The sequence below is a fragment of the Typopeltis vanoorti genome, chromosome 1, assembly GCF_054136105.1.
Source record: "Typopeltis vanoorti isolate ZY-2024b chromosome 1, IOZ_Tvanoo_1.0, whole genome shotgun sequence".
NCBI classification, from domain to species: Eukaryota; Metazoa; Arthropoda; class Arachnida; order Uropygi; family Thelyphonidae; genus Typopeltis; species Typopeltis vanoorti.
In genome coordinates this window covers 139,197,985-140,149,903 of record NC_143549.1, presented here as the reverse complement: position 1 = coordinate 140,149,903, position 951,919 = coordinate 139,197,985, and the positions used below count along the sequence as shown (strand labels likewise).

The window sequence follows — 951,919 nt, the reverse complement described above, 5'->3', positions numbered from 1 at the left end:
CCAATATCTATGAAGATCTGTCTTTCCTTCACAATGTCTAGTTCTCGCATGAAGTGCATTTCCATCTAACCAGTCATATAAACAGATGAACTTTCAGATTTTTTGAGACCTGAATTTATCCAAGAGTAGCGTCTTCACAGTGAGGTCAACACATGACATGCGGTTTCTGGTCATAGCATAACTGGGCCCTACTTCATTGAAAAGGGTGGTATAACCATAACCTTGAACAACGAACCCTACATCGAGAATGTGTTGGTTCCTTTCACCCAGGATTTGCATAGGATGTGTCAAACAAAAAACATTCCATTCTATGCACAGGTATTTCAAAAATGGAGCAACCTATCACACATCGGGTGGTTCTAGAGCATATTTACCAGAACAATTGCCTGAGAGGATCATTTCAGGGGTCACAGAATTCCTGCCCTTCATGTTCTCCTGATCTCACATTACTTGGTGCCTTCATTTGGGATTATGTTGAAGGAATGGGTATTCCACCATGGCTGCCTTCAAACCTTGATGGACTAGGGGATAAAATTACAACATATCCAGCAGATACCTCAACCCTTGTTCTCCAAGATGACAGAGAACTTTTGCATGTGCTACAAAAGCAATCTTGAAGCATGTGATCATCAAGCATTGGCATGTGATGGTGGATCACATGCCAATTTCAAGCATGGGATCCACCATCTTCAATGCTTCATTCAACAAAGATTCCACCGATAGTTGGAGATGTACATGTTTTGTGTAAACATATATTCTTTGTTAATAAACCCATTTACTCCATAGCATGTCGTTTTTGTGTGTGCGCGCGTGCCATACGATATTACTTCCAAGCATCCATGGAGTCTTAACTCATTGGCAGATCAAACACTCAGAGACCTCAAAAGTGATCATACCTTGACTAGAAGATATTAAGTGTTGGGGCATTCGCCACCCTCTGTCAATGTATTCCACTCATCACCTATAATGCAAAACTTCTTCACATCACCTTTGTAGTTTTGAGGGATGACCTCTCATCACCAATTACCCTATGGAATAATTCCCCTGTATTTATCTGAATAGGCTTTTATCACCAACTTAAATGTTCCAATCATATCACCCCCATCCTATCCAACAAACTCTGAGGGCCACATTCTTCCAGTTCCTCCTACTCAATATTTCAGTTCTCGTAGACAGGCTTATACGTTGGTTATGCATTATTAAAACACTTAAGGAATAGAACAACGTAGTTAAGGATATAAATTAAATTAAACTTTAATAAATAAATATTTTCCGATATTTCGGCAACGTCGCATTGCCATTTTCTAAAGGAACTTACAAAAAAAAAAGTTACATGCACGTAGGCACTACAACACAGAAACTGGGAATGAAGAGATGAAGCTATTGTTCTCCTAACAGTCCTGATGGTGCCCTCTAGCGGGCTAAGTAGGTGTTCTTGGCCATTGGGCTGCAGATGTAGGCCTCCCAAATTTGGGGCAGTCGCATACAACCAAATTTGTTGAGGTTTGGAGAATTTCTTAGGGCTGAGGCTGATTCCATAAAGAGTCTTTCAAATTTGTATTTGCTACGGTGTATCACTGTAGCTTTCTTCCACCGTATTCTGTGGCGTGTATCCAGAGCATGGTCTGCAAGCCCAGAATGACTGTATTTGTGAAAACGGATGTAGTCCTTGTGTTCCGAAATTCTGATATTCGCTGTCCTGCCTGTTTGGCCAAAGTAAGACAGTTTACAACTGCAAGGGAGCTGGTAAACACCAGTTAGGTCTAGGGGAAGTGGTTGGTCTTTAGTGGAGCGGATAAGGGATGCCAATTTTCTGTAAGGTTTGTAACAGGAGGGCAGGTCATGTTTTTTTAAGATTTTGGTAATCTTTTCCGAGGTGCCTCGGATGTAGGGAATGGTGATGGATTTAGAGTAATCCTTGTTGTGTGTGTGGGGGGGGGGGATCTGTGGTTTGTAGGTTCTAATAGTTGCGGACATTAACGAAGCTATTCGTGCCGTCGAAGATGAGCTTTCGCGCACTTTGAACCACGAACTTTGGTCGATTTTACATGATGTCTCATGTACCGCTGCCGAAAAAGAATTTAAAAAAATACGAGGCCGACAGATGAAAAAGTTCGAAAAATTAAAAAAGAACTCTACCGTCTTTCCAAAACCTGCTACCAACACGGTAATCAACCTTTCTTCAGTAACCCTGAAGCCTGAAGCACTCAACGCGCTGTCACGTGGACACAACTTCGCCATTGCTCCCAATAAAATATCTAGTGAGGATATTATGATCCAGATCGAGCGTGGAATCCGCCACCCTTCCACATCAAGTCGCCAACAGTGTAAGACTGGATGTAGCCTGTGTCCTTTCCAAAAGACCACCAAAAACCAACATATCAAATAAGGAATATAAAGCTCTACAGGAAATGAAGAATAATAAAGAATTAGTTATCACCAAAGCGGATAAGGGCAATGCAACTGTAGTACTTAACCAAAAGGACTACACAGGTAAGCTGAATGCTCTTCTATTAGATCGGGCCACTTACCTCCCTATCAATTACAATCCCACCAACTCTCAAATTAGAAAACTTTACAGGCTCCTTAAGAGAGTCACTTCTTGACTTCTTGGCCTGTAGAAGTTACCAACAGATTAAAGCCGTTTAACTCTATACCCCCCGTATTTATGGACTCCCAAAAATACACAAAGAAAATGTGCCATTACATCCCATAGTGGATGGCATTGATTCCCCCACATACAAATTAGCTAAACATTTGGCCAAAGAGCTCACACACTATACTGGCAGCACACCATCACACATAAAAAACTCAGCCCATTTCAAGGCCAGCATAGAAAGCCTTACACTCCAACATACTGACATAATGGTCAGCTTTGATGTGTCCTCTTTATTTACAAATGTCCCACTCAAGGAAACTTTAGAGCTAATCCAAACTAAATTTTCTCCCGATATCTCAGTCTTATTTCAATTCACAATGAACTCAGGCTATTTCGTTTGGCAGAGAAAATTCTACAAACAAATAGAGGGGACAGCCATGGGTTCACCACTCTTGCCACCCCTGGCCAATTTCTTTAACTTGACCTTTGAAGAAAAAGCCTTAGCCTCTGCCCCACAAAAACCAACCATATGGCTTCGCTACGTTGATGATATGTTCCCTATTTGGCCACATGGCTCTGAAACACTTCTCTCCTTCTTAACACACTTAAACAACCAACACCCTAGAATCAAATTCACTCTGGAAAAAGAGGAAAACAACAGCCTCCCTTTCCTAGACACACTAGTCACCCGCCAGCCTAATGGATCCTTGGTTTTCTCAGTTTACAGAAAACCCACCCATACAGGCAGATACATTCACCAATAATCCCCCCCCCCTTCACAACAATATGGAGTAGTGAAAACACTATACAACAGGGCTAAACTAATCTGTTCAAACGACTTGGCCCTAAACACTGAACTAAATCACATCCTCAACACTTTCTCATCCAATGGCTACCCCCCCCCAAAATATCAGAACCTACAAACCACAGATCCCCCCCCCCACACACACACAACAAGGATTACTCTAAATCCATCACCATTCCCTACATCCGAGGCACCTCGGAAAAGATTACCAAAATCTTAAAAAAACATGACCTGACCTCCTGTTACAAACTTTACCGAAAATTGGCATCCCTTATCTGCTCCACTAAAGACCAACCACTTCCCCTAGACCTACCTGATGTTTACCAGCTCCCTTGCAGTTGTAAACTGTCTTACTTTGGCCAAACAGGCAGGACAGCGAATATCAGAATTTCGGAACACAAGGACTACATCCGTTTTCACAAATACAGTCATTCTGGGCTTGCAGACCATGCTCTGGATACACACCACAGAATATGGTGGAAGAAAGCTACAGTGATACACCGTAGCAAATACAAATTTGAAAGACTCTTTATGGAATCAGCCTCAGCCCTAAGAAATTCTCCAAACCTCAACAAATTTGGTTGTATGCGACTGCCCCAAATTTGGGAAGCCTACATCTGCAGACCTTCAGCCCAACGGCCAAGAACACCTACTTAGCCCGCTAGAGGGCTAAGTAGGTGTTGGGAGAACAATAGCTTCATCTCTTCATTCTCAGTTTCTGTGTTGTAGTGCCTACGTGCACGTAACATTTTTGTAAGTTCCTTTAGAAAATGGCAATGTGACGTTGCCGAAATATCGGAAAATATTTATTAAAGTTGAATTTAATTTATATCCGTAACTACGTTGTTCTATTCCTTAAGTGTTTTAATAATCAATATTTCAGTCCTGACACAATCAGTTATTTCTGCACTCTCTCTCCAATTTTTCCTTATCACCAATATAACTAGATCTGTGCATAGAAATCCAAGAAATAAATATTTAGCCAAATTCGATGCACATCATAAAATGATTCAAAGTACATCTCAAGAATTATCTAAAATTTCAAGAACTTTTGAAAAAGTCCTCCTTGCAGTATTAAAATTTGTAACCATGCCGAAGTCTTAGATTCTACAGATTTATACGATTCACTTTAATACATGTTTATAAAAGCCTTCAAAGTACATTCCTCATATGCACTTTGAATCATAAGATGATTCAAAGTACATATGAGGAATTATCAGAAATTTCAAGAACTTCTGAATGTGTCCTTCTTGTAGCATTCAAATTTGTAAAAATGCAAATGAAGCCTTAGAAATCAGACATGTTGATATGTCTATTGATACAGAATTGATACAGAGATAAGAATTCAAAAAATCCTGAAGAAACTGGTTCCAATAACATACAGTGAAATCCACATCAAACATATCGAATAAATCTGTATAATGTGAAAATAATAAAAAATATTCAAAATTATCTCCCAAAAAATGTTCTAAAACATGAGCAGGTTATCACAAAATTTTGACAAATATTACAAGAAAATGGTGCAAATTATTTCAATTCTTATTTACAGTGATGATGACTGTGATGAAACTCTTACTGATATTGAACATTGTAAATTTTGTTAAAAAGAAGTGCATGTCATCCAATTCTTTCAGGTTTTAGCTTAATTTGCATACATTAGCAAACAGGAGCATTTTTTTTTTTACGTATTAATCTTTTCTTCAATCCCAGCATCTTGTGAATAGTCTTTCTCAAAACTAAAATACATTCTGAACAGACTTAAATTGTCTTACATAATTGAATTGTGAGACAGTGTTCAAACCAGTTTTAACTTATGGATATGAGAGCTGGGTCAGAAGTAAAACACTTCACCAAAGACTAGAGACCGCAGATATGAGAGTCCTGAGAAAGATTACAGGCGTGAATAGATGGCATCAATGGCAATATCATATTAAAAATGAGGATATTAGGAAAGAACTTGACATTGTTAGCATCCAGGAATGTGTTAGCAGAGCTAATCTCAGGTGGTATGGTCACTTAAATAGAATGGGAGAGGAAAGATTAGCAAAACAAGTGTTCTCTGCCAGGTTGGCAGGAAAACGACCCAGAGGAAGACCAAGATATAGGTGGATTGATACGGTACAAAGTGCCTTAGACGATAGAAATATAAGATCTGATAATGTTGGAGTCTTGACAAGTAACAGACTGATTTGGAGGAAAATTGTAGAGAGGAAGTTAGTAATGATGTAATTTTTTCATGTAGTACTGTCATATCCTGTACACCCCTTGAGGGTACATGGCAGGAATTTGATGATGATGATGATGAATTGAATTGTGTAAAAATCATTCATGCTAATATTATGCAAAAAAAAACAAAAAAAAAAACAAAGTAATGAAGATATTCATTCATTCATTTTGTATGGTGATTCAACAGCTGTGAGCCCCTTTTAAGGGGAGGTACGGAACTATCTCAATCCCCCCCCTCCATTTTTATCCGGGCTCGGGACCGGCATAGCTGACAATTCAGAGCTATGGCTGAAGGGATTGCCTTAAGCCTGACTGTATCCGTGTGTTCACGGGGCCAGTTTGCGGGATGAACCCCCCAGATAAACTGGGGAAAAAAACCTACTGTCCACACCGAAGACCGGCTAACTTGGCTATGGCTGAGGAAGATCCTTAAGTTCCTCATGTCATTGATGGGAATCAAACGTAGGACACTCCTTCCCGAGGTATGATTGTGAAGCACACTAGGCTAAACGTGTGGACTGTAGATATTAATGAATTGGCATCAAAAAGTATTTTTTTTAGTAAATCATATGTATTAATAATTAAAAATCATAACTATAAAGCAAAAACTGCAAATATATATATAGTGTAGAGAAGATTAAGAAAAATGTGATTAGCAATGCAAAGTGAAGACAAAAAGGATGACTGGTATAGTAAGGTGGGCCAATTTAAAATATGAGAAAATTGTTGAAGGCCAAAGGAAATCCTGTTTTTTTTTCCCCTCCTCTTCATCAAATTCCTGCCATGTACCCTCAAGGGATGTACAGTATATAATAGTACTACATGATTTATTTACATAATTATTAACTTCCTATCTACAATTTTCCTCCAAATCAATCTGTTACCTGTCAAGACTCCAACATTATCAGATCTTATATTTCTATCTTCTAAGGCACTTTTTACCATATCAGTCCACGTATATATCTTGATCTTTATCCTGCCAACCCATCAGAGAACACTTGTTTTGCTAATCTTTCCTCTCCCATTGACATCCCAACTTGACTCTGTCAGCATCCAGGAATGCTAATGCATTCCCGGATGCTGACAGAGTCAAGTTCTTTCCTAATATTCCAGTTTTTAATATGATATTGCCATTGATGCCATCTGTTCATGCCCTTAATCTTTCTCAATGCTCATATCTGCGGTCTCCAGTCTTTGGTCAAGTGTTTTACTTCTGACCTAGCTCTGAGATCCATAAGTTAGAATCGGTTTGAACGCTGTCTTATATACAACTAATTTAGTGTTTTGACTAATTTCTCTCTTATTCTGTATACATTTATTCAGTTGACTTCCTACCAAACCAGCTTTGTTGATTCTGTTGTCTATTTCCATTTTTTTTTCTTCTTTCCCACTATTTAGCAGTCTCCTCTTTGCACACTCTACAGGTTCTTCATCCCTTTTGAATCCAGATCTGCACATATTAGTCCATGTGTAGCACTGATGTTCATTACAGCATCAGAATTATCATTTTGAATAATTTTTGCTGTGACCTTTGAATTTCAACTGCCTGTTTACCAAACTTCAGTCCCCAGCCTCTTCTGTTTCTCCAAAAATACACTATGCCATTGGAAATTTCATCACACACCAAAGAGCATAACTTTAGTAGCAATGAACTGAAAGCCATTATCATTTGCCCACAGACCTGCCTATTGAAATTCATTCTGTAAGTACTTGTCAGTCAATCTCAAATTATCCTGAATGTCAGACAGGAGGAGGAGAAATAGTTGAGTTACTAAGGTGATCACTTTGAAAGGATATATCACCTTTGGGGGTGATTTTGAATTTGCTGATATGAGAATTGAGGTAGATGAACTGGAAGTGCATATTGAAAAATATCAATGTGAATACAGCAGTGGGATTGGATGACATGTCGGCTTGAGCACTATGAGAATGTACGAGAGAACTGTTCTCTTGTATATTACAATGACAGTACTGGATTGATGGAAATTGATAAGGCTATAGATCTGGGAGTGATGGTGGGCAGAGATGAAGTTTGGGACATATTGCAAAAGTTGGCAAAGCTCAAAGGATTACTTGGATATCGAAAAGCACATTGAAAAGTAGAGTTAGGGAGGTTATTATTCCTCATTTTAAGGCTATGACATGACTAGAGATTTGGTCACCTGGGTTTCTTGGGAATGTGGTAGAGAGATGAGTGACCAATCTGGTGATCTATCTAGTTGACAGGCAGAAAAGACGGGCAATAAATTAAAGATGCCAAGAAATTATATTCTTGGTTTAATCCTTTATCCAAGTGTAAGCAAACAAAGTTTGCACGTGAAGTAACTTGACACCTGGGCAACTTGTGGCATCTTTAATTTATAGTATAACGAAGTGGAAAAACTTTCAACATCTCTAATCCAGAGGGGAAACTACAAGTCACTAACAGAATTCTATATGTATCGAACAATTTCTTTTGTGTCAATCATATAGAATCCTGTTAGTGACTTATAAGTTTCCCCCTGGATGTAAGAGTGTGGACTAATTTTTTTTTGCTTGGAGATAGTGAATGACTGTAAGGCACTCACAATTGCTAGAGGCAATTGCGAGTGCCTTAACAGTGAATGAGTTTAAGAAGATGTATGATAAGTACTGTGTGAATAAAGGTCAGTGTGGATCTCCCATAATGTATCTTCTGACTCCATGGAGATACCCATATAATAATAATAATTTATAATATGTATACTATATGTATTATGTTAATGCCTTGTGAAAAAGCCAATCCAATAAATGATGACAATGTTCTTAATGTATTAGCATCAAAAAGCTTCCCCCTCCTTTTCTTTTTCTTAATATTTTATAATATAAAATAGGTATGTGAGCATTCTTAAGCAATTTCCCGGGCCTTTTTTTCTTCATCTGTCAAATATATTGTATCTGGGTAAAAACAAAATGAAACTCAAGTATTCCCATTAAATATGAATACTCGAGTGAGAATGCTCGAATTTCAAGTATTCCCACTAAATATGAGTTATTTAGTCTATACAATTTAATGTTTCTGCATTCTATGAAATATTTAATTCAATTTATGAAATTGTTTTTACTGCTTATTGCATATAGTAGCATAATTCCATTTTTAAAAGGTTTAGAAGTGTTTAGAAAAACTTTATAACATTGAAATATTTTTTTCAGATTTATAAAGTTGAATGCTCTGGCTTGTTATACTGATGCAACGACATTTCTTTTTAAACTGAGAATATTCTTTTAAAAATAAATGTATTACTTTATAAAAATGGTCATACACTTTTATTTTTTTAGATTATGAAATTTTCCTTTTTTTAAACTATCAATGTTAAGTAAAAAAATCTAAAATGTATCAACATATAAAAAAAAAAATGAGAGAGAATGAATTGAAAAGTGAATGTTTTATTTTTAAAAGTGAGAGGAAGAAATAGATTCTTAAGTACCTACCTAGTAAGTCTTAAAAAACAGTGGATATTGGATATTTGTGAAACATCACTGACATTTGTTTTTATAATAAAGGTGGTAATACAGTAGCTGATCTAAATAATATGCATAACTCTTCCTTTTTTTTTTTTAAGACAAAAATGATTCAGTTTGGAATGAACTAAATATCTCCATGGATAAATATGTAGAAAATTTACTACCAACCAATGTGCACATTTAGTGCTTACTACAGCAAACTAACTCGCTGTAAAACAAAGTCCTGACCAAATCTCATAGCATCAATGCTGTTCTAAAGGAAATTCATTATAGCAAGCCTTCAATGCAAAGGAATGCTTCATTATACAAAGTATTGTCTTTGGGGAATTTGCACTTCAGATTTAAATTTTCCCTTCCTCAATATGAAAAAATTCACTTGCAGAGAATTAAAAAAGGGAAAACATATATCATATATACCATTAGAGCTATGTGAGCTGTCATCACTGGTTAAAGGAATGGATTTTGTGATTGTTGCTTAGACACGGTCAAGCTTGTGTTTCATTCACTCATTTTCAAAGTTTATAATTGTACCTACAATAGTAAACTCATTAGTACAAAATAATCGAAACTTAAAAGCACTATAGCAGCATGTAAAAAGATTTTTTTTTTTGGTTAAAGGTGATTAAGAGGGTATTAATGACACCCTGTAATATTTTGAAAATAAGCAAATCAAAACAAGAATTATCCATTCTTCACTATTTTTCAAAGAAAACATATGCAGATAATTCAAATCAAAACAGCAAGGCAAATAAAGAAATGAACTACCAAAATTATAGTGATAATATACTTAGTGTGATTAGCATGAAAGTATAATTTTGTGGACAAAAGTTTAGAAGAAAATTAAATGTACTAAAGAAATTTTGGAAGCCTATAGAGCAGTGTTATATCGACCCCTAACAATGTCGATATAACATTGTTAGGGGTCGATAGAAAAATATAAGACATCATTGTACAGGTAATATTTAATTTGGTTAACTTGGATTACCTCCATCCTGAATGACAATGACGCAATTAAGAGTGAATCGTGGGAAAAGTGACATGAATAGGACCTGTAAGATGGAGCAAGGTCATGAAAATAGTTACGGAGACCAATCAAATAGGCCAAAATGATGTATTTACCAATAAACAGATGTTGTGGTTCCTGCCTGGCGCGGCAGGAGCGAGATTGCAACATGTGCGCAGTTCTTATTTACTTATACTTACACATATTCGATCCTAGTCTTATTTTTTGCGCATCGACATACAAGTGAGCATTAACATTCTAAAATTCATCAACATACATATTATAATTCAATTGTTATTCATTCACGAACTAAACTTCTCTATGTTGAAGAGTTGAGCAGGACTGGTAGTAATCTGTGCTTGGGCCAATGTTGTTTAATTTGTATATAAATGATATAGGAAACGGCTTAAAGGGAGATATTCAGTTGTTTGCTGATGATGCAAAGTTGTGTAGTGCAATAAAAAATCAAGCTGATGTTGAAAGTTTGCAGGAGGATTTAAATAAGCTGGTAAAATGGGCAAAAGAAAATGGATGTCAGTTCAATGTGGAAAAGTGTAAAGTCTTGCATTTTGGGATTAAAAGATTACCAGCTGTGTACTACATAGATGGAAAGGTACTCCAAGAGATTGACGAGGCTAGGGACTTAGGGGTATTGGTAGATAAGGAGATGAAGTTCAGAGGACACATTGCTAAGGTGTCCAAGATTGCACATAGGATTACTTGGTTGTTGAGGAACACACTGACATCCAGAGATAAAGAGGTTATTATTCCCCTTTATAAAGCATTGATACTTCCACATTTGGATTACTGTGCTCAGGTCTGGTCACCTGGATTCCTTGGAGATGAGGAGGCTGTGGAGAGGGTTCAGAGAAGAGTGACCAAGTTGGTGAGTGATATAAAAAATGCTCCCTACATTGATAGATTGAGAGCTTGTGGATTGCAGAGATTGGCTGATAGGCGAAGAAGAGGGGATATGATAGAAACATTCAAATTACTAAAAGGTTTTTATAGGATTGATGCAGGGGAAATGTTTCAGCTGTGTGATAGTGATGGAAGAACAAGAGGTCATCTCTGGAAATTAAAGAAGAGTGTGGTTAACAAAGGTGTCAGAACAAGGTTTTTTGCCTGGAGGGTGGTGAATGAGTGGAATTCATTGCCTGACTTTGTTGTGAGCTCTTCATCTGTAAATGAATTCAAGAAGAGATATGACAGATATTGTTTTGCTAGTTTGGGTCTCCCGCGATGAGTCTACTGACTCCATGGAGATACCCGTAATAATAATAATAATAATAATAATAATACCAGTGATAGTAATATAATATATACTATATTATACACAATAAACACTGTAACTATAAAATAAACAATCTAAAACTCACATAAGCATCTTTTTTGCTTGTCCTATTATAATTACGTAATAGTAAAATAGAGGGGGTCAATAAAAAGTCAAGAAACTCTTGAAAGGGTCGACAGTCAAAGAAGTTTGGCGACCCCTGCTATAGAAAATAATATTTTCCCTATTTCAATTTATGGACATACATAAACAAGTAAAAATACAATTACCTATGGCTTTATGAATTTCTGTAAACTTATTTAGCTAAAGATAATAGTGTATATAGCCGCCTCAAAGGCTCACTTTAGTGAGTACGGGTATGGCAAACCCGAGATACCAGATGCTGGGCCATGTCTTACTTCATGTAATATACATCTGTTATATTATTCTATAGACTGGTCCCTCCCCTTCTTTCTCCTCTCCGAGGGCTAGAGGTGAATCTTTCCTATCTTGCTAAGTCATTTCGTCTTATGCAGCCACCAAAAGAGGCAAGCTAGCCTATAGGTGCCGGTCCCAAGCCCGGATAAATGGCGAGGGTTGATGCCAGGAAGGGCATCCAGTCGTAAAACTTCACTGCCAGCTCTAGCTATGATATGAGTCAAAGAGAAAATAATATAAGGGCTAGGGCGTACCCCTTAAGCGACGTGCAACCACATCGCCCTACAGCTGCGAGACGTGGACGAGGGCTACTGCATCAAGGGCAGGTGCGATTAAAGAAGCGAGCCCAGCAGGTGGAGAGGATGTTGGAAGCATGACTGGAAGGGGAAGAGAGGTGGCAGACATGAGGAAGTTGGACATTTTATGTGTGCAGGAGACAAGGTGGAAGGGGGGAAAGGCAAAGGAACTGGGAGATGGATATAAATTGTTCTACTCTGGAGCGAATAATGAGGGAAGAAATGGTGTAGGAATTGTGGTGTGTGGCAGAATGAAGGGCGAAGTACTGGAGGTGGGTAGAAGGAACGACAGGTTATGCAAATGAAATTGGGTGTTGGAGAAGAGCAGGTGGTCGTATTATGTGTATATAATACACAAGTTGGCTTACAGCAGAGGAGAAAGATGAGTTCTGGAACGTGTTAGATGAAGAAATGAGGGAACTGGAAGAAAACGAGATGGTGATTGTCGGAGGAGACTTGAACGGACACATAGGGAGACAGAATAGAGACTGAAAGAGTGCATGGTAGCCACGGAGTGGGAATGATGAGCTAGGAAGGAGAGAGGGTTGTGGACTTTGCAGTAGTGTTTGATCTGGCAATTGTGAACTCGTTTTTCTACAAGAGGAAAGGACATTTGATAACATTTAGGAGTTGTAACAACAGTTCACAAATTGACTACATTTTAACTAAAAGAAAACATCTTAAGGTTGTGACAAATTGTAAAGTAATTCCAACAGATCAAGTGGCACAGTAACACCGACTGCTGTGCACAGACTTTAAAATAAGATCGAAGATAAGAACCTCTGGAAGCCATGGGATGACGAAAATTAAGTAGCTTCGCTTAAAAGAAGAGAGTGTGAGGAATCGTTTTAGGGAGAGGGTGTTAGAGAGGATTTTGGATGGACTGGAAAGTGTACAAGATTGGTGGAAACATAATTCAAAAGTAATCCTGAGCTGTGCAATTGAGGTGCTTGGTGAGACATCTGGAAAGATTAGAGAGCAGAAGAAGGGTTGGTGGTGGAATAATAATGTACAAGTGGCAGTGGCAGCTAAGAGGAAGGCAAAGCAGAAGTGGGATGAGTCAAGAGTGGAAGAGTACAGAGAGAGAAAGCAAGAAGACAAGAGAGTTGTGGCACAGGCAAAGGCCATAGCATATCAAGATCTGTATGTATGATCAATTAGAAACAAAGGAAGGACAGAGAAAAATTTACCAACTAGCGAAATGTAGAAATAAAGCAGCAAAGGACATTTTACATGTGAGGCAGATCAAAGACGCTGAAGGAAGAGTATCATGGAGGGATGTGGACATAAGAAACAGATGGAGAATATACTTTGAGGGACTTTTGAATGAGGAAAATGCAAGGACTCACAGAGAAGATGGGCAGCCTTCTGAGGGGATGGTGCAGAACATTAGTAGAGTGGAAGTGACGGAGGCCATGAAGAGGATGAGGAATGGAAAATCGGTGGGCCCTGACAGAATTCCAGTGGAGGCATGGAAGGCACTGGGGGAAGAGGGAATTGACCTGCTGTGGGACCTGTTCATGAAAGTTTACCAACAGGAAAATATACCCGAGGAATGGAGGGAGAGTACTCTTGTCCCCATCTACGAGGGTAAAGGGGATACACAAGACTGTAAAAATTACAGAGGAATAAAGTTGATGTCCCACACAATGAAAATCCTAGAAAGGGTTCTTGATGGAAGATTGAGGAAGGAGGTGGAGATTGCAAAGGAACAATTTGGCTTCATGCCTGGTAGATCAACAACAGATGCTATCTTTGGGTTACGGCAGATGATGGAAAAGTTACGAGAGAAACAACGGGAGCTACATCTGGCATTTATTGATCTGGAGAAAGTAAAATAGAGTGCCAAGGCAAGAAGTCTGGAGGTGTCTGAGGGAGAAGAAGGTTCCGGAGAAATATGTCAGGTTGGTGCGGGAGATGTACAGAAATGTGAAGACAAGTGTTCGGACCTGTCTGGGACAGACAGAAAGTTTTCAAGTAACAGTTGGCTTGCATCAAGGGTCAGCATTAAGTCCATTTCTGTTTAACATTGTGATGGAGGTGGTGACGGATGAGGTGAGAGAAGATGTGCCTTGGACAATTTTGTATGCAGATGACATCGTGCTGTGTGCAGATTCAAGAGAAGAAGCAGGAACTAAACTGGAAAGATGGAGAAAAGTACTGGAAGAGAGAGGTATGAGACTGAGCAGAAGTAAGACAGAGTATATATATATATGTGTGTGTTGCAGAGTGGGCAGCAGCCGAGAGATCTGGAGCTGGAAGGAACTGTTATCAGGAAGGTGAGGGACTTTAGATACTTAGGTTCAACAGTGGAAGAAGATGGAAGAGCTGAGAAGGAAGTGGGATGCAGGATACAAGTGGGTTGGAGGAACTGGAGAGAGATGGCTGGAGTGTTATGTGATAAGAGGGTGCCGATCAATCTGAAAGGCAAAATCTATAGGACAGTAGTGTGGCCAACTATAACGCATGCTATAGAAACTGTGGCCCTGAGGAAAAATAACATCAGCAGGATGGAAGTAGCAGAGATGAGAATGCTTGGGTGGATGTGCAGTGTGACCAGAAAGGATCGTCTGAGAAATGACTATGTGAGGGGAACAGTGAAAGTTACGAGCTTAGGAGCGAAGATACAGGAGGCAAGGTTGAGATGGTTTGGTCATGTGATGAGGAGGAAGGACAAATATGTGGGAAGAAGGGTCATGCAGATGGATGTGCAAGGAAGGAAGAAGTGTGGGCAGCCAAAGAAGAGATGGAGGGAGCTGGTAGAAGAGCACTTGAGGATGAAGAACTTGGATGTGGTGACAACCCAAGACAGGAGGATGTGGAGGAGACTCATCATCAGTGACCCCCACTTAAGTGGGAGAAGCTGCAGAAGAAGAAGAGAAGATAATAGTGTATATAGTAAGTATCATGTATTATTTGCTAATTAGTTTTTGAACAGTTTTAGTTTTTTACATCTTGAAAATTTTGTATGCAGCCTTCTGTGATTTTCAAGGTGCAACAGTTTAATAATTATGAAACAAAACCATCACAAATTTGTAAAATCAAGAGTTAATTTGACTTAGAATAGTTGTGATGGTAAAAAGCAGTCTGTTATGTGATATTACAAAGCAATGTGTCTAAGTGATGGATACAGATAACTGATTTCTTAAAATGGATATTAGATTAAATGCAATGGATTGGAAATTGGCTATCTGACAGATGTCAGCAAGCTGCATATGGGGGGGGGGGGAGAGCAAAATATATCTGGAAGACAAAATGACATTTCTTTTTAAACTGAGAATATCCATTACTTTATAAAAATGACCATACAACGTTATTTTTTCAAATTACAAAGTTTTGCCTTTTAACTCTCCGAAGTACTCTAGTCAAACAGGGATCTGTGTTTTAGGGCTATTGCTATTTGGCCTGTATGTTAATGATATTGGGGAAGACTTAAATGGGGATATTCAGTTGTTTGTAGATGACGCAAAGTTGGGATAAACTATGAGGAGTATAGTATATGTTCTGGCCTTACAAGAAGACTTGAATAAGCTGAATAAATGGGAACAGGAGTGGGAAAGATAGTTCAATGCTGCAAAATGCAGGGTTTTAAAATTTGGTAAACAAAGGATGTAGAATTTACTCTTGTTGGAGATATATTGTTGGAGGTGGAGGAAATAAGAGATCTTGAAGTGATGGTAGCTAAGGATCTAAAATTTAGAGGATACATTGCCAAAATTGTGAGGACAATGAATTCCAGCAATGATGATTAGGATACTGACTTGTAGAAGTTAGGAGATTCTGGTTCTATTGTATAAGGCTTTGATTAGGCCACATATGGACCATTATGCACAGATTTAGTCACCTGGTTTTCAAAAGGGCAAAGAGATGTTGGAAAGGGTCCAGAGGCCATCGTCGTCTGAGCAATTCAGGTATAGGCTTCTTATGTCCTGTTCCTGCTTTGTAGATGAAGTTGATCTTTCCACCTTAATCTTGGATGTCTGCAGTCTCTTCTTCCTGTAGGTTTATATGCTAATTCTGGGGATTCTATTGTTATTCATCCATGTAGTGTAGCCAATTTTGTTGATATTCTATTTCTTGTATGATGTTTTTCATATCTAATCGTTCTCTTATTTCTGTGTTTTTCTTTTTATCTAACCTAGTGAATCCCTGGAGAGGTCTTAGAAACTTTATCTCTGCTGCTTTTAGCCTTTATTTCTTTGTTTTAGAATCCAAGTTTCACTTCCAAATTTGAGAGATGGTTTAGAGGTCATGTCATGTAATCTTAATTGAGTTTCTTTAGTCATTTGTTTTCCAAAATTTCTTTTAATTATTCCATTCATTCTATTGTAAATTTGTTGTCTTGTTCCAATTGTGAATCAGTATTGTATAGCGAGATTATATTTCCCAAGTATTTGAATTCTGTAACTTGTTCTATTATTTTATTGTTAAGCATAATTTTGACTTTTTGAATGGAGTTTCCACACATTGCTGTAGTTTTGTTTTTGTTTCAGAGATTTTCATTTAAAATTTTTTTGCTATTTCATTTAGATGGTTAGTTGCAATTTGGAGTTTATCCTCTGAATTTGAAATTAGTATTTGCTCATCTGCATAAAGTATTGTATTTAGCTATTTTTGTTTCAGAGATTTTCATTTAAAATTTTTTTGCTATTTCATTTAGATGGTTAGTTGCAATTTGGAGTTTATCCTCTGAATTTGAAATTAGTATTTGCTCATCTGCATAAAGTATTGTATTTAGCTATATATTATTTGTTAGTTTAACTCCATCTTTGACAGTTGTTTTCCATTCTTTTAGGATTCTGTTTATATAAATGTTGAATAGGATTGGGGATAAGCCACAACCTTGTCTTACTCCTTTATTTATAGTTATAGGTTCTGATAATGTTCCATCTGCAAATTTGATGCAAATTTTTGTTTCTCTTTATAGACTTTTTATTGCATTAATTAATTGAGGTATTTTATCATCTTGTAATATTTTCCAGAGTAGATTTTGTTCAAGTTATCATATGCCTTTTTGTAATCAATAAATAGAAGAAAAATGGGCAGATTAAATTCTTTTTTTTCTATGATCTGTTGCATTGTGAAAGAGGCATCTGTGCATCCTCTCCCTCTTCTAAAGCTACACTATTCTTCTTCTAAATAATTTTCTGTATATTTAATTAGTCTGTTCTTTAAAATGTTTGCATATAGTTTAGATTCTGTTATTAAGAGAGTAATGCCTCTGTAATTTCCACATTTGTCCTTGGGACCTTTTTTGTGAATATTTATTACTGCTGCAGTTTCCCATTCTTTTGGGATCTTTTGATATTTCCAGATATTATTATTATTATTATTATTATTACGGGTATCTCCATGGAGTCAGTAGACTCATCGCGGGAGACCCAAGCTAGCAAAACAATATCTGTCATATCTCTTCTTGAATTCATTTACAGATGAAGAGCTCACAACAAAGTCAGGCAATGAATTCCACTCATTCACCACCCTCCAGGCAAAAAACCTTGTTCTGACACCTTTGTTAACCACACTCTTCTTTAATTTCCAGAGATGACCTCTTGTTCTTCCATCACTATCACACAGCTGAAACATTTCCCCTGCATCAATCCTATAAAAACCTTTTAGTAATTTGAATGTTTCTATCATATCCCCTCTTCTTCGCCTATCAACCAATCTCTGCAATCCACAAGCTCTCAATCTATCAATGTAGGGAGCATTTTTTATATCACTCACCAACTTGGTCACTCTTCTCTGAACCCTCTCCACAGCCTCCTCATCTCCAAGGAATCCAGGTGACCAGACCTGAGCACAGTAATCCAAATGTGGAAGTATCAATGCTTTATAAAGGGGAATAATAACCTCTTTATCTCTGGATGTCAGTGTGTTCCTCAACAACCAAGTAATCCTATGTGCAATCTTGGACACCTTAGCAATGTGTCCTCTGAACTTCATCTCCTTATCTACCAATACCCCTAAGTCCCTAGCCTCGTCAATCTCTTGGAGTACCTTTCCATCTATGTAGTACACAGCTGGTAATCTTTTAATCCCAAAATGCAAGACTTTACACTTTTCCACATTGAACTGACATCCATTTTCTTTTGCCCATTTTACCAGCTTATTTAAATCCTCCTGCAAACTTTCAACATCAGCTTGATTTTTTATTGCACTACACAACTTTGCATCATCAGCAAACAACTGAATATCTCCCTTTAAGCCATTTCCTATATCATTTATATACAAATTAAACAACATTGGCCCAAGCACAGAGCCCTGAGGCACACCACTGGTCACCTGCCTCATTCTGGACTTGGCTCCTCCATACACCACCTTATGGTATCTCTCCCTGAGCCATTCTCCTATCCATATCACCAATTTAATATCCATTCCCATCTGCTCCAATTTGCGTAACAGTGTTCTATGGGGTATCCTGTCAAAAGCCTTAGCAAAATCCAGAAGTACCACTGTGTAGCCAGTTCCTTTGTCCAACTCTGATGTTATTCTATTATGGATAGTTAATAGATTGCTAAGGCAGGATCTACCTTTAACAAAACCATGTTGGCCTCTATAGAGTATCATATCCTGATCCACCCATTCTTGAATTTTGTCTTTAACCAACTTTTCCAATACTTTTACCACTACTCCTGAGATGGTGATTGGTCTGTAATTCAATACTGCAGTTTTAGAGCCACCCTTATGCAAAGGAACCACTTTGCCTAACTTCCACTCCCTAGGGACCATACCAGAGTTCAAACTTAAATTAAATATCCAGGTAAGAGGGGTTGACAATTCATTTGCACATTCACGCAACACCCGAGCTGATATTCCATCTAAGCCTACCGCAGTGTTTGCATTTAAGTTTCGCAATATATTTAATACCTCTGATTCTTTAGCTTCAATTCTCACATTAGGTATTGCTATAGGTATAGAGATATCCTCACTTGGGTGATAGACTTTTGAGAAGTGATCACTCAGTAACTCGACTATTACATCTGATTTTGTCACCTCAATACCATCAGCACCCACTAAGGTTATCCTTCCGAAGTCATTCTTCTTCTTACTTGCCACATAGCGGAAGAACTCTTTGGGATTACCCTTGATCTCTTTGGCTAAGGTCTTCTCATAATCTGATTTAGCTTTTCTTACTATGCTGGTAACCTTCCTAGCTTGAGCCTTGTACTGCTCATGGGGTGTCCTGATCGCCCTTCTCCTTGTAAATTCTCCATAACATTTTCTTTTTTTGTAGTTCAAGCTTGATACTACTGCTCATCCATCTAATGCCTGAAGGCAGAGTTTAAGTAGGTTTTCTTTTAAGCTATTGTCTACATATTTAAAGAGCTCAACGCATATTCCATCCAGGCCTGGGCTTTTTCTATTTCTTGAGTTTTTAAATTATTTTTCTAATTCTTCCGTTGTTATTTCTTCTGTACTTTCCTGTGTATTGATATCTTCAATTTTGTGAGTTTTGTCATTGTTTTGTATTTCTTGTTTTTCATTCCACAATGTTTTATAGTGTTCTATCCAATCTGCTTTGGAAATTAGATTATTTCTAATTTCTTTTTTCTATCATCTTTTGAAGTATGTGGTTCTTTTTATGAATTCAAATCTGCTTTCAACTAATATGTGATCATCCACCAGGTTAGATTATTTCTTAATTGGACATTTTCTGCTGTTTGTAGTTGCCTGAAAATTTTAAAACCTATTCTTTGTGGTCCAGTGATATCCTGCTCTAATGATTTAACATATTTACTCCAATCTTCTCTGTGTATACTTCTGGAAAGCTTTCTGACTTTTTTCCTATATTCTATATAGTCAGCAGTGTTTTTACTCTGCAGATAGATTTTAAAAGCCTGTTTTTTCCTTTCAATTAATTCCTTTAAAGTCATCATTCCAAGTTCTGAGCCTTTTTTTTTTTTTCCTTGATTTATATCCTAAACTTTTTTCTGCTGCTTTTAGTATGGTTTCCTTTATATTTTTCCAGTCAGTTTTAATATTGTTTGTGGTTGGTTTTATTTTATCTCTTATTCTGCTTTTATATAAGTTTCTGATACTCTCCTGTTCTAGGAGGTGAATTTTAAACTGTTTATTAGATGTGGGTACATTATCTTTTTTTCTTTTGAAGTATGTGGTTCTTTTTATGAATTCAAATCTGCTTTCAACTAACATGTGATCATCAATTGCACTTCCTCTAAAAAACCCTTGTATCCTTGATATTATTATTTAGTTTGTTGTCAATAATAATGTAATCTATTATTGATTTAGTTCTTCTTGCTTCCCATTTGTATTTATGTATATTTTTGTGCCTGAAATAAAGTATTGCTGATTTTTAGATTGTTAAATATGCAAAAGTCTCTTAATAAAATTCCATTGTTATTGATTACTGATTCTCCCTCTGGTCCAATGCATAATGTTATTGGGTTATTTCCCACTCTAACATTGAAATCTCCCATCAAGATTGTTTCATCAATATATTTCTGAAGTTTTTCATAAAATTCCTCTGTCTCTCCCTCTTTTTCATTTACTGGTGCATAAATTCGGTCACCTGGTTTTCAAAAAGGTCCAGAGGCGATTGACCAAAATAGTTTCTGATCTCTGGAATGTTGAATATGAAGAAAGGTTGAGAAGATGCAATTTACAGTGTTCAGTGGATAGGAGGAAGAGGGGGGGGGGGATATATGACAGACATACAAGTTGGTAAGGGGTTGTTATAAGATTAATGTTCAAGAGGTTTTTCATAAAATGGTGGGAGATTGGGGGAGAACAAGAGGTCATCTCTGGAAGCTGTATAAAGGAGGGTGTGTGCAAGGGAGTCAGAAGCAGGTTTTTTTGCATGGAGAGTTGTGAATGATTGGAATGTATTACCTGAGAGCAAGGTGTCTGTAGAAAATTTGAATGTGTTTAAGGTATGGTATGAGGAGCTGTGTGTGTGTGTGTGTGTGTGTGTGTGTATGACAAAGGGAACTCCTAGTTGAGTCTTTGACTCCATTGGTTCTTAGGATGATAATAACTGAAAGAAAAAAAAAAAGAGCAAAAACAAGAATGAAATTTTCAGCAAGTGCTAAGGTTCAGGATTAAGGTGGGAGTGAAGTTTTTAAATTCACACTCAGAAACTTGTGCCTCTAATGCTATGTACATTTCTTGGAAAGTCCAAAACAAAATAATTAACTGCTGTAAAAAAAATATCTTAAAAACTACTGAAATAGTGAAGCAAAGCAAATGTTTGTTGCAATTTTAGCTGATGAAACAATCAATGTTTTGGTGAAAGAACAATTCACTATTTGTGTCAAATCTATTGGCAAATGTAAAGAAAAGTGACAGTAGTGGAGCACACTTTTTTTTTTTGCAATCTGCTTCAGTAATACTGACTAGAGAAAATAAGTCAAAAAATCATACTTTCATTTTTAAAAGAAGACATAGGTCTGGATTTAAGATATTAGAAGGTGGTGCAGTATATTGAGAAAATTTAATGGTGTAGAGGAAAATATTTTAGAAAAGTATCTTAATGCTATCCAATCTTAAAATACCAGAGAGGTCTGCCAAATAAGAGAAATCCAAAACTGTATGGAATGACAAATCTTATCGTTTATGAATATAGTGAAATACATCTTTCAAGAAAATATAATTTTTGCCGATCTGCTTCAAATGACTACTTCAGAAAAGATGTGGTCTATATAATGGAATGAAAGGCATGAATCTGTGATGGTCATAACTGAATTGATGAACTATTGTTGTATCATCAGAAATGATCAAATCCTGGGATGACAGTTTCTTTGCCTGGAGCACAAATGCTGTTAAATTCTATAAAAACTTCAGTTTAACATTTCTTTATTAATATTGGAAAATGGAATTTTTTATATACATTTGCACTAAATAAAATATATACAATCTCAAGCAATTGATTTAGTAGAAGCAATTAAAATTGCTGAGTATACTATAAAAGGATTAAAGGAAATAAGGAATTGTGCTGATAAGGTATTTGTATTTCTGATATATTTAAAATGGCTACATCAATTCTGCAATATCTGATTGATTAAAATTTAAAAATTACAATTCCTCGATTGTCAAATCACCAACTTCATCAATCTAATAAGAAAACAGAGCTACTTTCAGATTATTATAGAATAACAATATTTACAATGATGTTACTCGACTAATTCTTTATGGGAAAGATTTATTAAACCTAAAGAAATTTTTCAGTTGTTAAATATTTGATTTCCTGGTCACAATGGAGGCATTAACAATGAATAGAGATTAAAGGTTTTTGCTAACTAGATATGCTTAAGATTTGAAGAACTGTAGTGCAGTGCTTTGTAGGCAGAATACCATAATTTTTTTTTTTTTTACCCCCAAAAAAACTAAAAGCATTTTCCAAATCACTAACAGACTGTTTATAATACTGCAACAAAAAGAGATTTCCTGACATCTACATTCTATTAAAATTACTGATTACCAATTTCAGCCTAAGTTCCAGAAGTTCCATTATTCTTCAATTTAAAATATGTCAAATATTATTTGCAAAATTCAATAAGGCAGAAGGGATTAAATCTTGTAATAATCAATAACTGTATACATGAAGAGAAGTTTTGACAAAGTTATATAAAAATCAAAGACAATTAGGTTTTGTTTTTTCAGTAGGTATTCATCTATAAAATGTATAAAATTTGTAATCATAGTTTGTGACATACTTTTCCCCCACTCTACCCCCCCCCCCCCCCAAAAAAAATTACTGGTGCTTTGCCTTTGGGTCTACAATAGACATCAAGCATATACTTCAGCAGAGCATGTGTGTGTGTGTGTGTGTGTGTGTGTTATTGTCCTATTATCATCTGTTCATACTACCACCAAGCAGAACATTCTTTTTTTCTATGAACTACAAGCTTCTGTAGAATAAAGCATTACAGTGCAGTTATTCTACTGCACAAATCATAGTATCAATCTAAGGGGTTAGTGTGCTATGTAAATTGTTATCCCTGCCAAAATAATGAAACTGGTGCTGCACTACTACTCAGGAGCATTCTGTGCAGAATTCTTTATTTTTGCTAGTAATGCATCCCAGTATATGCAAAGATGCTGATAGTTATTTCCCACAGGAACAAGAGCTCTATATATTGTACCAGTTTGCACGAACTAATCTGAAACAACACTGCATTGGAGTTATGTACATGTAATATTTTTGTTATGTCTGCAGTTTATATTTTCAGTTAATTCTGTAATGTTACTAATTGGGTTGTAGGATTTGTATGTCATTTTATTCAGACAGCTTACTTGTAGTTCTATACTTGATCATCTTCTAAGAGTACAACACGATATCAGAAATTAACATGTTCACAAATATAATGAAATGTAGAAATGGAGGAAGTATGGGGGGGGGGAGGCAAGAGGAAACAATACTTTTTTTTCCTTTTTTTTTTGTAGTTTCATGCAAAATATTTCTCATATGCAGATAAATTCATACAGCGTCAGTGTCCAAAAAAGAGACTAACTTCAAAATGTACAGAAGAATATGAAATGGTTTATAAGTTTTGCATTATATATAGTAAATATAAAAAAGGAATTATACTAAACACTCTGTACTTTTATGTAATAAACTTTTTTTGCATATTTACAACATGTCATTAATAAGCAGCTTCTTTACTATGTAGTACATACTTCCAAGTTTTTTTTTTTTTTCAAAAATTATTTACAATTGTAAAAATTACATTTCTACATCACAGTCCAGTTTCATCCTAATGACTTCAGTTATAATGCATATTTTAATAAACAGTCAAATATATTTAATTTTTTTTCTTTATAGAATATATTTTCTTTATGACAATATAGGTCCTCATTATAAGCTTCTCTAGCTTTGGACCCAGATAGCTACACTGCAATGACATTATATCACACCTAGTGTGAGTTGAAGCATCTTCATTTAGATATTGTACTACAAATTACCTGTATTATGGTTTGTTTCTGATTTTACACATGTATGCAGGCACCTACCCACATGCACAAGTAAAATACATATGAAATCTATGAAAGGTGTGATGGAATTGTAAACCAAGTAACATATTTGGTTACAATATTCATGACCATTTTCTTTTCTTCTGATGTCGATTCTTCCTGAGTAAGAATTGTAGAAAAACACCTCTGTAATCCATCTTGCTGGTGCAAATGTTCACCATATGAGGAATTTGTTAAAAGATTATCAGCTATTCTTAGGTACCATAAGCGATTCTGTAAATAAATGATTATAAAAATTATTTACTGGTCAAGCTCAAACAAAATGAAGTATTAATTGGGGGGGGGGCTTTTTCACATAAGCATTAATAACCACAACTTATTTTATTTAGAATTTATCATAATTTCATTAAAATAAAAAACTGCACAACAAACCTCAGCACCTGGAGGTAGATCAGTCAGCTGTCTCACAGTGATATCCAGGAGAACTTTAATGTCATTTAAGTAGAAGAGCTGGAATGTATTGGGTGAAGAAAATAAATCTACTATAAATTTAAGAACAGAATTGGGGATCTTCAGCTGATGACTTAAGATTTGGGTTGGATCATCTAAAGGAATAACAATATAAACAGTTATACTGGAAATTATTCTGATAATATATTTTCAAAAATAAATTTATTTTAAAAAATCTTAGTGATTAAGATTTTTAATCACGATTTAACAAAAGATCTCACAAAATTAAAATAGTAGAGAAAGGGCAGGATTGATTTGTTTTGCTGGAATTAGGCCGTAGAAATAAAAACAAGATCAATACATTATAATTAATTGCATGTTCTTCAACTGGTTTGTCTATTCTTTGCAATGGAAATCCTCAGTATCTGAAGAAAAAACCTATCTCTATATCAAACCAACTAATTCAACTTGATCAGAAAAACAATAAAGGTTCAAAATTATAATAACGGAATAACTCGTAAAATATTATTTATTAGTATAATTTTCGTCTGTGTATCGCAGGCATCTTCAGTACATTTATAAAGCTAATTAAACAATAACTGACAATTCCAAAAGGCATCACCCCTAAGTAGCTAATGTCAGATAACTTAAAAAGGTCAATAAATTTCCTAACTAAAATATATATATATATATATTTATACACACAATAAAAAGTTAGGAAAGATTAGCTGATTTATAAAGTACTACCCCCCATAAAGGGGATAGGAACCGACTTTTGTGAGGGACTCTTGTCTTGTTCCAATGAACTCTATGTCTAGTGATGATGGCGTGTTCTGCAAGTCCAGACTGTTCAGGTTCAAGGTATTGAATATAAGACTGGTCTTATATTCAATACCTTGAACTTGTGGATTATCTTATTTCAGACCAAACAGGAAGATCTGCCTCTATTCAGCTAGAAGAACACCAGTCTTATATTCAATACCTTGAACCTGAACAGTCTGAACTTGCAGAACACGCCATCATCACTAGACATAGAGTTCATTGGAACAAGACAAGAGTCCTTCACATAAAGTAAAGTCCTTCACTTTACTTCACTCTGCTAACTTTAAACAGATCCGATGGTTTACATCTATCCCCTTTATGGGAGATAGTACAATCATACCTCGCTATACGGCTGAGATACGTTCGTGGAAAGTCGTCCACAAAGCGAAATGCTGTATAACGAATCATTTATTTCCATATAAAGCCATATAAATTCGGTAAGATCCGTTCTAATTTTATAAAAAAATAGAAAATCATTGGGTTTCTGGTTGAAAATGCATTTTTTATTTCATTTAAAATATCATTTACATTAGTTATTAATAAAAACAAAAATATAATTCTATGATATTAATAAAATAAAACACAAATAACAAATGAACAAGTTTTTTTAAATTTTCGAATCAGTCTGATGATGAATTGCACGACATCATTTCGGTAGTCTCACCATCTGTTGTCTGAGGACCTGGTTTAAAAAATTTGTCCGTTTGTTTTATTGAGTCCCTTTTCTTTTCTTTTTGCAATTCTCTGTAGCAGTTAATAACTGTGTTAATGCCGCGAGAAACTTTGGTGCTACGTTCTTCATTAGGATCGTTTTGAAGTAGGATGTTTATTCCTTGTTCGAAATGAGTAAGCGCATTCAATAAATCCTTTGAGGTTAATTGTCGGCAAACAACTGGCTCTTGTTCCTCATCAAATGTATGGTTTGTTTCTAACTGTGTTAATTCTTCGTTAGAAAGTGGTTCTCTATCAGCATCTAGCAAATCGATTACATCATATTCTTCCACATCCTCAAAACCAAGTTCATTTGCTAGGTTCAATATATTTTGTCTAATTTCAGAAAGGGGCTCAAATTCAGAATCATTACTTGTAATGCATTCTGGCCAAATGTTTTTCTACACATGGTTCATTGTGGTTGATTTCAACTTATTCTATGATTTGCTAATGTTGTCCACAGCATCTTTGATGTAGAATTTTTTCCAGAACTCTTTAATTGATGATTCACCATCGGTTTCATTTATAAGTTTTCGAAAGGTTCTTCGTAAATAACATGCCTTAAAAGTAGCTATTGCACCCTGACCCATTGGCTGGATTAGGGCCATTGTGTTTTTTTTAGGTAGATATTCAATCTCCACCTCTTCAGATAAGTTAACTGAATGCCCTGGAGCATTATCAATAGGAGCAACAATTTGTTACTTAAATTTTTCTCTGCAAGTATTTTTTGACATCAGGGCAAAAATAACTTTTGAACCAATCTTTGAAGAGTATTTTGGTCATCTAAGCTTTTTTTGTTGGACCTCCAAATGATGGGCAATTGTTTCTTGTTCAATCCTTTTAAAGCTCTTGGATTTTCAGAAGCATATACCAAAAGAATTTTAAGCCTAAAATCCCCTGCTGCATTTGCCAAGGAGCAAAGTTAATCGCTCTTTGGACACCTTATATCCAGATGCAGCCCTTTTGTTCTTTAAAATGTAAGTTCTTTCAGGCATTCATTTCCAATAAAGTGCTGTTTCGTCCACATTAAAAACTTGTTAAGGAACATATCTACCTCTTTCAATAATTGATTTCAAAATGTTTGGATAGGCTAGAGCTTCATCAGCGTCGGCACTAGCTGCTTCACCTTTCATTTTAATATTATGCAAATTATGGTGATTTTTAAATTTTTCAAACCAACCACGGCTTGCTAGAAAAGTTTCATCTACCGGACCTTCACTAATATCTTCACTCTTCAAATTTTCAAAAATACTTTTTGCCTTTTCCTGGATAATCATTTGGCTCATTGGCATCCTCCATTGATTGTTGTTGTCTTCAATCCATATGTTTAATAATTTTTCCATTCTTTCCATATTGCTACTTCTTTGGCGTGTTAATTTTGAAACACTTAAAGGTGCAGCTGACTGTGAATGTGCATTAATTTTTTCTTTGTTAGCGCGAATTGTTTGAACCGTAGATTTCACAAGCCCTAATGCCTTACATATATCAACAATTTTTTCAGAAGCTTCCATACAATGCAAAACATCTAATTTAATCTCTAGTGAGACAGATTTTTGGCTTCTTTTTTTACCTCCATCACTCCAAATTTAAAGAACGTTTCGGGCTCATGTTTCCCCCAAATACATACTGGATTCTATTTAAAAAACAAAAAATAATAAGTTATAATGTACACAATTTATAGCAACACGAATACATGCATATTTATTGAACACTTTAATATGCATTTACATACAAATGCATATTATGTACTTATCAACAATGTCTATAGTTGAAAAAGAATGCAAGAAGAAACAAACACTTCTACTTTTGATACTGAGGATTTACTAAACTGATCACTAAATGCATCTACTCATGAGCACATTTACAGAAGGTGGGGACGAATTATGTGCTACGCGAAGATGCGTGAATACAAGACGATGCAAGTAGCGATCCTGCATGGAGTGGTGCAGCCGGCCTAGAACACATAACAAAAGACGTACACAGGGGATTTCCCAACTTTTTGGTCATATATTGAAAAATTGTTTGCCGTAAATCGAAACTTAGCCATAATTACACAAGGCTGTTATAACAAAAAGCCGCATAAGCTGATTTATAAAGTACACTAATACCTCTCTATACGGCTCCTCGTATAGAGGGGCCGTATAGAGAGGTATTAGTGTACTTTATAAATCAGCTATTCTTTCCTAACTTTTTATTGTATATATGTGTATATATATATATATATATATATATATATATATATATATATTTTTTTTTTTTTTTTTTTTTTTTCTAGTTAGGAAATTTATTGATCTTTTTAGTTATCTTACATTAGCTACTTAGGTGATGCCTTTTGGAATTGTCAGTTATTGTTTAATTAGCTTTATAAATGTACTGAAGATGCCTGCGATACACAGGCGAAAATTATACTAATAAATAATATTTTACGTGAGTTATTCCATTATTATAATTTTGAATTCATATGTCTGCTCATGGTATTTCCTTATTAAAACATAATAATGGTCCAAGGTTTCAAGCCAAATATACCATTTGGCTTGAAAGACCCAGATGAGATTCCAACTTGGGTCTTTCAAGCCAAATGGTATTTTTATGTCATCCTCACAAATGCTCTGCAGAAGTATAAACTAGAATAAGTTTTAGGATTGAAACATGCAATTCTTGCCATAAATACTGTTACAACTTCCACACATCCACATGCTGCCCACAGAAGTGCATGAGCCTGGTTCTGTTAGTAGCATTGTGCGCAGTGAACATTTGCATGTTTATCAGTAGAGTGAGAGAGAGTTGTCTAGCCATACGGATTAGCATGTAGTGGGGAGTTTATGAAAACTGTGTAGCTGTAATAGCACTCACATGGTTGGAATGCAGCCATCTGTTATTTTCAACATGCTAAAAACACTTGGATAGGATGTTTGTATATCAGACTATTAGCAGTTATAACGATACAAAAATGTATCTGACTGCCAAAGAATAGGTCGACAATGCTGTATTAGAACCATGTAATTCTGTGAGTATACAAAGTGATATCATGAGAAATGAAAGTTTTGCAGAGAACAATATCATATGTACTAATTGATGACCTTGGGGTGAAAGCCTATTGTCATTCTACTGGACACTTCCTTATATCAAACTCATGTGGCAGAGCGTGATAAAATCAAAGGTACTTCTCCAGCAGTATGCAAACAAAAGACACAGAGATATCTCATTCATAGATGAGAAGGTATATGCCCTGGATGGTATATACCAGGATGGGCCCTTCCCTTAATGCATAACATTAGACATATCCGCAAGGAGATGTGCTTTGCATTATAGGAGATACTGAGATAGGAGTGTTGGTATGTTGCTCCACCTTTGCAATGAGTTGCCCTGGTGTTGTACCACCTTAACCCAGTCCTGAAGACACTTTCAGGCGCAGACTTTGTTTGCTCACACTTGGATAAAGGATTAAACTAAATTTATTATACCAGGACGAGAAGGTATATGCCCCAGAGCACATGCCATAGCACCCAGGATTGAGAGAGGTCATCATTCCACGTCAGTGATGGTTTGATGTGGGTGACATATCCAAGTTGCATTTCTGCGAGAAAGGGATCATAACCTCCACCAAAATGATTCAAGACACCGTGATGGAACCTGTAGTATGGCCCTTGAACAACACCTTGTTTCACAGTAGGCATGGACCTTCCAACAGGACTTGTCCCCCTGCGCACAAAGTGAGGACCACACAACAACAACAACAACAACAGTGGACTTGAAATTGTGGTCGGAGCTTGAGAGAGTAGCCTGCAAGAAAGGGCACCCCCAGTATTACCAACCTGAAGGTGGATTTAGTGCAAGCAGTGGCAGCATTTGCATTGGATATTGTGCATGCTGTCAACCATATGCGGCCTAACAGACTTCTGGTATGTGTGAAGGCAAAAGGAGTACATTTCGAACATTGAGAGTTGGAATATGCACATTATACATGTGGTTTGTCCAAAAGTGATAGATTAAAGGTTTATGTACTGTTCAAGTTGTAACAGTATTTATGGCTAGGCTAGGTATAAATTAGTGCAATTAGCAAGTTTTATAATTATAAATATGCAATCAATTTGTAATAAAATCTTAACACAAAACGAAATTTGCAAAAATAAAGAGTAGTAAACTAACTGATCAGAACAGAAAGATACATTCTTCTCTTCTAAAATGACTGGGATTTGGATCACAAAGACCTTTATCCAATATTGAATCCAGTTGTATTAATTAGCCCATCCCTTTTAACATGATTCATCTTGTGTTTAAGGAAGTTGGTAATATATCTACTATTTAAATTTTGTAATTATTATCAGTATTTATGTGGGCACTCCATGAGTCAAAAGACTCATTGCAGGTCTTAATTTTGATATCTACATAATTTTATTTAGTGGTGATTGTTTTTCTACAAACGTATGTTAATGAAATACCTATATCGGGGGTGTTCAAACCCGTTGATCGCAGAGCGATTTTTGGTCGATCTCTTGTGTATTCCTCCTTCCTTACAAATTTAATTAAAACTGAAAACATAATATTTTATTTATCATTATTTTGTATTATTTTAATTCGCTTTAAGTGTATTGCTATTGTTTATTTATTTTTCGTTAAAATTGTCAAATCAGTAATTTTCTTGTAAGTCCGGGTAAATTAATTAATTTGGATCAGTGAAAGTCAAACAGCGAGCCAAGTGAATACGATTATAAGCGAAGTGTAAATTCTATTCTATTCAAAAGCACATTACATCAATTTTTTACTTAGGTTAAGTCCCATGTGAATATTGCAAAAAAATAAACTTTGTTTGTCTCAGTATAGTTTGTATTAGATGTTTTTGTAAATAACTCTTTTGAAGCTAACTGTATATACTGCTTTAATAAGAATATGTTAGAGTGTTAAAAACAAAGGCAATGTTTTTGTCGCCGAAGCCGTACATGGCAGCATTAGAAAGATTGTTATTGAAACTTGTATGTATGAGAAAGGCTTGCAGGCTCTAAGTGTAAACATCTTTGAAGTCAGTCAGAAAGAGTTCAAACAACTTTCTGATGGCCGGAAACTTACAATCAAAAGAAAGCGGAGGAGAACAAAAGGCATGCCAAACTTGAAACTTAAGATGAAAGACTCATACCGATTCTTTGGAGGTTGCCAAACTTCATGCGAGGTCTCAGAGGAGACCTAATAAAAAGGGATTGAAGAAAGCAGAAGGGGTCCCGGTTCCAGAATTGCTATCAGAGAGACTGCCCGGATCCACGTTGCTTGAGAGAGGAGTTTCCCGCTTCCAGAAAGGAGCTTCTTGGTTCGAGACTACTTCTAGGCCACAAACATGGTTTCAAATTGCCGAAAGGAAGAGTTCCAATTGCCGGATAAAAGTTTCCAGGCCAGGTTAATGTCAGACATTCACCAGTGTGTTGCATTTTCATTAGAATTTGATGAATTAAACGACTTCACTGATATTGCTCAGTTAATGGTATATATTCGCATGGTATTTCAAGATTATTCAAGTAAAGAACTTTTGAAAATTATACCATTATTGGAAAGGACTAGAGGAAAAGACATTTTTTCGGCATTTGATGAATTTGTGAAACAACACAAACTTCCACTTTTTAAATTTGTGTCTATTACTACTGATGGTGCTCCTGCAATGATAGGTAATAAATCAGGCTTCATTTCATTATGTAAAAACGATGACAAATATCCAGATTTTTTAATGTACCACTGTATTATTCACCAACAAGTACTGTGTAATAAAAGATTAAACACAAAGGATGTTTTGGATATTACATTTAAAATTGAAAATTCTGTTTGAGGAAAAGCCCTGCAATGGCGGTTATTTAAATTACAGGCAGATGATGATAGGGAACTTCTGTTATACGATAATGTTCGCTGGCTCAGCAGAAGTCAATTTTCAGAAAGATTTCTTGTATTAATTAACGATATAAAAATTTTCTTGATGAAAAAGGAGATATTTATCTACAATTGAGTAATAAAAGATGGCTGTTATACTTATCATTTTTAGTAGATTTCTGTACGAAATTAAGCAATTTAAATTTAGAGTTACAAGGTAGAGATAAAAATTTAATTGACATGTTAAGTTCAATAAAAACTTTCCAACAATACTTACTTTTATTAAAGAAAAATATAAATGACTGTGAATTTAGACATCTCCTATATTTATTAAAATTTTTTGAACAAAATCAAGAAATGCTTTGCTATGATTTAAAAATTTTAATAAAACTGAAATGATTGTATCTGTTATCAATAATCCATTTCAAGAAAACTTGAACATCAGAAATTTCAAATAAAATTAGTGGGCTGTTTGATATTAACTTGAGATAATAAACATTCCGAATAGTTTACATTTAAAATCAATAAACAATGAAGTCATTTGGAAGTATGCACATGAAAAATTCCCAATATTAACTGATGTTGCACGAAAAATTCTGTTGTGTTTCGGATCGACAAACTTGTCAGAATCCGCTTTTTCAAATATGACTGTCATAAAAAATCAATTAAGAAACCAAATTACAAATGATCATTTGATGATTGTCTGCAATTGGCCACTTCTTCATATCAACTTGGCTATGAAAATATTGTGAGGTCCAAACAATGCCAAATTTCACATTAACTTTTTTTTTTTTTTTTTAATTTTAATTTTTCTAATTTCGATTCTCGTCGCGACGGGAGGAATCTTTATCTGGACGATTTCAATCGATGGTGAGTTAGCCGATCTCATACGGAGGTAGCAGGGTTTTTTCTCCCGGAAACTCGGGTTTTTCATCCCGCATACATACAAATCGGCCCTTCAGAACACACGCAATTTACAGACAAAAATTACTAGTTGTGGTGGTGTTGGAGGTGGGCGGTAGATGGCGTTGATTCGTAGTAGAGGTAAGGTGTAGAGACAGTTGAAGATGTCCTCCCCCGATGAGTCTTCGGACTCCTTGGAGGTATCAGGAATAATAATAATAATAATCAACTAGCATTTCCTGTAACTTGTGAGTTTGTAATCAATCTGTTGTTTTTTCTAACTTTGGTTTTCCAAAATAGAGAAATAAATATTTTATTCCAATATATTTTTTTTTTGTTGTATTAAAATAATTAAAAGTGATAAATAAATTTTTAAATACAAAAAAATTTTTAGTTGTGTATTTTTTTTAGTTGTTTATTTGTGTGTAATCAGATATCCGGTTGGGGGAACGTGATCTATATAAGAGAGTAGATTGCGAATAACTTATATACAAGAGAGAAGATCGGCGAATAACTTATATACAAGAGAGAAGATCGGCGAATAACTTTTTATAGAAAAGTAGCTCGCATAGTAAAAAAGGTTGAACACCACTGACCTATATGGTAGTGATAATGAAACTATCTAAGCAGAGTATGTGATGTGAAGCAGATGTTACTTTGACACAGTTAGAAAAGCAGACAGGATTCAGCAACCAAAGTTGGTAGATGCAGTGTGATGGCATGAATGTTTCACAAAAGAAATGTGTAGAATAATAAAAATTTTGTAATAAGATTATTTTTTTTTATGATTTGCTTTGAGAGGGGAAAAAAATAAAAAACATTTACTATATAATGTGGGAATTGCAATTTAAACATTAAACATGAGTAAGATACCAACCACAATTATCAGCATGAAAGTTAAGCTGAGATCACTTCTACTTAATAGAAGTTCTTTTTTTTTTTTTTTTTTTCTTCTCTTCCATTAAGTTCTGTTATTCACATTTTTTTTTTTTTAATGTAAATCCTGCAATCAAAGGTTGCAAAACCTACAGCATTAATGTCATGTGTAAATTAAGGAAAAAAGAAGGAATTCATTGATTTGTTTCCTGAACAGCTGAAGATTATATCCATCTCTTTCTTTGGGAAACACAGAGGTAGATGGAATGAAAGAAGAGGAGGAGAATTTACACCAGTAACTGCAGAAATATCTATAAGAAGAAGCATAAGCAGAAACAGAACTTCTATGAGAACATAAGTGAATCAGTGAGAGAGAGAGATCACCCATTAACCAAATTGTTCTCTTCTTGATATCAAGCATTTTAGGAAGTTGTTGATGCCGTGCTTCAAAATATGTGAGTAGTATTCCAAGGCTCAATGGATTTGGAATTCATGCAATGTAAATAGTGTGCATGTGAGAAGTAACCTTGAACAGAAAGGATTCCTAGTTTCTTTTGAAAACTAAGGAGGCTATAGCTGAAACTTAAATATGTATATGCACACCTTGAAAAGACTAGATCTAAGTGTAGGTCAGCCCAAGAGGAGAAATGTATTCTTGTTTGGAGATCTATTATCAAAAAAAAAATAAGAAAAAAAGTGAAGTGAGATCTTTCCTGCAGGAAATATGACAGGACTGCATTTTGTTAGTACTGAGGTTCACAAGGTTATTCCAGAGTTTCAGACATTGGTTATGGAAGGTCTTGAAGCTTTAAATGATTACACATTATTATGAGATTTGTTTGTGAAAGAAAGAAAGAGATAGTTTTGTTACCGATGACAGTCCATCCAATCAATAATGACCTACCTCTTACCAACCTTTGCGATCACTGAGCGATCATTAATGAACTGGAGGGTTGATGAAAGAATATAATCCTGAGGTACTCTAGTAGGAAACATCAAAAAGCTTATATATCTGATAATTCTGGAGCACAAGTTTTTAATACAAAAGTAGATGTATCATCACACCCACACACCCAAAAGACTAGAAGAGAATAATCTTAGGGATGTCTGTTGTATTTTTGGATGATGTTATGATGCACCTTCAGGATGAGTGAAAGGGGAGTGGGAGAACAGAAGGCCAAAAGTTGTCCAATGGCCCTGACTAAAAGACTCAACTGTCTTATGAATAGGAGGCAAGTTTCCTGCATTTGGCATTTCAAAATCATAATAATAATAATTATTATTATTACTACCCAAGACCCCATGGAGTCAAAGACTCATCTAGGAGGTCCTTTTATCACACACACAGCACATCATATGTGCATAGAATTCATGTGTGTTTAAAGCACGTGCTTTAAACACACATGAATTCTCTGCAGACACCACACTCTCAGGCAAGGCATTCCAATCATTCACAACTCTGCATGATAAAAACCTGCTTCTCACCCCCCCCCACTCACATCTTCTTTACACAGTTTCCAGGGATGACCTCTGGTTCTCCCCTGATCTCCCACTATTTTCTGTAGAACCTCTCCAGCATTGATCCTATAACAACCCCTTAATAACTTGTAGGTCTCTATCATATCTCCCCTCTTCCTCCTGTCCACCAGAATCTGCAAGTTGATTCTTCTCAATCTTTCCTCATACTCGACATTCCAGAGGTTAGAAACTACCTTAGTCACCTCTTGACCCTTTCATCCTTCTGAAAACCTGGTGACCAAATCTGGGCACAATAGTCCATGTGTGGCCTAATCAAAGCCTTATACAATGGAACAAGAATCTCCCTACTTCTACAAGTCAGTGTCCTCTGCATCATTCCCAGAAGCCTTTGTGTTGTCTTCACAACTTTGGCTATGTATCGACTAAATTTCAGATCCTTATCCACTATCACCCCCAGATCTCTTATTTCCTCTGCCTCTGACAATGTATCCTCACCAAGCATAAATTCTGCATCCCATTTTTGTTTTCCAAATTTTAAAATGTTACAATTTTACATTTTGCAACATTCAACTCACATCCCCATTCCCAATCACTCAATTTATTCAAGTCTTCTTGTAAGGTCACAACATCTTCTCCACTCTTCATGGTTCGTCCCAACTTTGTATCAACTGAATATCGCCATTCAAATCTTCACCAATATCCCTTTAATGCCCATCAATAATGTCCTTTCCTTTTCCTGGATATCGCTCCCTCATACACAACTTGTTGATACCTATCAGATAGCCAGTCTTCAATCCAATGCACCAATCTCATATCCAACCCCATCCGCTCCAGCTTGACTGTCAACTTATCATGCAGTAATCTATCAAATGCCTTTGCAAAATTTAAGTATATTACTCTGTATCCTTCTCCTCTGTCCATGGAAGCAGTCACCTTATTGTAATAAGTAAGTAGATTACTAAAACATGACCTCCCTTTAGTAAATCCATGCTGTCCATGAAAGATAATACCATTGCTGTCAACCCAATTCTGAATCCTAGTTCTCACAAGCTTCTCCAACAACTTAACTACAACACCCGACACACAGATAGGCCTATAGTTTGATGCTTGAGTTCTATCACCTCCTTTATGAAGTGGCACAATCTTGCACGCCTTAGGAACTTGACCTAGTGCAAGACTCGTATTAAAAAAATATGTCAAGGCAAGTGTCAACTCCCTGGCACATTCCTTCAGAATACATGGTGAAATATTATCAAGTCCCACAGCCTTACATCTGCTCAACTCCCCATATACCTCTCGCTCACTTACAGTCAGAGTCTCTTCCCCATCACCAACTGCTCTGAATCTCTCCATGAAGTTATATTCACAAGATTGAAAGACCTTTATGAACTGATCATTAAGTATCTCCACCACACCTTCTGCAACAGCTGTCTTTATACCATTTTCTCCAATTAATGTCATCCTTCCATAATCATTCTTTCTTTTGCTGGCTACATATGGAAAGAACTACTTAGGATTCCTTTTGGCTTCATTAGCTAACTGCTGTTCATACCTCACTTTAGCTACCCTCACTAACCAAGTCACCCACATTGCCTGGTCTTTGTAGTCCTCATGAAATTGGTTATTTCCACTTCTCTTATGCTGCCTCCATAATGCCCTTTTTCTGTGTATCGCAAGCTTAATCTCTTTATTCATCCATTTCACACCTACCTTATTTAACCTTCTCACCCTTGGAATAAATTTAGACATTGCATCTACTAGATAGTTTTTGAAAATCCCCCAAGCTGCATTGATCTCTTTTCCAGCTAACTCCTCATTCCATGCTACACCTGCAAGCTGTCTCCTGAAATCTTCATAATCACCCCTCCCCCTGTAGTTCCACATATACCCTTTTTTTTACAGAGGTTCTCACACTGCTAGCAACCACCCAGGTAATCACCTCATGGTGACTCTCACCAATTGGTGGGTGTTTGAAACTTCATTTATAATTACATCCTCTGATGAGATGACTAAATCCAAGACCCCTCAATCCTTATTTGCCCTCTGTTACCTACTGTCTGAGGTAGTTATCCCTCAAAAACTCAAAAAACTCATTTTCTTTATCATCATTCCAGTCTATATTGCCATAATTAAAATTGCCCATAATGATCACTCTTTTCTTATTTGCTTGGCTAATTTGATTATACATTTCATAGTCACTATCATCCACATTTCATAGTCACTATCATCCACATTTCCTGGTCTATAACAACATCCAACCAAGTAATTCATTCCATTCACCTCTATCTCACATCATACTGCCTCAAAAACCACTGGCACTATTTCCCCTCTTTCATCTACTTTGTATGGACATAACTCTTTCTTTATCATCAATAGTACTCCTCCTCCTTTTTTACCCACCTCTATCCTCACGAAACATATCATATCCTTCCATCTCTATTCCTGTCAGGATGTCATCCTCATCTAACCATGTCTCACTTATTCCAACAATTTTTGAATGAACAGACTCAATTAGTGCAACCATTTCATCTGCCTTGTTTCTTACACTTCTAGCATTTGTATATAAACACAACAGCTCATTCCTGGATTACAGCTAGTTCCACTGATAACACATAAGATATGGATTTGCTGATTTTTTTTTTTTTTTTTTTTTTTTTTCAGCAATTGTGAACTTTAGTGTAGGCTGCAGGCACTGGAGTTTTGGTGTCAAGTCATTTGTGATATGTGAATATTTTTTTCCTGAACACTATCAAAGCCTTGGATATTGGTCACGGATTATGAGTAGAACTAATTCAAGCTACTTCTGGCCTTTAATAAGTAAGGTATATATTCTTTTCTGCTGGGCAATGAAATTCATCTATCATCTAAGGATACTCACAGACACCTATGTCCACAGTAAGATCTGAACCATGACTTATTGATTGGAGAATGGAAGTAGCAGTAAGTGTAGGCTATCTGGTGTGAAGTGATGGTTATGATGATGAAATATATGGTGGGGTGTTGCTACAGACCTGGTGGTTCATTCAGTTGCTGGGAATGATGAAATGCACTGTCAAATCACCCAGATGACCAGCAAATGAGTAATTACTATGGACCACTTAAATTATCTGAACATTGATGGGTAGTTGAGAAAACTCACAGGAAGAATGAAGAATTTATTGAGCTACTGTGAGATAGCAGCTCAATAAAGTCTAGCAGCATATGAAAGAAGGAACTCAAAGCCAATGAGTGCTAGATTTCATCATGTGTGTTAGAAGATATAGATGTTTCAGTTAAGAATGTGATTGTTTTACATACTGCACCAACCTGGGAAGTGGTTAAATATATAAATGTTTCAATCAGGACAGGTTTCACACTGAACTACCAAGTTGGAAATTATGAACTTAGAAGAGCACCATGTTTGGTCACATGGTATCACTTACTGATTGGGAAGGATATCATCAGTGTATGGGTGGCTTTGAAAAGATGCTTAAATGATGCTTAAACGAATGTGTTCTAAGAACAAACAGAGTGGGAATGAAATATTGTTAGAATAAGGGTGATGAGAGGAGTTATGAAATATATAACACTCAGGCCAGTGAAATTATGAGTATTTAGGGAAAGCTAAGTTAGACTATGAAAAGAAACTGGCTGTGCAGACAACACAAAAGAATTTTATCATTATGTTGTAAGTAAAAGAAAGAATGAATGTGGAAGAATAACTTTAGTGAATACATATGGTTCTTTGTGTCAGAAGCAGATGACATGGGGTTGTTCATATAACGAGTGCTTGCTTTGCTAAGATCTATCAACTTGGTGTATGTAACATGGTACACAGGACTATCTATACACTGAATGAAGAGATAGAGATGCATGAGAAGAAGATTTCTGGAGTAGTACCATAACCTGGACAGATGGAATATCAGCACATATGCTAACACAATGTTCAGCCAAATTGGCTAGGCCCCTTGATATGTTTACAACTTGAGTGTGATCTCAGGAAAGAAGATCTACAGAAATGGAAAGAATGTACGATGGTTCCACTGTACAAGAGTTGCACAAATACTAATGCATCTGACTGTTGATCTAACACTAACTCTGGAATGGTGCTGAGGATTTTAGAAAAGTTAGTAAGAATTTAAAGAATGGATTAATAAACAAACTGTATCTTGCAAAGAACAGATGGGTTTTCATTTAAAAAATTTATGGAATTTACAACTGTGTTAAAAAAACTTTTTTATTATCCCAACGTTTCGATCTTCACATCAAGATCATCATCTGGAGCATACATCAATATACAAGACAAGCTGAGTTACATTATTAACTGTAAGCTAAAGAAACAATGATTTGATCACATGTTATTCTACTGGCATGACCTCTAGTGAAAAAAAAAATACATTAAGCTAAATTCTATTAGTTACAATGACAGGAATAAATATTCTTTCAGATGGTTTTCTTTCAGAAACAATGATGTCCTATTTTTAGTGTTACAATTCTTATTTTTGCTTTTAAGATACTGGATTTTCTACAATCCTGTTTATAGTTGTTCTTAGTGAGGAACATTCCATGGGTTGAATATATACCTTCCATATGTTTGGGATTTTTAGAATATGGTATGTTGCAAGTAAAATCCAGTATACTCCAGGGTGGGCTAGTGGAGAGAGTGGGTCTTTGGATGAGTTGAGTAAGCTTTTTAATTTTCAGGAGGTTTAAAGGTGGCTTTGAGGTTGTATTTTCGTTTATTTTGTCTGATGTTCCTTTAATGTAGGTAATGGTTATAGTTTTACTGTAGTCTGGTTTGTCTTTGTTTCTTATTGAGGTTTTGTAGAGAATTTTGTTAATAGTGTTTTGGCTGTATCCGCTTTTTTGAAAAGTATTAAAGATAATTTTAAATTCGCCTTTTAGTGCCTGTTCATTGGAACAGATCGTCTGTGCCCTGTTTTTTAGCATGTTGATGACACCTAGTTTTTGTGTTGGGTGGTGGTAGGAGTTTATGTGTATATATTGTCCTGTATGTGTCGGTTTCCGGTAAACAGAGAAGGAAAGATTGCCAGAGGGAAGACGTGTGACAAGTGTATTCAGAAACGGAAGTGTGTTGTGTTTTTCAATTTCAATTGTATGCGTTTGTGTTGTTTGTTTAGGTGGCTAAGGAATGTGTCTAATGTCTGGCGGCCATGAGACCAGATCACAAAAACATTGTTAACATATCTAAGCCAGACTTTGGGTTTTAAAGGGGAGGAACCTAAGGCAAGTTGCTCAAAATGTTCCATGTAAAAGTCAGCAATGGGGGGGGGGTAATGGTGACTGTGCCTTCTTTTTGTAAGTAGAAGGAGTTTTGCCATACAAAATAACCCGACCGTAATACATGCTCAAAGAGCGCCGTGATATCTGGAGAGAATTTGTTCTGTAGGAGAAGGATTGTGTCATTGATTGGGACATTCGTGAAGAAGGCAGAGATGTCAAAACTGACTAATAAATCATCTTTTTCTAATGTAATGTCTTTGATGGTGTTTATGAAGTGTTGTGTGTTTTTGATATAGGAGGGGGAAAATGACCTACCAACTCCTTGAGTGCTGCCGCTAATTTTTTGGCTAAGTGATACGCCGGGCTATCAATTCCTTCAACTATAGGTCTTAATGGTGTGTTTTCTTTGTGAATTTTTGGTAGCCCGTAAATTCTTGGGGAGTGGGCATAGTGAGGAAATAGTTTTTTCACCGTATCTTTGGGCCAAGTAGTAATTGACTTCAGTAGTTTCTCTGTTTTGTTTTTTTATTCTGTTGGTTGGGTTGTAGTTAACTAATTTGTAAGTGTTATTGTCAGAGACCAGCAGATTCATTTTTTCTACGTAAGTGGTATGGTTTAAAATAACGGTGACATTTCCTTTATCGGCTCTGGTTATTACTATGTTCGGATTTGTTTTAAGTGATTTTATTGCTGTTAATTTTATTTCAATAAATTCAAGTTTGTTTAGCGATTTCGATGCTATAACAAAATTTAAAACTTTGTTAAGTATAGAGATTTCGTCTTTGTTTAGGGTGTGGTTAGATGGGTTGACTATGTTATCGATACCAGCGTGTGATTGGTGGCTCCACTACAGGGCCTGGCTCCCACTGACGAGACCTCAATAAAGGTCGAAACCGGTATGGGTAGTGGCCCTTGCCTTAATGCATAGCATTACACATATCGGCAAGGAGATGTGCTTTGCATTATGGGAGATACTGAGATAGGAGTGATGAGAACTTTCTCCACCTTTGCAATGAGTTGCCTGGTGTTGCACTACCTTATCCCAGTCCTGAAGATACTTTCAGGCGCAAACTATGTTTGCTCACACTTGGATAAAGGATTAAATTAAACTTATTATAGTCTAACCAAGTGAAAAATAAACTCAACTTCAGCTTGCCGAATTGATTGTATCGCTCGAATCTCCATGAATTATTGTAATCCTTTCTTTTAGAGTTACACGATAATCAGCATTCATTTTAAAAATTTATGGAATTTATAACCGTGTTAAAAAAAACTTTATTATTCCTCCACTAGCCCACCCTGGAGTATACCTGATTTATTGTACTTGCAACATACCATATATAGGAGAAACAGGCCACACAATTCCTATCGGACAAAAAGAACATAAACGACACATTAAATATAATAATTATGGTGAAGCTGGCCTTTCTGATCATGCTCTGAATTCCTTACACAGAATTGACTGGAAAAGCACTAGCTGTCTACATCGCACTAAAACATGGTATGAACTAAAATTCAAGAAAGCATGTGAGATTATTATCAACCACCCCAATCTGAACAATAATGATGGTCTAAAAATCCCAAACATATGGAAGGTATATATTCGACCCACGGAATATTCCTCACTAAGAACAACTATAAACAGGCTTGTAGAAAATCCAGTATCTTAAAAGCAAAAATAAGAATTGTAACACTAAAAATAGGACATCATTGTTTCTGAAAGAAAACCGTTTGAAAGAATGTTTATTCCTGTCATCGTAAATAATAGAATTTAGCTTGATGTATTTTTTTTTTCACTACAGGTCATGCCAGTAGAATAACATGTGATCAAATCATTGTTTCTTTAGCTTACAGTTAATAATGTAACTCAGCTTGTCTTGTATATTGATGTGTGCTCCAGATGATGATCTTGATGTGAAGATCAAAACGTTGGGATAATAAAAAAGATTTTTTAACACGGCTGTAAATTCCATAAATTTTTAAAATGAATGCTGATCATCGTGTAACTCTAAAAGAAAGGAGAACAGATGGGTTTATTAAACAGAAGTCATATTTGAGCAGTTTGCTCACATTGTATAATAATGTTACAGCTGAGTTGGATAAAGAGAATGGATATTCAATAATGCTGTCATACTTTGCTAAAGCTTTATGAAAGGCTGCTGCATAATTGGAGAATATGTCAGCAGCCCACTTATTCAAGGCAATAGTGCATATACTGGAATATACACTATTGCCTTGAATAAGTGGGCTGCTGACAGACAGTAAATTAAAGATGCCAAGAAATTATATTCTTGGTTTGATCCTTTATCCAAGCGTAAACAAACACAGTTTATGTGTGTGACGTAACTTCATGAGTGGGCAACTCATATAAGGAGGATAATGACTACACATCACTTGCCTTAGTATCCCATAATGCAAGTCAAATATCCTTACGGACATGTATAATGCTATGCATTATGGAAAGGGTCACTACCCAGACCAGTTTTGACCATTATTGAGGTGAAAAAGTAAGGGGGGGGGGTGCTCATCATATGACTATACGATCACACTGAATTAAAAGGATGAAACTATTTAAAAAAACCTCTCATAGCAAGAATAGACAGAATTTTATCTTCCCCTGGTGAATGTTGCAAAAATTTGATATCTCCTAGAATGTTTCTTTCTCAATACAAAAATCATCTGAGTGAACAATAAAATTTCCGGAATACAATATTATAAAGCATTTGGATGTCATATTGCTGGTTTTCAAGTCCATGTTTCTTTCTATCCTTTCATAAATGGTATTTTAATTCATTAATTATAAAAATCATAATTCTCTTTGCATTGCTGATAGGTGGTGGATACTGCAAAAAAAATAACCTGTTCTGTTGTAAGTAATGGAATGACCAACATATTATTTAATCTGTTCCAAATATGCTGTAGAATGCATGTTCTACTGTTTCCAATTGGTAACAGGTTGGATCTCTGATGTTAAAATATCTCCATTCGATGGTATTGACCGGAAGCCAGCTGTATGCAATTCTCCAAGCAAGATCCCTTCTGTTAGGATATCCTTGGAACTTCAATAACTTATTGAAGTTATGAAACAAAGTAATGTTGTCAGAACCCAACTGTGGAAGTTTCGGCAAAAGAAATTAAAGATTTCTTTATACCACATTTTACTTTTTTTTTTAATGGAAAGAATGTCAATGCCAGTGTTTTAGCAGTCTTAGAGTTAAGCAGAGCCGTTGTAGTATTCAGGACCTTTATAATCATTTACTCCAAACAGGAGAAGATGAAAATGTAGGTAGTCCAGAAGAAGGTCTGCACATGTGTGATTGGTCTGCAACATTTTATGGATTTTTGAAGCTGTATTGCTTAAATAGCAGAATTTTAAGACTGGAAGCCCAAATCCTCCATGCATTTTTGATAGTTGAAGAAATTCCTTTTTAGCTTCTTGGTATTGGCTGGACCAAAAAAATTGCACAGGCTTACTATATAATTGTTTTTCTTCAGCTTCTGTGATGTCTGTAATATTTATTATGTACAACTGAGCAAGAAAGATTTTTGAGTACTATGGCTTTAAAAGAAAAGGAAAATGACCTTATTTTCCAGTCTTCAAAGGTTTCAAAGTTCTTGTATATAAGTTCTTGAACTGGTAATATTGAGTAAGTCGAGAAGGGAATTCCAAATATAATGAGGGTTCTCTCTCTTAGAGGTTAGTCCAAAAGGAATGCCTCCAAGATCCCACTTTCCAAAAACTTTTAATTTAATTTTTTTTTTATCTGCATTAGTAGTTAATCAATATCTTGCTGAATTTTTCCAAAATACCAAAAAGATATGAAATCATTATCCTTCAAAGTTCTCACTACATCATTGGGATATGCTAATACCTTATTTTCCTTCATTGTTGAAGGAACTGTTATTCCTCACACAGCACGTGTTGACTTTCTGTAAGAAAGGTTCAAGAACCAATGGAAAGAGCAGTAGACTAAGAGGGCAACTTTGCTTGACTACTTTTCGAATTTCAACCAGGTCCAACAGGAACCCATTAACTAGGAGGCAGGTAGTTGAATTGGCATAGGCTCCATTGATAACAGATAGCAGATATATTATAAAATGCTTGAGTAAGATCTACTGATAGCATTGCCATTGACTGCTTTTTCGTATTAACTAAGTGGATTAGATCACATAGCAGAAATAGATTAAATTCTACAGCTTGGCCTGGAACTCCATACACCTGTGTGCTTTTAATAATGTATCTCATTCCCACTTTGAGCCTGTTATTGATAATGCAGAAGAATATCTTGTAGTCATTATTAGATAGAGAAATAGGTTTCCAGCTGCTAATTAAGGTGTGATCTCTATTAGGTTTTGGAATGAGAATGGTGTGGCTTGCTACAAATTCACTTGGTATGTGTCCTGATGAAAAAAAATAATTAAATAGTCTCAAATATATATTTGATTTAATCCTTTATCCAAGTGTAAGCAAACAAAGTTTGCGCCTGAAGTATTTTCAGAACTGGGGCAACTCGTAATAAAGGTGGGATAAGTTCTGATCACTTGCCTTAGTATCCCATAATGCAAAGCACATCTCCTTGCAGACATGTATACTGCTATGCATTAAGGGAAGGGGTCACTACCCAGACTGGTTTCGACCTTTATTGAGGTCTCATCAGTGGTCAAAACCAGTCTGGGTTTCCATAATGCATAGCATAATGGAAACCCAGACCTTTCCATAATGCATAGCATTATACATACCCATAAGGCGATGTGCTTCTCATGATGCAAAGCACATAAGGAGATGTGCTTTGCATTATGGGATACTAAGGCAAGTGATCAGAACCTATCCCACCTTTACCACGAGTTGCCCCTGAAAATACTACAGGTGCAAACTTTGTTTGCTTACACTTGGATAAAGGATTAAACCAAATATATAACTGGTAGCATAGCTAAGTGAAAAAACTTCCATCAGTTAAATAGTATAACTATAATGGGAAGAATAAAATCCCAGGCCTCGCAATAAAGTTCTATCCGTAGATCATAGGTCCTGGGGATTTTCTTGTCTGGCATTCTTTATAGGCTGTGGTAACTTCAGATGCTGTAATGGGTCTGACAAGCTCATCTTGGATATGAACAAGAAAGCCATTAATGTTCATTCAGAAATTTAATATTCTGTATTAAATTTCTGAAAAACACATGCACTCAACTTTACAGTCTAAAGCAGTGGTTCATAACCGGTGTTCCCTGGAACACTTGTGTTCCGCGAACTGGTTACAAGTGTTCTGCCAGTGAAGGATGTCACATGACACAGTTCTGAGTGTAATTGGCTACTCTGAATAAAAATGTTGAGAGAATTATTTCCGTAATAACAGAACAATTAACTATATTGAAAGAAAAGATTTCAAGTTACTTTCCTTCCTTAAATACACACAATTATGACTGGATACAAAATCCATTTGGCACAGTTAATACACCGAGTTGTGAATTTTCGTTACAAGAAGAAGAACAATTAGTTACCTTGTCAATGGATCATACTCTAAAATTCTCAGAAATAACCCTTGAGGAATTTTGGAATTTTGTCCAAGCTGAATACCCAGCTCTCTCCACAAGAGCACTGAAAATTTTGTTACAGTTTTCACATCATATTTATGTGAATTCGGTTTCTCAATATTAACCCACATAAAAACTAAAAAGCATGAAAGATTTACTAATATAGACAAAGAGAGATGAGGGTAGCTATATCACATATTAGACTTGATATTGCTGAAATCTGCAAAAGTCGACAAGCTTAAGTATCACATTAAAATAAGTTCCATTTTTATAAAAGGCATGTCCACGCATATTTTTATTCTTAGTTTTATGACCCTAATACTTTTGGTGTTCCCCAAATTTTTCTTATGATCAAAAGTGTTTCGTGACTTTGAAAAGGTTAAGAACCACTGGTCTAAAGTAGGTAATTAAGATATAATCAAAAATAATTACTACAATTACCAATATTCACTGAAATAAAAGACATTAAGATATTAATTAAAATTTGAAACAATTACTTTACCTTCAGCACAGCTCTAAGCATGCATCCACTCATGTTAACCTCAAATCCAATCCAATGACAGACCAATCCTGTCAAACCTGTTTGTATTTAGAGATGACTTTCCTGTTCCTGTGTGAATAGAACTCAGTGTACCAGCACCCCCCTCTCTAAAACCAGGTTTTAAAGCTTTGTTTCAAAGGATTAAAAAAATTCTCACTGCACATGGGATTTCACCCAGATCTCTTTTACAACTAAGATGTATTTTCACTATCTGAGAAATATACATCATCAAATTCCTGATACGTACCTTTATGGGGTGCACGGATAATTAGGATAGTACTACATGAAAAGGTTGTGCCATTACTAACTTCTGATCAATAATTTTCCTCCAAATTTATCTGTTATCAGTCAAGACTCCAATATTATCAGATCTTCTAAGGCACTTTTTACTGTATATTAATCCATCTACATCTTGATTTCCTCTGCATCATTTTCCTGCTACCCTGGCGAAGAACACGTGTTTTGATAATCATTCCTCTCCCATTCTGTTTAAGTGATCATACTACCTGAAATTACCTCTACTAACACATTCCTGAATGCTAACAATGGCGAGTTCTATTCTAATGTCCTCATTTTTGATGTGATACTGCCATTGATGCCATCTGTTCACTCCACTAATCTTTCTGAGAACTCTCATATCAGAAGTCTATAGTTTTATTTCTAACCCAGCTCTTGGATCCATAAGTTAAAATTGGTTTGAACACTGTCTTGTATACAGCTAATTTAGTGTTTTGACTAATTTCTTTCACATTCCATATAAATTTATTCAGCTGACTTCCTACCATACCATCTTTACTAATTCTGTTGTCTATTTCCGGCCTGGATGGCCAAGTGGTTAGTGTATCCACTCTCCAGCCAAAAGGCTGCAGATTTGAATCTTGCCATTGGCATGGATGTTTGTGATTGTCTATGAAAATACCAGTAGTGGTGGTGGGTGGTAGATGGTGTTGGTGTAGTTGCGGTTAATTGTGGTTGGTGGATTGAGTGGTGGAGACAGAGTTGTAGAGTAGGTGCCCTCCCTCGATGAGTCTTTGGACTCCTTGGAGGTGTCATGTAATAATAATAATAAATAATTTCCATATATTTACCATCTTCACTAAATATTGTGCCTAAATAAGTTGAAACATTTTACTTGTTCTATAGGTTCACCATTCAGGATACAGTTCATGTTTCAATGTTTCTATCTATTTTAATTGTCTTTGTCTATTTATTGCTGATTTTCATACCAAATTTATTAAAACAGTTATTCAATTTAGTCAGTGAATCTTGCGGATTTGTGCTGGATTTATTCAAAAGTATAACATTATCTGCATAAAGTAAAGAGCTAAGATTAACATCAGCAGTTTTGATATCAGATTTAATACCACTTTCCTTCATAATGTGATCCATATAAACTGATTTTACCTCAAACCATCTTCCTGTATCTCCTTCAAGTCTAACTGCTAACTTACAGCAGCTAAAGTAGAGACTATGCATTGCTTGGTATAATGTCCCATTTACACCAGATAACTGTAGCATTTTGAAGAGCTTTCCTCTTGGCACCTTGTCATATGCCTTTTCCAGATCAATAAAACTTAAATACAAATCCTTGTTATATTACCAAGATTTCTTGACTATTTGTTTTAAAGTGAAAATCTGATCCTGACAACCTCTATTTGGCTCGAATCCATCTTTTCTTCACGAAGCTTCCGTTCCACAATTTTTCTTAGCTGTTTCAATTATACTTTCATAAATCTTACCAGGAACACTCAGTAGGGAAATACTTTTGTAATTCTCACATTCAATTTTATTTCCCTTTTTATATATGGGTACTATTGAGAGCTTTGCTCCAATCCTCTCTGGCATTCGTCCCTCTGACCATGCCTTCTGAATTATGCAATGCAGCCACTGTATACAACTTTTATACCTCCATATTTGAGCATTTCTGGCGAAATTTCATGTACGGAGAGTTCAGCATGAGGAAAACAGAGATTGGAGGCACTGTTGATAAGGATTTTGATAGCACTATATTGCTGAGATAGGGGAGGTGATGGGAAGGTTTCTGTTTGTATCTACCTGCATGGATGGGTTTTCTATAAGCTGAAAAGAAAGAATGTCATTGGGGAAATGTGATCTTTCCACATTCCAAGTTTCTGATTACTTTTTCTACTTCAGTTATGGATATGAATTCCTGACTGCATTCCTGTTGGAAGTTTTCTACCACTGTTCTGATACTGTTTCATTTAGCAGTCTTTCAAAGTAATTACTCCAGATATATAGAATATCTTTATCTTCAGTTTTCATGTCACCTTTATCATCTCTGACTCCTTTTACAGTACTTTTCTTCCATTTCTAAGCTTTTCAATACCTCCAGAATATTATGCCACCTTCATGATATTTATTTTCTATGTTATTACTAAAGTCTTCCCATGACTTTTATTTATCTAGTTTTACACAGTGCTTTGCTTTCTTACATTTTTCTCTGTATTCCCTAAGAGCACAAAATGACTTACTTCATAAGAACCTTCTATATGCTCTCTTCTTTTCCGTGACTGTTTCTTTAACTTCCTGAGTCCACCAAGAATTTCTTATTTTTCTGTCTTTACAGACAACCTCACCACATACCACTCTGGCTGAATCAATCAATGTTTTCCCTCAAGATTTGCCAATGAATCTCCAAGGTTTGGTTCTTGTTTTCAAATTCAACCCTGAAAGCTGCTCACCTTGATTTGTTTTAAAACTTTCTTACACACACATACACATATACTCATCTTTTAAATATGAAATTCAATTTTATCTTGCTCAAAACTAAATAGTGATCACTTCCTATTTCAAATCCTCTGTATAATCTTGTATCCTGAACCAGTGGGAAAACATTGTTATTAACTATAACACAGTCACTGGTACTTTGTTTATTTTTTGCATCTTCTTTCCATGTGAATTTGCACAAATTTTTATGCTGGAAAATGGTGTTAGTAATAACTAATGCATTGCATGTCCTGAACAGAAATCCAGCAGGCATTTACCATTATTATTAGCTTTGTTCTTTTCTGCAAATTTTCCCAAAACATTTCTATATGTGTGGTAGTCATGTCCTACTCTGCTGTTTAGATCTCCAACAAGGACCAACTTTTCCTTTTCATTAAGCCAGTTGCCCTCTCTAATGTCTCAAAATCCCTTCATTTCTTCCTTGGTAGAACCTTCTGTGGGACCATAAACACAAATAACCCCATTCTGATATTTGCCCACATCACTCTACTTGATATCGACTGCTATTCAAGAAGATTATCCTCATATTTAGTGTTGAATACTATCGCTACTACTTCTTTATCCTGATTGTCATTGCCCGAATATAATATTTTGTATTTGTCGCTTAGAAAGATCACCTGTTTTTGTCTTATTTGTTTCAGTCATGCCTATTATGTCGATTTGGTACTTATCCAATTCTGCTAGTTCCATATCCTCTCCACTGATACTTCTTATGTCGATAGTATCAATCGTGAACTCTGTTAATCTTGAGTTAGGATGTGTTCTGGGAATTGTTTCAGTAGCTGACTTTTCTTTGTTCGCCTTGGTTCCCTGATGAAAACAACGGGGCCTTGTTTCATGCTGAAATTTGGTCTTTTGTACCATCATTTCGACAGCCATCGGCCAATTAGTATCTCAGGAGTGGTGATGAAGATTTCGGAAAAACAGGCTAGGGCTCTCATTCAGAAATGGTTGACAGTTAATCTCTACTTTTCAATGAACAACATGGGTTTACTAAGGGAAGGTCATGTTTTAGCAACTTGCTCACATTCTATAACAATGTTACCATTGAATTAGACAAGGGGAATGGATACACCATGGTACTTTTGGATTTTGCTAAGGCTTTTGACAGAATACAGCATGGAAGACTGTTGCATAAATTGGAGAAAATGGGTTTGGGTTATACAATATTAGCATGGATAAAAGGATGGCTGGCTGACAGATACCAAAAAAGTAGTATACGAGGGATCTGAGTCTGCAAGGTTTAAGGTAACAAGTGGTGTACCACAAGGATCAGTGCTTGGTCCACTGTTATTCAATCTGTACATTAATAATATTGGGAAGGATTTGACAAGTGACATACAGTTATTTGCTGATGATGCAAAGAAAGGTAGGGTAATCAGGAATGCTGCTGATAAGCAATCTTTGCAGAATGATTTCAATAGGCTGGAATTGTGGGCATACAAAAATGGGTGTCAGTTCAATGTCAGTAAATGTAAAGTCATTCAATTAGGCATGATTAGATATCCACTGTCGTATTATATTGGTGGGATTAGGCTAGAAGAAACTGATGAGGCTAGGGATCTTGGAATAATATTAGACAGGAAGTTGAAGTTCAGGGGCCATGTGGTAAAGATTGCAAATACAACTCAAAAGATTATTGCAATGCTGAAACGAATGTTCACATGTAAAGAAAAGGATGTTACTTTGCCTCTTTACTGGGCCTCGATAAGACCTCACTTGGACTATCGTGCGCAGGTCTGGTCTCCTGGTTTCCGTTGTGATTCTGATATATTGGAGAGAGTATAAAGGAGAGTGTTAAAAATGTTATCAGGATTGTGGAATACTCATTATGAAGACAGATTGAGAATTTGTAGACTGCAGACACTAGCAAACAGGAGAAAGAGGGGTGATATGATTGAGACTTACAAACTTCTGAAAGGGTCATACAGGATCCAATTGATGGAATTTTTCAATTTATGGAGGGTGGGGAAAGGACAAGAGGACATCCTTGGAAGCTGAGAATGTAGGCTGCTGAGAAGGGTGTGAGGGCTAGATTTTTCTGTCAGAGGATGGTGAGTGGTTGGAACAGATTGCCTTTGGATGTTGTGAGTGCAAGCAGTGTGAATGAATTCAAGAATAAGTATGATAGGTGGTGTGTGTAGTATGTGGCCTCTCTCTCAATGAGTCTCTGACTCCCTGGCAGTCTCTCTTAATAATAATAAATTTGTCAACTGCAAGTGTTCCAGGTTCATTTGGGGGAAGTAAACCTTGCTACTTTCAAACGAGATCAACTAATTCACTTTTATTTAAAAAAGCCTTTATGAAGATGGAAACTAAACCCAGTTGTTCAAGACGTGTGGATGCCATTACTATCAATTATACTAGTTTTTAATAAGAGGTTTTTATTATTAATGCTATATATATATCTTCTCCTGTTCATGAGGCTTTGCAAACACCAGTCCATGGAGTCCATGAAGTCCAAAGACTCATCATAAAAGTTACATACTCTCACACATAAAGCTCATCAAACTGTGCTTTAAATTTATTCAGTGCATCTCAATTCACCATACCCTTAGGCAATGCATTCAACTCACCAATAATTCTCTATGGAAAAGACCTGCTCTCCTTAGTCCTTTGCTCACACCCTCCTTATACACTTTCCAGGGATGGCCTTATATTCTATCTATTGTTCCCATTATATGAAAAATTTCTTCTGCATTAACCCAATAACAATCCCTCATATCCCTCTCACTTTCTTCTCCTATTCATGAGGCTTTGCAAATTGCTCTCCCTCAATCTGTCTTCATATCCCACATTCCAAAGGCCAGTTACCACCTTAATCTTCTCCGGATCCTTTCTAATATATCATCACCACCACCATGAAAACAACCAAATCTATGCACAATAATCCATATGAGGCTTGATTAAGACCTTATAAAATGGAATCATTGCATCTTTATTTCTGCATGTCAAGATCTTCCCAATAATATACAGAAGGCCTTCACATCCACCATGTAAACATCAGGCTCCTGTCCACCACTCCAGATTTTTCATCTGGGAGTGGTGGACAGGAAAATACAAGAAGTGATAAGGGCCTGAAGGGCCCTTATCACTTCTTGTATTTTCATTCATCACAAAAACCATACTCCTCCATTTCTATTTTGTCAAGATATCATCCTCATCCAACCATGTTTCACCTATTCTAACAATTTTTGGACAAATAAACTCAATTGGTGAAACAATTTTGTCTCCCTTACATCTGATTCTCTTATAATTCATGAATAAACATAGAAATTCATTTCAAGTCTATAACCAGTCCTCCCCATTCCCAATCACATTTATTACTTATCCTATATATCTTCTCAGGTACTACTTTTCCTACACCCCAGGCCATACCATTCTTATGCTTACCATCTCCATATGCACATTCCCTACTGCTTCCAACATCTGCTCTCCGTATGTCATGTCTCCCTGTCCAACCTGATTCCCTGTCTATCTTGCATTCTCATCCTCTCACTCTCATCTCACACACCACAAGCACTTGTTTCAAATATTCCACTCTCCTGATCCTTCACATCACTTATTAATTTCCTTTTATCAAGGTTTATTATTGTTATGCAAACATCTTATCACATAATATAATTAAATAAGTAAAACAGTAGTTAACAGCTGCCCATGAAACAGCCATGATAACAATTTGTTTCAGTTTGGTTCCAAAGATTTTTTTTTCTCAATCCCACTAAAAGATTAACAATTTTAATAGCGAGAGACAACACCCAAAATTTTATAATTATCCAAAAATTTATCAAAGAAAGAAGGCATATAGTAAGTGTAAGATAAAAAAAATTGGAAAAGTAGAAGGTAGTACGGTGTTTCTTAAAGTTCTGCAAAACCCTAGGTTTTGCAAAAACTTGCAGGGAGCATGCAACATTTATATCAAATTTATATTAGATGCAATTTCAGAAAAAATCTTCAGTGAATGTTATGTTATTATTTGTAATATTATGTATCATATGTTTCTTGATTAAAATATTTTGCAGGTAACAGTTCATGTTTCATTGTCATAATTCCTCACTGATAATTTTCTATGAACATTTTCACAGGGGTCTGCAAAAAATTATTTTTATATATGGTTTTTTGGTCTCAAAAAATTTAAGAAACACTGTTCTACTAGATATTGATATGGTAAATGCATTACAAGGAACAAAATGAAAAACAAGTCATTAGACCATTAAACCAGTAATGTCGAATAAATTATATATGGGATATAAAATTAAATTAAAAGAAATATTTGTATATGTGTAATTTCTTTAATAAATTATGAATTTGAAAAAAAAAAAAAAATAATAATAATAGTGATTACATTAGAAAACTAATGTAAGAAGTAGAAGTTCATCACATCACTATATACTTACCTTCTCGGTTGATCAGAAGCATCAGTTTTTCTGTAAGAATCTTAGCATCATTTCTTTGTTCAACTGCTTGAATTACTAAACTATTTCTGGAATCCTGAAAATGTTGATTAAAAGCCAATAGTACAGCAAGAAAACTATCAACAACATCTTCGTCAATATCACCTTTCTGAGATTCTTCAATTGTGTCCAAAAGAAAGTTTGCAAATTTTGTATTTATGTAATCTGTTAAAATAAATGCATCCCTTGTAATTTGTTTAGTTGCATGTGTGCTATACTATACAGCATACTAAGGTATAATACATAAGGCAATGAAAATTTCAATGTTATAGCTAATGACACATTATTCAAGATAATATCAATAAAATTGTCTCTAAAACATTTCAGAATCTTTTCAACAATTATTTTCCTTTATTATGTTTAAACTTCATAAATTTATGATAATATTCATTATAATATTTACATTTAAATGTGAAAATCTAAATAACCCATATGAAGCCTGATCAAGGCCATATACAATGTCAGCATTACAGCAGTTAATCTCTACTTATACATGAACAAATTCCAAACAAACAATGCTGTTTTATTTAAGATATATTTTGCCATTTTAGGATGAAGTATGCTATAATCTGATAATATTCAAACCTTTTCAAATATTTTAAAGGAACATGGATACTAACGCATGTTTCTAAACACTTACATGACCAACACATGTAGAAAAAATATAAAATTTATTAAAAAAACTCCAATACATATTATACAATGTAACATAGACATCACCAATGGGAAAAGAGATAATTAACTACACTCAAAACAGGAATTATAGTATAAGAGTCATGTAGCATGTGCTTACTAGCTCATGTCTTGGTCACAGCTGAGTTGATAGGAACATACTATTAGAGTTCAAAGGAACAAATGGAACCGTTTCTGCAACTAAAATTAAATAACCTAATCAATATTATTAAAAAAAATTATCATCAGTTAATGATTCTTTCCTAAAACTTGGGAAATGGCATACAATCCGAGCAATTCAGATGATTTTGTAGTATTTCACGTTTCAATGAAAAGACAATACAATCAAATTTGAAGCATTTCCTTGAAGTGAGAAACACTAAATTGTCCAAATCTTAATTGCTCTGATTCTAGGGATTTCCAAGTTTTGGGAAGTAATTACCATTGAATGTTCACATATATATATATATATATATTTTTTTTTAATAATACTGATTTGGTTATCTAATTTTAGTTGTAGAAACTATTACATTTGTTCCTCTGAACTCTAATAGTATGTTACTATCAACTCAGCTATGACTGACATGAACCAGTAAGCACATTATTATTATTATTATTATTCAGGCCTCCATAGAGTCAAAAGACTCATTGTGAGAGGTCCCTCCTAAGAAACACAAAGTCTATCGAGACTCATCGAGGGGGAGGTCCCCCTCCAAGAAACAAAGTCTATCATACCACTCCTTAAACTCATTGACAGTTCTCGCTCTCACCACTCCATCAGGCAATGCATTCCATGGTTCAACCACCCTCCATGCAAAGAAACCACTCCTCACTCTCTTGCTCACAGTTTCCTTTCATAACTTCCAGGAATGGCCTCTTGTCATCACTCCTTCCTGCTGTTCAACCATGCGAAAGAACTCCCCCAGTGTCAACCCTGTAACCACCTCTCAACAGTTTAAAAGTCTCAATCGTATCACCTCTACTTCTTCTATCCACCAAACTCTACAGTCCACATTCCCTCAGCCGATCATCATAACTAACATGGTACAGTCCTGAAATCATCTTTGTTATTCGCAAAGAATAACTTGCTCACAGTTTCCTTTCATAACTTCCAGGAATGGCCTCTTGTCATCACTCCTTCCTGCTGTTCAACCATGCGAAAGAACTCCCCCAGTGTCAACCCTGTAACCACCTCTCAACAGTTTAAAAGTCTCAATCGTATCACCTCTACTTCTTCTATCCACCAAACTCTACAGTCCACATTCCCTCAGCCGATCATCATAACTAACATGGTACAGTCCTGAAATCATCTTTGTTATTCGCCTTTGTACCCTTTCCACAGTTAATTTATCCCCTTCAAATCCTGGGGGCCAAATCTGAGTACAATAGTCTAAATGTGGTCTGATCAGAGACTTATACAACGGAATGATAACTCTTTTATCTCTGCAGGTCAGTGTCCTTCTCATTATTGCAGCAATCCTCTATGTTACCTTCACTACCTTTGCAATATGTCCCCTGAATTTCAGGTTTCTATCAACCATCAACCCCAGATCTCTTGTCTCCCCTAATTTCTCCAGTATAACTCTTCTCATAGAGTATGCAGCATCCCTTCGATGTTTCCCAAACCTCAAGAACTTACATTTTGCTGCATTAAACTGACACCCCCCCCCCATTCATTTGCCCATCTATCTAGCTTATTCAGATCCTTCCCAGCTTCGCATCACCTGCAAACAACTGAAATCCCCTTGCAATCCACTGACAATGTCATTGATATAAAGGTTAAACAATACAGGTCCCAGTACTGAGCCCTGTGGGACCCCACTTGTAACCCTCTGCTTCCTTGAAACTGCCCCACCATACACAACTCTCTGATACCTATCAAAGAGCCAATCCTGAATCCAGTTGACCAATCTGACATCCAAACCCATGTGCTGCAACTTAAATATCAGCTTGTTACATGATTTGCGTTTAGAATGTAGTTACTGATATTCTCTTAGTAGAAAAAGAGATATATGAAGACCAAGATGTAGAAAGCCTATGGTACAAGTTCAAAACACTTCTTTTGGACACAAGTGAAGAAATTTGTGGTGTAACAACAAATAATAAACAGAAGAAACATAAAACACCCTGGTGGACTGAAGAACTAAAAGAAGAAATTAAAAAGAAAAAGTGATTATTATTATTATTATTATTATTATTATTATTATTATTATTATTGACTGCGTGGTTAGCCTAGTGGCTTTGCGCTTTGCAACCATATGCCTGGGGAAGGAGTGTCCCAGGTTCGATTCCCGTTGTAGACGTGAGGAATTTGAGGATCTTCCTCAGGCATAGCCAAGTTAGCCGGTCTTGGGCGCGGTCAATAGGGTTTTTTCCGCCAGTTTATGTGGCGTTTTTCATCCCGCAAACAGGCAAACCGGCTCCATGAACATACGCCTCTACAGTCAAAAATATATCCCCCCAGCGGCAGACCAGGCGACGGGTCGGTTGGGAGCAGTACTAACAAGAAGTCACATCTAAAGTAACACGCGGACCCTGCATGGGAAGCGGGAATAATGCGTAGCAGAAGAAGATTATTATTATTATTATTATTTGACACCTCCAGGGAGTCCAAAGACTCATCGACGGAGAGTGTGCCAACAGCATCGAACGATTGATCCCCTTCCAACTATTAACTGCGCTCAAACTTACTTAACTGAGCCATTAGTAGCAGAGGCTCTATCAATCGACCAACCTTTGCTGGCAATTGTGGAAGAGAGATATATAACATCAAAGTTGCAGGCTGACAGAGAACTATACAACAACCAAAGAAATCGAGTTAAAACCTTAGTGAAAGAAGAGAAAAGAAAATACTGAGAAGACTTCAGACATACTTTAGAACAAAATTTTAAAGTCACTAAAAAACTCTTCTATAATGTTTTAAGAAGAATGAGGTCAGAGAAAGAATGCCCCATAAAGGATGGAAAGTTACTCACAAATCCCGAAGACATCAGAAGGGTGGAAACAGTACTACCAGGAATTATTGGAAAATGCAGGACATGGAAAAAATAGAACCCTAAGAGCAAGACATGCAAGCAAACTAGAAGAATATCAAAGAGAGAAAATTCAGGAAAATGTTAGCAGCAATAAGTAAAATAAAACTGGTCAAATCAGCAGGCCATGACCAAATAACACCAGAAATGGTAAAGAATTTAGGAAAGAAAGCCATAAAATTTCTTTTACATCTATTCAAAGTTGTATAGAAAAAGAAAATTATTCCCAAAGACAAAGACTGGAAAGTAGCAATAATAATGATCTATACTTAAGAATGGGGATAACCATAAATGTGAAACCATAGAGGGATTTTGCTTTTAGGCACAGGAAAATTCTATGCCCGTATTTTAGAAGAGAGACTTAGGAACCAAATAGAGGATGCACTGGAAGAAATGCAATATGGCTTGTGAGAAATAGAAACCACACAGGATCTTATCTTCAGTCTTAGACAAATATCAGAGAAAACATTCGAATATGGAAAAGAACTACATGCATGTTTTATAGATTTTGAAAAGACCTTTGATCGAATTCCCAGACATTTAATATGGCAAACATTAAGAAAAACAAGGTACAAGATAACTTAATAGTGGTCATACAAAGCCTCTACAAAAGTACTAAAAATTATGTAAGAACCTGTAATAATAGATCAAAAGAATTTGAAACAAATGTAGGAGTGAGGCAAGACTGTATCCTCAGCCCTCTTCTTTTCATTATAAAAATTGAACAAAAAAGTTCCACCTAGGATACAGGAAACTGAAGGAAACCAGGATTTTGTACATGGCTTTTGTGGATAATGGATTCATGGAAAATTCATCGCAGGAAAAATTCACCAAGCGGAAAATTTATTGCAGGGCAAATTCATCAAGAGGAAATTTCATTGACAGGAAAATTCGCCAAGTGGAAAATTTTACGCTGGGAAAATTCATTGCAGAAAAAATTCATTGAAAGCATTATTTGCTAGAAAACTGAAATGATATTGCACTGATACCGATATATGAAAAGTAAATGCAGTGCAAGATAAATTTCACAAAATATAGTTTTTTATGTATATATGTGTTATTTGTTTGGATTTTAATTAGATTTCATAATAATTTTAATCTTATACAATGAAAGTAAAATATTATTGATCGGTGAGTTTACTACTTTCTGTTTCATCTTAAAAAGTTGTAACTATATTTTATTACTTAAATACTTGAGATTTTGCTGATGAAATATTAATATTTATAAAACTGGAATAGGTATAGGGAGAAAGGACATCACATTTAAGAATACTTATTCTGCAAACTGTTCAGATACCCATCCAGATGTGATACTTGTATATATATACAAGGGTGGTCTGAAAAGTTCTCGGCCTAACAATGAAAAAATAAATTTACGATTTCTAAATTATTTTTATTTTTCAACATAATCTTTCTTAAGACTAATACATTTATTCCAGTGATACTCCAGCACTATTATCCCGTCCCTGTAGTGGTTCTCAGTAAGATCTGCAAAATACCCCTCTACAGCTGCAATCACCTTTTGATTCGAAGAAAAACACTGATCGGCGAGGAAGATTTTTAGTTCTGGGAAGAGATAGTGGGCAGGTGCATTGTACTGATAAAAGATGATATTTTCTTCTGCAAACCGGGTTTTTCTCACGAATTTTTCGTCTAGTGTGGTTAAAAGATCGGAATAATATTCCCCAGTTATTGTTTTACCCTTTTCGAGATAATTAATAAACAAAATGCGTTTAGCATTCCAAAACACCGATGCCATGACCTTTCCTGCTGATGGAGTCAGTTGTTCAGTGCCAAAGAAGACACTGAACAACCGACTTCTCTCTACTGTTTTGACTGCTGTTTGGATTCTGGTGTGTTATGGTAAATCCAAGTCTCATCCATATTAATAAATCGACGCACAAAATCTGTTTTATTCTTGTTAAAACACTCCAAGCACTGCTGAGAGATTTTCATGTGAGTGCATTTTTGATCTGCTGTGAACAAGCGCAGCACCCATCTTGCACAAAGGTTTTTCATTTGCAATTCTTCATGCAAAATATATCCTATATGTTTTCTTTTGAAATGCCTATGACTTGCCGGTCATCCAATACCACTGTAGTTTCCTTATTTGTTTTGTTGATATTAATATTTATATACATATATGTAATATACTATATTTCTCATATTATTAACTTCCTTAAAAAACTCCTTCCAATGATAATTCTTGTCTTGTTTAACCCTCAACTATATCCCTTGTCCACTGCACATCTGTTGTAATCTTTCATGGCCTCTCCTACAATCTCAAATCGTGTGCAAAGTCTTCAAACAAGGAGAATTCTCCCTGATCTATAAATGATGCAATCAAGTCCTTTTCGGAATCAAGAAAATTTATTTGTTTAGCTGCGCCATCTTGATTCCTATACAAGAGAGAACTTCCTGTCAGGGATTTGACCTACAGATTATTACGATTCCAATAAATATCAACATTAAACAAGCCCTTAATTATTTCTAAACAGCAGTCGTAACTGTTTTCTGCGTTTTTTCTTATACGGGTTCGATATTTTTAGTAGGTGGTGCATTGGCTAGGAAGATCATACAGGTATTTTGGGTTAAGAAACAAAGAAATTTATTCATTCTAAAATACAATACATGTTAATCAAAACTAAGCTAAATGAAGGTCCCTAAAATTAATTATGCACAAATTAACAAATAAGATCTAGTTCACAATAGGTATCTCTCATTAGGTAATATCAACAAATCCAAACTGTCTCCTAAACCCGATTACTTAACACAAATATGTAGATGAATGTCTTACTTCTTCCTCAATTAATGCACATACAACACATCGAATTCAAATTAACCTTAAACTAATGACAATTCTTGTAACTCTACACTTTCATAACTACAAAGATCCTTGTTAGAGGAATAGGTACTGAAGTCCTAAAATCTGTTTTAACAAGTCCGATCCACAGGAAATTTTACACTGTAGTTCACTCTGGCCTAAGAATTACACAATACAATAAGAAATAAAGCTTTATGTTACCAACCAGACGAATTCATTAGGAAATACTTTTCATCGTGTCTTCTTGTAGGTTTTTTTCAGGTCATCACCCAATTCATCGAGCTGTTGTTCCTTGCCTTGACTTCTTGGTGATTACAATCATGGATCACTTCTTTACCTTATGTTCAAGAATCTGTCTGGCAGAGGGGTACGGCTGGAACTATACGAAGTTTCGGTGTATGCTGTTTGTCCCGTTGCATGGATGACTATGCTCAGACAAGTCTGCTATTTTGACCATATTACTGCCGCTGAACAACTCCCGCTCCTCTCCATCGCCTAGAAGCTATGACCCACCACACAGAAAACCGCAGGGGGAAGAAAACACCAGGAATGAAAAAGGTAAAAAGACTGCGAACTCGCATCGCTATGACTTTTATATGCTCCGTGTCTGTTCTCTTTAATACGTCACTGATTTGTAGATGCCACCTAATTCTCCTTGCACACTACACCTTTCCTCTCATTGTGTTTCTGCATGGGCAGCTTACATGTGCCTTGGGTTCATATAGCAACTGCCTGCGGTCATGTTTATAATCAAGATTACAATAGCTTACTCTAAACTCTAACCTTGTTCTTACAATGTCACCTCTACATTACCTTAATTCTTGTCAGTTATTTAAGGACCATATACAAAATATTTACTTAGAAAAATTACATGAATGGACTATTATTACTATGTATACAAAGATTTATATTATTATCTATTTACAAGTAATTCTTTTTAGGAGATTTCTTTGCACTTCAATTAAATCCTGAATGAAATACTCAAAGACAATTTAAGTGTTCATTCCAGATTTAACACCATATCATGCACTTGATCAATGATTTCTGGTGTTGTTACACTTTTTGGACGTCCTTCACCTGGATCACCTTCAAGGCTGGTATGGCCACATTTAAACTCAGCAGCCCATTTCTTAATTGTCGAAAACGAAGGAGAAGAGTGCCTAAAACTTTTATGAACTTCGAATGAATTTCTTTTGCCGTTAAACCTTCTTTTACAAAGAATTTTATAACCACATGCTAATCCATTTCATCCATTTCAAGGGATACAGACAACATTTTTTCTTCAGACAGCTGTATAAAACAAACTACTTGATAGAATAACTTGCAATTTCGCATTGATGCTTATGACAGATGTACCAACTTAGGAAAAAAATCGTGGTGATAGTGTTGCCATGTATGGTTGAGGCCGAGAATGTTTTAGACCACCCTCGCATAATCGAAATATTATTATTATTATTATTTGACACCTCCAGGTAGTCCAAGTACTCATCGAGGGAAGGCACCTGGTCTAGAACTCTGTCTTCAAGATTCAATCACCAACTGACTGCAACCACACAAATGCCATCTACTGCCGATTAGCACTCATATTTTCACAGATAATCACAAATATCCATGTCCAGTGCTGGTTTTAGACTGTTAGATGCCTGTGTGTGCTAGAGATAATTGGCCACCCTTGAGGGTAAGGCTACGCTAGTGTTTTTTTTCGAACATGTATAGCAGTGACTAGAACATATGCAAGAATGGTGATAGCCACGTTGACGGAAAAAATTTGTATAGAACATCACCATTCTTGTGCATATGTTCTATTCACTGATGTACATGTTCGAAAAAAAAACTAGTGTAGCCTTACCCTAACAATGCAGATCGCGAATAAATTTACAGCATAACCCAGAATATTACTATTAGTACGTTATTATGACAAAGGAAAATTCTTAAAATATTTTATATATTATAATGTAATAATGTAGGCTATTTATTTTAATTTTATAAAAATAGAAAAAAAGTACAATGAATGTATAAATTATATCAAACATGCAAAATGTACAACTTCCCAAACAGATATTTGAAACTTCCCAAATCATCAATAATATTTGATAATTCTAATTTTTCAGACAAACCCTTTTCTATTTCTAGCAATCCTAAATCACTAAATCTGTCTTGGGTTATTGATACTCTTAAATATGTTTTTATAAGTTTGAGTTTCGAAAAGCTCCTTTCACCTGATGCTACACTAACGGGTAGTGTGAGGAAAATTCTCAAAGCTATAAATAGATTTGGAAAATATGACATCAAGTTATTTTTTGCAATGTATGTCAAATTTTTTAATGGGTCAGTTTCTGTAATGTCACCGCTAAAAGTTCTGTACGTTATCAGCTCACTGAAGATCTCAAACGCCTCAATATCTTTAATATATTTACAATTTTTATTAATTTGAAGGGAAACATCTAAATCAACGCAAGATTTTTTAATTTTTTTCTTTGGTTATTTCTCTGAATTCACAAAGAAATTTAAATACATTATTATATTCATTCAGAATTTCAAATCTTTCCTTAACGGAATTTAATGCAGTATCAACAATTACTAGATAAAGAGTATTCTGAAAAATTCTTTTAAATTTTTTATTTCTTCATCAAGTTCATCTGGACTTTCATAATCTAAGTGGTGAACTTTAGTTCTGTTTCTTACAACTGGAAATTCGGATACTACGTTTACTTCTTTAGCTAAAACGTCTGCGTCTTTAATATAAGTATTAAATGCTTCATCGCATCTAGCTGCCCTTGAAAATTTAACGAGCTCACCCAAAACATTAAGAGATTCATTTATATTAGATTCAGGAGACTACAACATTTTGCTTACGACATCAATTTTTGACAGAATATCATTCCATATAATAATTGAGCAAATGAATTTGAAAGAAGCAATCTGATTGAATAAACACTGAACTGTATGTTTTGTTTTCATGTTTCTGGAATTATCAGCTAATATATCATTTAAACTTCATTTAGACATTTAGTTTTCCTATCCGACATATCTAAACATATAATAAAAAACATTAATAATAATGGTAATAATAATAATAAGCACAAATTATTTTTTCTCTTTTTGAATGAATAAATAAATGTTGTAATGACATAAAACTGACTTAAGTCTTTCTGTACAGATTCCGAAAAAAATTGATTATAGTTTAGATTTGATTATAGTGTCAGAGGGTGTTTCAGTTAAAGATGGAACTATTCTGCTTCTGGTTCGTGACAATGATCATTTGGTATACACTTGGGAAGTGGCTAAGTTCATGAATGTTCCATTCAGGAAAGGTTACATGCTGAACTATAAAAGCAGGAAATTATGGCCAACTGAGGAGTATATTGAGTTCAGCACAATGGTATCAGCTGCTGAATGGGAAGAATATCGACAGCACATGGGAAGCATTTAAAAAATACTTAAACGATGCAATATCAGATGCAATAGTAATCACCAAAGTGGGTAAGGGAAATCCACTGTGGTTCTCAACCAAACCGACTACACAGGCAAGCTTAATACTTTATTGTTAGATCAGGCTACCTACCTCCCTATTGAGTATAATCCCACCAGCTCCCAAATTAGAACACTCCAAAGGCTCCTTAAGAAGGTTACTTCTTGGCTTGTGGAAGTTACCAACAAACTAAAACCTTTTAACTCTAGACCGCCCCCCCCCTGAATATATGGACTTCCAAAAATACATAAACAAAATGTGCCATTACATCCCATAGCAGATGGCATTGATTCCCCCACATATAAATTAGCCAAACATTTAGCCAAAGCGCTCACACACTATACTGGCAATACACCATCACACATAAAAAACTCAGCTCACTTCAAAGCCAGTATAGAAAAACCTCTCACTCCAACATACTGACATAATGGTCAGTTTTGACATCTCCTCTCTATTCACAAATGTCCCACTCAAGGAAACCTTTGAGCTCATTCAAGCCAAATTTCCTCCTGATATCTCAGCCCTATTTCAGTTCACAATAAACTCAGGTTATTTTGTTTCGCAAGGAAAATTCTACAAACAGACAGAGGGGACAGCCATGGGTTCACCACTCTCCCCACCCCTGGCCAACTTCTTTATGGAGACTTTTGAAGAGAAAACCTTAAACTCAGCCCCACAAAAACCCACTGTTTGGCTTTGCTACATTGATGTGTTCGCTATTTGGCCACATGGCTCAGATACACTCCACTCCTTAACACACTTAAATAACCAATACCCCAACAAGTGCCTTTCCTAGACACTTTAATCATTCGCCAGCCTGATGGATCCTTGGCTTTCTCTGTTTACAGAAAACCTACCCATATAGGCAGATACATTCACCAACAATCCCCCCCCCCCCACACACACACAACAATATGGGGTTATAAAAACACTATATAACAGGGCAAAATTAATCTGTCCAGATGACAATGCCCTAACCACTGAACTAAACCACATCATTAACACTTTCTTAGCCAATGGCTACAACCCCCAAAAATCCAAAAAATATTAAAACCAGTTAACCACAACCCCCCCTCCCCCTTCATAAGATTACACTAAATCCGTCACCATTCCCTATATCCGGAGCACCTCTGAAAAGTTAACCAAAATCTTAAAAAAACATGACCTGACTTCTTGTTACAAACCATATAAGAAATTGGCATTCCTTATCTACTCCACCAAAGATCAGCCACTTCCCCTAGACCTACCTGGGGTATACCAGGTCCCTTGCAGCTGTAAACTGTCCTACTTTGGCTAAACAGGCAGGAGAGCAAATGTCAGGATTTCAGAACACAAAGACTATATCCGGTTTCACCAATACAGCCACTCTGGGCTTGCAGACCATGCTCTGGATACCTGCCACAGAAAACATTGGAAGAAAGCCACATTAATACACCACAGCAAATTTAAATATGAAAGATCGATCATGGAATCAGCCTCAGCTCTAAAAAACTTTCCAAACCTCAACAAATTTGGGTGCATGAGACTGACCCAAATTTGGGAAGCATGCATCTTGAGAACTTCAGCCCAACAGCCAAGACAACCCAATATAGCTTGATAGGGGACACCTTTAGGACTGTAGGAACAATAGTAGTTTTCTCTCTTCTGCTTCATTTGCTTTTTTGTAGTGCCTGCGTGCATGTGTCATAGTTGTATGTTCCCATGAAGATGGCAACGTGACATTGCTGAAATATAGGAGGTATTTATTAAAGTTTCTTTTAATTAATATTCCAGTATACATTGTAAATTCCTTAAAGAATTTAATAGTCATGATAGGTCAGTGGTTAAACACATCAATTTTTGCACCACCCTTGTACAATGGAACTATCATACATTCCTTTCATTCCTGTGTTATCATTCCTGAGCTGAGACTCAAGTTATACAAACATGTGCAAGGCCTAGGCAATTCAGCTGAACATTCCTTTAGCAAACAGGCTGATATTCCATCTGTCCCTATAGACAAATTCTTATCCAGGTTATGCAACAGCTCTTCAACCACATTTTCATGAAACTCTAACTCTTCATCCAATGTAGCAGTAGCACCGTGCACCATGTTACATACCTGGTTGATATATCTTAGCAAAGTGAGCACTCGTTAATTGAACAATCCCATTTGCTTCCAACACTAGAGTACCTGAATTCAATAAAGTTATTCTTTCACATTCATTCTTTCTTTCTTTTGCTTGCGGCATAACTATAAAATTATTTTAGATCGTCATTAGCCTGCATGACCAATTTCTTGGTCATGCAGGCTAATGACTAAATATTTCAATTTAGCTTTCTGCACAATACTCATTACTTTTCTGGCCTGAGCTTATATATTTCATAACTCCTCTCACTCTTATTCTCACAATATTCTTTCCACATCATCTTCTTCTTGTGGATCTCTTGTTAATAAGGTTGCACATTCATTTCACTCCCAACCTATTTATTATTCAAACACTAGAGATACATTCAGATGCTAACTCATTTAAGCACTTTTTCAAAGATTTCCATGCATTTCTGACATTTTTCCCATTCAATAACTGACGTCATAGGCCCAAAGAAAGTATTCTCCTAAGTTAATCATAATTTTCAGGTTTGTAGTTCAACATGTAACCTGTTCTAATCAGAGCACCAATACAATTAGATACTTCCCAAGAAAGCACAGCATGATCACTGTCACCAACTGGTGGTAAAATAGTCATATTCTTAACAGAGACCCACTGGTGGTAAAATAGTCATTCTCAACAGAGGACCCCCCCCCCCCCTCTGATGCTATGATCCAGTAGATCTTATCATTCACTACATTATGAAGACAGATTGAGAATTTGTAGATTGCAGACACTAGCACACAAGAGAAAGAGTGGTGATATGATTAACACTTACAAACTTCTGAAAGGGTCACACAGGATTTCAATTGATCTTCTTCTTCTTCTTTAGCTAGAACATCTAAAGTTCCTAGCTGCATGCACCAACTTCTTCTATTCCTTTCTGTCTTGGACATTTTCATTCCAGTTCTGGATTCTCATCTCATCTAAGTCTTTTTTTGGATATTATTCTCCCAATGCATCAGTGATCTACCTCTGGGTTGCTTTCCATCATTCTTCATCTTAAATGCTTGTTTAGCCATTCTCTCCTTACCCATTCTTTCCACATGTCCAAGCCATCTCAATCTGATTGCTCAAATCTCATCAAATAGAAGTGGGGATCTATGGAGTTCATATAGTTCTTGATTATGTCTTCTCCATTCACCTGTTATCTCTTACAGGTCCAGAGACTTTTCTGAGGATTTTATTTTCAAAGATCTGCAACGCTTTTGCATCTTGGTCTGTTATGCTCCAGATTTCTGCTCTATACAAAATAATAGATCTAAGTCTAATGATTGTCTTGTATATTTCTATTTTAACTCTGCTTGATAGAATTTTGGAAGATAATAAATGATGTAGTGAATGAAAGGATCTATTGGAGGCATGTATTTTAGCTTTTATTTCTGTACTAATTTTATTATCTTGAGTAATTAATATTCTGTGATATTTGAAGAAGGCAGCACTTTTAAATTTCAAGTTATCAATGGTAAAATGATCATTTTCCTCTTGATTGTGTTTTCTGCATACATTTAAATATTCAGTTTAATCTGGTTGATTTGCAATCCTAGTTTTCAGCAGCAGTTTTGAGTTTTCTAAATGTTGTTCTAATGTCTTCAGCATTTTCTCCAACAATGCACATATCATCTGCATATCCTAATATCACTGTTCTGTTCATGTTACCTTTTACAAATTCTCGAAAGCATTTTTCTAAGACTAAATTAAATAAAAAGGATGGGCGAAAGGGCATCTCCTTGTTTAAATCCTGTCATAGTATCAAAAGGTTCAGATGAAATTCCATTAGCTAATACCATGCTTCAGCTGTCAGTGCTGCAAATTTTTATTAAATGTATTATCTTATTATGTATTCCTAGTTCATCTAATATTCCCCAAAGTCCTTCTCTGTGAATACTATGATATGCTATTCTAAAGTCTATGAATAAAATATAGACAAGCAGATTGTATTCCCAATTTTTTCTCTAGTATCTGTATAAGTGTAAATATTTAGTTAACTGTTGTCAAAATATTCACCAATATTTTCTTCAACATAATGTAAGATTCTTTTTAGTATAATATTAGATAAAATTTTGTAGCCTGCTGACAGTAGTGATATTCCCCAGTAATTTTCACATTCATATTTGTTTCCCTTTTTATAAACTGGAATGATTAGCGATTCTTTCCATTCTGCAAGTATCTCTTCTTTTTCCCATATTAAATTTACTAGCTTATGTATATGAGTGGTTAATTCATTACCCCTTTATTTAATGAATTCAGCTACTATTCCATCAGTATCTGGTACCGTGTTATTTTTTAGCAACTTCAGCTATAGAGGTTTTTAATAAATTTAGTTTAATCCTTTACCCAGGTGTATGCAAACAAAGTTTGTGCCTGAAGTATCCTCAGGACTGAGGCAACTCGTAGTAAAGGTGAACCAAGCTCTCATCATTCCTTGTCTCAGTATCTCCCATAATGCAAAGCACATCTCCTTGCAGACATGTATAATGCTATGCATTAAGGGAAGGGCCCACTACCCAAACTGGTTTCAACCTTTATTGAGGTTTCATCAGTGGGAGCCAGACCTGGAAGTGGTGATACTAAGGCAGAAGCAATGGAGAGGTCATATTTATTTATATGAGTTGCCAAAAGGTGTACCACCTTATTATTAATTTATTCTGATTTAGAGAAAGATGTTGGAAGTTTATTTTCCACTTGGTTAGACTATAATAAATTTAGTTTAATCCTTTATCCAAGTGTATGCAAACAAAGTTTGCACCTAAAGTATCTTCAGGACTGAATGTCTGCAAGGAGATGTACATGTTCGCAAGGAGATGTGCTTTGCATTATGGGAGATACTGAGACAAGAAGTGATGAGAGCTTGGTCAACCTTTACTACGAGTTGCCTCAGTCCTGATGATACTTCAGGCGCAAACTTTGTTTGCATATACTTGGGTAAAGGATTAAACTAAATTTATTATAGTCTAACCAAGTGGAAAATAAACTTCCGCTATCAGCTATAGAGAGGGTTAATTATTTTTGGGTAACAAGTATGATAAGTATTCTGTTTGAAAGACAGAGTAGGTTCATCACAATTTAGGAGTTTGGTAAAGTACTCTCTCTACCTGTTTGCTATTTCATCTCTAGTGGCTAGTATTTGTCCACTGCTATTGTTGATTATTGTTGTTTTCATATGTGAGTCTTGTTTTTGGTTTTTAGTTTTATGGAAAAATTTTCTGGGATTATTTACTGTAAAGTATTTCTGGATTTCTTCAATCTGTTCACAAAAAAAAAAAAATTATTTTCTGTTGTCTTATTTTACTGGTATCCTTGCTGCTCTCTATATTTCAGAGTGGAATGAATATCAGCTGGGTTATTAAGCCTAGTGTTTCTATCTTATTTCTTTTCCTTTACTGCCCATTCACATTCTTCATTGAACTATTTTTTATATGGCATTTACTTTGAATTCCAATTGAGATTTCTGTTGCTACTTTTATGCTATTCTTGATATGATTCCAGATGTTTTCAATATTTTCATTCTCCTCCAGTTGTATATTTTTCAATTTCTGTTTTAATTCACACTCACATTTTCTTCTCTCTTCTGTTATATCTAATTTGTTAATATTGTATCTCAGATGATTTGCATGTGCTGAAAAATATTCACTGTTTATTTTAATCTTAAGTATGGCACTAATTAGAAAATGGTCAATATCACACTTAGCTCATCCAAAGCTCCAGATATTCTGGAATGCAATTCCTATGTCTTTTACTGATTATGATATGGTCTATTTGATTGAATGTATGACTATCAGGAGATTTTCATGTGTGTTTATGTATATTCTTCCTCATAAACATAGTGCTCCTTATTTTTAAATTTCTGGATGTGCTAAATTAATTAATCTTTCTTCATTAATATGTCTCTTCATGAAGGCTTTGGTTTCCAATATTTTTTTTTTTTTTTTTTTTTAATAAATTTATTTTTTTCCAATTTTTGCATTGAATCACCTAATAAAATGATTACATCCTACTGGGGAATTTTTTCTAGGATTAATTCCAGTTTTTCATAGAATTCATCTTTTATCAACTTTTCTGCAGCTTCTGTAGGTGCGCGTGCATTAATAAAGGTTATTTGATCAGTGATGACCACATTTTTTCCCCTAATGTGAAACCTGTTCCAAATTCACGTTTATCACAGTTTATTTACTTTATTTCCACAATAAAGTAGCAAAAGGTTCTCTTTCTTCAAATTTTCTTCTCCTGTCCATCGTGCCTCTTGTATTTCTGCTATATCCATTTTATATATATTTAGTTCATGTATGATTTCTTGAAATGATCCAACTCTGTACAAGTGTCCATGAACATTCCATGAACCTATTTGTAAACCATTATTCCAAGGCCTGGGTTGATATCCATTTAAGTCCATCCAGTGAAGATTACTTGGTATATGTTTCACAACTAGTTGATTTTTACAAGATAGTGTTGTCATCCCCCCCCCCATGCTCAACCCCAAACCTGGAGGACCAGGGTGACGCTCTTCGTCTGATCCCTAACCTGTGACCTGTCCAGCTTGAGAGGTCCTGTTGGGAGCTATACTAGCAGTAGCAATGCTACTGCCAGTATAGCTCACAAGATCATTGGAATGTGCAAGGCCCCCCCCCACGACAAGGTGGAGATACCATTGGGGGGGGGGATTTCAACTGATGGAATTTTTTTATTTTACAGAGTGCGGAGAAAGGACAAGAGGACACCTTGGAAGCTGAGAATGAATACTGCTAAGAAGGGGGTGAGATCTAAATTTTTCTCTCATAGAGTGGTGCATGATCGGACATTGGATGGTCCATGTGTGAAAGCAGTGTGAATGAATTCAAGAACTAGTTATAATATCTGGTGCGTATAATATGTGGCCTCCCTCGCTGTGTCCCTGACTCCCTGGAGGTCTCTCTTAATAATAATATACAATTTTCTGGTAATCATCTTTTATTTTTGGAGGAATGTATCCATTAATACATTACTATTTAAGATGTATTCTAATTTTATCTGGAGTAAATCTGGTATTACTGAAACATTTAATAGAGTCTGGATTCACCACTCTCTCTTCCTAACTTCTTTATGAAGTCATTTAAGAATGAAGCAACAGCAGCAAAAAATGGTTGTGATACATACACAGAGTTATACTTAATGAGACAGAACCACATTTATGTAAGAATGAAAAAATATTACTCTAATAAATTTAATTATGGAGATTTTTAGTATTTGCAATTTGTTGGTTCCTATTATACAAAAATTATAAAGATTATGTCATAAGACATTTACTTTTAATTAAAGAAAAATAGTAACTAACAATATAAATTGTAATTACCATAAATTCCATTAGGTGGTTTCTGCCCAGTACAAAATATCACAGTAAGTACACAGGAAGAGTACTTGAGCTTTGCAACATCTGAAAAAGTGTAATAGTGAACTTTTATCATTCTTAAGTGATTTACATCAATATTTACAACTATATATTTAGTAAAACATCAGGTGATACTCTGCTTATGCAATGGAAAGAATATGAAACAGAAAAATGACTGTAGGAGAAGAAATCTGTGTCAAGTTGTGATCAAACTGTTTGAGAGAGAGAGATAAGAAACATTTGTAGTATAACTGGAAAGGCTATTAGTGAAAGACAAAAAGATTGAGATATTGATTTTTTTAAAGGGATACTGAATTAAATGAGATGATGACAGATGTATGAATTGGAAGATTACTATTCTTAGATTATCCATTTAAATTTGATGGAAATAAACATATAAGAAACAAGGACCTTCAACGTGATTTCGATCAATAAAGACATATCATTATATAATATGTTAACTTATACAGTGCCTTGTTTTAACTTAAGTGTTTGAAATTTCAGGATATAATTTCAGCAGGATTTGATAATCAATTTACATCTGGTTTTGCTATCACCCATTTCTGAAACAGAATATTTAGTATATTTTCAAATTTCAAAAAAGCCTGTGAGATGATAATTCATCATCCTAGTCTCAACAAGAATGATGACTTAACAGTTTGAATAGTCTTCAAGGCACGCACGCACACACTACAGATTACAAAGAGGTGACATCATGATTTAGTTGTATAAGTTGGTGAGAAGAGCCTATCAGATGGATACAGGGGAATCATTGCATAGATAATGAGAGGCCATCTGGAAAGTATACAAGGACCATGTAAGTGGGGAAGTGAAATGGAAATTTTTGCAAGTGGTAAATGAGGGATGGTGAATGTCTTCAAGGCAAGTATGATAGTTATGTGGTCTGGGAGTACTCAACCTTCCACAACAAGTCTTCAAACTGCATGGATGCTTAGAATACTAATACTAATTTCAAAATGTTACATAAATTAAAATTATATCTCTGAAATCTTCATAGTGAGCTAAATATGTGCAGCCTGTACCATTAAACTCAAAAATAACCAGAAAACTTCAGCAGGCAGCAAACTTTATAATTGGTCACTCTGGTTACAAAGAGGAAAGTGGCACAAGTGATGCATAGCTAGCCTGCATAGGCAGAAAGGAGAAAGGTGAGTAATAACAGCTGGTGTAAACAAGTCAGCTCCCTTACTCAATAGAAACATAACGATGGACATTAGATCTCTGTCCAATTAGGAAGCTGATTTTTCACATCAGCTATGCCAATCCTGTCCTTAGGCTGTTATGCAGACTAACTGTTCATAATTGCCTCTCTTGACTTGAATATATGACTTCTGCAATTGATTTAGTTCTTAGTACCTTCATGGGTATAACTCCCACTAATGAGATTTGAAGTAAAGGTCTAGAACAAACGGATGAAGTTAAGTGAATGAGATGTCTATATATATATAAAAAGCCTAGTCATGAAAATTCTTCATGTGCAAGAATTTGTTTGCTCACACTTAGATAGAGAATAAAAACAAGAATATAATTTCTAATTCCTATGGTCCTACCATAGTTCTTAGTGTGTGTGTGTGTGTGTGTGTGTGTGTGTTAAGGGACAGCAGCATCAAGTGAGATACCAAATTCTCTATCAACTCTGAGAGAGAGAGACAAAGAAATGAACTGTCCTTAGAGGACAGTTCATTTTTTAGCCTTCTATAACAGAAAATTATGGAATGCTATACTGACAAATTAACTTGCAGTTTACTTCCACAGATATTAGTGATATCATACATTCATAAGTAGAAGCTTATAAATATATGACTTGTTAAGACTAATATCAAAGTTAAGACTATTCCCCTCCAACTGCTTTTGCTTGACTTTTTGGTTCAGTTGTATCTCCACTCTGATACTGATGTAGTATTGGAGTGGAGCTCTATTGAGTAATTCTAATGGACTTCTGGCATGAGCTTTGGGCAGTGGTCTCCTCTGTAAGCATTTCCTGAAAAACAGTCATGGGAAGACTTTGTGGAGATAAATCATAAGTAAAATCAGTAAAATCAGAGTGCCTCAGGGATCTGTTTTAGGGCCATTACTGTTTAACTTGTATATTAATGATATTGGTGAAGATTTGGATGGAGATATTCAGTTGTTTGCAGATGATGCAAAGTTGGGACGAGCCATGAAGAGTAGTGAAGATGTTTTGGCCTTACAAGAAGACTTGAATAAATTGAGTGATTGGGCACGGAAATGGGGATGTGAGTTCAATGGTGCAAAATATAAGGTTTTAAAATTTGGAAAACAAAGATGGGATGCAGAATTTATGCTTGGTGAGGATATATTGTTGGAGGTGGAGGAAATAAGAGATCTGGGGGTGATAGTGGATAAGGATCTAAAATTTAGGGGACACATAACCAAAATTGTGAAGAAACACAAAGGCTTCTGGGAATGATGCAGAGGCACAATAGTCCACATATGGACTATTAACTGTCTGGAAACTGGAACATGCTCTTATCAGGTAATGATGAGCAAATCATTCATTTTTTTGAGAAACCAGTGTTTTCTGGATTTATTTGAAATTACTCCTTTCTGTATGTGATCTTGAGGCTTAAAGCATATTTCTTCTTTTAGACACAAGGCTGAAGCTATGTGATTAGTACACATATCCTACTGAAGTTCAAAGTTAATGAGTGAATTACTATACTTCATTTCTGCTGCTATAAATGCTTGATATCAGCTATATCATAGTGGAGTCAGAAAGCCATTTTCAAGATCATCTGAAGTCCATCCATAATATCACATAATATCACTTCCACACACTGTAAACAGTATGTGGAAGTGATTATGTGGATATTCTGAAGTTATGAGATAACTTCAGAAACAAGTACAATGTGACTAATTCACTTGATTCCGACCATCACAAACTCATGAACTGCAAAAGGATAGTTTGCTATAGGGAATTTCTTTTAGAATGGCAATGATGCCATGGTTGGGATTTTTCAATTGTGTTTTAATAGGTGAGTTCATGCTGATACTGTAAGGCTTTTGGTTGGGAATTTCAGTAGTTTGTTAAGTGAGAATTGATTATATGATTAAATTATCTTCTGTCAATGACTGATTGAGTGACAGATACATTTAAGCACCCTACAAGAGCCCATAAGCTTGTATCACTTTTTTATTCTATTAAATTATTATAATAACATACCATCACTGGAACTCTGCATGTCTCTGGCCAGCTCCATTGGCAAAATAGAAGTGAGTAAATGGCTAATTACATCCAAATCTAATTCACATAATGCCATAAACACTTGTAACATTGACAATCTTAAAGATCTTCTTGGTTCCTATAAAAATAATAGTATTATTTAATTTCTAATATCTCTAAAGAAGTCTATACAGAAATGCATAAAGCAAGTAAAAATAAAATGTGCAGTTGCATGATTAAATATCTGACCAAACAAAGATGGAGGGGAGGGGGACAAAAACTGCATGAGAGGAGGAATGTGAAACAATCAAATATACACAAACTAATCTAGGCACTTGAGAGTCATATTCAACGAAGATAAATGATAATGACCTAAGAAATAAAACCAAGGGCTTGATGCTAAATGTGACTAATATGCTCCTTGCAGCAATTTCTTTTTATTATTAACTCTGAGTTGAAGGGAAGTTAAGGCACTGTTACACTTTCCCCCTTCAGTAATCCCCTATTCCAGCATTATGGCAAATAATGATGGGGTGTGAATGTGAGGTAATGTATGGAGAGTGGTGAATGTGTGGAATGAGTTGCCAAGAGGTGGTTGTGAGTACTTCATCTGTGAATGAGTTTAAGGAGAAGTATAACAGGTATTGTGTAAATAATAGTGTGTCAATCAGTGGCACTGCATGCCTATTTAAGTTGGATGTGCTATCGTGTGGTTTATGCCTGTACTACAAAATTCACGTCAATTTGACCATATGATTGCATTGTTATTGATGTATGAAAGTTTTAAGAGTGGATAGCACATCAGCATTTATCTTAATTGATCCAATGTAATTAATTTTAGAATATCTTTGTATATTTTAATTTATCAATTAATAAAATTTTACTATGGAAAGCATAAAGGTCAAACGAGCAATAACTATGCTTCACATGCACACCATTTATGTGAGAAGCACAAAGGGTTTTACACTTCGTGTGAGATGTGATGTTTAAATACAGCATATAATGCATCACTTGGGAAATTATTATTTTTTGGAATGAGCCAAAGAAAGGCTGAAATAACTCACTTTACTCACTTATTAATGCACAAGTTCCAACCTCCTTCGACTATAATCAATCATACAATCTGCAAAAGGTCTGGCAGAAAATGGGACATTTGGTAGATCGCTAACATTGTTTCTCTTTGTAAATGTGGACAAAAAAGGTTATAAATTATTTCTACAAAATTACTTGTCTGTATCAGTGTCCTAAACATGCCAGTTCACAATTCACGCAAGTAAAACAGATGAAACTCAGAAAACAAAAACAGCTACTCGTGAAAAATTACAACATTCAATTGAATTGGTTGACACAATCATCACAGCCACTGATTTTTATGTGCTATTGTCTCAGCATTCACTCTGCCTCACCTTTTGGGCAGTTTAAAACCACTGGAACACTAAGAATTTGACCTGCTGCGCCATGTTCAAAGGTGTCCATATTCACACCCATACTATTAATGCAAATGTAATGCAATGTTTACATGTCGAAAAGTGTCCCCTTCATGAAGCATTAGTACATTGTTTTAATTTTAGGCATCACGCGAAGCTAGGAAACCATTAGGGAAGTCTTTAATGAGAATAAATGCAAAAATATAATATCGGTAGTATTACTATTCCATGGATGTGCACCACACACCTAGCACACCCTGAATATTCGCCCCTAGTGTCAATGTAGGGTCTCCCACGATGAGTCTTCTGACCCCATGGGGACACAGTTATAATAATAATAATGTTCATTCAAACAGAATGCCACAAGAAGTATTCTGTTTGATAGAAAGGGGAAAGCAAATTTTTCCTAAAGGGAAAAATTAGCTTCATAAACAACTTGAAGTTTCATTAAAACATAAAAGTTAATGTTCATATGGAGAATAAATGCTAAATACATCTTAAATCTTAAATACTGACTACAGCAATAAAATTACAGAATATTAAAAGGTAAACTTAGCCTGAGCTTCCATACCTCAGCTGGTACGGATGAGCCCTTTGGTTGGAAGACCAAAGTTTGAATCCAGTCTATGATGTGAGGAACCTTTATCAGGTCTTTTTTTAATCAAGTGGTGAATTAGCTGGTCTCATACAAAGGTACAGGACTTTTTCTCCAAGAAACTCAGGTTTTTTGTCTTACAGAATAGGTGAACAAGTCCCATGAACACACAAATCTACAGCCAGAAATGCTTACCCTTATGAGATGCAGCAGAGGAGAGATGTGCTGGCTGCATTAATTCCTCGTGACCCCTAATCAGGAGACCAGCCATCGTAAGAGATGGTTAAGTTGAGGAAGAAGAAAAAAAAAACTTAGCCTGCAAGTCAATAAATAAAGCCCAACAATTTCCATAAAAAAAAAAAATTGAAATGTACTGGTTACACTGTTACAAACTATGGGTAGATTATTTTACCCCCCCCCCCCCACCAAACACAAACTTAAGCTATATTGGACTAAATTCCACAAATCTGGAGTCCCATTCCATCCAATCAGCTGATCTACTTATAGTACTAGATAAGACCTGGTATCCAAACTAAGTAAACATATGCACAAGGCACTATCTTATAAGTTAGATAAAAAAAAAAGAATGCTTAATAAACTTTGTTATGACATCCTATTCAACACCTCCTCCTACCTACCACCAATATTTCTGAGTTAAATAAGCTTCCTCATACAATTATTTAACTGAGGCAAACCAGCTCTACAAACAAAGCAAAAAACATACCAATGAGCTCATCACAGCACAGAATTCTTTGAAATTGACTCTTAATTCAGAATCAGTCTCCAACCAAGTCATTTGCCTCAAAACCCAAAGTCCAACTGAAGTAAAGACACAATGTTTTTGCCAACTGTCTCCCCTACCTTTGACTTTCATCCTCAACAATATTATTATTTTTACAGGCCACTCCTAATTAGCCTCATCGAGGGAGGCGCTAAACATCATGCCAAGCACTTTCCAACTTTTGCACAGTATCTATTATACTTTGTATCGAACTCATTCAGTCATGGCACCCACAACAGACTCCAGCAACCTATTCCATTCATTCATTAATCCTCTCCCAGCAAAAAAATCTAGTTCTAACACACTCAGTTTCCAAGGATGACCCCTAGTTCTCCTGCCACCTCTGTTCTGAAAAATTTCCTCTGTATTAATCTTGTAAAAATCATTCAGTAATTAGTATATCTCAATCATATCATATCATCCCTTCTCCACCTGTCAAACTGTTTTCATAAGGTTCATTCCATAGACCTGCTACCATTTTGGTTACTTGCCTCTAGATCCTTTCCACCTCTTCCTTACTGCCAAGAAACCCATGTGACCAGATCTGTGTGCAGTAGTCAAGATGGGGTCTTATCAGGATGTGCTCAAGAGAAATAATAACCCACTTGTCTCTGCTTGTCAAAGTATTCTTCAGTAACCAAATAATCCGATAAGTTGCTTTAGCCACTTTTGCTATGTGCTCTCTAAACTTTAATCCCCTATCTACTAAAACTCCCAAATCTCTGGTTTCATCAATTTCATGGAGTACAGTTCCATCAATGTGGTACAGAGCTGGTAATTTTTTCATCCCAAATTGCATAACCATACACTTTGCCACTTTAAAATGATATCCATTCTTCTTTTCCAAGACTGCCAGTCTATCCAAATCATCTTGCAAAATTTTAACATCATCTGTATTAACTATTGCTCTACCAAATTTTTTCATCAGCAGCAAACAACTGAACAGTTCCTCTTAGATCCTTTCCTATATTATTAATGTACAAATTAATTCAGCTATATGTAAAAAAAAAAAAAAAAATTTCAACCATGAGACTGAATTCTATTCTAACACTAATGGTAATGCTTTAGGAAGATTCCAGGTCAGCTAGCAAATAATCTTGTTGCTACTGTTGGAAGGACTGTGTGTGTGGAAAGGATACACTGACATGGCCAAATTTTGTAGGGGAATCGGCTACATTTCTGCAGGTATATTGCCATTTATTAGCTGTGGGTATATTGATCGGGAACAATTCTGCAGGAATCCATTACTGTATATTCTATATTTCTTGCAATTTCAACTAACCATAAAAAAAAACATGAAAAGTTAAGCAAACACAAATACGTGCAGGAAAAGGCAAATCTCTCAAAACTTTCAGATTCATATATCTCTCTCACATACAACATGCATGTGTTCTTTGTTCGATAACATAAACAATGCTCACCACCATCTCTGATATGCCATCTACCTTTTTTAATAGAAACTTAAAGCTCCAACTTCTTCTAAGTTTTGCTAATTACTCATGTTTTCCCTCTTTTTTTATCTCAAAAGTGGCATTTGTGCACATGTTCACTGTGATATACAAGCTCAGAAAGTGTCTAACAGAATCTCCTCTACTTGATCTTCTTTGACTAAATACCTGTTTGTCTTATTCTATAAAATTCATTTACTGTCTCTATCACTCTCCTAATGCAATAGCCATTCTGGACTTTTTATTCCGAATGACTACTGCACTGTGGAGGAGGGGATGTGATATCATGATAAATAAACTCCTACCATTCCAAACATGCAAAAATCTATGTCCCCTTTGATTTTTTGACAGAAAGAGATCAGAAGACTGTTGTTCAAACTAGATGGCAAAAATCTTCTGGTTTTGATGACATTCCTCTGATTCTTCTACAGTCTCCTGTTCACATATCTGTGAACAGAAGACTGTTCACATATCTGTTATGTGTCCTTTTTTATCATTTTCTATTCCACTGGTACATATACTGCAACTTGGAAATTAGCCTATATTCAGCCCATTCCTAAGAAGGACAAAAATCACCCATCAATTTCTGTGTCAATTTCTCTTCAAATCTTCTTAAAGTAATGGAGAAAATCATTAACAATCAATATGCATGTTACTAGAAAACTTTACTAATAAAAGATCACAATTATTAGCACAGATTTCCTGACAATGGGTGATGACCTTGCTTATGTCAGGACAAATGCAACAATAAAATGTGGAGAGCTGGCCTGGTTGGCCACGCGGTTAGCGTATCCACTCTCCAGCCAAGAGGCCGCAGGTTCAAATCCTGCTTAGGCATGGATGTTTGTGATTGTCTTCCACTTTCATACATTCATTCATCCAAGTATAAATACGCTCTCCCAATATGGACTGAGTCACCATGGCAGTAGCAGATCCAACCCACCCACAATAGGAGAGGCCTTCACTCTGTAATGGGTAGAAAACAGGCTGATCATCATCATCAAAGTGTGGAGAATCTCAAGTAGTTGCTTTCAATATCTCTAAGGTATTTTATTGTGTTTGGCAAAAAGATAGATTAAGTAATTTCCAATCATGTATTCTGTCTTCTGATTTTTGCAACTTGACTTCCAGCTTTCTTTTCAGTTGAACACTATGTGCTATAATGGATAGGTATTTATCCTCAAACTGCTACTAACACTTGAGTTTATTATTATTATTCCTGATACCTCCAAGGAGTCCGAAGACTCATCGCGGGAGGACATCTTCAACTGTCTCTACACCTTACCTCTACTACGAATCAACGCCATCTACCGCCTACCTCCAACACCACCACAACTAGTAATTTTTGTCTGTAAATTGCGTGTGTTCTGAAGGGCCGATTTGTATGTATGCGGGATGAAAAACCCGAGTTTCCGGGAGAAAAAACCCTGCTACCTCCGTATGAGATCGGCTAACTCACCATCGATTGAGTTCCACAAGACTTCACACTCTTTCACCACCTACTCTATCTTCTATATATCATCAACCTTCTACAGTTGAATGCAAATCCAACTAACAGTTTTGCTAATGATAGTACATATATTCCTTTGTTTTTTGTTTGACAAACTATACACACACACACCAATCAATCAAACATACCTAAACTCTGATTTCTGGATCATTCTTCAGTAGGATTAGATATCCATTAGTTACAAGCAATGCATGAGAACACCACAATGGGTGTTGTCAATTTAAGATAAGTCAAATGTTTGAGTGAAATATAAATTCCCCATGGAGGAAATGTTTGTTGAGAATTTTTTTTTAACTGTATGTTATAGTATGCTTCACCAAGAGAGCAAAATAAAAACATTACAATTAAGAAAAATCAAATTAATGATAACAGTAACACAGAATATTTGAAACAGACTAACAATGGTGAGGGTGCATGATTCATGCTGTATTACAATGGCTAGCAATGTGATAAGAAGAGAGTCCAAGATGTGCCAGATTTTTGATGAAAGATGACCAAATCTGATACAGGATCATACCTTGTTTTCCTCCACATTCTTGATATGTTCTGACCTGCATCTCCTGATCGGCTTGTTTGTCCCACATAACAAGTGAACAAGTAAGTTTAGAACATTCAAAATGTTATCAGAAATGTTTAAAAAAATCTGTATCAATGTGACCAGAAACAAAGTTACAACATCAGGTTTGGCTATCAAAAAGCTGGTGCAACAGATCTTGGACACAGTTGTCATGACATTTGCTAGCCAGTCTAATATAACATAAATCACAAGACTAACACCACTGTTAGTCTATTTCAAATGTTATATGTTACTTTTAATTTGCTTGTCACTTGCCAGTCACTGATAAATTCCACAGTTTCCATGTGGAATTTATCATCATCATCAAATTTCTGATATGTACCCTCAAGTACAGGATAATTATGATAGTAATGGTGTAACTTTTCATGTAATACTAACTTCTGATCAACAATTTTCCTCCAAATTAATTTGAATCTTGGCAGATAACAGATTAATTTTGAGGAATTTATATTGGACTTAAATCTTTAACATTTTACCTATCCACACAAGTCTCAGAAGCAAGGTTCCAGGTAATAAAAGATTTTTCTTTTTTGGGCTAACTCTAACCTTGGGACAATTATTAATTATTCTACACAAAACACACAGTCTAACCACTGAATACTACTTTTATATTTGGAAAGATGTTTTTAAGTCCATAAAAATCCTTGACTTGGTATAGAAAAGAGCAATCAGTATTAATAACCCATTTCTTACCAATTCACTCCATTCTCTTTCACATAGACATTCAGTTTCTACTGCTTGCATTTTCTATAAATATTTCCATGGTCATTATTCTTCTGACTTAGCATCAATAATTCTCTCACTCTCCTTTAAATCTGTGAAAACACACACACACAACATCTGTTCAACTCCTCTACAGTTCAACTCTAAACTCATGAGCAAATTTCTACTTCATTCATTCCTTCTCCCATCTTCATTAAACTAGCTGGTGTGGATAGCATCTGCTCTCCAACAGGCTACAGTTTGAATCCTATAGTGGGCAATGCTGTTTATGGAGACAAGTGGTATACAAATTTCAATGACTGATCTAAGTCCAAGCAATGATCTAATGAAGACTTGAAGCAGTTTGAAAAGGTACTATGTTTGGCTATAGAGCAAGGTTTCCAGATTATCCAACTCTTAGCTGGCCCATGATACTGTATGATGTACAGCTTTTCATGGGTGAGATTCATATTAAAAAAATGTATTCCTAAAGAGTGCGATCTGAAGGGCTTTAAATTCAAGGTGAACAAGTTTTTTTTTTTTTTTTTCTCCTCAACTTTCTGCTCATCTATGATACTAATGCACTACAAGTTAACCTCCCAACTGGCCACAACGTCTATAGACGTTGAAATAAATCTGGATACGAAGCTCTAAGCCCATTGAATAACATGGATAAGAAGTGCAATTCGGTGTCACTATTTCATCCACATTGGCAGATAGGGAGGTTAAACAACTTTTCATATATGGGATTACCATAAAAAAATCCAAACTGTTCTAGAATAACTCGGGAAACTTTCAAGTCAATTACATGATTATAATATGTTATGTAAACAGAGTAATACATTTTATATATTTTCCATTAATTTATGTACTCCATATACACATGCACACACACATATACAGGGCCTGACAAATCATACAAAATCCTACTCACCAAGCATAAAATGTACTCGCCCAAAGCCCCATTTTTTTAATATCTCAATAAGTCAGTAGGAGTTCCATAAACTGATCAGAAATGCTGCATCTGTGTTTTTTATAGTTAAAAGATTTATCTTAAGAAATTATATTTTGTGATATAAAAACATTCTCTTTTGTTCAGAGTGCAGCTACTCACCACAGGTGAGTGGGTGAGCATATTGTTGACCCATGTATATGTGTGTGTGTGTGTGTATAGATAGATAGACAGATATACATACATAACACTGCATACATTAATATATATATATATATATTTTTTTTTTTGTTTTTGTTTACCATTTGATAATATGTGACTAGAAGGTGGACTACTTCATAATCATTTGCACAAACAGCATCTCTAGATATTCTTGGATCTGCATCTAGCTAGGAAAAAAACAGCTTAAATATACATTAATTAAATCAGCAAAAAAAAAAAAAAAATAATAATAAATAAATAAACAATAGAATAAAATAAATAAACTAACAAACAAAATAAAATAACTACAATGGTTAACTAAGTCTTGCCATGTGAAACGCCAAATATACATGAAATATCTGATACTATGTAGATTCTTTTTCCCCAGATGTTGGACGTGTCTGTTGTTCTATAGCTGTTACTACATAGTATATTAATTCAACATAAAATGGAAGAACTTAACGAATGGTTGAGTGTTTAGAATAATTAAGACTGATGTAACTAAGACCAAAATGGTTGATGTCACAGTTAGTTCTTTTTTTTTTTTTTTTTTTTTTTTTTTTTTTTTGTGACAACCTCAACTATGAAAAGTTGAAAATCTTAGCACTTTTTATTATCATAGGTAAGTTAATGCCCATATATTAATCTATAAACTCTGCTTTAGAGATCAAACATACTACTTTTCAAGACATCTCAGAATTCTTCCAATAAGTAGGGAAGTAGCACCAAGTGATGATAATCATGTAATTTTTTTTTTTTTTTAATATTGATCCCATACATGAGAGGTCGAGGGACCTATTGGCACATCAGTGCCATGTGTGGGGTGCAGATGAGGACTGAAATAGAAGTTTATTGATGGTTTTTGAAGAATTGCAGGACTGCAGGTTGTAGTTGTTTGGAAATATTTCTTGAGGAAGGCTGTTTCAGAGGACAGAGGTGGACAGAATAAAAGAGGATTAATAGAAGCAGGTTTGGTGAAGAATTGCAGGACTGCAGGTTGTAGTTGTTTGGAAATATTTCTTGAGGAAGGCTGTTTCAGAGGACAGAGGTGGACAGAATAAAAGAGGATTAATAGAAGCAGGTTTGGTGTGTTTGCAGTTGCACAGTAAAGTGGTGCTGAGCAGCTGCAGTTCTTGTATTAACAGGTGCAACATAAAGTGGAGGAATGATGGTTGCTAATTCACTGGAGCAGTGACTATAGAAATATCTGTAGAATAGACACAGTGCTAAAACACCAGTCAGACAGACATGAGTCTGTAAGAGAGGGATCATCTATGAGCCTAAATGCATGCCTCTGGATGGCATCACGGATGGATTTGAGATTTGTATATGGTGAAGTATTGGTTGGGTGGAAAATGGGTTCTTTAATGAAAGCAAATGCCAAGGTTATTGATGTGATGTGTTTATACAAGGAAAGACCAGACATAAATGTTAGTCCAAGCAAAGAGATCTGATCTTGTCTGTGATTAATGTATTATCTTAAGAGTAGGTGAGCTGGGATCTCTTTTGCATGAGAAAAGGCAAGACTGCATTTTGGTGGCATTGAACATAACAAAGTTGTCCTTGTCCCACTGAAAGATAGTATGTAGATTAATGTTTAAGGCAATAGTTGTAGATGATCTTGTAGCCTGGGATGTCAGGGTACTTCATAGTTTGTCAAATGAGTAGGATGAGTGGAAAGTATTGTCTGCAAAGCTATTGGGATTAGTGGTTATTGTGAGTAGGTCATTTATGTAGAGGAGTAGGACAAGCTTTAAAGCACTCCAGCATTGGTGGCGAAGCTCAAAGAGAGGGTGCCATCTACCCTGACTCACAGATAATGACTAGAGAAAAAACAGGCTACCCGATTACACATGGTTGCAGGGAGACTGAAGGATGGCAATTTGTTTAGTAAGCCTCAATGCCACACATGGCTGAAAGCTTTGGAAATGTCAAGGGTACCAGCACAAGTTTCTATCATTATTATTATTACCCCAAGACCTCACTGAGTCAAAGACTCATCTGAGAGGTCCTCTTATCACACACATCTCATCATACCGTGTCTTAAACACACTCAAACTCCTTGCAGACACCACACTCACAGGAAAGGCATTCCAATCATTTACAACTCTGCACGAAAAAACCTGCTTCCCACTCCCCTACTCACACCCTTTTTATACAGTTTCTGGGGAGGATGACCTCTGGATCCCTCCCAATCTCCCACTATTTTCTGTAGAACTTCTCCAGCATTGATCCTATAACAATCCCTTACTAACTTGTAGGTCTCTATCATATCTCCCCCCCCTTCCTCCTGTCACACCAGACTCTGCAAATTACATTGTCTCAATCTTTCCTCATGCTCGACATTCCAGAGGTTAGAAACTACTTTATTCAGTCACTTTTGGATCCTTTCCAACATCTCTTCATCCTTCTGAAAACCAGGTGACCAAATCTGGGCATAATAGTCCATGTGTGGCCTAATCAAAGCCTTATACAACGGAACAAGAATCTCCCTACTTCTACAAGTCAGTGTCCTCCGCTTCATTCCCAGAAGCCTTTGTGTTGTCTTCACAATTTTGGCTATGTGTCCCTTAAATTTCAGATCCTTATCCACTATCACCTCCAGATCTCTTATTTCCTCCACCTCCAACAATATATCCTCACAAAGCATAAATTTTGCATCCCATCTTTGTTTTCCAAATTTTAAAACTTTACATTTTGCAACACTGAACTCACATCCCCATTTCCATGCCCAATTAGTCAATTTCTTCAAGTCTTCTTGTAAGGCCACAACATCTTCTCTAGTTTTCATGGTTCGGTCCAACTTTTCATTATCCACAAACAACTGAATATCACCATCCAAATCTTCACCAATATCATTAATATACAAGTTAAATGGTAATGGCCCTAAAACAGCCCAGAGGCACTCCACTAGTGACTTTCCTTTTCCTGGATATCACTCCCCCCTACACAACTTGCTGATACCTATCAGATAGCCAGTCTCCAATCCAATCCACTAATCTAATATCCAAGCCCATCTGTTCTAATTTGACTGTCAACTTATCATGAGGTAATCTATCAAAAGCCTTTGCGAAATCCAAGTATATTACTCTGTATCCTTCTCCTCTGTCCAAGGAAGCAGTTACTTTATTGTAATAAGTAAGTAGATTACTAAAACATGACCTCCCTTTAGCAAATCCATGCTGTCAATCAATGATAATACCATTGTGTCAACCCAATTCTGGATCCTAGTTCTCACAAGCTTCTCCAACAACTTAACCACAACACCTGACACACAGATAGGCCAATAGTTTGATGCTTGAGTTTGATTACCTCCTTTATGAAGTGGCACAATCTTGCACGCCTTCTACCCCTTAGGAACTTGACCCAGTGCAAGACTCGTATTAAAAAAAATATGTCAAGGCAGGTGTCAACTTCCTGGCACATTCCTTCAGCATACGTGGTGATATATTATCAAGTCCCACAGCCTTATTAACATCTAGTTTGCTCAACTCCCCATACACCTCTTACTCATTTACAGTCAGTCTCTCCTCCCCCATTATCAACCCCTCTCAATCTCTCCACGAAGTCATATTCACAAGATTGAAAGACCTTTATGAACTGCTCATTAAGCATCTCTACCACACATGCAACAGCTGTCTTTATACCATTTTCTCCAATCAGTGTCATCCTTCCATAATCATTCTTTCTTTTGCTGGCTACATATCGAAAGAACTCCTTAGGATTCTTTTTGGCTTCATTAGTTAATTGCTGTTCATACCTCACTTTAGCTACCCTCACCAACCAAGTCACCTGACTTGCCTGGTCTTTGTAAACCTCATAGAATTGGTTATTTCCACTTCTCTTATGCTGCCTTCATAATGCCCTTTTTCTCTGTATCGCATGCTTAATCTCTTTATTCATCCATCTCACACCTACCGTATTTAACCTTCTCACTCTTGGAATACATTTAGACATTGCATCTACTAGATAGTGTTTGAAAATCCCCAAGCTGCATTGATCTCTTTTCCAGCTAGCTAACTCCTCATTCCACACTACGCCCACAAGCTGTCTCCTGAGCTCTTCATAATCACCCTCCTTGTAGTTCCACATATACCCTTTTCTCACAGGGGTCCTCGCACTGCTGACAACCACCCAGGTAATCACCTCATGGTCACTCTCACCAATTGGTGGATGATTTGACACCTCATTTATAATTACATCCTCTGATGAGATGACCAAATCCAGACCCTTTATCCTCGTGTGCACTCTGTTACATACCGTCTGAGGTAGTTATCCCTGAAAAACTCAAGAAACTCATTTTCTTTCCTTCCGGTTGCTATTTCATCATTCCAGTCTATATTGCCATAATTAAAATCGCCCATAATGATCACCCTTTACTTTTCTTTTAGTGTTACACAGTGATCAGCATTCATTTTAGAAATTATGGACTTTACAACCGTGTTATAAATAACTCTTTTTGTAAAGTTCATAATTTCTAAAATGAATGCTAATCACCGTGTAACACTAAAGGAAAGGATTACGATAATTCATGGAGATTCGACCCACAAGCAATGCAATCAACAGTAAGCTGAAGATTAATGTTTCTAGTTTGATAAATCGACTGGCCTTTTTAAAATGGTGTAGGGACAGCAACATCATTCCAAATTGCATCAAACTAAAAAGAAAATTCACCTCAACAAAGGTGCAACAAATATATCACCTCATGGAGAAAGCGCTACTCAGAGAACAGATCCAAGCTACCAGAAAGAACTTATCTGTTACTCAAAACCAGCTACAAAAGGAAAAATCGGAACTTTCAAGCTACTTAAACACAGATATCTGGATGATCCCGGAAAAGATTACGGACAACACGGCAAACCATATCCTTCAAACGAAGAGATAAAACCTCATTTCCAAATTTCAAAGACTAAAAGATCAACAAAACCAGCTGCCATATTCAAATCTCTCCACAGTGAACGATAACAACCAACCAGAAGCAAGAAACAATAGGAGCCACCAATCGCCTACAGGTGACAGTAATGTAGTTAACCTATCCAACCACACTTTAAACAAAGACGAACTCTCAGTACTAAATAAAGGTCTAAATTTTGCCACAGCACCCAGGTCGATAAACAAACTTGAATTTATTTGTAACATAGAAAAAGGCTTAAGATTCATCCCAAATAACATAGCAGACAAAATGTGTTTAGGAAACTGCCGACATTTTAAATCATAACAAAACAATAACAAGCTACTTAACAAAACACAAATTAACAGCTGTGAAATCATTAAAGTCAAATCCGAACATCGTAATAACTAGAGTCGATAAAGGAAGTGCCACCGTATTTTAAACCAAACCACTTATGTAGAAAAAAATGAATCTGCTAATCTTGGACATTAACACATACCAATTCATTAACTACAACCCAACCAATAGAATAAAAAAGAAAACGGAGAAACTACTCAAGTCAATTACCGCATGGCCCGAAGATATGGTCAAAAAGACTATTTCCGCACTATGCTCGTTCACCAAGAATTTACAGGATACCGAAAATACACAAAGAAAACACACCACTCCGCCCATATGTGAAGGGATAGATAGCCCAAATTATCACTTAGCCAAAAAATTAGCAGCAACACTCAAGAAGTTGGTAGGTCATTCCCCCCCCCACCTTATATCAAAAACATGCAACACTTCATAAACATCATCAAAGACATAACATTAGAAAAAGCTGATTTATTAGTCAGTTTTGATGTCTCTGCCCTCTTTACGAATGTCACAATCCTTCTTTTACAGAACAAATTCCCTCCAGATATCACGGTGCTCTTTGCACATGTATTGCGTTCTGGTTATTTTATATGGCAAAACACTTTCTACCTACAAAAAGGAGGCACAGCCATGGGATCACCATTATCTCCCCCCCATTGCTAACTTTTATATGGAACATTTTGAGCAACTTGCTTTAGGATCCTCTCCTTTAAAACCCAAAGTCTGGCTTAGATACGTTGATGATGCGTTCGCGATCTGGTCCAAAGGCCACCAGACACTAGACACTGTTAAGTCCCTTTAGTTCTTTTTTCTGGTTTTCCTTTTGGCTTTTGGTTATTTTGTTTTCTTATAATACCCTAATTTGGTTTCTTATCTTAAGAAGTTACGTGTACCTGAAATCAGTTCCTGACAAATTATTTTAGGATCGACTGTGCCAGCCAGAAACCAGTTTCTGATACTAAGACTTAAGCAACTAATTATATCAACAATTTAATTGAGGTTAGAATCACATGGTGCGCAGCCATGGCCCCCTTCTTTCTACTCTTTATACAATATCCCTTATTTATACAGTTTCCCCTACTTATACAGGTCTGAACTTTTCTAAGCGGTAGTTCAGTCTCAGACACAAGAACTCACAAGTTTTAGTCTAAAAGAATACATTTATTTGAAAACAAAAGGTATTTACACTAAAATCATATCTCAATAATATAAGGATAAACTCATGCATAGATTTTCTTACTACTGTAATAAATCACTCAAATATCCTAAATGTTAAAATCTCCCTTATATATCTCTTATCATACAGGCTCATCTAATTTTATGTCAAGAGCATTAGTTAATCATCCTTATTTTTGTATCTCACATTAGGATTAAGTGATGCTCTCGTAGTTATGCAATTCTTGAATATTACAACCTTAGCTAAATGTACATGATATATTCACTCAATTAACATTCACTGTTTTAGTCAGAGGACTAAACTCTTCCCTGTAAGACTTATATAAGTTGTAGGCTCAATATCAGGAACATGGCCTTCACACAATATCGCATATACTGAATCATTTAATAACTGTTCTGCTATAATATCTCTCTTACACAAAAGATTAAACTAACATGAGAAGGTCTTATCACAGATGATTAGTCCAAACGGATCACTTAGATGGCTTGAGCAGGGCTATGCTCAAAGTTCTCTCTCCTTTTGTTTCCTCTCTTTCTATATGACTTTTTGTATATAAAACAAAAGTTCTGCACCTTACCGGCTATTTCCTTAGTGAAGTTGGTTCCTTAACTTTAATCCTGGGTTTTCTTCGGATGTGGCAGGAGTCTCTTGTCACTCCGCAGTCTGTTGCTTTCTTTTTCTCCTCGAAGGATCTCCTTTGCTGCCCGCACATTGGTAGCAGATTTACCAATGGTTCTGTCTGCTGATCTGCTAATGTTCTGTCAGATATCTTGTGCATATCGGATCTCACAGCAACGTGGAATGTTGCTGGATACCGGAGACAAGCTTCCTCAGCCTTCACGGCCTTTGAACAAGAACCCAAGAAAATACAGGAACACGAGAGAGCGTTTAAAGTGCACGTGGCTCCTTATATTTCATCCGCAAGCGCCCTCTCTCATTACTTTCGTCACCTACTTAACTATCCCTGATTCATCAGGTATTGATGATGTCACATTCTTTTCTCCACGCCTCTCTTGATGAAACTGTTACGGTTGAGGTTACCGGATGGCTATACGGTTTTTCTGCTGTGTCACTTTGGACTCTTACGTAGTGATTGGTTGACATATGATTCTGATTTCTTTAACATAATTTTCCCACACTGGGCATGATTTTAGAATACAATTTGGACAATTTTTTTAACAATCTTACTAATTAAATTGATATACCCTCTTTGATTACAATTCATTTATTATTTCTTTACCCCTGCTCTTGAGAGTATAAGCATGTTTTTATCGTAAGTCAATTTCTTCTCATGTTGGGTCCGAAATAAATGGCTGACTGATAGTGGGCCAGTTATTTCCAACACAACAACACATTCCTTAGTCACCTAAACAAACAACACAAATGCATACAGTTCACAATCAAGATTGAAAAACAGAACACATTTCCGTTTCTAGATACACTTGTCATCACACGTCTTCCTTCTAACAATCTTTCCTTCACTGTTTACTGGAACCTGACACATACTGGCCAATATATACACATAAACTCCTACCACTATCCAACACAAAAACTAGGTGTCATTAACACTCTAAAAAACAGGGCTCTGAAGATCTGCTCCAATAAACAGGCACTGAAAGACGAACTTAAAGTTATCAGCAATACTTTTCAAAAAAATGGGTACAGCCAAAACACTATTTACAAATTTCTCTACAAGACCTCAATAATAAACAAAGACAAACCAGACTACGATAAAACTATAACCATTCCTTACATTATTCTTGTAGAGAGGCTTATACGCTGGTTAAACATGATAACTAATAATTAAGGAATTGACAGCGTATACACTAGAAATATAAATTAAATAAACTTTAATATATACTTTCCGATATTTCGGCAAACGTCACGTTGCCATCTTCTTGGGAACTTAATACAAAGACAAGTGCATGCAAGTACTACATAACAGCAAATGAGAACCGAAGCTAGGAAGCTAACGTTTTCCTAAAGTCCTGATGGTGCCCCCCTGGTAGGATATATTGGTAGTTCTTGGCCTTTGGGCTGAAGTTCTTCTGATAAATGTTTCCCAAATTTGGGGCAGTCTCATGCATCCAAATTTGTTGAGGTTTGGCATGTTCCTAAGGGCTGAGGCTGATTCCATGAATAGTCTTTCATATTTGAAAGACTATTCATGGGATGCAGTGTATTACTGTGGCTTTCTTCCATCTTATTCTGTGGCGAGTATCCAGAGCATGGTCTGCAAGCCCAGAGTGGCTGTACTGGTGAAATCGGATGTAATCCTTGTGTTCTGAGATTCTGATATTTGCTGTCCTGCCTGTTTGGCCAAAGTAGGACAATTTACAACTGCAAGGGACTTGGTATACACCAGGTAGGTCTTTAGTGGTTTGTATTAAGTCCTTGTTTGTACTAAGTGTCTTTGTATTAAGTTCCCAAGAAGATGGCAACGTGACATTTGCCGAAATATCGGAAAGTATATATTAAAGTTTATTTAATTTATATTTCTAGTGTACGCTGTCAATTCCTTAATTATTAGTTATCATTCCTTACATTAAAGGGACATCAGATAAAATAAACAAAATACTACAAAAATACAACCTCAAAGGCACCTTTAAACCTCCCGCAAAATTAAAAAGCTTACTCGACTCATTGAAAGACCCACTCCCTCTGCTGGCCCACCCTGGAATATACCATATTTATTGCACCTGTAACATACCATATATAGGAGAAACAGGATGCACAATTCCTATCAGACAAAAAGAACATAAACGACACATTAAATATAATAATTATGGTGAAGCTGGCCTTTCTGATCATATTCTGAACACTTTACATAGAATTGACTGGAAAAGCACTAGATGTCTACATCACACCAAAACATGGTATGAATGCAAATTTAAGGAAGCCTGTGAGATTATTACCAACCACCCCAATCTGAACAATAATGATGGTCTAAAAATCCCAAACATATGGAAGGCATATATTCGACCCACGGAACCGTCCTCTCTGAGAGCAACTATAAACAGGACTATAGAAAATCTAGGATCCTAAAACAAAAATAACAATTGTAATGCAAAAATAGGACATCATTGTTACTGAAAGAAAACTATCTGTAAGAAAGAATGTTCATTCATATTATCATAAATAGAATTTAGCTTGATGTAGTTTATATAATTAATAAATAATTAATTTTTTTTTCACTAGAGGTCATGCCAGTAGAATAACTTGTGATCAATTCATTGTTTCTTTAGCTTACTGTATGTAATGTAATTTAGCTTGTCCTGTATATTTGTATATGCTCCAGATGATAATCTTGATATGAAGATCGAAATGTCACGACATTAAAAGAGTTATTTATGACACGGTTGTAAAATCCATAATTTCTAAAATAAATCACCCTTTTCTTATTTGCTTGGCTAATTTGATCATACATTTCATTATCACCACCATCCACATTACCTGGTCTATAACAACATCCAACCAAGTATTTGATTCCATTCACCTCTATCTCACATCATACTGCCTCAAAACCACTGGCACTATTTCCCTCTTGCATCTCTACTTTGTATGGACATAACTCTTTCTCTATCATCAATAGTACATCTCCTCCCTTTTTACCCCTTCTATCCTCACGAAACACATCATACCCTTCTATCTCTATTCCTGTCAGGATGTCGTCCTCTTCCAACCATGTTCACTTATTCCAACAATCTTTGAGTGATGCTATTAGTGCAACCATTTCATCTGCCTTGTTTCTTATACTTCTAGCACTTGTATACAAACACAACAGCTCATTTCTGGATCTACAGCTAGTTCCACTGATACCACTCATTCGATGTGATCTCTCCATGCTGGACTGGGGCCATTTCCCTTTCTGCTTATTCATTTTATAACCCTCTTCAATTCCAACTGTTTCCTCTTGATCCCGGGTCATCCCATTCCTTTCCTGTCCACACATGCTCTCACATCCTCTTGGAGCATCCACTTTTCTCACGCTGTGCACTCCTGTCCATCCTCAGCCTCCCCCATTTCTCTGTTCCTCCTGCACACCCATTCTCTCATTTTCTATACTTATGCCACTCACTTCCCCATTCATAACCACCTCTTCAATTTCTCCTGTCTTACTCTCATGCTCTTCTACATCACTTCCCACTTGATCTGATTCATTCTCTCTACTCATTTCTCTACTTTCCAGCAGCAGTCTCTCCAAGCGACTCACACCATGACCACTCAAATGCAGTCCATCTTTCCCATACAGTTCACTTCGTCCTTCAAACTCATTCCACATATTAACAAACTGTACTCTCCTCTCCTCACACATTTCAGCCAACATATCATTCACAATCCTTGCTCTCCTCCTCATCTCACCACAGTCATACCTAGGCAGCACGTTTACCACCCTTCCTGTCACACTATTCTCTTTTATCTGTCTAAGCAGCCTCCTGATATCCATTCTGATGTGCTCTTTGTCCTCTGTCAAATCATTCATACCTATTAAAACTATTATCAACTCCTTTGCTCACCCCCCCCCCTCATATCCAATGCCTCAATCACTTTACTCATTTAACCACCTGGAAAACATACCTTGTGCATCCTATCATCCAGCACACCTTTAATAATGGAGTCGCCATACAAAGCCACTCGCTCGTCTTTTGTTAATTCTTTTGTGCCATCATGATTTGTTTTAATCCTTTCTACCCTAATTTTCTTAATTTCATTCCACATCCATTTCATCTCTTGCCTCATCCAATCCAATTCAACCTCCAAATCTTGTGTCACATTCTCTTTATCATTCAATCTTTCTAATTTTCTAACTCTCAATCCCCTCTTCTCGCTTGCACTCTCATTCATCCATTTGAGTTTCTGTACTTTCAGACCATGTGTCCAACTTTTGCAATCATCCATTCTTTCGATTTTTTCCACTTTCGAATCTTGAGTTATGCTATTTCCGGTTTCATTCGTTCTCTCAATTTCGTTTCCTTCTGCCACTTTCGCTTCACTTTCGTCCTTTTTACCATCCGTTACGGTTTTCAAACCACTCGTTTTCTTTTTTAATGATTTTTTAACATTTTTTCGCCTCTCTTTTACACCATCCTCTTTCGAATGTGCACTCATTTTCCCCATGACATTCTCGCTACTAACACTTTCTGTCATCAATTTCATATTAGCATTCATCAAATTCTCGTTCAGGTCACACTTTGCACACACACACCATCCTTCCATCCACCCTAAACATCCACAAATCATTTATGTAATCGAAAAAATACATGTAGCACACCTCACACTTAACGAAATGACTGAAGTCCAAGTTGAAGTCATGGAATGACAAAGCCGCTGCCATGTTTCTTCTGCCAGTTACTACTCTAAGGTCTAATAATAATGAATTCGTAATTAAGTTTAGGCAAAATATCCCACACACTAATAATATTAGTAGCGCACAACTTTTATAGCAGCTCTTACTCAAACAAATACTCATATACAATTAATTATTTCAAGAATAACTTATCTCAGTCCGGAGCTCTTCTTACACACATCCACCACGCTTGCCTCACGAGTGCCCTCTCTCCTGTATAAGAGCTTTTCAAATGAAAAGTTTCTCTTAACCTTTCCATGGTAAATGCCCAGTGGTGGGTGATATAAGCTACAAGGTCAGCTGTGGATCTTGAATGGTAGAATCTGTAATAGTAGTCGCTGATTAATTTGTGGGCCTCTAAGTAGTGGGGAATTTGGCTATTGATGACTTTCTTCATAACTGTGTCCTCTTAGGGTAGAAAAATCAGAGTGGAAATGAAACTAATGGATTTGAGTATATGATGGATCTGATTGTGACTGAGATGTCATACCTGTCCCCAGATAGCCCTGATTTGGATGATGAACAGGCATGCAGAAGTATCAAGGCAGGCAAGTATCATAAATTTAGCCAAATAAAACCAGCTTGGGGCAGTACAATGGATGAAACAATTTGGAGGAAGAGAGTCAGTAGTACATGGAAGATATTTAAGAAAAAATTAGTGTCAGCAAAAGCAGATTGTATACCTAGAGTGAAGATGCAGATAAAGTGATTTGTCAAATGGATGGCTAGAAAAATTAAAAATAGGAATTACAGATGAAAAAGAGATTATGTATATCATATAAAGAGAGAGCCTTGCATAAAGAATATAAGGCTTGGGCTAGAAAAATAACTAGCATAGCAAGGAGAGAAAAATTAGAGTACAAGAGGAAACTAGTGCAGCTATCTGAGGAGAATCCTAATTAATTTTTTCACTATGTGGAAAGGAGGAGGAAAAATGACCACTTAATGACCACAGCCGGCCTGGTTGACCGAGTGGCTAGCATATCCGCTCTCCAGCCCAAAAGCTGCAGGTTCGAATCTCACCATGTGTATGGATGTTTGTGATTGTCTGTGAAAATACTAGTAGTGGCGATGGACAGTAGATGGCTTTGGTATAGTTGATGTGATTTGCTGTAGTTGGTGGATGAGTGGTGGAGATGGAGAGTTATAGAGTGGGTGTCCTCCCTCGATGAGTCTTTGAACTCCTTGAAGGTGCAATGTAATAATAATAATAATAATTTATTAGGTCAAAATTTTTTTCACTTGGTTATACTATACATTAAAGATGCCAAGAAATTATATTCTTGGTTTTATCCTTTATCCATGCATAAACAAAGTTTGTATGTGAAATAACTTCACGACTCAGCAACTTGTATACAGAGGCTAATGATTTCACATAACTTGCCTTGGTATCCTACAATGCAAAGCACATGTCCTTATGGACATGTATAATGCTATGCATTATGGGAAAGATCACTAGCCAGACTGATTTTGACCTTTATTGAGGTCACTTCTTCTCTTCTCTGCTGTCTTCTCTCAAGTATACTTGTATAAATCTTACCAGAAACACTTCTGTAATTCTCACAATCAGTTTTATTTCCCTTTTTTACAGGTGGGATACTATGATAGCTATATTCCAATCATCTGGAATTTAACCCTCTTACTAGACCTTCTGATTACCTAACCGCTCTCCATGCCTTCTGAAATAGGCAATGTAAAACTTTTATACACTCCATATTTGAGGATTTCTGGTCGAATACTATCTACTCCAGCTACCTTTTCACATTTAAGGTTTTTATGGCTTTTCTACTAAAAAGTAGAAAAGCCATAAAAAGTAGAAAATTACTTTTCCAGTATTGATACATTCCTGATTGTTATCTACCATTATGCTGTTACTGCTTGTTTCATTAAACAATCTTTCAAAGTTGAAAGTTTATTTTTCACTTGGTCAGGCTATAATAAATTTAGTTTAATCCCTTATCCAAGTGTGTGCAAACAAAGTTTGCGCCCGAAAGTATCTTCAGGACTGGGGTAAAATGATACAACACCGGGCAACTCCTTGCAAAGGTGGAGCAAGCTACCAACATTCCTATCTCAGTATCTCCCATAATGCAAAACACATCTCCTTGCAGATATGTATAATGTATAATGGTATGCATTAAAAAAAAAAAGGGCCACTACCCAGACTAGTTTCGACCTTTATTGAGGTCTCTTCAGTGGGAGCCAGGCCCAAGTGGAGATACCAAGGCAGAAGCATTAGCAAGGTGATCTCCCCCTATAGGAGCTGCCAAACGGTGTGCCACCTTTTTATTAAATTACTCTGGAATTAGAGAAAAATGTTGAAAGTTTATTTTTCACTTGATCAGACTATAATAAATTTAATTTAATCCTTTATCCAAGTGTGTGAACAAAGTTTGCACCTGAAAGTAACTTCAGGACTGGGGTAAAGTGGTACAACTCTGGGCAACTCCTTGCAAAGGTGGAGCAAGCTACCAACATTCCTATCTTAGTATCTCCCATAATGCAAAACACATCTCCTTGCAGATATGTATGATGTTATGCATTAAGGGAAGGGCCACTACCCAGACTAGTTTCGCCCTTTCCAGAGTAATTTAATAAAAAGGTGGTACACCAATTGGCAGCTCCTATAGGAGGAGTTGACCTTGCTAATGCTTCTGCCTGGTATCTCCACTTGGGTCTAGCTCCCACTGAAGAGACCTCAATAAAGGTCGAAACTAGTCTGGGTAGTGGCCCTTTCCTTAATGCATAACATTATACATATCCGCAAGGAGATGTGTTTTGCATTAAGGGAGATACTGAGATAGGAATGTTGGTAGCTTGCTCCACCTTTGCAAGGAGTTGCCCAGTGTTGTACCATTTACCACAGTCCTGAGGATACTTTCAGGCGCAAACTTTGTTTGCACACACTTAGATAAAGGATTAAACTAAATTTATTATAGTCTGACTAAGCGAAAAATAAACTTTCAACATCTTTCTCTAAATCCAGAGTAATTTAATAAAAAGGTGGCACACCGTTTGGCAGCTCCTATAGGAGGAGATGACCTTGCTAATGCTTCTGCCTGGTATCTCCACTTGGGCCTAGCTCCTACTGAAGAGACCTCAATAAAGGTCAAAACTAGTCTGGGTAGTGCCCCTTTCCTTAATGCATAACATTATACATATCTGTAAGGAGATGTGTTTTGCATTATGGGAGATACTGAGATAGGAAAGTTGGTAGCTTGCTCCACCTTTGCAAGGGGTTACCTGGTGTTGTACTACTTTACCCCAGTCCTGAAGATACTTTCAGATGCAAACTTTGTTTGCACACACAAACTAAATAAATTTATTATAATCTTTCAAAGTAATCACATCACTCCCCACATTTAGAATAACTCTATCTTCACTTTCATGTCACCTTGATCATCTCTGATACCTTTTACAGTACTCTTTCCTCCATTCCTATGCTTTATCAATAGCCTCTAGAATTATTTTTTCACCTTTTGATATCTATTTTTATGTTTTACCAAAGTCTTCCCATGACTTGTTTAGCTAGTTTTACACAGTGATTCACTTGATTTCATTTTTCTCTGTATTCTCTAAGATCACAGGCTAACTTGTCAGGAACCTTCAATACACCTTCTTCTTTTCCCTAACTACCTCTTTAAATTTCTGGGTTCGCTGTGGAGTTCTGAGTTTTCTACGTGGTGATGTAATATTTTAATATTACATCACCACATGCCTCTCTAGCTGAATCAATGCTTTCTTCAGAGTTTGCCATTGAATCTCCAAGGTTAGGTTCTTGTTTAAAAACAAGAACCTAACTCTTTTAACTCTCATTCTTTTCCTTGAATAATGTTTGCGTATTAAAGGCAACACCTCTGATAGCTGTTCAACTTTGATTCATTTCAAAACTTTCTTATACAGCTTTCTTGTCAATATGACATTCAATTTTATCATACTCCAAACTAAATGGTGATCGCTTCCAATTTCAAATTTTATATATATATATATATATATATATATATATATGTACCCACGTGTCCTGAAACATTGGGAAAACATCACTATCAACAATAACATAGTCAACGAAATTTTTCTTATTTCTTGTGTCTTCTCTCCATGTGAATTTGTGCACATTTTAAAATGTTCCAACATGACATTTTTTGTGTCAGAACATGGTGTTAATAATAAATAATCCATGTCCTGAATAAAAATCTAGCAAGTATTTATTATTATTAACTCTACACTTTTCCTCATCTTTGGAACAGAAAATTGTTTTTGTGAAAAGAAAGGTTTGTCGTTGTGATGCTGGATGTTGCGTTAAACTTGTAGCCACACAATCTCTTCACCATCTGTTATCAAGTGATACCACTAAGTGGGAGAAATTTGCAACATGGGCTTTGACAATGTATTGTTAGTAATGTTGTTTTAAATAAGTGGAGAATCAGCAGAACATATAGAAATGTTCTGGGAAAACTACTCTGTGTTTATCCTTTCTTTTAGGTCTCCAACAAGTACTTTCTTTTTCATTGTGTCAGCTATCTTCTCTAATGTTTCAAAAAATTCCTCCACTTATTCCTTAGTTAGAACCTTCTGTGAGACCACAGGAATAAATAAATGTCATTGTCCAGTTCCCCATTCTGATATTTGCACACATCACTCTACTTGATACTGCCTGCCATTCAAAATTATCCTCATATTTAGTGTGGAATACCATAGCTGCACCTTCTTTTCAATCAATGTTATTGCTTCAATATAACATCTTGTATTCGTTGCTTAGAAAGATCTCATCTGTTTCTTTTGTCTTCTTTGTTTTGGTAACACCTATTACGTCGACCTAGTATTTATCAAATTCTTCTGCTAGTTCCGTTTCTTTTCCACTGATGCTTCTCATGCTGATGTGCTAATATTAAACTCTGCTGATGTTGAGTTGGGATTTATTGCAATAGCTGAATTTTTGCTTTTTACCTGATTTCTTGAAGAAAGCAACAGAGACATTGTTTCACCAGGTGACACCAGGCCAGCATGTAATTGTGTCATGTTGTACCATCTATTTGCATTATGGTTTAATAAGAATACAATTCTTATAAGCCAATAAGAATACAATTTGATTGGCTAAATCCCAAATTGCCAGTTCACTATTGTTTGTTTTCAGTGTCCATGTAGATACCTAACAGGGTGCACTATGAGAAGGTGAGGATTGGACATGATGTCAGAACCCCTAGTCGAGTCTCTGCATTCCTTATAAGGCTATGTGGAGGTGTCTTCCCAGTTATCCAACTTTGATCCTTAAGCATCACCAGGAAATGATGAACGAAGAATTATTTCAGCACAGAAGGTAAACTTTTTCCTGAATTAATGAATCCTATGACTCCATTTAGATCACTCAAAAAATAATAATAATAACTCAAAAAAGCTCAAATAACGAAAGTAAAATATGAACAATTTTATGACACTTCATACTGAAAAGAGTTAAAAGATTTCCATAAGACAGCTCTGTTTATTCACCTAATACATGAAACAGCTAAATATTCTCTCTCTCTATAAATAAACTTCGATATAAACTTCAATGCCAAGTTTAAGTTTTTCAGGCTATTTTCTTCATTAACCACATTTCACTCACTTGCAAAAAACTTTCGAACATGTTAATACAATGATAAAAGGAATGAAATCAAAAGACAGGGGTGGGCAACCTTTTTAAGTGTGCGTGACAAAATCATCAAATCTTTGATGCAAAATTTTCTTACGTACCAACCGAAATTTTGGGGAACATATTATTATTTGATGTCTTAAGTAATGGGAGAACCTTTTCAAATATTCAAAAATCACACCAGAGCAGTAAAATTAAAGAATTGTAAGAGCAATTATTGTAAGTCATGTAAGATTGAATGAATGTAAAAAGGTTGAACTTTTGAAATATCTGAATGAATGTAAAAATTAGTGGCAGAATTTTTACTTAAAAGTACTTCTACCCTGCTGATAAAGTGGATATTTTTTTATTTGCCTTTAAGTATAATTCTAGCTGCCATATACAGCTACACAATTTAAAGAAGCAATTTTTAACATCATCAAAAGAATAAACAATAATTCTGAATTTGCTTTTTTTATAAAGATCAATCAGACATAAGTTTTTTCAAGTTTTTCCAATATATTACAGTGCACAATTTTATAATTGTTTTACTTAATTAAAGCCAAATAAAATAAAATAAAATTAAAGATATTATTTTATTAATTCTTAATCCCTTCTGAGTAATATATAAAAATTACAGATAAAATAAGATGTTATTTTACCTACATAATATATTAAACAGAAGTTAATCTTTATCATTTTTAGCAGAAAGCATCAAATCAAAACTAGAGAAAGAAAAATAGTGGACGTTTCATTTATTTAGCATCAATGTGACTTCTACTGCTGCATCACTGATGACAGATAATTTATATCAGGTTATTTTAAAGATATGCATGCACCTAGTTTCATCTGTAAGGCTACTCCTATTATGAGACTTAACAAAGTTCATCACTGGGAACGATGATTCACAAGCATATGTAGATGCAAAAATGGATAATAATGCTGTTGCAAGGGTTTTTAAACATACAAAAGTTTCTGGAATAGTATTCCAAGTCCTTAGTACCTTATTTTCTGCACTTCTCTCTCTAATTGCTCCTTTTCAATATTTTCTAAGTGAACTCTGAGGTCAACAAATTTCTGCCTCCTAATTAGCTACTTTGAAAATCAATAAACTACATCTCAAAATCATCCATATTTATCCACAAAAACATCTGCAAGTTTAATTTATCCAGTTTTATAGTGTCTGGAAACTTATTAAATTTTGCAGTCTCTTCTAATTCTCTGAACTTAACAAATCTTAGAGAGAACTGCTGAGCAGTTGACACAGTGACATTTAAAAATAGCTTTTGAAGACACTGGCAGTCTGTTTTGTTATCCTTTTGGAGATCGTTGATGTATTTCTTTAGGTTTGGAAAATATCTAAATCTCTCACTGTCTACATCCCTCTTAAAAACTCTTAGTTTCATTTCAAATGCCTTTATTATTATTATTCAGGCCTCCATGGAGTCAAAAGACTCATTGTGGGAGGTCCCCCCCCCCAAGAAACACAAAGTCTATCATACCACTCCTTAAACTCATTGACCATTCTCGCTCTCACCACTCCATCAGGCAATGCATTCCACGTTCAACCACCCTCCATGCAAAGAAACCACTCTTGCTCACAGTTTCCTTTTGTAACTTCCAGGGATGGCCTCTTGTCATCACTCCTTCCCGCTGTTCAACCAAGCGAAAGAACTCCCCAGTGTCAACCCTGTAACCACCTCTCAACAGTTTAAAAGTCTGTCATCAAGAGTCTTACCAGAGCCTGTAGTTTAAAGTTCAAGTCATTTAAATGTTTGCAGAAATCTGCAAAAAAACATCAGTTTACAAACCCAAATGATGTCATACATTTCTTTATGAGACATTTCTTGATTAGTCAAAAAAGAGATTTATCTCATCCAGGCATTCAACAAATTGTTTCAGAACAAGACCTCGACTAAGCCAACGAACATTGTTGTACATTATTAGTCCTTTGTACACTGAATCCACCTCATTCAATAGATTCTGAAATTGTCTTTTATTCAAAGCACATGCAAAAATTTAATTAACAACCTTGGTTACTGTTTGCATCACTTCTTGAAGTTCCTTTTGGCCAGCTTTTGCACATAAAGTCTCCTCATGTATGATGCAATGAAAACCTATCAGTGGATGACCAACATGTTTTGCAAACAGATTTACAAATCCTGCTTCTTTTTCAATCATACTGGGTGCATCATCTGTTGTGACAGATACTGCTTTTGAAATATCAATTTGCTGAAAAGATAATTTGTTCATAACTGCTTTACATATTTCAACCCCTGTGGTACGCATAGGTAGTGTTACATGGTTAATCATCTCTTTGCATGCTTCATCAACCCTACAAAATCAAGCTAAGATCGCCAGCCTAGTTGATGATGTAATGTTTGTGCTCTCATCAACACAAATAGAAAAGAAATTACATGAAGCCAAATCTTTTGTTAATTGTTTTGCTGCATTCCTTTCCACCCTAAGTAGCCTATCCTTAACTGTGTTTCTACTCACAGACAAATCTTTAATGGACTGAATAATTTTTACATTTCCTGAAAGATTGTCAAAAAGGAAAGGAACATATTCTAGCCATGCTTCTTGAATATACTCCCCATCACTGAGTGGTTTCCATGCTGGGCAATAACTTTTGAACCTTAAAACTAGCAGCAACTAAGTTGGAACTAGGCCTACCTGAAATAAATTTCATCAAAGTATCAGATGTTTTTTGTCTTGCTCAGTTCAAGAGAAATTAATTATCTTTGTTCTTGCTCACTTTTATTGCTTAAGTTCTTATGAACAGTTTCAAAATGTCCCTTTACAGAAGAAGTCCTACAAACAACTGATTTGGAACATAAAATGCATAATGCTTTATTATCTTTCTTAATCATACCAAATTTTTCAGTCCAGCATTCTTTAAATGCTTTAATATCCTCTTCATTTATTATTATTATTATTATTATTTTTTTTTTATTATTATTTGACACCTCCAGGGAGTCCTAAGACTCATCGAGGGAGGGCACCTACTCTACAGCTCTCCGTCTCCACCACATCCACAAACTGCCTCATCTATGCCAACGCAATCTACTGTCTCCCATCACCACTATTATTTTCACAGATAGTCACAAACATCCATGCCCATGGTGGGATTCGAACCTGCAGCCTTTTGGCTGGAGAGTGAATATGCTAACCACTCGGCCAACCAGGCCGGCAATTTGAATGTCTATATTTCTTTGCTGGTGGTTGTGACATTCTGTACAATCTGAAAAGGGCAGGAAGCAAATAAAAATATATGACAATGGTATATATATATAGCATAAATATGAATAGAAAAAAGGAGGAGGAAAGAAAGGAAGTCAAGAAGAGAATAAAGTGAAAGGCAAAAGGAAAAAAATAAATTACAACTGAATGATCAAAGTTGTACAACCACAAGGTACATACAAAAAATAATTATTTTCTTCATACAGTTTCCAACTTTAATGAAAATCGGATTGGGATATAAAAATGTGGACAGAGACATATGGACACTGTCAAAAATTATAATTTGGACTCAGGAAATATCATCATAATCACTCTCAGCATACACCTACCAAGTTTAAGCAAACCAAAAATTAGTAGAATTATAAGCCTACCTATACCAACACACACACACACACGCAAATGAAAGAGAAGAGTACGCATGGTATCTAATCACGTGCAGATAACACTTCATAATCCTGAATATTGATGAAACATTTTGCATTGCTTTAACAATAACTTATGTTTATGGCAATGTTATGAAAATTTGCATTTATATCTAATAAATTAAACATATTAATTAACAATAAATACTTCAAATCCATATTTTAATGACTTATGATTTAATTAAATCCACATATATATATATATATATATATATATATATATATATACACACTTCAGAAAACTGATAAATTCTTTACAAAACACGAAAAAAAAAAAAAAAGACAGTAAAGGAGTCATGCCATGTCTGTTGCCGGGTGAATGATGCAACAACTGAAAGGGGCAAAACTTGTATGTCAGTATATAGCAGAGATAGATGGCTTGGAAATAGGATGTTTGTATCATTTTCTTATTACTTATTATTACTAAAACAGTTGATAGTGTTTGTTTCTTTATTGCATTTTTATTTGGTATATTGCTCTACTTAATAAAATTGTATTCTATTAAGTTAAAATATACAACTCAGCAAAGATGTTGTTTGTATGTCAGTATAATTATGTATTTATTTATTTAATTATTTTTTAAGGTGAGTCCTGGATTGATAGTTGGAAAAAAGTTGTTGGCATGCCATGCTTGGCGTGCAAGCTAAGGGTTCCCCATTGTTAAGTTTAAGATTTTCAGGCTATTTTCTTCATTAACCACATTTTACTCACTTGCAAAAAACTTTCAAACATGTTAATACAATGATAAAGATAAAAGGAATTGAGATCAAAAGAGATTAAAAATTGCTTAAAAAGTTACTAATCGCTTTTGAAGCTGCTTTTAAACTTAAAAATACAAATATCATTGCTTTTAGAAATAAAACAAATAAAAACAAATGCTATTATTATGGAATGCAGTGCATTTTAATGGATTTGCAACCAAGTGTCTGATGGGACCTATTGGGCAGAAACATATCAGCCAAGGTGTTCAAATGAAAAGTTGGGATCTTGCAGCAAATAGATCATAGGTCAGAATCCCACTAGCAAAGATATCATATAGAAAGGCTTAAGTGTTGTTGATGATTCATAATAATGTTTTACAGTATAAACAACACCAAGAAAGGAAAAAATATATATTTATTAAACTCACTAATACTTTGCTGGTTTTCTAACCAGCATCATTAGAGCCCAATTATAACTGTGATAGGCACAACAGCACTATATAATTAGGAAAACAATTTAAATTATAACTGACAACAGAACTAATGTCCTTACATTCCCTCCCCCCCATACATTCTTGGTTTAATCCTTTATCCAAATGTAAGAAAAAGATTAAACCAAGAATATAACTTCTTGGCATCTTTAATTTATAGTATAATCAAGTGGAAAAGTTTCCAACAACTATCTCTAATCCAGAGAATTTTAATAATAAGGTGAGACAGATTTTGGCTACTCATATATGAAAATATGACTGCTGCATTACGTCAACCTTGGTACCACCTTTAGGTCTGGCTCCCTATAATAAATTTAGTTTAATCTTTTATCCAAATGTAAGCAAACAAAGTTTGCGCCTGAAGTATCTTCAGGACTGAGGCAATTCATGGATATCACTACTTGTCTTAGCATCTCCCATAATGCAAAGCACATCTCCTTGCAAACATGTATAATGCTACACATTAAGGGAAGGGCCACTACCCAGACCGGTTTCGAACTTTACTGAATGTTCAAGTACAGGTCAAACTCCAAAAACCTCAGTAACAGGCTCACCTTGCCACTGAGAAGAACTCTCAGCATTGGCTCTACCCTGTGGCAGGCTCACCCCCACCACCGAGCAGAGCCACTCATTTGCTCATATGTCATCTGAGGGGTAACAGCAACAGCCGTGCCTCAGTTAACTTCATGAGCTACAGCACTGCCATTCATCACCCAAGCTTCCAACCAGTTTCGACATTTATTGAGGTCTCATCAGTGGGAGCCTGATCCAGAGGTGGTGACACTAAGGTGGAAGCAATGGAGAAGTCATATTTACCTATACGAGTTGCCAAACGGTGTCTCACCTTATTATTAAATTACTCTGGATTTAGAGAAAGATGTTGGAAGTTTTTTCCCACTTCAGTGATAGGATTGTAGGATTATGCTCTTTAGTAATCAGTCTACACCTAATTCTTTATTGTGTGCCTGCACGTATGTGCATATTATCATCTTTATGGCTCCCACTGATGAGACCTCAATAAAGGACCCCAGCACTACCGGGCTGGGTAGTGCCCCTTTCCATAATGCATAGCATTATAGATGTCCATAAGGATATGTGCTTTGCATTATGGGAATACTAAGGCAAGAGATGTGAAGTCATTAGCTTCTATATACGAGTAGCCCTGTCCTGAAAATACTTCAGGTGCAAACTTTGTTTGCTTAGGCTTGGATAGAGGATTAAACCAAGAATATAATTTCTTAGCATCTTTAATTTATAGTATAACCAATTGGAAAACCTTCCAACAAGTTGTGTAAGAGTGTGCAGATCAAATTTTTTGCATGGAGAGTGGTGAATGAGTGGAATAAATTGGCCTGGTTGGCCAAGTGGTTAGTGTATCCGCTCTCAAGCCAAAAGGCTGTGGGTTCGAATTCTACTGTTGGCATGGATGATGTGATTGTCTGTGAATGTACAAGTGGTGGTGGGTGGAAGATGGTGTTGGTATAGATGATGATGATGGTAGTTGCAGTTATGATTGAGTGGTGGAGACGGAGAGCTGTTCATAGGTGACATCCTCGATGAGTCTTTCGACTCTGTCCATCGGTACTGCGGTTCATAAAACTAACACAATATGATTGTTATTTGTATATGATCAGGCCTGTTTGTTGGAGACTTCAAAAACATCAATCATTAATTTCACACTTTAGTATCCATTGATAAGAATATTTCAGCCATCAGAATTTCCCATAAAGATATACTGCAATGCCTATATTACAGCATCTGAATTTAGACATTTAGATTTAAAATTAATATTTTTGTGTGGCTTTCCACCCATGGAAAGTTCTTGTAAACCACCTGATAGCCTGACTTCTCTAAATTAACTTTGTGGTTATCCAACAACAGAGGACATCATGAAAGGACATTAGTTCTGCTGTCAATTAATTTAAATTGTTTTCCTCAATTACATAGTTTAGTGCTGTATTCCTATCACAGTTATAATTGTGCTCTGATGATGCTGGTTAGAAAACCAGCAAAATATTAGTGAATTTAATAAATATATATTTTTTCCTCTCTTGGCATTGTTTATACCATAAAATATTATTATGAAGACAAAGATATCTGTAAAGTACTTTTGCCTATCCTCTATAATATTGTCAACATGCTTACTGATGGCATGAAGCGACTTGAAACAGTACTATGTTTAATCTTTAGAACAAAGTTCCAGTTTAGCTAAGCCTTGGCTTGCCTATAGTATGAATGTGCTAGAAGTAATTATATGGTATCTCCATGGAGTCTGGATGCTCGTCATACCCAAACTAACTATTAGACACACAAAACTTATCATACCTCTCCTTAAGCTCATTCACTGTCAGGGAACTCACAATTAATTCTGGAAATTCATTCCACTCGTTCATCACTCTCCATACAAAAAATTTGGTCCACACACTCCTACTAACGACACTCTTATGCAATTTTCACGTATGGCCACTAGTTCTCTATTTGTCATAATACTGAAAAATTTCACTTGCAACAATTTTATGACAAACAAGTTTCTATCATGTCCCCCTCTTTTCTGCCTATCAACTAAACTTTGTAACCCACAAATCTTCAACCTATCCTCATATGGCGTATTCCACAGAACTGTCACTATCTTGGTCACTTATCTCTGAATCCTCTCTACCACCTCCTCAAAAAACTCAAGTGACCAAATCTGTGCACAGTAGTCAACGAATTATAGCCTTATAAAGAGGATTAATAACATCCCTATCTTTCCTTTAGCATGTTTATCAACATCCAAGAAATCCTTTGAGCCATTTTACCAACTTTTGCAATATGCTCTCTCTCTCTCTCTCTCTCTCTGAATTTCAATTCTCTGTCCACCATTATCCCCAAGTCCCTAGACTCATCAATATCCTGCAATCCAGTACAATCAATATTATATACCGTATGCAACCTTTTAACAACCCTAAGTGCATATCACCTAGAATATCCCCTCTTAAATCTTTCCCTATATCATTCATAAACAAATTAAAGAGCAGTGGCCCTAGTGCAGAAACCTGAGATACTCCACTACTTACCCTCATTCTCCTAGATTCCACTCTGCCATATACAACTCTCTGGTGCCTGTTTGTCAACCCCTTCCCCCATCCACACTACTAGCTTCATATCCATTCCCATTTGCTCCAACTTTTGTAATAATTTTCTGTGATATTCTGTCAAAAGCCTTTGCAAAGTCCAGTATAATATTATGGTGTAGCCATTTCCTTTATCCAATTCTGGTGCCACTTTTTTATACAATGTGAAACAATTACTGAGACAGCACTTATCCTTTACAAAGCGGTGCTGCCCACTATAGAGTACTGCATCCCTATCCACCCAATGTTCGATTTTACCTTTAACCAACTTTTCCAATACTTTAATAACCACTCTTGATATATTAATTGGTCTGTAGTTTGCTACCTCTATCTTGGAGCCACCTTTATGCAAGAGAACTATCTTATCCTCTTTTTTGCAACAATGCCAGGGCTGAGACTTAGACTGAACAATTTCATCAAAGGTAATGCCTTTCTTGCACATTTCTGCAGCACATGGGCTGTTCATGACATCTAATCTCACTGCTGTGTTCACATTTATATTTTTCAATATGCTGAACATCTCCTCTTCATTTACTTCAATTTTGATATGTCTCTCTGTCATATCAGCAACTGCAAAATCTCAACCTGGATGATATTCTAATTTGTTGGTTGTAATTCTTCAGCTATCATCAACAATATCCCACCTCCTGTGCTATTTCCTCTAACCTCCCTGAAAATACAATGCTCTTTATATTTTATCCCTTAACTATATAAGTTACAGGTTTTACTGATGCCTATAATTTTTGGCCAAGTTGAGCTGACCAATGACAAAATCTCCTCTCCCTTATTCTTAATACTTCTTACATTCATGCACATGCATTTCAACCTCCCCTTGTACCCACAATTATCCTAGTGAAATGTCATTACCAATCTATTCGAATCAGAAACCTGTGAAATCACATTCAGCATTGCATAATCATTTCTGTACGCACAAACATTTATCACAGGGGTGGCCAGACACATGCTTGATTGCATTCTCCATAATAGCTCTAGTTTTCCTGGTTTTACACTTCCAAATTCATTAACAACACTTTCTCCAAAACCATTTAAATGTAGCCCATCAGGCATAAGTCCTTATGTCCATCAAATTTACTCCATACATGAATAAACTGCATACCATTCCTCCTACACAATCTTCTCATGGACTCGTTAGCAATCATGGACCTTCTTCTCAACTTTGCCCTATCATACTAAGCCCCATTTTGGATCAATCAAGACTGGGGAAGTCCTTATTTGATGATAAGAGACATCTGCTTGAGCTAAATGGCTTTCTTGAATATCTGGACAAATAAATGTTTCAATAAAGCCAGTGCAAATGACAAAGTTAGAGAGTCTACTTTTTCACCCATTTACTGTCACCAAGAAGTTGCAATCTGAGGATTTAACACCTGGTAAACTGTTGTTGAAGTGGAAGAGCTCGATGTATCATCTGAACAAAAGTGGATGTTTAATTGCTGATTTTTGACTAGAAATGCTTAAATATGGAGGAATAAAAGTTTTTCCGTGGCTACACCGTGTAATTCAGAGGATGTGGCCAGAAGGGTGAATTCCAGATGATCGGAGCAGAGCTCTCATATCTATTCCTATCACTGCATCAGGTAGTTGGAAGTATTTCCACTTGGTTATACTATAAATTAAAGATACCAAGAAATTATATACTTGGTTTAATCCTTTATCCACGTGTAAGCAAACAAAGTTTGCACCTGAAATGCACCCTGTTCTGATTATATTTCAGGTACAAACTTGTTTGCTTACATTTGGATAAAGGGTAAAACCAAGTATATAATTTCTTGGTGTCTTTAATTTATAGTACCAAGCAGAAAAACTTCTAACAACTATCTCTATTCCAGAATATTTTAATAATAAGGTGTGACACCTTTTGGCAACTCGTATATGAAAATATGACTTCTGCATTACTTCAACCTTGTCTGGCTCCCACTGACAAGACCTCAATAAAGGTCAAAACCGGTCAGGGTAGTGAACCTTCCCATAATGCATAGCATTATATGTATCCATAAGGATATGTGTTTTGCATTATGAGACACTAAGACAAGTGACGTGAAGTCATCAGCTTCTATATGCGAGTTGCCCTGTCCTGATTATATTTCATGTGCAAACTTTGTTTGCTTATACTTGGATAAAGGATTAAACCAAGTACAGGTAACCCCCATATAATACGGCATTCCTACAACATGGTTTCGCGAATTGAGGAAAATCCCCGTATAACACAGCATTCCTACAATATGTCGTTCTTTCTCTAGCACGGTTCGAGAATTGGGGAAATCCCCGTACAACACGGAATGTGATGAGAGCTTTTAAGATTTTTATAGTTTACTATATTCAGCATGAAACTCTCTGATTCCAATCTTTGAGTTTCTTATTCGGTTTTAAAACAATGTGGGATTTAATATCCCCTTAATTTAAATGATGTTTATATTGCCGAAATGAAGCCTATTGGTTCTTTATATTTAAGAAAATAGTATAGTTTTTTAACTATTGGAACCTAACCCTGTTTTTTGTTTCATATAACACAAATTCACATAACACAGCATTTTTTAGGAACCTAACGACCGTGTTATACAGGGGTTACCTGTATATAATTTCTTGGTATCTTTAATTTATAGTATAACCAAGTGGAAAAACTTCTAACAGTTTGATCTCCATGGAGTCAGAGACTCATCATGGAAAAAGATTTATCAATCTCTAATTAAAACTGCATGATCACTCTTTCCAGTTGTTTCCAACATGATAAAGTGGTCATGTTGGAAACAGCTATTTCATTTTCTTGCACATAGATGCTATTATTGCATCCAATATTCTTGCGCCACAAGTCTATTCCATCATGTGCTGCTTAAGGTAGTAAATCTAAAAATTCTCTTTTTTCATCTTGTATACTTTCACTAAGCTATACACTTACCATTAGATATTCATAGCTGAAATCATCATCATCATCAACATCAAATTAATGACATGTACCCTTAAGGGGTGTATACAGGATATGATAGTACAAAATGAAAATTTTACATCATTATTAACTTCCTATCTACAATTTCCCTCCAAATTAATCTGTTACCTGTCAAGTCTCCAACATTATTAGATCTTATATTCTATCTTCTATGGCACTTTTTACCATATCAATCCACCTATATCTTGATCTTCCTTGGGATCTTTTCCTGCAAATTTGGTAGAGAACACTTGTTTTGCTAATCTTTCCTCTCCCATTTTGTTTAAGTGACCATACCACCTGAGATTAGCTCTGCTAACACATTCCTGGATGCTAACAATGTCAAGTTCTTCCCTAATATCCTCATTTTTAATATGATATTGCCACTGATGCTATCTGTTCATGCCCCTAATCTTTCTCAGGACTCTCATATTATTATTATTATTTGACACCTCCAGGGAATCCAAGGACTCATTGAGGTAAGCCACCTGCTCTACAACTCCGTCTCCATCAATTACCAACTGACCGAAACTACACCAACACCATCTATCACTGACCACTACCACAGACAATCACAAATATTTCCACAGACAATCACAAACATCCACGTTCAAGGCGGGATTCAAACCCACAGCCTTTTGACTGGAGAGCGGATACGCAATCCACTTGGCCAACCAGGCTGGCCATATCTGTGGTCATTGGTCAAGTGGTTTACTTCTAACCCAGCTCTCATCCACAATTTAGGGTTTTGACTAATTTCTCTCTTATTCCATATAAATTTATTCAGTTGACACCCTATCATACAGCTTTGTTGATTCTGTTGTCTATTTCCATATTTAATTTACCAACCTGATTAAAAATTGTGCCTAAGTAGCTGAAATGTTTTACTTGTTCTATAGGTTCTCCATTCACAATGCAGTTGATATTTTCAATGTTTCTGCTTATTTTCATTGTCTTTGTCTTGTTACTACTGACTTTTATACCATATCCATTAAAACAGTTATTCAATTTAGTCAGGGAATCTTGCAGACTTGTAGCGATTTATTTAGAAATATAACATCATCTGCATGAAGCAAAGAGATGACATTAACATCTCCAATTTTGATATCACTTTTAATACCACTTTCCTTCATAATGTGATCCATATAGATCATAGGTTCCCAAAGTGGGTGGTACCTCCCCCCAGTGGGCGTTGAAGCCTTCTGGGGGGGGGCTATAGTGGGATCAGAAGCATTTGGGGGTGTTCAGGCGGTCTAGGGGTCAGGTGGCTCTTTATAGAAGAAATTAATAATATATATTTAAAAATTAATTATTTTTGTGATTTTGCGATTAGATAATCATTTAAAATTTAAATATTGAATTTTACTTCATCTTATGCCCGTCTTACACGATCAATTTTTTTATTAATTTCCTATTTCAATTATTTAATCATTTGAAAATTGACCATGTCAGATAGAAATAGATGTCAATTTTCTATGTCAATGAGAAAATTGAACATGTCATACAGGATATTTTAACTTCTATTTTTTATATACTTAAAAAAGTTATTCATTTTTTGCTATTGTAAAACTTGATCGTGCCATACAGGCTTTAGTCTATCCATGCAGCAGATGAGTCTTAACTAGTAGTATGTCGGTCAACTATTATGTAGATAATTCACTCAATTCAGCATGTTTTGACAGGAATATGGGTGCTTGCAGTGACTTGTTCAAAGCACAAGTACAATGGTATCGCAAACAAGTCAATGCATGCAAGTCGATTCGGGCTAGATTTCAAATCTATAAATACCAGTGGTTTAGGAATAAGTTTCATTATTTTTTGTGTGCTTTGCCAACAATCATCAGTCGAAAGTGTGATAGATAAGTGGAGTCATACAAAGTGTAAATTAAATCTTTTATTTTGTGAATATTTTCGCAAATTTTATTACTTCATTATATCTGAATATAAAAAGAAAGGTTGACAGTACAGTATTGAGTATTTGAAATATGGTTTTATTCAAACTGTTATAATGGGGGACATTACAAAATTTATGTCTTGAAAAGTGGGCGGTGGCCTGAAAAAGTTTGGCAACCTATGTTATAGATAATGAATAACAGAGTGGATAATGTACATCCTTGTCTGACACCAGATTTAACATTAAACCATCTTTCTGTACTTCGTTCAATTCTAACTGCTGACTTACAACTCAAATAAACTCTAAGTATTGCTTAATATAATGCCCCATTGACACCATACAACTGTAGTGTATTGAATAGCTTCTCTCTTGGCACCTTGTCATATGCTTTTTCCAGATCAACAAAACTTAAATACAGATATTTAAGTTAAGGGATATTACATCCCATATCGTTTCTTAGCCGAATGAGAAACTCAAAGAGTTTCATGCCGATTGGATGAAACGATATGGGATGTAATATCCCTTAACTTAAACAAGTTATATGTCGTCGAATTGAAGCCTTTGGCTCTTCACATATCTAATTAAATACAGATCTTTATTATATTTCCATGCTTTTTCAACTATTTGTCATAAAGTGAAAATCTGATGCTGACAGCCTCTGTTTGGCCAGAATGCAGCTTGTTCTTCACCAAGCTTTTCTTCCAAAATCCTTCTCAACCATTTCTCAAGTATACTTGCATAAATCTTACCAGGAACACTCAGCAGAGAAATACCTCTGTAATTCTCACATTCAATTTTATTTTCCTTTTTATATATGGATACTATGAGAGCCTTTACTTTAATCATCTGGAACTTTCCCCTCTGTTCAGGCCTTCTGTAGACTTTCATACCTCCATACTTGAGCATTTCTGGTCGAATATCATCTATTCCAGTTGCCTTTCCACATTTCAGGCTTCTGATGGCTTTTTTCCTACTTCAAATATGGATATGTATTCCTGATTGCATGCCTGGTCAGTGTATTTTTACCACTGTGCTGTCACTGCTTGTTTCATTTAGCAATTTTTCAAAGTAATTACTCCATACTTCAAGGATATCTTTTTCTCGTTTTCATGTCACCTTTATCATCTCCGATTCCTTTTACAGCACTCTTTCCTCTATTTCTGGTTCTTCAACAACCTCCAGAATATCTTGCTACCTTCTTGATATTTATTTTCTATGTTCTTACCAAAGTCTTCCCATGACTTTTGTTTAGCTAGTTGTGTTTAGCTTTCTTACATTTGTCTCTGTATTCTCTAAGAGCACAAGCTGACTTATTTGCCAGGAACTTTTGATATGCTTTCTTCTTTTCCTTCACTGCCTCTTTAACTTCCTGTGTCCACTGTGGAGTTCTGATTTTTCTATCCTTTCAGGCAACTGCACCACCTGCCTCTCTGGCTGAAATCATTCATAATGATAATCCTTCTTGTATCTGTAAAGTTTATCAGTCTATAAAGTTTGAGGTCTCCACTTCAGAAGAGAATTCCCTATAGCAGAATGCAATAATGTGTATTGTCCTGTTAACCTCTACTTCATACTGTTTAAACAGCCTCACACTACCATTATTCAGATCTCTACTTAGTTGGTTTCAATCCCATTGCAATCATTAACAATGTTTTCCCGCCCTGTCTCTCCTCCTTGTATACACTATCCATCACATGGTGTTTAAGGACATTTTCTTCTGTTACTCATTAATTGCAATTATTTTTGGTCCTATTTTATTTATTAATGGTAAAAATCCAGTACCTTTATTTCTAATATTTCTGGTATTAATAAATATGCAGATAACCAATCACGGCTAATGCATATTCAAGTAACTCCTAAAATCTGAATGGTTAAAATAAGCAGCTGAATTGATTCATCACTAAATTCCATCACCACCACAATCACTAATTTTCTTGTCTCACAAAACTAGTCCCACTCTTCCATACTAACATTTTTTCTCTCTCTCTCTTTATGCGAATGTCACTCATGAAAGGTTCTCCAACATTACTTCAAATTCTGCTCTAGAAACTAAAATAGAACTTTTCGAAGCAACTTCAAGACAACCTCATATTAAGCAGAATGGTGGCCTCATACCAGGTGATAAAAATCATATACCACCTAAAGACATTCACAAATCGTCATGCCAGAGCGATATTCAAACCCATAACCAATTCATTGAGAAGTTGAGAGAACTCCCCACTCAGCCAGTAGCTCAAATACGTTGGGATTGCAACAGTTCAGATAAATAGTAAACTATAGAACCAAATGCACTGGTCCTCCAATTCCATCATTATGGAAATACACAATGTCGGTAAAGGAACAACCGTCATATGCATGGCAGTTTATTTTGCAAAAAAATAAGGTCTGCATCTCCACTGAGATGAGAGCTGAACAGGTAAAGTCCAAATCAGTGCTTCTAACAAGTCACCACTACACATTTCGCAAAAACTGGCAATATAACCCTGTAGTGTGACAGGTTTCATTTTGAGTACCTTGTACACTTTAAAAAAAATCAGAGAAAAAATATCAGTGGAATTTTTCTTTGATTTCATTTCAATATTAAAATATTTAACTTTTAAAAACCTTCAGACATTTAGAACAATATGTTCCAAAGACAGCAGGTGAAATTTTGTTTAGAAAGCTTTTAATAACTGAATTTACTTAACTATAATATAATAAATACAAAAAAATCAGTTTTCTTGTTTGATACTTATTTCAAAAGGTATATATGTTTTCTTTAGGCAAAATGTTCAAGAGTTTCCAAAACTTGGCTTAATTTTTAGGACTGCGTTATAAATTTAAAAATAAAGAAAACTCACCAATATAGCATAAAGATCATCTAAAAGACCTTTTATAAAGGCTTCATCTTCATGAACTGGCCAACTACGCTGTTGTTCATCATTTTTACAATACCACAGCAGTTCAAATATGCGCTGAAGTTTTCTCTTATCTTCACTGGAAACTCCTGCTTCTTCTCCCTTATGCAATTAAATGAATTTTTTAGCATCTCATTTGTTAATTATTACTATTATTAACATCAAACATCCAGAAAACTTATTGGAGGTTCACACACACACGCTCCCCAAAAAAGATTACTGAATCATGCCTTAAATCATTTTTTAAAATAAAGAGCCAATAGGCTTCATTTCGGCGATGTAAACATTATTTAAATTAAGGGGATATTAAATTCCACATTGTTTTAAAACCAAATAAGAAACTCAGAGATTGGAATCATGCGAAATACTAAGAATAGCGATCAGAACTTTCTCCACCTTTGCTGCGAGTAGCCCTAGTTTGTACTACGTACTTCAACTACGTGCTTTAGCTTATGCTAGTAGTCGCCGATACTTTTATAGTTACTATGTTCAGCATGAAACTCTTTGATTCTGATCTTTGAGTTTCTTATTCAGTTTTAAAACAATGTGGAATATCCCCTTAATTTAAATAACGTTTACATCGCCGAAATGAAGCCTACTGGCTCTTTATTTTAAATAATTTACAGGTGCACCCTTTTTGACAACTCATATAGCAGAGTATATAAGTTCTTTTCGCTATACCCCTAGTATTATATTTGGTCTAGCTGTTCACTGATGAGATCTCAATAAAGAACAAAACCGGTCTGGGTAGTGATCTCCCATCATAACATAATGTATAACATCATACATCTCCTAGGAGATGGGTTTTGCATTATGTGAAATACTAAAAATAGCGATCAGAACTTTCTCCACCTTTTCTGAGAGTTGCCCTAGTTTGTACTATGTACTCGAACAACGTGCTTTAGCTTACGGTAGTAGTCGCCGATACTTTTATAGTTACTATATTCGGCATGAAACTCTTTGATTCCGATCTTTGAGTTTCTTGTTCAGTTTTAAAACAATGTGGGATTTAATATCCCCTTAATTTAAATAATGTTTACATCACCAAAATATAGCCTATTGGCTCTTTATTTTAAATAATTTATGGGCGCACCCTTTTTGACAACTCGTATATAGTTTGCCCATAGATTAGAGATCCTTTGACACTTCTGCGCATCTCAGAAAAAGGAGAATCCATTCCAATAATAGGGTAATCAGTCTGTATTGTGGGATGAGTTGTTTATTATTATCGGTCGGAAAATTAACTTCTCTTTTATGATTATTGTAGTTAACTATGTTGCTTGTATAATAGTTGGAAAATTTTACCTATAAAGCACGTGATTTCGCATGTTGGCGACCAATTCAGATGTCCTTCAATTCTTTCTCTCCTTCAGCATGAATCGACTATTCTTGGAAAAACGCGAAGCAGGGACCTACAAACGGTGGGCAAACTATAGCAGAGTATATAAGTTCTTTTCACTATACCCCTAGTATTATATTTGGTCTAGCTACTCACTGATGAAATCTCAATAAAGATCGAAACGTCTGGGTAGTGATCTCCCACCGTAACATAATGTATAACATCATACATCTCCTAGGAGATGAGTTTTACATTATGTGAAATACTAAGAAGAGCGATCGGCACTTTCTCCACCTTTGCTGCGAGTTGCCCTAGTTTGTACTACGTACTTGAACTACATGCTTTAGCTTACGCTAGTAGTTGCCGATACTTTTATAGTTACTATATTCGGCATGAAACTCTTTGATTCTGATCTTTGAGTTTCTTATTCGGTTTTAAAACAATGTGGGATTTAATATCTCCTTAATTTAAATAATGCCTTAAATCAATTTACATTTTCTGCTCTTATCACTCACAGACAATGCTTTCCACTTACCACCACCAACACTCTTCACGAAATGATAACCTTCTCCTCACTCTCTTATTCACATCCTCCTTATACAGCGTCCAGGGATGGCCTCTTATTCAATCCTTCTACGCTATGAAAAATCTCCTCCATATTAATTTGGTAACAATCCCCTCACTAACTTATACATCTCAATCATATCCTCTTCCCCCCCCCCCCTCTTCCTTCTATTCACAAGGCTCCACAATTTGCAGAGCTTTGTAAATAGACCCAACACTGATTTAGTGAATCTTCTTTAAGATATCCTCATCTTGCTTGAAAATAGAAGACCAGATCTGTACACAGTTAGTCCATGTGAGGCCTGATTAGGGTCTCATATAAGACAACCATAACCTTTTTTATTATTATTATTATTCAGGCCTCCATGGAGTCAAAAGACTCATCTTGGGAGGTTATTTCTAAGAAACACAAGTCTATCAAGACTCATCAAGGGAGATCCCTCCTAGGAAACACAAAGTCTATCATACCACTCCTTAAACGCATTGACTGTTCTCGATCTCACCACTCCATCAGGCAATGCATTCCATGATTCAACCACCCTCCATGCAAAGAAACCACTCCTCACCCTCTTTCTCACAGTTTCCTTTTGTAACTTCCAGGGATGGCCCCTTGTCATGACTACTTCCTGCTGTTAAACCAAGCGAAGGAACTCCCCAGTATGTAACCACCTCTCAACAGTTTAAAAAAGTCTCTATCATATCGCCTCTCCTTCTTATTATAACCATTTTGATGTTCTCATAATTTTACTTGATGTGGTCGCTAAACTTCAAGTCAAACATTTCTTCCACTTCCACAATGTTTCCCCATTAATTGTATATTCTGCAACCCATCCTTGCCTACCAAATTTCAAGACATTACACTTTGTAACATTAAACTGATAGCTCCACTCACTTACCTACTCAAAAAATGTCTATTGAGATTCTCCTCTTAAGGCAACATTTGCTCTGCTCTTCACAGTTCCTCCCAATGTTCTATCATCTACAAACAACTGAATATCTCCAGTTAAGCCTGTCCCAATATCATTAACACACAAGTTAAATAATAATGTCCCCAAAACAGACCCCCTACAGTACTCTGCTGGTGATCTTTCTCTTTTGGGGTACTGCTCATCCATTCACAACCTGCTGATACCTAACTATCTGATATTCAAATGAAAGGTGCCATTAATTTCACAGAACATTCCCTCAAAACACATGACAATATACTGTTAAATCCGATTGCCTTATTAACATCAAATTTACTTAATTCCTCATATACTTCCTTCTCATTCACACATCAGTGCATCCTCCACCATACTTTCTTTTTCCTAGCCATCACTAGGATGAAATGCACTGGTAAACTGATCATTGAATAATTGAACTATATCCTCTGCACTGTCATCAAATACCATCATCCTCCCATAGTCATTTTTCCTTTACTTGCCACATATTGAAAGAACTCCCTAGGACTTTTCCTAGCTTGATTGGCTAACTTCTTCTCATACAGCACTTTTTGTTGTCTTTACCAACTGAATTACCCTCCTGGTTTACTCTTTGTACTCTTCATGAAACTAATCGTTAGCAACCTTCATCTTGTGTTGCCTCTGCAGTGCTTTCTTCTTCTTCCAGATTTCAAGCTTAATTTCTTCATTCATCCATTTTACTCCTACCATGTTTAGTCTTTTCACCTTTGGGATATACTCAGACATTACTGCTGTTAAATAGTTCTTGATCAATGTCTACATAGCATTTATATCCTTCCTATTCAACTCCTCTTTTCATGCTATAGCTCCCAGTAGTCTCATAAGCTTTCCATAATCACCAGCCTTGTAGTTCCACATATATTCCCCCCCCTTATTTTTTTATAGAATGTTCTCATATAACTGGCTGAATCCCGGGTGATCACTTCATTTTTTTTTTCTATGTTGACCCCACACATTAACGGTCACAAGACCTATTACACTACAGTGCCATGTGTGAGCAAGCGATTAAGGAGAAAAATGTAGCCTGTTGATATGTTTCATGGTCACTCTCACCAACTGGGGGGGGGGGGGGGAGATTAGACACTCAATTCACAATCACATCTCTGATGATATAACTAGATCAAAGACTCTTAACCCTCATGTGCCCCCCCCCCCCCATTACGTACTGCCTAAGATTGCCATCCCTTAAGAACTCAAGAAATTCATTCTCCTTATTTCCTAATGCTATCTCTTCATTCCAATCAATACTGCCATAGTTAAAATCACCAATAATGATCACCCTTTGCTTGCTCACTAAGCTAAGATGCCTATATACATTTCTTTGCCTCTACCTTCCACATTCCCTGTAGCAACATCTCACCAAATATCTCATTCTATCAACCTCCACTTTACACTATACTGCTTCAAAACCAGTGCCACTTTTATCTTCCTGTATCTCAACCTTGCACAGACATAATTCCACAGCAATCATCAGCAGTACTCACTCTGTCTTCTTGCCTTTCCTATCTTCACTAAAAATATCATATCCCTCCATTTCTATTCCCCTCAGCATGTCATCCAACCATGTTTCACTTATTCTTATTCCGACTATTTTGGGGCACATAAACTCTATCTATGCAACAATTTCATCTCCCTTATTTCTGATATTCCATTTATAAATAAGCATTAAAATTCATTTCTTGGTATATAACCAGTCTTATGCATTTTATCCCCATCCATGACTTCTCCTCACCTGCTCCTGTCTGCTCATCTTTTGCCCCATATATTCCTGACCATCTACATATGTGCATTCAATACCACTTGCAGAATCCACTCTCATTACATCATGTCTCCCTCACCCACTGCATTTTCTTGTCCAAACTTGCATTCCTGTTCTCACATTCTGTTCTCCAATCACAACCACCTTAGTCTCACCTAGTCCAATCTCCTGCTCATTCACATTATCTTTGATGTCCACTGATATCTTATTTTCATTACTCACTAAACTTCCTTCCAGCAGCAGCCTTCCTAAATGACTTCATTCAGATTATTATTATTATTATTTGACACCTCCAGGGAGTCCAAAGATTCATCGAGGGAGGGCACCTGCTCTACAAACTCTGTCTCAACCACTCAATCCACCAACTGACCGCAACTACATCAACGCCATCTACCGCCAACCATCACCACTAGTATTTCCACAGACAAGCACAAACATCCATGCCCACGGTGGGATTCGAATCGCAGCCTTTTGGCTGGAGAGCAGATACGCTAACCACTCGGCCAACAAGGCTGGCAGTCCATCACTCTTATACAGTTCCATTCATTCCTCAAACTTATCCTACACATTCACAAAATGCACTACTTTCTATTCATGCATTTCTGTTAAGATTCTATTCAAGATTTTTTTCGCTGCTGCAACTCAACAATGTCACCAAGCAGCACACAAACTACACTTCCTAACTGCCAAACATTTGGAAGACTATCATGTCATTCTCTACTAAAAAAACTTTTCACTGCACCCAGAAAGCATAATCAAAATATCTGAACACCTGGAAATTTCACATTCTTATTCAATTTTGCTTTGTTTGCTTTTATCATTATCCTAGGTGAAATAATGGACTGAAATATTATTATTATTATATCACACCTCCAGGGAGGGCATCTACTCTACAACTCCACCAACCTTTATTATTATTCCGGGCAACTCCAAGGAGTCAACAGACTCATCGAGGGAGGCCCTAACATCATGTCAAGAACAACTATTCGACATTCACACAGTATCTATCATACCTCGCCTTGAACTCATTCACAGTCGTAGCACCCACAACAGACTCTGGCAGCTTATTCCACTCATTCACCACTCTCCAAGTAAAAAACCTAGCTCTAATACCCCTGCTAACCACATTCTTGCCAGCTTCCATGTATGGCCCCTAGTCCTCCCACCACCAGTCCTATTCTCAAAAATATCTTCTGGATTAATCTTATAGAAACCCTTCAGTAATTTGAATGTCTCAATCATATCACTCCTTTTCTGCCTATCAACCAATTTTGGCAACCCACAAATCTTCAACCTGTTCTCATAAGGTTCATTCCACAGACCTGCTATCATCTTAGTCACTTGTCTCTGGATCCTCTCCACCTCCTCCCCATCAAGAAGAAACCTTGGCGTCCATATCTGAGCACAGTAGTCTAGATGGGGGTCTTATCAAGGCTCGATACAGGAACAATAACTTGTTTGTCTCTACTTGTTAAAGTATTTTCAGAAGCCAAGTGATTTGATGAGCTGATTTAGCCACTTTTGCAATGTGCCCCCTAAACTTCAAATCCCTATCCACCGACACTCCCAAATCCCTGGCCTCATCGATCTCTTGGAGTACGGTTCCACCAATGTGATATACTGCTGCTATTCTTTTCACCGCAAAATGCATAACCTTACACTTTGCCACATTAAATTGACATCCATTTTTCCCTAGCCCAGTCCTCCAAACTATCCAAATCATCCTGTAAAATTTTGACATACTGTGCACTCACAATTGCACTACCCAACTTTGCATCATCAGCAAACAAGTGAACACTTCCTCTCAGATCCTTTCCTATATCGTTAATGAACAAATTGCAAAGTAGTGGTACAAGAACAGAACCCTGTGGCACACCACTAGTCACAAGCCGTCTTTTTTGGACTCCACTCCTGAATAAACCACTCTCTGGTAGCTCTCCATCAACCACCCTCCTATCCATCTCACCAACCCTATATCCATCCCCATCTGCTCCAGTTTACTGATTAGAGTTCCATGTGGTATCCTGTCAAAGGCCTTTGCAAGGTCCAGTAGAATCACTGTAAACCCATTACCCTTATCCAGTTCAGCAGTCACTGTGTTATAAAACATGAGCAAGTTACTGAGGCATGATCTACCCTTCACAAAACCATGTTGTCCCCCATACAATATCCCATTTTCATCTATCCAATCCTGTATTCTTTTCTTGACTAATTTCTCCAAGACCTTGACAACAATTCCTGATATGCTAATCAGTCGGTAATTTACGACAGCAGTCTTGGAACCTCCTTTATGCAGTTTAACTATTTTGCCCTCTTTCCACCCCCTCAGGACTAACCCAGACCCGAGACTCAAATTAAACAAAATGGTCAAGGGTACTGACAATTCTTTAGCTGCTTCTCGTACTACACGAGCTGGTATACCATCCAATCCCACAGATGTATTGACATTGAGGTTATGCAATAGACTACTCACCTCCACTTCATTCACCACAATTCCCGTATAATCTATTGGTTCATTCGTTTCTGCAATGTCACCACCTCAATGATATATTCTTGCAAAGTGCTCACTCAGTAACTCAACTATATTAACTGATTCAGTTACCTCCATACCATCGGCATTCTTTAAAACCATTCTGCCATATACATTTTTTCTTTTACTTGCAACATATCAAAAAAACTGTTTAGGATTCTCTTTAGCCTGCATGGCCAATGTTCTTTCGTAATCCTTTTTTGCTTTTCTTACCACACTCGTTATCCTTCTGGCCTGCGCTTTATACCGTTCATGTGCCTACCAGCCACCTTTCTCCTTAAATTCCCCCATAGTTGTTTCTTTGTGTTTTGCAGCTCAAGCTTAATGATGTTTTCATCCATTTATCCCCTACTTGATTTATTATTTGGACTCTAGGTATGCAGTCAGCCATTGCTTCATGCAAATACTTCTTAACTGCCTCACATGCACTATCAACTTCTAGTCCTTGCAGCTGTACATGCCATGGCAATGAACTAATCAAACTCCTAAGCTTGTCATACTTACCAGCCCGATAATTCCACATGTACCCTGTCTTAATTGTACATTCCACACCTTTAGCCACCTCCCAAGTCAAGACCCTATGATCACTCTCACCAATTGGTGGCAATGTGGTCATATTTGTTACAGCCAAATCCTGAGATGCAATTACCAGGTCAAGCAGTCTCTGACCCCCTAGTATTTTCAATTACATGCTGTCGCAGATAGTTATCCCTTAATAACCGCATAAAATCCAATTCCTTCCTCCCATTTGTCCTCTCCTCACTCCAATCAATGCGACCATAGTTGAAATCTCCCATAATAATTATCCTCCTTCCACTCATTTCTTCTATTTGCTTGTGCATACTATCTCCACCATCTTTTCCATCACCTGGTCTATAACAGCACTCAATTGTATATTTTGTTCTGCTAGCCACAATCTCGCACCAAATGGCCTCAAATGTGCTCTTTTCTCTATCCTGCAATTTAACTTCTATTCTCCTTGGCTGCAGTTCATCAGCTATCATCAACAATCCTCCTCCCGCCCATTTTGTTCTCCCTGTCATTCCTGAACACATTATACCCATCACATTCAACCCCACTAGCTATATCATCTACAGTCAGCCATGTTTCACTAATGCCAATAACCTGTGGTCTGGAAGTGCCAATCATGGCCAAAAATTCTTCCTTCTTGTTCCTAATACCCCTAGCATTAGTGTACATGAATTTCAGACCCTCCCCCCATTAGCCTCATCCCTACGTTGATGCCTTATACTAACTATCCCATTCTGATCTGTTGTCCTTATTCGCTCGGGAATATTATACTCAACCTTCATCATCTAACACCAACGCCATCTACCGCCGACTACCACCACTAGTACTTTCACAGACAATCACAAACATCCATGCCCATGGTGGGATTCGAACCTGCAGCGTTTTGGCTGGAGAGCAGATACGCTAATCACTCGGCCAACCAGGCCAGTTAAATATTTAACTGTTTATCTATTATGTTGTGAAAGTCAGTAAAATTACTGTACTGTACTAGTATGTATGACCGAGATAAGTATAAATAAACACAACTGCATGAGTTACATGTTCAGCTGATCATTATCTTTGAAAATGGAAGAAATCTACAACTATAGAAAAAACATTATTTTTCTTTTTAAGTAATTTTTTTCAGTCATGTACATGAAAGTGAACAGAGATATACACAACACCTAGTTCTTAATTGTTCATATAAATAATAATTGTCCTAATAAAGACAAATGGCAACTTTGAGAATTATAACAATTAAATAATTACCTGTATCACTTCTTGTTCAGCTAGGCCACATTCCAGTTTATTCCATACAGTGAATAATTCAGGAAGTCCTTCTTTCATACAATTCACCATAGTAGATACTGCTAGCTTACAGTTTTGATGACTAAGATGAGTTTGGTTTCTTAACTGCTCAACCAAAGTTGGCACTAACCATACAGGAACATCCAAAGTTGTAAATTTACTACATGCTGTCTGGTTTTCTGTCTCCACACTAGCATCACATACATTTATAGAGGCTTGTACAGCTGATGAAATAGCACTTGTATAGTTAACATTATTTGATACAGATGTCTCACAGTAAGAAAACTGACTATCTGGCATTTGAAGTTCAGCATCCTTATAATTATTTGGCTGTCTGGCATCTACCACGTCACATAGGTTTACATTTTCACAGTGAGTGACTAAATCTGAACTATTAGCAGCATTACTGATATGTTTATCTTCTTCACAGTAGTTTGAAGCTAAAAATGCACAGAAAACATAACTAGATATGAAAAGAAACAATAAAATTTATATGTATGTATATTAATAACATTTGAATTATCAATCCAAAGAATTTCCAAGTATATTCCAAGTATTCCTTTTCGTGTATATATATTTCTTGCATTATAGCACCCATAAAATGAAATCCTAAAATACTTATAGCGATAATTCTACCTGTGGGGTATGCCCTATTTGGAGGCGTGAAATACCTAGAGGGGGGGGGGGGCGAAGAAGGTGGAAATCAAAGGAAAAACTACTTTATTGAAACAAAAGCATTCTGAAAATAAAATAATAAAATATATAAAATCCACTGTTGAATAAACTAGTTATGTATACGATAACAAATCAATATTGCAAAATATACCAAGCAACTAATTAAAACTAAACAATAACAATGAATCTAAAAATTAATGGCTTCCTTGGGCCTGTGTTGCAGAGCAAAGCTTTTCATATGATACATTGGAAATTGACACTCTTAGTTCTCTTTCTATATTTAACTGAGATCTATACTTTGTTTTTAAGGCAGCCAATGCAGAAAACCTGATTTCACAAAGATAAGATGTGTTGGAAATGGCAAAAGTGCATGAAAAGTGCAAAAGTGCAGAAAATTCATCAACACAGGCCCAAAATTCAAACAGCAATTTAGATGTAAATTGTCTTTTGCTTTCGCTGCATGACGTGAAGTCTATAAATTGTTCCTTTTCTTCAATTGAAAAACTTTCAGGGATAATTTGAAATGGTTTCTAACCCACTCATACATTGCCATCGGTTATAAAATAGTTTCTAAAATTCTTTGGCAACATTGTTAAAGGATTTTCAATAGTTGCAAATAAAACTTTGATGTGTTGCTATTTTGCCTTGTAGGTTTTAATAAATTCATCCACATTTGCAAACATTTTTAATTTTTGTTGCTTTACCTTTTTGGTCCACAACACTAGTTTTTTTACAAAAAGCATTTGTCACTCATCTCTAAGATATGTGTATTTTTTCCTTGGAGTTGCAGGTTTAATATATTTAGTTTCCCGAATATGCCCACCGAGTAGTTCAATTTCATCACAAACAAGTGGTTTCTAAATTATTTCTCTGCTTCTTTGTGATTTTACTCTTCCAAAAAGATTGCTATTTCATCTTTTAATTCATAAACATGTTGTACACATTTCCCCTATGATAACTATCTTGTCTCGCAGTAAAATAGTAATGTTGAATGTTCTACTCCAGCCATGTCTTTGCAAAGTTCAGAAAACAGTCTTGATTTTAAGGTTCTCATTTTTATATAATTCACCACTATTATAAGTGTTGTTAACACAATGTTTAGATCAGGGCTCATTTCCTTTGCAACAAGAGCTTCTCTATGAATCATGCAATGTGTCCAAATACATTGTGGGGATTTTTCCCTCACAAAGGCTTGTAAACTTTTAACCTTCCAGACATAACTCGAGCATCATCAGTGCAAATTACAACACCATTTTTCCACTGTATGTTTGCCTTGCTTATGATATGGCTCTTCTTTCTATTGGTTTACAAAACAATAACTCTTCAACTGCTGATAATCCATCACAAAATCGAACATAAGCTATGAAATGACAATCCTTGTTGCTATCTGTTGCCTCATCAAGCTAAATTGAGAATAACTAGTTACAACTCACCAGTTCACCCAGCAACAGTATCATTTGATAGAGGTATGCACTGTAGTTGTTTAGTAAAACTTTCTACAAGCTTTGCTTTCACAATATCAATCGCAGCTGACAGAAAGGTCTTCTCCGATAGTGTGGGGCAATATGCAACTTTGTAAGAAGCTAGCAAAGCTTTCTTAATGCTAGATTTTTGCTTTTCAAAACATTTCAGTTTGGCAGCAAAGACCTCTCACGGTTTGTTAACATATTCCTTATGAAGTGTTTCCAAATGTTTTTTAAGTTTATTCGGTTTCCTGCTATCAACTGCCAAAATTTTCGAACAAATAACACACAGTGGTCTTTCTTCATCATTTACTTCAGTCTTTATAAAACCGAAATCTAAATATTCTGCTGCATACTTTCTTGATTTTACTTTCAGAGTGATATTCTATGTACCTGAATTTGTTCACATCGACACTCCACAGTTGTCAAATGCCCACTTACTGATTAAAAATTTATCCATTTTTCTACACTAGAAAAGATTGTTTTTTTATGTGAATCACAGTCATTGCGAATAGGAGTAAAATAACACCAACCATCGACTTCTCACTGTTCGTCACTGTTTCAGTGTTACTGCCATCTTGCCATTTCAAGCCTTACTTGTACTTGCAGAAACATTTCCAGAATATTCGAACTTCCAGTGATGAAATCGTGAATGTTAATGAAAGGCCGATACCATTCAATGGTCTGTGCAGTGATGCCAGATCTATATAATTTTCGAAAGATTTGATGATGTATTTAAATTAATATGAATATTTAAAAATTTTAATTAATTCATAGTTTTTTTTTTTTTGTTGTTGTTGTTTTGCTAACTTTTGGGTTCTGTCAGTGTCTCAACACAAGAATTGCAAGGGGAGAAGGTGGGGGGGGGGGCACAAAAACTAATATTAAAAAATAGGACACAGATGAAAGAAGATTGAGAAACACTGACTTATAGGAAATGTATAATGCAGAAACAAAATATTCAGGAGAAAGTGATTGAAATAATAATTCTTTGAGAGAGGAGTGTTCAATGTACTGTCTCGTCTCCTGGACAGCATCTAGAATTTTTAGGGAGGTTTTTTTGACCATCACTTGAAGTGTAGGAAAGGTGTCCTGGCAAACAGATATGAACCCTTAAAAAGAATAAGGACACCAATTTTTTTTTTTCTGAAAATGCTTAAGTCATCCTGAGAAAAAATTTGATGATTTTGTCTGGGGATCAAGATATTATCAAGATCCCCATACAAGGCGAGGTGAAATATTTCTTATGAAAAGAAGGAGCTGTGCTTTGGTACATCAACGTTCACAAGGTTATCCTGACCTGAAATGGAAAATGGCAAGTAGATCAGTGTTGCAGGCACTGGTTATGGAAGATCTTCAGGTATCTGAATAGCCACAAGGTTTGCCACATTAACAAAACCATGCATAGAGCATATTGTTTATATATAGAAAAAGAGTGTGATTAGTGCAAAAAGTGAGCATTAATTCTGATTACATCTATATCATGAGACTGAAAACTAGAATATAGTGTATTATCATTAGCAAAACTATGGAAACAATTTTCAGTCAAAGACAGAAAGTCATTTAGGTACAAAGAAAAAAGCAGATGGAAAAGCAAAGGCCTGGGAGTATTCTGAATTAGCAAGGAAGTCTGAAAAAGAAAGAAAGCAATTATCAATCATGACACACAACATGCAGACAGAGTGGACCCACTGACCATCCAATTTCAGAGTATATAAGAAAGATTCACTGGATTTGCTGAGAGGAATCCTCTCAGCAAATATGGTATATGTATATATATATATATATATATATATATATATACCAGTATATATATCAAAGTAATGATTATCATTTGAAAAAGTTTTTATTTTTGGTTCGGTAATTAAATAACAGTGTTTTCAAGATATTAAAAATAACATATTTTCAGACTTTTTAAATCTTTTTATGCTTGTATTTTTTGCAAACATATAAAGGTTAAATTTATGTGTTAAATTTGTGTTAATTTGTGCCACACAAGAACTTGTTTCAAAAGGGGTATGAAATTCTAACGCTCTAACAGCCAAATTTTTTTGGTAAAAGCAAGGGGGGGGGGGATTCTACTCTCTAGAGCAGATTGCAGAAAAACTATTGATGCATAGCAATAACATATCTACAATTCATGAAGAGGATGGGAATATACATTGCAATTAACAATGATAAGGAGATAAAAAAGTAAGAAAATTATGCAAATAATTATAAAAAAAGGCACATTTCATAATAACATCATCATCATTAGCAAATTCCTGAAATGTATCCTCAAGGAGTGTACAGGATATGATAGTACTGCATGAAAAATTTACATCATTGCTAACTTCCTATCTACAATTTTCCTCCAAATCAGTCTGTTACTTGTCAAGACTCCAACATTATCAGATCTTATATTTCTATCGGCTAAGGCACTTTGTACCGTATCAATCCATCTATATCTTGGTCTTCCTCTGGGTGGTTTTCCTGCCAACCTGGCAGAGAACACTTTTTTTGCTAATCTTTCCTTGCCCATTCTGTTTAAGTGACCATACCACCTGAGATTAGCTCTGCTAATGCATTCCTGGATGCTGACAATGACAAGTTCTTTCCTAATATCCTCGTTTTTAATATGATTGATATTGCCACTGATGCCATCTGTTCATGCCTCTAATCTTATATCTATGGTCCCTCTCATATCTGTGGTCTCTAGTCTTTGGTCAAGTGTTTTACTTCTGACCCAGCTCTCAGATCCATAAGTTAAAACTGGTTTGAACACTGTCTTGTATACAGCTAATTTAGTGTTCCGACTAATTTCTCTCTTATTCCATATGAATTTATTCAATTGACTTCCTACCATACCGGCTTTGTTGATTCTGTTGTCTATTTCCAAATTTAATTTACCATCTTCACTAAAAATCGTGCCTAAGTAGCTGAAATGTTTTACTTGTTCCACAGGTTCCACGTTCACAACACAGTTGACATTTTCAACAATTCTACCTATTTTCATTGTTTTTGTCTTTTTAATGTTGACCTTCATACCATATCTATTACAACAGTTATTCAATTTAGTCAGGGAATGCTTCCTGACTTGCAGCGGATTTATTTAGAAGTATAACATCATCTGCATAAAGCAAAGAGCTGACATTAACTTCTTCAATTTTGATATTAGGTTTAATACCACTTTCCTTCATATTGTGATCCATATAAGTAATGAATGGTTCACAATATGAAGGGGATAATGTACATCCTTGTCTCACACTAGATTTAACATTAAACCATCTTCCTGTATTTCAATTCTAACTGCTGACTTATAATTCAAATAAAGACTAATTATTGCTTGATATAACACCCCATTGACACCATACAACTGTAGCATATTGAATAGCTTCTCTCTTGGGACCTTGTCATATGGTTTTTCCAGATCAACAAAACTTAAATACAGATCTTTGTTATATTCCCATGCTTTCTCAACTATTTGTCGTAAAGTGAAGATCTGATGCTGATCTGATCTGAGCCTTTATTTGGCCTGAATCCAGCTTGTTCTTCACCAAGATTTTCTTCCACAATTCTTCTCAACCATTTCTCAAGTATACTTGCATAGATCTTGCCAGGAACACTCAGTAGGGAAATACCTCTGTAATTTCACATTCAGTTTTATTTCCCTTTTTATATATGGGTACTATTAGAGCTCTACTCCAATCATCGGGAATTCGTCCCTCTGTCCACGCTTTCTGAACTATGCAGTGCAGCCACTGTAAGACTTTTATATATACCGCCATACTTCAGCATTTCTGGTCGAATATCATCTACTCCTGCTGCTTTTCAAAGCCTTTGATGGCTTTTTCTACTTCCAAGTATGGATATGTATTCCTGACTGTATGCCTGTTTAGAGTTTTTTACCACTGTGCTATCACTGCTTGTTTCATTTAGTAATTTTTTGAAGTAATTACTCCATACTTCAAGGATATCTTTTTCTCCTATTTTCATGTCACCTTTGTCATCTCAAACTCCTTTTACAGCACTCTTTCCACCATTTCTAAGTTTCTTCAACAACCTCCAGAATATCTTAGCACCTTCTTGATATTTATTTTCTATGTTCTTGCCAAAGTCCTCCCATGACTTTTGTTTAGCTAGTTTTACACAGTATTTAGCATTCTTGCATTTGTCTCTGTATTCTCTAAGAGCACAAGCTGACATATTTGCCACTGAAGAAAAAGAAGAAAGCATATCAAAAGTGCCTCTTTAACTTCCTGTCTACCATGGAGTTCTGATTTTTCTATCCTTGCAGACAACCTCACCACATGCCTCTCTGACTGAATCAATCAGAGTTTTCTTCAAGGCTTGCCACTGAATCTCCAAGGTTTGGTTCCTGTTCTCAAACTGTTTCATTTTTTCTTCAATAATCTTTGTGTAGTCTACAGTTCACATCTGAGAGCTGCTCAACTTTTATTCACTTTAAAACTTTCTTACATGTTATTCTTTTCAATATGAAATTCAATTTTATCCTGCTCAAGACTAAATAGCGATCGCTTCCAATTTCAAATCCTCTATATACTCTGGCGTCCTGTACCAGGGAGAAAACATCACTATCAACAATAACATAGGTCAATGAGACTTTTCTTATTCCATGCCTCTTCTCTCCATGTGAATTTGTGCACATTTTTATGTTGGAACATGGTGTTAGTAATAACCATGTCCTGAGCAGAAATCCAACAGGTATTTGCCATTATTATCAGCTTTGCTCTTTTCTCCAAATTTTCCCAAAAAAGACATACAAAAATATTTTTGTTTGTCTGACAATCATTTCCTACTCTGCTATTTAGATCCTCAACAAGGACCAACTTTTCCTTTTTCATTGTGTCAGTTGCATTTTCTAAAGCCTCAAAAAATTCCTCCACTTCTACCTTAGTAAAACCTTCTGTGGGACCACAGGCACAAATAAGTCTCATTGTCCAGTTCCCCATTCTCATATTTGCCCACATTACTCTACTTGAGACTGACTGCCATTCAAGAAGACTAACCTCGTATTTTGTGTTGAATACTACAGCTACTCCTTCTTTTCCTTGATTGTCATTGCCTGAATATAACATTTTGTATTTATTGCTCAGAAAGATCTCACCAGTTTTTGTCTTTTTTGTTTCATTCACCCCTATTATGTCGATCTGGTACTTATCTAATTCTTCAGCTAGCTCCATTTCTTTGCCATTCAGGCTTCTTATGTTGATAGTACAGATCTTTAACTCTGGTGATGTTGAGTTGGGGTGTGCTTTCAGATTTGTTCCAGTAGCTGACTTTTCGCTGTTCACCCTGGTTCCCTGCTGAAAACAACGGGGGCCTTGTTTAACCAAGCGATGCCCTAGCCGGCATGAAATTTTGTCACGTTGTACCATCATTTCCTATATTGGTTTAAGCCAATAAGAATACAATTTGGTCGGCTAAATCCCAAATTGCGCCCATCCTCGTTCGTTCAGTATCCAGGTAGATACCCAACAGGGTGCACTACGAGAAGGTGAGGATTGGACATTAGGTCAGAAGCCCTGGCTGGTTCTCCACATTCCTTTAAAGGCTATGTGGAGGTCACCTCTCAGTTATACAGCTTTGACCCTTAAGTACCCCTCATAATAACATTTATGTATAGTAATGACATTCATCATCATCATCATGCCTATCAAGGATTTAGGCCTAGAGCAGTCTGTTCCAGCCTTAGAATTCATCGCTGAATCTTTTAAGAGGACTTCCTGGTTTTCTATTTCCTAATAGCTTGTACTTTAGAGCTTGTTTTGGTACTCTTTCTGTTTTCATTCTTTGCACATGTTCCATCCAATTATGTTTATAGTTTTTAATTTTTTCAATTATTGATTCCTGGTTTAATTCTTTCATAATTTCTTTTTTGTTATCAAATAAAGTATACTTCGCAGTTTTTCTCATAAATTTCATTTCAGCTCTTATTAATCTTTGTTTGTCCTTTTGTTTTTATTGTCCAGATTTCACTTCCATAAAATAGCACTGGTAAGGCTAATGGATTGTATACATTTAGTCTGGTTTGTTTTGAAACTAGGTTTGGTTTAAATATAGAGTTAATTAGGTTGGAAGTTTTTTCTTCCCACCCCCCACTTGGTTAGACTATAAATTATATATTTAGTTTAATTCTTTATCCAAGTGTAAGCAAACAACTTTTGCACCTGAAGTATCTTCAGGACTGGGGCAACTAATGGCAAAGGTGGATCAAGCTTCACATCACTTGCCTGAGTATTCCATGCTGCAAAACACATCTCCTTGTAGACATATGCTATGCATTATGAGAAGGGTCACTACCCAGACCAGTTTTGACCTTTATTGAGGTCTCTTCAGTGGAAGCCAGACCCAGAGGTGATACCAAGGTTGAAGCAATGCAGAAGTCATATTTACCTATACGTGTTGCCAAAAGGTGTCATACCTTATTAATAAATTACTCTGGTTAGAGAACGATGTTGGAAGTTTTTTTTATCTTTTTTTTTTTTTTTCATTTGGTTAGACAATAAATTATATGTTTAGTTTAATCCTTGATCCAAGTGTAAGCAAACAACATTGGCACCTGAAATGTCTTCAGGACTGGGGCAACTCATGACAAAGGCGGATCTAGCTTCACATCACTTGCCTTAGTATCCCATAATGCAAAGCACATCTCCTTGCGGACATGTATAATGCTATGCATTATGGGAAGGGTCACCACCCAAGACCGGTTTCAACCTTTATTGAGATCTCTTCAGTGGGAGCCATACGCAGAGGTGATACCAAGGTTGAAGCAATGCAGAAGTCATATTTACCTATACCAGTTGCCAAAAGGTGTCACACCTTCTTAATTAATTACCCTGGATTAGAGAATGATGCTGGAAGTTTTTTTCACTTGGTTAGACTATAACATATATTTAGTTTAATCCTTTATCTAAGTAACTTCTTATTCAGGTATGACTTCTGCATTGCTTCAACCCTGGTATCACCTCTGGGTCTGGCTCCCACTGAAGAGACCTCAATAAAGGTCGAAACCGGTCTGGATTGTGACCCTTCCCATAGTGCATAGCATTATACATGTCCGCAAGGAGATGTGCTTTGCATAATGGGATACTAAGGCAAATGATATGAAGCTTGATCCACCTTTGCCACGAGTTGCCCCAGTTCTGAAGATACTCCAGGTGCAAACGTTGATTGCTTACACATGGATAAAGGATTAAACTAAATATATACAGGTAACCCTCATATAACGCGGATGTGAGGTTCCACAGAAATGGTGCATTATATAAGATGCGTTATGCAAGACTCAGATCACATAGAAAAAGTAGAGTTATGTTCCGAAATCTTTTTTTTTTTAATTATATAAACAACAATGACATATCCAACAAAAAATATTTTTATTTAATTCAGGTAATTCAAGTAAGTTAAGAAAACATATAAACTATGAAACAAATACATAGTATAAAATAAAAATTACAAATTGTACGTAAACTTCATTTCATATAATGCATAAATGTTTTAGGCAAAATAAAAATAAAGTGCATAATACAATCGTCACCACTGTCTTCAAAACGAACATTTCGTAGATGTTCTTTATTTATGAGTGGCCGGATGTTGCCATCACTTGAAATCTCTTGGACATCATTTGTATAATTCTCATTGCATACTTCGGCTGGTTTAGTTATCAAGAAGTCAGTAATAAAACCTTGCTTACCACTATGCTGCAAATTTTTATTATGTTCATAATATGGAGCAAAACAAATATCCAATTGTCTCATGAATTTTCCCGAGTGCTCCACTGAAGGATCATTATCCGTAAAATAACTTCCTAACTTTCTTGCCAAGTCCAATCCTTCTGCTAATTTCTTTCTTCTTCTTATTATTATTATTATTCAGGCCTCCAATGAAATGAATTCTTTAAAAAGAATTCTTTAATGGATTCATCACAATCCGAAGCTTCGGCAGAAATATCCCCGCTATTTGGTTCGACGTCATCTATTTCACTCATTTCGTTTTAAACCATATCGCAAAAGTCCTCTAAGTGGCCATTACTATAAAAATAAAATTTTAACATAAAAAAGGCATTACATATTGTATGTAACTCACCAGAAAATAAAGTGCTCAGCTTGAGATTAACACACTTATGATTTTTAATGCGCTTTCCTCGCAGAAAACGAAGACAACTTTCAACAATAAACACTTTATACGGTAAACAATTGACGCACATGCTTGCTAAAGGGTATTTCCCCTAATATAAATTCACTACTTATAACTACATGTGCGATATGGCTGGCACAATTTAACGAAGATAAAATTTGATTTTTAAGTCGTGTGGTGAAAAATATATGAAAAGATAAAGGGTTACTACAATTTGTAGACCGTGTTTTTATCAAAACGTTGAACAAGGGTTACTACAATTTGTAGACCACATTATATCAAAACCGCATTTTATAAGTAGTGAATTATATGAGGGTTACCTGTAATTTATAGAGTTAATTACACCGGTTATTTTTAAATATTTTGCAATTTTTAGATTTACATCTTTTTCATTTTCATATGTAATCATACAATCTAGGTAGTTATATGAATTCACCTGTTCTAAAACCTTGCCATCTATTACTATTTTAGTTCTTACTGGATTTTGTCCTTTAAAGGCTATAGTTTTTGATTTTTCTGTTGATATTACCAATGACAATCATGACATTCATTATCACAACAAACATTACAACCATTTTTGGCAGAGCGCTGCAAAATAATTTCAAAATCATCATTGTGATGAACAGAAAACAGAAAAAAAAGCAAGATGTCCGAAGCCAAAAAATAAAGGAGAGAAAGAGTGTAAGAAGATATTTTTTATGGCAATTCTATAATAAGGGGAGTACTTCACAAAAATGCTACAAAATCTTGTTTCCCTATTGTCAAATTAATAATATTAGTAATACTGTCAGAATGCAGAAAGAAAAGGTGAAAGAATTTGTTTTTTGTTAAAAGCTTTTTCAACTGGTTATACTATAAATTAAAGATGGCAAGAAATTATATTTCTAGGGGTAAAAAGAGAGGGGGGGGGAGTGCTATTGATGATAGAGAAAGAGTTATGTCCATACAAAGTAGAGATGCAAGAGGGGAAATACTTCCAATGGTTTTGAGGCAGTATGGTGTGAGTAGAGGTGAATGGAATGAAATACTTGGTTGGATGTTGTTATAGACCAGGAAATGTGGATGATAGTGACTATGAAATGTATAATCAAATTAACCAAGCAAATAAGAAAAGAGTGATTATTATGGGCAATTTAGACTGGAATGATGAGATAGAAACTGGAAGGAAGGAAAATGAGTTTCTTGAGTTTTTGAGGGATAACCTCAGACAATTGAGGGTCTTGGATTTGGTCATCTCATCAGAGGATGTAATTATAAATGAAGTTTCAAATCATGCACCAATTGGTGAGAGTGACCATGAGGTGATTACCTGAGTGGTTGCCAGCAGTGTGAGAACCTCTGTAAGAAAAGGGTATATGTGAAACTACAGGGGAGGGGGTTATTATGAAGAGTTCAGGAGACAGCTTGCAGGTGTAGCATGGAATGAGGAGTTGGCTGGAAAAGAGATCAATGCAGCTTGGGGGATTTTCAAAAACTATCTAGTAGATGCAATGTCTAAATGTATTCCAATGGTGAGAAGGTTAAATAAGGTAGGTGTGAAATGGATGAATAAAGAGATTAAGCATGCAATACAGAGAAAAAGAGCATTATGGAGGCAGCCTCAGAGAAGTGGAAATAACCAATTTCATGAGGACTACAAAGAACAGGCAATGCGGGTGACTTGGTTGGTGAGGGTAGCTAAAAGGAGGTATGAACAGCAGTTAAGTAATGAAGCCAAAAAGATTCCTAAGGAGTTCTTTCGATATGTAGCCGCAAAAGAAAGAATGATTATGGAAGGATGACATTGATTGAAGAAAATGTTACAAAGACAGCTGTTGCAGAAGGTGTGGTGGAGATACTTAATGAGCAGTTCATAAAGGTCTTTCAATCTTGTGAATGTGACTTCATGGAGAGATTGAGAGCAGTTGATGATGGGCAAGAGAGACTGATTGTAAGTGAACAAGAGGTGTATGGGGAGTTGAGCAAACTACACATAAATAAGACTGTGGGACTTGATAATATATCACCACGTATTTGGAAGGAATGTGCCAGGGAGTCGACGCAGGCCTTGACACATTTTTAATACGAGTAGTGCACTTGGTCAAGTTCCTAAAGTGTGGAAGGAGGGCAAGATTGTGCCACTTCAGAAAGGAGGTAATAGAACCCAAGCATCAAACTATAGGCCTATCTGTGTGTCAGGTGTTGTGGTTAAGTTGTTGGAGTAGCTTGTGAGAACTAGGATCCAGAATTGGGTTGACAACAATGGTATTATCTTTCATGGACAGCGTGAATTTGCTAAAGGGAGGTCATGTTTTAGTAATCTACTTACTTATTACAATAAGGTGACTGCGTCCGTGGACAGAGGAGAAGGATACACAGTAATATACTTAGATTTTGCAAAGGTTTTTGATAGATTACTGCATGATAAGTTGATTGTCAAACTGCAGTGGATGGGGTTGGATATTAGATTGGTGTATTGGAGACTGGCTATGTGGGGAAAGTTACTAGTGGTGTGCCTCAGGGGTCTGTTTTAGGGCCGTTGCTGTTTAACTTGTATATCAATGATATTGGTGAAGATTTGGATGCAGATATTCAGTTGTTTTTGGATGATGCAAAGTTGGGACGAGCCATGAAGAGTAGAGAGGATGTTGTGGCCTTACAAGAAGACGTGAATAAATTGAGTGATTGGGCATGAATAAATTGAGTGATTGGGCACAGGAATGGAGATGCAAGTTCAATGTTGCAAAAATGAAAGGTTTTAAAATTTGGAAAACAAACATGGGATGCAGAATTTATGCTTGGTGAGGATATATTGTCGGAGTTGGAGGAAATAAGAGATCTGGGGGTGATAGTGGATAAGGATCTGAAATTTAGGGGACACAGCCAAAGTGAAGACAACACAATGGCTTCTGGGTATGATGCAGAGGATACTGACTTGTAGAAGTAGGGAGATTCTTGTTCCATTGTATAAGGCTTTGAAATAATAATATCTTGATGGGAGGAATCTTTATATATGGATTTTTTTGAATTGAAGGTGAGTTAGCTGATCTCACATAGAGGGGGCAGAGTTTTTTCCTCCTGGAAACTCCGGTTTTTCATCCAGCATATGGACATATTGGCTCTTCAGAAAACAAGCAATTTACAGACAAAAAATACTAGAGATGGAGGTTGTAAGCAGTAGATGCCGTTGATGTAGTTAGAGCAGAAGTTGATGTAGTAGCAGATGTTCAGTGGAGATAGAGTTGTAGAGTAAGTGTCTTCCCTTGATGAGTCTTCAGACTTCTTGGAATAATAATCAAAAGATTATTATTTCATTATTATTCCTTGGAAGAATAATCACGAAATAATAATAATAATAATAAGGACCAGGTTTTCTTTTTTCCTTTGTCAGCTGCCTTCTGTAATGACTCAAAGAATGACTCCACTTCTTCCTTATTGTTGAACCTTCTAATGATAGGCACAAAGAAGTGACATGTCATATTCAAATGTCCATTTTGATATTTGTCTACATCGCTACTTGATATTGCCTATTATCTGATATTTTTGAATTCTGCCATATCAAGTTTGAGTTTGTTTTAGTGCTAGATTTGCTGTTCTTACTGGTTACCTGATGAAAACAGCAGTAAGGGAGGGGACCTGTTAAATCAGATGACACCACAGTTCGATAACCACTAATAGGGTATCCCATGAGAAGGTCAGGATCAAATATTAAGTCAGAACTCCTCACAGTTATCTAGTTTGACCCCTTAACTGAAAATTATAATGGTACTAGTTTTTGTGTATGTGAAATTATAAATTTTCTAAACCAAGAAAAATCGTAATTGTTCTTAGGTTTTTCACTGAATGTAATGGTGGATTTTCTCTCATTGATCTCGAATTCTCCATAGTTTGCTGATGATAGCACTTATGTGACACATTCCTTGTACTCCCATGACAAACCATGTAGTTTCAAACATCCAAGTTTCAAGATCTTCTATAACCAGTGTCCTAAACACTGAACTTCACATCATTCAGTGGGTAATGATGACCTAGTTATCATTTCCAAAACACAATTCTTTTTTTTTTTTCTTGCCCAAAAAAATACCTTCGCTATCCCTTTACTTTTGATAGCACTCAGTTTCAACAATAAAGACCATATTTCTCATCTTGGACTGACACTTACCTCTAACTTTTCCTGAAATGCATCACTTTTCTAGTATTGTCAGCGAGGTGTAAATACAAAAAAACTTGGCATCTATGTTTGCTCAAGATGTCTTCAGTTGTCCATCTGCTAACCATATACAAATTCCAAATCTGCTCAACCTGGTTTCATATTTCTGCACTAAATGCTTCTCTAAAAGTTCTTGCTTCTGTCTAGAAACTGGGTTTTACTGGAGAGAGATTGGGATGATATGACAACATTATTACATTATTTTAGAGTTCTGTTAAACCAAGAGTTCTGTTAATACAAAAATCTGACAGAAGTGGAAGAAGCATTAATGAAAATTTGCCTCGGATAGATCATTTGCATGTTGAAATGATCAGTTTTTTTCTGGTAGTTCAAGACTGAGGAGTTTTTGTGACAGCATTGGACTGATAACTCATATTTGACAGTTACACTAATCTACCATTTATACAATCTCTATACATTGATCTTTAAATAATCAACTGGCCCTTGCATTTTAAAGAGCTTGATTTGCTCTAAGTATGTTACTCCTAACTTATATCCAACCTATAGATTAAAGTCAGTCATGGAGTATAGATAACAGTATAATTATACAGGGTGGCCATAAATTAACTTTCCCTTTTTGGAGATATCTGCAGCTAAAACTAATACACAGAATGAGACCACATTTTATATTTAGACTTTCTAAGGCATGGGGAGATGAATTCTGCGAAAAAAGATTTAGTACCAAATGTCGCCGATAGGGGAAAGTTTGGTGCTGGCAGAGCTGAAAGCAGTCAAATGTTTACAGTAAACACAGGTAAAAAGGATTATGTAAATTTTACTGTGTGTACGTGACAGCAGTGCCACCAATTCCAGTTAAAAAGGGATTGGTAATGTTCAGGCAATTATTCGAATGACACGAATTGTGCTCAATATGCGTCCTACCATGCCTCAGTGTGCTTTACTTGTTAAGTTGTTTTACCTTAAACAGTGCAATGCCGTAGTGGCCGTTCGGGAATTCAGAAAGCTTCATAACCTGCATACAGGTCCTATGTCAGCTGTAGCACTGAGAGCTATGATTAAGAAGTTTGAAGAAATTGGATCACTAGAAGTTAGACCTGGCAGAGGACGGAAAGCAGTGCAAGAAGAGACAGTAACAGACATTGCTACTGCAGTGTTTAATGACACAGGGACCAGTACTGGTCCAAGCACTCGTGCCATAGCTCGCAAACTTGATATGGCTTATGGTACAGCCTGAAAAATCTTATGGAAAATGCTTCACTTCTATCCATATAAGTTCAGTCGTGTGCAAGCACTAACTACCACAGATTATGATAAACACATGACCTTCGTGCTAATGTTTCTTGCCAGAATGGAGGTCAACAATAACTGGCCTTGGAGAATATTGTGGGGTGATAAAGCTCATTTTTATCTGAATGGGTCAGTCAACACTCGCAACTGCAGAATTTGGGCATCTGAACATCCCCAAGCGATCCAGCAAATACTACTGCATTCTCCAAAAGTAACCGTGTGGTGTGGCTTCACAGCCAATTTCATAATAGGACCATACTTTTTTGAGCGTATTACCCCTACAGGTCCTGTAACCTGTTCCATCACCGGAGAGATTTATTGACGAATGCTGAAAAGTTTTGTCATTCCTGCATTGCAGCAAAGACAATGTTTGGACTCCATAATTTTTATGCAGGATGGAGCACGGCCACACATTCAACATTCAGTACAGCGCCTTTTACGCCAGCATTTCATTAATGACAGGGTGGTTATCAGTCAGTTCTTTCCAATGACATGGCCGCCTCGATCCCCGGACATCATTCCATGTGACTTTTGGCTGTGGGGTATTTGAAACCCGTTATGTATGTTGGTGGCATTCCCAACTTGCATGTCTTGAATGGGCTGTTATGAACATCCAATCCGACTCTTTACGCTCAGCTGTAGAGCATGTTGCACACCGGATGCAATTTGTTGTACACAAGAAAGGTCAGCACATTGAAAATCTTGTGTGTGGTCCAGGGGACCCTGATTCTGATGAATAAAACATTATTTCCTGTGAGTTCAATCACTACATTAATTTCTGTGTCTCTCACAAGTTGTTTTATTTTAATTATTATAATGCTTATTATCATTGTAATGTGCCACATATCCAGCTGGAATGAGTGATGCAGCTGTCACTTACACTGTCGAAATGTTATTATTCCATTTTATCAGCCTTTAATGTAATTATCTGCTTGTTTTCAACTCCTCCAGCGCCAAAATTTCCCCCATCCACGACTTTTGGTACTAATAATTTTTTTTTGCGAAAATCATCTCCCCATGCCTTCAAAAGTCCCAATATAAAATTTGGTCTCATTCCGTTTATTGGTTTTAGCCTACAGACGCCTCCAAAGAGGGAAAGTTATTTTATGGCCACCCTGTATATTTATATTTTAGTTGGTTACAATGTTTTAGATTCATATCTGTGATGTTTCATCGACTTCAAGGATCAGTATGTTGTGTATTCTACAGAATGAAACTCAGTTATAAAAAATTTAAATATTTACTGTAAACATATAATTATATACAACAGATAATACGTACAAAGAATAATTAAATGGCATTTAAAGAATTACCGGCTGGCCTGGTTGGCCGAGCGGTTAGTGTATCCGCTTTCCAGTCAAAAGGCTGCAGGTTCGAATCCTTCCATGGGCATGGATGTTTGTGATTGTCTGTGGAAATACTAACGGTGGTGGTGGTCGGCAGTAGATGCCGTTGGTGTATTCGTGGTTAGTTGAAGTTGGTGGATTTGAGTAGTGGAGACGGAGAGTTGTGGAGTGGGTGTCCTCCCTTGATGAGTCTTTGGACTCCCTGGAGGTGTCACATAATAATAATAATAATAATATTCCTGGTTTAATCCTTTATCCAAGTGTAAGCAAGCAAAGTTTGTGTGCAGAGTAATTTCAAAACTGGGCTACATGAGGTTAATGACTTTACATCAACTGCCTTAGGTCTTGCTCCTACTGATGAGACCTCAATAAAAGTCGAAACTGGTCTGCACTGTGGCCCTTCCCATAATTCTTAGCATTATACACATCAGAAAGGGAGGGGTGCTTTGAATTATGAGATACTAAGGCAATTTATGTGAAGTCATTAGCCTCTATATACAAGTAACCCAGTCATGAAGTTATGCAACTACTTGGATAAAGGATTAAACTAAGAATATAATTTCTTGAAGGCAGTGGAAGTGATGTTTGCATCCTCTGTACTAGGTTGCCCAAAGCTAGACTTAAGTTCAAGTCTAGTTGCTAACTGGAGGAATTTTTTCTAAGCCTATTTTAACTGGTTCCTGAGTTAGTTGCTCTCTGGCAAAGAAAAGTGGGATTTTTCTCCCAAAAATTTGGGAAAATTCAAGAACATCAACAGTAGAACCCACACAAGAGATGATAGCACTTGTTTGCCCATCTCTTCATAGGTAGTAGCTTATAATTAGTGATAGTCATGAATCAGCTATCTCTGATTGGATACTAGTGGAGACTGAACTGCCCACTCAGTCTCTGAAAGCTAGATAGGATTTAAAGGCCTCACCTACTGCCTGTAAGGGAATAGAAGGTGTTAGCTGATTTTTTGACTTATAATTTCTTGGCATCTTTAATTTAATTGATTGTTTTGGCTGAAACCAATGACCTGAGAGGTGAGAAGTATTGTATGAGGGATGATACAAAAGAATTATTGGAAGCAAAAAAGAAGAGTGAGAGGGTGAAGTTTGTGAGTCTGCTGCCTAGCTATGATAGAGGTGAACCAAGAAGGAGAGTGATGATAATTAACAAATCAATACGGAGGTTGTATGGAAGGAATGATCTAGAGCATAGGTTCCCAAAGTGGGCGGTGAAGCCTTCTAGGGGTGGGACTATAGTGGAATCGGAAGTATTTGGGGGTGTTCAGGAGGTCTTGGGGTTGGTGGCTCTTTATAGAAGAAATTAATAATATATATTTAAAAATTAATTATTTTCGTGATTTTGCAATTAGATAATCATTTAAAATTTAAATATTGAATTTTAATTCATCTTATGCCTGTCTTACATGATCAATTTTTTTTATCAATTTTCTATGTCAATGAGAAAATTGAACGTGTCATACAGGATATTTTAACTTCTATTTTTTATATACTTAAAAAATTTATTAATTTTTTGCTATTGTAAAAATTGATCGTGCCATACAGGCTTTAGTCTATCCACACAGCAGATGAGTCTTAACTTGTAGTATGTCGGTCAACTATTACGTAGGTAATTCACTCAATTCAGCATGTTTTGACAGGAATATGGGTGCTTGCAGGGACTTGTTCAAAGCACGAGTACGACGGTATCACAAACAAGTCAATGCATGCAAGTCGATTCAGGCTAGATTTCAAATCTATAAATACCAGTGGTTTAGGAATAAGTTTCATTATTTTTTGTGTGCTTTGCCAACAATCATCAGTCGAAAGTGTGATAGATAAGTGGAGTCATACAAAGTGTAAATTAAATCTTTTATTTTATGAATATTTTCGCAAATTTTATTACTTCATTATATCTGAATATAAGAAGAAATGTCGACAGTACAGTATTGAGTATTTGAAATATGGTTTTATTCAGTCTCAAATATTTGAAATATGGTTTTATTCAAACTGTTATGATGGGGGGGGGGTTACAAAATTTATGTCTTGCAAAGTGGGTGGCGGCCCGAAAAAGTTTGGCAACCTATGATCTAGAGTTTGAAGACCTATGGCCTGAGTTTGATGGATGTTGGAAGTTTTTCCACTTGGTTATACTATAAATTAAAGATACCAAGAAATTATATATTTGATTTATTTGATTTAATCCTTTATCCAAGTGTAAACAAACTAGTTTGTGCCTGAACTATTTTCAGGACTGGGGCAACTCGTATAAAGAAGCTAATGACTTCACATCACTTACCTTAGTATCCCATAATGCAAAGCACATCTCCTTGTGGACATGTATAATGCTATGCATTATGGGAAGGGCAACTACCCAGACCAATGTTCAACCTTTATTGAGGTCTCATCAATGGGAGCCAGACTCAGAGGCAATGATAAGGTTGAAGTAAGGCAGAAGTTATATATTCATATCTGAGTAGCCAAAAGGTGTCACACCTTATTATCAAAATAATCTGGATCACAGAGAGTTGTTGGAAGTTTTTCCACTTGGTTATACTATAAATTAAAGATTCCAAGAAATTATATACTTGGTTTAATCCAAGAGTCCCCCAGGCCCGAAAATAGCTCAGATGCAAACTTGTTTGCTTACACTTGGATAAAGAATTAAACTAAATATATGATTATACCTTATATATACCTAAGTATACCTTAGTACCACCTATGGGTCTGGTTCTCTTTGATGGAACCTCAATAAAGGTTGAAACCAATCTGTTGGTTACCCTTCTCATAATGCATAGCATTATACATGTCTACAAGGAGATGTGCTTTGCATTATGGGATACTAAGGCAAGTGATGTGAAGTCATTAGCTTCTTTATATGAGTTGTCCCAGTCCTGAAAATAGTTCAGGTGCAAACTTTTTGTTTACACTTGGATAAAGGATTAAACGAAGTATATATTGTCAGTTGAATGAACCTCTCATGATGATGTGTATGGAATTCAGCACGTTGTAAATATTTAGAAGGATATGTAAATACTTCTGAATAATTCACATTATGTGCTTTGTTCTGTGTTAAATTGTGCCAGCATAAACATTCATGATATAGTTGAATAGATTTTTACTTTAAGAGTAAGCGAACTGCCGTATATGTTAAACATAAGTTATTGTTTATCGAGTAAACGCTTGGCAAGTTAAATGTTTGGTGATTAGGATGATTAATAAAGTGTCCTATGTTTTGTTTAGGTTATAAGATAAAACTGCAGGAGAACTAAGCCTAAGATAGAATCTCTTGTAATTATCTGACTTGTAATTTCATTACATCCATGTTCATATGTGGAATGAACAGCGTAAATAGATTTCTTAGCTGAATTAAATTAGTTTGTGAAACAACACATTGAGAGTGACTTGTCAATGCACTGATCTCAAAACTATAAATCTGCATGTATCTGAGAAAAGAGGGGCAAGATATTTTTAACATGTTAAGTAATACGCTCAAGCCATGACTGATATAAGGTAAAGGTCAGAGTTAATGGGAATAATATCTGATTTGTTTTTGTTTATGATTCTTAAAAACTTACACTCAATGAGTAGTTTACTGACACTCAACTGGCACACTCGTAAATCAAATAAATTTGTTAAATTACAGAGTGTGAGCGAGAGTAAAAAAGCCAAAGCATAAAGTAAAGGTAGAAATAACAAAAGGTGCAGATAAGACAAAGACAACATTAACAATATAACATCAAATGCATAAAATGAGGATATGGCTTCTTTTTTTTTTTTTCGATAATCAAAGGCATTTGATAGGATGCCACATGACAAGCTAGCTTTTAAGTTGCAACATACAGATTTGGATATTAGGTTAGTGGACTGGATTGGTACTGGCTTTCTGACAGATATCGGAGAGAACAATATCAGGAAGTAGGAAGATTGAAAGTGAAATTCAACAGGGTTCAGTACTGTGGCCATTACTGTTCAATCTTTATGTCAGGACAGCAGAGAAATATTCAGTTGTTTGTGTATGATGGGAACCCAGGAAGGATAATTAGTAATAGTGCTGATGTTATGGCTCTTAAAGAGGATTTAAATAAGCTGAAAAATTGGGCAAATTAATGGAGATATCAGTTTAATGCAAATAAATGTAAGGTTTTGAATTTTGGGATCCACAGATGGGATGCTTCATCATACTCACTTAGTGGAAGTATACTGGAAGAAGCAAGGAATCATGGGGTGATTGTAGATAAACATTTGAAGTTCAGAAGACATACTGTAAAGGTCGTGAAGACATCTCAGAGAAAAGGGAGGTGGTCCCAGTGCATAAAGATTTGGTCAGATGACATCTGGGTTTCTGTACTCAGATCTGATCACTGGGATTTGAAGTGGATGAAGTAACCTTGAAGAGGGTGCAGATATGGATAACAAAAATTATATCCGGAATATTATACTGATTATGAGGATAGGCTGAGGGCATGAAGATTGCAGAGTTTGGTGGATAGACAAAGCAGGAACACGATTGAGACATTTAAGCTGTTGAAAGTTTTTTTTTTTTTTTTTTATCCCATGGTATTAGTACACCAGATCGTAGATTTTAAAATTCATGTATTTTATACAGCACCTTTTCTGGGTAGTTATAAAGTTTACATTTAGAAATATTCATACAATTTGGTAAATTCACTGACGATGCTTCCTTGATGTTACAGATTTTGCAGATGGGGAAGACTTTTATGCCATTGCTAAACTTGATTGGTCTTGAGGTGAGAGATCATGGTAGTGGCACAATGAATACCAGTAAGTTTTAAAAGAGGTATACCGTGAGTAGACATATCGATACAAAATTAATAATGGAAAAAACTCACGTGCAAAGATTATTTAATAGTATAATTTTCACCTGTGTGTCACAGGCATCTTCAGTACATTAAGCTCAAATTAAACAATAACTGACAATTCCAAAAAGCACCACCTAAGTAGCTGGTGTAAGATAACTAAAAAGGTCAATAAATTTCCTTAAAAAAAAAAATAAAAAAATAAAAAATAAAAAAAATCAATACAATAAAAAGTTAGGAAAGATTAGCTGATTTGTAAAGTACTATCTCCCATAAAGGGGATAGACGTAAGCCGTCGGATCTGTTTAAGTTAGGAGAATGAAGTAGAGTTTCACATATTTCTTTATAAAGGCGTTCCTTTATAAAGAAAGAGTTTTTTCCATTTTAAATGAATACCAGTGGCGAGTCATGTCCTGGAGGATCGTTCTTTTTATGTTTTCTTTTTGAGTGATTTTAAAAAGATCGAAATCTGTGGTATCACTTGATGTTGCAGCCATTTTTGCTACTTCATTTGCAGTTTCATTTCCCTTTAATCCCACGTGGGATGGAATCCACTGGAAAATTATTTCAGAATCCTTATGTAGTTTGATTATGTCTTTTGCTATGTCTCTAAGTATTTTCTGATGGCTAGTGTAGCAGTTCTTAATAGTCTGAAGGGCTGCTAAAGAATCTGTGAAAAATATAAATTACTTTGGGTTTTGTTTATCCAAATGTTGCAGTGCTGTGTTAATGGCTATTAATTCTGCATGGTATGAGTTGCATCCTATATTGTTAGTTCTATATTATGAGCATGCCACTTCCAGAATTGCTATTTGGATTTTTGGAGCCATCTGTGTAGATCTTAATTGAGTCAGGTCCATATTCCATTATTTTTGAAAGAGCTAATGATCTCAAGATTTCAGGGTTTTCTAGGCTTTTTTTCTCATGTTTCCCTATTTCAAAATTTAATAACTATATTTTTCCTGCCTTGATTTGGAGGAAATGCTGGGTAGTTGGCTATTTTATTTGGCAATCCCAGGGAATTTTATTTTCTATGATTTCATGCGTTGTTGATTTTTTCTTTATTCTGTTTGTTGGTTGCCAATGTTTAAAAAGTTCACTTGTTCTATGATGTGCAAGGTTGGCTCTTTTTTCTACAAATTTAGTAAGATTTTCTTTCCACCTAATTTTTAAAGGCACAAGGTTGGATTCGAATTCTGCTATTTTTCTAGGAGTTGTATTCCTTGGTCTACATATGATTCTAGCTGCATTTTTCTGAATTTTTATAAGCTTATCTAAACTGGTTTGTGATGTTTGCATCCAGATAGGCGAAGCATATTCCATTCTCTTCCTCTTCTTTGGTGCATCAATCCGAAAATTGGTAAATATAGCAGCACATCACAACATCCTGTCTTGTGACTTCCTTTTTATCTCTTCATAACGCTTAGTGCCAGTTAGCATCATTATGTTATTTATATATGAAATTCTTGGTCTGCCTCGTGGCCTCTTTCCTTCTAGTCCCCTCCATTATTTCTGTAATCAGTCTCCCATGCCTCAAATGGTGTCCATTTAGGCTTTTTCTTCTCTTATTGATGTGTTTCATTAATGACCACTCTTCATGAACTATATTCAGAACTTCTTCATTACTTTTCTTTTCTGTCCAACTAATTTTCATCATCTTTCTCCAGCACCAAATTTCAAATGCCTCCAACTTTTTCATGTCTTGTTTTGTTAGAGTCCAGGCCTCACAACCATATAATGCAATGCTCCATATGTATGTTTTCACTAGCCTTTTTTTGAGCTGGATGCTAAGTCCTTTACTGGTAAAAATGTTTCTTCTGTTATAGAATGCATTTTTGGTTAGGATTATTCGTGCTTTAATATCTGATTGGTTTCTTCCATCTTCTGTGATAAGACTTCCAAGATATTTAAAAGAGGATACCTGTTGTAGTAGGTTATTATTTATTTCCAGGTTTATTTTCATTGGATTTGCTTTACTTGTAATTAATAATTTTGTTTTCTTATAATTAATTTTTAGGCTGTACTGTGTGAAGATTTCTTCCATCTTTGTTAGGGTGGCTTTCAGTTTGTTTTCGTTATCAACTAAAACTGCTATATCATCCACAAACCGTAGTCAGTTAATATCAATTCCATTTATCTTAGTTCTGGTTTCTATTAGTTCTTTCAGTTTATTTATTGCATCTTCAACGTACAGATTAAACAATATGGGTGAAAGAGAGCACCCCTATCTTACAGGGTGCTCTCTTTCAGCCATACATATTTCACCCCTACGTATTTTTGCTATTGCGGTTTTTGTTGTATTGCTGGATGCTTCTATTGGGACTTCTTGATGCTTGTAAAGATTAAATATGAGCCTTCTATCTCTCCAATCTACCTTAATGTTTTTAGGAGGTGAAACATTTGATTCCAGTCAATACTATCAAAGGCGTTCTCCAAGTCAAGAAAGACTATCAGAGTATTTTGATTCTTCTCCAATCTTCTTTCAATAACTGTTCTAGAGCTAGGATTTCTTCTCTTGTCCCCTGCTGTTTCCTGAATCCAAACTGGTCATTGCCAACATATTCTTCAACCTTCTTTGTTAGTCTGTTTTGTATAATTTTGAGTAGTATTTTCGAAGCATGTGATATTAAGCTTATTGTTCGATGATTTTCACACTTGTTTGCATTATTTACTTTAGGAATGGGTATGATAGAGCATTGTGTAAAATCTTTGGGGATGATTCCTGTTTCATAAATATCTTTTATGATCTTGAAAAGGTATGACTTAGTTATGTTTCCTGAGTATTTTATTAATTCTGAGGGGATGTTATCAGTGCCTAGTGCCTTGTTGGCTGACAATTCATTCAGTGCCCATTCAAATTCATCTTTTATTATTATTATTATTATTAAAACAAGACCTCATGGAGTCAAAGACTCATCTAGGAGGTCCTTTTATCTCACACACATCTCATCATACCGGGTCTTAAACACATTCAAACTCCTTGCAGACACCACACTCTCAGGCAAGGCATTCCAATCATTCACAACTCTGCACGAAAAAAACCTGCCTCTCACTCCCCTACTCACACCCTCTTTATACAGTTTCCAGGTATGACCTCTGGTTCTCCCCTGATCTCCCACTATTCTATGTAGAACTTCTCCACCATTGATCCTATAACAACCCCTCACCAACTTGTAGGTCTCTATCATATCTCCCCTCTTCCTTCTCTCCACTAGACTCTGCAAATTACATCTTTTCAATCTTTCCTCATACTCGACATTCCAGAGGTCAGAAACTACCTTAGTCAGTCGCCTTTGCACCCTTTCCAACATCTCTTCATCCTTCTGAAAACCAGGTGACCAAATCTGGGCACAATAGTCCATGTGTGACCTAATCAAAGCCTTATACAATGGAACAAGAATCTCCCTACTTCTACACGTCAGTGTCTTCCTCATCATTCCCAGAAGTCTTTGTGTTGTCTTCACAATTTTGGCGATGTGTCCCCTAAATTTTGGATCCTTATCCACTATCACTCCCAGATCTCTTATTTCCTCTACTTCCAACAATATATTCTCACCAAGCATAAATTCTGCATCCCATCTTTGTTTTCCAAATTTTAAAACCTTACATTTTGCAACATTGAACTCGCATCCCCATTTGCTTGCCCAATCACTCAATTTATTCAAGTCTTCTTGCAAGGCCACAACATCTTCACTACTCTTTATGGTTCGTCCCAACTTTGCATCATCTGCAAACAACTGAATATCTCCATCCAAATCTTCGCCAATATCATTAATATACAAGTTAAATAGTAATGGCCCTAAAACAGATCCCTGAGGCACTCCACTAGTGACTTTCCTTTTCCTGGATATTGCACCCCCATACACAACTTGTTGATACCTATCAGATAGCCAGTCTCCAATCCAATGCACTAATCTAATATCCAAGCCCATCTGTTCTAATTTGACTGTCAACTTATCATGAGGTACTCTATCAAAAGCTTTTGCAAAATCCAAGTATATTACTGTGTATCCTTCTCCTCTGTCCAAGGAAGCAGTCACTTTATTGTAATAAGTAAGTAGATTACTAAAACACGACCTCCCTTTAGCAAATCCATGCTGTCCATCAAAGATTATACCATTGTTATCAACCCAACTCTGGATCCTAGTTCTCACAAGCTTCTCCAACAACTTAACCACAACACCTGACACACAGATAGGCCTATAGTTTGATGCTTGAGTTCGATCACCTCCTTTATGAAGTGGCACAATCTTGTCCTCCTTCCACTCTTTAGGGACTTGACCAAGTGCAAGACTCGTATTAAAAAAATATGTCAAGGCAGGTGTCAACACTCTGGCACATTCCTTCAGAATACGTGGTGATATATTATCAAGTCCCACAGCCTTATTTACATCTAGTTTACTCAACTCCCCAAACACCTCTTGCTCACTTACAGTCAGTCTCTCCTCCCCATCATCAACTGCTCTTAATCTCTCCATGAAGTCACATTCACAAGATTGAAAGATCTTTATGAACTGCTCATTAAGTATCTCCACCACACATTCTGCAACAGCTGTCTTTATACCATTTCCTCCAATCAATGTCATCCTTCCATAATCATTCTTTCTTTTGCTGGCTACATATCGAAAGAACTCCCTAGGATTCTTTTTAGCTTCATTAGCTAACTGCTGTTCATACCTCTCTTTAGCTACTCTCACCAACCAAGTCACTCTCCTTGCCTGGTCTTTGTAGAACTCATGAAATTGGTTACTTCCACTTCTCTTATGCTGCCTCCACAATGCCCTTTTTCTCTGTATTGCATGCTTAATCTCTTTATTCATCCATCTCACACCTAACTTATTTAACCTTCTCACCCGTGGTATACATTTAGACATTGCATCCACTAAATATTTTTTGAAAATCCCCCAAGCTGCATTGATCTCTTTTCCAGCTAACTCCTCATTCCATGCTACACCTGCAAGCTGTCTCCTGAGCTCTTCATAATCACCCCCCCCTTGTAGTTCCACATATACCATTTTTTCACAGGGGTCCTTGCACTGCTGGCAACCACCCAAGTAATCACCTCATTGTCACTTTCACCAATTGGGGGATGATTTGATACCTCATTGATAATTACATCCTCCGATGAGATGACCAAATCCAAGACCCTTAATCCTCTTGTGTCCTCTGTTACATACTGTCTGAGGTAGTTATCCCTCAAAAACTCAAGAAACTCATTTTCTTTACTTCCAGTTGCTATCTCTTCATTCCAGTCTATATTGCCATAATTAAAATCACCCATAATGATCACCCTTTTCTTATTTGCTTGGCTTATTTGACTATACATTTCACTATCACCACCATCCACATTACCAGGTCTATAACAACATCCCACCAAGTATTTGATTCTATTCACCTCTATCTCACACCATACTGCTTCAAAACCACTGGCCCCATTTCCCTCTTGCATCTCTACCTTGTATGGACATAACTCTTTCTCTATCATCAATAGCACTCCCCCTCCCTTTTTACCCCTTCTATCCTCACGAAACACATCATACCTTTCCATCTCTATTCCTGTCAGGATGTCATCCTCATCTAACCATGTCTCACTTATTCCGACAATCTCTGGGTGCACAGACGCAATTAGTGCAACCATTTCATCCGCCTTGTTTCTTATACTTCTAGCATTGGTATACAAACACAACAACTCATTTCTGGATCTACAGCTAGTTCCACTGATACCACTCACTCGATGTGATCTCTCCATGCTGCACTGGGCCATTTCCCTTTCTGCTTCTTCATTTTAGAACCCTTTGCAATTCCATCTGTTTCCTTTTGATCCCTGATCATCCCATTACTTTCCTGCCTACACATTCTCTCACCTCCTCTCGGAGCATCCACCTTTCTCACGCTGTGTATCCCTGTCCACCCTGAGCCTCGCCGTTTCCCTGCTCCTCTTGCACACCCATTCTCTCATTTTCTATACTCATACCACTCACTTCCACCTTTTAATATAGTTGGACCAATTTCTTCCATATCAAGTCTTGTTTCATTTTCTATAGCTTTGGCATCTAGATCTTTTTCACTATATAGATCTTCTAAGTTCCTTCCATCTTTCTGAAATTTCTTCCTTATCTATAAGTATGTTCCCCTGTTTATTTTTGATAATTGTACTTTGTGTCTTGTTTTGCTGGCTTATTCCTTTTATAATGTTATAAGCTTTATCGATTCTTCCAGTCTTTGTTAAATCTTCTATTTCTTTACATTTCTCTGTAAACCATTGTTCTTTTGCTTCTTTACATTTTCTATTTATCATATTTTTTATACATTTATATTTGTCTTTGCTTTCTTCCTTTAAGGAGGTTTTGTATTTTCTTCTTTCATCTATTAGATCTAGAATGCCCTGGGTGATCCATGGTTTTTTTATTTGCTTCTTCCTTAATCCTATGCAGTCATTGGCAGCCTTGATGATTGTATCCTTCAAATGAGTCCATTTTTCCTCTATGTTTTTCTTTTCCCTCTCTCCAGTTTTAATGCTTTCATCAGTTTGCTGTTTATAGTTTCTATGGTTTTCCTCTGTTTTCAGGTTACTTATGTTCCATTTGGGCCTTTTCCTTGGTTGTGACAACTTTTTAAATTTCAGATTACATTTCAATAAAACCAAATTGTGGTCACTATCAACATCAGCTCCCGAGTAACTTTTACATGATTTTACTTGATTTTTAAATCTATTTCTTAAACGTGTGGACAGACTTATGTGTTCGTCGAACATGTTGTTTATTATTTTAACGGTATAATAGAACACAGACACTAAGTAAATAATTGATTTATTAACTTGATGCTGATATTTCGCTGGTATTATAACCAGCATCTTCAGAGCACAAAAACACTGTTTGTCACAATACGCGAGACTAAAACAACATGGTGTACATTAACAAAATTGTAGCAGCAACACAAAGACTAGAGTCCTGATTTTGGCGCCCTCTATCTGAAAAAAAAAAAAAAAAAAAAAAAAAAAACGCTATCATATATTGCTAGAGTCCTAGAAAAGTGCTAGTTTTTCCTTAATATGACTGTCTCCCAAATCTTCGGCAAGTTAATACAGCCATATTTGTTGAGATTTGGAGTGTGTTTTAGGGCTTCTGTCGCCTCTAAGAACAATCTCTCTGATTTATATGGGTTTCTGTGTAGTACTTTTGTGTTTTTCCAGTTGATCCTGTGTGCAGGGGTATCCAGAGCATGGTCTGCTAGGCCCGACTTCCCATAATGATATTTCCGGACGTATCGTTTATGTTTGCTGATGCGGATATTCACAGTTCTTCCTGTTTGACCGTAGTAGGCTTGATTGCATGAGCAGGGTACTTGGTAGACTCCTGGATGTGATAAAGGAGGAATGCTGTCCTTGGGTGAGCGGATGAGGGTGGCTAATTTGCTACATGGTCTGAATGTAGTGCGTAGTTTATGTTTAATGAGAATTCTTGAGATCTTTTCGGATGTGCCTTTAATGTAAGGGATGGTGACTGTTTTGTTGTAGTTCTCTGTGGTGGATGGTGGGAGGGGTTTCTTAGGAGTGTTTAGTATTTTGTTTATTTTTTGTGGATTGTAGCCGTTGGCCAAGAAGGTGTGGCGTAAGTGAGTCAGTTCAGCAGTAAGAGCCTTATCATTTGAACAGATTGCTCTCGCTCTATGGGTTAGCGTTTTTAATATGCCATATTGTTGAGAAGGATGATGGTGTGATTGTTTGTGTAAGTATCTGCCTGTATGTGTGGGTTTTCTGAAAACTGAAAATGATAAGGAACCATCTGGGAGACGTGTGATGAGTGTATCCAGGAAGGGCAGACAGTTGTTGGCTTCCGGTTCCATAGTAAAGTGGATTTTTGGGTGTTGGCTATTTAAATGTGCTAAGAATGTTTTCAATGTCTCAGGGCCATGTGGCCAAATGGCAAGCACATCATCAACATAGCGTAGCCAAAGTGTTGGTTTGAGAGTGGCTGTATTGATTGCTTGTTTTTCCAGGTGTTCTATGTAAAAGTTGGCTAGGGGGGGAGAAAGGGGGGAGCCCATGGCTGTCCCATCAATTTGTTTGTATATTTTCCCTTTCCATGTGAAATATCCTGCATGTATTGTGAATTTGAATAGTTCAAATATATCAGGGGGGAAGTGTGACTTCAGTAGATTGAGGGTTTCTATTAGTGGTACATTTGTGAATAGTGAAGTGATGTCAAAGCTTACTATTAAGTCTGAGCTTTTTAGGGTGAGGTGTTGTAAGATGCTTTTTAGGTGTGCTGAATTTTTGATAAAGGAGGGAGAATTGTTAGTGAGAGTGGCTAGTAGCTTTGCTAAATGTCTAGCCAGTTTGTATGTGGGACTATTTATACTGTCCACAATTGGGCGTAGGGGTGTGCCTGGTTTGTGAATTTTTGGTGATCCATAGATCCTCGGTGTTCTAACATGGAAGGGTTTGAGTTTGTTAACTGTGTCTTTGGGCCAGGAAGTGACTTTTTTTAATAATTTTCGTGCCTTATTCTTTTGTGTGTTGGTGGGATTGCGATCTATAATTTTGTATGTTGACTGATCTTGTAATAGTGTGTGCATTTTGTTTTCATATTCAGTTGTGTCCATCACCACGGTTGCATTTCCTTTGTCTGCTTTTGTTATGGTAATCTGGCTGTTGTTGTGTAGCTCTTTTATAGCAATGAATTCCTTATGTGGGATATTACTTTTTGGAGGCTTGGACTTGATTAGGATGTTGGCCACATCTAAACGTATGTTGTTAGCTATTGTTGGAGGCAGGTCGTAAATTCCTCGTTCGATGGATGCCATTATTTCGGCTTTTGGAACTTGCTTGGGAGTTATGGCAAAGTTGTGCCCTCGACTTAAAGCAGTTGTGGCTTCTTTGCTTAAGGTGAGTGACGATAGATTCACAACGATGAGGTCTTGTTGTAATTGCGGTCGTTGTATGGTGTTCCGTTGTTGTAGATTTTCGAACTTCTTTTGGTGCCGGTTTTTAACTCTGTCGAATTCTTTTTTTGCCGTTGCGTCGGTGATGTTCTCTAAGATCTGCCAAAGTTCAGTATTTAGAATATTATGCAGTGATTCTCGTAATGCGCTGATGGTTGTATTTGCCTGTGCTAATTCCCGGCGAGTGGTGTTAATTTGTTCGCGTAAAAGCGCTACACTCGCTCGTTTATAGATGCGTTGGGCTTTGGCTGAGTGGAACTTGTTTTTGATTTTAAAACAGTTCGGTATTAATTTGGTGTCTCGGCACCTCTTTAAGAAGGCTAACCTGTAATATAAATCAGAGAGATTGTTCTTAGAGGCGACAGAAGCCCTAAAACACACTCCAAATCTCAACAAATATGGCTGTATTAACTTGCCGAAGATTTGGGAGACAGTCATATTAAGGAAAAACTAGCACTTTTCTAGGACTCTAGCAATATATGATAGCGTTTTTTTTTTTTTTTTTTTTTTTTTTTTTTTTTTTTCCAGATAGAGGGCGCCAAAATCAGGACTCTAGTCTTTGTGTTGCTGCTACAATTTTGTTAATGTACACCATGTTGTTTTAGTCTCGCGTATTGTGACAAACAGTGTTTTTGTGCTCTGAAGATGCTGGTTATAATACCAGCGAAATATCAGCATCAAGTTAATAAATCAATTATTTACTTAGTGTCTGTGTTCTATTATACCGTTAAAATAATAAACAACAAATCTATTTCTTGTCATAACATAATCTATTTGGTACCTTCCTATATCCCCTGACATTTTCCAAGTATACCTTCTTCTTTTTGGTACCTCATACCAGGTATGATTAATGATCAGATTGAATTGGTGGGAGAACTCCAAAAGTCTATCTCCTCTTTCATTTCGGCATCCAAGTCCATACTTTCCCACCTCTCTACCATCTTTGCCTTCACCAATGACTGCATTCCAATCCCCCATGACAATAAGATTATCTTCCTTCTTGGTCAGTTTGATTAGATTCTCAATATCTACATATACTCTCTCAACTTCATCATCACTGTGGTCGCTAGTAGGCATGTAAGCTTGTATTATTATAATATTTGTTCGTTTTGCTTCTAGTTTTACCATTATCAATCTGCTACTACATTTTACTGAGTTAATTACTCTTCTTCCCCATTCCTTATTGAGAACCATGGCGAATTCATTTTTTGCTGTCTCATCACCTGAATAAATGATTCTGTAATCACCACTCCAAAAGTCTCCAGTTCCAGTCCATCTCATTTCACTAATTCCCAATATGGCTATTTTTAATCTATCCATTTCCCTCTTCAAATTTTCCAATTTTCCAATTTGTAGGAGGGTTCTCACATTCCACGTCCCAATGAATGTACAAGGATTTCGCTGGTTTACGACCTGGGAAGCCTTGCTTCTTCCCCTGCCGTGCACAAGTATTGAGCCATTGTGTGCTTTACTATCTTTTAGAATGTCCATCCATATTGCTATCTTACTAGGGAAAAAAAGAACAAGGTGGTATCCCCCTTGCCTTCCTTGTCCAGCAATAGCCTTCTAGAGAGGTTCAGTGTGCTAGCCGTTTCTCATTCCTCATGATTATCCGTCTACCACAGTATCCTTTACACCGTTGTCACTTACAGTGATCTTCTGCTGATCAGCATGAAAGTTGTTGCTGCCCCAACTTCCAGCGGGCTGTAACTTATTTAATGGCAGTTACATCTTGCCATGTCGCATCCCCGTCAGTGGAAATGTATGGCTTTTTATAGAGATAACCATGCCACTGTCTATCTCACCACTTCCTGTTGGTAGATGCCGTCCCATTTTCCACGACTGCTTACTCACAGGTTTCCCTGTTTATTCGCAGCTAACCTCTGTACAGAGGCCATTCCCCTATCCGCAACCCGGGGACGCGCTTGGTAGCATGGGACCCATGCCCCAAGCATATTCCATTATGGATCGGATAATAGAGGTATATGTTACTTTTAAGGTTTAGCATCAGCTCCCCACTTTTTACCTGAGATACTTTTCATGATATTTAGTCTTCTTTTTGCTCTGACTGCAACATTGTTAATATGTTATTGAAGCTTAGTGATGGATCAAGAATAACTCCAAAGTATTTGGGGTTTTCATTAAATGTAATTAGTTGACTGCTTAACTAAATCTTTGGTCTCCATGTTCTGAGGTGGTTATTAATGGTAAATACACAAATTTCTCATTTAGTAGGGTTAATTTTGATTTTTTGGTTTTCACAGTATGTAGATAAACTTTCATTGGCTTTAAGTAACCTGCTGTTTCTAGGTTGTTGTGAGCAGAGAATAGGACCAAATCATCAGCAAACATAGCTATCTTTGTTTTTTCTTTATTTATATTTTTATCTAAGTCATTTAAGTAGATGGTAAAAAGGAGTGGGCTCAAAATGCTGCCTTGAAGAAGTTAGAATAAATAATACCTTCAAATCCTTGAAGGTATTATTTATTCTAACTCAAATTGTTCTATTTCTTAAAAAGTCATAAATCCAGTTTACATCCTCTGTTCAAAAAGAAACCGACCTTTTCGAAAATAGAAGAAACTAGTCATGTCACCTGTTGTATCTTTTTGTTGTCAAAAGCAGCAACCTTCATTAGTGTTGTGTCAACTGTTTATGATGTTTGTATCATCATTAGAAGCCGAGTCATGGTGCCAAGAGTGACAGCATATTTTGACGAATGGTCGGAAAATGAGTTTCAAACAGAGAGCTGCAACTGACTGTTGTGTTAAACTTGGTAAAAGTTTTACCAAAATGCATCAAATGCTTCAAAAAGCATATGGTGATGAATGCTTATCCTGTACTCAAGTTTTTGAGTGGTTTAAGCGATTTCGAAATGGTCGTGAGATGCTTGAGGACGATGAAAAGCCGGGCCATCCAAAAACTGGACTTAGCAAAGTTAACATCCAAAAAGTACGTGATGTCATCAAAGAAAACCCAAAATCATCCGTGAGATTGATTGAAGATGAATTGGGATTCCAAAATCGACTGTGCACAACATTTTGACTGAGAGTTTGCGTCTTCATAAATTGAATTCGCGATTTGTTCACCACAAGTTAACTGACAACAAAAAAAAAAAGAATTGAATTGAATACAGCAAGGACTCCATTAAAAACACTCCAAAGGACTCAAACTTCCTTGAAACGATCGTTACTGCTGATGAAACGTGGTGTTTTGAGTATGAGACAAAGTACCAGAGTGCTGAGTTATCTCAAAGTTTTGAAGCAATTGATAGTGAGAATTCGTCGCGTACAGCATGAATATTGTGATGCAGGCAGCTGGTCACTTTTGCACAATAATTATTATTATTATTACGGACAACTCCAAGGAGTCCATAGACTCATCGAGGGAGGACCTAACATCATGTCAAAAACAATCATTTGACATTCACACAGTATCTATCATACTTTGCCTTGAACTCATTTATAGTCATGGTACCCACAACAGACTCTGGCAGCTTATTCCACTCAATCACCACTCTCCAAGTAAAAAACCTAGCTCTAACACCCTTGCTAACCACACTCTTCCCAAGATTCCATGTATGGCCCCTAGTCCTCCCACCACCAGTCCTATTCTCAAAAATATTTTCTGAATTAATCTAATAGAAACCCTTCAGTAATTTGAATGTCTCAATCATATCACCCCCTTTTCCTCCTATCAACTAATTTCTGCAACCCACAAATCTTCAAGCTATTCTCATAAGGTTCATTCCATAGACCTGCTATCATCTTGGTCGCTTGTCTCTGGATCCTCTCCGCCTCCTCCCCATCCAGAAGAAACCCTGGTGCCCATATCTGAGCACAGTTGTCTGGATGGGGTCTTATCAAGGCTCGATACAGAGGAACAATAACCTGTTTGTCTCTACTTGTTAAAGTATTTTTCAGCAACCAAGTGATTTGATGAGCTGATTTAGCCACTTTTGAGATGTTCCCCCTAAACTTCAACTCCCTATCCACCAACAATCCCAAATCCCTGGCCTCATCAATCTCCTGGAGTACGGTTCCATCAATGTGATATACTGCTGCTAATCTTTTCACCCCAAATTGCATAGCCTTACACTCTGCCACATTAAATTGACATCCATTCTCCTTAGCCCAGTCCTACAAACCATCCAAATCATCCTGCAAAATTTTGACATGCACTCACTATTGCTCTACCCCACTATGCATTATTAGCAACCAAATGAACACTTCCTCTCAGATACTTTCCTATATTGTTAATGAACAAATTGAACAGTAGTGGTCCAAAAATAGAACCTTGTGGCACAGTCACAAGCCGTCTTTTGGACTCTACTCTTGAATAAACTACTCTCTGATATCTCTCCATCAACCACCCCTCCTATCCATCTCATCAACCCTATATCCATCCCCATATGCTGCAGTTTACTGATTAGAATTCCATGTGGTATCCTGTCAAAGGCCTTAGCACAGTCCGGTAGAATCACTGTAAACCCATTACCCTTATCCAGTTCAGTCGTCTGGGTTATAAAACATGAGCAAGTTACTGAGGCATGATCTACCCTTCACAAAACCATGCTGTCCCCCCATACAGTATCCCATTTTCATCTATCCAATCTTGAATTCTCCTCTTCACTATTTTCTCCAAGACCTTGACAATGATTCCTGATATGCTGATCAGTTGGTAATTTACAACAGCAGTCTTGGAACCTCCTTTATGCAGTGGAACTATTTTCCCCTCTTTCCACCCCACCCCCTTGGGACTAACCCAGACACGAGACTCAAATTAAACAAAATGGGCAAGGGCACTGACAATTCTTTAGCCGCTTCACGTAACACAAGCTGGTATACCATCCGATACCACAGATGTATTGACACTGAGGATTTGTAATAGACTATTCACCTCCACTTCATTCACACAATTCGCATATAAGCTATCGGTTTCTTCATTCCTGCAATGTCACCACCTGGATGATATACTCTTGCAAAGTGCTCGCTCAGTAATTCCATTATATCAACTGATTTGGTTATCTCACTACCATTGGCATTCTTTAAAATCATTCTGCCATATACATTTTTTCTTTTACTTGCAGCATATCGAAAAAACTGTTTGGGATTCTCTTTAGCTTTTGCTTTTCTTACCACACTCGTTATCCTTCTGGCCTGAGCTTTATACCATTCATATGACTGCCTTTTATCTTTGTCCTTAAATTCCCTCCACAGTTGTTTCTTTTTTTGCAGCTCAAGCTTAATGGTGTTATTCATCCATTTAACCCATACTTGATTTATTATTCAGACTCTTAGGTATACATCAGCCATTGCCTCCTACAAACACTTCTTAACTGCCTCCCATGCACTATCAACATCCAACCCTTGCAGTTTTACATGCCATGGCACTGAACCAATCAAACTCCTAAGCTTGTAATACTTACCAGCCTGATAATTCCACATGTACCCTGTCTTAATTGTAAATTCCACACTTTTAGCCACCTTCCAAGTCAAAACCCTATGATCACTCTCACCAATTGTGGCAATATGGTCATATTCTTTAGGGCCAAATTCTCAGATGCAATTACTAAGTCAAGCACTCTCTGAACCCTAGTATTTTCCATTACATGCTGTCGCATATAGTTCCCTTAATAACCGCATAAAATCCAATTCCTTTCTCTCATGTGTCATCTCCTCCTTCCAATCAATGTTACCATAGTTGAAATCTCCCATAATAATTACCCTCCTTCCACTCATTTCATCTATTTGCTAATGCATACTACCTCCACCATCTATTCCAATACCTGGTCTATAGCAGCACCCAACTGTATATTTTGTTCTGCTAGCCTCAATTTCACACCAAATAGCCTCAAATGTGCTGTTTTCTCTATCCTGCAGTTCCACTTCTATTCTCCTTGGCTGCAGCTCATCAGCTCATTAATAACACTCCTTCTCCCTTTTTATTCTCCCTGTCACTCCTTAACATGCTATACCCCATCACATTCAATCCCACTAGCTATATCATCTTCTGTCAACCATGTTTCACTAATGCCAATAACCTGTGGCCTGGAAGTGCCTACCAAGACCAAAAATTCTTCCTTCTTGTTCTTAATACTTCTGGCATTACTATATATGAATTGCAGAAGCGCATTTGTTCCATCCCTATTTTGATGCCTTATACGAACTATCCCATTCTGATTTGTTGCCCTTCGTACTTGCTCGGGCATATTACACACATTCACACACTCAACTATCTCCCTAAAGTCTGCATATCTATTCCCCCCCCCCTTTAATAACTCTAGTTTCCCTGATTCTGCACATCCACTTCCATTTCATTCAGCAACACCTTTTCAAGTTTCCGTACACCAAATCCATTCAAATGCAAACCATCCATCTTATATAAATCCTTTCGCCCGTCGAACTCACTCCACACGTCCACAAATTCCACACCACTCCTGCATAATCCATGCATAAAGTCATTAGCAATTATGGCCCTCCTTCTATACTCTTCACTGTCATACCACCGAAACAGGCTCACCATCCTAACTCTATCACTCTCCTCTTTTGCAACCTCAAGTAATTCCTTCAAATCCTCTCTCATAGCCATTTTGTCTCCTTTCAAATCATTCGTTCCTGCTGCTACTATCAATTCTTTCACCCTCTCCTTTTGCACTTTAATAGACTCACTTAATCCTTAATGTTCGCACCAGGTTGGTAAGATTTATCAAACTCTCATCTATCACACCTATTACTAAAGAATCTCCGTACAACACTCGCTCTTTCATTTTGTTTATACTCACGATCATACTCTTATTTTTGTTATCATACTTTTGCCGTTTATTAGTTGGTACACTTGGTAAACATTTTTGCCAACGCTCCAGCTGCCGATTCGCCATATGTATCGCTCCGTGCAACCGTGCGATCTCTCTGATTGCATCTGTCTCATCATTTTTATTATCTGTTAATCCATTCATTCATTCTGTATTTTTACCTTCAATTTCACTTTCAATGCAGCTCTCACAGCTATCTGGTACTACCTCGCAAATATCACTATTCATACCTCTCATATCACTATTTTCTACATTCTGACTTTCAACAATGATATCACTCTCACAACCTGAAGTACACGTTAAATCCTCACATTCCTTACACTTTCTGCACACATTAACTCCACTATCATTGTCTAACCAGACTTTAACCACTCTCCTCAAAGCATACATCTCACAAACAGTACACTGAATAAACTCCTTTATATCAAAATTTTTGAACAAAGATGGTGATCTGGACACCATTGTATTCCTTTTTATTGGCGCCATGTGCACGCTATTAATCATATCTATCAAATTACTAATTGAAATAACTCAGAAAACACACAAAAAATCATGCAGCCAAGCTAAGATATGAAAATTAAACAATACTACGTAAGATTCAAGCAAATTTACAAATTATTACTTAAAATAATACTTATCTTTTTAGGAGCTCTCTACAAACACTACATACCATGTAGCCCTCTAGTGGCCCGTGAATGCACCATCTCATCATTCGAACATTGTGAGACAGTTTTTGAGCAAAAACCAAGTTTGTGTGTTGGATCACTCGCCGTATTCACCTGATTTAGCACCCCTGTGACTGTTTTCTCTTCCCCCGACTTCATTTGCCGATGAAAGGAAAGCGACACGATACCATTGAAAACGTTGAAGTGGCAGTAACCACGACCCTCAACAGTATCCCAAAAATTGATATAAAAAACTCATTTAACAAATTAATTGACCATGTAAAACACTGTATCAAAGCTGAGGGAGAGTATATTGATTGAAATAAATGATTTGAATAATTATAATTAGCCTGTGTTTTATTTTCTATTAAAAGTTCGGTTTCTTTTTGGACAGAGGGTGTAGAACTTTCCCTTCTATTCCAATATGAGAAAGTTTGGAAAAGAGTTTTTGCCTCCACACCTTGCCCAAGATATTGCTAAAATCTATAAAAGCTGCAATGGTGGAGTTGGTAGGTTTCGTCTGGAAGTTACCTTGATTTGCCTTTAAGTAGAAAAGTTGATCAGTTGTCGAGTGATTTCTTCTAAAGGCAGCCTGAAAATGTGGTAGTATATGACTGAGACATTTAAGCTGTTGAAAGGTTATTATTATTATAATTATATAACACCAGGGAGTTCAAAGACTCATTGAGGGAAAGGCACTCTACAACTACTCTACAACTCTCCATCTCCACCAATCCACCAACCACAACTACCTTCATCATCCACACCAACGCCTATCTACTGCTGACCACCACCACTAGTATTTTCACAGACAATCACAAACATCCATTCCCAGTGTGATTTGAACCCGCAGCCTTTTGGCTGGAGAGCAGATATGCTAACGACTCGGCCAACCAGGCTGGTCCAGTGTTAATTATTGAATTAACGCTTTTACTAAATAGCTTAAGGAAATTACAACGTATACTAGGATATACATTAAAATAAATTTTAATACACTTCCAGTATTTCGGCAACGTCATGTTGTCATTTTCACAGGAACCTAAAAAACAAGACACGTGCACACAAGCACAACGAACAGTAAATGAGGACGAAGCAGGAAGCTATTCTTTCTCCTAAAAGTCCTGATGGTGTCCCATAGCGGGCAATGTTGGTATTCTTGGGTGATTGGGCTGAAGGTCTTCTGATGTAGGTTTCCCAAATTTGGCGCAGTCTCATGCACTCAAATTTTTTGAGGTTTAGATTGTTTCTTAGGGCTGAAGCTGATTCCATGAAAAGCCTTTCGTATTTGAATTTACTACGGTGTATTATCGTGGCTTTCTTCCACCGCATTCTATGGCGGGTATCCAGCGCATGGTCTGCAAGACCAGAGTGGCTGTATTGATGAAACTGGATGTAGGCTCGAAGATGACCTTTCAAGCACCTTAAGCCACGAAATTTGGTCTATTTTATATGACATCTCATGCGCTGCTGCAGAGAAAGAATTTAAAAAAGTACGAGATTGACACATCAAAAATTTGAAAATTTAAAAAAGAACTCGAACTCGAAACCACAACTTCCTACCGAAACAGTAGTCAACCTTTCGTCAGTTAGTGTGAAACCTGAAGCATTCGACGCTATCTCACGTGGTCACACAGCTTCGCTATTGTGCCCAAAAGAATACCTGCTGAAGATATTGATACGAATTGAACGCGGGATACGACACCTTCCAAACCACGTCGCCAACGATATTAGACTGGATGTGGCTTGTGTTCTGACCAAAGCAAAACTATCAAAAACTAACATGCCCAGTAAGGAAATTAAATCTCTACTAGAATTAAAGAAAAACAAGAAAATAATAATCACCAAAGCGTATAAAGGGAACGCCACAGTGCTTAACCAAAAGGATTACACAGGTAAGATGAATGCTCTATTGTTAGATCGGGCTACTTAACTCCCTATCGAGTACAATCCCACCAATTCACAAATCAGAAAACTCCACAGGTGCCTTAAGAAGGTCACTTCTTAAGGAGCCTATAGCATACCCCTCCCCTCAGTATTTATGGACTCCCAAAAATACATAAGGAAAATGTGCTATTATGTCCCATAGTGGATGGCATTGATTCCCCCCACATACAAACTAGCTAAACATTTGGCCACAGCTCTCACACTATACAGGCAACACACCTTCACACATAAAAAACTCAGCCCACTTCAAAGCCAGCATAGAAAACCTTACACTCAAACACACTGACATAATGGTCAGTTTTGATGTCTCCTCCTTATTCACAAATATCCCACTCAAAGAATCCTTGGAGCTAATCCAAGCTAAATTTCCTCCCGATATCACAGCCCTATTTCAGTTCACAATGAACTCAGGCTATTTTGTTTGGCAAGGAAAATTCTACAAACAAATAGAGGGGACAGCCATGGGTTCTCCACTCTCCCCACACTTGGCCAACTTTTATATGGAGACTTTTGAAGAGAAAGCCTTAAACTTTGTCCCACAAAAACCAACCATATGGCTTCGCTATGTTGATGATGTGTTCGCTATTTGGCCACATGGCTCCGATGCACTCCTCTCCTTCTTAACACACTTAAACAACCGACACCCCAGAATCAAATTCACCCTGGAAGAAGAAAAAAACAACTGCCTTCCTTTCTTAGAAACCCACCAGCCTGATGGAACCTTGGTTTTCTCAGCCTATAGAAAACCCAGCCATACAGGCAGATACATTCACATTCACCAACAATCCCACCATCCCCCCCCCCCCTCACAACAATATGGAGTCATTAAGACACTACACAACAGGGCTAAACTTATCTGTTCAAATGACAATGCCCTAACCACAGAACTAAACCACATTCACAACACTTTCTCAGCAAATGGCTACCCCCCACAAAAAAATCTAAAAAATATTGAAACCAATAAACCATAAGCCCCCCTTCCCCCCTCACAACAAGTATTACTCTAAATACATCACCATACCCTATATCTGAGGCACCTCAGAAAAAATTACAAAAATCTTGATATTTATTTTCTATTTTCTTACCAAAGGTTTCCCCATGAAGTTTGTTTTTGCCTCATTTTACATAGTGCTTTGTTTTCTTATAATTTATCTCTGTATTCTCTCAGAGTACAAGCTGACTTACTTGCCAGGAACTTTCAATGCACTTTCTTCTTTTCTTTGACTGCCTCTTTAACTTCCTCGAGTTCTGGAAGTTAAAGGAGTTCTGATTTTTCTATACTTGCAGACAACCTCACCACATGCCTCTCTGGCTGAATCAATCAATGTTTTCTTCAGTTTGCCACTGAATTCCAAGGTTCAATTCAAGCTTCTCCACCAACAAGAGTGCCTCATGCTCGGCTCTATCACCTACTCTCTTTCTTTTACACATAAATGACTTACCCTCAATCACCACTAATTCTATCTGCAGCCCTGCTGATGATGTATGCTCCACTCATCCAACTCATTTCACAAACCGTGAAATGAGTTGGATAGACATCCCATGCTTCAAGATCATCTTTAACCAGTGCCTTAAACACTGATCTCCATACCTTCCTTCAATGGGGTAAGAACTTAGTCATCTTCAATGCCAGCAAAACACGGTCTTACCTTTTCTCTTGCAAAATGGATCTCAGCTCACCTATTTACTTTCAATAACACACACAGATCACTAGACAGGATCAGATATTTCTGCTTGGACTGACACTGACATCTACTATCTCCTTGCATAATCACATCACATGACACCTTCCACAGCATCTAAAACACTAGGATTTTTCTTCAACTTAAGAAGTTATTTTTCACACACCTAATGAACAAAGTTGTATTTTGTATTCATTAAAACCAATACACAAATGATGATATGACATGATAGTGCTGGTTGGACATTATTTGGGTTTTATTATTATTCTCCTCTCTCTCTCTCTCGGAAACATATTATAAATATTGCCTCCTCAGCATCAAAAATTTAGGTTTTCTCTTTCTTTCAAGGTGTTACTTTCTGAACATCTTACACTATATAAACAAAACCTATGCATTCATTGACTACTTTTCTCACATTTAGAATGATTTTCCTCTAACAGCTCCATAAAAAAAGTACTTGATTCAGTACAGAATCTGCAGTTAGGTTGATTGATTCATCTCTGACCAGTCACTCCTTTCTCTTTCACAAGATGTTGAAAGTTTATTTTTCACTTGGTTATACTATAATAAATTTAGTTTAATCCTTTATCCAAGTGTGAGCAAACAAATTTTGCACCTGAAAGTATCTTCAGAACTGGGGTAAGGTGGTTCAACACTGGGCAACTCATTGCAAAGGTGGAGCAAGCTAACATTACTCCTATCTCAGTATCTCCCAATGCACAACATCTCCTTGTGGATATGTATAATGTTATGCATTAAGGGAAGGGACACTACCCAGACTAGTTTCGACCTTTATTGAGGTCTCTTCAGTGGGAGCCAGGCCCAGGTGTGCCACCAAAAGGTGGCACACTGTTTGGCAGCTCCTATAGGAGGAGATGACCTTGCTAATGCTTCTGCCTGGTATCTCCACTTGGGCCTGGCTCCCACTGAAGAGACCTCAATAAAGGTCGAAACTAGTCTGGGTAGTGGCCCTTCCCTTAATGCATAACATTATACATATCCGCAAGGAGATGTGCTTTGCATTATGGGAGATACTGAGATAGGAGTGTTGGTATCTTGCTCCACCTTTGCAAGGAGTTGCCCGGTATTGTACCACATTACCCCAGTCCTGAAGATACTTTCAGGCGCAAACTTTGTTTGCACACACTTGGATAAAGGATTAAACTAAATTTATTATTGCCATTCATGCTGGCTATCTTATTAGTCATGTTCTCTTTTTTGCCACCTTTCATATTTACTATCTTATCATCAGTCAGCCTATTTTTCTCACTGAGAGAGCCACATTCTCTTTCTTACTGTAAGTTTTATATGTAATTTATCATCACTCTCACTTGCTTCGGTACTTGGGTTTGCAACCTCCACGAGCATGTTACATACCTATACTTACTAATTTCTTTATTCAATCTCTCAACAGAGATATCCTCAATACTTCCCATGCATACATAGTGCATTCATAGCACAGTAACCATTTTCAAAAAATCCACTCAGCTCACATCCATCTTTCTCACAGATGAACACATTGACCTCACTCTCACTGCCACTTTGCCTCAAATCAATGATTATTAATCAATACACAATCTAAAATTCAAATAACACTAAATACCAATCTCAGCTATTGTACAACAAAATTCAATTTAAAACTATCGATATTACACATGATAAATTTAAGTTATCTCTTCACGGCTAACTTAACAACTACCTTCTTTATTTTGCCTGCCACCTCATATATGTACATATTTTATACATATTAGGAATAATCACTAGATTATTAGCAAAAGTTCGAAGACACCATTTCCCACAATTCTGAAATTTTTAGACCATCAATGTGATTTAGATTAGGTTGACTACAAAGAGTGCTTCACAGCATTCTTTAAAGAGGCTCTTGCATTATTATTATTATTATTATTCAGGCCTGTCAAAAGACTCATCGAGGGGAGGTCCCCCCTAAGAAACACAAAGTCTATCATTAGACATGTGAAGAGCCAAAGGCTTCAATTCAGCGAGATATAATTTGTTTAAGTTAAGGGATATATATCCCATAAGAATATGGGATATATATCCCTTAACTTAAACAAGTTATATGTCGCCGAATTGAAGCCTTTGGGTCTTCATATGTCTAATAATTTATTAGGACACCTCTCGGCAACACTCATAGAAGGGTGGTAAGTTCTGATCGCTACAAACTTGATATTAACTAGGCCTACCTACTCACTGATGAGACCTCAATAAAGGTTGAAACCGGTCTGGGTAGTGACCTCTCATAATGTAGAACAGTAGTACAGCTCCTAGGAGCTAAGTTCACATTATGGGTAAATGTCAAGAATAGTGATCGGAGCTTGCTCCACCCTAGACATGAGTTGCCTCAGCTTGCACTACCTTAAGGGTTAGTTGCTGCAGTATCCAGGTATTTGCTTACGCTTGGAATCGCCGAACTCTATATAGTTTCTACTATATTCGGCATGAAACTCTTTGAGTTTCTTATTTGGCTAAGAAACTATATGGGATATATATCCCTTAACTTAAACAAAGTCTATCATACCACTCCTTAAACTCATTGACCATTCTCGCTCTCACCACTCCATCAGGCAATGCATTCCATGGTTCAACCACCCTCCATGCAAAGAAACCACTCCTCAGCCTCTTGCTCACAGTTTCCTTTCGTAACTTCCAGGGATGGCCTCTTGTCATCACTCCTTCCCAGTTCTTTCTCTTGTTCAACCAAGAGAAAGAACTCCCCAGTGTCAACCCTGTAACCACCTCTAAACAGTTTAAAAGTCTCAATCATATCACCTCTCCTTCTTCTATAAACCAAACTCTGCAGTCCACATTCCCTCAGCCAATCCTTATAACCAAAACTGTACAGTCCTGAAACCATCTTTGTCATCCGTCTCTGTACCCTTTCCAAGGAAAGTATGTTCCCCAATTGGAAAATACTTGTGTGAAGATTTTTTGTTTTGTTTCATAGGTTCCTTGTGGCTAGTAGAAACTCAATGTTCTGCAAGATCATATTTCTCAGCTTGTAAAAAATGGATGTAAACTGCATGTTCTGATCTTCAGATGTCTTATGACCAATTTGGTTAAATTAGGAGAGATTGAAGGAGCAAGCAATCTGTTACAGTACACTCTTATGTGAGTTAAGAGAAGAAGTTTGCCTTTAGTGGAAGGCAGTATAGAATAAATCTCTTTTACTGGTTTGAAAGTTGTCTCAAAATCAATTTTTTTTTTTTTGTTGTTGTTGTTAACTTTTGAGATGCATTCAGAAATGTCTTTGATATAATTAGCATTCTTTTACATCCTGGATGGAATCAGTTAACTCATCATGGAAAGTTCATTCAACTGACAACATATTTATCATGCTGAATCTTAAAATCCTTAACACTCCCTGCATTAATGAAATGGAAATTCTCTCATTATCTGATGAACTTAGTAGGAGAGAAATTACCTAAGATGTGTAATTTGGATGGAAAGTAATCACTGAATATCAAGTTGTTTTTAATACATTGTAATTCTAATTAAAATGTACCCTCAGAGGAAACTATGTGCCTTGTGGGCACATAGTTTCCGCTGAGGATTGACAATTCTTAAAGGAAACTATGAAGCTGCTTTGTATGTAAAATTTTATTGTCTACTTAAAACAGAATAAAATATGGATGGAAACTAGACTTCAGCACTACACTCATTTTTTCTTTCATTTTAAAATGAAAAAATTTAAATAATACAATGTATTAAATACTTTAATATATACCTTCAAAACCAACTTCCCTGTATGAAGTAGTGCTGTCACTAGCATGCAGAAGGGGATCACTATAAGTAGAAAGGGATGATAAGTCCTTTATGATCTTGGAATGTTTTTCTGCTAGATGCCTAGAAATGAAATTTAATTTCTGTGAGCCATATGGTCAAATAATGTAATTAAAACTGATTTTACTATAATGAAGAATCAAGCTTAACATTATAAATTATTTTATTTTATTTCTCCGGCATCTCCAAGGAATCAAAGACTCATCGTGGGAGATCATTAACTGTTGTTTACACAATACCTATCACAATACCTTTCTTGAACTTATTCATTGACTCTTGCTCTTCCTAGATTTGTATCATCTACTAACAACTATATATTTCCCTTTAAATCATTTCCTACATTACTGCTGTACAAAATAAACGACAGAGGACCAAGTTCTAAGTCATGTGCTATTCCACTAGTTACTTGGCCTCTCCAGGTCAATCTTTCTCATACCATCCTTGATATCTGTCTGCAATCCTCTGATTCCAGTTTCATAACCATTCCCATGTTCAAGCAACAAAACTTTATAAATGATCATTAAATCTACATCTCATTTTCAGCATAAACCAAAGCAGTTTAAAAAAAAAGAAAAGAAATTTCCATAATTATTTACTTAGGTATTATTTATTTGTAATCATTTCTAATATTTTAGAATAGTATCTATCACTAGAAGTGAATTATTCATAGTGATTTTAAATAACATCAGCAGCACTGTTCAAATGTATCTGGTGATTTAAGAAAAAGTACAATTCTAATAAAGTAAATAAAACTTTGATGAACAAATAAAATATTATTTGCCAACATTTTCCACTTGGGACAAAGTAGTTGTATGCTTTTTCATCTCTCTGAAATGCAATATTCCTTCTGAGTACTGATTGGATTATGCTTTCTAATTAATATGATAAAGAATTTCAATTGTTTATGATAATATGAATTAAGGCATGCTAATCTTTCAAATTACTTGTATTCCCATATGGGAACATAGCAAACCCTTGTAAGCCCATTTTAGGCCATAACTAAGATCAACAAAGTCTAATTAGATCTTAAAATCACTGTCTCCCAGATTTTTGGCAAATTAATACAGTTCTTGTTGAGGTTTGACGTATGCTTTAAAGCTGCTGCTGATTCCAAAAACAATCTGCCTGACTAATAATGACTTCTGTGTAGAACTTTTCTTTTCTTCCATTTCATCCTGTGTGAAGGGGTATCCAAGGCATGATCTGCTAGACCTGACTTGCTATAAAAATAGTGCTAAATGTATTTTTTTTAAATATAATTTTTTTTTGCTGGAAAATTTTTTCCATGTTACTCCTCTAAACTGATATCAATACTTATTGCTTAATTTGCCTATTTTCAAAAGGAGTACCCATCGTATTAAATAACTGGATTTTTTTTATTAAAAAGAAAGAAAAATAATATAAGAAGAATAATTTTTGACATACCTTTATAGAACCTCAAGTTTAACTTTTTGATGAAACAGCATCAGAAATATAACTGTTAAAGAATAATAAATAACTGAACTTGAAACCATTAAAAATGACTATGAGTAATGAACTATAAAAAACCATTTAGGGACTATCGGTTGGATTAAAAATATATTAGAGCTTTTTTATTTCATAAAGGGATAAAATATATATTATATATATATTTCCATATATATAAATATATATGGAAATATATATTGGAAGTTTATTTTGCACTTGGTTAGACTATAATATTAGTTTAATCCTTTATCTAAGTGTAAGCAAACAAAGTTTGCACCTGAAAATATCTTCAGGGACTGAGGTTTTGCTTAAACTTGGATAAAGGATTAAACTAAATTCATTATATATGGATACTAAAAATGTGGAAAAATATGCAAACTAAAACCAGAAGAATACATAGAGTGGTTTCATAATGGCTTTGTATCAAGAATGAATGAACTACTAAAATGAACAATAAAAAAAATTGTTTGCTTTTTTTTCATTTTTAAATTTAGTAGTTCATTCCTTGATACAAGGCCATTATATGAAACCTTTGTATTGTATTCTTCTAGTTTTAGTTTGCATATTTTTCCATATTTTTAGTTTCCATATATTTTTATCTCTATTTTACCCCCTTCTCAAAAAAAAAAAGCTTTAATGTATTTTTTAATCCAACCGATAGTCCCTAAATGGTTTTTCATAGTCCATTTTTAATGGTTTCAAGTTCAGTTATTTATTATTTTCAGCAATTATATTTTTGATGCTGTTCCATCAAAAAGTTAAACCTGAGAATTCTATAAAGGTATATCAAAAATTCTTCTTTATTCAATTTATGTTTTTAAAAATACATATCACTAATGTCTTAATTTAACTGAAATATAAAAAAAAAGTCAATGATTTAATACAAGGGATACTCCTTTTGAAAATAGGCAAAATAAGCCATTAGTATTGGTATTTTTTATGTCTCTCCAAGGCAGATGTCAACCAGTGAAATATCAGCTAAAAGTTAATATTTTTCATATATCATTTTGTGTTATTATTATTATTATTTGACACCTCCAGGGAGTCCAAAGACTCATCGAGGGAGAGTGTGCCAACAGCATCGAACAATTGGGCCCCTTCCAACTACTAACTGCACTCAAACTTACTTAACTGAGCCATTAGTAGCAGAGGCTCTACCAATCGACCAACCTTTGCCAGCAATGAATCAATACCATTAAATAAACTAGCATGTGCTGCCAACACATAAGGCTTTCTACTCGTTATTTTATTATCTATCACTATTTTACTTTTTATTGGAATTTTCTCCCTTCAAAGCCATTCTTTTTGTCTTTATTTTAGATATTATCATGTTATATTGTTCTGAAATTTCATTTAATGATTTTACTGATCTTTGTGTCCGCACGATTAGCCTAGTGGCTGTGTACTTCGCAACCATATGACTGGAAAGGAGTGTCCCAGGTTCGATTCCCCATCGATGACGTGAGGAATTTGAGGATCTTCCTCAGCCATAGCCAAGTTAGCCAGTCCTTGGGCACGGGCGGTAGAGTTTTTTTCCGCCAGTTTATCTGGCGTTTTTCATCCCGTAAGCAGGCAAACCGGCCCCGTGAACACACACACACACACGGGATCTACAGCCATAAATACCTACCCCCCCCCATGAGGGGGCTCAAGTCGTCCCAATAGGGACGGGGGAGAAAAAGGGAGGAAACTCCATATGAATAAATAAATAAAAAAACTGATTTTTGTAAATCATTTTTTGATTATCTGCAAACAATAGTGTAGCTATCATTTTTATTAAATAGCTTAAGGAAATTACAACGTATACCAGGATATACATTAAAATAAATTTTAATTAAAATTTAATATTAAAAAAATATTAAAATTTATTTTAATGTATATCTTAGTATATGTTGTAATTTCCTTAAGCTATTTAGTAAAAATGCATAACCAACGTCTAAACCTTTCCACGAGAAATGTATCTATCATTATTTGTGGGTTTATTTGTATACCAAATGGGTTAAACTGTTTCCAGATTGTTATAATCTTATTTATATAATATATACTATATATATATATATATATATATATATTAAAAATGTGGAGGTGATAGGGTACATTCTTGGTGTACTCTCTTGATATGTCTTCCCATTCTGATATTTGTTCTAATTTGACTGCCATTTTATTTCCTGTATATATTTCTTAAAGACTGTAAGAACTAGTTTGGTAGCTTTAGATCATTAATATTTTAAATAATTTTTGTCTATTAATTTTATCAAACAATTTGTCTATTAATTTTATTAATAGACAAAAATAAATAATTTTGTCTATTAATTTTATTAAATTAATAGACAAAATTATTTTGTCTATTAATTTAATTTTATTAACTTTTTCATGATCAATGAAGGCCACGTGTTTTTTTTTTTTTTTGAAATTCTCTTTTCAATTAATAATTTTAGAGTAAAAATTTAGTCTATACATGAGATAAATTTGGAGGTAGAAGAGAGCTGTTTGCTGCAGGTGGGGTCTGCATTTGAGTGAGAAAGATAGTGTGAAGCTGGGTAGATTATTGATAAGAGGAAGAGAGTGTGGAGCCTATCAGTGTAAGAGACCAGAACTGGTGCAAGATAAAGAATGAATGAAGACTAGGATAGAGGACCCAAGGAAACATTACTGTGCTTATACACCAATACAAGGATTATTATGAATAAGGATGTAGCATTTTTGGCCTTGATACAGTTAGTCAGTTCACAAATCATTGGTGTTGGTGAGACATGCTGTATTCGTGGGAACAGAATGTAATGGTCAACATTTTTTCAAAAATATCAGAAAGATAAAGGAGGAGGTGGGTATTACTGATGATTTCAGAAGAGCTATGTCATCTCAATGTGGAACCTGAAGAATAGCAGAAATGGCTCTGAGGCCAATGATAATGGCCTTAGTGTGAAATAATATAAGCACAAATTTTAGATATTTAGTGGGATGTTGCTACAGGCCAGTGAATGCAGAGAGAGAGAGAGAGAAAGAATGATTCTGGAATGTTCAGACAAATGAGGCTAGTGAGGGACAAGAGGCAATAATAATGGGTGACTTTAACTATGGAAGCAGGAAATAACATGTGTAAGGAGACTGAATTTCTTCAGCTACTTAGGGACACCTATCTCATGCAGAATATAGTTGAAACAGCACATGGACTTTGAGTGTGGGATTTTTTAATATTGTCTCGCATAGTGATAATAGAAGATGTCACCATGATGCCACCAACTGGGAAGAGTGATCATGTGGTTTTGGCATGGGAGAGTGGCCAGGCAGGTATAAGTTTCATAGAACAAGAGAGAGAGAGAGAGATGTATGAAATTACAGAAACAGAAGACTATAATAAATTAAGGAAACGGACTGGTGATGTGCAGTGGCGTGATCAGTTGAAGTGGAGAGAAATGAGCAGTGCCTAGAATTTGGTCAAGAAAAGGGTTATGCGTTGTGATGTCAGATTGTATTCTTAAGGTTTGGAGAATAAATAAAGTCGGGGTAAAATAGAGGAATCAATGAAATGATGCAGAATCTTCTGAGGAGGACATTATGGAAGAGATATAAAAAATGAGATATCCCTCAGCAGCATTAAGAGAACAGGGTGCAGATTAGAAAGGTGAAAAAAAGAGAAATTGGCATTAGGAGACTGGCTGAAGCAGTAATGCAAAACCCTTACAAACTCTGCAGTTATATTGTTAGTAGAAGAAAGGGTGAACACAGAAGATTGATTTTAGATGCTAGAGATGGAACATGGGTCACATCTGGTAAAGATATAATACAAATGTTCAGTGAATATTTTATTAGTGTAATTCATGTAAGGGGATTAAGAGTAGAGTTGAATAACAACAGCAACAGGAAGGAGGAAGAGCAGACTGACAATTCAAGAATGGGAAGTATAAGGGAACATCCAAGTTTATAGTGTCAAACTATATGCTAGTGTGTATATGAAGTGTCGTGGTGTTAGAGAGGCTGGTTGGAGACAGAATACAAACCCAGATTGATGAAAATCTTTTGAAAGATCAGCATGAGTTTGTTAAGGGGAGGTCACACTTTAGTAACTTTAGTAAGCTTTAGTTTTTATCAGTATGTAATTTGGCATAAGGAAGCAATGTTTATGTCACAATGACATCAGCATGATAAAAACCTCAGGAGCAATTTCCTCTGCCTGTCTCATATAATGACCATTTCCATAAAAATAAATAAATAAATAAATAAATAAAGTTTTAAAAAATATCCAAATACTATTCATAGGAAGACAACCAATCATGCTAAATTCCAACTTTCCAATTTCTTTAAGGTATACAGTCTTTTTGGAAAGTTTACTTTCCAAAGCAGGGTAGAGTGTCCTACAGTCCTTGGAATCCTTGAAGGTGTCATGTAATAATAATAACATAATGATAATAATAATAAAAAAAAAACAGGCTAAAATTCTGAGAAAATGTAAATTAATCATCTAGTTAACTACAGAGCCTCCATAACTGATAATTAGTTTATGGAAATAACAACGCATATAAAGTATATTAATTAAAGATAACTTTAATAAATAACTTCTATATTTCGGCAACGTCAAGCTACTATCTTCAGGAACATAAAGATATGGTATCTGCACGCAGGCACTAACAAAAGCAAATGAGGAAGAAAGCAGGAAACTAATATTGTTCCTAAAGTCCTAATGGTGCCCTCTGGCGGGCTAATTTGGTTATCTTGGCAGTTGGGCTGAAGTTCTCAAAATGTAAGTCTTCCAAATTTGGGATAGTTTCATGCACCCAAATTTGTTGAGGTTAGGAACATTTTTTAGAGCTGCTGAAGATTCTTTGAATAATCTTTCATATTTAAACTTGCTTCGGTGTATTATTTTTGTTTTCTTCTAAAGAATTCTATGGTGGTATCTAAGGCATGGTGTACTGGTGAAACCGGATGTAGTCTTTGTGTTCTGAAAAACTGATATTTGTTGTTCTGCCTATTTGGCCAAAGTAGGACAATTTGCAGCTGCAAGGGACCTGGTATACACCAGGTAGGTCTAGGGGAAGTGGTTGGTCTTTGGTAGAGCAGATAAGGGATGCCAACTCTTTATATGGTCTGTAACAAGAAGTAAGGTCATATTTTCTGAGGATATTGGTTATTTTCTCAGAGGTGCCCTGGATGTAGGGGATGGTGATAGATTTGGTGTAATCATTATTGTCGAGGGGGGGTTGTGGTTTACTGGTTTTAGTATTTTTTGGATTTTTTTGGGGTTATAGCCATTGGCTAAGAAAGTGTTGTGGATGTGGTTTAGTTCAGTAGTTAGGGCCTTGTCATCTGAGCAGATTAATTTTGCCCTGTTATATAGTGTTTTTATAACCCCATATTGTTGTGAGGGGGGGGGGATGTTGGGATTGCTGGTGAATGTATCTACCAGTATGGGCGGGTTTTCTGTAAACAGAGAAAACCAAAGATCCATCAAGCTGGCAGGTGATTAAAGTGTCTAGGAAGGGGAGAGTGTTGTTTTCCTCTTTTTCTAAGGTGAACTGGACTCTGGGGTGTTGGTTGTTTAAGTGTGTTAGGAAGGAGTGGAGTGAGTCCTAGCCATGTGGCCAAATAGCAAACACATCATCCACGTAACGAAGCCAAATAGTGGGTTTTTGTGGGGCGGAGTTTAAGGCTTTCTCTTCAAAGGTCTCCATAAAGAAATTGGCCAAGGGTGGGGAAAGTGGTGAACCCATGGCTGTTCCCTCTATCTGTTTGTAGAACTTTCCTTGCCAAACGAAATAGCCTGAGTTCATTGTGAACTGAAATAGGGCTGAGATATCGGGAGGAAATTTAGCTTGGATTAGCGCTAAGGTTTCTTTGAGGGGGACATTAGTGAATAGGGAGGAGACGTCAAAACTGACCGTTATGTCAGTGTGTTGGAGTGAGAGGTTTTCTATACTGACTTTAAAGTGGGCTGAGTTTTTTATGTATGATGGTGTGTTGCCAGTATAGTGTGTGAGCGTTTTGGCTAAATGTTTGGCTAATTTGTATGTGGGGGAATCAATGCCATCCACTATGGGATGTAATGGCACATTTTGTTTATACATTTTTGGAAGTTCGTTTATTCGGGGGAGTCTAGAGGTTTTAGTTTGTTCGTAACTTCCACAGGCCAAGAAGCGACCTTTTTAAGGAGCCTTTGGAGTGTTCTAATTTGGGAGCTGGTGGTATTCGAAGGGAGAAGAAGTTGATATAAGCTGAACTAGCTAAAACCAGATTTTGGCGGGAAGAATGAATGTATTTAATTGGAGAATGAAGGTAAACAGGGGAGAAGCATTCAGGACAGCAAGGAGTAAAGTAAAAGGGTGGCAGCAAAAGGGATTTGGATATGCTGTAAATAGATTAGGAAGGAACCGGGAAATTAATAGGCAAATAGGAATATTTATACGGAATTCTAAAATTATGACGAATTCCAATTGTTTTGAGGAAGAATAGTACAAGGTTGAATTTAATGCATAGAAGAAAACAAGGAATAAGTAGATTACCTAAAACGAGTGCGTCAAGACTTGTGAAGCTCTATGTTTAATATTTCAGTTATATAGTGAAGATTTCCTTTGAATAGTGTTACCTCAAAGTGATAGCTAACTTCAGTTTTAAGTGTGCCTAAAGTGAATTCGATGTGCAAGGGATGTAACCCGGTAAAAACAGTCAATGTTTTTTATATTTCATCATGAAGAAATAAGAGTTAGCTCCGCCTGACATAGCATAACATTAACTGTGGCATTCTACTAAAATTAGCCGAAGTATGGAGCTTTAAAGTGTTCCCCCCCCCCCCATTGAAGTGATAACTGCCTGATAATTGAATTAAAAGTGTTTGTTGACTAAGAGAGAATTAGAGAGTTCTACTATAAGAGTATTTACTGTAAGATTCTGTAACATTGAACTGTGTGAACCATTTTAATTATTCGGAAGAATGTAGAATTGCTAGCTGGATGTCTGATGCCTAATATTTTATGTTTGTTATGAATACCTGAACTAAGTTGATTTGCATTATCTTGTTTCCAAAGTTATACTTAATGTATATGTTATATAACCCTGCATTAAATGTTTTGTTTTATTGATTCTAATTTAGTGTTTGCCTGATTCTCCTTCACTGCACCGCTCATAAAAAATATCGGACCTTGTGGAAGCCTTAAATAATAATATTAACCTCGGCCTGTATAAAGTGAGATTGCAAAAGTTAGTTGATGATTGATTCCAATATTATATAGACTAGTCTGAATATAGGGTGCTGCAGGATAATATAAATTTCTCTATATTCAGATCAGTATCATTCAGCATCTAAACAAATAAAAACTGATAATTTAAATAAGAATAACGTTCCAACAAGATTGCAGATTCAAAGCCAGGATGTACATTCCAACAATAGCACACTTGGTATAGATGAGGCCTTAGGATGGAAAGATCCAGATCATTTGAACTTTATCAGATCATATGAATCAAATGGTGAGTTAGCCAATGTCATACAGAGGTAGAGGGTTTTTTTTCTCCTGGAAACAGGATTTTTTTGCTCCCCAGAACAGGCAAACTAGCCCCATGAACACACAGATGCAGAGCCAAAAACAATACTTGCCCTTTGGGATGCAGCAGAGGAGCGGCGTGCTGGCTGCATTAATTTGTCATAACCCCTCATCAGGGTACTATATCCATCCTAAGGAAAGGATGAGTTGAAGAAGTTAGCTATAAAATTTAAGTATTTCCTCAGTGGCCACTCTTACTGGTTATTATTCTGGTCACTCTCTCCTGCACTTTACCTAAGATATTAGCATTTTTTTTAAATTGCATTTTTGATGAAGGCCTTCAACTTGTATAAATTAATCTTAAAGTTTCAAAAACATACAAATCAGAGATTCCCAAAGTTTCTTGGTTCACCGAGTCCCCTAGCCTTTTTACACTTTGTGGCTATGTGCCACTTTGTAGGATACTAGCAAAGTATTGCTTGGTGTTTACACTTGTTTAAAAAATGTACCTTTTTGTTCTTTCAATTTCAAACTGCGTAGCAGGGTGCTGCAGTGCATAGTTTGGGTATTGTACTAAGTAATAATCACATCTTAAACACTAACTGTATAACTATTCTTTAGTCTTTTTATCCTAACAGTAAGATAATCTTGGGTCCCCCCCCCCACTACACACACCCAATGAAGGATCATACATTTTAAGTTGTCCATTCTTAACTTCCATTTCTTAGACAAGTGAAATATCACATTTATACAAATTTTGACATTAAACTTTTGATTTCTTTATCAATACCACAAGTTAATATCACAAAGTATGGATCAAAAAACAATCCTACTCAACTAGGTTAATTCTAAGGCTCGATTTGTATTGCTCTGTTCAGCTGCTCACTTCATACACTTGACTACTTTCACTCTAATCTCTTTGTCATGACTTCTTCTGGTCCTAGCCAAGATTCGAGGAGAAATATTTAATGAAAACATTGCTGGAATTTTGCTTTTTATACGGACTGTTGATATAGCTATTGTAATTTTTTGGGAAAAGTGTACAGATGCATGTCTGCAGTGCTTAAGAAGATAGTGTACACATAGCTGGTGACAGCCACTGGCATTTCTAGTTAAGGTAATCCTTGAAGAAGGCTCAAGAATCATTTTTAAAGATTAGAAACGCCTTCAGCTTTAAGCTGCTTTATATTGCATACCTTTATGTTTAGACTTAATAGCATTGTTATGGCTCTTATGCTTTCTTCTCTAAGATATTATCTAATATACATGAAGAGGATGACAGCAGGGGCTCTGCACAGTTCAACCAGTCATGTGGTTGTGATATTCTTTTAATAAGGTGGATGGCCAGCAGTTGGAATTTTCTTTGGTCACTATCTTGTGTTTTTGTATGTCTTGTATATAGCAATATTAGCCTTGAGTTCATAACAGAGCCTAACTCAGTTATGCTGCATCCTGAAATAGGAAGAACTGTGTATGTGATCACCATATAATGAAATGTAGCAGATATATGCAGGTTGCAAAATGGACAAATGCTTACTGAAGATTCATCTAGAAGCATATGAGTATCAAGGTAAAAGTTAACATTATGTCTTTATCATTTCCAAAGGGAAATGATGAAGAAAAATACTTTACGTTATCAGGTGGTCATCATGTTGACAGTATTTATTTTGTATGGAGTTCTCCTCTTTCCTCCCCCATCCTATAAAACAGGTTGAGCCCTCCTAATGAGGGATTAAATACGTATTTTACGACTGTAGATCTGTGTGTGTGTGTGTGTGTGTGTGTGTGTGTGTGTGTGTTCACGCGGGGGAGGGGGGGGGCAGTTTGCCTGTTCTGAGGGATGAACAACTGAATTTCCAGGTGAAAAAAATCCTCCATATGAGACCAGCTAACTCACCTTTAGTCAGAAAAGACCTGATAAAGATTCTTCACGTCATGGACGGGAATCAAACCCAGGTCTTTCCAATCAAAGGGCTTCATTTACATCGACTGAGCTACGGAGGCTCTATGTTGACAGTGGCAGTGTATTCCAATGTTTGGCTAAATATATTATTATTATTATTGTTCCGGGAAACTCCAAGGAGTCGACAGACTCATCAAGGGAGGCCCTAACATCATGTCAAGAACAACTATTCAACATTCACACAGTATCTATCATACCTTGCCTTGAACTCATTCACGGTCATAGCACCCACAACAGATTCTGGAAGCTTATTCCACTCATTTACCACTCTCCAAGTAAAGAACCTAGCTCTAACACCCCTGTCAACCACGCTCTTGCCCAGCTTCAATGCATGGCCCCTAGTCCTCCCACCACCAGTCATATTTTCAAAAATATCTTCTGGATCAATCTTATAAAAACCCTTCAGTAATTTGAATGTCTCAATCATATCACCCCTCCTTCGCCTATCGTCCAATTTCTGCAACCCACAAATCTTCAACCTATTCTCATAAGGTTCATTCCACAGACCTGCTATCATCTTGGTCACTCGTCTCTGGACCCTCTCCACTTCCTCCCCATCACGAAGAAACCCTGGTGCCCATAGCTGGGCACAGAAGTCTAGATGGGGTCTTATCAAGGCTCGATACAGAGGAACAACAACTTGTTCGTCTCTGCATGTTAAAGTATTTTTCAGAAGCCAAGTGATTTGGTGAGCTGTTTTAGTTACTTTTGCAATGTGCCCCCTAAACTTCAACTCCCTATCCACCAACACTCCCAAATCCCTGGCCTCATCAATCTCCTGGAGTATGATTCCACCAATGCGATATACTGCTGCTATTCTTTTCACCCCAAAGTGCATAACCTTACACTTTGCCACATTAAATTGACATCCATTTTTCCTAGCCCAGTCCTCCAAACTATCCAAATCATCCTGTAAAATTTTGACATCTTGTGCACTCACAATTGCTCTACCCAACTTTGCATCATCAGCAAACAAGTGAACACTTCCTCTCAGATCCTTTCCAATATCATTGATGAACAAATTGAAAAGCAGTGGTCCAACAACAGAGCCCTGTGGCACTCCACTAGTCACAAGACGTCTTTTAGACTCCACTCCTGAATAAACCACTCTTTGATATCTCTCCTTCAACCACCCTCTTATCCATCTCACCAACCCTATATCTGTACCCATCTGCTCCAGTTTACTGATTAGGGTTCCATGTGGTATCCTATCAAAGGCCTTGGCAAGGTCCAGTAGTATCACTGTAAACCCATTACCCCTATCCAGTTCAGCCGTCACTGTGTTATAAAACGTGAGCAAGTTACTGAGGCATGATCTACCCTTCACAAAACCATGTTGTCCCCCATATAATATCCCATTTTCATCTATCCAATCCTGTATTCTTTTCTTGACTAATTTCTCTAAGACCTTGACAATGATTCCTGATATGCTAATCGGTCGGTAATTTACAACAGCAGTCTTGGAACCACCTTTATGCAGTGGAACTATTTTCCCCTCTTTCCACCCGCTCGGGACTAACCCAGACCCGAGACTCAAATTAAACAAAATGGTCAAGGGTACTGACAATTCTTTAGCTGCTTCTCGTACAACACGAGCTGGTATACCATCCAATCCCACAGATGTATTGACATTGAGGTTATGCAATAGACTACTCACCTCCACTTCATTAACCACAATTCCCGTATAATCTACTGGTTTATTCATTTCTGCAATGTCACCACCTGGATGATATACTTTTGCAAAGTGCTCACTCAGTAACTCAACTATCTCAACTGATTCAGTTACCTCCCTACCATCGGCATTCTTTAAAATCAATCTGCCATGTACATTTTTCCTTTTACTTGCTACATATCTAAAAAACTGTTTAGGATTCTCTTTAGCCTGCATGGCCAATGTTCTTTCGTAATCCTTTTTTGCTTTTCTTACCACACTCGTCACCCTTCTGGCCTGCGCTTTATACCGTTCATGTGCCTGCCGGTCACCCTTCTCCTTAAATTCCTTCCATAGTTGTTTCTTTTTTTGCAACTCAAGCTTAATGGTGTTATTCATCCATTTAACCCCTATTTGATTTATTATTCGGACTCTAGGTATACAGTCAGCCATTGCTTCATGCAAGCACTTCTTAACTACCTCCCATGCACTATCAACTTCTAGTCCTTGCAGTTGTACGTGCCATGGCACTGAACCAATCAAACTCCTAAGCTTGTCATACTTTCCAGCCCAATAATTCCACATGTACCCTGTCTTAATTGAAAATTCTACACCTTTAGCCACCTCCCAAGTTAAGACCCTATGATCACTCTCACCGATTGGTGGCAATGTGGTCATATTTGTTACAGCCAAATCCTCAGATGTAATTACTAGGTCAAGCACTCTCTGACCCCTAGTATTTTCCATTACATGCTGTCGCAGATAGTTATCCCTTAATAACCGCATAAAATCCAGTTCCTTCCTCCCGTGTGTCCTCTCCTCACTCCAATCAATGCGACCATAGTTGAAATCTCCCATAATAATCACCCTCCTTCCACCCATTTCTTCTATTTGCTTGTGCATACTGTCACCACCATCTTTTCCATCACCTGGTCTATAGCAGCACACAATTTTATATTTAGTTCTGCTAGCCACAATCTCACACCAAATGGCTATCCTGCAATTCAACTTCTATTCTCCTTGGCTGGAGCTCATCAGCTATCATCAACAATACTCCTCCCCCCATTTTATTCTCTCTGTCATTCCTGAACACACTATACCCATCACATTCAATCCCACTAGTTATATCATCTACAGTCAGCCATGTTTCACTAATACCTATAACCTGTGGTCTGGAAGTGCCAACCATAGCCAAAAACTCTTCCTTCTTGTTCCTAATACTCCTAGCATTAGTGTACATGAATTTAAGACCCCCATTAGCCCCAACCCTACCTTGATGCCTTATATTAACTATCCCACTCAGATTTGTTGTCCTTATTTGCTCTGGCATATTATATTCATTCTTACATTCAACTGCCTCCATAAGGACTGTATTTCTACTCCTCCCCCCTAACAAATCTAGTTTCCCTGAATTTGCACATCCACTACATTCAGCAACACTTTCTCAAGTCTTCTTACACCGTAACCATTCAAATGCAAGCCATCCATCTTATATAGATCCTTTCGCCCATCAAACTCACTCCACACATCCACAAATTCCACACCACTCGTCATACATAACCCACGCATAAAGTCATTCGCAATTATAGCCCTCCTTTTAAACATTTCACTGTCATACCGTGGCAAAAGACTAATCATTCTAACTCTCTCACTCTTTTCTTTTGCTACCTCAAACAATTCATTCAGGTCTTCTATCATTTCCATTTTATCTCCTTTCAAATCATTCGTACCTGCCACAACAATCATTTCTTTCACCCTTTCCTTTTGCTCTCTAATAGATGCAGTTACGTCCTTTATGGTCGCACCAGGTTGGTACGATTTTGTCAAATCCTCTACTAGCACACCTCGTACTAACGAGTCTCCATACAGCACTCTATCCTTCATTTTGTTCATGTTCACATTCATACATCTATTTTTCCTGTCATACCTTTTATTATTGGTTGGTTCATTCAGTCTACTTTTGTTCATGCACTCTAACTGCTGTTTTGCTCTTTCTATCGCACTATTCAACAACGCGATCTCACTCAATGCATCTATCTCATCTTTTTTGTTCTCTGAGAAACCATTTATACTATCATTCACACTTTCTACATTCACACTCTCACAATTTTCATGTACAACCTTGCCGTTTCTTGTCATATCCCTATTTCCTTCATTCTGAAGGTTGACAAAAATATCACACTCACGATCCGAAATACACTTCAATTCCTCATTCTCCCTACATTTTCTACACACATTCAATCCTTTATTATCATCTAACCACACTCCGACCGCACTCCGTAAAACGTACATTTCACAGCTAGTACACTGACTCATTTCTTTTATGCTACCGTTCTTTGATAACGATGGCAAACCTTCATTACTGGCCGCCATTTTCCTTCGCACAGGTGCCATATTTATTTGCAACTTGTTTTGTCAAATTATACGTTATAACACACCAAAAATAGACGCACTAAAATACGCAAGGCAAACAAAACAAAACTACACAATATTAAGTAATTTGTATTGATAACTGAAAATGATACTTATCTGGAGCTTGCACGAACACTACACATTACGAATTCATCTAGCGGCGACTTCCCGACATAGATTATGTTATAAAACACTTTAGTACACTAACCACGCTAATAAAGCTCCAATAATATACCAAAATTACACACTTAAGTCCATTAAATTGAATCCAAAACACCAATAAATCAACAAAAAAAAAAAAAAAAAAAAAAAAAAAAAACAATCAACAAAATAAAAATAGCAAGGCACTTGTTAGTCTCCCTGCTAAAGTTATATCTGCAGAATTAGAATCCTCATCAAGAAGACATTCATATTACAGTAACAGACAGGCAATACAGCTGTATCTTGTATCTACCAAGAAGTGTTCCTTCTGCAGATACTAAATTTAATTTTAAAGAAACCAAATTTGATAAGTCTAGAGAATGACATAAGTCGTTCTCTAGACTTGTTCACCAGGAAATTATATTTTTCATGCAAAAGTTACTCATTCTGGACCACATCACTGTACTGCTTATAATCCTGTTTTAAAAGAGAGAAAGACAGCTCATCATTGGATTTTGCTTATGGTCACTTAGCCTCTAGGTTCTCAGGCACCTAGACTTACTTTAAATCCTCACCCTCATTCAAATGTTGTAATGGGAAGTAATGTCACCATCGAATGCGCACCAATTGGGTATACTATTCTAAACATTACATGGAGAAAAGAGGAAGGACAGTTACCAAAATAGAGACATCAAGTTTATATATTGTTATTTGGTTTAAAAAGAAGTGATGAAGTAATTTATCAATGTGAAGCTGGTAATAATGTAGAGAAGTATCAGCTTTTACTGTTTTAAAAGGTTCAAGAAATTCTACAAATCACAAAGGATGACATGGGATAGTGTTTCACTGGACTGGGTGGTTAAAGGATATCCAAAGCCAATTATAACATGGATGCATAATGGTGAGAAAGTGACACCAGGATCCATTACTGAAATAAAAGATAGACTCCACATGGTCTCCAAAAGGCATGCTTGCATTTATCAGTGCTTTGCCAGCACAAATGAACTTGGTTCTACAAATTCATCTTCCTTGCTGACTATTGTTAATGATGTTAGTTTCGTATGATGATACAATGGCCATGAGTCCCTTTTATGGGAAGGTATGGATCTCAATTCCCCCCGAATTTTTATTTGGGCTCAGGACCAGCATAGCTGACGAATCAGGCCTATGGCTGGGTCAGTATTCCTGATTGTAATCAGTGTGTGTTCACGGGGCTGGTTTGCCTGCCTGCGGGATGAAAAACTCCAGATAAACTGGCAGGAAAAACCCTGCTGTCCACACCCAAGACCGGCTAACTTGGCTATGGCCGAGGAAGATTTTTAAAATCATAATTTCTTCCTCTTCATAGTTCATTCATATCCTGTGGAGTGGAATTATCATTGTAAATGATAATTCAACTTCATTGGATATGAACTATGAAGAGGAAGAAGACAATTATGATTATAGACTTGGTGGAATAGATTCATCATCATTATATGATAAATTTTTACCCACTCATAACAGCCAACCGCAATGACCCTGAGAGTAGTCCTGGTTCATTAGATGAAGATATTGATTGATAGAAAGAAAGAGAGAAGAAAAAGAAAAGGGGGAAAAAAAAGAAAAAGAAAATGGTATCCCCTTCTCAACAGGTTATTACTCATCTCTCTCTGATAATTTTGTGATGGTAATGCAGAAGGTTCCAAATTACTATAAGAGAATTCTTTAATGTACAATACAAAGAAGTTAGTAAGACAAGTGGTCAGTGGATGACCATTGATGAAGACAACAGCCCACATTCATTCATTTGCTGTTACCAATCTGAAGACAGATGCCAAATATTGCTTTAGAATTGCAGCAATCTATCCAAATAGACTATAGTAGGTCATACTGTGGGCCCCATCTCTAATAAATTCACAATGCGCAAAGATTCATCTATAAAGAAGCCAGTGCAAGGTCCATCCATTATAAATGCAGAAGCTGCAAACCCTCTGCTATTACTTTAGACTAGACGTATTCAGATATCGATTCAGTACTGGTAGAAGGATTCTTCATTTATTATCTTGTCACTCGCAATGCTGGTGATTACACAAGTGACAGTTCTGGGATCTAATACTTGATCTCACATTATTTCTCACCTACTACCTGATACAGCCTGTGATATTAAGATCCACCAGAACACAGTGGAGCTCTAAACACTGTATCAATAGCACTTTTTTTTTCACATTTGGAGATTTTTTTTGAACAGAAAGAAGGAATTGCAATGAGCTCTCCCCTTTCTCCTATGTTAGCTGACCTATTCATGGACTGGTTTAAAAAAATAGCCCTTCAGCATTTGTCGAAAATATGTTGACAATATTTTTATCATCTGGGATGGTACTATTACACAAGTAGAAGATTTCACCATCTTCTGCAACATTCATCCTGAGATTAAATTCACAGTTCAATTAGAAAGAAATAGGTCTTTAACGTTTTTGGAAACACTACTTGAGATATCAGAACAAAACATACTCAACTTCTCAGACTACAGGAAACTAACTAATGCACTAAGGACATTACCCCACATGCAACTTCTCATCACCACCCAGTACAAAAAATGGGCATCGTTCATTCCTTACATAAGCCTACAGAATTTCTACCAACATAGATAAAAGAAACCAAGAGCTACAGTATCTTAATTCTGTCCTTCCATAAAATGGCTACAACAGAACATTAGTGAAAAAAATTCTATTTCAACCTCAAAAATAATCAGAAGAGCACAAAAAAAAAAAAAAAAAAAATACAAAGGAGCGGTGATACTGACATATATACAATGAATCAGAGATAAAACAGCAAGATTGCTTCGCCAATGAAACTTAAAAGTCAGCTTCAATCCGATAAACAAAGTTTCTGAACATCTGAAACCTCTACATCTGCCACTCAACAAACCAGGTGTCTACAAGATCAGTTGCAATTGTGGTCCACCCTACAAAGGACAGACTGGCAGATCTGGCGAGATATGCCAATCAGAATGCTTCAAGGACATTGAGAATGAAAGACAGCACAAATCAGGGCTGGAAGCACATAAAATAGAAACAAAACACTAAGTAGAATGGTAACAAACTGAAATGCTCCACATTGATTACTTTTTTATTCAAGAGCATTCAAAGAATCAGTTGCAATGATGAAGCATCTTCTACAGTGTAACAAAAAATTAGGAATGATTTCACATAAAGTCTGGTCTTTCTTAATCCATCATGACACACTTGTCTCTATCAGTAGTATACCATAGATACAAGTATATTAGTTGTTTCTACAACCCACAAACTAGCAGCCAGCATAACAGGGAATGCACGCTTTTCGTTTTTTAAACATTTTCAAATATTTTTCACTGGAGATATTAACTGTTATTACTTGCTTCCTAATTTTTAGTTTATTCATGTAGTTCTAAGAATGGCCTATTGCCACAGAAGCCTATGCAATGAGATTAGGTGATAATGTTGAACATGTAGAGGTGAAAAGTCAGGAGAATGAAGAGGGGGTCTCATGAAAGAAATGTGTACCTACATGGAGTCCACAGGACAAACCAAAAATTGATGCAGACATCAGAAAACTGGTAGAGCTGAGAAAAGGATAAAGGCAAGAGATTTGATGTAAGAAACAAGAACATATGACTAAGTGAAAAAAATGGATAAAGAAAAAAAAATTATGGTGATTTTATGATAAGAGTACTTAATGAGAGTGTAACTAAATCTGTTACCCTGGTATGAAAATGAATATTATCAGTGAAGTCATCAGGATCCCCCCCCCCAAAAAAAGGCAAGGAAAGAGAATTGACTGTTTTGGCTGGCACTAATGACTTGAGAGGTATAAAAATAAAATACTGTGCAAGAGAAGATATGAAAGAGTCACTAGAAGAAGTGAAAGATAAGAGCAAGAGTGTAAAGATTGTAAGCATAATGCCATACTATGACAGATGTGAGTTGTGGAGGAGAGCAATATAATTGTAAATGAATCAATGCACAGGTTGTGCAGAAGGCACAGTGTGTGAAGCCTGTAGACCTATGCACTGAATTTGACAAATGGAAAGATTTATACAGTGCTGATCGACTGAACTTAACAGAAAGCTTTGTTTGATGACTTCAACTACAGAGACATATGCTAGAAGGAAAAAGATTGTGGTAGAAAAGAAATGGAATTTATACACCAACTAAGAAATAATTACTTGAAATAGCATGTGATGGAAGGGACTCATGGTATGAAAGTGTTAGATCTGGTCAAAGGCTCAGACGATATGTTCATAACCAAAGTAGCCAGTCACATTGCCTCTTTATTGGGGAGAGTGATCATGAAGTCTTAACTTGTGAGGTTGCAAAACATAGAATTTTCAGTTAAGTAGAAGGTACACATGGAACTACAGAGATGGTAATTATGACAAACTGAAGAGACAGCTTGAAGCAGTGTCATGGCATAAGAATGCAAGGGAAGGATGTCAGCAGAGCATAGCAGAGAATCTAGAAGTATCTGAAGCAAGCAATATCAGACTACTCACCCAAGATTAGGAGGATAAATTAGGTAAAAATGAGATGGATGAGAGTATCATTAAGCAGGAATTGCAAAAAGAGCAAATGTTGTGGAGAGTATATAAGGAGAAAGGTAAATACAAAGTTCATGAGCAGTACAAGGTTCAGGTAAATAGATGACAAGCAAATTGTGGAAGGCAAAATGAGCAGGCCAAAGGAAATCCCAAACAATTTTTTGTTATGTGATAAATAAATGAATGACTATGAAAGGGTAACTTTAACAAACACTAATGGTAGTAAGATGACAGAAGTAGACAAAATAGTTTAGTTACTGAGCGACCTTGTAGCAATAGTGTGTCATTCAAGTACGATTACTGACATGACAGAACAAACATTATAACAGATGTTGATGAGTTGGAATTACTTAAGACATTGTAGAATCTCAATGCAAATACGGCTGTGGGATTAGAGGGATATCAGCCTGCATATTACGAGAATGTGCAAAGGAACTGACATTGCCTCTGAACTAAGTCGCTAGTAAATTCAGATAGTTCATTTGTATATAAGGAGGTTCTAAGACTGTGGGAGCAACAAGATCCCAAGTACTGATACCATAGATACATCACTTGATAACAGAAGTAAGAAACAAAAGATGTGAAACAAGTATGAATGTACCAATTTTTCTCAACATCCATGCAGCAGGTGAAAAGCCAATCAACCTTCTTTATTGAAAAGGGTTTCGAAGGACTGGAAGGTTCACTCAAAATGGTTAAGATACCATGTTCCGCCATCCTTGTGGAAACATCATGTCAGCAAAATCAATGGATGGAATATCAATGACAGTAACACCTCATAAGATACTCAATTCTTGTAGAGAAATGATATTAGAATGGGATTACTTGATGTCCATGATGAAGAGATATGTTCAGAGCTTAAAGATCAGGGAGTGACAGGTATTAGGTGCATCCTGATACACAGAGATGGTCATCTGGTTAAAACTCTTCCTTCCTTTTGATACACCTAAGCCTCCAACATATGCAAAAGCAGGGTATCTCAACTGTCTTGTTAGACCGTGCATCCCTAATACACCGAGATGCTTTAGATATCAGAAATACGAACATGCCTAAAATGCCTGTAGTGGCTCTACCCTCTGTGCCCAATGTGGTAGTAATGAGCATGATAACAAATCTTGCTCTGCAAAGAAAGCTAAATGTGTCAACTGTCAGAGAGATCATCCAGCTTACTCCCATGTAATAAGCGGAAATATGAAAAAGAAATACAAAAGATTAAAACAGAAGAAAATATATCATATCAGGATGCAAAAAGGAAGTTAGCCACCACCATATCTGTCTTGAGAAAGTGGCAGTTAATGAAATGTCAACAGCAACTCAAATTCGTATGACTATTCTGCCATTTGATAATTTCATTATGTCTGAACTTTATGATGTGCATGAGTGCTTCTCCATTGAGTGCATCAGTGGCACAAACTATGGTCTCACTCCAGAATCAACTCCAAAAAAATTCCCGTGTTTGATGAGGATCCACTTATCAAAAATTATGGCAAGGATATCTCTTCCCCTGGAAAAATATTGAATACATCATCTAATGTGTAGAATCATTTGGTAAGTTTAATTTACTTTCAGTGGATACTGCAGTATTCATTTTTTTTTTTTTTTTTTGTGGGCTACTTGTTCTGCCCACAAACATTTCCCCCATATGAATCCTATAAAACCCTTTAAACAACTTAAATGTTTCTATCATATCCCCTCTTTTTTACCTATCAACTAACTTCTGCAATCCATACACCCTCAATCTATCCTCATAGGACACATTCCACAGATCACTCGCCATCTTGATCATTGATCTTTGAAACCTCTCCACCACTTCCTTATCCCCAAGAAACCCAAGATTATACCCGAGCACAATAATATAGATGTGGATGTATCAAGACCTTATAAAGAGGGATAACAACTTACTTGTCTCTACTTGTTAGTGTTCTCTTCAATAGTCAAATAATCTTATGAGCTACCTTAGCAATATACTCTCTATACCTCAACTCTACCACTACCCACAAATCCCTAGCTTCATCTATTTCCTGGAGTATAGTTCCACCAATGAAACACACAGCTTGTAACTGATTTATCCCAAAATGTATAACTTTGCATTTCTCTACATTAAACTGATATCCATTATCTTTTGTCCATATTGACAGCCTACTTAAATCATCCTGGAAGTGCTCCACATTGCCTCGATTAACCAATACTATACAATTTTGCATCATAAGCAAACAAATGAGTATTTCCTTTCAGATTATTTCCTATATCATTTATTCACAAATTGAACAGTAGTGATTCTAGCGCTGAATCTTGTGACACACCACTAGTCACCTGCTTTTTCCTGGATTCTGCTCCTACATATACCACATTTTGATATCTACCCATCAGCCACCCTCTTATCCACATAACCAGTGCCACATCCATCCCCATTTGTTGCATTTTGTGCAACAGAGCTCCATGTGGTATTCTCTCAAATGCTTTGCAAAATTCAGCAGTACCATATTCTGTAGCCATTTTTTTTATCCAATGCAGCTGTCACTCTATTATAAAAAGTTAGTAAATTATTCAGGTGATGGAAGTTTTTTCACTTGGCCATGCTACCAATTATATATTTGATTTAATCCTTTATCTAAGTGTAAGCAAACAAAGTTTGCACCTGAAGTATTTTCAGTTACCAGTTGCCAAAATATATGGTATATATGGTATAGGTAAATATATATATATATATATATATATATATATAAATAACTATAGGTATAAATATAAATATATAAGTATATAAATATATAAAATTTTTATATATATATAAAAATAAATATAGGTAAATATGACTTCTCCATTACTTCCACCTTAGTATCACTACCTCTAGGTCTGGGTAGTGGTCCTTCCCTTAATGAATAGCATTATACATGTTTGCAAGGAGATGTGCTTTGCATTATGGGAGATACTAAGGCAAGTGATGAGAACTTATATCACCTTTACCACGAGTTGCCCAGTCCTGAAAATACTTCAGGTGCAAACTTTATTTGCTTACACTTGGATAAAGGATTACACCAAATATATAACTGGTAGCATAGCCAAGTGAAAAAACTTCCATTAACTTATCTCTAATCCAGAGAATTTTAATAATAAGGTGTGACACCTTTTGACAACTGGTATATCGGATTCATTCAATCCAATACCCTTGGAGGGTAATGGATGGCAATGCTGTAGCTTATGAAGTTCTAACTGAGGCTCGGCTATTGCTGTTATCCTCCTGCCATGATCAGAGTTTTAATTGCTCAATAACACCTTATCCCTACACTGTCCTCTACAGATAATGGGGAAGATGAAAAGCATTCTTGCTTAGCCCCTTTAAGCCAGTCCTTATAAGGACTATAAGGACTTAGTATCACTACCTCTGGGTCTGGCTCCCACTGAAGGGACCTCAATAAAGGTCGAAACTGGTCTGGGTAGTGGCCCTTCCCTTAATGCATAGCATTATACATGTCCGCAAGGAGATGTGCTTTGAATTATGGGAGATACTAAGGCAAGTGACGAGAACTTATACCACCTTTATCATGAGTTGACCCAGTCCTGAAAATACTTCAGGTGCAAACTTTGTTTGCTTACATATGGATAAAGGATTAAACCAAATATATAACTGGTAAATTATTAAGGCATGACCTACCCTTCACAAAGCCATGTTGCCTCTCATATACAGTATCAATTCTTATCCACCTATTCTTGAATTCTCTTTTTGATCAATTTTTCCAGTACTTTTACCACCATACACCTGAGATACTGATTGGTCTATAATTTACTACTGCAGTCTTACGACCCTCCTTTGGAGTTCCTAAAGAGTTCTTCTGCTTACTTGCCATGTTATGGTAAGTAAGCAGAAGAACTTTTTCCCCAAAAGGACATCCCAAAGAACTCTTTGGGATGTCCTTTATCATGCTCAGCTAGTCTTTTCTCTTAATCTGATTTTGCCTTCCTTATCATGTGGTCTCCTTTCTTGCCTGATCCTTATACAGCTCATGAGTGTGCTGTTGTTGGTCTCCTTTCTCCTTATATACCCTCCACAGCATTCTCTTTTTTTCTCATGCTTAATGATATACTCATCCATCTAACTCTTACCTGATTAACCCTCCTGACCCTAGGTATACAATTTAATATTGCTTCCTTTAGATGTCCCTTAACCATACCCAATGCACTATTAACATCTTTCCATTGCAGCATTTTATGCCATATCACAGCTTCAAGCTTCTTCTAAATTTGTCATAATCATTGGCCTTGGTTCCACAAATACCCTTTCTTTGAGAGAAGACCACATGGTCACCTTAATTATGGATAGCTTTTCTGATTCTATGACCAGATCCAATACTCTCGCACCCTGAATCCCCTCCATCACATGCCTCCTCAAGTAATAATCCCTCAGTAGGTGTATAAATTCCATATACCACATTTCTCCAGTTCCTGAGTTAAGAATGGGACAAACAACTGTTATTCCAATAGCAACAAAAGCCAAGATCTTAGGACTCATCTTTGATAGAAAAAATACTTGCATTCCCTGCATACATTCATCAACTAAAAGAAAGTGCAAGAGAGCACTGAATCTCCTTTGCATGCTATTCTCTACAGAATGGGGTTTCATTGCTTCATCTTTATTGTGCACTTATATGTTCAAAACTGGATTATGGATCTCAACTCTGTGGTTCAGAAAGGTAGAATAGCCTGCGATGGTTGGATCTCCAACATCAGGGTATATGGATGGCTATTGGTACTTTTGCACTTTACCCACTCAAACTTTTTATGTGAAGCAAATTAACCAGCTTTACCACAGTTTAGTTCTCTCTTGACTATGTCCCAAAAATAAAGTCCCTTCCAGAGCATCCTATGTGAATTAGTATCTTTTCTCTGTGCTGGGAAGCTCAATATCACAAATCAGACTATCATACGTTGGCATGCTTGTTAAAGAGATTATGCAAGCTGTTTACATGAATTGACAACATTACATGCACCAAACATAACAGAATTTCTCCATGACAGGTTTGCAGCCAATCCTACAACCTCTCACTTTGTCAACTACAAAAAATCTCATACTGCATCATCCGTGTAACTGCAATTATTTAATGCATAGAGAGCAGCCCACTCTGATATACTGATGGTCCAAGATCTGAGACCTCAGTTGTCTGTGTTCTCTGATATTGCTATATACAACCAGATCCCATTTGATTAGAGTAATTATACTGCAGAGTTGCATGCCATTCAGCGTGCACTTGTACATATAAAAGAAAACTGCTACAAAAAGTTTGGAATTTATAGAGACTCATGGAATCCTGTACAGGCCATCTACTCTCCTGTATATAAATCCACATTTAGTGTTTTGTGATGTTTTACAACTGTTCTACAAAATGAAGATCCTTGATTCTGATTTTGGTTGTGCCAGATTCTAGACATACTGGAATTAAGGGAAATGAGACTGCAGATGCCAGATCAGCTCATATTTTTTCAATGTACAGTTTGATAGTCCCATATACAGACTACAGATAGTTTAAGATCAAAGCTAATTACTCAATGGTATTCATCATGGCAGGAATGCACTGACAAAAAAATTTCATGAGCTTAAGCCTGAAATTAAGCACTGGCAGTCCAGCCAATGTAGAAACAAAAGAGCTAAGCTCTCCATAGGTCATAGTCATCTTACACATTCATATTTACTGAGGGCTTATGAACTACCTGTGTGAACAGCACAACATGCATCTTACAATTCATCATGTTCTGGAGGAGTACCAGCACTTGACTTGAGAAAGGAATGAATTTTTTTTATTAATTTGACTGAGCTGTATACCACTCAGATAAATTGCATATAGTTTTTAACTTTTTTAAAAGAATTAATTCACACAAACACATTTGATTATATATTCTATTTATATATATGTAGATATTGGTTTGATTAACTTAATTTTTTTTTAATCTTCCTTTTGGTGCATAACATATACTGACTTATCTCTTTATATCTGTTTATTATTATCTTAAGTAGTGGTGTAACCTTACACTTGGCACAGTAACCTTAGTTGTCCTAGTCAATAAATACCTAATCAACCAACCACAAACCAATCATTTGATATCTGAGGTGTATCATCTCGCAAAGAGTAAAACTAGCTATGTGAAACAAAGACAAAGACAAAGACAAGACAAAGACAAGACAAGACAAGACAGACAGAGAGACAGAGAGAGAGAGAGAGAATTTGCATAAAGACAATATACAGTACTTGTCACAATCAGCCAAGCCACTGGCATAGATAAAAGTAACATATTATTAACATAATTTTTATTATGTTATTATTAACATCATCATCATTAGTGTTCTGTCTCTTGACAGGTCCAATGGTATAACTCAGCAGATTCTCTTCCCACAATTTGTCTCTTGCTTCCTCCTTCATTTCTTGATATCTTCTTGTTCCCATTATATCATCCAAGCATCGTTAGTTGTCTTCTTCCTCTTGGTCACTTTCCTTCAATTTTCCCTTCTATCATTCTTTTCAGTAGGCTGTCTCCTCTTAATACATGTCCTATCCAATTATGCTTTCTTCTTCTTCTTATGGTCTTTAGTAAATTTCTTTCTTCTTCAACTCTTTGTAATACTTCTTCATTGGTGAATTTTTCAGTCCACTTTATTTTCTCCATTCTTCTCCATAACCACATTTCAAATGCCTCCAACCTTTTAGCTTCTTTCTTCCTAATTGTCCATGTTTCTGACCCATATAAGGTCATACTCCAAATATAGCACTCAATAAGCCTTTACTTTAGATTTTTATTCATTTTATTAATAAACAAATTTTTCTTGTTATAAAAGGCATATTTTCCTTTGTTAATTCTTTCTTTTCTTTCCATGTCACATTTTCCATTTTCTTGTATTATACTACCAAGGTATCTGTATTGTCTCACTTGCTCTACACTTTCTCCATTCATCATCACCTTGATACTTCCTGGCTTCCTGGAGACTCTCATCACTTTTGTTTTCTTAGCGTTAATTTTCATACCATATTTCTTCCATATATTTTCAAATTTTTGCATTAGGTGCTGTAGTTCATCTTTGGTATTAGCTAATATTTCTTGATCATCTGCAAATCTAATATTTTGCATGGTTCTTCCTCCAATAGCGATCCCTCTTTTCTCTTCATAAAATGCTTCTTTTATCATTTCTTCTGCAAATATATTGAAGAGCGTCGGTGACAGGCAGCATCCCTGTCTTTCACCTCTACCAATCGCACATTTTTTAGTTTTTCCTACTTTTGTCTTTATTATGGCCGTCTGGATCATATATAATTCAGCTATTAACCTTCGGTCTCTCCAATCTAAACCTATTTTGCGTAATATTTCCATCAGATTTTCCCATTTCACCATGCCAAATGCTTTTTCAAGGTCGATGAAACAAATATAAACTTCTTTATTTACTTCTATATTCCTTTCGCATATGTTCCTCATTACTCCAATTGCATCTCTGGTTCCTCTGTCTTTTCTAAATCCAAATTGATCATCCCCCAGAAAATACTCCGCTCTATTATACAATATCTTTGATTTAATATTCTTAGCAGTACTTTGGAGGCATGTGAGAGTATGCTTATAGTTCTGTAGTCAGGATTGCTTTTCTTTTCAATTGGTAGTACAAGAATACTCTCTGTGAAATCTTTAGGCCATACTCCTGTTTTGTAAATGAGGTTGCAGAGTTTCCATGTTTCTGTTATACCTTTGTTCTCCAGTTGTTTTAGGATTTCACTAGGTATTCCATCCACTCCTTCCATCTTTCCACTTTTTAATTCCTTAATTGCTGTTTCTACTTCTCTCTTTAGTATTTCAGGACCTCTTCCTTCTGTTGAGATTTCATTTTGCTCTTCCAATTCAATTTTTGTTGGCCTTTCATTTTTTGCGTAAAGTTCTTCGATGTATTCCTTCCATCTTTCACCCTGTATTTCAATATCATAAATCAGTTTTCCTTGCTTATCTTCTAATGGCAGATTTCATATGCTTTTTTTAATATTTGTAATTTCTTTTGCTTTTTCAAACATTTTATCATATCGCCCCCTTTTTTCCATTTCTTCAATTTCTTTACATTCTGTTTTTAACCATTCCTCTCTTGCTTTATCAGTTTCTCTTCTCAGTTCATTATTTAATACTTTGTATTTTCTTCTTCCCTCTTCAGTGTTTACATCTTTCCATCTTCTTCTTTCTTCCATTTTTCTTATAATTTCATTTGTAATCCATGGCTTTTTAATTCTTTTCACTTCCACAAAACCTATCTCTTCAGCAGCTGTTTCATATATCAAGTTTTTCAAGTTGATTCCATTTTGCATTAACATTAGTTTCTTCAGATATATTCTCTTTGTTCCTTATTTTATTTTCCAGTTCTTCTCTGGATTTCCTACCTGCATCTCCTTTGAATTTTTCTAGGTTCTTTTTACACTGTTTCTGTACCTGTTTTGTATTAACATATAATCAATCTGGTATCTTGCGATATCACCTGGCATTTTCCATGTATATCTTCTTCTCTTTGGAAGTTTAAACCAAGTATTACCAATGATTAGTTTGTGTCTTTTACAAAACTCTATAAGTCTTTCACCTTTCTCATTCCTTTTTCCGAGGCCATATCTTCCTGTTATTCCCTTCTCTACCTTTTCACCTACCACCACATTCCAGTCTCCCATCCAGATGGTACACCTTTTAGTTCTGTCTTCTTCCATTATCTCTTCTATTTGATTATATATCTCTTCTACTTCATTTTCATCATAGTCACTTGTGGGCATATATATCTGTATAATCATTATATCTACAGGCTTTGCTTTCAGTTTAATCATAATCATCCTGTCACTTTTATATATTATTTTTTCTACTGAATTTTTAACCTTTTCATTCAAAACAAATGCTACTCCATTTTCCCCCCGTGTTCTACAGGAATATATAATTCTATAACCATCACTTTCAAAATCTCCTATATCTTCCCATCTGACTTCACTTAGACCAACCACATCCAATTTATTCCTCTCCATTTCTTTCTTCAGGTTCTCTAATTTACCAGCTCTTAACATTGTTCTTACATTCCAAGTTGCAATGTATAGTTTCTATCTCATTCTCTCTTGGATGTCTTATTTTCTTCCCATTTTCCTCAATACTTGGGGTCCCATCCTCATTGTCCATTTGAGGATTTCATAGATTAACGACCTGAGAAGCCTCATTTTTTCTTCTTCTGCCGAGCATGACATCCATCGTTTGCCAACAGACCCCATTTTTGCCAGTTGTGGAAACTAAATTTGCCGAGTTCACCATATTTCTTGGAAATAATACTGAGGTGGTTTCCCGTTGCCTTCCTCAGGAAACCATTATGGTATGGTTTCAAACCTGGGAGAGCAGCACACTCCCACTGCTTAAAATAGGTTACTCCTCTCACTACTAAAGGTAGAAAATAAAGTAAATAGAAAAGATTCACCCCTAGCCCTCGAATTACTCTAATAGCATTGGGGAGAAGGAACAAGAAGAAGAGAGAAAGTATAAAGAAAGAAGATAAGGACCAGTCTACAGATAATATAACAGACGTACATTACACGAAGTAAGGCATGGTCCAGCATCAGGTATTTCGGGTTTGCCATTCCCGTACTACTCACTAGAATGAGCCCTTGAGGATATTATTAACATAAAATTAAATTATGTCATGTCCTACTAGTTTTACCAAATCACATTGCATGTTTGTAAATTCCTTAATATCTGCTGCCATCGTCAAGATTGGTTTCAGAGCAGATTGAGGTAATCCTATACCTCAGATAGTCATCAAGAAGATGTCGCAGCAGTTGCTGAGACAGGATAAGGGATCCCAGTCTTGATTATGCAAATATATAACCTTTTATTAATTATATGAAGAGCCAAAGGCTTCAATTTGGTGACATATACTTATTTAAATTAAGGGATATTACATCCCATATTGTTTCATAGCCGAATAAGAAACTTAAAGAGTTTCATGCCGAATATAGTAAATAGTTCGGCGAGCCCAAGCATAAGCAAATACCTGGATAGTGTTAGAACTGACCCTTTAGGGAGTGCAACACTGAGGCAACTCACGGTAAGGGTGGAGCAAGTTCCAATCACTATTCTTGATATTTCCCCATAATGTGAAACCCAGCTCCTAGGAGCTGTATTACTGTTCTACATTATGAGTGAGAGAAGGTCACTACCCAGACCAGTTTCAACCTTTATTGAGGTCTCATCAGTGAGTAGGTAGAATGGGAGTTCATGTCTTTCATCATCAGTCTTTGGAGTATAAAAAATTGCTGAGAGTCAGCTGGTAGTAAGAGGGGAAGAAAGCGAAAGGTAGAGTATGATAGTAGGAGGTAGTAAAGAGGCCTCAGTCAACCTGTTTAGCTGTATAACCCAGAGGTTGTGGCTAAAAGGTCTGTGAACATCTTCTCCTTGCACCTATTCTTTAAAAAAAAACTTTGAAATAAACTTTTCTTATATGTGTTCGTAAAATAGTTAACAATTAAAAAAAATTAATAATTTAACTAACCAAGTGTCTATGGAGGTCCTCTCCTAACACCTGTTTTAGTATAAAACTTAAGCAGGATTTTTTATTTTATTTTATTTTTTTTCCCGAAATAATATAAAAAAAAAATGAACACTTAGCTATAGGAGTCAAAAGGTAAAATTACTGCGGGAATGAAAGCATAAAAAAAGTTATGAACGTTTTTTATATATATATATATATATATATATATATATATAAAAGAAGCAGTAAAGAACTGGCCAACCTTACACCACAGGGAAAACAAGATTTGGGGAGAGAATCTGGTCCGAGAGATGCCGCTCCTAAGGAGCAGCACCGCCTCGCAGTAAGTCTTCGCAGCCCGGGTTCTCAGATCTGCCCCCTCCTATATGAACTGTAAGAACACGTGGAGAAAGAAAGAAAACCAGATGTTACTTTTTAAAGGAACAGACACAGTATGATTAGGCCCTGTCTCAGGACACAGAGGATAGGAGGTTTGCACCATTTATTTACAAACCTCCCATCCCCTAGTATATGCCTTTCTTGTGTGAAAACCCTAGGGAGGTAGAAATAGATCCCACTGAGTATTCTGGCTTGTATTATGTTTTCGTCGCTGATTTGGGACTTTTTCCGCACTTTCCAAATGTGATACTTGATTACGTTGATGAGGAAAATTGTAAATTTCTGAATTTTCTTAACTGGTGGGGGAAATTGCAGGTACAAGACCTCTTCTAGTGTAAGTGGCTGGATTCCTAGTACTGCGCTTAATCTCTGCCAGACCTGTCAGGTGGGTGGGGGGCACAAGTAAAAGAAATGTCCCACCGTTTCAACGCTCTGGCAGACGTTGCAGAGGGGGTTGCACGGTCTTGAATTGTATCGGGACATAACCAGCTTCACCGGTAGCTGACCATAGGCTATTCACCATGCCAGGTCGCAGTGAAATGGCTGTCCCCAGCTATTTCTGATATTTTGAAATAGCATTTCCACATTAGTTTCTATATTTGGCGTATCACATCTGGAAAGTTGAAAGAACTCCCAATATCTTGCTTGTGGCTTTAATTTTAGGATTTCCCTCCCTTCGGTTTTAAATTTTTTAAACTGTTGGCATAATGGATTATACCATTCTGGCACAACCTCTGCGCTGGGATCAGCATGTCCCGTGGTCCCGAAGTAGGGGAGAAAATGCCCTAGAAAGTATTTAATTACTGATTCTGAAATATGGTTAGATTTTAAGGCCTTCCCTATGGTTTTGAGAGTGTCTGCATAGAATAGGCAGTTTAATTTCGGAAGTGAGAAACCCCCTTGATTGGTTTTGAGATTTAGATATTCTTTTTTAACTTCATGCCTTCTTCTGTTCCAAAAAAAATTTATTAGTATTTTGTAAAGTTGATTCTCTTGGGTTTTTTTTATATTAGTTATATTTATTGTATGTATTAGCATGGGGATTATTACTGTTTTTATTATTACTGTTCTTCTGTAGAAGGAGAAATAATTGGGTTTAAATGATTTTAGTTTCTTTTGCACTCTTCCCGCAGTTTCTTAACAGGCAGTACCGGATTCGCCGTGAATGGGACGCCTAGTACTGTTAGGGGCTGAGTTTGCGGGACTAAACCACAGGGAAGGTAATTTCTGTGGAAATTTCCAAAAATTTTAATTTTTGTCTTTGAAGTATTAACGCGAAGCCCACTGGCCATGCTGAATTTTTGCAAAATGCCGAAATAAATGTAGATGGACCAGTCTCTGAGTGTCGCCACTACATCATCGGCATATGCTACAATTTTGCTCTGTCTGGAGACTAGGGGGAACGGTATTCCTCTAACTGCAAGGGAGTTATCTATTTTTCTTATGAGGGGTTCTAACGCGAGTGAGAAGAGGAGAGGGTTTAGTGGGCAGCCCTGTCTTACCCCCTTTTTAATAGGAGCAGGTTCCGAGAGGAACACATTGATAGCTATTTGAGTGGAGGCCTCTGCATAGATGTTTTTTATTGTTTGCCGAAGTCTCCACCCCACACCTATTTTCTGAAGGATGTCCTGCAAGTACGTGTGTCTGACGCTGTCGAACGCCTTCGCCTTTTCCAGATCCATAGAGAGAAGTGCCAAAGGGTAATTTTTGTTTTTGGCAAGACGGATTAGATCTCTTAAGAAAAAGAGATTTAATTCCATCGATCTACCCGGTATTCCGTAAACCTGGGAGCTTGTTATGATTCTTTCTATACCGCATTTGATGTGGCTGCAGATAATTTTTGCAAAAATTTTGTAATCCAAATTAGTTAGGGAGATCGGTTGTCAGCTATCTGCCAAGGTGCGATCCCGATCTTTCTTTGGGATAAAAATTGTGTAGCTTTTAACGAACGGGGATATTTCCCGAAGTGAGGAATTCGTTAAATATTTTTACTAAAACTGGTAGTGCGCAGTCCCAGATAAATCGGTAGAATTCTATCCCCAACCCATCTAACCCTGGGGTTTTCCTTTCCTTCATTGTTTTGCAGGTTTTTTTAATTTCCTCAGCAGTTATCGGCCTGTCATGCAGAGCGCTAAGATGCTCGGGAAGATGTGTGATGTCCCACTCACTGAAAACATCTGCGCTCTGCTGATCAGAAAAAGCCGAGGTACTGCTGATGGAAACAGCAAAGTATTTCAGGGGTTGATTTTAGCAGTTGGCCATTCTCTTGGCTCTGGTAAACCGCTTGCTCATCATTTGCTGCCACCCGTTGTTGATTATAAAAAGCGGTGGAAGGTGTTTCCAAATATCTGAGATAGAGTCTCGCTCGAAAATCGAGGTCCTCGACTCTACTCTGTCGCTCTTGCTGTAGCTCGATTTCTACCTGTCTGATAAGATCGCTACAGGGAATTCCTCTCCGCTCGGTGCGGTACCAGCCGAGCTCCCTATAGAGATCCCTCAGACGTTGTCTCTGTTGGTGTGCCCTTTCACGTCCACACCGCTGAAAGAATTCCCTTGCCTGCAACTTGAACTGTAGCCAGGTTTCCCAGTCCCAGTTAGTGTCTCTCCATTCGTTACAGAGGTTCTGTAGCTAATCACTAAAAAGACTGGGGAAATTGGGAGGGAGCCTCCAAGGACCTCTGGCTGTTTCTATTATTTCTGGTATCCTTATTTTTAATAGTACCATTTTGTGGTCTGTTAGCAGACCTCTCACAGCGATGTGACATACCCCAAGAGCATGTGGTTCTAAAAACTGGGATACATAGAGCCTGTTGAGCCTTGTTGATATCTGACCACTGCACCACGTTGTTCCGACTTTTAGTGGATTCTGCCGTCTCCAGATATCAACAAGGTCGAAGGTTCCGCAGCACCGTTTCAGTGCTGCAAACCCACCAGTTCCGTTGTTAGCATTTCCTCCTATTTTGTCATATCGTGCATCTTCTATAAAGTTCCAGTTGCCCACCACGATTAGGTGTTGCGCACCTAGAAAATAGTTTTCCAGTGTGGCAAAGAAACCATTTCGTTGGTGGGGCTATTCGGGGCATAGACAGCCACAAACCGGGTGTTAGCCACCGTACTTCCAGTCCACTAACAATAGACGTCCCCTAGCGTCTTTCTGGACATTGAAGAACCACCCCCGCGATTGGGGGGCGAATTAGTATCCCCAACACTCACGAGTGAGCTTCCCCGAAACACCAGTAGCTGGTAACCAGGTAGCTTCTTGAAAAGTCTCCATATTTGTAAAAGTGGGTTTCTTGTAAGAATAAAATGTTGATATTATGCATTAGTATCAGTCTCCAAACAGCGCTTTGCACCTGAGGATTGCGCAGACCGCTTACGTTTAATGTTGCAATTTTTAAACTTTGGTTCATTTTAGAGGTTGGGGGGGGAGTACTTCGTTTACGAACTTCTTGGATTCTTGGGGGGGGGGGCGGTTGTATTGTTATCTTCCATGTTGCCGTCCTAGAATTTCATATCATCGTCAGAATCGTCTTCACCGGAGATCTGGGATTCCAGTTCACCTGGTTCCCCCATTGTTGTTAGAGTTTCACTATTATTTTCTGCTGTATTTGGGCTGCTGGCTTCTGTCCTTTTATTTTCTTCCGTGTCCGAGTCTCTCGTGCGTTTTGCAGCACTGTTTGCTTCCATTTTTTCTTCTCTTGTTTCTGTTTTACTAGTAGGGGTTTCTACCTTTGCGGAGCGCTTCTTCTTTTCTGTTTTTTCTTGGTGTGGTTTGTTTCAACACTTTAGGATCTGCTGTCAACATCGTGTCAGGTGGTGGCTGTACGGATGGAGCTGCTTCTTGCTCTGCCATCGCAGGGTTTCCTGTAGGTATTGCAGAGACAGGGGTTATATTACCTCCTATTCTTTCCGCATGTGTTCTTTGCGGGCATGCATTTACTTTGTGTTTTGTGTCCCTGCATTTTACACATGATTGATCGCATTGATCCATACCGTATCCTGCTGTTAAGCAGTTTTGCCATTTGCCTTTGGGGCAGTCTGCCCCCATATGTTCGAAGGATCCACATCTGAAGCACTGCTTCTTGACACCAGGGTAATTGATCATTACCCTGGCTGAACCGATAAAGACGAAGTTGGGAACGGGTGTTTTCATCTCCATGGAGACGTATACCACCCCCGACTTCCATTCTGGGAAGTCACTGTTGTTGATTATAAAAAGATTCCCCATTTGGAAAAAAGATTCTTAATTAGAACATCCCCGCTTTCTAAATATTCGACTGGGAACCTGTCTATTCTGACCGTTTTTAACATACTTCCTATTATAGTAGGGAGGTATTTTTGTCCTTCGCATTGAACTCCTAAAGAGAGTTTTTCTCTCGTTGCTTCGTCTTTTACAACGACCTGGAACCTCCCCCCCCCCCGTACGGGGTAAATCCGAATATATTATTAATCCCGACAGTATCTATTAAAGCTTTTGTGAATGTCTGCTTTTCGATGTTAGATTTTACCTCGAAACCGAGGGTTTTCACTCTAGGTAAGAAAGAAGTCATATCAGAAAGTTAAGAATATCCTTGTTATAATTTCCCGAAAAAGAAGGAAGGAACCAGTGGGCCTTCCAGGAAAAAAAAGAGAAACGCCAAGCGTTCCCCGTCTGAAGAAATCTCCTACTAACAGGTGAAAGACTGACAGATCAGGCAAGATCAAAAATACCAGAGAAAAACAAGGAAAATAACAAGATAGGGATCTTACCAAGTTGACTTGCAGGTATCATGCAGCAGGGCTCTCACAGGATCTTCTGGCTCTCGATCTCACAAAAAAACAGCAGCTGGACTTCGGACTTGAAAGTAGACGAGCTAGGTACTTTGTAGCAAACAGAACTTACATATACCCTACTATGAGAAATGCCAAGAAGGTGTCCTAGTAAATTATTAATTATATGAAGAGCCAAAGGCTTCAATTCGGCGACATATATTTATTTAAATTAAGGGATATTACATCCCATATTGTTTCATAGCCAAATAAGAAACTCAAAGAGTTTCATGCCGAATATAGTAAATATATAAAGTTCGGTGAGTCCAAGCGTAAGCAAATACCTGGATAGTGTTAGAACTGACCCTTTAGGGAGTGCAACTCATGGTAAGGGTGGAGCAAGCTCCGATCACTATTCTTGATATTTCCCCATAATGTGATTTGGTATTTCTAGGTCTACCTACTCACTGATGAGACCTCAATAAAGGTTAAAACAGTTCTGGACAGTGACCTTCTCTCACCCATAATGTAAAACAGTAATACAGCCCCTAGGAGCTGGGTTTCACATCACTGGGAAATATCAAGAATAGTGATCGGAGCTTGCTCCACCCTTACCATGAGTTGCCTCAGTGTCGCACTCCCTAAAGAGTCAGTTCTAACACTATCCAGGTATTTGCTTACGCTTGGACTCGCCGAACTTTATATATTTACTATATTCGGCATGAAACTCTTTGAGTTTCTTATTCGGCTATGAAACAATATGGGATGTAATATCCCTTAATTTAAATAAGTATATGTCGCTGAATTGAAGCCTCTGGCTCTTCATATAATTAATAAGTTATTAGGACACCTTCTTGGCAATTCTCATAGTAGGGTATATGTAAGTTCTGTTTGCTACAAACTTGGTATTTCTAGGTCTACCTACTCACTGATGAGACCTCAATAAAGGTTGAAACCGGTCTGGGTAGTGACCTTCTCTCACTCATAATGTAGAACAGTAATACAGCTCCTAGGAGCTGGGTTTCACATTATGGGGAAATATCAAGAATAGTGATAGGAGCTTGCTCCACCCTTACCATGAGTTGCCTCGGTATTGCGCTCCCTAAAGGGTCAGTTCTAACACTATCCAGATATTTGCTTATGCTTGGACTCGCTGAACTTTATATATATTTACTATATTCGGCATGAAACTCTTTGAGTTTCGTATTAGGCTATGAAACAATATGGGATGTAATATCCCTTAATTTAAATAAATATAAACTTTTATTTTTAACACTGAAAATTTACCCAACCTTAGAATACTGTTTTTATTATTTAAATTAAGGGATATTAAATCCCACATTGTTTCAAAACCGAATAAGAAACTCAAAGATCGGAATCAAAGAGTTTCATACCGAATATAGTAGACTATAAAAGTATCAGTGGATATTAGCATAAGCTAAAGCACGTAGCACAAACTAGGGCAACTTGTAGCAAAGGTGGGTAAAGTTCTGATCACTATTCTTAGTATTTCCCATAATGTAAAGCACATCTCCTAGGAGATGTATGATGTTATACATTATGATGGAAGGTTTCAGACCGGTTTCAATCTTTACTGAGGTCTCATCAGTGAGTAGGTAGACCAAATTAATACTGAGGGTATAGCGAAAAGAACATATATACTTTGCTATATATGTTCTTTTGAGTTGTCAGAAAGGTGCATCCATTAAATTACTTAAATAAAGAGCCAATAGGCTCCACTTCGACGATGTAACATTATTTATTTTATTTATTTATTATTTAAATTAGATCTACTTAATTTAAATAATGTTACATGGCCGAAGTTAAGCCTATTGGCTCTTTATTTAAGTAAACTGTTTTTATGATTGCAGTAGTAATGCAAAAACATCCCTAATTTTTCCATGCTGTCTAGAAAAGGACAGTTTGGCTATGTGATGATCTTAGCATCCACTTACTGTTATTTCTCAAAATCTACTTCTACTTTTTTTTTTTTTTTTGCAATATATGGGCAGTGCTCATTTTATCTGCTTCTATTCTCTAAAACAGCTCTCTCTCTTTCAAAAGTGTTTCCCAATGACTACAACCTCCAGGTATTCAAGATATCAATAGGTTCTTTCTCTTGTAACCCTCCATCTCCACACAGCACTTGCACTTGTATACTATTACTATTATTTTCATTATTATTATGAAAATCACACATCAGAAGTCATATCTCAGTAAGCCAACACTGACCATTATTCACACAACACATATCACATTTAAACTTACTGACAAAGCACTCATGACTGCCTTTGGCAACCTGTTCCACTCATTCACCACTTTCCAAAAGCAAAACCGGCCTAGTTGGCCAAGCGGTTAGCGTATCCATTCTCCAACCAAAAGGCAGCGGGTTCGAATCCTGCCGTGGGCATGGATGTTTGTGATTGGCAATGCTAGCGGTAGTTGGTGGAAACAGAGTTATAGAGTAGGTGTCCTCCCTTGATGAGTCTTTGAACTCCCTGGAGGTATCATGTAAAAATGATAAATTGTCATATCCTTAATAACCACACAACTTCCAAGGGTTGCATCCCTTGTTCTTTCCTGTCTGTCATGTATTGGAACATTTATTCATCACCTACTCTATAAAATCCCTTTAGTACTAGAAAAGAGATAGATGTTTCCATCATACACTATTTTTCACCTATTAATTAAACAATTCAATCCACAAACATTTAGTCTATCCTCATAGAAAGCAAAAAACAGATCAATCACCATTTTGGTCACTCATCTCAGTCCACATCTTCTCAAGAAACACATGCATCCAAATCTGCATGTAGTCCAGATGGATGTATAAAAATTTATAAAAAGGGAAAATGACCTTATCTCTCTTTATCAGTATATTCTTCAACATTCAAGGAATTCTTTAGGTTATTCTGCCTTTTGTCTCAACCAATGAAGATGAAAAGCAGAATAACATTCCAACATCTCTGGCCTTGTCAATTTCTTTCAGCCCAATTCCATTAGGGTAATACCCAGCTCGTAATTTCAAAGCACAAAATGCATTTACATGATTATTAACCACTGGCACACCACAATTTTGCATCTGTAAACAACTGAATATTCCCTCTCAAATCATTCCCTACATTTAATGGTACAAGGCATAATTTGAGAAGGAATATTAATGTACAAATTAAACAAGAGTTCAAGTACAGTCTAAAAAGGATTATGATAGAAACTATACTATCATTATGGAAATTATATCCCTACAGGTTTCTCAATCTTTTGCATGTGCAGAATTAATATATAAAAAATATTCCCTCTCAAATCATTCCCTACATTTAATGGTACAAGGCATAATTTTAGAAGGAATATTAATGTACAAATTAAACAAGAGTTCAAGTACAGTCTAAAAAGGATTATGATCCCTACAGGTTTCTCAATCTTTTGCATGTGCAGAATTAATATATAAAAAACAAAACAAAAAAAAAACAATATATGCATAGAGTATGTATGTGTGCACGCATTCATGCACACACACACACACACACACACACACACACACACACACACACACACACACACACACACACACACACACACAGAATGACTTCTACAGCCAAGAGCAAATATGAAATCGTGACAAAGTAACAAATACTAAAATTTTATACTGTTCAAAGTTCTAGTTATGTCTTCAGTCACTGTAATCAAATATGAGCTAGTATCATTAGCTAAAATCTTTCTTCTCCTGTTAAAGAGTACAGAATAAAATTCTGATTTATGGAAAATCCATTATGCTGTTTAGTTATCCTCCAGCCCTCTTCCAGGACATCCAGATATTTTATGACTTACTGTATCACGCTAAGTGATGAAAATCATATATACAAGGTGCATCCAGAAAGTAAGGTGTGCTCAGAATTTACCACCAAATAAGATATGGGAGAGGGGTCACGCATGTGTGGTGTTGGATCGTACATCCCGGTTTTGAACCGCCATCTTGTTTTAATGTTGTTCTTATCAAGGTTAATTAATTGTATGCTGATTACTAATCCAAATATAGGGAAATTTCTATTATACTGCACCACCCTATATTCAGATTAGTCTATGCAAAATTGTGTAATCAAATATTAATTAACTTTAGCAGTCTAATGTTTATATATATAGGCCGAATTTTACATTAACATTTAAGGTTCCCGCTAGATCCGATAATTTTATGAATGGTGCAGAGAAAAAGAATCAGGCAAACAACAAATTGAAATCAATAAAACAAAACATTTAATGCAGGGTTATATAATATAAACATAAGCATACTTTGGATACAGGATAATACAAAATAAACTCTGTTCAACAACTCATAACATTTACTCAACTCTTAGTATCAAACATTGAGTCTTTAAAATCTGATTTCTCCCTAGCAAACAATAATAAATTTAGTTTAATCCTTTATCCAAGTGTGAGCAAACAAAGTTTGTGCCTGAAAGTATCTTCAGCACTGGGGTAAAGTGGTACAACACTGGGCAACTCCTTGCAAAGGTGGAGCAAGCTACCAACACTCCTATCTCAGTATCTCCCATAATGCAAAACACATCTCCTTGCAGATATGTATAATGTTATGCATTAAGGGAAGGGCCACTACCCAGACTAGTTTCGACCTTTATTGAGGTCTCTTCAGTGGGAGCCAGGCCCCCATTTTGCATTATGGGAGATACTGAGATAGGATTGTTGGTAGCTTGCTCCACCTTTGCAAGGAGTTGCCTGGTGTTGTACCACTTTACCCCAGTCCTGAAGATACTTTCAGGTGCAAACTTTGTTTGCACACACTTGAATAAAGGATTAAACTAAATTTATTATAGTCTGACCAAGCAAAAAATAAACTTTCAACATCTTTCTCTAAATCCACAGTAATTTAATAAAAAGGTGGCACACCGTTTGGCAGCTCCTATAGGAGATGACTTTGCTAATGCTTCTGCCTTGGTATCTCCACTTGGGCCTGGCTCCTACTGAAGAGACCTCAATAAAGATTGAAACTAGTCTGGGTAGTGGCCCTTCCCTTAATGCATAGCATTATACATATCTGCAAGGAGATGTGTTTTGCATTATGGGAGATACTGAGATAGGAGTGTTGGTAGCTTGCTCCACCTTTGCAAGGAGTTTCCTGGTGTTGTACCACTTTACCCCAGTCCTGAAGATACTTTCAGGCGCAAACTTTGTTTGCACACACTTGAATAAAGGATTAAACTAAATTTATTATAGTCTGACCAAGCAAAAAATAAACTTTCAACATCTTTCTCTAAATCCACAGTAATTTAATAAAAAGGTGGCACACCGTTTGGCAGCTCCTATAGGAGATGACTTTGCTAATGCTTCTGCCTTGGTATCTCCACTTGGGCCTGGCTCCTACTGAAGAGACCTCAATAAAGATTGAAACTAGTCTGGGTAGTGGCCCTTCCCTTAATGCATAACATTATACATATCTGCAAGGAGATGTGTTTTGCATTATGGGAGATACTGAGATAGGAGTGTTGGTATCTTGCTCCACCTTTGCAAGGAGTTGCCCGGTGTTGTACCACTTTACCCCAGTCCTGAAGATACTTTCAGGCGCAAACTTTGTTTGCTCACACTTGGATAAAGGATTAAACTAAATTTATTATAGTCTGACCAAGCGAAAAATAAACTTTCAACCCTAGCAAACAAGGATAGTTCTAAAGTTCAATATCACTGAAATTCACAGCAAATATTTTAACAATTGTATTCTTTAATTATCCTTTAGTCAAAAATCACATAGTTTAGTCATGAGGTATTTGTTACTTTAAGGGAGGAAGACTATTAATCTACTAGCTTCAGTTAATTTCAGCATAAGCACCACAGTTAAAGTTAAGATTTAACAGGAGGTATTAATTCTTATAACTTCACTCTAAAATGCTCTATAGTATGACTGTTCTTACCGGAATAAATTCTTGGCTATATTATTCACTGAGGCACACTTAAAACTTTAGTTAACTATTATACTGGAACAACATATTTCAAAAGTAATCTTCTTTTAAATAACTTAATCATTAATCTCAGCGCATCAGAAATGTAGACACACTTTCACTAGAAAATTCACTTGTTCCTCATTTACTACTTTGCAATAAAATTAGAATTTCACTAATCTTCCTTAAAAGCTCTGGAATTCGTCATAACTTTAGAATTCCTTATCAATATTCTGAGTTGCCAATTTACATCCCGATCCTTCGTAATCTAATTACAGCACTTAATTCCCATTACTACAGCCTCTTACTTTACTCAGTGTTGTTAATAAGATAAGCTATCTCCTCATCTCATCTTAAGGAATTAAGTGTTGTAATCTAATTACAACACTTAATTCCCATTACTACAGTCTCTTACTTTACTCCATGCTGCCGTGAATACTCCCTGCTTCCTGCCTCTCCGCACTGCCGTGAGTGCTCCCCCCCTCTCTCTCTCTTCACCGCACCATCGTGAATCTTTTGGTCTACTCATCCAATGTATACTCTCGCTTTTCGCTTATATACCTTCAGTTTCTTTCCTGCCAAAACTTGTTCTCACAGTCTCTCATATCAATTCCATCTCCCTTTGAATACCATAGCTCACGCACCACCGCGCTGGCGCTATCTAGTTTTAACTCCGTCTCCATGACAACAATTAGAGCAGTACATAAGCATTAGCATTACATAAGCATAAAACAAGCATTACATAACATTTTACCTTTATATACAGAAATAAAATAAAATGATATTTTTCAATTCAAATAATATACAATTAAATAAGATGAACATAAATTCTTCTACTATTAATATAGGAATAAATAAAATAATCTGAACGTTATTTTTATATTGAGTTCTTTCCATTATTTATACATATCTTAGATTAAATAATTAAAAAAAAAACTCAAAGGTAATTATATGAATAATCGTTTAAGCAAGAGACAAACAATAAACAATATTTACAAGTCTTGCTTATGTTATGGAAGATCATGTTGGATTCTGAAAGAAATACCAATAACTTTAATTTCTCTTCATTCAGAATCCAACAGTGGTAACATAGAGCAACTGATTAGCTAGCATGACCATTTTACTTTCATTCTGCTATTGTTTGTTGTCTTCTACAAATAATTCATAATGAGTGCTGTGATAAAAAATCATGGCAGTTATGAAATTCGTGGTGTGATACCATTTTTGTTGGTGGAAAACAATAGTGCTGCAGAAATTCATTGATGACCCTATATGGTTTATGGGCATAATGTACTGAATGACTGAAGAGTTAAGCAGTTGTGTCATTTGTTTAAGGGTGCAACAATGTTCACAATGAAGAATACAGCTGCCAGCCAAGTGTGGTGATAGACAATTTGGTGGAAACAGTGAACACAAAAACTAATGAGAATTGCCATTCCACAGTTATGGAACTTTATTTTGAATTCCCAGAAGTTTCATGCTCAACCATTTATGATATTGTGACAGAAAAGCTGTGGGTATAAGAAATTGTGTTCCAGATGAGTCCTAAAAATGCTGACCGATGTGCATAGACAGCAACAAGTAGAATCAGCTCAAAAAATTTTTGGAGCATTATGAAAGATAAGGAGATTAACTTTTTTTTCTCCGATCATGACTAGTGACTAAACGTGGATTTCATACACAAATGTCAAAACAACAATCAATGCAGTGGCATCATTCACCATCTCCACAGGCAATAAAAAAATAAAATAATAAAAAAAAAAATAAAACAGGCACCATCAGTCAAAAAATGATGGCAAATGTTTTTGGGACCAAAAATGGATCTTGCTCATTGATTTTCTTCAGGTAGGATACATAATTAATTTTTGTGTTCACTGTTTCCACCAAATCATCTGTCACATTTGGCCTGCCACCACTATGCTTTTCATTGTGAATAATGTTGTGTCTTTATTTAAACAACACCATTGCTTAACCCTACTGTTATTCATTACATTAGGTTCATAAACCTTACACAATAGTCGGCAAATTTCTGCAAGCACCATTAGTCACTACTGTTTTCCACCAACAAAAACCATCAAACCTCAAACTTTGCAAATGGCAGGATTTTTTTTTTATCACAGCTCTCATTATAAATTTTTCGTAGAAGACAACAAATGATAATGGAATGAAAGTAAAATGGTCAACTGCTAGCTAATGAGTTACTGTGTGCTACCCACACATGCGTGACGCCACTCCCTTACCTCATTTGGTGATAAATTCTGAATGGACCTTACTTTCTGGATGCATCTCATATCTACCTGATCTCCGACTAGAAATGGTTAAAAACTATCAAGTTGCAACAACTTGACAAGATGTTTGTTGTCAAGAAGAATAAAGATGACTTTTTTAAAAGCAGATAATTGGGGATAGAAAGGACCAAAAGCTTCATATTATTTAGACAATTCCATGATTATACTAATATTTACTGGCTATATATATATATATTTATATATACACTCATCCCTCGACTTACGTCCTTTCAGATACATCCGTGATCCCATAATGGAATAAATAACATTTTCAACTATACGTTCGAACAATACGCAAGCAAGCGTAAAGTAAAAAGGTTTTTTATTTAGCAACAGTGTATCATGCAACAATGTAGTGGCAACAGTGCATTCAGCAGCAAACCCCCCCCTTGGCAGTCGGCACTTAGCTTCAACAGTTCCTCTGTTGATTTTGTGTTTGAAAAATATGTTGTGTATTTATCATTAAATATTTCACGATATTTTGTGCAACATGGCCCAATTAAAAAACCTAGTGAAGAATCACAGAAAAAGAGGTGAGCAATTGATCTTGAAATGAAGTTGCAAGTTCAACAACAGTGACGAAGCAACGACAAGGTTCTATCAGCGATTGTAAAAGCTACTTCCATGACACATAGAGGACCTGAACCAAAAGCGCATCTCTCTTAGCACTATGACCATAACTGGTAAGGCACTAAGTCTCTTCAACTAGGTCCTGCTTTCTCTTTCTGTTGAAAGAGAAAGCAGGACCGATTATGACTATGAATCCAACGTTTCTTCCGGTTTGGTTCATGAGATTCAAGCAGCGTTTTGCACTGCATAATGTGAAAATATATGGTAAATCTGCAAGTTCTGATGAAAAGGCTGCTAAGGAGTTTGTGGAGAAATTGGATAAAATTATTATAGAGGACAATTATTTGTCACAGCAAATATTTAATATGGATGAGACCTGCTTGTTTTGGAAAAAAATGCCCGAGCAGACAATTCATCCATAAAAAGCTAAAATCTATGCTTGATTTCAAAGCTCTTAAAGACCGTATTACGATTCTGTTAGGGAATAATGTGGCTGGATATAAACTGAAACCATTTGTGATATGGCACAGTGAGAATCTGTGACCTTCAAAAACATTAGGAAGCATACTCTTCCAGTTCATTAGTGGAGATATAAGAAGCCATGGATGACTCAAAAATTGTTTGAAGATGCCTTAATCAATTGTTATGCGAGTGAAATGGAAAGCTATTGTGTGAAAGAAAATGTAGAATTTAAAATTTTATTAATTCTACATAATGCTCCAGGTCATCCGTCTTATATCGGTGATCTTCACCAAGTTCAAGGTCATGTTTCTCCCTCCAAACACTATTTCACTGATCTCCAACCAATAGATCAGGGAGTTTCTAATAGTGTTTAAGGTTTATTATCTACAGAGAACTTTTTCACAAGCCATTTCTGCTAATGAAGGAAATGCCCAGACTCTCATGCAATTCTGGAAAGCATTCAATATTTATTGTGCTATTAAAAATATTGCTGAAGTTTGGGACAAAGTGATCTCTCAATGCATAAGTGGCATATGAAAAAAGACATTAAAAAGGTTTGTGCACAATTTTGGAAGTTTTGAAAAAAATGAATAACTTGTGAAGAAATTGTAAGCCTAGCAAACAATCTGAATCTCGAAGTGAATGATGATGACATAGTTCAACTCACAGAAAGTGTCCCTGAAGAGTTGAGCAAAGAAGAATTGGTCAAACTGGAGGAACACCGTGTTGCAGAAGAGGAAGAACAAGAAAAGGAAGAGGGAAAAGAGAAACAAGGAGAGGTAGTTAAACAATTCATAGTGAAGAGACTTTCAGAAATGTTCTCAAAATGGTTGAAGACATGGACCTCAATGTTGAATGCTACTTATTAGTAGAAAGGAAAGTACATGATGCATTTGCTTGCTATAAACAAATTTATGATAAAAAAAAAAAAAGAAGAGGAATAAACAAAGCACATCAGACATTTTCATAAAAAAAAAAAAACAAGGGTTACACCAGAAGAGCAACAGCCTGGTCCTTCACACAGGGGAAGATGTGATTGTGGCGGAAGATTTAGGTGATTATTCTCCTGTTTTATAGTGCAGTAACGCATAGTATACAGTTTTATAATAAGGTTTAAAAATTAAAATGACCGTATACTTATTACTGTTAAGTCCCTAACTCCCATAACTCTGTTGATTTAATGTATCGACTTATATATCCAAACCGGCTTATGTTCTGCCTGATGGAACGGAATCCCGACGTAAGTCAAGGGATGACTGTATATTGAATCAATTTAAGTTTCCAAGACAACAAAATTCAAGCAATCTAAAATTTTACTATAGCTCATAATTGAATAATGACTGACTTCAAATTTAAAATTTGTACTAAAATCTATTTCTTCAATAACATAGTTAAATGAACCACAAAGTGCATAATGGCAAAAGCACAAACTATTTCTCTTGTCATGGAAATACCTGCACTTGTGTGATGACTGATGAATCACAATTACATAATGCATATTTAAAAGCAGACAATGTTTCATAAGTAACAGTTGGATGATGCATACTTCCCACAGAGAATCTATGATCTGATTTACCATGCCCATGCTTAGAACTTTTAACAGACTATGTACAGGTACACAATCCCTTGAAAAATGGAAAATAAACAGCAATAGCAGCTTGTTATCCATTACTGTCAGTGCATAATTAAAACATGTCATGATCACTCACCCAGTGCTTCTGGGATGAAAAGAATGCTACCCCATATAAAAAAGTAAAAACTCACCTAACAACTTTTTTTTGGTGATGAGAATGGTTTCCATCCCTTTTATTATGAAGTATCTCTAATATTTTTTCAATTAGGGTTAAATATGCTTCTGGTGTTATCTAAAGTAAGAAAAATAAAGAAAAAACTTTAATCTATATGTTTTGAACATTTAAAATATTAAGCATTTTATTTATTTGTAGGTTTGGAAATTAACAAGGCAGTAGAATTAAATGAGATTTGACCATACATTTTACAAGAAATATGTCAAGAAATTAGTAGTTACTGTGACTTAGGCATTAATAAGCATCTTACAACTGAAAAGGTGCAAAAGTAAATCATACCATTGCGCATTAAATTATAGACCACTTTCCATTTCTTTAGTACTGTAATAATTAAGATTTTGGAATCAGTTAAGGCTACACAGATAACAGAAAAATTGGCCTTTGGATAACTGGCAAAGTACAGAATGCTATCCAAAGCTGATTTGAGTTTGATCCACCACCATAAGCCAAGTTTCTGGGATTCTATTATTGGTCTTCTATGGTTTAATCTCTATGTTAATGGCTTATAAGGGATATAATCAGTTATTTTACAGATGATGTAAAGTTGAGAAAGAGAAGATTTTCAGTAATGAGCTGATACAAAAGTTTTTCTGAAGGATATCCCACCTTGGCAGTATATGCTTATCCTTCAGAAAACTTCTGGCCACCAGTATTATATCCCTAAATGCAATATTTTATGCTCAGAAATTCAGGAATGAGAAGGTACATACCATACTGTAGCAGCAAGAATGCACTAAAGGAGGAAGAGGAGACATGGAATCTCAAGATACAAAGCAGAGGCCAGTAGGGTAATGAGTGTGGTAAGAAAGACAAAAGCAGAGTATGAAAGGATATTAGCAGTGCAGTCCAAAGATAATTCCAAAGATTTCTTTTGCTATATTGCAAGTAAAAGGAAGAATGTTTATGCAGAATGATTTTAATGAATGCTAAAAGTAGACAGGTAACTGAATCAGGCAAAATAGTAGAATTACTAAGTGAGCATGCAAGAGTATATCATCCAGGTGTGATATTGTAGTAATGATAGAGAAAAAAGGGTTATATGGGAACGGAGGTAAATGAAATGGAGGTGCATAGCATATTACAGAACACTACTGTGAATACAGCTATGGGATTATTATTATTATTATTAATAATACGGGCAACTCCAAGGCATCGATAGACTCATAGGGAGGCCTTAACATCATGTCAAAAACAACTATTCGACATTCACACAGTATCTATCATACCTCGCCTTGAACTCATTCACAGCCATGGCATCCACAACAAACTCTGGCAGCTTATTCCACTCATTTACCACTCTCCAATTAAAAACCTAGCTCTAACACCCTTGTTAACCACACTCTTGTCCGGCTTCCATGTATGGCCCCTAGTCCTCCCACCACCAGTCCTATTCTCAAAAATATCTTCTGAATTAATCTTATAGAAACCCTTCAGTAATTTGAATGTCTCAATCATATCATCCCTTTTCTGCCTATCAACCAATTTCTGCAAACCACAAATCTTCAACCTATTCTCATAAGGTTCATTCCATAGACCTGATACCATCTTGGTCACTCGTCTCTGGATCTTCTCCACCTCCTCCCCATCCAGAAGAAACCCTGGTGCCCATATCTGGGCACAGTAGTCTAGATGGGGTCTTATCAAGGCTCTCGATACAGAGGAAGAATAACCTGTTTGTCTCTGCTTAAAGTATTTTTCAGCAACCAAGTGATTTGATGAGCTTATTTAGCCCTTTTGTGATGTGCCCCCCTAAACTTCAACTCCCTATCCAATAACACTCCCAAATCCCTGGCCTTGTCAATCTCCTGGAGTACGGTTCCACCAATGTGATATACCGCTGCTAATCTTTTCACCCCAAAATGCATAGCCTTACACTTTGTCACATTAATTTGACATCCATTCTCCTTAGCCCAGTCCTACAAACTATCCAAATCATTCTGCAAAATTTTGACACTCACTATTGCTCTACCCAACTTTGCATCATCAGCACACACTTCCTCTCAGATCCTTTCCTATATCGTTAATGAACAAATTGAACAGTAGTAGTCCAAAAACAGAACCCTGCAGCACACCACTAGTCACAGGCCGTCTTTTGGACTCTACTCCTGAATAAACCACTCTCTAATATCTCTCCACCAACCACCCTCCTATTCATCTCCCCAACCCTATATCCATCCCCATATGCAGCAGTTTACTGATTAGAATTCCATGTGGTATGCTGTCAAAGGCCTTAGCAAGGTATAATTCTAGTAGCAAGGCTTATACGTTGGTCGGACATAACTGGTAATTAGTTTACAGAATTAACAAAGCATATAAAGTATATTAATTAAAGGTAACTTTAATGAATAACTTCTATATTTCGGCAACGTCACATTGCCATCTTCAGGAACATAAAGATATGGTATGCGCACATAGGCACTAACACAAAGCAAATGAGGAAGAAAGCAAGAAACTAATATTGTTCCTAAAGTCCTAATGGTGCCCTCTGGCAGGCTAATTTGGTAGTCTTGGTAGTTGGGCTGAAGTTCTCATAATGTAAGTCTCCCAAATTTGGGGTATTTTCATGCACCCAAATTTGTTGAGGTTAGGAACGTTTTTTAGAGCTGCTGAAGATTCTTTGAATAATCTTTCGTATTTAAACTTGCTGCGATGAATTATTTTTGTTTTCTTCCAACAAATTTTATGGTGGGCATCTAAGGCATGGTCTGCCAGCCCAGAGCGGCTGTACTGGTGAAACCAGATGTAGTCTTTGTGTTCTGAAATCCTGATATTTGTTGTTCTGCCTATTTGGCCAAAGTAGGACAATTTGCAGCTGCAAGGGACCTGGTATACACCAGGTAGGTCTAGGGGAAGTGGTTGGTCTTTGGTAGAGCGGATAAGCGATGCCAACTTTTTATATGGTCTGTAACAGGAAGTAAGGTCATATTTTTTGAGGATATTGGTTATTTTCTCAGAGGTGCCCTGGATGTAGGGGATGGTGATAGACTTGGTGTAATCTTTATTGTGGAGGGGGGGATGGGGGTTGTGATTTACTGGTTTTAGTATTTTTTGGATTTTTTTGGGGTTATAGCCATTGGCTAAGAAAGTGTTGTGGATGTGGTTTAGTTCAGTAGTTAGGGCCTTGTCATCTGAGCAGATTAATTTTGCCCTGTTATATAGTGTTTTTATAACCCCATATTGTTGTGAGGGGGAGGAGACTGCTGGTGAATGTATCTGCCAGTATGGGTGGGTTTTCTGTAAACAGAGAAAACCAAAGATCCATCAAGCTGGCAGGTGATTCAAGTGTCTAGGAAGGGGAGGGTGTTGTTTTCCTCTTTTTCTAAGGTGAACTGGACTCTGGGGTGTTGGTTGTTTAAGTGTGTTAGGAAGGAGTGGAGTGTGTCTGAGCCATGTGGCCAAATAGCAAACACATCATCCACATAATGAAGCCAAATAGTGGGTTTTTGTGGGGCGGAGTTTAAGGCTTTCTCTTCAAATGTCTCCATAAAGAAATTGGCCAAGGGTGCTGAAAGCGGTGAACCCATGGCTATCCCCTCTATCTGTTTGTAGAACTTTCCTTGCCAAACGAAATAGCCTGAGTTCATTGTGAACTGAAATAGGGCTGAGATATCGGGAGGAAACTTGGCTTGGATGAGCTCTAGGGTTTCTTTAAGTGGGACATTAGTGAATAGGGAGGAGACGTCAAAACAGACCATTATGTCAGTTTGTGTTGGATTGTGAGGTTTTCTATACTGGCTTTAAAGTGGGCTGAGTTTTTTATGTATGATGGTGTGTTGCCAGTGTAGTGTGTGAGCGTTTTGGCTAAATATTTGGCTACTTTATATTTGGGGGAATCAATGCCATCCACTATGGGACGCAATGGCACATTTTGTTTATGTATTTTTGGGAGTCCATATAATCAGGGGGGTCTAGAGTTATAAGGTTTTAGTTTGTTGATGACTTCCACAGGCCAAGAAGTGACCTTCTTAAGGAGTCTGTGGAGAGTTCTAATCTGAGAGCTGGTCGGATTATATTCAATGATGAGGTAAGTCGTACGGTCTAGTACTAAAGCAGTTAGCTTACCTTTGTAGTCTTTTTGATTGAGCACCACAGTGGCGTTTCCCTTATCCGCCTTGGTGATTACTATTTTTTTGTTGTTTTTCAATTCTTGTAGGGCTGCATATTCGTTTTTGGATAAGTTGGTTTTTGGAGGTTTCACTTTGGCGAGACCATGCCTTAGATACCCACCATAAAATTCGTTGGAAGAAAACAAAAATAATTCATCGCAGCAAGTTTAAATACGAAAGATTATTCAAAGAATCTTCAGCAGCTCTAAAACATTCCTAACCTCAACAAATTTGGGTGCATGAAACTACCCCAAATTTGGGAGATTTACATTATGAGAACTTCAGCCCAACTGCTAAGACTACCAAATAAGCCCACCAGAGGGCACCATTAGGACTTTAGGAACAATATTAGTATCTTGCTTTCTTCCTCATTTGCTTTGTGTTAGTGCCTGCATGCACATACCATATCTTTATGTTCCTGAAGATGGCATTGTGATGTTGCCGAAATATAGAGGTTATTCATTAAAGTTACTTTAATTAATATACTTTATATGCGTTGTTAATTCCGTAAACTAATTACCAGTTAGCAAGGTATAGTAGAATCACTGTAAATCCATTACCCTTATTCAGTTCAGCCATCACTGTGTTATAAAACGTGAGCAAGTTACTGATGAATAATCTACCCTTCACAAAACCATGCTCTCCCTCATACAGTATCCCATATTCATCTATTCAATCCTGTATTTTCTTCTTGACTAGTTTCTCCAAGACCTTGACAACGATTCCTGATATGCTAATCGGTTGGTAATTTACAACAGTAGTCTTGGAACCGCCTTTATGCAGTGGAACTATTTTCCCCTCTTTCCACCCCCTCAGGACTAACCTAGACCAGAGACTCAAATTAAACAAAATGGACAAGGGCACTGACAATTCTTTAGCCGCATCACATACGACATGAGCTAGTATACCATCCAATTCCACAGATGTATTGACATTGAGGTTTTGTAATAGACTATTCACCTCCACTTCATTCACCACAATACCTGTATAAGCTATTAGTTCATTCATTCCTGCAATGTCACCACCTGGATGATATACTCTTGCAAAGTGCTCACTCAGTAATTCCACTATATCAACTTATTAGGTTACCTCCCTACCATCGGCATTCTTTAAAATCATTCTGATATATACATTTTTTCTTTTACTTGCAACATACAGAAAAAAACTGTTTGTGATTCTCTCTAGCCTGCATGGCTAATGTTCTTTCATAATCCACTTTTGCTTTTCTTACCACACTCATTACCCTTCTGGCCTGCGCTTTATACCATTCATGTGCCTGCCAGTCACCTTTTTCCTTAAATTCCTTCCACAGTTGTTTCTTTTTTTGCAGCTGAAGCTTAATGGTGTTATTCATCCATTTAAACCCTACTTGATTTATTATTCGCACTTGAGGTATACAGTCAGCTATTTCCTCCTGCAAACACTTCTTAACTGCCTCCCATGCACTATCAACAACCAGCCCTTGCAGTTTTATGTGCCATGGCACTGAACTAATCAACTAATCAAACTCCTAAGCTTGTCATACTTACCAGCCTGATAATTCCACATGTACCCTGTCTTAATTGTAAATTCCACACCTTTAGTCACCTCCCAAGTCAAGACCCTATGATCACTCTCTCACCAAGTGGTGGCAACGTGGTCATATTCGTTGCAGCCAAATTCTCAAATGCAATTACTAGGTCAAGCACTCTCTGACCACTAGTATTTTCCATTACATGCTGTTGCAGATAGTTATCCCTTAATAACTGCATAAAATCCAATTCCTTCCTCCCATGTGTCCTCTCCTCCTTTCAATCAATGTTACCATAGTTGAAATCTCCCATAATAATTACCTTCCTTCCACTCATTTCATCTATTTGCTAATGCATACTACCTCCACCATCTATTCCAATACCTGGTCTATAGCAGCACCCAACTGTATATTTTGTTCTGCTAGTCTCAATCTCACACACCAAATAGCCTCAAATGTGCTCTTTTCTCTATCCTGCAGTTCCACTTCTATTCTCCTTGGCTGCAGCTCATCAGTTATCATCAATAACACTCCTCCCCCCATTTTATTCTCCCTGTCACGCCATACCCCTCACATTCAATCCCACTAGCTATATCATCTTCTGTCAGCCGTTTCACTAATGTCAATAACCTGTGGTCTGGAAGTGCCAACCAAGGCCAAAAATTCTTCCTTCTTGTTCCTAATACTTCTGGCATTAGTATACATGAATTGCAGAGGCCATTTGTCCTGTCCCTATTTTCATGCCTTATACTAACTACCCCATTCTGTTTGTTGTCCTTCGTACTTGCTTGGGCATATTACACACATTCATACACTCAACTGTCTCTCTAAAGTCTGCATATCTACTCCCCTCCCTTAATAACTCTAGTTTCCCTGATTCTGCACATCCACTTCCACTTCATTCAACAACACCTTTTCAAGTTTCCGTACACCAAATCCATTCAAATGTAAACCATAAATTATATAAATCCTTTCAACCATCGAACTCACTCCACAAATTCCACACCACTCCTCCTGCATAATCTGCGCATAAAGTCATTAGCAATTTTGGCCCTCCTTCTATACTCTTCACTGTCATACCGTGGAAACAGACTCACCATCCTAACTCACTCACTCTTCTCTTTTGCTACTTCAAGTAATTCCTTCAAATCCTCTCTCGTAGCCATTTTGTCTCCTTTCAAATCATTCATTCATGCTACTACTATCAATTCTTTCACCCTCCGCTTTTTCATTCTAATTGACTCGGTTACATCCTTAACGTTCGCAAAAGGTTGGTACGATTTTGTCCAACTCTCATCTATCACACCTCTTGCTAAAGAATCTCCATACAACATGCGCTCTTTCATTTTGTTTACACTCACTATCATACTCTTATTTTTGTTATCATACTTTTGCCGTTTATTTGTTGGTACGCTCGGTGAACATTTTTGCCAACGCTCCAGCTGTCAATTTGCCCAATGCCCTATGACAGATGCAATGAGTGAGATCGCACAGTCTCATCATTTTTATTATCCATTAATTCATTTATTCGTTGTGTATTTTTTCCTTCATTCTCACTTTCAACGCTACTCTCACAGCTATCTGGTACTACCTCGCAAATATCACTATTCATATCTCACATATCGCTATTTTCACACATTACCACTTTCAACAACGATATCACTCTCACGACCTGAAACACACTTTAAATCCTCACATTCCTTACACTTTCTGCACACATTCACTCTGCTATCATTGTCTAACCAGACTCCAACCGCTCTCCTCAAAGCATACATTTCACAAACGGTACACTGAATAAAATCCTTTATATTAAAATTTTTGGACAAAGATGACGATCTGGACGGCATTGTATTCCTTCTTATCGGCACCATGTGCATGCTAAGAATCGTATCTATCAAATTACTAATTGAAATAACTCAGAAAACACACAAAAATCACACAGACACGCTAAGATACGAAAAGTAAATAATACTACATAAGATTCAAGCAAATTTACCAATTATTATCTGTTCAGGAGCTCTCTACAAACACTACACACCATGTAGCCCTCTAGTAGCCAACTGGATTAAATGGCATACCTTCTCGAGTTTTGCGAGAAGGCACTAGGGAACTGGCATTGCATTTGACCATGTTATTTAATCTAAGTCTTAGCTTTGGATTAGTCCCAATGGGGGGGGGAGGAAGATGGGAAAATAGTTTTATTGCATAAAGGAGGCTCCAAGACTGATGTAACAAATTACCAACTGATCAGCATATCAGGATTTGTAATCAAGGTACTGGAGAAGTTGGTCAAGCGAAATACAGGAATGGATAAACAGAAATGGAATACTGTGGGGGGGGGGGGGGTTCACTGAGGTTGCACCTCAGTGACTTGCTCACATTTTATAATATGGTGATACTGCTGGGCTTTGCAAAAGTGTTTGACAGGATACTGAATGGAATTCTAATCAATAAGTTGCAGAACACGGGGATGGATATAAAGTTAGTGAAGTGGATAAACAGGGTGGTTGATGGAGAGATATCAGAGAGCAGCTTATTCAGAAGTAGAGTCCAAAAGAAGGAAAAAAAAAAAAAAGAATCATCCTGCAAAAGTTTAACATCATCATCTGTATTAACTATTGCTCTCCCCAACTTTGCATCATCAGCAAACAGCTGAACAGTTCCTCTCATCTTGGACTACTACTGTTTAATTTGTACATTAAAGATATAGATGAGAGGAACTGTTCAGCTGTTTGCTGATGATGCAAAGTTGGAGAGAGCAATAGTTAATACAGATGATGGTGTTAACCTTTTGCAGGATGATTTGGATAGACTAGCAGTCAGGGAAAAGGAGAATCGATATCAGTTTAATGTGGCAAAAAGTAAGGTTATGCATTTTGGAGCAAAAAAGATTACCAGCTGTGTACCACACTGATGGAACGGTAGTCCAGGAAACTGATGAAGCCAGGGATTTGGGGTGTTAGTGGATAAGGAGTTAAAGTTTAGAGGGCATATTGCAAAAGTGGCTAAAGCAGCTTATCAGATTACTCTGTTACTGAAGAATACCCTGACAGAGACAAGCAGGTTATTACTACCTCTTTATTGAGCATTGGTAAGACTCCATTTTGACTACTGTATGCAGATCTGGTCACCTGGGTTTCTTGGTGATGAGGAGGGGGAGGTAGAGATAATCCAGTTCTTGTGGAAAAAGGTATGAGGAAGACTTCTCCTAAAGGTAGATGGAATGAATGAATGAAATGGATGAGAAGTTGGTTCAGTAGGTTTGAAGCTGAGCAGTGATCGCCAGTTCAGTAAAAGCCTGTATAAAAATGTTATGTTTTTTTTTTCCTGAATATACAAAACACCTGAGTGGCTATAATACTGTAGTACAGTATTAGATATATTTTTATGCTCATCTAGAGAATACCAATAGCTCTTTCAGTATAGCTAAAGGAGATTAATTTGCAAGCATTGGGGGATCCTGTAGATTCCAGGATGACCTAAGTGACAGAGAGTTTTTTTTTTTTTTTTTTTGAGAGCAGATCCTCTCTTGCAAATTAGTCTAACTCAGCCAACCAGAAAAAAACCACCAATATCCTCCTAGATGATCATAAAAAATAAACAAATAAATAAATTTTGTGTAATATTTATAATACAGTTGTTTGGGAGTTGCAAGACCATGCCCACTGATTTCAGCCATATTCAATAAGAAAAAGCTTTCTTATGATGTACAGAAAATAGACAACAAAGACCAGTTGCACAGGCAAAATAAGATGGGATGACAAGATAAAAAAAAATATATTTAGGCCATTTATGGAGCAAGTCAGTAAAAGTTAAATAGAAAATCAATTTCAATTAAAATGGAAGAAACATGGAGAACCATTTATACATCTGACTTTTCCCTTAAATAAATATGGCTGCCTTGCACCCATAAACCTGAGGAATGATGAAATCAATAATCAGACTAATAGTCATGACTGCCTTACAGGCCCAAAGAGGATGCCTATTAGGACTATAGGATTACAGTATGTGTCAGAGAGAGTCAGTGACTGCATGAACATGCAAATTCTTATCTACTCGAATACGTGTGGAAAGAAGACTTAGTAGCCAATGCAAAACATTAATATATAAATACCTGAGAATAAAACTTAGCTTTATCTACTCGAATACGTGTGGAAAGAAGACTTAGTAGCCAATGCAAAACATTAATATATAAATACCTGAGAATAAAACTTAGCTAATTATTACTGTTATTATTATGATTCAGGCCTCCATGGAGTCACAAGACTCATTGTGGAAGGCCCACTGTAGAAAACACAGACTATCATACCATTACCTGAACCTACTGACCATTCATGCTCTCATCACAATCAGGCAATGCATTCCACGGTTCGACTACCCTTCATGCAAAGAAACCACTCTTTACCTGCTTGCTCACAACTTCCTTTCGAAATTTCCATGGATAGCCCCTTGCCTCACTCTTTTCCCCCGTTCCACCAAATGAAAGAACTCCCCAGTGTCAACCCTGTAACTACTTCTCAACAGTGTAAAAGTCTCCATCATATCACCTCTCTTTCTTCTATCTACCAAACTCTGCAATCCATATTCCCTCAGCCTATCCTCATAACTAACATTATACAGTCTTGATATCATCTTTGTTATCCACCTCCGCACTCTTTCTATGGTTAATTTATCCCTTTTAAGTGTGGTTTAGGGCTTTATACAAAGCATCCTTCTTAGTATTGTAGTAATCCTCTAGGTTAACTTCACCACCTTTGCAATATGTTCCCTGAATTTCAGGTTCCTATCAGTCATCACCCCCCCCCCAGATCCCTTGTCTCCCCTACTTCCTCTAGTACGGTTCCTCCAATGGAGTATGCAGCCTCCATCGACATATCCTAAACTTCAACACTTTAAATTTTAAATTAATTAAACTGATACCACTATTCATATGTCCAGTTTATTCAAATCTTCTTGAAGGGCTACCACATCTGCACTATTACTAATAACCCTTCCCATCTTACATCATCTGCAAACAACTAAATATCCACCTGTAATCCATAAACAATGTCATTGATATAAAGGTTAAACAATACAGGTCCCAGTACTGAGCCCTGTGAGACCCCACTTGAAACCTTTTGCTTCCTTGATACTGCTCCCTCTCACACAACTCTCTGATACTTATCAGATAGCCAATCTTGAATCCAGTTCACTAACTTGACATCTAAACCCATGTGCTGCAACTTAAATATCAGCTTATCATGTAGTTCAAATGCCTTTGTAAAACACAAAAAAAAATTAGCACAATGTGCCTTTTCATCATCAACCACTCTTGTCACTTGATTATAAAAAGCAATCATGTTACCAAAACAAGAGCTCAACTTAAACCCATGCTAACTCTAACAGACAAATTATCCTCATCTGCCCAACGCTGTAAATGATTGCTGAGTGGTTAGCATTTCTGCTCTCCAGCCAAAAGGCTGTGGGTTCGAATCCCACCACGGGCATGGATGTTTGTGATTCTGTGAAAATACTAGTGGTGGTGTGGTGGAGAGTAGATGGTGTTGGTGTAGTTGCAGTTAGTTGTGGTTGGTGGAATGAGTGGTGGAGATAGATTTGTAGAGTATGCACCTTCCCTCAATGAGTCTTTGGACTCCCTGAAGATGTCAAGTAATAATAATAATAATAATAATTTCTCCAAAATCTTAACTACTGATGAAATACAAATTGGTATATAGTTTGACACTTCCAGTCTGCTACGACCCTTATGTAATGGCACTATCTAACCCTCCTTCCACTCCTTGGGCACCTTTTGCATGGCCAGACCCTTGCTGGCCTAACTCAGCCAACCAGACCTTCAGGATGGCTGAGTTAGGCTAATTGAGCAAAAGGTTTCAGGTCGATGGAGCTGTCAGTTCTTTTGTACATTCTTGCAAAACCTGGGGTGAAACCCATCCAGTCCCATTGTTTTATTGATGACCAGAGTATTCAGTGTTTGAAACACATTCTTGCACTTCTAAACCTTGAGCCTGCCTTATAATTTCAATTTTGCCTTCCTTACCCATACTATTCACTATCCTGGACTGTCTTATATTCTTCATGCATCTGCTCTTGATCCTGCCCCCTCCTTATTGTATCTCTTCCATAACTGCAGTTCCCATTTGATATCGTTTGTCACCCACTTTACACGAAATTGTGTTCTCTTTTTGTGTTGTCACAGTATACAACTTGCTATTGCTGCTAATAAATATTCCTTCACAAGTTTCCAAGTAATGATGATATCTCACCCTTCCAATTCCTCCATCCATAGAACTGCCCCAAGATGATTTCTGAGGTTATTATAATCACCTGCCTTATAATTTCACATACATTCCTTTCTCTTTGATGCTCCTGCATGTCTATTTATCTTCCAAGTCGAAACCACATGGATACTCTCTGCACCAGAGGCAGAGGATACCATCTCAATTATAATCAGATCTTCTAATGCTATGCCCATAATTAAAACTCTTGAACCTCATATTTCTTCTACTACATGTTGCTTAAGACATTTGTCCCTCAAGAATTCCAGAAATTATTTTTTACTATTATTTGACACTTCCATGGAGTCCAAAGACTCACTGATGGAAAGCATCTGCACTACAACTGTCTCCACCACTCAATCAACCGCAACTACACCAACACCATCTACGGCCGACCACTACCACCACCACTAGTATTTCCACAAATAATCACAAACATCCATGCCCATGGCAGGATTCGAACCCACAGCCTTTTGGCTGGAGAGTGGATACACTAACCACTCGGCAAGCCAGGCTGGTCTGGCTAGCCGAGTGGTTAGAAATTCCATTCCTTTACTACTACATGCAGTTTACTCTTCCCAATTTATACTGCTGTAGTTAAAATCTGGAATTCTTGAGGGACAAATGTCTTTGGCAACATGTAGTAGAAGGAATATGAGGTTCAAGAGTTTTAATTATGGGCTTAACATCAGAAGATCTGATTATAACTGAGATGGTATCTCTGCCTCTGGGTGCAGAGAGTATTCATGTGGTTTCGACTTGGAAGATGAACAGACATGCAGGCGTATCAAAGAGATACACCTTTTGCAGTTGCCAAGCTCAACTGCCTAAACATCTGCTCTTCACCCTCTATGCTCCCTGGCTTATATTTGTCCCTCACTAACATCCCACTAAATATCTTGTCCTGCCTACCTCTACCTCACACCGTATGCTTTCAAAACCATTGGTGTCACTGTCCTCCAAATCCTCCACTTCGAGAGAACATAACTCATCACTTATCATAAGCAGTACTCCACCATCACGTTTGCCCTTCCTATTCTGTTGAAAAATGTTATGCCCTGCTACTTTTATTCCTGTCAGTATATCATTTTCTGTTAACCATGTCTCAGAGATACCAATAATCTTTGGACATGCTGATGCTATCAGCACCACCAATTCATCTCCTTTATTATGAATACTCCTGGCATTAGTATAAAGAATAAAGGTATTGTCACTGTTTCTATACCTATCTTATTCCCTCTAGACTCCCTGGATTCAGCATTACACAATGTATTCCCTTTCCCCCTTCTCCCACAAGAGGCCACCCCCTGCTACCATCTGCCCTGATAATTCTAGTTTCTCTGCACTGACATAGACGTCTTCGGAGAACAACATTCTCTCCAGATGCCTACATCCTTCCTCATTCAAATACAAGCATACAGTTACTTTCTGTCCTCAAATGACCTTCAAGCATCCACATAATCCAAGCAAGCCTCTCTTTCAACACATTCTGGCTATTATACTCTTCATTACTGATGCTCTTCTTGGAGGCTCTGCATTATCATACCTGCACAACACACTCACTATTTTCCTTCTCTCAGTCTACCATATAACCTCAAGCATGAACTTCAGATCCCTTGTCACTCGATTCACACTGCCTCTCAAGTCATTCATGCCCACCATCACAATCATCTCGTCCACTCTTTCACCTCACTTAATTGCCATAGTCACACTATCTATTGTTCCTCCAGGCAAACTCCCCTGGCATTCTATCTTGTATTCCATGGATCATCGAGTCTCCATACGTCACACCTCTTACCACTCAGTTTCTTCCTTGCTCACCTGCATCTCTCACTCTCTCTCCTTAACACTTTCTTTCTTTCTTTGTTTCCCCCACTTACCTGCCATCCTGTCATCTCTCCATCCTTGGTTCCTGCATGGTCTCACCATTCTCACATTCCTTCTCTCTCTCTTTCACTGGTTCTCATATTCTCTTTCCTTCTATCATTCATAACTCTCACTCCTACTCTGATTCACTTCATATTCACTGTTTCCAATCTCTTAATCTCTTCTTTCATGCTTCTCAACTCATTCTTGATATATTCCACTTTTTTCAGCATGTCGCTCTCTCTCTCTCTCTCTGCAAGCTGCTTACTCTTGCATGACATTCATACTCCCAATCAGCACCATCTTCGAAAATAGAACGTAGTAGTAGAAACAGTAGGTTTCAAACTTACTACACTCCCACTTATATATTTTCATTCACATTCCACTCACTTTCCTCTTCCTTGATCATGTCACTCATCTCTCTCAGTTGGTATTCACCTGTTTCTGACATAATGCTACTGAGATCCATTATACTAATTTCTAAATCACAAAGTTCCTTTTATTTATCCTTACAATTTTTCCCCCCATTAAACATACATGAGTGATCATTGCCTAACTATCTTCGAAAATACAAAGACACTGATTATCACTCATGTTTATGTTTATCGAAAGAAATATATTTCAAGAAATAATAATTAACGAAATCTTAGTAAAACTACATAAAGAAAATTAATTTTTTTAAAATATTATCATCATCCCACATCTCCATGGATTCAAAAGACTCGAGGGAGGTCCTACTATCACACACACACACATCTCAGTTCATATGTAACTTAAATGCATTCACCATCTCTGCACTCACCACATGCTCAAGCAGTACATTCCAATCACCCATCACTCTCCATGCAAAAAACATACTCCTCACTCCCTCTCCATATGGATGATAAGAAGGAAAATAAGAGGGATGGCCTCTTATTCTCTTCTCTCCTTGTTTTCTCCATTCTATGAAAAACCTCATCCACATTAATTTGGTAACAATCACTTACCACTTTATATGTATCAATCATATTTCCTCCTCCTCTTCTTATCCAGAAGACTGCATTTCCTCAATCTTTTGTTATACTCAGCATTCCAGAGACCAGAAAACACCTGAGTCAGTCATCTCTGGGCCCTTTCTAATATCTTTTCATCATTCTTTGAAAACCAGGTGACCAAATCTGTGCACAGTAATCCATATTTCTGCACGTCAGTATCCTCTGCATCAATGTATAGAAGTGAACCATATGCCCCCCTAAATTTTAAGGTCTTTATCTGCCATCACTCCCAGTGCTTTTATCTACTTAACTCCTCTAAGATTTCACCCACCAATTTTATACTTTGCATGCCATATTTTCTTCCAGAATTTTAAAACCTTATACTTTGCAACACTGAAATGGTAATCCCACTCACCTCTCCATTCATCCATTCAAGTCCTCTGGTAAAATCACATTTGCTTTACTCCTCATATACTTCCAACCTTTGCATCATCTGCAAATAACTACATATCACCATTCAAGCCTTCCCCAATATCATTAACATGCATGTTAAACAGCAACACCTCCAAAACGGAACCTCTGGGTGTACCACTATGATGTTCCTCTTTTGGGATATCACTCTCCTCATACATAACTTGCTGATATCTAACAGACAGCTAATCTCTAATCCAGTACACTAATCTACTATCCAATCCTATATATTCCAATATATGGGATTGGATAGTAGCTACCAGCTTATCATGTGACAATCTATCAAAGGCCTTTGAATAATACAAATATACAACTGTGTATGCATCTCTCTTGTCCAATGCATTTGTTACCTTGGTCTAATAGTAATCAGACTGCTAAAACAGAATCTTCCTTAAGCAAATTCATGCTGTCTATCAACTGCTGCTGTCAACCCAATTCTGAATCTTGGTTCTCACTAACCTATTAACACTTTAACCACAACTCCAGATGAGCACATGTAACACCTATTAACCCCCCAACCGGCCACGACATCTATAGACGTCAAGATAAATCTGGATACAAAGCTCTAAAACCCTTTGAATAACATGGATAAGAAGTGCACATTGGCCAGTAGGAAGGTTAAACGAGTATGTCAAAGGCCTAGTAGTTTAACTCCTTGGAACATTTACTTAAAACACAGAGTGATATATCATCTAGCATACAACTTTACTGATATCAAGTTTACTCAATTATCTACATACTTTCTGCTTACCAGTGGTGTAGCTGGGGGGGGGGGGGGGTCCGCCCTGGGCTTTTGCAGTTAATTATAAAATACACTCTCGAGAACTCAGTTCCAAATATTGTAATACTACTGCGAATTTTCCTCACAATTGCTGCAAGTGTTGCTTGTTGTGATAGAAGTTTTTCTAAATAAAATTGATTAAGAATTACCTACATTACTATGAAATAGACTTCGAAAATGTCATCGATGATTTTGCTAACAGAAAAGCAAGAAAAATAACATTTCAGAATGTTGAAATTAAAGTTTTCAAAAATAAACATAGTGTTTTAATTTCCCTATACATCGTTTTGACTTTTTGTAGTATTTTTGATGTGTACTGAGAGGGGGCAGCAAAATCAGGGACCCTGCCCCGGGTGGCAAAAGCTCTAGCTACACCACTGCTGCTTACTCACCATCAGTCCCTTCTGAACAAACTATGCATGAAGACTCAACCACAAAGATAAAATACCATTATGAATTGCTTATTTAATATTCCAACTATATTCACAGTGGTTATCATTCTAAGACTTTCCAGTATCTAAGACCAACCAGTATCATCCTTTGTTAATCATTCTTCCATCATACCCATTTTGTCTCATGCAAAGTGCTACTCATATGAACTTTTGCTAGGTTACTAACCAAGTCACCTTACTCATCTATTCTTTGTACTCCTCACACAAATAATTACTACCACTCATTTTATGCCGACTACAAAATACCTTCCTCTTCTTCTTTTTCTTGCAGATAATCAATTTCACACCTACCTTATTAAATCTCTTAGAATACATTCAGACATGGCTTCTACTAGACAGTTCTTAAGTACTAAGGAGTACTGATCTCCTTTCCATCCAATTCTTCATTTCATGATATAGCTCCAAGCTGTCTCCAGAACTTTTCATAATTATCAGTTTTATAGTTCCACACATATCCCTTTTTCACATAAGTCCCCTCATGGCTGGCTAACACAGTGGTGATTCACTTCATGGTCACACCCACCAAATGCAGGGAGATTCAACACCTCAATGCCCTTGATCCTCACGTGTCCTCTATTACATACTGACTAAGGTAATTGTCTCTCAAATATTCAAGAAAATCATCCTTTTCAAGCTTGATCTTTATGGTGATTTCTGTGGTAATGCCATACCTTTATTTATGACTTTTAAATTGTGAATACTATTTTTTTTTTTCCCATATATATTAGTAAAAGGTTAGTGTGGATCTTCCATAACGAGTCTTCTAACTCCCTGGAGATACCCGTATAATAATAACAATTTGGCTGTAACGAATATGACCACGTTGCCACCAATTGGTGAGAATGATCACGGGGTCTTGACTTGGGAGGTGGCTAAAGGTGTGGAATTTACAATTAAGACAGGGTGTATGTGGAATTATAGGGCTGGTAAGTATGACAAGCTTAGGAGTTTGATTAGTTCAGTGGCATGGCACATAAAACTGCAAGGGCTGGTTGTTGATAGTGCATGGGAGGCGGTTAAGAAGTGTTTGCATGAAGCAATGGCTGACTGTATACCTAGAGTGCGAATAATAAATCAAGTAGGAGTTAAATGGATAAATAACACCATTAAGCTTCAGCTGCAAAAAGAGAAACAACTATGGAGGGAATTTAAGGAGAAAGGTGACCGGCAGGCACGTGAACAGTATAAAGTGCAGGCCAGAAGGGTAATGAGTGTGGTAAGAAAAGCAAAAAAGGATTATGAAAGAACATTAGCCATGCAGGCTAAAGAGAATTCTAAACACTTTTTTCGATATGTTGCAAGTAAAAGAAAAAATGTATATGGCAGAATGATTTTAAAGAATGCCGATGGTAGGGAGGTAACTGAATCAGTTGATATAGTTGAATTACTGAGCGAACACTTTGCAAGAGTGTATCATCCAGGTGGCGACACTGCAAAAATGAATGAACCAATAGATTATATGGGAATTGTGGTGAATGAGGTGGAGGTGAGTAGTCTATTGCAAAACCTCAATACATCTGTGCGATTGGATGGTATACCAGCTTGTGTCATACATGAAGCGACTAAAGAATTGTCAGTACCCCTGACCATTTTGTTTAATCTGAGTCTCGGGTCTGGGTTAGTCCCGAGGAGGTGGAAAGAGTGGAAAATAGTTCCACTGCATAAAGGAGGTTCCAGGACTACTGTTGTAAATTACCAACCTATTAGCATATCAGGAATCGTTGTCAAGGTCTTCTTGGAGAAACTAGTCAAGAGAAGAATACAGGATTGGATAGATGAAAATGGGATACTGTATGGGGGGGGCAACATGGTTTTGTGAAGGTAGATCATGCCTCAGTAACTTGCTCACGTTTTATAACACAGTGATGGCTGAACTGGATAAGGGTAATGGGTTTACAGTGGTTCTACTGGACCTTACCAAGGCCTTTGACAGGATACCACATGGAACTCTAATCAGTAAACTGGAGCAGATGGGGATGGATATAGGGTTGGTGAGATGGATAGGAGGGTGGTTGATGGAGAGCTACCAGAGAGTGGTTTATTCAGGAGTGGAGTCCAAAAAAGAGGGCTTGTGACTAGTGGTGTGCCACAGGGTTCTGTTCTTGTACCACTACTTTGCAATTTGTTCATTAACGATATAGGAAAGGATCTGAGAGGAAGTGTTCACTTGTTTGCTGATGATGCAAGGTTGGGTAGAGCAATTATGAGTGCACAGGATGTCAAAATTTTGCAGGATGATTTGGATAGTTTGGAGGACTGGGCTAGGGAAAATGGATGTCAATTTAATGTGGCAAAGTGTAAGGTTATGCATTTTGCGGTGAAAAGAATAGCAGCAGTATATCACATTGGTGGAACGGTACTCCAGGAGATTGATGAGGCTAGGGATTTATGAGTGTTGGTGGACAGGGAGTTGAAGTTTAGGGAGCACATTGCAAAAGTGGCTAAATCAGCTCATCAAATCTCTTGGTTACTGAAAAATACTTTAACAAGCAGAGACAAACAAGTTATTGTTCCTCTAAATTGAGCCCTAATAAGACCCCATCTGGACTACTGTGCCCAGATATAGGTGCCAAGGTTTCTTTTTGATGGGGAGGAGGTGAAGAGGATCCAGAGGCGAGTGACCAAGATGGTGGCAGGTCTGTGGAATGAGCCTTATGAGAACAGATTGAAGATTTGTGGGTTGCAAAAATTGGTTGATAGGCAGAAAAGGGGTGATATGATTGAGACATTCAAATTACCGAAAGGTTTCTATAAGATTAATCCAGAAGATATTTTTGAGAATAGGACTAGGTTTTTTACTTGGAGGGTGGTAAATGAGTGGAATAAGCTAGCAGAGTCTGTTGTGGGTGCTATGACCGTGAATGAGTTCAAGGCGAGGTATGACAGATACTGTGTGAATATCGAATAGTTGTTCTTGACATGGTGTTAGGGCCTCCCTCGATGAGTCTGTCGACTCCTTGGAGTTGCCCAAAATAATAATAATAATAATAATAATATATAATAATAATATAAATATAAATTTTATTATTTCAAATAATAAAACTTCTATGACTATACAGCCAAATAATAAAATAAAAAATAACTAATTTATTCCTAAAGGCACTACTATTTCTCATAGATAGGCTTATACGTTGATAACATGACTATTAAATTATTTAAGGAATTTACAATGTATACTGGAATATTAATTAAAAGAAACTTTAATAAATACCTCCTATATTTTGGCAATGTCACATTGCCATGTTCATGGGAACATACAACAATGACACGTGCACGCAGGCACTACAAAAAGCAAATGAAGCAGAAGAGAGAAAACTACTATTGTTCCTACAGTCCTAAAGGTGTCCCCTATCAAGCTATATTGGGTTGTCTTGGCTGTTGGGCTGAAGTTCTCAAGATGCATGCTTCCCAAATTTGGGGCACTCTCATGCACCCAAATTTGTTGAGGTTTGGAAAGTTTTTTAGAGCTGAGGCTGATTCCATGAACAATCTTTCATATTTAAATTTGCTGCGGTGTATTAAGTGGCTTTCTTCCAACGTATTCTGTGGCTGGTATCCAGAGCATGGTCTGCAAGCCCAGAGTTTCTGTACTGGTGAAACCGGATGTAGTCTTCATGTTCCGAAATCCTAACATTTGCTATCCTGTTTGTTTGGCCAAAGTAGAACAGTTTACAGCTGGAAGGGACCTGGTATATCCCAGATAGTCTAGGGGAAGTGGTTGATCTTTGGTGGAGCAGATAAGGGATGCCAATTTCTTATATGGTTTGTAACAAGAAGTCAGGTCATATTTTTTTAAGATTTTGGTTAACTTCTCAGAGGTGCTCCAGATATAGGGAATGGTGATGAATTTAGCATAATCTTTGTTATGAATGGGGGGAGGGTAACTGGTTTTAATATTTTTTGGGGGTTGTAGCCATTGGCTAAAAAAATGCTAAGGATGTGGTTTAGTTCAGTAGTTAGGACACTGTCATCTGAACAGATTAATTTTGTTATATAGTGTTTTTATAACCCCATATTGTTGAGGTGGGGGGGGGGGATTGCTGGTGAATGTATCTGCCTGTATGGGTAGGTTTTCTGTAAACAGAGAAAGCCAAGGATCCATTTGAACTGGCGAGTGATTAGAGTGTCTAAGAAAGGAAGACTATTGTTTTTTCTCTTTTTCCAAGGTGAACTGGGGCCTGTGGTGTTGGTTGTTTAAGTGTGCTAAGAAGGAGTGGAGTGTATCTGAGCCATGTGGCCAAAGAGCAAACACATCATCAACGTAGCAAAGCCAAACAGTGGTTTTTGTGTGGCTGAGTTTAAGGCTTTCTCTTCAAAAGTCTCCATAAAGAAGTTGGCCATGGGTGGAGAGAGTGGTGAACCCATGGCTGTCCCCTCTATCTGTTCGTAGAATTTTCCTTGCAAAACGAAATAGCCTGAGTTCATTGTGAACTGAGATAGGGCTGAGATATCAGGAGGAAATTTGGCTTGGATGAGCTCCAAGGTTTCCTTGAGTGGAACATTTGTGAATAGGGAAGAGACATCAAAACTAACCATTATGTAAGTATGTTGGAGTGAGAGGTTTTCTATACTGGCTTTGAAGTGGGAAGAGTTTTTTTATGTGTGATGGTGTATTGCCAGTATAGTGTGTGAGCACTTTGGCTAAATGTTTGGCTAATTTGTATGTGGGGGAATCAATGCCATCCTATGGGATGTAATGGCACATTTTGTTTATACATTTTTGGAAGTTCATTTATTCGGGGGAGTCTACGGTCTAACAGGAAGAACTGTGAATATCCGCATCAGCGAACATAAACGATACGTCCGGAATTATCATTGTGGGAAGTCGGGCCTAGCAGACCATGCTCTGGATACCCCTGCACACAGGATCAACTGGAAAAACACAAAAGTACTACACAGAAACCCGTATAAATCAGAGAGATTGTTCTTAGAGGCGACAGAAGCCCTAAAACACACTCCAAATCTCAACAAATATGGCTGTATTAACTTGCCGAAGATCTGGGAGACAGTCATATTAAGAAAAAAACTAGCACTTTTCTAGGACTCTAGTAATATATGATAGTTTTTTTTTTTTTCCAGATAGAGGGCGCCAAAATCGGGACTTTAGTCTTTGTGTTGCTGCTACAATTTTGTTTAAGTACACCATGTTGTTTTAGTCTCACGTATTGTGACAAACAGTGTTTTTGTGCTCTGAAGATGCTGGTTATAATACCATCAAAATATCAGCATCAAGTTAATAAATTAATTATTTACTTAGTTTCTGTGTTCTATTATACCGTTAAAATAATAAACAACAGACTACATCCAGTCTGACTAAGGCACTACTAGTTTCGTCTTTCTAGAAGACTTCATCAGATGCATTACATAGAAGTGAAAAAATCAGATATATAAAAAAAAAAAACATTACTTTAGTGCATCGCTTGTAGTTATAAATTATCAATGTGTATTCTCGGACTAGTTACATTATTGTTCTTGTGCATAAGAATGTGGTCTCACAACTGCCATAGCTGAATAGCAGAAGAGTAACAATCAGAAAGGTTGTAGCTGAGGTTGACATTAAGATGAACAAGGTTTAATGAAATTTCTGTTGATTCTAAAATTTCTCTTTCAAGTTCATCATAGCATTTATGTATGATGTCAGACCTATCCGAGTTCAATGAGTGTATAATGGATTAATGGTTGTTGGGATCTGAAGAATTACGAACATGACTGTGATCCGTTATACCATAGGTGATTTCTCTGAGATGCTCTTGAATGTGAAGTTCAATTTATTTGTTTGTTTGATGTACATATGCACGTGGGCATGCACGCACGCACACATGTCTAAATCCAAATTTTGTTTTCAAACTTAAAATACTATTCTCATATCTGGGGGCAGTGTATTAAAAAACCTCTCCAAAATGCTTAATGTATTCAAAAAATAACCTAGTTAAATGATAACATCCTCTCTCTCTCTCTCTCTCTCTCACACACACACACATACATACACACACACAGACTCAATCCAATCATTTTCTCAAAGACATTTTATTTCTACTTTATGCTTTTCATGGACAATGCTCCAGTGAATTGGTTGCCATCACTCCTCCACTTTGGTCTAAGCATCTAAAAACATTAATAGCTGCAATCAACATCCATACACAGTTGAGCCTCAAATTAACAAACCAAATTCTTATTCATTCCATCTACAGCTATTCTTTGTAAGGTTCCTTGTACCATTTTCCCTAAGGACTATGACTTGCTGCATTTCAAGAAACAGATGAACAGGCTCCTTCTTCCTCCTTCACTGCTTATTCACACACGACTTTTTGTTGTAGGTTTTGTGGCTTCTCATGTGTGGTTGATTATCTATATAGTCATTCCATAATTTACAACGCATGCGACTTATGATTGCCCATCCCATTAATATGTTTACTGAACACTACTTTACTCCTTAGCGCATGGATCAAAGTGTTATTGATGCCTTCAAGGCATTTATTTAAGAAATAATTTTCCTCAGGCTATTACTACTACTACTGAGGATGAGAAAACCCTTAGACTTTTGGAAAGAATAAAATCTTGCATTGTGCAAAAAATCTTGATGCAGTGTTGAGTCAGATGACAGCAAAGTGTATGAATGGTGTTTGAAAAGAAGCTGCTAAAAATACATGTTCATGCATTTAAAGAATTCAACAAAGAAAGCATACAAGAGATTGGTGACAAGATAGCTACTAGTTAAAGAGTTGGAAGTTGACAATGAAGTACAGAAGTTGGGGGGGCTGTGGAAGAAGAGCTTTCAAATGAAGATCTTACAGAGCTAGAAGCACAGAACATTTAAGACGAAAAAGACAGAAAAGCAGAAAAACAGGAAGAAACTGAACCCCATATAGAGTTTACAGTGAAACAGTTGATGAAGATGCCTCTTAATAAGGAAATTTGATTGACTGAATGATGATTAGCAAAGTAGTCAGAATGATGGGCTGCAATTGATTGAGACTTTTTAAACTGTTGAGAGGTGTTACAGGGTTGACACTGAGGGGTTCTTATGCTTAGAACAACAGGAAGCAGTGATGACAAGGGGCCATGCCCTGGAAGTTATGAAAGGAAACTGTGAGCAAGAGGGTGAGGAGTGGTTTCTTTGCATGGAGGGTGGCTGAACCGTGGAATGCATTACCTGATAGAGTGGTGAGAGTGAGAACGGTCAATGAGTTTAAGGAGTGGTATGATAGACTTTGTGTTTCCTAGGAGGGACCTCCCATGTTGAGTATTGATAGACCTGTGTTTCTTAGGAAGGACCTCCTGCGAAGAGTCTTTTGACTCCTTGGAGGACTAAATAATAATAATAATAATAATTACTTGTCACAGAGAAATTTATGCAAAAAATGAAAAGCAAACTATGCAGACTAAGTTGGATGTAAAGCACACCTTTTTAAAGATGCCCACTCATGCTGTCACTTCAATCCCTGAAGATGAGTCCAGGCCTTCCACAAGTTATACATATGGTGATCTGGCATGAGAATGCTTTGTTGCAATTGCTGAATTTAAAGATTTGGTATTGGATGACGTAGGTCTCCTACATCCTCCAATGAACTGTCCAATTAAGAAAGCAGCAGCAGCTCTGAAAAATTACTCTCACTCCATATATTTCAAGCTGATTATTTTACTTGTAAGTGCAAAAAAGCACTATAAACCCATGTTTCATTACGGTATTGTACACTTGATGCTATAATTTGTAAACTGTAAACTATATTATGGTTTGATGTAAAATCAGGTGTAAGACAAGGATGCACATTATCTTCACTCTTATTTCTCATATATATGGATTATAAAAAGACTTCTAATGGGACTATACTGATCAAGTACATATAATAAACAACCATGATTTACCAACTAGTTTCACCAACTAAGGGTGTTGGCATCTTCAAAGTACATAACTGATGTAAGGCACTAAAAAGTAAAAAACTGTTACAAACTATAAACAACCGATTCAAATTATATTAGACAAAAGAACATAGCGCATACAAAACATGCATTGAGCATGCATGATCTCACTTGTTATTTAGGAACGTTCTATGGTTGGCACTGTAATTCAGTTCTGGTAAGTTGAGAAATCTAATAAGGGTCTTCCAGATCATGGGCAAGATTAGTCCTTGGTTCCTGTTAAGGTTTTGTGTACAGCGGGCAACTGCTGTGGCTTCTTTAATAAATCGGGAGCAGAAGTCCACCTCTATATAAGGAATTGTGCTTCTATCCCACTCTATGACATGGTTCGTTCTTGAGAAGTGAAAAGCTAACCCCGATTTTTCTTCTCTGTTATTATTGACGTCACCAACGTGTTCTTTTTGCCTAATTTCAAGGCTCCTTGAAGTCTGGCCGATATAATTCAAGCCGCACGAGCAGGGTATGTTGTAAACTCCAGCATATTTGAAGAAAGGATAGTTATCTTTTGGAGATCTTAAGAATTGTCTAATCGTTTCTGTAGGTTTAAAGGCCACTCTTATTTTATGTGGTCTAAGGAGTCTTGCAATCTTATTCGAAACTGTCCCTAAGTATGGAATGACGATGGTAGAAATATAATGTGTGTTATCTCGTTGTCTTTGTGGGGAGGGGGGGGGTCAAAGAAAAGTATCTTGTGGACGAGTCTTCCAGGAAATCCATTCATGGTAAGGTTGTTAGATATCAGGGATAGTTCTTCCTGGAGGTCCTGTTGCTCTGTTGTAAGGAGAGAAGCACGGTTCTTCGGCATGTGCACAATGCTAAGTTTCTGAGAAATGTGGTGGGAGGAAGTGAAATGTAAATTTGATTATGTGCTGTAAATACTAAATATTAACTCTTTACACCACACAATCAAATTAACTCTAGAACTTGAAAAAGATAACCAATTACCATTTCGGGACACTTTAATTAAAAAGCTAACGAATGGTGGTATCAACCTCTCAGTTTACTGCAAACCTACCAATACAGGATGTTATTTACATTTCACTTCCTCCCACCACATTTCTCAGAAACTTGGCATTGTGCACATGCCGAAGAACCGTGCTTCTCTCCTTACAACAGAGTAACAGGACCTCCAGGAAGAACTATCCCTGATATCTAACAACCTTACCATGAATGGATTTCCTCGAAGACTCGTCCACAAGATACTTTTCTCTGACCACACAAAGACAACGAGATAACATACGTTATATTTCTACCATCGTCATTCCATACTTAGGGACAGTTTCGAATAGGACTGCAAGACTCCTTAGATTACATAAAATAAGAGTGGCCTTTAAACCTACAGAAACGATTAGACAATTCTTAAGATCTCCAAAAGATAACTATCCTTTCTTCAAATATGCTGGAGTTTACAACATACCCTGCTCGTGCAGCTTGAATTATATCGGCCAGACTTCAAGGAGCCTTGAAATTAGGCAAAAAGAACACATTGGTGACGTCAATAATAACAGAGAAGAAAAATCGGGGTTAGCTTTTCACTTCTCAAGAACGAACCATGTCATAGAGTGGGATAGAAGCACAATTCCTTATATAGAGGTGGACTTCTGCTCCCGATTTATTAAAGAAGCCACAGCAGTTGCCCGCTGTACACAAAACCTTAACAGTAACCAAGGACTAATCTTGCCCGTGATCTGGAAGAAACTTATTAGATCTCTCAACTTACCAGAACTGAATTACGGTGCCAACTATAGAATGTTCCTAAATAACAAGTGAGATCATGCACGCTCAATGCATGTTTTTGTACGCGCTATGTTCTTTTGTCTAATATAATTTGAATCGGTTGTTTATAGTTTGTAACAGTTTTTTACTTTTTAGTGCCTTACATCAGTTATGTACCTTGAAGATGACAACAGCCTTAGTTGGTGAAACATACTAAAGCATGGTTGTTTATTATATGTACTTGATCAATATAGTCCCATTAGAAGTCTTTTTATAACTGTTATGGTCAAGAAAATTAACATTTTTTTAACAATTTATAGCATTAAACCTGAAAGAAAATGGCATTAAACCTGATATTAAAATTAGAGATATCAAACTGAGCTGAGCTTTAGTGAAGATGGCAAATTAAATATGGAAATAGAATAAGCAAAGATGGTATGGTGGGGAGCTATTTGAAAAAAAATGTATAAGGAAAAAGAGAGAAATAGCCAAAATATCAAACTAGCAGTATACAAGACAGTATTCAAACTAGTTTTAATTTATAGATCTGAGAACTGGATTCAAAATAAAGCACTTGATCAAAGATCCGAGACAAAAGGTATGACTGAGAAAAATTAGAGGAGTGAACAGGTGGCAGGAATGGCAGAATACATCAAAAATGAGAATATTATGAAGGAATCTGATACTGTTAGCATTCAAGAATGTATGAACAGAACAAATTAAGATGGTATACAGTTGCTTAAATAAAATGGGAGAGGAAAGGTTAACAAAACAGGTGTTTGATGCCAAAATGGCAAGAAAAAGACCTAGAGGAAGATCAAGATGGACTGATTCAGCCAGAAAGAATCCTTAGATGAGTGAAATTTTTGTTATGATGATATTGGAGTGCTAACAACTAATAAAGTGATGTAAAGGAAAACTGTTGATATGATATTTGTAATAATGTAAACTTAATCATGTAGTACTCTCAAAGTAGCCTGTACAAAATGATGATGATGATGATGATAAAGAAGAATTATGAGAATCAAATAACTAAACAAGTCAAAGGAACTCTTGGGAATTTTTTTTTCATTCAGCAACTAGCAGATATGATTACTAAGGTTTAATGATTTTGAAAAATTCTTCTATTAGAAAAATTAAATAAAAAGTCATCTAATGGATATAAAGAAACCACCATCCAGAAAATAATAATTATCATCCTTCAGCCAGACTACAATCTGATGTTAGAGGACTTCCTACCTTAAAGGGACTTCTGAACCTATAGGAGTACTCTATGGGTCTTGGGATAATAATAAATAGAAGGATTCTCAAATACAATGTGTACACTACTTTCAAACCAGCATGAGAGTCATCTTTCTTCTTTCTTACTATCTACTAAGGTTAAATTGCCTCTACTATCCTTATCTGGTGTTTACCAAATACCTTGTTCCTGCTATTTTGGACAGACTGGTCATTCTGCTAAGATCAGAATCCAAGAACACCAAGATTACATAAGATTTCTGGCCTTGCTTCTCATGACATCGATACCAGACATAGAGTTCACAATGGGATCAGACAAAGATTTTTCACTACAACAGATTTAAAATCAATCATCTATTCCTTGAAATATGCTAAAACTCTGCATTATTGTCCTAATCTTGATCAAACAGAATGCATGTCTATCTTCATTTACAAACAATAAATGCAAAATTCTATACTTATTGTTCATAATTATCATCCTTCAGCCAGACTAATCTGATATCAGAGGACTCATGTACCCTACCTTAAAGGGACTTCCAAACAAATAGAAGGATTCTCAAATACAATGTGTATACTACTACTTCATTTGAAAATTATTAGAGTGGTATGATAAACTTTGTGTTTCTCAGGGGGGGACCTCCCCTCGATGAGTCTTGACAGACTTTATGTCTTAGGAAGGACCTCCCTCGATGAGTCTTTTGACTCCTTGGAGGCCTGAATAATAATAATAATAATAATAATAATAATAATTTATAAATCGGATTTTACAATCTAATGAAAACAATCAATGTTTTAGGGTTCACATTCAGAAATGGTTGACAGAGAATCTCTACTTTGCAATGAACTGCATGGGTTTACTAAGGGAAGGTCATGTTTTAGCATCTAGCTCACATTCTGTGATGATGTTACCAAGATAGATAAGTGGAATGGATACACATGATACTTTTGGATTTTTCTACGGCTTCTGACAGAATACAGCACGTAAGACTGTTCCATAAATTGAAAAATATGGGTTTGGATTATAAAATATTAGCATCGATAAGAGGATGGCTGACTGATAGATATCAAAAAGTGGTATATAGGGGGATGTGAGTGTGCAAAATTTAAGGTAACCAGTGGTGTACCTTAAGGATCAGTGCTTGGCCCACTGTTATTCAATTTGTACATTAATGACATTGGGAAGGATTTGACATGCAATGTACCGCTATTATTATTATTATGTGACACCTCCAGGGAGTCCAAAGACTCATCGAGGGAGAGTGTGCCAACAGCATCAAACGATTGAACCCCTTCCAACTACTAACCATGCTCAAACTTGCTTAACTTTTTGCACGCCATTAGGCAGAGGCTCTACCAATTGACCAATCAGTCACATTAACCTTTGATAGCAGTAGCAGACAGAGGAAAGGGTTATTCTTAGCCTTAAAAGGAGAGAATTTAGCAACCTCAGCCACTTATATAAAATTAATGGGGGAATGGGCTACATATGCTTTTGAAATATTGTTTTTAACTCAGAGATTTGTTGCACATTTAACACTCATTTATAGCAAACTCACAGGGACCAAAGAAATTAAATTTCTTAATGTGGAGGGTTTGCTACAGTGAATTTCCTTTAGAATTGCACTGTACTATAGGACCTTGAGTGGGACTTTTCTTTAGTTTGTTATGGATTTTTCTATTCATGTGTTCTATTGGCTGTATTAGAACTTTCAAATGAAAATATTTTCAGCAGTTGATATTACATTATAAAAAATGTTTTCCTATAATGTTTTACATATACAGGTATATAAAAAAGCCCTAATTATCACGAACCTCAAGAAAACCTGCTCTGAAATTACCCAAACGTTTACATGGGAAGAAATATTCAGATAAACAGGCAAAGTAATTCACTGAGTGGGCTCTGCTATCATCATTATCATCAGAGTAACCTTAATGATCCAGTAACTTCATTAATCAGATCTATTCATCCCATAATACACAAGGCAGTTGTACATCCTCTATCCAAAAAGAAACTGAACTTTTCGAAAATAGAAGAAACTAGTGGAGCCACTTGTTGTATCATTTTGTTGTCGAAAGCAACAACAAAAAGTCTGTTTATGACATTTGTTTCATTAGAAGCTGAGTTATAATGCCAAGATTGACAATGTGTTTTGATGAACGGTCGGAAAATGAGTTTCAAACAGAGAGATGCGATTGACTTTTGTGTTAAACTTGGTAAAAGTTTTACCCAAACGCATCAACTGCTTTAAATAGAATACAGTGATGAATGCTTATCCCATACTCAAGTTTACAAGTGGTTTAATCGATTTCAAAGTAGTCATGAGACACTTGAGGACGACGAAAATCTGGGCCATCCAAAAACTGGACTGAGTGAAGTTAACATCCGAAAAGTGCGTAATTTCATCAAAGAAAACCAGAAATCATCCGTGAGACTGATTGAAGATGAATTGGGGATTCCAAAATCAACTGTGCACAGTTGATTTTGGAATCAACTGTGCACAGCATTTTGACCAAGAGTTTGGGCCTTCGTAAATTGAATTTGCGATTTGTTCCTCACAAATTGACCAAGGACCAAAAAATGTATTGAATTGAACACTGCAAGAACCTCATTAAAACCACTCATAAGGACTCGAAAATCGCTCGTAAGGTATTCGAAAAAAAGTTGCTTGGAGAAGTCAAAAGTAAAGACAATGCTGATTTATTTCTACGATTCCAAGGGCATTGTCCACAAAGAATTCATTCCGCCTGGCCAAATGGTCAATGGTGAGTTTTATCTCGAAGTTTTGAAGCAATTAATAGCGAGAATCTTCGCATACAGCATGAATATCATGACGACCGACCATTCGCCAAAACACACCGTCACTCTTGGCACTATAACTCAGCTTCTAATGAAACAAATGTCATAAACAGTTGACACAACACTAATGAAGGTTACCGCTTTCGACAACAAAAAGATACAACAGGTGGTGCCACTAGTTTCTTCTATTTTCGAAAAGTTCGGTTTCTTTTTGGACTGAGAGTGTAGATCCTGCAGGGATCTGTGTTTTCCTAGCATCCTGAACTAGATATGTGGGCAGACCTAAAGATAAAACTTGCCTCTCAAGCTCTACAAGATGCTGAGTGTTTTCATCTCTTAGAACAATTTTTGTTTCTTCAAATTCAACCAACTGTAACATAATTTCTTTGTATTTATTTTCATCCTGAAGGAGTAATCGATGTATGCCTAAAGCAGCATGGGCTACCTGAGCCCATGCTGCCTTAGGCTTCCTGTTTCCATTTCTAAATTCATGTTGACAACAAATACCATCTTATACATTTCTGGAATTATATCATCATCACTTATGTCATCTGCTTCAGCCTCCAAAGGAGTTTCTAAATCAGCCTCAGGATTTTCAAAAATCCAGGTAGCAGCTAAATCAGGTGACCTGTTTCCAGTATAAAACAGTGCATTTTCTGCTGCATTTCTACTAATTCTCATTCCCATTAATACTTTCAAATATTCTTCATTAGGCTGCCAATTTCTGGCAACACCCATAGCTGTTTCTGGTGGACTTCCTTCTCCATCTCCAGATTCTCTTGGTTCATCCATTTCTAACCAAATGATGCAGTTTATGTTTATACAATGCTGGAAACTGGCAGAGTTCAGTATTTGCTGATGATGCAAAGATAGGTAGGGTAATCAGAAATGCAACTGATATGCAGTACTTGCAGAATGATTTGGATAGACTGGAATTGTGGGCATGGGAAAATGAATGCCAGTTCAATGTCAGTAAATGTCAAGTCATGCACTTTGGCTGATTAGATATCCAATTATTATTATTATTAACATGGAATTGGAGACTCATCGTGGGAGGTACACATTGTTGCACACAATGCTCATCCAACCATGCTTTAAACTGATTCAATGTTTCTACATTTGCAACACACTCAAGCACTCTCCATGCAAAGAACCTGCTCCTCACTCCTCTGCTCACTCTCTCCTTATACAGTTTCCAGTGATGGTCTCTTGTTCTAATCCCTCTCCCATTCTATGAAAAACCTCTTCCATGTCAATCTGATGCCATTATCCAATGTCGTATTATATTGGTGGGATTATGTTAGATGGGATTATTAGTAGATAGGAAGTTGAAGTTCAGGGACCATGTAGGTAACCAGTGGTTACCTACATGGCCCCCTTGCAAATACAACTCAAAAGAAAATTGCAATGCTGAAATGAACTTTGACATGTAAAGATGAGGATGTTATTTCGACTCTTTACAAGGCCTTGATAACACTTCAATTGGATTATTGTGTGCAGGTCTGGTCTCCTGATTTCAACTGTAATTCTGATACAGTGGAGAGAGAGTGTTAAAAATGATATCAGGATTGTGGAATACTAATTATGAAGATAAATTGAGAATTTGTAAGCTGCAGACAATAGCAAAGAGAAAGAGGTTATTATTATTATTATTATTAAACAAGACCTCATGGAGTCAAAGACTCATCTAGGAGGTCCAATTATGATTGAGACTTACAAACTTCTGACAGGGTCATACAGGATTCCAGTTGATGGAATTTTACATTTTATGGCAGGTGGGGGAAGAACAAAAGGGCCCCCTTGGAAGATGAAAATGAATGCTGCTAAGAAGGGGATGAGATCTAAATTTTTTCTCTCATAGAGCGGTGCATGATTGGAATGGAATGCCATTGGATGTTGTGTGTGTGTGTGTGTGCGTGCAAGTAGTGTGAATGAAGTCGAGAATAAGTATGAGAGCTGGTGTATGTAGTATGTGGCCTCCCGTGATGAGTTCCTGACTCCCTGAAGGTCTTTCTTAATAATAAATGGAGATTGGTATCTGATTTGCAGGCCTGAAAGGGATCATTCGCTGAGCATTTACAAGATTCTTAAGATGCTGTTGCATATATTTTGATAAACACCACGAGCAAAATTAGTTTTATGTCTTCTTATATATCCTAAAAGAAAAAGAACAAATTATCATAATTTGATGAAATATGCTGGTTAAAGGGTTTTAAGATATGTTCTTTCTTAAGGTTATATCAGTTGCTTTAATATCATGTTTGTTCTAGGTGTTTATCAGTACTTTCCAGACCCCCCCCCACCATTAGTATGGTCAGTGTATTAAAAGTTACATAATTTGGAAACACTTTTCAAGAGACCAAATGTGGAACTTTTTTATAAGTCACTTCAGGCCTGAAATATACAATATGGTTTCCATACACCAGGCAATGAAATTCATCTACTACTTAAAAACATTCACCAGTATGGAGACAGAAAGATCATGTTGGAGGTTTAGTGGAATATTTTCAGCACTGGGAAAGGATTACAACTAATTTTAATGCTTCCAATATTTCGTCTCAGTCACTGAGACATCCCCAGGGAATACAAATAACTTTTGTAACAACACAATCAAATACAATACAATACTAAGTGAAACACGTGGGTGACTCTAAAGTCCTATCTAGGTGATGTGCCTTCTATGGGTGTTTGTAGGTGGCCTAAGATGTAATGTTTTTTTGAGTTTTAATACTCAGTTTTAATCCTTTCCCAGTGCTGAAAATATTCCATTAAACCTCCAACATGATGTCCTCACAGCACTTAGGCCTCAACAGACAGAAACAGAAAGATGAATTTTCTCCTGAAATCGGTGATTTAAATTGATGGCTCAACACTTACAGTAATGCTCTGATGGTGTAACTGACACGTCCAATGAAACTATCAAAGCAATATGGAGCTGTGGGGGGGGGGTTCTAATGATAGCTTGTTGTTATTGGGTGTAGGTGGGGAACGCACTCCCGCCAATCTGCTTGAATATATGCAAATCAATCTTCCTTCATTATTAAAAATTATGGAAACAACTACCGTGTTATAGTAAAACTTCAGTTTAATATAAACTGAAGGCCATGATCTGAGAGCCCAAAATAATCATTCAACATTTTGACTTTCATATCAAGGTCATCGTCATCATCTGGAGTATACACACATATATACAAAGACACAAGCTACATTACGACTACATGGTATGTTACAGTAATTTGGTCAACTGTTAAAACTAGTGGCCTGACCTCTGGTGAAAAAAAAACTTACATCAAAGCTAGAGTTCTGTTATTATTATTATCTATTTTGTTACATATCATTAAGATCTATATTAAGCTAATGAGCAACATGCTCTCATAATAATTACTCATATAAATTAGAGCAAAACAGTATAGGTGGTGGCCAATAACATCTAAAATTATTGCTTAGAGTCCTAAAATAAGGGTTTGCTGGAAAACGTGAAGAACTTAAGTGGGCTGAATTTATCCCATCCAAATCACATCAGACCATTAACAATAATGGTTTATTAAGATTAGGATGATTGAACAAAATTTCACAGGCTTCTTTAAATTTGCATTCATATAAGGTTTTTGTAATGTAAAGAACAGGTACTTTGTCCAATTAACTTGGTGTAGGGTGTTAAGTGCATGATCTGAGCAGCTTGCTTCACCAAAATCGTTAAATTTAATGTGTTGTTTGTGTTCTTATTCATAGATAAGATATGTATGTCCAGTTTTCACCAGTATAAGGTAATTTATATGTGCAATAGATACAGTATACTCCAGGGTGGGCCAGTGAGGGGGGGGTTCTTTAGAGGAGTTGAATATGTTTTTAAATTTTATAGGTGGTTTAAAAGTAGCATTAAGATTATAATGGTGTTGTTTTTTTTCACCAGAGGTGAGGCCAGTAGTTTTAACAGTTGACCAAATTGCTGTAACTTTAGCATACCGTGTAGATTGTAATCTAGCTTGTTTCTTTGTATACATCTTTCTGAGTATACATGTGTATACTCAAGATGATGACCTTGATATAAAAACTGAAATCCGGGTGATTATTTTGGTTTATATTAAAATGAAGTTTTACTATAACATGGTATTCATATAACATGGAGAAAAGAGCAAAGCTAATAATAATGGCAAATATCTGTTGGATTTCTGCTCAGGACATGGACTGGTTATTACTAACACCATGTTCCAACATAAAAATGTGCACAAATTCACATGGAGAGAAGAGGCTAGGAATAAGAAAAGTCTCATTGACTGTGTTATTGTTGATAGTGATGTTTTCTCCCTGGTGCAGGACACCAGAGTGTACAGAGGATTTGAAATTGGAAGTGATCACTATTTAGTCTTGAGCAGGATAAAATTGAATTTCATATTGAAAAGAATAACATGTAAGAAAGTTTTAAAGCGAATAAAAGTTGAGCAGCTCTCAGATGTGAACTGTAGACTAAAATACAGAAATATTATTGGAAAGAAAATGAAAGAGTTTGAGAACAGGAATCAAACCTTGGAGATTCAGTGGCAAACTCTGAAGGAAACATTGATTGATTCTGCCAGAGAGGCATGTGGTGAGGTTGTGTGCAAGGATAAAAAAATCAGAACTCCCTGGTGGACACAGGAAGTTAAAGAGGCAGTGAAGGAAAAGAAGAAAGCATATCAAAAGTTCCTGGCAAATAAGTCAGCTTTTACTCTTACAGAATACAGAGACAAATGTAAGAAAGCTAAACAAAAGTCATGGGAGGACTTTGGCAAGAATATAGAAAATAAATATCAAGAAGGTGGCAAAATATTCTGGAGGTTGTTGAAGAAGCTTAGGAATGGAGGAAAGAGTGCTGTAAAAGGAATTAGAGATGATAAAGGTGAAATGAAAACAGGAGAAAAAGATATTCTTGAAGTATGGAGTAATTACTTTGAAAAACTGCTAAATGAAACAAGCAGTGATGACAGCACAGTGATAAAAAACACTAACCAGGCATGCAGTCAGGAATACATATCCATACTTGGAAAAGTATGGATATGTATTCCTGAAAGTAGAAAAAGTAGAAAAAGCCATCAAAGGCTTGAAATGTGGAAAGGCAGCAGGAGTAGATGATATTCGACCAGAAATGCTGAAGTATGGTGGTATAAGAGTCTTACAGTGGCTGCACTGCATAGTTCAGAAAGCCTGGACAGAGGGACGAATTCCCGATGATTGGAGTAGAGCTCTCATAGTACCCATATATAAAAAGGGAAATAAAACTGAATGTGAGAATTACAGAGGTATTTCCCTACTGAGTGTTCCTGGCAAGATCTATGCAAGTATACTTGAGAAACGGTTGAGAAGAATTGTGGAAGAAAAGCTTGGTGAAGAACAAGCTGGATTCAGGCCAAATAGAGGCTGTCAGGATCAGATCTTCACTTTACGACAAATAGTCGAGAAAGCATGGGAATATAACAAAGATCTGTATTTAAGTTTTGTCGATTTGGAAAAGGCATATGACAAGGTGCCAAGAGAGAAGCTATTCAATACACTGCAGTTATATGGTGTCAATGGGGCATTATATCAAGCAATACTTAGTCTTTATTTGAGTTGTGAGTCAGCAGTTAGAATTGAAGGAAGTACAGGAAGATGGTTTAATATTAAATCTGGTGTGAGACAAGGATGTACATTATCCCCTCTGTTATTCATTACCTATATGGATCACATTATGAAGGAATGTGGTATTAAACCTGATATCAAAATTGGAGATGTTAATGTCAGCTCTTTGCTTTATGCGGATGATGTTATACTTCTAAATAAATCCGCTACAAATCTGCAAGATTCTCTGACTAAATTGAATAGCTGTTGTAATAGATATGGTATGAAGGTCAGCAATAAAAAGACAAAGACAATGAAAATAGGCAGAATCATTGAAAATGTCAACTGTGTTGTGAATGGAGAACCTGTGGAACAAGTAAAACATTTCAGCTACTTAGGCACAATTTTTACTGAAGATGGTAAACTAAATATAGAAATAGACAACAGAATCAGCAAAGCTTGTATCGTGGGAAGTCAATTGAATAAATTCATATGGAATAAGAAAGAAATTAGTCGGAACACTAAATTAGCTGTATACAAGACTGTGTTCAAACCAATTTTAACTTATGGATCTGAGAGCTGGGTCAGAAGTAAAACACTTGACCAAAGACTAGAGACCGCAGATATGAGAGTCCTGAGAAAGATTAGAGGCGTGAACAGATGGCATCAATGGCAATATCATATTAAAAATGAGGATATTAGGAAAGAACTTGACATTGTCAGCATCCAGGAATGCGTTAGCAGAGCTAATCTTAGGTGGTATGGTCACTTAAATAGAATGGGAGAGGAAAGATTAGCAAAACAAGTGTTCTCTGCCAGGTTGGCAGGAAAACGACCCAGAGGAAGACCAAGATATAGGTGGATTGATACGGTACAAAGTGCCTTAGACGATAGAAACATAAGATCTGATAATGTTGGAGTCTTGACAAGTAACAGACTGATTTGGAGGAAAATTGTAGATAGGAAGTTAGTAATGATGTAATTTTTTCATGTAGTACTGTCATATCCTGTACACCCCTTGAGGGTACATGGCAGGAATTTGATGATGATGATATTTGTTTCCATAATTTTTAATAATGAATGCTGATCACCATGTAACCAAGAAGGAAAGGATATGCAGATCAAGTATGAATTTCCAACACCAAGTCCATGAATACCATGGGAATCAATACAATTATAATAATAATTTCGACTTAAATTTTATTATTTGTAATGTTCAGATTTGAAAAAACAAATAAACAAAGCTGAGCACGTGCTCAGGTATGTAACACAAGACACGATGCTTAATAACTTGATTTCACTGTATATGTTTGTTCGCTTGCAATAAATTTTATCTGAAGAAAAATATGAAAATTTTTGAGTACTTGTATATGGTATATGGAAATATGACTTCTGCATTACTTCAATCTTGGTATCACTTCTTTGTCTAGCTAACACTGATGCACTTTTGTGCAGAAGTGGTTGCTGCATTGAGATATGTGCTTGGGGATGGGCCACCACTGAGTTCATGGCTCTGCTCAGTGGTGGGGTGAGCCTACCATCGGGCAGAGCCACCACTGAGGGCTCCTCACCATGGCAGGGTAGGCCTGTCACTAAGTGGAACCACCGCTGAGTAAAATGATTCTTCGGGTCACTCGCACTTGCATTTTCAGAGACTTCTCTTCGCATATAAGGGAAAACAATCTTCGTAGTGGTCCTTCCCATAATGCTTAGCATTATACTTGACCATAAGGATATGTGCTTTGCATTATGGGGATACTAAGACAATTCATGTGAAACCGTTAGCCTCTATACATAAGTAGCCCAGCTGTAAAGCGACTTCACACACAAACTTTGATAAAGAACGTTGGATAAAGTTGAAAAATAATGTTGGAAAATTCACACATGGATAAAGAATGAAACCAAGAATATACGAGTTCAAGATCGGCACAATCAACATAAGAAGTCTGAATGGCAAAGAAATGGAGCTAGCTGAGGAATTGGATAAGTACCAGATTGATATAATAGGGGTGACTGAAACATAAAAGGCAAAAACTAGTGAGATCTTTCTGAGAAATAAATACAAAATGTTCTAATCAGGGAAAAGACATAGCTATAGTATTCAACACTAAATATGAGGCTAATCTCCCTGAATAACAGGCAATATCAAGTAGAGTGATGTGGGCAAATATCAAAATGGGGAACTGAACAATTAAACTTATTTGTGCCTATGGTCCCACAGAAGGTTTTACTAAAGTAGAAGTGAAGAAATTTGCTGAGGCTTTAGAGAAAGCAACGGACACAAAGATAAAGGAAAAGTTGGTCCTTGCTGGGGATCTAAATAGCAGAATAAAAATGATTGTCACACATGTACAAATATGTTGAGAAAATTTGGAGAAAAGAGCGAAACTAATAATAACGGCAAATACTTGTTGGATTTCTGCTCAGGACATGGACTGGTTATTACTAACACCATGTTCCATCATAAAAATGTGCACAAATTCACATGGAGAGAAAAGGCAAGGAATAAGAAAAGTCTCATTGACTATGTTATTGTTGATAGTGATGTTTTCTCATTGGTGCAGGGACACTAGAGTGTACAGAGGATTTGAAATCGGAAGTGATCACCATTTTGAGCAAGATAAAATTTCATACTAGAAGAACATGTAAGAGCTCGTTTAAAGAGGTCTTCCATGTTCTTTTAAAGCAAATAAAAACTGAGCAGCTCTCACATGTGAACTATAAACTAAAATACACAAACATTATTCAAGAAAAAATGACAGATTTGAGAACAGAAACCAAACCTTGGAGATTCCGTGGCAAGCTCTGAAGAAAACATTGACTGATTCAGCCAGAGAGGTATGTAGTGAGGTTATCTGCAAGGACAGAAAAATCAGAACTCCACAGTGGACACAGAAAGTTAAAGAGACAGTGAAGGAAAAGAAGAAAGCACATCAAAAGTTCCTGGTGAATATGTCAGCTTGTGCTCTTATGGAATACTAAGAAAGTTAAACACTGTGTATAAGTAACTAAACAAAAGTCATAGGAAGACTTTGGCAAGAACATAGAAAATAAATATCAAGTAGGTGGCAATTCTGGAAGCTGTTGAAAAAAAGCTTAGAAATGAAGGAATGAGAGCTCTGAAAGGAATTACAGATGAAGGTGACATGAAAAAGGGAGAAAAGATATCCTTGAAGTATGGAGTAATTCTAACAATTGCTAAATGAAACAAGCAGTGATAGCACAGTGGTAAAAAACACACAACAGGCATACAGTCAGGAATACATATCCATACTTGAAGTAGAAAAAGCAATCAAAGGCTTGAAATGTGGAAAGGCAGCAGGAGTAGATGATATTCGACCAGAAATGCTGAAATATGGTGGTATAAAAGTCTTACAGTGGCTGCACTGCATAGTTCAGAAAGCTTGGACAGAGGGGCGAATTCCTGATGATTGGAGTAGAGCTCTAATAGTACCTATATATGAAACGGGAAATAAAACTGAATGTGAGAATTACATAGGTATTTCCCTGCTGAGTGTTCCTGGCAAGATTTATGCCAGTATACTTGAGAAAAGGTTGAGAAGAATTGTGGAAGAAAAGCTTGGTGAAGAACAAGCTGGATTCAGGCCAAATAGAGGCTGTCAGGATCAGATTTTCACTTTACGAAAAATATTTGAGAAATCGTGGGAATATAACAAAGATCTGTATTTAAGTTTTGTAGATCTGGAAAAGGCATATATCAAGGTGGCAAGAGAAATGCTATTCAAAAAACTACAGTTGTATGGTGTCAGTGGGGCATTATATCAAGCGATACTTAGTCTTTATTTGAGTTGTAAGTCAGCAGTTAGAATTGAAGGAAGTACAGGAATCTGGTGTCAGACAAGTATGTACATAATGAATAACAGAGGAGATAAGGATCACATTATGAAGGAAAGCAGTATTAAACCTGATATCAAAATTGGAAATGTTAATCTTAGTTCTTTACTTTATGCAGATGATGGTATACTTGTATACTTCTAAATAAATCCAGTACAAGTCTGCTGATTCCCTGACTAAATTAAATAACTGTTGTAATAGATATAGTATGAAGATCAACAATAATAAGGCAAAGACAACGAAAGTAGGCAGAAGCATTGAAAATATCAACTGCATTTTGAATGTAGAACCTATAGAATATAGTCAAGTGAAGTTAGTGAAGATAAAAATTAAATATGGAAATAGACAACAGAATCAACAAAGCTGGTATGGTAGGAATTCAACTGAATAAAATTATATGGAATAAGGGAGAAATTAGTCGGAACACTAAATTAGCTGTATACAAGACAGTATTCAAACCAATTTTAACTTATGGATTTGAGAGCTGGGTTAGAAATAAAACACTACCAAAGACTAGAGACTGTAGATATGAGTCCTGAGAATGATTATGGGCGTGAACAGATGGCATCAATGACAATAAATATATTAAATAAGCATATTAGACAGAATGGGAGAGAAAAGATTAGCGAAACAAGTGTTCACTGCCAGAAGGAAGACCAAGATATAGAAGACCTAAAGGAAGACCAAGATATAGGTGGATTGATACAGTAAAAAGTGCCTTAGAAGACAGAAATATAAGATCTGAAAATGTTGGAGTCTTGACAGGTAACAGATTGATTTGGAGGAAAATTGTTGATAGGAAGTCAGTGGTGATGAAAGTTTTTCATGTAATACTATCACATCCTGTACATCCCTTGAGGGTACATGTCAGGAATATGATGATGATATAATTTTTTGGCATCTTTAATTTAAAGTTTTCTTGGTTGTTCTTTTGTGCTGTGTGTGTGTGTGTGTAACATCACATGACTTTAAATTAGTTGGGCTTGTTGGCAAAGTGGTTAGCATATCTGCTCTCCAACAGGTCTCAGGTTTGAATTCTGCCATGGGCATAGATGCTTGTGATTGTCTTTAGGTGGGAGATCAAGTGCATTGCCTGGTGTGATACCACCACCACCACCACCATCATACTTATTGTTCGTCTCTAGAGCAGGATTTCCAGACAATGTAAAAAAGAAATAAAAAAAATCCTTAGGCAACTCATGGCACTATAGGCTTACAACCTTTTGTGAGTGAAAACCACATTATATATATATATATAATCCTTCCTGCAGGGTGATTTAAATAAATTGAGAGTAAAAAATAATAGTTATCTATTTAATGTGGTATAATGTAAAGTTTAGAATAAAAAGGTTGCATACTGTGTATCATATTGATGGTACTAGACTGGGAAATTGATGAGGGCTAGGGATTTGGGAGGGGGGGGTAATGGTGGGATTTCAGAGGGATATTGCAAAATATCCCACTGAAAATTGGCAAGATAGCTCAAAGGATTACTTGGATGTTGAAGAACATACTGACAACTATAGATATAAATGTTGTATTCCATTTTATAAGGCATATTATACAGCATATCTTAACTAATGAACACAAACATGGTCAGCTGGGCTTCTTAAAGATGAGGAGGTGGTGCAGAGAATCAAGAGATGAATGACGCACCTGGAGACAGGTCTGTTAAGGAAATCATGTGTGAGCTGTAAAGGTTACTTAACAGGCAAAAAAGAAGGAACATGATAGAACCTTATAAGTTACTAAAAGGCTTCTGCAGTTTAATTTAATTCTGTAAGAGTGATATAAAAGAAATTTTTTAGTACAATGACAAGCAGAGAAAGACTAGAGTTATTTGTAGAAATTCTGTATGAGTGGTGGTTAGTATATGGATGTGTGGAATTTTCTTGGAGTGGTGAAAGACTGGAATGGATTTCCAGAAGAAATTATGAGTGCCCTGATAGCAAATGAGTTTCAGGAGAGGAATGATAAATACCGTGTGAATAATGTTTAGATGGATCTCTTGTGATGAGTCTTCTGACTCAGTAGAGATATCCATATAATAATAATTATAAATTCAAGTTGAAATATGAAGACATACAAACACGCACATATACACACACACACATATATACAGTGGTGAGCTATAAGAGGCTCGCGCGAGCCCTTTGTTCAATTTTTCTCAAATTTGCGAGCCTCTTGTTTGTAGAACTAGAAAATACCACCGCGGAATGTATACATGTTACTATAATTGCTGCTTTAAATTCATGTAGATTTTCTGATAACTATTTAAAAAATCATCTCATTGAATTTTGTTCTGATAGAGCTAGTGTAATGTTAAAAAACAAATCAGGTGTTCCAATCAAACTTCTCTAAAGATTTCCCAACATTGTGATTTGACATTGCATAGCTCATTGTTTACAATTAGCATTAGACGATTCGATAAAAAAACATTAAAGAAATAAATCATTTTGAAATATTTATGGATAAATTATATGCTTTTTACCATCAATCGCCAAAAAACGAGAATTAAATATGATTGCAAAAGGCCATGGTATCGAAATTTTAAAGATCGGTTGTGTTTGAACCACGATGGGCAGCTTGCAGTTTACGAAAGGCTCTTGCTGTGTGGAGAAATTACCCAGCTTTATGCAAGCATTTTGCATCAAACGATTAATATAAGGGCTTCTTAAACCGACTTCTCAATTTGGAATTTTTAAAGATTAAGCATTAATGATTGATATCCTACGGGAATTATCATATCTGTAAGAAGCTCTACAAAGTCGCAAAAGCCTTTTTTTTTCCTTTCTTTTTTTTGCTCGACGATGCGAGCCCTTTGTTAAAATTTCCATAGCTCACCACTGTATATATATATATATATATATATATTATTTATTTATTTTAATGTGAATCCAGTTATGAAAGGTTGAAGTTGTTTGGAAAATTTCAGGTAGGATAGAGAGAAAAGAATGGGGGAGAGGGGAAGAAGGATAAGTGTTATTGATGATAGCTGATGAACTGCAACCAGAAGAGTAAAGTTCAACTGCTGGCTAATGAAAATAGTGCATTTGAGGCTGTCTAGTATGAGATAAAGGCCAGTAGAACAAAACATACAGTTGGATGCTGCTACAGACCACGGGATGGAAAAGATGGAGTTAGTATGCATTGGCAAATATACTCAATGAGTGGAGGATTTCAACTATGGGAACATAGACTGAAAGGAGGAGAGGACACAGGGGAGGAAGGAAATGGAATTTATGCAGATACTAAGGAATAATTAACTGACACAGTATGTGATGGAATATAATATACGAGATGTTAGAGAGTGCTCGATCTAGTAATTGTATCTGAGAATTTGTCTGTAATGAATATAACCACATTGCTGCCAACTGCAGAGAGTAATCCTGTGGTCTTTATTATTATTATTATCTAGGCCTCCATGGAGTCAAAAGACTCATCGTGGGAGGTCGTTTTTAGGAAACACAAAGTTTATCATACCACTCCTTGAACCCACTGATCGTTCCCGCTCCAACCACTCTTTCACGCAATGCATTCCAAGGTTCAACCACCCTCCATGCAAAGAAACCACTCCTCACCCTCTTGTGCACAGCCTCCTTTCGTAACGTCTAGGGATGGCCCTTGTCATCACTCCTTCCCACCGTTCCACCAAGTGAAAGAACTCTTTAATGTCTACCCTGTAACTGCCTCTCAACAGTTTAAAAGTCTCGATCATATCACCTCTCCTTCTTCTATCCACCAAACTCTGCAGTCCACATTCCCTCAGTCGATCCTCATAACTCATATTGTCCAGTCCTGAAACCATCTTTGTTTTCAGCCTCTGTACCCTTTCCACAGTCAATTTATCCCCTTCAAATCCTGGGAACCAAATCTGAACGGTCTGATCAGAGTCTTATACAACGAAATGATAACTCTTTTATCTCTGCAGGTCAGCGTCCTTCTCAGTATTGCAGCAATCATCTGAGTTACCCTCACCACTTTTGCAATATGCTCCCTGAATTTCAGTTTTCTATCAATCATCACTCCCAGATCTCGTCTCCCCTACCTCCTCCAGAACAGCTCCTCCAATCGAGTATGCATCCTCCCATCGATGGATCCCAAACCTCAAGACTTTACATTTTGCTGCATTGAACCGACACTCCCATTCATTTGTCCATCTGTCTAGTTTATTCAAATCCTCTTACAGGGCTGCCACATCTGCATTATTACTGATAACCCTTCCCAGCTTCACATCATCCGCAAACAATTGAGTGTCCCCTTGCAATCCATTGACAATATCATTGATATAAAGGTTGAACAATACAGGTCCCAGTACTGAGTCCTGTGGAACCCCACTTGTAACCTTTTGCTTCCTTGATATTGCCCCACCATACACAACTCTCTGGTACCTATCAGTCAGCCAATCCTGAATCCATTTCACTAACCCAACATTTAAATCTGTGTGCTGCAACTTAAATATCAGCTTATCATGTGGCACCCTGTCAAACGCCTTTGCAAAATCCAAAAAAATGGAAGTATATGCCTTTCCCTCATGAACTGCTCTTGTCACTTTATTATAAAAGGCAATCATATTACTAAAGCAAGAGCACCCCTTAACAAATCCATGTTGATTCTCACAGATAACATTACCCTCATCTGCCCAACGCTGTATAGAGTTCCAACACTAATTTCTCCAAGACCTTAACAACTACTGATGACATACAAACAGGCCGATAATTAGACACTTCCAGTCTGCTACCACCCTTATGCAGCGGCACTATCTTACTTTCCTTCCATTCCCTGGGTACCTTTCCTGCAGCCAGACTTTTATTGAAAAGCCAGGTCAACGGAGCTGTCAGTTCTTTAGCACATTCTCTCAAAACCTGTGATGAAATACCATCCAGTCCAACAGCTTTACTGGTATCCAGAGTACTCAGTATTTGGAACTCACTCTCCTCTTGCATCTCTAAACCTGTCCTATCCCTCTAGTATTAAAACCTCCTCCAGGATGAAATACTCCAATAAAGTGCTCATTGAACAACTCCACTATGTCCTCTGCATCAGTCACTCTATTCCCAATTTTATCCCGCAATGTCATTCTTCCACAATCGTTTCTCTGCCTACTGGCCACATAGCTGAAATTCTTGACCTGGGAGGTGGCTAAATGTGTGGAATTTTCAGTTAAGATGGGTATCTACAAGAATTAAGATGGGATATATATGTGGAATTACAGGGCTGATAAGTATAACAAGTTTGGCAGTTTGCTTGGTTCAGTGCCATGGCATGTGAAACTGCAAGGGCTGGATGTCAATAGTGCATGGGAAGTGGTAGAGGAGTGTTTGAGGGAAGTAATGACATTAGTCAGGAGAGTAAATCAGGTGGGAGCAGTGGCGTAGCTAGAGCAGTTGCAGCCCGGGGAGGTCCCTGAGTTTGCCGCCCCTCTCAATACACACCAAAAATACTACAAATAGTCAAAACGATATATAGGGAAATAAATTAAAACAATATGTTTATTTTTGAAGTAAAACATTAATTCCAACATTCTAAAATGTTATTTTTCTTGCTTTTCTGTTAGCAAAATCGTCGATGACATTAGCGAAGTCTATTTCATAGTAATGTAGGTAATTCTTAATCAAATTTTATTTTAAAAAACTATTCTCACAACTAGCAACACTTACAGCAATTGTGAGGAAAATTCACAGTAGTATTACAATATTTGGAACTGAGTTCTCGAGACAGTATTTTAGAATTAACTGCAAAAGTTCAAAAAGGTTCAAAGTGCTGACCGGGGCAGACTGCCCCCCCCCTCATGCACCCTCCTAGCTACGCCACTGGGTGGGAGTTAAATGCATGAATATTATCATTGAGCTAGAGCTGCAAAAATAGAAAAAAATTGTGAAGGGAATTCATGGAGAAAGGGGACCACACTAGGCATATGAGCAGTACAAAGCATAGGCAAGAAGCGTAACTATGGTAAGAAAGGCAAAAGCAAAGTATGAAAGGAAATTAGCAGTGCAGGCCAAAGATAATCCCAAATGGTTCTTTGATATGTTGCAAGTAAAAGGAAGAATGTTTACAGCAGAATGATTTTAATGAATACACTTTGCAAGAGTATATCATTTAGGTGGAGATACTGAAGTAACAAGAGAGGCAAAGGCTTATATGGACACTGAGGTAAATGAAATGGAAATGCATAGCATATTACAGAACCTTAATGTGAATACAGCTGTGGGACTGAATGATATACCAGCTTGGGTTTTACCTGAAGGTGCTAAGATATTGTGAGTACCTTTGATCACATTGTTTAATCTATGTCTGAGTTCTGGGTTAGTCCAAAGGGCTGGAAAGAAATTGCACAAAGGAGGATCGAAGATGGATGTAGCAAATTTTTGACAGATTACTTGGTTAATGAAGAATACTTTAACAAGCAGGTTATTGTCTGTCTTTATTGAGCCTTGAAAAAACCTTATCTTGACTACTGTGTGCAGATCTGGGCACCAGGGTTTCTTGGCATTGAGGAAGAGGTGGAGAGGATAAAGATGTTAGTGACCAAGAGTAGTAGGTCTATGGAATGAACCTTACTAAAGTAGGCTGAAGATTTGTGGGTTACAGAAAGTGGTTGATAGGTGGAAAAAGGGAGCATATGATTGAGACATGATGTTTAGGGCCTCCCTAAACACCACCAGACCTTTTACAAGATTAATTCAGAGGAAATTTTTCAGAAAAAGTCTGGTGGTGGTGGAAGAATTAGGAGTCATCCTTGGAAACCGAGTAACAGTGTAACTGGTAATTAATTTACGGAATTAACAACGCATATGAATTTTAATGAATCACTTCTATATTTCGGCAATGTCACATTGCCATCTTCAGGAACATAAAGATATGGTATGGCAATGTGACATTGCCGAAATATAGAAGTGATTCATTAAAGTTATCTTTAATTAAAATACTTCATATGCGTTGTTAATTCCGTAAATTAATTACCAGTTATGTCTAACCAACGTATATGTCTTACTACTAGAATCGAGTAACAGTGTAGTTACCAAGGGTGTTAGAACTAGGATTTTTTATTTGGAGAGTGGTGAATGAGTGGAACAGGTTGACAGAGTCTGTTGTGGGTGCCATGACTGTGAATGAGCTCCAAGTAAAATATGATAGATACAGCACAAATGTTGGATAGTGCTTGACATGATGTTTAGGGCCACCCTCAATGGGTCTAAGGACTCAGAGTAGCCTGCAATAATAATAATAATAAACTGAAAATTATTCCACAATATGTTTGTGATATCTGTTGGCATCTGAATGATAACAATAATTTACAGTTATTACTGAAGTGGCTTCATCATATATCTGGCATCCTGAATTAAATTGTAAATGTGATGGAAGAAACTTTATTAGATACATTTTTTATGTGAGATTAAATCAAATGGTTTCAAAAGGAAACAGCTGATAGAATTCTATTCTTGAGAGACACTTGTGACATGAAATTAAGAATTATCAACACGTTAGCACAAGAATATTTTAATATTTGCCAAATATTTCAGTCTGAAATTAACAGACTATCATCAGTGGCTTGATAGGAACAGTTTTTACAAGGTGGAATACAAACAACTGATCATTCAAAAGAATGATCAATGATGATAGTCTGTTAATTTCAGACTGAAATATTTGGCAAATATTAAAATATTCTTGTGCTAATGTGTTAATAATTCCAAAACAGCTGACAATTCTTACTTTTTTTTTCACTTATAAGCCAGCATACAAACTGGCTTATAAGCGCATGAATTGGACATAGCAGACTATGGGCAGAGATGTCTATTTTATCCCTTCAGGTAAGATCAGCTGTCAAACCCCCCAACATCATCGGACTTCATTATTATTATTATTACCTAACACCTCCAGGGAGTTCAATGATTCATTGAGGAAGGGCACTCTATAACTCTGTCTCCACTGCTCAATCCACCAACTACCATCATCTACACCAGCACCATCTAACGCCCATCATCATCATCACTAGTGTTTTCACATACAATCACAAACATCCATGCCCACAGCAGGATTCGAACCCGCAGCCTTTTGGGTGGAGTGTGGCTTAGTTGGCTGCCCACTCAGCCAACCAGGCCGGCAAAACAAGCTCTCCCTGATGGGGAATAGAACCCCGGTCTCCCGCGTGACATGCAGGGATACTAACCACTATACTACCGAGGACTTTATAAGAGGTTTATGAAAAAAGAAAAAGGAAGTCATTATCATAGTTCCAATCTTATAATATTTTAAATGTCTATTAACTCAATTTGAAAGTGTATACCATATTAATTTGTTTAAAAATTATTCTATGATGCTATCCAGTGACGCACTCAGGATTTAATATTGGGTGTGGGGGGGAAGCATTCAATATTTAATCTTGGTGGGGGGGAGTTGAGTGGACGATTTGAGAATACACATTGCATACGACCTATGACTGAGCATATGCAATGATCGCCAATACGTGATACCCATGATCTCCTGTGGCCCGGCTCGGGCAAATGAAGTAGTGCTCAGTCCACCCGGACACTACTTCATTTGCCTTGTGTTCATAGTGGCCGTGATTCCTGAGAGCTAGAGGGTGTTCCCACCTTATGTAACTGCTAATTCATAAGTAGTATAGAAATAGAAGACAAGACACAACATAAATTAAAAAAAAGAATTTTAATTAGAAAAAGTTTTTTTATAAAATTTTGTAGTGTTTTTTCCTTTTTCTTCTTTTTTTTGGGGGGGAAGGCCCCCCAGGGTGGGCCACTGATGCTATACCCTCCCCTCTAATGAAATGTAAGGCCTCTTAATACAATGAATGTATGATATTAAAGTACATGTACCATTATGTGGTAACTAGTAAAAGTCTTAAGAATACAAAAAATTAAAATTATGTGCATGTCTTAGAGCTGTAATATTTATCTCTCAAACAAAATGTATACATTATACTGTTTTACAAGTATAAAAATCATGTCCTCTACATTTTAAGACACATCTATTTTAAAATTAATAACATATCAGGTGTTTATTTCCCATTCACGTTCGGGTCCCTTAATAGCAGCTTCCTGTATCCATTAAATAATACCATATAAAAAATCATATACAAAAATTCTCCATCTGCTGTTTCATTCAAAATTCTTGTATGTTTAATCTAATGAATATAATTATTTCTAATCAACTTTTGCTCCAAACGTTGAGAATGAACGGAATTACGAGTCATGTTTGCCCTTGTGTCACAAATAATATTTACACTGCCTGCAAACATAGAAACCACATTTACACTGATAGCCTGTATGGTATTAGTCATATTATCTTAATTTTAGCGAATGACAACACAATATTAATTTTATTTTAATCTGTTCGGGCTGAATAATGAATCAACTCATATTTATGAAAAGATTAATTTGGCTTAATTCGCAGTATCGATTTCAAAACCACGTTGGTTTGTGATCCTCACCTCCTCGCTTCGAATATAGGAGTAGGGAATGTAACCACAGTTACCATCGATGTCAACTCCAAAAGTCCAGTCTGAATCGACATGTTTTGTCAGAACTTCAATAAAACGATCACCCTGACGGAAATTAAGAACATTTCTTTGAGAATAATCAAAATCATACATAGCAATCAAAACACTCTCCATCACCGTTACCACGCTGTCATTCGCTAGCTCAAGCAATAACTCCTGACTGCTGTCAGTGGATCAGTATCAGTTTCTGTGAGGTGCTTCTAATGTAATTTCTTTTATTTACTTCTTGTAAAAAAATTAACTAGGTTGCTAGCAAGTTGAAAGACCAAAATTCAGTCAGCATTTCTTCTTTTACTAAATCATCAAAATGAAAAATAGTTTCATTTACCGAAAATTTTTGTATTTAATCACGTGAAGCAAACTGTTCACAATCTATTTACTGATTTAAGTACAATTTACTAAATTTAAAAAAAAAAAATTATATATATTTTTTTTATTTAGTAAATGCACTTAAAATCAGTAAATAGGTTATTTACAAATGCTCTCACTTCCTATTTTTAGGACTTACACATTTCACAATTAAAAATTAAGATGAAATAACGATAAAAGAAACAGCGCATGCAAATAAATGAAATAACGATAAAATATACCACGTATATAAATAATACATGACGTTTGGATTTTATAAACCTCCAGATAAATTCATACACTTTTAATGTTTGAACCTTCAATTCTGAAATCTTTTTGAATATGTTAATATGATTAGAGAGCATGTGTAGCTCAGTGGATGTGGCGTTTGCATACTACGGCGCTTGGCCGCACGAAAGAAGACTTGGTTTCGAGTCTAGTCGGCGACTAGAGGAAATTTTTCTAAACCTTTTTCCGACCGGTTCCCGAGTTAGTCGATCTCTGGCACGGACAAGCGGGGTTTTTCGTCCTGTAAACTCAAGAAAATCGACCGTAGAACCCACATTATTTCAGACATTAAATATATTGTGTTAGGGTTAGGGAACACGAGATGGCGGCACATTTGAGCCGTCTCTCTTCACTGTGTACCGCTTAATTAGTGATAGCCTTGGGCCATCTATCTCTGATTGGTACCAGTGGAGATTGAACTGCCCACTCAGTCTCCATAAGTTAGATAGGGCTAAAATGGCTTCGCCTACTCCCCGTATAGGGGGAATAAAAAAAAGGCGTTAGCTGATTTTTTTTTTGATTTTTAATATGATTAGTTACTAATTAACAAATTTTGAAGAAAAAAATGGAAAATATTTTTCCAAACATTTTCTAAATTGCTGTGACACATGATATTCTTTGGGATATAGTCTGCACTTCATCACAATGTATTGTGTCTCTGTCCCATTCTTCCCCTCCCTCCCCACCAAAAAACTCAAGAGTAACACCTTATAAGTTAAACATCAATGACACTTCTTATGTTCAGCCATACCACCTAAATATTTACTCTAAAATATGGCCAATAAATTATAACTTTAAGATAAATATTGTATTTTCTGTAAGGAAAAGGGATTTTAAACACCTCATCGCAAAATATTACAATAATACGAGAGCTATGATTTGGAGCTACAAGATGGGGAACAGGTCTCTCTCTCTCTCTCTCTCTCTCTCTCTCTCTCTCTCTCTCTCTCGAAGCCTTAAACCATTGAGAGCTTGAGTTCACTAGCAATGAAAATAGAAGGGTGGTAACTGGCTGCCTATCTGCCTTCAAACACTTAGTTACTGCTAAAGGAGATCGGTCTACTCAATTTGGAAAATAAAAGGTACTATAAAATTTTATGAATTACTGTAAATATTTTAAATAAAAATATGCTAACAGCTGAAAGCAAATGCATTCCTTTAGCCAAAACTAAATATTTAAATAGATTGCAGCCAGCCTCCATCCTTTGGACTTGAGTAAAAGTAGGCTCATGCTATCAATACATAAATAAATCAAAATCTCGTATTTTTAAGAAATTGGATTAAAAACCAAACTTTCGAACAGAAAAAAAAAATCCTAGTGGTAAAGACTGACTGATTGAGGAAACCACCCAAGATAGGTGTAGAAAACATTGCTCTAGTTGGTGACAAAACTCCAACCTATGGTAGTCTGTTAATGGGTGGCCAAGAACTATGAATGCAAACGTCATTTCTGTGGGGATATACGACTCGAATTGTAAACAATTTAAAGTTAAAAAAAATATATTTTATTTCTACAAAATGAAGTAAGTGGATTAAACAAGTATCTCTTTCGTAATTCGCTTCTCCGAAGTCCAGTGAGTAATTAATAACCAAATAACCAGCTAAATATGTTCTGGTAACTGTTATAATTCCACATATATTCCCTCAGACAATATTAACTTTAATATGAAGAAAATGTGTATTTCCTTCATATCAAAGGAAATGGTGTACCTCTGTTTTACCATGCATCACCAGTCAGTATATGAGTTTGTTGTCCAGTATAATGTCACAACTATAGGTTCGCAGCAGACGAAAAAACAATTGTTGTCCTCAGCAAAATCTTGGTCCGCTTTTCATTAGTTTCATTCACATGCAATATAAGTAATGTCTCTGGAGTAACAGCAGACAGTGTGATGAAACCTAACATTTTTAATGCTATATATTTGAAGTCATTATCCAGAAGACTAGCTACTAGATAGTATGAAGAATATAATTGTAATGTATTAATATGTTTCCAGGACAGTTAACAAATAAGACTTCTACCAGTATTCAGAAATATAGGAATATAGGAAGCCAGTAGTGATGTGGAAAAGCAGAAGAATCTGTTCTAATTAGAAGATAGTTTGGGGACATTGTCACTACAACTTTACAAAAATACATTACAGCATTTAAACCATTCCACTCTCATATTAATTTTGATAATTTTTCACAGAACACTAACACTTATTCACTTTCCGCTGAACACAGTGTTCCTCAGAACATAGTTTGGGAAATCCTGATCTAGACAATGATGACTTGTTGTCCTGAAGGCACTGGAGATAAGGCTAACCTACTGAACACTTCATAAAAACAAAACGTTTTTCATGAATACTTGTAATTTGCGCCAGAATGCCTGTTCTGTCATATATTCGCCTTTGGAGGTGCACTTAAAAGTAAAATAAAATATTCACGAAAAATATTCTTTTCCGTTAATTTTGTCTAGCAATATATATTACATGTAGAAGAGGTCAACCTTCGAGATCCATGTTAAAAACGTTATATTTAAAATGTGTAGCTCAGTGTAAGTGACGTGTGTGTGCACAGCGCTAGGTTCCACAAGAAAAAGAGCATCCTAAGTTCGATTCTAGTCGCTGACCAAAGAAAATTTTACTAAGCCTTCTTTGGACCGGTTCCAGTTAGTCGGTCTCTCGTGCAGAAAAGCGGGATTTTTCTCCACGAAACGCTGTTTTTCTTCCCGTACACTCAAGAAAATCTATCGTAGAACCAACACTAATTCATACAGTAAACAGAGTGTTAGGATTGGGTACCACGAGGTGGCGACTCTTGTCATGTGCCTTCACCGTATATGCTGTGTATAATGAGTGATAATCTTATGCTAGCCAGCTTTCTCTGACTAGCTACCAGTGGATATTAATCTGTCCCCTCAGTCTCCAAAAGTTAGATACGGCTGAAACGGCTTCACTTGCTCTCTATAGGGGAATGAACGGCATTAGGGTATTCTTTTTTATCATAAAATTTCCATATTCTAACAATTTTTTTGACTAATGAAAAAGTTCAGAAAATATTAAACTTCTCCAAAAACATGTGGCCAGGCAACCTAAGCGAACTATTCACTGCACTAGAAAATAATATGCGACCAAAACTGTACCCAATTCTGCACCAATACTGAGATTTGGCATAATTGCAAAGCATCAACATGAAAACTAATCATGTTTTGTAACTGTTCCCCTCCTCACCATATAAGGTTGGGAAGGCAAGGAGGGGTAAATTTGTTTTCTGCTCTGGTTACTTATGTTATATTTCACATTGATAATTTCACTTGAGTTAAACTTCTGACTTCTTGGACTCACTCTTCTCTTCAGTAACATCCTCAAAGCACTTGCTTAATATTATCGAAAGACTCAATTGACCTTCTGATATCATTTAATGTCATATACCAAAATACACAAATGGATTTGCAAGACATGAAGAATAACAAAAACATTACTCCAATCTTTTGGAATAATGACATTTCAGCTAACGCCTTTTTTGTTCCCATATAGGGAGTAGGCAAGGTCGTTTTGCGGCCCTATCTAACTTTTGGAGACTGAGTGGACAGTTCAATCTCCACTGGTAGCCAGTCAGAGATAGCTGGCCCAAGGCTATCACTAATTAATCGGCACGCAGTGAAGAAGGCGCTAATAAGTCCCGTAATCTGGTTGTCCCTAACCCTAACACAATAGTTTTTTAATGTCCGAAAAAGCGAGAGTTCGAAGGCCGATTTTCTTGAGTTTACGGGACGAAAAACCCGAGTTTCCGGGAGAAAAAACCTGCTATCCAGTGTCAGAGATCGACTAACTCTGGAACCAGTCGAGAAAAGGCTTAGAAGTTCCTCTAGTCGGCGACTAGATTCGAACGCCTTTCGTCGTGCGATCAAGCGCAGTAGAATGCAAACGCCACATCTACTGAGCCACAGAGGCTCACCTTTTTTTAAAAAAAAAAAAACAGCTAACGCCTTTTTGTTCCCGTATAGGGAGTAGACGAGGCCGTTTTTTTCATATTCTTAGTATTAGTTAGTTAATGAAAACTTTATTAGTGTAGAATTTTTGACTAAGTACCATAGACATAGTGATCTTATACTAACTGTCTATGGTACTTAGTCGAAAATTCTCCGTTAATAAAGTTTTTTTACTTGAGTTTTCCTTCAGTTTTATAATTTTACATGGTGGTCATTCAATTGTGCTCAAAACGTTTTTCAGTTGTGTTGAAGAGTAGATAGATACCAGAAATATGAGAGATCTGAGAAAATAACGGTAAACAAATGGCATCAATGACAGAATTACATTAAATATGAAGATATTAAAAAGAAAGTTGACACTGTTAGCATTCAGGAATTTGTCACGTGAAGTATTCTGAGGTAGTATAATCACTTAACCCCTTAACGTACCAATTAAAAATTAGAAAGCAGTCGTTTTTCTTCCAATTTGTTGGGCGCGTTTTGGGCGAGGATGATTTGCTGGATCAAATTCATCATTATTTGAAAAATAATGATGAATTTGTGCAAACGCAAACGAAATAGCCGATACACGCCGTTGGCAACTTTTCTTGGCTGAAAGGAAATAAGCACAAGATTGTCCAGCGTCTATATTCGGTTGTATTTATATGTGAAACCAAAATTCAAAATCAATTTTGGTGCAATAAACAAAAGTGTCACAGATGTCTTTGTATGTTAAGGGGTTAAACAGATTGAAAGATAATGAGTTTGGATAACAGGCTTTGGCTGTCAGGATAGCAGGAAAATACCTCAGAGGATGTCCAAAGATCTACATGTATGGATAGAAATGGAAGTGTCTTAACGCGTTCATTGCCAATCACGCGATATCGCGTGTTGCGAGTTCTCACCGAACGGCCGATCACGCGTTTATCGCGTAGACGTCGCTAACTAAATAAAAAAATAAAAAAAATTTGGCCACCACACGAAATTCCAATTTTCAGCTTTGCAATGAACGTGTTAAAAAGGAGAAATATAAAATTTGACAGATAGATAACTAATTTGAAGGAAAACTGTCGATACGAAGTTAGTAATAATGTTAAGTGTTATACAGTATTATTTAATTTGTACATTCCCTTAGGTATATATCAGAAGAGTGATGATGATAATAACGAAAATAGGTAAATTGAGCAGAAAAATGCATACAATTAATAAATGTAATACACTGAACTCACAGCCAGCCAGACTTATCAAATCAGTGCTACTCTTCCAGCTCAATTCTACTGTTCCATCATAGAATCAAGTATATAAATTCAATATATTTACAAAAAAAAAAAAAAAAAAATTAATTGCATTAAAAAATACTGCTAACGCTTTTTTGTTCCCTTACAGGGAGTAGGCAAGGCCGTTTTAGCTCTATCTCACTTTTAGAGACTGAGTAGTCAGTTCAATCTTCACGGGTAACCAATCAGAGATAGCTGGCACAAGAATATCACTAATTTAAGAGGTACGCAGTGAAGAGAGCTAACAAGTGCTACCATTTCGTGGTCATTAACCCTTACACAATATTGTTATATTTTGTCTGAAATAGTGTGGGTTCTGCATTCGATTTTTTATTTATTTATTTTATTTTATTTTATTTTTTGAGTTTATGGGACGAAAAACACGAGTTTCAGGGATCAAGAACTAGCTTGCCCATACCAGAGATTAACTTTGGAACCGGTCAAAAAAATGCTTAAAAAAAAGTTTCCTCTCGTCGGTAACAAGAACTGAACTTGTAACACTCTTTATTCGCGCGAACTAGCGCTGAGGAATGCAAATACTACTTCCACTGAGCTACACATGTTTATGTTGTCGATATTTATTTATGTTTTAAGTAATATGGACAGTTATTAATAGTACCTTATTCAAAATTGGATTGGAGTCCAATAATCAGTCATTGACTATTATTATTATTATTATTATTATTATTATTATAATTATTATTTATATATATATATGAAAAGTTTTTATGTGGAAAGTTTTAATATATATATATATTTATTTATTTATTTATTTATTATTATTATTATCTGAGGCCTCTAGGAAGTTAAGGATTCATCAACGGAGGCTTAAAAAATCACCCAAACCAGCTGTCATACCTTGCCTTAAATTCATTCACACAAGATGCATTCACTACCCCTGAAGGCAAACTATTCCACTCACTGACTCACTGCTCTTTGGGAGAAAACCTAGCTCTTATACCCCTTTCTTGAATGTGAACAAACTTTATTATTATTATTATTATTATTATTATTATTATTATTATTATTATTATTATTATTATTATTATAAAAACCTCCATGGAGTCAAAGACTCATCGTGGGAGGTCTTCACTGTCTCTGCACACACCACACTCTCGGGCAATGCATTCCAATCACTCACCACTCTCCATGCAAAAAACCTGCTCCTCACTCCCTTGCTCACACCTTTCTTATACAGCTTCCAGAAATGATCTCTTGTTCTCCTGCTATCCTCACCCATTCTGTGCAAAACCTCCCCGACATTAATCTGGTAATAACCCTCTTAACAGCTTATGTCTCAATCATATCCCCCCCTCCTTCTATCCACCAATTTCTGCAAATTGCATTTTGTCAATCTGTCTTCATACTCTACATTCCAGAGATCAGAAACCACCTTAGTAAATCGCCTCTGAACTTTTTCCAACTCAATTTCATCTTTTTGAAAACCAGGTGACTAGATCTGTGCACAGTAATCCATATATCTTCCATGGATGCCTCATGTTCTCTCCCCACCTTACATATAACGAAAAGTTTCATCAGACGATATCCTATTACACCCATTCAAACGTTTATAGACCTCTTTTCATCTCACTCCCTCTTTCTTCTGTTAATACATACTTGCAATCTGTCCTCGCATTTTAAATCTAGGCTTCCATACGTACCGTTTTAAATGGGACAGTACCGTTTTTTTTTTCATATTTCCCGGCCATCCCGTCATTTTAATAAAAATGTCAATTTTGTCCCGTTTTTAATAAAAATTATAGATATACTTTAATATTTAAGCCAATCATAAATTATTATTCATAACGTATAATCGTATATCAATATCATGGATACCAGTAACTTGTATAACCATGGAGTCGCATTAACCGATACTAAATATCGATATCTGCAGTGATTTTTTCAGAGACTTTATTTTTCAGAGAAAAAATAAAAAAAAATAAAAAAATACATGCTGGCAACACTTGCGCGTCTCTGACGCGGGTCTGTTTCTGCTGTGGCGTTAGTTTTTGTTTTGCCTGTATGCTAACCGGTGGCTTTGTTATTCAATGCCGGTGGTTTTTAAATTTCATATTTTTTAAAGTTTTAAGTCTTATTTTTTAAAGCTTTAAGTCTAGCACTGAAATGTCAAAGAGGCGAAACTGCAGTTTTAATGACGATCTCCAGAAAGAATTCAAGTTTATTAAACTGGACAAGCTGTGTAGTGATGGAACAAAAGTGGTACGCCAACATTGTAATATCCATATTTCTGTTGCTCATGGAGGCAGAAGCCACATCAACCAACATCTACGTAGCCAGAAACACAAGTATGCTGAAAAGACTCTGACTTCAGTTAAAAGCATCAGCTCGTTTATGGTGATAGTGAAAGCGATAAAATTGCAAGTGAAGCTCTTGATGCTTATCATACTGTGCGTCACGGCCAAACTTTTCGCATCGACAAGCAAATATGATTGCTTGTTGACACTGATAAAGAAAATTTATGAATCAAATTTTTTTTCAGCACTTACCAAATCAGAAGCAATAATTACTAACGTTTTATCACCATACATATTGGAAGAAGTAATAGAGGATTTGAATAAAACAAAAAGCATTACATTATATTTATTTGCCTCCATAGCGCAATTGGAAGAACAGCGGAACATTGCGCCCTTCGATTGGAAAAGACCTGGATTTGATTCTCGTCGTTACGTGGGGAATCCTTATAGGGCTTTTTCAACTGAAGTGAGTTATCCGATCTCATACGGAAGTAGCAGGGTATTTTCTCCCGGAAACTCGGATTTTTCATCCCGTGCACAGACAAATCGGCCTTCAGAACACACGCAATTTACAGACAAAAAATTCTGTTCTTCTCGATGATGGGGTAGATGGCGATGATGATGATATTAGTGTGGTAGTAAGAGAATTAAGTAGTAATGGAGAGGGTGAGATGTATTTGGTGAGGTAGAATAGTGTCTTCCGGTGATGAGTCCTTGGACTCCATAGAAGTGTCATGTAATAATAATTATTATTATTATTGTTGCAGTCAGTTTAGATGCATCAAAGAAAAAAGGCATCATACTTTTTCCAATCATTGCGCGGTACATATTGCCAAATTGTGGTACTCAAGACTTCCTTACCTAGTGGAACATTCGACCTTCGACCTACAGTGTGCTATGTTGAAGGAAGTGAAAATTTTGCCTTAGAAAACAAAATTGTTGCTTTGTGTGCAGATAAGACGAACCCACTTTTGATGGTTGCAAAAGACTTGGCAAAAATAATGTGTAGCAAAAACTTGAAACTGAACTGAAGGGATAGATTATCAGTATTGCTTGCAGGGCAACACATCATGAACAATTGTCTCCAGTGTGCTGTCGACTATTTACCAATTGATATTGAATGTTTTGCAGTGAAAGTATACAAATACTTCAATATAGACACAGTCAGAGTTAAAGAATTGAAAAACTTTGTGACTTTGCGGGAACCAATTACGCTGCATTGTTAGAGCATTGGAATACAAGATTTTGGTCCTTGGGTCCATCAATTGATAGGAGTTTAAGCATGTTTGGTGGGCTTCAATCTTATTTTCTTTCTCAAGAAAAATGCCCTGTTATATTGCAAAAATTGTTTGAAGATCCCTGTTTGAATTCGTGGTTGTATTTGCAAGAGATCAAGTGTCTACGTTGCAAACATACATTAGCTTAATTGATAAAGATAATATTTCAGCTACAGAAGTAGCCACGAATATTGAAATCTTGCAAAAAATTTAGAGTCCAGAAAAAGTGAAGTGTTTGTAACTAATCATGTCAAAAAACAACTGAAAATGTTAGTAGATTCAGGAGAAATTAAAGAGGCTACGTTTTTTGAGGTAGTTGAGAATTTTTATGAAACCAGCTTAGAACATGTCAACAAGTGGAAGTGCAGTTTAGGTAACACTGAGAAGTTTAAGTGGGTTCTACTGAGGAAGGCACCTCAATGAAAAGAAATACAGGGCAGACTGAACGAGGACCTCATCTCACGCACAGAAACAGAAGAAAATCGTGTATTCGATCAGTGGACCCTCATAAAATCAATAATTGTGAGGCAGTTGGACACATGGAATAAAGAAAACATTCCTGTGTCTGATAGATGGGTACAGATTTTTTCCAAAATGAGCGAAAAACACCTAAACTTTCAAGACTTTTGTAATATTGTAGAGTTTATTCTCTGTCTTCCAGGAAGTACAGCACCTGTTGATGGAATATTTTCTCTTATGAACAGTATGTGGTCAAAGAAGAAATCTAGATTAAGTGTTGAGACAATGAGGGGATATGTTAGTTGTAAGACAAAATTGTGTCATGGAGTGTGAGAAGTTTTATGATGATGTGTTGAAAGACCGAAATTTGCTGCGTAAGATCGCTTCATCGGAGAAATATTCATGGTATGATCGTGAAGAGATGCACTCCCTATCTACGTCTACCTAAATTTTTGTATGGGTTCTGTCACTGAACAATAATGGTAAGCTCGATATGTTTAAGTAAAAAACCTTTTTTTCATTCTTACTTTTTCATGAATACAGAATATTACACAACCACCGTTTCGTTTTTGACACCCGAATATACCGTTTTTGTTTCAAAGAAATATGGTCAGCCTATTTAAATCCCATAATCCGGATATAATCATTGTAATTCTTCTTTGCACCCTTTCCACAAATTCTTTATCCCCTTGGAACCTAGGCGACCAAATCTGCGCACAACAATCCAGGTGGGTGTTGTTTTATCAAATTATAAAGAGGCAAAATGACTTCCATATCCTTAGACGTCAATATTCGCTTCAACATCGCAATCATCCTGGGAGCTATATTTGTAACTTTTGTTATGTGACCTTTGAACATCAAATTCCTATCCACCAATACGCCAAGATCCATTTCCCCCTCAGTTTCTTGTAGCATCTTGCAGTTTCTTGTAGTTTCATGAGTAAAGTTTTCTTGTAAATGAGCAAGTATGATGTTTCTGGAGAAAATACTTCGCCTGTTTAGATATAATTCAATTTTTAGTCATCATGTCATACACAAAGATCAAATACGTTTTTGTAAAAATGATGCGTCGAAAAATTATTTATGTTTCTCCATTTAAACCTTCCCCCCCCCCATAAAATCACCAATTTCCGTAAAATAGTGTTATCAACAAGGATAGAGGAAGTGAGAGTTTAATAAATATTAATTCAAATAACCTCTTCATCTTTCAAAGGTGAACCATAAATTTAAATGAACAAATATTGTGATATAATACTGTGAATTCGTATCGATATTAAGCGCCTCCGTAGCGCAATTGGAAATACGACGGTACGTTGCGCCCTTCGATTGAAAAAGGCCTAAGTTCGATTCTCGCCATGACGGGAGAAATCTTTATATGGACATTTTCAATCGAAGGTGAGTTAGCCGATCTCATACGGGGGTAGCAGGGTTTTTTCTTCCGGAAACTCGAGTTTTTCATCCTGCATGCAGACAAATCGGCCCTTCAGAACACACGCAATTTTCAGACAAAAAATACTAGCGGCGGTGGTTGTGTTTGTGGGCGGCGTTGATGTAGGTGATTGGTAGTAAAGGTTCTGTGTAATAATGGAGACGAAGAGTTGTACAGTTAATGTCCTTCCGCGATGAGTCTTCAGACTCCTTGGAGGTGTCATGAATAATAATAATAAAATGGGATGCAAGAGAGGAATTATTTTCACTGAGTATTTTCAGGTTTGAATTATGCACGCATAAGGCTAAGAAGAAATGGAGAACAAATTCGGGTCAGGAAAAATATAGGTTGTAAGAAGCACAAATATCTGAAAAATCACGGTAATATAATGTATTTAAGTTTTGTAAATCTGTAAAATGCACATGACAAGGTGCAAAGAGAAACACGTTTCAAACTGCCACAATTATATGGTGTTAATGGGACATTATATCTAGAAATATTTAGTCTGTATTTGAATATTAAGTAAGCAGTTAGAATTGAAGGAGATATAAAAAGATGGGTTGATGTAAAATCAAAATCAAACATGTAAGACAAATGAATACCATTAGTTCCTCATTTGTATGAATTATTAAAGCAAGTGACATGAAATGTAATATGTGAATTGGAAAATATTCAACTGCGCTTCTTTACTTTATGTAAATGATGTTACATTCAAAAAGAAACCCAGTAGTTTTCTACAGGATTTCTTAACTGCATTATTTCTGCAGCACATTTGGCATAAAAATCAGCACGATTACGACTATGAAAATAAGTGGGAGTTTTAGAAAACATCGATTACGTTCTCGATAGGGAACCTAGTATACAAGATAAAATATTTCATCTGTTTATGCACAATTTTTAGTGGACTGAAAATTAAAAATAGACAATGGACTAATCTCGTTGGTGTGGTGAGCTGACTGAATGAATTAATTAATTGTGCAAGAGAAATTAACAACCAAGCAAACAAAAAAAAGCAACAATCACTGGACATGTTTGGAGTTTTGCCTAATATCTCTCCAGATTTAACTTGAGGATCTCACAGGTTGGTTACAAATAAAGAATGCTGTAAATGATTCGAGACGATTGAGGAAAATAAAGAAGTGAATAGAATCGACTGCAGAAAGGTGTGAAAAATGGCGATATTATAAAGTGTCCTTTGCATTATGACAGCAAGTTTTTGAATAACCTTTACAACTTTAGCAATGTGACTCCTAATTTCAACTTATTATCTACCAACGATCTGGGATTCTTGTCTCTTCCTGAAGCGAAATTCCACCAATACATTACATTTCATCTCCTCAGGCCGAGCGTGACTTCACGCTTGAACTTATCCCCGTTTATCTTCCCAAATAACCAACCTATTCATATCCTCTTGTATTAAAATCACATCAGATTTCTCTCTCACATTATTCTCTTTAATTTATCATCATTCAAACAATTGAACAACTCCGTCATTACCTGTCCTAAACCCGGATGAGAAAATGTGTGTGTATGTGAGGATAATTTTTATTTGTAGTAGCAACCACAATACATCAAAAATCTCTGCTACAGAAATCTCTAATGATGAAAGAAATCGGATTAGTTCTGCTTAAGTATCACCAAAGGAAATAATGCAGGCTGGTGAAAGCTCTCTTAGAGAAGCCAACAGGCGGAATGCTCTTGGAAAGGAAATCTTCACACGCAAATCTACAACCAAAATTGGATATTGGCACATCAGGTCAATGTACGAATCTGGGAATTTGACATACGAATTAGATGTGGGAAAGTACATCGAAGCACAGCAAAGGAAATGGATAGATACAAAATACAAATATTAGGGTTAAGTGGAACCAAATGAAATGGAACCGGTGAGAATAACATTCAAGAAATATATAATCTATTCTGAAAAGTCTGAGGATGAAGAATATAGCAGGGATGTCGCTCTTTCTTGCAGCAGAGGCAAGAAAGGTACCATTGGATTTGAACCGATTATCGGAAAAAATAATAAAAGCTAAGTTCAAAACCAGATACAAAAATGTTACTGTAATAAACAAAAGAAAAAGCAATTATGGAATAAAATCAAGAAAGAAGCAATAAACAGAGTCCGACGGAAAGTAATGAATCAGTAATGAACCTTATTGAGACTCTATGCTCCGCAAGAAGTGAATAGGATAAGTAAGTAAACAACTGAACGTTTCATTTTAAACCTTGAAATTACATCATGAAAATATAATTTAACCAACAACTGCTCCACGATTAGAACAATGTGGTATGCAGCTTGTGGCCCTTCTTTTTGAGATATCAATCTTCTATATACAACTCCTCTGCATCTTCGCCCTGCTTACTGGACACCTGAAGTGGTTTGATACAGTTCCATCTTTGGTCTCTAAAGCAGGATTTCAGGAGTATGTGTAAATTAAAAAAAATTACAAAAAATTTATAAAATTAATTTTAAAAAGGCCTGTGTAGCTCAGTGGAAGTGGCGCTTGCATCCTCTGCGCTTGGTCGCTCAAAGTTTGACTTAAGTTCAAGTCCAGTCGCCGACTGGATGAACTTTTTCTAAGCCTTTCTTCGACCGGTTCCCGAGATAGTCGATCTCCGGCACGGGCAAGCAAGTTTTTCATCCCGTAAACTCAAGAAAATCGACCGTAGTATCCACATTAGTTCAGACAGTGACATATCATGTTAGGGTTAGGTACCAAGAGATGGCAGCACTTGTTTGCCAGCCTCTTCGTCGGTGGCTGCTATAATTAGTGATAGACATGGGCCAACTATCTCTGATTGGCTACCGGTGGAAATTGAACTGCTCACTGAGTCTTCAAGAGCTAGATAGGGTATAAAGACCTCGCCTACTCCCTATAAGGGAATAAAAGGTGTTAGCTGATTTATTATTATTATTATTATTATAAAAATCGGAAAAATATTCTTAGCCCACCCAAGGTACAAAAGGCTTGCTAATAACCTTTCGTGGATGGAAACAGTACAAAAAAATATTTACAAAAATGGAGTTAGAATTGGCTCCAGCCAATTCTAACTCCATTTTTGTATTGAAGCTACCAATTCGTAATCCCTTCTCATCCTACTCAGTTTCAACAATAGTATATCATGAGGTACCCTCTCGAAACGCCTTTACAAAATCTTGAAAAATCCCTGTACACGCATCTTTCAGTCTAACATGGTTCCTTCATTATAAAAAATAAAATATGTTATTAAAACGACTTCCTTAACGAGCCCATGCTTCCTTCTTGAAAGATTCATATTCTGATCAATCTAATAGTAGCACTACATAACAAAATGCTCTATTATGTATTGCTACTATTCCCCCCCCCCTTCAGCTCTTCTAAGAATGTTTCTCTTGACGGACTCTTGTTGACCAAGCCAAGACAAGTCAAGGGCACTATCAGCTTCTCTGCACTTTCCCTTAATAAACTTGATGCTGGAGCCTTATTAGTATCGAGTATCTTTAAAAATCCAAATACTTCAGCTTCATGAACACTCAGTCATTGTTTTTCCTTCCCAATTGTGTTCAGTGTAACTCCCAATCCCCAACATGAAATAAGTTGACAAAATATTCTGAACTTTTCCTTGTATCTTCTATTGATACCACTTTTGTTCCATAACTAGGCTGACCATACATTCCTTTTTGAACGGGACAGTACCGTTTTTTTCATAATTGACGGCCATCCCGTCGTTTTACTAGAAATGTCAATTTTGTCCCGTTTTTAAAAACGATAAATATACTTTAATATTGGTCAATCATAAATTATTATTCATAATCTCTAATCATATATCAATATCATGGATACCCAGTAATTTGTATAACCATGGCGTCGCATTGTTCGATACTAAATATCGATATCTGCAGTGATTTATTCAGAGAAAATAAAAAAATACATGTTGACAACACTTCTGCGTTCTCAGACGCGGGTCTGTTCTGCTGTAGCGTTAGTTTTTTTGCTTGTATGCTAACCGGTGGCTTTGTTATTCAACGCCGGTGGTTTAAATTTCATATTTTTTTAAAAGTTTTAAGTCTTATTTTTTAAAGCTTTTAGTCTATGCTTGCAATGTCCAAGAGGCGAAACTGCAGTTTTAATGACGATCTCCAGAAAGAATTCAAATTTCTTTAAGTGGACAAGCTGTGTAGTGATGGAACAAAAGTACAGATTTTTTTCTGAAATGAGCAAAACACGCCTAGACTTTCAAGACGTTTGTAATATTGTAGAGTTTATTCTTTGTCTTCCTTGAAGTACATCACCTGTTGAGAGAATATTTTCTGTTATGAACGGTATTTGGTCAAAGGAGAAATTTAGATTAAGCGCTGAGACAATCAGGGGTATGTTAGTTGTAAGACAAAATTGTGCCATGGAGTGTGAGAAGGTTTATGATAAGGTGTTGGAAGACCGAAATTAGCTGCGTAAGATAACTTCATTGGAGAAATATTCATGGTACAATCGTGGTGAAATACAGTTTCCCTCTACGTCTACTTAAATTTTTGTATGGGTTCTGTCACTAAAGAATGATGGTAAGCTCAATATGTTTATGTAATAAAACTTCTTTTTTATCGTCTTACTTTTTCATGAATACAGAATATTACATAACCCCCGTCCAGTTTTTGCTATTCCAATGTCCCGTTTTTGTCTGAAGGAAATATGGTCAGCCTATCCATAACGAACAACTTAACTCAATTCTTCCTACGCATTATTTCTTCTACTATCCACATAACTTTAGAAGCCTCTAGAATTTCGCTTTGCCGATCAAACCATTCTCCTTTCGTATGCCAATTTTTCCTTTACTACACTCGTCAGGCTTGTGCTTTACAAGGCGCGTACTTCTGAGGACTACCCTATTCTTTATATCGCCTTCATAACATCCTATTTTTTGTAAAGCTTCTGCATCATTTTATGATTCATCTATTTCACCTCAACACCTTTTATTCTTTCACCTCTAAGGAAATAGTGCGACCTTTCCACCAGTAACGCATTTCGATTTCCCTTCCCCCTTAAGTGATCAAACCTTGAAAAGTCACCCTTAGTCTCATGCTCTATAGTTCCATACTTCACTTTTTTTATTACCTCAGTGAAGTTCATCATATTAATATAATAAAAAAAACGTCATCAATTAAGTATTTTATTACATAAATGAATGACTGTTGTCATTTATTTTCTCTAAGAAAAATTAATTTCTCTAGGAAAAATTAATTTCCATTTAGTTACAAAATCGAATTCTATTCTTATTAAATAAATGGATAGATGACACTACTTGCAACTAACTTTGCACGCGGTGTTCTTTGTCAAAATGCAATTCGAAATCAAGTTTTATGTGAAATGTTCTTAAAAGTTTATACGTCGCTTTCGTGTGAAATACTGCAAATGTGGAACGTTTAATATTAAATATTACAATTGTGTAGAAGTAAATCTGAATTATCTTAAACATAAATAGTGAGTGATAAGAAAACTGTCTCCTTTGAATCCCATCCAAACTTACATAATTGATTCCGGTGAGTGATTTTTCCTTCAGTTGGAATTTATCTGGTGGTTGTTACGAATGCGATGGAATATATGTGATGAATTAGACATGGTTTATGAATGACTTTATTTGAAAATAAGCAGAAAAATACAGTAGTATGACAAAAGTAATTACCTAAAAAATAATTACGCATGTGGCGTTACTGATTAAACATAGGAATAGCATTCTCAATTTCTGTTATGTGTCAGTATTGAGGAGAATTGATTAATTCTGATAAATGCTTTTTCATACCAATTCGTTCGAAAGTTCGAACCCTTTCATGTAAGCATGTTTTCGGCATATGTATATCATTGATGGAACCAACATCAGCTTTCGTGGATTGAATAAAATAATACTTTGGCACATTTTGAATGATTTTTGTGAATTATTACCTTTTTAACTAGATAGCGAAGTTTTTATTGATTGAAGCTGGTTATCCTGAATCTCCTATATTTAAGATTACAAACTTCAATCCTCCAATACTCTAAGTTTGTTCAGTGTGATTTTATGTAAAATTGTGTCAAGTATACCAAATCTATCCCTTTTTCATAGTTCAGCACGTTTTTGTTTTTGATTATAATATTGTGCTTTTTTTATGGGCAGGTTGATATTTTCGTTATAGCTGTCAGTCGTCTAAATTGGATATGTTCTATCACAGATGACTACGTTTATCAGAATATGTTTCATTGATTCATTCTTGTGTTCGCTCCGATTTGTAGCATTTGATATAGCATATAGCATCTGACCATGTAGGAATGAGACAAAGTTTGATTCGAGGTTTACAAAATACGGTATTATGTAACAACCCAACGTAAAGGCTTAGCAAAGGGATACCGGAAATCTAGCTTGTGACTTCGTTTACTGCCCTCCAGTAAATTATTATTATTATTATTATTATTATTATTACTTGTCGAATACGACAAAGGTGAATCAGTGATATTAAACAGAGAGAGAGAGAGAGAGAGAAGGAGGGGGGGGGGTTGCTTTCAGTATCAGTACTTAAATATAAGTAGTTGTTATTATCAGGAATCTGGATTGTTTTCGAATTTAGACTGAAGAAACTAATTAGGTGCGTGAAGCTAGATATCTTCTTATAAGATATAAGATAGAAATAAGAGATGTGATAAAAATCAAAATTACGCTGTGTGTGATCGAATTGTTCGAATATGTGGACCTACCAAGTTTTAAAATATCTTGTTGAAACCACAGTTTACCAACAGGATTTACGTAAAATTAATGGTTTCATCTGGTTTGAGAAGAATCTGATTATATTTATTATGTTTAGAAAACATGTTTGCTCTCTATATCAGGGTTACGTGGTCTCTAAACAATACATGTAATCAGATTTGTCTGAAAACAGATGAAGCCATTAATTTTATGTAAATCCTTTTGGTCAAATGTGGTTCTAACAAAACATTTTAAAACTTGGGAGATCAATTTATTCGAACAATTCAACCTTTGATACACACAGTGTAATTTTGACTTTTATCTAATCACATCTCTTATTTCTTTTAAGAAGATATCTAGCTTTATGTATATGTGATGATGATCAGCCTGTTTTCTACCTACTACAGGGTGAAGGCATCTTCCATTGCGGAAGGGCTGGTCTACTTCTCCCATGGTGACCCTGTCCATCTTGGGAGAGTGTATTTATACTTGGATGAATGAATGTATGAAGGTGAAAGACAATCACAAACATCCATGCCTAGGCGGGATTCAAATTCAAATACCTATTTCATATATATATATATTATATATATATATTAAAAACCAATTCTTTAGCCCACTCAAGGTACAAATGTTCTATAGTGTATAAAAACCTTTCGTAGGTGGGAACCACATAATATTTATATTATATGGTTTCCACGTACATAATATAAATTATATTTGCAGTATATATTTTTCAGAGGGATGCTGGAAATATATGTATAAACGTAACGTCTGATTTTTCTGCTTCAAATTAAACACCCCACACAAAATTCAAATTTCAAATTAAACAAAAAAAAAATATATATATATATATATATATATATATTTTTTTTTTTTTTTCAAAAGTACAAAAGACAATATAGATATGGGAAAATGGTCTTGTTTAGGAGGAGGAGGGGAATACTTAAATTCAAATACCTATTATCAGATTTTCGAATGCTTCTATTGGTTGTGTAACCGTCAAATATTTTTTTTGTAAAATTTTACTTTTCCAGCCTCACTGGAAGTGAGTAAATATTATTGGTTGATGTAAAACCCTCTCCACTGGGATAACCAAACCATGTATAAACAACGAAAATAACGTGACCTCTTTAAACCAATTTCTCAGAGCCTCCGTAGCTCAGTCAGTATAGATGAAGGCCTTTGGTAGGAAAAAAGACCTGGGTTCGATTACCGTCCATGACATGAGGAACCTTTATCTGATCTCTTTCGACTAAAGTTGAGTTAGCCGGTCTCATACAGAGGGGGTGGGGTTTTCTCCCGGAAACTCGGATTTTTCGTCCCTCAGAACAGGTAAACCTTCCCGTGAATACACATGGATCTACAGTCAAAAATACATACTTAAAAATTCCTCATTGGAGGGCTCAACCGGTCCTAAGGGATGGATGAGGAAAACTGGGGGAATCCCACACAACAACAAGCCAACTCATTGTGCCCCAAAGCATGAAACATTAATATGATAAGCGAATATTCCGACAATTTTCGTTTATAGATTTAAGGAGAAAATAAAATTTGCATATTATAATTTAAATATTGTTATGTTTTTATATTAAAATGGATTAAAGGATTCATTTATTTATATAAGACATTTCCATTTAAACTAATGAAGATTGCTTTAAAAAGTTTTTAGCGTTTCACTTAACGCTATCAACGTATTTAAATATAAATGAGTAATAAGAATTTATTATTATAATTATTACGTGACACTTCCAATGAGACCACGGATTCATCACATTCATACCACTCAAACATAATCACTTTAAATTTTGCATACTCTTTGTATATAAAATTGGATGTGAGTTTCTTTAATAAATATATTTTTGTTTGCGTATTTTTAAGAAGATTCTCATGTCTTCACTCTATCGTCCCGCAGAACAGGAAACCGATCAGAATACACATGGCCTAACAGACATAATACACTGGCTTCCTAGCCGTAAATGAAACCAACCTAACAATCCCCCTCCCCACCGCAAGCTACGGACCCTGGTTCTTCGAATCAGATTCTTTGTCGCTAAGCTACACCTTCGACCGCGCTGTAATCCCATTTCCCTCTCCCCTTCCTTTGAATATTTCATATAACGGAATATCGTTTTATATCGGAATCAAAGCAGCTACTAGGTCATATTTACATAAGTCAATATGAGATTTTAAGCCAATGAAATTTATGTTCCGAAATCATCGCACATTTCTTCCTTGTAAACTATTTCATGAATTTTGTTGATTTTTGGTATTGTGGATCCACATTATTATTCGTTGATGGTTGACTATGTTGTTTGTTGCCGTTAGCAAACATCATGAACAAAGTGAATAGTATGACATGTATGGAAATTATTCCCAAACTATCATAAAAGTGTTCCATAGCATTCTTGTAGAGTGACATTGTATCATTTCGTAATTAATTGAACGTAGGTGTGTTTCTCAAAATTGCATCATACTAATTACGTTCATTTTATATATCAGTACACATGTTATTCCTGAGCTCTGACTAGATGGATTTTATAATAAAAATAAAAAATAAATCGATAATTAGGATCCTTAAGAAACTGTGAGTAACTTACTTTTCTGTAGATTAATACACGGACAGCTTGCACAACGGGAAAATTGAAAAATATTTCGAAATGATCTATAGTAATAACTCTGCTCTGGTTGGAATCGAATGTTATGAAATTCGGTATTAAGAACATCATGTAAATTTATCCATGTAATTCAGTTTTCTTTCAGTTGTATTGTGTGTCGGATCAGAAGTACTTTGTAAAATGAGTATGCATGTATTAGATCCTCAAATGGTTTCGTTCACTCAAATGGTTGAATTTCAATAACCCACTCAGCAAAATTGTTCTGATGGGTGTTGAGTATTTCCCCCCAATGCACCCAGAAAGTCTCGCTTTTCACTTCGGGAGGTTTCTAGTTAGATTTTTAAAATTTCTCCTTTCTCTTCAATTTCCTGTCACTTAGAGTACTATAGATTGACGACCGCTCTGTATTCCTTAAGTTTAAAAAAAAAAAAAAAAAAAAAATTGTTATTATTGAAAAATAAAACCGCGCGGTTAGCCTAGTGGCTTTGCGCTTCGCAACCATATGCCTCGGGAAGGAGTGTCCCAGGTTCGATTCCCGTTGCAGACGTGAGGAATTTGAGGATCTTCCTCAGGCATAGCCAAGTTAGCCGGTCTTGGGCGCGGTCAGTAGGGTTTTTTCCGCCAGTTTATCTGGTGTTTTTCATCCCGCAAACAGGCAAACCGGCCCCGTGAACATACGCCTCTACAGTCAAAAATATATCCCCCCCCCCCAGCGGCAGACCAGGCGACGGGTCGGTTGGGAGTAGTACTAACAAGAAGTCGCATCTAAAAGTAACACGCGGACCCTGCATAGGAAGCGGGAATAACGCGTAGAAGAAGAAGAAGATTGAAAAATAAACTCGCCATTTTCCTTGAAATTATGGGGTTATGATACAGTTCTCCTGGTGAGGACCTGGATTCCTTTCTGTAAATGTCCGGGAAAATATGCTGCTATTCTAGATCGTACTCTCGTTGTAGTTGTTTTGTTGTATAGTTGTATCAACGTGATAATATTACAGAGGCGTACTGGTAAAGCTTTACAACACCCGGCTCGCTATTAAAAAAAAAAAAAAAAAGCAGCAGGTTCCTCCCTTTTTCAGAATTACAGCCTTCAGAAAGTATAAGCAAATTTCATTATTCCTAATTTTGCTTGGGCCACCAAGCATTGGTATACCGTTACCTTAAGAAGAAGTGGCCCAGGATAAATTAATCAGGTGTTTGTTGAAATCATATTCCTGTGAAATTTGCTACAGGAGAAAATCCCTACACAGACTGTCGCTTTGGAAAGGTAGCACAAAAGATGCCGAAATAAGTACGCCTCAGCTGGATTTTCCCGTCACCTTTTTTTTTTTTGTTGTTGTTTTGTTTTGTTTTGTTATACTCTTATCCACGAAAGAGATTATCTGCAAACCTATAGTTCATTTTGTACTGTAGGGGCTACGGATTTATTTTTATTTTTTATTTTTTATTTATTTTTACGTAGTCCCAAAACCTTATCCTAGAAACCAAACATGGAACTTTGGAAAATTCAGGCCTCCAAAGAGTGGGGAGGTGGTCTCACACCGGGCAATGAAATCCATCTCCCACCTAATGACAATCACAAACATTCATGTCCACGACGAAATTCGAACCTACAGCCTATTAATTGGAGAGCGGGTACGCTAATCACTTGGCCGCCAACCAGACCGACAGGTTATACATTGTCGATTTAACAACTCGATTGCAAAATTCTTAGAAATTTAATGATTGGACCGTGCAAGTCTGCGAGCCGACTCCAGTACACCACTAGCAATAATACACCGTATACTGCAAGGTTTGCGTTGATATAGTTTAAGGAAATAGGGACGCAAGGTTCCACTGCTCCGCATAGACTCCCGATCTGAATCCTGTAACCTTTGGAAGAATTATAACTTGGGGGCGTAAGTCTAACTTCCGTAGAATTACGATAATAATAAGTTTATATTTATTTAATATATTTAATAATAAGGATATTATTAAATATATATGTTATTTTATGATCATATTTCATGTAAACCGATAAATTCTTTTTTGTATGCGATCTCTGTTTCTGGCAAACAGTGATACCCTTCAAGTATGGAGATAATTTTCTGTTCTGATTGGCATTATTTCTGGTTTTTTTTTTTTTTTCTTTCGTGGGGGGGGGGGATCCTACATCACCTGCTTGAAACAATCGCTGATAATTTCACTCTTTGGTATATAACGAATGGACTTATTGTCGTTTTGATAAGATGTTCACTGAACATATAAACATAAGAAGAGTGGATGCTTTCACACTGCTCTTATAACCTTTATTTTTCAAAATTGTAGACATGCCAATAAGAAAAATTAATTAATAGCAATAGGAAAATGCTGAAATTATTATTTCTTAACAACAGATTATCGACAATGGTACCTGTTATTACGGGATTCTTATTTCGTATAAGCAATTTCAAAATTTTTAACAGGGGATTAGTAGAAAACAATTTGACACATCACTTAACCGTGCTGTTGACTTAGAAACTATAGCCCACTAAATTCATAGGACGCAGTCGGTAAGCTTGGGTTGTTTGGGATTTCACCTGAGCAGTTGAGAGAGAGAGAGAGAGAGAGAGAGAGCAATTCATTCATTCATTCATTCATTTGCTTTCTTGTCTGTTTTTCAGAAATTGTTTTGAAATTAAGCCTGTGAAGGTAGTGTGTAAATGATGTTTATGGACTGTGTGTATTCTTTGGCGATTTGCTTGTTTTGCGAGTTGAAAAATCCAAGCTTCCGGGTGGAAAAATGCTCCTCCCACATTCGGGGAGCTACAGAGCCTATAGCAAATAAATGTCTTGTGTGGGCTGGAGAAAAGAAGAAAGTAATCATTTGCTATTTCTCTTAAAGAGCTGGAGGTTGTAGTCTTGGAGAAGGCTCACAGAACTGAGGTAGATGGATTGAAAAACAACTGGTAGTAACTGGGTCAGTGAGTGATCAGTTGGACTGTAAAATGACGTTAGTCAGCTTTTGCTCACGTTGCTGTAGATTTATCACAAATGGGAGTAATGGATGCTAGCGCTGCTAAATAACGCCTATGGAAATATCTGTAAAAGAGACACTGTGGATACAGATCGTCTCTATGATAGCGACTGAAATGTGTGTGAGAGAGAAAGAAGGGTGATTATCTGAAAAATTTTTAGAGAAGTTTGAAGTGCACTGCCCCAAATGTGAGAATAATGTTTCAAGTTTAAGCGATTTCAGATTTATAAGTAACTGGACAGATGAAAAGTAACGTCACGAGTAAAACATGATGCTTACTTTTCTGGAAACTGAGGATGCTATAAAGGTAATGCGATTATGCCAGAAAAGGCTAGAAGTAAGAGTTAGTCTAAGAAGAGAAATCTAATCTTGACTTAGAAACTATAGCCCACTAAATTCATAGGACGCAGTCGGCAAGCTTGGGTTGTTTGACGATGTTCAACCACAAGGTTGAGCATCGTCAGAGGAAGGGAAAACTAAGAGCTGGTCTTTTTTTTTTTTTTTTTGCAAAAAACAACAACTGTGTTTTTGAAGTATGGAAGGTGACCAGGTTGTTATTTCTCCATTAGAGGATGATATTGGGAGTTCACTGTTTAGGACATCTCATATGATCTGGAGGATTGAGATGTTTGAGCACCACATGGTTTGTGATATGAGAAGGATGAATGAATAGCTATCACTGCCAAGCCTGTGAACAGGGTTTGAGGTTACTGAGAGCCGAAAGTTTATGTATATGAAGAACAGGGCAGGTTAAATAACAGTGCCCTGAGGAACACCTGCATTAATAGGAAAATCCGAAGAGCGAACACCTTCCGCCATTACAAGTAGTGAACGACCTGAAAGAAATCTGGCAATCCAATTCAAGGGAACGAATGAAGACCATAAAATAGCATAAAATTTGGGAAAGCCCTCGGTGCCAAACCCTGTCAGATAATAGCACAAGTTTCTCCAAACCTTTCCTCAGACGTAGGCGATGTATGTGAGATCTGCTGTATATCTTGATTGGCGAAATTCATATAAAGCTGGTCACAATAGTTGACACTTTTCTAGCAGTAATTGATGACGTCAATTACGTTACTTTTAAAAAAAGTGAAGTGGGAGCAATAGGTTGATAGTTAACTTCGACACTTATCGCTATATTTTGGAATTGCTTGTATATGGCCTTGCTTCCATGCTGTAACGTAGATACCAGCAGAGTTTAATATAGTGTGTAGATGATAAAGAATAGGTGTTATTTCTGGAGCACGTCTCTTAACATAGTTGGTGGGATTCCATCAGAATCAGAAGCCTTTTTGTTATCCTGGTTTTCAAGATTTTTCTGATGTCTTTCTGGCTGAAGGTCACAGTCGACACAGAATGATGCGAGGAGATCTGCTTCATCTTTAGGTGATGTTGCAGCGCTACCATTTGGGTGATAGAGGTGGAAGCACAGATCTAAAAAAGTTGCGCTCAGCAGCTCAGACGAGGGAAGGCTACCATTGGCACAGTTTAGAGATGAGTCAGTCGATCCATGAGATCGACTGACTCATCTCTTAAGTTGAAATAATTCACTTAGGTTCTTCGCGTCTTACATAGAATGCGAACACAGACCTTTTCTTCCAAAGGGTATCGTTCATATCGACTGAGTTACTGAAGCGTGCTTATTCAGGAAAAAAACAATAAAACTGGAGTTATTCGGTATTCGCCTGCGTTGAGACCGGATAACTCATCTGTGGTAAAAATGTCCCGAAAATGTTTTTCAGGACCTTGAAATAACTCGAATTCAGGCTCAATGTGATAAATTATGTGATAGCCTCAGGACGTTTGATTTGGCGGCTGTTTGTGCTTGAGGAAAAGAATCACTGTCCTGAAGAAGTCTTACGTATAGAGAGAGAATAGCTGCGTATACTCAGTCCGGGCCATCCTTGAATAATCATTTGCTGATTGCTGAGTAGGATTTACGATTTTTTTTTATTCCATAGGAAACAAGTAATTGATGATTGAATTTGATGCGGGAAGTTTTCAATTTGGATCAATGCTTTGAAAATTGCCAGAAAACACTAGCTCGTTTTTGATCATTACCGTTCGAGTCTTAGAAGTTGGTGATATGTTACGCCATTTTACTAGAACTTTATTCAAGCATAGTTTGTTCAGTACATCCAAGTGAATTGTTTGTGTGATGTAAATGCTATATCCACATGTTCTCTCAATACTTCAAAGAGGTACTTGTGTTCAGCTATGTCAAAGCTTTCCTTTGTCAAGGCTGATTAGTACTAAATTTTCACTTTGAATGTTGGCAGTGTGAATGACGTCTCTGTTTGTGTAAGTTATCACGTATCGAACTCTCTGGTATTGACTGATGGTATTAAATAACATTAGGCAGGATGTGCTTCAATCAGTATACTACAGCTTTGAAAATAATTTTGCACTCAGCGTTGATTATAAAAATTGGTTACCAGTTTCGAAGGTCTGTCTTATCTCCCACCTTGGTAATAAGACCTCCCACCGAGGTTTTGAGAGATTATGGAAATACAGGGGCGGTTTCCGGTGTTTTAAGGAGAAGTGGTCCAAATTGATCCACGATCTGGAAAAAACAAATGATGTGAATTGATATATTCATGACCGAAGATTTGAAGATTCTGCTGGGATGTACATTCCGTTTTCATGTCTTCTAGATTACTGATTTTTCTACGATTTTCTGTACGGCCCGGAAGGGGTGGCAGAAATATTGGTTCCTTTCAAGAGTACTCCAATTGCTTTTTATTGCCCGTGGATCTACGTATAATTTGATAATAACGCATTATTTCTGCAATGATTTCATTTGAGTTTTGTGCGTGCGTGTGCACGCTGGCATGCCAGGATCTAGAAGAGCTTCTTTAGCAGTGTTCCAAGTCTAATTTTGCAGCCTAAAATGAAGGAAATTATTCCTATAGAAATATTAGAGCTGATCACTGAAGTTATCTAATCCCAGTGTGTCTTGTGATTTTTAGAGACTGTAGAGTTTATGAAGATTTTTAGCTGGAAAGATTGCACTTGGAGGGCCATATTTTCGTAGGTTCTGTCGTATTAGATACATATTGCGGATCTGTAAGGAGAGTATTGTGAAGATTCAGTAGGTGAAAAAAAAAAGCATCTTATCGTTTGATTTTTATTGTTTTTGTGCGTCTCCACCCCGACTTCCCCCCCCCCCCTTTGGCGATGAGTACTCTGTGTAGTCTTGCTGCTACAGCACATATGACTGGTCAAAAAACAAGAGCCAAGTTTTGTGGGTTTAAAATTTGACTGCTGTCTCTTGTATAATTTTATACATTTAATGCAGAGGGAAGGAATGTGCGATCCATGTTAATTGAACAGAATGGCGGTCGATGAAAATTTTAAGTGGGGGTGCTGCATATACAAAAAAATAATAATAAATAAATAAAATAAATAAATAAATTCCCTAATCAGTAACGAATTTATTAATAAATAAATTTACATATTCAAAATATTTCATCCTCACCACGAACAAACACCAATAATAAAAGTTTCGTATCAATAGCAATGACAAGTGCAAACGAATATCGGCGTTAGATCGCAGTGTATTTGTTTCGTGTAACGATAATTGAAAAAATATAATTCTTTTCATATTTTCAACAGTGACACTCGTCATAATTCAGCTTTGTATATATAATAAATAAATAATTATATGTTATTTTAACAAAATAAAATAAGATTTACAAAAAAATAGTTCACCACGAACACGCGCCAATAATAATAAATTTCATATCTCACAGAAATAACGAGTGTAGGCATAAGATACACTGTTCAAACGGCAGTGTATCTAATGACGTAACGTACAACGACAAGCGCAAACGAATGTCGGCGTTAGATCGCAGTGCATTTGTTTTTATTATTATTATTATTATTATTCCTGATACCTCCAAGGAATCCGAAGACTCATCGCGGGAGGATACCTACAACTGTCTCAACCACTACACCGAACCTCTACTACTAATCATCTCCATCAACGCCATCTACCGCCCACCACAACTAATATTTTTTTGTCTGTAAATTGCGTGTGTTCTGAAGGGCCGATTTGTCTGTATGCGGGATGAAAAACCCGAGTTTCCGGGAGAAAAAACCCGTTTTGTGTAACGATAATTGAAAAAATATTATTCTTTTCATATTTTCAACAGTGACACTCGTCATAATTCAGCCTTGTATCTATAATAAATAAATAATTATGTTATTTTAACAAAATAAAATAAGATTTACAAAATATGGTTCACTGTTTCATATCTCACAGAAATAAGGCGCGTAAACATGCTAAAAATACACTGCTGTTTGAGCAGTTACAGTTGGGAATGACGTAACGTGTAATGACAAGAGCAAACGAATATCGTCGTTAGATCGCAGTTCCTTTGTTTCGTAATCTAAAGCGTTAATCGAACAATTCCAATTATTAACTATTCAATCAGTGTCAAAACATAAGCTGTAACCTTTAACATGTTATACTGCATTTATATAATGTTGTAAGCATTGTTATTATTTTTAAACACAAACAAAATTTAATTTTTTCATTTTTTCCTTGGGGGTGCTGCAGTGTCGCAGTGCTTAATTAAGTACGGGCCGCCACTGATTGAACAGCCTCCATAGAATTACTTACAAAAAATTAATAAAAATAACACCTTTTTTATGTGACAGAAGGCAGTTTAGGCTAGGCGAACCTATGCCACGTGAGGTATGTTTGTTCGAACGTCAACGGAATACATAAAGAACACAAATTTTGTGTTTCGAAAAAACTTAACATTTGGTTCTCATTCGAGTCTAGACAGAAACCTAAGAGAGTAAAAACTCTCTGTATAATGGCTCTGTATCTCTATATATCCTGGCATCTTAGGATTTGTTGAGTCTTCCTACAGAACTTAGTCGTGAAATTTAATGAGAGTACGTGCACGCCTTCAAAAAAAAAAAAGAAAAAAAGAATAAAAGAAAAACTTATTAAGAAAATAATTTGATTTCTTTATATAATAAAGTAAATAAAATTTCTTATTTCGCTAGATAAATAAATTAAAATAGTACATGAAATGAACTAAATAATTTTCTTTAAAACGCAATGGAAAACAGCGTATTGTATATTGGCACGAGAGTTTTGGCGTACATGCCAGCCAGAAAAAGTTTGGTTATCGGAAGAGAAGAATGATGTTGGAGATTAGTTTTGTTTTAGGAAATATTTCCGTAGTAGTAGTAGTACAGCATGGGTATGTAAAAGGTGGAAAGGCAATAATTGGACAGTCAAAAAGTTCGAAGCAAGTTTTCGGTAGTTAATATTATGGAGCGTTATAACTATGAGTAGTGACTTTTGATATTGTATTGTTATATTTTAACTTAGGAGTTACCATAAAAAGATTTTAACGTTCTTAACCGCATCAGATTTCAAAAAGGGGAAAAAAAAAAAGTGCAAGGCACTTTTTGTCTAATTTTGAAAATTCGAAATATTCTCAAAATATCTCAATAGTGTGGCCTCATTTAAAAACGATTAATATTTTTTTTCATTTTAAGGAATTAGTATTTCAGATCGTTTCGTTTTATTTATTATTTATTGTAATAAATGGTTTGAAAAAAAACCATTATTTAAAGAAAAAAAAAGTATTAACATTTCTTGTCAAAGGACAAAATTATAAATTAAATTAAATCACTCCCCTCCCTCTGCTTTTACGATCGAATTAGTTCTTGTCGTTAATCGAGCCGTCTTAAATCAAATACTGATTTCTCATAGGCTCCTTGTCATGAATTAGGAAATAACTATAATAATAATAACAAAGTTTTTATTTATTCTTTAAAAAATGTTATCGTCGAATAAGACAAATAAAACTTCCATTACTTTCATTCTGGATATTCGGGAAGGCTTCAAATTTCGTATTTCTCTTCTATTGTTACTGCTTTTCGGTTTGTAAAGGATTTTGAATTCTCAAATTCACTTTTTCCTCTTTACGGCCATTTTTGAGGGCACAAATATTTACTGTATTGTAAATAACTTCAAATTAAACTGGCAATAAATGAAGAGCAAGGCAAAGTGCTCTCATCTTTCATAGATACTTCCACTGCTATTGTTCATCAGAATTAGCATCGATAATACCCCCACTCTCCGTGAGATCACTCAAACGTGTGCAGCAACAAATCAACGCTCCCTCACAGTGCATCTTCAAATTCACAGAACAAATTTCTCCTCCTCTTCGTGCATTCCTTCCACTGCTGCCATCTGAAGTAGTCTGCTATCTTTTGTGTTCCCAAACTATTCAGTCCACAGCTGTTCGATATAAATGCGGACAATTTTTTTCTCGCCCATCCATGGTTACTAATGTACTATGGTCGACTAACCTCCCGTGAATGGATTCCCCATAAAACAAAACAAACAAAAACCTTTCAAGTTTGCCTCGTTCTTCATTTTTTTTTTTTAAATATGCTGATATGTATACGATATTTTGTGATTTAAAAATCTTGTTATTGTATAAAAAAATAAACTCAACTGATTCAGTTATTAGAAATCATCATATATCTAAGTTAAAAGATTTTTTAAGTTATTCTTATTGCCTTTGAACTATACGCATCCAATCGCCTCATTTCTGTGGCCCAGCACTTCAGTCTCAATGGAAAATTTTTACCACTCCTAAAAACTGAGGAGTCTTAAAGGGGAGGGGGGGGGTTCTTCGGTAATATGATTTATATTAAGACCTTAGACGGTTTATTATTATTATTTTGGATTTGTGTTAAATACACAAATTCACATTTTAGTAATTTTTTTTTTCTATTGACCTTACAGTGAAACTGGCTTTGGGAGAAGGCTGCAAAATGCAGCCCACAGAAGGAACAGACCTTCCGGTTCTTGTACCAATAGGAGCTGATAGCCCGTCTGATATTGTTGAATCAGCTACAGCAAAACCAGAACTGAATTCGTTTGTACCATGGTTATCTTCAGAAGTCCCAACTGAAATCATACCTGTTAGTCCTGGACCAAACTATGTATGGCCTACAGTAATTCCTTGCCAGCGGAATACTTCTAGTTGGAATCCAGGAACACCTAGAAGTTACAGTAGCATTTTTACTTACTTCCCAAGACCCGAATATACCGGCGACGTCTATTCAGGCATACCTAGTGGTCAACAGTCTCTCATGAGAGCTTCTTGGACTCCGTATTCATTCTGTCCGTATCCAGTCAGTCATGCACCATATATTGCTCCTGCAACTGTACCGGGCAATTTTGTTAATAACATAAGCGGATGTCAGGACTATTCACCTAATTTAATGTACTTATCCTCTTCCAGACTATCTTGTCCATCTTGTCCTGTTAACTTAGTAGGTACCACAGAAAAAAGGCAGTATACGCCTAATAATGTAGCATCATCTTTTGTTAAGGAGACTATCAGAGAGCCTAGTCCAGGTATGTTGTTCATTTTTAAACATAAGACAACTTCTGATTATTTATTTCAACTTATTGTTTCGTGTTTCGTTTTATATCTGTGTGTGTGCGTGCGTGTGTGTGTGTGTGTGTGTTCTAGGTTTAAAGTCAGTGAGCGGAGTTCATTGATGTATAAGAAGCGAGAAAATAAGAATGAGAAGAAAGGAATGTGACATTATTTCATCAAACCATCAAACTTTACGCTCCGTGAAAAAGTTGGAAACCTAATTATAAGAGACTACAAGATGCCATTTTGCTTAGGACTATCTGCTATATCGCCTATGTTTCTTCTACCCGCTGTATTGGCAAATCTTAATATGATGCATGTATGCATGAAGATATGTAGTTCAGCGTACTGGACACACACTGGTGATCGTTGATTGGTTGGTAAGTTTCTAAGTAGTAACGAAACTACTAATGATATTTTCTAGTATTTTTGAGAAAATCAAGATAATCAGTGGATGCTTGTTAGGAGATAATTTTTTTTCCTTTTTTTTTAATAAGTTGAATATGGGCTTTGTTAGTTATATGACGTCTGTGGACACCTAACCCCCCCCCCCGTACCTCATAAGATTTTAGGAGTAAAGCCTTCTGCCAGAAATAGTAAGATCGCCGATATCCTTTCCACGCAAGTTAGTGGGAAAATCACAAACATCTGTCCCCATGGCGGGATTCGAACTATCGGCCAATCAGGCCGGCTGATAGTTTGTCAGAAGACACTTTTTTTGTGTGTATTTTTGAAATGGGTTGAATATGGGCATAAAGCAACATAATATAGGAATTATGTTGCTTTATGCCAACAGGATTTCAGCACATTTGGAGAAAGATATTCCATCTAAAGAACTAGATGTCTTTGATATCAAGATCAGTCACATTAATGAAGTTTTTCAGGAAGGATCTCTCTCTCCCTCTCTGGCAAAAATCTAGAGAGAGATATGATAAATCATGTTTTTTGGAACTGTAAGAAGCAATTTATCCGAATCGCAGTGTACGAGTTCGAGGATAGTTATAACACCAACAGGATTGTTTGTTTTAGTAATGATGTATTGGTACTATCATATGAGAGTAAAATATTTAGAAGTATGTGTAGCGAAACTTTGGGTCATAAGGAGTACCACGGTTTCTATTTATAAAGTGTCGCAGCCTACCAAACTACAGTGGAACTGTTAACTATCCCCTCCCCCCCCCTCCATGCCTGAGAAGATTTAGTCTTGTTGGATCATCAATCTTGAGTAGACATTCTTTTTCTCGTTTTTTTTCCGTAACTCGAAACTTTTATAGGTAAGATTTTCAGTTTTTATATCCATGACTGTATTTCAGATATCCTTAATCGTTCTTGGTTATCTATAGAACAAAAGCTTTCAGCCTAGCTTGCACTTTTTTGCGCTCTGTTCTTGGCTACGCTATGTAATTTCAAAATGAAGATGTCTGATATTATAGAATAGTTGATATTGTACAGCATGCGTGTCGTATGCTGGTGTCGAAAAACTTGTTTATTCGTGTGACTATTGTAATAAGCATTAGTTATTTTTTCTAGGATTTCTTCTTCTTCTTTTTTGTTTGTCAGTTTTATTTGATAAAATCACCCAGCTCATTATTTTGGATAGAAAAATGTATTACATCCCCCCCCCCCGAAAAAAATTATTTTTGAAATTTTTTGAATAAAAAGAAGTGCACTGGAGATAAAGAAAATTCGTAAACCTAAATTAAATTAAAACATTCTGAGTTATATGTTAGTTAGTTTTCCTTTCATGGTTTTCATTTTATCTTCTTCTTCTTATTATTATTATTATTATTATCAACGAGTCCTTAGACTCATTGAGGAAGCCCTAATCTTGCAAAAACAAAATAATATTCTGTATTATCTGAAGTTCCTCTGGCAGGGCAGAAATTGCGACCGAGGGTTTCAGGACTTAAAAACAAGAATGTCATTTGAATAAAGTCGATTTTTTGTGTTTGGTCCTTTAAAAGTCGTTTTTTTTTTCGTAATATACTTCCTTAAAACAACGGAAATAACGATAATCAAAATTTTATATCTAATCGTCAAAACTGTACTGTATATAAAAGCATAAAAAAGTGACAACCCCCTCCCCCATCGTATATGTGGTCCAGTGGTTATGTAACAGCATGATAATTTTATTTTCTTTAATGTGAATCATAATCATGAACGGTTGTAAACCAGTCGTGTATTAGTACCATTAGTTAGATAACATAATGTAAAAAGCCTTCTGTTCTAGAACCAACTCGTGGACCTTTTTTCGAGCCACTTCAGACTTCCAAATTAGAGGAGTGGTGGTCTCACACCAGGCGATGAAATTCATCTGTTGCCTGAAGATATTAACAAACATCCATTCCAGCAGGGAATTCGAAACTACGCCCTATTGATTGGAGAGCAGAAGTGAAATCCGTTCTGCCAACGGATTTCACTTCGACTAACAAGTAACTTGAGAAAAACGATTCAAATCAGTAATATTTTCTCACCATTTGGGAATAAAATTAGGATAATAATTATGTCTACAGGACATATATCAAGAATGATTATGGGTTCATTTATGGAGATAATAAATGGTCCCACTTTGCAAGAATAATTACATTCTTCATTTATTATTCTTTTCAGTCATTACTTTGTTTAGGTACTTTTTGTAAAATGCGCAAGTCTATTAAATTCGTTTTGTTCGTTGTTCCATATGTAAGTTATTCTGGGACATTGGTTGGGGTGATTTCAGTGAAATTTAGTACTTGGAATCCGTCAAAAACTTTGTCTATCGAGCCATCCCAAGCATACATAAAATGTGCTGAAATTATTGTGGTAATTCCTCTTTGGCTGAATCAAATGTAATAAATAGAACAATGATGTACACCACATGTCCAAATGGTTCAATTTTGATTTTGATATGATGATTTTTACAGAAAATTTAACAACAACATGATTTTAAGTAAGATTAATACTAATATTAATTTAATCAAACCTTCGTATTTAAGATCTCTGTTAAAAGTTATGTAGTTCGTTTCAGTTTTTAGTCTTATACGAACCATCTGTCGTTGCAAATTAGGCAAAACAAAACGGTGCATGTAGAGTACACAGGGCCACAAAAGTCAGGAGGTGATCGCGCGAATAATACAACAAGAAAAAAAGGGGGTGAAGGAGAATGTTCGTTATAACAGCAACATATAGACCATTTTGTCATATTATACAGTATACTATTGACGCTTTCGTTTTGCCTAAAATTTTGCCATTAAAATAGTCTAAATGAATTCCTTTCCAATAAAAGCTTTGTCAACAAAAATGGAATCATAAAAAAATGTTTTTTGTATTGGTCTTGAACGGAGAATAACACATTATACACTAAATCGTGCCAAGCAGACAAAACACACTGCGAGAGCAAGCTGCTCTAATTGTTTACATATACTGTAATTCGAAATTAAATACATTTTGAAATTTTATTCAAGAGTTAAATTTTCGATTGTTCATATTCCCATTTGTTTTCTCTAAAGCTTGCATTTTCAATACTCATGAACTGAGTAGTCGAACTTTTGTAAAAATTCAGCTAGGGTGTTAAAAGTTATGAAGCGTTTTACTTTTAACACTCTTAAAAGTAAAAACAATACCTTCATGGTCTAACAACGAAAATTACTGAAGTTTGCGTACAATTTACCTTAGTCAAGGAACTCTATCCACTGCTAAAACTTTGCAAAAGCCGTTAAGTATGTTAAAAGTTGCAGTGTCTTCTAATAAATATTGGTACAATTTTGGTTTAAGTCTTCTAAACCAATAATTTTGTTTCGTTCTCTTTTGCCATCACAAATAATCGATTGAAACCAAAACTGAAATGGTTTGACAAATTTTAATAACGATTCTAAATATTACATTTTACTAGCGTTCATTCACCGGTGTGGAATTATTAACCCTTTTGAAAATAAAAAAATGCGCCAACTGACACTAAAATTGAGTCACATAGATAGCTTATTTTTGTGTGAATGTCCTAAATACGAAATGTTACTAAATTTAATCCAGCATAGCAGAATAAATGCAGTTCATAATTCTGACATTTTTCCTCCTTTGTGCGCATACAAATAGTTCGATTAATACAAAAATTGTAGTGGCTTGGCGTATTTTTTAAGGATTATAAAAACTAAATTTCATTAAAGTTCTTCGAGAGGTTTCGTAATGACTACAAATACAGCGAAGCATTAGATTTCTTTTGTTCTTAAGTTATAAAGTGAACGATATTAAGTGGCTTGGTTGGCCGAATGGTTCGCGTATCTACTCAGCAAAAACAACAAGTTGTTGTTGCAGCGAATTTCACCGATGGCATAAATATTTGTTATTACCTTTAGGTGACAGATGATTTTTATCGCTTCGCGTGAGACCACCGCTCCTCTTCCAGGAGGTCTGAAGTGGCTTGTAAAAGTTCCATGTTTAGTCTCAGTACTGCTTCGTGAAATATTCTTTTCTTTTCCCCCCGTCCATTATAATTCCATCATTATTAACAGAACAGTTTGAAATATTTTTTCTATGATTGGACCATTTTTATTGTCAAAACATTTCAATAATAATTTGTTATCCCTGGCTTTTTTCTTATGATAATTCCGTGCATGATATATTGCTTGTTCAGCTTATTAGACTATCATGGATAGGCAGAAAGTTGAGAAGAAAGAAGAAACTTGTTAATATTGGATTTAAATATCTCTCATCTTCCTTTTGATTATTGTTGAGAGATTAGTAGTTCTACAGGAACTTTTATCAGCGGTGTGCGAATCAAATATTTCACAATATTTCACATATTGTTACGATAATTTTTAAATTATGAAATCGTGTTAATTACACCCACAAAGTGAAATTTTGGGTGGAGCTCCTCAATATAATTTCTTATTGGTTGATTTCAAATCGAAGAATTCCTAGTTGAAGCTTATTTAACAAGGCTTTCCAGAAATTACGAGAAGGCGAATCATTTCCTGGCATTTATATTTCGTCCAGGGATGCAGTTGAATAAGATGTCACTGAACGAAAAATATCATTGGTGATACAGCGGATGGCATTGTTTACTGTCCTCACACATCACTATTGGTCAGCCTTTCGTTGTGTGGGTTTGACAAGATCATGGTCTTACAGATGAGAACATGCAGAATTACATGCTGTAGAACGTGTGATGAAGCTCAATTGACCACCGATGATCCAACAGCCACTCGTAATTCATATACAGTTTGGACCAGAAACGAATCCTCCTGGCACTTTTCAAAATCGCTTCAGTGTCAATGTATTGTTTGGATCCTCAATGATCAGTCTCCTAAAGCGTTTATTTTGAAGCGCTAAATTACAGATGATATTTACTACGGTTTCTGCATGACGAATTGCCAATGCTATTAAGTGATGTTCAATGAAAATGCATTTCAGTGATTGTTTTCCTGGCCAGTGTATCGATCGTAGCGATACAGAATGTTATCCATCCAGATCTCCTGAATGTATTTTGCCTGTTGAGGGAGGATGAAAAAAATATGGTAGAGCAGCTCGCTCTGATCCGCAGTATATTATACGGCGAAACTTCAGAAATTCAGCTTAAATTATTCAAGTGATTCAAACATTTTCTGGATCTTGACATTTATATTTTTTCAGTTCATAAAATTAACTGAAAATATCATGTTCTTCTCTCTGATCCTTGTAGCAGGCCTAGTTCTCATTAATAAACTTATTTGTCAATACATTATCCATTTTCGACTTTTTTTTCAACATTTTCGAAATACGTAATAATAAGTTGGCAGGCGGTTTGAAGAATATACCCGATGATGGAGAAACTTCGTCTCCGATTCTTTAATTTTTATTTTCTTGTGTCCAAACTGTTTTGTGCAGTCTAAGGTTGTCTTGTTCATGACCCACCAGCTTCCAGTTGACTATCGCGCAGAATAGCATACATTTTCTCTAGTTTCTCTAGTATAGAAGTCGATTTTGATTATATTCCCATCTAACCGATTTCTTATCGGAGCCAGCAATGCTGCCTTCTCTCAAACTGATCGTTTTACTTTTGTGTATTCGGTTTATTGAAACAGAATCTTTTTGTCATAGGTAACAATTTGTTTTACTATTAGGATTTGATTGCTTACATTGATTAGTCACATAAATATGTTACTAATTAGAAAAAGCTTTCATACGGAAACCTCCAGCAAAGGACCGTTTTATATATATATACAGTTCTTGAAAAGAGTCAACGGGCAACATAATGTGAGGAACAAACATCAATGGAGTCCACCTTAATAAGATATAGGACTTCTTTTCGTTGCGATGACTGCAGCAATCTTACATGGCATACTTTCCACCAGCGTACGATAACGATCAATAGGAATTTTGGACCATTCTTCCTGTAGACATGTAATCATATTCGCTGTTGTGGTGCGAACGTCCCTTGAACTCGCCCAACGCTCCAGTTCATCCTATGGTTGAGATCAAGGCTCTGTGTGATGACGTTCATGTCCACAACCCACGCAGTTTGTGAACATGAACATGGTAACACGGTGCATTGTCTTATTGAAAGACAATGATCAGTTCCATAGAAACGTCACAAAGTCAGAATGGTCAGATACTCCTCGGAGTTCAGTGTTCATAGCATCACAAATAGAGGTTCGAGGCCAAACCAAGAAATTCAGAACCATACTATCACACCGGCACCCTCCGAATTTCATAGTTGGGGTTACACACTCAGGTAAGAAACGTTCACTAGGCAACCGCCACACCCTTATTCTCGTTCATCTACTCGCTAGAGGGTATAGCGTAATTCGTCGTTCCATAACACAGTTTTCCAAGCTTCCACATCCCACTGTACACGTTCTTTGCACCAGTGAAGACAACGCTGCATATTAGTTCGGGCAATGTAGTGCTTATATATTGCAGTGCTATCATGGAAACCCATGTTGTTAACCTCGGATCTGGATGTTTTTGTGCAGATTCATGTTCAGTCAATACACGGAAGTCCGCATTCAACGTATTGGCAGAAGAATGACGGTTTTTACATTTCATTATCCTTCAAAGTACCCTACGGTCACGTTCGGTGAGTGCGGTGGGTTGTTCACTGCAGGTAGCACTGGCAATTGACTCCCTGCGCTTCCATCACAGTTTGATATAACTGATTCCTGACCTGAGATGGTCCAATTTGTCAACAATTTGCCGAATAGATTGGCCTGCACCATTGCATCGTATCACAAATCCTCTTTGAAACTCCGTCACGTTATCGCAGCCATTTCACTCGGACACAGTTGCACTGACTTGGGAGTATCATATTCATCCAATTTATATCGATTATAAACATGTGACTTCTTCGTGGAACGATGCATCTTGGCCATGTCCAAATGACTTCATTCCACGCTATATATAGCTGCCACACTCGAAAGGGTTTTCAGTAAACCTCTAGTACATTAGTACCATAGTACTGTAAGTGGGAAAAGGACTTTTTTCTATTTTTATTAATTTTATATTGTATTTTTAATTTATTTTTTACATACAGTTAGTGATCAGAAAAATGAAAAATTACAAAAACACATAGCTCAAGGAATTGAATTAGAGAATACAGAATTAACGTAATCATATGATTGCATTATGTGAACAGATTACGAATCTTTACGTAACCATCTGAATTCTTTATAAGCTTCTAAGCATGAAGTCATTCCCATCACCCGCAGATAATTCTTATAGTATCGCGATTAGGCAGGCAATCCTTTGGCCAGTCTATTATTTTCTTCAGAAAACGTTGCTTAGTAGCAGTTTGCTAATACGTCCGTTCCGAGGACTGTCGAACATTTCTTTCAGTTCGCCCAACAATCTACGAGTGGTTACAGCCAGATCAGTTTAATAAACTGGCGCATTGTTTTCGTAGCATGTTCTTTTTTGCGGTTGGACAAAGCTGAGTGCAATGTAAGGAATATTATGAAGGTCTTTTTAAACTGAAGCCGCGGTAGTAAGTGTGACCCTTCCCTCCCTCCCGCAGATAGGTAGATTTTCTACTACACAAAACAGAAAAACTGGCTGTTTCACATATGTTCATCACCCTCGCTCACAGCCTCGACGTCAATTCTGAAATGTTCATGTAAAAGCTGCTAGGTACAATAACCATCTAGTTATACATTTCATTTATTATTTTTTTAATGTTTAAATATCTGAAATAACTTTCGATATGAAGTTTTTAATAATAAAACTGAAGTCGCAGCTCAGTTATTTCTATTTTTGATTTGTTAATCATTGTTTTGTGCATTTTGCAGGAACTTCGCAGTTAAGGACAGAAACTTCTACATTCAACTCATGGACAGACTCTAATGAAATTGATCGCAACTCATTTCTTAAACGCTCATCTAATACCATGCCAGAACAACGGTATGTAAATCCTTCTTCCCTTCGGGATATCTGGTGGACATCAAGTGCTACCGTGTTTGATCAACAAGCAATCCAACCTCTTGACTTATCATGTCACAACGAATCAGTTATTTCAATTACATCACCAACTGATGTTAGTTTAATTAAGAGTCATGAACATTCGACATCTCCACCAGTTTTTTCACTGTCATCTGAAAGTAATACTGATAGCTCCATAAATGATAACGACAATTTTGATGAACTACCAAAACTACAATTGATGCAGACTGCTTCAGATAATAGAACTGAAGAAAAATGTTTTGAGGTGTCAAGTAACAGATCAGAAGCAGAAATTACATCCGACCTTTTGGAAATGCAGAAAGTTAGTAAACCTCCAGATTTAATACCCATTGATTGCCCAGCAGACTTACCTTTATTCACCTCGGATAAGTTGAATGCAAGGCATGATAGCAGAAATTCAGATGTTTCTTTTCAGGATAACACTAACGTGAATATACCTACTGCAAAAACTCCATGTCCTATGAAGAAAAAGACAATAGTAGAAAATGGTTATGAAGAAAGTACTTTAGAATCAGAAAATGAAAAATCATCAATTTCCTCAACAACTTGTGAATTGAAATCGGTTACTAGCTCCTCCAAATTTGAGGAAGGAGAAAATATGGACGTGCATGATAATGGTTTTCGAACAACATTGCACAGCCTTCCCTCTATGGCTTCACCTAAATTGTTTAATGATGGAGTAGAATATGCAGGTCAGAATGAAATAAAAGAGAAGGGAAGTTTCTCTAAAAATACATTCGAAAATCCTAAAAGCGAATCTCAAAATTTCAATAATTCGACAAGTCATAAAACGACCACGCGAAAGAGACGGCGTACATACTCAGTAAAAGCAGAAGAGATTTGCTCTGATAATAGCAAACGTTTGCGCCAAATCTTTAGATCCTTAGTAGAACCCTACTGCTCCCAGTCGTCTATAGATCATCTAAATTCTTTATTACGCTCTCTGTCATCGAACTTTTCACAACCTCATGAACAATCTTTTCAGATGCCTCTCCCTCATCCACTACAGTCGCTTACTAATTGTCTGAAATCAATATTGGTAGTTTTGCAGAACTTAATGTCCCTCTTTTCCCATTTAGAAATACTTAATAGAAATTTCAAAGCTCCCAATTATGCTGAATCATTCCTTGTAAACTGTTTATCTCAAAGAGTACCAGTACTTCTTGATTTCACTGATTTGCTCTTGAATATAGGAAGAAGCAAAACACAGAAAATTAAAGAACCCCGAGAAAGGCTTGATGCTGCTGTAGCATCTATTTCATGTTCAGAAGAGAATATGAAAACACAAATATTGGACCTACCTAACAAAAGCAGTGAAAACATAAATCCATCATCTAGTTCAAATAAATTATCTCTTAAACCTTTTGTTTCTTTCAGTGATGAAGACCAGATTGCAGATAAAGAAGAATCAGCAGACCCTCATCCTTGGGTGATAAAGAGCTTGAGTTCTAAGGAAAAAGACAGGCGCACTTTACCGTGTGAAAAGTTTGGAGCTAATTTGGATTGTATGACTGCATTACCCGGAAATAAACCCGTAGAGAGTACGCTTAATAATAAGGAAAGTCCAACGGAAAGTCTTTGTATACAAAAAACTAAATCCAATGGGTTCATTTCAAAACGTGCAATTTCTGACAGTTCTAAAGTCTTGCATAGCGATCCTCGTGTTGGATGTATTAAGGCAACAAAAGGGTATTCTTCTGTGCAAGATAAAAAGATAAATCCTACTGACAATTGCATACATAAAGAAAGGTTGAAATGTTACTATAAAACTGAAACGAAGACAGAAAAGGAAGCATCGAATTCAAAAGGTGGAAAAGTGAAAAAAACAAATTGCGATTGTCAAAATAATAGTGGTAAAGAAAAGATTATTCAAATCACCCAGAATAAGGCTCCACAAACAGATATAAATGCAAAAAAGCAGTCAATAACCATTCTTAAAAAAGATATGCATGACAAAGAAGATAAAATATTAAGTGAGTCTAAAAAATCTGTCGAGAAAGGCAGTAGGGAAAATTCTGCATGTAACTCAGAATATGACAAATTCCTGCAGACGAAGAATCTCACAAAACATAACATGAATAAGGACGCTGGATCAAAGGATATGGAAAACTCCTTAGATGATGAATATATATTACCACTTACTTCAAGAAAGAAAAGTAGTAAGGAGCAAAGGACCAATAGAAACCTTTCAGAGGAACTTGTTGCAGGTAAAATCTTCAGGCGCAAACATATTGAAAATAAAATTTCATATGGAAAAAAAGGAAAAAATTGTGCTGATAGTATGGACAAGCCAAAGAAATCGCTTGCAGAAACTTTGGATGTAAACTCTAAATTAGTAAATAATGATACAATTTTACAAAGCAATTCATATAAACACTGTAGTGAAAGTGCAGCAGAATCATTCAATGAAATATCCAGCAGGGACTCCACTGATAATCAATGTTTCAAGAATGCTCTACACATTCATAAGGGAGAACCTGATAGCAGACATTCATCTGGAAATCAAGGAGCCGAAAAGGAACTTGAAAGTAGGATCAATATAAAAACTGCTTTGATATCAAAGGACACTACTACTACTACTACTACGTTCATTAACCAAGAATCTGGTGATACAAATGCCAAACTTAAGCCAAATCTAACCCTTAACGGTAACAATAAAAATAAAGATTCTTCAGAAATTTATAATTCGCAAGCAGGTAAGATAGGCAACTACAGAGATATTCCTAAACCTGAGAAGAATGCCATTCGTAAAACTGACAGTGATAATCATGAAACAATGCAATGCAATTACAGATCGAATGGAAAGCAGCAGCTGTTGCACAAATCAAAGCTTATTAATGCTAAATTTATTCATGATGATAATTCTGATAGCCGAAACGATATCAGTAAGGTAAAGTGTATCATGAATGAGGAAATAAATAAAAACCCCTTAGAAGATAAGGAAATCGAAAGGCACAGTTCTATCGCATATTTGAAGAGCACTGACACTCTATCTAGGAAGGGCCATTCTAATAATTCATCTTCAAAATCAGTTAAAACTTCGGAATTCAAGAAATCGCCTCCCAAGCCGATACTCTCTCAAAAACTCAAAGAAAGTTCATCTGATAATAGTCACACTGACAAGAACAGTATAATAACCATATCTGTAAAAAGTGAGAAAAATACTGAATCAAAGAAAATAGATGTAGAAAGTCGGAAAGATAAATGTAAATTAAGCAAAGTAACAAAAACTGAAGAATGCAGGCAATGGAAGCTAATCCCTATTTCTTTTTAAAATATGGTAGACAATTAATTTCCTAATTTTTATAGTGATGCATGAAATAGTTAAACCACATATTTCAATGAACTTGTTGACTGAAACTTAAATCGACCTGCCTTGTAGCCTGCAGTATGTCGTAAATAAGAAATTGGAACTCATTGAAGTCCTGCATTCTTACAATTCTGTCTTTGTGGAATATTGCAGTGATCATACGCGAAAGATTTTTTTTCCCAAACTGTTGATATTACTAATTCTGAAACAATTAGCAATATTTTTACTGCAGTAATTCATGGATAATGTTAAGATCCATAAAGCTAAACGCATTTGTTTTATAATGCATTTTAATATGTAACAATCGGCGACTGTGTCACATTTTCAGAATAAAAATGTTTAGTATATGATATTACAAAACCATCTGTATATGAATATCAGTGTTTTGAAAGTCGGTATTGTGATTAAAAAATATACTTTCGGCCCTGAACAAGGTTTAAATTTAGCTTTAATTTTTTTTGTCAGAAATGAAAACTAACATGGAGATATACGTGTGAAATCTTTCGCCAGGAGACCTCGCAATAATGGGCAAATAACAATTTTTCTTTCTAGTAAAGAACAATGCACATGACATATTTAATTTATAGGCGATTAATTCTGCTACTCAAACTTGTTCACTTGGAGATATTCTTTTTCATCTTTTGCTCATTTACTAAACATAATGCCTTTGTATATTTCCAAAGTGTTTAGAATTATCTCCTACATTAATCATAATCTAATTGCCGATAAAAAGCGATTTCTTCGGTTTCATAATAATAATTATTAAACTATATTTATTTAAATAAACTACTTAGTTTAATTATAATTAAACTAAGTAGTTTAATTGAAGAAAAGAAGGGAAAATAGGAGATATATGAATTTCACTGGAACCTAAAAACTAATACAAAAATTATATACAGCTCTTTTTACAAAGCAGAGTGGATTTATTGAGTTCGTTATAATAAATAAATAAATAAAAATCTTAGTTGCATGCAACTAAAAAACAAATACCATCGCTATGTATTGCAAAAGGTTGAGTAAGAAATTGCAGACGTATGTTTTTTTTTTCCTTTCAAAAATGCCGAATCGGATTGGTCAGATTTCAGTTTATAACAGTGATAGGAAATGAATTTCGTTGTATGTGGTGGTAGGGAGGAAACTGCAAAACATAAAGTTTTCATTAGTCTTTGTTCTGCTTAAACCTTTACTTAGTTATTCATTGAATCTTCATACTAAAGGGAAAAAAAGATGGTAAAAATAATAGTGCGGGCATGGCTTTTTGTTAAGTTTCTTAAAAGCAGACTTTACTTTACCTTTTACCTGTTCACATAGCTGCTTTCAACCAAATTTGGAATACTGTTTGTTTTTAATTGCTGAAGTTCAGAATCTCGGGCCCATCAGCCATATATAAAGGCAGAGCTTTCCAAACTGTGTTTCGCGACACGTTAGTGTGTCGGCTGCAGTGGGAAGGTGTGTCGCGCGAACATAAAGCGTTAAACAGAATAATCGCTGAAAATTTCCACAGCGGAATCCATTTCGCAAAGTACCAGTACGACTTTTAGTTAGCGCCGTTAAAGAAGATATTTGGTCAACCGCTCGAAACCCCCCCCCCCCTCCCTGAGTCCATACCGACTTGCATGCAACCATCAGTTTCGTTTTCGTTGGGGTTTTCTATAGTTCATTCAAGTATGAATGACAGTAAATGTAAACAAGCTAAATTGTGCAGAGCCGCACTAAGGAGTCCCCAAAATACTTTACTTTAAATATAATGTAATTGCAAGATGTTTTACGTTCTAGAATTTAAATTTGACTTTCAAAATTATATATACAAACTATCTTTTAATTATTTTTAACCTTTAAGAATATTTCATATCAATATATTTCGATAAATAATGGAGAATAAATGCAGCCGAATTCATCCCTGTGGTTTTATCACGTAGTAGTCGCTCGGTTTTATTATCGTTCGACCAATAAAAATAAAGCGCCCCACTTATTCATACAAATGTTATTATTGATGTTTATTCTAACTGCAATGTGAATAAACGAAGAGCTGGTGCTTTTATTTTGTGTTTAGTTACTGTTAAAGCTTTACAATAAATTCGCACAATATTTTTTTTTTTTTATCAAATTGGTGTTGAATTACCCGTAAAAAGGCAGAGCTTTCCAAACCAGTTTGGAAAGCTCTGCCTTTATATATGGCTGATGGGCCCCAGATTCTAATTAATAAAAGAAGCCGAAGGTGACGTTTGTGATGAACAAAATGTATCGACTATAGAGGAAACTACGCAAGAATCAACTGTTGAACGGTCTGCATTAATACGGAAGAAATGTAAAGGAAAAATTTCCACGCCTCGTTTATACAATAAAGACCGGCAAAGGTTGGTCGATTGGTAGAGCTTCTGCTACTAATGGCTCAGTTAAGTAAGTTTGAGCGCGGTTGGTAGTTGGAAGGGGTGTATCGTTCGATGCTGTTGGCACACTCTCCCTCGATGAGTCTTTGGACTCCCTGGAGGTGTCAAATAATAATAATAATAATTATATGAAATTGGGGTTCACATTTTCTGGTAATGAAAACCATCCTTGTCCCCAGTGTTTAGTTTGTGGGGTGATACTTGCAAATGAAAGTGTGGTACCAAACAAATTAAAGCGCCATTTTACCTCAAAACACAATCATTTGTCAGAAAAGCCAGTAGAATACTTTATTAAACTTTCAAAATCTATAAAGAAGCAGTCTACATCGTTCACCAAAAGAATGAAGACATCAGAGAAAGCTCAAAAGACAAGTTACTTGGTTGCTCAAATAAAAACACGAGTATAGTCTAACTATATCATATAACTACTTTAAAAGTAGTTATATGATATTTGATCTTATCAAATATCAAAAGGAGTTGCTTGTTATAGTAATGATGGGATCAGTTTTAAAAGGAGTAAGTGATTAATCACTTACTATAAATAGTGAATTTTTATTAACCCTTTATCGGATGAACATGAAGAGATTTTTAAATAAACCTAAAAGTTATACAAAATATAATTGTAAAAGCATATATTTAAACTATATCTGATCTGGCCCATGAGAGTGACCCATGAGAGGCACATCAGACTGAATTACTGTACCGCGAAATTATGTTTGTCTAAAACACGTGTGTCACCCACATGAAACGTTTGGAAAGCACTGTATAAAGGGGTGAGGGGGTCTGTCATATAAATAGATCTCCACGGGTCGCTTCGTCCAATCGTTTCGATCAAATTCGGAATATAGCCATTTCCTATTTTGCGTGAGGTCCTCTGAAAAGGCCGTTTTAGTCCTAATGAAACTTTTTTTTTATTGAGGAGAGAATTCAACCTGCATCAAGATAGTTTGGTGGAGGTTGATATCAGAGATAGCTGGTCCAAGCCTATCACTAATTGTACACAGCATCCCATGACAAGTGCTGCTATCTCGTGAAAAAAAATAGTTGCACGAGTTACAGCTGGAATGAAATTTGGTCTTAATGATTCTTGTACCAGTAATCAGTGACTTGGCTCAAGCATCAATGCCTCCAACCATCCGTGCCTTACATCATATGAATGCATTGAAAACAGTACGAATGCATGAACATTAAACTTTTTAATTGATAAAAATTATTATTATTATTATTATTATTATTATCATCATCATCACCATCATCTAACATCCATTGAATCAAAAGATTCATCATATTATTTATCAAAAACAAATGTACTCAGTAATTGGTATACTGAGTTTTTGTAGTAAAAAATGGAATAACAATGTCCTTAATTTGTATATAAATATAAATACGGTGCATAACAATAACTTACGATCTTGATATGGAAAAAAATATGTATATTCCTGTTCAAAAAAGAATATTATTTTTTATTGTATCTGTAGAACTCTATAGAGCATTGTCTCTCTTCATGACCCTTAAAGATATTATTTACTCCTACGACAATCTGTTGCATCCGTAGTTACATATACTTCACTCTCTCTCTTTGCGCATATCATAATATCTGCTTTCGTCCACATCTATTAATATTATTTACAACTTATAACCAATTATCTAAAAATGAATGTCGAATTGTATCATATAGATCATTCTGTAATAATAAACCGAAAATATATAAAATAAAATAAATCAGCTAACCCCTTTTATTCCCTTATAGAGAGTAGGTGAGGCCTTTTAACCCCATCTAGCTTTTTGGAGACTGAGTGGGCAGTTCAGTCTGTACCGTTGCAAATCAGATAGCTGGCCCATGCAAACAAATGCTACCATCTCTTTACATAATCCTAACAGGATATATTACTGTCTGAAATAATGTGAGTTCTATTGTCGATTTTCTTGAGTTTACTGGAAGAAAAAATCGGTTGTCCGTGCCTGAGATCAACTAACTGGGCAACAGGTCGAAGAAAGGCTTAGAAAAAGTTCCTCCAGTAGGCGTCTAGACTTATTATTATTATTACCATTCCAAGACCTCATGCAGTCAAAGACTCATAAAGTCTATCTGCTTAGCGAAGAGGATGGGAGCCGCACTTCCATTGAGCTACGAGCGCGTACATAACCATAAAAATGTAGTTTTTCTGAATTGAATATACTGAATCGAAAGTGAAAAAAAAAGTTATTATTGTTGGCAAACCTCCATAAAGTCAAAAGAATGAAAAAAATAAAAAAAAGGCTCTCGAAGTTAGACTTAAGTTCAAGTCTAGTAGCCGACTGGAGGAACTTTTTCTAAGCCTTTCTTCGACCGGTTCCCGAGTCAGTCGATCTCTGGCACAGGTTTTTCCTCCTGGAAACTCTGGTTTTTCATCCCGTAAACTCAAGAAAATCGATCGTAGTACTTACATCATTTCAGACAGTAACCTATCTTGTTAGGGTTAGGTACCAAGAGATGGCAGCACTTGTTCGCCAGCCTCTTCATCACTGGCTGCCATAATTAATGATAGATATGGGCCAGCTATCTCTGATTGGCTACTGGTGGAGATTGAACTGCCCACTCAGTCTCCAAAAGCTAGATAGGGTATAAAGGCCTCATTAACTCCCAATAAGGGAATAAAAGGCGTTAGCTGATTTTTTTTTTAAAAAATTTTATGTACTCTACACTGTGTATTGAATTCTTTGTGTGTGTGTGTGTGTGTGTGTGTGTGTGTGTGTGTGTGTGTGTGTGTGTGTGTGTGTGTGTGTGTGTGTGTGTGTGTGTGTGTGTGTGTGTGTGTGTGTGTGTGTGCATGTGTGTGTTATGTTCTATCGAGTCGTTTTCGACTCCAGTTAATTCTATAAACATATATTCTCCATTCAGATCTCTCCCTGGCCATATCTTTCAAAATTTCTAAGCACATTCCAGTTGCTTCTTTAACTCCATCCACTCATTTAATTCTGATCTTCTTCTCCTGCTTCCATCAACTTTAGCAAGCATCATCATCTTCTCCAGACTATCATTTGCTTGCCTAATATGTCCGAAATATGATAATTTTTGCTTGATGATCATAGCTTCGAGGGAGCCATCTGGTTTTATTCTGTCTATCACTGATTTATTGCTTTGCGTTGCAGCCCATGGTATTCTTAGTAAGAGTCTCCAAACCCATAATTCAAATGCATCTATCTTCCTTCTTTCACTCTTTCTCAGGGACCAACTTTTCCATCCATACAGTACCACAGGGAATACCATTGCTTTCACGATTCTCATTTTTGTTGCGAGGATAAAATCTTTATCTTTAAAGATCTTGCTAAAATATGTCATTGCTTTCTTTCCGAGTAATAATCTTCTTCTAACTTCTTCAGTACAATAACGATCTTGATCAATTCGTGATCCTAGGTGCACAAAATTGTTAACTGCTTCCAATTTCTCGCCATCTACTTGAAATCATTAAGTTCACATGTTGCCATAACTTTTGTCTTTTTGAGGTTAAGTTTCAGACCATATTTAGCACTTTCTTCTTTAACTTTCATAATACATTCCTTCAAATCTTCTTTGCATTTTGCTAGCAGGTGGCATCATCTGCATACCTCAAATTATCAATATTGCTTCCACCAATTTTAATTCCAACTGAAAACTCCTCCAGCCCTGCCACTCTTAAAAAGTGTTCGCTGTATAAGTTAAACAGGTAGGGAGATAAAATACGTCCTTGTCGCACCACTTTACTTATCGTGAAATACTCAATTTCTCCAAGATCTGTTCAGACAGTAGCTTGTTCATAACAAAGATTCCTTAGAATAATAATGAAATGTTCTGCTACTCCCATTGTTCTTAACATATTCCTCAGTTCCACATGATCTACAGAGTCAAAAGCCTTGCTGTAGTCAAGGAAACAAATGTAGACATTCTTTTTGATATTTCTGTGCTCTTTCTATTATCCATCTCACATTGGCGATTTGATCTCTTGTTCCTCTGCCTTTTCGAAATCCTGCCTGTTCATCTGGCATTTCTCTCTTCATGAATGGTTCCAGTCTTTTTTGAATAATCTTAAGTAAGACTTTACTTGCATGAGAAATCAGTGCTGAATTCTTGTGCTGAACAGAAAATGTAATAATATATTTCAATTTTATATGCTGTCAAGCTTATAAGGAAGACTGAGGGCTGTCCATAGTTATATTAATTACTGACGTGATATCGAACCACTGCCCTCATGAATATAGTCAAAGCAGTATTGTTTACGTATGTTAAAGATCGGATCATCTGGAAAGTGTAGGGATTTTGGATATGGCATGAGAGATGATAGTGGAGCAAGGTTAATCAAATTTTCACAAAAAAGAAAACCTGTAAAGAATTATATTTTCAAGAAATAAAATACATACTAAGTGGACATGGAAAAGTCCAAATGGAAAATCTAGTGAAATAGACTATATTCGGCAATAAGAAAAACATCTTTCAAGGTTTTTTTTCTGTGATATAAACACCTTCAATATTGGGACTGTCCATCGTGTGGTACGTAGTAAGATTCAAATAAACTGCCAAAAAGAATGAAGAAAATGTTTCAAAGATCAAAAGCAAAACATAGATGTACACAAACTAAACTGAACATTAAAAAAGATGTATATGAACATGTACCAAACAATAGATTTCAAAATCCTATTATAGGTGACAAGGCTGAGCCAACCGAAAATAATGTTATTATTACTCAAAAAAGCCAAACAGCAATTGATGAACAGCAATAAACAGATGGTTGCAGTCAAACCATGAGATGGGACCATAACCAGAGATTGATATGCTATAGCAGGGGTTCCCAACCTTTTTGTTTCCTAGAGCACATTCTAAAATACCGGTAGGGCGACGGGCACCATCTATTTTTTCAAGCGAATTTTTTGAATTCTCTTGTTAAATGAATGCAACTTCGAATGCGCGTGTACTTTACATTGTATGCGTTTAATAATCGTCATGTGTCATTAACGCATGCGTCATATAGCAAGCCATGAATTGTTGGGTGATGTGCACGTGATTATTTCAAACTATACGGCACAAGGTTGAACAGCGGTGGGCACACACAAAATGATCGATGGGCGCCATGGTGCCCGCGGGCATAGGGTTGGGAACGCCTGTGCTATAGTATAAAGAATTCAAGAATTTTACAGAGTATTATATCAGGATGACGAATTAAAGAAGAAGAATAAGGCAACTATGATATTATTCTGGTAGAATACTACAGATTCTACCAGAAGAATTTATGTGGAGCATCCAAAGCTTGCAAAATGGAAAATTGAATACATTTGATTGTGCAAATTGCTGGCCTTGTTAGCCTTTCGGTTAGCGTATCCGCTCTCCAGTCAAAGGCGTAACCGTCAGGATACGCTCAGGATACTGAGCGTATCCTGACGGTTCGAATCCCGCCGTGGTCATGGTTATTAATGATTGTCTGTGGAAATACTAGTGGTGGAGGTGGCGGTGGTGGTGGCGGGTGGTAAATGGCGTTGGTATAGTTGCGGTTAGTTCTGGTTGGTGGATTGAGTAGTGGAGAAAGAGAGATCTAGAATAAGTGTCCTTCCACGATAAGTCTTTGGACTCCCTAGAGGTGTCATGTAATAATAAATAATAATAATAAACATTGAAAAGCTGAAGATAGGATGGAGTTATAGCTGATCTTCTAAAAGCAGGTGGAGAAATGATCAAAATCTTATCAAAGCTAGTTACCTTATGTCTGAAGAAAAATAATGTACCGAGAACAGGGAAGAAGGCTACCCTCATTCTGATACTTAAAAAAGTGAAGAAGACTTGACCAACTGTAAACCGATCAGTCTACTATCGGTCGATAGTTCATATAATTCAGTATCAGTCATAGGCTACCAAAGAATAGGCAGGCTTTCTAAGTGGCTTTAGTAGAATGGACCATATTCAAGTTGTACAATAGATTATCTAATGGTGTAATGAATATCACTTACCATTGTGTCTTGGTTTTAATGATTATGAGAAAGCGTTTGATTCAGTAAAAACTTGTGCAATACTTAAATCATTATGAAACTAACAAATGGAGGAGCCATACGTCAGAACCATCAAATGAGCATACATCAATGTCACAGCAGCAATTGATTTCAATGGAAACATCTCTACTGTGGAAATACAGAGAAGTATAAGACAGGTCGACACAATATCCAATATTTTTTCACACTTGCCTAGAAGAATATTCAAACATCTTGATTGGGAAGGGAAAGGTCTGAAGATAGATGGAAGATATTTAAGCTATTTACGATTTGCAGATGACATAGTTATCTTTCCTTCAACTGTGCATTAATTACATACTTGTATCCATATACTCCAAATTGCTAGCAAAACAGCTGGCCTAAGATAAACCTAAAGAAGACCTAAATTATGTTCAATAGCTATGTCCAACCAGAAATAATAAAAATCAATAATGATGAAATTAAACAAGTAGATCATTACATATACTTAGGACAACTGATATATAAAAAAAATGAATGGAATAAAATATCATGTACGAAATTATAAGACGCACGATGTTGAAAGCAATTGGAAAATTACATTCAATGTTCAAAATCCAACAACGATTATGTTTGAAAAGAAAAGTTTTATAATCAATGCATTCTTCCTATATTGATATATGGCTGTGAAACACGGGAGGAAAATCAAAAATTGCGAAAAACACAATTTAGTATAGAATGAAGTATGCTTGGTAACACAGGACTGGATTGCAAAAGGAAGACGTAGATGAGCAATCAAACCAAAGTCTCTGACATCATAGGATGAGTCAAACATCTGAAATGGCAATGGGCTGGGCAATTGCTTAAAGATAAGATCAACGATGGACGAAAGAAGTACTAGATTGGATTACACGAGAGGAAAAACGACCACGACGCCGACCTAAATCCGGTGATCGAAGATCTCATCAAATTCGCAGGAGTGACATGGGAAATGAGAGCCATGAACAGACAGTTTTGAAGTAATTTTGGAAAGGCTTTCATCCAGCAGTGGATTGACAATGGCTGATGATGATGATATGTAAATACTCTCTATGATAATAAAAATTATTGTTGTTATTGTTGTTCAGGACTCCATGGAATCGTTATACTCATCGTGAAAGACCCATCTTAAAAAGCGCAAAGTCTCTCATACTATTTCTTAAATTAATTCACTCATAAACTGATTGTTTTCACAACACTATCAGGCAGGGCCAGTATGTTTGCCTGTCAGGTCGCCTGGATAATATCTTTGCATATGAAGTCAATTAGCCTTTATATACATGTGGCCCATTCGTGAAAATACTTCATACACAAACTTTGGTTGCACCTGGATAATGGATTAAACAAGAATTTCACTTCTTTATAAGTTTAAATTAATTTATAATCAAGTGAAAAATTTTTTAAATCCCCAAATTATGAGGCTGTTTTGCATAATCCAACATGGCATGAGTTTCATGAAAGTACATATGTACACAGTATATATATAGTCGGCTTCTAGACATTACATTTATTTAATTTATATATATATATATGTGTGTGTGTGTGTGTGTGTGTGTGTGTGTGTGTGTGGACCAATTCCATAACGGTTTTGGTCAGCTAAGCTAACGCCTTTTTTTTATTCCCTTATAGGGAGTAGGCGAAGCCTTTATACCCTATCTAGCTTTTGGAGACTGAGTGGGCAGTTCATTCTCCACCAGTAGCCAATCAGAGATAGCTTGCCCATGTCTATCACTAATTATAGCAGCCACCGATGAAGAGGCTGGCGAACAAGTGCTGCCATCACTTCGTACCTAACCCTAACATGATATGCCACTGTCTGAAATGATGTGGGTACTATGGTCGATTTTCTTGAGTTTACAGGATGAAAAACTCGAGTTTCCGGGAGGAAAAACCCGCTTGCCCGTGCCAGAGATCGACTAACTCGGGAACCGGTCGAAGAAAGGCTTAGAAAAAGTTCCTCCAGTCGGCTATTAGACTTGAACTTAAGTCAAACTTCGAGCGACCAAGCGCAGAGGACTCAAGCGCCACTTCCACTGAGCTACACAGGCCTAACGGTTTTTGTTAATGTTAAAAATTAATCGATCTATTTCTATCGTTTTTTTTTTTTTACAAAAATCGGGGACCAAAAATAAAAATCTCGCACAGCACCTTTGAAAGATTAGCCACGGCACTCGTATATACATTTATATTGTGGGTGGAATCATGAAGTTAAGTATGTAGTAGACACACACACACACACACACACACACACACACACACACACACACACACACACACACACACACACACTGAAAACCACATCATTATGACCAGCGTGCATTCATGCAAATCGAAGTAGCTGCAAGGAAACGAAGCCGCGGGTGCATTCAGGAAACGATATATATAACACCTGATAATGCGCTCTGTTAATCAGTGTTATACTTGTTCTTCAGATAGGAAAGCCAGTGGAATGAAGCGAGTAAATTTGTCAAATACATGACAATACATCGAACCCTGATGAAAATGTTGCTTAGTAGCAGGAGGTCGTTTCGAGTATCCATATCTAACCTCGATTCCTCGTCGAAATCGCTTCGAATCGACAAATGAGTATCACAACTGAACTTTGATGCATGTCTGATTGTCTGGTCCGTTGAAATTTCTTTCCTGTTGCACCATGTGGACGGCTGGATACGTGTTCGTTGTTTATCAGGGAAAGTGTTGGTGGACCCACCCTGGAGGCAGTGTAATGCTTTGAGAAATGTTCTGCTGGGAAACCCTGGGTCCAGTCATCCATGTGCAGGAGACCATCGTGTCTTCTACCTAAGTAAACATCAATGCAGACCAAGTGCATCAGTTCACGATAACGGTGTTCCCGTCTGGTTGTGCCTTTCTTCAGCATGATAAGCACCATGCCACATGCCCAAATTGTGCGAGAATGGTTAGTGAAACATGAGGAAGAATTTCGGATATTTCCCTTGGCTCAACATTTCCCAGAACATCAACTGAATCCAGCATGTGTGGTTTGTGTTGGAAGAAGAGCACATCTTCTTTTCGACTGCTCAATCCACGTAATTTACAACAGTTAAAGGATTTGCTGTTTACGTGTTGGTGCTAGACACCCACAAGAAAACCTTAGAAATCTTTTAGGGTTAATACCTCGCAGATAAGAGTTGTTTCAGCGGCACATGGAGGACCATATTAAATAACTATTCATAACGTTTCATCATTCCGGCTCTTCTATATATATATATATATATATATATATATATATATATATATATATATATATATATATATATATATATATATATATATATATATATATAGTTTATACAATTGTTAAGAGATAATTACCTGAGACAGCATGTGATGGAAGGGACAAGAGATTCTAGAGTGTTAGATCTGGTCATAACATCGGAGAACATATCAATAAGTAATTTAGTTACAATGTCACCACTTGGGGAAAGCGATCATGTGGTCTTGACCTGGGAGATTGAAAGACGTACTGAATATTCTATTAAGAATGGGTATATGTGGAATTACAAGGCTGGTGATTATGGTAAGCTGAGAAGTCAGCTTTCAGCTGTATTATGGCATGAGAAATTCAAGGGGAGAGATGTTGATGGTGCGTGGGAGATTCTCAAGGAGTATTTGAGGAAAGCTGTATCAGATTGTATTCCCAGAGTCAGAAGGAGAAATCAAGTAGGATTAAAATGGATGACTAATACTATTAAACAAGAGTTGCAGATAAAGAAAAGGTTTTGGAAGACATATAAAGAAAAAGGTGATGAGCGTTCCAATGAGCAATATATGGTACAGGCAAAGAGAGTAACCTGTATGGTAAGGAAAGCCAAAGCTAATTATGAGAGGAAGCTAGCTGATGAATCCAAAAGAAACCCTAAAGAGTTCTTTCGCTATGTGGCTAGTAAAAGGAAGAATATCCATGGAAAGATTACTTTAAAAAGTGTTGATGGTAAGGAAATTACTGAAGCTAATCAAATAGTTGAGTTGCTTAGTGATCATTTCGCAAAAGTGTACCATCTTCGTAGTGATAGTGCAGTGTCAGATGTGCCATTGACTGATGAGAGTATAGAGATAGATGAAATTGAGGTGCTTAATATATTAAAGAACCTTAATGCTAACACTGCCATTGGGTTAGATGGCATATCGGCCCATGTGTTACGAGAATGTGCAAGAGAATTAGCAACTCCTCTAACCAGGATGTTTAATTTAAGCCTCAGTTCTGGTAAAGTGCCAATAGAGTGGAAAGAGGGGAAAATAGTTCCATTGCACAAGGGAGGCTCTAAGACTGATGTTGCAAATTATAGACCAATCAGTATATCTGGAGTGGTGGTTAAGATTTTGGAGAAATTAGTTAAAATTAGAATTCAGGACTGGGTGGACAGCAATATGATACTTTATAAGGGGGAAACATGGTTTTGTGAAAGGTAGGTCTTGCCTAAGTAATTTGCTTACGTTCTATAATAAAGTAACAGTGGAGTTGGATAAAGGAAATCCTTACTCAGTGATACTGCTTGACTTTGCAAAGGTTTTTGACAGGATTCCATATGGAACTCTGTTACATAAATTAGAGCAAATGGGTTTGGATCCGAAGATGGTGATTTGGATTAAAGGATGGCTGGCGGACAGATATCAAAGAGTGGTTTACGGAGGAGCTGAGTCCAGGAAAAGGCAAGTGACTAGTGGTGTACCTGAGGGCTCAGTTCTTGGTCCTCTATTGTTTAATTTGTACATCAATGATATTGGAAATATCTTGAATGGAAATATCCACTTGTTTGCTGATGATGCAAAATTGGGAAGAGCGATAATCAATTCAAATGATGTGGATATTTTACAGGATGACTTGAATAGTCTGACGCTATGGACTGAGGTAAATGGCTGTCAGTTCAACGTGGCTAAGTGTAAGGTGATGCACTTCGGGAGGATGACATCGCATGCTGTTTACTATATTAACGGAACTGAACTGCAGGAAGTTGATGAGACAAGAGACTTGGGAGTTATTGTGGACAGAGAACTTAAGTTTAAAGGGCATATTGCTAAGATTGCCAAAACATCACATCAAATTACATGGTTGTTGAGGAACACACTAACAAGCAGGGATAGGGAAGTTATCATTCCACTCTATAAGGCATTAATAAGGCCGCATTTGGACTGTTGTGCACAGATCTAGTTGCCAGGATTTCTTGGTGATGCGGAAGTGGTAGAGAGGATACAGAGGCGGGTTACAAAGATTGTTGCAGGTCTGTGGGATGTTCCCTATGAGGATAGATTGATGATCTGTGGGCTCCAAAAACTAGCTGATAGACGTAGGATAGGAGATATGATAGAGGTATTTAAATTGTTAAAGGGATTTTACAGGATTGATACTGATGATATTCTTAAGACCAATGCCGGATGTGAGAGAACGAGGGGCCATCCCTGGAGATTGTGTAAGAGTGTGGTTAACAAGGGTGTTAGGACTAGATTTTTTACTTGGAGGGTTGTGTTGTGAATGGGTGGAATGCTTTGCCAGAACTGGTTGTGAATGCTTCAACTGTGAATGAATTTAAGGAGAGGTATGACAGGTATTGTGTAAATAATGGTTAGTGTGTCAATGTCGGGTCTCCCGTGATTAGTCTTTTGACTCCATGGAGACACCGTTAAAATAATAATAATAATAATAATAATAATAATAATAATAATAATAATAATAATAATAATAATAATAATAATAATAATAATAATATATACTGTGTATACAGTATATTTTAGTTGGAATTTTAATGTTGAAGAAAATGCGTATTATATTCCTATTTAGAGAATTCTTCAAGCAAATAGCTTCCTACACTTTAAATAGTTAAAAATATGAAAATAACGATAATCATAATTATTATAATTATAACAATTATTATAATAATGTTATAATTTATTATAATTATTATAATTATAATAATTATAATAAACAGTAACGAGAGCATAAGAAAATAAGAGTGGAATAGCATCTAGCGCCACCTTAAAATTTAATTTTATCGTGCGTTCCTTTTTTTTGTATGTGAGCTAGTGGGATTTACAAATTTTTAAGCTCCAGGTATGTGTGAGTTTTGTAATAAGAATCGCATTTAATCCTCGTTGTTTGTCTATACTGATTTAAAGAATAATATTATTTAAAATTTTTACAGTCGAAATCGTTTTGTTCTTGTAATTGTTTTTATTTTGCAATACTGGAATTAAGTTGCACATTGCATCTGTGTGCGTCGACTTTTCGAGTTCGGAAGAACCATTTCAATTGTGAATCAAAGTATTTGTATATGATTCTTAAGTGAATTGAAATGCATAGCCAACTGTCGAATTAGTTTCCGTATTTTTAATCAGCATTCTGTATGATTTTATTTTGTTTACGTTGTATCTTTGCGGTCTGCTTTTGCCATTACTTTATGTAGCATTTATTTATTATTAATTGAATGTACCCGCATCTGTGTATAAAGAATAAATAAATAAGAATTTATTTATCGACTAGCTATATTTTAGTAGTGAGGTTCTATAAACTTCTTATGGACTGATTGGAAGCATCTCGCAGCGCGAAGTACCCCCCCCCCCCCTCCGTTGTTATTGCTAGACTTGCTAAATGACAAAGATAGAGCATTACCACCTCTTTGGCATGTTCCTGTAATATATGTGGTGATATACATGGCCAAAGGAGTGGAAAGAGAACAAAATAATTGATTTACATGAGACTTCAGTGGCAGATTATACATCAGTCAGTATCTCGAGAGTGGTAAAAGTACTGAAAAAGTTGGTCAAAGTGAATTCAGGAATGGATGGATAAGAATATGATTCTCTGAGTGGCAGAATGGTTTTGTGAAGGGTCTGTTTGTTATGCAAATTAGAACAAATGGAGGATAGCTATGAAACTGGTGATATGGATATCATGGTGGATGATGGATAGGTACCCAAAAGTCATATATAGAGGAGCAGAATCCAGAAAAAAAAAAGCAGGTGACTAGTGGGATGCATTGAGGCTCTGTGCTTGGACCATTGCTGTGATATAGGAAATAATTTGAAGGGAAATATTCATTTGTTTGCTGATTATGCAAAATTGGGGGTAATAGGTGGAGAGTTCACAGGATGATTTAAATGTACAGTCAGTATGGGCAAAAGATAATGGGTGTCATTTTAATGTGGCAAAATTTATTGTTATGCATTTGGGACAAATAGATCACAAGTTTTGTACTACACTGATAAAACTGTACTTCAGGAAATTGACAAAACTAGGTATTTGGGGATGGGTAGATAGAGTTGGAGGGCATATTGTTATGGTCTCCAAGGTGGCTTATAGGATTTCTTATTTATGAAGAACACACTAACATGCAGAGATAAGGAAGTTATTATTATTATCCCAAGACCTCATGGGGTCAAAGACTAATCTAGGAGGTCCTTTTATCACACACACCGCTCATCACACCATGTCTTAAACACACTCAAGCTCCTTGCAGACACCACACTCTCAGGCAAGGCATTCCAATCATTTACAACTCTGTACGAAAAAATCCTACTTCTCACTCCCTTACACCCTCTTTATACAGTTTCCAGAGATGACCTCTGGTTCTCCCACTATTTTCTGTAGAACTTCTCCAGCATTGATCCTATCACAACCCCTTACCAACTTGTAGGTCTGTATCATATCTCCCCTCTTCCTCCTGTCCACCAGACTCTGCAAATTCCATCTTCTCAATATTTCCTCATACTCGACATTCCAGAGGTCACAAACTACCTTAGTCAGTTGCCTTTGGAGCCTTTCCAACATCTCTTCATCCTTCTGAAACTAGGGGCACAATAGTCCATGTGTGGTCTAATCAAAGCCTTATACAACAGAACAAGAATCTCTCTACTTCTAGATGTCAGTGTCCTCTGCATCATTCCCAGAAGCCTTTGTGTTGTCTTCACAATTTTGGCTATGTGTCTCCTAAATTTCAGATCCTTATCCACTATCACAACCAGTTCTCTTATTTCCTCCACCTCCAACAATATATCCTCACCAAGCATAAATTCTGCATCCCATCTTTGTTTTCCAAATTTTAAAACCTTACATTTTGCAACATTGAACCCGCATCCCCCATTTCCATGCCCAATCACTCAATTTATTCAAGTCTTCTTGTAAGGCCACAACATCTTCACTACTCTTCATGGCTCGTCCCAACTTTCAATCATCTGCAAACAACTGAATATCGCCATCCAAATCTTCACCTATATCATTAATATACAAGTTAAACAGTAATGGCCCTAAAACAAACCCCTGAGGCACTTCACTAGTGACTTTCCTTTTCCTGGATATCGCTCCCCCATACACAACTTGTTAGTACCTATCAGATAACCAGTCTCCAATCCAATGCACTAATCTAATATCCGACCCCATCTGCTCTAGTTTGACTGTCAACTTATCATGAGGTACTCTATCAAAAGCATTTGCGAAATCCAAGTATATTACTGTGTATCCTTTTCCTCTGTCCAAGGAAGCAGTCATTTTATTGTAATAAGTAAGTAGATTACTAAAACATGACCTCTCTTTAGCAAATCCATGCTTTCCATCACAGATAATACCATTGTTGTCAACCTAACTCTGGATCCTAGTTCTCACAAGCTTCTCCAACAACTTAACCACAACACCTGACACACAGATAGGTCTATAGTTGGATGCTTGAGTTCGATCATCTCCTTTATGAAGCACAATCTTACCCTCCTTCCACTGCTTAGGAACTTGACCGAGTGCAAGACTCGTATTAAAAAAATATGTCAAGGCAGGTGTCAACTCACTGGCACATTCCTTCAGAATACGTGGTGATATATTATCACGTCCCACAGCCTTATTAACATCTAGTTTACTCAACTCCCCATACACCTCTTGCTCACTTACAGTCAGTCTCTCCTCCCATCATCAACTGCTCTCAATCTCTCCATGAAGTCACATTCACAAGACTGAAAGACCTTTATGAACTGCTATTAAGTATCTCCACCACACATTCTACAACAGCCATCTTTATACCATTTTCTCCAATCAATGTCATTCTTCCATAATCATTCTTTCTTTTGCTGGCTACATATCGAAAGAACTCCTTAGGATTCTTTTTTGGCTTCATTAGCTAACTGCTGTTCATACCTCTTTTTAGCTACCCTCACCAACCAAGTCACCCTGCTTGCCTGGTCTTTGTAAACCTCATGGAATTGATTATTTCCACTTCTCTTATGCTGCCTCCACAATGCCCTTTTTCTCTTTATCGCATGCTTAATCTCTTTATCCATCCATTTCACACCCACCTTATTTAACCTTCTCACCCTTGGAATACATTTAGACATTGCATCTATTAGATAGTTTTTGAAAATCCCCCAAGCAGCATTATTCTCTTTTCCAGCTAACTCCTCATTCCATGCTACACCCACAAGCTGTCTCCTGAGCTCTTTATAATCCCACCCCCACCTTGTAGTTCCACATATACCCTTTTTTCACAGAGGTCCTCACACTGCTGGCAATCACCCAGGTAATCACCTCATGGTCACTCTCGCCAATTGGTGGATGATTTGACACCTCATTTATAATTACATCCTAAGATGAGATGACCAAATCCAAGACCCTCAATCCTCATGTGCCCTCTGTTACATACTGTCTGAGGTAGTTATCCCTCAATAAACTCATTTCATTTACTTCCAGTTGATATCTCATCATTCCAGTCTATATTGCCATAATTAAAATCACTCATAATGATCACCCTTTTCTTATTTGCTTGACTAATTTGATTATACATTTCATTATCACCACCATCCAGATTACCTGGTCTATAACAACATCCAACCAAGTATTTGATTCCGTTCACCTCTATCTCACACCGTACTGCCTCAAAACCACTGGCACTATTTCCCTCTGGCATCTCTACTTTGTATGGACATAACTCTTTCTTTATCATCAATAGCACTCTTCCTCCCTTTTTATCCCTTCTATCCTCACAAAACACATCATACCCTTCCATCTCTATTCCTGTCAAGATGTCATCCTCTTCCAACCATGTCTCACACATTCCGACAATCTTTGGATGAACAGACGCAATTAGTGCAACCATTTATCTACCTTGTTTCTTCTAGCATTTGTATACAAAAACAACAGCTCATTTCTGGATCTACAGCTAGTTCCACTGATACCACTCACTCGATGTGATTTCTCCATGCTCGCCTGGGGCCATTTCCCTTTCTGCTTATTCATTTTAGAACCCTTTTCAATTCCAACTGTGTCCTCTTGATCCCAGGTCATCCCATTCCTTTCCTGTCTACATATGCTCTCACCTCCTCTTGGAGCATCCATCTTTCTCATGCTGTGTACCCCTGTCCACCCTTGTGGGGCCTTGATATGAACACATCTGAATTACTGTGCTCAAGTCTCCATCTGGGTTTCTTGAGGGTTCAGGAACAAGTGACCAAGATGGTGAATGGCCTGTGGAATGCTCCCTGTGAGGTGGGTTGCAAAAGTTTAATAGATGAAAAGAAGGGATATGATAGAAACATTTATGCTATTTATAAGAATGTATTGGATTGATTCAGGGGAAATGCTTTAAGCACTTGTCATCTCTGAAAGTTGAGTGAGAGTGTGGTCACTAAGGGTATGAAGTTTAGCTTTTTCACTTGGACCGTGGTGAATGAATATAATGCGTTTCCAGTCAGTTGCGAGTGCTTAATTTTGGTCTTTGTCATCTTTTTTTTGGTCTTTATGTCATCTCTTCATTCTCTGTATGGTCTACCTCTTCTGTTTACATCACCCATAATACCAAACATGAATGTCTTTATTTTCTGGTCCTCACTCATTCTGCAGATGTGTCCAAATAATTATTATTATTATTCGTGACACCTCCAAGGAGTCCGAAGACTCATTGTGGGAGGACACCTACTGTACAACTCTTTTTCTCCACTACTACACAGAACCTATACTACCAATCACCTACATCAGTGCCGTCTACTGCCCACAACCACCATCACCACTGCTAGAAATTTTTGTCTGTAAATTATGCGTGTTCTGAAGGGCCGATTTGTCTGTATGTGGGATGAAAAACCCGAATTTCCAGGAGGAAAAACCCTGCTACCATCGTATGACAGCTAACTCAGCTTGCAACTAACTAATTGCAGCTTGCATTTTATAATCTTCTGCATTAGATTCTCCTTTGGTTGTATTTTTTAATAGATCTCTTCATTTGTGACTTTCTGTACCCATCCTATTCTTAGAATTTTCCTGTAACAAGTTCTTTCAAATGCAAAACTTCTTTTTCTTGATTCCTTATTTATTACCCATGTTTCAGATCCATAGAGTACACCACTAAAGATGCACGTTTCCAGTACTCTTAGATTTGTTCTTCCCTTTGCAATTCTGATCTTTATTTCTTTTTTACAGTCCAAATCATGTCATTTTACTTCCTAAATATGTGAATTGTTCTACATTTTCCATAGAAATTCCGTCCACTTGTATCTTTTGTTTCATGTTCTTCTCACCAAATACCATTGTCTGTTTTTTCCAAGTTCATAACAAGTCCAAATCTTTTCCCTTCCTCATTTAACAGTTTCAATGTTTTTTTGTAGTTCTCTTTCTTCTTCTTCCATAATAACAATGTTATCTGCAAATCCCAGATTATTAATTCTCATCCCATGCACTGATATTCCTTTTGCCATCTTCCTTCATTTTATCCATTGCTCTTTCTAAATGCTTGGTGATATTGGGTCTCCCCTGTCTAGTACCTCTGCTTTTTCTAAACCAGTTCCCCAAACTAATAGCTATATTAAAAGTTAATAGCTATATTAACTAATAAAAAAACTAATAGCTATATTAAAAGATGTTCTTCTGAACATCTTTTAATATAGCTATTAGTTTTTTTATCAATTCCATAGATTCCAGAACTGCTAACGTCACTTTCTGGTCAATACTGTCAAATGCTTTCTGAAAATCAACAAAGCAAGTATATATGTTTTTGTTTTTTCTCGTAACTTTCTCTGCTATTAACCTCATTGTCAAAATCTGTTGAATTGTAGTTCTATCCTTCCTAAATCCTGCTTGCTTGTCTGCAAGGCATGCTTCCATTTGTGTTCTCAATCTTTCTGTCAATATCATCATCACTTTACCAAGATGACTTGTCAAGGCAATTGTTCTATAATTTTTACATTCTAGCTTATTTCCTTTCTTGTATAATGTCACTAATATTAATTTCACCCATTCCTCTGGCATTTTTCCTTCTTTCCATACCATATTACATAGTAGGTGCATTTCTGTAACCATACTTTTGCTGCCATATTTAATCATTTCTCCAGTGATGTTATTATTACCAGGGCTCTTGTTGTGTGTTAGCTGTCCTATTGCTTTTTCTACCTCTCCTTAAAATGTTCATATCATACTCATTACCTGGTGGTGATATCTGCTTCAATTCTTCAGTCAGTTTCGCAATGCTATCTAAATCTAGTTTTGCTTCATATAACTCACTACAGTATCTTGTCCACCGCTATACAATTTTCTCTTTATTCATCGATGTTTTGCCTTTTTCATCTTTGTTGTCTGTTTTGGTTACCACCTTCTATTAATGGTTCTATTCATTTTGTACACCTCCCTAGTTTTATGCTCTCCATAGTGCTGTTCTGTATTATTGCATTGAGCTTCTAACCATTTCGTCTTATCCATTCTGACTGCTTTTTTCACCTTATTAAACTTTCTTCTATATTGCTCCTCTATTTGTTCTGATGTATCCCTTCTTATCTTCAACATTCTTTTCTCCTGTACTAACTGTACTCACTAAATATCTAAAACTTGTGCTTACCTCAACCTCACACTAAATGGCCTCAAAGCCATTATCATTACTGCTTCCTTCAAGTTTCACATGGAGGGAACATAGCATTTTTGAAATCATCAGCACCCGATCTCTTTTTATCTTTTCTGTCTTTTTGAAGATACTATAGCCATCATATTTTATTCCTGTGAGTACATCGTTCTCTGTTAAGTATATCTTACTGGCATTAGTGGTTTGAATGCTATTGTATCATGGCCATCAGAATTCACCATTACTTTCTTTTGTCTAGATCAGTGGTTTACTGCTCCCCCCCCCCTTTTCCAAAAAAAAAAAAAAAATTATTCAGCACACACTCTGGAAACTACTTTCTAAGACCTGGTCAGCTCTACCTGATACATTTAAAAGAAAATCGGATCAACATTTCTCCAGTTTTAAGTGAACAGACAGATAGATACAGAAACAAATTTGCATTTTATTATGCATCTAGCAAAGATTTTGGAAGTTTTGAAATAAGACACCTTTGAACTGAAACTTTAAAACTATTTATCGAAATCCACAAAATAAACATAAGTTGCATGTAAACATAGGACAAGTTGGAGCTGAAAATTTAATAACATGATTAATATTAAGAAAACAAACATTACACATATTTTAAAATCACACATAAAATAGTAAATAACAATCAGTAATATTAAAAACAATCCTAATGAGAAAAAAGAACCTGTGCTGCTACCAATTTTTATTGATATTTGGCTCTATATTTTTCAGTAGCATTCTTAAATCACTGCGATTAGTGTTTGCAGTCGGGTTCTTTTTTGTAGTTAAAAGATTTGTGACTGCACTGAACCCACATGTAATGATGGAAATGTAATTAAATTAAATTTTACTATGGTCCACAATCCAGGATAAAGTATGGGCATCTGCTTTTGCAACCAGAACTGTTGGTATCTGTGTTTGAATTTTAATTTCTCATTTGTTGTTACTTCTGTCAGTACTTGTAATTGTAAAGATTCTTCTGTGTTTGTACTTGAAAATGGGTCCAAAACCCAATCAGGTATTTTAATTTCGAGAATATCTTTAAATCGTTGGTTCAGTGCAGTCTCACAGTGGAGAGTCCAAGTGCTGACAATAGCTGAGCACGTCTTCATCACATTTTTCCACTCTTGATAGCTTTGGAAACTGGCTCAATTCTCCTCGTCCGAATTTTCATTTGTACAGGACAGGTTTTGACACATGCAGAAATAACAGCTTTTGTTTTTATTAAATTCAGCTCATCTCCTTGGAGCTGTAGGTTTATTAAACAAGTCAGTCAAATAAGCTATGTCACTTTTGAAATTAATCGAGTTGGCTCGTAAAGAATCATCTCTTTTTTCTAAAAACTGTAGCAACGAATCAGAGTTCATAAAATCAGTTCAAACAGGGCACCCCTTGATAATCAATGAACTTCTGTATGGAGCAGCAAGTGATTGAATTCTTTATCATTTTCAAAAGTTGTCCAAACAATCTGTCATTTAATGAATGACTTGATTTTGTTGACTACCGTAATTACGTAATGTTATGTCCTGTGTAGGTAATCAACTCAGGTATTTAGCAACTAAATGTTTGACAATGAATCACAGTGTGCAGTAAATACATTTATTACTGCCTCTTTGAAATATGTAATAAAGCCACGTAGCACCCTACCTTCGTTGGAGCACCATTCAGACCATCCGTAGCAACTGACAAGATATTATTCAGAAGGATTTCTTTTTCTTTAAAAAACTCTTCCAATGCAAGAAATATCAATTCTCCTTTAGTGTCAGTTAGCAAATACCATATTTGCTGGCATATAAGATGCACTTTTTTTCTTTGAAAATAGGTCTGAAAAACAGGGTGCATCTTATATGCTGATACTCAGTTTTTTATTGCTTTTATTTCTGGAAATTTTCTCTGTTCTGAGTTACACGATTTTGTTCTTGCTTCCTTGCGGTGTGTGAGAGCATTCCAGTTGCGTAGACATCAGTGGATGCACATGTGCTGTCATTGACGATCACAGTAGTGTTCCTGTTCATTTAAACTTTTCAATTGTTGTCGTGGTTGTTGTGAACAGTGATAAATTTCTACCGTTAAATTTTCTCTAAATTTCTTGGCAAATTATGGCTGAAAAACCTCAGCATTGTTACAATATTGCATACAAGCTATGTGTGATTGCATATGCTAAAGAACATGGAAAGTAGACCTATTTATTACTTTATAGTTGAAATACTGTAAATTCATTATGATATTCAGTGATAAACTTTTTTTCATAAAAAATGTGTACAAAAAAGGGGGTGCATCTTATACGCTGGCAAATACGGTAATTCTTGCAAATTTTTTTATTTTATGTATCGTACATATACTAAAAGTAAAGCTTCATTTCCTGGTAAAGTAGAGTCGTTAAGTTGTATAGAGAGCTGGGTTGTTTTTAAATACTTGCATAATGAGTCTTCATCCTGGGCCATTTCATCAATTCTTCGTTGCACTGTAGTATTGCTCAAAGGAATTTTCTTGATAATATCAGAGGCTGGCTTGTGCAGTACAATACATATGACCTCACTAACAGCTGGTAGGACAGTGCTTCCCAATGTTTTTTGGATCATGCCCCGCCTCAAAGATTTTGATGCCCCCCCCCCAGCATAATAGTCAGCCAAGTTCTGGAAAAGTATAATATAAATATGTACTTTAAATAAAAAATTCATCGACTTTCTTCAATGAATATAAATTTTATATTACTTTGTATATTATGAAACATAAATCAAATTGAACTTGGGAAAATAAAATCCAAGTTAATGCGATCCTTGAGCTTGATGTCTGTTGCAAAGAGTTTTTATTTGAGGTGCTAATTTAGTCATTTTCAATCTCAAATCCCCATGGTTTGTGATATCCAGATGATTTCTTTTTTTTTTTTAGCAAGTCACAGCACTAATTAATAAGCCACGAGCCTGTGTAGCTCAGTGGATGTGGCGTTTGCACACCACCGCGCTTGGCCGCACGAAGGAAGACTTCGTTTCGAGTCTAGTCGGCGACTAGAGGAAATTTTTCTAAGCCTTTTTTTGACCGGTTCCCGAGTTAGTCGATCTCTGGCACGGGCAAGCAGGTTTTTCCTCCCGGAAACTCGGGTTTTTCGTCCTGTAAACTCAAGAAAATCAACCTTAGAACCCACATTATTTCAGACATTAAATATATTGTGTTAGGGTTAGGGACCACGAGATGGCGGCACATTTGAGCAGTCTCTCTTCACTGCGTACCGCTTAATTAGTGATAGCTTTGGGTCATCTGTCTCTGATTGGGTACCAATGGAGATTGAACTGCCCACTCAGTCTCCAAAAGTTAGATAGGGCTAAATGGCCTCGCCTACTCCCGTATACGGGAATAAAAAGGCGTTAGCTGATTTTTTTTTTTTTTTTTTAACAAGCCACATTCTACTATATAACAACAGGAAGGGCAACAGTATTTTTTTTTTTTTTTTTTTTTTTTTTTTTTTTTTTTGCAAAACTAGTTGAATTTCGGTCTTTCATTTCTGTCTCGTGAGAAAGCTATGCTATTGTTCCTTTTATGTTGAATAAAATTCTAATAGACTCATCATTTTGCTTTTCTGAGAGTTCTTCTTGATACTGTATTTATGTTGACTGCTGTACTAGTGATATCAGCTTTTTTTCTCGGAAAGTCGGGGTTGCAACATCGACAATTTATCGCCAAAAGTGGTGAGTTTTTTTTTTAGTATATCAGTGATGAAGTGACGAATGCAACAACATTTTCTAATTTCCCCCCAAAGTATCAAATTGTCCCACGTTGGGAAACACTGGTAGGATTACCATAATTTTCCGTGTATGACTACTTTTTTCTAAAATTTTTAGACCAAAAATTGAGGGTTGTCTTATAAATGGGGGGGTAACCGGTTGAGAGACCCACAGTTGCCATGGCGAAACTGCTGGTACGTTGTCTCTGCGAACAGGCTTCTGCCAATCACTAGCCTTTGTTAACTCTGTCGATTGACATCATTAACAGCTGATTCTGAATAAACCAATCGGAATTCTGAAAGCATTCACATACATCTGCAACTCGTTGGCAGGGTAAGTTAATGCATTAACAATATTTTGAGCACTAGTCCATAAAATTGTCCAAAAATAAAAAAACAATTGTCATATTCTTCAAAATTCAAGTTAAAAGTCATCAATTACACAAAAGAACATGGAAATAAAGCTTCAGAGAGACAGTTTGGACCTCCTCTCACTGGGTGTATGATTGGACAGTGGAGAAATCAGGAAGAACAACTATTCAGGATGCCAAAAAAAAAAAGAAGAGGGAGGCCTTAAGAGGAAAACCAGCAAAATGGCCAAACTTGGAGAAGAGGCTTAAGACTTGGATAATGTAGCAGCGCCAGAGCGGGATATGTGTGTCAACCAAACTTATTCAATATGAGGCAAAAAGGTTTGCAAGAGAAATGAACATTGTTCATTTCTCTTGCAAAATGGAGATGCAAAGTGGTGCTTCAGCTTCATGAAGAGAGAAGGGTTTAGCCATGAGAACACGAACCAAGTTAGCCCAGAAAATGCATCCCTAAGAATGCATCTCAGTATGTATCTTAAAAATATTACCTAATTACTAAATATACTTTGAATATTTAAAAAATATCAAATGCATTCTGTTTTATGTTTAAAATATTGATTTCTTAATTTTGGGTTCTAAAAAGTAGGGTTCGTCTTATTCACTGAAAAATACGGTAGTTCTTCACCAACATTATGCAGTTTTGTTAAACATTCTTCTAGTCATGAAGGCTTCATAGATTCATTTGAAAAAACTTTTTGGCAGATCACATTGGTAATGTTTTGTTTGTAGGTTACTGAATAAAGCCGTATTTCCAATATTCGATATTATATTGTCTACATTTCTTCTTGAGTTCAGCCATGATATTATCTGTAAAAAAAAAAAAAAAAAAAAAAAGTTAAATTTACAAAATTGCTAGAATGCAATTTCTCATGTAGCTAAACCAAATTATTTTTGCATGAAACGGTATGAAAATACTCGCGTGAAATCTACTGGGAACAGCAATAATTTTCTTCTTTTTTTTTTTTTTTTTTCCCCTGCCATTGCCTAAAATCAAACTATTTTAAAGTAAGCAACTTATTGTATCAACAACTGGAAGGCTTAGCCATGGACAGTCCCCTGTCACGACCGTGCGTGGATCTGTTCATGGAAAAATTAAAATGGCATTCTATCAAAAATAACTCCGAAACCATCAGTCTGTTGGAGATATGTAGACAATGTGTTCATCGTTTGGAAAGACACGGAAAATGCCTTACACGAGTTCCTTCAAAAAATAAATTCTTTCCACCACAAAATTAAGTTCACATTAGAGTTAGAAAACAACCATTAATTACCTTTTTTGGACGTATTAGTAAAAAAACAGGATAATGGACAAATGAAGCTCACAATCTACTGTAAACAGACACTGGACATTATCTTCATTTTAAATCTACTCATCATTATGCACAAAAACTTAGCATCATACATATGCTCAAAAACAGAGCAATAAATATCATCACAGAAGAAAAAGATCTACTTGATAAGCTCTCACTCATATCAAAAACTCTTTCCAAAAATGGTTATTCTCGAAATATAATTCAAAAGATTCTCTATAGAAACAGCCCACAGCGACAACCTCAAGTGACACAGTACACATCGTCATACCTTATGCAGGCTCAGTCTCCACCAAAATTGCAAAAACATCCGGGTTGCCTTTAAACCTATTTTAACTACACGGCACATGTTAAGATTTCCTAAGGACAGCATCACTTTCTACAAATACGCAGGAGTATACAACATCCCATGTTCCTGTGGACTGAATTATGTAGGCCAAACATCACAAAGCCTAGAAATCTGAAAAAAAAAGAACATATCAGAGATGTCAACAACAACAGAACTGACACCTCAGGATTAGCCTATCATTTCTCAATTTTGAACCATTCCATTGATTGGGACAACAGCTCCATACCTTACATTTCAAATGTAGAAACTTTAAAGAAGCTGCAGTGGTACTCCGTATACAGGAGACAATCTCAATAGAAATCAAGGCATGATATTAAAAGACATTTGGAAAAGCTTAATAAATTCACTGTGTTTAGCAGAACTGAATTACGTGAAAAACTATAACACGTGATCTACTAACAATGATCAATTCTCCACGCTTTATGCTCTTAATGTCACGCGTCCTTTTTCAATTTTTTTTTTAAACTGATTTTTTAAGGTCATTACTGCATTCTTCTGTTGTAGCATTTAATGTTAGTGTAACCATTCTCGTCCTGAAGAAGCCAGACAGACTCAAGCTGGCGAAACTGGTTGACGATTGTATACATATATTTATAAAGAATCATGGTCCAATAAAATGCAAAGAAAATGTCTCATATTTAATCAATTGTTTTGTGTGCAATCCATGTAAGTAAGGTACTGACACAGTAATATGATATTACTGTGTCATGTAAGTCCTACAATTGTAGCATTTTGAAGATCTTGTTTTTCTTGATACATTTATTGCCTTTTCCAGATCTACATTACTTAATAACAGAGTTTTTAGTACTACTACTAGCTTAAATGCTCATTCTCTGATCAGTGTGAGTGTACAATTATATGGACCAATTTGATTTTTAAAAAAATCAATAAATAAAAATTGTTCATGTGACAGCTAAAGTTTTAATGCTCTATCCATCTGAAACACGAGCTGCTGTTCGCTTGCTGCTCTGCCCATGTGGAAACAGCAGGATATCAAATCACTGCCTATAATTTTGAAGTGCTTGGCCTAGAAAACTTGTTAATATTAAAGCATATCATATGACATGATACATATGATACATATCAATATTTCATATGCTTACCTGAAACTGGAAGCTTTTAGATTCAGAAGGTTAGTTGTTTGGAATATGGGGGGATACATGGGATGGAAGTGACTTGCCCTTTACTCAGTATCACGTTCCATAGCTCAGTCAGTATAGATGAATCCCTTTAGTCGGAAAGACCTGGTACATTAACGACATAAAGGATCTGAGAGGAACTATTCAGTTGTGTGCCAGTGACAGAGAGTTGGGTAGAGCAATAGTTAATACAGGTGTTAAAATTTTGCAGCACGATTTGGATAGATTTGGCAGTCTGGGCAAAGGAGAATGGATGTCGGTTTAATTTGGCAAAGTGTATGGTTATGCTTTTTAGGACGAAAAGATTACCAGCTGTGTACCACATTAATGGAATTGTATTCCAGGAAATTGACAAAGCCAGGGATTTGAGGGTGTTAGTGGATAGGAAGTTAAAGATCAGAGGGCATATTGCAGAAGTGGGCAAAGCAGCTCATCAGATTACTTGGGTACAGTAGCAAACAAATTAATCCAAACACTCACATTTTAAAAAAAAAAAAAAAATTAATTTTGCAAGAAAATAAGCACAAAAATTAAACTTCAACTTTACCTAATATAGTAGATGCCACTTATTGTGATCACTTTGGGATAGTTGTTTCGATAACAATAACTGGCTAATAGCATTAAGCAAAGGATATAAAAAATTGCATCATTAATTTCAATTTATTGTTATGAGTCTTTAATTTAATTTAATTTATTGTTATAAACAACTTTTTAATAAGCAACAACATAAAATTTATTTTAAAAAATTATCTAGTGTTGTCTGCATGTGTTTGAATATAGTAGTTCATGAATAAATTTCTTATACTCATAATACCTTTTGAAGTTTGTCACTCTATGTTGCACACCGCGGAGAAGTATTCGTAGAGCTTCTAAAATTTGTTCTTCTATATTTGTATTAGGTTCACTTTCTTCTATTAGTTCAAAGTTCTCGTCGGAAGCAGCTTGACATATTCCCCGACACTCATTGTAGCCACCACCACCATTGAAGTGGTGGCTACGCTCATTGTAGCCACCACTTCAATGTTGTTATCAATATCCAACTAATATTCAAATTCTTTGGAAGAAGGCGTTTCAGAGTTTGTTTTAAAAAATTCACCTTTTTGGAAGCAGTTTTCAATAGTCTTCTCTGAGATTTGCTTCCATGACATTGCTACTAAATGCAATGCATCAAGAAGGGAAATGTTTTTTGCAATTGCACTTGCATCAGATTGCTCTTTTATATAATCAAGTTCAGCTGTAATTCTCACACGAACTTCTCTGCAATAATAAGCTTTAAAAGCTCATGTGATGCCTTGGTCAGATGATTGAATTAACGATGTAAGTGTTCGCAGGCAAGAGAATTACTTTGATATTTAACGATAAATTATTTGTCTGTGCAGTGCAGTTGTCTACTAACAAGACAATTTTTGACTTTAATTTAAGATCCCACTTAACTAACCAATTGTTCAAAATGTCATTAGTCATCCAAGCATTTGCACTAGAACAGTAGTCAACAGGCACATATTTTAACACCTTTAAAACACCAAGGATTTTTACTTTTTCCAATCACTAGGAGCTCTCGTTTCTCACCTTTCATATTAATACAACAGCGAACTGTCAGTTGCTCTTTTGAAGATTTAAATCCTTTAGCACTTTCATTTTTAAACAAATAAGTAAGCTCGGGCATTGCATGAAAATAGAATCTTTGGGAGAATATTCGGCAATAATTTTTGGCCTCTTGGTCTTAATCCACGCATCAGCTGATAAATCAGCATTTTTTCTTCGCCATGAATACGCTTGTACACAATATTCTGTCGCTTTTTCCACCTGTTAAATTAAACCATCCATCAGTTACGGTGAAACTTTCTTACCCCATTATTTTTGCAAGTTCTGCTTTTTGACGCATCAAAGGGGCGATTAATCGAAGCATTCTTTTCACGAACATTGCTAAACCAAATTTTTAATGCTGATTCCACTTGAGTATCCTTATGAGATTGGGCTCTCTTCCGATCCATGTTCCCATTAGTAAGTAAGAGCTGAAGTTTCAATGTTTGATCTGTTTTTTAAGATCTTACACAAGAGTGGTTATGAGATTTTTAAATGTACAGCCACACTACACTGACTCATTTTGGGCAACTTATCATAGCACTCCAAAATTCTTTGCTTTTCTTGAAAAGATAAATCTTTACGTTTTTCACTTGCTTCTGCCATAATGCTAAGAGCTGTTTTAAAGAGCACTTAAAGTCAAATTCACTTGCTGAAGATGAGCATGAAAATAAACTTGAAAACTCACAATTAGACTCTATTTATACCTCCCCCCCTGCATTTGCCTTGAAGATATAAGATTAGAGGAAGATTAACAAAAATTTTACAAATAACATTTTGACAAATGTTATTTGTAAAATTTTCTCCTGATTAATCCTTATCTTAGAATTCTGAAACACAAAAGGCAAAACATTCGAGGATTTTGATAACAATAACCGGAACTTTGATTATAATAGATGGATTATTTTTAATTCATTTTTAATGGTGTGTTTTAGGGCCAACTGATTTTGATAACAATAGCCAATTGATAATATTATCTCCAATCACAATAAGTGGATTCTACTGTAATTTATATATGCTCCTTTGTTCCTAATAAGTTCATTAATTCTCTTCGGCATGGAATCTACCAATATAGAATGCATTTTTCTTATTTCTGCATCTCGAAACCATACTTTTATAATTGATTGTACCAAGTCATCGTTTGTGTCAATTTAACTTCGAGTTTCCTTTTTCCTATGGCCCACAAATTTTTTTTATTGGGTTAATGTCAGGAGAGTTAACTGGCCACTGAAGCAATCGAATGTTATGCTTTTTGAGAATCTCTCTCTCTTTGAAGATTAGTTTTTTTGTCATTCTGGATCTGCAGGACCAGTTTTTTCTCTAATATTTTTATGTATTGGTCACTTTTCATCATACTGTCAACAGGCACAAGTGATCCTGGACTGTCATGTGTAAAACAACCCCAGAACATATTTTTAGCTGGGTGTTTAGGAGTTTTGTTGAAGGTGGGTGGAAGAAGTCTTCCCAGCCACTAATTATAAAAATAGGGTATTCGTTTTACTTGGACAAGAAATAGTTCTCATCTGATAATATAAACATTTTCCACTTCTCAGCAGTCTAAATTTTGTATAGTTATGCCCACCAGAGCCTCATTTTTTGCATAGCCTGTTTCTTTTTGGTCTGTGGACAGTCCTTCCTGTTTCCAACAATCTTTGACAGACTGTCATGTCATAAACATTAATCTTTCTCTATGCCAAGTCTGTTTAAGTCCACAGCTGAAAATCTTTAATTTCTTTTGGTTTTCCTAACTAGTAAACGGTCTTGAGTAAGTGTAGTCTTCTGTTTTCACCCACATTTTCCTTTTCTGTCAAATGAAAAATTACTTATCTCCCTGAACCTCTTTAAAATTGCATTAACAGTACCCAACCCAACACCACACTCATTGGCAGTTTTTCTTTCAGTCATGGATGTGTGCTGAGAGAGTGCTTATTTTTGAATACTTTCTTGGAGGTGTATCCATTTTATAGCTACCCAAAATGAATAAAACATTAAGAATGTCAATTTGTTTACAATATTAAAAATGCACAACACTATTAATAAACATCGTAAAGACAACACTCAATGATTCTTTCTTTTAAGGTTACACGGTGATCAGCACTCATATTTGTAAATTTAGGGACACAAAAACACCCGTGTTGAACAGATTATTTTATTAATTATTAATAAAATAAAACTTGATGTTTCGACCCCTGTATCGAGGTCATCATTGGAAGAATACAAGTGTATAAGGAACCAAGCTTCATGCTCTGTGTACCAGTAAACTAAATCTACGTAGTTGATTAATCCTTTTCCCTAGCTTATTTTTTTTTTATCACTAGAGGTCAGTTTATCACTAGAGGATTAATTAACTACATAGATTTAGTTTACTGGTATACAGAGCATGTAGCTTGTTTCCTTATACACTTGTATTCTTCCGATGATGACCTCGATACAGGGGTCGAAGCATCAAGTTTTATTTTATTAGTAACTAATAAAATAATCTGTTCAACACGTGTGTTTTTGTGTCCCTAAATTTACAAATATGAGTAACACTCAATGTTCAATTTGTTCGCTACTGTACTTAAGAATACTCTGATGAGCAGAGCCAAGCAATTTATTATCCCTCTTTATAGAGCCTTGATATGATTCCATCTTAACTACTGTGTGCGGATTTGATCACCTGGGTTTCTTGGGGATAAGTTTTTTGCCATAAAAAAAGAAAAAAATGTGAATTTCAATAGTGCTGAGTGTTTGTACATCAGAATGATTACTGTGCACTTTTCTATCCATTTGGACAAACTTGTAAGACCCTTACATATATGATAATGCAAGAAATACATCTTTGATCATACATCACAGTGTACTAAACTAGGGAAGGGTGGAACAAAACAAGATTAAACATTTCAAGCTGTTCACTTACATGCATTATTTTTGAAGTATTCTTGTATTAGTAATTTTTCTGATGGCTAGAATCATGAAAGCCAAAAACATTGCCAACAAGGTTACACAGGTGGGATTGTATTAATTAAAAGATGAGTGAAATTTCATAATATTTTCTCAAAATAACAGCAAAAAAAAAAAAACAAAAAAAAACAATGGGTGAGGGATTATTTATCTTTGAAATTGAATAGGAAAAGTACAAAGAATTTGAACTTTTTCAAATTTTTAATTTCAAAAAGGGCTGAGGAAGATCAAGAACTGCTGATTTTGATGTTTGACCATATGGTTTATTGTTAGCTGTTAGAAAGATACAGGAAATTCTTTGTTTTGAACTGAAAGGCAGTTTGCTATCAGATACTGACACTGCAGTTAACGTAAAAGTTGCCTTCTCATGTAGGCAGTACTAGAAATAGCGTATAATTCCCAAACAGGTGTCATGAATTTAAATTAAGTTGCACTTGGTGCCATTTATTTTCTACAGATTTTGTAGTGAAAACTGGGAATTGAGCACAATTGTTCCAGTGCACAGAGTTAAGTTTTAAAATGTCAATTTATTAATATGGTTTGAAGATTTTATTATGTTTACCATTTATTTTCTGTGGAAGTCGTTTGACATTTCATGATGCATCTCAAGAGTAGGGTTTCTGGATGATCTAATCTATCCACAGTACTATTATTTTTAATGTATTATATATCCTTAGAGCATTCTGTATGGGATTTGCGTTAAACAGTTTTTTTTACCTTTAACTATTTTATGTGCTTTATAAAATATTATTTGGTTTGTTTAGTTAACCTAAAGTGCAAATGTTTCAGTTATATTCGCCATCTCTTTTTTCTTCAGAATGGCACCACGTAAAGGTAAACAAAAGGAAGAACAGCCAGTTGTTGCTCTGGGACCACAGGCCCTTGAAGGAGAAAATGTATTTGGTGTTGCACATATTTATGCTAGTTTCAATGATACATTTGTGCATGTTACAGATCTCTCAGGAAGGTTAGTAAATGGGCTATGGTTTTTATTTAATTATTATTATTTTATTTATTTTTTTTTTTGGAAAAATTTTCCCAATCATTCTGCACTTTTTAGAGGCAAATTTCATGTAAATAATACATGACATTAATAAATTAACTAATGTGGAAAAAGCTATTAATGACAAATATAAATTATTTTATATTTATATAAATATAAAATTAGAACCAAATAATCTTAATCTTAAAGGAAGCTGGCAAAATATTCTGGAGTCCTGAAGATACTTCAGACGCAAACTTTGTTTGCTTACCCTTGGATAAAGGATTAAACTAAATTTATTATAGTCTAACAAAGTGGAAAATAAACTTCCAACATCTTTCTCTAAATCCAGAGTAATTTAATAATAAGGTGGTACACCTTTTGGCAACTCATATAAGAAAATATGACCTCTACATTGCTTCTGTCTTAGTATCACCACTTCTGGGGTGTCTCCCACTGACGAGACCTCAATAAAGGTCGAAACTGGTCTAGATAGTGGCCCTTCCCTTAATGCATAGCATTATACATGTCTGCAAGGAGTGATGAGAGCTTGGTCCACCTTTACTACAAGTTGTCTCAGTCCTGAAGATACTTCAGACTCAAACTTTGTTTGCTTATGCTTGGATAAAGGATTAAACTAAATTTATTATATTCTCCTAGAATAGGAGAATATAATACTCTGGTGTCTGTCCAGCTTTTGCAATATGCCCTCTGAACTTGAACTCTTCGTCCACCATGATCTCCAAGTCTCTAGCCCCATCAATTTCCCATTAAGCAGGAGACTAATACATAGATAGCATTTAAGGAATGTCATGAATTGACTAGGGCTTCTGACGTAATGTCAGTCTCCATCTCATTGTACATCCTGTTTGATACAGTTGATCAAAATGTATCCTTGCTTTAACCAATGGTGGCACAATGTGATGAAGTGTTGTATCAGCTTGGGCATCACTGGAGCAGTGATGCCCGATTCAGCTACTGGAACAACCTGAAACCTGATTTTATCAGAAATGAAGATAAGCACTATCATCATAACAATCAGTGAAAAAGAAGTGGGAGCAGAAAAAGAATTAGAGAAATGGCATGTTGGCATAATTAGTGTTACTCAGATTTAAAAAAAAAAAAAAAAAAAAAAAAAAAAAAAAAAAAAAACAGGACAGTTACTGTTAATAACTGTAAGATGTTTTTATTCAGTCATCAATAATCAGGAAATGGAAGGCATGGCTATAGTATTCAACAGTGAACATGATTATAAACTTCTTGAATGTCACACAGTTTTAAGCAGAGTGATATGGATTGATTTCAGAATTTGAAATTGGAAAGTGAAACTTTCCCTTCTCATTGGAAAAGGTAGCTGACAAAAAAAAAAAAAAAGAAAAGCTGATCTTTGTTATCTGCTAACTTAAACAGGAAAGAAAAATAATATGAGACATACTGAAATGTCTTGGAAAATTTAGAGAAAAGAACGAAGCTAATAATAGTAGAGGCACTGATATTACACAGTGTTCGATCATAATGATGCACATAAAATCACAAGGGGAGTGCTTAAGGGTCAAAGCTATATAACTGAGAGGAGACTTCCATATAGGCCTTTAAAGGAATGCAGAGATTTTTTTTTATTGCCGACCAGGGCTTCTGATCTAATGTCCAATCCTCACATTATGGTGCATCCTGTTATACCTGGATGCTGAACAAATGAGGATGGGCTGGTAATTTGGAATTTAGCCGACTATACTGTATTCTTATTGGCTTAAACCACAATCTAAAATGATGGTACAACATGACAGAATTTCATGCCAGCTGGGGCATTGCCCGATTAAACAATGCCCCCCGTTTGTTTTAACCAGGAAAACAAGCAAAAAGTCAGCTACTGGAACAAATCCTGAAACACATCACCAGAGTTCAAGACCGGTACTATCAACATAAGAAGCCTGAATGGCAAAGAAATAATAGGAGTGACTGAAACAAAAAAGGGAAAAAAAAATTGGTCAGATCTTTCTAAGCAATAAATTCCTCTACTAAGGTAGAAGTGGAGGAATTTTTTGAGGCTTTAGAGAAAGCAACTGACACAATGAAAAAGGAAAAGTTGGTCCTTGTTGGGGATTTAAATAGCAGAGTAAAAATGTTTGTCTGACATTCAAAAATATGTTGGGAAAATTTGGAGAAAAGAGCAAAACTAATAATGACAAATACTTGTTGGATTTCTGCTCAGGACATAGACTGGTTATTAATAACACAATGTTCCAACATAAAAGTGGGCAGAAATTCACATGGAGAGAAGATGCAAGGAATAAGAAAAGTCTCATTGACTGTTATTGTTGATAGTGATGTTCTCTCCCTGTTGCAGGACACTAGAGTGTACAGAGGATATGAATTTGGAAGTGATCACCATTTAGTCTTGAGCAGGATAAAATTGAGAAAAGAACAACATATAAGAAAGTTTTAAAACAAATAAAATTTGAGCAGCTCTCAGATGTGAACTGTAGACTAAAATACACAAACATTATTCTAGAAAAAATTAGAGTTTGAGAACAGGAACCAAACTTTTGAGATTCAGTGGCAAGTCCTGAAGAAAAGATTGATTGGTTCAGTATGGTTTTAAGATTTTAGAGGATAGTGTAGGTGGGTTTGTGTGTGTGGGAAGGATTATTTCTGCTTGTTCTTATGTGGTGCCATGGAAATATTTGTAGAAAATTGAAGCAGCTAAAACTGAATGCATGCATAAGAGCGATTTTGTAAGAGATCAATTAATGTAATTGCTCTTTTGTGTAGAGTCGTGCATTTTTATAGAGTCCTTAGGGATACTCTAAAAATTCATGCTATCCTTCAATGGGACGGGGACAACCTTGTCATGTTCAGTACCTCAAAAACAGTCTTGTCTTTTCTCACATGAGAGAGAGAGATTCCAGCTCACTTATCCTTACCCTCAGTAATACACAGATCACTAGTCAAGATCAGATCTCTTTGCTGCTTGGATCAGTGGCAGCCTATACATAAGCACTGCGACACTGCAGTACCCCCAAGGAAAAAATTATTGCCTGTGTTTATAAATAATAACAATGCTTACAACATTATATGAATGCAATACAACATGTTAAAGGTTACAGCTTATGTTTTGACATTGATTGAATAGTTAATAATTGGAATTGTTCGATTAACGCTTTAGATTACGAAACAAATGCACTTCGATCTAACGCTGATATTCGTTTGTGCTTGTAATTGCACGTTACGTCATTAGATACACTGCCGCTTGGGCAGTGTATCATGCTTGCACACGTTATTTCTGTGAGATACGAAACTTTTATTATTGGTGCTTGTTCGTGGTGAGGGTGAACTATTTTTTGTAAATCTTATTTTATTTTATTAATTATATGAAGAGCCAAAGGCTTCAATTCGGCGACATATAAACTTATTTACGTTAAGGGATATTACATCCCATATTGTTTCATGCTGAATATAGTAAAAATATAAAGTTCATCGAGTCCAAGCATAAGCAAATACTGGTTAGTGTTACAACTGACCCTTTAGGGAGTGCAACACTGGGGCAACTCATGGTAAGGGTGGAGCAAGCTCCAATCACTATTCTTGATATTTCCCCATAATGTGAAACCCAGCTCCTAGGAGCTGTATTACTGTTCTACCTTATGAGTGAGAGAAGGTCACTACCCAGACCGGTTTCAACCTTTATTGAGGGCTCATCAGTGAGTAGGTAGACCTAGAAATACCAAGTTTGTGGCAAACAGAACTTACATATACCCTACCATGAGAATTGCCATGAAGGTGTCCTTATAAATTATTAATTATATGAAGAGCCAAAGGCTCTTCATATAATTAATATTTTATGTTAATTAATATATTATAATTAATAAATTCGGCAACATATAAACTTATTTAAGTTAAGGGATATTACATCCCATATTGTTTCATAGCCGAATAAGAAATTCAAAAAGTTTCTAACTACAAAAAATAAAATTCCTCAATTCATAATGTTAATACATTATAGGTTCATAACCTTTCATGGGTAGAAATAGCATAAAAAAATTTTAATCCTTTTAACAAATCGAAAATTAGTGCAGTAGTCACTCGATTTTTTATGGCATAAAATCACTCCCAATTATAGTAAAAAAAAAGTTTATATGTCGCCGAATTGAAGCCTTTGGCTCTTCATATAATTAATAATTTATAAGACACCTTCATGGTAGGGTATATGTAAGTTCTGTTTGCTACAAACTTGGTATTTCTAGGTCTACCTACTCACTCATAATGTAGAACAGTAATACAGCTCCTAGGAGCTGGGTTTCACATTATGGGGAAATATCAAGAATAGTGATCGGAGCTTGCTCCACCCTTACCATGAGTTGCCTCAGTGTTGCACTCCCTAAAGGGTCAGTTGTAACACTATCCAGGTATTTGCTTACGCTTGGACTCGCCGAACTTTATATGTTTACTATATTCGGCTATGAAACAATATGGGATATAATATCCCTTAACTTAAATAAATTATTTTATTTTTTTAAAATAACATATATTATTTATTTATTTATTAGATACAAGGCTGAATTATGACGAGTGTCACTGTTGAAAATATGAAAAGAATTATATTTTTTCAATTATCGTTACACGAAACAAATGCACTGCGATCTAACGCCGATATTCGTTTGCGCTTGTCACTGCTATTGATACAAAACTTATTATTGGTGTTTGTTCATGGTGAGGATGAAATATTTTTAATATGTAAATTTATTTATTAATAAATTCGTTACTGATTAAGAAAAAAAAGTTTTTTTGTATATGCTGCACTCCCAAATAAAATTTCATCAGCTGCCGCTGGCTTGCATTGATGTTGATTTCAGTCTTTCCTGGCATAAACACATCACATCAATAGATCCTTGGTATCCAAGAAATTTTGTGTTCTCTTGTTCAAGAGCCTATTTCACACCCAGCTAACACTTAATTATATACAAATCCCAAATCCGCCCATATTTTGAATGATGTTAGCAGGTTTGCGGTGATACACCTAAAACTTCCCTTAAAATCCATGACACTGTCCAGAGGCAGGCAATTAGGCTCATAGATGATCCCTTTCTTACAAATTCACTTCAACGTCTATCTCACAGGCACAGTGTTTCACCACTGTATCTATTCTACAGGTACTTCCATTGTCACTGCTCCTGTGAATTGGCAACCATTATTCCTCGTGTTGTATCTATCAAGAGCAGCAGCTGCCCAGCATCCCTCTGATATGCAACTGCAAAGACACCAAATCTGCTTCTATTCATTCTGTCCATGTCTCTCCTCTGGAACAGCCATCCTCGTGAAGTATTCCCAACTAAAAGCTGCAACTCTTCAAAAAAAAAAAACAATTCTATCTCATCATCTGTAATGTGCTTATTGGTCCCTCGATGTCTCATGTATGGGATCAGTATAAAAATAACTCCTAAATGTGACAACAGTGTTTAATGGTTTGATGATCTAAATTGAATTGCATAGAATTAATAGCTGTTCAGCTATTAGTAAATAACTTGGAAGAGTTCCTTACGTGAAAGAGCTAATCTTTTTGGATGCTGAGGAAGCATATTCTTAACATGACTCCTCAGCATCTGGGTTGAGCAGAGGTTTGAGGGTTGTCATTAGTAAGATTTAAAATAAAATAAAAAAATTTTGTGTGTGCAAAGAGAGGACTGAGTTTTGTCATTGAAATTGATATTTTTCAAAATTCCCTTGAAGCATGATTTGGAGATCAGAATACACTTAACTCTTGCAATAGTAAGTTTGTAAAGACTACAGGAGCACTTTGTTATAGTGGATAATTTACTATAGTGAATTTCTTTTAGCATAGCATTGTTCCTATGCAGCTGTGGCTAGGGCTTTTTAATAATGTGCTACAATGTGTTTGCTATAGTTGACTGTTGATATTCTGGATGTTTTGGTGATTTGTATAGTAGTTGTCAAGTGAGGAGTGCAGTGCGCTTCAGAAAACTGAAGATTGAATTTCATTCAGCTGGAGAAGGTCATTGGATATATCATAGCGTAATTAAAAGAATGGACCTTGTGGAACACTAGCATTAGTTTCAAAGTTTGAGGATTAAGACCCTTCAAAATTGACAGCCCAGTTGCACATGTTGGAAGACAAACTGTAATGGAATTTTACTTAAGAAGCCTTTGCTAAACACGAGCAAATATCCTAGAGGTACAAAGAGCAACACTTGAGATACCAAATTTCCAAGTATTTGTTTAGAGGTAGTTGATGTCAGCAAATTATCCTATTGATTGACATTGGTGGAATCCATACTGGTGATGGATTACTTCAGAAGTTTCCAAGTAGTGTAGAAGAAATACTTTAGAAAGAATTGAAGTAAGACGAAGTTGGTATTAAATTGATTTGAAAAATTTGTCACCTCTATTAGGCATAGAAATCATCATCTCACCTAGCATTTTTATAATGCTGCCAGGCAATTCATAGATGAGAGTGGCCATGTATGTCGAAAAAGAGTTGAAGTGAGAGAGAGATGAATAGGGAAGAATACAGTTCAGTGAGAGAAATGCCTTCAAGTCTGGTGATTTTTGTTATTTAGTTTGGACAACTTTCTTCTGAACCTTTTCTGGTAAAAAATCAAAAGGTGTATTGGATATTGCATATTTGGGGTGGTAGAAGGACATTTTCCGAGATCATTAGTTATTGCAAGAATTGGAGAGAAAAGAAGAAGAAAGATGGTTTTTGTTCAGTTTTCTCCTTTTCTTGGGAAACTGATAAAAACTGAACTGTGTACATACAAAAGTTATATGGCCAATAGTTTTGTTAAGGAATCAGTAAGCATAACTGGCATTTGAACATTTTGGTTTTGTTGCTCTACTTGTAATAATTCATAAGTGTGATCTTGACTATATTGGGGTGTGGTGTATTAAATTATTTGTTTTCTTGTTTGGTTTAATTTTTGAGTTGTGTTACTGTAGTTTTATTAAGCTTATATTATGTTTTCTGCTTCGGTTGGATTTTTTAGTTGCATTAATGTGTTCTTATTAAGCTTTTATGTGTGTGTATTGCATAATTTATGAAATATATGAATCCTATTGTTTATTCTTGTAGAGAAACTATTGCAAGAGTCACAGGTGGAATGAAGGTAAAAGCAGATCGAGATGAAGCATCTCCCTATGCAGCTATGTTAGCTGCTCAAGATGTTGCAGAGAAGTGCAAACAAGTTGGAATTACTGCACTCCACATTAAGTTAAGAGCAACTGGAGGCACAAAGTAAGTATTTTGTATTTAATGATAATATTGAATTAGCTTCCTGTTATTTTGATATGAACATAAGCATGATGCATCCCAGAGAAATATCTTTTTCACACCTATAACTCTTATCCAGTTTTTTGTGATATTAAGCTTGGTGGTATTTTGTGCATGTCTTCATGCAGTTGTGAATAATATTATTGCTGACAAGACCTCTTATCAAACAGTATGCACTGTGGAAATAACAGCTAGTTAAACAAGGATATCCACTTTGAATAAATATGCAGGCATACACAGAGAACTTGAAATTTTGTGTACTGAGTCACTAGTCAGACTTAAAATGTGGAGTACTCCTCCCAGTTATCTTGCTTTTATCCTTAGCATGCCTGAACAGTCTAAAAACATTTGTTTTTTAGAATTGTTATAAAGAAATTATACATTTTAGGAAAATAAAATTTTTTTCTTGACTTTCGAAGTTTAATTATTATGTGGCACCTCCACAGAATCCAGGACCATCACAGTTAACTTGCTGTCTACAACATTTAATCGACCATCTACATATGACACAGTCGACTATCCACACTATGTCATCTACTGTCTACTAATACACTACATAATTCACCAACCATATTTTTGGCCATTAATTGTGTGTTCTCTAGCCAGTTTGCCTGTATCCAGAATGAAAAACCCAAGTTTCCGGAAAGCTTCCTCTCAGGAAGCAATTTTTCTGCTTCTTCCATATGAGAAGGCTAACTTAACCTTCAATTGAAAAAAAAAAAGTCCATGTGAGGATTCCTTTTGCCTTGACAGCATCCAGATTTGGATCTTTTGTGATCAAATTTGATGATGATGATAATGGTGGACATTCCACAGAATCAGCATTAACTTATAATTAAATGTTTTTTTTAACATCCTCTCTATAATATAGAAGCTCTGGATGAGCTTTTCTAGCACCTTGATTTATCTTTAAAAAAAAAAAAATATATATTGAGTACAAGGTTTGTATCAAGAAGTAAAATAAACATTGTATAGTTTTTGTTACTTTTCTTCACCACAGATATTTTGGTTCAGGTGCCATATAGAATTTTTTTTTTTTTAATAGTATAAAAGAAATCCTAATTTCATGTCCAAAAGACACGAAATTAGGATTTCTTTTATACTTTCATGTCCAAAAGACACGAAATTAGGAATATGATTTATCTTTTGCTGCTCCTTTTGATATACCTTTTGAAGACATAAAAAAGTATTTTAAAAAAATCATTGTAGTAGGTAATAGCATTTCGTTTTCTGTAGGTCAGGCTTTGACCAGTGTTTTTAAGTGGTAGATGCTATCACTAAAATCTGATATGTAAAAAGCGTTGCTTGTTTTCTGCAACCACTACATTGTCAACTAGTGAGTGTAGGAAACAAGTGAGATTGCTTGTATCCTACTATAACATGATTCTATTATTTAAGCGAATAAGATCTTAAAATTCTTGGCTATAGAATAATAAATTTATAATTCAGACATTGCCTGAATTCATGAATAGAGAAGGAATTTGAAACATTTGGGCTTAAGCGTGAAATATGGGTAGAGTATGTTACCATAGTAGAGTAGATTGCGATATTATTATTAGCCATTATTGTGTAGCGAGATCAGGAAAGGCAGAATAGCATTGATGAGAAACTATAGGAGTATTAGCTTCTTCTTTACATCAGTCTGTATAGACAAAACCCTTTGATTTGAAAGACCTGGGTTCAAAACTCGTTAAGATGTAGAAAACCTTTATTAGTGCTTTCCAATTGAAAGTGAGTTAGTCTCGTGGATGTGGCAGAGTTTTCCGTCTCAGAAACTAGTTTTTTATCTAGTTTCTGAGAAGGAAAACAATGGAAACTGGCCAAAGATCAGGCATTTTAAGAAGCCAAGTTATTTGGCCATTTAGCCTAGCAAAAGGGAAGATGAGGTGAGTATTAGCTTGAAGAATGAAACAGCTGATAACACAATAGTTGCTAAATTTTTGGAGCAACTAGCATATATGCATGAACTTTCTAGAATGGAACAGATATTGAATTTAATGACCTGAGAGGAAATAGTGATGGATCATGTTAATTACTTGTGGTTCATTTATAATAGTCATCAGCTGATCACCTTGGCTGGGGAAGATAATCAAGAAGTAGAAGTATCTATTAACTAGAATAACATGTATGCCATAGTAAAATAAATGTATTATATAAATATTTCATCTTGTGTATTATAAGACATCAGTACAAACAATGAACAACAATAGGAATTGAATAAGAAAACAGTAGAATGCATGCTTAAATTGGAATCCTTCTAGGTCACAGTCATGTATTCATGGATTAAAACTATTGGGCTAAAATTAAAATAAATATATATGAGATAAAATTTATTTAATACAATTGAGGATAACAATTTCCTAAGCTTTTGGTATAGAGAGGTAGTCGTTATGATTGAGATTAGGTCTCTAAAGTAGGGCTTCAGCACTTTCTTTGTATAAATGTTCATGTTTATTTGTCATTGGATCCTGTGGTTATCATTTTCAATTCCATGTGTGCGAGGTCAGATCTATAATGTTTAGTAAGATGGATGCAGTCTTGATGTTCAGAGATATGTTTATTTAGAGATGTCTCTGTTTGTCCATAGTAAGCCAAGTTACACGAACATGGTACTTTGTATATGCCAGGTAACATTAGTGGTGAGTTTCTTTTGGAGAAGGTAGCAGATTATGAATTTGGTTCATGGATTTATAGGTAGCAGTGTTATATCTATAAGTTTCCAAAATTCCTCACAATTCTTTTTCATATCCCATCTATAGTATAGTATAATTTACAAGTCATTCCTATTTATGAACACTTAGACATGACAAGCATGAGCTCAGTTAATATTAATTTATATTCACTATACATAACAGTCTGCTGACTCTTATATTAGGTGCTTAACTGAAAGTATCATAAACAATATGACATTAACATTACTGAATAAGGAACAAGAACACATTGTTTGCATTATCTCTGAGTTACACATTCTCCTAGGTACTTGTCTGAGCAATAATGTTCCTTTTCTTCTTGTCTACCTATTTTGTCTTATCTGCCAAATTCTATATCCTGATCACTGATTTTCTTTTATCTTGAGAGTTCCCTTCCTGGGCAATTTGTACGATCTCTGCCAAATATTGCCTTTTAGTCGATGAATATCCTTCTTGCTGATGAACCTTTTTCCCTTACCACCAAGCTTTCAGTGATGGCATGTGCAGACTTCCTCGTGTGAGATGCTCCGATACATGGCAACTATCCCAGAGAAGAAAAAGACTCCTTTCTGAAGCGCAACCTTTATATCTCAATTCTTGCACTAGTGTGCATGCATGTCTCACGAGATTTCCCATCTTGGAGTAACATTAACCATGAGATATGCTGATGTCACAACTCACGCAACACCAATTTGAATAACACAAAATTTTGTAACAGAGTTGTTACATACAAAAGAATTTAGGAATTTTATAAACATTAATAATTCTTTATATATATTTTCTTCAGACAGAACTTGTAAAAACAAACATGATACAGCAAAATTTCATGTGAGGGTTTACAGCAGTTAGTTGATATTTTTTCATATTTTTTTCTACATGTTCAGAGATGCCTTTAATATGTTTCTTAAGAAAAACAAATCTTGTATGCTCTGGATACTGGGGATTATATGATGCCATATTTTTTAGATGAATGGTGAGCTTTTTTAATATCTGATCCACACATGAAAGGCCAGAAGACCTATAGCACATTAGTGCCATGTGTGGGCAAAAGGATTAGAAGAAAGGAAGAATCTGTTTACATTTTGCTTTAACCACTGATGGTTATAATCTTTGGGGAAGGCAGAGTGGAGGAGAGTGTTCCAAAGGACAGAAGTAGAAGGAATTAAAGAAGAGGCAGTGAAGTTGGGAAAAGTTAGTGAAACAGCCTTACTAAAAACATATAATCCAATAATAACTCCAAAAATAAACGACTATTCTCCTATTAAGCAACCCATACAAGAAGTCCACAGGACTCTTATACCATATTAAAGGCTTCTCTGAATGTGTGGCAAAAATTATGTAAAATATCAGCTCATTGTTTCCCATAAACAAAATTCATAACCCGCTGCCTTCTCCAAAAGACAAACTCTCACCAATGATACTACCTATCGTGTACATGTTCAGGCAACTTATCTTACTATGGACGAAAGGAAGATCTCTAAATAAACATATCTCTGAACATCAAGACCACATCTGTCTTCTCAAACTTCATAAATCTGACCATGCACAACATGGAATTGAAAACTAACCACATGATCTAATGATAAAATGCTAAGCTACTACATAGATCCATATATAAACATGAATGTTTATACAATATCATACACAAAGATTATTGAAGAAAAAAATGAAAAGAGTTTGAGAACATGAACCAAGCCTTGGAGATTCAGTGGCAAGCCTTGAAGAAAACCCTGATTGATTCAGCCAGAGAGGCATGCAGTGAGGTTGTATGCAAGGATAGAAAAATCAGAATTCCATGGTAGACGCAGGAAGTTAAAGAGGCAGTAAAGAAAAAGAAGAAAGCATATCAAAAGTTCCTGGCAAATACGTCAGCTTGTGCTCTTAGAGAATACAGAGACGAATGCTATATACTGTGTAAAACTAGCTAAACAAAAGTCATGGGAGGACTTTGGCAAGAATATAGAAAATAAATATCAAGAAGGTGGCAAAATATTCTGGAGGTTGTTGAAGACGCTTAGAAATGGAGGAAAGAGTGCTGTAAAAGGAATTAGAGATGATAAAGGTGACATGAAAACGGGAGAAAAAGATATCTGGAAGTATGGTGTTGTGAAATGTGGAAATGCAGCTGGAGTAGATGATATTCAATCAGAAATGCTGAAGTATTGTGGTATAAAAGTCTTACAGTGGCTGCACTGCATAGTTCAAAAGGCCTGGACAGAGGGACGAATGCCTGATGATTGGAGTAGAGCTTGTCATAGCACCCATATATAAAAAGGGAAATAAAACTGAATGTGAGAATTGCACAGGTATTTCCCTACTGATGTTCCTGGCAAGATTTATGCAAGTATACTTGAGAAACGGTTGAGAAGAATTGTGGAAGAAAAGCTTGGTGAAGAAAAAGCGGGATTCAGGCCAAATAGGCTGTCAGGATCAGGTCTTCACTTTAAGACAAATAGTTGCAAAAGCATGGGAATATAACAAAGATCTGTATTTAAGTTTTTTCGATCTGGAAAAGGCATATGACAAGGTGCCAAGAGAGAAGCTATTCAATACGCTGCAGTTATATGGTGTCAATGGGGCATTATATCAAGCAATACTTAGTCTTTATTTGAGTTTGTAAGTCATCATCATCATCATCAAATTCCTGCCATGTACCCGAGAGGGGGTGTACAGGATATGATAGTACTACATGAAAAAAATTACATCATTACTAACTTCCTATCTACAATTTTCCTCCAAATCAGTCTGTTACTTGTCAAGAATCCAACATTATCAGATCTTATATTTCTATCGTCTAAGGCACTTTGTACCATATCAATCCACCTATATCTTGGTCTTCCTCTGGGTCGTTTTGCTGCCAACCTGGCAGAGAACACTTGTTTTGCTAATCTTTCCTCGCCCATTCTGTTTAGGTGACCATACCACCTGAGATTAGCTCTGCTAACACATTCCTGGATGCTGACAATATCAAGTTCTTTCCTAATATCCTCGTTTTTAATATGATATTGCCATTGATGCCATCTGTTCATGCCTATGATCTTTCTCAGGACTCTCATATCTGCAGTCTCTAGTCTTTGGTCAAGTGTTTTACTTCTGACCCAGCTCTCAGATCCATAAGTTAAAACTGGTTTGAACACTGTCTTGTATACAGCTAATTTAGTGTTCCGACTAATTTCTCTCTTATTCCATATGAATTTATTCAATTGACTTCCCACCATACCAGCTTTGCCGATTCTGTTGTCTATTTCTATATTTAATTTACCATCTTCAGTAAAAATCGTGCCTAAGTAGCTGAAATGTTTTACTTGTTCCACAGGTTCTCCATTCACAAGACAGTTGACATTTTCAATGATTCTACCTATTTTCATTGTCTTTGTCTTTTTATTGCTGACCTTCATACCATATCTATTACAACAACTATTCAATTTAGTCAGAGAATCTTGCAGACTTGTAGTGGATTTATTTAGAAGTATAACATCATCCGCAAAAAGCAAAGAGCTGACATTAACATCTCCAATTCTGATATCATGTTTAATACCACTTTACTTCATAATGTGATCCATATAGATAATGAATAACAGAGGGGTTAACGTACATCCTTGTCTCACACCAGATTTAACATTAAACCATCTTCCTGTACTTCCTTCAATTCTAACTGCTGACTTACAACTCAAATAAAGACTAAGTATTGCTTGATATAATGTCCCATTAACACCATATAACTGCAGCGTATTGAATAGCTTCTCTCTTGGCACCTTGTCATATGCCTTTTCCAAATCGACAAAACTTAAATACAGATCTTTGTTATATTCCCATGCTTTCTCGACTATTTGTCGTAAAGTGAAGATCTGATCCTGAAAGCCTCTGTTTGGCCTGAATCCAGCTTGTTCTTCACCAAGCTTTTCTTCCACAATTCTTCTCAACCGTTTCTCAAGTATACTTGCATAGATCTTGCCAGGAACACTCAGTAGGGAAATACCTCTGTAATTCTCACATTCAGTTTTATTTCCCTTTTTATATATGGGTACTATGAGAGCTTTACTCCAATCATCGGGAATTCGTCCCTTTGTCCAGGCTTTCTGAACTATGCAGTGCAGCCACTGTAAGACCATGTCTTATACCACCATACTTCAGCATATCTGGTCGAATATCATCTACTCCAGCTGCCTTTCCACATTTCAAGCCTTTGATGGCTTTTTCTACTTCAAGTATGGATATGTATTCCTGACCGCATGCCTGGTCAGTGTTTTTTACCACTGTGCTATCGTCACTGCTTGTTTCATTTAGCAGTTTTTCAAAGTAATTACTCCATACTTCAAGGATATCTTTTTCTGCAGTTTTCATGTCACCTTTATCATCTCTAACTCCTTTTACAGCACTCTTTCCTCCATTCCTAAGCTTCTTCAACAACCTCCAGAATATTTTGCCACTTTCTTGGTATTTATTTTCTATATTCTTGCCAAATTCCTCCCATGACTTTTGTTTAGCATTCTTGCATTTGTCTCTATATATTCTAAGAGCACAAGCTTACTTATTTGACAGGAACTTTTGATATGCTTTCTTCTTTTCCTTCACTGCTTCTTTAACTTCCTGTGTCCACCAGGGAGTTCTGATTTTTTTATCCTTGCACACAACCTCACCATATGCCTCTCTGGCAGAATCAATCAATGTTTTCTTCAGAGTTTGCCACTGAATCTCCAAGGTTTGATTTCTGTTCTCAAACTCTTTCATTTTCTTTTCAATAATCTTTCTGTATTTTAGTCTACAGTTCACATCTGAGAGCTGCTCAACTTTTATTCGCTTTAAAACTTTCTTACATGTTATTCTTTTCAATATGAAATTCAATTTTATCCTGCTCAAGAATAAATAGTGATCACTTCCAATTTCAAATCCTCTGTACACTTTGGTGTCCTGCACCAGGGAGAAGACATCACTATCAACAATAACATAGTCAATGAGACTTTTCTTATTCCTAGCCTCTTCTCTCCATGTGAATTTGTGCATATTTTTATGTTGGAACATGGTGTTAGTAATAACCAGTCCATGTCCTGAGCCGAAATGCAACAGATATTTGCCATTATTATTAGCTTTGCTCTTTTCTCCAAATTTTCCCAAAATATTTTTGTATGTCTCACAATCATTTCCTACTCTGCCATTTAGAACCCCAACAAGGACCAACTTTTTGTTTTTCATTGTGTCAGTTGCTTTTTCTAAATGCCTCAAAAAATTCCTCCACTTCTACCTTAGTAGAACCTTCTGTGGGACCATAGGCACAAATAAGTCTCATTGTCCAGTTCCCCATTCTCATATTTGCCCACATTATTCTACTTGATACTGACTGCCATTCAAGAAGATTAGCCTCGTATTTTTTGTTGAATACTATGGCTACTCCTTCTTTTCCTTGATTGTCATTGCCTGAATATAACAATTTGTATTTATTGCTCAGAAAGATCTCACCAGTTTTGGTCTTTTTTGTTTCAGTCACCCCTATTATGTCGATCTGGTACTTATCTAATTCCTCAGCTAGCTCCATTTCTTTGCCATTCAGGCTTCTTACGTTGATAGTACCGATCTTTAACTCTGGTGATGTTGAGTTGGGGCTGGTTTTCAGATTTGTTCCAGTAGCTGACTTTTCGCTGTTTGCCCTGGTTCCCTGACGAAAATAATGGGGGCCTTGTTTAACCGGTCGACGCCCCAGCTGGCATGAAATTTTGTCATGTTGTACCTTCATTCTATATTTTGGTTTAACCAATAAGAATAAAATTTGGTCGGCTAAATCCCAAATTGCCAGCCCATCCTCGTCCATTCAGTATCCAAGTAGATACCCAACAGGGTGCACCACGAGAAGGTGAGGATTGGACATTAGGTCAGAAGCCCTGGTCGGTTCTCTGCATTCCTTTAAAGGCTATGTGGAGGTCTCCTCTCAGTTATACAACTTTGACCCTTAGAATTGAAGGAAGTGCAGGAAGATGATTTAATGTTAAATCTGGTGTGAGACAAGGATGTTTATTATCTGTATGGATCACATTATGAAGGAAATTGTATTAAACATGGTATCAGAATTGGAGATGTTAATATCAGCTCTTTGCTTTATGCGGACGATGTTATGCTTCTAAGTAAATCCGCTACAAGTTTTCATGATTCCCTGACTAAATTGAATAACTTTTATAATACATATGATATGAAGGTCAGCAATAAAAAGACAAAGACAATGAAAATAGGTAGAATCATTGAAAATGTCAACTGCATTGTGAATAGATAACCTGTTGAACAAGTAAAACATTTCAGCTACTTAGGAATGATTTTTAGTGAAGATGATAAATTAAATATGGAAGTAGACAACAGAATCAACAAAGCTGGAATGGTAGGAAGTCAATTGAATAAATTTTCTCTCTTATGGAATAAGAGAGAAAATTTATTCAATTGACTTCAAATTCAGAAGTAAAACACTTGACCAAAGACTAGAGACCGCAGATATGAGAATCCTGATAAAGAATAGAGGTGAGATCAGATGGCAGCAATGGCAATATCATATTAAAAACGAGGATATTAGGAAAGAACTTGACATTGTCAGCATCCAGGAATGTGTTAGCAGAGCTAATCTCAGGTGGTATGGTCACTTAAACAGAATGGACGAGGAAAGATTAGCAAAACAAGTGTTCTCTGCCAGATTGGCTGGAAAATGACCCTGAGGAAGACCTAAATATAGGTGGATTGATATGAAGTGCCTTGACAATAGAAATATAAGATCTGATAATGTTGGAGTCTTGACAAGTAACAGACTGATTTGGAGGAAAATTATAGATAGGAAGTTAGTAATGATGTAAATTTTTCATGTAGTACTATCATATCCTGTACACCCATTGAGGGTACATGTCAGGAATTTGATGATGATGATGTTTATATAAAGAAAGTGGTGAATCCCTACTTCATAGATCTAATCACAATCGTAACGACTGCCTCTATATACTAAAAGTTTGAGATTCTTATATTTTATTTTAATTTCAGCCCACTAGTTTTAATCCATGAACACGTGACTATACCTAGTGGGATTCTAATTTAAGCATAATCTCTACTGTTTTTTTTTTTATTTATTTATTCAATTGCTGTTCATTGTACTAATGATGTCTTACAATACATAAGATGAAATATTTACATAATAAATTTATTTTGAAATGAAAAAAAACTAATGAAAGGTGTTGAAGAACAATGCAGCTTGTTAATAATATGCTTGGCAATAGATATTTGCATGTTATCCTTGGAGAAAATATCAGTAATCAGAAGAAACTCAACAACGGCTTGCTAGCGTTAGCCATCAGAAACAGAGAACTAAGACAGACGGAGGAAACTTACAAATGACCTTGCTGCTATGCATAACTACTTTAAAAAATGGAGACTGCATCCAAGCCAAAGTAAAACTGAAGTGTCAACATTCCATCTCAACAATAAACCACATCTCTACTGAGTGCAGTCTTCGTGCATACACAGGCCAGACTTCCTGGAGGCGACACCGCCTGTTATAGACTGGATCTTAACCTATAAGTGTTTTGTTTGTTGAAAGTATAAGTGTCTTTGTTTTATTGTAATTGTTTGTCACTTGCTTTCTATATATTTATGATTATATATATATTGACTAATGTACCTTTATAACCGCATGTAAATTGCCATACGCTAAATAAAGAAATTATTTATTTTACTGTGGCATATATGTTATTCTACAGTTATGGATACTCCACAAGTTTTATTATTCAAGAAAAATTATGTAAGAAATGTTCGAAGAACAAGCTAGATTTGGGCCAAATTGGAGTTATAAGGACAAGGAAACATAACAAGGATCTAGAAATGTCAGAAAATATGTCAAGAGAAAAGTTATTGAATCCCTACAATTATATGATATACATGAGACAATATTCAGAGCAATATGTAACTTACTTCAGTAGTATGTTAGCAGTTGGAATTGAAAGCTGTACAGAAAGGTGGCTTGATTTGATGTAAGTTCAGTATGTAAAACAAGTGTACATGCTACCTCCACTGTAATTTCACCTGTATACATTGTATTATTAAGGAAAGCAACCTGTATAAGGAGTGGAGATATTAAATCCAGCTCTTTACTTTCTGCAGATGGTGCTATACCATTATAAGTAAATCCTCTACCTACATGTCATAAGAACTAAATATCTGCTGTAATAAATTAGTAACAATCAGCAGTAAGGAAAATGTCAGCTGCATTGATGGAGAACCTGTAAAACAAGTAAAATACATCAGTTGTTTAAGCATATAATTTTTAATGAGGATTGCAAATTAAATATGGAAAAGGATAAATATTCAGAATTGGTATGGTAGAAAGCTCTGTTAATAAATTTATGTGGAATAGGAGAAATTAGCCAACACTGGACCAGCAGTTCATAGTAGGTTTTTAGCTTCATGGTTCTGAAAGTTGGACTAGAAATAACAGTTAAACACAGGCAAAGATCATACACCAATACGAAAGTTCTAGGAAAATTGGCATCATTGGCAGAATCATGTGAAATATGAAAGTACAGTGTTTATCTGAGGTAGAAAGTTTATTTTTCACTTGGTTAGACTATAATAAATTTAGTTTAATCCTTTATCCAAGTGTGAGCAAACAGAGTTTGCGCCTGAAAGTATCTTCAGGACTGGGGTAAGGTGGTACAACACCAGGCAACTCCTTTTGAAAGTGGAGCAAGCTTACATCACCTCTATCTCAGTATCTCCCATAATGCAAAAACACATCTCCTTGGATATATATATATGATGTTATGCATTAAGGGAAGGCCACTACCCAGACTAGTTTCGACCTTTATTGAGGTCTCTTCAGTGGGATTGTTTTGCATTATGGGAGATATTGAGATAGGAGAGTGATGTAAGCTTGCTCCACCTTTGCAAGGAGTTTCCTGGTGTTGTACCACCTTACCCCAGTCCTGAAGATACTTTCAGGCGCAAACTTTGTTTGCTCACACTTGTATAAAGGATTAAACTAAATTTATTATTTATATGAGGTAGTATAGTCAGTTTACAGAATGGGAGCGGAAAAGGTAATATCTTAGAAGAATGAAATGTAAAATCTGACAATATTGGAAGTCATGACAAATAACAGACTAATTTAGAGGAAAATATTGATAGACTAGTAATGTAAAATTATCATGCAGTGCTGTTATAGTATCTTGTAAACCCTGTAAGGATACATAAGAAATTTGATAAAATATCGAAATTTTATGAATTTTAAACATATATTAAACAATTCTGTGCATATGCATATATAGCAGATAAAACTATAGTTGACTGGAAGTTTGGATAACTTTTTTTTTTTTTGAAAAATTGGTTTTTAAATTCTAATAGTGAATTGATTTTGGTGTACATATTTTTGCATAGGAAAAATATAGAATTTAGTAGCTGATTAAACAAATTCCTCATTTAAGTTGAGGTGAGAATGAAGACAGTTGCAGAAAGATGAAAATCCTTAAGATTGGTATACAGGATGGGTCAGATAATGAAATGCACACAATTTTAAATAGAAAACAAGTGCACAAATAAGTTTCTGAATGTTACCTCTAGGGTGCATGGTATACTGCTCTGTGAATTTAGTGATTTGTCTAGTGCAGTGGTCTTCAATCTTTCAGACAGTGCAGGCCGCATTAAAAATTTCAGTGAGGCCTGCGGGCCACTAAGCTATACTGTGGTATTTAGAATTGATTGTAAGATGCTTTCCAGATTCACAAGGAACACTGGGCATTTGATACTTTACATAAAATCCTATAAAAATAAACAAACTCAGTTTTAAGAGCGTAGGTAGTGAAGTTTAATGAAGAAAACATTCACTTTTTACAATGTCAATGGGGAAATTGGCAATGCTTTTCCTTGACCAGCTTATTGATGTTAGCATCAGTGTTGGAAGTCTCTATGCACAGAGTATTCTCGAGATGTTGGTCCGTAATCTGAGTTCTTGTCTTGGACTTCACATGCTTCATTCTGGAGAAGAACTGCTCACATAAGTATGTGCTTTTTAACAAAGTGCACATCTTCAAAGCATGCTGCCGAAGATTAGGGAACGCATCCTCAGAAATGTAGTCTTTGTAAAATGTAAGCAAGGACACGTTGAATAATTTTTCTCTCGAAGAAGAAGAGTTGTTTTGGAGTTCAAGCAACTCCATTTGTACTGAGCCTGGCATTGAAAATAAATCTAAAGAAGATTGTTGGTTAGGAAAATCACTAAATCTCTCTTTGCAACAGCTAATTTTATAGCGTATTCATCAAGAGACGAACAGTTGGACTCAGCGAGAAGCTGAATATGATTTGTCTTGTTTTGCGAGTTGTGCCTCCCAAAGTTTGAGCTTGGCCACAAAAGTTTTGATGTGATCAAACAGAGTGTGTACCAGTTGATCTTTGGATTGTAGCCGCATATTTAGATCATTCATGTGCAATGAGATGTCACAAAGGCAAAGTCTGTCATCCACTTCGAATCATTGAATTCTGCAATTGGTTCCCCTTGGTTTGCATGAACTGCTGTATTTTGCTCCTAAAGTCTCATACTTTTAAGAACCTTCCCTCTGCTCAACCAATGCACATCACTATAATAAACCACATTGCCGTGATACGGTGATGTGGATCTGCCAATAGTTTTCGTCCACAAATTCTCCTGGTCGATTAAACACTGGTAATGGACGAAATCTTTTCCTTCTAGTTCTGGTTCTTCCATAGCAGTGCAGCAAACCCTTCTTTCTTTCTTTCCCACCATAGCAGGGGCACCATCAGTTACCACACCCCTGAGGTTGATTAAGCTGAGGTCGAAACGCTGGAGCATTTTCTTGGCAGCTTCAAGAATATCAGTGCCTTTCATCGTTCCCTTCATAGGTACGAGTGCTAGCAGTTCTTCTGTCACAGTGAATTGTTGATCAGTGCCGCAGACAAAGATAACCAGTTGTGCTGTATCCTTCATATCTGCGCTCTCATCTAAAGCAGCTGCATATGACGTAAATTCAAACGACCAAGTTCCTTCAATGTCATTGGCAAGTTCTTCAACACATCATGCTACAGTTACCCCAGACAAATTCGGTTTTTTAAACACTTCCTTATTATTTGGGCACAGAATTTCCCCAGCAGTGATGAGATACTCTTTCACAAACTCGCCATCCAAGAAGTCTTTTGATTTTTTAGCAGTTTTTCAGCTATTACATAACTTACTTTGATGCACGCTTCACTCTCTTCCCTCTGCCTTTTAAACATACCCTGCTGGCATTTTAAATCAATTTGGAGACAGTTCACTTTGTCCACACAAAGCTACCCTTGAAGGTGATCGAAATTGGATGCATACTTTGTCTCTTAATGTCGATTTATATTGCATTCTATCAAAAGAATGCAATATAATTTGTCATGACACTGACTCACGACAAATTAAACATACTGGCTTATTGTCGATCGGCACAAAAAAGTACAAATTGGTCCACTTTTCATTAGAAACCTGACTGTAGAAACCAAAAAATAATCCAAAATGGCCATGTAATGGTTATTATCCACTGAATGTGTCTCACACTAATGAAAAAAGTCTGGCAATATAAAACCACAATAGGCTATGGCTGACACAGTGAACCTGTATGCGCTTACACGAATATCACACTGTTCATGATTGACTGACTGTGGATGAGATCCTCTTGTATTTATATGAAAATAATGAAGTATCGAGAACCTTTGATACTTCAAGATGTATCTGGAAGGCACTAGACAGTGCACTCGAACAAACTGCTGCTTCAGCCATCTACCTGCGATGTTAGTACCAGTACTTAAGTACTGCTTGGCACTGGTAGATGGCTGTCAGCTGTACATTTTGCGCATAAATGGTGGTCTGCATTGAGGAGCATGAAGTATTCCTATCAGCATGGTTTAAATGACAAAGTACATTTCACGTGTCTTTGTCAGGAAAAGTGTGAACACACATGGATCTGAATATTCACACATTACTAATAAACATTCAAGGGACAGACCAAAATTAAATGTTTTTGTGTCTGATGTGTGACAAAATCTGTGACCATTCTTTTATTCTGTGGAAAACAATAATGGGAAGTGTGTGCTGGAGCTATGGTTACTGATGCTGTTCCATGAGAACACTAGGTGCGATCTTCCATCATGCTGTGATAATCCTTTTGATTACACATTTCCTGTCCAGTGCATTGAACAAATGGAGCCTACAACTTTTCCTGCATTGTCATTAAGCCTAACTCCCCTTTTCCTTTGGGTGACACATACACAGTATGTATGTGTCACCTAAAGAAAAAGGGATGGGTAACACTTATACACTGTGTATGTGTTACCCATCCCATTCCCTCAAAATGTAGATGATGAATTGCAGCATGACTGTTGCAATGAATGAACACCAGATAATTACTTGGCAGGAAAATGTATTGTTGTGACCTGTGCAAGACAACACATGATGTGCACATTGAATTTTAAGTATGGTTTAAAAAAAAAAAGAATGCTCTTTTCACACATTTCTAATTGCACATCATTTTGACTCGCGTGCGCGCGTGTGTGTATATATATATATATATATATATATATATATATATATATACACACATTGCTTGGAAAGAAGTCAGTAATGGACACAATAGTGTGAAGAACAAACAGCTATTGTACCCACATTAATAAGATGTAGGACCTCCTTTCACTTTGACTCCAGCAGTCCTACTGGGCATCTTTTCCACATGCATATGATAGTGAACAATGGTAATTTTGGACCATTCTTTCTGTAGACATGTAATGAGGTCCTGGACTATTGTGGGGACGGACATCTCTTGAACTCGCCCGACGCTTCAGTTCATCCCACAGATGTTCGATAGGGTTGAGATTAGGGCTCTATGGTGACATTCTTGTCCACAAACCATGCAGTTATGGCAGCAGCTTTATGACAGAGTGCATTGTCTTGCCGAAAGAGACAATGGTCCCACAAAGTAGGAAGCATTGCATTGTCTAGGGTGTTCAGATACCTTTTGTAGTTCTGACCTTTGTTTGTGGTGCCACAAACAAAGGTCAGAAGCCAAAACGGGACCATACCATCACACTGCTACATCTGAATTTCATAGTTGGGGTTATGCACTCTGGTAAAAGACATTCACCAGGCATCTGCCAAAACCATCTATCTGCTCAGTAGAGGTTGTATATGATTCGTCACTGCTTTCCATGCTTCCACGTCCCACTGTAGATGCTCTTTGCATCACTGAAGACAATTCTGCATGTTCATTCAGGTAATGTGGAGCTTGCATATTGTCTTACCATGGAAACCCATGCTGTGAACCTCGATTCTGAATGTTTTTGTGCAGATTCGTATTCCAGTCAATGCCCGGAACTCTGCATTCAATGTGTCAGGTGATGAATGGCAGTTTTTACATATTATCTTGTGTAGTGCCCTACGGTCACATTCAGTTATTGTGGTAATTAGCACTTGTAGTTGACTCCCTGTGCTTCCATCTCAGTATGGTATCACTGATTATTGACCTGAGATGGCCCAATTTGTTTATAATTTGATAAACAGTAGGCCATCACAATGCCTCTTTCAAACTCCATCCGTTTCCTTCTTGCATCCATTTCACCCACAAATGGATGCAAAAAGTCAGTTGCACTGACTTGGGAGCATCATATTCCTCTAATTTATAATGGCTTCAAACACATGGCATGATGTACCATGCCCATTGGAAAGAAGTCAACAGACATCCCCATGTGGGTGGGGGGTGTCTGTTGACTTCTTTCCAAGCAGTGTATATTATATTACACACACACACACACACACACACACACACACACTCCTCCAACATAAAAAATTGTCATCTTTCTTGAACTAGTGAAGTAGAGAATGTACCCAGTACTACTGTTTTAATAGTGCTTAGTTTTTGTCTTGAGTGATGTAATAACTAATGGGACACAAATGCATGCATATATATTTGATTATAGCATATTCATAGTGACTACAGGATTATGTGCAAGTTTGTTTAATGGTGTTTGCTGTCTATATTGAAATTCTCGACCAGGTAGCACTGCTAGCTAGACTATATTTAAAACAACTCGCTTTTCATTTAATTTGAAATAAGTTATAAATTTTCAAGGAAAAGTGTTGAGCTTGAACTTAACTTTAAATATTTTAAATGTATAAATAGTGATGATCATCTTATATTTTAGAACAAAAACACCCGGACCAGGTGCTCAATCAGCCCTTCGTGCTTTGGCTCGTTCTGGAATGAAAATAGGACGTATAGGTAAAAAATTCCCTAAAATTTGATATATTTATTTATTTTCATCTGAAGTCCTGACCACAATCTCAGCAGAAAATATATAATCCCATCCTGGAATTGTTCTCATTATGATGAACTTTATTGATAAGAGTTTCACTATGCAAGATCTGCACTCTTATTACTTTAAAAAAAAAAATATATATATATATATATATATATATATATATATATATATATATATATTATTCTCGCCTTGTTCTAAGTTCTTGGACGTTATAACAAAGTGAGAATTAATGTAGATGTTAACTTGCAATGTTGGTAGCTTAAATGGAAGAAATTATATTCTTAAATATTATATATTAAATATTATTGCCATCATCAGTGGCAATAATGGTTAATGGCAAGGTGGAACAGGAAAAATGGATTGATTTAAAAAAGTAAGAGCTACGTGATGTCATACATATCACAACACGATGGCATAACTGAGGAAATATTGAAATAATTATTCATTAGCTATTTTTAAAAAAATTCTTTGTGATTAGAATAAGACTTTCCCATATCTTAGATAGGGAGAGGCAACCATTTCAGATGTTACTAGCGGAAGAATTGGATAAGTACCAGATCGAGATAATAAGTGTTACTGAAACAAAGAAGACAAAAAAAAAAAAGTGAGATCTGTCTAGCAACAAATACAAGATACTATATTCAGGCAATAAATTAGGGAAAAGAAGTACTAGTAGCTATAATATTAAACATTAAATATGAGGATAATCTTGAATGGCAGGCAATATCAACTATTGATATGGGCAGTTATCAGAATGGAAAACTGGACAATGAGACTTTTTGTGCTTATGGTCCCACAAAAGGTTGTACTAAGGAAGAAGTGGATGAATTTTTTGAGACATTAAAGAAGGTAGCTGACACAGCAAAAAAGGAAAAGTTGGTCATTGTTGGAAATCCAAATAGCAGAGTAGGAAATGATTATCAGAATATTTTGGGAAAATTTGGAGAAAAGGGCAAAGCTAATAATAACGGTAAGTACCTGCTAGATTTATGCTCAGAATATGGACTAGTTTTTACTAACACAATGTTCCAACAAAAATATGCACAAAATCACATGGAGAGAAGATACAAGGAATAAGAAGTCTCATTGACTATGTCATTGTTGACAGTGAGTAGAGGATTTGAAATAGGAAGTTATCACCAGTTAGTATTGAGCAGGATAAAATTGAACTTCATATTGAAAAGAAGAGTATGTAAGAAAGTTTTGAAATGAATCAAAGTTGTACAGCTACCATATGTGAACTGTAGACTTGAATGTACAAATGCTAGTCAAGAAAAACTGAGGGTTTGAAAACAAGAATCAAGCCTTGGAGATACAGTGGCAAACTCTAAAGAAAACTTCAGTTGATTTAGCCACAGAGGCATTTGGTAAGGTAATCTGCAAGGATAGAAAAATCAGAACTCCGTGGTGGATTAAAGAGGCAAGTAAGTGAGCATGTGCTTTGAAGAATACAGAAATATATGAGACAGCAAAGCATTGCATAAAATTAACTAAACAAAAGTCATGGGAAGACTGGTAACAGAAAATAAATATCAGGAAGGTATTTAGAAAGTAAACTATTCTGGAAGCTATTAAAAAGCTCAGAAATGAAGGAAAGGGTACCGCAAAAAGGAATTAGATGAGAAAAAGGACACAAAAAGTGAGGATAAATATATTCTTGATGTATGAAGTAATTACTTTGAAAATTGCTAAATGAAACAAGCAGTAACTGCATGGTAGTATTAACATGAATGCCATCTGGAGTATGGAATGGAAAACCTGAAACGTGGAATGGCAGCTGAAGTAGATGTTATTAGACCAGAAATGCTAAAATATGGAGGTATGAAAGATTTACAGTGGCTACACTAATTCAGAAGGCCTGGTCAGATGATTGAAGTAGAGCACTCGTGGTACCCATCTATAAAAAAGGGAATAAAACTGAATGTGTAAAATTAGCTAAACAAAAGTCATGGAAAGACTGGTAAGAATGTAGAAAATAAATATCAGCAAGGTGATAAAATATACTGGAGGCTATTGAAAAAAAAAAAAGCTCAGAAATAGACGAAAGAGTACTGTAAAAGAAATTAGTGATGATAAAGGAGACATGAAAAACTGTGGATAAAGATATTCTTGGTGTATGGAGTAATTATTTTTGAAAGGTAGTTAAATGATACAAGCACGGACAGCATGGTGGTAGAAAACACTCAACAAGGATGCTGTAAAAATAATCATAATTTAAAATTCTGAATATTTTACAAATGTTTGTTAGTACATTATTAATTTTGGTTTCATAACACGTATTGTCGGCACTTGTGATGTGTCCATTATTGATGTTATTTTGTCAAAATGAAATATAAAGCAGTTAAAAAATTTATGTACTTACTAGATTTAGAGAGCTGTTTTACTTTCAGAAATTTTATTGTATTTTAAAATAATAAGTATTGTGTTTTGTGAAGACATTCTCTTGTCACTAACGGATACAACGTGTCAGCCATTATACTTAGCTTCTCGCTTATCACTTTCATGGAGTGTGCATGCTTGCCGAGGAGTTTGATGGGTGATTGACAGCTGACAGAGAATGTTTGGGAAGAAAAGAGAACACAGGCCTGTAGATATTTAGGTTCGGAGGAACTTAAGTTTATGTGACAATCAGAGGAAAATTAATAGTAGATTATGAAAAAGGAATCTTAGAACTGTGAGTTTTTTTATTCACTATTACTGTCAATAAGTAGTAGTGAATAAAAGAAAATATTGCAATCGACATTCTAAAGGAATGTTCGAAGAAACGCTGATTGAAAGATTAATAGTAGATTCCGAAAAGGGAATTGTAGAACTGAGTTTTAAGTTGGAAAAGAAGATATTGTTAATGACGTTCTAAAGGAATGTTCGAAGAAATGCTGATTGGAAAGAAATTGTATGAAGTGAAAGTGTTTATACTTGGTGAATTCAGAATATCTACACTTCAGTGTCAAGAAGAATTAATGTGTGCTACATGAGGCCTTAACAGAAAAACTGGTTATGTACATTTTGTTATTGTGTAAACAAAGTGTTTAGTCTAGTAAAATGAGATGAAGTATATGTTAAACAAATCAGTAAATGTGTTAATTTTGCATTTAGTCTTGAGTCAGTGATTTTTTATTCTGAAAGAAAGAGTTAAAGTCATTGCACCAATCGGAGTGAACCTTTGTACACTTAGAAATAAAAAAATAATTGTTAAAAACAGATTAATTAATACAATCAATCTCATAACAAATAACAATGCCAGCTGGAATATATATATCTGTGCTTGAAATAGAAAAATCTATCACAAACTTCTAATGTGGAAAGGCAGCTGGAGTATGATATTTGACTGGAAATGCTATAGAGGTATAAAAGTTTTACAGCGACTACATGGCATAATTCAGAAAGCCTGGTCAGAGGATCGAGTTCCAGATGATTGGAGTAGAAAGCTGATAGTTCCCATCTGTAGAAAAGGGAAGAAAGCTGTTGAATGTGAGAATTACAGAGGAATTTCTCTACTGAGTGTTCCTGGTAAGATTTATGCAAGTATTCTTGAGAAATGGCTAAGAAAAATTGTGGAGAAGAGCGGGCTGATTTCAGGTCAGGATCAGATTTTCATTTAAGACAAATAATTGAGAAATCATAGAATATGACAAGGATCTGTATTTTAGTTTTGTAGATCTGAAAAAGGCATATGACAAGGTACCAAGAAAAAAGCTGTTCAAAATGCTCTTTATATAGTGTAAGTGGGACATTATATCAAGCAATACATAGTCTCTATTTGAGTTGTAGATCAGCAATTAGAATTGAAGGAACTGCAGAAAGATGGTTTGTTAAGTCAGGTGTGTGACAAAGGTGTACATTATCTTACTTTTCGTCATCTATATGGATCACATTATGAAGGAAAGTGGTATCAAAATTGGAGATGCGAATCTCAGCTGTTTACTTTACAGATGATGTTATCCTTTTAAATAAATCCAGGACAAGTTTGCAAGATTCCCTGACCAAATTGAATAACTGCTGTAATAAATTTGGTAAAATCCTCATTGAAAGACTGAAAATATGCAGAAACATCGAAAACATCAACTGCATCCTGAATGGAGAACCTATACAGCAAGTATAATATTTCTGTTATTTAGGCACAATTTGTAATGAAGGTGGCAAAATAAATTAGAAAATAGCAGAATTAGCAAAGCTGGTATGGTAGGAAGTCAACTGAATAAATTCATATGGAATAAGAAAGAGAGATATCAAAATTTTAAACTAGCTGTATACAAGACAGTGTATTCTCCCTCTTCTTTCCCAATTAAAACCCTACTATCTATCAGTGATCTATGTAGTTGTTCCTTTCTCTTGTGCTACATTAATTATTTACATAGTGCTTAAATGCAATTCATCCACTTTATTCAGTTGATGCTTGTTATCTTCGGAATGAATATTTTATTGCTCAACAGTTCTTTACTATCACTACCTGTCTTAAGCCTTGGATCTGCTTGCCCTGAACATATCATGCCTTTCTATTCTAGTTGGATAATGAGAATAGAAAGGCATGACATTCTATTCTCATTATCCAACTAGTACCAACCTGGACATGTATACATGTCCATAAGTACATGGATGCGAAGTGTCCATTGAAATCAATATAACCATTGGATATTATAGAAAAAATAGTATGGACACAAAGCATATATTTTTGATATTTGATCCTTAAGGCCAGTTAGGTGGTTAATTGACTGTGTATAGTGTGCTCTCCAGCCTGCAGCATGTATATTTGTGAAACTGCTTACCTGCTCTGTAATCTTCCCATGCTATTAAATAATCTTATAATAACATAAGAGGGGTCCTAGCAGAAGCATTCATGTCACGACCCCTGTCGGCTTGTTTACAAGCCGTGAATTCTGCTACCAGCGATCTACAGTATAGCATACAATGCAGTCTTCTATAGTTTTCTACAGTTTTATCGTGCAACTAGCATCTTCTTTGTCAGAGACACAATGACTAAAACTCAACTGCCCTTATGGGAACCAACACTGACAATCATCTGACACAGTACAGAGGGCCTCTCCTCTGTAAAAGAAATTCTTATTGCAAAAATGTGTAAAGAACAAATATGTGATATTTTATGTCTACAGGAGACACACAAAGGATCTCAACAAGTCAGACCTAAAATTGCTGGAATGAAGCTCATAAAAGAAATACCACATAAAAAGTATGGAGGTGCTATCTTCACTCGGCAGGAGCTCCAAGTTACAGGATGCCTAATCACAAACCAAAATAGCATAGAAATCCGTGGAATAGAACTGGATAACATCAGTGTATAACTTTTGCTTTTGAAATGTCCCAGTACTTGACACAAAGGAAATCTGCTATTATTATAAGTGACCTTAACAGTCATAGCACACAGTGGGGTTATAGTGAAACAAATGATGATGGAAAGTTAGCTGAACAGTGGGCTGAAAGTAATCAAATGAATCTTATACACGATCCTAAACAGCCATCATCATTTAACAGTGGAAGATGGAAAAGAGGTTATAACCCAGATCTTGGATTTGTTAGTAATAGAATAGCTAATCTGTGCACTAATCACCAATCCCAAGTTCACAACATCGACCAATAATGCTGCAAGTTTTTGCACCAGTCTGACTTAAAAGAGATCCCACTTAGAAGATGCTTTAATTTTAAAAAAGCTAATTGGGAACAGTTCTCAAGAGAATTAGACATAAACCTGACCAACATTTCACCCAGACCAGAAAATTATGCAAAGTTCAACTCTATTAAATGGTCTGCTACCAGGCACATCCCAAGAGGTTGTAGAACATGTTACATTCCAGGTTTTGCAGAGCACAACGTGGAAATATATGAAAGATATTGTGACTTATATGATAAAGATCCATTTTCATCAGAAACAATTGATGCAGGAGAGGAACTTATAGCAGCACTGTCTGAAAAAAGTAGTCAATGGGCAGAGAAAATTAAAAGCTTAGATACGAAGCACAGTAGCAGGAAAACCTGGCTCTTACTCAAAAATTTATTGACCCCACAACAGCAGCAACCGAAGTTAATATAAATTCCAACCAAATTGCAACTCAGCTATCTCTGAATGGTAAACCAAGTACCAAAGATAAAATACCTAAAGATTATATTTAAAAAGGTAGGAATTCAGTAAATAATCTCTTCGAAGCACCATTTACTAAAGACGAACTAGAAAATGCCTTAAAACCAGGAAAAGCTGTCGGTATAGATGATATCAGAAACGAGATACTAAGGAATCTAGGAGAAAAGGCAACAGAGTGGTTGTTAGAATTTTTCAACTTTTGTTGGAAATTTGCTAAAATATCCAGCATATGGAGGCAAACAAAAGTAATACCTATCCTGAAACCGGGTAAACCTGCTGAGGATCCAAAGAGCTACAGGCCTATAGCTCTCCTATGCACAACACTGGAGCTGTATGAGAGGTTAATCTTGAACAGACTACTAAGTCCAGAAATAGAGAAAGTGCTGATAAAAGAACAGGTAGGATTTTGACCAGGAAGATCATGCACTGGAGAAGTATTAAACTTAACACAGTTTATTGAGGACAGCTTTGAAAGGGGGTTAGCAATAAGAGCTGTACTTATAGATTTGACAGCAGCACATGACAAACAGTTATCGGTTAGAGGAGATATTTAGGTCGCTGCTGTTCAGCGGGAGATTCTTTGTTGATTTTCAAGGGAAAAAAAGCAGATGGCATATCCAGAAAAATGGTCTACCTAATGGAAGTGTGCTATCTCTCCTCCTCTTCAATATACTAATAACCAACCTATAAACCCACAGTCAAGAACCTTGTATGCAGATGACCAGGCAATAGCTTATCAAGCAAAATCCTTTGACATTGAGAAGCAGCTCACACAAGAGCTAGAAACTCTTACAGTTTACTATAAGGAAAACCAACTGAAACCAAATCCCAGTAAAACCCAAATGTGTCTTTTTCATCTCAATAATAGGGAGGCGAGGAGAGAGTTCAATATAGAATGGAATGATGTGAAACTGGTCAATTATCCAAATCCAACTTACCTAGGTGTTACACTAGATAGGACCCTAAATTATAAGCGACACATATAGAAGACAGCAGCTAAAACTCAAACACATAATAATATTTTGCGCTGATTAATATCATCTCAGTGGGGTGCAAGTCCACAAGTACTGCACTGGCACTCTGCTTTTCGACAGCTGAGTATGCTAGCCCCGTTTGGGAAAGATCATCACATGTCAAAATTATTGATAAGGTTCTTAATAAAACATGTCAGCACATTACTGGCTGCCTTAAGCCTACAAAAATTGGCCATCTATACTCGCTGTCTGGTATTGCACCTCCTCACATCAGGACTACACAGAGTAGGTATGAGCAGAAACAACAACTAAATATGAACGCCATCCTTTGTATGGACATGACATTTTATGTTTTTACTTAATATTTCGTGCAAGTGGCATTTTTGATTTTAATGTATACTTTTAATCATATTCTTTTAATGTCTATTTCTTTAAATGTATGCGTTTAATCATTTATATGTATGCTCTTACATTTTCTGTAGTTCGCATACAAAATAAATAAAATTAAATATAATATGAGTCTATAATCTTTTGTGGACAGAATATGCACAGATAGTTGAGAGGCTGATAAATCATACCAGGTTTAAAAAAAAAAAAAAAAAAATTGGAGCAAGATTTACCTCTCTCTTCCACTGTGCTGTTCCCTGCAGGATCTAAACGTATAAACTGGCTGAGAGACAAACATACTGTTTGGCTTTTTTTTAGTAGTTATCAATCTTTGTTTGTCATTAAGTTTCATTCGCAAACACCAGTATAGTGAATTCACTTGCTGTAACATGCTTCTAAAAAGTCTCGTGTAATCCCACTTTAGCTCAAATAATGACTGCTAATGGATATATAGTACAGCAATCCCTCGATTAATGCGTTCTTTAAAACAGGCACACTAATCGAATATAATAACCTATGGGGAAAAGCATAATTCGTTCTTCCTCAGATTTCTTTTTTGACCATTAATTTTTTTTATAAAAGAATTAGGGTATGTCTCAGAGCCTAGTTAAAGGAAAACCATGAAGCTGAAAGACAATAAAACATATTCAGAATATAAATTTATTATTCTGCTTCTTAACAAAGAATTGAGCTAACGTAGTTTGGTGGGCATTGTTTTTTTCATACAGCTGACAGTATGGCCGCATTGCCCCTTCTGCAAATTTTACTGGTTCTCTCTTCACCAGGGTCAGCCTCTAAGCATCACTGCTTAAAAACTTGGATTGTACGAGAAAAACTATTTTCAAATTGTTTCTGTGAAATCTCTTTGGGCTTGTCAGTGATTAAATTTTCTTCAGGATCTTCCCGCTGTGCATCTAAATTTAGCAGGTCAGAATCATTCAACTTTTCAAAATGAGATTTAATTAACTTGATTCATTTGAAAAGCCTCTAAAATCATTTGCACAGTGTGTAAGAATGTGCTTCCAAATGGCTTGCATATTGCTAGCAGTAATTTCATTTGACTTTGTGACTTTATAACCATGCTGAGATTTCTCTGATTTGACTAGAAAAGTCTTGGAAGGCATTTGCTTCTATAAAAAGGCTGGTTTCATTGACAATAAATATTTGTTGATCACAATAGTTCCTTCTTACACAATTTTCTTCAAAATCTCTGGATATCTCCTTATCTGCACTTGCAGCTTCGCCTGTGATTAGAATATTATGTAGGCTATTTCTCTTTTTGAAACGCTCAGATCACCCAGCACTAACATGGAGTTCTTCTTTTCCATCATTGATAGCCCTTTCTTTTCAGTTACAAAAAAGAATGCTTTTGATTTAATAAGGCCAGTGTTTAGCGGGATCCGTTTTTGGTTACAATCTTCGATCCATGTAAAAAGAAGTCTCTCTAATTCAATCATTATAATACTTTGATTTTCAGTGCATGTGTGATGAACTTCAAGCAGCCTTACCTTTCTCTTTGTATTCAGCAGTTGATTCACCCATTTTTGTGTTCTTGTCCTATCTTTGCTCTGGACTTGCCTTGTTCATTTTTCTTTATTATTTCTAGTTTTTCTTCCAATCAAATTACTTTTCGAATCATTTTCACACTTCTGTTTTTTGCTCACTAATTCTTTTACTCATGATTAAAGGTTAGGAAAATAATTTAAAATAAAAAAGTACGGAAAACAATTGCACGAGATATGATCAGCAAAATGCTATGTAAAGCAGACAACATAAATTTTGGTGGTAAATTTGGAACATACCGTGCATGGAAATAGTGTAGTATGCCATTAAAAAATAACTGTAAAATGTTTCAAATCGGTAACTAAATTATTTCATCCTGGTGAGTGATTTTTTTAAATAGTTAGCCATAAAAAATCTATAGATAGAAAATTTTTAAAATCTGTAACATTTATTGAAATGGGTATCGAAAAAAAATGACGCACTAATCGAGGGATTGCTGTATAACATATCTTCTATAACATTTTTTCCCCCTCCTCACTGTATAATATGACAGTGATGAGTGGAACTTGCTCTTCCTGATGAAGTTTCATAAATAACTGAGCCGTTTTATTTTAATTATTTGAGTTTAAGTTAGAGTAGTATGGAAACAATTCAAGACAATATGTAGAAAAGCATTTTATACCTTCTTTCTGTTTTTTTTTTTTTTTTCACATGCTGTTTTAATATAATTTGAAGAAAGACCAGAGAGAAAGCTGGCGGCTGCCCATTTACAACAAAGGATGGCAGTTTATTTAGCAGGCCTTTGTGCCAGACATGATCAAAAGCTCAGAAAATAATAAATTTAGTTTAATCCTTTAAGTGTAGGCAAACAAAGTTTGCACTTGAAAATATCTTCAGGACTGAGGCAAGGTGGTACATTTGTTGGCCACTTGTAGCAAAGGTGGACCAAGCTCTCATCTCTCCTTGTCTTAGTATCTCCCATAATGCAAAGCACATCTCCTTGCGGGCATGTATAATGCTATGCATTAAGGGAAGGGCCACTACTCAGACCAGTTCGACCTTTATTGAGGTCTCATAAGTGGGAGGCAGACCCAGAAGTGGTGATACCAAGGCAGATGCAATGGAGAGGTTATGTTTACCTGTATGAGTTGCCACAGGATGTACCACCTTATTATTAAATTATTCTGAATTTAGAGAAAGATGTGGGAAGTTTATTTTTCACTTGGTTAGACTATAATAAATTTAGTTTAATCCTTTATCCAAGTGTAGGAAACAAAGTTTGCACCTGAAAATATCTTCAGGACTGAGGCAAGGTGGTACATTTGTTGGCAACTCGTAGCAAAGGTGGACCAAGCTCACATCTCTCCTTGTCTTAGTATCTCCCATAATGCAAAGCACATCTCCTTGCGGAAGGGAAGGGCCATTACCCAGACTGGTTTCGACCTTTATTGAGGTCTCGTCATTGGGAGGCAGACCCAGAAGTGGTGATACTAAGGCAGAAGCAATGGAGAGGTCATATTTACTTATATGAGTTGCCAAAAGGTGTATCACCTTATTATTAATTTAGTATCACCACTTCTGGGTCTGGCTCCCACTGATGAGACCTCCATAAAGGTTGAAACTGGTATGGGTAGTGGCCCTTCCCTTAATGCATAGCATCATGCATGTCCGCAAGGAGATGTGCTCTGCATTATGGGAGATAACCTTTTTGGAATATTCTGGATATGATTGCTTCTATGCATTGGGATAAGTGCAAGATATGAGTATACTTATATGAAAGATGTTATCAGGGCAAGAAGACTTTAGTGTCAGAGTTTAGTATTCTTATGATGTTTTTTTGTTGATAAACCATGGGAGGCATATGAAGCTCTGATTATGGTATGGTGGGAAGTGATTTGCCTTGATCATCTATGCTGGAGTTGGAGAAAAAGAAATGCCAGTGAGCCAGCTTTATCATAGGGTGTTGTAACAGTGGTGCTATCTGGATGTGAGAGAGAAAGGCAAGAGAAATTGCATCCGATGGTAGGAGCTAGGTTTTCTGTTGTTGCTTTTATGAAGTCAGATTTTAGATTTGTCACAGTTTCACATTTTCCTGTGCATTTCAACATGCCACCTATACTTTTTTTTTTTTTTTTTTTTTTTTTTTTTTTTTTTTTTTTCCCTCTCCTCAATTACTTTGAAGGAGGGCTTGAAAAGTGGATGGGAATTTTCGATAGAATGGGGAATGAAGATATCATGTTAGTAAGGATTTTCTGAGATTTGCTCACAGCATGTTTGGGCCAAAAGAGCAGAAGCAATAATTCGACCATAGAAAGGAAGAATAGAAATTCCAGATATCATTTCTCTTGGTGCCTTTATTCCACTTCCACAAGGTTGTGTGTGTGGTTGAAAGAGGCATTCTCTATGAGAGGAGAATGCCTCTACAGTGTATTTTGAAGAACTGGTTAAAAATAGATCAACAGTATTTCACGAGTGGAGATGATTATCAGGAATTTAGGTACATAAATGATTTGCATTGGGTTGCTGCTTATAAAAAAACTTACATCTTATCCAGCTTGGTCATTAGTGTTGGAGTCCTGAATGTTAAATTCACCTAGGAAGGTAAATAAATCAGAGTTGTGTTTGGAAACTTTAAATGCAGCAGATGAATGTTAATAAATGGAAAAAGCAAACCTAAATTAGCTATTCTTTGCCAAGTGCTCTCAGATCTCACAAACACAGGTGCTACCCTTGTGACAAAAGGAATTAAGCAGTGTGCAATTTGAAGAGTAATTCTGATCTGGATGACTAAATAATGATGTGATGTTTTTCCACAGATGTTGATAAAGTGAGAGAGTTTCTGAGATTCTGGTGTGCCCTATATGTTGTACTTACCATATATTATCACGTATAATGCAAAAAATTTGTGATAAAAAATACTACTTAAAGTTAGGGGTTCGCATTATATGCGGATCCTAAAAAAATATAACATCTTATTAGACTTGCACACACAGTATATACTACCTAATGCCTATGCAACCAAATCTACTTGACCCACTCGCATTCGGCGACCGAGCACGCATCGTATCTGCGCATGCGCTCTCCGTTGCCGAATGATAGAGCACAGTTAGGTATATCGGTTTAACCACAGTTCATTTTAAATATTATTCGTTAAACAAACCTAGCCTGAAAATGAGCCAACAGAAATGTAAGTTCATCTTTTGAAGCAAGATTTAAATTGCGTGTCGTGCAGTTTGCAGAAGAACACAATGACAGTGGTGCTATGAGAGAATTTGGTGTAGCAGAGAGTAATATTAGACTTTGGCGTAAGCAAAAAGACAGTCTTGAAAAAATCCCCAAAACGAAACGTGCCTGTCGTGGAGATGTAGCATCCTTTCCAGAACTCAAAGAAGAGCTAAATGAATGGATTTTGATGCAACGACAAGATGGCATTATAGTAACAAGAAATGCAATTCATTTTCGAGCTCTACAATTCAAGGACACACCAGGTATTTCATCTTTTCTTGCTTTGCCTGGGTGGTGCAACAGATTTATGGAATGCAAAGCATTAACATTACGACACTGAACAAAAATTGTGCAGAAGTTACCAAAGCAGCTTGAAGAAAAAGTGCAGTCCTTCCATAAATTTATCATAAAATTACGGAAGTGTCACGGATATGAACTTTCCCAAATTGGCAATATGGATGAGATGCCCATGTACTTTGATATGCCTGGGAATCGAACAGTAAACTCAGTTGGTGAAAAGGGTATCTTCATAAAAACAACAGGACATGAAAAAACGCATTTTACCGTTGTTCTAGCATGCATGTCAGACGGTACCAAATTAAAGCCAACAGTGATATTTAAAAGGAAGAAAATTCGGAAGCATATGAAATTTCCACCTGGTGTAATTGTTCGTGCCAATCAGAAAGGTTGGATGGATGAAGAAGGTGTACAATTGTGGCTGGATCAAGTATGGAACATATCCAGGTAGCTTGTTACGTCAACCAAGCATGCTAGTCTGGGATATGTTCCGGGCGCGTTTAACAGAGGCAAGCAAAGAGAAAGCATGTGAGCTACGTACAGACCTAGCAGTCATACTGGGTGGTCTAACTTCCATTTTGCAGCCGCTTGATGTCAGCTTGAATAAGCCATTTAAAGATCATTTACGTGAAAAATGGAGAGAATGGATGTCATCTGGTTTGGTGAAGATCACAAAGAGTGGGAATTTTCAGAAGCCTGAGATCACCTTAGTCACCAGCTGGGTTAAAGAAGCATGGGATTCGATACTATCTGAAATGATTCAACGCTCATTTCTTAAATCTGGAATAAGTAATTCAATGGATGGATCCGAAGATGGTGTCATATACGAAAGCGAGGATGATGCACAACAAATTGGAGAGCATGAAGACGACGACAACTGCTACACTGATCCTTTAAATTCTTCAAAAGATGAAGAATTTAAAGGATTTTGACATTTTGTTTTAAAATAAATTTCTTTTGTTTGTGATAGAAGTTTTTATGACAAACAATCTATAAATAATAAATAAATATTATCTAAACACAACAATATTTAAGTGCGTTATATTTCTCTTTTGTTTTTATACTTCAAATGATAATCAACAGTACCAATCAAGGGGCATTATTTTATAGTCCTATTTATTTATATGCGATTACCAAAAGTGAATTCTTATTTGTAAAATGGTAGTAACAGTAACTATAATATTTTATTTAATAAAATCACTTTGTTAGGTTACCATATGAGTTTGTTGCTTAATATATTTCAAAAAAATTATGTTTTTATTTTATTTTATTTTATTTATTTTTTATTTTTTTTTTGAAAAAATAAAAAGTTGCTGGATGGTCCAGCTAGTGGGCTTGTCTGCAAGGGTGTTGCAGTAACCTCTTCTACATGGTCTGGGGCCCAAGGCTTGCTATGGAGCTCGTATAGCATCTGGGGTAACCCTGATCTTGTCGTTTCACTCCCGAGTGCAATCATTGCTTGCCACATAGTGGCTTTGTGGTGGGTGGGGAAACCCTAGCTCTGAGCAAAAAAGATCATCAAAAAACAGCAAAAGATATTCCCCCCCCCCCCCCCCAACAAACTCCCAACCAAGTATTGATCCCATCGATACATCTGATAACAGAAGTAAGAAACAAGGAATGGCATTCCACCGTGCTTGTTGGATAGTGGGTATTTGTGTGTTGCTTCATGGTGGTTGGTGAGCTCTGCTGCTAAACAAAAAAACCAAATCACTCAAGTATGAATCCTTCATTCACAGTCGTTTCAGAGGGCCCTGTTCAAATTCCATCCAAGTATTTGATACCATTGCTACACCTTTCAATAACAAGTAAGAAACAAAAGGCACGCTACCAGTACAGATGTACAGGTGAAAAGCCAAGAGAGAAAATGTCACACTTCTTCATTCGGAAGGCTCTAGAAGGACTAGCAGGTTCTCCTAAAACAGTTAAGAAACTACATTTTGGTGATGTCATTTTAGACACATAATGCCAACATTCCGAAAAATTCTTCGGAGCAACATCAGTAGGTGGAATATCAATATACCCCATAAAACACTCAATTCCTATAGAGGAGTGATCTCAGAATGGGATCTAGATGTTCCTAACGAGAAGATGTGTTTAGAGCTGGAAGATCGGGAATTGACAGATTATGAGGCATTCTTTACACACACATTTGTCATCTTTGTGATAAGTGCAAAAAAGCAATGAATATCCTCCACACTCTCTCCTCTACAGAATTGGGTGTTGATCGATGTTCCTTGCTCCACATTTATTGCACTTGTATGTTCAATGCTTGATTATGGGTACTAGGTTTACAGTTCAGCAAGGCTGAACATGCTCTTGTGAGACCTAATCCATCATCAGGATATATGATTAACTACCAGTGCTTTTTACACATCACTCATTCAAATCCTTTATGTTGAATCAAATGAATCCTTCCTCTATCATTTAGACAAAAACATTTATCTCTTAATTATGCTCTAAAAATAAAGTTCCTTCCAGAAGTCCTGTATCACACACACACACATCAGACTGCTATCCATCCTTCTAGTATGCATGTTAAAGAGGCTGTGGAAGCTATTGGCATGAGTGCTGACAACATTACCTGCTGCACCAGACAAAACAGCATTCCTCAATGGCAGGCTTGCACCCCCTATTCTGCAACCTCTCACATTGGCAACTACTGCAGAAGACTCATACACCCTCATCTGTCTACCTTCAATTGTTCAATGCACACAGAGCAGCCCACTCTGATTTCTTGTCCATCTATACTGATGGTTCAAAGTCAGAGATCTCTGTTGGCTGGGGTTCCTAACATTACAATCTCCAACCAGATCCCATTTGATTGTAGTTAACTACACAACAATTGCATGCCATTCAGCTTGCTCTTGTGCATATCAAAGAAAACTATGTCCTCTCCATTGCAATCCACATCCAGTGCCTTGGTAAGGTGCTTCCACTCTTGTATAAAATAAAGATCTTTAATTTTAATGTTTCATTGTGTTGAATTCCTAATCACAGTGGAATTAAGGGAAATGGCTTCATAGATGCAACTGCTAGATCAGCCCCCCCCCCCTTATACTGATACACATATTATAAAATCAAAGCTAATTGTCCAATAGTAATACTCCTTGCATGAAGCACTGACAAACAAATTGCTTGAGATTAAGCACTAGAAGTCTACAACATAGCAACAAAAGAGAGGAAAGAAAGTTGTTCTTTCTAGGGTCTGCATAGGTCATGGTCATTTCACATTCTTATTTACTGAGGGCTGATGACCCACCTATCTGTGAGAAATGCAATGACCTTCTTACCATTAATCATATTCTGATGGAGTGTGAGTGCTTCACATGAGAGAGAAGTGATGTGTTTACTTTTTTGGCCAAGTCCTGTACGCTCAGGCAGATGTTATCAGACTTGGACAAATTACATAATGTATTTAAATTTTTACAAAATATTAATTTATTCAAAGATATTTGATTATAAGTTTGTTTATATGTAGATACTATACATTGTACATACATTTTACTAATTCATTTTCTTCTTTTAACTTTGTACATATATTTCATATTATTCATTAATTTATCTCCTTATCACTATCGATTTACTTATCAACACCCTGTGTCCTGGTGCAGTATGGCCTTTGCCACCCTTGCACCATAAAACTACAAATCATTCAATCTCGGTTGCTTTTAATAACTATTTTGGATAACTTTTCTTCTTCTGTTATATTCCATAATTTTATATATTAACTTTAATGTTTCCTAAATCCAGCATGTTTTTTTAAAAATTGAAGTTATTTTAGGCTTTTTCAATTCTTTGGATATATATTGCAGATTTAATGTAATCTGGTTTTCTGTTTTAGATAAACTTGTTTCTTCCATTTCAGCTATATTCAATAAATCTGTTCCCATATTATTTACATTTTTTTTTGTTTCCTTTGCAGTAAGGGATGGATTATACCATAGTTGTCTGCAATGTTGTATCCATTTTTATTTTGAGATCCTGAAATTTTTGTCTCATCTTTTTCTGATTTATTCATGTTTCAGTAATTTTAAGCAATTGAAAACCATATATTACTAATAAATATATTCCAACCAAAAATCTTGATGAGCTCTGCACACAATATCTTTTGCAGTATTCTAGTTATTAAAATACTAGTTGATAACATTGATAGGGTTTGGTGGCTAAACATAAAATATAGATTATGTGTATATTAAAATTCAGTATTTTGGCAATGATGAGTGGAACTTGCCCTCTCTGAGTGTGTGCTCCTGTAGATAAATAAGTTCCTGAAATACTGAGCCTAGTAAACTAAATATCAGGCAGGTGCTATATTTCTTCAGCATGCTCATGTTTTTCTAATTTATTCAAATGTTTCAGTATGTTTTTAAGCAATGTATTAAAGACTTGAATGGCTATGTAAATCATTTTCACTATTACTAATAAATTTATCCCAAGAATCTAAAGTGAGCTTTGCTTTTAAGAGTTGTGTAGTTGTATTAGCTTAATAGTGATTGTGATGTTTATTTCTGCAAGTAACTGCAGCTTGTAAGATTTTTGTTTTTCTTTTATAGCTGCTGCCACCGTTTCATCATTTAAAATTTCCTTTTTTCCCCTTTTTCCTGATCTTTGTTTTTGTCCCATGAACTGTTTTATTCATTTGCTTATATTTATCTCTGATTCATTTATTTCAATTTGAGATGAGTATTGAATCAGTTGGTTTTAATAAGACTTCTTGGAGTATGTAAGCTTTAGTGGCTTTCTACATTTTTATTTTTGCTACATTCTCATGGTTTTTCTGATTTCTTTCTTGCTGGTAGTGCTCTTGTTTTTTTTTTGAGATTACCAAAAAATAGTCTCAATCTGTCATTACCTCTACAGATGTCTTGTTTGTGAAGATGACTTTTGTCAACGATTATATACTGTTATTGATTGTAAACCTCTTGCACTCCACGTATATTTATGGATATCTTTTTCAAAAAAAATTGTGATTTTTAATTCGTAAAATGTTTATTGCCATTTTGATTAAATGTTGTTCTCCATGTTTGCCTGCAATCTGTGGTACACTGGTTTCCCACTCTAGCATTAAAGTGTTTTACAATTAAGAAATAAAATTTTTATTTCAGTATCTTTCATAGCTGATATTTCAGAATATCAGCTTTTCTAAATCATTGATTTCACTTTTTCCTTCTGGAGCATATATTCTCATTATATAATGAGAATATATTGTTAGATAGTCTGTTTTAAATTTCAGCCTTGCAGTTGCTGTTCTTTCATTAATACACACCCTTTGTGATCTATCATTATAGCTACACTGTACTTGCTTTTATTCTGCTCTATACCCTACTAGTGTTTCTCAAACTTCAGATATCCGCGTGCCCCTTCTTAAATTTTGATTATCATCAAGTACCACTAATTCATTAATTAAAAAATAAATTCATTAATTAATGAATGAATGAATTTAATTTCATTAATTAAAATTAATAAATTATTTTAAAATATTAATTAAAATTAAATATCTATTTTATTTGAATTTATATGTTCATGTAAACAAAAAATATGATTTCTTTTTAAATTTTGGTTCTCTAGAAATGCCAGACGACACACTCTTTTTTTCATTTGATCCAGATGCAATATCAACGTTTTCTTGTTGCTTACAGCTACTTGTATTTGCTATATTGCTCTCTTTTGGGGATTTTATAAATCCAATCTTTAACCAATGATCCATACGTAAGAATTTGAAAGCTAAAAAAAATAGTGTATTTACTTGAATATAACTAACTTTTTTCCCAGAATTAAAGCTAAAAAATCGTGTTGCAAGATACGTGCAGAAATTTTCGAAAACTAATGTTTTCAGAAAAAAACTGAAAATGGTGTGACTTACCAAGAATCTCCTACTCGCTATCACTACTTTCGGCATTGAGAACAGTTTCTTTGTGTGCATCGTCAAAGTCATCTACCCAAATAGCATCATCTTCTTTCCCATTATTTCAAGCAAAAATTACCAGTAATTTACAAGACTTGAGATATGTAGAACAGCGAAGAACTGCATTGGTGTTGTATTAACAAAAGATCGTGTATTAACCAAAGACAAAATAGCATTTCAACAGTTGAGTTGAAATACTAATTCCCTTCAACCAAATTCCATAATATCTGAAACACATTCACTATATATTTCTTAGTTTTAACACGTTAACGACGAGGGTGGTGTCAAGCAAAACCTTATGTTCCACTGACAACATATGGTTTTGCTTGGCTTACATAGCAGTTTTTGTTGGAGAGGGAATGTGATTCATTAGTTAGTGCCGTCTTATTCTGGTTGTCTCTAACTGCACTGTTTGTTGAAATATATAATGACTCCTTTAATTATGCATAGCCGAAAATTACTTACCCCAGGGGTACGCATACCACACTTTGAGAAACACTGCCCTACTGTATATCATTACATAATCTTGCATTTCTGTATTTCCCTTTAATTTTTTCTTAATTTTAGTTATACTACTGCATTTCTTCTAACTGTTTGAGTTTTGGCAAAACACTTTAGTCTTTCAGACAGCTCCTTTAAACATAGCAGTATATTTTCTTCTTTTAGAAATCATCAGTTTTGTTAATGGTTAATTCTAAACAATCATTTTTGTCAAGTTCACTTGGATAATTGAGCATATGCAGTGTGAAGACAGGCAAAAATCAATACATGCATACATTGATTAGTCTCATGTCAGGATAAATTTGTATCCAGTGTTTATCGTTGTCTTGTAGTAGTGTAAAGCGTGTGTGTACATATATCCTTACAGAGAAGCAGATTGAATTTGTCATGTTAAGACAACTAATTATGCCTTAATGAAGAAAAGAATTATATGATTAGTTATTAAAATGCTAGTGATAACATTAAGATAGGATGCCTGAACATAAAATATAGATTATATATATATATTAAATTTCGGTATTTTGGCAGTGATGAGTGGAACTTGCCCTCTCTGAGTGTGCTCCTGTGGATAAATGAGTTCCTGGAATACTGAGCCTAGTAAACTTAATGTCAGGCAGATGCTATACTTCAGCATGCTTTAGGACTACTACTACTCTATGCTATTCCTGTACTATCAGTTATTTGGCAGAGTGTTTGTATGTTCTGATTGTCTTGATAGTGATTCATATCAGTCCATTAAAAGTTTTCACCAGTCTGATTAGATGCTGACCTGGTTGGCCGAGTGATTAGCGTATCCGCTCTCCAGTCAAAAGGCTGCGGGTTCGAATCCTGTGGTGGGAATGGGTGTTTGATTGTCTGTGAAAATAATACTGGTGGTGGTGGACAGTTGATGGCGTTGGTGTAGATGAGGCGGTTTGTGGATGAGGTTGGGTTGAGTGGTGGAGACGGAGAGGTGTAGAGTAGGTGCCCTCCCTCGATGAGTCTTAGGACTCCCTGGAGGTGTCAAATAATAATAATAATAATAATGTTTTTTTGCTTTCAAGGAAGAAGCGGGAAAAATGCATATTTTGCCTTGGTCACCAAAACTTTTCCGTACAGCCAGGGATATGATTGCATCTGCATCCAGGCATATACAGAATGGATTTACATTGGCATAATTCTAATGTCCTAACTAGTACTGCCTTTATGGATGTGGTGAGCAGAATTTGATCTTATTAGCTTAAGATGATAGTCTCCCATGCTATTTCACTCTACCTAATATCTGGGAAACTATCATCTTGTTGAGAGATCAAGATCCTGCCATTGCAACCTAGGTAGTTAGGACATTAGGATTGCCATTGTGGCTCCACTCGGTATTTGCCCTCTTAGGGTGTACTGTCATTAAGATGCATATCATATCCCTTTGTCTGTGAAATGCCTTGGCGACTACAGTGAAATATCAGTAATTGTTTAATAAAAAAGTTATTTAATATTACCTTGATGTTTGTTTCTTCTTTCTAAGCATGCCAAGTTCATCATAGTATGTAGTTAGTTAAATGGTCATGTGTTTTGCCTGGTGTTAGTTTCCATCTGGGTGTCTGAACATAAAATATAGATTATATGTATATTAAAATTCAGTATTTTGGCAGTGATGAGTGGAACTTGCCCTCTCTGAGTGTGCTCCTGTGGATAAATGAGTTCCTGAAATACTGAGCCTAGTAAACTTAATATCAGGCAAATGCTATATTTCATGAAAACTACTGCCAAGTAGCATAGTAAATACTAAAGTTATATTTCTGTAAGAAATGTTTAATTGTTAAATAACTGTTTTTAAAGAATATTTTTAAGTAACAAACATCCTCCAGTTACGGTCATTTTTATAGGGATCACAGATTTGTTGTGCGAATCAACTGTAGTAATTGCATAGTGGAAAATAAACACTAAGCTGTCTTTTGTGGAAATTAACCCCCCCCCCCCCACACACACACACAAAAAAAACTGAAGTGTCCAGGTTTGTAGTAACTGTTCTTATCATTAATTTCATTCAGTTACTATCCCACAAATTTTTTTTTTCTCATATTTGGACTGTCTCAGCACCTTTCCCTAAAGTTTCTGACATTTGGTTGTCAGATTGGGGGGGGGGGGGGGGCTTGTTTGGTGTGATGGTATTTGCTATAGTGAGAGATTAATTTGTAACCTACTCTATTTGGATTGGTTCTCCCTGATTTCATCAGCATATCTTCTCTTTAAACAATTCTTAGGGCCTGTTTGAATTTGCAGCTCTGATCCACCAACTTAGTTCAAAAACTAATCGAACTAAGTTTTCTTTTATTCAGTCTTCTCAACCTTTTTTTCTTTCATTTGAATCTATCGTTAATTATTCAAATCAGTAAATTGTATAGCATTAAGAAATTGCAATAGAATTGTAAATAACCATATTTGTACTGATTTCTGTGTGGTTTTATTTTGCAGAGGATGTGACTCCTATCCCATCAGATAGTACTCGCAGGAAGGGAGGACGCCGTGGAAGACGATTGTAAATATGGTGTTATTGAAACTTCTCCATCATTAAAGATTTTGACGTAAATAGCAGTCCCTTTGAGTTAACAAACTCAACATTGCGTATTTCATATTATAATACACATGAATGAAATTTATTGGAGTTATCATAAAAACACAATAATTGAACTTAGAGCCAGTTCTGGGCTTATATCCTATAGCCAGTTTATTTTTTAACCAGAATTTATCACTAAATTTAATGTTCATGTTGAAAACAAAAGCTTTAAATGATCTGGAAATTTTTACTAGATATCTTGAGTACCAAATTTCATTAAAAGTTTTTGTGATAAACATTTATAAAGGCTTCTCAGCTGAAGGTGAGTTATTCTCATATGGCAGTGACAGTTTTTTTTACCCCATAACCATTGCTTTGGCATCATTCATTTATCAATGTATATAATGCCACCAGTTGTCAAAATGATTTATTTTGAGGATTGTGCTTTTAGCTGAAAATCTTTAAAGCATTCTCACAAAGGCTAGTGTCAGAATGTATTACCAAACAAATCAAGGTGGATGGGATATAAACAGCAAGCTGCTGTTGAATTGTCATTTGCAAAGATAATAGATTTCATTCGAAGTCAGTCACAACGTGATTTATTCACAACCTGATTTATTCAGGTTGTGAATAAATCATGGAAATGAACTCTTCTATCTAAGGTGGTTAAAACTGAGCTGTGTTAATAAAATGAACATTATTATTGTACACCTGTTGATATGTAGTACAAAAGCAATTAAAATTCTCCTATATTAGCTCATTAAGCTTTCAAATGTTTTTATACCACCTTAGAAAAATATTGGCCTACAATTGGGATGGCCAAATTTTCATGATTGAAAGTATACCTTGCTTTATTGAAGACTTGATGGTCATGGAAAAATCTGTTTGGTTTCGCTTGCAGTATTTCTGCTTCACTGAGCTCAGGGTCATGCTTACACTTTTCCTGAGGTGCCAGAGTGCTCTGGAGGGGTCCCATCTAGAGCCCCTTGTGTGTCTGCACTTGTATTATTTTATTTATTTATTTTTATTTTTTGTCTCTTACCCACAAAAGACTTGTAAACTTATAATAGTACATTCATATGTTATATTAATTGTGGGTATGTGCATACATTTGTATATTAGTCTGGAAACCTTGTTCTAGAGACCAAACATTTATCTCCCACCTTAATATTACCCTGCCACCAAGTAACACGGAAGCATTTCTGTGTTACTTGGTGGAATGGAACAGTTTTTCTAATTGAGTACTATATATTAGCTGAACAAACAAATAATTTGAAGCATTACTGATGTTTAGTTCTTGCAAATCATTCTCAGAAGTTCAAAATAATCTGGTTTGAACAGAACAATGCATGCAGGCTTGGAACAATAGTACCTTAAACAAAGAGGTTGTTTAAGGTCTAAGTCTGCAAACTTAATATTATGAGCTGTATCTGAACTTTTGTTTTTGGATGCCCATAAATCCTGATTGCCATTGAAATGACTACCAGACATATAGAAATGATTTGGAAAATTTGGAGAAAAGTGCAAAGCTAATAATAATGGTAAATGCTTGCTGGATTTCTGTTCAGAACATGGATTAGTTATTACTAACACCATGTTCCAACATAAAAATTTTCACAAATTCATATGAAGAGAAGATGCAAGAAATAAAAGCTCGTTGACTTTGTTATAGTTGACAGTGATTTTTTCCCACTGGTTTAGGATACAAGAGTATACAGAGGATTTGAAATAGGAAGTGATCGCTTTAGTTTTGGGCAGGATAAAATTAAATTTCATATTGAAAAGAAAAGTGTGTAAGACAAGTGTGACTAAACTTGAATAACTGTTATAATAAATTTAGTATGACAATCAGCAATAAAAAGACAATGAAAATAGGCAGAAACATTGAAAGCATCAACTGTATCCTGAATGGTGAACCCATAGAACAAGTTAAAAGATGTCTTAAAATTGACTCCTCTAAACAATGGATGGTATTAGGTTGTATGTCTTCTCCCAGTTATGTATATACATATACCTGAGTAGCTGGTTCACTTTTTTTTTTTTTTTAATTTCACAGATATTTATCTGAAATATTGTTATAATAAGAGACTGAGTGAGAAACAAAATTCAAAAATAATATCTATTTACATTTAATAATACTATAAATTTATGGTATTGTTTTAACAGTGTGTGTGTGTTTAACAGTCTTCATGTTTTGCAAGTGCTATAATCAACTTTGCATGATTTGTAAATAAAAATACATATCTTATAAAGCAAAAGAGTCTACAAACTTAATATTACACTTAAAAACGAACACCACACAAGATTTCTTGTCTTATCAAGATTACAGGATTTCATACACAAACTTACGAGGCACAGTTTCTTCAGCTCTCTTAATCATTGAAATCTAATTAGCTCATGCCTGTTTTTCTTTGAGAGAAAAAAGATTTGTGCCCAGTTTATAAATTTAATGAAATAAGGAATGAATTTATTTCTTCTTTCATATTAGTCTTGTAAATCACTTCCTTTTCTATTTCCTTGAAATACAAAGACAAGACATTTTAAATTTCCCTTTTTTGTTGTGGAAACTTCTTCCTTACCATTGAATACAGAAAAGGTTATTACTTGCAAATTCATAGCATTTAACTAGAAGACATTTGCTGCATAACGTATCAAAAGAAATTCTGTTATTGGGAGAAACTGTATCACTTATATAACTACATAGCTCCATTTGAAAGAAAGCCATTGGTTAATTTTGGGATAACTGTTTCCCTCATATCATTACTTTCCACCTTTTTGGCTTAAGAATTCCTTTAAACTATATTTCTCCCCTATACTTCCGACTTTTTGGAATGTCCTCGCACTAATTCAACTTCATCTCTGGAAGTACAAAACTTCGCGACTGAATTAGAAACTTATTTTACATGTAGGCATGCAATTGCCAACACGGATCCTCTTCAATTCCCTGCACATTGATTATATATAAATCGAGAAAAGCCTTTTTTAATTGCTTCAGATAAAAAGATTCTCTTCATCCATACACGCCAGGCGATGGCTATCTCATATCTCTGACACTTGTTAGGACCACAGTTACTCTTAGAAAAGTGCTGTGGGTTATTTTTCCACTGATTAAACAGCCAGAATATCTCACATTTTTGAGAAACCAGCTGTAACGTTTTCAAAATTGTGGCTCCAGCCAAAACCCTTTATCGAACTCCAAAATATCCTTTGTTTTTCTTATTGCGATCGACACTATTGACGATTTACTGGCTAGCAGCTTTCTTAAATATTTGCCTAGAACACGTGTGACGCACATGAAGAAGTAGTTTGCATTTACGGAGCGTGAATGACGTTTACTTCGTCTGCATAAAGGTTTCTAATTTAAAGTCGTATTTCATGACTAATGCTTTACATTTTGATTTTTTTTTATGCAGCGAGAACAACGTTAGGATCCTGCCCGAAACACATTCTACTGTTAATTCTCTGTATTAAATGGCACTTGGTTTCCCCCTTATCTCCTTGATAATAGAGACTTCACTTAAGATTAAATTTATTTTGTTTGGCTGATGTATAACCTTCTAATATAGACATTTTACAAATTTTTTTGTCAACGTGTTCCCCCCCCCCCCCCCCCCCCCCCCCCGAAGTCTTCAAAGTTATACAGGATTCAAAGGGCCTCGCCTACTCCCTATAATGGTTTATAACGTAAAACTCGAGTTTTACGTTACATAAACTCGGGGGAAAAAAAAAAAAAAAAACGACCGTAGAATTTACATTATTTTCAGACAAAAGCAGAGAATTAGGAACCGCGAAATAGTGATTCTTGTTAGTCGTCTGTTCATCAGATGCCACTTATAATTATAGTCTTGGGCCAGCTATATTGGCTAACTAACTCACAGATCTAAGCTAGCGCGTTCAATCACAGGGGTTCTCCTTAGCAAAATAAGCATGCTACGTAATTCATTATTTTTCTAATATTTATATGGTTGCCATCCCTATGCTTAACTTCCAACATAATTTCAGGGTTCTTTCACCCTGGAAAACCAGCTTGTCTTCACCACACCTGTGAGATCTTTCCGAAAGAAGAGGGTAAGGGTATTTAAATCAATGCAATGAAATCCCCCCCCACCCCAACCCTATAATACTCTAAAATAGCCAAATGTGTGAAGAAACAAGAATTAGTGAAGGGAAGCCTAGGAAACATGAAGGAGAGAGTAACTCAAATAAAGCAGAAGATAGCTCCAGAAGAAGAATAAATCCAGCTAGAGAACCATGGGATAGGCATGTATGTTACCATCAAGAGAGCCCTGCTAGTCCAGTGGCCATTACGGAGCTCATAATATACTGAACAGGAACCACCCGTCCATGTTGGTCTGTCTGTCACTCTGTATATATATATATATATATGTATACTCTCTACAGCAGGCATGTCAAACACGCAGGCCACATGACTAGCTCAGTTAGATCAATGATTAGGAAGAGTGAAGAAGTAGGTTCTTAGGAAGTTCGACTTTGTAGAGAATAGATGCCAGTACCACTGTGGGCTTTTTTTTTTGAGGACATAACTATGGACCAATATGTTTAACTTTTGACAACACCGAATTAAATAAACATTTAAAGTAACATTTCCACGTAAGATTATCTTATACGCCAAACTACTCTGCAATTTCTAAAAGAAAAAATGTTCTATTTGTCATTTCGAAAAAATCTTGTTACACCACTGCATAAATATCGAATTTTACCGAGCAAGTCGACATATGCTGCTACATCCGCTGACCACAGCAATCAGAGGCTAGCCGTTAGCAATTTTCACGTCGTAAGAAAGTAGTGTTTTTTTTATAATTAATAAAGAATTTATAAAAAATAATGTCGAAACCTTCAACCAGTATGAATAAAAACGATTAATTGAAGAACATCGTAGTTTTCAAGAAAAATGGGGGTTAGAATATTTCTGTATTCAAGGGAAAAAGAAAAGTATGCCTGATATGTAGAAACTATTACAGTTTGCAGAGAATATAATAAAAGGCATTACGATACAAATAAAGAAAACTGACAAATATGTTGCGAAACTTCGTGAAGATAAATTGTCAGAATTTAAATTGACATTTCAAAATCAAAGTATATATATTTACCAAACCTATTATATACAGCTACGGTAAAACCAGTTATTTATCACATTTAATTGCAAGCAAGTCGAAACATTTACTGAAGGGAAATTTATTCGCGAATGTATTATTAAAGCAGTTGAAGTGTTGTGTCCTGATCAATTAAAGAAATTTAAAAGTATAAGCTTATCTCGAAATACCATCGCTATCAGAATTGATGATATAGCCAGGAACTTAAGGAATCAACTAAAATCAATAATTCCAACATTTCAGACCTATTACCTTGCAATTGACGAAAGTATGGGATATCGCTCAGCTGGTTGTTTTTATTCGTGGATGTGATATGAACTTTAAGTGAAGAACTTCTAGAAATTATTCCTATGCACGATACAATCACTGAAGATATTTTTTACGCCTTATAGAAGTTTTGAATTAATACAATTTACCGTTAAAAAGCTACTTTGTCTTGCAACTGATGGTGCTCCTGCCTTGATTGGTGTTAAAGGAGTTGTTACAAATTTAAAAGAAAAATGCAAAGAACAAGATAATAAATTTCATTATTCGTCATCAAATACTACGTTCAAGTTTCAAATATTGGACATGTCCTAAAAATGTTAGTAAAATTGTAAATTATATTCGTGCACGTGGCCTAATCGCTAATTTTCAGTAACTTTCTAGAAGATATAGAAAGTGAATATAATGATCTACCTTATACAGAAATTTACTAAAATCACCGAAGTTGAAATTTTCAGAATATGTCAATCAAATTAAGTTATTAGATAATGAATTCGAAAGAAGATTTTTAAGAAATATGAAAATCAGTTTCACATATTTATTTCTCTATCGATAGATGTTGAAACTGTTGATGACAATTTACGGTTGGAAATAATCAAAATTCAGTGTGATTCTATTGAAATTAAAATATGGATGTTGGAATTCCAAAGTTTTATAATTATCAGTCGATTGATATATGTATTTTTGTAACATGGTTGTATTTTGTACTTCTAGAAATTTAATAAGATAGTACTCTAATGTTAATATTAAAAAAATCTTTTTCCTCTTTATTTTGAGATTTTTTTTTCTGTTGCTGCTTGATGTATAATTCTTAACTTGGCCCTTGGAGGTAAACGAGTTTGACATGGCTGCCCTAGAGGGTCAGACTGTCCTATAGTATTCCTCATTTCTTGAAATCGAAATAAAGATTCTTATGTGTACTATCTTATTAAATGTCGGTTTTTCGCAGATATACTCAGGGGTATAGTCCTAAAAGATATAGTGCCAGGCTCTACCTTGGAAACAAATCTAGAGCACGAAGTGTGGCATTATTATTATTGCGACAGCCATATGGCAGAGATTGCCTTGTTTTCTGAAAAAAATGACAAGAGCGGCAAGAATTATAATTTATTAAAAATGAATTTAAAAATTTTGATAGTTTTAAAAAAGTACCACCTTCAACCCTGGATATACTGTAGATATACTGTATATTTCAAATGGAACATAATATCATATTCTAGCTTTAGTCATGATGACTACTCTTTTGGCAGGACAAGTTATTGATTTACTTGTGCAAAGTTGGTGGAATTGTGCTGCAATCATAATCATAAGTTCTACATGATAAATATCTTGAAATATTTTGCGTTTAGGTTTGGCTCATCTCCACAGCAATATTCAAACATTCTCCATAAAGCAGGGTTTCAGTCAGTGCTTGGTGACTTGAAGTATTATGTTGGATGATTCAAGTGACTACTTTCTCATTGATCTAATTTTTGCTATAGCTAATTTGGCATCTTTCTAAGGGTTTGAAACTTTTTTAGAAGGGTACGATACTTTCGATCAATATTTTAGGTAAACATAGGAATATTTTGAACATTAATTTCTTCGAGTTTCCAACTGTAAACCTGGGAATGCTAAAATTTTGTGCAGTAGTTTATGCATCCGCTTTACATATAGAGAATTTCCTTAAAAATTCACGGTATAGTAAACCTCATATACAGTAGTGGTGTGTACACTACTTCAAAAGAAGTCAGTGGACACCATAGTGTGAGGAACAAACAGCGATGGTTCCCACCTTAATAAAAGGGACCACTTTTTGCTTTGATGGCTGCAGAAATCTTACTGGAGATCCACAAGCATACGATAGTGATCAATGAGAATTTTGTAGCATTCATCCTGTTGGCATGTAACTATTATGCCTTTGTAGCATCCTACAATCACATTCGGTGAGGATGCGGTAGGTCCTCCTATGCAAATAATACTAGTAGTGGACGATCCACTGATTGTTAACCTGGGATGGCCCAATTTTCTGGACAGATAGGCCTGCAACATGGCATGCTATCACAATGCCTCTTTCAAAGTCTGTTTCCTTCTTGCAGCCATTTCACCAGGAGACAGAGTTGCACTGACTTGGGAGCATCATATTCCTCCAAATTATACTACCTACAAACATGGCAAGATGCATCTTGCCCATGGAGGGTGTAGGTTAACTGTTTATCTAGCATTGTAAGTATGAGAGCATTCGTTAATTGTCTTCATGATTCACTGTAATATTTCCTCGTGCTTGTTCAAGAAGAATTGAAAAATGAAATCTGGATGTGGAACATTCTTTTCTTAACCGAAGACAATCTCGCTGTTAGAGTAATATAGCTACAGGAAGTCTGGCTTCAGAAATAAGAATCCGAAAGAGGTATGTTTTTATCAAATATTGCCAAGAAATGAAAGCAATTGTAAATGTATCAGATGGAAATTCTGAGCTAAAAATAGGTCAAAAGGGAAGTTGAGTTCGATATGGATATTATTTCTCATGAACTGATCAATTACAGTGAATAACGTGACTAAGTAAAATTTTCTTTAAAGATAAGCTTTTATGGCCTCAAATGATGATGGATGTTTATTTTTTATATTTTAATTTTGAATGTGTAGCTCAGTGGAATGGAGTTATCACCCTAGACACTATCTCCCAAAGAAAGACAGCTTAGGATTAGGAATCACCTAATCCTAAGCGTGGGCGGCCAAAGAAGAGATGGAGGGGAGTTGGTAGAAGAGGATTTGAGGATGAAGAACTTGGATGTGGTGACAGCCCAAGACAGGAGGAGGAGGATGTGGAGGAGACTCATCATCAACAGTAACCCCACTTAAGTGGGAGGAAGCTGAAGAAGGAGGATCACCAGATGCCCGCACTTTTCAAATTAGAGATAGTTGGGCCGATACTATCACTGGATGTATATATATAATCAGTTAGTATCGGGCCAGCTATCTGATTTGGTACCAGTGGAGATTGAACTTCCCCATCAGCTTCCAAAAGTTAGACAAGGAAATTGGCTTCGTCTTCTCCCTATGAGAGAATTAAAGACGTCAGCGGATTTTTTTAAATTCTGATTTTGACTTTATTTCTTTCATGTCCTTTGTAATGCTTTTTTTGCAAGAAATTTTTGATTTTCAGAATTGCTATAATTTATGATTTTTTTCATGGCTAGTTATGAAAAAGTGTTAAAGTCAGGGTAGCGTCATAATGTATTGGATTCCAAGACTCGCATCACATGAGTTTAACATGGAAAGAATCCATTTATCCTAGGCATGATGCAGCTATATTACAATTACTTAAGACTAGAGTCATGATCAGAAAATAAGTAGCTGTACCATTATTTTTCAGTTGGTTGTATAGACTTCTTATCCATTATTTTAAGGTTAACTTGCGCTTCAATCGCAAGAACTTCGTGACATTTTCCCTCTTTGGAAAGATGCAAATCCTAATTGAACATGGGGAAACTTTATGAGGACTTTAGAAATTAAAACATTACATGCAAAACTCGGATATTCCATTACACAAAACAGGCAATCGGCTAAAAAGCAGGTACAAGCAATTAGCATCATAAACTTACAAGTAGTTGCTTCAGAAGTAATCCAAATCAATTCAGTCATTGTAGGTATTAGCCAACCAGTGGAAAACTCCTTCACCACTGTATCTGACACCACAAATCCATTAGTTGGAAAATATGTATTAAACTTCGTAAGAAATTATATTTTTGTTTACTTCTTTTATAACTAATTTTTGTACCCTTAGAGGAACTGATTTCATTATAAGGTGATATGGATAAACTAGAACTGTTATTCCCCAAGGCCCAGAGAATGTTTTTTGATTTATATTAGATAATAGTTAAGATAGTTTCTTAGACATGTAACATATTCTGTCTCAAGTATTCGCTCTTACCGGCCGGTAAGCTGGTAAGACAAAAAACTTGACAAAAACGTTTCAAATTTCGGCTTATCTTTTTATATATATATAGAGAGTAGATATATATATGAATAAGGTAGTCCATTGAAAATAAATGAGCAGGGACAATGAGAGGGGGGCGTGCAAGAGGTACACCCTTGCACCTCCCTCTCGTATCTTACCTGGGCTGGGGGTCAAAAAAAAAAAGGCCGGGAGCCCGAAATTTCCTGGGATCTCAGAAAATGTTTGCATATATATCGTGAGAAGACAAGCATTCACATTTTGTGTAAGCCTGCATAAATTAATGTATCGTTTGTAAAAATTAAGATCCATTATTATGTAGTGTGAAGAAAAGTAAAGGTATAATGAATACTGCCAGCATCAAATCCTGCAGCCACATATTATTCTAGTTCGTGACTGGAGGGAGACCAAATACTGTGGTTGCAGGGGAACTGTCGAGACCATGTGTAGGTGGTACGTTAGCCGTTAGCAAGTCTGCCACCTCACCTCTCATTGAATACCTCACTTCTTTTTATCTTTTCCTCAGCAAATGCAATGTACCACAACTCAAAGAAATGCGATTTTATTCCTGATCTTAAAAATTATCCCACAAAATATAGTTCAAAGCGACCATAAAAAAATCTATCCAGAATAATCATAAAAATAATCCACCAACATTATTTCTTACCAGAAAATTTCTGCATACACTTCCCCAAGATACAGGGTGTTCGGGATAAATTTGACAGTTTCGTAAGGAAAAAGAAAATCTTCTTTGTATCTATTAAATTTAATGAATTGACAGAAAAACATTACAGGCAGAGTTAATTACAATACTATCAACAAGATTTACTCAAAATAACCACCATTAGCATCGATCACAGCTTCGATTCTGCTTCGGAACCTCGAACAAGCTGATGCTACAGTCTCCCTGGGAAGGGCCGCAAAAACTGTTTTAATTTTATCCATTAACTGGGCTTTTGTATTACTGGAAGTGCGATTGGTGTCTTTTTCAACTGCGCCCCATACAAAATAATCCATGGGGTTAAGGTCTGGGGAGTTTGGAGGCCAAACATTTGGACTGGTGAAGTCGTAGAAATTTTCAGACAACCATTTTTGACTTTTCCCAGAGGTGTGGCAAGCGGCCGAATCCTGCTGCCATACATACGGCCTACCATTGGCTACCCTTGTTATCCAGGGCTTGACTACAGTTAGCAACTCCACGAACAAAGCCCGAATTCCAATGCCAGGGGTTCTTCAACACCTGTTCCTGCAGATTTGCGAGGAATTCTGCTGTACGAACGCAATCAGATCGTCTGCTAGGGATCTTTCTTCTTGCTACATCCTCGTAGTCACCATTGCAAGTCTCTAGTTCATGCCTGATTGTTTTTACTGTATTCAGGGAGCATTGGGCAGCAGTCGTAATATCCTTATTTTGATGGCGGGCACGAATCATCATGATACAAGTTATTCTCTTCCATGATTCAGGTGGGTTCCAGCTATCCATCCTTTCTGACATCTTGTATATGAATGAAGAAGGGTCCAAACTTTTAAATGAAGAGAAGTGTGTGTTAATACATGAAACTTACGGAAAAATATAATTAATTATAAATATGTCAAATTTATCCCGAACACCCTGTATGTGGCCTAAACAGCAATATAAATGTGCATCACCACCTACTTACAGTCACCTAAACAAGAACTACTGTTCCTATCAAAACCCCAACAGGTAAAACTTCAACGGCTATTATCCACCTCAACTGCCCAAACTACACATAATGCAGCTTTTTTTATCACAAGGGTGGCATTTGTGAATTCATCAGAACCAGCATACCATGCTAGAGACTGTAAATCCTTGAATTTCCCACTATTTGATCCCATTTGGCTCAAATTTTTATACAATGAAATTTTCCCTTTCCCTCTATCACTCTCCAAACTCCATCAACCACTCTGACCTCATCAGCTATTTCTCTCCAAAGCTCGACTTACTGCAGTCAAAATACCCCAATAGTTAAGTCATCCTTCCTGGAGGGTTCAATGTCCACAATTCACATTGGCTTCCCCTTCCAGTTCCACCATCAGGCAGGGTTGCTGAGATGTTTGCCATCAGCAGTGGCTAATCTCAGATCATCAATCTTCTGAACTAGAATACCTGATAACTCTCTTCAATTTGTCAACACACTTTACTTCTTTTTAACAAGTTCCCCTTCCAGGTTTACTGTGATTGTTGGTTCTCCTCTTTTTAGTAATTCAGACCACAATCTCACAAGAGTCTCTTTTAACACTGAACTACTTTCACCCACCAGTTCAGATTCTTGTCCTTTAGCAGTATAAGGGTGACAACTGGGAGGACCTCCATGACTTCTATTCCTCCTTCCCATGGTCTGACCAAATAATAGAAATCATCTTCACAGGAATGAAACGCTTTCATTCCCTTATTCCGCTCCATACACTAAGCCACCATCTAAACCTCAATTCTCCAAAACGTGTAGCAATGCTGTAAAAGAAAAACGTTTGCTTGGCATGAATGCTTTAAGAACAAAACTCCAGCTGCTCACTCTGCCTACACTGCAGCTCGCAACAGTTGTAAAAGAATCAAGTCCAAGTCAGACTTTGAAAGAGTCAAATGATGCAAACTCTCCTCCTTCCCAAATCTCATCTCATTCACTCCTTGCCAAGGCCATTGGGCGCAATTTCTGCCCACATATGTTTCCACCACTCTCACATCCAGATGGCACTGTCGTCACCTCACCAAAAGAAAAATGCCAACTTACTGGCATCACTCTCACTATTCTCTTCAAATTCCTGCATTGATGACCTGGGCAAAGTTGCCTCCACTCCACAAAGAATGGTTCCTTTCATGTCTTCCATAGCCTTCTGACAAAAAGAATTCTGAAGAATCCTTAACCTGAACACAAACAAGGCATCTGTTCCTGATGGTATCCCACCTATTGTGCTAAAAAAATTGTGCCCCAGAACTAACATTTATCCCATATCGCCTCTTCAATCATCATATTCATCTGGCATCTACCTGCCAAAATGGAAACGGGTCGCATCCAATTCATCCCAAAAAAGGTGATAAAAGTCAACCAACGAACCACCATCCAATTGCTCTCACTTCTGTTAAGAAGGTCATCAACAACTAACTTTTGAACCATCTAGCGTCACATCAACTAATCAGTGACCAGCAGTATGGATTCCGCCACTCGCGATGTACAGCTGATCTTCTTGCTTTCACCACTCACCTCTCAACTCAAGTCATGGAGAAATTTGGAAAACTCACGTGATTTCCCTTGATAATTCAAAAGCATTCGATCCGGTTTGACACAGGAGCCTAGCTAACAAACGACCATTCGATAGTCTGCCTTCCTCACTCTGCAATTGGATCACCAACTTTCTCACTGGATGCTCACTGTATGTCATGGTGGACGATTTATTCTCCTTAAATTTCCCCACCAATTTTCTGATGACAGTACTCTCCATTTCTCCTTTTAATTCGAAAATCCTTGTAGTACTCAATTATTAGAATCTTCAAGTTCTATCACAACCAGCGACCTAAACTCAAATCTCTTTGCTACATCTCAGTGGGGACAACTTTGTATACTTCAATGCCACCAAAACTCAGTTCTGTCTGATCTCTTGCAAGAAAGAGTTCACATCCCTCTCCCCTTACCTTTAGTAATACTGAGATATCCAAGCACAATCAGATATTTCTTCTTGGAATGACTTTCACCTGAGATCTTTCCTGGCACAGCCACATTTCAACTATAGTTTCTGCAACTGCGAAAAAACTTTGTGTGCTTTTTTCCCACAAGAGTACTTTACAACTGCTAACTCTATACAAAGCCCAAATCTGCCCAGCCATGGAATACTGCTCCCATATTTCAGATGGAGGAACAAAATCTTCTCTAAGATTGCTCGATTCTATCCAGAACAGGGCAATCTGGCTAACTAATTATCCCTCTCTAACAGACGTTTAGTTTCTACCTTGTGTCTCTTCTACAGATACTTTCGTAGACACTGCTCTGCTAAATTGGCGCTTCTATTATTCCTCCACTTTGGTCCAAAATCATTGAAACAAGAGCCACTGCTAAACAATGCTCTTTCATAGTCCACCTTGAAACTCACCGAACCAACTTCACTGCTTCCTCTTTCATTCGATCTACTTCTTCCCTGTGGAACGGTCTCCTCAACTCTACCCTTCCCAAAGATTACAACCCTCAGCTGTTCAAGCAAATAGTGAATAGATTCTTCCTTTCTTCTATTCCTCTTGCCCACATGCACTAATATGCTATAGATCATGTGTAGATCTCTCTCTCTCTCTCTCTCTCTCTCTCACACACACACACACACACACACACACACACACACACACACACACACACACACACACACACACACACACACACACACACACACACACACACACACACACACACACACACACACACACACACACAATAATATTATTTTCTTTCATCATTGCATCACTGTAATTTAACTCTTAAACGGATAAGTGGGTTCATATTTACCCCTACTTAGAGCCGGCGCCTATTATTTTTCTTCTGTGTGCGACTAATGTTTAGCGCCTTTCCAAAAAAGTTTTTTTTAAAATAAAGTGTGAATAAAACGAACAAGAAACGAAAAACAAATGATAACCGCTTTACAGTATAATGTTTATAATGTTACCTACGGATTAGTCCTGCTTATACAATTTGTTTTACACGGAACTCAACAATTAATCATAAGTTGATTTATGATACATCAAAAAATAAAGAACTATTTTAGGTATATTTTCGTAAATTTTAATAAAAAATTACAGTGATATAATCGGGTCCAGAATACAATTTCAGAATTTAGATGGCAAAAGATGGCGGCTAGTGTGTTAATGTTTCGTGTCCTGTATTATTCATGACGAATTGTGAATTTGATTGATATGTTTTTAGCGATTTATTTATGCTTATTCATTAGTAATAGCAGTTTATAGCTTGCTACCATAAACAGTCACTTTATTTTCCATAGTATCCAGGTAAGTTATTATCCATAGTATCCATAGTATCCAGGTAAGTTATTTATAATTACAAGGGCGATACACTAGGCCTACTACCGCTAGTATCGCCATTGTTTCTTATAGTGACATTTTACTGCTGGTAGACACCTAAGAGTGTCTACGGGATTTGCTAGTGGACCCTCAAAAGTCCACAGGATTATCTTTACCTTCTCGTGACACCTGAGAAATCTCTACTCTTTCTCCATCTGTGTCTTAACACATTTTAAATTATTGTAATGGCAAAACTTCTGAATGAGACCAAACTCGAGGAAGTATACATGGAATTCCTCAGACTAGGAAAGCTGCTGAGTGATAATTGGCCGGGAAAAGTGAAATTGTATGACACGTTTCGCCCGAATGTATCTCAGACGTTGTCGCTGAAGATCATTTAGATTCGATGCCTTCTACTCCTTCAAACTTTGTAGAAGTGCGCGCACGCAAAAAGCGAAGAACAACAGAAGAACTGCACAATGACAATACTGAAATGGAACAGGATTCTCAGGGTTTGGACGCCGCTATTTCTCCCAAAGAAAATTTGCCTCCGATCATCCTTAGAGAAAAGCAGAAGTGGACAGCTTTAAGATCCACAATGTCAAATCTGCATATTGGCCTCACTAAGGCCAAAAACATGGATGAAGGCATAAAGATCCAGCCAGCAACAGTGACAGACTATAGAAGGTTGACCAAAGAACTGGACGACAGAGGCATCCAGTATCATACCTTTGCACTCAGCTCCGAAAAAAACTTAAAAGTGGTTCTTCGTGGTGTACGTGAAGACATTGACATAAATAGCTGCTGACCTAAATTCTCAGGATCTGCCTCCAGTCAAGGTCAGCAGAATGTACAAAGCAGACAAGATTCCCATGCCATTAGTCCTTGTTGCGATCCATAAAATATACAAGGATATCTGCAACTTAAAAACAGTCTGTGGTCTCATCGTCACACCAGAACCACTCCGGAAAGGATCATCTTCTGGGCAGTGCCACAGGTGCCAGAAGTTTGGCCATGCCCAGAATCTATGCAGAGCAGAATATAGATGTTTAAAATGTGGAGACAGCAACCCAACCAATACCTGCACAAAGCCGAGGACCACCTCGGACAAATGTGCCAACTGCAGTGGCCCTCATCCTGCGAACTACAAAGGATGTACTCAGCAACCAAAGAACAGACGGATGGAGGCAGTCAATCAGCCCTCCTCCTACAGTACAAGAACACCAGAGGCCCAGGCATTAAAACCGGAGATTCAGCGGCCACAGTCAGAGACCTCCAATAATAGAGACACCCAAAAGCAAACAAGAAGTTATGCCGATGTGACCCGTACAATTAGACCAATTCCAGAACAAAATCAACCAACAGCACCTAAAAACCTAACAGCTGTTATTACGGCCTCACTAGCAAACATGCTACAAAATTCCCTACTGAAACCTCCACTAAAAGATTTCTTCGTGAAACGCAGGTCATCCTCACAGCTCTCATAAATGAATAATAACAAACTCACTCCAGCATCTCTTCAGATACTTGCTTGGAATGCCAAAAACAAAATTCTGGAACTCCGAGATTTCACATATAGATATCAACCAAATGTTATATTAATCAGTGAAACTCATTCAACGCCCCCAGACAATCCTAAAATAAGGGGTTATCGCCTATACAGAAATGACAGATTACTCTCCAGAGGCGGTAGCACTGCCATCTTCATTAAAAACTACATTATCACCACTCTGTGAGCAACCCTTCAACAACTAACCTTGAGATCACTGGCGTGGAAGTAGTCACCAGCTCCACTGGCAAACTGAAAATCTACTCAGCTTACAACCCTCCCCAAAAATCTCTACTACACTCTGACCTAAATGCCATCTTATACGTCAGAGAGCCGACCATTATAGCGAGGGAGCTGAACTCCAAGCACCCTGCATGGAATTGCTCAACCACCAACAAGAATGGTTGCATTCTTTCCAATTACTTAGGATCAAGCAATGCTGTTGTGGCAGGCCCCACCGAACCAACTTATCTCAGTACGTTTGGCACTACTGACATCCTGGATATAGCTATCCTGCAGGATATCAAACTTCAATACAGCATTATATCCATGGATGAACTATCATCCGATCACAACCCAATTCTACTACAGCCAGGAAAACAAGAATACCTGTCTCCTCCTTCTCACTCCTACATAGCATGGGAAAGACTGTCAACAGCACTGAAGGATTATATTGGACCTGCTCCTCATTCGCACAAAAGAAGAAGTAGAAACTGAAGTTAAAAATCTCACACAACAAATTAATTCTGCCCGCAAGCCAGATCGTTTGCCTGATGACATCATGAACTTGATCAGAGACAAAAACAGAGCTAGGAAAGGATTCCCTAATACGTGTGCACCAAAAGATAAAACACATCTAAACAGATTAAATGGGGTAGTAGGAGATGCACTCAAAGCTCATAGAGACCAAGTATGGGATGAAAAGTTATCCTCCATTTCTCCTACTGATCACTTCATCTGGGGCCTACTGAAAAATATCAAAAACAAGGACAGGTCCCTTCCCCCAATATTCTCTTACCAGTCCTTGCTCACGCAGATGTAGACAAAGCAGAAGTTATAGCATACAATTTGTAGGAGCAATGCAGGCCTTCGTATGGAAACCTTGAATTTGACCACACATATATAAGATTCACACCAAGATCAGACACTCACTCAAACTTCCTATCACTAGCACTGACTATATTGTACCAACATCACCTGCTGAGATATATGACATTATTAAAATATTAAAGAACAAAAAAGCTCCTGGGCCAGACGGCATTACTAATCGGTGATCAAACTTCTGCCCCGAAAAGTTGTGCACCTGACCACTATAATAAATGAAATTTTAAGATTTCACTATTTTCTTTCCACCTGATTTCACTATTTTCCTTCCACCTGGAAACTGGCTGACGTAATTCCTATACATAAGCCAGGCAATGACCCACACCTACAGCAAAATTATCGTCCAGTCGGTCTCATCTCCAATCTGGGTAAGGTTGCCCAGAAGGTCATCCTCTCACGACTCCAAACCTCAGTAAATGACCTAAACATCCTCCCTAAAGAACAGTTTGGTTTTAGGCAACATCATAGTACTACCTAGCAAATCTACAGAATTGTCGAATACATCACCACCAGCTATAACTGGCGCCAGTGCACAGGAGCTGTTTTCCTAGACTTATCCAAAGCATTTGACAATGCTTTGGATATGTCTAGGAAACTTATTTACTATCCCTGTACCTCACTAAAATGGTTCATTTAATCCATTCATATCTTCAGAATAGATCAAGGATAGTAAACATTTACGGTTCTACATCCTCCCCGCGCCACATGTTTGCTGGAGTGCCGCAGGGATCTCTACTGGCTCCACTGCTGTTCTCTATATACATGTCAGACATCCCGCACAATCCGATGACTTCCATTTTAGCCCTGTATGCGGACGATACGACAATGCTAACCAGATCTCTCAGACCCCATTTCATTACCAGAAAGCTTCAAGAAAACATTCTAAAGCTGGAGGGTTGGTTCTCTAATTGGAGATTGGAAATCAACCCCCAGAAAAGCTCAGCCGTTCTTTTCTCAAAAAGGCCAATGTCTCCTGTAGGAGATGTGTTACAATTCAATACTGAAATTCCATGGCAGACAGAAACAAATTACCTGGGTGTAATTCTCGACAAGAAGCTCTCTTTCAATCAGCACACCAAGTCTGCGTGCACAAAGGCATCTAAAGCTATAGCTCAGATCTATCCTCTAATTAATAGAAATAGCAAGCTCAGCAACAGAATCAAATTGCAACTATACCAGATGATGATTCATCCTATAATCACCTATGCCTCTCCAGCCTGGAGCCATACCTCCAATACTAACATTATCAAGATACAAGAAGTGCAGAACAAGTGTTTGAGAATGATTCTGAACGCTCCGTGGTATTTAGAAACAATCAACTTCATAGAGATGCAAATATTCCCTATATTTTCTCTTTTCTACAATTCTCAGCATCCAAGTTTTTCCTAAAGACATCCACACACCCCAACGATTTGGTTCAGCAAGCTGCAGCATACGAGGCAACGGACATATTCAAATATAGAAGACCAAAAGCTATATTAGCATCCCATAACGATGCATAATCTCCATGCCCATTCCGGGCGAGTAAACTGCTCATAAATTTTACCCTCACTGTAACCACAACAGATAGCGGGGAACATGAAAAGCATCTTGCTTCATCCCTAAAGACATAACTGTCATTTGTCAATTTCAGAATTTATTTGTAACTTTCCGGGAAGATCTGAAGGGGGCCCGAACGGAAGACAACGCACATTGAATATTATATGTACCATTCGTTGTTCGTTTAAACTCTTATCTCATATTTTTTGACATCTTTTAGGCGCCTTTTCTTCTGCAGCGCCTGTGTATATTGCACACTTCACACACGCCACCAGTCGGGCCTGCCCCTACTACTTTTCCATTTTTCTATTTCACTGTGGCAACCGCTACAGTACTATTTACAATACAGTATGCTGCATATAATACTAATTATATGCAGCATTGCCAAATTTGGTAACATAATGTATCAAGTTTGGTACAACTTTGACTACTAAAGTACGGAAATAGTCATATATATACTGTATATGTGTGTGCATACATAACATATATTAAGCTACCAGCTTACCACCGGAATAGTTATTTTTGTATGTGTTTGTTATCTACTTTTGTCATCTACTTTTTTTGTTACATTTTAAAAAAATATCGCTACGCTGGTCTAACAGTTTATTCGTCACTGGGCAGTTGTCATGTATAGCTGTATTTTACTTAAATGTTTTTCAATTTTTAGATTTAGGCGTAATGAGGTAAACGTATTACTCCATTACCACTACAAGTTACGTGATTATTTTTTATAATGGTAAGAAGTAAATCTGAATAACTTAGGTTTAAAACTTCATATATATATATAAAGGTCGACCTTTTTTCAAACGTTTATGTTAGCTTAAGATTACTATTAATAATTCCAGGAACAGTAGCTTGTGGAGGGAGGTCATTTAGCAAACTTAAGCTAATTAAGAATTATTTAAGATTTGCAGTGTCTCAAGTTCAATGTGAATTCTTTCTCCTTATCTGTATTGTAGCATAAACGAAGATGTTCAAATCAAATCTCCTTTCTTATCTCTGATCCAGTGGCGGCTTTTGGCTTGAAATCGTGGGGGTGCTGCAACTTTCGAAAAATAAATACACACTGTAAGTACAGTACAGTGTATACGTGCTTGGATAAAATATCAAGTTATGGTAAAAATTAAAAAAAAAATTAAACATGAAAAATATTGTTTATTATCGTGAAAATTATACAGTTTAGTATAATTCAAAATTACTTAATAATAAAATCGATTCCTTTAATTGTAATTAAAAGAATGGATTTGCAATTTTTGGACATTACAATTAAATCTTTTAATTGTAATTTCCAAATATTTAAACAGATGGAGTAAGCACTACGGGCACTCTACTACTGGCGCAAACTGCATATAAACAACAATGGAACTCCGCTACGGACAGTGCGCCGCATTACATTAATAGTTCACATTTCACTATAACGTGCATATGTTTGCGCCGCAATATGACACTGTGGTAAACACAGTGCTGCGAGCGTCCTTTGCCCTCCTGAATGCTACAAGTCCGCTAACGCCTTTTATTCCCTTATACTGATAACTGATAACTGCTGTGGCTTGATGGATATCAATCCCGTGAATTCTGATCCCTTCATCGCTATGAATGATTCCCGGTTTAAAGGAAGAAAGTTTTGAACACTTGGCTTGCCCTAATTAGGGCTGTGTTGAAAGATTTCAATCTGTGATCAGGGCCGCCTTTGGGCGTTTATGTTTCCATCTGTCTTTTTCATCGTAATCTGATGACTCACGAATGAGTAGGTTGGGATGGAGTGATGCCTGTGCAAAGTACTTGTTGCTATCTGGAGGAGAAACACGTAGATATGTCTGGCAGGTTTCTGTCTTGATGGAGGATAGTATTCCTTACAAACCAGGGCATCGAAGATCATTCGGAGGCATTTAGTTTGGATTATTTGTAATCTTTTGATGTTGCTAGGAGAGGTGTGGCTCCACGCTAGTGAACCATAAGTCAATGTGGGTCTGATGATTGCTTTGTATATTCTTAATTTGTTTTCTGGGCTGACTTTGCTTCTATGGTTGAGTAGAGGGTAGAGTTGAGCTATTGCTGAGTTTGCTTTGTTGCAGGCATGAGAGATGTGGGAGTTGAAGCTGAGATGGTTATCTAGTTTAATTCCCAGGTATTTTACTTCTTTTTGCCATGGGGATGTCAATTCTACCTTCAAATTCATTCCACATATTAACCAACTGTACCCCTTTTCTCCTCACACATTTCCACTAACATAGCATTTACAATCTTTACTCTCTGTCTCATATCACACTAATTACTTTTCCTCTCACACTATTATCTTTTATCCTTCTCAACAACCTCTTGATATCCAATCTTATGTTTTCCTTGTGATTGCTCCATGATGGTCTGTTTTCTTCCTTGTAAATAGTATGGCCGTGCTTTTTGTCTGCATTAACATTAATTCTCCATATCCGAAACCATTTTTCAAGATTCATTGCTGCGTTTTGTAGTCGTTGTGTGGCCAGGTATGGTCTGAGCGATCTGGTCAGTATCGCCATGTCATCCGCATAAAATGCCATGGTGGTCGATGTCGTGCTTGGGACGTCTGAGATAAAAATGTTAAAGAGTAGCAGCGATAATAGGGAGCCTTGCGGGACACCTGCTGTGATACTTCTTGTAGTTGATCTGAGCTCACGGAGTTTCACTTGAAATTTTCGGTCTTTTAGTTAAGAGTCTATGATTTGGATGAAGTTAAGTGAGTATTTTGCAGTAATTAGTTTGTGGATGAGGCCTTTGTGCCACACTTTATCGAAGGCTTTCCACATCCAGGAAGATTGCACCTGTATGTTGTTTCCAATTAAATCCGATAGTTATGTATTCTATAAGTCTGTGGATTTGTTGAGTTGTGCAGTGACAAGTTCGAAAACCAAATTGTTCTTTTGGGATTAGGTCTAGATTGTCGGCATTTTAGTGTTACTTTTTCAGCAATTTTCCCTAGGCCTGACAAGAGGCCGATAGGTCTGTAATTCTGGGGGAACTGAGGCGCCTTCCCCGGTTTGTGGATAAGGATTACATCTGGCTGTTTCCAGCGAGTGGGGAAGTAGTTGAGTCTTATCATCGCATTGATGATAGCCACTAGATGCATTATTGTTTTGTGAGGGAGTGCTTTTTTAATTTTGTTTGATATATGATCAGGACCTGGTGCTTTTCTGTTATTGAGGTTCTTGATGATTTGGTATATTTCATCTGGTGTAGTATAGCTTGTGTTGTCAAGGGTGATGGTTTGATGAAGTGCATAGCGTACTTGTGGATTTTTTCAATGAAGCGCAAGTCTGCATGAGTGTAGTTTGGTTGAAATTGCAGCTCCAGGGAGTCTGCAAAAGCTTCTGCTTTTTCATCACCTCGGTAGACTATACCTCTTTCTCCATGAATTCGTTGTATATTCAGGTGATCGCTGCGAAGGGCTTTAGTCATTTTCCATAATGAGTTGTTTACAGTGTTTAAGGAGCTTAGTTTCCTCTCCTATAGATGATTCTTATGGTCATTGATTGCATATCGGACTAGGTTTGTTGCCCTATTAAGTTCTTGTTTATCCTGGCGTGATAGTGTTGCATGATATCGACGTGTAATCCTGTTTTTGTTGCGGATAAGCTTTAGAATATCTTCTGGGAGCAGGTTAGTTTGAGCTGGAGCAGAAATGGTGGAGGCGGGTGCAAGGCCAGTTTGGATTGCACTTTCCAGTTTATTGATCGCTATGTCTATTTCTTTGGGTGAGGAGATGGTTGGGATAGGGCCTGGATGTTGCTGAGAGTTGAGTTGAGCTTCTTGAGATTTGTGTAGGATTGTCCGGAGATGGTTTCTGCTTCTCCGCCTAGGCTAAGGAGAACTGGATTGTGGTCGGAGCTAAGATCATTAATAACTTGTAACTGGAATTGGTGTGGGATGTTCCTGAAAATGACTATATCTAGCACGTCAGGTTTGTCCGGTGGTCCGTAATGTGTTGGTTCAACAGGATCTGCTATGGTGATGTTTCTTGTCATAGCGAATTTGTGTAGGTTCTTCCCATTGTTATTGGTGTTTCTACTGTTCCACGCAGGTTGTTTTGCGTTTAGGTCTCCTGCCACTATTGTTGCTTCGTTTGTGTCAAGGAGCTGGGAGAGGTCTGAGGCTAGGAATGGTTTGCCTGTAGGGTTGTAGACTGAATATAGTTTCAGACTACCTGTGTTGTTGGTATGTATTTCAATTCCTGTTTCTTCCAAAGTTTATAGTTGTTTTCTTGATCTCATTGTATCTTATGCTTTTTTAAACAAATATAGCTGTTCCCCCCCTCTGGCGTTGAGTCTATCTGTCCTAAGTAGTGTGTAGTACCTTATTTTGGGGTTGTCGCAATGCCGAAGATGCATCTTCTCTTAATCATGGAGAAGATGACTTGTGTGTTTTTTTGAGGAATTTATTGGTGTCGGCCTGATTGGGATTTGTTTTGCTAAAGGCTGTTAACATCTCTCCTAGAGTAGTAGCTAGGATTGCTGCGGAGGTTTGGTTGCAAGATGCCGGTTTGTTATTAGTAGAGACCGCAGATTCATACGATTTCTCGGGAGTAACAGCCCGCGTTCTGATTTTTGGTGTAGTTCGCTTCTGATTGGACAGGGGTAGCGCCTCTCTAGCCTTCTGCAGGTTGGATAGGTGGAGTGAACATCCATTATAGTGTGCTGGGTGTGGGCCGCCATAGTTCACACACTTAGCGGGAGTTGTTCATGGTATGACGCAAGTGTGCGAGGGATGGTTGTCACCGCACTTGACGCACTTGTACCCCGCTTTACATAGCTTTTGTGCATGCCCATACTTTTGGCAGCGATGGCATTGACCAGCTGAAGCCTTTCTTCTGAGAGGTTCGGTCTTGATGACTAAGCTGCAAACTATTTTAAGGTCGTAAATTTCTCCATGGTCTTTACTGATCTCTACCAAGAACAGAGACATGGGGCACTTGTCTGCTCGGTACATGCGCGATATCTTAATCGGCTCCAGGCCTTGTGGTCTGAGGTCAGTAGCTATTTCTTCGGCTGGTATGGTCTCAGCCACACCTCTGATTACCACCTTTAAATTTTTTCACTTTTAGGCTGAAATGTGTGATATGGGACTTTCGGTTCAACCATAAGTCTGGTGAGCTGGCGGTAGTCCGAAAATCCTTCTGGTTGAATCCGGATTCCTTCATCTGTACTCTTGGCTGATGTAAATATGATGTTTGCGTTCTTCATCGTCACTGTAATTAAAGACCAATTTTCTTTTGTTCGTAAAATTACTGGTGGAATCCTATCCTCTCTTTGGGCTGTGCTCTGGAGTAGGTCTCTATTCTTTCATCAGGTTGTGCTGCTAAATCCATTGGAGTTGTTCTTTGCAAGGGTTGATGTATTATTTCAGGATCTGCTGCTGGCGAATCCTTCTTATGCTTCTTTCTGCTGTTAACCTGATAGTCTGTAGAGTTATCTGAGTCTACTAGGGGCTGGTCGTCCATAATCAACATAATCTCTCTGGTGTTATTTTGAGAAGTGCTGGGGAGAGGGTCAGGGGACTGACAGTCCTCTCCTTCAACCCCTTCTATTTGGTGGATGAAAGAATAGGGAACCTACACCTTTTCTGGCCATTTCTTTTGTAGTGGGCCTCCTACATGTTTGAAGATTGCCAATAGCTGTTTGAAGTCGAGCTCATCATATGGAGAGTCCATAACTCGGCCCAAGAGAGAATAGCGGTTGCTCTTATACCTGTAGACTTTGAGAGTCCACTAGCTAATCCCGTAGACAGCTTAGAGTAAGCGTCTACCAGCAAAAAGTTAGTTTATTATAGGTGACTATCCTAAAAACAAGGAAAAAGGACGTTCGGGAACTTACTTGGACACAGTGCAGCGACCTACCTCCCTAAAATATCATTCATCCACCACTGGTCCTCATTGTGGGTGGGGTCTGTCGGCCATTTGACCTCTGCATATTTCATACAAAGGGGGAGATAGTAGGTCACGAATTGTGTTAGTTCCCATGCAATGCGGGCTTCCCGAAAAACCTTATATAAAATTCAACTAGGCAGAGTCTAAAGGAATACGTCCGATCACAACGACTAATCAAATCTTATTGACTACCTTATTCCCTTATAGGGAGTAGGCGAGGCCTTTATATCCTATCTAGCTTTTGGAAAATGAGTGGTCAGTTCAATATCCACCTGTAGCCAATCAGAGATAGCTAGCCCATGATCAGAGATAGCTAGCCCATGTCTATCACTAATTATAGCAGCCACCGATGAAGAGGCTGGCAAACAAGTGCTGCCATCTCTTGGTACCTAACCCTAACAAGATAAGTTACCATCTGAAATAATGTGGGTACTACGGTCGATTTTCTTGAATTTACGGGATAAAAAAAACCAAGTTTCTGGGAGGAAAAACCTGCTTGCCCATGCCAGAGTTCGACTAACTCAGGAATCGGTCAAAGAAAGGCTTAGAAAAACTTCCTCCATTCGCGACTAGACTTGAACTTGAGTCTGACTTCGAGCGACCCAGCGCAAGCGCCACTATCATTAAGCTACATAGGACGTTTTATTATTTTTTATACAAAATAAGAGAATTGTATAGCATTGTTGATGATAATATTAAATATTACAAAAAAATAAAATAAAAAATCAGCTAATGCCTATTTGTTCCCGTATAGGGAGTAGAAGGGGCCGTTTACTCTATTTAACTTTTAAATATTACAAGCAAATATAAATAAATTAATAAATATATTTCTATATCGAGAAAAATTGGGGATGCTGCGTTTTGCTGTGCCTATGCACGAGTCGCCCGTGCTCTGATCCTCTTTTAATGTTTTTTTCTATTTATATAAATAAAGAGGGAGTATATTTCCCGGCCGTCCCGTCATTTTAATAACATTGTCATTTTTTTCTCGTTTTTAATAAAAACTTAATATTGGTCAATCATAAATTATTATTCATAACCTATCATCGTATATCAATATCATGGATACCAGTAATTTGTATAACCATGGATTGGGATTGCTCGATGCTAAATATCGATATCTACAGTGATTTATTCAGAGAAAATAAGAAATACAAGTTGGCAACACTTGTGCTTCTCAGACGCGGCGTCAATTCTGCTGTAGCGTTAGTTTTTGTTTTGCCTGTATTCTAACCGGTGGATTTGTTATTTCAATGCCGGCAGTTTTAAATTTCATATTTTTTGAAGTTTTAAAACTTTAAAAGCTTTAAGTCTATCCTCCCAATATCAAAGAGACGAAAGTGCAGTTTTAATGACGATCTCCAGAAAGAATTTAAATTTATTAAACTGGACAAGCTATGTGGTGATGGAACAAAAGTGGTATGATAACATTGCATTGTCAATTTTTCCGTTTGCTCATGGAGGCAGAAGCAACATCAACCAACATCTACGTAGCAAGATACATAAATGCTGAAAAGACTTTGGCTTCAGTTATGGTGAGACATGATGGTGATAGTGAAAGTGATAAAATTGTAGCAAGTGAAGCTCTTGTTGCTTATTATACTGTGCGCTAGGGCCAAAGTTTTCGTGCAAATAACTGCTTGTCGACATTGATAAGTAGAATTTATGAACCAAAATTTCTTCTGAACTTGCCATATCAGAAGCAGTAATTAGCAACGATTTACACGATTTACCATATTGGTAAAGTAATAGAGGAGTTGAATAAAACAAAAAGCATTACAGTCAGTTTAAATGTATCAAACAAAAAGAGACATAAAACGTTTTCCAATCGTTGTGCGGTACTTTTTTGCCAAATTCTGATGTTCAAGACAAAATTATAGACTTTATTTCCTTACCTGAAATATTGTCCCCCTCTATTTCTACCTAAATTTTTTGTATGAGTTCTGTCACTGAAGTATAATTGTAAGCTCAATATCTTTATGTAATAAAATATTTTTTTAATCGTCTTACATTTGCACGAATACAGAATATTATATAACTCCTGTCCCGTTTTTTTACCATCCCCAATGTCCCGTGTTTGTCTCAAAGAAATATGGTCAGCCTAAGTATACGGCCTTAAATGTAAAACTTAACAGAGCGCTCCACTCCATCCCTCTCTTGTCTTCCATATCCTTTTTGACCTTACAGGTTATGGCATAAAGCAGTAGTGGATAAAAACGAAATGAATAATGGTAATGGGAAGGGTCCCAAAAGAAACTTTGTACCCTCTGATAAAATTAATCTCAGAGACCCTGTACACGAGTATGCCAAGGAGAAACCGTTTTACCGAGAATATTATTTGCAGTATTACAATAGGCCTATGACAACTAAAAAAAAAAAAACAGCTAACGCCTTTTATTTCCATACAGGGAGTAGTCGAATTCATTTTAGCCCTATTTTTCTTTTGGAGACTGAGATTGGAGACTATTTAGAGATGTGTCCAGATTTGCTTTATAAAACGATATCAGGCATGATCCGATCTGGGGAGAACTAAGGACACGTTATCATCTCTCTAATATCCACGAATGGAACACGGTATAATTGAAATGCCAAAGTGAACTAGACGTCACTAAAAAAAAAAAAGGATGAATGACTTAAATAGAGTTTTAAACAAAGAAGAATTATTTGACAATTCTTCATTGAATTCCATGAATTGAGGAACAAAGAGAAAAATCAAGATAACTCGTGGGGGAAAGGAAAACATATGAAAGTTAGGTATATTATGTAAAAAGTGACGTTGGATCAAGTTATTGTATACAAATGTATTGTGTTGTGGGTTGTTTTTCTATTTCCTGTCTGGAGTGAGGACAAACATTTCGTGATAGCAGAATTCTTGGATATGGCTGTCGATCTTTTAACTGATGATTTCAGGTAGCAAGCCATTGTTACTAAAGGGCAACCAAAGCAAGTCAGAGGTAGTCAGGTTTTTGCATTGAGTTGCTCTATTGTCCATAGCTTATGGAACTAATTCCAACATATAGAAATAGCATTCCAAAGATAGTAAAGAAAGACCACGAGCTGCAACCGCAGTGGGCGACCGATATCTCCGTTTATCTGCTCGCCGAAACCGGAGTGTTACCCCTGATCATCTACTATCTGACCACACACAAGCTACAGGAACATTGGCTCCTTCCATTTTGCAAAATGCTTCATGAAGGTGGTCTAGCTGTATGCTTGGTGACAAGTATTCTTTGTTCCATTATCCAGATCTCGCACAAAGACAGAAAATGCTTGAAATGGGCAAGTCCCACGTCTGCTGGACCCAGGACAATGAGGAAGAGTACTATTTAGAGATGTGTCCAGATTTGCTTTATAAAACGATATCAGGCATATTCCGATCTGGGGAGAACTAAGGACACGTTATCATCTCTCTAATATCCTTGAAAGAAACACGGTGTAAGTAGTGTGATTGTTTAGGAGGCATTCGTTTGGTGGACTCAACAACCTGTTTGCACTTCCTAATGGAACCATGAGTGCTGCAACTTTCAAAGACGAGGTCCTGGATCTCTATGTTAATCCCATATGGACGAACATAGGAAAAACATTTATCTTACAAGACGATAATGTTCGTCCTCATCGAGAGAAGATTTTGGACCAATATCTTCAAAAAGAGAGTATCGTACGTATGGAATGGCTAGCCAAGTCTACCGAATATAATCCTACTAAGCATGTCTCGGATGCTCAAGTTAGACGTGTTGCTGCTCTCTCAGTGCCCCATTTTTATGCTCAAGTTCCTTATGGGTGATCCTTTTATAATCTTGTAAGTGCACATGCATTTTGCAGGCTGCTCTTGCTGTGATCACACTCCTACCACTTGTTAGTTTCGAAGCAAAAGTAAATAGCTGTTTTCCGCATTATACTGGTCCGTATACATATTGGATATACCAACTGCCTGCTTTAGCTGCAACCTTGGAAAAAAATGTCTTTAATTTACATGACAGTTAAACACTATATATGTTATCAACTTAAAATTTTCAATGCAATGTTTTTAAAAATCCCTCTGGTGTGTGTTAGCGAAGTTACTGCAAGTGTAGATATTGAGGCCGCTAGAGTTCAGTGTTTTGTGGTCCTTCACCAGGTGCATTTGTAAATAAACATTATTAGTATCATTATCAGTTATATATGTGTGTGTTTGTGACTCTGGCATATCGCGATATTTCAGTATTTGACTCAACACTGGTAACTTAACGCTTCTGTGTAAAATATTGTGTAGAGGAAATGGGAATATATCTATAGACATAGTAGTCGGTTCAAACTTGAGAATAAGCCATCGTCGTGTTTAGGACTAAGGCTGGTAAGAGGTAGCTGTCTTCTACCCCAGGTGACAGCTGTTGAACCCCGCAGTACAGACAAAGGAGCCAGCTGAGTAGCGATAAGTAGGATATCTTTTAAGTCAGCCTTGGGGGGATATCTAGTCAGAAGGTCAAATGTAAAAAAACATGTTGCCTTTATTTTTTGCAAAAAAATTTCCAGCACTGTACAATGACTTTCCTCTATGCACATTCTCATAGCACTGTTAAAATTTCACATTTTCTTATACATGTGTGGAAAGGATACTAATTGAACATGCCTTACATATATATACTTAGTACATAAAGCCTTGTAAACTTTACAGGCTTTTAAGTATAGAATATAGATGAGCATTTTGAATCATCAAACAGTGATTAGTTTTTTAAATTCTGTTAAGGAGGACTTTTTACGTATTCTTAATCTGGGTCTGAAAATTCTGTACCAACATCAGTGATTGGATCAGCGTTAAGATTGATAAAACTGTGATGTTGGACTGGGAGGAAACGGACCGATTTTCTTTTGAAGACAGCGATAGATTTGAAGAAGACTCACTATGCTCCTGGATTAGCGAGCCAGAGTCGGTATGTAACAATTGGAGAGGCTGGAAGAAACAAAACAATTGTGGAGGTTATCATGTTAATCAAATCAGACCAAAAGGTAAACTTTTCCATCCCCCTCTCTCCCTCCCCCCTCTTCCTGTCTGTTTCTATAAATTTTCATATTCCTTGATATACCTGAGTTTGCTATTCGTTTATTATACATAATCAATATAAGATATAAGTATGTAGTTATGTATATTTTTATATCCTGACTTCATAACTTTGAAATATAACCAGTGATAATCATGGGATACAGCCACACTCCTATTTAAAAATAGAAATATGCCTATATCCCAATCAGCTAGGATTTCTTCTTGTCATATTATTTTGTTGAATTCATAAATCTCAGTACTTAAATTTTCCTCTAATTTTTAGAAATTGTTCTACAGTTTTATTTTCACCAGTTGTCTTATTATTTTTCAGTGCTTTAATAACATTTTCAACTTCAGTCAGTGATTGTTCCTTAGACTTTAGAAGAAAGCTTTCTTCAACATTTTCCGATGAAGATTGTACCTCTGGTAGTGGTGGTAATAATTTGTTTAGCAGTCTCTCAAAATATTGTGTGAATTCCTCAACAATTTCTTGAGTAATTAAATCTTCTTGGTTGTTAGTCAGTATTTGAGTTTGGGGTTGTTATCCTCTTTTAAGTATCCCACTGTTCAAAGAAGGGCTCAGAGTTATTTGTATTATTTTCAATTTCTTCAATTAATGTTTTTTTTTTTCCTCATCCAGCATCACTTCAGTTCTCTTTTCAATTAATTTTTTTTTTTTTTCTTGACACGGTATTTTATTAGTGAAATTTCTGCCAGTCACATAGTTCTGATTTTTTTTTATGATTGGTCCTGTTGCATTTTTAACCTTGTATCATTAAGCTTCTTTATAGAATTTTTACATACATTATTGAACCATTTATTTTTGTTGTTGTGAAATGAAAAATTTCTTCTGCATAACGAGTGGTTTCAGGCCGTATGGTGTGAGATATGATAGAAGTGAATAGAACGAAATACTAAGTCGAATGTTGCTATAGACCTGGTAATGTGGAGAGTAGTGACCATGAAATGTATAAGCAAATTAGCCAAGCAAATAGGAACAGGGTATCATTGTGGGTGATTTTAATTATGGATATAGATTGGGATGACAAGATAGCAACTAGAAGTAAAGAAAAAGAATTTCTCGAGTTTTTGAGGGATAACTACTTCAGGCAGTATGTAACAAATGGCATTGAGGATTGGGGTCTTGGATTTGATCATCTCATCAGAGTATGTCATTATAAATGAGGTATCAAATCTCCCATCAGTTGGTGAGAGTGACCATTAAGTGATTACCTAGGTGGTTGCCAACCATGTGAGGACTTACGTGAGGAAAGGTATATGTGTCGAACTGCAAAGTTGGTGATTATGAGAAACTCCTGAGACAGCTTGATGCTGTGGCATGAAAGGAGAAGTTGGGTGGAAATGTCAGTGCTGTTTGGGTGCTATTAAAGAACTATCTAGGAGAAGCAATGTCTAAATGCATTCCAAGAGTCAGAAAGTTAAATAAGATTGATGTGAAATGGATGAATGAAGGGATTGAGCTTACAATACAGAAAAAGAAGGCATTGTGGAGGCAGCATAAGACGAATGGTAATAATCAATTCAGTAAGGAGTACAAAGAACAGGCAAGCAGGGTGACTTGGTCGGGAATGGTAGCAAAAGTGCAGTGTGAGCAGCAGTTAGCTAATAAATGCCCCCCGCCCCAAAAAAAAACAAACCCTGGGGAGTTTTTTTAATATATAACGAGCAATAAAAAAAAAAGAATGATTATTGTAGGATAAAATCATATAAGGAGAACTGCTGCAGAAGATATAGTTGAGATATTTAATAAGTAATTCATAAAGGTCTTTTATCCTTGTGATGTGTTATCAAGGAGAGTTTGAGAGCAGCGGATGATGAGGAGAGACTGACTGTAAATGAGAAAGAGGTATATGGGGAATTGAGCAAACTTGATGTTAATAAGCTGTGGACTTGATGATATATCACCACGGATTTTGAAGGAACGTGCCAGGGAGTTGACATCTGCCTTGGCATATTTGTTTAATATGAGTCTTGCATTGGATCAAGTTGCGAAAGAGTGGAAGGAAGGGAAGATTGTACTGTTTCATAAAGGAGGTGACAGAACTCAATCATCAAATTATAGGTCATTTTGTGTGTCAAGTATTGGGGTTAAAATGTTGGATAGGCTTAGTGAGAACCAGGATCCAGAATTAGGTTGACAAACAGTGGTATTCTTTGATGGACAGCACAAAAGGGAGATCATGTTTTAGTTATCTACTCACTTATTACAATAAGGTGACAGCTGTATTGGATGAGGGAGATGGATACATAGTGGCATATTTTTTGCAAAGGCTTTTGATAGATTACCACATAAGTTGATAGCCAAACTGGTGGATGAGGTTGGATATTAGACTAGTGCAATGGATTTGAGATTGGCTGTTAGTTATCAAGTTGTGTATGAGGGAGCAATATCCTGGAAGAGCAAAGTCACTAATGATTTGCCTTCTTTGATCTGTTTTAGTGCCATTGCTGTTTAACCTGTATGTTAGTGATATTGAGAAAGATTTGATTAGGTATATTCAGTTGTTTGAAGATGATGAAAAGTTGGAAAGAACTGTGAGAGGAGTAGAGCAGATGTGATCTTACACGAAGACTTGAACAGACTGAGTGAATGAGAGTGGGATGCCAGTTCAATGTTGTGAAATGTAAGGTTTTAAAATTTGGAAAACGAAGATGGGATGTAGAATTTACTCTTAGTAGGGATATATTGTTGGAAGCGGAGGAAATAAGAGATCTTGGGATGATGGTGGATAAGGATCAAAAATTTAGAGAACACATTGCTAAAATTGTGAGAATCACACAATGAATTCTGACAATGATGCAGAGGACATGCAGAAGTAAGGAGATTCTGGTTCCATTGCATAAGGCCTTAATTAGTCCACATATGAACTACTTTCCACAGATTTGGTCACCTGGTTTTCATACGGATGAAGTGATTTTGGAAAGGTTCCAGAGGCAATTGATTAAAGTAGCTTCTAGTCTCTGCAATGTTGAGTATGAAGAAAAGTTGAGAATATGCAATTTGCAGTCTAGTGGATAGGAGTAAGGGGGGGGGGTGTTATGATAGACACAAACATGTTGGTAAGGGGTTGTTATAGGATTAAGATTAGCATTGAAAAGGTTTTTTATAAAATGTTAGGAGATGGAGACGAGCAAGAGGTCATCCCTGGAAGCTGTATAAGGAGATGATGCATGGAGACTTGTTAATGATTGGAATGAAATGCCTGATAATGTGGTGTCTGCAGAGAATTTAAATGTATTTAAGGCATGGTATGATGAGCTGTGTCTTTGACAAAGGGTCCTCTCCGGATGGGTCTTTGACTTCATGGAGATCTTGGGATTATTATTACGTCACACCTCCATGGAGTCCAAAGACTCATCGAGGGAGGGCGCTCACTCCACAACTCTTCATCACTCAATCCACAAGCTACAGCGAACCACATCATCTACACCAACGTCATCTACTGCCCACTACCACCACTAGTATTTTCAAAGACAACCACAAACATCCATGCCCACACGGTGGGATTTGAACCCGCAGCCTTTTGGCTGGAGAGCAGATACACTAACCACTCTGCCAACCAGGCTTATTATAATAATAATAAATAAAGTAATATTTTTTATTTGTCAGTTTGTTTTTCATCTTTCACTTAGATATGGGGGAGATATTGATATTATATTTCCTGCTCTGCCTTTTCTGCATCTTCTCTTCATATATTAAACATCCTTTCACTTTACAATATTATATCAATTATTATTTCTATTTCTGTTAACATTTCTTCATTTGACAACATCTTCACTTGAAATGTGCTGTTACCAGATGATGATTGGTATTTGCATTCGCTCCTGTGTAGGTTATAGATGTTTTATATGTGTGTTGTTCCTTTTTTTTTTTACTACATGGTTTGTTTGATTGCTTATTTCGCAATCTGGGGATAGCCAAGTTTGTTAATTGATATTTCTTCTGGGAAAGTATATGCACCACTAACTGTAAGCCTTGTGGATGATGCAAAGTTAAAAGGTCTAATTTTATTGTTGTTACTAATGTCCTGCAGACTCTCTGGGCCAACTATTTGTCTATGTCTTGTTTCTCACCTTGCTTTAGCATTAAAGTGACCCTTAACTAATTTTATACAGTATTCAATTAAAGAATCACACAACCTTTCTAGTTCTTCATAACTTTTTCTTTCATATTATCATCCTTATCTTCTGTTGGTGCATAACCATTGATAATTGCAACATCAAACAGATGATTAGAAATATAGATATAACATAGTCGACTGATCATCTGTTGGTGTGAAAGTTTTTACCTATGGTAAGATGTTATCATGCATTATAAAACCCACACAATTTTCATGTCAGGAAACCTACAGAAAAATTATGGAATAATATTCTACAGTGTAACATAATAATGTTCTTTTATTTAAAGTAAAGAGCCAATAGGCTTCATTTTGGTGATGTAAAACATTATTTAAATTAAGGGAATATTAAATGGGAATATGATATAAAAAACAATGTGGGATTTAATTTAATTTAATAGGCTTCATTTCGGCGATGTAAAACATTATTTAATTAAGGGGATATTATATAAAAAACAATGTGGGATTTAATATCCCCTTAATTTAAATAATAATAATGTTCTGTTATTTTTCTGTAGGTTTCCATGAACGGGCTGTCTGGTTTATTGTATAGCTAAGATCTGAACATTGTAATTTTCTGTTGTATCAATAACACAATATAGAGATCTAGATTTATAGAAACAAAGTTTCTATAGTCTATGTTCTAACTTGAAATCTATCAATCATTTTCAGTTGGTTGCCATTCTGAACAGTCTAGTTTGTGAAACCTATGGGTTTTTAACATCATACTGGTAGTCAGCCTATTGTGATACCCCCCCCCTCCAACTTGGAGGATGAGGGTGTCCCTCTTTTAGTCTGGTCCTTACACTTTGACATATCTGGCATGGGAGGCCCACTGATAACTCTTACCACTGGCTAGCTCTCCTATCATTGGGATGCACATGTCCTCTACCACTACAAGGTGGAGATGCCATCAGAAGTGATAGAAATTATATTGTTATTTAATCCTTTACCCAAGTGTAAGTAAACAGTTTCTGCATGAAGTATCCTCACAATTAGGCTACTTGTATATAGTGGCTGTTGACCTCACATAAAATGGTCTGTGCCATTCAAAACTGGTTGCAGTAGTTTATCCAGACCAGCTTTGACCTTCATTGAGGTATCATCCAGAGTTCATTTAAAATATGATTAGACATCTTTCTTACTTGTATATAGATAATATATGACTTCTGCATTGATTCGAACTCATCTTTCTGGGTGACTTCACCACTAATGAAATCTCAGTAAAGCTGAAACCAGTCTAGGTTGCAACCTTTCCCATAATGCATCGCAGTATATGTGTGTCTGAAAAAGAGTGTGTACTGTGCATTATTGGTTACTGAAGCAGTTGACGTGAAGTCAACAGCTCTGTGTACAAATAACTTAGTCAGGAATATGCTTCACACAAATGTTTTGTTGCTTATATTTGGGTGAAGGATTAAACAATCTTTTTTCTTGGTGGTATTTGTCATTTTTCTTTATAATTTTTTTTTTTTTTTGGTGGGGGGAGGGGTCCACAGGAAGATATGATGCCATGTATCAGCAGATTAGCATAGTGATTATTGTTTAAGCAATTATCATGAGGGACTTCCACTATGGGGAATGGTAACATGGAAATGGAATTTATACAGTTATTAAGGGATAATTACCTGAAACTGTATGTGATAGAGGGGACCAGGAGTTTGAGAGTGTTGGAGCTGGTAATAGCATCAGAAGATTTATCCGTAACTACAATAGCAACTCTATTTCTGATCAAGAAAAGTGACCATACAATCTTGTTTTGGGAGGCTGCTCAAAATGTGGAATGCTCAGTTAAGTAAGGATTAGTGGCTTGGAGCAGTGCTATGGCATAAGAAGCTGTCAGTAATACATGCGAATTTTTCAGGGATTGTTTGAGAGAGGCAGTATCGGACTTGCATATCCAGGGTCAGGAGGATAAACCTAGTAAGAATTAATTGACGAGAATCGAACTGAGTTCGATTTTCATTGTCACGAGAGGAATCTTTATATGGACTTTATCAATTGAAGGTTAGTTAGCTGATCTCATACAGTGGTAACAGGGTTTTTCCTTCTGGAAACTCGGATTTTTTTTCATCCCATGTACAGGCAAATCAGCTGTGAGAACACACTTAATTTACAGATGGATACCTGCGATGGGTGGTAGATGGTGTCGAATGATAGTAGTGGTGTTGTGTATATATGGAGAAGAATTAATTATTAGGGGAGTAGAGTGCCCTCCTCTGATGAATCCTTGGACTCGTTGGAGGTGTCATGTAATAATAAAATGCAATAGCACTGCTCCAAAATAAGAATTGGTAGTGATATAAAGGTGGAGCTGCCAAAAAATACGTTGTGGAAGGAATATAAACAAAAAGTGATCAGCATGTTCATGAGCAATACAAAGTACAAGAAAAAGGGTGACCAGTATAGTAAGGAAGACTAAATCAGATTATGAGAGAAAATTAGCTAAACAGGGGCTCAATAAATCCAAAAGAGTTTTTTTTTTGCCACGTAGCAAGTAAGAAAAAGAATTATTATGGAAGGATAATTTTACACAGTGCTGATGGTAGGAAAGTGACAGAAGCAGAAATAATAGTTGAGCTACTAAGCTGTAATTTTTCAAGGGTTTTATCATCCAGTTGGAGACTGCTGTTGCTAATCTGAGAATTGAAGTAAACAAACCGAAGATGCTCTACATATTGAAAAAACAACATTGTGAATACAGCAGTGGGACTAGATAGTATGAGCTCATTTGCTATGAAAATGTGCAAGAGAACTGGCAGTGCCTTTTACCAAGTTGTTTAATCTAAGTTTCTGGCAGGGTTCTAAGCGAGGGTAGATAGAAGAAAGAGGGTAAGATAGTTCTATTATATGAAGATGACTCCAAGACAGAAGTAGCAAATTACAGACCATATAATATCTCAGGAGTGGTGGTTAAAGGTAAAATCCAGGCATGGGTGGATAGGAATATGATACTCTGTTTGGGAGGGGGGGGGGGCAGTATCACAATTTTGTAAAAGGTAGGTGTCTAACCTAGTAATTTATTCATATTTTGTAATAAAATTACAATTTAAATGGATAAACAAAATGGTTTCATCATAATACTGCCGGATTTGGCAAAGCTATTTGACAAAATATTGCATGGAAAACTTTCAAGTTGGTACTAGGTCTTTGGAATGCTTTTTATGAGGATAGATTGAAGGTGTGTGTGTGTGTGGATTGCAGAGTTTAGTTGACAGGCAGAAGAGAGGAGACATGATAAAATTTATGGGGCTGTATATGTTAAACAAAAAAAATTTTCAGTACATGATACAGAGAGAGAGGAAGGGACCAGAACTAGGGATCACCTTCTGGAAGTTGTTTATGATTGTGGTTAGCAAGGATATGTGGAGTACATTTTTTTTTCTTGGAGAGAGTGATGAATGGGTAGAATGAATTGTCAGTAGTAGTTGTTACTGCTCTGATGATTTAAGAGATATATGTAACTTTTAAAGATACATGTGATTTTTACATAAATACTAACATATATTATTACAGTATGAAATTTGGTTTGTCACTACTTCTTTACCTCAAGGATTAGGCATTTACCCATTCTGACTTTACTGGTCTTGCAGCTGATCTTTCTTTCTCCCTCTCCTCCCTTTGGTCTACATTTATCTACTTCATTTGGTAGCCAATATCTTTCCATGCTAAATAAATGCTCTTTCAATTTCTCTTTCTATTCTTGGTCTTCTCATTTATATTGTAAATATCTAGCTCTCTTCTTTTTTCATTTTTTTAAATGGTCCAGTTTTGTGCACCCTTTAATTGCTCTTTAATTTATCACTTATTAATTTCATTAATTAGTAATAAACTGAGGATGGAATTACACAATTAATACTAATAGCCAGTTTTTAATTATACAAGAAATTACTTATTCAAATGGTTAACAGTTCTAAGGTAAACATTGTACACTCGAGATAGTATCACACCTTTGAAATCTGTTTGAATGAACTGATGTATAGATGTGTGTATACACATACAAATAACTTGCCAATTCATGCAATTCAAGATGATATTTTCCCACATTTTAGCATATTTAGTCTAGCATTCTAATTCAGGTTAGAATGATTCTTGTAGAGAGGCTTATACGCTGGATAAACATGATAACTAATAATTAAGGAATTGACAGTGTACACTAGAAATATAAATTAAATAAACTTTAATATATACTTTCCGATATATACTTTTCGGCAAACGTCACGTTGCCATCTTCTTGGGAACTTAATACAAAGACATGTGCACACAAGTACTACATAACAGCAAATGAGAACCGAAGCTAGGAAGCTAACGTTTTCCTAAAGTCCTGATGGTGCCCCCTGGTGGGCTATATTGGTAGTTCTTGGCCTTTGGGCTGAAGTTCTTCTGATAAATGTTTCCCAAATTTGGGGCAGTCTCATGCATCCAAATTTGTTGAGGTTTGGCATGTTCCTAAGGGCTGAGGCTGATTCCACGAATAGTCTTTCATATTTGAATTTGCTGCGGTGTATTACTGTGGCTTTCTTCCATCTTATTCTGTGGCGAGTATCCAGAGCGTGGTCTGCAACCCCAGAGTGGCTGTACTGGTGAAATCGGATGTAATCCTTGTGTTCTGAGATTCTGATATTTGCTGTCCTGCCTGTTTGGCCAAAGTAGGACAATTTACAGCTGCAAGGGACCTGGTATACACCAGGTAGGTCTAAGGGAAGTGGTTGGTCTTTAGTGGAGTGGATAAGGAATGCCAATTTTCTGTGTGGTCTGTAACAAGTGGTCAAGTCATGTTTTTTTAACATTTTGTTGATTTTTTCCGAGGTGCCTCGGACGTAGGGAATGGTGATGGATTTAGAGTAATCTTTTTTGTGAAGGGGGGGGGGGAAGGTGGGTTGTGGATAACTGGTTTAAGTATTTTTTGGATTCTTTTGGGGGGGGGGGTAGCCATTGGCTGAGAAAGTGTCATGGATGTGATTTAGTTCAGTGGTTAGGGCTTGATCATTTGAACAGATTATTTTTGCCCTGTTGAATAGTGTCTTAATAACTCCATATTGTTGTGAGGGGGAATGATGGAATTGTTGGTGAATGTATCTGCCTGTATGGGTGGGTTTTCTATAAACTGAGAAAACCAAGGTTCCATCAGGTTGGCGGGTGAGTAGTGTGTCTAGGAAGGGGAGGTTATTGTTTTCCTCTTTTTCCAGGGTGAACTCGAGTCTAGGGTGTTGGTTGTTTAAATGTGTTAGGAAGGAGAGGAGTGAATCTGGGACATGTGGCCAAATAGCGAACAGATCATCAACATAGCGAAGACATATGGTAGGTTTTTGTGGGGCTGAGTTTATGGCTTTCTCTTCAAAAGTCTCCATAAAGAAGTTGGCCAAGGGTGGAGAAAGTGGTGACCCCATGGCTGTTCCCCTCTATCTGTTTATAGAATTTTTCCTACCAAACGAAATAGCCTGAGTTCATTGTAAACTGAAATAGGGCTGAGATATTGGGAGGAAATTTAGCTTGGATTAGCTCTAAGGTTTCTTTGAGTGGGACATTCGTGAATAAGGAGGAGACGTCAAAACTGACCATTATGTCATTATGTTGGAGCGTAAGGTTTTCTATACTGGCTTTGAAATGGGCTGAGTTTTTTGTGTGTGATGGTGTATTGCCAGTATAGTGTGAGAGAGCTTTGGCTAAATGCTTGGGTAGTTTGTAAGTGGTCACAACTTCACCATTGCTCCTAAGAAATTACCGGCCGAGGAATTAATGATCCAAATTGAACGCGGGATTCGCCACCTTCCAAACCACATCGCCAACAATATTACATTGGATGTAGCCTGTGTTATCAAAAAAGCAAAACCTCCAAAATCCAACATATCCATTAGTGAATACAAGTCACTACAAGAATTGAAAAAAAAAACAAAGAAATAGTGATCACCCAAGCGGATAAGGGGAACGCCACTGTGGTACTCAATCTTAATGACTACACAGGTAAGCTCAAGGCTTTACTATTAGATTGATCCACTTACCTCCCTATTGAATACAATCCCACCAACTCTCAAATTAGTAAACTCCATAGGCTTCTTAAGAAGGTCACTTCTTGGCCTGTGGAGATTACCAACAGACTGAAACCATGTAACTCTAGACCCCCCCCCCCCCGCATATATGGGCTCCCTAAAATACATAAAGAAAATGTGCCATTACGTCCCATAGTGGATGACATTGATTCCCCCACTTACAAACTAGCCAAGCATTTAGCCAAAGCGCTCTCACACTATACTGGCATCACACATAAAAAACTCAGCCCACTTCAAAGCCAGTATAGAAAACCTTACACTCCAACATAATGACATAATGGTCAGTTTTGACGTCTCCTCCTTATTCACGAATGTCCCACTCAAAGAAACCTTAGAGCTAATCCAAGCTAAATTTCCTCCCGATATCTCAGCCCTATTTCAGTTTACAATGAACTCAGGCTATTTCGTTTGGTAGGAAAAATTCTATAAACAGATAGAGGGGGACAGCCATGGGGTCACCACTTTCTCCACCCTTGGCCAACTTCTTTATGGAGACTTTTGAAGAGAAAGCCTTAAACTCAGCCCCACAAAAACCTACCATATGTCTTCGCTATGTTGATGATCTGTTCGCTATTTGGCCACATGGCCCGGATTCACTCCTCTCCTTCCTAACACATTTAAACAACCAACACCCTAGACTCAAGTTCACCATGGAAAAAGAGGAAAACAATAACCTCCCCTTCCTAGACACACTAATCACCCGCCAACCTGATGGAACCTTGGTTTTCTCAGTTTATAGAAAACCCACCCATACAGGCAGATACATTCACCAACAATTCCATCATTCCCCCTCACAACAATATGGAGTTATTAAGACACTATTCAACAGGGCAAAAATAATCTGTTCAAATGATCAAGCCCTAACCACTGAACTAAATCACATCCATGACACTTTCTCAGCCAATGGCTACCCCCCCCCCCAAAAGAATCAAAAAAATACTTAAACCAATCCATCCCCCCCTTCACCCCATTCACAAAAAAGATTACTCTAAATCTATCACCATTCCCTACGTCCGAGGCACCTCAGAAAAAATCAACAAAATCTTAAAAAAACATGATTTGACCACTTGTTATTACAGACCACACAGAAAATTGGCATCCCTTATCTGCTCCACTAAAGACCAACCACTTCCCTTAGACTTACCTGGTGTATACCAGGTCCCTTGCAGCTGTAAATTGTCCTACTTTGGTCAAACAGGCAGGACAGCAAATATCAGAATCTCAGAACACAAGGATTACATCCGATTTCACCAGTACAGCCACTCTGGGGTTGCAGACCATGCTCTGGATACTCGCCACAGAATAAGATGGAAGAAAGCCACAGTAATACACCGCAGCAAGTTCAAATATGAAAGACTATTCGTGGAATCAGCCTCAGCCCTTAGGAACATGCCAAACCTCAACAAATTTGGATGCATGAGACTGCCCCAAATTTGGGAAACATTTATCAGAAGAACTTCAGCCCAAAGGCCAAGAACTACCAATATAGCCCACCAGGGGGCACCATCAGGACTTTAGGAAAACGTTAGCTTCCTAGCTTCGGTTCTCATTTGCTGTTATGTAGTACTTGTGTGCACATGTCTTTGTATTAAGTTCCCAAGAAGATGGCAACGTGACGTTTGCCGAAATGTCGGAAAGTATATATTAAAGTTTATTTAATTTATATTTCTAGTGTATGCTGTGAATTCCTTAATTATTAGTTATCAGGTTAGAATGATGTAATAGGATTGTAGAACTCTCTCTATATTGGTATTCATTCTTAAAATAGCTTTCACGAATTAACTCAATGTTATTTAGGATTTGCTGTGTAGTTTCAGTGTCATGCTATATCAATACAGAATAGAAGTTTGATTGAATGTGTCTGTTGTTTATCAGCCCTTTTCTACTGATCATTCAGTTGGAACTGAACTAGAAAGATTGCATTTGCAGAAAGAGTAGAAAGTTTGGAAGCAAGGGATAGAGAGGTGAGAGGGAGTGTGAAGGAAGGGAGAGAGAGAGAGAGAGATTGGAAGATTAAGAGAGAGAGAGATTGTAGGAGTCAGGAATGCAAATGAGAAAAGGATGAACGAATCTGTTTTGAGTGTCATATATGAATATTTGATGATTCGGTGTATGCACAGTTGAGTGCTTGCCTGGTGGAAGGGTAGAGAATGTGGAAATGGCAGTGAAGATGGGCGAAAGTGTGGAGGAGATGATAATAATGGTTGGACAAATGACCCGAGAGAAAGTGTGAATCATGTAACGCAAGATTTGAGGTTGATGTTAGACATAGTCAGCAGAGATGTGTTGGAGGAAAGATAGTGAGCGTGTTGTAGTGATGAGGAAGAGCAGTGATGACGAATGAGATGATAGCGAAAATGTGCAGGAAGGAGGTCTGGAATATGTGCATGCATGGAGTACATTTGAGGATAGAAGAGAGCTTTATGCAAAGAATGGATTGCATTTGAATGCAAAAGGATGCAGGTATTTGGAGAGACTTGTTTTCTTGTCAAGTGAGTGTGTTGGGATGAGAATTATAAGACAGGTGACTATCATAGACTTAGAAACCAGCTTTCATCAGTACAATGGATGAAAGAATTTGAAGGAGGAGGAGGTTATTAGGGCATGAGAGATACTTAAGAAAAACTTTTTGACAATAATGACAGATTGTGTATCTCGAGTGAAGAAGATAAAGCAATTTGGAGTCAAATCGAATGGATAACAAAAGGCATCAAAGTGGAATTGCAGAAGAAAAAGAGATTATGGAAAGCATATAAAGAGAGGTGGAAATGAGAAATATAAGGCTCAGACTATGGAAGTCTGAGCCTTATATTTTCTTTCCTATTTTCTCTCCTATTGCAAGGAGAGAAAAATTAGAATATCAGAGGAGATTGGCACTGCAATCCAAGAAGAATCCCAAGGAGATTTTCTGCTATGTGATGAATAGGAGAGAAAATGATAGTGGATGGATTAGTTTGCTGGATGGAGATGGGAATTGGATTAACCAAAGCAGATGACATAGTTATTTAATGATCACTTTATTAGAGGGGTGGTGAAGTGTTAGAAGTAAATGAAGAGGATGTATTCTGAATACTGAGCATGTTAAATGTCAACAAGGCAAGAGGACTAAATGGAATTTCACCACGTGTTTCAAGGGAATGTGCTATGCAACTAACTGTGCCATTAACTTGGCTGTTTAATGAAAGTCTTGCAATTAGGCTGGTTTCTGGAGAGTGGAAGGTGGGTAAAATAGTACCATTGCATAAGGGTGGTTGTAGAATGGAGGTATCAAACTAGAGGCCTGTTTGTATTTCTTCTGTAGTTGAGATTTTGGAGAAATTGGTGAGAACTTGTATACAGAATTGGACAGATGAGGATAATGTTATTTATGCAGGCCAGCATGGATTTTAAGTTTAAAGGGCACCCTTGTATTAGTAATCTGATTAACTTTTACAATAAACTTGTAAGAGCAGTGGATAAGGGTTAGGCATACACTGTAATTTTTTCAGATTTTTCCAAGGCATTTGATGGGTTCTGCATGCCAAGATGATTTTTAAGTTGCATTGTATGGGTTTGGATATCAGGTTAGTGGATTGGATTGGATTGGTGATTGGCTCTCTGATAGATATCAGAGAGTTGTATATGTGGCGGAGGGAACATTATCAAAGAGTAGGAAGGTTACAAGTGGAGTTCCACAGGATTTAGTCCTGATACCATTGCTGTTTGATCTTTATGCCAATAATATTGTCACTGGACTGCAAGGAGATGTGAAGCTTGTGAGAGGTATTAGTAATAGTGCTGATGTTTTGGCTCTTCAAGAGGATTTGAATAAGCTGGAAAGGTGGGAAAATGAATTGGGGGATATCTGTTTAACACAACTAAATGTAAGGTTTTTAAAATTTGGGATTCACAGATGGGATCAATCCTTCATACTCAGGTGGTTGAGATATACTCGAAGAAGTAGAGGAAGCAAGGGATCTTGGGATGATTGTGGATAGAGATTTGAAGTTCAGAAGACATATTGCAGAGGTTTTGAAGACATCTCAGAGAATTGTGGCAATGTTGAGGAGAACATTGACCATTAGAAATAAAAGTGTGCTGTCCCATTGTATAAAGCTTTGATCAGACATCTGGTTTTCTCTGCTCAGATCAGGTGACTGGGATTTGAAGGGGATGAAGTAATCTTGGGGAGTGCACAGAGACATAACAAAAATGATATCAGGACTGTATAACTTTGATTGTGAGGATAGACTGAGGGCATACGGACTGCAGAGTTTGTTGGATAAGAAGGAAAAAGGGAGGGATATCATGTCATTTAAGCTGTTGAAGAATTATTATTTATTAATGAGAGTTTTCATATGGTAGAACGAGGGCAAGGACAAGGGGCTATCTTTGGAAGTTGCAAAAGAAGGTGGTGAGTAAATGGATAACAAGTAAGTTTTTTGCATGAAGAGTGGTAGGAGGATGAAATGCACTGCATGAGAGGGCAATGAATATGCAGACTGTGGATGATTTTAAGGAGTGGTGTGATAGACTTTGTGTTGACTTCTCCACAATGAGTCTTTGACTCTATGGAAGTCAGGAAAATAATTAGTACTTAATACATGACAGGGAAGCTTGATTGTCCTTGGTGTAAGTAAAAAAAAAAAAATGGATAGTTTGAGGTTGTAGAGAACTGGATATTTCTCACTATACTGGAGATTTGTTTTGAAATATCAAACGTGCAAGGATTTGAAACTTCTTTCAGTTGTGGCTATTGGCAGACATGCTGTGCACTTATCTGTGGTTCTTTGGATAACTTTAATACTATATCTATTTGCATCATAGACCTGATTAAAAGGCCCATTCTTGCCATCAAACACATAACATAGGCTCTGCTTAAATTATGTTTTCATGTTGGAATATTTCTTTGATAGATGATGTGCTGAATTCTACAAGTACATGTATGTGAAAGAAGGCTTGCTGGTGACGTTGTTGACCAAATTAATAATGTCTCATCTCTTCAACCAGCTGAGTGTGTGAATTCTCTGTGACAAGGATGTTAGTAAAAGTCTTTGGGCGATAGTGTTTTTTGCTCGAGTGTAATATCAATATTCTGATTAGTGGAGACCCTAAGTGGCTATGAAAGTTAGCTTTTAGCTCACTCGTTGTTAGTATATAATAGTCTCCTAACCTTTCATGAAAGAGATTTGCACAAAAGTGCCTGTCAAGTCAGGATGCTGTTTCTGATTTTCTTAAATCATTTACCAGCAGATGATCCAGTTCTGATTTAGAATGGTTCCAAATGGTGAAACCATTATCACTCTAGTGAAGCCAGAGTGATAATGTTTTCATATGGCACTGCCAGAAAACTGGCAGTGCCTTTGACTAAGCTGTTTAATTTAAGTCTCAGCTCTGCTGGAGTTCCAAGGGAGTGGAAAGAGGGCAGAATTATTCCTTTGCATAAGGGAGGTTCTAAGACTAGAGTAGAAAATTATAGACCAATCAGTATTCTCAGGCGTGGTAGTAAAAGTATTAAAAAAATTGGTAAAAAAAGAGAATTCAAGAATGGCTAGATAAAAATATGATACGTATGAGAGTCAACATGGCTTTGTGAAGGGTCGGTCATGCCTTAGTAATTTATTAACTTTTTACACTAGAGTAACAGCTGAGTTGGATAAAGAAAAATGGCTACATGATGATTTTGCTGGGTTTTGTAAAGGCATTTGAAAGAATACCACATGAAACACTGTTACACAAATTAAAACAAATGGGGATGGATATGACACTGGTTAAGTGGATAAGAGGGTGGCTGCTGGACAGATATCAAAAAGTGGTATATGGAGGAGCAGAATCGAGGCAAAAGCATGTGACTAGTGGTGTGCCACAAGGTTCGGTGCTGGGACTGTTGCTGTTTATTTTATACATAAATTATATAGGAAATAACCTGAAAGGAAATATTCAATTGTTTGTTGATGCAAAATTAGGTCAAGCTATATTGAATCAAGGCAGTGTGGAGAGTTTTTGCAGAATGATTTAAATAGGCTGTCAGTATGGGCAAAAGATAATGGTGTCAGTTTAATGTCGAGAAATGTAAAGTTATGCACTTTGAGATAAATAGATTACAAGCTGTTTACACATTGATGGCACTTTACTCCAGGAAATTATTATTACTATTATTATGTGACACTTCCGGGGAGTCCAAAGACTCATCGAGGGAGGACACCTACTTTACATCTCTCTCTCTGTCTCCTCCACTCAGTTCACCAACTACACCAATGCCATCTACCACCTGCTACCACCACTAATATTTCCACAGACAATCACAAATATCCATGCCCACACGCGATTCGAACCCACAGCCTTTTGGCTGGAGAGCGGATACGCTAACCACTCGGCCAACCAGGCCGGCAATAGATGAAGCTAGAGATTTTAGATAGACAGGGACTTAAAGTTTAGAGAACATTGGTGATAGACAGAGAGTTAAAGTTTAGAGGATATATTGCTAAGGTAGCACATAAGATTACTTGGCTAGTGAAGAACACATTAACAAGTAGAGATAAAGAAGTTGTAATTCCTCTTTATACACCCACATCTGGATTATTGTGCTCAAGTCTGGTCTGCTAGGTTTCTTGGGGATGTGGAAGCAGGGAGAGGATTCAGAGGTGAGTGGCCTGTGGAATGTGTCCTATGAGGATAGATTGAAGGTTTGTGGATTGCAGAAGTTGGTTGATAGGAGAAAAAGAGGGGATATGATAGAAACATTCAAGTTGCTTAAAGGATTTTATAGAATAGACGGAGTGGAAATGTTCCAGCATTTTGCTAGAGGCACCAGAACAAGGGGTCATCCTTGGAAGTTGAATAAAGGTGTGATCAGTAGGGGTGTGAGGACTAGATTTTTAGCTTGGAGAGTGGTGAATGAGTGGAATGGGTTGCCAGTCAGTTGTGAGTGCTTTTTCAGTTAATGGGTTCAAGGAGAGGTATAGATTGTGTGGATAGATTGGGTCTCCTGTGATGAGTCTTCAGACTCCGTAGAGGTGCCTGTATAATAATAATAATAATAAAGTGAACTAAAGAAGGCATCAGGATGACTACAGTTTTGAATTGGCTACTTTAATTGACATTCTTAATAATTAGTGGTATTACTGTTATTACTTTTATGGTGCTGTATAAATTTCAGACAGTAATTTCAATTCATAATACTGAAAACAGTGTCATTCATGTGGTATACTCTAAATTTCAGCCAAACCTGTTACCTTCTCAGTAACTTGGTTCAAGTTTTTACATATGGAAAGTTTTAATTTTTTTTTTTTTTAAGAGATGTTTTAATTTTTTAGATTTTAGATGACATAAGCAACACATTCAGGGAATAAATTGTTAAAATTAGTTGACAGCTGTTTCAGTAAGGAAGTACCGTGAGTAGACATATTACTTAAAATTATAATAACGGAATTAACTCGCGTAAAATATTATTTATTAGTAGAATTTTTGTTCGCCTGAGTATCACAGGCATTTTCAGTACATGTAAAAATCTAATTAAACAGTAACTGATAATTCCAAAAGGTTCCACCTAAACTTATAAAACACACACACACACACACACACACACACACACACACACACACACACACACACACACACACACACACACACACACACAAATTAAAAAAGTTAGGAAAGATTAACTGATCTAAAATTTTTTTATCAAATATACTCGCTTCTTCAACTAAAAGAACAGCTACTTATATAAAAAAACTCTTTGGATTTCAAAAATAAAATTTCGAATTTTTATTTGTTTCAGATATTGATGTTGTTTACTAATTATTTCTAATGCTCCTTTATTTACTAAAGGAGCATTAGAAATTACTAATGCTCCTTTATCTGACACTATTGAATTACTGCAACAAGAATTTCCTTTAGATGTTAAAATATTCAATTTTGTAATGCAGTCTGGTTATTTTTCCTTTAAAAACAAGTTATATCAACAAATTTAATTAACAGCAATGGGCAATCCTATTTCTCCTGCTATTGCCAACTTTTACATGAAGCACTTTGAACAACATATTTTTGACAACATTTCACCTAGACCTACTCATTGGTTCAGATATGTAGATGACATTTTTGCTATCTGGAAGGGCTCTTCTGATGAATTACAACAGTTTCTCACTAAATTAAATGCACTTCATCCAAGGATCCAGTTCACCCTAAAAGTAGAAGTAAATAAGCAGTTAGCCCTTTTAGACCTTTTAATTCTTCGCCAAACAGATGGTAGCCTACATTTCTCAGTCTATAGGAAGGAGACTCATGCAGCCCATTATATCCATGCTGAATCTCATCACCACCCCAGTCAAAAGGTGGGAACTATTAAAACACTGAATCATCGGGCCCACACCTTTTGTTCTTCAGAGGAACTATTACAGAAAGAATTGCATATTATTTCCTCTTTTCTATTGAATGGATATAAGAATTCTTTCATCAAAAGAGCTTTAAGTAGTTTTGATATATATATCTTCCTCTTCAACAGAAGAAATAATGTGTATATCCCTTACGTGCAAGCCATTAATGAATGCATAGCGAAAGTCTTAAAACCACTAAATATTTTTGTTGCCTTTCGACCAATCAGAAAAATTGCCACCTTTCTCACTTCTCAAAAGGACAAGCTTCCACATCTGAATCATCCAGGTTTCTACCAAATTCCTTGCTCTTGTGGGTTATCCTTATTTTGGACAAACGGGAAGATCTGCTTTTATTCGGATAGAAGAACACAAGTCGTATATTCAATACCTTGAACCTGAACAGTCTTGACTTGCAGATTATGCCATCAACACTAGACATAGAGTTCATCGTAACAAGTCGAGTCCTTCACAAAAGTCAGTTCCTCATAGAATGGCTTTATAAAGAAACATGTGAAACTTTGCTCCACTTGCCCATACCCTTTAATTCAGCTGATCTTTCCTAACTTTTTAATTGTATATATGTATATGTTTTTTTTTTTTTTAAATAAGTTAGGAAATTTAATGACCTTTATTTAGTTATCTTACATGAGCTACTTAGGTGGCACCCTTTGGAATTGTCAGTTATTGTTTTAATTAGCCGTTTTATATGTACTAATAAATAATATTTTATGTGAGTTAATGTCGTTATTATAATTTTAAGTAATGTCTACTCGCAGTGTTTCCTTACTGAAACATGGAACATTGGATTAGACATTGAATGATGGAACAAAATTATCTTGCTTGTACATGTTTTAATGATTGGTCATTTGAATATGTTTTAGTGAGTATTAAAAGAAGTGCAGGCCATATAGGTTTTACACCACACAGTCTAAGTTAAGGATTAATTGACAGCTTGATCTTTTGATCAAGCTGTTCAAGAGCTATCTGAGGAAATGAAAATTGGATCAAGATTATATGTTCTCATTGTTTGTTTGTGTAATGAGGGATAAAAACATAGGTGTTTTTCAAAATAGGTATTGAGAAAGGAATGAATAATAAAGATGCACAAAGTATTCATTGTTTCACTCTGAAATTATTCTCAGATTTCACCTTCCTTCACTGTGAAGGGTGCCAGGACACTGGGAAACAATTTGGGAAAAGATAAGTGTTATTTTATGTAATAATTCATGATATTGTTTGTATTTTGGTAAAATTTTGTTTTTCATGGTGTAGCTTAATTGCATAATGATTGAGTAGCTTTGTGTAGTGTTAAAAATGTTTTTCATGAAATTTGTAGCCTGCATTGAATGACAACAAAATGTTGGTATGACTTTGCATCATGTGAAGATCAAATGTGATTAATCCTGTAGATTTCTAAAAAATGGTTTATACTCAAGTGTGCAGCATGTATGTGTGGGAGAATATGGAGGATGTGTTTGTGGAATCCAAATGCAAGGTGATAATGTATGGGTCTGTATAAAGTGTGATATTTTGTTAGACTATATCATAAATGAGAAGAGAGAACAAGTAGTGAATTGGAGAAGGTAATGAAGAGCATAAGGTTGATTGTGGTACTTATCAGAAGGATAAGCAAGAAAATTAGTATCGAGAACTCGACTGTGAAAGACTGACAGAATGAAAGTGAATATGATTGTAAGTACAAAAGAGAGTTGAATGATGGAACAAAATTGAGCATGATTGTGAGAATGGAAGCAAGTGAAACTGTGGGAGCAAAAGAGAGTGTGATTGCAGGTATGCAAGATTTGAAGAATGAGTTGATCACAATGCAAAATGATATAGAGTAAATGTGCAATTAGATTAGACATTTGGGGATAGGAATAAAAGAATGCAGAAGGATAGAATGAAAGTAAGTAGAGAAAAAGAGGTAATGAATATTGCCTCTTTTTCTCTGTAATGGGAGATAAACATTGTGATTGATGCTTTAGATATGAGAAGCAAGAGAGCTTGTGGTAGTTGTGGGAACAGATGATTTGGTTGAACAGGAAAATGTGAGAATGGATATCAATAAGTTGTTAGAAAAAAACATCTCTCATTGGTAGGAATGGTTGTCATGTTGCCCATGGATGACAGAGTTGAGATGAGATAGTGCAAGAATCATGAATATGTTGGAAGGGCTATGTGAGGGGGAAAGGGATTCAGTTTGTTAATGTGAGGGATGCATTTGTAGAGAAGGATGGAATTGTACAAAAGTAATGAATGCATTTAAATGGATTTGGATTGTCTGGAGAGATTGTTACTAGAAGGAAGTATGATGAATGATATGAACAAGAGATTGGAGGAAGTAATAAGTCCAAAAGGAGAAGAGGGTAATATTGTTCCACTTCACAAAAGTGGTGATAAGTCTGAGATAGATTCGAAATTATATGCCAATTTGTGCCCTGAGTTCTGATTAGTGTGTTGGAGAAGTTGGTGAGAGCTAGGATACAGAAATGTTGATAACAGCAGAATTTTCTGTAATCATCAGCATGAGTTTGTTTAAGGAAGATCATGTGTTACCAATTTACTTATGTACAAGGTGATGAATGTACTGGACATTGACAATGTCATATACATTTGCAAAAGCTGTTAATAGATGTGACAAGTTAGTAATTAAATCAGAATGATGGAATTAGGTACTAGATTAGTGAGCTGGATAAGTGATTGGCTATGGGATAGTTATTAGCAAGTTGTGTATGAGGGTTTGTTATCCTGAAAAAGGAAGGTCACCAGTGAAGTGCAGCAGGAGTATATTTTGGGGCCATTGTTGTTTAACTTGTATATTAATGATATTGGGATAATTTTATGCAGCTGTGTGCAGATGAATTAAAATTGTTGGGAACAATAATGAGAGTCAAGTATATGTTGTGGTATTGCAGGAGGATTTGAATAGATTGTATGAATGGGCTAGTGAGTGGAACTTCCAGTTCAGTTATGCAAAATATATGTTGTATATATCCGCATATAGGATGACCGTCGTATAAGACGAAGCCTAAATTTTAGTCTATTTTTAGGTTTTAAGCCTATATCGGTTGTATAAGTCGATCCCCCAATTTCTTTCTTGTATTAATGCAATGTTAGGTATTGTTGTTATATCCGTTATTTTTATATCTATGCATATCCATTATTTTTTTGCATGGCATAGATTTAGTATTTATGCGAATTACCATTTACACCATTTTATCACCATTTACAAACTGTGGATCTATGTGCTGCATCACTTAATAAGTTGTGCAATTTTGTGACACTGATGACGATGAAAATGAAATCAATTCACCGGATTCGAACTGGGATCCATATGACGATCATTTAAACAATGAATCTGAAGAACTATTTTCAACAGATGATGAAGAAAATTAACATGAAAATTGAGGTTAATAATTATTATTTGTTTTTTAAGACTTACATCTATTGTAATATTTTAAATAAATTTATGTAACAAAAAATTAATCTGATTTGTTTATGAACACTGCCTATTTTCTTATATAACAATGTATTGTAACTACCCAAATGTTCATCCAAGAAATTAAGCTTCCCTTTTTTATACTCGCTGTATAAGACGGCCCATGATTTCGAGAGGTTTTCTGTAGTTTTTGAGAGTCATCCTATACGCCAACATATACGGTAGTTGAGAAATAGGATACACAAAAATTTTCTTCCACGTTAACTTCATAACAGCCTCATGATAATTTTTAATGTCTTGATCATATCCTTTATGCATCTCCTATTCACAAGGCCCTGCAAACTACATTCTCTCAATCTGTCTTCACACCCCACATTCCAAAGACCAAATACCACTTACAGTAGTGAACAAATTAATCCAAACCAGCCAAATTTTTGTCAAGTTTGTAGTTGGGTTTTTGTTTCTGTTTAGAATAGCTTTGGTTTTGGTTTGCTATTTTCAGTTTTGGTTTTACTTTTTGGTTGAGTGCTGTGTGTTTTAACTGTCTATACGATGCTTATTAATAGTGTTATGCATTTTTAATAGTGTAAACAAGTTTTTGTGTAGGAGACGTATCCATTTTGTGTAGCAATAAAATGGATACGACTCCAAGAAAGTATTCAAAAATATGTACTCTTTCTCAGCACACATCCATTACTCAAAGACAAATTGCTAATCAGTGTGGTGTTGGTTTGGTTACTGTTAATGTGATTTTAAAGCATTTTAAGGGGACAAGTATCTTTTTGTTCTGACAGTAAAGTAAAAAAGTGGACAAAAAAGGATAACTATACTTACCCAAGATTGTTTACTAGTAAGGAAAAGCAAAATGAATCCAATATTGTCTGCTGTAGACTTAAATAGAGACTTGGCAGTTAGTGGGATTAATGTTTTGTGTAGGAGACGTATCCATTTTGTGTAGCAATAAAATGGATACGTTTCCAAGAAAGTATTCAAAAATATGTACTCTATCTCAGCACACATCCATGACTCAAAGACAAATTGCTAATCAGTGTGGTGTTGGTTTGGTTACTGTTAATGTGATTTTAAAGCATTTTAAGGGGACAATTATCTTTTTGATGAAAATCATACTGTACGGGGACAGCATGGCTTTGTGAAAGGTAGATCATGCCTCAGTAACTTGCTCAAGTTTTATAACAAGGTGACGGCTGAACTGGATAAGTGCAATAGGTTTACAGTGATACTGCTGGACCTGGCAAAGGCGTTTGACAGGATACCACATGGAATTCTAATCCGTAAAGTACAACATATGAGAATGGATATAGGGTTGGTGAGATGGATAGGTGGGTGGTTGATGGAGAGATATCAGAGAGTAGTTTATTCAGGAGTAGAGTCCAAAAGACGGCCTTGACTAGTGGTATGCCACAGGGTTCTGTTCTTGGACCACTGCTGTTTAATTTGTTCATTAACGATATAGGGAAGGATTTAAGAGGAACAGTTCATTTGTTTGCCGATGATGCAAAGTTGGGTAGGGCAATAGTGAATGCAGATGTTAAAATCTTGCAGGACGACTTGGATAGATTGGAGTTCTGGGCTAAGGAGAATGGATGTCAATTTAATGTGCCAAAATGTAAGGTTATGCATTTTGGGGTGAAAAGATTAGCAGCAGTATACCACATTGGTGGAACTGTACTCCAGGAGATTGATGAGGTCAAGGACTTGGGAGTGTTGGTGTATAGGGAGATGAAGTTTAGGGGGCACATTGCAAAAGTAGCTAAATCAGCTCATCAACTCACTTGGTTGTTGAAAAATATCTTGACACTACTGTGCCCAGATTTGGTCACCTAGGTTCCTTCTTGATGGGGAGGAGGTGGAGAGGATCCAGAGGCAAGTGACTAAGATGATAGCTGGTCTATGGAATGAACCATATGAGAACAGGTTGAAGATTTGTAGGTTGCAGAAATTAGTTGATAGGAGGAAAAGGGGAGATATGATTGAGACATTCAAATTGCTAAAGGATTTCTGTTGGATTAATTCAGAGGTATTTTTGAGATCAGGTGGTGGGAGAACTAGGGAACACCTATGGAAGCTGGGCAAGAGTGTGGTTAGCAGGAGTGTTAGAGCTGGGTTCTTTACTTTTAGAGTGGTAAATGAGTGGAATAAGCTGCCAGAGTCTGTTGTGGATGCTATGACGGTGAGTGAGTTCAAGGCAAGGTATGATAGATACTGTGAGAATGTCGTATAGTTGTGTAGACATGATGTTTAGGGTCTCCCTCGATGAGTCTAAGGACTCCCTGGAGTCGCCCATAATAATAATAATAATGTTTCTAACATAATATTCCGTCAAAGATTATTGGAAGCAGAGAGGACTGGACTGCCCACAGACCAAAAGAGAAACAGCTGTTGATGAAGGCTGTGCAGAAAGAGAAGCTCCAGTGGGCAAAAGCCTACAAAAATTGAACTGTTGATAAGTGGAAGAAGGTCATATTCTCAGATGAGAGCCATTTCTTTGTCTCCAAGGAGGGTGAATACCCTGTGTTTGCAAATCAGAAGCTGAGAAGACTTCTTCAGCCTACCTTCAATAATCTCCTAAACACCCAACTAAAAAGATGTTCTGGGATTGTTTTTACACATGACAGTTCCAGGATCACTTGTGCCTGTTGATGGTGGTATGATGAAAGTGACCAACACATAAAAATATTGGAGAAAAGAGTGTCTCACAGATCCAGAAAGAAAAAGACCTCATCTTTCAACAGGATCTTGCTCCATCACACTTCAAAGAAAAAAAGTGAAAGCATTCCACAAAAATCATAACATCCAATTGCTTCAGTGGCCAAGTAACTCTCCAGAAATTATTATTATTATTATTATTCAGGCCTCCATGGAGTCAAAAGACTCATTGACTCCATGTAGGCCTGGGACGTTCCTAGGAAGGACGTGGGAGGTCCTTCCTAGCAACATAAAGTCTGTCAAGACTCATCGAGGAGAGGCCCCCCTAAGAAACACAAAGTCTATCATACCACTCCTTAAACTCATTGACCGTTCTCGCTCTCACCACTCCATCAGGCAATATATTCCACGGTTCAACCACCCTCCATGCAAAGAAACCACTCCTCACCCTCTTGCTCACAGTTTCCTTTCGTAACTTCCAGGGATGGCCTCTTGTCATCACTCCTTCCTGCGTTCAACCAAGCGAAAGAACTCTCCAGTGTCAACCCTGTAACCACCTCTCAACAGAAATTAACCTGATAGAAAATTTATGGGCCATAATACAAAAGAGACATGGAAAATTAAATTGTGATACAAAGGATAACTTAATACATTATATTATTAAAGTATGGTTTTGAGATGCAGAAATAAGAAAAATGTATTCTAACCAAATTAATGAACTTATTAGGAACAGAGGAGCATAAATTATTAGGTTAAATCGGAGTTTAATTTTTGTACTTATTTTCTTATGAAATTAAATTTTTTGTTTAAAATGCGAGTGCTTGGATTAATTTGTTTACTACTGTATTTCTGCATGTCGAGGTCCTCCAAGTCACTGCCATAATCCAACATGATAACTTGTGCAACATAACCCCAAAATTTAAGGTCCCAGTTATTATGTTGGATTACAGCAGTGATTTGGAGTACCTTGATATGCAAAAATAAGTGGTATCTGGTCTTTGGAATGTGGACTCTACAAATTACATTCCCTCAATCTGATTGAGGGAATGCAGTTTGGAAGCAGAGAAGGGATATGATAAGACATTCAAGTTAGCATGAGGTTGTTATGAAGTTATGTGTAAGCAAATTTTCATAGACTGGAATTCATTGCTTAAGAAGGTGGTGAATGCAGACACATCAAATGAATTTAAAGCATGGTTTGATTAGCTTTATTTGTGACAGTATTGTACCTTATGTTTCTGGTGTTAATAATAAATTAGTAAGGACTATTAAATATCTGCTACTGCTGGCTAAAATGTCTAATAAAACTTGTGAATATCTGCCAAATAAAAGAATACATTAAACCGCACTTGTGCAGTTTGTGCCTCCTAGTGGTCTTCTGTCTCCTGTACATACTACTGATTATGAAATCAAGTAGCAGTAGACACCTCACTTTCCGACTGCTTATTTTATGAACCTCTGATTTTACAACTAGTATAAATTATGTTATGAGTGTGTGAAATGCTGGGCCACACAGAAGTGAGGCAATCAGGATGTGTATCCTTGTACTGTGGGTTGCCAACTGCCTATGTTGGCACTCAACAATAAAACTTTTAGGTAATATGAATGATTTCCAAAAATTCTAAACTGATTCATGGTTAATTTTTTATCCATTAACTAAGATTTGCCAGCCCGGTTTTCTGGGTAGTTAGTATATCTGTTCTTCAGCCGTGGGTTCAAATCCCACCATGGTCATGAATGTTTGTGATTTTCCCTAATTCTGTGTGAAAGGGGAGTTGTGACACTACCATTTCTCCTTCTAGCAGAGACTTCACTCCCAGAGCCCTATGAGGAGTGACTATATGGCATCCAATAGACAGCAATGTGACAAAAAAAATCTTTTTACATCACAAAATGTTGCATACATATTTATGTGAAAAAGATATTCTCTTTTAGTCATTGTGAACACATCATTTCACAGGTGTAAAGGAGAATTAGACTTTGGCCTGCAGTTTTAGCAAACTGTTGTAATTTGCCTTGCTCTTCATTTATTATTAATTTATTTAAAATCATTTATGGTGCAGTGGATATTTGTACCCTCATAAACATCTGTAAAGAGAAAAAGTGAATTTGAAAATACAAAATATAGTATGAAACTAATTCTATTCAGCTTACAATGCAAAAACTTAGTGGCTTTTGAAAAAATTGATTTTGGTCTCAAGAAATTTGGAAAGTAATGCTACTTGACTATGTAAGTTGACACATTGTATCCACCTGCTATAATTAATTCCTTTCAGTTCTTATGAAGTTTCCTAAAGAAGAATAGTTTGGATTATCAGAATGTAGAAAATAAATAACACCAAGAAGATGATGATATTGGCTATATAACAGGGAATTAAAAAAAAATAAAAAAAATCAGAAAGGAAAATGATTGTAAACAATCAATAGAAAAAGTGCATTTCATAATAGTATTATTGTGCAGTGATACTATACAATATGCCACCAAAGATATGACTGCCCTCTTTTCATCATTACATTCACTACATGTCTCTTCTGATCTTTTATCTGAAAGAAATCAAAGAATCCTTAATAGCATGAATGTTAACAAATTTTTTAGTCCTGATGTATACCCCCCCTGATTGTGCTCAAGTATCTTCTCCATCTGATATTATTACGGGCAACTCCAAGGAGTCCTTAGACTCATCGAGGGAGGCCCTAAACACCATGTCAAGAACAACTATTCAACATCCACACAGTATCTATCATACTTTGCCTTGAACTCATTCACAGTCATGGCACCCACAACAGACTCTGGCAGCTCATTCCACTCATTCACCACTCTCCAAGTAAAAAACCTGGTTCTAACACCCTTGCTAACCACACTCTTGCCCAGTTTCCATGGATGGCCCCTAGTCCTCCCACCACCAGTCCTGTTCCAAAAAATATCCTCTGAATTAATCTTATGGAAACCCTTCAGTAATTTGAATGTCTCAATCATACACCCTTTTCTTCCTGTCAACCAATTTCTGCAACCCACAAATCTTCAACCTGTTCTCATAAAGTTCATTCCATAGACCTACTATCATCTTGGTCACTCACCTCTGGATCCTCTCCACCTCCTCCCCATCAAGAAGAAACCCTGGTGTCCAGATCTGGGCACAGTAGTCAAGATGGGGTTTTATCAAGGCTCGATACAGAGGAACAATAACTTGTTTGTCTCTGCTCGTCAAAGTATTCTTCAGTAACCAAGTGATTTGATGAGCTGATTTAGCCACTTTTGCAATGTGACCCCTAAACTTCAACTCCCTATCCACCAACACTTCCAAATCCTAGCCTCGTCAATCTCCTGGAGTACAGTCCCATCAATGTGGTATACTGCTGCTAATCTTTTCACCCCAAAATGCATAACGTTACACTTTGCCATATTAAATTGACATCCATTCTCCTTAGCTCAGTCCTCCAATCTATTCAAATCATCCTGCAAAATTTTGACATCATGTGCATTCACTATTGCTCTATCCAACTTTGCATCATCAGCAAACAAATGAACAGTTCCTCTCAGATCCTTTCCTATATCGCTAATGAACAAATTAAATAGTAGTGATCCAAGAACAGAACCCTGCAGCACACCACTAGTCACAGGCCGTCTTTTGGACACTACTCCTGAATAAACTACTCTCTGATATCTCTCCATCAACCATCCTCCTATCTATCTCACTAACCCTATATCCATCCCCATATGCTGCAGTTTACTGATTAGAATTCCATGTGGTATCCTGTCAAAGGCCTTAGCAAGGTCCAGCAGTATCACTGTAAACTCATTATCCTTATCCCGTTCAGCCGTTACTGTGTTATAAAACATGAGCAAGTTACTGAGGCATGATCTACCCTTCACAAAACCATGCTGTCCCCCATACAGTATCCCATTTTCATCTATCCATTCCTGTATTTTTCTCTTGATTACTTTCTCCAAAACCTTGACGACGACTCCTGATATGCTGATTGGTCGGTAATTTGCAACAGCAGTCTTGGAACCTCCTTTGTGCAGTGTAACTATTTTCCCCTCTTTCCACCCCCTCGGGACTAACCCATGCCTGAGCCTCAAATTAAACAAAATGGTCAAGGGCACTGACAATTCTTTAGCTGCTTCACGTCAGACCCGAACTGGTATACCACCCAATCCTACAGATGTATTCACATTAAGGTTTTGTAATATAGTATTCACCTCCATTTCATTCACCTCAATTCCTATATAAGCTATTGGTTCCTTCATTCCTGCAATATCATCACCTGGATGATATACTCTTGCAAAGTGCTCGCTCAGTAATTCCACTATATCAACTGATTCAGTTACCTCCATATCATCGGCATTTCTTAAAATCGTTCTGCCGTATACATTTTTCTTTTACTTGCAGCATATCGAAAAAACTGTTTGGGATTCTCTTTAGCTTGCGTGGCTAATTTCCTTTCATAATCTGCTTTTGCTTTTCTTATCACACTCGTTACCCTTCTGGCCTGTGCTTTATACTGTTCGTGTGCCTGTAGGTTATATCTTCATAATATTTCTTACCCATCCTGATTTCTTTTGCTTCTTTGATCTTGTCTTTAATAATTTTCTGAATCTCTTTATATTTTGTTGGACTTTATTGATTTAACTTGATTTTTATATGATCTGCGTTGATCCATGAGAGAAAGAATTTCGTCAGTTATCCAATCTTTCTTTTTTACTGCACTGTTAGGACACAAGGTATTGGTACATTTCTCTATGAAGACAGATTTTAATTTGTCCCAGTATAGTATTAATAAGTATAGCTTTCAGTCTAAGTTTTAACTTGCCACCAGTAGATTATGATCAGAAGCAATATCTGCACTAGGATAGGTTTTAGTACTCTTTATAGAACTTCGAAATCGTTGATTAATTAGCAAATAATCAATTTGGTTTCTGACTATGTTTCCATTATTATCCTGTGGTGATCGCCAAGTATACAGCCTTCAGAATGGTAGCTTAAACCATGAGTTTGTGATTATTAGCTTGTCTTCTTGGCAGAAATGAATAAGACTGTCTCCTCTCTCATTTCTTGTTCCCAGTCCATGTTTACCAACTACATCTCCACTTCTACCTTTCTCAACTTTAGCATTGAAATCACCCACGATGATGTTAATGTTTTTTTGTGTTTTTCGTTAGTTCTTTTAATTATTAGGAGTCATGATTTGGATTCATAACTCCCTTTCAAAACGGTTAAAACATTATAAATTATGGAATGAAAGAATAATAGAAGCTAGAATAAAAATAGATAGAGGCTATTTAACAATAATTGGTTTATATGCCCCAGACGAAGGAAGAGAACAGGATAATATTGATTTTTATAATCAGATACAAAACATATATAATAAAATAAATAAAAATGCTTACATAATTTTAGCAGGAGACTTAAATGCAAGAATTGGAAACACGAAAATTAATAATAATATAGGAATACATGGAGAACACACTCTAAACAGAAATGGTAAAAAATTGATTGACTTTGTAGTTTATAATAACCTAAAAATAATAAATTCCTTCTATAAACATAAAGACATACATAAATATACTGGGGCAGCAAGAGGATGGAAATCAATCTTAGAAAAGACATCAAAATTTTCACTAGATGTTACGAGTTCACAGAGGATATGAAATAAGCAGTGACCACTTCCTTGTTAAAATAAAATTAAGATTACCACCTAAATGGCTACAAGTAACAAGAACAGAAAGAAAAATTGAAACATTTGTTTATAAAACTAGACTATTGAATGACACAAATGTACAATGGTATATGAACAAAGAATTAACCAGTATCTAGATAAAATAAAACAAAATGAAGAAATAGAAATAGAATGGCTTAATATAAAAATGATAAAAATGATGCAGCAGCAAATGAAAGCTTAGGAAAGACCAAAAAATTCAATAAAAGAAAAAAACTGAAGATCTGGAATGATACAATCAAAGAAATAATCAAAAAGAAAAAAGAAGCCTATCACAAATGGTTAAGCAGTAAAAGATTAGAAGATGAAATAGAATATAAAAGAATAAGAGCCATAGCTAAAAGAGAAGTCAGAAAAAGACATAGAGAATCATGGAATAAATTTGTTTCTAATTTACAACATGATTTATATAAAATAAGACCCAATGTATATAAGATTTTGAAACACCTAAATGCAGATACCAAAGAAAACATAAAATTAAACACTGAATTGAAATTAGAAGAATTTCTAAATTACTACACAGAACTGTGGACAGACAAATATTTTAAAAAAGACAACTGGCAAACAATTAACGAAAATGAAAAGGAAATAACTGAAGAAGAATTAGAAATCATCCTGAAAGAAACAAGAAACGGAAAATCACCTGGAGAAGATAAGCTAGGTTCAGAACTATATAAATACGCAGGAACAAGATTCAAAGGAAGACTCTTATTATTTTTAAATAAAATTTACTCAACTGGTATCCCCCCAATAGAATGGAAAAAAACAATTGTGATTCCTAACTTTAAGAAAGGTAATAGAGATGACCCTAAAAACTATAGAGGTATCAGTATATTAAATTCATGTTACAAAATATACAGCAGAATCTTAAATAACAAACTAATGAAATATTCTGAAAACTTTATTCTAGAGGTACAAAATGGATTTAGAAAAGGACGATCATGTATAGACCCAGCCTTCTGCCTAAAATTAATAATAGAGAAAAGAAGAGAATATAATTTAGAAAGACATATTGCATTTATTGACTTTGAAAAAGCATTTGACAAAGTTAAAAGAAACATATTATTTAACATATTAAAAGAAAGACAAATACCAAATAATATCCTAAAAGCTGTCACAAGGATATATGAAAATAATCAAATACAAATAAGATTAAATCATGAGCTATCATATACAAGAGAGATAAACCAAGAGGTCCGACAGGGATGTCCCCTCTCAGCAACTCTTTTTAATATCTACTTAAATGAAATAATAATAAAATGGATAAAAAATTTACATCAAGGAATTAAACTTTCACCTACAGTTAACTTAAACACTCTCCTCTTTGCAGACGACCAAATAATAATTACAAATTCTGAAGATAACTTACAGAAAGCTATTTTAAATCTAAATGAGATATCCAAAGATTATGGTATGATAATATCAACGGAAAAATCAAAAACTATGGCCTTTAAAGGACTAAAGATCCGGCAAGAACTAAAATAGTATTAGATAACAAGATCTTAGAACAGGTGAATTCATACTTAGGATGTATGATCACTTATGAAAATGAAAAAGATATAAACATAAAAATTGCAAAATATTTAAAAATAACAGGAGTAATTAACTCTATATTTAAACCAAACCTAGTTCAAAAACAAACCAGGCTAAAAGTATACAATACATTAGCCCTACTGGTCTTAATGTATGGAAGCAAAATCTGGACAATAAAACAAAAAGACAAACAAAGATTAACAACAGCAGAAATGAAGTTTATGAGAAAAACTGCAAAGTATACCCTATTTGATCACAAAAGAAACGAAGGTATTATGAAAGAATTAAACCAAGAACCAGTAATTGAAAACATTAAAAAATATAAACATAGATGGATGGAACACGTTCAAAGAATGAAAACAGAAAGATTACCAAAACAAGCCTTAAAGTACAAGCCATTAGGAAAAAGAAAACCAGGACGTCCTCTTAAACGATTCAGCGATGACTTAAGGCCGGAACAGGCCATACTAGGCCTAAATCCTTGATACGTATGATGATGATGATGATGATTATTCAGGCCTCCATGAGTCAAAAGACTCATCACGTGAGGGCCTTCCTAGGAAACACAAAGTCTATCAAGACTCATCGTGGGAGATCCCTTCTAGGAAACACAGTCTATCATACTACTCCTTATCATAGTGACTGATCTCGGTCACTCTTGTCAACAGTAGGGGCATAGACCTGTATAAGATTAACATCTAGTGGTTGACCTTTCAGCTTTAATAACATCATCCTATCTGAGTAGGGGATGAAGCCTAACAGTGACTTATTGACATCTCTGTTTAATATAATTCCAACTCCATTTTGATTGTTGTTTTCACTACTTCCAGAGTGACACATTGTCATGTCATTAACTTGAGTTTTGCCTGATCCTGGCCACCTAACTTCATGCATTCCTAAAATCCCAATTTCAAGTCTTAATTTCCTTGATAGCATTTCTTAGCTTACCTGCTTCGTATAGGGTTCTGACATTCCAGGTTCCTAGTTTTAATGAACACACCATTCTGAGCCCGGAGATTCTTTGCACCCCTGTCCCATTTAAGGGACGCTGGGAACTCAGGGCCATTTGTATAGATTTGCTCGTCATGGTGGTTAGTCTGGAGAGAGAATAGAGCATTAGTTTCTCCATTTGCTTTCTGCTCTGCAGTATTACAGATATACATAATAAACTGTATTGCCATCTGCAATTTTCTAATCACAAGCTTTACCGTCATCATGAGACTTCAACCTTGTGTCCTCTGACAAAGCTGCTCCCCTTTGTCAGAGGATTGAATCCTTTAATTTTCCTTGTAACCCTAGGTAGGAGCCCCTAACCAGGTACTGACAGCTGGAGCCAGCTGAGCCTGGGTTGTTTATAAAGGTCTGCTCCTCTGAAGATTCTTCTGCACATTTCACCATTAGGATACGAATCCTCTTCTGCTGATTTGTCCGTTGTTCTTCACAGAGGTCTGTTAGCATCCTTGTAGGGAGTGTGCCCTATGGAAGGTCCCAGGAAGCACGACATGGACTTACCTCACTCCCCATTATATCTTATTATTATTATTTTTATTTATTATTAATTTATTATTTATAATTTATTAAAGGTTGGTCGATTGGTAGAGCCTCTGCTACTAATGGCTCAGTTAAGTAAGTTTGAGCACGGTTAGTAGTTGGAAGGGGACCATTCGTTCGATGCTGTTGGCACACTCTCCCACGATGAGTCTTTGGACTCCCTGGAGGTGTCAAATAATAATAATAATATATTAATTTATTATTAGTTTATTAATTGTTTATCCTAGCCTGACCTCTGGTGGGGAAAAAATTTAAATAAAAAAAATTACTAAACAAAATATATACAAAAAATATATAACAAAGCATTTAGATTAATCTTTCTTTTGTGTAGTGTCATGTAGCTTATGTCCTGCACATATGTATGTTTTCCTGATGACTTCAGAGGTTGAAACGTCAAATATTATTTTCTTAATTATAAATAAAGTAAATATTCCAACATTCCAACGTGTGTTTTTGTCTCCATAAATTCTTCACTATGAAAACCAACCTTAGTTTGCACACTTTCCATTAAACTTGGAACTGTAAACTTTTCAAAATCTGACAAGTGCATCAAAAAGTTATTGCTAATTTTTTAAACCTTTGACTTTTTCCTGACTTATGTAGTTTCCAGACACAATTTTGTTTTGCATAATTTTGCATTACATTGGTCTGATTAAAACCAAAAAACAATTTTTGGTTTTAATCTGATAAACTGATCAACAAAAAATAAATTTTTTGTTGATCAGTTTTAATAGAAATCCTAAATAGAAATTTTATTCAGTTCTATTTGCATTCAGCCAGTGTTGACTTATTATAATCAGTTTGAATTATTACCATTAAAAGTGATCCACTTGGATCCAAAATCAAAACTTTTCTTCTTTTATTTATTTACTTTTTTATGTGACCTGCCTATGAAAGGTTGTAAACCTATGTAAACTTAGAATGATCTTTTGTTGGGTCTGATATCTCATGCCAAAGGTTATATGCACTCTAATCATCCAAATAGTGAGATTAACTTCCATGGAGATTTCAGTATGCACAATTCTGAATGACTTGTGAAATCCCTTCTGACCAAGCTTGAAGAGAAACTGAATTGTTTGCTTTCATCAATGATTTAACTTAAATTATTAACCTATCCCAAGAATTCTAGATAATCCTCATCATTTCCCCAACACTGTGGACCTTTTATTAACCACCTTTAAATTCACTTGTGATGTTAGTTTTCCTATTGGCAACTCTGATCACCTCTGCCATGTTTTTTCTACTGACCATTCTTCTCCCAGCCAGGCTCAGACTTGTATCCTGTGGACCCTCATACGAGAGGTCGCCAGACCTAAAACGCAAAGTGCCATGGGCAGGCAAGTTATTAAAGAGAAAGAAATAATCTATTAACATGTTGATTGAAAAGTTGGGGTTGTATTCATTGGGAAAAACATAATGGGAAAGAAAAGCTGTTCCAAGGAAAAGAGGTAGATGGTAAGAATGACGATAGGACATTGGATTGATATGATTCAAGATGCACTGTACACAAATATTGACTAGTGACTGTTCTAGTTCTTACATGATTAGAGGTAAGTGGAGAAATGGTAGTGACCAGTTCAGAGCAATGCTCATGAAAATACTTATTTTTTTAAAAAAAGTGTAGAAATAGATGCACATTATGTGCATTGCCCTTTTCTTTAAACAGTCAAATTCTTAGAAAGTTTTGGGTATTCCCTTTCAGTTGTCAGAACAATATTCTAAGATTGGTTGGATTTGAGATTAAGTATCAGTTGGTTATGAGAGAAGTAGTATTTTGAACAAAAGAAAAAAAAGTTTTTTAGAGGCTGGGTTGGAATATGTTCATGCCAGAATAAGCTGGAGATGTGGAAATTAGCCCAAAAGGAGGGGAACCAATCATGAAAGGATATTGGAACATTACTAAAAGTAAGATGTAGTAAAGTAGGATCATTCTTGTAGGTTATTAAACAGGACTGCATTTTAACCCATTTTATCCCATATACTCAGTTGAGTATGCCACCTAAAATGGCCTAGTGGTGACATCTCTTGCATGACAGTCAAACATCGGGGAAGGTTACAGTTTTAGCAAGCCCTATTCTGCCACATTTTTGCAAATTAAAAGTTAGGTGATGCTGTAGTCATACGTTTTCAGTACATATTCTAAAACTGATCTGTCAATTCCTGTATGATAATTCAAGTGCTTTATTTCTTGTAGTTTTTTTTGAATATTTTTTCATTGTGCTGACTTTATGTGTTACAAAGGTAAGTACTAAATACATTTTTTTATATATCAGCACCTCTGTTTGATTATGGGTTGAGAATGCATACAAAATGGACCTGTACTCATTTGAGAATGGTGGGCTTATAAGGAGTCAATATATATATTTTTTTGTTTTAGGTTTAGTACCTCTGAAAAAATGGACCCTCGGTGAATTTCAGCCAATTTGTCCAGTTCAGTTTTATGGAAAGCATTACAGAACACTTGGGTTAGCTGTGGATGACATAGCAAATTCCAATCACCAAGATATATCCGTAGTTATCATTCCTCCCGATGTTGATTATCAAACGGATAATGAGGATATTGATGACGATGTTCTTCAGCCTGATCACCTTCCCAATGACATTCCAGGGGAAATAGAGCTTTATTATGCGAGTGATGAATCAGACAGCGATGATGATGATCTTCCTCTAGCCATGATAAGACAACGTTGCTTGGCTGTGCAAGGTAAAGTAATTACCAATGAGCCCATATGGACAGAAGATATCTTAGACATCAATATGGCAGTAACAGACCAGGATATATGGACTGTCTGAGTAATGTGAAGGACCAAATCCAAAATAAAACTCCAGTTGAAATATTTGAAAGATTTATCGATAAAGAAATTGTTACCGTTATTATTGAACATACCAATTTGTACACTTCGCTGAACAATAATCATGTATTTCAAGTAACTGAAGAAGACATCAAAGTATTTATTGCAATTCTACTTTTGAGTGGATACCACAGGTTGCCAAGAGAACGTCACTATTGGTGTTTAGATGAGGATCTCCTAGTTCCCCCAGTGGCCAACAGTATGTCAAGGAACCGTTTTCAAGAAATCAAAAAATATCTGCATTTGGCCGATAATTTACAAATAGATAAAAACAATAAAATGTGTAAAATAAGACCTCTAATGGATAAACTAAATAAAAAATTTCCAATTTGGCATATTCAACAAACGTCTCTCAATCGATGAAGCCTTGATCAAGTATTTTGGGCATCATTCTGCTAAGCAGTTTGTTAATTTTGATACCTGATCTGCCCATTGTACTCATACGAGTACACATATTTTTTTTAAAATTATGCTTCTTTTTTTTTAACTGTCAGTATAGTGTAGCATTTTGACACATTTTCAACTAAATAATATGAAAAAAATTGCCTTTTTTAAAAAAAAAAAAATTCTTGGCATCAAATGGGTTAATATCATTGAAATTCACTAAGTTCAGATCTCCAAACCATCCTCCAAGGGTTCAGATAACCTAGTCAATTTCAATGCAGATAAAACCCACTACTGTCTCATTTCTCATATAAAAAAAAAAAAACATAGTTTCTCCCGGTATTATTTTTGACAATAACTAAATTTCTCTGAGATTTCTGTTCTTGGAATTACCCTGACATCAAGCCTCTCCTGGCACAAACACATAACAACCATTGCATCCTCAGTTTCTAAAAAACTAGGATTTCTCTTTCACTAAAGATGTTACTTCACCCCTGAACAGCTGTTAACTTTATACAAATCAAAAATCTGCCCAACCATCGAATACTGCTCCCACATATGAGGTGGGGCCCAAAAAGCTCCCTCAAATTGCTCGACTCCATACAGAGGAGAGCAATCAGGCTTATTAATGACCCATCTTTTGCCAACTCACTCCCCCTACTTTCACACAGACAATTGGTCTCTGCACTATGCATCTTCTACACATATTTCCGTGGAAAATGTTCATTCGAAATAGGATCAATAATTCCCCCACTTAGTACCAAGCTCATTGGAACACGTGCATCTTCTGCTCAACATTCCTACACAGTGCACCTTGAAACCCGCAGAACAAGTTTCTTCTCTTCCTCCTCCTTTGTCCCTGCAACCGCTATACTATGGAACAGTCTTCCCCTTGATGTGTTCCCTAGGGAATACAATTTACAGTCATTCAGATTTAATGTGAACAAGTACCTTCTTTCCCAAACTATACATGGTACTAATGTACTATAGGTTGATTTACCATCCTCTCGTGTATGGGCTCAACATTAAAAAAAAAAAAAAAAGTCATCTTCACCCCTCTTGAGAATATGAGACAATTCATGTTTGACATTGTTTATGAAAAATCTTGAAGCTTCAGTCATTTGAGTACTGTAGGTTTCTTGTATGAAGAATGGAGAGTATAGAATAAGTACTCTAACCAAAGAGAGTACTTGGGTTAGAGTACAGAACCCTGGCATTGATAGAGAAATCTGATATATCATCCTATCAAAAATGATAGGATAATAGTTGTTGCACCTCATGATAGATGGTGCAATGAAGAACAAGAGATGAAGCTGGCAATCCATTCACAAAGGGCACGAGGAAGACCATAAGATGTTAACTTATTGAGAAGGTCTCAGTGTGATACGTGATCATATGTCTTACAAATATCAAGAGCAACTACATGAGTTTCTCCAAATCTTTCTATGACCTGTGTCCAAAAGTGGTTAATGTTAGCAGACAGATATACTGTAGAATGAGAATGGCAGAAACCATATTGATGGTCACTAACTAAATAATGGATCCCCAGGTAGTGAAGAAGATTGTTGATGATGGCTTTCTCCATCACTTTCAAGAGTACTGACAAAAAAATGATAGGATGATAGTTGAATGGTGGAAGGCTGACTTTTACTTTCCTTTTTTTTAGGAAAAAGCTTGATGAAGGCTTGCTTCCATGCTGTTAGTAGGTACCAGATGAATATGATAGCAGCTTATTTAAGTAATATAGGATGGCTATTAATTCTGGGGCACAAATTTTATGCACAAATAGAGGGATTTGACATCTGGACTAGGAGACTTATTAGTGTCAAGATTGAAGATTTTTCTGATGTCCTTCTGGGCAGAGATTACAGGAAGCATGCGATGAGCAATTTGCAGTATCTCAGGTGGTAATTTGTCTTGGTCCTCTAAACAAGAGTTGAAGGAAAAGACTGAGGCCAAGAGGTCTGCCGTAACTTTATATGATGTTATCCTGGTACCATCCCATCAGTTGGAAACAGGAAAGGACAGAAGTTATGCGTGTGCCCAACAGCCTAGCAAAGGATCAGAAGGCTTGACTTCTAGTTTAGCAGGAAAAAGGTGAAATGCAAGATTATTGCATTTTGTGCTTATGAAGTGGATTAAATGATTTTTTTTTTTTGTTGCTTATTTGGGCTGTAGTGTAAGCTGAATGAGAAGCTTACACTATGGACCACAGAGGCATTTTTTTTAAAGAACCAGAGCTTAGATAGAGATCAGGGGTGTTGCAGTGGAGTGGGAACTGAATGTCCCTCATTCCAGTATGGATTATTTAGACTACTGGATTAGAGCAGGTGTTTGGATCATGAGAGTGGAAACGGTAATCTATGGAAAAGAGACATAGAAGCCCCAACGTCAGTGTCCTATGGCACCATTGTAGTGCCATAGGACACATGGTTGAGAGATCAATTTGTAGAAAAGGAGACATGAATAAGATTATGGTCAGAGTTGCCAGGAGGAGAGCAATTTATTTGGAGAGCTAATTAATTAAAGATCGAGAGTGTTGGAAGAATGATGATTATTGTCTTAGATTCTGGTTGCATTTCTGTAAGAGCATCACTGATAGCAAATTTTTGACTTTCCTTCTGAACTTGATCTATGAAGTTAGAGAAGGGGGGAGCCTGTTTGTGTTATGTGAACAGTAAAGTCTCCTAGGAAGTTGATCTCACAATTTGAGTAATTAGATGATGAAATCAACTTTTTTTTAAAGGTGGTCAGAAAGGGCATCATGGTTAGGCTAGAGCAGATCGAAAAGTGGGGATTCTAGATTTGATAGCTTTTGGCAAGGAAGATCTGATTTGAAAAAGTGCACATTTCTCCTTTTTTTTTGCAGAATGCATCAAGCAAGATGTACTTGGGATAGATGAGGTGGACTATAGTCGCAAAGGATGCTAATTGGGGTTTTGTTTGGATAGCAGATCTGGTTTATTGATGCCTGTAAGTGGTGGTGTATATCATAAATGTATGTGGTGAAATGTGGAAGTTTTTTGCAGAATGCATCAAGCAAGATGTACTTGGGATAGATGAGGTGGACTATAGTCGCAAAGGATGCTAATTGGGGTTTTGTTTGGATAGCAGATCTGGTTTATTGATGCCTGTAAGTGGTGGTGTATATCATAAATGTATGTGGTGAAATGTGGAAGTTTTTTGCAGAATGCATCAAGCAAGATGTACTTGGGATAGATGAGGTGGACTATAGTCGCAAAGGATGCTAATTGGGGTTTTGTTTGGATAGCAGATCTGGTTTATTGATGCCTGTAAGTGGTGGTGTATATCATAAATGTATGTGGTGAAATGTGGAAGTGGTTTTTATTGGATGAAAAGTGGTGTCATTTTAGCTTGTTTGGGTATATTTTAGTTATTTTTGCTTCTACTCTCCTGATCCACATGCATTCATGGTTGGATGGGTGCCTTTATTCTCCATTTTATTCAAAATCCTGATTCTTATCCATGCCTTGTTTTTCCAACAAGTGTGCCACAGCAGTCCAGTCTAAAATTTAATGTAGCATCACTAATTGGCTCAGTTGTGTATGACTATGTTGTTGAGTGTGTTTATTGTTTTGATATATTTATACTGTGTACAATAGATAAATTGTTATTCATGGTGCTGATGCAAATGAGAACAGTGGCAACCTAGACATTATTGTGCACAGGGTTTGATATGAAGGATTTTGTGAAATATAGGTGTGTGCTATTTCATTGCCAAGAGAAAATGGGTTGTGGTATGAGAGTAGCAATGGAGATAGTGTGTCATAGATGTTATACAGGCCAGATATGCAAGACTTGTTGGAAGCAAGAAAATGAAGTAGTGGAAGTTAGTGCTGATAGCCATGAAACCAAAAGTATTGGAGTGAATGGAGTTCTGGGTTTAAATGATGGTGAAAGAAATGTGAATGAGAATATAAATGAGGTAATTGGAAGTAGCAGTAAGATAGCGTATATAGAAGTTAAACCAACGAACTGTAAGATAGCAAGCATAATAGGTAGCAATGATGAAAGAGCAATCGACTTGGTAGAGATAGCAAAGAGCAGTGAGAAAATAACTCAGGGTATGAAAGCAGAGTTGGTGAAGATGAGGAAATTGCAAAGTGAAATGAGGAGATTAACAGGTATGTATGAAAAGGAGAGGAAGGCTGGAATGAAATAGGGTAGCATGAAAGCGGTATCCAATGATTCAAGAATGTCCATGTATGAGGATTTGATTATTAGAGGTGTGATAAATGAGAAGGTGCATAAGGTTTGTTTTCCATGGGGTAGGTTGACCAAAGTAATTGAAGCACTAGATATGAGAAAGAAGCAAGCAAGAGAGTTGATAGTAGGCACAAATTATCTGGACGACAACAAGAAGAATGTAAGGATAGATATCAGGAGGGTGCTGAGGAGAGTAAAAGATAACAGTGTGGTAAGAAAGGTGGTCAGCATGTTGCCCAGATATGATAGTGATGAGTTGAGATGCCAAGCAAGGATTATGAATGGGATGCTAGCAGAGATGTGTGAAGAGATAGGAATTAATTTTGTGAACGTGTGGAATGAATTTGAGGGGTGGAGTTGTATAAAAGAGATGGGTTGCATTTGAATGGATTTGGTGTGAGTCAGCTGGAGAAACTTGCTGCAAGTGAGTGGTGACAAGTGAATGGAATACCTGAGGAATCAAGAAGTGATGTGGAAGAGCAGGTGAGTAGGAGGGCTCTTGAATCCAGAGAAGAGTGAAGAGAATGAGAGAGAAGGAACACAAGACAAACAGGGGAAGGTTAGGTTAGGGTGGATACAGGAGCAGAGCTATGTGTGTGTATACAACATAGCATTGGGATGACCAGGGATGTGTGGTAAACAAACAGGTCTGAGGGGGGAAGTGTAAGATCAGTGATGATAGAGATGAGCAGCCAAGGGGAGGGTATGGAGGAGTAATATCTGAAGAGTGGGATTGGATAGGCTTATTTGGAACCAGAAATAATCTAGTATGTATGTATGTTTACAAATGCCAGAAGTATTCAAAATAAAGGAAATGAAATTATAGCACTAATAGAGTATATTGTTCAAAAATTGTGGGAATAAATGAGACATGGTTAAACAAGGATGATATTCTGACAGGAATAGAGATGGATGGATATGATGTTTTTTGTAAGGATAGGCAAGATGGAAGTTGCGGAAGAGTGTTATTGGTGGTAGCAGAGGGTTATCTCCAGGTAGAGATGAAAGGAGCAAATAGTGGCAGTCATTTTGAATCAGTATGGTGTGAGATAGAGATGAACAGAATGAAGTATCTCTTTGGGTGTTGCTGTAGACCTAGTAATGTGGAGGGCAGTGAGAAGGAAATGTATAAGCAGATCAGTCTACTTACTAAGAAAAGGGATGATCGTTAGGGGTGATTTTAATTATGATAATATAGACCAGAATGAAGAGACAGCATCTGGGAACAAAGAATGAATTTGTTTTGTATTTTGAGGAACAACTACCTTAGGCAGTACATAACAGAGGGTACACGTGGATCAAGGGTCTTGGATTTGGTTATCTCATCAGAGGATTTTATTGTAAATGAGGTATTGAATCCCCCCTCGATTTGGTGAATGACCATGAGGTGATTATTTGGGTGGTGGCCATTCATATGATGACTTCTGTGAGATAAGGCTGGTGATTATGAGAAGCTCAGAAGATAGCTTGCAGCTATGGAATGAAGAATTGGAAGGAAAGATCAGTGCTACTTGGGACCTGTTCAGGAATTGCCTTGCAGAGGCAATGTCTGAATGCATTCCAAAGGTCAAGAGGGCAAATAAGACAAATTTATCTATCCTCACAAAAAAACATATATCCATCCATCGTTATTCCTATCAGAATGTCATCCTTATCTAACCATGTCTCACTTATTCCCACAATTTTTGAATGATATACTCTATTAGTGTTATAATTTCATTTCCTTTATTTTGAATATTTCTGGCATTTATAAACATACTAGATTATTTCTGGTTCTGTAATAAGCCTACCCAATCCCCACTCCTCAGATATGACTTCTCCATACCCCCCCCCCCCCAAGTGCAACATGGATGAACAAAGAAGTGTAGCATGCAATTTGGAAAAAGGCAGTATGGAGGCAGCATAAGATGAGTGGTGATGATAGTTACACAAGGAGTACAAAGAGAGGTAATTCGTATGGTAAAGGTAGCAGAAGTCCAGTATGAACAGCAGTCAACTAATGAGTCCAAAAGGAATTCTTGAGAGATTTTTCAATAAGTGGCCAGTAAAAGAAAGAATGATTATGAAAAGATGATACTGGTTGTATAGGGCAGAATAATAACCACTGAGGAGGAAATAGTAACGATGTTGACTGAGTAGTTCATAAAGGTATTTCATCCTTGTGAAAGAAATATCATGCAGAACTTAAAAACAGTGGAAAGGGAGGAGGAGCCACTGATGGTGAATATGGAGGAGGTATATGAGGAAGCGAGTAATAAAGCCGGACTTGATGGCATATCACTGCATGTCCTGAGGGAATGACTTTGGAACTTGGGCAAGTCTTAGATTTGTCCAAGTTAGTTCCAAGGAGTCTTTGGAAGTCTTCCAAAGTCTTCCAATGGACAAATTGTTCCACTTCAAAAAAGGGGGGTAATAAGACTATGGCCTTCAGATTTATAAACCAATCTGTTTGTCTGGAGTTGTGGTGAAGGCATGTTAGAGAAGCTAGTGAGAACCAGGATTCAGAATTGGGTTTATGACTACATCCTGTTTAATCAATATCATGGGTTTGCTAAAGGAAGGTCATGTTTTAGCAATCTATTTACTTCTACAAACCCATGCTAACCATCCTATGTCTATCAAGCCAATCCTGTATTATATTCCTTAATCATTCTGTACTCCTCTTAATTACACCTGTAGATATATAGACTAGTCTCTAATTGGAACTATCTGCCCTAGCACCATCTTGTGCAATGGCACTATTTTGCCTTCTTTCCATTCCTCAGGGATCTTTTCTTTGTCAAGACTTGGTCAAAGGCACAGCCATCTTTTCTGCACATTCTCCTAAAAATGCATAATATGTAATCCATTAACATGTAGCCAACTTAACACTTAATATACTTTTGATTGTTTCATTTCTAGTTCGTGTAGCATTTCCCTCCCTTCTAGACATTGCACAGCATTATTTACACTAGTATAATGTACACTGACAAAGCTCATTAACTTTCTTCTCAAGAATCCTTCCATATAGTAGGATTCTTGAGATTTTTTTTTTTTTTGGTTTGACTAGTCAGTCTTCTCTAATTGCACTTTCTAGCTTGTATTTTATATTCTTCATGCATCTGATCACTAGATATCTTATATCTCCTTACTTTCAACCCCCCCCCCTACCCAAGTGCTTGTCTTATGTCACTGCCCATCCATTCCACTCCTATTCTTTTAATTTTCTCAACTCTTGGTGTACATCATTGTTAACCCTTCTCCCCCCCCCCCACAGTTCATCTCATGATATTGATATTAGATGACTACAGGATTTCTCATAGTCATCCACCTTATAGCTCCACAGATATACCCCTATGGTGACTAACCTTCTCTCAATTGATCATCTTCCAAGTCAATTTATAATCGCTCTGAACAGCCACTTGTTATATTGACACCTCATTCACAAACACATCCTGTGAGAACATCACCAAATTCAACACTCTGAAAACTTGTGTTGTTTCCCTCACATGCAGAAGAATTTCTGATGGAAGCAGTTATCCTTTAGAAACTACAAATTTATCCTCTGTTTTCATATATGCTCTCTGTTTTTCTTTTATGTGCTATCTCCTTCTCCTCATTTTGATAGCGTAATGTTTATAGAATTATTAGAATAGTAATTTAACAAGCATCTTAACTTTCAAGTGGGTTACATTAATTAAAATCTGTGTGTGTGTGTTGGATATTTTATTGGGGACATGCTAGTCTGGAGTATTAGACTGATGCTTCTGCAGTATTATATTCAGAATGATCTCTTGGTAAGAAAAATCTGTGCTCAAATTCATTAAAAAAAAATTCTGGGTTTCTTGAAGCAAAGCTCAGTTCACTAGTGATATGACTTTTTTTTTTCCAAAGAGAATTCCAGTTTTGTTACCACATTTAGATTAAAATCTACATGAAGTGCATATTTTAACACTAACTTCCTAGAACACATTGCATATATGTATCTACAACCTCTCTGGTCATTGTGAGGATTTATGTCTAGGGAAGCCCTTTCCAGCAGGTTGAGAAGAGCTATAATAGGATCACAGTACCTAGATTAGTTCTGAATATATGAAAGCTTGTACACTATGTAGTCATTAATAGAAGTGTCAGCTTAATGATTTTTGATTAGATTTCAAGAAGTGAATTCTTTTCCCAAAGAGTTGGGAAAAGAATTCCAACAATCTTATGTCTTCATTACAAAGGAACTGCAGTATTTGTAATTGTTGTTCAGTTATGATTTTTTTTTTTTCATTTCATCTTAATGAATTAGGATATTTAATATAGTATTTTATTCAAAAACTCAATGCATATTGTTCTGATTATTTTATGTTTTTCTGTAGATGGACAGTCTCTCTCTCTAGTAGAGCTGTCAGCAAGAGTGGTTGCTTGTTACATCCCATTTGAAGTTGTTGAGCATGTTTATCCACCAGTGCCTGAGCAGCTGCAACTCCGTATTGCCTTCTGGAGCTTTCCTGATAATGAAGAGGATATTAGGTGTTGATTTATTCTCTTAAATATGTATTTTGTTTTTTGTTTTTTAATATTATCTTTTGAATTTAATATTAAAATAATTCTGGTGGAAAGGCTTATACGTTGGCTATTCATAATTATTATTTTTCAGGAAATAACAGCATATACTAAATATTAATTATAATAACTTTAATTAATACTTTCGTATATTTTGGCAACGTTACATTGCCATCATCAGAGATTACAAAACAATTATGTGTATGCTTGCACTAGAGATGGGCAAATGAGACTGAAGAAAGGCAACCAAAGTTGGGACTAGCCATTTCATGTTGTTTGTCCAAGTGTAAACCAGAAAAGGCTGTGTAAATTAAACATGGTTTTAACCTCTCTACTGGCTGTGGTGGATGAAATAGTGAGACCCAATTGCACTTCTTATCAATGTTATTCAGTAGGTGTTATAGAATCGTATCCAGATTTTGCTGGACATCTGTAGACGTCCTGTCCGGTTGGGGTGTTAATTTCAGACCTCACTAAGCAAGATGATGGTGATGTCTCAGCAGGTAATGAGAATTATGTATTGCTGTTTTTTTTATTATTTTTTTATTATTTTTTTTTATTATTTTATTTTATTTTTTAATGTTTGTAAAACTTGAATTTTGCAAACTGGTAAAACAATGAGGTGATGTCAAAACACACTAATATATCAGTATAATTCACAATTATATTTTCAATGGAGCTTTTAAAATGGGAAGAATTTTTTATGTATGATGTATGACCAGTAAGGGGGAGGAGAGAGAAGAGATTTTGCTAACTGTTTGGATAATTTATAGCATGGAGAATCAGTGATATCTACTATGGGTTGTAGAAAGAAATTTGGTTTATGAATCTTAGGTAAGCCATATATCCAGGGGGATGGCAACTGAGGGGTTTGAGTTTTTTTGTGCTATCAGGAGGCCAGGAAGAAACTTTTTTTGAGTAGACTTTTTAATTTCTTGATTTGCGATTTTGTGGAATCGTAATCTAAATGTCTGTAGGTGAAGCAGTCTCTAAGAATGATATCCATTTTCTTGTTGTTATATCGTTATCTATGAGGATAACGATATAACGTTATCGGTGTAACGGCAAAATTGTGGCCTATGCTAACAGCAGCTTCGTTAAGCCTTTTTGATGACAAGTTAACTATAGTATGAAGAAATTGCACTTGAGAAATGGGTTTAGAATCTAAAAGTCTGCTGTACTTATTGATATGTTTATTTTTTATTTTCAGGAATTCTTTTTGAGCTGAAGCTTCTGAAATATTAACGAGAATAGAGTACAAGTCTGTATTGAGAATCGTTGACAGCTCAGACTGTAACAAGCTAATGGCTGTGTTGATAGTAGTAAGAACAGTGCATTTAGCTGTGATCTGTTCTCATAGCAGAGCAAGATACAGAGGTTTTTTTTTTTTTTTTGGATTTAAACTTAACTTTTAATTTAATGTAAGTGGGTAAAATTCCAGTATCCCAACATCTTTAAAGAAAGGCCATCTGGTTTAATTGTCTAGCCAATCAGTTCCAGCCTACCATATTGTTTTACCTTGCATACTGTATCTTCACTATGAATGATCAATACATGGAAGTAATAGGCCTTCAATCCGATGGATGGAATGTTGTGTCTGGAGTGACTCGTCTTCAGAGAGTTGAAGCCTCCTGAAAAGTACACAACAGGACCACATGTCAGTGACTACTGTACTTATTGCTACAATAAGTACAGTATTGCTACAATGGTACAATACTGAGGAGCAGAGTGACTATATGGCATCTGGTTAGTTCCATTGAGTCGATGGATGGAGAGGTCACTATCTTGAGCAGCTTGTGATGGACAAGACTCCTATGAGTTGAATTTGCAGATAGCTTCTGAGGATTTTCCATAAATGAGGTGAACTGTTATACCTGCAGTTGGTGAAAGTAAATGTGATTTGGACTTCTGAAGTGGGTAGGCATGTGGGAGCAAGAACCCTATATTATAAAAGAGACATATAGAGCTAGGCATCTTGAGAAAATACCATAGGAGAGAAAACTGAAGGCTAAAATGTGTAAGTTCTGTATGGGAAGCATTCAAGGGATGTCTAAATTAAATTAGTTTCCTGATATACGAGGGTGGTCTGAAAAGTTCTCGGCCTCGACAATAGATAGCAACACTATCTGCAAGATTTTTTTTTTTTTTAAGTTGGTACATCTGTCATAAGCATCCATATGAAATTGCAAGTCATTCTACCAAGTAGTTTGTTTTATACAGCTGTCTGAAGCAAAAGTGTTATATGTATCCCTTGAAATGGATAAAATTGATTATTGTGCAGTCATAAAATTCTTTGTAAAAGAAGGTTTAACGGCATAAGAAATTCATTCAAAGTTCATAAAAGTTTATGGACACTCTTCTCCTTCGTTTTCGAAGGAGAAGAGTTTAAACGTAGCCATACCAGCCTTGAAGATGATCCACGTGAAGGACGTCCAAAAAGTGTAACAGCACCAGAAATCATTGATCGAGTGTACGATATGGTATTGGATGACTGGCGAGTCAAAGTGCGTGAAATTGCTGAGATTATAGGCATTTCAAAAGAATGTGTAGGATATATTTTGCATGAAGAATTGCAAAATGAAAAAGCTTTGCGCAAGATGGATACCACGCTTGCTCACAGCAGATCAAAAATGCATTCACATGAAAATATCTGAACAGTGCTTGGAACGTTTTAACAAGAATAAAACTGATTTTGTGCATTGATTTCTTACTATGGATGAGACTTGGATTCACCATTACACATCAGAATCCAAACAGCAGTCAAAACAGTGGACAGAAGCTGGTTGTTCAGCATCAAAGAAGACAAAGTCACTTCCATCAGCAGGAAAGATCTATCTGTGTTTTGGGATGTTAAAAGGCATTTTGTTTATTCATTATCTTGAAAAGGGTAAAACAATAACTGGGGAATATTATTCTGATCTTTTAACCAGACTAGACAAAAAAATTTCTCACGAATTTTTTTGTCCCAAAACTGAAACTCTTCCTCGCTGATCAGCGTTTTTCTTCGCATCAAGAGATGATTGCAGCTGTAGAGGGGTATTTTGCAGATATTACTGAGAACCCTGTAGTGGTTCATGGGATAATGGTGCTGGAATAAATGTATTAGTCTTAAGGGGAGATTATGTTGAAAAATAAAAATAATTTTGAAATTATAAATTCGTTTTTTCATTGTTAGGCTGAGAAATTTTCAAACCACCCTCGTATATACTCTCAATAAGTGTACGGTGATGTGTATCTTGTACAGTACTACATGATTAAATTTACATTATTACTAATCTCCTGTAAACAATTTTTATCCAAATTAGTATACTGCTTGTCAGCACTACAATACTGTCATATATTTCTGTCTTTTATAAGGTACTTCTGACTGAATTAATCCACCTACATCTTGGTCTTTCTCTGGGACATTTTGTTACCATCTTGGTATCAAACACTTGTTTTGCTAACCTTTCCTCTCCCATTCTGTTTAAGTAACCATACCACCTTAGATTAGCTCTGTGTACACATTCCTGAATGACATTTTGGCAGTCTTAATTTTTAATGATATTGCCTCAAATGCCATCTGTTTACTGTCCTAATTTTTCTCAGAACTCTCATATCATGTTTATCTTTGATCTTTGATCAACTACTTTTATTTCTTACCCAACTCTCGGAACTATATAAGCTAAAATTGATATGAACACAGTCTTGTATACTGCTAATTGAGTGTTTTGACTAATTTCTCTCCTATTCCGTATAAATTTATTCAGTTGACCTTCTACTATACTAGCTTTGCAAATTTTGTTTATTTCCGTATTTAATTTGCCATCTTCACTGCACACTGTTGCCTAATGACAGAACTGTTTTATTTCTGTTGATTCTCCATTAAGGATTCTGTTGATATTCTTATGTTCCTTGCCAATTTTCATATTTTTTTTATTCCTGATTTTGATATTGTATTTATTACAGCAGGTATTCAGTTTAGTTCAAGAATCCTGCAGACTTGAAATTTATTTAAGAGTATAACATTTACATAAAGATTAACATCTCCAATTTTGTTATCAAGTTTAATACCACTTTATTTCATAACGTGATGATGAATAGTAGTGGAGGTAATGTGTACTCTTGCCTCATGCCTGATGCAACATGAAACATCTTCCTGCACTTCCTTGAGTTCTGACTGCTGACTTACAACTCAAATATTGACTATGTACTGTTGTACTGTTTGCTAAAAGTTCTATTTACACCATATAATTGCAGTGTTTTGAAAAGCTTTTCTCTTTGTACTTTCTCATATTCATTTTCCAGATGTACAAAAGATAAAATAGATCCTTGTTATATTCATATGAATTCTTAACTATTTGTCTTAAAGTAAAAATCTGATCTTGACAATCTGTTTGGCGTGAAGCCAGGTTCTTCTTATTCTAGTTTTCCTTCCACAATTTTCCTTAACCTTTTTCTTAAGTATGCTTGCATAAATCTTACTAGGAACAGTTAGTAGGGAAATTCTTCTTTTCTGTAATACTCACATTCAGTTTCATTTCCCTTTTTATATAGATGGATAATATTAACTTTACTGCAATCATCTGAAGTTTGGCCATCTGATCAAATCTTCTGAATTTTTGTAGTGTAGTCACTTTGTTTCTTTTGAAACTTTTCTACACACTTTTCAGTATGATATTCAATTTTATCTTACCTCAAAACTAAATGATCATTTCCTATTTTAAATTCTCTGTGTGCATGAAGTTATTGCTGTTTGTTGGTATTAGTAATGACTACTCCATGTCCTCCATATCCATCAGGTACTTACCATTATTATTAGCTTTGCTCTTTTCTCTCAATTTTTCTGAAATCTTTCTTTTTTTTTTTTTTTTTTGTAATCATTTACTACTCTGCTATTTAGATCTCCAACAAGGACCAATTTTTCCTTTTTCTTTTTTCTAACGTAACCTAACCTAATCCTCCACTTCTTCCTTAGCAGAACCTTCTGTGGACCAGCACAAATAAATCCCATTGTCTAATTCCCCATTCTGTTATTTGCCTCCATTACTCTGCTTGATATTGCTTGCAATTCATGATTATCCTTGTATTTGGTGTTAAATGCCATAGTTACATCTCTTTCCTAATCATTATTTCCTGAATATAACATGTTATGTTATATCAGCAGTGCCGATCATCCCTCTGCATTCCTTAAAAGGCTACATGGAGGTCTCCTCTAAATTATCTTATCTGTCTTTGGCCTATAAGCCACCTCTCATATAGTTTTAGCATTTTAAAAAGATTTTTTCAGATCTGCAAAACTATACAGATCTACAAAACTATACAGATCTCGGTTGCATTCCCATGATTTCAGCAATTTGTCTTAAAGTAAAAATCTTAACCAAGCAACCCCTATATGGGTTGCACCAAGCTTGTTTTTCCTCCACAGTTTTTCTCAGTCTCTTTTCAAGTATGATTGCATCAATCTTCCCCATATATAAAAAAAAATAGAATAAAACATTGTTTTATTTTCCTTTTTAATGATAAGGAAAGAAACTATACAAGCTCTCTTCCAGTTATTATTACAAGGGTATCTCTATGGAGTTGGAACACTCATCGTCAGAGACCAACACTAATCTTTATACACACAGTATCTATCCTTCTTCTCCTTAAACTCGTTCACTGTCAGGGCACTCACAACTCATTCCAGCAATCCATAATCACTTATAAGTTTCTATTGTGTCTCTCTTTTTCCACCTATTAACTAAACATCTTCTAGATGCTGAATTTGAGTTTGTTCTTGAACAAACTCAAGGTTCAAGCTTCGTTCCCGGACGAAAACAGTGGGGGCCTTGTTTAACTGGCCCATCTGGCATGAAATCTTATCATGTCGTACCATCATATATATTTGTGGTTTAAGCCAATAGGGACTATTATTTGGTTGGCTGTGTCCCAAGTTGTCAGTCCATCCTTGTTTGTTCACTACCCCGTTGATAACTGACGTGTTACACCATGTGAAAGTGAGGACTGGACATGAGGTCAGAAACCATAGTTATTTCTCTGCAATTCCTTAAAAGTGATGTGGAAGTCTCCTCCCAGTCATTTGGCTTTGACTGTTAAGTGGCCTGGTTTGTTATCCAGTAAATAGAAATATTTAGTTTAATTAAATTGGAATCATCCAGTTTGAATGCGAACCTGGTTGGTCAGGTGGTCGATCTGCACCCTTGGGTGGAGAACAGATATGCTCTCGAGCCATAAGGGTGCAGATTCGAATCCTGTCATGGGCATGGATGTTTGTGATGTTCTTCATTCATTCATACATATTCATACATACAGATATAATATACAGCATACCAAGATGGACTGTGTCACCATGGGAGAAGTAGGGGAAGAGACCTTCCACAGCAGTGAGAGAAAGAGAGGTCAGAGGCTTATCTCATACTAATACAGTTTGAATAAACAAATAAATTCAATCGAATAAATACAAAAAACACAATCATTCAGGATCAAATATAATATTAAATGGCTGAACATGTTAATGTTTGTAGATCCTTCCAGCATGTATTACCTGAAGTCCTTGTCACTATTTCATCTATAAAGTAGAATTTGCAGATGAAAATTTACAAATTTAGATTTATTTAAATTTTGTTTATTAAAAAAAGAAAAAAAAAGATGAATATGGTATTTGAGTTTCTAGACTATTATAATTACATTTTATTTTATTACTAGCTACAATGATAAATGTAAAAAACCTCTTTTAGCCATAATGACAAAGCTTCCATTTCAGGAGAGCTATCTTGGTTGCTGCTACATCTAAACCTCCAATCCATAAAGGGTTTTTTATTGTGTAGTATGAGAAAATAAATTCCCAGCTTCAGTATACTATGAAGTTTCTGTTACTTTTGATTCTACTTATTTTTTTTAAAAGCAATTTCTTATTTAAAGATATATCATGCCTAAGAGTATTTGTTGAAGATAAATACAGTGTGCAAAAATTATATGTACATCATTTTCAAATATTGTGCATCAGTGGCAAACTACATGAATTAGCAGGATTTATTACTTTTATGTCAAATGGCTGACTGTAATTTTATACGTCATTGGAAATGAGACATGGTTTAGAGTTCTATTCTGTCATAGTTACATGGTGATCAGCATTCATTATTAAAAAATTATGGAAATAACTTTCATGTTATAGAAAAACTTCAGTTTAATATAAACCAAAATAATCACCGGATGTTTTGCCTTCATATTAAGGTTATCATCTAGAGCATACACATACACTGCTTGGAAAGAAGTCAGTGGATACCATAGTGTGAAGAACAACAGCCATGGTGCCCACCTTAATAAGATGTAGGACCTACTTCACTGTGATGACTGCAGCAATCCTACTGGGCATATTCTCCACCTACGTAGAATAGCGATCAGTGGGAATTTTGGGGGTGAATGTCCCTTGACCACACCCAATGTTCCAGTTTATCTGACATATGTTCAGTAGCGTTGAAATTAGGGCTCTGTGGAGGCATCAAAGGTGGTGACATTTATGTCCACAAAGCACGCAGTTACAGCAGCATCCTTATGAGATGATATGTTGTCTTGCGGAAAGAGACAAAGGTCAGTTCCATAGAAACGCCACAAAGTAGGAAGTATTGTATTGTCCAGAATGTTCAGATACTTCTTGGAGTTCAGTGTTTGTGACATCATGGTCTGAGGACAAACAGGACCATACAATCACAATGCCACCACCAAATTTCATAGATGGAGTTACGTACTCTAGTAAGAGATGTCCAACGGGTCTCCGCCACACCTGTCCATCTGAACAATAGCGGGTTTAGCATGATTCATGGCTCCATCACATCCCACTGTACATGCTCTTTGCACCACTACCACTCAAGACAACTCTGCATGTTGGTTTGAGTAATATGGGGGCTGGCATATTGTGGTCCTACCATGGAAACTCATGTTGTGAGCCTTGGTTCTGAATGCTTTTGTGCAGATTTGTGTTCGAGTCAATGCTCAGAACTCTGCATTTAACATGTTGGCTGAATGGCAATTTTTACATATCGTCCTTCATAGCATCCTACAGTCTCGGTGAGCGTGGCGGGTCGTCCACTGTGGGTAGCACGTGCAGTTGACTCTGTGCACTTCCATGTCAGTATGGTGTTATTGATTGTTGACCTGGGTTGGCCCAATTTGTCAACAGTTTGCTAAACAGATAAGCCTGTAATATGGCATCCTATCACAATGCCTCTTTCAAACTCCATCAGTTTCCTTCACACAGCCATTTCACCTGGGTACAGTTGCACTCAGGGCCGGCGGAGACGGGTATGCGGTGCATGCAGGTGCCACTACGAAGGGGGCACCACCGCCGGAGCATGGTTCATAAGTTCATTTTTAAGAAACTAATTTTTATCATAAAAACAAAAAAGTCTTTGAATGATCAATATTAGAATAAATAAGGCCAGATACACCGAATAAAAATTAAAAAAAAAAAATGTATATTTCAGCCTCTTTGATTAGCCGGGGCTGTTTACAATTTTGCAGTGAGAGCAGGCTAAATGCTTGCCTGCAGAATGTTGTGTCTACTGCAGTCTATCTAAAGTGAAACGGTGAACAGTTTTTATGTGCGGAAACAAATTCTCGTACAAAACATTTGTTGCTAGTTAACCAGTCATATGACATGCATCTCAGTAGGCTACTGACAGTAGTGCAGTGGGGACTATTATTTCGTCTCTGTGTCGTGTTGTGTAATAATTTCTTGTGGGTATAAAATAGAAATGGAATCAAAAATTAAAAAAAAAAGTTATCTGGTGCACAAAATCATAAGCATTATGCTGCGAAAGAAGCAGATATTAAGAAACAAACTGGGGCTCTTAATAAATTTGTTAAAATATTAAAACATTCTGATGCAGATTGTAACTAACTTGATACATCAGAAATCAGAGTTGAAGAACTATGCACATCATCCAGTTTGCATGAAAGTACATTGAACAAGATAACAAGATGCATGATTTAAGTGAAAAAACAGTTAGGAGAAGATTTAGTTGTAGTTAACCACGAAACTAACACATTGTTAGTCTCTGTAAATTTGGAAGATCCAGGTGAATGGAGAAATATTGATGAAAAATTACGAGGTGTTTTAATTGAAATGGGGCCTGTTCAAAAGAAAAATATAATATATCCCAGAGATACATATGGTCATAAATTTGGCGACACGTATTATAATAGAAAAATGGAAAACGGGGAGCTCGTGCCAAGAACATGGCTCATTTATTCCGAAACTTTTAAATTCTGTTTTTGACTTTTGATGCAAACCTTTCACACCTACTGAATCAAGCAGTCTTGTAGAAAGTTATACTGATTGGAGAAATGTAAGTACAACTTTGCATAGACATGAGACTAGTATAACTCACATGAAAAATTTCTTAAAATGGAATAAAAATTTAAAAAACAAAACTACTATTGATTGCCAGACTCAAAGCATGTATGAAATGGAAAAGAAACATTGGACGAGTGTTTTAGAACGCTTGATTAAAATTAAAATTCCTTGGTAGCCAAAATTTAGCTTTTCGCAGATCATCTGATAAACTCTATTTTTTAAAATTAGTCGAACTGTTTGCGAAGTTTGATCCCGTTATGGAAAATCATGTTGAAAGAGCCCTACAACGAAACAATAGAGTACACTATTTGAATAAAGACAGTCAAAATGAAATATTGGAAACTTTAAGTAATGCAATCAGGGATACAATTTTATTATCAATTTGAAAATCTAAACATATTATTCCATAATTTTAGACTGCACACCTGATGCAAGTAAAACAGAACAAACGTTTCCTGTGAAACAAAGTGAATTGTTTCACAGGAAACAATTCACTTTGTTTCCTGTGAAAATGGAATTGTCAAGATCAGGGAAAGCTTTTTAGGTTTTGCAGATATATCAGATTCCACAGGACGTGGTTTATGTGCAGCAATAATGGAACGACTGGAAAAATGGAACATTCCCATTGAAGACGTGAGGTCATATGTATGACAATGGGGCAAATATGAAAGGGGAAAAAAATATGGACTCCAAAATTTGCTTTTGAACAAAAATCCTTGAGTTTTTTACGTGCCATGTGCTGCTCATACTCTAAATTTAATCATTAACGATGCATCCAAAATGAATGCAGATACAGTTAGTTAGTTTCTTTGCAATTATTCAAGAAATATACAATTTCTTTTCTTTCTCTTACAAACATTGGGCAATCCTTTTAAAGTTCATAAAAAAAATTAACATTGAAACAGCCATCAGAAACGCGATGGGAAAGAAAAATTAATGCAATCCGCCTTCTACGATATCAGTTAGGAAAAATTTATGATGCACTTTTTGAAATTTTAAATAATGAAAATTTTAATAATGAAACTCAGCATGAAGCACAAACATTATGTGCTAAAATAAAGGACTACAAATTTATTTGCTCTCTTATAACTTGGCATGATTTACTTAACAGAATAAACCCTGTGAGTAAAATGCTTCAAGACAAAAATATGAACGTTACGCTTGCTTTAGAATCTATCGAAAACTTAAAAATATTCTTACAGGAGTATCGATCAGATACAAATTTTAAAGAAGTTCTAAAAGTGGCAAAATAACTGAGTGAAGAGGTGGATGGAGAACAAGAATTTAAATCTGTTACGGAAGTTCGACGACGAAAGAAGACACGACAATTTGACTATGAGCATCATGACGAAACGCTAGAAGATAAATTTAAAGTGAATGTGTTTTATACACTTCTAGACGTTGCAATGTGTTCGTTAATAGAACGTTTTGAACAACTAAAAACATATAATTTCAATTTCTAGTGTAGATTACTACAAATTAATAACGAAGATTTACGAAAAAATTGTGACGATTTAGAGATTCTCTTGAAGGACTGTGACAATAAAGACGTAATGCAATAGAACTATATGACGAGTTATGTGCTTTCCGGGATGTTTTTCGGAAGGATAATTTAAATATTCAAAAGCCCCTTTCGATATTCTTAATTTTATTGTGTCCAATAATTTATCTTTCCCTAACTTTTCAATTGCTTTAAGAAAACTATTAACCTTATCTGTTAGTGTAGCAAGCGGTGAACATCCCTTTTCCAAGTTGAAATTGGTTAAAACCTATTTCATAAATTTCTTGAAATTTTTTATTTAATAAAAAATTTCAAGTATATTTATGTAATTTAATTTATTTTCTGTTATTCCTTAAAGATATTATGTTTTGAATACTTATATTAAATGTTCTAATTATTTCTGAATTCTTTTCTTATTTTCTCATCTATCTTGAGTTTCTTTTATTTTCCTAAAAGATAGTTCCACTTATATAAAAATTATTAAAAAATTTTTACAAGTTACTAAGAATTTAGTAACTTGTAAAATGCAAGAATTTTTTAAACTTTAGTTCAAATAAATTTTAACTTTAATTAAAATTCATTTTAATTTTGTTAGTGATTCGGGTCGTTGATAAGGCTATAATCCCTGTATCATTATATTTAACGATTAAAGTGAAGTGGCTTTATCAAAATTTGCTTTAACTTTTGAGAATTTTTTGAATATACGGGTTTTTAACGAATATCCTGCCTAGTCAACACCCCAGGTTCGTTACATTTAGCGAACCAACGTGTGGCTGTTCTGTCCAAATTTATTTAAGAAATTTCAAATAATTTAAATTTTTATTATCGTAAAAGAACCACACACACTCCCAGATCGTTACAGGGTCGCTTAGATAGAAATTGCATGCAGGCAGCAAAGACCCTAGTGCCAGCTCTGCTTGCACTGACTTGGTAGCATCATATTATATCAATTTATACCAGCTACAAACATCTGACTTGTTACATGGCATGATGCATCTTGTCCATGGTGGTGTCTGTTGACTTCTTTCCCATATATGCATTACTTATATATGAGACAAAGGTCAGTTCCATAGAAACGCCACAAAGTAGGAAGCATTGCATTGGAGTTCAGTGTTTGTGGTTGAACTATGGGTTATACTATACGTTGATCAGCCAACCTCTCGTATATGGGCCTAACATTTTAAAAAAATATATAAAAACAAAAAAAAAGCCAGTGTATATACAAAGGAACAAGCTACATTACAATCAACAGGTAATGGAACAAAAAAAAAAAAAAAAAAAAAAAATGGAAACATTAAGCTATCGGATTGAGTTATTGGTAGTTGCACATCTACGATGCACCAAACACAGATACAGTTGATATGTAAATGCACTCCTGATATTTCTAAGGATGTGTGTATAAATGCAAATGGACCAAGATTTTTATGAACCAAGAGAGGACCTCAGTGACTTTGAAAGGGGTGTGATTGTTGGAGCCATGCTGGCAGGTGTATCAGTACCAGAAAAGCTGAAATTACACATATTAGTTGAGGAAGTCTCTAAGGTTGTCAGCATGGCAGTCAACAATGCAAACATCAGTGAAATGCAATAGTGGACGAAAGTGCTTACTGCAATAGAGGGATGTTCAAACATTAGTGCACTGTACTACAAAAATAGACAGGATTCTGCTGAGCAGTTCTGTGAAAAATTCAAAACCTGTTGTGAGAAACTCATTTTAACAAAAACTCTGCACCAGAAACTACACAGAGTTAGATATCACAGTTGGATTGCCTTGCACAAGCCTTTGATCACTCCTGTCGCTGCACGTTGCAAAGATCACAGACAATGGACTACACAACAGCGGAGGGATGTGATATAGTCTGATGAATCCACATTTACACTTTTTGCTGCAACTGACAAATATATGTGTGTGATGTCATCCGAAGGAAGCTTACCAGCCATAATGCTTATTTTCAACTGTGAAAGGTTTTGGTGGTTCTGTAATGGTCTGGGGCACATTCTCATGGCATGGGTCCAGTTGTTGTATTGGAAGATAAAGTGGATGCTTCATGTCATCATTCAGTCATAAGTGATCATTTTCATGCTATGTTGACACACTCTTTGTCTATGCAGCCAGCCACATTTCAATAGGATAATGCTTCCATTCATTGAGCAAATATGGTCACCCAGTGGCTTGCGGAAAATGACAGTGAGGTGTCCTGTCTGCTATGGCCATCCCAATTACCAGACTTAAATCGTATGTTACATTTTGGAGTGAGCTCCCAACGTTTCTGACCTCCAAAGAACAAAGACGAATTCATTCAGTTTCTGTCAATGAATGGTGTAAAATTCCTCCTGTTTGGTTCCAAACACTGATAGTGTCTCTCCCTGAAAGAATACATGCTGTATTAGATGACCACAGTAGACCAAAACCATATTAATCAAAATGTGTCACTCTCCATTTTTTTGTCCATTACCTGTACATACTGTATTTACTCGAATATAACTCGCACTTTTTCCCTTTTGGGAAAAAAGTGTGAGTTAAAATTAAAAATTTAAAGTGCAAGTTATTAAAAAATTGTGGTGCGAGATATATGCAGGGATTTTCGAAAACTAAAGTTTTCAGGAAAAAAACCGAAAATGGAAATGACTTACCAAGAATCTCCTATTTGCTATTGCTACTTCCAACCTTGATAGCTGTTTCCTTGTCAAAGTCATCTACCCAAATAGCATCATCTTCTCTCCCATCCAGGGCATTTCTGACAATCATTTCCAAAGATCTCAAAATTAGTTGCACAACAGTTCTAATGATGGTCTCTTAATCTTCCCTCCGGCTACCATCCATTCTGTGTACAATGTTCGTATGTAGTCCTTGAATGGTTTGTTGACCGATATATCCAAGGACCATAGACAAGGTGTAAGACCACCAGGAATAATGGCCACATCGGCCCTCATATTTGAAAGTTGTTTTATTATTTCAGGTCCTAAGTGTCCATGGAATCTATTCTACACGAGGAGAGTAGGGCATTGAAATAAGGCCCCTCGCTGTTTGCCACAAACTGTTCTGATCCAATCTCGAACCTATCCATCCATCCATCCATCCTTTTTCTTGGACTCTTACGTGACTTCCAGGAGGAAATTTCCCCTTCGGCATTGTTTTCTTTTGAATATTACATATGGAGGCAACTTTCTTCCATCTATCTGCAGTAATTGCGAGCATGATCATGAATCACTGTTTTTCACTTCCAGTTGTGCGTATTTTCACTTTTTTCACCGTTTTCTATTGTTGTTGGTGTGGCATGTTGAAATTGAGGGGTGTTTGATTGGCTATTTGTGATAACATATAGTTATTGCTCTTCCTAAGTTGAATCACATAATGAAAATCCATCAATCTATCCTCGAAATCTTACGGCATTCTTTGGCAAATGGATGTCTTTCTACGAAGGGAAAGACGATTCTTCTTTATGAATCTTGTTATCCAATCTGGGCTAACTTTCAGATCTGTGCAATTGATGCCTCATTTTGTAGCTAACTCACATGCTTTAAAATATTACGTTTTGTGTGAAACACAGAAACCATCTTTATGCAAATCTAGCACATATTCAAGTAATTCTTCCTCCAGTTCAGGAAACTTTCTGCTTTTAAGTCCTCTGAATGCTTTTCTTGATTTATCGGTGCTTTCTAATGCAAGTTTCTGTTTACATCAATATCTCACATTAAACTCAGTTACTGTAAATTCATGGCCTGCTGCTTGATTGCCATGTTTTTTTGCAAAATCCATAACTTTGAGTTTAAAACCAGCATTGTAACTTGAACATTACTCCATATTTCAAGCAAAAATAACCAGTAATTTTCATGACTTGAGATACATAATGAACAGTCCTTCACTAATGACTAATGAGAAGTGAAAGCAGAGCACGAAACAGACAGCAATGGTAAGCCAGTAGAGATAGAGCAGCTATGAAGACGTGCATATGATTGGTGCAGTATTAACAAAAGATCACGTGACTCAATGACAAAGACAGGCCAACAGTTGTCAAGTTGAAATACCGATTCTCTTCAGCCAAATTTCATAATATCTGAAACTGCCATAACAATGTTCACTGTATATTTCTTAGTTTTAGCATGTTCATGTTGGTGTGGTGTTTGTCTGTTTATTGTTCCGACAGGACTTCTCATTACTGTTTGTGTATATCGCTTCTGCATCATGTGGGCAGGCTCAGCTCACACAAAGTTTCAACCCTTCAGTTGAATTTTATTGCTGGTTTTTTGCGTGCTGCTTCCTCATCGGGCTGGCAGGTGGACTCACACACACATTAACGGCATGTTAGTTTCAATTGTCAGTAGAATTTTATTTGAAGTCTTAATGACATCGAAAATTTCAAATGCAATCGAACAAATATTTATTTCACATAATTGAAAATTTGGACAATAGTTTTTAGTTAGATACTGTGTTTGGCATTACAACATATGGATTTTGCTTGAGTCTATGCAGCATAGTTTCTTGGGGGGGGAGGGCATGTGATTCATCAGTTAGTGCCGTTTTTATCTCAGTTGTCTCTAATTGTGCTATTTGGTGACAGATATATCACACAGACTGTAAATGTCTCTGTACCTTATTCAGTGATACAGTAAAAGTACTTGTTTTTCTTGCATCTGCAGTACAGCTGCTGTTGGGGAGGGCGTGTTGTTTACATCAGGAAGTGAGTTACTCGCCCCGACATAAATGTGTTTAAACTTTTTTTGTGTGCAAGGTATATGTGAAACTTCTTAATTTCTTTTTTTGTAAAATAAAATCAGGTGTGCGAGTTTATGTGCAAGGGAGAGTTATATTCGAGTAAATACAATATATACATAACTGTTAACACTACTGGCCTGATGTTTGGTGGAAAAAAAAAAAAAACTTACTATATCAATGCTAGAGTCCTCTTATTTGGTTATATTAAGCTCAGTGAGGGTGAAATTATTGCTTAGAGTCTTAAAATGAGGGTTTGCTCTGCCGAATGTGTGCATTCCAAGTTCTTGGAATTTTTATGCTACTATTATTGTTTAGATTAGGATGGTTGATCAAAATTTCACTCACTTTCTTGAATTTGTGTTCAGACCAGGTTTTTGTATGATCTAAAGAACAGGCACCTTTCCAATCAGTTTGGTGTAAGGTGTTTAAGATCATGGTCCGAGAGGCCAGCTTTACCAAAATTGTTAAATTTGTCATTGTGTTCATTTTTACAGATTGGAACTGTTTATTCAATTTCACCAATATAAGATAAGTTACAGTACAGTGAATTTCTTATACCACAGAGTGGGCCCGGGGGGGGGGGGTTGAAATCCTTGGAATAGTTGAATATGTTTTTTAATTTTATAGATGGTTTAAAAGTAGCATTAAGATTGTAATAGTATAAAATACTATTTATTTTATCTGATAACCCTTTAATGTATCTCATAGCTGTGGTTTTACTCTAATCTACAGGATGATCAAAATGAAAGTATTCCTGTTTTAAGGTCTTGTTGAGTGCCTTTCTAATGATCTAAATGCTGTGAAACTTTGCAGTAATACATTGTGCATCGTACGGAAGTGATTTTCTTTCATTCTGGTTGTTAATACTGCTACAGGTATTAATGAGATGCAGCTCACTTCTACCTGAACGAGGTTACGAATACCCAAATTACCAGGTATAGGCTACACAAAATCTGCATGCAATCCAACAAATTCCTTTGCATTCACCCAAAATTACTGTCTGGTGTGCATTTACAACTTTGTTTATCATTGGACCACTCTTCTTTGAGGACATTCACCTGTCAGTCCTGTGACCTGCTCAGTTACTGTGGAGAGGTATCACAATATCAAAAACAATTTTCTTGCACCACAACTACAACAACACCTGTGCATGGATTCAGTAATTTTCAGGATGGGGCCTCTCCACACATTGATTGATCCATACAGAAGGTTCTTCGAGATCATTCCACAGAAACCAGAGTGATCAGCCATGCATTTCTCACTGCAGCTGCCTCGTTTACCCGATCTGATCCCCTGTTACTTCTGGCTCTGAGGATTTCTCAGTTTATCAGGATCATTCTGATAACTTGTCAGCACTAAAAGACAGTGTAACGCAGCATGTGCACAACATTAATCCTGACCAGCTGTGTCCTGCCATTCAACCCGCTGTGCACAAAGGATGCAGTTTGTGGCATGCCGGGAAGGGCAGCAGCACATAATGGAAGTAAATAAAAATGTACTATTCATGTTTGTGTTGTTTTCTCCTTCTTACACACACACACACACACACACACACACACACACACACACACACACACACAGAAAAATTACTACACCTACATTCTCTAGATCATAGTGTCTGCTGGTGGTGATGTTTGGAACTACTTTTCTTCCCTCAGATATTGCTTCCACATGATGCACAATGCATTTCTGCAAAGTTTTGCAGCATTTGGATCACTTGTGCTCCACAAGGCCTTTAAACAGGGATACTTTAATTTTGATCATCCTGTGTATTATTTGCATTTTTTGGTGAAATTTTATGAAGAATTTTATTGATGGTATTTTTGCTATAGCCATTCCTTATAAATGTGTTGCTAATAAATTATAATTCTTGTTTAAGAGCTTGTTCATTTAAAGCAGATTATTCTAGCTTAATGACTCCAAGTTTTTGTGAATGGTGGTGGTAAGAGTTAGCATAGGCCAAGATGCATAGCCTTATGGTAGACAGTGAAGAATAGATTGCCTGAAGGAAGATGTGTGACCCATGTATCCAGGAAAGGAAGTGAGTTTTGAATTTCAATGGTAAATTGTATGCGCTCATGTTGTTTGTTCAGTTGGCTGAGTAACTTGTGAGTAAAAACTGAAAAATGTTCAGTTGGGTGGAGTTGGGGATAGTGGCAAATCCATGGCTACATTTTTTTTTTTTTTTTTTTTTTTTTTTGTAGGTAAAAATTATTTTGCTATACAAAGTAACCGAATGTTGTACGTTGGCGAGAGAGCCATAATATCAGGCAGAAATTGGTTCTGTAAGAAAAAAATTGTCACTCATTGGGACTTTTGTGAAAAAAGCAGATACTGACTAATATAAATCATCTTTTGCTGAGCGTTATGTTTTTAATTTTGTTTATGAATTGTATATTCTTTCTATAGGAGGAGGAATGACTTACCGACTCCTTTAATGTCGATGCTGATTTCATGGTAATAATTAGGGCTATCTTCAACCATCAGCATGAATCTGAATGTTAACTTTGGGGGAACCATATAAATTCTGGGAGAGCAAGTGTAATATGGTAATTAATAGTGTCTGATGGCCAAGAACTGATAGAATTATGTAATTTGGCATTTTTCTGCTTAATCCTGTTTGTTGATAAGGGAACTATAATCCAATAGTTCACTTATCAACTTGTGAACTATTGGATTATAGTTCACAAGTTGATAAGTGCTGCTATCAGAGACTAATTGATTCATTTGATGAAAGTAAGTAGATCTGTTTAAGTCAACCATAGCATTAGCTTTGTCAGACTTTGTTATTATTATTATTATTATTATTATTCAGGCCTCCAAGGAGTCAAAAGACTCATTGAGGGAGGTCCTTTCTAAGACATAAAGTCTGTCAAGACTCATCGAGGGGAGGTCCCCCCCTGAGAAACACAAAGTTTATCATACCACTCCTTAAACCCACTGACCGTTCTCGCTCCCACCACTCCATCAGGCAATGCATTCCACGGCTCAACCACCCTCCACACAAAGAAACCACTCCTTACCCTCTTGCTCACAGTTTCCTTTCGTAACTTCCAGGGATGGCCTCTTGTCATCACTCCTTCCCGCTGATCAACCAAGTGAAAGAACTCCCCAGTGTCAACCCTGTAACCACCTCTCAACAGTTTAAAAGTCTCAATCATATCACCTCTCCTTCTTCTATCCACCAAACTCTGCAGTCCACATTCTCTCAGCCGATCCTCATAACTATCCTTGTACAGTCCTGAAACCATCTTTGTCATCCGTCTTTGTATCCTTTCCACAGTTAATTTATCCCCTTCAAATCCTGGGGACCAAATCTGAGAACAATAGTCCATAATTATATCTATAATGTTTAATATTTATTATTTATATTGTTATATAAATTTTTAAATATTAAATTTTAAATGTTAAAAGTTATATAAACTTTTAATATTTATATTGTTATAATTATATCTTTATTAACTTTTAATGACTTACAGCTGCTAGTTCTGGTTTGGTGACATTGTCGTATATGGTGTTCATATTATTCAAAACATTACTGGTTTCTAAACAGATTTTATCATCTATGTTGTATGGAAGAAATTTGATGCTTCTTTCAAATGTGGTATATAATCCAGTTCATTAACAGTTCTAGGTGCTACTGAGAAGATTATGCATTTATTAAGTAGCAAAAGTTCACCATTATTTAGGGTGTGACTAGATAGATAGGTTGATCACACAGCCATTACTTACATGAGGTTGGTTGTTCCTCATCTCTCTTGTTTGTGATTGGCTGCTGCTAGAGTGACATGTCAGAAGAGAGAAATCCTTACTGGTTAAATTTGTATGATTGCCATTCAAATTTTGCTGTTATTTTAATATATGAAATTTAGTTATAAATTTTTCTGTGTTACTTTATTATTATTGGTGACACCTCCAAGGATTCTGGAGACTCATCACGGAAGGACACCTACTGTACAACTCTCTGTCTCCACCACTACACCAAACCTCTACTACCAGTCATCTACATCAACGCCATCTATTGCCCACCACCATCACAACTAGTATTTTTTGTGAGTAAATTGCATGTGTTCTGAAGGGATGATTTGTTTGTATGCTGGATGAAAAACCAGAGTTTCTGGGAGAAAAATCCCTGTTACCTCCGTATGAGATCAGCTAATTCACCTTCGTTTGAAAAAAAAAAAAGTCCATATAAAGATTCCTCCCATCACAACAATAATCGAACTTAGGCCTTTTTTCTAATCTTTTGAGAATATGTTTATCTGAGTTATTAGTGATCCTTTCAAGCACATTCCAAATATCAGGATTAATATAAGTAGAGAGTTGATTAAGTGGAGAGGCCAGTGCTAGGTTTTTGCAGGCAGTTTAAATTTGCTCCCTAAGTATTGCTTTCTCTGTGAAGGTATAGAGACAGTCTATCCTTCATTGTCTACCATAAGTCTACACACACACACACACTGGTCAGTATATACATGTTAACTCTTACCACTACCTTAATCCAAATCCTGCAAAATTTTGCAGAAATACATTGTGCATCATGCAGAAGCAATATCTGAGGGGAAAAAGTAGTTCCAAAATTCACCACCAATGACACTGTATGATCTGTCGAATGTAGATGTAATTTTTCTATGTGTGTAAGAAGGAGAAAACAACACAAACATGAATAGCACATTTTTATTCACTTCCATTATGTGTTAATGGGCTTTACTCTTCAATGTGCTACTACCTTTCCCAGCATGCCACAAACTGCATCCTTTACACAGTGTGTTCAATGGCAGGACACAGCTGGTTAGAATTGATGTTGCGCACATGCTGCATTATGCTGTCTTTCACTGCTGGCAAGTTATCAGGATGATCCTGATAAGCCCTGTCTGAGAAATCCCCAGAGCCAGAAGTCACGGGGTAGGGGTCAGATCAGATGAACAAGGTAGCCATGCATTAGAAAATGCACAGCTGATCACTCGGCTTCTGTGGAATGATCTCAAAGAACCTCCTGTACAGATCAACCAGTGTGTGGAGGGGGCCCCATCCTGCATGAAAATGACTGAATCCATGCAAAGGTGCTGCTTTAGCTGTGTTGCAAAAAAATTGTTTATCATATTGCAATACCTCTTGGCAGTAACTATCCCAGTTGACTATTCATATGATAATGTACTATGGACTGTGAGTTGGTTTCAGGAAATAGCACTAAGATTAGATTGCTCAGTACAGAGTCCATCTGAATTCATAAAGTTGAGTATCTTCAAGAAGAATTGGATCAACAGTCAAAGACAAAACTGACTTACCCAACTCATGTATTACTGCATTTTTTGCATAGTAATATTTAGCCAAAGGTATAGGCAATGTGTGTTATATTTAGGTTTGTGAAACAGTATTTGAACAACTAAGGTGCCTGTATAACTTGTAGCATAGCATATGTTGTATTCTGCTATCCTTTATATGTCATTACTAATTACTTTATCATTACAATTTTAAAAATTTTTCTACATTATGTAGGTTATATTCTTGTCTTGCCACTGGCAGTTCAGATGAATTTCAGAGAGGAGAACATCTATTTAAAACAAGAGCAGTTAAAGATCTTTTACAGATAGGTAAGATTCTGAAGGTTCCTTGAATTGTGTATTCATTTACATTATGAGAATTTAAAAGTCATAGTAGTGGGTGAAGTTTGTTTTTAAATTTTTTTTTCTTCAATTCAGTTTTAAGAATATTAATATATAATTTTCTGTTAGATTTGACACTTCATACTAGACTTTGTGTTCACACTTATCACAAAGATGGAGAGAGGATTCATCATTAAATAAAAATATTACAAGTTTGAAGAAGGAAAAAATGCTAGCTGTGATAGTGACACCTTACTCTCAAGCATTCCAAAATATAGTCCACGTATGACAGGGATGGAGAATAGTAATGTTGAAAGTGCAGACTAAATGCCAGCCTGTTTGGCTGAGTGGTTAGTGTATTTGCTCTCCAGCGCCAATAGGCTGCAAGTTTTGTTATCCCATGGTCGAACATAGATATTTGTGATTGGTGGAAGTTAAATTTCATTACTTATTGAAAAAAGTTCCATGTTTGGTCTAGCAGGGTTTCTGGATTACATGAAAAGTAAACACACATACATATACTGTAATCCCTTGATTATCACATCTGGAGATAATCATCTTGCCACTGTACTAATCAGAAATGATATTTAGCACAAAAAATGATGATTGATCCATGAAACTTTAAAAATATTTGTTAAATTTTTAAACCACTTTTTTTTTTTTTTGCTGTTCTTAATTGCATCTGTGAAGGAGGATAACAATAAGTATAATAATTAAAAGTTCATTACTTACAATAGAAAACTACATTGAGAAATATTTCTGCAAGGGTAGTTTGAACTATCTTTTTTTTTTTTCTTGTTTGCATACATATAACAGTGGTAGGTAAAAACCATTCTTAAAGTTTCAGTGGACTTTGCATACTTCACTCGATGATAGGATCAGCATCCATAAGTTGATGTTTGAGTGCTTCTAAAGCGAGAAACATTACATAATTCTTATCTTTTGCCTTCACATTTTCATCCAGTTCACAATCTTTGACATTGACATCTTTGTATGTTTGCTGTTCATCTAAGTTAAAAGGGCTCACCTAAGTTCTTCTACATGCATTTCAAGTAATTTGCTGACATTCACAGTGTCCAGTTCATTTAACCCAACTTCTCCACCAACATTAATTACTTCTTCATTACAGTAACATTATCCCCTTGCTTTGGGAGATGAACAAAATCATTTGCACAATGCAGCAAGAGATGTTTTCCGTCCATTTTCATTTTGCTTGATATCACTTCATGCCATGAATCATGAATATTCTCATAATTCTTATCATTTTTTCTGGAATTCTGACAATAAAATTGCCTTGTCTCCTGTTGCAGCTTTAATTGCCTGTAAAGAACCTCATGTGGCATAAGAATTTTGTGGAAACAGGCTGTTCTGTGCATCATCCAAGGTCAACAGGAAGGCTATGTGCTACCGATGCTATTGTGGAAGAAGTTTGGGAAAGTTTCTAAAGAAGCTCTGGAAAGTTTCTAAAGAAGCTCTGGAAAGTCGAACAGACAGGCATCTTGTCAAATTGGAATTCCACATGTAACCGTGTGGCATGTTTTAGACAGCATCTACATTTTAAGGCCCTACAAATTTACCCTCGTACAACATTTAAAGAAAGACTATAAGAAGATGTGCCAGGATTTCTGTATGGAAATGATTAGTAGTTCTATCACTTCAAGTGATAGAACAAAATGAGGACTTTTTGGACAAGATCGTTTTCAATGACAAGTGCACTTTTCATGTGAATGGGCAAGTAAACACTCACAACTGCAGAATTTGGGGAAACAAAAATTCACACGGCAATGAAGAACATGTTTGTGACACCCCAAAGGCTAATGTTCTTTGCACCATAAGCAAGAAGAAACTGTATAGTCCCTTATTTTTTCAGAGTTTGCTGTGCTGTTGGTGTATATCTGGACATGCTGCTTGGGTACTTAATTCCATAATTAGACAATGATGACCACAACAAACGCTTGCATTTCCAGCAAAACGGAACACCTCCTCATTGTCTGACAGATGTAAGGTGATACCTCGACACCCGTTTTCCAGGCAGATGGATTGGTAAAAGGGGCATCTCTAGCATGGCCACTGCATTCCCTCGACCTTACACCATTAGATTTTTTTTTTTTGTGGGGCTTTGTGAAAGATCGGGTGTTTGTACCACAACTACCAGCCAATTTGGATGAGCTGTGTTCCTGAATTACTGTCACCATTGCTGAAGTTATGCCAGATGTGCTCTGCCGCGAGTTGCAGGAAATTGGTTACAGATGAGACGTCTGCAGAATTACTGTGTTGAAACTTCAAATGTTATGCTATATTTGCACGGTAATAATTGTTCATCTATCGGTATTTACCTTCTGTTGTCATTCAAAGTTATATACCCCCCTTTTGAAACACCATGTGTGTGTGTATATATATATATATAAAATTAACCTTAGGTCATTCACTGTTCCATCATCATCATCAAATTCCTGCCATATACCCTCAAGGGGTGTACAGGATATGATAGTACTACATGAAAAAAATTACATCATTACTAACTTCCTATCTACAATTTTCCTCCAAATCAGTCTGTTACTTGTCAAGACTCCAACATTATCAGGTCTTATATTTCTATCGTCTAAGTCACTTTGTACCGTATCAATCCACCTATATCTTGGTCTTCCTCTGGGTCATTTTCTTGCCAATCTGGCCGAGAACACTTGTTTTGCTAATCTTTCCTTGCCCATTCTGTTTAAGTGACCATACCACCTGAGATTGGCTCTGCTAATGCATTCCTGGATGCTGACAATGTCAAGTTCTTTCCTAATATCCTTGTTTTTAATATGATATTGCCATTGATGCCATCTGTTCATGCCTGTAATCTTTCTCAGGACTCTCATATCTGCGGTCTCTAGTCTTTGGTCAAGTATTTTACTTCTGACCCAGCTCTCAGATCCATAGGTTAAAACTGGTTTGTACACTGTCTTGTATACAGCTAATTTAGTGTTCCAACTAATTTCTCTCTTATTCCGTATGAATTTATTCAATTGACTTCCCACCATGCCAGCTTTGCTGATTCTGTTGTCTGTTTCTATATTTAATTTACCATCTTCACTACAAACCGTGCCTAAGTAGCTGAAATATTTTTCTTATTCCTCAGGTTCTCCATTCACAACACAGTTCACATTTTCAATAATTCTGCCTATTTTCATTGTCTTTGTCTTTTTATTGCTGACCTTCATACCATATCTATTACAACAGTTATTCAATTTAGTCAGAGAATCTTGCAGACTTGAAGCAGATTTATTTAGAAGTATAACATCCGCATAAAGCAAAGAGCTGACATAAACATCTCCAATTTTGATATCATGTTTAATACCACTTTCCTTCATAATGTGATCCATATAGATTATGAATAACAGAGGGGATAATGTACATCTTGTCTCACACCAGATTCAACATTAAACCATCTTCCTGTACTTCCTTCAATTCTAACTGCTGATTTACAACTCAAATAAAGACTAAGTAGTGCTTGATATAATGCTCCATTGACACCATATTACTGTAGCGTATTGAATAGCTTCTCTCTTGATACCTTGTCATATGCCTTTTCCAAATCGACAAAACTTAAATACAAATCTTTGTTATATTCCCATGCTTTCTCGACTATTTGTCGTAAAGTGAAGATCTGATCCTAACAGCCTCTATTTGGCCTGAATCCAGCTTGTTCTTCACCCAGCTTTTCTTCCACAATTCTTCTCAACCGTTTTTCAAGTATACTTGCATACATCTTGCCAGGAATACTCAGTAGGGAAATACCTCTGTAATTCTCACATTGTTTTATTTCCCTTTTTATATATGGGTACTATGAGAGCTCTACTCCAATCATCGGGAATTCATCCTACTGTCCAGGCTTTCTGAACTGTGCAGTGCAGCCACTGCAAGACTCTTATACCACCATACTTGAGCATTTCTGGTCGAATATCATCTACTCCTGCTTCCTTTCCACGTTTCAAGCCTTTGAGTGTCTTTTTCTACTTCAAGTATGGATATGTATTCCTAACTGCATGTCTGGTCAGTGTTTTAACCACTGTGCTGTCATCACTGCTTGTTTCATTTAGCAGTTTTTCGAAGTAATTACTCCATACTTCAAGGATATCTTTTTCTCCCATTTTCATCTCACCTTTATCATCTCTAACTTCTTTTACAGCACTCTTTCCTCCATTCCTAAGCTTCTTCAACAGCCTCCAGTATATTTTGCCACCTTCTTGGTATTTATTTTCTATATTCTTGCCAAAGTCCTCCCATGACTTTTGTTTAGCTAGTTTTACACAGTGTTTAGCATTCTTGCATTTGTCTCTGTATTCTCTAAGAGCACAAACTGACTTATTTGCCAGGAACTTTTAATATGCTTTCTTCTTTTCCTTCACTGCCTCTTTAACTTCCTATGTCCACCATGGAGTTCTAATTTTTCTATCCTTGCAGACAACTTCACCACATGCCTCTCTAGCTGAATCAATCAGGGCAAAATTTCTTCAAGGCTTGCCACTGAATCTCCAAGGTTTGATTCCTGTTCTCAAACACTTTAATTTTTTCTTCAATAATCTTTGTGTATTTTAGTCTACAGTTCACATCTGAGAGCTGCTCAACTTTTATTTGCTTTAAAACTTTCTTACATGTTATTCTTTTCAATATGAAATTCAATTTTATCCTGCTCAAGACTAAATAGTGATCACTTCCAATTTCAAATCCTCTGTATACTCTGGTGTCCTGCACCAGGGAGAAAACATCACTATCAACAATAACATAGTCAATGAGACTTTTCTTATTCCTTGTCTCTTCTCTCCATGTGAATTTGTGCACATTTTTATGTTGGAACATGGTGTTAGTAATAACCATTCCATGTCCTGAGCAAAAATCCAACAGATATTTGCCATTATTATTAGCTTTGCTCTTTTCTCCAAATTTTCCCAAAATATTTTTGTATGTCTCACAATCATTTCCTATTTATATCCCCAACAAGGACCAACTTTTCCTTTTTCATTGTGTCAGTTACTTTTTCTAAAGCCTCAAAAAATTCCTCCACTTCTACCTTAGTAGAACCTTCTGTGGGACCATAGGCACAAATGTCTCATTGTCCAGTTCCCCCATTCTCATATTTGCCCACATTACTCTTCTTGAGACTGACTGCCATTCAAGAAGATTAGCCTTGTATTTTCTGTTGAATACTATGGCTACTCCTTCTTTTCCTTGATTGTCATTGCCTGAATATAACATTTTGTATTTATTGCTCAGAAAGATCTCACCAGTTTTTGTCTTTTTTGTTTCAGTCACCCCTATAATGTTGATCTGGTACTTATCTAATTCCTCAGCTAGCTCCATTTCTTTGCCATTCAGGCTTCTTATGTTGATAGTCCAATCTTTAACTCTGGTGATGTTGAGTTGGGGTGTGTTTTCAGATTTGTTCCAGTAGCTGACTTTTCGCTGTTCGCCCTGGTTCCCTTGTGAAAACAACGGGGGCCTTGTTTAACCGGGCGACCCCACAGCTGGCATGAAATTTTGTCATGTTGTACCATTATTTTTTATTTTGATTTAACCAATAAGAATACAATATTTGGTTGGCTAAATGGTGTTCGTTCAGTATCCAAGTGGATACCCAACAGGGTGCACCACTAGAAGGTGAGGATTGGACATTAGGTCAGAAGCCCTGGTCGGTTCTCTGTATTCCTTTAAAGACTATGTGGAGGTCTCCTCTCAGTAATGCACTATAAATTTACAAATGAGTGGGAGTCACTTTAAAAAAAATAATAAATTTGAGATAGACATCAACTTTATTCACACTTTTAATACATTAACTTCTTGCTTCTTTTCATCTCCCTCTTTCTCATGAAAGAACATTATCTTATGCCATAAAACAGTGGAGCACTTCTGAGCCATAGTCAGTAGTGACATTGCCTTTCAGCCCTTTTTATCATATCTAAGACATGAGAAGCATTTATAATAGATTTTCATATGAAGCTGAGTCTTGTATTGAAAAAAAAAAAAAAACAGAGGAAACTTGGCTTTTTTTCATCTGCAAAACTGACATAATAACCAGAGAACATAACAGTTGATTGATAGCCATAGAAAACTGTAGTGAACTAATGAAGAAAAGATTAAATTAACCATTTTATCACCAACGTTATTAAACTTGCCAAGAAATTATATTCTTATTTAGTCCTTTATCCAAGTGTAATCAAACAAGTTTGTGCATGAAGTATCTTCATGACTAGGCTACATGTATACATAGGCTGAAACTTCATATCATTTGCCTTGGTATCCCATAATGCAAAGTACATTTCCTTTCAGAAGTGTATATTGTTCATGCATTATAGGAAGAGTCACTACCCAGATAGATTTTGGCCTTTATTTAGGTCACCAGTGAGTCCAAAACTCAGAAGAGATACCAAGGTTGAATTAATGCAGAAGTCATTTATTTTCCTTATACAAGAAATGCAAAGGTGTATCGAATTATTATTAAAATACTTTGGATCAGAGATAGTCGTAGAAATTTTTTCCACCTGGTTACAAATTAAATTGACAATAAGTGATTGAAGATAAATACAGCTGTGGGATTACATGGGATATCAGTTCACGTTTTGTAGGAAGGTGCCTCATGAGCCTCTATATATAGGTAACCTATCCATGGAAATACCTCAAGTATATATATATATATATATATATATATACACAGTACACACTTTGATAACAGGAATTTAATTTCTAACCAGTTGGAAAAACTTTCTACATCACAAAAGTTAGGCATATAACAAGCAGCATTACTCATCCGTAATGGGCATTAAGGTCTGATATGTGAAGTAAGAGATGGAATGAAATATAAATAATGAGCGATTGAAGATAATTTAATCCTCATATTTGGCTTTTTTTCACTGGGTTTTATCAAAGAATACATTTACCATGGAGGCATTGTGCATGTAGGTGCTTTGTCTAGTGAACAAGCTATTGGTTACAAAATGCTAGAGTCCTAAGTGACACCTGATGAGAGAGAGCTATGGGTCTGTTGAATAGGGGTGTGTTTGAAAAAAGTAGTTTTTAAAAACACAATGCTCATACAGCATAAACCACATAATGAATTCTCATACAGACCCACTTCTACCTCTGGACTTTCTTGAAATGTATAAAGTTCTCTGTACTTGCAAGTTGGCATACTTTAGAGAACAGGAGGAATAGCTAACATCAGGATGTGAGAACACAAAAAAACACATTCAGTACCATTATTATGGCCTTGCTGATTTGTAGAACATGTCTTGAATGTAGTAATATACATAGTGTTTTATTTTAAATCATGATCTCAGATCCATTTAAGTTTAAATTGGTTTGAACATCATCTTGTATAAGCTAGTTTAGTGTTTTGACTTCTTATTTATTTCATATAAATTTATTCAGTTGACTTCCATCCATCCATCTTTGCCTACACTTTCCATCTTTCCATCCATCTTTGGTTTATATTAAACTAAAGTTTTACTCTAACACAGTAGTTGTTTCCATAATTTTCATGATGTATTCTGATCACAGTGTAAGCATGAAGGAAAGGATCCATCTTTGCTAATTGTGCTGTCTGTTTCCATGTTTAATTTTCCATCTTCATTAAAATTGTTTGAATAGCTGCAATGTTTTGCTCATTTTATAGGTTCTCCATTTAAGATGCAGTTGATGTTTTAATTGGTCTGCCTTTTAAGTTCATTGTCTTTGTCTTATTATTGCAGATTTTCATACCAAATTTATTACAGCAGTTATTCAATTAATTTAGAAAATCCTGAAGACTTGTACTGAATTTACTTAAGAGTATAACATCATCTGTATAAAGAGCTGAGACCAATATTTCCAATTTTGATATCAGGCTTAATACCACTTTCTTTCATAATGCAATCCATAAAGATAATGAATAAAAGTGGAGATAACATGTATCCTTGTCTCACGCCTAATTTAGCATCACACCATCTTTCTGTATCTCTTTCATTTCTAACTGCAGACTTACAACTCAAATATAGAGCGTATTGCTCTATATAATATCTAATTTATACTGTGTAACTACAACATTTTGAACAGCTTTGCTCTTGGTAACTTGTCATATGCCTGTTTTGAGATCACAAAACTTAAATACAGATTCTGGTTGTATTCCCATGTTTTGTTACCTGTTTGTGTTAAAGTGAAAATCTGATCCTGAAAAATTGTATTTGATCTGAGCACAGCTTGTTCTTGTCCAGGCTTCCACAATTTTTCTTAGCCTTTTCTCAAGTATACTTGAAGAAAGGCTAAGAAAAATTGTGGAGGTAGGGAAATTTGTCTGTAATTCTCACATTCAGATTTATTTCCCTTTTTTATAGATGGTACTGTGAGAACACTACTCCAGTTATCCATAATTTGATCCTTTGACTAAGCCTTCTGAATTATAAGCTCAGCCACTGTAAAAATTTTATACTTCTATATATTTGAGCATTTCTGATTGAATATTTAGTTGGATGCTGCTATAGAACGTGGAAAGTAGAGGGCGATGATGAACAAATGTATAAGCAACTTTGATTAGTGAACAAGGGAAGGATGATTATTATGGCTGATTTTAATTGTGGCAATATAGATTGGAAGGAAGATATAGTATTTGGGAATAAGGAAAATGAATTTCTTGAGAAACAACTATTTCAGGCATCATGTAAAGAAGGGCGCACGAGGATTGTGAGTTAAATCTGATAATTTCATCAGAGGATGTGGTTGTGAGTGAAGTTTCGCACTTCTCTCCAGTTGGTGAGCGTGATCATGAAGTGATCATTTGTGGCTATCCATATGAAGACTTCTGTGATATTTAACAACATCGATGTGTGAATGTATTCGGAAGAATAAAGTAGGTGTCAGTTGGATGAATAAAGGGATTAAGCATGAAATTTGGAAGAAGAGGATACTGTGGAAGCAGCACAAGATGAATAAAGGTAGCAATCAGTTGCATGAGGAGTATAAAAAGCAGGCCAGGAAGGTGACTCAGTTGGTAAGAACAGTGGTGATAAAATTATGGTAAGTGCAGAAATTTGCAAATCAGGCCAAGAAAAACTTAGAGAGTTTTTTTCAGATATATGGCAAGTAGAAGAAAAAATGATTATGGCAAGATGATGTTAATAGATGAAAAGGAAAGAATGATAACTGCTGCAGAAGACATCATTGAGGTATGCAGTGAACAATTCATAAGGGTGTTTCATCCTCATCAGGGTGAAATCATGAACAACTCAAGTGTAGAGGACATAGGAAAGGATGGCTTAATTGTGTCTATGTTATATCACCATGTGTCTTTAAGAGAGTGTTCCAGGGAATTGACAGTAGCATTGACAAACCTGTTTAATAAGGGTCTTACAACAGCATAGGTTCTAAGAGAGTGGAAACAAAGTAAAATTGTTCCATTGCATAAAGGTGGTGATATGGCTGTGGCTACAAATTATAGCTGATCTGTATATCTGGAGTTGTCGTTAAGTTACTGGAATCTCATGGAGAGATTGGTGAGAACTAGGATACAGAAATGGGTTGATAACAGCAATATTCTCTTGTACTTATTAGCATAGGATTGTTAAAGGGAGATCATATTTTAATAATTTACTTATGTACTATAACAAGGTGACAAATGTCTTGGACAAGGGAGATGTATATACAGTGGTGTACATAGATTTTGCAAAAGCTTTTGATAGACTGCAACACGACAAGCTGTTAAATAAATTGAAACAGATGAGATTGGATAACAGACTTCTGAGTTGAATCAGTGACTGGCTGTCAGATAGGTATCAGAAAGTTGTATATGGGGGTGCAGTATCCTGAAAGAGGAAGATCACTAGTGGTGTATCACAGGCATCAGTTTTGGGACCATTGTTGTTCAGTTTGTATATTAATGATATTGGGATGGTTTGACTCATGATATGTAGCTGTTTTGTAGATGATGCGAAATTGGGGAGAGCAATGCAGAGTCAAGCAGATGTTATTGCCCTACAGGAGGACTTGAATAGATTGCATGAATAGGCAGGTAAGTGGAACTGTCAGTTCAGTATTGCAAAGTGTAAGGTTTTGAAATTTGGTAAGCAACAATGGGATGCAAAATATACACTTGGTGGGGAAACTTTCAAGGAGGTAGAGGAGATAAGTGATCTGAGAGTGGTTGTGGACAAGGACCTGAAATTCAGGGACCACAATGCACAAGTTGTGAAGTCTCACATGGTGCAGAGGACTTTGATATGCAGAAATAAAGAGGTTATGATTCCATCAGGTGTCATGATGACAAGGATATGTTAAAAAAGGGTCCAGAGAAGATTCACAAAGGTAGTCTTTGCAGTGTGAAGACAGATAGAAAGAATATAAATTGCAATGCCTCATGAATAGAAGGCAGAGGAAATATATGTTTGAGACATGTAAGTTAATCAGGGATTGTTATCAGGTTGACATGAAAGAAATTTTTCATAGAATGGAAGAGGTGGGGAGGATGGAACAAGAGGCCATTCCTGGAACCCATATAAGGAGAGTGTGAACAGAGGAGAAGGTTCTTTGTATGAAACCTGAATTTATGGATGGGAAAACTCTTTCCTTTCCATGCCAAAGATTGTCTGAATTTGGGACTGCCTGGGGGGGGGGGGGTCTAGAACAAGTTTTTCTAGCCTGCAACTAGAATTGGAAGCTAACATAATTTTCACAGGGCTAAAGAGGTACCCTGGAAACAGTTTGTTACTCACACCCACGAAAGTTGATGGGAATGAAATCTTAATTTTAATATAATCTATCAAGCTTTAAGATGACTTCCATATTTAATCTGAGGTTAATAACTCATTGTTCATAATTGCTTATGTGCTTTTATATAAGCTTTCAATGTTATTAAATAGGTTTTCACCTGAGTGCCAGTGTTGTTCCTCCTCAGAGTCTCTCTGTAGCTAAAGGATCTTATAATGTAGCTGTTACATTTGATCGATGCCGTATCACTTCCTGCAACTGTACTTGTACTAGCATTGCTTCTTGGTGCTCACATGTTGTTGCTGTCTGCTTGCATCGTATTCATCAGGTAATAGTAATTAAAACAAATTAAAACCCATGTTATTTTACATTATTCTTGATTGCAGTATTAGGAAACATTTTTATCTAAACCATAATCATGTCATTACAATATTTTTACTATCAGATCATCATGGTATTATCAGCATTTATTGAAATCAGGAAACATTATAAAATGAAACCTTCAAAGAATGAACCTACATGATAGATTCTTACACTGGTTCTGTTTTTCTTTTGGTCTTAATATTTTCTTCTTAATGATAAGTGAAATTGATTTGTTATATATTTAGGCTTAAATAATGAAGATGGGAGAATATAATTATCAATGGATAGATTAATATTGGTACCACCACTGAACACATTGATTCCAATAAGGGTTGGAAAAAATATGTGACAGAAGAAGAATATAATTATTATTTCTGCCTTCCACTTCATGGTCTTTGAGGGAAAAACTGGACAGCTCTTTGACAACAACAAAAATATATATTGATCTTCTTATATTTTCAATCCTTGAAGAGGATGGCTTATACTTCCTTACATTCAAAATGTTTCTCTTGAATTCCTTATTATTAGACCCCTTTCCCCAGGAAGTCAAGGACTCAAGGGGAGGCTGTACATCACCCACACCAGCTGTCATACCCTCTCTTAAACTCATTCATGCTAGTATACACAGGCAAACTGTTCCACACACTAATGATTCTGTGAGAGAAAAATCTAGCTCTCATGCCTTACTTAACTGCATATAAACTTAACTTCCATGGATTTCTCTTTGTTTTCTGTCTTCCTTCCACATAATGAAAATTTTTATCAACTGATATCCTATAATGTCCTCTGAGAAGTTTCTTCTGTCTACCAGTGTTTGCAATCCACATACTCTCAATCTGTCTTCATAATCTGCATCCTATGATCCTGTTATCATCTTTGTAATTCTTCTTTGCAGATTTTCCACAGCTTCTTAATCCCTTTTGAATCCAGAAGACCAAATCTGTGCATAGTAGTCTAATTGTAGTCATAACATCTCGTAAAATGGCAGGATGACTTGCATATCAATGTTTGTTTCAGCATTGCCATTATCCTCTGAGTTATATTTGCAATTTTGCTATGTGATCCTTGAATGTCCGCTTCCTCTCCACCATAACTCCAAGCATAATCAGCCAATATAATATACATGATGAGATATCCGTTGGATATCTCATCATGCCGTACTGCAACTTTACCCTTACTAACACTGAATTGATGGCCATTATCATTTACCCACACTTCCAGCCTATTCAAATCACCTTGTAAATGTTGGATATCAGCAGTATCTCTGATTGCCTTGCCTATTGTTACATCATCAGTGGTCCAAGGATTGATTTAAAGTGACCACACCACTGGTCACTTTAAATCTTGCAGATTTCCTCACCCCTCACTTTTCAACACCTGTCTGTCAGCCACTCACTTATCCAAGCCAATAGTTTATATTCCAATCTTATATTCTCCACTTTACAATATCCTTTCATGTGATATCTTATCAAATGCCTTAGCTAAGTCCAGCGGTATTGTAGTGTATCCATATCCTTTATCCAACTCATCCATAGCATTATAAAATATGAGCAAATTGCTCAGACTTCACCTCCCTGTATTATTTATATGTACACACTTTTGCTTGCAAATAGCCTTTTTGTACAGATTCATATCTGTATTAGAGTTCTTACCAGCTTCTCTAAAATCTTTGCAATCACTTCAGAGATACCGATAGGCCATTAGAGACACATCATCCTTTGTACCACTATTGTGCAATGGGATTATTATGTATTCTTTCCATTCCTGTGGGATCTTTCCTGAGCTAAGACTTATACAAATATGTCAAGGCCCAGCCAGTTCGATTGATTGAACATTCCTTTAACACATGTGCTGATATTCCATCTGTCCCTGTTGTCAGATTCTTATTCAGGTTATGATGTGTCTCCATCCACTATCTCTTCAGCCAATGTAGTGGTAGCACTATGCTATATGCACCAGATTATATATTATTATATGTTGTACATATACAATAAAAACAACAGTCAAGTGTTCAGTGGCACTAATTAGGTAATTTCATCAAATGTCTTATCAAATCACAATTTTTCTTAATGTCCATTTGAATTGCATATTATAATTACTGTACAATAATAATATATCCATATCATATACCTGATTAATTATCTGAATACCTAATTGATGATCAAAATGCAATAAACCATAATGATAATTACCATCTATAATATAATCAGCAGTATCTCTGATTGCCCTACCTATTGTTGCATCATCAGTGGTCCAAGGATTGATCCCTGGGGCACACCACCTTAAATCTTGCAGATTTTCTACTATCTGTTTAACAACACACTAGGAGAAAACTGTACTCTTTAGTCCCAATATGATTAAAAATGTATAATCATTAGTTGTGTGGATATGTACACACTTACTTTATTTTATTATTTCTTTTTAAAAAATGTAAATATATTTTACCAGATATTTTTTACCTTTCGCCTATAACATTTATCTCTTTCACTCTTATTCACACTGCTTTCTTCCATAACACTTAGTAGACTATTCCATAAATTTTCAACCAACCCTGACTATAAAAAATGAATGCCTTATCAAATTAAGTTTCCTCTCTTTGTTAGTTAGGCTCACCAGCTGATTCTCATAACTTTCCTAACTTAATCCCTCAACATACTAGAATCTCCTCTGTATATAACTTCAGCTCATTGAAAGTATTTTACAAATGTGGGTGACCAAAGCTGAGAACCATAATCCAATAGACCAGAGTTATTTAAGAGGATCCTAACTTACTTCCTCCTGCAAGTGAAGGTTCTTTTAATTAGAGCACTAGCTCTCTTACCAATATTATTACGGCATCTAAATTCCTTATCCATCATGATATTCAAGTCTGTATATTCAATAGCACTTTTCCATTCATTTTAAGAGGATCTTAAAATGAATTTAAGATCTTTATCAAACTACTTTACCTAACTCAGTGTACTGTATGTATATTTTCTAACTTCAAGTTTAATTCACACTTCCCCATCTCCTCTTCCATCTTTTATAAATGTTCTTGCATAATCTTTCAAATCCATAGCTTAAAACTGTTTTGAACACTGTCTTGTGTATGGCTAGTTTGGCTAATTTCTCTCTTATCTGGGCAGTTTACTACTTGACTTTTTTTTTTTTGATCATTGTTAGCTTGCATTCTTTATACTTGTATATGATTTTTTCCATTCTTCTTTTCATTTTTGAATCCAGTCATTTATTAGCTGTATTTTAAGTTTTTTTTTTTTTTTTTTCTGATTTGTGTGTTCATAATTTTGTTTATTATTGTTATGCCTGCAATTTTTCTTAATGATTTCATTTGTTAATTTCATTTATTGTGTAATTTTGTAGTTTCTGCACATCTTTTTACTGCATATATTAGTGCTGATCTAGCAATTCCTAGTAGATTATTATTATATTTTTTTTTTGGTTATTCTTCCAGATAAGACTTATGACATTATGATAGTTTACTAGCTTTTACTACTAGTTTTATATTTAGAAAAATATGATGACAACAACAGAAATAAAAATCATTACTGTTGCTAGAGATCCCGTAAAATGTAAATTAGGAAGCAAAGGGAAAAATAATTGAACAAGTTAGTAAATATTTAGAAATATAATAATAACTGAAAGATGTTAGAGGTTTATTTTCCACTTGGTTAGACTATAATAAATTTAGTTTAATCCTTTATCCAAGTGTAAGCAAACAAAGTTTGCACCTGAAGTATCTTCAGGACTGAGGCAAGTTGTAGTAAAGGTGGACCAAGATCTCATCACTCCTTGTCAGATTCTTATCTCCCATAATGCAAAGCACATCTTCTTGCGGACATGTATAATGCTATGCATTAAGGGAGGGCCACTACCCAGACCGGTTTCAACCTTTATTGAATGTTCAAGTACCGGTCAAACTCCAAAAACTCAGCATTGTTTCCCTCAGTAACAGGCTCATCCTGCCACTGAGAAGAACTCTCAGAAATGGTTGGCTCTACACCATGACTGGCTCACCCCACCACTGAGCAGAGCCGCGATACTAAGACAGAAGCAATGGAGAGGTCATATTTACTTATACGAGTTGCCAAAAGGTGTACCACCTTATTATAAAATTACTCTGGATTTAGAGAACGATGTTGGAGGTTTATTTTCCACTTGGTTAGACTGTAATAAATTTAGTTTAATCCTTTATCCAAGTGTAAGCAAACAAAGTTTGTGCCTGAGATATCTTCAGGACTGAGGCAACTCATAGTAAAGGTGGACCAAGCACTTATCACTCCTTGTCTCAGTATCTACCATAATGTAAAACACATCTTGCGGACATGTATAATGCTATGCATTAAGGAAAGGGCCACTACCCAGACCGGTTTTGACCTTTATTGAGGCCTCGTCAGTGCGAGACAGACCTAGAAGCGGTGATGTTATATTCTTTTTTTTAAAATTGTTATTTTGTTATATTTTGCTTTATTAAATCAAATCTATGGTTCTTTAGTCTTTATTTAGTCTTTACTCAATACTTAGTCTTTATTTAGTCTTTACTCAATACTTAGTCTTTATTTGAGTTGTGAGTCAGCAGTTAGAATTGAAGGAAGTACAGGAAGATGGTTTAATGTTAAATCTGGGGTGAGACAAGGATGTACATTATCCCCTCTGTTATTCATTATCTATATGGATCACATTATGAAGGAATGTGGTATTAAACCTGATATCAAAATTGGAGATGTTAATGTCAGCTCTTTGCTTTATGCGGATGATGTTATACTTCTAAATAAATCCACTACAAGTCTGCAAGATTCTCTGACTAAATTGAATAACTGTTGTAATAGATATGGTATGAAGGTCAGCAATAAAAAGACAAAGACAATGAAAATAGGCAGAATCATTGAAAATGTCAACTGTGTTGTGAATGGAGAACCTGTGGAACAAGTAAAACATTTCAGCTACTTAGGCACAATTTTTACTGAAGATAGTAAACTAAATATAGAAATAGACAACAGAATCAGCAAAGCTGGTATCGTGGGAAGTCAATTGAATAAATTCATATGGAATAAGAAAGAAATTAGTCGGAACACTAAATTAGCTGTATACAAGACTGTGTTCAAACCAATTTTAACTTATGGATCTGAGAGCTGGGTCAGAAGTAAAACACTTGACCAGAGACTAGAGACCGCAGATATGAGAGTCCTGAGAAAGATTATAGGCATGAACAGATGGCATCAATGGCAATATCATATTAAAAATGAGGATATTAGGAAAGAACTTGACACTGTCAGCATCCAGGAATGCATTAGCAGAGCTAATCTCAGGTGGTATGGTCACTTAAATAGAATGGGAGAGGAAAGATTAGCAAAACAAGTGTTCTCTGCCAGGTTGGCAGGAAAACGACCCAGAGGAAGACCAAGATATAGGTGGATTGATACGGTACAAAGTGCCTTAGACGATAGAAATATAAGATCTGATAGTGTTGGAGTCTTGACAAGTAACAGACTGATTTGGAGGAAAATTGTAGATAGGAAGTTAGTAATGATGTAGTTTTTTCATGTAGTACTGTCATATCCTGTACACCCCTTGAGGGTACATGGCAGGAATTTGATGATGATGATGATGTTGTTCCAACATAAAAATGTGCACAAATTCACATGGAGAGAAAAGGCTAGGAATAAGAAAAGTCTTATTGACTATGTTATTGTTGATAGTGATGTCTTCTCCCTGGTGCAGGACACCAGAGTGTACAGAGGATTTGAAATTGGAAGTGATCACTATTTATTCTTGAGCAGGATAAAATTGAATTTCATATTGAAAAGAATAACATGTAAGAAAGTTTTAAAGCGAATAAAAGTTGAGCAGCTCTCAGATGTGAACTGTAGACTAAAATACAGAAAGATTATTGAAAAGAAAATGAAAGAGTTTGAGAACAGAAATCAAACCTTGGAGATTCAGTGGCAAACTCTGAAGAAAACATTGATTGATTCTGCCAGAGAGGCATATGGTGAGGTTGTGTGCAAGGATAAAAAAATCAGAACTCCCTGGTGGACACAGGAAGTTAAAGAAGCAGTGAAGGAAAAGAAGAAAGCATATCAAAAGTTCCTGGCAAATAAGTCAGCTTTTACTCTTACAGAATACAGAGACAAATGTAAGAAAACTAAACAGTGTATAAAACTAGCTAAACAAAAGTAATGGAGGACTTTGGCAAGAATATAGAAAATAAATATCAAGAAGGTGGCAAAATATTCTGGAGGTTGTTGAAGAAGCTTAGGAATGGAGGAAAGAGTGCTGTAAAAGGAGTTAGAGATGATAAAGGTGACACGAAAAAGGGAGAAAAAGATATCCTTGAATTATGGAGTAATTACTTTGAAAAACTGCTAAATGAAACAAGCAGTGATGACAGCACAGTGATAAAAAACACTGACCAGGCATGCAGTCAGGAATGCATATCCATACTTGAAGTAGAAAAAGCCATCAAAGGCTTGAAATGTGGAAAGGCAGCAGGAGTAGATGATATTCGACCAGAAATGCTGAAGTATGGTGGTATAAAAGTCTTACAGTGGCTGCACTGCATAGTTCAGAAAGCCTGGACTGAGGAACGAATTCCCGATGATTGGAGTCGAGCTCTCATAGTACCCATATATAAAAAGGGAAATAAAACTGAATGTGAGAATTACAGAGGTATTTCCTTACTGAGTGTTCCTGGCAAGATCTATGCCAGTATAATTGAGAAATGGTTGAGAAGAATTGTGGAAGAAAAGCTTGGTGAAGAACAAGCTGGATTCAGGCCAAATAGAGGCTGTCAGGATCAGATCTTCACTTTACAACAAATAGTCGAGAAAGCATGGGAATATAACAAAGATCTGTATCTAAGTTTTGTCGATTTGGAAAAGGCATGTGACAAGGTGCCAAGAGAGAAGCTATTCAATACGCTGCAGTTATATGATGTCAATGGGGCATTATATCAAGCAATACTTAGTCTTTATTTGAGTTGTAAGTCAGCAGTTAGAATTGAAGGAAGTACAGGAAGATGGTTTAATGTTAAACCTGGTGTGAGACAAGGATGTACATTATCCCCTCTGTTATTCATTATCTATATGGATCACATTATGAAGGAAAGTGGTATTAAACCTGATATCAAAATTGGAGATGTTAATGTCAGCTCTTTGCTTTATGCGGATGATGTTATACTTCTAAATAAATCCGCTACAAGTCTGCAAGATTCTCTGACTAAATTGAATAGCTGTTGTAATAGATATGGTATGAAGGTCAGCAATAAAAAGACAAAGAGAATGAAAATAGGCAGAATCATTGAAAATGTCAACTGTGTTGTGAATGGAGAACCTGTGGAACAAGTAAAACATTTCAGCTGCTTAGGCACAATTTTTACTGAAGATGGTAAATTAAATATAGAAATGGACAACAGAATCAGCAAAGCTGGTATGGTGGGAAGTCAATTGAATAAATTCATATGGAATAAGAGAGAAATTAGTCGCAACACTAAATTAGCTGTATACAAGACAGTGTTCAAACCAGTTTTAACTTATGGATCTGACAGCTGGGTCAGAAGTAAAACACTTGACCAAAGACTAGAGACCGCATATATGAGAGTCCTGAGAAAGATTATAGGTGTGAACAGATGGCATCAATGGCAATATCATATTAAGAATGAGGATATTAGGAAAGAACTTGACATTGTCAGCATCCAGGAATGCATTAGCAGAGCTAATCTCAGGTGGTATGGTCACTTAAATAGAATGGGAGAGGAAAGATTAGCAAAACAAGTGTTCTTTGCCAGGTTGGCAGGAAAACGACCCAGAGGAAGACCAAGATATAGGTGGATTGATACGGTACAAAGTGCCTTAGATGATAGAAATATAAGATCTGATAATGTTGGAATCTTGACAAGTAACAGACTGATTTGGAGGAAAATTGTAGATAGGAAGTTAGTATTGATGTAATTTTTTCATGTAGTACTGTCATATCCTGTACACCCCTTGAGGGTACATAGCAGGAATTTGATGATGATGATGATGGTTCTTTAGTCTTTCTACCAATTGTTCTGCTGTTCCTGTTCCAGCCACTAATATACAATGCTTAGTCTTAATTAGAGCTGGTTTCTATCAGACACCGTTCTTTCTAATGGATCACGTGTACTATTCTTGCAGACAAAGAGAATGCTCCGGGCAAGAGCCAAATTCTTCTATTGTTGTTGATCTGGAATTCGCTCCTTTTCGGAATCAAGAAAAATTTATTTGTTAATACAGCTGTGCCATCTTGATTCCTATACAAGAAGGATATTCCTATCAGAGAGTTAACATGCAGATAATCACGTGACCTTAGAATCTATTGTTTATTTATACCCTATTAGTTTATTCCTTAATCAGCAGTAGTAACCAAATTTTCTTCCCCCCCCCCACTTAAATTTACACAGATTCTAATTTTAGCAAGCTGTACATTGCTGTGAGAAATCAGGCAAGTTTCTTAGATATAGAAAACAAAAACATTTATTTTACACTAAGGTATTGTACACAGAGATCAAAATTTTGCTTCAGACATATAATAACTTGTTCATAAAAGGATATCTCAAAATTTCTCAGACAATCCATCTAATTATAACTAAGTAGTCACTTGATATATTTCCAGCAGATCAATAAATCTAATTCTCATTAACTTATCACAGTTATATAAATGAACAATCCTTCAACTTCCCAGATTAGACTACAATATACCAAAATTCTATTTGGGCATAACTTAGTAACAATGAACTTCTGGAAATACAACATCTAGCTACAAAGTAAAACACTATAGTCCAGACAGTCATAAAAAGGTCCTATCACATACATGGTTAGCACTTTCATTCGCTCTAGTCCTGCTCTCAGTACAAAAGACAATAAAAGTTTCTACTTTATTGACCACATGGGCATAACATCAATCTTTGCTGATTCCTTTCGGTTAGGTTCCTAGGTCTGTTATCTATAATTTCCTCTGACTTCTTACCACCTGTGATTACAATCATGAATCGCCGCTATTCCTATAACTTTAACGACACCGCTTTGACAGATAGGCACGTACAACTCTGCATAAGGCTGCGATCTCCGCTGGCTGCATGGCTATGCCGTTGCTACGCTTGAAGCGGATCGCTACCTGACTTTGTAGCCGTCGTTGACCTTCCTTCTAGTCGTCGCCACGAACTGCTCTCATCGGAACCCACTTTTGAGGGAGAGAGACACCACGAAGAACAGAGGACTAAGAGAGCACTATATTCACTCGCAAATCCTTATATATCCCCTTGTTCGCTCTCCCAACTATGTCACTGGTTGCTCACGACACCTAACTCTTTCTTTTTGCACACTCCCCTACGCTTCTCCCCGAAATGCACTCCATCGCGTGGGTGCTGTACACGTGTCTCGGACTTCGCATTGAGATGCCCCGGGGTTATGTTGAAAAGCCGATTAGGCTAAAGTGGACTTGCCATAAATTTTCTCCTTCTAAAGTAACTTTCACTAAGACCTTTTAGACTCTGGTATATTATTTCTACCAGAAATATTATCACTTACATATCATATAACACAATTTATCACTTACAAAATTCCGTTAATAAAATATTAATACATTAAAGTTTTCACTTACACCTATGTATACAAGCATTTCCTTTTTATAGAGTTCTTAGATCTTAGTAAAATCCTGAATGAAATGCTCAATAACAAATTGAACCTTTCATTCCAGATTTAACAAAGGTTTCCCCTTTCACAAAAAAATTTTTCTCATTGGAAAATTTTTCTTGACCTTTCTCCTTCAATATTTCTGGAGAAGATTTTAGACTTCAGCTTATACTCTCGCCTTCCCGAAACTTCTCTTGAACCTAAATTGTACCTCATTTTAAACTGAACCTTATTCTCATGATTACACCTAATTTCATAGCTATCTTTTAATGTTTTGGACCTAAATAATTCTTCATTAGATTTGTTCAAAGAACTTGCACAATCTGTTAGTAAATGTGCAGCTTTTGTACCAAATCCCAACACAACAGACCACCTATAGCCTTCCTAAGCATAAAAAGAAAACAGAGGAAGTTTGCATAATCAAGTTGATGCTGAGTTTGTACCTCAACTTGTTGTCTTCTGTGCCCGATTCTGCTCTGTCTGTTATGAAAACTTTTAGATCCTTTTATTATCTTGATATAGTTTACTCCGATTGTTCTTGGGTGACCTTCTAACTGTTGTTCTGCATCACCTTGATCAATTACCAACTTAATGCTTGATATTTGGGATGTCTCATATTGATCATTCTCATTGGTTGTAGAAGCCTTTTCGGAATTAATCTGATTGTTAGTGGAACCCTCACTAGCTCCGTTATTCTGCACTACGTTACTTTCACATTGCATTCCTTCTCCATGTGCGTCTTCATTTTTATCTCTGCAATGAAAATTTTGACTCCTTCTACCAAATCATTTTCTTCCTATAAGAAATATCTCATTTCGTGAGTAGTCACATGAAAACTTGTATTTTTCTAGAAAGTCATTTCCAAAAATTACATGAACGTGTGGGTGAGATGTCCTAGGTAGGACCAACAACTCATGCCTAACACACACATTAAACTCTGGTAAATATACCCTCAAGAATATTGATTTTGATACACGGACAGTAGACGTCGACACTCCGGATAACCATATAGGCCTTCTAAAATAAAAGATGTTATCCCTCACATAGGGCCTTATCCTCTCAAAATAATCCGCTGTAATAATAGAGGCCTGGGAACCGGTGTCTAGAAGTGCTTTACAGTGCTTAACCACAGATAATTCCCTTTACTGTCAACTCTGGGGACTGGTAGTGGTTCCTCTGACCCTCTTTCCAAGCTCTGTTAGCATACATGTGGGAATTTGATCTCCCATCATAACCTCTACTGGATCTTCGCTTGCTATTGAAGCAATTGCGAGCAAAATGCCCAAGCTTGCTGCAACTGAAGCATTTTGGAGGTTCTCCTCTGTCTTCTCCTTCTCTTTCGAGTCTCATAGGAGAGTTTGGTGCATTCTGATTAGTCACTTCAGCCAGTTTCTTCATTACTGTATTCAGCCGGTCAAACAAGGGTTGTTGCAGTTTTTCAACCTCTGACCTTACTATCTCAGCAGTTCGATCGACTTTGGGGGCGGGGAGTTCAGAGGTTTTTGTGGATACTGCCGCCAACTGGGTTAAAACAGCGTCAAGGCGATCCATGACTGATTGTTGTAAGCATTCGACCTCTCTCTGAATTATCGATTGGACCTCTTTTATATCCAACACTCCACTTGTTATTTGATTTGTGTTGACGGAATCAGTTCTATCTCCCTCATGTCTATCTAAATTCTTATTCTTCTCCCTTTTCTCATGAGATTCTTTCTCTGGCTTGGAGTTTTTATTAGAATTCCCTTCCTTATTATTTAGGTTTACATAGCCAGTAGCAGATGCAGGACCAAGGTCACCAAGCATTTGCTCTTTATCTCTCACTGCATTTAGGCACTCCTCTAAGTTAGTTACTTTCTTTTTGTAGGCTGTTTCTCTGAGCTCTTGCTTCACTCCCAGCCTGAATTGGTGAAAGATCGCCCATTCCAGGTGAGGCTTATCCTCATTAGTTACTTGCAGGGTGTGAGTGAGGCTCAATAACCTGTGATAAAAGTCAATCACGTTCTCACGGTCTTTTTGCGCCATTCTCTGTAATTTCCTTAAGTTTGGACCAAGGCTTCTTAACCTAGAAAACTGAGAGATGAGGACTTCCTTGAATTTTGCATAGTCTAGTGTTTCCTTAAGTGTGGGGAAGAATAGAGGAAATTCTTAGCCTTCCCAACCAACTTACTACGCAACAAGATCAAAAGTTGGAAGTCCGTCCACCTCCCTGCCTTCCTCAACTCCTCGACGTAGCTAAAAAAGCTTAAAACGTCGTCATTCTCCTCTCCAGAAAACTGCGGAATAACCTGTTGAGGGTTGATGGTCCTGAAAAACTCGCAATCCTCCATCTCCATCCCTGAGCTTGAAGGTTGATTCATGCTTGTATATAAATTTACAAATTTACTATCTTAATTTCACACACAAGTACTACTAATTCTAAATTTGTTACTAAGAAAAACTGCCTGATCTCAAGCCAAAACCTGCTCACCTTAATTCACAGTTTTGATTAATTAATTGCATGAATTAAATCCTACCTGCTGCACCATTGTTATATCTTTTTTCTTAATTGTTATATTGTTGTTATTTTGTTATATTTTGCTTTATTAAATCTTATGGTTCTTTAGTCTTTCTACCAATTGTTCTGCTGTCCCTGTTCCAGCCACTAATATACAATGCTTAGTCTTAATTAGAGCTGGTTTCTATCAGACACCGTTCTTTCTAATGGATCACGTGTACTATTCTTGCAGACAAAGAGAATGCTCCGGGCAAGAGCCAAATTCTTCTATTGTTGTTGATCTGGAATTCACTCCTTTTCGGAATCAAGAAAAATTTATTTGTTAATACAGCTGTGCCATCTTGATTCCTATACAAGAAGGATATTCCTATCAGAGAGTTAACATGCAGATAATCATGTGACCTTAGAATCTATTGTTTATTTATACCCTATTAGTTTATTCCTTAATCAGCAGTCGTAACCAAATCCCCCCCCCCCCCCCGCACTTGAATTTACACAGGTTCTAATTTTAGCAAGCAGTACATTGGTGTGAGAAATCAGGCAAGTTTCTTAGATATAGAAAACAAAAACATTTATTTTACACTAAGGTATTGTACACAGAGATCAAAATTTTGCTTCAGACATATAATAATTTGTTCATAAAAGGATATCTCAAAATTTCTCAGACAATCCATCTAATTATAACTAAGTAGTCACTTAATATATTTTCAACAGATCAATTAATCTAATTCTCGTTAACTTATCACAGTTATATAAATGAACAATCCTTCAACTTCCCAGATTAGACTACAATATACCAAAATTCTATTTGGCATAACTTAGTAACAATGAACTTCTGGAAATACAACATCTAGCTACAAAGTAAAACACTATAGTCCAGACAGTCATAAAATGGTCCTATCACATACATGGTTAGCACTTTCATTCGCTCTAGTCCTGCTCTCAGTACAAAAGACAATAAAAGTTTCTACTTTATTGACCACATGGGCATAACATCAATCTTTGCTGATTCCTTTCGGTTAGGTTTCTAGGTCTGCTATCTATAATTTCCTATCACTTCTTACCACCTATGATTACGATCACGAATAACAGCTATTCCTATAACTTTAACGACACCGCTTTGACAGATAGGCACGTACGACTCTGCATAAGGCTGCGATCTCCGCTGGCTGCATGGCTATGCCGTTGCTATGCTTGAAGCGGCGGATCGCTAACTGGCTTTGTAGCCATCGTTGACCTTCCTTCTAGTCGTCACCACGAACTGCTTCCATCGGAACCCACTTTTGAGGAAGAGTGCTATATTCGCTGGCAAATCCTTATATATCCCCTAGTTCGCTCTCCCAGCTACGTCACTGGTTGCTCACGACACCTAACTCTTTTTTTTCGCAAACACACTCCCCTACACTTGTCCCTGAAATGCACCCCATCACGTGGGTGCCGTACGTGTGTCTCGTACTTCGCATTGCGATGCCCCGGGGTTATGTTGAAAAGCTGATTAGGCTAAAGTGGACTTGCCATAAATTTTCTCCTTCTAAAGTAACTTTCACTAAGACCTCTTAGACTCTGGTATATTATTTCTAAGACAGTTTACAATTTATCACTTACAAAATTCCATTAATAAAATATTAATACATTAAAGTTTTCACTTACACTTATGTATACAAGCATTTCCTTTTTATAGAGTTTTTAAATCCTAGTAAAATCCTGAATGAAATGCTCAATAACAAATTGAACCTTTCATTCATATTTAACAGTGATACTAAGGCAGAAGCAATGGAGAGGTCATATTTACCTATATGAGTTGCCAAAAGGTGTCTTCTTCTTCCTAACATGGAATATAGGCCATGTGGCCTGTTCCGGTCTCATGCCATCTCTTTCTTGGTCTTCCGATTCTTCTTTTTCCACTTATTTTGTATCTGTATAATATTTTTGGTAGTCTGCTGTTGTCCATTCGATTTAAATGTTGTAGCCATTTTTGTTTATACTGTCTTATGTAGTAATTAATTGGTTTGATTTTTAGGGATTGTAAGATTTCTTCATTTGTTTTGTGGTCCCACTTGGTATATCCAGCTGTTTTTCTGAGGAACTTCATTTCTGCTGTTTGAATTCGTTTTTCATCTTTCCTTTTCAGTCCATGTTTCGCTTCCGTATAGTAGAGTTGGTTTTGACAAGACATTATATAGTCTGGATTCTGTGTGTTTTTGTACCAGGGATGGCTTAAATATACTGTTTATTATGCCATTTACTTTGACAAAGTTTGATATTTTAGTGTCTATGTCTTTTTCTTCTTCGTATGATAGATCACATCCCAAGTATCTGAAAGTGTTTACTTGTTCTAGTATTTTATTATCTATCACTATTTTACTTCTTATTGGGTTTTCTCCTTTGAATGCCATTATTTTTGTTTTTTCTTTGGATATTGTCATATTATATTGCTTTGAGATATCATTTAATGATTTTAATGATCTTTGTAAGTCATCTTCTGATGTAGCTAATACTATTTGATCATCTGCAAATAGTAGTGTATCTATCTTCATTTGCGGGGTCATTTGTATACCAAATGGGTTATGCTGTTTCCAGATTGTTAATATTTCATTTATATATATATTGAAAAGCAGAGGTGAGAGGGTACATCATTGTCGTACTCCTCTTGATATATCTTTCCATTCTAAGGTGTGTTCTAATTTAACTGCTATTTTATTTCCTGTATATATTTCTTGAATAGATTGTAAAAGTTGGTTTGGTATGTTTAAATTGGTTAATATTTTAAACAATTTTTGTCAAAAGCTTTTTCATAATCAATAAACGCCACATGTGTTTCTTTTTGAAATTCTCTTCTCTTTTCTATTAATAATTTTAAAGTAAAAATTGGTTCTATGCAGGATCGGCCTTTTTGGAAGCCATTTTGTTCTTCTAGTAATTTGTTGTCTACAGTGCTGCTTAGTTTCTCTTTTAATATTCCTGCATATATTTTATATCCTGTATTCAGCAGGCTAATTCCCCTATAATTATTGCAATTGTCTTTATTTCCTTTTTTATAGCTTGGGATGACCAGTGCTTTTTTCCAAGAGTTAGGGATTTTTCCGGACATCCAAACCATATTAAAAAATTTCAAAAGTCTTTCATTAAATTTTTCACCTGCACTTTTGTAGAGTTCTATATTTATATTGTCTTCTCCTGGGGTTTTCCTATTTTTCATCTTCTTTATTATATTTTTCAGTTCTAACATTGTGATATTTTCTATTAGGTCATTCTTTGTCTTATATAAAATTTTAATTCATTGTTCTCATCTGTCCTGAGATTTTGGAAATAGGTCACCCATTTTTCTAAATCTATTGTTTGGATTTTTATCTTTTCTTTTATTTCTTTATTCGTGTATTTTATTATTATTATTAGGTGTGCCAAAAGGTGTACCACCTTATTATTAAATTACTCTGGATTTAGAGAAAGATGATGGAAGTTTTTCCCACTTGGTTAGACTATAATAAATTTAGTTTAATCCTTTATCCAAGTGTAAGCAAACAAATTTTGCACCTGAAGTATCTTCAGGACTGAGGCAACTCATAGTAAAGGTGGACCAAGCTCTCATCACTACTTGTCTCAGTATCTCCCATAATGCATAGCATTATACATGTCGGCAAGTAGATGTATTTTGCATTAATGGAGATACTGAGACAAAGAGTGATTGAGAGCTTGATCCACCTTTACTATGAGTTGGCTCAGTGCTGAAGATACTTCAGGTGGAAACTTTGTTTGCTTACACTTGGATAAAGGATTAAACTAAATTTATTATAATAATAACAGAATAATTATTGCAGTACATAAAATGAAGCATTTTGATTTCTGACTGACATTTAGTGGGATCTCTAACAACTGTCATAATTGTTGGATTTTTTTCAAATATGAAAATTCTTGGTGCATTATTTGAATATATTAAGTAATCTTTGTTTCTTCATTTTTTTTTTTTTTTTTTTGTAATTATGTCACTGGCATATCTCATTCTTAATAATTTGTTTAATTATTAATCATCAGTGTCCTGATATGTACCCTCAAGGGGTGGCAGGCTACTATGATAGCACTACATGATTAGATCTACATTATTATTAATCTCCTATCAGCAATCTTTCTCTGCATTAGACTATTACTTGTGAGAACTCCAGTATTGTCATATCTAATGTTTCATGTTTCTAAGGCACTTCTGATTCTGACTGAATCAATCCACCTGAAGTTGGTCTTCCACTGGGTCTCTTTTCTGCCATCTTGGTGTCAAACACCTTTTTCGCTAACCTTTCCTCACACATTCTATTTAAGTGGCCTGAGCATAAATTCAACAAATACTTCTTAGTATCTAATTTTGACAGTATTCTTGTGATCTCTTTCTGACAAAAGGAAAGAGGAGAATTGAGTATTGAGCATTTGAAATAATTTGGGACATTTACCAGTATCAATTATGCCAGCTGAATTTTTTTTCTCAGGATATGGACTAGTCCTCTTCTTCCTCGTGTGCCTTATCCCAGCTATTTGGAGTCAGCCTTTTACGTGATGTGACTTTACATGCATGATCCCAACCAACTTGTTGCAGAGCCTGATGTTGAAGTGGAGAGGTATTTTTTGTCTGTAGAAGTGTGGGGGCTGGTATTCCTGTTCTGAGGGATGAAAAACCTGAGTTTCTGGGAGAAAAAAACCTCCACCTTTGTGTTAGACTGGTAAACTCACCTTTAGTTGAAAGAGACCAAGGATATGGACTAGTCATTACTAAAACATGTTCCAAAGTAGTATTATTATGCAGATATATGTGGTTAGAAGACTCATTGCAATTTCATACAATACTTGTACTTCTTAAACTCATTCACCGAAGAAGCACTCGCAACCACTTCTGGCAATCCATTCCACCCATTCACTACCCTCCAAGCAAGAAATCTAGCCTTAATGCCCTTGTTAACCACGCTCTTGCACAATTATTATTATTGGGGCCTTGGAGTCTTAAGACTCATCACGGGAGGTCCAAACAATCAACACAATATCTGTTGTACCTCTCCTTGAAACTGTTAACAGACAAAGCACTTACAACTGACTCAGGCAACCCATTCCATTAATTTCACTCTCCAAGTAAAAAATCTATTTCTCATGTCCTTGTTAACCGCACTCTTACCCAACTTCCAGGGTTCACCTCCTGTTCTATTCCTTCTAGCAAAGTGTATAAACATTTCCCCAGCATTAATGTTATAAAATCCTTTAGGTAACTTAAATGTTTTTATCATATCTTCCCTTTTTTGCCTATCAACCAACTTTGCAATCCACAAACCCTCAAACCATCCTCATAAGAAGCATTCTGCGGACCACTCACCATCATCTTGATCACTTGTCTCTGGATCATCTCCACCATTTCCTCATTCCAAAGAAACCCAAGTGACTAGACCTGAACACAGCAATCCAAATCTAGCTATATTAAGGCTTTATAAGGAGGAATGATAACTCCCTTATCTGCTTATTAGTGTGTCCTTCAATAATCAAGTAATACTGGGAGCTACCCTGGCTACTTTAGCAATATACCCTCTAAATTTCAACTCTCTAAATTCCTAGCTTCATCAGTTTCCTTGAGTACAGTTCCTTCAGTGTGGTACACAGCTTGTAATCTTTGTATCCCAAAATGCATAACTTTATATTTGTCCACATTAAATTGACATCCATTATGTTTTGCCCATACTATCAGCCTATTCAAATCATCCTGCAAGCTCTCTACATCATCTTGATAAACTATTACCCTACCAATTTTGCATCATCAATAAACAACTGAATTTTCTCCTTTACGTTATTTCCTATATCATTTATGTACAAATTGAACAGCAGTGCTCCAAGTACAGAGTGCTGCAGCACACCAATAGTCACCTGCTTTTTCCTTGATTTTGCTTCTCTGTATATGCCCATCACCCACCCTTTTATCCACATCGCCAGTTTAATATTCATCCCTGTTTATTGCAGTTTGCATAACAGAGTTCCATGTGGTATCCTGTCAAATTGCATTGCAAAATCCAGGAGTATCATCGTGTAACCACTCCCTTTTTATAAGGGTGACTCAGCTGTCACGCTTATAAAAAGTTAATGGATTACTAAGTTATGACTTGCATTTCACGAAGCAATCCTGCCCCTCATAGAGAATCATATTGTTATCCACTCCTTCCTGAATTCTCATTTTCACCAACTTTTCTAGTAATTTTACTACCACTGCTGAAATACTGATTGGTCTATAATTTGCTGTGACAGACTTAGATCTTCCTTTATGCAAAGGAATAATTTTACCTTCCTTCCACTCTCCTTAGACTTTGCAAGAGCTGAGACTTAAACAGCCTAATCAGAGGCATCGCCAGCTCTCCTGAACATTCTTTTAAGCTGCAAGTCGATATCCCATATAATCCCAGAGCTGTATTCACATTCAGATTCTGCAGTATCCTAAGTACCTCTAATTCATCAACCTCCTAAATCAAGACCACATGATTACTTTCCCCAATTGGAGGCAGTGAAGCCACCTTAGTTATGGACAGGTCTTTTGACCCTATAACACTCTCATATGCTGAGTCCCCTCTGTCACATTCTGCTTCAAGTAACTATCTCTCAGTATATAAATTCCATATCCTTCCATCTTGCTATGCGATGTTTCCTCCTTCCAGTTTAGGTCCCTCATAATAATTATTTGACTTGCATTCATACTAATCTGTTGATGGATATCTTTCATATCATCCCTGGCAACCCCTGGCCTATAGCAGCAACCAATTATTTGTTCTGTTGGCCTCAATCTCACATTAGATTGACTCAAAAGAACTGAAATCTACTAGACCAACTGCTAAACTTGTTGGCTGCAATTCATCTGCTAACATCAGCAGTACCCCTCCCCTCCCATCCTGTCTACCTCTGTCCTCCCTTAAAATACTAAATCCATCACATTCTATCTCTGTGACTGTCATTTGCTGTTAGCCAAGTCTCACTAATGCCTATAACTTTTGGCAAGATGCCAAAACAATGTCAACTCTTCTGTCTTTTACTAATCTTATACTAATACAAAAAATATTCTAGCATTAGTATATAGAAACTGTAGCATGCCTTTAGCCCTAACCAATTTTACATTCTGAATTGACTGTCCCACTTGATATTGTTGCCCGAGAGACTAGATTCTGCATTTTTTGTTCATTCACACACTCATTTTCTTCATGGATGCCTCACCACACACACACACACACACACACACACACACACACACACACACACACCTGTCTGCATCCATCCTAATTGCTTTTTTTTTCCTGACTTTGGGGATTATAGCCATTGGCTAAGAGGAATATCCTCTTAGAGCTCCCCCTTCCCCAACAATAGAGAATTATATAACGGGGCATGAACTTGAACTGCTCAACTACCATATTCTCAACACTTTCTTAGCCAGTGGCTACAATCCTCAAAAATGACAAAAAAAAAAAAATCACAACCTTGTAACTACAATCCCTTCCCCCCCCCCCCCCATTCAGAGCAGGATTGCTTGAGATCTACCACCATTCCATATATCGGGGGTATATCTGAAAATTGACAAAAATCCTAAGTAAATACAACCATACAACCTTACAACCACTTACAGACCACATATAAAATTGGCATCCTTTATCTGCTCCACAAAAGACCAGCCACATTCCCTAGACCTACCAGGTTTCTACTAGCCCTTGCAGTTGCAAACTGCCTACTCTGACCAAACTGGTAGGACAGCCAATATCAGAATTTCTTAACACAGGGACTATGTCTGGTTCCACCATTACAGCTGCTTAGGACTTGTTGGCACTATGCTTTGGACGCTCACCACAGGATATGCTGGAAAAAGGCCACTCTATTACGCTGCATCAAATACAAATATAAGATGCTATTTCTTGACTCTGCCTCAGCCTTGAAAAATTTCCAAGCCTCAACAAATTTGAGTGCATGAGAACTGTCTCAAATTTGGGAAGTACTCATCCTCAGATTTTCAGTGTAATGGCCAAGATCACCCAGTCTAGCCCACCAGGGAGCAGCATTTAGGAGTCTACTCCCAACTTTGGTTGCCTTTCTTCAGTTTTATTTGTCCAGTATTAGTGCCTGCATGCAGATATAATTGTTTTTGTGATCCCTGATGATGGCAGTGTAACATTGACAAAATATAGTCAAGTATTTGTTGAAATTATTATAATTAATATTTTAGTATAACTTGTTATTTCCTGAAAAATAATATTTATAATTTCTTCTTATAGGATTATTTAAATTAAGGGGATATTAAATCCCACATTGTTTTAAAACCAAATAAGAAACTCAAAGATTGGAATCAGAGAGTTTCATGCCGAATATAGTAAACTATAAAAGTATTGGCGATTACTAGTGTGAGCTAATGCAAGTAGTCCTAGTACATAGTACAATCTCGGGCAACTCGCAGCAAAGGTGGTAAAGTTCTGATCGCTATTCTTGGTATTTTCCATAATGTAAAAACACATTTCCTAGGAAATGTGTTTAAATCGCCAAAATGAAGCCTATTGGCTTTTTTTTTATTTAACTTATTTAACATCCTGTAAGAACTTTACTTAAATATAAAGCCTATTGGCTTTATATTTAAGTAAAGTTCTTATAGGATGATTCATAAGCATTTGTTAGATCTGACATTCTTCATCAGAGAAGCCAAATTAGAATTTTTTTTTGATCTGCTGAGCTCAGAATTTCCTTTCTCATTTTGGTGCATTCATTTGTTGTTTTTATCATTCTCCAAATTCTGATAGCAGTTCTGACTTCTTTGATTATTTCATCAGTTGTTAGCAGAATGTTTATCTTATCCATTCTCCAGTTAACTGGCAGTGTGTTCAGATTGATTTTTTACAGTCTAATTACATAATGAGACCATTTTCTTTGGAATTGCTTACAACTCAGATTAGTTTCCTTTCTCTGATTGGGCTGAAATAAATGCCAAAATATTTGCTATTTATGTGGTTTCCACCCACAAAAGATTATGGGTGCATTTGTATCATGGGTGGGCTATGGATTTTTTAAAATTTATTTTTATCACTTTTATGCATTTTTTGTATTTTTTTAAAAAATTTAGTTTTTACGTTTTCCAGAAACCTTGCTCTAGAGACCAAACATTTTCAGGCCTCTAGTAAGCAGGGCAGTGGTCCCATACTGGATGATCACACATTTCCCACCTAAAGACAATCACAAACATCCATGCTCATGGTAGGATTACCAGCTCTCCTTCCATATACTGGAGATGTCAGTTCATCTCTTGTTAACTTATGCTTTAATCATGTCCTTATTTCCTCTTGTAGTGACAGAGATCTAAGACATTTGACAAGTAATACCAGTTGATATGACCTTGATGATTTTTACTCCTTTACATTGGCAAGATAGTTCCTTTACAAAAGAGGTTTCTGTAATTGAGATAACAAATTATAGATCAGCAAATATCTCAGAAGTGGTGATTAAGCTATTGGAAAAGTTGATTAATAGCATATTACAGGAATGTCTGGATTGGAATATATTATTCTTTGGAGAGGAAATACTGCTTTTAGTTTCCTAATACAAACATTCCTTGTCTTCCTTATATAAGAAATTATGGATGTTTGTTAGTCTTTGTTTGAATAATGTTAAATGCCAGAAATGGAAATCATTGGTCATTTCAGTTGTTAGTGTTGTTGACTGAATGTTTAGCTTATCTATTCTCCAGTTAACTGGCTGTGTGTTCAAATTTCATTGTAGGCACAGATGTTTGTGATTGTCTTTTGGTGGGAGATGAATTTTATCACCTGGTGTAAGACCACCGCCCTGCTTATTCAAGGTCCAGAGTGGCCTGAAAAAGTTCTGTGTTTGGTCTCTAGAGCAAGGTTCCAGATTATGTAAATAAAAAAAAAAAAAAAGAGAGAGAGAGAGAGAGAGAGAGAAATCCTTAACAACCTGGATATAAACCAAGTTTTACTGCATGTTAATTCCATTACTATTTTGTCCAGATTATGTAAAAGATTAGGTTCCAGATTATGTAAAAAAAATAAATAAAAAAGAGAAAAATCCTTAACCTAAACTACTAATGTTACTATAGGTTTACAACCTTTCCAGGTTGGCAGTCACATAAAAATATTAATTATATATGATGTCCTAATTAGTAAATAATATTTTATGTCACTGCCACCCTGGAAAGGTTGTAAACCTTTATGCTTGCTTTATTTATTCTTAGTCACCTTGAAAAGATTAGTATTTTTTAAGACCACATAAGTGATTTTATCATGATAAAATAATGATATATTACATATATTATTATTACATGGGCATCTCCACAGAGTCTGAACACTCACACCAACATGTCATACTTATTACTTTTCACTCCATTGGGAGCATAGGAGCTCACCCACAGATCTCTGTTTGACTTTGTTTTGTCCCTCTCTCTTTATCCATGTCCAGTTCTTTTCAATTTCTTGTTTTGTTCCTCTCTACCAGTTCATCTTTGGTCTACCTCTTTTCTTTTTTCTTTGAAGATTTCACTAATACCTTGAAATCTGGTAGGCAAGGTTGGATATAGAGTATACAATTAGTGGAGACATTTTGAAGGACACAGAGTAGATGAGAGATCTGTGAGTGTGATGTTGGACAGAGACCTTGAAGTTTAGGTATCACATTGCTAAAATGTAATAACATCCCAATGGATTATGGCGATAATGAAGAGGATATTGACGTGCAGAAGCAAAAAGGTTATGGATCCCTTCTATAAGACTTTGATCAAGTCCCATATGGACTACAGTGCACAGATTTGGTCACCTGGTTTTCAGGGGGATGAGAATGTATTGGAGAGGATCCAAAGAAGGCTTATTAAGTTAGTGTCAGGTCTGTAGAATATCAGATATGAGGAGAGATTGAGGGAATTCAGCTTAGAGCCTTGTGAATAGAAGAAGAGGGGATATGATCGAGACATATAAGTTAGTGAGGTTAAGTTGTTACCAGATTAATGTGGAGGAAATTTTTCTTAGAAAACTTTTCATTTCTAAAATTTGACTGTCCAGTACTTTTCTTCTTTCTTGTTTATTTATTTTCATTTTATTTTTCTTAATCTGGCAGTCAAGGTTTCTTCATTTAGATATCTGCAATATCTGTCATGTAACTGTTCCATTAGACTCTACTGTATTCCTCTTTTGCTTTTCATGGTATTTCTCATAATCTAGTCTACAATAATAAAAAAATATTGTTGGGGAGAGAATGTATGATTTGTTGGTTCTAAATCTTGCTTTTTTTTTTTTTTAATTCTTTCTGATGTTCTTGTTAGAATTTCACTTGTTATATTTAATAATGATATTCTTCTCTAGTTATTCAATCAGTTAAATCTCTCTCTCTTCTCTCTCTTTCTCTTTGATAATTTAATTAGTATTCCAATATCCATTCATCTGGTCATTCTCCCTGCATCCATATTTGGTTAAATAAATGGGTAGAGTATATTCACTGTTACATCTTCTATATCTGCTTTTAATAGTTTATTTAGTATATTCTCTCTACTAGCTATTTTTTTTTTTGGTGCTTTTTGTATTTTATTTTTTTAAATTTTTTTGGTGTTTGTTTTTATCATCATCAAATTCCTGCCATGTGCCTTCAAGGGATGTACAGGATATGATAGTATACTACATGAAAAATTTATATCATTACTAACTTCCTATCTACAATTTTCCTCCAGATCAGTCTGTTACTTGTCAAGACTCCAATACTATCAGATCTTATATTTCTGTCCTCTAAGGCTCTTTGTACCATATCAGTCCACCTATATCTTGGTCTTCCTCTTGGTCGTTTTCCTGCCAACTTGGCAGAGAATACTTGTTTTGCCAATCTTTCCTTGCCCATTCTGTTTAAATGACCATACCACCTGAGATTTAAATGACCCAACTGGATGCCGCCAATGCCAAGTTCTTTCCTAATATCCTCGTTTTTAATATGATATTGCCATTGATGCCATCTGTTCACGCCTCTAATCTTTCTCAGGATTCTCATATCTGTGGTCTCTAGTCTTTTGTCAAGTGTTTTACTATTAACTAAACTAAACAGACACCAAATGATGGTGTCTGTTTTTAGTATTTTTTAAATAAATTTCTTTTTCACGTTTTTCTTTATCTGTTATCGCTTTTAAATATTCAACCCTCTTGTATATAATATTCTTCTGGTTCCCATCTGCCATACGGCCGCGGGAGGGTAGCTATATGCTACTATTCTAGGGAGAGATGATTATGAGCAAGGTGGTTTCCCGTTGCCTTCCTTGCCGTAAGTATTTATGACTGTAACCTGTGTGTTCACGGGGCCGGTTTGCCTGCTTGCGGGATGAAAAACCCCAGATAAACTGGCAGAAAAAACCCTGCTGCCCACGCCCAAGACCGGCTAACTTGGCTATGGCTGAGGAAGATCCTTAAGCTCCTCACGTCGTGGATGGGAATCGAACCTAGGACACTCCTTCCCCAGGCATATGGTTGCGAAGCGCAAAGCCACTAGGCTAACCGCGCGGACCTGTATATAATATAACAAGTGAAATTCTAACAATATATCAAATAATAATAATAAAAAAAAAGAGAAAAAACTAAGAGGAAACATAAGTAGGATTTAGAACCAACAAATCACGTATAGATCAAATAGCAACAATCAAGCAGCCTCTGAAGTCCTCAGAAAGAAAAATAAAATATTAAAAAGTAAATCATTAAAAATATGGAACACAGATATAGAAAATGCAATAAATGAAAAACAAATGGCAAATTCTGTACTAACCATAGTACAGAAAACTCACCAAGATGAGTTCACTAAAATGACAAAAAAAAATAGAAGTCACACATGGAAGACAAAATATAGCCTAAGAAATATTAAGGAAATTAAACAACGAAGAAAGAGATACAGCACAAATTAACATTATACAAGAGAAACAATGGATAGAACATTATAGGAATTTATGGTATGACTCATTTAATAACAAAATAATAATGAAGAAATCAGTACTGATATAGAATCAGTAAAATTGAAAGAACTAAAAGAATCAATAAAGGTATCAAAAATAGAAAATCAACCGAATTAGATAGCATTTTACAGAGCTTTGGAAATATGGTGAATATTTACATTACAGATTCTTAAAATTAATAAATAACTATTGGAGGAAATATGAGGTTCCATCAGAGTGGTTAAAGGCTAAGGTTATATCTATAATTAAGAAAGGAGACAGATGATTGTGGAAATTACAGAGGAATAAATTTGTTAAATACAGGTTACAAATTTTACAGTAAAATCTTGAATAACAGACTTAGAAATATTGCAAACAATCTAATCTCAGATGAACAAATTGGTTTCAGACATGGAAGATCATGTATAGACAATATTTATATGTTAAAATAAATTATTGAAAAAAGATGAGACTTTAATTTAGAGACTCATATGGCCTTTACTGATTATGAGAGAGTTTGATAAAATACACAGAGAAAAACTGAAATATAATGAAAAAACAAGGATATCCATTACATTTGGTACAAGCTATACAAAGTTTATATAAAGATATAAAAATACACTTAGGTAATAAATTAACAGAAGAGATTGAAATAAATCAGGGAGTCATACAGGGATGTAGCTTATCTCCAACTCTATTCATTATATACGAGGATGGTTCCATAGTTTCTGTCCTGACTAACTTTTAGAGATGATAGATAGAAAACAACTGTGTCACTTTTCAACATAATTGCCCTTTACTTCACCACACTTTTCATATCTTTGAATTAACATTTCTGTGCCCTTGAAAAAAATAGTCTGTACTTTTGCTGCAGAATGACCTAAAACTGCATCTTTCACCTCATTGTCATCTGCAAATTTTATTCCTCAAAGTTTTTTCTTCAGTATCGAGAATAGGTAGTATTCATTGGGTGCTAGATCTGGGTCGTAGGATGGGTGTTCAGTCTCCTGGAAGCCACAGCCCTTCACTGCAGCCTTAGCAACATTAGCTGTATGGACTGGAGCATTGTGAAGCAGGCAAACACCATGACTCAGCATTCCTCATCTCTTCTCCTTTATGGATCACACAATTTGTGCAGGAGTGAGGCATAATATTCTGCATTCATAGTGGCATTTCCTTGAAGTCAATCCCCTGTCATTCCAAAAGATTGTTGCAATGATCTTCTTGGTGGATTGTATGACCTTGTCTTTTCTCAGCAGCGCTTCACCTAGTTTGTGCCACTCCATGGATTCCTTTTTGGAAAGAGGATCATCCAGCACTTCTCTCCGATTCCCTTGGCAAAGCTCGAAAAACTTGCAGGAACAGGTCACACGACACTCCTGAATTGAAGAGAGAAGTCGGGGCACCTACTTGCACTGATCTTTGTCATGTGAAACTTCTCATGAATGATGCAAAAGACAGTTGTTATAGAAAACCCCCAACTTTGCTGAGATTTCTTTGAGTTTCAGCCATCTGAGCAGTTCCTCCTCAACAAGAGACATTTTCCTCAGTCATCACTTCCACAGGCTAACCATCATGAGGACCGTCCTCGTTGCTTTCTCTTCCTAGGTGAAACTGTTTAGCCCATTCCTTCATGGTGGAATATGAAGAAGCATCCCCCATAAACACCATCCAATTGCTTGATAGCACTTGGAGAAAGGTCTTCTTTGGTGAAAAACTTTATCACAGTGTGGTACTCAATTTTTAACATTACAACCACTTAGCATGCCACATGTTAGTCAAACAAGTGCCTCCAACTGATTGATGCAGGTAGAGAGTTGAAACTGGCACGCTAAGCTCCCGATAAGCTCCATAGATGGTGCTATCTGTCGCACACGGCATTTTAAAATTGGCATGAATTTTGTATGTCATGCCGGAAACTTTTGGAACCTACCTCATATTATATTGATCAGATTATTAAAATATGGAAAACAACAATAAAACAAGGTATCTAGTTAATCAGAAGAGCTGTTATCAATACAATGCTGTATGTAGATGATCAGATTATATCACAAGACAATGAAGATGACCTTCAAAAATCAGTTTATGAATTAAACAAAATAAGCCAACAATACAGTTCAAAAATTTCACAAAAGAAAACCAAAGTCATGGCATTTAAAGGTTGAGATCATATTAGATAAAAAATAGTTGTAGAAAATAAAATAATAGAACAGATGACAGAGTTTAATTATTTAGACTGCATAATAACATATCTTAAAGATAGATGAAAAAAATAAAGAAATTTCAGAAAATATGTAGAACAATTAAAAGGACACTGAATAAAAAACAAGATGAGAAACTCGACTAAAATTTTATCAAGTAATGGTCAGTCCTGCTCTACTATATAGTTCAGAAACATGGATGGTTAAAAAGAAAGATGAAAGCAAAATACAAGCTACAGAGTTGAGATTTTTAAGAGCAATTAAAGGATGCACAAAATTGGACCATATAAGAAATGAAGACATTAGAAAAGAACTAGATATTTACAATGTAAATGAAAAGATCAAGGAATATAGAGAGAAATGGAAAGAACGTCTATTTAAGATGGAAAGATATAGGTCACCAAAAGAAGTGGATAGATATAGACCAAAGGGAAAGAGAGCGAGAGAGAGAGAGGAAGACCAGTGAAGCTGGAACAGGCAAATGCTTAATCCTTGAAGAGAAGAAGTAGTATTCAATCTATTTCTTTATATTTTTATTATCGTTTATTTTATTTCTTTGTTTATCTTTAATAACATTTCTTCTTTTCTAGCTTGTCATTGTTCTCATTATATGCTTTAGTATCACCTCTGTTAGCTGCAGTTTCTGTCTCATTCAATAGGTTTTCTATAAACTCCCTCTTATATTTTCTTGCATTTTTCTTAATCTCGATGTATTTTTTTATATTATAAATTGATGTTACTCTTATCTTGTATTATTATTTTTTCTTTATTTCTTTTCTTTCATCAGTTTTGAGTTTTATGTTGAAGATACTCATTCTTTGTCTTGTCTTCTTTTTTTTTTGCATTCCTGGTATTTTTTCTGTGGTTTCATGGTGCATGTTTTTAATATCTGTTCACATTTCTGCAGTGCTTCTGGATTCTTCATGCTCCCTCTATCATATCTGAGTAAGCACTTCATATCTTTTTTTAATCTCTATTGCATATTTTCTTTTAGTTTTCATATTTTTTTGTTTATGTTATACATTATATCTTTACCCATTACTTTCGTTATGGTCATTAATCTTATTTTAATTTCTCCTATTATTAAAAAATAACCTGTATAAACATTTGCTTCTTTTATTGATCTCATTTTCAAAAGAGATTCACTCTATTTTATTTGTGCCATTATAATGATCAATTTGGTTATGTTTTTCCATGTTAATGGAACAACATAACTTGGTGCTGTCTATATTAATGGATATTTTTATGCTTAAGGATGGATCTTCCTATTACTAGTTCATTTGCTATATAAAAATCCATTGACATCTCTCTCCATTCTCATATTTCCTGTACCTTCTTTTCCCATTATTATTTCTCTACTCTTATTTCCTGTTTTAGCATTTAAATTTCCTATTACTATAATTACATAACTGGTAATTAGTTTACAGAATTAACAACGCATATAAAGTATATTAATTAATAATATTAATCCCTTATCCGCTCCACCAAAGACCAACCACTTCCCCTAGACCTACCTGGTGTATATCAGGTCCCTTGCAGCTGCAAATTGTCCTACTTTGGCCAAACAGGCAGAACAACAAATATCAGGATTTCAGAACACAAAGACTACATCCGATTTCACCAGTACAGCCGCTCTGGGCTGGCAGACCATGCCTGAGATACCCACCATAGAATTCGTTGGAAGAAAACAAAAATAATACACTGCAGCAAGTTTAAATACAAGAGATTATTCAAGGAATCTTCAGCAGCTCTAAAAAACGTTCCTAACCTCAACAGATTTGGGTGCATGAAACTACCCCAAATTTGGGAGACTTATATTTTGAGAACTTCAGCCCAACTGCCAAGTCAACCAAATTATCCCACCAGAGAGCACCATTAGGACTTTAGGAACAATATTAGTTTCTTGCTTTCTTCCTCATTTGCTTTTGTTAGTGCCTGCGTGCACATACCATATCTTTATGTTCCTGAAGATGGCAATGTGACGTTGCCGAAATATAAAAGTTATTTATTAAAGTTACCTTTAATTAATGTACTTTATATGCGTTGTTAATTCCGTAAATTAATTACCAGTTATGTATGACCAATGTATAAGCCTTGCTACTAGAATTACTATAATTACAGTATATCTCTAGGATTTCTCATCTATTGTTTTTTGTAATATATCATAAAATTCATATTTTTCTTTTTCATATGCATTATTAGTTGGGTCATATACATTAATAATTTTGACTTTTTAGAATCTTGAGTTAAAGCTTGCTCTTAGGCATCTTTCTGTAATTGGTTCTTCCCATTTCGTTGCTGCTGCTCTTGCTTTACTGGACATCATTATTGCCACACCTTTTGTGTGTTCACTATCATTCTCTTTGTTTCTAGAGTTTATTAGTATTTCTCCTGAAATCAGTTGGATCAATTCCTATCCACTCCATCTTATCGTGGTTTCCCAGTACTTCATTTGTAGCCTTTCATTTCTTTAGCTGTATTTGCTTTTGATGTTTCTTACAGCATACTCGCATCTCAGCATCCAATTTATATATTTTTTTCTACAAATAATTTGTACAAATAAAGGCTCAATCAAATAATTTTGGTTATTGAGTCTTGTCTGAATTTTTTGTGGTATTCTTCAATTCCCTAGTTTCTCCATAAGAGCTCTAAGGGATTCGTTTTCAACAATTTTTCGTCATTTAGAGTTACTTTTTGGTCAGATTTTTTGTGGTCCTGGTTTCCATCACAAAGCTTTTTTATGAAGATGGGTTGTTAACTCTTTGCTCAATCCTCACCTGTTTTTTGGTGAGCATGATGTGGTATAGCCACATAATTTTTGGTTTCCAACCTGTCTACCTCTCTTTAAACTTGCTGATACAGAACTCATGAATGCTCTGTGTGAAAACAAGAATGCTTTTGCAAAGTCTAGTAATATCACATGCAGACATTATTCCCTTATTAAGCTCAAATGTCGCTATCATAAAAAGTAAATAAGTTATTAAGACAAGTTCTATTCACAAAGCTATGCCATTTCCCAGACCCAGTTCTGAATTCTGCCTGAATTTGGTTTTGTTACCATACTAATCACCAATTTGGTCACTTGCCTCTGAATCCTTTCTGCCATTTTCACATCTTTAAGAAAGAAACCTAAGCGATCAAATTTGTGAAGGTTAGTCCAAATGTGATCATATCAAAATTTTATAAGATGGATAATAACCTCCTTACCTCTGCTTGCCACATCCAAGTGATTCTTTGAACCAGTTTTACCCACTTTTGTCATATGTCTTCTCAACTTCAATGCCCTTTCCACCATTACCCTAAAATCTTTGAACTCATTGGTTTTTCTCATCAGCAATATACAGCTTGCGCTCTCTTCAGCCTAAAGTGGGTAACTTTATACTTTGCCACATTAAGCTAGCAACTGTTATTCTTTGGCTACACTGCAAATCTATTCAAATCATCCTGCAGGACCTCTGTATATCTTTATTAATTATTGCCCTCCTTAATTTAGCATCATCAACAAACAGTTGGATATTTCTCTTTAAATCATTTCCTATATCATTGATGCACAAATAGAACAACAACGGCTATCTGTGGCTTGCTACTGGTTTGTCTTCTGTTTCATTCAGCTTCATTATATACCCTTTTATGCATGTCACCAGATTCACATCCATCCCATTTGCTCCAACTTAAGTAATAGATTTTTCATGTAGGATCCTACTAAATGCTTTTGCAAAGTCTGTTAATATAGTGTAGCCATTATTTTCCTTATTTAGCTCAACTGTCACTTTATCATAGAAAGTGAATAAGTTAAGACAAATTCTTCCATTCACAAAGCTGTGCTGTCTTGCAGACCCATTTCTGAATTCTGTCTGAATTCGTTTAACTAAACCATCTAATACCATAACCACCACTCTTCAGACATTAACTGGTATATAATTATATTGTTATGTAATAAGAATTAAACTAAACAACCTAATTAGATGACTGTTTATCTTGCACTTTCCAGCAAATTGTAAAAATATGTTGTTTACTAATTATATGAAGAACCAAAGGCTTCAATTTGGCAACATGAACTTATTTAAGTTAAGGGATATTGCATCCCATATTGTTTCTTAGCTGAATAAGAAACTCAGAGTTTCATGCTGAATATAGAAACTATATAAAGTTCGGCGATTCCAAGAGTAAGCAAATACCTGGATAGTGTAGCACCTGACCCATTTGGTAGTGCAAACTGAGGCAACTCATAGAAAGGGTGGAGCAAACTCCGATCACTATTCTTGGTATTTACCCATAATGTGAACTTAGCTCCTAGGAGCTGTATTACTGTTCTACATTATGAGAGAAGGTCACTACCCAGACCGGTTTCAACCTTTATTGAGGTCTCATCAGTGAGTAGGTAGACCTAGTTAATACCAAGTTTGTAGCGAACAGAACTTACATCCTTTCTATGAGAATTGCCAAGAAGGTGTCCTAATAAATTACTAATTATATGAAGAGCCAAAGGCTTCAATTTGGTGACATGAACTTATTTAAGTTATGGGATATTGCATCCCATATTGTTTCTTAGCCGAATAAGAAACTCAAAGAGTTTCATGCCAAATACAGAAACTATATAAAGTTCGGCGATTCCAAACGGAAGCAAATACCTGGATCATAGAAGGGATGTAAGTTCTATTCACTACAAACTTGGTATTAACTAGGTCTACCTACTCACTGATGAGACCTCAATAAAGGTTGAAACCGGTCTGGGTAGTGACCTTCTCTCATAATGTAGAACAGTAATACAGCTCCTAGGAGCTAAGTTCACATTATGGGTAAATACCAAGAATAGTGATCGGAGCTTGCTCCACCCTTTCTATGAGTTGCCTCAGTTTGCACTACCAAATGGGTCAGGTGCTACACTATCTAGGTATTTGCTTATGCTTGGAATCGCCGAACTTTATATAGTTTTTATATTCGGCATGAAACTCTTTGATTTCTTATTCAGCTAAGAAACAATATGGGGCGTTATTTACTAAGCTTATTACATATTTTAATTTCAATCCTTGTCGGGCTGCACCTTGTGTAAAATTTATACTACTCGCAAGGTTTTGCCTATTCTCATTAATCCTTAACCTTCCTTACTTTCTTTGTTAGCTAAGCCCTCCTGTCTTAAAGCTTTTATTCCCTTCCCTTTCTTTCTTACCCCTGCTCTTTGCTCCCACCACTTGCTAAGCTCCCTCTGAATTTAACTATCGCTGGCTAAATGATTTCTGTGTACTTATTTTCTCAGACCCTTCTTCTAGACAAATTTATTTTTATTAAGAACTGTACCAGTCTAGAAAAATTAATATAGGCTAAGAATAATAAGAATATGAACAAAGGTAAGGTCTCGGCTAAAAACCTCCTAACTATATGGCAAGTTATGGCTATCTTAAATCTACTCATGCACACAGGCATGAGTAGATTTAAGATACACTATCTCAAATAAATAAAGATACAATACACTATCTCAAATAAAATTCAGGTACGAATTTTATTTGAGATAGTGTATTGGCAAATGATCAGATCAATTTTTGCTTAAACAAATTATTCTAAGAGAGTTATTCATTAAATTAAGAGAGTTATTCATTCCCACGGTGGGAATGAATAACTCTCTTAACATGTCTAACTTCAGCAAAATTATTATGTCATTGAAGTATATACATTTTTACGTTCATTTAACATTCTCACTCAACTTAGCACTATGAAACATACATTTTTTACAATAGGTACAGGTACAGGATAACTGTTCCCTCCAATGCAACTATGTTCAGGAAATATTCCTTTCACCAGCAATACATATACACTAATTCTACTTTGTTACTATACAGTACCTTACAAAACTATACCACCGACCCTTTTGCCACACTTGCATACAATTCTTACTTAACTTAGTTACAAGAAAAATAATAGCAATATCTTTTGTTTACTCACAATTCTTTCAGTAAGCTTACAGTCCTTTCTCGTGAACTGTACCTCAGTCGAGAAATCTTGAATTCTTTCCGTTATACAGGACACATTCCTGACTCAGACATTTCTATACTCCATTTCTTTTATTCCACCATTGGCTAATCCATTGTCCTGACATCAACCCTTTTGCAGGAATCGCAGCCAGCTATCCGATGGGATGTATATTGTTGGTTGTGCCTTGGAACCCTCCTGTAATATTTTAGAGGAATTGCCACTGAAGCAGCTCTGACAATGAACTCTAAACCCCGGTTGCGTAATCCATGCCATTGCTTTTTTCTTCCTTCCTCCACTCAGTGATCGGGAACCAAAACACCTGCAGCAGCAGTAGCAAAGGGTCCAGGTCTCTCCCCCCCCCCCAATCTTGGTAGCCCATCATAGTACCCTTAAATACACTCTTTGCTCTTTGTCCGTAATTATCCAGCAGCACGATGACGTAACTCTGGTCTTGCTGAAGGCACTTTAGCCGATTAATTTGTTCGTAAGTTGTTGCAAACTTTTCTGTTACATGATTCTTATTGCTTACTTACAATGTTAATATCCATTTCTCTAATTTTAAGTACAATATTTTAAACATGAATTATTTAACACAATTTTCAATACAGCTAATTTACATTCAGACAAAAGGAGTCTTACATTCTTTTTTCTACATCATTTTGGCCTAAAAACCCTGTAAAATTGAGTTTGATAAATTAATTAAATTAATTTATTGCATGAAATTTTACAATATCATTTAGTTTTGTAGCTGTATTTTCACATTGAGATTTCTTAATATCCCAAATACCTTCATTAGTTCTATTTCTGTTTCCATATTGATTCGTGTTACATCACTCACTGTATTATCTTCACCTGGATAAGCAAAGTGATCACTCAATAATTCATCTATTATTACAATCAGCATTCATTAGTTTCTTAATAATTCTTCCTTTTACTCACCATGTGTTTTGTTTCTTTTTTTCACAATTTTTTTGTTTGTACTTTGCACTTGCTCATTAGCCTGCTGATTATCTTTCTCTTTATATACCTCACAACATTTTTTATAGCCCCTTACTTAATGAGGCTACACATTATTTAACTCCAACCTGATTTATCATTTTGAATGAAAACTGCAAGAGAAAGATATTATTAATGCATTGGAGATGCTCAGACACTTTGATCATTTCCCACTAGTTTCTTGAAGTTTCTCAAGCCATGACATTGTTTCAAGCTGTCTCCTTGGTCTGTCAATAATTATCAGTTTTTTTAATTCCATATAGTTCCATCTAGTTCTCTTCTTAGGTGAATATTACACATGCTTAGCCATCTTCCAGGTCAAGACCAAAATAAGTGACTCAGGCAAACTTTATATGATGTTTTATTTGTAGGAGATAATCTTTAATTTTTTTTTAAAGACTTTTAACAGTATTTATAACACCAAATCAAAACAGAACAAACGAAATTTATTAAGTTTGCAACATCAGTTTATTTTATACAAAAACGTACGATTACAAACACAGGAGACCCTTCAACAAGTATACAGCGAAAACAGTTCAAAATTTTAAGGAAATACTAACAAACACCTTCTGGAACCATAGAAAGTATATGGCCATTGAGTTACACTGTAGTCTTTGCATTATGGTCTTATAAATATTGGATAAATTTATGTATCCATACTTGTTAAAATTAGGAAAGTGTCTCATTACTGTACAACAGTAATGAGATACAGCTTCTAGGGATGACCCCTGGTTCTTCCCTGATCTCTGACTGTTTTCTGTAGAACCTCTCCAACATTGATCCTATAACAACCCCTTACTAACTTGTAGTTCTCTATCATATCTCCTCCTCTTATCCACTAGACTCTGTAAATTGCATCTTCTCAACCTTTCCTCATATTCAACATTCCAGAGGTCAGAATCTACCTTAATCTCCTCTGGACCCTTTCAAACTTCTCTTCTCTTTGTGCACAGTAGTCTATGTGTGGCCTAATCAAAGCCGTATACAATGGAACAAGAATCTCCCTACTTCTACAAGTCACTGTCCTCCACACCATCCCAGAGGCCTTTGTGTTGTCCTCACAATTTTGGCAATGTCCCCTAAATTTCAGATCCTTATTCACTATCACCCTAAGGTCTCTTATTTCTTCCACCTCTGACAATATTACCCCACCAAACATAAATTCTACATCCCATCTTTGTTTCCCAAATTTTAAAATCTTACATTTTGCAACATTGAACTCGCATCCCCATTCACTCAGTTTATTCAAGTCTTCTTGTAAGGCCACAACATCTTCTCTACTCTTCATAGTTTATCCCGACTTTGCATCATCTGCAAACAACTGAATATCTCCATCTAAATCTTTGCCAATATCATTAACATACAAGTTAAACAGTGTAATGGTCTTAAAACAACCCTGAGGTACACCACTAGTGACTTTCCTCTTCTGGGATATTGCTCCCCCCCCCTCCCCATACACAACTTGCTGATACCTATCAGATAGCCAATCTCCCATCCATTGCACCAATCTAATATCCAACCCCATCCGCTCTAGTTTGACTATCAACTTATCATGCAGTAATCTATCAAAAGCCTTTGCGAAATCTAAGTATATTACTGTGTATCCCTCTCCTCTGTCCATGAAAACCGTCACCTTATTGTAATAAGTAAGTAGATTACTAAAACATGACCTCCCTTTAGCAAATCTATGCTACCCATCAAAGATAATACCATTGTTGTCAACCCAGTTCTGGATCCTAGTTCTCACAAGCTTCTCCGACAACTTAACCACAACACTTAACCCACAGATAGGCCTATAATTTAATGCCTGTGTTCTATCACCTTCCTTATGTAGCAGTACAATCTTGCCCTCCTTCCACTCCTTTGGAACTCAACCCAGTGCAAGACACTCATATTAAAAAAATATATCAAGGCAGATATCAACTCCTTGGCACATTCCTTCAGAATATGTGGTGATATATTACCAAGTCCCACAGTTTTATTAACATTAAGTTTGCTCAACTCCCCATACACCTCTTGCTCACTTACACTCAGTCTCTCTTTCCCATCATCAACTGCTCTCATTCCCTCAATGAAGTCACATTTATAAGAATGAAAAATCCTTATGAACTGCTCGTTAGGTATCTCCACTATATCTTTTGCAAAAACAGCTATCTTTATGCAATTTTCTTCAATCATTGTCATTCTTCCATAATCATTTTTTTTTTTTTGCTTGCTACATATCAAAAATAACTCCCTAGGATTCTTTTTGGTTTCATTAGCTAACTGCTGCTCATACTGAACTTTTGCTACCCTTACCAACCAAGTCACCCGCCTTGCCTGGTCTTTGTAATCCTCATGGAATTGGTTATTATCACTTCTCTTTTCCAGCTAACTTCTCCATGCTACACCTGCAAGCTGTCTCTTGAGCTCTTCATAATCACCACCCTTGTTGTTCCACATATACCCTTTTCTCACAGAGGTCCTCACACTGCTGGCAACCACCCAGGTAATCATTTCATGGTCACTCTCACCAATTGGAGGGTGGTTGGACACCTCATTTATAATTACATCCTCTGATGAGAAGATCAAATCCAAGATCCTCAATCCTCGTGTGCCCTCTGTTACATACTGTCTGAGGTAGTTATCCCTCAAAAACTCAAACTTATTTACATTACTTCCAGTTGTTATCTCATCATCCCAGTCTATATTTTCATAATTAAAATTGTCCATAATGATCACATTTTTCTTATTTGCTTGGCTAATTTGATTATAAATTTCACAGTCACTGCTATCCACATTACCAGGTCTATAACAACATCCAACCAAGTATTTCATTCTATTCACCTCTATCTCACACCATACTGCCTCAAGACCACTGGCACTATTTCCCTCATTCTCTGCTTTGTATGGACATAACTCTTTCTCTATCATCAATAGCATCCATCCGCCACTGTTTAATTTTACATTCTGCAACATTTGAATTTGCAGAATGTAAAATATGCAAACAGAAAAATATCTGAGAGATACACAAAAAAAAAAGTACATATCTCTGATTAATCCTGTAAAAATGCAAGCATTGCAATGAATTTCTAAAACAAAACAATGAAATTGAAATATCAAACCACAAAATCTAAAAAAAAAAAAATAAATGAAATAATAATAAATAGGATGCAGATGACAAATAGGCAAAATCTTTGCATTATGCTGTGGCTGAAATGAATTCTCAAAAAAGAAATATTTCCAAGACTAATAAGTAAACTTATTTGCAGTACAATTTCTTACAGAAAATTCCTTTTGCCACTAATGTATTCATTGAACATTTTTTTAGAAGCCAGAAATATTTATGAAGAAACCTGACCTAGATTACTCACTAAAAATTTGTATCTATTTTTAATGAGTGTATCCCCCTCCCCCTAATGTTTCTTTATAAAATTTAATTCGGTATGTTTCGGCTTATCCAAGTCTATATCTCTAATTTCTGTATAAGAGCTTTAATAGAACATGTGCATTAGACATATTAACACAAGTTTCATGGCTTACATGTGTAACAAAGATTATATAGAATTTATTCAAAAACTGTAATATATTTCATCCAATTTTATATGGACCTCATCAGGGAAATAGATCATTAACTACATTCAGAAGATGAATTTCATCCAACATTATGTTGGATGAAATTCATCTTTCATCCAACATAATTCATCATAAATTCTATATAATTTTTGTTAAGCCGTGAAATTTACTTTAATAATTTCTATATAGTTTCTCCATTTTCATGATGGTAGGATTCCTTGGAGTTGCCATGTAATAATAATAATAAAATGTCTGTGTTCTGGTATCTAAAAACAGCAATTTCACAGTTTTCGTATGCATTTTAATATATTTATTTATTTTTTATTTTTTTTTTTTGCTGAAAGTTGTAATTCTTTGAAACATTACTTTAAAAATGTGCATGAACATTTCTTTCTAGCCAAATCAAGTTTGTCTCAGAGCACCAGTATCTGAGTCCCTTTCACGACTTCGCAAAGACCAACTGCAAAAGTTTGCTCAGTATTTGATCAGTGAGCTTCCCCAACAGGTCAGAGAAAATTCTTGTTTTATAGTTGCATAATGATAATTAATCCTATCCTAATTTATGCTCAATGAGTAGACCTACACAATTTACCATGCAGGCATTCAGAACCGAAATCCTATAGTACACATTTGGAAAATATTATTTATTGAATGTCATAGATCATTTTTATTTTCATTCATTTCATTATTCACTGCTTAAATGATTAAAATAAAGGTCATATTTAGTAAAACATCCTATGAATGAAATTTTTCATTAGAACTGTTCAACTAGAAAAACACAATTAAAATTTGAATAGGTGTTTTGTGATAAGCAGCATAAGTTTTTTTTTAGTGGTTGTTGGAGGGGATGAGTTTATAAGCTGATTTAAATGTTTGTTGCAAATACTAAATGAATATTTAATTTTCCTGTATCCACCTAACTGTTCATTTGATTGTTATGGAAATATTGAACATGGATTTGCACTATTAACATTATTTTAAGTACAATAATTTACACAACTAAGCATTTACTTTTATCACATGCTTCCTCAAAGTAAACCAGTGCCCATATGAAAGCTAAACTTTATAAAATATTTTATTAAATTGTATGTTACATTGTTTATGGAGTGGGGAAGTCTGAAAAATTTGGTTGCCATTTAGTAATTCAGTATGCTAAGCACAAAAATTATAATTTTTTTCTTCTTGTGTAAAGATTGTTCTCAAAATATTCTAAACTCTTATCTTTGAACATTGTGACACTAATATTATTTTGTTAAAATAATATTCGTATCACAATAGAAAGACCCATGTGTTATTTAAGTAGAATGTTCTAAATAGAAAAAGCATTCTAGACATAATGAGAAATAAAAAATCATAGATGGTTTAAGTGTATAAATTTTCAGAATATCAAAAACGAATATTGTTTTCTGCTTGACACATCATGTTACTTTTTTGAATTATTTTTTAGTTATGCATTGTCATCAGGAGCTTATAAAGTAGTCCAGACTCATTTTATTATATCTGTGATAATTTCTTAGTTATACCATTACAGAATTTGTCAAAAATATGGATTATACATTTTTGATGAGACTTAGGATTCAAGATAAACGTTGGAACTATATAAAATTTCATGTTTGAAATAGTTGGGAAATGGTTAGGCAGGTCAGCAGTTGTGAAGTGGATGAGTAATAGGATGAGATCAGATAGGAACTGCAGAGGAAAAAGTAATTGTTGAGTATAGTTAAGAAAAGTGACACATGATTAGGAAAGAAGGAGATAATGGAGTGAAAAAGCCAGCTGAAAAATAAGGTAGTGCAATCCTAAGAGGATTTTTAGTTATTTGAGCAGTTATTTTTTTAGTATTTGAGTATAGGAGAATGACCGTGGTTGATGCAGCAGAAGATATAATGGAAATGTTTAATATGTAAATATCTATATCTGTCTATAAATATAAATCAGGATCTTGGAGTTTTAGTAGACAGGAAGTTGAAGTTCAAGGATCATATGGTAAAAATTGTAAATGCAGCTCAGAGAATAATTGCAATTCTGAAACAAACCTTGGCATATAAAGATAAGGAAGTCATTTTGTCTCTTTACAAGGCCTTCATAAGACCACACTTGGTCTTATCAAGTGTGTGCAGGTCTGTTATACTGGTTTCCATGATGATTCTGATATGGTACCAAGAGTGAAAGGAGAGTGTCGAAAATTATATCAGGATTGTGGAATACTGATTATGAAGACAGATTGAGAATTTGTAGGATGCAGACACTAGCAAACAGGATGAGGGGTGATATGATTGAGAGTTACCAATTTCTGAAAGGGTTATACAGAATTTCAGTAGATGGAAATTTTCATTTTATGGAGGTGGAGAAAGGATGTGAGGTCATCCTTGGATGTTGAGAATGAATGCAGTCACGATGGGGGCAGGGGCTAGATTTTTCTCTCCTAGAGTGGTTGGTGATTGGAATGGATTGCCATTGGATGTTGTGGGTGCAAGTAGTATGAATGAATTCAGGAACAGATATGACAGCTGGTGTGAATAGTGTGGCCTCCCTCAATGTGTTCCTAACTCCTTGGAGGTCTCTCTTAATAATAACAAATATTTTGTCAGTGCATTTTTTTTTTTTTTTTGTTGGAGTTAAGGGAAATGCCACTGAGCACAATGGAGGAAGTTAGATGACTGAAAGTTTTCTGTCTCAAACATAGTGTTTGGGGTATAAGCTTCAGAAGATGGGATTAGATAATTGGATAATTGGTTAGATGGATTGAAGATTGGCTTTCTGAAAGAAACCAGCAAGTTGTGTATTATGGTGCAGTCTCTCAAAAAAGGAAGATAGCCAGTGGCATGCTTCAGGGTTCTCTTCTTCTTGGCCCTACTGTTTAACTTATTTGTTAATGATATTTCATGTTGATTGACTGGGAATTTTCAGATGTTTGCTGACGATGCAAAATTAGTTGAATTATCAGGAAAACTTTTATCTTGGACAGATGAGTGGGGTTGTAGTTTTAATATTAATAAATGCAAGGTGTTGCATTTTGGGCTACAGAGATATAAGATTACGTACTGTATTGGTGGATCTGTACTTCAGGAATTCGATGAGATTCGGGATCTTGGGGTGATGGTAGACAGTGGACTCAAGTTCCAAGGACACATTGCAAGTGTTGCAAAGACTCCACATTGTATTGTTGCTATGATAAAAAAAAAAGTACATTGACATGTAGGGATAAGGGAGTGGTATTGGTCTGTTGGTCTCAAATTTGGTTGCCTAACTTTCATTTTGTGTTGTGAAAACACTAGAGAGAGAGAGAGAGTCCAAAGACAAATGACCAAAGTGATATCAGGATTCTGATATCACTTTGGTGATATCAGAATTTGATATCACCAAAGTGATTTAAAATGTGAGGGAATATGGTTACAGAGCTAGGTGGAGAGGAGGAAAAGAGCAGATATGATGAGGCCAGATTAATACAGAAGGAATTATAAAAAGAGTGGAAGTTGTATAGAGATGTGGTGAAGGAGGATGTGAGGAGTAGATATTTTATGTGGAGAGTTAGTGAATGGGATGCATTACTGGAGTGCATTGTGAATGTATGGAGTGTAAATAACTTCAAAATTCATTATGATAGACATGTCAATGGTTGAGTAGGCCTCCCACAATGAATCTGTTGACTCCACAGACGTTACTGAAATAATACTGTACGCCCACAGATGTGAGACCCTTCGACACTTCTGCACATGTCAAAAGAAGGAGAATCCATTCCGATAATAGGGTAATCAATCCATATTGTGGGATGAGTTGTTTATTATTACACGTCAGAAAATTAACTTCTCTTTTATGATCAGTGTAGTTTTTAAAAGTGGTAACTATTTTGCTTGTATAACAGTTGGAAAATTTTACGTATAAACACGTGATATTGCATATTGGTGACCAATTCGTACATGGCCTTATTTCTTTCTCCCTTTCAACATGAATCGACTCTTCTTGGCAGTCTGCCAACGACGGCTCTTCCTTCTGTGGTCGGTAAGCAGGAGTGTTCCTGAAAAGTGGAAGAAGAGTAAGATAGTGCCATTGTATAAAGTGAAGATTACAGTGAATGCTTTCATTACGGCCAGATTATAGAGATAATGATTTTAATTTAACAGTAGCTAAAGTAATTATTTGATGGTCTGACCATCATTCAAGTTTTTCTGTCTTCTGGACAGATGATGAACTTGAACATATACAAGCAGTCCTTGACCTAAGTAGATCAGACGTATGCTAATCTGAAGTTACAGAATATAAATGTTTTGTTAAAAATTGTTTTAACTTTATCTTTTTTCCTTTTGAGTTAGGCTCAATGGCCTAACTCAAAAGGAAGCTGTATTGCAACTCATACCAGCATACTAATGAATTCCAGCAATCCCCCAACTCCAGAATTAATTTTTTAAAAATATACTGCTGTGTTATTTCATTATCTAATTAAATTTATTTTATTTCAAATCACTTAATTTTACCGCCCACTAGGTGACATCCGGTACTTGGCTCAGCTCTGTAAATAGGATTCACATTCTTTTTTCTAGCTTCACCTTGTGATTATGCTGATGCACTGATGATGAACAGTTAGTTTCTGGTCAAAATATTTGTAGTAATAAAATTATTTTATTTTTGTGAATATGTGTGTATGTGTCTCCAATAAACGTAAATTCTCAGTTCATTTTAGTTTGTTTGTGACTAGTTGACCTCAGGTCCTGTTACATAAATAAAGAGGTAATGTTTTCTTGAAACAGAAATTATATGGGTTAATTGTGTATCATCATCAATTATTCTTAACTAGCTTTTCTTCCAGATATACTGTTAATGTTAGATTCCCTCTTGGCAAATCTCACCATAACTTTGTCCATATCTATTTTGTTACAGATCAGCCTTCTAGCTATTCACAGCCTCATATCCTGTGGCATTACAACAGTACCAACTGGGATCACCTTCAGGACTTTTATGCATCATTTCCATGGTCGGATTATTGCTTCCAATCTTCTGATCCTAGCATCTACTCTGATATCTTTGATCTGTAGTTATTATATAGAGATTTTCAGTTGTTTGCAGATGATGCAAAGTTGAGACGAACCATGAAGAGTAGAGAAGATGTTGTGGCCTTACAAGAAGACATGAATAAATTGAGTGATTGGGAATGTGAGTGCATTGTTGCAAAATGTAAGTTTTTAAAATTTGGAAAACAAAGATGAGATGCAGAATTTATACTTGGTGAGGATATATTGTCGGAGGTGGAGGAAATAAGAGATCTGGAGGTGATAGTGGATAAAGATCTGAAATTTAGGGACACAGCCAAAATTGTGAAGACAACACAAAGGCTTCTGGGAATGATGCGGAGGACACTGACCTGTAGAAGTAGGGAGATTCTTGGTCCATTGTATAAGACTTTGATTAGTCACACATGGACTATTGTGCCCTGATTTGGTCACCTGGTTTTCAGAAGGACAAAGAGATCTTGGAGTGTCTAACCTCTGGAATGTCGAGTATGAGGAAAGATTGAGAAGATGCAACTTGCAGAGGCTGGTGGACAGGAGGAAGAGGTGAGATATAATACTAACCTACAAGTTAGTAAGGGGTTGTTATAGGATCAATGCTGGAGAGATTCTACAGAAAATAGTGGGAGATCAGTGGAGAACCAGAGGTCATCCCTGGAAACTGTATAAAGAGGGTGTGAGTAGGGGAGTGAGAAGCAGGTTTTTTTCAAGCAGAGTTGTGAATGATTGGAATAACTTGCCTTAGAGTGTGGTGTCTGCAGAGAATTTGAGTGGAAAGGAACTCCCAGATGAGTCTTTGACTCCATGTGATCTTGGGTAATAATAATATAATAGAAATTATTCTCACTGGGATGAGTGCTTTTATTCCCCACTCCACACAAAATCTTCAACCTTTATCTAAACCCCGGTTCTCCAACAACTGTGCCAAAGCAGCCCAAACCAAAAATTAAACATATGTCCAGTGGCTCTAATCCAGAACTCTCATTCAGCTTACATTACAGCTCATAACAACTACAAAAAAAAAAAATAAATAAATAAATCCAAAGCAGACTTTGTATGGGCTGAATGCATTAAGCTTGTCTTCTGTCTTAATGGCATTCGTGTCTTATGACTGCTTACCAACACTGTGGGATACACAGCTTCTGTCCTTCCACGTTTCCACCTCTCTCACACATGTCACTCATTATATGAGTGAGATGTGAGAGGTGGAAACGATGTGAGAGAAGGATAGACGTGAAAAAACATCTCCCAAAGAAAAGGTAGACCTCTTAGTATCAGTTTTTCCCTCCAATTCTTGCATAGACGACTAAGACCGAACTCATCCTATCATTCCATGTACTATATATCAAGCTATCCTGACCTAAACACATCAAATCCATAGCTTCTTCAGGCCTCCAAAAAAGCTTGCTATTCTTTTCCAAACAGTACTTCTCTCCTGCTCAACTCCTGACACTTTATAAATCTCAAATCCATCCAATCCTAGAATGCTGTTCCCACATTTGGGATGGTGCACCTAAAACTTCCCTCAGAATGCTTGATTGAAGAGAAGTAAAAAATTTGATTAATTGATACCACACACCACCTCCCTAGCCACTTTCTCATAGGCATTCTGTTGCTACATTATGTTTCTTCTATACATATTTTCATGGACAATGTTCCTCTGAACTGGCTGCTAAAATTCCTTCCTCCACTTTCTTGTACTCATACAAATATGATCAGCTGCCTATCAACACCCATTTACAGTTCAACTCCAAACTTAACGAACCAACTTCTCATTCTTTGCTTTCATTTCTTACACCTCTGCTCTTTGGAAGAGTCTTTTCCCATACTATCTTCCTCAATGACTACAACCTTCAGGTTTTCAAAAAACATATCAACAAATTACTCTCTTCCATCTAACCACTTATTCACATACAGCACTATTGTGTCATAGGTTTTGGGACCTCTCTTGTGTGAGTCAAAAAAATCAGCAAACATTCATAAACCATGTAGTAAAAGGAGTAATCCTATATTCCCATCCTCCATATACACAAAATTCAGCTCCTCCAAGGATCCCTATCCAACTCACCTGCGGTGTGCCAAATCCAATGCACAATTTCAGTATAAAAAGAAAATCTTAAATGATAATATCAGATTCAATAATTACATTTGACAATTTTTAAAATTTGCATGCACATTTTTATTTTCAGTGTGATATTCATATTTATCTCTAACTGAATGGTAATTACCATCTCTTTTACATTTTCCTGGATCAGTCTAAAGATCTTACTATCATAATAATGTAATCACTAAGATTTCTTGTGCTTTCTTGCACTCACCCCTCATCTCATAAATTTATACACATCTTTATGTTGAAAGAAAAATGAATGGTTTATCGGGTAGAAATTTAGCAAATTTTATGAATTTTACTATCTGTAATTAATTATTAAATAGTGCTAACTTTCTCCTGTTCCCCAGATTTGTGTAAAATCTAAGTTAAAGATTAGTTTCCTATTCTTTTGTTCTGCGTTCCACAAGAATGATTTTTTCTCTTTTTAATTTATTTCAGTTGTCTTTGTAATGAGCAATCATGGGTATCCAATAATAAACCATTATTTATATCCTGTTTTTTGGAAGTGGGTATTAATAATTTAAACTGCATATATAAAATGTTATATTCAGGCAATGACAATCAAGGAAAAGGAGTAGCCATAGTATTCAACACAAAATACGAGGCTAATCTTCTTGAATGGCAGGCAGTCTCAAGTAGAGTAATGTGGGCAAATATGAGAATGGGGAATTGGACAATGAGACTTATTTGTGCCTATGGTCCCACAGAAGGTTCTACTAAGGTAGAAGTGAAGGAATTTTTTGATGCTTTAGAAAAAGCAACTGACACAATGAAAAAGGAAAAGTTGGTCCTTGTTGGGGATCTGAAAAGCAGAGTAGGAAATGATTGTCAGACATGCAAAAATATATTGGGAAAATTTGGGGAAAAGAGAAAGCTAATAATAACAGCAAATACCTATTGGATTTCTGTTCAGGACATGGACTGGTTATCACTAACACCATGTTAATAACATAAAAATGTGCACAAATTCACATGGAGAGAAGAGGCAAAGAATAAGAAAAGTCTCATTGACTATGTTATTGTTGATAGTGATGTTTTCTTCCTGGTGCAGGACACCAGAGTGTACAGAGGATTTGAAATTGGAAGCGATCACTATTTAGTCTTGAGCAGGATAAAATTGAATTTCATATTGAAAAGAATAACATGTAAGAAAGTTTTAAAGTGAATAAAAGTTGAGCAGCTCTCAGATGTGAACTGTAGACTAACATACACAAAGATTATTGAAGAAAAAATGAAAGAGATTGAGAACAGGAATCAAACCTTGGAGATTCAGTGGCAAGTCTTGAAGAAAACCCTGATTGATTCAGCCAGAGAGGTATGTGGTGAGGTTTTTCTGCAAGGATAGAAAATCAGGACTCCATGGTGGACACAGGAAGTTAAAGAGGCAGTGAAGGAAAAGAAGAAATCATATCAAAAGTTTCTGGCAAATAAGTCAGCTTGTGCTCTTAGAGAATACAGAGACAAATGTAAGAAAGTGAAACACTGTGTAAAACTAGCTAAACAAAAGTCATGGGAGGACTTTGGCAAGAACATAGAAAATAAATATCAAGAAGGTGATAAGATATTCTGAAGGTTGTTGAAGAAGCTTAGAAATGGAGGAAAGAGTGTAAAAGGAGTTAGAGATGATAAAGGTGACATGAAAACAGGAGAAAAAGATATCCTTGAAGTATGGAGTTAATTACTTTGAAAAATTGCTAAATGAAACAAGCAGTGATAGCACAGTGATAAAAAAACATTCAGCACGCATACTGTCAGAATACATATCCATACTTGAAGTAGAAAAAGCCATCAAAGGCTTGAAATGTGGAAAGGCAGCAGGAGCAGATGATATTCAACCAGAAATGCTGAAGTATGTGGTATTAAGTCTTACAGTGGCTGCACTGCACAGTTCAGAAAGCCTGGACAGAGGGACGAATTCCCGATAATTGGAGTAGAGCTCTAATAGTGCCCATATATAAAAAGGGAAATAAAACAATGTGAGAATTACAGAGGTATTTCCCTACTGAGTGTTCCTGGCAAGATCTATGCAAGTATACTTGAGAAACGGTTGAGAAGAATTGTAGAAATAAAGCTTGGCGAAGAACAAGTTGGATTCAGGCCAAATAGAGACTGTCTGGATCAGATCTTCACTTTACGACAAATAGTCGAGAAAGCATGGGAATATAACAAAGATCTGTATTTAAGTTTTGTATATGACAAGGTGCCAAGAGAGAAGCTATTCAATATGCTGCAGTTATATGGTGTCAATAGGGCATTATATCAAGCAATACTTGGTCTTTATTTGAGTTGTAAGTCAGCAGTTAGAATTGAAGGAAGTACAGGAAGATGGTTTAATGTTAAATCTGGTGTGAGACAAGGATGTATATTATCCCCTCTGTTATTCATTATCTATATGGATCACATTATGAAGGAAAGTGGTATTAAACATGATATGAGAATTGGAGATGTTAATGTCAGCTCTTTGCTTTATGCAGACGATGTTATACTTCTGAATAAATCTGCTACAAGTTTGCAAGATTCCCTGACTAAATTGAATAATTGTTGTAATAGATATGGTATGAAGGTCAGCATTAAAAAGTCAAAGTTAATGAAAATAGGTAGAATTGTTGAAAATGTCAACTGTGTTGTGAACGGGGAACCTGTGAAACGAGTAAAACATTTCAGCTACTTAGGCATGATTTTTACTGAAGATGGTAAATTAAATATGAAAATAGACAACAGAATCAACAAAGCTGGTATGGTAGGCAGTCAATTGAATAAATTCATATGGAACAAGAGAGAAATTAGTCAGAACACTAAATTAGCTGTATACAAGACAGTGTTCAAACCCGTTTTAACTTATGGATCTGAGAGTTGGGTCAGAAGTAAAACACTTGACCAATGACTAGAGGCCGCAGATATGAGAGTCCTGAGAAAGATTATAGACGTGAACAGATGGCATTAATGGCAATATCATATTAAAAACGAGGATATTAGAAAAGAACTTGACATTGTCAGCATCCAGGAATGCATTAGCAGAGCCAATCTCAGGTGGTATGTCACTTAAACAGAATGGGCAAGGAAAGATTAGCAAAACAAGTTCTCTGCCAGGTTGCCAGGAAAATGACCCATAGGAAAACCAAGATGTAGGTGGATTGATACGGTACAATGTGCCTTAGACGATAGAAATATAAGATCTGATAATGATAATATTTGAGTCTTGACAAGTAATAGACTGATTTGGAGGGAAATTGTAGATAGGAAATTAGTAATGATGTAAATTTTTCATGTAATACTATCATATCCTGTACACCCCTTAAGGGTACATGTCAGGAATTTGATGATGATGACTGCATATACTGTTGGATATATTGAAAAAGTTTTAATCTTCATATTTGTTAAATGCTGGCAAATTTTTTTGATTGCTAATGAAAAAAGAAAAATTATGGTACATCATACTTTTTTGCAATGCATGATAGTTATCCTTCATATTTTTGATATCAGCTAACAGAGTTCAATTTAGTTGATTAAGTTCCAAATCATTCAAATCAGCACTCACATATTTTGAGTGTTCCTACTGGGCATAGTCAAAGATGACCAATTTTTAAGTTAAACATAGAATTAGTCACCCAAATATTTTATTTTTTTATTTTTTTTTCATTCATGCTTTTTTTGGTTAGTAGTGTTATGTAAAGCATATGCAGATTCCCAAAATAATGTCAATTTTAAATCATCTTTTTATACTAAAAGTTCTCCATTTAATCACTTGTAAGACGTTGAGCACATGGTCTCCTAATCCACTTTGTCCATATCAGTTCATAATTATATAATTTTCTGTTGTTCGTGTTTCTGTTTCTATATTGAACTGTCAGACTTTCCATAATACATGAGTTTTTGCTGGCACTATAGCCTATATACTGCTAGTATCAGTGATGGGAATCTTCATCCTTTGGAGACAGTTAATGGAAGCTAGTTGTAATATTGGTTTATTGGAAGCTTGTAATTGGTATTTTTTTTTTTTTTAATTTTTTTTTCAGATAATCCTTTAATATAAGGAACCACTACTGTTTCGAGTGATCTAATATGGCTCTATTAATTTCCTATTAGGTGTAGTTTTTAACAACCTGTATTTTTTAGGATTGTAATCATAGTGGAATTGTTAAGTGTTATCTTATTGTGTTTGGAGTAAAACATCATTAATGCAAAGAGCTCTAACTATGCGGGAATAATGTTTTTATTATGCCATATATTTGCGCAATATAGTATTGTGGATTAATGTTCAGATATCAGGAGAGTACATTTTTTAAAAAAATGTACTCTCCTGTTTCATTGTATGATACAGTCAGGATATTGCATATGGCATAATAAAATTTACTTGAAAATTTTATTATTAGAGTGCCTGCTTAATATTCCTTTAAGCAGGATATTTGTAAATGCAGAAGTAACATCAAAACTTGCTTATTAATAATATTAACACCACACCTCCACACAGTTAAGACTCATCTTGGAAGGCACACCCACCCACACACTGTTACACACAAAGCTTATTAAACCAACTTTAAACTCATTCAGTGTATCCACATTAACCAAGTGGAATACATTACCTGACACTGTCAGGTAATGTATTCCACTCACCAACCATTCTTCATGAGTGGTTGGTGAGTGGGATGCCTTTGCTCACACTCTCCTTGTATAGTTTCCAGAGATGTCCCATCATTCTGTCCCATTTTCCTATTCTGTGAAAAAGTTTCTTCCACTATAACCCAGTAACAACCCCTTACCAACTTAAATGTCTTGATCATATCCTCTCTCTTTCCTATTCATAAGTCTTTGCATATTGTTCCTTCAATCTGTCACCATATTCCACATTCTAAAGACCAGTTATCACCTTAGTCAGTCTTCTCTGGACTCTTTCTAATATGTCCTCATCACCATGAAAACCAGGATACCAAATATGTGCACAATAATTCGTATAAGGACTGATTAAGGCCTTATACAATGGAACTATAACCTCTTTATTTCTGCATGTTAAGGTCCTCCACATCATTGCTATGTATGATCTGATGTGATGATTTCACATCAGATTATAACAACTTCTTGTAGCAAGACTTATACATTGGTCAAACATAACTAGTAATTGACTTAAGGAATTTACAATGCATAAAACGGATATTAATTAAAGGAAACTTTAAAGAATACCTTCAGTATTTCGGCAACATCACGTTGCCATCTTCAGGAACATACAAATATGGTATGTGTACACAGGCACTAACAAAAGCAAATGAGGAAGAAGGCAAGAAACTAATATTGTTCCTAAAGTCCTAATGGTGCCTCCTAGCAGGCTAATTGGGTTGTCTTGGCCGTTGGGCTGAAGTTCTCATGATGTAAGTCTCCCAGATTTGGGGCAGTCTCATGCACCCAAATTTATTGAGGTTTGGAACGTTTTTTAGAGCTGCTGATGATTCCATGAATAATCTTTCGTACTTCAGCTTGCTGTGGTGTATTATTTTAGTTTTCTTCCAACAAATTCTATGGCAAGCCCAGAGTGGCTGTACTGGTGAAACCGGATGTAGTCTTTGTGTTCTGAAATTCTGATATTCGCTGTCCTGCCTGTTTGGCCAAAGTGGGACAGTTTACAGCTGCAAGGGTCCTGGTATACACCAAAGTAGGTCTAGGGAAAGTGGTTGGTCTTTGATAGAGCGGATAAGGGATGCCAACTTTTTATATGGTCTAAAGTTAGGTCATATTTCTTGAGGATGTTGGTTATTTTCTCAGAGGTGCCCCGGATGTAGGGGATGGTGATAGATTTAGTGCAATCTTTATTGGAGAGGGTGGGGGGGGGGTTGTGGTTTACTGGTTTTAGTATTTTTTGGGGGATTGTAGCCATTGGCTAAGAAAGTGTTGAGGATTGGTTTAGTTCAGTGGTTAGGGCATCGTCATCTGAGCAGATTAATTTTGCTCTGTTATATAGTGTTTTTATAACCCCCTATTGTTGTGAGGGGTGGTGGTGGGATTGTTGGTGAATGTATCTGCCTGTATGGGTGGGTTTTCTATAAACAGAGAAAACCAAAGATCCATCAGGCTGGTGAGTGATTAGAGTGTCTAGGAAGGCGATGGCATTGTTTTTCTCTTTTTCCAAGGTGAACTGGATCCTGGGGTGTTGGTTGTTTAAGTGTGTTAGGACAGAGTGGAGTGTATCTGAGCCATGTGGCCATATAGCAAACACATCATCCACATATCGAAGCCAAATAGTGGGTTTTTGTGGGGCAGAGTTTAAGGCTTTCTCTTCAAAGGTCTCCATAAAGAAGTTGGCCAAGGGTGGGGGAAGTGATGAACCCATGGACGTCCCCTCTATCTGTTTGTAGAATTTTCCTTGCCAAACGAAATAGCCTGAGTTCATTGTGAACTGAAATAGGGCTGAGATATCAGGCGGAAATTTGGCTTGGATGAGCTCTAGGGTTTCCTTGAGTGGGAGTCTTTAGGAACAATATTAGTTTCTTGCCTTTTTCCTCATTTGCTTTTGTTAGTGCCTGCATGCACATACCATATTTGTATGTTCCTGAAGATGGCAACGTGACGTTGTCGAAATATTGAAGGTATTCATTAAAGTTTCCTTTAATATCTGTTTTATGTGTTGTAAATTCCTTAAGTCAATTACCAATTATAGCAACTTGTGCAGTGTGGCCTCTCAACTTCTGATCCTTGTCCACCACCACCACTGCTCCAAGGTCTCTTCTTGTCTCTCCAATTTCCTCACTTTGCTTCCCCTCACATACTGTTCAAGTCCTCCATTAAGGTCAATATTTGCTTGATTCCTTATTATTATTCCTTATAGTACATAAGTTAGTTGATAAAAAATGACCTCCCTTTAACAAACCCATGCTGACAATCAGAGAGAATATGGCTGTTATCAATCCACTTTTGTATTCTAACTATCACCAACCTTTCCAGTACTTTAACAAACTCCAGATACACTGATTATCCTGTAATTTGTAGTCTCAGTCTTAATACCACCTTTGGAAAGCGGAATAATTTTACCTTCCATCCACTTTTTTGAGACTTATGCTGTTCCAGGACTCTTGTTAAACAAGTAGGTTAAGTCTGACTCTATCTAGAAAATTCCCTTAAGACATCGTGATATGTCACTAAGTCTTATTGCCTTATTAACATCTAACTTACTTCACTCCTTGTATGCCTCTTGCTTGCTTGTTCACTGTAAGTCTTTCCTCATTTCATTCTCTACACTTTGCTTCTGATTTCACACCAAGGATGAAATACCCTGATGGACTGCTCACATGAATACCTTGACTGTTTCTTCTCCAGCAGTTACTAATCTACCACTTTCATCCAGTAATTAAATTAATTATTTCTAAAGCGGAATTTGTCCGAAATGAATGCTGATCACCATGTAATACTAAAGGAAAGGTGTCTGAAATGAAAGCATAATTATTCTTCTTTCTACTTGCTCTATATTGAAAAACTCTGGGATTTTTCTTGGCTTGATTTGCTAATTTCTGCTTGTACTGCACTTTTGCTGTCCAATTGAGTTACCTTCCTAGCCTACTCTTTATACCCTTCGTTCAACTGATTATTACCATTATTCATCTTATGCTGCTTCCAAAGTGCCTTCTTCCAGATTTCATGCTTAATCTTCCTCATTCATCTATTTAACCCCTTCAGCATTTTGATCTTTAGAATGCATTCACAAACTGCTGTTACATATTTCTCGGGCAATGCCCAAGCAGCATTTATCTGCTTCCTGTTTAAACGCCTTATTCCATGCTATAGCTCCATGCTTCTAAGATTTTCATAATCACCAGCTTTGTAATTCCACATATATCCTTTCCTCATAGAAGTCTTTATATGGCTAGCCCCAATCCAGGTAATCACTTAATGATCATTCTCACCAACTAGAAGGAAGTGCAAACCTCACTCACAATCACCCTTCCCTTTCACTAATCCAAGTTGCTTATACATTTATTCATTACCACCTTCTACATTCCATCCTATAGTAACATCCAACCAAATATCTCTTCTCATCAGCCTTCACCTCATATCATACTGCCTCAAAACCAGTGCTACTATTTCCTTCTCGCATCTCTACCTTATCTAGACATAATTCTCCCGCTATCATCAGCAACACTACCTTCCCTTCTTTCCATCCTCATGAAAAACATTGTACCCTTCCATTTCTGTTCCTGTCAGGATATCATCCTCATTCAACCATGTTTTACTTATTCCAACAATTGTTGGGCAGATAATCAGGTTCCTGGCAGCTGTAAATAAACACAGCAGTTTGCTTTTAGTCTATAATCATTCCTCTCCAAACTGCCTGTTAGTATATCCTCACCACACCTCACACCATACTGCCAAATCAGCTTTATCACTACCCCATATATCTCCTCTGTCTCAACTACTTCCCTCTTCCCTCACATACTCTGATCCATTCTATTCCTATGCTGATTATCCCGATACACATCTGCTTTCCATGTGCTGTATCTCCCGACTCTCCCTGTTTCAACTTATAGGTCTTGAATCATTGAGTTTCTGTTTTTCTGTTAGAGGACTACCTCACTGCCCACGTGTTTAATGCGTAGTTTTTGTGATATATGGTGCAAAGAGGATGAATGTTGGTAATGACCGGCATGAGTGGGATTGCAATATACACTATGTGAGAAGCTTCCTTTGGCTTTTTTTGAAATCAGAACATCTTAGAAAGGTAGTTTTCCTTCCTTTTCACAATTTAAAGTGAATTTTATTTTATGGTGAAGGGGTTGATAGATGAAAGAAAATCATGCAGCTCAGTAACACTATTTCCAGACAGTAAACATATCATCTATGTATCTTCACCATATCGAAGGCTTTTTGTTTGAAGATGTGACAAAATGTTTTTCCAAGTTTTCCATGAATAAGTTGGCACATGGAGGAGACAAGGAACTTCCCATTGTAAGGCTGGATAGTTGCTTGTAAATTTTCCCATTCTATCTGAAATAATGGAGTGAAGACAATGCCTAAAAAGTTGAGTGGTGTCAGGAGGGAACAGATCGTTTATAAGTTCCCTAATTTTGTCCACATTGAACATTGGTGAACAAAGATATAATATTTAGATTTGCTAGAATATCTGATGGCATGATTGAAAATTTCCATAGTTTTTGTACAAAGTGTTGCGAGTTTTGATGTAAGAGTCTGTATGTCTCATGTTTTTTTAGAAGATTAACAAGATATTTTGATAACAGATAAGTAGGTGAACTAATGCCATCTACAATAGGTCAAAGTGGGAATCCATTCTTGTGTACCTTAGGTGCTACACATAGGCATGGAGTTAAGGAGTTCATAGATTTCAACATTTTCCTTGGATCTATAGGTCTTATGAACGTGTTGCATAACAGATTATTAGTCTCTTCATGATTTGTCCAATTAGTGTCATAGTCAAATGGAGTATAAGTTGAGGAATCTGACAGTAAGAGAGAAATCTTAAACATATAATCAGTTGTATTCATGATGACAGCTGAATTACCTTTGTACCTTTAAATATTATAATATCCTTGTTCTTTTTTAAACTAGAAAGTACTCTTTTTTTTTTTTTTTCTGAGGGATTGATGCTGTTTGGTACACTCACAAGGTATGCTCAATAGAGAAGGATCACAGTCTTTAGTCTGATGTCATTTGCAACAGGTGTGGCAAAAATAAAGGGCCTTTTCTATGTTGCAAACAAAATATATTTTAGGACTGTGTTCTGGAATGGCAACAAAGTTGAAACCTTTCTTTAAATGCTAGCTTCTGCTATTGTGAAATTATGATTTCAGATGTTTACTAACACTTCATTGGCTAGAGTAACTTTCACAACAAACTTTTTTTTTTGGAAAGTGGACATATGTAGATGACTTCTTTATCATCTGAAAATACAATGTTACTGAGCTGCACAATTTTCTTTAGTTTATCAACTCCTTCCACCATAAATAAAATTTCCTTTGAAACTTGAAAAGTAAGAAAAATTAACTTTTTTAGATGTTTTGATTTCAAAAAAAGCTGAAGGATGCTTCTCTCTTAGCATGTACTGCAAGCCCACTCATACAGTTCATTAGCTACATTCATCCTCTTTGCATCATATATCACAAAAACTTGGTATTGGAAGGTTTTTTCACTTGGTTAGACTATAATAAATTTAATTTAATCCTTTATCCAAGTGTAAGCAAAAAGTTTGCACCTGAAGTATCTTCAGGACTGAGGCAACTCGTTGACCAAGCTCTCATCACTTTTCTTAGTATCTCCCATAACACAAAGCACATCTCCTTGCAGACATGTATAATGCTATGCATTAAGGGAAGGACTACCACCCAGACCGGCTTCGACCTTTATTGAGGTCTCATCCATGGGAGCCAGACCCAGAGGTGGTGATAATAAGGTGGAAGTAATGGAGAAGTCATATTTACCTATACGAGTTGCCAAGAGGTGTGTCACCTTATTATTAGATTACTCTGGATTTAGAGAAAGATGTTGGAAGTTTTTTTCACTTGGTTAGACTAATAAATTTAGTTTTTCCTTTATCCAAGTGTAATTACAATTTGCATTATGGGAGATACTAAGAAACGCGATGAGAGCTTGGTCCACCTTTACCACGAGTTGCCTCAGTCCTGAAGATACTTCAGGCGCAAACTTTGTTTGCGTACACTTGGATAAAGGATTAAACTAAATTTATTAAAAACTAGGTATGCATATGCTCAACTAAATGATGATCTCTATTATAAGAGATGAAGACAACCTGAAGGAAGAATTACATGCTCTACTCCTGCTCCACAATCCTGACATTCTCTATAGAAATGATTCCATCAATTATATTGGTAGACATTCATTCACGATTACTAGCCTCCTCAAATCTCATGACATAAGAGTGACTTTCAAGCCCATTTTGACTATACAGGATTTATTATGTTCATCTAAAGACCACAGTCCCTTCAAAGAAACATCCTGAGTTTTATTATATTCCATGTTCTTGTGGCCTTTTTACATAGGGCAGACATGTAGAAGCTTGGAAATCAGACAAAAAAAGACAGCTCTGGCTTAGCTTTTCATATTTCCTACACACATTATAACATTGAATGGGATGAGCTCCATGCCATTACATAGAGGACAACTTCACTGCCTACAATTTAAAAGAATCTGCTATGATCATCTCACAAGATACACTCAATGGAAACTAAGGAATAATTCTATGTGATATTTGGAAATCGCTCAGTAGATCTTTTCACACATCAGACTTAAACTTTTCAGCTAACTGTCATGCAAGCTTCCCTGCTCTATGTGTTTCCTGCTTTTAACTTATTGTAATGGTCCCTACATGTTTCAGTATTTTAGTAGTGTTATGGTTCATATCAGCCCTTTATTGTAATTTTTTTGTTCATCTTCATTCTAACCCAGAAGAAGCCACGAGTTGACTTCTTTCCACTGCTTTCCACTTCTTTCCCCCACGAACAAGGTACATCGTGCCATGTAAAGAGTCATACAGAGTATAAATTAGAGGAATATGATGCTCCCAAGCCAGTGCAACTGTGTCCGGGTGAAATGGTTGCAAGAAGGGAACTGACAGAGTTTGAAAGAAGCATTATGATAGGATATCATGTTGCATGCCTATCTGTTCAGCAAATTGTTGACAAATTAGGCCACCCCCACGTCAACAATCATTGATACCCTACTGAGATGGAAGTGCAGGGAGTCTACTGGATAATATGTAAAACCCACCATTTGTTCACTGACACATGGAATGCTGAGTTCTGGTATTGACTGGAACATGAATCTGCACAAAACATTCAGAAACGAGGCTCATAACATGGGTTTCCATGATAGGACCACAATATGCAAGTCCCACATTACTCAAACCAACATGCAGTTCAGTGGTGCAAAGAGCATGTACAGTGGGACATAGACGCTTGGAAAGTTGTGTTATGGAGTGATGAATTATGTTATGCTACACTGTCTATCGAGCAGATGGATAGGTATGGCGAATGCCTGGTGAATGTATCTTAGTAGAGTATGTAAAGCCAACTATTAAATTCTGATGTCGCGATGTAATGCTATGATATGTCATATGATCCTGTTTTTCCTGATTTGGCCACGAACATTGAACTCTGAGAGGTATCTGAACATGCTGGACATTGCAATGCTTCTTCCTACTTTGTGGCATTTCTATGAAACTGACCATTGTCTTTTTTCAGCAAGACAATGGACCATGCGATTACGCTGCTGCTGTAACTGCAGCATGTATTGTGGACATGTACATCACCACACTTGACGGGCCTCCGCTGAGCCTTGATCTCAGTCCTGTTGAAAATTTGTGGGATGAACTGTATCATCAGGTGAGGTCAAGGGACTTCCACCCTTGACCTCTTTACATGCCTTCAGGAGGAATGTTCCAAAATTCCCATTGATCACTGTCATACACTTGTGGAAAGTATGCCCACAGTTCATAGAACCAAGGCTGGCAGATTGCCAAGTTTAATTCATGCTTCAGGGGAGAAAGAAATAAAGGATGTATAAATGGTCACAACACACGAAATCATGTGTTTATACATAAAGTTTTACAACTGTTATATAAGCAAAATAGTTACTACTTTAAAAACTACAATATTAATAAAAGAAAAGTTAATTTTCTGACATGTAATAATAAACAACTCATCCCACAAGACGGATTGATTACCTTATTATCGGAATAGATTCGCCTTCTTCTGACATGCGCAGAAGTGTCGAAGGGTCTTGCATTTGTGAGCGTACAGTATTGCTACAGTTATTGCAGTGAAAGTAGGTTCTGCATTTATTAATTTGGGCATCATGGCTATTTGTTTCTCACACTATGGTGACTGTTGACTTCTTTCCAAGCAGTATAGAAACTAGTTGGTTTATTTAATTGTATTAATATGGCCAAATAAACTCAATATATTTCTTCTTATAACGAACATCTTTCATCTTTTTTACAAACAGTGCTGATTTTGCTTGAATATCAGTGTATTTTGTTTTTATCAAAACTATTATCTGCATAATGATGTGAAAATTTGGACCTGTAAATTTTCTTATAATCCAGTCAATGGCTGACACAACACTGTCTCACACCAGTCCTTATCTCAACCCATTCTGATGGTGCTGTGCAATAACAGAACTTTTACACAGATAAGTAAGTGAAATGTCTTTATCAGTATTATCAAATGCTTTGGCAAAATCTTTAAAACTTAGGTATAATGAGCCTCTACAATCTGTACTTTGTTCAGTGATATTCCTTAAGATAAAAATGCATCGTATAGTACTCCCACTTTTTCTAAAACCCACTTGTTTATAAATTAGGTATCTTTTCTATTTCACTTTTATTTCTATTTATTAAAATTTTATAGAAAATTTTTGCAGGAATTTACATTAGACTAAGTCTCCTCTAATTTTTCCTATCTATTGAGATCTCTCTTCCCCGGAATTATTAATTCAATTGCTTCTATCCATTGTCTAGGTATGTTTTCAATTCAAGCACATTATTAAAGATCACTTGCAGAATATCAGCAGTAATTTCTTTAGGCCTCTGAAGCAATGGAAAGATGCCCATTAAGAGAGAGGAGACTCTAGGATGGATATAGCAAATTAATTATAGACCTCTTGGTATCTTTCGAGTGGTGATTAAGGACAGAATTTAGGAACAGGTAAACAGGAATATGATAATCTCTGCTGGATAAGATGTCTTATCTTAGTAACTCACTTTCTACAATAAAGTGACAGTTAAGTTGAATAAGGGAAATAATGCATACACTGTAATATTTACTAGACTTTGTAGGGGAAGTCATTCAGATTCTGCATGAAATTCTATAGTTTAAGTTGGAGCAAATGGCAGATAGATATAAATCTGGTGATATATATATATATATATATATATATGAGGGCATCTGATGGATGGCCTTTGGAGAGAGTAGCATATGGTGAAGGCATTAACTAGACCACAGCATTCTGTACTTAGACCACTCCTGTTCAATTTATATATTAATGATATTGGGAATGATTTGGGAAGAAACATCCAAATGTTTGCTAAACTGGGGAGAGTGATCATTAATAAAGATGATGTTAGAGGTCTTGCAGGATGATTTGAATAGAATGACAGTGTGGGAAAATGACAAATATTGCTAATTTAATGCGGTAAGTTGTAAGCTATACACCTTTTGCTGAGGAGATTGCATCCTGTGTATTTATTGATAGGATTAGACTTTGGAAAGTTAATGAGGCTTGGGATCTGTGGGTGATGGTGGATAAGGCATTGAAATTCAGAGGACATATTGCAGAACTGGACAAAACAACTTTGATATCTGCTTTATTATTATTATTAAGAGAGACCTCCAGGGAGTCAGGGACTCATTGAGGGAGGCCACATACTACACACACACACACACACACCAGCTATCATACTTATTCTTGAATTCATTCACACTGCTTGCACATACCACATCCAATGGCAATCCATTCCAATCACACACACACACACACACACACACACACACACACACACACACACACACACACACACACACACACACACACACACACACACCACTCTATGAGAGAAAAATGTGGCCTCACCCCCTCCTTCTTAGCAGAATTCATTCTCAGCTTCCAAGGATGCCCTCTTGTCTCCACCCTCCTTAAAATGAAAAATTCCATCAACTTAATCTTTTATGACCCTTTCAGTCATAGAGGATCAATCATATCACCCCCTCTTTCTCCTGATAGCTAGTGTCTCTGCAGTCTACAAATTCTCAATCTGTCTTCATAATTAGTATTCCACAATCCTGATATCATTTTTAATGCTGATCTTTATGCTCTCTCAACTGTATTAGAATTTCAACAGAAACCAAGAGACCAGACTTGCACACAGTAATCCAAGAGAGGTCTTATCAAGGCCTTGTAAAGAGACAAAACGACATCCTTATCTTTACATGCTAAAGTTCGTTTCAGCATTGCATTTTATCTTTTGAGTTGTATTTGCAATCTTTGCATTATAGTCCCTGAACTTCAACTTGCTGTCTGCTAATATTCCAAGATCCCTAGCCTGATCAGTTTCTTCTAGCATAATCCCACCAATATAATACGACATTAGATATCTAATCATGCTAAAGTGCATAACTTTACATTTACTCACATTGAATTGACAATTCCAGCCTATTCAAATCATTCTGCAAGTACTGCATATCAGCAGCATTCTGATTACCTTACCTATCTATATGATGCAAATCATCAACAAATAACTGTACGTTGCTTATCAAATCCTTCCTTATATTATTAATGTACAGATTGAATAACAGTGGGCCAAGGACTGATCCTTCTGGTACACCACTAGTTAACCTTAAATCCCCCATATACCACTTTTTGATATCTGTCATCCTCTTATCCATGCTGATAATTTATAATCCAAACCCATATTCTCCAATTGCAACAGTCTACCATGCTGCATTCTGTTAAAAGCCTTAACAAAATCCAAAAGTATCATGGTGTATCCATTCCCCTTGTCTATTATAGAATTTGAGGAAGTTGCTAAAACATGACCTTCCCTTAATAAACCCATGCTGTTCATTACAAAGTAGAGATTCACTGTAAACATTTTTGAATGCAAGCCCTGACCAATTTTTTCAAAATCTTCACCACCACTTCTGAGATACTGATTGGTCGATAGTTGGATACATTGGTCTTTGCACCACCCTTGTGCAATGGGATTACCATACATTCTTTCCATTCCTGCAGAATCGTCCCTGTTCTGAGACTCAAATTATATAGCCTGGTCAAAGAAATAGCCAGTTCAGTCGAACACTCTTTTAGCAGCCGTGCTGATATCCCATCAATCCCTATTGCTTTATTCCTATTCAGTTTGTGCCACAGCTCTAATACCCCCCTCTTCATACACCTGAGTTTCTCCAGAAGAGGTAGTGAACTCAATAGTGACTAATTATTTGAACAACTTCTTCTGCATCTATCACCCTCACAGCGTCTACATTCGGAAGAGTTATTCTTTCATATTCATTCTTTCTTTTACTTGCAGCATATCAATAGAATTCTTTTGGGTTGTCTTTAGCTAGTAGAGCCAGTTTCTTTTCATACTCAAACTTGACTTTCTGTATAATAGTTCTGACTCTTCTGGTCTGCTGCTTATAATTTTCATAACAGATATCATCCTTATGTAGACACTACTTCTTTCACATCATCCATTTCTTACAAATCTCTTGCTTACTAAGATTACACATCCATTTGTTTCCTACCCTATTTATTCTTCGAACTCTCGGACACATTCTGATATCGCATCATTTAAGTATTTTTTAAATGCTTCCCATCCAGTAACGATACCATTCTGCTGAACTCAGTATATTCCTTAGTTGGTCATAATTTCCTGCTGTGTAGTTTAGCATGTAACATTTTCTGAATGGAATGTTCATAAACTTAGTCACTTCCCAAGCGAGTACCTCATGATCACTGTCACCAGTCAGATGCAGGATAGTTACATCTTTAATTGAAACCCCCTCTGACCCTATAATCAAATCTAACACTCTTTGACCTCGAGTTCTTTCTGTCACATGCTGCTTGAGGAAGTTGTCCTGCAACAGCTCGTTAAATTCAGTTTCATTCTCTCCCATAAGATTTTATTGCTACCCAATCAATATTTGGATAATTATAGTCTTCCATTATGACTACTCTTTTCATTCCCATCATCTCTATTTGGTAGTGTATTTTTTCATAATTTTCCAATGTTTTTTCTTAATATTCAAATTATCCTTTTATTCCATTGTTCCCACCCACAGAAGATTATTATAAACCTATAGTATGTTCATACTGTGGGTGGGCTAAGTATTTTCCCCCAATTTTTATTAATTTTATTTTATTTTTGCATGTTTACTTTTTTATGTAGTCTGGAAATCCTGCTCTACAGCCAAATATGGAAATTTTTTAAGACACTTTATGCCTCCAATAAGCAGGGCAGTGGTCTCACACTGAGCAATGATCATCTCCAACCTAAAACAAACAGAAATATCCATGCTCTCTGCAGGATTTGAACTCACAGCCTGTTGGTTGGAGAATAGACATGCTAACTACTCAGTCACCTACGCCTGCTTGGGTTGATTTCTTGGAGATGTTGAGGTGGTGGAGAGGATTCAGAGGCAAATAACCAAAATTGTTATTTGTATGTGTAGAGTGCTTGCTCCCTATAAGAGAAGATTGAAGGTTTGTAAGTTATGTTTAGCTGATAAGCAGAAAAAGAGGGGATCTGATAGAAACATATAAGTTAACTAAAATGATTTTATACAGTAGATACTAAAGACATTTTTCATTACATGATTGAATGGAAGAGAGAACAAGGGATCATGCCATGAGGTCATATGAGGGTGTGGTTAACAAGGGCCTGTGAACTAAATTTTTTTGTGGGCAGAGTGAATGGTTAGAATGGGTTGCCAGAGAGTCATGAGTATTCTCTTGGTTTCAAATGTTTAAGGAGAGGTATGATAGGTTAGTGTGGGCCACTTGTGATAAGTTTTTTGAACTCTATAGAACTGCCTGCATAATATTTTGAGAATTTTTTGTGGGCAGAGTGAATGATTAGAATGGGTTGCCAGAGAGTCATGAGTGTTCTCTTGGTTTCAAATGTTTAAGGAGAGGTATGATAGGTTAGTGTGGGCCTCTTGTGATAAGTTTTTTGAACTCCATAGAACCGATTGCATAATATTTTGAGAATTGAAAGCAGTTGTTATTCACATTGTGGGCCGTTATTCCCCGATCCTTTTTCAGCAGACACTCTGAAGTGGTTCTCTATTAATAAGGTTTGTAGCAAGCTCAGAGCCATTTACCCTTTCTTTGAAGCTATAATGGGGAAATTTTAGTAAGTCATTATTATTATCATCATCATTAGATCTCCAGGTAGTCAAAGACTCATCAAGGGAGGCTATACATTACCTACACCAGCTGTCATACCTTCTCTTGAACTCATTCGCACTAGATAATACACTTGCTACTTCAACAGGCAAACTGTTCCACTCCCTCACAGTTCTATGAGAGAAAAATCTAGCTCTTATCCCTTTCTTAACTACACACAAGTTTAATTCACATTTGTCCCCCTTGTCCTCTTCCCACCTTCCATATAATGAAAAATTTTATCAACCGATTTCCTATAATGCCCTCTAAAAAGTTTAGAAACACATAATCTGAATTCATCATCATCATAATCTAGATTTCATAATCCCACTTATCATCTTTATAACTCATCTTTGCAGCATTTCGACAGTTTTTTTTTTATTCCTTTGGAACCCAAAAGACCAAATCTGTACACAATAGTCCAGGTGTGGTCATATCAGGGCTTGTAAAGAGGCAAAATGACTTCCTTATCCTTATATGTCCCACCTGGACTATGGATGAAGATGGACAGTTATCCATCTTCATCATCATCATCAAATTCCTGACATGTACCCTCAATGGATGTACAGGATATGATAGTACTACATAAAAAATTTACATCATTACTAACTTCCTATCTACAATTTTCCTCCAAATCAGTCTGTTACTTGTCAAGACTCCAACATCATCAGATCTTATATTTCTATCATCTAAGGCACTTTGTACCGTATCAATCCACCTATATCTTGGTCTTCTTCTGGGTCGTTTTCCTGCCAGTCTGGCCGAGAACACTTGTTTTGCTAATCTTTCCTTGCCCATTCTGTTTAAGTGACCATACCACCTGAGATTAGCTCTACTAACATATTCCTAGATGCTGACAATGTCAAGTTCTTTTCTAATATCTTCGTTTTTAATATGATATTGCCATTGATGCCATCTGTTCATGCCTATAATCTTTCTCAGGACTTTCATATCTGCAGTCTTTGGACAAGTGTTTTACTTCTGACCCAGCTCTCAGATCAATAGGTTAAAACTGGTTTGAACACTGTCTTGTATACAGCTAATTTAGTGTTCCGACTAATTTCTCTCTTATTCCATATGAATTTATTCAATTGACTGCCTACCATACTGACTTTGTTGATTCTGTTGTCTATTTCCATATTTAATTTGCCATCTTCAGTAAAAATCGTGCCTAAGTAACTAAAATGTTTTACTTGTTCCACAGGTTCCCCATTCACAACACAGTTGACATTTTCAACAATTCTACCTATTTTCATTAACTTTGACTTTTTAATGCTGACCTTCATACCATATCTATTACAACAGTTATTCAATTTAGTCAGGGAATCTTGCAAACTTGTAGCGGTTTTATTTAGAAGTATAACATTGTCCACATAAAGCAAAGAGCTGATATTAACATCTCCAATTCTGATATCATGATTAATACTACTACTTTCCTTCATAACGTGATCCATATAGATAATGAATAACAGAGGGGATAATGTACATCCTTGTCTCACACCAGACTTAACATTAAACAATCTTCCTGTACTTCTTTCAATTCTAACTGCTGATTTACAACTCAAATAAAAACTAAGTATTGCTTGATAGAATGTGCCCCATTGACACCATATAACTGCAGCGTATTGAATAGCTTCTCTCTTGGCACCTTGTCATATGCCTTTTCCAGATCGACAAAACTTAAATACAGATCTTTGTTATATTCCCATGCTTTCTCGACTATTTGTCGTAAAGTGAAGATCTGATCCTGACAGCCTCTATTTGGCCTGAATCCAGCTTATTCTTCACAGCTTTTCTTCCACAATTCTTCTCAACCGTTTCTCAAGTATACTTGCATAGATCTTGCCAGGAACACTCAGCAGGGAAATACCTCTGTAATTCTCACATTCAGTTTTATTTCCCTTTTTATATATGGGTACTATGAGAGCTCTACTCCAATCATCGGGAATTCGTCCCTCTGTCCAGGCTTTCTGAACTGTGCAGTGCAGCCACTGTAAGACTCTTATACCACTATACTACAGCATTTCAGGTCGAATATCATCTACTCCTGCTGCCTTTCCGCATTTCAAGCCTTTGATGGCTTTTTCTACTTCAAGTATGGATATGTATTCCTGACTGCATTCCTAGTCAGTGTTTTTTTACCACTGCTGTCATCACTGCTTGTTTCATTTAGCAGTTTTTCAAAGTAATTACTCCATACTTCAAGAATATCATTTTCTCCTGTTTTCATGTCACCTTTATCATCTCTAACTTCTTTTACAGCACTCTTTCCCCCATTCCTAAGCTTCTTCAACAACCTCCAGAATATTTTGTCACCTTCTTGATATTTATTTTCTATATTCTTGCCAAATCCTCCCATCACTTTTGTTTAGCTAGTTTTACGAAGTGTTTAGCTGTCTTACATTTGTCTCTGTTTTCTCTAAGAGCAAAAGCTGATTTATTTGCCAGGAACTTTTGATATGCTTTCTTCTTTTCCTTCACTGCCTCTTTAACTTCCTGTGTCCACCATGGAGTTCTGATTTTTCTATCCTTACAGAAAAACCTCACCACATGCCTCTCTGGCTGAATTAGTTAGGGTTTTCTTCAAGGCTTGCTACTGAATCTCCAAGGTTTGGTTCCTGTTCTCAAACTCTTTCACATCTGAGAGCTGCATCAGATGTGAAATTTCACATCAAACAGTTCACATCTGAGAGCTGCTCAACTTTTATTCACTTTAAAAGTTTCTTACATGTTATTCTTTTCAATATGAAATTAAATTTTATCCTGCTCAAGACTAAATAGTGATCGCTTCCAATTTCAAATCCTCTGTATTCTGGTGATCTGCACCAGGAAAAAAACATCACTATTAACAATAACATAGTGAATGAGATTTTTCTTATTCCTTGTCTCTTCTCTCCATGTGAATTTATGCACATTTTTATGTTGGAACATGGTGTTAGTAATAACCAGTCCATGTCCTGTGCAGAAATCCAACAGATATTTGCCATTATTATTAGCTTTGCTCTTTTCTCCAAATTTTCCCAAAATATTTTTGTATGTCTGACAATCATTTTCTACTCTGCTATTTAGATCCCCAACAAGGACCAACTTTTCCTTTTTCATTGTGTCAGTTGCTTTTTCTAAAGCATCAAAAAATTCCTCCACTTCTACTTTAGTAGAACCTTCTGTGGGACCATAGGCATAAATAAGTCTCATTGTCCAGTTCCCCATTCTCATATTTGCCCACATCACTCTTTTTGAGACTGCCTGCCATTCAAGAAGATTAGCCTCGTATTTTGTGTTGAATACTATGGCTACTCCTTCTTTTTCTTCATTGTCATTTCCTGAATATAACATTTTGTATTTATTGCTCAGAAAGATCTCACCAGTTTTTGTATTGCAGTTATCCTCTGAGTTTTATTTGTAATTTTTGTTAAGTGATCTTTCGACTTCAACTTTTTAATTATTCAACTATTTAAATCATCCTGTAAATGCAGTATATTATTTGCATCTCTGCCCTTCCTATCTTTGCCTCATGAGCAAACAACCGAAGATCTCCTGTCAGCCCCTTTCCAGTATCATTAAAGTATAGATTACACAACAATGGTCCAAGGATTGATCTGTGGAGCATACCACTGGTCACCTTAAATAATCTGCCAGATTCACATCCCCCATGTACCACCTGATCCAAGTCAATAATTTATATTCCAATTATTCCAGTTCCATATTTTCTAGTTTATGTAACAACTTTTCATGTAGTATCCTTTCAAATTCCTTAAGAAATTCCAACAGGGTCATAATGTATCCATCCCTTTTATCCAACTCAGCTGTAATATGATGCTTGCCATACATTTCTATTATTCCACACAGTTAGTTGATAAAATACTCGAGTGGTTATTCATCTCACTTCATATGGATTTTGGATTGTTCATATGGCTGGTCTGCACTGTAACTTGAACTGATGAAGTCTTTTCAAGTTTGAATGAAAGGATAAAAATGTCAGTTTTTACAAACATACTTTATATATTGCCTTTTATTATTTTTTTTCTTAATCATTAAACCAGTTTATTAACCACTGTTGAGATGAAATTAAGTTTTCATTTGTTATTTTAAAAAAAATAATTATTTAGAGAATAATGTTTTTTTTTTAAATACTTACAATTTGTTTCAGATACTTCCAACAGCCCAACGATTGTTGGATGAGCTACTGTCCAGTCAACAAACCAAGATTAATACAGTCTGTGGGGCTCCAGGTAAAGAATTGTTTCTAAATCTGTTGATGTGTAATATATATATGTATATTTTTCCCCTGAGCCTCCTTAGCTCAGTCAATATCAATAATCCCCCTTCTGTTGATAAGACCTGGGTTGGAATCCTATCTGAAATGCAAAGAACCGTTATTAAAGCTTTTCAACTAAAGGTGAGTTAACCAATCTCATATGGAGGTGGCAGGATTTTCCCTTCCTGGAAACTAAGTAGTAAGCAAGAAGCTATGTGGCTGACTTTAAATTTTTCAGGAGATGACAACGTATACTAAAATATTAATTAAAAAACTTTAATCAATACCTTCGTATATTTCGGCAATGTTACATTGCCATCTTCTAGGAACTTAAAACTATGATATGTGCATGCAGGCACTAACAACGAGCAAACGAGGCTGAAGAAGGCAACTGAAGTTGGTCCTAAAGGTGTGGCTCCCCCCCCCCCCCCCTTCCCCAGTAGGCTAAGTTGGTTTGTCTTGGCTGTTGGGCTGATGTTCTTAGGATGCAAGCTTCCCAAATTTGGCACAGTCTCATGCACCCAAAATTGTTGAGATTTGGGAAGTTTTTTTAGAGCTGAAGCTGATTTCAGGAATAATCTTTCATATTTATATTTGCTGTGGTGTGGTAAAGTGGCTTTCTTCCATCATATTCCGTGTATGTATTCTGGATATGTAGTGCATGGTTCCTGAGTGGCTGTAATGGTGAAACCGGATGTAGTCTGTGTTCAGATATTCTGATTATTAGTGCCTGCATGCACATATTATAGTTTTATGTTCCCAGAAGATGGCCATGTAACATTGTCAAAACATAGGAGGGTATCAATTAAAGTTTTTTAATTAATCGATTAAAAATATTTTAGTATACATTGTCATTTCCTGAAAAATTTAAAGTCATGTGCAACCAATGTATAAGTTTATCTCCAAGCTATGTGGCTGTGGCAGGTTATTGAATTTAACTAAAAAGGAAAGATAGGATATGAATTCTCCTACATTTCCCTAGTCATTTTACTAGGGAAACATAATCTTTTTTTTCTTCTTTTTTTTTTTCCCCAGAATGAGCTATTGCATCTTTTAGTCTCAAGGACATTATGATATTTGCTTTTCACTTGAAGAAACCTGGTTTGAATCCTGTCTATGATATGAGGAACATTTAGAAGGGAGTTTCAGTTGGAGGTGAGTTAGTTGGTCTTATATAGTTATGTATAAGACTTCAAACCAGCCAGAAGACATCCACTAAACAGATATGATACACTGATCTCATAGCTAATATAACTGCTTTGACTGTTAGAGATTATAAATAACTAGTAGCTTCATCATATTACTGTGCTTTCTTTGCCAGTTGGATCCATATAGTGATATAAGTGATTCTCTGTTTATTCTTCAGCCACATTTTTCATCCATTCTTTAGTCTAGATTCTCTGTTTTTTCATCTGTATATATATTTTCAGGTTCTTTTGATTGCTTTCATGAAAATGAAGTTAAATCATTCTTGATTTAACTTCAGTAGGACCATTCACCTAAACTTATTCAAGGCATATAAAACATGGCTTGCTAATCTTATGGGCTGATCCCACAAACTCAGGGGAGACAATGATTGATGGCACCTAAAAGTCTGCATGGAGTTGGGGGGGGGGGCATTTCTATATGTTATGGTTACTTTCTTAATCTGCTATTCAGCTCGCCAAAAAGAACCAGCTTCTTTCCTTTTTTTTTTATATGAGATATCCTCTCTGTTGGCTTGAAGAATTCTCTCTTTCACTGTTCTTTCTTTTCCTGTGATTTTTCCTGAAGAATAAACTGATCACTATTGGCTGAAATAATCGTGTACAGTAAAATTTCAAAACATTGACCTTTCTTTCATCTTTAAGCTTAAAAATGCAAGTTTATTAAATAGAATGCTTCTTTTAATGATAGTGTACAATTCTTATTCGCTGAAAATAGTAAACGCGCACACACACACACACACACACACACACACACACATGCATATATTTTGGGAAAACATCTGAAGATTGCCTTCCCCACATTAATTAAAAATGTATGCTTATTTTGAATGAAGATCAAGGATGAAGCAGTATCGTTGAGTATCGATAGAATGTATAGATACTGTACTTTCATTTAGTTCAATAAAAAATATCTATTAACTCAAAATATAATCTTCCAAGACATTGTTTGGATGAAACTAACTAACTTATTATTACATGAAACCTCTGAGGATTTCAAGAATTCATTGCTGGAGGGCACACTATTTTGACCAATGATATCCTTGACTTTTTAACAATATATTGGTAGCAACAATTATCTCACTGCAGTGATTAGCATCGATGGTCTATTATGTTTGTTGCATTCATTGACTATTTTTATTGCTCTCTAAACTGTGATAATCACTGATTGACCTTTTTCATTCTTTATTCCTGAAGCTTGACTTTCTGTAATCTAAATACTCATATAATTAGTCATCTCAACTGGGACTTCAATGTTCACAACTTATACTGGCTTCTCTAACACTGGTAAAGAACCTGAAATTGTTTTTCTGTTGAAGCATTTGCTATTAATAGACCATCCATCAGAATACCAGATAATATACACTCTCCTTGATAAATTAGGCCATAGCCTTATCTTTCAGACCATAATCTTTCCTTTAATGTGGAATGACCTTCACCCAACCATTTTCAATTCCATGGAATTTGAAACTGCAGTGGTACCAAATGAGGTGACCTCTGATTTGTACTCTTCCTTTCTACAGTCTGATTACTGTTTCTGTCTTACTAGTTCAAACACCTGTTTAGATTAAATATAATCCTTTCTGCAATGCAATCCTTCATCATCCTCCTAGTTTGCTTAAAATTGAAAACTACTACTCAAGCCTTGTTTCTCCCATAAGTATGCCAAAACATTCCAAGAAAAAATTTTGGAATATTGCAAGTAGTGTGAGACCAAAGCCCTAGTTTCAACTTAGACAGCTTGCAACATCTGTTTTATTTAAAAAAAAAAAAAAAGACTGAAAGGGCCAAATTCCCTCCTTGCAGTCAAAATAATTTGAATTTAATCACAGTTCTTTGAAAAAGCATGCTTCTATGCTTAATAATTAAAAAGAAATTGTTGATATAACTTTGATTAAGCTGGTGTGTGTGTATTATGTTGACAACTGTTTTTTAATCAGCTATCAGCTAACACCTTTTATTCCTTCCCTTATAGGAAGTGGGTGAGGCCTTTTAACTTAGTCCCCAAAAGCTTTTATCTAGCTTTTGGAGACTAAATAGGCAGTTCAATTTCCACCAGTAGCCAATCAGAGATAGCTGGCCCAAGACTATTACTAATTTTTAGCAGCAACCGATGAAGAGACAGGCAAACAAGTGCTGCCATCTCTTGGTACCTAACCCTAACAGGATATGTGAAATAATATGGGTTCTGCGGTCAATTTTCTCGAGCTTAAGGGATGAAAAACCTGAATTTCTGGTGGGAAAAAACCCCTCTTACCCATGCCAGAGATTGATTAACTGAACTAGCTGAAGAAAGGCTTAAAATAAGTTCCTCCAATTGGTGACTAAACTAGAACTTAAATCTGTCTTCATGTGGCCTAGTGAAGAGGATGAAAGTAATCTACTGAGCTACTAGTGGCTATGCGCTTCGCACCCATATGCCTGGGGAAGGAGTGTCCTAGGTTCGATTCCCATCGGTGATGTGAGGAGCTGAAGGATCTTCCTCAGCCATAGCCAAGTTAGCCAGTCTTGGCGTGGACAGCAGGGTTTTTTCCCCAGTTTATTCTGGGGTTTTTCATCCCACAAAGCAGGCAAACTGGCCTTGAGAACTCAACACTACAGGCCATAGGATACACCGGGGCATAAGGCTGACCACCTTATCCTGTAAACGGAGGGAGGTCCGATGATCAATGGACCCTCGACACCGCAAGGTAAAAGAGGGTATAAGGAAGATGAGATGAGATAAATCTTATTCACATAACTTATAGTTATTAAACCTATTTATACATTAGTAATGTAATTAACTATCTTGAACTTATTACTTTTTAATTCATGAACTGTTATTAAGTTCATGTGTTAAATCATAATAGTTGTAATAATCAAAGGTGATTTATGTAAAACAAAAATTATCAAGTGAAACAATGTAGAATAGGAGGATGTTATATATAGGCAAAAATAGGTTGAAAAAAAAGTGGTGAAATGTAACTTAGCCGCCTTTGTAGCTCAGTAGAAGTGCCGTTTGCACTCTATGGCACTTGACCACATGAAAAAAAGACATAAGTTCGAATCTAGCCGCCTACTGGAGGAACATTTTCTAAGCCTTTTTTTGACTGATTCCCGAGGTAGTTGATCTCTGGCATGCGCAAGCGGGTTTTTTCTCCCAGAAACTTATATTTTTTGTCCCAGAAACTCAAGAAAATCAGCTGTCGAACCCACACTATTTTCAGACATTCAAAATATTGTGTTAGAGTTAGGGGTCACGAGATGGCAGCACTTATTAGCCACCTTCTTCACTACCGATTAATTAGTGATAGCCTTGGGCCAGCTTTCTATGATTGGCTACCAGTGGAGATTGAACTGCCCACTCAGTCTCCAAAAGTTAGATAGGTCTAAAATGGTCTCGCCTAATTCCTGCATGGGAACAAAAAGTGTTAGCTAATTTTTTAAACGCCTCCGTAGTGCAATTGGAAGAACGACAGTATGTTGCTCCCTTCGATTAGAAAATGTCTAAGTTTGATTCCCGTCGTGATGGGAGGAATCTTTATATGGACTTTTTCAAATGAAGGTGAGTTAGCCGATCTCACACGGAGGTAGCAGGATTTTTTCTTGTGGAAACTCGGGTTTTTCATCCTGCATACAGACAAATCGACCCTTTAGAAAGACCCACGCAATTTACAGACAAAAAATACTAGATTTGGTGGGCCCTGATGTGGTTGATTGGTAGTAGAGGTTTGGTGTAGTGGTGGAGACAGAGTTGTAGAGTAGGTGTCCTCTTGCAATGAGTCTTCGGACTCCTTGGAGGTGTCATGAATAATAAAAAAATAATAATAAACTTGTAGTCATGAGCATAAAAAGAAAAAAAAATCTAAAAGTGGTGTAAAATGTATATAAGAAAGCTAGTAACTATCTGTTCATTAAAAAAAAAAAAATAAAAAACAATTTGTTTTGGTATGCTGTGGCATCTGGTAGTTTTTCAGGAATTGCTCTGTAAAAAGCTTTGGTATTGAGACCACATGTTTTTAGATAAAGATGCTTAATGAAAATAAAAAAAAATATAACCATGCACATTTCATAAGTGGTCAGGCTTCTGTCATAAGAAGTATTAGCAAATGTTATACAAAAAAGAATAGAAACAATTAATTACAGATGTTATTGGAACTTCACAATTGGTACGTAACTTTTTTTTGTACAACTTTTGCTAATACTCTTGATGTAAGTCTTGATGAGTCACAAAACTTGTAGGGTTATATTTGTTTATTTTTTATTAAGTTATTATTTATCTAAAACGTGGTCTTAATACCGGAAGCTTTCTACAGAACTGCTAAACCACAGAAACTTGCCTATTCATTGAACAGATAATCCGACATTAAGTTTTTATTCATACTTTTGTGCTCAGTCTGAAAACATTTTATGCTCTTTTAAGGAAAGCAGTAGAAATATACTGTTATTCAGTTCACACTATTGTGGTCAAGTTTAGAAAGAGTGTTCTTAGAGCTGTAAAAAATAAAATAAAATAAAAAATAAATTAAAGAGATTAAGTGATCTTTTCAACTATTAAAGCATTTCTTCAATAAATGCACACCAGTTATTTCATAGGCTCAGATTCGTTTGTTACATATGAACGAAAGAGAGAGAGAGAGAGAGATCTTTCATCCATTGTAAAGAGAAAACAATGCCATTATTTTCATGATTAATGGTGTATGAGACAGCTTTAGACGAAAATTCATTTTAGTCATTTATATTCATTATTAGAAACACATATTTACAAGAATTAATACTAATCTTATTACTGCAAATATTTGCCTGAAACTGACAATTATTTATCATCAGTGCAAATACATTCACAAAGTCAAACAAGAACAATGGAATATCATTCCTTTTTACATATTTACGCCACATGCTAGAATGCTATCTAGCATGTGGCGTAAATGTTGGAATGCTATCTTATAATGGGTGGTCAAAATGGGATAAAATTAAAACTAAAAATCAGTAAATGAAATAAAATAAATATAATACAGGTAACCCTCGTTTTAACGCGGTACTTATACAACGCGGTCTACAAATTGTGGGTATCCCTTGTTCAACGCAGTCTACAATTTCTAGTAACTCTTTATTTTTTTAATTTAATTTTATTTTTTCATAATTTTTACCCGGGGGAACTTAAAAATCAAATTTTATCTTTGTTAAATTTGTGTCTGCCCATATCGTGCAAGTAGTTATAAGTATCAAATTTAGTTTTATTGTATCACTGAATAAGGTACTACAGAGGTCTTTTGCAGTCTGTGTCATTCTCAACAAATAGTGCAATTAGAGACAGAATAAAAAAACGGTGCTAACTAATAAATCACATCTCCCCTCTCACAGAAACTACGCTGTATAAGCAAAACCATATTTTGCACCGAAACACAGTATCTAACTAAAAACTATTGTCCGATTTTTCAATTATGAAATAAGTGTTTTTTTATTGCATTTGAAATTCTCGATGTCATTATGACAGATCACAAAGGCTAACTTAAAATAAAAGACTACCAAGAATTGAAACATGCCATATATTGAATGTGTGAGTTCACCTGCCACCTCAAATGCAAACAAGAAGCCATAAAATTCAACCAAGGGTTGAAACGTTTGTGTGAGTTGAGCCAGTCAATAATGAGAAGTTCCATCGGAACGATAGATGACACCCTGTTGTGAATGTGCTAAAACTGTTGTTATGACAGTTTCAGATGTTATGGAATTCGATTAAAGAGAATTAGCATTTCAACTCGACACTTGTCGGTTGCTTTTGTCGTTGGGTTGCGCGATCTTTTGTTAATACCGCACCAAAACGTCTTTATAGCTGCTGTCTTGTGTAAAACAAAATTCAGCTTGTACGTATTGTAACAATTAAAAAAAATTTTAATAATTTCTAAGTGTATAAAAGGATATCACCTGTAAATCATTGACATGTCAGCAAAATTCTTAGACGTGCCACCTCTGGCATGAGTGCCATAGGTTCGCCATCTAGGGTTTACTGTATAAAGTGTTTATTGTTGAAAATTGTCTTCTGCCAGAAAGCACGTTTAAAATCATAAGTGTGTTATTCTCAGGCTGAGCAGTTTATTTTCTGATGAGTTATATACATATGTAATGCTTTTTTTTTAATGTAAAAATTTATTTTTATTGCATTATGGCTACTGAAACTGCAACGAAAGGGAAAAAACCAACATTGAAGAGGAAATTCATTTCTCTCGAAGAAAAAATTAAAATCTTGGATCGGTTGAAAATTGGAGAAAAACCAGGAGTTGTTGCAAGGACTCTGAATTTAAATGAATCAATAATTCAAACAATCAAACAAAATGAACATAAAATCCGAGAAAGTGTTATTGCTGGGTCAATGGTAAGTGCAAAGTGTGTTGCTCGTGTTTGCGATATTCTAATAGAAAAAATGGAGAAATTTCTAATGATTTTGGATAGAAGATTGCACTCAAAAGAAAATTCCTTTGGATGTACGCCTTATTAAGCAAAAAGCTCTCAAAGTTTATAAACATTTAAAAGAACTTGATCAAGACTCTTCAGAAGAAATCTCTCAGCATGGATTTTCTGCCAGTAGGGGTTGATTCGAAAACTTTAAAAAGCGGTTTTCTTTGTATAATCTTAAAATCCAGGGAGAATCAGCATCAGCAGATGTTGAAGCTGCCTGGAAATACCCAGCAACTTTTAAAAATCATTAAAGAAGGGGGTTACAGTGCAGACCAGGTGTTCAATGCTGATGAATCTGGGTTATATTGGAAAAAAATGCCAAAATGCACCTATATTTCGAAAAATTAAAGATCAGCTCCTGGATTCAAAGTTTCCAGAGATAGAATTACTCTACTGTTTTGTAGTAATGCATGAGGTGATTACATGACAAAAACCAATGTTTATCAACTGATCTGCAAATCCTTGTGCAATAAAAGGGCTCGACAAGTCCATCCTGCCTGTTTATTGGCGGGCCAACAAAAAGGCATGGGTTACAGCTAGCATGGTTGAAAATTGGTTTTTCAAGTGTTTTGTACCCGATGTAGAAAGTTTCACAAAGAAAAAGAATATGGACTTCAAAATTCTACTAATTTTAGATAACGCACCAGGCCACCCAACAAATTTAAACCATCCGAATATTAAAATAACTTTTTTTGCCACCTAATACTACTTCACTTATTCAACCACTCGACCAAGGAATAATATCAACATTTAAGTCATATTATATTCGGCGAACATTTCAATTAATTTTGAAAAAAATGGAATCTAATCCAAACATGACACTGCCTCATACATGTAAAGAGTTTTCAATATTGAATTGTGTAAAAATTATTTCTCTGTCCATTAAGGAATTACAACCCTCTATGCTGAATGCTTGCTGGAAAAAAAAAATGGCCTGAAGCTGTAATGGAACAAAATTTCGTACCTCCAGTGGATGCCGAGCTATGTCGCTTAATAAACGTCACACACACATTTTTGGTGGAGAGGGCTTTTGCGATATGGTTGAAAACGAAATTAGTGAATTAATTAATGGAGAAACAGATTTAAAAGAGGAGGAACTGGTACAATTAATAGATGGCGGGGAAAGTTCTGCCAAAGATTCTGATTGGGATGAATCCGTTAAAGAATTCAGTTTAAAAAAATTAGCAGGATTGGCAAGAAAGTTAGGAAGTTAATTTAGATAATGATCCCTCATTGGAGTGCTCAGGAAAATTCATGAGACAATTGGATATTTGTTTAGCACCATATTATGAACTTAATAAAAAAATTGCAACATAGTGGAAAGCAAAGTCTTATTACTGACTTCTTGATGACTAAACCAGCCAAAGTATGCAATGAGAATTATACAAATAATGTCCAAGAGATTTCAAGTGTAGACGACATCTGGCCACTCATAAATAAAGAACATCTACGAAATGTTATTTCTGAAGACAGTAATGATGATTAAAATATGTGCTTTATTTTATTGTGTCTAAAACATTTATGCATTGTGTGCATTGAAGTTTATGTATAATTTGTAATTTTTATAATTTTATACCATGTATTTGTTTCATAGTTTGTTTTCTTAACTTACATGAATTACCTGAATTAAATAAAAATATATTTTGGTTGGATATGTCATTGTTGTTTATATAATTTAAAAAAAAAAAAAAACGATTTCGGAACCTAACCCTACTTTTTCTATGTTATCTAAGTCTCGCATAACACAATTTATATAACACGACATTTCTATGGAACATAACATCCGCATTATACGAGGGTTACCCGTACTTGTCTTGTGAATTAATACGTTTATTATTGTATATGTAATTGGTCTGAAATTAACATACCATCATCACTGCACAAGCACATTCACAAGGTGAAGCAGGAACAATGGAATGTTATTCCTTTTTGCAGATTTGAGCCCCATGTTGGAGTGCCACCTTACAATGGATGCCAGACCAGATTTTTCAGGCGTATGGTAGGTGATTTCAGTGTTTATTTGAAAAATGACAGCTGGAACACCAGTCATACATTACCTACAATAAGCCTGTAAAATATGGCATATAAAGAGGATATTGTGATCAGTGTCCACTTCAATGATCACAATATCCTCTGGTCTCTCTCTCTCTCTCACACACACACACACATACATACCTGTCACTTTGGTATCAGTTTAAATTTGAATAGGTATTCTGCACTGCCCAAATTTAAATTGAATTGTTTGTCTATCCATTGCAAAGATTGGGGAGAGTTCATCCTGATAAATGGCAAGCAGTAACTTCCCACTCCACCTTGTCGTTTTTTTTTTTTTTTTTACTTATTTTTTCATGTTATAATTATATAATTTTTTATTCATTTTTATTTTATTTTTTATACATATTATTTTTATTTATTTTTCTTATTGTTAGTTTTACTGTATTTATTTATTTTAATTTCATTTAATTTTGTAACTACCCGTTGTTAGGTGGCACTCCAACATGTTACTCAGTTCTGTAAAAAGGGATAACATTTCATTGTTCTTGCTTCTTCTTGTGAATGTACTAGTGCACTGATAATGGCCTGTTAGTTTAAGGCTGAAATATTTGCAGTAATAAAATTATGTTTAATTCTTGTGAATACTATTTCTAAAAATCATTACTTTGTCACAAGTGCTGTTAAAAAGTAATTTATATTCATGTATAGCATTTAAAGAAGTATGAATAATAAATGAAATACACATTCACACACTATTCTAGCAAAATCATGGCATGTCCCTCTATTTGCAGAAAATGGATGTGATGGTACAATATGTATGATTGTATCCAAACTATATTAGCATAAAAGGAGTTATCATTTACTTGGAAGTTATTTCAATTTTTTGTGCTTAGTACTGAAAGAGCTGAAATGGTTTAAAGGAAATAATAGATGTTATTTGAGGAAAATATCTGTACATCTATTGCATAGCATTTGGACATTCTTATGTTCACAGTTGGCAGGGTGCTGAAAAAAAAAAAAAAAGGAAATCTGCAGGTGGCACTGAGTTCAGTGTTATAACTAGATGGCCTAAAATTTTAACTGACAGGAGTCGATGTTTCTTGAGAAAGCTGGTTATCTCATCTTGTCATCAGACTTTAGAACCACAAGCAATCTCATAAATGTTTTCATGCCATGAATTTTCATTAGTAGTTGCTGCTCACATTAGAAATATTTATCAACAACATTGAATACATGTTGTCAAAGGTGAAGTTTGGAAGTAGCAGTGTAATGATTTAGCTTTGTTTCTAGTAGCACAGAATCACAACGGCTGTGCCCTGTGTTAGTTGTTCATGTTTCACATTGAGGTTTTGCTCAAGTATGCATGTCCTGTATTTTGGAAATTTTATGGTGCCATCCCTTACACTGTCCCCTATGATAATATCACCTATCACAAAGCAGTGATCGTAAACACTTGGTTTGAAGAGAATAATGGCATGCCAGCATACAACCCCAAGCTGAACCTGAAAGAATAACCCTGTGATGAATTGGAATGCAAAATTAGGGCATGGCATTATTGGCCCTCTTCATTACTAATGTAATGAAGAGGGCCAATAATGGAACTTACTAATGTTTAAAGGAAAAGGAGTTGAGCATAGTACCACTAATTTTTTTTTTTTTTTAAATCAAAAATTAATAAAAAGTTTGTCATGAGGTATTAAAAAAGTTATTATGCACAAAGGGATGACAAAATGCTATTAATTTCTGTCAGTTAGGAAACGGCTTCTTATCTGCATTTGTCCTATTGATTTTTGAAGATTTATTGTTGTGTGACATAAAAGCAAGAATAGCGATGGGAAGAGATGCCTTTAATAGAAAATGGAATTTATTCAGAAGCAAAATGGATAGAAACCTAAAGAAAATACTAATAAAGTGTTATGTGTGATGTGTTGCTCTCTATGCAGCTGAAACTTGGACATTGAAGAAATTAAGATTTTGGAAAGCTTTGTGATGTGGATTTGGAGAAGGATGGAAAAAATCAAATGGGCAGATAAAATAACTAATGAAGAGGGCTTAAAAAAAGAGTAGAAGAAGAAAGAAGTCTGTTAAGAAGGATCAAAAGAAGAAAGGGAAACTGGATCGGACATATTCTAAGAGGGAATGGAATCATCAGAGATGCCATCGAAGGAAAAATAGATGGAAAAAGACCCAGAGGAAGAGCAAGGAAAACGATGTCGAATGGAGACAGGTACACAACCTTGAAAGAGAAGGCTCAGAACAGAAGAGAGTGGAAGAAAAGTTTTTGGTCCTAAAAGAAGAGCCTGCTCAATTGCAGAATACTCAAGAAGAAGAGTGTTGTGTGCTCATTTCAGACAAATTATGAAGACTACAATCATGTTAGAATTAATTACTTTAATTTCCTGACATTTCGACCTTCATATTAAGGTCATCATCATAGTGATTTGATCAATCATTATTCTATTGGCCTGACCTCTAGTGGGAAAAAAAACTATATCAAAGTTATATTCTATTTATAACATCATCAGAGAATAAATTCATGTAGTCCTTGGAAGTTTTTTTCACTTGGTTATACTATAAATTAAAGATACCAAGAAATTATATACTTGGTTTAATTCTTTATCCAAGTATATAATTTCTTGGTATCTTTAATTCATGTAGTCCTATTTATACTTAACTCTTAGACGAAAAGATTATGTGGGTAGAATATGTGCCTTCCATATACTTGGGACTTTTAGACCATCATTATTGTTAAGATTAGGGTGGTTGATAAAAATTTCACAGGCCTCCTTAAATTTACGTTCATACTACATTTTGGTGTGATGTAAACAATAGGTGTCTTTCCAGTCAATTCTATGTAGAGTATTCAGGGCATGATCAGAAAGGCCAGATTTACGATAGTTATTATATTTAATGTGCCATTTATGTTCCTTTTTTCGATAGGAATTGTGCATCCTGTTTCACCTGTATATGGCAAATTACAGGTGCACTGAATATGGTATACTCTGGGGTAGGCCAGCAGAACTTTGTTTTTAAGTGGGATCTTACCACTTAAAAACAAAGTTAATTTTTGTTTTTAAGTGGGAAGATCCCATTTAAAATGAAATGAAAATTTTATCAACCACCCTAATCTTAACAGTAATGATGGTCTAAAAATCCAAAGAATATGGAAGACACATTTTCTATCCGCATAACCTTTTCGTCTAAGAGTTAGGTATAAATAGGACTAAGTAATCCGGGATCTTAACTCCAGGACACCACTTTTGCTATAATAAAACTATCTATATGAATTTGTTCTCTGATGATGTTAGAAATAGAATATAGCTTTGATGTAGTTTTTTTTCCTTTTTTTTTTCACTACAGATCAGGCCAGTAGAATAGCAGGTGATCAAATCATTGTTTCTTTGGCATACTGTTTGAAATATAATATAGCTTGTCTCTGTGTATATATGTGTATACTCCAGATGATGACCTTAATAAGAAGGTTGAAATGTTAGGAAATTAAAGTAATTAATTCTAACATGGTTGTTGTAGTCTCCATAATTTGTCTGAAATGAATGCTGATCACCATGTAACATTAAAGGAAAGGATGGTGTTTTATGTGTATGTGTGTGTGAGTGGTGAGAGATTGAACCGAGAGGAATGTGAATAACTTTGGGAACTCATAGCAATACTTTTTTGAGTAACTTCATTTGAACATGAGTACTGAGCTGTTATGGAGATATAGCTGTTTGAATGTTTTAAAAATATGGTTGTAGAATTTTTTAATGGTAGGAAAATAAGAATCAGCAGATATATCAAGAATTTTATGATTAATTTGCACACATGCCATTCTTCAGACTTCAGAAATACCATTCTTAGTATGCTCGTGTTTGAAACACTAAAAGTTGCTTGCTCATTATAGTCAAACCATTCTATTCCATTACCAACTGACCCAACTACGCCAATGCCATCTACTGCTGACCACCACAGGTATTTCCACAGACATTCACAAACATCCATGCCCGTGCAGGATTTGAACCCACAGCCTTTTGGCTGGAGAGTGGATACACCATCCACTCGACCAACCAGGCCGACATACACATATTGTTCTGTGATAAAGTTCAATTTATTCATGATGATGTCATTGCAGTTCACTACCCCAAGGACCAATCTTCATACCAGTATGGAAAATAATTTTCATCATGATTACATCAATACAGTAAATGTCATCTGTAGGACAACTTTAAAATAAATTGACTAATGAAATGATCGTGAAAGACATCACACGTTGACACTGAAGTGAAAATGCAATCATCATTTATTGATGTACAAATAGGGAATTATATACAGAAATATTCATATAGTAAAAACTCATGGAGCTAAAGTCAGTTAGATGAAAGTGAACCAGATTGATTTGTTTTGCACCAAATGTTAGATGGTTCATGAGCCTCATCTTCAAAAAAAAACAAAATTTTCATGTATTGCAAAAGCTATTTCCTTAGAAATAGTTTTCGCAATAAAAACACTGAAAAACAAAAAGAACACTAACGTAGGTGAAGATGGATGTCTAAGTTGGTGTCCCAACCATCTCAGTTGACTTTCTTTGAATTGGTAATGTTAGGGATCTCTACTGACTTTCTTCGAGAATGACAGTATTAAGAATGAAATCTTGCCATATATTTCCTAGTATTGTTTGAAGGCATGTTGTCCCAAATTTCATAAAAGCTATTGATGATATTAACTGGTTGTTGAGTAGTGATGGTTCATGTCTGGGCATCTTATGTAAATATAGCTTGACTGATGGTTTTGTACAGATGAATTTTGATATTTGTAGTGAGATTGGATTTCCAGATATTAGTTAAACTTTTATGAAATTGAAGAGCTTTGTGCTTTCTTTTCACTATGTCAGTTAGAGTATTGATGTAGAAACCAGGGTACTGAAAATTATTTACTTCAAGAAAATACAATATGAAAATAATTTTCATGATGAGATTAAGAGTATGCGGATTGCAAATATTGGTCGATAGGGTGAAAAAGATGGAATATAATAGAAACATAAATTATTAAAATGATTTTATAGGATTGATGCAAAGGAAATTTTTCAGTGCTTACTAGAGGGGACAGAACAAGGGAGCATTCCTGGATATTGAGTTGGATGTAGTTTGCAAGAGCATCTGGACTAGATATTTTTGCTTAGAGAGAAGTGTTGCTAGAATCTGTTGCGAGTGCTTTGTTGGAAATGCATTCAAAACTAAGTATAGTAGGTATTGAGTGAATAGAACAGCCTTCATTCTAATGTGCAGTTGAGGGAAAAAATTTACAAATGGGAATTTTATACTGAATGACTAAATCACAATTACTATAAAATACCCCTCAAAATTTGATCATTTCTGTTTTATTTGTGCACACAACTTTTGATTCATGTCGAAGCTTGTATTCACAAGTGCAGCAGTGTGCATAGCTTGAACATACAGCTTCTAGTTACAATGTACATCATAGTCTGACTTGGAGTTTTGGAAACCTGTGCATTGGGGAAATTAGAATAAAACCTGAGATAGAGTTAGTGTTGACGTTCTACAATACTCTATAGAGATGCTAATGCAGTAATAATAGTTTATATCACATGTTTTTCCTCTTATTTATATATCCAGTATGTTAGTAATTTTTAGAATGTGATCAGTTTCTATTTTAGCTGTATTTCTTATTCAATATTAGAGGGAAAATAAGATGAATTTAAGCAAGATGAAAATGTTTTTTATCAAAATTATAGCACACTGCATGCAGAAATATGAAAATAATGAATTCTTTTGAATTTTTCATGTTATTTCAGATCCTACAGCTGGTGCTTCAGTCCATGAACAAACAACTTGGTGTTTAGATGAATCGACTCTTCATGAGAACATTCACAAAATTCTCATTAAGCTTTGTGTCCCATCTCCAATGGTATTTAGTGATGTGAATTACTTATCTACTACAGCTCCACCAGCTGCTGCAGAATGGTCAAGTTTATTGCGACCTTTACGGGGCAGAGAACCAGAAGGAATGTGGAACTTATTGTCTATTGTACGTGAAATGTTCCGCCGTAATGATCGGAATGCTATTGCCTTGTTAGAAATACTTACTGAAGAAGTTCTAGCCTGTGATCAGGTTAGCATTCTTTGTTTTCATAAGAACAAGAAATGAAATTTTACAGTATTCCTGTAGTGTATATTTAATATTGCATTATGATTCTTGTGTGAAATTGCTGTTTATAAATGGTAATACAAGGATGTACTGAAAAGTTGTGATAATCACCATGAAGGAAGTGAGGTAGAACCATGTAACTGACACATTTTTCTACATAATTATTACCCACGAAGCATTATATACTTGTTACAATGCTGCTGCATCATTTGCAATTCTCTGAGAAAAAAGTCTTTCCATTGTTGCAATGGAAAGACTTTTCCATTGCAACAATGGAAAAACCAGTCCTCAGCTGCAGATGGAAAAACAATGGAAAAACCAGTCCTCAGCTGCAGATATGACTTGATCATCTGTGATAAATTTTGTTTCTTTCAAGTGTTTCTTTAAATTTGGGAATAGGAAATGGTTAGATGGGACCAGGTCTGGCCAATAGGATGGGTGAGGCAGACATTGAAAGTTGTGTGTTGGGTTTCAAGAGCAGCATAAGCAGGTGCGTTGTCCTTCAAAAGCAACACATCTCTGCTCAGTTTCCCTGTGGTGTTTTTCCTTCAGTACTTCCTTCTGAGCTGTTCAATAAACTGCTGCTGTACCAGCTTCACCTTTTTTGAGGTACTTGGTAAGGATTATGCCATCCATATCCCAAAAGACAATGGCAAGAACCTTCCCTGCTGACTTTTGGGTTCAGAACTTCTTTGGCTGTAGAGAACCTTTGTGTCTCCACTCCATTGGCTGTTTGGTCTCCAGGTCATAGTGACAAAGCCATGTTTCATCAACAGTCACAATACAAGCCAAAAAATGTGCACAATTTTGTACAATGTCTTGAGAAGATCTCCAGAATTTTAATACTCCTTTCCATGATCAGAATGTTGTTTCCAGGTACTTGTTGTAATCAGAACTTCTAATTAGGCACTTGTGCTATAAAAATTATCCATGTTAGAATGAAGGCTTTCATTTCCCACTTTATTCATATTTTCTGCTTATTATCCTAGCTATAGTTTTCCAAGAATTGTGGCAAAGTATTCACTGAGGGAGAAGAATAGTCGAAGTGGCTTGAGACGAACTCAAGCTTCATTCACAGCCTACACCGAAGTCAGTAACACTTGCAAAACAACCATTAACAGAGCTAAATCTGACTTTAAAAGGGCTAAATATAGAAAACTTGTCTCTGTTCCAATGGCAGTTGTACCTTATGTGTCTTTCAGAAGCAGTTTGGTGCAATTTTTGCCCGTCTATGCTCCTACCTTTCTTTCTTTCTCTCACCTAGATGGCAGTATTGCAATATGACATAAAGATAAAGCCGACCTCCTGCTGTCAATGTCATTCTTTTCTTTTCAACTCCTGCACTGATGTCCAAAGCAAATCACTTCTTTACCTGGAGCATTTCGTCATGTGCTTCCTGTTGCCTTCCAGAATCTTGAACAATCTAGATACAAAAAAAAAAAAAAAGAAAAGAAATAAAATAAAACCTTTTGGTCATGATAGTATTCCACAAATTGTGCTCGCGATGTGTTCCCGAACTGACTCCTGTATTTTATCTTCTCTACGTTATATTATATTCAGCTGCCATTTCCCACATACACCACACAGCATGGAAGCAAGCCCATATAGAGCCAATTCAAAATAAAAATAAAAAAGAACCCATTGCTCTCTCACATCAATGTTAGCTGAATTAATGGAGAAGTTCACCAACAGTAAACTTCTTCAATATGGAGAATTGTCGTCTCATCTTTGACCACTAATATGGATTCTACCAGTCAAGATCCACAGCATATTTCTGACTTACATCCACCCACCCACCTCTGGATATGTGCACTGCAGTGGCAGCTTGTCCATAAAGGCTACAGGGATGCAGCCCCTCTAGAATAAAATGAAAGTTCCTGTTTTACTATCACTGTTCTTAAATTTTTATATGCTGCTCAAAACAGTTAGGGGATATTTTAGTTTCTGTCGGGTGATTATAAATTTCTGCAAATAATTATAACTGTTGGGTACTTTATACATGAATAAACATTTCTTACTTATTGATAGGGTGTAATTGATGAAATATTGTTTAAATAATCGATATTTATTACAAATTTAACAGATCATTCATTTTAGCATGAAATAATTTTAACAGGAATAACAACAAGAATATCCCCTAATTCTTTTGAGCAGTATCTAAAAATCGTTATTTTCTTGTTTGTAATACAATACCACATGATAGTATTTTATATAATTCATTTTGTAGCAATAGTTATATTTTGCAATACAGTACTGGCTAGTATACTCAATGCAGACTGCACCAAACCGCTACCTAGTGTGGGTAATGTGTGATTTACGTGCAGTTTGGGCTGGTAGCATTGCAGCCCAAGATACATTGCTACTATATGCACACAAACAACACAAATTAACATCGTTGTCATTGCAGGCGTAGACTTCTGTGGCTAATTGGTTCAAAAGATATATTTCGGTTATTACACCACATTTTTTTATTATTCAGTTATATAAAACACTGAAATAATAGTTCCCGACAAGTTTCGTAAATCGTAGGATTTACATCTTCAGGGGATAAATAGTATAACTTAAAGTTTAAACAAGAGAATTAATAAATATAAATCATAGCCGTCTGGCTATTCATAAATGAACTAGCAGGTATAGTGTATGAAAGATTCTGAGGATTTTTTAATCCAAAGTCACAAAATTCTGAAGACTTAGCAGAGTGTATTTCAGAATGTAGAATGGAATTTCGATATAAATAGATAATTATCTATTGACCTTTTTTTTTCTTTTAGCATTCAGTTGCATTTATGTGTATAACTTGACTTAGCAAGTAAATGATATAATTTTTTCAATGCATATTGACTTTTTATTTTTTTTTATTTTTTTTATTTTTATTTTTTTTTATTGCTACAGCCCCACCACTACAAATTCTTATGAGCCACCACTGGTGCACTGAAAAGTTTAGAGAAATCTGTTCTGCTGCACTTGATGTTTCCAAGCCATTTTGATAGTTTGACATTGAGAGCTCTGCCTTCCATTCTTTGTTATTGGATTGCCAGTTTTCTTCCAGGATATTCTCTTGTTGTGTTCTCTCATGTTATTTGTAATCATCACTCTTTTCTCTACTGTCAAACCTTGGCAATAGTTCTCCCTCTTCTACTTCACTCTAACACTTACAAATCCCTTGCTTCCTGATTTACACATCCATGCAAATCATTTGTTCCTAACGTGGTAATGAATTCTTTTTTACTTTCTTTTCTCCTCTCAGCCTCTGCCACTCTTCCTATGATCACTCCTTTCAATCATACCTTTTACACTTGTTCCATTTTGATATCTTTCACCAGAGAGTCCTCATACATCACATCACTTTTCACCCTTCCACTGCAATAATTTTTCTTCAACTCCTCTAATAATGGCATCTTCCTTCTTACTTTCGACAACCTTATCTTCTCTAAACGACATCTTCTATAAACGACCTATCTCACTCTGTACCCTCCTTTATTTATCCCTCAACCTCACCAAGAAAGTGTTCAAAAATATGTACTCTTTCTCAGCACACATCCATGACTCATAGACAAATTGCCAATGAGTGTGGTGTTGGTCTGGGTACTGTTAATGTGTTTTTTTAAGAGGTTTATGGGGACAGATACCTTTTCTTCTGACAGAAAAGAAAAATGTGGGTGAAAAAGGAAAACTACACTTGAGATCGTTTACTAGTTAGGAAAAGCAAAATGAATCCAAGATTGTCTGCTATGTACTTAAATAGAGACAGTAGCTAGTAGGATTAATGTTTCTGACACGACAGTCTGTCGAAGATTGTTGGAAGCAGGAAGGACTGTCCACAGACCCAAACAGAAACAACTTTTGACAAAGGCTATGCAGAAAAAGAGGCTCCGATGGGCAAAAGTGTACAAAGATTGGACTGTTGAGAAGTGGAAGAAAGTCATATTCTTAGACGAGAGCCATTTCTTTGTCGAAGGAGAGCAAGTACCCTACTGAGAAGGCTTCTCCCTCCCACCTTCAATAAACTCCTGAACACCCAGCTAAAGAATATGTTTCTTGGGTTGTTTTACACATGATGGTCCAAGGTCAGTTTTGCCAGTATGATGAAAAGTACCAATATATAAAAATATTGGAGAAAAGAGTGGTCCCACAGATCCAGAAAGACAAAGAACTCATTTTCCAACAGGATCTCACTCCATGCCACACTTCAAAAAAAGTGAAAGAGTTACTCAAAATTTCACAACATCCAATTGCTTGAGTTTCCACGTAACTCTTCTGATATTAACCCAATAGAAACTTTGTTACTTAATACAACCATTATAAAAGTATGGCTTTAAGATGCACAAATAAGGAAAATGTGTTCTACGTTGGTAGAGTTCATACCTAAGCGAATTCATGAACTTATTAAGTACAGAGGGGCACATATAAATTATTAGGTAAAGTGTTGGAGTTTAATTTTTGTACTTATTTTCCTGAAAATTAATTTTTCTTTAAAATATGAGTGGTCAAATTAATTTGTTTGCTACTATAGCTCTGTTTTGCCACTAGAGATCCGATATTTCTGACATTGGTTGTTGATAGTCAGCCTTTTCATTTATTTTATGGTGCCGTTTAAGCACAATTTGATTACTTCAACTTCACTTTGTTTTATGAGGGTGGTCTGAAAAGTTCTCAGCCCAACAATGAAAAAACAAATTTATAATTTCAAAATTATTTTTATTTTTCAACATAATCTCATCTCCCTTAAGACTAATACTTTTATTCCAGCGATGCTCCAGTGCCATTATCCTGTCCTTGTAGTGGTTCTCAATAAGATCTGCAAAATACCCCTCTACAGCTGCAATCATCTCTTGAATAGAAGAAAAACGCTGACCAGCGAGGAAGAGTTTTAGTTTTGGGAAGAGATAGAAGTCAGAGAGAGCCAAATCTGGGGAATAGGGTGGATGTTCCAACAATTCATAGTGCAGATCCCTTAATTTTCCCATTGCCAAAAACCTTTGTGGGCAGGTGCATTGTCCTGATGAAAGATGATTTTTCTTCTGCAAACCGGGTCTTTTCTCACAAATTTCTTCGTCTAGTCTGGTTAAAAGATCAGAAGAATATTCCCTGGTTAATGATTTACCCTTTTCAAGATAATTAATAAACAAAATGCCTTTAGCATCCCAAAATACTGATGCCATGACCTTTCCTGCTGATGGAACAGACTTTGGCATCTTCTTTGGCACTGAACAACCAGCTTCTGTCCACTGTTTTGACTGCTGTTTGGATTCTGATGTGTAATGGTGAATCCAAGTCTCATCCATAGTAATAAATCGATGCACAAAATCAGTTTTATTCTTATTAAAATGCTCCAAGCACTGTTCAGAGATTTTCATGCAAGTGCGTTTTTTTATCTGCTGTGAGCAACCGCAGCAGCCATCTTGCAGAAAGCTTTTTCATATGCAATTCTTCATGCAAAATATATCCTACACGTTCTTTTGAAATGCCTATAGTCTCAGCAATTTCATGCACTTTGACTTGCTGATGTTGTTACACTTTTTGGACGTCCTTCACATGGATCATCTTCAAGGCTGGTACAGCGATGTTTAAACTCGGCAGCCCATTTCTTAATTGTCAAATGAATGAGAAGAGTGCCCATAAACTTTTATGAACTTCAAATTAATTTCTTTTGGTGTTAAATCTTCTTTTACAAAGAATTTTATAACTGCACGATACTCAATTTTATCCATTTCCAGGGATACAGACAACACTTTTGCTTACGATAGCTGTATAAAGCAAACTACTTGATAGAATGACTTGCAATTTCACATGGATGCTTATGACAGATGTACCAACTTAGAAAAAAAAAAAAAAAACTCTCTAATAGTGTTGCCATCTATGGCCAAGGCCGAGAACTTTTCAAACCACTCACATAGAAGTGCTCCAATTAAATTATGATTGGAGCACTTCTATTATAAAGTTCCAAAGCATGGTATGCGTATTTTCTATTTCTTTTAATGTTAAAAGTAATGCTGTTCTGTTTTTGGTATGGTAATGTTTTGGCTTAAAAATAAAATTTGTTGATATTTCACCCTCAGAATTAGCATTCTTTCTCTTCTATTGCTGTTTGCATACAATGGGAATGGTGGCATTGCTTGGCATGCTCTCCTACTATAATTATTGAGCTAGGGAAACAGCCCTCTCTTCCAAATGAGGGAACAGCAGTAAAACAGCTTTAAAATCTCCCACAGAAATGAACAAAAAATTAAATAAAAAGATCAAAAATACAACAGAAAAATCACACACAGAGGGTGTTCCATAAATCATGAAAGGGTTTAAACATTTGATAAGTTTTTTATTAATTATGAAAAACCACATCACATAAATACCTTCCAGTTTTGGCTTCACAAAGACAGATCCTAGCTGTTAATGATTCTGGTTGCAACACCCTAATTTCTGCATGAATGATCTCCCTCAGCTGTTGGATTGTCTGTGGCTTGTTCACATAGACTTTTCCTTCAAGTAACCCCACAGGAAGATGTCGGGAGCCATCAGATCTGGAGAGCGTAATGGCCAGTTAATTGGTGGCGATATTTAGAATAACTGAATGCTAATTTTCAAAATAAACTTGCATGATTTTGGTTTATTGTTAGGTTGTGAACTTTTTCATGATTAAGTTCCCAAATGTTCTTTAGAATACCTGAAAAAAATAAAATGAAAAATTAATCATGAAAAAAAGTTGTTCATATCTTAAATCCCTTTGTGACTTATGGGCCTCCCTGTGTATATATATATATATCCCAATATTATTCTGTTCTTGAGAGATACTGGTGACATTAAATTAAGAAATATAAACATGCTAGCACGAGAATATTTTAATATTTGCCAAATATTTCAGTCTGAAATTAACAAACTATCCTCAGTGGGTTGATAGGAACAGTTTTTACAAGGTGGAATACAAACAATTGATCATTCAAAAGTAGAACGTGCCACGTAATGTTACATTGCTAAGCACTAAAGAGAGGTAAATTTCATCAAAGTGATGAATAAATTATAGGTATTAATTCACAATTTCATATAATAATCTTAATTTATAAATTCAATTAAAGATAAATAACATTAAACTTATGTAGGAATTAGAAGGTCTCAGTTAAAAATAAAAAAAAATAAATAAAAAAAACCCTAGTGTGTTATCCGGATTTAAACTTTCTCATATTTTTGACAAGAATAGGCAATCATTTCGATTCAAGTTAGGGCATTGAAGTAAGGCCTCAGCACTCTCTTTGAATAGGCATTCGAATTTATAGTGACATCTGTGTAGAAGGTGAGTCCCGGACCAGAGAATTTTGTGGCTTGTCTCTATCCTGTGCTGCTTCAATCCAGATTTATCGGATTTGTTCTGAAAAATTTACGATTGATGTTTTTGTGTTCTTTTTTCTATAGAGCATCCGGTTTGTCCAAAGTACGACAGATTACAGTTACAAGGAACTTGATATACACCAGGCAGCAACATAGTTGAGTGTTTATCTTTAAAAGATGGGAAATATGTGGATATTTTATTCATTCATTCATTTTGTATGGTGATTCAATGGCCGTGAGCCCCTTTTACGGGGAGGTACGGCACCACCTCAATCCCCCTATTTTTATCCTTGCTCAGGACCAGCATAGCTGACAATTCAGACCTATGTCTGGTGGGATTGTCTTGAGTATTCCTGACTGTATCCATATGCGTTCGTGGGGCCGGTTTGCCTGCTGCTGGATGATAAAACCCCCAGATAAATGGGGGGAAAAAACCCTGCTGTTCCACACCCAAGATTGACTAACTTGGCTATGGCTGAGGAAGATCCCCTTAAGCTCCTCACTTTGTTGATGGGAATTGAACCTAGGACACTACTTCCCCAGGTATGGTTGCAAAGCGCATAGCCACTAGGCTAACCGCATGGACAGATATTTTGTTAATAGGGATATAAGTGGCTGTTAAATTAAACAGCCACTTGTATCCCACTTTTATTTTTTTTTAATTGAGATCTAATTCCTACATTGGCCTAATGTTATCTTTAATTGAATTTATAAATTAAGATTATTATATGAAATTGTGAATTAATACCTGTAATTTATTCATCACTCTGAAATTTACCTCTCTTTAGTGCTTAGCAATGTAACATCACATGACTTGTTCTACTTTTGAATGATCAATTGTTTGTATTCCACCTTGTGAAAACTGTTCCTATCAATCCACTTGAGGATAGTCTGTTAATTTCAGACTGAAAAATTTGCAAATATTAAAATATTTCGTGTGCTAACATGTTTATATTTCTTATATCCCAATATGTTGAACATAACTGGTGTATACCACTACTGGCATATCCAAATCCAGTATGTTATTCATCACTTAATTTCACCTAAAGTCCTAACAAGACATCATTGGGTGTAAAGCTGGAAACTTTGCTGAATATCTCAAAATGGTGGTCTCCCTGATTTTTGGCAATGTGATGTTAGGCAAATTTGTTGGAATGTAGTGCTATGGCAGATTCCAGAAATAGTCTCTCTCTCTCTCTCTGATTTAAATCTGTTTCTAAGATGGAGGTTTTTTCCAATAGAATCTGTGATCTGTATCTATTGCACATTCTACCACTCTAGAACGACTGTAATATAGATAAAGGACATTTTTTGTTTTCTTGGTTGTGGTGGGTACATCCACCCCCTCCCAGCAGTATGGTGTTATCAAAACCTTAGCTTAAACAGAGCTAGAACCATCTGCTCAGACCACATTAGTTTCTTCACTGAAATCAGTTGCGTTGGGACACATTTTTAGGCAGTAACCTCCCTCTTAATATATTAACGAAGCTCTCTGTCCCAAATCGAGAACCTAAAATGCATTCTTAAAAAGTATAACATACAGACCTCTTTCAGACCTGTATTTTTAGCTACTCTTATCCACTCACCCAAAGTTCCTCTCCACTGTACCATCCTGGAGTCTGTGCTGTATCCCTTACTCTTGTAAGCTTAAATACATCAGACAGATGGGAACAACTACAAATATCCATTTAGAACACAAAAAATATATCCATCTACCCTACAGTTGTTTTGAGGTGGCACCCGTGTCATGGATACAGATCACTGAATCCAGTAGGGAGGAAGCCTCCCTCCTATACAGAAACAGATTTAAATTGGAGAGACTATTTCTGGAATCTACTACAGCACTCCCCAAACTTAAGCAATTTCAGCTGCATCACATTTCCAAAAATCTAGGAGTTATCATTTTAACACCTTTAGTAAGTGTTCATCACTGTACCCATAGAGGGTTCCAAGTATGACTGTAGGAGCCCATCTTTTACAATCAGTATGTGCTTGGCTTCCACTGGTGTGCCTGTGTTCACATGCTCAATATATTTCTTTGTGCCCATGAAGATGTCTTTGTGACCAAGGTGATATATGGCTTAGTAATCGAAGTAGCTAAATAAATTTAGTTTATTATTAGCTTTGGACGTCTGTTTTTAGCATCCTTTATAACCACAGCTCATCTCAACTTTCTGCAGTGCGTCATGCTTAATGCTTTCTGCATGAAGAGAGGAACACGTTTTCCATGTCTGGTATCCCATGCCAAAGGTTATCAAAACCTGGAATCTCCTTTATATATATATATATATATATATATATATTATTATGTTTATAAATATATATATATATATATATATATATATTATGTTTTTGCTCAATTATTTCCTTGCCTCATTTGTTGCCTGTAATGCTTTCTTACTTCAGGTGACTATACTGATCTTTTTTTTTTATTATCTTCTTTTGAAAGTTTATCACATACAGTCTTCTCTCAAACAGCAGAAGGAGCTTTGAAGATTTCATTGACCACAATTCTGACTGGCACCCTCTATTCCAACTTTATACACCAAGCTGAAAGAGAAGTGGAATTGTTTGCTGTTAGTAATGATGTAATGCAAATTGTTAACCTGTCTACCAGAATTTCAGATAATCATCATTCTCCCAACACCACTAGACCTTTTCTTATCCAGCCCTCTCTCCAGTTATACTGTTAATGCTACTTCTCCTCCTGGCAGCTCTGACCATAAACTTGTCTATGTTTCTATTTCTACTGATCATTTTTTTCCCAGCCAGTCTCATTCCAAATCAACTAAAGTTCATCATAAAAATGATGGAAACAACTACTGTGTTTAAAACTTCAGTTTAATATAAACCAAAATAATTACTCAATGTTTCGGCCTTCACATTAAGGTCATCATCATCTAGAGCAGTGCTTCCCAAACTTCTGGATGTCAGGGCCCCCTTTGCAAATATTAAAATATTTCACGGCCCCCCCCTCAAAAAAAAATCGTAATAGAGAGATATATTATTATAATATTTTGTATTTATATTCAATACAAAACATACACAGCGAATATTGCAAAAATCAAATGCATATATTACATTTTTTGCCTCTTACCGTTTGGTTCTGAAGACGATACAGGCTGTTCTGGTAAAATATGAAATACTGTCTTTTTTTTTTTTGAGTCTGTTTCTGCTTCTTCTGATTGTTTGCAGGATTTTTTTTTTTAATTTTTTTTATCAGCCACTTATCCATCTCAGGGTTAAATTTTTTAATGTAGAATAGATCAAATAATATCACCACTTACCGATACTGGCACACCACAGACTGATAACGTGAAATTAGTGAATATTACCTGAATAAGGGAATCCCTGGATCAGGAACATTTTTCTCTTTTGTGACTTTTCTCCCTTTACGGTAATTAAGCCTAACGCGAAACAGACAGCAAAGGCAAGTTATTAAAACGTGCATATGATTGGTGCGGTATTAACAAAAGATCGCGCAACTGAAAGATTAAAGCATAGCTGACAATTGAGTTGAAATGCTAACTCTCTTCAACCGAATTCCATATGTGAAACTTCCATAACATTCATTATATATATATATATTACTTAGTTTTAACACTTTTACGAATTTTAACACATTCGGTTGAATTTTATTGCTGCCTTGGGAAATTGAACTCACACACATCTAATTAATAACAATAGTTTTTAGTTAGATACTATGTTTGCCCATGCAACATATGGTTTTGTTTCAGTCTATACAGCATAGTTTCTGCATGAGGGGATATGTGATTCATTAATTAGTGTGTTTTTATCCCAGTTGTCTCTAATTGCACTATTTGTTGAGAAATATATTACACAGACTCCTCATACCTTATTCACTGGCATAATAAAAGTACTTGTTTTTATTGCCTCTGCAGTATAGTGGCTGTTAGGGAGGGCATGTTGTTTACCACTCAAAGCGAGTTACTATCTCCCCACATGAACTTGTTTAAGCTTTTTTTCATGTGTGAAGTATATGCGAAACCTTTATTGGTAACAGAAAACTAGCTCGGATGACAGTGATAATATAAAACGAGTTTTGATATGTATATAAAGTCAATATCAACAGTCCATGATTACGGACACGTGATGAAAGGGACAGGAAGAGTTGGAGCTTCCCTGGAGAGCATTCGAAGTAAATGAAATTAACCACTGCTTTGAAATGAAACATATGAATAAGCAATATTTACTAATATTCATTAAGTGCCGAAATACGCAGGAAGCAAAGTTTGTGAACCAACACCAATGTATGATTTTTTCCATTAAAATATAAAAAATAAGAAAAAAGAAATAATAAAAGTTAAATACGTTTCTTTTAAAATAAAAAAAAATCTACTTAGTCTTAAAACATTTTAAATTTGTTTTCATTAAATTACGCCCCCCCCCTCAACAAAACCTACGCCCCCAAGGGGGCCGCGGTCCACAGTTTGGGAAGCACTGATCTAGAGTATACACATATATACAAAGAAACAAGCTGCACTACAGTCTACATGGTATGCTAAAGTTACATTGATTTAGTCAACTACTGGCCTGACTTCTAAAGTTCATCCCAAGCATCACTGTAGTGCTTCGGATGAACTTTGGGATTTCTGTTTCTCTTTTCCATGGTCTGATTATTGCTTTCGCTCTTCTGATCCAAGCACTTGCTCTTATCTAATAACTGAAATTCATCTTTCTGGGATGAGTGTCTTTACTTCCCATTCTACTCAAAAATCCCTGATCCCTACACAAGCTTTGGTGTTTTAAAAAATATGCCAAAGTAGTCCAAGCTAAAAATGCAGCATGCACTCATTGGCTCAAGTTAAAAAATCCCAGTCTCTTACTTAGCTTGCCCTACAGCCCATAACAACTGCAAAAAAAAAAAAAAAAAAAAAAATCTAAATCAGACTTTGTGATAGCCAAATGTACTAAGTTTGTATCCTGCTCAAAGGGCAGTTGAGTCTTCCAGTTCCCTTCCAAAGCTGTTGGACACAACATCTGACCTGCTATCTTTCCACTTCACTTTCTTTCTCAAGATGTAACAGTGCTAACAAAAGGCAGACTTCTTAGCATCAGTCTTCTCTTCCAACCGTTGTTTAGAGGACAGGTTAAATCCTCTCCTGCTATTTTACAAACCATCCTTAATATGCCTCTTAATCTTTCTTTAGAAGGACATCAGAAAAATACTCATTAGTCTTGATACTAATAAGCTTATTCTGTTGTCTATTTCCATATTGAATTTTGCCATCTTCACTAAAAATTGTGTCTAAATATCTGAAATATTTTACTTATTCTACAGTTTCACCATTGGAAATGCAATTGGAATTTTAAATGTTGCAACCTGTTTTCATATTGTTATTATTATTATTAAACAAGACCTCATGGAGTCAAAGACTCATCTAGGAGGTCCTTTTATCTCACACACATCTCATCATACCGGGTCTTAAACACATTCAAACTCCTTGCAGACACCACACTCTCAGGCAAGGCATTCCAATCATTCACAACTCTGCACGAAAAAAACCTGCCTCTCACTCCCCTACTCACACCCTCTTTATACAGTTTCCAGGTATGACCTCTGGTTCTCCCCTGATCTCCCACTATTCTCTGTAGAACTTCTCCACCATTGATCCTATAACAACCCCTTACCAACTTGTAGGTCTCTATCATATCTCCCCTCTTCCTTCTCTCAACTAGACTCTGCAAATTACATCTTTTCAATCTTTCCTCATACTCGACATTCCAGAGGTCAGAAACTACCTTAGTCAGTCGCCTTTGGACCCTTTCCAACATCTCTTCATCCTTCTGAAAACCAGGTGACCAAATCTGGGCACAATAGTCCATGTGTGGCCTAATCAAAGCCTTATACAATGGAACAAGAATCTCCCTACTTCTACACGTCAGTGTCCTCCTCATCATTCCCAGAAGTCTTTGTGTTGTCTTCACAATTTTGGCGATGTGTCCCCTAAATTTTAGATCCTTATCCACTAGCACTCCCAGATCTCTTATTTCCTCTACTTCCAACAATATATTCTCACCAAGCATAAATTCTGCATCCCATCTTTGTTTTCCAAATTTTAAAACCTTACATTTTGCAACATTGAACTCACATCCCCATTTGCTTGCCCAATCACTCAATTTATTCAAGTCTTCTTGCAAGGCCACAACATCTTCACTACTCTTTATGGTTCATCCCAACTTTGCATCATCTGCAAACAACTGAATATCTCCATCCAAATCTTTGCCAATATCATTAATATACAAGTTAAATAGTAATGGCCCTAAAACAGATCCCTGAGGCACTCCACTAGTGACTTTCCTTTTCCTGGATATTGCACCCCCATACACAACTTGTTGATACCTATCAGATAGCCAGTCTCCAATCCAATGCACTAATCTAATATCCAACCCCATCTGCTCTAGTTTGACTGTTAACTTATCATGAGGTACTCTATCAAAAGCTTTTGCAAAATCCAAGTATATTACTGTGTATCCTTCTCCTCTGTCCAAGGAAGCAGTCACTTTATTGTAATAAGTAAGTAGATTACTAAAACACGACCTCCCTTTAGAAAATCCATGCTGTCCATCAAAGATTATACCATTGTTGTCAACCCAACTCTGGATCCTAGTTCTCACAAGCTTCTCCAACAACTTAACCACAACACCTGACACACAGATAGGCCTATAGTTTGATGCTTGAGTTCGATCACCTCCTTTATGAAGTGGCACAATCTTGCCCTCCTTCCACTCTTTAGGGACTTGACCAAGTGCAAGACTCGTATTAAAAAAATATGTCAAGGCAGGTGTCAACTCTCTGGCACATTCCTTCAGAATACGCGGTGATATATTATCAAGTCCCACAGCCTTATTTACATCTAATTTACTCAACTCCCCCAAACACCTCTTGCTCACTTACAGTCAGTCTCTCCTCCCCATCATCAACTGCTCTTAATCTCTCCGTGAAGTCACATTCACAAGATTGAAAGATCTTTATGAACTGCTCATTAAGTATCTCCACCACACATTCTGCAACAGCTGTCTTTATACCATTTCCTCCAATCAATGTCATCCTTCCATAATCATTCTTTCTTTTGCTGGCTACATATCGAAAGAACTCCCTAGGATTCTTTTTAGCTTCATTAGCTAACTGCTGTTCATACCTCTCTTTAGCTACTCTCACCAACCAAGTCACTCTCCTTGCCTGGTCTTTGTAGAACTCATGAAATTGGTTACTTCCACTTCTCTTATGCTGCCTCCACAATGCCCTTTTTCTCTGTATTGCATGCTTAATCTCTTTATTCATCCATCTCACACCTAACTTATTTAACCTTCTCAACCGTGGTATACAGTTAGACATTTCATCCACTAAATATTTTTTGAAAATCCCCCAAGCTGCATTGATCTCTTTTCCAGCTAACTCCTCATTCCATGCTACACCTGCAAGCTGTCTCCTGAGCTCTTCATAATCACCCCCCTTGTAGTTCCACATATACCCTTTTTTCACAGGGGTCCTTGCACTGCTGGCAACCACCCAAGTAATCACCTCATGGTCACTTTCACCAATTGGTGGATGATTTGATACCTCATTGATAATTACATCCTCCGATGAGATGACGAAATCCAAGACCCTTAATCCTCTTGTGCCCTCTGTTACATACTGTCTGAGGTAGTTATCCCTCAAAAACTCAAGAAACTCATTTTCTTTACTTCCAGTTGCTATCTCTTCATTCCAGTCTATATTGCCATAATTAAAATCAGATCCCATAATGATCACCCTTTTCTTATTTGCTTGGCTTATTTGACTATACATTTCACTATCACCACCATCCACATTACCAGGTCTATAACAACATCCCACCAAGTATTTGATTCTATTCACCTCTATCTCATTAGTCATAGTTTTGGTATTTTTATTGCTAATTTTCATGCCAAATTTGATAAGACTGTTATTCAGTTAAAGAATCCTGGAGACTTGTACTGGATTTTTTTAGCAGTATATCATCTTCCTGAAGTAAAGAGCTAAGTTTTATATTTTCGATTCTGATATCAGGTGTAATGCCACTTTCTTTCAAGACAGATGATGATGAGTGGAAATAGAATGCATGTCTTACACCTGATTTTAAATCCAACTACCTCTCTGTACTTTTGGTTTTTATTGCTGATATTACAACTTAAATATAAGCTCTGTATATGTTCCATTTACCCCACATAATTGCAACATTCTGAAAAGCTTTTACATTGGCACCGGGTCTGTGTTTTTTTCCAGATATACAAAACTTAAGTACAGATGATAGTTATATTCCCAAGATATTTGTCATGAAATAAAAATCTGATCCTGACAACTCCTGTTGGGCCTGAACTTGATCATCTCTAGGTTTCTCTTCCAAAGTTTTTGTTTGCTTCTTCTCAAGTATGGTTGCTTACTTGAGAAGAGTCATAGAGGCTGTTATAATGCAGAGTGGACTGCACCATTTCTAATAATTAAGTCTGCGTTTATATTACCCTGCTTTGTCTTTGCTTTCTTTATTTAATATTCGAGAATGGTCGACTGCCTTAACTATCAACTGCAGCCATTTATCTATTTCTACTATATCTTATTTCTCATGCTCTATAGTCTAATAAATTTATTTGTTTAACTGGTAGAGTTTAACTGGTGACTGCACCCTCTATATTGAGTATGAAATTAGAAGATCTTAAATCAAAGACTAGGCTGATATCGTTTATATCCCTTGCTTACATTATTCTTACCTTAAACTAGTCATAGCTTAAATATAATGCATATAAACTTCTGTCTTATGCAGGTTTGATTTTTTTTTTTTGGTTTACAAACTATTTAATTAAGTCAAACAGAATATTTACAGAGCGATTCACATATATACACAATGTCATTACAATTCTTTCTAATCTAACCTTAGTTATCTCACAATCTAGCATAACATTAACTGAATATAAGGCATATCTAGGTTAAGCCTAATTTACTAATAATATACAATATCTCACAAACATGGGCACTTTACATACATTCATGTTCAGTATTACAATTACTTACAATTTCATTTCAGCATACAGTCCTGCACATTACCTTTTTTTTTTTTAATACTTAAGTCTTCTTCTTGTCTTTTTTTCCACTTACTGACTCGTTCCTGTTTTCCCGATAATTTCTTCGTTGTTCGATTAGTCAACTGTGCCTTTTCTTATTCGATCCTTAACATGGCGGCGATGTACAGCTCCTTCCTTTCATGATGACTCAACACAATATTTCTCACATGGCTGCGATCCAGGTAGAGGACAAACGATACTTCTCTTTCAATTCCTGACAATGAAATTTTGCATGATGTTGATCATCTCAGGTAAGAGAAGGCCTAGAAAATCCTAAGACAAATTTCCTTTCCGGCAAGGTGCCTTATGTAGACCTGGACCTCCGTTGAGCTCATCTTGAAACTGGTCACATATTCACCTTCAGACATGCTGATGTCATTCTTCATCCATGGCAACTATAGTCACGTATTGACCTCTGGATATGATGACTTCATTCCTTGCAAGTCTTTGGAATTTTCCATTTATGGCAATTCTCAGAAATCTTCACTAACTTTAGCATTAGACTTACTGATTTAACATTACTTCCACATTATTTTAACAAGGGCTCAATACAATAGTATTACAGAAAAGATTATTTCAGTCAAAATTTAACGATTTTCTGAGTACATTCTCCTAAATAAAAAAAAATGTAAAACCGAACATGATAAGTTACGAAGTCACTTATCATGAGAGATTTTACAAGGCTACATGAATACCATGGGAGCTCTACTTCAATCATCTGGAATCTGACTATGCCTTCTGAATTATGCAGCGTGACCACTATAAAACTTTTATATTTCCTTATTTGAACATTGCTAGTTGAATATCATCTATTTCAGTTGTCTTTCCACATTTTAGGGTTTTGGTAGCTTTTTTTTTTCTACTTCAAGTATTGATATATATATATATCCTGATTGTATTCCTCTTGAGTTTTTCTACCATTATTGCCTCACTGCTTGTTTCATTTTAACCTTCTTTCAAAGTAAATATTCCAGGTATTTAGAATTGATTTCTTTGGAATGTTGCTTGTGACATGCTAAGGAATAATAGAAGAGGATCATAGAATAATATGGAATGATAATTTTCTTTCATTAAATCAACAAAAATGCAGGTATAATATTAAATTAAAATATTTACATAGTTTTGATATCATCAAAATAAACCAACATACAAGGAAAATTGAAATCATTATATAATATAGCTGAAAAGGTTGATCTTAAATATGATTTAAACAAGGGTTTTTGTTTAATTCATATTTTATATCTTAAATTGAACAACAAGTGCCACAAAAAAATTAAAGCAAGCTACATGCAGTGCAAATACTGGTAACAGAAAATTGAAAATATATGGAAATCATCCAAATATTATAACAATACCAAAATAAAGATTGCAGTAGCAGTGTTAAAGCCTTATCATATTGGATCAAAGACAGAAATTGACCAAAAAACAGGAAGCTAAATTAAATAATTTTCAAACAAAGTGTCTGCTTAAAATATTAAAAATATTTTAGCCCTAATGTATAACAAACAATGACTTATATAAACTGACTGAGCAAAAAAAAAAAATTATGACAGTAAAATTAATAATCAGATATGGAAATACATTAGACATGTATTGAGAGTGGAAAGCAGAGAGAGAGAGAGATTCCAAGAATAGCTTTCACATGGATTCTAGAAGGAAAAGGGGTGGTCTAAATTAACTTCACACAGAATGAAAGAAAGCAAAGGAAGAAGCTGGTTGGGAAAGCTGGAGAGAAGCAGAATTAGTGGAATTAGCAGAATTAGGTATCTGAAAGAAACCTTGGCCTTATATGCTATGGGGCATGAAGATGATAAGTAAGTTAGTTTCAAAATATAATAGCATTACTTTTTCGTTAAAGGAAATAAACAATGTTGAAGCCAGAAATTAATTTATCAGCTTGTTGACTTCCCCTTATGGATTTGAATCAATCAGTAGATGAATTTCATTGCCTGGTGTGAATCCACCACTCCACTTACTCTTGGCTTAAAGGAACTTTATAAAGAGTTCCACGTTTGGTCTAGATCAGTGATGACAAAACTTTTAGGCTTGGTGGGTCAAAAATTCAGAAAATGTGTAATTTGACTCTGCTTTTCAAAAGGTTTTTGAGCAGCTTGTGCTCAATCCTGGTGAAAATATCACTTGCCTCAGCAGAGGCAGGATCAGTGAGACAGTTATCACTTCTCCTAATAACAAATCAGAGCATGAAACTGTTTTGATTGTTATGGTAATGACAAAAATAAGTTCTACATAAAATTTTGTTTGAATTGTTTTCAGTTGAATATAAATAATTTTGAAGTGTTGTGTATGAAAAATATTTGAAAAAAAAAAGTTGTTTACCTTGTTAAAATATCAAATAAAATAGAATATATGTCAGTGTGTGACCCTGCTCCCTTCTTCTATTTGTCAACTGATCCAATAGAAGCACCAATGTGAATCCTGGAAGTTTGTCATTGTCTGTAAATAGGATTGCCTTGGTAAGCCTTAATAAGGCTTTGTTTAATAATTTTGAACGTGAGTATCAAGTTTAAAAAACAAAGATAAAAAAAAATGATGGTTTCATTGTTTGACTTTTTATTTTTCATCTCCTCTTTCTCTGTCTCTCTGCACATACTTCATGGAATACGAATTATAATTCATTTCTAATATTTCTGGGAATCATTCATATGTCAGAGCATTCATTTACTACAAAATGTCAATTACATTTAGCAATTTTTATATCTATCTGATATACATTGAACCGAAGGAAATTTATATGTCATGCATAAATCTATTCTGGACATTACATTCTGTTTATTTTCCAGATGAAATATTCCTTATACAAACAATTGAGCCATTTCCATTATAAAAGCACTTAAAAATGTTAAAATTGCTAAAGCAAAATATTTCAGTTTACTTAGAAGACTGGCTGGTTTGAGAACTGAAGAGAAGCAGAATTAGTGGTATAAGACAAGGTATTATCTGGAAGAAACCTTGGCCTTATGTGCCATGGGCATGAAGAGGATAAGTAAGTAATTCAGTATTACTTCATTCTAGATCACCTGATTGGAGAGAGAATCAGGATCACCAAATGCATGCTTCACCAAAGGTATCATTTACTGGCAGCTGAACCAGGACCACACCAGTTTGCATGGGTGGGTACCTGATGAAAATAATGTAATACTCTCATACATGAATTGGAAAAGTATCATGTTAGGACCTCATGCAGGATTTCTCCAGATTTTTGCGTTCTTACCTCACCCATCGTGCTGTTTTGTTATAGATTTAAGTCTTTTATAGGTGTGAGCATCACCTTAAAGTCTCTATTCATGGAAATTACTGGAAGGAAAACTATTAGCTGTAGGAACAGGAGAATAGTGAGTTATTAGGCCAAATCACTCACTTTGAAAAATTGAGTTATTAAGATGTTGACTTTCTACACTCACTGTTATGTCCTAGCTTAGTAGTTTTTTTTCCCCTGATTTTGCATCTCTGGTTTATAGGAGTGAACATTTATTATTATTTTTTGTTGTTTATTTTGTTTTTTTTTTAATTGCTGAGATGGGAATGTGAAATTTATTTTTATAATTACCATACTCACACGCTGAAATATTATTATTAAGAGACACCTCCAGGGAGTCAGGGACACATCGAGGGAGGCCACACACAGTCAAACTTGATCTTGAATTCATTCACACTACTTACACACACAACATTCACATCCAATGACAATCCATTCCATTCATGTACTGCTCTATGAGAGAAAAATCTAGATCGCACCCCCTTCATTATGGCATTCGTTCTCATCTTCCAAGGATGCCCTCCTGTCTCTTCACCCTCCATAAAATGAAAAATTCCATTAACTGAAATCATGTATGACCCTTTCAGAAGTTTGTGTCTCAATCATATCACCCCTCTTACTTATTTTTGCCATCGTCTGCAGTCTACCAATTCTCAACCTCTCTTCATAATTAGTATTCCCAAATCTTGATATAATTTTTATTATTATTATTATCAACAGACCTCCAAAGAGTCAAGAGACTTATCGTGAGAGGTCCCACGCTCACATGTAAAGCTCATCATACCTTGACTTAAAAGCATTCACTGTTGCTGCACTCACCACACTCTCAGGCAGTGCATTCCAATCAGTGGTGAGCTGTAAGGGGCTATTGCGAGCCCTTTGTTAAATTTTTCTCAAATTGTGAGCCCCTTGTTCTTCTTCTTCTTCTTCTTCTTATTATTATTATTACCACGGGCTACTCCAGGAGTCCTTAGACTCATCGAGGGAGGCCCTAAACATCATGTTCACACAGCTGTTCAACATTCTCACAGTATCTATCATACCTTGCCTTGAACTCGTTCTTGTTTAATAATCTTGTAGAACTAGAAAATATCACCGTGGAATGTATACATTAAATATAATTTCTGCTTTAAATTCATATGGATTTTCTGATAACTATATAAAAAATCATTTCATTGCATTTTGTTCTGATGGAGCTAGTGTAATGTTAGGAAACAAATCAGGTGTTGCAATCAAACTTCTACAAAAATTTCCCAACGTGACTTGGCATTGCACTCATCGTTTACACTAAGCATTAGACAATTCAATAAAAAAACATTAAGGAAATAAATCATGTTGAAATATTTATGGATAAATTATATGCTTTTTATCATCAATTACCAAAAAATCAACGAGAATTAAATACGATTGCAAAACACCTTGGTATCGAAATTTTAAAGATCGGCCATGTGTTTGGACCATGATGGACAGCTTGCAGTTTATGAACTCTTGCTTTGTGGAGAAATTACCCAGCTTTATGCAAGCATTTTGCATCGAACAATAAATATAAGGGCTTTTTAAACTGACTTCTCAATTTGGAATTTTTAAAAGATCTGGCATTAATGATTGATATCCCATAGGAATTACCATATCTGTCAGAAGCTCTACAAAGTCGCAATATAATTTTTATATTGCGATTATAACATTATAATTATAAGGCCTAAGTTAGGCCTTTTTTTTTTTTTTTTTTTGCTCGACGATGCAAGACATTTGTTAAAATTTCCATAGCTCACCACTGATTCCAATCACCCACCACTCTCCATGCAAAAAACTTCTCCTTGCTCACACCCACCTTATACAGCTTCCAGGGATGGCCTCTCAATCTCCCTCGTCTCTTGATATTCTATGAAAAATCTCATACATGCTAATCTGGTAATTATAATTACCCCTTACCAACTTATACGTTTTAATCATGTCTCCCCCTCTTCCTTCTATCCGATTGGCTTCGTAATTTGCATTCTCTCAATCTGTCCTCATATTCCAGAGACCAGAAACCAACCTAATTAATTGTCTCTGTACCCTCTCCAACATCTCATCATCCTTTTGAAAATCTGGTGACCAAATCTGTGACAGTAATCCATATGCAGTGTGATCAGTCTTGTGCAATGAAATCAAAACATCCTTACTTCTACATGTCAGTGTTCTCTGCATCATTCCCATAATCCGAGTGTTGTCCTCACAATTTTAGCAAAATGTTCACTTTACACTTTGCAGTATTAAACTGACATCCCCACACACTCATCCATTCAGACAGTCTATTTGGGTCCTCTTGCAAAGCTATATCTACTCTACTTCTCATAACTCCTCCCAGCTTTGCAAACAATGCCCCCAAAACAAACTCCTGGGGCATGCCACTAGTGATTTTCTTCTTCTGGAATATCATTCCCCTATACACAACCTGTCGATACCTATCAGACAGCCATTCTCTCTCCAATCTAACACACCAATCTACTACCCAACCCCATCTGATCCAATTTAATGACTAGCTTGTCATGTGGCAATCTATCGAAAGCCTTTGGAAAATCTAAAAATACTGCTGTATGTGCATTCCCCTAGTCCAGTGTATTTGTCACCTTGTTATAATAAGTAAGTAGATTGCTATAACAAAATCTTCCTTTAGCAAACCCATGCTGTCCACTAAAGAGAATTCTACTGCTATTCTTCTAATTCTAAATCCTTGTCCTCATTAGCTTCTCCAATACTTTGACCATAACTCAAGGTAAGCAGATTGGCCTATAATTCAAAGCTTTAGTCTTATCACCTACTTTATGAAGCAGAACAATTTTGCCATCTTTCCATTAATTTAGGACCTGGACTAATCTAAGACTCATGTTAAAAATGTATGTTAAAGCTGTTAACTTCCTGGAACATTCCCTCAAAACACGTGGTGATTTGGCATCAAGTTTACTCAATTATTCATATATTTACTGCTCACTGATCATAAGTGATTCCCTCTCCATTTCCACTACTCTCAAGTTATTCATTATGTTACATTCACAAGGATGGAATACTTTAATGAACTGCTCATTTAACACCTCTACTATATCCTCTTCAGTGTTTATCATTTTCCTATTATCACTGACCAACATCAGCCTCCCATAATCATTCTTCCTTCTACTGGCCACATATCAAAAAAACTCCTGAGGATTTCTTTTAGTGTCATTTTATAACTGCTGCTGCTCATACTGCGCTTTTGCTACCTTTATTAAGTGCCTTCCTTGTTTGCTCTCTGTACTTGTGTAACTAATTATCCGTTCATCTTGTGCCGCCTACACAATGCCTTTTTCTTGCAGATTGCATGCTTCACCTCTTCAGTCATCCATTTTACACCTACCTTATTCAATCTCCTGACCTTTGGAATCCACTCAGTCATTGCCTCTGGCAGATAATTTCTGAGTGGACACCAAGCAGCAGTGATTTCCTTCCCATGCAATTCCTCATTCCATGATATTACTTCAAGCTACCTCCTGAGTTTGCCATAATCACTCCTTTGCACTCTCTCCACTATATCAGAATCACAACTGAAACCAGGAGACCAGACCTGCTCACAGTAGTCCAAGTGAGATCCTATCAAGGCCTTTGAGGTTAAATGACATCCTTATCTTTACATTCAAACTTTGTTTCAGTATTGCAATTATCTGAAACAAACTTTGACATGTAAAGATAAGGATGTCAGTTTGCCTCCTTACAAGACCAATTTGCAATCTTTACTGCATGGCCCCTGAACTTCAACTTCCTATCTACTAACAATCCAAAATCCTTAGTCTGATCAGTTTCTTTTAGCATAATCCCACCAATATTATGCAACATTAGACATTTAATCATGCCAAAGAGCATGACTACATTTGCTGACATTGAACTAACATCCATTTTCCCATACATAATTCCAGCCTATTCAAATCATTCTGCAACTACTGCATATAAGTTACATTTCTGATTACCCTACCTATCTTTGCATCATCAGCAAATAGCTGTATATTGCCTGTCAAATTCAAATCCTTCCCAATGTCATTAATGTTGAATAGCAGCGGACCAAGGACTGATCCTTGTAGTACATCACTGGTTACCTTAAATCTTACAGACTCATTTTCCTATTATCACTGGCGATATTAGGAATATATTAGCTTGAATAAGAGGATGGCTGAATGATATGTCATTCAGCCATCCTCTTATTCAAGCTAATATTTTATAATCCAGTCCCCATAGTGACAGACATGCTTAGTCTGTTAAAAGCCTTAACAAAATCCAAAAATATCATAGTGTATCCATTCCTCTTGTCTAGCTCAATGGTAACATTATTATAGAATGTGAGCAAGTTGCTAAAACATGACCTTCCCTTAGTAAACCCACACTGTTCATTGCAAATTAGAGATTCTCTGTCAATCCATTTCTGAATGTAAGTTAGTCCTATCTTCACCACCACTCCTGAGCTACTGATTGGTAAATAGTTAGATACACCAGTCTTTGCACTGCCTTTGTGCAATGAGATTACCATACATTCTTTCCATTCCTGCAGAATCTTCCCTGTTCTGAGGCTAAAATTATATAGCCTGGTCAAAGGAATAGTTAGTTCAGCTGAACACTCTTTTAGCATTCATGCTGATATCCCATTGGTCCCTATTGCTGAATTCTTATTCAGTTTGTGTAACCTCTAATACCTCCTTTTCCTGAGTTTCTTCATCCAGTGAAGCGGTAGCAGTGAGCTCATTGTTGCTTATATCAGGTTGATAGCATTTAGCAAAATGGGCACTCATTATCCTGAGATACTGATTGGCCGGTAATTAACATCTTTGGACAACATCTTCATCTGTCACCCCTCACACCATCTGCATTCATTAAAGTTATTCTTTCATATTCATTCTTTCTTTTACTTGCAGTATAATGATAAAATTTTTTGGGGTTTGCTTTAGCTTGCAGAGCCAGTTTCTTATCATACTGAGATTTAGCTTTCTGTACAACAGTTGGCTCTTCTGGCCTGCTGTTTATAATTTTCATAATGGACATCATCCTTATGTACACAGCATTCTTTCTGCATCATCCTTTTCTTCTGAATCTTTTGCTTGATAAACTTGCACATCCATTTGACTCCTATTCTATTTATTCTTCGAATTATAGTTAAACAGTATATAAGTATATTAAAAATGAGGATATCAAGAAAGAACTTGACATTGCTAGCATTCAGGAATATGTTACAGAACTAATTTCAAGTGTTATGGTCACTTAAATAGAATGGAAGAGGAAAGATTAGCAAAACAAGTGTTCTTTGCCAAAATGGCAGGACAAAAGAACCCACAGAAAGACCAAGATCTAGATTGATTAATACAGTAAAAAGTGCCCTTAGAAGACAGAAATATCAGATCTGATTATATGGTAATTTGAAGGAACAATTGTTGCTCCGAAGTTAGTAATGATGTAACGTTTTCATCTCTAGTACTATCATAATATCCTGTGCATCTCTCAGTGGTACATGCCAGGAATTTGATGATGATATATAAATAAATATAAATGGTAATATATATATATTTATGTGTTGTTTGAAAATCCGCATATAACTTTTGACTCCTGAAAAATTTAACTACTAGTTACTGTTGACTGGAAGCCTTACCGATAACATAAACAGTTGATTAACACGTATTTTGTATGGTATGTATGTATTATATACTATATTTTTACAATACAGTAAGATAGAGAAAAGACAATGTTAGTAAAGAAAATCATAAGGAAGAGAAAGTATATTTACAGTAATACACTGTATTTATTGATACCGTAAGTTTACATCATCTGACTACAAGACAAATCGTTATGTATATCTGTCAGTACCTACATCATCATTATTGTCTTATATGATACAAAACACTGTAGATGTTATACATAATTCGAACACTAGACATCAAAAATGACAAGATAATATGAAAAATAAATTATTCATATTTATTTACAGGTATGATTGCTCTATGGTAGCCTAGCGCAATTGATATGATTGCTTTGCAGTAGCTTAGCATATGCACTAATGAATGAATCGTTATAAAAAATTTATTTTATGCTAATTAATGAATTTAACTAAGTAATAATAGTTAATTTTTTCATTTCTGTGTTGTATTTGGTCACTTCTTAAATATTGAACTGAAATTTTATATTGGCTTTATTAGTTGACCAGATATATTTGTAGCAGTACTGTCTGGCTTCTTCAGGACATGTGTAACGGTACATGGAACTAACGTTTACTACCAAAAAAGAATGGAGTAACACAGTCAAAAGTTATATGCGGATTTTCAAACAACACGGGCGGTCGGCGCCCCTAATCCCCACGTTGTTCAAGGGTCAACTGTATATATAAATATATATATATAAACATATGCGTAACATTATAAGCATGGGACGTGGTATATCAGTCATTGTTTATTGAGTGCGTTATATAGTTTTGACGAAATGAAATTCTGGTAAGCTGAATGAACTTATTAGGCTTTTCCAGATGTCTTACAGAATCATTCCTTGATTTCTGTTTAGATTTTCTCCAGAGCAGAGTACCACAGTGGCTTCTTTGAAGTTTCTACATAGAAAATTCTCTTCAATATAGGGCATGGAGCTTTTATCCCAATCGATGGTGTGGTTAGAGATTGAGAAGTGATGGGCTAATCCTGAAGTATCTGTTCTGTTGTTGTTCACGTCTCCTACGTGTTCTTTTATTCAAATTTCCAGGCTTCTCAATGTTTGCCCTATGTAATTTAATCCACAGGAACATGGAATATACAACAGCATATTTTGAAGAAGGCATTAATGTCCTTTGGTTGATCTCAAAATATGGTGTATTGTCTTGACAACTCTGATGTTGAAAGACTTAAGGAGTTTGGCAATTTTTATTGACATTAAGCCTGCATAAGGGATGACGATGGACGATGTATATTGCAGGACAGAAAGTTGCTGTTGTTGAGGGTTTCTATGAGGAATCTTTTTGATTATATTTCTTAGGTAACTGTTGATTACTTGGGCTGAGATATGAGAGTGAGTTCATCAAGATCTTTTTCTTCTGAGATAATGTTGGTCGCTCTATTCTTAAGCATATGCATTATGCTGAGTTTCTGTGCAATATGGTGAGTCGATTTGAAGTGCAGGTAACATCCAGTGTGTGTTGGTTTTCGATAGATTTGAGCTGGATTTGTTTATCCTCTTGTTTCTTGATTAGTGAATCTAGAAAAGGCAATTGGCTATTCTTTTCAAGCTCTAAAGTGAACTGTATTTTTTGGTGGAAGGAATTTATTTTTTAAGAAATTCAAATAAGGTTGTTTCTGTGCCTCTCCAAATTATGAAAACATAATCTACATATCTCCACCAAACCAACGGCTTTGGGTTAATTTGGAAAGGATGTCAGCTTCTAGTTTTCCATGAACAGATCAGCGCAGGGAGGTGATAAGGGGCTGCCCATGGCTAAGCCATCAAGTTGTTCATATAATGTGTCATTCACTTTGAAAAAATTAGATTTGAGGCAGTGATGAAAAAACAGCTGTGTCATGTGGATAGAGATTATCTAGGATATTAATAACTTCTTCAACAGGTTATGTTGGTAAATAAAGAAACAACGTCTAAGCTTGCAAGGATATCTGTTTTTTTGGCTTAACCATGGGCAGTCGCTTATCACCTCCCTGCACTGATCTGTTCATGGAAAAACTAGAAGCTGACTACTACCATTGGTGCACCCAGGGAGGGGGGGGGGGGCTAACAAGCCCTGGTTCCCCCCAAAAGAAAAAAAAAAGACTAGAAAATTTTCCAAAAATCTTTTCCTAATGAAATTTATTATTATTATTATTGTTTTTATTTCTTTTGTTTCGTGTCGTCTATTTCTATACTACTACTAATGAATTAGCGGTTGCATAAGGTGCAAATACCCTCTGGCTCTCGGGAATCACGGCCATTGTTAACGCTAAGCAAACAAAGTAATGCTCGGGCGATACTTTGTTTGCCTGAGCTGCGCCAGAGATCATGGTATCATGTATTGGCTATCATTGCAGATGCTTAGTCATAGGTCGTATGCAATGCGTAGTGTGTATTCTCAAATCGTCTACTCATTTCACCCCTCCTCAAGATTAAGTTATGAGTACTCGGCCCTCCTCCAAGATTAAATCCTGAGTGCGCCACTGACTACTACTACTACTATGTTCACTGGGCATCTACAGATGCCGTATGGTCACTCCGATGCTCGGTAATGTTCCACACCAGGCCTCTCCATGTAGTCCTGTTGTTTGCTTTTCTGGCGGCCTCAACTCTCTGGAGATCAGTCACTTCACACATGCCATCCATCCATCTCATTGATGGTCTACCCCTGCGTCTTTTTCCAGGAACTTTACCTTCTATTACTGTTCTGAGAAGTCTTCCTTCCATCCTTTTTATGTGTACAAAATATTTTAATTTTCTTCTGTCAATATCCTCAAGGAGCCTTAAAGTTCTACTGATCTTTTCTAAAACCCATTCATTTGTACTCCTTTCAGTATATGGTATCCTCAACAGCCTTCTGTAATACCACATCTCAAAAGTAGATATCCATTTCTTATCTGACTTCTTTAGGTTCCAAGTCTCGCATCCATAAGTCGCTGTTCGAAAAACAACTGCATCCAAAATCCTCAACTTTGTTCCCATGGAGATAGATCCATCCTTCCAGATTTTAGACAGGTCTCTGACTATTGTTTTAGCCATTCCTAACCTTTTTCTGACATCTTCTGCACAGCAATTCTTCACATTAATAATGGATCCCAGGTACTCAAACTTGCTGACTTCCTCAATTCTTTCTCCATTAAGGTACACTTGTTTCTCAAGAGCTTCTCTGTTTGTTTTTCCTTTGAGAACCATGATCTTTGTCTTGCTAGGATTGAGTTGAAGTCCTCTGTTATTACTGATCTTGTTAACTTTCTCAAGAATTAATCCTGGTTCTTCTATGTCATTACAAAGGAGTACTGTATCATCAGCATACCTCAGATTACTGATCAATCTACCTCCTATCGTAATTCCTGTCCTGAGCTCATCCAATGCTTCACGCATGATGTCCTCTGCATATATACTAAACAAGTGAGGAGAAAGTAAACATCCTTGCCTAACTCCTTTTCCAACTTGAAGCCAGTCAGTCAATCCAACACCTGTTCTTACCGTGGCTCCTTATACAAGTTGGCTATCAACCTGATAGTGTATTGAGGAAAACCCATTCTTTTCATTACTTCCCACAGTTTCACATGCTCAACACAGTCAGAAGCTTTAGAGTAGTCTAAGAAACACGTTACCAGAGGGAGTCTAAATTCTTTATATTTTTCTATAATCTGTCTAAGGCAAAGGACCTGATCTCTGGTGACCTTTCCGAAAACCTTCTTGTTCCTCGTGCATCTTTGCCTCAACTTTAGCCTCAATCCTATTTAGCATGATCTTTAATAAAATTTTGCTTGCATGAGATATCAAACTAATAGTTCTATAATTCTTGCATGCCTTCATATCACCTTTCTTATATAGTGGTATGAAAACTGACTGGAAGTTTTCATACCATCTCTAGGCCATGATCCTGTCTCCCATATCCTTGTAATCAATCTATGAAACACTCTTATACCTCCATCCCCTGTGGCCTTAATTAGCTCTGCTGGGATTTCATCTGCACCTGGGGGCCTTATTGCTGTTGAGCTGCTTAACTGCTCTTTCAACTTCATGCTTAAGTGGAGGAGGTTCCAAATCAAAATTTTCTTGGTAGGAGGACTCCACATTTTCTTTATCCACTCTGCTATACAGTTCCTCACAGTATGCTTTCCATCTGTTTTTTATTTCCAACTCTTCTGTTAGTAATGATCCATACCTGTCTTTGATGACATTCAATTTACGCCAGCTTAAACTTGTGCTTTAAGTCACAAACTAAAGAAAACATCCTTTTATAATTATGCCTTCTCATCTGGAACTCTATTTCTTCACATTTATTAGTATAATAAATTTAGTTTAATCCTTTATCCAAGTGTGAGCAAACAAAGTTTGCGCCTGAAAGTATCTTCAGGACTGGGGGAAGGTGGTGCAACACCAGGACGACTCCTTGCAAAGGTGGAGCAAGCTACTAACACTCCTATCTCTGTATCTCCATAATGCAAAACACATCTCCTTGCGAATATGTCTAATGTTATGCATTAAGGGAAGAGCCACTACCCAGACTAGTTTCGATCTTTATTGAGGTCTCTTCAGTGGGAGCCAGGCCCAAGTCGAGATACCAGCCAGAAGTATTAGCAAGGTCATCTCTACCTATATAGGAGTTGCCAAATGGTGTGCCACCTTTTTAATAAATTACTCTGGATTTAGAGAAAGATGTTGAAAGTTTATTTTTCACTTGGTTAGAATATAATAAATTTAGTTTAATCCTTTATCCAAGTGTGAGCAAACAAAGTTTGCTGGTATCTCCACTTGGGCCTGGCTCCCACTGAAAAGACCTCAATAAAGGTCGAAACTAGTCTGGGTAGTGGCCCTTCTCTTAATGCATAACATTGGACATATCTGCAAGGAGATGTGTTTTGCATTATGGAGATACAGAGATAGGAGTGTTAGTAGCTTGCTCCACCTTTGCAAGGAGTCGTCCTAGTGTTGCACCACCTTACCCCAGTCCTGAAGATACTTTCAGGCGCAAACTTTGTTTGCTCACACTTGGATAAAGGATTAAACTAAATTTATTATATTCTAACCAAGTGAAAAATAAACTTTCAACATTTATTAGTATAGAACTTTTCCTTGTCCTACTACTTACATAGAGAAGTCAGAAGATGATTCTTCTGACTTCTCTATGTAATCTCTTATATTCTTCAGTCTCTGTGTCTCTTTGTTTTTCCAACTGCCTTCTTTTGATTAGTTCCCATGTTGAATCTGATATCCATGGGTCTCTTGGTTTTCTTATTGGGCCGAGATACTTCTTCGCTGTATGCTGTATTATCACCTTGACTCCTTCCCAAAGCATTACTGGTGAGTTTTCGGCATTGGTCTCCAAAAAATCATCCAACTGAGTTGATGTTTCTTCTGTGAATCCACTAGGAATTACCCTAACATCCAATCTAGTGGGATGTGCCTGACCTGGAGGTTTCTGAGTTTTAGTCTTACTTTGGCTCTTACTAGCTGATAGTCTGTACCACAATCTGTTCCAGGACAAGTATGCACATCAGAAATGCCTGTCTTCCACCGCTGGAGAGCCAGGATGTAATCAATCTGGTGCCTTGACCTATCAATGTTAGATGTCCAAGTATAGGTCCGTCGTGGATGTTTCTGGAAGCAGGTATTGGTAATAACTAATCTGTTAGCACGTGCAAATTCCAACAGTCCTTCACCACGGGTGTTACATTCACCCAGACCAAACATACCACCTCTGGCCTGACTCTCATACTCTTTCCCAATTTTGCATCTAAGTCCCCTAAGATGTACAGCGTCTCTACTTGGTAGGCAGTCCAAAACAGTTTGTAAGTTTTCATAGAATTCCTCACTCTCTTCTTCCAAATTAAACCCAAAGCCAGTTTGGTGGTGGTATGTAGATGATGTTTTCATAATTTGGAGAGGCACAGAAACAACCTTATTTGAATTTCTTACAAAAATAAATTGCTTTCACCAAAAAATACAGTTCACTTTAGAGCTTGAAAAGAATAACCAATTTCCTAGATACACTAATCAAGAAACAAAAGGATGGACAAATCCAACTCACAAGTCGAAAAGCAATGCACACTGGACGTTACCTGCACTTCAAATCGACTCACCATATTGCACAGAAACTCAGCATAATACATATGCTTAAGAATAGAGCGACCAACATTATCTCAGAAGAAAAAGATCTCCTTGATGAACTCGCTCTCATATCTCAGACTCTAGTAAACAACTGTTACTACCTGAGAAATATAATCACAAAGATTCTTCATAGAAACCCTGTACAACAGCAACCTTCTGTCATGTAATATACATCATCCATCATCATCCCTTATGCAGGCTCAGTGTCAACAAAAATTGTCATACTCCTTAAGTCTTTCAACATCAGAGTCGTCAAGACAATACATCATATTTTAAGATCACCAAAGGACATTAATGCCTTCTTCAAAATACGCAAGTGTATACAACATTCCATGTTCATGTGGATTAAATTACATAGGGCAAACATCGAGAAGCCTGGAAATTTGAATAAAAGAACCCATAAGAGATGTGAACAACAACAGAACAGATACTTCAGGATTAGCCCATCACTTCTCAATCTCTAACCACACCATCAATTCTGATAAAAGCTCTATGCCCTATATTGAAGAGAATTTTCTATGTAGAAACTTCAAAGTTGCTGCTGTGGTACTCGGCTCTGGAGAAAATCTAAATAGAAATCAAGGAATAATTCTGAAAGACATCTGGAAAAGCCTAGTAAGTTCGCTCAGCTTACCAGAATTTCATTTCGCCAAAAACTATATAACGCACTCAATAAACAATGACTGATACACCACGTCTCATGCTTATGATGTTACGCACCGTTTTAATTTATTTGACTGTGTTACTCCATTCCTCTTTTTTGCTAGTAAATGTTAGTTCCATATACCATTACATATGTCCTGAAGAAGCCAGACAGCAATGCTGGTGAAACTTGTAGACAACTCTTATATATTTTACAAATATCTGGTCAACTAATAAAGCCAATATAAAATTCCAGTTCAACGGTTAATTTTATGCAGTTATGATTTAATACCGCATCTTTACATTTGTTTATGTTTCTCTCAACTGCAAATGTCACCATGTATGGTCTGTGTTTGTGTGCGTATAAGCATTGATAAATTTTAACTTCTTATTATAGATTTGTGTATATTTTATGGTAATAAATGATAAAATAAACTGGTATGTACATATTTTTTATGCATTCATGACAAAGCTAACTTTTTCTTAATTTTTTCGATATTTCTAAGCTATGTGGTTTGTCCATGAGTTTTTTCAAAGAGTTGCAAATATCCAAAAATTTTTTCAGTATATTTACTCAAAAAAAAAAGCCACATATAAGTGGATGCACGCAGTTCAAACCCACGTTTCTTCAAGAGTCATCTGTATAGTGTGTGTGTTATCAGCGTATTCTTGTGTTCTGACTAAACTTTAATTAAATATATTTATTTATATACAGATTGTTTATTGATTTATTTTTAGATTCTAGTATGGTGGTTCAGTACCAAGATGTCCCTTCATACAGGTTATGGTGGTCATGGAGGAAGGGGAGGTGTAAACAATAATACCCAGGCATCACAACATGCATGTAGCAGTCTCTGTGATGAAATAGTAATGTTATGGCGACTAGCTGCCCTAAACCCTGCTATTTTACCTCAGGATAGACAAGCTTTCTTTCATCAGGTAATTTTCACATTCCTATTAGTAATGTAATGAACATTTTCTTTCCTGTGGCTGTATTTATCGAATCTTTATCCCTCTCCCCTTTTGTGTCAAGCCAGACTCAAACATTATTCAAAGCATATTGTTTTTAAACTTGTTAAAATTTCATGAATGACATTTTGTGCATTTTGTATAATTAGATAACCTAATATAAATAAATTAAAATATAACAGTAATATTGATAAATTGTTATGATAATCTAAAACAATAAACAAATTGCTACTCAAACCACAGTAGTTTGGCTTGAGCAGCAGTTTTGAACTTTAAAATTGGTTATTCTTCATCAACCAGATTATCTGTTTATATCCCGAGCTTACCAATTAGCAGGTACTAAATCATGTGACTAGAGGATAAAGGTCAGACAGCTTTCATAGAAAAGGCCAAGCCTCTGTGATATTAGGCTCTCACTACTGGGTGAGAGCCAAGTTTCACCAGGTGTAGTTTTGCCTGTTTGCTTGAAGTGGCCAAAATTGATATCTGGACTCCAGAGCAAAATTCCCATTTACTCTATCCCCCTTCCCCCTTTCTTCTCACTGTGCAGTGTCAGTGATGTCTCCGACTTATGTTGGACATTGTGAAACATCATCCTCATTTCATTTTTTCGAGGAATTTATTTCACAAACTAGGTGTTACATAATATACTGATTATTCAGGCTTAATGGTGATGCTTTAGAAAGATTCCATTCAGCAGATGAATAATTTTGCTGGCACTGTTTTCTGCCAAGTATGCTCCTAGAAGAGTTCAAAGAAGGATATGGAGGTTGGAGAGCACACTGCATAGACATGATGTGTAGAAAAGTTGAGCTAAATGTTTCTTGTTTATGACTGCATATCCTATGTCCCAATTTCACCTTCCCTTCAAATAGCAACCATGAAACATCAAAGAGAAATATATCATTTGTAGGAAAAGGCAAATGTCTCAAAAGCTCCCAGATCCACCTCATAAATTCAGTGACTCCTCTGTTTATGTGATGTATGAGTAACTGAGATGCTCATGTAAATAGAACATAGTATGAATCTTTTATTAGCTCAGCTGTTATTTCTTCTTATTTCATTAAAGATTTAAATTTATATTGCTTACAAATTAAATTTTTCCTCTTTGTTTTTCAGCTTCGTGAGTGGCACACAAGAACGTTAGACAGAGTTGCTCGAATGAAAACAAGTAGTGGTGGAAGCGCTGTTAATAATTTTAAAAGAGTGGACACTGAAGTTTTTCCAGGCTTTAAACCAGCTATTGAAGCTTGCCTTTTAGACTGGAGTGATTATCCAATTCCTGGTGTAACATATACTGAAGGAGGAAGTAGGAAATGGTGCTTGCCTTATGCTCATGCACGATCATTAGAACATAGTAATGGTTCAGATCACATAACGTCTCTTCAAGGAAATCTTGGTGGTAGGAGAGGCCGGTCTGTTGATATCAGTCAACCTTCTGAACATTGCTCAGTTGCAGAAAAAAAAACTACATTTACTCATGTAGTTTCTAGTAGTCATCATCATTGTACTCATGGCTATCAAGAGCCAAAAAATGAGAGCAATCGTAGCTCTTTCAGTAGTGAAGGTTTTTGTGAAAATGATACCTTAGATCCATCAGATGTGCATTCATCACATGAATTTAAGGGAAATGGTTCTGGTTTTGATGAAGAAATGTTTGTAGTACATCCTTCAATGGTTAATGCCCAACAGAGTGATGATAGCAAAGAAGATGATGGCAAACAAGAACTAGAGGACAGAAATAAGGAGGAATCAGTAGTTGAAGTAATAGAAGACTCAGTAAATATATGTGAGGCTGATACTATACAGTTACTAAATTTAAAACAAGAAATGAATTCTCATAAAGCTGGAACATTAGAAACAGTGGAAGATGCAGCACCACCTTTAAATAAACAAGACTCATGTTTTCAGTCTAGAACCAATAGGTACTTATATTTGATTTTTTGTAAATAATTTAAAAATGATGTTTACTCTTATAATCTTTATAAATATTTGAGTAGCTCTTTATAGTACTAATTCTAGGTTGTATAAGCCAGGAATTACATTTTTTTCCTGGTACATTAATTCATATTTTCTCTTTATTTACAATCTTGGCTGTCATTAATTGTCAATACTGTGTCAATACTGCTGACATATCAAATTTACATTTGATGTGTCAGCAGTATATGCATAAGTGTAATTAAAATGATTTGATTATTGATTATCAAATGATTACAACTCCAATCAAATCCAACAGATACTTGACTCTTATGTTCCAACATCTACAGTTTCTTCAACAGTCCGCAGAGTTCCTATTCTGTACATTTCAGGAATCTCAGAACCTATAGGTAGAATTCTGAAAAAGTATCAACTGATTCCAACATATATTCCTATCAACAAAATTTCCTCTTTATTACCTTCTGCAAAGGAAACTGTCTTCTCTATCTTTGGCTGACATTTACCAAATACCTTGCGAAAGCGATGTCTCTTATTTTGGACAAACTGGCCGTTTTTTGAAAAAAGAATAAAAGAACTAATTATATGAAGAGCCAAAGACTTCAATTCGGCGACATGAACTTATTTGAGTTAAGGGATATTGCATCCCATATTGTTTCATGCCGAATATAGAAACTATATAAAGTTCGGCGATTCCAAGCATAAGCAAATACCTGGATAGTGGCACCTGACCCATTTGGTAGTGCAAACTGAGGCAACTCATAGAAAGGGTGGAGCAGGCTCCGATCACTATTCTTGGTATTTTACCGATAATGTGAACTTAACTCCTAGGAGCAGTATTACTATTAATACAAGAACATCAATATTATATTGATTATAACACACTGACACAGCACAGTATTGACTCTACTCATAGTGTCCAGTGGGATAAAGCAGTTCTCCTCCATAGATGCAGATTCAAATATGAACGCGTATTCAAAGAAAGTTGTGAAACTATCTTACACCGACTGAATTTAAATAGAAATGATTGTATGTCTCTCTCAAAGATCTGGGAGACTTTTATCTTATGTAAAAAAACCATTTATCTTAATAGATTAAATTTGTTATTTCTATTATTTCCTAGTACGCGGTAACAATTGTATTTTAATAGGTGATCCACCGAACGTTTGCCTGTATTCCATTCCTATTACTGTTACAGACACTGAAGATGTACTATTATTTTTAGTACGAAATATAGAAATGTCTTTTTACTAATTAAAGATTTCACTGTGGTTTTTACATGTTACGTTATTATATAACCTTTATTGAAGTCTCAATAGTGGGAGTCAGATCCAGAAAGATACCAGTGTAAACAAATTTTTCTGGCATGATGGATTGATTGGCCTGTGAGCCTCTATCCCTAGGATTTTCAAGGAAATTGCTAGATTAAGGATAATTATTGAGCACTTGGCTCACCCATTGTGGGATATCGACTACCAGTTAGTATTTTTTTGGCCGTTTCTCCTGAGATATTTGTTTGTTGTACTAAGCCACCTAGTGTTAGACTATAGTACAGTTGGAATATTATTGAACTTTCAGCTCATCCGTTTTGGGCATACTGAGCAGTTAGTTATTTATTTAATTAAAAAAAAATAATAAAACAGTTCAATATGGTTTTTGAATGTTTGTTTTGCTGGGTTAGACTCATAGTCTACTGCTTTGTGGATGGGATTAGGGTGGATGGCATCATTTGCAAAGAATTTTGCAGCCTGTTCGCATAGGAATGTTTTGATCCCAGTGATACTGACTACTCAGTGAAACTGTACATTTCTTATGAACCATGGTGTGCTGAACACTATTTGTAAGCATTTGTTTTGGATTATCTGTAGCTTCTTAGCATTTGAATCCACTGTGTGACCACGTGGGTGAGCCATACATCAGGACTGGCCTGGTCAGCATCTTGTATAGGAGTAGGTAATTTCATGCTGCCATGTTGAGTCTTCACCCTACAAAGCACACCGTACACCTCTACTTCTTGCCACTTCTGCCTTGGACGTGGTCAAATGCCTCGGACGTGGGGTTGGACTTCTGCAAGGCTATGATTTTTAGTGAAGATGGTAAATTAAATATGGAAATATATTAGCTGTATACAACACAGTTTTCAAGCCAATTTTAACTTATGGATCTGAAAGCTTGGTTAGAAATAAAACACTTGACCAAAGACTAGAGACTGCAGATTTAAGAGTCCTGAGAAAGAGTAGGGGTGTGAACAGATGGCATTAATGGCAATGACATATTAAAAATGAGGATATTAAGAAAGAACTTGATATAATTTGCACCTAGGAATGTGTTAGTGGCTAATCTCAGGTGGTATGGTCACTTAAATAGAATGGAAGAAGAAAGATTAGCAAAAACAAGTGTTCTCTGCCAGGTTGCAGGAAAAAGACCCAGAGAAAGACCAAGATATAGGTGGATTGATACAGTAAAGTGCCTTAGAAAAAAAGAAATATAAGATTTGATAATGTTGGAGTCTTGACAGATAACGGATTGATTTGGAGGAAAGTTGTTGATAGGAAGTTATGGAAACAATTTACATAACACCCCTTGAGGGTACATGTCAGGAATTTGATGATGATGATGAATTCTTTTAAACTCTATTTTTCCCATAAACTTCCTACTTTTTTGAATGTGTTCTCCATTTTAATCAACACAGCTCCTGTTCTATTATTCTTTCTCACTAATTCAACTTCATCTTCAGAAGTACATTTTGTGTAAGCGTTCTACTGTCTGGTGCATCAAATAACGTGGTAGTGACACCAAAGTTGCTTGTTCTAAACAAGACTAGACTAGAGTTCTTTTATTACTTGAAAATGTCGGAAAGTGCAGTATTTTCTTCTCTCAAGTTTGCATTACAGAAATAAAAAAACTAAATTAGAAGTGAGTTTACAAAACAATTTGCAATGGGTCATAACTGTACAAAGATTTCTCTTATATGTAATTAGTAAAGAAATTTCTGATTACAAGAAATAATGCATTTTTGTTATACATTTTGGAAATGTTTACATACATGATAAATAATAAAACTAAAAAGTTATAATTTCTTATTTATTTATTTATTTAATCAAAATCAGCTGCTGCTAAATAAAATAATGAAAAAAAAAAAAGTAAGATAATCTGATATTGCTAAATAGCAGATATCCTACATGACTATTTATGTATATACTATCAACTTGAGGTGTAATTCTCCATCTACAATGATTTAAATTTAAAGAAATAAATTTAAATAATTACAATTTTCAGAGAGAAGAATGGGAAGTGTTACTTTGGATAACTTTCCAAAATTGGGAAAGTTTTAAAGCAATAGTTTATGTTGAGGTCTAGATTGTGAATATAAGCTTCACAACTTTATATAATTGTTCAAGAAAGTAACTTTTGTATGACTTTAGTTTTGTTCCAATGAATTCTGTGCATATTGGATAAAGGATAGCTAGCTAAACCAGACTTATCTGATTCTTGAAGTAAAGTATACTTTGATGTTCTTCTAGAAGAATCTGAGTGTAATGACCTGTCTGCCCATAATAATAAAGGTGCAGATCCTGTAAACTCCAGGATAAGAGAGAGAGAGAGAGAGAGAGAGAGGAGGTTTGTTTTTTCAGAAGGCTAGGAAGGAATTTAGTTTACAAACTGTACAGAAAGTAACTTGTAAGTCAGTCTGGTGAAGGTCTTGCAATTTTCTCTGATAGTCCTTTAACACATGGAATTGAAATTCTAGAAACTTCTCTGCAAGGAGGATTGGATTAGGACGAAAGCCATAATTATTTTATCAGTTATTTTTGTATTATAACCATTAGAGATGAAACTAGTTCTGATAAATGACAGTTCATTATTTAAAAGAGAATTGGTAGAGCATAGCTTATATGCACAGTGAACTAAAGTTTTAATTGTACCATATTTTTAACATGGGTGATAATGAGAAACAGTATTAATATATTTAACAGTATGCTTTTGTTGGTTTTGTGTATACTTACATAGAATAGGAATGTTCAGAAAGGGAGTCAATGGTTATCTTCTACTACTTTGGTTTACTGAATTAATTTTCCCAAGAAATTTATGAAGTTTAGATGAGAATGAGGTTCCATACAGCAAAAACATCATCAACATATCTAGACCAAATAGATTGCTTAGGAGAAAAACATTGAGGATATGTTGTTCAAAACACTCCATAAAATAATTTGCTGGAGTAGGGGGAAATGGGAGACCCCATTGCACTTCTGCCTGCTTGCACAATTTTGGACAGTATACAGAATTCATGGTGAAAGATATGGATTAAACTGCCATCTAGACCAGGAGTTGGCAAACTATGGCCCACTAGCTTAATCCAGCCTGCCATCTATTATTACTATATGGCCTGTTATTTAAGGATGATTTTTAAATGAATTTTGTGACAGAATCATGAAATTGCTGTTTAGATACTCATAGAGTAGTGTCAGTGTGATGGCCATGCCCTTTCATTTGAGTTTTTACTATGGCTGCTAATAATGAACTTGTTGCAACAGTGACCATATGTTGCATGCTCATCGCCTCTTGCACTCACAGTGTTAACTTGATAGCAGATTGATTGCCACACATTCTTTTAGTCATGTGTATCATGAGTTTACACTGGTGAATATTGGTACATATTCGTTTATATTCAGATTCAGGAGTTGGAAAGTTCTGAATGTGTCATTCAATTTTTTTTTAAAAAAAAAAAAAAAACAGTAAGTACAAATTATGTTACAACAAGCAAAAAATTTGCCTCTGAATGTTTATTTTTAATGAACCAGTGGAGAATGGATTGCTTTGTTATTGAATTAAATTGCAAAATATTACACTTATTATGCAATGACCTCCTGGCTGTGAAGCCTAAAATATTTTCTTTTTGGTCCTTCTCAGAAGTTTGTCATTCTTCGATCTAGGAAATAAATATATTGACAGTAATAAACTGTTACACTCAGCATTTTAGTTCAGGTGTGTGTAGATAGATTTTTTATTTTATTTCATCATCATCATCATCATCAAATTCCTGCCATGTACCTTCAAGGAGTGTACAGGATATGATAGTACTACATGAAAAAAAATTACATCATTACTAACTTCCTATCTACAATTTTCCTCCAAATCAGTCTGTTACTTGTCAACACTCCAACATTATCAGATCTTACATTTCTATCGTCTAAAGCACTTTGTACCGTATCAATCCACCTATATCTTGGTCTTCCTCTGGGTCGTTTTGCTGCCAACCTAGCAGAGAACACTTGTTTTGCTAATCTTTCCTCGCCCATTCTGTTTAAGTGACCATACCACCTGAGATTAGCTCTGCTAACGCATTCCTGGATGCTGACAATGTCAAGTTCTTTCCTAATATCCTCGTTTTTAATATGATATTGCCATTGATGCCATCTGTTCACGCCTCTAATCTTTCTCAGGACTCTCATATCTGCGGTCTCTAGTCTTTGGTCAAGTGTTTTACTTCTGACCCAGCTCTCAGATCCATAAGTTAAAACTGGTTTGAACACTGTCTTGTATACAGCTAATTTAGTGTTTCGACTAATTTCTCTCTTATTCCATATGAATTTATTCAATTGACTTCCCACCATACCAGCTTTGCTGATTCTGTTGTCTATTTCTATATTTAATTTACCATCTTCAGTAAAAATCGTGCCTAAATAACTGAAATGTTTTACTTGTTCCACAGGTTCTCCATTCACAACACAGTTAACATTTTCAATGATTCTGCCTATTTTCATTGTCTTTGTCTTTTTATTGCTGACCTTCATACCATATCTATTACAACAGCTATTCAATTTAGTCAGAGAATCTTGCAGACTTGTAGTGGATTTATTTAGAAGTATAACATCATCTGCATAAAGCAAATAGCTGACATTAACATCTCCAATTTTGATATCATGTTTAATACCACTTTCCTTCATAATGTGATCCATATAGATAATGAATAACAGATGGGATAATGTACATCCTTGTCTCTCACCAGATTTAACATTAAACCATCTTCCTGTACTTCCTTCAATTCTAACTGCTGACTTACAACTCAAATAAAGACTAAGTATTGCTTGATAGAATGCCCCATTGACACCATATAACTGCAGCGTATTGAATAGCTTCTCTCTTGGCACCTTGTCATATGCCTTTTCCAGATCGACAAAACTTAAATACAGATCTTTGTTATATTCCCATGCTTTCTCGACTATTTGTCGTAAAGTGAAGATCTGATCCTGACAGTCTCTATTTGGCCTGAATACAGCTTGTTCTTCACCAAGCTTTTCTTCCACAATTCTTCTCAACCGTTTCTCAAGTATACTTGCATAGATCTTGCCAGGAACACTCAGTAGGGAAATACCTCTGTAATTCTCACATGCAGTTTTATTTCCCTTTTTATATATGGGTACTATGAGAGCTCTACTCCAATCATCGGGAATTCGTCCCTCTGTCCAGGCTTTCTGAATTATGCAGTGCAGCCACTGTAAGACTCTCATACCACCATACTTCAGCATTTCTGGTCGAATATCATCTACTCCTGCTGCCTTTCCACATTTTAAGTTTTGATGGCTTTTTCTACTTCAAGTATGGATATGTATTCCTGACTGCATGCCTGGTCAGTGTTTTTTACCACTGTGCTGTCATCACTGCTTGTTTCATTTAGCAGTTTTTCAAAGTAATTACTCCATACTTCAAGGATATCTTTTTCTCCCATTTTCATGTCACCTTTATCATCTCTAATTCCTTTTATAGCACTGTTTCCTCCATTCTTAAGCTTCTTCAACAACCTCCAGAATATTTTGCCACCTTCTTGATATTTATTTTCTATATTCTTGCCAAAGTCCTCCCATGACTTTTGTTTAGCTAGTTTTACACAGTGCTTAGCATTCTTGCATTTGTCTCTATATTCTCTAAGAGCACAAGCTGACTTATTTGACAGGAACTTTTGGTATGCTTTCTTCTTTTCCTTCACTGCCTCTTTAACTTCCTGTGTCCACCAGGGAGTTCTGATTTTTTTATCCTTGCACACAACCTCACCACATGCCTCTCTGGCAGAATCAATCAATGTTTTCTTCAGAGTTTGCCACTGAATCTCCAAGGTTTGATTCATGTTCTCAAACTCTTTCATTTTTTCTTCAATAATCTTTGTGTATTTTAGTCTACAGCTCACATCTGAGAGCTGCTCAACTTTTATTCGCTTTAAAACTTTCTTACATGTCATTCTTTTCAATATGAAATTCAATTTTATCCTGCTCAAGACTAAATAGTAATCACTTCCAATTTCAAATCCTCTGTACACTCGGGTGTCCTGCACCAGGGAGAAAACATCACTATCAACAATAACATAGTCAATGAGACTTTTCTTATTCCTAGCCTCTTCTCTCCGTGTGAATTTGTGCACATTTTTATGTTGGAACATGGTGTTAGTAATAACCAGTCCATGTCCTGAGCAGAAATCCAACAGATATTTGCCGTTATTATTAGCTTTGCTCTTTTCTCCAAATTTTGCCAAAATATTTTTGTATGTCTCACAATCATTTCCTACTCTGCTATTTAGATCCCCAACAAGGACCAACTTTTCATTGTGTCAGTTGCTTTTTCTAAACTCTCAAAAAATTCCTCCATTTCTACCTTAGTAGAACCTTCTGTGGGACCATAGACAAATAAGTCTCATTGTCCAGTTCCCCCATTCTCATATTTGCCCACATCACTCTGCTTGAGCCTGCCTGCCATTCAAGATTAGCCTCGTATTTAGTGTTGAATACTATGGGTACTCCTTCTTTTCCTTGATTGTCATTGCCTGAACATAACATTTTGTATTTATTGCTCAGAAAGATCTCACCAGTTTTGGTCTTTTTTGTTTCAGTCACCCCTATTATGTCGATCTGGTACTTATCTAATTCCTCAGCTAGCTCCATTTCTTTGCCATTCAGGCTTCTTACGTTGATAGTACCGATCTTTAACTCTGGTGATGTTGAGTTGGGGTTTATTTTCAGATTTGTTCCAGTAGCTGACTTTTCGCTGTTTGCCCTGGTTCCCTGGTGAAAACAACGGGGGCCTTGTTTAACCGGGCGACGCCCCAGCCGGCATGAAATTTTGTCATATTGTACCATCATTCAATATTTTGGTTTAACCAATAAGAATACAATTTGGTCTGCTAAATCCCAAATTGCTAGTCCAACCTCGTCCGTTCAGTATCCAAGTAGATACCCAACAGGGTGCACCACGAGAAGGTGAGGATTGGACATTAGGTCAGAAGCTCTGGTCGGTTCTCCGCATTCCTTTAAAGGCTATGTGGAGGTCTCCTCTCAGTTATACAGCTTTGACCCTTAAGCACCCCATTTTATTTTATTTTATTTAACTTCATAAAATATACATTGGAAGATAGGCAACAAAAGGACTATTTACATATTATAAGAATATATATTACAGAGAAAAAAAAAGGGATTTTTCCTTTTGTATATACAACAGAAAAGGAGGCAAAAGATACATGAGTGGTAAAGAAGATGGGTCTTTTTAGTAAAAGAGTCCACATTACAGTTCAGTATCACTCTTAGTTACCTTTCAGTTGAAGAGTATCGTCATCGGCAATCCAGAACAGGATACCAATTGGATTCCGCTCTTCTTTGAATTTCATGACAGTTCTTGTTTCTTTGTAATAATCAAGTTCCAGTGAAAGCCTGCTTTGTAGTTTCTGACCTAGGCTACACATGAGGGTTGGTGCTGATTTGGTGATGGATGGTGCAGATTATTTCTTGTGTGTTTAAGGTAGAAACTGTAGATAACAGCCTTAGTGCAGATGAAGAGGAAATTGCATATTCTCTGTCTGTTATCTTCTGTATGGACTAAATTCTGGTAGTCTTATTGGCTGTGTGCAGTTACAGGTGCTAGAGGCAGTATTCAGAGCATAGATGATCATCGCTTTGTTTGCAGGACACAGGTTAGATATGCATGCTCCAAGGTAACTGAAACTTTGCAGAAGATACATAGATCCTATTCTCTAAGTTGAAATTTGTAGAGCTTAGTGGGAGTTGGCAAGATGTTATGCCATAGCCTCCACTGTATGTCAGAATTTGGTTTGGCACACTTCGATTTATATGAAAGATCCCACTGAAAACCTTAATCCTCTCATCTACAAAGCTGCACATAGGTGGCTTGTGCAGCTTTGTAGATGAGAAGGTTAAGGATGAATATATGAAGGGCTAAGTTGGTGACACTGACATGAGGAAGTGGTATATTTTCTTGTAGTTGGAAGGAAGAATTGGAAGTGAGGCTTCAGATGATACAAAATGAAACGTGGGCTGCTCCCTTCAGTTTCTAGAAGGAATACGGATTCCCTGAGGTATAGTGATATCTGGAAAGGCTTTTATTATAGCAGCTTGCATCTGTTGATATTGCTTTTCAGTTTTTCGCTTTTTCAGTCGTCGGCATGTGAATGTTTTCCACTTTAGGGTCTGGATCAAGAGATCCCCTATGATTCTTATTCCTGCCCGGTTCCATGTAGGGAAAAGAAAGGGCTGGCCAGTTGTGAGACTTGTTATGTTTCTTTTCGAAAACAGTGGTTCTGTAAGTACAGCTGACTCTGTCAATCCTCTCAGTTTGTGATGAAGTTATGTATTTTTTCACCGTTGTAGAGCATCTCTGTAAAAATGAGGTGGTTTAGGAGATGATGGCGCAGAACTGGCAATTCAGAGCCATTCACATGGTGGATGATTTCATGATGTAATCAAAGGTGGTTACATAAGTATGACTGGATTGAAGAATCTTTATTAGAAAGATTATCCTGAAAGATCTAATCTTGTTTTCAAGGGAAATTAGGCCTTGACCTCCCTTATTGAGTGGCTTGCAAAGTTCAGAGATGTTGTCCCAGTATTGTTCAAGAGGAAACATTTGATTGTCTTTTGAATGTGATGGAAAAAGTCTTCAGGGGGTGTCAGTACTTTGAGGGTATGTCATAACACACTCGCAGCCGTCTGGTTGATTATTAGGACTCTTTCTCTAAATGAAGACATTAAATGAATTCTGTTCCATTTTCCTAGCACCTGCTTAAATCGGTTGTGCAACTGTGTCCACTTCAGTGTATTATATATTTTTGTATTGTCAAGGTGTACATACACCTAAGTATGTTTGTCCTTCATTTGACTAGGTACATTCAATCAGAGTACATTCAATTGGTTGTAGCCTTCCATCTGCCTGACCACAAGCCAGTGGTTATTGCAGAGTTTAATTTGTCCCCTGAGGCTTGTGCATATAATCTGTGTGCTTCATCAGTTACTGTCATTTCTTTATCATTATAGATTATTATGGTGACATCATCGGCATATGCTGATATGCTTATTTTTAGATGTGATTCTGTTATTCTGGTTCATTTGGAGATCATGGTGTCGTGTACTCTTTTTAAGAAAGGTTCTATGGCCAGTGTGTATAATTGTCCAGAGAGAGTACATCCCTGCTTGATCCTTCAAGAGTATGGCAAAGTGCAGGTGAACCTGTTGTTGATTTTTAAACAGAAGAGTGCATCTCTGTATAGTAATTGGACTGTTTCAATAATGAGAGGATCATAGCCAAATGCCTTTAGGACTTCATAAAGGTACTTGTGCTCTACTCTGTTGGAAACCTTCTCGTGATCAAGACTGACAAGTTCTATGTTTTCATTTTGGCTGTTTGTGATGTGGATGAGATCTCTTATTAAGTGAGGTTATCATGTATTGATCTTCCTGGAACAGAATAAGTTTGATGTCGACCAATAACTTCGGGCAGTGCTGGCTTTAGTTAGTTTGCCATAACTTTGGAAATAATTTTGCAATCTGTATTAAGTAGCGAGATTGGCCAACGGTTTTGGATGTGTGTGTGTGGTCTCCCTTCTTTGGTATCAATCATGCTACAGTCATGACAGATTGTGGAAGCCCATTAATGTAGGCTTCTTGCAGTATTTTAAGGAGAAGTGCTCTAAGAGTTGATTCCAGAAGACTTGGAAAAACTGTTTTGAGACCATCAAGACCAGGCTATTTGTTCTTTGGCAAGGATGTTCATGCAGTTGTCACTTCATGATTGGATTTTCTAAGTGGTTCCAATCTCTTGCAGAGATTGTTTTAGTATATTTCAGTATTTTCTTCTGTGATGCTGCCTGTTTTTTTTTTTTTTTTTTCAAAGAGAAAAAATATTTTGTGGATACATCTGAAAGATTTATTTGTGTATGCCATGATCTAAGTAGGGCACCCTTTGCAGATAATTCTGAGTGTCTTTGCATAGCTTGGAGGGTGAATAACATTCAAGGCTTTCTTCGGGGAGATACTGGAGCTGTTCTTCGAGTTGTCGATGCTAATGTTCCTCTGTTGATTTTTCTGGTGACTGTAAATCTGTGTAAAGGATTTTATTCATGATTTTAGGGTGGGGCCACCATGTTTTCATTGGTTCTTGTATTCCTTTGAGTGAGTGAGGTTAGTTAAAGCTTGAGTGTTTATCATATAATCTGAATCTTTCAGGAGGGTATTGTTCAAGATCCAATAAGCACTTCCTGATTTGGATGCTTCCAAAGATAATGAAAGTTGCAGCTTGATGAAGCAATGATCTGAGATCTAGGAAGGAATATGTGAGATGTTTCTAACTAGAGGAACAGTGTGTCTGGAAATGTAATATCTGTCCAGTCTGTTTGGTAGAGAGGCCTATTAGTTGCTGTGCTTGCTGTCCTCCATGTGTAGGACCTCTTATCTGGAATTTGATGCCGAAAGATGTAACTGAGTTCATTATCGTTTACCAGTGTTTGAAGTTTCTTTATTAATGAGCTGTAATGTTCAGCACATTGAAGTCCGTCTTTTTCTTGGTCGAGAGAGCAGTTAGTCTCCAGCTATTATATGTTCTTGGTCAATACTGGAAAGATGGTTTTGAATGAAGTCCAAGATTTGTGATGCCAGAGGAACCTGCTGTGGTATGTAGATATTGAATACATGCAGGTTGTTATGGTTGGGTGCTTTAATGTGAGCATACAAGGCATATGCTGGTATATCTGCAATCACTTTCAGTTTGTAGGGAGATCGATGATGTACACCTATGCTAACCCCTGCTCCATGGTGTTGCAGAGTGATATAACTCATATGACCACTCTGTCCATTTTCTAGATAAATTGGATGAGGAGTTGATATTTGTTTCCTGCAGAAGTATTAGGGTTACATGATAATTCTGTACCTGGTCAAGGACTATTCTATTGCATAAAGCAGAGGCATATCCTCTTGCATTGAGAAAAAAAGTCTCAACGACATTATATTTATGAAAGTTTGATTATAAAGTGAATCCAATATTGGTCCTGGCATTGTGTTTGTACCCATTAATTAGGTAGTAGATTCACTTGCTTTTGTTAACCTCTGCTCTGTTCTCTTTTACTTTTTCAGTTTCGAGTGTAAATCTTTAAGTTGAGATATTAGTTCCGGGATTCTTGTGTATTTAAGGGCTATAGTTAATTTGTGAGGGGAGCCTTGCACTTTTTGTGTGAAGGCTGACAGCTGCTTCATGGTTAGAGGACTGTCGGTGTGGGGAAGTTCCCCCTCAGCTACTTCCTCTTCCAAGTCGTCATGTAGAAGTACAGTTTCTGCATTATTTGGGAACTCTGTTCCTCCTTGGCTATCTGCAGGTGATGAAAGTCAATTCTGAGTAATTTCTTCTATCGAATGAAGTTCTGAATTAATGGGAACCTGGGCTGGTGATTCTGGCTGCTGTGCCTGGAGTTTGCTTATAATTAGTTCATTCTGGTCATCTCTGTTAGGAAGGTCCATGATTTCATGCTGTGTTATATTATCCAAAGCTCTGATAACAAAATTATCAGAGCTTTGGATTATTCATTACTCAGCAGGCATTCAAGAGCTATGTGAACCTTGTCTTTTCCATTTTGGGATTTTCTTGGCTCTGAAATTTGTGATGGGGAGGGGATTTTCAGTTTACTTTTCCTATGCTTTGATTTTCTTCATGTACGATGTTGTTCTGTTCAACTGGTTTGCTATTCTGAACTGGGATATTTGTTGATAAATCGTTGGAAATATAGGGGAAGTGTTTCCTAATGTGCCCCTCTTCATGACAGAAGAAGCACTGTGATGAGAAAGATAAGTAGAAAGTGTAGGTGATTCCATTTATGTCCATATTGATTAACTTTGGCAGGTTGTGTAGTGCGTCGTTGTTTGGAAAGTGCATTAATGCCTGTTCTTCAAAAGTTTTTGACATGGGCGAATTCGGGCTTTTTTTGTGGCTGCTGACAATGTGTGTATTTTTCCTGTGACAGAACTTTATCTTGATAACATGGATATGATGAGGAATTTCAGGGGTAACGTTTGATACTGTTACTTTTGTCTGGGCCAGTGCTATTGGGGCTGCTTCAAAGTGACAGATGCCGATATCAACGCCTTTTTTGGAGTACCGTTTGTGCCAATGAGATGTGGCTGAAATACACCTGCACAGTACCAGCTTTGCAAGAGGTGTCAGTGATATTTTTTGCAGCTACAATTTTTGCGATCACCATCAGATACTCTTCTAGTGGAATGTTTTCTTTGGTGGTGAAAATAACAATTCCATTTTCCTGGGGAAGTGATGTTGTTAACAGTGGTAGTTATTTTTGCATTAATTGGTTTACTGCTCGCTGATGTGGCATTCATGTGTGAGATCAGTGTTTTGGAGGATGATAGGATATTTCCACTAGATAAAACATTAGCATAAGATTTTGAATTGACTGACCTGTTTTCCATATCCATAGCTTCTGTGAATATTGGTCTTCCATCCAGGTCCAAAGTCATACTGGTCATTGTTTTGCTGAGTCAGTGGTAGTACAGGAATGTGCAGGTGCTATGGCAGATAATCCCTCACTAGCTATAGCCACAGGTGAGGAGTTCAGCTAATGCAGGTGATGAGAAAGGAATTATGACATCTAAGATAGATACACAAGTTTTTAACATTGTATCTGGTAAACTCTGAGATTACTGTAGAAAGTTTTTTTTTAAGTTGGTTATACTTTAAATTGAACTTCCCAAAGAAATCATGTTCTTGTCATATCATCAAATTTCTGCCATGTACCCTCAAGCGGTGTACAGGATATGATAGTACTACATGAAAAATTCACATCATTACTAACTTCCTGTCTACAATTTTCCTCCAAATCAGTCTGTTACTTATCAAGACTCCAACATTATCAGATCTTATATTTTTGTCGTCTAAGGCACTTTGTACAGTATCAATCCACCTATATCGTAGTCTTCCTCTGGGTCATTTTCCTGTCAATCTGGCATAGAACACTTGTTTCGCTAATATTTCCTTGGTCATTCTATTTAAGCGACCATACCACCTGAGATTAGCTCTACTAAAGAATTCCTGGATGCTGATAATGTCAAGTTCTTTTCAAATATCCCTGTTTTTTTAATATGATATTGCCATTGATGCCATCTGTTCATACCTCTAATCTTTCTCAGGATTCTCATATCTGCAGTCTCTAGTCTTTGGTCAAGTGTTTTACTTCTGACCCAGCTCTCAGATCCATAAGTTAAAGTGGTTTGAACACTGTCTTGTATACAGCTAATTTAGTATTCCGACTAACATCTCTCTTATTCCATGTGAATTTATTCAATTGACTTCCTACCATACCAGCTTTGTTGATTCTGTTGTCAATTTCCATATTTAATTTACCATCTTCAGTAAAAATCGTGCCTAAGTAGCTGAAATGTTTTACTTGTTCCACAGGTTCTCCATTCACAACACAGTTGACATTTTCAATGATTCTGCCTATTTTCATTGTCTTTGTCTTTTTTATTGCTGACCTTCATACCATATCTATTGCAACAGCTATTCAATTTAGTCAGGGAATCCTGCTAAATTGAATAACTGCTGTAATCCTTCTAAATAAGTCCACTACAGACCTGTGGTGGACTTATTTAGAAGTATAACATTGTCTGCATAAAGCAAAGAGCTGATATTAACATCTCCAATTCTGATATCATGTTTAATACCACTTTTCTTCACAATGTGATCCATATAGATAATGAATAACAGAGCAGATAATGTACATCCTTGTCTAACACCATATTTAACATTAAACCTTCTTCTTGTACTTCCTTCAATTCTAACTGCTGACTTACAACTCAAATAATAGCTTCTCTCTTGGCACCTTGTCATATGCCTTTTCCAGAAAAGGTATACAAAACTTAAATACAGATCTTTGTTATATTCCCATGCTTTCTCGACTATTTGTCGTAAAGTGAAGATCTGATCCTGACAGTCTCTATTTGGCCTCAATCCCGCTTGTTCTTCACCAAGCTTTTCTTCCACAATTCTTCTCAACCATTTCTCAAGTATACTTGCATATATCTTACCAGGAACACTCAGTAATGAAATGCCTCTGTAATTCTCACATTCAGTTTTATTTCCCTTTTTTTATATATGGATACTACGAGAGCTCTACTCCAATCATCGGGTATTTGTCTCTCTGTCCAGGCTTTCTGAACTATGCAGTGCTGCCACTGTAAGGCTTTTAACTACCATACTTCAGCATTTCTGGTCGAATATCATCTACTCCTGCTGTCTTTCCACATTTTAAGCCTTTCATGGCTTTTTCTACTTCAAGTATGGATATGTATTCCTGACTGTATGCTTGTTGAGTGTTTTTTACCACTGTGCTATCACTGCCTGTTTCATTTAGCAATTTTTCGAAGTAACGTATTTGCCAGTATATAAGACGCACTGTTTTTCTTTGAAAATAGGTCTGAAAAACAGGGTGCGTCTTATATGCTGATATTCAGTTTTTTATTACTTTCATTTCTGGAAATTTTCTCTGTTCTGAGTTATGCAATTTCTTTCTTGCTTCCTTGTGGTGTGTGAGAGCATTCCAGTTACATAGAGTTGAGTGGATGCCCATGCGCTGTCATAGACGATCACAGCTGTGTTCCTGTTCGCTTAAACTTTCCAATTGTTGTTGCGGTTATTGTGAATGGTGATAAATTTGTGCCGTTAAATTTACCAATACCGACGATTTGGCTGAAAATCGTCGGTATTGGTACAATATTGCATGCAAGTTACGTGTGATTGTATATGCTAAAGAACATGGAAACAGGACTGCAGAGAGGCATTTCGGGCTACCCCCAACTGAGAAAATGATAAGAACTTGACGGAATCAGGAAGAGGATCTAAAAAAAAGCAACTCAAAATAAACATAACCTACAAAGTGGAACTGCCAGAACTTGAGGCAGAACTGAATACTTGGATTTTAGACCACAGAAAAGCAGGACTTTCAGGTCTACAAATTGAATTTCATCGATTCGTCATTAATGCAAGGAAACGAGAAAATTTTGAACTTGCGCAAATAGGAAATATGGACGAGGTTCCGCTGACTTTTGATCTGCCCTTAAACAAAACTGTAGATTCCAAGGGCACAAAAAGTGTTAATGTTAAAACTTCTGGGCACGAAAAAACTCGCTGCTACAAGGTTGTTTTATCCTGCTGTGCTGATGGGACAAAATTGCCGCCACTATTGATTTTTAAAAGGAAGACACTAACCAAAGGGAAAAAACTGCTTAAAGGACTGTTTGTACATGTTCACGCAAAAGGCTGGATGGATGGAGGACAAATGAAGTTATGGATAGATAAAATTTATTCTAGGCGCCTGTAGGACTGTTGAAAAAGCCTGCCCTGTTTGTATGGGATCAGTTTTGCTCTTACAGAACAGAAGATGTTAAAAACTCAGTTAGCTGTAATTCCAGGAGGTCTAACTAGTCAGCTGCAACCTTTAGATGTCTGCATGAAAAAAACCATTTAAGGGGTTTATGAAGGGGAAGTGGAACAGCTGGATGCAGTCTTCAGATTTTAAGGTCACGTCATCAGGAAGAGGCCTAGCATTTCACAAGTTTGTGAGTGGTTCAAAGCTTCATGGGATACTATGAAAACTGAGACAGTGGTTTAATTATTTAAGAAGTGTGGCATTAGTGATGCACTAGACAGTACAGAGGACAATTTGTTGTATGACGACTCAGATTCTGATTTAGATGAGGTTTCAAGTGTCTCTTCATTTAAATCTGGAGATGAATTTCTGCGTTTTGATGAAGAAGATTAAAAGATGGGACTCTTTCCTAGTTAGATTAGGTATTTGTTGAAAGTAGACCTACTTATTACTTTATATTTGAAATACTGTAAATTCATTATAACATTCAGTGATAAAGTTTTTTCCTAAAAAATGTGTTTCAAAAAAGGGGGTGCGTCTTATACGCCGGCAAATACGGTAATTACTCCATACTTCAAGAATATCTTTTTCTCCCGTTTTCATGTGACCTTTATCATCTCTAACTCCTTTTACAGCACTCTTTTCTCCATTTCTAAGCTTCTTCAACAACCTCCAGAATATCTTACCACCTTTTTGATATTTATTTTCTATGTTCTTGCAAAGTCCTCCCATGACTTTTGTTTAGCTAATTTTACACAGTGTTTTGCTTTCTTACATCTGTCTCTGTATTCTCTAAAAAACACAAGCTGACTTATTTGCCAGGAACTTTTGATATGCTTTCTTCTTTTCCTTCACTGCCTCTTTAACTTTCTGTGTCTACCAGGGAGTTCTGATTTTTCTATCCTTGTAGACAACCTCATCACATGCCTCTCTGGCTGAATCATTCAGTGTTTTCTTCAAGGCTTGCCACTAAGACTCCAAGGTTTGGTTGCTGTTCTCAATTCTTTCATTTTTTCTTCAATAATATTTGTGTATTTTATTTTTAGTCTACAGTTTACCTCTGAGAGCTGCTCAACTTTTACTTGCTTTAAAACTTTCTTACATGTTATTCTTTTCAACATGAAATTCAATTTTATCCTGCTCAAGACTAAATAGTGATCACTTCCAATTTCAAATCCTCTGTACACTCTGGTGTCCTGCACCAGGGAGAAAACATCACTATCAACAATAACATAGTCAGTGAGACTTTTCTTATTCCTTGCTTCTTCTCTCCATGTGAATTTATGCACATTTTTATGTTGGAACATGGTGTTGGTAATAACCTTTCCATGTCCTGAGCAGAAATCCAACAGATATTTGCCATTATTATTAGCTTTGCTCCTTTCTCCAAATTTTCCCAAAATATTTTTGTATATCTGACAATCATTTTCTACTCTGCTATTTAGATCCCCAACAAGGACTAACTTTTCCTTTTTTATTGTGTCAGTTGCTTTCTGTAAAGCATCAAAAAATTCCACCATTTCTACCTTAGTAGAACCTTCTGTGGGACCATAGGCAAATAAGTCTCATTGTCCAGTTCCCCCATTCTCATATTTGCCCACATCACTCTGCTTGAGCCTGCCTGCCATTCAAGATTAGCCTCGTATTTAGTGTTGAATACTATGGGTACTCCTTCTTTTCCTTGATTGTCATTGCCTGAACATAACATTTTGTATTTATTGCTCAGAAAGATCTCACCAGTTTTTGTCTCTTTTGTTTCAGTCACCCCTATTATGTCAATTTGGTACTTATCTAATTCCTCAGCTAGCTCCATTTCTTTGCCATTCAGGCTTCTTACGTTGATAGTACCGATCTTTAACTCTGGTGATGTTGAGTTGGTGTGTTTTCAGATTTGTTCCAGTGTTTTGAACAACATATCCTCAATGTTTTTCTCCTAAGCAATCTATTTGGTCTAGATATGTTGATGATGTTTTTGCTGTATGGAACCTCATTCTCATCTAAACTTTATGAATTTCTTGGGAAAATTAATTCAGTAAACCAAAGAAGTAGAAGATAACCATTGACTCCCTTTCTGAACATTCCTATTCTATGTAAGTATACACAAAACCAACTCATACTGTTAAATATATTAATACTGTTTCTCATTATCACCCATGTTAAAAATATGGTACAATTAAAACTTTAGTTCACTGTGCATATAAGCTATGCTCTACCAATTCTCTTTTAAATAATGAACTGTCATTTATCAGAACTAGTTTCATCTCTAATGGTTATAATACAAAAATAACTGATAAAATAATTATGGATTTCATCCTAATCCAATCCTCCTTGCATAGAAGTTTCTAGAATTTCAATTCCATGTGTTAGATTCTAAAAGAGGAAGGTGAAGAGGTTTAAGTGGTTTTCAGAATTTGGAAATCAGTAATTTGGAAAACAGCAGATGGATGTTGCTAAGTGGGGTATGGAAACATTGAGCCAGAGGTCAAAAGCAGGGGATTCTATATTTGCCACTTATTCTCTGGCAGACATTATCAGATTGCCAAAACACAATTGTTTTTTCTCTCTCTTGCACACACAAAGCATCACAAGACCTATAGCAGATTTAGTATTCTGTGGGGAAGAGGAGGAAACTGTTCACATTTTTTTTTTGAACAGCTGAAGGTTGTATTCTTTGGGAAAGGCAGAGTGAGAGGACAGACTGTTCCAAAGAACAGTAGATGGAATGAAAGAGGAAGCAACGAAGTTGATTTGGTGAGTTTCAAAATGGACTGTAAAAGGGTATTGGTTAACAGTGGCACTTGTTCTAATGATTTTGGAAGAGAAGTGAAGGAATAGTAGTGGCCAATTCAGCACAGCACTGTTCATAAATATCGATAGAAAAGGCACAAGGCAGAAACTGAATTCTTGCTGAGAGAAGATTGAAGTGGATGTGTATGTGTGTGAAAGAGAGAGAGAGAGAGATCATTAACTTGATTTCTCTCTTCTGGATAGAATCGAGCAATCTTAAAGAGGATTTTGGTGCACCACTCCAAATATGGGAGCAGTATTCCATGGTTGGGCAGATTTGGGATTTGTATAGAATTAGCAGCTGCAAAGGTGTGAGGTAGTGTCGTGTTCAAAAAAAGTTTTTTTGTGGCTTTAGAAGTTATAATTGAAATGTGTTTATGCCAGGAAAGGTCAGTCCAAGAAGGGATTGATCATGTTTGGATATCTGGGTATTACTGAAGGTAAGGGGGATGGATACAAGCTGAGATCAGACAGGACTGAGTTTTGGTGACATTGAAGTATACAAGGTTGTTGTTGGGATATAGCTAGAAGATCAGAGTTCAAAACATTGGTCACGGCGGATCTTGAGGATTCTAATATTTGAGCACTATAAGGTTTGTCAAATGAATAGGAGGAATGGAGTGTACTGTCAATTAGCAAAAGCTATGAATAGGATTGGAAGACCGTGAAAACAGGTCATTTACAGGAAGAGGATGGCTGTAAGAATGGAACTTGAGTACTCCTGTATTGGCAGAGAAATCTGAGGAGAGAAAGCCATCCACCATGACACATAGTGAGCGACCAGTGTGAAAAAGTTGGCAATACGGTTGCAGAGTATGGAAAGAAGACCATAGAATGGCAGTTTGCTAAGTGTGCCAAATCTGCAAATCTGATTAAAAGCCTTTGAAATGTCAAGGGCAGCCACACGAGTTTCTCTGAATTTTTCGCATGTTTTGAGTTCAGAGGTGGGCAGTGAAAGCTGAATCAGATGTAGATCGCAAGTGGCAGAATCTTTTGCAGGGACAATGCTCACCAGATTCACCAGAGCTTCGTTTGTGGAAACAGGCTACTATGTGAAGATGGTGACTTGATTGCTCTAGGCTATATATATTGCACATCAACAGCCCTTTATCTTGCACTCTATAGGTGCCACTCTTGTGGTGAAATGAATCATGAAGAGTATAATTTGGGCCTTGAAGGTGAACTATGGTTGATATAGCTGCAGTTTTGGATTTCTGTTAAGAGCAGGAGGTCTGGGTTGGATGTCTGTAAGTGGTGATGAATGATATGTATGTTGGAATTTATGTCATGGATGTTTGCAAAGTGGATGGAAAGTGAAGGTAAGGGGTTATCCAGAGAAAGGGAGAGATTTATTTTGATTGTGTTGTTGCTGTCATTGTTTCTGTTTCATTTTTGGTTTATTGTTAGATGAAAGGAAAGCGTGGCCAGTTTTTCCTTTCATTCCATTCTGTGGCCTCAACAGTGCTTCCCACATACTACTACTCAGACTCCCTCTTCAGGTGTAACCTGGTAGAATATGTGGCAGTGAGATTTATGAATACATATATTATTATATATATACTATACTAGGGGGGGATCCGACCTATGGTGTGCCCCCCTCCCGTGTTCTGGACTGGTAGGCCGGTTCTCCTTGAATTCTGATGACTAGAATTTCAAAGACTCAACACTCAGAGTAGCCCTTCGGCACTCAACCCCCCCTGTGTTCCAGACTGGTAGGCTGGTTCTCCTTGAATTCTGATGATTTGAAAAGTTGAAGGGGGGGGTTCCGTCCCCCATGGCACCTACGCACCCAATCCCCCGAGTTCCGGACTGGTAGGCCGGTTCTCCTTGAATTCTGATGACTTGAATTTTGAAAACTCGGCGTTCAGGGTAGACCCTGAGTTTCAAAACGTTTCAAATAACTTGACAAAAAATATGACACAAAAAGGTTACATAAGAAGGCTTATCATTTTATATATATAGGGTAGATTTATTGACATTTAGCATACTCAGTATTCGAGATACTTTCTCATCATTCACTTATAACACTCATTATTCTTCTAGGAATAAAGCCTGTAGTACCAGAATGGAACACTCCAATTAAGTGATCATTAAATAGCTCAACTATGTCATCTGCTTTGTTCACCTCATTCCTATCTCCACTCAGCAACCTAATCCATACACTATCATTTTTCCCTCCTACTCACCACATAGCAAAAAAAACTCCTTGGGATTCTCTTTGAATTGCAGTGCCAGTCTCCTCTCATATTCTAATTTTTCTCTCCTTGCAATACTAGTCAGTTTTCTAGCATGAGCTTTATATTTCTCATTTCCACCTCTCTTTATATGCCTTCTATAATCTCTTCTGCAATTCCACTTTTATTACTTTTGTTATCCATTTGATTTGACTCCAAATTGCTTTATCTTCTTCACTTCACGGTATACAACCTGTCATTGCTGTCAACAATTTTTTCTTATGCATCTCCCATTCCCTAATAATCCCTCTTTCTTCAGATTCCTTCATCCATTGTAATACTGCAAGCTGGTTTTAATGATAGTTGCCTGTCTTATCACATAAGCCACTGCATTATCTGAACTTGGATGATACACCCTTGCAAAGTGATTGGTTATTAATTCAACTATTACTTTTATCACCATTTTATCAGTATTCATTGTTATAATTTGAATAATTCATTAATCATTCTTCCTTTTACTTGCCATATAGCAAAGGGATTTCTTTTAGCCTGTTTAGCCATTTTTCTGAAAATCTGATTTAGCTTTTCTTACCATCTTCGTCACCCTTGTTTTGTGCTCTTCATGAACTTAATCATCACATTTCCACATATATTCCTTCCATACAGAAAGGAATATATGAGGAAATGTGTTTTTTCTAGTCCCTGCTTATTTATGCTATTGATTCATTTAATTCCTACCTGACTTAACCTTTTGACTGTGGATAGGCAGTCTGCTCCTGCTCTAAGCTGCTTGGAAAATTTGTCATAATCACTCAGTGTGTAGTTTCACCCCTTTGTGAAAAGTCTCCATTCATGACAGAATATTTGCTACATTCAAAAGTGATAAATGTTCTTTAGGAGAAATGAAATGAAATGGCCTATAATTTATTCTCACTAATACGTCATCAACATTCTCTCTTAGCGACAATACTGACAAACTGACTTTCCACAGCAGTGTGGAAAGTCAGTTTATCAGTATATCACAGATGAGTTTCATTTGTTATAATGTAGGAGGGAAAAAATAGTGTTAGATTTCAGTCCAGAAGATTGCACAAGTTAGTAAATTAACCACATTTAGAAAAGTCTAATATTTTTGTTGAATTAATTACATGTAAAAAGATTACTATTCTTATGTACACAGCCAAATAAGTTAATTTCTTAATTTAAATTGTAATTTTTTCATAGTACTCTTTTCGATGCAAAAGTATTAAAAAGCTGTTGTGACAAAGGCATGATTATTCCTAATAATAACTAATATTTTCAGCCAAATACATACTTTTCAGATTAACATAACAATTGCAGTTTGTTACTGAGGAAGAAAAAGAAAATTAAAGTTACTAATTTCTATTAACATTAGAAAGTTATTTAATCAATTTTATTTTTGTAACAGATTTACAAATGGCCATTCATTAACAGGAACTTGCCACTTAGGCATTTCACACAATTTATTACCTTCAGCTTTACCACAGTACATCACAATAATTCTTCTGTGGTTATGTATATATAATTTTGCTATCCAAAAATAGTAGTCTTCTGTGAATCCTGAAATAATTTTTAATATGGTAATATGATTTACTAAATCACTTAAGGAATTGAACAACATAGATACGAATATAGAAACGTAGAAAAAGTCGCATATGACTGCCCCAAATTTGGGAGGCTTACATCAGCAAACCTTCAGCCCAATGGCCAAGAACACCTACTTAGCCCGCTAGAGGGCACCATCAGAACTTTTAGGAGGACAATAGCGTCATCTCTTCATTCTCAGTTACTGTGTTGTATTGCCTATGTGCACGTGCCTTTTTTTGTAAGTTCCTTTTGAAGATGGCAACGTGACGTTGCCGAAATATCGGAAATATTTATTAAAGTGTAATTTAATTTATATTCGTATCTACATTGTTCAATTCCTTAAGTGATTTAGTAATGCATAACCAACATATAAGCCTGCCTGTCTACGAGAATGGTAATATGATATGGCATTTTTAATATACTGCTATTTTATTCGTTACAAGCTGAGTTTATCTTAAATGGTAATCTACCATAAATTTTTTTCATTTCCTCACACTTTTGAAAGCAACAATCTTACTGTGGTAAATAATGTTATCAATCAACCATGGAATCATTAGACTCATCAGGGAAGATTTCATATTTTGCTTTAAACTCATTCACAACACATTGCTGGACTAAGTTTTTTCTTGTTACTCATTCTTTCGTTACTAATCAGTAATTTGTCACATAGTGAAGAACAAAAAAAAAAAAAAAAATTAAAGTTACTAATAGTTACTTAATCACCCAGTAAGATCTGCTTTTTCATCTATAACTTAAAATTAGGGATGAAGTTGAAAATTCAGAGGCTAGTGTCCAGGATAGCGATAGATCCACAGAATGTTACCAAGAGGATAGACTGAAAGTTTGTGGATTATTATCTAGTTGACTGATGAAAAGAGGGGATATGATAGAAAAAAAATATTATCGAAGAGATTTTATAGGATTGATGCAAAAGAAATTTTTCGATATATGTGACAGGTATGGATCTGAGAGTTGGGTCTGAAGTAAAACACTCGACCAAAGACTAGAGACCACAAATATGAGAGTCCTGAGAAAGATTATAGGCATGAACAGATGGCATCAATGGAAATATCATATTAAAAACGAGGATATTAGGAAAGAACTTGAATTGTCAGCATCCAGGAATGCATTAGCAGAGCTAATCTTAGGTGGTATGGTCATTTAAACAGAATGGGCGAGGAAAGATTAGCAAAACAAGTGTTCTCTGCCAGGTTGGCAGCAAAACGACCCAGAGGAAGACCAAGATATAGGTGGATTGATATGGTACAAAATGCTTTAGACGATAGAAATATAAGATCTGATAATGTTGGAGTCTTGACAAGTAACAGACTGATTTGGAGGAAAATTGTAGATAGGAAATTAATAATGATGTAATTTTTTCATGCAGTACTATCATATCCTATACACCCCTTGAGGGTACATGGCAGGAATTTGATGATGATGATGATGATGATGTGACAGTATGGAGAGACACGAGAATTACTCTTGGAAATTGTATGAGTATGATTAACAAGAATGTGATGACTAGTTGTTTTATAAGACTATTACACTTTTTTTATAATCTTTGTCAAGTAGCTTTATTTTATCCTCCTACATGTTTCGCCAATCCTTTTCTATTGGCATCCTCGGGGAATACAAACTAGTAAGCTAAAATGAAGGTTACAGACTAGGTTATAACTGATAATTCTAATTCATACAAAAAATTGGTATTGTGCATGACAATGTGCGTGTCTCGTTAACGTGATTTATTCTTTATGGTTCATTACGTAATTGTTATGAAAGTTCATTTCTTTGATGTTTAATGATCTGATAAAAGTTTTCCAAATTTCTGGTAAAATTAGACCTTGATTCTTGTTTAGGTTTTCAGTTTTACGGGCGACTGTAGCTGCTTCTTTAAAGGTTCTTGAATGGTAGTTATCTTCTATGTATGGCATAAGGCTCTTATCCCACTCAATATGATGGTTAGTAGAGGCAAAGTGGCATGAAAGGCCTGAAATGTCTTGTCTGTTATTTCTGACATATCCTATGTATTCTTTCTTTCTCGTTTCAAAGCTTCTAGAGGTCTGATCTACGTAACTAATACCACATGAGCAAGGTATATTATATACTCCAGAGTACTTGTAGAATGGGTGAGGATCTTTCGGTGATCTTAAAAATTTCCGAATAGTGTTGATTGGTTTGAATGCCACTCTGATCTTATGCGGTTTTAAAAGGTTAGCTAATTTTTTGGAAAGGTTGCTGACAAAAGGAATCGTAATTGTACTGATGTATTGGACGTCATCACGTTGTTGATGTGGTATATCAGTAAAGAGAATCTTGTTATAGAGTCTTTTTGGGTAACCATTTAAAGAAAGTTCTCTGGATATTGTGGTTAATTCTGTTAGTAGGTCATCCTTGTCTGTCGTATACTGTATAACTCTTTTCTTGAGACTATGGATAATGCTAAGTTTCTGAGCTATGTGATGAGCTGAGTTGAATTGGAGGTAACGTCCAGTATTTGTAGGTTTTCGGTATACAGATAGGTTGATATATTGGATTGTTTCTTTATTAAAATGTCAAGGAATGGCAGTTTTTTATCTTTTTCCATTTCTAATGTGAATTTGATGGTATTGTGGAAACTATTGATTTGGTTGAGGTAATTCATTAGTTCTTCTTTCGTATGATCCCAAATGATAAAGATGTCATCTACATATCTGTACCAAATTTTCGGTTTTGGAATGATCTGGGTTAAGATTTTTTTCTCTAGATCTTCCATGAATAAGTCAGCACAAGCAGGTGATAGGGGGCTGCCCATAGCTAATCCAGTGAGTTGTTTGTAGATCGTTTTTTGCCAAATAAAATAGTTAGAAGTTAAACAGTGATTGAACAAAGTAGTGATGTTTTTTGGGAATAAGTTGTCTAAGATGTTGATGACTTCAAACACTGGAATGTTAGTAAACAGAGAAGTAATGTCCAAGCTTGCTAGTATATCCTCTTCAAAAACAGGGATGTTTTTTATTTTATCTATAAAATGTTTTGAGTTTTTAATATAAGTATCAGAGACGTGAATGTGTTGTTGTAAAATCTTCGCAAGATACTTTGACAGTTGGTAAGTGGGAGAATAGATTCCATCAACTATTGGGTGTAATGGTATACCTTCTTTATGAATTTTTGGAAGGCCATACAATCTAGGAGTAAGTGGGTGCATAGATTTTAGTTTTTTTATAATTTCTATAGGCCAGTTATTCATTCCACGTAATAATTCATTGGTGTCATTATGGTTTTTAGTGGTAGGATCTCTACTGAGAACTTCATATACAGACCTGTCAGATAATAGATTTTTAATTTTTTCTTCATAATCTGAAGTATTTAAAATAACTGTATTATTACCTTTGTCGGCTTTGAGTATGGTGATGTCTTTATTATTCCTTAATTTGAGAAGCGTTCTTCTTTCCATTTGGTTAGAGTTGGTGTTAGGAGATCTTGACTGAGCTGAAAGCATTATGCTACTTTTTAATCGTAAGTCATTAGCTATTGGAACTGGTAGTAATGAGAAGACTTTTTCTAAGTTGCAGATGAACTCTATTTTAGGAATGACAGTGGGTTTTAAAGCAAAGTTGAATCCTCTTTTGAGGATAGAGATCTCAGGTTTACTTAAAACGTGTTTAGATAGGTTAATTATCACTTGGTTATCTGGTAGAGACGGTTTGCAGTTGCTATGATTATCATACATTATATTGACTTTATCAATTTGTGTCTTTTTGCTTTGATTAAATGTTTTGGTAAAACTGTTGCTAATCATATTGTCTAATAGTTGCCATGTCTCAGCGTCAAGATTATTAGAGATATCTGTGAATAAATTATAGCACTGTGAGGCTATTTTGCTAAGCATGAATCTCGTATGGCGAATTCTTTCTCTAAGAAGAGCATACGAAGTTCGTTGGTAAATCAAGTTTGCTTGTCTAGTTTTATAATATTGTTTCAAACGAAGAAATTTTGGGATCGCGCTATTGTCTCTACATCTTTTTAAAAAAGTCAGATGGTTTAAATACCTAGCTTTTTTGCATTTTAAACCTTCGAGATTGTGTACCTTTTGTTTGGTGAACTCGTTGATCCTGTTCATTGTGTTGAATTTTTTCTTGACAATTATTCATAAGACTATTACACTTTTTTTATAATCTTTGTCAAGTAGCTTTATTTTATCCTCCTACATGTTTCGCCAATCCTTTTCTATTGGCATCCTCAGGGAATACAAACTAGTAAGCTAAAATAAAGGTTACAGACTAGGTTATAACTGATAATTCTAATTCATACAAAAAAATTTTCAAAGCAGTTCCGTTTGCGAGCCAAGATCAATCTTTCTCTCCTTGGATGGATATGAACAAATCACATCCAGATCCTTCTCAGTCACCAAAAAACGTGGCATTGTTTTCGTAAAAAAATCAGCTAACACCTTTTTATTCCCATATATATAATGGCATCGCCTACTCCCTATATATATATAGGGAGTAGGCGATGCCATTTTTAGCCCTATCTAACTTTTGGAGACGGAGTGGGCAGGTCAATCTCCACTGGTACCCAATCAGAGATAGCTGGCCTATGGCTATCAGTAATTAAGCTGCACGCAGTGAAGCGAGAGAATCTTTTTTTATATATAAAAAAAGTGTAATAGTCTTATGAATAATTGTCAAGAAAAAATTCAACACGACTAGTTTTTTTTTTTGCTCATAAAGTGGTGAATGGGTTGCCATTATGGACATGAATGTTTTGTCAGTGAATGAGTTCAAGAAGAAGTGAGAGATATTGTATGCAGAATGGGTAGTGCAGGCCTCTCAGAATGTGTATGACTCCATGGAGATAGCAGAGAAAATAAATATTTTGCAGTGACATCATTTTCTGGTATGTAATTTTTATTTTTTCTTAAAATTTAATTTAATCGAAGACCACATATGTTACGTATTCAATATGGATTCAAACCAGAAGTGTTCACTATAATGTGTTTTCAATTATGTGCAGCTTTAATGCATTTTATGATGTTTATATCTTTCATTAATAATTATGCTATTCAACTTTTTTTGCTTTTTGTATTTTTTTCATTTTACTTAAATAGGGTGTTTCTTCATGGACAGACATTAACTTCACCACCATCACATCAGGCAAGTGACAGTGTTCATCATCTGTATTATTTTGATCCACAGTCATTTAGTCCTTTAGTTTCTTGCTCAGAAAATGGACAAGACAAGCAGGAAAAAAAAGAGAGCACCCAAGATTCTGTAACAGTCAAGAAAATTGAAGATCCCTTTGAGGTAACAGTTGTAAATAAAGTGGAGAGCACAAATGTTATCACAGCAATTTAAACGTAGCATGTGTGATTAGGGGGAAAGTTTTATTTTTGTGGTATTTAATATTTTTCAAAGTTTTTTTTTTTTTTTAAATTTGGGGATGCCATGATTAATTTGGGGCTTTTTATGTTCTTTTCTGTATTTATTTTTTTAAATTAAATGGAAGCCTTATAAATTTAAGAAGCAAATTTTTTTCCCTAGGACTGAGTTGGGTTTGGGCGATATTGTGGACATGAAATGTCTTGGGGGGGGGGGGGATGTGTGTTATCATCAGCCTTTACCTTTTTCTTTTTTTAATCACTTTTCATTTATTTCTACATTTGAACATATTTTGCAGTTTTTTCACTGTGATATCCTGTCAGACTTTCCAACCTAGAATATTTCTAGGTTGGAAAGTCTTTTTTGATCTATATTTCAGTCTCTCAAATTAATCTGATCTTTTGATTACTTATCCAACTATACCAGTCCTTCTGAACTTTTATTATTAATAGATCTCATGGAATCATCACTCATTGCAGGAAGCCTCACTGAACTATTGAAGCAACTATCATAGGATGCCTTAATATCATTCACAGTACCTTTAATCAACATGTTTCCCCTTATCCCCAACTTTCTATGCAAAAAATCTTCTTTTGCTTATCACACTCTTAGAATTGTCAGGAATGACTTATTATTCTTCCTGTCTCTCCTTTCATCCTACAAACAATTCTTTCCATATTAATATGATAAAATCTTTCACTAACTTTAATATCTCTATTATATCATGTTTCTTCTGCTTATCCACCAGGTTCTGCAATTTATATTCTTTTAGCCTGTCCTCATGACTAATATTCCAATGATATTGCCTTAATTACCAGTTGTCAGACTGTCTCCAGAGTTTCCTCTTCATCACAAAAACCAGGTGATAAAGCTCATCCAGGGATGGTCTGAGGCTTGCAAAATGGTATGGCTACTGCCTGCTTTCTAATTGTTAATGTTGGCCTTATCATAGCAGAAATATGTTGTATTATCTTTATATTTCATACAGTTATCACTCCAGAATTCATCTTCCTCCTAGAACACAGTTTCACCAACGTATACACTAATAGTCTATTTAAACCTTCTTAAAAGTACTTCACATTAATACTTTCTCTGTATCATCAGCAAACAACTGAATAATTCCTCTCACTCTGTATAAAATATGATTAACAAATAAATTTTTGGGACACTACTGTTAACATTACAAACAATAGTGTCCCAAGAGAAAACTATGTGGCAAGTGATTAGTTTTTCCTTTTCTGGGATATCCCTTTCCCATACACAGTTTTCTGATATCAAATAATTAGTCTCATATCAAACACTCTCTCTCTCTCAACTTATATCAGTAACATGTGGCAGTCTGTCAAATGAAGCCCAAAAGCATCACTGTATGCATCTCCTTTATTCAGTGTCACTAAATTACAAAATTCAAGCCAATTTCTAAATCAAGACCTGGATAGGTAAGTGGGATAGCCATTTTAAAATGTTGTATATAGCTGATTTTACCTGTTTTTCAGGATTAAACAAAAAAAAAAAAAAAAAAAAAAAACTTGAGTAATGGTTTTCCCTACCACCTTCATATGCCACCAACTGAATTCACTTCCAAACTGTAAAACCCTTTATAAAGGTTCCTCACATTGCATTCATTCGACCAAAGGGAAGATGTTCTGACATTTAGTTATGCTGTGGAGGCACTGTATTGCTTATGAAGAGAAGTTGAGAAAGTGTAAATTGCAAAGCTTATATAGATGCAAATATGATGCATAATTAATATAAGAAAATTTAATTTCATTACTCACATTATTGAAGCAGTTCCTGTACATTATCTGTGTGACAATGTGCAGCAACTTGATTATTATCATCATCATCATCAAATTCCTGCCATGTACCCTCAAAGGGTTTACAGGATATGATAGTACTACATGAAAAATGTACATCATTACTAACTTCTTATCCAATTTTCCTCCAAATCAGTCTGTTACTTGTCAAGACTCCAACATTATCAGATCTTATATTTCTATCGTCTATGGCACTTTGTACCGTATCAATTCACCTATATCTTGGTCTTCCTCTGGGTCGTTTTGCTGCCAACCTGGCAGAGAACACTTGTTTTGCTAATCTTTCTTCGCCCATTCTGTTTAAGTGACCATACCACCTGAGATTAGCTCTGTTAACGCATTCCTGGATGTTGACAATGTCAAATTCTTTCCTAATATCCTCTTTTTTAATATATTATATTATCCTTTGATGCCATCTGTTCATGCCTATAATCTTTCTCAGGCCTCTCATATCTGCGGTCTCTAGTCTTTGGTCAAGTGTTTTACTTCTGACCCAGCTCTCAGATCCATAAGTTAAAACTGGTTTGAACACTGTCTTGTATACAGCTAATTTAGTGTGCTGATTAATTTCTCTCTTATTCCATATGAATTTATTCAACTGATTTCCCACCATACCAGCTTTGCTGATTCTGTTGTCTATTTCTATATTTAATTTACCATCTTCACTAAAAATCGTGCCTAAATAGCTGAAATGTTTTACTTGTTCCACAGGTTCTCCATTCACAACACAGTTGACATTTTCAATGATTCTGCCTATTTTCATTGTCTTTGTCTTTTTATTGCTGACCTTCATACCATATCTATTGCAACAGCTATTCAATTTAACATCTCCAATTTTGATATCATGTTTAATACCACTTTCCTTCATAATGTGATCCACATAGATAATGAATAACAGAGGGGATAATGTACATCCTTGTCTCACACCAGATTTAACATTAAACCATCTTCCTGTACTTCCTTCAATTCTAACTGCTGATTTACAACTCAAATAAAGACTAAGTATTGCTTGATATAATGCTCCATTGACACCATATTACTGTAGCGTATTGAATAGCTTCTGTCTTGGTACCTTGTCATATACCTTTTCCAAATCGACAAAACTTAAATATAGATCTTTGTTATATTCCCATGCTTTCTCGACTATTTGTCGTAAAGTGAAGTCTGATCCTGACAGCCTCTGTTTGGCCTGAATCCAGCTTGTTCTTCAATAAGCTTCCTCTCCACATTCTTTCTCAACCCTTTCTCAAGTATACTTGCATAAATCTTACCAGGAACACTCAGTAGGGAAATACCTATGTAATTCTCACATTCAGTTCTATTTCCCTTTTTATATATGGGTACTATGAGAGCTTTGCTCCAATCATTGGGAATTCGTCCCTCTGTCCAGGCTTTCTGAACTGTGCAGTGCAGCTACTGTAAGACTCTTATACCACCATACTTTAGCATTTCTGGTCAAAATATCATCTACTACTGCTGCCTTTCCACATTTCAAGCCTTTGATGGCTTTTTCTACTTCAAGTATGGATATGTGTTCCTGACTGCATTCCTAGTCAGTGTTTGTTTACTACTGTGCTGTCATCACTGCTTGTTTCATTTAGCAGTTTTTCAAAGTAATTACTCCATACTTCAAGGATATCATTTTCTCCTATTTTCATGTCACCTTTATCATCTCTAACTCCTTTTACAGCACTCTTTCCCCCATTCCTAAGCTTCTTCAACAACCTCCAGAATATTTTGTCACCTTCTTAATATTTATTTTCTATATTCTTGCCAAATCCTCCCATGACTTTTGTTTGGCTAGTTTTACGCAGTGTTTAGCATTCTTGCAATTGTCTCTGTATTCTCTAAGAGCACAAGCTGACTTATTTGCCAGGAACTTTTGATATGCTTTCTTCTTTTCCTTCACTGCCTCTTTAACTCCCTGTGTCCACCAGAGAGTTCTGATTTTTTTATCATTGCAGACAACCTCACCACATGCCTCTCTAGCAGAATCAATCAATGTTTTCTTCAGATTTTGCCACTGAATCTCCAAGGTTTGATTCCTGTTCTCAAATGCTTTCATTTTTTCTTCAATAATATTTCTGTATTTTAGTCTACAGTTCACATCTGAGAGCTGCTCAACTTTTATTTGCTTTAAAACTTTCTTACATGTTATTCTTTTCAATATGAAATTCAATTTTATCCTGCTCAAGACTAAATAGTGATCGCTTCAAATTTCAAATCCTCTGTATGCTGTGGTATCCTGCACCAGTGAGAAAACATCACTCTCAACAATAACATAGTCAATGAGACTTTTCTTATTCCTTGCCTCTTCTCTCCATGTGAATTTGTGCACATTTTTATGTTGGAACATGGTGTTCGTAATAACCAGTCCGTGTCCTGAGCAGAAATCCAACAAATATTTGCCATTATTATTAGCTTTGCTCTTTTCTCCAAATTTTCCCAAAATATTTTTGTATGTCTCACAATCATTTCCTACTCTGCTATTTAGATCCCCAACAAGGACCAACTGTTCCTTTTTCATTGTGTCAGTTGCTTTTTTTATTCCTAAAGCCTCAAAAAATTCCTCCACTTCTACCTTAGTAGAACCTTCTGTGGGACCATAGGCACAAATAAGTCTCATTGTCCAGTTCCCCATTCTCATATTTTCCCACATTACTCTACTTGAGACTGACTGCCATTCAAGAAGATTAGCCTCGTATTTTGTGTTGAATACTATGGCTACTCCTTCTTTTCCTTGATTGTCATTGCCTGAATATAACATTTTGTATTTATTGCTCAGAAAGATCTCACCAGTTTTTGTCATTTTTGTTTCAGTCACCCCTATTATGTCGATCTGGTACTTATCTAATTCCTCAGCTTTCTCCATTTCTTTGCCATTCAGGCTTCTTATGTTGATAGTACCAATCTTTAACTCTGGTGCTGTTGAGTTGGGGTTTGTTTTCAGATTTGTTCCAGTAGCTGACTTGATTATCCATTTTGTATTCATTGTCAAATGTATAGGGAAAAGCTCAGTCTTTCTACTTCATAGAAGTAGGTCCTAAATCAACTTGGACCTTCTTCTCTTAAAAATATTTCTTTATTCACCAACCGCTTTCTGCTACTGCCCTAGTAAAGTAATGAAGTGATGATCAAGAATTCAGATTGATGACAATTTTATCAGATTGGTATGAAAGTGTATTTTGAAGTCCTTTCATGAAAGTTATATAAGTGTTGTGAACAAGAGAATAAGAAGTACAATTTTTTTTTTTTTTTTTTTTTTTTTTTTTACATGGCAAATACCAAGAGAAATGTGTTTCTAGAGGATTGCTGGAATGTTTCACTGGTTGTATAATATGTTAGTGAAGTGGGATCTCTCAGGATGAGTGATTCTCTTGACTTCATGAAAGTCTGTGAGTAATAATAATGATGCCAATATGATGCATAATTTATATAAGAAAATTGAATTTCATTGCTCACATTATTGAAGGAGTTCCTGCACATTATCTGTGTGATAATGTACAGCAACTTGATTATCCATTTGAACTCCTCACTTCACATCCATGGTAACTGAGATGTATACACATCATGGTTGGTTGGGTGGTTAAAGCACAAAATAATCAAAGTTGCAGTGGATGCGAAGTACATATTAAAATTGTTGTACCATTACATTGAAATATGAGGGATACAAAATGTATGAGGAATGATGTATTTTATCCATAATGACGTTAATGTGGTTAAAGATATATATAAATTAGTTTGTGAAGTTGATAGAAATACACATTGATCATAGAGCCAACCAGTTTATTCCATTAAGATGACTCAACATTAATAGACTCCTTAACTCCATGAATAGATATATCAAGATTTGAAGCTGATAAGTGCATTAAACTTTAGAAATTTTTTAAAATTTCAAAACTTAAAGCACCTTCTTAAAAAAAAAAAAATGCTTAAAGCATTTAAATTAACAAATTCAGGAAATGCAAAAAATTATGTCTTATGTAGGGACAGCAAGAAAAAACACGGATTAGTGTTGTTTAGAATATATGCTTGATAGCTAACACTATGATACAAGTTCATTATGTTTGTCAGTTGCATACTTCTGGAGACCGAGGATAATAATGAAATTGAGTGGCCATCACCCTCCCCAGATTCATTCCCATAGAACACATTTGGTACTCTGAATCACTTGGTGCTAAGCATGGTGTGGCATTGTGAGAACTGCACCACAGTTTGCAGTGGACATATTCCATACTGAAATATCTCTCTGGATAGTTTTTTGTAAGCACTGTACATTAATTCCTTAACCAAGTCCTTAGGAAATTTGTAACTTTTGTCAAAAATGTATTGCAATTTAATTTGTGTGAAATATATAACACATTTTTGTGTAATGTAATTTATTAGTATGCTGGCAATAAATTTATGTCCACATTTGGCTGTAGTCATGAAAAAGTTTTCATATACAGGTAAAAATTGGTTTGTTCTTTACTTTTGGACACCAGTGTATATGAAACTTATCACTATGGTTAGTACATGTGTCTTTTAATGATGAATTCACCACAGGTTTCATTGTATAAAAACTTGGTATACCTTAGAACGTGGACTGTCTGCCATATAGAGATAATCATTCGAAGGATTATTTCATCAACTGAATATATTGCTCTGTTCATTTGATTGTATTTTGAAGTGCATGGGAGTGGAGGAGGAAGGGGAGACTAAACCTAAACACAAGTTGTTAAATATGATGGAAAAAATAGAAAGCGAGCCAGCGAATGAGCAAGAGAGAGAGCTGAAGTTCTAGCATTCTGAATAGAGTCATAGTTGGCAAAAGTAGGACATGAACATTTCAACAGTTTGGTTGATGATGTAGATTTTGTTTCTATTTATTTATTTACTTTCTCTTTTATCCACATTAAGATATTCAGGAATTGGGACATGAGAGTTTTTGAAATGTTTTCACATTTTAACCAAATTCTGGTTAATATTAGGTGTTGATAGCATATCAGCTGTCTGACACAACATGCTATTGGTTTAAATCCAATTGTGGCATACCTGTTTGTTTATTGGCTTTAGGTGGCAGATGATTTCATTGCCTGGTGCAGGACCACCACCATCCTGTTTATTTTGGAGGCTTGAAGTGGATCAAAAAAGTACCATGTTTAGTTTCCATAGTAGGTTCCATTTTATCTAACTGCAGCCTACCCATGGTGCTAAATGTAGAATAGATTTATCACCTTTCAGGTAATTCACATAAAAAAGTGATCCTATCAGTGTCTGTCAACTGGATTACAGTTTGATATCTCAGTTTGTCTAAATTATATCAAAAGTTGATTGTTCTTGTTGCATTTCTGATATTTCAGCAGAAACTTTCAACATGAAAGTTTCTGGTTATTATACACATGCATTTTTTTAAAATTCTCCATGTTTATTACTAAATTAAAGAAACTAATATTTCATTCTTGGTACCCTAAAAGCATCATCCAAATAAAAAGAAAGTCAAGCTTAAAGATTTCATTGCATTTTCATAAAAAGTTTCATTGAATTGTGATTTATGTAATAAATTGTTTGAGGTGATTATTGGATACAGTGTGAGATACGCACTATTAGGATTAATATTTGAGAAATTATTTGAAAACAAGCATGAAAGTGATATCTTAAAAAAATTTCATTGATTGAGAAATATCACATTGAGAAATAACATTTTGTTTGTTCAAAACAACTTCAACAGAGAAAGTATGCTCCGGAAGTCCAGATTTATCTGACTGGAGAAAATATATGTAATCCATATATTCACTTACTCTGATATCAGCTGATCCTTAAAACTGATGAGATTCGTTCTCAGATGCTTTTTATGTTATGAATGGATGCCTCTTTTCTTTTCTATAACATTATTGGAATTGGAAGGTGAATGTCTGTAATAGTTTGTGCCTTTGTAATAATTTCTTGATGCTCTGGTCTTTTGTGAAGGTTGGTGATATGTCTCTTTATATTGTCTTGTGAAAGGCATCTAATGTATTCAAAATCTTCATCATGTGTTCCATCATACTCATGCAGAACTAGAATGATGGGAAAAAACTAAGAAAATGGTAGCATTTCTTTCTAAGAAGAAAGAAATGGCATCAAGAATTTTATTTAAACAAGCAGAATAAATTACATAAAGAATCAACAATGAAAACACTAGTCAAATGTGACATGACATAGAATGCCATGGTATATAATCTGAGGTCTTAACTGCATAAACTGAAAGGAGATGAATTATTTAAAAAAAAAAAAACAAAAAAAACTTGAATACAGAACATGTGAAAAGGAACTATTTCCCATAGGAGGGAAAACTCCACACCATCAGTTTTGTTCTTATTTAGGTGGTGAAGCATATACAACTATACAACTTTATTTGTATAAACATTCCATGAGATAATTGTTTCTGTAAAGGATCTTATTCTTTTTCCAAAGTATACAATGTTTGATGGAGATCGCATGTTCTGCTAGTCCAGACTCTTCTGGCTCATGAAATTTAATGCAATGAACATTTTTATCATGAAAAAATGCTGATTGTATAATCCACACTGGCATGGTATTTCATAGATTCCAGGGTGGGCTAAAAGCAGAAGTTTATCCTTTGCAGATCTCGAAAAGCCGAAATAATTTTAATCATGCAAAAAGACATGTGGAGGCCAGTGGAGCTAAGTAATTTGGTTGTTCTTTCAGACTCCTTAATTTAAGGAATGGTAGCATGATGGGAGGCAGATGACATGGAGGCCCTATAATTATTAATGACTTTGTTAACATGAGACTCGTTTAAGCTGTTAGCAGAGAAGATGGACTTAATTTATTTCTTCAGACAGCAGAGCTTCAGTAGAACACAAAGAGTGAGCTCATCATATAAGCCTTAATGGTGCCAGATTTTAGAGAAGGATGTTGATGTGAAAGAGCATGAATGTAAAGTCCCATATCGGTTTTTCTTTCTAAAAATGAAGAAGTGAAGACTACCAGCTTGCTGATAAAGAAGGAAGTCTACAAAGGAAATAAAATGATCTTTTACTTCAAGTTTGAACTGGATGCAAGAATTGACTCTGTTAATCTTCATGACGAAATCTTGAAGTTCATTGAGGGAATCATGGCAAACTGCAAGGATGTCATCCGCATACATGTACAATAAAGACCTATTTAGTAGCGATATTATCTAGTAGGCATAGTTTGAATTACTCCATGAAATAGTTGGCTAGTGTTGGAGAAATAGGACTACCTTCAATTTGCTGGTAAAGTTTATTCTGGCATATAAATAGCCCTGAGTGGATGATAGTCAAAGAGGTGAATGATATCCATAAGAAAGTCTTGCCAAAGGAAGTCCAGTGTTTCATCTGGGAGAACATTAATAGACACAATATCTAAGCTGAATAAGAGATCACCAAGGTGAAGATGAAGTTCTGAGATTTTTTTCTTTAAAATGAGAACTGTTCTTAATAAATGAAGAGGATTTTACTGTGAATGACAAGCTGGTAGATAGGTGGCCATTTGTCATGATGACTGCATCAATTAGGTTAAATTCCATGAGCTGGAACAGTTAGGACTAGCAAGATATGCCCTCTCCATTAAACATTGTGTCCTTTGGAGAAAGATCAAGTCCTTCACAAAAGCACTTATCTCATGGAACTTTTATGCAAATAAAGTTGTGAAACCTTTCATCACCATCCAAATTTGTTTAGAAATGGTGTAATGCTAATCCATCTATGAGAAATAGTTCTTCTATGTACGTTTAATTGTCAATAGTTTTTTGATTTAATAATTTGTCGTGTTCAGTTTATACAGTACATTTTAGATCATGCCACTATTTCATGTCATATATGTGTAGCTTGCATGATTTCATTGTAAGTCTTATGGTTATCTATTGTACTTGTTTAATTGTCAATAGTTTTTTGATTTAATAATTTCTCATGTTCATTTAACTTAAGAATAAAGAGCTAATAAGCTTCATTTCGGCAATGAAAACATTACTTAAATTAAACTTTATAGTTTACTATATTCGGCAAGAAACTCTCTGATTCCAATCTTTGAGTTTCTTATTCGGTTTTAAAACTATGTGGGATTTAATATCCCCTTAATTTAAGTAAAGTTCTCATGTTCAGTTTATACAGTACATTTTAGATCATGCCACTATTTCATGTCATATATGTGTAGCTTGCATGATTTCATTGTAAGTCTTATGGTTATCTATTGTACTTGTTTAATTTGAAATTCATATTGAAAATGGTCTAGATAGTATGGTGAAAAAAATTGTGCTAAATAAAGCATTTTACATAAGTTATTCCATAGTTAATATATTTATTATTTATCTGTTAATAATTATTTATTTCATTTCATTAGAATTATATAAGTGAAGATCTTTTTATCTTTGCTTAAAAAAATATAAATACATTGTACAAAAGAGAGTTGTGTTGATGACAGAGGGATATTTGACACCAACATGAAAATGTCATATAACAGAAGGCTGTCACTTCTGTCTGAGAGTTATTCCTACCAACCTGTTAGTCATATTTATGATACAGAAGTAGAATAAAGATTTCTGAATTATGATAAGCAGATATCTCTTTTCCATTACATAAAGTTTAAAATTGAAATTGTATCATTTGCTCTTCCCTCATGATATATGAGAAGAGATTGTGGCTGCTCAGGCCAAGATCAAGGGAATTTTTCCACTATATGGCAAGCAAGAGAGAGAGAATAATTATGGTAGGTTGACACTGGTGGCTAGTCATGACAGTTGCAAAGGATATAGTGGAGTTATTGAACATGCACTTTATCAGCTTGTGTCATACTGGTGTAAATGATGCAATGCAATATATAGAAGGGAGGCAAGTATTAGGAGAATTGGAAGTGAAAGAATCAGAGGGGTATCAGGTGTTGATTGGATTAGATGTTAATAAGGCTGTGGGGATGGATGACATATCACCACATATTCTTAAGGAATGTGCACCACAGTTGGCTATGCCCTTGACTTGGTTATTTAATAAAAGTGTTGCAGTGGGTAGGGTTCCGAAGCAGTGGAAAAAAGGCAAAATAGTACCACTCAACAAGTATGGTTCCAGGAGAGAAGTTTCCAATTATAGACCAGTCTGTCTAACTGCATTTGTGGTCAGGGTGTTGGAGAGATTGGATAGGAGAAAAAGCGATGATATGATAGAGACATTTAAGTTAGTGAGAAAATTTTATTGGATTAATCCAGATGAGATTATTAAATGAGTAGGCCATTCCTGCAGGTTATGTAAGATGGTATGAATGAGATGTAGATTTTTTTTTTTTTTACATGTAGAATTGTTAGTGAGTGGTACTTATTACCAGAATGTGTAGTTATTAATGCAAGGAGTGTTAAGGATTTTAAGAATCGGTGTGATAAATATGTTTTCAGTTGCATGAACCTCCTACGATGAATATGCCAACTCCATGGAAGGTGCAATAATAACAATGTATGTTTTCTCATAATAACCCCCCCCAAAAAAAAAAAAGTTTTTGTCAGGTTTATTATACAATCAGTCAATGATAGCTTGTTTATACCTGTTAGCAAAAAAAAAAAAAAAAAAAAAAAGTTAAAAAATTTGAGGTGGGATATCCTTTATCAAATATCCTCTTTTTGAGACTTGTGAGGAGAACTCACTTGAAATGCCATGGGGAAAGGGTCAAAGTTATGATAGAGGATATAGCCAAGAAGTATCTAGGCCCAATTAAAAGACCATGATATCTCTTGGTCTTTAATTAAAATACCATGGATATCAGATTCAATATGGTATTTGATCAAAAGGAGGTTGTTTGAGAAACAAAGAGACACAAGGACTGAAGAATATAAAAGATTACATAGAGAAGTGAGAGAAGCCATCACAGTACAAGGAAAATGTGTGTGCTAATAAAGTGTGAAGAGATAGAATTCTAGATGAAGAGGCACAATTATAAAAGGATTTTTCATTAAGTTTGTGAAGTGAAGCACAAGTTTAAGCCCAAATTGAATGTTATCAAAGACAGGAACAGAGCAGTAATAACAGAAGAACTGGAAATCAAAAACAGACAGAAAGATTACTGTGAGGAACTGCACAGCAGCTGTTTTTCCAACAGCAACTTATGGATGTAAGACCAGGAACCTAAAGAAGTTTGATAAGAAAAGGGTAGTTGCTTTTGAGATGTGGTGTTACAGAAAACAAACTGGCCATAAGAACAGACAATTAATATGCATAATATGCTGGCTACATTTCTTGAGTTGCTTCAACTGTAAATTCAAAAACAACCAACCATATGAGATTAGCTAACTCACCTTCAATTGTCCATATAAAGATTCCTCTCATTACAATGGGAATCAAACTCGGGTCCTTTCCATTCAAAGGGTGCATTATCCTGCTCTTCTTCCAAGTTGTATTACAAAGATGCTTATGATAATGAAATAAGTTTTTACGATAATTTCTCCCACAAAAGGCCGTAAACCTATTAGATACATTTTAGTACCATGGGCAGTTAAGAGTTAGACAATCTAGATAATAAACTTAGAACTTCTTAAAAACCACTTCAGACCTCTAGTGAGCATGATGGTAATCTTACACTAGGCATTAGAAATTATATACCACATTCATTTACAAACATCCACCCTACAGGAAGTGGGTTTTTGTAAATTTGACTGAAATCTGCAGGCTAGAGACCACAGACTGTAACCACTTGGCCAACTCAGGTTAGTACATGTGCCTCCCAACCTATAAACTTTATTTTTGTTCATTGAAAACCTGCATGTACTAGCACTATGTAGATCACTTTGTCCAAAACAGTTTCTTTGGAGAGTATTACAAAGGATTTTAGGCATAAGAAAAACATCTTTGTTAAAACACACACACACACACAAAACCATGAAAAGATATATTCATACTTAATTCCATCAACAAACCAAATTCTAAAAATTTTGAAGGAGTCTATTACTATGTGCTACCCTAGATATTTAGTCATGCTTTAAATAAATTAAATATGCAGATTACTTTCAAACTTTCCCAATACTTAAAAATAATAATAAAATAAATAAAAAATGGTTGACATTGTTCATCTCCTGTTGTTCAGCATTTACATAATTTCATGTGCCATGCTGTCCTACTTCAGCCAAAACTGTTTGCACAGTAGCTGTTTAGAAAGGCTGTTTTATTCCATTCCACCTCTGTCCTCTAGGACAGAGGTGGAATGGAATAAAAGAGGATGAATAGAACAGGTTTGATGCATTTGCAGTTTCTCAGTAAAGAGATATTGGATGAGTGGAGGAATAATGGTTGTCAGTTCACTGGATCAGTGGATCCAGTGAAGAGAGGAATTATCTATGAGCCTAATTACTTACAAGGATTTTAATGTAAGTTTTAGGTACACCATCCCAAACATGTGAACAGTATTCTAAACATGAGTGAATTTGTGGCTTGTATATAGTTAAGAGTTGGTTGGGTGTGAAATAGGCTCTTGAATGAAAGAGAATGCCCATTTCACATGTTTGAGGTGGTGCACCTAAAACTTACATTAAAATCCTTGATGCTATCCAGAAGTAAGCAATTAGGCTCATAGATAATCCCTCTCTCTCCACTGTCCCAATTCACTGGATCCACTGAATTGACAACCATTATTCCTCCACTTATCCAGTATCTCTTTACTGAGAAACTGCAAACACACCGAACCTGTTCTATTCATCCTCTTTTATTTCGTTCCACCTCTGTCCTCTGGCAGCCTTCATCAAGTGTTTCCAAACAACTACAACCTGCAATTCTTCAAAGAAAACAAACTGCTCAGTCCTCATCTGTACCTCACACATGGCACTGATATGCTTGAACAATAACAGACAGTTTTTCCTCCATTTTTACAATTCTTTTGATTCAAATAACTGTCATGAACTTCCATATATATTTTGAATTATGGGAAACCAAAAGATGGCAATTTGTTTAGTAGGCCTTGATGCCACAAAGTATCTCCAACCCTTTCCATGGTGCTTGTCTGATAGTGGATAGTTTAAGCTACAACATCAGAGGATGTGAGGTTGGGAGTGCTTGAAGGAGGGACATTCCATTAGAGATATAGGATTGGCATGCATAACAGTCATCCAGTCCCATTCCTCTGTCTTGCACTTTTGCCACTATTTTGAGAGTATTGTGTGAAAGGAGATTTGGAAGAAATTGACCATAATCTCTTCCAAATGAGTTGTTAAGAGGAGAGCTGGCATCGGCAGCATATTTTTCAGGAGAATGATTAAGAATAGATATGGATGCAGGGAGACTGGAGAAGATTATCAGTTATTCTTGTGTGGTAGATGGTCAATTTATGAACATTTACTGACAGGAAATATCTTTGCATCCATCTCTTCCTGCTTAGTCAGTGGAATTAGAGAAGGGAAGTTCATTCTGATTTATTAGATACACATATTCAGAAGAATATAGTAATTTTATTACTACAAATATTTCAACCAGAAACAAACTGGTCATCATGAGTGCATCAGCATAATCACAAGGTGAAACTACAACAAAGAATGTTAATCCTATTTACTGAGCTGAGCCATGTGCTGGATTCCACCTATGAAAATAAAATAATAAGATTATTTTATTTTCATTTTTTTAAAATAAAAATAAGATTTTTATTTTAATTGTTTTATTACAATTAAGGCCCAAATTTAAAATTAAGTGATTTGAAATAAAATTTAATTTAATTAGATAATGAAATGACATTATTATTATTATTGCACCCTTCGTGGAGTTGGCAGACTCATCGTGGGAGGTTTTCATTCAAGTGACAACATATTTATCATACTGAATCTTAACATTCCTTGCATTAACAACACATTCTGGTAATCTCCACGTAAAAATTCTACTTTTCACACCACTCTCTTCACCACACTCTTACATAACTTGAAAAAATGGTCTCTGATTATTCCCATCTACCTTCTACTCTTTCAATAATCTTATCTGAATTAATCTGATAGAATCCTCTCACTAACTTCTATATAAATGTCTATATGAGAGGTGGGCAACCTTTTTAAGTGTGCGTGCCAAATCTTTGATGCAAACGTTTCTCGCATGCCAACCGAAATGTTAGGGAACATATTATTATTTGGTGTATTTTAAATATTCGGAGACTCTTTTCAGATAATAAAAAAATCACACTAGAGTGGTAAAATCAAAGAATATTGTAAGAGTGATTATTGTAGTCATGTAAGATTGAATGAATGTAAAAATTAGTGACAGAATTTTTACTTAAAAGTCCTACCCTGTTGCTAGTGTGGATATTTTTTATTTGCAATTAAGTGTAATTCTAGCTACTGTATACAGCCAAACAATTTAAAGATGCAATTTTTAAGATCAGCAAAAGAGTAAACAATAATTCTGAATTTTTTCTTTTGTTTTTTTTATAAAGATAAAGATCAATCAGACATAAGTTTTTTTCAAGTTTTACCAGTATGTTGTAGTGCACAATCTCATAATCGTTTGACTTGACTAAAGCACAATAAAATAAAATTAAAGATATTCTTTTATTAATTCTTAATACCTTACGAGTAATACATAAATATTACAGATAAAATAAATATTATTTTACCTACATAATATATTAAACAGAAGTTAATCTTTATCATTTTTTTAGCAGAAAATCAAATCATAACTAGAGAAAGAAAAATAGTGGATGTTTTATTTATTTAGCATCAACAAGACTTCTCACTAATGATAGATAATTTATATCAGGTTTATATTTTGTAACCTTTAGAGATATGCCTGCGCTATTAGTTGCATCTGTAAGGCTACTACTCCTATCACAAGACTTAACAAAGTTCATCAGTGAGAACAAGAATTCACAAGAATATGTAGGTGCAAAAATGGATAGTAATGCTGTTTGCAAGGGTTTTTAAACATACAAAAGTTCCTGGAATAGTATATTCCAAGTCCTTAGTACCACGTTTTCTACACTTCGCTCTGTTACTCCTGTCTCTAATTGCTCCTTTTCAATATTTTCCACGTCAACTCTGAGGTCAAGAAATTTCTGCCTCCAAATTGAGCTACTTTGAAAATGAATCAACTGCATTTCAAAATCATCCATATTTATCCACGAAAACATGTGTAAGTTTCATTCATCCAGTTTTATAGTGTCTAGAAACTTAATGAATTTTGCGGTCTCTTCTAATTCTCTGAACTTAACAAAATCTTAGAACTGCTCAACAGTTGACACAGTGTTAAACTTTGATAAGTCTAGAATACTAAGATTCCACTTATCATCGTTTAACAGGCAGAGACCCTATAAGAATTTTAAATATATATGCTTGTTTCCAAGTATGTGTTGTTGTACTCTTTGTATAATATTGAATTACATGAGTTTAAAGGGAAAGAATTGTGAAATAACTCAAGGAGACATTATTTACTTGATAAATATTTTTCCCATATATATAAAAATTTATATATATGGGAAAATATGCCAATGATAAGTGTAAGTTAATAATATTGATTAAGAGTTGATATTATCTTTGATGTAAAATAACTTGCAAGAGAAATGGCAAAGATAATCTCTGTGAACAAAAGCTCAAACTTCGGGGGCAAGCAGACGGTTGCCTCCGGCAGTCGCGTGCTCACGGCACGTGAAGAAAACAAGTAGAGAGAGAGCGGACGTTGTGAGGTCAGACCCATGTGACGAAGATCCTATGTGCCGGGTGAACGACCTAAGTTGCAGTGATTGCCAGTAGTGAGGAGATATAAAAGGGTTGGGGGGAACCCCCCACCTAGATCTCTTCTCTTTTCGTTTCCCCTCGTTGTTGACCGGTTCTCTTGGTACGGGGTCTTCGTTGGCTGGACGGTTGTGGGAGTAACTCCATTCCTGAGTGCTCAGATAATGTTTCTGGGGGGTAAACCTAGTCACAGATTCCCAGGAGGCAGCAGCAAGCCATGCCGCTTAGAGTTGGAAAAAATACGCATTCCGAAGGCTGTGACCGAGGTGGTCATGAAAAGTTCGCTTGAGCATATTGATGATCGGAAAATTCTAGGCCCTGAGACAGATTGAGGGAACCAAAGGAATGTCCAATTGAATAAAAGACAAACTGGTGATGATGCAGAAAGAGTGAGGAACTATCGTGTGTGGATAAGAAGAAAATTTGTTCTTTGTTTGTGTATAACTTGAACACTTAATGTTGTGTGAAACTTTGATAGTGAAGGACTCAGATAGAATTATAAGACAGGACTGTAGCAAAATTTTGTTATATAGGAGATCATGAAAGGATAATCATTAAACGAATTTGAATTATTGTATATGATAATAGATGTTAAGAAGATTCAGCCTAAGGAATGAATGTTGATATGGATTGTTAGTATTAAGATTGTAACGTAGGATTTATAAATTGTGTGAGTTGCATAAGATAAATTGTGTCTTGATGATCATATCTGTTAAGGGTGTTCATGTTGATTGATTTATAACTTACTTAGAATGGAAAATTTTTCTTGTATTACTAGCTGTATATTTAGTGTTTAATAAACCTTGCTATATTTAACCAAGATTGTTTGTGTATGGAATCCGATGCACCACTTGTAAAAATGCTACGAATCTGATCGGGAAACTTCTAGAGCACGACTAAGGTCACGATTGCAAATCTAGTGTTATTTCAGTACATCTTCTTATTCACTTCTTGATTAACATAATTTAACTTAATCTAAGAGTTCTAAGTGATGCAGCATAAAAATACAAATTTCTTAGAACTTTAAGAGAGGTAGATTACAAAGGCTCTGCCACATTGGTTTTGGCTCGACCCTGAGGCTATCCCTTTGTGTTTCAGAGTACATGTAACATTGAGAAACTATAAAATTTAAAGAAATAGGACACAACAACAGTGACATATAAAAATAGCTTTTGAAGACATTGGCGGTCTGTTTTGTCATCCTTTTAGAGATCACTGATGTATTTCTTTAGGTTTCAAAAATATCTGAATCTCTCACTGTCTACATCCCTCTTAGAAACTCCTACTTTCATTTCAAATGCCTTTATGTCATCAAACATAACATCGAGAGTCTTACCAGAGTCCTGTAGTTTGAGATTCAAGTCATTTAAATGTTTGCAAAAATCTGCAAAAACATAAGTTTACAAACCCACACCATGTCATGCATTTCTTTATAAGACATTTGTTGATTTGAGATTTATCTCATCCAGGCATTCACTAAATCATTTCAGAACAAGACCTTGTACATTATTTGTCCTTTGTACACCGAATCCACCTCATTCAATAGATTCTGAAATTGTCTTTTATTCAAAGCACACGCAGAAATGTAATTAACAACCTTGGTTACTGTTTGCATCACTGCTTGAAGTTCCTTTAGGTTAAGATGTTGGATATGTATTTATTTATTTAATTATTTTTGAGGTGAGCCCTAGATGGCATGCTGGAAAAAAGTACTTGGCATGCCATGTTTGGCATACGTGCCAAGTGTTCCATACCCCTGGTCTATATCATATCACCTCTTTTCCTGCTATCCACTAAATTCTGCAATCCAGATTTTTTCAACCTCTGTACATAGTCAGCAGTCCAGAGTCTTGATATTGTCTCAGTTACTCACCTCTGGACCCTCTCCGTCACACTGAAAACCAAGTGACCAGATTTAAGCAGTGGTGAACTACCCTGTAAAAATCTCACCAGGAACACTTTGTGGGCAATGCCTACAAAGTCACTTAGGGTCAGAAACGACTGAAAAAGAAAAACCACCACAATCTATCAAATGCTTTTGCAAAGTCCAAGAATATCACTGTATTTGATTCTTGCTTATCTAACACACCCATTACACTATTATCAAATGCAAGTAAATTGCTAAAACAGGTCCTACCCTTTAAAATCTGTGCTGACCATAATAAGGAATGCAATGTCCTTTAACCCAATCATGTATTCTATTCCTAACCAATCTCTCCAACACCTTGACCACAAATGCAGCTAGACAGACTGGTCTATAATTGGAAACTTCTCTCCTAGAACCATGCTTGTTGAGTGGTACTATTTTTCCTTTTTTCCACTGCTTTGGAACCCTACCCACTGCAACACTTTTATTAAATAACCAGGTCAAGGGCATAGCCAACTGTGGTGTACATTCCTTTGAATATATGTTGTTATGTCATCCATTCCCACAGCCTTATTAACATCTAATCCAATCAACACCTGATACACCTCTGATTCTTTCACTTCCAAGTCTCCTAATACTTGCCTCCCTTCTATATATTGCATTACATTGCATCATTTACACCAGTATGACACACGCTGACAAAGCGCTCGTTCAATAATTCCATTATATCCTTTGCAACTGCTATTCTGCTGCCATGACTATCCACCAATGTCACCCTATCATAATTATTCTTTCTCTTGTGCTATATAGCAGAAAAATTCCCTTGAATTAACCTATGCCTGACGAGCCAGTCTCATCTCATACTGCAGCTTTTCTTTCTTTACCATTCTTGCACTTTTCTAGCCCGCACTTCATAGTCTTCGTGGATCCGATCACCACCCACTGTCTTGTACTTCCTCCATAACATCTTTTCCAGCACAGCTTGCTTGATTTTGCTGTTCATCCCTTTCACTCCTACTCTGTTTAGTCACTTAACCCTTGATATACAGTTATACATTGCTTTTGTCAGATACTGCTTTGTGAATTTCCATACATTGCCAACATCTTTTCCGCTCAACTCATCTATCCAACGTACTGATGTTAACTGACTACAGAGCTTCCTATAATCACTGCTTTATACTTCGACATATATCCATTTTTGGCAGTAACTTTTTCTTGTTTCACCACTTCCTGAACAAGTACCTCATGATCACTCTCCCCAACCGGTGGTAGTGTCAACAACACCTCATTAACAACTTCATCTTGTGAAGTTATCACCAAATCCAAAAAAATTAAAGCTTCTGGCTTCAGTCACATGCTGCTTAAGATATTTATCTCTCAGAAAATCTACAAACTCACTCTCCTTGTTCCCATACACTATATGCTCCTTCCATTCTATATTCCTGTAATTAATCTCTCACGAGGATCACCTTCTTTTTACATGCCCAACTAATTTGCCTAAACATTTCACAATCAGTATTCTCTTCATTCCCTAGCAATTCCCTATAATAGCATCCTATCAAATATACTAGCTTGTTTATTTCAACTTCACACCACACAGATTTAAAATCTGTGCATGTACTATTAATTTCCATAATTTGTGGATACAATTGCTCTGCAGTCATTGACATCACTCCTCTTTTCACATTTCTCTCCTTCCAGAAAATTATATATATATCCTTCTATTCTATTCCCGACATCACATCCTTAGACAACCAAGTTTCACTTATTCCAATTATCTTTGGGCATATTGACTCATTCCCTATAATAGCATCTTATCAGATATACTAGCCTGTTTATTTCAACTTCACACCACACAGATTTAAAATCTATGCATGCACTATCAATTTCCACACTTAGTGGACACAATTCTTATGCAGTCATTAACAGCACTCCTCTTTTCACATTTCTCTTCTTTCAGTAAATTATATATGTCCTTCTGTTTCTCCCAACATCACATCCTTAGACAACCAAGTTTCACTTATTCCAATTATCCTTGGGCATATTGACTCAATCGATGCAACAAACTCGGCTCTCTTGTTTTGAATACTCCTTATATTTGTGTACAAACATAATAATCCTTGTGTCTTTGAGGCCATTCTACCATCACCAGCATTGTCTATTCTAGCTGCTATACCACACCTCTCTTCGGTCTGAGTACTCGCGTTTCCCTGATCCTGCCTCTGATTTCCATTTCTACCTGTCTCATTCTCACCTTTATACATTCAATCACATTGTGCTGTTGCAACCACATCTTCAACCTCATATCCATCTTTCTCTTGTCATATAATCCGTTTATTTGTGCGATCCTGCTTCAAAAGTAGACTCTCATCATTTACTACATTAACTTCTTGACTCTGTGCCTTCTCAAAAAACAACAGCCATTCTTCTAAATGCCCAACACCAAGCCCATTCAAATGCAATCCATCAACTTTAAACCATTCCAACTTTCCTTCAAATTCTCTCCACAGATTTACAATTGAACCTCCTTTGCCTCACACAACTCGGCCATCTTACTATTCATTATCTCTACTCTCTTTCTCAGCTCACTGTTGTCATATCTGGGCAACATGCCTATGACTTTTCCAACAACACTATTCTTCTTTACCTGCCATTACATCTTCCTGAAGTCTCCATCAACATTGTTTTTCCTCCAACTAAGTCATTTGTGCTCACGACTTCCATTAATTTTGATGTTCAATATTTCCTTTTCTGCAACATCAGTTATTTGCTTCATTGTCACAAATAGACTCTCATCATTTACTACATTAACTTCTTGACTCTGTGCCTTCTCAAAAAACAAGAGCCTTTCTAAATGCTGCCAGGAAAGTCTGTTTTGTTTTGTTCACTTTATTAGTCTCCACACTTCTAATGATCGAGTCGCTACACAACTATCTTTTCACTTTTTCTCTGTAATACTAACTTCCTCCTTCTCATTTTGATCAGCCAGTTTCTACTTTAGATGTTTAATATCCTTTTCCAGATCTTTCATTGTGGTTTTCATTTTCACTAACTCTTGCCTAAGCTCTTCTACTACAGTCATGATACTTGCTCCCATTTCTAATCACTCTAATCTATCAAGATACTTTTCCCAAACGGTAATGCTTTCTTATTTCTCATTTACAAACAGTCCACAAATCTTTCACATTTTTCAGTGCATACATAGAGCAATTTTTGCAATGCATGCACTGCAAAAAATCCAAGGCAGAGCTAGATCTTTGTACTGATGCCTTCGTGCTACTGATGTGCATTTCTCTATGGATGCCATTTTCAGATGCAGAAGCATTACAAACAAGTAGCAAAACAATATAAAAACAACAAAAAATTCCAGTAACAACACTACTGAAGTACACTTGTATCCAAACTGGGAAAAAAAAAAAAATGCAGCACAATTTACGATAAAAGCCACATTATACACTAATTAAAACACTTTTTTTAGAAGCTTAATTCTAACACTACTTTCTCTCATGACACTAGTGCCACTTTATTTTACTTTATATTAAATTATATATATATATATATATATATATATATATACATAATTAAAATGGGGGGGGGGGGGCACTATTACTTGCCATTTATGAGGATGAGACTCTCCCCAAATCTTGGCAATAGAGAGAGAGAGAGACTAGATGCCACCCACTAAGTTGCATCTTGCACATGACTCAGCTCAGATTAACTGTAAATAGGATTAACATTCTTTGTTGTAGCTTCATCTTATGATTATTCTGATGCATTGACGATGGCCAGTTAGTTTCTATTTAAAATATTTGCAGTAATAAAATTACTATGTTCTTATGAATACCTGTGTCTAATAAATGTTATAATTGGCAAGTTTCATTAAAAATTCGAAGTCATTTTGAGTTGTGAGCAATGAAGTTCCCAAGGAAGATGGCCTCACTGTTTGGGTATTTGGATTACAGACAGATAATTAAAAAGGACAGCATCCTCCAAATCAGGCAAGGAAATTATGAGCCAGCAGAAATTGTAAAGTGTGGGATTCAAGACTTTCTTTTATCTGACATGGAATGTCAGATTTGAAAATGTTCTACCCTTGTGGGAATGAAATATGGCAAATGTAGTTTGGAAAGTGAAAGTGTTTAGCAGTGGTTGAGTCCCCCATATGAGTTTCTGTTAAAAATGACACTTTGGGTTATTTTGACTTCTTAAAGCTTTCTGTTTTCCTAAATTTGAATGACTTCTGTACATTACACTTATCTGATAGTCAGCATTGATCAAGTTAACTTTACATAAACATAATCTACCTAATTCTTAGTATGTGTGTAACATTCTGTAATCTTATCTATTTCTTTATTTTCTCTTAATTTGGAATAATATTGTGGTGTAAGATGCATGCCACTATACAAGAAGAGAATTTTTCAAAGTAGTATAATGTATCTTACCACTGAGCTAAAATCAGAACTTGCCGTTGCAGGAACATTGCTTCATCATATCTATCTGAGGCAAATGAAAATGCTCTATTTTATAGTGAGAAACATAACTATTTTACTAAACTAAACAGCCAAAAGGCTTCAAAATAAAGTAAAATATAAGTAAAATAAAAAGTACTTAAAAGTAAAATACGAAAATAAAGAACCAAAAGGAAATAATGCTGGATTTAATATCTCTTGATTTATATAATAACTATTTTATTTGAAAGAACAATGTGCATTAGAATAACAATGCAATAGATTCCAATCAAATCGGTTCTGAAGTTTGTAGAAAATTCATGCAGATTTTATGTATTTATAACACAACTCCTTGCTAGTACTGTATGAAAATAATTCTGTTGCAATATTACAATTTTTAGAGTTCTTCCATTCAGGTGAGTCCAGTACTGCATGCTATACAGTAACATTAGTGCATTTCTGCATTCGATATTATGTGAAGTTGGATATGTTATACAAAACTTATCCAACTTGCAGTTTGATATGTTTTGTATTATTAACAAAACAGATTGGAGTCCAGTCTTCATAATTCCAGAAATTCGAATCTTTGGTGGAAATTATGTATTAATCATATGAATATATGTAAGCAAAAAGCCTCTAGATGTTTGGAGAAATAGCATTACATGCTTTGAGATGATTATGTATAGAAAAGATATAGAAAAGCATTCCAGATTATATACAGCAATGGTCTCCAAAGTATGGTACTTGTACCCCTTGGGGTATGCGAGTCGATATGTTGGGGGTATGTCAAAAAAAGTTTTATATTGAAAGGAAAAAAATTAATTAATTAAAGATAAAGAATATTACTTTCTTTCATCAATTAAACATATATCTAATATAGACAAAGATGTTATAAAGATCTTGTAAACTTTAATTTGCGAGTAGCGCATATTGGGTGACTTTGCACACATAATCGTCTATGGCAAAGCTGTCGTGTTTTTTAAAACTAGGGAGTAAATCTCTTACTTCTTATCATTGCCATTATTTGTAGAGCATCCTAGTGTTGACAAGCCCAACTAGAGAAGGAAAATTGCTTAGTTATCCTGCTATCTACAGATAACACCACAGTTGTATTAATTATTTAATTATTAGTAGTAAGTTTAACGATTTTTTTAGTATATATTGTTTCTGTGCAATTCCAATGCCTTTTTGTGCTTACTTTTATGTTTACACTAGAAATAGTGAATTAATATTATCAAAATTGCTTACATTTTTTAAAAGTGTTTGATATTATCAATAGTAAATGAATTATATTTAAATTTTACAAATTAATCCTCACAAAATGGATAAATGGTTAAAAAAATTTCCTCCAAAGAAACCGCGAATTGAAGATAATTATGATAGTTCTTCTATATCATACGAACAACAAGGAAAAGATAGGATTTATTCTTCTATTCAAACAAGTTTGTTATCAGTCAAATTAAGTGATAAAAACATTAATTTGAAACTTAACAAAACCTTGCCCAAGAAAGTTCGAAATTATCAAGAAGACTACTTGAAATGGGGATTTACATTGACAATAGTCAACAATGAACCTCGTCCTACATGTGTATTGTGTCATGAGATGCTATCTAATGGAAGTATGAACCCATCATTGTTAGTAAGACACTTAAAAATTAAACATCCTGAACATGGACACAAATCTTTACAATTCTTTGAACGATGTTTGAAGACGTGTAATTCTCAATCCAACAACTTAAAAAAATTCACTAAAATAAACGATAAATATTTGGAGGCATCTCTTGAGGTTGCATTCTTAATTGCAAAAGACCAGAAGCCACACACCTTTGGGGGAAACACTTGTACTCCCAACTGCCATAAAAATGGTGGAAATAATCCATGGAAAAGAATATGCAGATAAACTAAAATGTATTCCCTTATCAGCAAATACTATTGGTAGATGTATAGAAATCATTGCAGATAATTTAAAGAAACAACGTATCGCAGTATCAGAAGCTATCAAATCAGAATTTCAAGAAATTCTGAAAGAAATAAAAGAAAGAAATTATGAAAGAAAGAAAAAGAAAAAAAGTGCTATGATTGAGACATTCAAATTGCTAAAGGGATTCTATAGGATTAATTCAGAGGATATTTTTGAGATCAGGACTGGTGGTGGGAGAACTAGGGGGACACCTATGGAAGCTGGGCAAGAGTGTGGTTAGCAGGGGTGTTAGAGCTGGGTTCTTTACTTTTAGAGTGGTAAATGAGTGGAATAAGCTGCCAGAGTCTGTTGTGGGTGCTATGACGGTGAACAAGTTCAAGACAAGGTATGATAGATACTGTGAGAATGTAATCGCATAGTTGTGTGGACATGATGTTTAGGGCCTCCCTCGATGAGTCTAAGGACTCCTGGAGTTGCCCGAAATAATAATAATAATAATAATAAATGCAAGGCCATTGTTCACATTAAATATTGTAATAAATATGTTTGTAAGCTGTTAATAATAAAAATAATGTATAAAAATATCTAGCGTTTTTAATTATTATATGATGATACAAAGCATATTTCCTCTTTATAATTCTTATTACATTAGATTTTTGCTCAGTCAATTGGGGGGTATGCGCTATTTATTTTTTCTGTCTTGGGGGGTATGCGATCAAAAAAGTTTGGAGACCACTGATATACAGTACTCAAACATAGAACTGATGTTGATGATAAATGTTGTATAGGTGAGTAAAAGTGCTGATTATTAGTGAAGAAGTTATGAAAATATGCTTTGAGATGCTTTCTATAAATATCTAGTGATAGTGACTTAAATTTGTTAAATATATATATATATATATATATATATATATATATATATATATATATATATATATTGGGAAATGGGGTAAAACCAGGTTTAAAATAGCTTGGCATCTTTAACATATATTATACCCAAAGTAAAAAATTTTTCTACACACACACACACACACACACACACATATATATATATATATATATATATATATATATATATGTAATGGGTGAAAATGAAAGTTGAGAAAGAAATATATTGACAGTTTTTATTGATGACTTAAAGATTGTACTTGTTGGGAAACACTTCATGACAGAGGCTGTTGCAGATAGCAGGAGATGGCATAAATGAGAAAGAGGAGAAGCAAGTTTGGTATTATTGTAGTTGGACTGAAAAGGGATGTTGAGCAGCTGCTTTGTCCATCAGAAAGCACAGGAATGATAGTTTCCAGCAGAACATTGACCATGGAAATATCTGTAGAAAAGACAGAAACATTGCAGCCCTGAAAGAGTAGTTGAAGTGAGTTGGTTAAGGAGTGCTCCTCATTCAACCTGATTACTGGATTCTGGACAGCATCAAGAATTTTAGAGAGGTTTTAGGTGCCCCTACCCCAAATGTGAGCAGGATTCTAAGGATGGGTGAATTTGTATAAAGTTAGTACTGGCTAAAAAAATAGCATCTTATGTAGAAGTGAACACAGATGCTGAGGAAGCTATTCATGTAATATGTTTATGCCAGGAGAGGCTGGTGGTAAATATCAGTCAGGCATGGAGATCTGTTCATGTTTGGTCATTTGTGTATTATTGAAGATTAGTGAAGGTGAGCTGAAATCACTTTTATGAGAGAAAAGGCAAGACTGCATTTTGGTGGCATTGAAGGAGACCAGATTGTTCTTGCCCCATTTAAGGATTATGAGATCGCTGTTTTAGGCACTGGTTTAAATTGATCTTGGGACATTTCAGCACTGTATGGTTTGTCAAATGAGTATAATAAACGGAGAGTACTATCATCTGCCAAGCTGTGAATAGTATTAGTGTGGTGATTGAGAGGCAGCCATTTATGTATATGAAAATGAGGGTGGGTGATAGATCAGAATACTGAGGCAAGCCTATACTGGTGGCAATGCTGAGACTCCATCCAGCATGACACATGCAGTGAACAAACAGAGAAAAAGATAGCTGCCTAATTATGGCAAGTCAAGGAATAGCAATTTGCCCAGCAGACCTCAATGGCAGATGCATTTAAAAAACCCTGGAAATGTCAAGAGTGACAGTATGTTTCTCCAAACCTTTCCATTAGAGGGTTAATATAGGCTAAGAGAGTAACTGTGGACCTAGACTGGTGAAATCCTTACTTGAATGTTCCATATTTTTTGGGGTGGTTTGGGTGCATCACCTAGAAACAATAAGTTTTAATAATGGCAAACCATGAGCAGACATATAAATACAAAATTAATAACGGAAAAACTCGCATAAAAAGATTATTTCATAGTATAATTTTCACCTGTGTGTCACAGGCATCTTCAGTGATGATGGCATGCTCTGCAAGTCCAGACTGTTCAGGTTCAAGGTATTGAATATAAGACTGGTATTCTAGCCGAATAGAAGCAGATCTTCTCTCTCTCTCTGTTTGTTCACTGGATGGAGTCCTTTCTCTCAGCATTGCCACCAGTGTAGGCTTGCCTCAGTATTCTGATTTGTCACCTACCCTCATTTTCATATACATAAATGGATATAAGAATTCCTTCATCAAAAGAGCTTTGAGTAGTTTTAATATGTCTTCCTCTTCAAATACAGAAGAAATTCCTAATTAGCGCATTCCTATCCCTTATGCCACTCCGTAGCGCAATTGGAAGAACGATGGTACATTGCATCTTTCAATTGGAATAGGCCTAAGTTCAATTCTTGTCACGACAGGAGGAATCTTTATATGGATTTTTTCAATCGAAGGTGAGTTAGCCGATCTCATACGGAGGTAGCAGGGTTTTTTCTCCTGGAAACTTGGGGTTTTCATCCCGCATACAGACAAATCGGTCCTTCAGAACACATGCAATTTACAGACAAAAAATACTAGTTATGGTGGTGGTGGTGGGTGGTAGATGGCGTTGATGGAGATGATTGGTAGAGGTTTGGTGTAGTGGTGGAAACAGTTGTATAGTAAGTGTCCTCCCGCGATGAGTCTTTGGACTCCTTGGAAGTGTCACGAATAATAATAATAATGTACAAGGCATTAGTGAACATATAGCAAAAGTTTTAAAACCACTGAATATTTTTGTTGCCTTTCGACCATTCAGAAAAATCTCAACCTTTCTCACTTCTAAGGACAAGCTTCCACATCTTAATTATCTAGGTGTTTACCAGATTCCTTGCTCTTGTGGATTATCTTATTTCGGACAAACAGAAAGATCTGCCTCTATTCGGCTAGAAGAACACCAGTCTTATATTCAATACCTTGAACCTGAACAGTCTGGACTTGCAGAACATGCCATCATCACTAGACATAGAGTTCATTGAAAAAAGACAAGAGTCCTTCACAAAAGTTGGTTCCTCGTGGAATGGCTTTATAAAGAAACGTGAAACGTTACTTCACTTGCCTAACTTAAACAGATCTGATAGTTTACCTCTATCCCTTTTATGGGAGATAGTACTTTATAATTCAGCTAATCTTTCCTAACTTTTTATTGTATATATAGTTTTTTTTTTTTTTTTTAGAAAATTTATTGACCTTTTTAGTTATCTTACACTAGCTACTTAGGTGTTGCTTTTTGGAATTGTCAGTTATTGTTTAATTTGAGCTTAAAATGTACTGAAGATGCCTGACACACAGGCAAAAATTATACTATTAAATAATCTTTTTACGTGAGTTTTTCCGTTCTTAATTTTGTATTTAACCACCCAGAAACATGTGGGTAGTATTCTTAGGATGAGCAGATTTGGAATTTGTACAGAATTATAGTAACTAAATGAGTGAAAAATAACATCTTGAGCAGAAAAGAATGCCTAGTTTTCTTTTAGAAGCTGAGAAACCTATTCATGGGATTCATTTATGCCAGGAGAAGCTGGAGGTGAATGTCAGTAAAAGGAGCAAGATTAATCCTTCCTGGTGATTTTTGTATTATGGGGGGTAAGGACAACTGAGCTGAGAACCCCTTTTGTGAGAAAAATGGCAAGAATGCATTTGGTAGCATTGATAATAGGGAGTTGATTGTGCTTAAGGCACTGGTCACAGACAATCTTGAAGCTTGGGATTCCTGATCACTGCATGGTTTCTTGAATGAACAGGATGAATAAAGCATGTTATCATCGGAAAAGCTGTGGGTGGGGTTGTGGTGATTGATTAAGAATTATCAGCTTAAGTTAGAAAAGAGCAGAGTGTTTAAATCTGTAATATTCTTTCTTATTAGAGCAGAAAGTTTTAATCTGAAAATTGTTCTGGATATATCATTCCTTTGGTTAGCATTGCTGAAATATATGGCTGTAAACTTGTCAGAGCAGTTTGCATTTGCACAAATACAGAATATAGAATAAAGCAACGAGAATAATTTTTATTGTATCTTTCAGTATTTAGTCTCCACCTGTCAAGACAATTTTTATTAAGATTATGAGTGGTGTGTGTGTTATATGACAGCAACAAATGGGATAGAAAAAATTCCAAATGAATGCTTCAAAAAAAAAATAAAATAAAAATAAATAAATGAAACATTGACAATATGAAATTACATTGCCTACATAGCAAAGGTACTGATATAAAAGTAAAAAATGGTATATATTTTAATGTTTTATTCTATTTGTTGCTAGTTTATTAATGCTAGTGATATGTAGAAATTCTCCCAGAGGTTCTAAAAATTGTCTTGAAAAATGAATGCACTAAATATACTAAAAGACTGGGGGGGAGGAATAGTAGTTTACTTTATTTGTAAACAGGCCGTTTAAGTTGAAGTAATGAAAATAACAGAATCTTATCAATTTGCTGTATAGCCACACCTGTCAAGAGTATCTCATAAAAATTTCACATAATTTTTTTTTTTTTTTTGGTGGTGGTGGCGGGGGGGGGGGGGGGAGTGGGACTTCATAGCTAACTTTTTATGCACATTTCATATAAGGATACCTCACACGAAATGTGGCTTTGCACTGCCATGCAACATGGGCCTGATATCCAACTTTGAGTCAGATTGTCTTGGGACAATCAGACCGTTTCTCTTTTTCCTCCATTTTGAATTCTTATTTCTTGAAACAAAAATACTAGAAAGGAAATGAGCACATGACATTTTTAGTCTGGCCTACAATTAATGTGAAGGTAGAAACTTTACGTCATCCGATAGGTCATGTGGTATAGAACTTTGGAAATGAATCCATAGTTGGACAATTTGGACAAAGGATAATATTTGCCAGTTCAGTGTTACAAAGTAAGGCACTTTAAGATGAATTGTTACAAGCTGTGTATTACATTGAATGGAACTAGTAAAGAAGAAATCAATAAGACTCAATTTTGGGATAATGTCAGACAGGGAGTTGAAGTTTAGGGAACATATTACAAAAGTGATCAAAATTCCTAATGTTTTGAATCCGTGAATCACATGGATATTGAAAAACATGCTGACTTGTAAAAATGCAGTTATCATCCCTCTTTATAGGGCGTTGATGTGACTACATTGCACATATTTATTGCCTGGGTTTCTCAAAGATAAGGATCCAGAGGTAGGTGACCAAAATGACAGATCTGTGAGTTGCTCCCAACAAAAAAAAAAAAAAAAATTGATAGATTGAAAATTTATGGGTTACGAAACTTGTTTGAATAAGCAAAAAAGAAGAGTTGTGATAGAAACACATACCTTTATGAAGGGATTTTATAGATGTAGGAGAAATTTTTCAGTATATGATGAGAGGATAGGTAAGAGGGCATCACCTCTATGGTTTGAAAGGACATAAGGACAAGATTTTTGCTTGGAGAATAGTGATTGAGTGGAATGGGTTGCCAGAGGCAATCTATTCCACTATGAGTGGTGATTGCTTCTGGCAATCACCACTCATTTGCCAGTGTTCACTCATTTACCAATGTTTATTTACCGTCACTGCTTTGCTAGTGACAGAAACATTACCAGAATTAAGAGAAACAAAGCAAGCAGTGTTTATTGCTTTAAGTGAAAGGGCTGGTGCATCAAGAATTTCTTCACTAAAGCCATACTATGAATCAAGACTACCTAAAAAGTCATTATCTAGTGCCTTATAGATGCACTTTATCAAGAAGAGCATCACAAACCAGCACCTAGTTTCTGCATTGATTCACTGTGCCACACAATGTGGATGTTAAGTGTCCAAGATTTCTTAGCTAACTGCAGTGTCTGCCATAGTTGTCTGCTCACCAGATTTTGCCTATGAACAACTTCTTTACCAGGCTGCATTTCACCTTGACAAAGGGAAAGGAGGGTGATTTTAAGATTATTCACCCAACTGCATACAAAGAACATTCACAAGCCATTCTAAAGCAGATCTACCAGAGATATTGAACAATGAAAAGTCTGCCAGAATCACTGCATGCAATTAGAGGATTGTATGCAGTATTTTCAGCACATTGTTAGGGACATAACTCAAAGTAGCTTGTATGTATTTTAATTTCCACTCTCTCTCTCTCTCGCATGTACATGCACGCATGCACATGCTTGTTGGGGATTCTTAAAATAGTTGAAATATGCAAAATGCACTTCAAGGTGTGATTTGACAGGTTTACATGTGCACAAATCAAGCTTTGATACTTATTTAGGGTTCCACATGAGTGGTAATCTCACTTGATTTTTTTGAAGTGATGTGCCAAGAAATTTTTTCTAAATAGTGCACATGTATCATTATGTGTTGTAGGCTGGCCCATTTTGGATGGCAGGAAGATTATGTTAACATCCACCTCATAAAACATAAATATGTATACTGCTATGACCTTCATTATAAAAGTCAGATATGTGCAGAACATTCTTTTGACACTTCCTTCACACATGGTCAGATGGAAGAAAACAAAATTGTCACAGAAGTTATATATCTGAAAGGGTATTTTTTGAAGTTTGCAGCAGCAATATAACATACTCTCCTAATTTCAAAAAATATATGACCATATTCAATTTCCTAAGCATTTGGAAACTGGAATTCTAAGACCACGTTTATCCCATCAGCTACAGAGCACCTCTGGCCTCCCAAGAAAATTCACTGGGATTGTAGTGGTAATCTCTTTATTCATTGCAATTTTGATTTGTTTTCACTATCTATATTGTTGTAGCTTTTCTTATTATTGAAAAATGCTTTTTTGAGGATGCTGGTTATAATTCAGCAAAATAGAAATGTTGTGGTTGTTATACCTCTTTGTAAAGTTTTGATACAGTTATATCCTGAGTTCCTTGAGGGATGGTGAGATTGTCCTAAGGTGAATGATCAAGGCAATGACAGATCAGGGGAATTTTTTTTATGAAGATATATTAAGCTGTGTGGGTTGTAAAATTTAGTTGATAGGTAGATAAGAGATATATAATAGAACGTATAAGACATATGTTCTATCATATATCTCTTTGAGATATATGATAGAGAATTTTCATTACGTAAAGAGAATTTTTCAATACATAACAAGCAGGGAGAGAATAAGGAATCATCCCTTGAGCATATGTAGTTAGTGTATGAAGAGTAGATTTTTTTATTAAAGCATCATGAATGAATGGAATGGGTTGCTATAGATAGACATGAGTGCATTGTCATTGAATAAGCTTAAGGGGCGGTATGATCAGGGCTCGACAAATTATGCAAAATCCCATTTACAACTACAATAAATGTACTCACCCAAGGCGTACATTGTTTTTTAATGTCTATCAGTAAGTCAGTAGGAGTTCTATGAACTGATCACTGGTTCTGTATCTTGTGTTTTTTTTTTTTAATTAAAAAGGTTTTGTTTAAAAAATTATTTTTATTAAATAAAATTGTATTTTTGCCACTCAACAGCTACAGACCAGCTGGCAAAATCTACTTGCCATATGCAAGTGGATGAGCATATTTGTTAAGGTATGATAGTTATTGTGAGAATAGCAAGCTAATGTGGACTCTCTTGTGATGGGTCTTTGGACACCATGGAGATGCCCCATATAATAAGTTTGTTCTGATAAGTGCTGTGAGTTAACTGAAAAAGAAAAAAAAAGAAAGAAAAAACCATATAAGATAGTACATACTGAATTATATCAATTATTATTATGTTACACTTCCAGGGAGTCCAAAGACTCACTGAGGGAGGGCACCTACTCTACAACACTGTCTTCACCAATTCCACCAACCGCATCTACTGCCCACTATCACCACCAGTATTTTCAGAGACAATCACAAACATCCATGCCCATGGTGGGATTCGAACCTGCAGCCTTTCGGCTGGAGAGCAGATACGCTAACCACTCAGCCAACCAGGCTTGCATAATGGTTAGAAAATTGTTTTTACTGAATGGTGGTTTGAGGGGAAAAAATGCACCAAATGTTTTGGCACATTTTTTCTTTTGTGCTTTTTTTTTTTGGTGCTTTTTATCTTATATCATCAGCAGTTTCATTGCTGATGATAAAAGATAAAAAGATGTTCTTCTTTTTAAGATAAAAAATTTTATAAAAGATGTTTTATGTTTATCTTTGTCAAGCAAGTAATGCTTCATAGCATGTTACATATTTCTGCACGTTGCTTTATTGTTATATATTTCTGCATGAAGTTTTAATTATCTCTAACTCTGTAATTATTATTTATTATTATTATGTGACACCTCCAGGGAGTCCAAGGACTGATCGTGGGTGGGCACACTACTCTACTTTGCCTAAATACATCTCATCCTCTCCACTACTACTTAATTCTCCAACTACGACACTACTACCATCAACATCATCATGTAATTAATTTTATTACTTTGTATATTTCATTATATTGCAAAAAATGACTATTTGTTTGGATATTAACAGATTCTATTGATTTCAGATATTATTCGCTCGAGCTGAAGCCCTTCATGCACATGGGCATACCCAGGAAGCTTGCAAATTAGCTGTTCGTTTAGCAGAAGAACTATTAGCTAATCCACCAAACTTAATAGTCGATGTACCACCTCCGCCTGCTAAAGGCAAACGGGGTCGACGTTTTAACCCAGTTTGTCATCAAATTAGTCTTCTTGCATCTGCAACTTTAGCTAAAGCAGCATTTTTATGTTCTGTACTTGGAGAGAATCTTCAGTATCACCATCTTGCATTTAGAGTTGGAATGTTTGGCCTGGAAATGGCCAGACCACCAGCTTCCACTAAAGCATTGGAAGTAAGTACCCAAATGGTGTTTTATAAGAATTAAATTTTCATTTAAGATAATTTATTAGGAAATAAAATACTTATAAGAGATGACTTCAGAATATTATTTTATGGTAAAAAGGTAGATTTTAGTTTTCTTGCTACTTTAGTATATTTCTCTTTGTGTTAAGCAAAGATTGCATACTATTAAATTTGATAATCATAATTAAGCATGAAAATGTTCTGAAAAATTGTGTATTTTTCATATCTAGTGTCTACAGTTAATTATGTAATTGACAAAATATTACTAGAGCAATGATAGGTAATGTCTCAATACTATGGTTATAATTGAAAAATGAATGAAAATGAAACTGCACCACTTATAAATTATTAGGTTATGATCCGACTTATTTTCAGGAAATAAATGTTAAAAAGACTTTAAAATGCCACATCTTGGCTATCTGAATTAGTTAAAAGAAAAAAAAAATCAAACCTTTTTGATTCTCCCTTAGTGGGAAGAATATCTGCCACTTCAAATCTTTAATCCAGAATTTCGTTTTAAATAATACCGATATCCAGGATATTATTTAAAAGTATTACTTCATATGGAATTTTAATGTCACTTATTTTTTTCTGACACTTGAACCTTACTTAAAAAAGCCTCCACTTTCATCATTATTGATGTCTTCAGTTTTGCCATTCAACTTGAAAAACCACTTCACTCGAAAGGACACCATATACAAACAGATAGAGGGTATAGCCCTCGGCTGTTTTTTTTTTTTTTTTTGTTTTGTTTTCTCTCTCTCTCTCTCTCTCTCCCTTCCCTCCTCCAGCTAATTTCTATATGGAGTCTTTGCAAAATATGCTCTTGATACTGACATTCTCAAACCATCTAAGCTTCATTGTTATGTTCTTCATTTGGCCACATGGCTGAGGTACATTACACTTTCCTCCTTGACCTCAGCAGCCAGCACCCCAGAATCCAATTCACTATAGAAAAGAAAAAACAGTAGCCTGCCTTTTATTACATACTCTGATCACCTCTTTCCATGGCACTCTTTATCAGTTTACAGAAAGTCTATCTGCATAGGTAGATACCAATTCCCTCTAATTTCTGCTGGCCAATGTGCTCATGAAAAACATTTTGTGCACAATTTTCCAGTCACAAACTCAATGTGTATTTGCATTGTGTTTCAACACATTTGTTCAGCCAGTCAAATTTAAATTAATTTGCAGTTCTTTTCTACTTTTATTTTGACAGTGATATTTTGAGGATTTAACACACTAAAACCACTAATGTAATATTTCTCATATTAATGTTCTCCTTCTTTTGTCTAGCTATAACCAGGAAAATTGTGAGTACTAAATTATTCACTTAAATCTGTGTAGCTACAAAAATCCATCACTATTTGCATGAGCTCAGGTGACTGTGCTATCTAGACAGTGGACACTAAACAAATATGCCTCTACAACTTGCTGACATCAGTGTTGGTTTGCTCACACACACAGAAGGCTAAAAGTAACCAAATAGTGTATTAAATTGGAATGGATTGCAGTAAGATTATTATTATGTAACACCTCCTGGGAGTCCAAACACTCATTGAGGGTGGACACTTACTCTACAACTCTCTGTCTCAACCACTCAGTCCACCAACTGCAACTACCTTCAATCATCTATGCCAACTGCTGACCACCACAACTAGTATTTTCACAGACAATCACAAACATTCATGCCCATGGGGATTCGAACCTGCAGCCTTTTGGCTGGAAAGTGGATACGCTAACCACTCGGACAACCAGGCCAGCATATTGGAGTGGAGAAGTTGGAGAAATTACAAATAAAATGAGTGAGAAGTATAGTTTATCATATAATTAATTTTCATAGCATAATCAAAAATTGACTGTAAATTAGAAATTTTAAAAGCAAAAATTTTGTGCATGCAGTTACTAGATGTGTGCATGCTCCCTCTTTGACTAGTGTGCTCGTTCATGTGCACACAGCATAAGGAGAACATTGGTAGATACATTATCTTTCCTCTCATCCCATAGAGAGACTCCCTATGGTATGGTACTGTAAAAACTCTTGTCAACAGAACCTCCAACTAGACTTCCCTCACAGCTGAATTCTCCTTTTTTGCCATACTTTCCATTCATTGGCTACTATGCCAAAAAAGATCAACAAAATAGTATTTCCTTCCATCACCTCAGATCCATCTCAACATATTGATTATAATAAGTAATGCTGTTATTACTCCCTATTCCTGGAGCACCTCAGAAAAAATAGACAAAATTATAAAAAATATATAATCTCTGTATTGCTTTCAAATCTCATCTGAAGCTGGTTGCCCTTTATCTACTCTCTAGGATCCACTTTGCCCCTTCTCTGTTCCAGGTGTTCACAAGGTTCCTTTTTTCATGTAGTTTGTCATAGTATGAATAAACTGAGAGATCTACTACCATTCACCTTTGAAACACAAGAAATACATCCACTGCCACAAGCATAATCATTCAGATCTATCTGACCATGCCTTAGATATCCTGCACAGAATCGAATGGGGGGGAGGGAGAACTAATGTGTGTTATGTCATTGGTTTTCTATAATTCTGCTATGATTATCTTTCTGGTGCCAACTAAGAATAAATCTCTAAACTATCTCTCTGGGACCCGTTTCCCTTTTCACGCTCTGCGATATTTGTTTGTTTTAGCTGCACCAGTAAGAGCTTTAGGACAGAAAATTCTTGTCCAAAGAAACCTTCCCGGAGGTCAAGTGTTACCTAACACTTGACCTTATTAAAAGAATTAAGTAGCTTAAAGTAATCTTTGCATACAGTCATGGCCTGAATGCTCTCAGCTTCCTTTATATTCCCCTTATGCATAGTTCTGTGGTTTTATGAGTGGTAAAATCAGTCTCATGCTCAGATAAAACTCAGGCTTACATAGAAAAAAACATGTTTATTAAGTGGTCAAAGAGATTACAATAAAGTTAACATGTCAAAGGCTAATCACATTTTTATCATTACTAAATCACTAGTTAAGCAAGTAAGAAATGTTCAAGCTGACAAGTATGCTATTCACGTTCCATGGGTAAATTAAATCCACACATAGCACAAAACATAAGTCAACTTCTAAACTAAATTTTCTGTCATTTTACTCCTTCACATTAGATTAGGAACTGCACAATTATAAGTTCTCAGACTACCAGTCTAATACAGTCAATAAATCATTGCACATGGTTACTATAAAGTTCTCTTTCCTCCTAGTCAAAATTCTTGTTTCTTCTTTCATCTAAAACTAATTATTACATAGGTGAAAGAAAAGGTTTTAGTACTTGACCACCTTGATGTGATGATATCATGATTCTTTTGTCCGTCCTTTGTGTGGGGATATCTTTCTGCTACGGTAGATTGCCGCCACGCGGAAATCACGTGCTAGTCACAAATGGGGCATTTTTCTTTGCTGGACACATGCTCATCTCATGGTTTGCTGTTGTTAGCTCGACCGCCATCAAAGGGGAATCCTTTGCTATCTCACATCGGTAAAACCTTTACTGATGGCCTGAATTGGAAAACTGCCGTAATCTCGCATATAGGCTTGTCCGACTCTCGTCAGTCAGCAACAGGGAAAGGTTGCAGCTCGTCGTTGTCAAGCTTCCCTCCGATCATCAGCATTGCTAGTCCACATGAGAACACAGGAACAGGCAACAACAAGAAGGCAAAAAAAAAACAAAAGAGAGATAGCTTCAAACACACCTGAACTCGCTTTTATTCTCCTTCATAGCGCCCTCTTTCTGCCTTCGAATCTTATTCAAGGCGCCTCCCTATTCGCTCTTACGAAGTGGCATCACATTTCTGCTCCTCAATGGTGCTCTTTTCGTGGAACGCGAATTCCGTTCACTTTCCACGAATGTCATTGGCAGAAGTCAGCAAGCGACCTTTGGACTTTTGTTAGTACTTAGATACATGTTCTTGTATAGAGCACAATTTAACATTAAAGCTTTAAACAATACATTTATGTTTAGATATGCACTTTTTTCTAATTCACATTTTCTTTAGAAAATGTGACATGTTCTCTCATATAATATTGTGTGTTATTGCAATTGTTATACCACTTATTGTGTGTTATTGCAATTTTTATATTGTCCCCAAAAGATGTCTCATGGGAAATGAAATATTGGAACATTTAAACTTGTTTATTTATTTCTGTGTACTGCATTCATTCATCCTGTTAAATCTAATTATGAGGACACCAATGTTTGTATCCACAACTGTGCTGTGGACAGTATCTATGGGATGTTCTACTGCTGCCGCCACCTAGAATTCAGCAGTTTTCTTATAAAGATGCTAACAGCTGTTTTGCTTAAATTGTGAAAAAGTCAATGCCATAATTGTAATTGTTTTCAAATATTGTGTGATTTTGTTGAAAACAAATATAGAAATGTATCGTCTAAGGATAAGATTGATAACACTGTAAAGCAAATTCTTACTTTCTCTCTCTCTCCCTCTCCCCCCCCCCTCCTCCTCCCTCTCAGCAACATCAACAAAATAAACTGTTTTATAATTTGGGTATATATTAATTATAAAATTATATTCAAAAATGTGTAACTTTTTGTTATCCTCTTATTTGTTTTCAAAATATATAAACTTAATGCAGGAAACACAAAAGTGAAAATGAACTTCCCCTGACTCTAATAAGGACACACCTACACCTATATGTAAGTATAAATTAGTTTCATAAGCCTGTGTGAAACACTCCATCATAATTGTCCATGTTCATTTTCTTACTTTTTTTTTTTTTAAATAAGAATTCCACCCACTTATAGTGACTTAGTACTGTGTGTACAGGATAAGGGTTTAGATAATTCAGTAATCTTGTCCTGGACAACCAAATGTTTATTAAGTCACTTCAGTAAGCAGGTTGGTCTTATTTTGCACTATTCAGTGAATCATTTGGTTTGTAGTTCAGTATCTTCATTGGATGTGAATTTTGTACATGTTTTTGAAAATTTCATCATCAAATTCCTAACATGTATCATTAAGTGGTATACATCGGTGCTTCCCAAACTTCTGGATGTCATGGGGAAAAATTAAAATATTTCACAGCCCCATCGAAAAAAAAAATCGTAATATAGACATATATTATTATAATATTTATTGTATATATATTCAATACAAAACATACACAGTGAATATTGCTAAAATCGAATGCAAATATTACATTTTTAACATCTTACATACACATTTGACATGGCATATTATCTCAGATTTTTATATAGATAGATATATTGTTATTGTACATTTGCAGTACAAACACATGAAATGTAAAACAATTAGTAATAAAGAAAGAATTAAAAACATAAAAGAAGTTTAATGACAATTTAAAATAAGCATATATTTACTAATATTCATTAAGTCCCGAAATACGCAGGAAGCAAAATTTGTGAACCTGCACTAATGTGTGATTTTTTCCCCCATTAAAATATAAAAAATAACAAAAAAAGAAATAATAAAAATGAAATACGTTTCTTTTAAGATAAAACTTAAATTTCTTTTAAGATGAAATACGTTTCTTTTAGTCTTAAAACATTTTCAATTTGTTCTCATTATTTCACAGCCCCCCCCCCCCCCCCAAGGGGGCCACAGCCCACAGTTTGGGAAGCGCTGGTATACATGATATGATAGTACTACATGAAAAACTTACATCATCACTAACTTCTTATCTACAATTTTCCTATAAAATTTACAGGAAAAATGTAGATAGGAAGTTAGTGATGATGTACTTTTACAGATTGATTTAGAGTCTAAATCAATTTGTTACCTGTCAAGAATCCAACATTATCAGTTGTTATATTTCTGTCTTCTAAGGCACTTTTTACTGCATCAATCTGCCTACATCTTGGTCTTCCTCTGGGTGTATTTCCTGCCAACCTTGCAAAGAACACTTGTTTTGCTAATCTTTCCTCTCCCATTTTGTTTAAATGACCATACCACCTGAGATTAGTTCTGCTAACACATTCTTGGATGTTAATAATGTCAAGTTCTTTCCAAATATCCTCGTTTTTAATATGATATTGCCATTGATGCCATCTGTTCACACCCCTAACCTTTTTTAGGATTCTCATATCTGCGGTCTCTAGTCTTTGGTCAAGTGTTTTTCTTCTGACCCATTTCTCAGATCTATAAGTTAAAATTGGTTTGAACCCTGTCTTGTATACAGCTAATTTAGTGTTTTGACTAATTTCTCTCTTATTCCATATATATTTATTCAGTTGACTTCTTACCATACTGATTTTGTTGATTCTGTTGTCTATTTCTATAATTAATTTATTGTCTTCACAAAAAATTTTGCCTAAATAGCTGAAATGTTTGACTTGTTCTATAGATTCTTCATTCATGATGCAGTTCATATTTTCAATGTCTCTGTCTATTTACATTGTCTTTGTCTTGTTATTGCTGATTTTCATACCAAATATGAAAAAACTTTTAGCCAAATGAAAAAACTGAAGACCAAACTATTGATAAGGAGCTCAAAGCAATATGAACTTGATTTCACCAAATCTAGCCAGAAAAGCTGGTCACTTCTGAGAAAATTAAAAGGGGGGGGAGCAGAACTGACAACATGCAAACCACCAGAGGTAACTCCTTATTAAATGGCTAATCATTTACTGAAAACCTCCAAGATAAGTCCCAGTTCTACCAGGAAAATAACCGTGCAATGTTCCATCAGAATAAATCTGAAGAGGTGCAGGAAGCCTTAAAACTCACCAAGAATGGCAAAACTGCAGCAGTGGATGGTATATCCTCCCCTAGTTTCTAAAACATCTCGGCCAACGAGGTCAAACATGGCTGGCCACCCTTTTCTCAAATATTATAACAACTGGAAAACCACCAAAACTGTGGCAGGAAGCCAAAATAATTGCTGTTCCCAAACCAGGGAAAGATCCAAATAATGTCAGAAATCTATGACCTATCTCCTTGTTTTGCTCCACCTGTAAGCTCCTTGAACGAATTCTCCTTAAAAGAATTTCACCACTCATCGAAAGAGCACTCCTGATTGAACAAGCTGGCTTCAGGCCAGGAAGAAGTTGCTGTGACCATGTCCTTGCTCTGACAACACAGATTGAAGCAGGCTTCCAGAATAAACTTAAATCCGGAGTTGCTTTCATCGATCTAACATCAGCTTATGACACAGTCTGGATCAGGGGCCTCCTCCTAAGCTAAGCGATATCATAAGGTACAAAACAACTTTCCAGCTTTTTGAATCTATTCTCTCCAACAGAAAGATATGGGTCCATATTAGTGGAAAAAAGAGCAGGCCCAGATTCCTCAACAACAGTCTTCCACAGGGCTCTGTGTTATCCTCTTTACTATTTAACATCTACATGTCTGACTTACCACATACTAGCTCAAGCAAATATGTATACGCCGATGATCTCGCTAACCTACACCAGTCTACCTCCTTTGCCAACCTGGAAACAACCTTGAACACAGACCTGAACATCCTGGAGGTGTACTTAATGCAGTGGTACCTGAAGCCAAACCCAACAAAAACTGTCCATAGCATTTCACCTGAACAACGCAGAGGCAAATCGACACCTCAACCTCCCACATACTAGCTCAAGCAAATATGTATACGCCAATGATCTCGCTAACCTACACCAGTCTACCTCCTTTGCCAACCTGGAAACAACCTTGAACACAGACCTGAACATCCTGGAGGTGTACTTAATGCAGTGGTACCTGAAGCCAAACCCAACAAAAACTGTCCATAGCATTTCACCTGAACAACGCAGAGGCAAATCGACACCTCAACCTCCCACATACTAGCTCAAGCAAATATGTATACGCCAATGATCTCGCTAACCTACACCAGTCTACCTCCTTTGCCAACCTGGAAACAACCTTGAACACAGACCTGAACATCCTGGAGGTGTACTTAATGCAGTGGTACCTGAAGCCAAACCCAACAAAAACTGTCCATAGCATTTCACCTGAACAACGCAGAGGCAAATCGACACCTCAACCTCTCTTTCTGTGACAAGAATGGTAGAACATGAGCCTCACCTGAAATACCTTGGAGTGAGCATGGACAGAATCCTAACCTATAAAAGGCACATCACCAGCCTCCTGTCCAACAAAGTTAAAACAAGAAATAATATCATCTCACGGCTTGCTGGAACAACTTGGGGTTTGTGGTGCTGATGTCTTAAGGTTGTCTGCAATAGCCCTCGCATTCTCTGCAGCAGAATGCTGTGCTCCTGTCTGGGAAAGAAGTGTGCACACTAACATTATAGACACTCGGCTAAAATCTACCATGTGCACAATTAGTGGGACACTGAGAAGCAACCTCCCCTGGCTACCTGTCCTATCTAACATTGCTTCACCAAATATACGGAGAAGACTAGCCTCGATTAAAGTATTTAATAAAGTAATGAGTCACCCGCTCCTTCCCCTGCATCAAACTCATAAATCCACCTAGTATTCACCTAAAATCACGAAACCCTTTCTGGTCCATGGATGAACTCTTCAGCTGCCTTACATCAACACTTGACATGTGGAAAGAACAATGGTCCAACAATCTTCCAACAAATGGTTTCCTGGTTGAAGATCCATGTGCTCCGAAGTCTGGTTTTGACCTTCCTAGGAAGATTTGGTCATCTATCAACAGGATCAGAACTAACTAGGGCATATGTGGCTACCTATTACATAAATGGAGACTATCAGACCACCCTTATTGTGACTCTTCCCCTGTGGCCCAGACAATTACTCATATTGTGAATGACTGTGCTAGGTGCCAATTTCATCGTGGTGGCCTCCAGGACATCCATGCAGTGACAGATGAAGCCCTGGATTGGCTTTCTGGTCTGGACATTGAAATGCAGCTGCTTTTGCCATAAGAATTAATAAATAAAAATTACAACAGTTATTCAATTTAGTCAGGGAATCTTGCAGACTTGTACTGGATTTATTTAAAAGTACAATGTCATCTGCATAAAGTAATGTGCTGAGATTAACATCTCCAATTTCGATATCAAGTTTAATACCACTTTCCTTCATAATGTGATCCATATGGATAATGAATAACAGAGGGGATAATGCACATCCTTCTCTGACAACGGATTTAATATCAAACCATCTTCCTGTACTTCAATTCTAACTGCTAACTTACAACTCAAATAAAGACTAGGTATTTCTTGATATGATGCCTCATTGATATCATATAACTCTAGCTTTTTGAATTGCTTTTCTCTTAGCACCTTGTCGTATGCCTTTTGCAGGTCTATGAAACTTAAATACAGATCTTTCTTATATTCCCATGATTTCTCAACTATTTGTCGTAAAGTGAAAATCTGATCCTGAAAGCCTCTATTTGGCCTGAATCCAGCTTGTTCTTCACCAAGCTTCTTCTCCACATTCTTTCTCAACCCTTTCTCAAGTATACTTGCATAAATCTTACCAGGAACACTCAGTAGGGAAATACCTATGTAATTCTCACATTCAGTTCTATTTCCCTTTGTATATGGGTACTATGAGAGCTCTACTCCAATCATCTGGAATTCATCCCTCTGTCCAGGCCTTCTGAACTGTGCAGTGCCACTGCAAGACTTTTTTACCTCCATAGTTGAGCATTTCTGGTCGAATATCATCTACTCCTGGTGCCTTTCCACATTTTAGGCTTTTGATATCTTTTTCTACTTCAAGTATGGATATGTATTTCTGATTGCATGCCCATTGAGTGTTTTTTTACCACTATACTGTCACTGTTTGTTTCATTTAGCAATTTTTAAAAGTAATTACTCCATACATCAATGATATCTTTTTCTCCAGTTTTCTTGTCACCTTTATCATCTCTAATTTCTTTTACAACACTCTTTCCTCCATTTCTGAACTCTTTCAACAGCCTCCAGAATATTTTGCTGCCATCTTGATATTTATTTTCTATGTTCTTGCCAAAGTCTTCCCATGTTTTACACAGTGTTTAGCTTTCTTACATTTGTCTCTGTGTTCTCTAAGAGCACAAGCTGACTTATATGCAAGGAACTATTGATATGCTCTCTTCTTTTTCCTTCACTGCCTCTTTAACTTCCTGTGTCCACCATGGAGTTCTGATTTTTCTAACTTTGCAGACAACCTCACCACATGCCTCTCTGGCTGAATCAATGTTTTATTCAGGATTTGCCACTGAATCTCCAAAGTTTGGTTCCAGTTCTCAAACTCATTTTTTCTCGAATAATGTTTGTGTAGTCTACAGTTCACACCTGAGAGCGGCCCAACTTTTCGTCGTCTGAGCAATTCAGGTATAGGCTTTTTATGTCCTGTTCCTGCTCTGCAAATGAAGTTGGTCTTTCCCTCTTAGTCTTGGATGTCCATGGTCTCTTCTTCCTGTAAATTTATATGCTATGCTCAACTTTTATTCACTTTAAAACTTTCTAATATGTTCTTCTTTTCAATATGAAATTCAATTTTATCCTGCTCAAGACTAAACGGTGATCACTTCTAATTTCAAATCCTCTTACAATCTAGTGTCCTGCACCAATGAGAAAACATCACTATCAACAATAACATATTAAATGAGACTTTCTTATTCTTTGCCTCTTCTCTCCATGTGAATTTGTGCACATTTTTATGTTGGAATATTGTGTTAGTAATAACCAGTCCATGTCCTGAGCAGAAATCCAACAAGTACTCACCACTATTATTAGTTTTGCTCTTTTCTCCAAATTTTCCCAAAATATGTCTATATGTCTGACAATCGTTTCCTACTCTGCTATTTAGATCCCTAACTTTTCATTTTTCATTTGTCAGTTTCTTTCTCTAAAGTCTCAAATAATTCCTCCACTTCTGCCTTAGTAGAACGTTCTGTGGGACCATAGGCACAAATAAGTCTCATTGTCTAGTTCCTCATTCTAATGTTTGCCAACATCACTCTACTCGATATTGTCTGCCATTCAAGAAGATTAGTCTCGTATTTAATGTTGAATACTATAGCTACTCCTTCTTTTTACCCCTATTGTCGATCTGGTACTTATCCAATTCCTCAGCTAGCTCCATTTCTTTGCCATTCAGGCTTCTTATATTGATAGTACCAATCTTGAACTCTTTTGATGTTGAGTTGGGGTGTTTCAGGATTTGTTCCAGTAGCTGTCTTTTCACTGTTTGCCCTGGTTTCCTGGCCAAAACAACAGGGTCCCTTGTTTAACTGGGCGATGCTCTAGCTGGCATGAAATTCTGTCATGTTGTACTATCGTTTTATTTGTGGTTTAAGCCAATAAGAATGCAATTTGGTCAACTAAATCCAATTTTATACGTTTCTGTTTTGAGTAATAATCAAAGATGCTGTGTGATTAGCATCATATTCATTAATTTAGGGAATTAGTCATTTGAGAAAATATCTGAATCATTCATTGCTTATGTGATTTTTGCACATCAGGAATGAATGATATCCCCCCCCCCCTCCATTGATAACTCCTCAGCTTTGCTTCTTTAAATGCATATCAGAAACGATTCTAAATCTTCATCCTGATTATCTTATTACAGCTAATTTATTATAAGAATTAAATATAAATAAAAAAATAACTGAGGTATAAGTTTATCCATATGCTATTAGAAAAATTGTCCTTTTAATATTAGTCAAAGAATTTGTAATGTTTAATATAGTTATAAGTTCCTGAATATTTCATTGTAGGTGAATAAACATTTCAGTGTCTAGATGCTGATGAGAAATAAAATATTGAATAAACAGATGAATAAATTTAATAGTTTTGTGTTCAGGCGCTTTTATCAAATATATTGCAATTTTTATAGGTGAAATTAGCAAATCAAGAGGGAGAATTAGTTGTCTTGTTGAAACGTCTACCGTTAACTGAAGTGGAACTGGATGTTGTGTGTAAGCGAGCTGAACAGCTACGAGATGGGCAGTTGTGCTCTCGTGGAGAAGCACTTTTGCCATTGATGCTTGCTAGTTATATATTTGATGCTCTGGTTTTATCAGGTAACCATTTTTATGATTCTTTGATATTTCTACAAGTAGTTTAGAATAAATGCACATAATTACGTATACATACATACAGAACTTATGATGGGTGATTGCAGTATAGAGATCGCTGTTTTAAAGATCAGAATTCAACATTTTAAAATTAAAATATAGGACATTGTATTTCATTTTATTCTTTATAGAATGGTGTGCTGCTCATATTTTAAAAAAATAATAAATAAATAGTAGACGAGTAGAAAACCAGAAAAGCAAGAACATGTGAGACACTGCATTCGAGGCTGTATGGTGTGAGATAGTCCAACAGAACAAAATATATAGTAGATTGCAGCTACTGGTACTAGAGGGTGTAAAGGAAGATGCAATTGGCATGCATCAGCAAATTAGCTCAGTGTGTTCAGAATGAATAATCAATAATTATTTAAGACCTTAGCTTTGGGGACATATCAGAAGGAGAAGATTCATAAAAAAAAATCTTCTTTTTTTATGAATCTTCTCCTTGGAATTTGTGTAACTACTAAGAGATTAATTATTTGAAAACAGCTTGCGATGGAGGTTTAATAGTAACGAGTTGGATAATAGTATCAGAGGATTTATTCATAACAAGAACCCTGCTTGACTGATTCCAAAACTTTGATCCAACTTTGTGATATCACCTAGTAGGATTCCAAAATTAGGTATGATGGCCAATGTAGCAAAAGGTAATATATACTATTATCAGATCCACTCTCCAACCTCATGCATAACAGCATAACACCGTTATGCAATCCATTGCTTTCTTAGAACCTGACAGTTTTTACATGATTGCAGCAGAGAGAAAACCATACAATGAGGCATGATAAAACAGGCTTGTTTCATCAGCATAAAGTAATTTGAGTACTTTCTTGGATTTCCATTCTTTTCCACCTACAACATCTTGTGCTTACATTTCTATCAAGACAACCAACCATTTGTTGCTTTAAAATCATCATGACTCAGTTTCTTAACTAGATCCTCTGACTTCTTTTTTTAACATTTGACCACTGATGCACACTCCTCGTCCAATTATAATAGAGAATCACTGATTTAGGGCATCCTCAACTTCAGGACTCTTACCTTCATGCTTCTGTTTTTGAAATGTACCCCATTTTCCATGTCATGTCCATTCTTCTCTCACTTTATCTTACTGCTGTATCAAGTGCACAATCATAGATTTCGGTATTCTAGTTATCTTTGCCAGACGATAATGACTGGCATTTAATGAATTGCATTTGATTTTGGTCTAGTAAGGCTAGTAACAAATGTTTACATGGCATCTTGGTAAGGGTCCAGCATTTTATAAAATTAAAAACAAAATTATCAAAAATAGAGCACTGAAAAATCTCTATGCTTCTGATTAGGTGTTGCCTCAGCATGAAAGATGACACAAGTGCATGCAGCTAATGCTAATTAAAATCTGTCCCCCTTAGAATCTAATATGCTGTAGAGCATGAGTCAGGGAGAGGAATGATGAATCATTTACATATATCACCAAAAAACACATGGAAGAACAGAGCTGATGAGTCATTAACAAGCTGTGGTTTGGTGTGATATGACTTTTGCACTTGTTGTGCCAGTAAGCCTTAAAACAACTAACCATTTACAAGCACCTTACTTCAGAGGGATAATCTTGAGTGCTGCATCTCCTGCCTCAAATAAGCAAAGAAAACTCTTGCAGTTTTCTCGATTTGTTTTTTTTTCTTTAAGACTTACCCAAATTAACTGATAGCCCAGTTAACTGGATTCTGTTGTAGTTTGAACAGAAGGAAGAACTAGCAATGGTGTCCCCCCCCCCTGTTAGCAAACCTATTCATAGAATGGTTTGAAAAACAAAAATAACTTTCAGTTCCAAGGAATACAACCTAAAGTTTGGCAGCAATATTTTCGTTTGGCCCAGCTGTATTACCCAATTAATAATTCTTCTAATTAATAATTAGAAGAATTATTGTTATTGTTACGTGACACCTCCAAGGAGTCCAAAGACTCATCGAAGGAGGGCACCTACCCTACAACTCTCCATCTCCACCACTCAATCCACCAACTACAGCAAACCACATCATCTACACCAGTGCTATCCACTGCCCACTACCACCACTAGTATTTTCACAGACAATCACAAACATCCATGCCCATCATCAGCATGAAGGGCATGGATGGCAGGATTTGAACCCACAGCCTTTTGGCTGGAGAGCAGATACGTTAACCAGTTCATCATGCATCTCAACAACCTTCACCCTCAAATTAAATTCACTGTTGAATTAGAGGCAAGTACGTCTTTGCCATTTTTTGGATACACTTGTTGAGGTACCCAAACAAAACTCAGCTTATAGGAAGCCAACAAACACCAGACATTACTTACACACCACATCCCATCACCACCACTCAGTGCAGAAAATAGGCATTATCCTTTCCCTATGTGAAAGGGTTTACAGAATTTCCACTACTATAAATAAAAGAAACCATGAGTTAGAATGCCTCAGTTCCATCCTACCAAAGAATTGTTACAATAGAAAATTAATGGTGGAAAAAAAAAAATCCTATGCCAGCTTCCAAGACATTTGGATGAACATGAAAATCAAAACTTGAGAGGAGCAGTAATTTTCCATATATATAACACAGTCCAACACAATTTTTGCTGACTTTTATATGAGACTTGTTTTTTACTAATTTGGGTGTGCTGATTTCAAATATCAAACCCATTTTTCTCTATCACGTCAGGTTTTTCCTCTATGGCATTTTCTTTTTGCTAATTTGTAAGTTTTTGATAGTTTTAAGGAGGCTGTACTATTGAGAGGATCAAAAATCGATTTTTTAATATTATTTTCTGAAAGTATGTACTTTTAAAAATCTGTTCCTAACTTTCTATCAAGAAATTCGGAAAATTCCCGAACATATAGCCTATTATTCAAAGCAGTGTGCAGATCAGAATCGGAGTGCTCACCGCTCTCGCTTGTTAGTAAACAAATAAATGCGTAGGAACCTGCAACAGCACGTACTGGCACTTTGAATGCGAGAGAGGCCGATAATTAGATACATAACTACTTAACAATATTCATTAAAAATTACAAGAATATTTATAAAAAAATAACAGTTTTACCTACACACGAGTTTCAGGGAATAAATTTTTGTTTGTAGCAATTTCTGCTGTGTGTTCTGTTTTGGTAATCCCTTTGAATACTCCAACAGTAGTCGGCCATCATGTGAGAATCCCATCTTCCTTGGGATTCTCATAGTTTTTAAGTCTTGATGAAATCTTTTGCCTTGTTCATCGCTTACAGCACCTAAATTCTCGGGAAATCTATCAAGATGACTGTATAGGAAATGAAGCTTTATGCTCATGTTGCAACCTAGGCGCTGGAAATTTTCAAGCATTGTTTCCACTAGATCTTTGTAATTGCATGCTTTTTTGTCTCCAAGAAAATTATTCTTGGAGACAAAAAAGGCTTCTTTCTCAATTTAGTTCATAGAGTTGATGAAATTTGGGTCTCTCATTGAAGTTCTAATTTGCGGTCCATCAATTACACCGGCTTTAATTTTTTCACAACTAAGTCGTGGAAATTTTTCACATATATATTGGAAACAGTTACCTTGTAAATCTAAAGCTTTAACATACTGCTTCATAAGACCTAGTTTGATGTGTAGAGATGGAAAAATGATTTTTTCTCTGTCGATTAAAGGTTGATTTATAACATTCTGTTCTCCAACATTTAAGGATATTCTAAGTGGCCAATGTTTCTGACTCCAGTGTTGGTTTCTAGCTCGACTAGCCCAGAACCATAGAAAATACGGAAACTTTGTATATCCTCTTTGAAAGCCAACTAAAAAGTTAACCATTTTAAGATCCACACAGATGATCCAGTTATGGTCTGTATATTTTAATAACTTCAGAACCTTTTTAATGTCCTCATATGTTTCCTTTAAGTTGACCGAATAGCCAATAGGAATTGAGCCATATACATTCCCATTGTGTAGTAAAACACACTTGAGACTTCTGCTTGAACTGTCAATAAATAAACGCCACTCATTTTGATGATATTGTACAACACTCATTTTAGTTAGTAAACCTAACACATTGTTACAGTAAACAAACCCACACTCGTGTTTAAAATATTGTACAAGATTACTTTCCCTGCTACGATAAAAAGTTATTTTCGTATCTTGCTCCAGTAAGTTTTTTTTCATTTAATCTTGAAGCTAACAATTCCGATGATTCCTTTGATAGGCCCAAATCTCTTACTAAGTCATTCAATTCCGCTTGAGTAAAACGTTGCGGTCCAGAACTAGAAATTAAATTTTCATTGTCTAAATCAACATCCGGGTCTTGCTCCTCAAGAACATCTGGCATATCCCGATCGTGCTCATTCTCAAGTAAAGGAAGTCCTTTATAAATTGGCATGGCTATTTCATTGGAATGAGCAACTGGCCGAATTGCTCAGTCGAGATTTGGATACCCAATTTTTTTTCTTATTCTTCTTATTATAACCAGAAGTCTGAACTAAACAAAAATAGCAATCATCTACGTGATTTTTCAGGTCACGCCAAATCATTGGAATGCCAAAAGCTAATTTTTGGCGTTTTCCCTTGCTCCACTGCCGTAAATTTTCTACACATGACTTACATGTGTCTTACATTTGGAGCCCATGACTTGTCCTGATCTGCAATTTTTACGTCAAAGTATGCAAAGTACACTTTCTTAACAAAATCAGTGATATATGTCCTTTGACTGGGAACAGTAAAGCTGCCACAAATGTAGCAGAAGGAATCTACACTATTGACACATTTTCGAGTAGTAAACATGATGTATTTTCTTCACTGCCAACTAACATGCAATTAACAAGACAAAAAAAACCAGAGACTTTATTGAAACGTTATAAGCGCGCATCATACTTTCACGATCGATTAACGGTCGACTGATTTTGATCGTTCTTTGTCCACTATGACGCATATAGCATTCATTTGTTTTAGGCAGTTGTCATCGCCTACTTTTCATCACCTAAATGTATTAGGTCGGTTATCGGCCTCTCTCGCATTCAAAGGGCCAGTACGTGCCGTTGCAGGTTCTTACGCATTTATTCGTTTACTAACAAGCGAGAGCGGTGAGAGCTCCGATTCTGATCTGCACACCGCTTTGAATAATAGGCTACATGTTCAGGAATTTTTCAAATTTCTTGATAAAAAGTTAGGAACAGATTTTTAAAAGTACATACTTTCAGAAAATAATATTAAAAAATCGATTTTTTTGATCCTCTCAATAGTACAGCCTCCTTAAAACTATCAAAAACTTACAAATTAGCAAAAAGATAATGCCATAGAGGAAAAACCTGATGTGATAGAGAAAAATGGGTTTGATATTTGAAATCAGCACACCCAAATTAGTAAAAAACAAGTGTCAGATCATAATCAGCAGAAAAAAAAATTTTTTTTTGTTGGCCAGTGTAATCAGTCACAGATAAAATAACAAGGATGCTACATCATCCTTGTTATTTTAAATTTCAGTGAAATATAAAGTTACCTTCTACCCCATCTACAACATGATCTCTAATCAGCTGAAATCTAAGTTGTAGTTTACACTGCATAGGACAGACAGGTAGGTTAGGAGAGATATGCCAATCTGAACACTTCAGGACTTTGAGAATGAAAGAAAACACAAATCAGCACTGGCAGCACATACAACTGAAACAAGACATCAAATATTATGGCAACAAACAAAAATGCTCCACATAGATTACAGATTTTTTTTCAAGAGCATTTAAAGAATCAGCTGAAATGATAAAACATCCTTGTAGAGCAGTGGTTCTCAAACTGGGTGCTGCAAAATTTTGAATCGTTTATTTGAAAAAAGCAAAATATTCAATTGCCACAAATAACTAAATCAAAAACAAAAAAATTATATATTTTGATTTTAATGGATGAAGCGTATATAAAAATTCATTTTTTGTATCACTCTTATATTATATCCTGGGATTTCATTAGATCACCACGTGTCGTAGTAACTAGATATGTGACGGCACATAAATACTGGGGAAAATGAACTAATGAATGGTTAGTTATCCTACTGTCTGTTTGAGTATTTCTCTGTTCAGTGTGACAAGTATTGTACATGATCATTTCCCCTAAACAAAAATCATGAGTCTTTTGTCATCAGTGAGAATAAATGAAGCATATGATATTAAAGTCGTTAAATTCAGTGAGTAGAAGTTTTTCTTATTGTTATATATTCCAACTACAATGAGAGACATCGTAAACAAATGTTTTTCCTTTTTAGTTTAAATAAAATCTGTTTTCTTTTAAACACACTTTCCTTCATATCTTTAGTATCTGTAATATCAATTTATTTATGGATTATATATGTGAGTCTTTCAGAATCAATTAATCGGCACTTTACTCTCTATAAAAAGCAAATAATACTAGGGGTGCCGTGAAATTTATTTATTGATTTTAGTGTGCCGCCAGACAAAAAAGTTTGAGAACCACTGTCGTAGAGGATGTTTCATCATTTCAGCTGATTCAGAATGATGTTTCATCATTTTGTTTCATTGTAGATGAAACAAAATGTTTGTTTCATTGTAGATGAAACAAAATGATGAAAAAAAGAAACAATGGATGATTTTACATCAGGTCTGGTCTTCTCTACTTCATCACATCATGTGCATTATTACTAGTAGTAGTATGCAGCAATTCACCAAAACTTTTTTAGTTTATTTACATAATTCTCCTAATGATGTAAAAGAAAAGATTTTCACAAAACTAGTTAAGTAATTAATGAAATTAGTTTTCCTATCCCATCTGATTCTTTAATTGTGGAGTAATACTGGCAAAAAACACACCTAGCATACCCCCCCCCCTTCCCCTCCATAAAAGCTTACATAATGATATAATTTTTTTCCCTTAAAACTTGAAATATACTATCTTCATTTAAAATTATGGACTATAACATCTCAGATTGGAAAAACAGTAGTAGTTTCAGTAACTTAAAATGTTCTCCAAAAACTGTATTACAGTTTAATGTTTAAAACTTAAAAGTTAGGGAATGAAAAACAGAGACTAACAGATATGAAGGATTTTTTTTTTCAATGATAATTGACTACCAGAAGATATAAATCTTTTGGTAGTCATTTATCATTGAAAAAAAAAAAAAACTCCTTCAGATCTGTTAGTCTCTATATTTCATTCTCTAACTTTTTACTATCTCTGTTTGAAAAAAAAAAAAAAAAAAAAACATCTCCTATTCCAAAAATAAACATTTCATGCTCACAGCTATGCTATCTATTGCATTAGTTCCTGGAAGTCTTTGTAAGCAAACTTTCAACAAATTTTCAGTTAAAATTATAGCATTCTCCTTGAAAAATGAACTGTGGGAAGAAAAATAACTATTATGCAAATTTTTGTCTTGATATTTACTTAAGTGAAATTAGCATAGTTCCTGTAATTTGAAACTGTCAGCTCCCTGCATTAGGGTTCTACTGCCATTAAATTGTTGAAATTTAGTGATACAGTTATAACAATTTAGTTATAACAGACTTAAGTTGCAAAGATTGTTTGAACACACAACTTTAAATCTTACAAAATGATTTAATCAGCATAAAGTTACTTGCCATTTTTAGTGGAGACAAAGACAAGTGAATTTAGTTATTATGAGAAATTAAAAATTTATAATAGAATATTACTTTTACATGTATCATTAAAGAATTGAGTACAAAAAGTGATAAACAGTGAACAAGAAGGATATCCTCAATAGGAAGTAGTGTGTGAAATGAGTATGGACTATGTAGGGCTAAACAAGAACAGTTTCCTCTCTATGATGCCTGCACAGATTGGACTGTCAGTTTGATAGGATTTATCTGGTATAGTTTATTAATCCCCCTGTTTTATGATTAATACTCAATTCTTTACCACTGTGTTGATAATTTTTGTTTAATGATCTGTGCTTAATTTGGTACAAGGAACATACAGATAAAGACAGGATGAGCTGATCAAGTTGTAGTATTTGCAACAACCTTTTCTTTGATTCCAGTGTGGTTTGTGATTCAAAAAAGGCTAATGTCCAGATAGTACTTCCTTGAAGTGATGCGGAAAATGTTGGTTCTGAGAGAGAGCATTGGATGTGATGTTGGATGGTATAATATCAGATTTCTTAATGCCTACATTGAACTCAATATACCGTATTTTTCGATAGATAACCGCCGTGCATTATCTATACAAAAAGGTCTAAATTCGTTAAAAATGAACATGCACCATATACATTTGAAAGGTATGAGAGGTAAATCAAATGTAATAACAAAATTAAGGTACAAGTATTACTTAATATTTATTGAACATTACACTATTCAAATCCAAAAAATTCTTCATCAGACTTAATATTGAAAGAATCAATTGCGTTAAAAATTTAGTTTTTAACGCAATTTAACGGTATTTCTTCAGCTTCATAATCATTGTCACCGGACACCACTCCATTCCCTTGTGCTTTAATTCAACCATTTCTAACACAGTTTTCACTTACAGCAGCCCAGCTTTCTACAATCCATGTAACTATATCTTTATATGACGTTCTTTTCATCTGCCCTATTTTGTTATATTCATCATCCAGTCTTCCCACTTAGCCTGCAAATTGTCTTTGAATGGTTTATTTACTGCAAGATCAAGGGGTTGGAGTTTTTTTGTTAAACCACCTGGAATGACGGCCAATTTGGGATACTTTCAATTGTTTTAACTTCTGCTGTCATGTGTGCCCTACAGAATCCAACACTAGCAAAGATTTTGTGTTGAAAATGCCATTTTTCTCTTTTGCCACACATTCTCCAACCAAAATTTCATAACCTTGGAATTTATCCAACCTTTACCATTAACAGTAGCAATAATATCTTTGGAATCACAACCTTTTGGAACAGTCTTTCTTTTGAAAATCATCATCAGTGGCAGTTTGGAACCATCTGCAGTTACGCAGAGAACCACAGTAAAGTTATATAGACTTTTTGTACCCTGTTGTAGCAACTGAAACCGCTTTTGCTCTCTTCAGATTCACAGTCTCCTAGAACTAGGCATGTCAAAACTTACCTGAACCTCATCCATATTCCCAAAGTGACAAGCATCAACCCCCACACAAGTTTTCTGTCAGAAACAAACGAAATTTAGCTACTTTTGCTTCCCAGTCACACAGCAAATTTTGTCCAACACTAGTGGAGGAGTGCACACTTAAATTGTTTCTCTTCATCCAAAAACCCCCAAGATGGGTAGGCCTTGAAATCCTTTATATTATCGTTTTGCGCAATTCTTTTCAATTCCTGCAACACACGGACAGTAGATATTCTCATACCTTTAGCTCTTTCACTAACAACTCAATCAAACAGTTTTTTCCCTATGGTTGGCCACAAGCACTTTCTAAACCTCATAGCACGTTTCCTCCTATGTAAACATTTCAGGACTGTTTCAGCCTTTCGCCATTCACGAACACTACTTTCTCCAACACTGAACAATCTACCAGCTTCACGATTCCCTTTTTCCTTTGCTACTTCTACCACTTCAAGCTTGAGCTGCGCTGTGTAGGATTTTCTCCGAGAAGTACTTCTATCTTCCAAGGGTAATTCAGATCTAATAACAAAATATAAACAAATAATGATTTACTTTATGAAATATTTTAAAACAGGATGTATGGAATAATGTAACTTCATAAAATACAAAAAATATACACCTACCTTTCAGTTGTTGATGCGACTAGTTACAAGAGAACGATGCAACCCACACAAGCTATCTTTGTGTGGCCCAATGGTCACACAAAGAGTCATAGTAATGTCACAGTGCTCCCCAATAATGTGAAAATTGTAAAATTTGGAATTAAAAAAATCGACCACTGCTACTAGCAATGCACGTGCTTTTAAAGAATTCCTCCATCCTCTGTCTGTACTTCCTAACTCTACTGCTAGTGATTCATGCGCGTTATCTATACATCAAAATGAGTGATGAAGATGTTGGGAGTGCATGTTATACATTAGGCGTGCGTTATCTATCGAAAAATACGGTAGTTAATAATTCATTTTATAATACAGTGAGAGTGTGCTTGATTTGACAGATTTCCTCTTAATAAGTTAGTACACAAGATAAGAGAGATGAGGATTTATAGTAGATCAGCGAAATGGATAAGAGAGTGATTGCCTGTAGATACTAAGGTGTCGTGTAGAGGAAAGGCATTGTCCCAGAAAAAGAGGGTGGGTGGCGGTGATTGTGTGTGTGCCACTGAAGTCATGGATAGTTCTTTTAAACTTGTTTGTTAATTGTTATTTCATATGATTTGAAAGAAATATTTCGTTAGTTTGTTAGTGAGGCAAAGTTGGGGAAATTGTAAGGAGTGATGCTATCGCCTTTAGAAAGAAGGTGAATAGACTTTATCTTGGACTTTTTAGGTTACCATTTTTTTTAATACTTGCTGAGTGCAGAATTTTTTAAATTCACAATGCAGAAAGATAATACAGTGTACTTTGGATTGAACTGTGTTTTAAAGTAGATGAGATTTGGAGATGGTAGTGGCATAGACCCGGGGCAGAGCTGACTACTACCGGGTGTGTCCCCAGGTGGCGGATCGGGGAACAGCCTTCAGATATGGAGGCTAGCTGCGATATAAGCACAGCAATCTGGCGAATAAGCAGCCATGGACCAACAGCGACTGAGCTATCAGGGCGTGGGGGAGCAGAAGTGGCAACTCTGTCTCACTTAAAACCTCACAAAGCCCAATGACAACTCGGTGACATGGCGAATAGTGCCACCATTAAATAAGTACCTGCTGGGGTCACTGCCCCTGACATTGGGAAGCAGCATTGTCAGTACTGACACAAGGTTGAAGCCAAATGATGACGGAAAAGCTTGTGATCAGAGATTTGCAGATGGCAATATGATTATATTGTGTACGTCTGTAATACTGCGGAGCAGAAAGCAAACGGAGAAACTACTGCTCTACCTTATCTCCAGAACAACCACCATGGCGAGCAAAGGAGTCGCCATACTTGTATGCAGAAATATTTTAAGTGCACTAAAAATTACTAGAACAAAAATATTATATGATGTGTTAAGAGTAAATTTGTAAAGCATATACAATTCAACACACACACACACACACACACACACACACACACACACACACACACACACAAATTTCAGTTTAAAAACTGTGCGTATAAATGTACAGTTTTGAAAATGTTCAAACCAATAAAAACGGCCTTACAATTGGCCCCAAGTTCCCGGCGTCCCTTAAATGGGACAGGGGTGCGAAGAATCTCCGGGCTCAAAATGGTGTCCACTTTTAAAATTGCAACTTGGAATGTCAGAACTCTGTATGAAGCTGGCAAATTAAGAAATGCCACAAGAGAAATGAAGAGGCTGGGCATCCGGATTTTGGGAATTTGCGAGACAAGATGGCCAGGATCTGGAAAGTGTCAACAAGATAATACAACAATGTATTACTCTGGGAATGATGAGAACAAACATCGACATGGTGTAGCTGTAATAGTAGATGAAGAAATCAATAAATCAGTACTAAATTGGATTCCATTTTCTGAAAGGATAATGCTGTTACAACTTAAGGGAAACCCCGTTAACATAAATATCATCCAAGCTTATGCACCCACAGCTGACAAAAGTGAAGAAGATGTTGAAGAGTTTTATGAACACCTAAAAGAGATTAAAAACCTAACAAAGAAACATGATATAAACATAATGATGGGTGACTTCAATGCAAAAGTAGGAAGAGGGGGTGATGGAGAAATTGTTGGCGAACATGGCTTAGGCACCAGAAATGACAGAGGAGATCGCCTAGTCCGGTTCTGTCAGGAAGAAGATCTAACAATAGCAAATACCTGGTTTAAACTTCCACCCAGAAGACTGTACACTTGGAAATCGTCTCAAGATAACCAACATAACATTGTCCGAAATCAAATTGATTATATACTGATAAATAAAAGATTCCACAGTAGTATAAAGAGTGCAAAGACTTATCCTGGAGCAGATATCTCATCAGACCACAATCCCATAGTTGCAGAAGTACGTCTTAGATTAAAATCAGCTAAAAAATCACAAAAGAAGAAAAAGAAAATTGATGTAGAAAAACTGAAAGACCCGAACATAAATAAAAGTGCCAAGACACAGCTTAACCTGCGATTACAACAGATTAACATAGAAGAAAATAAAAGTGTGGAATCTCTTTGGAATAGCTTAAAGAATGCCATCGTAACAACAAGTATTGAAGAAGTAGGTTATGTGAATAATATAAAACAACAGGAATGGATGACAGATGAGATTCTTTCTCTTATTGATACAAGAAGAATGTACAAAAACAAAGACCTAGCCAGGTATACAGAAACATCAAGAAAAAAATAAAAGAAGCCAAGGAAAATTGGATGAAAAATTTATGTACTGAAATTGAACTGCTTCAGAAGAAACATGATAATTTCAATCTGTATAAGAAAATCAACGAAATTTCCGGAAAACTGAGGAAAAAGCAAATAGTGTCTCTAAGAGACGAAAATGGAAAAATAGTTCTAGAAGAAGAGAATAAAGCACAGATTTGGATAAAATATGTAACAGAACTTTTCAATGATACTAGACAGAAGCCTATAAATATAAAAGATAACATTCAAGGACCAGCAATCATGAAATGTGAAATAGAGAATGCTATACGAACAAGTAAAACAGGAAAAGCCAGTGGTCCAGATGGTGTGCAAACAGAATTTTTAAAATTAATAGAACCAGATAACATCAAACTTCTTGAAAAACTATTTAATGAAATATATGAAAGTGATGAATTTCCATCAGATTGGCTCAAATCTACATTTATCACTATCCCAAAGAAACCCAAAAGCGAATTCCTGTGGTGACTTCCGACTTATTAGTCTAATGAGCCAAACATTAAAAATATATTTGAAAGTAATTCAGAATCGCATTTATAGAAAAAGTGAAGAAACTCTAAGCGAAACACAATTCGGCTTTCAGAATGGTTTTGGTACTAGAGAGAACCTTTTCTGTACCCAAATATTGATACAAAAATGCATAGAAAAACAGAAATCTGTCTTTATGTGTTTCATAGATTTTGAAAAAGCATTTGACAAAGTCAGACACACTAACTTAATAGAAGTCCTTCAACAAACAAGGCTAGACGAACAAGACATAAGACTAATAACAAATCTGTATTGGAATCAATCAGCTACCGTTCAATTAGACAACATTACCACCAGTGATATTAACATCAAAAGAGGAGTGAGACAAGGATGTGTGCTCTCACCACTCCTGTTCAACATATACGCAGAGGTAATCTTTAAAAAAAAGCATTGGAAGAATGTCCAGAGGGAATCGCAATAAATGGAAAGATTGTTAAACAACCTACGATATGCAGATGACACTGTGCTAATTGCAGATAACATTATGGATCTCCAAAAACTCATTGACAGAGTATACATAGAAAGCCAAAGAATGGGAATAAATATAAACATCAACAAGACAAAATACATGATCATCAGCAAACATCCAGCCCCATCAATGAAACTGACACTCAATGGGAAAAATATTGATCAAGTGTCAAGATATAATCTTGGTTGTTGGCTTAATGAACGGTGGGATCCAGAAATAGATATAAAGACAAGGATTGAAGTTGCACAGCAGTCCTTCATGAAAATGAGAACACTATTCTGCAATAAAGACTTAAACATGGAAGTCAGATGCCGAATGCTGAAATGTTACGTGTGGTCTATTCTGCTCTATGGAGTTGAAACATGGACATTGAAGGCGACAACCATCAAGAAAATCGAAGCCTTTGAGATGTGGCTATACAGAAGAATGCTAAAGATATCATGGACAGAAAAAATTACCAATGAAGAGGTCTTAAAATCCATTGGCAAAGCTAAACATCTTGTACAAATAATCAAGAAACGAAAAACATATCTTGGCCACATCATGAGAAACAGCAAATACCAACTTCTACAAACTATTTTGGTAGGAAGAATTGATGGCAAAGGAACTAGAGGAAGAAAAAGAATATCATGGTTTGACAACATCAAGATGTGGACAGGAAAGAGCAGTGCACAACTGCTCAGATTAGCACAAGACCGCAGTTTGTTCGCCAAGATGGTCGCTGACCTTCGATAGAAGATAGCACAATAAGAAGAAGTGGCATAGACATAGCTCGTATATGTCCGTGCCATGGTGTAAGAGTTAAAGATGCTATCAATTCCTTTGCACATTCTCGTAATATATATGATGATGTTTGTTAAAATTCCAAAGATATCTTGATATTCATTAACTGCCAGTCTCTACTTATTCATTGCTACTCCCAATCCTCACCATGAAATACACTGATAAAATTTCTATCTCTTTAGCTGATGTCAATGTGCAACAACTAATACGATTTTTCCATACACACTGTTTCTTCTTCTATCCACATAACTGTAGAATTTTTTATGATTTTTCTTTGCATTCTCAATCATTCTTCTTTCATATGCCAATTTCTACTTTGCCACTACAATTTGCACTTTCCTGGTCTGCACCGTATACTTCTCACAAGAGAATGTTATTATAAAGACTTTTCTTTATACTTACATAATTTTAGGTGAGCATAAAAAGGAGTCCTCATAAACTTGCTCTCCACAGCTCTTGCATAATTTCATAATTTATCAATTTCTCTCTCACTTTATTTATCCTTCTGATCTTAGGGATACAATCTGGCATTATCATCAGCAGCTAATCTCAAACTAAGATCTGTATTACTCATTTCTATTCCCTTCAAATGATCATCTTTCAGTATGTTACCAGTCAGTTTGTTACAATTTCCTACCCTGTAATTTCACACACACACCCCTTTCATCAGCGAAGCTTACCTACCTGTCTACCTCTTACACTAGAACCATATGCACTCTCACTGACTAGCATCTCATACTGTCGCTTCTAAGAATATCATAGTATGAAACATTATAATGAAGTCCAGCATTTGTATTGCATCCACCTCATGCTGTGTAACTATACCTTTAACAACTAAAAGAATTTTCCATTAATCACCTGCCTGTTTCATCTGTATTTCCCATCTGTATGAAATTTAAGAATCACTTTCCTATACATTTCCTGGCTCATGGAAATACTTCATTCAATATGTAATATTTCTGCTCTCCCGAATCTCTCATACCAAACAGCCTCGAAATCACTATTACTAATGCTTCCTTGCTCCTCCATTTGTTATAGGACACAACTCTTCTGAGATCAGTGTTAACCCATAAAATCTTTTCTTCATTTTGTCTTCTAAAAATGCTATTCCATTGTATTCTCTTCCCAAATACAGAATGTGTATGAGTGGAAAGAGAGGGAAAAAACAGAAGACCATCCTTAGAAGCTGTATGAAAAGTGTGATGTTCAAGGGACACTCAGTTAACTGACCTTCCTGGTTCTCTGGGTGAATATTGTCTCTGCTTTCTATCAGTAGGTTCAAATTCTGATTGTTTGTGAATCTTTTCAAATGGTAGACAATGTTTGTCGTGTGGTGTAGACCAGCTCCTTCACCTTGTTTCTTAAAGATCTGAAGTGACTCGAGAAAAAAAATGCCAAAAATCCCAGTATATAATATCCCCTTAATTTAATTAATATTTAAGTTCCATGTTTGTTCTCTTAAGTAGGGTTTTGATTATCTGACCTATAGTCTACTGTGGTACCTGGCAATCTCACATTTGCTAAATTTACATCCTGTTTTGGATGGACTTTTGGATGGAAAAATGTATGGAGCACTTGTTGTGTCTCTCAGTAGCACATTTTTTACATGGAGTGTAATCATAGTGGAATGCATTGTCAAAGTATGTGAATGAGTTCATGATATAATATGAAAGCCGCATTGCCTGTTGAATGAGACTACCTGCATTGAGTTTAACTAATGGTGGACTCTTGTAATAATAATAAATGCACTTCAGGTTATATAATGTTTAACTTTTTTAAATGGATTAGAATGTTTTGATAGTGTTTTTTTTTTTTTTTAAATATAGGAAATGCATGTGCAAAGTTGCAGTCAGATGAAACACTAGGATTTGAAGCTGCTGTGATAGCTCTAGGTAAGGTTTAAAATTATATTTACTTTAATTTGAAACAAATTACAATAAAACTGTATTTTCTCAGACCTTTAGTTTGAGAAGATTTGTACAAACATTGTATTATATATATTTGCTTGCATTTTTGAGTGGTATGAGGTTTAAATATGTTTATGAGCCAGAACATTATTGACCCCACAGTCTTTTCTAGCTAACCAGGCTATATGGTTGTTGGAAACAGGCTGATGGTAGTGGCAATATCCTGGTATGGAAACTGATCTCGTTGAACATGTCTTGACAGCTGTGTTTAGTACAAGATAATTTCCTACGTCTGGACTCTTCCTGTGAAACAATGCCACAAGGCTTGCATTGTGCAGGAATGGTTTGAAGAGCATATCTAAGCATTCCATGTGTACACCTGGCAATCTCCTGATTTGAGCCCCATCAAACATTTTGTGGGATCATGTGAAACTGAGGCAACTGGTGCTAAAGGTGGTTAAGTTCTCATCACTTGCCTTAGTATCTCCCATAATGCAAAGCACACCTCAGTCCTAAAAGTACTTCAGGCACAAACTTTGTTTGCTAACAATTGGATAAAGGATAAAACCCAATATATAATTAGTACCATAGCGAAGTGAAAAAACTTCCATAAACTTATCTCTAATACAGAGAATTTTAATAATAGGGCGTGACACCCTTTGGCAACTCGTATAGGTAAATATGATTTCTCCATACTTCCACCTTAGTATCACCACCTCTGGGTCTGGCTCCCACTGATAAGACCTCAATAAAGGTCGAAACTGGTCTGGGGAGTGACCCTTCCTTTAATGCATAGCATTATACATGTCCACAAGGACATGTGCTTTGCATTATTGGAAATACTAAGGCAAGTGATGAGAACTTATACCACCTTTACCACGAGTTGCCTCAGTCGTGAAAGTATTTCAGGCGCAAACTTTGTTTGCTACCACTCGGATAAAGGATAAAACCCAATATATAATTAGTTTTATTTAGCAATTTTTCGAAGTAATTACTCCATACATCAAGGATATCTTTTTCACTAGTTTTCATGTCACCTTTATCATCTCTAATTCCTTTTACAGCACTCTTTCCTCCATTTCTGCACTTCTTCAACAACCTCCAGAATATCTTGCCACCTTCTTGATATTTATTTTCAATGATCTTACCAAAGTCTTCCCATGTCTTTTGTTTAACTAGTTTTACACAGTGTTTAGCTTTCTTACATTTGTCTCTGATTTCTCTAAGAGCACAAGCTGACTTATTTGACAGGAACTTTTGATATGTTTTCTTCTTTTCCTTCACTGCCGCTTTAACTTTCTGTTTCCACCATGGAGTTCTGATTTTTCTACTTTGCAGAAAACCTCACCACATGCCTTTCTGGCTGAATATTTTCTTCAGGATTTGTCACTGAATCTCCAAGATTTGATTCCTGTTCTCAAACTTTCATTTTGTCTTGAATAATATTTGTGTATTTTAGTCTACAGTTCATATCTGAGAGCTGCTCAACTTTTATTCGCTTTAAAACTTTTTAATATGTTCTTCTTTTCAATATGAAATTCAATTTTATCTTGCTCAAGACTAAATGCTGATCACATTCAATATCAAATCCTCTACACACACTCTAGCTCTAGTGTACCGCACCAATGAGAAAACATCACTATCAACAGTAACATATTCAATGAAACTTTTCTTATTCTTTGCCTCATCTCTCCATCTGAATTTGTGCACATTTTTAGGTTGGAACATTGTTTGTAACCCCTCCCCCCAAAGAACTCTGCATGACTCTTTCATCGTCTTTCAAGTTTGGCCCGCTTTCTTTTGATTGTAAGTTGCTGGCCGCGGAAACTTGTCAAAACCTTGCAGCACTCTTAGATACTATCTTTTAAGGTGTTAGTGCAGTAAGCAACTCTTATATACAAAACTAGTAAACAACATTTCCTGCGCTCTTACACATAAATATATACAAAGTTCCCCTGGGAAAGCATTGCCTTTGTTTTTGACGTTAAAACAGTAAATACATTCACTTCCCACAGGGTTAACTACATTAATAAAAATACATACATACAAACAAGATTATTTTTGTAACAGTTCACATGAGACTTGACCTCTGTAAAAAATCGATGTAAAACGCTTGGAATTTTTTATCTACATCGAGATTTTACAGGCTGATAACGAACTTATACAGTGAGCTAGAAGCCATGGTAAGAACAAGTGTTGGATTAACTGATTAGCTTCAGATCATTAAGGGAGCTAGGCAATGTTACTTAATTTCTGCTCACTTGTTTAGTATTCATAGTATTCATGCTGTGGACATCATGTGTGAAGTATTAGATGAGCTTAACAGGAGAATTAGGATAGGTGGCAGATTGATCACTAATATGAGGTATTTTGATGATACAGTACTCCTTGGTAATGACAACAAGAACTAGGATGAATCCTAGACAAAGTTAATGAAATTAGTAAGAACAGAGGACTTCAACTCAATGCTATCAAGAGAAAAATTATGGTTCTCAAAAGAAATATAGACAAGGAAGCTTCTGAGAAACAAGTATACCTTAACAGAGAAAGAATTGAGGAAGTCAGTAAGTTCGAGTGCCTCGGATCTATTATTAATGTGAAGAATTGCTGTCCAGAAGACATTAAAAAGAAGATTAGAAATGGCTAAAACTACAGTCCAAAACTTGTCTAAAATCTGGAAGAACGGATCTGTATCCACAGGAACAAAGTTGAGGATTCTGGATGTAGCTGTTTTTCCAACAGCAGCTTATAGATGTGAAGCTTGGAACCTAAAAAAGTGATGCAAAAAGTCTAGCTGCTTTTGAGATGTGGTGTTACAGAAAACTGTTGAAGATATCATATACCGAAAGGCAGTCAAATGGATGGTTGCTTGGAAGGATCAGTAGAACTTTAAGGCTCCTTAGTGATATTGACAAAAGAAAGCTGATGGAAGTTTTTCCACTTGGTTTTATTATAAATTAAAGATGCCAAGAAATTATATTCTTGGTTTATCCTTTATCTAAGTATAAGCAAACAAAGTTTGTGCCTGAAGTAATTTCGAGACCGGGCAACTTGTATATAGAAGCTAATGACTTCACATCACTTGCCTTAGTATCCCATAATGCAAAGCACATATCCTTACAGACATGTATAATGTGCTATGCATTATGGGTAGGGTCATCACTACCCAGACTGGTTTCAACCTTTATTGAGGTCTCATCAGTGGAAGCCAGAACCAGAGGTGATACTAAGGTTGAAGTATAACCAAGTGTATAAAAGTATAAAACTTCCAACATCTATCTGTAATCCAGAGTATTTTAATAATGTGTGACACCTTTTGGCTGTTCGTATATGGAAATATGACTTCTGCATTATTTCAACCTTGGCTTCCACTGATGAGACCTCAATAAAGGTTGAAACCAGTCTGGGTAGTGATGACCCTACCCATAATGCATAGCACATTATACATGTCCATAGGAATATGTGCTGTACGTTAGTTTCTATATACGAGTTGCCCAGTCCTGAAATTACTTCAGGTGCAAACTTTGTTTGCCTTACGCTTGGATAAAGGATTAAACTAAGAATATAATTTCTTGGCATCTTTAATTTATAAAAGAAAGCTGAAATACTTTGGACATATTAAAAGGATGGAAATAGGAGGACTTCTCAAAACAATAATAGAATTTAAAGTTCTTAGAAAAAGAGGAAGGGTAGACCCCCAATGGGATGAATGGATAGTGTGTGTCTGGAGTAACTGATCTTCAGAGAGTTAAAGCCTCCAGGACCATCTGGCGAGGACTGATGTGGTGCATCACAGAAAAATGAAGTGACCATCTCTCCATCCATCCATCCATCCATCCATCCAGTGGATGGATGGATGGAGTAAAACAGGTTCTTCTCTATTTCTGATGCTCCCAGCATTCATAAATAAACACAGTAATTTACTTTTAGGTTTATAACCAGTCCTAGCCAATGCTACCTGTTGGTTGTTATTTTCCTATATCTGCTCCACGCTTAATCGTTTTTATCACCACTTATCCTAACTGCACATTCACTACTGCCTCCAACATCTGCTCTCCTTATGCCCTATCTCCATGTCTATCATGACTCCCCTGTTTCCAAGTCCATCCTGCCCTTTTGTTCTCTCATAATCTTTCACACCACTACTATTTCTGTTAACAAGCACATCAGTCCCACTCATTCCACTCTCCTGATCTTTCACTTCTTACTTCCTCTGATCTCCAGATTACATTACATATTTCATCTCCTTCTAACAGTCTCTCTCTTGCCTCCCTCTCTCTCCATTTGACTCACACCTCATCCATTTGAATGTAGTCCATCACTTTTGTGCAAATCTATTCTCCCCTCAAATGTATATCCCACATTTACAAACTACATCTCATTTTCACACAGCACTTCCAACACACTATCATAATTCTTGCTCTCCATCTTAATTCATCATTCTCATATCTTAGCAATGGCTGACAGCCTATCTTACCATACTGGTGGCTTTCACTCTACTCTATAACCTCCTGGTATCCATTCTCACATTTTTCATATGTCCAACAAAATCATTTCTTCCAAATTATTTTGTTGTCTTTATTATACATTATAAAAATATAACAAATGCAATTGAACTATAGAAAAAATAAAAGTAAAAGATAGTAGTTCTCATAGGCACTGATTTAAGTAGCGATAAATTTTAGCCTCCATAGTACAATTAGAAGAAAGAGTACATTGTGCCCTTTGATTAGATAAGGCCTAAGTTCGATTTACCGTCATGACTGGAGGAATCTTTATATGGACTTTTTCAATCGAAGGTGAGTTAGCTGATCTCATACAGAGGTAGCAGGATTTTTTCCTCCTGGAAACTTGGGTTTTTCATCCTGCATACAGACATATTGGCCCTTCAGAACATGCAATTTACAGACAAAAAATACTAGTTGTGGTGGGCAGTAGATGGCATCGATGTAGATGATTGGTAGTAGAGGTTCGGTGTAGTGGTGAAGACGGAGAGTTGTAGGTGTCCTCCTGCAATGAGTCTATGGACTCCTTGGAGGTGTCACGAATAATAATAATAATAATACAGCATGAGAGGGGATATGAAAGGGTTGCTAGCCATGAGAGTGAAGTGTGAGAGAGTAGATAATCATTAGTCTGTTACCAAGATATGATGGTATTGAATTATGAAGAAGGGCTGTGATGGGAAAAAAGTTGATGCTCTGGCTATGTAGAAGGAATGTTTACAAGTTTGTGGATGTGTGGAACAAGTTTGAGGAAAGAATGGATTTTTATGAGAGGGATAACCTGCACTTGAATGCATTTGGTATTCTGAGTCTGGAGATACAAGACCTAATGTGGAGAACCAGAGAAGCTGATCTTAATGGGAGGAATGGTGAGGCTGTGTAAAAGGAATTAAGTTATGAAACTGTGTTAATAACATAAATTAGTAATGTATTATTTCTAATCCTCTATGCATCCTAACACTCACCATGGGAGTTTGCACATTTAGACCTAAATAACTTTATGTTGATCCCATACACGAGAGGTTGGTTAATCAACCTATAGTACAATAGTACTGTGTGTGGGTAGGGAAAGGAAAAACTGTTTACATTTGGTTTAAAAGCCTGTATATTGTATTCCTTGGGAAATACAGAAGGGTGGAAGGCTGTTCCACAATACAGCAGCAGGAATGAAGGAGGAGGAAAAGAAACTTATTCTGTGGGTTTCACGGTGTACTGTGAAGGGATGTTGGGTGGCAGCTGCACATGTTCCAATGGACTTAACTGAGTGGGGGAATTATTGATGCTATTTCAGATGAACATTTTCCATGGAAATGTTTATAGAATACACATGTTGCAGAAACCAACGACCTGTGCAAAAATGGGAGAGGTGAGTTGAAAAGAGATAAGAGATGGGTTATTAATCAATCTAATTGCCCTCCTCTATTGAGTCAAGCATTTTGTGGGAGATCTTATGGTCCCCACTCCAAATATGAAAGAGTAGTATTCAATAGCTGGATGGATTTGTGATTTGCATAAGATTAACAGTGTTCAGAAGTGAAGTAATGTCTTGAGCAAAAGAGAAGTCCTAGTTTTTTAGAAGATGAAGATGTAATGGTTGTGATGTGTTCGTGCCAGGAGAGGTTTGATGTCAGGGTGATTCCAAGAAGAGAAATCTCATCTTGGCTGGAAATTTGAGTGTTGTCAAAGATAATACTGGGAGAAAATGTGTCTTTTTTTTGTGAGAAATAAGGCAAAACTGGGTTTTGCTAGCAATGAAATAGCACTGAAATTGGAGGATAGCTCAGAGATCAGAATTGCCGGCAGTGGTGGCTGATGCTCTGTAGCTTGAGATGATTTGTATAAAGTAAGGTTTATCAAAATGAAAGGAAGGAGTGCAATTTGCTGTCATCTGCAAAACTATATATTGGGTTGGAGGTCAACTGAAGTAGGTCATTGATATATAGAAGGAAGAGAGGTGATGAGAGTACAGAACCTTGTGGAACCCCAGCATTAGTTGAATGGTAAGAGGTTAAGGAGCCATCTACCATCACACATAGTTTGTGTCCAGACAGAAAACTGGCAATCCATATCTTCCTTGCCTTGAAGATATCCATCATTGGAGCACTTACAAAGCATATATTCACCAAGCCCACATATTCTACCCCTTTGTTCCTGATACTTTCAGTATTTGTGTAGAGCAAGAATAATTTACCTCCAGGCTTTTCTGTACACTTACCTCTTCATCTGCATAACCTACTCAGACAACCTACAGATCTTATTAACATTTAACATTTCACTTATACAGGCATCTTTCATACTTACATACATTTTTCATACTTATTATACCCAAACCTGCATGCACATAATCACCTCTACAATTATTATACACATTCAGGCACTAATCAGGCCTCATTTGGATTTGTGTTCACAGATATGGTGGTCACCTGGCTTGTCAATAAGAAAATAACAAAGGGAGTACAGAGGTGAAAATAAGACTGTTTCAAGACTTTGGAATGTTGAGTAATGCATTCTACTCATCTGCCTTGCAAAAATTTCTGTTTCACTTACTCATATGACTCTTGTATAGTTTCCAGGGATGACCTTGCATTCTCCCATCATCCTTTACCCTTGTATAATAGCCGGCTTGGCTTGCTGAGTGGTTGGAGTATCTGCTCTCCAGCCAAAAGGATGCAGGTTCGAATCCCGCCGTGGACATTGTTCTTTGTGATTGTCTGCGGGAAAACTAGTGGTGGTAGTTGGCAGTAGATGCCGTTGAGGTAGTTGAGGTCAGTTGTAGAGCAGGTGCCCTCCCTCGATGAGTCTTTGGACTCCCTGGAGTTGTCAAATGTTAGATGTAATTCATGGGGACTCTGCACCAGCATTAAAGACTATCTATTTTTGGATAAATGAGTTTAAATATAATTGTAAGTCCATTGAAGATGAAGCATGCTTCGGACACCCAACTGAGGGCACTACAAACAAAATGATTGACAGAATCCATGATATCATTATGGAAGACCACGACCACCGAGTGAGAGTACGTGAGATTGCTGAGACAAGGAAAATTGCACATGAAAAAGCTGTGTGCACGATGGGTGCTGCAATTGTTGACTGTTGATCAAAAACACATGCAAAAAGATGTTTTAACACAGTGTTTGGCGATGTTTAATCGCAATTTCAGGATTTTTTGCATCGATTCCTGACTGTGGACAAAACTTGGATTTACCACTACACATACCTGAGTCAAAGCAGCGATCAAAACAGTGGACAATGCCCAGTGAAAGAGCACCGAAAAAAAGCGAAGACCATTTTGTCATCTGGGTGATCGCCATTGTTTTTTGAGATTCCCAAGGAATTATCATGATAGACTATTTGGAAAAGGGTAAGACAATAACATGAATCTATTATGCATTATTGTTGGACCATTTAAAAAAAAGAATCGAAGAAAAAATGGCCAAGATTGGTGCACAAAAAAGTGCTCTTTTATCAAGACAATGCATCGTCCCACACATTGGCTGGTGCAATGGCAAAATTGCACAAATTGAGGTTCAAATTGGTACCACATCCACCGTGTGACTTCTTATTCTCAAACTTAAAAATTTGGCTCGGTAGGAAAAAATTTTCTTTGAACAAGGATGTCATCAAGGCTAAGTGACTATTTTGCACAATTTGACAAATCCTGCATTTTAGGTGGGATGAAAAATTTGGAAACTTGCCTGATCAAACGTATAGACCTTGATGGAGACTGTTGAGAAATAAAGATGATTTTTTCCACTCATCTGCCATGCAAAAAATGTGTTTAACTTTTTTCTTTTTTTTTTTTTTTAATCAAACTTTTCAAACAACCCTCATATATTTGTCTGATAGGTTCCTCATCCATTTATGTCTTGATCATCACTGTCTAACAAGTTCTCTGCAGACCACACTCTCTCAATCTCTTCTTATACTCAGCATTCCAAAGTCTGGTATATTTGTGATATATGTCAAATTTTTTTGCACACACATTTCACGTATTGTTGCATGTAACTAATTATTTAAATTGGGACAGGCTGATTGAATTTAATAATAGATATATGAGTCGGATAGGAAATTGTCTGCCTGAAAGATATCAGAAATTTCATATTGGAGAGCAATGTCCCAAGAGAGAAAAGTAACTAATGCTTTGCCACACGGTTTGTTTTAGACCCATTGTTGTATATCTTTTTGTGTCAATAGTAAAGGACAGCTTAAGTCCGCTTGGTTAGCCTAGTGGCTTTGCGCTTCGCAACCATATTACTGGGGAAGGAGTATCCCAGGTTCGATTCCTGTTGAAGACGTGAGGAATTTGAAGATTTTTCCTCAGCCATAGCCAAGATAGCCGGTCTTAGGCGCGGACAGTAGGGTTTTTTTCACCAGTTTATCTGGCGTTTTTCATCCCACAAGCAGGCAAACTGGCCCCGTGAACATACGCTACCACAGCCAAAAATATATTCCCACCAATGGCAGGCTAGGCGACAGGTCAGTTGGGAGTGGTACTAACAAGAAGTCGCATCTAAGTAACACGCAAACCCTTCATAGGAAACGGGAATAACGCATAGTGAAAGAAGTAATAGGACAGCTTAAATGGGATATGAAGTTGATATAGATAATGCAAAGTTGAGTAGCGCTATGAGGAGTAAAGCAGTCTATTCAGATCCTTCTGTGAAGTATGACTCCACAGGAAGATTTGAATAGACTTGTTTAGATAGATTAGTGAGACTAATATTTTGTTATTTCCAAGTATGAAGTTTGAAATATGAAAGCAAAGCTAGAATGCTATATATTTAGTTAGTGAGAAAGAGAGAACAAAATAAGCTATAAGTATTGATGTCAGTTTTTTTGTTGAACACTCAACAAAAAAACTGACATCAATACTTATAGCTTATTTTGCTTTTTACTGTGATTAAATTAGGACATGAATGATATGTAGTTTAAACATATGTTGAAAGAGAAATGATATAAGAAGAGTATTGTGACATACCTTTAGAGAATCTTCATGTTTACTTTAAAATTTTTGATGAAACAAAAATAAAAAATATGAAAATTATAAACAGAAGAATACATACTGTGGTGCCATAATGGACTAATATGAAGAATGAACTGCTTAAGTTCATTCTTCATATGAGTCATGTTGAACTGTTTCAACATGAGTTGTCTTCAGAAACCTGACATTTAAAGCATACATAGTGAGAATTGCAAACACTTGTAGCAAGGATGAGGAAAACATTGATGGGCACAAATAAAAAATTACCGTTCTGCTATACAAGGTATTCAATATCTTGCAGGAATGCTATTTGCATATGATGGATAAAAGAATAAGAGCTAATGAGACATACAAGTTTTTGGGAGGTTTGTACCAGATTTGTACTGAACAGATTTTTCATTGAGTTGAGGGAGATAAGTGGAGGTAGAGCTCTGGAAGTTCTATAAGGAGAGAGTGAGCAGCAGTTTTTTTTTTTTTGCTGAGAGGTTAGTTGGTGAGTGGAATGTATTACCTGAGAGAATGGTGACAAGAATAGTAAATTATTCACATGATTGATAATAATTTACATACATTCAGAACCATTTAAAATGCAATTTCATGAGTATTGGGGTCGATAATATTTACTTCTCCATGATGAATTTTGACTCTTTGGGATGTTGATTACAGTAATAATATTCCAGTTCTTTTTAATGTCCATTTAATATATAAACCCGTTTTAATATATTTAATTTAATATATAAACCCATTTACTATATAAACTTAAGTCACCTAGTTTCTAACTAGAAGAGTAGTCTGTTGTAGAAATTTCATTTTTCCTTAGACTATGAAACCCTTTGAATAAGAATTTATAATTCTTTTTCAGAAGAATAATACAGTGAATAAAAATAGATGAAATCTGTATTTCCTTTGTTATTTGTTTCTAGAAATTATCAGTTCCACTCATTAAGGGTTCTTAATGTGACTTTTTTTTTTTTAATATCTAATTCAAAATACTTCTATCCACAATAAAACTGAAAAAAAAAAAAAAAAAAAACATTTTGTAAAAAAAAAAAATAATTTCTTAAAATTTACACAATTCTTGCTTTGCTTACAAGTCTATCCCAGTGTATTATTCATTATTTATGGTAGCAGTTAATCAGAAAATTTAACCAAGGTGAAATTTTTGGTTTACATACATTCAGAACCATCTAAACAATTCTGATGGTTGAAACTTTCCTATGAGGGCTTTTATGTTTTTATCATAAAAAGTATTTTACAAATGTAGGTCTCAAAGCCAATGTTTCTGAAGCAGAACATCCGCTTTTATGTGAAGGTACTCGTAGACAAAGGGGAGAACTGGCTCTCTCACTCTTAGTTCATTACAAAGATGATCAGGAAAAGTTAGCAAAGGTGAATGAATGTTTTTTTTACCTTATTAATATTTCATTTATTATAATGATGTTTTTTTCAAAAATTGCATATTCAATAATTATTCTTAAATGCTGATTACTCATCTTGGTTTAGTCTGAATGTTTTTAATTGAATCAGTGGTTACAGAGACAACAAAGGTTAATGGTTTCTTATTCTACAGAGAACAGGATTGCTTTTGAGTATGATCTTTTTATACTCAGAATTTCCTGCTTGCATATTGTGAACACAATACCCTCTTGTAGGGATGCATTTACTGTCAGTTTTTTTACTCCTTAGAAATGTTTTTATTTTTAAGCCAAAAAATAAGTATTCCATAATAATAAAAAAATTTATATATAAAACATAATTCCTTTTACAATCATAAAACATTGTTAGTGTGAGCTGAAGAAATATGAAGGAATATTAGAAATTTGAATACAAAACAATAAAAAAAATTGTGCGTTAGAATAATAGAATTCTTCTAAGCATGCTGTTGTAGTAGCTAGGATAAAACATTGAGCAATGTGTGTGTGTGTGTGTGTATTAAAATTTTCTTAATGAATTGAAGATAACAGTTTTCCAAGCTTCTGAAAGAGAAAGGCAGTCACTATGATTTTTACGATGATGGAGTAATGCTTCAGAACTTTCTTTGAAGAAGTGTTTAAATGCACAGTTTGCAAAAGCTTATTATCCCATTGGATACTGTGGCTAATGCTGTCAATACCATGTTGAGCCAAACCAGAATTATTGAGACTTGATAAGCTAGATAGAGTTCTGGTATTCTGAAATACATTCTTGACTATCTTCCAGAATAGGACAGGTTGCAAAAAACAGAGTACTTGGTGATGACAGAACACTCCATTCCTCCTTTTCATTTGACAAGCCTTTAGTGTTCAAGTATTAGAATTAAGATCTACCATAACCAGTGACCTGAACTCAGATCTCCTAACTGTATCCCAGCGGGGCAAGGACAACCTTGTAAAATTCAATGCCATCCTAACTCATTCCTGTCTGATCTCTCACAAGAAAGAGCTTGCATCCCTCCCACTTATGTTTATTAGTACTCAGATATACAAACATAATCAGATTTCTCTTCTTGGACTGACCTGCACCTCCGATCTTTCCTGGCACAACCACATTTCAACTATATCTTCTGCATCCACCAAAAAACTTGGTGTACTTTTTTTGCACAAGACATTACTTCACACCTCCACATATGCTAACTCTATACACATCCCAAGTTCGTCCAGCCATGGAATACTGCTCCATATTTGGGATGATGCACCAAAATCCTCTCTAAGAGGTTCTATCCAGAAGAGGGCAATCTGGCTAATTAATGATCCCTCTCTCACATATCCACTTCAGTCCCTTTCTTACAGCATTCAGTTTATGCCGTGTGCCTCTTTTGTAGATATTTTCATAGACAGTGCTCTGCCAAATTGGCTACTACTCTCTACTCCACTTTCCTCCAAAATCATTAAAACAAGCCACTGCTAACCCACTCCATTTTACAGTCCATCTTGAAACTCACCGAACCAACTTCACTGCCTTCTCTTTCATTCCATCTACTTCTGTTCCAAGATTACAACCTCAGCTGTTCAAGCAAAATGTGAACAGATTCCACCTTTCTTCTGTTCCTCTTGTCCACACACAACACTAATGTGCTATAGGTCTTGTTGCCTTTCATGTTTGTGATCAGATAAAACCGGTATTAGCAAGGGTGATAGTTTGGCTTTTGAAAAAGATAATCGATTGTGAATTTGATTAATCAATCATCAACACCTTCATAGTTGGAATTTTTTCAAACTCTTTGCCACATCTTTGAATAAACTTACTTCACCGAAAGAATTGTCAACAGAATTTCTTTTCTTCATCAGGAAAAAAACCATTCTGTTGACAAGTGAAAGAGATTTTGAAAAAATTCTAACTCATCGCCACCTTCAAATCCATCAACCAATCCACCTTTTACCATCACTATTGCTGCTACCCAGTGTTTACCAAGCACAATGCTTATGCAACTTATTTTATTCTAGTCGAATGGAAGATCAGTCAAAAAACATTTCAGAATGTTTTTTGACTGATCCCCCCCCCCCACACACACATTATGCCTAGCTTATCCAGCCTAGTCAGAGTATCTTCTCTCCAGCCATGAGGCTGCAGATTCAAATCCCGCCAGGGGCATGGATATTTGTTATTGTTCTATTAACCGTTTACCATGTGTACTACTGGAAACATGTCCTGGTACAGTATGACTGTTAATGCCCTTGTGTCATAAAAATCAAATCAATAACAACAACCATCTCGTAAATCTGGTTTGTCTTAACATGATTGAAGTTTATTCATAATTGGAATTTTTTCAAACTCTTTGCCACATCTTTGAATAAACTTCAGCAGTACTCCATCATTATAACTTAAATTATATTGATTCTTCCTGTTTCAAAAGTTTTGGAAGTTTTTTTTTTAAATACACACATTTCCCAGTAGTATTTTATCCTAGCTAACGTGTGAATGCATACTTAGAATGACTCTATTGTAACACATTCATTTTTCTGTTCTTTTGTATTCAACTTTCTGTTATTGTTCTTCAGTTCACGCTGATGTTTTACAGTATGTAAATTGAAATGTCTGTGTTTAATTTTTCAATTTTTTTTTTTTTTTACTGCAACATACAAATGGTTTGGAATGTTAGGAAAATTTTGTTATTTTTATTTTATTATTATTTTTTTTTCTCTTTTAAAAATTGGATTATGTGTTTTAACTTTGGATTATTCATGTTATACATGATTTTCTACCATAATAACTCATAATATCCATGTTTGCACTTAAATTCCATGTGGATAGCTAGGATATGGATATATCATATATGAAATGTATGATATATCCATATTAATATATAAAATGTGTAAAATAAATAAATGCATGTATGTCTCTTCTTATTTCTTTTTCTTTTGAATCACAGCCACACAAATTCTAAACTTGTAGTATTTTGTGACCAATAAGAAAACATGCACGTAATATACTAAATAAAAGTAGGCATAGCTACAATAAGTGATTCATCTTTAAATCACTCTGAAGAGATTTTATTTAGAAACATACCTATATTTAAAAATCTCTTGATATCAAAGTCAGAGAATATCAGTAATTTATTAGTTAAAATATTGCCACCTCCATCATACTGTAAAAATTATGGATCTTTTGCAATTGTTTATGTTCGTATATTATTAGTTTTGGTTTTGTAACACGTATGATCAGCACTTGCAATGTGCCCGTTACTGATATTATTATTGTTAAAATGAAATGCAATGCATTTGAAATTGATGTGCTTACTAGATTCTGATAGTTTGTAATAATTTTGATCTTTTTTATTGTAATTTAAAATTGTTAAGTGTTGAGATATTTTTTGTTTTATGAAGACATTCTCTTTATGTTAACAAGACATCAGCCATTATATGTAACGTCTCGCTTTTATTTACATGAGGTGCGCATGCTCACTGAGGAGATTGATTCATGATTGACAGCTGCAGAGATTGCATTTGGTACCCGTGTAATGAGAAAAAAACAAGGGAAGAGAGAGAGAGAGAGAATGAAAATTTGAGAATGGCAACCAGAGAATTTTGTTCTTAGGAAGTTTTTATGAATTGTTCTAATTCCCATATGAATTGGAACAATTTTACCCTCTTTCTGCTCTTTTGGAACTAACCCAGTGAGAGACTCATGTTAACTCTCTGGAATACTCCTTCAAAATATCTGGTGAAATAGCTTCAGGTCCCACTGCCTTATTTACATCAAGTCTATTCAATTCCTCATATACCTTCTGTTCACTTAATAGTTCTTCCTCCTCCTTCTTTCCCATTGCTTTCAAGTTCTGCATGATGTCACATTCATAAGAATGAAATACCTTTATAAATTGCTCATTAAATATCTCAACTATGTCCTCGGCAGCGATTATCATTCCTCCGTTTTCACCAATCAATCCCATTTTACCATAATCATTCTCTCTTCTACTGGCCACATATCGAAAAAACTCCTTAGGATTTTTAGGAACTATTTGGTGGGGCGATATTATCCCCCACCAAATAGTTCTTGAGTAGGGCCCAATCAGCATTGATATCCTTTCCATTCAGTTCCTCTTACCAATTTATTATTGCAAGCTGTTTCCTGAGCTTTTCATAATTACCAGTCTTATAATTCCACATATATCCCTTTCTAACAGACGTCCTCGAATGACTGGTCACCCTGCATGTGATCACCTCGTGGTCACTCTCACCAACTGATAGAAGATTTGACACTTTGTTTATAATAACATCATCTGATGAGATGATCAAATCCAATACTCTTGATCCTTGTGTACCCTCCGTTATGTACTGCCTAAGGTAATTGTCTTTCAAAAACTCCAAAAATTCATTTTCTTTACCCCCAGATGCAGTCTCTTGATTCTGGTCTATATTACCATAATTAAAGTCACCCTTAATGATCACTCGTTTCTTGCTAGCTAGGCCAATTTGCCTATACATTTCCTTCTCATTACCCACCATATTACCAGGTCTATAGCAACACCCAGCTAAATATTTACTGTTTACTTCTGCTTAAAAACTCTGTTTACTTCTGCCTCAAAACCATCCACTATTTGCACCTTGCAAATCCATCTTAGATGGGCACAACTCATCTACTACCATCAGCAGTGCTCCTCCCTTTCTTCCCTGTCTGTGTTCACGAAAAATATCATATTCGTTCATCTCTATTCTTGTCAGGATGTCATCATCATTTAACTATGTCTCGCTTATACCAACAATTTTGGGGGCAAATAAGTTCAAACAAAGCAATAATTCCATTCCCCTTATTTCGAATACTTCTAGCATTAGTAAATAAACATAAGAAATCATTACTGCTTCTACAAGTCCTATGAACGTCACTTCTCCGATGTGACTCTTCAGTACCTTCCCCAGTCACTTTCTCAATATTAACACCGATTCTACAACTTTCCTCACACTCAAATTCTCCCCATCCATCCCACACCATCTCAATCTGTGTTTGCCTGCTCACACATTCACCTCTGAATCCAGCATCTGCATGTTTCATAAAGTGTCTCCCCATCCACCTTGACTCTCCCTGTTTTTCTCTGTTTGTGTTATGCTTCCACTCTCTTATTTACTTCATTCATGATATTCATCTCTCTATTTGCAAGTGAGCAAATACTTCTCCCTATTCTGCTTTTTTTTGCTTTTTCATTACAGTCATTACCTCTTCTGCCAGTAACAATCTCTCCAGCCCACTCACACCAAAACCATTTAAATGCAGCCCATTCTTTATACAATTCCATCCATTCCTCAAATTCCTCACATAACTGTGATAACTGTATCAGGACAAAATTACACGTGATAAAATTACATGAGGATGAAATTACCCAGGGACAAAATTACACAGGGAAGAAATTACATATAGATAAAAATACACTAAGAAAAAATTACACAAATGTTCCGTTAATTTTGTAATACTTCATAAGACCTACCTGTTCACTTTAATTCGATTAAAATATTATTGGTATTTTGTTGTCAAATTAAACACACAAACTTTCTTAATATTGTAAAAATTACTTTTATTTTAAAAAATAATAAAAAACAAACACTAAGTCATATAAGCTATACAACGTAAAAATTCCAATCATCTGTTAGAGTCATAATTTTGTACAATATTTGAAATACATTGTTTTAACGAACTGTACCTACGACGTCCTGGGTTTCGTTGACCAGTTAAATGCTGCAAATAGTTTGTATGTTGTAAAGATAATTCTTTAACAGTGTTATCCAAAAATTTCCAAACAGTTGCATTGGAACTGAAAGAGAGACTGAAGTCCATAGTGCCATCCTTCGATACAATTTGTAGTTCTAGCTATACAGTTGGCTGCAGAGTGTCTATGGTTCCAAGTAGAAATATTGAATAGAGGTTGTCTATAAGTGCCGTTCCTGAGCTGTCGACTTTGAATATATGTACGTTCGAAGTAAATGAGAACTTGCTCAATTTGTTCATTATATTCATCTAAATTAGAGAACAGATCAGCAACTTCTACAAATGTTTCTGACACTTCTTCTTCTGGTAAAAATGCAAGTGATTGTAACATTTTAATGTATACTGCAAATGACTGATTGGATTCATATAGAGATTTTAGTCCACATTCATTTACTTTGCGTATAATAGATTGTGATAAGTGGAAAAAGCAGCCACCAATTTCGATGTTTTCAAACACGGCACAGAAAGCATTCATTGCTGTTGTTTCAAAATCGGTCAAAATTTTTCATAGTCGACCTTGAGGAATTTTCTCAAGTAACATGTTCAGCATCTTCACATTATTTCTTCCTTTTTCCCTGGTAGAAGAGCCAGTAGACAAGGAAAAGCAACGCCTGAATCATATTGGACATGGATACTGTGTAACTGATAATATATTTCTGGAACCACTTTAAATGTACCATCTGCTAGCCAAAAATCGTTAACTACAAGTTGATCTAGAAGAGTCTTGTGACCAACTAGTATTATACGTTCTGGATTTTCTGCCCCGGAATCATGAATAATCCATTTAAAGTATTTCTCTATTATTTCAAAGTTTTTGTTATCTGGATTTGACGGAACGTTTCCGATTGTTTTAGCTTTGGATCTATTTAATTGCCTCATCATGGAGCTCTTCTTCGGTAGGCACATTTTTAATCCGTCTGATACAGTCACTAAATTGTTAGCTATAATTGCACGAGCTATTGTGCCTGGAGTCGACATTTTTATTTTCATTTGATTTGCAAGTTGATGAGCTTCAGATTCAAAAGTCCTATTAACATGACAGTGTTCTGAAGACTCATGGATAATCTTGTTGTCTCTGGTATGGAGCAGCGATCGACACATGTAAAGTTCTAAACTTTGCACAACGGCAACGAATAGTTCCGATAGCAGTTTCACGGTCACAAACAAACTCGAATCCTTTGTAAATTATAATTTGACCACCTTTATTACTAACGCTGTACTCAAAATCAGCCATGGGTGAATTAAAAATTAATTTAAAAAATTAATCACGAAATTTATTAACTCACACATTATACACTAGTTGTATTACGAGTCACTAAACTAGAACTGAAGAGTGTAAGACAAAAATTTACTTATATACCTTCACCCAAACAATTCTTAGAAATTCTTGAGCAGTTCATGGCGATTAACAATTGTCAATTAGTGATTTACCCCTTACTGGTTATAAATTTTTACAATTTTTGGTAAATTTTATTTTATGTGTAATTTCTTACTTGTGTATTTTTTCCTTTTAATTTTTTTCTCAGTGTAATTTTCGTAATTTCGAAATTACTTGTGTAAATATTTTCCTATTTTTCCTTTTAATTGTTTTCGAAATTACAAAATAAAATTACATTTAATTTCTTATATGTGTAATTTTTTCTTTTTTGAAATTACGAAATAATTTTTTGTTTAATTTCTTATATGTGTAATTTGGACTGTGTAATTTTATTGCGTGTAATTTTGTCCCGTGTAATTTTATCATGTAACTGTGATAACATATCATTAATAATCTTTGCTTGCCTCCTCAGTTCATCACTATCATACTTTGGCAATACACTGACTACCTTTCCTACCACACTATTATCTTTTACTCTCTTTATATCCAATCTGGCATTTTTCTTGTTCCCATCCAAATCATTTGACCCTACTACAACCACCAACTCTTATGCTCTCTTATTTCTCGTGTTCAGTGCTTCAATCACTCTCTCTCTCTCTCTCTCTCTCTCTCTCTCTCTCTCTCTCTCTCTCTATTCTATCACCAGGGCCTTATGCCCTTCTCATTCACCACATCTCTAATAATGGAATCTCCATAGAGAGCCACTCTCGAATCATTCGTTACATCTTTCGCATGGCCATCTTTCCTTCTCTCTTTTTCACTCTTCCATGTATATCCATAATTCTTTTCATTTCATTTCACATGCAGTTCATCTCTTGCCTCATCATCATCAACTCTGCTTTCATGTCCAGATCCAATATATACAGTCATACCCCCACTTACACAAATCCGGAGTTATGCGGTTTCTTATATGTACGTATTCCCGTCACACCTCACCACTAGTTGTATCTTTCCGGCGCCGGCTGCATTCGCCAGCGTCGCACATGCTGTGAACAAGCACTGACGTGTTTCACGCGGTCTCCATTCATATACGATTTTTATAGTCTACAAACCTTGCGATTGCTTAATGTTATGTTCTTGATAAAAATTTTATCACATAAAAAATAATAATGTCGCCCAAAAGACGCAAGTCCGATTCTTCTACAGCCAGCAAGAAAAGATTAACATTCAAAGCGTACTACACACAACGTTCATTTGCAAGTCTGAATGAAGCTATGAGGCAAATGAGCAACTGTCTGTTAAAGAGTTTTGGAAACAGTTTAATGTTTTAGATGCTGTAAGGATTATCGGAGATTCTTGGGGTGTCTTTGATATCGGAGACACCCTTCAGTAGCGAAGAGACCGAAACCTCAGATCCAGTTTTACCAGAAAAGCACATGACAATTGCAAAATTAACAGAAGGTCTCAGCTTAATTAAGAAAGGTTTACAGATTTTGGAGTACATGGATTCTAACAAGGAACAAATTGTAGCCACAAGGCAAGGAATAAAAAAATCACTGGCTTGCTATGAAGAAATTTTGCGTGACAAGAAAAAGACATTATGCTATCAGACGAATCTATTAGATTTTATGAAACCATCGACATCGAAATAACTTTCTTTTTTTTATGTACGAAAAACTACAATTATGATTATATTTCTTAAAAAATATAGGTGTTTTTGTAAACCTTTGGTACCAATTGTATGTTTGTATATATAAATGACATGCAAAATTATACCCCGGGTTACGCAAATTCGACTTACGTGCTTTTCGTTGGTCCCACCTACCGTGTAACTTTGGGGTATCACTGTATCCATGTCTGACATTTTCACGAGTTTCATATTGTCTTTGGAATTTTTGGTTGTGCAGCATCTGCAGCAGACCCCACACTGATGTTCTGACAAGGATATCCAAGTATAATTAACTGACTCATTTTTCTTCTCCTGAGTGACATTCTGATCTTATAGTGGAAGCTGCTGATCATGTGTTTTATGAATGTTTGGCGTAACAGCAGTAGGCATGGATGTATCCCAAGACATCATCATGGAACTACTATCTTGATGTGAAGAACTGGCAAAAGGCAAAACTGCAGCTCCAGGTAATAAGAGTGAGACACCAGGTTTGATATCCTTTATCATACTTTGTACAACTTGACATGAAGTGGATAATGCAGGTGACACAGAACAAGGAACTAATATTTGGCTATCTCCACTTGGCCCTGATTCTATGTTATTTGAGTGAGTTTCAAATAACTCAACAGTATTAAGAATAGGCGTCGTATTCATTACTGGGATTAACATTGGATCAATGAAAAAAACTGTCAAAAGATGTCACCGCCTGTGATTTCTCCATTTTTATTATTGTGTCTTCACTTTGTTGTGATCCTTTTACCAACATTAAGCTCTGTACAGATGGAAATAAGTTCTGAGTTGAATTAGAATATATATTTGAATGAGAAACAGAAATCTCAATGGATAATCAGTTCCTGACAGTTCTGACCTTCCTTCACTTGTGGACGACTTTATTGGCCCTTGGTGTCTTCTGGTGTGTCTAATTCATTTATTTTTGATACCCTTTACTGTTATAATCGAGAAGATATCTACTCTGAGTTCTTTCTCTTTTCCTTTTAATTAATGATGGCAATTCTATGCTGTTTTGGTTGCACCTCAGCAAGTAACAAGGCCTAGTTACTCTTCTGAATATCAGTATTGTAAGTATCCCAGTGTGCAACCTCTGTACATATCTCAACATTCAGACTTTTAGCAGCACTAAATAATGGTCCTGCATCTATTATCATTTTTAAATCAGCGTATTTTATATCTTTGAGAATAACAACTGGATGTTTGCAGGAGTTTTCAAGAAATATGCCATAAAAGCAAGAACTGCAGGCAGACAGCACTATTTTGGGTGCTTTAAGTCTCTTACTTTCACATATTGAAGTCACATCTACAGAAGTTTCAGTAAAAAGTAATTCATTAAAAGCAGTTAATACATTGACATGGTGATTATTCCTTCTTAAACAGATCTGCTGAGCTTCCATCTTCATAATCTAGTAACAATTTTTTTTTTTTTTTAAGTTAACCAATAACAAGTTGGAAAAATGCAGTTAGCACCTAAATTGTTATGTCTTTACCAGCAATACAATGGTAGTCATACACATGTAAATTAGGCCTAACTCAACACATATACAAAACTCCACAAAATCACACCACATTATTGACTTTACTCACCACATCTTTATCTTCAGTTTTCGTGTCATGTTTATCATTTCTGATTTTTTTTGCTGTACTCTTTCCTCTATTTCTAAGCTTGTTCTATAGCTTCCAGAATATTTTGCCATCTTCTTGATATTTATTTTCGATGTTCTTACCAAAATCTTCCCATGACTTTTAGCTAGTTTTACATAGTGCTTCACTTTCTTATATTTTTCTCTGTATTCTCTAAGAGCACAAGCTGACTTACTTGCCAGGAACATTCCATATGATTTATTTTTCCTTCACTGCTTCTTTAACTTCCTGAGTCCACCATGGAGTTCTGATTTTTCTATCCCTGCAGATTACTTCACCTTTTGCCTCTCTGGCTGAATCAATCAGTGTTTTCTTAAAGATATGCTATCGAATCTCCAAGGTTTGGTTCTGGATTTCAAACTTTTTAATTTTCTCTTAAACGATGTTTGTGTATTTGAGTCTACAGTGCACCTCTGAAAGCTGTTCAATTTTGATTGATTTTAAAAATTTCTTAAACACGTTTCTCTTCAGTCTCATCTCTCATCTTCCTTTTACCTTGCGGTGTTGAGGGTTTATTAATCAGTGGACCTCAAACTGTTCACAGGATAAGGTGGTCAGCTTTATGCCCCAGTGTATCCTATGTCCGTAGTGTTGAGTTCTCAAGGCCGGTTTGCCTGCTTTGCATGATGGAAAACCCCAAGATAAACTGGGGAAAAACCCAACTGTCAACTCCCAAGAATGGCTAACTTGGCTATGGCTGAGGAAGATCCTTCAGCTCCTCACGTCTCTGACGGGAATCGAACCTAAGACACTCCTTCCCTAGGCATATTCCCTAGGACACTCCTTCCTCAGGGTTGCGAAGCACACAGCCACTAGGTTAACCAAGCAGACCTTTCCAATTTCAAATCCTCTGTATACTCTTGTGTCTGAACCAGTGGGAAAACATACTAGCAGCAATAACATAGTTAATGAGACTTTTCTTATTTCTTGCATCTTCTCTCCATGTGAATTTATATACACATTTTTATGTTGAAACATGGTGTTAGTAAGAACTAGTCCATATCATGAACAGAAATCCAGGATTTCTTAGCATTATTATTAGCTTTGCTGTTTTCCTTCAATTTTTTCAAAATATTTCTCTGTTTTTATCATTTCCTACTCTGCTATTTAGATCTTCAACAAGGACTAACTTTTCCCTTTTCTTTTTGTCAACTGGCTTTTCTAATGCAACATAAAATTCCTCCATTTCTTAGTAGAATAAGTCTCATTGTTTAGTTCCCCATTTCTGATATTTGCCCATATCACTACTTGATATTACCTGCCATTCAAGATTCCTTCTCTTCCTTGATTGCTATTTCCTGAATATAACATCTTGTATTTGTTGTTTAGAAAGACCTCGCCTATTTTTGTCTTCTTTTTTTCTGTAATCTGGTATTTATCCAGTTCTTCTGCTAGTTTTTTCCTTTCCATTGATGCTTCTTATGTTGATTATATCAATCTTGAACTCTGCTGATGTTGAGAGATGGGATTTATTCCAGTAGTTGACTTTTAACTTTTAACTATTCATCCTGATTCCCTGACAAAAACAACTGAGACCTTCTTTAACCAATGACTCCCCAGCCTGCATGAAATTCTGTTATGTTGTACCATCATTTTGCATTGTGGTTTAAGCCAATATGAATACAATTTGGTTGGCTAAATTCCAAATTGCCAGCCTATCCTGTTCATTCAGTATCCAGGTACATACCTAACAGGGTGCACCATGAGAAGGTGAGGATAGATTTTTAAGTCAGAAGCTATTTTCAGTTCTCAGTATTCCTTAAAAGGCTACATGGAGGTTGCCTCCCAGTTATCCAGCTTTGACCCTCAAGCACCCCATTGACGTGAATACGAAGCATGAATTATTTGACGTAGTTCATCTCTCTGGCCAGCTGGTTGGTTAATAACATTTCTGAAGATAAAATCTTCAGAAATGTTATCAGCAAAAGAAAACCTATACAATAGTTTTCCATGTATAACACATTCCTGCATAGTGAAACTTGATTCACATTCTTCTGTTCACAAAAATTAGAACAAAGGATATTAAAAATAAATAAATAATAATTCGAACATTGCAGAAACTCACTTCATGAAATGATACCTACCACTTCATTACCGGAAAATTATTATTACAGAACCTCTTGAGTCAAGAGATTCATTGCAGAATGTTCACTCTAGGTATTTTTATATGTAATATGAATGCATGAGATGTTGCAGAACCTATAGAAATTAATGCTGTGCATGTGGTCAGGGATTGAGAGACAGAGAGAGAAAAAACCAATCTATTGGTTTTCTTTTGAAGAACTGGAGTTTGCAATCTTTGGGGAATATTTTACAGAAAAAAATTTCTAGAGACCCTCTGTTCTCTGGAATGAAAAATGAATAGGAGTAGTAGGTTCATTTGATTAACATTGAACTAAAGTGGTGCATGCTAGGCAGTTGTTGCATATGTTATTGTAGGTTCAGCAGAAGTGGGTGTAGTGATTGATGCCAATTCTGCTGAACAGCCTCTGTGTATCTGTAAAAAATACATAATGAGGAAATCTACTTTTTATGACTGGAGAAGATCTCTGAGAGAGCAGTTGTCAGTTAGCTGAACTGTCGTTTATGGAACATCAAGAATTTTTAGAAAGGAATATTAAAAAGATGTCATAAATTCTGATATACTATGCCATCTACACCATTACCATCTGCTCTTGCTATCCTCTCAGACAATGCATTTCACACACACACGCCCACCACTCTCTAGATGCGAATCACTTTGTGGGTAGTGAAGAGTTGCTACTTCTTGCATGTGCATTAACCTAACCATAAATGCCTAGCATGCACAATCCAGAATCATTCTGAAGGTGAAAATGCTAACACCAGAATTTACAGTTGAACAGTATTATTTCCTAGTGGAAGTAATCACTCACTTTCTTTACACTTTCTGTATCCTTTACCTTCTGTATACTTTAGATATTAGAGTATTTAGAAATTTTGACATTTCAATTGCAACTTAAAATAACTATTATTCATTACTTCATGTAATGCTCCAATCATTCTACCATGCTGTATAGCATAAATTCTTTCTCACAGCTTTCTTTTTCACACTGAATATTTCCTTTTTAGAACTGTAAGTGCTATGCTCACTTTGCAACAGTAGTACAATTGTTACAAAGTCTGACAAGGGTATGCCACAATTTGATGAACACTATGGAATAAACTTAGTGTTTAACTAACTGTTCCTTTTCCCAATAATAAATTAAGCATGTTGTCAAAAGGTCCAGATTTTGCTGTAACACCTCATCATTTGCCTAATTTAGACTTTATGATAGGTGTAGAAAAAGCCATTAGGGAAATATGTACTGATGACACTAACAAGCTAAGGTTTGAGATTACACAGATTTTGTATTAAGCTCCTTCTCCTCTGAATATTTCTTTACCTGAATTAAAATCTCTGATTTTTATGCTGAAATAATATTATAATAACAGTCTGACAAAGGAAATGAAACAGTACTTATTTATATCAGTGATTATAATCACAAACTTAAATGTGTTTTACTTGTGGGATAAATCTACTTAGCATTATTGACAGAGATTCTACGCAGAGCCAGCTAAAAAAATTGAATAAAATGTTAGATCAAACATATTCCTTAGATGCTAATAGTATTGAAAAGTTGTGGATATATCATGCCCATCCCCATGCATTTATGTACTTCCTAAAGTACACAAATCTGATTATCATTACATCCAATAGGATCTCATACTTATTATTTGGCAAAATATCTTTCAAGATTTCTATAAAACTTTACTGGAAAAACCATTTCTTATATCAAAAATAGTTTTGACTGCAAAAAGAAAATTAAAGATCTTCAAGAGTCAAATGATGATTACCTTTGATGTAATTTCACTGTTTACCAATATATCACTTCAAGAAACTCTTCAGCTTTTACAAGTAGATTTCCCTGATGATGTTATCAAATTATTCAAGTTTACTGTCGGTGCCAGTTATTTTACTTGATGTTGTAAAAATCTCACATAAACGTTTTGCTTATTATGTTCATTTTTTTACAGTTTTATATATGTTTGGTGAGAAATTTATTTAATGAGAAATACTTTTTTTGTTATATGAAAAGATAATTTAAAGGAATATATGTGATTTTACACTGGGTCAAGTTCAAAAGGAGTGGAAGAAGGCAGGATTGTACTGCTTAATAAGGGAGTTGACAGAACTCGAGCATCAAATTATAGACCTATCTGTGTGTCAGGTGTTGTGGTCAAGGTTTTGGAGAAGCTGGTGAGAACCAGGATCCAGAATTGGGCAGACAACAATGGTATTATCTTTAATGGACAGTTTGCTTGTCAGATGTCATCTCCTTCCAGGAAGTTGACTACTCTGAGTGCTTAATATTTCTCATCCGATCTGTTCTTTGTCTTCCTCTTCTTCTCTTTCCTTGTATCATTCCTTTTAGAAGTGTCTTTTGTAGGGATTCATGCCTTACATATGACCAAGGTAGGTGTCCTTTTCTTAATGGTTTACAACAGATTCCTATCTTCTCCAATCATCTCTAATATTTCTAAATTAGTTTTTTTGGCAGCCATAGGACTCTAAGAGTTCTTCTGAAGATCCATATATTAGTTTATTTTCACAATATATCGGACCACGGCCTGGTTATCAACCAATCAAACTACAGTTTCACACAAGGTGAACTCTCACTGTAGTTTAGACCTCTCAAAGGTCTTAACTACGGCATTGCGCTGAGGTCAGTAAACAAACTTGATATCATATATCATATCGAGAGAGGTTTAAGATCTCTCCCCACCAATCTAGCTGACAAAATACACATGGAAACATTTTGTATACTAAATTCAAACAAAAAACTAATCAGCAACCTAAACAAAATACAAAAACTGGCCCTTAAATCTCTAAAATATAACCAGGACATTATAATCACAAAAGCAGATAAAGGGAATGCCACTGTTATTTTAAATCGGACAAATTACATAGAAAAAATGAACCATTTGGTATCGGACCACAACACCTACCAAATGGTAAACTACAACCCCACGTAACACATCAAAAAGAAAACAACTGAATTAATTAAATCCGTTAACACATGGGCAGAAGAGATAACTAAAAGACTAATACCTCATTATGCCCACGCGCCCAGAATTTATGGCCTGCCAAAAATACACAAAACAGACACACCATTACGTCTGATTGTTGAAGGAATCAACAGCCCAAATTACCACTTAGCAAAAAAATTAGCAGCCACACTCAAGGAATTGGTAGGTCAGTCCCCTTCCTACATAAAAAATACACATTTCATAAACAAAATTAACATTACACTCAACGACCAAGATTTATTAGTCAGCTTTGATATAACTTCCCTTTTCACCAATGTCTCAATCCATGATACTATCTTGCTCCTACAGAACATATTTCTACACGACATCACGGCCCTCTTTGCCCACGTACTCCACTCCGGATATTTCGTGTGGCAAAACAATTTTTACCTTCAAAAAGAGGGTACAGCCATGGGCTCACCTTTCCCTCCCAATAGCTAACTTTTATATGGAAGACTTTGAGCAACGAGCTCTAGAGTCAGTGTGCTTAAAGCCCAAAATTTGGTTCAGATATGTCGACGATATTTTCGCCATTTGGCCCCACGGCTGCGAAGCACTAAATACATTCCTTAGCCACCTGAACAAACAACACAAACGTATCCAATTCACCATTGAAATAGAAAAAAATAACTCTCTTCCGTTCCTAGATACACTCGTCACATGTCTTCCTTCAGGCTGTCTCTCCTTCTCGGTCTACCCCAAACCTACACACACACACAGGCCAGTACATACACAAAAATTCTTATCACCATCCAACACAAAAACTAGGGGTCATAAGCACCCTTAAACACAGAGCTCAAACTATTTGTTCAAATGAACAAGCTCTAAACCAGGAATACAAGATCATCAACCATACATTTATAAAAAAAATGGATACAGTAAAAAAACTATTCACAAGATCCTCCACAGAGTTACTAGTAAAAACCAAAAAGATTTCAAGAATGCTATTGCCATACCTTATGTTAGAGACCTTTTCAAAAAAATAGACAGAACCCTACACAAATTCAACATCAAAACCACCTTTAAACCCCCGACAAAATTAAGACACCTACTCAGTTCTTCCAAAGATCCTCTTTCACGCCTATCCCACCCAGGGATTTACAAAATACAATGCACATGTATCCTACCATACATAGTGGAAACAGGGCAAATCATCCCAATTAGGAAGGACGAACACAAACGACACATTAAATGCTTCCATTTTGGAAAAACCGGCTTTTCTGACCATGCACTCCAAACATACCACAGAATTGATTGGAAAGGTATCAAGTCCCTGGTTTGAGAGGAAATTTAAAGAGGCATGTGAAATGCTCAAACGTAATCCAAATCTGAACAAAAATGATGGCCTAACCATTCCAAGAATGTGAAGGACCCATTTGCAACCTTTATAGCAACCAGAACAAGCCAAAGAAAAATCCCAATACAAGAAGACTTGGTGAAGTTCCCCCCCCCCCCTAACATTCAATAGCAACTTGAACTGTACAAGTCCAGAAGAAAATCATAGTATAACAATCTGAACTATACAAATCCAGAAGAATCTTAGTACAGGAGGACTTTAGCAGAGTTTATTGTAGTTTTTTTATTTATTTTTTTTTTATCACTAGAGGTCAGGCTAAGAAAAAGATTAATTAACAGTGTACATTTAATTTACCTTTATAGAGTGCAAGAGCATGTAGCTTGGTTTCCTATACACATGTATCTCTCTGATGATGACCTCAATACAGGGGACGAAACGTCAAGTGTTATTTTATTAATAATTAGTAAAATAATCATTTCAACACATGTGTTTTGTGTCCGTAAATAAGAATACAGATCACCATGTAACCTTAAAAGAAAGAATATAGGAGAAAGAACACAGCCTTGTCTGACACCCTTCTTTCTTGGGAATTCCTCCTGTTTTTTTTTATTGAGGCAGTTTGCTCCCAATATAGATTTATCAGTAATCTGGTATCTTTATCATCTACTCCTAAATTTCTGATGCATTTGATTAGTTGTTCATATTGTATATTGTCAAAGGCCTTTGTGTAGTCAATAAAACATAAGTACTCTTCCAATTATATATTTGGTTTAATCCTTTATCCAAGTGTAAGCAAATAAAGTTTGCACCTGAAGTTTGGACTGGGGCAACTCGTAGTAAAGGTGGTATAAGTTCTGATCACTTGCCTTAGTATCCCATAATGCAAAGCACATTATGGGGTATGTATAATGCTATGCATTATGGAAAGGGTCACTACTCAGACTGGTTTCGACCTTTATTGAGGTCTCATCAGTGGGAGCCAGATCCAGACGTGGTGAGACTAAGGTGGAAGTAATGCAGAAGTCATATCACCATATACCAGTTGCCAAAAGGTGTCAACACCTTATTATTAAAATTCTCTGGATTAGAGATAGTTGATGGAAGTTTTTTCACTTGGCTATGCTACCAATTATATATTTAGTTTAATCCTTTGTCCTAGTGGAAGCAAACAAAGTTTGTGCCTTAAGTATTTTCAGTTCTGATCACTTGCCTTAGTATCCCATAATGCACTTGGATAAAGGATTAAACCACATATGGTGATATGACTTCTGCATTACTTCCACTTAGTATCACCACCTCTGGGTCTGGCTCTCACTGACGAGACCTCAAAGGTCAAAACTAGTCTTGGTAGTGACCCTTTCCAGAATGCATAGCATTATACATACCCATAAGGATATGTACATTATGGGATACTTAGGCAAGTGATCAGAACTTATACCACCTTTACTGCGAGTTGCCCCAGTCCTGAAAATACTTAAGGAACAAACTTTGTTTGCTTACACTTGGATAAAAGATTAAACCAATATATAATTGGTAGCATAGCTAAGTGAAAAAACTTCCAATAAGTAGACTTCTTTCTGCTTCTCCAGATATCTTTCTGTAATAGTTCTAATGTTGAAGAGTCCTCTAGTTCCTTTATTTTCCTGAAAACCAGATTGTGTTTCATTAATTTCCAATTTAATTTTATGTTTATTTCTTTCTAGAATAATATATAACATAACTTTAGCTATCTGACTGATCAGACTGATTGTTCTGTACTCTTCACATTTGATTGTCTTCGATTTTTTAGGTATTGGTAGGAATGTCGAGTGCTTAAAATCTTTTGGCAGGTGTCCAGTTTCATATATTTCGTTGCATATGTCGGTCAGTGATCTTATAACCTTATCATCTAATGCCTTTAGATATTCTGCCATAATTCTATCCATTCCTGGAGCTTTTTCTGGTTTCAGTTTCCTAATGGCATTTGTTACTTCTCAGGTAAGAATAGTAGGACCCTCCAAATCTTCTTGCATTGTCTTATCTATTCTATCATGATTGTAGAGTTCCTTTGAATACTCTACCTATCTATCCCTTATTTTGTCTTTCTTCATTAGGATTTCCCACTGGTATCTTCAATGCAATGAGATCCTACCCTTTTGCAACATTTGCTAGTTTGCTCCCTAACTTCTTCATGAAGTTCTCTGTTTTTGTGCTTTTTGTCCAGAAGTTCAATTTCTTTGCAGTTGTTGTTGAGCCATGGTTCTTTTGCAATCCTACATTCTTTCCTGATTTCCTTGTTTAAATTCTTGTATTCAGGACGATTTTTTGTATTTCTTTCTTTCTTTCTTTCCTCAATCATTTTCAGTATACTTGTCATTCATCCAGGGTTTACACTTCTTCTCTTTTTCTTCTTCTTCCTAACATGGAATATAGGCCATGTGGCCTGTTCTGGTCTCATGCCATCTCTTTCTTGGTCTTCCGATTCTTCTTTTTCCACTTATTTTGTATCTATAATATTTTTGGTAGTCTGCTGTTGTCCATTCGATTTAAATGTTCTAGCCATTTTTGTTTATACTGTCTTATGTAGTGATTAATTGGTTTTATTTTCAGGGATTGTAAGATTTCTTCATTTGTTTTGTGGTCCCACTTGGTATATCCAGCTGTTCTGAGGAACTTAATTTCTGCTGTTTGAATTCGTTTTTCATCTTTCCTTTTCATGGTCCATGTTTCGCTTCCATATAGTAGAGTTGGTTTTGACAAGACATTATATAGTCTGAGTGTGTTTTTGTACCAGGGATGGCTTAAATATATTATTTATTATGCCATTTACTTTGACAAAGTTTGATATTTTAGTGTCTGTCTTTTTCTTCTTCATATGATAGATCACATCCCAAGTATCTGAAAGTGTTTACTTGTTCTAGTATTTTATTATCTATCACTATTTTACTTCTTATTGGGTTTTCTCCTTTGAATGTCATTATTTTTGTTTTTTCTTTGGATATTGTCATATTATATTGCTTTGAGATATCATTTAGTGACTTTAATGATTTTTGTAAGTCATCTTCTGATGTAGCTAATACTATTTGATCATCTGCAAATAGTTGTGTATCTATCTTCATTTGCGGGGTCATTTGTATACCAAATGGGTTATGCTGTTTCCAGATTGTTATTATTTCATTTATATATATATTGAAAAGCAGAGGTGAGAGGGTACATCCTTGTCGTACCCCTCTTGATATATCTTTCCATTCTGAGGTGTGTTCTAATTTAACTGCTATTTTATTTCCTGTATATATTTCTTGAATAGATTGTAAAAGTTGGTTTGGTATGTTTAAATCGGTTAATATTTTAAACAATTTTTGTCTATTAATTTTGTCAAAGGCTTTTTCATAATCAATAAATGCCACTTGTGTTTCTTTTTGAAATTCTCTTCTCTTTTCTATTAATAATTTTAAAGTAAAAATTGGTTCTATGCAGGATCGGCCTTTTTGGAAACCGTTTTGTTCTTCTAGTAATTTGTTTTCTACAGTGCTGCTTAGTTTCTCTTTTAATATTCCTGCATATATTTTATATCCTATATTCAGCAGGCTAATTCCCCTATAATTATTGCAATTGTCTTTATTTCCTTTTTTATATATTGGGATAATCAGTGCTTTTTTTTCCAAGAGTTAGGGGTTTTTCCAGACATCCAAACCATATTTAAAAATTTCAGAAGTCTTTCATTAAATTTTTCACCTGCATTTTTGTATAGTTCTATATTTATATTGTCTTCTCCTGGAGTTTTCCTATTTTTCATCTTCTTTATTATATTTTTCAGTTCTAACATTGTGATATTTTCTATTAGGTCATTCTTTGTCCTATAAAATTTTAATTCATTGTTCTCATCTGTCCAGAGATTTTGGAAATAGGTCACCCATTTTTCTAAATCTATTGTTTGTATTTTTATCTTTTCTTTTGTTTCTTTATTCATGTATTTTATTACTTCATAGGTTTTGGGTTGTGGCTTAAATAAATCCTTTTCTAGTTCTGCTACGAAATTGTTCCATCTTTCTCTATGTTTTTTCCTTACTTCTCGTTTTGCAATTGCACTATTTCTTTTATACTTTATTTCTGCTTCTATTGTTTTGGAATTTAGCCATTTCTGGTAACTGTCCTTTTTGGTTTTTATTATATTTTCCATTTCTTTGTTCCAGTCTCGTAGTCCTCTTTTTCTAATCCATTTGTGCTTTATTCCTAAGTTTTCTGTTGCTGCTTTTGTGAGAATTTGTTTCAAATTTTTCCGTTCATCTTCTATGTCACTTGATTCATGTGTGGTTTCAGTTTTTAAGTTTGTGCATTTTTGATATTGTAGTCTAACTTGAGGATCCTGTAATGAAGAAATTTTGTAGCTTGGCTGGTAAGAAGTTTCAATTCTATGTGTTTTTAGCCACTTTGGTTTAAAACGAATTTTTGCTGATACCATATAATGATCAGAGTTTAATTCAAAGCCTCGATATGCTGTTACGTCTAAAATTAACTCTGCTAATTTAAAATTTGTGATAATGTAGTCAATTACTGATTTGTATCCTCTGGCTGACCAAGTATATTTATGTATTTCCTTGTGTTTAAACATTGAATTCATTATTCTCATATTATTATAAATGACAAAATCACGCAATCTGCGACCATTTTGATTACATGTATCTTCGCCAAATTTACCTATGTTTGTTTTGTATTTTTTGTTTCCTATTCTGGCATTTAAGTCTCCTGCTAGCAGTAAATAGTCAGTTTTGTTTGTTTTATCTATGGCATTCTATAATTCTTTATAAAATATATTACTGTCTTCTTCTTTTCCCTCTTCTGGTGCATATGCACCAATTATTGATATGTGGCCTCTTAATGTCTTGAGTCTAATTTCTATTAGTCTTTCATTCAAATAGTTGTAATATACAATATTGTTCTTTAGGGATTTATGTACCATAATCATTATACCTGCTTTTGCTCTTTCTTCTTTTTTTACCCCACTGTAGATTTGTATATAGTTGTTTGTTTCTTTTGTACCTTTTTGTTTTTTCTTTGTTTCTGTTACTATACATATCTTTATGTTAGCTTGGTTTAGTTATTTATCGAGTTCTTCTTCTTTGTGTGCAATGCTTCTCACAGTCCATATTGCAATCTTCATTATGTGTTCCTTTTTCCAATTTCGTTTACCGTTTCCTTGGTTGTGGTCTTTTCCCTGACAGTCCGTCCGGCTTTTCTTTGCATGAAACTTGAAAGTATTTTGAATTTCCCCAGGGCAGGTTACTAACCTGTCGCTGGGTAAGCGACAAGTTTGGGAATTGTTTGTTTTACTGTCTTTTTTATGCCCTCTTTAAATTTCTGCCATCTATCCTCAATCTCATCTTTAGGGTAAGGAAATTTAGTGGAATCAGGAACGTTAACAGCAGTGAATCGTGCCAGTTCCTTGAAAAATGTATCTTGTATTTCTTGATTTTTAAGGAAGCCAAGATCATATTTTTCTATGTTTATAGGTTTCATTATTTTCTTTAATTTTATTGCTGCTTTAATGACCACAGGGTTGTGGTCTGATCCAATATCAACCCCTGGGTATGTTTTGTGTTATTCTGGAATCTTTTTTTTAATCATTATATAGTGATATTTTTTTAATCATCATATAGATGGACAGCATGGGTCTGCTAAAGGGAGGTCATGTTTTAGTAATCTACTTACTTCTTACAATAATGTGACAACTTCATTGGACAAAGGAGATGAATACACAGTAGTATACTTAGATTTTGCAAAGGCTTTTGATAGATTACACCATGATAAGTTGATAGTCAAACTAGAGTGGATGGGGTTGGATATTAGACTAGTGTATTGGATTGGGGATTAGCTATCTGATAGGCATCAGCAAGTTGTGTATGGAGGAGCAATATCCCATAAGAGGAAAGTCACTAGTGGTGTGCCTCAAGGGGTCAGTTTTAGGGCCATTGCTATTTAACCTGTATGCTAATGATATTTGGGAAGATTTAGATGGGGATATTCACTTGTTTGCAGATGATGCAAACAAGTGAAATTAGGATGAACTATGAGGAGTAGAGCATTGTGGCCTTACAAGAAGAATTGAATGGATTGAATGAATGGGCACAGGAGGGAGGATTTCGGAAACAAAAATGGGATGTAGCATTTATGCTTGGTGAAGATATATTGTTGGAGATGGAGAAAATAAGAGATCTTGAGGTGAATGTTGGATAAGGATCTAAAATTTAGAGGACATATTGCCAAAATTGTGAGGACAACACAACAAATTCTGGGAATGATGTGGAGAATACCGACTTGTAGAAGTAAAGAGATTCTTGTTCCATTGTATAAGGCTCTGATTAGGCCACACATGGACTACTGTGCACATATTTGGTCACCTGGTTTTCAAAAGGATGAAGAGATGTTGGAAAGGGTCCAGAGGCAACTGCAAATGAGTTTCTGATCTCTGAAATGTTGAATATGAGGAAAGGTTGAGAAGATGCAATTTACAGAATCTAGTGGATAGGAGGAAGAGATATGATAGAGACTAGTTAAGGGGTTGTTATAGGATCGATGTTGAAGAGGTTTTCCATAAAATGTTGGAGATAAGGAGAGAACAAGAGGTCATCCCTGGAAGCTGTATAAGGAGAGTGTGAGCAGGAGAGTGAGAAGCTGGTTTTTTGCATGCAGAATTGTGAATGATTGGAATGCCTTGCCTGAGAGTGTGGTGTCTGCAGAGAATTTGAATATGCTTAAAGAGCACTATGATGAGCTGTGTGGGTGACAAAGGGATCTCCTAGATCAGTCTTTGACTCCATGGGATCTTAGGGTAATAATAATCATAATAATTTGTTATTCAATATTGCAATTACATGCTTAGTATTATTGGAGCAGCTGTGTGGTTAAGTGATAGTGATGTAAAATAATTTAATTGTAGTTATTAGTATTAAACTTGCTTACCATATATTATAATCCTTAAGGAATATTTCAAAAACGTATGTATGTTATTTGTAGATTTGTGTTACAGTAGTATTCGTATGTCACTATTATTGTACAATGTGTAAATGCTATAGCAATGGCAGCCATGTTGTCACTCAAGTTTCTCTTTGAATCTTGGTAATGAACATGCACATTAGTTGTTGTTGTTTTTTAGAACAGCTAAGTTTGGTGACAGGAACACTAGAAAGTAAACAGTAGGCAAGCAAGGAAGCAGAGCCAAAGAGGTTTAATAAGCTACTGAGTTAAATTCTCAAATCTTGGAAGAGTTTTTATATTCATTTTGAATTACTTTACAAGGATACAGAACTGTGAAGTTAATAATTAGTACAGTATGATATATCAAGCCTTTGTATGTGAAAATATTTTGTGCTCAATTAACGGCAAGTGATATATATTCCAAGGAGCAGTTTGGAATTTGCAGTGAAAATTTTGGTATTGGAAATGCATTTGGAACTGCTCAATTAATATATTCCTGCTTCTTGTGAAAGTTTTTTCCATGCCTACTTTGGAAAAATGAAAGATAGATGCATTAAAAGAAACTTTTATGTGGCCAAATGAGACTACAGAACATTTAACTGAATGCTATTTTCTGTTTTGTTTTTGTAAAAATATTTTTTTGTTTCTCATTATTGAATAGAGTGTGAGACAAAATTGAGCTCATTTATTTTATTTTAAAAATGGCATTTAATTATTCCTTGTATGTATTATTTTTTGTATATAAATATATATTTAAGTAAATATTTTAATTATTTTTATAACTGAGCTTCATTCTTCAGAACACAACATGTTGATCCTGAAGCCAATGCACTATCATGGATATGAACCTGTGATATGCAACAGAACTACTTCAATTTCTGGATAAAATTAACTCCTTATATACTTGCATCGAGTTCACTGTTGAATGTGAATCTAACAAAAGTCTCCCCTTTTTAGATACTTGAATACATTGTAACTCTGCTGGTAACATCGAATTTTATGTTTACAGGAAGCCATCTTTTATAGGCAGATATATCCAGGTATCTTCACATCATCATCCTTCACAAAAAAATAGGTATTATCAAAAGCCTTGTACACCAAGCATGCACAATTTGTTCTGAGTCTCTTCTATTAGAAGAATTAAATAAAATAGAAACTTACTCTCTTCTTACTTACTTAATGGATATGGTGAGATCTTCATACAGAAAATATTTGATAATTATCATCCCTCTTCCAGATTGTAATCTGATGTTAAAAGGATCAGCATACCTTACCTTAATGGAACAAATGGCAATGACACCCTTCACACTGATAATTTGTATACCAACTTCAAACCAGCCTGGAAGTTGTCATCTTTCTTACTGCCTATCAAAGATACATTATCACCTCTATCCTTATCTGGTGTTTATCAAATACCCTGTTCTTATCATCTTTGCTACTTTGGACAAATCAGCTGTTCTGCTACTGTTAGAATCAAAGAACATCAAGATTATATAAATTTTTGGAATGTGAAGGTTCCTTGTTTCTCGTGCCATCAACAATAAACATAGAGCTCACTAGAACCATATCAAAATTCTACACTACAGTAGGTTTAAATTTGATCACCTCTTTTTTGAATTGTGTAAAGTCTTACACCACCATCCTAATCTTAATTGGACAGGATATATGTATGCCTATTCTTTTAGGAAGTGATTTCTCTTAATTATTTATAATTTTTTAATTAATTAATTATATATCTATACCACATCTCTGAACTTTAATATTGTTTCCTCCTACTGTACAGCAGTGACTGAGACATGATATGTGTATGCTACATGCTTTATTGTTGTATTCAGAATTTAAGTGTTGTTACCATTTCTTCTGCCTTCTCCTTGAATAAAACTCATGACATATTAGCAAAATATGTAGGAGTAATAAATTCGATTTAGTTTTCTGTTACATGCATGAAGCCGTTATTTAAAGCATTATACTCTGTTTAACGCAAATGTCTCTATTTAAACGTCTGGTGAACTTAAGTGTTCTACCCAGAGATTAATCCACCTATACTGTAATTATTTAAGGTTCAACAAGGGCCGGTTATTTAAACAAATTAATAGACCATTATGCTATCTTGAAGTGTGTCTACAGTTAACAGTTTGTATTCATAATGCTAAAATTTTATGCATTTATGGTCTCTCAGAAGTGCCCCAAAAGATATTATCCCTTGCATACAATAGGCCAATTCAGTTGTTTCTCTCCTTGTATCATCTCCTTGCAAAGTTTATTTTTAATCAACTTCAAAACTTTACTGGCTACTCTAGATTTTTTGTTAAAAATAGCAGATTTGGAGCATGCTGCTGAATATCTTTATTCGGATATTGTGGACTTGTGTAAATTTTTGAACAGTGCTAGCTATTTCACTCTTAAAAATAAGTTATATAAGATAGATTGATGGAACTGCCATAGACTGTCATATCTTTGTTACATTAGCACTGAAATACTTGGAGAGTCAGCTTTGCTCTACAGATGACATTTTTGCAGTAATTACACTTGGAGATTGAATTGCTACATTTTTAGATAAATTGAACTATTTGTACAACCATATCATCATTATTGATCAAGAATCAAACGATTGCCTTCCTTCCCTGGACACTTAATAACTCATACTTCCATTGGTACCATTCAGTGTTTCCGTTTGTTGGATGTCTGCTTTTATAGATTGATACATCCAATCATTCTCACATCATTGTCCATCACAAAGTATATGACACTGTCAAAACATTGATTCACCAAGTTCGCTTCATCTGTTCTATTGATTTCATTCAGTTAGAAGAACTAAACAGCATAAAAAGTGCTATGATTACTAATGGATATGACTAAGCTAACTTTTGAGAATCTTTGACAAATATCAATCCTCAAATAGATTTCATCAGATTTTAAAAGCATGGCGATGCTCTACCTTAAAGGGGCATTGGAGCTGATACCATTCTTTATAAATATAATTGATATACTACCTTGAAATCATTTTGAAAACCGCATTTGCTTCTACCTATCGTGAAGGACAAATTATCTACTCGGTTCTTCTCTGGTTTATCATCCTTGGTCTTGTCAGCTTTCATAATTTGGACAAATTGACCAGTCTTCTAAAATCAGAATTCAAGAACAAAGATTACATCAAATACATAGTATCTGAAAAATTATACCTTACATCCCATGCGACATGCTTGGGTCTAGCAAACATCAGACAGTTTGCTAGACCCAAACTAAGATACTGCATGCAAGCAAATTCAGATATGATCATCTCTTGTTGGTAATGTGAAACATTTTGTATAATAAAGTAGTGTTTCCATTGTTTTCAAGAAAAGAACTACCTGAAATATTACTTCAACCTAATTTTGAATTGTTCAGATTGAGCCCCTACCCAAGTTTTAGGAAGTGTCATCATGAACTATGTCACCATTAAACTGTTTATTTTTTTTTAAATAATATTCATAATCCTTGCATATGAGTAATCATGACTGTTAATTGCTTCTTTTGAACTCTAATAGCATATTCTCTTCCCATACACCTGTGATAAAAACATAAGTAGCAAATACACATGCTGTGTGGATAATTTCACTTTGAAATGTTATATTAAATATATTATATATTATACTATGTTATATTTCACCTGGAGGGTGGTGAATGAGTGGAATGCATTGTCTCACTCAGTTGTGAGTTCTTCGTCTGTAAATGAATTCAAGAAGAGATATGATAGATATTGTTTTGATAGTTTGGGTTTCCCGCGTCGAGTCTACTGACTCCATGAAGATACCCGTAATAATAATAATACTTACAAAAAGTAAGGTAACAATTTTTTTTCTTAATAATGGTGAAAGGGAATGAGATAAAACATGGTGGACAGATAGATCTGTTAATGATGTTCAAAAAGACTGCCATTGCAGTGTGGCACTACTGTTACCTCATAGCTTATTTCAATTTCAAGATGGTGGCTGCTGTGCAAGTGTGGTCCAAAAACAAGTGTCCATAAAGTTCTTTTTTTTTTTTTTTTTTTTTCAAGCAAAAGGGGCTTCACCAAGTAACATTCACCATGAACTGGTTCTTATGTATGGTAAAAAAGTGATGTCAAAGGTGCCATGGTGACATTGAGAATTGACATTGGGCAGGCAGGCCTTCATCAGGCAAGGCAGAAGACAAAATTTCGTATATTAAAGGCATCGTTCTTGAAGACCAGTGAATGAAATTGCACAACTGGTGAACTTAAGTAAAGTCCACTGTTTATGAAATTGTTCATGATGTCCTTGACTTTCGAAAAGTGTGCCCTGACAACTGTCAGAGGAGCACAAGGCAACATGTATGGGAATGTGTCTGGAGAATCTGTTGCAATACAGTGACAAAAGTGAGGATTTTCTCACATGCCTAGTCACAGGAAACAAGATGGGCTCATCACTTTACCCAAGAGAACAACAAGACCCCATGACCCTGGAAACATCTACAATCTCTTGTGCGTAAAAAATTCAGAACTGTTCCCACTGTCCAAAAAATCTTGGCCACAGTGTTCTGGGATTGGCAAGGCATTTTGTTGGTGAAGATTCCTCCCTTCTTGCCAAAGGGAAGAGCAATCAGTGCAGAGCTTTACTCTGCAACATTGGTCAAACTGAAAGCCAACATTTGATGCAAGCAACCAGGACTCCTGACAAGTAGTATAATTTTGGTGCATAGCAATGCTACTCCACACACACACACACACACACACACACACACACACACTGTGCACACCACTCATGAGTGGTTGCACTGTAATTATTGGGAACTCTGCCACATCCCCCTACAGCTCAAACTTAGTACCTTCTTGCTTCAATTTGTTCGCCCCTCCCCCTCAAGAAACACCTTTCTGGAAGGTGTTTCGCTACTGATGAGGAAGTTCATAGGCAGTGTGATGTCGGTTACAGGGTGTGGGCATGGACTTCTTCAACACTGGTATTGATAAACTGATCTATCGTTGGGACAAGTGCATGAATCAATTTGGAGACTTTGTGAAGTGTGCATGTTCACTTATTTCTTGATGTATTTCATATTCCTATCATTAAACATCCTCGAGAGAAAAAAAAATGTCACCTTACTTTTTGGAAATCCTTCGTACTTTACTTAATTATACACAGGTTGAAAAAAAAAAAAAAGTTTTTTACTCTTGTTTTTGATGTTTTATTAAAATTTTATTTTCCTGAAATTTAAATTCCTTTACTGTTTCCTACACTTTTTCTGTGATGTTTCTTACACTGATGGTGCCTATGGATCAGTTCTGTTGATTATAAAGTGATCCAATAACTAAATTTTCACTGTTCACTCTGCTTCCATCATAAAAACACTGTGTTTGAACATGAGAGGGAAGACTTGTTTAACCAGGCAATATTTAAACCAACATGACATTTCTTGATGTTGTACCATCATATTTGTCCATGGTTTAAGCCAATTCTGAATACAGTTTGTATTGGGCTAAATTTTTAAGTCGGTATAAATATTTTCAGCTCATTCTCATTCCTTTTGTATCCAGACATATACCTACTAACTGGATGCATCTCTTGAAGGTAAGAGTTAGGCATTGATTCAGAAGCCCCATTTAACTCTTGCCATTCCTTACAGCTTATGTAGAGGTCTGCTTCCAGTTACATAGTCACTCCAGAATTTTTGATAGTTTTAGTAAAACGCACTGCTTAAATCAGATGAGTGGTTTCTTTGATGTTTCTAATATGGTAATATTTTTGTGAATTGTTTTTTAAGTATGCCATTGTTTTCTTGCATTAAAAACATTTTCATAATGAGATTTATATTTTATTGTTTGTAAATTGTATCGCCTATTTAATAGTATTTTTCTTTCCCAATTCCTTTCTCCAGAAATACCTACCATTTCTTTTTGCACTGCTCAACATTCTAAGTGTTGATGAAATTTAGAAATTTATCTCCCATTCATTCCTGTACTTTGTAATTGTTGTTAAGAGCTGTCATTACTGATTTTTAACTGTGAAATATCAAAACAAAATCTCCTTGCTACTGTGGACACCATAATTTCAAGTAATTTATTTTAAAAATTATTTTCAGCTCTTAATTGCATTGTGGTACAGTACGTTTCTGATTTAACTTAGGGTGTAAAAATGCTAATACTATACTCTTGAAACTCTAAACTTCATTTATTTCTTCTATATTTTTAATAGACCCAAATACAAATGCTTGTTGAACCTGTGTTATTTTAGTGATTAGTTCATGGTTGGGGGGGGGGGTAAACTTGTTATTACTTAAATTTGATTGTCTCTGATTAGGGGCTCTCAAAAAAGTAGTGATTATTGTAATTTTCAGTAAACATTCTAAAATTACATTTATATATATATTTTTCCTTTTATCTTCTAGATTATGGATAAACTCTTGGATAAAGAAGTACACCAGCTTTACAAATCTCCAGGGCTCAGTGCATATTATGCATCTTCTCCAAGTAGCCAAAGTGTAGATGATACAAGTCAAACAGAAGGTGGAGGAACTGGCAGTGTAGAATCTCCAAACATAGAAGAACATGAAAAAGAAATTGAATTAGATATAGCAAAATCTATCCCAAAGCAGTCGCTGGAGAATGAAGAAGAAGAGCTGGCAATAGAACATGAAAACAGTTCTTTATCTTTATCTCGAAGTGAGAATTCAGGAAATGGCATGTGTTCCAAAAATATTCAGAGACAAAATTATAGGTTTGTACTTGACATTAAATAAATTTTATTGAGTTGTGAGGAAGAATTTCTAATCTTGAGTAGCTGGTAGGAGAAAATAAAAATATTTAGTTAATCTATAGTTTTTATACTACAACTGTGAGGAACCTTAAAGTTGAAGAACAGTAGTTCTTAGCACCTCCATAGTGCAATTGAAAGAACTACAGTACATTATAACCTTTGATTGCAAAGGACCTGAGTTTGATTTTTATTGAAATTCCTCATATGAGGAATCTTCATATGACCTTTTTTTTTTTCCCCAATTGAAGGTGAGTTAACCAATCTCATACAGAGGTAGCGAGCTTTTTTCCTTCTGGGATGGCGTATTGTGTAGTTGGTGGATTAAGTAGTGAAGATGGTGAGTTGTGTGAAGTGGAGTAGAAGACCCTCTCATAGTGAGTACTTGGGAGTGTAATGTAATAGTAATATTTGTTTTTAATATGAATTAAACATATATCTAAATTACAATGGGTGGATTCTTAAAATCAGTATATTTTACCAAGCTGTTTAAAAATAAATGATGCATAGATAAATATCAATAATTGATATTTAATAATTGATAATGTATTACACACTTCTTTGTTTACTATCAGTTCCATAAACATATGTGCCCATGCCCTCCTCCTAGCTGTTTCTTCCTGCTTTGCAGAAATTTTTTGGCTGGTCGGTCTTGTCTTTGAGCATTATGTTCAGTCCATTTTCACTTCAGATGTTTCGCTCTCTCTCTATAATTCAGAGACTTTTGGTTTGATTTCTTATCCAAGTTTTTTGTGATTCAGTTTTGTCATATGCATCTTTCCATACCAAATTATGTTGTTCTTAGTATTTCCTTTACATTTAGTGTTCATGTTTTGCAGCCATTTGTGCACTGGTTAAAAACTTTCCATTTTTATAGGCATGGTGGTAGTTGAATATTGAATACAGTTTTCCAAATGCTTTCCAGTCTAGCATTATTTATCATTTGATTTATTCCATGGTATTTTAATCCATTGATATCTGTTGCCCTAAGTGTGTGTGTGTGTGTGTGTGTGTGTGTGTGTGTGTGTGTGTGTGTGTGTGTGTGTGTGTGTGTGTGTGTGTGTAATGATTCATTTGTTCAGCATCTTGATCACTGAATTTCACATGGACGACTGCCTTAAATGGAGGTCATCCCATTTGGCACCATTGTATTGTCATAGGATAACTTAATGAGATTACTTTGATAGAGAGAATGATCTATAGAAAATGAATAATGGATAAGGTTACATTCAGAATTGCCAAGAGATGAGCAGCATATTTAGAGAGGGAGCTGGTTAATGATAGGTCCAGAGTTTTTCAAGATGAGAATTATTCCATATTCAGATTAAAAACTTTGTGTGAAATCATGACTATGATTTCAGTTCTGAGAATTCCCAGAACAAAATTCCCAGGAACAGTTTGAATCATTTTTGTCTTTAACTTGGAAAAAAAAGAGCTCAAGACTCAGGACATTTTATAAATTTGAAATTACAAATCTGAAACAAAAAAGTGTTGAATCTATTATATATTTTATAATTTTTAATTTTAGTAAAATGTATTGTATCATATATATATTTTAGATGATGATTAAAATTTTATTACAAATTAATGAAACTATTTAACGACTTAATGAGCTCTGTAGCTCAGTCAGTATTAGACAAAGCCCTTTGGCTAGAAAGACCTGGGTTCAATTCTTGTCAGTGACGCAAGGAACCTTTATCTGGTCTCTTTCAATGAAAAGTGAGTTAGCTAGTTTTGGAGGTAGAGGTTCCCCCCCCCCCCCCCCCTCCCCCCAGAAATTCGGCTTTTTTATCCCTCAAAACAGACAAACCAGCCAGTAGAACACATGTAATTTACAAGAATAAGAATACTTAGAGGCATAGGGGGTAACCACCTTATCCTCGTATTATGGTTGGAAAGGCCGTGGGTGCTTAAGTGCCTGTTAAAGCCACCGATGAATGAATGAATGAAATTTATTGACTTTAATAAATGTAATTTTATATATCTGTGTTTTTTCTCCCTAATATGACCAGAAATCAAGTACAACAAAGCAGCCACATATAACATTTTTATTACACTTAGCTGCATTGAATTGGTTCATTCACAGAATTATTCCTCTTATCAGGTGGTTCTTTAGTTAAATGATAACAAAAAATTGTTACATTTTTATATTTCTTATTTTTCAACTCTGCTTTGCCCTTTTTTCCTTTACTTAAACTTCGTGAGATGTCATAAATGGTCGACTGCCTTAACTATCGACTGCGCCTTTTTTTTTCTCTACTAGATCTTATGTTCTCGCACTCTGTAGTCTAAGAAATTTATTTGTTTTATGACTGCACCAGTTAGACTATATATTGAGTGCGAGATGGTAAGAATTTTAAATTAAAGATAGAGCAGATGTTTGATTTGATTATTGAACATTTAAACTTAAACCAGGCTAGCCAATAATATACTATATAATAGTATATTATTGGCTAGCCTGGTTGGCTGAGTGGTTAGTGTATCTGCTTTCCAGCCAAAAGGCTGTGGGCTCGAATCCTGCCGTGGGCATGGATGTTTGTGATTGTCTGTGGAAATACTAGTGGTGGTAGGTGGCATTGGTATAGTTGCAGTTTGTTGTAGTTGGTGGAGATAGAGTTGTAAAGTAGGTGTCCTCCTTTGATGAGTCTTTCGACTCCCTGGAGGTGTCACATAATAATAATAATAATCTTACAATCAAGTAAGCTAGAGAAAAGAAAATGTTATTGAAGAAAATCATAAAGAAGAGAAAATACATTTACAGTACTGTATTGTATCAGTACCATAAGCTTACGTCGTCTGTTTACAAGATGAATCGTCTTCTCAGTACCTATATCAATATTGTCTTATATGATACATAACATTATAGATGTTTTACGTATTACTAACACAAGACATCAAAAATGAAAAGATAATGTAAAAAAGAAATTCATATTTATTTACAGGTATAACTATTCATGTATTGATAACGAAGAAGCAGCAACATGATTGTTTATGGTAGCCTACTGCAATCAATACGATTGCTTCACGGTAGTCTAGCCTATACACTAATGAATGAATCGTTATAAAATTTTTATTTTATGCTAATTATTTAGCTAATTAACAGTTATTTTATGCGGTTATGATTTAATACTGCGTCTTTAATTTTGTTTACATTTCTCTTGACTGCGAATGGCCATGTACAGTGTGTGTGTGTGTGTGTGTGTGTGTGTGTGTGTAAGTTTTGATAAATTTTATCTGTTTATAATAGAGTTGTGAATATTTTATCGTAGTAAATGATAAAATAGACTAGTATCTACATATCTGTCATGCATTCATGACATACTTAACTTTTTCTTAATTTTTTCGATATTTCTAAGCTATGCGGTTCATCTTAATTTTTCAAATTATCGAATTCTCTAAAAAAATTTCCAATATATTTATTTAAAAAAAAAACACTTTTAAGTGGACCCGTTTCACTTTTACACCAGTCCTGACATTCCTACTCTTCAACAATAATTCTTGTCTTCTTAATGGTTTTCAGTATTTTAGTGAGAATCTTTTTTTTTTTCCCTAAATAGTACTTGTTTATAACTTGGTTTTCTTGAGGCTTTATTGTATGCAGAGTAGGCGGGTGTTGTCTGTTTCCTCAGATTGAGTTATATGTCCTTAAAACATTAAGAAAAGAACAGTATAAATTTTTGAAGTAATGTGATTTAAGAAGTGCAATAAGAAGGTAGCTGTTGATAGTTATCAGTTATAGAAATCTTGGTTTCTTAATGCAAACATATAGTACTTTGAAATATAGATTTTTCATTCATACTCAAGGCTCATTTTTCATATTTCATTTCCTGATCTTAGAAATTTACAAATTTCTGAGTTATGGTGTAGTGACAACCTAAAAAAATAAATAATTAAAAGGCAACAATACATGCTTTTCAGTTACTTTTTAAGCAGCAGCAGCAGCCTTGAGTGAAGTCAGTGCCAAAGGTTGTATATGTTTGGTTGGTCAAGGGAATGATATCTGTGTTCTCTTATCTGCAGGCAGTTGGCATAAATCTCATGCCATGTATTTTTGTTAATGTTATTTGCATCTCTGATTAGAGACAACTGTGCCTAGCTTATTGGAAGCCTGAAGGGACCTGAAGAAGTTCTGTTTCTTCTCTAGCTTGACCATGTTTTGGTGAAATTTCTATTAAAAAAAAATAATAAAATAAAAACATCTGTATTCTCACTTCCATTAACCTTGGTTTCTTAACACACAAATTAATTTACCTGTATATCTGGAAACATTACTTTTTATTCATTTTCATTTCTAGTTAAAAACCTTTAGGCTTTTATTATTATTTTTTATTTATTTATTTGAAGAAACACTGTCTAGAATTCACATGCAACTGTGTTAATTTATTATTTGAAGGAATAGAACTGATCCAGGTGATCGTAGTGAAGATACATCTAGTCCCTTCTGGGAAGAAGATTATAAGGTGTGGGAAGCTAAATTCCGATGTACCAATTTTCGCACAAATAAAAAGCATTCTGCAGGTATGACTTTACTATTGATAATATTTATTATTTATTTATTATTATTAATAAACATGATGAAATTTTATGCCAGCTGGGGCATTGCACATTTGAACAACCCTCCCACACTTCCTACTCCTTATGCTGTTTTCATCAGGGAAATGGTGAAAATTCATCTATTATTAGAGGCAAATGCAACATCAGAACTGAAGATAGGCATCATCAGCATAAAAACTATCAACAGAAAGGAAATCAAACTGGCAGAAGGACTACACAAGTACTACCATGTGGACATAATTAGTCTAATTGAAGACTAACACAGGTGAGATCCTGCTAAATAAGAAACAAAGAATGTTATATTTGAGCAATAGCAATTAGGGAAAGGAAGAAGTAACGATAATATGTAACATCAAATATGAATATAAACTTCTCTAGAACATCAGAATAAACAAAGCTGGCATGGATCCAACAAGAGAAATTTATATGGAGCACTATATACAAGGTAGCATTCAAATTGATTTTAACTTATAGATCTGAGAGTTGGGTTAGAAATAAAACAGTTGAATTGGAGACCACAGATATTATTATTAACATCTGACCTCCATGGAGTCAGAGACTCATCATGGGAGGTGCACACTATCACACACAAAGCTCATCCAACTATGTCCTAAACTGATTTAATGTGTCTTGCATTCACAACACACTCAAGCAATGCATTGACTTACAAAGAATATTATCCTCACTCCTCTACTCACACCCTCATTATACAGTTTCCAGGGATGGCCTCTTGTTCTATTCCCCCTCTCCCATTCTTTGAAAAATTTCTTCCATGTAAACCATGATAACAATCCCTTACTAACTTATATGTCTCAATCCCCACCTTCTCCTCCTATTCACAAGGCTTTACAATTTACATTCTTTCAATCTGTCAGTTCTTGAATCTTCTCAAGGCCTTATACAATGGAATCATAACCTCTTTATTTCTGCACATCAGGGTCCTCTGCATTATTGCCATTATCTGATGTGATGACCTCACAACTTGTGCAATGTGGCCCCTGAATTTCAGGTCCTTGTTCACCACCACTTCCAGATCTCACATCTTCTCTATCTTCTTCTTTAAATCCCCCCCCCCCAAGTGTATACTTTACATCCCATCATTAATTACCAAATTTCAAAACCTTACACTTTGCAAGGTTGAACTAATAGTTCCACTTACCTGCTCATTCACGCAATCTATTCAAGTCCTCCTGTAAGGCCATAACATCTGCTTGACTATGAATTCTCACCCTAATTTTGCATCACCAGTTAAACCCATCCCAATATCATTAACAGACCCCTGCAACACACTTTTAGTGACCCTCTTCCTTTAAGATACTGCACCTCCCATACATATCTGGCAGTCAGTCACTGATCCCACTCATTATTCTGTTATCCAATCCCATCCAGTTTATTTAACAGCTTGCCGTGTGGCAGTCTATCAAAAGCTTTTGCAAACTCTAAGTATACCACTGCATATGCATCTCCTTCGTCCAAGACATTTGTCACCTTGTTATAGTACCTAAGTAAGTTAGTAAAACATGATCTCCCTTTAACAAACCCATGCTGACAAGTAGAGAAAATACTGCTACTATCAACCCATTTCTGTATCCTAGTTCTTGCCATACTGTAATAACAACTCCAGATATATAGATTGGCCTATAGTTTGTAGCCACAGCCTTATCATCACCTTTATGCAATGGAATAATTTTACCTTCTTTCCACTCTCTTGGAACCTGTGTCTGTTATAAGACTCGATAAACAGGCATGCCAATGCTACTGCCAGTTCCCTTGAGAAACATGGTGATATGTTATCAAATTCTATCTCCTTATTGTCATCAAGCTTATTTATTAATTCATATACCTCCTGCCCATTTACTATTAAGCAACCCTTGCATTGCAGACGACAGCACACTACACTCCTCTCATTCAATAAACCTTACTCTACACAATGTTGTACTATCATTCTATATTTTGGTTAACCAATAAGAATACAATTTGGTCGGCTAAATCCCAAATTGTCGATCTGGAAAAGGCATATGACAAGGTGCCAAGAGAGAAGCTATTCAATACGCTGTGGTTATATGGTGTCAATAGGGCATTATATCAAGCAATACTTAGTCTTTATTTGAGTTGTAAGTCAGCAGTTAGAATTGAAGGAAGTACAGGAAGATGGTTTAATGTTAAATCTGGTGTGAGACAAGAATGTACATTATCCCCTCTGTTATTCATTATCTATATGGATCACATTATGAAGGAAAGTGGTATTAAACATGATATCAAAATTGGAGATGTTAATGTCAGCTCTTTGCTTTATGCGGATGATGTTATACTTCTAAATAAATCCGCTACAAGTCTGCAAGATTCTCTGACTAAATTGAATAGCTGTTGTAATAGATATTGAAGGTCAGCAATAAAAAGACAAAGACAATGAAAATAGGCAGAATCATTGAAAATGTCAACTGTGTTGTGAATGGAGAACCTGTGGAACAAGTAAAACATTTCAGCTATTTAGGCACGATTTTTACTGAAGATGGTAAATTAAATATAGAAATAGACAACAGAATAAGCAAAGCTGGTATGGTGGGAAGTCAATTGAATAAATTCATATGGAATAAGAGAGAAATTAGTCGGAACACTAAATTAGCTGTGTACAAGACAGTGTTCAAACCCGTTTTAACTTATGGATCTGAGAGCTGGGTCAGAAGTAAAACACTTGACCAAAGACATGAGAGTCCTGAGAAAGATTATAGGCGTGAACAGATGGCATCAATGGCAATATCATATTAAAAACGAGGATATTAGGAAAGAACTTGACATTGTCAGCATCCAGGAATGTGTTAGCAGAGCTAATCTCAGGTGGTATGGTCACTTAAACAGAATGGGCGAGGAAAGATTAGCAAAACAAGTGTTCTCTGCCAGGTTGGCAGCAAAACGACCTAGAGGAAGACCAAGATATAGGTGGATTGATACTGTACAAAGTGCTTTAGATGATAGAAATATAAGATCTGATAATGTTGGAGTCTTGACAAGTAACAGACTGATTTGGAGGAAAATTGTAGATAGGAAATTAATAATGATGTAATTTTTTCATGTAGTACTATCATATCCTGTACACCCCTTGAGGGTACATGGCAGGAATTTGATGATGATACTCATCATCATCATCATACACACTCTACACAACTCACCTCAACCTACAGAACATCAACCATCACCACCCTCAATTCCGATCTCCAAGCCATCCTACAATTGTGTTCAGATAACCTCATCAATTTCATTTCTAATAAAACCCAGTTCTGTCCTATTTCCGATTAAAAAAAATAAATAAATAAAAAAATTTCTCCTAGTATCCATTTTGATGATACCCAATTTCCAGACAGTTTGAAATCTCTCTTCTTGGAATTACCCTCACATCAAACTTCTCCTGGCATAAACATATCACAACCATTGCATCCTCAGCTTCAAAAAAACTAGGATTTCTCTTTTTCTCAAGACGTTACTTCACCCCTGAACAGCTGTTAACATTATACAAATACAAATCCGCCCAGCTATTGAATACTGCTCCCACATATGGGGGTGGTGCTCCCTAAAAGCTCTCCCAAATGCTTGACTCAATATAGAGGAGAGCAATTAGACTTATTAATGATCCATCTTTTACCAACTCTCTCCCCTCACTTTCGCACAGACATTTGGTTTCTGCAATATGTATATTCTACAAATATTTCCATGGGAAATACTCATCTGAAATAACATCAATGATTCCTCCACTCACTACTAAGTTCGTTGGAACACGTGCAGCTGCTGCTTAGCATCCCTTCACAGTACACCTAGAAACAAACAGAACAAGTTTCTTTTCCCTCCTCCTTCATTCCTGCAACTGCTGCACTGTGGAACAGTCTCAACCCTGCTGTGTTTCCCAAGGAATACAATTTACAGTCATTTAAATCAAATGTAAACAAGTTCCTCCTTTCCCAATCCACTACCCATCCACGGTGCTAATGTACTATAGGTTGAACAACCAACCTCTTGTGTATGGACACAGCATAAAAAATAAAATATATATTATTTAAATTAAGGAGATATTTAATCCGACATTATTTCAAAGCCGAATAAGAAAACTCTAAGATAGAGTTTCATGCCGAATATAGCAAACTATAAAATTTTGGGGAGTCCAAGCGTGAGCAAACACCTTGGTGGTACAATACCGGGCAATTCGTTGTAAAGGTGGATAAAGCTAGGATCACTATTCTTAGTATTTGCCCTAATGTAAAACTCATCCCCTAGGAGATGTATGTTGTTTTACATTAATTAAGGGAGATAGGTCACCACCCAGACCAGTTTCAACCTTTATTGAGGTCTCATCAGTGTGTAAGTAAACCAATAAAAGGTAGCATGAAACTATTTGATTTCTATCTTAGAGTTTTCTTATTCGGCTTTGAAATAATTTGGGATTAAATATCCCCTTAATTTAAATAATTTTAACATCACCGAAGTGAAGCCTTTTGGCTCTTTATCATTAATTTATCTGTGCACCTTTTTGACAACTCTTACTGTAAAGTATTAAAGCTATTATCACTATAATCTTGGTATTATTTGGTCTACCTACTCACTGATGAGACCTCAATAAAGGTTGAAACTGGTCTGGGTAGTGACTTATCTCCCTTAATGTAAAACAACATGCATCTCCTAGGAAATGAGTTTTACATTTGGGCAAATACTAAGAATAGCGATCCTAGCTTTATCCACCTTTACAACAAGTTGCCCGGTATTGTACCACCCAGCTTGTTTGCTCATGTTTGGACTCGCCGAACTTTTATAGTTTGCTATATTCGGCATGAAACTCTTTGAAACTCTATCTTAGAGTTTTCTTATTCAGCTTTGAAATAATGTGGGATTAAATATCCCCTTAATTTAAATAATTTTAACATCGCCAAAGTGAAGTCTTTTGACTCTTTATTTCATTAAAAAAAAAAATATATATATATATATATAAACCTATCCTATGTCCTCTATACTTGAGTTTTTCATGATTTCATCCTGATGAGATGAAACATCCTTATAAATCGTTCACTGAATACCTTAATGATGTCTTTTGTAGTAGTTACTATTCTATCCTTTTCATCCATTAGCATCATCTTAGCATAATCATTTTTTCTTCTACTTGCCACATATCTGAAAAACTCTCTAGGGTTTTTCTTGGTCTGATTTATTAATTTTTGTTCATACTGTACTTTTGCTTTTCTTACCAAATGAGTCACCTTCCTGGCCTTCTCTTTATACTCCTTATGCAATTGATTGCTATAATTATTCATCTTGTACTGCCTCCACAGTATCCTCTTCTTCCAAATTTCATGCTTACTCTATTTATTCATCCATTAGATACCTACTTTATTCAGTCTTTTGACCTTCGAAATATACGCGTGGATAGGCTTATGTGTTCGTCAGACATGTTGTAATAACGGTATAAAAAGAACACAGATGGTTAAGAAAATAACTGTTTATTAACTTAAAAGCTAATATTTCGCTGGTATTATATCCAGCATCTTCAGAGCACACAACACAAAGTTTGTTACAAAGGCAAGACAACCACAATCCGGTGTAACAGTGGGGATAGTATAAGTGATTGCAGCGTGCAACACAAGACTAACGATTACATTATAGTAAATGGAAAGGAGGGGGGGGTATACATTTTATTAATCCTATTTCTTTCCAATTCTTTTAAGATTGCTTAATACACAAGTCACTTAATAAAAAATAAAATAATAATAAAAATGTGCTGTATTTGAATGAACTTTATCAGATACTTCACAACTGCATAATATGTATTCATAATTATACAATATAAGTATATTTAATAATTAGTATAAGTTTATAATTATTAGTATAATATTTAATATAAGTATATTTAATAAAATAAAAATAGATGGAGGCTATTTAACAATAATTGGTTTATATGCCCCAGAAGAAGGAAGAGAACAGGATAATATTGATTTTTATAATCAGCTACAAAACATATATAATAAAATAAATAAAAATGATTATGTAATTTTAGCTGGAGACTTAAATGCAAGAATTGGAAACATGAAAATTAATAATAATATAGGAATACATGGAGAACATACTCTAAACAGTATGTTGGAGACAGGGATGGTAAAAAATTGATTGACTTTGTAGTTTATAATAACCTAAAAATAACGAATTCCTTCTATAAACATAAAGACATACATAAATATACTTGAACAGAAAGAGGATGGAAATCAATATTAGATTACTTTATATTAAATGAAAAGACATCACAATTTTCACTAGATGTTAGAGTTCACAGAGGATATGAAATAAGCAGTGACCACTTCCTTGTTAAAATAAAATTAAGATTACCACCTAAATGGCTACAAGTAACAAGAACAGAAAGAAAATTTGAAACATTTGTTTATAAAACTAGACTATTGAATGACACAAATGTACAATGGCTATATGAACAAAGAATTAACCAATATCTAGATAAAACAAAATGAAGAAATAGAAATAGAATATAGCAGCAAATGAAAGCTTAGGAAAGACAAAAAACTTCAATAAAAGGAAAACACTGAAGATCTGGGATGATACAATCAAAGAAATAATCAAAAAGAAAAAAGAAGCCTATCACAAATGGTTAAGCAGTAAAAGATTAGAAGATGAAATAGAATATAAAAGAATAAGAGCCATAGCTAAAAGAGAAGGCAGAAAAAGACATAGAGAATCATGGAACAAATTTGTTTCTAAATTAGAACATGATTTATATAAGTCACTATTGAAGGATTTTATATATATATATATATATATATATATATATAAAAACAACCAACTGCATTTTCCCGGTGTTTATAAAGTTATGTGCGGCTGTGGTCGACCTTATTTTGGCCAGACAGATAAATCTGTTTCACTTCTTCTTGAAGAACATAGATGTGACATCTCCTACAGTAGAACACGAGCGAGCGCCCTTTCCAGTTGTGTTCTTCTCCCCAAACTCTAACCTCGAAGAACGGCAACACCATGTTGATTGGGACCGCACAACCAATTTATATATATGTAAGAATGAATTTGAAAGACATATTATAGAATCAAAAGAAATTGTTCTGGACCCTTCACGCTTGAACAACAATCTAAGCTACAATTTGCCTGATTCACATGCTGGTGCTCTAAAATTAGCTGTCACACACATTCTACTCATGCCAACAGTAGCACGCGGTCACCTATTCAAATATGACTGTTACTATTCTGTTTCTTTTTATTACGCTAGAAAGTCCATGTTTTTTACCTTGTTATTTTTATAAATCTTATGTTATTTCTTACTCACCTGAAGAAGTCAGAATACCAATGAAACCAGTTATGATTTATTAAAGGTTTGTGTTATACTTTCTCGGGTTCTAGTCAGTTAAATTTTAATCTTATAAATGTATACATCCCGAGTCAATCCTAATTGCAATAATATATATATATATATATATATATATATATTTATAGAGTAATTGACTCGGTTAAATGACATTTATAATTATTAACTGACTTAAACACTGAGAAAAAATACAAGAGATTTAATAAGGTTTCACTACTAGTTTCATCGGAAATGCCAACTTCGTCAGGTGAATACAATACCATGGAGAAAACAACATCTTAAAAATATATTGTACTTTAGACAAAAACAGAGTTTAGAACAAGTAGTAGTTGTGTTTGAAATTGAGTCCAAGCATTAGTTCTGGCGTGAAGCATTGTGCGTGTAAATGATATCATGAGTGCGCCAAAACTGGATTAGAGCGCTATGTGACTTGGACAGGCTGTAACTGAGATTGCTGTTTAGATGGGTAGAGTCGAGAGCTATTTCTTTGGATTCCAAGATACATCTTTCTAATTCATTGGAGCATTTATGGATGTTTGAAGTTGAGTTCCAGTCTATTTGATGTTGTTATCCTTCAACATTGGTATTGACCGAGAATAAATAGGACACTAGGATAGGACACTAGCACAGACTCCGTTGTAAGAAATGTCACGTTGGTGTTATACTCTTGGGAACTGAAGAAGGTTGCGTTTTACTTTAGGTTAACTGATGTATGATTGGAGTTTTGGAAAGGTGGAGACATGTTTTAACATTAAATTTCTTCAGGATTTTTGCCAGTTTAGGAGAAAGAGAACTTATATACGGTAAGGAGATATAGGATGTTGGTTTGAGTTATCTTCATTACTATGTTGATTACATACACTAAGACGATTATAGATAATTTTAGGAGAGTAACCATTATTTAAGAAAGTCCTTTTGAGGTAACTAAGTTCTTGTTGAAGTTCATCTTCTGACAACAAGGATCTCGCCCAATGAGCTAGTGTGGAAATAATTCCTAATTTTTTTGGGGGGGGGGGGGGTAGTGGTGAGACAAATAGCCATACCATAATGTATGGTATGGCTATGGAATTTTGTAATATTTTTTGCTTTTAATGCCATTTTTATGGAGGATCTTATGAACTTTTTTTTTATTGTAACCATTTTTTTTACAAATGTTTGGCTAATAATTTCAAATTCTTGGTTCAGAGCTTGTTCATTGGAGTAAATTATTAGGACTCTGTGTTTGAGGGTACTGATGACCCCAATTTTTTGCATTGGATTGTGGTATAAATTGGCTTTTGTGTGTGTATAGGTTTGCAGTAGACTGGGAAGGAGAGGCAGCCTGAGGGAAGACGTGTGACAAGTGTATCTAGAAAAGGAAGAGAGTTGTTGTTTTTGATTTCAATGGTGAATTGGATACCTGTGTGTTGTTTGTTCAGGTGTCTTTGGAATGTATTTAATGTTTTGTGGCTGTGGGGCCAAATGGTGAAAATATCATCAACGTATCGAAGCCAGACTTTGGGTTTTTAGGCTTGCAGAATCATGCATTCCAAACGTCACAGAATTAACTGGAAAGGCACCAAGTCCCTACACCACACCAAAAGTAACATTGGTTTGAAAGAAAATTCAAAGAAGCCTGTGAAATGCTGAAACATCATCCAAATCTGAACAATACTGATGGATTAATTATTCCAAGAATTTGGAGGACCCATCTTCAACCAGTACAGCATATAGAACAATCCCAAACAGAAGAAAATCTTAATATGAGAGGACTTTAGAAATTGTTTAATGTGGTTCTATTTTTTTTAATTATTTTTTTATTTATATATATATATATATATTTTATTATAATAATTTTTTTCCACCAAAGGTCAGGCTAGGGTAAATGATTAACAAACATTTAGATTCATCTTACTTTTGTCTAGTGTATGGTCATATAGCTTGTATCCTGTACAGATGTGTTTTCCTGATGATACCTCAATACAGAGGTCGAAATGTCAAATTTTACTTTTTTGATGTTAAGTAAAGTAATTTTTCTAACGTGTGGTCTCTATAAATTCTTCACTAAGAATCTCCATCGTTTCTCTTACAGAATAAATCAAACCAACAGTTGATTCTTCCTTTTCTCAAACCAAACATTTCTTCTTTTAACTCTGTTGTCTGGCCTTACATTGTATGACAAGTTTTTTTTTTTTTTTGCTCTGAAGAATCTGGTTTGAAATTCAATGAAATATCATCTTAATAAATTATATTTATTTTGTTCTTCTTTTATTGTGCATAAGATACTTACCAACATTCTTATATTTTGTTAATATTGTTACATTTATTTTATTTAAGGTATGGCCAGTATTGATAGCAGTGCTCCAGAAACAACATCGAGTGATAATTCCCCAACTATGGTCAGAAGAACATGGATGAGACCTGGTGGACCGGGTAGTGATAGTGGTAGTAGTGGAGGAAGTAGCGATTCATTTGCATCAAGCTCTTCAGGAGATAAAGGAAAGCGCTCTAAACCACGAGATAGTGAAAGGTGATTTTAAGTTATTGACTACATGCCAGTAAAATTGTAATCACAGATCTATATCAATAGCTATCAATTTAATTAGTGACATACTGGGACTTGCATTTGAGTGCAAGTCACAGTATATCACAAATGAAATCAGCATATTTGTTGAGGTGCTGCATGTATTTTTATTTATTTTTTTAAATTTTATATTTGCATTAACATATGAAAGTTCATCACACAGTGCTGTCCATTTCTTTTTAAACTAAAACAGCAAAAAATTAGCATTGTAGATCATATTATCATCTAATTATATTAAAAAGAAAGCATGATGTGTGTTTTTCTTCTGTCTTCTAATATGAACACCTATCCTTTGGTTTTGAATCAGTGATACTTCAGGTTAAGTGTTATTAGTTACTACCTTTAGTTGCCTTGTCCAGAACCCCAAACAACCAAATGTTGTTTGGTTAGAAAGACCTGGAATAAGTTTCTTTCAAAGTGAGGAACCTTTCTAAATCTTGTCATCTGAAGCTGAGTTATCTGGTCATAAATGGTGGTAGTAGCTATTTCTTTATTTTTTCTTCCCTGTCCTCTTATTTTACTTTTATGAAACAGACAAATCATTCAATGGCATCCATTTAGCAATATCTTAGCTGCCTCAGTATTAATTACAAAAAACCTGATTTCCAACTAAGCATACCCTCAAATTCACAAGTATAATTTATTTGAGCATGTTAAAAATGTACAGGTCACTCAGTTACTGGCCTTATTAAACAAGTAATTAGTGTCTCTGCTTTCTACTCAACGGGCTATGGGTTTGGGTTAAAATTCCATCATGAGGATGAATGATTTGTGAATGCCTTAAGTTGGGAATGAATTTCATTGCCTGGTATGAACCACCACTCTGTTTATTGAAAGTCTGAAGTGGCTTGAAAAATTTCATATTTGGTGTCTAGAGCAGGTTTTCCAGATTATCTAACCCTCAGTCTGCCCAAGATACTAATATACTGCATATTACTTGGATAGGGATGTCTACCCCCCCCCCCCTCCACACACACACACACATGCACACAAAAAAATTATGTTCTCATTGATTGCATGTTATTTTCTTTTAAGAAAATGAATTTGAATAATTGCATTGTCATTAAATTTATTCACAGATTCTCATTTTCTAATAACAATATTTTGACAAACATTCTACAGTTCTTCATAATAGTACTTTACGATATAAACACAAGAAGAAGAACATAATAATTTATTGAGTTAATAATATTTCATTAGATTTCAAGCTAGCATCTTCAGAGCACAAATCACAATTGTGGTTAAGGCACACAGTACACATTTAAATTGTTGCAAGCAATTCATATTGTGACTGAAAGGAACTAATATCCTATCAAGGCACCTTCTAGGGACCAGATTAAAAAAAAAAAAAAGCAAAGTTAATTCTGCAAAGTCAAGCTAAATGTGGTCTTGAAATGGCTAACTGCCTTCCAGGTCATAGATAAATTAATGCAGCCATTCTTATTAAGGTTAGAAGAATGTTTCATAGTAAATTTTTCATGTAGTATTATCATATCCTGTACACCCCTTGAGGGTACATGTCAGGAATTTAATGATGATGATAATCTAGTAATAACCCCTTACCAGCTTAGTCTCAATCATGTTCTCCTTGTCCTTCTATTCACTAGACTCTGCAATTTGCATTCTCTCTATTTCTCTTCATATTCAACATTCCAGAGACCTGAAACCACCTTATTCAATCATCTCTGAATAAGGAATCAATCCTTTCCTGTTTATCTTCATCCTTTTGAAAACCTGGTGACCAAATCTGTGCACAGTAATCAACATGCGGTCTGATCAAAGCCTTATATATATTGGAATCATAATATCCTTACTCCTACATATCAGAATAAGGAATCAATCCTTTCCTGTTTATCTTCATCCTTTTGAAAACCTGGTGACCAAATCTGTGCACAGTAATTCACATGCGGTCTGATCAAGCCTTATATATTGGAATCATAATATCCTTACTCCTACATATCAGTGTTCACTGCATCATTTCCATAATGTACTGTACTATCCTCACAATTAGCAATTTATTCCTGAAATTTAAAATTCTTATCCACCAATATCCCCAGATCTCATCTCTTTCACCTCTTCTAAGATATCCCCTTCAGTTTTATACTCTGCATTCCATCTGTGCTTCTCAGACTTTAGAATCTTACACTTTGCTACATTGAACTGCCAGTCCCATTCAGACAGTATTCAAGTCCACTTGCAAGGCTACAATATCCATTCTACTCCTCGTAATTCTTCCCAACTTTGCCTCATCTGCAAACATCTATATAAAGCCATTCAGGTCCTTCCCCATATCATTTAGCAAATTAAACAGAAACAGATTCTTTGGGCACCTCCCTTGTAACTTTCTTCCAGAGATGGTGCTCTCCCATACACAACTTGCTGATACCTATCAGACAGTACAATCAATCTCCAATCCAGTGCACTAATCTACTGTCCAATCACATCTGTTCCAGTTTAATTACCAGTTGTCAACTCTTGGTATAATTGGATTTTATCAGAATGCTGGCCACATACAATTGAACATTGTTCGCCACTGGGAGGTGAAGATCCCAGTTTGATGCCAATCATTATTTATAGCAGTGCTTCCCGAACTTATAGATGTAAAGGTCCCCTTTGGAAAAATTAAAATATTTCACGACCCCCATCAAAAAAAAACATCATAATACAGACATATATTATTATAATATTTATTGGATTTATATTCAACACAACTTATATTCAAGATATTTTGCGTTTGTAAGCTTTTTGTGCTTCTTATCAATACCTTTTGAAATTAAACTTATATGAAGAGAATATATTTACTAATATTCATTAAGCGCCCAAATATGCAGGAAGCAAAATTTGTAAACCAACATCAATGTGTGATTTTTTCCATTAAAATATAAAAAATAACAAAAAAGAAATAATAAAAAATAAAAATTAAATAAGTTTCTTTTAAGATTAAAAAATCTACTTAGTCTTAAAACATTTTAAATTTGTTTTCATTATTTCACGCCCCCCCCCCCTCAACCAAACTGGCGGCCCAAGGGGCCGTGGCCCACAGTTTGGGAAGCGCTGATTTATAGGATATTTGTTTAGAGGTGATGGCAAGATTATGACACTAACCAAGAGTGTTGACTGCATCTTCTGTAAGTGTCTGTGAAGATAAATTTTCTGCTATGTGATCATGTCATAGATTGTGTCTGGGATGTTTTTTGCTGTTGGAGAGCTAAGAAATCTTTGCTAAGATGGTTTCTGACTTTTTCAAATTCTTTAATGTCTCAGCTTCTGAGATTTAGATGATTAACTCCAGTATTCCATTTAGTATGAATTTAGTATTTCAAATAATTCTTCAGAACACATGGATAGTTGTATTGATTTTGGAAAGTTCTATGTGGGTGCCACAATTTGTTTCTGTGTTAATGCTAAACTTGCTTTTGCACAGATACGTTTTGATTTTTCCTGAATGAAACTTTTGTTTACATTTCAGCTTTTTTTATCTGACTCCCACCGACAAAAGGTTTAGTAAACCTTAGTTATTAACATTAGTACAGTAGATGAACTAATGTAGAACGAGTACAAAAATATATGTTTTTAACAACACTTAACACCACTTCGTACTAACAGGAATTCTGCCTATATAGTGTAGGTGATGACTTTGCTGTTTGGTGTTTCATGGCATAATAGACACTTAATAAAATACCGTATTTTAGAATTTTGGTGAATGTATGCTTTTAGAATGTCTTTTGGTTAAAACAGGGGGGAGAGAATTGTAAAAAATAATTATGATTGGCATCTTATAAATCTCATGTTTACAGGATTTTCTTTTTTTCTGTATATTTGATTCTTAATTCTCACTTTTCTCACAAGAAATTGAAAAATTACATTTAGTGATTAATTTAACCTGTTAAAGTTTTCCTTATATTCTTTGAAATGACTTCTCTACTTATATAGAGTGTGGTATTAAGTTTGGATTATCTGTTTATCCCCTTCATTATCATTGCAATCAACAGTTCACTGACTATTTGAACTGTTAAGTATACAATAAAGTTCTATGCGTTCACATTCCAGTTTAATATTTTTTCTGTGTGTAAGACAAATTTTATTATCTGAAAAATTCTGTTTATGACTTTCCTTTTAAATATGTGTTATGTGACTAGCTTTTCTTTTTAAATATGAAACAGTAACTTTTTCCATGTTTGTTTTTATTTATATTCCATTTTCAGCCACAAAACAAGAATAGCTAAAGATTTTATTTACTTTTTTAAGTTTATATATTTTAAAGTTATAATTTCAATGATTGGTCATCATGTTGTTTAAGGAAGGAAACTGTGATGAAGTAGAGAAACAAAGAAAGTCTGGAATTCTAAATGGTGGGCCTGATACATTTCGATTTTTCAGATGAGAGGCAGTTTAATGCATCCATATTTTTTGGTTAGGAAAAATATATATACCTTAGAGAGTAGCTTATTGAAAAATATAAAAACAGCATTATATTAACACTAAATACAAAGATCGACTACTTAAATGGGAAGCAATTTCAAGAGTAATAATATGAATAGATTTCAAAATGAGAAATTGGACAGTGTAACTTATTTGTGCCTGCTGATCCACTAAATGTGCCATTTGAGAAGTAGTAGAGTTTCTATTATCAGCCAATTAGAAAGACAGCTGGCATTGATCAGTACTCTGATCCATAAAACCTTGACATGGCCCACTAAAATATCCAGGTGTTTACCAGCTGTGGTGCAAATGCAGGACATCATACTAAGAACTGAAAAATCTGTTGAGCATTGCATTGAATACCAAAGAAGTGAGGCCTCAGCTTTGCCATCACAGGTACTCTCTTCAGCTGATCCACAAGATGCCTCGGTAAAGAGACATCAAGTGTTTTATGGGATGAGTTTGAACAATTACACTGTTGCTATAACATAACCAAGAGAAGAATTTGGGAGTCCTTAGAAATGGCATTGGATCCAAAACACCTAAATATAAAACCTGATTGCCATAGCTAGCCAAACATGAACGTGATGCATAAGCATACAAAATGTGCTCAACAATGCAGTATGTAATTAGAAATATTTTTTTTAAATCATCAGATTCTTGTATAGCCAGCTATGTAGTGGTTGTCACCTTGTTAATCTTTTACTGTTTGTCTGTTAGTTTTGATTTTGCACCTGAAAAGTCCAATGTGATTAGGATGAAAAGTTGTGTTTTTTGATTAAGCTAATTATCTTATTCTGGTTTAGTGCCTTGAACAGCAAAGTCTGCATGCTTATACATTGGTGTCCCAAACCTAAGGGAGAACATTATTCTTGAAGATTACAACTGCGAATTCAGATGAATCAGCTTGTGGCAGTTTGTGTAACTGACGATTTCAAGTAGAAAGCAGATACACATGCAAACTTTCGAATTGTGTGCAAAGGGGTCACATTGTTTAGCACTCAATAGGATAAAAGGCAAAAAGTTGCATTAAGCGAATTGTGTTTGAAGGAAGCTCTTTTCGTGAAGGAATAAAGTTGCAAAGTTTGATGTCTTGTAGTGTCTCAAAGACATCATCTAGATGATTTTATACAGGGAAGAATTATTGGAAAGATTGAAAAAGTCCACAGAATTGCTGATATTTCCAGAGTTTGGAATTTCATATAGCATTGTATCCATGCTCTGGGCAGTGCTTCAAACCAGTTGAATGTGTTCCAGATGTTTACTAAGAGGTTGCATTCATTCTATAATGGAGCATGAAGAAAGATTTTTGGTTATAACAGCAAAATGTAATCGACACACCATGGAGGATCAGCTTGCCAGTCATCTCCATTTAAGCACAGGTATATATATACATACACAGGCCTATACTTGTGTATATACATATATACACAGGTATAGGCCTGCTTATCACAGATGATACTCCATATAATCTGTGATAAGCAGGCCTATATGCACAAAGGCCTATAGTCCTTATCTACAGCTCATCATAGAGCCCATTTTCAATGGTATTCTATCCATAAAAATTGGACAAGACACCCATGGGCTAATGTACTCTTTACAGATGAAAGTCGTTTTAGTCCTTCCTCTGATTCTAGATGACATTTGATCTGGCATGAAAGTGATACTGCTTATCATTGCGAGAATGTTCTCGACAGGGATGGTCATGGTGTAAGGAGTCATTATGCTTAATGAGCGCACTCAACAACAAGTGCAAAAAGGGACTATGACTGGTGAATGATATTGCAATGAAATTCTTCAACATCATGTTCAATTATTCAAATATGAATTCATTTTGAATTCATGTTTAATCCACTTATCCACTCCTCCTCCTCCTTCAGTACAAGGATAAGATCTTGTTTTCTGGAGGGAAATTTTGATCAGCAATGCATCTCCTTATTTCATACATGAGTAGTGGAGATACTTCTGGGGACCAAGGATATTAATTAAATCAAGAAGCCAGCACTCTCCCCAGATCTCAATCCTATAGAACATGTTTGGGACGCAATAGGGAGACCCATTGCTGATCAAAATTCCCCTCCAGAAAACAAGGTCTTATCCTTGTACTGAAGGAGGAGTGGACCAGTTTCCCCTCAAGAACTCCTGAATCACCTGGTACTAAGCATGATACAACATTGTGAGAACTGCATCGCAGTTTGGTTGGCATATTCCATACTGAAATGTCTCTCTGTATAGTTTTCTCTAATCATTAATTCCTTAACTATGTCCTTCGAAAATTTGTAACTTTTGCCAAAAACGTATTGCAGTTTAATTTGTGCAAAATTTAGACACATTTTTGTGTAATATAATTTATTAGTATGTTGGCAATAAATTTATGTCCACATTTGGCTGTAGTCATTAAAATTTTTTCATATACAGGTTAAAAATGTAGTGCGCCTATAGCTTTTGAACACCAGTGTATACATATATATATTCTCATTCACATGTACACATTCACACTTAGCAGTATAAAATAAAAACAATTTGTTTCCTTTTCATCAGAATACTATTAAATCTATATTACAGTCCTCTAACATACCTGTGTGATGGATGAATGGCCTTTAATTGCATAAGATTTCTGCTTTTAAAAATCAATGGAATCCCATGTATTAGCTGAATATGTTTTATTTATTTTCCTACATTTGGATAGTCAAATTCAGATAGAGAGAGATATAAGAAACTGGCAGATATTAATTAAATAAGCATAATTTATTTTTTTTTTTTTTTTCATTTACAAAGTAAAATAACTGATTTAAATAGCAGTTTTGAGGAAGATTCAATGTTTAAGACATTATGAATTACACTTTACGATGGTTCTCTTAACTAGTTCTTATATTGTCATCATCGATAATGTTAAAATACAGGGCGGCCATAAAATAACTTTTCCTCTTTGGAGGCATCTGTAGCTAAAATCATTAAATGGAATGAGACCAAATTTTATATTGAGACTTTTGAAGTCATGGGGAGATGATTTCTGCGAAAAAAAGACTTAATACCAAAAATCGCCGATAGGGAAAATTTTGGTGCTGCCTGAGCCGAAAGCAGTCAAATATTTGCAGCAAACACAGGTAAAAAGGATTATGCAAATTTTACTGAGCGTACATGACAGCAGCGCCACCGATTCCATTTAAAAAGGGATTGGGAACGTTCAGGCAGTTATTCAAATGATTGTGCTCAATATGCGTCCTACCTTGCCTGAGCATGCTTTACTTGTTTAGTTGTTTTACCTTAAACAGTGCAATGCCGTAGCAGCCCTTTGGGAATTTTGACGGCTTCATAACCTACATACAGGTCCTATGTCAGCTGTAGCACTGAGAGCTATGATTAAGAAGTTTGAAGAAACTGGATCACTAGGAGTTAGAACTGGCAGAGGACAGAAAGCAGTGCAAGAGGAGACAGTAACAGATGTTACTGGTCAGCACATTGAAAATCGTGTATGTGGTCCAGGGGACCCTGATTCTGATGAATAAAACATTATTTCCTGTGAGTTCATCACTACATTAATTTCTGTGTCTCTCGCAAGTTGTTGTTTTAGTTTAATTATTATTATTCTTATTATCATTGTAACGCGCCACATATCCAGCTGGAATGAGTGACGCGGCTGTCGCTTACACCGTCGAAATGTTATTATTCCATTTTATCTGCCTTTAATGTAATTAATTATCTGCTTATTTTGACTCTGCCAGCGCCAAAATTTCCCATATCGGCGACTTTTGGTACTAAATCTTTTTTTTTTGTGTATATCATCTCTCCATGCCTTCAAAAGTCTCAATATAAAATTTGGTCTCATTCCGTTTATTGGTTTTAGCTACAGATGCCTCCAAAGAGGGAAAGTTATTTTATGATCACCCTGTATTACGAACTATGTTAATACATAATTCACACCTATGGATACACACACAGTAATATATTGTTTACTAAGGTATAATTTTGCAGGAAAAATTTTGTGTTAGGAATACCATCTTGCTTTTGAAATATTTCATTTAAAAAAAAAAAGAAAAGGAAAAAAGCTATCTTCTAACAAAAGTAACTTTATACCAGTAAGATATCAGGAAAAGAAAACGTTTTAGTGCAAGCTTCTGTTCAGGTTTTCATATGCTATTTACATGTATAATTGTTCTTTCATTTAAAAGACTTCATGTAAATTACATTCACAAACTTGATGAAACAGTTGTTGAAAATGAAAAATGAAATGAAGAATATGTGGAGTGATATGAGACGTTTAGTGGAAACTAATGAAAGTGTGCAAAAGAATAGAATGAAAGAAAAAAGGGTAAAAGAGGTGACGAGTGACTCAAGGATAGCAGTGTATGGAGATTCCATAGTTAGAGAATTAGATAATGAGAGATTTTATTAGGTCTGCTATCCAGAGGGAGATTGAACAGGACAATTGAGGAAATGAGCAAGAGAACTAGTGGTGGTTGTGGGGACAGGTGATTTGAGTGGACATAAGGAGTATATAAGGGCAAATATCAGAAGGTTGTTGAGAAGAGCGAAAGAAAACAGTGTAGTGGAAAAGGTTGTCAGTATGTTGCCGAGGTATGACAGTGATGAATTGAGACGGAGAGCTGGAATCATGAATGGTATGCTAGCAGAGCTGTGTGAGAGAGTACAGTTTGTGGATGTATGGCATGTGTTTGAGAGAAGAATGGAATTATACAGGTGTGATGGGTTGCATTTAAATGGCTTTGGAGTTGAGTGTACTGGAGAAAGTGTTGCTAAATGGAAGTACAGTGTGTGTGCTGCATGCACGAGATCAAAAGAAAGATGAAGTAAAAGAGCAGGAGACTGGTATTGAAGAGACAGGAGTGCTTGGCAGTGGAAATGATGGTAGTATAAGAGAAGAAGAACAGGAATGCAAGAGGATCATGGGAATTGGGGGGGAAGCCCAGGTGTACAGGGAGAGTGGATGTTGAAAGTAGCAGTGAATGTATTTGAAGATGGAGCATATTGCAGTGTGGATGGGGAAGTTGAGACTGAGCAGATATATGTGGTGATAAAGGTGATTGGGCAGGTGTGGTGGGGAAATCGCAACCAACCAGTGGTTTGAGTAGGACTGGTTATAGACCTAAAAAATGACAGAAGTATCAGAAATAAGGGGGATGAAATTGTTTCAGTGATTGAGTTTATTCGCCCCAAAATCTTTGGAATAAGTGAAACATGGTTGAATGGAGATAACATCGTAAAGGGATTAGAAATGAATGGATACGGTATTTTTTTGTGAGGATAGAAAGGGCAAGAAAGGTGGGGGGGTGCTGATGATGATAGCAGAGAAATTAAGTCCACATAAGGTAGACCTGAAAGAGGGAAATAGTGGCACTGGTTATGAAGCAATGTGGAGTATCATGGAAATTGACAGGAGCACATATTTAGTTGGATGTTGCTATAGGCCAGGGAATGAAGGGTGGTGATGAAGAAATGTATAAACAACTTGGATTAGTGAACAAAGGAAGGGTAGTTATTATGGTCTATTTTAATATATCAGTATATATTGGAATGAAGAAATAGCATTTGGAAATAAGAAAAATGAATTTCTGGAGTTCTTGAGAGGTAACTATCTCAGGTAGCATGTAAAAAAGGGCATGCAATGATCAAGAGTTTTAGATCTGATCATTTTGTCAGAGAATGTAATTTTGGGTGGGGTTTCACACTTTCTTCCAGCTGGTGAGAGTGATCATGAAGTAATTACCTAGGGTTGTGGCTAGCCATATGCAGATTTCTGTGAGGAAAGGATGTATGTGGAATTATAAGACTGGTGATTATGACAAGCTTAGGAGACAGCTTGGAGCTATACCATGGAATGAGGAGTTGAGCAGTGAGGAAATAAATGCTGCTTGGGAACTGAGAAAGAAATACATAACAGCATCAATGTGTGAATGTATTCTGAAAGCCAAAAGGTTGAATAAGATAGGTGTAGGATGAATCGAGGGACTTAAATATGAAATATGGAAGAAGAAGGTTCTTTGGAGGCAGTACTAGATGAATAATGGTAATTAACAGTTACATGAAGAGTATAAAGAACAAGCCAGGAGAGTGACTCAGTTAGAAAGGAAAAACGAAAGTGCACTATGAGCAGAAATTGGCAAAACAGGCAAAGAAAAAAACCCTAGAGAAGTTTTTTCACTTGGCTATAAAACTAATTATATATTGGATTTTATCCTTTATCCAAGTGTTAGCAAACAAAGTTTGCACCTGAAGTACTTTTCAGGACTGGGGCAACTCGTGATAAAGGTGGTTTAAGTTCTCATCGCTTGCCTTAGTATCCTCCATAATGCAAAGCACATCTCCTTGCGGAAATATATAATGCTATGCATTAAGGGAAGGGCCACTACCTAGACCGGTTTCGACCTTTATTGAGGTCTCATCAGTGGGAGACAGACCCAGAGGTGGTGATACAAAGGTGGAAGTAATGGAGAAGTCATATTTACATATATGAGTTGCCAAAGGGTGTCACACCAAGTGAAAAAACTTCCATAAACTTATCTCTAATCCAGAGAATTTTGATAATAGGGTGTGACACCTGAGATGATTTTTTACTAATTATGTACTATAACAAGGTGACGAATATCTTGGAGAGGGGAAATACATATACAGTGGCGTACTTGGATTTTGTAAAAGCATTTGATAGGCTCCCACATGACAAACTAATAAATAAATCGAAACAGGCAGGATTGGATAACATGCTTCTGAGTTGAATCAGTGACTGGCTGTCAGAAAGTTGTATATGGGGGTGCAGTATCCTGAAAGAGAAAAATCACTAGTGGTGTATCACAGGTATCAGTTTTGGGACCATTGTTGTTCAGTTTATATATTAATGATATTGGGATGGTTTGACTAGTGATATGTAGATGATGCAAAACTGGGGAGAGCGACGCAGAGTCAAGCAGATGTTATTGTCTTACAGGAGGACTTGAATGGGCTGGTAAGTGGAACTCAGTTCAGTGTTGCCAAGTGTAATGTTTTAAAATTTGGTAAGCAACGATGGAATGCAAAGTATACACTTGGTGGGGAAAGTTTAAAGATGAGAGATTTGGGCATGGTGGTGGACAGGACCTGAAATTCAGTGACCACATTGCACAAGTTGTGAAGACATCAGATAATGGCAATGATGTGGAGGACCCCGACATTCAGAAATAAAGAGGTTATGATGCCATTGTATAAGGCCTTGATCAGGCCTCATATGGATTATTGTGCACAGATCTGTTCACCAGGTTTTCATGGTGACGAGACTATGTTGGAGAGGGATCCAGAGAAAATTCAAAAAGTTTGTCAGTAGAATTTGGAGTATGAGGACAGATTAAGAGAATGTAAATTCCGAAGCCTCGTGAATTATTCCCTCCCCTCTTCCGAGGGGGGGAGGAGGATATGATTGAGACATATAAGCTAATCAGGGGTTGTTATCAGGTTGACATGGAAGAGATTTTTCATAGAATGAGAGAGGTGGTAGAACAAGAGGCCATCATTGGAAACTGTATAAAGAGGATGTGAGAAGAAGTGGTTTGTGAGTGAAATGCATTGGCTGAGTGTGTTGTGAATGTAGACACATTGAATCCTTTTTAGGCACGATTGGATGAGCATTGTATGCAATAGTGTATACCTCCCACAATGAGTCTCTGACTCCATGGAGGTCGGATGTTAATATAATAATAATAAAATTAGTTCTACAAATGTACTTGTCAAATTGTACACTATTTGACCATGTCAAATAGTGTACAATTTTGCATGGCACATATCAAATTGTATGCTATTCGTTAATTTTAATATATTAATTATTTATATTTCAATTGTTTATATAGTCCTCCTCAAGTAGTTAATCCAAAGTTATCTTCTCCTTGTCCTCCTGTTGAGAGTTTCACCCGTTCTGTTGCTCCAAATACTAAAGTTATGAGGTAAGTATCTCAGGTCTCTATAAATGTAGAAACTTTTTTATATAGGCATGCTTTCATATTTAGCCTACTTGATTCTGTTAGTTATTTTTACCATATAAATTTAAAAATATATATTAAGCACTTTTGCTAACTCAGAGAGTGTAAAATCATCTTGTCAGTTCAGCAGAGATACTGCTAAGGAAATGACAGGAATATCATGAAAACAGATTACCTTTGGAAGAATTTGGAAAATAACTGCTTTGTGATACTTCTATGGATGTAGTTAATATTTTTTAATTAGTATATCAGCATTAGATTTATGCACCTTTTGTTACTGTTTTTTTTTTCAGTTTTATTAAGGCAACAGTTTAAGTAATATGGTGAGTTACATAATATCTGACTCACTGACCTACATGTCTCCATAATAATTAAAAGAAACATTAATAAATGCCTCCTATATTTCAGCAATTTCATCACATTGCCATCTTCATGGGAACATACAACTATGACACGTGCATGTAGACACTATAAAAAGCAAATGAGGCAGAAGAGAGAAAACTACTGTTGTTCCTAGAGTCCTAGAGGTGCCCCCTGGCGAGCTATATTGGGTTGTCTTGGCTATCGGGCTGAAGTTCTCAAGATGCGAGTTTCACAAATTTGGGGGAGTCTCATGAACCCAAATTTGTTGAGGTTTGGAAAGTTTTTTTAGAGCTGAGGCTGATTCCATGAACAATCTTTCATATTTAAATTTGCCGTGGTGTATTAACGTGGCTTTCTTCCGATGTATTCTTTGGTGGGTATCCAGAGCATGGTCTGCAAGCCCAGATTGACTGCACTGGTGAAAGCAGTTGCAGTCTTTGTGTTCTGAAATCCTGACATTTGCTGTCCTGCCTATTTGGCCAAAGTAGGATAGTTTAAAGCTGCAGGATACCTGGTATACCCCAGGTAGGTCTAGGGGAAGTGGTTGGTCTTTGGTGGAGTGGATAAGGGATGCCAATTTTTTATATGGTTTGTGACAAGAAGTCAGGTCATATTTTTTAAGATTTTGGTTAACTTTTCAGAGGTGCCCCAGATATAGGGAATGGTGATGGATTTAGTGTAATCTTTGTTATGAGGGGAGGGAGGGATTGTGGTTAACTTGTTTTAATATTTTTTGGAGGGTTGTAACCATTGGTTAAGAAAGTGTTAAGGATGTGGTTTAGTTTAGCTCAGAAAGGGAAACTGTTGTTTTTCTCTTTTTTCCAAGGTGAATTGGATTCTGGGGTGTTGGTTGTTTAAGTGTGTTAAGAAGGAGTGGAGTGTATCTGAGCCATGTGGCCAAATAGCGAACACATCATCAACGTAGCGAAGCCAAACAATGGTGTTTGTGGGGCTGAGTTTAAGGCTTTCTCCTCAGAAGTCTCCATAAAGAAGTTGGCCAGGAGTGGGGAGAGTGGTGAACCCATGACTGTCCCCTCTATCTGTTTGTAGAATTTTCCTTGCCAAACGAAATAGCCTGAGTTCATTGTGAACTGAAATAGGGCTGAGATATCGGGAGGAAATTTGGTTTGAGCTCTAAGGTTTCCTTGAGTGAGACATTTGTGAATTGGGAGGAGATGTCAAAACTGACCATTATGTCAGTATGTTGGAGTGAGAGGTTTTCTATACTGGCTTTGAAGTGAGCTGAGTTTTTTATGTGTGATGGTATGTTGCCAGTATAGTGTGTGAGTGCTTTCGCTAAATGTTTGGCTAATTTGTATGTGGGGGAATCAATGCCATCGACTATGGGGCGTAATGGCACATTTTGTTTATGTATTTTTGGAAGTCCATATATTCGGGGGGAGGGCGGTCTAAAGTTAAAAGGTTTTAGTTTGTTGGTAACTTCCAGAAGCCAAGAAGTGACCTTCTTAAGGAGCCTTTGGAGTGTTCTAATTTGGGAGCTGGTGGGATTATACTCAATAGGTAGGTAGGTAGGTAGCCTGATCTAACAATAAAGTATTAAGCTTACCTGTGTAGTCGGTTTGGTTGAGAACCACAGTGGATTTCCCTTATCAGATTGGTGATTACTATTTCTTTGCTTTTCTTCATTTATTGTAGAGCTTTATATTCTCCTTTGGATTGGTTGGTTTTCGGTGGTCTTGCTTTGGTGAGAACACCGACTACATCCAGTCTGATATTGTTGGCGATATGATTTGGAAGGTTGCGGATACCACGTTCTTCTATCTGAATCATTATTTCTCTGGCCGGCATTTTCTTAGGAGTTATGGCAAAATTGTGACCACATGCCAGTGCTTTGAGTGCCTCAGGCTTCAAAGTTACAAAAGAAAGGTTGATTACAGTGTTGAGTGGTTGTTGAGGTTCAGAGATAGAGTCCTTTTTCAAGTTTTCAATTTTTTTGATGTGCCGACTCCGTATCTTTTCAAATTCTTTTGCTACTGAAGTGCACGAGACATCGTAGAGAATCGTCCAAAGGTCGTGGTTCAGCGTGTCGGAAAGCTCCTCCTCCTCTGGCGCCTGAATAGCTTTGTTTACATCGGCCAGGAGTGGATGGCATTGATTCCCCCATATACAAATTAGGCAAACATTTAGCCAAAGCGCTTACCCACTATACTGGCAACCCACCATCACACATAAAAATCTCAGCCCAATTCAAAGCCAGTATAAAAAATTTTTATATAATGGTCAGTTTTGACGTCTCCCTATTCACAAGTGTCCCACTCAAGGAAACCATAGAGTTCATCCAAGCCAAATTTCCTCCCGATATCTTAGCCCTATTTCAGTTTACAATGAACTCAGGCTGTTTCGTTTGGCAAGGAAAATTCTACAAACAGATAGAGGGGGACAGCCATGGGTTCACCACTCTCCACACCCCTGGCCAACTTCTTTATGGAGACTTTTGAAGAGAAAGCCTTAAACTCAGTCCCACAAAAACTCACTGTTTGGCTTCACTACTTTGATGATGTGTTCAATATTTGGCCACATGGCTCAGATATACTCCACTCCTTCTTAACACACTTAAACAACCAACACCCCAGAATCCAATTCACCTTGGAAAAAAGAGAAAAACAACAGTTTCCCTTTCTGAGCTAAACTAAACCACATCCTTAACACTTTCTTAACCAATGGTTACAACCCTCCAAAAAATATTAAAACAAGTTAACCACAATCCCTCCCTCCCCTCATAACAAAGATTACACTAAATCCATCACCATTCCCTATATCTGGGGCACCTCTGAAAAGTTAACCAAAATCTTAAAAAATATGACCTGACTTCTTGTCACAAACCATATAAAAAATTGGCATCCCTTATCCACTCCACCAAAGACCAACCACTTCCCCTAGACCTACCTGGGGTATACCAGGTATCCTGCAGCTTTAAACTATCCTACTTTGGCCAAATAGGCAGGACAGCAAATGTCAGGATTTCAGAACACAAAGACTGCAACTGCTTTCACCAGTGCAGTCAATCTGGGCTTGCAGACCATGCTCTGGATACCCACCAAAGAATACATCGGAAGAAAGCCACGTTAATACACCACGGCAAATTTAAATATGAAAGATTGTTCATGGAATCAGCCTCAGCTCTAAAAAAACTTTCCAAACCTCAACAAATTTGGGTTCATGAGACTGTCCCAAATTTGTGAAACTTGCATCTTCAGAACTTCAGCCCAACAGCCAAAACAACCCAATATAGCCTGCTAAGGGGCACCTTTAGGACTCTAGGAACAACAGTAGTTTTCTCTCTTCTGCTTCATTTGCTTTTTGTAGTGCCTGCATGCACTTGTCATAGTTGTACGTTCCTATGAAGATGGCAATGTGAAATTGTCAAAATATAGGAGGTGTTTATTAAAGTTTCTTTTAATTAATATTCCAGTATACGTTGTAAATTCCTTAAATAATTTAATAGTCATGTGTTACCAATGCATAAGCCCATCTACAAGAATTATGTCTCCATACTGTAGTGTAACATGCTCTTTGGTTAGAAAGTTGTGGTTTCTAATATTATCTAAGATGCAAAATAACTGCTTTTAACTGAAGGTGAGGTAGTCATTATGTGGAAGTGACGAGTTTTCTTTTCTGGAAGTATAAAGTGACCATAGAACCAGTGCAATTTACACACATACCATACATATCCACATTATCATGGCTTGATCTCCCTCTCCATAATCTTTAATAACAGCCATCTGATTTTTCATCTTTTTGCCTGAGACTTATTTCTATCTTTGATTTTGGACTGCACTAAATTGTTACTTTCTGATTTCCTGATGTGTTTTGCTAAGTACTGTGTTTTGGTCATAATTTACAGTTCTTCACCTTTTAACACGATTTATGATTATAACTATTAATTTTTTTTTTTTTTTGTCATAAGCCTTACATTTTTGCTACTTCTGTCAGTATTTTTAGTTGATTTACCGTTATTATAAATCTAGGTACGATAACTAGCTATTGTCAATCTAGTTATCATAAGAAATAATCAATTTTTTTATCTCACAAATGTTTATTAAAATGTGGTTATCAGTTTGTGCAGTTTTTCTAAAACTTTTAATGTTACTCCCACCCACTAAAGGTGATTTGCAAACATATAGTACAGTATGGTGCAAAAAATAAATAAATATATTACTGAATAACTGCAATGATATATGTTATGGAATAAATGGGTTTATTAACAAAAAATATATGTTTACACCTAGTGATATGTACATCCACAACTAACAGTGGAATCTTGGTCAAATAACAACAGTAGATTATATGGGCAATTTCTCTTTCAAGACATGTTTCGTAGTGCATGTGAAAGTTCTCTGTCATCTTGGAGAACAACGGTTGGGATATCTGCTAGACATATTTTGTAATTTTATCCCTATTTCATCAATGTTTGAAGGCGGGTCATGATGGAATACCCATTCCTTCAACATACACCAAATGAAGGCATCAAGCAATGTGAGATGAGGAAAACATGAAGGGTACAGGAATTCTGTGAACCTTGAAATGAGCCTCCCAAGGAAGTGTTCTGATAAATTGGCTCTAGAACATGATATGTGACAGGTTGCTCCATCCTGTTGGAATACCTTTGCACAAAATAATGAATTTGCATGACACATCCTATTCAAATCCTGGGTGAACAGAACTAACACATTCTCAATGTAGTGTACACTATTCAAGGTCACGATTACACCACCCTCTTGTAGGAAGTAGGGCCCAATTATGCAATGGGCAAAAATTGCACATCTCTTCCTCACAAGTACATGGGTGACTGTCTTGCTGTAAAGCGACTTCTCTAGGACAAATTCAGGTCTTGAGAAACCAAGAAACCTGCAGGTTCATCTGAACATCATAGAGGAAGGATGGTTCTTCATAGACATTGGGCCAGCATGAGTGCACAGTATTCCTGCTGTGCAGCGTAATCCATTGCTGTTAAACACTGATCCACCTGAATGATGTACGAATCTCACCTTAAGTATTCTCTGTAGTGACTTCCTTGGTATCCCAAGTTTTACCACTGTTTGCCATTGATTATGTTGTGGAGACTGTAACACTTGCTCCAGCACACACCCGTGATTCTCATTTGTGTTAATAGTTCGTGGTCTCCCCAAATGCCCTTTGCATTGTAGCAGAATACTCCCAGTACATCAGGACACACTTCTTGCCAATTGCTTGGGGTATGCTTACAGAAAACGATGAGCAAACTGCTCACAAACTTGTAGGCTTGAACCATTTGCTCTACCAACTAAGTATGAACTAAAATAATGCTCAACAATGAACGTCTTTTCTTCCAGCATCAACGGCATTGCTACAGCCAACGTGATGGCGTATGCTTCTTCTATTAATGTGCATGCAGTCGAACACCGCATATCTCATACTGCATGTACTGAAGAGGGGGGGGGGTGTTGAAGTTCAGTACTGTTTTTCTTTTTCTTTTTTTCATATTATACATTTGGTACTGCGGACTGGCTAAGGATTTTTTTTTTCTTTCTTTTCTATTTTGTATATTTTTAAGTTGTCAAATGCATTATTATTCCATCCAAATGGCTGATTGGAAACCTAACATAGCATGATGAAGACACCATTCTGTGTGAGTAGAACATAAGGAAAATTTATATGTGGGTACCAATAAATAATAATAATAGTAATTTATTATTAAGAACAAGAGTATTAAAAGACAGAAGGAAAATAGAACTTTGTAAGTGCAAGGAGGTGATGACATCAAAAACAGAGAGAAATATAGGGATGTGACCCAACACATGTAAGGAGGAATTTAATGCATTGAGATTGCATTGAAATCTCTTCCTCACAAGTACAATTTTGTGCCCCTTAAAAATTATTTGTAGTTTAAAATTTATATCTTAAATTTATATATAAGCAATATCTTTGAATATTAACTTAAGTAAGCCATGTTCAACTTTCTATAAAAATCTGAAAAGTAAATTGAAAATTTATAATTTTATAAAAGTCCTTGTTTATTGGGGTCAAACCTTTTGTCTTACTGCCCAACAAGCTTGAAAGATGACCTTAAATGTGCCTTTGACTCAGTTTCTCCCTCCCTCCCTCCCTCCGTCCTGGACACTGGCTTAATTCATTAAGGAATAAGAAACATACCTAACCTTGGGTACAATTCTTTGTCTGTTACTCTTTCTATGTTGCAATTTTCTTTCTTTATTACAATGACTAGTTTGGTTGAAATATAATATTTTAACTATAATAGTCAATGGTGGCAATTACAAGGATAGTCTGAAAAGTTCTTGACCATAGATTATTATTATTATTATTGTTCCGGGCAACTCCAAGGAGTCGACAGACTCATCGAGGGAGGCCCTAACATCATGTCAAGAACAACTATTCGACATTGACACAGTATCTATCATACCTTGCCTTGAACTCATTCATAGTCGTAATACCCACAACAGACTGGAAGCTTATTCCAATCATTCACCACTCTCCAAGTAAAAAACCTAGCTCTAACACCCTTGTCAACCACGCTCTTGCCCAGCTTCCATGCATGGACCCTAGTCCTCCCACCACCAGTCATATTTTCAAAAATATCTTCTGGATCAATCTTATAGAAACCCTTCAGTAATTTGAATGTCTCAATCATATCACCCCACCTTCGCCTATCGTCCAATCTCTGCAACCCACAAATCTTCAACCTATTCTCATAAGGTTCATTCCACAGACCTTCTATCATCTTGGTCACTCGTCTCTGGATCCTCTCCACTTCCTCCCCATCACGAAGAAACCCTAGTGCCCATAACTGGGCACAGTAGTCCAGATGGGGTCTTATCAAGGCTCGATACAGAGGAACAACAACTTGTTTGTCTCTGCATGTTAAAGTATTTTTCAGAAGCCAAGTGATTTGATGAGCTGATTTAGTCACTTTTGCAATGTACCCCTAAACTTCAATTCCCTATCCACCAACACTCCCAAATCCCTGGCCTCATCAATCTCCTGGAGTACAGTTCCACCAATGCGATATACTGCTGCTATTCTTTTCACACCAAAGTGCATAACCTTACACTTTGCCACATTAAATTGACATCCATTTTTCCTAGCCCAGTCCTCCAAACTGTCCAAATCATCCTGTAAAATTTTGACATCCTGTGCACTCACAATTACTCTACCCAACTTTGCATCATCAGCAAACAAGTGAACATTTCCTCTCAAATCCTTTCCTATATCATTGATGAACAAATTGAAAAGCAGTGGTCCAAGAACAGAGCCCTGCAGCACACCACTAGTCACAAGCCGTCTTTTAGACTCCACTCCTGCATAAACCACGCTCTGGTATCTCTCCTTCAGCCACCCTCCTATCCATCTCACCAACCCTATATCTATCCCCATCTGCTCCAGTTTAATGATTAGGGTTCCATGTGGTATCCTGTCAAAGGCCTTGGCAAGGTCCAGTAGTGTCACTGTAAACCCATTACCCCTATCCAGTTCAGCCATCACTGTATTATAAAATGTGAGCAAGTTACTGAGGCATGATCTACCCTTCACAAAACCATGTTGTCCCCCATACAATATCCCATTTTCATCTATCCAATCCTGTATTCTTTTCTTGACTAATTTCTCTAAGACCTTGACAATGATTCCTGATATGCTAATCGGTCGGTAATTTACAACAGCAGTCTTGGAACCACCTTTATGCACTGGAACTATTTTCCCCTCTTTCCAACCCCTCAGGACTAACCCAGACCCGAGACTCAAATTAAACAAAATGGTCAAGGGCACTGACAATTCTTTAGCCACTTCATATATGACACGAGTTGGTAAACCATCCAATCCCACAGATGTATTGACATTGGGGTTTTGTAATAGACTATTCACCTCCACTTCATTCACCACAATTCCCGTATAAGCTTTATTCCTGCAATGTCACCACCTGGATGATATACTCTTGCAAAGTGCTCGCTCAGTAATTCAACTATATCAACTGATTTGGTTACCTCCCTACCATCGGAATTCTTTAAAATCATTCTGCCATATACATTTTTTCTTTTACTTGCAACATATCGAAAAAACTTTGCGATTCTCTTTAGCCTGCATGGCTAATGTTCTTTCATAATCCGCTTTTGCTTTTCTTACCACACTCGTTACCCTTCTGGCCTGCGCTTTATACCGTTCATATGCCTGCTGGTCACCTTTTTCTCCATAATTGTTTCTTTGAAAAAGAAACAATTATGGAGAGAAAAATCCTTGAGCTGCAAAAAAAGAAACAACAATAGTTGTTTCTTTTTTTGCAGCTCAAGGTTAATGGTGTTATTCATCCATTTAACCCCTACTTGATTTATTATTCGGACTCTAGGTATAGACTCAGCCATTGCCTCCTGCAAACACTTCTTAACTGCCTCCCATGCACTATCAACTTCTAGTCCTTGCAGTTGTACATGCCATGGCACTGAACCAATCAAACTCCTAAGCTTGTCATACTTTCCAGCCCGATAATTCCACATGTACCCTGTCTTAATTGAAAATTCCACACCTTTAGCCACCTCCCAAGTCAAGAAGACCCTATGATCACTCTCATCAATTGGTGGCAATGTGGTCATATTTGTTACAGCCAAATCCTCAGATGTAATTTCTAGGTCAAGCACTCTCTGATCCCTAGTCCCTGTCATTCCTGAACACACTATACCCATCACATTCAATCCCACTAGCTATATCATCTACAGTCAGCCACGATTCACTAATACCAATAACCTGTGGTCTGGAAGTGCCAACCATGGCCAAAAACTCTTCCTTCTTGTTCCTAATACTCCTAGCATTAGTGTACATGAATTTAAGACCCCCATTAGCCCCAACTCTACCTTGATGCCTTATATTAACTATCTCACTCTGATTTGTTGTCCTTATTCGCTCGGGCATATTATATTCATTCATACATTCAACTGCCTCCCTAAGGACTGTATATCTACCCCCCCCCCCTTAATAAATCTAGTTTCCCTGAATTTGCACATCCACTACATTCAGCAACACTTTCTCAAGTCTCCTTACACCGTAACCATTCAAATGCAAGTCATCCATCTTATATAGATCCTTTCGCCCATCGAACTCACTCCACAAATTACACACCACTTGTCATACATAACCCACGCATAAAGTCATTCGCAATTATGGCCCTCCTTTTAAACATTTCACTGTCATACCGTGGCATAAGACTAATCATTCTAACTCTCTCACTCTTTTCTTTTGCTACCTCAAACAATTCATTCAGGTCTTCTATCATTTCCATTTTATCTCCTTTCAAATCATTCATACCTGCCACAACAATCATTTCTTTCACCCTTTCCTTTTGCTCTCTAATAGACTCAGTTACATCCTTTAGGGTCGCACCAGGTTGGTACGATTTTGTCAAATTCTCTACTAACACACCTCGTACTAACGAGTCTCCATACAGCACTTTATCCTTCATTTTGTTCATGTTCACACTCATACTCCTATTTTTCCTGTCATACTTTTTATTATTGGCTGGTTCATTCAGTCGACTTTTGCTCATACGCTCTAGCTGCTGTTTTGCCCTTTGTATTGCACCGTTCAACAACGCAATCTCACTCATTGCATCTATCTCATCTTTTTTATTCTCTGTAAAACTATTAATACTATCATTCACACTTTCTACATTCACACTCTCACAATTCTCTGGTACAACCTCGCCGTTTCTTGTCATATCCCTATTTTCTTCATTCTGAAGTTTGACAAAAATATCACACTCACAATCTGAAATACACTTCAATTCCTCATTCTCCCTACATTTTCTACACACATTCACTCCTTTATTATCATCTAATCACACTCTGACTGCAGTCCGCAAAGTGTACATTTCGCAGATAGTACACTGAATCATCTCCTTTACATTACCGTTCTTGAAAGAAGATGGCGAACCATCATTACTGGTCCCTATTTTCCTTCGAACTGGAGCCATACTTACTAGTAACGTATTTTATCAAATTATAAATTATAAACACCAAAAACTCACAAACAGACGCACTAAGATACGCAACACAAACAAAACTATGCAATATTAAAGTAAATTTATCAACGATAACTGAAAATAACACTTATCTTATCAGGAGCTTTCACAAACACTACACACTACGAATCCCTCTAGCGGCAACTTCCCGACATAGATTATGTTTAAAACACTTTAGTACACTAACTACACTAATAAAACTATAATAATATACTAAAATTACACAATTAAATCTAACAAAATATTAATAAATCAACAAAAATCACAAATCTTTCAGGAGCTCTCCGACAGTACGTCCTTTCACCAGCTAGCCTCGACACCAGTTCCCCTTAGATGGCAACACTATTGCTGCGATTTTTTTTTTCTCTAAAGTTGGTACATCTATCATAAGCATCCATGTGAAACTGCAAGTCATTCTATCAAGTGGCTTCTTTTATACAGCTGTCTGAAGCAAAAGTGTTGTCTGTATCACTTTGAAATGGATAAAATTGAGTATCGTGCGGTTATAAAATTCTTTGTAAAAGAAGGTTTAATGAAAAAAAAATTCATTCAAATTTATAAAAGTTTGTTATAAGCATCCATGTGAAACTGCAAGTCATTCTATAAAGTAGCTTCTTTTATACAGCTTTTATAACACTTTTGTCTGAAGCAAAAGTGTTGTCTGTATCCCTTGAAATGGATAAAATTGAGTATCAGTTTAATGCCAAACGAAATATATTTGAAGTTCATAAAAGTTTGTGGGCACTCTTCTCCTTCGTTTTTGACAATTAAGAAATGGGCTGCCGAGTGTGATTGTGGCTATACCAGCCTTGAAGATGATCCATGTGAAGGATGTCCGAAAAATGTAACAACACCAGAAATCATTGATCGAGTGCATGAGAGACCATAGGCATTTCAAACGAACGTTTAGGATATATTTTGCATGAAGAATTGCAAATGAAAAAGCTTTGCGCAGGATGGGTGCCGCGTTTGCTCACAGCAGATCAAAAACACACTCACATGGAAATCTCTGAACAGTGCTTGGAGAGTTTTAACAAGAATAAAACTGATGTTGTGTGTTGATTTATTACTATGGATGAGACTTGGATTCACCATTACACACCAGAATCCAAACACCAGTCAAAACAGCGGACAGTAGCCGATTGTTCAGCGCCAAAGAAGACAAAGTCGGTTCCGTCAGCTGGAAAGGTCATAGCATTGATGTTTTGGGATGCTAAAGGCATTTTGTCTATTAATTATCTTGAAAATGGTAAAACAATAACCAGGGAATATTATTCCGATCTTTTAACCAGACTAAACGAAAAATTCGTCAGAAAAGACCTGGTTTGCAGAAGAAAAAAACCATCTTTCATCAGGACAATGCACCTGCCCAGAAAGGTGTTTTAGCAATGGGAAAATTAAGGGATGTGCATAATGAATTGTTGGAACATTCATTATTGAGCATTATTTTAATTCATACTTAGTTGGTAGAGCAAATGGTTCAAGCCTACAATGAGTTTGTGAGCAGTTTGCTCATCGTTTCAGTAAGCGTACCCCAAGCAAATGGCTAGAAGTGTGTCCTGATCTACTGGGAGTATTCTGCTACGATGCAAAGGGCATTTGGGGGAGACCACGAACTATTAACACAAATGAGAATCATGGCATGTACTGGAGCAAGTGTTACAGTCTCCAAAACACAGCCAATGACAAACAGCAGTTAAACCTGGGATACCGAGGCGGTCACTGCAGAGAATCCTTAAGGTGGGATTCATATGTCATTCAGGTGGGTCAGTGTTTAGCAATGAATTATGGTGTGCAATTTTTGCATAATTAGGCTCTACTTCCTACAAGAGGGTGGTGTAACCATGACCTTAAATAGTGAACACTACATTGAGAATGTGTTAATTCTGTTCACCCAGGATTTGAATAGGACGTGTCATGTAAAAAACATTTTGTGCAAAAGTATTCCAACAGGATGGAGCAACCTGTCACATATCACATTCTAGAGCCTATTTATCAGAAAACTTCCTTGGGAGGTTCATTTCAAGGTTCACAGAATTCTTGTACCCTTCATGTTTTCCTCACCTCACATTGCTTGATGCCTTCGTTTGGGATATGTTGAAGGAATGGGTATTCCATCATGACCCACGTTCAGACATTGATGAAATAAGTGATAAAATTACACGATATGTCCAGCAGATATCCCAACCCTTGTTTTCCAAGCTGACAAAGAACTTTCAGATGCACTGTGAAACCTGTCTTGAAAGACAAGGTGCCCATATAATCTACTGTTGTTATTTGACCAAGATTCCACTGTTAGTTGTGGATGTACATATCACTAGGTGTAAACATATATGTTTTGTTAATAAACCCATTTATTCTATAACATATATCATTGAGTTATTCGGTAATATATTTATTTATTTTTTATTTTTTGCACCATACTGTTCTATAGGTTTGCAAATCACCTTTAGTGGGTGGGAGTAACATTAAAAGTTTTAGAAAAATTGCACAAACTGATAACACATCTTAATAAACATTTGGGAAGCAATAGAAGAAAAAAGTGATTATTTCTTATGATAACTAGATTTACAATAACGGTAAATCAACTAAAAACACTGACAGAAGTACCAAAAATGTAAGTCTTATGACAAAAAAAATAATATTAATAGTTATAATTATAAATCATGTTAAAAGGTGAAGAACTGTAAATTATGACCAAAACACAGTACTTAGCAAAACACATCAGGAAATCAGAAAGTAACAATTTAGTGCAGTTCAAGATCAAAAACAGAAATAAGTCTCAGGCAAAAAAGATGAAAAGTCAGATGGCTGTTATTAAAAATTATTTAGAGGGAGATCAAGCCATAATACTGTGGACATGTATGGTGTGTGTAAATTGCACTGGTTCTATGGTCACTTGATACTTCCTGGAAAGAAATCTCGTCACTTCCACATAATGACTACCTCACCTTCAGTTAAAAGCAGTTATTTTGCATCTTAGATAATATTAGAAACCACAACTTTCTAACCAAGGAGCATGTTACAATACAGTATCGAGACATAATTCTTGTAGATAGGCTTATACATTGGTAACTCATGACTATTAAATTATTTGAGGAATTTACAACGTACATTTCAGGCGGAAACAAAGTTTGCACCCGAAATATTTTCAGGACCAGGGCAACTCATGGTAAAGGTGGTATAAGTTCAGATGACTTGTGTTAGTACCACCACCTTTACCACGAGTTGCCCTACTCCTGAAAATATTTCAAGGGCAAACTTTGTTTGCTTACACTTGGATAAATGATTAAACCAAATATGTAATTGGTAACATAGCCAAGTGAAAAAACTTCCATCAACTATCTCTAATCCAGAGAATTTTAATAATAAGGTGCTGACACCTTTTGGCAACTGGTATATGGTGATATGTCTTTTGCATTATTTCCACCTTTGTATCACCACTGGGTCTAGCTCTCACTGAACAAGACCTCAATAAAGGTCGAAACTGGTCTGCGTAGTGATACTTTCCATAATGCATAGCATTTTACATACCCATAAGGGTATGTGCTTTGCATTGTACGATATTAAGGCAAATGATCAGAACTTATACCACCTTTACCACGAGTTGCCCTAGTCCTGAAAATATTTCAGGCGCAAACTTTGTTTACTTACACTTAGATAAAGGATTAAACTAAAAATATAATTTCTAGAACAAAGATCATCCATAGTATACTTAGTATAATCATTTGCAAAGAAGAGATCAAGGATGTTTTTTGTAGAGTGGTGAAAATTATCTGGTATTCTAGTATGTATATTAAGTTATTTTTATTAATATATTTAAGTCAGATCCTTTGCAGTAACAAATGTAAATCTTAAGAAAAAATTAAATCACTATTTGTTCAAGCCTTAGAAATAATTCTGAAATATTTTCAGAACAATTTGTATTTAAAATAAGCACACTATCCTGAAATTGATAAATAAATCATTAACAAATTGCACAAAAGTTTGTTTTTGTTAGAACCAAACTAGAATAGTTATAGCATGTTCATTCATTGTGTTGAATAGTGTATTATAGTCAACAAGAAATTATGATCTTATTTTGTGTATATTTTTTCACATAAGCAAACAATTTGTTCTATGTATACAAACAGCAAAGCCCTGAAACTACTTCATACAGAGTTTTGTTTGCATATTTAGAGAAAAATTATGGATGAAAATAAGAATATAATTTCTGCCAGAATGTCAAATATCATATAAACAAAAGTAGCTGCTAGTCCTTTACATATAACTCATTTAAATATACTAATTAGTGTCTGTTATTATTATTTTTACCACACTGTCTGCTCTGTGGTCATATTTGCCATTATACCTATATTTTTGAGATAGAGAATAAGTTTAATAATTTTTATTTTCTACTTTTTATATTATATATATATATATATATATATATATATATATATACACACACTAGGGGGCTCTGGCACCTACGGCACCCCCCCCCCCGTGTTCCGGACTGGTATGCTGGTTCTCCTTGAATTCTGATGACTCGAATTTTGAAAACCCGAAAGGGGTCTCCCCCCCCCCCCAGTACGGCACCCCCCCCTGAGTTTCAAAATGTTTCAAATAACTTGAAAAAAATGTGACAGAAAAACCTTACACAAAAAGCTTATCATTTTATATATATATAGGGTAGATATATATATAATCAGTTAATTAATGTGTATTGTCATTATCATTATTAATGCTCAAAGTTTTCTAAATAGGTTTAAAGGGAAGCGGGTATATCCAAGTGTCCCAAATCAACCTAGTGAAGCTTCAGCTCATTTCATGTTTGAGTTGGCAAAAACTGTGCTAACTAAAGCTGGAGGAAACAGCAGTACTGCAGTGCTATTCACCCAACCATCTGCAAGCCAAAATCATCGGGGTCCTCACAGAGCCCTACATATGTGTGCCTTTCAGATTGGTTTATATGCCTTGGGACTTCATAATGCTGTTTCTCCAAATTGGCTCTCTCGAACATATTCTTCTCAAGTGTCCTGGATTACAGGTAAGTGTTTCCACTCTTTTGTATTATATTTAAAAGCTTCTATTGATATAATTTATAGATCAAGAATATCACATTATATTCTTGATTTTTAATTAGTAACCTTTCCTATTACAAGTTTGAATTTGCTTTGAATTTACTATACATACAAAATTTTGCCAGAATATAAAAAAATTGGTATCACATAAGGAATTTTATCTTGCATAAATTGAGTGCAAAAGTTGAAACAGTTCACCACATCATTGGGTTTCATTTTCAGCATGATCTGTAGTTCTTGCCTCATTTGCATTATTATTTTTATTTATTTATTTATTTTTTATTTTTTTTGTAGAGCTGAAAAATTCCTGATGCACTCTTTACCCAATTTTTCAAATTACTGAAGCAAGGTAATTCTTCATAAACTCTTCATACCATGCATAAATGTAATATTTAAATGATAGTTCCATGTTAAATTCTCTTTGACTTATCTTTAAATGATGGTCACAAATCCAGATTCATGATTCATTCACAAAAACCTTTATAATGCTGAGTCAATCTTCATCTGGTAGGCAATAATTGTAATTATGCAAACACTCATTTTAAGGGTGTGGTATTAGAACTTCTGAAAATACTAAAATTAGCATAGTAATACTCCTTTAATTCATGGTTACATGGTGATCAGAATTCATTATAAAAATTATGGAAACGACTACCATGCTAGAGTAAAACTTCAATTTAACATAAACCAAAATAATCACTCGACGTTTCAACCTTTGCATTAAGGTCATCATCTGGAGTATACACATATATACAAAGAAACAAGCTGCACTACAATCTACATGGTATGCTAAAGTTACATTGATTTGATCAGCCATTAAACTACTTGTCTGTCATTTCTTGGCCATCGGACACTTAAAAAACTATTACCCCATTATTCTGGTTCTCCCAGAATATATGGTGTTCTCAAGGTACATAAACATAACGTTCTGCTTCAGTCTATAGTTGAAGATATAGACAGCCCAAATTATCAACTAACCAAGAAATTTGCCTCAACACTCAAGGAGTTGGTAGGTCATTCCTCTTCCTATATAAAGAACACACAACACTTCATAAACAAAATTAAAAACATAACACTCAGCAAAGATGATTTATTAGTCAGTTTTGACGTTTCTGGCCTTTTCAGAAATGTCCCAATCAGTGACACAATTCTAATCTTACAGAACAAATTTCCACCCGACATTACATCTCTCTTTGCCCATGTACTACGTTCCAGTTACTTCATGTAGCAAAATAATTTTTATCTGCAAAAAGAAAGTACAGCCATGGGCTCATCACTATCTCTTTCCAATTACTAACTTTTATATGGAAGCTTTTGAGCAACGTGCTCTTGATTCCTTTACTTCAAAACCTACAGTTTGGCTTAGATGATGATGTTTTCGTTATCTTGTCATACGGCCACAAAATGTTAATCACCTTCCTCAGCCACCTGAACAAACAGCACGTGCACATACAACATACTATCGAAATTAAAAATCAGGACTTGCTTTCTTTCCTGGATACACTAGTTGCAGGACTTTCCTCAGGCAGTCTGTCCTTCACTGTCTACCACAAGCCTACACATACCGGCCAATATATACATGCTAACTCATCACCACCCTTCGCAAAAACATGGAGTCATTAATACCCTAAAAAACAGAGCTATAATAATCATCATCATCAAATTCCTGCCATGTATTCCTGCCATCAAATTCCTGTCATATCCTGTACACCCATCAAGGGGTGTACAGGATATGATAGTACTACATGAAAAAAATTACATCATTACTAACTTCCTATCTACAATTTTCCTCCAAATCAGTCTGTTACTTGTCAAGACTGCAACATTATCAGATCTTATATTTCTATCGTCTAAGGCACTTTGTACCGTATCAATCCACCTATATTTTGGTCTTCCTCTGGGTCGTTTTCCTGCCAACCTGGCAGAGAACACTTGTTTTGCTAATCTTTCTTCGCCCATTCTGTTTAAGTGACCATACCACCTGAGATTAGCTCTGCTAATGCATTCCTAGATGTTGATAATGTCAAGTTCTTTCCTAATATCCTCGTTTTTAATATGATGATGCCATCTGTTCATGCCTATAATCTTTCTCAGGACTATCATATCTGCAGTCTCTAGTCTTTGGTCAAGTGTTTTACTTCTGACCCAGCTCTCAGATCCATAAGTTAAAACTGGTTTGAACACTGTCTTGTATACAGCTAATTTAGTGTTCCGACTAATTTCTCTCTTATTCCATATGAATTTATTCAATTGACTTCCTACCATACCAGCTTTGCTGATTATATTTAATTTACCATCTTCAGTAAAAATCGTGCCTAAGTAGCTAAAATGTTTTACTTGTTCCACAGGTTCTCCATTCACAACACAGTTGACATTTTCAATGATTCTGCCTATTTTCATTGTCTTTGTCTTTTTATTGCTGACCTTCATACCATATCTATTACAACAGCTATTCAATTTAGTCAGAGAATCTTGCAGACTTGTAGCAGATTTATTTAGAAGTATAACATCATCTGCATAAAGCAAAGAGCTGACATTAACATCTCCAAATTTGATATAATGTTTAATACCACTTTCCTTCATAATGTGATCCATATAGATAATGAATAACAGAGGGGATAATGTACATCCTTGTCTCACACCAGATTCAACATTAAACCATTTTTCTGTACTTCCTTCAATTCTAACTGCTGACTTACAACTCAAATAAAGAGCAAGTATTGCTTGATATAATGCCCCATTGACACCATATAACTGCAGCGTATTGAATAGCTTCTCTCTCTTGGCACCTTGTCATATGCCTTTTCCAGATCGACAAGACTTAAATACAGATCTCTGTTATATTCCCATGCTTTCTCGACTATTTGTCATAAAGTGAAGATCTGATCCTGACGGCCTCTATTTGGCCTGAATCCAGCTTGTTCTTCACCAAGCTTTTCTTCCACAATTCTTCTCAACCGTTTCTCAAGTATACTTGCATAGATCTTGCCAGTAACACTCAGTAGGGAAATACTAGTAATATAACTAGCGCTATAGCAATTTGTCCCATAATAATAATAAATTAACCTTAATAATAAATTATTAAGCTATATTGCACCTATAGCTTACCTTATATTTCGGAAACAACTTACAATCCCAATCCATAAAAAATAACACCAAGACATTAAATTTAACAATTTTGATGAAGCAGACCTCTCAGATCGCACTCTTAAATCCTACACCAAACTGACTGGAAAAATACCTGTTCTTTACATCATACAAAAACCTGATATGAACACAAATTTAAAGAAGCCTGTGAAATTTTGATTAATCATCCTAATATTAACAATAATGATGGCATAAAAATCCCAAGAATTTAGATGGCACACATTCAGCCCACTTAGTTTCCAGCAAACCCTGACTTTAGGACTATAAACAATTTTTCCGCTTTTATTGGCCATCATTCATACTGTTTGGTTTAATTTATGTGTATGTTTATATGAGTAAATTTGTGTGAACATGTTGCTCTCTGGCTTAACTTATTTTTGGAATCAAATAGATAATAATAATAACAGGACTCTAGCATTGATGTAGTAAGGTTTTTTTTTTTTTTTTCATCAGTGGTCAGGCCAGTAGTTTTTAACAGTTGACCAAATCAATGTAACTTTATCATACCATGTAGATTGTAGTGCATCTTGTTTCTTTGTATGTGTGTGTGTATATATATGTATACTCCAGATGATAATGTGAAGGTCAAAACATCGAGTGATTATCTTGGTTTATATTAAACTGAAGTTTTACTCTAACACGATAATTGTTTCCATAATTTTTATAATGAGCACAATAATAGGTTTTTAGGAGAGAAGCATCTATTGGTAGTAATGCAATTTGTTGGTAGGTTGAAGCTTCCAGAATTAGTTATTGATTTATTCTAGGAGGGATCAGGATGGTATTATTCAAGTCCTGGATAATTCTAAGCAGTCATTTCAGTTTTAGATTACTAACCTGGTTGAGCAAGTGAATAGCATCTCCACTTACCAACCTACAAGTTGTGGATTTGAATCCCACTGAAGCATGAATGATGACATAATGATATGAGTGATATTGCAAATATCTGTCATAGTTTATTACATAGTTGAAACTCATACTATATTCATTTGGCACCTGGTTCCTCATGCTTTGGTTTAATGAAAGGAACAGATGTCTATGGATAATAATAACTCCATTTTATTTAATTATGTCATTATATTGCCTTGGTCAACACTGCAGGCATAAAAAAGATGCACATGCATACATTCACATGAAAGGAAAAATGACAGCACTATATGGCATAATTCTACAGTTCCAATCGGCCATAGTAAGGAAATCTTGATTAATGGGATGACAGTCTCATAATAATAGTTTTCAAGTTTCTCATAATATGAAGCAATGTTATTTTTTAATCTGGTGTTCTAACCCAAATCTAAACCCTTCATAAGCTCAAAAATGTCATGTCCTGATCAATAGTAGTCATAAATGAAACTATATACCCCTCCCATATATATATATATATGAGTTAACTAAAATCTACAAATATCCTTGCTCCCAGATGTGGATCACATTAACCTAATTACAAACACCAGCCAAAATGCTCTCTCTCAGTATACTGCCAACACCTCTTGACACCACAAAAATAATTGTACCCACTTTAAGTCCAGTATGGAAAACTCACCCTTTATAGCATGGATATAATGGTCAATTTCAATGTTTCCTCTTTGTTTATCAGAATTCCACTTGCAGATAATTTGACCCAATTCAAGCTGAATTTCCTCCCGATGTCTCAGCCTTGTTTTAGTTTATTTGAACCCTATGGTTATTTTATTGGGCAAGGAAAAAATTCTGCAGACAGAGGGAACTGCCATGGGCTTTCTGATTTCTCCTTGCTCCCAACTACTTTATAGATGCCTTTGAAGGAAAAGCTGTAAACTCCACCCCATCTCACATGGGCCTGCTGTTTGAACATGATGTGTTTTTCATTTGGCCACATGGTTTTGACACTCCTTAACACCTTTTTAACATATCTCAACAACCACCATCCCAGAACCCATTTAGCTTTGAAAGCAAGGAATGAAATTACAGAAATCTCATTCCACATAGGTAGAAACATCCACCAACAGAATGGCATAGTATAATAAAACCTTGTTCAACAGAGTAAAATCGGTTTGCTCTGATAATTGTGCCCCCCATTACTGAACTTCACTATATATACACAATATTTTCTTATCCAATAGCCTCCTATTCCCATCAGATTTATTAGAAGAACATCATCATTATCAATTTCTTGATATGCACTCGCAAGGGATATGTAGAATATTATGACAGTTCTATAAAATTAAGTTTACATTATTACTAATGATCTCCTGTTAACAATTTTCATTCAAATTAATCTGTCACTTGTTATCACTCCAAATATTGCCAGATCTTATATTTTTGTCTTCTAGGGCACTTCTGATTGCATCAGTCCACCTGCACCTTGGTCCTTCTCTGGGTCTCTTTCCTCCCATCTTGGCATCAAACATATGTTTTCTAATCTTTCCTCACTCATAGAATGAGTGAGGAAAGGTTAGGAAAACAATGTGAAGTTCCTTTCTAATATCTTTATTTTTAATATGATTCTGCTATTGATACCATCTGTTCACTCTCCTATTTTTTCTCAGAACTTTCATATCTGCAGTCTAGTCTTTGATCATGTGCTTTATTTCTATCCCCAACTCTCCTGTTTTTCTCAGATCAGATCTGTAACTTAAAACTGGTTTGGATACTGTCATGTATACCACTAGTTTATTCATCATCATCATCAAATTCCTGCCATGTACCTCAAGGGGTGTACAGGATATGACAGTACTACATGAAAAATTTACATCATTATTAACTTCCTATCTACAATTTTCCTCCAAATCAGTCTGTTACTTGTCAAGACTAACATTATCAGATCTTATATTTCTATCATCCAAGGCACTTTGTACAGCATCAATCCACCTATATCTTGGTCTTCCTCTGGGTCATTTTCCTGCCAACCAGGCAGAGAACACTTGTTTTTCTAATCTCTCCTCGCTCATTCTGTTTAAGTGACCATACCAACTTAGATTAGCTCTGCTAATGCATTCCTTGATGCTGACAAGTTCTTTCCTAATAATTTCATTTTTAATATGATATTGCCATTGATGCCATCTGTTCATGCCTCTAATCTTTCTCAGGACTCTCATATCTGCGATCCCTAGTCTTTGGTCAAGTGTTTTACTTCTGACCCAGCTCTCAGATCCATAAGTTAAAATTGGTTTGAACACTGACTTGTATACAGCTAATTTAGTGTTCCGACTAATTTCTCTCTTATTCCATATGAATTTATTCAATTGACTTCACACCATGCCAGCTTTGCTGATTCTGTTGTCTATTTCTATATTTAATTTGCCATCTTCACTAAAAACTGTGCCTAAGTAGCTGAAATGTTTTACTTGTTCCACAGGTTCTCCATTCACAACACAGTTGACATTTTCAATAATTCTGCCTATTTTCATTGTCTTTGTCTTTTTATTGCTGACCTTCATACCATATATATTACAACAGTTATTTAATTTAGTCAGAGATTCTTGCAAATTTGTAGCAGTTTTATTTAGAAGTATAACATCGTCCGCATAAAGCAAAGAGCTGACATTAACATCTCCAATTTTGATATCATGTTTAATACCACTTTCCTTCATAATGTGATCCATATAGATAATGAATAACAGAGGGGATAATGTACATCCTTGTCTCACATCAGATTCAGTATTAAACCATCTTCATGTACTTCCTTCAATTCTAACTGCTGACTTACAACTCAAATAAAAACTAAGTATTGCGTGATATAATGCCCCATTGACACTATATAACTGTAGCGTATTGAATAATACTCTCTTGGCACCTTGTCATATGCCTTTTCCAGATCGACAAAACTTAAATATAGATCTTTGTTATATTCCCATGCTTTCTCGACTATTTGTCGTAAAGTGAAGATCTGATCCTGACAGCCTCTATTTGGCCTGAATCCAGCTTGTTCTTCATCAAGCTTTTCTTCCACAATTCTTCTCAAGTGTACTTCCATAAATCTTGCCAGGAACACTCAGTATGGAAATACCTCTGTAATTCTCACATTCAGTTTTATTTCCCTTTTTATATATGGATACTATGAGAACTCTACTCCAATTATTAGGAATTCGTCCCTCTGTCCAGGCTTTCTGAACTATGCAAGAAAACCACTAAGACTTTTATACCACCATACTTCAGCATTTCTGATCGAATATCATCTACTCCTGTCTTTCCACATTTCAAACCTTTGATGGCTAGTTTTACATAGTGTTTAGCTTTCTTACATTTGTCTCTGTATTCTCTCAAAGTACAAGCTGACTTATTTGCCAGGAACATTTGATATGCTTTCTTCTTTTCCATCACTGCCTCTCTAACTTCCTGTGTCCACCATGGAGTTCTGATTTTTCTATCCTTGCAGACAACCTCACCACATGCCTCTCTGGCTGAATCAGTCAGTGTTTTCTTCATGGCTTGCCACTGAATCTCCAAGGTTTGGTTGCTGTTCTCAAACTCTTTCATTTTTTCTTCAATAATCTTTGTGTATTTTAGTCTACAGTTCACATCTGTGAGCTGCTCAACTTTTCTTCTCTTTAAAACTTTCTTACATGTTATTTTTTTCAATATGAAATTCAATTTTATCCTGCTCAAGACTAAATTGTGATCACTTTCAATTTAAAATTTTCTGTAATCTAATAGAATTTAGATCGGGCTACTTACCTCCCTATCAATTACAATCCCACCAACTCACAAATTAGAAAACTTCACGGGCTCCTTAAGAAAGTCACTTCTTGGCCTGTAGAAGTTACCAACAGATTAAAACCGTTTAACTCTATACCCTCCGTATTTACGGACTCCCAAAAATACATAAAGAAAATGTGCCATTACGTCCCATAGTGGATGGCATTGATTCCCCCACATACAAATTAGCTAAACATTTGGCCAAAGAGCTCACACACTATACTGGCAACACACCATCACACATAAAAAACTCAGCCCACTTCAAAGCCAGCATAGAAAACCTTACACTCCAACATACTGACATAATGGTCAGCTTCGACGTCTCCTCCTTATTCACAAATGTCCCACTCAAGGAAACTTTAGAGCTAATCCAAGCTAAATTTTCCCCCGATATCTCAGCCCTATTTCAGTTCACAATGAACTCAGGCTATTTCGTTTGGCAGGGAAAATTCTACAAAGAAATAGAGGGGACAGCCATGGGCTCACCACTCTCCGCACCCTTGGCCAATTTCTTTATGGAGACCTTTGAGGAAAAAGCCTTAGCCTCTGCCCCACAAAAACCAACCATATGGCTTCGCTACGTTGATGATGTGTTCGCTACTTGGCCACATGGCTCTGAAACACTCCTCTCCTTCCTTACACACTTAAACAACCAACACGCCAGAATCAAGTTCACCCTGGAAAAAGAAGAAAACGACTGCCTCCCTTTCCTAGACACACTAGTCACCCGCCAGCCTGATGGAACTTTGGTTTTCTCAGTTTACAGAAAACCCACCCATACAGGCAGATACATCCACCAACAATCCCCCCCCCCCCTCACAACAATATGGAGTGGTAAAAACACTATACAACAGGGCTAAACAAATCTGTTCTAACGACATAGCCCTTAACATTGAACTAAATCACATCCTCAACACTTTCTCAGCCAATGGCTCCCCCCCCCAAAAAAAAAAATCCAAAAAATATGAAAACCTACAATCCACAGCCCCCCTCCTCCTCCCCCTCCACAAAAAAGATTACTCTAAATCCATTCCCTACATCCGAGGCACCTCAGAAAAAATCACCAAAATTCTAAAAAAACATGACCTCACCTCCTGTTACAGGCCTTATAGAAAATTGGCATCCCTTATCCGCTCTACCAAAGACCATCCACTTCCCCTAGACCTACCTGGTGTATACCAGGTCCCTTGCAGTTGTAAACTGTCGTACTTTGGCCAAACAGGCAGGACAGCGAATATCAGAATTTCTGAACACAAGGACTACATCCGGTTTTACAAGTATAGCCATTCTGGTCTTGCAGACCATGCTCTGGATACTCGCCACAGAATACGGTGGAAGAAAGCAACAATAATACACCGGAGCAAATATAAATTCGAAAGATTATTCATGGAATCAGCCTCTGCCATAAGAAACTCTCCAAACCTCAACAAATTTGGTTGTATGCGACTGCCCCAAATTTGGGAGGCATACATCAGCAGACCTTCAGCCCAACGGCCAAGAACGCCTACTTAGCCCGCCAGAGTGCACCATCAGGACTTCTTGGAGAACGATAGCTTCATATCTTCATTCTCAGTTACTGTATTGTTATTGCCTGTGTGCACCTGCCTTTTTGTAAGTTCCTTTAGAAAATGGCAATGTGACATTGCCGAAATATCGGAAATATCTATTAAAGTATAATTTAATTTATATTCGGATCTACGTTGTTTCAATTCCCTAAGTTATTTAGAAATGCATAACCAACGTATAAGCCTGTCTACGAGAGTAGGATGTTTAGTAATTTGTCTAGCTCTGACAATAAATACATTACCATCCTTCATATCTCAGATATATCCATAAAATTGACAAAAATCTGTTGCTGCTTGCAAAGTAGCAACAGATTGGTGTGAGGAACAAACAGACATGTATAGCCTCCTTTCACTGCAATGACCACAACAATCCTAAATGGCATGGCTTTACATAAGCATACATAGCAATCAATGGAAATTTTGGACCATTCTTCCTGTAGGAATGTAATGAGTTTCTGGACCTTTGCAGGATGAAGATCTCTTGTCCTGAGATCAGAGGTCTGTGGAGGCCAGTGAAGTGTTCTAACCTATGAAGGTCAGAACACTTCACTGGCCTCCACAAAACATGCAGTAACAGCAGCCTTATGATGTGATATATTGTCTTGCTAAAAGAGATAATGGTCAGTTCTGTAGAATTGTCACAAAGTAAAAAGCATTGCATTGTCCAGAATGTTCAGATACCTCTCAGAGATCAGTGTTGTGCCACTACAAACAGAATCCCAAGGCCAAACCAGAAACAACAGTACCATAACTACACTTCTACCTTCAAATTTCATAGTTGGAGTTATGCACTCTGGTAGGAGTTGTTCACCAGACATCTGCCACACCCATATCTGTCCATCTACTCAGTAGAGGGTGTAATGTGATTCATCACTCCATAACAGAGCTTTCCCTAAAGTTCCACATTTCACTGTACACACTCTTTATGCCACTGAAGATGATGCTACATATTGGTTCAGGTAATGTTGGGCTTGCATATGGTGGTCATACCATGGAAATCCATGTTGTGAACCTCGGTTATGAATGTTTTTATGCAGATTCATGTTCCAATCGATGCCCAGAACTCTGCATTCAGTGTTGAGGCAGACAAATGGTGTTTTTACATATTACAGCAATCCCTTGATTAATGCATCCAATGTGTTCTTTATAATGGGTGTATTAATTGAAAATTCACTAATCAAATATAATAACCTATCAGAGAAAAAGTATAATTTGTTCCTCAAATTTCTTTTTAGACCCTTAATTTTTTTTATAAAAGAATTATGGTATGTCTCAGGACCTAGTTAAAGAAAAACCATGAAGCTGAAAGACAATAAAACATATTCAGAATAAAATTTATTATTTTACTTCTTAATAAAGAATTGAGCTAACATAGTTTGGTGGTCATGCTGTTTCTTTTTTTCATACAACTTGACAGCATGGCTCTGTTGCCTCTGCTGCAAAATTTACTGCTTCTTTCTTCATCACGGTCAGTCTCTAAGCATTGTGGCTTAAGAACTTCAATTGTATGAAAAATATTTTCAAATTGTTTCTCTGAAATTTCTTTTGGCTTGACTGTCAGTGGTTAAATTTTGTTCATATTCTTCAGGATCTTCTCTCTGTGCATCTAAATTTAGCAGGTCGGAATCACTCAGTACCTCAGAATGAGATTTAATTAACTCTTGGACGTTATCATTGTCAATCTCAAAACCCAGTTCACACCCGATGTTGGCAATTTCCTCAACAACATTATCCATTTCATTTGAAAAGCCTCTAAAATCATTTGCACAATGTGGAAGAATGTCCTTCCAAATGGCTCGCATATTGCTAGCAATAATTTCATTTGACTTTGCGACTTTATAACCAGGCTGAGATTTCTCTGATTTGGCCAGAAAAGTCTTGGAAGGCATTCACTTCCAAAAAAGGCTGGTTTCATAACATAAAAATATATGTTGGTCACAATAGTCCCCTTCTTCCACAATTTTCTTCAAAATCTCTGGATAGTTTGCAGCTGCATTCTTATCTGCATTTGCAGCTTTGCCTGTGATTCAAACATTATGTAAGCTATTTCTCTTTTTGATACACTCAAACCACCCAGTACTAGCATAGAATTCTTCTTTTCCATCATTGATAGCCCTTTCTTTCAAAGTTGCAAAGAGACTTAATGCATCATCATCAAATTCCTGCCATGTACCCTCAAGGGGTGTACAGGATATGACAGTACTACATGAAAAAATTACATCATTACTAACTTCCTATAACAAAAATTTCCTCCAAATCAGTCTGTTACTTGTCAAGACTCCAACATTATCAGATTTTATATTTCTATCATCTAAGGCACTTTGTACCGTATCAATCCACCTATATCTTGGTCTTCCTCTGGGTCGTTTTCCTGCCAACCTGGCAGAGAACACTTGTTTTGCTAATCTTTCCTCTCCCATTCTATTTAAATGACCATACCACCTGAGATTAGCTCTGCTAACGCATTCCTGGATGCTGACAATGTCAAGTTCTTTCCAAATATCCTCAGTTTTAATATGATATTGCCATTGATGCCATCTGATCACGCCTCGAATCTTTCTCAGGACTCTCATATCTGCGATCCCTAGTCTTTGGTCAAGTGTTTTACTTCTGACCCAGTTCTCAGATCCATAAGTTAAAACTGGTTTGAACACTGTCTTGTATACAGCTAATTTAGTGTTCCGACTAATTTCTCTCTTACTTCATATGAATTTATTCAATTGACTTCCCACCATACCAGCTTTGCTGATTCTGTTGTCTATTTCTATATTTAATTTACCATCTTCATTAAAAATCGTGCCTAAATAGCTGAAATGTTTTACTTGTTCCACAGGTTCTCCATTCACAACACAGTTGACATTTTCAATGATTCTGCCTATTTTCATTGTCTTTGTCTTTTTATTGCTGACCTTCATACCATATCTATTACAACAGCTATTCAATTTAGTCAGAGAATCTTGCAGACTTGTAGCGGATTTATTTAGAAGTATAACATCATCCGCATAAAGCAAAGAGCTGACATTAACATCTCCAATTTTGATATCAGGTTTAATACCACTTTCCTTCATAATGTGATCCATATAGATAATGAATAACAGAGGGGATAATGTACATCCTTGTCTCACACCAGATTTAACATTAAACCATCTTCCTGTACTTCAATTCTAACTGCTGACTTACAACTCAAATAAAGACTAAGTATTGTTTGATATAATGCCCCATTGACACCATATAACTGCAGCGTATTGAATAGCTTCTCTCTTGGCACCTTGTCATATGCCTTTTCCAAATCGACAAAACTTAAATACAGATCTTTGTTATATTCCCAGGCTTTCTCGACTATTTGTCGTAAAGATCTGATCCTGACAGCCTCTATTTGGCCTGAATCCAGCTTGTTCTTCACCAAGCTTTTCTTCCACAATTCTTCTCAACCGTTTCTCAAGTATACTTGCATAGATCTTGCCAGGAACACTCAGTAGGGAAATACCTCTGTAATTCTCACATTCAGTTTTATTTCCCTTTTTATATATGGGTACTATGAGAGCTCTACTCCAATCATCGGGAATTTGTCCCTCTGTCCAGGCTTTCTGAACTATGCAGTACAGCCACTGTAAGACTTTTATACCACCATACTTCAGCATTTCTGGTCGAATATCATCTACTCCTGCTGCCTTTCCACATTTCAAGCCTTTGATGGCTTTTTCTGCTTCAAGTATGGATATGTATTCCTGACTGCATGCCTGGTCAGTGTTTTTTATCACTGTGCTGTCATCACTGCTTGTTTCATTTAGCAGTTTTTCAAAGTAATTACTCCATACTTCAAGGATATCTTTTTCGTCTGTTTTCATGTCACCTTTATCATCTCTAACTCCTTTTACAGCACTCTTTCCTCCATTCCTAAGCTTCTTCAACAACCTCCAGAATATTTTGCCACCTTCTTGATATTTATTTTCTATATTCTTGCCAAAATCCTCCCATGACTTTTGTTTAGCTAGTTTTACACACTGTTTAGCTTTCTTACATTTGTCTCTGTATTCTGTAAGAGTAAAAGCTGACTTATTTGCTAGGAACTTTTGATATGCTTTCTTCTTTTCCTTCACTGCCTCTTTAACTTCCTGTGTCCACCAGGGAGTTCTGATTTTTTTATCCTTGCACACAACCTCACCACATGCCTCTCTGGCAGAATCAATGTTTTCTTCAGAGTTTGCCTCTGAATCTCCAAGGCTTGATTCCTGTTCTCAAACTCTTTCATTTTCTTTTCAATAATCTTTGTGTATTTTAGTCTACAGTTCACATCTGAGAGCTGCTCAACTTTTATTCGCTTTAAAACTTTCTTACATGTTATTCTTTTCAATATGAAATTCAATTTTATCCTGCTCAAGACTAAATAGTGATCACTTCCAATTTCAAATTCTCTGTACACTCTGGTGTCCTGCACCAGGGAGAAAACATCACTATCAACAATAACATAGTCAATGAGACTTTTCTTATTCCTAGCCTCTTCTCTCCATGTGAATTTGTGCACATTTTTATGTTGGAACATGGTGTTAATAATAACCAGTCCATGTCCTGAGCAGAAATCCAACAGATATTTGCCATTATTATTAGCTTTGCTCTTTTCACCAAATTTTCCCAAAATATTTTTGTATGTCTCACAATCATTTCCTACTCTGCTATTTAGATCCCCAACAAGGACCAACTTTTTCTTTTTCATTGTGTCAGTTGCTTTTTCAAAAAATTCCTCCACTTTTACCTTAGTAGAACCTTCTGTGGGACCATAGGCACAAATAAGTCTCATTGTACAGTTCCCCATTCTCATATTTGCCCACATTACTCTACTTGAGACTGACTGCCATTCAAGAAGATTAGCCTCATATTTTGTGTTGAATACTATGGCTTCTCCTTCTTTTCCTTGATTGTCATTGCCTGAATATAACATTTTGTATTTATTGCTCAGAAAGATCTCACCAGTTTTGGTCTTTTTTGTTTCAGTCACCCGTATTATGTCGATCTGGTACTTATCTAATTCCTCAGCTAGCTCCATTTCTTTGCCATTCAGGCATCTTACGTTGATAGTACCGATCTTTAACTCTGGTGATGTTGAGTTGGGGTTTGTTTTCGGATTTGTTCCAGTAGCTGACTTTTCGCTGTTCGCCCTGGTTCCCTGGCGAAAACAACGGGGGGCCTTGTTTAACTGGGCGATGGCCCAGCCAGCATGAAATTTTGTCATGTTGTACCATCATTTTTTATTTTGGTTTAACCAATAAGAATACAATTTGTTCCCCTAAATCCCAAATTGCCAGCCCATCCTCATTCGTTCAGTATCAAAGTAGATACCCAACAGGGTGCACCACGAGAAGGTGAGGATTGGACATTAGGTTAAAAGCCCTGGTCGGTTCTCCACATTCCTTTAAAGGCTATGTGGAGGTCTCCTCTCAGTTATACAGCTTTTAGGTCAGTGCTTAGCGGGATCCGTTTTTGGTTAAATCTTCAATCCATGTAGAAAGAAGTCTCTCTAATTCAGTCATTATAATGCTTTGATTTTGAGTGGTCTGCATGCATGAAGAACTTGAAGCAGCCTTACCTTTCTAAAAAAATTGCTGTTATAGTTGATTCACCCATTTTATGTTCTTGTTCTATCTTTGCTCTGGACTCTCCTTGTTCATTTTCTTTATTATTTCAAGTTTTTCTTCCAGCGATATTACTTTTTAAATTCACTGTTTTTGCTCACTACTTCTTTTACTCATGATTAAAGGTTGGGAAAATACTTTAAAATAAAAAAGTAAGGAAAACAATTGTAAAAGAGGCACAAGATATGATTCAGCAAAATGCTATCTAATTAGCAGACAACATAAATTTTTGCAGTAAATTTGGAACATAGTGTACGTGGAAATAGTGTAGTACTGTACGCCATTAAAAAATAACTTTGTAGAATGTTTTTAATCGGTAGCTAAGTTTTTTCATCCTGAAGAATGATTTTTTAAAATAGTTAACATAAAAAATATATATATATATAGATAGATAGATAGAAAATTTTAAAAATATGTAACATTTATTTTTAAGATGTATATAGGCGCATTAATTGCATATGGGTATAGGGGAAAAAAATGACACACTATTCAGAGATGCATTAATCGAGAGATTGCTATATCCTCTATATACCCTACCATCATGTTTTGTAGCATTGTGGGTGACACTTGCAGTTGACTCCCGGTCCTTCCATCTCATTATGGTATTGACCTGGTATGTCTCAATTTGTCAACAGTTTGCTGAACAAATAGGCCCGCAACATGGCATCATATCATGTCACTTTTTTCAAACTCCGTCAGTTTTCCTTCTTGCAGCAACTGTGTCTAGATTTCATCCAGACACAGTTGCACTGACTTCAAAACATCATATTTCTTCAATTTATACTGGCTACAAACACGACCCATTATAAGGCATGATGCACCTTGCCCATGAGATGTGTCTGTTGAATTCTTTCCAAGCTGCGTACGATCCAGCAATGACCACTTTCTGACACACTCGCAAAATATTCCCATTCTTATCTGCTCTTGCCATCTAGAGTCTCTAGATCTCTAGTGATGCTAATATTGTCATAGCAGAATAGATTACCAAACAGGTAGGACAACGAACATCAAAACATCCAGGTACATAGACAACATCAAGAACCACTATGGCTACTCAGGACTTGCAGACTATACCTTGGATAACTGCCTCAGAATATGCTAGAAAATGGCCATCTTACATCATAGAAAATAAAAAATATGAAAGACATAATGCTCTTACTTTTCTAGCAGTTGTTTTAATCATTATTAACAAATTTTGAAGTGTAGTCTAATAATAATTAATATTATTAGGATGCTTAAAACTGCCTTGCTTTTGAGAAATTCCCATCTTCAGATCTTCATCCCAGTGGCCAAGAGCACACAGTCCAGAACTATGGCACCGTTTAGGATTTTAAGCCAACCTTTTGAGTTTTGAGAAAAAATTTTGAGTTTTCTACATCCCCCAAAACCTCCTCATCATCCTTTAAAAAAACGAGGTGTTTACAAAATTTATTGTTCTTGCGACATCTGCTACGTAGGACAGACAGGGAGATCTGTGGAAATTCGCATGAACGAACACCAAAAGGATGTACAAAATAGAAGAGAACAAAAATTAAGTCTAGCTTTCCATACCACCTCCACTGGCCACAATGTACTATGGTAGAATACAAACATGTCGTACATAGAAAAAAACTGTTACATAAAGAAATTTAAAGAAGCTGCAAACATGCTTAAAATACCAACATGATGCAATAAAACTCGAAGATTAATTCTCAACCAAGTTTGGTCAGCTTGAATAAAAAATATACCTCAGTCAGACCTCGGACATTATGAACGTGAACAACAGAATGTGGCATCATCCAGCATTGTTTAAACCCAGCACTGCTTTGAATCTGCATTCTGATTTTTAATTTTATGAATAGTCAGATGGCTACAACTGTATAGTATGAACTGATAATCTCTTTTTTGTTGTTTTAACTTTCAGTTACCTTTTACCCCTGAAGATGTAAGTCAAATGACTTACGAAACTTGTCGGGTCTTTTATTAATTCATTGTGTTTTATATAGCTTATTATAAAAAAAAAATATGATCCAATTACCGGAATATACCATGTGAATTCCTAAACTTGACTTCCCTCACAATATGAAATGTTATAATGAATCTGAGTTAAGGGAGGACAATGGATTTTTTTGTGATGCTGGTTGAAGAGTGCAGACAAGAGTGTAGAATTGATTTTAAGGGATTAGTCACTGGTTAAGAAAGTGTTGATTTCAGTGGTGTGTCTAATATGGTCCGAACCATGTTTCCCCAAAGTGAGGTATGCATTCCCACAGGGGTATGTGAAAGGTCTTTAAAGGGTACTGGACACGTTTTTAAATTTTAATTACTTTTTTTTTTTTTAACTTTTATATTTTCTCATTTTATTATCACAAATAAGTACAGGTCTATTCTGTAATTAATTTTTCAATAATTTGAAAATTCTCAAAAAATCAAACAAAAATGCATTTCCTGGCATGTATTGATTGAGTTCCATTTGGAGTTCATCCAGTTGATGACATTATCAGGTTCCAACTGACTGCATGGTTGAAACTGTTTGCGTTAAACATTTAAATTCAAATAGCTCAAACAACATGGGCAAAAGTCTACACTAAATTTTGGAATTATTTTTGTCTTAAATTGTAATGGTCCTCAGCGATAGTGCACACCTGTGCATGCATTTGCACTTGTTTAATTGTGCCACAAGTTTTGACAGATGTACAGGTTCTACATGCATGGATAATAATACTCTTACTTTTTTTAGCAGTTGTGTTGTCATCATCAAATTCCTGACATGTACCCTCAAGGGGTATACAAGATATGATAATACTACATGAAAAATTTACAGCATTACTAACTTCCTATCTACAATTTTCCTTCAAATCAGTCTGTTACTTCTCAAGACTCCAACATTATCAGATCTTATATTTCTATAGTGTAAGGCACTTTGTACCGTATCAATCCACCATCTTGGTCTTCATCTGGGTCGTTTTCCTGCCAACCTGGCAGAGAACACTTGTTTTGCTAATCTTTCCTCGCCCATTCTGTTTAAGTGACCATACCACCTGAGATTAGCTCTGCTAACACATTCCTGGATGCTAACAATATCAAGTTCTTTCCTAATATCCTTGTTTTTAATATGATGAGAATATTAGGAAAGCGTTGTGTTGTTCGTTATTAAAAATCTTGAAGTGTAGTCTAATTAATGGCTCATACTTATTACTTTCATAACAGATATTTAATCCTGTACCATCATATGCATTTGTGGTTGTCAAGATCAGATTTCTCAACTTTTTTTGTGTGTGTGAAAATCTGATCTTGACAACTACAAATTCATATTATGGTACAGGATTAAATATTTGTTATGAAAGTAATGAGTGTGAGCCATTCATTTATTATAACAGAAATGTCAAAAAGTAAGCACCATTATAATTATGCATGTTTGAAATATTATTATAGCTTCTTCCAAATTGATTGCCTTTGCCTGAGAGGAGTATATTGTGGTTACTGATATTTTAAAATTGGTATGCCAGTGTTATTAAAATTTTAAAAGGGACAGAGTAATGAAAATTTGGGAAACACTGATCCTGGACAGATAGTTCTAATAATGCCTACTGTTTATTGAGGTGAAGGGAAGATTAGTGTGTCTACTACATGGGTATGTTTCCTGTATACACAGAAGGATAAGAATCCATTGATTTGACAGTTAGTGTGCCAAAGCTTGGCAGATATGTATTGTTTTTGTTTTCAGTAGTAAAATGGATTGTAAGGTGCTGGCTGTTTAAGATATGCTAGAAATGTTTCTCTACCATATTGTGTCATGTAACCAGTTGGAGACTATATCATCAGTAAAGCATAGTTATATGGTGGGTTTAAGGAGTGGCATGTCTAATGTGATGTTTTCAAAGCATGCTGTGAATAGATTTGCAGAGGTGAATTAAGAGAATGATTCATATCAGCATTGTCAATGTAGGCTTTATCCTGCTATGCAAAATTACTAGGATGCATAGTAAAAGTTAATAAGGCAAATATTATTATTATTATGGGCAACTCCAAGGACTCCTTAGACTCATCGAGGGAGGCCCTAAACATCATGTCAACAACTATTCAGCTTCCACACAGTATCTATCATACCTTGCCTTGAACCCACTCACGGTCATGGTACCCACAATAGACTCTGGCAACTTATTCCACTTGTTCACCACTCTCCATGCAAAAAACCCAGTTCTAACACCTTTGCTAACCAGACTCCTGCCCAGTTTCCATGGATGGCCTCCCTAGTCCTCCCACCACCAGACCTGTTCTGAAAAATATCCTCTGAATTAATCTTATAGAAACCCTTCAGTAATTTGAATGTCTCAATCATATCACCCTTCTTCCGCCTATCAACCAGTATCTGCAACCCACAAATCTTCAACCTGTTCTCATAAGGTTCATTCCATAGACCTGCTATCATCTTGGTCACTTGCCTCTGGATCCTCTCTACCTCCTCCCCATCAAGAAGAAACCCTGGCACCCAGATCTGGGCACAGTAGTCAAGATGGGGTCTTCTCAAGGCTCAATACAGAGGAACAGTAACTTGCTTGTTTCTGCTCATCAAAGTATTCTTCAGTAACCAAGTGATTTGATGAGCTGATTTAGCCACTTTTACAATGTACCCCCCTAAACTTCAACTCCCTATCCACCAACACCCCCAAGTCCCTGGCCTCATCAATCTCCTGGAGTACAGTTCCACCAATGTGGTATACTGCTGCTAATCTTTTCACCCCAAAATGCATAACCTTACACTTTGCCACATTAAATTGACATCCATTCTCCTTAGCCCAGTCCTCCAATCTATCCAAATCATCTTGAAAAATTAGCAGCAGTATATGCTAGAAATGTTTCATCATCAGCAAACAAACGAATTGTTCCTCTCAGATCCTTTCCGATATCAGTAATGAACAAATTAAATAGTAGTGGTCCAAGAACAGAACCCTGCAGCACACCACTAGTCACAGGCCGCCTTTGGCCTGTGACTAGTCGTGTGACTCTACTCCTGAATAAACTACTCTTTGATATCTCTCCGTCAACACTACCCTCCTATCCATCTCACCAACCCCATATCCATCCCCATATGCTGCAGTTTGCTGATTATAATTCCATGTGGTATCCTGTCAAAGGCCTTAGCAAGGTCCAGCAGTATGACTGTAAACCCATTACCCTTATCCAGCTCAGCCGTCATTGTGTTATAAAACATGAGCAAGTTAGTGAGGCATGATCTACCCTTCACAAAACCATGCTCTCCCCCATACAGTATCCCATTATCATTTATCCATTCCTGTATTCTTCTTTTGACTACTCTCTCCAAAACCTTGATAACGACTCCTGATATGCTAATTGGTCGATAATTTGCAACAGCAGTCTTGGAACCTCCCTTATGCAGTGGTGCTATTTTCCCTCTTTCCATCGTCTCGGGACTAACCCAGACCCAAGACTCAAATTAAACAAAATGGTCAAGGGCACTCACAATTCTTTTGCCACTTCACGTAAGACCCGAGCTGGTATATCATCCAAACTCACAGATGTATTCACATTAAAGTTTTGTAATATACTATTCACCTCCATTTCATTCACCTTAATTCCCGTATAACCTGTTGGATCTTTCATTCCTACAATATCACCACCTGGATGATATATTCTTGCAAAGTACTCGCTCAGTAATTCCACTATATCAACTAATTCAGTTACCTCCCTACCATCAGCATTCCTTAAAATCATTCTGCAGTACACATTTTTTCTTTTACTTGCAGCATATCGAAAAAACTGTTTGGGATTCTCTTTAGCTTGCGTGGCTAATTTCCTTTCATAATCAACTTTTGCTTTCCTTACCACACTTGTTACCTTTCTGGCCTGTGCTTTTATACTGTTCATGTGCCTGCAGGTCACCTTTCTCCTTAAATTCCCTCCACAGTTGTTTCTTTTTTTGCAGCTCAAGCTTAATGGTGTTATTTATCCATTTAATTGCACAGGTTTACTATATATTTGCTTTTCTTCAACTTCTGTGATGTCTGTAATATTTATTATGTACAATTGAGCATGAAAAATTATGGTTTTGAGTACTATGGCCTTAGAAGAAAAGGAGAGCAGCCCTGTTTTCCAGTCTTCTAACATTTCCAATATTAGAAGGAAAGATAATCTGAATTAGAGAGAGAGAGAGTGTGTGTGTGTGTGTGTGTGTGTGTGTTGAGGGGATGGAAAACTACACAAGAACTGACCATAATATCAATATTTCTGGAAAAAATGATGCCTGACATGCAAGATATGAAGTTATGTGTAATTTTTAATGGAGAGATATACAACCAGTAATGACAGAGAGCACTTAGGTGTGTGTGTAGGAAGACTAGTCTGGCCAATTTTTATATAGGGAAACTAATACTGTCCAAATGGGGTGTTTGTCATATATTTTGGGCAACCCATAAATCTAAGGGGAAGTGCTAGGATTATACACATTAATTTTGAATTGTTTTAAATAATTGAGACATATCTTAACCCTCCCCTCTTCCCAGGAATGAGCCTCCATTTCAGACTTTAGAATTATGCCATTTAGTACTTGGGCTGTTGTAATTAAAGATGCTAAGAAATTCTTGGTTTAATCCTTTATCCAAGTGAGCAAACAAAGTTTGCACCTGAACTATTTTCAGGAGTGGGCAACTCGTATAAAGAGGCTAAAGACTTCACATCACTTGCCTTAGTATCCCATAATGCAAAACACATATCCTTACAGACATGTATAATGCTATGCATTATGGGATGGGTCACTACCCAGACCGGTTTTCACCTTTATTGAGGTGAAAAAGTCAAGCGTTGTTCATCGTAGGCATAGAGTAGTTAGTACAAAAGGGTGCAAAAGAGCCTCTGATAGTATTAGGAGAAAAAAAAGACAGATGGATAGCATGAGAGAGAGAGAGAGAAGGCCTCAGCTCTTTTATATCATCATATAGCCAAAAGCTATCAGTTTTTCGTTTTCACCAATCTCATATAGATGAACAACCAAAAAACCAATTGAAACTAAAGATGACTGTTACTCAGGTGGTTAGCCCCATCTGGGTTAACTGCCTTGAGTTGACCTTCTCTGCCTGGGATTGCTTTCCAGTCATCCCTGCAATTGACTATAAGACTACATTGAATTAAGAGGGTGAAACTATTTAAAAAACCTCTCATAGCAAGAATAGACAGAATTTTATCTCCTCCTGGTAAATATTGCATAATGTCGATGGTCTGGCGAACCTTTTTACCCAGGTGTGTCAAACATCTTTTTTTTTTAATATTGACGTTGTTGATGTGCCACTTGCATACATGCATTATAAATTTAACTACTTAATCATAGATGGTGACTTATACATATCATATTAGGCTATTTATTTAATAGATCATTGATATACAATCTATGAATTCATAGTATACAATTAATTTAATAAACTGAAATTATTGAAATTAGTTTTTTCATCAGAATACCAATATTTTTCAACATCTAAGGTGTGTCAGTGCTGACACGTGTGTCATAGGTTCGCCATCACTGGTCTACACCATCTAGTGATAAATTTGATATCTCCTGGAATGCTTCTTTCTAAGTACAAAAAATGTCTGACTAAACAATAAAATTTCCACAATACAATATTATAAAGCATTTGGATGTCATATTGCTGGTTTTCAAATTATGTTTTTTTTTCTAACTTCCGTAAATGATATTTTATTTTAATTCATTAATTATAGAAATCAAAATTCTCTTCCCATTGCTGACAGGTGGTGGGTATTGTAAAATAATAACCGGTTCTGTTGTAAATAGTGGCATGCCCAACACATTACATAATCTTCTCCAAATATGTAGGACAAGAGGGCAGCTGTAGAATGCATGTTCTACTGTTTCCAATTGGTAACAGATGTCACAGATTGGATCTCCAATGTTAAAGTACCTCCATTTGATGGCATTGACTGGAAGACGACCATATGCAATTCTCCAAGCAGGATCCTTCCTGTTAGGGGGAACTTCATTAAGTTCCCCTTGGAACTTCATTAAGTTATGAAACAAAATATTGTTGTTAGTACCGAACTGTGGAACTTTGCAGCAAAAGAGATTAAAGATTTCTTTATACCAAATATTACTTTTTTTTAATGGAAAGAATGTCAATTCCAGAGTGTTTTAGAGTTAAGCACAGAGTGTTGTAGTATTCAGGAACAATCTCAGCTTTTGGACCTTTATGATCATTAACTCCAAACAGGGGAAGATGAAAATCCAAGTAGTATCGGAGAAGGTCTGCACATGTGTGATTAGTTTGCAATATTTTATGGATTTTTGAAGCTGTATTGCTTAAATAGCAGAATTTTAAGGCTGGAAGTCCAAATCCTCCAGGCTTCATTGATAGTTGAAGAAATTCCTTTTTAACTTCTTGTTCTGTATCGGCTAGACCAAAAAAATTGCACAGGTTTACTATATATTTGCTTTTCTTCAGCTTCTGTGATGTCTGTAATATTTATTATGTACAACTGAGCATGAAAAATTATGGTTTTGAATACTATGGCTTTAGAAGAATAGGCGAGCAGCCCTGTTTTCCAGTCTTCTAACATTTCCAAGTTCTTGTATATAAGTTCTTGGACTGGTAATATTGGGTTAGTGGAGAAGGGAATTCCAAGTATAATGAGGGGTTCTCTCTTTGGGTTTAGTCCAAAAGGAATGCCTCCAAGATCCCACTTTCCATAAACTTTTAATTTTGTCTTGTCTGCTTTAATAATTAATCCTCTGCTTTTGCTGAATTTTTCCAAAATACCAGTGTACTCCTTTTTGAATTTTTACTGGATCTTACAGGAACCCATTAACTAGGAGGCAGGTGGTTGAATTGGCATAGGCTCCTTTGATAACAGATAGCAGTTTTTTACCTACACCAATTTGCTGGAGGATGTGGAATAGAAAGGGTTGCTGGACATTATCAAATGCTTGAGTAAGATCTACTGATAGCACTGCCATCGACTGCTTTTTCGTGTTAACTAAGCGGATTAGATCATAGCAGAAATAGATTAGTGTATGGAGAATGTCTACTGCTTGACATTCTCCATACACCCGTGTGCTTTTAATTATATATTTCATTTCCACTTTGAGCCTATTATTGATAATGCAGAAAAATATCTTGTAGGTCAGTATTAGATAGAGAAATAGGTCTCCAGCTGCTGATTAAGGTGTGATCTCTATTAGGTTTAGGAATGAGGACAGTATGGCTTGCGACAAATTCACTGGTATGTGTCCTGAAAGAGAAAGGAATTAAATAGTGTAACTAGAATGGGAAGAATAAAATCCCAGGCCTCACGATAAAGTTCTATCCCTAGACCATCGGGCCCTGGGGATTTTCTTGTCTGGCATTCTTTATAGGCTGTGGTAACTTCAGATGCTGTAATGGTGCTGTCAAGTCCATCTTGGATATGAACAGGAAAGCCATTAATGTTCCAAGAGTTATAATTTCCAACAGTACTATTGTTTTCAAACAGATTTTTGTAATGTTTTTGAAAGGAGTCAAGGATGTCTTTAGTGGCGGACATGTCTTCTCCATCAACACAGATTTGAGTGATAGTCCTTTCTTTGCAAAATTTTCTAAATTGTCTATTGAAGAATGCAGCTGAAGGGCTATCTGCTAAGTGCTGTTGTATTCTTATCTTAAAATTTCTTTCTTCTACTTGTTTCTGCGTTTCCAGTTCTATCTCTATGTTAATGTTTCTAATGATGTTGCTACATTCTATACCATTGCATTGCTTTGTTACAAACCAGCTTCTCTCTTTATGCAGGTCTTTCAACTTTTTCCCTTTGAGGAAAGCCTGTTCCTTTCCCCGTTCCATCATATTCTGCTTTACTGGTTGTTTGAATTTTACCCATATTCCAATTCAAACAGAGGGTCTGGAATTTAGTTGAAAAGATCAATGGAAAATTTGGTGGAAGTCTCCATGGTCCAGAAGAGATCTCTAATTTTTCCATGCAGTGGAACTTAAGTATAACTGGATTATGATCTGACATGTTGATGTCAAGATGTTTTATCTGAATTATCCTATTTATAAGGGAAGAAGAGATATAAATTCGATCAATACGAGTACCAATACCTTGATTCATGTATGTGTATGCCTGGAGATTAGGATTGTGAATCCTCCATATGTCTACTAGTTGAGCATTGTCAAGACATGTTTTTAACTGTGCATATCCCACTTTTCCACTCCTGGGGTGCCCTCCTATTTTGTCTAATATGGGGTTTTCAGTACAATTCCAGTCTCCAACTGCTACGATGTAGTGGGCACTATATAAATATGGCTCCAATTCCTGGAAGAATTTTCATCTAACTGTTCCATTGGGTTGAGCATAAACATTTATAAACCTTATGTGTATCCACAGTATTTCCAATCAGTTGTCAAGATTCTTTCTTCTGCATCCCTTTGGATATTACAGAATGGCCCAAGGAGAGAGGCAAGAATAAGAACTCCAGCGCAGTTAAATCTTCCAAAGCTCCAATAAGAAAGAAGTGGATATCTATCTGTTAAACTTTTTATATCTGCAGAAGTATGTTTCTTGGAGAAACAAAAACCTGATATTATGGCATAGCATAAGTTTCCATATAGTTTCTTGTTTAATTTGCCTATGGAATCCTTGTACATTTAATGAGGCAATGCAGAAAGGAGATGCTATGATTATTGAAGTGTCACTGGTAAGTCTTTAACTTCTAAATTTTGGATGAATCCGATGAGGTCTTCAATCTGTGAAGAAGCAATTGTGTAACCTACTTCTTGTTAACTGTTTTCCAGTTTTTTACAGTTGCTTTCCGTTACTTCAATTTCATGGCTATCATTTTTTATTTGGAAGCTAGTTATTTTCTTTTCATGTAGATGATAACTGTACTGAGAAAACTTTGAATCAGTAAACTTTATTATATTTTCTTTAATTGTATCTCTTGCTTTCGCTTTATTAGCATGAGTTGGTTCTTCATAATCCATAAACTCTTCTCAGCCTGAAGAGTTTTCATTTGATGATCCACAGCCTTCTCCATCTTTACATTTTTTATTACTTCTTTTTCTTTTAGTTGTAGTTCTTTTTTTAAATTTTTTTTGTTTATCTTCAATTTTTTGTATTAGTTCGTCTTTCCTCTTTGATGATCTTGTCTGCATATTAAGTTCTTTCAGTTGTCTTACTTGCTTTTCTGTTTCTTCTTCAGTTTCTCCTTGTAAAACAGTTGAATGTTTTTGCATTTCATTGTGTACCAGTTCAGTTGTTATTTTAGGTTCATTATTGGTATCAACTGATGTTCCATCAGTATTTGACTGGAAAAGTTGCCCCTGCAGATCTGGAATTTTGGGGCTAATTTCTAACTGATTTGGTTGTGCACTTTTTGTGATTTTATCAAGTGTAGTTTGCTTAAAAGCATCTTTACTAGACTGAATTGGAAGATCCAAGAAATCTTCATTATGCCTCTCTGATATATATGGTGTTCTAATTGGCTCTACAGGAGCTCCCACTTTTTCCGCGAAAGTTCTAGAAGGACAGGTGTTAACGTGGTGTTCAGAACTTTTGCATTTCTGACAGGGTTTGAGGCACTGATTAGCAATATGTCCGATCTCCATACAGTTGAAGCATTTAGATTTGGGACAGTTACCACCTAAGTGATCATATGAACTGCAACGCAGGCATTGACGTTGTGGATAGTTTACCATAACTTGGGTTGTACCGATGTTGACAAAATTTGATATGGGCATCTTCATATCCATTGTGAAGGTGACATTACCAGAAAACCATTTATATACAGCAGGGTTTTTTCTCCCGGAAACTCGGGTTTTTCATCTCACATACAGACAAATCGGCCCTTCAGAACACGTGCAATTTACAGACAAAAAAATACTTATTGTGGTGGTGGGCGGTAAATGGCACTGATGTAGTTGATTAGTAGTAGAGGTTTGGTAGTGGTGGAGACGGAGAGTTGTACAGTAGGTGTCCTCTCACGGAGTCTTCATATTCCTTGGAGGTGTCACGAATAATAATAATATCATTAATCTTGCCCCATTTTGAAAATGTCTGCATAAGAATTTCATTACTATTCTCTATATACTCCATCGAAAATCTTTTGATTTTTGCAGTTTTTACCTGGCTCCTGACCATTACAAGAATAACTGCGCTTCCTTCAAAAGTAAAACCCTGTAATAGTTTGACCCTTGTTTCCAACTACAATTAAATATTTCCCTCTGCCGTAAGGGGTGAAAGAATAAATCTTGTTTGCACCGACTATCTCATTTAAAACCTTAGTTACCCATCTCGCTTCTTCACATCCGGGAATTTCAGTTCCTAGAGTTAGCACCCTTGGAGGAATTGGTACCATTATCTCAAGTGGGAAAAAGACTATAACCTCTATGTTTAATTGGAAGGAAAAAAAAAAATTTCAGTTGTAAGTTTTTGAAGAAGTCTTTTGCTGTCTGACCATTCAGAAGACACTCTGTTTATTTTTCTTAGCATAAATCAAATCCTTGCATTAAATTTGCCATAAAAAAAAAAAAGATGGTAAATTAGCCAACTTGGACATTCTGTTCTCCTTTTCACTGTTTAATGTCCTATCTGTATATGCATATGGTACACTGACCTTCACTTGTATATTTAACAAGATTCTGTGTATTATTCTTTGCAGAAAGATTATTATTGTAAAAAATCATAAATATTGTAAAACAATGCTTCATCTGTTCTAACCTCTATGACCCACAAGAAGAACTGGACACCATCAGTAACATTTCTACATATGAATTTGTAAGTTGCATCATCTGAAAACTGGTCAAGTTTGATTTTGTTTATTTAAATTTTCGTACACGTTTATTTTTTATTGTAATATTCATTTTTATCCTTCTCAAAACTACATGGCAATTGTTCCTTTCTCAAATATCATGTGTACAATCTTATATCCTTATAGTCAATAAGACTTTACTTGTGTGTTTTCCCTCCACATGAATTTAGGCTTATCTTTATTTTGGAATATGGTGTCAGGAATGTCCTGACTAGGCACTAGCATTGAATTGATATCATCATGGCTTTCCTGTTTACCCGCTGTTGAACAGCATGGCTAATTGTTGCTGTTTAGAGATGCTGGAATTTAATTTTCCTAAAACATTTCTGTAAATCTTGGATTCATTTCTCACACTACTATTTAATTCTGCCACAAGACCCTGTCGTTACTTTTTATACACATTTCATGCAAACATCTCCTGTTGGCTTTTTGTATTTACCTGTCCATCTGTCTGCAGAAACATCTTGAGAATAGATTAATTGATTTAAGTTTACAAGAAATAATTGTTCAAGAATTTTAATTTTTAGCAAAAATTAATAACTATTTTACTTATAGATAATAATACATTTTCATAGTGCAATTGATATACAAAATGGTGTTTATCTTGCATTCTGATTATTTTAATTGCTCCTTCAGGATATTAATCAGACTTTATAAATGTAATCTTCTGTAGTCTTCTGCCTATCTTCTGTTACTAATATTTTGCACCTTTTATAAAGTAATATATCTTAACATTACAAACATGCGATTAGTATTATGCTATCAGTAGACACTCATTATATGCAGCCCACAGGTACCAGAGAAATGGTTTGGGAAAAGGAGTAGAAAGTGTTCATCTGTTTCAAAGCCATTGCACATGTAAAGAAAAGATTGTCAAAAGTATATCACATGCATTTTACCTACTTGACAGGTAGGGAATGGGTTATAAGTAGAAAGAGGAGATCCTTGCCTTCTTTCTGATTCTGGAAGTTCCAGACATAGTTAAGAAATCTTTTGTTTAGTACAGTTGCCTGTTCTTCTTTGGTGTCAGTGACATTATATACATAATTGCAGGAAAGATTACTGTTTTTAGATCTTCTACTGCTGAAGAAGGTAAATAATTGTTATGGTCTTTCTGTTGGCATGAGCCCAAAGAACAGATTTGCAGGATCAAATGTCCTGAGTTCAGTCTTTACAGAGTTGACATTTAGACTGCTAATGCTAATAAACTTTTGTGCTGAGTTAAAAAAAAAAAGCAGTAGACAGTCTGGCTCCTCTTAAGGTTAGAATGATATTTTTAACATAAATGGCGGTTTTTATGTTGTAAAATCAGGGAACAGTAATTCTTCTGAGGTTGAAAATTCCTGGATCTTTTGTACTACAGGTTCTACTGCTAGTACAAAAAAGTAGAGAACTTAAAGGACATTTCTGTGTGATTCCTCTGCAGAGTGGAATGGGGTGAGACAAGAATTTATTAACTGATATTGTCTTCGACGAGTCAGGGTCTGAGTTTCTGAGTCTGGTTCGATTTTGCAAGACCATACATAGTATGTGGTAGAGGTATTCATGCCTCGCATTGTTAAAGGCTTTAATTTAGTCAATTGGCAGTAGTGCACACAGAGCTGTTGTTGGTTGAGAAGACGTATTACATCTCTAATGAGAAATAGCTTAAACTCAGTCATATTCCTTGACCCCATAAATTTGTGTGCTTCAGATCAAGTCATTCAGATGATGTTTCATTCTAGTGTGAATCTTTGTATTTTGTTAATGGTGTCCAGGGAAAATGGTTGAGTTTAATCTGTTTTGTAGTTATGCTGGTCAGGGATATGAGTCCCCAGCTTGATATATTTGTGAGGTCTGTATCCTTTTTTTTTTTTTTTTTGTGGTGGTGGTGGGGGACAAAGTAATGACCTGAAAACTCTCTATTTGTGCTGCTCAAGAAGCCATAAGTTTTAATGGCCAAACTAATAAGTTATCTTTGTAGTTATCCATGACACCCATCATAACATATATTTTGGATATTTTATGTGCTAACCACAGTTCATTTAGGATAAGGCCTTGATATTGATTGCTCTGTGTTAAACATTTTGTGAGAATCCTTTCCTTCATACTTACACAATGATCAGAATACATCATGAATATGGAAACAACTACCATGTTAGAGTAAAACTTTAGTTTAATATAAACCAAAATAAACACTCAAGTTTCGATTTTCACATTAAGGTAATCATCTGGAGTATACACATGTATACAAAGAAACAAGCTGCACTACAATCTACATGGCATGCTAAAGTTACTGACCAACCGTTACAATTATTGGCCTGACCTGTGATGAAAAAAAAAAAACCTTACTACATCAAAGCTAGAATCCTATTATTATTATTGTTATCTATCATCATCATCATCAAATTAATGTCATGTACCCTCAAGGGGTGTACAGGTTATGACAGACCTGTATCGTACACCCCTCTTTCTGCTGTTAACTAGAGTTTGTAGTCCACATACTCTCAACCAATAATCCACATTCTACAATGGTGATCAATTACATCATTACTAACTATCTATCTACAATTTCCCACCAAATCAGTCTGTTACTTGTCAACACTCCAACATTATCAGATCTTATATTTCTATCGTCTAAGGCACTTTGTACCGTATCAATCCACCTACATCTTGATCTTCCTTTGGGTCGCTTTGCTGCCAACCTGGCAGAGAACACTTGTTTTGCTAATCTTTCTTCGCCCATTCTGTTTAAGTGACCATACCACCTGAGATTAGCTCTGCTAACGCATTCCTGGATGTTGACAATGTTGTTTTTAATATGATATTGCCATTGATGCCATCTGTTCACGCCTATAATCTTTCTCGGGACTCTCATATCTGTGGTCTCTAGTCTTTAGTCAAGTGTTTTACTTCTGACCTAGCTCTCAAAACCATAAGTTAAAACTGGTTTGAACACTGTCTTGTATACAGCTAATTTAGTGTTCTGACTAATTTCTCTCTTATTCCATATGAATTTATTCAATTGACTTCCTGCCATACCAGCTTTGTTGATTCTGTTGTTTATTTCTATATTTAATTTACCATCTTCAGTAAAAATTGTACCTAAGTAGCTGAAATGCTTCATTTGTTCCACAGTTTCTCCATTCACAACACAGTTCACATTTTCAATGATTCTGCCTATTTTCATTGTCTTTGTCTTTTTATTGCTGACCTTCATACCATATCTATTACAACAGCTATTCAATTTAGTCAGAGAATCTTGCAGACTTGTAGCGGATTTATTTAGAAGTATAACATCATCCGCATAAAGCAAAGAGCTGACATTAACATCTCCAATTTTGATATTATGTTTAATACCACATTCCTTCATAATGTGATCCATATAGATAACGAATAACAGAGGGGATAATGTACATCCTTGTCTCACACGAGATTTAACATTAAACCATTTTCTGTACTTCCTTCAATTCTAACTCAAATAAAGACTAAGTATTGCTTGATATAATCCACCATTGACACCATATAACTGCAGCGTATTGAATAGCTTCTCTCTTGGCACCTTGTCATATGCCTTTTCCAAATCAACAAAACTTAAATACAGATCTCTGTTATATTCCCATGCTTTCTCGACTATTTGTCATAAAGTGAAGATCTGATCCTGACAGCCTCTATTTGGCCTGAATCCAGCTTGTTCTTCACCAAGCTTTTCTTCCACAATTCTTCTCAACCGTTTCTCAAGTATACTTGCATAGATCTTGCCAGGAACACTCAGTAGGGAAATACCTCTGTAATTCTCACATGCAGTTTTATTTCCCTTTTTATATATGGGTACTATGAGAACTCTACTCCAATCATCGGGAATTCGTCCCTCTGTCCAGGCTTTCTGAACTATGCAGTACAGCCACTGTAAGACTTTTATACCACCATACTTCAGCATTTCTGGTCGAATATCATCTACTCCTGTTGCCTTTCCACATTTCAAGCCTTTGATGGCTTTTTCTACTTCAAGTATGGATATGTATTCCTGACTGCGTGCCTGCTCTGTGGTTTTTTACCACTGTGCTGTCATCACTGCTTGTTTCATTTAGCAGTTTGTCAAAGTAATTACTCCATACTTCAAGGATATCTTTTTCTCCCATTTTCATGTCACCTTTATCATCTCTAACTCCTTTTACAGCACTCTTTTCTCCATTCCTAAGCTTCTTCAACAACCTCCAGAATATTTTGCCACCTTCTTGATATTTATTTTCTATATTGTTGCCAAAGTCCTCCCATGCCTTTTGTTTAGCTAGTTTTACACAGTGTTTAGCATTCTTGCATTTGTCTCTGTATTCTCTAAGAGCACAAGCTGACTTATTTGCCAGGAACTTTTGATATGAATTCTTCTTTTCCTTCACTGCCTCTTTAACTTCATGTGTCCACCAGGGAGTTCTGATTTTTTTTATCCTTGCAGATAACCTCACCACATGCCTCTCTGGCAGAAACAATCAATGTTTTCTTCAGAGTTTGCCTCTGAATCTCCAAGGCTTGATTCCTGTTCTCAAACTCTTTCATTTTCTTTTCAATAATCTTTGTGTATTTTAGTCTACAGTTCACATCTGAGAGCTGCTCAACTTTTATTCGCTTTAAAACTTTCTTACATGTTATTCTTTTCAATATGAAATTCAATTTTATCCTGCTCAAGACTAAATAGTGATCACTTCCAATTTCAAATTCTCTGTACACTCTGGTGTCCTGCACCAGGGAGAAAACATCACTATCAACAATAACATAGTCAATGAGACTTTTCTTATTCCTAGCCTCTTCTCTCCATGTGAATTTGTGCACATTTTTATGTTGGAACATGGTGTTAGTAATAACCAGTCCATGTCCTGAGCAGAAATCCAACGGATATTTGCCATTATTATTAGCTTTGCTCTTTTCTCCAAATTTTCCCAAAATATTTTTGTATGTCTCACAATCATTTCCTACTCTGCTATTTAGATCCCCAACAAGCACCAACTTTTCCTTTTTCATTGTGTCAGTTGCTTTTTCTAAAGCCTCAAAAAATCATCCACTTCTACTTTAGTAGAACCTTCTCTGGGACCATAGGCACAAATAAGTCTCATTGTCCAATTTCCCATTCTGATATTAGCCCACATCACTCTACTTGGCACTGCCTGCCATTCAAGAAGATTAGCCTCGTATTTAGTATTGAATACTATGGCTACTCCTTCTTTTAATTGATAGTCATTGCCTGAATATAACATTTTGTATTTATTGCTCAGAAAGATCTCACCAGTTTTTGTCTTTTTTGTTTCAGTCACCCCTATTATTTCGATCTGGTACCTATCTAATTCCTCAGCTAGCTCCATTTCTTTGCTATTCCAGCTTCTTATGTTGATAGTACCGATCTTTAACTCTGGTGATGTTGAGTTGGGGTTTGTTTTCAGATTTGTTCCAGTAGCTGATTTTTCGCTTTTCGCCCTGGTTCCCTGGCGAAAACAACGGGGGCCTTCTTTAACCGGGCGATGCCCCAGGTGGCATGAAATTCATTGTTATCTATTAGGTTACAAAATTAAATTAAGTTGGAGGGCAACATGTTTACAAAAAGGAAAAAATTAATAAATAAAAATAAAAAAAACTACTTATATAAGTATACGTATATATATATATTTTTTTTTAAATAACGAAACCTGTGGCACGTTTATAATTAGAAGAAACACACTTATAAACCACAGTGAAAATTATTTAATTGTGAATATTTCATCCTAAGTATCTTAGGACATCATCAGTACGGTATTTAAACAAAATTAGGAATAACATACAGTTAGGGCACATGATTACAGTAGAATTTCATGAAAACGTGCATAACGTGCTAAAGTAGTACAAAAAAAAAAAAACGTTAATTATTTAACACAATTTTGTATGATAATTTCTCATACTTTAGGAATAGTAAGAACGTCGTTGCGGTTTAGGTTTGGTCTGTGTAGTAGGGCTTCAGAACATTCTTTGTATAAACGTTCATGTTTAAATAAAGATCTATGTAAAAGTTTAGCCTTTTCCCAATGGATCCTATGGTTTGGATTTTTAATTCCGTGTTGAGAGAGGCCAGATTTCTGCGGTTTAAGAAGACGAATGTGGTCTTGATGTTCCAAGATGCGTTTCTGAACAGACCTACCTGTCTGTTCAAAGTAAGATCATTTGCATGAGAATGGAATCTCATAAACACCAGGTAACATCAAGGGTGAGAATTTGTCCTTAGGAGAAGGTAATAACTTGTAAATTTGGTTGATAGGTTTGTAAGTAGTGGCAAAATTGTATTCTTAATTTTAGAAAGACATTCTGAGATGCCTTAAACGTAAGGTATGGGAATCCTATGCACTTCTTCCTGTCTGGTTTGATGTATGCAGAAGTGACTGATGATTTTTTGAGTTGTATTGGGATTATATCCATTTAGGATGGCTGTATTTTTGATAACTTCTAATTCCTGGTTTAAAGATTCTTCAGAGGAGCAGAATTTGTGTGCTCTGGAAACTAGTGATTTAATAATGCCAGATTTCTGAGATGGATGATGAGCAGAAGAATTGTGAATGTAGTGACCTGGGAATGTAGGCTTGCAACAAACTTACTAGGAAAACTCCAACTAAAACAGGGTAAGCTACGAGCTAGAATATCTTTTTTAAAAAAGTGCAGACGTGATAATCTTATTCCAACCTTTGCAAAACTGAAAGAAACCATCAAATCTTCAGGCACCCATAAAATCTATCAAAAAGCAAGTCATTCCTTACTACTCAATCAGTTACGAGTGTCTAAGCATGAACTAGCAACAAACAATTTAAATATTACAGAACTAGAAACAGATTTGTCAAATACGTTAAATCAAGAATTGCTACAATTAATTATAACTGTCTCAAAGAATTCGGGAAAAAAAGCTTTTGATAAAAGCAATAGTGCTCTACATATTAAATACCTTAATCTATTAAATCAATCAAAAAAAGATCACTAACAAATTACCAACGGAAAAATGGGTAGTCAATTTATCTAACCATCAACTAACAAAAGATGAATTAAATGCTCTAGCAAGAGGCCATAAATTTGCGATTTCACCAAAGTATTTCCCATATTTAGACTTTATACATAATATAGAAAGAAACATCAAGCATCTCTCCAGTATTGAAGCCAACAAACTTCATTTCAAAGTAGCTAAAGTGATCTACAATGCCAAACCTTCAGAATTAAATATCCCACCGTCGGAATTGAAAGCTATTATTTCCTTAAAACGTAACAAAAATTTAATCATTACTAGAGCTGATAAAGGAAATACCACTGTGGTTCTTGATACCAATTCATATGACCGAAAAATGAATTTACTTCTTCGAGATCGTAATACTTACTCCAAATTGGATTTTGATCCTATGAATCGTCAACTCGGAAAATTAAATAAGCTACTTAATGAAACTTCCTCCTTAGATGAAGAAACAATCAAAAAACTTAAGACATACCATGCAAGACCTCCTAGAATTTATGGCTTACCTAAGCTACACAAAACTAATGTGCCACTTAGACCTGTCGTAGACTGTATCAGCTGTCCAACGTACAAGTTATCAAGATTCTTATCTAATCTTTTCTGCCCTCACATAGGCCACTCAGTCTCTTCAATCAAAAATTCTACTGAGTTTCACACAAAAATTAAAGATATTCAACTATCAAAAACTGACTTGTTAATCAGCTTCGACATTGTCTCCCTCTTCACAAACATTCCCCATAAAGAAACAATGGAATTACTAACTCAAAAATTTCAGTCTGATATAGTGGAATTGTTCAAGTTTGTTATTGCATCAGATTACTTCACCTGGAAAGGCCAAATTTACAAGCAAGAGGAAGGAACAGCAATGGGATCTCCTTTATCACCAAACCTAGCAAATTTGTTTCTAGAACACCTTGAGGAAAAAATATTCACTTTTGAACCCAAACCAAAAATTTGGCTAAGATATGTCGATGACGTATTTGCAGTATGGAATCATCCCGAACCTGAATTACAACTGTTTCTAGATAAAATTAACCTTCTTCATCATCGCATCAACTTTACGTTAGAAAAAGAATCTCCACAGGGTATCTCTTTTTTGGATTTACACATCAAAAGAAAAGAAGACGGTTCCATCGCCACGTACATCTTTCGCAAGCCTACATTCTCAGGTCGCTACATTCACAATTCTTCTGCTCATCATCCATCTCAGAAATCTGGCATTATTAAATCACTAGTTTCCAGAGCACTCAAATTCTGCTCCTCTGAAGAATCTTTAAACCAGGAATTAGAAGTTATCAAAAATACAGCCATCCTAAATGGATATAATCCCAATACAACTCAAAAAATCATCCGTCACTTCTGCATACATCAAACCAGACAGGAAGAAGTGCATAGGATTCCCATACCTTACGTTAAAGGCATCTCAGAACATCTTTCTAAAATTAAGAAGAAATACAATTTTGTCACTACTTACAAACCTATCAACCAAATTTACAACTTATTACCTTCTCCTAAGGACAAATTCTCACCCTTGATGTTACCTGGTGTTTATGAGATTCCATGCTCATGCAAATTATCTTACTTTGGACAGACTGGTAGGTCTGTTCAGAAATGCATCTCGGAAAAGACCACATTCGTCTTCTTAAACCGCAGAAATCTGGCCTCTCTCAACATGGAATTGAAAATCCAAACCATAGGATCCATTGGGAAAAGGCTAAACTTTTACATAGATCTTTATTTAAACATGAACGTTTATACAAAGAAAGTTCTAAAGCCCTACTACACAGACCAAACCTAAACCGCAACGACGTTCTTACTATTCCTAAAGTATGGGAAATTATCATACAAAATTGTGTTAAATAATTAACGTTTTTTTTTTTTTTTTTTGTACTATTTAGCACATTATGCACGTTTTCATGAGATTCTATTGTAATCATGTGCCCTAACTGTATGTTATTCCTAATTTGTTTAAATACTGTACTGATGATGTCCTAAGATACTCAGGATGAAATATTTACAATTAAATAATTTTCACTGTGTGTTACTTGTGTTTCTTCTAATTAAGTATAAGTATACATTACGACCAACTGGTATGGATAGTAGCCAATAAAAGCTGAAAAATTGTTTAGAGTTCTGAAGTCAGTGTTTGCTGGAAAGTACGTGGGCTGAATGTGTGCCATCCAAATTCTTGGGATTTTTATGCCACCATTATTATTAAGTTAGGGTGGTTAATCAAAATTTCGCAGGCTTCTTTAAATTATTGTTCATACTAGATTTTTGTATGATGTAACGAGCAAGTACTTTTCCAATCAATTTGGTGTAGGGTATTAAAATAGGCCTGCTTCACCAAAATTGTTTAATTCAATGTGTTGTTTGTGCTCTTTTTTACGGATAGGGATTGTACATCCAGTTTCCTCAATATAAAATAAATTACAGGTGCAATAGATGCAGTAACGGTGAAATAGCAAAATTAACAGTGATAATAGCAAAAATACTATTATTAATAAATTTCTTCATAAAACTTCATCAAAAAATAATATAGATTACAGTAAAATACAAAATGCAGGAGTTAAAATAAACAATAGAATAATAAGAACTATATGTCATGCAGATGATGTAATATTAATTGCAGAAAATGAAGCTCATCTACAAATATTACTACATACATTTAATAAAGCAACAGAATGTATGACAATATCACAAGAACCACAAAGATGCAAATTGGAATTGGAAGGTACTATTATTGAACAAATAACGAATTACAACTATTTAGGTAATTCGTTTTCAGTTAATTTTTTGATTAACTGAATTGGGAAGGAAGGACACATCAAAAAGTCAGAGAACAAGTTGCAAAAGCTGCAAGAATATCAGGATGCTTGAACGAAACAATATGGAAAAATAAACATCTTAGAGTAGAGACAAAAACCTGAATTTATAAAGCAGTAATCAGGCCTATTATGATAATGCAGAAACAAGACCAGACACTAGGAAAACAAGACAAATGTTAAACACAGGTGAAATTAATATATTAAGAAAAATAGTAAATAAAACTAGATTAGATAAAGTAAAAATGCAGATATAAGAAAACAGTGTGAAATACAAGCATTAAACAATTTGGTAGCAACCTGAAGAATAAAATGGATTGAACACGTGGAAAGAAGAAGTAAAGATAGAATAATAAAAACAAGTCTATAGTTGGAAACCAAAGAATAACAAAAGAACAGGAAGACCTAGAAAAAGATTAAAAGATACTATTAAAGATGATGAAGTCTTGATAGCAATAGATACTACATCTAATGCGTGAAGAACTAAAACTATAGCTATCCCATACATTAAAGGGTTATCAAACAAAATTAATAGAATCCTACACCATTATAATCTGAATTCCACTTGCAAACCACCTTTAAAATTAAAAAAACATATTCAACTCCTCTAAGGATCTTCTCCCTCCTTTGGCACATCCTGGAGTTTATTGCATCTATTTCACCTGTAACTTACCTTATATTGGGAAAACTGGACGTACAATTCCTATCCATAAAAAAAAAAAAAAAAAAAAAAAAAAGAGCACAAGCGACACATTGAATTTAACAATTTTGGTGAAGCAGGTCACTCTGTTAACACCCTACACCAAATTGATTGGAAAAGTACTTGCTCGTTACATCATACAAAAACCTGGTAATTTAAAGAAGCCTGTGAAATTTTGATTAACCACCCTAACTTAATAATAATGGTGGCATAAAAATCCTAAGAATTTGGATGGCACACATTCAGCCCACTTAGTTTCCAGCAAACCATTTTAGGTATGCTGGAAACTAGTCCTGACTTTAGGACTCTAAACAATTTTTCAGCTTTTATTTGTTGTAATTTGTATGTATACTTATATAAGTGATTTTTTTATTTTTATTTATTAATTTTTTCCTTTTTGTAAACATGTTGCTCTCCAGCTTAATTTAATTTTATAACTTAATAGATAATAATAATAGGATTCTAGCTTTGATTGTAGTAAGTTTTTTTTTCTCAGCAGAGGTTAGGCCAATAGTTGTAACAGTTGGTCAGTAACTTTAGCATGCCATGTAGATTATAGTGCAGCTTGTTTTTTTTTTTGTATATATGTGTATACTCCTTAATGTGAAGGTCAAAACGTTCAGTGTTTATTTTGGTTTATATTAAACCAAAGTTTTACTCTAACACGGTATTTGTTTCCATAATTTTCATGATGTAAACATCTTGTCATTTCAGCAGTGTCTTTGAACTTGTGAAAATAAAATTTAAATTCAATATGCAGCATATTTGTTAGATCTGAGTCTCTCCTTAATTCAAGAGAAATTTGCATGAAAAACATAACAAGGATGTTGAGAAGAAAAGAACATACAAATCAGTCAAGACTGATTATCTTACAACTAAGGAAAAATATTGTGCAATTTGAGAACTAACAAAAATGGCATATACTGAATTTAAATAGGTATATTCTCAAATTTTAAAGGTACCTCTGAAATACTTGATGTCCATCTCATTGCTGTAAAAATCTTAGCTTTATCCTGAACCAGTTTGGGATCAGCATACGTAAAATACCTAAAATATACAAAACTAGATTATGATGGATGTTATACACCACAGATTAACAGTGAAGCAAGCACATGTGTGTGATGTTGAAACAGAAAGTGCACTATCAATTCAACAATGATTTCATTGCCATCACTTTATGTATTAAAAATTTACAGACAAGAAATACCATTAATGGTGGTAGATGGTATTGTTTGTGGTTGATGGATTATGGTATGGTGTGTAGATGGAGGTTTGAGTAGTATAGGTGGTGGGTTGTGCAGAATGGGTGCCCTCCCACAATGAGTCCTTGGAGGTTTCACATAATAATAATAAATCATTTAGCTATTATATGTTTTCAAATTGTTATTTAATTTATTACTGATGAGGTTCTTCATAGTGCATAAGAAACTAGTTGAATGAATGAATAAATAAAATTTTACTTTCATACTTTATACTGAAATCATTACAGCATGTTTAGGAATGAAACAATACTGCACCTGCTGGTGGTGTTAATCTTAGAATTTACTAGATTTTTTTTTTTAAGCTGTATTAAAAGCTTCTATAAATAATAAAGTGTATTGCATGAATATATGCAATAATCAATTTTTTAGTAAAAAAAAAAAAAAAAACTCAAGTGTTGAACATAGTTCCTCTGATATTACTGCACTACCAACTTCAGCATGAAGAAAGGCAGCTAAAAATCAAAGGCATAAGTAAGTGCAGTTCATCACACAGAGCATTCAAAACTCATGAACTTGTTTTTGTATGCTAATTTTGGAAACAAATACCAGCAAACCCTATCCAGAGAGTTTCCGAATATCAGTTTGTAGAGGATAAACATCTTGTGAACTGCTCTATTCCAAAATGCAGTTTCTATATTTACATTTTTATTATATCCATCTCAGTATTATAAAAATGCTAACAATTTCACATTTTGATTCTTTTTATTGATTTCTGTAGGTCAAGCAATGGAAATTGGCACACCTGCAATTAATTTTCTTATTGAAACTTGGGAAGGCCATTTAACCCCACCAGAGGTGGCATCTTTAGCAGATCGTGCATCACGAGGCAGAGATCCATCCATGGTAAGAGTTGCTGCACAACTTGCCCTGTCCTGCTTGCCACATGCTCATGCGCTGAACCCTAATGAAATTCAGCGAGCTCTTATTCAGTGTAAAGAACAAAGCAATGAGATGCTTGAACGAGCCTGCCTGGCTATAGAATCTGCTGCTAAAGGAGGAGGAGTTTCTCCTGAAGTACTCTTTGATACAGCTCGTAAATGGTAAGTAAAAATTGGTCATCATTCTAAAATATAGTTTACTTTAATAATTTTTTATTACTCTTTGCCATTTACTTCTTTCTGAATTTAATATTATATAATTTTTTATATAATTATTAAATATTATATAATTATATATAAAAATATATAATAAAAATATTATATATATATTTTTTTTTTCAAAATTTATGTATTATAAGATCAACTTCTAAATTTTCCTTTGTTTACCATCCTAGGTATGAACTATATGATGAGAGTGTCTCTGATCAGAGATGCCGTGATGCAGATAGCAGAACAACAAACAATACTCAAGTTGATGTTGGTCCAAATGTTGCAATTCCAGATAGAGCAAGCCATAATAACAATGTTAGCCAAGTAGAAGGTGTAGTGCCAACCCCACCTTCCTTACAAATTATCCCTCAGTTTGCATGTACCCCTGCTTCTTATGCTCTTGCTTATCCTCCTACTCCTTATGGATACATTCAAGGTGTACCACCCTTTCCTCATACTCCCATTTCTCTTCATCCAGCTTATTTGCCAGCGCCACCACCAACATACCATTATTCTGCTTTAGCTGGTTCATCTTATTACTCAGCAGCAGCTGCTGGTGCAGCTCACATACGTCCCACACCCACTGGCCTATATTCAGGGCGTGTGCTTGGTGTATCAGTATCTCAAGCAGCTATGTCTCAGACAAGGCCTGTGCTACCAATGAATGGACAGAATGTTACTACTGCACCATCACCAACATTATCACCGCCTCAGCCAGCCCAGGTATTTTTATGTAATCTCTTAAAGCAATTGATAAACTCTTTTATCTTTGTGAACTACATTATAACTTTGTAAACTAATCTCAAGTATGTCCAGATAGCAAAAGTCATAAATCAAAGAACTGCAAAAACAAAACATATACCTGAAATGCTTGCAAAATATTAGAAATATGATATGTTATGTTAATAGGCTACTGTAATATATTTGTTTTATCATTAGTAATTTTTAAAAATCATTCTATATTTTGGTTAAACCAATAAGAATACAATTTGGTCGGCTAAATCCCAAATTGCCAGCCCATCCTCGTCCGTTCAGTATCCAAGTAGATACCCAACAGGGTGCACCACGAGAAGGTGAGGATTGGACATTAGGTCAGAAGCCCTGGTCAGTTCTCCGCATTCCTTTAAAGGCTATGTGGAGGTCTCCTCTCAGTTATAAAATTTCATGCCGGCTGGGGCGTCGCCCGGTTAAACAAGGCCCCCCGTTGTTTTTGCCAGGGAACCAGGGCGAACAGCGAAAAGTCAGCTACTGGAACAAATCTGAAAATAAACCCCAACTCAACATCACCAGAGTTAAAGATCGGTACTATCAACGTGAGAAGCCTGAATGGCAAAGAAATGGAGCTAGCTGAGGAATTAGATAAATACCAGATCGACATAATAGGGGTGACTGAAACAAAAAAGACCAAAACTGGTGAGATCTTTCTGAGCAATAAATACAAAATGTTATATTCAGGCAATGACAATCAAGGAAAAGAAGGAGTAGCCATAGTATTCAACACAAAATACGAAGCTAATCTTCTTGAATGGCAGTCAGTCTCAAGTAGAGTAATGTGGGCAAATATGAGAATGGGGAACTGGACAATGAGACTTATTTGTGCCTATGGTCCCACAGAAGGTTCTACTAAGGTAGAAGTGGAAGAATTTTTTGAGGCTTTTCAGTCCTTAGGAATGTGTAGGGATCCTATTTTTTGAAAACCAAAAACCAGGACACAATAAATTGTATTGACATGGTCAGTTATATCTGCCTTACCTCAATGGCCAATGTTAAATTCTGCATGGCACACGCTACATTTCACTCTTGAGCTATCATTACAATCACTGCTTTTTGTTATGAAAATGAAAGGAAAAAAAAAATCCTTCAATTTTTCATTGAAATTACACTTTCTTTTGGGCATTTTGTAACAAATGGTATAACTTTATTCATTTAAAAAAATACAATATTCACAATTAATACGAAAATGATTGTGAGACACAAAAATATTTTGGGAAAATTTGGAGAAAAGAGCAAAGCTAATAATAATGGCAAATATCTGTTGGATTTCTGCTCAGGACATGGACTGGTTATTACTAACACCATGTTCCAACATAAAAATGTGCACAAATTCACATGGAGAGAAGAGGCTAGGAATAAGAAAAGTCTCGTTGACTATGTTATTGTTGATAGTGATGTTTTCTCCCTGGTGCAGGACACCCGAGTGTACAGAGGATTTGAAATTGGAAGTGATCACTATTTAGTCTTGAGCAGGATAAAATTGAATTTCATATTGAAAAGAATAACATGTAAGAAAGTTTTAAAGTGAATAAAAGTTGAGCAGCTCTCAGATGTGAGCTGTAGACTAAAATACACAAAGATTATTGAAGAAAAAATGAAAGAGTTTGAGAACAGGAATCAAACCCTTGGAGATTCAGTGACAAACTCTGAAGAAAATATTGATTGATTCTGCCAGAGAGGCATGTGGTGAGGTTGTCTGTAAGGATAAAAAAATCAGAACTCCCTGGTGGACACAGGAAGTTAAAGAGGCAGTGAAGGAAAAGAAGAAAGCATACCAAACGTTCCTGTCAAATAAGTCAGCTTGTGCTCTTAGAGAATATAGAGACAAATGCAAGAATGCTAAACACTGTGTAAAACTAGCTAAACAAAAGTCATGGGAGGACTTTGGCAACAATATAGAAAATAAATATCAAGAAGGTGGCAAAATATCTTGGAGGTTGTTGAAGAAGCTTAAGAATGGAGGAAAGAGTGCTATAAAAGGAATTAGAGATGATAAAGGTGACATGAAAACAGGAGGAAAAGATATCCTTGAAGTATGGAGTAATTACTTTGAAAAACTGCTAAATGAAACAAGCAGTGATGACAGCACAGTGGTAAAAAAACACTGAGCAGGCATGCAGTCAGGAATACATATCCATACTTGAAGTAGAAAAAGCCATCAAAGGCTTGAAATGTGGAAAGGCAGCAGGAGTAGATGATATTCGACCAGAAATGCTGAAGTATGGTGGTATAAGAGTCTTACAGTGGCTGCACTGCATAGTTCAGAAAGCCTGGACAGAGGGACGAATTCCCGATGATTGGAGTAGAGCTCTCATAGTACCCATATATAAAAAGGGAAATAAAACTGAATGTGAGAATTACAGAGGTATTTCCCTACTGAGTGTTCCTGGCAAGATCTATGCAAGTATACTTGAGAAACGGTTGAGAAGAATTGTGGAAGAAAAGCTTGATGAAGAACAAACTGGATTCAGGCCAAATAGAGGCTGTCATGATCAAATCTTCACTTTACGACAAATAGTCGAGAAAGCATGGGAATATAACAAAGATCTGTATTTAAGTTTTGTCGATCTGGAAAAGGCATATGACAAGGTGCCAAGAGAGAGAAGCTATTCAATACGCTGCAGTTATATGGTGTCAATGGGGCATTATATCAAGCAATACTTAGTCTTTATTTGAGTTGTAAGTCAGCAGTTAGAATTGAAGTACAGGAAGATGGTTTAATGTTAAATCTGGTGTGAGACAAGGATGTACATTATCCCCTCTGTTATTCATTATCTATATGGATCACATTATGAAGGAAAGTGGTATTAAACCTGATATCAAAATTGGAGATGTTAATGTCAGCTCTTTGCTTTATGCGGATGATGTTGTACTTCTAAATAAATCCGCTACAAGTCTGCAAGATTCTCTGACTAAATTGAATAGCTGTTGTAATAGATATGGTATGAAGGTCAGCAATAAAAAGACAAAGACAATGAAAATAGGCAGAATCATTGAAAATGTCAACTGTGTTGTGAATGGAGAACCTGTGGAACAAGTGAAACATTTTAGCTACTTAGGCACGATTTTTACTAAAGATGGTAAATTAAATATAGAAATAGACAACAGAATAAGCAAAGCTGGTATGGTGGGAAGTCAATTGAATAAATTCATATGGAATAAGAGAGAAATTAGTCGGAACACTAAATTAGCTGTATACAAGACAGTGTTCAAACCAGTTTTAACTTATGGATCTGAGAGCTGGGTCAGAAGTAAAACACTTGACTAAAGACTAGAGACCACAGATATGAGACTCCTGAGAAAGATTATAGGCATGAACAGATGGCATCAATGGCAGTATCATATTAAAAACGAGGATATTAGGAAAGAACTTGACATTGTCAGCATCCAGGAATGCGTTAGCAGAGCTAATCTCATTTGGTATGGTCACTTAAACAGAATGGGCGAAGAAAGATTAGCAAAACAAGTGTTCTCTGCCAGGTTGGCAGCAAAACGACCCAGAGGAAGACCAAGATATAGGTGGATTGATATGGTACAAAGTGCTTCAGACGATAGAAATATAAGATCTGATAATGTTGGAGTGTTGACAAGTAACAGACTGATTTGGAGGAAAATTGTAGATAGGAAATTAATAATGATGTAATTTTTTTCATGTAGTACTATCATATCCTGTTCACCCCTTGAGGGTACATGGCAGGAATTTGATGATGATGATTTTTAAAAATTAAATTAAACATTAAATAAAATTGTAATTATTTAATCTAATGAAAGAGGTTGTTACATTTTCAAGCAGAGAAGTTAAAGATTAATGTTATGACATTCAGCAGTGTTTCTTTATCCTATGACCTGAGCACTGATTTTTCAGTGAGAAATCTGAACTTTTTTTTCATGTAACTATTAATTTTGGAAATATATAATAGTATATCTAGTTTCTAATAGGAAAACAGCGTGAATCATGCTGAAAAGAAAAATCTGTATGGAAATTGTGAAAAGAATCAAGATCAAATCAAGGACATTCAGATATGAATTGTAGAACTGGAATATATAAATATTATTGGGGGGGGGGGAGGAATTTAAAAACAGTTACTTACTTAATACTAATGGAAACTGAATTTGAAGTCAGTTTGATTAACTAACCAGTAAAGCATATGCTGAAGTTATCTGATAGAAAAATCAGAATGCTCTGGTAGATGCAGGAAGTTAGAGAAACAGTCCATGTGGGAAAAAAAAAAAATTAGCACATAACTTTTGAGAATGTAAAAAAATAAATAAAATAGAAGGTAGCAAAACTAAGTAGTTAGACAAAAGTCATGGGAGAATTTTGGAAAGAATATAGAAACTAAATATAAAGGCTGAAATTTTTTTCCCAAATGATTATATTACTTCTTATTGCTAAGCTGTAGTATCGTTCCTATTGTCAATATGGTTATAATAATGGGGAATAAGACTGAAAAATATATGAGAAGCATTTATACAAAGGAATGAGAATGGAAGTGAAAAAAGAAGAGAGCTTTCACATTTTTAATTTGTTTTTCATTCTTTAAACGATTCAAATTATTAAAGTTTATATGAGGAGTGTTATTTATTCATGTGATTTCCCTAGTATCTTATTTAGTTTGCTGTTCCTTTCCATCACTTCATAACATTACTTTTTTTTACTTCATTAATGCTAATATTATCTTGAAAATTTGATACTCCTTTTTTCTGAATGATTGAAACAATTACTCTGAAAAATTATGAGGTGCTATGCAAAGCAGGTATGTGTTTGTGTATGTATATATATTTCAGTTGTGGAATTTCAGAACATAAGTGAAGAGTAGTAGGATCAAATGTCTTCAACCTGAAATGCTTAAAAATGTAGATACAATATATTTTGCAGCTACATCCACAATTCAAAATGTTTGAACAGGAAGTTAGTCTAAGATGACTGGAGTAGATTACTTGAAGCAAAAATAAAATAACATGACAAATCTATGAAAGATTCACCTACTGAATGTGCAAGCATACTTGAGAAAAGGCTACAAAAAAAAAAAAAAAAGTAGATAATGGGGTACTAAGATAAAAATTGCTTGCAACGCTAAATTTGATTGGTTAAACTTTATACAAGAATAGAGGTTGATGTTAAATCAAATGTAAGGCAAGGTGTATAATCTTGTACACTATCACTGCTATTATTTATAATCTACGTAGACCACATCATTAAAAAAAAAGTCGTATCAAACCTGTTATTAAACAGAGATATTAAGCTTAGTTATATAATATGTATATGGTATTAGCCTGTTAAATAAATCTGTTCCTGATCTTCAAGAGTATCTCGCCAAATAAAATAATTGCTGTGTCAGCAATAAAAAGATAAAAACTATGCAAATATGAAACTGCATTTTCATTAGTTAAACTATAGAATAAGTTACACATTTTAGTTCAATCTTTAGTGAAGATGGCAAGATAAATACAATAATAGATATTGCATTAAGTAGGGCTACTATAGTGAAGAAATAGTTTAATAAATGTGAAAGAAGAGAGAAATCTGCTAACAGCAGAATTCAAACCAATTAAAAGATGGTCTAGGATCAGGTTAGAAATAAACACTTATTGAAGACTGGTAACTATAAGTATGAAGTCCTGAAAAAAAATTAGGGAATGAAGATGACATGAATTGTAAAAGTATATTAAAAAAGAAGATATTAGAAAATAATGTGGCATTATTGATATTCAAGAAGATTATGGCTTCATATCCCACTTAGCATGTGTTATTTGTGAAAATCCCTAGGTAGAATTGTCATCAAACTCGTCATCAGCAGAATTCAAGATAGCAATCATCATAAAAAGTACTAATGGAAAAGAAGTTGAATTGCAGAATAATTAGAGAAATATCACATCAGCATAATTGGTGTTACCAAAACAAAGAAGACAAATGGCATAAACAGGTGAGATCCTTGTAAATACATCTACAAGATGTTGTATTCACACAATGATCATCAGGAAAGTTATGGTGTGTGTGTGTGAGAGAGTGAGTGAGTGAATCACCCCCCCCCCCCAATAATGCTTTCATTCATTCTTTCTTCCTTCTGAAGACAACTGCTTACTCAAAGCAACCAATACACCATAAAGATTCTTTTTCAGTCATTATACCTCATCATTTTTTAGGATCACTCACACATGGTTGGATAAAGAGTCAACCATAGGCAATTTTAATAATTTTCACACAATCTTATTTCATGATTTTTATTCTACCATCATCAACTCTATAATTCTCCAGCAATTTTTTTTTTTTTTAAATCTTGGCCCCATACACAAGACGTTGGTTGGTCAGCCTGTAATACACAAGTACCATGTATGGGAATAGATTTGGGAAAGGAGGAATATGTTCACATTAGATTTGAAGGCCTATGCATTGTATGCCTTGGGAACAGCCTTTACTCCATATGAATGGAAGTAGTGGCTGTTCCAGAGTGCAGCAGCAGAAGGAATGAAAGAATTGGAAGAGAAACGTGTTCTATGAGTATAGAGTTTTACTATGATGCATGCAGCTGCCACTCACAGTTGGATTGTGGGAACAGTGTATGTTTCAGAGAGAGAGGGGGTAGTATTGATGCTAGCTCTGATGAACATTCACCACAGCAATATTTATAGAAGATGCATGCAGTAGATCCTAAATACCTGCATGAGAGTGGATGGAATGAGTTAGTAAAAGATGAGTCATTAATCATTCTTATTGATATCTTCTGTATTGTGTTGAGTACTAGGTAGCTTTGGACACTGCTCCCAGATGTGCGAGCTGTACTCAATGATTGGATGAATTTGTGATTTGTAAGTTAAGAGCTGTTCATGAGGCATTTTTCTGAGGAGGAGGCAATGGTTTATGCTGGGGGAGTCTTATGTCAAGGTAATCTCAAGGAGAGAAATCTCACTAGAGATTTGGGTGTTCTCAAAGGTAAGATGGGAAAATGTGTTTGTGGGATATAAGGCAGAACTGTGTTTTGCAAACATTGAAATTGACAGGATTATTTGAGCTCCAGGTTGAAGTGGTTGTTCTGTGGATTGTGGTGGTTTGTATGGTGCAAGGTTTGTCAAGTGAGAAGGAGGAATGTAGTGTACTGTCATCAATGAAATTGTGTATTGGATTGATGATCAACTGGAGCAGGTCATTGATATATAGAAGAAAGAGGATGGGTGTGAGGACAGAACCTTGTTTGACCCCAGCATTAGTTACATAGTAAGAATATAGGGAACTGTCCACCATCATGTACAATGTGCATCCAGTGAGAAAGCCGGCAACCCAATTGCAGAAGTCACAGGACAGACTGAATGATGGGAGCTTGCTTAATAAGTCCTTCTGCCAGACCTTGTCCACAGCCTTGGAAATATTGAGTGCAATCACTTGGGCTTCACCAAACTTTTCGATGGTATTTACCCAGAGGTGGGTTAAATAAGTGAGCTGATCCCCTGTTGAATGGCATTGGCTGAAGCCATACTGGCAGTCATTTATTAGTTGAGTACTTTCAGAGAAGCTTAGCAGTTGGGTGTTGATGGTTCTCTCAATTACTTTGGAAAGGACTGAAGTGAGATTGGACAGTAGTTTGATAGTAAAGTTGTATGTGGCTAATTTTCAGGGTGTTGGATAGATGCCAGTGCAATAAGTTAGCATAAAAAGGTGTCATAGAATAGGAGTCAACTCTGGAATGCAAATCTTCAGGATTTGAAGAGGGATGCCATCAGGACCAGGAGACTTTTCGGTATCTAATTTGGATACCGAAAAGTACAGAATTTTTCTGATCACTTTCTTTTATCATTTCTTGTGCAAGAAATGATAAAAGAAAATACATAGAGAATCTACACAAGAGGCAGAGGATGCTGTATATAAATGATACTAGAAAGTTGTATGATAATACAAGGAAATTAAGTGGAAGAAGAAACAAGTGGATAGTCCCTATATATAGAAAGTTGTATGATAATACAAGGAAATTAAGTGGAAGAAGAAACAAGTGGATAGTCCCTATATATATATATATATATACAGTAAAGAAGGAAAACTATTATTAAATGAAAAAGAACAGATAAATAGATGGGTGGAATTCTTCTCAGAGAAATTTCAAGAAATGACTGATGGTGACCAGAGCCTGGAATTAAATGAACAAAATGCATCATTAGATATAAATTTGAATGAAATAACAAAAATAGAAATTACAAAAGCAATAACTCAGATCAAAACAGGTAAAGCACCAGAAGCAGACAACATACCAGGCATATACTAAAAGCAAATCCAAAACTTATAGCAGAGATATTATATCCCTTACTAAATGAGATATGGCAGAAAGAAGAGTGACCTAAGGAATGGAATACTGGATTACTGGTTAAATTATCCAAAAAAGGAAACCTATCTGAATGCAAAAATTGGAGAAGTATAACATTGCTGAGTGTTATAAGTAAACTACTAGCAAGGATAATACTAGAAAGAATCAAAATAGAAATAGAAAAACAACTAAGACCAGAACAGGCAGGATTTAGTGCCAATAGATCATACACCGACCACATTGCTACTTTACGAATTATCATAGAACAATCATTGGAATGACAGGCCAGCTTATATTTAAATTTTATCGATTTTGAACAGGCTTTTGATAGTATAAACAGATCTTGCCTATGGAAATTACTTAGAAATTATGGACTCCCAAAAAAAATAATAAGAATAATTAAAAAAAGTATGAAGATTTTGAAATTAAAGTAATAATGGAAATACCTTCTCAGAACCATTTAAAACAAAGACAGGAGTAAGGCAAGGTTATATACTCTCCCCTACTATGTTTTTAATTGTCATAGACTGAGTGATGAGAAAAATATCTCATGGAAATACAGTATTACAATGGTTACTTCAAAACCAACTCCACCATCTAGATTTTGCAGATGATATCTGCTTATTTTCACAGAAGCATCCAACATATAGAACAAAAAAAAAAAAAAAAAAAACTTGTAGAAACAGCCAAAAAAAGTTGGTCTTAGAAGATAAATAAAAATAAAGCAATGTTGATGAAAATAAATGCAAAGCAAAATAAACAAATAACAATAGAAGAAATACCGCTTAAAGAAGTAGAACAATTTATATACCTTGGTTCAATAGTATCAATAAAAGGAGGAACTACTGAAGATATAAATAGAAGGAAACAGCTGACTTATTCAACTTTCAACCAATTTAGAAATATTTGAAAAAACAAGAATTTGTCTATAAAAACTAAAATGAGAATATTTAACTCAAATGTAAAGGCAATACTAATGTATGGATCAGAAACATGGATGTTAAACAAAAAGATAGTTAACAATGTCCAGGTCTTCCTAAACAAGTGCTTAAGAATGATACTGGGAATATATTAGCCAAAACAAATATCAAACAAAAAACTATTGCAGAGAACAAACCAGAAACCCATGTTGCAACAGATGTGTGAAAGGAAATGACGATGGTTGGGGCATGTGTTGAGGAAAGAAGATAAAATAATAGTAAAACAGGCTCAAGATTGGAACCCACAGGGTAAAAGAAGACAAGGAAAGCCAAGAGAAACATGGAAAAGAACAATATTGAAAGAAATAACAGATATTAATAAAAACTGGAACCAAATAAAAGCAGAAGCAAAAAACAGAGTCTGGTGGAAGACCTATGCTCCCAGGTGGAGTGAAGAGGATTAAGTAAGTAAGTAAGTTCTTGTGAAAGGTAAGTAGAGACATTGAGTGTTGGGTGGTTGGGAGGGACATTTATCAAAATCATCTATGCAGGCATTTGAGTAAAAGTATGATGTTAGGAGATTGACTTTTTCTGTGAGTGATAATGCAATAGACCCATCTGGATGCAGGTGCAGTGGCACTATTGGACAAAAATTGTGGCCAACTGCTTTGGCCAGATTCTCTAAAAGATGTGCCAAGCCTTTACAAATGAAGAACCAAGCATAGTGCAACTGGCTATCATCAAGAACTTTGTTTACAAGAAAAGTTTACACCGAAGTCCAAAACAACTCTGCTTTGCAGTTGTTTTGGACTTCGGTGTAAACTTTTGATGATAGCCAGTTGCACTATGCTTGGTTCTTCATTTGTAAAGGCTTGGCACATCTTTTAGAGAATCAAGACTTACTTAGGGGGATGGTAAGTTAGCATGGAATGGGGAATAGATGCTTCCATTCTGGAGAGGATTCAGTGATGCATTCAGCACATATGTTTGGGTTGGAAGGCCAAAAGCAATAATCCAACCAAGGGAATGGAGCTTAGAAATCTCAGAGGTTATCCCGGCATTCTTATAATTCCAGATGACTTTTGGTTGGGAATGGCTGTGTGGGCATTGCTCAGTGGGGAAGGAGATAAGCACAAGATTGTGATCTGAATTACCTAAGGGAGATACAACCCTCTCAATATATTTGGAGGAATCATAGTGAGGTAGAGGTCCAGAGTGGTTGGAGTTACTGGTACTCTGGTGGGCATGTGAACAATTTGCATAAGGTTGTTTATGATGGCAGATGTCTCAACATTTCTACCTGCCTGGTCTGTGCAGTTGGAGAAGGAAAGTCATTCAGTATTGTGAATGTTAAAATTGCAGAATTAAAGTTGAAGAGTTCAGAATCACTGGTGATATTGGGAGAGCAATATAGACAGCATACGTATTTGATGGAGTGGGGGCAGAGAGATTTTCAGCCCAAGAAGATCATTGTTGGGAGATTCTATATTGAATAATGTATCTAAGATAGCTCATAGAATTACTTTGCTATTGAAGAACACACTAACATGCAGAAATAAAGAAGTTATTATTCCTCTTTATAAGGCATTACTATGTCCACATCTGGATTACCGTGCTCAGATCTGGTCACCTAGATTCTTTGGAGATGAGGAAATGGTAGAAAAGATTCAGAGACAAGTGACCAAGTTAGTGAGTGGTGTATGGAATGCTCTCTACATTAATAAATTTAAGTTTGTGGGTTATAGGTTACATAAGTTGCTTGATAAGCTGAGAAGAGGTCATTTGATAGAAACATTTAAGTTACTAAAAGGTTTTTATAAGATTGATGCAAGGGAAATATTTCAGCAGTGGAATAGTGGTGGAAGAAGAAGAGATCATCCCTGGAAATAAGTAAGAGTATAGTTAACAAGGGTATGAGGACTTGTTTTTTCACTTGGAGAGTAGTGAATGGATGAATGACTGACTGACTGAATTGCTTGACTTAATTGTGAGTGCTTCGTCTGTCAATGAGTTTAACGAAGAGGTATGATAGATATTGTGTGGATAGTTTGGGTCTGTCACAATGAGTCTATTGGCTCCATGGAGATGCCCGTATAATAATAATAATACTTTCTGCCCTCTAGCATAGTATGTCAAAGCAAACATATGCATAAACACCACCTTTAAGTCAAAAGGAGTCAAAAGTGTATATTTGGGGAAGTTGAGATGGATAGCGCTTGAAGAAGCTGAAATTTGGGTTTCTGTTAGGAAAAGCAGATGGAGTTTTGCAGGAAGTGGATACTGTTGAGGTTGGAGCTGAGACCATGTATATTTGCAAAGTGGATCTGGAAGTCTGTGGGGTTTGTTGTTGACCAAGCAGATCATATACATTCCCTGTGCAGTATACTTGTAGTTTGGTTTTTAAGTTTGCTATTAACAGCACTCAATTTCTGCACTAGTATTCTTCTTTTGTAGTTGATGTTCCATGTTTTATTACTGCTTTGTTTTTCATCCAGTTGTTGGCAGAGTTCTCATCCTTGTTCACACTAGCTGAAGTAAGCTCAAGCAGGACTTGCATACATAATTAAGGAGAAGTGACTTTGTGGTCATTCACAGCCGCCATTAATTCTGATGCACTCACCAGTGTGTCGCAGGTTACTTTTTCCAGTCTCAGGAAATTCATTCCATTCCTTCTTTTGTTCATAGGTCCAAAACAGTATATCTGGTAATTTTTCTATAGTTGAAACCAGATGTTCCCATTAGTTTGATGAGAGGGTTGAGTATAATGGCATATTTTTTCTTTTCAGCCTCAATCAAGTCATGCACTGTCGGCACATTGAGGCTATGGAGCTGACACTGTATCATTGGTGGGTGATTTTATGCTGAAGCACTGATGGATCTGTTCTAGCTTGGCCTCAGTTGATTTCAGGCACTGCTTTCAACACATTTTTCTAAGTTAGGGACTTTTTACTGAAGGGAGGTACAGAGGACGGAAGAAAGTCTGGTTCAAATCATGCGAAGTTTATATGCCGATTCATGAATTTTTATGCAGTAAGCATGCAACCACTGGCAACAGAAATCTCACAGAAGGCCTTTTGTGGCATCTGTGATGTCTAGCCTACAACTGCAACACTGATAGCATCATTGGATTTATTAGTGCTAGCTGGCTGCACTGAGTTAGATATGCCTGGAACACTATCGTCATTAGGCTTTGTTGCTTTTTTCAGTAGGCATTAGCGCTACTTGCACATGGCCAATATTATATGAATAATAATAATAATAAAAACTGTTATGGAACACTTGAAGGGTACTTATAGGTTTTTAAGTGATATTAATCCTTTTAAGAATTGCTTCTACGATTTCACTAGGCAAAATTTATGTTGGAAATCACTTTTAAAATGATAAAATGGAGGAGAACATGTTTAGGTCAACTTATTCCAAAGTGCTACCAAGCAGTAATATGTAAATTTACTTTTTAATTGTATTTATATATCATCTGATTTCACATTCGTGGTCAACCACAATTTAACTCTAAACAGAATGAGCAAGTAAGCCAGCCATCATATTTATAATTTCTGAAAGTAGGTCTATCCTTCTATTAACCCTGAAAGACATATCAATCGCTATTCTTAGTCTAAAACTATTTAATTACATCCTATGCCTTAATCTTGAGTGATAGCCAAAAGGAGCTTTCTAAAATACTCAGCTTGCTATATACATATATATATATATGTTTAAGATACCAAGCAATTTTGTAAGCTAGGTTTTAATCCTTTTTTCCCCAAGTAAGTAAACAGACAAGTAAGTCAAGTTTGCGCCTGCACGTAGTGCAAGTCTGAGGCAACTCGTGGTAAAGCGGAGTAAGCTCCGATCACTTTCCTTAGTATTTTCCCCTAATGCAAAGCACATCCCCTTGCAGAGATGTATGATGCTATGCATTAAAGGCAAGAGTCACTACCCAGACGTTTCGACCTTTATTGAGGTCTCGTCAGTGGGAGCCAGACCTAAAAATGCCAAGGTTGAAGTAATGCAGAGATTTTTGTAATCCTGAGATTTTTATTTAATAAGGTCAAAGCACCTTTTGGCAACTTGTTTAAGTAAAATTTATAAGCTCTGCATTACTAGTTGTAGTAGATGATATTTGACCCCAATTACTCAAATATGGTGATATAAAAGTTTCACAGTGACTGCATTGCATAATTCAGAAATAGTCAGAAGGTTAAAAATTTTAGGTGATTGAAGTTGAACTCAGAATATTCATCTATCTATATATATATATATATATATATATATATAAAAGGAAATAAAACTGAATGTGAGAAATACAGATAAATTTTCCTGTTGAATATTCTAGTTAAGAGTTGTGCATGCATATTTGAGATGAAGCTAAAGAAAATTGTGAAAGCGAAACCTGGGAAAGAACAAGCATGTCCACATAAGGGTTGTCGGGATCAGGTGTTCACTTTAAGACATAATGGAGAAATCACAGAAACATAACAAGAATTTGTATTTATGTTTTGTAGATGTGGAGAAAGCATACAACAAGGCCAAGAGAAAAGCTATTCAAACTGCTGCATTTATATAGTATAAACTATATCATATAATATATAATATAGTTTCTGATATAATAAACTATATTATACAGGGTGTTTCAAAATGAATGACCCGATTCAAATAATTATATTTAATAATGAAAATGTGGTACAGTTACAAAATAAATGACAAAGTATGAAGTAAGGCCTAAAGTTTCACTCACCACAATTACAAATGCGCTATGTGCCCTCCACTTGTTGCACGGACAACATCAAGCCAATAGCTGAATTCATCCTGAATGCATCTGAGAATGTTTTCTGTCACAGATTTTACTGCACCCATGATTCAGGTTCTGAGCTCATCCAAGTCAGCGAGTAATGGAGGAACATAAACACAGTCTTTTATGTATCCCCATAAAAAGAAGTCACAAGGTGTGATGTCTAGAGATCTTGGAGGCCAAGAGTGTAGTGCCAAGTTGTGGACTCCCATGCATCCAATCCAACGCCTAGACAATGTTTTGTTTAGAAACTGACGAACTTGGAGGTTCCAATGTGGCAGTGCTCCATCTTGCGGAAAAATGTAATCTTCAGATTCTTCATTCAGCTGTGGAAGTAGCCAGTCCTGCAGCATTTCAAGATAGGAGTTTCCCGTAACAGTGTTTTCCTCAAAAAAAGAAAGGGCCATAAACCTTTCTAACAGAAACTGCGCAAAAAAAAGAAAAGTCGCTTCATCACTAAAAATCAACCTTTGTAGGAAGGTGTTGTCCTCCATGTCCTCTAACAGATTAGCACAAAAATCTGTTTGTTTGTTTTTTTTTGTCACCTACACGAAGAGCTTGCACAGTTGCAATCTGTATGGCTTCATAAGCCAAACAGTCACATGAGGAATGGTAAGTTCTCGGCTAGCATGACGAGTGGACTTGTGCGGGCTTCGCTGAAAAGCCTCTTGAATTCATTGCACATTCCCCCTCTGAGGTGCGTGGTCATCCAGGACTCTTTCCCTTACATAAATACCCTGTTTCGTGAAATTGTCAATACCAATGACAAATGTTTTTTTCCAGTGGTGGATCAATTCCGTAACATCGTCTAAACGCACGCTGCACCGTAATCACGGACTCAGTCTTTGCTAAATTCGAGAACACAAAACTCCTTCTGTTGACTAAAAGCCATCTTCTCATTAACTAAGCATAGTGGCTATTTAGGCGCTAGTAGTGACATCTAGCAGTCATCATATCAAACTCTGGGCCAAGGCCGTTTACATGGTACAAGGCGCATTCATTTGTGGTTCGTGGTTGCAGAGATATACAATTTTCAAATCGGGACATTCTTTTTGAAACACCCTGTATAATTAGGGGATGGTCTGAAAAGGTCAGTGAATGGTCCAATATCTCAACAGCAACATGAGCCAGGTGCACGCACGTGCACATGACTATCCAAAGACACATTGAGAAGCACCACCTGACGTGGAGTATACGTGACTGTCAGGGTAAACCTGCTGCGAGCAGTCGAATGTAGTCAGTGTTAATGGTAGGGTCACGGTGCAATGTGGAGCAATGAGTGAACATCAAGTTCTGCTACAAATTTGAGAAAACGGAGATGCATGAAATGTTGGTTCAAATGTACGGGATGGAAGCCGTGAGCAGAAAAACATGTTTACAACTGGTTCAAATGCTTTTGCAACGGGAAGGAAACGACTGAAGATGAGCCACGTTCGGGTCGGCCTTCGACAAGCAGAACCCCAGATATGATCAAACGAGTGCGATAAATGCTGGCATGAGATCGGTGACTGACTCTACGATTGCTGGCGGAGGAATTGGGCATTAGCAAGGACACTGCGCACTATCGTCCACTAAGATTTGGGTAAGCAGAAGATCTGTTCCCAGTTTGTGCTGCACATGCTGACAGACGAACAGAAAACAGAACAGATGGAAACCTCTAGAGATTTCATTACCATTTGTGATCAGGATCGATCCTTTCTGCAAACCATCGTCACAGGAGATGAGACATGGTGCTACCAGTTAGATCCGGAATCTAAGTGGCAATTGATGGAATGGTGTCCACCGTCTTCCCCGTGACCCAAAAAGAGTTGCCTGCAAAAATCCAAGGACAAGACAATGTTGATCGCCTTCTTCGACAATGATGGCATCATCCATAAGGAATTCATTCCTGTGGGTCAAATTGTGAATGTGCATTCTACAAGGAAGTTTTGAAAGGGTTGCTACGACACATATGCCATGTTCGGCCAGATTTGGACTGGACAGTGGATGTTGCTGCACAATAGCGTGCCTGCGCACTGTGCGATCCATGTGCACTAATTCTTGGCTCAGCATGGCATACCTGTCCTTGATCATCCACCGTACTCCCCTGATCTGGCGTCTGCGGACTTTTTTCTGTTTCCCCGCCTGAAGAGCATCATGAAAGGCGTACGTTTTGCAGATGTGGTGGCAATCCAAGAACATGTGACAGCAGTTCTGAGATCGATTCCTAAAGAAGCCTTTGCTGACAGTTTCCAGAAGCTTTATGAATGTTGTCAAAAATGTGTTTTGAAAGCCAATAAAGAGAATTTGTATCTTTTTTTTTTTTTTGTTTGTTTTCTGATACCATTCACTGAACTTTTTAGATGCACCTCGTATAGTTTATAATATTATATACTATATATTATCTATAATATTATATAGTGTAGAACATTACATCAAGCAACGTGTAGTGTAGTCTGTATTTAAGTTCTAAGTTAGTAGTTAGAATTGAAGAGGCCCAGCAAAGGTTTGATACAAAATAAGGTGTTGAAGACTACTGCATGCTACTGTCACTGTTATTCTCATTTTATGTAGATCACGTCATTAAAGAAAATGGCATTAGGCCTGATATCAAAATCAGCAGTGCTGATCTCTACTTTTTACTTTATTGCAGAACAATATTAACTCCTAAATAAATTCCAGTACAAAGATGCAGCTGTTTGAAATATCCAAGTGAAAAATATTTCAGCATCTCTGATCTAGAGTAATTAATAAGGTGATACACTTGTTCACTGCTTGTATATGGGAATTGTATGACTTCTGCATTACTTCGCCTTAGTATTCCTTTTGGATCTGACTCCCATCAGTGGGAGTCAGATCCACTCAATAAAGGTCAAAACCCATCTGGGTGTTTGCATGTAATTGATAAAAATAATAACTTATTAAGGTGATACACATATACAAATAGTGACAAATAGTGAACAGGTGATACACCTGTTCAGTACTTGCATATGGGAAATAAAAACTTTTGCATTACTTCATCTTGGTATCCTTTCTGGATCTGACTCCCACTGATGAGACCTCAATAAAGGTCAAAACAAGTCCAGGCAGTGGTCCTTCCCATTATGCATAGCATTATACACACCTGAACGGTATGCTTTGTATTATGGGATACTAATGCAATTGATGTGAAGTCATTATATGTAAAGTAGCCAAGTTGTGAAGACACTTCATGCACAAACTTTGTTTGTTTATGCTTGGATAAAGGATTAAACCAAGAATATAATTACTTGCCGTCTTTACTTTGAATAAGTAAATGGAATGAACCATATGAGAACAGGTTGAGGATTTGTGGGTTGCAGGGATTGGTTGATAGGCGGAGGAGGGGAGATATGATTGAGACATTCAAATTACTGAAGGGTTTCTATAAAATTAATTCAGAAGATATTTTTGAGAACAGGGCTGGTTGTGGGAGGACTAGGGGACATCCATGGAAACTGGGCAAAAGTGTGGTTAGTAAAGGTGTTAGAGCTGGGTTCTTTACTTTTAGAGTAGTGAATGAGTGGAATGCGCTCCCTGAGTCTGTAGTGGATGCTGTGACAGTGAATGAGTTTAAGGCGAGGTATGATAGATACTGTATGAATGTCAAATAGTTGTGATGAATATGATTTGGGGCCTCCCTCGATGAGTCTAATGACTCCCTGGAGTTGCCCGTAATAATAGTAATAATAACTGCTGTAACAAATTTGGTATTAAAATCTGTAGTAAAAAGACAGATATGAAAATAGGCAGTGATGCATCCTGAATGGAGAACCAACATATAGAACAAGTGAAACATTTCAGATATTTAGGCACAATTTTAGCGAAGATGGAAAATTAAATATGGAAATAGGCAATATACTTTTCAACAAAATTGATAGAAGAAAAAGTATTGCATGCATATTTCATTATTGTCTCCAAAGGTGAATATTTGATATAATAGGCATTCTGGTATATGTGGATTCAGAGTCTAGTAGAAATTGATGTACTACAAGAGATCCATACACAATGCAAATTTCTCATGCCTATAAAATAGGATAGGAGTCATTCTGGTGCAGAAAGAAACCTTCAGGACAATTGGAGGAATGCCATCAGGGCTGGGAGACATTTTTGTGTCTAATTTGGACAATTTTTTTCTCACCTCTTTCTGGCAAAAGGATATAGTGGGAATTATATATTGGGTTAATCTTCATTCCATGCAGCCTCAAAACTTTGTTGGTGTTTTCTTTTTTGGTTCAACATTTTGACAGGGAAGAGTTCTTTTGTTATCATTAAAAACACTTCTTCCTTCCTTCCCTTTCTTTCTTTACCAAAAATACTGAATCCTCCATATTAGAGGAGTATCTTCTCAACTTATCCTTCTCTATATGAGTCCCATTCACTTTGATGTATAATTTTGAGTTCAACCAGTTGACTCTGTTATAAAATTCCTCTCCCTTGTTCATAATACTTCCAACATTCATAAGTGAACATCACAACCCTCTGTCTTCAGATTTCTGTGCCAAACCACTAATAATTTATTTAGTCTATCATTAACTTTATTTAATCACCTTTATTTCTTCTCATATTTGTAACCTTTCCTCAGCTGAGGTATTTAATTTTTTTTCTTTCATTGACTACAGGGATGAAGATAACTACATCCCTGTAGTGTCTATAAAAAACCAACCTCACATTCTTCCTTGAGATACTGACCACTAACTCAACTACTGTTTACCCCTGGCTTAACACATTCTCTCCCCTATTCTCTTCTTCTGGAACTCGCTGTCTCAGTCAGATAAGCCCTCTGTGATGATACAGTTCACCTGTTGTCAAATCTGTCCTAGAAATCTGTAGGTTCTAATTCTTTTTCCTCATCCTACATTTTAATCATCATATTCTTCACACTATCACTTGCCTCATCTTCCTGATGTCTGCCTATCATACCTTTCTCACTTCTGATAATTCACAAATCCTGACAGTGTTTATATTTCCTTGCAGGTTTGTGCCAACTAACACAACTATTTCCTGTGCTTTTTAACTCCTTTCTATAGCTTAAGTTGTACTTTGTGTATATTTCTATGCACACTCTTGACATCCACTTATCTTCCACATTTCTCAAAAATGAGTCACTACCTCCATTGACTTCTCACATTTATCTTTCTTTTTTGACACCTCATCATTTTCATCCTCCATACTCTTCTTCAGCTATTTGAGAAATGTCTTGCATGTTCCTCAAATTGTTTTTTAGTCTCATGAGATTATCCGATTTCATTTATCAGACTTTCATTCCCAATTCCTCCATACAAAATTTGCTACTTTTATTCATGTTCTTGCCATTTTAATTGACATTCTGCTTATTTTTGCAGTTTGCACTGCCACTTTCATTGCTAAAGGTAGCATTTACTCTCCCTATCTTGTTACATTCATGCCCGTTTGCTCTACTCATGTTCTCATTCTTTTGTGATCTTTCACTATTAATTGACCTTGCTACTTTTTCAGTATGCTCAGATACTTTATCTACTGAGATGTACAACCCCATTCCATCTTCAATATTGATGCACATTTATCTCACTCAGTCACACACACACATACACAGCACATTATTATTATTATCATCATCATCCCAAGATCCCGTAAAGTCAAAGACTCATCTAGGAGGTCCTTTTCTCATACATACAGACAGCTCATCATACCTTGCCTTCTCTCTCTCTCTCTATGTTCACTGGGCATCTACAGATGCCGTATGGTCACTCCGATGCTCAGTGATATTCCACACCAGGCCTCACCATGTACTCCTGTTGTTTGCTTTTTTAGCAGCCTCAACTCTCTGAAGATCAGTCATTCCACACACACACTATCCCTCCATCTCATTGATGGTCTACCCCTGCCTCTTTTTCCAGGAACTTTACCTTCTATTACTGTTCTGAGAAGTCCTCCTTCCATCCTTTCTATGTGTCCAAAATATTTTAACTTTCTTCTGTCAATATCCTTAAGGAGCCTTAAAGTTCTACTAATCTTTTCTAACACCCATTCATTTGTACGCCTTTCAGTATATGATATCCTCAACAGCCTTCTGTAACACCACATCTCAAAAGCAGATATCCGTTTCTTATCTGACTTCTTTAGGTTTCAAGTTTCGCATCCATAAGTCGCTGTTGGAAAAACAACTGCATCTAAATTCCTCAACTCTGTTCCCATGGAGATAGATCCATCCTTCCAGATTTTAGACAGGTCTCTGACTGTTGTTTTAGCCATTCCTAACCTTTTTCTGACATCTTCTGAACAGCAATTCTTCACATTAATAATGGATCCCAGGTACTCAAACTTGCTGACTTCCTCAATTCTTTCTCCATTAAGATACACTTGTTTCTCAAGAGCTTTTCTGTTTGTTTTTCCTTTGAGAATCATGATCTTTGTCTTGCTAGAATTGAGTTGAAGTCCTCTGTTATTACTGATCTTGTTAACTTTGTCAAGAATTAGTCCTAGTTCTTCCATGTCATTACAAAGGAGTATTGTATTATCAGCGTACCTCAGATTACTGATCAATCTACCTCCTATTGTAATTCCTGTCCTGAGCTCATCCAATGCTTCACGCATGATGTCCTCTGCATATATACTAAACAAGTGAGGAGAAAGTAAACATCCTTGTCTAACTCCTTTTCCAACTTGAAGCCAGTCAGTCAATCCAACGCCTGTTCTTACTGTGGCTTCTTGCTCCTTATACAAGTTGGCTATCAACCTGATAGTGTGTTGAGGAAAACCCATTCTTTTCATTACTTCCCACAGTTTCACATGTTCAACACAGTCAAAAGCTTTAGAGTAGTCTAAGAAACACATTACCAGAGGGAGTCCGAATTCTTTATATTTTTCTATGATCTGTCTAAGGCAAAGGATCTGATCTCTGGTGCCCCTACCTTTCCTAAAACCTGCTTGTTCCTCAGGCATCTCTGCCTCAACTTTGGCCTCAATCCTATTTAGCATGATCTTTAATAAAATTTTGCTTGCATGAGATATCAAACTAATAGTTCTATAATTCTTGCATGCCTTCATATCACCTTTCTTGTGTAGTGGTATGAAAACTGACTTCTTCCAGTCTCTAGGCCATGATCCTGTCTCCCATATCCTTGTAATCAATCTATGATACACTTTTATCCCTCCATCCCCTGTGGCCTTAATTAACTCTGCTGGGATTTCATCTGCACCTGGGGCCTTATTGCTGTTGAGCTGCTTAACTGCTCTTTCAGCTTCATGCCTAAGTGGAGGAGGTTCCAAATCAAAATTTTCTTGGTGGGAGGACTCCACATTTTCTTTATCCACTCTGCTGTACAGTGCCTCACAGTATTCTTTCCATCTGTTTTTGATTTCCAACTCTTCTGTTAGTAATGATCCATTCCTGTCTTTGATGACATTCAATTTAGGCTTAAACTTGTACTTTAAGTCTCAAACTAAATAAAACATCCTTTTATAATTATGCATTCTCATCTGGAACTCTATTTCTTCACATTTATTAGTATAGAACTTTTCCTTGTCCTGCTTGATGGCTCTTCTGATTTTTCTATGTAATCTCTTGTATTCTTCGGTCCCTGTGTCTCTTTGTTTTCCCAATTGCCTTCTTTTGATTAGTTCCCATGTTGAATCTGATATCCATGGGTCTCTTGGTTTTCTTATTGGGCCGAGATACGTCTTCACTGTATCCTGTATTATCATCTTGACTCCTTCCCGAAGCATTTCTGGTGAGATTTACTCATTGGTCTCCAAAAAATCATCCAGCCGAGTTGATGTTTCTTCTGTGAATCCACTAGGAATTACTCTAACATCCAATCTAGTGGAATGTGCCTGACCTGGAAGTTTTCGGAGTCTTAGTCTTACTTTGGCTCTTACCAGTTGATGGTCTGTACCACAATCTGCCCCAGGACAAGTATGCACATCAGAGATGCTTGTCTTCCACTGCTGGAGAGCCAGGATGTAATCAATCTGGTGCCTTGGCCTATCAATGTTAGATGTCCAAGTATAGGTCTGCCGTGGATGTTTCTGGAAGCAGGTATTGGTAATAACTAATCTGTTAGCACGGGCAAATTCCAACAGTCTTTCATCATGGGTGTTACGTTCACCCAGACCAAACATGCCACACTCCGGCCTGACTCTCATACTCTTTCCCACTTTTGCATTTAAGTCTCCAAAGATGTACAGTATGTCTCTCCTTGGTAGGCAGTCCAAAACAGTTTGTAAGTTTTCATAGAATTCTTCACTCTCTTCTTCAGGCCTATCCGTGTGGGGTGCATAAACTACCACAATTGATACATTGGTAGGCTGAGCCTTAAGTCTAATGGAGCGTATCCTATCATTAATGGGGTTATAACCAAGAAGGCTTCTTGCCTGAGCTGTCTTCAGTATCACAGCTACCCCATGATTTTTTGAGTCACCACCTGAGTAAATAACTAGCTTACCATCCTGTCTTTTGAAGTGACCTTCTCCATTCCATCTGGTCTCTGTAATTCCCAAGATGTCAATTTTATACCTATCCATCTCTTTACAGACAATCTCAAGAGTACCCATCTATAAACCCCAGACATTCCATGTGCCTATGTAAAATTCCTTTCTAAGATTAATCTTATACATTCTGTGTTGCTCATTCACAGTATCACTGACTTTTGATGGAGACTGTAATATACTTCTCGAACAGGACCCTCTGCCTAAGCCCTGAACACGGCTCTGATTATTCTGCGCAACAGCCGATGCAGCATGAGATGCGTTATTAGGCACAATCATAGTAGCATTTTGGAGTGAAGTCACTGCAAGAAGAAAGTGGTAGGGTTGCAGAGGCACTTTCCACATAAGATGAAATAGCAAAATAGGAAAGATTCACCCCTAGCCCTCGAATACTCTAATAGCATTGGGGAGAAGGTAGCAAGAAGAAAAGAAAGAAGGAAAGAAAAAAGGGGAGGGACCAGTCTACAGATAATATAACAGATGTATATTACATGAAGTAAGGCATGGTCCAGCATCAGGTACCTCGGGTTTGCCATGCCCGTACTCACTAAAGTGAGCCCTTGAGGACCTTGCCTTAAACACCCTCAAATTCTCTGCAGATACCACACTCTCAGGCAAGGCATTCCAATCACAACTCTGTATGCAAAAACCTGCTTCTCACTCCCCTGCTCACACTCTCTTTATACAGCTTCGAGGGATGACCCCTGATCTACCGTTTGCTGTTAAACCTCTCCAACATTAATCCTGTAACAATCCCTTAGTAACTTGTAGGTTTCTGTTATATCACCCCTCTTCCTCCTATACACTAGACTCTGTAAATTGCATATTTCTCACAATATTTCTGCTAACACATCATTCATAATCCTTGCTCTCTGCCTCATCTCACCACTGTCATACATGGGAGGAATGTCCACAATGGCTAATCCAGCTGAAGTCAGTATTAGTTGTATTCTTAAAATTCTGTGAAGTTCTGGAGAAATCATGCACACCATAATGAAAGCACCAAATAATGTTATCACACACACAAATCTCATAGCGAGAGAAACATCTTTTCATGAAAGTCTTCATTTTCTGCTACCAACATGCTATTGTCAAACACCATGTTTTATGCATGAAAGCAAAAATTACTAGGCATAATCATATTTAAGAATTCCTTTTATGATCCTGCATTTATTGATGTGCCTTTACATGATTATGCTATTTTTCTACACTCTATAAAATAGCAATTTAAAAAATACTGTAATTACAAACCATGTTCTACTGTGACAGTACTCATTTTTATTTACTTGTAAACTTTTATATATTATGAAACTCAGATTGAGGTATTTACTATTTACACTTTTTAGTTCTTTGTTTATTTTAATTAATGTGTTTTCTATAACATTATATTTGGCACAAAGTATACATATGTTTGTATGTATTTATCTTAGCAGATGCAAGGCCAAGTTTCACAGTTAAACCAATGTCAGATGAATTATTTGCTGTCTGCATATCGAGTTGGTATGCTTGCTATGGAAATGCTAGCTCGAAGAGTGCATGATGACAGGCCCCAGGCCAAATATGCTCGTAATCCTCCTTATGGGGAGGACGTGAAATGGTTATTGGGTGTAGCCAAAAAACTTGGTAAATATGTTAATTCTGTATACTTTATTAGAATGATAAAAATATTAATATTTTATAGTGGAATAAAAAAATACATTAATTATTACTTATAATACAATAGGAAATCATCTTTTGAACCAAGGTGAAAATTCTGAGGGTTATATGCAATACATTCGTGTTCAGAAAAATCAGTTCCCTGGAATAGGTGTTTCAGCCTGTCTTTGTGAAGTAATGATTTTTTTTTTTAATAATTATCAGTAACTACATGTGCATTCAATGTCCTATTCAGGAAGAACTGTCGTTTTAAAATTTGGTACAAACCCCCCCCTTCCACTTTTTATATATACATATCACTACCACATTCTAAATATTAGTGTTATAAATTAATGATGCCAAAAAATTATATTCTTGGTTTCATCCTTTATCCAAGTGTAAGCAAACCAAGTTTGTGCATGAAGTAACTTCATAACAGAGCAACTTGTTATATAGAGGCTAATGACTTCACATCAATTGCCTTAGTATCCCATAATGCAACACACACACACACACACACACACACACACACACACACACACACACACACACACACACACACACACACACATCACTTACAGACATGTATAATGCTATGCATTATGGGAAGGGCCACTACCCAAACCAGTTTTGACCTTTATTGAGGCTTCATCAGTGGGAGCCAGACCCAGAAGTGATACCAAGATTGAAGTAATGCGGAAGTCATATTTCCATATACAAGTAGCAAAAAGGTGTCTGTTCCCACTGATGAGATCTCAGTAAAGGTTGAAACCTGTCTGGGGCCCTTCCCATAATGCATAGCATTATACATCTCTGTAAGGATATGTGCATTGCATTATGGAATACTAGAGCAATTGATGTGAAGTCATTGTCCTCTATATACGAGTGGCCTTGTCATGAAGGTACTTCATGAGTAAACGTGATTTGCTTACACTTGGATAAAAGATGAAACCAAGAATATGATTTCTTGTCATCTTTAATATATAATATAATGAAGTGGAAAAACTTTCAACAAAAGAATTGGTTGTTGTAAGTGCATTATCATATGGAAGAGTAAGAGAAAAAAAAAACAGTAATGCTACATTTAAATTGTAATTCTTGTCAAATGATTGTAATCCAGTCTTGTTTACAAACAGCATATATACAGAAGACACACCCTTTAAAACGTCAAACAGAATAATGCAAATGATGGATATCTATATCAAAATAAAATAAAATAAATGAATAAATAAGCAGTGCAATTTCAGCAACAGTTCAGAATTAATTAGGTAGATAAGTTTGCATAAGTTTGCATTTGTATTTCAATATAGCAGTGCGATCTGATATCATATCAGATCGCACTGCTATATTGAAATACAGTGTATTTCAATATAGCAGTGCGATCTGATAGGATATCAGCATGGGTGTCAAAGGAATGTACAAGAAAGTTATAGTTTCTGTAACTGGTTGCTCCAGTCCTAGCTCCACCTTTGGAGCTCTCTTCCTACTCAGCACAAGTAAGATTCATACTAAGTGAAAGGAGAGGTGGATAGCCCCATTATACAGAGGTGGAACAAGAACTGAAGCAACCAGTTATAAACCAGTCAGTACATCTGGAGTAGGCATTAAAGCATTGCATAGACTGATCTGGCTTTCATCTAGAGGTGAACAGATAGCAGTTTGATTCTCTATAGAGCAGCATTTCCCAAACTATGTTCTGTGGAATACCAGTGTCCCAAGGATTGTGTTCCATGAAAAATTTTCAAAATTAGTATGAGCCTGAAATGGTTTTAAATGCTACAACAAGTTCAAACATCTTTGAAAATCAGGCGCTCCTCACTTTGTGTGCAGATTGTGCTATTAAGGCTAGTGTGCACTGGTCTTGACTCAGCCACCTGCGGTTCGACACCTCCGAGCACGAGTGAAGTATGGCGGTATCTATTCTAGGAAACGTGTGGTCACAAGCAAGGTCAATGCAATGTGATGCAATGTGGACCGGCACGCCTGTGTGCTGTCGCATTTTTGCGATGCAATACAACCTGCTGCAGCGATAACGTGCTTTTAGCTTTACATTGAATACGAGACCGATGATACTCAACTCTAACCAAGGTGTTCCGTCGTAGGAAAAGTTTGAGAAACCCTGTTATAGAGGATAGCATGTCTTTCTTAAAAGGTCTAACTTTTTACCTAGAGCATTTGTCAGGTATTCCACATGAGATTGTTATACAAAATCAAAGGGATTTGCATGCTACATGTCAACTTTATATGCTACATGTAAAGTTGACATGTAGCATGGATATAGTGTAACTTAATGACAGGTATCAAAAAGTGATATGCAAATATGCTGAGTCTGATAATGTGTGTTGGGGGGGGGGGGACCAGCAGTGTACCACAGGGTTCTGTAATATTGGATAATGATCTTGAGGGTAATATCCAATTACAGATAACCTCCGTTTTTCCTAGGAGATGTGTTCCAAAAAATCTGTGTAAAGTGAATTTACGCATTAAATGGGAGATATCTTTTTTTTTTTTCACATCTTTTGAACATTTTTATCGATTGATTTTTTTTTCTTTTCTCATATTAATTCAGTGTACAAAATATCTTGAAACAAATCATTCATAAAATTGTAATTGCTGGATATTGTGCTGTGTATATGGCACGTGTACACAGGTGCAGAGCAACATATAGACAGCAGCGTAACATATATGTATACAGTGGTGGAAAAAAACTACATAAAAGTGAACTTTGTAAATCAGGGGTTACCTGTATCTGCTAATGATACAAAGTTGGGATGGTGTTAAAGGATATAGCTGATAGCTATAGCATGTATATAGGCTGATTTGAACTTCACTGGTTCTCCGAGCAAATAAGTGTCAATTCAATACTGACAAGTGTGGTGTTATGCATCTTGGTCTAAGGGCATAATATTATATTAATTGGATTGTTGTATAATTGGTCACTGAAGACAGAGATCTGGAGGATGGGATTGGGGGGTGGATTGATGTTTAAGGGCCACACTGCAAATCTGTTATCACTTTGTATCAACTGTAGTATTGAAAAAAACTGACTTGTAGAAATAAGGAAGCTTTCTCTCACTTTACAAGGTTTTGGTACGGCTTTCTTAATTCTTAAAACTTTTTTTTTTTTCCAAAGCAAAATAAAAAATATGATTTTGTGTGTTCAAACTAACAACTTACAAGGTTTTAACGTTGTTGGTTTCAACTGTTGATTTGATGATATTAACAGATGGCTGAGATTGACAAAAAAAAATACTCTATCTCCTGTCTGTATCAGTAATGTATTATTCATCTCTGTCTTACTTAGTTTATACAACAATTTGCCTTGTAGCAGTCATCTAAATGCTTTTCGCAAAGTAAAAAAAAAAGAAATAGTGTTCTCCCTCTCTATATTTCATCACTTTACCATACAGTGCAAGTAATTTGTAAAATCAGGAATTCCCCTTAGAGTAACCTTTATAGAAAAACACTGTCCTATTAACCTAACTCTGCGTTTGAATCCTAATCAATAATTTACCTCAGTCACAGCTACAGATATACAGAAATTAGAAACTTTTTCCTCTTTTCCCCCACATTTTCCCTCTTTTTGAATCTTTGGGACCCTTCCTGTAATGACACTTTTATTAAACAGTCAAGTGCACAGTTGACTGCTTTATACATTTGCTAAAAATAGTATTATTATTACAGCAATCTCCATGGAATCAGCAGACTCATTTGGAAGAACTGCTTAACTTGCAGCATATTTATCATATTGAACCTTACACTCCTTAATGCTCCCAGCATTCACAATGAATTCTGGTAATGTATTCCATTCACCCACCACTCCATGTAAAAATATTACTCCATATCTCCCTCTTCCCCACAATTTTACATAGCTTCCAGAGATGGCCTCTCATTCTTCCCCTCTTGCCTTCCATTCTTTTTATAATCTCTCTCTCTCTGTATTAATCCAATAAAATTCCCCCATTCTCAATATTATACCACTGTTTTCCACCAAACTTTGCAATTTATATTCTCTCACCCTCTCTAAATAATTAGCATTTCAGAGTCCTGATATTGCTTTGGTCACTTGTCTCAGGACTCTCTCCAATGCTTCCACATTACACCAAAAACTAGATTATGAAATTTGAGCATAATAGTCCATGTGTAGTCTGAACAATGCTTTATTTATTGGTGCCACAACCACTTCTTCCTTATACCTATTTGTCATTGTGTTTTCTTATCATAGCAGCTTTGAGATGCACAGTCTTTATAACACTTGCAGTGTGCGCTCTAAAATTTGCCATTGAAAGACATCTTAAACAAGTAATCGATCATGTCTCTTCATAGGCTCTTTGTCATTGGTTCAGGTTCTCTGCAAAAAAAAAAAAAAAACTCTGTGTACACTTCTGCCAGAAATGCACTCTTTACCCACAATCCTGATTTAAGAATGGGACAAACTATCATCCCAGTAGCACCTGAGGTTAAGTTCTTGGGGTCTCATCTTTGACAGAAAGCTAACATTTTTTATACACATTTGTCATTTGGAATAACTGCAAAAGAACATTGAATCTCCATTGCACTCTGTCCCCCTACTGAGTGGGCTGTGGATCGTTCTTCATTACTTTATCTGTATTGTGCACATACGTTCAAAGCTGAATTATGGGTCTCAAGTGTGTGGTTCTGCAAGGCAGAATAACCTGCAACAGTTGAAACCCATCCATCATTAAGGTATATGGATAACTACTGATGCTTCGCACGTTGTCCACTCAAAGTCTACGTTGAAACAAATGATCCAACTCTATCACTTAGATGGAAACATTTATCCATTAATTATGCCCTAAAAATAAAGCATCTCCAGAACATCCTACTTGGGCTAGTCTCTCTCTGCAATGGGGAAGCTCAATACTACACACATCAGACTACCATACATGCTTTTGGTATGCATGTTAAAGAGACTATGCAAACTTTTGGCATGAATATTGACAACATTGCCTGCACCAAACATAACAACATCCCTCAATGGCAGATTTTCACTCTATCCTGCAATCTCTCACTTTGTCAACTACAAGTCTCATACTCCATCTGTCTACCTGCAATTGGTCCTCTGTGTGAGGCACCTGTTCATAGTGGAGAGGATCTCCCAGTGATGTTACTAGCTCTTTTCAATTTTCCCCTTTGCTTTTCTTCATGTATTCTTCACTCTACTTCTCCTCAGTCTTTTTCACTATTTTATCTTCCACTGCCATCACTGGGATTCAACGCCTTGCTGCAGTGTTTGCCATGCGGTGTGACCCATGAACATCTGGAGGGGTATCCTGGTAGTCTTTCACTACTTTGGCCTCGACTTACTGCAACACCGTTGATCCTGGCTGCGCCCTCAAGGACTGCCTGTTTTGCTGAAGCAGAGGCCAAAGTAGTGAAAGACTACCAGGATCCCCCCCCTCCATGTTGCAGTAAGTCTCCTTACTGCAACATGGTCCAGGGACAGGGCCCAAGGCTTGCTGTTGTGCTGGCATAGTGTTCAGAGTAACCCTGCTGTTTCACTCCCAAGCACAGTCATTGCTTGTCGGATAGTGGGCACCCACGTATTATCCTGTGGTGAGTGGAACAAATAATCAAACCACTCAAGCAGGAATCCATCATTCTCAATTTTTTCAGGGCCTATCAAAGCTCCAACCAAGTGTTGATGCCATTGATACACCTTTTGATAACAGAAGTAAGAAACAAAAGACATGATACCAGTGCAAATGTAACAGTTTTTCTAATCATCTATGCAGCAGGTGAAAAGCATAGGGAAAATGTCACCCTTCCTCATTCAAAAAGGGTCTAGAAGGCTGGCAGGTTCTCCCAAAATAAAAGTTAAAGTATGTTCTAGCAATGTCCTCATGGAAACAACATGTCAACAGCATTCCAAAAAAACTACTTGGAGCTACATCGATGGGTGGAATACCAATAACAGTTACACCTCCCCCCCATAAAACACTCGATTACTGCAGAGGAGTGATCTCAGAATGGACTCTCCTAGATGTTCCTGATGAAGAAATATGTTCAAAGCTAAAGATCCGTGGTTGACAGGTAGGAGGCACATTCTGAGCCATAGGGATGGCACCTGGTTCCAACCAGAAACCTCATCCTTATCTTTGATACTCCTTAGCCTGCAACATTTGTTAAAGCAGGGTATTTCAGTTGTCCTGTTAGACTGTACATCTCTAATCCACTAAGATGCTTCAAATGCCAGAAAGATGGACATGTCCAAAATTCCTGTCATTGGCTCAGCCACCTGTGGCTGATGTAGTAATAAAGAACATGATAACCATTCTTGCTCTGTCAAGAAAGCTATCCACCATACATATCAGAAGTGGAAAGACGAGAAAGAAATACAAAACATAAAAACAGTATAGAGCATATCATGATGCAAGAAGAAAGCTAGCCACCACCTCACATGCTCTGAGATCCTCTTATGCTGAGAAAGTAACAGTTAAGAAAATGTCAACTGCAACTCAAACTTGCATGTCTATTCCAATATTTGATAATTTCGCCATACTTGAACTTTATGATTGTGATTGTTCTGTTGAGTGCATCAGTTGTACAATGTATGGTCCCACTCCAAAAATGGTCTCATTCAAAGAGACGACCCACTTGTGAAAAAATTATGGCAAAGTTATCACTTAAAGAAAAGCCAAGACCCTCCCACAGAAAAATTCTTTCATATTCACTGGAAGCAACTTGAACTTACCCATTGATGCTGATACATCGGAAGGTGTATTGGATATTTTTCCAGAGAAAGAGATGGACATCGGTTGTCCATACTTTACAAAATCTAATGAGAAATATAAACCTGACAAGGATAAGCCCTCAACTTCCCAGAAATCAGACAAGTCTATGAAGCCTAAACAAAGGAAAATTTTTACAATGGAACTGTCATGGGTTTCATCAGAGTATCGATGATATCAAGAACCTGCTTCAGAAACACAAACCTCTTTGTTTCTGTCTGCAGGAAACTTATTTAAAACCCAGTGAGGACCCTATCTTTAAGAATATCACTCTTGTATGCAAGGACAAAACTGGAGATGGTTCTACTCATGGTGGAGTAGCTATTTCCTTGGGCAGTCATACTCCTCCTTTCCATTATGTTCAGCTTAATACTGCTCTGAAAGCAGTAGCAGTTCACCTATCAGTGGGATTTCTAATCACAGTATGCCCAACATATTTACCACTGGATTCAGAATTAAATTAAATGGAATTTGATAATCTCGTAATGCAACTGCCTCAGCTCTCATACTCCTAATGGGCGACTTTAATGGACACTCTGTAAGATAGTGCCAACACAAATAGATGAGGTCGTATCATTGAGTGAATGCTCAACAACCATGACCTCTCCCTTATTAATAATAGAGCAAATACTTTCTTCCACATGCCTACCCACACCCTATTCAGCAATTGATCTTACAATCTTTTCCACTGCTCACATGAGATGTTGATGAAAACATATATATGGAAGCAATCATTTTCCTCTTATCAGCATTATGTCTTCACAGGAGCCATGTCCTCCTACATGGATGTCCATGTGGAAAATGGACCAGGCTGACTGGAATATGTTTTCCCATTTGCAAAATTTAATACGAAGCAGTCAACCAGACATCTATTAATGAAGCAGTGAAGTATATCACTGATTGTATTATCCATGCAGCAACCACAGCAGTTCCAAAAAACGTCATCTCAATTTCCACTCCATCCAATGCCTTGGTGGAACCAAGAGTGCCAAAAAAGATCAAGATAGAGCATGGGATATATTTTGTAGATGTCCTACCACAACAAACTTAATAATATTTAAATGTGCTTGGGCCAAAGTACATTATGTGAGACATCAGAAACAATCCTGGATTAAATTTACATCATTGATTAATCAAACAATCAATGCAGAAACTGTTTGGGATAAAATCTGTAAGATGAAAGGTAGATACAGAACAACCTGTTTGTCTAATTGGAGCATAATAGATTATTGTTGCCGATCCCAAAGCTTTCCATTCTTGCTCTGTCAAGAATGGAAAGCTTTGGGAAACTTGTAGACACTTTGGGAGAAAACTTGGCTAGGATCTCAGCAAGTTTTCTATCCTCCTGATTTTTAATTTTGAATTTGAAAGAACAACAAGAGAAACAGCAGCTAAGCTTTTGTACCAGTGGGGATTGAACTGTTCAATCAGCCTTTGTTAAGGAGGAACTAAAAAGAGTACTTCTCATCTCTCACCCCTAGTGCAGCTGGTCCTGATGATACGAGATGATAAAATATCTCCCATCATCTTCTGTGGATCCTCTCTTACTATACAACATAATATTTACAGAGGAAGACTTTCTCAACTCTTGGCATAAGTCAATTGTCATTGCTATCCCAAAGGCAAGAATCCACCCAGGCTAACAATTATTGTCCTATTGCTCTGACTAGCTGTCTTTATAGTCTTGGTAAAAATGGTTAATACAAGACTTCTCTGGTACTCGGAAAGCAGCATGCTACTTTCTAACACACAATGTGGCTTTTGTAGACACCGATCAACCTTGGACCATTTGGGCCCATCTAGAAACATATATAAGAGATACTTTCCTGAAATGAGGACGTGGTTTCAGTGTACTTCGATATGGAAAAAGCCCATGACACAGCCTGGAGATGTGGCATATTAAAAGACCTATTTAATCTTGATCTGAAGGGACAACTTCCTGTTTTTTTTTTAAGAACTTTCTCTCCAGCTGTGTGTCCCAAGTTCAAGTGGGAAGCACATTATCTCGTCCATATCATCAAGAAGAGGTGGTTCCTTGAGTCTGTCTTAAGTGTGACCCTCTTCACTATTAAAGGGAATTCAATTCCTCCCCCAGTAGGCAGTTGTCTTTATGTCAATGATTTCACAATTTACTGTCACTTCTGCAATATATGGGTCATTGAAAAACACCTTCAACAAGCAATCGATTGTGTCTCTTCATGGGCTCTTTTTCATGGGGTTTAGTTTAGTTCTGCTGAAAAAACTATCTGTGTACACCTCTGCTGGAAATGCACTCTCCACCCCAATCCTGATTTAAGAATGGGATAAGCTAGTATTCCCATTGTTCGAGAGGCAAAGTTTCTGGGATGCATCTTTGATAGAAAGCTCACTTTCTTTACACACATTCGTCATCTTTGGGTGCAAAAAAAGCATTGAACATCCCGAACACCATCAGAATTTTATCCTTTACCGAAAGGGTGTAGATCGATGTTCCTTGCTCTGTATTTATCTTGCACTTGTACATTCAAAGCTTGATTATGGGTCCCAGATTTACAGTTCTACAAGGGAGAGCACACTCCAGTGGTTGGACCTGATCTATCATCGGAGAAGCCATTTAGCTACCAGTGGTTTCCACACATCACCCATTCAAAACCTTTATGTTGAATCAAATGAACTCTCTCTGTGTCTATCGCTTAAATAAAAACATTTTTTTCTTAATTATACCTTAAAAATTAAGTCTCTTCCAGATCCTGCATGACAGATTCCATAGCTTCTTTAACTTGCATACCAAAGAGGCTATGGAATCTATTGGCATGAGTGTATACAACATTACTTGCACTAAACAAAAGAGCATTCCTCCATAGCAGGTTTGCACTCCATCATGCAACCTCTCATTTTGCCAACTACAGAAGTCTCGCACAGAACAGACCACGCTGATTTCTTGCCTATCTATACTGATGATTCAAGATCAGAGATCTCTGTTGACTGTGCTGCTGTGTTACCTAACATTATAATCTCCAACCAGATCTCATTCAATTGCAGTAACTGTACAGCAGAGTTGCATGCCATTCAGCTCGCACTTGTGCATATCAAAGAACACTTCTACCAAAAGTGTATAATTCATATAGAATCTTTACAGAATCTTTATAATTCATATAGAGTTCTTTACAGGCTATCTCCTAACTGGTATAATATCCACATCCAGTGCTTGGTGAAGTACTTCAACTTTGGTACAAAATAAAGACCCTTAATTTTGATTTTCATTTGTGTTAAATTCCCAGCCATATTGGAATTAAAAGAAATGCAGATTGCAGCTGCTAGATCAGTTCATACTTTCTTGACATACTGTTTGACAGTCCCTTATACTGACTACACAGGTTATAAAATCAAAGTTAATTGCCCAATGGTAATACTCCTTGCAGGAAGCACTGTTGAACAAATTGCATGAGATTTAGCCCGAAATTAAGCATTGGCAGTCTAGTCAATATAGGAACCGAAAAGTGGAAGTTGTTCTTGCTAGGCTCTGCATAGATCACAGTCATCTCATACATTCTTATTTACTGAGGGCTGATGATCCACCATGTGCCTCCATGGCTCAGTTGGTATAGACAAAGTCCTTTGGTCAGAAAGACTTGTGATTCCTGTCCAAGACGTGAGGAACCTTTCTCTGGTCTCTTTCAATTAAAGGTGAGTTAGCCAGTCTCATACAGAGGTGGTTGGGGGGAGGGGGGTTCACCCAGAAACTCGGGTTTTTCATCCCCCAACCCCATGCATCTACAGATATAGGACACACTAGGAGGCATAGTGCCAACCACCTTTTCCTCAAGACGGTTGCGGTTGTCAAGTCCATAGCTAAAGAACCTCAATGGTTCATGAAAAAGCTTAAGACAAGACAAGATGATCCACCATGTATGAAAAATGCATCATGTGTCTTATCATTTGTGGATTTCTGGTGGAGCCAACACTTCACATGAGAGAGAAATGAAATTTTTTACCTATCTTTCCAAGCCATATACAATCATGCAGATGTTATCAGACTCAGACAAATTACATGACGTTTTTGATTTGTTACAATGAATTAATTTATACAGACACATTTGATTATAAATTTTATTTATATGTAAATATGCCATTGCTTAACTTAATATTTATACATAAATATTATTTACTAAGTTTTTCTGACTAATACCTTGTATAAGGCTGTAACCTTTGCTGTGGCCCAATATGTCCTCTGCTGTCCTTGCACCAATAAACCAACCAATCTCTTTCTTGCTGTTCTCATAATGAACCCACATCAGTACAAATTATCCACTTCTAATTTGTGATAATTAAATATAGTCACAATCATTTGAGCTTTAGGTAGCATTTTTGAATGCAGCTGTCTTGATTCACATCTCAGCACAAGTGCTCTAAATGGCAACCTGCACTACTTATAGGCTATATTTTCTGTATATAACAAAGAAAAGAAGAAAAAAATTCTAAAAAAAAAATGTCACAGCTCATAAGTATTTTTATTTGAATAGAAACAAAGTAATACATCATATTATTTTGGCATTTTAAAAATAAACAAAACATTCCTTTTTGAGTGTCTCACATCACCTGCTAAGATAATTATCCTCTAGAAACATTAAACCCATTCTTTCACTTTTCCCTCTCCTCTTTTTCCCTTGCTGTTCTCTGAGAATATTTCTATATACTTTCATTTCTTTTCCTGTGTGCTCAATTCAGTTAACCAATTTTTGAACGTTGTGATAATCTTCGGATAAACCAACTTGAATTAGTACTATGAAGTTGTCATCCATATTCTTGTTGCTTCTTGCATTAGTAGTCATATAGATATATATAATATTAATATTGCAGTCCATTTGGAGACCCATGATGACTGTGTTTATACCATTGTTTTATTGTGCTACTCATTAGACAGTGACTTTATCAGTTTTTTTTCTTTTACAGATCCTAATGTGTTTAAATTCATCCTACTTACATCATCATCTCTCTCTCTTCATACACACACACATAACACTTTTCATTTCATGTTCATTTTTTTCCTCCTTGTAATTAACTCTTCTACTCTCATGCATCTTTCACTTTAGTCATTCTCTCATGCTTTGCCTCATACTCATCACATTAAAAAAAATTTATTTGATGTTTTATTTTTTTCTATTAAGAAGTGAATAGCTCAAACAGCAAGTGTCTCTCAGATGGGACTGAATTTTTGTTCCAATTCATTCAAACTTCAGTGTGTCTAAGTTTGGAAGTAAGCAAATAATTGTCAAACATTTGTTCTTATTCCAGCATTTTGTATATATATTAATGTTCATTCTTTTCATATTCGAACATATCCTGATATAATTATTTCATCTTCTATATTTTTCAGGGACATCGTATATTCAAGAATTCTGCATATGCACAGTCAACAGTGTAGCTAGCCCCTTTGTTTTACATGATATTGTGGTAGAAGCTAGCCATTACTTAGCTCGGCCAGGCTCAGCACCAGCTCTTACTCAGCCATTAAGGTCTCATCTTCTTACCCCTCTCATTCAAAAATGCCAACAAATGTGAGTTTCTTATGTTTTGATGCCTTAAAGAATTCATTCAGATTTTTTGTTTCATTTTCTTATATTACAGAACACTAATATGTAACCTTCTTTGATGATTATTACACCTCCATAAATTAGAGTTATATCTTATTGATTTTATTTTTAAATGTGTGATATGAGTAAGTATTATATTGTAAATAAGCATTCTGTTGGCAAACATAATTTAATTCTTTGTATAACAGCATGGTTTTCCATGTTACACTAAGAATTATATATATATATATATGTGTGTGTGTGTGTGTGTGTGTGTTCAATAATTTTAATGACTTAAAACACCGAGAAAATTAAGAATAAAAGTTTAATAAGGACACAACTAGTTTAGTTTGTAAACCAACTTCATCAGGTTTCAAAGCACAAAGGTATATACAAAAAGACCGACAGAAACATTACAACAACAGAGCTTTCAAAAACTGTAGTTAAGTTTAAATTGGAGTCCTCACTTCAGTTCTAGCTGCATTTATATGCATGCATGTGATCTTGCGAGAACACCAGCTTAATAGCAGAGCTATGAGAGAGTGGTAAATTGTAACTAAGGTTGCTATTCATGTGGGTAGAATTGAGGGCGTTTTTTTTTTTTTACTGCAGGATACGTCTTTCAAGTTCAACATAACATTTGTGAATATTAGAAGTTAGATTCCAGTCTATTTGGTGTTGGCAGCCTTCATTAGAGTTTACAGAGAACAAGATGTGGCTGGCGAGGGTGCTGGCTCGGATTCTATTATAAAAGATGTCTCTTTTGTTCTCTTCAAAACGGAGAAAGATTGATTTATCAGTTTGTCCGTAATATGGTTTACTACAACTACAAATAATTCTGTACACTCCTGGGAACTGAAGATTGTGATGTTTTTCTTTGGGCTGACTAAGGATAGATCTGAGTTTTGGTAAAGTAAAGAAGATAAATAAACTGATAAATCACTCTTTCTCCATCTTGAGAAAGCTTTCAGAGCACAAAAGAGACATCTCTTATAATAGAATCCGAGCCAGCATCTCGCCAGCCACGTCTTGTTCTCTGTCAACTCTGATGAAGACCGCCAACACCAAATAGACTGGAATCTAATTTCTAATATTCACAAATGTTACGATGAACTTGAGAGATGTATCCTGGAGCCAAAAGAAATCGTCCTCAATTCTACCCACATGAATAGCAACCGTAGTTACAATTTACCAGACTCTCATAGCTCTGCTATTCAGTATTGGCGTTCTCACGAGATCACACACGCATATTAATGTAGCTAGAACTGCAGTGCAGACTCCAATTCAAACTTAACTACAGTTTTTGAAAGCTCTGTTGTTGTGGTGGTGTCATGTTTCAGTCAGTCTTTTTGTATATACCTTTGTGCTTTGACACCTGATGAAGTTGGCTTACCAACAAAACTAGTTGTGTTCTTATTAAACTTTTATTCTTAATTTTCTCGGTGTTTTAAGTCATTAAAATTATTGAACATGTTCATAAACCAAGTCAGTCTGCATACACACACACACACACACACAAGCAACTGCAAGCTAATGTTGTATTATCTAAGTATGAGAAATTTTCAGTTTTCTTTAATTTTTAACACACACATACATATGCAATTCTTTTAATTTTTAGACACACACACACACACTTTAGCTTGCCTGAAAGAAACATTTAAAGGTATAAGCTAATTGCTTGAGAAATTTTTGCCAGAAAAACTTATGAATGTGAGCCAGAGTATTTTTGAAAACGAAGTGTGCAGCCTATAAATGATCATTGTTTCAGATTTCTGTCATCTTGAAATTACCTGTTTTACTCTGTATTTTGTTTCCTGACATTTAAATGTGTAGAATTTGAGATGTCAGAAGAAAGGAGTGTCAGATTTTCAGAGTAAAACTGAATATGCTAATATATGTTATTTAAAAAAAAAAAAAAACTACTTTATTTACAAACTAATTCGCATACAATAATACTTTCATAGTGCAGTTAATAAGTATCAAAAAAATGTTCCATGCTATGCAAAACTGCACAATTTAAAACATTATAATAATACATTATAATGTAACACATTCCAAACAGACAATTACAGTATTGGTTGGCGAGGGTAATTTGTTTGCTGCAATCTCACCAGAAATACTAACTAATGTACACAGAAAAATTAAAAATGATTAAAATAAAATCAAAAAAACAGTAAAGATTTTTATTGTTGATGATTGAACACGAGTTTTTTATTTGGAAAAATTGCATTTAAACAATGTAGTTTACACAAGTTTTTTCTTCAATTTGTCTGCAAGCATATCTTAGTAACATCAAATAGCATTTTGCAATACTTTCTGAACTTTAATGCTTTGTTCAATGTTAGGCTTTGGTGTCCACGTGAAAATAAGAAGCATAGTCTATTTATACAATAAAAGTTGAAAGCCCATTTCATGAGAATACTGCTGTAGGTACTTCATCACAGTTTTATCTAATTTATCTTTTTCTTCATATAAACATTGTTGATCAATCTAGATCCTTTAAATGTGAGTCAGTGTATTTGCACACATTGTCATTATCCAAAATTTCAAATCTGAGATATTTTCAAAGTAAACAATTTCTTCAAAAACAGTTTTAATTTAAGATTCAAAACTAGTAAAATTAATCCATCATCATCATCATCATCAAATTCCTGCCATGTACCCTCAAGGGGTGTATAGGATATGATAGTACTACATGAAAAATGTACATCATTACTACCTTCCTATCTACAATTTTCCTCCAAATCAGTCTGTTACTTGTCAAGACTCCAACATTATCAGATCTGGGTCGTTTTCCTGCCAACCTGGCAGAGAACACTTGTTTTACTAATCTTTCCTTGCCCATTCTGTTTAAGTGACCATACCACCTGAGATTAGCTCTGCTAACACATTCCTGGATGCTGACAACATCAAGTTCTTTCCTAATATTCTCGTTTTTAATATGATATTGCCATTGATGCCATCTGGTCACGCCTCTAATCTTTCTCAGGACTCGAATATGTGTGGTCTCTAATCTTTGGTCAAGTGTTTTACTTCTGACCCAGCTCTCAGATCCATAAGTTAAAATTGGTTTGAACACTGTCTTGTATATAGCTAATTTAGTGTTCCGACTAATTTCTCTCTTATTCCATATGAATTTATTCAATTGACTTCCTACCATACCAGCTTTGTTGATTGTGTTGTCTATTTCCATATTTAATTTACCATCTTCACTAAAAAATTGTGCCTAAGTAGCTGTAATGTTTTACCTGTTCCACAGGTTCTCTGTTCACAATGCAGTTGACATTTTCAACAACTCTGCCTATTTTCATTTTGCTGACCTTCATACCATATCTATTACAATAGTTATTCAATTTAGTCAAGGAATCTTGCAGACTTATAGGGGATTTATTTAGGAGTATAACATTGTCTGCATAAAGTAAAGAGCTGACATTAACATCTCCAATTTTGATATCATGTTTAATACCACTTTTCTTCATAATGTGATCCATATAAATAATGAATAACAAAGGGAATAATGTACATCCTTGTCTCACACCAGATTTAACTGGTGTGAGACAAGGATCATCTTCCTGTACTACCTTCAATTCTAACTGCTGACTTACAACTCAAATAAAGACTAAGTATTGCTTGATATAATGCCCCATTGACACCATATGACCATAGTGTATTGAATAGCTTCTCTCTTGGCACCTTGTCATATGCCTTTTCAAGATCAACAAAACTTAAATATAGATCTTTGTTATATTGCCATCCTTTCTCAACTATCTGCCGTAAAGTGAAAATATGATCTGACAGCCTCTATTTGGCCTGAATCTCGCTTGTTCTTCACCAAGCTTCTCTTCTACAATCCTTCCCAACCGTTTCTCGAGTATACTTGCATATATCTTACCAGGAACACTCAGTAATAAAATGCATCTGTAATTCTCACATTCAGTTTTATTTCCATTTTTATATATGGGTACTATGAGAGCTCTAATCCAATCATCGGGAATTCGTCCCTCTTTCTAGGTTTTCTGAAATATGCAGTGCAGCCACTGTAAGGCTTTTATACCACCATACATCAGCATTTCTGATCAAATATCATCTACTCCTGCTGCCTTTCCACATTTCAAGCCTTTGATGCCTTTTTCTACTTCAAATATGGATATGTATTCCTGACTATATGCCTGTTGAGTGTCTTTTACCACTGTGTTATTACTGCTTGTTTCACTTAGCAATTTTTCGAAGTAATTGCTCCATACTTCAAGAATATCTTTTCTCCCATTTTCATGTTACCTTTATCACCTCTAATTCCTTTTACAACACTCTTTCCTCCATTTCTGAGCTTCTTCAACAACCTCCAGAATATCTTGCCATCTTCTTGATATTTATTTTCTATGTTCGTGCTAAAGTCCTCTAGTGACTTTTGTTTAGCTAGTTTTACACAGTGTTTAGCTTTCTTACATTTTTTATTATTATTATTATTATTATTATTATTATTATTACCACGGGCTACTCCAGGAGTCCTTAGACTCATCGAGGGAGGCCCTAAGCATCATGTTCATGCAGCTGTTCAACATTCTCACAGTATCTATCATAACTTGCCTTGAACTCGCTCACTGTCATAGCACCCACAACAGACTCTGGCAGCTTATTCCACTCATTTACCACTCTAAAAGTAAAGAACCCAGCTCTAACACCCCTGCTAACCACGCTCTTGCCCAGCTTCCATGGGTGTCCCCTAGTTCTCCCACCACCACCAGTCCTGATCTCAAAAATATCATCTGAATTAATCCTATAGAATCATTTTAGCAATTTGAATATCTCAATCATGTCTCCCCTTTTCCGCCTATCAACTAGTTTCTGCAACCCACAAATCTTCAACCTGTTCTCATATGGTTCATTCCATAGACCTGCTATCATCTTAGTCACTCACCTCTGGATCCTCTCAACCTCCTCCCCATCAAGAAGGAACCGAGGTGACCAAATCTGGGCACAGTAGTCGAGATGAGGTCTTATCAGGGCTCGGTACAGAGGTACAATAACTTGTTTTTCTCTGCTCGTCAAGGTATTTTTCAACAACCAAGTGAGTTGATGAGCTGATTTAGCTACTTTCGCAATGTGCCCCCTAAACTTCATCTCCCTATCCACCAACACTCCCAAGTCCCTGGCCTCATCAATCTCTTGGAGTACAGTTCCACCAATGTGGTATACTGCTGCTAATCTTTTCACTCCAAAATGCATAACCTTACATTTTGTCACATTAAATTGACATCCATTCTCCTTAGTCCAGAACTCCAATCTATCTAAGTCATCTTGCAAGACTTTGACATCTTCTGCATTCACTATCGCCCTACCCAACTTTGCATCATCAGCGAACAAATGAACTGTCCTACTTAGACCCTTCCTTATATCGTTAATGAACAGATTAAACAGCAGTGGTCCAAGAACAGAACTCTGTGGCACACCACTAGTCACAGGCCGTTTTTTGGACTCTGCTCCCGAATAAACTACTCTTTGATATCTCTCCATCAACCACCCAGCTATCCATCTCACCAACCCTATATCCATTCCCATATGTTGTAGTTTACGGATTAGAATTCCATGTGGTATCCTGTCAAACGCCTTTGCCAGGTCCAGCAGTATCACTATAAACCCATTTCCCTTATCCAGTTCAGCCGTCACTTTGTTATAAAACTTGAGCAAGTTACTGAGGCATGATCTACCCTTCACAAAGCCATGCTGTCCTCTGTACAGTATCTCATTTTCATCAATCCATTCCTGTATTTTTCCCTTGACTACTTTCTCCAAGACCTTGACAACGACTCCTGATATGCTGATCGGTCGGTAATTTGCAACCATAGTCTTGGATCCTCCTTTATGCAGTGAAACTATTTTCCCCTCTTTCCACGCCTTCGGGACTAAGTCAGACCTGAGACTCAGATTAAACAACATGGTCAAGGGCACTGATAATTCATTAGCCGCTTCATGCAAGACTCGTGCCGGTATACCATCCAATCCCACAGATGTATTCGCATTAAGGTTCTAATAGACTATTCACCTTCACTTCATTCATCACAATTCCCATATAAACTAATGGTTCCTTCATTTTTTCAACGCCACCACCTGGATGATATACTTTTGCAAAGTGCGCGCTCAGTAACTCCACTATATCGACTGATTCAGTGACCTCCTTACCATCATCATTCCTTAAAATCATTTTGCCGTGTACAGTTTTTTTTTTTTTTTGCGTGCAGCATATTGAAAGAACTGTTTTGGATTCTCTTTTGCTTGCATAGCTAGTTTCCTTTCATAATCGGCTTTTGCTGTTTTTACCACACTCGTTACCCTTCTGGCCTGTACTTTATACCGTTCGTGTGCCTGCAGGTCACCCCTTTCTTTAAATTCCCTCCATAGTTGTTTCTTTTTTTGCAGCTCAAGCTTAATGGTGTTATTCATCCATTTAACCCCTCCTTGTTTCACTATTCGGACCTTAGGTATACAATCAGCCATAACCTCCTGTAAATGCTCTTTGATCACTTCCCATGCTCTATCGACGTCCAGCCCTTGCAGTTGTACATGCCATGGCACTGATCCAAGCAATCTCCTAAGCTTGTCATACTTGCCAGCACGGTAATTCCACATATACCCAGTCTTAATCACAAATTTCACACCTTTAGCCACCTCCCAGGTCAAGACCTTATGATCACTCTCACCAATAGGTGGCAACATGGTCATATTCATTACAGTCAAATTCTCAGATACTATTACCAGGTCAAGCACTCTCACACCCCTAGTATTTTCAATTACATGCTGTTTCAGATAGTTATCCCTTAATAATTGAATAAAATCCATTTCCTTCCTCACATGTGTCCTCGCCTCCTTCCAATCAATGTTACCATAGTTGAAATCCCCCATAATAATTACCCTCCTTCCACTCATTTCATCAATTTGTTTATGCATACCATCTCCACCATCTATTCCATCACCTGGTCTATAGCAGCACCCAACTGTATATTTTATTCTGCCAGTATCAATCTCACACCAAATAGCCTCAAATGAGTCTCTGTATTCTCTAAGAGCACAAGCTGACTTATTTGCTGGGAACATTTGATATGCTTTCTTCTTTATCTTCACTGCCTCTTTAACTTCCTGTGTCTACCATGGAGTTCTGGTTTTTCTATCCTTGCAGACAACCTCACCACATGCCTCTCTGGCTGAATCAATCAGTGTTTTCTTTGAGGCTGCCACTGAATCTCCAAGGTTTGGTTCCTCTTCTCAAACTCATTCATTTTTTCTTCAATAATCTTTGTGTATTTTAGTCTACAGTTCACATCTGAGAGCTGCTCAACTTTTATTCGCTTTAACACTTTCTTACATGTTATTCTTTTCAATATGAAATTCAATTTTATCCTGCTCAAGACTAAATAGTGATTACTTCCAATTTCAAATCCTGTGTAGGTGTCGTACACCAGGGAGAAAACATCACTATCAACAATAACGTAATCAATGAGACTTTTCTTATTCCTTGCCTCTTCTCTCCATGTGAATTTCTGCACATTTTTATGTTGGAACATGGTGTTAGTAATAACCAGTCCATGTCCTGAGCAGAAATCCAACAGGTATTTGCCAATATTATTAGCTTTGCTCTTTTCTCCAAATTTTCTCAAAATGTCTGACAATCATTTTCCTACTCTGCTATTTAGATCCCCAACATGGACCAACTTTTCCGTTTTCATTGTGTCAGTTTCTTTCTCTAAAGCATTAAAAAATTCCTACACTTCTACCTTAGTAGAACCATCTGTGGGACCATAGGCATAAATAAGTCTCATTGGCCAGTTCCCCAATCTCATATTTACCCACATCACTCTACTTGAGACTGCCTGCCATTCAAGAAGGTTAGCCTAGTATTTGGTGTTGAATACTATGGCTACTCCTTCTTTTCCTTGATTGTTATTGCCTGAATATAACATTTTGTATTTATTGCTCAGAAAGATCTCACCAGTTTTTTGTCTTTTTTGTTTCAGTTACCCCTATTATGTCGATCTGGTACTTATCTAATTCCTCAGCTAGCTCCATTTCTTTGCCATTCAGGCTTAAAGATCAGTACATCTTTAACTCTGGTGATGTTGAATTGGGGTGTGCTTTCAGATTTGTTCCAGTAGCGGACTTTTCGCTGTTTGCCCTGGTTCCCTGGCGAAAACAATGGGAGCCTTGTTTAACTGGGCGATGCCCCAGCCAGCATGAAATTTTGTCATGTTGTACCATCATTTTGTATTTTGGTTTAAGCCATTAAGAATACAATTTGGTTGGCTAAATCCCAAATTGCCAGCCCATCCTCGTTCATTCAGTATCCAGGTAGATACCCAACAGAGTGCACCACGAGAATGTGAAGATTGGACATTAGGTCAGAAGCCCTGGTCGGTTCTCTGCATTCCATAAAGGCTATGTGGAGGTCTCCTCTCAGTTATATAGCTTTGACCCTTCAATCCAACAATGCTTTCAATAGCATTCTGATATTAAAACATTTCCAAAAATTTGTCCTCATCTCCTATTGTTGTTGTTGTTGTTGTTTTTTTGGCTCAAGAAAAAGTTTATCTCAAATAATATGCCTTAAACATAACTGTGACACCTTGATCAATCAGCTGCAATAATGATCTTGTGTTGGTGGCAGTTTTAGGATTTTAACATTTTCATGCAAGTCAAAAATAGTCATAGGATGACCTGGTGTCTTGTCTATTAACAACAAAATCTTAAAATCAGTATCTTTATCTTTGCGGTAACACTCAACTGTGGGATAAAAAAAACAAGTTGTAAACTATTCTTCAGACATTTGTCATATCACTGGTATGCTCTTAATTGATCATTCCTTAGCACATCCCTTAAGAGCCTGTGGATTTTCAGCTTGGCAAACAATCAGAATCTTTAATTTAAAGGCACCAGATATATTTCCACCTAATAAAAATGTGAAAGTCTTTTGAAATTTTATATTCTGATAGTGACTTTTCCTTTTCTGCTAAATAGGCATGTGAAAGCATCTTCTTCCAAAACAGACCTGTTTTGCTGACATTAAAAATTTGTTCATCATTGTAGCCTCCTCCTTTCAATTGCCTTTAACTCACTGACACTTTCACTTACAGTTCAAATATTATGGAAACCCATATGCTTTTAAAGTTATAAAACCAGCCACTACTTTATGGAAAAAGTTTTCCCTTTACTATCATAATTAGAGAGGCTTGTTGCTTTAGTTTGAATAATCTCACTTAATGGAATTTTTTTTCTGATTGTACTCTTCAGTCCATATTATTAAAAGACATTCCACATTATCCTACAGGAATTCTGTGTTTAACAATCACTTTTGTCATATAAAATGCTGTGGCCATTCCTTGTTTTGTTGATTTGATCTTTCTTCTTAATTAGCATTTGTACCAGTGACTCATGCATTTCTTTGCTTTGTCATGTGCTATTTTAGCATGTGTGATCTGCTCCTCCATGATGCTTTATAATTTCAAGTTTTTTTTCCTGGTGTTAACCATTTATGCTTGTTAAGTTCATAAGCTTTGTTGCATTTCCTCTTCTCACTCATAATTGCATCTAAAAGGAAACTCATATGTAATAAAAAATTTTAAAAAAATGTGTAAAGTGATTATGACTTTGCTGCACCAAAACTAAAATAAACTAAAGTGTGTGTCAATACAATCATTACTGCAGTATGCTAAATCACTACATTACATGACTGTTTTAGTAGAGTAGGAATGTCAGTAATGCAGTACAGTACCATACTACTGTGAAAAATTATTTAAATTTTTTTGTGGTAAGATAGATAAAAGCAGAGTATGAAAGGAAATTAGCAGTGCAGGCCAAAGATAATCCCAAAGAGTTATTTCAGTATGTTGCAAGTAAAAGGAAGAATGTTTATAACGAATGATTTTAATGAATGCCAATGGCAGGGAGGTAAGTGAATCAGGTGAAATAGTAGAATTACTAAGCGAACTCTTTGCAAGAGTATATCATCCAGGTGGAGACATTGCAGTAACAAGAGAGGTAAAGGCTTATGTGGAAACTGAGGTAAAACAGGAGGTGCAAAGCATATTACAGAACCTTGATATCAATACAGCTATGGTATTAGATGGTATACCAGCTGATGTTTTATGAGAAGGTGCTAGGGAATTGGCAGTGCCTTTGACAACATTGTTTAATCTAAGTCTGGGTTAGTCCCAAGGGGATGGAAAGAGGGGGAAAAATAGTTCCATTACATAAAAGAGGCTCCAAGACTGATTTAGCAAATTACATTAACAGGAATCATAGTCAAAGTACTGGAGAAATTAGTCAAGAGTAAAATACAGGAATGGCTAGACAGAAAGGGGATACTATATGGGAACAACATGGTTTTGTAAAGGGTAGGTCGTGCCTCAGTAACTTGCTCAAGTTTTATAATACAGTGACATGAGTTGGATAAAGGTAATGGGTTTACATTGAAAGTTTTTCCACTCGGTTATACTATAAATTAAAATGCCAAGAAATTATATTTTTGGTTTAATCCATTATCCAAGTGCCCAGTCAAGACGTTATTTCATGCACAAACTTTGTTTGCTTACACTTAGATTTATCACAATTTAGGAGTTTGTTAAAGTACTCTCTTCACCTGTTTCTATTTCATCTCTAGAGGCTAGTATTTGTCCATTGCAATTGTTGATTATTGTTGTTTTCATATGTGGGTCTAATTTTTGGTTTCATGTAAAAATTTTCTGGAATTACTTACTGTAAAGTATTTATTTCTTCATTCTGTTCATGAAAAAAAGTTTATTTTCTGTTGTCTTATTATTTTATTGGCTTCCTTGCTGCTCTCTTTGTATCTCAAAGTGGCATGCATATCAGCTGGATATTATTAAGCCAAGTGCTTCTATCTTTTTTCTTTTTCTTTACTGCCCATTCACATTCTTCATTGAACCATTTTTTACACTGTATTTTATTTTGAATTCCAATTGAGTTTTCTGCTGTTACTTTTCTGCTATCCTTGATATGATTCCAGATGTTTTCAATATTTTCATTTTCCTTCGGTTGTATATTTTTCAATTTCTGTTTTAATTCACATTCACATTTTCTTTTATATCTAGTTTGTTAATATTGTATATCAGTTGATTTGCGTGTGCTAAAAAATATTTACTGTTTATTTTAACCTTAAGTATGGCACTGGTTAGAAAATGATCACTATCACAATCAGCTCTTCTGAAGCTCTGAATATTGTGAATACAATTTCTATGTCTTTTACGTATTATGATATGGTCTATTTGATTGAATGTATGACCATCAGGTGATTTCCATGTTTGTTTGTGTATATTCTTCCTCATAAACATAGTTCTTCTTATTATTAAATTTCTGGATGTGGCCAAATTAATTAATTTTTCTCCATTAATATTTGTCTCTTCATTGAAGGCTTTGGTGTCCAATAATTTTTTTTTTTTTTATAAATTTCTTCTTTTCCAATTTTTGCATTGAAATCACCTAATAAAATTATTATATCCTGCCAGGATTAATTCCAGTTTTTCACAGAACTAATCTTTTATTGACTCTTCTGCAGCTTCTGTAGATGTGTGTGCATTAATGAAAGTTATCTTGAACCATTTTGCTTGTACTCTTAGCTTGCTTATTCCTTCATTAAAGGCTTCAAATTCAATCCAAGATGACCACATTTTTATCAGAGTTGTTTCCATCATAAAGTAGCAAAAGGTTCTATTTCTTCAAATTTACTTTTTGTCCAAGTATAATCCTATATAAGATGTCAATGACTATTGTCATGCCAAAGTGCATAACTTTACACTTACGAACATTGTATTGATGGCCATTATCATATGCCCATATACTTTCTGCCTATTCAAATCATTCTGTGAGTGTTGTATATTAGGAGCATCCCTCATTGCATTGCCCTGTCTATTTTTGCATCATCTGCCGATGATGATGCAAATGTTTGCTACAGTTGAACACTCCTGTTGGGTCCTTCCCAATATCATTAACCATGCTACTGGCCAAGACGTCTCTAGACGTCAAGGTTATCATGGATGCGAAGTGCATATTAAAACTGTGAAATATATGATGGATACGAAGCGTATGAGGATGAGTATCTGATCCATAATGGCCGGTAAGATGGTTAATATATAATTGAACAACAGTGGCCCCAAGGGCTGATCTCTGGAATACATCCCACTGGTCATCTTAAATCTTTGAGATTCGCACTCTCCCATATACCACTTTCTGATACCTGTTCCTCAGCCACTCACTTATCCAAGTCAGCTTTATATTCCAACCAGTTTTCTCCAACAGCCTTTGATGTGGTATCTTATCAAATAACAATATTATAGCATGTCAATTCCCTTTATCCAACTGAGCTATAGCATTGTTATAAAATATGAGAAAATTGCTCAGGCATGACCTCCCTTTAGTAAACCCATGCTGTTCCATGCAAAATATAGCTTGTCTACCAACCCATTTCTGAGCTAATACTTAAGTTATGGAAACATGTAAAGAGTCTAACCAGTTTGGCAGAACATTCCTTTAGTATACATGCTAATATCCCATCTGTCCCTATTGCTGAACTCTTATTCAGTTTATGCAACTGCTCTAGAACCTCCATTGGTAGCACTGTTGTTGTGTCCCAATTTATGATTTTTTATTCTAACTAGTAATTTCCTCTATTACCAATGCTCGAGATATCACCAAAAAATTTACTAATACTTAAGTTATTTCTCCCCTTAGTATCCTAATATTTGTATTATACTGTGCCTTTTGGGACATTTAGTTTAAGATATTATATGCAAAAACAAGGAGAAAGAACTAAAATATGTCAGAAAGTGTAACTATGTTGCAGTCGTGACACTTTATCTCGTTTCTTAACACATTAATTTCCCGCGTGAGTAGGTTCGTATTTTTCAAGTGGTGCATTCGACAGCAATTTCAGACAACTTTTTTATCATTGAACAAAGGTTTATTAAGGTCTTTAACATAGTACAATTCAATTTTTGTGATTACTCAATTCAATGCTATACTAAATATTTACAAACTAACATTAGCTAATCACAAGTAATTAGGCTATGATCCTATAATGGGTGTCACAATCATGCCGCCATACACATTCAACACATAACTTCATATGACATGGACATATAACATTAATTCACGCTATTTAACTATCCAAACTTAAGTAGCTTAACTAAACCATTTACTGCACTAACACATAACTATGACATTTAGACTTTCTTATACAATATAATAGACATGCAAAATTCTCAGGACACTTAATTACTCATATAACATTAACACTAGCCAGCTTACTTTCAATATATTCTGTCAGATACTAAAGTCCTAGTATTGTTTTCTTGGTTACTTTAACAGTTCAGTATTAGAATATTGATAGCTAATACAGACGAATCTTAGTTAACACGAGATATAATTTACAGTACCTTTCTTTCCTGAATTTTCCATGTGGGCCTCTATCTTTTTCTGATTGAAGTATCCTGGTATAACCTCTCCGATAATCTGCTTCTCCTATGTTCCCTTTTGAACTGAACTATGCTTATGCGGTCTTTACCTTTCGTTATTCAGGACACACTTTGAATCGTCTAAATAACAGCTGTGCAACTCGCGACGTGGATATCGATTTCTTTACAGCTTTCCCTTTTTCGTGGTTGTAATTGAAGCTGAAACACAAAGAATATGCTTTCTTTTCCTCAACTATATGGCATTCTTCGCTTCTTACATAGGAAATACGGAACCGAAATTCTGCTCACTTTTGTTTCCATGTTGTGACGACGGAGATATAACTCCAATCTCACCACTCAGGAAAACACTGTGAAACCCATACGAAGGAGCTCGCGAAGAACTCTCCTGGAACAAAACCAAAAGCCAAAAAGGTCTAAAAGCCTAAAAAGTCTAAAAAGCCTCGTGGTGGTGGTGGGGGGGGGGGATTTCCAACCCTTTTATCTTGCTCTCCTAACGGCACCTTCTATAACTTCTTTTCTCTGCCCCCTACTTGATTTTACTTCACCGACCAATTAGGGTGGCGTTTTTCTGCCAAACGTCCTTTGGTCGGCGAGCCCATAACGATGTCTTAATCCGGGAATCGGCCCTGAGCGATAGTTTTTCTTTTGCTAGCCTCTAACTTAATCCCCTTTCCAAAATTTCTCTATGAACTTACTTAATATTTTAATCTCTAGCCTCTCACATACCATCTCCTATGACTAATCCTTTTCTGTCTTATTTAGTTAAATTTTCTCTTTTATATCATATTACAACATTAATATATTCTTTCTTTTTGTTAGTTAGTTCAACAAACACCTTTATATTTTATATATTTTATTGGATGCAAGAATATTTCTTTTTCTTTTAATTAATTCATCTGTTATCTTTTATGCAGGGTTTTTAATTTATTTATTCTTCATGTTACACCATGATAGCTGAGAATTCTACATTCTTAAGATATCAGGTGTAACACTGTGCATCATGCTACATATATCTAGGTTGATAGATCTTAGCAAAGTGTGCATTCATTATTTGAACAATCACATCTGCTTCTGACCTAAGGATATCATCTACATTCATTAAAGTTATTATTCCACATTCATTCTTTCTTTTACTTGCAGCATCATGATAAAATTCTTTCAGGTTGTCTTTGGTTTACATAGAAAAATTCTTTTCATACTCTGTGCAATTTTGTTTAACTTTTCTGGCCTGCACTTGAATATAGTTTATAACTCTCCTCACCATATTCTTACAATATTCCTTCCAAATCGTTCTCTTCTTAGAATTTCTTGCTTAATAAGATTGCAGATCTATTTCATTCTCATCCTGTTTGTTCTTTGAACTTGATCTAGAAACGCATTTAGATACCTTATTATTTAAGCAACTTTTTAAAACTTCCCATGCACTGCTGATATCCTTAAGTGATACACTGGGACTGAACATAAGTATTATCATGAGTTTTTCATAATTTCCAGTTTTATTATTGTTCAGCATGTAACCTTTCGTAATTGGAACATCCATATACTTAGCTGCTTCCCAGGTCAGTATGGCATGATTACTCCCAGCTGGTGGTGAAACAGTAACATCCTTAACTGAGACCCCTTCTGATGCTATGATCAGATCTACACTTTGGTCTTGAGTTGCTTCTTTTACATGCTACTTGAGAAAATTTGCTGGTAAACAACTCAGTCAATTTTCCTTCATTCTTATGAGTTTTCTCTCTTTCCCATAATCTAGAAAATAAACTTTTAAAATAGGTAAAAAATATTTTTGTGATAAAAAAAAAGTTACTAATATAGTTAATTTTCTCCATAGCAGGCACAAGTATATTTGCCGCAACACCAAAAGCATTATCTAATGGGCATTAACTCATATGACTGTCCCATCTTATCAACATTATTTTGTTGCTGAACACTGTGATCTGTGATTTTTTTTTTTTCTTTTCTTTTTCATCAGAATGCATCATGTCTCCTACTGGATATCTGGCACCAAAAATGCCTCTATGTGAAAATCCTTCATTAAAAATAAAAATAATCATTATTTTTATAGCATGAGCTTCATGCAAGGAAAAGCCTCTAGACATTCCAGCAGAAAATGGAAATTCCTCCTTTTCCACAGAGAATACAGAATTATTAGAATATCGGGTATCTTGAATGGAGTTCACTTTGATGATGTCTTGGATATTTTTATTGATGTGGACAACATGTACACCAACCACAATTCCTCAAAAGAAGAAAAATTCGTGATCAATATAAAGCAAAAATTACAAATTCAAAACCCAGAAGCTATATTGGATTCATAAAACATAATTAATTAATACATTCTTACAATTAAATTGTTGTGGATTCTTCCAAAACATCATTGGCATCAAGGTTCTCTTGCAGAAAGATAAGCCAGTGTGCTTTTACCTATAAGAGACTTACTTGAAACCAGACAAGGCTCGTACATTATTGTATGTCAGCATCATTCATAAGGACAGTATTGGGGATATACCACCAAGCACATCCGTCCTTGTGGGCAATCATACCTCGTTATTAAAGTCCTCCTCCTCGATACAAACATATAGGTGGTTACCATCTATCCTCCATTCGTGCAGATATTTTTCAGAACAACTTTGATAATCTCATTTTGCAATTAGTATCCACCATTCTCACCAGGAGAGATCTAAATTACCACAATGCTCTATAAGGTAGTGCACATTCTGGTAACAGAAGTGAGAACTGTTCAACACATGCTTAATAACAACACAGGAAGTAACACCTTACACATGCCTATTTAAATATTCTTTGCTAGCAACTTAAAAATCTGTTCTCCTAATCCCATTCCCACTGCTTAACTAAGAAGTAGAAAGCATCTGTTTTTCCATGGTGTCCATGTTATATATATATATATACATACTAGGGGCTCTGTGTGTATATATATATATAACAATCTGTATATATATGTAATAAGGGGAGGCTCTGTCCCCTTAGCACCTACGGCGCCGACCCCCCCCCCACGAGTTCCTGCCTGGTAAGACAAAAAACATGACATAAAAACGTTTCAAATTTCGGATATATATATATATATATATATATGGGCATCCATATACTTTACCATGGATACCATGATGTAAAATAGGTTGGGCTGATTGTAACACACTCTTATTTTTAGATTTGATTCTTCAACAGTCATCTATTCTCCTATTAGCAAAGCATTGTGTCACATTACTGAGTGGATAATACAAGCCCACAACTGTAGTACCCAACTGTAGTTGTGGGCTTATGTTATATGCAGTCTTGCAGTACTCAAAACATCAAACATTGAGTGTCCATGTTTCCAAAAACTATGGTGGAAAGCAGAATGTACTGCAGCAAAGAAAGCTTAAAATAATGACTTGAATATCTTCCATAAAAAATTGTGAAGACAACACAAAGGCTTCTGGGAATGTTGCAGAGGACACTGACTTGTAGAAGTAGCGAAATTCTTGTTCCATTGTATAAGGCTCTGATTAGGCCACACATAGACTATTGTGCCCAGATTTGGTCACCTAGTTTTCAGAAGGATGAAGAGATGTTGGAAAGGATCCAGAGGTGACTGACTAAGGTAGTTTCTAACCTCTGAAATGTCGAGTATGAGGAAAGAGTGAGAAGATGCAACTTGCAGAGTCTGGTGGACAGGAGGAAGAGGGGAGATATGATTGAAAACTACAAGTTGGTAAGGGGGTTGTTATAGGATCAATGCTGGAGAGGTTCTACAGATAATAGTGGGAGATCAGGGGAGAACCAGAGGTCATCCCTGGAAACTGTATAAAGAGGAGGCGAGTAAGGGAGTGAGAAGCAGGTTTTTTTCATGCAGAGGAGTGAATGATTGGAATGCCTTGCCTGAGATTGTGGTGTCTGCAGAGAATTTGAGTGTGTTTAAAGCATAGTATGATGAGCTGTGTATGATAAAAGGACCTCCAAGATGAATCTTTGACTTCATGGGGTCTTAGGTAATAATAATAATAGTACCTTACCACAAGAAATTTCAATTACTCTCAGAGACGTTTGAGCACAATATATTGTCAGAGCCAGCAGGATTCATTGATCCAATTTACATTTTTTATAATCAAATCAACCAACACTCTATGGATCTGAGACAAGAATCAGAAACCAAAGAGTAGCTATATATATATATATATATATATATACACACACACACACCACCCACTCATTCAATCCTTGAACACAATCGATGTACAATTGCTGATCTAAAAGCAACTGCAGATATTCTGGAGAAAGTTTTTTCCCAAAACATTGGCATCATATTCCTAATTCCTGCTTTCTCAAATTCTTTCTCTTAAAAATCAAAGCAGAAAAACATCTAGTTTTCTCTTTGAATGTCCGTAATTATACAAACAGTCCATTCAGAAAAGAACTGAAAACTGCTTTTCTTCGGTGTTCAGCAAGTGCTGTTTAACTAGATATCATCCATCATAAGATGGTTAAACATTTTTCTCCATCTTTCATTGATCAGTTGTACCACCTCATCAATTGTATAATGCTATGCATTATGGGAAGGGTCACTATCCAGACGACTGGCATCACTTTTATCTTTCCATATACAAGTAACCAAAGCACTTTATTATTAAAATACTCTGGATTAGAGATAAATGTTGAAAGGTTTTCCACTTGCTTATACTATAAATTAAAGATGCCAAGAAATTATATTATTGATTTAATCCTTTATCCAAGTGTAAGCAAACAAAGTTTGTGCATGAAGTAACTTCACAACTACGCAACTCGTATATAGAGACTTCACATCACTTGCCTTAGTATCCCATAATCCAGATTATATTAGTAATAAGGTGTGACACCTTTTGGTTACTTGTATATGGAAATATGACTTCTTCATTACTTTAACCTTGTAATAAATTTAGTTTAATCCTTTACCCAAGTGTAAGCAAACAAAGTTTACGCCTGAAGTATCTTCAGGACTGAGGTAACTCGTAGTAAAGGTGGACCAAGCTCTCATTAGGCCTTGTCTTGGTATCTCTCATAATGCAAAGCACATCTCCTTGCGGACATGTATAATGCTATGCATTAAGGGAAGGGCCATTACCCAGACTGGTTTCGACCTTTATTGAGGTCTCGTCAGTGGGAGCCAGACCCGGAAGTGGTGATACTAAATTAATAATAAGGTGGTACACCTTTTGGCAACTCATATAAGTAAATATGACCTCTCCATTGCTTCTGCCTTAGTATCGCCACTTCTGGGTCTGGTTCCCACTGCAAGACCTCAATAAAGGTTGAAACCGGTCTGGTTACTGGCTCTTCCCTTAATGCATAGCATTATACATGTCCGCAAGGAGATGTGCTTTGCATTATGGGAGATACTGAGACAAGGAGTGATGAGAGCTTGGTCCACCTTTACTACGAGTTGCATCAGTCTTGAAGATACTTCAGGTGCAAACTTTGTTTGCTTACACTTGGGTAAAGGATTAAACTAAATTTATTATAGTCTAACCAAGTGGAAAATAAACTTCCAACATACTTTAACCTTGGTATCACTTGTAAGTGAGACGTCCACTGATGAGACCTCAATAAGTGTCGAAACCAGTCTGGATAGTTACCCTTCCCATAATGCATAGCATTATACAGAAATTAAGCATTTATTTTGTGAAGTAATTTTTAACTAGAATTATGAATAAATAATAAAACAAACTTTGAACAAACCGCAAACATTTTAAAACTTGATGCATGTGATTAATTTGAATTTGATATAGTTTGCCCACCGATTAGAGATCCTTCGATACTTCTGCACATCTCAGAAAAAGGAGAATCCATTCCGATAATGGGGTAATCAGTCCGTATTGTGGGATGAGTTGTTTATTATAACGGGTCGGAAAATTAACTTCTCTTTTATGATTATTGTAGTTAACTATGTTGCTTGTATAACAGTTGGAAAATTTAACCTATAAAGCACGTGATTTCTCGTGTTGGCGACTAATTCAGACGTCCTTCATTTCTTTCTCCCCTTCAGCATGAATCGACTATTCTTGGAAAGACGCAAAGCAGGGACCTACAAACGGTGGGCAAACTATAGTGAAGCAATTTTTAAGTAGAATTATGAATAAATAATAAACAAACTTTGAACAAACCACAAACATCAAACATTTTAAAACTTGGGTACATGCACTTAATTAATTTGAACCAATACCTGTTTCATTTTATTTTATTTGGAATAAAATTCTTGGGGAACAAAAAATGCACTTTCAGCTAGTCTAATTAGGCAAAATTAACAAATAATAATATTAAGATTAGTCTTTTAAGGCAGACACTATTTGTGTGATTACATAATATTGTATCTGGTTGTATTGTTTTGTTACAATTTTGTGTATATCCTTTGAAAGCAAGAAACACGTTTCTTACAATATAGCTGTAATTTTAAATCCAGATATTAGACAAGGAAAAAAATTATATATTACAGTATCGAAGTTTCTCTTCTTTTGTCCTGCAATTAATAACAAACAAAGATTAAAGGAATGGAAATATAAAAATATGTTGCATATAGTTTAGTCTAATATCTGGTTTAAAATTACAGCTATATTGTAAGAAACATGTGTTTCTTGCTTTCAGTAGCACTAGCTTTGCAAAAACAGAATTAATGAAAAGGCAATAAATTGTTTACATATCCCTCTTCCTTCACCCATTATTAACAATAGAAAACAGATCTGAGATTTCTACTCAGTTTGACCACGAGTGAATCCAAGTGTCAATTACAGCTTAAAAATTGTAACTTGGTGAAAATGTCATATACTAACATTGAACAAATTTGTATCTTATCTTGCTACAAAATACTGCAGCAGAATAAAATTTCATTATTGATGTTTTATTTTAAACAGTGGCAGAATTCTCAGAAATTATTCTAGTTTGATTTAAACAAAAATCTAATTGCTTATTAGACAATTGTATTTTCATGATTACAAAAATTGTGATACAGGGAAACGATTTGAATATGTACATGCACAGAGGTCTAATACTGGAGTGGGATCTCCTTGACGTACTAGATGAAGAGATCTCCTCCAAAATGAATGGTCACCGGTTCCAACTAGGAACTTCATCCTTACATTTAATTTAATTTAATTTTTATTTTATTTTATTTAATTTTTAATTTAATTTAACACAACAAAATTGCCAACATCTGTCAAAGTGGGATATCTCAACTTCCTAGAATGACTACATCCCAAATCCTTTACTCTTCTTTAAATGTCTGAAGTATGGTCATTCTCAAACTGCCTGTCATGGTTATGCCAATAAAGACTAAAAAAACAAAAATTGCAACAGCAAAATGCCCTAATTGTGAGGGAGACCATCCAGCCAAAGATAAAAGAATGAGAAGGAAATAAAAACAGAGTAGTGTGTCACTTAACAGGAGATGAAGAGAATATACTACAAAAAGTAGCAGCAACATCTGGTTAAACCCTCTTGCACCGAGAAGTCAGCCATAAAAAAAAATATATAAAAAAAGTGTCAATAGAGATCCAAATCCATATGTTAATAACACCTTCAAACAATTATAACATCCCTGAATGATATGACCTGCTTTCCATCTCCTTTGAGTGAATGAAGGAGACCAGTCAGTATGGACTTGCTCCTGAGGACTTCCCGAGAATTGTTCCGTGGTACCGAAGGCAAAGAATTCATTTTTATGGATGACAGTATCTTACACCACATCGTACACGAGCAGTGGAGATACTTCTGGAGAGTGAGGATAGTAATCGAATCAAGCGGCCAGTACATTCCCCATATCTTAACCCCATAGAATACGTTTGGGATGCAATAGGGAGACACATTGCTGCCCAAAATTCCCCTCCAGAAAACAGCCAAGGCTTTATTCATGCTCTGAAGGATAAATGGGCCAGTTTGCCTCAAGAACTACTGAATTACTTGGTGCTAAGTATGGTACAACGTTGCAGTTCGGGGTGGACATATTCCATACTGAAATGTCTTATAACACATTTTTCGTGTAATATAATTTATTAGTATGCTGGCAATTAATTTATGTCCACATTTGGCTGAAAAGCATTTTTTGGCATGAAAAGTTTTTCGTATGCAGGTAAAAATGTAGTTCATTCGTAGCTTTTGGACACCAACGTATATGGACCAACTTCAGGTGACATTGATACTTCTGTTTCCCCTAAAGAAGATAAAATAATTCATGTACCTAATGTCCTAGAAAGAGTACAATATGGAGATGTCTTGGATATTTTATCTGATAAACAGGAAGTGATAGATACTGGCCATCCTCAATTCTCTTAAAAGAAAAATCTAAGCTGATGAAAGCAGATCTACTCAACATAGGAAGACAGATGATACCACCAAAGAAAGAAAGAAAGAATGAATGAATGAAAATATTCCTACAATGGAATTGTGAATTCTGTCAAAACATCGATGACATCAAGGTTCTCTTTCAGAAGTATAAAATAGAATTCTTCTTCTTTCACGAAACAAACCCAAAGTCGAGAGATAAACAGCATTACAAAATATTGGATACATCATTACCTCTATCGTTTGTAAGAACAGGACAGGAGATGAACCTGTCCATAGAGCTGTCATTCTCGTGGACAACCATACCCCCTTCCAGCAAATCTCACTCAATACAAATGTAAAAGCAGTAGCAGTCTGATTCTCAGTTTGGAACTCTATTAACATTATGCTGCATCCACATCCCACTTGACACAGATATCTCTCAAGATAGCTTTGAAGATCTCATATTGCAGTTACCACTGCAGTGTTTTTCGAAGATATCCCACTACAACAAAGCCTCATTGCTTTAAACTTGCTCGCATCTGTCATCAGAGACAAAAGGAATCCTAGATCAAAACCAGGATTGATGCCAACTAATAAACATCCAGCATAAGAGAAGAAAAATTGAAAAAAAAAGAAAATAAGTACTAGAAAAATTGGTAAAAAAGAGAATTCAAGAATGGATAGATACAAATATGATAGTGTATGAGGGTCAACATATCTTTCTGAAGGGTCAGTCATGCCTTAATAATTTATTAACTTTTTAAAATAGAGTAAGAGTTGAGTTGGATGAAGGAAATGGCTACACAATGATTTAGCTGGATTTTGCAAAGGCATTTGACAGAATACCACATGGAACTCTGTTATGCAAATTAGAACAAATGGAGATAGATATGACACTGGTTAAATGGATAAGAGGGTGGCTGGTAGACAGATATCAAAAAACAGTATATGAAGGGGCAGAATCAAGACAAAAACAGGTGACTAATGTGTGCTGCATGGTTCAGTGCTGGGAGCTTTACTTTAATTTGTACATAAATTATATAGGAAATTAAATGAAATGAAATATTCAGTTGTTTGCTGATAATGCAAAATTATGTAGAGTAATAGTTATTCAAAGTGATGTGGAGAGCTTGCAGGATGATTTAAATAGGCTGTCAGTATTGGCAAAATTTAATGGGTGTCAGTTTAATGTCGAGAAATGTAAAGTTATGCATTTTGAGAGAAATAGATTACAAGCCGTGTATCACATTGATGGCACTGTACTCCAGGAAATAGATGAGGCTAGAGATTTAGGGGTGGGTGGTGGTAGACAGAGAGCTAAAATTTACTTTGCCCAAGTCTGGTCCTCCCCCTGGGTTTCTTGGGGATGAGGAAGCAGTGGAGAGGATTCAGAGGTGAGTGGCCTGTGGAATGTTCCCTATGAGGATAGATTGAAGATGTGTGTGTGTGTGTGGATTGCAGAGGTTGGTTGATAGTTGAAAAAGAGAGGATCTGATAGAAACATTTAAGTTGCTTAAATGGGTTTATAGGATAGATGCAACGGAATTGTTTCAGTATTTGGTTTGAGGGACCAGAACAGGGGGGGGGGTGTCATCCCTGGAAATTGAATAAAGTTGTGGTTAGTAGGGGGGGGGGTCTGAGGACTAGATTTTTTGCTTGGAGAGTTGTGAATGAGTAGAATGGGTTGCCAGAGTCAGTTGTGAGTGCTTTTATTTAATGGGTTCAAGGAGGGGTGTGATAGATTGTGTGGATAGATTGGGTCTCCCACAATGAGTCTTCAGACTCTGTGGAGATGCCCATATAATAATAATAATATATTCATTGGTTCTCTATCCTTTAACCACCTTACTGACCATTATGGATCAAATACGCATCCTCATACGCTTCGTATCCATTATATATTTCAATGTAATATCAATGGTATCACAATTTTAATATGCACTTCGCATCCATGGAAACTTGGACGTATATATACGTCCTGGCCAGTAGCGTGGTTAACACAATAGTTGCACAGTTGCTGATCCAGCAGTGCCAACACACTTGGGGAAATGTTTGCAAAAACATCATCAACATCTTCCTATCCACGTGAGATCCTTGCCTAAAAAAACAAAGCAGAGAAACAACAAATCCAGTTTTCTTCTAACGGCACTGAAGAATACAACAAGCAGTTCACAAAACAAGAAATTTTATTTATTCATGTCGGGTTCCCCCAATTCCTCGACCGTCCCTTAGGACTGGTTGAGCCCTCATAATGAGGGATTAAGTATGTATATTTTGACTGTAGCAGCATGTGTTCACGGGGCCATTTTGCCTGCTTGTGGGAGGCAAAACCCTGTTGTCCACACCCAAGATCGGCTAACCTGGCTATAGCTGAGAAAGATCCTTGAGCTCCCACATCATTGACAGGAATTGAACCTAGAACACTCCTTCTCCAGTCATATGGTTGCAAAGCGCATAGCCACTAGGCTAACTGCATGGACATAAAACAAGAAATGAAAGCTGCTTTGTTTAAATGCCATCTAACTGCCATTGGATCAGATAATATCCATTACGAGATGATACAACATTTGTTCACGATTATCCCTGGATCAACTGTTGTACCTTTACAACAGAATTTTCTGTTGGAGCATATTTTCAGATACCTGGCAAAAGGCAATTATAATTGCCTTTCATAAGCCATGGGGGAAGATCCAGAATTGCCAAATAACTACTGTCCAATTGCTCTGACTAGCTGTTTGTGCAAGATTCTGGGAGGAAATGGTTAACTCTCATATTTTATATTTTCTGAAGATAAACAATGTTTTTTTCAGAACACAAATCTGGCTTCCAAAAATATCATGTTACTACCTATTGTCTAGTCCAGTTAAGTTTCATGCTTGTTGCAGTGATGGTCAACTAGATAACAGAGTAATGTCCTATATGTAGATGACTTCACCGTATTCTGTCATTAATGTAATATGAGGCTCATAGTAAGACAGCTGCAGAAAGATATTGACCATCTCTTAAAATGGGCATGTGCAAATGGGTCCAGATTTTCACAGCAGAACACAATTCATGTGCATTTTTATTGCAGACATGATCTTCATCCTAACTCAGATCTTCACTAGGACAGTCACTAATCCCAGTTGTGCCAGAAGCCCGTTCTTGGATCTGATATTTGACAACAATATTAGTTTCCTTCCTCACATACGAGACAAATGGCATAAATCAGTGAGTTCTTCATGCTCTATCTTCCATCTTTTGGGTGCTGACAGATGTTCTTTGCTTTGTTTATACAGGACATTGATAAGTTCTGATCTTATTAATGTCCTGTAAAACTTGACTGCAGATCCCAAGTCTTTGCTTCTTTCAGGAGAGTACACTGTGATGGCTAGACCCTATTCATCATCAAGCCATCAGAATTGCAACTGGAGCATTTCACGTGTCACCTATTCCTAGTCTGTATATTGAGGTAAACGAACCACTTTTGTTGCTTCAACGTCAACAGCTGTCTTTGTTATATACAACAAAAATAAAATCCCTTCCAGACCACTTCATGTGGCTAACTATCTTTTGTTCACAGTGGGAGAATCTTTACAACACTTGAAAGATTGCCATGAAACCCCTTGGTTTGTGGATACTCTCAGAGAAGTTCTAGAATTAGCAGCAGACAACACTGCTCAGATGCCACCAAATGCACTTCTGCCATGGCACTTTTACATACCAGCATGTAGCTTTTTTTCTGGCAGGTTACTGAAATTGTCCACCCTTCCTGTTATCTACCAGAATCTCTTTGAAGCTCATGGAAGTGAATGTTCTGATTTTGTTGCCTGTCTTCATAGATGGTGCAAAATTGGAGAACCTAGTGGGATCTTCTGCCATCTTTCCAAACAGTATTATATCTGCACAAATCCCACTAGAGTGTAATAACTTTACAGCTGAGTTATATGTGATAGAGCTTGTACTAAAATACATCAGATTGCATTGCTACCAAAGGTGCATAACATATTTCTGAATATATTATACACTCACAAAGTTCTCTTCAGGCAATAAAAAAAAGCCTACAGTAACAAAAATACCTAGTCCTCTCTTGAATCCAAAATCTCTTCTTTCATTTATGAAAGCTACACTTAGATGTATGCTTCTGTTGGATTCCAAGCCATGTTGAAATTGAGGGAAACAAGGCTGCAGATACTGTACTAGGTCATCTCTTTTCTCAAACTTTCACCATCTGCCTGAATCATACTCTGATTATCGGTAGATTATGAAATAAAAACTTCTATTCCTGTGGCAATCATCTTAGAATAGAGAGAGAGAGGGAGACCAATAAATGAGCTCTTCCAAATTAAGCCTGAAATTAAACTATAGCAGTCTAATCTGCACAGATTCAAACAGAGGAAGTTTTTCTCGCTCAACTTTGCATAGGTCATAGTCATCTCACTCACTCCTACCTATTGAGGGGAGATGACATACCTGTGTGTGTGTTTTGTAATGCCAGTCTCACTATTAGTCATATTTTAATTGACTGTTCTCATTTCATGAATGAATGCTATCATTATTTTAGCTGTTTTCACAGTTTATCAGATTCAATGGATGTTTCTTTTGTTTTTAAATTTTTACAGACAGTTATCTTTTACCATATAGATAATTTATGCTATTTTTATTTATACAAAGTTGTTTCTCGTATATATATATCCTTTAAATACCTTCTTTTTTTATTTATGTTTTATGAACTTTTTATACTCTCTTCCACTTTTTTTTTAACACTGTACACATGCTCTTTATATACAGTCATCCCTTGACTTACGTCGGGGGTTCCATTCCATCCGGCAGGACGTAAGTCGATACATTAAATCAACAGTTATAGGAGTTAGGGACTTAACCATAATAAGTATACTGTGCATTATTACCACTATGAAACAGGAGAATAATCACCCAAATCTTCCTCCACAATCGCATCTTTATTACCTTCCGTATATGAACGACCAGGCTGCGGGTCTTCTGGTGTAACCTTTGTTTTTTTTTTTTTTTATGAAAATGTCCAAAGTGCTTTGCTTATTCCTCCTCATCTTTTCATCATAAATTTGTTTATAGCAAGCAAACGCATTATGTAATTCCCTTTCTACTAGTAGCATTCAACATTGGCACCCAGTCTTCAGTCATTTTGAGAATATTGCTAACTGCAGAGAACATTTCTGCAAGACCCTTCACTGTAAATTGTGTAACTAGCGCTTCTTGTTTCTCATTTCCCTCTTCCTTTTCTCATTCTTCCTCTTCTGCAACACATTATTCCTCCAGTTCGAGCAATTGTTCATTGTTCAACTCTTCAGGAGCACTTTCTATGAGTTGAACTATGTTGTCATCATTCACTTTGAGATTCAGATTGTTTTCTAGGCCCACTATTTCTTCACTCAATTTACAAAAGTCATTTTTTTCAAACTTCCAAAATCGTGTACAAACCTTTATAATGACAGTGAAAGAGAAGAAGGGCCAAAAATGCACAGATTATGCAGGAGGAGTGGTGTATGGATGTGTGGAGTGAGTTTGATGGGCGAAAGGATTTATATAAGGTGGATGATTTACATTTGAATGGATTTGGTGTATAGAGACTTGAAAAGGTGTTGTTGAATGAAGTGGATGTGCAGAATCAGGGAAACTAGAGTTATTAAGGGGGCGGGAAGTAGATATGCAGACTTTAGGGAGACAGTTGAGTGTATGAGTGTGTGTAATAATAAGGATTTGGTGTATGGAGACTTGAAAAGGTGTTGTTGAATGAAGTGGATGTGCAGAATCAGGGAAACTAGAGTTATTAAGGGGGCGGGAAGTAGATATGCAGACTTTTGGGAGACAGTTGAGTGTATGAATGTGTGTAATATGCCCGAGCGAGTACGAAGGACAACAAATCAGAATGGGATAGTTAGTGTAAGGCATCAAAATAGGGATGGGACAAATGAGCTTCTGCAATTCATGTATACTAATACCAGAAGTATTAGGAACAAGAAGGAAGAATTTATGGCCTTGGTTGGCACTTCCAGGCCACAGGTTATTGGCATTGGTGAAACATGGCTGACAGAAGATGATATAGCTAGTGTGATTGAATGTGAGAGGGTATGGTGTGTTCAGGAGTGACAGGGAGAATAAAATGGGGGTAGAAGTGTTATTGATGAAAGTTGATGAGCTACAGCCAAGGAGAATAGAAGTGGAACTGCAGGATAAAGAAAATAGCACATTTGAGGCTATTTGGTGTGAGATTGAGGCTAGCAGAACAAAATATACAGTTGGGTGCTGCTATAGACCAGGTGATGGAATAGATGGTGGAGATAGTATGCATAAGCAAATAGAAGAAATGAGTTGAAGGAGGGTAATTATTATGGGAGATTTCAACTATGGTAACATTAATTGGAAGGAGGAGAGGAACAAAATATACAGTTGGGTGCTGCTATAGACCAGGTGATGGAATAGATGGTGGAGATAGTATGCATAAGCAAATAGAAGAAATGAGTTGAAGGAGGGTAATTATTATGGGAGATTTCAACTATGGTAACATTAATTGGAAGGAGGAGAGGACACATGGGAGGAAGGAATTGGATTTTATGCGGTTATTAAGGGATAACTATCTGCGACAGCATGTAATGGAAAATACTAGGGGTCAGAGAGTCCTGAAATGTGTGGATAGACTTATGTGTTCGTCGAACATGTTGTTTATTTTTTAACGGTATATATTAGAACACAGAAACTAAGTAAATAATTATTATTTTAAGTTCGTGATTGGGGGGATAATGGTGAGCCCATGGCTGTACCTTCCTTTTGTAGGTAGAATTTGTTTTGCCACACGAAGTAACCGGACTTTAGTACGTGGGCAAAGAGGGCCGTAATGTCGGGCGGAAATTTGTTCTGTAGTAGGAGAATTGTGTCATTGATGGGGACATTAGTGAAAAGGGCAGAAACGTCAAAACTGACTAATAAGTCGTCTTTGTCGAGTGTTATGTTTTTGATTATGTTTATAAAGTGTTGTGTGTTTTTTATGTAGGAGGGGGAATGACCTGCCAACTCCTTGAGTGTTGCTGCTAATTTCTTGGCTAGGTGGTAATTGGGACTGTCTATTCCTTCCACTATTGGTCGAAGGGGCACATTTTGTTTGTGTATTTTCGGAACCCCATATATTCTGGGGGGGGGGGCGTAGTGGGGTTTGAGTTTTTTAACTGTGTCTGGTGGCCAAGAAGTGACGGACTTTAGTAGTTTTTCTGTTTTGTCCTTTATCCTTTTTGTTGGGTTATAATTTACCATTTTATATGTGTTGTTATCGGCTACTAGTTGGTTCATTTGCAGTATGTATGTTGACCTGTCAAGGACAACAGTGGCACTGCTTTATCAGCTTTCGTTATTATTATGTTTTGTTTGGCTTTTAATGATTTAATTGCTGCTATTTCTGTTTTAGTCAGGTTGTTCTGTATGGTTTTCTTTTAGGACATTACTGGTTTCTAGTCGTATTTTGTCTGCTATGTTGTTAGGTAGGGATCTGATGCCTCTTTCAATGTGGCAGATAAAATCTAATTTGTTTACCTTTTTGGGCACTAGATTTTATCTACCACATTGAAAGAGGCATCAAATCCCTACCTAACAATATAGACAACATAGACGTGTGACAAAACAAATTCTACCTACAAAAGGAAGGTACAGCCATGGGCTCACCATTATCCCCCCAATCGCGAACTTAAAATAATAATTATTTACATAGTTTCTGTGTTCTAATATATACCATTAAAAAATAAACAACATGTTCGACGAACACATAAGTCTATCCACACATTTCAGGATTTCTTGATTCCGCCACGCTACGGCCGACAGTCTGGCTCAGATAAGTTGACGTGTTTGCGATCTGGCTGCACGGGCGACAAACGCTAAACACGTTCCTCAGCCACCTAAACAAACAACACGAACGCATACAATTTATCATCGAAATCGAAAACCAAAATTCGCTCCCGTTCCTAGACACACTAGTTACACGTCTTCCTTCAGGCAGTCTGTCCTTCACGGTCTACTGAAAACCGGCACACACAGGCCAATACATACATGCGAATTCATACCACCACCCAGCACAAAAATATGGAGTCATAAACACCCTTAAAAACAGAGCCACAACTATTTGCTCTAACCAGCAAGCCCTGAAACAAGAACTAAAAATCATTAATGGCACATTCATAAACAATGGCTATAACAAAAATACTGTCAATAAAATACTCTATAAAACCACAACAAAAATGAATCTAGATTACAGTAAAACCATAGCCATCCCATACATTAAAGGGTTATCAGAAAAAATCAACAGAATCCTACAACATTATAACCTCAATGCCACCTTTAAACCACCCACTAAACTTAAAACCATATTCAGCTCCTCTAAGGATCCTCTCCTCCCATTAGCACATCCTGGAGTCTATTGCATCCGCTGCACCTGTAACTTACCGTACATTGGTGAAACAGGACAGACAATCCCTATACTCAAGGAAGAACACATTAGACATATTAAATATAACCATTATGGTGAAGCAGGCCTCTCAGACCATGCACTTAACACCTTACACCAAATCAACTGGAAAAGCACCTGCTCCTTACACCGCACAAAAACATGGTACAAAAGAAAATTTAAAGAATCCTGCGAAATCCTGATAAACCACCCAAATATCAACAATAAAGATGGTATGAAAATTCCAAGGATCTGGATGGCACACATTCAGCCAACCTAATATGAAAGATTCAACATAGGTCAGGACTCTAGCCAATCCGCTAGTATTAGAAACCTTTCCACTCCAACTGCTGGAATGATGTTAATATATGTATATAGTAGACAACACAAATAATAGGACTCTAGCGTTGATGTATAATTTTTTTTTTTTTGCCACCAGAGGTCAGGCCAACAATTATAGTAGCGGTTAGTCAGTGTCTTTAACGAACCAGTATGATTGTAGTATGGCTTGTTTCTTGTGTATATTTGTACGCTCCAGAAGATGACCTTGACATAAAGGTCGAAATGTAAAATTTTAGTAATATTAAACTAAAGTTTTTATTCAAACACGGTAGTTGTCTCCATAATTTCCAAAAATCCATGAGTAAATAATTAATTTATTAATTTATTGCTGATATTTTGCTGGTGTTATAACACAAAAACACAGTTTGTCACAACACCCGAGACTATAACATGGTGTAATCAACAGGCTAGTTAAACAAAATTGTAGCAGTAACACAAAGACTAGAGTCCTGATTTTTGGCGTCCTCTATCTGGAAAAAAAAAAAAAAAAAAAGGTACTAGTTTTTTTCTTAAGATGACTGTCTCCCAGATCTTAGGCAAGTTAATACAGCCATATTTGTTGAGATTTGGAGTGTGTTTCAGGGCTTCTGTCACCTCTAAGAACAATCTCTCTGACTTGTAAGAGCTTCTGTGTAGTACTTTTGTGTTTTTCCAGTTGATCCTGTGTGCAGGGGAATCCAGAGCATGGTCTGCTAGGCCCGACTTGCCATAGTGATAATTCCAGACGTATCTTTTGTGTTCACTTATGCAGATGTTCACAGTTCTGAGAATGAAAACACAAAAGTACTACACAGAAGCTCTTACAAGTCGGAGAGATTGTTCTTAGAGGCGACAGAAGCCCTGAAACACACTCCAAATCTCAACAAATATGGCTGTATTAACTTGCCTAAGATCTGGGAGACAATCATCTTAAGAAAAAACTAGTACCTTTTTTTTTTTTCAGATAAAGGGCACCAAAAATCAGGACTCTAGTCTTTGTGTTGCTGCTACAATTTTGTTTAACTAGTCCGTTGATTACACCATGTTGTTATAGTCTCGCGTATTGTGACAAACTGTGTTTTTGTGCTCTGAAGATGCTGGTTATAACACCAGCGAAATATCAGCAATAAGTTAATAAATTATTTACTTAGTTTCTGTGTTCTAATATATACCGTTAAAAAAATAAACAACGTGTCAGAGAGTGCTTGACCTAATAATTGCATCTGAGAATTTGGCTGTAACGAATATGACCACGTTGCACCAATTGGTGAGAGTGATCATAGGGCATGGGGTCTTGACTTGGGAGGTGGCTAGAGGTGTGGAATTTACAATTAAGACAGGGTACATGTGGAATTATCTGGCTGGTAAGTATGACAAGCTTGGGTGTTTCATTGGTTCAATGCCATGGGAGGCAGTTAAGAAGTGTTTGCAGGAGGCAATGGCTGAGTCTATACCTAGAGTCCGAATAATAAATCAAGTAAGGGTTAAATGGTTGAAAAACACCATTAAGTTTGAGCTGCAAAAAAAGAAACAACTGTGGGGGGAATTTAAGGAGAAAGGTGACTGGCAGGCACATGAACAGTATAAAGCGCAGGCCAGAAGGATAACGAGTGTGGTAAGAAAAGCAAAAGCTGATTATGAAAGAACATTAGCCATGCAGGCTAAAGAGAATCCCAAACAGTTTTTTCGATATGTTGCAAGTAAAAGAAAAAATGTATATGGCAAAATGATTTTAAAGAATTCCGATGGTAGGGAGGTAACCGAATCGGTTGATATAGTTGAATTACTGAGCGAGCACTTTGCAAGAGTATATCATCCAGGTAGTGACATTGCAGGAATAAAGCTTATACGGGAATTGTGGTGAATGAAGTGGAGGTGAATAGTCTATTACAAAACCCCAATGTCAATACATCTGTGGGATTGGATGGTTTACTAGCTCGATTAAACCATCCAATCTAAAGGGCACTGACAAATCTAAAGAATTGTCAGTGCCCTTGACCATTTTGTTTAATTTGAGTCTCGGGTCTGGGTTAGTCCTGAGGGGGTGGAAAGAGGGGAAAATAGTGCCACTGCATAAAGGAGGTTCCAAGACTGCTGTTGTAAATTACCAACCGATCAGCATATCAGAAATCGTTGTCAAGGTCTTGGAAAAAATAGTCAAGAGAAAAATACAGGATTGGATACATGAAAATGGGATACTGTATGGGGGATAGCATGGTTTTGTGAAGGGTAGATCATGCCTCAGTAACTTGCTCACGTTTTATAACACAGTGACGGCTGAACTGGATAAGGGTAATGGGTTTACAGTGATTCTACTGGACCTTGCTAAGGCCTTTGACAGGATACCACATGGTATTCTAATCAGTAAATTGCAGCATATGGGAATGGATATAGGGTTGGTGAGATGGGTAGGAGGGTGGTTGACGGAGAGATATCAGAGAATAGTTTATTCAAGAGTAGAGTCACACCACTAGTCACAGGCAAAAGACGGCCTGTGACTAGTGGTGTGCCGCAGGGTTCTGTTCTTGGACCACTACTTTTCAAATTGTTCATTAACGATATAGTAAAGGATCTGAGAGGAAGTGTTCATTTGTTTGCTGATGATGCAAAGTTGGGTAGAGCAATAGTGAGTGCACAGGATGTCAAAATTTTGCAAGATGATTTGGCTAGATTGGAGGACTGGGCTAAGGAGAATGGATGTCAATTTAATGTGGAAAAGTGTAAGGTTATGCATTTTGGAGTGAAAAGATTAGCAGCAGTATATCACATTGGTGGAACTGTACTACTCCAGGAGATTGACTAGGCCATGGATTTGGGAGTCTTGGTGGATAGGCAGTTGAAGTTTATGGGCACATCGCAAAGGTGGCTAAATCAACTCATCAAATCACTTGGTTGGTGAATGATACTTTAACAAGCAGAGACAATCAGGTTATTTTTCCTCTGTATCGAGCCTTGATAAGACCTCATCTAGGCTACTGTGCCCAGATTTGGGTGCCAGGGTGTTTCTTCTTGATGGGGAGGAGGAGAGGATCCAGAGATGAGTGACCAAGATGATAGCAGGTGTATGAAATGAACCTTATGAGAACAGGTTGAAGATTTGTGGGTTGCAGAAATTGTTTGATAGGCTGAAAAGGGGTGATATGATTGAGACATTCAAATTACTGAAGGTTTTCTATAAGATTAATTCAGAAGATATTTTTGAGAATAGGACTGGTGGTGGGAGGATTAGGGGGCCATACATGGAAGCTGGGCAAAAGTGCGGTTAGCAAGGGTGTTAGAGCTAGGTTTTTTACTTGGAGAGTGGTGAATGAGTGGAATAAACTGTCAGTCTGTTGTGGGTGCCATGACTGTGAATGAGTTCAAGGCAAGGTATGATGGATACTGTGTGAATGTCGAATAGTTGTTCTTGACATAATGTTAGGTCCTCCTCTCAACTAATAAAAGACATTATTATTACGGGCAACTCCAAGGAGTCCTTAGACTCCTTGGAGTTGCCCGTAATAATAATGTCTTTTTCCATATGCCACTCATACATTGAGAGGTCACTTTGTCCCAAGCCACAGCAATATTTTTAATAGCATGATAATTATTGAATGCTTTCCAGAATTGCACAAGAGTCTGGTCATCTCCTTCAGTGGCAGAAATGGCTTGTGAAAAAGTTCTCAGTAGATAATAAGCCTTAAACACTGCAAGAACTCCTTGATCCATTGGTTGAATAAATGAAGTAATGTTTGGAGGGAGAAACATGACTTGAACTTGGTGAAGATCACCGATATAAGATGGATGACCTGGAGCAACATCTAGAATTAATAAAATTTGAAATTCTACATTTTCTTTCACACAATAGCTCTCCATTTCACTTATATAACAGTTGATCAAGGCATCTGCAAACAGTTTTTGAGTCATCCAAGACTTCTTATTGCTCCAATAACGAACTGGAAGAGTATGCTTCCTAATGTTTTTGAAGGCTTGTGGATTCTCGCTGTGCCATATCACAAATGGTTTCAGTTTATATCCAGCCACATTACCCCCTAACAGAATCATAATACAGTCTTTAAGAGCTTTGAAATCAGTAATAGATTTTAGCTTTTTGTGGATGAATGTCTGCTTGGGCATTTTTTCTGAAACAAAGAGGTCTCATCCATGTTAAATATTGCTGTGGCAAATAATTTTCCTCTGTAATAATTTTATCTAATTTCTTGCCAAACTTCTTGTCAGCCTTCTCATCGACACTTGCAGATTCACCATACATTTTCACATTATGCAGCGCAAAATGCTGCTTGAATCTCATGAACCAACCAGAAGAAGCATTGAATTTGTAGTCGTAATTGGGTCCTGCTTTTTCCTTCAACATGTTGAAGAGACTTAGTGCCTTAGCGGTTACGGTCATAGTGGTAAGGGGTATGCGCTTTTGGTTCAGAGCCTCTATCCATGATACAAGGAGCTTCTCCATACCACTGATAGGAACCTTGTCAATGCTTCATCACTATCGTCGATTTAAGGGAAGCAGATCCTTTCACAGCCTCAACGATTTTATTCTTATTTTTCAAAATGGTCATCACTGTACAATGAGACCATATGAAGTCATGTGCGATCACATTGACGGGCTTACCAGCTTCATGTTGCTTTGTAACTTGCAACTTTGTTTCAAGATCAGTTGCTTGCCTCTTTTTTCTGTGATTCTTCACTAGCTTTTTTGATTGGGCATGTAGGGGTCATGTTGCATAAAATGTTGCGAAATATTTAACGATAAATACATAATAGCCTATTTCCCAAACACACAACAGAGGAACTGTTGAAGACACGTGTCGACTGCTGAGGGAGGTTGCTGCTGAATGTGTTGTTGCTACTGCGCATGATGCATTGTTGCTAAATAGATCCCTTTTTACTCATGTTGGAGGTTTAATGGAATATTATCAGCTCTGAGAAAGGATTAAAACTAATTTTAATACTTCCAGTATTTCATCTCCATCACAGAGACATCTTCTGGGATTACAAAAAACTTTTTGTAACAACACACACACACACACACAAATACAATACAACAGTGAGTGAAACTAAAGTCCTATCTAGGTGGTGTGCCATGTCATTGCCATCCTAAAGTTGGGAAAATGATCCAAAATGGACAAGCAGTTACTGTCGTAATTGCTTTGACCAGCTGTATTTATATTAGATCTTGGAAAAAATGATTAATGCCCAATTTCTGTGGTATCTAGAAAGCAATGATTTTTTTTTTTCAACATAAAATGTATCTTTCATAGACACCAGTCATTGTTTACTATTCATTCTCCAATTTTTTATTTATTTTTTTATTATTATTCTGTCTGTTTTATATAATTTTTCGCATATTGCTTGTAACTGTTTGTAAAAGTCATCATATTTAGTGTTGTACCTACCACTTGGTATTTAGAAATATCTGTCAGAGATGCATTTCTGATTTTTTAAAAATAATCCCCTCTAGCCATAATCTTCCAAGTTTGAGTGGGAAGCATACTGCCAAGAGAAGGGTATTCTTCAAAGCTGTTTTGTAAATGTACTTTTTACTTTCTACTATCTAAATAAACTCAAACTTAAAATGAACAGCTTGCTTTTATTGTAAGGATTGTTCTTTATGCTCGTGCCTTTACAATTTTCTATCATTCGTATAAATGTTCATTGAAAGGCAGTTTCAGTGAACATTCATATATCTTCAAAGGCTCTTCATATATCTTCAGGTTATCAGCAAAAAAAGTGTCTGTGTACACTTTTGCTGGAAACACAATCTACATCCAGAGTTAAGAATAGGGCAAACTATTATTCCAGTAGCAATACAAGCCACTTTCCTAGGGCTCATTTTTGCCAAAAAGCTTGCAAAAACCTTCTACACATTTATCAACTTAGAGAAAAGTGCAAGACATTATTGAATATCCTCCATAATCATGTATAGAATAGTGTGAAGCGATTTTCCTTGCACTCATTTACTAACAGCTTTATTGCATATCATAGTCTGTGCTTCTTGATAATGGATAGGATCCAGATGATCTGTAATTGATTCCACTAGAATGCAGTAATCCTACTGCTGAACTGCATGCCACCAACTTTTCATGGTTGGATCCCATCTATCATCAAGGAATAGAAGTAATTATTTATACATTCCAAACACCACCCATTCACAGCCTTTATGTAGAAGCAGATGAACCTGTTCTCTTGCTTTCATAAAAGCAGTTGTCACTTATCTTTGCTCTCAAAATGAAACTTTTGCCTGACAGTCTGGCATATGGACTAGATTTTCGGATGTTGGAAAGTTCCATATGATAATCAGATCACTATTTAACCCTTTTGGTGTATATATGAAAGAGATTATACTGAAAATGGCAGTCTTCCCCCATTGAATGTTTGTAGTCTACTGTACTGCCTCTCACTATGCCAGCTAAGTTGCTTACTACTCCATCAGGTACAGGAGTGTTTAACTGTTTAGAGAAAAGTGCAAGAGTAGTTTATAAATTGGTTAAGAAATCAGAGTATACTGACAGTTCAAGATCTGAGTCTTCTGTTGGATGCTGTTGTTTCTCCTGACCACATTGTTCTAGAGTTGATTCCACTTGAATGAAGTAATCATACTGCAGAGTTGCATGCCATAAATCTTATAGTTTCAAATATAAAAGAAACCTCTACCAGAATCGTATGATTTACACAGGTTGAATTCTTTACAGACTATATGTCCTTGTGTACAGTTCACATCCAGTATGTGGATGTAGATTGCATAATGTTCTACAATTATTGTATCAAATAAAGGCTCTTAATTTATTGTCCACTTGTGCTGGAAAAAAAAAAAGTGTTGGAGAAAAGAATAAAGCTAATAATAATGGTAAGTACCTGCTGGATTTCTGTTCATGACATTGACTAGTTATTAGTAACTTCCAACATAAAAATGTACAAAAAGTCACACGGAGAGAGGATGCAAGAAATAAGAAAAGTTTCATTGACTATATCGTGGTGGATAGCAGTGTTTTCCCATTGGTTCAGTACACAGGACTATACAGAGGCTTTGAAATAGTAAGTGATTACCATTTAGTTTCAAGCAAGATATTTGATATAATTGAATATCATATCAAAAAAGGAGTCTGTAATCAAGTTTTAAAAATAATCAAAATTGAGCAGCTTTCAGAAGTAAACTGTAGACTCGAATACAGAAATATTATTCTGAAAAAAAAAAAAAAATGATGAAAACAAGAACCAAACCTTAAAGATTCATTGGCAAACCCTGAAGAGAACATTCATTGATTTAGCCAGAGAGGTAAGTGGTGAGGTCTGTAAGAATAGAAAAATCAGAACTCCATGGTGGACTCAGGAAGTCAAGGAAAAGAAGAAAGCATATTGAAAGCTCCTGACAAGTAAATCAGCTTGTACTATTGCAGAATACAGAGAAAAATGTAAGAAAGCAGAGCACTGTGTAAAACTGTCTCAACAAAAGTAATGGGAAGATTTTGACAAGAACTTAGAAAATAAATGTCATTAAGGTGGTAAAGTATTTTGAAGACTATTGAAAAAAAAAAAGTACAAATGAAGGAAGAGTACTGTAAAAGGAATCAAAGATGATAAAGATGATGTGTAAACTGATGATAAACATATTTTAGATGTCTGGAGTAATTTGAAAGACTGCTAAATGAAACAAGCAGTGCCAGCAGAGTGGTAGAAAGAACTAAACAGAAATGCAGAGGAATTTATATCCATACTTGAAGTAGAAAAGCAAAAAAAGAAATGTAGAAAGGCAGCTGGAATAGATGATATTCAGCCAAAAATGCTCAAATATGGAGGATATAAAAGATCTTACAGTAGCTGCACTGTATAATTCAGGCTTGGTCATAGGGTCGAATTTTGGTAATTGGAGTGGAGCTCTCATAGTACCCATCTATAAAAAGGGAAATAAAACTGAATGTGAGAATTAGAGGTATTTCACTGTTGAGTGATCCTGGTATGTTTTATGCAAATATGCTTGAGAAATGACTAAGAAAAATTTGGAAGAGAAGCTTGGAGAAGAACAAGTTGGGCCATATAGAGGTTGTCAGTATCTTATTTTCACTTTGATCCTGATTTGATACAAATATTGGAGAAAGTATGGAAATATTACAAGGATTTGTATGTATGTTTTGTAGATCTGAAGATCTTTGTAGATCTTTTTTCATGGCATGTAGTCATAGGACTACATGCCATGAAAAAAGCTGTTAAGAACATTACATTTATATGGAGCAAATTATCTAACAATACTTTGTATAATTGAATTGTATGTCAATAGTTAAAATTGAAAGAGGTACAAGGAGATTGTTTGATGTTAAATCAGGTGTGACAAGTGTGTACATTATTTCAACTGTTAGTCATCATCTATATTATTACATGACACCTCCAGGAAGTCTAGTGACCCATCGAGGGAGGTCACCTACTCTACAACTGTCTACACCAGTTAATTCACCAACTACAACGAACCGCAACTACAGTCATCATCTACACCAATGCCATCTACCGCCCACCACCACCACCATTAGTATTTTCACAGATAATTCCAAACATCCATACCCACAGCGGGATTCGAACCCGCAGCCTTTTGGCTGGAGAGCAGATACGCTAACCACTCGGTCAACCAGGCCGACATATTATTATTATTAAGAGAGACCTCCAGGGAGTCAGAGACTCATCGAGGGAGGCCATATACTACACACACACCAGCTGTCATACTTATTCTTGAATTCATTCACACTGCTTGCATTCACAACATCCAAAGGCAATCCATTCCAATCATACACACCCTCTAAGAAAAAAATCTAACCCTCACACCCTTCTTGGCGGCCTTCATTCTCAGCTTCCAAGGATGCCCTCTCGTCCTTTCCGCACCTTCCATAAATTGAAAAATTCCATCCTCTTTCTCCTGTTTGCTAGTGTCTGTAGTTTACAAATTCTCAATCTGTCTTCATAGTCAATATTCCACAATCCTGATATCGTTTCTAATACTCTCCTTTGTACTCTCTCCAATATATCAAAACCACAACGGAAACCAGGAGACTAGACCTGCTTTGTAAAGAGGCAAAATAACATCCTTATCTTTACATGTGAATGTTCGTTTCATCATTGCAGTTATCTTTTGAGTCGTATTTGTAATCTTTGCCACATGATCCCTGAACCTCAACTTCCTATCTATTAACACTCCAAGATCCCTAGCCTCGTCAGTTTCTTCTAGCCTAATCCCAGCAATATAATATGACATTGGATATCTAATCTACTGAAGTGAATGACTTTACATTTACTCACACTGAACTGATTATTTTCACAGATAATTCCAGACATCCATGCCCACAGTGGGATTCGAACCCGCAGCCTTTTGGCTGGAGAGCAGATACGCTAACCACTCGGTCGACCAGGCCGGCATATTATTATTATTAATAATATGCCAGCCTGGTTTCCCATGTCCACAATTCCAGCCTATTCAAATCATTCTGCAAGTACTGCATATCAGCAGCATTCTTGATTACCCTACCTATTTTTGCATCTTCAGTAAATAGATGTATGTCGCTTATCAAATCCTTAACAATATCATTAATGTACAGATTGAATAACAGTGGACCAAGCACTAATCCTTGTGGTACACCACTTGTTACCTTAAATCCCCCGTATGCCACTTTTTGATATCTATCAGTCAGCCATCCTCTTATCCATGCTAATATTGTATAACCCAAACTCATTTTCCCATGCTGTATTCTGTCAAAAGCCTTAGCATAATCCAAAAGTATAATAGTATATCCATTCCTCTTGTCTAGTTCAATGGTAACTTTGTTATAGAATGTGAGCAAGTCACTAAAACATGACCTTCCCTTAGTAAACCCATGTTATTCATTGCAAAGTAGAGATTCACTGTCAACCCATTTCTGAATGTGAGCCCTAACCAATTTTTCCAAAATCTTCACCACCACTCCTGAGATACTAATTGGTCAATAGTTGGATACATTGGTCTTTGCACCACCCTTGTGCAATGAAATTACCATACATTCCTTCCATTTCTGCAGAATCTTTCCTGTTCTGAGACTTGTACTTTGTTCAGTGTATTAAACAGCCTGGTCAAAGGAATCCAGTTCAGCTAAACACTCTTTTAGCACACGTGCTGATATTCCATCAGTCCTTATTGCTGAATTCTTATTCAGTTTGTGCAACAGCTCTAATATCTCAGCCTCACACACCTGCATTTCTTCATCTAGTGAAGAGGTAACAGTGAGCTCAATGTTGCATTCACCAGCTTGATAGCATTTTAACAAAATGGTCACTCATTAACTGAACAACCTCTTCTGCATCTGTAATCCTCACGCCATCTGGATTTATAAGAGTTATTCTTTCATATTCTTTCTTTCTTTTTCTCTCAGCATATCGATAGAATTCTTGTGGGTCTTTAGCATGCAGAGCCATTTTCTTTTCATACTCGGACTTTACTTTCCGTACAACGGTTGTGACTATTCTAGCCTGCTGCTTATAACAAAAGAATTAGCATTGCCCCTGAAGTTGTACAATCTAAGTCTCATCTCTGGCAGGGTTCCAAGAGAGTGGCAAGAAGGATCCACCTTTATGCAATTCCATTGCATAAAGATGGCTCCAAGACAGAGGTAGCAAACTACAGACTATTTAATATATTGTGAGTGGTTGTTCAAGTACTGGCAAAGTTTGTGAAGGGTAATAGTCGGCAGCATGGCTTTGTCAAGGGTAGGTCCTGTCTTAGTAACTCATGCAGATAAGTTACTAAGTGACAGTAGAAGTGGATAATGGTAATGGCTACACCATGATACTGCTCGACTTTGCCAAGGCATTTGACAGAATATCACATGGAAAACTATTACAAGAGCTGGTGAGGATGGAGGAGGGGGGGGGGATGGCTGATGGACAGATACCAGAGAGTAGTATATGGTGGAGTGCAGTCTAGGAGAATGATGGTGACTAGTAGAGTACCTCAGGGTTCTGTACTACAGCCACCATGCTTTAATTTGTATATCAATGACAGAAAAAGATTTAAGAGGGGATAGTCAGTTGTTTGCTGATAATGCAAGGCTGGGGACAGCAATAGTTGATAAAAGTGATGTAGATATCTAGCAGGATGATTTACATAAATTCTTATAGATATTATTTCTGGAAAATTTTCCATGCTACTCCTCTAAATTAATATTAATTCTTATGGCTATTTTTCCTATTTTACTTTATTAGTATCCCTTTTATAATGTAATTAGCTTTTCACTCAGTTTTTTTAGGGCATTATTGATATTTTAATGACATAGATACATGAAAAATATAAGGAAGGAATAATTTTGGACATACCATTGTAGGATGTTCTTGGTTGTCTTCTTTTGGAGCAGCATCAGGTGTATAGTGATAAGTATTTGTATACCACTGCTGAAGTATGAAAGAAAGGAATGGGGTTCAGAAATGTGGAGATAAAAAATGTGGGAGAATTGCAGATAAAATAAAGGTATGTGAATTTAAAACCTGAGTTTCCAAGGGTGTGAATTTTTTGGGAAGAAGGTGAAAGATAGAATATTTTTAGGGGAAAAGAGAAGGATAGAATATGATGAATAAGATTAGGGGTAGGAGTAACAGGGTGTGAACCATTTCAACTGAGTGTCATCTTTGGAGCTCACAGGAAAAGTCAAATAAGCAAAAATATTTAATTTATTAATAAATATATTGGCATTGTGGGCAAAGGATAATGATTGTCAATTTAATATTGCAAAATGTAAAGTTGTGCACTTTGGGTTGAAAAGGTTGCATATGGTGTATCATGATGATGGTATTGGTTTGCAGGAAATTGATGAGGCTAGGGACTCGGGGATAATGGTGGACAAAGACAAAGTTCAGAAGGCATATTGCAAAAGTTGGTAAAATAGCTTAACTAATTACTTGGATATTGAAAAACACGTTAATAAGTAAAGATAAGGAAGTCGTTATCCCCCTTTATAAGGCTATGATTTGACTACATCTTGGCTACTACTGCACACAGATTTGGTCACCTGGGTTTCTTTGGGGACCAGGAGGTGGGGGACCTAGCCTCATCAATTTCCTGCAAACCAATACCATCATCATGATACACCATATGCAACCTCTTCAACCCAAGGTGCATAACTTGACATTTTGCAATATTAAATTGACAATCATTATCTTTGCCCACAATGCCAGTATATTTATTAATAAATTAAATATTTTTGCTTATTGACTTTTCCTATGAGCTCTGAAGATGACACTCAGTTGAAAAGATTCAGAGACGAGTGACCAAGATGTTTGTGGAATACTCCTCATGAGGATAGGCTGAAGGTTTGTGGGTTTACAAAGTTTACTTGATAGGCAGAAAAGAGGGGACATGATAGAAACTTTTAAGATATTAAAGGGGTTTTATAAAATTGATTCAAAGTGAAATTTTTCAATATACTTCAAATAGTCAGAAAACTACAGGCCATCTGTGGAAGCTGTGTAAGAGTGTGATTAGTAGGGGTGCAGACCAGATTTTCTGTGTGGAGAGTGTTAAGTGAGTGGAATGGATTGCCAGAATTGGTTGGAGTTCTCTGACAGTGAATGGACTCAAGGAGAGGTATGATAAGATTTGTGTGTATGATGGTTGATTTGGGTCTCCCACAATGAGTCTCCAGACTCCATGGAGATGCCGTAAATAATAATGATTTAATGAAAGCAAAATTAATTGATCACTGGCAGAAATTACTGTAAATAAATTGCTTGACATTAAGCCTGAAATTAAACATTAATAATCCAGTTCACTGAAGAAAGAAGAGAGGAAGTTTTTGCTAGGCTCTGCATAGGTCACAGTCATCTTACACTTTCCTATTTACTAAGTGAAGATAATCCACCTGAGTTACCTCTTCTACCTCCACAGGTAGAAAAATCCCTCTACCTATTGAGGTAGAGGGATTTTTCTCCCAGAAACTCAGGGCTTTTTATCCCTCAGAACAAGCAAATCAGCCTGTGAACACAGATCTACAGTCAAAAAATACACACTTAGAAGTCCCTCATTGGAAGGTGCAACCTCAACTGGTCCTAAGGGAATGGATGAGGAAAATTAGGGAAGAACCCCAGAGAGCAACAACAACAATCCACCTGTGTGTGAACACTAATATATGTCTTAGTATATGTCATCTTCTGGGAGAGTGCCAGTTGTGCTTTCACTTAAAAAAGGAATACAGTTTTTACTGATTTTTCTGAGCCACATACACTGAGATATATCTTATCAGATTCAGACAAACTGCATAACGTGTTTAACTTTTTACAATGAATTAACTGTAAAAAGTTAAAAACATCTGATCATATTCTTTTATACTGGATGTATATATTGCATTGCCGAACCTTTTAAACTTTGTACTTGTATATATAAGATGTTACTTATTTAGCTATTTATTGTTCTGCCTTGTGTACTTGTAGCATGTTGTAATGGTTTTTAGTATTACTGTAGCTGTCCTTGCACCAATAAACTCCAAACCAACCAACCAACCAACCAGAAGACGCACTCAATACAAAGGCTAAAACATTGAGAACTAATTACAAATATTTGTATTACATGATGGTTTATCTTTTTAAAGTTTCTCACTCAATGCTACACACCATTTAACTATAAAAAGAACATAAAAAGTGGTATTATTTGATCTAATCATGTAAAATTTATTGTACTTTAAACTTATAATTTTATAGTGAAAAAGAGAGCCAAAAGGCTTCACTTCAGCAATGCAAAATTATTCAAATTAAGTGGATATTGAATCCAACATTATTTCATAGCCGAATATAGAGACTATAAAAGTTTCGGCGGATACAAGCATACGCTAACCTTTCATGACAGGGCAACTCGTAGTAAAGGTGGAGCAAGATCTGATCACTGTCCTTAGTATTTTCCCATAATGTAAAATACACATCTCCTAGGAGATGTATGATGTTATACATTATGGGGAGGGAGGTCACTACCCAGACCGGTTTCGACCTTTTTTGAGGTCTCGTCAGTGGGAGCTAGACCAAGAATACTCAGGATGAAGTAATGCAGAACTTGTACTTTACGATTTGAGTTGCTAAAATTTTTCAGTAATTTTTGGTGCCTTTTGTAATGTGACACCTTTTTTGTTCATGGATAATTTGAAGAATTTTATACTTTTTTTTTCTGTGTTGTCATGAACAGTTTACAAAAGAGTACTAGTAGTTATTTGATGCCTAACATGATTGTTAAGAAAATGTAGAATGGAGAGCAGGATGGAAAATTACAGTGCTCAAGTAAGTAGGCAGTCCAAAAAGATCAGCCTTGTTACTCTTAAAGAATTTACTCAGAGCATATCAACCCACTAAAAAAATTAATACAATATAAGTTGCCTCTTGTTAAGTATTTTTCTTTTAAGTGTTTTTAATGGCTACATTTTAATTTTAAAAAAGTTTTTATTATTTAATTAAAAAATATTTAATGGTATATATGCATACTGTATTTTGCTGATATATTTCTAAATCTTCTTTCAGGTTCATTGCCTGTACACATTTCAAAATGTATCACATTTCGCCTTCTGAATATGAAGAATTTGTTAACATTATTCGCAGTGCAAGAGCAGCTTTTCAGCTAACACCAGGAGGAATGGTTCAGTTTAATGAATTACTACAGAGTTTACGCCGTTCAAAGTCTTGCAAAAAAGAATTATGGCAACGTATAGCTAATGCTCTTGCAGCAGTACCTATTTGATGATAGGATACATAATAGGCTGAAGTAATATTATCATTTATTGAAATATCTAAAACGTGTTGGGTACATCGTGCTGTTAGTGACTAGATTATGCAGATGCATGCCCTGTGGGTAAGCAGAATCAGGTATAGCAGAATTACTAGACAGGCCATTGAAACCACACATTTGAAATCTGTGTGTGACTCAGAATGTTGATGCTATTAAATGACAGTCATCGTGTCAGAAGTTCTAGCACACATACCCCCTCCCCCTTCCATTGGTGTTTAAACTCACATTTGGAAGGTTCAATGCTCAATTTCACCCATGAGTGATGTGAAGTCTCTATTAGTTTAGCTTCACCTTAAGATGCCATTTTAACAAATTGTTTTTTTTTGTTTGTGTCATCACTACAAAGCTTAAAAGCTACAGCTGAAATATTGCCATATAATTCTTATCAGTTTAATAGCCAGTTTCAAGCTTCTGTGAAGTATTTGCTTTGAATGACTGTCTTGTTGACCACTGCAGGCTAAATTTAATGTTACTTCTGCATTATATGAATAAAGAGTGGAATTTGATAATCTGTTCCTCCTCCCCACCTCTTAATGGGACTAAAGTTATGGTAATAATTTATGTGTTTGTGGTGTTGCCGAAAACACCCTGCCTCATTGTTCTGCTTGTCTTGCCTTTTCCCAATATAAAATTTATATCTTCTCTAATTTATTTTTGAAAAAAAAAAAAAAAAAATTGTATCTAGCTGTAAGGTCCTGTTCATAGAATATGAACACAAAATTTTATATGACACACATGCATACATACATAAACATTACATCCACACTCACATTTGTAGCTTTCAGAAATTTGTAAACCATCCATTTCATCTGTTGTTCTCCCATTGACCCCCTGAAAACAGGCTCAGTGGTTTTTCATTCCACACATATGAACTGTACAAAATGCCATACAAGTTGTTTAAAAATCAACATACGATGTTTGTTAAGAGATCTGCCGTTCAAGAGTTTCTCTTAGTGGCTTACTGTTGAAACTTAATGTACTCAAACTGTAACTCAGTTTAGTGTGAAAAGATGAGAAAATGGATATTAGCTCCTGTTATTTCCCTATTCTGCCAACATTTGGGCTTTGTTAATGAATAGCAGTCAAATTGTTGATTTCACCCATGTTTGATAATCAACTACTTCCAGAGAAGTTAAAATTTCGTGACACACGTGTTGTTTATTGTTTCTTAGTGATCATTAAAATTTAAACGAGTTTTAGATTTGAACACCTTTTACCACTCGACTCTCATTCATAATGATGTCATCCTTACTATTAAGTGTTATTTGTATATTAGAAAATCTGTGCTAGAGAAGTGACATGGCGCTGAGAATAATTCCTCTGTGAGATATGTTATAGCTCAAAATAAGTGTTTATTCATCATAAATCATGAAATTAATGTGTGATTTTAATAAAAGTGTCTCTTTTGTAGTTATCAATTTCAGTACCTAAATTTAATGTTTTGAAAAATTATAAAAAGTACTGAATTGGTTTTGGAAAAGTGTTGAAATGCCTTGTAGTTTTTATACTATTTTTATAAAGATTATGTCAATAAAAATTAAATTCAGTGCATAATAGTTAGGATTTTGACAAGTTAATTTTACTAGTGTGATTGACTAAATGCACATTTCTTTGGTGTGTGTGTGTGTGTGTGTGTGTGTGTGTGTGCGTGCGCGCGCGGTGTACGTGCACACACATTGTTTTGCTAGATTTTTGTGAATGTAAAAATATAAGAAGCTGTTCAAATGTTTGTCATCACTGAAATATCAATTGTAAATACAATGTTAAAAAAACACCCATAATTGTTTTTGAAAATTTTTTTATTATTGTCTGTTGGGCATCATATTTTTTTTTAAAAAAAAAAAAAAGAAATTAAAAATAGTTTTATGATAAAACTGCTATATTGTTAACATACAAAATTTGTACATTTAACCTGATAGTGAATTTTATAGTTTTCAACTTGTATTTATATTAGTGTAATCCTCTAGCATCCCAGATATTTTTTTTTTTTTCATATTCCAAAACTATAAGTTCTTTAGAAGTGACAGTTAAAATTTATATTTGGTTCTGTATGAATGCAGTTTTATTAGAAAAATTTGATTTAAGCTCCAGTCATCAAGTATAATCCTATTCTAAAAGTTTAAAATTGCTAAATAAATAACTTTTTACTGTTTTGTTCTCTCCTGTAAGTCATGGTTTTTGAATTAATTACTATTATTATCAACAGTTGACAGAATAGGGCACATGAGCTAATTAACTATGTTTGTTGTTCAAGACATATTTGTCTTGCATGTTTCCACTACTTTCAGTGTCAGTTATTTATATTAGCTATTGTTGTTCAGAAGTGTTATTATTTGCAGATATTGTTTGAAATGTTTATTTTTGGCAAAGATTTTTACCTGACCAGTTGTGAGGTGATTGTGCCAGTGTATCTGTGATGTATCATTTTGACTTTGGAATAACTGTGTTTTTCATTTCATAATTTGCTGTCTTTTATTTCATCCAGAACAACACCTATTATGAGACATGGAATTAAATAAGGAAAAAGTTGATATCTAAAAAAATGGTCATTTCAAATCTGTTTTTGTTTTGATTACATGTAGTTAGCTTGCTCTTTCTTGGAGTAATATAGTTACATGAAAAACTATATCCTTGACTATAACTCTTTGCTAGTCTATAGTTTTATAGACTAATAAAGAGTGTACTGATTCCTAAATTATTCTATAGTACTTAATTAAAAAAAAAAATAGAGAAAATGGGGATTCAATAACAACTGATATAGTTCTATTATACATCTCAGCATACATTACTTCAAAACTGTTGAGATTTTTAGCATTTTAGTCAATTCACTCAATAACGTATATAAAATGTTTGGCTTGAGTTGACACTGCAGAACATCCACAAGGTGCTGAATAGGATTAAGAGTAATCTAGACTGCTGTGTGCAGAGATCCAGAGGCAGGTGACAAAATGATAACTGGCCTATAGAATTATGCATTAGAGAAGAAACCGAGGAATTGTGATCTTCAAAGTTTGAGGAATAGATTGATGAGAGGAGATATGATAGAATCATACATTTTAGTAAGGGATACTTATAGCATCATCTTAGAAACTGGCTAAGGGTGTGAGTGGTGAATGTACAGAATGGGCTGCCTAGATAGATGTTTTGAGTATATCTTCATTGAACGTGTTCAAAGAGGGGGTGTGATAGGTATTTAAATATTAGTGACCAAAATGGTCCTTCATTGATGAATCCTTAGAGGAGCGTGCATAATATATTAATGATGATAATAATGTGTTGAGGTGGTGTTCTAGATCTGCTGTCCATGTCAGATATGGACAGCATGGAAATAAGCCAATCTTCAGTACATTTCAAAAAAGAAATATAAAAGTCTGCCAACAAATTAGTGACCTAGAGAGGAATGAGGTGAATATAAATAGAGAAGATTATTTATTACCAGTCAACTTTTCAACATGCAGAGATCCATCTGTTAATTAACAATCAGCAGGTGGATCTCTGCATGTTGAAAAGTTGACTGGTAATAAATAATCTTCTCTATTTATATTCACCTCATTCCTCTCTAGGTCACTAATTTGTTGGCAGACTTTTATATTTCTTTTTTGAAATGTACTGAAGATTGGCTTATTTCCATGCTGTCAGGTAGATGTCAACTGAAAGAGTATATCAGCTATAAGATTGGTTTTGTTTCTGAAACACATTTGGATACTATTACCATCAAGACCCATATGCAACTTTCAAGCTATTCACAACTCTTCTGATGACATTCTAGTAAAAAATTAGAGTAGGCATACAGTGCATTGTGTCTTGTGTAGTAGGAAGTATTTTTCTCTGCATGAAAATTATTATGGAAATATCACATAAATACAAAGCTGATCAGGTAGTTAGCTTTTTTTCTTTAGGTGATTTGACAGTGATGCCATCTGAATTACTAAAGCTGATTTGTGTGTGTGAGAGGCTTATACAACCCAAGGTTGTATCTAATATCCGTGTGTTGAGGCTTAAGTGCTGCACAGAATACATGTTGGAGGTTTAATGGAATAATTATTAGCACTGAGAAAAGATTAAAAATAATTTTAATACTTCCAATATTTCATCTCAGTCACTGAGACATCCTCAGGGATTTTTGTAACAACACACACAAAAGCAATACAGTAGTGAGTGAAACTAAAGTCCTATCTAGGTGGTGTGCCCTCTATGGGCATTTGCAGGTGGCCTAGGATGTAAAGAGGGATCTCTAATAATTAATGTTTCCCAAATTTTAGAAAGTTTAATGCAACTGTATTTGTTTAAATTAGGTTGATTCTGAGTGCCAATGCAGATTCAAAAAACAGTCTTTCTCTTTTGAATTTACTATGGTGGAGCATGGTCGTTTTTTTCCAGGAAATCCTGTGGGTAATATCCAAAACATGGTCTGCAAGGCCAAATTGACTATAATCGTGATTGCAGATGTAAGATCTGTGTTCTTATTTTTAATCCTTTCTCGGTGCTGATAATTATTCCACTAAACCTCCAACGCCTTTGCAAGAAAGTTTTTTCTTTCATCTTCGTTGGAAGCTAAGGTTTTGCAGTTTTGCAACCATATGCCTGAGGAAGGAGTGTTCTAGGTTCAATTCCCGTCAACGACGTGAGGAGCTTAAGGATCTTCCTCAGCCATAGCCAAGTTAGCCAGTCTTGGGCGTGGACAGCAGGGCTTTTTCTGACAGTTTATCTGGGGTTTTTCATTCCGCAAGCAGGCAAACCAGTCCCTTGAACACACACACAGATTACAGTCACGAACACTACCCTTAGGGGGGTTGAAGCAAGGATTGACGAACCAGCCGCATTAATTTCATCGTGAACCCCCTCATTAGGGAACTCTACCCTTTTTAAAGGGATGGATGAGATCAGTCAAGGTTTTGATTATGAACAACAATTTTGAATTTGGCAGGAGACAAAGGCCTTTGTTCTAGCAACTTGCTGTTATTCAACAGGACAAGTAACAGAAAAGAGGGGAAATAGTAGTATGACCATGGAAAAAAGAGAATGAAGGTTTCCCAGGCTATCTAACTTGGTGCCATTTAAGCTACCCTTGAGACACAAAATTGAGAGTGACTAAATGAAGGAGGTTTTTCTGTAGGAATGAAGCATGTTTATGATCTAACATCTCTAAAAGTTGAACTTTATAATGTACAAGTGTTATTTGTCATTTTTGATCTCTGTAAAGAGATTGTTTATACTAAGTTAAGCAGTTACACAAGAGTTCATTCTGATTGGTGCAATGACTTTTAATTCTATTTCTTTTTAGAATCCAGAAATTATTGACTCAAGTACCAAAATAAAAAATTATATACATTTAATGAAACTAAAACATTATATACATTTTAAATAAAATTACATAACTACAAAAATAACTGGATCCAAGGTCTTCTAAAATGAATTTACACTTTAGATATCTCCTTATCTTAAAAGAATACAATCACTCACTCTCTCTATAACTGGTTTGTTGAATATATATTTCCCACATTAGTGTCTGTCACATATGTTAAAGCAGTAACCTCACTAAGATGATATATACCCTTGCAAAGTGATCACCCAATAGCTCAACTATTTTATCTGTTTCTGTCTCCTCTTACTTGCCACATAATGAGAGAACTCTTTGGGATTTCCATTGGCCTGCTTGGCTAGGTTCTTCTCATAATCTGATTTTGGCTTCCTTGCCATTCTGGTCACCTTTCTTGCCTGAGTGTTGTACTGTTCATGAGTTTGCTGGTCACCTTTCTCTTTATATACCCTCCACAGCATTTTCTTCTTATACAGGTCATGTTTAATGATATTACTCATTCATTTAACTCCTGTCTGATTAATCCTCCTTACCTTAGGTATACAATTTAATATTGCTTCCTGTAGATGACCCTTAACTATATCCCATACACTACTAACATCCTTATGCTGCAGTGTTTTATGCTATGGCACAGATTTAATCCAGCGTTAGTAAGATGGGCTGGGGACCCTAGCACACTTAACACCTCTGCACACTAAACTTGTTTGTGTGCAACAGCCTGTTGTCTATGGAGTCGAGTAGTGGGTTACGGTAGGGGAAGATATACTGAGGCATGACTCACTACCACTCATTATTAAAAAGTTATAGGTCAATTTAAAATCTTTGGGATCTGTGACACCCCATCTTACTAATGCCGAGTTAAGCTTCTTCCTAGCTTGTCATAATCACCTGCTTGTAGTTCCACATATACCCCTTCTTCACAGAATATTCCTCTCTGTCGATACAATCTCCCAAGTCAAGACCACATGGTCACTTTCACAAATTGGAGGCAATGTAGTTACATTGGCTATGGATAGCTCTTCTGATCGTACGTCCAGGTCCAATACTCTCCTTCCCCTAATCCCCTCCATCACATGCTGCCTTGAGCAATTATCTTTTAGCAGGTGTATCAATTCTGTTTCCTTTCTGAAATGTGATCTTTCTTCCTTCCAGTCTATATCTTCACAATTGAAGTCCCCCATAATAATCACTCAACCTGTACTCATTGTTATTAATTTGGCAATGCATGCCTTCCAGATGAACTTCCTAACCTAGAGCAACAACCAACTGTATATTTTGTCTTACTGGCCTTAATCTCACACCAGATTTCTTCAAATGAACAGCAATCCTCCTGTCTATCACCTATTCTTTTTGGCTGCAATTCATCTGCTATCATCAGCAGTACTTATCTGCCTTCCCCCCCATCCTATCTTCTCTGTCATAATATACTAACATACACAACATACATATTAATATAAACAATTGTAAACAGATTCATAATGATAAATTCTGATTATTTTTACACAGGTAACCCCTGATGTATGCAGATTCACTTTTATGCAGTTTTTCTTTTCTGCTGCTGTATACCTTCATTTTATTCCACTGTCTGTACATTGCTACACACTTGTACACATGTGCCATGTGTGTAGCACATCATCTCATATCTGATTTGAATCAGATATGAGATGATGTGCATTGAATTGCATACAATTCAATGCAAAGAAATTCATATCTCCCTACAAAAGACATTTGCAAACATCCACACCCATAGTGGGATTTGCATATTCAGCTGTTTTTTTTGGAGATCAGGAACACTATTCACTTGGCCAAGCAGCTTGGCATAGTATGCATTCTTTGTTTCTGTTTATGCTGCATGTGTTTTTAACTATAGCAATGCTATACTAATTTGTTTTACTTTTCTTGATTGAACTGGAGAAGAGGCATGCAGATAGAAAGTTATGACAGCAGTACAAAGTCATGGATTCATCATGCTTAGTCATAATGATATAGAGCAATGATGGCAGAATAATACTCTATTGCATGCTTTTCTAGCCCTTAAACCCATTGATTTAAATAGTACAAAAGCTAAATGGTGCAGCCAACATAAATATCATTCATGTTGATACCATTTACACTGCATATGATGTAAAATAAGATTTTACATCACATGTAAATACAGCAGAATAAGATTTCATAACTGATAGGAGACCTCCACATAGCCTTTAAAGGAATGTGGAGAACCGACCAGGGCTTCTGACCTAATGTCCAATCCTCACCTTCTCGTGGTGCACCCTGTTGGGTATCTACTTTGATACTGAACGAACGAGGATGGGCTGGCAATTTGGGATTTAGCCGACCAAATTGTATTTTTATTGGTTAAACCAAAATACAAAATGATGGTACAACATGACAAAATTTCATGCCGGCTGGGGCGTTGCCTGGTTAAACAAGGCCCCCGTTGCTTTCGCCAGGGAACCAGGGCGAACAGCAAAAAGTCAGCTACTGGAACAAATCTGAAAACACACCTCAACTCAACATCACCAGAGTTAAAGATCAGTACTATCAACATAAGCCTGAATGGCAAAGAAATGGAACTAGCTTAGGAATTAGATAAGTACCAGATCGACATAATAGGGGTGACTGAAACAAAAAAGACAAAAACTGGTGAGATCTTTCTGAGCAATAAATACAAAATGCTATATTCAGGCAGTGACAAAGATAAGGAGTAGCAGCCATAGTATTGAACACAGAATATGAGACTAATCTTCTTGAATGGCTAACAATATCAAGTAGAGTGATGTGGGCAAATATGAGAATGGGGAACTGGACAATGAGACTTTTTTGTGCCTATGGTCCCACAGAAGGTTCTAAGGTAGAAGTGGAGGAATTTTTTGATGCTTTAGAAAAAGCAACTGAGGCAATGAAAAAGGAAAAGTTGGCACTTGTTGGGGATCTGAATAGTAGACTAGGAAATGATTGTCAGACATACAAAAATATTTTGGGAAAATTTGAAGAAAAGAGCAAAGCTAATAATAATGGCAAATACCTATTGGATTTCTGCTCAGCACATGGACTGGTTATTACTAACACCATGTTCCAACATAAAAATGTGCACAAATTCACATGGAGAGAAGAGGCAAGGAATAAGAAAAGTCTCATTGAATATGTTATTGTTGATAGTGATGTTTTCTCCCTGGTGCAGGACACCAGAGTGCACAGAGGATTTGAAATTGGAAGTGATCACTATTTAGTCTTGAGCAGGATAAAATTGAATTTCATATTGAAAAGAATAACATGTAACGTTTTAAAGCGAATAAAAGTTGAGCAGCTCTCAGATGTGAACTGTAGATTAACATATACAAAGATTATCGAAGAAAAAAATGAAAGAGTTTGAGAACAGGAACCAAACCTTGGAGATTCAGTAGCAAGCCTTGAAGAAAACTCTGATTGATTCAGCCAGGGAGGCATGTGGTGAGGTTGTCTGCAAGGATAGAAAAATCAGGACTCCATGGTGGACACAGGAAGTTAAAGAGGCAGTGAAGGAAAAGAAATTATATCAAAAGTTCCTGGCATATAAGTCATCTTTTGCTCTTAGAGAATACAGAGACAAATGTAAGAAAACGAAACACTGTTTAAAACTAGCTAAACAAAAATGGGAGGACTTTGCCAAGAACATAGAAAATAAATATCAAGAAGGTGGTAAGATATTCTGGAGGTTGTTGAAGAAGCTTAGAAATGGAGGAAAGAGTGCTGTGAAAGGAGTTAGAGATGATAAAGGTGACATGAAAACAGGAGAAAAAGATATCCTTGAAGTATTGAGTAATTACTTCGAAAAATTGCTAAATGAAACAAGCAGTCATAGCACAGTGGTAAAAAAACACTCAACAGGCATACAGTAAGGAATACATATCCATACTTGAAATAGAAAAAGCCATCAATGGCTTGCAATGTGGAAAGGCAGCAGGAGTAGATAATATTTGACCAGAAATGCTGAAGTATGGTGGTATAAAAGTCTTACAGTGGCTGCACTGCATAGTTCAGAAGGCCTGAACCTAGACAGAGAAACGAATTCCCAATGATTGGAGTAGAGCTCTAATAGTGGCCATATATAAAAAGGGAAATAAAACTGAATGTGAGAATTACAGAGGTATTTCTCTACTAAGTGTTCCTGGCAAGATCTATGCAAGTATACTTGAAAATTATTGAGAACAATTGTGGAAGAAAAGCTGGGTGAAGAACAAGCTGGATTCAGGCCAAATAGATGCTGTCAGGATCAGATCTTCACTTTACGACAAATAGTGGAGAAATCATGGGAATATAACAAAGATGTGTATTTAAGTTTTGTCGATCTGGAAAAGGCATATGACAAGGTGCCAAGAGAGAAGCTATTCAATACACTACAGTTATATCATGTCAATAGGGCATTATATCAAGCAATACTGAGTCTGTATTTGAGTTGTAAGTCGGCAGTTAGAATTGAAGGAAGTACAGGAAGATGGTTTAATGTTAAATCTGGTGTAAGACAAGGATGTACATTATCCCCTCTGTTATTCATTATCTATATGGATCACATTATGAAAGAAAGTGGTATTAAACCTGATATCAAGATTGGAGATGTTAATATCAGCTCTTTGCTTTATGCGGATGATGTTATACTTCTAAATAAATCTGCTACAGGTCTGCAAAATTCCCTGACTAAATTGAGTAACTGTTGTGATAGATATGGTATGAAGGTCAGCATTAAAGACGATGAAAATAGGTGGATTTGTTGAAATTGTGAACTGGGAACCTGTGAACAAGCAAAACATTTCAGCTACTTAGGCACGATTTTTAGTGAAGATGGTAATTTAATTATGGAAATAGACAACAGAATCAACAAAGCTGGTATGGTAGGAAGTCAATTGAATAAATTCATATGGAATAAGAGAGAAATTAGTCAGAACACTAAATTAGCTGTATACAAGACAGTGTTCAAACCAGTTTTAACTTATGGATCTGAGAGCTGGTTCAGAAGTAAAACACTTGACCAAAGACTAGAGACTGAAGATATGAGAGTCCTGAGAAAGATTAGAGGTGTGAACAGATGGCATCAATGGCAATATCATATTAAAAACGAGGATATTAGGAAAGAACTTGACATTGTCAGCATCCAGGAATGTGTTAGCAGAACTAATCTAAGGTGGTATGGTCACTTAAACAGAATGGGCAAGGAAAGATTAGCAAAACAAGTGTTCTCTGCCAGGTTGGCAGGAAAACGACCCAGAGGAAGACCAAGATATAGGTGGATTGATACGGTACAATGTACCTTAGACGATAGAAATATAAGATATGATAATATTGGAGTCTTGACAAGTAATAGACTTATTTGGAGGGAAATTGTAGATAGGAAGTTAGTAATTATGTAAATTTTTCATGTAGTACTATCATATCCTGTTCACCCCTTGAGGGTACATGTCAGGAATTTGATGATGATAATTTAATTACATGCTATACTCTCATGTATCTCTCAATCATTGTGATGCGGCAAAATGAAGTATCCGTATAGACAGCAGAAATGTGAAATCTATATTATTGTTATTACATAGAAACCTCCTTGGAATCCAATGAATCATTGTGGGAAACTACACTATCTGCACAATATTATTATTATTACAGGACCCTCCGTATAGTCAGCCTAGCTGTCTTCCCCCCCCTCCCTTTCATGCAAGGCACCTGTATTTTTGCTGTGCTTCTGAGTATTTTTTTTACTATCCTATCATCCAGACCATCATTGGGCTCTAATGCCTTGTTGCATGGTGCAATCTGTGAACATTTGGAAAGGGAGATCCTGGTAGTCTTGCACTGCTTTGGCAAGACAAGTGGTCCTGGATGGCCAAACCAGGATCATTTGGCTGGTGGGATTGCCCTGAAAGGTCAACAGTGTCACAGTGAGTGTCCTTCATGGTCCTGGGACAGGATTCCAGGCTTGTTATGGTTCTGGTGTAGTATTTGGGGGTAGCCCTGGCTTTACACTCCAAGCATATTTATTGCTTGCTGAAGAGTGGGCATCTGTGGTGTGTGGGTGAGGAGCTCTGGTGCTGAATCAACCTCCTTTTGGGTATGAATTATTTTTCAAAGTTTTGTATATTAGAGTCCTCAAGAAGCCCCAACCAGATTCAGAAACCATTGCATCAAATGAACAAGAAAACAGAGATAGTAACAACAGTGCCAATGTTCTTAATATTACATTTCAGTTGTGAACATGGACTTCTGAAAATGTCACTCTCTTCATCTGGAAAAGTTGGCATGATCTCCAAAATCTGTTTTAAAAAACTTCATTCAATAGATATTCTAGTAGTAAAAACAACACGAACTCAGTCACAGTATCTTCTCTGTGCAACAACTATTGGGAGAATACCAATCAAGATCACCCTCTCCTCCTCACAAATTTTGAATTATTTTTCGAGTGGGACCTTATCAGTGTCCCAGATGAGGAATTCCGCCCCACATTTGACTGGCTCTGATTGCTACATACCCGTGAACTACCAACATCTATGAGAGTAGGATATCTAAACTGCCCAGTTAGGCTCCACATCCTGAACCATCTGTGCTTGATGTGGCAGTAAAGATCACGAAAACAAGGACTGCAAGTTCGAGATATCAAAATCCTCCAATTGTGGAGGAGAATACCCTCTTACTCTCGAGCATGCCAATGGTGGAGGAATGAGAATGAAAAATCCAGAAAATAAAACTGATCAGTGCATCCTATATGTGAAGGTGGGGAAGCAGAATTCTACAAATGTAGCAAAATCATCTAGTGGTGAACCTTCCTATACAAGAAGGCAATTGTAAACAAAGTATCTGTAAGGTATTTGACACATGTCAATACTGCCTGCTCATAACTGCAACATCCCTGAATGGTATGATTTGCTTTCTCTGTCTTTAGAATGCATCAAAGAAAATAATAGATGTGGACTCATTCCAGAGGACATGTCAAAAATAGTTCTACTACATGAAAATCCACTAATTAAAAATAATAATAATCATAATGGAATCTGCACCACAGAGTATCAGAGACATGCCTCCATATCCTATAATAGATGGCCTGTCTACAGAACGTGGATTCATCTGTCCTCCCAGAACCAAATAAAACAATTTGTTCTTGAGGGAGTTCAGTTTAATGATGTCTTGGATATTTTTCATAATGAAAAAGAAATGCTGTTGATTCTGTCAAAACATCACTGATATCAAGATTCTCTTGCAGAATTACACTGCTTGGAAAGAAGTCAGCAACACCCCCATGGCCAAGGTGCATCATGCTGTGTAACAAGTCACGTATTTGTAGCCGATATAAATTGGAGGAATATAATACTCCCAAGTCAACACAACCGTGTCTGGGTTAAATGTCTGCAAGAAGGGAACTGACAGAGGCATTGTGATAGGGTGCATATTGTAGGCCTATCTGTTCAGCCAATTGTTGAAAAATTGGGCCATCTCCCAGGCCAACAGTCAATGAAATGGAAGTGCATGGGTCAAGTGCTACAAAGGATAATATGTAAAAATCGCTATTCATCAGCCAACACATTGAATGTAGAGTTCTTAGCATTGGCTGGAACACTAATCTGCACAAAAACATTCAGAACCGAAGCTCACAACATGGATTTCCATGGTAGGACCGCAATGCCCATGAACATCTCTTACCAGAGTGCGTGACCTCAACTGTGGAAGTGTGATGGTATGGTCCTGTTTTTCCTGGTTTGGCCTTGGACCTCTGTAGTGCCACGAACACTGAACTCCGAGAGGTATCTGAACATTCTGGGCAATGCAATGCTTCCTACTTTGTGGCTTTTTACAGAAGTGACCATTGCCTCTTTCAGCAAGACAATGCACCATGTCATAAGGCTGCTGGAGCATCAGGTTAGATCAAGGAAAATGTCCACACCACAACAATCCAGGACCTCATTACATGCCTACAGGAAGAATGATCACAAAATTCTCATTGATTGTTATTGTATGCTGAAAAGTAAGATAGTGAGGATTGCTACAGTCATTGTAGTGAAAGGAGGTCCTACATATTAAGATGGTTGCCATGGCTATTTGTTTCCCACACTATAGCATCCGTTGGCTTCTTTCCAAGCAGTGTAGCATGCTTATTAGAACTTTAATAACAGCATGCTGTCTACATTCATCCTGCTGGAGATATCTCTCAAGATGACTTTGATGACATCATATTGCAGTTACTACACCATTAATTTTAATGGGTATCCAGATGGACACAGAGCTCTTTGGAATAGTAACATACACCAGAGGTAGGTTTGTTGAGCTGCAATTTTTAACCTGCATCTAGTTGGAGGCTACATTTCCCTAAATCATGGTGGAATGTCAATCGTACAGCAGCCAAAAAAGCCCAGAAGAAAGCTTGGGATGTTTTCCAAAGGTACCAAACAACAAACCTTATTACTTTAAAATATGCTCGAGCATGATGCATCTATCGTTAGAATCAAAAGAAATCCTAGATTCAAAATGCATTCTCCATAAGAAGGACAACCAACACTAAAGAAATCTGAGACAAAACCCAGATAATGAAGGGCAGATATACCAGCCCAGCTTTCTATCCTGGAACACAAAGAACCAGCACTCTCAGAAAGATTTTTGCTAGAACATCAATGTCCTATCCCCTTTGCCCAAAAAAGCAAATTCTTTTTTCTTGAATGGCACCAAAGAATACAACAGACCATTCAGTAAGGAAGAAATGAAAGCTTCTATGCTTAAGTGCTTGCCAACTGTTGCTGGACCAGATAATATCCATTAAAAGTTGTGTTGTTAAAACATCTTTCACCATTCATGGATCAACTATTGCACCTTTACAACAGAATTTTCTCTGAAAGTATATTTCTGGATACCTGGCAAAAGTAAACTATACAAATTAAATAACAGTGGTTCCAAAACTGACCCTTGCATCACACCACTAGTAACTTTCCTCTTTCAAAATAGTGCTCCCCCCCCCCCATCCCCATACACAACTTGCTGATACCTATCTAATAGCTATTCACTTATCCAAGTCACTAGTCTATCATCCAATCCCATCTGCTTCAATTTTGTCACCAACTTGTGCTGTGGCAATCTGTCAAAAGCCTTTGCAAATTCTAAGTATACCACTGTATATACTTCTCCTTTGTCCAATACATTCATTACCTTGTTATAGTACATAAGAAATTTGGTAAAACACAACCTCCCTTTAACAAACCCATGCTGACAAGCACAAGGAATATTACTGTTATCAACTCACTTTTGTATCCTATCTCTCACAAACCTCTCCAATAGCTTAACTACAACTCCAGATATACAGATTGGGTTATAATTTGTTGTCTTAGCCTTATCACCACTTTTATGAAGTGGAACAATTTTGCCTTTCTTCCACTCCTTTAGGACTTGTGCTGTTGCAAGACTCTTCCTAACAAAGTAGGCTAAGGTTGATAACTTCTTGGAACATTTTAAGACCTGGCATTTGTAAACAAATACAGCAGTTCGCTTTTAGTTCTATAACCAGTCCTGCCTGAGCCACTTATTGGTTGTGATTTTTCCACTACACCTGTACTTGCCCAATCTCCTTTATTACCATTTACCACATATATCTACTGAGTCTCAGCTACCCCACTCACATCCTGATCTATTCCATTTCTATGCTGATAGAAATGCATAAACCATACATGGGTGGTCTGAAAAGTTCTCGGTCTCAACCATAAATGGCAACACTATCAGCAAGATTTTTTTCTAAATTGGTACATCTGTCATAAGCATCGATGTGAAATTGCAAGTCATTCTATCAAGTAGTTTTTTTTTATACAGCTGTCAGAAGAAAAAGTGTTGTTTGACCCTTGAAATGGATATCTTCTATCCATTTCAAGGGATAGAAGATATCTATCACTTCTATCAACAGTTCTGATTAACTGTTGATAGAAGTGCGGTTTGCGGTTATAAAATTCTTTGTAAAAGAAGGTTTAACACCAAAAGAAATTCATTCATTTCAAATTCATAAAAGTTTATGGGCACTCTTCTCCTTCATTTTCGACAATTAAGAAATGGGCTGCTGAGTTCCAGCCTTGAAGATGATCCACGTGAAGGACATCCAAAAAGTGTAACAATACGAAATCATTGATCAGTGAACGATATGTATTGGATGACTGGTGAGTCAAAGTGTGTGAAATTGCTGAGACTATAGGCATTTCAAAAGAATGTGTAGGCTACATTTTGCATGAAGAATTGCAAGTGAAAAAATTTTATGCAAGATGGATGCCGCACAGATCAAAAACACCCTCGCATGAAAATCCCTGAACAGTGCTTGGAGCATTTCAACAAGAATAAAACTGATTTTGTGTGTCAATTTATTAATATGGATGAGACTTGGATTCACCAGAATCCAAACAGCAGTCAAAACAGTGGACAGGCCGGTTACTCAGTGCCAAAGAAGACAAGGTCATGGCATCGGTGTTTTGGGATGCTAAAGGCAATTTGCTTATTAATTACTTTGAAAAGGGTAAATCATTAACCAGGGAATATTCTTCCAATCTTTTAACCAGACTAGACGAAGAAATTTGTGAGAAAAGACCCGGTTTGCAGAAGAAAAATCATCTTTCATCAGGACAATGCACCTGTCCACAAAGGTTTTTGGCAATGGGAAAATTAAGGGATCTACACTATGAATTATTGGAACATCCACCCTATTCCAAAGATTTGGCTCCTTCTGACTTCTATCTCTTCCTCGCTAGTCAGCGTTTTTCTTCGAATCAAGAGGTGATTGCAGCTGTAGAGGGATATTTTGTAGATCTTACTGAGAACCACTACAGGGACGGGATAATGGCACTGGAGCACTGCTGGAATAAATGTATTAGTCTTAAGCGAGATTATGTTGGAAAATTAAAAAGAATTTTGAAATTATAAATTCGTTTTTGCATTGTTAGGTTGAGAACATTTCAGACCACCCACGTACATATCTACTGAGTCTCAACTACCTTAATCACTTCCTAATCTATTCCATTTCTATGCTGATCATCTGATCAGCATAAACCATACATACATTCACTACTACTCCCATCATCCACTCTCCCTATGCCATGTCTTCATATCCACCCGGTCTTCCCCCCATTCATCTTGCATTCTCATTCTCTCATCATCTCTCACTCTACTGCTGTTTCCACCAAGCACTTCATTCTTTTCAATACCACTCTCCTGATCTTTCACTTTACCTCTTACTTCAGATATCTTGCTTACATCACACACTGCACTTCCATCAACAGTTCTGGTTAACTCACTCTGAAGCCATTTAAATACACTACATCACATCTGTATTATTCTAGTCTTCCCTCAAATACATGTCATACATCCATAAACTACACTCTCCTCCTCACACAGCTGTACCAGCAATGCACTGACAGCCTTTCCCATTATACTGTTATCTTTCACCTCTCCTTAGCGACCTCCTATCTGCTCTTACATTCTCCTTGTGTCCACTTATATCATTTGTCCCCACCACTAATTCTCTTGCTTTTTCTTCCTCCTGGATAGCAGACCTTATGGAATCTCTCATTAATCAATCCTCCAACAGTGGAATCTCCATACACTGCTATTCTCAAATCACTTGTCACCTCTTTTACCTTTTTTTACTTTCATTCTATTCTTTCATAATGAGCCATTTGACAATTCAAAAAATCTTTTGATTATACGAAATTTTTTGGTTAGAATGCATATTGTTCCATACATGCTTTCTCACCAATTTGCATCATCCTTGTTCCTCAGCAAGAACTCAAGATTTACAGATTAAAAAATATATGCAGCAGAGTAGAATAACCTCCCTTGATGTGTCCTTTGGATGTGTGATGCCATGGTAATATGGGATCATAATAATTTTTTATAATAATAATAAAAATAATCTTTTTTTTCACACATGAAGGAAACTAGAATTTATTAATTCTAGTTTTCTTCACATGTTCCCATTAGGAAATTAGAATTTATTAATTTAGTTTCCTGATACATTGCTCAAGTTACACTGAGTGACGTATTTCTTTCAGTGTAACTTGAGCATCATTCAATTTCCTTTACATGTGTGAAACCATTATTTAAAAAATAATATTATGTGTACCATGCATGTTTCCATTAAACGATTGATATTATGGAACAATACTTTTAAAATGTATACTCAGCTATTATAAGCTTCAGGTTAATGTTATCAGAGTACATTAATCTATCAATTATTCACATTAAGCAATTAGTCTGGTCAGGGTACAGTTACATGTTGATATACCAGAAATCAATTGACAATCTGGCCTTCAAAGATTTGCTTAAACTGAGATTTTGGTTGAATAACCTGGACCTCAGTCAGATACCTGAAAGATTTACATATTAGGCTTATAACTTAAATGAAAGTGTGAATGGTTCATGTGGTTTAACAGAATAACTATATACTGAGGAATAAAACTAAATATGAGTTTGTATAGTCAGATATTGCCCATTATAGTCAGATATCACCCATTGATGTAGCAAACTACTGAGAAGTTCTAGACAAGCTCCATAGTAATAGTGCTATTTTATAGTAAATTTGCTATAGCCAACTTTGTAGTTTCACTAATATGAACTATTCCTGTTGTCCTTGTGGATTTGCTGTAGTGAGATCCAGGGGCGAATGCTGGTCTTAAAATTCACGCTTGCTCTTGTTATCATTCAGGGAGTGAGAGGTGTGATTGAAGTTTGATTAGCGGAATAATGAATTACTGACCATTTAAAACTATATATTTAGAAATTTATATACATTTAATCATACAAATACAACATTTATTTTACAAATGATATTCTATCATTTTCAATTTAGCTACTTGAATATAAATTCTATCCTACAGTTCTTCTTTATGAACTGATCAATAACATCGTCATAAAAAGTTGGTTGTAACTTAATTTTCCCAAGCAACATGCACACTTGTAAAGGCTGGCTGAAGCTCACTGGCTAGAGCTACGTTGACTGCGTATGGCCTGTGTTTAAGCAACAGAGTGAGACTACGTGAAATGGCTATGCACGCGCATGAAATCACATTGCTGCTGCAAGGACCTGGAAGCTCCTACAACCAAGCAAGCCAAGGTAGCTTTGACTAAACAAGCAAGCATCAGCCTTCGATGCTTGCTCATATCAACCTTCGATACACAACGCAAAACTCAATTATTGCCGTGCAAGCTTAAGACGTCTTCTGTATACAAAAATAAAAGCCTAAATGGAATGCTTATAAATGCATGCATTTATTAACAAATAAATATTACTTCTTTCTCAATTAATGAGCTTTCGCAGCAAGCATGGAGAATTTGCTCCTGATGAGATCTATCTGTACTTGCATGTACAGATAGATCTCACCAGGAGCTTATTTTTCATCTCTCTCTCTCTCTCTCTCTCTCTCTCTCAGGATACAGAATTGAGGATAGCTGCTTGTAAGCTACACAAGGAAAAGTGGAAATGATCTAGATTGACCAGTATTCTAGAGCAAATGCCTATGCATTATATATGATAACCTTAATTGTTGGATGGGAGACTTTAATATTGGGTTTCCCATATCTTAAAAAGTATCACGCCTCCATATTTGTTAATATTTAGGGTAGTCCTTTTATGTTCAGATTCCAGGAAAAACTTTTCCTTGAATTTTTATACATGCCTGTCTGGAGACAGGCATGTATAAAAATTCTTGGTTAGGCAGTAATCCATGTATGCATTGCCTTTACTTCCTAAGTGACTCATGCAGGTGACTGCCTGATAGAGTGAAATCTCTGTCAGACAGTTACCTGTTTGAGTAACTCTAGAGGTAAGAAGAATAAGACATCATAAATCCATCACTACTCTGAACAAAGCTGAACATTCCAAACCACTATGCAGTTTATGTTCTAGTGACAGCAGGCCTCAATGTTTGATTTTCTAGCTTTAGCACATGATAATGTTTCTCACTATAATGTATACTTTTATAATGAGATGCTATATCATACACCCTGACAGTATGCAAGGATATGAATCTCGGAATAGCATGTAAACATTATTTTCCCTGCCAAAGGATGTGATTTGAACTCGCTAGCTGTCATGTATTTCCATTCCAAACTATGTCACAGATTCATGCTGAGATGTATATACTTTTAAGCATGATTGCCATGAGTTTTATTTGTAAATCAAGTGCATCAGTTAATTAAAATAACCATTTTTTACTATAAGTGCCAAAGCACTGTTAGAATGGAAAGAATTTTTTTTTATTATGTAACTCCCACTCACAAAAGTTTTTAGTAAACTTATAGTACATCAGTACTATGAGTAGGCTAAAGATTTTTTTCCCTACTTTTGGTAATTTTTTTATGCAGTCTGAAAATCCTGCTCTAGAGTCTAAGTCTAAAGAACTTTTTCAAGCAACTCCTTTGTCTCCAGTAAATGAGATGGTGATCTCACACCAGATGATGAAATTCATCTCCCACATAAAGACAATCACAAGCATCCATTCCCATGGAAGGATTCAAACTAATAACTTTTTTTTTTTTTTTAGTTGGACAGTGGATACACTAGCTAACCAGGCCAGCAAATGAATGAATATTCATATTTTGAGTCATTATTATCTTGTTTAAATTGTACATCAACACAGGCTATTGTATGAGGCAGAAAACTCTACAAGTAGATTGAAGAAACAGCCATCAGCAGTACTCAATCACCAACTTTAGCTGATTATTTTATGGAACATCTAGAAAGTCAATTTTTAGTACCATTTTCTCTCAACCTTGAATCTGGCTTTGACATGGATAATATCTTCTCGGATTAGTCCCACTCAGAGACAAAATTATACAGCTTCTTGATAAAATAAACTCCATGTACTCTCATATCAGTTCACTATTGGATGTGAATTCAACAACTCTTTCCTTTATGGATACTTTAATAATGTGTACTTATACAGGCAGTATTATTGAATTTTCTGTTTATAGAATATGTTCCTTCATTAGCAGATATATCCATGTCCTCTTTCACACCATCATCCATCACAGAAGACAGCTATTATCAAAGCTCTTATATGCAGAGCTCACCTGATCTATTTCCTTTTTGTTTGAAGTATTAAATAAAAAGTCACTTTCACTTCTAATAGATATAACCAAACCACCAGCCAGAAAAACTACTGATGGATATTATTATTATTACGGGTATCTCCATGGAGTCAGTAGACTCATCGTGGGAGACCCAAATTAGCAAAACAATATCTGTCATATCTCTTCTTGAATTCATTTACAGACGAAGAGCTCACAACTAAGTCAGGCAATGAATTCCGCTCATTCACCACCCTCCAGGCAAAAAACCTTGTTAACCACACTCTTCTTTAATTTCCAAGGATGACCTCTTGTTCTTCCATCACTATCACACAGCTGAAACCTTTTCCTGCATCAATCCTTTTAAAACCTTTCAGTAATTTAAATGTTTCTATCATATCCCCTCTTCTCTGCATATCAGCCAACCTCTGCAATCCACAAGCTCTCAATCTATCAATGTAGGGAGCATTTTTTTACATCACTCACCAACTTAGTCACTCTTCTCTGAACCCTCTCCACAGCCTTCTCATCTCCAAGGAATCCAGGTGACCAGACCTGAGCACAGTAATCCAAACGTGGAAGTATCGACGCTTTATAAAGAGGAATAATAACCTCTTTATCTCTGGATGTTAGTGTGTTCCTCAACAACCAAGTAATCCTATGTGCAATCTTGGACACCTTAGCAATGTGTCCCCTGAACTTCATCTTCCTATCTACCAACACCCCTAAGTCCCTAGCCTCATCAATCTCTTGGAGTACTGTTCCATCAATGTAGTACACAGCTGGTAATCTTTTAATCCCAAAATGCATGACTTTACACTTTTCCACATTGAACTGACATCCATTACCTTTTGCCCATTCTACCAGCTTATTTAAATCATCCTGCAAACTTTCAACATTCAGCTTGATTTTTAATTGCACTACCCAACTTTGCATCATCAGCAAACAACTGAATATCTCACTTTAAGCCATTTCCTATATCATTTATATACAAATTAAACAACAATGGCCCTAGCACAGAGCCCTGAGGCACACCACTGGTTACTTGCCTCATCCTGGACTCAGCTCCTCCATACACCACCTTCTGGTATCTCTCCCTGAGCCATTCTCCTATCCATATCACCAATTTAGTATCCATTCCCATCTGCTCCAATTTGCACAGTGACATGGATAACAATTTGCACAGTGACATGGATAATATATTCCCATCTGCTCCAATATCACCCCTTAGCCAGGCTATAATCTGATGTAAAAAAGAATTTCCATACCCCACCTTAAAGAAACATTGGAACAAATAACTTGCGCAGTTCTGTGCAAGTATAATCTACACAACACCTTTAAATCAGCTCGGAAACTACCAAAAATAAATCGCTATATGTTTCCTTGCTTGGTGTCTGAGAAGTCTGGCCTTCTTTCTTACCATGCCATTGAAACTATACATGGAAGTCTTTGAAACCAAATCAAGAATCTTTGTTCTAGTAGATTTAAGTTTGTCTCTTTCTTGAAACTTGTGAAACTTTACATCATCTGAATCTTAACTGCTCTGATTGCATGCCAGTCTAAAGTTTTGAGAAATAATTGCCATTAATTAAACTTTTCATTATGTTTTTGTTATTTCAAAAATACAACAATTGCACATCTGAGAAGATAATTGCAATGTTAAAACAAACACTGACATATAAGGAAAAGGAAGTTATTTCGCCTCTTTACAAGGCTTGGATATAAATCACTCTCGACTACTGTGCACAGATTTGGTCTCCTGAGTTTGGAAGGGATGAAGAGGGGGTGGTGGAAAAGGTGCAAAGAAGAAGAAGAAGGGTAACAAAGATTATTGTTAATTATTACATCCTCCATGGAGTTGGCAGACTCTTTGTGGGAGGTTCATCCAATTGACAACATATTTATCATACAGAATTTTACTGCAGGAAGTGTTAAAATACTTAACACTTCCTGCATTAAGAACATATTGTGGTTATGCATTCCATTCACCCACAATTCTCCATGTAAAAAATTTCCTTATACACCTCTTCACCACATACATAACTTCCAGCAATGGACTCTGAGTGCCTTCCCTGGATTAATCCAATAAAACCCACTCGCTAATTTAAACGTCTCTATCGTATCACCTCTTTTCCCCTATTCACCAAACTCTAAAATCCACATTCCTTCAACCTCTCTCTGCATAACCAACATTCTAGAGTACCTAATATTGTCTTAGTCTCTCATCTCTGGACCCTCTCCAGTGTTTCCACATCACAATGAAAACCTGGTGATCAAATCTGAGCACAATAGTCAAAGTGTGATCTGACCATTGCTTTATTTATACAGTGGCACAACCACCTCTTTATCCCTACATGTTAGCGTATTTCTTATCATAGTCACACTCCAATGTGCAGTCTTCGCAATATTTATAATATGCCCTCTAAACTTCAGCATGCTGTCAACTGTCACTCCAAAATCTCGAATCTCATCCACTTCCTGCAGTACCATGCCATCAACATAGTACATAGCCTTATATTAATGCACTCCAAAATGCAATACCTTGTGCTTATTAATATTAAAACTACAAACCCACTCATTTGTTCAAGTCAAAAGTCTATTCAAATCTTCCTGAAAAGAATTAACATCAGCAGTGCTACTTATAATTTTGTACTTTCCACTTCTTAGGAACCTTACCTACTGCAAGACTTTCATTAAATAACTAGGTCAAGGACATAGCTAAGTGTTATGCACGTTCTTTAAAAATGTGGTGATATGTCATCCATTCCAACAGCCTTATTAACATCTAACCCAATCAACACCTGCTACACCTGACTCTTTCACTTTCAATTTTCCTAATACTTACCTAATACTTCTATGTATGACACAGCATCATTTACACCAGTATGATATATACACTGATAAAGTGTCCATTCAATAATTCCATTATATCCTTTGCAATGGTTATCTATCATATAGCGCCTCCGTAGCACAATTGGAAGAACGACAGTACATTGCGCCCTTCGATTGGAATAGGCCTAAGTTTGATTCTCGTCGCGACGGGAGGAATCTTTATCTGAACGATTTCAATCGAAGGTGAGTTAGCCGATCTCATACGGAGGTAGCAGGATTTTTCATCCCGCATACAGACAAATCGGCCCTTCAGAACACACGCAATTTACAGACAAAAAATATTAGTTGTTGTGGTGGTAGAGGTGGGCAGTAGATGGCATTGATGGAGATGATTCATAGTAGAGGTTCGGTGTAGTGTTTGAGACAGTTGTAGGTGTCCTCCCGCGATGAGTCTTCGGACTCCTTGGAGGTATCAGGAATAATAATAATAATAATAATTAGCTTTGAAGTCATTAAATGTCAGGGCAGCCACAGTAGACTCTGGCAACCTATTCCATTCATTTACTGCTCCCCAAGCAAAAATAGTCATGACACCCCTGCTAATTACACTCTTACTCAGTTTCCAAGGATGCCCCTAGTTCTCCCATCACCAGACCTATTCTGAAAAATTTCCTCTGTATTAATCTTGTAAAAAAAAACCTTCAGTAATTTGTTTGTCTGAATCATATCATCCCTTTTCTGCCTGTCAACCAATTTCTGTACCCCACAAACCTTCAATCTGTCCTCATAAGGTACATTCCATAGACTTGCTACCATCTTGGTCACTTGCCTCTGGATCCTCTCCATGTCATCATCATCATCCCAAAGAAACCCAGGTGACCAGATCTGCACACAGTAGTCAAGTTGGGGTCTTACCAAGGCTCTGTCAGGGTATTCTTCAGTAACCAAGTAATTCAATGAGCTGCTTTAGCCATTTTTGCAATATGCCCTCTAAAATTTAATTCCCCATTCACTAACACCTTGAAATCCCTGGCTTCATCAATTTCTGAAGTACAGTTCCATCAACGTGGTATGCAGCTGGTAATCTTTTCACCCCAATATGCATAACCTTACACTTGGCCACATTAAACTGACATCCTTTGTCCAGACTGCCAGTCTATCCAAATCATCCTGCAGAATTTTAACATCTCATCTTCTTTATTACCTATTGCTCTACCCAGTTTTGCATCATTGGCAAACAACTGAATAATTCCTCTCAGATGCTTTCTTATATTGTTACTGTACCAATTAAATAGTAGCAGCCCAAGAAATGAGCCCTGTTCTTGGCACAGAGCCCTATGTGGCATGCCACTAGTAACTGACCTTCTACTGAACTCGACTCCTGAATAAACTACTCTCTGATATCTCTCTCTCTCTCTCTCTCTCCATCAACCCTCTTGTTCACTTCCAACTTTACATCCATCCCCACATCCTGTAATTGATTAATTGCAGGACATGGGAACAGGAATAGGAATAGAATACCATGCTCATCTCATGGATCTGATCACCACTAACTATCTTGTACCTCCTCCATAACATTTTCTTTTCAAGCACAGCTTGCTTGATTTCACCGTTCATCTATTTTACTCCTCCTTTATTTACTTACTTAACTGTTGGTATGCAGTTATACATTACTCATGTCAGATACTGCATTATGAATTTCCATGCACTGTCTTTTCTACACAGCTCATTTACCTAATGTATCGATGCTAGTTGACTATAGAGCTTCCCGTGATCTGGATTGTCCAGCTGGCGTTTACCAGATACCTTGTGAATGTAATCTAACATACTTTGGGCAGACAGCCATTCTGTGGAAAAAAAGAATTAATGAACATCAATATTATATCGAATACATGAACCTCAAAAGCCAGGTCTGGCACAACATGGTATTGACACTAAACACAGTATCCAGTGGGACGAAGCTCGTGTTCTCCATAGAAGCAGGTTTAAATATGAACGCCTTTTTAAAGAGAGTTGTGAAGCTCTTGTACATTGGCGAAATCTGAATCGGAACGATTGTCTCTCTCTTCCAAAAGTTTGGGAGATTCTTATTTTATGTAACAATCAAAAATAGTTTTTAATAATATTATTTATTAATATTGACGCTGCAACAGTTTTTAATTGGTAAACCACTGACTGCTGTATGTACCTTGTATTTCCGTTCTTTAACACTTTCATTGCCAAGCTGAAAATTGGAATTTCGTGTGGTGGCCAAATTTTTTTTTTTTATTTATTTAGTTAGCGACGTCCAGGCGATAATGCGTGATCGGCCGTTTGGTGAGAACTCGCATCCCGTGATCGTGCGATATCGTTCATTGCCAAGCTGAAAATTGGAATTTCGTGTGATGGCCAAATTTTTTTTATTTTTTTATTTAGTTAGCGGCGATAACGCGTGATCGGCCGTTTGGTGAGAATTCGCATCGCGCGATATCGCGTGCTTGGCAATGAACGTGTTAAGTTGCTTGTTTCTACGCACTGATGATGTACTGTTATTTTCAGTACGAAATATCTGTACTTTCATTTCATTAAAGTTAATTACTGTGGTTATCGTGTAATTTATTGTTTCATTTATCAAACAACAATTTACCAAAATGTAATTTATCGAAAACGATTAATCGAAAGGCAGTTCCTCAAAAGAGCAATTCAATTCATCAAACAGCAATTATTCGAAAACACAATTTATTGAAAGGCAAATCGTCTAAAATCAACAATTCATCAAAAAATCACAATTATTAATTAATCACATCGAAACTACAAATCATCAAATGAACAGTTTGCCAAAAAATAAATTATAAGGCACATGAAGTGAAGTGTATTTATCAAAAAGAATTGCAGTTTTTAATGGATTAACTTGCGATGTAGTTGAAGCATAGCATGATATCGCCTTTATGTTATGTAGATGTGTGTGGCAATTTTTTTTTTTTTTTTTGAGGGATATTCCTTTCAGTCAGTATATCTGTTTCATGTATTTTGTGTGTATGTTACAAAATCTGGAAAAGATTATATTAAAAAAATCTTAATTATTATTCCACCTTATCCTCCTTTCTCTCCTCAACGCAATGGTCGGTGGGGTAGCAATGCTACTTTACTAGGATAATTAGAAAACAAGATGGTTTTCCATTGTCTTCCTTATCCAGTAAGTGTTTCACATCTGTAGATATGTGTGTCCATGGGGACCAGTTTGCGGGATGCCTGAGTTTCTGGGAGTCAAAACCCTGCCATTTCCATACACGACCAGATAACTCACCTTCAGTTGAAGAGGACTGATCAAAATTCTTCGTGGCATGTATGGGATTCGAACTCAGGTCTTTCTAACTACACCCTCTGTCCAAAAAGAAACCGAACTTTTCGAAAATAGAAGAAACTAGTGGCGCCACCTGTTGTATCTTTTTGTTGTCAAAAGCGGCAACCTTCATTAGTGTTATGTCAAGTTTATGACATTTGATTCATTAGAACCGAGTTATAGTGTAAATTTTATCTCATTTTCTTTATTATCTTACTATTATATTAGTTTTATTAAATCCTTGTCTGTTGCTCCTTTGTAAAATATTTACTTTTTTTCTTTTATCTATTCTATCTATCTACTTCCTTACTTAATTCCCCCCCCCCTCCTTTTCTGTAGCTAGATAGACCTCATGTAATAAGTCTATCTAACATAACAGTCCCTGAGCAATCACGCAATATCAATTAAGAAATTTATTTATTCGTAACGACTGCACCACTTGATTGACCTTTTTATGTTTGAAAGTCAGGGCGAGAAAATGACAAAATAAATTTTATACTTCTATACAATTTATTTATATACAAGTCGTGGCTCGTAACTTTATTCTATTCCTGCAGGCTCGCTAATATTTTCGGGATAGTGCATTGGCTAAGGAATGAGAACCAGGTATTTACAAAACAAAACCATGTTTATTATCAAACTACAGGATATGATACAAAACATAAAAGTTAATAAAAGAATTACTTAATCAAAAGCATTTTAATACACAAAGACAACTTGCTATTTAAGCAACAGGAGCTAAGTGCATTCACTATCAGAAAACTTATTGTACTTTGAATTAACAGCGTCTTCTGACACCACTTGACCTGCAAGCATGCATAAATATTCCAAGAAGGATCACATTAACTTTCCTCCAACACATTCAAACATTCAATACTTAATTGATACTAATTTAGACATTATCACAAGAACCTTATGAATTAGACATACTTAACAATAGAAGTTCTTCCTTTATTCAAAATTCAATTTAACCGCCAGTTAACAAGTAACCTCTCTCAATTCTTTGCGATTTCGAGTTACAATCATATAACATACTACAAACAAATTAACGGCTTACTTGCTAACAAAAGGAAAGTTCGATTTATTCCGTGACACACACAGAGACTTCCGTCCGGTCAATCCTCCAGTTTTCTTTCTTCGGACGCACTGGGGTTCTGCCGTAGCTACCGGGGGCCTAGAGCGAGCTGGTGGCAGAGAAACATCTCGCATCGGAAAGAGTGATCCTCCTGAATTCAGGGAAGGAACCCCCCCATAGAAGTCGTAGGTGAAGAGCAAAGCAAGAGATCAAGGACCAAAAAGCCCAGAACCACGTGCTGCATTGCCTTTTATTCCATTTTCCTTCCTTTGTTTTTAAGTAAGAGTATTCCCGGATTAGCCAGAAGTAATGAAAGAATTGATGTCATCGCTGGTCGCTTGACGTTACGATTTTCTGCGCTCATCTGGCTTAACTCCTATTAAGCTTTTACAAACAAGTCTAAAGTGAAGGTGCATTCTAACAGTAATTTATTCTTTTATATTTCTACATCTCACTAAGCACATTTTTTTTCTTATAATTTTAGACAAAAAAATCGGAAAATCCTTAGCGAAAATTCTCTTAAAAAAATAATTTCTCGCGAGATTTTACAAGTGACAGTGTGTTTTGTCGAACGGTCAGAAAATGAGTTTCAAACAGAGAGCTGCGATTGACTTTTGTGTTCAACTTGGTAAAAGGTTTATCGAAACGCATCAAATGCTTCAAAAGACATACGGTGATGAATGCTTATCCCGTATTCAAGTTTACGAGTGGTGTAACCAATTCCAAAGTGGTCAAGATGTTTGAGGATGACGAAAAGCCGGGCTGTCCAAAAACTGGACTGAGCGAAGTCAACTTCCAAAAAGTGTTTGATTTCATCAAAGAAAATCCGAAATGGTCCGTGAGATTGATTGAAGATGAATTGAAGATTCCAAAATCAACTGTACACAACATTTTGACCGAGAGTTTGGGCCTTCGTAAATTGAATTCGCGATTTGTTCCCCACAAGTTGACTGACGACAGAAAAATGTATCGATGTGAATACTGCAAGGACCTCATTAAATCCGCTCGTAAGGACTCAAACTTCCTTGAAACGATCGGTACTGGTGACGAAACATGGCATTTTGAGTATAAGCCCGAAACAAAGCGCCAGAGTGCTGAGTGGAGACCACCAGAAGAGGGACATCAGAAAAAAAAAGTCGCTTGGAGAAGTCAAAAGTAAAGACAATACTAATTTGTTTCTACGATTCCAAGGGCATTATCCACAAAGAATTCATTCCACCTGGCCAAACGGTCAATGGTGAGTTTTATCTTGAAGTTTTGAAGCGATTGATAGCGAGGATTCGTCGCATATGGCTTGATATCGTGACGACCGACCGTTCGTCACAACACAGTCACTCTTGGCATTATAACTCGGCTTCTAATGTCATAAACAGTTGACACAACACTAATGAAGGTTGCCGCTTTCGACAACCAAAAGATGCAACAGATGGCACTACTAGTTTCTTTGAAAGTTCGGTTTCTTTTTTTGGACAGAGGGTGTAAATGGCTTCGTTTATACGAACTGAACTACAAAGGCACCATTATTATCATTATTACTAGTAATAGTAAGGAAATTATAGCCCCCCCCCATCGTTTTTGTCTCAATTAAATATGGTCTGCCTAATCTTAAGGGTATTGGCAGTAGCTTTGGCATGCCTGTTTAATAAGTTACAACAGCACAGATTCGAAGGGAGCAGAAAAAGGGTAAAATTGTTCCACTGCATAAAGCTGGTGATAAGCTTGTGGCTTCAAATTAGAGGCCAATTTGTATATCAAAAGTTGTAGTGAAGGCACTGGAGATATTGTTGAGAAGTATGATACAGAAATGGCAGTGGTTAAATTCTAAATGGATAAGCTCCGGGGGCCCTTAAAGTAAGGATCATAAATGTGAGCCTATTGCTAGATTTCTGCAACTTTTTTTTTAAAATTTTATTTATTTATTCTGGTGGAGTTAAAGCCATCAGGCCTTCTTTTCCATACCACCAGAAACATTAAATACAAACACAAATACAGATACAGATACAAAATTACAAATTAATATAATGTACTTATCCATTGTTGAAATAGTAGGCCTACATAAACACAAAAATATCACACGATTTTCTTTGTGCTTCTCACAATCATGAGCTCTGATCTATTGTTCTATTATCCACTGTGACAGTGTTGCCAACCAGAAAAGACAAAATATCACTACGAATCTATCAAAATTCTGCTACACTATGCTGCAATAATGTTTGCTTGTCAATCACTACAAGATAATGCATTACAGGAAGCTCCAAACCTCCCTGTCCCTTTCATCACATGTTCGTAATCAGGCGACTCTTGATATTGACTTTATATACACATTCAAAACTGTAAACAATTGTTGAATAACAACACAATAATGTAGGCATAATTACTGTAAAGGGAGAAAAGTCACAAAACAGAAAAATATTCCAGTGCCAGGCCCCTGCTGAATTTAACCACTGAGAAATGGGTTCATAACAGGAGTATTCTCTGTGGTTATGAGCATGGGTTTGTTAAAGGAGATCATCTTTTACTAACTTATGTACTATAACAAGGTGACAAATACCTTGGACAGGAGAGATGCATATACAGTGGTGTACTTAGATTTTGCAAAAGCTTTTGATAGACTGCTACATGAAAAGCTGTTAAATAAATTGAAACAGATCAGTGACTGGCTGTCAAATAGGTATCAGAAAGTTTCATATGGGGTGCCGCATCCTGAAAGAAGAAGGTCACTACTGCATGGATCAATTTTGGGACCAATGTTTTTCAATTTGTATGTAGCTGTTTGCAATTGAAAAATTTGGCATAGCAATGCAGAGTCAAGCTGATGTTATGGCCCTACAGGAGGACTGGAATATATTGCATGAATGGGCAGGTAAGTGGAACTATAAGTTCAATGTTGCGAAGTGTAAGGTTTAAAATTTGATAAGCAACTATGGGATGCAGTGTCCCCACCAAGCATCCACTTGGCAGGGACACTTTAAAGGAAGTAGAGGAGATGAGAGATCTGGGAGAGATGGTGGACAAGGACCTTAAATTCAGGGACCACATTGCACAAGTTGTGAAGATGTCACATCGAATAATTGCAATGATGCAGAGGACTCTGACATGCAGAAATAAAGAGGTTATGATGCCATATTATAAGGTCTTGATCAGGTCTCATATGGATTATTGTGCACAGATTTGGTTGCCAAGTTTTCATGATGACAAGAATATGTTGGGAAGAGTCTAGAGAAGATTCTCAAAGGTGATCAGTGGTCTTTGGAATGTGAAGTACTAGGAAAGATTGAGAGAATGTAAGTTGCAAAGCATCATGAATGGGGGGGGGGGATGATTAAGGCATATAAGCTAGTCAGGGGTTGTTATCAGGTTGACATGGAAAAGCAATTGTTCATAGAATGAGAGAGAGAGGGGGAGGGATAGAACAGGAAGCCATTGCTGGAAACTGCATAAGAAGAGTATGAGCAGAGGAGTTAGGAGGTTCTTTGCATGGAGAGTGGTTGGTGAGTGGAATGCATTGCCTGAGTGTGCTGTGAATGTAGGCACATTGAATCGTTTTAAGGCATCATTGGATGAGTACTGTGTGCAATAGTGTGTACCTCCCACAATGAATCTCTGACTCCTCCATGAAATTCAGATGTTAATGATAATAATAATAATACACTGGTGTCCAAAACCTAAGGACAAACTACATATTTACGTGTATAGGAAAAAAATTTTCATCATTACAACCAAATGTGGACATAAATTTATTGCCAGAATATTAATAAATTATATTACACAAAAATTGTGTTATAAATTTCATACAAATTAAATTGTAATAGGTTTTTGGCAAAAGTTACAAATTTCCTAAGGATGTAGTTAAGGAATTAATGTACAGTGCTTACAGAAAACTCTGAGGAGAGACATTGCAGTATGGAACATGTCCACTGTGAACTGAGTTGCAGCTCTCACATTGTACCATGCTTAGCTCCAAGTAATTCTGGAGTTTGTGAAGCAAACTGGTTTACTCCTTCTTCCTAGCAAGGATGATGCTTTCTTTTCGAGCAACTATAGAAAAGAATTTGAAGGGAATATTCAGTTCTTTGCTGATGATGCAAAGTTGGGTAGAGTAATAGTTAATCAAGCTGATGTAGAGAGTTTGCAGGAAGATTTGAGTGGGCTGACAGTATGGACAAAACATAATGGATGCCAATTTATTTAACGTAGAAAAGTGTAAAGTTATGCATTTTTTTTATACAAAGATTACAAGCTGTGTACCACACTGAGGGAACTGTACTCCAGGAAATTGATGAAGCAAGGGATTTGGGTAATAATAGTAGTAGTAGTCAGAGAGTTGAAGTTTAGAGGACATATTGCTAAAGTAGCCGGGGTAGCCCATTGGATTACTGGTTATTGAAGAATAAAGTAACTAGCAAAGATAAGCTTAAATACAATCACATTTGGATTACTATGTGTAGGTTTGGTCACCTGAATTTCTTGGAGATGTGGTTGAGAGGTTTCAGATGCAAGTGACCAAGATGATGAGTAGTCTGTGGAATGCTCCATATGAGGACAGACTGAGGGTCTGTGGATTGCAAAATTTGATGGTATTTTATAGGATTGATGCAGGGGGAAATGTTTCAGCACTTGGCTAGAGGGAGCAGAACAAGAGGTCATCCCTGGAAAGTGAGTAAGATTGTGGTTAGCAAGGCCATGAGGACTAGATTTTTCACTTGGAGAGTTATGAATGAATGGAGTTGTCTGAGTCAGTTGTAAGTGCCTTGTTTGCTAATGGTTTCAAGGAGAGATACATATTGTATTGATAATTTGGGTCTCCCATAATGAGTTTTAGGACTTCACAGAGCATATTATTGCTTTATAGCATTATTGAGCAATAATAATAATATCTCTGATTGAAGTTATTTTTTTCTACAGCTCTTGTAGTTTTGAGTATTTTCTCATCGGAGAAAATACTCAAAACTACAGGAGCTGCAGAAATATAGCTACTAAAATATTGGATCGAGAGAAAAAATTAATTGAACAAATTGAAAATAATACAAATAAGTTAAAGAGATGCAGTGGCAGAATAAATGGTTACCATCATCAGATGGAAAATTTACACCTGAGGTAAAGTTCAGAAAGAACTGAGGAATTATCTCTGACTGAAGTGAAGGATGTTATTAAAGCATTAAAAGAAATAACAAAGAACAACTCTAAGAACTGATTTATGAATGTGTCAAACTTATGGCAAAAAGAAGACTTGTAGTGAATTGGAATACAGTCAAATTTTGCCCTATTTGTTTTAAAAAAAGGAGACTCCATGATTACCAGTAACTGGAGAGAGATATCTCCCTCTTGTACACTTACCACAAAATACTGTTTACACTAATCTGAAAAAAAATGCACACCATCATCATCCTTTCAGGAGGGATTTAGGCCGAATGACCTGTTCTGGTCTCTTTCCATCTTTTCCTTGGTTGTCCTGACTTCTATATCTTCCAACTTAGTGATATTGAAGTGTATTTCTTTGGGTAGTCTTGAAATGTCCATTCTTTTGATATGTTCAATCCACTTCTTTCTGTATTCATAGACTCAGTATGTGCAATACTGAGTCTATTTTTAGTTCTTTACACATATTTCTGTGCTTCTTCTTTTGTCCCAGCAACCTACTGTCCTTCACAGGAATTTCATTTCTCCAGATTCTATTCTTTTTCTTCTGCAGTTTTTATGGTCCATAATTCACTTCTGTACAGTAGAGAAGGTCTTGCCAAAACTTTATAAACTCTTATTCTATATGCTTTTGCAGTTGGTTGGTTTGAAAGTATTATTGATCATTCCTGTTATCTTTAGAAAGTTTGCAATTTTGATATTAATGTCAGCTTCTTGTATATGATACAGCACATCCAAAGCATTTGATGCAGTTAAGTTGTTCTAAAATTTATTTTCAATCATGATTTTACTTCTGACTGGAGATAGTCATTTAAAAGCCATGCTTTTTGTTTTGTCTGCTGACATTTGCGTTCAAAATTTTTTAGCAATTATGTTTAAGGGGTATATTGATCTTTGGAGTCTTGGAGTATATTGATCTTCACATCTTGCTATGTTTCTTTCGGGCGACTCCCGGGAGTCCTTAGACTCATCGAGGGAGGCCCTAAACATCATGTCCACACAACTATAAGACATTCTCACAGTATCTATCATACCTTGCCTTGAACTCGCTCACTGTCACAGCACCCACAACAGACTCTGGCAGCTTATTCCACTCATTTACCACTCTAAAAGTAAAGAACTCAGCTCTAACACCCCTGCTAACCACACTCTTGCCCAGCTTCCATGCATGGCCCCTAGTCCTCCCACCACCAGTCCTGATCTCAAAAATATCCTCTGAATTAATCCTATAGAATCCCTTTAGCAATTTGAATGTCTCAATCATATCTCCCCTTTTCTGCCTATCAACTAATTTCTGCAACCCACAAATCTTCACCCTGTTCTCATATGATTCATTCCATAGACCTGCTATCATCTTAGTCACTCGCCTCTGGATCCTCTCCACCTCCTCCCCATCAAGAAGGAACCTCGGTGACCAAATCTGGGCACAGTAATCGAGATGAGGTCCTAGCTCGGTACAGAGGTACAATAACTTGCTTGTCTCTGCTCGTCAAGGTATTTTTCAACAACCAAGTGAGTTGATGAGCTGATTTAGCTACTTTTGCAATGTGCCCCTAAAATTCATCTCCCTATCCACCAACACTCCCAAGTCCCTGGCCTCATCAATCTCCTGGAGTACAGTTCCACCAATGTGGTATACTGCTGCTAATCTTTTCACCCCAAAATGCATAACCTTACATTTTGTCACATTAAATTGACATCCATTCTCCTTAGCCCAGAACTCCAATCTATCCAAGTCATCTTGCAAGATTTTGACATCTTCTGCATTCACTATCGCCCTACCCAACTTTGCATCATCAGCGAACTGTTCCACTTAGATCGTTCCCTATATCGTTAATGAACAGATTAAACATATTTATCTTCAATTTTTTTAATTTTGTTCATCTATATAGATATTAAATAAGAGTGGTGATATTGGGCATCCTTGACGGTTCCATCTGTTTATTGATTTCCATTTTGTAACTTTTTCATTGATTCTTACAGCTATTTGGTTGTTCTGATGCATGTTAGTTATTGCAGCAAGCAGCTGATTTGTAATGTTTAGATTCTTCAGTATGGTCCACTTTTTGTTCCCTAAGATTCTGTCATTTATAGACCGCCAGAAAGCCAAAAGCTTTCTGGTAGTCTATAAATGCTATGTGCATTTCTGTGTTATATTCGTAATGTTTTTCCATTAAGATTTTTAATATAAAAGCTGGGTCAATGCATGATTGTCCTTTTTGAAAGTCATTTTGTTCTTCAGAAAGTTTATCTTCTACTTATGATTTAAGTTTTGAAGTTAATATTCACGAATATAACTTATAGCCGGTATTTAGAAGACCATTTTTTTCCCTTACATTAAAGATACCAAGAGATTATATACTTAGTTATAATCCTTTATCCGAGGAAGCAAAACGATGTTTTTGCATGTGAAATATATTCATGTCTGAGCTACTTGTATATAGAGGCTAATGACTTCACATCACTTGCCTTAGTATGAATCCCATAATGCAAAGCACACACAATTTCACGTGTAAAATGCTATGCATAATGAGAAGGGCCACTACCCAGACCGGTTTTGACCTTTATTTATGTCTCATCAGTGGGAGCCAGACCTGGGCAAGATACTAAGGTTTAAGTAATGCAGAAGTAAGGTCTAGCACCTTTTGGCTACTTGTATATGAGATTGGCACTAAGATCCAAAGAAAATCCTAGGGAATTTTTTAGCTATGGCCAGTAGGAGGAGAAATGATTGTGGAAGAATGATATCGTGGAATAAAAATGGGAATAGGGTGACTGATGGTGAGGACATAGTGGAGTTGTTCAATGAGCACTTTATTGGAGTATTTCATCCTAGAGAAGAAAGTTTTAATACTAGGCATATGAGGTTTAGAGGTACAAGAGGAGAGTGTATTCCAAATACCGAGTACTCTGGATACCAGTAAAGCAGTGGGAATGGATGGTATATTACCATGGGTTTTGAGAGAATGTGCTAAAGAACTAACAGCTCCTTTGACCTGGCTTTTCAATGAAAGTCTGGCTACAGGAAAGGTATCCAAGGAATGGAAGGAAGGTAAGATATTTCCATTGCATAAGGGTGGTAGCAGACTGGAAGTGTCCAATGATAGGCTAGTTTGTGTGTCATCAGTAGTTGTTAAGGTCTTGGAGAAATTAGTGAGGGACTATATACAGCGTTGGGCAGATGAGAGTAATGTTATCTGTGAGAATCAACATGGATTTGTTAAGGGGCACGCTTGCTTAAGTAATATGATTGCCTTTTATAATAAAGTGACAAGAGTAGTTGATGAGGGAAAGGCATACACTGCCATTTTTTGGATTTTGCAAAACCATTTGATAGGTGCCACATGATAAGCTGATATTTAAGTTACAGCACATGGGTTTAGATGTCGGGTTAGTCAACTGGATTCAGGATTGGCTGTCTGATAGGTATTGAAGTTGCAAGTTTGTTTTTCACTTGGTTAGACTATAATAAATTTAATTTAATCCTTTATCCAAGTGGGAGCAAACAAAGTTTGCACCTGAAAGTATCTTCAGGACTGGGGTAAGGTGGTACAACACCAGACAACTCATTGCAAAGGTGGAGCAAGCCATCATCACTCCTATCTCAGTATCTCCCATAATGCAAAACACATCTCCTTGCAGATATGTATAATGTTATGCATTAAGGGAAGGGCCATTACCCAGACTAGTTTCGACCTTTATTGAGGTCTCTTCAGTGGGAGCCAGGCCCAAGTGGAGATACCAGGCAGAAGCATTAGCAAGGTCATCTCTACCTACAGGAGTTTCCAAACTTTGTTTGCTCGCACTTGGATAAAGAATTAAATAAATTTATTATAGTCTAACCAAGTGAAAAATAAACTTTCAACATCGTTCTCTAAATCCAGAGTAAATTAATAAAAAGGTGACACACCGTTTGGCAACTCCTATAGGTAGAGATGACCTTGCTAATGCTTCTGCCTGGTATCTCCACTTGGGCCTGGCTCCCACTGAAGAGACTTCAATAAAGGTCGAAACTAGTCTGGGTAGTGGCCCTTCCCTTAATGCATAACATTATACATATCTGCAAGGAGATGTGTTTTGCATTATGGGAGATACTGAGATAGGAGTGATGATGGCTTGCTCCACCTTTGCAACGAGTGTCCCGGTGTTGTACCACCTTACCCCAGTCCTGAAGATACTTTCAGGCGCAAACTTTGTTTGCTCACACTTGGATAAAGGATTAAACTAAATGTATTATAGTATGATAGGTATCAGAGAGTTGTGTATGGTGGGGACAATATCAAGGAAGCAGAAGGTTCCAAGTGGGGTTCCAGAGGGCTCAGTAATGGGACCTGTATTGTTTAACCTTTATATCAATGGATTGCAAGGGGATATTCCATTGTTTGCAGATGATGTGAAGCTGGGAAGGGTTATTAGTAATAGTAGAGATTTGGCAGCCCTGTAAGAGGATTTGAATAAACTAGACAGATGGGCAAATGAATGGGGGGTGTCGGTTTAATTCAGCAAAATGTAGTCTTGAAGTTTAGGATACATCAATGGAAGGAGCTGTACTGGAGGAAGTAGTGGAGACAAGAGATCTGGGGGATAATGATCAATAGAAAACCGAAATTTAGGGAGCATATTGTAAAGGTGGTGAAAGTAGCTCAGAGCATTGCTGCAATACTGAGAAAGATGATGACCTGCAGAGATACAAGTTATCATTCTGTTGTATAAGACCCTGATCAGACCACACTTAGACTATTGTTCTCAAATTTGGTCCCCAGGATTTGAAGGGGATAAATTAACTGTGGAAAGGGTGGAGAGGCAGATAACAAAGATGGTTTCAGGACTATACACTGTTAATTATGAGGATCAGCTGAGGGAATGTGGACTGCAGAGTTTGATGGATAGAAGAAGGAGAGGTGATATGATTGAGACTTTTAAACTGTTGAGAGGCAGTTACAGGGTGGACACTGGGGAGTTCTTTAACTTGGTGGAGCAGCAGGAAGGAGCAATGACAAGGTGCCATCCCTGAAAAGTATGAAAGGAAGCTGTGGGCAAGAGGGTGAGGAGTGGTTTCTTTGCATGGAGGGTGGCTGAATCGTGGAATGCACTGACTGATGGAGTGGTGAGAGCAAGAATGGTCAATGAGTTCAAGGAGTGGTAGGACCTCCTGTGATGAGTCTCTTGACTCCATGGAGGCTTGAATAATAATAATAATAAGGTATATATATGACTTCTGCATTTTTAAGTTATTATATGAGGAAAAATAAGTTTGTATCCATTTTTATTGCATGTTGTTTCACATTTGTTCCTATATTTTTACCCAGTGGAATGTTCCCTATTCTGGCATTAAAATCCCCCATTATTAATAAATAATCATTTGGGTTTATTTTATCTTTTATTTTATATAGCATTATATATATTATTTATATATATGGCAATGGCTTTTATTTTTGGTAAATAAAAGGCATTGCTATCTTCCTTTCTCTGGGGCATAGACACTAATAATAGTCAGGAAGCTATGGTTTTTAAAATTGATTAATAAAAATTATTACTCCTGTTTCTGCTAATTCTTCCTTTTTGACTCTGCTGTAGATATATAAATGTAATTGTATGTTTCATCTGAACCTTTTTGTTATTTTCTTTGTTTCTGTTATTACTGCTAATTTGATATTTCTTTCTATTAGGATTTTGCATAGATCTTGATATTTGTGATTGATACTCCTGACATTCCAAGAAGCAACATTTTCCAGATATTGTTGTTTATTTTCATTCTTTTTCTTTTCCTGCTCATATCAGTTCACTTGTCTGAGTCACTTTTCAGCGTGACAGTCCAGTTACTTCTTTCTGGAGACATCGGAGTAAGAAAAGATTCAGCATGGTTGGTTACTGGCCATGTCACCTTCAGGCCTCCAAACTTGCCCTGTCTCCCTTCTCTCATTTGTATATGATCAAGCTTCCCACTGGGGTTAGTAGTCAATCTTCCACTTGGTTGCTCAGGTTCCAGGGTTCACCACATGGAGGTGAGAGTTGGTTTGGAGAGGAGAGGCTAGGTGATCCTACTTGAGATCATATATTGCACATCCATCCCCTTTGAACCCTACTGTGTACATTAATCTAGAAAAAAAGTGATGTATATATTTCCAATGTCGTTGTTAAGTCCATTGAAGAGCTTCTAGATATGACTGTGAACCTGTAGAACTGCTTTGGCAATCTGTTGAACTTTGATGGAGTAAAGCTTTTCTATAGGATTATTGTCAATTTTCTGTAGAGCAGCAGCAATTGCTGGACAAGAATAGATATGGGCAAAGGCACATGCTAGTTTGACTCCTGGACAGCTCTTGCATGTTTCATAGCTTCTAGCCATCTGGCTGAATTTTCATGCCTTTAAAATTATTCCATCCTTAGTCTAGTGATGATTGTGGTTATTTCTCTATTTTCATTAATTTCGCAGATTTCATTCTCCTTCTCGATAGTTTGTTTTACCAATCTTCTTTTGGCGACAGAGTTAGCATCGGTTAGTGATAGTGAATGTAATTTTTGAGGTAAATATCTTGCTTCTTTGGCTAATCTGTCTGCTCTCTCATTGCCTTCAATGAAAACCGTCTGTTCTGATATATTTTCAATTAGAAGAGATTATCAGTGTGGCTTTTTTAAGGAAAAGTTAATAACTGATCATATTTTCACACTGGGATAATTGTTTAAAAAAATATTCTGAAGTGGATAAAGAATTATATCTAGTATTTGTGGATTATAAACAAGTATATGATATACATCAAAAAGTATGACATGCAATGAAACTTTTTATTATTATTATTATGTGACACCTCCAAGGTGTCCAAAGACTCATCGAGGGAGGGCACCATGTCTACAGCTCTCCGTCTCCACCACTTAAATCCACTAATTACAGTGAACTGCATCATCTACACCAACACCATCTGCTGCCCACCACCACCAGTATTTTCACAGACAATCACAAATATCCATGCCAACAGCAGGATTCAAACCCATAGCCTTTTGGCTGGAGAACGGATACACTAACCACTTTGCCAACTAGGCCAGCTATTACAGAAGTATACAAATGATACAGCTATGTAACTGCTACACTCCCTGCAAGGTTCATTTCCTATGGGTATGTTCATCAGTTTTTGAAATGCAATCTGAACTCTGCCAAGGAAATGCTTCCTCACTACCTCTGTTTAACGTAACATTGGAGACCTTTTAAATGAAAAATGGAAAATGGGAAGAAAATGGGAAGAACATTTTTCTGGCTTATGCTGATGATTCTCTTATCCTTGGAACTCATCAGGATGTTATACAAAGTACATCTAATTTAATTAAGCCAAGTAATCTATGGGTCTTGTCATAAATGAAGAAGAGACAAAATATATGTGCATTTCAAGAATCCATCAGGACCAATTCAAATTAGTTATGATTATAATTATAGTTGAGCAAGTGGATAATTTTAAATACCTAGGAGTGAACATTAACAGCTACAATGATATGCATCAAGAGATAGAAAAGAGAACTGAGAAATCCAATGTGAATATTTTGCATCTTACAGCTTCTAAAATCCAGATTATCAAGGAAAACAACAAAAAAGTTCTGTTTAGGTTATCTAGTGGATAGGAAGTTGAAGTTTATGGGGACATAGCAAAAGTGGCTAAAGCAGCTCAGCAGATCACTTGGTTACTGAACAATACTTTGAGGAGTAGAGACAAGCAGGTTATTGTTCTTCTTTATCAAACCTTGATAAGACCCCATCTTGACTATTATGTGCAGATGTGGGCAGCAGGGTTTCTTGGTGATGGGGAGAAGGTAGAGAGGATCCAGAGGTGAGTGTGACCAAGATGGTAGCTGGTCTATGGAATGAACCTTACATGTTGAGTAAGGTTCATTCCACTGAGGGATTTTTACAAGATTAATTCAGAGGAAATTTTCCAGAACAGGTGTGGTGGTAGGAGAACTAGGGGGGGGGGGCTATCCATGGAAACTGAGCAACAGTGTAGTTAGCAAAGGTGTTAGAACTAGGTTTTTTACTTGGAAAGTGGTGAATGAGTGGAATAAGCTGCCAGAGTGTGTTGTGGGTGCCATGACTGTGAATGGGTTCAAAGCAAAGTATGATAGATACTGTGCAAATGCTGAATAGTTTTTGACATGATGCTTAGGCCTCCCTCGATGAGTCTAAGGACTCCTTGGAGTTGCCCATAATAATAATAATCTATGCATGATATTAACCTACAGTTGTGAAACATGGTCAATAAAAAAGGGAGATATTAGAAAACCTATTACATTTGAAAGAAAATGATTGAAAACAATTTTTGGACTGACTTACAATACTGGACTGTAAGAATGAAAATATAATGAACTGCAAAACCTGCTTCAAAGACCCAACATTCTGCCATTTACTCATATAAGTAAGAGAACTGAGTGGTTCGGCCATGTTTGGAAGGCAGAAGGGCAGTTGATCAAACAGGTGCTTACAAATAAAAAAGACTAGCAGGAAGATCCCCCACCCCCACCCTCCTTGATAGATGGATGTGGCTATGAAAGATGTAAGACAGCTGGATAAACATTTTACTTCAGATACAGCCTATGATAGCGGTAGATGGAGAAACCTGATGATGGCAACATTAGACCTAAGTGGTTCATCTTACCTGTTTTTGTCTTCATCTTAGTAACTTAGTTATGTCGACATCATACTTTTCTAATACATCAATACAGAATTTGCAAAGGAGTTCTTGTAAGACCCATAGCTGACTGTACTGACACTCTTGTCTACCACTTATCCTAATTCCTAGCTTGTTTCTTACTCATAGAGGACACTTGCAATCCTTCATGAAAAATTATTCAGAATTCCTAACAAAAATTAAAAACCTGTCCTTATAATTAACTGACATCACAGTCCATTTTATACTGTACTTATTTAGT

General features: G+C 36.1%; 3 protein-coding genes and 1 pseudogene across 3 annotated transcripts; 2 read left to right on the top strand and 2 right to left on the bottom strand.

The window, feature by feature from the left end:
- Positions 1-22,823: 22,823 nt before the first annotated feature.
- On the bottom strand, positions 22,824-265,915 carry LOC150110475 (NCK-interacting protein with SH3 domain). Its single transcript, XM_090394047.1, has 11 exons — positions 265,692-265,915; positions 216,655-216,755; positions 170,254-170,372; positions 124,560-125,038; positions 115,570-115,728; positions 82,640-82,726; positions 74,346-74,484; positions 71,105-71,185; positions 53,590-53,811; positions 24,490-24,662; positions 22,824-24,330 (listed from the first exon to the last, which is right to left on the bottom strand). Exons 1-11 carry the CDS (start codon positions 265,872-265,874, stop codon positions 24,127-24,129), a joined length of 1,947 nt encoding a protein of 648 aa, XP_090250173.1. The 5' UTR covers positions 265,875-265,915; the 3' UTR covers positions 22,824-24,126.
- LOC150110476 (putative peptidyl-tRNA hydrolase 2) lies at positions 245,930-247,600 on the bottom strand (annotated as a pseudogene).
- A 56,963-nt stretch (positions 265,916-322,878) lies between the features above and the next one.
- Positions 322,879-387,826, top strand: LOC150110474 (small ribosomal subunit protein uS11). Its single transcript, XM_090394020.1, has 5 exons — positions 322,879-322,942; positions 341,928-342,077; positions 349,180-349,341; positions 366,255-366,331; positions 387,712-387,826. Exons 2-5 carry the CDS (start codon positions 341,929-341,931, stop codon positions 387,777-387,779), a joined length of 456 nt encoding a protein of 151 aa, XP_090250146.1. The 5' UTR covers positions 322,879-322,942; position 341,928; the 3' UTR covers positions 387,780-387,826.
- Positions 387,827-416,346: 28,520 nt separating this feature from the next.
- On the top strand, positions 416,347-911,907 carry Dora (zinc finger SWIM domain-containing dorado). Its single transcript, XM_090399467.1, has 24 exons — positions 416,347-417,199; positions 462,494-462,647; positions 483,732-483,826; positions 494,707-494,882; positions 533,124-533,231; positions 561,885-561,966; positions 577,440-577,756; positions 610,680-610,880; positions 612,030-612,835; positions 641,203-641,398; positions 675,040-675,366; positions 687,137-687,323; positions 703,340-703,405; positions 714,171-714,295; positions 744,449-744,777; positions 749,207-749,331; positions 759,041-759,233; positions 771,545-771,637; positions 786,803-787,086; positions 827,421-827,742; positions 827,976-828,513; positions 852,464-852,656; positions 864,777-864,957; positions 910,012-911,907. The coding sequence occupies exons 1-24, from the start codon at positions 417,028-417,030 to the stop codon at positions 910,226-910,228; spliced, it is 5,487 nt and encodes a 1,828-aa protein (XP_090255593.1). The 5' UTR covers positions 416,347-417,027; the 3' UTR covers positions 910,229-911,907.
- Positions 911,908-951,919: the final 40,012 nt, after the last annotated feature.

Coding starts and splice junctions, on each gene's coding strand:
- LOC150110475 (XM_090394047.1), bottom strand. CDS start 265,874: ATGGAGAGTGTTTTGATTGCTATGTATGATTTTGATTATTCTCAAAGA. Junction 115,729..124,559: donor CTGAACAAGAAGTGATACAG/GTAATTATTTAA, acceptor TAATTGCATAAG/GGAGAAGAAGCAGGAGTTTC. Junction 24,663..53,589: donor GCTTCTGATCAACCGAGAAG/GTAAGTATATAG, acceptor TTATTCCTTTAG/ATGATCCAACCCAAATCTTA.
- LOC150110474 (XM_090394020.1), top strand. CDS start 341,929: ATGGCACCACGTAAAGGTAAACAAAAGGAAGAACAGCCAGTTGTTGCT. Junction 349,342..366,254: donor AGAGCAACTGGAGGCACAAA/GTAAGTATTTTG, acceptor CTTATATTTTAG/AACAAAAACACCCGGACCAG. Junction 366,332..387,711: donor AATGAAAATAGGACGTATAG/GTAAAAAATTCC, acceptor TTTATTTTGCAG/AGGATGTGACTCCTATCCCA.
- Dora (XM_090399467.1), top strand. CDS start 417,028: ATGTTGGACTGGGAGGAAACGGACCGATTTTCTTTTGAAGACAGCGAT. Junction 462,648..483,731: donor GATAATGAAGAGGATATTAG/GTGTTGATTTAT, acceptor TACATTATGTAG/GTTATATTCTTGTCTTGCCA. Junction 714,296..744,448: donor ATCAGGAAAAGTTAGCAAAG/GTGAATGAATGT, acceptor TTTATCTTCTAG/ATTATGGATAAACTCTTGGA.